Source organism: Manis pentadactyla, chromosome 9 (genome assembly GCF_030020395.1).
Source record: "Manis pentadactyla isolate mManPen7 chromosome 9, mManPen7.hap1, whole genome shotgun sequence".
Classification (NCBI taxonomy): domain Eukaryota; kingdom Metazoa; phylum Chordata; class Mammalia; order Pholidota; family Manidae; genus Manis; species Manis pentadactyla.
The window spans coordinates 58,427,654-59,581,086 of NC_080027.1; the positions used below are offsets into that span (position 1 = coordinate 58,427,654).

Here is a 1,153,433-nt window from a genome sequence, read left to right on the forward strand (position 1 = left end):
CATGACAGCACGTGTGAATGGTTGAGAAGGTGGGGAGAATGGCAAAGGGTCTAATAAGGGGGAACAGTGTTGGTTTACCAGTTCAGACCTCCACAGTCAGGGCTTCCAGTACCCAAAGTTGCCAGGAGGGAGCTTCATGTCTCCAGTCTTTTCCTTCTGGAGACCCTGCTGCTTCCTGAATACTCCACCTCCAGGTAGAGATATGCGGATGTGTAGTAAGAGGAAAAAACCCAACAGTGGCTTTGGAAATAAATACTTGATAAATGTACCTTTCCTCCATTCTTCTTGCTGGAGGTGATAAGTTGACCCGTGCTGAAGCTTCCTGTGATTGACAGTCGCTAGAGGACATTTGTCTGTCCTTGAGAGGTGCCGGCAGGGGCAGGGTGAAGCCTGACGCTGGACTGGGGCTTACCCAGGCTCTGGGCACCCCTGTGGTTTCCTGTACATGGACTGCTGGCAAATGAGAGTGTGGAGTTCTCTGAGTCGTGGCCAGTCATGGGATGTTTCTCAGCAGTTGGTTCAGCTCTGCTCCTGTCTCTCAACCACTGCCCATCCCCACCTCATCCAGAGCCTGTCCCCACAAGTGGTTGTTGTTGTGGAGCCTTTTGCTGCCAACTGTGTGTCTGGGCAGCATTGCCAAGCCACGTGAGCCTGTGCCCTGAGGATTTATAGCTAAGAATAAAGCACACCCTCCTTACTTGTCACTCAAGGCCCTCCAGGGCTCGGCCTGCCATTTTTCTTTATCATAGAGTTACGCCTGCAAGTTTACATTTCCTTTGCAATTCTTGCAGAAGTGTATCGCATAAATGATAAAAGTCTTCCTGAATCCTATTCTCCAGAAACAACAACTTGTTTCAGGTTTTTTCTTCTAAATTCTTTCATTCCTTACAGTCATAGATTTGAATAGTAAAGTAATATTTTAATTTTTAAATTTATCAGTATTAACAGGATCAATTGGCTCCCCATATGAGAAGTAAAGAGTTCAGGATATGACTAAGAATTTGGAATTTAAATATCAGACTGAGAATTTAAAATAACTGTGATGAATATGCTAAGGATCCTGAAGGGAAAAGTAGACAATAGGCAGGAGCAGATGGACAATATGAGCAGAATGATGAAAAGTAAGAAAGAGGAAATGCTAGGAATAAACACATGGTAACAGATGTGAAGAATGCCTTTGATGGGCTGAAAAACACCTTTTCCTGCAGGAGCCCTTGTGTCCTGACACAGTCTTTGAAAGAATCAGTGAGCCTCAAGATACATTAATAGGTATTTCCTAAACTGAAAAGCAAAAAGAAAAAGAAGACTGAAAAAAATGAAACAAAATATTCAAGAACTGTGAGATGATCACAAAAGGTATCAAATACATATGATGAGAAGATCAGAAGGAGAAAAAAGAAAGAAACAGAAGAAATGTTTGAAGTAGTAATGGCTGAGAATGTTCCAATTATTGGCAAACCACAGATCCAGGTAGCTCAGAGAACACCAAGGAGGATGAATACAAAAAAACAAACAAATAAAATAAATCTATACCTAGGTATTCAGTTCATTTTTGGAGCAGAGGTTCTATTTAATATGATACTCTAGTGACAGACGAATGATATCCTGCATTTGTCAAACTCACTGAACTTTATGACCCAAAGTGAACCGCAGTGTAAGTTATGGACTCCAGTTTATAATAATGTATCAGTATTTGTCCATCAATTTTGATAAATGTACCACATTAATGGAAGGTGTCAGTAACAAGATAGACTGTGTGGGAGAGTAGGGATGGGGACAAGGAGTATACAAGAACCCTCTGTACTTTCTGTACAATTTTTCTATAAATCTAAAAGTACTCTGAAATGCAAAATCTATGAAAAATGAATAGGCAAGCCACCATGTGGATAAATATTTATAATATACGTAACTAATGAAAGACTCATTGACTACATATAAAAACTCCTGAAAATACATTATACCAAAGGGAACCACTTAATAAAAATGGGCAAAACACAAACACACACTTAAAATAAAATACAAGTAGCCAATAAGCACATGAAAAGATGCTCAATTTTATAAGTCACTTGGGAAATGCAAATTAAAACACAGTGAGAAGCCACTTTACACTCATTAGAATGGCTAACATTCAAAAGACTAGCAATACCATGCTGGTTGGGGAGCTTGTGGAGCAACTGGAACTTCCATGCATTGCTGGTGGGAATGCGAAACAGTACAACACCTTTAGAAAAAAGTTTGGCAATTTCTCATGGAATTAAGCATACATCTTCCCATGACCCAGCAATTTCACTTCAAGTTATTTACCCAAGAGAAATTAAAACATAGGTCCAGAAAAGAACTTGAATAAAAATGTTCAGAGCAGCTTTATTTACAATAGCCAATAATGGAATATTATGCACACTAAACTGTGGTACCACCACACAGTGAAAGAGTACACAGCTTTATAAAAGGGACACAGGACTGATACATGCAATGCAATGACACAAGTAAATCCCCCAAATATTTTGCTGAGTAAAAGAAGATAGGAACAAAAAAAATACATTGTATCATCCTAAATGTATAAAGTCAGAGGTTAAGCAAAGCTAATCTTTGGTGTCAGAAGTAGGAACAATAGTTGCCTCTGGGTCACAAGGAATGTCTGGGAGGGACATGAGGGAACATTCAGAGGTGAGGAAAATGTATTATGCCTTGATGGAACTTTGAGTCACATGGGTGTATCATTGCCAAAACTCATTGAACTGCATGCTTATGATCTGTGCAATCACTCTCTCCTAATTGTACCTCAATCAAAAAAATGATTCCAAGAGGCAACATTTAAACTTAATATATTATTTTTATAGAACATGCAAGTTAAAAAATCTCTTTCTGTAATCAGATTAAAAAAATAAATGTTGTGAGCTTTTTGGAATAAAAGGCCAGTCTGACATAGATCCTGTCCTCAGAGAACATAGAGTCTAAAAAGACCCACCAGAAACCTTCCAGGAAGGATCAGCGATCCCCAGAGAGGGAGGGTCAGGGCAAAGTCAAAGGCATGGGACTGCCTGGGGGGCAGTGGGATTCCCCTGGAGGGCGTGAAAGGCCCACAGGAGGATAACTTACCTCCAACTTTAAGTGAGATTTGATGTTGATTAATCTGGTTATAAAATGTAACTTCATCCTTGCAAAAGTGGAAGATGGGGAAAACAATAAACTTAAAGACGGTGATTCAAATTTAGCAAATGGAGATTTAGCACACAGGCTTGCCTTAAAAATTAATCTATTCATTCATTAAGTCATTTCTCCAATAAACATTTATTAAGCTAGGGAGATATTTTAAGGCCTGCCAAAATCAAAGAAGACTGCTCTTTGGGGCTAGATTGGACTTTAATTCTTTTAATTTTACTGAGACAGATAGTAGGAAAGTGACCACAGAGTCTTGTCAAAAGTGAAATGATCTTTTAGTCCCTGCCAAGCGCAGTGACCAAATTTAGGCCTTTCGCACTACTTGCAGCCTGTGCTGAAAGTGAATCTTCAAAAGTGGAGCCCAGAGTTTGCAAAGTTCACCTAGCGACAGGTGAAGGCCCTGGGCAAGCAAGCAGTCCTTGACACACTGCACTCCGTGTTTGTGTAACGGGCCCTGCCTCGCTTAATCTTCATGAGGATTATTATCTTAACTGTTTTAAGATCAGAGGCCCAGGGGCTGAGAGAAGTTAAGAAAATCCCCCAAAATGACAGGGACAATGCTAGCTCTCAAAGCCACATCTGTCTGACTGAAGCAGAGACTCTGAGTCAGCATAGCAGGCTGCTTCCTGACAGCTCCTGGCTTTTCTGAGGAAGGCCGGCCTGACTTTCATCCACCTCTGATGCGTCCTGCAGAGCCCTCTGGAGAAGCAGCTGGAGGGTTTTGTGCTTCTTTGGCCACCGCTGCCTGAAGGAGCCAACGAAGAAGTAAATGATGGGGTTGGCACAGCTACTGACACAGGACAGGACAGTTACAACCAGATCATATAGTTCATCCAAGCCATTCTGAACCCAGATCAAGAGGAACCAATGGATTCCAAAGGGCAGGCCGCAGAGGAGGAAGGCCAACACTGTGAGCACCACGGTCACATACAGCCTGGTCAGCCGCATCCGCTGGGAGCCGCACAGCAGTCTGACCATCAGGGCCAGGCTGGACCCAGAGAGAAGCACAAATAAGAAGATCAGCCATGCCGCAGTGATGAAATCAAACACCAGACACCAATCAAGGTCAAAATCCCTAAACAGGAGGCCACAGTACTTCCCTTCCAGGAGGCTCAGCAGCAGGGACAGGGCCCAGAGCAGGGCACACATGATAGCTGATGTGTGTCTGGGGCGGTGGCAGCGGTACCAGATGGGCCACAGGACTGACACGCAGCGCTCCACGCTAATGGCGCTGAGGATGCTCAGGCTCGCGAGGTAGGCGAAGGTCAGCACAGGGAAGGCAAAGCTGGGGATGCACCTGGAGATGGAGTGGAAGGGGCTGATGAGTTCCTCCAGGGCAAATGCCGTCTGGAAGGACAGGAAGAGGAAGTCGGCCCCTGCCAGGTTAAGGATGTAAACGGAGAAGGCGTTCCTTCTCAGGCGGAAGCCCAGGAGCCAGAGCACAACCGCGTTTCCTGCCAGGCCACCCAGGGCAGGTATGAGGATCAGCAAGGTCGGGATCAGGAACTCCACAATGAAAGTCTGTGGAAGGGCCTGGTCGCTTCCGTTCATTGGTGTGAGTGCGCTCGCCCAGCCAGGGATGGTGGGATCCATGCTCAGAAACCCTCCACTGCTGCCCCTGGGAACACAAGAACGATGAATATAGCACCAATTGTACAATCACGATTCTCAGGGCCACCCTGCTCTGTGGGAAACACTGTCCCCACATTACGGAGGGGGAAAGGGAGGCTTGCCAAGTCTGATACTGAAGGCCACATAGCCTTGAAGGCCTGGAACTTGGATTCAAACCAAGTTCCCACTGACTTTAAAGCCTGGGCTCTCTCTACTGCAACATGGACTCTCTACTGACACGGGGATATTCTTCAGTCCAAACACCTCCACTCAGTCTCCCAGAGCAGCCTTGTATGCAGGAGGCAGGAAGAGAAAAGTCTAGGCAGGTTATGTGGGATGATAATAGGACTCTGAACTCAGCATTCCTTCCACCTGAGACTGAGATTTCCTCTTAGGGCCAGGAAGTCAGAAGCCCCAGGCATGAGCCAGGGGTCTCTCAGTGACTGGACATGGTCCATTGACCAGAGAGAAGGAGATCATGGTTTAAGGTCATGAAGGTCATGACCTTTTGCTATGACAGTGTGAAGATGGCCAGGCCTCTTGGCTAGAAATGGCCTAGTGTGTCAGCTTTATGAAGATAGGAAGTGCTTTTCTCCTGTCCATTGCTGTGTCCCCATTGCCTAGCTCTGTGTCGGGGACACAGTTTAAGTCACTCTTATAATGAATTTCTTTCTAGAGCAACCAAAATCATACATTTAAAATACTTATAAATAACTGTGTGCCCCCACCTTTGAAAACCTATGTTCCATTCTCAAGGCATTTATGATGATAAGAGATTATTCCGAAGAAGTGAGACCAGACAGAGAGGGGCAGACAGTCAAACAAATATTCTGAGTAGATACAATGAGAAATTGATCCAATCACACCTAAAGGGAGGGAGGGAGAGAGAGAGAGAGAGAGAGAGAGAGAGAGAGAGAGAGAGAGAGAGAGAGAGAGAGAGAGTCCCAGGAAATAGTGACTATGGGGAAGCTGTAAGAAGAGATGGATTTTCTCCATTTTCCAACAAATTGCATTTCTATCTTCTCTATCTTTCTCTGTGTCCTGGGAGGGGTTGTCTCTGTGCCTCATGTATGGGCTCCCTTTTCCTCTGGTTCCTGTGCTTTCAGTGAAAGGGAGACACAGACAGGAGATCGGAGGGCAGGAGAAGGGCAGTTGAGGTCTGTGACTCCCTGACTCTCTCCCCGCAGGCTGTGAGTTGGTGGTGGCCCTGTTACTCTGCTTGAGGACACAGTCCCTGTCTGGTGGGCCTTTCCTGTAGCTGCAGCTCCCACGACAGCCGCAGCCACAGCCGTCCCCGAGTTCTGGAAAATTCTCCTTCCCCTTCCCCAGGCTGAAGCAATGGTAACAACTCCCAATTACACCTTGTCTTTGGGGGCCGCAGCATCCTTTATAAGTTTCCCTTAGCTCTGCCCACACCTTCGTAACCAGTCCCTTCCTTCAGCTCTCCTCAATTACCCCATTAGATCACGCTCTGTATTTTCTGCTGGGACAATGCCAGATACAAGGATACAAAGGAAAAAAAACACACCTTTGAATAGCAAGTAAATCTGTGAAACCTGAGGTTATTAACAATTTAGCTTTGGAATGAAATGCCAGATACCCTCTTGCTCCCTAAATTAAAATTAGCAAAAAATGTCTCTCCATAGTTGCCTGTGTGAATGTTTGGAGAGAAAGGGAGGGTATATATATAGAGAGAGAACAGAGGCAAAGATAACCTGGTTGACCCCATTTGGTTCTCCAACAGTCCTGGCTATCAGCACCCAAACTCCCATGAAGGAGCTCCATGTCTCCTGCCCCTTGCTGATGGGTGCTCCTGGCCCCCTGCATGCCCTACCCCAAGCGGAGTTCATGAGTATGTGGACTAAGAGGGAGAAAACAAAACTGCTTTTGAACGAAGGTGGTTCTTAAGCCAACTCTTACCTTAGCACTCACTGTTCTTCTCGCTGGAGGTGGTGTGTAGAAAAGGAAGAGCTCTCTTGGGATTGATAATCAGCAGAGAATGCTTTCTTACCCTCTAGATGGGGAGGTGCCTGAGGAGCAGAGCCTGGTGACTGAGTGAGGCTTATCAAGATGCTGGACAGTCCCCATGATTTCCGCCCACGAGTTAGAGTTAGGGTTGCCAAGGGGCACTGGCACATGAGATCCTGGAGATGCGTGAGACAGGGACCTTCACAGCGTATTTATCATTTGCCCTGACTGCAAGTCACTTATCTTGGCCTCTCCCCTCCTGCCCTGCCTGGCTCCCCTCCCTGTGAGGAATGGCTGTTATGGAGCCTTTTGCTGCCTGCTGTGAGCCAGGGCAGGAGGCAGACCTATGGAACAATGTAGGCTTCCATAGCTCAAAAATGGTTTGCTTGGCATTCAACGCTCTGCCTGGAATGGCGCACTTGATCTCTTAAAAATTTAATCACAGGACTAATTTATGTATATTATTTTTCTTTCAAATCACACTGAGGTGTGTAGAATGAAAGAGTCTCTTTTAGTCTCATTCCCCAGTAGCAGCCAATATGTCTGGTTACCATTCTTAATTGTTTTAGAAGTTAACATCACAGCTTTGTATCACAAGACTACATTTGTATTTTTGATTTATCTGTATCACATCCCCTATAAAAAATAAGGAATTTAGCATGCCCCACACACTGCCACCTTTCTCCCTCCCCATCATGAAATTTCTTAGCTAGATTATTTTCAGATCATCTAGATCCAGCCAATATGTTAAGCCTTAGCTCCTATGACTTCCTTTACTGAGCCCAGGCTGCAGCCAAATTGAGTTACTTGTTATTTCCTTTAAAAAGGTAACTATGAAGAATTAAGACAATCAGAAAAATGTATGCACTCACTTGTTCATTTACATGGCACTATTATGTGCCTGTGTTGTGCCAGGCACTGTTTCACACAGGGCAGATGCAGTGATGACTAACATGCAACTTGCATTCCAGAGGAGCTGGCTGAGCTCACTCTGGGCACGAGTGTGTTGGAGAGGAGTGTTAAGACTCAGCATAAGGTCCTTCAACCTTCAGAGACCTGGAAGAAGAGGAGGACTCAGCCAACACAGCAGTAAGAAGCAGCTACTAAGGAAGGAGTCAAGGTGGAGAGCATTGTACCCTAGAGACTGAACTGAAAAGCTGGTTCTAGAAGGTGGGAATGAACAATAGCACAATCCTCCTCGAGAGATGAGTAAGATGAAGACTAAGAACTGACCTTGGTATATGCAATATAGTGTCATTGCTGATCTTGACAGGCATGGTTCAGGGGGATACTGAGGCTGGAAGATTGGAGGGGTGGGTTTAGAGGGAATAGCAGTTGGTGTGACCGTATACCTGGAAAACCCCAGTCAACAGAGAAACTTGACCACAAAGAAAGATAGTTCAGAAAGGTGGCTGGGTACAAAATTACAGAAAACAATAGCTTTCCTATATACGAGAGAATAAAGAAGATATAATAAAGTGAATTCTCAACTATTTCTGGAGGAAAAAAAAAAAAGCAATGAGAGCTCCTCAGCCCTATCAGATATTGGAACACATTCTAAAGCCTCAATGAATACAACAGTGTGGTGCTCACACAGAAGCGGGCAGAGAGAACGATGGAGCAGAGTAGAAAGCCTCAGGAATCAAACCAAATTCATATGGAATTTGGTATATGACAAAAGGGCTATTTCACATGGGAAGGGGGTGGAGATGGACTATTTTTTTTTTTTTTTAATAATTATTTTTTATTGAAGGGTAGTTGACACACAGTATTACATTACATGAGTTTCAAGTGTACAACACAGTGGTAGAACATTTATATACATAATTCTAGGTTCCAGCTATCACCCTACCAGGCTGTTACAATATCTTGACTATATTCCTTATGCTCTACATTACATCCCGGTTACTAATTTATTTTACCAATGGAAGTCTGTCCTTTTTTTTTTTTTTTTTTTTTTTTTGTGAGGGCATCTCTCATATTTATTGATCAAATGGTTGTTAACGACAATAAAATTCTGTATAGGGGAGTCAATGCTCAATGCACAATCATTATTCCACCCCAAGCCTAATTTTTGTCAGTCTCCAATCTTCTGAGGCATAACAAACAAGTTTTTACATGTAGAACAAATTCTTACATAATGAATAAGTTACATAGTGAACAGTACAAGGGCAGTCATCACAGAAACTTTCGGTTTTGCTCATGCATTATGAACTCTAAACAGTCAGTTCAAATATGAATACTCATTTGGTTTTTATACTTGATTTATATGTGGATACCACATTTCTCTCTTTATTATTATTATTTTTAATAAAATGCTGAAGTGGTAGGTAGATACAAGATAAAGGTAGAAAACATAGTTTAGTGTTGTAAGAGAGCACATGTAGATGATCAGGTGTGTGCCTGTAGACTATGTGTTAATCCAAGCTAGACCAGGGCAATAAAACATCCACGTATGCAGAAGGTTTCTCTCAGAGCGGGGGGGTGAGGTTCTAAGCCTCACCTCTGTTGATCCCCAATTTCTCACCTGATGGCCCCCCTGCGACTGTGCCTGTCTTAGGTTGTTCCTCCCTTGAGGAATCTTACCCGTCTCTGGCTAACCAGTCATCTTCCGGGGCCATACAGGGAAATGTGAAGTTGGTAAGTGAGAGAGAAGCCTTATTGTTTGAAAAAGTTAGCTTTTTACTTCTTTGCATATTTATGCCCTGTGGCTTCTATGCCCAGCATTTGTCTTGAGGTGTCTTTAGCACTTGGAAGAATTATGATACTCGGTAAATTTGATATGAGGCACGAATTCTATTTAAGGGTTGTAATTAGGAAGGAAGAAGAAAAGCTATAGAAGTAGCAGGCGGAAGAAAACATGGGAAGATTGATTATTTCTTTGATATATCTTCTTGTAGAGTAACTTCAGCATGTATAGGTTTTAAGCTACTACTTAAATTGCACACACACATTAACATAATAGGAGTATAGTTACATAACCAAAGCATATCTGTAATTACCAGCCATCTCCAGTGAAACCAAGAAAACCAGTTAGGCACCTTAGGCATTTGTGAAAACTTATCTATGATATGGTGGATATTGTCCAAATGAACTTGAACAGTCTGAGAGAAATCAGACAAATTAAAACAACCCATTCCTGGGGACTGTTCACATGCCATATGTTCTTTTAACAATAAATAGTTTGTAGTTGTAAGACTTTGGAGCGCTACAATTTGCACTTCTCCAAATTCTTGGTTGAGTTCCAACAGTATAGATCCAGTCAAATTTGTTGTTTTACTGTATGCACAGGTCAGCTTAGATATCTCCTTCCTCATTCCCATGGCAAGTCCAGGAACTGGTGGGATGAGTGCATCTACAGCTGTAGCAGTGCGTGGATCTTTGTTGGGGTTTTTTGATGATCATCTTCTGGCATGAGTCTTCCAGAGAGTGCAGATGTTGGAAGTTCTTTTTCATATCGTAGAGATGGACTATTTTATAAATGTCGTAGAGCAAGTGAGAAACCATCCAGGGTAAAATACATAAGGATCATACCTTACAGCTTACACCATTTGAAATACACCAAATTTCAAGTGGACTGTATATTTAAAAATAAATAGAGAAAGCACAAAGAATTTGGAGAAAATATGGGAAAATTCTTTTGTAGCCTTGGATTGGGGAAAGTCTTCCTTAAACATGACAGAAATCTCAGAAGCCATAACTAAAAACATTGATTTAAAAAGCCACACAAGTGTTGGCAAAACTGGACAGCTATATGTAAGAGAATGAAACTGGATTATTGTCTAACCCCATACACAAAAGTAAGCTCAAAATGGATCAAAGGCCTGAATGTAAGTCATGAAACCATAAAACTCTTAGAAAAAAAATATAGGCAAAAATCTCTTGGACATAAACATGAACATCTTCTTCATGAACATATCTCCCTGGGCAAGGGGAACAAAAGCAAAAATGAACAAGTGGGACTATATCAAGCTGAAAAGCTTCTATACAGCAAAGGACACTGTCAATAGAACAAAAAGACATCCTACAGTATGGGAGAATATATTTATAAATGACATATCTGATAAGGGGTTGACATCCAAATTACATAAAGAGCTCACGCACCTCAACAAACAAAAAGCAAATAAGCCAATTAAAAAATGGGCAGAGAAGCTGAACAGACACTTCTCCAAAGAAGAAATTCAGATGGCCAACAGGCACATGAAAAGATGCTTCACATTGCTAATCATCAGAGAAATGCAAATTAAAACCACAATGAGATATACCTCACACCAATTAGGATGGCCAACATCCAAAAGACAAACAACAACAAATGCTGGTGAGGATGTCAAGAAAGGGGAACCCTCCTACACTGCTGGTGGGAATGTAAACTAGTTCAACCATTGTGGAAAGCAGTATGGAGGTTCCTCAAAAAACTCAAAATGGAAATACCATTTGTCCCAGGAATTCCACTCCTATGAATTTACCCTAAGAATGCAGCAGCCCAGTTTGAAAAAGACAGATGCACCTCTATGTTTATTGCAGCACTATTTACAATAGCCATGAAATGGAAGCAACCTAAGTGTCCATCAGTAAATGAATGGATAAAGAAGATGTGGTACATATACACAATGGAATATAATTCAGCCATAAGAAGAAAACAAATCCTACCATTTGCAACAACATGGATGGAGCTAGAGGGTATTATGCTCAGTGAAATAAGCCAGGCAGAGAAAGACAAGTATCAGATGATTTCACTCATCTGTGGAGTATAAGAACAAAGAAAACACTGAAGGAACAAAACAGCAACAGATTCACAGAACCCAAGAATGGACTAACAGTTACCAAAGGGAAAGGAACTGGGGAGGATGGGTGGGAAGGGAGGGATAAGGGGGAAAATGGGGCATGAAGATTAGCACACATAATGTAGCTGTGGGATGGGGGGACATGGGGAAGGCAGTATACAGAGAGAAGACAAGTAATGACTCTATCGTATCTTACTACGCTGATGGACAGTGACTGTAATGGGATATATGGGGGGGACTTGATAATAGGGGGAGTCTAGTAACTATAATGTTCAAGTAATTGTACATTAATGATATAAAAAAAAATGCCACACAAAAATAATTTTTCTGCATTGAAAATGCCACTGTAAGCAAGCCAAACAACAAACTGGAAAAAATATTTATAATGTGTATCTTGGACAAAAACCTAAAAAAAATATATATATATATATACACATATATATATATCAAACATATATAACTATATATTACATAACTATATGTTATAAATATATAACATAATATACAGGTGTACATATGTATCTTATACATTGTTAAGAACCCTAACAACCTAATATAAAAATGGCCAGCTCAGTTCCTAGGAAACCCATGTATCTGAACATAAGAAAAAATGCTAGCACGTGCTCCTGATGAGAACGGGTCTTTGAAACTCCACTGAGATATTTCCACCGTCATATTTTCCAATATCCAAAAGCTTGATAGCGTGTGTTTGAAAGTGCCTGAGGAAAGGGGTGCTCTCCTGTGCTTGGCACTCACAGCAAAGCTTTGCCTGGAAGGGGGCAGCTGCTCACATTGAGCCTCTGCACACAGACCCACACAAGTAAGGGACGCTGCTGCAACCGGGAACGTCTCGTTAACAGTCATTAAAATCTTCAGTTTATCAGAAGCAAGTTCTCTAAATCTTCCCCTTTTAAAGAGATTTAATCGAGAAACAGAAGAGTAGGAAATTCTTCTGTACTGCCCAGAAGGCAACTGGCTTTAGAGAGGATTTTTTTTTTTCCACTCAACTTGTCTAGACGTTTTATCTTCTATTTTCCAGGCAATCACCAGAGCTATTTAACGCACTTACGTCAAATCTAAGGACAATCAGTATTTTTGACCTGTGAAGGATGCCACTTCTAGCCCCTTCATGCAAATGAGGAGAGGGCGCCCTTTCTGAGCTGATCACCGTGCAGTCCCGACCTTGCCTTTGTGTGAAGGAAGATGTGCCCCTTCCTTCCTGGCAGTCGTAGCCCTGCGCCTGGACACAAGCGTTAACCCGCAGGTTGTATGTCAGCCCCACTTCCCTCCTCCGCCTTGTACTTTGTTTGAGGCAGAGGACAAACCCCAGTACCACTGTCTCCAAAAGGCTGCCATCCTCCTTTACAACATCAAGACCTTAGAAAGCAGTAACCTCTGCTTCCTTCCTCCCACCTACTGTGCTCCAGTATTTTACTTTGACTCTGTTCCCCTCCCACCCCAGAAATAAAACACTTATTGTTTTAAACAGGGTTTGTTCAAATGTATCCCCACGAACATCAATGTTTTTGCTCAGTTTCCCATGTTACATCTCATCCCTTCCATTCCTCAAAACACATTTTTCAGAAGTTCCTTTCGTGAGAGTCTGTGGGTGGAAAGTGCTCCCTTTTTTCTCTGCTTGACAATGTCCTGGTTTCACCTCTCATTTTCTGAAGGTGGTTCTTCCAGGCAGAGCTCGGCAGGGTGATGGAGACTTCCCTCCAGCACCCTGGAGGCCTGCCGCTGTGTTCCTCCGGGACAGTCACCAGCGGTTAAGCTGGCCTTCGCGGGCAGAGATCTGCCTTCTTTCTTAATCAGAGCTTTCCTGCTTCTGTGGTGTGGCATCCTTTCGTCAAAGCGGGCCGAGTGGCGTTTTTCTTCACATCTTTTTTCTTTTTCACATATTTGGGGTTTGTGGAGTTTCCTGAATTTCTGGATTATCGTCATTTAATATTTCTGGACAATTCTCTGCTGTTCCCTCTTCAAGTATTGTGTAGTGGTTAAGAACACAAACCCTGGAGCCAGGCTGCTTGATGTCACTGTGTGACCTTAGACAAATGTTGTGACCCCTCTATGTTTCAGGTTTCTCACTGTAAAGTGGGAATGACATGATTACTTACTTAGTATGTTTGTCGGGAGGTACTTAACCCACAGTAAGTACTACACACTTGTTAGCTCTTATGATGATTTTTATTCTCTCTTTCTGGAAGTTTCATTCAACATATGTTAGTGTTTCTTTTTCTATATTCTGTGTCTCTTAACTTCTCTTTCTTATTTTCCATCTCTTTGTCTCCTAGGCAGCTTCCTGGGTGATTACAGATGCAGCTTCTGGGGCTCTTCACTGCGTCTAAACTGTTTGATCCATTTGCTGAATTTTACATTCAAATTTTATACTATTCATTTCTAGATGTTCTACTTGAAATTTTGTTTTTAAAATTCCTTGGTCAGTTTTTAGTCTCTTGATGCTGGCTCATGTTGTCAATTCTCTTTCATGTCTCTAGCCCTATCAGGCACAGCAGTATTATAATTCTCTGCCTGATAATTCCAGTGCCAAAGTCCATGTATGTCAATTTTACTATCTACTGTCTCTTCTGTCACTTTCATATGGTGCATTGTTTCTTTGGATGTTGTGGTTTTTGATTGTGAGCTGCTCACCTTCCTCGAGACTGGATTTGTGGGAATTCTCTGAGACCTGAATTACAGTTGAGCTGCCCCAAAGAAACCTTGTATTTTCTTTTGCCAGTTGATAGGGGAACATCCCAGCATGACTTTCATCTATTGGGATATCCCCAGAAATCTCCTCTGTAATTTGAAGTTTCAGGGAGATTCACAGGTTGTGTGAATTTGGACCACAGTGTGATACTGACTTGTGGCTATATATCTCGAGAGGATTTTTCTTCACCCAGACAGAGCTAAGCTTGGTTAAGCAATTTCTCAGTGGTTTTATGTCTCACTAATGAAAGTTACACTAAAGGCTTAGTATTTTTTTTTTTATAATAATTATTTTTTATTGAAGGGTAGTTGATGCACAGTATTACATTACATTAGTTTCAAGTGTACAACACAGTGGTAGAACATTTATATACATAATTCTAGGTTCCAGCTATCACCCTACCAAGCTGTTACAATATCTTGACTATATTCCTTATGCTATACATTACATCCTGGTTACTTACTTATTTTACCATTGGAAGTCTGTCCTTTTTTTTTTTTTTTTGTGAGGGCAACTCTCATATTTATTGATCAAATGGTTGTTAATGACAATAAAATTATGTATAGGGGAGTCAATGCTCAATGCACAATCATTAATCCACCCCAAGCCTAATTTTCGTCAGTCTCCAATCTTCTGAGGCATAACAAACAAGTTCTTACATGTAGAACAAATTCTTACATAATGAATAAGTTACATAGTGAACAGTACAAGGGCAGTCATCACAGAAACTTTCCGTTTTGCTCATGCATTATGAACTCTAAACAGTCAGTTCAAATATGAATATTCATTTGGTTTTTATACTTGATTTATATGTGGATACCACATTTCTCTCTTTATTATTATTATTTTTAATAAAATGCTGAAGTGTTAGGTAGATACAAGATAAAGGTAGAAAACATAGTTTAGTGTTGTAAGAGAGCAAATGTAGATGATCAGGTGTGTGCCTGTAGACTATGTGTTAATCCAAGCTAGACAAGGGCAATAAAACATCCACGTATGCAGAAGATTTCTCTCAGAACAGGGGGGGTGAGGTTCTAAGCCTCACCTCTGTTGATCCCCAATTTCTCACCTGATGGCCCCCCTGCGACTGTGCCTGTCTTAGGTTGTTCCTCCCTTGAGGAATCTTACCCGTCTCTGGCTAAGGCTTAGTATTTTGTAGAGCCAATTTTTCATGGGGTACCCTGCTGACTTCCTACCTTTGGGTGGTCCTAAGACTCTATCTTCCATCCCTGCTGGATCATGCAGGCTTGTAGCCATAATAAGAAATACAAATCTCCCTCTGAGAGCAAAAGGGATCCATTTAAGGAATTTAAGAAAGAAAATAACTTGATCAGCTCTGTGCTTCAGAAAAGTCTCTTAGGCTGCAGAGAGGAGAATAAATGGATATAGATGAAAATATAAATCTCTAGTCATATTTCCACACAGAAACAACTGCCTGAATACTTTGATATATGTACACAAAATATTCAACTATTTATGCTGTTTTGTAATATGTAGTATATTTCCAATTTGATAATTTTTAATTGTTGAAATTATTTGGTCTAAGTTCCTCATCTATAAAATGAGATGCTTTCCAGTTGTGATCAATCTAAAACTAAGAAATCCCTGCTGCCCATGGAGACTTCTCTTTCTCCTCTCCTCCCCTTGGATAGTTTGCACCAAGAAGATTGGAGACCTTACACAGGCTCTAGGGCCAAACATGGTCCCGGGATGACTCTCACTGATCAGGTCCTCAGTGATGCCCAGAGGTTCCCCCTTTTCATTATTGTAATATGCTCATTAATCTAGGCCCCTCTCCAGGGCTCCAAATTTTGTGTTTTGAATTCTTTCCATTAGAGTTGAAAATACAGAGCAATGTCACTTAGAAAGTCCCTATAAAGAACAGTTTTGTTTGTAGAATGTGTGTGCATGTGTGAGAGAGAGAGAGTGTGTGTCTATGTGTGTGCATGTTTAACTGATTTTACCACATGAGCTTGCAGCTGTATTTTGGGAGGGTGGGGCTCATCTCTGTATCTGGGCCTCTTCTCATTCTGCTCCATGCAGATAACACCAGCAGGTGAAAGTCAAGCAGATGAAATGAAACCAGGGGAAGGGGGTATCCTGATGGTGATTTTTGAACTCTGGATCCCATGATACCTGGAGCCAGGTTCTTTTGTGGGCTTCAGTTATTTGAACCAGTAATGTACCATTTTTGCTAAAACTGAATTAATTTTGGTCTGTCCTTTGCTCACATAGCCACAAACACGTCCATATTAAAGCATTTATCACATAGTACTTTAAGCATCTGAGGACAAATTTCCCTCCTATTGCACTGTGAGCTCTTTGAGAATAATGAATGTGTCTTTGAGTCCCAGTACCTGAGACACTGCCTGAGCCAATGCTCAGCAAATGCTGTTAGTTGTTATTGTTGTTTTAAGTGCAGGCATTTGTGTCTACAAGCATGAGTGAGTAAATGACTGAATAGATGGCTTGGAAAGATATGGATTGGGAAATCACTCTGGTCAGAAAACTCTTAAAACATAACTGTGAGAAACATCTCTCAGTAGAAGAGCAAACAAATGAAGAAAAAGAATATCTGAGACAATAAAGTCCACTGTACGATTCACTTGACATTGAAGGAGCACAGCCCTTGTGGGAAATGGAGCTCGTCTGTAGTTGGCTTAGATTAGTTTCTCAGTCCCCGTACAATTTGGGAAGTGGTGTATTGAGGGAATGGGGAGCAGGCCACTGTGACATAGAGAATCATACGGGGGTCCAGGAAAGTGGAGGCAGAATGCACTTGGGTTGAGGTCGGGGGCAGCAAAGTCAATAGGTTACAGGATTCTTTCTATAAAAACCCCACTGAAGAGTGGGCTTCATCAATTTCTTGCCTATTTTTGATCAGGGCTGGAAGACTCTGGCTGAGTAATCAGAATGACAGTTGACTTCTAGTGGCCCAGCCATGGGGGTGCTGGAGGAAACGGATCAAGGATAACTGGCTGGGTGAAGCTGACAAGTTTTCAGAAAGGGAAGGAGAAGTCAGTCCGGGGAGACCTAAGGAGGGCGGTAACAGGAGACGCTCTCGTGAGAGCCTGTGACCTTACCACTGTCCTTGCGTGGGAAGCCACACAGCCTCTTAGACTCTTGATAATACTAAATGAGGAGCGGCCTCTACAGGGATCTCCCCAGCCGGATGGCCAGAAGTTCATTTCAGAGTCAGTCTGGAATAGAGGAGAAGGAAATTAAACGCTTACTGAATTCTTTTCTTTCCATTCCTTTGCCTTCCAGGTCAAATTGCTCTTGCTCAGGCCAGGGCTAGCTAGCTTCCTCAGATGGTCAGGGGGTCATGGGGACAGGAGTTCCAGGGCTGTTCGGGCAGGGAAGCCTACAGCCGGGTCCTTCTCACTGGGGAGAGCAAGCTTCTTTCTCTACCTGGTCCTGGTCCTTCATTCCATGTTCTCCCATCTGTCAGCCATTCAGATTTGCTCCCAGGAAAGAGAAGATGTGGGCCTGGGGAGATATTAGGAATGAAAATTTTGGGACAACCAATGTTGTAGATATTCTAGTTGGAACTTCTGTTTCCTCTAAGGATCACATAAGTTCATTCAACAAATATTTATTGAATCTACTTTGTGGCAGGCACTGTTGTAGGCACTGGGATAAAGAGTGAACATCACAGACAAAAACCCCAGTGCCAAAAAGAAGGGGTCCAAGATCTTGAGCTCACTTCTTCCCACAGACACTCCAAATCCACAGCTACGTATGAATTACTCCCTCTGAAAAAAGATCAGAAAATCAGACAAATTGCTCTGCACAATAATGGATAAAAGGACCATATTGAGATGGGTGGGAAAGTCAGAGATGTGGTCTTGCAAAAAATCTGACCTCTGGTACAGAAACACATAATAGGGAGAGATCTCACCAGACAGGTGCTTCTCCCAGAGGAACAAGGGATTGGTGTTCCTCCATTGGCATACAAATTGGAAAGGGAAAAGAAGTAAAATTCACTATTTACAGATGACATGTTACAATAATAGAAAACCCTATAAGGTTTTTTAAAAAAATTTCTTTAATTGAAGTATGGTTGGTATACAATCTTATATTAATTTCAGGCATGCAACACAGTGTTTCGACATTACCCACATTATTTAATCCTCACCCCAACTAGTGTAATTACTATCTGTCAACATAGGAAGATGTTACAGAATCATTGGCTGTATTCTCCATGCTGTACTACTGTCCCCGGGACTAACTTATATTATGATTGAAAAGTTTTGTGCCCCTTTATCACCTTCACCCTCTACACTCACCCACCCCAAACCCTCCCCCATGGTAACCACCAGTCACTTCTCAGTGTCTATGAGTCTACTGCTATTTTGTTCATTTTGTTTTGTTTTTAGATGCCACAAATAAGTAAAATCATATGGTATTTGTTCTTCTCTACCTGACTTATTTAATTTAGCACAATACCCTCTAAATCCATCTATGCTGTTGCAAAAGGCAAGATTTCTTTCTTTTTTTATGGCTGAATAATATCCCATTGTGTATATGTACCATATCTTCTTTATCCATTCATCTATTGATGGACACTTTGGTTGCTTGCATAATGGCTATTGTAAATAATGTGGCGATAAATAGAGGGGTACATATGTCTTTTCAAATCAGGGATTTTGAGAAAACCCTATAAGTTTTTGACTCCACCAAAAAACTAATAAATGAATTCAGTAAAGTTACAGGATAAAATTAATATACCAAAATCCGTTGCATTTCTATACATTAATTTAAAATGATCAGAAAGAGAAATAAAGAAAAAAATCCCATTTACAATTGCACCAAAAAGAATAAAATGCTTAGGAATAAATTTAACAAGGGTGTGAAAGATTGTGCACTGAAAACTGTAAGACACTGATAAAATTGGAGAAGACACAAATAAATGGAAACGATATTCTATGCTCATAGATTGAAAGAATTAATATTGTTAAAATGTCTGTACTGCCAAAAGCAATCTACAGATTAAATGCAATTCCTATCAAAATTCCAATAGCATTTTTAACAGAAGTAGAACAAATAACCCTAAAATTTGAATGGAATCACAAAAGACCCTGAATAGCCAAAACAATCTTGAGAAAGAAGAACAAGGCTGGAGGTATCATTCTCCCTGAAGAAGTTTTGTCTTGGTCTCTGGAACAATTCCTCTGTCTCCTTGTTTTGCTTGACCCCTGTGTTTGCTTCTTATGTATTAGACCAAACAGCTACCTCTTTTAGTCTTAAAGGAGCAGCCTGTGTAAGTGATGAACCCTCTCATTCAACTTTGCCTGAATTCTTGATAGTTTCTTGAACCTTTATGATTGTCTAAACCACCTGATTTATCCTTGATATGCCTGGACGTTAAGGGTGTGCCAAGACCTTTCAGTGATCCAAGGGGAGGAACCATGTTGAGTATTTAGTTTCAGGCTGATTGGCAGCCAGACCTTTATGCAGCAGCTTTTAAAGATGCAAATTTATACAGTCCTGTGGGGCCACAATCTAATCCCTGCTGGCCTCTAGATCAGGAGATCAGGAGGTGCCCGTCTGACAGTTACAAAAATTGGGACTTCAGATGAGGGGACAAGATTCCTTCCAGGGGGGTCTCATGAAGCTGTAGGGAGGCCAAGCAGATGGGCAGGATGGTGTCTTCCTGCTTGGATTTCCTGGGAGAGCCTCAGCCTCCAGGTGTTTGGAAAACCTGAAATCTGTCACTCAGGATGAAGCTCCAGGTTAAGTGAATAGGCCTTTTTCACAGGAAGACTGGGTTGTGTTTCAGTCTGCTGTCTGTGCAGTGCCAGGGGTTGGGGTGGGCTGAGGGCATGGGAGGGTGTCTGCTAAGAACTGTCTTTTTGATTGTTCCTACGGAGCTCAGGAATACCCACCCCCTTGGCCACCAGGCCCAGGCAATCCAGGAGTGTCCCCTTTGTGGACTGTGCACACCTTCTGGCTTTAGCTAAGCCGCTGAAGAGTATGGGGGCAGGCACACTCAGGGGTTTCAGGCAGAGGAAGCATGCCTTGTCTGTGCAGGGACATGCTGGCTTCAGGCTGAACTCCACCACCATTCAGGCTCTCCAGCCCTGGGAGACAGAGACTGTCACAAGCCTCTGTGAGCCTGCCACTGACTTCAGCTGGGGTGTGGGAGAATGCTGTGTGGTTAGCATTCCTCCCGAGCCAAGGAGTGGGAGAATGCCCTATCATTAGCATTGGCCCTGAGCCAGGAGTGGGAGACCGCTGCACCTACCTGCACTCTGGCTTCAGCAAGACAATGCCACGCCCCCACCCCCACCTGTCTTAGCAGGGCAGTGGAGAGCGCTGCTTCCAAGCTCAGCCACCTGTGTTAGCAGAGTGCAAAAATGGCATCTGCCAGGGCCTCTGTCCCCAGGGGGCATCTCAACTGTCCTCTGCTCCTCCAGACATGCCCCCAGGTCAGCACATGAATCTCCTCCACATATAGTCTGGGTGCTTTTCAAACTGCTGTTTTTTCACTGTGTCTCAGACAAGGGAGACCACACGTGAGCCCTTTAAAAGGGAAATCTCAGCTTCCTATAGCACCTTGAGTCCCTTGGACATCAGCCACATTGGTTTTGAAGGCAGACATTTTGGGGGCTTGTCTCTTGGAGCGGTCCCAGGGGTTGGTGTTCCTGATGTGGGGGTTCCTCCTGAGGATGTGTTGGCTGGTGAGATCCCTCATTGTATGTCACTGCACTGGGGGTGGGGGTTTTTGGTGAGGCCATGTCTCTGCCTCCTGCCCATCTCAATGTGGTCCTTTTATCCTTTATTGTGAAGAAGCAGTTCATCTAGTTTTCAGATCTTTTTCAGAGGGAAATAATCCATATGTAGCTGTAGATTTGTGGTGTCCATGGGGGGAGGTGAGTTCAAGATCTCCTATGTTGTTATCTTTCTGAGGTCCCCAAACATGATTTTAAAAGACAACCATTTATAATATTAAAAAAATGTAATTAGGAATAAATTTGAAAGAAAATATATACAACCCTACATGTAGAAACTTAAAAAAATTATTTTGAATGAGATTAAAGAAACCTACATAAATGAAGAAATAGCATATATTCAGGAGTAGGAAAATTTAACATTGTAATGATATGAATTCTCTCTGAGTTCTCCATTGCATATTCAGTGCAACTCTGAAAGAAGTCTCAATCGGATTATGTGAAAGTCTGATAAACTGATTTTTAAATTTAAAAAGAAACATCAAGAATAGACAATTTGCTTCTGAAAAAGAAGAAAAAGGAAAAAGAATCTTCACTTTATTATGAAGCTGTAGTATATGATACAGACCTAGGGCTAGACAAATTGACCAGTGGATTAGAAAAGAGAGTCCAGGAACAGCCTTATTCAAATACCAAACTTTGACATATGATAGAGCTACATTGGGAGATTAATGGGTAAAGGTAGAACTGTTTAGTAAATAAAGCCAGAAAAAAATTGTTATTGTGGCAATGATAGTTAGCTGTCCACCAAAAATAAATAACAAAATGTCTTTACTCAAGTCACATTTTCAGGAAATGATATAGAGGATTCTGATCCTTAACTTCTATACAATACTTACTGTATACCTTCAAGAAGCTGTTTAACTCACTCCACTGGGTCTCCATTTCCTCATTCATAAGTTAGGAATAACATTTACCTGTAGTTCTTACGGATCCTGAAGCAAGAAGATGGGAAGAGCAATCTTAGCATTTTGGCATTACATGAAGAGATAGAATGTGACATTCCATGTGGTGCCATTAGGTGGCAGTCAATGATTATCGTGGAGAGCCTGTAACCCTTGACTGGCCAGCAGGGGGCCCCGTCAATGAAGTTTGGGAAGAGGTCCAACTTAAAAGTGGGATAGTGAAGGGCACCGTGTTGTTTCTGGATGGTTTTTCATCTGCCGGATAGAAGTGGGGACAGCTATTCCTGCCACAGTAGAGCAGTGTCTATGAAATCAGCCTCTGGAATTGTCGTTCCTGATCTCAAACCCTGGTTCTAACAGGATTGCTAAGTTAACCCTGCTGGCGGTTGAGTTGCTTCACCTCACTGACACTCAGTTTCCTCATTTGTGAAATGGTGATGTCTGCCGACAGAGTTGTCATGAAGTTCACAAAGATACAGTGCCTGTCAAGAACAGGTTCAGCAATGCCATCATCTGCCAGACTTCTGCAAAGCCCCTGAAGCTTGGCCCTGAAGTCCAAGCCCCCAAGGCCGGCAGGGCCCGGAGCTGCTCTGCCCATGTCAGCCACCGTGAGTCTTTGGGGCAGAGCAGTGGACTGGACTTGGCTCTTCCAGCTGCTGCTGTGTGACTGAGCGTGAGCCTGCTGGTTCTGCTGTTGCCGAGTCTATCAGAGTAGTTACCTACTGTAAACGGGGGCTGTCAATGGCAGAGCCCTGTGAAGACAGAAAGGATCACTGTTGCTGGTAAAACTCTCAGTTCTCACGGGGCATTTGTTGTGGGGATCAAAAGAGCGAGACTCACTGCCCTTAGGTCCCAGCCGAGAGCAGCTCCTCTCCACGTCTGTCTGGCTTCTGGGAGCCCCGGTGACCTCCATTTCACCTCCTTATCCTGAGGTTCCTTAAGGCCTGCCTGCCCCCAGGAAGGCCTGCCAGTCTGGTTCGCCAGCTCCCTCTGCCAGTGTTTGGCCAGGGTGGGGCGGGGAGAGGTAGTGGGGCTTGGCTAATAGGGATGGGTGTTCGTGTGAACACTGTGCTGGTGGGTTGGGCAGCTGAGGAGGAGGGCAGAGGTCCGGCCCAGACCTGGGTTTACCTTAGGCCTGCAGCTCCCTGAGGGCTGGGTTGGTCCCAGACTCATGGCAGTTGCTGGTTGGAGGAGACCCGTGGGGCCTGGGAGCTGACAACTCTTTGTACTGAACCAACTCCTTGTGTGGGGCTGGACTTCAGAAAACCAGTGCTAGGGAGTCTGGCACATTACAGATAACTGTACAGTTTGGAGTTAGGCTTTGGCAGAAGGGAGGAGAAGGGCTTCCTGGAGCAGAACATGTTCTGGCAGATAAGGATACATACAGGCATGCTGAAACAAGGAGAGCAAAAGCATTCCCAGTCGTGAGACCTCAGGTGGGTCCCTGGTTTCCTCATCTGAGGAGACAGCAGAAGTGTTTTCTCCCTGAGGCGCTCGGAGAATCTGCCGAGATTCAGCACACATCAGTATAGAGTGCGTGGCTGTGTCAGATCTATGGGGCAGAACACAGGGGCCGCAGATTCAGCTGAGGAAAGTGCTCCTGTGAGCGGAGATATATTCTAAAAGTGGAACTCAATTAGGCCTAAAGGGTAAAGGGGATTCCAGGAGGCAGAGAAGAGGAAAGAGCACAGAGGTGAGGCCTATATGCACAAAGGCCTAGAGACAGGGACAGCTTAGCATTTGAAAGGCTCCTGAAAAGATAAGTTGACACTGTCCAGATCCTTATATTCCCTGATGTACAACCAGGGGGCTGGACTCTGGGTGAGGTGGGCAGGTTGGAAACTTCCCAAGAGCCAGGACATTGTTGTTCATTCATTGGTTCATTCATCCATTTGTTCAACAAATAATTATTGAGCACCCATTGCTTGGCAAGCCCTGTTTTAGGTGCTGGAATTTGCTCAGGGAGCCAGGCCTGAAATCCAGCTGCTGACTCAGTGCTCTTTCCAACAGACCCCCTACTCCCTGCTCACCTCACCCAGAGGCCCAGCCCCCTGCTTGTAGGTCAGGGAAGCAGTGCTCAGGGACCCCCTTCCTATTAGAGGCCCGGCAGGTAAATCACCTGTGGTCTCTGTGGGCAGCTCTATGGGGCTGGGAGGCACCTCGCTGGCCCCTCTCTCTTCCTCCTGGACATTATCAATCAGGTAGTAGTGATACACCCTTCCCTTTCCCATCTCTGCAGCCTCACACAGTGGCCACAGGAGGGCTGAAGTCAACTCCCATACTCAGCAATTCAGGCTCCAACTTGGAGTAGACTTGGAGCTAGAAGTCTGGTCTCCCTCCTCTAGCACCCAGGCCTAGGTAGAGTAATAATAATACAAATAATAACAGTCATAGTAATAATAACAATGTCTATCTTTTTGACAGTACTTACTCTATGCCAGACAGTGTTATAAGCACTTTACATTTACTAGCTCATGTAATTTTCACTACAACCATATCAAGTGGGTACTATTATCATACCCCTTTTTCCCATGATGGAAATGAGACACAGAGAGGTTAAGCAACTTGCCTAAGATCACACAGCTAATAAGTAGCTGTCAGAAAACAGGTGATACTCTGTGCAGCTCTTGTTCATCTGGTTGCTGGTTGCCACAGCAATGCCCAAATTAAACAGGTGAGCCTAGGATATGTGAAGTGTGGCATAAAAGATGTCTACCACACCTAGGAACCTTCCCAGGGCACCTAGATGCCTTGTGAGCTAGGCCTCTGCTGACTCATCCTCCTACTGGGCCCACCAGGCTGTGCTGCCTGGCATTGGAGGTACGTACATAATGTTCTAGAGAATGCAAAGGGCAGCAGGGATCATGATGGAGGGGTGGGGGTGCCCATGCCCCCTCGGGGAGCTTGGGGCTTCCAGGCATGTGCTGAAGATGTGTCTGAGCCCATGTAGCACCGTCCCTCGCTGCATAAACCACAGAGCTCACACACACCCAGAGGTGAATCATCAGGTTCCCAAATATGATTTTCTCTAATACGTTGCATTCTAACCCCCTACTAAATTGTTTATGACCATTCAAAATGCCATCTTCCATTCTGCCTCTGTTCTAAGGATCAGAGCAGGGGGAGCCAGAGACACAATAGGCTAAGGGGCAGTTGATGGCAACTCATCCACTGGGGAGGATTTCTCAAGGGCCCATGGCTTCCTCAGTTCAGCCAGAGCTCCTGGTGACAGAGAGACAGAACCAAGTACAAAGTCATTGAAAAGATCTAGGAAAGGATGAGACACCATCCTTTTACACTGAAAAGATGGCTTTTCTGCTGAAAGGAGAATGCCTTGCAGGAGGCAAGGCACTCCACTAGGAAGTTGTTGCAGGAGAGGATGATAACTTGGGCTGGGGATGGCTGTAATGGGGACTGGACAGTCTGTGTCAGAGCTGGCTGGATTTGCTGAAGGGCTGGTGTGGGAGATGGGTATTGGGTGAGAATCAAAGGTCCTGAAAGTGTAAAACAAACATCATTTTCCCACTTGGATGAGGTGGGTGTTCCCAGAGGTACCTACTTCTCTAATGCCTAAAATACTTTGCTGTGTGCCACCTGCCACACTGGTTTCTTTGTGCTCAGACACCCCAGGCTCATTCCTGCCTTGGGACTTTTGTACTGCCTGGGATGCTGGCCCCTGACCTCCACATGGCTGTCATTCAGAGCTTCGCTCAGCCATCCCCTCCCCTAGCTAGCTTTCCTTGAACACACATTTGGACTCCAACCCAGACTCCCTCCACCCAGGCACTCTCTATCACATTACCCTAGTTCATTTACTTGTTTTATCTATTTAAAAATGCTTCTCCATGGGACTTCAAGACACTACTTTGAGATGGAGGAGGAGAGATGCATGGAGACCCTGTCTCCCTCCCCTGCCTCTCCCCCCTCTGCTATCTCAGGCTGACTTTGCTTGAGAGAATGTGTACTATGTTTCTATTGACTGTAGCCAGAGATAGATTATCTTCAGACATATAGGATGTAAATTAACATTTCCTTGATCATAAGTCTGCATTTGGCAATGTCCCAGAAGTGTCCTAACCACCTAGATAAGACTAAAAAAGATGTCAACTCAGTTTGATGAAGGCTGGTAAGGTTTTAACATAATAAAGGAACAGACAGCACTGGTTGATTATTGATCATTGTTCTAATAGTAAGTGGCTGCGGAGAATCAGAACAAGACCTGGGTCATGCAGAGGCATGGGTATGAGCCCAATTTTGAGTCCTGGTTCTGTCACTGTCTAACTGAATGACATTAACTCTGGGCCAGTCTCCTGTGTGTGAGGATGACAGTGCTTTATGGACATGAAAGGTGCTTTGGAAACAAGCATACAGGTGGTGCTGGGAGAATGGGGCATGAGTAAAACCACTGCTAGCATAGCCGCGTATGAGATCCCCTCACACTTGGACTGAGGGTGCCGCCATGAGAAAGGGACCGGTATGGAGTTTAGAGGGAACTCAAGAAGTGTCTGCAGGTGCCATTTAAAGAAGGAAGAGGAACTGGGAACTGGGGAAGGAAGCCAGCAATCCCAGAGCTAGGAGAAATAGCACAAGAAGGCCTGGGCTAGGTAGAGGGATGATTCTGGAAAAGTATTTGGGACAAGATTCCCTGCTGCTGATGCAGGGCAGGTATGGGCAGGTTACATTTAATGGCCAGAGATGGGGTGGACAAATTCCACAACTTTTTTTCAAATAGAAAGTGTGTTGGCTTTCATACAGGAAGCTAGGTATACTTATTCATCATTGGTAGGCACTTTAATTATTTTTTCAAATCTGGTCATTTTTGTACAGTAGTCCCCTCTTATCTGTGGAGGATATGTTTGTTCCAAGGCCCCCAAGTGGGTGCCTGAAACCACAAATAATATCAAATCCTGTATGTATTATGTTTTTCCTATACATGCATGCCAATGATAAAATTTAATTTATGAATTAGGCACAGTAAGAGATTAACAACAATAACTAATATAAAATAGATTATAGCAATAGACTGTAATAAGGGTTATATGAATGTGGTATCTCTCAAAATATCTTACTATATTGTATTTACCATTCTTCTTGTGATGACATGAGATGGTAAAATACCTCGTGATGAGATGAAGTGAGGGGAGTGACGTAAGCACTGAGACGTAGCGTTAGGCTACTATAGGCCTTCCGACGATTTGAACGAAGGAAGGTCCTCTACTTCCAAACCACAGTTAACCGTACTGTGAAACTGCAGAAAACGAAAGTGCAGATAAGGGGCAGCCGTTGTAGGCTCTTGCTCTTTACTCACTTTTAATTTTCTCTTTTATTTCTTTAAACATATTAAACACAGTTGTTTTACAGTTTATATCCCAATCTCTGAAGTCTTTGTGGGCCTGATTTTATGGTTTGTTTTTTCTGCTGCCTCTCATTCATGGGGTCTGTTTCCTGTATGCACTAAGATTTTTATTGTGAACCCCTGTGTTTTTGAACCCTATGATAATTCTGTATGGCCTGGCTTGAGGTGCATTCCTGCAGGGAGGATTTGTGATCACTTTTGCTGGGCATTGGGATCAGCTGGTAACGTACCAGGGTCCACATTAGGTTCATTAGGTCATTTGCAGGGGGTGAGGGTGGGGGGTTTAAGGCCTTGCTATGGGTGTCTTTTCAGACCCCCTCATCATACAAATGTCAGTCAGTAGCTCTAAAATTTCAAGGGACTTTTTTCCCCCAATTACTCCAAATCAAGGCCAACAGAGGCACTTTTTCTTGTTATTCATTCATTCATTCATTCATTCATTCATTCATTTATTATTTTTTTTATTGATCACCCTTTTCTCAGAGTCCAGCCCTTCTGAGTCCTGGCTTTCTGGGAGGAATCTCCAGTCTGACTCCCCACCCTAAATGAATTAGTGCAGCGTGTCACCTGTCCCATTCCTACCAGTTTTATGCATAACAGTTCTAGGCCATGGGACTGTGCAGAATCCAGAATATGTGACCATTTCTCTTTACATGTGTCCACTTAGACTGCGGTCTGGCTTTACTCCTGGCCTTAGGTTCCCCATACTTAAAATCTCTGCCATTGATTGAAAATCATGTTTTTAGAAAAAAATCTAACATTTTGATATGTTTTGTAGGCATAGAGCTTCAGGGGAGCCTCAGCATCACCTGGGAACTTGTTAGAAATGCAGGATTTGGGGCTCCACCCAGATCCACAGAATCAAAATCAACATTTTTATAAGACCCCAAGTAGCAGGTTGAGAAACATGGCTTTCCTTTAACCACATTATCTGAAACAGAAGTAGGATAGGTGCTTTGCTTTGTCCTGTTTTGTTTTACTCTTTTTTTTATTGAGGTGTAATTGATATACAGCATTGTATTAGTTTCAGGTATACAACATAATAATTGGGTATTTGTCTATACTGCAAAACGGTCACCTCCATAAGTCTAGTTGACATCTGTCACCATATACAGTTACAAAAACTTATTTCTTGTGATGAGGACTTTTAAGATCTACTGTCTTAGCAACTTTTAAATATCCAATACAATATTATTGACTATAGTCACCATGCTACACATTACTAGGATTATTATTTGCATTAATATTCCAGCACAGCCACAAAATGAAACTGTTCCTTTCCCTCTATCTGCTTCCCCCAGGGTGCAGTGGCTGAAATGGAGAGACAGATGAGTAGTGACATCTCTGTCAGCTGCGGCCATTCTCAACCCCACAGAGACCTTGAACGGGCAGCCTCAACCCTGGGCACTCCTAAGCGAGGCATGACCCCAGAGAGTGGGCTCAGAGGCTCCAGTGCTGTCCTCGCCCGGTGCGTGCAGGCCCAGGGAGCCCCCCTGCCTGCTGAGTGACCTTCTCCCACCCACTCCCTTCCCTTCTGCTGTCCCTGTCTACAGGACTTCTTTCTGCCTTCTGAACAGAGGGTATAGCTGGCCCTGAACTGCAGCCTGACCCAAGGGCTAGAACTCACCACCATGGTTCTCTCTGCAGGTTAGGAGCCTCTCTCTGGAAACCCTCAGCTACCAGCCAGTCATAACTTAATATAATTGGAGGAACTCCCTAAGAGTTAGAAATGTGACTAGACTCTTCTTTAGCCAGGAGTGCACCTGTTTGCTTGGTATGCTTTTCATCCTTATATAGAAGGTTCCCATGGGTGTCCACAGCACAGCAAAGCTAAAGGACTTTATCTCTCTATATTTAAGGGTCTATTACCCTGGGAACATAAGTGGACAAAGGAAGCAGTCCAGAGTCCAGTGTTAGGAGCTATAAAATTAAGATCACTTTAAATTCCATGTAATGATATACCCATTGTCTTGCTTGAGCTTGGCCTTGCATGAACTGCACTGCATACTCAGTATCCCTGACTCTTTCAATATGGTGGCCACTTACTGTGTGGTCATATTGAGTCAGGCACTGGGCTCAGGGCTTGATGTGCATCATCTCAGTTAATCCCCGCATCGGCCCCGTGTGGAGATGAGATGAAGAGGCTCACTCAGCCTGCTGTCTGAGGTCATGGGGTTGGTCGATGTCAGAGTTTGAATGAGAACTCAGGTTTTTTGTTTTCTTTTTTAAGGTATCACTGATATACAATCTTACGAAGGTTTCACATGAGCAACATTGTAGTGACTACATTCACCCATATTATCAAGTCTCTCCCCCCACACAAACCCCATTGCAGTTACTGTCCATTAGCGTAAGAACTCAGGTCTTTGACACCAAAGCTGTTTCTCTTTCTGCTGCCTGTGCACAGCACCCAGCAAAGTGCCTGGCACAAAGTAAGCCCTCTTTAAATGTTTTAAAACTGAATCTTGCCATATAAAAACTACGGTTTATTAAATGACTACTATATGCAGACACTTTCTGTACGTTACTTCAAATCCTTACAACAATCCAGAAAGGTACTGATGATCATTATCTGTTTTAAAGATAAGCACACTTAAGGTTCAGAAGGGTTAAGTAAATTTCCCAAAGTCACACAGCTAATGAGTTGTTGAGCTGGGATTTGAATTCAAACCTTTTCTTCTGATGCCAAAAGCCATGCACTTTTGTCAGTATGACTCCATCCCTGTAACATGGGGGATTTAGTCTTGGAAGGGGGTATCTCAGGGCTGACTGTTATCAGTGGTGGTGGAGAGGGGCATACCTGTCTCTATGAGTCCACAGGCAAAAACCTTGAACAGTGAGTGAGAATTACATGGAAGCAGATGGTGGCTGGAGATATGGAGCAACTTTTAGCAAGTGTCTGACAAAGTGAGGGAGTAAGCACCCCATCAGGGGGTGTTTGATGGCTGTCTCCTCAGAAGGCTTGAAGGCTGGGAGATGTCAACTTCTGAATTCCTTTTGGCTTTGATAGTCTGAGGTACTGTCATTCTCTTGGTCAGCCCTGGAGATCTCTGGAGAGGATGACTCAGAGTCATCCATTCTGAGCAGGGTAGTTCAGGAGAGTTCAGCTCTGGTTATTCTAGTTTCTAGGAGATAATTGGAAACGTCTTGACTGATGGGGAAACCATCAGGGAGTGATTAACGACTCTCACATCAGCTTCCTTCCTCCCTTGCCAGCCTCACCCAGGGACCTCTCACAGGGGCCTGGTTTCTGCTTCACACACAGAAGGAGAGAGTGTGATGTAGCAAGTTCTGATCTTGGGACTCAGCTGGAAAAAAATTGAAACCCCAAATAAATGGAATCCACTAAGACTTACAATTGAATTTCAAAGGGCTGGTCATGTAAAATGCACTCTTCCAGCCCAGTAATCTGAGCTCAGAGCTATGAATGTCCTTCAAAGGCAAGTAATGTGTATTGGCCCCTGCCTGCCAAGGGTGCTGAGTCAGCTTTCCTGAAGTCCACAGGCCTGGGACTTCCAGGGCTTCCTTTATCACACTAAAAATCTTCGAAACTATAAACGGTGACAGTAACATTTTACATTTGTGCAGAAGATTGCAGATGACAAAGTACTTGCATGTTCATCCCCATCTGAGCCTCCAAAGATGCCATGTGAGGTATAAAGTAGGAAGTGTTTTCCCATTATACAGACAAGGACATGAGACCATGAAGATAGAGAGGTAAAGGGAATTAATTGATCAAAGGCACACGGTTTCCAGGGAGCTGGATTGGAAGCTAGATGTCTTGATTCCAAATTCAATTACAGTGATTTAATGTCCCTGGGGGAGATAATACGACTTCTTCCATCAGTGCAGCTCCTCAGGATAATCTTATATGTGGATAAGAGTTTAATTTTCATAACCTTGAAGGCAAAAATGCTTCAATGGCTCTTCTTAGGCTTCAACTGTTCCCCAATGCCCTTCATCACTCCTTTCTAGTGTCACAGCAGAAATCCTTTGGGGGCACCATTTGGCATCCTACAGTAATGTTCACCCCTCCTTTTATAAGGGAAGGCAGCATTGCATAGTGGCTGAGAGCACAGGTTCAAGTCCTGCCTCCTTTTCAGCTCTGTGGCCTTGACAAGATAGGTAACCTTCCTGCACCTCAATTTCCCATGGAGATGTGCTGATGAACAAATGCAATAAAGTACTGGAAAGCTTAGCAAGATGTTGGGCACATAATAGGTGCTCATTAAATCTGGACTAACATAGGTATGATACAAGGACTGTGGGTCAAGCCCTAGCACTACCAAGACCCATTCTTGCAGCTTTCATTCAAGCAGTATTGACTGCACACATGCTTCCTACCAGGTCCTTCTGTGTGTATTGCCCATTGGCTCTTCACAGCAACCCTATGAGGCAGCTATTATTATTTCCATTTAACACATAAGGAAAATGAGGCTTATTTGCCAGCTACTGTCTTTCATACACATCAGAGCTAGGATTTGAACACATCTCTGACTCTTACTCCAATGCTCTAGTGTGCAAAAGGTCACCAGTATGCAGAGACTGGATAGGGTACATGATTGATCAGGAGTGGTGACAGAAGTCCCCATACCGGGGGGTCCAGGGACTAGACTTCCAGAGGTATGGCTCTGTCACACTTGCTGTGCAACTTTGAGCCAATTGCATCACCTCTCTGGACTTCCCTGACTTCCTCAGGGAAGTTTGGACCAAGGTATTTGGACAGATCATCTTAAAGATCTTTCCAGCTCTGGCCTATTGAGATGTTCCTCAGATTTTAGAAAAGACCATGATCCTGGTCTGGAGGAAGCATACCACTTTCTTTGAGATCTCAAATCAGTTTTGCCTTTTGAACCCATGCGTTTCTGTACAAATTCACAATCTGCCAGAGGAAAACTCTCTAATTAATCCACAGGGACTAGCTCAGCTAGTAATTACCCCTATTATTTTTTATTGTATTTTATAAGGTGCCTTTCATCCAAGATCTCAAGGACTCCTCAAACGTTCATTAGCAGAGCCCCACTCCCTTCTGTGTGGATGTGAGAGGTGGAGACCGATTTTAATGTCAGAAAGAAATGATGGGGGGAAGACAAGGGGACTGAGATCCTGGGAGCAGTTTCACCTTCGACTTCAAAGTTCCCAGATATATGCTATGCCAGGAAACTACTCACTTTCAGAAGGCATTCAGGGATATTCAGTGAAAAGCAGATGGATTAGGAAATATTCCTTGTTTAAAAAAAATCAACTCTGTCTGTAAGTGCCTAGGAGTATGGCTCAGTTCAATTTGACTTGCTTCATTTCATTTTAGGCTTATTTATCACTTGTCCCTTAGCTAGTCTCCAGTACCCAGGCCTGTACTGGGTGTTGTGAAGGATATAAGTGAAGCAAGGGTTTCAGAATGCACCCATTGCACAGTTGGGCACATTGGTGCAAGCAGCAAGACTGCAGGAAACTCCCAGGAGATCCCTGATAGGCTGCCTTAAATGAATGGCTAAAGCCAAAGCTGAGATGTCCCAGCAAGTGGCCTGAGGCCTCCCCAACAACTCCCTGGGAGTGGATGGAGGGAAAGTGAGGTGTGGGCCCATGTGTGTAGTCCAGGGGATTGATGGACAAATGATTAGAAGGACCATTCTGAGGTGTTCAGCATGAGGACCACTCCTCTCCTTCCCTCCCCACTCGCCTGCACCATAACCAAGCCACCTGCAGTACTTACACCAAGTTCCTTTCATACCATTCCAACGAATGGATAGGAGGTGTCACTTCGGAGCATAAGCAGCTTCACTCCCAGGGTTGGGTAAGGTGCCAACACTCTTTGCCACTGGGCTGTGAGTTTCTGGAAGAGAGAAGCCTGCCTGCCTATTCATCACTTTCTTCAGCACTGTTCTGGGCACAGAGCAGTAGATGTTCAGAACAAATTGTTGACTAATGCAGCAGATCATGAAGCTGCCACCCTATTTCTGGCCTGGCAGGATGGTCTGATACAAGGCGAAGGAGCTTCCTCTCCCTTCTGAGTGTGGAGATGGCTAGATCCAAAGGACAGCTGAGGCCACACAGCTCCAATGACTTGAGAAGCCAAAGACAGCAGTCACTGTAAAGATGCGGGTGAAGGTTCCAAGGACGTGGTGAAAGAGGTCCCCGGGGTGAGAGGGTGCAGGAAGCAAGGCATGTCAGGTAGCAAAGAAGAAGATTATCTTGGCTGCTGGGAGCACTGGGGTCCTTTAGCAAGATGATTGGGACCCATAGGGCAAGGCTTGCAAATATGTCACTGATGGGGGTACCAAGGGCCCATGACTGGAACTCTCAGGATGATACAGCCTGGAGGGACGCGAAGGATGTAAGGGAAGGATGAGGCATGGCCTCGCCCACAAGGAGCTGGTATTTTTGTTCTGGAGATTAGATTTACACACAGAACCATTAGAGAACAGTGCAAGCAGATTTGTCCTTGACTGGATTGGGAGTTGCCTGTGGAGAGGGAGAGAGTCCTAGTCATTGCAGTATTTCTTGTTGGGCATGAATTGGATGTCAGGAAAAGTTAAATCAGAAAAGGAAGGAAGCTGGAGCAGGCTTCAAGAAGCAGGAACCACAGTGGTTGCTAGTAAAGGATGAGTGAGAAGAATGAACCCCACCGTGTGGAAGGGCTTTCACATCACAAGAAGCCCTGAGGTGAGGACCCTCAGGGGAGGAAGCCGAGAGGTTCCCACAGGCAGGACTGCCTTACAGTTATCTAGTAAGAGGGCAGCTGATGTTTTTGCCTGCCCTGCATTCATTCCCACCTCTTCTGGGACTGCCACCCTGTCCTCACTCTCAGGGTTTCACTGGGGCTAACATCACCTCTGGACTTTGTGGGTGGGCCCAGGACTCAGACTCAGCCAATGAGAGCGCTCCACCCTCAAGGCCACAGGATTTGTCCAGGGATAAGTACATGATGAAAGCTGGGCCAGTGGGAACCCTCTTGAGGAATTTTCTAGAACTCCTAGAAAAAAGGTACTCTTTCCTTTGGGGTTGCAAATCTAGAAGAATGTAAGCCTGGAGTGGTGGGCTGTAAACCTGGCTACTGGGTAAGGCAAAGACTATCTAAAGATGAAGCTACACAGAAGAAACCAAAGCTATAAGATTAAGAGGGATTTTTATAACCTCTTGATAACTTTTCAGATATATGTCAATACATTTCTTCTTTTTATTCCCTCTTAAACCAATTAGATTAAGATTTCTATCACTTATAACTGAAGAAAATTCTGGCTCATATGCCCAGGAATTGAGTGATATTGTGAAAGTGTCTTCATCCACCCATCCATCATCCATCCATCCATCCATCCATCCATCATCCAACCATCCATCCATCCATCCATCCATCCATCCATCATCCAACCATCCATCCATCCATCCATCCATCCATCCATCCATACATACATACATACATACATTCAGTACACACACATTTAATGAACAAATTGCTCATGTAAGTTTCTGAATGAATTAAGGAATGGCTAATTTATCAAGATGTACTTGATTGCAAAGATACATCTACCTTTCTTTAATCCTAGTGGAAGTTGGTCACCAAAGGGCAAACCAAGTTCTGAAGTCAGAACTTGGAGCTCAATCAGAAACTCAGCCTCCCGAGGCAATTCTGAATTTCATCAGTGTCACCAGCCCACAGCCAGACACTGCCCTTCCTTTGCCAAACATGATTTAGTCATGCTGGTGCCACAGCCCAAATGGGAGAGTCCAGAACGTCACTGACAAGCATGTGGGTTTTCCTGTTGGAGGTGATGGCACTAGGGTGAGCTCTGCAGTGATGCAGCCACGGATTCCGGACTTAGCTGCTCTACCCGCATTTTTGCCTCTTGTACTACAGTGACCACGTTAAGTGTGGAACTGTCCAGAACCAAGGAGACAAGTGCCAGCTCTTTTTTAACACTCAAGGGTCAGAGCATATGGAAGTAAAACTGTCACCTATCTTGAACTCCTGTTATCTTGAGGAAAGCTCACACTCACAGAGAAGGGATGTGCTCAAGGGCATACACAAAATTACAAGGAGACACTAGATTCAGACTCCTGACTCCCAATCTGGTGCTTTTTCTACTGTGCTGCTCTTTCTCACTGGGCCACATTCCAGGACAGGTGGAGTTTGCCTCAAAGGACTCATTTCCTCTTTTATCAGTTTCTGGTAGGTCAGGGAATGCTGCAGGCACTAGACTGTATTTCAAAGATGTTTTTCACATTATCTGACATCATCGGCTTATAGGTCACATGGTGCAATAAGGGTGGATGGACACAGTGGTCACAGAATTGGTGTGAAGCGATCTTAGTCACTTTGCCCAAACCCCTTTTGATGTGTGTATTCCCTCTACGGTACCTGGTGATACACCTGTAGATTGCATAGAGGATGGGGAAGAGGCTGTGTTCTTGGTCCTCTCTCTCTCCTGACTTCTCTGGGACATAAATCCATCAACTGCCTCCTTTCTCTTGAAAACCTTCCTCTTTCACTCCTTCCTCTTGGTTAACAAATACTTTGGGTCTCCTCTTAATCAAACAAACCAATGAACAGGTTTCCTCTTTTAATTGTGCCACATGCCTAGCAATCTTCTTATCTTTCTCATATTTTCCACCAAATTTCTCGACTCATTTATGCCTGCTTCCCATACTTCTTCATGATCCACCCATTCCTTAACTTTTGGCAGCATGACTTCTCTCAGAAGTCAGTAATGACATCCTAATTATGAAATCTAGTGTCTAAATTTTCTTATTTCCTTTGTATTATTTGAGATGTTGATCACCCAGTAGTCATTCTTCCTTGATGTGATGTTGTCCTGATTCTCTTTCTTTCTTCTGCACATCACTTCTGACTATATCTGTTTTCACTTCCTTGGCTCATTTGTTTTAAGTCTGTCCCCCAGAGACCTTATCCATCCATTCATAGCTCTGTCCATTCCACACTTAATTGACTGTGAGGTGCTATGCCAAGAACTGGAATTCAGAGATGGATCACAATCATTCTTGATCTCAGTGAGCTTATTTTCTTCTGAAGGAGCTAGATAAACTCATCTCAACACCGTGTGATGACAAATGTTGGACCAGGTACTCTATAGTTCGAGGAAATGCAGAAAAGGATGTTGGAGATCACCTTGTCCAATACTTGTATTTTATAGAAGGGGAAACTGAGGCCCATGGAGAGGAAGTCAGTTGCCTCTGGTTCTACAGAGAGTTGGCAGAATAGCTAAGAGTAGGAGTAAAGTCTCTTCAAATATGTCCTTGTCAGAGAACAGCCAAAGGTGCCTTTCTAGTGAAGTAGGAAGGTGTTTGGAGTTTACTTTGAGATACACATGTGTTTCACTGAGATTTTTCTGCAGCCAAAGCCCATCCTTGGAAACTGTATCTTCTTTCAAATACTCCAGCAAGAGGCCAAATGGTAGAGGTGGTAGAATTGAGGCTTCTTTGTGGAAGGGAAGAGAAACTATACTTACTGAGCGCTTAATGTGAGCCATAAAACTAAGACCCAGAAGTTAAGTGACTCACATCAATTCTGAAGCAAACAAGGATTGGAACTCAGATATCCTGTCCCTAGTTTACTGTTCCTTTCATGAGGCCAAAAGCCATAAGCTGACTGAACTGGAGCGCTGGCTTATCACCTGCCCAGAGGAGAGGGGGAATGACTGGCCTTAAGCCTTCTGAGGGTGGGAGTTCCTTGAAAATGCATTTTCACTCAGTGTTCATGTATATAGATCCCTGCTCTGGCCACAATATCCTCTTTTTCTTCCCAAAGTCCACCTTAGATACTCTGACCTCTGCACCTTTCCTTTCCCTCCTACTGCACCATCTTATTTTTCTCATGAGCTGATATTCCCACTGTCCTTTGAGGCCTACCTGTGGCCCCCTCTCCTCTGTAAAAGGCCTTCTCTGACCACCCATTCTATATCCCCTCTCCCAATAAGGCTGCATGGTGCCTGAAGACAGAGCCAGTGTCCCACCTCTGTTTTCCACACCAAACCACACACCCAGCAGTGGTCAGTGAATGGTTGCTGGTGCCTTGATTCTCACTAGAGGAGAAGAGGCAGGAAGTCCGTTTCCAGGTGAGGCTGATTCATGTGCTCCCAGACCCAGCTTGCCTGCTTGCTTGAGGGTGAGTCAGTGAGAGCCTCATCAAACCTGTTTCCCCAGCTGAAGCTCTAGGCCCAGGCCTGTCCCCAGAGCCCAGGGTGAACACAAATCTCACAGGAGAAATTGGCAACTTACACATCAAGGACAAAAGTGCTGTGGGGATGGGCTAGAGATAGGAAGCCCAGGCTACAGAAGATAATACTTATTGTTCCTGGCAGATCACACCCTATCCAGAGTTTAGGCATCACATGATTAAATTAAAGGCAGGCAGTGGAATCTGTGAGGAGGACAGGTTAGAATCCATGCCAAATGGGAGATGGTTGTAGGAGCTAAGCATGACTAAGTTGGAGAAAAGAAAGCTTGAGAGAACGTGACCCATGTCTTTAATAGGGTCAGTGGACCATCAGAGGTGACTCACTCAGTGTGGTCCCTCAGGGCCACAGGTGGCCAAGGCAGGGAAGTTCTGGACCAAGCAGAGTTTTGCTCTAGTGGGACTGTCGAACATGAAGGCTCACAAGGGGGAGGGAATAATAAGCTGGCTCTTTCTCATTAGAAGTGTCCACACAAGGGTCCCAACCTCAACTGCTCGCTCCACTCAGCCACTCACTTTTGCTTCTCTGCACATCTCTGTCCCCCATTGCTCAAAGTGATCTTGAAAACCTCATCTTCACACCTTAAGCCTCAGATCCTACATCTATGGAAATGCATCAGCCAGTTCTTCACTGTCCTCATTCTGATTCCATCATCTCTACCAGCAGTGTTCTAACCAACATACTAGGCAGCCGTCTGAAGTCACACCAGTTTGCCTCCATGCTGTCAGAATGAGAGTTTTAAAATAAAAACGTTACAGTGCTGCTCAGAGCCCCCCAGTGGATTCTTGGTGTCCTCATGAAATGGCTGATTTCTTTACTGTGATTTCCAAGGCCCATCATAGTCTGACCTGAGCAGCTTCATGCCTTCCCCTTTCCACTTAGATCTTATACACCAGTAATACTGGATGCATTAGATCCATAACCCATCATACTCACTCCCACCTCTGGGTCTTTGCACCTGCTCTTCCCCCTTAGCTGGAAGACTCTTCCCACATCCCACCCATTCCACTCCATCTGGCTTTCTGCTATTTACCTAGTAGGTCTCAGGTTCAGTGTGACTTCTTCCAGAAAGCATTGCTGGGCTCCCAAAGTCTGGGTTAGATGTCCCTGCCATATATTCCCTCTGCATCCTATCACTAGCTTTTGGCATACAATATTGTGTGTATGTGTGTGTGTGTGTGTGTGTGTGTGTGTGTGAGTGTAAGTGTATAAACTGGCTTATACCTATAGGTAATAGCACCAGGTTCTACAGGAGTCATAGAAGTAAGATAATACCCAGATACTACTGATACTCAACCACCCTCTTCCCACCAGAGGGCAGGGACCATGTCTCTTTTGTTCTTTCTGCATCTTTATGGCTTAGTTCCTAATTCAAAGTAGTTGTTCAATACATATTTGTTGAATGAAAGATATCCTTCTTTGCAAGAGGCTATAGAAGGGATTCCTGCTTTGGGCCCTTTCTACCTCTGGGACCATGTTTCCATAAGATATATCGTTTCCTACACTTACACACAAAATGTTATCATGTACAACAGAAATTTCCTATGTTTGCTTCCTGCTTCAAACAGAAATGTACTCTAGGCTGTGATGCAAGGGGTAGCAGGAGCCTCCTGATTGCACTGAGCAAGGACTCACTGGTGAAGTGTTTGATTCCATAGCATCAAGCTCATTCTAGATACACATGGGACGGTGATTAATTTCCTGCAAGGGACTGTATTCAGACATCCTACCTCCCCGGGTATTATCTTTCTTCTGTGACTCCTGTAGAACCTGGTGCTATTATCTTATTTGGCAGAAACAAATAGATGTCAAATAGCCAATAAAATGAAGCTTGGCCTACACCTCACACCTTATTCACAAATAACCTCAAAATGGATCATAGGTCTAAATGTAAAATGTAAAATCATGAGACTTTTAGAAGAGAACATAGGAGACAATTTTTATGATCTAAAGTTAGAAGATGGGTTCTTAGACATGATATCGAAAGCAAAATCCATAAAAGAATAGGTTAATTGGATTTCATTAAAATTAAAAAAATTTTGCTCTGTGACTCAGTTAAGAGAAGAAATGACAAGTATCAACTGGGAGAAATACTTGCAAATTACATACCTGACAAAAGACTTGTTTTCAGAATAAAGAACTCTTAAACAGTAAGAAAGTAAACAATTCAACTAGAAAATAACCAAAAACCTTGGACACTTTGTTAAAGAAAATTCACAGATGGCAAATAAACACATGAAAAGATGCTGAACATCACTAGTTATTAGGGCAATGCAAATTAAAACCATAATGAGATGCCATTATACACCTATCAGAACAGCTAAAATAAAAAAGAAAGATAATACAAATGCTGGCAAGAATGTGGAGAAATTGTATCTTACATATGTTCTTGGTGGGCACGAGAAATGGTAAAACCACACATAGCTGCTATATGATCCATGAATCTCAATCCTGGGCATTTATTTTAGAGAAATCAAAGCTTATATTCACACAAAATGTTCATAGCATATGTTCACACAAAATGCCCTATTCACAAATATTCACAGCAGCTTTATTTGTACCAACCCCAAACTGGAAACAACCCAAGGGTCCTTCAACAACTGAAGGTTAAAGAAATTATCCAGACCATAGAATACTACCCAGAAAAAAAAAGGAATGGATTATTGATACATGTAACAACTGAGATGTATCTTTAGGGTGTTATGTTGAGTGAAAAAAGCCAGTCTTGGAAGATTAGATAATGTATCATTTCATTTACAAAACATTCTCAAATTGACAAACTGTAGAGGTGGAGAAGAGATAAGTAGTTAGGGAAAGACTTGGAAAGGAGAGGAGGGATGAGTCTATAAATGGGCAGCTCTAGACAGCTGCCTTGTGGTGCTGGGCTGTCCTGCCTGTGGCAGTGGTTAGACAAATTATATACATAGGCCTAACAAATAGCGAGTGCATGCAGAAACTGGCAAGACTGTTGTCATTGGTAATGTGGTAAAGGCATGTAAGATGCACCATCGCAGGTAGGCTGGCAACAGGCACATGAAACTGCTGTATACTATTTTTGAAACTTCTTGTGAGTCTATAATTATTTCAAAATAAAAAGTTGAAAAATGGACTGAGAAGGAGATGAGAAAAAATCCTCAAATCTATTAAACACCAATCTTGTATTAAGTGCTTTTATTTTGTTCATTTATTCAATGCATTTATTGAATGCCTCTGTATAGTAAGCACTGTGCCTGAGAATACAAAAGGAAACAAATGGTTATTGCCTTTTTGATATTTAGTTTAAGCGCAGAAAGCTTAAGTTATTTGCCTAAGATCTTACACTGGTGAGTGATGGAATTAGATTCGAACCTCTGACCCCTGACCTCAAAGCCAATGCTGCCTCCAGAAATTACTTAAAGTACCATTTGGCCATCATGTTGTTTTTGCCACTTACCAAAAAACTATCTGCAAAGCAGTTATACTGGGAGTTTGATTGTTAATTAAATCTCTAGAGGGTGTTTTAGAGAATTTGCTATAGGGTTTATTTATTGAAAAGATACTGAGTTACTGAGAAATCAATCAGTGTCATGATTTTTGTTGTTATGGACTCAATAACAAACAGAGAGAGGAAGAAAGGAAGTTTACAAAAAAGAAAGAAAAGGTGACTTTCCCCTTCTCCTCCCAGGAAGCTGCTCGAGGGGTTGAGTTATCAGTTCTGGGCTTCCTTGACCAGGACAGCTGTGGGGAGGTAATGGCTTTTCTGTTTCAGCTCCAAGATGGGGGAGTAAGGTAGATGGGTTCAAAGAAGAGGGATTAGAGGCTTCAGGGGTGCAGAAGGAAAAGGAGTATGACCCAGACTGGAGGAGCTGGGGTGACAGGACTGGGATGATGGACAACCGAGAGGCCCGTGCACCCACCTCTCCCCACTTCCCTATAGGTAGCAGGATTTCTGCAGTGGGAGGTGGGCTATGAGGCTGCCTAGGGACTAAGCATGAAGCACTGTGCCCTTGAGCCACATAAAGGCCTAGTGGCCAAGTGTCCTAGGTGGCATGAATGCCACTAGTAGAGCCACCACCTTGAAATGGATCACAGACATACTGGCTTGGCCATCAGCTTCTGCATGGGTATCTAGGATCTAAGCCCCTCCTCAGAATTCCTGGAGGTCCTAAGTCATGTAGAGTCACAGGGGATGGGGAACAACTCCCCAAAAGACCAAGACTGTATCTCCTGACTCTGCCAATCAGGCATATAAGTTGAGCAAGATTTAGATAAATGTAAAAACTGGTTCTTCTTCTATTTGAGTCTTGTGTATTACATTGATTTTGTGTGTGTAAATATGAGAGACAGACAGACAAACAGAACTTGCCTCTTGTGCATTTAACCCAGCACTTGCTCTCATGCCACCTTACAGAGACCTATCAATTATGTAAAACAAGGTACATGTTGACTGAATTTTAGCACAAATGCCCTCCACATACCCTCTATTTTGAATTGGTTTAAAAATCAACATCAAAGAACTCATATGCAGTAGAGCCATGATGTTAATCCAGGTCTGGCTGACCCCAGAGCCCATTTTCCAGCATTAGTATGAAATGAATTCACCAAACAGCGCCTGGAATGGGATTGCAGTTGGGACCCTAATCCCAAACTGAGAGATGCCTGCCACTGCTCCTGGCAGCAGACTGGAAGGGAAGGCGAAATCCCATGTCTCTGCTCCTCGGCATGTCCCTGTGCTCCAGCCTGACTCTTCCTTTAGCCCAGAGCCTCTGTGCCAGTCACAGCTAGAATTCAAGCAATGAAAGCAGCTTCCATTCACTTTCACGTGCCCCACTGCCTTGGCTATCTCTGGTTCCAAGAAGAGTCCCAAGCCTTTTCTCTTTGAGTTACTGCTAAACTCTATCTCCCCAGAATGTCCTCGCATAATTAATAAGCCTCTTGTCAACGGCAGGGCTTCAACCCTGCCAGGTTTTCTTTATCTCCTGTCCAATGGTCCCAGCCCTTCCAGCGCTGAAGCAGAGTATATTGTGGAAAGACATTGGCCTAAGAACAGATTTTTGTTTACAACTCTGTTATAATTTTAGAATTAGTATGGTCAGAAGTTCATTTTCAACAAATATTACTATAAGTCAAGAATAAATAACTTTTTCAAAATTTCTATGGGAAGAATATGATATCTACAAAAAAATAAAGATTGTGGTTTTATTTACACAAGGAACTTGAGCCCATCTTTGTGCAAGGCTGCCTCTACTAGCGTGTGACATTTAACACATCACCGTAACCTCTGTGTAACCTGAGTTACTTGAGCTGCTCAGACTGTTGCCCTCCGTTTTGTGTCCTGATACTAATCTGGCTTACTCATGAGCCCCTCAGCTTGTGTCCCCTGGGACAGTCCACCTCTCCTCCCTGACACTTGCTCTATGTGAGTCCCTGGGCCTCCTTCCCACTGAAAATAAGTGTATTGAGATGTCTGAGTGCTGACGTCAATCTGATAGGATGGGGTGAAATGAAAGAGTCAAGCCCATTGTCACTATTAGGGTTTATAACAAAATACTCCAAACAGTTCTAGTACAGACAGGGTCTCCCTAGGGCACCCTGCAAGCATCAGCATGTCGTTCCCTTAACCCTGAAGTTTCTCTTTCAGTTTTCCTTGCCCAAAATGGTGAAGGCTTTGTTGTATTTTCTGATTATTAAAGTAATAGACATTTTTACTTTTAAAAGCATAGAAAGGCACAAAGAAGAGAGGAAAATCAACAATAATCTCATGAAATCCTTCCAGATATATTACTATAGCCTTCTTTTTCTAGACCTATGTAGCAGAAGCGTTTTTATCTGATAGTATTGGGATAATGCTTAGTGGATAAAACAAAAAGTTAGTTGAAATAAGGATGATAGTAATAATAAAATATATACATACCTTAAATCTTTTATTTTAACTTAAAATAGATCAGTGTTTTAATACAGCCTCTTATGTCGCTGTCACTCTGCTGCAGGGAGTTCACCTTGCTCTTTCTTATGTAGATATTATAATATTTTGTCTCCAAATTCTTGTTTTGGCTTCTTTGAAGAAGAAAGCATTCTGAGAGAAGAATCTTGAATTTTTACAAAGCCACTCCTCCATCCATTATACCTACCTCACTTACAATAGTTGTTGAATTCTTCAAAACATTCAACTTCATTTTTTAAGTAGATTTTTTCTGTTTTCATGATTTTTTCAATTTGTATACTATTTAACTATGAAATTACAAAAACAAGTTAAGTGGAATAAAGAGGCTGGAGATCTGTATAACTGGCTGCGGTTGAGCACATGCACTGTCTGAGTGGGTGCAAGGGCACACAGCCTTCCATCCTTGCATTGCATACAGCTAGACCTGTTGCAGCCCGACTCTCATCCGGGAATTGCTGCCTTAGTTCAGGGAGGAAGCTGACTTTGGACTTCTGTGCTTCTAATTTGTTTAGCTTCTAGGGTCTTCGCCTTGTACTTGATAATCATGTTGCCCATATTCTTGATTCCTATCAGGCTGAGTCCAGAAATGGCTGGCGTGGAGGGTGAGGGGAGCAGGAAGAGAGTTGCAAATGCCTAGGACAGCTCCATCAAATGTGTGAACTATTGTCATTAGGATTATTTTAACACAACCTGCCTGATCTTGAACTTCAGAACTCAAGACACTTCTTGGACCTGCTTGCTCCTAGGCTTCCTGTTCAGTCCCAGCTGTACCTCTGTCCTGCCTAACTGTACCTTCAGTTTGACAAAACCACATTTTTTTCAATTAAAGCAGTTACTTTAAAATAACAACCCTTGCTATCATGTATTGAGCACTTAATAGATGTCAGGTACTATGCTAAGTATTACACATGTATTATCGCTACTAATAGTCTGAAAGGAAAGTATTTCCATTTTACAGGTGAAAAAACTGGCTCAGTGATGTTTAGCAACCTTCCCAAGGTCACACAGCTAGAAAGTGAAAGAGCTGGGATTGACCAGTCTGTATGCAACAAAGCCTGTGTTCTTAGTCATTGCCAAGAGCCCTGCGAGGCAGGGAGAGCAGGTGTTCAAACCCCTTCTCATTTTATAGAGGAACAAGTTGAATTTCAGAGCATGTCAAGATCACACAGCTGGTCTTTAGCATAGCCAAGCCTAGAACCAGATCCCAGTAAAAGCAGCCCAGCTGGAGCTGTTACCCAAAGGGGTCGCTGAAATGTTGAGGGTTAATCTTCTGACTCCAAAGGTGGGAAAGAAAAGAGGAGACACTTTGAGGTCTTGGAGGGAGATTTAAGGTATTTACTTAAAGATTTTTTGGCAAGAGTTCATGAAACATCTGTGCAGGCAAGGATGAGTTATCCCTCTCCTTACCTAAGGGAACCTTGAAATGCCTATGCAAAGTGACAAAATGCATATGAAGTTGAGAAAGAGCACTTCCTGTCATATCACAAAGACTTCCTGGGGGTGTGTGTGCACTTCTTTATAGTCTTGAAAAGTTGATATATTTAAACAAGAGAGTTGGTGGTGTCTGAAAGCCGGCAAGTGTGTAGCCCTGACTTCTGGCCGATACCTACTGGCTGGCTATTGTGAGCCAAGCAAACACTAGTGAAAAATTTATGGGTTTAGTGATATTATTTTTAAGCTATCCCTCCTGAATGTATAGGCTGTGTTTGCTTATGTTATTTTTTTGATAAATCAAGAAAAAAATGATCATCTATGTTTCAGACCTATGCTCATTATCCTGAACCTGACCTTCACACACTCCTTGCATGAATAGCGCTTTACCTTTCCAGGCAAGGGTCTCCCTCAACAGTCTCCCTGTGAGTTCCTGTTGAGGACATATCTTCTTTAGTCACTTGCTTTAAGTATTCATAAAATGCCTTCCCATCCATTATTCCATTTGAGCCTTACACTGTCTTTAGGCAGTAGATATGCAGGGAGTATTCCCATTTAGCACATGAGCAAACTGAGGGTTCACAATAGGGTTGTAGCAAATAGGCTTCAACTGACTTCTACGTCCTGAAACACTGTATTGGGGTTCTGAGGTCAAGTCCAGGGGTTCAGCAAGAATTAGTGCTGTGACCTATTAGCAATGTCTGTCCTAGGCATAGAATTAGTGCTGTGACCTATTAGCAATGTCTGTCCTAGGCATAGAAAAGGAGGGTGATGATGTTACCGGGGTTCTTGTTCATGGAACCGAAGAATGAACTTGGCAAACAGTCAAGGTAGGAGAGCAAGGCAGAGGCTTTTATTTAGAGAGAAAGCAAGAGGGCAGAGTCCTGGCTCAGGTCAGGAGGGGACAAGAGAGCCCCCTGGGTGGTGCATGGAGGGGACAAGAGAGTCCCCAGGTGGTGTGTTGTCTAGGGGTTTTACAGGCAGTTGAGAGACAAAGGGCTAGGGATGTACACCTGTTAAGTGGCCCCAAAATGTTTACCTTTAAAGAAACACTAAGTTTCTTATTAGTCTTCCTGCTTATTTACAAGAATTTTACTGCTCTGATTTCCTCCTGGGATAGCAGCTTCCTGGTCTGGGAGCATATCACTCAAGGCTGCGTGCTTTGCTCCCAAGGTGGGCTGAGTTATTGTCTGTTTGTTAAGAAACTTACTTTTTAACTAATTGTGTTTTAAGATAGAATCCTTCCTGTTTTTACTATGTTGTTTTGGGCTTGCTTGCTACACTGCCCAAGTTGCAACAAATCATTTGTTTAGGGCTTGAGGAAGAAAAGCAGCACGTGGCTAAAGTTAGAAAAATAAACTGGAGCCCCCAGCAGGCCAAAGCAAATCTCACAATGGAGGCCCTCACCCTACTCTGTCTAAGCCCATGGTCCCTGTCTCAATGACACCTGTGCTGGTGAGTTAAAGGACGCAGGTTTCCTGATTCCCAGCCCAGGGTTTCTTCCCATGATGTGTTTCTCATAAAGGGTTTATGGGAGAAGGTGCAGCTATACAGATAGAAGTAGGAAATGGTACAGAGTAAATGCTCAGTGTGCTAAGCTGAAAATTGCCCTCCAAAAGATACCCTTGTCCTAATCTCTGAAATTGTGAATGTTACCTTATATGGCAAAAAATGAGGTGGAGGGGTCTTTGCAGATGTGATTAAATTAAGGATCTTGAGATGGGGAAATTATTCTGGATTATCCAAGTGGGCCCTAAATGCCAGCATGTGTATATTTACAGAAGGGAAGCAAAAAGAGAGTTCACACATGGAAGATAAGGTAATGTGATGATAGGGAAGACAGAGATTTGGAGGTGTGTCTGCAAGCCAAGGAATGCTGACAGCCACCAGAAGTCCGAACGGATGAGGAACAGATTCTTCCCTAGAGCCGTCCGAGGGCCTGCACCTTGGTTTTGGTGCAGTGATACCGATTTCAAATTTCCAGCCTCCGAACCGTGAAAGAATGTATTTGTTTTCCAAAGCCACAAAGTTTGTGGTAATTTGTTACAGTGACGACAGGAAACAAATACACTCAGTAAGTATTCATTTTCCCTCTCTTCACAAACTTTCTGAACTCTGAAAAATACACATGCACACACACGTTACATGTATTATGTAAAATGAAAATGCCTACTTTCCAGACTATTAGTAGCAATAATACATATGTAATACTTGGCTGAGTACCTGACTTCTAATAAGTGCTTGGTACATAATAATAAATTCAATACACATGCACATTATATGTATTATGTAATAAATAATACTTATTTCCATATATGTATTTCATTACTGATAGGAAAGACCTCCATTTTAAGTAGACAGGGTTAAAACAAAATTGAATACCTAATAAGCCCATGCTTTGATGTTTACTATGCAAGGATGTTTCCTTTACATGGATACTAATTAAGAAATAATCAGTCTGCTCCATTTTTTTCCAGAACAGTTATTTATTTGATGTTTTCTTCAGTTCATCTTCAATAGCACATGGATGTGGTAATAGCATTTTGAACTAATGTGAGCCTTTTGTTCTAAGGGAGAGGATTGCTTCTACATTCTGGGGCTCTTTATTTGTTTGTTTGTTTTGAAAGTGTTTGAGCTGCAGTGTTTCCTCCTTTGGGAGGAAGCTGGTGAAGAAGCAGAAGTTAAGCCTGCCATGAAATTAGTACACAGGCAGAATTAGTGTTCAAGGCCAGCAGAAGCAATAAATCACGTCATCTTAGCACATTGTCCATGGAGGCTAAATTAGACCAAAAAAATCTATTATGAGAAATGAAATTCTTAATAATGCAATCTTATTCCTGGATGGATGTGTGTGAGGGAGGTTATGAAATATGATTTGGGAGAGGTTCGGAATGTTAATATCTGAGGATTCAGAAGATGGCTGCCATAGGTAATCACAATGCAAATATTAAAATGTGAGTCACTGCACCACTTTTCTTTTTCTTAATATTCTACACATACCCACATTCAGGAGAAAATATCTGTTATAAGAAGACACAGAATATATGGAGACTGAGGCTTAGAGAACCTAAGTTGGGTGGTCTGTAGTGAGTTAATGTGCAGGGGAAACCTCACTCCTGGGCCTAGGCCCCTTCCTCATGACCATACTGCCTCCCAGGACGCACACACCGTTTGCCTTGTCAAAGCCAGTATGGGCCTCATCTCCACCTTCCCTATGCACTTGTTGAATCAAGTTAATCTATAACAGGCATTTATTGGGTGGATTAAGAACTGGCTACTTGATATTTGGCTTTCTAAGAAAAAGTCCTGTGTAGAGTGTGTTGATCCAGTTTATCAGGCCCTACCCCAGTTACCCTTGGGAAACAAGGTTCAAGTTGTGTTGTGGTACCAGAACGGCCAGGAATGATCAGGACGTCTGTAACCCTTTAGTTAAACCAAATCTTCCCTGGCCTAGCATAACCTCAAATCATTGCAGTACTGATAAATAGAAAAACCCTAAAGGAGGCCCACTTGAGCTGACTCACAGGACACTTCTATTATCACTCAACACCACTAAACTCCTCCATCCTAAGCAAGTGCAATATTTTTTTTTCCAGCAAGTGGGTGGGTATCCTGTTTTTGAGATTGGGTAAGTTATTTTAGTAGCTGCAAAATCCTGAAAAAAATGATGATGGCTTCCTGAGTATGACTGTGACAAGCCCTGGGGAGGTAGAGCTGGTGACACCCCTGCCAGCTGGGTGCAGAGAGACTGCTTTGGAAGGTCCCTGTGCAGTCAGATCAGCAGAGGAGGGGTCTCTGAGCCAGTGATCACCGTACCACTGTCCACTGTCTTCTCTGCACTTGGGCCTTGGCAGCAGGCCTGGTGATGATGGTTAGATATAGTGGACAGTCTCTGTGCTGCACCAGTGCCAGACTCCCCAACACATGATCAAATGGTAGATGAAGAATAAGGAGCATTAGCAGTATTTATTTGTTGATTCAGTCATCAACCCATCCTTTTGGAAATTCTTCTTTCCCCTAGCTTTGCGTTTTCGTGTGGAGAGAGAGAGGTTGAACAGCACTTCTGGCTTCTCTCTACTCCCCTCTCCATGTTTCCCTTTCCCATCCTGAAGGGAGGAGGCGAGACTTATCTAACGAGAGAGTTTGGGAGCCAAGCTTTGCATACTCAGCTCAGCTTCTTATTCTTCCCTTTGGGATCAACCTGCCTGTAGGGAGCTTGCCTTCTGCTCCATTCCATTTTCTCAGACACTTAGATGCTTGCAGTGGTCCAGGGCCACTAGGAATTCTGGTGGGGTAAGTCTCCTATTAAAGGGATGAAGTATTAGAAGCCTTGGCTACCAGACTTAAACCCCTTTCTCCAGAATCAGTTTTCCTCCTTAATAACGCCAGCATTTTTATCTCTATATGTCTGACTTGTGTGTGTGTGTCTTCAATGGATTCTTAACATGGGTGGAGGAAAATGATTATTTCTTGATCCCTACAATTACAAAAAACAAGCACCTTCTCTGTGTAAAAACCATGTGGGAACAAACATCAGGTTGAGAAGGATGGGATCCCACATCTCTAGGGACTCATGGCTAGTGGGAGACAAAGAAAAGCAGGCTGACAACTAGCCTCAGTTTTGGCACAGGAAGTCCTGTGTTCCAGGAAATCCCTCAATCCTAGGAAAACTGGGATGGTTGGTCATCTACAAAGTGAAGAGTTCATTATGGGATAATGCAATCATGTAATAACAAAGAAACGTGCAGAACCCTAAGAGAGGACAGAGAAGGAGGCGCATAATTTCCTGGAGCGATCAGGGAAATGCTGTTTACCTGGTAGTGGTAAAGGGTGAGGATGTGGGGTGTATGTAGGGGAACAGGGTTGAGTAGAACATTGTACTGTCCTGGCTAGCTCTCTGATACACCCAGGAGGTAAAGTTCAAAGAAGGCAAGTACTTTTCTTTTTGGGCCTTGGCAGCAGGCCTGGTGCCACACACAAGATCACACAGTGAGTTAGCCAAGCTGGGACCTCCTAAATCCTTAAGCCAAGTCCCATATCCCACAAGATCTACAGGTAGTCTTCTAATTAAATCCCTTTTAGCTTGTCAGTGCATGATGGAGAAATCATAATTATTCTTCCCAGGAGTCTCTGTTATCCTCTGGAATTAAAGTACCACAACATTAACAAGTAGGAAAAAGAAATCCTTAATATTTGAAGTGGTGTGTAATTTGCACCCACAACCTTCTCTGGAGGATTGCCTGGGGACTGACTGATGCAGGTGGACAAAGTCCAACTCCTTTGTGTCAAGGCAGGTCAAACTGTGGTGCAGTTTACACTCTGGGCTCCCCATGGCACTGGGCTAAAACCAGACTTCGCCAGAATTACATTCTTGCTCTGCTTCTCCCCTGACAACACTCCTTGTATTAATCAGTTCTCCAAAGAAACAAGACCAATAGGAGAAATATATATATCTACATCTACCTCTGTATTTCTATCTACATAACAAGAGAGAGATTTTAAGAAATTGGCTCATGCTATTTTTAGGGTGGGCAAGTCTGAAATCTGTAGGGCAAGCCTGCAGGATGGAGATTCAGGTAAGGGCTGATGTTGCAATCTTGTATCTGAAGATTGGAATTTCTATGTTACAATCTGGAGGCAGCATTTCTTTTTCAGGAAAACTCAGCCTTTGCTCTTAAAACCTTCAAGTGAGTGGATGATGCTCACCCACACTATGTTGGGTCACCTGTTTTACTTAATGTTACCTGACTGTAAATGTTAATCACATCTAAAAAAAATACCTTTATAGCAACATCTAGGCTAGTGATTGATCAAACAACTGGTCACCATAGTCTAGCCAAAGAGGCACATAAAATTAAACATGACATCCCTTCACTACCTAACAGGTATTGCTGAGTGCACACCCTTAATAAATCACTTGCATATCAATCCTCATCTCATATTCAGCTTCTGAGAACCTGCACTAAGACCGAGTGACACTTTGTGTCCTGCCGCATTACCTACTTTTGTATTGCCAGCCCTTCTGCTCTAGAAGTAAGTTCCTACGGTTTTTTCTGCTTGCTTGCTGCTGTAACCTTAGTCTGTAGAACGAGGCTTAGCACACAGCACACTGGCTGGTCTTCTGCCTGATTGCTCTCAGCCCCCACTTCCACTCTGTCCTGTTCTGCTATGCATTTAGGGAAGCCTGGACCCTGAAGCCCTCTTGCCGACAGGCTTTCTGATGGGCTCTATCCGTTAGGCACTATTGGGAGATTGGAAGACAGGTGGAGAGAAGGGGCTCTTTTCCTGCTTCAGTCTTGTGTTGGCATCCCTCCAGCAGGTATGGAGAACAGGGATTTGGAGCACTGCCAGCATCTGCAGGTGGACCTTCTTCTTCAGAGCCTAAGTAGCTCATCAACATGGTCCTGGTACCAGCACGGAGTGTGCCCCCTGGACTGAGCACCAGCACCTTTGACCTACCTCTGCGGCTCAAAGCACCAGCCAAGCCTTCCTTCCTCCCAGGTTCTGGGCTCTCGTAACACCACCTCCACCCTGCTGTTCTCCCACATTTAGGGATGGCAGCTTCTTCCAGCAGTTACTCAGCTCTGGATTAACCCAAAGCCCCTTTATTGCTTTCTCAACCCTTCCCAACCTGTAGAGCCACTTTCCTGTATTAAATTCCCTCTGTCAAAAATATCTAGAGAAGTATATGTTCTCATGACAGGATCCTCCCAACCCCGACTGGTACTTAGGCCTGTAATAAATAATTGTTGAGTGAATAAACTGTAATGCCAAGTGAGTATTCCTAGGACTCATAATTCAAAAGAAAGAAACTTGTCTTTTCCAGCATTCATGGGTCAAATTACATAGAAAGATTCTGGTTGGCTCTGGTTGGGCTGCATGCCCCTCCCACCTTCGACCAATCCCTTTGCACAAAGGGTTGGAGCACCCTGGTTGGTCAGGCCTGGCTCCTGGACTCAGCGCTATGGCTCACAGCAAGCAAGGTACTGACATTGACAGTCCCACCTGAATGTCAGTCCCACTTGGGATGACAGAGAGGCACTTCCCCAATGGAAGGAGGGAGCTGGGAAGAAAAAAACATTTTCCCACCACCATGAATTCACAGGCTTCAGGGGAATATAGACACACTGGCAAATTATTATAATACAGTGAGGTAAAGCACTAAGTGTCTGGGAGCACAAGGGAGCATTTATTCTACAAAGCACTTCGCAAGCACTACGTAAGTTGCTCCTCATGAGGCCAGCCCCTATGATGGCATTTTCATCTTCATTTTAACAGAATCTTCTTTGGCCTCCTGTGACTGGTCTCTCCTCACCTTTTGGACTCAAGGCCCCTCTCTGCCCAGCTCCCTTGGCCAGGCCACACCAGCCCCCGTTTTCTTTCCACCTCTAGATGTCTCATGCCATTCCTTTCCTCTGTAGAATTCTCCTGTAGAAGGAATGATTGCAAACACTTTTTCCCTAGTTCCACACCAATAATGACACCATCACACAAAGCCCTCACACCATGAGGCAGATACCACACAGATACTTTACACACATCTCAGAAAGATTGTGTGATTGGTCAAGGGTACAGAGCTACTTGGCAGGAGTCAGGGTATAAGACTACCTGTCCCTGGCTCTACAAACCACAGCATTTCCCCAACATTATCTTCATGCCAATTGAGAAGGATTGAAAGAACTAGAAATGTCAAAGTAGGAAGACAACACCCATAAGGCTGTCATTATTTACTCAAATATCTAATGGACTGTGAGAGTGGAAGGAAAATTCGTTGGAATTTTTGAGGCCCCATGACCTAGAAATAGGGCCAACTATAAAAGATACAATAAGGTAAAATTCTGCTCAATTTAACCAAAATGATAGAAGGTAGTGGAGGCATTCAAGGCGAGAGTGATGACAGCTTTTAAGGTCCGTGGGAGAGTGAGAGAATCCTGATTCAGGGAGAGGATGGGGTGGAGGGTTTCAAAAGATCCTGTAACTATGAAATTACTCCTTGCTTTCTGCCTGCTCTGTTCCCTGAAGTTGGAATCCTTGCAAGGCTAACCCAAGATTCCGGGTCAACTCCAGATGGTAAACTGATTTAGAAAAAAAAGCAAATGAAATGACACATTGGTTGTGAACAAACCACCAAACTGTGTATTGATAATATGAATACACCGTAAGGATGTTTTGCAAACTTTTATGCATCTTAAGCATTTTAATCTGTGTCAGACTTTTTCAGAGATTTTATTTTCATATTTATAATTTCAAAAGCACTCCATTTTTATCCAGTTAAGACAGAGCTGCTTGTTTGAAAACATTTTTACTGATTTTTATTTTCTGCCTCCATTTCTGAGTGAACTGCCTGAGAAAGAAGACCCTGACGGGGCCTGAGATAGGGGCTGACAAGAGACAGAGTGGGCAGCATCTAGTCCTCGTCTTGCCTGGGAGATGCCTTGGTGCTTCCTTCTGTCCCCCTCTGTTCCCCTCAGGGGTCCATTTCCCTGAGCTCTGCGCTAAAGACATGATGTGGAAGTGCTTCTCCCTTCCTGAGGCAGGAGTCCAGTTCATCCTTTACCCTGAGGAGAAGCACCTACAAGTGTCCATAGATGTTTGGGGCTGGGATCAAACTCGTTCAGTCTTGGCATTCAGGACCTCTTCTTTCTCGTCTGTGGCCTATGAGGAGCTGTGCAGATGCTATTAGGAAGCAAGCACCTACTCCAAAGTGTGACTCAGGTGTGCTCTGGCCACAGTTCCATCTGCAGGTGAGGAAACTGAGACCTACAGAGGTTCACTGTATCCCCAGAGGCCATGCAGCCAGTAACTAGCCATGTAAAGACTTGCAGGCTGGACCTCCGGACTGCTGACCCGGCTCCTTTCACTGCCTCACACACCTCCTTCACGGGCTCCTCATGGCGTTCGTTGATGGAGGAGGAGGCTGAGCCAGGGAAACGCGGGGCTCCTGAGGCAGGCCTTCTGTGGGTCTATGACCCAGGTCTGATCACAGCTGGGTACCCTGTACCCAGGTCATGTGTTTTGTTTTTTCCTTTCTGATCTGTCCCACCCTGGGGATATCCCAGCTTTGGGAGCTGCTCCTTGTCAGGTTATGTGCAGCCTCCATGACCTTAAGACATTTGAGTGTCTGATACAGCTGGTGTCAGTTACCTGTGCCATGGGCTCCATCATTACTGTCCCCAGCAAGGGTGACCATGGGCTGCTCTGTGGCTGAACCATCCTGAGTGAGGCAGGACATGTGTGGAATTTGAAAAAAAGTCTGTGACTAACTGAAATTAGGAACCATTTTGCCCTGGGTTCACCTCCAACTTAAAACCCTCCTACCTATGTCAGGTCAGCCCAGGCCTTAGGACAGGCCTCCTGACAATCTTAACTCTCTCACCTACGTATAATCATCAAGCATTTATTGCATGCCTACTACCTGTGGGCTCTGTGCATCTAGCAGGATGCAATGCCGAACAGAAAGGGCATAGCCCCTTGACTCAGTTACAGACTGGGGGCAGAGGCAGACAAGTGAGCAGGTAGTTACGACACAGTGATACAAGCAGCAAGCACTGTGCTGTGGGGTGCAGAGGACAGCAGTCCCCCTAGGTCCCAGGATCCTGTCCCAGGCAAAGACTGGGTTTGCATGGCCTATCTTTCTCCTCCTCTTCTTTCCCTCCCGGCCCCCACCCCATCCTCCCTCCACATCCCCACCCCCTCTTCCTTTTTCCTCTTTCTCCCTCTCTTACTAAAATCCCCTGAGTTCCTATTACCAGACACTACCCTAAGTGTAATGGGGAGATGGCTCTGGATTCTTGTGACCCCCCTTTGCACCCCCAGTGTGTCCTGGACCAAGTTTTGAAATAAGTAAAGTCTGTCTTCTCTCATTTCCTAAAGTCACTGCCCAACCACCCAGAAACTCAGTTGCTTTCACTGCTTCCTGGTTGTCCAAAGTCCCTCATTAGCCCACCCTACCCCGGCCTCTCTCTCCAGGAAGTGCCGCAGTCTCAGAATTACTGCCAGCTCATGTCTGCCTGTTCTCAGATTGAAACTGCTATTGTCTCAGGACCTCTAAGACAAATGCACTGGTATTAAACTAATTCTCCTTACTTCCCTTACTCTCTACTGTGGATTGAATTGTGTCCCTCAAAAAGATATGTCAACGTCCTAACCCCTGACACCTTGTGACTGTGACCTTTTTTGGAAATAATGTCTTTGCAGATGTAATCACGTTGAAATGAGTTCATACTGGATCAGATGGACCCTAATCCAATGACTGTTTGGATTAGGGAAATTAAGAGGGAGATTTGGATAGAGAAAGACACACACAGGGAGAATGACATGAAGGAGACAGATTGGAGTGATGTGCCCACAAATCAAGGAACAACAGGGAACCACCGGAAGCTAGGAGACGAGGAAGGGCCCTCCTCTATAGCCTTCAGAAGAACGTGGCCCTGCCAGCACTTTGATTTAGGACTTCTAGCTTCCAGAACTATGAGAGAATAAATTTTGTTCTTTTAAGTTACCCAGTTTGGTGTCTTATTATGGCAGTGCTAGAAAACAAATATTTCCTGCTGAATGTGTTTACTTGTAAGGACAAATGGATCTCTGGTTCATGAAATTCAGCTAATGTAGGCCCCCTTTCTCTGAATTATCCCCACCTATAGTCCTTGCTAAATACCTTGGTGACCAGGGCCCAAACAAGCTACTCCACTGCAGCTGACTGGTCAGGATAGGTAAGTCTAAGGTCCATCTAAGGGCCCCTAAGAGGGCCATCAAAGCCATTGAATAATAAAAACCAAGTGGATTCTCTGATTCAGTCATCTGAATGAAGAGGCACAGAGACAGTGAAAAGGTAGTGGGTGCTGAGCATGTGAAATCTTGTAGGGTCAGGACTGGAGTCAATGTGATGAGTAAGCAGAAGTTGTGGGGAAACCGAAACCATGCGTAAGCAGAAGCCCCCACTCTATAGACAGAACAGGACAGATGAAGGCACAGAGACAAGAGGGAGAAAATAGTGATGCGGCTGCCTTGGTTCTCGAGGGTGTCTCAGCGCTCAACTTCAGTTCCACAGAGGAGTTTGCAGCAGGCTATAGGGAGCCACAGAAGGTTCGAGGGAGTATGAGAATTTCACTTTATCATTTTATTCGATCTTCTGCCTCTTCTGCTATCTCATGTACTGCCCTTGCTGACAATCCATACCTCCAGTGGTCAGATTCATCAGAAACTCAGTGACTTGGGGATGACTTCAGTTTGGGAAATCCAGCTTTTGTCTGGATTCCCTATGTATCCAAAGCACAGTGTAGAATTCTTTCATTTAGAAACTGAGATGACAGTTAACCAACGAGGCCTCTGATAGTCCCTTCTGTATACTTGGACAACGTGCATCACAGAAAGCCAGCTTGGCTGGTTACCATGGACTCCACTCCATTGCTATAGTTGGAGCCCAACAGGCAGCAGCTAACAGCAGATTTAACCAGCATCTTGTCCTCTAGCAAAGGCAGAGCTGAGGCAAGTGCAGTTTTTCTCATCAACATAAATAGTTCAGTGTGGGCACGGTGGTGATGGAAAGAGAAGAACAAGTTACAAGTTCTTATCAAATGTCACAAACTAATGTCCTTGTTGAACAAGGAACAAATTTGGCCAGTGGAACCTCAACCTCGGTCATTATATTTTCGCTAAAATCATAAATATTTCAGAGTTGAGTCATGATCAATGTTAAGACTAAGTTTTCCCAAAGATCTGTTTGTCTCAGTTGCTTTTGTACCTAGTAATGGCCAACATTTATAGAGCACTTATTGTATGCACATTACACACATTCTTTCATTTAACCCTTACAACTACTCAGTGAAATAGGTTCTTTTACTATTCCCATTTTATAGATGAGACCATGGAGGTTCAAAGTGAGAGGGTCTCTTGCTAAGACCATATGGAAAGTGAGCATCTAAAACTCATGTACCACTTTGATCCCCCTGAGTAGGTGGAGTTTGAAAAGACCTTTGAAAACATACCTGTATGATGTTTTGAAAGACCCGTAACCTATAGCTAGTTTCTAGGCCCTGAACTTAATGCTTGTCAGTGAATGGATTGGCAAGGCCACCACCCATCACACAGGAGACAGTGTGCTTGTCTTGGATGCTCTGGGTCTGTGTTCTTCCAGAGTCCCTAGTCTCATACTCTGGGACAATTGCTTAAGCTCCCTGAGCCACAGTCTATAAAGTAGGACACTTTCCCTGTTATACTTACTTATAAGGTATGTTATGGGCCTCCATCCAAATGAAAGCAAAAGTGTTTTTGCAAACTGTGTAGAGCTATAGATGGGATTCTTTGAACATTTTTGAGCACTTTGCCTGGGCTGGGAAATGTACTAGGTGCCAGGGATATAAGTAAAAATGAATAATATAGGGTTGTTTATTCATTCAACATCTGAATTTTGACCCATGGGTCATGAACTGTGTTATGCTTTGGGAATGCATCTATGTCTGAGATGGGGCCAGGTTCTATGCTTGCAGAATTACTTACAGTGTGCAGAGAAGATAGGTGTTCAAAACATAAATTCAAGAATGTTTCATAGATGCTTTTAGAAGAATTACAGGTGCTATGGGGCACTTAGCAGCGGGTCCTAAGAAGTCCAGGAAGGCCCTCCTGAGGAAATGATATTTAAGTGTCTTCTAGGAGCATGGAGATGGATATGTAAAGGGGAGATGGGTGTGTATATTACAGTCAAGGCAGTCAAGGTGAATTTATACCTATTCCTGAGTGTTGCTGTCACAATTTGGACACATCTAAAAAATTGTCCATCAGAGAAGGTATTTAAATGTGGGACTGCAAGCAGGTGATGAAGACTCAAAATAGCAACCAGCAAAAAATAGTAGAAACACTTCCTGCTTTACTTTCTCTCTCTTCCTCTCTCTCTCTCATAATTTCTGTCACACACACACACACACTTACACACACACACACACACACACACGAATATCATTAATCTAGCAAGCAAAGTACAAGATGTACAGCATGGCCTCCCAACCCATACCATATTAACTGTGGTTCTTAGAGTACCTCATTACCAGATCTTGATGATTTGTATATAAAATGAAGACAGAGTCATTTTTGCTTCTGAACCATGAAGCTTTTTCATAGATAGAAGACAAGTGGTCAAGCAAGACTTCTAAGAGATCCCTGCTCCATGGTACAACCCCTCCAGCTCTGAGAATCTGTGCAGTTGGTTATAGTCAGAAAGCTAAAGATGCTTGGGGGTTGGTGAAACAGTCAGAGAGATGGTCAGAAGTGTTGCCTAATCTTATTTTCACTACTAACTTGCAGGGTGATCTTGGGCCAGTCACTGCCCTCTCCCGTTTCCTCATTTATAAATAAATAGAGAAAGTTGTTTTATGAATTTATGAAAAGAACCCTCTAACCTACTGTATCCCTTCAGGCTAAAGTCCTCGTATTATGTACTCTTGACACTTTTCCTTATTTACTCTTTTCATTGTCTTACTTAAAAAAAAACACAACAACCCAAACTCTATTTCTATCAGTATTTGTACTCCCTAAAGACTTGAACTCCAGAAGAGCAGAAACTGTGCCGTTCACCACTGGACCCATATGTACCCATATGTTTTAGCCTGTACACATGATAGGAACTCAAACATTTTTTGCCTAAAGTGCTCCCAGTGAGCACTCACCCCCACCGCAGCCCTGCTGGCTTGGCACCCAAGAGCACTGGGGTTTCCTAACCGGTGGCTGTGAGAAGTCCTGCTCCGACAGATGTGTGGGCCTTTTTTTACATTCCAAAGGGTCATTTTTATACCAACATTGAAATAATTACAACCATGAGACCCTGTTTCAAGAAGACACTCATCCTTTTCAGGGCCACTGAGGAAACGAGGCCAGGGTCAGAAGTTCAGTCAGAACAAAGTCAGTTGCCTCCCATAGTGCGACAGTGGGATTAGCAAACCCTAATGTGGAATTTTGTTTCAGAGCCAAGAATTGCTAAATGTCATCAAGTGAGCACTGCTTAGAGCAATTTATGGGGCTGCACTGCCTTTGGTTTCCTTTCGTGAGCCATTACCTGGGCTACACTTTGGCATTTGTTTGTTTGTCCAGACAGCACTTCTTTTTAGGCTCTACCCATGCTGCACAATGCCTGGTGAGGGGCGCAACCATGGATGTTGGATGGATCCCGTTTTTACAGATGAGGAAACTCAAGCACAAAGAGACTGGGCAACTGGGCCAAGATTGTACAGCTCCTTGGTGCTGGAGTTGGGATTCAGGCCCAGGCAGTCTGCTCAGTAGGAGCATGTGCCCATCCATCATGCTATCCTACTGTGGTATGGCTCAAGCCAAAGGCATTCTCAAAGATGGCAGTTACGGGCGGCACCCTGGGCCTTCCTGAGCTTGCTTTCATGTAGCCATTAGTTATGTTTATGCTTATTCTAATCTGAAGTAGCTCAATGGAGGCATAAAACAAATGAGCAGGAAACAGGAGCCTTGTTAAAGAGTCTTAGGATTTATTTGTTCCAGAGTCTTCCAATGTGTTGGGATATCAATGCAGAAACTTTGAAATAACAGATTTGAAGTCTCTCTCAAGTTCAAAAACATCTTCTAATTTGGACCTTGAAACAACCAAACACTTCAGCCAAAGCAGTAAGAGAATGGGTTTGAATCCTCTCTTTACCACTTACCAGCTGAGTGGCTTGGGGCTTAGGAAATCTGCAGGAGCTGCAGCTTTTACTTCTGGGAGATGGGGAAAATAACACCCATCTTATGTATTAGACATAATATATGCAAAAACACTGTCACACGTGCCAATATAGCAGGTGATCAATATACAGAGCTGTTGTTAGGTTAGCAAAATGACCATACCCTGAGGCTCTCTCCCCTGTGAGGCCTTGCCCCGTGTCTCATCCTAGCCTATCCAAATTAGTTGCTTGCTCCTCAGGTTCTTGCAGGAACTTCCTTATACTTCTATTTGTCACTCAATTCATCCTTCCTTAAATCATAGACGTTGATAACACACCTATTCATCCACTCATTCACTCAATAAAATTGTACTAAACATTTTTTATGTCCTCATGCTGTGCCAGGCACTGGGAGTTAAGAGAGGAATACAACATGGTCCCACCTCAGCGGAGTCAGGTTTCTGGGAAAATTCAGGGCTGTTGTGCCCAACAGGCAGGGCACTATAGTAATAATAATAAATAATGATAATAAGAAGAAGAATTAACATTTTTTACAATTATATTGTATTATAGTATTTATCATGGGAAAAACCAGCACTTTGTTGGCTTTCTAGACAGTTGTGATTTAGAACTATTTGTATAGAATAAGAGAGTCATAATATTTTCAGTTCTCTTCAGATTTAACTTTTAAAGGTCTTATTCTGGTTTGGTGAGGCAACATTAAGGAATACTTACAAAGATGGTGTTAAGTGCTAGGCTAGAGAAAGGTTCCAGTGTTTTCTGGGGACTGAGGTAGGAAAGCCTCAGTGGCCCTTTGGAGCTCCCCAAGGGCAGGAAATCATCACTTTTTCCCCCAGTTTCATATCTCTCCTTCAAGTTGAACAGAACTTAATGCCAGCTCCTTTAGCACAGCCCACAAAAGGGTGCAAGTGGGGGCTTTTGCCCAATCCTCCAGCCTGAGCGGTGGAACTCATCTATTTCCTGTTTTGTATGAGGAAACAGAAGCCCAGATGGTGGAAGTGACTTGCCTAACATCGCAGAGTGAATAGTGGCAATTTTTTTTTATTGAAGTACTATTGATATACCATCTTGTATTGGTTTCAAATACATACAACAAAGTGGTTCAACAGTTACCCATATTATTAAATCCTCACCCCCTCTAGTGTGGTTATTATCTATCAATGTAAAAAAGATGTTACAGAATCACTGACTATATTTTCCATGCTGTACTACTGTCTCTGTGACCAGCTTACATTATGATTGATAATTTTTGTGCCCCTTTATCCCCCTCACCCTTCTCACTCACTGACCACAACTCCTCCCCAATGGTAACCACCGGTCACTTCTCAATGCCTATGGTCTACTGCTGTCTTGTTCAATTGGTTTTGCTTTGCTTTTATATTCCACAAATAAGTGAAATCATATGGTATTTGTCTCTCTCTGCCTGGCTTATTTCACTGAGCATAATACCCTAGGTCCATCTATGTTGTTATGAATGGCAGGATTTCTTTTTTGATGGCTGAATAATATTCCATTGTGCATATGTACCTCATTTTCTTTATCCATTCATTTACTGATGGACACTTAAGTTGCTTCTATTTCTTGGCTATTGCAAATACTGCAATCATAAACATAGGAGTGCATATATCTTTTCAAATCAGGTATTTTGTTTTCTTTGGGTAAATTGCTAGAAGTGGAATTATTAAATCAAATGATATTTTTAGTTTTAGTTTTTTGAGGAGCCTCCATACTGCTTTCCACAGTGGCTGCTCCAATTTACATTCCTACCAACAGTGTAGGAGGGTTTCATTTTCTCCACATCCTCACCAACACTTCTTATTTCTTGTCTTGTGGATAGTGGCCATTTCAACTGGTGTGAGGTGATATCCCATTGTGGTTTTGATTTGTATTTCCCTTATGATTAGTGATGTGGAACATCTTTTCATGTGCCTATTGGCCATCTGCATTTCTTCTTTGGAGAAATGTCTGTTCAGGTCCTCCATCCATTTTTTAATCAGTTTATTTGTTTTTTTGGTGTTGAGGCATATGAGTTCTTTATATATTTTGGATGTTAACCCCTTATCAGATGACTTGTTTACAAATATATTCTCCCATTCTGTAGGTTGCCTTTTTGTGCTGCCGATGGTGTCCTTTGCTGTGCAGAAGCTTTTTAGTTTGATATGGTCCCTCGTGTTCATTTTTTATTTTGTTTCCCTTGCCTGAGGAGATGTGTCCAGGAAAAAATTGCTCATGCTTATATTCAAGAGATTTTTGCCCGTTTTCTTCCCTGAGTTTTATGTTTTCTTGACTTGGATTCAGATCTTCGATCCATATCGAGTTTACTTTTGTGTATGGAGTTAGACAATAATGGGAGTGGTAAATGTTTCAACAGTTAAAATTTATTGATTCCTTATTAAATGTCGACATTGTCCTGGATGCTTTTATCCTGACAATTCTGTGAAATAGGTACCTTTATTTTCCCCATTTTCCGAATGAGGAATCCGAGGTAAAGTAAGAGATTTTCACAAGGTCAGCAACCTAATTAAGTAGCCAAGTCCGGATGTGCACTCAGTAGATGGTGGTTGATGCTGGAATAACAGTCCGAATTTGGACCTGCATCAAGACAGAAGGAGGCGCGAAAGACCAGAGGAGCCCCGCTTGGATGAGCAGTGCAGTTTTGACCTGGGGCTGGAAGCACACCCCGGAGCGGGCCGGGGGCGCGGCCTCTGAGCCATGGTAGCCCCACTCGCCTCCGGGCTACACAAGGTCCCGCCCCCAACCAAAGGGACGGCAGGGATTGGCTCTCTGAGGCCGATAGACAGGGCTGCGGCGGAGGCGGGGCCGCGAGCAGGAAGTGGGAGGAGAGGCGACTCCAGGCTGTCTAGCCGGGGCCTGCAGCCGTTTTTCGTGCAGTGGCCGCAGCCGCTGGGGAGATGGAGGGGCCAGCTCCGGGCTCGCAGGTGAGTCAGTGCGGCGGAGCGCTGGCTGTCCCCGGGGCCCGAGAGTGGAGAGCTGCGGCCGTTGTGGGAAGAGAGAGGGTGTGGGTGTGAGGCAGCTCCCAGGCAGGGCCGTCAGGGGCGGAGAGGTCGGGGCCGGGAGAGGAAGCCTGGAAACAGCGAGGATGATGCTGCGGGTTCTGTCCGAGGCGACGGGGTAGAAAGGCGAGGACACGTGGGAGTACCCGAGGGGCTCCCAGCCTCCACCCGCGGGCCAGAGTGCCGCCTGGGGTTGGCACCCCCCTGCCGGGCTGGGACCGCGATGGGGCCGGGGAGGGGAGGGAGGCCCCTTCCTGGGATCCTGGCAGAGGTGTCCGGAGACACACCCGAGTGGGACCAGCCCGTCTTGACCTTGGCCTGGAGTCTGTGTGGTTCTGTTGACTTCTTTTTCGGAGGAGGCGCCGTGCACCCGCCTTCACCCAACCCAGTCTAGTCCCTCTTGTTCCCACGTCCTTGCTTACGCTTTGAAAGAGGCTGTTCGTTTGGGCTGAAGGAAGGGATGGAAAGGAAGTACGTGATAGCTATCTGCTGCAGAATCCCAAAGGATGCTATTCTGTGAAGGAGGTATTACTAGAAGCCAAAAATCAAGGACCAGGTTTTTTGCTAATGCCCCTTTTCCAGTGCCTAGAGCACTGACTGGCATATTGTAGATGTTTGCTGAATAAAGAATATTCACATTTTGCCAACATTTGTGAGTGCTAAGCATATGCCAGGATGCTTTTATGTGCATATTCCAGAATTGAAGCATCCTTAAGAAGATGATATTACCCCTTTTATAGATGAGAAAACTGAAGCTGTCTTCAGATGGAGTGAGTTAGGTAGTAATTTTCTGTCCCTAATGGGATTGAAGCAGTTTGAGATGATTGGATTAGTTGTCCTGTTAAAAAAAAAAAAGCCCTTTCAATCCTGAGAGTATTCCTCATGCTCCCCCTTTCCCTTCCTTCTTTGAACAGTCTGGTGTAGATGTATATGAGGAACAAGATATGTGGGGAAGTTGTTCAAGCGTTCTTACTGTATTAGATGCACCTGCATTTTGACAGGGAAAAAAATAGGTTTTCAGGCAGACCAGATTTTACAAAAGAGGGTAGAATCTTCACATGGAATTTTCTCTCTCTCTTTTTTTTTTCTCAGAGAGTCTCAAGGAAAAGTTGGTAGGAGTAGCTATCATATCTTAATAACTGCCACTCATTTAGTGCCTAAAGTTTACTACTTTGTGCTGAAGGGAAGCTAGCCCTGCTCCAATTTAGGACGGAAAGAAAGATGATTCAGTGGTTGAAGTTAATGGGGCAAGGTAGAGAAATCATTGTTGTTGTCAGTAATCATTGCTATTAAGTTTTCCAGTAATAATGTAAAGATCTTACCCATGTGTGGTACTCTACAGTTTGCAAAATACTTCCCCATTTTGATCTTCACTGTGACCCTATGAGGTGAGGAGGGATTATTATTCTCTTTTAGAAATTAGAACTGAGGCTCAAATTTGTTAAAAGTCAAATAGCTGTAAAGTGGCAGAGCCACAACTTCATTTGTTCTAGTAGGTGAATGCACTGTTACAGGTGTTGGCGATGAGTCAGTGAACAAAAGAGACAAAAACATTTTCTGCTGTGATTGAATTTGGTTCTTCCAATTCTGACTTCAGTCCTGATGGGTTTTTGCCAGAATTTACTTACTTCATCTCCGACCTTACATTTTTAGTACTTTCTTGCATATTCAGTCAACCCCAGCCACACTGACCACAAGGCCTTTGTACTTATTATTTGCTGTCTGGAATACTCTTTCCTCCTATACCCACATGGCTTGCTCCCCGCCTCTTTAAGGTCTTGACACAAAGCTCACCTCCATGTGGCAAGCCCTCTCCATCATCACCATTACCAGCAGCATTCTTTATCCTCCTTCCTTGCTTTGTATTTCTCCTCAGCATTTAATGCCATTTAACACGCTTGGTCTTGTCTCTTTCCCATCACTGAATGTAAGTGTTGTTAGGGCAGTGATTTTTATCTGTTCCATTCACTGCTGTGTGACTGGCATCTAGACTAGTGGATGCTCTGTAAATGAATGTTTAATGAATGAACTAGAAAACTGAACTCTGGTATTTTCTTAGTTGTGAGAAATTTTAATGGCTATCAGGTCTCTTTTTATTTAATAATCTGGTAGGATCATGACTCTCATTAGAGTTTGAATATGGTTTTCTAGGTGTTGGTTTTCTATTAAGAAAAGTAATTTGATTTATGATATCTCCATGTGAGAAATGTTATATGATCCCTTATATCTTAAAGATGCTCCAGTTATCTATTGCTGTGTAACAAACCACCCCAAAACGCAGTGGTGTAAACCAGCCATTGTCATGCTCATGGATGGGCTGTGTGTCAGGAATTTGGATAAGGCATGGCAAGGATGGTTTCTTCTGCTCTACTATGTCTGGAGCCTTGCTAGAAAGACGCGTAAGCTGGGGTTGGTATTATCTAGTGGTATCCTTCCTCGTAAGTCTGGTAGTTGATGCTGACTTTCAGCAGGGACTCCTACATGTGGCCTGGGCCTCTGCACATGTGGTAGCTGGGTTCCAAGAGTGAGCATCTCAAGAGACAGGAAGACGAAGCTGCCAGTTTCTAAGGCCTGGGCCTGCAAACTGGTGAAGCGTCACTTCTGTGGTTTTTTTCTTAGTGAAGCAGTCACAAAGCTCAGATTTGAGAGGAAGTGCATATATCCTTTCCTCTTGCTGAAGAATCACCAAATAATTTAGGGACTTTGTTGTAAAAATCAGCACAGTTACAGCCATATCTCTCTGATATAATTTTCATAATATCTTGTTCTCCCCTGTGAAGAATATTCAGCTAGCTACATGTCTCTTCCTTGATATTCCTTCCCCCCTGCCTTTTTTAATTTTTAATTTTTAAAATATTTTATTTTTATTGAAGTATCATTGACATACAATCTTATATTGGTTTCAGATGTATAACACAGTAGTTCAACAGTTACCCATACTATTAAATTCTCACCCCCTCTAGTGTGGTTACTATTATCAATGTAGAAAGATGTTACAGAATCATTGACTGTATTCTCCATGTTGTACTACTGTCCCTGTGACCAACTTATATTGTGATTGTGAATTATTGTGCCTCTTTATCCCCCTCACCCTTCCTCCCACCCTCCCCAGCCACTTCCTTTGGTAACCATTAGTCACTTCTCAGTGTTTGTGAATCTACTGCTGTTTTGTTCCTTCTGTTTTGCTTTGTTTTTATATTCCACAAATAAGTGAAATCATATGGTATTTGTCTTTCTCTGCCTGGCTTATTTCACTGAGCATAATACCCTCTAGATCCATCCATGTTGTTGCAAATGGTAGGATTTCTTTTCTTTTTATGACTGAATAATATTCCATTGTGTACATGTACCTCATTTTCTTTATCCATTCATCTACTGATTGACATTTAGGTTGCTTCCATATCTTGGCTATTGCAAACAGTGCAGTCATAAACATAGGAGTGCATGTCTTTTTGAATCAGGGATTTTGTTTTCTTTGGGTAAATTGCCGAAAGTGGAGTTACTAGATTGAATGGTGTTTCTATTTTTAGTTTTTTGAGGAACCTCCATACTGCTTTCCACAGCAGTTGCACTAATTTACATTCCTACCAACAGTGTAGGAGGGTTGCTGTTTCTCCCCATACTGGCCAACATTAGTTATTTCTTGTCTTTTGGATAGTGGTCATTTTAACTGGTGTGAGGTGATATCTCATTGTGGTTTTGATTTACATTTCCCTGATAATTAGTGATGTGAAGCATCTTTTCATGTGCCTGTTGATCATCTGTATTTCTTTGGAGAAATATCTGTTCAGATCCTCTGCCCATTTTTTAATCAGGTTATTTGTTTTTTGGGTGTTGAGGCATATGAGTTCTTTATATATTTTGGATATTAATCCCTTACAGATGACTTGTTTATGAATGTATTCTCCCATACTGTAGGTTGCCTTTTTCTTGATGGTGTCCTTTGCTGTGCAGAAGCTTTTTAGTATGATGTAGTCCCTCTTGTTCATTTTTTATTTTGTTTCCCTTGCCCAAGGAGATATGTCCAGGAAAAAGTTGCTCATACTTACATTCAGGAGATTTTTGCCTACGTTTTCCTCCAAGAGTTTTATTTTCATAACTTACATTCAGACCTTTGGTTCATTTCGAGTTTACTTTTGTGTATGGGGTTAGACAGTAATCCAGTTTCATTCTCTTATGTGTAGCTGTCCACTTTTCCCAGCACCAGTTGTTGAAGGGGCTGTCTTTTCCCCCATTGTATATTCATGGCTCCTTTATTGTATATTAATTAACTATATATGTGTGGGTTTATATCTGGGCTCTCTATTCTGTTCTATTGATCTATGGGTCTGTTCTTGTGCCAGTACCAAACTGTTTTGATTATTGTAGTTTTTTAGTAGAGCTTGAACTCAGGGAGTGTAATCCCCCCAGCTTTGTTCTTCTTTCTTAGGATTACTTTGGCTATTCAGGGTTTTTGTGGTTCCATATGAATTTTAGAACTGTTTGTTCTTGTTCATTGAAGAATGCTGCTGGTATTTTGATAGGGATTGCATTGAATCTGTAAATTGCTTTGGGCGGGATGGCCATCTTGACAATATTAATTCTTCCTATCCATAAGCAGGTAGATTTTCATTTATTCATGTCTTCTTTAATTCCTCTCATGAGTGTCTTATAGTTTTCAGACTATAGGTCTTTCATCTCCTTGGTTAGGTTTATTCCTAGGTATTTTATTCTTTTTGATGCAATTGTAAATGGAGTTGTTTTCCTGATTTCTCTTTCTTCTAGTTCGTTGTTAGTATATAAGAATGTAACAGATTTCTGTTTATTAATTTTGTATCCTGCAATTTTGCTGAACTCAGTTATTAGTTCTAATCATTTTTTGGTGGTGTCTTTAGGGTATTCTTTATGTAATATGTCATCTGTAAATAGTGACAGTTTTACTTCTTCCTTACCAATTTGTGTGCCTTTTATCTCTTTGTTTTGTCTGATTGTCATGGCTGGGACCTCCAGAATTATGATGAATTAAAGTTTTGAGAGGGGACATCCTTGTCTTGTTCCTGATCTTAGAGGAAAAGTGTTGAGCTTTTTGCTGTTAAGTATGATGTTGGCTGTGGGTTTGTGGTATATGGCCTTCATCAACGTACCTACCCTCTAAACCCATTTTGTTGAGAGTTTTTAGAATGGATGTTGAATTTTGTTAAATGCTTTTTTAGCATCTATTGAGATGACCATGTGGTTTTTATCCTTTTTGTTAATGTGGGGTATGATATTGATTGATTTACAAATATTGTGCCATCCTTGCATCCTTGGAATAAATCCCACTTAGTCATGATGGATGATCTTTTTGATGTACTTTTGAATTTGGTTTGCTTATATTTTGTTGAGAATTTTTGCATCTATGTTCATCAGGGATACTGGCCTGTAATTTTCTTTTTTTGTGGTTTCTTTGTCTGGTTTTGGTGTTAGAATGCTGCTGGCCTCATAGAATGAGTTTGGAAGTATTCCTTCCTCTTCTGTTTTTTGGAATACTTTAAGAAGGATGGATATTCCCCTCCCTTTTTAAGAATCTTATCTGTTCTTATCTGAACACAACGTTTGCTGCCATATCCCTGTGTTTAGAACAGTGCCTGATACATAGTAGGCATTCAGTAAATATCTGGTGAATGAATGAATGAATGGATGTATCAGGAATCATGTCTTATTCATCTTTTATCTCTAATTACCTAGTACTCATCTTCCTTGACTTACAGTAAGGTTACATCCTGATAAATTCATTGTAAATTGAAAATATTGTAAGTTGAAAATGTATTTAATACACCCACTGAATATCATAGCTTTGCCTAGCCTATGTTAAACATGTTCAGCATACTTATATTAGTTAACAGTTGGGCAAAATCATATAGCACAGAGCCTATTTATACTAGTGTTGGGTATCTGATATAATTTATTGAATACTGTACTGAAAGTGAAAAACAGAATGGTTGTATGGGTACAGCATGGCTATAGGTGTATTGGTTGTTCACCCTCATGATCACATGGCCAACTGGGAGCTGCCCAGCATCACAAGAGAGTGCATTACTGCATTTTGTTAACCTGGGAAGAGATCAAATTCAAAATTTGAAGTATGGTTTCTACTGAATGCATATCACTTTGGACCACTGTAAAGGTGAAAAGTCATAAGCTGAACCATTGTAAGTCAGGGGCCATCTATACTGTAATTGGTCCACAGTAGATGTTCTTTCCATTTCCTTGAATGAATTATTAATGAAAACTCTTACAAGTTTGCTGGCATCATTAGAATTTGCTTGGTCTATTCTGTTACTTTAACATTTTAGACAGCCATATAGCAGTTAAGCTTCCAACTGCCATAAAGGTTGTTTTTTTATGCCATGAAATCTTTACCAGTGACTATTGTAACAGCTTCTCTTAAAAACATACAACATGGAGTTGGAAGGAACTTTATAGCTATGCTGACCTGCTCCTTTCATTTTATAAATGTAGAAACTGAAGTCAAAAATAGGGTAAATGATTAACCACCATCATAGAAGCAACAGGAAAAATGAGACTTTGGCCCTATTCTCAAGAAATTTACATTTCAACATTGTAAAAAAATGAGATGACTAGAGAATACTTAAAAAAATTTTTTTGATAACTAAAGAAGCAATGTCTAAGAAGGATCTAGTACATCATGACTGTACTTCACTTTCATCTTTGTGATGGGAATCTATGGTTGTTTTCCTTAAATACCTTTATGTGACTCTTCTAAAGTTAACATCCTTCAAAATAGGTCATCCCTTTCTCAACTGCAGCTTTTACATAAAATTTTGGCGGGGAGCAATATCTAGAGCAAAGGAGGTAACTTAGAGCTGTTGTCTCTAAGCATTTTTGATTAAGCACTCCTATCAGTAAAACAATTTTGAGCTTGCATCCCTAGAGTAAAACCCCACCACAATGTGAAAAGTGGGACCCCAAATTTTTACTTTTGTAAAGGTCATGTATTGTGAGACTAACAGAGTGATGAATGTAGCCTGCGCTATAAGCTGGCCAGAGCTCAGGGCTTCAGTGGCACGTCCAAACCATCCAGGTCCTGACAGCAGTTTGTTGTCATTTGTTGGCAAGTGACTTCTGGCAAGATCATTCTAACTTACATATTGAGGGGGATGATTCTGTGTTATGTGGTTGCTGGGACTTAAAAATCCAGCTCCTTTCTGTTTGATGTGCAGGAGGGTGGGGACAGGAGCCAGTTGCCAAATTCACATTGCTATGTGGCGTGTTGTTGTAATGTTTGGCAGTATACTTCTAAATTACATTCATTAATCAATGGCTAGTATATACTTAAGTATATATATTTTGGTCAGGTTTTGAATTAAAGTTCATAAATATGAATCTTCAAATAAGCTTTTTTGATAATCTTGAATTTTTTTGGAGAGAGGCTGGCTTTGTGTTAGACCAGATTAGATTGTCTCTGTTTTTATGTCTTGTGACCGATAAAGAGTACCTGCAATGAATAGACATGTCAGCTCTGCCATTTTCTTGTTTACTTATACTTATGCTGTAATTATCTCAATTCATGGCTTCTTTGTAGGTTTCAGTATTTAAGTCGATTGTTCATTTTGGGAGGGGTAACTTAGTTGAAATTAGATAATATAACTTGAAAAATAATGTAACCTGATGTATACTGCAATATGCTGAAGGTCCCACTGTCAACCTGAGTTGTGGAACTTTTATTGTGCCTCCAGGTTTGATACATAGATCAAGTGAGACAGCCAGTGCTAAAAATTAGTATAGCTTAAAGAGGTCAAATTTGTAAATTTTTATGGCTTTCCATTTCTTAAAAAAAAGATAAAAATCATAATAGAAGCTTTAACATTTTCCCCCATTATCTAACTGATCACTGCATATATGGCCTTGAGGGCACTTATGTCACTTTGGAGACTTGACTTTGAAAACAGGCTTTGAGATTATATGTCCAGGCTTTCAGTTTTAGGTTTTACTCTGATCTGGATTTAGGCAAAAATGATGACATGAATATGGCCGACAGACACATGAAAAGATGCTTAATATCACTAATGCATCAGGGAAATACAAATCAAAACCACAATGAGGTATCACCTTATACCAGTAAAATGGACACTGTCTAAAAGACAAGAAATAACAAGTGTTGGCGAAGATGCAGAGAAAAGGGAACCCTTGTGCATTGTTAGTGGAAATGTAAATTGGTACAGCCACTGTAGAAAGCAGTATGGCGATTTCTCAAAAAAACTGAAAATATAAATACCATATGACTCAGTAACTCCACTTCTGGAAATTTACCTGAAGAAAACAAAGTCACTGATTCAAAAAGATATATGCACTCCTATGTGTATTGCACCTAAGTGTCCATCGATAAATGAATGGATAAAGAAGATGTAGTACATGTAAATAGTAGAATAACACTCAGCTATAAAGAGAAGGAAATCTTGCCATTTGCAACAACATGAATGGACCTAGAGGGCATCATTGTAAGCTAGGCAAAGACAAATACCATATGATTTCACTTATATGTGGAATCTAAAAAACAAAACAGCTAAACAAAACAGAAATAGACTCAGACACAGAGAAGAGACTGATGGTTGCCGTGGAGGAGGGTGAGATTGGTGAAGGGGATAAAGAGGCATACAATTCCAGTTATAATATAAATTAGTCACAGGAGTTGAAAGTACTACATAGGGAATACAGTCAGCAATATTGTAATATCTTTGTATGTTGACAGATGGTAATTACACATATCATGGTGAGCATTTAATAATGTAGGTAATTGTCGAATCACTGTTGTAATACTGTCTATCAGCTAAACTTCAGTTTACAAAATTAAAAGAATGTACTTCCTATTCTTTAGTCTTTACGACCCATCTTTGCCATTTAATCACATATTGCCTTCCATTATCACTTTATTCTGTCTCTGGCTTACCTGCTCTATTAGACTTAAACTCCTGGAGGATAGACACCCATGTCTTGTGTGCCCCTAGCATAATACTTTGTATGTCATAAACTCATAGTAGTTAATTGCTGAATAAATAAACACTCTTAATTGTGGATATTCTTTACATTGAAATGTGTAATCCTCCTCAACTTTCTACATGAAAAATGAAAGTAATGTTCTTAGTACCTTAAAGCATTATAAGAAGCAACACATTTGTATATGTAGAATGAGTCTATTTTCTGTGATGAAAAATCTGTATATAAACAAAGGGTTAATCTTCCTAAAATACAAATGGAAAAAGAGACACAATCCACTAGAAAAGCAGTAGACTGTGAAAAGGCAGTCCACAAAAGAAAAAAAATGACTGCTCATTAACATAAAGTCAGATTCATTAGCAACTAGGGGCATGCAAATGAAAAACAAGATGCCATTCTTTTTTGCCACTAGATTATAAAAAGATTGATCATACCCAGTTATGGGGAAGTTTGGAGTGAGAAACAACATTTATATGCTGTTGGGACTGTGAATTGGGGAAGGTAATTAGTATCTGTTTATGTTTAACATGCATATATTTTTTGACCCAGCATTCCTACTTTGGGAAATTAATCTTATGGAATGTACAGGGTATTAATTATAAAGTTGTTTATATAATTGAAGGCTGAAAGCAACCTGCATTTCTAACAAAAGGGAAATGGTTGAATAAATTATGTTAGATCTATCCAGTGGAATAATACTCAACTATTATTGACCTGCAGAGCTGTACATGATATATTGTTAGATGAGACAAACAAGTTGATGAATAATTATATAATGTGATCCCATTGTTTTATTAAACAAATGCAAGAAAAAGATGACAACCTACATGTATGTATACTGTGTATTGTTATCTGTGTTAAAGTATATACACATAATGAGGAATGATACAGCTGTTAATAATAGTAACTCTGGTGTTGCAAGATTAGAAAGGAAAGAGTCCATATTATTAACTTTTTATCCACTTTTGTGTTGCTAGATGTTTAAAACAAATGTGAATCATTTTATAATTTTAAAAAGTTAAGTTTTATATAAAACTAGACTGATTTCTCTGTCAATTTGTAGCTGCATCTGCTATTTATTGACACTCTAGAAATTCTGAGTATAGTTCAACTGTTACGACGGAGTATAGTTCAATAGTTAAGCCTGCTTGTCTTCTTCCAATTGGATATAATTATAATTATTGTGATATGTTGAAAAGAATGTAATGTTATGTTTTAATCTAACTACTTATATGTTTATTTTTAGCTGTGCGTGAATGTGTGTATATGCTGTGTAAAATAAGAGTGTCAAGTAATGAGGTTGAATTTATTAGATAAATCAGAACTTAACTATTAAAAAGAATATCTGTGTTTCTGTTCTGGATAAGATGGAGTAAGCATACTCCACTTTGTCTGTCCCACTGATGCACTAGGAAGAATCCAAGTAGTGGCTATTTAAGGATTCTGAAAAGTAAACTGTAGCAAGTAGATTGGCGAAAAAGACCAGAACTTAAAAAAGCACTGAACCAGGAGCGAATTTACTTTTTCTTTCACCTGGGTCTGCTCCCCTCTGTCCCCCTGTGCCAGGACTTGAATTCTGGGAGATTAGCATCAGTGCAGTCAGAGCTCTCAGGAAAAGCCCTCCAGTTAAGGTTCAAGGAGCAGGAAAGAAGGCTCCTGGCAGCACACACCTAACTCTGAGGCAGAGAGCTTCCTCTCTGAACAGAGGAGTTGTCCCAGGGCAGTCGTTTTAGAAATGACACCAAAAGCATGTTCCATAAAAGAAAAAAAATTGATAAATTGGACTTCAACAAAATTAAAAATGTTTGCTCTATGAATGAAATAAACTACAGACTGGGAGAAAATATTCGTAAATTACATATCTGCCAAAGAACTGTCTAGAATATATAATAAGAACTCTAAAAACGTAAAAGAAAACAAACAGCTCTCTTAAAAAATGGGGAAAAAAGACTTAGGCAATTCACCAAAGAAGATATACAGATGGCAAATAAGCACATGAAAGAGGCTCAACTTCATTGGCTATTAGAGATCTGCAGATTAAGACTATGTTGAGATACTCCTACGCATCTATTATACTGACCAGAAGTACCAGGGATGATACAGAGCAATTGGAATCCCCATACATTGCTAGTGGCAAAGCAAAGTGGTACAGCCACTCTGGAAAATAGTTTGGCAATTTCTTATGAATTTAACAGGCTTACCAGATGGCCAAGGAATCTCACTCTTAGAGAAACAAAAATATAAGTTCACACAAAAACTTGTACATTAATGTTTATAGCAGTTCTATTTATAATTGCCAAAAACTGGAAACAAGTCAAGTCACAGGGGTTGTTGGAATGGATAAACCGTGATATATTCTTATAATGGAATGCTATACAGTAAGGAAGGAACTATTAATAACATGCAACAACTTGGATGAGTCTCCAAAGCATTATGCTGAGTGAAAGAAGCCAGTCTTAGAAGATTATGTATTATATAATTCCATTATATGACATTCTGGGGAAGATAAAACTGGTGAGGAACATTATTGGTGGTTGATGGAAGTTGAGTAGGGGGAGGATGTGACTACAAAGGAATATCCCAAGGGAGTTTTTTTAAGGTGTTGCAACTATAATTTTCACCACATTTTGGAAGATTTTTGTCTATTGTTTAGTCAAATATTTAAAAATACATTTCCTCCTTCTCTCCTGGGATTCCAGTTATACATATTCAAAAACTTGATTTACTGGGGGGTGTCCTTAGGGTGTGTCTGCTATTATCTCTCCAAAGCAGAGGCCTGGTGACTTCTGTCAATATGTCAATAGCCATGCCACTCCACTGATTACATGTAACAAGGTCTCTTTGTGCCTTTGCAGATGACCTTTGGTTTATGATGAAATATATAATTTTGAATTTCCTAATATTAAGTATCTAATCCAAGTGAACAGAATTAGGGTGAAAATCTTCCTTGGGATATACCTCTAAGACTCAAAGAATTCTAATTTACTAATATGGGTATTTGTTGATAGAAGCAAATGCTTCATTATGTAATTGAATGTGACATTAATTCTCTGACTGTGCTTTGTCAAATTACTTTTACTCTCCAGTGCAGGAAGCACAGCCATGGCCCCCACGCTCCAGGATTTGGTCGGCATGGAGTCTGTGAACATGAGAACAAGGAACTTGCCAAGGCGAGAGAAACTCTTCCTCTTATAGAGGACTCTAGTAACTGTGACATTGTAAAAGCTACTCAGTAAGTCTTCCTAGTGCTTTGTTTTATCCTTATGTTCAGTTGAGTTACAATAATGTATGTACAGTTGATGGCACTCCAGTGTATACCTTCCTCACTCCAAACTCCAGCACTAGTCTGTCAGTCAGATGACCATCAGAGCACTTAATACAGTGCACCTACCAGTCTCTCCCATTAGATGTGAGCAGCTTTTTAGCAAAAGCATGTCTTCTTCATCTTTGTAGCCCCACTTTTGCCCAGTTCTTGTCTTGTTTTAAGTGTCCAGTAAATGTTTGTTGAGTGAATGAATGATTTTAAGTGACACTAAAATTAGACTCAATTTGGAACAAAAATCTGAGCCTTTTAAAATATACAACCAGTATATGTAAATAGGATGGAACAGTATCAGCTCACACATTTATGGATGTTTTAAACTATTTATTGAGTACTTCCTATGTGCTTTTTTACTGGGTGCACTAGAAAAGTCAGTGAAGTAGAAATAAGTTTACTGTCCACTTGAAACACATAATGGGTTGTTTTGCTTGCATTGAAAATGAAAGTATGTTTTTGAAAGTTTCTCTTTAAGATCTCCATATGTGTGTATTTGCATTAAATCATTTCCAACATTTTCACCCTTATGGATGTCAGAGATTATTAAACATCCACCCATTTCTTGCCATGGAACATATTTTGAAATATTTTGTCTATCAGACTACTTTAATTAATCAATTTTCTTAGTAATCAAATATAAATCTGCCCATCTGAGCATGAAAGGAACTAATATTACCACACTAACTTGATATAATTTCTGTCAAAAGCAGTTTGGTGATTAATTAGGTTGTTTGCCCTTAATGAACTCTAATGTATTATTTATGTTAAAAGAAAATGGACAGTTACTTGAGTATACTAATTACTAGTTTATATGAACTCTAGAGTCCCTGGGAACCACTACTTTAGGTGTATATGATTCAATAGTATTTCTATTATTATATTTATATTAAGATGAGAATGATCTTAAGGTAAATATTTGCTCTAATTAGAATGGAAACATTTAAATGTTTCTCTGTTATTGGTAAAGCTCTGTTTGATAAATGTGAAAAATTAGACTACATTCATAGGGAATCAGTAAAAGCTCACATAATACATCTTTTCTAAAAATCTGCTTCAGGTCTTGAACCTATAAGTGATTGTGGAGAGATCTGTAGGTAGTATTTGGAAAGGGCAAAAGAGTTAGGATGTGTGTATGCATTTTCTGTACCACTAAAATCCTAATCAGTGTGTACTCTTATATTTCTCATATAAAGGGAGTATTTCTTTTCCAACAAAATGTTAAAGCTGACTTTTGAAAAAGAGAATAAAAATATGTATATCATTATCAACAATTTACTCTCTTACTAATATTTTCATATAACATTGTCAAACAGGTATCTCTTATCTTTTAAAAAATGCCATACAGACAGGCGCACACATGCATTTTGGTGAGGCAGAAATTATTTAGCAGTGTAGGAAACAGACAATTCTGCCATTTGGTTTGATTTTGACCCTTGAGGGCCTATTGAAAGTTTCAGGCCCCTCTAAATAGAAATAAGTTTCAGAGAAAGTGCTAAATGGTCTATCAGGACTTAATAGTTCTATTGAAAAGAAATAATTCGAATAAGTGACTTAAAAAATTAGTGTAACATTAAAAAGAGATATTTCTCTATTTTTTATTCTGATAGTTAAATAACTCTTTCGAATATCCCTCAAGTCCATCCCTCTTTTTCCATTTCTATTGCCTCTCTTTAGATTCTCAGTGCCTCTCACCTGTATTTATTGCAGGAGCCTCTGAACTTGGTCTCTCAGTCGCTGTCTTGCTATCTTCTAATCAGCTTCCATGCTGCCACTAATGTGATCCTAAAACTCAGTGCTTTAAAACCTTCAGTGCTTTCCCTTTGAACTATAAAGTCTAAACTTCATAGTATGGTGCAGAAGGCCCATGCAATTTTTGCATGCCTCTTCTAGCCTCATCTCTTCCCATTTCCTTTCTTATGCTTTATGTTTCCACAGTGCTAAGTTACTTAGATTTTTCTGAGCATCCATGCAGTTTCACATTTCGGATTTTTGTACATTCTATGCCCTCTGCCTGAAATGCCCTCCCTTAAGCCTATTAATGTAGCTCATATATCATGTTTCATCTCCTTCAGGAAAGGCTAAATCATCCTTCATTTGGTATATGTATACCGTGTCCATATTTCATTGTCGAATCTTTCCTATTCCAAGTTTGCTATTAGTCTCTCACCCCTATTGTGAGGCCACTGCATGGCCTTGGTTTGAATCAGAAATAAGATTGTAGGCAGGAATCGGTGCCATGCATTCCTTGCACATAGCAGAAGAGTGAATGAAATTTACTGAAGGAGGGCAAATGTGAATGTTAAAGTTTAATTAAGAAAATCGAGTTAAACTCCAAATGGATTAATCCGATCAATTAGCAGGTTTACTTTTGTTGTTTGGCTTTACAATTTGTCCTCTTTGTGTACATCTTTGTTAATTATTGTATTTCTGTGGTGGCTCACAGACTGGATAAAGATATGGTAAAAGGAAGAATTTTGATAGTTGAAATTATTTTAATGATACCAATTATGCTTTTTTTTTTTCATATTTGAGATACGGGATTTTTGAACGATGTAAAGAGTTGGTAGAAGCAGGATACGATGTCAGGCAACCAGACAAAGAAAACGTATCGCTTCTTCATTGGGCTGCTATTAACAACAGACTGGATCTTGTAAAGTAAGATGAGATATATGTGTGTTAATTTATAATTCTAGACCTCTCCTTTATTTGTCTTTTTTCTTCAAGTGTGAGTGTTGAACCGTGTGTAGTCCTTTATTATAAATGAATACCTGAAACCTTGTGCCATACCCATCTGTTATCATAGTGTTGAAAAGGACCTGGGAAATCATCCACTCCAGGATTCTCATTGAACCAAAAAAGAAAATTAAAGAAAAAGCCATGGGGTCCCATCATAAAGATAAAGTAAGGTAGTGAAATTGAACATGTTTTGAAAAGGAGAAGCATAATATAAACTTTCTCAGAATAGAACAGAAAGTTTCATCCAGTAAAAAAAAAATATTGAAATATTTTATGTTGTAATGATGTCAGGAAAATAAATGGGTAGGGAATAATTTAACTTTTTTTTTTTTTTAACTAAATATGGGATACATTTTTAAGTAGGCATGTATTGGATTTTATAAAATAATTCACCTTCATAAAGCACTACTACCTCCCCATTTTTGTTTGTTTTATACCTTAGTGTATAAGATGTGTGTATGTGATGTGTATATATTTTGTAATATGCATATTTAAAATCCCTGAGGCTTAAGATAAAAATATACTAAAGTTTAAAACATACTAAAATAAAGACACATTATGTACTTGTAGGCAAACTCTTTTTTGGGGGAAATAGGTTGGTGTATTGTTTGAATAATATGATATATGAAGCACAACTTTGAAATAATGAGACTAATTCCTATAAACCACAAAGATAATAAATCTTTTTACCTTATAGGTTCAATTTTTGCCATGGACCACATCTGTGTTCCCCAAATAGAAAGCAAAACACTCAAGGTGTCTAACTTTTCTGAAAGTATTTGAATTAATTTTTTTACTGCTTGCTTTTAGAATTCATCCCCACATAGTAATTCTAATTTTAAACTGTTAAAAATGACAATTTCACCTTTCTTCTTGCAAATTAAGTAAAATATATGTGTGAGTGTAAATGTTTTGATTATAAACCATTTCAAGAGTGCTGTGGTAGTAAAATATGCAGAGAGTCAATACCATGTGTTTGGTATCTAAGTTATAATGGAATGGTCATGACAACAGGAGTAATAATTTTTACGCTAAGAATATTTCTCCCAAGTGTCTGTTGGATGCTGTTGTGTGAATCTCTGAGGCATCTATAAAGCTGCGTGTCTTAGGGAGGGTTATAACTGTAATTTCTATTTTCTAATACATTTATACTAATGTTTCCTTTCTCAATATGAATTTTAACTTTTAAATCTTATTCTCATTTATGTCTGCTTTTAACAGGTTTTATATTTCAAAAGGTGCTGTGGTAGATCAGTTAGGTGGAGATTTAAATTCAACTCCTCTTCACTGGGCCATCAGGTAAAGGTTTCTTTTAAACACTGAAATTGCTGTTCAAAATCAAAAGTAACTTGAGTTCATTTTCTGAACATTATAGGCCAGTACTTTCCAAGAGAGCTTTCTGTGATGTAAATGTTCTAATCTGTGCTGTCCTATATCGTAGCCGCTAACTGCATGTGAATGTGAAATGTGGCTTAATACAAGTAAGGAATCGAATTTTGGATTTTTTTTAATTTTAACTAATTTGAATTTCAATAGTCACAAGTGGCTAGTAGCCACCATATTGGAGATTGCAGTTATAGACCATTTGAAAGGCTTTCTTTTTCCCCACCATCATTAAAAAAAAAAAAAATACAGTTTTGAAGAGTCTTCCCCAGACAATGTTTTTTGGGTTTAATTTAGGGCTCCACTATGTTGCTCAAGCTCAGGTATGTATATTATAATTTCTTATAATCAAAATAAATCCTTTGTATTTGATCACATGAAAAAAATTGATAGTTCAGTGAACTCTGAACTCATTCAGTTCTTTTCTGTCGTGTGGATTGGCCATCTGAAGCTGAAGCTAATTAGTGCCTCTCTTGATTACTTTACAACCTCTTCATCTTTCATTTTGACTCGGCTCTCTGTGGTTGGTGTGGTTGACATGAACCTGAAACTAAAGAGAATAATTGTTCCTGTAAGGCAAGGAGTTGAATCTTGTCTCTACAGCCAAGAATTTTGAAAAATCTAGAGTTAACTCATCCTCTTTAACCTGCTGAGGGACAGTGCTTTACATGGCAAATGAGCCATATTCATTTGTAAAAATATGTAATTCTTAGTAATAATGTTACCACAGTATATCTGCCATCTACTAATGTTATACTTCAACTTATTTGGCTTATTGTTTTTAAAATAGCAACAGTGAAGTCTTTAACAGTGATGTTAAATTTTTTGTTTTTAGCTTTAGTCATGTAAAGTTATTATTTACATATGGTAGCAACATAAGCTTTAAGGTTATTAAGTTTATTACCTGCACTCAGGAAGGACTGTCCAGGTAGTTCTAAGTTTGGAACATCTAAGTAAATGACGTTCAGAGAATCTCTAGTGTTTTAAAAATCTTACTGTTAGAAAATAATCTATATCTAAACAAAATCCCCCACGTCTTAAGTATATCAGTTTCTCCCTGAATTTTTTTCATTTTCTGCATGCTACAGAATATAGTATAATCTTTATTCTTTATTTACAGACAAGGGCATTTACCTATGGTCATATTATTGCTGCAGTATGGTGCAGACCCCACTCTCATCGACGGAGAAGGATTCAGCAGCATCCACCTGGCAGTATTATTTCAACACATGCCCATTATAGCGTATCTCATCTCAAAAGGACAGGTATGTTTTGAAATACATCTTATACTCAGCTATTACAAATCTGAAGAGATTCGGAAGATTTTTAGTAACTGTCCTCATTTTTAAAGTAGAAGTTAATAGATGACTATACATTCAAATATTAGCCTCAGTAAGTCTAAGTATTGAATATTGCTTTTCCTGCTTCATTGGAGCACAAAGGACAGGTCATTTAGCTCAGTAACATATAGTAGATGTTTCTGAAATTTGTAAGCTCATAATGGTTTTCCGTATGATCCTAGCAATTTGCAGACTTTTTCAAAAACATGACTTCAAAACCTGTATTTTTCTTCTGGTTGAGTATAGAAATGGTAGTCAGATCACTAAATTAACCCATCATTTACTTTCATTATTTGAGTCCAAATGGGGGACCAATTTGAACATATGCTTCTTATTGTTCACTAGAGTAATTCCTTGAAAAATGACTTGTCTTAAGAGACATCCATTTATGGCACAGGTTAAATTGTAGGGTGTTGGCAGTGGGAGTTTCACTGTCAGCTGTTCTTGCCTGGGACATGCTTTCTGGTAGCAAAGTAGTTTACACAGCAACAGTCTTGCCTGTGACAGGCATGGAAACATGTTTGCACAAACGCTGTTGGAATGAGTGTTCTCTTTAATAAGCACTTTCTATCCAAATTAGCCAGTTGAAGTAGACTAATTATAACTTCCTAGATCTCATTTTGGAAAGACAACATGAGAAGGATTCCTTTCTGTTTCTCTTTGGGCTCCTTCCCAAGTTGTATTCCTTCAAGGCCTGTAAGAGTCTTCAGTAATTGAAAGTCTTTCTTTGATTTGATTGAAATCATTATCAAACACCTTAAACTTGGGCCTGTTTTATTAAAAGGAGCATATCTTTATGAAGATATGATTTCTTTCTTTTTTTTTTTCTATATTGTAGAAAATAGAATTTTAAAGAATACTACTCTTTAGAGCGGAGTTCGATAAGTCTCCAAAGACAGTGAGTTGCCTCAGAAGATAGGGAGGTCACTATTACTGGGTGTGTTTAAGTAGAGACTGGGTGACTATCTATCTAAGAGATGATAATCTGAATTAATATGTCAGGTAAGGTCTGAACTCAGTGAATTCTAGGTCTCTACAGTCACTTATATTTGAGTGATTATCAGCTTTTTTCTCTTTCCCTTTGCTTTCTTCCATTCACCATATAATACTTTAAGGCATAAATTCAGATTTTCCCTTTAAAAATATTTTGTAGAAATCAGCAGATTTTTACGCAATGGATGTGAAGCAGAACATTTCTATTCAAATGATATTTGAACCCTTTCTTGTAGACACAGTGGTAGTATTTAATGCATTAAAGAGAATTCTTTAATAAAGAAACCTGAATTCTATTTAGAGAAGAAAGTGAATTTTGACTGTTTTCAGTTCTGCTGACTGACTCTTCTTTTTGAACAGAGTGTGAATATGACAGATTTAAATGGGCAGACACCTCTCATGCTTTCAGCTCATAAAGTACTTGGGTAAGTGAGTTAAACTGAATTGCCTCATTCTGATTCTTGGTTCTGACCATTTCTTTTCTGTGTATATAATTTTAAGTATTTTAGTCTATGTGGGATGACACTACATTCTGAAGAAGAAAGTAAAATTTTCCACTTTTACTTTTAATGTAGTTTTAGTTCAAGTATGAATGTTTTCATAATTTGAAATCTAGAGGATAAATATGCTTTCCAGGAAAAAATAAAATTTGAGGTTCCCTGACATTGGTGACTGCTCTGAAAATATTAATTATAACTAATCTATGGAAATAGTCTGTTTATATGGCCATATCAGGTACTTACATATTTAGGTTTGTGTATTTATTTTATAAACACATGTAATTTAATGACCACCATATAGCCCAACTTCTGGTATTCTTCTATTCAAAACATGTACAGTTTCCCCTTTATCAGTTTGTTTCCAATGTTATACTTAATTTCTGATTCTGATTCTACTTAGGACTTCTCTCCTAGGAACTGAGCTCATTCTGATGCCATTGCCTTTTTGTTCATGGAGTGGTGGGACTGGGGGTAGAACTCTGTTAGAAAGCATTTTGTCTTCTTTACATGACTAAAACTGATAAGTCTGACATCAGGTATAGTGTTTAAAGATCTTGGTAGGATAAGTAAAGTACAATATTGTTTTATTAAAAGAATCTCTTGTAGTCATGAAGAAGGGGAAGGTATTGATGGTAAGGTAAAAATAGTTTATTGAATTCTGCCTTCTGTCTAGTCCGTAGCTTTACAAGATAGACAAATATTTTAGGGTATTAGTTATAGCTCTATTTAATAATTAGAGGGAAAATGGAGTTAGCTTTTAGTTTATCTCCTCAAATATAATATACATTTAATTTTTAATTAGGTAAATAACAGCATTTAATATTGGCCAAGGTTAACTTTACACGCAAAAAAAAAAAATGGTTAACCAATACAATAGCATGAAAGTCCAAGTTTAAAAAACAAAAGCAATTCTTCCACTATCTTGATGTTAAAGTTGTACTATCTACATAGCAGGCTATCACTTGATAGGTGTCTTTTTTGGGGTCTCCTATTAGCACTTAGAATAGAACCCTGAACAAAGAAGTTCTCGGTTTTCTGACTATTTACTGATTGGTTGGTTAATTGATACATTATCTCGAAAGATTCATTATTTGCATTTACCCTTCAAATCATTCATCTCTCTAATACCCCTTGGTATTTTATTGTTTTGAGACAGGTCAGAACCAACTGGATTTCTTTTAAAATTTAATCCTTCTCTTAGTGTGGTTGATAAAATACACCAAAATACTCCACTTCACTGGGCAGTTGTAGCAGGAAATGTTAATGCAGTTGATAAACTTCTGGAAGCTGGTTCTAGTCTGGATATCCAAAATGTTAAGGTATGACCAGGTATTTATCTCCCTTAGTTTATTATATCTTTGTTATAAGATTGATAAGTTAACATAAAGATGAGCTGTACATAGTTTCAGTTACCACAAAAAAGACATAAACAGTAGTAGCTTATTAGAATAAATATTTTTAGTCTTTTATTCTGTTGAATTTTTATAAGAAATTTAGCACCCATACAAAATCAAAATATAATTGTATAACTTTTTCCTCTTTTTTTTAAAGGGAGAAACACCTCTTGATCTGGCTCTACAAAACAAAAATCAGCTCATTATTCACATGCTAAAAACAGAAGCCAAAATGAGAGCCAACAAAAAGTTCAGACTTTGGATATGGCTGCGGAAATGCGAGGTATTTTCAAATGGGGCCTATTCTGTGGGCTATAAGAACTGTCTTATTCATTTGTTTTTGTCTTTCAAGGTATCAGGGGAAACCAGGGAGTTGACTTAGTGCTGTATTATTATCTCCTGATTATATCCTTCCCACGCATGCCATGACCTCAAGTTAGAAATTTGACACTTTCATTGGCAATTTATTGTTGGCTCTCAGCTAGAAGGCTCTAAAACTTTGTTACCTTGTGAATATCATGGTGTGCTTCTAACATTTATTTAATGAGTGAATTAAAACATAGATGGTTTAGATTCTTAGAGTAGCAATAGGAGAAATAACCTGATTGCAAGGAATTTTATAGACGCTTTTCTTAAAGAAGTTGTTTCTTACTAAAATTTCTTTCAGAAGGTAAATAGTAACATTCAAAATGTTTTGTTAGAATTATGAGGAGTTAGCCTTTAAAAATGACAATGTTGCAAACTTCAAGCATGTAATATCTCTTCATAAAGTAAAACACATCTGGAACTATGAGCGATGACACCTCAATTTTATTCTTTTTTTAACTTGGTAGTTCTGAGTGGTGTCCTTGTAAACTTAAAAGTGAACTGAATGGTAGAAGGAGTTAGGAACTTTAGCTTGTTCTCATGAATGGCCAACTAAGTCTAAGTCATAGTAATGAATGTGATTCAAGTTGTTTAAATGGGATATTGGATTCCACTATTTTTAATGTTTTTAAGTATGATAGGTAAGCATCATCTTATCTAATAAAAGCTAGTAATTATATTTTCAGAATAATTCTAAATTAACAGATACCAGATTTCTATACAGAAAGTTACCTGCTCTGCATCTAATTTCACCTCTCAAAATGTCAGATGTGTTTTATTTTTCCTTGAATCTCTTTTCTATCTATTCATTCCCTTGGTGATTCATGCATTTTCACGGCTTTGAATGCTGTCTATATGTGGACAACTCCCAAATTTATCTCTAGTTAGGCCTTTCCAGACTTATATATCCACTTACCTACTTGACTTACCCAGTTCCGTGTCCACTAGGTATCTCCAGCATAGCATATTCAAAGCTGAACTCCTGATCTTCTCCCCACCTGTCCCCAATTATTCTGTCCACAACCTTCCGCATCTTGGTAGGTGGCAACTTCAGCATTCCAGTCATCTTTACCTTTTTTTTGTCATACCATGTATCTAGTCCATCAGAAAAACATACTGCCTAGTTCTTCCTCAGTATATACCCAGAATCTGACCCCTTTTCACCACCCCACTAATGGTATTTTGGTCCAGCCACCATTACCTTTCATGTGAATTGTTGCAGCTGTTTGACCCATCCCTGCTCCCGCTCACCTTTGTTTGTTCTCAACAGAGCAGCCAGATAAAGCTTTTAAAATGTAAGTCACATCCTATCATTCATCTGCTCAGAATCCTATGGTGTCTCCCTTTTCTTCCAGAATAAAAGCCACAGTCCTTACAATGGCTTAAAAGGCCCTGAGTGATCCAGCTTTTATATAAAATCCACTACATTTGTCTGTCTTCCTCCGCTCCATGACAGAAAGACCTTAAATTTATTGATGTATCCCAAGTGCCTCAGACAGTGCTATCTACCATACAGTTAGCACTGGAATCATTAGCATCCTGAGGATTTTTCAGTCTTTGGCCTCCGTGTGACATTTAACACTGAAAACTATTCCTTTCTTGACATTCTCTTCCCTGGCTTCATAGGAACCTTGCTCCTGGTTTTCATCCTGCCTTTCTGGTCACACTGATCACTCGAAGTTACCTTTGGGGACTTAGCTTTTTTACCCTTAAGTGTTTGTTTTGGCCAAGATTCTGCCCCTTTCTACCTGCACACAGTCCTTGGGATGTTCATTCATGGCTTTCCCACCTGTACACTGGTAAATACCAAGCTTTCCCCTGAGTAGTAGGCCTGCTTTTCTGACTGCCTCCTGGCTATCTCCTAGAGGTCATTGGCATCTGCAGTTGCACTTGCCCTACACTTAACTCATCTTTTCTTCCAACTTGTTCCTTCTAAACTTCCATATTAGGGGATGTCACCATCTTGTATCCAGGTTGGAATTCTTATACTTAGGGAGTCTTAGGTGTATTGATTTTTGTGTAGTCTCTTTGTCTTGTTTTATGCTTTCTAACATATAATACTATTTGAAAGAAATTAGTTTTTAAAATGTCAGCTATCATTAGCACTTTCCTAAAAGACCACCATTTCTTGGAGGGGAGGAGAGTAAAACAAAATATGTTAAAGCAACATTTTATAAAATGTATGGCTTTTAAAAGATTGTTTTCCAAGATTTGTAATTTCTCAAACTTCAGATTTATCAATCACCAATTTTGAAGAAAAACTCTGTGCTCTGTTATTGTATTATTATTATGTATTTAGGAAGTAGTTTTTCTATTGAACTAACTATTATTAGATACTTAGGAGGTAAAATACATAAAGTTCTAAAATTCTGAATCTCTTGATAGCTCTTCCTGCTGCTGGTGCTTTCTGTGATTACCATGTGGGCTGTTGGATACATTTTGGACTTCAATTCAGATTCTTGGCTATTAAAAGGATGTCTTCTAATAGCATTGTTTTTTCTGACATCTTTGTTTCCAAGGTGTGTATATTAGTCTTTGCAAGGCTGGTTATTGCATTTCCAAGTTGATTGCTTATCTCTCTCTATTGCTGATTGAGCTGGAATCACAGATTTTTATTGAGCTATAAATGTTCCTTCCCACATAGAAGCATCCTCAGGATTGATGGGAGGGAAGGGCTTTGGTAGTATAAGATTTGGCTGAAAGCAAATTTTTGGTCAACCCAGTAATTTGATTAAATTGGTTGAAAATAAATAGCTCACTTTTTGAATTGTTAATTTTAGTGAGTAACAGGGAGATTTTTGTGACTGTTTTGCATCTTAAAGCATATTTGGCGTGTTTTTCAGATTTTTGTGTTTTTTCCTTTTCTTAATATTAAATTCATTTTAACCTGGTTATTTTGCTTTTAAGGTTTTTTTAGTTGAAACAACCTAATTATAGGAAGTTATAAAATAGTAACTATAGTATGGTTCTATTTTTAGGAAAGTATTTATTCATGATTATAACCAGTCATTAGTTAAAAGTCAGATTGCCTGGATTCACGTCAAGCTTTGCCATATAGCAGTCTGACCTTGAACAAGTTGCTTTACTGGTCTGTACCTCAAATGCTTCATCTATAAAATGAGGATAATTGCGACAGTATCTGCCTCATGGTTAGCACATATGCAATAGTTAGAACCATGGCTGACACACAATACTTAATAATCGAATCACAGCCCAATCTCTTCTCGCTTCCCTTTCTCAATAAAATGGCATCCAGTTCCTGGTGTGAATAATGGGTATCATTCTCTGTTCTTCCCTTCTTTTCACTTCCCACATATAACTCATTATTACCAGTCCTTCCTGTTCTGCCTCCTATTGATCTCTTTCCATCTCCACACTTGGCACCCTTGACCATGCCTCCAAATGGTCTCCTGACTCCAGCTCTCACCTCACTGTCAGTCACCCCCACTTAGCAATTGGGATGGTCTTTAAAAAGGCAACCAGTTTCTGTCTTTTCTCCCTCCAGTAGCTTCAAGCCCTCCAGTAGCTTTTTCTTATATTCAGAATACAATCCAAACTCCTTGTCAATGAGGTATTATGTGACTGCATCTCTGGCTTCACCTCTGCCCTCCTATCCCTTCACTGCTCTCCAGTCTTCTGTTTCTAGAGCACATCAAGCTGATGCCCACCCAGGGCCTTGGTTCTTGCTTGTGTCTTTGTCTGAAGTATTCTAACAAACATGTATTATTGTATAGCTGGAGACACCACTCAGGCCTCAGTTCCACCATTACCTCCTTAGACCATCCCTGACTAACTCTGCTGCATCACCCCATTTTATTTTCTTCGTAGCATTTAATCACCACTTCCTGGAATGTAAGGCCCATGCAAGCAGGACACTTGTCTCTCCTGTAGAACATTTTCATTCACTGAATGAAAGAAAAATGTAACGATGATGATCCATAGAAAAGAATCTAAAAGGAAATACAATATTGCTCTTTTTAGGATGTGATTAGGAATATTCTTATGCCTTTCTTTTGCTTGCAATTCCAGAAATTTCTGGAATAAGTTTGAGCTGCTTTTGTCATAAGAAAAAACAGTATTCGAGGAATCTTATGTCTTGTTTACTCAAAGTCAGATAGCAGGACAGTTGGTTGGAAGTGAGTTAGAATTTAATTATAAAGTAAAAGCTCAAACTTCTGAAAAATGGGAAAATATCTAAAATTGTCTGCTACTCAGAAAACTTTTAACTTAGAGGTACTCATTCATTTTACACTAATAAAATTGACTCAGTCGCCAAATAAATTTTAAGTCAGATCACCAGGAAATCATAATCATTTTGGTTGTTCTGTTTTTTTTTCCCTTTCCTTTTCAGAGAGTAAGTGAGGGCTGGCAGTATCTACTTACCTGGGGTAGGGACATTTGAGATTTTGTTTTCATAGAAATCCACATTATAAAAAAAAATCATAAGAAACCTTTTGTTTTGGCTGATAGTGAATTGAGGGCTTCATATGCTACACCTGGCATGCAGACACAGTTCAAATGGGAGACAAATATATATGGGAGCTTTCTCCGTATTGCTTTTATTTCTCTCAGGATTCTCTGTAGAGTCCCTAAAAGAAATACAAATAGGGTATGTCTCAATTGAAATAAAAAGATTTATTGAAAATATAAAGTCATTTCTAGTGAAGTAATACATAAGTTGCTTATAAGAATTGAACATTTACTTGAGAGTTCTTGTGCTTCTTTCCTCATGTAAAATGGGGTGTTGATAGTGCAAAACTCTTATTACCACATGGAAAGTGGCACATAGTAAGCACTCAGTGAGTGAGAACTGCTATCGTTGTTATTTAAGAGAATCATTGTTATTTAAGGGAATTTAGAACTAAAATTAACATGAATCATAATTATTTGCACTAATACCTTATGTTTATCCTTTTTTCTTTCAGGTTTTTGGTCGGATATAGGAGCCTTGTGTACATACCAACAGTCTTTCTGCTAAGTTCCATTTTTTGGATATTTGTGACTTGGTTCATCTTGTTCTTCCCTCATATCCTTCAAGCTCAAATTGAATGTATATCTCATTTGCCTTTAAAAAATAGTAATGCCATTGTTAGAAGTTTAGGTGTTAGAAGAGATCTAGGGAATTCAAATCCCATTTATATTCACTTAATGATTTTGGTTAAAGATGTTTATTATTGAAAATCTTCTCAGTTCTGGAAATAATCTCAGAGCACACTATGGAAACAGTAAGCATCTAGTGTTTATTACTCACAGGAAGGAAGCAGTAGAATGAGTTAATGCTTTACTTGGACCCAGAAAAATTTGTTGTATTGCTTTGAGATTCTTTGTAAGGTCAGATGGTCCTCTTAACTTCATCAGCAGGTGTAGTTGGTTAATAAATCTTCTGAATACCAAGATGGCCTGTATGGGAGGGCTATTGGGGCAAGTGTGTCTTCCTCAGCAATGGTCAGTACAACATTATTATCCAAGGCAGTGATTTTCAATCTACAGTAAAAATAAACTTACATTGCCACCTAAAACATGTGAAACAAAAGTTTCAGAACACAATACTCCTAATGTGTGTTTTACTTTGAAATTTTGTTTTATCCTATTCTCTTTCTTTTTTAAAAAGGGCTAGTTACAGCCTGCTTAATTCTTTCATGATCTACTGCTAATGGATGGCAGCCCATGGTTTTTTTTTGGTTTTGTTTTGTTTTTTAAAAAACAACTCATCTAAAGAATAGGTTTATCACTTGAAGAGCCAGGCTCAGGCCAAGTCCAAGTTAGGGGTGTGTTATGCTCTGTGTTGATCAAGTCTACTCACCTAGAGGTGGGGATAAGGCTTATTTCTTGGTTTGTAGCTAATTACAATTCCCATTAGGAGGGAGGCATTTCCTCCAGTTTTTGATCTTCCCACCTCTTTCCAGGCTCCTTTCTCCCCTTTTAAGGATCTCAGGAAGCTATTATAACCTTGCTTTCTTTACAAATGGTGAGTAGAATGTACCTTTAGGCATATTCCTTTAACTTCTATGTTATTTCTCTTTTTGGCAATGGTATTTTTAAAAGAAAGAATGTAGAGCTTATGGGAGAGCTGCGTATACTCAATTCAAGAATATTTTTTCATAGAATAAATGTAAAATGAGGGGGCTTATGAGTTCTCAGACTGCATACATCTACTTTCATTATGGAATGTTTTTACTTTAATGATGCTTTTTATTTTGAGTATTATTTATAATACTTTTCAGATTCCTTTAATCTAAATGAATGACACCATGGAATTCATTTGACTTTTTTCAAAATATTTTATTCTGTCTCATAACCTTTGCCTCATAACTGATTTGGGGGCAACTTTTTAAGTATTAGCCTTATTATCACCACTTAGTAAAGGCTTGGGTGATGATAATATGTGATATAAAAATTTATAAGTAACCATGAATGCATAAAATAACAGCACAATATACACCAAAATCACTTGCAGAAGTTCCAAAGCTGGTAGATTGTAGGAAAATTGACATAATTCTAAGAAGGGATGGCTGATTTTCTTTTACCGACCCATGTGGCAATGGAATAAACACAGTTTTTAAATGGTGTTTCTTAGTGAATTTTTAAAATTTAAGCAATTCACGTTATTTCAAATTTTGTGCAAAAAGTCTTATGTTGAATTATTTCAAATTTGCAAAATCAATATTAACAAAACTGTTAATTCCACTGTAGTTTTGAAAACTTCAGTTACAGAACTTAGTATTTAGTTGAGTTTAATTATAAGCTGCTCAGTATTTGTGAAGAGGTGAATTTCCATAGCTAGATGGAATCTTAAGACTTTGGAGTTGACATGATGGGATGTTTCACTGGCATGTACAGCATAAAGCCATTTGATCTAGGCACCTACATGGGCCTGCTACTGGTGAAGTCATGTCAGTCAGTAGGTGGCATACTTTGCCATCTGATCAGTGTTTTCTAGCTGAATGTTAAATGCTGTTTCAACTGCCGTGGGTATGAACTGAGGCGCTGCTCTGCAAAGGCCCATCCTGAGTATTTACACTAGTCGTCTCAGGTTGCCAAGTCTGGATTGTGGAGGCTTCTGCTCCCACAACCATCTGGATGGAGAGGGTCTGGGGCACTGTGGAAAGAACACTGTCTTTGGAGCTGGACAGACTAAGTTTGAGTTTGGGCCCTTATGTTAACTAGTTATGTACCATTGGGCAAGTTATTTAATTTCACTGAGTCTTAGTTTTAATGTAAATCAGGGATAACTACCAAGTTCACGGGGTAGCTACAAGGATTATTCTATGAAGTCTGTAAAGTACTGACCACAGTCCCCTTGCATAATTAGCATTCTGTAAATAATACCTATTATGTTGTTATTATTAATTATACTTACAAATAAATTATGTGAGGAAGGCTGCATGTTGAAATTAATTTTAAGGGCAGTTCTATGTTGGCTTCTAAGGTGATCAGTTTCTTTTGTTGCCTTTTATATGTTCAGCAAGTAATATGTTAGACTTCCACAAGGCATGATTGAGTGGAAGAGATAGGACCTTACTGATGGCTTAGGAGTTAAGATTAAGACTCAGGAAAGAAATGGTGAACCCCTAAATATTACATTTGAGATTCTGGCATGTTGTGCTGAGAATGGCACAGCTTGAGGTCAAGTGAAAAAGAACCAGGAGCTTTGACTAAAAGCGTGGTGTGGGTAGTGCTGCAGCTGTCAAGGAATCCAGTGTATTCTCCAGTAGTAGTAAATGAGGATTTGAGTGTCTAAGCAAAGGACAGCAGTAGCCTCACTGTTGTTCCTCACTATCACTGTATGGCATAAGGAACAATGTTGCTGCTTATCCTGGAGCTGTGGGCACTGCCTTCCAGTTTCAAGTGTGTGGAAGGTTATGATTTGGAAGCCAATGCACTGTATAGAATGGGCATGCAATAAAAATTTATTGAACAAATGAGGAATAAGCTTCTGTAGGGTAGATCTAAAGGACAGCTATAGCATTGATCTATAGTATAGAGCTAAAGGATTTAAAGAATGAAAATCAGTTAGTCCAAGTTATAGAAAGGCAAACTTTAGATCCATATTCAGAGACTTCTTGACTGTAAAAGAGTCCTGGCCTAACTGGGGAGGCTGAGGTGTCTGTAAATATCTGTAACCTAAGGTCCAACTGCCATAGAATCCTCTGTAGAGACTCAGGAAAGACCTATAGGGGGAGGGAGAATATAAGTTAGGTCTTGAAGGTAGTTATGACTGGGACATCCTAAAAGTGTTGTTTTAAGAGTAGAATGGGGGAGTGGGGGCATTTGAGGTCAGTGAACCACACAAAGCCAGCGCATAGAAGCAAGTTTGGCTTTTATGTGAGGGGTTAGAGGGCAGTTTGCATTCCTTGGAGAGAGAGGATCTGGTGATTCTCCTGGGATTTGTTTTATAAGGTATTCAGAACAGAAGCTCAAAATTCAGTCAGTTTCATATGTAGGATGATCCTACTGAATGTATTTTTGAGAACGTGTCATTTGTGTTGAGCCAGATTTTATGGGAAGAAAATAGGATGTGATTCTTTAACGAAAGGTCCTGACCTATGTACTCTTTTAATAGTGTTCTTAATTCATTCTAAGTAAGCTTTATTTGTTGAAATTATATTTCACACGACTGTGTTAGACCATAACTCTTTCTTAAAGCAAGGGGCATCTGCAGTTAAAGTGATAAATGAAACCATCAAGATTTGTTCCTGCCTACCTGAACCAGCTGTGGTTGTGCTGGTTTTGTGGGTTGGAGCAGTGCTTCTCAAACTGTAAAATGTGCATGTGGATCCCCTAGGGATCTTGTTAAAATCCAGAGTATGGTTCTCCAGGCTGGAGGGAGGTCTGAAATTTTGTCTAAACAAGCTTCCAGGTTAAACCATTGCTGTGGGACCATGGACCACACTTTGAGTAGCAAGCATTTAGAGTCTGTTTTATGGCCACCTTTTTCATTCAAGTTTAGCACAAGGCAGCTTGGCAATGCCTTGGAAAGCAGTTACTGTGTCAATAATGATTTGAATTGGGTAAGGAGAATTGGTATACTGCTTTATTACTCTACAGTCATTTGTCTTTCCCTGGAGCAAAATTTTATTTTCTGTACAAAAAATTTGTACCATTTCAAAGCAGCTCACGTTTATTCTTGATTTATTCTTGAAACACTTTTTATCTTAATGTATCCATGGTATCTGCCTTTCCAAAATGGTATTTGGTGTGTAATCACTTTGCAAGGAGAGCAGTTTCTTTTGTTTGTCCTCAATTAACTTGGCCTAATGCAGTTGCAAAGATTAATTACTAAACTTTCCAGTAGGAAATTTTTGCAAGCATTTGTCTAATATATAAGAAAATATATTTAGTTTGGAATCTCTGAACCAAGTGGTTTGTTTCTATGAATGCTTTTGTTAAAATGACCAGAAAATATTTTTAGATGCTTGTAAGAGAGCTATAGTTATACCATTAGAGATTAATTTGGGTCTTGAATGTTTTTCAGTCTCCAAGATGTCCTCATATATTGCAACTATTCCTATCAGTATTTCATAGGAGTTTCAATGAATGCAGAGGCATTAATTATTAGGCAACTATGAGCAAATTCTTGTAGGGTTAGAATATGGGATTTGGGGGCAGGGATGTGCTAATAAGGGAAAGTGAGGATAGAATGCAGAGAAGAGAGATTCTTAGGCACCAGTGGTGAAATTTGCTTGATCATAATTATGCCTTTCTTAATGGAAGCTTGATATGTTCCTTGACTTGGCTTTAACATCTGGCAGGCACCCCTTTCTATTTTATTTTCATTCTCAGCATAATGGGCTTTCTCTACTTTTTCTACAAGACTTGGGCAACTGATCCAGGCTTCATTAAAGCTTCTGAAGAAGAAAGGAAAACTGTGAGCTTTCTTTGTACTGTTACTATTTTTTTTTTAAAATAAGAAGGTCATAACCATGTTGGTTTTTATCATGTCTACATCTCCAGTGCCTGGCACCTTATAGATGCAACATAAATCAGCAAAACTGAGATTTTTTTCACTGTCATACTTTTTCATTTACTTCTATAAAAGTTAAAAAAAAGGTTGTTTTCTACTGAAGTAATACCCACCAAGACTTTTTCATATGTAATATCTGTCAGGAGATATGAACTATTTCTTCATAGTAGCACTTCAGTAATGATCACTTAGCTTAAATTCCCCCATGTAATGTGTGGAGGGTAACCAGGCAGGGCCAGGGGCAGTCTGAGGTGATGACCCTTCTCTTCCCTGAGAATGTGAAGCTGCAGAAGACACATGTGTCTTCCTTTGCTCAATGTTTAGAAGTTGGGAGGAGTATTTTCATTGTTATTCCCTAAAGCCGGTATTCTTGTAAGACTGAGCCCTTGGAGCTTATGATCATCAGTTTTGATGTGTACTGATGGTTTTTAATTCTTTTTTTTTTATGAGTGTATATGTGTGTATTTTTCTCTAGCAGATTATAACTGGGAGATGGTTGCCATTCATGGAGAGAAAGAGGGATGTAATTTTTATGCATTCTAATTTTTTGGCTCTGGTTGAAAAATGCAGCCTTGAAAAGTCTCATTATTTGAAATACAGAATAATTTGGTGGCAAGTATTCCAATTCCACTTCTAGCTACCTTGGCTTGGAGAGAGCTGTGAGAATGGTATATAACCATGCATTTTATGTTCCCCAGTAAAACGTAATCAGAAAGTCAAACTTCATGTCTTTCAGAATATCATCACCCTTGCAGAGACTGGCTGTCTGGACTTCAGAACATTTTGTACATCATGTCTTGTGAGTGAGTCTTTTCTTTATAATTTTTTTCCCCTGTAATAAGAAATCAAATATTGGTAACATTGGTCATGTAAGCATTTGTTAAATCTTCATGGTATACTTATACACCATTGTTTATACCAGGTTCTAATTTTGCTCAACTGTCAGAATAGTTATATGGGAGAATGTTTATAATCTCTTGAAGTTGCCTGTGGTTAAATCTCTTTGTAAATGATCCATAGTGTGTTTTGATTGCTTTTTCCTTCCAAGAAGCATATATTAGAACTAACTTCAAATCAGAGGCTTATGATGAAACCACTTAGTGAAAACTCTCATTTTGCAACTGAGGAATCAAGGCCTAGAAGGAAGAAGTAACTTTCCCAAATTATTGGCAGAGTCAGAAATGTAACTTGAGTTTCCTTTTTCTTAGTCCAGTGCTCATTTCTCCTTAGTCAGTGTGAATAGGCTCCGGAATTCAAATTTCCTTTAGTAATGGTCTAACCAAGACAGACATGCAGAAGTAAAGATTAATAAGGCATTCCAGAGCCTCTATGAATGAATGATCTAATTAGGATTATTTGTGCCAGAGTCTTTATGACTTAAGAATAAAGTTTTGTTTGTGATTTGTTACCACTTGGAGACACTGTTTTTTGCTTAGGCCTGTCTTAATTGCCCATCAGATAAGGAAGCCATTAAGGTCCCTCCATTGCCATGTGTGCAACTCCTGTGTCGCTCGCTATGATCAACATTGCCTGTGGACTGGGCGGTGCATAGGTGAGAGATTGAATTTTTTCATTTACCACTATGGAGATAAGCATATACTTAGTAATATGTACAACTAGTAGAAAAAGTGGAAGGGCATCCAAAGCACTCATTTTATAGCTCTTCTTCATCAGAGAATCATCTCTATGGTATAACACTTAGGTAAAACTGGCCACTTTTGTGTCATTAGCATCAAAATGCTCTGTCTCCAACATCAGGAAGGCAACACATGCAAGAATAGAGTTTGGTTGCCTGGCACCCTCATCCCTTCTGCACTTCTGTAGACCTTTCTCAGGCTGCAGGTTGCTCCTATATTACTGTGTCCAGTCTCCTGCAATATATGTATTTAGTGCTACTCCTTAGATTCATTTTCATTTTCTTGATAAGGCAATCCTTGATATTCAGAAATTGTACTTGTATAAACTTAATACATGGAAGGAAGGAAGAGACAGGGTATGATTTGCCCAAAATCCTGCCTCCCCTCTTCCCTCCAACACAGTATAGGACATCCTAGAGTTGTATATGCTTAGTAAACTTTGTTCTTTTCGAAAAAGTATCTTCCTTTATTTAGTTCAGTTAATGTGGACAGTTGACAATGATATATCAGAGCTGTCTAGTTTTGGTTTAATGATATTTAAAAGCAAAGCAACAGCTTATTTGTTTTTTGCTTTGGTTGAAGGTTTTTGACAGGAAAGGGGTTAATAAGGTCTTGATCTGGAAAATCATCATAAAAAAGTATTAAATCTGTTTTTTTTTCTTTTTAATATAGGTTTTGGCAACCATCACTATTACATTTTCTTCTTATTTTTCCTTTCTGTTGTGTGTGACTGGATTATATATGAATGTTTCATCTGTAAGTATAAATTCTTCTTATAGCAAACTCATACATCCACACCTATATATACTTTTCTTTGTAAACTCTTGTATATCACATTCTGGCTGAGTGATTATAAACCTTATCCCTAAGAGAAATGAAATGAGTCTCTCTAAGACTTCCCCAGCACTGGGAAGCTGGAAAAATGCTTCACGAGGTCAGTTGTCAGTACTTTGGAAGACATTGTACTCTGAAGTGACCTTGATGAATTTGAGAAGTGGTCAAAAATGCTAATTCATTTAAGGCAAGTTTAGATTTATCCCATGGTGAAGTGAGGAAAAATCAGCTGCTCAAGTATGAAACAAGGGAAGGGATAATTAAATAAAAAGGTTGGTGGTGGAGAGATTGGGTGAGAGGGGAAGTGGCCACAGTAGTTAAGAAACAAAACTCTGAAAGCACATGCTATCTGATAAGTAAGTGACAACTTAGAACTGATGGGGAAACTAATAATCATTGAAAGGTTGGAAGTGATAACTTGGAAGAAAACATTAGATTGCTTATTTTACATCTCTTAAAAAGGGCAGTAACTTTTCAGGAGCAGTGTAGAAGGGCATGGGGGTCTCATGTAGGGAGGAGCAGCATCCAGCTGTTCCAAGGTGACTGACTAAGAAGAAGCAAGAAGGATTTGGGTTAGCTCTTAAGAACTGCAAGACTATGCTTTTCAAACCTTGGATAGGTTACCTAACTGGGAAACCTATAGCACTCGTAACTGTAGTTAAATATCTATGTGAAATGGTTTCTTTGTGTGCTGCTATAGGCACAGGGAGAGCTTCCGTTACCTTGTCAGCCCCTTTCTCACATGACACTGTGGGTGTCTCTGATCACTAGAAAATGTTTTTGTAGCTCCATGTTACCATCACCATCTCAAATGAATCAGTGTCAGAAAGTTGCGGTCCCTGATCTCAGTTCTTGTCAAAGGCCCTCGGTAATCTTGTGCATTGGAATTTTAAAACATCTTAGATTTTGTCCTGTGGTGTAAGAAATAAGATGTTTTGACAATGCTTCTTTCTGTTGAAAGAGCTGCCCTTTTAAGGCCTGACAATAAAGCATATTCCTGGAAAACCTTTTTAAGCTGGCCCATGGACCAACTTGTCCCTTGGACTTGATCCTAGGGGAGAGGAGCCAGATTGTACAACACACCACTCTTGTTTCTCCCCCTTCTTTCTTTTCACTAAATATAGTCACCTTTGTTGGGTGTTTATGTCTAGTGTAAGACTATATTGATAAGGCCAAAAGTAATTTTCTGTCACTTTAATTGTTTCCAAGTTGCTTTCTTGTTACATGTACTAGTTCTTCCCTTTTCTTTGTCTTTATTCTCTGGCTCTGAACCAATTTTTATATCGTTTTGTTTCTTAGGAACAGTCATGTGTCACATTGACTTGCAACTGTATAGACTAGCTGAACATATTTTGTTACTTTTATCCCATTTATACTCTGGCAGTATTTCTTTATACATGTGTCATTTATCATTATTTCACAAAGAAGGAAAATGAACTTGTGCTCCATTTTTCTAATGAAGCCTGTCATCCCGCCCTCTTTGTTTACCAGTAGCACTTTGGTTGCCAGAGCCCTGCTTACACCCCTCTCTTAGAGTGGTCCACTTGCAGCTACTTGTGGCTTTGTACAGCCCCCATCCATTTCATCTTCTGTGAGGTCTGTTTTCAGGGTGAAGAGTGAGTAACTCAGAAAGTGTCAGCATCCTACAGGCTACAGGGAGGAAGATTTTAGATCCTTGTTAGGACATTGTTAACTGTTAGAGCTATCTAAAGATGAAAATGACTGACTTGAAACAATGTGAGTTCCTTATCATTAGCCAGTACCACCTGATGAAAAGTGTATTATTAGTACATATTAAAATGTTATATTGCATAAGATAATATACACGGCCATTTGCAGTGATATCTTGAATCTTAAATCAGTCCTATGAAAATTTTAATTTGAGACCATGCTGTGTTATCAGCAAAACTCCCAGAAGAGAGCAGTAGAAATCCGTGAGTTTTTTTGCTTTTATTCCTTCACTGCCAGTTACCAGTGCAGTGTTATCATAGCCTTGGTTAATAGTGAGGTACCATTTTTTTCATCTTTGTTCATTGAACTGGCATTTGCAAGATAAAATCTTAAAGTTGAGTTCAGATCTGTACCATCCTGTCTTACTTTCTTCCCTCCCTGAACAGAACTACAGTGATTGTATCTTCCTTAAGAATAATCACTAGTTTGTTGCCTTTTTAAATAATGGGTTGGTGTTTTGTGAATTCACAGATTGGTCAAATCGTTGTGCCACAACATTCAAAGAAGATGGACTGTGGACCTACCTTAATCAGATTGTGGCCTGTTCACCTTGGGTTTTATACATCTTCATGCTAGCAACTTTCCATTTATCATGGTCTACGTTTTTATTATTAAATCAACTCATTCAGGTATTTATTTCTCTTATAATGCCTTTGGGTAAAATTTCTAATAACCTGTAGTAAAGGAGAAAAACTGGAATTTCAAATCAGAAGACTTCGAAGTCTAGTTCCACCTCTGTCACCTACTGCAGTTTCCTTGTTTGTAAAATGGGGATAATAATGCCTGTCTACTGTCACAGGATAGTTTAAAGATTAGAACATTAAGTTGTTAATGTTGGCCAGAGGAGTTATCTAATCTGTATTTTACAGATAGAGATAAAGAGACGTGAATTGAATTGCTCAAGGTCACCCACTGAGTGGCAGAATCAGAACTGAAAACTTGGGTCTTCTGACAGTCCCATTCAAAAGCCTTTTCACATCATACAATTAAATTATATGGTGTGTGAAAGTGTGATATGAACTGTAAAGCATTGTGCAAATGCGAGATAATTATTTTCCCTCACTTTTTCCATCCTTGTTTGTTATCCTTATTGTGCAGTGCTTAAGTATATGGAAGTGAAGAAAAAAATGAAAGATACATCACAAACCAATGGACATGGTAATTGCACTTCCAGGGAAGGTCATGGCCATTAGGAAGTTCACGCTCCAGGGCAGTAGCGGCCTTCAGCTTTCTACAAAGCTTCTGTCCCTTTCCGGCTGCCTGCCTTCTCTGTGAGCGTAACCTAACTCTCATTGTTGCCATGGCCTGCCTTCATGGAATGGACAGCCATGATCAGTCTGAGCCCATTACTGAAAGACCTCAGATAATTAGAGCATTCCTCAATAAAAGCAAGATTGTATTCTACTTTTATGGGAAAGTGCCCAGTTCTATGATAATAATATTAAAGAAAAAGAAAAACGTGCTAAGGAAAGGAATGAAGGTAATAGTACTGAGCAAACTGAGGTTTCTGAATGTTCATTCTATCCCTCTGACATCTACAGACTTAGGCAGTAAGAAAGGATATTAGCTTCAGTGATTATTAATATTAATTACTACCATTTATAATACCTACTATGTATGCTTTATATATTCCAAAGAACTTTCCCATCTGTTTATTTAAAAACTTTTGAGGTATAGACCAAGCCAAAGTAGTGTCTCCATTTTATGATGAGAAAACTGAACCCAAGAGATGGTGAGTGCCTCAGTTAGTTAGAAGTAGAAGCTAAGATTTGGGACAGCAATTCTAATTCTCTCTCTTCTTTTCTGGACTCTTAGAACACGTATATGAGACTGTAATATCCTTAATTTTTAAAAGAAAAGCTAATATGTTTGTATTTTCTAAGGCAGAAAAATGGACTCAAAGTTTTGGAGAGTTTTGAAATACAAGAATTCATAGTAAAGTTGTTTTCTTGATAAACAAAGCAGTCTAGTTATTTGAAGTCTTTCATTTCCTGAGTGTTCTGGTGAGTCATGGTTTTGACTGTAGCAAGTCAAGCCGAGTATACAGACTGCCGGTAAGAACCAGGGGCTTCATTCTCACACTGATCGAGGTGTCATTCCCAGTTCTGCCACTTTCTAAGTTGTGTGACCTGGGATGAATCACTTCAGTTCCATAAGCATCTGCATTACATATTTTAATTAATATCTTCTCAAGCTTTTAAACAATCTATTGAGGATGGTGTGATAATCTCCATTTTACAGATAAGAAACTTGATGTTTGAGTTAACTAACATCAAATGTTAGTTATGAGATAACTCAGTGAACAGTGGGGGTTTTAATTATTTCAGAGCTTCTAAGTTACCTTAATTCTTACCCTTACCCAGATTTATGGATTTAAATGTTCTTCACCTTAGATTAACTTTTTTATTTGGCTCTTTTCAAAGAGATACTTCTAAGAAGCATATGCAGATATGAGATACTTGTACTAATATGGACCTTATATTACACTGTTCTATTCATCTAAAAGTTTATGCTGAATGTTTCAGAATCTAAACATGGCCATAAACCATGGCTTGAATTACTAAAGCAGTTATTTCATGACTCTAAGTCAGTGCACTGTGCTTTCTTGAAGGTTAATTAAAAAAAAAAAAAAAAAGCTGAGTTTCTAGCTTTACATAGAAGTATCTAGTTTAGAGCTCTTGAATCTTTGCTCCCTTCAGGATCCTTGGTAAGAAGGCTAAGCGATACTGTCTTTGGGGCAGTACTGAGTACTTGCCAGTGTCCTGTGATATGTTGCAAGAGTGACAGAGCCTCAATATAGTGGTACCAACCTTCTTTTTCAGATTGCTTTCCTGGGCCTGACCTCCTATGAGAGAACCAGTCTGCTGAAGCAGAGCAGGCATATGAAACAGGCTCTGTCTCTCAGGAGGACCCCATACAAGTAAGTGAGCTTTGTTCTGGCCACTGAGTCCTGTGGAGGATGCTAGCCTAGCCAGTGGTTTCCCAGCCTAGTGCACCACCCAAAGCCATGCTGTCCTCTAACTTGCTATTTAGTGGAGTTGAACCTCTTTTTTCTTGGAAGCCAGGAGGTAAGTGGAAAGGTCATGAGCCCCAGAGTGGTGAGGATTTGGGATTTAGTCTCCTGGACTTACCACAAATAGTAAGTGACTTTGAAGTTTTGCCAAGATGGGGAATCTCTCTAGTCAAGCCACATGGTCACAAGGTTGCATGTTGCTGGCAGAAAGGCAGTGTGAGATAGCAGAGCATGTGACTGAGAAAGCTAGTGGAAAGGCTCTCTGTTGAAAGCATTAGAGTGTGAGCTTTGCCAAAATTTTCAACCTGGCTGTCTCTCACCGGTAATTATTTTATCCCTGTGTTTAATGTGCTCACCTGTGTCAGGGAGAAGCTAGTTTTTCAGGTTTGGGATGTGTTCACCCCAGAGCATTGGGTGTAGAAAACCTGTTCTCAGTTGAAAATGAGAGAGCTTGTAGGAAAGCTGTCACCTTACGGTATGAACGATCAGGCTTTGAAGCTTATCTCCCTGTCACACAGATTGGGGTCTTGGAAGCTGGGAGTGCCACAGAGGTCACCCAGAGCCTCCTGGGGATTTCAGTGCTTGCTGCATGTCGCATGAGCAGTCTATTTTAAAGCACACTCGTGGTACAAGATGAAACTGTTAGGCTGTTAGACAAGGAAATCAGAGCCTGAGATAGTTCGATGATGTGTATTTAGAGAGAAGAGAAATGGACTTAATTGGGAAGAGGTGACTGAAGTGATGGGGAGTGGACGGTAGTGTTAAGCTTGTGATGATTGGTTCAGACTGGCAAGGATAATAAAGTCCCTTTCTCAGTGGCTTAGCCAGAGGAATAAATATTTACTCCCCTGAAGTATGGAAGCCTTTGTGATGTAGGTGGGTTTTTAAGCTGGTTCTTGGAAGATATGGGGTGGGGAACTATGACAAAGGAAGGGAGGGCATTTTAAGCCATGGAGAAGAGTTTGAATAGAGAGTCAGAGGTGAGAGAGCTGTTTGGCAGTGGCTGAGTAATGACAGCGTCACTGGAGAAACTAACAGTAAAGCCTTAGTGCTGCTTTCAATCTAGCTTCCAAAATCCTGCCAAAATAAAAGACTGTCTTGTCTGTCCTACTTTCACTCACCAGCTAGCTCTGGATCTGGGTGCTGTAAATCTCCAGCGTGTCTCTACAGTTCCACTCTGTCCATTCCATGTAGTCAGCCCCCCTTACTAGGAGAGGCAATGGTACTTTCCTGACCCTCTCACTCAACAGCAGCAGCGGCACAGTTATCCTCACGCACAGATGTGTTTTGATGAGTATAGAGGGTTGGGTTAGGTGCTTGAAAGATAGGGCAAATGCATAAAAATAAACATTCCTCATAACAGGAACAGATAGTATTCAGGAATTGAGTGGAGAAAAAATGTTGCTGATATTTTAGTCAGGAAGGCTGTAAAGGGGAGTGGACCTTGACTGGGACCTTAGAACTGGTAGGACTTACAAGGATAAGGGGGTAACCCGAGGTGAGGGTAGAAGAAAGGCCTGTGCAGGTATGATCATAGCAGGAGGTTTATGAAAGATGAGTTTGGGGAGCTAACATCTGAGGAGTCAAAGGTGAGGGATTTGGATTTGACTTGGAATTTGGAATTTTGATTTCACTCCTCCGTGTAGAGGAGTGTCTTCAAAGAGTTTTGATAAGGGTTTTGGATGACAGTCTCTAACATGTAAGATTAATTGGAAAGGCCTGAGACAGGGACATCATTTAGACAGCTACTTAGAAAGTTTCAGAAAAAGCCAATCTTGTTGATTGCACTGTTTTTGGCCTGTCTGGCCTTTGAGCTAATAAAAATCTGAATTAGGGCAGTAGGACCGGAAAGAAAGAAACGTATTGCTGGCAGTGGCCATTCCAGTGAGTGGGGGACCCAAAATGAAATTAAGTTGCTGGGCAGAAGCCAGGGAACTCAAAATAGGGACTCAGATCCAGAAATGGAACCGGACTTCAGTTTTAAGGTCCCATAAGCTCAAGAACTGTCAGATTCACCTCTGGATTACTTAGGGTCTTCGAAGGACTTTGTATATTGTCAGTTCTCAGTGCATGTTTATTGTTTGAATGGATGTTTGTCGAGAGGTAAACGGGAAGTGTAGTAAGATGTGTTCCCTTCCTTCTTGCAGCCTTGGGTTCTCACAGAACCTCGCAGATTTCTTTCACTGTGGCTGCTTTGGATTGGTGAAGCCCTATGCAGTGGATTGGACGTCACAATACACCATGGTCTTTCACCCAGCTAGGGAGAAAGTCCTTCGCTCAGTATGAAGAAAAGCAATCCCAAACTCTCCCCCTGATGTGTTTATGTTTATGTTGATGCCCTATGGTCTGCAAATAAAGTGAAGATTTATTAGAGTTCACCTAAGCCCAAAGGAAAACACAGGTTGGTAAAAACAGTTCTTGATAAAGGCATTAGCCTTCTTTAGATTTAGCAAGATGGACTGTTCCTGAACAATCTTGGCAGACATCTAAAAAACATTTTATGTTTTTCACTAGAAAATGCAGGTTACTTTTTTTTGGAGATAATATCCACTAATTTTGGCCAAAATGTGTTATTTTCAGATACTTTGTTGTTTGCTTTCAAACAATACATACTGTTCTTTAAACTTGTAATTTTTGGTAAATTATTTGTCTTTGTTTTATCTATACATATGTAAAAAAATATTTAAATAGATGTACCTGTTTTGCTTTTACATTTAATAAAAAACTTTTTTTGTAGTTGAGACTTTGTCTCTGATAATTAACACTTACAGAGTCTTCGATTGACTTAGATATAGGACATAAAGAAACTGATGAACAATTCCAGGAATGAGTTGAGTTCACTGTTCACACCAGTAAGCAAGACTTAATTTAGTTTTCCATCTTAAAAAATGAACATAGGAAGTCTTAAAAATTACTCTTTATATTGTACCCTTACAATACTAGACTGGTATGATTGTAATTGTGTTATTTCCTGTTTTGGAGGAAATACTAATTCAGCTTTAAGTCTTGGTATTTTACATAAATGCCCCTGTGGATGGCACCTTGCTGCTGAAAACCCCTCCTTGAGATTCCCATTGCTCTTGTGGTAAAAGCTAAAATTCTCATAGTGACCTACAAGGCCCTGAATAATATAACCTTATTTTGTTTACCATTCTCATTCTGGACCACACTTTGTACTCTAACACTGACCTGTCCATTCCTCAAGGATCCCTTCTCTTCTCTTGTACAGAGCCTTTGGAAATAAGGAAACTAAAGAAGTTTGTATCCTGTCCAAGATAACATAGACACTGAGTGGGGTAGCCACTCCAGAGTCTCAGTCACCTAGAATACTGCTTGACACATTGTACTTGTCAAATAAGTATTTGAATTAAGTTGTTGAATGGATGAAGAGTTTTTAAGCAGGATGTGGTATGGTCAGAATTATGTATGAAGACTAATTCTCAGTTGGGAGACAGAAGGACTTTTTCAACTTACATCCTCTCTCCCTTCCTTTCTTACTAACCCCTACCAAGTAAATACTCTCAAATTGTGGTCCTAAACCATTTAGATCAGAATCACAGGGATGGAGTAGGGACTGGGCTCACTTGTGTAAAATTCAAATTCCCCACTTTATACCTTCTAAGCCACTGTATTCCAGCACTTTTAATTGGTATGTAACATGGAAAGCACATTTCATTCATGTTTAAATTATTCCACAAATATCTGCTGAGCACCATGTTAGGTCTTACAGGCCATGAAATGTTTAGCTGGATATTACTAATCATGGAGCTTGCAGTCTAGAGGGGAAGCTAATATAAATGAAACTATAGTGTAATGTAGAAAATATTTTAAATGCCATAAGGAGGAGTACAAATAAAATATTGTTGGACTTTAGCAGTTGGAGACAGCCTCCATAGGTGTGATCAAGGAAGTGTTTATGGACACCAGGGCATTAGAAAGGTCTTTCAATGATATTTAGTTTGGAAAATATGGAGTTGGAAGTAAAGGGTTTTCTGGAGGAGGAACTCTAGAGTAAAGACAGTGGGACGGTCTGTAGTATAGCCAGACCGTGACAGGCTGGGTCTATATTATGTTTGAAGTGCAGAGTTAGGTTAATAATTTGGAAAGGGGGATTGTGGCCAGATTACCAGGGGCCTTAAATGTTCAGCTAAGGGGCTGTTAAATTAAAGTGAGCAATAAGGAGCTATTTCTTTATTCTCTTATCAATAAAAGTTCTTAAAAAGGTTAAGTATAGTCAGTATCTCCAATTCCTCTTTTCCCATCCTTCTTTTAACCCCATGGCCATTAGGTGTTCACCCCCTGCACTCCACAGAAACTGCTCTTGTCAGCCACCTGTCCAGCTGCTCTTCCCCATCCCTCCCGGGGTGCTGAATTCAGTGGTCACCTTCGAGTTCTCACCCTGTAGAACCTACCAGCAGCATTTGGCATTGATCACTCCCTCTTCCTTATTATCCTTGCCTCTCGGTCCCCAGGAGGCAGCATGCCTGGGTTTCTTCCTGATGGCGCCAGTTACTTTTGAGAGCCTGAAGTCTCCTTTGCCTTTTTTCCTCCCATACCATGTACTGTTGGAATGCCCTAGGGGCCAGTTCTTGATTTCCTTGGTCCTTATCTAAACTCATTTCCTCTTCCTTGATAATCTATCTAATTGTGTGCCTGCATATACCATCTGTATGCCAAAACACCGCACATTTTTAACTCTCGTTTAGACTTCCTTCTCAAACTCCAGACTGTACTTGACATATCCCATTAAATGTCTAATAGACATCATGAACAATAGGTCCAAAATTGAAACCGAGCTTCTAATTTCCACTCTATCCTCACCCACACAAATAAAAGACTTAAAAAATTCAGTAAAATATAATACATTTAAAAACAAAAAGTAAACATCCCTGTTCTCTACCCTCAGTCTTCCCCCATCAGTTGATCACAAACTCCATCCTTTCAAATACTTAGGTCAAAACCTTAGAATCTTTTCTTGATAGCTCTCTTTTCCTCATAATACTCCAGACTCATCTCTGAGAAATCCTAGGGGCTCTATCTTCAAAATACATCCAGGATTGAATGCTGCTGGCCACCACTGCTGCTGTGGTTTCAAGTTACCTGCTCCTTGCCCGGATGACTACAGCCCTCTTATTTAGTCTTCTTGTTTCCATCCTCACACTGCAAGCAGCTGCAGTGATCCTTGTAAAAGACAAACTGAATCCTATCCCTCCTCTGCTTGGAACCCTCAGATGACTCTTCACTTCACCAGAGGGAGAGCCGAAGCCCAGACAGTGGTCTGCAGGCCCCCCCAACCCCGGATCAGACTACTTCACTTTCCCTCCTTCTGGTCTGCCTGTTCTCTCTGCCTAGAATACTCCTCCCGCAGATGCCAAGAGAGGGAAGTGCCTTTCTCCAAGCTTTTTTCCAGATGTCAACTTATTGAGACCTGTGCTCACCAACATTTTGAAAGTTGTAACATCCTTTTCTTGGCACTCTTCCTCCTCTTTACCCAACATTACATTTTTCCCCATGCCACTTACTGCCTTCAACATACTATATGATTGACTATGTCTCTCTTCCCACCCCATTAGAATATAAAGTCCGTGAAGGATCTTTGTTTTGTTCACTGATATATCCCAAGCATGTAGAATATTGTCTGGCTCATAGTGTATGTTTAATAAATATCTGAATGAATCAGTTGAATAAGTTTGTTGAATGAATTGAAGGGTTTTTAAGCAGGATGTGATGTTGAGACAGGAACGGTGGGTGTAGTCAGAGTAGGGTGAGGGCCTCCGGGGAAAAGCAGGGCGGAATATTTATAGTCAGAGCAATGTAACAATGGGCAAAGAAGTCCCTACTGAAACTCTGTGCTAAGCACTATGCAAAGTCAAAGTCACACTAATTCTCTAGGGAAAGATACCAGCTAAGAATATAGAAATCTTCAGTGAGATCAGTTAAAAGTCAAAAGGCCAGGAGCAACTTGGCTTGGAATGTTTGAGTGTTCTGCAAGGGTATCTCAGCATAACCCCTGACTTCACTGTAAAGAGCCCTAGCAGACAGACAGAAGCCCAGCCCACCTTGAGGGCAGGGCAGGTGATGCAAGTCCACACCCCTAAGTTTTTTTTCATGTTCTCGAAAAATCCTCAACTGCCTATAAAACGGACTAGACAATGCACCACTACGGGCTCTCTTATCCCCTCCTGGCATAAGCCAGGAGCTCTTTCCTCTCACTTTATCTCTAAATAAAAGCCTGTACCTTGCTCTCCTACCTTGAGTGTCTGTGAAGCTCATTCTTTGGCTCTGCAAACAAGAACCCCAGCATCAATGTGATCAGAGCTGTATATGAAGACTCAATCTCCACGGGGACAGCAGGAGTTCTTCATGTTACATCCTCTTCCGTTCTCACCAACCCATCAAGTAAGTAACAAATTATGGCCCATAGACCATTACCAGAATGACAGGCTGGAGTTGGAGGCTGGGAGGTGGTGTCCAGGGGCCACTTGTTTAAAATTCAAATTCCTTTTCTCAGACCTTCCAAATCAGTCTCTGAGGAGTGAGTCCTGGAATCTCATTGTTCATAAGGTCCCCCAGATGATTCTTACATATACATGCTACAGTTTGTGACTCATTTACTTAAGGTATCTTTTTTTTTTTGGTATCATTAATCTACAATTACATGAAGAACATTATGTTTACTAGGCTTCCCCCATCACCAAATCCTCCCCACATACCCTGTTACAGTCACTGTCCATCAGCGTAGTAAGATGCTGTAGAATCACTACTTGTCTTCTCTGTGTTGCACAGCCCTCCCCGTGCCCCCCCCCCACATTATACATGCGAATCGTAATGCCCCCGTTCTTTTTCCCCGCCCTTATCCCTCCCTTCCCACCCATCCTCCCCAGTCCCTTTCCCTTTGGTAACTGTTAGTCCATTCTTGGGTTCTGTGATACTGCTGCTGTTTTGTTCCTTCAGTTTTTGCTTTGTTCTTATACTCCACAAATGAGTGAAATCATTTGGTACTTGTCTTTCTCCGCCTGGCTTATTTCACTGAGCATAATACCCTCTAGCTCCATCCATGTTGTTGCAAATGGTAGGATTTGTTTTCTTCTTATGGCTGAATAATACTCCATTGTGTATATGTACCATATCTTCTTTATCCATTCACCTACTGATGGACACTTAGGTTGCTTCCATTTCTTGGCTATTGTAAATAGTGCTGCGCTAAACATAGGGGTGCATCTGTCTTTTTCAAACTGGGCTGCTCTATTCTTAGGGTAAATTCCTAGAAGTAGAATTCCTGAGTTAAATGGTATTTCTATTTTGAGCTTTTTGAGGAACCTCCATATTGCTTTCCACAATGGTTGAACTAATTTGCATTCCCACCAACAGTGTAGGAGGGTTCCCCTTTCTCCACAGCCTTGCCAACGTTTGTTGTTGTTTGTCTTTTGGATGGTGGCAATCCTTACTGGTGTGAGGTGATACCTCATTGTGGTTTTAATTTGCATTTCTCTGATGATTAGTGATGTGGAGCATCATTTCATGTGTCTGTTGGCCATCTGAATTTCTTCTTTGGAGAACTGTTCAGCTCCTCTGCCCATTTTTTAATTGGATTATTTGCTTTTTGTTTGTTGAGGTGTGTGAGCTCTTTATATATTTTGGATGTCAACCCTTTGTCGGATCTGTCATTTATGAACATATTCTCCCATACTGTAGGGTACCTTTTTGTTCTATTGATGGTGTCCTTTGCTGTACAGAAGCTTTTCAACCTGATATAGGCCCACTTGTTCATTTTTGCTTTTGTTTCCCTTGCCTGGGGAGATATGTTCATGAAGAAGTTGCTCATGTTTATGTCCAAGAGATTTTTGCCTGTGTTTTTTTCTAAGAGTTTTATGGTTTTATGTACTTAAGGTATCTTAACCTCACCATTCTATTTGGCTTTTTCCTCAAGTACACATTGGAGTTTGAAAATCAGTGTTTTATAGTTGGGGACTCTGGGTTTGAATCCTGGATCTGCCAAGTATAAGCTACTTTTATTTCTTTGGGCAAATGTCTTACCTTTCTAGTACCTCAGTTTACTCATTTGTAATATGTGGATAATAATAGTATACACCTTCAAATATTATGAGGATTAAATGTGTTAGTACATATGACGTGTTTAGAATTATGTTTTACACTTCAGTGCTCAATAAATGCTGACTATTGAGAAACCTTTGGAAAATGGACTCCAGAGAGAGGAGAGAGAAGCCAGAGGGAGGGAAAGTGCCAAATCTAACACTTCCTTTGTTGTATGTGCCAGGGCTAGGATTCTCAGAATTGCAACTTCTTGTCAGATGACTTTCTATTAAGTTTTGCCAGTGGCCTATAAGGAGAAGGGGATTCTACTTGCTGGTTGTAACTCTCAATGTTGTTCCTACAGCGGCCCTCACCGTGATGGAGATAGTTGGAATCAGTGTCTAGCTTCTCTCCTGCATTCCCCAAACCAGATCCATTGTGCTCCCTTAGAAGCACCAGCAGCAGCCCTCTGCTTGGAGGTCTGACTCCTAGCCCGTAGGAGACTTCCTCGAGGCATCTGAACGAAGATATCCCCCATCTCTTCTCTTTGTTTCCCCAGCCCCAGGGTGCTAGCTGCTTCCCGCAGTCACCTTCTCTGTGTGAAGTCAGTGTGTTGTTCTTTACCTTTCCAAAAATATTAGTACTTTTTTAGTCAATTACCTCTATTATTTTCTCTGTTAAAAAGAAACTAGAGTGGTTTCTGTTTTTCTGACTGGACCCTGGCAGATATATGTTAGAGGGAAGTTTTAATAATGCTTTCAGCAAGAAGTATTGAAGGCACAGAAGAGATCTGCAAGTCCAGATTACTGATTGAATGTAGGGGGAAAAGAAGGGACAAAGATGACTTTGAAGTGTTGAACCCAGTGAATGAGAGGGTGGTGATGCTATTCTGAGAAGTAAGGAAAAGGGTGTGGAGAGACAAGATGATGAGTTTGGTGTCTGGGACCTACTGAGTTTGAGGTACTTGCAGGCTGTCCCGTGGAAAAGCCTGAAAGGCTGCTGGGAAGAGGCCAGGGCGTGGATAGGAGTCATATGCACAGATGGCTGAGAAGGTCACAGAAGAGAGATAGAAAAAATGAAATGGAAATGAAAAGGAGAGCTGCCCTCCTGAAGTGGGAAGATCAATGCTAAAGAGACACCAAAGATGATAGGCAATGCAAACCCAAAAAAGTATGAGGGCGGAGCAGGCAGGAACATGGCCTTGTGCAATAAGGATTTAGGGAGCTGGAGAAGGATAATCAAGAGAGTAGAATGTCACAGAGTTCAGGGAGAATGAATAATTTCAGAGAGGAGGAGGAGTCACTCGTCAGGGGCAAAGGAGAGGTGAGAAGAACAACTGAGGGAAGACGAGAGTTTGTGATGAGGTCAGCAGTGGCTGGAGAGGGGTGGACAGCGAGGAGGGGATTCGGAAGCCAGAAGTGGAGGCTGCAGGGCTGAGTGGAATCCAGTTGTGTAGTTCCTCTCTGAGAGGAGGAGGGGGAGAGCAGTAACTTGAGGGTGAAATAGCGGTGTTTGGGGTTGTTTTGTTTTAAAGCCAAGGCAAGCAATCATGTCAGGGCCAGTGGAATGTGACTGTAGGCTATCTTACCATGACTTCGCCCCTTTTCCCAAATATCTGTATAGTCACATTGGAGACAACACATTTGAATCACTTTTGTAAGTATTAGGCAAAATCCTGATGCTCCCTGTGACTTAACCGACTGGATGGACACTGAACAGCAGGAAGTGCAGTATCTTGGCTACAGCTCATTCAATGTTTCAGGAGTGTATTTGTCAAGGGAGTTAGCGTAATACTAAATACCCCCCCAGATCTCACTGGCTTCACGTAATATAAGTCTTATATTCCCTCTGGTTGCAGTCTAATTAGCTGTTTAGAAAATAATCTTGCTTGCCGGGACCCAAGCTCCTTCCCAGCCAGTGGTACCACTATTTCCTAGGGCCTCAGTGTCCATTGAATCTTTTCCATCCACAGCTGTGGATAGAATGGAGACTCTTCGGGAGGTCTTGGAGGCCAGGCCTCCATTGGCCAAACTCAGTCCCATGTCCCAGTCAGTGGTAGGTTTCCCAAGTAGGAAGCATAGAACAGTATTAGACATAGGAAGCAGAGAAATATGATAACTGCTGAACCTCAATAAGTTTCTTCCTTTGTTTTTTTCATTTCCAAAATCCTTTATTCCAGGGCTATATAATAATCTCTTCTTTTAAATTCTAGCAGAATTCACATTTAGTCCAGTCTACATTCTCTCCCACTTCACTCACTCAGCAAATGTTTATAAAGTGCCTCCTGTTTGTTGAGCACTATAAATATAAGCATGACACATTCTAACAAGGAGGTAGATGGGAATTAGAAATGTCCCATGCAGTGAGACAAATGCTATGATAATTATATACTGGCTGTGACAACATGGAGATAGATTGATTCTGCTCAGGTAGTTCAGGAAAGATTTTGCAGAGGAAATGGTATTTAACCTGTGACTTGATTAATAGAAGTTCACCAGGTTAAGAATTTGGGCTATAGGGTGAAGATAGAGGGAGTTCCATCTTCTGAACATTCCAGGCAAAAAGAACAGCATTAGCAAAACCTTGATAAGGTAAGGGTACTTAGCAGATTGGAAAACTCCATGTCTTTCAGTGTAGCTGGCACTCATATGGAAGAGATTGTCTAAAACTAAGTTAAAGGGGTAAGTTCAAGGCCAATTTGTGGAAGTCTTTATATGACATACTGTTATGGGCCAGTTCATATATTGAAGTCATAACTCCTGGGACCCCAGAATGTGACTGTAATTTGGAGATATGGTCTTTACAGAGGTCATTAGGCTAGTGGTCTCTAATCCAGCATGGCTGGCATCCATATAAGAAGAGGCAACTAGGACATAGATGCACAGAAGACCATGTGAAGTCATAGGGAGAAGACAGCCAAGGAGAGATGCCTCAGAAGAAATAACTCTGCTGATAACCTCAGGACTTCTAGTCTCTGGAACTGTGAAAACTGTCTATTGTTTAAGCCCCCCATTCCATGGTACTTTGTTTTGGAAGGCAAGCCGACTAATGTATGTACCAAAGAGTAGGGATGGAGAGGATGTTCTCTAGAGACATTTTGGAGTCAGAATCAAGAAGGCTTGGGAGTGAGGCAGGGAAGGGTGATGGAGTGGCAAAGCTAAGGATGACTGAAGTTTTTAGCTTCCGCCTCCTGGGTGGGTAGGTGGGGGGGCCAATCACTGAAATGACACAGAGAAGGCTGCATTGTCCAGCAGTCACTTCACATGTATGTATTACCCCCCTGTGAGCCCGTAAGTCTCTACTATAGGGGACTTCCTAGCAAGGGGACAAGGTAGTGTATTTCTTATAAAGTCAGTGTAACTTACAGGGGACCTGATTTAGTTAATTTAGTTTATCACTAGTATTATTAATTGTTTGATTGAAAATGATGGGATCTCATACAGCTCTTGTAAAAAGTTAAGAAATGAAAAATACATTGTCTTATGCTTCCTCCCCCAGAGAATATAAAATCTACAATGTTTCATCCTCAGGCTGTTTTGGTGGAACTCAGTGGCTCAATTACCCAGTAAGAGTCCCTGGACAAGTAGAGCATACTTCTGCATTATCTCTTTGAAAGTGGAGTGGGGTACAATCTCTTCCAGCTGTTTTTTTTCCTAAACCATTCTATTAATGCCAATCAAGTAGAGAAAATGATCAGATGTAATTGCATTTTGAGCATCAAAAAATATGTAATAAAAATCAGTGCAGGGCCTTGTCCATGACAGTCCATAAGCACCCCAAATAAATGTTCTTTTTAAAGAAAGCCTTCTTATGACTCAGCATAGAAGAACTTATGGTTTAATCTAGTGTTTCGTAGTTTTTATCAGTAGATTTTTCATTTGCTTTCATTTACTCCAAATAATTCAGAACTTCATGGTGGTGGGAGAAATGCTGTGGTTGTTAAAGGCAGAGGCCTGAGAAAATACACATGCTTGAGCTGCTAAAGATCTTGCTGAGCAGGCAGAGAGACATTTTTAATTGGCTGCATTTCATTTGTGAGGCTGGCAATTTGACGTTAGAGAAGTTTTAAGAAAATTGCTAATCCCTAGAGAATTGTCCCTGAATAAAAGAAAATCATCCTCATGTTGTTTATAACAAGAAGCAAACTCCACATTTTGTTGCCATTTCTGAGTTTTCATGAAATATGTAATATTGCAAAGCCCATGATAGGGAAAAAGGATCAACTCTTCAGCAGTTTTATTAGTTTTGATTTTCCTTTTAGAATTTGCCCTGATGTTGTCTTTTTCTGGGATCCCCTGTTTTCCTGTTCATTACTAACCTGAAAGAGGCTCTGCTGACAGATTCTGAAAGACTGCTTTCATTTGCCCCTGTTCCCTCCTCCTCACTCCTTCCCCAGTTAACAACAAACTTCATTACTCCTTTGCAGCTGGTTTTTCCAACTACGTCTCCTTTTTTTCCTGAAAATCTCTATTTGAAAGAAAAGATCCCAAGACAGACAAGGTACCGATGAAACACTTGTTTATTTCCTCTCCCACCCCAGGTATCATAAATAATAAAGCATTGGTAGATTAAACTTTCAAAAATTGTCTTCCAAAGGGCTCTTCTAACTTTGGGGAAAGACTGTGATCACTTCTCAAGAGCAATACTGTCCAACTACCAACGAGAGGATGTTCGGGGAAGGGTTTCCATCCAGGCAGGATTACTTGGCAAATGCTTGAGGCTGATGAAAGAGCTGAGACATGGTGGGTTTTCACTCTCTCTTTTCCACTTGTTGTGTCAGGCCCCCAAACCCAATACCTGTAGGGCCAAAATTTTTGGCGTAGCACACTGTGAACGAGAGCAGGATAAGGAGAGAGAGAAAGAGCTAGTTAGCACCATTACTTCAGTTCCTTCTTTCTGGGCAGTGCTTTTCATCTGTGAGAGGCATCCTTTCGTAAATGTATTCGTAAGTTAACTTCGAAGTAAATTGAACTATATTTATTTTAGATCTGCTAATAAAAATTGTTTATGTTTTTGGGTACTTCAGTGAGTGTGTTCTCAGACATTTCACTTTTGTATCAATATCATCTGGCCCTGGATTGCCTGCCCAACCCTGTCCCCTACTGCCTCTTGCTTCTGCCTCCCCTACACTCCAGACACACGAACTCTTTGCAGTTCCTGGAATGAACCGTGGTGTCCCGGCTCTGGTGCCTTTGGGCTCATTGCTTCCCCTTCCTGCAGTGCCCCCTTCCAAACTCACATTCTCCCTTCAAGAGCCAGAGGAAGCCCTCTTCTGAGAAGCCCTCCCTAACACCCCAAGCGGATCACTTGCCTCTTCGTATGCTACTGCATTGTGTACAGTCCTCCTCTAGAGCTTTTTCACTTGGAGATGCAATTACTTATCTACAAGTTGATCTCCCTGCTGACTGCAGCCACGTTTTAGGGTTTTATGACCTATAAATGCTGAGGACCCTCTGTGCCCCCCTACAGCTAGGAGAAGGCAACCTCTGTCAGACAGTGTGGCGGTTCCCATTCTGTCTCGTGGGAAACGCTTTGGCAACCTACATGATTAGTAATGTCCTCCCTCTTGCCCCTCTCCCATAGTTCCCCTCATTCCACTCCAATACACAGACTTAGAGATCTTCTGACACCATTATTAAGTGAAAGTGTGTGAAGATCCCACTGAAGCAGAATAGGCCCAGGAGGGTCTCTGAGGTTGAGGACATACTGCTTTAGCCCTAATGCATCTCTTCTTTTTTGTAGTGTCACAAAATAACTAAGCCTCCACTACCTCTCCACAGGATAAAGGGGTCATAGAAGCAGCTTGGGGCAGAGCTGTGAGGACCAGAAGGAAAACTTGCTTGTCAGTTCTATCCCTGTGGTCACTGAATGATGAGCAACATCAGAAACAGGTCAGGAAGGAGGATGAGAGACAGGGAAGTGGGAGAAGGGAGGCAGGAGAGAAAGAACGATGTCTTGATAAACCGAAGAGTAGCCACACTGAGTTCATACTCCCCAGTCACCCCTAGCTGCCACTTGCGGACCGAGGGTGTTTGGGTTTTCAGAAGGGAATGTGATGTTGTTTGTCCAGGCCCATGGCCTCTTCCACGACCAGAGTCGGGACACTGCTTCCTCCTCATCCTCTCTCCCCACAGGCACCCAGCTGCCCTGAACTGCTGAGCATCTGCAAGCATTGGGTGCCCGCAGACACTCCAATGGAGTGGACTAGAGCTGAATCAGGTTGGAAATTTCTTTCCTTAGGTGGTTTGTTCCCCATCATGAGAGCCCAGACCCTACTCAGGCTGAGCAGACACAAGCCTCTCGGCTGGACACAGCTTCTCCTCCTAGAACCTTCTTGAGAAAACATCATGAAGAGTCTCCAGAGCCACTCACCTTTGCAATAAAGTTCCCCGTCTTTGTCAGTGACGTTCGTAGACTCTAGACTCTTCCCACAGATGGCGCAGCGAAAACAGGTCTTGTGCCAGGGCTGAGGGACACAGAAGAGCAGAAGAGTTACATAGTTAATGTGCTGGGCAGCATATTATATTTCCATGTCAAGTCCCCTGACCAGCAGCATATAAAGAAGTACCACTGTGTTAACCATTCATGTACCTTTTCAGACCCCAGAATAATTTTTCCAGGGGTTTGGAGAAAACGAGATGTTATGGAATTGGCCAGCAATTCTCAGAACCCCTAAAAATAAATTTATCAAAGTGATTTCCATGTATATTGCTTCAGAATAAACAAAGTAGAAAAGGGCCTTGCCTTTGTAGAAGATCAAGGAATAAACTGGAGAGAGGAGAACTTGGACTTGGGACAGTGGGTGACATGTACATTGAAAAAAAAGTCAAAGAAGAAAAGAAGTAGAGAAACGGGCAGCTATCCAAGGAATTCAACCTCGTCTTGACTCTGTGTATTTCTGATGGAAGAGAGCTGCCAGTCTTGGATCATCCAGATTATGACGTGCGTTCTGAACATCTGTATGTCTATCAGGCACAGCCTAGGGGATCTCAATATTTTCAAGTGGCCAGTTTTTGGGTGGAGATTACCCTTGTATTTCAAGTCACACACTCTAATTGCCCTTCCTCCCCTCATTTCGTATAAACGAGACGTTTTTCTTTTAACAAGCCCAAAGCCTTTGGTGAATACCCTGGCTTCAGGCCCGAACCCGAAGCTTGTAGAGCAAGTATGCATTACTGCCTCAGACATTTGATGACTCCCACAGTTGCCAGGACATTTGTGAACAAGGATGCTTCTTGCCGCTATGAGGTGTTTGTTCTATCAGTGGTGATGCCAGCAGCAGACTGAGTTATGCAGTGGTGATGGGCTCCTAGGGCTGGTGCTTTTCTGGAAGGATTGTGGACACTAAAGGCCAGTGGGCTTGTGCACGTCTGTATCTCCAGGGCTTTCAGCTGGGTGCCTTCCACCTAGTGGGCTAATGCTTGTTGCATTGAATTGCACCAGTTCTAGTTCCTAAGGGCCCTGCAGGGTAAGAGTCACAGCCTGGGAATGTGGGTGAGAATGGGTTGCTCCTGAAGTCATTCCTGGAGCTAAGGAGAATGAAGCGTCTGGCTCCTACCTACCCACAGTTCCTACTTTCTTCTCTCATTCCTCCCAATGGACCCAGTGAAAATGAGAAGATCCCACTTGGCCCCCATGGAAGTCCTTACCTTGCCACCTCCCATCACCTTCTCAGCAGCATAGACTGACTTTCCACATCGAGGGCACTTCTCTGACTCTCCGAACTTCGCAGTGAACTTGGAAGGGTTGCTGGTGGTAGCTGAGCGTGCTGCCTTTGGAGATCTGGGGGAAATAGACAAACGCATGGAACCTATAGACCTCCCTTGGCAAACAGACTACCGATGCGACCTTGAGGGAGTTACTTAACCTTTGTGCTTTGGACTCCTCATCTGGAAAATGGGGATAGTCCTGGTGGCTTCTTCACAGAGTTGTCGAGAGCGTTAAATGAAGTGACATGAGTAAAGCACTAGGAATAGTACCTCATTCCTTCTCACAATTGAAGTCATCCTGTATCCACAGGTCCCCTGTCCCCATGTGTAAAATGTCCAACATAGAGGCACGATAATAAATCTGTGTTTCCATGTCTTTTGCTGTTTCCATGTACATTTATTGCTCGCATCCTACCATAACCTCTAAAATAGGCAGGGCTAGTTGGAGCGGAGTGAATCAGAGGGGTAGCTGCCCAAGGTCAGCTTTTAACTGGTGGAGCTGGGATGAAACCCAGGTCTCCAGACTCTTGTTCCTCTTTGTGCAGCATCACAACAATGCTCTAAGGTAGGAAAGGGAGCTTTGGGTATTGTGTGGCACAGAATGCAGTTAGTATCACCTTCTTTAAACAAGAATACCCAGTTAGGATTGAGTAATGAGACAAGTTTGAAGGCCTAATCATATACCCTTGCACTTTTTCAGGCTTTAGCATGGGCTACTCTCTTTGGAGGGGACCAGATGACTCTTCAGATGGTCTAACTACTCCCTGGAGGAGGCTTTCCATGCACACTGCTTTAGTTATGCTGGGCCCTTGTGCCTAGTCCTACCACAAAGCTGAACTCAGATACCAGCTGGCCAGACAGCAGCTGCAGGCAAGGGGCTGTCTGTCTAAACTTAGTTCTGGGCTGGAGGTCAATGTGATCAAGACTGGTAGAATAGACCGGTCATTGGAGATGGCACAGTATAATATCCCAGCTTCCCTAGGATAATGTTGGGAGGCACCTCAGCACTGTATTGGCAACAGGCAGCCTGGGAGACCCACAGAACAGTCTTGATTATTTACTCCTGAGGCACATGGCCCATCCCCACAGACTCACTCCTCCTGTGATGTGGACATTAGTCATCTTACAACCCAAGGGAAGAAATCTGTTAGTGGCAAGCACACAGAGAATGGCCATTGCTTCCTTACCATATTTATGTGATTTACACAGAACACTCAAAGGGAAAGAAAAGAGATTCCATGCAGTTTTGCAAAGGTCAAACAATGGAACAGCTGTACATTCTGGGTTTTCTCTTGACATGCAAACCAAGAGCTATGTGTAAAAGTAATTGCCCTTTTGAAAGGCAGATAATTTAAAGAGAGTCTTTGGAGAGATGACACACTGTTAAACTTGGTCAGACTGAGGATTCTTATTGTATTTCTATGGCAAGTCAACAATAGAGACCATTCTCCCACTTCCAGAAAACGTTGCTATGGGAACAGAATGAACCGTCCCAATAACTGGGGCTCCACTGGGCTGGGAGAAGCAGGGCAGCAACTCACTGTTGGAACTGGAGGCCCAGGTGCTCGCCGGTGTCCGTGCTGAGGCAGCCAGCGCCTTGTCCGTACCCGATCCCCTTGGGGCCGTACCTGCGCCCATAGCAGACCTTACAGTAGATCTCTGACTCATGAGCTGCGACCGTGGTGCTGTCGAGAGCCTTCCTGCAGGCCACTGCCAGGGAAAGGAGGGTCAGGGGTTGGGGCTGAGATTCCTTCCCCTTCCATTCACCTCCCAATGCCAGGCTCAGGACCAAGAGATCCAGCATAAGGGGCCCTCCAGCCAAAAACACAACTTTAATTTCTGACCAGAGCATCTGTCCTGGATTGTAGATTCCAAGACAGTCCTGATTTCACAGATAAGGAAACTGGGATACAGAGAAGGGAAGTAATGTGTTCACTGGTACCAGCTAGAAAGAGGTGGAGGCCAGTGTAAGAACCAGTTGTGTGGTCTTGGACCAGCTAAGAAAATTGTCGCTGGATCCGAACAATCTGAATTCCTTAGTCTCAGTCCCAAATGACATTAGGGAAGTATATGTGTGAGGTATGTAGGGGATAAGGGACTGAGGCAGGGGAGGAACTTGTTTTTATCTTAATCATATCAGAATCAAGATTGAGCAGTTTCTCTGACATTGCTTTTGAAGAGCAATTTGATATTAAAGGACACAATTACCCCCTGAGACCACTTTTGATCTAGCTCTGGAGGCAGGAGCGATGGTGAAGGGATAGACCTGCCTCACAGAGCCTTGGCCTTGTATTGGGCTCAAGACCCCTGGTCACTAAATATTACCTAGTACAAAATATCCCCCATAATGTAAAGTATACAAGGCAATCCCCCAGTTTTACAAAGAGAAGATTTATAGGAAAATTTTAAAAATCAATTTGAAAAAGTTAACTTTTAAGGATATAAATGGAAGTGTTATTTAAAATATTTAATTTAATAATGTAAATAAATAATATATTGATTTGGAGGTGTTACTTTTTTCCAGTCTCACACAAATTCAGGAAACACTTATATCTGAAGCAATTATATCTGAATTTTTCCTGTCCATTCTTCAAATTCAGCATCTCCCTTATCACCAGTGTCTTTTTGAGGCAGGTGATTCAGCTCTCCAGAACAGTTCATCTTCTTTCTGTGTCTTTGAGAGGCAGCCCTGTTTCTACCTGAGTAGCTGACAACAGCTAGAAATTGTAACTCAACAAGAAATTCCTATTAGCATAACATTAGGGTAACTTTAAAAAACATGTAGGATTTCCACAACTTAATAACTTGCTGTTTTGCTCTGTAACAATGTCCCTTAAAGGTTTGTTTATGGTGATATTCAATGCATATAATAGTGAGGTCATATCCCCAGAATAATAATACATGTGCATTTAATTTACTTGCTTTTTTTTTTCTTTCTTTAAACCAGTTCTATCAAGTGACCTCTAAAAGAGAGCCAGCAGTAAATGTCACTGTTTCAGGCTAATATGCCTTCTTCAGATGATATTTTATTGTAAAAATAAAGTAATTGAGTACAAGAGTGGGAGAAGAAGACAAGGTTGTAGATGAGGTAGGAATGACCAGAGGCTGGTGTTTGTGTGGCTGGGAAAACAGAAATATGGGAGTTCATTAAACAATTATGTCAATGTTGTGTGTGTTAAAAATTCTTGGTAAAGAAAAAGTTTAAATTAATTAGTTCATAGACTGTCCAGTAGCATGAGAGATTTTTTAAGGCTTGAACACAAGGCAAACCCTTTTTATGAGGAATAATTTTGGGGGGAGATGCCTCATATTTAGGCATACATAATATATGCCTTCTCTGACCTTTTTTGCTATCAGTTACCAATCTCTAGAGCTACTTCTCAAAAACTCATTGATGTGCTAGACTCTGAGTTCCTCAAGGGCAAGACGTTTATCTTAATATCCCCAGAATATAGCACAGGGCCTGGCCCAGAGTTAGTCCTCTGTAAACATTTGTTGAATGAATGAATGAATGTGTAAGTGAATCAATGCGTGCATGCGTATGTGAATGAAGATCAATAAACTGTCCATAATTATACAATAGTAAGTTGCAGAGTCATGACTGGCTTCAGATCCTTTCATTCCTACTCCAGTTCTCATTCCCATCACTACAGGAGTGCATATTCCCTATCATGTCCCAGCCAGTTCCATAGCCACTACTTGGCTTCTGATCAGCTTTCATATGCAGACATAGTAGAGCAGTGTTGTCCAATACTTTAGCCACTTGATACGCTGTAAATGCAAAATGCATACTGCTTTCAAACATAGTACAAACAAAAAAATTAAAAATATTCCTTAATAATTTGTACATGTTGAAATTATAATTTTTTGGACATACTGGGTAAATTACAATGTCTTAAAATTAATTTCACCTGTTTCTTTATACCTTTTAAGAATATGGTTACCAGAAAGTGTAAATTTACATATGTGGCTTGAATTATATTTCTTATGGACAGCTCTGGTAGGGAGGATTCAAATTTGTCTGTAAGCTTGGAGAACGCTGACCAGAAAACAAGCTAAGGTAGACTCTGCCTCTCTGAACCCTACGTATGGCAACTCCAGGGTGGTGTGGACAGACAAGGCTTGTGATGATAACATACAGAAGTGTGCTCCTCTCCAGGATCTTTCTACCCACCACTATGGAAACTTACACTGCTCAAGCCCCCATCCCACCCATGAGTTCTAAGGAAAATATCAAAGGGCTAAAAGGGATGTGCCAGCAACTGCTCAAATCCTTTCTATCACACTCCATTGAACAGGGCATCTTCCTTCTACCTGGGAAGGACAAGACACCCTTCACGGAAAGCTTCTCTACAGTTTCCTGTTCCTACTCCAACATCAGAGTTGATTAGTGGAGAACAGAGGCTTGGACGGCTGGATTTCCAGATCAAGAACCCCAGTTTTCTTCTCATAACAACCTGTGCGGCACGTACAACCATCTCCATTTCATAGATGGGAAAATTGAGGCTTACGATGGTGAAATCAACTGCCCAAGTTCACATAGTTAGTTGATGGCAGAGCCCAGACTCAACCCCCAGGCATTTTTACTCCAAGTCTGGTGTTCTTTCCAATATTCCTCAACCTGCTCTTTTTAAAGTACACTAGCTGATTTTGGACAAAAGCCAGAGGGTTGTAGAATGAACTCCCTTGAGCAGTGATTTCTGGATAATTGTAATAATAATGCTGAATCTGATGGATGTGTATGATGACTTAAAAATAATTACCCATCCTTAAGACCCAAAGCATTAGTAAATCTGCCAACCCAATCAGAGCAGTGTTCCCCCCTGTTCTTTGATGAGAGTTATGTTTGCTATGGGAAGTTAAGGGATAATGGAAACTCCTGCAGAATATAAAACATTACTATTTCTGGCAATTTAAGGATAAAATGTCTCCATGCCTTAACAGAGGGAACATCCCTGGAAGTTCTGCTTGAAACAGTTTGGCAGCGATGTGATGCCTGTAGCCACTGGGCAACACATGGGTTGGGGATGGGGGTGGGAGACTATCTTGGGAGGAGGTCTTCAAATGTCCATAAAGCTAGACCTTAAGCCACACCTACTGGAGGGAAGCAAAGAAGCTAAGAGCCCAAAACAGACTGTTCTTCTAGTTCCTGGGAAACTCTAGAACGCAGTTGTGTTAAAGAGACTGGGCTAGGGGATCTGAAGGTACATGTTCTATTGCTGGCTCTGCTGTAGATGCTTGTAACCCAGGCTTAAAGATGAGAAATGATTTGTCCAAAGTCACATGAGTTGGGCAGAACCAGGTGGGTCACTGGGTTTTAAATTTTCCTGAGTTTTGGCATTTGTGAATCTGCATTCGGCAGGTGATGGTAAAGATACCCTTTGTCAAGTTACTGGTGCCAGGCCCCGAAAGTCTTCCCTTTCCAACTATTACAGAATTGGCACGTGTTACCGCCCTGCCTGACACAGTTTCTTTCTTAGGAAAGGCCATTCGCAGCTGGCTTCAGTGACAGCTGGCCAGTGGGAACAACAGATAGAGTCAGATCCATCCTGGCTCCAGACAAGTGTGGCTTCCTTTCTCTGCCAAGTCACACTTTGTAAATGTTGACACTGGGTCAAGGTTTTCACCACTGAGAGCAGTGGCAGGCCAGCTTGTTCTGACTTTGAGCCACAGGGAAATGGCCTCTGAGCTGGGCAAGTGTTTGGAGAGAGGGTGCTCGGAAAACACCATCCCTTCAGGTGGGGCCCAAAGGTGGTATTTCTAACAAGTTCCCACGTGATGCTGATGGTGATGGTCCCAGCACCATACCCTGAGAGCCACTGACACACAGTATCTGTGGCTAAATATGAACTTTGAGATGCTGTCTGCATGCTGAGGGGCCCTCATGGTGTTCGCCCAACTCACTGCAGTGGAAACAGGTCTTGTGGAAACTCCGTCCATTGCACTGGATTTCTTCCGCGTGGTAGACAGTCTTTTCGCAGGCCCCGCATTTTGCTCCTCCGCCCCAGTTTGGCATCTTGCAGACTCTGAGTGAGGTCAAGTCTAACAGAATGTAAAGCAAATGCCCTAAATTTAAGAAGTCTCAGGAGTGAACCTCTTCCTATTCCTAGTAATAGGAATACAGTGGTCTGCAGACCAAGACCTGTCCCGGGTTGTTTGGTGATTTGTTCATTCATTCATCCATTCATTCAGCAAGTAGTTACCATGTACATGTCATTGAGTAAGGTCAGACACTCAGAGGGCTCTGAGCAAGCCGCTTTACCACTTTGACTCAGCATCGTCTTCTGATAAATTTCGGTAGCACCTGTCCGTATGTATCTCACAGAGTTTTTGAAAGGAACAGATGAGCTAATTTTTGTGTAAATAAAGTTAAGTAAAAATACTAAATAGTATTATTTTTCTATCTAGGGTTTTAAAAATTATTCCATCATAACTCAGAATAACCTATGAAAATTATTGTTATCTTCTTATCTAGCTCACTGCTTCTTGAATCACCTTGGATCTTGCTGATGTGCAAATTCTGATTTGTTACATGTGGAGAAAGGCAGGAAATCCTGCATTTCTAACAGACTCCAGGCACACTGTTGCTGCTAGTAGTGGACCTCCCTTTGGGTAGCAAAGCCCTAGCTAATTTTTCTGATAAAAATATGTAATATATAAAATCTATTCAGATTTACTCCTCATATCCATTAGGCCCAGGCAAAAAGCTGTATCGGCACTATGCTAGATCAGTAGCTGGAAACCTATTTTCTGTTTTCTGGGCTACCCACAACTGCTGTGTATCTCGAGGTGAACTGGATAGACGCTCTTATGTCTGCCTTCCCACCTATACTATGGAGAGGGTCATTCTTTTTCTTGCTGCTTCACACTGCTGTTTAGAGGACCCAGTAACATGATGTACAGGAAGGTACTTGACAGAGCTCACAGTGCCAGGTGTGATCCCAGGGGCCAGGTGATAATGTTGGGTGTCCTTCCACACCCTTCTAGCACATTCTGCTGTTAAGGAGCTGGGGATAACAACAGCCTTCGCCATCATTGTCTCTTCACTAGAGAATTACATTTAAGAGATGCTAGGCAAGGAGGGGCATCAAAAAATAATTTTCTCCTTCCTGTTTCTGTGTGTATGTATGAATCCAGTTTTCAGCTTCCCCAGAGCAGAACTAAAATAAGACACCAATACTCAGTAAAATCCTGAAACCCTGCCAGCTCCCAGTGGGGGGATGGGGTGGAGCTAAATTTTCACTGGGATTCTTTGGTTTCTAAGAAGCTGATGTGTCATCTTGTCATTGACACCAAGCACTATCAGTCCATTCCAACTGGCTGCTTCTGACCTCTTTCCCTTCTGGGAAGCTAGTCATCTTATAATAGTTGGCGATTACCACTAAGCCCTGCTGGGTCAACTGCTCTGGACTGTGCCTCCCAGTCTCATAACAAAGATAGGTTTTGCTAAGAAACAGAAGGTAAATAGCAAACAGACCACTGAATCTGATACTAGGACCAAAGGGAACATTTCTATCTAAATGGCCCTATAAAGAGCTTTTCCTGCTTATAAAAACTGTAAGGCTAGCCAGGAACATCCTATCCTTCCTCTCTCAGAAACAGGTTCTTATTTTTATTCAGCAAAACTTAGGAAAATAAACTTTTAATTTTTTTTAAAGGAAATATTTAGTGCTTCTATTTCTATAGTTCAGGTTGTATAGAGGAAAGAATAATGAATTTTGAATTGATAGGCTTGAGATCAAGTCTTCATTCATTCCTTCATTCATTTACTATGCATTTACTGCCAACTTATCATGTGTCAATCACTGCACTAGGTACTTGGTGAGGGATCAAGGGGAGCAAAAGTTATAAAAAGGAGTAATTTGTGACCCCTAGAATTGAGAAGCCCACATCTAGTGAGGAAGATACATAGGAACCAGAATACTCTGAAGCATACAAGAGTCTGTAAGAAGTGCCATGCAAACTCAAAGGAGGGAATGGCTACCCATATTTAAATTGGGGATAAAAGCAGTAAATTGTTGGAAGATCATAGAAGATGTCACATCCAAATGGGGTTTTGAAACGTGAATAAGAATTCATTAGATAGAAAAAAGGAGGAGAGACATTTAAGGCAAAGTAAAAAGCACACAGAAAGTCATGGAGGCCTTAATATCCCCTAAAAGAACCCAAACTGTTTATTTTTCACTCTACGTAAATTTTTAGGACTTTCAGGGTGGTAACAGATTTTCAAGGTTGACCAACCCCCTCATTTACAAACAAGATGAAGCATAAAAATTAAACATTTGGGAGTATTTTCTTAGCTAACTTCCTTTTCTAAGATCCATCCTTCTCTGATTAAGAGATGATACATTCTCTGGAAAAGAGAAGAATCACATAGTTCTGTCATGTTCATTTTGATCCTGAATTTCAACATAATATAAAATAGAAGAGAAATACAATATATATCCAAGGAACAGGACAGTGACAGTTGTGACATTAATGATGTGGAAATTTTCAATGAAAAAAAGCCTAGGTCAGATTTCTCATTTCATATCTTCAGTGGAGATTGCATTGGCATATTCTGAGAATTAATGGGAGAGATGTATGTCTCTTGGGGGGATGTGTGTGTGTTAGTGTGTGTGTGTGTGGGGGGGTGTATTCAGCAATTGCTGACACATGATAATTTTCAAAATGAGGATAAGATTACAGATAATACCTTCTTCAAAGGTTATATATACTAGAACAGTTTGTTTTTTTAAGGATCATGAATACCTGGCATACATATATCAGGACTTGAAACCCAAAATAGATATCTGTAAGCATTCTACTAAACAGGTGCTTAGTTCCATTTCTAAAGATGGAAATGTAGTTATGGACGCTAAATACAGAAGATGTTAAGAAGTCTCTGATTTCTTCTTCCAGTGTTCAAAAGCCAAAGGGCAGAGGATGTTGTAAAGCATACTGAATTGGAAGACATAGATTCTAATCTTGACCTTGTGACCTTAAGCTTGGGTGAAAAATGGCAATAATATCTCCTGCGTTTTTCTTCACAGGACCATCGTGAACGTCATGAAAATATGATGGAATTTAAAGCAATGTGAGAAGCTACTCAAAAATAAGGCATTATTACTTCCTTTATTTCAGGTTATTCAAATAGCACCAATTTGCTAACTGGTTTGAAAGTCGCAAAGATTTGAAAGCACATTTAAGTCCTGGCTTACATACATAACCTTTTCAGCCTCCCAAATTGCTTTGGAATTCCTGGATCTCAACACTCCCCTAGCCAGGCCTGGAATGTGAGTTTCCGCTGGCAAGATACCAAGGGATGGGCCATTTGTTTATCAGAGTTGCCTGGCACAGGCAAGGGTCATTGAAGGTGGGACACCAAATAAAGGCTTGCCCGTCACTCAGCCCCATTTGTCACCTGGGTCACAATCTCCATCACATCACTTGGCATTACTCCCTGGGCCAGTCCTGGAGATGGCTATGTTGTTGCAGATGAAGTCGTGGGTCCGGATTGAAATGGGGAACAGTCTGGCATTTATGAGGATGGGTGGAATGCAAGCCCTGCCACATCAGCTAAGGATTCATCCAGACTTTGGGGTATGCCATGATCCCAGTGAGAGACCACCTGTGTAGATTTCTCCACGAATAATGCTGTGGAAGAGATTACACTGGGAATGTGCCATGATGGGGGCTGGGAAAAGCACTGGATCAGATGCTTAAAGTTCTTCAAACCCCAAGAAAATGCAGCAAGCCAGAGTTCTAGTTCTGATTTGCCTCTTCAGAGATGGGTGACCTGGGAAATCCTTGCAAGCTCTCTAAATCTCAGTATCCTCTCTCTAAAATGGGCATTTCCCTATTGCTGGGAGGGTTGTAGTAATTTAAGTACATCAAACTTTGTAAACTGTATAGTATTATAAAATGTAAGAGCTAGTTAGATCTGCAATAACTCTAAGGTATCATGTATCAATCTGAATTTTTAAAAGAGTTAACCATCTGTGTCTCTCTTGGCACATTCTTCTTAATCCATTTCTCTCTTTCTTCTTTCTTTTCTTTCTTTCCTTCTGTCCCTTTCTTCCTTCCTTCCTTCCTCTACCAACTACAGAACTGAAAGGTGAAATCTTAGGGCAAAAGCAGGTGGAGTAGACAAAATGGGCACTTAATGACTCAGTGCCTTCTTTGTAGGGGTCCATTAAAGAAGGTGGGAGGGAGCCTTAGGCCATGAATTTTGAGCAGAGACCTCAAACAACCAGGCCACTTCAGCTCAGTGTTGGTTTGCTTGGTCATCCTCCTAGATGCCTGATTGCACATAGTGAATTAAACTGTCTACACTGGCTGAGACAAAGATTTTGGATCATAAGAACACATATCTGGAATCTAAGTGATAATCATAATCATTACTAATATAATAATGTTATTATTGAAGCTAAAGTATCTGGAATCCGGCCCTTGGGCCAGACACTGTGGCATATGTCATGTAATCTTCACAGCAACCCTTCAAAGTAGGTACTATTACAAAATTTGCTTTAGAGATGGGAAATTTAGGCTTATGGAAATTACATTGCCCAAGGTTACATGGCTAGTATGTGTCATATGGCTAGATTGGAACTTAGATCAGACTCCAAAGCTGTGTTCTTATGTTAACATTAGCTACTACTTACTGTTTACTATGTGTCTGTTGCTTTATATACTATTTTTAATTGCACAGCCCTGCAGAACAAACTGTTATCCCCATTTTGCAGGTGAGAAAACTGAGACTCAAACTGCTTAAGTGACTTGTCTGAGGGTGCATGGCTAGTAAGTGGCAGAGCTGCAATTCAAACCCCAGTTAAGCTGGTTCTTTATCCTATGTCCCTGCTTACAACACACTGCAGAGGCAACCAGTCAGCACCTCCACTCACCAAGCTTCCCAGTTGATGGGAACTGGGATCTGATTAACCTATTGTCTCTCCATGGGTCAGAGAGAGTACTCATGAGTGGGAGTAACAAGGGGACTGAATTCAATCCAGTAAAGTAAAGGACTTTCTAAAAGTCAGTGCTAATCAAACTTAGAAAGAGCTCCTTTGGAGCTGGAAAGTTCTCCTTCACTGTTGATTTTAGTTGGGCTGGGGATGGATGTCCAGTGGCTGCAAAGTAGTGAAGAAGCCTCTTCATGGGTCCTTCAAGCCCTGAGGCAGATTTAGGGATCTCAGTGGTGACTGGGGCCTCTCCTTGCAGAAATGCTGCCCATTGGTATCCCCTCTCAAACACTGCTCATTCTCTATACTCTTAATCCAGGTAAAAGAGGTGATGTAACATGCTGGGAAAGCATGGGCTTTGGAAAGAATTAGGTCAGGGTTAAAAAAACAGCATCTTTGGGCCTTGGGCTCAAATTTCCTGAGCCCGCTACTGTCATCACATGTAAAGACAGGCTGAGAAGTCTTGTCTTAGAAGGTTATTTTTTAGGTAAATAAACATAATAATAGCTAAGATACTATATATAAATGTACAATACATAGCAGGTGTTTAGTTATTTTCGTTGCTTTCATTATTACTATTATTGTTATTTTTTATCTCCAGGTTTTAAATCCATTTTCTTAAAACAAGCAAGTCTCTCCTTGCTTCTTCTCCATGGCCCTTCTTGTTCAGACTATGAGCCAACTCTGTTTCTCCGCCTTCAGAGTGTGCTGCATCTGTAGATGGACGCAGCCAGGCCGGGGGGACCAGGGTACCTGGCGCCAGGGATGGCATGGCAGGTAGGTCCTGTGCCTGTGCCCCAGCACAGCTACTGCTTTACTTTGGCAGCTCTGGTGCCTGGCACCAGCTGACCTCCCTGGTGATCCGGACTTGGGCAGGACGCAGTGAACCCAAACAGTGTCCCCATGGCCCAGGGAAATCATGCCCTTCTGCTCCCCACTGTAGGGCACCAAGGTCAGTGGCTTCCTCCTAAGCTTCTGAACAAATACATGAAGTCCCCCATCCAGAGGCCATTTCAGAAAGCCTGGGAACTATAGGTTGCTCATTCCCAGCACAGAAATAAACCCAAGTGTTGCCTCTCATCCCTTTCAAACTTAGGGTAGACGGGCTCGCCTATTAAACTAAGTCTGTCGTATTACACATAGGTCATATTACATCTTTACTGAAATTATCTCTGAAGTGTGGCCAACTTTTACTCTCAGAAACACACTTTGTTCCATTCTGATTCTTAAAATTTGTTTTTAAAAACCACATTGCACCTGGTTTACATCCTGTCACTTCCTAGCTGTGTGACCCTGAGTGATAATTACTGTGCTACCTTGACCTTTTCTTTCTTCCTGTGAAGAATGACTTCTCAAGGACTTTTTGTGACAGTTAAATAAGCTAATAATACTGTTCCATCCCTGCACAGGGCATAAACAACCAACAAATCATGATCATTCCTTTCCTACAAGGTCCATATTGAGGCTCACAAAAGGCTTCCACCCTCTCTGGCCCTCAAGATGATGCTTGTCTCCCCTCCTGCTTTTCTTCACTGTGATGAATAATGGCAGTTTTTCACATCGGAAGTCATCCCATTTCTCTCTGGCTGTGAAGCCCAACTCTGAATACAGTATTCCCAGGCATCTGAGCAGCATGCTTATAATTGGAAGTCTGCCTGCCTCAGTTGTATTTCCTATGTATTATATTCTTAGTCTGCGTCCTTCCTCTTGTAAGATAAATTAATCATCTTCTAATTCCTGGTCAGCTTGTTAGCCACTCAGACCTCTGGATTTTTATCATCACCTTTGTACTTAGCAGGAAATCTTCCCACAGCCCACCAGATTTGACCTTTCTCAAGTGCCTCACATACTTGTACAGTTTTATTAAGATTTATGAAGTACTTTCCTATATTTTATCTCATTTGATTCTAACAAATCCTTTTGTTATGGATAGGTGGCTTTACCTTAGTTTTACTGTTCCGAAAATGGATACTGAGAAAAGGTAAGTGATGTTCAGAGCTAGAATCTGAGCTTCCTCTGTGACAGACCATTGCTTAAATCACTGCTCATTTTCAGCCACACTCATGACTGTCATTCACTGGGATATTAAAAAAAAAAATCCTTGACTGAAATCTAGAGGAAACACTGGGAATCACCCCTCACTCCTGGATGGGAATGATCCTCCCGTTAAATAGAACTTTTAATGGATTTTCAACACAGCAGTCTTTCTGGGGTCCGGTTTTCATTACTTTTAAATTATTAAAAGCAAGCCTTTTGCTGAACTTTTTGGGGATACAAAAATCTATTTTAAACCAAAAAATCTTCATTATTTCTTATGTGTTAGACATGGTGACCCACAGAACTTTCAGTCATTTATCCATACCTTTTGAATAGTATGAGTCCCTGTATTTTAAGCTTGGAAAGCTGACTTCACTGTATTTTATCTATTATAACCATTTAATAACTGCGCAGTACTTTACACCTTAGAAATATGTCCCTGCATCCACACTGATCCTTGCAGAGGAGACCAAGACCCTGGGAACAGGAATAATTCATTCATTATGTGGTGGTTCTAGGACTAGAATGTATGTCTTTTGACTAAAATGATAGGAAACGTTCACCATGAAAATAGTTTTAGACAAAAATAATCTCTTACTCATTTCTCTGTCTATGAACCTCCTTTGAGCCCCCAAATGCTAATCACCCTTCTAGGAATTTTTAAATAACTGTTAGGTCATACCAGAATCAAGCATAGCTTGAGCCTCAGGTACAGAACCAGAGTGGATGCTGGTGCTTAGGATGTGTTTAACACTCTTACTCCCTGGGACCTGTCATAGTCCCAGCCAGCCACCAAGCCAGCCCCTGCCCCCAACCCAAATGCCGGCTTTGCTCCACTTACCTGCCTGTGCAGTCTCTGTAGGCTCAGCTGAGTAAGGGGGCTCTCATCCTCTTTAAATACATGGAGGCCGTCACTAGCCTTGGCCTGCGAGGGAAGTGGAGGAGGGAGGCCAAGGGGAGAGGGTGAATGAGACGTGAGTAACACAACTGCTATCAGAGTCTGAAAATAGCCTGTGACCAAAGCCCTGAGTTTTGTTTCCCCCACACCAGCTGGGAGGCCCTTGGAGAACAATATCACTAGGCTTCAGTTTTGATTGCCAATCCCCTATGGCACCAAGGGATCAATTTGTGGAGTGTAAATTTCCAATCAATTGGTTAGAACAGGAGCAAGGGTAAAGAAGGATTTTATATCTAAAATGTCTTTTCTGCTCCCCTGACCTGCCTGGAAATCAGTGCAAGGTACCTGCAGATGAATCATGAGCCGTATCTGGGCGCCCTCTGGAACTCCCAGGCACAGGCTGCTGCACTCGTGAAGAGAGCGCAGAGCTAAAAATAAGAGTGATGGGTGTCTGCAATGATACTTAGGTAATCTCTTCAAAGAAGCTTGGGAAAAAAGGTCAGCTACTCAGCAGGGTCCTGCCACTCCATGGCTCGCCATCCTATGAAGAATAGTTTTGTCTCAAAAGTTTTGAATGACTTTGTCCTCTTTTTCTGCTTGAGAATTTAACATGGCAGTGCATCATATTTATGACAAGTCCTGATAAGTCTCTGTGAACCCGCATTTTCTTTGGAGGTCTAATTTCTCTTTGCTTGCTGTGCTCATACGTTAGCTTTGATCAAGCATCAAGGACACATAAGAATTGTAGAATTTGATAGCTGACAAGAAGTTCAGAGACTTAACAGACGAATTCTCATGTTGGGGCTGAGGAAACTGAGGCATCTAACTTGCTCAAAGCGAGACAGTGAGTCACTGGCAGGTTCCAGGTTGAAATTCGGCTCACCCGTCTATCAAGTGAAGGCATTTTCCACAAGTGTTGACTGTATGTTGAGGTTAGTTGTAGGTACACCCTACTGAGAGGTGTATGAAATCCAGCCCTTCAGATTAGCTTTATTAGCCTTTAGTTACCTGCCCACAAAGCAATTGGTTGAGTGATGGAATATTTCATTGTAAAGAAGGTTGTGCTAATTTCACAATAGGGACCCAGTGCAACCTCATAGGAGATATCCTTGGTCTATGTTTTCATGCAAAAGTATTCATCAAAGAAATGGGGAAATGGTGAGCACTCTAGAATGTTAAATTAGAAGGGAGTTGAGAAGTTTTCTAAGATAGCAGCTTTCAAACTTTTGTGTATTTTTTTTTAAGAATGGTAATACTTTTTTATAGATAATCTTAAAAGGAACATCAATCTATAAAGCAGATAAAAGGAGAGCTTCACTGTTTGAAATAAATAGGTGGTCTAGTAGTCTCCCTCACATAGCCTTTTCCTGAACCCTCAAAATGGCTTCTGAAATATTTCTTTGGGACAATTTAAAAGCCACTACTGTGGCCTACCATTTTCATTTTTATGGATACAGATATTAAGGTCCAAAGAAGGGATTTGACTTGTTCAGCAGGAAATGCAATGTGTATAGTAGAATTATTTCTGGAGGCAGAAAATCTGGGTTTGACTGTAATGTTTCTTACCCTTAAAAAATTTGTTCTCTGGTTACCCAAGTAACACAGCAATGCATTGTTATGTGAAGGACTGAACAATAAGGATATGTTTAGGGTAAAATGTAAAAGTAACTTCCCATATCCTACCCTCCTTCTCAGAGTTAATAACTGACAATATTTTGGGTTTACCTAACTTGAGTCATCTTTTAAAAGGAGATTTTAGCCCATTCACATTTATGGTGACTTTGAATATATACGGACTTATTCCTTCATCTTATTTTATGTTTCTTTTTTTCTTTTTTGGCCTTTTATGCAGTTTAATAGTTTTCTTTGTGTCATGTCTTTCTCTTATGATTTAGAAATGATTCTCTTCATCTAATTAAAAAACTAGTGCCCCAATAAATAAATATTTTATTGGCCTCTAGATTTCATTGGTAGCCATTTTCTATTTCTTCCATGAGATGAGAAACTTATAAGAATCTTAGCACACTTTCACCATCACCACCTTACCGTTTTCCTTCATCTTGATCTTGCAGTCACATACCTGCCAACCACCTCCTATGTGTCGATCATCTGGGATTTTAGCTCCAGGTTTAAATTAGTCTTGTTTGTTATACATCAGTAGTTATTTAAGCCTAATCACAAATATTATTGCTTTCTTCATTCAACTTCTGTTTCTTGTATATTTTTTGTATCTTAAGTTTTTAATTGTGTGTGTGTGTGATAAAATGCATTCTTGATGAAGTCATTGATAGACTGTTGTAAATGAACAACATCGTCACATAATTGAAAGGATCATTGTGTTCGTTTGCTAGGGCTGCTATGACAAATACCACACACTGGGTGGCATAAACAACAGAAATTTATTTTCACCATTCTGGAGTCTAGAAGCCCAAGATGAAGGTATCAGCAGGGTTGGTTTCTTCTGAGGCCTCTTTGTTGGTCTGTAGGTGGCCATCTTCTCCGCATGTTTTCATTTGGTCTTCCCCTGTGAGGGTCTGTGTCCTAATCTCCTCTCATAAGAACACCATTCATGTTGGATTAGAGTCCACTCACATGACGTCATTTTGCATTTAAAGGCCCTATCTTCAAATACCGTCACATTCTGAGATACTGGGGGTTAGCGGGGAGGCAGTTCAACCCATAACACTCCTAATTTTGCCTTAAATTTGAATGTTAGTTGGGCGATCTCTAGAGTTGTCCAGCACAGTAGCCAATAGTCACATGTGGCTATCTAAATTAAAATTATTTTAAATAAAATAAAAATTCATTTCTTCAGTCATAGTAGCCATATTCCAACTGTTCAATACCTACATGTGGCTGATGCCTACACCTTGAACAGCACAGATAAAACATGTTTCCTTCATCACAGAAGTTCTATTGAACAGCACTGCTTTAGAGCTTTTGCATCTGAAAAATGAGTCAAATCCCTTTTGGGTTCTAAGAAGAATAGATAATACCAAGCATGTGTTGGACATATACCAGGGTGCTCAATCAATACTAGCTGAGCATTTACTCAGCAGTAAATGAATGGCAATATTAAGACTAGAACCCACAGTTCCCACCCCACTGTTCCCCTGGAATAACTGTAAGTGAGTAAGCCATTGTGAAACATAGGACACGAAGAAGACCAGACAAGGGAGTGAGGTGGGCCAATGAGGGCAATCTTAAACACATGCCTTAAAGCACTACCTTTATACTCCTAATCAGAATAAACATTACTCTATGTAGTCCTGTCAATAACTTTGCAAAGAAGGTATTACTAGACTCATAGTCTGTGTGAGGAATGAAATAGATGTGGCTCATAAAAGCTAAATAACTCTTCTAAGGCCATACAATTGAGTCAGAAGTGATTCAATGGGAATGTCACGATTAGAATCCACTACCCTTGCTACCCTTCATTCCCCTAGAATAACTAAAAACTGGTAAGTCATTAGGAAACACAGATCACTGAGGTGAGAGGGAAATTCAAACCCAGACTGAACTCCAAAACCCTTCTACAACAGTAGTTCCCGAATTTGATCGTGGTCCCCTCAGTACACATGTTTGAGTAATACACACACACACACATAAAAGTATATATGAGTATGTGTATATATACATATTTACTTAAAATTATAAGTGATATTACTCTAATAACATGTACATATATGTAAATATAAACATACTCAAAACTACACACCCTGAAAGATAAATATGATAAAAGTTCTAATTCTTATTCTTATACTCCAGTATATTCCACATGTTCCCTAGGGTATTCTACCTTGGAAACCACTGCTCTAAACCATGCCACACCAAGAGGGGATATGCTGTAGAAGAATCTACACGCCTAGAAATTCCAGCTTCCATCTGCTCATCCACACTACTTTGAAAAGAAACATAATTGGACTATAATGTATTCAATGTCAGCTACATTTTTGGAGTAACTGGGGCTTTTCGCTATTTCTGTGCACAGTGGTTTGGCCTTTGTCATTGGCTCTTACTTCAAAGAGATAATTAATTTTAAAATGCCATTCAAAAGTTGCTCCTGGCCATGAAAGGCAGAGAAATGGGCAAAGCAACACCTAAGTAAATCAAGACAGTTCTTTATTCCTGAGAGATTGAAGTGAAATTTGGTGAAATATATAGCTGATTTTCTTGCATCACCCAGATTTTTTATCAGTCTGCTTGTTTTTATGGACATTCATCACTTGCTGATTATAGGGATAACAGTGTTCATTTCACAATGCCTTTACCAGCTTAAAAGCACTACCATTACTTTGATGCTCTTTCTCAGGGGTGAGCTTTGTCCTGTGTCTTTGTCCCTTTGTTTCTGTCTCAAGCAGTGGGAGGATATGGGTATTTTATCCCCTTTTTACAGATAGAGGACCTGTCTTAAGAGGTTAAGTTACATAGTTAATAAATAGTAAAGAACTTGAATCAGGTTCTCTGCTCCAGTCATTGCTCTGAGGGTAATTTTAACTGATCTGGTCGGCCTTATGTGGTTGGGAGGGAGGACACTGTAGGTCTGAGAATCACTGCACGTTTGAGCACTTCCACAACCAAAGTACCAGCTCAACTTCATCTTGTACTGAGAGATTAGCAGGGTTTTGCATCAGTGGTCCCTTGGGTTCAGTAAACTGTTCCTACATTTGCTATTCAGCCAGTACAAATCCTCAAGGAGAAGCCCAAGGCAGTACAAGCCCCTGATATGGGAATCGCAGGGCCAGCAAACCAACAAAAATCAACTCACAAAGGTTCAGAAGCAGATGAGTGGGATTGTCTTCTGAGAAGAGATTTCTGTGGGTTGAGTAGAGGCTATGACTGTTCACCTGTGTCAACAAAAGATATTTAAACAACGCTTTGGAATCCAGCCTTTCTTTTTGTCCCTGCTCCTCTTATTGCCTCGGCACAGGTGTCTTGCCTAGATTTTTTTCTGAAGCCTCCCCAGAGCTTCCCCCACCTCTCTCTCTCACTACTACTAGAGTCCTCTTTAAAAAAGCAAATCTGATGATGACACCCTTCAGCTTGAACACCACTGTTAGCAGCCCATTACTATGAGATTATGCTAAAAATTTTTGACATGGCATTCAAGTTTCTTCCTCTTTCTCCAAATTAACTTTCCACCTCTTTCTCCCTCCACCCCATTCTCCTTTATCCTATCTTCCAGCCTCTCCAGTCTAATCACTGTTCTCCAAAAATAGCCAGCCCTTTCATGCCTCTCTGCTTTGCTCATGCTCCATCCTCTGCCTGGAATGTCCTCCAACTCCTTACCCTTTGGTGGAATCTTCCTCATCTTTCCATAAGCATATCAGATGCTGCCTCTTCAGTGCAGGCCTCCACACCACTCTTTGCAGGTAGGACGTGCCACATTCTATAGCAGGCCCCAAAACACTCCCTTCACACTTCTCACCACAAGGAACTTTGGCTGGTTGTTCACGTTCTGTTGGCTTGTTAGATGGTAGACTCCTTAGAGGAACAGAGAGCATCTTATTCATCTTTGTGTCAGTGTTGGCACTAAGTAGGTATTTGAAAATTTTTTGTTGAATTTATTCATATAACTAAGGGACTCTGAGAGGTCTTGAAAGGGCTAAATACCTACCAGATCTGAAATAAACAGCAAATGAGAAAGCACAAATTCAGCAAGAAGAAATCGCTTATTTAAGCATATAGTTACTCCATCTAAAATTTTAAAATAAGGATTGGATGCATTTTTCAAATAGTTGGAAAACTTTTATTGACTTTCCTCAAAAGTTCATGTTGTGCCTGAAGGGGAAATAACACTGGGCTCGAATGGACAGGTACAGGTTTCTAATCTTACCTCTGCTATTAATGTAGCTGCATGCCCTTTGACAAACCCACTCCCCTTTCCAATTTTTTTCTTTATAAAGTATTCAGGCTGGACCAAATGACTTTTAAGGTATCTTCTAATTCCAAAATTTGAAGGTTCTTATTTCTAGTTAGGAAAACTAAGTCTTTATTTTCCTTTGAGTGTGATGGTCTCTTATCAACAAGAGAAGACATTCTATATTGTCTTAAAAACAACCCATTACATAAAATTTGTGTATGAGAAAGAGTAGAAAATATTTTATGAAGTGAGAGTTCCTGATACAGGAGGAAAAAAAATAAACAAAAGGAAAAACAACTAACAACTCCTTACTGCCCAAACATTTGGCCTCTCCCCCTTTGACATTGAAGGGCCATGCATCAGGCTAAGAAAAAGACCTTAGAAAAATTAATCTTTTGGGTTCATAAAGGTGGAGGAGAGAATAAAGTGGTCAGGTCATATATGAAGATCATGTGGAGATGAAGGAGAAGATAATCAGATGCTGAGTTTTAAACTCAGGTCTTAGGAAGGCATTCTATATATAAATGGGTATAAAGAGAACTGGAAATCCTCAAGGTGGTAAGTGCCCCTGTGTTACTACTGGCTTCTTCTAGATCCTTTGGCAATTTCCTTTCATTATAACAAGAACTCTGAAAGCTCCCCAATATTCCAAAATGTTGTTCTACCCATTAAAAAAAAATAGGCTTTAATCTTTAGAGCAATTTTGGGTTCATGGCAAAACTGAGCAGAAGGTACAAACAGTTCTCATATGTCCCCTGCCTCTACAAGCTCAGCCTCCCCCAGTATCAGTATCTTGCTCGAGTGGTACATTTGTTGCAATAAATGAACCTACACTGACACATCAGTATCATCCAAACTCCAGATTTACATTAGGGTTGCTCTTGTTGTTCTACATTCTATGATTTTGACAAAAATATAATGACATACTCCACCATCATAGTATCATACAGAATAGTTTCAATGCCCTAATCCTCTGAGCTCTATTTATCCCTTCTTCTCCTCTAACTTCTGGAAACCATTTCTCTTTCTATTGTCTCAATAGTTTTGCCTTTTCCAGGGTGTCACATAGTTAGATTCGTCACTTCCAAGCTTTGGCAGTTATGCATAAAGCTTCTATAAACATCTGTATGCAGGTTTTTGTGTGGACATAGATTTCAACTCCTTTGGGTAGACACCAAGGAGTGCAGTTACTGGATTGTATGTTTAGTTTTGTAAGAAATCACCGAACTGTCTTTTAAAATGGCTGTACTATTTTGTGTTTCCACCAGCAACATATGAGAGTTCCTGTTGCTCCACCTCCTTGACAGCATCTGGTGTTGTCAGTGTTCTGGATTTTAGCCATTCTAAAAAGTGTGTATTAGTATCTCATTGTTTTAATTTGCAGTTCCTTAATGACATATGATGTTGAACATCATTTCATATGCTATTTGCTGTCTGTATATTTTCAACTATATACCAACTATATACCTACTGTATTCCTACTTGAGGTATCTCTCATATTCTTATTGCTGTTTTAAAGATTCTTTGTATATATATTTGGATCAAAGATTCTTTGATCCTTTATCAGATGTCTCTTGCAAATATTTTCTCATAGTCTGTGGTTTATCTTTGCATTCTCTTGTCAGTGTCTCTCACAGAGCTGTTCTCATTTTAAAAATACCCATTCAAGCAAAATTCTGCTTTTAAATTGCTTTAGCAGAAGTCCCACTTAACTAGAAGTTTCTTTCTAGCCTATAGAAATAGGCTTTGTTTTATATGTATTTCCTTGATTTAGGAATTAATAGAAATAGAAGTTAGAAAATCATTTGTGGGTAATTTGAGTTATAACTTGCAATATATGTTTCAAATATGCATTGAGGGATGTCTTGGGGCTGGCAGAATTCAACCTAGTTTCCTAAACCTACTTTTGCTACATCTGAAGTCATAGACCAAGGGGTTTCAACAGTGTTCTGTAAACCAACAGGAGATAATATTTATTTCTCACAGAGTATACATACTGTTATAGCACTATCTGTCTGACTGCTGGATTGTGGACTAAGTAGATGGAGATGTGCTTTGTGAGTGAGAAATAATTTCCAGAGAAGATTAGCTGGAACCTAAGAAAGATCTTCTGTTTCTTGGGAAATGAGAGGACTTTGCCTCATGAGTATTTGACAAAATTTGTCCGGGCAATAAGGAGCTCTACTTACAGAATGACATAGTGCTAGAGGGGGGCCAAATACATGGTGTGACAACTATGGATCTTTTTATAGATGTGGATCCTTTTATAGATGCTGAGATATGGTTCTGGTGGTTGTGTTATGGTTATTGTTGTCTTGTTTGACAAGTCTAGTGAGATGTCACCAAATGCTAGAATTTGAAAGTGCTCCAAGAATTCTCAGAGGCTATAGAGCCAGCACAGTTAGATCACAAAACTTGATGATCATGAGACCCCAGAATATTTTCAGTCTGCAAAGAAAGATTGCATTATGCATTCTCTGCTGGATGTGTGAAGGCAGAAATCATGGGACCAAATTCAATAAAAATGTCTTCCTGTAGATCCTACTAGCTGATAATTAAATATCATGTTGTATTCTGGAAATTGGGAAGAAATATTGAAAATAAAGATCATGGTCTGGGGAGTGATAAAAAATTTTAAAAACATGCCATGTGAGGAACAGTCCAAGGAACCAGACACTTTTACTCAGAGAAAAATTTGAGATGGTGGGAATATGAAAACAACTAGCAAATCTTCAAATATCTGATGAACTGTTATATATATATATATATAAGGAGGAAATAAATTTGTTCCAAGAAAGGGAAAAACTAGGCCAATAAAGGTACACATTCTGGCTGATACTGTTTCAATATATATCACAGAGCTGTCTAATTCCATAGTGCATCCCTTTTCACTCTATGGCAGTTATAGTAAATGAAAGAATTGTTATAGCCCACGGTGGAAATAATGACTCCTGCTTACCTTGGGACTGACATGTTTAAAATCTTGGTAACCCATTCACAGCAGAGTGATCGTCAAGCCCTGTAATAATAGGATCAGTGGTCTCTGAAAAAAGTAAATTCCCCAGCACAGGAAACTTCCAAGCAGAATTTTGAAACAACCCAGATGGGGTGTTGTAATGGCAGTTTTTAAAAATTTCTTTAAAATTTATGTACTTCTTACATAGTTTTATGAATTCTGACAAATGCACAGACTCACATAACAACCACCACAATCAAGATACAGAAAAATTCCACCCAAATTATCTTGTACTTCCCCTTTGCAGTCAGATCTACCCCCACCCCTAACCACTGGCAGCCACCGATCTGTTCTCTATCCCTATAGTTTTGTCTTTTCCAGAATGCCATATAAGTGGAACAAACAGTATCCAGCTTTTTGAGTCAAGTTGCTTTCACTTAGTATAATGTATTTGAGATTCATCCATGTTTTGACTCATCCATGGTTTGTTCTTTTTTATTGCTGGGTAGTATTCCATTATATAAATCTACCACAGTCTCCATCTATTAACCAGCTCAAGAATATTTGAAGGACTTCTGGTTCTAGTCTGGTATGTAAGGAACTTTGAAGTCATCACTCCATTCTAATAGCAAGTAAAAAGCCAAACAAACTGAAAATTAAAAACTTTCTTAGACCTGTCAAAGAATTGAGATCTGCTGCCCTTAAAATTGGAGAGACAGGTGGATACAGAGAATCACAATTTATAGGAACAGAAACCCACAAGTAGAAACCTCCATGAGAACTAGTGCTGGGTTTCTTTTACTCAGTACATCATGTCCAGCTTTCAGCAAGAAATTATAAGGCGTATTAATAGGCAGAATTTGAAGAGACAGAGCCAGACTTGGAAAGGATGGAAAGGATGTTGGAATTATCAGCTAAGGAAACAACTATGACTAATATGCTAAGAGAGCTAATGGAAAAAGTAGACAATATGTAAGGACAGATAGGTAATATAAGCAGAGAGATGGAAATTATAAGAAAAAATAAAAAAGGAAATGCTAGAAGTGAAATATACTATAATGTAAATGAAGAATGACTTCTAATGAAGTAGGCACAACTGAGGGAATAATCAGTGAGCATGAGGATGTATCAATAGAAATCCCCAAAACTAAAAAGCAAAGAGAAAAAACTGAAAAAAGTGGAATAGAGTATCCAAAAACTTTGGGATAACTACAAAAGCTGTATCATATGCATAATGGAAACAGCAGAAAGAAAAGAAAGGGGCAGAAGAAATAATGACTGAGAATTTCCCAAAACTAATGTCAGACACAAAACTACAGATCTAGGAAGCTCAGAGAGCACCAAGTAGGATAAATGCCAAGAATATTTGAGTTGTTTCCAGTTTGGAATGAACAGGAATAAATATGCTATGAACATTAATATACAGGTTTTTGTGTGAACATAACTCTTCATTTTTTAATTAAATACCCCAGAATGTAATTTGTGGGTCATAAGGCAAATCCATCTTTAATTTTATAAGAAACCATCAAATTTTTCCAATGTTGCTACCATTTTGCATTCCCATCAGTAGTGAATGAGAGTTCCAGTTGCTCTGCATCCTTACCATCATTTGGTCAATGTTTTGTTTTAAAATTTTTAGTCATTCTAATAGTGTATTTTAATGCAGTTTAAATTTGCATTTCTTTGATGAATAATGATGCTGAGAATCTTTTCATGTGCAATTAATGACAGGTTAGTAAACTGACCATTCAAATCTTTTGCCCATTTGAAAAATTGGTCTGTTTTCTTTTTTGTTGAGTTTTGAGGGTACTTTGTATATCTGGACATAAGTGCTTTGTCAGATAAGTGATTTGCAAATATTTTTAACTTTTCACTCTTTAAACATTTTAAAGTCTTTTTATGAGTGGACATTTTTCATTTGGATGGAGTCCAGTTTGATCATTTTATTTTTCATGGGTCATACTTTTGGGGTTGTGTCTGAGAATTTATGGCCCAGCTCAAAGTAAAAAGATTTTCACCTACTTTTTCTTTTAAATGTTTGAAAGGTTTACATTTAATATTTAGACTTATTATCCATGTTCAGTTTATTTTGGTATAAAGTGTGAGGTGTATATTGAGGTTCACTTTTTTGTGTGTATGGATATCCAACTGTTCTAGAACTACTTGCTGAAAATGCCTATCCTTTCTCTATTGAAGTCTTTACATTTTTGGTGAGAACATCTATATTTCTATTCATTTCAAGTGTGTTTACCTTCCTTTCATGAGCATAGTTATAATAGTCACTTAAAAATCTTTATAATTCCAACACCTGGAACATCTTGGGTTTGGCATCTGCTGATTTTCTTTTTCTTTGAGAATTGAACAGATTTTCTCTTTTCTTTTTTTGCTTTTTCCTAAGTCATGTATTTTTTATTGTATTCTGGCATTTTAAATATTATGAGACTTTGGGTCCTATTAAAATCCCCTGGAGAACATTACTTTATTATTATTTTTTGAATATATATATTTTTTATTTTGGTATCAGTAACCTACAATTATATGAAGAACATTATGTTTACTAGACTCCCCCCATCACCAAGTCCCCTCCATTACAGTCACTGTCCATCAGCATAGTAAGATGCTATAGAATCACTACTTGTCTTCTCTGTGTTGTATAGCCCTCCCCATGGCCCCCCACCCCACATTATGTCTTCTAATAGTAATGCCCCCTTTCTTTTTTGGTTCTAGTGCTAGTTGTTTTCAAAGCTTTTGTTGTGCCGTTTGTGTCTGCCTCAATGTATGCACCATTCAGGTGTTCACTTAGTTCTCATAGTATAGCCTTTTCTATTCTTTTTTTGGGTCTGTTTTGTCCATGGGTAACTCAGGGGTGAGTCTTGAGACTAGTGGTAATTCATAGATAGAGTTAAGGGATTTCCTTCCCCAATTTTCCCATCCTTGGAATTTCCCTGATATGCCCTGGCTTCCCAGGGTCCTTTTTCCCAGCCCTCTGGCTAAAAAGCTACATTTCCCTCAGAATTGTAGCCCATACACTTTTACATAATTCTGAGCACCTGGGCTAACTTCAGGGCAACTTGAAGAGAAAGAAGAGAGAAAAATAATAGTATACCCTCTCACACTCTGAAGACCACTGAGACTCTTCTCCCCAATTCCTGTAAACTGAGAGGTGGTTGTCCCAAATTATAGGTACTTACACCAGTGGTGCCACCTGTGTGACTGTGAGGCTTCAGGACTAAGACTGACATTGAGGACCGGGAGGAAAAAAAAGAATAAAAACAGAAAAATTAAAAGGTTCCTCTTGAAAATTAACATAGTTGTGGGACTCAGCCTACCCTCAGATCAAAACCAAGAGATAAAAAAGGAAAGAAAAACCAAGTCAGTTCACTACCATAACAGTTCTTCTGTGAGTTTGATGTCCCTTCTCAATCTATTTGCTGCTGTTTACTTTTCACAGTCCTCAGCTAGTTGCTTTTTCATTCTGTCCAGAGATTTTAGTTATAATCAATGGGAGAGCTAGGCTGTATTGGGCTTACTCTGTCTTGCTTAGCACCAGAAGTTCTGTAATGACAATTTTTATTTATTTATTTATTTATTTGCATGTTTCTATTTTTTAATTGTATTATTATTATTCTAATTTTTTTGTTTCATTAATCTAAAATTACATGAAGAACATTGTTTACTAGACTCCCCCCATCACCAAGTCCCCCCCACAAACCCTGTTACAGTCACTGTCCATCAGCATAGCAAGATGCTGTAAAATCACTACTTGTCTTCTCTGTGAGGCACAGCCCTCCCCGTGCCCCACCCCACTATACATGCTAATCATAATGCCCCCGTTCTTTTTCCCCACCTTTATCCCTCCCTTCCCACCCATCCTTCCCAGTCCCTTTCCCTTTGGTAACTGTTATTCCATTCTTGGGTTCTGTGAGTCTGCTGCTGTTTTGTTCCTTCAGTTTTTGCTTTGCTCTTATACTCCACAGATGAGTGAAATCATTTGGTACTTGTCTTTCTCCACCTGGCTTATTTCACTGAGCATAAAACCCTCTAGCTCCATCCATGTTGTTGCAAATGGTAGGATTTGTTTTCTTCTTATGGCTGAATAACACTCCATTGTGTATATGTTCCACATCTTCTTTATCCATTCATCTACTGATGGATACTTAGGTTGCTTCCATTTCTTGGCTATTGTAAATAGTGCTGCGATAAACATAGGGGTGCATCTGTCTTTTTCAAACTGGGCTGCTGCATTCTTAGGGTAAATTCCTATAAGTGGAATTCCTGGGTCAAATGGTATTTCTATTTTGAGCTTTTTGAGGAACCTCCATATTGCTTTCCACAATGGTTGAACCAATTTACATTCCCACCAGCAGTGTAGGAGGGTTCCCCTTTCTCCACAGCCTCGCCAACATTTGTTGTTGTTTGTCTTTTGGATGGTGGCGATCCTTACTGGTATGAGGTGATATCTCATTGTGGTTTTAATTTGCATTTCTCTGATGACTAGTGATGTAGAGCATCTTTTCATGTGTCTCTTTGCCATCTGAATTTCTTCTTTGAAGAACTGTCTGTTCAGCTCCTCTGCCCATTTTTTAATTGCATTGTTTGCTTTTTGTTTGTTGAGATGAGTGAGCTCTTTATATGGATGTCAACCCTTTATCGGATCTGTCATTTATGAATATATTCTCCCATACTGTAGGATTCCTTTTTGTTCTATTGATGGTGTCCTTTGCTGTATAGAAGCTTTTCAGCTTGATATAGTCCCACTTGTTCATTTTTGCTTTTGTTTCCCTTGCCTAGGGAGATATCTTCATGAAGAAGTCGCTCATGTTTATGTCCTATGCTTTTTTTGCCTATGCTTTTTTCTAAGAGTTTTATGGTTTCATGACTTACATTCAGGTCTTTGATCCATTTCAAATTTACTTTTGTGTATGGGGTTAGGCAGTGATCCAGTTTCATTCTCTTACATGTAGCTGTCCAGTTTTGCCAGCACCATCTGTTGAAGAGACTGTCATTTCCCCATTGTATGTCCATGGCTCCTTTATTGTGTATTAATTGACTATATATGTTTGGGTTAATGTCTGGAGTCTCTATTCTGTTCCACTGGTCTGTGGCTCTGTTCTTGTGCCAGTACCAAATTGTCTTGATTACTGTGGCTTTATAGTAGAGCTTGAAGTTGGGGAGCGAGATCCCCCCGCCACTTCATTCTTCCTTCTCAGGATTACTTTGGCTATTTGGGGTCTTTGGTGTTTCCATATGAATTTTTGAACTATTTGTTCCAGTTCGTTGAAGAATGTTGTTGGTAATTTGATAGGGATTGCATCGAATCTGTATATTGCTTTGGGCAGAATGGCCACTTTGATGATATTAATTCTTCCTAGCCAAGTGCATGGGATGAGTTTCCATTTGTTAGTGTCCTCTTTAATTTCTCTTAAGAGTGTCTATAATTTTCAGGGTACAGGTCATTCACTTCCTTGTTAGGTTTATTCCTAGGTATTTTATTCTTTTTGATGCAATTGTGAATGGAATTGTTTTCCTGATTTCTCATTCTATTAGTTCCTTGTTAGTGTATAGGAAAGCCACAGATTTCTGTGTATTAATTTTGTATCCTGCAACTTTGCTGAATTCTGATATTAGTTCTAGTAGTTTTGGAGTGGAGTCTTTAGGGCTTTTTATGTACAGTATTATGTCATCTGCAAATAGTGACAGTTTGACTTCTTCTGTACCAATCTGGATTCCTTGTATTTCTTTGTTTTGTCTAATTGCCGTGGCTAGGACCTCCAGTACTATGTTGAATAACAGTGGGGAGAGTGGGCATCCCTGTCTTGTTACCGATCTTAAAGGAAAAGCTTTCAGCTTCTCGCTGTTTAATATGATGTTGGCTGTGGGTTTATCATATATGGCCTTTATTATGTTGAGGTACTTGCCCTCTATACCCATTTTGTTGAGAGTTTTTCTCATGAATGGATGTTGAATTTTGTCAGATGCTTTTTCAGCATCTATGGAGATGATCATGTGGTTTTTGTCCTTCTTTCTGTTTACGTGGTGGATGATGTTGATGGATTTTTTAATGTAATGACAATTTCAATGTTGGATGACAATTCTTCCAGATTGCTATTCTCAAACCTACCAACATATTTGAGTTAACTGGGAAATTAAAAAAAAAAAAGATTCCAGGGCTCTGTCCCAGCTTCATCTCTGACGATGGGAATTCAGGAAACTCTAGAAGATGCTTTTGGGTTTCTGAGATGGCCAACCTGGCACTGACTTGGAGACGCAAAGTTAGGGCCCAGTCTGGAAATTGGGAAACCCCTGGATGAGGGGCTTTCCAAGGTCTTTTCCAACCCTAAGATCCTCAGGCTCTATGTTATTCAGAATTTCCCATCCATATAGCTGCTTGTTAATTGAGGTGCCAGTCTATTCACACCCTTCAAATTTTTTGACTGAAGTGTTGACCACATAGTTCATCTCAAATAATGTCACAGAGCAGACCAAAAAAAAAAAAAAAAGGAATAGGCAAAGTCCAGATATGAAAACTAGCAGGGGAATGAATGGACTTCCAACCTGTATGATTAGTTTCATGGAAGTAACAACTTCTTGCAATGATAGCAGCAATAAATTCTAAATTCTAAATCTGCCTTATGTGGTATTAGCCAGGAGGACTACCGTGTATACTCCAGTATGAGGATTAATTTGAAGTTTCATTACAGCCGCTTTACCTCTTTAAGATTAGCCCTTTCCCATATATTTGGCAACATTCTTTTGGTTGAGTATAGTTTCTGCTTATGTGCTAGGGGTCACTAGTGAGTTTAAATTTGCTCTTCATAAACATTTATTTCCAAGGGACCTCAGAAATAATTTCCTTGAGCTCACTGCTCTATTGATAGAAGAGAAAACAGCTGCAAGAGGTTAAGTGCCTTATTTAGGGGGTGAAAGCTGGGACTACAAGCCAGATTTTGGCTCCAAGGCTATTCATTTTCTATCTGACTGAGCTCAGTTAGGTGAAGATACAGTCCCCTGGCCTCCTAACTGAGCTGGATCAGAGAGCTGCAGTGGGCAGTGGCTGAATTCCATGCAGTGCATTTGTGAAGGGCACTTTGACCTAAAAGTATTCTCACTCCCTGATTTGTGGCTTTGAAAATATTGGCAGCCACAGTTTGTAAAGTGCCAACTTGCTGGCACACCCTACCCTCTGGGCACTGGAAGAAGATAGCCCCTGGTCACCTCTGGAGCTCTGCCCACCCGGTCTTCTCCCAAAAGGGCTGCATTATATCATATAGTCTGGGTTTAGTCAGGGCACGCAGAACCACAGTGAGTTGGGAAGTGAGGGGTTTCTTTTAGGAATTAGACCTTGCATAATTATAAGGGGAGCTGGGGAAGTGAAGGGTGGGTTGGAGAATCAGAGCAGGCACCCATTGGTCAATCTGAGAAGCCAAGCAATTCCTTTTTTGGTCAGCTCAAAAGCACAACCATCACATAACAGAGTTTTTGTTTGTGAAATGCTCTGGCTTAAACATCTTGATACTGTATAAATCACTACAGGTAGGAGCCTGAAATAGAAACAGTTGTCACACCTTGGAAGTAATGCTTCTGAAGCTCTGTTCTCATTTGTCATGAACAATCTGGAATCAGCCTGTTTCACCACAGTCTGAAAATGTATGATAGCTTCAGTACGATGGAACTCTGGAGTGTGATCTGGAATCGGCACAGCTTCGTTGCCAGACAGATCTGCATGTACACGCTGGCTTTGCACCCTTACTGTGTGACTGGGACACTCTCCTTATGCTGAGATTAGCTTCCTTATTTGTAAAATGAGACCAAGAGTAACCACCTCATAATATTGTTTTGAAGTAGGAATAATAGTAGATGCTGAATGAAAATAATTCCTTTTATCTCTCAAGTTCCAGCCTTTCCCCTAGTACATCTAGGACATGTCCTGTTTCTCAGAATATTTCCATGTAGAAATGCTCATATTATCTAAGTAATGCATTTTGATCATAAATATAGGTATATAATTTATATTCAGCATTCCTGGCATTCTGTCATTGTTCCAGATTCCCAGGATCAACAAGTTTGGATTTGTATGGAGGATGAGAAAGACCATTCATTGGCAAGGGAAACACAGGAGATGCAACTAAGGGTCTTTAACCCACAGGAGAGAAAAGAATACTCCTAAAGTAGTTAGAAATCTATTGACATGAAATGTTATATAAAAACAAGTGTGGTGATATAAGTTCCGTGGAATCCTTCGGTTTTCCTGGCTTAGAAGAGAGATTGATCCTGAGGGAAGAGGCAGGTTGAAGCTGTTACCGAAGTTGGAGACAGAAAACCATAAAAACGTAACTTGAAAAGCATAATAATTCTGGAGCCAATCATTTTAGGAAGATAGAGACCTACACATTTAATAGCCCCCAAGGGCATTACTATATAATAGATGGTCTAAATTGTTTGTTGAACTTAAATTTAACAAAATGATAGTGCTTATGAGTTTCTGAAACATGGAAGAAAAATGTTCAGTTATATTCAAAGTACTCTATTTAGGAATCTAGGGAGCTGTATTAACATTTTAAAACGATTTAAATCAATAGTAACAATAGGAATGTTTTCATCATTTGGGACAAACTTCTAGAACATTCACACACAATCTTTTCTTATCCAAAGTAGGGTAATAGGCATTATTTTGCATAACACAGTGCTAAGCATATGGTAAAAATGGAATAATTATTGATTAAATAGAATTCAACATACATCTGCACCTAACTCATGGAATATGGAAGATTCTCTTGAAGGCTTTCAAAAATACAGTTAATTGCTTGATTGTTGGACACTGATAAGATATTCCCTACCTGTATTTTTCTACAAAATGTTGATAATCATGACAAGGCCTCATTTAGTTACTGGTTTGATTGAAAAAGTAATTGACCTGAATGCACTCAAATAGAACATTGAGATATAAAATCACTTCTTTAAAAGTTGACCAAAAGGTTTTGATACTTTTTTTTCAACCTAAAATAACGATACTTTTCCATCCAGCTTATCTCTTAAAGGCCCTCAAGATTTGAAAACTACCAGTCAGTGACAAATACTGTAAAGAATCTGCAGTCAACCCACACTCTTCTACGTAATTAATAGGATTGCTTAGACAGCTTATCTGCTTAAGTTCTGAAAATCTCTTTATCCTTTGTCTGCAGGAACACTAATCACTTGAAACGGACAAGGCTGAAGGAACTTGTTTTAAAGCCAGGTCTAGAATTTTTTTTTGCAACAAATTCTATTGCTCTAGTCTCCTGGTTTCCTTACATCTCCATTCAATTATTTCCCTTTCAGGCATTATACAAATAGCACTTTGTATTCACTTGAACATAGGTGAGTTGCTTGCATTTTCTGGTGAGATAAGCATTTCTTAAGGCCTTATCTATTTACTCTTTGACCAGGCCTAGAGAACAGAGAGCTAAGGGCTCTGGGAATCGGGAAGCCTTGGCTCTGGGTTTCCTTCTGTGATTTGGTAAGAGTCCTTTGGGTACCAGGCACAGAAATGATTGGCAACTTTAAGCAAAGGAAAATTGGAAGGGGTGCAAAGGCCCACAGATTCAGTGGGTGGCTGAAAATCGTGCTCGACCATGGGCAGATGCCATGGCTTTCCAGAGGGTGGGAAGCAGGAATCCCAGCAAGTCTTACAGAGGGAACAGAATGGTGAGAAGGCTACTGCTGGGATGAAAGGGAACATCAAATTCCAGGGAGGTTGGCCTAGCCTGTATAAGCCCACTGTTGTTAAGTAAGTGTGGGGTCCGCAGTTACAGTTCACTAGGCTCCATTCAGTAATTCCTTAAGAGGAAATCAGGAGGCAGTTTGGGAATATAAATTGCATGCTGCATAGATAACTTTTTTACTATTATGTTACTATTTGGAATTTTTAAAGTTGCTTCTAGCTTTAAAAATGAATAGGTAGAGGTAGATGTGATGTATTCTCACAAAAAAACAGACAGTATTTCTCTCATGAAAGCCCTTGGGCTACCATGTCCCCATGTTTGTTTCTATGAATGCTTATAATACCAATGAACAATACTAAGACAAAGTGGAAGAAGACATTTATGAGCACTAGTGGGTTATTAGTTGTCCCACTAGTAATACTGTAGTGCTTCACTATATAATAGTAGTGGTTAGTTATCTATTGCTGCATAACAGTATTACTGCAAACTTAACACCTTAAAACAACACAAATTTATCATCTCACAGTTTTTAATAGGTCGGTAGTCCAAGAATGCTTTAGCTGGGTTCTCTGCTCAGGGGTCTCATAATGCTGCAATCAAGGTGACTGTTAGGGTTGCAGTCTCATTTGAGGCCCAACTGGGGAAAGATCCACTTGCAGGCTCACTCAGGTTGTTGGCAGAATTCAGTTCCTTGTGGCTCTAGGTAGAACTCAGGTTTTGTTTCTTGCTGGTTGGCTGCAAGGTGCCCTCAGCTCCAACAGTCTGCCCACAGTTCCTGGCCATGTTGGGTTTCTCAACATGGCCAGTTGGACTCCTGAAAGCCAACAAGGGAGAGAGGCTCCAGCAAGACATGCAGTCCAATCTTCTGTAATACAAACATGATCATGTACATATAATCACATACACCTCATCACCTTTACTGTATCCTACTGGTTAGAAGGAAGTCATGCCCTTCCCACACTCAAGGGGCAGGGAATCACACAAAAGCATGAACACCAGGAGCTGGGGGTTATGGGCAATGTTATGAATCTGACAGTGGTATAACTGAGTGGGACAATCTCCAGAGCTGTCTTACCTCTAACATACCTCATGCTTTCTGTGTATCCGATTTCTCTAAACCTTAGTCCTTGGGAGGTACTTCATGTGGAGATCAGATCAAGGGGGCAGAACAAAATCTTGGCCCCCAATCTCTAGCTCACCTACAGCGGAGGGGGAAGGGATGTAAGGAGCTTCACCTCAGAGCTACTGCAACTGTGTCTGGGTTGATGTTTGTTATTTGTGACCAACTGAATCTAGTAGCCTCCACTGAACTGTTTTTTTGTCTGTATTTGCCAACTTACCTGAAATAGAGATAGCAATGCTTTCTTCATTTATTCATGTGTACATACTGTCCTCCTAACTATATTATAAACACTTTATATCAGGAACCATACATATGTCCTCTAAGTAGGATCAAAGCAAAGGCAGAGAGAGGTACTTTGGAAGAAATAACTCATATAGGTTCTTTAGTGGTACGAAAAGAGACATCTATAGGTCAGTGTGAAAATCTGCCCTTAGTTGTACAAACAGAACATGTATATTTGAAAGTGATGACTTTACAAATGCTCAGACTACCCTGGAACGATGTTCTTGGTTCCTACTAGAGCTGCTGGGCATGTATCAGGAGGCAGAAGAGTAATAGAGAAGGCCAGTGGACATTGTTGAGTTCTTGCATACACTAGCAGTGTTATTCTGGATTTACCATTGAAGTCTCTGTGAGCCTCAGTGACCTTAGTCCTAGCTTGTAGAAATACCTTTAAAATGGATAGCTCAGTGCCTGCCTGGCATATAGTAAACTTGTAGGAAACAGATATTATGGTGATCCTTTAAGACCCTGACCAGAAAAGGCACATGTTCATTCTCAAGGTGCAGTTTGTCCCATGACAAGAGGGTTGAAGAGATGCACACTTAACACATGGTAGCGTGTTCCGTCTCTTGGAGCTCATGGGGATTTAGTGTGGTGGTTCCTTGAGTGTGGAGGAAATGAGAATCCTTATTGCTGCTTTCCCATCCCTGGAGCTAGGCTGTTGAGAAAATGTGACGAGGCCTCTGTAGGCAGCAGAAGGCTTGGGGTGGATGCTGGCTGTGCTCGGGCAGGGAGGGAGCACCCCAGCTCCATCTTTCATGTTTAATACCCCAGGGTGTGGTAGAAAGCACATGGTACTTAGCTGGGTATCCTTGCCAAGCAATAGCCTCTCCAAAGCCATTTTCACTTCTGTAAAAATGGAGTCATTTTGAGTAACAAAAGGAAGAATGTAGGAACATTTTGTAAACTTTACATATTGAAGGAAACCCAGATTCTCCTTACCAAGAATTTATCTCTGAGGTTAAATAAATTCTCATTTTCTCCCAACAGTGTCCTAACTGGACAAATGAAAATGTTAAATACATTTTAGAAAAGTTTTAATTTGAACAATTTATGATTAAAAATACAGTTTATAAATAATTTTTCCATAGACTTGATTGAGGATTGCTGTGAACTTTACAAAGACATACTGCAACAACAGATTTAAGAAATTATAAAAAATATAGCTATAGCCCTCCTATTTAAAAATACAACATTATACATCACAGCGTTTTCTTTGTGCAAAGTTAGAGAATGCTGCATTGGGCCTGTCACATATTCACTCAAAGAGAAGTAAACTTTAGTATGGTTCCTTTGCGTAACAGAATAGGAACAGCTGAAACAATGAATCCTTTCCCTGTAGAATTAATATAACTTAGTTCAACATTTTACTTTTATTTTATAGGATTAATGGCTGAACCTAGCTTATACAGATAATGTGTATGTGTGTGTATAAGTACAAAATAAGTATTTGATTTGAAATTAAGTAAACCCCAAAGTATTTACAGTATTTTCAGAGAAAGTGTTCTACAAATCAGTCTGAGTACATCTTCCCTGTTACACAACTCTATCTGTCAATTAATGGACATCCTCTGTTGAGACTTCCAGTTTTCGCTGTGGGACAAAGAGAGATCCTGTGGAGGTTTGATTAGCACCATCGAAGTCCATGCAGGATGAGCCCATTGGCTTCATTGGTCCACTTGGGGTACGGAAGAAACTTTCGGCCACTAATTGTGACCCTTTGGGTGTCACAGGAACAGGCTGATTAGAAAGAGAGGAATAGAAAATAGAAGTCAAATCCACACAGTAAGTATGCCCTGGCAGCCCTAGAAGACAAGATGGAGGGATGTGTCACATGATGGGAGCCTACCATACTTTGAATTTGAATAGATAAAAGCTGGATAAGTTTTACATTCTTAATTAGTTTGGTTAAGGTGAGGCAGAAAGCTCATAACCCAATAATATGGACTCCCTGGGCACTCTTCCTGGGTTTGGAAGGAAGGCAGGCCTTCAACCTCCCCACTCTCCCATCCTTTCCCTCTCCAAAGAAAAGCAAAAGCCAGTCTCCCATGATGCGGACATTTGGGACTTAATTACTCAAGGCACAAATAAATGAAATGGAAATACTCTCACCTGTTGTGTTCCTGTCATAGCAACTGATTGTCCACTCAGTTGGTTCTGGCCTGGGACTGGTGAGTCATGCCTGCTGGCCCTTCCTTGCTGAGTGCCTGCATTTTCCGGTAGGACACTAACAGCCTCTATTCTTGGCGACAGGGGAACGGTTCCAGGCCCAGGGCTGGCAGACACCTGCACACTGGGCGCGATGAGTCCCAGGTGCTGCAGGGTGAAGTTGACTATGGCTGAGCTGGGGTTCTGGATGGGAATGGGGTGGCTCGAAGTGAGAGCTGGGCTGTTCCTGACAGGTACAGCTGCCACAGAAGTTGGTGAGACCATTAGCTTCAAAGGTGTTACATGAAAAGAGGGAAAATTAACAGCAGTAAGTTCGGATGATGTCACGGGAATAACACCTGGAAAGAAAAAGGTGGAGAATATCTTAAAGGCACAGGCATTTGTCTGAGAAGCTTACAAGCTAAAGGAGACTTGAGATGGACCTGTGCTGGCCTGGTGTTTTGTGTGCACTCACCTGTGATTGGGGAGCTGTAGATCCTGTGGTTTGGGGAAAGTGTACCTGCGTTTTCTTTAGTAGACAAAATGGACTCTGCCCCCAGGGATGAGCACTGGGTGAGAGGAATTAGGTATCCTGATGGGAACAAGGTCTAGAAAACAAGGAGGGTTTATTTTACACACAAATATAGGAAGAAAAATGGCCACATGCCTCTTCGAGGACTAATAACCCTTGTGGTCTCATCAGACCAAAGCCTCCAATGGTATGGGCTATGGGTGGGCCAGCTACATGGCTCCTCAAAGACAATATCCCTTCCTCCCATCCCGATACTTGTCCTGAATAATACAAGCCATGTGGTTATTGAATGCCATCCGCGGATTTGGGAAGTGTACTAAAGCTAGCACTGAGGCTGCCTAGGGGTAGGATTCCCCCAGCAACCCTCTCACACTGACTTCCTAAGTCTTATTCTCAGACGTTTGGATTGATGTGGTGCTGTCGGAACCAAGTTAATGCAGTTGGATATATAATGGCACTGCTGTGTTACTATCCAATTGTTCTTGAAATACATAGGATGGTTATTTCCCAACAGTATTCTGGGGACCCCAGTTCCATGGGATGCCAGTGACACTACTTTAATCATGGTCAAATGTTTGGGAAATGCTGAATTAAACAAAGGCAATTGGTGTCTTCATCAGAAAATTTCTGGGGTACTTTAATGATGGCATGTCTTGTAAATCTCCAAGGGGCCTACCAGCAGGTAGCATTTCTCAGACCATTTGGCAACTACATTTTTGTAGTATTGGTATTCAAAGACAACATTTTTAAGAAATGTTGATTTAGAGAAGGGGCCAAGATAGAGATTTTGGCCAAACCATGGACTAAAATGCAGCCTCCTGGCTTTTTTGTACATAAAAAAATTATATTGGAACACAGCCATTGCTCATTCATTTATGTATTGTCTATAGTTGCTTTCCTATATATATATTTTTTACAATGGCAGAGTTGAATCAGTGTAGTAGGGACCATATGGCCCACAAAGCCAAAAATATTTACTATCTAGTCCTTTATAGAAAAATCTTGCTGACCCCTAACTTACAACAAAGGAATTATACAACTACAGATTTTTTTCTAGTATGTTAGGTTCTCACACTCTTACAATATACAAACTAAAGGGCAGGACACCAGAGTTAAAAGCTATAAGAAGAAAAGAACTCATTAGTTCATATGAGAGACCTGTCAGGGAGCAAAAACTTTAGTCAATTCAGTTATATCCCCAAACAGATATGGTCAGTGTGTTGGGTTGTGTGTATCCCCTACCATGCCTGCTAGATCATTGTACTGCACAAAAGAGAAAACCTATATGGGTGACTAATCTGCCTGAAAAGTCTGCTTCAGGTTTACCATGAGCAGGACTGGCAAAAGCTAAAAACAACTCTTGTAAACTGGGACCCCTCCTTTTGTCTCCCTTCAGATCTTTCTTCCTGCCCGTGTCAAAACAACAGTCCACACTTTGATGTAGGTCCTGTCTTTCCTTTGGGAACCGTTGAATTCAGAATCCACAAAGCTAAGTAACTTTCCATTTTGTTTCTTAGATGCTTGGTGCTGTTCTATATTTTTACCAATAGGTTTCTTGAAAGCTGCAGGAATAGAATTTTTGACAGGTGGATTTAGGTGTTTTACAGATAGCTGCTCTTTGCTCTCGTTAATCATACTTTCTTGTGGTACAAGTTATTCTGGTTGCTGGTTTAATTCTTTCAAATCTTCAGCAAAAGCTAGAGTATGCTAACAATTATTTTTTAATGTTATGCAAACTACATTCATTACAAAACCTTTAATGCCAATTTCTTTTTAAAAAAGAATTATAACTTAAATTAGGAGGATGAATGAATGTGACATACTTCAACTTGCATGTCATCTCATGTAGTCTGTATTAGCCCTTTTACTGCCTCTTCCTATTATATCATTCTGTTTAATTTTCACTACAGTTCTTATCATTCACTACCTGATGTTTGTGTTTATTTATATACTGTCTTCTCCTCTATCCCCAGAAGTGTAGATTCACAGTAAATGTTGTTCGGTGAATGAACATGAATCTCTCATTTTCTTTGTTCTGTTCAGTCCATGCTAAAAAGAAATGGTCAAATGAAGTCATAAGAGATGCAAAAAGAAGCAGGGGTACATGGAAAATCTATCCACTGAAAACCCTAATCCTGAATAACTGAGCAACAGGAGACCATCATTAAATCATACCCATTGGCCCAAAGAGATTATGGACCTCCCAGAAAATCAAATTAAGCCAAAGCCTGTGATTTTCCCTTTAGCAGGTATGTTAAATGCAAAATGATACTATGCTAAGATAATAGATGTTTTGAAGGTTACCATGAGGCTATCCTCAGGGAAGATTTGACACACTCCAAAGCCTCCTTAATAACAACAGTTACAGATAGTACCCTTCAGGTCATATGGTGCCTTAAAAGGATCACAAACCCTGTATCATCATGTAATAAATTCACCTAGTTTCACAAAAACTGTAATATGGCCTTGGGGCAGGTCCTCAAAAGCATCGGCACCAAAGGCAGGTACTATCTGATTTGATCTGAGCACAGTGCTTCACACCTAGTAGTAGATGATCAGGAAAAAAACTAGTGGAACAAATTCTTTATATACATGGAAAAATAATGAGTTAACAGAAGGGACAAAATGAGAGGTTAACTTCTGCCTCTGTGTTTAGTGATGTTTATTCAGGGATAATGTCTTTCCTATACAGTTGTCCTAAGAGTAGAAAATGAGATAATGTATGTAAAAGTGCCTAATACTTCTAATATCTGGTGTGTGTGGGCATCCAATAATGTTAATTCCTTCTGGAACTAAATTCCACCTAGGAAAAAAATGTCTAGAACATCAAAATCCCTAGAAACCAGTCTATCAATATACCTATAATTTGTGGTGGTAAGTATGATTTTTCTATTTACACAAAACAGAAATTCTGGTTTAAATTTTAGGTAGAAAGTAAAAACGGGGATGATTTATCTTTTAGGCAACAGGTACCAGTCACATGATATCAAACAAACATATGACTCAGAAAGCCAGAGTTACAGGAACCCTGTGTGCATACATTCATTTGTGGTTACGTCTGCTTGTAAATTTTCTAATACTTTCATGACAGGTGTTTGCACTCCAGCTTGTGAAAGAGAAATGGACTTACAGACAACCACCCATGGTGATTTAAAAAGAGAGCAAATAATCCCTTCCTCCTAAGGTTAAAAATGTCCCTGCCGTCACCCCAGTCAGGGGATTAGCTGTCTGGGGCCTTGTTTGGATTATGGGATGCTAAGGAACAGTTCCTTGTCTTCTGGAGACTGCTCTTTGCTCTGGTTCATTTCACAAGCCACTAAATTCTCTAATCAACTGGGGAATTAATTCCTACAGCTTTGCACAGTTCAAGGCTGTACTTACTGCGGAGACATTTTCAAGTCCTTTGAGGCCCTCTTTAGATTTCTTTTTGAAACTGCTATCCTCGAATGTGCTTGCCCTTTTTGAGCCTCTTTCTCCAGCAGGTTCCCAGTCTTGGTTCTTTGCACCTTGTCTTTCCAGCAAGCTTCCAGGCCAGGTGGGGGCACTGGACTTTGCAGCATCATTGGCTGCCTTCTCGGTGGTGGCCTCTGTGGAGTCTTTTGATGTTGTGGCTTTAGAAGAGGGGGTGGGGCAGACTGTTGGGCTCAGGCCTTGGGGCGGTGTCATGGTTTGGGCTTGGGCAGGCTGCAAGTAGATGGCATAGGATGGGCCAGAAGGGGCCTGAGGTAGGATCACAGGCACCGCTGATGACAAGGGGCTGGGGATCAGTGGCACCATGCCCAGGGGCTGGATGAGGGACGGTCTCATCAGCTCCCGCTCAGCATTTGCTAGGGAGTCCAGAGGGTCCGCCGCTTTGCTAGGCCTAGACCTTGCTAGCTGTACTTTCACTTTCTGTTTGGGCTCACTGAAAGACAAGATTTAAAACATGACACGATAGAAACACATTTTTCTCTAAGTGTTCTAGCACTTTGGATTGCTCCAGATTAGAACCATGCTTTTATGAAACTAGCAGATAGTTTCTGCAATGATTGCACAAGTTATAAAAAAGATTATCTCAAGGCTAGTGCCTATTCTTACATAAAATAAGTAATCCTAATGATGTAATGGAAAAGTAATTCATCCTGTTACTAAAGAGCATTGCCAACCTACCTTGATTGCTCTTCTAACTGCATTTTGCAAATAGCTGCAAGTTGAGCCATTTTACTTGGGAAGGGTGTAGAATTCTGAGAACTCTCAGCTGGTAAAAGAAAGGGAGGGGGCTGGTCAAAGCAAAAGAATAAATGCTCATACAGATGAAGCATCACTGAAGTCAAAAGGACGGACAACATGTACCTTCCCCCCAAATCACATAACTTATCACACAGCAATTAAATGATAAACCCCACAAATTACTTTTTATCCTTTAATTCATGCATAAGTTAGGTTTCAAGTGAGTTTGGGCATATGAATATTAAAACAATTCTCTTACAAGTACCTTAGGGATTGAGTAAGCTAAAAAAACACAAAAAACAGATAAGACAACATTTTTAAGAAATGTTGATTTAGAGAAGGGGCCAAGAAGAGCAGAGCCTGACATGATTGAAAACATACCTTTGTTAGTCTTGACAGGGCTGCTGGGAGCAGAATTTATCTTTCTCCGATCACTCTCTATGCTCTTTACCAATTTGATAAGAGAAGGGTGTCGAGTAAAGTTTGGTTTCCCACGTGTGGAAAAGAGGTTTTTGGCACAGTTCTCTTTTGAAGACCGCCTGACTTCCAAATCAGAGGGGGAGAAAGTAATGACTGGGCTGAGACCTGAAAGAGAAGAGGGCAGTGTATTGAAACAAGGTGGTTTGGCTTCTTCTTGGAATATGACATCAAAATGTAGAGTTCTAAAAGGGTTTTAGGAATTCAAGTGCCAACAAATACAGAACAGTGACTATGGGCCAGACATTGTTTTAAGGACTTTATACACAAAACCTTGTCTATCTTATTAAATGAATTCTGAGATAAGATTTCATACTTAAACATCTCTGAAACCCACTGTATCTTGGAACTAGTGGTATGCAGTGTAATTGTTACTGGATTTTCTTTTTTTCCGACATAAAAAATTATGCTTTTTCTGACAAAATAATGATATTTTATAATCAGTGGAGTCTTAATCTGATGAAATATGGTGACCCTCCCTGCATAGACTGAGTATTTGTGTCTCCCCAAGATTCATATATTGAAACCAAATGCCCAGTGTGATGATATTAGGAGGTGGGGCCTCAGGGAGGTGCTCAGGTCATGAGGGCAGAGCTGTCTTGAATAGGATTAGCCCTCTTATAAAAGAAACTCCACAGAGCTCCCTAGTCTCCTTCCACCATGTGAGACGTCTAGAAGGCAGTATCTCACCAGATACCAATTCTGCTGGTACCATGATCTTGGACTTCCCAGCCTCCAGATCTGTGAGAAATAAACTTCTGTTGTTTATAGCCACCCAGTCTATGGTATTCTGTTATAGCAGCCTGAATGGACTAAGATGTTCTAAACAACTCTACCAGGTAGGTGCTTCTCAGGAAACGAATCCTTGTTTCAGAGACATTAAATGACTGACTCACAGTCTCTCAACTAGTATAATGTGGGCCTGGGATATGAACCCAATCAGTCTAGCCCCAGAACCTGCACTCTGGCTCCCTACACCCAAAGACCTCTCTCTGAGATTACATCCCAAATCATAATAGCCTTGCGAAAAGTGCCACTGTTCTTCCCATTCTGCAGGTGAGAAAACTGAACCTTGGAGAAGTAATTTGCCCACGGTTACCCAGCTAATAAGTAGCAGAGCTCGGTCTGGCACCTAAGTCTCCCTCTGCCTCCATGGCTCATGTTCTTGCCGTTTTCCAACATTTCAATGTGGAGATCTTTGGAGGAATGCAAAATGTCAGAATCCCAGAGTTGAGATGGAGACTAGAATACTCATACTAAAATCGATGAATTTCATATTCTTAATGTCCATAGGCTCTGTTATGGTCACTGAACAGCATAATAATAATAGCAATGGTATCTTATGTTTTGGGATACTTTCAACTTTTTCCAGTCTTTTCACATATTCTACCTCTTGGGGACAGTGGGAGGTGGTTATGAACCGTGGGTTTCTTATGGAGCCAGTAGCCAAACTTTCCATATTGGCACTCATCTTTGTCTTTTTAACAACTTATATTTGTTCTTTCCATGGGGGAGAGTTGGGTAGGAACTGGAAGGGAGGATATTTCCAAATATGCATTAATTCAAAACAATGAAGCAAAGAATGAAACCAATACATACCACTGGGATTTAGACTGATTTCTGGGCCTGTCCATTTAAAAGCTGGTTTTCGGCCTCTTTCTTCTGTAACATGAACTTTCTTGATAAGATCTAAGCTACTCAGAATGTTAGCTATATCATACAACCTCCTAATTTTTGCTGGAAAATAAAAAGTATATACATCACTTAATGGAATAATGAAAGATCAAAGGACTTTGCTTTACAAGGACTTTATATATATTCAGAGAGCTATCCTAACCATCAATGTCAGACAGCAAAAAAAGTGACTCTTTTTAGGTTATTCTAGTGATACTGTTTTAATTAAAACAAAAAAATAGTTTTAAATATTGAAAAGACTCAGTTACTTCTGCTACTGAATTTTGAAATGACAAAAGCATATGTTGAAAAACGAAAAATAACTTTAATGACATTACCCTACTAGGAACTATGTTACAGATTTTTTTAATGAAAAGTTACCATTGCTGGGCATCTTCCAAAGAGGATTCAAAAGAATTTTATGAACAAATAGAAATAAAGTATCAGTGATAAATGTATTGCTTTCCTGTTTGTGATAACAATAAGATATATTTAATATCATAAGCATGGAAAATTCTATACTCCATCAAAATTTATGTTTTTATATTGCCCTTATGTAACACACAAGGATAGATTTGCTGATTCTATAAATCTTCACATATCCTGAAAGGTTACAAAAGGTTACTTTTTGTTAGAAAAAGTCTGCCTTTACTTCCAGCTTGATAGTATAAAATTATAAATTGAGCCCCTTTATAGCTTTGCCAGAAGGATTTCCGGGATTCAACAAATTCCATATATGCAGTTCCGGAATAGTTTCCAAGTCTGTGACTTGGAGAGCTGAAAACTGTCTGGTGACCCAGAAAAAGCAGGCCACCCACCAGTAGTACCAGGACATGTTTTCTGAAATTGCAGATTTCTTAAGTCAATTGTCAGCATTATTACCTTTACTTAATTTTGTCTTTACTGAGACACTGTCAACCAGGGAATGTCTAATATACTTTCATGGGACTAGTTTTACAGGGACAGAGTCTGTGTGACAGCTCCCAGATGTTCCCTGTTGTGTGAGGTGCTGTTCCTCACCATACAGCCAGGTCCCACCAGTGTCCCATGTTAGGCTAGCCTCAGGCCCTACTTGGAGGTTTCCTAATTCCCCAGAACAGATAGGTGTGCAGCAGGCCCCTCCCCACCTGCTTATTTCCACACTCTGCTTCTCTTGATGGAGGTTCCTGCAAAGTCTGAAACAGACAAGGGCAGGGCTCTGTGTCAGGAATCAAATCCAACTTACAGTCCCTGCCAACTGCAAGGAGGTATTCTGGCTAAAAGCATTCTTTCAAAATGGCAAACCAAATGTGCCGCAGGTCACTTTTGGTGACCATCTTAGAAGAGCTATTTGTACCCTCACATATGAGAGTCAGTGGGAAGAGTAGAGGCCTAGATTCCAGTCCCACTTTGTAACTTACTGCTCATTTTGTCTTCATGCACTTGTAATATGGGGACAATGTTATAGTATCAAATGAGGTAACTTTAAAGAACTGTTTATATGCCAAAGTGTCAGACAAATAATAGTTCTGTACTTATTTTTGCAACTTACAAATTAGCTAAAGCAGTATGATCATGGCTTCTGGGGAGAAGTGAAGATACAAAAGCATAATCAGGGAACATCTGTTCATATAGCAAATGTATCCAGAAATCAATTTATAATAGAGATGTTACTGTTTAAGAATGGGTCTAAAAGTCCACAGCATCATGATACTCACTTTTAAACTTGCTTTTATTCAAGTCTTCCACCTGGTCCTCCCCAATTAAAATCTTGGCAGCGATTTCTAGGCTTACTATCTGAGGCGATGACACCAAAAACAGCATCACAAATTTCTGGCTCATCACTCTTAAAGACTTGTCTTTGCGGCTGTTTACAGAAGCTTTGGAGAAGGATGAGGATTAGAGAATTAAAATTCATGAAGGGACAAGTGACTTCTAAAGTAACAAGGCTAAAAATACTACAACCTGATCATACAGTTGACAGCTGCAGCATTTTAATATGCTCCAAAGGCAACAGTAGCTTTAGATAGTGTTCCTCAAGGACACTTTTCTTTAGACCTGTAAGAAGTGCCCTGCAGCCTGGGTTTTTCAATACCATCTCTTACCTGCCCGAAATTCCACTCCAGGGAGTTCGACAAAACACACATCTGGGTGTCCATTTTGGCCAGTGTTTGACTTGATGATATGATCCTCTATACTGTAACTCTTACTAAAGTCAAACTCTTGTTCATATTCTTTTTTTTTGATCATCATAATCTGCTCGGCATATTTGTTCTCCTCCCCGACGCTTTTCAAAGTCCCAAGGGTTTTGTTGAGATTATGTCGGCCATGCCAAGTGTACCTGTTTTTGGCGAGGCGGCTCACCATGTGTAAACTCTCCAGGACATTCACAATATCGTAAATGCGTCGACGCTCAACATCTACAAACAATGAGCAATTCCATGTTACTAGGATCAGATTTGGAAATGTGTATAGAATTGAGTAACTTTTTTTTTCCCATGGTTTATTAATCAGTAGATTCTGGATGATAAAATTTTCTTTACACTTAACAAAGAATGTAAAGATGAGAAAGGCACACCTCTGCTCTCAAAGGGTACAAATAATGCAAATATGAATTAGAGAGGTGACATTTATTAGGGCCTACTATGTGCCATGCAGCTTTAGGAAATTTTTAAGAAACTTGTGAGGTAAATATTATCCACACTTGAAAGATGAGGAAACAGAGGCTCAGGCCAGCTAAGTAGCTCATCCAAGGCACAGAGCCTGTAAATGGCCAAACCAAGTCTTTAAAACTCTAAATCCCACACTTTAGAACCCATTTCTTACATTACTCCCAAACACACACACACACACACACACACATACACATCATATAAGTACAAGGTAGTGAGATTTCTTTCTGTTCCTGGAACCTGCCAGATATGCCCTTCTGAAGGCTTCTATATTGGGCTGTTCTTCTGCCTGGTTCCCTCTCCTAGATGTCCTCATAGCTCCCTGCCTCCATTCTTCCAAGTCCTTGCTGAGATATCACCTTCTCAACAAGACCTGACGTGACCACTTAATTTAAACTTGCAAAGCACGCCTCCAGCACTCCTGATTCCCCTTTACTGTTTCACATTTTCTTTTTCCTGTAGCATGGATTACCTTCTAATGTACATTGTAATTACTTATTTACTATGCCCTTTCCACATTATCTACAGCCTCCACTAGACAGTAGGTCCCACAGGAGCACGGATTTTGTTTTTTTGTTCATTGATGTTATTCCAGGGTCCTACAACATTGCCTGGCACATAGTAGGTGATCAATAAGATACTTGCTGAGTTAAAGGTATAGCCTACATAGCTACCATTAAGTGTATGTAAATAGATGAATTAAGTGGCATATTTTTAAAATGTGAAAGGTGATCTTTATAAAGATATATTAGAAGGGCAAAACTTTCTTCATGGGGTGTGAACTATGTGTTAAAATATCCTGCAGCATCTCTTCAGTTTCAGATCATGTATCCCATATTTGCCATTGACCCTTTTTTAGCTGTAACTAGATTAGAGTCAATGAAGAGAGGAGTGAATGAGGGGGAGGGGGAAACTCAGTAACTTTTGCTAAACATAAAACTCAGAAAACACATTGGTCCTCAGAATAGCGCTGAATGGCAGGGAGCGCTTAAAGCCCTGCTCCCACTCACGGGAGCTAATCCTCATCATAAACAGTGAAGATACCATTCAGCAGCCTGGCTCTGCAAGGAGAGAGCCAAGACAAGACAAAAGTTTTAGCCGTTGATGAAACAAGTCACGATACAATATTGCTCTTCTTTAAAGCATCAGAGCTTTTGAAATGCAGTCAGAAGCAATCTCCATTGTGATTTTTTACTTCTGCCTTAAGACTCACTGAAACTGGAAAGTATATGCCTTTATTCTTAAGTTAATAAGGCTTTAGAGATTTATAATTCCATATGGCCTTATCTGTATCATTACAAAAACTGGCTGGGTAAGTGTGGATCTGCAGGAATAAGTCTATGAAGTCACTTTAGTTATTAACCATTTCAGTGAGTTCTTTGCATACTTACTCAGTTCCTCAGCTACTTCATCAAGACAGATGTCATTATTCACAGCAGGGTTGGGATATTTAGGATAGCGTGCTAAGAACTTATGACACAACAATCCTAAACTTTTCTCTTTTCGACTTGGTTGGGATTTCTCATACTCATCTCCAGATAAGTGTTCCTACAAAGGAAGACGTAAACAAAATGTTTTATTCTGAAGTAAAGCTTAACAGATTTATCAGCGGCCTTTGCACCCAATGGCTAGCACTTAAACAGCTTCAATAGCTGCAAAATTTGGGGTGAAAGTGGGGAGCCAGTATGAACTGCTTGGCAGACCTGAAATGGAAGTCTGAACTGAAAATAAGTCAAAGGCTCAGAACTCCCAGGGCTGTTTGATGGGATCCAAACCTCTAGGTTACTCTGAAGAAAGTTGATAACAGTTTGCAGGAGGTGATGCTTTATATCGCTGGCACTTCTGCAACAGCTAACCCCCCAGCCCCTCACCCCCAAGTCCCCCACCCTCTATGTAGCCCTCTGGAAACCTACATGCAAACAATCTTTGGCCTCAGGTAATCCATTTCTGTTGTCATATAACCCCCTTTTCTGATCTCTGTTTCGGATCTCAGGGCTCACAGCACTGATGAGCATTTTTAGGTTGGCTGTTGGCGTCCACGGTTCTCCCTGGGAGATTTCCTTGGGCTTGGTAGGTGTGGTTAAAGGGCTGAAGTCAGACTGAATCTCTGCCAACACTATATTTGCTGCACTGGATTCTTTCAGAGGTGTTTTCATTAGTCCCCTTTTATGTGGCTCAAAAAAGAGATTTTCCTGGTTTAAAACAAGTAAATGATTAAATTCATTGTAAAACAGGACTTATCAGATAGCTTTTGAATCTAGAAATTGTACAATAAATAGAATATTGCTTAGAAAAAAATGCCTAATGAGTTATAAGTTGATTAAATTTGCAAATGTATTCTTATACATTTCTGGACACTGACCATTCTAATAGCTAGATTTCACATTTTAATTTTTTCAATAAAACATAGACTTAAATTTTTCTTATGTCCCAAGAATTTTAAAAACACTTGGAGGGGTAATTTTTTATTTTGAAATAATTTTCAACTTAAGAGAAGAGTTGTAAAGATAGCATAGAAATTTTCCGTGTACCTTTCACGCAGCTTCACCTAAGAAGCCTGATAATTTTAAATGATCCAAAGCTCCTAGGGCTGACTTTACTCATGATACCGTAATAAGTAAAGACCTATGTGGCAGAAACCATGACCCATTCATCTGCAAGTGGAAGAGTCAAAAGCCAAGGAGACAAGGGTGCAGACAATCTATGGTCATACTTGTTGGAAAAATTCAGTAGGAGCAAAATCCAGAGTGTCTGAAAGCAGGATTTCTAATTTCTAAGTCTGCTCTTTTAATATCTACCTCTTTCACTTTACAGACAGAAAAAATGGGGCCCAGAAAAATAAAATAAGTTACCCAAAGTCACAAAACTAGTTCCTAGAAGAGATAGGACTGCCACTGAGATGTAAGAGAGCAAATTAACAGCAGTTCATAAATAAGTCTTATGTGCTGACCCAAGAATGGGATTTTTCTAAAGACTGCTGTCCTTTGCCTCAGAAGCAACAGCAATTTTCTTATTTGACTAACATCTGAACCTTTCAGAAATTTGCATATTTCATTTTTCTTAGCCAATCTGTATCTAAGCACCAATCAAGACACCCCAACTGACAATTCTTTTGTAATTTTACAAAATGTTTATCTCACAAACAGAAATGTGGCCCCATAGTTAAGGAAGCTGGTGATTTGGTAGAAAATTATTTTAAAAAGCAATCCAATCTTGAATCATGTCAATTGCCATTTCTGAATTTGTATTGTTCAAGAATTCTCAGAAATAGTGTAATTCAACTAACAAATTTTGATTCTTAAAAATAACTTTTTTCTCTGCTTGTCTCTTTGAGACTTCCACCAAATCAATAAAAACTAGAACAATTACTTTAACTCTGGGCACCTCTGCCCCTTTTTAAAAGTTAAATTTCCCTTCCTTCTGGGTTTTTACAGGGCTAACTAAAAAGGATGTGGCATTAATAAGATAGTGGATATTGAAAAATTTTCTGGCGTTAAATCAGGATGGTAGTGCATTTAAAACTGCAAGGTTGAATACTGAAGTTAAAAAGTTACCTTTTCATTCTCCATTCTGTAAATTTCTCATACATTTAGAGTTTCTAAAGATGAAAAATCTGTGGAGTTCCTCCCAATATCCTGATGGTCCAAGTAGTTCAGTCAATTCTATTAAAAAGTTTAATATTCTTAAAGAAAAAAGGAAACAGAAGAAGTTAAAGGAAAATAAAACCAGGAGACCCGAAGAAAATTCCTTTATGGACACCGTGGGCCACTGAAACAAAGACAAACGAAAACCAACAAACTACATTTACATTTTATTCCGGGCCAGAGATAGCCGGATTGGGCAGAGAACTCAATCAAACGGCAGTAAATTCCTTCAGCAAACCCTCTGTCAGGAGTCTTCAAACCACAGAATTTACAGTGACAGCCGTCTCCCACCTTTAGAGAACGCAGGCCATTCTTCGGACCCCACCGAATGGACTGGCATGCTCCAGCACCCACCTGTTCACACATGCCCCGGCCCTGGTTCTGGCTGAGCAGACACGACCCCAAGCATCTGGAAAAAAGTCTGCATCCAGATGCCCGAATCGCTCCCTTGACATACACGTGCTCAGTAGTAAAGTCTTGGTAAATAGATTGATAGGAAACTTCCAAATTCAGTCCTTAAGCTCCAAACGTGTTCTGGGCATTTAAAGAGCGCTTTATGATTAACACTTTTTTCCTTTTAAGATTTTCTTAAAGATGCAAGGCGCTGTGTATTCGCTATTCGGGTGGCCAGTTCACACCACGATTGCCAGACCCCACCATGGAAGGCTGCATTTGCTCAGGAGGGCACAGACCTCCAGCCGCCGCCAGCTCACGCCCGGCGCACTTCCCTTTCCCCACCGGTCAACTGCCCCTCCCCCCGGACCCAGTCCGCCTGCCGACCGCCCCGCGGTTCCCGGAGAGCATCCCCGCGGTTTCCAGGGCAACGATTCCCGACCAATCAGAGAGCCAAATGCGGGCCTACGATTGGTTGGAGGCGCCAGGGGCGGGTCCGGACCTTCTGCCTTCGATTTAAAAATTTGGCGCGGAAAGCCAGACCGTGGCTGGCACCGCCCCGTAGCTGCGCGGGGCTTGAGCGCGGGTAAACCCGCGCCGGGAACCACGGCATCTCCGCCCCTCCCCCTCGCCCGCCCCCTCCTCTCTGCGCGGGAGCTCAGCTCCTCCCTCTACGGCCCCTGGCCGAGCGAGAAGTGGGAAACGGCCCCCGCTGCCGCTGCCCTCCCGAACCCTTTCCCGGTACCAGGCCGGCCGGGCGCCCGGTCCCTCTGCGTCTCGCTGACCTGTCAGTTCCCCTCACGGTTGGAGCCGACGAGGGCTGAGCCCGGACTCCTCGGCACCTCTTCCTCTCTCAGGCTCTGGAGCCCGCGTGTCGGGCCATCAGCCTGTCCTTAAGCTGCGCCGAGGTGGGTGCCGGAGGGAAACGCCGGGACCGGGTCTGGCGGGCCGGCGGGCGGGCAGAGGGAGCGTGACCGTCCAGGAGCAGTGAAGTACCCGATTTGAAATTAACCCGCTCCCGGCGCGAGCTGATCCCGCGGGCTGGAGAGCCGCTCCCCTCCCCCACGCCCGCTTTCCCGGTCCCGGAACCTGATCGCCAATCGTAGCCTCCAGACAGGAGCTGGCGGCGAATCAGGGAGCAGGCTCCGCCCTCCTGTCCCGCCTCCATGACAGAGTTAGGGGAAAGTTCAGCAACTTTTCTTTTTTTTTTCAAACACCCCCTCCCCTTGCTCAAAGTTGGGGGAAGAAATTTGGCCCTCTCGGGGCGCGCGGGCTGAGACGCGGGCGCTCTGCGTTCCCCAGTCTGGGGCCGTCCCATCCCCTCCTCTACCCAAGATCCACTCACCTGTACTCTGTACCCCAGCGGGAAACAACCCCCTTCTATCCCTGGCATTATTATGCTGCTCACCATTTGCCCCATGGCTTCTGAAAGTCGATGTGTGGAGGGAGAAGCTTTGGCCCAAACTCGCTGGGCGCTGGGTCTTGGCCGAGACCTGAGAACTCAGGTGTGCGAGGAGGGGGAGGTTGGAAGCCCGCCAGGCGTGTTCCGGGTGTCCGCCGTCTTTCCCCCCTTGATCTCCCGCCCGCCCCTCCCTTTCCCCTCCCGGTGGTCTTTCGCGTTTCCCTCTTCCCGGTTTCCGAGCCGCGGGTAGCTTCTGCATGGAATATTGCAGGGTTCTAGATTAATAGTAAGATTGGGAGACGCTCTAATTCAACATCCTCGTTTTGCAGGCGAGGAAACCGAGGCTGGGGCTGCGGCGCTGCCTTGGCTGTGCATGGATTGGTTTGCGCGGTGTTGGTTTGCCCCGCGCTTCTCTGCCTTAAAGCGTTTCCCTTTTTCTGGGGACCTGTGCTGGAGTTTTGGGACCGCATGTATTGCCCAACCGCGCCTAGATCAAGGTGCCTATCTGTCAACTGTTTGGTTTGAGCTCTTCCCCCTCTTGAAATCTCACATTTCTAAACTCCAGCAAGGCCCGGGGCCAAGATCCTCCAGGCCCATCTCATACTTATGGGTCAGTGAATCACCCAAAGCTGACTTGCAGCGCGGGACACTCTTAGATTCCTGGACGCGATAGAAGGACGGGGATGCTGGGATTCTGAGGCTGGGGTCGCCGTACTGCAGTGACCGACCGTAGGGCCGGGGGTCCAGGTGGCAAGTGGTGGCTTTTTCCCCAGCGGAACGCGACCTCAGGGCGCACACGGTGGTCACCCCGAACGGCTGAGACGACGTGACCCTGTCTTCCCCTCACTGCTCGCCAGGGAGCGGCCCCGATGGGGCTTCAGGCTAGAGTTGTACAAGAAGGCTCTTCCACCTGAAAGCTGGCTTTCCCTGCCATGCTGTGCAGAAGTGAGTGGCCACTTACAGGTTTCAAATTTAAAATAAAGCAAGGGTCCTGGAGAGGGCTCCACCACCACAGCACTGAGCAGTTCTTGCTGAGCTCCAGTACACCTTTTTCTGGAGCAAGATGTGGTTATAAGTGCATCAACAAAAGAGCAGTTGGTGCTTCTGCTTTAGCCTGTTTCACAAATTGTGTGCCCCCAGCACACCAATCCCCAGAGTTTATAGGAGTGTGTCTGTTCTGCTCTGCCCAACTGACCTTTAGTTTGTATAGCCCGGGAGTCCTTTTGAAAGGTACTTTTTTAAAGAAGCATCCTGTTTGATTCCCATGTGTTCTGAGATGGTGACTAATGCATTCATATATGTGATCTATAGGGGCATTCAAGCACCAGATGTCTGGGAGCCAAGTACCTGTAAGGCAAATAATGCAAGGAGCAGCCCCTCTGGCAACACTGCACAGGTGGCATCTCATTTAAAACTCAGCACAGTTAATTGTGGGTTATGAAAGTGGAGGAGAGCATTTTAGAGTAAAACCCAAGGTGTCAGGGTAAGTGACAGGGCTGGGATTTGAAGCCAAGTCAGGTTTACTCCTGCAGGCTTTCTACTGAGAGGCATGTCCTCCACTGTGCTGTTGCTAGTTCTTATGCACTTCATGGAATAGGTGTGCCTCACTTTATAGAGAAGAACACTGAGGCACAGAAAGCTCTAAGTGATTAGCCAAGTTAGTGGAGTCAGGACTGGAATATAGGTCTACCTGCTCCCATTCCACATAGCTCATTCTACCTCTGAAAGTTCCTATGAAAACGATGTCCTATGAAAACAGTGACACCTTAGGCCAGCCTTTAACCATCAAACCCTGCCCCAACATAACAAAATATAGAAAAAGTGGGATATGTAATTATCATGTTAAGTGACAATTGCTGTATCTTATTGAGGCATGTGGAATTGTAATCCATCTCACTGACTATGATGACAAGTGGCCTATTAAGAGTGAAATGATACAGTTTTGAAGGCTTTTAACAACCTTTCATGTTAAAGTAATAAAAAAAGAAAGAAAGCTGAAACAGTTCTATTCAACATTTATAGGGTGTTGATCTGGAATTCAACATGAGTGTAAAGGAATGATATAAGACTACTGGAAACTTTTATGGTTGCTGTACAACCAAAAAAGGAAGGATCGGGGACAGGTGTGAAATCTTTTTTCTTATTTTCTCATCAAATGTGCTTTCTGGTTATTGGTTATGTAATCCAAGAGGCATATCCATGCGTTTGTTTCTGGTCTTTTGCCCACCGTGTTGCAAAATCTGTGTTTCACTGAAGTTAGACCAGTTTTTCCACTCCATGCTGCCACCATTACAGCCTACACATCTTGGAGGGTGAGATGTGTCATGTCTCTGGCACTAAACAATGAAGAAGATATGGGGCAGGGTGGTGGTGGTGTGTCATCTGAGGTGTCTGGATTCAAAGGTAACGATCAGGATTTCGGAAGTGTCCTTTTCATCATCACTACAGCCTTAAACACAGGGTGTGAAAAGAGCAGGCCCTTCTCCCGCTGGCCCAGGGGCTAAGGAAGGAGTTGCCCTAGCGGGTGGGCTCCTAGACCCTTTTGTCTTTCTTGCTGCCTCTGCCTCCCAAGTGTGTCCCATTGCTGGCTGTACTTCCTGACCCAGTGGGGCTCTGCAGGGTTGTGTTTTCTCTGCAGCTTGTGTTGGCACAGCCATCCCAAAACAGCCGTCCAGAGCTTTAAATGGCCCAAATCCCCATGTGCTGGAGCCAGATTACAGCTGCTCACATCTAGATCTCAGCCCTGGTCCTGGTTACTTTGCCCAAAAATGAATCGTGCTGGGTCCAGCCTGGGCAGGGTTTAAAAAGGGTGGATGTGACAAGGAACAAAAGAGTTGGGAGAGCCTGGATCTGACTTTGTGCTGACTGTGGAGCTAGACTTGTCAGAGCCTGCTGACAGCGGCAGTCATAGCTGGGCTGGGTGTGAAGTCCGCTCCAGCTCTCCTGTGACTTCCCGTGTGAAACTCCACTCAACTGATGAGCCCTGGGTGGATATTTGCGGTCTTGGACTCAGCTGTAGCAGCAACAGTTGCTACCATTTATTGAGCAATTACCACATCTACATTTTAAAAATGCTTTGGGGATAATAGGACACAAAATACTGAGGACCCTACAGAATGGCAGTCTGGGTTCTTTCCTCATTATATTTCTCTAGCATTTGGTTTTGAAATTGTCATGGAGCTGAGGACCATGTAGCATTTATCTGTGGACTGAAATAACCCATATTTTTAGGTTGTAGAACATTTAAAAAAGTATATAAACAGATTCCTGGGAGTGGAGGCAGGAATTTTTTTTTATAGGAAAAAATCCCTGTCAGTGTAGCAATTCCATAACCTCCTTGATCAGTGATTGCTACCCTTTGTTGAAGACTTGTAGTGAAGTGTAACTGTGTTGATCCTCTTCAGGCAGATTCCTCAAGTCTTGTCCTATATATGCATCTCTGTTACAGACACCCCACATACACCACTGTGAGCTCCTGGAGGGTAGGGTGAGGGACTTCCTTATCTCCCTGTCTCCCCCCAGTGCCCAGCTGGATGCCTGGCCCAGAGCAGGGGCTTGATAAATGTTGGGTGGTTAAATAGGGTCCTAGTCTTGACTGCCATCTCACCAAGCCCAGAAGATACTTTGTCTTTTAATCTCTTTACCTTCAGGGCCAAATTCAATGCCTAGCACATATCTGATGTTCAATGATGTTAGAAAAACAAACTCAAAATACCATCCTTTGAAATTTTTTTTTGCTTTAGCTAAATACTATTTCCACCCCCCTCCCCTCCCCATGACTTCTGTTTTATCTATTCATTCACTAATACATAGTATCCTGAATGCCTGCTATGTTCCCAAGGCTCATTTAGGTGCTCTGTGTATGCAGGTGAGTGAAAGAGGCAAAGTCCTTGCCCTTTTGAAATTTATAGCTGAGCAGTAGAACAGTGTCTGGCCAAAAGTGTTAACAGCTATTATCATCATCATCATCATCATTATCTTATTTTTTTCCTGTAACTATGAGACTTCTCTGCCACTCCTCAATTTAGCAAACATGTCCTTTCTCTGTTGCACTATTTTTTTTTAAAGTTTTCTGTGAGTATTTTTCTTTCTTAGGAACCCAAGTTCTATTCTTCCCTTGTTTCAGCCCCTGTGCATGGTCACTTGCTCTGAGCCTCAGGACTGTTGGGCTCCAGCTAGAGGACATCGTGGCTGTCCTTGGATTACAGCAACAAAGCCAACCTTTCACTTACTCATCACCCTTCTTTCTCTTTTACTTTTTCAGGGACATGGACTTCATATGGACAAGTTGTCTGCTTTTCTGAGTCTTTCAAACTGCTGCTTCGTAGTCACTGGGGCAGCCCTGGTTTCTCCTGGAATGATCATTGAAGGCAGCTTAAATGGGTTAGTTAAAGCTCGGCTGGCTCTCAGTTGTTCCATCTTGGAGCTGGGAGCCGGGAAGACAGAACAGCCCTCTGCTCAGCCAAATCGGGCTGGGGGACATCTCCCCGGAGATAGCAGTCACCAAGCACTGTAACACCCCACTCCTTCCTCTAACAGGTTTCTTCTAACTCCTTGGCACTTGTGAATTCCCCTGACAGTCATGGTTTTCAGGATGTGATTTGACCTAACATACCCTACAATATCCAGGCATATTATATAGAATTTTGTCATATAGTACAGAGATAGAATAGGATGTACAGAATTAATTTTGTTGACAAAATACTTAGGATCTTCCAACAGAAGTAGATAGCTCCCCTCAGCTGTCATTGCAAATGCTCAATAAAAGCTCACAATGTTTTTGTATGGAAATTGTTTGAAATAATTGCATTTGAATCTGCCTGTGAAATGGATAGTTCTACATGTGCTTTTTAAGTAGTGTTAAGCTTTCTTATAAATTCCATTTTGAAAAAAGAATCTGGAGTTGTTTTAATGTCATTTCATAATGACATTACTTTATAGAAAAGGGAAAGATATTTGTTGACTGAAATTTTAGATGCTGGTTATCTTGATGTCATTGTGATAATAATGTCCTATCTCTGTCATGTCTGATGGCTGCTTCTTGGAAAAACTCAGGGTGTGAAGAATGGAGAGGCATCTTGTAATCAGTTATCTTCCTTAAGAGAGGACAGGGTGTGGAGAAAAGTTAGGACTTTGGTGTGAAATAGACCTGGCTGCAAAGTGTGACCTTAGGCAAATTACCAAAACTTTCCGAGCCTCACTTTCTCATTCTCATGAAAATAGGGACCAAAATACCCATCCTGTAATGTTGTTGTGAGGGTGTAAAGAGCTTAGTGCAAGTTTAGCTTATTACAGTAAGTACTCAGTAGTAACTATTACGACAAAATATGTCATTATGATCCAGACAAATCAACAGTCATTTTAAAATTTTTTTCTGGTTTTAATCACCCTAAGGAAAGAGATTCCCAGTAGCCAGATTGTTTGGCCAGAAAATTGTTCCTGTTGACTGAGTCTGCACCCTCCATCCCCTTCTCCTATGTGCCACCGTGCCGAGTTTAAGGTGCAGCTGAGTTCAGTGCTCAGCCATGGGGAAAGATGTCCAGTGTCTTTGGAAACCTTGCCACCAGAGGCCTGCTTTATCTCTTCAGGACCTGATTTATAGAAATGCTCGAGACAGATACAGTGAAGAAGTAAAATACTCAAAGATAGCATGCTCTTATCTCCTAGTAGAATTAGTAAGTGCATCATAATTTAAGGTTTCCTGTCTAGTTTATTGGCTCTATTAGTACACATTGCCTTTCCTACTCTTTGCTTTTCTGTCTCTGCTCCCAGTAAACAAATGTCTTAATTGCTCTAAGTACAGACCTGGGCATAGAATCCGATTTGGTTAATACTTGACAACTGGAATAGAATCCAAGGATTCTGGCTCTAGCCCTGGCTGTGGCATCTGCTAGCTCTGTGACTGAGGGTAAGCTACTTACCTCTCTGAGTCTTAGTTTCTTCCTCTGTGAAAGGGGCTGGTACTTGGTAATATCTGTGACATAAAGACTTCTTGATGGTGTTGACCAACCGAGGCAACATATGTTAAAAAAAAAAATGTTTAAAAACATTAAACCTATTTGATTTCAAAGAAATAGTCTCATTAATATGATTCAGTATCTTCCAGCTTTGTTGTCCATGGCAGGAACTCTCACATACGGTGTGATCTCAAACAACTCAGTCGACCCTGAGCAGCGGTTGTCTCCCCTGTGATGTGGGGAGAGCGGACTTGATTACTTGAATCTCACAGCATTGCATAATTCTCTGCTGATGCTGAATCTCCCCTGAAAATTGAGAAAAGCACAAGCTCTGAAGGCTGACAGGCTGGTACAAATCCCCTGCTTTACAGCTAGCTGTCTTTTTGTCTTTCTGGACTCAAAAGATTGTCTCAGGGTGTTTTTGGTACTTTTGAAAATTAACAGCAGTTTAGCTGAAGAGCAGTTTTGCTTGCAGTAAGACATCAGCTGTGAATACAGCTGCAGGGACAGAAAATGGAATAGGCCAAGGTGTAGGTCTATAATTCTCAAACTCGTGTGGCCCATTTGATAGAACCAGTTTGCTTTTTCACGTTGAATTTTTGTTGGCTAAATAATGGTACTCTAGGGTTTGGGATGGTTTATGGGTCCCCTCGTGGTTGCTTCTGCTACCCTCAAGGTGTGGCTAAAGCATTTCAGACAGGCCTGCTCCATCCCCCCTGCTCCCACGCAGTGACGTGCAGCTGTGTCAACAGGCCTCTGAGGTTCACGCCCACCAGCTGACTGGGCAGTGGCCCCTGGGATCATCTCCACAACCTTTGTCATAGGATACGAGTAAGGGCATGTGGAAGTTGGCATTGCCTGAGAGGTGGGAGAAGGATACCCATGGGGGCCTGATGAAAATATGGGATAAATTTGCTCAAATTCATTGTCTAATTCCATCAGCAGGATCTGGGATTATTTCTCATTGTTCTCTCTCCTTTTGCCTCAAAATCAGTACAGTGAGCTGGTTTATCTTTCATCTGTGCCTTTTTTTTTTTTTTTAATCCTTAATATGTGCCAAACAGTGCTTCTGTGGGGCTTTAGCATAGTGACAATACATTAGTGAATGCTGGTGGTTCTGCAAGGTCTGGAAAGAGCTGAATTATCAAAACATGAATAAACAATGTTCAGGAGGGGAATTTGACTGTAGAGCATTTTTGTTTTGTTTTTTGTTTTTGTATTCTCTGGGTCATTGGTATTCTTTTAATTTTTTTGGCATCTACTTACTTATTTTTTTGAAGTATGGTTGACATTTTATTAGTTTCAGGTGTCCGATACAGTGAATTGACACATGTATTATGAATTGCTCACCACAATCAGTGTAGTTGCCATCTGTAATGATACAAAGTTTTTATTATATTATTGACTGTATTCCCTGTGTTGCACTTTTCTTCTGAGTTAATTATTTGTTTTATAACTGGAATTTTGTATCTCTTAATCACCTTTACTTATTTCACCTGCCTCTTAACAGCTTCCCATGTCTGGTATGATAGTTTGTTTCCTGTATCTACAAATACGTTTTTGCTTTATTTATTTGTTTTGTTTTTTAGATTCCATTCATAAGTAAAGGCATATGATAACTGTCTTTGTCTGTATAACTTATTTCACTTGACATAATACCCTCTAGGTCCATCCATGTTGTAAATGGGAATATTTAATTCTTTTTTATGGCTAGTATTCCATTGTGTAATATTCCATATTATATCATAAGTAATATTCCATACATTTATATTCCATACATCTTCTTTATCCATTTATCTATTAGTGGACACTTAGGTTGATTCCATATCTTGACTATTGTAAATAATGCTGCGAATAAACATAGGAGTGCATATATCTTTTTTGAATTAATATTTTTTTCTTCAGGTAAATACCCAGAAGTAGAATTATTATATCATATGGTATCCTATTTTTAATTATCAGGGGAACCTCCATACTATTTTCCATAATGGCTATACCATTTTACATTCCTACCAAGAGTGCATCAGAGTTTCACTTTCTCCACATCCTCACCAACACTTATTATTTCTTGTCTTTTTGATACTAGCTATTCTGACTGGTTGAGGTGATCTCTCACTGTAGTTTTGATTTGTATTTCCATGGTGATTAGTGATGTTGAGCATCTTTTTATGTACCTGTTGGCCATCTGTATGTCTTTGGAAAAATGTCTATTCAGGTTTTCTTCCCGTTTTTTTCAAACCAAATAATCAGATTATTTGGTTTGTGTGTGTGTGTGTGTGTGTGTGTGTGTGTGTGTGGTGTATGAGTTCCTATATATTTTGGATATTAACCCCTTATTGGATGTACCATTTGCAAATATCTTCTCCCATTTAGTAGGTTGCCTTTTGTTTTATTGATGGTTTCCTTCACTGTGCAGAAACTTCTTAGTTTGATGTAGTACCACTTGGTTATTTTTGTTTTTGTTTCCCTTGCCTGTGAAGACATATGTAGGAAAAAACTGCTAAGGCCAATGTCCAAGAGTTTACTGCCTGTTTTTTCTTTTAGGAGTTTTATGGTTTCAGGTTTTAGATCTAGGGCTTCAAGTTTATTTTGTGTATGGTATTTCAAGTTTATTTTTGTGTATGGTATAAGAAAGTGGTCCAGTTTCATTCATTTGCATGTAGTTGTTCAGTTTCCCCAATACTATTTATTGAAGGGACTGCCTTTCCCCCACTGTATAGTCTGAGACTAATAAGCATGTTGTAACATAAGCATGGGTTTATTTCTGGGCTTTCTGTTCTGTTCCATTAATCTATGTGTCTGTTTTTGTGCCAGTACCATTCGGTCTTAATAACTATAGCTTTGTAATATTGTTTGAAACCAGGAAGCATGATAACTCTAGCTTTGTTCTTCTTTCTCAAGATTGCTTTGGCCATTCAGGGTCTTTTGTGGTTCCATGCAAATTTTGGAATTATTTGCTCTAGTTCTGTGAAAAACACCATTGGCATTTTTATAGGAATTGCATTGAATCTGTAGATTGCTTTGGGTAGTATGGACATTTTAACAATATTAATTCTTCCAATCCATGAGCATGGTATATGCTTCCATTTATTTATGTCATCTTCGATTTCTTTTCATCTCTGTTTTACAGTTTTTAGAGTACAGGTCTTTCACCTCTTGGTTAAATATATTCCTAGGTATTTTATTATTTTTGATGCAATTGTAAATGAGATTGTTTTCTTAATTTCTCTTTCTGCTAGTTCATTATTAGTGTGTAGAGATGCAGCATATTTTTTTCTTTCTTTTTTTTATGAAGGTATCATTGTTATACACTCTTATAAAGGTTTCACATGAAAAACATTGTGGTTACTGCAGTCACCCATATTATCAAACACCCACACACACACCCCATTGCTGTCACTGTCCATCAGCGTAGTAAGATGAAACGCAACCAATTTCTGTATATTGATTTTGTATCCTGCAACTTTAATGAATTCATTTATTAGTTCTAATAGTTTTTTTGTGGAGTCCTGAGGGTTTTCTATACATAGTATCATGTCATCTACAAATAATGATGATTAACTTCTTCCTTACCAATTTGGACATATATATATTGGACAATATAAAAATACATACATATATATATATTTTTTCTTGTCCGATTGCTGTGGCTAGGACTTCCAGGGTTATGTTAAATAGAAGTGGTGAGAGTGTCTTGTTCCTGATCTTAGAGGAAAACCTCTCAGCTTTTCATGATTGAGTATATTAGCTGTGACACATATGGTCTTTGCTATGTTGACATATGTCCCTCTATACCCACTTCGTTGAGAGTTTTTTTCAACATATGAGAGCTCTCTATGGGGCAGGCACTTTGCAGTTACTTTGTATTTAAAAATATTCACCACATCTCTGAGAAATATGTTGCATTTATCTCTATTTTGCAAATAAGGAAAGTTCTGGGAAGTTAAAACTGACTGAGGGGTAATACTGATAGAATAGAATAGCAGGGACTCCTAGCTATCTGACTGTCTAGTGTGTTCAGAACTTCTACTCTATGCTGTGTCCTACTGGTAAGGCTTTGGGTAGTGTGCTGGGTAACTAAGAATCAGGATCTTCGGTTGATTAGCAAGCCTCTTTTCTATCCACACTCCCCAGATTCAAAACCTTACAGTTAACTCCTCCTCCTCTGTGTCCTTGCTCTGTACATCTTGGTCACTAAGTCCTGTCAATTTGTCCTTCATTGTCCCTTGCATTTCTTGTCATTATTAACCTTGTTACCACACACTTGGATCATTGCAGTGGCCTCCCTACTCACACTGTCACCAGTCTTTTCCTCTTCCATCTTTTTTGCTTACCCTTTCAGATTTATCTTCCTTTTACAGTGTTTTGTCCTAAGGTGTTCATTTAAGTGTCACAGGGACTTTCTGTGGCTCATAAAGTCAAGTCAATATGAAGGGTTTGACATCAGGATGCTTCCACCCTTCACCCCCTAGCCATAGTTGACCTCAAAGCTGCTGTCTAGCCTTACCCATCACTTCCAACAATAACTTGATGTTGCCTTGGATTTTATGACTTAAGTATCTGTCTTACCAATGGGTTTCAGCCCCAGACAAGTTCACTATGGATTCAGTGAGACTGAAAAAAATGACAAGGGAATGTTCTTGGGGTGAAAGTTTATACCCAACTTTATTCCCATGGTGGCAGGTCAATCCCTAGAATCCTGTCCACTCAGAGCAAGTGTCCCTGTGCAGCAAGCCGGTCTCTGCCTCTGGGCCTCTCTGCGCCTGCAGCTGTTCTCAGTCTCTGTCCTTGACGCTGCCACCACTCCAGTCTCTGCTCTCCTGCAGCCCTGCAGCAGCCCGGAGCACTTGGTAGAGCGCTTTATATAGTCAATAACAACGTATTGCCCACATGTGTGTAGTGAGCTAGCCGACCAGGGCCAGGTGAGAATCCTGGCCATAGGAAACTTCAGTTTCTCCACAGCATCTTTGCCCATTAGGTATCCTCTGCCTAGATGTTACACATGTTTCTACTCAGCTTCCCTTCTGTTAAAAATCTCAACCTGGCTTAGCTGAAGTGGCTTGTCTTCAGTGATGCTTTCTCCAGTTGCCTTGCAGGAATGATGTCCCTTCAAGCATTTTGTAACACCTAAACAGTACATCTCACATGTTGCTTCACTAGTTATTTGTGTGCCAACATTTTCTCCCTAATCCCAGTATGGGGATGGAACCCATATGTGTGTGTTCCCTGCTATAGTCATAATCATTAACTCGTGCCTTGCACTCAGTGGGCCCTTCCTTGGTTGAATGAATGAACTAATGAACAGGGAAAAACAGATAGGAAGAAATAAGTCACTGTGGATACAATGAGAGTCTCTGTGGCCAGGATTCTCACCTGGTTGTGGATGACTAGCTCACTGCACACCTGTGGGCACTACATGGCTGTTGATTCTATAAAAAGAGCTCTGCCCAGTGCTCTGGGTGCAACATGGTGGCAGGGCTGCAAGGCTGCAGGAAAGCAGAGCAGAGGCTGGAGTGGTGGCAGCACCGAGGACAGAGGCCCAGAGGAAGGCTGTGTGGGATGACTATGCAGAGAGGCCTGGAGGACAGCTCTGTGGGATGGCTGTGCAGAGAAGCCCAGAGGACAGCTGTGTGGACAGAGGGGCCCAGAGGCAGAGACTGGCTTGCTGCATGCAGACTCTCTCTGACTGAATGGGATTTTAGTGACTGACCTGCCACCTGGAAATAAAGTTGGGTATAACCCTTTCACCCCAAGAACGTTTTGCTGTCATTTTCTTTGGTCACACTGAATCCATAGCGAACTTGCCTGGGGCTGAAACCTATTGGTAAGACAGTCACTTATTGAGGGTTTACTATGTGCCAGAAAGTGTTCTTAGTGTTTTTATAGGTAGTAATTCTTTTAATCCTTGCAGTGATGCCAAGAGATAGGTGACATTATTATTCCCACGGCAGAGGCAAGGAAACCAAGGTACAGTGTGCTGAACCAACCAGCGAAGAATCAGCGAGGGGCCCAGGATTCACACCCAAGCAGTCGGTCTCTAGAAGGTAGGTTTCACTATGGCTGCATCTCCAAGACTTTTCTTACTTCTCCATGGGAAGTCCTGTAAGCTAACAGGCATACTCACCTAAGAGCTACTTCATGAGCTATAGACTTACCATCTGTGGCAGGTGCAGGAGAGTCTGAGAATGGTTAAGATACAGATTTTCTTCTTTAAGCCAGTACCCGAAGCATGCCCAACTCGGTGATGTACACTGGGCAAGCTGGCAAGCTAGTATAACTAGCCCCAAGTGTTGAGGCTCTGCAGGTGACAGGTGCTATGTAAAAACGAAGCATGTTCTCCATGGCCTATGAAATGTGGTAACTTTATTATGCTGTAGTCAGATTATGGGCCTGGGACTCCTATAACACTCCACGTTAGGCATGAGATGATTACTTGGTTAATAATCCTAATCGGCCTAGTGGCACATACCCTATGTTTGTCACTCCCGTCTCATAATTAACTTTTATATTTTCCTTAACTTTACAACTCAGTCTGTGTACCAGAGTGGCTGCAAACCCATATTTATCTAATTTAGCAAACATTTGCATGTGCTGCAATTAGACTCACGTGTTACGTGATCAGCGTCCTTTGCTAATTGCATAATTCCTTTTGCATTTAATCGTCAGATGGCATCCTATTTTTCTGGTCTGTGTGGTGTGCTGCTGTTGTGAGCTGCATGTGAAATCACAGGCTGAGGCACCTGCCATTGCAGAACAAAAAACATCCTAGAGCTGAGAACTGCCGTCATTGTTTACAAGTAAAGGCACTGAGGCTCAAGAAAGCAAAGGAACTAGCCTATCCAAACAGCTCATTATTAAGAGTTCCTGAAGGCATGAAAGGAAGAATACATCTGCAAAGAATATCTCCCAGGCCATTCCAATGCAGAGATTCATGAATAATTCAACCCAATCTTGACAATTAGCATGGAGCTTGAGTCTAGACATTAGGCTGGGCCTAAATGAAATCAGGTTACTGGCAAGGAAGAATCTTAGGATATTCTGAAGTTATAACCCTTAGCAAGTGTTTCTCAGCTTTGGGCTGCTTTTTTCCAGCAGATGTTTCACTGTAAGGAAGGTTGGCTGAACTCTTTGCCCTCCTTTCTGCCTCTCTTTATTACTATTATTTTTATTCCTCTACAGAGCTAGATTAGAAGAGAGTAGAAGTTTCATCCAGAAATTGGAGATCAGTATAGAAAGAATCAGAGTATTAGAGCTGAATGGGAACTCAAAGAGATCTGGTCTACTCAGCTTGTTTTACAGGCTACATCTAAAGTCATAACATTGATGGTTGGCGGCAGATCTGAGACTTGAGTCTGTATCTCTGTCTTGCCAGTGGGTTTCAGCCCCAGGCAAGTTCACTATGGATTCAGTGAGACCAAGGAATGGCAATGGAATGTTCTTGGGGTAAAAGGTTTATTACCCAGCTTGTTATCCTGGTGATAGGTTGAGCACTAGAATTACATCTACATCCAACCGTCTGCAGGTCTGTAATCCTCCTTCGTCTCTGCGTCCACCCAGAGCACTGGGCAGAGCTCTTTATATAGTAACTCAATAAATAATAGCTTATTGCCTACAGCTGTGTAAGCAATAGCCTAGCAGTAGGCCAGTTGCATCATCAAGCAGTTTAGGTTCAGGTGAGGATCCTGGCCATAGGAACTTTGGTTTTCCCTACAGTCTCTTTACTCCAGTCCAGGGTTTTCCCACTTTAGTGCTTTGCTAATGAAGAGACCAAAAGGACAAGGTGTGCCTTGACTCCTCATAATTGACCCCCCACCCCCTACCGCACCATCCCCAGCACATTTACATAGTGCCTAGAAATGCTAAGCCAGGGGTGTAGGGTGTAGTCTCAGACCTTGAACCTGGCTGGAATAAAAGGAATGGGGAAGGGGATCCACCACATAGAGAAGACCCCTGCTTCCCACTGTGGGGATTTTGAACTCAGAATTTAAGAGAATGTGTGGAGCCCGATTCAGTGCTGGCCCACAGCTGGAACTCTACTAAAATTTGTGGCATGAACTTACACACTGGCAAGGGGATGAGGATGGGGTGATGAAGCTAGATAAGAGCCGGCCAGCTATTGCCACCTGCAATTTCTTTGCTTGAAAGTCGGAGGAAATCATGAGAAGCCTGTCCTAATAGACTCATCTGTTCATTGCCCAGGAAGAAAGACCTGGACATTAACATGGAAGCACTCAGAATCATCAGAGCTGAAAATATAATCCAGCGGCATGCTCAGAAAGAAGAGGAGAGCAGCTTTTGACTTCTACCAAATCTTCTAATCTGGGAAACCTTCCCACTGTTCCTGATAGTGATAGGAATACTCTATTCTATGAGCCCATAGTAACCAGGGCATGGCTCTTCCATGGCACTTGCCACCCTCGGTCAGATATACCACCTGTATCTCCTGGTTCCTAACACAGTGTCTAGGGAATGGTAGGTGCTCAGTAAATTTATATTGAATGAGTGAATGTGTGAATGAATGCATGGATTGTACACTGTTGGAATATGTGGTTGTCATTAAATCTGCAGGGACAGAGAACATAGAGAATGGCCAAAGCAATATTGAAAACATTTAATAGCCTATACAGATGGGCCAGTGCAATAAGATTAAATTTGCCTAGTGCAAATGTAACACAAAGTCTACATTTAGTTTCAAAAATCCATTGCCCAATGGGTGGGTGATACTTGAAGAGGTAAAGTCTGTATAAAAAGAAGCCAGTAGGATGGTTCCTGGACTTGGCATTGGAATGAAGAAGGAGATATCTAAGCTGGCCTGTGCATACAGTAAAACAACAAATTTGACTGGATCTATACTGTTGGAACTCAACCAAGAATTAGGAGAAGTGCAAGTTGCAGCACTCCAAAATCTTAGTGACTATAGACTATCTACTGTTAAAAGAACATATGGGATGTGAACAGTTCCCAGGAATGTGTTGTTTTAATTTGTCTGATTTTTCTCCAACTATTCAAATTCAGTTAGACAATATCCATCATATCATTAATAAGTTTTCACAAATGCCTATGGTGCCTAACTGGTTTTCTTGGTTTCACTGGGTATGGCTGGTAATTGTAGGTCTGCTTTGGTTATGTAGCTGTATTCCTATTATGTTAATGTGTGTGCGCAATTTAATTAGTAGTTTAAAACCTATACATGCTTATGTTACTCTACAAGAAGATATGTCAAAGAAATAATCTTCCCATATTTTCTTCCGTCTGCTACTTCTATAGCTTTTCTTCTTCCTTCCTAATTACAACCCTTAAGTAGAATTCGTGCCTCATATCGAAATTGCCGAGTATCATAATTCTTTCAAGTGGTAAAGATACCTCAAGACAAATGCTGGGCATACAAGCCACAGGGCATAAATCTGCAAAGAAGTAAAAAGCTAACCTTTTCAAAGAATATTGCTTCTCTCTCACTTACCAACTTTACATTTCCCTGTATGGCCCCGGAAGATGATTGGTTAGCCAGAGACGGGTAAGAGTCCTCAAGGGAGGAACAACCTAAGACAGGCACAGTCGCAGGGGGGCCATCAGGTGAGAAATTGGGGATCAACAGAGGTGAGGCTTAGAACCTCTCCCCCCCTGTTTTGAGAGAAATCTTCTGCATCTGTGGATGTTTTGTTGCCCTGGTCTAGCTTGGATTAACACATAGTCTACAGGCACACACCTGATCATCTACATTTGCTCTCTTACAACACTAAACTATGTTTTCTACCTTTATCTTGTATGTACCTACCACTTCAGCATTTTATTAAAAAAAAAAATAATAATAAGGCAGAAATGTGGGATTCACATATAAATCAAGGATAAAAATCAAATGAATAATCATATTTGACCTGATTGTTTATAGTTCATGATGTGTGATCAAAACTGAAAGTTTCTGTGATGACTGCCCTTGCACTGTTCACCATGTAATAATTTATTCACTATGTAAGAACTTGTTCATATAAGAACTTGTTCATTATGCTTCAGAAGATTGGAGACTGTTGAGAATTAGGCTTGGGGTTGATTAATGATTGTGCATTGAGTCCCCTATACAGAATTTTATTGTTGTTAACAACCATTTGATCAATAAATATGAGAGATGCCCTCTCAAAAATAAAATAAAATAAAATAAAAGAAGCCGGTAGGGGTTAGGTCTTGGTGGGCCATAAGCTCCAGGGGAAATAAGATTGTGGTGCAGCTGTTAAAATGGGATTGGATTCTATAAGCAGAAACCGGGTCCAGATCAATGCATGTGAAACTCCCTGTAGTTTTTGAGCTTGTTCAGGTCGCATATGGGGCACGATGTTTATTTGGGGTTTTATAATATATGTGATAGCCACACCTTAACTTGGTTCTAGTGCTTTAGTTTACAAAGTGTTTTTCCAGAAATCATCCTGTTACACAGTCCTAATGAGATGGTTTAAATATTGGCAAGGTCAAGCCGATTGCTCAAGGTCACCTAGCTGCAAGTGGCTGAGCCCAGCCGTTGATCCCTTGTCCATTCTCTTTCTGCTGCATCATGTTGCCTTTATGCATACCAGAGCCCCCACTGTGCAGCATCTAAAAGCAAGGCCAGCATGATGCTTGTCAAACGCTGTCAGTAGTGGACATGCTCAGATGGGCTCCTGGCCAGGAGCCCAACAGCGACGTCTCAGAAACCGCTTTTCCTAACTCAGGAGGGCTTTGACAGTCCAGCTCACACCCACAGGCACAGTGACTGGCCTGTTTCAGAACTGACAACAGACAAACACTGAGCATCACTTCACTTCTGAATGAGCCCAGGAAAGGATAAACATCCATGCTGAGTTCCTCAGCCTATGGGAAGGATTTGTGAGCTAGGCTGTAAAGGAGGGAGTGGAAAGGAAAAAGAGCTCACACCTGTAGGTGCATCTTGAGCTCAAGACATTTCACATGTTTCTTGTTTTTAGTGTGGTGCCTGTCTCTGCAGGCTCACTGTTCACCTTGGTCACCATTTGCCTTCCCCACCCCCTGGCATTGGGTTGTCCTCATAACTTGTCACTTCCGTCTGGTCTCCCCCAATAGTTATCTTCCCTACTTTTACAAAAAAGAAAAAACCTATGAAGAGAGGAAACAACTGTATGATCTCTAGGTGCAATCTAGAAATGTTGAATGTGCAGAAGCAGAAGGTAGAGCAGTGGTTACCAGGGACAGGGAGGTGAGGGAAACGGGGAGATGTTGGTCAGGGTACCAAGTGGCAATCATGTTGGGATTACTAAGGCTAGAGATGTAATGCTCAGCATGCTGGCTAGTTTTAATAAAACAATACTGAATACTGGAAATATACTGAGAGAATAGAACTCAGGTGTTCTTATCACAAAAAGGTAACTGTGAAGAGATGACATGTTAATTAGCTTGACTAGTAATCATTTCACTCTATGTATATCAAGTCATCGTTTTTATTAAAAACAAAGTAAAAGACACGAATAGGGCAGAAATGATCCCCTCATTTCATTTCACAAAGATGCACAAGAAAGTCCTTCCATCCTTTTGTCCATCCATCCGTCCGTCCATCTGTTTGTCCATTCGTCCACCCATCCTTTCATTCATTCATTGAACAAGTATTTATTAAACTGCTCATATGTCTAGGAACTGTGTAATGCACTGGGGAGGCAAATATGTCTGAGAAGCTCTGGGAAGAGATATATAGACTCGAGGAAAAGGGTTTATCATATTTGGTGTTTAAAAGTAGGAAAGCCAAAAAAAAAAAAAAAAAGTAGGAAAGCCATGCTTTTAGGGGTGGTGGTGGTGGTGAGCTGTCTTTGCAGACCACGACCAGTAGGTGGCACTCTGGGTCCCAGGAGGCTCCAGAGCCCTTTCAGCCTTCTATGCCAAGTTTTCATTTTATATTCATTACTGTACTTAAAATCAAATTCTAAGTCATATCATTGAAAGGCTGTAGTCAATTTGATTTTAATTTCATTTATTTGCCATTAATTGTTCCATGCTCTTCTAAAAATGGTCAAATTAAATCTTTTTGTATCAAGGCTTTCTGAGTAAGTGAAAGACATGTTCTGGATATTGAGACTGGAAATAAATAAATTAGCACCTCCAGTGATTGATATTAGGTCCTGCATTACTCCCTTAGGAAGTGCTCCTGAGAAGTTAATGCTATTGGCAAAAGATCTGGAAGGATATGCTTTAAGATGTTAGTTGTGATATTCCCCAGTGTGGGAATACAGATGATTTTTGTTTTTTTATGCTTGTCTGTACTTTACTCATTTTTTACAATGAGCATAAATTAACTTTCTTGTTTGTTTGTTCTGTTTTTAGTTTTTCATTGAGGTATAACCTACAAATGGAAAAGTATGTACATTTTAAGCAAACAGCTTGGATTTATATATTGATACACATGTGTGACCTTTACCCAGATTAAGATATAATCACCAAAATCCTCCCAAATTCCCTCATGTCCTTCCTCATCACCCTCTCCCATCCCCAAACTGGAACTAATATTCTATCACCATAGATTAGTTTTGCCTACTTTTGAACTTAATGTATATGAAATCACATGAGATATCCTCTTTTGTATCAGAACTCTTATTTACTATTTCTTTAAGTCGATGTGTAGAAGTACATAAAAACTCACCAATCTGTTCTGTTGTGTGTAGCAATAAGCTGTTCTTTTTCATTGGTGCATAGTATTCCATTGTGTGACCATATTGAAGGTATGTATTTTTATAATCAGAAAAAAATTTACTGAGTAATTAAATTTAGACATGGAAATTACTTCCTTGCTGGACACCAAGGAGCTAGTTCAACTGCAAGATAATCTCAGAGTACAAGGATTTAGACAGCCATGCAGGAATTGACTTGAGCACAGAAGCACAGGGTCTTTGAGACAAGATGAGGAATTAGCTAATTGTTGGGCAGTAGATAAGGCTAGTTCTGGCTCTCCCATCAGTTGTGCACCCTCAGATCAAGTCACTTAAGTCATTGTTCTCACTGAGACTCAGTTTCCTCATCTGTAGCATGTGTAGTTCTATTAGAGTAAGAGGAGAAAAAGAAAAGAAAGAAAAAAAAGCCAGAACATCCAGTTAAATTTGAATTTTAGATAGCAGTGAATCATTTCTTAGTATAAGGATGTCCTGAATATTGCAGGGTACATGCTCACCCTAAAGAATTATGGATTATTTATTTGTAATTCAAATATCACTGCGTTTTATCTGGAAACCCTAAAAAGAGGTATAATAATAATCCCTAATTTCAAGATCACGCAATTATTTATGAGAAAGTGTTCATAGGCAGAAAAGTGTGTACAGGTGAAAGACATTTGAGAGGGCCAGAAAGGCAGAGGGTGGGACCTCTGGGTTTGGAATGAGCTCCATAAGCCCCAGCAGGACAGGGAGCTTGCCTCTCTCTCTCCCACCATCACTCAGCATCCAGCTCAATGAACTCAGAGAAGCAGACACATAAACATTGTCTGTTGAGCAACTGAATGGATTTGACTCTAAGCTCCTACATTTACTTGGTTTTGGCCTTAGGTAAGCAAATTAACCACTCTCTGTTTCTGTTTTCTTACTGCATTCATTCAACAAATCCTTTAGGGAGTGTAGCTCTGGGCCAGGTGCTAGGGAGAGACTGATGGTACTAGGTACCTAGCTCTGCACTAGGTACTAGGGAGAGCACTGAGGATGTTTCTACCCTCCTGGAGTTTGTCTTATAAAAAGGGAAGAGAGAAAGTAAGAAGACATAGGTAAAGTGACTATCTGACAGTGATGAGTGCTGTGATGGAAATAAATAGGGTGTGCTGACAGAGAGGGCCAGGGGTGCTACTGGGTGGGGTGGTTGGGGAGGGCCATCCTAAGGAAGTGATGCTGAGCGGAGACCCTGAGGCTGACTACCAGTTTCCTCCCCGCGTGAGGAGCCCAGGGAAGTTGCGTTCTGGGCAGAGGGAAAAGCAGGTTTTTCCACCTGAAAATTAGGATGAGAAAACTCACCTCCCACCTCACAGAACTGTAACGGGTCAAATGAAGGAAAGTTGATTTGTGAGATTTTCAAGTCCGCTACAGGTGAAAGGGGTCAGCAGCTTTTCTCATGGAGCCTCAACTCCAGTCCTCAGACCCCCTGGACTCAAGCATATTTTATTCTTTTGGTGTCATGCAGAGCTACTCAGTAAGCTCTGGGTTGAAGTGTTTCTAACAGTCTATTGTGGGACAGGTACAAACACTGGAAGTGTTTAAAAACTTTGATATTGTCACGATATCCAAGCACATAAAGTATTTTGTAATATTTTTCAATTTTATTTTTCTGTTATCAATCTGCTGAGAAAAAAACAAACCCCACCACATATAGTTTGAGAAGCATTGGTGTAGAAGCTATAGAATTAGAAAAAGCTGGGATTTATTGCAGCTCAATCTCTTTCTAGCTGGTTGACCTTAATTAAACTGTATAACCTCTCAGTGCCATGGTGCCTTACCTGTAAAATGAACTAAAGTGCCCCCCTGTTAAAGCCTTGAGATGTCAATGAAATAACATATATAAAGTGCCCAGAACAGTGAGTGGTGCAAAAATGTTAATTCCTATTATTACTACTATGAGTATCTAACATTCATTTATTCAATCAACAAATATTTACTTAGTGCTCAGTATATGCTAGGTCTCTTCTAGGAATAGGGGACAAAAACACAAACATAAACCCCCCTCTCTTGGCTTTTGTGAGGAGAGAGAACAATAAATGAACAAGTAAAATAAGTGATGTCAGATGGTGATAACTGCTATCAAGACAAATAAAGCAGGGAAGAGGGAGGGCAGAGATGGATGAGGGCAGCAGAGAAAGCCTCAGTGGGCAGAGAAGGAAGAGGAGAGGGTGAGTGCCTGTTGAATATCTGGAGAAAGACTGTCTTAGGTGGGGCAGACGGCAATTGCAAAGGTCCTGAGGTGGGGTCATACCCTGCCTGGTGTGTTCAAGGAAACAACAAGGAGGCCAGTGTGACAGAAACAAGTCAGACAGTGGGAAAAGGACAGGAGATAAGTCAGAATGGGAGAAGGGCTTTGACTATCCTCAGAACCATGGATTCAGCACACGCTTGAGGAAGTCTTGGTCCTTGGTGGGAACTTTCTCCCTGAGAACAAAGCCTTGAGTCTATGAGGGGCAAGGGAGCCTGTGCCTTACTTTGTGATGCTGCCTGTCCTGAAATCCAAGTGAGGGGTCTTTGATTCTCCTTGCTGAAGTTCTCCGCCTGAAATACCCAGTGATTCTTTTCATTCACGCCCCGACTCTGGGACAATTCAAAAGGCACTTGTGAAATCAAGTCTAGGTGAGGGTTACCTGTCCCTTTCAACATGAGTAAGCTCTAAAGGTTCTTAATAGATACAGTTGGTCCTCATTTTTCATGGATTTTGTATTTGCAAATTCGTCAACTTGCTAAAATTTATTTGTAACCTCCAAAATCAATACTCATTGGACTTCCACAGTCATTCACTGGCATGCAAAGAATGGAAAGTTTTGAGTTGTCTGTTGTGTATTTCCAGCTAAGGTTGAACAAGGTGATACTCTGTTTCTTTGTCTTGGTTACACTGTAAATAATCCTTTCACAGTCTTCTTAGGGCCATCTTTTATGTAATTTGTTGGTGACTTTACTGCTTCAAATGTCTCTTCAATAAATGGTATTGGGAAAACTGGACAGCCACATGCAAAAGAATGAAACGGGACCGCTATCTTACATCATGCACAAAAATGAATTCAAAATAGATTAAACACTGGAATGTAAGACCTGAAACTATAAAACTCCTAGACGAAAACATAGGCGGTAAGCTCCTTGACATAGATCTTGGTGATGTTTTTGAATCTGACACCAAGAGCAAAAGCAACAAAAGCAGAAATAAATAAGTGGGACTACATCAAACCAAAAAGCTTCTGCATAGCAAAGGACACCATCAACAAAATAAAAAAGCCACCTACTGAATGAGACAAAATATTTGCAAATCATGTATTTGATAAGGGGCGAATTTCCAAAATATGTAAAGAACTAGCACAACTCAACAGCAAAAAACAACAACTGACAATCTGATTAAAAAATTCGCAGAAGATGTGAATAGACATTTTTCCAAAGAAGACATACAGAAGACCAAGAGGTACATGAAATTATGCTTTACAGTCATTGTCAGGGAAATGCAAATCAAAGCCACAGGGAGCTATCACCTCCCACCTGTTAGAATGGCTATTAACAAAAGACAAGAAATAACAAGTATCAGCGAGGATGTGGAGAAAAGGGAACCCTTGTGCACTGTTGGCATGAATATAACTTGGTGCAGCCACTATGAAAAACGGTGTGGGGTTCCTCAAAAAATTAAACCTAGAATGACCATGTGATACACAATTTCACCTCTGGGTATTTATTCAAAGAAAGCAAAAACACTAACTCAAAAAGATACCTGCCTCCCCATGTTCCTTTGAAGCATTATTTACAATAGCCACTATATGGAAACAACCTAAATGTCCATCAATGGATGAATGGTTAAAAATATTGTGGTATTTATACAATAGAATATTACTTATCCATAAAAAAAGTTATATCCTGTCATTTGTGCCACTATGGATAGACCTTGAGGGCATTACGTTAGGTGAAATAAGTTACAGAAAGACAATTCTGTATGATCTCTCTCATACGTAGAATCAAAAAATAAACAAAAACAAACCATCTTACACAGAGAACAGAATACCAGTTGCCAGAGGGGTGGGGGGAAGGGAAGGTAAGGGTTGGGGGAAGAAATGAGTGAGGGAGGTCAAAAGGTCAAGAGAAAAAATTATCTCTTTTACATACTACAATTAGAGAACAGGGAATATCTTACACTGAAATACCAGTTGTTCAAGAAGACACAAATATTGAAAGAAATAAATAGATCTCTCAACTAGCAGTTTCATCTTGCTAATCCTTGCTCCATGATTTCTGAATTATACATTTAAGGCACAAATATGATCACATTACTGACTCAGTTTAAAATCCTTCATTTATTTTCAATAGCTTTAAAAATGAGGGACTTTGTTGAGCCCATGATTTTGATCTACTAACCTCAGCAGCCTCATCTCTCATACTTCCCTCACCTTGTGCTTACCACACGCCAAGGACCATTAGAGGAGGCAGCACTGGAAATTTCCCATAGACTTATCCCCATTATACTGAGAGCCCTTTGAGGGTGGGTTTTACAAGATTGAATTGTATACAGCCAAAGCGTTTTCCAGGGAAATACAATCAATGTGCGCTGTTACTAGCAGAGTGTAGGAATGCATTTTACTCCTTACCTGCCAATACTAAATCTTATCATTAACAAAAAATGTCTAATTTGATAAGTGGAAAGCGTATCTAATTCTAATTTGTGTTTTTGGGCTTCCTGCAAGGTTGAAGTTTCCTCCTTGTTTGTTAATGTCTCTTTGTGACTGTCTATCACATCTCAGTACAAAATTTCCCTGAGTCCTTTGTGAGAGCAAGGAAGGATGGCAGTGCTTCCAGTCCATCCCAATAGCAGGCAGCCAGCACCAGGGCTGCATGTGGCAAATTATTGTATCACGGGGTTTTCTTCAGGTCAAGGGAAACGAGCTGAGTCTCTGGCAGATACCAGCACTGTGCTAGGCCTCCCTGGGGTAATACAGCCAGCCATGTGTGACACCAGTACTTCTCATATGGGTAGAGCAGAGCTTTCCAGTCAGACTGTCTCTGTTAGTAAAGAAATATCACCAGTCTACCAGCTGGGTGATCTTGGGCCAGCTTCTTAACCTATGCCTCCGCTTCCTCCTCTGCAATAAAGGAAATGATAATAACAGTACTTTACCTTGTAGATTTAACATGGAGATGGAATGAGTCAGCACAGGAAAACCACCTAGAGCAAAGCCCAGCACGCTGTAATGGCTCCATACATGTTGACTGTTGTTAAGTGCCAAATACGAAGGGCCGAGAACTATGGAGAGTTCTAAGCCTTGTCCCAGAGGGACTTGCTGAGGAGACCAGATGTACACCCATGAAATAACAAGAGCTCTGTATGTTTGTGGGCATGGTTTGCTAGGAAGGGCACTGAATGAGGAGTCTTCCCATTTGCTGACCTTGGGTTTTCAATCACTCCACCTCTCGGAATCTCAGTGCCCTAACCTGTTAAAAATATAGGCAAATACCTAAGCTTTCTGTTCATTTTCACATTTCTTTCTTAAGCTTCACAACTGTCAGGTGACATCAGTCTTAATGTTCCCCTTTTACTGAAGAGGAAATTGCAGCTTAGAGGCTGAGCGTCTGGTGGCTTGTGAGGAGAACTCTGACTCCCGGCCCGGTGCTCTTCCTGCCACATCACCACGGTCTCTGGTGTAAGATGAGGGATTTGGCTTGGGGGGCTGTTCAGCTAGAGGTTGGTGACCATTTAAAAGGAAGCGGTGTGCACTAGAGAACCTAATTTACTTAGTAGACACATCTTCGTGGTTGGTTAAATACAAACTCATCTTGACTCTATTGCTTGAAGTTTTACCTCTTCTGAATGTTGCCTCTGTCTCATTTTCAACTGAATATGTGACTTTCAGCCTTTCTCTGTGTACTGAAACAGCCCGTTTCCTGACTGGAGGCTCTCTTGCCTGCTTTTGTGAACACAATCAGTGTATGTTTTCCTCTATCCCCTTTTCGCTGCCCCTCTCTGGTGTCTGCTGAATCTGCAGTTGCAGGAGTCTTCTGGGGAGCTCTGACCTGTGAACTGTTAGGCAAGTCCTATCCTTTGATGTTCAGCCACCTGGGTCACCAACTGCTGAATGTCTGCCTCCACTAGCTTTCTCTCCCCTTGGAGAATTAAGTTCCCTCCTTCATCTCCCACTGTGTTCCTGTGTGAATCAAGCTCACAGTGGCTAACATTCTCGCAACATAATCTGTGCCCTTTGGCAAGGCCAAACATGACTTTGCTGTTTGGCATTGGCAGACCAGATATCCTGACTACCTTTCTGGCTGGGTGGTAAGTGACAAGTGTGGCATGAAGGTTTAGACCTTTTGAGTTCCCTCCAATTCATGGCTGTACAGTTGCCAAAGACTCCTAGTCCTGCGCCTGTAGAATCTGAAATGACCTCTATTTGCTCATGTCAGCGCCATTCCAAGTGGCAGCCCTATGAGAATGGTCCTGTTAGCTCTGCTGCTGCCACTTTAGCCCGTCCCAGGTGACGAGGGGTTGGTGCCGTACCTACAGTCCTCTTTTTGCTCTTTTTCTCAGTCTTGTTGGTACTCTTGCCCCATGGCTGCTGCCAGTCTTCTCTGCCTACCAATTTCTGGGCAAACTTAGTGTAAAAATTGAGTCTGTGTGTGGGGGGGTACCTGAACCCTTCTAAAAAATAAGGCCACTTTGAAAGTCTCAGCTGCATCCACCTGCTCCTTGCTGAGTAGCTTCCGCCTTTGCAAACAGCCCGCCTGCTGGTGGGATGTTTGAGCAGCTGGCTGCCTCTGAGCCAGCCTGTAGGATTTCTCTTCCACCGTGAATGGAAACTGTCTTCTCTGTCCTTTTTAACTTGGTTCCTGTTAATGACCACTTTGAACAAGCTGTACTCTTTGAGTGGAATACCTCCTTGCTGTCATTTACTTAATAAATACATGCCATTCATTGTTCTGGGGATGGAGAGGTGAACAAGGCCAAGTCCTGCCCTTGTGGTGCTAATGTTTTAGTGCGCTGTGTGTGTGTGTGTACATATACCCTTGTGCAAAAGCAAATACATCCACTAGTACATAAACATGAGTCAGAAAGCAGTGTCATTTAGCTGGTGAACTTCTACTCGCCTTGAGGTCCAGACCAGGGGCCACTTCCTCCATGAAGGCTTCAATTCTTTGTTCTTGTCTGCTCCATATAGAGGCCTTGACCATAGCTCCTGATAATGCAACATTGTAATGTGTTTCTCTCCAGGCTTGTTTCTTGCTTGGCTGTGAGCTTCTTGAGATCAGAAAATAAGTCTTATCTTCATTTTCCAAGCATTAGGGAGAAGGCCTGGCACAGGAGGAGTTTAATAAATGTTTGTTGAATGAATGAATGCATGAGTAAATGAGTGAATGAATGAATCAGTGGGTGGGTGCTCCCTCTATGTGCTTGGGTAAGCTGTTCTGCCAGCTGATTGTTCAGTAGTTATAGCCAAATCTGAATGTCATTGATTAAATTGATTCTGACTTGCAAACTTATTGGAAAATCATGTTCTGATGAATGTCACTCGCTCAGTGAAACCTTATTACAAAAGGCCAGGGAATCCCAAATGTAACAGGCTTTAGACGTAAATGAGGGCAAATAACATGCTGCTTGGAACCTGTACTGAACCCAAGTTTCCTGTCATTTACTGGAATTTCCAACTGAACTAAAATTGTTCCCTCCTCCAAGCCAAATTTCCCTTGGTAAACTAGTTTAAATAGAGATCAAACCTATACAGGTATCCCCTAGTTTTTGAAAGTTCATGTTGTGCCACTTTACTTTTACTGAAGGCCTACATCAGTATCTGTTTTCAGTAACAATGGGCGGGGGGCAGGTCATTGTCCTGTGCCATCAAACCCCACTTTTCCTCCTCCTCTTGCTAGAAACCCTTGGCTTCATGAAGAACCAGGCACAGGGGCAGGATGACGAGTGGTGGGAGAAATGCTGGTCTGCAAAGTGCTGCAACGGCAGAGGTCGGTCAGCGTCCATTCCCCTGAGACCTTCTCTGGCAGGGGCCCTGACAGTGATGCCAGCACCTGCCCAGCCCTGCACCTGCAGCTGCTGTGGTCCTTCCCTGAAGGGCCCCTTCGGGGACAATGGAGAACTGCCCTTTGCTCTGGGAGGAGGTTGGACACACCCCCAGTGGGCTGCCTTTTGAGAAAGAGTGCAGACGGAACCCTGGGTTGGGTGCTTCACCCACGGGGGAGGAGCAGGCGAGTCATCTGAGCCCCAGGCTGGTGGCAGCCTCAGAAGCCCTCACGGTGCACAAGGCAGAGCGAGCCTAGCAGAACACCCATGGGTGGGAAAGGAGGGCCAGAGAGCCAGAAAGGCAGGCTCCCCTCAAGCTCCTCCCCTGGAAGTGACAGAAAGTCAGTTAATGGGGCTAGAAAGGCCAATAGCACGTCCCCTCCAGGTGTCACTAAGTGTCCCTTGGGGTCTGAGAGATAATTTTAGGAGTCACATGGAGAACTACTGAGTTTTAGATTTAATAGCCATGCATTTTAATGTATTGCTTCCATTTTTGGCAAGTCATACAAGTTTTCAATTGATGGCTATGCTCTAGTTTTTAAAAGAAATTGGCATACGAAGTTGAATTGATTTAAAGAAAAACATTAAGAGAAGTAGCATACTGTAACAGTTAAAAGAGTGAACTCTGAAGCCGATTGAGTGAGTGGCATCCCAGCTCTACCCTTACTAGCTGTGGGCCAATGGGTAAATACTTGACTGCTGTGGGTTCCTTATCTGCGAAATAGGAACCACTCACAGTGGTGTTTAGATGGTTAGAGGACTTAATATATATAAAGTACTTAGAACATTTCCCAGCTCATACTAAGCTCTGTATTAGTAAGTGTTGAGTGAGTTAAGTGGATTGAAGGTAGAAGAGGTAGGTAGGGCAGAAGTCATGAGGATGGTTCCAGGACAACTGAGGGTTGTCTTCTGCAGCCCTTTCTGTGACAGATGGGGAGTCCCAAGGCTCAGAGAGCAGAAGGGGTGTGTCCAAAGCCGTTAACTGACCTGACATAGTGGGGCCAGGAGGAGTCCCTGCTCACTGGGCTTGCTGTCTACTGCTGGCTGCAGGGGTGGCCACTTCTATGAGGGGACATTTGTTCCACGGGCCACTCCACAAAATGACAAACATAGTCTCACCACAGACATTTCCTCAGAGGAGCCCTAGCCAACCCCCTTGGTTAGATGCAGTCCCCATAGCTCCCTGAGTCTGAGAAGCTGACCACAATACTGTCAGCAATATTGTTTGAGTAGGCTTCCCATAGGCCAGGACTGTCTAGTTCACTGATGGAGCCTCAGGGCCCAGCACAGAGCCTGGCCAGAGAGGCCTCTAAAGAAATGTTTGATTGCCGACCGACCGACTGACTGACTGACTGACTGAGTGAATGAATGTGGGAGCCTCCATTATCCCCACTGCATGGATGAACTGAGCAGAGGAGAGAGGTGTGGTCATGGGCACTCTTGACTGGATGTGTATGTGTGTGTCTGTCTTTCTTGCCTGTGGGTGAGGCTATTGAGGTAGGTGTCTGGTCCTAGCATAGTGCTGAGTGGTCAGACACTAAGTCCTGCTTTACACATGTCATATATGTTCCCTGTGACCTTTGGGATCTCAAAGGTCAGTATTTCCTAGAGTGCTGAGAAATAGTGAGATCAGAGAATGCTGAAGAAGGGAATGGAGGTGAGATAGCTCTGGGGCCCAGGACCCAGGAAAGTTAGGAGGATGGTGTTTATGAAGGCATTGCCTTCCCAGGTACCATCCTATAGGCAGTCAAGGTTTAATGATTATCATCAGCTTGACATGAGCAGCTGACAAGGGTACACTGCAGTTTGCCTGAAGCACCGTCACACTGGATCATCACCACCACGTGAGGTTAACAGAGCAATTATTGTCATCGCCATTTAATGAGAAAGATAGCCCAGAGAGGTTAAGTAACATGTACGAGGTCACACAGCTATTACATGGCAAAGCTGGACTGGCATCAGCTCCTTTGATCCCACGTTTGGTACTATCTCTACCAAACCCAGCTGCCTTCTGGTTGCTTTGAGTAGGTAGCCAGTCTTGGGCATTGACTGGTACTCAGTGCATGATGGCTGTCCCTCACCTTCAGGATTCTTTGCTCATGGGTCAGTGACCGAATGAGTAGTGGGAATGGGAGGCAATGAAATCTGGGCAAGGGTTCAGGTGGCAGATGGCATGGGTACAGGAGGAAGAAAAGGCTGGAGGGAATTCTTGGAAGGCAGGCTGACTCTTTTCAGGACCATGCAGTTGGCCAGGCCAGGCCTCAGCTCGAGCCTCCCTTGCTTTTGATTTTCCAGAAAATTCCTTATTAGTTCCCTAAATACTCAAGTAAATCCTGAGTCTAACAATTGTCTCCTAGGTGTCACATGAACTGGCTGCCAATGATCATCTCTCCTGCTACTTTGCAGCCCGTCCAGGGCTTACTACATTGGCCTTCTTTGCTGTTACTAAAACATTTCAGCATGCTTGGGCCTAGGGCCTTTGCACTTGCCATTCCCTCTGCCTGAAATGGCTTTCCCTCAGGCATTGTGCGGTATACGTCAAATGCCACCTTGCCAGAGAGGCCCTCTCTGCCACCCCATCCTGCTTTGTTTTTCTTCATAATGCCAATCGTTCTCTGGCATTGTGTCATATATGTGTTTGTGTCTATCTGCTAGAAATTAAGCACCATGGGGGCAGAGATTTTTGCCTGTTTTTGTTCATGGCTGTCTCCTTAGTGCCTTACACAATGACTGGTGTATATTAGGTGCAAATTAAATGTATTTGTTGAATGAATTAATGCATTTTGAAGCTCTTACCTCTCTGAGGCTCCTAGCTGTGCCAGGTTCACAGAACAGTGGTCCTGGCCTTGCTCACTGATGTTTATAAGGCATCAGAACTTGGACATTATTAGGTTCACTGGGTCCCTTGGAAAGAGCAGGCATGTTTGGCAAGAGGCAGCCTCCCCACCCAGAAGTCCCTGCCCAAATCACTGTGTCCCAGTCTGGGAAGCACTCTGAGGCTGGACAGTGGACCCATAGGCCAGAGCAGGCGGAGGTGGGCAGGGCTGAGAAAGGCCAGGACTGAGAAAGGCTGGGATCAGGCTCAGGAATCAGGGAACAAGTCCAGGGTTTGGGGGTGGCCGGGAGGGGATGCAGACTGTGAGGAGCCAGCTGGAAGGGGAACTGGGTAGCTGTGTCTGGAATGGTAATGGGCTACCAGTTCCCATGGGTCCTTGTACGCATTGATAATTTAGGGCTTCCCAGCCGGCCTGAAAGGTCCACTTCTTGCAGGAACAATGACCACAGCAGTATTAGAATATGCAAAGAACCTTCATATCTATTATCTCATAACAACCGGGTGCAGTACACACCTTCATTTAACCAATGAACACTATTGACCCCTTGCTAGGAGCCAGGCGTGTAGTTGTTCCTTGGTCACACACAGCAAATCTCCATCTGTAGGAGTACCACTTTTTCAACCAAATGGATTAATGATTTACTAAAAATACATCAGTTGCTTTTTTATCAGTACTAAGAATAGAGCTTAGTCACATGGTAGATGCGCAATTCGTATTTTTGAATTGTTGAATTAATATATAGCAATCGGCTTCACCATTTAATAAACCAGGAAATAACCCAGGAAAATCAGATTTGGAAGACTGGCCCCAGAATGGCCTCATTTATGAGGTCAAAGGGCTCTGGCCTAAAGCAGAGGTTGTAAGACTTGGGGTTTCACAGACTGGTACATTGCTGAACGAAAAGGTTCAAACCCGTTAGCAGGAAGAAGTCAAAAGTTGCCAGCTTTTCATTTTTCTGAGTAAGGAGGTGGAGAAAGATGTCACCAATGAGCCTTATTTCACACACAGACATTTGTGACACTCCAATTGAGTGAAGGATGATACTGGAATCTTAAAAAATTGGGGTATATTTTGGCTCTGTGGAAAAGCTACTAACTACATTGTTCTCCTTTTCCTCATTTCACTGAGGATTGGTCAACACTGAAGGGACTGGCTGGGGCTCAGATGGGCATTTGGGAGCTTCTGGCCTGGACCAACCAGTCATTCAAGGTCTTGCCTCTGTCTCTAGTCCTTCTCTGACTTCTCTCTTTCCCTCCTCTTAACACAGACACACAGAGGCATATTTCAAAGCTCCAAAGAGAAGCGTGCCATGTATCAGAACTGGATCTCTGTTGGAGAAGAAAGGCAATCTCTCCTATTCCAAGTGCAGGATCCCTAACTCTGAAAAGCAGGAGGGGGTAGGAGTGGGGTGCAGACTCTTTCCTACCTCCCCACCCACCTCTTTATTAGACTTTCAGTATTTGTTTATGATTCCTATTAATCATGTGTAATAACCCTCCCAGTTATTAAATTATAGAGACATACATCTCTTCAGCCAAACAGAATAATTGTTTACTAAAATGAATTAACATATAGAAAAACCTTAGTTCTATGGGGGCTGAAACTTAACATAATGAGTGTATCAGGCTTAAAAGAAGCCTGAACAGGCCTTTTTTCAGTGAAATAAATACACTGATTACAGCGAAGCTCATCTATGCTGGCATCATGCCATTTGCTATTTCTTTAATAAACACAGCTTGAGTTGTTTATCTGTTTTCAATAAAATTTATCAAGGCTCCCCTCTGCAATTAACAGCTGTGGTAGGGGCTGGGGGTCGGGGTGGGGAGAACATGTTCTCACCAGCCTCCTCCTGCAGGTCCCCAAAGTTGCTCATTTGGGGCCTTCTTTGTGATTTAACAGGCCTGGCAGGCCGGGTGCTCAGACCTGATCTACGTTGACAATATACTTGTCACTTGCGAGAGACATCTCCAGGGCATCAGCCTTACCAGGGAGGGGAGCAGGGCACGAGGAAATAATTATGCAAATTTGAGCTCTCCGGAGCCCCTGCCATGACCTGGCAAGAGGATAAAGGTCTGCCTTCCAGCCTTTTCTCTAGTAGCAATAGGTCCTTTAGCCACATGTCTTCCAGAGGGATTCTGAGTTATTTAAGATCTTCGTGGACACATGGTTGGGGAACAGGATTTATGGCTCATTAGGCCTGCAAACTCTTTTCATGGCACCCACTAAGCCACTCGGTCTCCTAAATTTATTTTTGATAGTAATTTAGGGACTGTGTCAAGTGCTCAGCAAGGGACAGTCATTCATTCATTCATTCATTTAACAAGTATGTATTCTACCGTGTAGTACTGGGAGCTCATGGAGCTTACAGTTTACCTTGTTCATTCATTAAAAAATATATATTGAACATCTACCATGTGTCAGGCCAGGGGGTAGGAGGAGGTTGCTGCTGTCATGTGGAGCTTGCTCTGGGGGATGGGTGGGTGAGGGAGTGTGGCAGCTGTGACTCCTGGTGACTATAGCCCAGTACAGTTCCCAACTCAAGTGTGGCCCGGACCTAGTGACTTGCTTCTAAGAAATAGAATACAGCCAAAGTGATGGGCTGTCATTTCTGATTAGGTTACAGAAGTCTGTGACTTCCATCTTGCTAGCTGCCTCTCTCTCTCGCCCCCGCTCACTCTGATGAAGTGAGTCCCCATGCTGTGAGATGCTCTACGGAGAGAACTACAGGGCAAGGAACCAACGGTGGCCTCTGACTAACAGCTCCTGAGAGACTGAGGCCTCAGTCCCACACCAGGAGGAACTGACTCCTGCCAGGGACCACGTGAGCCAGGAAGCTGAGCCTCCCAGTCAAGCCTTGAGAGGACTGAAGCCCTGGCCAGTGCCTTCGTTGCCGCCTCTGAAGTCAAAGCCAGAGGACCCAGCTAGCTGTCCCTGGATTCTTGACCCACAAAATCCAGATAGTAAATGAGATAGTAAATGTAATTTTTAAGCCACTAAGTTTTGGGACAATTTGCTGTGTAGTAAATGCTAATAATATGGGGAGGAGATAGTACACTAATAAATGAAGAAGGGAAATATCAGTTGGTGACAAATCAGTGCTGAGTGTTAATGAAGGGTGACATACTGAATTGAAGAGCGGCAGGGTGGCTGGCGAGAGCTGGTGTCACAGAGGGGCATGGACCATAAAGGCCCTTTGATCCAGTGCCCCAGGTGAAGCTTCTGTGTGCTCCACATGTCCCTTTCAAGGGGCACCCAGCCTTGGGTCAAATACCCTCAGTGATAGAAAATACACATCTTCCCAATTACATTATCCTATCTTTGGATGTGAGAAATATTTGCCACTGGGCTTAAATCTGTATGCGCGGTTTATCTCCCCGGTCCTGGTTCTTCCCTTTGTGGCCACATGCCTCCTCTTGTATTTTGAGCCCTTCTCTCCTAGACAGTCATCCAGCCCTTCTGTTTGCCCTCTAATTCCTGAGCAGGCTCTCCTTTCCTTTCCTCCTTTCCTTCCAGACTCCTGGCTTCATCGGTTTTGATTCTGCTGTTAACCTTTATGATTTAACTGCCTCTCAAACATCCCTTCCTCTACCCCTTGGGTCTCTGCACAGTCTTTGTTCACTCCTGTGGTCTTGGCATCTCTGAAGCTTTAGTTAGAAAGTCTGACATCCTAGGGTTGGTTGACTGCCCCCACATGCCAGACCGCTCCCTCACATTGCGAGTCCTTCCTTTAGCTGAAAGTGGCTCACCTCCAGGCTTCTTGGCACTCCAACTGCCCCCACACCCCTCCACCTCATTTCCTCCACTGTCCTCAGTTTCCACCTCTGCAGATGATTCCCTAGAGGATGGCTCCTGTCTAGCCAATTACTTGGTGGACATTTTCTGTGACACCCTTCCAGGCTGTAGAGCTGAGTGTACCTTCCTTCCTGTCCTAAAACAACTACCCCCTGAGTACTCACACTGGTCTGTGCCCCTTCCCAATAGCATTCCCTCTCTTCTGCTACCTGATGGGCTACAGCCTCCTGTGCCTTCTGGTACCCCAGGCTCTGAATTCAGGGACATCGTGGGCTCTCTCTGCCAGCATCCGTGCTGGGTCTCTTATCTAGTCTGCCAACTTTTTCTTCCCAGGGCTTCTTTTGTCTGCCTCTTCCTTCTGCCGCCCTGGAGGCCCAGGTCCTCATCAGCTTACTCCTGGCCTTTAATGATCCCTGTCCTCCAAAGACTTTATTACATGGGACAGTTCTGGCCATAGGAGGGTGGTGATAGGCATAGCAGACCTGCTGTCTGTCCGCATGGAACTTACAGTGTAGTGTGCTCAGCCACCCATCCATTCGAGTATTTATTGAGCACTTACCATGTGGACTTACCTAGTAGACCCAGATTCCTGAGAATTGGAAGTAACTTCTTTCCAGTAGTTGTTCTGGGGGGTGGGGGCAGTTTCCAATAAATAGAGACAATTACTTTGGCAATTGGTAGTAATAAATGAGAAGGACGTCTGGGAAGTCAGGCACACTTTCATTCTCCACCCCAAGGTACGTGGTTCTGAGAGTTTCTGGGTGTGAGCCTTATCCATAGGTCTGACTGACTACCCAGAGCCCTGCAGTGACATCCCAGGAGGGGTCTGGACTGGGGAAGTAGCCCCCAGAGGCTGCCTGTGTGTCCTTCAGATGCTGTGAGATCCCTTGTCCCAGACCCCTTCTTCCCATCGCCTGTCACTGATCTGCTTCAAGCACCTGGGTCATCCAGGTAGCCTGGCCACTGGAGATGGGGGTGTCTTGGCTGCTGAGCAGACAGCACTGGAGGGGTCTGTGTCCAGACAGCTACCCGCCAGATCTCAGGGAAGGACTCCAGGCCGGAAAGGGGAGGGAGGCAGTAGGCAATGGCCTGGTGCAACCGCCAGCCGTGGGTGTGTGCGTGCCTGCCACATAGGCCAAGTAAGGTAACATGGTATCTGGATGAAGGATATGCAGAATCAGGGGACCCAGAGTCTTCACCATGAGCTTGCTGGTCCTTGGGCTGGTGCTTTAGTTTCTCTGAGTGGTGTGTATTTCCTCTCAAAGACCGGTGGTACTAACCTCTGAGGACTGTTGGAGGTTTACGCCAGATAATATGAGCAAGTGTTGGGCATGGAAGGCTAATAAATGGCAACTGCTTTTTATTTATTATGCTTAGGCTGGTGTTGATGTTGGTGTCAGGCAGAGGGGATCAGAAAATGGGAGGGACCCAAAGTCCTCATCATTTCATTCAAACTGGGGAAACTGAGATCCTTCTACAAATGCTAAGAGTGGGCACAGGGACAGAAATGGGACAAAGCTGAGGTCAGAAATGAGTGGGAGGTCAGAGACGTGGGGAGGCCCTGGGCTATTGCCAGGGCTTTTTCTGAATTCTCAGCTACTGCTTTTATTAGCTGTCTACTGGGGAGGTTGGACAGAGCGGGCAGAAACTGGGGCATCTAAATCAGGGCATCTAAGTGGCTCTTCCCCTGGCTCAGGGCCAGATTTGCTTCCAGAGCAAAGCAGAAGCTACAGATGACTGTTAGGAAGCCCCTGGATCACGGACTGCAGGGCTGTGGGGGCAGGTAGCCAGGCAGGCCCATCCAGACCTGGCCCACTGGGGCAGGTGCCTCCAGAGAGGTCACCTTCTGGACCCACCAAGAAGCTGCACCTCCTTTCTTTCTGTCTGAACTATTCCAGGCTATGCTCATCTCACCTCTTTAAGGATGTTTGTCTGAAAACTCAAGCCCCATGAATGACCCCTCTGTCCAGACTGTTCATAGCAGTTTCCTTCTGTTCCTACAGTACATGGCTAGCAGCTTTATATGCACTGTGGCATTTATTCCTCAAAGCATCTATGTGAGGTAGATGCTATTCCCATTTTACAGAGAGTAAACCGAGGCTCAGGCAGGTGAAATAATTTTACCGGCATCCCTTAACTGGGAAATGACAGGGCTGGGCTTTAAAAACAGGCTTTAAACACCCCAGCTCTGTTAAAGAAACCATGATGTTCCAGTCACTATGACCGAGCAACAAGTTTTTTCAAAATTTAATGGCATAAATTTATTGGGCTCACATATAAATTCAGAGAGTGCACAGCTGGGAGACTTGAAGCCTGGAGGCTTCACTCCTTGGTGGGCTCAGTCACTGCCATGCCTGCTGACAGAGGCTGACTTGAGGCTGTGGGCCTCAGTTCCTCTCCCCGTGGGCCTCTCCATGACCTCTCTCTGCATGGACTCGCTCGTGCTTCCTCACCACATGGTGACACTGCCTGCTCCAACCCCTGAGTGAGGGTCCAGAAAGAGAGAACCAGACCGAAGCATTTATGACGAGCTTCAGAAGCCAAGCAGCTTCAGTTCTGCTGATTTGTCAAGTGTCACAAACGCCCATCTGGACCCCGAGGGAAGTGAAAGAGATGCCTCTTTTGATGGAGGAATATCAAGGTTCAAAAGGAAATATATGACCATGAATATTACTGTGGCTACTTTCACAAAATAAAATCTGCCACATGAAGGAAATTGAGGGAACACATCCATGAGAAGGTGAATTCACGAGGGTGACCTTGTTCTCATCTTTGTAACTTATAGACCCAGCATGTGGAGACACACATAAGTGTTTGTTGAGTTAAATGAATAACTACAGCAAATCCAAGTCAAGCTGTTTTGAGGGTTTCATTCTTCTTCCGGTTTCCCATTTACTGCTTTCTCTTTTACCTCTGCAGTCAAAATGTTCCACTTCATGGTTGTTTTGCTTCAAGGCTTGTTTCTTTCGTCAGAGAGCTAACAGGAGGCCATTTCATTAGGGGCACCTGCTTCATACTTTGTGGGAATCTTGGGGGGAAAGCTCTTGAAAGCCCCAAAGGCATGTCTTCAAACTTCCATCAGTGCCTTCAGCTCTTAGGAAATACCATCCTCTGCTTAGTCCCGCCATGCTCAAAGCCTGGGTCTGTTCCCCCAACCCTTGGGCTTTCCATGGGCTGTGCATAGAGGTGAAGGGGACCCTAAACTGCTGTCTTGAGGCTTGTTATGAGAATAGTGTAAGGATCGAATCATATAGAGAGAGTATAGGTAAGACCTGGATAGTTGTCTTTTGCCCATCCGTGTGCTTTTTGCTTGCTGTCTTCCCTCCCTTCCTCCATTCCTCCCTTACCCTCCTTCCCTCCTTCCCTCCTTCCTTCTTTTGCCACAGTGCAATTCTAATTTTGTAGCTCACTAGTCCCCAGACTAATCCCAAGTTCTGTGAAAAGCCACATCTGTTTTCATTTTATTGTACAGTGTGCTGTTAATGAGAGTTTCTGCAGAAGGAACTCTATTCTGGCAGAGCCTGGCATTGAGCCTGGAATCGAGCATCAGGAGACCTGGCTTAAGACCTGCACTTCCCCTCTCAGCCTCACTTCACTTTCCTGATCTGTAAGATGGGAGATGGCACACCTTCCTTCCCACCGAGGGGTTGTGAAGACTGAGGGAGACCCTGGATTGCAGAGGGTTTTGCAAGCTAGAAAGGACTGTATGAGACTCTCAGAGTTATTCCTTTGAGTCAGAACTCCTATATGCACATCACAGTAGAGGATGGAGATAATTCATAGCCCCAAACTTAACCTCACTACAGTGTCCTATTTGACCACAGGCCCTCTCAGAATTAGGATAATTAAGGGGGCGGCTGTGTGTGAGAGAGGAATCTCCCTCAGTCCATCAGGTAATACTCTTCACTGGTGCAGGCATTGTCATCTGGACCAGACTCCAGTACAGGTAGAGAGGGTAGTTGCTTCTAGGATATTTGGGAATTCTGTAGACTTCTTCCTGACCAAATCATCTTTCCTGGTTTGCAGTGTTCTGAAGGTAAAGGTTGAAAACTCAGATATTCAGATGCCACATACACCACAATTGGGTGAAGCAGTCTCAGTGTGGTCTGGGCAACTCAAATGCCTGCCCTTTTCCAAAGCGCACAGATCCTGTGCAGCACAGCCACATGAGGCCACACGAAGGTAAGCCAGTGGAATTTTTTTTTTACCCAAAGAGTCCAGATATCAAAATTTATTTTAAATGCAAAAGCTCTTGATAATTTAATGCAGAATCTCTTGGCAACAAATCCAAATTTCAAAATACAATGCAAGGGTCAAACAAAGTACTTTTACAGTTGAATTCAGCCCATGGGCCATCAGTTTGCAATCTCTGAGACAAAAGGCTGGGGAAGTCCCATGGGCTGGTGACATGTAGCCCTGTGACTCTTTAATTGCTACACCTGAGACTGCAGTAGGGGCTATAAGGCATTGACATCAGGTCTGTCTTTCCTTCCCAGGAGAGAATGGATGCCTTTTGGCTGGTAGCAGGAAAAGGCACTGCTGGTCCCTGAGCAGAGCACAAGGTGCTGGCTGAGGAGGACTGGTGGGGAAGTGGGAGCCATAGCTCTCCAGCAGCATTGGGTTTGTGTGGGGAGGTGGTCGCCGAGGGCTGGGGAAGAGGGGAGCAGGCAGGCTGGCAGCCTAATCCCATTTTAGAGCTCACAGAGAGCTTACAACTTCCCCAGAAGGCAAAGGGCAGGCAAACAGGGTCTCCTGCTCCTCCACCCCAAAGAAGACAAAAGCCAGCAGGTATGGCTCAGCAGACAAATCCCATGCTCCATGCCGGTGACCCCAGTTAACATTAGTGTGGAATTACTTCTTTCACAGGAGCTATTGCCTATTAACTGGAGAGGCACAGCGCTGGCAGCTTTTGTAGAAATCATCCAGGAATCAGGTGGACAATTGGGGCCCAGATAACTGTACATCTTAGGTGTTTACAGAGCCTCCAGGCTGGCTTTAAGTTATTCAAGGGTCATATCCAGAGAGGTGGGAAACGGGTGGTTTTCCTCATAAAAAGTAAAGCAAAATTTCAAAATTTTTAAGTCACAAAGAATATGCTCATTATAAAGAAATTAAAACATATAAATGGTCAAAGGAAGAAAACAAATACTTGAAAAAGAAAACAACCACGGTCACACATCCAGAATTTTTTTTCTGTACATATACATACATGCAGGTAGAAAATACTTAGAACAACATAAATATGGTTTACACTTTACAAATTGGTGACTGGCTTTCTATACCTTCTCACTCCCATTTTTCTATCAATATATATTCCCCTTTGACATTTACCTTAAGGACTGATTATTCGTTTTATGTCTGTACCATGATTTACTTTACCAATTCCTTTTGTAGGAATTTAATTTTCTTTTTCTTACTAGAATCAAAGACATTCTTAGGTGTCATGTATGAAGACATGAGATACTAAATATCTTCATATATTTCTTGTTATACCTTTAGTATGTATTCCTGAAAATATATATTTAGTGGAAGCTATTTAAAATAAGCTTTTGAAAAAGCTGAAAAAACTGTCTCCCAAAAGTTAGTCATTTATATAATAGCAGCAGTGGTTGGGGATGCTAACAGACCACCACGGACACTCAGGGTTTTCTGTGTGACAAACACTGTAAAGGTTTTATGGGCATCATCTCAATTAATTTCTCCCCTGACCTAATGAGAGAGTGTTATTATCCCCATTTTCACAGATGGGGAAACTGAGGGCCAAGGGGACAAAGTCATTGCTCAAAGTTATGCAGCAAGAAATGGCAGAGCTGGGATGCAAGCCCAGCTCCGGCTGACTCCAAAGCCCCTTCTGTTGTTATGCTACCCTGCCGCCCACTGCCACAGGCATAGAAATGGCCAACGTAAGAAGTACCTCATTTTTTTCTGGCTACCAAAGTAAGTGTTCCTGCTCCCCTTTGTCTGCTATTTTCCTGGGCTGAAGAGGCTCTGAATGACTAAGAACAGTTTTTGATTAATTAGGTTTTTATTACCAAGGAATTAATTTGCTCCCCCCGCCCCTCCTTTCCTGTTCAGAAAGCACACGAGAAAATGATTTTAGCAGCAGGGATAATTACAGAAAATGTGGTGTTAACTCAAATGGAATGCAAATATTTTAGATTTTTTATTGTTCTCCGGGACTGCTAGAGTAGAAAGAAAAGAGTGAAGTAAGTGTCAGCAGATATTAGCAGAAAGCAGACACCAAGCTGGGAGCCCCACGGTCCCTTTCTGCGCCTGCCCTTCCAACCATTCAAAGAGAAGCGGTCTTGAGGTTTGAGCCTGGATTATAGCAGGAGGGCTGGAGCCCACCAGGGTCAGTGGACAGACTCACACAAGTGAAAAAGGGCCCAGCAAAGGCACAGGTGAAGCCAAGGCCCTCCTCTTTCTGGCACTTCCCTTGTCTGGTTGTTATGGTTTCTCTCTGACAAGTGCATGTATACCTCAGCTCCATCACAGCAGGTTCACCGCTGTGGATTTGAGGAGCCGCTTGTCAAAAGACAGGGAAGAGATTGTTCCGGCAGGCAGGGGGGTCATCGCACACCAGCAGTCCGGGTTGGAATGGAGAGGCTGGAGGACTCCATTCTTAATTCCCCTTAACTGGACTTAGACTTTCTTGATTTACTCTTTCATTTTGCTTAAAACCCCTTAGTAGCTCCCTAGGAAAGGATTCAAGAAGATACATTGTCTTCATTTTTGCAAGTGACAACATTGCATTTTTCTGTTCCCATCATGATTGACAGTTTGGGTATAGCGTTTTGGGCTGAGAACTAGACTCTTGAAAGTATTTCTTCTACCACATTGCTACTCAAAAGAGTGATCCAGGGGCCAGCGTCAGTCTGCAAAGTATTTGTCATCCATCTGTGATAAGTACAGAAATTTAGAGTATGCATTTCAAAACTTTCAGATTACTAATTTGACTGTCATCTTGTGCCTCTTGAAGCTAATGATAAAATTTTGGTGGCTTTTAACTTGCATGTCTTTTTAAAATATTGTTTTTCCTAGTAATTCTTTTCTACTCTATTTCATAGGAGTAGCAGCGAGTAACAGATTGGAAACAACATGAAGTCCTCCACCACGTATTTTGAGAAGCACTGTTCTAGGAATGTATGTTGTTCTTGAGAAGTCCTTTGTCAATCTGATTTTGGTATTTTGTAAGTAGCCCATTATTCTCTCTGAAGCTTTTAAGGTTTTTTCTAATCTCTAGGGTTCAGAATTTCACTATGAGAAGTCTTAGTGAGGGCTTTTTGTCATTCATTGTGCTGGACCCGCAATGGAGCCTTTGACCTGGAGACTCATTCATTCACTCATTCATTTATTCATTCATATTAGTTTCTTCCCTCTCTTTTATTCTCTGTTCTTTTTCTGGAATTCTTGTTACTTGGATTTTGGGTCTCTTGCTTTATATGTTGAATCTTTTATTTTGTCCCCATATTTTCAGTCTCTTTTTTTTTTTCATTTTACTTCTTATAAGATTCTTCAATGTTATCTTCCAATTCTTTCACTTATTTATGTAGGCTAGCATTATTTGTGTGTATTATCATTTTTAATTTCAAAAGCTCCTATTATTTGATTGCCTCTTTTTCATAATCTATTCTTGGATTTTTCTGGTATACAATATCAGTTTTTTTTTGAGGAGACTGACTAGATGTACTTTATGTCTAAGTCTTTGCTCCCTTCATTATATCTCTTTCCTTCTGTTTCTTTCTATCGAGTTTAGCCTCTCTTCACATTAATGGCTCTTGTCAAAGATCTCGGTTGTCCATTCCTATTTAATAGCAAGGCATTAAAAAGCTGATGGATAGCTCTGTGTATGAAGGTGGATATAGGTTCATCAGTTGGCAGACTTCACTCTTGGGTGATGGAGTGGGAGGCTGGCACTGGGGGAAACCCAAATATCAGTATTAGCAACTATTTTCTTTGTGACTGTTCAGATTCTCCAGAGAAAAATTTCTGGGTCTTCTCCCTGGGGAAGAGTGGCAATGGGTGAAGGTGGTGTGCATATCTAGCTGCTGGTGTTTGCATGTCTGGTAGAGAGGAAGGACTAGGGGTTCCAATGTTCAGATACAGATGGTCTGTAGCTCTGCACAGATGGCCCCCGTCTGGTTCACTGCTAGAGCCCCAGCATGAGAACATAGTTGTGTAATAAACATTTGTTGACTGTAACCATCATATTGAAGGAAGAAATGAAAAAAAAAAAGATCCTGGAAGATTTTTTCCCCTAGTAATCCATGCTGGTTGTAGCACTCACCACTTCCCACTTGCATGAAATGTTATTATTTAATTAACTTCTGTAGGATTTTTCTGGGGACTGATATTCAATTCATGAATTGTGGCTTCTGGAATCTGCTTCTTTCCCCCTTGTGGAAAAATGAACACTGTCTTTTCTGGTCTTACAGGTCCCGGTACAGCATAACATCGGTACTGGAGATGCCTCCGGGCCCTGCGTTCACTGGCTTGGGCCTGTTCTGTCCAGCTCACTTAAAGTAGCTGAAGACTGTCTTACTAGTTCTCTGTTCTCCTTACTTTGTGTTCCAGTGTCTTCCTAAATGTGTATATTTTATACCTTCTCATTTGTCCTAGATAGAGCTAAAGGATTTAAGTAGGTTTTTTTTTTTTCTTTTCTTTTCTTTTTTTTCATCCATGAACATGGCCCTGAAGCACTCAGTCAGTCACTTCCTTGTTCTACTTGGTCTGAGCATTGATTTTAAGAAAGAGGGAAGCTAAGAATACACTTAATCGTATGCTTAAAATCTTACTACTGCATGAGTTTACTTTGGCCTATCTTCTATTGGCTCCTTGGTAAGGGGATCTGTTCCACTGTAGCATTGTTAGAATACCTCCAGGACTAGCACATCAGAGGGATGCAGCGGGACTGAGGAAAGTCCAGAGTGGGAGTGTCCTGTCCAGGTGAGGTTACAGTGAGAGCCAGCACTGCTGTCCAGTGGCAGGGTGAGGTCAAGGCCAATCCTATGGCTAAGACGTCCCTGCGTGCTATGATCCTTGACTACCTCTTCAGCCCCACCTCAAGCCATACTCTCCCTGTTTATTATGTCCTGGCCACAGATGCCTTTCTGTTCTTCAAACCCACTAAGCCTGCTCCTGCCATGGAGCTCTTTGCACATGTGATCTCACTGCCTGACAGCCTGCCCTTTGCCCTGGTGTTTGAACTCCCTCACATCTGGCGATGTGAGCTCCAAACACCTTCCTCAGAAGCTCTTTCCTGACCACCTCACCCAACCTGGGCTGTCCCTCCCACCAAGTAACCCATTACCTTTATTTTTCATCTGTATATCACTCATCAGTACCAGGCGTTTTCTTGTTTCTTTATTTGTTTACTCACTTAGTATGTCCTCCTCTGTCAAATGTAAACTCTGGGGACTTCATTTGCTTTTCTACTTCTGATTCACAATGTTTAAGCCAGAGCCTGACTCACTAAAAGAATGCAATACACGCTTATTGACTAAATGAATGAGAACAACTTTGTCCACTTTATAATTCTCCTGAGGACAGTCCTTGACGATTGTAGAAACACCTTGAGGATCTTCAGTCTATACTCTAGATCAAGGGTCTGCAAACTATGGCCCATGGGTCAAATCTAGCCCACCACCTGTTTTTACGAAGTTTTTTTGGCACAGCCATGCTCACCCTTTTCCCTATTATCTGTGACTATTTTCACCCTAGAACAGCAGTGTTGAATAGTTGAGACAAAGACTATATGGCCTGTAAAGCTGAGCATTTTTACTCTCTGGCCTTTTACACAAAGGTGTGACTACTGCTGTTTTGTAGGGACAATTCCCTGGATTACGTCAGACCTTTCTCCCATGGGAGTCAATGCCATGATGGCAAAGGGCTTTGTTGTTTCCCAGCTTGGAGGCCTCTTTCATGTCAGTGTCTTTAGACATGGGACTAAATCTGCCTGTTCATGAAATGTTGGCCTTGGCAATCTGCTTAATTCAGGTGGAAAATACTTTGACCTGAATTATCTGGAGAACAGAGATCAATGTGTTTTCTCTAAATGTTAATTATCAGGGTAACACATGGTATGAGCCACTCTGCCTGTCTTGTCTTTTTATCTGGAGGAAGGGTAGCAATGTGCCTTGGTGGCATGAAAGATAGACTTCAACTGTAAGATTTTTTTATTTTTATTATTTCCCTTTGCTTAGATCTCTATAAGAATCATGATGTTTCCAAGGCAACACATAGCTTGGGGAAATTGGAGAGAATACTCTCGATGCAAAGGGATAACATCACAGCTACCGCAACAATGCTATCCAGCGTGCACATGTCGGATGTTCAGAGGGACCAAGTCATCCTGATTAGAATCTAGGAGGCATGAGTTTCAAAGAGGAATAATCATGCTCACATTCAATAAACTTGCAAACCCTCCTTGAAGTGCAGTGGAGAAGGGAACATGCTTAAAACAGTGCATGGGACTAAGCTCCTGGGCTTATTCCTGCACGGGGATGATTGTAGGGGGTGTTTTATTACCTTGCCAGGATGAAGTAGATGCTTTTGAATTTATTTTCTATTGTACCTATCTGTTGGGAACACATATTTCTTTTCTTAACCACCCAAAATATTAGGAAGCTTTTCATGTTGCCAGATCCTTTTCCCTGAAATGACACTCATTTCTTTAAAAAACCTTAAGGAATTTATTACAAAGAAGAACATGTTTATTGCTGAAAACCCAGAACTTATTTAAAAATAAGAGAGCTAAAAATCAAACTATCACTCTGAGATAACTATTGTTTATATTTTATTATAAGCCTTTCCAGACATTCCCTTATGGACTAAAATTAAATTAGATAAATAGATAGGTAGACAAAACAGACATGGCAAAATATTACACACACTAGTCTGCAGCCTGCTTTTTTTTAAATTTGGTAGTATGTCATGTAAATTTGTGCACTGTGCTGGAGTCAGAATAGTGTGATGTCACATTAGGTTTTCAGAAGCCTGACTACCTTTATTCAAATGCTGACTCTATCAGCTACCAGCTGTGTGGCCTTGGGCAAGTCATAGAACCTCTCAGGTGCCTGAATTTCCTTATCTGTAAAATGGACATGATAATGAGGAGATCTACTACATTGGGCTGTTGTAAAGATTAAATATGTCAATACAAAAAAGCCCATAATCCAGTGCCCAGCACATGGGAACCCCTCATTAAATGTTAGCTATTATTCTCTTTCCATGTCAATACATATATTTCTACATCATAATTTTATTGTCTGCATGTTACACTATTGTACTAGGATGTGAGCGCTCTCTTCTGCTTGTCCTGACTTTTGTGGTTGTGTGTGTGTGTGCTTCAGGGCTGTACATGCCTAGGACTATTTTTATACACCATGAAGTTGGAGTTGTACAGTGAATCCGAGCAAAGAGAAGTGAGAAATCTGTTGCCCTCTTTGCTGGAGGGGTTCCTGACACTGTTAGTGGAATGGAAGGGAGAAGGTGAGAGACTTTGTAGCTGCGGTGAACCACGCATGAACTTTCTGGCATCTGGCCTTGGATCTACTACTTTCTGAACATTGTAAGCAAGCTGCTTAACCTCTGTAAACTCTAATTTCCACATTTGCAACATTTAAAATTCTTTTTGCTATCTGCCTTCTTGGCTTATTCATTATTAGATTATTGATGTGAAGAGTCTAGCACTTGCCTTATACCTGGTAAACACTTAGTTAATATTAGATACTATTCTTAGAAAGGGGAAGCTGCCATCAAACATGACGTATTCATACTCAGAGATACTTATGCCCGCACCCTAACACGTGTATACATTCACACAGGTTATCTATGCGATAGTCATTCAATAAATTATAAATTTCTGGAGGGTATTATGCTTAGTGAAATAAGCCAGGTGGAGAAAGACAGGTACCAAATGATTTCACTCATCTGTGGAATATAACAAAGCAAAAACTGAAGGAACAAAACAGCAGCAGACTCACAGAACCCAAGAATGAACTAACAGTTACCAAAGGGAAAGGAACTGGGGAGGGTGGAATAAAGGGATTAAGGAGCATTATGATTAGCACACATAATGTAGGGGGCACAGGGAAGGCAGGATAGCACAAAGAAGACAACTAGTGACTCTATAACATCTTACTATGCTGATGGACAGTGACTGTAATGGGGTATGTGGTAGAGATTTGATAATGGGGAGAATCTAGTAACCACAATGTTGCTCATGTGATTGTATATTAATTAAACCATAATAAAAAATATTGAATTAAAAATATACTATATTTCTAGGAATAAGAAACCAAAAAAAATTGTAAATTAAAATTTCTTCTTCCTTCTGTTTCTATTGTTACGCGATTGGGTCTCAAATTCGCACCTCCTTTTATACTTGGCTTTGTAACACTCCGGGGCTCTGCACATCCCTAGCTTCTTTGCCAGCTGGATCCATATTAAGCTCTGCTAGTAGGGGTGCTAGCTGGAGACTGGAAGGCAGGAGGAGGGAAAAGAGATGCACTTCTGCCTGTTCGCCTCCGGTTCCTGCCAGCATCACCCCAACTTTCCTTGGCAGTGCCAACTGGTTTCCGTATAGCAGCTGACTCTGGTTTTCTTTTTTTCTCATACTCTCAAAACCCATGTCGTTGTCCCTCCTTGGAGATTTCAGCCCTGGCCAGTTGACGTGCCTTCCTCAGAGGTCTAGGTTCATCTCTGGGGAAGCGGGACCTCCTTCATGCCTCTGGCTCCTGGCAACCCCAGACTCTTGCCTTTGTTCCTCCAGCCGCAGTGGCCATAGCTGCTTCCTGCAGCCGCGTTGGTGAATCTTCAGTATTCCCCTTTGGTTGCTCAGTTCTCTGATTCCTGGTGAACAGGGCAATTCTTCTTTTCCCAGTTTTATTGAGATATACTTGACATATAGCACTGTATAAGTCTAAGGTGTAATGATTTAATGTATGTATATATTGTGAAATGATTACCACAGTAATTTGTGAACAATTCTTTATACAAAATTATCTCTGTGTGAAAGTCCTGATGTGGTTTCTATTTCCTGACCGGACCCTGACTGATGCCGCTTACGACTTTCGCCTTCCCTAAATGAGTCAATTGAGAAGGACACCTTCATTTTGTGAGCGAAGATGTCAATGTTGCTCTGAGCAAAGGATGCTGGGAGTCTGGCCTTTGTCCTGATGCCTCCTGTAGACTCTCTGCTGAGAAGACCGCCTGGTCCTTCACTGAGCTTTGTGGGCTAGGGATGCCTCTGGGGGACAGGCAGAGCTAAGGCATCAATGTGAGGGGCCACGTTTGGAAGCAGAATAATCCTTTAAGACAGGCCAAGAGGAGAGGAAAGGAGGAGTCTGACAGAGAAAGGAGAGCTGGGCCTTCTGGAGGCAGAAAGAACACTTTCTGTGGAGGAGGAATCAGCCCCAGAAGGAAGCTGGTCACCCAGCGCTGACGGAGGCTGGGGGTAGGGAGAGGCAGGGAATCCTGCAGACCGTCAGTGCAGGTATGGGAGGACCGTGTCAGCTTTTCATTCATTTACACATAGTGAAAAGGACTGCACAATAGCTTGGTCAACACCACTTTCCTGCTTCATTGGTTTCCAAAAGGACTCGCTGCTCTCCTGCTGAGAGATTACTTTCCAGGAGCTTGTTTTAGGTCAGTTGCCGCAACCTCCTCGCTCAGCACTCACTTCCTCTGTCACTCTGTCTCTGTCGGTCATCTGTCTGTCTCTGTCTCTCTCACATACGAACATACACATACTTATTTGTTCACAGGGAGCTCTGGCAATCCCTTGGTCTCAGATGGGACACCCCTCGCCAGCCCCAGGGAGGCTGCCCAGAGCAGATCTGACCAGCGGGGCTTCAAGAGAGCAGCGGGCGAGGCAGCCGTTGCCCTCTGACCCTTGGCTGTCGGGATCCGTACGTGACCAGGATGCCTGCGCTGAGTGCAGACCGCCAGTGGTGCTGCGGTTCAAGCAGAGGCAGAGGGGCTGTGGTGGGGGAAGGGTGGTGTGACTCCTACCAGGCCGCGCATGGTAAAAGCTTTTACAGGTCAAAACACAGAAGCTCCTGCCCTTGGCTTGGAAATTAATTCTCAGCTAAACAGTAAAAGCTGTTCTTTACTTCTTGGGAGAAGATTTAACAGGAAGAACAAAAGCATCTAAGGGCTCCACCAGTTTTTTTAAAATAAACTTTTTAATTTAGAATAATTGTAGTTTTACAGAAAGGTAGTACAAAGTGTTCTTACAACACTCCTCTCCTAGTTTCCCCTGTGGTTTACGTCCTACAGCACATATCAAAACAGGAGCCAGCACTGGCCCACGACTGTGGTTAACTGAACTTTAGTCTTTACTCAGGTTCATTAGTTTTCCCATTAATATCCTTGTTCAGTTCCTGAATCTCACCCAATATACCATGCTAACTTACTCATGTGTCTCTTCGGTCTCCTCTGGCCTGTGACAATTTCTCAGTCTTTTCTTATTTTTGATGACCCTTGATGGGTTTGAGGAGGGCTGGTTTTTAATAGAATGTCCCTCAATTTAGGTGTGAGTGATGTTTTTTTCTCCATGCTTAGACTAGGGTTTAGGAGGAAGACCACTGAGGTGAAGTGTCCATTCCTCACGCCTTTTAATCCTTCTTCCTCCAATTTCCCTCATGCTCCTTTGTCATCAATCCATCTCCCCATCCTTAGCCCTTGGCAACTAATGATCTGATTTTTGCTTCTAATTTATCTTTTCCAGAATGTCATGTAAATTGAATCATACAGTATGTAGCCTTTATTTTTCCAGTTTTAAAAGCGCTATTGAGGGATCACTGTCCTAGGATATACTATACATACTTAAACTATAATTTGGTGAGTTTTGACATGCATGCACATTTGTGATATAGCCGCCACAATCAAGATAGAGCATGTAGCCATCACCCTCATGTCCTCATGCTCCCTGTGGTCCTTCCCTTGCACCACCTGGCCTCGGCCTCTTTCTCCAGCCCCTCTCTCCCTGCTCTGGACACACCCATGGGTCTCCTCGCTTACTGTGGTACATGGTGCTCATTCCCACTCTTGAGTTCTCCTCTCTCAAAGCTACCCGCCTCATCCTTTTGGTCTATCCAAATCCTGTCCATCTTTCAAGTCTCTCCGTTAATCCCCCAAATGGTTAGTGGGACCTTTAAAATTGTCCTTTGAGACTAATCAGCTCACACCTGCCACTTCCTTATCTGATCCTAATGTGCTTGCATACAGTCTCTTGATGTCTTCTTTATTTGTGCAATGATGTTTGTACCCTAGTGTCCTAAGGAGGTGAGGCAGCCCAGTGGTTAGCAGCATGGGCTCTGGGGTTGGACACATGGGTTCATATGCTTAACATCAGGCTCCTACTTAACCTCTCTATGCTAAGTCTTCCTTATCTGTATGACTGGGAAGATAATATAGTACTTACTGTAAGATAAATTCTAGCCGAAATAAGCAGGCGACGAGAGGCAACAAAGGGCCAGGCAGTTTATTTGAGCACAATTCTCGGGCGAGGTTCACCAGTCTGAAACACAGGCTGGGGAAGTTCGGCGTAACCAGATAGGCAGGGAGTTTTTATAAGCACAGGGAGGGGAGGGGGAAGTGGGCTGCGCCAGGGGTATGTGGGGAATTTTTTATTGGCTCAGAGTTGGGTGATGGACAGCCAGAGGTCTCCTCCTTCTGGATGGAGGGGGTCTGCATCCGGGGTTTGCCGGTACGTCTGGGGACTGGAATCCTGGAAGAGCTGTCGGTTCCTTCCTCATATGGCACAGAGCTATTTGGTGCTGTCTTTGTTCCGTTTGCACTGTCCTCACTTTGCTCCCTCCAGTGCCTCCAGCCTTACACTTACTACAAAGAATTGTGAGGATTAATTGGGTTTATCCACATAGAGCACTTGGAAAATAATCTTGTTATACAGTAAGCATTTAATAAATGTTAGCGCTCATCATCAGCATCATTGTTGAAAGGTCTTTAAGGGCAAAACGACAACTCTTTACTGTACTTATGTGACCATGGTGCCCAGCACAGGGTGGGCATATGGAAGGAGCTTGGATATTTCCTGGATTTTTGACCCAGTGACCACTTCAGTGAGTCAGAAGTTACTGTGACCACTTAGCATGCCACATGCTTGCACGTGTTCTCCTATCAGACAAAACAGAAACAAAACAAACCGGACTCCTGAACCACAGGGCTGTTAAGCTTCTGTCTGGGTAACTGTAGCCATGACATGCCTATTTCCATGGCTTAGATCATCACCAGTGGAAATCTGTGGTGGAAAATCGAGTGCAACACTTTCAATGCATGATCTGTTTTGCTCATATTTGGATACGCTGCTAGCTCAGGAGTTGGGCAGCTGAACCCCACACAGGAGGGGTCTGCTATGATGTGGGTTGCACAGCAGGCAGAAGCGGATTCAGACATCTAATGAGCATCTTCTTCACTGGTATGCTAGCGCTGGCTTGGCTGATAACTTTTCAGTAATTCTGCAGGCTAGTTATGAAACACAGCTGTTAAAAGGACTTAAGTTATATTAGACTTACAACTAAATATATTAAAAACAAAGGTAATACTCAATTATACTCACATTGCATATAAATACTCAATTATTTTACTACTATGCTCTTAAGGTTATTTACATTTATTGCATCTGTGTGGTGAAAATACTATATAATAGGATGCTATTTCCCATCTTTTCTCATCTGTGTTCGGCAGCTTGAAATGGGCCCTGGTAGGAGTATTTACACCACAATATTGGCAAGCACTTCAAATCAGGGCTTTTCATTCTCAGAGTGTTGGGTGTTTTAAACACTTGTCAGAATACCATGGGTACTGCATACCAGACATGATGGATAAATTTTTTTTATTGCAAGCAGCAGAGGCTCATTCAATTAGAGTAAGGAAGTTTATGTTAAAGGTATTTATTGCAAGGAAATGGAGACAGAATATCGTGGAGATTTTGACATTATATTATATACTTATATAATATATTACTGTGTATATATAATATATGTGATAAACAATATATCATATTTGATATAATATAACATATATGATATAATATATGATATAGTATATATGGTATAATATTAATATTATATGTGATATAATAATACACTGATATTACATAGTATATAATATTAATATTATGTACTATATATATTACATATATTTCTGGGGCCTTTCGGAGCTGGAGATTGGAGGGTAGTTGTGGATCCAAGGCCATCCTAGTAACCCTGGAACATGGCTTTGGGTTCTGTGCTCTGGCTCACTGCTATTCCCAGGGTACCTGCTTCTTTCAGTCCTGGGTTAGCTGACCTCCTCTCCCTCTACTCTATATTATTGTCTCTCTGTTATCATTTCCATTTCCTTATAATTTCTCATATCTTTGGCTTGTATTGATTAATTATAGCCATTCCAGCTTTTAATTATTTGCTCCTTTTAAAGACATTGTATTCTTTGTTTTGTTGCTGTAGTTCCTGAGAGAGGGGACCTAATTGGTCCAGCTCATTTTTTTCACGAAAGGTGGTAGCTATTGGTAGCTGGCCTGTAGTTTACCTGGCTTTTGGCCAAATGCTTGTATCCGGCTGCTATAGGCCAGGAAAGAAGGTGGGGTCACGTAGTACAATTTTTGTTCTGCTACAGGAGAGCTATAAGGATGAATTAGCAAAAAGGAAATAAGCCAGGCAAAAAATACTTCATAGGGTCGCTTATAATGTGGAATAATTTCGTGTGATCCCAATATTCTATACCTGCAAATACCTCCAGCAGAAATGAGTGTTTTCTCCCATAGCAGGACATGTACAAGAATCTCCCTGACAGTGCTAGTTTTAATAGGTCTAAACTGGTATTCACAATAAAGTGGATACTTAAGCTGTGGTGATTTCATACAACAGAAAAGAATGTGTTACTGCTACACACAACAGCATGGATAAATCTCAATAACGTTATGCTATTATGTTGTGTCAGAGAAGCCATATTCAAAAGAGTATATTCAATAATAGGCAAAACTAATCTATGGTATAAGAAGTCAGAACAGTAGCTGCTTTTATAGGAAGGTGTTGACTAAGAGAGGAGCATGGGAGAGGCTTCTGAGGTACTGGAAATGTTTCATCTCTTGATTTGGGTGGTGGCTACCCAGGTGTAGATATTCTTCGAACTTATGATATAGACACCTTACTGCATGCAAGTTAAACCTCAATAAAAGTAAATTAAAAAAATGAAGAATGAGGTGTGATCATTACTCCCAGGAAATTCACAGCCCACCAGTACAGGGAAAGGAGTGACTGACCGAAAAACACGGAAGTATAGTTGAGAGAAGTAATTGCTAATTAAATATGTATGAAGTGCCATGGGACCTCAAAGGAAGGGGCAACTAATTCTGCTGGGAGAAAATAAAGGAATTTGCATGTAGTATCTAGCATTTGTTGGGTGCCTTAAAGATACTTCATTTTTTAAAAAAAATTTTCTATTTTTTTTATTGAGGTATAGTTGGTATATAATACTATATTGGTTTCAAGTATAAAACACAGTGATTCAACAGTTACACATATTATTAAATCCTCACCCCCTCTAATATGGTTACTATCTTTCAACAGAGAAAGATGTTACAGAATCATTGACTATATTCTCTCTGCTGCACTTCCACCCCCGTGACCAACTTATATTATGACTGAGAGTTTTTTTTTATCTCCCTCACCCTTGCCACCCATTCACCCCAAACCCTCTTCCATGGTAACCACCAGTCATTTCTCAGTGTCTGTGAGTCTGTTGGTGTTCTGTTCATTCGGTTTTGTTTTGTTTCTTGATTCCACATGTAAGTGTAAGTGAAATCATATGGTATTTGTCTTTCTCTGCCTGGTTTACTTCACCTATCATAATACTCTCCAGCTCCATCCATATTGTTGCAAATGGCAGGGTTTCTTCTTTTTTATGGTCGGATAATATTTCATTATATGTACCACATCTTCTTTATCCATTCATCTATTGATGGACAATTTGGTTTCTTCCATATCCTGGCTGTTGTAAATAATGCAGAAATAAACATGGGGGTGCACATATCTTTTCAAATCAGAGATTTTGCTTTCTTTGGAATAAGATACCTCATTTAATCCTGCATGTTCTTCCCATACAATAATTATAAGAGAGGAAAGCTTTGAATGGGCTTTTGAGTGACATGTGGGTATTCAACACAAAGTAATTGAAAATAATTATATCAAGATTATGGAATTATTTATGATAAAAAAAACCCTTTTGTAAAACCCCTTTTGTAATACTGTATTAGTTTTCGGAGGCTGCTGTAACAAATTAAAACAAACTTGGTGGGTTAATGCAACAGAAATTTATTCTCTTAGCATTTTAGACAGAAGTTGGAAATTGTTGGGCTTCTTGAGAAAAATCTGTTCCTTATCTCTTCCACCTTCTGGTAGTTGGCCTGCATTCCTGGGCCTATGCAGGAGACATCATTGCAGTCTCTGCCTCTGCTGTCACATTGCCTTCTTCTCTGGGTGTCTCTTCATAAAGATACTTGTGATGGCACTTAGGGCCCACCCAGATAATCCAGAACTATCTCTTCATCCCAAGGGTCTTAATTGAATTATATCTGCAAAGGCCTCTTTTCTGAAAAAAGGCAACATTCATAGGTTCCAGAGATTGGTGTAGGCATTGGCTTACCACAAATGGTTTAATGGAATTAATAATACATACCAGTTTATTAAAATGGATAAACAGGTGCTAGCCGGGCATAGACAGAAGGAAGGGCTGTTATGTACAGGAGGACCCTGGGATGTACTCCATGAGGATTATCATGCATTCTCCTGTATACTTGCCCCTGACTCCAAGTCCCTTGGCTGGGGAGCACATACATACATGCACACGTACACACACACACACACACACACACACACACTTCTGTTTCAGCTGCTCTTGGCCTAGTCTGCAATCTTCTGGAGAAGATCTGGAGCCATCTACAGCCCACCATTCACAGACCACAAAGGGAAAACATTTCCCTCTTCAAAAGGAAAACATTTTGAAGTATTAAATGTATCCTGAACGTTTTTAAGCTACAATCCCTTTCTTCAAACAAAAGCATGTGTGTCTAACTGATTAAGAGCTAAAGCCTGGAGCCGCACTTCTCCTTGATATCCTTGCTCACTTCTCCAAAGAGCCCATTTGAAAATTATTATTGTCTCAGATCACGGGTTGGCAAACTTTTCCAGTAATGAGCCAGATAGTAAATATTTAGGGCTTTCCAGTTCATATGGTCTCTGTTGCAACTACTCAGCTCTGTTGTTGTAGCCAAAAAGCAGCTATAAATAATACAAAGCAAATGGCATGGCTGAATTCCACTCAAATTTTATTTATGGATAATGAACTTTGAGTTTCATGTAATTTTCACATCATGACATATTATTCTTCTTTTGATTTTTTTTTCAACTATTTAAAGATGTAAAACCTATTCTTAGCTCATGGGCTATGTAAGAACAGGCAACAGGCTGGATTTATAAACTACAGACTGTAGTTTACCAACCTCTGTATTAGGTAACAGCATCTGACCTGTGGAAATTTTCAGATTTAAAATCCCAGAACCCTAGGATTAGGAAGGACTGCAGAGGCTGCTAGTCCTTAATTCCCACCATAATATCCGGTTGCCAAGTAGTGCCTCCCTGAGTTGTTCTGCAGAGCTTTCCTGGGCTCCTGCAGCTGCAGGATCACCACCTCCTGGGCCAGCTCATTCTGCCCCCAGTTGGTGCTGATTGCTAGAGTTCCCTGTGCAGAGCGGCACCTGTCTCCAGTGAACTCATCTGCAGGATACAGTTGGAACTGTGAAGCACAATATTAACACATCAGATTAATTTCATGCTCTACTTGTCTTGGGCAGATATTAACGAAAATTAAATTTTGTGCTAATCAGCCTTAGCGTTCAGCATGCACGACACAAAGTTGTGATTTCTGGCAAGGGTGGTTAAATCATATTTATGCTATTTGTGTGGGGCCTGAATAACAGGGAGATACTAACAATCAGATTCCCAGGTGGACAGATGTTACTATGAGCAGACATAGCCCAGTGCAAGTGGAGATGCTTCTTAACAAGTTGCAGGCAAAAAGGACACTAACCAGGGAGGCACAGTTAATGTTCAATTTCCTCCTTTCTTTTTGTTGGTTACTTTTGAATGTTTGACCAATACAAATGATTTTGTTCTGTGTCCTACTTTCTCTGTCTTCACCCCAACCCTTTTGTTGGCTTTGAAAAGTACATTTCTAGAGACAAGCAAGAGGAATATTTTCTTTCCTGGATGCCAAGAAGGGTATTTTGAGCACCTGAAAAGCATTCTTGTTAGTTGCAGCTGGCTTATTGGTGAGAGCAATTGGGAACTTAAGGGGCAGGTCTCACAGTGATTGGCAGAGTTGGAGAAAGGAGTGGATGGGTGAAACTAGTCTAACTCGAAGAGTGTCATGCCCAAGCCTATAGCCAGGGCATCTGGCATTTTATCTGGGCTCTCTCTGTGATGAGACAGTCACTAGCAGAGGCATGGCGTCTCATAGGTCTTATTTCCTGGAGAAGGTAAGAGCCACGAAGCACACTGGCTGAAGATGGGTATTTCTCCAAGGTCTCCTGTATGTCATCGTTGTCCTCAAACAAACATTAGGGGACTTGAAAGTTCTTAGGATCTTGGATAAACACTTCATATAAGAGCCGTGGAGTGTGCCCAGAGATGGGCTCCTGAGGGATACCTGGCACATCTCTCTCTAGAGGGGAGTGTGTGCTCCTGGTTATGAAGCCACAGGATCAGTCCTGGGCCTGGGGGCAGGTGAAACTCACATACCTCCTGTTGACAGGGTGACTTGGCATGGGACTGAGATGTTTCCTGGGATGTGGGACTTTGAGTGCTCAAACTGGAACAATCCCAGGCCAGCTGGGGGTCACCCTACCATTAAGAACTGTGGGGCTAGACAGGTAGTCCTACTAAATTACTAGTGGTGCCTACGGAGAGCCTGGTGATTGCTTCCTGATTTTGGTGAGCCCATCTCTGGCAACAACTTGGGCCCCTCAGAGCCCATTTCTGTCCCTTCCCTCCTCTTAGTTATCCATGTGTCCAATTCTTTCCCCCAGGGGCTGAAGAATCTTCATTTGGAGAGAAGGGCTTGGGGCAGAGATGAACACATACTGCCTTTTCTATTCCCTGACCATGGGCAGACAGTGCTAAATTACCCTTCCCTCACTAAACTGGCCACCTTTCAAAATTGAATTCCAGGGAAGCACTATTGATCAATGTAAGTTGGCAAAAAAAGGTAAGACCTATTTACCATCTTTGGGCTGGGACACTCCTCCAGAAGCTGAGGGGAGAGTTGCAAATAGAAACCAAGTGCAGTAGGCAAAGCTCAGCCAGGGAAGCGCTTTGAACATTAGGCCAAAGGGAACATTTGAGTTGTGGCAGAATCCGAGAGCCAGAGGTGGGTTCAGGTTAATTGAGCTGGATAGGCCTCAGACAAGGCCCCATTTCCAGGAGCTGATTCAGATTGAGTGCTGGCCCTGCTAAGGGGACAGGTACACTGACTTCAAGGTCCTTGGTCAGGCCCACATCTGGTGCCAACTTGATTCAAGCCTGTGCCCTCTCTACCTGGTGCCCTGGCTGAGTATGCAGCCAAAAGGCAGCCTAGTAAGTAAGCCCTCATTCCTCTGGTCTCACCTTGTGGGTCTGACCTCATGGCAATGGTGTTCACACGCATAGGACACCCCTGTGGGCATGCCCTGGGCCAGGGTGGGGAGCCAAGAAGCTTGCACTGGTAAGGCCAGAGTGGCTGTGAAACAAGTGAAAGATTTTAACATTGGTTGATTAAAGGGCCAGTGTTCTGAGGCCCTGGAGGTCCCTGCTTTTTGTCCCCCGACATACGGCCTTGGCCACCTGTCCTTTCACCCCAGAACCACTAGGTCTTCATCATCCAGTGACTGATGGTGTCATGCCTGGCACAGAGGCTGGCTGCCCCCAAGAGTGTTCTGTTGGGGCTGATTTGGAATATCAGCACTTCCCAGTATTACGTTACATGCTGCTCCTAAAGCCTTGGCTGTAGCCTCATGCTTTCTCTCCCACCCAGGAAGGCACATCAGAATGCCAGCATTAAATATGATATATTTACCACTTTATTAGTAGTAGCAAATAATAGGGACGGACACATCCATAGGGTCCTAGACATTTAACATGTGCTAACTCTTTTATTGTCACAGCAACCCTATGAGGTACATACTGTTGTTATCGCCAGTGAGGAAACAGGCGTCGAGAGGTCATGTAATTTGTTTAATTTGCCTAATGTTACACTTTGTGTAAGAGTAAGTGGTCAGAGAGAGACTTACATGTCCACACAAAGCATGGAAAATAGCAGAATGTGATCCTATGCACCGGGACATGGAGACCTCGCTGACCTTGGGTCAAAGCCATGGGAGCAGCCGTCTGTGTGAACTGACACCCAGAGACCAAATAGGCCCAGAGACATCCCAGTGGGTGGCAGGGACAAGTGACGACTGAAAACAGATAGCTCTTTCTACATGCTGTGTTATCCCCAAACAAAACAAAACAAAACAAACAACATAAAGGAGAAGAGCTAATGAAACCCCAGACTGAATCGCATTGTGCTGGGATTGGATTTCCGCCACTCTCTGATAGAGAAAAACACAGAAGGTTATCTTTCTTGCACCCACTTTTACTTCATCTTCCCTTCCTTGCTGGGCTCTGGGAGGGGAAAACCCAGCCAGGCCAGTCACCTGCCCAGGATTTACCCAGAAAGTGAGCCTCAGGGTCTCTGCTCACAGATGCCCCACTTACCCAGCCCTGGGCCTGGCCTGGGTCATGGGTGGGGGTGGGCAGGGTGCAAGCCCCCTTCCTGAGGTCTCCCCACATCTGAGCTCTCTGCTTTCCCTCTCTCTTCTCCTCACATAGCAGCATGTGAAATTATTTAGTGTGGGGAGTGGTAAGGAGTGGCTCAGATTGGTCACATTTTCTTCCAGATCTGTCCTTTACAGCATAAACTTTATAGTCTGACTCTTATGGGACTCAGGCATCTGGTGCTCAAAAGCCCAGATCTTGTAACTCAAGGGCCTCGATGGCTTTTGAAACCTTGTACACCAAGGATCTGGCTCTATGGTTTTTCTCTGTCCTGCTGTCATTGCCCCACCAGGAGGTGGCAGGTGCCTTATGGTCCTGTTTAGCTGCTCCAATGGGGTAAACAGAAATATTGGAGGAAATACATCAATTAACATCAACCACATACCCATTTATTTATTTGCTATTCCCATACTCAGTAATGTTTTCACATCTCAACTTATTTGTACTTAATCTTTAGTAAATTTCTTAAATAAAATAGCTAATATATTTGAAGAACAGAAGCCCAGTGCTTTCCTATTGCAACTATGAAGTACCCAGACAACTTAAAGAAAGGTGACTTAGGAGCAGGCACAGAGCAGAGCATGAAGTTCTGATCCACATCCTCTCCCTGGCTGTAGGGCCCAGCTTTTGAGCTCCAAGCCCCAAGATGTGAAACAGGTTTCATTTTGTGCCCCTACTCTGTTCAATGACTAGGACTGGCTGCTTGGAGTGCCTTTGTGGTAGGAAGGATCCTGAGGCTGGGTCTGTGCTCAGCAGGAAAGAAATGAAGTGATTGGCTGATAATGCATGACAAAAGCCCGAGAATGGAGGAAAGGGCAACACTTCTGGCAGGTTCTTGCAGAACTTGTTGAAACTCATTCTTTTTGGAAAATGTGAGGACCCCTCAAGTTGGTAAAGCAAAGCTTGGCCCCTTTATGTCAAAGTCTCAGAACACGGAGGCATCTGAGCCATTAGCAGCCCAGAATAGCCAAGGATGGCAGGTCAGGACTGGCTCTGGGACTGGGGTCTACAAACTCCCAGAGTTTTTTTGCTGGTTGATTTTGTTTTGTTTTGTAAGTGCTTGGAGTTAGTTGCCTTTTTATTATCATTATCCCCCTGGAAGGTGAAAGCCTGTGGGCAGTGGGCAACTGGCTCTTCAGGCCCTGAACCAACAGGGGGCAGCAGAGAGCAGAGCACAGCCAGCCTGGCCAGGGCTGCCTGAGACCCAGGAAGCTCTTCCAATCTTCTACTCCCTGGGAAGCAAACCGTTGAGGACTCACACTGCTGAGATGGTGTGGTGCAAGGGCACAGCAAGAAGGGCCAGAGGGAGGGAGACTTCTTTTTGGGGTTCAGGTGAAGCAAAGCTTTTGTTGGATGCCAAGCCGCTCTGAGAACAGAAAGAAAAAGAATAAGGAAGAATAAGGGAGGCAGTTACCATTTGCCCAGCCCTTATAGGGGCCAAGTCCTCTGTGAATGCTCTTCCTTTTTATTCTCTGAAAGACTGCTTGAGGTAGGCGAATCTCTGGGTTACTGATGAGAAAATGGGCCCAGAGTGCTTAAGTTAGTTGCCCAAGATCACGTGACTACGGCGGGCCCAGGGGCCAGACTCTTGTCTGCCCAGGCCTCCATGTTACCATGCCCTTCCAGGAAGGAGGCAGGAGGATGTACCTGGTGTTAGGAAGTCCTGAGGGAGTTCTATGGGCCCAAGAGAAGACAAAGTCCTCCTGGTACAGCTTCCTCTCTATTGCGGGCCATGGGTGCCCCACCATATTCAGCCAACTTATTGGCTTATGGGTCCAGACACCATCCCAGGCAGGCCCAGGGTGATAAGCTCGACCCCTCTGAGGGTGCCCACAAGTGATGGTGATGGAGTGGAATCTCTCAGTGAGATGGTATTTTTATGAGTGTCATAGGTGGGCATGTCTACTCAAGGAAGCCCACCAGCTAGGTCACTGAGAGAATAGAGCACCAGCTTGTAGGCAGGCCTAAGGAAGCACTTGGCCCTGGGCCAGCCATCTCGTAAGACCCCCTTTATACCACTGCCCCATTTGAAGTTCTTATTTGCTCCCTTGTGCCCCTCTTCCTGTTTATCCACTTATTCTGTACTCAGGGGCCTAAATAAATCATCTGCTAGGTGTGGGCTAGAGCCATGACGAAGCACAGCCCTAAAAAAGAACAGGAAGAAAGACTGCAGAAACTTGCATGGATGTTTAAGTGCTCATCATGGAAGTCATTGATTTAATCGCTCACCCTGGGAGGTAGGCATATCACATAGGAAGGCCAAGGACAGAGCAGGGATTAGCATCCCCTCATCCCCTAAAGGCTCAGCTCCACCTGGGCTTGGGGATCAAAGCTGGCCTCTCTTAGGTAGCATATTCAAGGACAATTTTAACGTTTGGGGTGGGCTTGGGGACACTGGCATCAGGGCCATCTTGCTGTCAGTAATGCTCCCTATCCTAAGAACTCTACTAATGCCACGTTCCTGCATCCAAGTCTGGCTCCAGCACTGGGCTACTGCCTCAGTAACCTGCCTGTCCCTTGGGTCACCACAGACCAGGTGCCTATCTTCATTTGCCAGCATCTGTCTCCCCCACCCAGCAGTAGGATATCTGCCCACCAGTCTATGAACAGGGCATGTGACTGAATCCCAGCTGAGGTCCAAGTTATGAGCTAACTTCAGTGCCTAATTCAATCACCTTTTTTGAAGTGACTTTTTTTAAAAAAGTATTTTTTTCTAATCGTAAATATGTTTGTTAGAAAATACATTAAAGCATAAAGGAGAGAAAAATCCTGTATCATTCCTGCTTTCTTGATTCATTTTTCTCGACTTCACCTACTACTATATGATACCCTGTCTTTTCCTTATTTATGTGATTATTGTTTGTCTTCCCCTCCAGAAAAGAAGCTTGACAAGAGGAGGGACTTCTATGTTTGTTCACTGCTAATTCCTTAATCCAGAACAGTGCTGGACACACTTGTAGAATGAATGAATGAATTCATAATGAATACAGAAATAATTTTATTTAACATTATTAGAGAGGACATTCTTCAATGTCCACAAATATTCTCCAAAAGCATTGTTTTAAGTGGCTGGATAGTAATTTTTGGTATGGACATTGAAGCCGTGTTGACTATTGCTGTGGTTTTAGACACTAAAGGATGACATAGAGTCTTGTGATCCTCAATTTATCAAGCTAAGATGGTTTGCTTTGTTGCATGGTTTCTCGGTTCCTTGTTTCTGGCTGAAAGAACGGATGTGAATGTCTAGTGGCCCATGGAGAATTCCTGTTGCTGCCCTCTTTAGCCTGGGCATAGCACCTCTCTCCCAATTCCGGGACAGGTAGCCATCTGGGCTCTGTGTCCCAAGGGGAAGTCACCCCAGGGTAAGCAGAATCGAGAACTGGCCCCTGTTCTCAGGGTAGCCACCTGTGTGGCCTTTGCCAGGGGACCTCACCTTTGTTCATGTCTCATGTCCTCTTCTGTGTAATGCTGGCTACGGTTCTCTCGCCCACCTCCCAAGGATTTCCCAGGAGCAAATGAAAAAGATGCCTGTGAAAATGCTTTCATCCTCTTGCACTTCCAGCTCCTATTTAGAACCCAGCCCTTTACTAGAATGAAGAATAAGTCGGAAACATTTTAGAAGAACCTCACTGAATGCAGGAACTGCAGGGCCAGGTTCAATAGAAAAGACACCTTAGGGTTTATTTGGTTAGAGGTGATCAGACCTTTGGATCTTTGCTCAAGCTGTTTCCCTGTCTGAAGTCCTTCTTTTCATTTCTGCCATGGAAGACTCCCTGCGTTCAGGACTCAGCTTCCAAGAAGGCTTTCTTGAACCCTCCTCAAGTGGGAATTAAACTTTTCCTTGGGCATTGCACGTGGCTTGTGCCATTCACCACTGACTGCTTTTCATCAGGGCTCTTTATGCAATGTTTGGATTGCCTAGAACAATGGTTCTCAGCCATGGCTGCACATTAGATTCACCTGGGGAACTTTAGACCCACTGTCCATGTGGAAACAAGCATCTGTACAGTTTACAAGCTCCCCAGGTGATGCTGATGTGTAGCCAGGTGGAGAGCCTGGCCTTAGACCTCCCCCTGCCTCACACATGGAATTTTTCTTGCAGTTTATTCTTGTGACCCACAGGCCCTCTTCCCCACAATCCAAAGGAGAGATAAGTTTCTGCTAAGATGAGACCTTAGCTCTGACTTGATGTCTTAAGCAGGAAGTGGCAAACCTAATGCATGGTGTCAGTGGGGTTCTAAATTTCTGTTCTGATCCTTAATGCCAATAGGAAGACTAGACTGGGGGTGACAGATGCCTCCTGAGACAGGTAAGCATAGGAGGCCATGAGCTTCCCAGAGAACCAAGAAGCATCTTGCATCAGAAGGTCATGCAGCCCTTGGCTGCTGGGAGACCCTGTGAGATGGAGTTATTTAGCTGCTCCTGATTAGGGGTCAATGTCTTGCCAGTGGGTTTCAGTCCTGGGCAAGTTCACTATGGATTCAGTGTGAACTTGACAGAACATTTTTGGGGTGAAAGGGTTATACCCAACTTTATTCTCATGGTGGCAGGTCAATCACTAAAATCTCGTTCACTCAGAGCAAGTCTGCATGCAGCAAGCCGGTCTCTGCCTCTGGGCCTCTGCCCGCACAGCCATTCTCTGGGCCTCTGTTCTCGGTGCTGCCACCACTCCAGCCTCTGCTCTGCTCTCCTGCAGCCTTGCAGCCCTGCCACCGTGTTGCCCAGGGCGCTTGGTGGAGCTCTTTATATAGAGTCAATAACATATTGCCCACACGTGTGCAGTGAGCTAGCCAATCAGGGGCAGGTGAGAATCCTGGCCCCAGGAACCTTCATTTTATCCACAGTCAGCAAGATGCTTCTCTCAGGAATTCAAGGCCATTGGGTCACCTCAGATCAACAGCAAAGAAACCTTTCAGCTTCCATAGCAAATGGGCATCTGTATGAATGCTGTGGGTTGTTAGTTAAACTTACCTGGTCCTGGGTCCTAGTAAAGAAGACACAGAACATGGGTCAGTAGGTAATTGAGGCACATCATTCCTTGGTTATTATCTTCCCTGGCATCCTATTGCTTGAGCCTAAACTCTACTTGAGACTGACATTCAAGGCCCCCTACCAATAGAACCTCAGCTTATCTCATTTACACTTAAAATAATGATTGGATACTTCTTAGACCCGGGGATTATTACCTGAAGTCCTTTGGAGTAGGGCAGATGGTACTGGAAACATCCTGATCATTTATGCCAAATACATATGCATTTTTTTCCTGAGGAACAAGTTCATAACCTTGAACAAGTTCAAGACACTGGAGCATCCATACCTCCCCAATTGTTAAAGATCTGCTAGTATCATCTAATTCCTTTGTTCTACTAAGGAGGATACTGAAGCCCAGGGAAGAGGTGAATTGCCCAGAGTCACACAGAGCTGGTCTATGTTCCAGGCCTCCAAGCACCCAGGTGTTCCCACCTGGCCCTCACGAGTCAGCCCGTGAAGTTCTCAGTTTCTTCTGTGATTTCCCCACGGTGACTGGAGCAGTACGCTTTTCTTAGCTGATCTTCCAGCAGTTCTGATCAGGGCTGGCAGAAGCCTCCAAGCCCTCTGGGCCCCTATGGCCTATGCTGCCTGACACTGGTGGTTCTGGTGTTTGCTCTCACTTCGTCCTTCTTGGGCCCCTGAGCCCATGTTCCTGCATGTTCATGCAATGATCCATCTAGGTGGGAGGATTTTCCCCCTCTGAGGGCCTTCTCACCCAGCCGTGACACGGGTCTCACACATGCATTTCTTACTAACACACTGCTTCCCTTTTCTGTCCCTTGGCCTCTGATTCACCTTAATTTAGAAGGTTAGATAGGGCTTTAAAGTGTTTTTAGTTTTTAAATTTTTTAAATTTTAATTTTTTAGTCTTTTGGCCTTTATCAGATTATGATCTCTTGATTACCAGGGCACTTAGCAACTTGATGCTTTATTCAATTTGCAACTCTAGTATCAGTTGAACACATACTGTAGTCATATTATAGACAGGAACGTTGAGGCACGAGGTCCTGGTGAGGGTCTTTGCTATTATTTGCATGATTAAATACTGTATACTAATGTGTGGCAGATGGGCACTAACTGAATGGTAACTATTTGTATTGTTGCTGCTGTTGTGGTTTTTATTCTTGCAAAGATTTTACAAATTCCTTGAAGGCAGGAATTATGTCTTAAACTCTCATCATCCCAATTGCAAGCAGCACAATGCTGTGCATTTCAAAGCCACCCCATAAATCACTGTGTGCTAATCTTAAATATGCTTTCCAACAGGTAAAGGCTGGGGGAGGAGAAGCTTGAGAGAAAATAGACTGGGCATTGTGTCTGTTCAAAGAGCATGAAAGAGTTACTTCTGTTAAGTGGCCCCCTTTGTGAGGAGCATAACTCATTTTTCTCAGTCCCAGGGGCACCAGCTGACTTGGCTCAAGGCCATGCTGCTGCGCTCTGACAGTGTGATCCCAGGAGAGGAGGGGCCGGAGTCCTAGCCAGGGCCCCCACCAGCAGTTCCTCTGTGGTCCCCGGGATGGAGCCTTTGAACAGGCGTTCTGGGGTGTATGGCATATAACTCTCACCAGGCTGGAAAGTTGGCCAACTTCTGACCTTGAGCCCAAGACCCAGGAGGCCCCTTTCTCCAAAGGCACAAAGGCGGGAACTTTGGCTGGTGGCACTGACTTCTCACCAGCTCCCAGGACCACACTCTCCAGCTGTGCATTCAAGACTCAAAAATGTGGCTCCCTTAGGTTCCACCTCCCTTGCCCACCTCCCTCAGACAGACAGCTCTGGGAAGGCCCGACAGGGACCTAAGTCTGTGCCTGCCCCCAGCCTGCCCCTTGCCTAGGATGTCCTTCTCACTCCTCTCTGAGCCAAATCCAACCCCCTCCCATTTTTTCCTATCAACTCTCTCCCAGAGTTGGCAGCTGTGAACCAGGTCTGTAGGGAGATGTCTTTAGCACCAGGGTGAATTTGGGACCAAACTTCCTGGTCAGGACCATGGACTTTGGTATCAGACACACCTGGGATCAAAATGCAGTTCTTCCAGTATTGGCCAAGTGACCTTGGGCAGGAGCTTCCTCTTTTCCAGTCCCAGTTTTGTCTGTAAAATGGGAGTAATAGCTATCTTGGGGGATTGTGGAGAGAATTAAGAGATGTCAAATGGAAATAATGTCTTGGGCCTGCAGCCAGCTCTTGGTAAATGGAAGTCATTTAATGCCAAACCTTCAGCTCCCTGGTACTTCTAAGTGTCTATGTGTCCAGGCTGCCATCTGCTCAGGACTCCCAAGGATGTAGGGATGTCACTGGACCCTGATGTCCCTGGCTCTGTCCCATGGAAAGCATGTAGGGATTGTGGTGTCGTGCCAGGAGGCTGTCCTCTGAAGCCATGTCTCAGGGAGGCTGGGAATGGGGGCAGTGTGGGGTTAGAAGTCAGGCAGACCTGGCTTCCCACCCTGAGCTTAATACCCTGTGCATGTTGGTTGGATGTTGTGTGACTCTCAGTTCCCTGATCTATGAAATGGGGGAATAGTGCCTATTAGGGTTGACATGGACACTGAATGCTGATATACCATAGTGATCAGGAGCTCAGCCTGATTCTAGAGCCAGACTACCTGGGTTCAAATCCCAACTCTGCCACTTAACTAGCTCTGCAGTTTTGAATAAATTAATCATCTCTTGGTTTGCGTTACTCTAGTGGAGAGTAGGGATAGTATGAATACCTATCATAGCACTGTCAAATATGTTTTCATATGAAAAGTGTAGCTATGGTCTAATGCAGAGGTGCTTGGCAATAAGTAAACAATAAATATTAGCACCTTATTTATGATGATGAAAGCCCCTTCACAATGCCTGCTAAGTAATGAATTTCTTTTCATTCCCCTTTCTGATTCCAAGAGGGATCACAGTGCCTGAGACTCCACCATTAGGAATAATCAAGGAAACATAGAAAAATATAGTTCTCTTAATGGAAGAGCTCTGTGAATTTGGGTTAAAAAGTCTCAATTTTATCTTTAAAAGTCAACAGACATTCACATTTACAAAAGTTCAAGCCTATATGAATTTGAAATTTTAGAATTCTCATGAAGAGAAAAATCCTGTAAGCTTTTAAACAGGAAAAGCAAACCAACTGCAAAAGAAGAAGGGTCACACTAGTACTGGTTTCCTCATGTCCAACACTAAGTGCTAGAATATGAGTTAGAGGGGAAAAGATACAGACCTTATAAATAACAATTCAAATTGTTATTCTTATGTGAAGGCAAGAGAAAGAAATATACAAGATAGAATAAAAAAGTATACTACCCACGTTACCTTTAAAAAATAACTGCTTAAGGAAGTTCTTCAGTCAGAAAAAAAGAAAAAGGAATTGGCCCCTGACACTCAGCAAAGAGGAGGACGAGTATACATGAAACAGCAGTGAGTAATGAGAGCCACAAGCATAGCTGCCGTCTAAGGCAGTGGCTGAGAGAACAGGCTCTGGTGGAAGGCAGGCCTGGGCTCAAATCCTGGCTCTTGTCCTGTTGTCCTTGGAGCTGATGGGTCCTTGTGATGACTGGAGAATCAGGCAATGGCTAGACCTGACTTCTTAAGCAATTGAGGACACTTGCAGCCTCCAGAAACAGAGTAATGAGGCTCAAAGCATAACCTTATTAATATTTGTCCAGTGCTCAGCACAGACAGGCAGAGGGGGCCTTCTAGCAAAAGCAGAAGGTCTAATTATCTATCATCTATCTGTCTATCTATCTATCTATCCATCCATCTATTATCTACCTGTCAATCAATTATCTGTCTATAGAGAGAGAGAGGGAGGTCGAGAGAGAGAGAGAGAGAGCTACAAAACAGACTATATCCTAATTGTTTTGCAAGTACAGAGACTATACAGAAAGAGAAAGCCATGGTCAGGTTTTCCTTAGGTGAGAAACAGAAGAGAGAACTCTGTAAATGTCTATTGACCTTTAAAGAAAAATAACTGCATTAGAAAGTTTCTCACTGAAGATTCTGGGCTCTGCTCCATCAGGTCTCCAATTCACAGGCCCGTCAGTAATAATGAAGCTGATGAGGGAGTTAGCAGATCTTGGATACATGGGCACAGGGGACAGAGGATCCTCTTGCTCTGAATTCCCCTCCGTTTGTTCTGTCTTGGTCCACCGGTCTTAGCAGCCAAGCCCAGGGGGAGCCAGGGCTGTCCTCACTAGGAGGGAGGGTCCTGGTCCCACCTTTGTGACGCTGTTCACCCGAAACTTATTCCTGTTGCTTTCTGTTCCTGGGACCAAGTGGACAGTGCAGCCTCTGAAATGGGTCATAGCTGAGCATTTCCTAATTTGGGGTCACTCTTTCTTAGGAACATTCAGGTAATTGTACCTTATCCAAAATTTGGTCTTATTCTATTTTTCATCTCAAATTATGCCAATTGTGTCTCTAGTGCCAAATACACATATATACAGTGAACCAAATTAATATATTATGAAACATTCCAAATTTGAACATGAGTGCTTTTTTATTACTAAGATACCATTGAGAAATTAAATTTCCAAGATGAAATTCCCTTGCATGTGAAATCCCAAAGGAAAAATGTGCACGATTTCCTCCCCAGAGGTTTCTTTTTCTGCTCATTCTCAGCCGGAGAGGGTCCCACCGAGGTACTTGGATACCATCTGGGTTTCTTCTTTTGTCACTTTGGCCTCTATTATCTTTTACTGAAATGATTGAACACCTCTCTAGCACCTCCAAAATTAAATTCACCAACCCCCCAATTTCTCACATGTTCATATTTTCTTTTCCAGTCTGAAGTGAGAGAATAGCCTGGCTTGGCAGGTGACTTTGCCATCAGTCCCAGATATGCCTACAAATTCTATTACTTTCTATAAAGTATCTTTTTAATAAGCCACAAAATTCATGAGGATCTGTAATTCTCCATGTGATGTTATTTTAATATTCAAGAGAACTGGCCATAATTGGCTACAGATGATTATGAATGTGGATGCAAATAATTCTACACAGAACATTAGCAAATCAAATTCAGAAAAGTATTAAAAGTACAACACACCATGACAGGGTAAGGTTTTGTTCCAGGAAAGGCAATATGGCTAAACATTAGGAAATCTGTTAATGAATACATTTTACTATTAGATGAAAGGAGAAAAACCATATGACTTTCTCTACAAGTGCTAAAGTACATTTCGGAAAATTCAACATATTTTCCTAATTAAAACTTTTAATAAGTTCTGAAGAGGAGAAAAGTTTAAAAATAGATAGAGCATAAGAAGTGAGCAACAAACTTCACATTTAATGATACAACAATAGAGATGTCTCCCGAAAAGATAAGGACTATGTAAGATCCTACTTTCTTGGTGTTAGTCAAGAGAGTCGTGGAGTCCTAGCCAAAGCAATGGGATAAAGGAAATAAACAAGAGGCATAATATTGAAGGAAAAGAGACCAAATTATAATTACTTGAACATGATAAAATTGTATGGCTGAACTACCTAAGATCATCTACTAAGAATTTTTAGTTAAGGTGCTGTATATAAGAGAAATATACAAAACAGTAATAACTTTCTTATTTGTTAGTAATATCTAGTTTGGCAGCACAATGGGGAAAAAGATTCTCATTTATAACAACAATATCTACAAAATACATAGGAATAATTGTACCCAGGATATTTCAAGACGAAGAGAATGTAACTCTGGGAAGAGGAAATTCCGGGGCAAAATACCTCTAAAACCAAAATCGGTCAAAGGGAGAAATAAAGTTTAAAATCCGTTTACTGCTTACAAACACTGGTTTGGGAGCCACCTCTTTCCTGCTCCGGCAGCAGCAAGCAAAGCCTCCCCCCAACCTCTCAGGTTCAGATAAGCCCTTGGTCGCCCAGTAATTACCCTGTTGATATGGAGATGCACTAAAGCCAGGCGAGAGATTCTAGAAATTCTGCAATTTTACCCACAAGAATCATAAACCTTTACTTATGTATGCAAGAGAAGGCCAGAGTAAATGGCAAAACGCATGTTTCTGCATAGAGAGGGGCAATATTGTAAAGGTAATAATTATTCCCAAATGAGTGTATAAGTTTAACCTAATACGAAGAATCTAGTGGGGTATTTTTGGTGAAAATCAGATAATTGTATTCTATAATTAATCCAGAAAGAAATAAAAAAGAATTTATTATATGAAATAAATATGGAGGAACTCTGAGAGAAAAAGCATAATGTGGGAACACTTACATTAGCAACTACTACCAACTATAAATGTCCACTGATTCAAACATCATGATACTGGTGCAGGTGGAACAGCATAGAGAATACATAGGAATTTGACAAATAATAACAATAGAGGCATTTTAAATCAATACTGACAATAGGTAATTTAAATATTATGACAATAAACTACCCACATAGAAAAAATAATCAAGAGCCGAAGGAAATATTGGAGTTACTTTTTATAATTTTGGTTCACAGGAAGCTTTTCTTAAAATATATCAAAGTCTCTAATATAATACAAAAGACTGATATATTTGACTAGATAAAAATTTTGAATGTACAACTGAAGACACCATAAACATAGGTAAAAGATGGGCAACAGACCACAAGTAAGATATTTGCAACTTGGGTAACAGAGAAAGGATTTCTATCCAGGATGATAGAAGATTCCTACCAATCAATGATTAAAGTCCTAACAGCCTGTTAGAAAATGGCCGAAAGGTATTGGATTAGTTAAGGAAATGCTTGCTGACGTAACAGATAACCTCCTCAAATCTCATTTGAACTCCAAAATGATTGTTCATGTTTATCCAGCAGCTCTCCTCCGAGCAGTGATTCAGGGATCCAGAAATTTGCACATATAGCTTTCAAGATGAGCATGCTCCACTGGTGAAAAGTCAAGGTCTTTTTTCTAGATGGTGCTTTTATCTCAGTAGGGGGAGATAGATTAAAGATAAAAGAGCTGGTAAGTAGATTTAAATAGCAAGATAACGCCAGAGAGTGGCAAGATCACCCTTAGTGATTAGTGGAGGTGTCTCTGAGGAGATGACATTTGAGTTGTGATACTAATGAAGACAAGGGGCCACCCATGTGAGACTCGAGGGAATAGCTCTTCAAGCAGAGAAACAGCAAGCAAAGAAAAAGGCTCCGAGGTGGGAATGAGCTTGGCTTACTTTGAGCTGCACAGAGAAGGTTGGTTTGGAGGAATGAGGAGACAATAGTAGTGTCATGAATGGGGGATAGCCAAATTATGGAAGGAGTTTGGTTTTTATCCCACATGTGATAAGAAACTAAGATGTCAGTTTCATTGGTATCTGTCCAATGTCTCCTTCTGTAGAACACTAAAGAAACAAGAGGCAATGGAGACAGATTTTGAAAATACTCTCTGAAGGCCTTTTTGAACAAATCTCTGTTAGTTTTCCACCTCCTCTTTAGGCTGAGCTTTGCTGACTAAAGTCATTTAGCAAGATTTCAGCAGAGTCGAGTGTATAAATGTTATGCAGAATGAATTATAGGTCCATAGACATTCATTTTAATAGAAATAGATTCTATTAGCCAAGTTCAGTTTATGTGGCAGCCAAAAATGATTTATCCTATGCTAGCTTCTTAAGAGATGTTTCTAATCCTGTGAACCATTAAGTGGCCATTGAAATTGTTAAGAAGCATCCATTTTGGTGTCTAGGAGGTCTAGTTGTAATTTTGTAACATGCCTTTGATTCGTCATTAAAATCTAAACCAGACCATTCAAAAGAGCATCCAAAACAGTGCCTGGCTCACAGCCCAGGCTCAGTGCTGATGAAGGAATGCAAATGCTGGTTATCAGCGAGTTCTCTCTCCCTGGGTGCATGATTTGGCTGCGTTTCAGGAGGATGGGGCCCTATCTCTAGCACCTACAACAATGGTTGGCACATGGCAGGCACTCTATCAATGTCTCTGAATGACTGAGTCGGTGAATGATGAGCCTTTCTGGACTTTAACCACATTTTCACATACAATGGACCATCCATCCACATAAGACCCTTGGTCTGACAACATTTTTTGGAAAAATGGACCAAAGATAAGGACTGTAGACATAGTGCACAGAAGCCTGCCTGATCTGGCGCTGCCCAACTTCATCTCCAGCCTCTAGCTGCACCATTTCCTGCTGCTACCCCTGGTGCTGGGGCCACTGGTGGCTTCCACTAGGCCTCCTCCTGGGCTTTTCCAAAGTCTGTTCCTCTGCCCGTGAAGGCCTCACCCATACCCCCTTCAACTCACTGAGTGGTCTTACTAACTTCAGGCCCCAGCTCAGATATCACTACTTCTAGGACGTTTCTCTGTCTCCTCCCCACACAACTACTGCATCCGTTTCCTCCATCGGGCATTCTTATGGACGGCTTTTCACAGCGATGATCAAAGTTTATGGTATTATTTGTAATTATTTTATGATAGTACTGTGCTGTGATTAAGAGCAGGGATGATGAATCCCTGCTGAGCTGTAATATCAGCTCCGCCATCTGCAAGCTGTGTGAATCTGGGGAAGGTATTTCACCTTTCTATATGTACTTCCTTATCTATAGAAAGGGGATGGTAATAGCACCCGCTTCAAGGGTAGTTCTGGGAATGAGCCCAATAAATGTAAATGCCACTTAAAGTTAGCTGTAATTATTTGATGAATGTAGTCTCCTCCACTAGACCTTAAGCTCCACGACTATAGGGGCAGAGTCTATTTTTACTCAGCATTGTGTCCCCAAAGCTTAGTGGCGTTGGTCTCTGGTAGGTTCCCAATAGATTCTTATTAAAGGAGTGAAGGAAAAAGTGTGCGGCTTTTCTCCAGTGCTGTGCAGTGATCCTGGAGGAGGCCCGCCGCAAAGACCGCAGGAGGGCCTACTTGACTAAAATGCCTCCCTCCTCCATCTGCCAAAGTGCCTGTCATTGGTGACATTACAAAACTACGAGGTTGTCTGGGGACTGCTGGGAAAGGAAGCAAATTCAAAGTCAACAGCGCACCTACTATGGGAAAAACCTGAACACTACCCATTCCTGGCTTGGCAGGTCCTTGCAGCCTTGTAATACTCTCAACACATAAGTGGCTCTAATAAAGTGGGTTAAAATGGGACAGTGGTTGTCAACTTTAGTATACAGCAGACTGAGCCACAGGATTTGTTAAAACACAGATTGCTTGGCCCACCCCCAGAGTTTCTGCTTCAGCAGCATTTCCAGGATTCTGATTCCAGTAGCATTCCTAACAAGTCCCGGGAGGAATTGACCGCGCTGGACTTGGGACCATAGTGTGAGACTGGAGGCATGTTGTCTATGTGGAAGGGGAGGCAGGGTGATGGAAAGAGACTTGGGGGAGTGGTCACCTTGGCAGCTACATTGAACTGGGCCATGAGGGGTGGGCAGGGTTGTGCAGGAAGGGGAAGGGGGTTCCATGCAGGGAGCAGGGCATGAGCAAAGGTGTGGAGAGATTTGTGGGTGTTTGGCTAACAATCTACATGGGCAGGGCTGGAGGCTGTAGGGGCTGCTGCATTTCAGGGCTCCTGCTCATTCAGCCTGAGTTCTTGGTCAGCATGAGGTGAGACAGCCTGGGAAGAAGATGGACCCAGGGGAGGACAGGATAGGCAGGAGGAGCTTAAGCACTTCAGCTCTGGAGTTAAACAGGCCTGGACTTGCATTTGGCCTTACTGCTTGCTGCCTGCAGAACTTCCAACAAGCAATTCACCTTTCTCAGACTCAATTTCCTCATCCGTGACATGGGACTGCTGGTAGTAGTAACTGCCTCATAGAACTTTGTGGATAGAAATTGACTTCAGGATGTTTCTTCAAAGATGTGGTGATTGCTCCCTTGCTCATTCATTCATTCTACAACTATTTACTGAATGTGTATCAGGCAAGGTTCTAAGCCCTGGATGTAGCAATAAACAAAGCAAAACATTGTCCTCCTGAAGTCTGCATTTAGTTTGAGTTGACAGCAGATAAACAAACATTGATACAATTTATCAGTTGGTGATAAAAGCCATGAAGAAAATTAAGCAGTTGGAGGGGAAGGTAAGAGTCACATCTCTTCCTCATGTCCTTCCCATGTGGTGGGAGCACCAGGCCTTGTAGAACAGTCCTCCAGGGAGGAGAGGCTGGTTCACTGTTGGTGATTTGGGATAAAGAACAGGCTTCAGTCTCCTTTCCTTCTGCCAGGTGTGAACCTGCCCTCTGCAAGCAACAGGCCGCTCAGCTCCTGCGCGTACGTACCTCTTAGGTGTCTCCCCACTGTCGGCTCCAGCAGCACCAGGCTGGGTGGCTCCACCTGCCTGGTCTGCAGGTTAGTACCTAGAAGCCCACTTGCCCATAGGTATAAGCTTCATTGTCTAATGTCAGCTCTATTGGAAATAAAGGTGACATTTGGTTCTCATGCCTGCCTTGTCTTTTTTTCTTTCTGTGCTATTGGATCAGAACTAATATGGGGTGAAGGGTGTTCTCTAGTGGACCCTCAAACTCCCTAGCAAAGAGAGAGTGATAGGGGGTGCTATTTTAGGTAAGGAGGGTGAGGAAAAGCTCTCTGATGAAGTGACACTTAAGTTGAAGAGTTGATTGAAGTGAGGGAGAAAGGCATTTCAGAGAGAGGGAACAGCTTGTGCAAAGCGTGGCAGCTCGAGGCAGGCATTTGCTTAGGGTGTGTGTGTGTGTGTGTGTGTGGAACAGCATGGAAGCCGGTGTAGCTGGAGCAGAGTGAAAGTAGAAGAGAGTTCTCATGGATTCCTGGCTTTCTGCCTCAGAATGGGTATTTGTCTGGGATGAGAGAAAACCAGCAGCTCAAGGGCCTAGTACAGCTCAAATAATAAATAAGCGCTTCATTGTAGAAGCCCACTGGCTGTTGTTCTGAGCAACCTGCAAGTAAGTCTCTTCCATTCCTGCTTAGCCAGGACTCCCCTTTGAGTGCCAAGAGCTGGAGAGATGTGCCAGAGACCAGCCTGGAAGATGCATGAAGCCTCTTGGGACAGACTGGCTGGAAGGCAAGATTCATAAGAGAAAACAGAGGTGACCCTCAAGTAGAAAGGTTTGAACCTAGCTGGGTGATTGATTTCTAGGAGACCGCCCTGATTTTGTTCTCTAATTATGGTGTTTATTTGATGCATCATATTGGGCCTGAAACCCTTAATACCAGCCGGTGCTGTTCATTGTTACAATGTCCTAATTAAGCTTTGATTTATATGCTAATTTTATTCCAAGTGTATTCAAAAGAGGGAAAGTTATTAGACTTTATTTTGAGATTACATTTTAATCCTGGGGTCTGCCATGCGAGCACCATGTTTATTCTGTCGGCTTTTGTTTCCAGGATGTTGGTGGCAATTGTGATTATTTCTTTGGAGGGGAAGATGATGAAGTAGTAAGGAGCTGTTTAGAGTCGGTGGGGCTTCTGCTAATTGGAATTATGTAACCTCTTGCCTTTGCCTTGACAGCTTTGCAATGAGGCTTGCTTTGACTGCCCAGCTGGTTAGGAGGGAGAACTGGGGTGTGCCTTGGGGATGTCACAGGATGGTAAATATTTGGAAGGAAGTCCATTACATGAGGGAGTGATTGAATTTTGGAATGTGAGTGGAAATTGGGCTTCACAACATGAGTCCCTAAAATTTGTAAGGATCATGCAAAAACTCTGGTAAGGGGAGCATCTGGTCTTTGCCACAGAAAGAAGGTGATGTGTGTGTGTATGTGTGTGTTTATAGTATCATCTATCCTAAGTAGATATCATTTGAATTTTTCTGTTCAAGGATTAAAAAGTCTTGCCATGAACTATAGGTCTTTTTATCTCTAGAACCTTAGAAGATTCATGCAGCTTCATAAATACATTGACATAATGTGTAAAATAGGATGTGTGTCTGCATGTGTGCATTTTTCTGGGGAAGGGTCCAAAAGGAGTACTGACAGTCCAAAATGTTAAGAATCACAGGATTGAGAAGCATTAGGCTTGGGTCTGGAATTTAATTCCAGAGATTCCTATGATTGGCTATGTGGCCTGAGAAAACCAGTTACCCAGGGGACCCTTCTCCCTGCCCAACGACACCCTGTCTGCCCAGGTCCAGGACGGTGCCCTGGCTGAGAGGGCCACAGGGGCAAGTGGAATTGGGGGGGATGCTTACCTAAGCTTATCTTGTGCTGAGTGTCAGGTCAAAGACCCACACTCTGCCCTGGCTGACCTGAAAGGCCTTTTTGTCTCAAATCCTGAGGAAAGAGTAGCTTATAAAATAAACGAGGAACTCTCAGTCAACCCTCGGAGGCACTTGGTATTCAAAACCCTTGTAACCTGGAGCAGCGTGCTTCCATGCCACTTAAATAAATGGCCCTCATTGGGCCTTTGGTTTTTCCGGTTGGGAATAATGGTTTTCATCCCCCTTCTCATCCTGCGCTCCCCACCCACCACCAAACCAACAGTGGATATAGAAAAGGTTTAATAGGAGCATGGCATTTCACATTCTTTCATTGTGACTGTGTGAGTCTACAGCTCAGCATTGAAATATGACACCTTGAGTTAATTCTAAAAAATTTCATTTAGAGAGTCTGATTCCAAAGTAATTATAGCAGCTAACATTAACTGAGCACTTAGGTGCTAAGCATTTTACTAGCCACATCTTATTTACTACTCCTAAAAACCCTCTAGTGTAGGTGGTATTATCCTCCCATTATATGGATGGGGAGCCTGAGGCTAAGAGGTTAAAGGCTATCTTGGGGGTCATACATCTAGTACAAAGTTAGCTGGGATCATACTTGGGTCTGTCAGGCTCCAGCTCCATGATCAGGACAACTGTGTTGAACTGTCTCCTGTTGGGATGTATTATTTCTTAAGTGTCTCCTTTTTAAAATTTCCTGCAGAGACCATCCATCCATCCCTCTGGAGACAGGACATGGAGTACGGATCAGGCCCCCTAGCCCAGGTTTATATCTTTCAATGGGGTACAAAGACTGGTCTGTTAGAGGCTGGGGCCATGCCTCCAACCTCAGCAGGGAGATGGCCCTCAAATTGGACAAACTGCCCTCATTTTCTTGGGATGTCTTGGCTCTGCACCCCTACTCAGCCTTGTATAATCAAAGCCTTCCATCTGACCCAGCTTAATTAGGATGTGGCTTCAGGAAGGTTCTAACACTTACATATGCTTCTGATGCTTATAACTTACCACCTCTGCTATTCTTTGCTGCTTGCCTGTATTTTTAACTTTACACCTCAGGTTTTATAAGCTTTTCCATAAAGCTAAAATGCCCCTGTTTACTTGGTGTTGCTCCAGAGAAAGAATATTTATCATTTTCCAGACATTGACCCTGTGATGGAGATGTCTGCTTTATTAAGGTTCCCAGGTGATCCCTGAGAGTTTTTTGGAAAACATATCCTTTTAAAATGAGTAATGTAGATTTAAAAAAAATATCACCTGTCATCTTCCTACCTCATTATAAGGAATTCATATTTCCTATTCCTTTCCTCGCCTTTGTCCACATATATATAAATTTCACTTAGTCATGGTGATGGCAAGCCTCCATTTTACATTTACACTTAATGTAGTAAGTAGGAATTTCACGAGTTACATATTGAAGTGTATGAAGATGGTAATTTTATTTTTTCTATAATTTTTAAAGCAATTTTGAACTCTCTTTACACCTGGTGACACAAACAAAAATCCAACCTAATTTAATCAGTTTGTGGAAACTTAATCATCCAGAGATTTCCTAGGCCTCTGTTGGGTAAATTCAGTTGATTTAGGATATTCTCCCTCCTTCCCTCTGGGATTGTGATAAATCCCCAGGGGTCTCACAGGGCATCGAGACCTCAGTGTGGGTAAGGGAGGCTTCTGATCCTGATTAGTCAAAGCCAGTTAGGAAACAGAAACCCAATGTAATATAGGAAATTGGATACGTTGATTATGGAAGGACTGAGGAGCCAAACGGGACACTGATTAGCTAAAGGGAAACTGCTATCACCATCAGGGTTGGAGACACACAGTGAGATGGTGGTATTACAGAGCCTAGAAGCCAGGACCCTCTGGCTAAAACCATGGCAGAGGCTTCCTGGCTGGACCTATATGACTGCATGGTGGGGTCTGGCGAGGGCATCTGGCAGGCACTAGAATCAAAGGAGACAGCCACTAGAGGAGCTGGAGCTTTACTTGAGATAGGCAAAGAGGGAGAAATATCCTGGCTTTTCTCTTCCTGTCCTTCAGCCATCCCCCAGTGCCTCTCACTGGCCAAACCACTTTTCCAGGAAGCATACATCTTTGGTTTTTTTTCCACAAAGCTAACCTACTGACCCAGAAAGAAGATAATTTTTTATTTTCTTTGAGTATTTGGAAGATGTAGGCTTCCACCAGGGAACTCCAGGGGAGAAGACAAAGGCATAGAGTGGTAGTGTCGACAGACTTCAAAGATACCTTGAAGAAGGATGTGTGTGAAGGGGTGGGCCCTGGGGACTCGGTACAAGTGCTGTGTGTGCGTGTGGACATGCAGCATATGTGTGCATGAGCACGTCAGGAGATAGCCAGAACCTGGCAAAAGAATCCAAATGGGGCCTTTCTTCTGTGTGTCTTTACTCAGTCTGCTGGGCTGCCGTAGTTAGACCAGTGGACACAGTATGAGATGAAAGGAATTTGCATTGATTTCCAGGCCACAGGACAAGAAAAAAAAAATCTAAGGGGGTCCCCTTTCAATAGAGAAACAAATTCTGGAAATGCAAATATTCGTAATGTGCTATGCAAAGTAACCAAGCCAGGGGCCTCACACCTGCCTTCCCAGGAAAGGTCATGATCCACACACAGGAAGCTAGGGTGGGCGGGTCTCCTGATCAAAGCAAAGAGCCTCTCTTTGAAGAATTTACAGAAACAAAATATCAACGGAGAGCCACACACCCAAGAAAAAAAACACCATTGAGATATGGAGTAACTGAAGCTTTTACTCAAAATACAGGAGGACACAGTCATTCTCTTTTAGACAGTAGACTTGCTCTAGATTTGGATGTAGTGGGATCCTGGACTCCCTGCATGCCTAAATATTTCTCCCATTGCTCGAGTCCATATCCTCACCCTCTCTCACTTGCATTGCTGCAACCACCTCTGTCTCCTGGTTTACCGTCTTCTCTGCCCTAATCCATTCCTCACTTTGGTCACCAGAGATGTCTTTCCAAACAGCTCATCTGACCCCTTCCCTCCTCCTTATCCGGCTTGAAAATCCTTCAGTGGCTCCTTATGGGCTTTAGGGAGAAGCATGGCCCCTGAGACTACCCACTTCTGCACCACTGGCTGGTTGCTCGCCTTCAGTCTCCAGGCCTTGGACAGGAGTTTTCTGTCCTACACCCCCTAACCTCTTCTTCCTCTAATTTCTTCTTGCCCTTTGCTCCCAAAGAATCTCATTCTAATTTACCAGCACACCTTTCCCATGGCATTGTGACCGCTTTATGAACACCTAAGAAACTACAAGAAAGATGTTATTAGCTGTTTTTTAGATGAGAAACTTGAGGCTTGAACAAGTAATAATTCTTTATCCAGACCATAGGAATAGTAGATGGAAGATCTGGAGCTCAAATCAGGCAGTGCAATAAGAACTTTAGGAACCACCCACACTTTGAATGTCTCTTGAGATTTAAGCTTCTCTTTGAACATCTGCTCTACCCTCCTCTTTGCCCAGGGAGATTCCTGTACTTGACCACTGAGTCCCCTTGGACCTCAGCTTACCTGCTGTCTCGCTCATACCCAGTGCTCCCTCCAGCCTCAGTTCCCACTACTAACTGGGTTGGCAATAAGTCTCTTGGCTTCACTAGATAAAACACTACCATTATCACCAACAGCTGCAGCAACATCGATTCCTATTTTCTCCAGCATTCACGTTCAGGAGCCCTTCTCAGTGAGTCTGCTCTAAAGCTGAAAAAGGATTTCAATAGAGGCCTAAGATCAGGGCCTCTCCAGCCAGACTACTTGATGTGAATACCAACTCTGCCCCTTACCAACTTTGTGATCTTGGAAAGGTCACTTGGCTTCTCTGTGCCTATTTCCTTTTCTGCAAAGTGGGGTAATAGTTTTTCTTTTTTGTCATAGTTGTGAAGATTGTATGAGTTATACAAAACTTTAGAACCGTGCCTGGGACAATAAGAGACATGTAGGTGCTAGCTAAGATTACCATTGGCCTGCTGATTGTTGCCTGCAATATGCAGCACCCTCCAAGTCAGATTGACCTAGCACAGCCCCTGCTATGGCAGTCAGGTGGCCCTGCCTTAATTAAATGTGTCCATTCTCTCCAACTTTCCTGGAGGAGAGCAGTACCTCATCAGCAGAGAGGAGGTAGCCCACAGGTTAGCCTGGCATGAGGACACAAAGTGGGCCAGTCAGGTGTCAGTCTAGCAGTGGGAACTGGGGCTGGAGGGACTCAGTGTATAGGTACAGGAATCTCTCTGGGGAAAGGGGATGGTGGAGCAAATGTTCAAAGAGAAGCTTAAATCACAAGGGGCATTCAGAATGTGGGGGTTCCCAAAGCCGCTGGGGCTCCTGTTTTCATTCCCTCTTGATGCCTCTTTTTCCAAAATAAATTCTCTGTCTTCTGATTTCCATCTCTACACTAAGTCACCATCGTGTCTTGCCTGGTGATTTTGGTGGCCTTCTAACTGGTATTTCCTGCTTCCTCTCTACCTGCTTCAGTCCAGTCTCAACAGTGTGGCCAAAGCAACCTTCCAAAAACATACCCTTAAAACCTTCCCACTGTGTTTAGAACAGACTTCTCTGGCCTAAGTTCACAACACTCTCATCATTCACTACTGTCTAGCCATGCTGGTTTCTTGAATTCATCAAACTCAGTGTGATCGCAGGGCCCTGCACTTGCTTTGTTCTGTCCGTGAGGTTCTTTCCCAGGACCTTCCCTTGGCTAGTTCCTTCTAGGTCTAATTTGAAGGTCTAATTTAGACCTTCTAGATCTAATTTGAATTGCCACCTCCTCAGCAAGACTGTCCCTGATCACCCGATGAAGTGAAGCTCTTCCCAGCTTCAGTCAATGTTTATCACATCATTTTGCTTTACTTCCTTTGTGGCAGTCAACCCTTTAAAAATTATCCAGATTAGAGGTTGGCAGGTAACTAGCATCAATCTAACACATTCCACGACCAACACGAGAGCCTTTGGGTTAAGTGGTGAGGACTATTCTAACAGTTCTTAAATGCTCAACCTGTACCCACCAATTTTTGCAGCTTTTTGGCTCCTGAGATCCCCATTAACAATCAGCCTTTATTTCACACGTGCACATTAACAGAAACCAAGAGTAACCAAAGAAACAGAACTGTAAACACTGGCAGTGACCAAAGAACTCAGGACTGGGGAAGGACCGAGCCAGCAGACCTCAAAGAAGGGGAACTGCAGACTGATTCCAAACAAATGGAGACCTGTAGCTGCCACCAGCAGTTCTCAACATAGAATCTGAGCAAGGATTTTAAACAAATGGGAAACTGCAGATTAAACCACCAGCAGTTCCCAGCATGAAACCTAGGGACAGAACCAAGACTAGGGTTTAGAAGTTACTGCAGACAGGCCAATAGAAGGCCCTTTGTGCACTACCAGCAATTCTCATGGAACTTTGGTTTGAGAAAGGCATTGAGACAACAGACCTCAACAAATGGGGACTGTGGAATTGACGCTCCTTATGGACGGGGAACTGTGTACTGCCACTAACAGTTCCCACATGGATTTTGGAACAGAATTAAGGGTTGACTCAATCATAGCAAGAAAGGGCATTAAATTTCTAAATGACACCAAATACAAGGGGTCCAACACTGACCCCAGTCTCTGCCTTAGCACAGAAGGCCTCTCCAGAGAATAGGCATAAGACAAAATGAAAAATTGCTGCTGCTAATAGTAGTTCCATACTTGGTTTTTATTTTTTTCTTTCAAAAATGACAGAGAATAAATATGATTCTCAAAAAAAAAATTATCCAGATTATTTATCTGTTTCTCTGTTTAATGACTGGCTCCATTGCTAGAATATACATTCCTTGAGGAAAGGAAACTTTTCTGTCATGTTCACTGTGGCATTTCCAGTAGTGACAGTGCATGCACAGAGCATAGTAGTCACTCAGTAAATACTGGATTTGCTTAAAAATTTTAGTTTCAACTCCATTTCCAATTCATCTATGTCCCTTCTTTTCTTTTTCTTTAAAAAATATGGAATGCTTCACGAATTTGCGTGTCATCCTTGTGCAGGGGCCATGCTAATCTTCTCTGTATCGTTCCAATTTTAGTATATGTGCTGCCGAAGCGAGCATGTATGTCCCTTATTTTCTGAAGCTCTCTTGAAAACCTGAAGAGCCTACTAAAATAAACTGATGGCTTGGCTCTTGTCATCCATTGCAGCCTCCCTAGAATGTTCCACCCTGAGCCCCTTTCTCTACATTTGACTCCTCCACAGTCCAACTGATATGCTCATGCCACCCACGGGCGTTTCTCAGCAGGTCCATTTTTATAGCATCTTCCCATGCTTGCAGAACTGCCAGCCGTTCAGGGCTGGGAAACCAGAGCCAGTCCACCCCCGGCTTCCATCCACTTACCAGTTGACAGTAAAGTCCCTCCCAGCCTCTGCCTATTTCAGATAATGTGGCATTGTCTCAACCTATTATCCCAGCCTCTGTCTATTTTAGACAATGTGGCATTGTCTCAACCCATTATCAGTCGGGTAAACGTCTCCTTACATCTACTCTGGCTGCTCAGTGGTGGTGGTGCTGAGTGAGGGATGATGAGAGAGAAGTTTGAGGAGAACCTGCCAGGTGCAGGAGGGAGAGAGAACCAGAGTGTCACAACACCTCCATCTCTCCCTGCCCTGCCATCTCCCCCCCAACCATTCTGCAGATGAGGATACCGGAGTGACTTCCACGAAGTCACTCTTCACTGAAGTTGTGGAGGTGGCAGTACAAAATGAGGAGTGCAGCCTGCCTGAGAAATGGGAGCAGTATCAGTGGGGGCAATGGCTTTTCTTCATTTGCCACCCTCTACCTTTACTGTTAGCCGGCACTTATTTTTTTCAAGAGTGAAACTTCAGCTGCTTCCCAAAGATCCAAGATAATAGTCTATATTTAATGGGAACATAGAAAATGGATTTTTTTCCAAAACTTTGGAATTGATTCACCCATTCTTCATGCTGCTGCACCATCCTGAGGACAGGGTCCGTGTCTGGCTTATTCTCCAGTGTATCTCCAGATGCTAGCAGAATTCCTGGGTAAATTTATTGGATGAATCCTGAGCCCCTTTGAGAACTTACTGTATGCCCAGATCTATGCTAAGTGTTAAGAAGGATAAAAAAGTACTGTCTGTTCTCTCCTTCATCTTTTGATTTGACTGTAAAAGATCTGCCATCAATCAGCTTTGTGACAAAAGGCAAGTTATTCAACTACTCTGAGCCTGTTTCCTCCTCTTTCCTCCGTCAGAAAACAAGGAGAATAACAATACCTACTTCACAGTGTTATTGTGGGACTTGAAGTCAAGTATTTAAAGCAACTGGCATGTGTTAGAGTTGCTCAATAAATTGCAATTAATAGTTCAATCAGTATAAAATATTGGCTGTCCAGAATTTTCATAATTTTTGATAATTGAACTTTCTTAGTAGCCCTGGGTTTGTCCACTAAATTCTACTGAGCCAATTTGTATGAAAAGCTTTCTTGCATACTAAAATCTTCCCTTCTTTATAAGACCTTTGTTGAATTCAAAGTCAGCGTTATGACAGATCCATGCAGTTTAATGAATGGATGAAATGTATAAGCTTGGTTGCCCATTCACTCAATGGTCCCAGACTGCCTGTACCTTTTGCCTTGCCTCCTCTCTTGCTGACAGATTGTCCTCTCTTCTTATAGTTGTCAGTTTGCCAGCTGGTAGAGATCAAGGCCTTCTACTGATTTGCTATGGGCTTGGAAACGAAATAACCAGCCCCATTAAAACTGAGTAAAACCAAGAGTATACAGGCTTTGAATGAGGACCTGAGAGGCTTTATATTTATTGCAAACCTTTGTGTCATCTCTTTTGACTTCTCAGAGAACTCCTGATTGTTCAGGTGTTCTCATCAGTGAGCTCATACTGTGCAGGCACGAAAGTTCTTGGCATATGTAAGGCACTCAATAAAATTCATCAACTAAATGAATGAAACATGATCACAGATATACTATAGCATAAACTTGACGGGTCTGTGTGGAAGGAAAGGACAAGGTGAGGGATATAGAGGGAGATTAGTTTGGCATGTTGGTAGAGACAAATTGAGCTAAGTCTTAAAAAAAAGGAAAGGTGGTAGGTGAGGACACAGTTGGTACCATGCAAGGGTATAAAAAAGAGGAGTGGACACTCCCCTGTGCCTGCTATGTCCATAGGCTTATTTTCTCCAGGCTGATGTGAACAATGTGTTTGCAAAAGATTCATCCACCCACCCATCCACACATCCATCCCTCCACCCACACAAAAGTTTATTAAGCATCTAATGTGCTTAGATCCTCCCCAGCTGCAGGGAATAGGAAGGGAAACAAAAGATGATCCCTTGACTGAGGTGCTCACTTTGTGACTCAGTAAGGTAAAAAGGAAACCTGGGGAAGGGTTGATGTTGCAGTCTTGAGACCACAGGCAAGTAGCGGGGCAGAATTACTTCTTCCTTGGAGGACCTCAGTCTTTTTTATTAAGTCCTTTGACTAACTGGATGAGGCTCACCAGCATTACAGGAGGGTTATCTGCTTTACTCAGTCTACTGATTTAAATGTTAATCTCATCTAAAAAAAATACCTTCACAGCGGTATCTACACTGGTATTTGACCAAAATCTGGGCACTGCAGCCTAGCCAAGCTGACACACAAAATTAACCAAACTGGGTCTCTTAGTAAAAGCCCTTCTCTGCAAGGTACATTATTGCTTATAAAGCATGTGTTCATCCATGATCACATCTGATCATCAGAACACCTCTGTCAGGAGGAATATTAATGTCTTGCCAATGGGTTTCAGCCCTGGGCAAGTTCACTATGGATTCAGTGTGACCAATGAAATTACAGTAGAACGTTCTTGGGGTGAAAGGGTTATACCCAACTTTATTTCCATGGTGGCAGGTCAATCACTAAAATCTTGTTCACTCAGAGTGAGTCTGCATGCAGCAAGCTGGTCTCTGCCTCAGCCCTCTGCCCGCACAGCTGTCCTCTGGGCCTCTCGGCCTGCACAGCCATCCTCTGGCTCTGTCCTCAGCGCTGCCACCACTACAGCCTCTGCTCTGCTCTCCTGCAGTCTTACAGCCATGACACTGTGTCACCCAGAGCACTGGGCAGGGCTCTTTATATAGAGTCAGTAATGATTCATTGCCCACATGTGTGTAGTGAGTTAGCCGACCAGGACCAGTTGAGAATCCTGACCACAGGAACCTTCATTTTTATCCACAGGAGTCGTCCTAGGCTGTCTGATTTAGGTGTGTAACTATATCACACACTGTAAAACCAGGCACATGATATTACTCCTACCATTTCTCTGACAGTCTCCTTCCTTGAATGACCTCAGACTTGTAGGAATTGGCTAAGAAAGTAGAATGGTTTTCATTTTACAGCTGTCTTGTGCTCAGTCTCAGTGGGCCCTGCTGGGGTAGGAGCCAGGTGTGTAATATACATGAGCATGAGCATAGGTGCCCTACCAACTCAGCTGCAAGTCCTTCCTTTCTGCTGTCTTGCAGTGGGGCCTTTGCTCTCAGAGGAGGCTCCAGTCCCCTTCCTACCACTGGAACTACGGAATGTTTTTTGGAACTGGCACATCACCAGCTTGGTACTGTGTGGGCCTCATTATTCCCTTCTGCTCTGATGGCAGACAAGTGCACCCCCTCTTTCTGAACCTGAATCTTCCACTCCCTTCACCCAGGAGCCTGGCAGCAGAACTGACCTTCTGCTTTGGCCTGTGTCTTGAGCTCCTGTTCCAATGAGCCGGCTGGGTCTCCAGCACTCTGAGAACACTGAGCCCACTTGGGGCTCACTAGGTGGTGGTGTAGCAAGACCTGCCTGTGGCTGTGGACTGACCCCGCAGCCTAGTGGCATCTGAAGGCTCCAACTGGAAAGACCAGGCCACCCTTCTGTCAGGACCAGTAGAACTCCTTGTCTTCTCACCTTGTATGCCCCATGTGTGTCTTGGCCTGAGGGTTTCAGCCCTGGGCAAGTTATCTATGGATTTGGTGAGACTGAGAATGACAATAGACCATTCTTGGGTTAAAAGAGTTTATACCCAGCTTTATTCTACTGGCAGCAGGTCGAACACTAGAATCACATCTGTATCTAGCAGTCTGCAGGTCTGTAATCCACCTCTGTCTCTGCCTTTTCCCAGAGCACTGGGCTGAGCTCTTTATACAGTGACTCAGTCAATAATAGCTCATTGCCTAGGGGTGTGGGAACAGAAGCCTAGTAGTAGGCCAATTACATCATCAAGTAGTTTAGGGTCAGGTGAGGATCCTGGCCATAGGAACTTCCATTTTCCCCACATGTGATAGAGCAAGTTTTGATTGGAGACTGAATGGGAGGGAAATGTGAGGTCTTCAGAGACAGAGGGCTCCACTCTAGCACCTCTGTAGATATGTCTGTCTTCCTTTTTACCCCATGTTTTGGGACCTCAGTTTAGGAGATGAGAGAATTTTAATTTTCACCAGGTCAGTCTTTTTTGCAAATAGTGCTGGGATCCTGGATTCTTCCCATCCAGGTACTTATATACTAGAGTGACTCTTTCAGGTACTTATGTACTAGAGTGACTCATGAAAGAGGGGTAGAAGGACACAACTGAGCACAAAACTCTGATTTCAAAATGACCTTGGGGGAAGAGGGCCCACTCTACTCATATGAATAGAGAACTTTTTAAAGAAGGGTCACCTGAGGGAATAGGATGCACTACCTCTAGTTTCTGAAGGCCTGTTAGGTGGCCCAGGGAGCCTTGTCCTGTGTATCCAAGAGAGCAGAAATGAATGTTGGCAAGGAGGCAGGTTTCAGTTCCCTCTCATAAAGAATCCCGCAACCCTCTCCCCTCAGAGCTCTACCAGAGGGAAGGCACTGGCTTGGGGGATGGTGAGCACTCCACAGACAGGTATTCATAGGCTGCACAGCTCCCCGACAGGATCCTGTCCAAAGGATTTCTGGATTTAGTGGAATGCTGAACTAGGTGCTCTGAGGGGTCTTCCTACTCAAGGTTATGTAGCCATGCGGGTCTTCCTTAAAGTGTCAGGTCGCGAAGAAGAAAGGCACCAAAAGGCGGGAACAGATGATTCTATTTCTGTCCCCCACCCCAGGGGGCCCACTTTCGAGCAGCAGCAGCTCCGGAGAGACCCCTGCCTCCCTCTCGGGTCCCTTAGCCTGGGAAAAGGTTCGGGACCCTGGAAGGGGACCGGGATGGCGGGCATGCTCATTGGCTGCGGGGCGCCATGTGAACGGTGCTGGTTGGTCGCCGGGAGAGAGGAGGAGGTGGTTTCCCGGGTAACGGGAGGGCAAGGAGCGGCTGCAGGCAGCGGCCGCGGCTGAGGAGCGCGGGCCGGAGCGCTGTGCGAGACCGACTGGAGGCGGCAGCTCCGCGAAGCCGCGTGGGCGCAGGTAGGAGCCCCTCACGCTGCGTTCCCGAGGCCGGGCTGGGCCGGGCTGCCCGGCGCCAGGAGCGGCCGCGGAAAGTTTGCCACGCAACGGGACGAGCAGAGAAGAGAAGACTTGGGGATGCTCTGTGCCCTACTCCGGGGCCCGGGGGCCGGGCAGGGCGGGGACTGCGGATGGGGAGAGGGCTGGCCCCGCGCGAACGGCGTGGGGAGCACTCCTCGGCTTCCAGACTCTGGAGGAAGGTGGGGGCTTCCTTAGCCGCGGGGCCGCAGCACGGAGACCTGGAGGGCGGGCGCACAGCCTCCCGCGTACGCAGACGGGCCCTTGTTCAGAGATGCGCCGGGAAAGTCTTCCCCAGCAGATGCGGGTTGGGGCGCGCGGCGCCGTGCTCGGAAGCGGTTCTGAGAGCTCCGGGGAACACTTTCCCTGGCCTCCTGCTACGCTGCTGCACACGCCCCCCTCCAGAGTGGGTGTGCGCTCTGGGTCTGCGTGCCTGAGGCTGGGTGTATCTCCTTGCGCATGTTCTTGTGTTTCTGGGGGTCTTCTGTCTGTGTGTGTCTGTGTATTCCCCGTCTGCGTGATTGTATCTCTGGTTATATCCTCACGTCTGCGTTCTCCTCTGTGTTTGCTGTAGGCGTGGGTGTCTGTGAACGCCCTCTCCGGTGCTTGTGTCTGTTTATCGCTGTTTGTGGATCCTTCTGTCGGTGTCTCTATTATTTTCGTTTGTGTGTTTCTTCTCTGTGCGCTTGTCTGTGAGTCTGTATGTGTGTGTATGTTTTGTCTGTGCCTGTTTTCTAGCCATCGCTGTCTCTAAATGTACCTGTTTGCGTGTGTCCCTGTCTGGGTGGATGTGCATGCTTGTATGTGATGTGAGCTTCTGTAGGTATCTGTGTGTGTGTGTGGTGTGTGCCCCTAAGTCTGCGTGTGTGCTTGTCTGGATCTCCGCTAGTGTCTCTTATGCTTGTGTCAGTCTGTGTCTGAGTCTCTTCACTGTGCCTGTGCATATCCGTGTATGTGTGTGAGTGAGTGAGTGAGTGTGTGTGTGTGTGTGTGTGCGCCCGCGCGTAGGTGGATCCGAGCGGGGGCAGCTAGGCCGGGCCTCGCGTTTCCCGGGCGTTCTCTCCCACGCTCCGAGTAGCCGCTGGCGGAGGGGCGAGGGCGAGGGCGGCGGGCGGGGAGGGAGCTCCCGAGAGCGAGGCTCCTCCCGGGCGTGCGCTCCGCTGCGCCGGCTCCTTTCTTGCCGGCCAAGAGACCCTGGCGGCAGCGGCCGCAGCCCGCACCGCCCAGCGGGGGCATTAGTGACTTATTTTTGTGTGTGATCCTTTCTTTTCTTCGGTAGAGAGGCGGGAGCCCTCCCCACCCGTTCGCCGTGCGCAAATAAAGGCGAGGGTTGCCGGCTGGGTCAGCCCTCCACAGCGGCCTTGCAGCGGCGGCCAGCTCGGCAGGCTCCCTGGGGGAGCAAAAAAGCCCCCGAATTAATAATTCAGCCCGGAAACCACCATGCCTCTTTGGATTTCTTTCCTACATCTTATATAACTTATTTATTGATTGATTAATGAAAGGCCAGGTTTCTAAGAAACTCCTCCGTTTCCCTTATTGGCACAGACGACTAATTAAAAATGCTGTGTTGGTGAAGAGTGTTAATTAGACCATTGAAAGACGGATGCATCCCTGTTTCAGAAGCTTAACTCCCGTTTTAAGATGAAACAGGTCATGCTTCTCTTTCTCATTCCACCTGCCACCCCTGCACCCCCCCCACCGCCCCAGGTTTAGAAAAAGTTTCCCCAGTTTGGGAGCCATCTGGGGAAGGGAGGTTTTGGAGGGGTGCAGGAGCAGCTACAGAGATCTAGAGAAGTGAGAAGGCCAAAGGGGCTTTGCCCAGTTTTGAAAAGTTTGGAGAATTTAAGAAGGATGTTTCGCCAAAACATATAAAATGGGCTCCCAGTTCCACACCCAGGTAGAAGGAAGGAGAACATTATACCTGGGAAGCCCTGGCTTATGACTTGTCTGGCACCTGGAATCCCTGAAATTTACCAGGGAGTGAGTTTTATTACAGGAAGGAACCTCAGTGGACTTCTTGGAAGGGCACCTCTACATCTGCGACTGGACCCTGTCCTGGCTCCCCATGTTCTGAGCTGTATGCACCTCTAGACCAGTCTTAAAATTTTTTTTTTCCCCTGGGGATTGCCCAGAGGGCAGGTAGGATTGGGCAGATGTGGAGTGGGAAATGGAAGCTTTTTGGAGACTGTTTGGTCCAGGCAGGAGGAAGCCCTGGCAGTGTATCCAGGATGTCTTCAGTATTGCTTGTCTTCTGGACCTTAAGGAGAAGCCGGAGCTTACCCACAATAACCCCCCACTGCCCCACTGCCATGTTATGGCACAACCTGGTCCAGCCTTCTCCTCTCTCCCCTTTCCCTTGCAGCTGCTCCTGGCCAACTTTTGGCACAGAGAAAAGAGGCTACTGACATGGTGCTACATTTAGGGATCAACACAGCAAACACATTGACTTCTCAACAATCCAGTTAAATGTCCTACCTTACAGTTCTTTTTTATTCAAGTATGTCTAAACTTCCTGAGATTTCTCTGGGCAGTGAGAAACCAGAGGACTAGCTTTATGTCAGGACATGCTCTAATGAAGCCTGCCCCCTCACCCCATCAGGAAGCGGATTGGATACTGCAGCCAGCTGACAGCTGCATCCTTGCTTCTCCCTTTTCTTGGGTACCCCCTCCCCACACTGGCTCCAGTGCCAGGACAGCAATGGTCCCAGAACTGGTGGAGACTGATTCCCAGAAAAAACAAAAGGCTTGCAGGAGGTGTTGAACATTCTCCCACTCCCTGCTGATGGGGAGGGATTTCTGCAGTGAGAACGTCTGTCCCCGTGTGCAGTTGGGGCGTGTGTGCCGGTTGGCATGATTGGATGTGACAGGGTCTCACCCAGGAGAGGGCTCAGGCCTGATGCAGAGTGCAGGGCTGTTATATATGCAGAGAGCCCAGAGCTCTGAAGCAGCGTCTCTGGTCACCAAGTAAGAGACCCTTTTGGCACCTGTTTTCCTTTTATTATTATTCATGATGAGAGCCAAGAGCTGTGAAAAGTGTGGACTCTGGACTCAGGCTGCTTGTGAAAATCCAAGGAACCATGATCCTTCCAGAGAGGCATGGACATGAGCAAGGACTTTGAAGTCAGACTGGAGTTCAAATTCTAGCCCCAGAGCTTACTGGGTGATGTTAAGCAATTTACCTGACTTCCTTATCTTCAGTTGTCTCATCTCTAAAACAGGGCTTAAGAATCCCTAACTGGAGCCAGATAAGTGGTACACAGCAAGCCCTTGATAGAGGTGTTGTTGAATGAATGAATACGTAAAGTAGGAAACTGCACCTTACTTGTAGTAAGCATTCAATGCGTGTTAACAGCTGTTATCACCTACTCTGTGACAATAGGTGATCTTGATCTTTCCACTCTTACGTGCTATCATTATCCCTACTTTATAGATGAGCACACTGAGGCTCAGAGAGGTTAAGTTACTTCCTCAAGGTCACATAATGAGTTAAGTTGCAGAGCTGAGATTCAAACCTAGATCTGTCTGAGTCCTCTAGTTTGAGGTCTCGTTTAGATTCAGAAAAGAGTAATCCTTGGAGCTAATTTGCCAGTTTATTTGCATTGTGATCTGGAGCTGAAAAGAATGGACCTAAGGCTTCACCTTTGCCAGGTATCCTTGAAGGGGCTTTAGAGGTGGTGGTGGCGGGCAACCCAAAGGCATGTGCCTTGCTCTGGAAGCTCAGCTATTGCCTTGCCCAGCAGAGAGCTTCACCCAGGCTGCCTCTAATATCAGCCACCCTTGGGTCTACGAGATATTCCTCTTCTGGACATTCTGCTCTTATTGATTATTGCCAAATTCTGAACATCTGTGACTTGGGAATTCACTTGCAGAAATCTGCTCTGGCTGAGTGTTTCATGTGGTCTGGACAAACCTTCAACCTTTCTGCACCTTCTCTCCCAAGAGAAGCATTTCTTCTCTTTCTCCTCACAAGCCTTTGTGGCTGAGTCCCTCTTATCCGCTTTTTAACCTGCTTTGGCGTTGAGCCGTGTGGAAGCCTTTTGTGATAGGGGATGGCTTCGGCCTCATTCCAAAGTGGCCACCGGTCAGGACAGCTGCAAGGGAGGGTCTGAGGGCTTCTGTCTGGTGTTTGCTGCGGCCGGATCTGGCCGCAGCTCTCCCGGAGGCTGGCGCAGCCTGAATTGTAGAATGGCTAGTGCGTTGATTAGAAATGTTGGCAAGAAACTAGTGCCTTTCAGTAAAGGGCTTTTTTGCCTTTTTTCTTTCTTTCCTGTTAGTGCTGGTACTATGTATGGGAAGAGGCTTTCATAATTATTTATTGGTGCATCTTCATGGGGATTGTCACCTAGGTTCCCACCTCTCAGATGCCTTCATGGGAGGGCCCACCTCCCTGCCCCAAGTGAAGTGTTTTCCTTGGCGTGGAGGTTCCTCCTCCCTCCCTGTCCCTCTGAGCTTCTGTGACGTCAGCCAGGAGGTGACTGGGTGCTCTGCCTGCAGGTTCCAAGGCAGAGAATGCAGCTCTGCAGCGGAGTCCCCTTACAGCTGTCTGATGATCTGTGATGCTCTTTTTCCCCACCTCCGCAGGGGACCCTGGTGTCTCACCTGCTGCTGGCTGCCTCCACAGCTGTAACTGGGGGGAAATGTTGATGGCTGCTTGCTTCACAGACCACTGCTTCCCTGTCTCATCATATGTGGGTGCCTTATTCCTGTGATACTGCTGCTGTGCCCCTCGTAGGTTTGGAAGAGCTGATTTCCAGCTCTGGTGTGCTTATTTCCAGAACAGGGTCCTCTGTGTGTCTCTCACCAGGACAAGTGGGAAACCCATGAGGTCCCCCGATTGCTTGTCCATGGATGTGCTCGGAGCACTGAGGGGCTTGGAGGAAGGCTGCTGGCTGCTGCTTGGTTCGGGCTCCAGATGGTGGGCAAGACAGCCCAAACCTGTACTTCTTCACAAAAGACAAATCTGACTGTTGACCCTTTTTTCCTCAGGTATGGGTCTTACTTCATGAAGGAAGATGATGGCCTGGGAGGGAAGCAACCACTGTGATGAACGCTTGCAGAAACTGTGAGGGGCGGCTTTGCAAGCAGCATTTGTCGTGATTTATGGGAGCTGGGGCGGCTGGAGAGGGATGTGGATGCTATCAGCTTGCTGGATTAAATGCCCATTTACATTGTTATTGGCATATAAATTTTCAATGCCAAGGAGACAGTGAGGGAAAGGATTTCTGGGGCAGTAATGTGGCACGTGCCCCAGGATATGGACTGGTCTTTGCCCACATCTGTCCTCTGGGCTCTCAGGAAGCCAGCCTCGGAACTAAAGTAAAACCTCAAGTCCCAGCTCTCACGATGTCCGCGGCAGCTGTCCTCATTGCTAAAGCAGCAATGGCGAGTGAGGTTCCCAGGTGGATTTTAAGAAGTCGGGGAGACCTTTGAAGAGGTCGAGTGGATTTCCTTGGCTGACAGGAGCTGTGTCTGGTGGCGTGCATGCATCACTTTTGCCAGGGTTATTTTCTTCCTCTGTGGATCTGAAAGCATTGCTGAAGGAGAGAGGGGATTTTATTCCTGGGAAATGGAATTGGTTTCTGAATCCAGCCAACAGCAGAAGAGAAAGCTGGTTACCCATGGACTGGAAGATCAAAAGAGGGTAAGTGGCATATCTTTGTCGCTTAGCTTATGGTGCTGAAACTGCTAAAAGTTATTCCAAGAACCCAGGTGGTCGTCAGAATGTTGTCCTTAAGCTAGATTGTCTCTCTTTGCTTAAGGAGTCAGGGCCTTGGCTGCCAGGTCTTAGTGCTGGATGTGAAGCCTTGATTTAGTGGGCAAGGGGAGAGCGCAAGAAGGAAAAGTAAAATTCGATCCCAGGAGCCAGAAAAGCAAAGATTGTAATCTCGGGGAGTTAACAAAAAGAGTTGGTGTTCTCTAAGTCAAATATGAGCTGATTTGTACTGAGGCCGCCTTTGGGATTTACACACTCTTAGCACCTTTTGGAAATGGTGCTCCTGATAGCCGTGGTTTGGAGTTATTCTCTATGTGGTCTGCAGGCTCTGCATTTATGGATCAAAAACACATCTTATTCCTCTCTGGCCCCATCTCTCTGTCTTGTCTGTGAGAACGTCACAGCCATTTAAGAAGACCCATTGACTGCAGGTCATTTGCAGTCAGATTGACTGCAGATTGAAAGCTGCAATCACCCAGGACATGTGTCTACTAGTGAAAGTTCAACTTGTCTGTAAAAGCCAGGCATGTTCAGGAGTTGCATTGAGTTGAAGCTGTGTCTTCTTGCTCCCGGGATTGCTAAGAGCAGGGGGTGGCACAGGTTAAATACAGCTCAAGCAGAGCCAGAGTCTGTGTTAATCTGAAAATAATTTCTGATATTTCCTTGGAAATGTTTGGATTGTAGAAAAACTTTTGGTATTCTCTCAGTGTGGGGCAGAGTATCACTTGTCTTTATGAGTCTCAAAGATAATCTCTTCCTGATATGAAATACATGTGTGGTGAAAACTAACCTTACAACTCTTGCCTATAATTTCAGATGGCTTTGTGTGTGTGTGTGTGTGTGTGTGTGTGTGTGTGCACATGCATGCAGAGTGGGGGGGTGCATGTGAAGGATTTTGTATGGAGTTTTGCTCTGATTCTTTAAGGATCAAAATAAGTGAAAGCAAACTACATTTTAAATACATAAATACTGACTCCATTCCTAAAAAAGAATTTCCCCTCCTGAAACTACACTTACCATAATGCAGGAAGAATGCCCACTATCTTAGGTGCCTAGAAAGTGAGATTTGTTTTGGGGTATTTGATTTATTCAGTGTATAACCTACTAGATCTCTGCTCCTATTTCTATAGGACCTTTCTGGGAGATAGGAGGAAAGTAGATAATTGTGGTAAGCCCGGGATTGACTGCATTTTACTCAGTGTTAGCCAAGTTTGGTATCCAGACACTTAGTGGAGGAACATTTGGGACCTCTGACACTGTAGAAAATTTTAATTGGGCTGGTACACCAAGATCATATGCAATTAGGACGGCCTCTCCTTGGCTAGGTGTAGATGTCTGCATCTCCCATCTGTTCTTGGCTCTGGCTGTGTTGGGTCCACATGTACTACGAAGCCTCTGGACGTAGACTATAACCCCAAGTGAGGATCTGCGGCAGCTGGGGTAACATCAATTGGTCATGCTCAGCTGACATTCATTTTAACTTGAACTCTAGCCGTCATGGCAATTATTAAATTTATAATGATATATGTAAGATCCATTTTAATGACTCTCCATGCTTGAGTGAGCTCTCATTTGTGCTGGCAAAATAAGGCTTAATAGAGTATTACATTTCATCTCCTACTGAATTTTCCAGGCAATGGCTGAAACCTTGCTTAGTAGGAATTGGATTGTTTTTCATGATAGGCATCGTAAGCAAGTTCTGTATTGCTTGAGTTCTGGGCTTCTAGAAAGAAATAACTGCCACTGCAGCAGCTTTTGTTGGCAGTAGCAGCTTCTGTTGGTGTGTACATGTGTGTGTTTGTGGGTAAACACACACCCCATTTCGTCAAGTGTGAAGCTAAACAAGCCTTCCGGCGTGCAGCCTGGAATGTCTTGTCCACAGAGCTGAAAGGCGACTCTCTACAGTGTTTTGGCTCAGATATCTCTGGTGAGCTGAAAACTCCTCTTCAGGGGGGATTGGCTGAAAATCCAACAAAGGCACAATCCAGGCATCTGCTGGGGGACTGGGAAGTCTCCACCAGCATGCTTAAGTTACCAAGTGTTCCCTGGCACCGGATCCCTGTGGCATTGCTGTCACTATGTGTGCGTGTGTGTGTGTTTCGGGCAACACAATCATGCAGAGCTGGGGAGACAAGACAGAGAGAGAGTGGCTAGCTTCCATTTTGCTCTATTTCCTACTGTTCTGAGCAGCAGCAAAAGCCACTTTCTGTCGAGTTTGGTGGGTTTCATGTACTTCCCTGTAGCTTGGTGCTTGTTTGGAGTTGCATATGGATGGAGCGGCTAGCTCAGGGATCCTCTGAGATCTGGCTCTTTGTGGGTATTTGCCTGTGCTTTCTACACTGAAGAGTGCCATGAGTTGTGGACCCAGAAAGCTGGACTGAAATGCCCATTGTGCTGTGTGCTAGCTGTGCAACCCTGGGAAAGCTACTTAACTATTCTGATCTTTAGATTTATACATTTAGATTCTATGATGGTATTTCATTACAGGGATAGTATTAAAATTAATTGAAATAAAGCTGGTAGGGAATTTGGTGCTTGGTAATTACTTAAGAAATGTTCTATATATTCTTGGGACAGTTTGCAATGTAGGATTTCTTTTTCACCTCTTGTTCTTCGAGGACTGCATGAAATTTTCTTTTAAATCTTAAAAAAAAAGTCAAGTAATACATACGTTTACACATTCAAACACTATAGAAGAATATAGTGTGTGAATTCCTGTTTTCTCTAATTCTGCCCAGCAGTGACTTCTATCAGCAGTTTGGTTATATGTCATTCCTGAGTAAATTTTGGTTTGTGTTTCTTAATAAAAGTGAAATTGCACCATACATAGTCTCAAGAAACTTGCCTTTTCACTTAATATAGTATGGCTCTGTCTGAGTCATTATATACACACCTACCTCATGCCTTTAATGACTTAATAGAGTTCCACTGTAGAAGGTGCCAACATTTATTTAACTAATCCCTTCTAGATGGGCATTTGGTATGTTTCCAGGTTTTTGTTTTTGCTCTGTGATTTTTTTTTGTTATTACAAAATTCCTTTATTCGTCTATTCAGCTAGTATTTATAAAGTTGCTTCCATGTGCCAAGCACCATTCTAGAAACCAGGTATAAACAAACAATTCAGACAAGGTCTTTTCTTTCCTGAAGCTTACATTTTAGAGCAGCAATGATGGAAATGTATTCATGCACTGTAGAAATTAGTAGCCTCTAGCCATTTCTGGCCATGAAGCACTTGAAATATGGCTAGTGGGGCTCAGGGCCTCAATTTTAAATCTCATTTAATTTTAATCAATTTAAACTGAAATAGATACATGCGACTAGCAGCTTCTGGGTTGGAAAGTACCTCTCTGAATAGTAAACAACAGACAAATAACTGCACCACCTATTTGAAGAAAATGCAAAATGCTCTAAAGGATGTATTAATGGTATAATGGGCAAGGGAGGGGTACATTTCATATTTATAATCATTTCCTTTTTAATGAAGGTATAACTTACATCCAGTAAAGTGCATGCTTCTTACGTTTATCACTCAAAGAACTTTTATACCTGTTATACACCTGTGCAGCCACCACACAGATCAAGATGTAGGCCAATTCTTGTACCCAAGAGAGTGCCTTTTAGTTGACTGTAAGGGGAGGCCCCCTTAAGGAAGTGTCTTTTGAGCAGAGACCTTAATGATGAGAAGCAGCTGGCCATGGGAAGATCAGACAGCTGACTTCAGATGCGAACATGCTCACTGTCACCAGGCAGCAGGTGATGGGTGCCATTCAGAACTCCCCTTTTGGTGACTTATCTTGGTGCTCATTATGAACAGTAGCTCCCCAAGCATCCCTAGCTCTTGTCAAATTCAAATTTTGTGCTGAAGTTGGGAAAAGTCTAGAGAGGCATAGGGCTGTAAATTGCCATGGAGAGAAATCCTGTGAGGTCAGTATCATTCAGTACTCTAAGAACCCACTCAACCAGCATAGATGGGAGAAGAAAAATTTCTCTGACAGCACCTATTGTTCAGTCAAGAGAATGACTCTTAGTTTTTTCTCTACTCTTCCTTAGAAGTTTGTCCTTCACATACAGAGCTTTCCCACAGAGGATGAACACTGTAAAATGAGAATTGTTCAAGGGTTTTTAAGATACTTGCCAAGTGAGTGGTGACAAAGATGGGTTTGTTTGGATATTCTCTTGGCTGTCAACTTCTCAGCACAAAAATTTGCTGGAGACAGTGTTTTGAAAATGACTTTGGAGAAGGTGAACTTGAGCTTAGTGTAATTAAAATTTCCAGGGTTGGCTGAACTGCTCTTGATTGCCAAATCCACCCTGCCAAGGGGAATAGTTATCACACTTGCCCATCAGCTTCTCTTCATTTTTATCAGTGCCATTCCCAACTTACCTGTCACCTGTGGTTGCAGCTGAGAATCATTTGACCCCCTCTCTGCCTTCCTAAATCTAGTATGTTTTCATACAGGCACCAGCCATACTTCTATGCCATAGTGTATCTGACAGCTGTCACTTCTTTCTCATCTCACTGCCACCACCCTAGTTTCAGGTCCAGCAATTCTTGTCTGGCTTGTGGCATAGCCTTCTGGCTGGCTCTCCTGTTTCTGCTTCTCCTTCAGTCCATCCTCTGCTTCTGGCCAGATCATTCTTCCTGGAGTCCAGCTGTTACCCTCCTAATCAGTGATTCTGGCTGTGTCCTCAAAAGACACCCTCTCTAGCCCCTGGCCCTTTATGCTTTGCCCAACTTCTAGGCTATAACGGGTAAAAACTCAAATCTCATTGGCATCTTGTTGACCTCAGCTTCAAGCCTGGAAATATTGTGTAATGTCCCTGAGCTGTGTACCCAGTGGACTTACTTACGTAGATTATAAGGTGCTTAGCACTGTGCCTGTGACATAGAAAGTAATCAATAAGTGGCAATTGCTGTGACTATTAGAGTCTCATTCCCTCTTACCCAAATCCTCTCCTTGCTAAACTCTAGTTGCTGTTTCATGAGCAACCTTAACATTTCCCCCCACTTCTGACTTTGCTTATGCCTTGTGCCCACCGGGACACCCCTAATCCACCCTCCATGAAGAATGGGGCCTCCTCATGTTTCTGTATCTTGCTCCAGTGAAGCTGGGGTAGCAGTTCGCCATATTCTTCTATGGCCCAGATGTTTTCCCACATGTCACACCCCTGAACCAGATTGTTGGCTCATTGAAGAAGGAACTGGTCTTGTCCATCTCTGTATCCCCTGGCTCACACTAGGCCCCAGTAAATATTGGTTAATGAATGTTACTTGTTGTTTTGAGAACCCTCTTTCCCTGTGGTCCTGAGGCTGAATCTAATCTTCCAAAATGACTGTTTTAATATGTTGTCCACTGTTACAGAAAAAAGAGGAAGAAGTGAGATTCAAGAGATGGTGAAGAGTTCTCTGCAGTGATTGATACATTTGATTAAGGGAGGCTAGATTGGGTCCATGGAGTGGACTTGAAGAAGTGGTATATTGAAGCAATGATTTGAAGGAAGAAGTAGGAGAATAAGGGTTGGTGCCTAGTCACTGGACTGATGGAGAGGGATGATGTTGCCAAACTTCAGCACATCGGTCTGGAGGGGACGTGCAGAGTGACGTGGAGTCATGACACCGTCTCACGCTTCTCACAACAGAAGTCCTCTTTCACCTGGTTTGCACCAGTATACGCAGAGCAGTTGTTATTTATTTTTTTCAAACAAAAAAGGAAAGACATGTGTATTTCAAGGTAATTTTCTCAAACACACATGAATCACAGATTTGGTCAATTTTCCAAAAATTAGATAAAAAGTTACATTAATAGGCTAAGAATCGGGAAAGTAACTAACATATTGAACAACTGCTATGTACCAGAGAGTGTACCTGGCACTCCTTTTGTCTCTTTTAGATCTTCCCCATGCCCTTGATGTAGATGTTATTAACCCATTTTACAGATGTAATCGCTGTGATTAAGGGGCTTCACCAAGGTTCCACAACTTATTTTATCTTTTAGACTCCAACACCTGTAATTTTACCTTGCCATTAGGATTATATCTCTAAATTTTTAAAGTGGATTTTACTTTTAAAATAGTTTATTTCAGCTTCCTTGCAGTTGTATGCATGTATACACATTGACACACATGCACACACATGCATACTCCCAGCGCGATTTGCCTATGTGACATATTACAGGTGTTTGTTCATCTGGGAACTATATCCATATCATTTATCAAATCAGGGCTACATGCCAACCCCTCCCCAAGGTCGGTCACGGGCTGTGGTGAGGGTGATCTGAGTTAAATGAATTCTCCTATGCAGTAGTGATCCGACTCTTGAGGTGCTGACGGGATGGCTAGGGATCTGGACAGATGGATGCTCACCTGTCAGGTGAGGATACAGCTCTAGCCAGAGCTAAATTCTTCACAGATGAGCTGAAATGCTTCCACTTTTACTGCAGCCGCTGCCCCTTTGGAGCCAGAGGTGGCTGCGGTTATAAGTTGATCTTCGTCCTGACAGCTCCCTGCCTGGATGGTTTGCCTGTCTTCCTGGCATGAATGGGGAGGGTGTTAACTAAATGCTCAGGGGATGGACACTGAGGATCTACCACAGCACATTTCACATGCCATTGAAGAAGGATGGAAAGAGACTAGCCAGATGCACCTCAATTCAGTAAGTTTGATTCAGTAAGCACGACCCAGGCATACATAGGAGGAGTGAGAACAGCGAAGGGATTGGGCCAGTATCTGCCTTCCTTATAATAGAGAGAAGCTAAAACAATACAAGACCAGTCTCATTCATTCATTCATTCATTGATTCATCACACGTTTATTTACTGAGTTTCTGCTGTATGCCAGCCAGCCCCACATGAGATACTGGGGTCATAATTATGAGCTTAGATACTGTCCCCAGTCTCTTGGCCTTTCCAGTGTATTGGAGGATCAATTCAATCAGCAGTGACAGTGACATTAGGGAAATGTCTGTCTGGTTTGCAGAGTCAGGGGAGGCTTCCCTGGAGGGGGTGGGACTTGAGCTCTGCCTATAGGGGCCTAGGGAGAATCAAACTGGAGGGAGGACTAAGTAAGCAGCTCACATGGTGGACTGAACTGTGTCCCTCAAATTCATATGTTGAAAGCCTAGCTCCCAGTGTGACTGTGTTTGGAGATGGGGCCTTTAAGGAGGTCATTTAGGTTAAATGAGGCCATGACGGTGGGACCCTAATCCAGTGTGACTGGTGGTCCTTATAAGAAGAGGAAGAGACACCAGGGATGTATGTGCACAGAAGAAAGGCCATGTGCGGACATGTAGAAGGCAGCTGTCTGCAAGCCATGGAGAGGGGCCTCAGGAGAAACCAAACTTGCTTATACTGTGATCTTGGACTTCTAACCACTAGAACTGTGAGCAAATACATTTCTGTTGTTTAAGCCTAGCAATGTGTGGTGTTTTGTTATAGCTGCCCTAGCAAATGAACATACTGGTGCACAGTGAGAGAGATTTGGCTAAAGGTATTTTGCCTGCAACAACCCAGACTGTAAGCTCTCTGAGGGCAGACACTAGGCCTGTTCCCCAGCACCCAGCACACTGCCTGATGCCTGACAGGTGTTTTGTAAATACTGGCTGAGTGAGCTTATGCATGAGTGAAAAGGATGAGGAAAGAGAATGGAGAGACTGCAGAGCCCGTGTGAACAACTGGGATTTTATCTCATAGACATTGAGAAACATTAGGGAAGAACTTGAAGGTCGTGCTTGGGAAGATTTCAGGGGGAGTTTGGGGTGGGGTGAGGGCAGCAGTATAGGTGAGAGAGCTGGAATGAGAGAGCACAGTAGCAATGCAGGCATCTAGTGATAAGCTTCCACTCTGGGGCTAATGGGAGGGAAAAATGAGCACAGATACAAGGAAATAGAATCAGAGGGATTGAATTTGGTCGGCACCTGGATCTGATCTGGTTGACTCATTTCCCAGGTGGCATGAATCCCAGATGGCTCCGAGGGCAGAGGCTCCCCTCTGTGTTTGGTAGAGTGGTGTCTACTATCCCAGTGACACAGTGGGTCATGACTGTCTGAGGCTCCCAGGATGCGCTGTGGTCCCCTGCACCAGTCACGACAGAGCAGTTGCTGCTGTCCCCATTTGGTGGGTGAGGTAGCTGAGGCACGACCAGGCCAGGTGTCCTGCCCAAGGTCACACAACCTGTTAATAACCAGATGGCACTGAAGATCTCCAGTCTGCTCCTCCTCCGGTTGAGGGTCACTTTCTAGGGAATAAAATTGCCTTCCTCAATCAGCAGAAATGAACGATGATGTTATTTTAGCCTAGTTTTCAATGGGAAGGAATGGCATTTTTTGGATTCAATTTTAAAGATACTAGAAAAGTTAGGTCATTTTTTTGGTCCTTTAGGTGCTAGAAATTGAGCAGTAATCCAGGTGCCTCTTTCATGGGCATTCCCATTTATTTGAAAGATTTGTGTAGATGGCATGAGGACAGCTCTGAACAGAAATAAAATCGATTTTCTTCAGCCTTCCAGCTCTGTCCCAGACTGGTTTCCAGAAACCAAATTACTAAGTTCTCAGCCCAAAGGAGGGCTGCCATTTCAAAGGAAGCATATGTAGTGCCTGCTTCCTAGCTGGTATCCTGTGTAGGTATCTCTGAGTTGGCATATTTGTTAAAGCCCTTTTGCCTACTTTCTTTAAACTTCCCTTTTTCCTATTGGTCTGTACTCTTTCATCATTCCTCTCTTAAACCGTCCAAAGTGTGGTTTTAAATGGGAGGGAAGAGAGTGGCACTGCCACATAGGTTGTTCGACATTTGTTAATAATGTAATTTTGATGCCTTATTATGTTGGATTATTTATTTATCCTTTTAGCCTCTGCTTCTTTGTCTTGAACATTAGGATGACAATAGTAAAACCTTTGGTGAGGATTATGAGACAGAATGCACTTGAAGTATTTACCATAGCTCTTAGCCCACACTGAAGTATTAGATGATCTCTATTATAATTCTTAAATGATTCCCTTTCTCCATTTGGCAAAATCCTTTAGGTGGAATATTTGGGGGATAAAGGAGGGTCTGGGGGAGCTTGAGTGGCTGCTGCTAGTTCATTTGAGTTTACTCAGTTAACTGATAGTCACATAAAATTCCTTCAAATTTAAACATTTGTTTCTTCCTAAAAGAAAGTTGGCTTTTCTGTTTTAGAGGTACAGTCAATGTAAACTACCACATCTTCCTTTGTGTAGTAACCCTGGAGGAAGTACTTTGACTTCATTCCACACATTAAATTATAATTTACAGGAATCTGCTGTGTAGACATCAGGCTAAACCTTTTGTGTGATTCTAAACACCTCCCTGCAAATTGGATTTTGGCTTGAATAAGTTTTGTAAATTTCATTTATTACACATTGTGGCATCCCCTAAAACCACCAGGAAAAAAACCCCTGGTTACCTAGAGGTGAGGTCCAATTAATCAAGGATTTCCAAGTCACGTCCTGGTCTACTTTGCTCCTGAGCTTCGATCAGATTCTTTCATCCATGCCTGAGGTTTGAATCCAAATAGTGACATCTCTGACTCCCATCCTCGGGACATTAATTTTTAATCTTCCTTCACTTTGGGATAATTAGAAAGAGAGGAATCTGGAGGTTGGGAAGGGAAACAGGAGAAGATGCAAATGGCAGAATGAGAGTGGATGTTTTTACAATGCAGCCTCTTTGCAATAGAGGATGTTTTGCATTTGCATTCCCAGTTCACTGGGGTTGGCGGGTATGGAGCAGAGGCAAGGACTGGGACTGGGGCAGGTGGCTGATAGAGCCAGAGAGGTGGTTCCTGATTTGGAAACTGGGGATCACTTGGGTGCTGAGCCAGAGCTATGTAACTGTATGTGTTAGAGATGGAGGTTGAGAAATATGCTTGGGGATACGTACCTGGGGCTTTCTCCCTTGGCTAAGCTGAGTAAGTACAGACAAGGTCACTCCAAGCCTTGTCCATCTTCTACATCCACACTCCCTTGAACCTCTGTGGTCACAGCGGGACTTAGGGACAGGACTCAACATCTGGATTACAAGAAGCAGAATCCTATGTCTTTCATCCCTTGTGAAGTGGTCCCAGAGGTACCAATCTGGACAGGTGGGAAATGTGGTGCCTTTATGTTTGGAATCCAGGTTTTTGCTAACTTCTTAGGTAGGCGAGTGAGGTTCCTTTAGCACTCCTGCCAAAGGGTAGAATGTAGATGAGAGACTCCTTCAGAGTGTGTGATTCTAAGTTTAAATTAAAATATTTCTATCTCTTTTTTCACTGACATAATTAGAAAATACAATAAGCAAAAACCCCTAATGACATAGGAAAATCTTCTTGAAAGCCAGAAAGTAGAACAAAGAATTGTAGTTCTTACATCTTATACATCTAACTTATATAAACCTGTATTGAATTAATTGCCTCAAGTTTCTCTTCCCTAACCATTCAGTTTCATGTTTATTTCTATGTTCCTAACACATATTACATTGCTTGCCATATTGTAGATGGTCAGTACAAATTTGTTCAATGGAATGAAAGCCAACATTCTCCATGGTGGTGGGGGTAAAAGGGAAAGCCGTGCTGTCCTCTGTCTGAGCTGAACTTGGTGATGAGAGCTGTACGATCTTAGAAAGGAGATTTTAACTGATTTTATGATGGGAGAGAGGGTATCTGGGAGGACTGCTTTGATGTGAATATCCTGAATATGTGTGTCTTTATGTGTGTGGGTTTAGCTGCAAAGACCCAGTCTTATTATTGTGAATCTATTATTCCCTTCCCTCCCCCCAGCAGAGATGTGCTTTTTTCCTGTGAGTTTCCATGGGTGACAGGTGACCTGGAAGGTCATTTCACTGATGTCTGCCTGAGCCGATCATTTGGAGGTGAGATTAGAGGCAAGAACAGGTGGCTCAGATGTACCCAAAAGGGCATGTTCTGCATAAATCAGTGCAAAGTATGCCCTTACATGTTGCAGCACAATGGGACAAATTATGAGAGCAAGTAATGGGGAGTCAAGGAGGGAGACAGTGTCCTGTTGAAGTCCCTGGAATGTTCTGAAATAGAGACAAATGATGTAGTCATTGATTAGAAATGCTTGGGCTTGCCGGGGCCCTTCTACCCAGAAGAGAAGGTGTATGATGTTAGATGTATGGTGTTACTCTTCCAGATGATTCTTGCAGAGAAATGGGCTAACATTCAAGAGAAACAGCTTTGTGCGAAGAGGCACTGATTAAAGTTCGTCCTGTGAGTGTCAGCCAGGGTGGTTTGATCCTGGTATGATCCAGTGACCTCCCTCGGTCCATTAGACCGCAGGCCCCTGTTGTGGTTAGATTATTATTCCATAAATAGTCATTTCCCCCTTGTTTACATCCCCACGAGAGGAGGGTCTGTTCCTGGGCATGGTCAGTGACCTGCTGGACCAGTGAAGTGTGGATGGAAGTTCCGTGTGCCAGTTCCAAGCCTAGGCCTTAAGAGGCATTATTTGTTTTGACTTGAACTTCTGGGAGCTTCTTATTTCCGCTGTCAGAAGACCATGTTGCCATTCCATCCTGCGTCTCAGAAACCCATGGAGAGACTTGAAGCTAAGGCGCCTAGCAAACATGAAGACCTGGGAGTGGAGCTAAATGCTTATTTGTGTATGCCCCTGAGATTCATTTGGTTGTTTGTCATGCAGCAAATGCTAACCAATACACCCTGGAATCATACAGACCTTTACTGGGCAAAGCAGGTTTGTCTTGTATGATGGTTAATATTTACCTCATAATACAGTTGACAGAAAGTAATTTGATGTAGGGCTTCTCAAAGTTTGGTTAGAGCATTTGCATCACAATTACCTGAAAAATCTTCCCTGATCCATACCCAACAAATTAGAGAATCTGGGGTTAGGGCCCAGGAAGCTGCATGTTAAATAAACATTCCAGTGATCCTAATGTATACTGAAGTGTAAGGTTTCCTTTCACAATGGATTAAAACCGGCGACTACCTCTGTTAACACCCAAATCTGGGGTCTGCAGGAACAGGTTGGTGGAAAAGGGTTTTTTAAATTGCAAAGAGTTTCACTTAAGTCCCGTAGGAAAAAAAGAGGTTTGTTTGTTAACAGAAAGGATGCCTGTGCTTAGGAACACAGAGAAATGTAAAGAACCGGACTTTAGGGAAGGGCAGGAAATGAGACAACTCCAGGTTCGGGCCACACATTCCTCCCTCCGCTCTCAGACCACTTCTCTGCCTCTCCGTGCATCTGTTCCTTTCTCTTCTTCCTAGCACCCTCTGTTGCTGCTGCTCGTAGTTTCTTTATTTTTCCTTTTAACTTCTGTCCACCCTCGCCTCTGTCCACCATCACTACCACTGTTCACTGAGAACTTCCCTTTCTGTTTCTTAGTTCCGAGTCATAAAACAATGTGATCAGCCCACCTCATCTTGTCCAGCTTAGAATCAAGCCCAGAGAAGCAGATTAGCCTCTGGACTGGCCACTCGTGAGTTATGTGTCTATTCCTGGGCCAATCAAATGTGCTGTGGTGGGTGGGGTCGGATGGGCTAAAACCTAGCCTTTGAAGGACCATTACTCCAGGAGGAAGTGTGCAGTGATTGGCCACCTCTATTCTATTGGATAGAATTTAATGGAAAGAGGACAAGGGGTCATTCTCTGGGTGGATGGTCAGGGGAATGATGGAATCATCTGCTAAATGTTTGTCTTTCTCACTAGCTCACAGACCAATACAGCAACCAGGCATTACATGAATAATGAAACAGAAATCTACTTAGATTCCACAAATTAACAAATGGAATATACCAGGGAAGATGGAGCTTTCCACAGCGGAAAACAGGAAGCCAAATGGCAAGGTGGACAGAACTCTGGCAATTAGAACAATCTGGGTTTTGATCCCTGCCACAGAAGGTACTGGCTTTTTGATCTTGGGCAGTTCTCTGATCCTCACTGCCTTGTCTATAATATGTGGATACTAAAAGTTTCTACCTCACAGGTGATATTAAGTGAGTTAATGTATATAAAGTACTTGGCACAGCTCCTTGTGTATGTATGGCATTAGTGCTGGCCAAAAGTGAGATCTCCTTATCTGTCTCTGAGCTCATTCTAAGTGGTGAGAAATTGCACTTTGTTCTTGAGGTCTTAGTGGGTCTGCTTTGGGACCATCATCCTTGTCTGCAGATGTCTGAGGAACAGTCACACTTTTGAGAGGACTTGGGTTCCCATCCCAATCTATCACTTGGAACAACAGCTATGACTGAGTCCTTTCCTTCCCTGGGTCTCAGGTCCTGCTGGACTGGTGTGAGGTTGACTCATTGGTCTAGCCTTGGCTGGTATTTGGTAAGTGGGTCACTTTAGGGGGATCCTCCTGCTTGGGAGGCAGAGCAAAGGTCCCAGTGTGAAGTATCTTCCTCCCCGTCTGCCTTCCATGATCCTGAGACAACATTCACAGGTTCCAGGGATTGGATGTAGATGTTGGCTTACCACAAATGGTTTGATTGAATTAATAATATATACCAGTTTATTAAAATGGATAAATAGGTGTTAGCCAGGAACAGGGTGAGGGAAAGGAACATGCAAAGGCACATGGAGTTTCCATGTCCTCCCTGGGTAGGCCATCCTCCCAGCACCTCAGTGTGTTTATGAGCCCTGAAGCTCTCAGAACCTCATTGCTTAGGGGTTTTTATGTAGGTTCCATTACATAGGCACGATTGATCAAATCATTAGCCATCAGAGAGTAACTCAGTCTCCAGCCCCTCTCCCCTCCCTGGAGGTTGGAGGGGTTGGGGATTGAAAGTTCCCGCCCTCTAATCACATGCTCAGTTCCTCTGGCAGCCAGCCTCTTCCTGAAGCTACCTGGGTGCCCACCTACTGTCATCTCATTAGCATAAACTCAGGTGCACCAAGAGACTAGACCTTCCTCTCACCCCATCACTATGCAAGTTCCAAGCATTTTAGAAACTCTGTGCCATGAACCAGGGATAAGGACTGACTTCCATACTATGTCACAGTATCATAGAAGCCGTAATTGGTTCTTTTTACTCTGTCTTTACTGTCTTCCTACAAAAGGAAGCCCCTCTTCCTGACAAAGGGATTCCCACCTACTTTCTTCTCAGACAAGTGGCCAGAATTCACCTCTTAGGGCAACTGAACCTCCTTGCCTAGTTTTCTGAAGGCAGTCAGTGTCACCCTGTCTGTCCCTGTCTTCCAGCTTTAATTCTATTTATGCGTGAGTGTGTCTTTAGCTCCTCTTAGTCCATCATGGTACCTTTGTGTCCCCCACCATGTCCTCCCAGAGCCCTCGAGCTCCTACACACAGCAGGCAGTCAGTGTATGTTAGAATGAAGGCCTACAAGGCGGGCACAGTGACCTGCAACTGACAGGTGCCACCGTAGCAGTAACAAGAACAGTGTTCATACATAAACTTCTTGGTTTGCGAGGTGCAAGAGTGAAGGATCCATTTTCCATTGTGGAAAAGAGTTGTTGGCTTTGCGTATGTCATCTTGGAGCTCCTAGAGAACTTCGGGAAATTGTGATCTCGTTACTTTTCATGAATTTGTTCACTGTGCAAAGCTAGATTTACTCACACGATGTTCTGACTTTTGTTTTCTCCATCTTCCATAGGAAGATCTCTGGGCAAAATTTTATCATTAAGGGCACCTGAGCTTCCTTTTAAGGGCAAGATACATCTCTCCCTCTTTAGGAAAGAATGAACTAGAAGTGATTCCATCTGAGGTACTTTTTCAGGTGTGTTAAGAGACCGATTCCATGGATCTGAATGACAGAGTATGTCGAGAAAAGAGCCTGTGTTTGGGCTGTCTCAGACAGGACTGACCTTCCTCATGGAAATAGACCTGGGAGCTGCCCACCTGCACCTTATTTCCCCCTTTTCTCCAACCAGCCACCCCTAGCCACTGTTCAAGATTCATTTCATATTTTTATCCACTTGAAACCTACCTTCTCTTCTCTCTTGTTCTTTCTTCTCTGACTCTTCAGCAGTCTCTCTCGCTTTCCTACCTGATACATGTAGCTTAAGAGCGTGAGCTGAGATGAATGATGAAAATCCCAGCTCTGTGACCTTCAGAAAGTGACTTCTCCTCTCTGTGCCTCAGGTTCCTTTTTTGTTCAGTGGTAAAAACAATAGCTGCTTATTATGAGGATCAAATTCTCGAGCTAATACAAGCATTTAGCAGGTATCCATTAGATAGTAACAATTCAGCAAATACTGACTAGGAGCAGTGGTAGTGATAACAATGGTAGTTGTGTTCCCAATTAGAGAGGAAAATGCTAGAGGGCAGGGACTGAGGCTTTTATATATATATGTATGTATTTTTAAAAAATCCTCCAGAATCAATTATAGTGCTAAAGTCACAGCAGCACTCCATAAATAGCTAATGGATTTAAAGAGATTCCAAATTTCATGCTTTCCTTTCTATCTGCTTTATTAGGATTGCAGTAAATAAGTTTAGTATTTGGCTGATACTTAGACCCATTTTACAGAGTGCATGTGTCAGTGATTAAGTAAAAGGTTTATTCGTAACTGTTTCTCTTCCTAGAGTAAAAGACATCCTGACAAAGTCTTGTGCTTATAAAACTCGTGTTCTTGGCAAACCAACACAAGTGTAAGCCCAAAGGGAGAGCTGCCCTTGCTCTTTTAGTGTGAAGTGAAAACAGGCTGATTCTAGAAGCAGCCAGAGAGGGAGAATTAGAAACAGTTCGGAAGATGGAAAGTCCTGTGGGAGATGTCAATAACCAAAATCATCTCTCATTTCAGCAGCCACTAGAAAGAACTCCAGCTGGTCCCTTCCCCTGGAGGGGTGACCTCTCCCCTGTGCTGGCTTGATGGGTCCAGAAGGGGTGAGGAGGGAGCAGTCATCATGGGTCGGGTTACCAGCAGGCATGACGTCAGGCCAGCTCCAGTTCCCGAGAGCCGGGTACTGGCCTTCAGGAGAGGCAGCAGCTGCGCCTGAAGCCTGTGCACCCTCCACAGAGCCCTTTTAGCTCTGAAGCTCAGGGTGACAGAAGGAGGGTGTAGGTGGCTTCCCCTCACTTGTAGGGGAGCCAGCACTGCTCTTCCTGCTCAGTTCTAGCAGGGTCACCTCCCTGCAGCTTTCCCTGAAAGGCCAGCTTGCAGAGGGGAGCCAAGAGCCCCTCAGGCAAGAATGTGTGTGGCTGAGTTGAGGCAAGGCTTCAGGTCCCTGGGATGGGCCTGCCAGAGCTGCCAGTGGTGGATGGGAGGCAGAGGGATGTGCTGGGAAGAGCTGGATCTGGAATGGGGTAGACCCTGAAAGAAAACCTAGATCCATTTCTTAGGATGAGACTGTATGCAAACTGCTTCTCCTCTCTGAATCTTAGTTTCCTTATCTGTAAAATGTAGAGAATAACACTTTTCAGGGTTTTTTTTTTGAGAGGCGAGCACTGAGACTGTCACAGAGTGAGAGCCAATATATGGCAGCTCCTTGCTATGCCCTCACCTTCCCTCCACTCCTAAATTTAAAGAGACAACTAGCTAGAGTCTAAGAGCTACAGTAGAGTAGTGGCTAGACTTTTCCAATGATGACTTCTGGAAGCTCTTCACTTTTTGTTTGGGGCACTGTTGGGAGCAGGGGTCTTAGCTCTGCGTAGATTCCCCCTTTGGTATCTGGGTCTTTAAATATAGAGTCATCATGTGCAAACAAGGGCACTGGGGCCCAGAATTGCCACCCCCAGAGTGATAGAACCAGGACCATGCCTTGCTGTGGGTCATGTATCACCATTTGTCGTTTCCTGACCTTAGGATCTTCTCACAGCCTCTGAGCATTGCACCCGCTGTTCTCTCTGCCAAGGACAGTCACCCTACCAGTGATGCTGAACTGTGTGTTCTCCTTGAAGGTTCAGACTGGGAATCACCTTCTCTGAGAAGCATTCTCTGACCACTTCCCCGTCCCCAGCCACAACTGGGTTGGAACCTGTCCTCTATGCTTCCAGGGCCCCTGGAGCTGCCCTCCCTGGTGGACTTCTCGTACTCCATTGTCTGTGTCCCCTACATGATCCCTTGTCTGTGTCCCCTACATGACAAGGAGATTTTCAAGGATTTAGACCAAGTCTTATCCATTTTTGTAATTCTGGACTCATGTCTGGCACATTGTAGATGTTCCAAGAATATTCATGCAGTGAATGAATGAGTGAATGAACAAAAAATAGCAAGGATATAGGGTGGTAGCTTTTCCAGAAAGGTTCCCACTGGCTCTGTTAAACAAGATAGCAGATCTCCAGCCCATCTGCTCTTGGAGCCTTCTCTGTTTCCCTCTGGGATGGTCACCCTCCTAGTAACTCAAAGTGCAGCCACCCACTGCCTGAGCTGCATGTCTATCCTGTGCGTCCAAAGAGCTAGAAAATCTCCCAAAGTGAGGCTTGGAGAAGCCTGATATTTAGGGTCTTTATGTAAGACAGCCCCTGCAACTCTCTTTTGGCTGTCCTTGGCGGAAATACCCTTTATAGTCTGAGTTCCCAGAAGATGTGTTAATGGAAGCATTGCTATATTGCACTCCAGAGCTTAGTATAAAAAACTCTGGTGTGCTTTCATTCATTCACTCATGCATTCATTGAATGTGTTCCTCCTTCCATTAGGACACATAATCACAAAGTGACTGTATATGACTTTATCACTCACACAGCTCCTGTGTCACTCAGAGCAGGCAATTAGATTTTTCCCAAAGGCCAGATTTGGGCATCAGGAGGGCAGGCTGATGGAGCATTGACAAGTGTTCTAATGTCAGCTTTCAAATATGCAGTAGAATCCTGAAGTAATATGCCCTCCATCCCTCATGTATACACATGCCCTCATGTCCAGTAGCAGATATGGAAATACAACGGCTTTTGTGTGTCCCCACAGGGCAGGGAATAGTCAGCCAGACCCAGAGGCCCTGCAGGATATGAAGCCCTAAGAAAAGCGGCCAGGCTAATTTTGCTCCCATACAGACACAGACAAGCAAGCTTCCTCCTGGTCTCCTTGTTTGTCTCTGCACAAAGTCAAGAAAACTAGTGGGACATTGAATGGCACCAAGCTTCCCTAAAGTGCTTCAGTAGGATTGTAAGAATCTGGATCTATGGTTTGTGTGGTCTTGGACAAATCTTTTCACTACTGTGAGCCTGTTTTCTTGTTTGTATATGAGGGTAGTAATCCCAGCCCTTTCTCCCTAAGATTGTGGTGAGGATTAAATGAGATAGTGTTTGTGAAAATGAAAAGGATACTAACAGCTAATGTTCCTTAGATACTTATTACATACTAGGCACTGTTAGAGTTTCTGTTTCACAATTAAAGGGCCTGAGACTCAGGGAAGTTAAGTGTTTTGCTCAAAATCACACAGCAAATAAGTGATAGAACACGGATTTGTTGTCTGTCTAACCCCGAAGCCTAATTTAATTGCTCTGCCGTACACTATTTCAGACTTGAGCTGTGTGACATTTTATCTGCCACTTCCCTCTCTGGTCTTCAGTGGTACCATCTGAAAACAGCAGACTTGGCCTGTATTAATGCTAAGGTCTCTTTCAGCTCCAAATTCCTGATTTCATTTTATCAAAGGACACATACACACACCACCCTACAACTCTTGTTTCTTCAAGTCTGTTCTTCTTTGCATATGGAAGGGCTTGACCATTTTCAGCATTTAGCTGAGAAGAGCTGGAGGAGCGAGCAGATTGCAAAGCCTCTAAATAGGAGAGCTGAGCCTGCCTAAGTGGGAAATGGATGTTGTAATACAAAGGCAGTTAGCAGGGTCCGTGGAGGTTTCAGCAGGATGTAATTATGGTTCTTTAAAAAAAGGCTCGCATATGTTTTTGAACAAACTTAACAGATGCCCGGATGTCATGTTTGTATTCTTTAGGGAGTCTAAGATGACTAATTTTCTACAGCAAGTTTGCATAGCACATTGAAACGACCCACTGCAAATCAATTCCTAGGGTGCAACTTAATGAAAGTTTCCATTGATGATTCAGATTAATAATCTAAAACCCTTTATAAAATGACCACAACTTCTTTTCTGCCTGGTCTACTCTGTGTTTGATAAACTAGATGGATTATCCTCTCTGTAGTTATAGCTTAATATGATTCCTTTTTCCATGCCTGTTTACAGGGATTGAGGGTTTTAATGCTGTGTGGTTCATTTCTGGTGCAGCATCCTTTGCAAACTTTTGTGACTTCTGTAGAGATTTTCTTTGAGCTCTGTACCCTAGGGAGATCCTCTGGGTAGTTCACTACCATTTTATTGTAGAATTAAATGCACATTGATTGTGATGATCTGAAGAATCAATGTCCAGTTAAAGCAGTTTGAGGGCCATTTCCATACCCCAGCACACTTCACCTGGAAAAGACTTTTGGAAATCCATGTCCTCCCAAAGGTGTTGAGAATATCGAGCAGCTGCATCAGGAAATCGAAAGATAACAAGCCTAGTTTCCTTTGGTGGGCACCTTGACATCTCTTTTCTTGCTGGAACTCTAATCAGGCTGATGAATTTCCAATCAAATCTTAGGCATTGAGTGGCTTTCATTACTAAGATCAGCTTGCAGCCTTCTGGGTTCACTTCTCTGTACTGGTTGCCTTGGAGCCAAGAAGTTTGCCTTGTAATGATAAACAGCTGAAGACAGTTGTAGATGGACATCTTGCACATGTCTGGTTTGGACAGAATGTCAGCCTTTCTATTGCTTCCAACAATTCATAACCCTCCATAATTTCATAGCCATCGATTTCCCCTTCTCGCTGACACACTCACACACTCTCTCACTGGCCTATTGCCCATATTCCGTAATTGTGCCAGTCACCCCTTTGACCTTTCCTTTGCTGAGCCTGATTAATAATGTACTCAACACAGTTCCCTCTTGCATCAAATACCAATTTGGCCTGAATGGGTGAAAGAATGGCTAATGAGGAAATGGTTAAGTCTTCTTATTAGACAAGCCTTTTTATTGAGCTGTTCTTAGGAGATAGGGGCAGAGAAGAAGCTGCACTGTAACATTCTGCTCAGCAAATTTTTCTCAAACCCTGCAGCAGAGTCTGATTCTAATTAGATGCAGTTTTTGTGCAGGAGAGGGTATATTATCTTTTATCAGGGGACTCTGAGCAGTAAAGGCCTCATATGACACAGCTTGGTGGCATGTGTTTGCCCACTTCTCAAATGTTTCTGCTTAATATTTTGGCCTGAGAGGAGAGTAATTACAACATGGGGTGAACTATTTATTTAGGAAGGAAGAAGGAGGAAACTAGTCCTCTCTTTCCTCTGAAACTTCCTTTGTGCCCTGGAATGGCCCCGGAAATTGCTAAGTCAGAGGATGGAGTTGGGTAACTACATTGCTGAACGTGGCGTCCACCCATGCTGGCTCCCCATCATGCACAGATACGTGGTGCTTCAAAAGCCAGGTTTGCTGACAGCTAATGTTAAGGGGACATGTGCCAGGAGATGTGGCTTCCAAGCTGTTTAACAGCAGCCAGACAGGTTCTCCAACTTTGAGCTTTGGGAGGATTCCATGACTCCCTGGGAAGAGGTGTTTCGTTGAGATGCCTGAAGCCTCAGAGAATGTCAGAGGTGGGGATTCCTTGAGACAATCTAGTATAAGCCCCCATTTCACGGTTGGAAGACTGGGAATCTCAGATACCAAGTTGTCCTCTATAATCCTTGCCATCATCAGAAAAGATTTGCAGAAAAGTGAAAGCAACTACATTAACCAAGTTTTATTGAGCACTTATTATGTACTATTCTGTATTACTCTGTGCTAAGAATTCTACATACATTATTTCATTTAATCTTCAGAAAAATTTCAGCAAGTAGGTACCATTTCCAATCTCCATTTTACTGATGGGGCAGTTCTGTTTTGAGAGAATAATGAACTTTCAGAGGAGCCAAGACTCAAATCCTCACTGTCCAATGCCAGACTACATTCAGAAGAACCTTCCAACTGAGTCTGGTTTAACTTCCCCACATTTTACAGCTGATGACATCTGTAACTCAGAAAAGGGAAGCAACTTACCCAAGGTTGCTCAGATTGTGGGGAATATTGTTATTGCTACTGAAAGTAGCTAACATTTACTGAGCACCTGCTGTACACCAGAAATTGTGCTGTGTGCTTTACATTCACTTATTTAATTTTTGCCATAATTCTAGAAGAGGGTTAGTATCATTAGGTGAAGTACCCAAGGGCTGGGAAGATTAAGAGTAACTTATCTAGTGCTTGATAGTTAGTCAGGATCTAAGTGGACGGTCTAAAATTTGACTGTCCTAATTCTGCTTTGTGAGGTCTGGCATCTCAGAATCTTTTATAGGCCCATTTCCATATCTCATTTTATCCTTATAGTAACCCTGTAGGTAAGGAATTTGGAGAGTCTGGGTATAATTTTAGCTCTGCTGCTAAATGCATTATGTGCTTTCAGGCAAGCTGTTTTACCCTTCTGTGTGCCTCAGTTTCCTTATTTGTAAAAGAAGGGTAGCCACAGGATCTTGTGCCACATTATTTATGACATAGGATGTTGTGAGAGAGTAAATGTGCATGTGTGTCCCTACCTAAAAAGCAGTGAGCAGAGGATTATTCCACTTTTTTCCCATTAGGTCCCTTTATCCTTTGAGGCCTTGACACTTTCTCCGTTGCTCCATTCATTCAGATCACCACTGGAGGGTCCACATTTGTTGTGAGTTAGATGAGAGCTGGGTTTGTATTTTCTTCAGATGGAGCGTGGCCTGAGTATTAAATGGTTGTCAGCAAGATCTCTTTTCTAGCTGCCTCGGAGGGACAATGGGGCTGGGCTGGCAGTGCCCTGTCCAGATGTGGAGGGATGTGAGGGACAATGGAGCTGGGCTGGCAGTGCCCTCTCCAGATGTGGAGGGATGCCTGTAGAGGGGAGCTCTGGGGACTCCAGCATGGAGTCCCCATTCCTTTGTGTTTGAAGGATAGCACATAGAAAATATGGGTTCCAAACTGAGGCAGGCTGAACATGCTTCAAAATCCTGCCCCATTCCCATGAGATGCTGAAAAGACCAGCCTGAGAGGTTTGGTAATAAGTAATATTGAGAAATGTCTGTGGAAACCAGGTTTCAGGACCTCCTGGCCCCATCTGTCAGCAGGGCTTTCTAGTCATTTCACCGCATTTGGCCATTTGGGCTGCTGGGGTTTCTAGGAAAAAAATCATTTTAACTTTCACCAGTCTTCCTGTGTTCTTTTTTGTTGGGCTGGGGAATATTGTTTCTTTCCACAGACTACACTAGTTTTTCCCTTATTTTAAAACTTGCAGCACTTAATTCTCTCTAGGGGAGGCAAATAACAGTTTGAGAACTGACTCTTTGCTGGGCAATAGGCTAAAACTTCTATACTCACTACCCCATTCCTTCCCACAAAAATAGATGGTTCTCTCCTTGCAACATTCACACTTGCTTTTTCTCCCCAAACGTTGATGTTTTGTGTTTTCACTCTCCTTCATTGGCTCCTCCTCTGAATGTCATGTGCCTGCAGTCTCAGTCCTTAGTCCTTTTTCTGCTTCTCTGGATTTTGTAAATGATCTTATCCAACCCTTTGGCTTCACCTTCCTTCCATCTTGCTGCGTGTAACTCCCAAGCTTGTGTCTCCAGACCCAGCTGTGTGCCTGTGCTCTGGACTCACACACCTCACTTGGAATCCCAAGGGGACACATGGCCTCTGTGTGCCTCCCCAGCCTCCCCATTCAATCCCTCCTTTAGGCACAATGACCTTCCTGCTATTCCTTGAACCTGCCAGTGTATTCCCACCTCAGGGTCTTTGCACCCACTATTCCCTTTGCTTCGAAAGTGGTTCCCTCAGTATTCATATGGACACCTTGCTCTTCCTTCAGGGTGCCTCCTCTGAAAGATCTGCTCTGTCCACGTCATCTAAGCCAGTGCCTTCCACAGGATCCCCTTCCTACAGGACCCTACCTCCCATAGGACCCCCTCCCACAGGACCCCACCTCCCACAGGACCCCACCTCCCACAGGACTCCCCTGCTATAGGACCCCACCTCCCATAGGACAACCCCCTCCCACAGAACAACCCCTCCCACAGGATCTCACCTCCCACAGGACCCCACTTCCCACTCTCTATGCTCTTATCCTGCCTTTTCTGGTTTGTGGTCATAGCACTTAACCTACCGGAAATAACATTGCATGCTTATTTATACACTTGTTTTTTGATTGTCCCTCCCCCTGAGATGTAAAACCCACACAGACCAACACATTGTCCTGCTCGCCGCTGCAGCCTCAGCCCCTGGAACATGGCTCATGTGGCCCCGGACCAATAAATGTTTGTTGGATGGTGAATGAAACAATAATACATGAGGTAGGTATCATATCCCGTTTTATAAGTGAGGAAGTAGAGGCTGAAAGATGCACGACACTCCACACCACAGACTTTTTTCCTCTTAGAGAATGTGTACTACTTTTAATCAAGATCACCTACCTGAAAGCAATGCATTGAGTTATTTTGATGATAATTTACAATAATGATAGATCTAAGTTGTCCAGATGGCAAAACTCAGTGTGTACATTTCATAGCACTTATAGTAATATATTAAAACCACAGTTCACCACATGTATCACCTGTCTGTTTTTTCCCCTCCAAAACATGTGCTGTTCTGACTTTATACCTAATCTTGTCCTATTTATTATGTGCACAGTAATTGGCTCCCTTAACTCTTTGTCAGTGCCAGTAAATGACTGTTTATCTGGAAGTCTAAATACCTGTTGCACCCAAAGAGAGTTTTTCTTAGAAGGTTTAGGAATAATTATTTATTTAAAAAGCCCCTCTTCAGTGTCCTCACTGAAGGACAGTTTGTCACAGTGCCTGGTGCGGGGTGGTGGGTGAACTGCAGCTGGCTGGATGGTCACACAGCTCTGTGGTGCATTCTCAGGTGCCACATAGCTGGAGAGCCTCAGCCACTTCTGTGCTTTGCTGAGGCCTGTTGTTTTCATCTTTTATGTTACAGTTTTGCAAGTGTATTTTACATATCCATTTTTTAATCCCCACAATAGGAAGAAACACCAAGGGAATCCAAACAGAAGCTGTTAAGCTAGATCAACTCCTTTTTTTAAAAATCATGTCTCTTTTTTTGTTTTTTATTAAGGTATCATTGATATACACTATTATGAAGATTTCACATGAAAAACAATGTGGTTGCTACATTCACCCATATTACCAAGTCCCCCCAAACCTCATTGCAGACACTGTCCATCAGTGTAGTAAGATGCCACAAAGTCACTACTTGTCTTCTCTGAGCTAGTCTGTCTTCCCCATGATCTCTCCCACACCATGTGTGCCACATATGATGCCCCACAATCCCCTTCTCCCTCCCTCCCCACGCACCCTCCCATACCTCTCCCCTTTGGTAACCACTAGTCCCTTCTTGGAATCTGTGAGTTCACTGCTATTTTTCTTTCTTCAGCCCTGCTTCGTTGTTATATTCCACAAATGAGGGAAATCATTGGTATTTGTCTTTCTCCGCCTGGCTTATTTCACTGAGCATAATACCCTCTAGCTCCATCCATGTTGTTGCAAATGGGTAGGATTTGTTTTCTTCTTATGGCTGAATAATATTCCATTGTGTATTTGTACCCCATCTTCTTTATCCATTCATCTACTGATGGACACTTAGGTTGCTTCCATTTCGTGGCTATTGTAAATAGTGCTGCAATAAACATAGGGGTGCGTATGTCTTTTTGAATCTGAGAACTTGTTTTCTTTGGGTAAATTCCTAGCAGTGGAATTCCTAGGTCAAATGGTATTACTATTTTTAGTTTTTTGAGGAACCTCCATATTGCTTTCCACAATGGTTGAACTAGCTTACATTCCCACCAGCAGTGTAGGAGGGTTCCTCTTTCTCTGCATCCTCACCAGCATTTGTTGTTCCTAGTCTTTTTGATGTTGGCCATCCTAACTGTGTGTGGTGATATCTCATTGTGGTTTTAATTTACATTTCCCTGATAATTAGCAATGGGGCATCTTTTCATTTGCCTGTTGGCTATCTGAATTTCTTCTTTGGAGAAGTGTCTGTTCCGATCCTTTGCCCATTTTTCAATCAGGTTATTTGCTTGTTGGGTGTTGAGGTGTGTGAGTTCTTTATATATCTTGGATGTTAACCCCTTGTTGGATATGTCGTTTACAAATATATTCTCCCGTACTGTAGGATGCCTTTTTCTTCTGTTGATGTTGTCCTTTCTTTTTAATTTCTAAGAAGCCTAAACTCTGGAGATGTCATGAATCCAGGACAGCTCAGAATCTGGACATTCAGGATATCTAACCCTCCCCCACCTTGTTTCCCAACTGTTTGGCCCACCTGGCAGTTTGGCACTGATCATATCACTCAGTTCCCCTTCAGAGCTTTTCCTCGTTGGATTTCATTTTCTTCTTTTGGTAAGGACCTTGCCCCACCTCCCTGCTGACTGGCAGTCCTTCAGGCACACAGAGACTGCCTTTGATTGTATCTGACCCTTCTGGTTGGGTGCTGCCTGGCTCACCTAGACTTCCCTTGAAGATGAAGACCCTGATGTCCTCTCTAGCCACACTGAAAGCTTCTGGGCAGTTTCTTTTTTTTTTTTATTTTTTAATTAAGATATCATTGATATACAATCTTATGAAGGTTTCACATGAGCAACATTGTGGTTACAACATTCACCCATATTATCAAGTGCCCCCCACCCCCAACCCCATTGCAGTCACTGTCCATCAGTGCAGTAAGATGCTACAGAGTCATTACTTTGGACAGTTTCTTATTCTATGTTTCTTCCATATTTTAGCCCAAGGCTGGCCACCTATAGCCACTCAGTAAAGATTAATTTGTCTGGCTTCTTGGTTTGTGACAGCTAGCTGTCCTCTCCACAACCCCCTCGGACTTGAGGAGTAACGGTTTCACACATTGGGGTAAAGACTCTTTCTTTAGGGAGGTTATGGCAGGAGAACTCTGAAGGATCACTGTTGCCCTGCTGCAGTTGCTCAAAATCAGACATGTCTAAATTCGTCCCAGAGGAGGGTGGGCACAGACTAGAGACCATTCACTGAGAAGGCAGGGCAAAGTGTGGATGTTCCCTTCCTTCCGCTCCAGCAAAATTCTCGACTGCTTGAATTTCAATAGCTACCTCCTGCCTCCAAAGCTCAGCTCCCCTACTGCATCAGTCTGAACTTACTGTTCCCCTAGCCTGTCTTCCCTATTAAATTAGATATTAGAAATATCCATCAACCAGTGCTATTCGGGGGGTACAATTTGTAGTTTGCATGTGAACTACTGGATACTGTGGCTTGGCTGGACCTGAATTTATCTACAGAATTTTGCAGAAGCCTGTGCTTTCATCTGTGTGGGTGCTCAGGTCCTGTACCCTACCTGATAAAACACTAAGCTCTCTGGAAGGTCTCAACAAAAGAATCCCATGTTATTATCTCTTGGAATTCTTACAGCTCTTCATTTTTTATCTTCTGCTGGGGATGGTGGGGGTGTGTGTGTTTATGATCATTTTATTAGCTTTTCCTTACAGGATTCATTTTTATTAAAAACACAGTATCACTATAAATATCGAGGCAGGGAGGTTGAAGAGGATTTCAGGAGTGATGAGGCAAAAAGACTGAAGGTCTATAGTTTAACCTGTTGCTTAAATGAATGACTACAATACAACGGTGGACTTTTTTCTTACCTTCATCAATTCTCTTTTAGATGAGATGTGACAGCTAGGAGCTTGCTGGTTTAAAGCCAGGCATATCACAGGGGAAAAGGCAAGTTTATGGAGATTATTTTAAGAGAAATCTTGTGTTTAGAAAAATCATGTTTTCTACTTTCTTTAGTTATTTCCTGCTCGAAATTTTTCCTAGGTTTGCATTTCTGGTTATGTGGGCCAGTACATCCCCTTGTTGTTTAAGCGAAGTTGAAATGGATTTTACTTGCTGTTTGAAGCATCCTAACTGGTAAATACAGGTAACATTTGCAAATACTTGGTAGTTTACAGAGCACCTTCACATAGATTATTATATTCAGATCTCATGACCACCCTGAGATAGGTGCATTTAGATTCTCCTACCATAGAAGAGAAGATTGAGATTCCGTGGGAATGGGAGACTCACCCAATGTCATACTGCTAATGAGTGGTGGAGTTGGACTTGAACCCAAGTCCTTCATTTCTGTTTTAAGTTCCTTCTGCAATGTTACACTGTCTCCCAAAGAAATGGGGTTGTTTGTGCATGCATGCATGCATCCATCCACCCACCCATCCAGCCAAAAATATTCATTGAGGTCCTACTATATACCAGATACTGTCTGTAATGCGCAGTCTGTCAGGGAAGACAGTGAGTGAATGAATAATTATAGTAAAGTGTGATGAGGCTGAGGCATTAGCACTGGGATGCTGGAAAAACGAAGGAGAGACACCTGGTCTGGGGCAGTGTCAGGGAAAGCTTCCTGGAGGAAGTGATGCTGAAACTGAGTTTTGATGTGTATGTGTATTTAACACACATTTGTTTCCCTGGGTGGTACTGGTTTCCTGTGTACCACTTTTCTGCCCACCCCTTGCAGCATTCTTAGTTGAGCTCAGTTGTCAAGAAAGTAGTGAGTAGACATGGTTCAAGAAGGAAGAGTGTTCTGAGTGTGGGAACTTTGAGTGATAAGGTGGCCTGGAGAAGGCTGTCAATGCATGGGATGGAGAGAGTGTCCCAGATAAGAATCAGAAGGCCTGGTTCTGGCCCTGGGCAAGCTCTGTCTTTTTTCCAGGTCTTGCTTTCTCATCAGTGATACAAAGGGGTTAGATCTCTAAAAGCTTGAAAGTGCTGACTGCACTGTCCCAAGCAGGCAACAAGAGCTGGGCAATTAGGAATGAGCTTGCGAGGGGGTTGTCCGTGCCTTCTCATGGCCTCAAGCCTTGGCTTCAGCTTTTCTTCTGCCTGGAAAGCCTTTGCCGTCTTGTCCATCTGTTAACCTCTAATTCATCCCCTGCTCTGTTCTGCCTGTTCCCAGGCAGATGTAGGGGCTCTTCTCAGCTCTCATGAGCCCTGGGCTGTAACATGTTTATCCCACTCACTGTGTTTGAATATTTGCATGCCTGACTCTGTGCTTGGCTGTGGACTCCGTGGGGAGGGGCTGTAGCCTCTTACCTCCTTGTATATACGTGTAGCATGTGTGAGTGGCTTATGGGCAATTGTGGGCTTGATCTGGTCATAGGTATTTGAGTTGGAAAAGGTTTCCAGAAGTGACTTACATATTCAGAATAAAGTGCTTTTATGCCCATGGTACAAACAGAACTGTCAAGTCCCTGAGAAGTTAAAGACTTCTTGGGAAGGACAGGCCAGGTCTCCTGCTTCCCAGGGCAACCTTCCTGCCATTCCACCAAGACTCCCAGTATTTCAATTTCATTTCCCTTGAGTAAACAGAAAAGGCATTTTTGCTGGCATAAGTTGAAAGAGATGGGAGTTGGGGGGTTACAGCTTGAGGAGAGGAGTGATAGGAAGTGTGTGAAGGTTCATTTGGGTGACAGCCTTTTGAATACATTAAGACGGTGAGGCTGGGAGGAGGCAGGTGGAAGACCAGAGGAGACAGCATTTGACAAGGCGGAGCTGTCTGGGACCCAAACAAACAGCTCTTCTCTGGGGAGAGAGGAGAAGGGCTTCACAGAGCATGTGTATGAGACAAGCTCCATGTGCAGTGAAGTGATGCGTACCGCAAACACAAACACGTTTCTCCCCCTCTGCTTCGGCTGTCACAGCCCCAGCCCGTCTGCACAGGTCATTTATCTTTCGGGTTCCAAGTCGCAGTGGGCTCTTTTAGGCCATCACACAACAGAGGCTGGGCTTTTTGGGGGCGCCGGCTTCACCTTCACGTCCCATCTTTTTTGCTTTGGGATATTGTTTTGGTCTTTGTTCTTCTAGCCCTGAGTTCACTCCTTGGCAGCGTGCCTCTGGCTCTGTGGGGCCCCTGATGCATCCTCCCAGGCTGCTGCTTGTCAAAACCCATCGAGAGACACCTTATCAGTTCACTGGCAGACCCAGGGTGGGGGCGTCGTGCGCACACACTGAATCGCTGATAGATGCCACTCGTGGAATCGGTGTGCACCTTTAATAAAGAGGGCTGCCTCGCTATTTGCCATGATAGGGCTGGTTGTGATAAAAGCACCTCATTTTGATTGGCTTTTGAAATGGCAGATGGAGAGCTGGGTGGGGGTGTGCAGGGAAGTCACTCGAGGATGAGACTCTCCCATTTGTGAAAGCTGACTTTGTCTCTGCCAGAGCCTCTAGGAGCCCAGCCCAGGACAGGTTTGATGCATGCCACCGTTGATTGCATTTTACTGCTCTGAAAGAATAGATAATTAGCACACAGACATCCCAGGCCCTGCTAAGGAGGTTGTGGCAGAACATTGGCCAGAGCAGCCTCTGAGCTCCTGGAGGGCTGGGACTTGGTTGTATTTTTCTGGCTTCCCGCCCCAGGCTCAGTGCTAGGCATGTGAATCAGTGGGGTCTCACAGGCCTGAGTTCAGCCCTGACTTCACTCCTCATTAGCTGTGTGATATTGGACAAATTACTCAACCTCTCTTGGACCCCTTCCCCAGCGTGGCAGGGATGGAGGGGCAGAGATGTTTTCTGGAACTGCAGCTGCCCAAGCTGATCTTGAAGGAGGAGGGGCAGGGCTGTCTGTGGGGCTCTGCTCTTCTGCCCACCACACCCTCCTAGGAGGCACTTCCCACTTCCACCAGCACCAAGATCTTAGCAAGCTCTTCCAAATCACCAGCAGAACATTTTGAAAAACAGGTGTAATTAATATCTTGGGTAGTTTTGCATCTATAATTATAGACATATATAATAAAGTTACATAATTAATATCCTGTACTACAGTTGTAGAAGGGATTATAAATATGGCCATGACAGTTCTTATCTTTCAGGCTTTCCTACAAGCAGCCCTTTTGTCTAATCCTTGTCAACCCCTGGTTGTTGGATTACTGGCAATTAAACATGTAAGTGGAATCTTTTTTATGCATGTAAACAAAATAGATGAATAATAGAGCACATTGTCTCTCCACTCTGGCAACAGTCTAGGTGGCCTTCATGAGACTGGAACCAACACAGTGATGTTGATATCCATCCAGCTTGTTACAGTGGGATTCTCTCCATGTTGGATTCCCTTAGGCTGCTATTCCCTTGCACTAGATATATCATCCCTGCGGCTCTGAAAGTCTGGAAGGCACCAGCTAGAAATGGTGCTGGTCTGGGAAAATCATGGCATGCGTGAACTACCTCTGAAATGTCACCTTTGCAAATTGTCCCAGCTCCTGAATCAAAGACCTCCTTGACGAGGGTGACCGATCACCTCACTTTGCCTGGAATTGAGCAGGCTTCCTGGAAAGTGGGACTCTCCGTGCTAAAACCAGAAAGTCAGGGCAAACTGGGCTACAACCATGACCTGGTCCCAACCCTCTGCAGCCCCAGCTCCTATGTCTGTCTTGAGCAATAAGCTTTAGTGGTTCTAAATAGGTTGTGATGGTCCTCTGCTATTTCCTGCTTCTTTGCCCATACCCCTGCTTTCTTGGCTGCCTGAGGCTTCCCTGGCTTCACTATCTTTTGCCTAACTGATTCTCCTCATCCTTTAAGATTCAGCAAGGCACTCCCTCATCTGGGAAAGCTTTGCTGACCCTCCAAGTTGGGGGAGTCTCTCTCCTCCATGTTTGCCCCCACTGTCACGGTCATCACTCTGTTCCTGCACTATTTACTTGTTTGTCTCTCTCCCCCACTGGGCTGGGGGCTTTGTGAAGGCAGGACTATGACCTATGAGACTTCATATTCCTGGCATCTAGCACAGTGACTGGACATAGGCATTCATTAAATATTTAATTTAAAGATTTATTTAACTATTTAAATAGTTAAGTGAGTGAATAAATTAAAGGTAGATGGCAAAATATAAGTCCAGATGCACTTTCAAAACTGTGTTCTATTAATAAGCATGTAGAGTAGTTAATGAAAGATAGGGAGACCCTGACTCTTTCCAGGCATGTGGTAGCTCAGGGCCACCAAACTTACAGCCCAGGGAAAAGGGGGCTGGCGGCAAGCCGGAGGTAGGGGCTGAGTGTGGCGGCTCATGAGTTTGGGGTTTTGAAGCAAGCCGGTGCCCTGGGAGCTGGGCTGGGGAGAGGGGCAGGATAGCCCGGGTATAAGTCAACCAAATATAACATCAGGGCAAATGCAGGGTCATTGGTCATTGATCTCTTTGGTGCCAAAGAGAAATTCTTAGCTAATGCTACCCAAATGGGGGTTGGGGAGTAGCGAGAGAGGTGGAAGATCCAGGAAAAGGTGGATCAGGACCTTTCTGTGACTAGGACACAAAACTTCTGAGGTTCCTTTTAGAGAGGCCCTGACTGGGCTTCTGAGGGCTGACAGGAGCTGTGAAGGTGCCCAGCAGGACCTGGTAGAATCCCAGCTGGTCTGGGCACAGTGTCCTGCACCAGCCGGCTGAGCGGTAGCCAAGGCTCATCCACAGGCCGCTCAGCGGGCCCGTCACCACCTGGCTCCCTGGTGGGCATGCTGCTGTAGAGAGCAGGGCCCTGGTTTCCAAGGGACTGCAGTGTGCACCAGAATTCTGCCGGCAGGGTGAATATTTCAGAAAGGCAGCTGGGAAAGGCAGTGCCTTTTTAATCTAAGCTGAATAGGAGCCTGAGGGGGAAGGGCAGGGCATCCCCAGGAGTGGAATAATGTGCTTGCGACTGGATGTTTTCCTTGTACAATGGGACAGGAGGTTAGGGTGGGAGATGGCCTTGGTCACACAATTCTTCTTCTCTCAGGCCATACTGAATGAGAGTCTGGAATTGTCACCTGTGACCTTCGAGAGCAGCACAGGGTGAGGCAATTGTGCCAACCTTGATGAACTGGACCACATCGGGGCACCTAGCAGTGCCTGCTGCTGTTTGCAGAGCGGGTCACTCTGGCCGGAGGCTCGACTGTGCTTTCCCAGAGTGACTGTGCTTCACTGCAACAACAGCCTTGTGGCAAGAAATTCTCTCTCCCACTTTACCGAGGAGGAAACTGCATCCCAAAGAAGTCTAATATCGTCAAAGGACTTAGCACAATGCCTGCCACACCATATCAACAACAGTAGCTGAATTTTAGATGAGGATTGCTCTTGCCAGACATTGTTCTAAGTGTTTTATAGGTACAAGGCACTTAATTCTTACAACCACCTAAGATATGGTTTCCTTTATTAGCTCCATCTTACAGATGAGGAAACTAAGGCACAGAGAGGTTATGGAGCTTGTCCAAGGTCACACAGCTAGTGCATGTGACTCTAAGCTATCTGCACTAAACTTCTAACCTTAGGCTGAATGGGGGATTTGTGGATACTTCTAGTTAACTGAGGGTTAGAAGGAAAAGCTAGCTGCCTTCAACCCTATGACAAACCCAACTGGTTCCTAGGATTTGTGTTCTCTTTTTCCCAGTCTCACAGCCCCACTATGGGTCCCTGCTTCCTTTGCAGTGAAGTGTGGCCACATCAGTGAATTCTAGTCAACAGAATATGAGCAGAAGGGAGGTGAACCATCTAGGCTTGCCCTCATCCCACAAATAATCCTTCCATCTGTAATCATAGAGGACTTAAAGGAGGTCACAGAGGGAAGGAGCCTGGGTGCCTGAATGACTGCCTGGAGGAACCAAGCTCCTGCCAGCTCCCAGCACTGGACCATGGTGCGAGTGACTGACCATCTTGAGCGGGTTGAGTCACTGAGACATCGATATTGTAACAGTCAGCTCCCTACCCCCAAATAATGTAGAGCCTTTTTAAAAAGCCCTTGAAAAGTGCCACTTCTCTTCCACAGTAAACAGAGGCTGAGAAAGTGAAGTTTGGAAACAGCACAGGCTTTAGTATCAGACACAGCTGAGTCCTGTCCCAGCTTACCTCATGCCTCAGCCTCACGGAGCTGCATAGGCCTCCTCTGTGAAATCAAGGCCGTACCACCCTTGCTGGCTTGTTGGAAGGACTTAGAGGTAATGCGGCTAAAGCCCCTAGCACAGTACCTGCTGGATACTTGCTTGATAAACATTATAGCTTTTTCCTTTTAATGAGAGAGGAGTTGTCCAATATGTGTCAAACCTAAAATGTTTGTATGGCTGTTCATGCAGCAATGCCACTTCCCCAGGAATTTATTCTAAGAAAATAATTTTGGATGCTCAAAGATTTAGCTATTGAAATGTTTTTCCTAGTGTTGCATTTAAGTGAAAAAATTGGAAGCAAAATAAATTTTAAGCAGTAGGAAATTGGTTAAATAAACTGTGGTGCATATCTATTCAATTGAGAACCATCCAGCCATTAAACATAATGGAATAGAAGGCCATGTAATGACATGGAAAAATATTCACAGTAAAAAAGTAGAAAAAGCAGCTAACAAAATAGTATTATTCCATGAACCTATTTTAAAAATAAAAATAAAAATAAAAAAACACACACAAAAGACAGAGACTAAAAGGTTATACCCTAAAATATTAAAATGTTTATCTCTGGGGAGTGGGGTCTGTGGTTGTTTTTCTCTCTTTTGCTTATCTATAGTTTGTAGATTTTCTATCATTTGGCATTATTTTGGTAAGGAGGAAAAACTAAGTTATAAAAACTATTTTTTTTGGCCTTGGATGCATGAGCCATGACACCAAATATCCCATATCCCCTTGTGTGGCTGTTGATGTGGCAGTGTGAGCGACAAATCAAATGTGAGTTGACACAGGGTATCTGTGGAAGTACCAAGGATGGGGTTGTATTGCTGACATTTATGGCTTAGTTGGCTGTTGGTTGCTAGATGTCTAATATTATGGGTATTATTTGCATGGACACATGTGCACATGGATCTCTACTGCTTCCTTCCCCTGAAAAAATGCTGCTGCTTGTGTGCTTCCTGTCCTTGACACCAATGTCCATGTGTCCTGTGACACTCTCCAGTGACTATGGCTTCTCTGGACAAACTGAGGATCACACAGTGAAAGCTGGGAACTCCTGGCCCTAATAGAACAAGGCGTCTGCCATGGAAGCATGTGGTGGAACAGTCTCCTCTAGGCTGATACACTCACCATGGGCTCTCTTACCCCCCAAGCTGGGGACCTAATGGATGTTCATGAGTTTGTTTCAGGCTTGTCAAAAACATGCTTTTGCAAGAAAAAGTAAACCGCACACTGGGGGAATGCATTCACAATGCACACACCTGTCAAATGACTCCCATCCAGAATTTGCAAAGATTTAATACAAGTTGACAATAAAAAGACAACCCAATAAAAAGTGGAGAAAAGACTTGAACCAGCACTTCACAAAAGAAGATATAGGAATGGCTAATAAGCACATGAAAAGGAGCTTCACATTATTAGTAATCAACCACAATTTAAAGACACATACCCATTTAGAATGACTAAAATTTAAAAAGTCTCATAGCTCCTGAAGTTAGTAAGGATGTGGAACAACTGGGATCTCAGTTCAGTGCTATTATGGAATCAGTTTTAATTTCTGTTCACGTTAAATTCTGTTCAAAATCATTTGATTTATATGATAAAATGGTTTCTGGATAAATATGTTTATTTGTTCATTCCCTTACTTAACAATTATGTAGAGTTCATGATGGGTAAAATGAAGTTCATGCCTTCAAGGAGCATGTAGACAGTTTGCCAAATGAAGCCTCATTGTCAGCCATTATATGGCTAGTGTTATTTATCATATTTTCTTGATTCTCAGCTACATGTATTATCTCACAACCAATTTCAAAATAAATCTGACAAACGAATAAAATGTGTGATTTTGCACCAAAAATGAGTCTTCAGATGCCTTTGCTGCATGTCATTTTTTCGCACTTGGGCCTAGCTTCTTCAGGAAGAGAGAATTTTCATCCTCTTGCCTTTTGACTCTACACTTAAGTTCTTTGAAAAGAAATGCATGGGAATGCATGATATTAATAATAGTCTCGTAATATCTGTTGAAAAATTTTTTCCCAGTTTCTTCTTAAATATAACTGCATTCTTGAGTTCTCAGCATAAGAAAATTATCTTAAGTTAATAGTCTTAAGCCATACATGGATGTGGCTTTGTTTACTTGCCCAAAAGCATGAATGCAAGGCAAAGGTTAAAGTCATTCAACAAACGATTTTTGTGCCCAGCGTTGAACCAGGCACTGTGGGGTGACGCAGAAGGAGCGGCTGTGATATGGGAAACTTGTAGAACTTTATAATGAGAAGAGTCCTAGGTTTGAAGTTAGGGAACGGGGTTGGACTGTGGCCCTGTGATGTCTATATGTCTTTTGCAGGTCATATAAGTTTTCTGAGCCTTTGTTTTTATCCTGGATGGAATGGGTATAATTATACCTATCTCATATGGTTGATTTAATGGGTCACATAAAAAGAATTCTACCATGTGATAGGTGCTCAGCGAATACTTGTTGAATCTGAGACTCAACAGGGACACAAGATGTGCTTAAACAGATTTTCCGAGACAACATGAAACAGTGAGGAGCCTGTATAATCAAGTTCAAGATTGGGACGGCACAGCTTTTCCAGTAACTTCCACCTAAGGAGGTTTCAGCATTTTTCAGTGAGCTATATTATAACATCAGGAAATGTGTCCATATCTTTGACCTTGGCTTGGTAGAGAGAAAATGTTACTTGGCAAAACTAAAGTGAGTTTTGAAATAAGCCCCGAACTATTAACTCCATGACTCTGAAGGGCAGCAGGTGAAGGGGAAAAAAAAGTAATGGCAGGTGTATGATGTTCAGAAGTAATTTCCTGGAAAAGAATCAGGCATGAGAAGGGCTGGGAGTAAAGAGAGGGAGAGGGGAGGGTGAGTAGAGGCCCCTCACCCAGTGAAGGACAGCAGGCCTGCCTTTTGAGTGAAGTGTAGACAGAGGTGTGTAGGGGTAGCAGGAATGGATTCTCAAGGTTACACAGGTTCTTACTGCCTGATCCAGAATTTTAAAAACTCACATTTCATTCCCCACATATCTTTTTTGTCCCATTTCAAATTTTTCTTCAATGATATCACTTCCTCAGTCTCTCATTTACTGAACACATGAACACACACACATACACATCCTACATATACACACGTAAATTGGCAAGCCCTTCCTCTGGGGAAATGGTTTATCAGTTCATATTTCCAATTCAAAATCTTCCTTAACCGGTTTGATGTGTTTTAAACATTTGTGATCCAGCCCAGTCTGGTGCTTTGGGATATGGAGGCTGATGAAGGAATAGCAACGGGGGGGACATAGTTCAGACCCAAGGTATCTGAGAACTTTCCTGAGCTGAGATTTAAGCATGGGTGAGAGCACTAGACTGCATAACAAAAGGGAGATGGTTAGGGTGGAAAGGCATTTCAAGGAGAAGGAACTGCATGTGGAAAGGCCTGGGGACAGAGAAGCATGGAATATTTAAGAAACTGTCTGTGACTGAAGCCAGAGCATGAACCGCCAGGTGGGACGGGGAGCAGAGATGCTGCAGATTCTTACTTTTCCTCCATGGGACATTTTCTTTCTCTTCCCAGTTTTGCCAACCAAGTGGAACAGAAAAGAATTTTCTTCCTCTGGGGATGTGACAGGGAGAGATCGGGTAGTTGGTGTGTGTTGAGCAAGGCTGCCAGGGTGCAGGAAGCACTGGGGTGGACTCCAGGGGACTTGGCCCAGAGTGTCCTGGAGCCTGTGAATAGAGGACAGGGCCTTTCTACTGTCAGAGAAGGTGGTGGAAACTGGTTCAAAGTAACAACTGTAGAAAAGTCATTTATTTTCTTTAAATCTTGTTTTCTGCTCTAATTTGATTTAAAGATTGTTCTTTATTTTTCAAGCCTAATTTAAGAGCTCCATTCTTAACAAAAAATGCTCAGTGGAGAGGAAAAACCTGCTAACATTTGGCTCCCTTTGGTAAACCCCAGGCAACAGGCACTAGTTTGCTCATGTCTCCCCACTCCAGGGGCATGACCAGTGGCCATGGCATCAGCAAGAGGCTTGTTAGAAATACAGAATCCCAGGCTCCTTCCCAGACTTACTGCATTTTAATAAGATCCTCAGGTGATTTGAATGCACATGATAGGCATGTAAGAAATAAATAAATGGCAATGATAGAAGGCATAACCAGCTATCTAACCTGGGAGGTAAAACCTTGAACACTGCAAATTAGAAACTTCTGACTTTGCAATGGTTAGAGGATTTTAGAAACCATGTGTAAATCTTTGTTTTAGAAAACTGAATAAACAGTGGATTATAAATTGCATGTTGGAGTTTCTCAGGATAATGGGACATGTGTGACTCTCCCTGAAAGCACATCACTCATTTGTGATAGACCTCGCAAGAGGCTGACTTCCTCTAGCTGTTCCCAGTCCCAGAAAAACCAACTTTACGTTCCACGTCCTGAATCTGGCTTCCTTGAGGCTAAGCCTCCCTGGAGATGTTGAATTCTCTTTCTCATGCAGATCTTAATTGCTAGGTATTAAAAACACCCATGTAATATATATTCCATCTGAGGATCTACTTTTCTAAACTTCCTATAATGTACTCTGCAGAGAAAGACTGAAATAGAGATCGGGGGCCGGGGACCAGAGGCCAGGGGTGGGGATATCGTTGCTGGCAGAAGTCTGTGGGAGAGTGGGTGGCAGTGGTGGTGCATTTGGGTAGATTAGGAGAATGGCTACTTTCCTAGTGACTTGTCACGAAAGAGACACTAGTAGTGTGGGCGCACTGGGCAAAATAAAGTCTGTAAACCTTACTCTGTTTTGGGTGTCACCCCTAAAATGCATTACAGCTGTAGTTTTTCAAACACCTACAAGGTGCTGCAGACTTTACATATACCACCTGTCACAACTCCATAAGGCAGATGGTGTTATCCCCATTTACAAGGAAGGAAGGTCAGGTTCAGAGAAGTTCAATACCTCATCTAAGACCACAACACTGGCTGGGAAGCTGGGATTTGAATCCAGGCCTTTCTAACTCCAGAGCTGTGCTCTCTCTGCTCTGCCCGCAGTTGTCCACTGCGAGTCAGACTAACCTTTGGCGTGGCATCTGGGTTTGCTGCCACAGAACCCACCAGCCTCCTTTCTCAACTGATGGAAGCAAGTCTCAAACTTGTTTATCCATGAACAAGAGGATGAGCAGTGACAGGACCTGCCGTCCACTCTGTCTGGTGGCAGTCAGCCCAGCAGCTGTCAGTTCCATCAACACTGGACAGACAGTCAGTACACACAAGGCAGGGCTCTAGGCCTCAGAGAGGCTGAAGTTCCTAAGACAGGGCCTTTGGTCTCAAGGAACTGGGGAAATCAACATACTCACCACTCATTTGCATAGGGTATGTTGCACATTGGCAGCACAATGGGCTTTTACAAACTGTCTCACGTTTCAGAGGCTGTAGCAACATGTAGAAAGGGTATTGACTTTGGACTCAAAATGTTTGGATTTGAATCTTGTTCACCTGCCCAATAGACTTAGGATGTGAGCAGGTCCTTTTTTCCTCATCTGGACCATGAAGATCAAGGACAGGCATCTCACTGAACCATCATGAGGGTTCAATGCCATGATGGAGGTGCATGGCACCTAGCAATTGCTTTAAAAACATTTATGGAACTTGGAGTCTTTGGTGCTTTACTGTTTGCAAAGCTTGCTGTTCCCAAACATCTCATCTGTGCTTCTGTGACATAGACAGGTTTACCTAAGCCCTTTGGACTTCCCTGAAAGTTTCCTGCTCAGCCCACCTGCCTAAGCTCTGAACAGGGAGGGCCTGGCCATGTTCCTATAACATCTCTCAGCTGTAAGATGACAGGCCAGGAGAACTGTGGGCAAGGGTCAGCAGTATAACCCCACCCTCTATTCAATGGCCCAGGCTGCCCTGTGACCCTGGCCACATGTGAGATTTTTATCCTTTGGCCAGAGTTTCATAATCTGCACCATTTACACAAACATTCTAGGAAGCAATTGTTTATACAGGCTCATAAATTTGTGGGACAGTTTACATACAGAACCCAATTAAATGATAACCTCCTGGGGCTCAGGCCCCATCCCAGGGTTCTCTCCGTGGCCATCTCTTTCTTCTGGGCCAGAAGCAGGGGGCCAGTGGCCTGAGGCTGTGGTGATTCCACTTTGGCCCTCTTGACTCTTTCCCCAACACTCTGTGGCCTTCATGATGCAGAGTCCTCGACCTAATTTTCTGTCTCTCGAGTCTTTCCTGAAGTAAGGGCTTATCATCTCCCTGCCTCAGTTTTCATTCTTTAGTGGATAACTCCCAAATCTGCCCCAAATGCCTAATCCTGCTCCTCTGCATGCAAAATAATAATTAATATAAATTCTGTCCTTCTGCAAATGTTCATTGAGTCCTATTTATGTGCCAGATTTGGGGATTCAGGGTGAACGAGATAGATAAAGCCCTGATACTATAAATAAGTTAAACACACAAATAAATCATAAAGTCCCAGTTACAGGGGAGCAAAGGCAAAACCAACTGGTCAGCGTGTAGATAGGTTGGGTTGATGGACTATCTTGTAACTGAGAACTAACAGCAACACCTCACTTCTGGTTTGCCTGCTATGAGGAAAGTCAAGTAGGCTGAGGAGTGGTAGGGGTACTGAGAAAGGTCCCCGGAAGGCCTCTCTAGGGACAGGGGCCTCCAGCTCACCCTGCCTCTGAGAAGGAGCTGGAACATCTGGGGAAAGGAAGCAAAACATATAAGAATCCCTGTGGTAGGGTCGAGTTTGGTAGGTTTTAGGAACAGCCACTCCTTATTATGCCATAACTATGTATCAGGCACTGTGCATGATTCTTAAATGCAGTGTCTTACTGATCCTAGGAAGAGGGGGATGACGTTATCCCTTCCAATCATTCGAGATGTGGTAGCACATCCAGTCTTACTCCTGCTGTAAGGATGAGGCAGCTGGGAGGTGGAGCAGCTAGGTGATTTGTCCCTGGGTGTCCGGGGCTAAGGAAGTGCGGGTCCCGCATTTTACAGGACCCCGTGTGGAGGCCTTTGTTCTGTAGCACTCACTGCACCCCGCTGCCTCCTTTCAGCACCCCTCTCTCATGCTGATTGAACCTCACCTGGCTTCCAAGCAGGCACCACTCCAGGCACTCCCCATCAGGGCCCCCTGCCAGCCTTCTCTGCCTTGTCCCTCAGTCAGTTCTTTCTCCCAATCGCTGCTGCACCTGTTCCCAAGCCCTCGGCCTGGTTTCTATCTGTCCCAGCTGCTCACCTTTGCCAGAAGAACAGTCCTCGTATGTGACGTCCCTGCCATCCTTGAGTGAAACCTTCAGTGAGTTTTCAGTGAGGTCCCCTTCCCTAGAGGAGCCTCCCCTCACCATTTCCTGGTGCCCTGCCTAAGGACCCTCACCCCTCACCTCTCCCATCACTTTCTCCATAGCAGGCAAACCAGAGGTGTTGCTATTAGTTCTCAGTCACGAGACCCATCAACCCAACCTCTCCATTCCCTGACCTGTTTGGTGTTTCATTCATTCCCCGCCAACTGAAACTTTATGATTTATTTCTTTGTTTTACTTGTTTGTTTACTTTCCTTGTTTTACTCCTCTGAATTTCAAAGGCAATCAGGTATTTCAAACTTAGTGACATTAAGAATGACTCCTTGAGTTTGAGGAGGACACTGGAGTGAACAAGAAATTCACTGCTAACATGTGTCCTGAAGAGAGTCCTGTGTCTTTAAGTAGCAGAAACAGTAGGTGATGATTTTGAATTTGGGTTTTGCTAATAGCATCGCAGTAAGAAAGTAATAGGGGTTTTAACACCTATCCGCAGGGTGTGGGGCACTAGGGGGAGGAGTGAGAACTGGCAGAGGAGTGGACTGCTGTACATTGTGTTGAAATGAACACTGGAGCTCAATCTCAACTAACTGTAACTTTCCTTTTTTATCTATTTTATGCATCTGGAATAATGAATGACAAATACTTTGCACTGCTGTGCACACAGAAGATGCTAATAAGATGCTAGTTCCCTTCCCATGTCCCCCTCCTTCCTCCAGCAGATCAACTCATAGCCGATTAACCACATCTCCTATGTTTATTTTGAAGTTGCTCTCCCAGAAAAAGTGATATTTAAATAAAGCTAAAAAAACAAATAATGATTATAAATGATAGTAAAGGAGGGAATACATTAAACTCTTGATCAGAGTGTTCAGGGAATGGAGAGACTGATTTAGTGTTTTCTGATACTTGAGGATTAATAAACCTATGATTTGATGATGGAGAATGAGGCTGGGAAGGTGCTGTGAGTAGTGGTTATGGGCATAAGCTTTGCCGCTGGGTTCAAGTCCTTACCATGCCAGTTGCTACCTGTGTGAGGCAAGTGATTTAATCTCTCTAAGCCTCGATGTTCTCATCTGTGTAAAGTGGATATAATAACAATTTGCTCCAATAATCTATTGCTATATAACAAACCATCTCAACAATGATTTACAGCAATGACCACATTTATCTTGCCCATGAATCTGTGATGTAGGCAGGGTTTAGAGGGAATAGTTTCTTTGCTCCATTTAGCATCAGCTGGGATGGCCTGAAGCTGGAATCATCTGAAGGTTCGCTCACTCGCTCACACACCTCTGAGACAGTTGATGCTGGTAGTCAGCTCGGGTCTAGCTAGGCATCCTAGGAAAGAGAGAGGGATAAGGAGAGAGGGAGGGATGGAGGGAGAGAAAGAACACACTAGGTGGAAGATGTATTGCCTTTAATGACCTAGCCTCACAATTCACTTGGCATCACTGCTGCTACATTCTATTCATCGTAAGGGAGTGTAAAAGGCTGGCCCACAGAGAGGGGAGGGAAATTAGACCCTACCTTTTGCTAAGAGGAATGGAACATTATTTGCAGCCCTGCTTAAAACCACCATATAGTTCTTACCTTATCAGGGCTGCAGTAAGGACTGCGTGTGATCTGGCAGTAAAGTCAGGCACAGTGCCTGGCACAGATGTATAATGACAGCAGCCTTATGAAGTACATCATAAGCTACAATTGAAGAGAATGAAGTTCTGAGAGTTTAAATGACTTGCTCAGGTTCCCAGGGAATGCCAGGGCAGAGGTTTGAACCATGTTTGTGGGACCCTGCCTTGGTCCCACAGAGGCTAGCATTGTTTGCCCTTGTGCCATGTTGAAATATGCTGTGCCAGTAGTTACAAGAAAAGGATCTGTGAATTGGATGATCTAACCTCTATAGCCTGAGGGCATTCTTTCCACTTTCCCAACACTTCCATCCCTCCTTCCTCTCTGGAAAGGGACCTGGGGGTTGATTAGGTAGGGACTGTAATATTTTGTTTTGCTCTGTACACACACTGTGGGAATGATGCAGTAAGGCTGTCAGTTTCCTCTTTCTCAGGTCATTGTCCAGGGACCCTGGATAAAGGTGTCAGACAGGCATGCATGTCATATTTCCCCTCTGCACCCAGTCCTCCTTGTACTTGAGGAGGTGTCTAAAATCTGCTGGCTTGCTCTGGAAGCTTCCGTTCTCCACTTCAGCCATTAACTAAGTTGGGCTGATCTGTAGCTCTAAAACACTTCCATCCCTCTCCAGTGCTCCTTTGATTTAGAGGGGAAGGTGTGGATCCCTTTGTCTCTTTCCAGGACTTATAAAATATGAGCTATACCTGCAGCATGAAATTACATGTATCAATAAAATATACTTTTCTGAAAAAAAGCCCTGACAAAATGTGTTTTAATTTTGCAATGGGAATCATATCAGCTGTCAAATAAACTTTATTCCTCCTCCTTGAAATGAAAAGTATCTTTTGTAGACAAAAGCCTAAGGAAGAAGACAATGTAATTGGACCATTACCTCCAGACTTTTAAATTTGGATCTTTTTTTCCTTTTTCTCTCCCCTTGCCTTGTTATTTTTCTCTCCCAGTAGCAATTGGCTTGTTTTAAGTTTGTAGTGTACTGAATTCAGAGCTGATTTGCTCCATATTATTACTTCCCTTTTAAAAAGAGAATTTATAACCTAAGTTTTCTTTTTAAAGTCAAATCTCACTGATGAAAGTGTGAAACTCATATAGACTCTGGAACTTCTCTTTCCCCTTGGACTGTGAACCCTGGGTTTTCTGGAGGCAGCGGCGTTGAAGACCTGCTTCGTGGGGGAGGAGGGGTGAGGTGGAGGTGGGAGGGCACATCCTAGGTCTCTTTGGAAGCTAAACTGCAAACTACCCTGAACAGCTCCCCGCTGGTTGACCACATCTCTGCCGGGAAAGTTAGCTGAGCCCTCTTAGCATCCTGGGTGCTTTGTGCAATAGCACCTCATGGTTTCACTCTTTCGGGATAACTCTGGATGCTGAGAAAGATGATATTTTCCATTTTCTGTTTTTCTTTAAGGTATAGATACTACTTTTATAATGGGAGAGAAGACCTTTGGCTTAAAAAACAAACCACAACTGCCAAAGAATTACTGTTTGGAGTGACTATTTTCAGGGTTGTAGAGCACTTACTCATTTGTTCCTTTAGCCAATATTTTCTGAGCACCTACTATACTACAGGTACCATGCTGGACTCTGGGAACATAATGGCACACCTAAGTAGTTGTGGCCCCTGTCCTCATAGAACCTAGGATCTGTGGGGGTGACAACAGTAATCATAGGGGCTCCCAGAAATGGAACATCCCAACAGGGATGTGGTCCCTTTGCAGGGTAAGAAGAGGAGATTTGCCCCAAGTGGGAAGGTGAGAGAAGCCTTCCCTGTGCTGAAATCTGCAGGTGGAATAGGTGTTAGTGAGTGAAAGGGGGAGGAAAAGTGTCTCAGACATAGGGAACAGCATTGGAAGCCCAGCATCAAGGTGAAGTGGAGACATAAGGGCCTGAAAGATGCTCAGTGTGGCTAGGAAGTAGGAGAGGCGGCAGGGACACTTTATCTGAGCTCATCAGGCTGATGCAGCCTGTAGTGTCTGTGAATGAAGCAGTAGTAACCCTGTAACAGCAAAATGCAGGAAGCTGCTAAGCGCCGCTTGTCAGAGGCGGTACTTTCTCAGTCTTTGGAATGGGGACATTAGTTAGTTCCAGTGACCTTCAGGGTATGGGCAGCTGTCATGCCTTTGGGGTCACACAGTGTCTTGAAATGTTCTGATGTCAGAAGATCTGCACTCTGGGGTCAGCGAGGCAGAGTGAGGCTGTATTCCCGTGGACATGCCTGTGAGCACGTGCCCATATGTACACCTGTGTACGTGTCAGTCCATGTCTGCACCTGAGGGACGCATTCCTGATTGTTGGCCCAGAGACTATACTGGGAGGGAGAGGAAGCCCCCTGTATGACCCCCTGCTACCTTGGACAGTGCTTACCCTGCTGTCCTGCATTCATTCAGTCAGGGCCTCCTATGTGCTGGGCTTCTTGATGGAGAGAGGATTCTAGCTCTGATGAAACCTCTCCAGGCAGAGTCTGGTCTGTGAAGAATGTCCAGGTGGGGTTCAGACCACCACTCTACAGGGGTGCCTACTTCCAGCTCCCCTTTCAGAGGCAGTGCATCTGCCCAGGTCCTGGCGAAGGAGGCATCATCTTTGCAGGAGTGGGAAGGAACCTGTGACTCTTTGTGACTCCTGTGACAGCCCGCCCTGTGCTCAGGGTAAGAGGGAGCCGCCAGGGAGGAGAGGCTGAGCCTACTGCGGGTTTCTTGCTGTCATTTGGTGGCCAGTCCAGCATACCGAGTGCTCTGTTGTTTAGTCTTTCAGTCTTTGTCCTTGACACTGTCCCTCTCCCCACTTCCCTTCTTTTGGTCCCTGTTCCTGTTTCCACTCCTCCTCTGGTCTGCATCCCTGAGTGCCCCTGTGACAGAACTGAATCTCATTTCCTACCCTGTCTTAGCCCTGGCAGACTGATCCCAGCCTTGCTCCCCACAAAATTTTAAGTTGGGAGGGTTTTGAATTTTCCTCAGGCAGGAATTGAGAGTGGCTTCACCTGTACCATGGGTAGAAATGCTCACCTCCTGGAGTTTTGTGAGGACTAGCTGGGGAAATGCAAGTAACGTGCCCAGAGCCCTGAAGTTCCCCAGTTAATTCTTTCTAAATGATAATGGTTATTATGGCTAACTGATCTTGGCACTTCGAGGGTGCAGGGGAGAAAGGATGTCTTCTAATCAGCAGAACAAGTGATATTGGTTACGTACCTCCTTCTACCACTAGCTAATATGCGAGCACTTTCTATGTGCTGAGGACTGGACAGAGCAGACACTACTATTACCTGAGATCGTGCAGTGAGGAAATGCAGCATCAGACCCAAGCAGTGGCCCAACAGCAGGGTATGTGGGCTGTGTGAGACCAGGACTCGGACTCCACAGCCACTGTATGAGGCTGGTGTGTGTGACGTGTCACTACTGATGGATAACCTGCCAGGGCATCGACATTGCGTTCTCTGTGGAGGGACACACATTATTCAGAGTACTCTGCTACTGTCGCTCTGCTCATGTCAGGGCTTACCCAGGGCCACTCTGTGAGACCCATATAGTCCATAAAGTCTCTGAGGAAGCTTGTCCTTTTTCCTTCCTGGGGCACCTCACCTGGTAAGGTTGTCTCTGCTGTGTGCGGATTCTCAGACTCTGTTCTCTGCCAGTACTTCCCTTCTCAGGTGTTCACTGATGAGGAGCATTTGGCAAATATTAGCTTCAGGGTGGCCCTGGGGCCTGCATTTCATGTTTGGAGTGGGACCCAAACACTTGGGCGACAGTGAATGCTGTACGATACAACGCTTATTCAAACTCAGGCAGGGCTCTCCATGACAGCAGCTCTTTCCTTCCCAAAGCAGTCTGATTATCCAAGCAGATCAGCCTTCATTAGTGGTTGGGCTGCTGCTTTTGGACTTTTGGACACTTGCTCTTCTTAAACTGGGGCCCATGCATCTTCAGTGGCGGCTGCTTCCTTGTTTTATGGGGAGCGTTGAGAGGTGAGGGACGAATGAACATGGGTGTCTCCCCAGCAATTCTTGTGGCTCGGGCCCCTGCTGCAGTTTGTGAGGGACAGGCGATCCTGACCATGGTACTGCTGACAGAACCAGCGACGGCTGGCGTGGCGAGAAGACCCAGAGGACTACCGGTCCTGTTCCTAGACACTTGAAGGCCTCCATAACAACAGGAAGCAGGTGTGTTTGGAGTTCTGAAAGGCTAAGCTAGGGCTATGGGTGGACATATTTCTGTTCAATTAAAGGAGGAACTCTTGGACCACCAGAATTATCAAAAAGTAGACAGGAAGCCTCTGGATATAATGATCTGTCTTGGACCTGGAGGTACACAGGTCAAGACTGAGTGACCACTTGGCAGGCAGGCCTGTTGTAGAGAGGATTGGATTCTCTGAGGGGTGAGGTGTGCGTGTGCATATGTTTGTGTGTGTGTGTGTGTGTGTGTGTGTGTGTGTGTGTGTTGGCCGTACTACCCTTGGGCCTGCCTCCTGAAAGGAGAAGGTAAATTCATAAACGTTCAGGTACCAGAATGTTACAATGGCTAACACCTCTGGGTTGTGTTCTTGTGGGTGGGTGGGTAGTGCATCACCTTCACATTTTATTATTATGTATGCATAGTTAATTTGAGTTTGTTACAATGACAAGTATTGATTTTATAATAAAAAATAGATTAAAATTATACCTTGCATCAAAGTTGTCTCTGAATTATATATCACCAAAGAAGGATCACTGGACTGCAAGTCAGGAGACCTGGGGCCTAGCCTCAGTCTAGCTGCTCCCTTTCCATATGACCGGGCAAGGGACAGTTCCTCCCTGGGCCTCAGTTTGCTCATCTGTAAAATGGGAGGTCTAGACAGATATGCTAAGCATGGGCCCATACAGCTCTGATACTCAGGCTGGGCTGCAGTGGAGGGTGGAGGAAGGAGAGAAGGAGAAAGGGCAATATCAATGCCTCTGTGTGCTGGGGATGAGGCTTGTGACAGCAAAGGGACATGTGTCCTTGGGCTGAATCCAGTTTGTCAGTGCTGCTGTATCCCCTGACTTCCTGGGCACCCTCTGTCTGGGAGACGTGTGGGAGGTGCTGACCATCATCGGTCTCCCAGAAGCCCCAGGAAGCCTGCGGGACTGGCTTTTGGAGAAGCAGGCCTGGGAGGTGACACTGCTGGCCTGCTCTTTTGTCAGCCAGTCTCTGTCCCTTAAACACGGCTGGCCTTTGCACACCTTGTGCTCCTGCCACCACGGTGAACTTGTGAGGCTGGCCTTCTGCTTTGGCTTGTCATTCCTGTAAGTCCCCTCTGTGCTCCACTGCCCGTCTATTCTCCTCTCCCTGAACGTCTAACCCCTGCTTCCATTCTCCATCCTTCTGCAGGTCCTTCCCTAGCTTACTGAAACCATTTCCCTTCTTACTCTCAGTTCTGCTCAGCCTCTTACTTCTGGCTAGACCCACAATTTGGGATTAAGAGGGGCCCAGCTAGTCTCATGCACATGAAGCTGCCCCTCCTGGGCAACAGCCTCCTTTGTATCCCTCTGACTCCCCTGCTCGCACCAGGGAAGGAGGATTTGGACCCTCTCCTTTACCCGCAGACGTGCTCTTAGGTGGTGGGTGAGCAGTGCTTTTGGACACAGCCTTAGCCGCTGGCAAACACCTTTCCTGAACCCCAGGTCACTGTTGCTTAAGTCGCAGCTGGATGCTGGCTTCAAAGCACATTGATTTCTCCCAGGGCTTTAATAACCCTGAGCTTCAGTTTGCCTATTGACTCTTTTGTAATGTATCAGCCTCATAAAATGGTCACTTTCGGTTAGAAGATCTTATTACTACAAAAAGAGATGTTGAATCACAATTTCAAGGTTGCTGGTGAAATGTGATCTTAGAGACTCATTGGCCCTGTTCCAGGGCATGGGGAGGTGGATATTAAGAAGATAAATTAGAAGTCAAAACACAGTTCTGTTTTCCCCTGTGTCTTGGGCTGAGTATCTGCGATGAATTTTACAAGGAAAAGAAAATCAGAACTCCCTCTCCTCCCTGCCATCTTCAGAAGTCAGATTCCAACCTGGAGAGACAGGTAGCAGCTCTTTATTTCAGCCCTGACATTACCAGAATGGTAATTTTTCTGGGTAGCAACATAGACAGCTTCCTTCTCTCCTACATGTCTCCAAGGTTGGATTTACCCCTCAGCCCAGGTATTTTTCAAATCTGTGCAGTTCAGCAAATCCTTGAAGCTGGCCATGCTCTGTGTCAGGTGCAGTGTGCATGGACAGGGGACGCAGAGGAACGTGACAGGGCTCCTGAGCGCAGAGCCTATAAGCTTCCAGTGGTGATATAGAGAGTGAGAGATGTGGTCAGAGCCCCTTTCTACCCTCAGTGTGCTTCTGGGATAAGATGGCAGGCCCAGCACTAAGCACTGTGAGCCTTCTGTCATATGTCTGAAGCTCTAGGTACTATGACCAACCTTGTTTATGGTGAGGAAACTGAGGCTCAGAGAGGCTAAAATGCCCAGCGGCAGTGGTGGAGCCGAGTCAGGAAGGAGGTCTGCCTGACTCCAAGTCAGGCACTCTTTTAGGCCCACATATGGTAGCGCCCTTCCCAGCACCCAGAGAAGCCCCAGGCCCAGGGGCCAGCATCTTCAGTCTGTGCGGCCAATCCCCTTGAATGCCATTTCCACAAATGTTCTGTTCAGTAGCCCGTTAAACTCTCAAATGACAGATTCCTGCGTCCAGATGGGAGAGATCAGTCTGCCACAGGGAGGCAGCATTCTGAAGCTGGGGCAAAAAGATGCTATGCCTGTTATCCACAGGGTGTGTTTGGGGAAAATCGGGGTGGGTGCTGGGATGAGGCCAGCTGTGAATTCAGGTGAAGTCAGCATTCAGGAGGACGGGAGGTATCCCAAAGAGCCACCTTGTCCCTTGTCCTTATCCTAGCCTCACTTTCCTTTGTGTTTCTTCCCATTCATCTCTGCAGTGACATGATGCCAGCACTCGCATGGAGAGGTGCCTCTAAGGCTGACTCGCTCTTTATTGGGCTGGTACGGGTGGGCTTTCCGGACGAGGGGATGGCAGAGCAATGGGGAGAAGAGGTTTTATCTTCCCCATTTGCTACCAACTAAATCTTCAGGCCTCTACAGCTGACTTTCATGGGCGTGAGTGATCAAAAAGATCTACCATTGCAGCATTTCACTTCTTTGCAAACAACTGTGGATGAAACCTCTGTAATAAAACTGGGGGTTCCTCAGGGCACATACCCCATTATTTAAGGACAACCTCTAGGGAGGCTGCCAGATCCTCTGTACTCATCACTGGAGGAAGGGAGAGGATGGACTGGGCTGTGAGTGTGACCTGTTGAGCATTTCTAAGGCTCTTATTACTGCTTTGGACTGGGAGATACCCTTGTTCGTTTTCTGGGCCTCTAAACAATTTCCCCTCTAACATTCATTCCTTCATTGGAAAACAACTTTTTGCATTTCTGTTGTGTTCCAGGCACTGTCCTAAGCACTGGGGATGCACTGGACAAAAAAGATCAATACTGTTTTTCTGGAGCTTACACTCTAGCAAGGGGAGGGGATAATCAGATAGTTGAAATAAATGAATAGAACATAGAACAGATGGTTCTATGTCAGATGGTTATAAGTGCTGTGAACAAAAATAAAGTTGGATACAAAGAACAGAACTATGGTGCTGGGTACTGGTGGCATGTTACAAAGGCCCTTCAGAGAAGGCCTCACAGGCGGAGTTGCTTGTCAGCAGAGCCCTGAGGTGAGGGAGTGGGTCACCAGGCTCTGGAGAAGAGAGATCTGCAGATGCAGAGGCCTTGCAATGAGAATGTGTTTGGTGTTTTTGAAGACATGCAGGGAGCTGGTGTGGCTGGATAGACTAAGAGCTGGGGAGAGGAGTAGGTGCTTGGGGCCAGGGAGGCAGCCATAAGGACTGTGGTTTTTACACTGAGGGAAATGAAGACCTGGTTGTGGGTTTTGAACAGAGGAAAGTCAACATCCAGCTTACTTCTAAAGGATTCGCCTGGGCTGCTATGTGGACAATGGCTGGAAGGGTTGTGAGGGCAGAAGGAGGGGAGCTGTTAGGCCATTGCAGCAATCCCTGTGGGTGGTGAGGGTGATGTGAACTGAGACTGTAGCCCTGGAGTTGGAGAGAAGTGGATCGCTTCTGGGTAAATTCTGAATATTGCTGACTGATTAGTTGTGGATTTTGAGAGAAAGCAAGGAGTTAAGAAAGACTCTAAAAGTTCTTGGCCTGGGCTAGTGGAAAAATAGAATTGCTATTTCATAAATCTGGGCAGGCAGTGGAAGAATCAGGTTTGGGGAGAAGAAAATGCAGAGACTGCATTCAGGACATACTAGGGGAGAGATGTCTACTAGACCTCCAAGTGGAGGCATCGAGTAGGTCGCTGGATATGAATGTGAGGTTCAGAGAAGCGCAGTCCGATTATATACATTTAGAAATCATCAGAGTATAAGTGATATTTAAAACTGTAACACTGGGAATATGTACGGATGGAAAGAGATCTGAGGACTGGTCTCTCGGTGCTCATGCCAACATTAAAATGTCAGGAAGATGAAGAGCGTCAGCACAGGAGAAAGGAGAACAGCCAGTGAGGTAGGAAGAGAAGGAAGAGATGTGTCCCAGTGTGACCGGCATTAGGAAAATCAGGCTCCTTGCCATTCTCTGCTGCTTCCCTCCTTTTCAGGCCTCTGACTTTGAGCTCTGCTGCAGAGGGAGCAGCATTCTAGGGCTCACCTTAAGAGCACATCACTGTAGACCTAGAGATGCAGAGTCCTGGTCCCATCAAATGTCCTGAGTGTGTGTCCAGGGGGGATCTTTGGCCTCCTGGCCAGGAGAAATCAGGCCTACATTTCAGTCCAGTAGGTAAGATGGATGAAGTTTGCTTATGAATGGAAGGAAGAACTTAAGAGTCTTTACGTTTTTGAATTGTAAAGCAAGAACAGAAGGACACCTTTCAGTTTTAAATCTGAATTGGAGGTCTGGTCTTGGCACAGAGGCAGTGAAACCTCCTGACGTGTCTAGGGAGTAATTCTGGAACCACTCCTTCAGCAGCTGTTGGCTACTAGAAATTGAACTGCTTTAATTTCAACAAAAAATATAGGAAGAAAGAGACCATTGTTTTGCTTTAGATCAGGGTGAAGCCTGATGACTTGGAAAGAATAGAGTCTTGGTTCAAATTCCAGATCTGCCCCAGATTTGTTGTCTGTTCCACTGTAAGCCAGTTGTTTAAGAACTCTGGGTCTCAGTTTTTTCATCTATAAAATGGACACAGTTTCTACCTCCTTGCAAAGACATTGAAAGAATTTTATGTGCACACAGTACCTTGTTCATTGTGAGGCTCAGTTAGGTAAAGCCTTACTTAATGGCTTTTTCTTTTCTTTTCTTTTCTTTGTTATGGGACTTTTTAGAAAGATTGAACAGTATATATTGTGGATATATATATGTGCCTCCAACTCTATGGAAATAGTCCTCTCTTACAAATAACTCCTTAACCCATTTTGAGAAACAAAGGTGCTTGCATGAGAGCATATTTAGGGGTCTGGCGGTAGGAGACAGTCTGAGGGGGGAGGGAAGGCTTTGAAGATGACCTGTGATCTGGGCTGAGCCAAGAGGGATGTTTAGAGTGGGGGTGGTTGACCTGGAGAGAAGCAGCATTTCTATGTTTAGTTCTAACCTGTCTGGAGGAGAGAGAGTTAAATAAAAATCCAGTTAACATTGAACTCTTTCATTCATTGAACAGAAAATTGTTAGCAACTATGTTGGGGAAAGTAACAGAAGTTCTTGTCTTCAAGCACTCCCAGTCCTGGAGGGTGTTTGAAATGTAATGAACATTCATGATATGGGGATGTGAGTTCTCTGCTGGGATGGGGCAGAGGCTGTGGGAGCACTGGAGAGAGGACTCCTACGGTGGAGACAAACCCGATAAGCCAGCGTTTAACTCAGTAGGAGTTTGAGAGACTCTGGTAGATTCTGAGTCATAGGAGTCACGAGGAGGAGATGAGTTATCTTCATCAGTGGAGTCGAGATTCCTTGTCATGGTCCGCAGGGAGCCTCTGGGGAGGGGCTTTGCTGGCTGCAGCTAGCTCTCTGGGGGTAAGGAAGCAATGCCCTGGCTTTCCCATCTGTTCTAGCTGGTAACTTTCTTCATCTCATGGAGTCACATGGTTCCTCTTACCAGCCAGCCAGGGTAAACAACACAGGATTTGAAGTTGGGTGGCCCGGGTTTGGATCTCAGCATCAACTTTGGACAACTGTGTGGCTCTAGGTAAGTGAGTAGTCTGCCCAAACCCATTTCCCCAGATGAAGAATGGGGATAATGATCTGTAACTCACAGGTCACTGCAGGATGGCTGCTTACATAGTAACCCTGTGAGCATTAGATTAGAAAAGGTATCTCTTCCTCAAGACACTTCACTGTCATCTTCCAGCCTGTGATGTGAATGGTGCTCCTAGGTTTACAGAGGATACACATTATCCATTGCATAAATGATAGCTGCTATTATTATTATCACTATTATCACCTTGATGGAAAATAGCTCCAACCTGACCTTTTGGTGGGTTAGTTGGATCAGCCTGATGCCTGATTAATCAGATTTCATCACAGAAGAGCAGTTTCCTCTGAATAGCTGATATGTAATCATGGCAACAGGCAGGGGTGTGATAGAAGCTGTGTCTTCTTATTAGAGCTCCTTTAGCACTCAGTGTCAAAAGCTGAAGGTCATCAAAATATTGACCATCTCTAAATTATTGCACTGCCAGAATAACTCCTACACAGAGCAGACTGTCTCCAGCCTCTGGAGATCAAAATAGAGCCTAATGGATTTAGGAAGCAATCAATGCTTCTAAAGACATTTGTGGGTTGTAGCCCATAAAATATTAATTCTCTCTGTTTGTCTTTAAGAATATATTTTATATGTTAATGCATTATTGAAAGGTGCTTATAATGTTAAGTGACTTAAGACCCAAGCATTGAATGGCCAAATTTATTTTTCCTTGGAATATAAATGTAAAATAAAAAGACAAAACTGAATCCCACTGACCATGCTGTTAGCCATGACTCAATAGCCATGTAATCAAACTACACCCTTGTACATGAAGTTGTTTTATTTGCCTTTTGATGGGTAAATAAATAACTTATGTGTGATGTTTCTCACCTAATAAAATGTTCCACTGTCGGATTTACTGGGTGTGTTTGTGAAGTCACAATGGTGCAGCTCAGCTTTATTTTACCTTTATGACATTAGGACTGGGGAGGGTTGTGTCGGATCTTGAATGTGCAGAACAATGTTGTTGAAGAAGTCATCACAAATCAAAGGAAGCAAAAGAAATCTGGAAGATGCAGGGAAAACTCTTAAAGACTGATTCAGAATTCATCCTCTAGAAAAAAAGTACTGTAGACGTTTGTGTTCTGAGAGTGGGCATGGTATACCCTATACAAAAGCACACAAGGTATGTTTCTTGGTATATTTCCTGAAACACTACATTCTGGAAGGAATGTTTTACTGCACTTTTGAGGGGACCACAGACCAGACCACTATAAAAATTTAAACTAAGGTGCCACGCTTAAGAAACATGGTCATGCTCACATGCACACAAAATCCCTCATGTGATTTCTGAGGGTCCTTCACCCCCTATAGAAGGCTGCTGAGCTCTGATCTAGTCCAACAATCTTGTTTTTCACTCCAGAATGCTGAATTGCCAACAGGTGGTAGCATGCCCAGGGTCACATAGCTCCCAGTACCTCATCCCAGTGTCACCTCTCTAGATGGGAGGAGAAGGTTCAAGAAGGTAGGAGATGGAAGAGCACCAACTCTGGAGTAAGACTGTTTGATTCATTTCCTAGGTTTCCTCCTTGTTAATGGTTTGACCTTGAGTAAGTTATTTTTCTTTCTGTGTCTAAACTTTCTTCATGTGTAAGATGAAGATAACAATAGCACCCACTACACAGACTTGTGAAGAATAAATAGATTGATATATGCAGAGCCTAGTGCTTGAAACATAATAAGCATATTACAAGTATTCATTTGTATCACTGAGTGTCTAGACTAAGGTTCCCTGCAATACACTTTCCTAGCTCTTTGTGTGATTCCTTCTCAGTCTGTTTTTCCCCCTTCATTATGCCTGTAATATAATTTATATAACTTTGAAATTATCTTGACTGTTTGTTTCCTTATTTATTTTTATTCTGAGTATAAATAGCTACTGCTTCATCCCCAATACCTAGAATAGCTCCTGGCACACAGTAAGCTATCAATACACAATTATTGGATAACTGAATGAATGAATGAACTGATGGCCCTTATTATAATTTGCCCATGTGCATTCATGTATTGAGTAGTATCTGTCTTCCTCCTAGACAAGAAGCTCTGTGAGAGGATCACTTTAGTGTAGTCCCCTCCATTCCTCAGGGCTGTGCCCGGCACACTGTAGGATCTCAATGAGTATATGTTAATTGAATGTATGAATGCTTATATGGAGACAGGAGAGAGTAAGAATAACAGAAAGTTTATAGAGAGAAGAGGGAAAAAGAGAGAAAAATGATAATATTTAAGGTCCCACATTTATGCCATTTCCCTACTCACTCATTACCAAGGCAATAGGAGGTAGTGATTAAGAGCCCAGAATCCAGAGCTGGCTTCAAACCCCACTTCAGCCACTTATGGTATGTGAAGTTGGGGCAACTTATTTAACCTCTGTGTTCCTCTGTTTACCTAGCTGAAATATGGGTTTATATTAACACCTACCTTAGAGGGTTGTTAAAAGAAAGATGAGTTAATTTCTGCAAAGTACTTAGAGCACTAACAGGCAAATGGTAAATGCTCAATAGATGCCAGCTATAATTATCATTTATTTGCTAATTCAGCAAACATTTACAGAATATTTACTATCTACCAGGCCTTTACTGGGTGCTTAGGTACATAGAAAAACCAATACACCCTTCCTGTGGGGAACTCAGCATTTTGTGGGGGAGACAGAGAAGCACAACAACAATTATGTTCTGGTGCACCCAAAGGAGCTGGCAAGGGGCACAGGGCTGGTACCCTTTCCAGGCCTGGATCTGAGGCACGGGGACATGGGAGTTCCCAGAGAAGCAGGTATTAAAGAAAAGTGAGGGCTAGCCTAGTAATAGAAGGGCAGATGGAAGGGCATTCCATGTTCAAAGATAGGGAGGCATGAAGCAGCAAGAACTGGGGAGCAAGAACTATGTCGGGAGCAGCAGACAGAACTGGGTGCCATTCATCCATCTAATTCATTCCACTGATATTCATTGAGCACCAATAATGCATGTGGTAGGCACTGTTCTGTGTACTGAGGATAGCACAGAGAACAAAATGGATGCAGTCTCTGGTGTCATGAAGCTTCTAATCTAGCTTAGGAAGACAAAAATTATGGTTATCATGTGTCAGATGGCCATAAACACAATGAAGAAAACTAAAGTAAGGGATATACGGTGTGTGGTTAGAGCAAGGGGTGCTATTTAGATGGGTGATAGAGAAGGTATCTCTGGTAGGTGAAATTTGTTCAGAGTCTGAAGGAAGCAAAGATGGGAGCCCTGTGACTCTGTAAGGAGACACTGGCCCAGGTAGAGAAACAGTCATGTGCCAAGGCCCCGAGGTCAGAACAGGCTAGACCTGTTTGAGAAATAGCAAAGAGGCCCATGTAGGGAGTGGGCAAGGGGAGAATGGAAGGATATCAGGCAAAGGGGTCGCCAGATGCTGCTGAGCCTTGTGAAGACAAGGTGGAGGCTTTGAGCACTGAGTGGGAAGGAAGACAGAGAGGTGGAGGGCCTGATTGCTCAGGTGCCTGGCATAACCTTTGCCAAGTAATCGGGCTTTCTTCCTGAGAGCTGGGGGGACCATGGAGGGATTTTAATCCTATCCTTGTGCTTGACAATGATAACTCTAGGTTGAGAGCTTATTGGAGGGCATGGGAGTCAAGTGAAAAGCTCCTGGGGTCACTTAGGTGAGGGAGAGAGGGAGGCCTGAACCTGGCAAGGGAGCAGAGCTGCCTGCACCCACCTCTGTCTCCTTCACTATTGGTCAGTTCCATTCCCTCCTAGCACCTTGCAGGTGTCTCACTTGGAATAAGCATTGCCTCCTGAATTGGATTGCAGATGGGAAAGACCAAAATTCAGTTGCCCAACCCTGCAAGGCCAATAGTAAGAAAGCAGCTCCCAGCTTTCTATGGATGCTTTCATAGATACAATTTCTACAGCTCTAAGCTTAGGTTCAGTACAGTGAGACATTCTTATATTCTATGCTGTATTGCAAATCAGATTATTTTAAAAAATATTAATGGCATCTGTCATTTAAAAATTTTTAATGTCTTTGTCTCTCCTCTTGGAAAACACTAACTCTTAATCTTTATGCCAAATCAAGAGATTATAACCCAAGAGCTCAGCAATTTTGCACTTTAAACATTTATTCTGTGATTTATTTCCTTCCAATGATTAACTTTTAAATCCACACTCCTATTCAGCAGGGAATCACAGAACAGAGGGTAAAATGACTTTTTTTTCTTTTTTTTTTAAATTTTAATTTGGAAGTACTGTCTGTTTGGTTTTCAAAACCCCACTGCTCAACATTTGTCTGCCTTTCTCTCTCTGCAATCCACCCTGAGCTCCAGTCCTACAAGGCAGTGGACAAGGAGCATGGACCCAGGGCAGAGGCAAAAGGCAGCTGACCTGTCCAGCCTAGATATTTTGTTTCTTGTCCCTGGAAGATAGGTGTTGATATTAGCTGGCCTAGAAGAGCCCAGAGTCCTGATGTCTCTGAACCTTCATGAATAAGATGAGGAATATTCATTGACACGTATGCTGAAGGCTGCTGTTTTTAGATGAGCAGGTCCCCCAAACAGGGGAGCAGATGTTTAGGAGGTGCCTGCCAGGATATTGATAGTTCTTCACCCAAATTTTGACACTGGGCTGACTCCCTCCCCTTCTCCTTTCCCACCTGGGCCTCCATTTTCTGCTCCAGTGATAAATGATCCTTTCTTTCTGTAGTCATTGCTTCTGTTCTCCACTGACTTCTTTCTGCAGCCAGGGTTGTATTTACCCATCTCTGAAGGAGGGATGTGAAGGCTTTCAAAACTGAATAGCACTCCCTCTGCATACCCCCAGCAGGCCCCCCAGACCACCCCACATCCCCACAGGTGTTTGAAAATACCACCTTGTTCAAAGACAGCTTGGTACAGTGAAATAGGCCATGCCATGTTTGAGATTCAGGCAGGTGGTATTGGAAGGTTTGTTCTGCCACTTCCTAGCTGTGGCATTGGATGAGCTAGTAAATCGTCCCGGGCCTCAGTTCCCTCATCTGTAAAATGGGATGGCAGTACTTACTTTGTGACATCTGGGAGCTTGCCCAGCACAGAGTAGTGGTGTTGGGGAACAGTAACTGTTCTTATTTTCTCTATTTTTACTAGGCCAAAAAGAGCCCTGTAAAAGTGCAACAGGGTTATTCAGGAGGAATGCCACACAATGTTAGTCCCCATAATGGTATGGATTGCTTATTAGATCAACAAGACAGGGCCACTGGAACATGGCATTGGGGATGGCAGGGGGGTGGGATATGCAATTGGATGCTGGCTACAAAGAGCAAATACCAGATACCCGGGGAAGTAGGCAGAGGTTGCACACGTTTCTGCCAAGTTGGCTTGGCTTCAGTGTTCTCACTTTGCAGCTGGGGAAGGCTTGGGCCACCTGGCAGCCCCTGGGCTTGGGGGAGTGCATTATTTGGACTCATCAGGTTTGACTCTGAGTGTGGCCACTGTCAGCTAGAGGATCTTGGACAGGAGCCTCTAATTTTCTGATGCTCAGTTTTGCCACCTGATAAATGAGGGGCGTATCTAAAAGGGTGGGAAGATAAAATGATGTAAATGGAGAAGGCACCCTGAAGAATGACCAGGTGGTAAGCAAGCCATGGAGGGGAACATTTTCCAGAAGAGGAAAGAGGAAGACAGAGACCACAGCGACTTGCCTAAAGTCACAGAATAGATAGACTAAGGCCACAGCTCTCTCTTCTCTAGGCTGGTCTGCTCAGATGCCTCCTGATACTTCTCTGAGTGTCTTCCTGGAACTATTCATTCCCCTGAGAGGGGCTCATGTCACCAGAAGTCTCCTCCTATTTCCCCTTACCCAGATTTCATTTTTGCAATGAACCAAGCTTGTTTTTCTCTTGGAATCTCTGCTGTCACCACTGCCTTACACAGAGAATCTGGGCCCCCCTGTCTGATCAAGCTAAGAGGGTCTGATCTGCTTCTGGTCTTTAACATGCACCCATGAGAGCAGCAGCACACACTCACAAGTGTTTTAGGAAGTTCCTCAGAACCACCTCCTTCCCCATCTGCTCCTGGTTCTCCAGCACCCTCTCTGGACCCAACTTCTGCCTCATACACCAAATCCCATATCCACCTCTGCTCCCTGATTTTGGTGTTGACTTCCAAGTTCCCCTCCTGGGGATTTTGTTTCTGGTATCCTGTATGGTTTTCAACTTTGTTAACTCACTTGATCTCTGGGTCCTAGTGCCAGTGGAGAGGTTCATTTGGATGGAGGTGGGGAGGAGATGGGGGTCCTGACCTTACTTTGGTAAGACATGCAGCCCATTTAAGACTGCTGCCTCCTGCTGATGTGAAGATTCTTTCTCTGTATATTTATTCGTTTTATAGACAGTTTTGAGCATTTACTCTGTGCTGGGTATGGTGCAGGATGCTGGAAATACTACAACAAGGCAGACCCTGCCCTGGTGGGGCTTATAGTCCAGAGACAAGTAATAAGGCTTTAGCAAAACAGCTGAACAGGGCTGTGCTGTGAAAGGCCACTGAGGAGCACTACATCCCAAGTTAATGGTGGTCAGGGAAGACTTCCTGGAGGAAGCCAATCTTAGTGGAGACATAAAGGAAGACTAGGAGTTAGTCAGATGAAGGAGTGGAGAAAAGGGTGTTGCCAGATAGAGGACAGCATGTGCAAAGGCCTGCAGGCATCTGAATGAATAAAGTGTGGCAGGAGTGTGGGGTAGGATGGAGGAACTGTAGGAGAGGAGTGGATGGAGGAAAAGGGTCCAGAACGTGGAAGGGGTTGTAAGTGTGCTAAGGAGTTTGGCTTTCTTCTGTGGACGATGGGGAGCCAGGGGGTGGTTGTAAACATCAGATTTGCATTCTGGAGAGATCCCTGTGGCTGCTGTGTGGAGGATGGGGCCAGCTACTGAAGCTGTGGTGGTGATAGATCACTTCAGTCCCTGGAACTGGTGCTCTTCAGAGAACGCCCCACCCAGCCACCCACCCACAACTCCTATTCGCCTCCCCTTCCAACTTGCCGCTTAACAAAACAAAATCACCAGCCTTCCTTCCCTTTTGCACTTGGCGTTTAGTGTGTCCTGGGCTCTGTCCAATCAGCACTGGCTGGCTTAGCGCTGCTCCCGTTCCCTGGCTGGGGCCTGATAATGCATGTCCTCCTTTGTTTCATTGTTCAAATATGTGTCTGTGATGTGGTTGGGACTGATAAGTAAAGAAAATTGTGTAGCTTAACAGCAGACATTTCATGACCTCAGGAGTCCCCCAAGATGCACGCTCCCAGCAAATTGTTGGCAAGCCCATTTATCACCGCGCTGACCTGGGACTTTGTGCACATTTCCCTATGAAAACAGCTCAGCTCCATCAGTTCCCATCTGCCCCAGTGCCACCATAATGAAGCAAGCTTTAACTAACCCTGGTACCCACTGCGCAGCCCCATCACAAATGACTTTCAGGATCCGGACACCTGCACATAGAATGCATCATCTTCCTAATAGTGGATTCATGGGGAAATCCAATACACCCTTGAAGCTTTATTTATTTTTGGCTTAGGTAATTGGATAGCATTAATTATTTATATTTCATGTTGCAAGCAGGCAGGGAAAAGGCAGGAAGAGGGGAGGTTGGGAGCTGGGACAGCCAACCACTAAAATACTCTGAACGTTGATTAAATATGGGTAATTGTGTGCAGTCATTCTAAATAATTTTTGCTGGAAATATTTTATGTGATTTCCCAGAAACTGTTCGGTGGCTCCCAAAGGCAAAATGACAACTTATTATCATTTGGGAAGTCCCTTGGCAGTCCAGTTCCTGCTACCCCCAAACTCATTATACTCCACAGTTGTAACTTAGTGATAAGAGCAAACTGCAAACCTTTATTGGGCATTTTGCACATGCCAGGCACTGTGCTAAGTTCATTGCAAATGTTACACTCTTTTGAGCCTCACAACAACCTCAAGAATTAACTTTTAGTTACTATCCCTGTTTTACAAATGAGGAAACTGAGGCTGGATAGATTCAGCATCTTGCCCAAGGTCACAGCTGGTGAATGACAGAGCTGGAATTTGAATCTGGGCCTGGCTGACTCTTCTGCAGCCTCTTTTTTCTGAGGATGTTAGTACTCCAAACTGCAGGGTGCCACCCCCAGAACCTGTGAGGCCCAGTGAGGTTTTAAGCTGCTTGGTAGGATCAGAACAGAGAGGTGGACAGGGCTCCCTCTTTCATGCTTGGGTTTCTTTATGAGTTGTGAAGCTAAAGGTTACTCTGTTAATTAAATGGGGGAGAAAGGGGGCTGTCGGAGGATCAGTGGCAAAGTGACTCCAATTAAACCTTTAATGACTATATTAAGCCATGTAAATCACACACATTTTTTTCCCCCATTGGGAACATCAGCTTCCCTTGGTGAGTAAATCGTTGGCCTCCCCTGTGTCAGCTGGGACCTCTGGGAAAACTGAATGATGCTGGAGGGTTTAAAAATTAGAAAGAAAAAAAATCCCTTTTTCAACCACTAGTGTTGTACTAAATGTGGCTTCTGATTTTGAAGTGCCTGGAGACTAATTTAGGTATTGCCTTTCCTGATCTTTCATGAACAGAACTTGATTTTCTTTGAAACTTCATTCACTCCCACCACCCGCTAAGCTCTCAGCTGTGTCCGTGGGCAGTGGGTGAAATCTTGAAGCTCTCTCCCCTCTTCTCATCGCTTGGCTTTCAGGAGCCCTGGGCTGCCTGAAGGGGCCTTGGCAAAGTTGAAAGGGCAAGAAGTGACGCGGTGCTAGGGTCTCCTCCTCTCTAAATGCAACGGTGAAGGCCATGAGCCCTGCGAGCCCAAGACTCTGGCCTGTGTGACCTTTCTTTCTTCCCCTTCCCTCCCCTGTCCTCCCCTCCCTGCCCTTCCCCTTTCCTTCCTTCCTTTCTGCCTCCCTCCCTTCCTTCCTCCCTTCCTTTCTCTCTCTCTCTCTCTCTCTCTCTCTCTTTCTTTTCTTTCTCTCTTTTCTCTTCTCTTCTCTTCTTTTCTTTTTGCAGGTCTTCACAAAGCTCCTGTGACGTGGTTGGAACTGATAAGGACAGAGCTGGGACTTGAACCTGGGCCTGGCTGACTCTTCTGCAGCCTCTTTTTTTCTGAGGATGCTCCAGGCTCCATGCCCCAGGATTTACCTTTGCCATTTAATTTAATTTTCTCAAAACTCTTTGGAGGTGGATTTTATTACCCCACCAGTATTCTAAAATGAAGAAACCGGAACTCAGAGAGGGTAGTTACTTACTCAAGCTCACACACATAATCTATTGTAGAACTGGAATTTGAACCCAAGTCTAGTTGACTCCAAAGTTTGAGATCTTTACTTGAACTGGGGCTGGAGAGAAATGACTAGAGTTGTTCTGAGCTGGGCCAGGGCTCAGGGTTCAGTGGGGAGGGTGGGAGCCCTGTGGCCAGATGGGATACTGGGAGTTCCTCTGGGAGGCGCTCCTGGGCCCCTGGGCACAGCAGACCAGACCCCACAGGGAGGGCCCAGCATCCTCAGCGAGGCTGCTTCCTCTACCTGCCTGCCCATCTCCTGTGCAGAAGTGCAGACAGAAGGGGGACCTTCTCAAGAGCTTGGGAACAGGCAGGGACAGTCTTGGCTGTGTTGCAAAGGTGGTAAAGTTTTGTTTCAGACATATCTTGCATCCTCATCTGGAACCTTTCCTCCCCTTCATCTACTCATGTAGAACCTCAGTCAGACTGCTGGTTTCCTTCTAATCTCTGCCTGATTTATGTATTCAGCACACACTTGAATAGTGTTAAGTGTGCTAGGCACTAGTCTAAGAACTTTACAAACACTAGTTTTTTAATCTCCATAGCAACTCTACCAAGTAGATATTATTATCCCTATTTTACAAATAAGGAAACTGAGGCACAGACAGGTTAACTAACATCTCCAAGGCCACATAGTTTGGACATGGCTAAGCTGGGATTCGAACCTAGAGGATTTGGCTCCAGGCCCTGCACTGACCACTCCACTGTGCTGGTGTTTCTGACAATTCCCTGATGGGATATTTTCATTTCAAAGAAAGACTCAAAAGACCAAAAACACTTCCACATGAAAATGATGAAGGTTTAATTTCTGGACTGCGGTGCACAGCTTTGATGTTTGAAGGCAGGAATTCAGTGTACCGTTCTTTACATCAGACTTCAGACTGGGTGGAGAGACCAGAGCTCACTTAGGGCCAGGCTCCCTTAACACAAGAAGGGCTCTTTCCTTCAATTAATCATTATGCAGATGTTTCTTGAGCACCTAGTATGTACCTGGCACTGTGCTGGGGGTTGAGGACTTAAATGAAACCTCTTCACTTAAGAATGTCATAAAGAGTACAGGACAGAGAAGTGAACAGTGGTGACAAAGGTTGGGGTGGAGGGTCAGTAGTGCTTAGTGGGTAAGAGAACAGACTTTAGCAGCATCCTTACCTGGATTCAGTCTGGCTCCACTGCAAACTAGCTGAGCCTCAGTTTCCTCATCTGTGAAGTGGGAATAACATTGTATTGTTATTTAGCTCTCAGTTCTCTTTGAAACCTGGCCCAGGGCTCAGTAAGTGTTGAAATAAGTTTTGTTTTGTTTGTTTCTCAGTAAGTGTTGAAATCAGTAAGTTTTGGCAGCCTCTGCTGCCAAAAAGAATGAACACTGATGGGACATTATGATTTTCCAAAGACCCATGTGGAGGGAGTAAAGGCCAGCTTTCTAGACAAGAGCTAGTATTCTTAAGTGGCATGGCAAAGGGTAAGAAGAGGCACATTAGCACTGGCAAACTCCACCTCATAGTTGTCCCAGGCATAAGGAAATGTCTGGTTGGCTAGTGGTAAGTTCTCCCACTGAGAACAAATGCCATATGTCTAAAGAGGAGCTGGCTACGGTTCTTGTCATCCACCATATTCAGAATGATAGCTTGCTCTTTTGCTGAGAGTTGTTGGTCTTTTGTACCAATTTGTTCTTTAGATACAGGTCCTCTGTCATTTGACCAGTTGCCCTTTGTTACCTGACTGACCTCTCCGTTCATCCTTCCAAAGCCAGTGTCAATGTCTCCTCTGCAGAGACTCTTCCCTGCTTGGCCTGGGCAGTGATATATGCATAGAACATCGTCCTCCTCTACAGCTCTGTATCAGGGCTGTGATTGTCAGAGTATAGGAGGGACCCTAAGAAGACTAGGCAAGCACATGATCCAGTTTTGGAGCATTGTTGTATCCAGGGATTAACAATCAAAATGAAAATATAAAAGCAATTAAATTCAAATTAGAAAGTAACTAAATCCATTACTTACATGTCCTGGCAACACCAGAGATGCTTATCATTCTCTACCACAATCCTCGGCAAAATTCCCTTTCCTCTTCTCTCCCGTTTTCTTATATCCCACAGCCCCTCTCAACTCCTCCCTCTGCCCCAACCCCTGGTCTCATATGTGCAAGGATTTTCTGTCTATTTCTTCCCTCCATATGTTCTCTGTTCCTTTCAGATGCCTATGGCCTTAGTCCCTTTTCCAGCAAATGAGGATCTTTTCTGTTTAGGAGAGGGAAGGGAGAAAACCAAGATGGCAGTGCGGGATTTTCCTCAGCATGGAGAGGTGAATATGAGCACTGAAACATTTACCAGTCAACAAATTTTTGTCCAGCATTGTGTCCCACCACATAAGAGTCTTCCCTCCTCTTGATTATGATGCCCTCTAAACTGAGGAGGATTGAGAGATTCCTCCCTGTAGGCAGTGTTTCTGGAGGTAATAGAGGGAGCAGAGAACAGGCAATCATAAACATGTTTGCTTTTTGAGTCCCTATTCTGAAGGCTCTGCTTGAGTTCTAGGCTCAATTTTTTTGGCAGTCAAGGAAATCAAGGCACCTTGACATCAAATCTTCCTTTAGCTGGTCTGAAATGCAGGGCAATCCATGTTGGTGGTGCCAGAGGGAATATTCCCGCACTTAGGAAAGCCTACATGCCACCTCCAGGTCTCTTTCACTTTCCTCTGGCCAGTTAGCACAGTAGGACTCAACCTGAGTGTGTCGCAGAGTCACTGGAGGGCTTATCCAGGCCCCACCCCAGAGCTCCTGATCCTTAAGGCTGAATGAGGCCTGAGAATCCCAATTTTAGCAAGTTTCCAGTTGATGCTGCTTGCTGCTCTGGAATCTGCACTCTGAAAAACCACTGCATTAGCAGCAAGAGGCACTTCAATTCTGGGCAAACTTGTCAACTCATCTGAACTCCTGAGGCAATAGAAAGCCACTGGCGCTATGGAACATCTAAAGGACCTTCTAATAACCAGAATTCATTTTCTGCCCATATGCCATGAATAGTATTTCCTTCCCCATCCCACAGGTATGTAGGGAATTTATCCCTCATTACAAGACCTTAGAGACACCGAAGACCAGGAGCTCTTCTTGTGCATGTGTGGCTGGCTGTCTTTCTTCCGCCTCCTGCAAAGCTCTTCCAGCTTTCCTCCATCTCATGTACCTTATTTATTATTAATTAAGAGGTTCACTCCCAAGGTGCCCTGAGAATGCACTGAGGGCTGGGGAATTGGGGGAGGGTATGTGGAGACTGTTCCCTTCCACTGGGTGAGAAGAGGAGAGCAGAACGCACACTCAGGTACAGCCATGCTGCTGGATCTCTGCTGCCTGGCGCATCTGCATTCTGTGAAGCATCTTGGTAACCGGTATCTCGTTTTTTGGTCCAGCATCTAGGAGGCAGAAAAGGCAGTTACTACTATCATGAATGTAAAGATGAAGAAACTGAGGCTCAGAGAGATGAAATCATTTGCCCAAGGGTACATGACTTGTGGCCATAGACCAGAGTTTGGAAAGACACCTGACTTTCTGACACTGAGCTCAGTGCTGTCAATCAATCGATCAGCCTATTTAATCAACCTCTCAATCCAGCAATGTTTACCAAGAGCCTCCTATGTGGGAGGCTGCATGTTAGAGGCCAAGGATCAGCTCTGGAGAAGATCTATGTTGTGCCTACTTTCAGGGAGGCAACAGCCTGGGGGTGAGGCTGGACCCGGAGAGCATAACACTGGGATGAGCATTGCCATTGAGAACGTGCAGCTGCCGTGAGGCTCACAGCACAGGGATTACCTCTCACTCTAGGCACAGATAAGGGTTCCATGAAAAAGTACTGTCCAAGCTGAAACTCTTATTCAGGAATAAATAGGGCTGATTTAGGAGATGAGAGTCAGGGAAAAGGCTTTCCGAGTCAAGACCAGCCTATGCAAATGTCTGCTGGTGGGAGAGAGGGGAGCATATTTAGGGAACTGAAAGACCTGTGGGTCTGGAGCAGAATAAGTCAGGGGGAGGAGGGATTGCGATGAGGTTGGAAAGAGAGGCAGCAACCAGCATCAAAAGCACTTTTAGCAGTTTTCTAAGGGCCATTCAAAGCCATTGGGTACCTCATGGCAGCAGGATGCTATGATCAGATTGGCATCTTTTATGTGGCTGGATGGTCAGGGTGGAGGCAAGGAAACCAGTTAGGAGGCTGTTGTGGGGGTCCAGGTGGGAAGAGGATGGTGGCCTGGCCTCAGGTTGTGGCAGTTTGGAGTGAGAACAGGGGATGGACTCCAGAGATAGATGGTTTGTAGGACTTGGTACTTAATGGTATTTGGAAGGTAAGGGAGGGGAAGGAGGCAAGAGTAACACCCAGCCACTGGGTGCACGTGGTAGGGGCTCGGAGAGTTTATGGACCTGCACACATCTGATGGAAGAATGCTGAGTGCTAAGCCCTGGCAGTTTGGGGACCAGTGGTACATTGGGGCTGGCATTGGGCCGAAGCTTGCAGAGCCTTCCTGCTCCTTTCATGGCCCCTGCCTGCAAGCTGCCTGCTTCCTCTGAACTATATTCTGCCCATCTTTGTTGTTGAAATGGTACGTCAGACAATTACTGGCTTTTTAGAAAATGTAGTTTTCATGCTATCTTTAGAGAAAAGGCACTGCAGGTGAGCCTCATCACAAACACTGTAGAAATCCATCATGAGCCTATTAGGAAACTTAGGAAACGTGTCTGATATGGATGGACCTAATGAGTGAGTTTCTTCAGGGAATGTGGGCACAACTTGTTTCCCAGCTGTTTGCACCCATTAGGACAGCTGAGAAAGGAGGCTGGAGCAGCAATCCCCTGCCCCTTCCTCTCTGCACTTTTCTTGGTATGAGGAAGGGACCGTGGCAGGCAAAGCCCTAAGGCCAGTGAGAAGAAATAGGGTCTGATAGAAATGAATGTTCCAAATCATTTTTAATTTCTCAGGGGTTAACAGCTCATTCATCAAATATATCTTGGTAATACTTTGTACCAGGCTTCATTATAGGTGATTTGGGAATGACACTGGTGAGATAAGACCCTTGCCTTCCAGCAGCTGACATTACAGTGAGGTGTGCATAGCCTGAGACCCTTGCCTAGACTGAGAGTGTCTTGAGAGCAGGAATGTTTCTGGTTCATTTCTGTAACCTCAGAAACTATGGAAAGTATGACAGCATAGGAGTTCAATAAATGTTTGTTGAATAAAAGGATAGATGGATGGTTGAATGGATGGATAGAAGATGGCTTATTGGTTAGATGCATGGATGAATGGATGGTTGGATACTCTTTAGTTACAGGAAGTCCTGCATAATAACATGTGTCTGCAAAGTACATTTTGTCATTTCAATGGCCAAGCTGTATCCTTTATTCCCTCTTCCTCTTGATAAATCTCTGTCATCTCCAACAGCTGAGTATTCACAAAGATCTGCTTCGTTTGGCATTTTAGTTACTAGATGAGTTTGGCTCAGTTTCATCCTAGGATTGAGCAAGGATATTTCACTTGTATATACACTTAATGAGTAAACCACTCATACATTTAGAAACAAATCAGTCCACCTTATTTAAACTTGGAAGGAACATCAGAGCTCGTGTAGTTCAACATCTTCTTCTTAGAAATGGGGAGTAAGTGAATTAACCTCAGTGAAAGGACATTGGACTGGGATCAGAAGAAGAGAGGCCTGAATTGTCTCTGCTACTCACTTGGCAAGTTATGTCATCACTTGAGTATAATTCATTCCTTGCTCCCTTCATCAGTTTGCTGTGAGTGTCAGATGAATGAGTGAAGGCCTGAGCAGGGGCTTTGTAAAGGCCAGTGGCAATTCTTTCCTAATGGCATCAAGTGAGTAGCCAGAGGGCAAAGATTAAGGCTAGGACTTGTAAGTCAGGGTCCAGGCACTGTCTGCTACACCACATTGCTCCTAAGAAACGACATCAACCTGTGGGCTTGTTGTGCAGCTTGGACAAGACCAAAATATGGGTGCTTTATAAATCCTGCAGAATGCCTGAAATTAAAAAGATAAAAAATGCAAACTGTTGGCAAGGATAGGGAACAACTAAAACACTCACATATTGTTGGTGGGAGTGGAAATTGGTGCAACTGCTTTGGGAAACTGTTAGAACTCACTCAAACTGAACATGTATGTCTATTATGACTGAGCGATTCCATTCCTATACTTTTATACCCAAGACAAAGGAAGGCAAAAGTCATTGAGTATTCACAAAGATCTGCTTCGTTTGGCATTTTAGTTACTAGATGTTCATAGGAACATTATTCACAATGGCCCCAGACTGAGCACTATTGAAATAGCCAGGAAGAGTAGAATGGATACATTGTGTTATATTTATGTACTGGACTATTACACATCAATGAGACTGAACAAACTAAAGTTAGACATAGTAATATGGATGAAGCTCACGTACATAATGGACAAAAGACAGACACAAGACTAGGTATGATTCTATTTATATAAAGTTCAACATAGGCAAAACCAACCTCTGATATTTCAAATTAGGACAGCTTTTGCTCTTGGGGCAAGGTAGTGATAGAAGGGGGCCTGGAGGGCTTCTAGGATGAGACTGATGTTTTATTTCTTTATCTGGGTGCTGATTACATAGGTGTGTTCAGTGATTGAACATTCATTGATTTGGGCACCTGTGATTTGGGCATTTTTCCATATTATGTTGTGCTTCAATGAAAAGCTAAACTAACAAAGCAAACAGCAAAACTTAAGGGCCATTTCCACAGTGTGTAGCAGGGTGCTGAGTGGAGCCTGCCTCTCCCCAACCCACTGCCATAATTAGCATGTTGTTGAATAGAAGCATAGATGGATAGATGAATGGATGGATGGAGAGATGGCTTATTGGTTAGCTGCTGCTGCCTGGAAGGCACTGTCCTGCTGTTCTCCCTAGCCTCACGCTCTGGGAAGCCAGGCCTGGGGTGTGATGTGTGGCTTTTGGAAGGGGTCATCACCCAGTGGGACCTTGCGCCTTTCCATGCTCACCAGTCTCCTGCCCTGGGCACTCAGCCCTCTCTGGCTGTGTCCCAGCTAGAAGCCATGCTCTGGGTTCTCAGAGATCAGCTTCTGCCTCCTTTGCCTGTCTGCTCCCATCCAGGCTCCTGCAACCAACCTGGAGGACCAGACCATGCAGCCAGGAGATGACATGGGTTCAAATCCCACACACACATGTCCAAGCAGAAGGGTGGGGCAGAGACTTAGAGCAAGGGCTGAAGAGAAGCTTAAATTTCATGCGGTTCAGCATTTCTCCCAAATAAGGCTTATTCGCCTTTGAATGGGATATTCGTAGGTGTCACCTGGCTGAACAGTTTTTAATTTACTTATCAATTAATTTTGTTGTGTATTAGGAAATAATATAATCAATACATGGAATCCTTGATTTTATGTATGTTACGGCTTAGGATAATGTTCAGAATTTTAAAACCACTGGATTTAAAGACAAATATTAAGCATTAGTATATGTGATATAAGGATATGGCAAAAGTCATTGAGGTAAAAGTTTGGGAAACATTATTCTGGCTCCCTCAGTCCATAGTGGGGAAACTGAAGTCTAAGATAGGTAAGGAGAAACATACTGATCCTGACTCCTAACATTGGTACTGCTCGGAGAGCCCATTGAGTGCCTTAAGAGAGAGGTTTTCTTAAGAGAGAGATTTGCCCCAACATGGGAGGTTGAGATAACAGCCACCACCCCTTACCACCAGGGAGTAGAGTCCCTGACAGGGCAATGATGAGAACATAGCCTTCAAAGCTAGGTCAGCCTGGGAGTGGGGAGTCACATGCCAACTCCCCATTTTCATCCTGTGTGACACTGTACATGTCACTTAACATCTCTGAGCTGCAGGTTCCTTATCTGTAATAAAAAACCTTATACATGCATCATAGGGTTGTGGATTGTGATAAGGCTTATAAGAGATGCTCAAGCCCCAGGTCCACAGCTGGATAGTTTCTGTCTCTAGAGAGAGGAGGGGACTTGCATAAGGTAAAGTATAGAGGCAGAGCTGGACCTGGAACCCAGGGCTCTTTTCTCCTTGTCCTGTCCTCTTTCCTCTGAGGAGCCATCCCTCCTCATCCCAGTTCTGCAAGTCCTTTTCCAGTGGCATTGTACCACCCAGGAGAACAGGGTGTGGTTTATCCTGATGTGATAACTGGAGCTCCAGTGGTTTTAAGAGGCCTTTGTGAATAAGGCTGTGGGAGAGCTGGGTCTGAGCAGCCAGAGGGAGAGGTCCCCTGGAGAGCAGTTAGGGGGCCAGTGTAATGGAAGGAGTGCTCTGTGATGCCAACCCCAGCAGAGGGTGGCCACCCATGCAGAGTTCTGGGATGTGTGGGTGCTGGAGAGCTCCATTCCCACCCAACCAGGAACCAGCCACATGGCCCTCTGGGGCTAAGTACAAAAGAGAAGCCTACCCTGTGGTGTTCCATACACTGGCCAGGGGCTGCAGGTTTGGAGACCAGGTGGGGTCCCTCACCAGCAGCAGTTGGGAAGATTAAATAAGGTCTGGCCTTGTAGGAATTACCCAGATAGTTACAGTGTTTGCAAACATCTTCCCCTCTCATTCTTCTTTTCTCTCTCTCCTTTTGCCTGTTCTTTTTCTCCTTCTCTCTCCCCTCTTGTCATTCATTAGTTCATTTAATCAAGAGGCACAGTAGCACATCAGGGACTTAGAGACAAAGAGGCCTGAGTTTGAGTCCTGGCTTTCCCTTTAATATCAGGTTGCTCCTGATATTTGAAATGGCCATTGTTGTAAGTCTAAAATGGCTGACACTGTGGGCAAGTTACTTTGCCTTTCTGAGCTTCAGTTCCCCTATGTGTAATTTCACTTGTTTCACAAGGTTGTAATGCTTAAATTATAACATTTGTAAGGTATATAGCTGAGTGCCTGACACATAGTAAATACTCATTTGTATTTTTTTAAGGGTGGAATACAGGTGATTTCATATGGTTTATCTGTTATTTAGATAGCCTCTGTGAAATCGCCAAACCAAATCTCTTTGAGCTTTCGATCTTTAACTGTAAAACAGAGACAGTATCTACCTCAGAGAGTTGTTGTATAGAGCAAGTTGGCTGTGTGTAAAGTACTAGTACTAAGCACCCAACAACTGGTGGCTATTCTTTTCCGTTCTTTCATTCATTCATTCTGTAGACGTTTCTCAGCTAACAACTGTGTGCCAGGCTTTTTGCAAGGTACTGGAAACAGACATGAATGAGATATACGACTTACCTTCATGAATTTACTATACTGCTAGGCAAGAGGATTGTGAATACTGTTTTATGTTATGGGGAAATCAGTGAAGCTGCCAGCCTGCTAGGCTGCAACATTGGTCTTCAGCGGGGAAAGAATTTATTGAGCACCTACCTTGTGCCAGGTGCAATATACACATTACCTCTTTTAGCTCTTGACACTATCTTACAACAGGTATTATGTGGGAACTGTGGCTCAGAGATGGAAGTTGTTTGCTAATGTCTGTCTAACTCCAAGTGTTCATGATCCTTCTACTTTACACGGTCACTACCCCAAGAAGCAGTGAGGGAGTAGAGCAGGACTGGGACTTGAGAGTGAGCTTGACCTGCCTCACCACGGGCTTCCTCCCTCCGAGTTACTCATGAGTCTTCAGAGATAGCTGGGGCCAGGGGAGACACCTTATGGGTTTCTTCATCTTGCCTGGGATGGGCCATTTGTGGTTCAGAAATAACTTGGCACTTCCCTAGGGGTGGAAGCTTAAGTGGAGAATCATAAAATAGCATCAAGTCCATTTCGATCTTACTCCCCTCCCCAAAGATGACATGTTAATGGAGGATCCCTAAAGCCACAGAGCCCCTGTTTCCTGTGAAAGGGGTGATCTGAAATGGAGTTGTATGCTGCTCCATGATAAACTAATAATGCTCTTGGAATTTTAGCTGTTCATTGTATGAGCTGCTTTGGCAGGGAAATTAGACATGCATAATTTTGAGCTCTGGCCTTATTCAATTTTTAATTAATTTCTGTGTAATAAGCTGTAAGCACATTAATATCAATGAGATACTTTCTGCAGTGTGGCTAATATACAGCTTTAGGGAGCCATGGGTATTGTTTTACCCTTTATTTGCATTGAACAAAGATTACTGGTTCTCTAGTATTTTCTGGTTCTTGGGAGGTGGGGCTAAAGAGAGGAATTAAATTTTCCCAGCAGGTTTGGGATGAGATTTTGTCATGGACATTTATTTGACAGCAATGTGAAGAGCACTGAGTGTGGCACTCACTGAAGATCTGACTGTCAGAAATTAAATGATCTTCTGTAATCCAAGAAGTGGTCAAATGTGGGATCCATAACTATGTAAGGCACAGAATTAGGAAGGGGATTATTCTAGTGTCTTTATAAGAAGATCTAAGAAATAATCCAAAAAAATATATATATTTAAAGTGTTTAGGTTAAGCCAGAGTAATTTTGCTATGCCCAGATATTATGAGATTCTATTTTTCCACTCTATAGGGTTCCATTCTTCCATTTATTCTTCCATTCCCCATCAGTCTGTCATTCCACAATGATTTGAGCACCTCCTGAGCACGAAGCATTCTGCTGGGCATTATCAGGTACACAAATATGGAATTCAGGCTTGTATCTGGGAGACTATAGTTCAGTATGGAATATTTTAATATAAGGCAAAGTGATAAGTATTATCATAAATGTGCAAATTAGTGTTGGATTTGTTCAATTAAAACATTATTTGTAGAAGAGAAGTTCAGGAGATGACTTTTGAACTGGACTTTTAAGGATGCATAGAATTTAGACCCATGCAGAATGAAGGAAAAGCCTTTCTTGGAGCCAGTCCATATCTAGGAAGAGTAGGGTTAGGGTCACCAGATCCAAGGAAAATAACAACATGATTCAACACTGACATGCCTTTAATCACATTCTTCCCATTTTCAAGAATGTTTTGTCCTTCTACCAACTGGGTAGGTTTGCTGGAGCCTGCTGGTCTCTGTTCCTCCCATCCAAGGCCACCTGTGCTAACTCAGCCAGTTTGTCTTACAATTAAGGAAGCCGAGAGCCAGAGAATTAGAAGGACATGTAGCCAGCTGGTTACAGTCTTGACTAGAAAGATCTCCTGTGGTTTAGTCTTCTGTGCATTTTATGTACTTCTGATCCATTGTGTCACTGAATAATGACCAAGAACTATGCTTCCAGCAATGGGGATTTACAGTGCCACTTCCATTAACCGCTAAACTTGGGCAGGAATTGTTCTGGATAATGGAGACTTATCCAGAAAACTCTTTGGGTGAGTTGTTTTTAATACTCTAGGAGTTAGAGTATAAGACTCATATGAAATCCTTTTTTTGTTTTTCAAGCCCAAGGTGTCTACTAAAGCCCTGAGGTGAGATTGTTTTCTTTTTCTTTTGTTTTTTGTTTTAACGACAGAGGGAAAGGGGACTAGATAGCTTTTGGGTTACTGAGGGCTCCCTTATAGCAAGGTTTGGTTAACTCAAGTTGTGCTATTTCAGAGAAATGCACTGTTTTGACAACTCCAACTCAGTGATTCTGAGTAATGGTGAAAGGAAACATGAGCTTGGGTTTGGAGAGACTCTGGGAATGTGGTTTTCTGCAAAATTTGACAGCTTCCTGCCCACCCTCCTTCTCAGTGTTTTAATTGGTGTTGAGAGCATCCCACAGAACCAGTTTGCATCACAGCTCTACATCTGAAGAGTTGCTTCTTCCCCCAACAAGGGCTCAGATGTGTCACGAGGGAGGTTTCTGAGGTGGAGAGGTGTGGCTGGCAGTCTCCAAAAGGACTCGGCTTTCCCAGGCCATTGAACGGCTTTCTTCCCCATCATTCCTCCCTGGGAATTTTTGCCATCACAACCCGATACTCCATGAAGGACTCCGTGAAGAAATAAATCAAGGATGCTTCTTGGTTACAGAAAAAATATTGGCCTTTTCATTCTAATCCCTGGTTTCCAAAGATATTCCCTTGCCAAGGATAACAACATCTACCCACAACTGGTTCCATTAACGAGAAGGGACAGGTCAGCAAGAATCCTAGTGTCTGTCATGGTGAGCTTGCCAAGAGAGGAATGTGATTCGGGGTAGGGGAGAGGGAAACTAAATAGGTTGTAACCAGTGACATCCTCTCTATAGTCTCAGAGCACAGTCTTATGATTTTTTGTTTTCTGATGAATTGATTGGCTCCTCCCCATCTGCTCTGTTAGCTGGAAATTCGTGTCCCTTTTGAGGTCCTATCTGATCCCCTATATCAACTACATTGTCCGGGAACCTGGTGATATGCCCAGTGCAAAGGATCAGTCACGCTTTTTTCTCTACTTAGAGGAAACAGTGGCATTTGAAGGGTTCACCACCGCCATTTCCTTTACAGAAAGCAGCCATTTAAGACTGGTCTTGGCACCTTTCTCACTGAAGAAGAGGATTAAAGAAAAGCACACATTAAATCCCTAGGACGGCACCCTGCTACAGCATTACTGTGACATCTTAGCAGCTGACCAGACACCCTTAGCTTCCAGGTTCCTTTCACTCATTCAACCAGAAGGACCCATATCAAAATAAGCTTCTCCACATGGACCCAAACTGTGGCTCCTTTGTTCAGCTCCTCCCTGCACACATCCATCAAAGAAGTTTAAGTCACATGGTTGCTCTGGGTCTGTTTCCTCCCCAACAAAAGAGAATGACAGTGTGCTCGGGTTGATTGTGGGGAAGAAATGAGATAATGCATGGGAAGCTTTGCACAGCTCTTGGTATATGGTGAGCTTGCAGCAGTGCTAGCGCTAGACTTTCTCCTCCTGCTGCTTCTCCCCTTCTTTCTCTCCTTTAATAGGAAATAGGAGAGCGCCTGCTGCTTAGGATTACTGAGGAAATCCTTTAATTTTTAATGACAACCTTTGCCTAATTATAGGAAAGCAGCATGTACAAGTTAAATGCCAAACAGGATCCAGACAAAGTTCTTGTTTCCATCTTCAGAATCCAGGTATGAAACCCACAAGGGAATCTAATCAATGGGACATGTCATTAGAAGTCAGATAGTTTCTAGATGGTAGCACAAAATATTGGTTGTGTTGTTTAATTCCTGCAGAAGGAGTTGCCATTTCAGTCCTGCCAATGGTGTGGATTAGGAAGGTTTTGGATAGTTGCCATTCCAACATGAAAAATGGCATCTCAATATAATGTAATTTACAGAAATAATTATGAGGGGAGCGGAACATCTTTTCTATATTTAAAAGCCACTTGTATTTCATTATCTGTGAGCTGTCAGTTTATATCTGCTTATTTCTTATTGGGCTGTTGATTTTTCACTACTGATTTCCGGAAGTCTTAATATGTTAGATTATATTTTTGTAATATGAGTTGCAACTTGTCCCCCAGGTTGTTGTTTGTCTTTTTTATTTTGTTTATGGTGTTTTTGATTTTTATGTAGTCAAATTTATCGATCATTTCCTTCATAACTTCTGGATCCTGAGTCCAAGTTGGAAAAGCCTTCTTTATCGTGACATAATAAAATAATTCTTCCATGATTTCTTCCTCTATTATAATAGTTTCCTTTTCCATATTTAAATCTTTGAGATCTTCCAGGTTTTAATAAAACCCAGAAGTTATATTTTTTGTTAAATATCCCAATTTTTAATAATGACAGTAATTCAAATCATATACACTCATACTGGCCTCACAAAACACACACATGGATTAGATTTGGTCTGTGGACCCCTAATTTGCATTCTCTGGTCTAAGACCAGACCATTGTCCCTCTTGAAAGCCTCAAATAATTGGGCAACTATTGGTGTGTTGTTTCTAAAATACATCTTCATTCCCACAGTTTCTTTCCCACCACTTCCCAAGTTGTCCTAAAGTGTTTTTCCTCTGTCCACCAATGCCTTTGACTTAGAAGGGGCTCTCTCATGCCTAGTTCTTCAGTACTAAGCTTTGAGAGCCTCTAAAAGCTTTGCCAGAGAGGGGCTGATATGATTAGCCATCACTGGGAATTATCTCCTTGATACATTCAAGCCACTGTACTGCCTTGGCTGTACTTAACTGGTTTTGCATCCAAAGAAGAGTGCTTATCCCTGGTATTACTTACATAGATACTGAATCCAGATTTGGATCACCTGGTTTTTTTAAACTGTAGCTTGTGTCCTGTCTCCTAAGTGCTTCGCGATCACGGGTGAAAGGTGTCACTCAAATGTGTAGTTTAATACCCTGACCAGGAAGTAAACCTTAAGCTCTGTTGGATTTGCTTTCTTTGGGGAAGTCCTGTGCCTTACAGTTCATCTTCCTGTTGTAAAAATTTATAAGTGGAGAATTGGGGTGGGAAGAGAAAGGCTGATAAACTGTTAAATTACAAAACAAGAAGGGATGTGCAGACTAATTGTTGGCAAGTGCTTTCCACGTGGTTCTTTCTTCATCTGTATCAAGAAATCTCTTGCCTGAGAGCCTCAACTTGTGTGCAGTATACTAAGATACTTGGAGGCAAAAGTAAAGGGAGACAGAACTTTCTGCCAGACCGATTACAGAGCCAGAGAACTCACATTTGGATACCCCTTAGAGATAGGTTGCCTGGGGAGAAGGGGATGGGAAAAATCCTGGATGGACCTCCATCTTTTTTCATCCATTGTGCAAGCTCATAAACCCTTCCATGAAGTCTTTCTAGAATCCCGCAGGCACACTGAGAGTCTTCTGCCTCCCTTATTGGGTTGAGGGCTCAGTGAAAACAGAGCTGGTGGTTTCCAGATCCACATCTAGCCCCACTCACCACTCCTGGTGCAGGGTTGGTGCTTGGTGAAGGTCTTCTGGGTGAACGAAAGCTGGTGCCAGTGCATTCATTTATCTGGCAGTTCCTGGCACTGCCAAAGGGGCCAGGCTGCTGGTCATTTTTCAGTCAACGAATTGACAGACTTTCCCTGAGCTAGTATGGGTACTCAGGGACTTGGTAGAAAGGCTAGCTTTGGAGTCAGGAGATATTGGTCCTGATTTTGACTCTGCATTAACTCACTGGGTGCCTCAGGCAGATGGTCCCCAGCCTCTCTGGACCTCAGTGTTGTCGTGGGTAATGTGAAGATGTTGGACTGTGACTTTTCACAGCCTCTTTGGCTATGCTGTTCTAGAAGTCTGGTGGTTCAGAGATTAAAGGGAAGGGCCCCAGTTCAGTAATGGCAATGGCTGGACACCCCCAAGTGTCAGACACCTTGTATGTTGCTATAAATGCTTTCATTTTAATCTATAAACCCCTCTGGGAGGTGAATCTTGTTACCTTCATTGAACAGACAAGGAACGTCAGGCTGAGGCAGATTCAGTTGTGAGGCTGCACAACCATCTGTGCAGAGGCTGAGCTTGGGAGGCTTCCGTGAGGAAAGCACGCTGCTCCTCTCCTGCCAGTGCCTTCGATTCCATTTCCTTGTCCCTTGGTGGCATTCACGGTTTCCTGTCCATTTCAGCCATTAAAAAAAGAAATCTCATCTTGAGTTATTTGAATGTCTAGTCCAATTTAAATAAAAAACTTTTATTTAACACTCAGAAATTTCATCCCTTCCATCAGCTCCAACCTGGCCTGGAGCTCAGGGAGCAGCAGTGAGGGCAGAGGGGTTGGGCAGGGGAGGGGCACCCTCCGCCCTTTCATTGTCCTGGTCCACTTCCTAGCCACCTCCTCCCTTCCTCTCCCAGCTCTGGCTCCCGGGGTTGGGCAGGGGAGAAAGGCTGGGCAGAGGCTTCTTCATGCAGCTCCTGTGCTTCTTGCTTAGCTATCCAGCTACCTGGGGCAGGGCAGTTTCCCAAAGCCAGCTCTTCCATCGAGCCTGTCTGGGCCCTCGGAGCTCCCTGCCTTGCCCCACCCCCATGTGGACTCTGCCACCAGCCGACCTCACTGGTGCCTGCTCCCCTCTTTTGGTCCCCTCTTCCACAGCCTTCTTCAGCCAGGTCCTTTCAAGACAATTCAAGCCCAGGGGCCTTCACCAGGGTCACCTTTCCCACAGGTCCAGGGCATCCTCGTGCTGCTGCATGGCGAGTGAGCAGCTGAACCCCACTGCTGACCCTATCCCCCACCCTGCCATCCCAACAGCCTCATTTTTCATTCACTTTCAAACTCTTGAAGGCATACTGAGTTCCCAGTTTTGCCCCATTAATATGAGGGAGTTATTTTATAAATTTCTGGAACTCAGCACACATCCAATTAAGGAGGTGAGAAGCCAGTCTCCCTTCCTGCACAGCTCCTCAATCTCTGCAGTGTTCTGGGGCCCCCTCAGGTGGGCAAGGAGGGATGAGGGTGGAAAGCACCACCTTTCTCTCTGCCCTTCCATCCCTCTACAGATGTCCTTAGGGAGGTCTGCTCCCCAGAGAAGCTCCAGCCTTGCTCTTACACAGCCTGAATGGAGAAGGGGGTTTCAGGCTAGCTTTGCCGTCTTTCAGTAAGTGCTGCTGGCATGTGTCAAGCAGCTCTCCAGAACACAGGCTATTTGTCACCTATTATCTTTAGTTTGAGGCTTTAATCAAGATTTGGACACAAAAGAAAAAGCTTCCTTTCATAGCCTGTTAAAACTTCACAATGCATATCTGTCTTATTTTAGCCTTATTAAAGATAACATAGAAGTACAGGTGGAGGCTCATCTCCTCTCGTGCCTGGAAGCTGCCAACAGTGTTTCACCCTCTGTCTCTCTGTCCCTGGTGGTCTGATGGTGCCATGCTGAACTGGTGCTGGTTAAAGCCCGAAGTGGAAGTGACACAGTGGGCTGTTGCTTCCTGGAGCAAGGAGGTCAGCAGTCATTTTTCCAGCTCTTTGCCGCAGGTAATGACGGCTGGAGGAGCGACAGGGAGATGGAGTGTACCTGTTGGCTTCAGCTTGCCCCAGGAGGAGGCCTGGAGGACTGTGCAAGCCATGCATCTTGATGCACTGTAAAATAAGACCAACCACTGAGCACACAGGCTGGAGAGAGCCCTGGCCTCCCTGGTTTGCAAGTTTTGTTTTCATTTCAGAAACCATTGTTCCAGCAAATTCATACCTGGAATTTAATTGTGTTAAACAGTGTTTCTGGCCAAAATGGGGCTAGGGTTGGGTGCTGACTCCAACCTTCTCATTCTATGTCCTCTCTTCATGGTTCTAATAGGGCTCTGAGGAGGGATTTAAAAATCAGAGATAAAAAGCCTGATGTCAGAAGACAGAATTTGGATTGAAGAAGAACTTGCAGAATCTATGAAGAGTAATTGTAAGAGACAAAGATTTGTACGCACAGGTGTGGGGTGGAGAATGGTGGCTTAGCAGCAGATGGTAGAAGCACAACTTTGGGATTTTTCAATAACTGGGAGGCTTACAGTGTAATGTGGCCGTCAAAGCATGACTGTGGTATATGACAGGGGCAGCCAGGACGGGCCCATCGTGCTAAGGACCCTTACAGAGTTCCTCCTGTAACAACTGCCACTCTCCTCTCCCGTGGCCTGCCCCTCTCATCTGTGTTCACTGGTCAGAGGAGAGTGTTTCCAGTAATCTGTAGGCTGGTGCTGCTACAACTTCACACTGATAGGGCAGCCTGCTGCTAAAACTTCACACAACCATGTTGATGATGGTGACTACGCGAAGGTATCAAGCTCTCTCCCTGTGGAAGTTTTGAATTTCAGTCATAGGGAATATGCTGGGAGAAGACCACAGAATGTACCCTTGGAGAGGAGGCAGGCAGAGAAGCCAAGAGGTGTTATAGCCTTGAGGGGTCTGAGACAGGAGTCAGCAGATGTTGAGGAGACCTGAGGAATGGAGGGCGTGGCAGCTGGTGGCCGGGATCAGGAGCAGCGGAAGTGCAGACAGGCTGGAGCTGGGGCCCCTGAGCAGCAGCGGAGGTGTCCTTGTGGTGAGAACTGCATTGTATCCTGATTTACCCTGCAGTTTTAAAGCACGAGCCAGGCTAATCTGTTCCAGGGATTCTGTGACCCCCAAGTTCTGGCTTCTTAATCTTCATTCTTGTCCTCAGGTTGGTCTCGCTGGCCTGAGAGCCTTGCTGTCCTCAGGGAATTCGTCCTCGACCGAAATTGCCCCACTCCCCTGGAACCATAGTGTCCTGAACACCCTGGATGCTAATCCTATTCCTCTCCATGTTTGTCAGGCTGGTGGCCAGCTCCTGGCACTTTGGTTTTTGTAGGTCAGTGATGAGCTGGAGCATGTTCTGAAGAAGAGTCCTAGACTTTATGTGGAAATGAGAAGGGATGCTTTGGGACAGGGATAAGCAAAAATAAATGTTCAGCCTTCAAATCTGTCCTCAAATGACTGAAGGGTCACTGTATAGAGATGGGGTTGTGTTTTGGGGGCTGCTCTGGAGGGTGGATGTGGGACTGGAGAGGGAAGTTGGTATGGAGGCCGTTCCAGCTTTCTAAACACAGTGCCCACTGCACTAGAGTGTAATTTCCTCTTATGATGAGCTCTCCACTGACAACGGCAAGCAAACACAGCTTGGGTGCTACATCTGGAATGCTCTAGAGGGGATTTCTGCAACGACAAGACAAAGCCCAAGAGCCCCCACCAGCCTGAGATGCTTGGATTCTTTATTCCTGTGTTTTTTAATAGGAAGCAGAGGACTGGCTCTGCAGACCTGCCTAAAGGCAGGGAATGGTACTAGCTGGCTGTTGCTTTTTGAAACTGAGTTTGGAAGCAGGCAAAACTAAATCTATTTTCAGAGCAGCAAATGCCAGCACAATTTATATCAAAACTCCAATCTGCTCAGCTGGAAAGGCAGTGGTATGGACTAACCATTCTGTTAGCTAGCAGCATGCTTGCTGTTGAAGGATGTTAGCTGCACAGGGACGGCCCAGTTAGGCCCCTGAATGTAATTGGGGCCTTTATATTGACTCCTTGCCTTTGTGACCACTGTTGGCAAATTGCATTTCCCCCTGACTCACAGGCAGATCACTGCTTTTCTTTTCTTTTATTAAGGTATCATTGATATACAATCTTATGAAGGTTTCACATGTGCAACATTGTGGTTACTACATTCACCCAAATTATCAAGTCCCCCCTCAACACCCCATTGCAGTCACTGTCCATCAGCATAGTAAGATGCTATAGAGTCACTACTTGTCTTCTCTGTGCTATACTGCCTTCCCTGTGACCCCCCTACATTATGTGTGTTAATCATAATGCCCTTTAATCCCCCTCTTCCTCTTTCCTACCCACCCTCCCCACTCTCTTCCCTTTGGTACCTGCTAGTCCCTTCTTGTAGTCTGTGAGTCTCTTGCTGTTTTGTTCCTTCAGTTTTGCATTGTTATACTCCACAAATGAATGTAATCATTTGGTACTTGTCTTTTTCTGCCTGGCTTATTTCACTGAGCATAATACCCTCCAGCTCCATTCATGTTGTTGCAAATGGTAGGATTTGTTTCTTTCTTATGGCTGAATAATATTCCATTGTGCATATGTATCACAGCTCCTTTATCCATTCGTCTACTGATGGACACTTAAGTGGCTTCCATATCTTGGCTATTGTAAATAGTGCTGCAATAAACATAGGGGTGCATATGTCTTTTTTAATCTGGGATTTCGTTGTCTTTGGGTAACCTCCATATTGCTTTCCATATTGGGTAACCTCCATATTGCTTTCCACAATGGTTGAACTCAGCCGTGTGGGAAGGTTCCCCTTTCTCCTCATGCTTACCAGCACTTGTTATTTCTTGACTTTTGGGTAGTGGCCATCCTAACTGGTGTGAGGTGATATCTCATTGTGGTTTTAGTTTGCATTTCCCTGATGATTAGCGATGTGGAGCATCTTTTCATGTGCCTGTTGGCCATCTGAATTTCTTCTTTGGAGAACTGTCTGTTCAGCTCCTCTGCCCATTTTTGAATTGGGTTATTTGCTTATGGGTGTTGAGGTATGTGAGTTCTTTATATATTTTGGATGTCCCTTATCGGGCATGTCATTTATGAATATATTCTCCCATACTGTAGGATGTCTTTTTGTTCTGTTGATGGTGTCCTTTGCTATACAGAAGCTTTTTAGTTTGATATAGTCCCACTTGTTCATTTTTGCTTTTGTTTCCCTTGCCCGGAGAGATATGTTCATGAAGAAGTTGCTCATGTTTATGTCCAAAGATTTTTGCCCATGTTTTTTTCTAAGAGTTTTATGGTTTCATGACTTAATTCATGTCTTTGATCCATTTTGAGTTTACTTTTGTGTATGGAGTTAGACAGTAATCCAGTTTCATTCTCTTACATGTAGCTGTCCAGTTTTGCCAACACCAGCTGGTGAAAAGGCTGTCATTTCCCCATTGTACATCCATGGCTCCTTTATCATATACTAATTGACCATATATGCTTGGGTTTATATCTGGGCTCTCTATTCTGTTCTATTGATCTATGGGTTTGTTCTTGTGAGGTACCAAATTATCTTGATTACTATGGACTATGGCTTTGTAGTAGGGCTTGAAGTTAGGATGTGTAATCCTCCCAGCTTTATTCTTCCTTCTCAAGATTGCTTTGGCTGTTTGGGGTCTTTTGTGGTTCCATATGAATTTTAGAACTATTTGTTCTAGTTTGTTGAAAAATGCTGTTGGTCTTTTGATAGAGATTGCATTGAATCTGTAGATTGCTTTAGGCAGGATGGCCATTTTGACAGTATTAATTCTTCCTATCCATGAGCCTGGGATGTATTTCCATTTATTGGTGTCTCCTTTAATTTCTCTCATGAGTGTCTTGTAGTTTTCAGGGTATAGTTCTTTTACCTCCTTGGTTAGGTTTATTCCTAGGCATTTTATTCTTTTTGATGCAATTGTAAATGGAATTGTTTTCCTGATTTCTCTTTCTGCTAGTTCATCATTAGTGTATAGGAATGTAACAGATTTCTGCATATTGATTTTGCATCCTGCAACTTTGCTGAGTTTAATATTACTTCTAGTATTTTTGGGGTGAATTCTTTAGGGTTTTTTTAATGTACAATATCATGTCATCTGCATGATAAGTGACAGTTTAACTTCTTCCTTACCAGTCTGGATGCCTTTTATTTCTTTGTGTTGTGTGATTGCCATGGCTAGGACCTCCAGTACTATGTTGAATGAAAGTGGGGAGGTTGGGCATCCTTGTCTCGTTCCTGATCTTAGAGGAAAAGCTTTCAGCTTTTTGCTGTTAAGTATGATGTTGGCTGTGGGTTTGTCATATATGGCCTTTATTATGTTGAGGTACTTGCCCTCTGTACCCATTTTGTTGAGAGTTTTTATCATGAATGGATGTTGAATTTTGTCCAGTGCTTTTTCAGCATCTATTGTGATGATCATGTGATTTTTGTCCTTTTTGTTGATGTGGTTATGTTGTTGATTGATGGATTTTCAAATATTGTAGCATTCTACAATCCCACTTGATCATGATGGATGATCTTTTTGATGTATTTTTAAATTTGGTTTGCTAATATTTTGTTGAGTATTTTTGCATCTATGTTCATCAGAGATATTAGACTGTAATTTTTTTTCTTTTTTTGTGTTATCTTTGCCTGGTTTTAGTATTAGAGTGATGCTGGCCTCACAGAATGAGTTTGGAAGTATTCCCTCCTCTTCCACTTTTTGGAAAACTAAGGAGGATGTGTGTTAGGTCTTCTCTAAATGTTTGATAAAATTCAGCTGTGAAGCAATCTTATCCAGGGGTTTTGTTCTTAGGTAGTGTTTTGATGAACAATTCAATTTCATTGCTGGTATTTGGTCTGTTCACATTTTTTATTTCTTCCTGGGTCAGTCTTAGAAGATCGTATTTTTCTAGAAAGTTCTCCATTTATTCTAGGTTATCCAGTATGTTAGCTTATAATTTTTCATTGTATTCTCTAATGATTCTTTGTATTTCTGTGGTGTCTGTAGTGATTTTTCCTTTTTCCTTTCTGATTCTGTTGATATGTGTACACTCTCTTTTTTTCTTGACAAGTCTGGCTAGAGGTTTATCTATTTTGTTTACTTTCTTAAAGAGCCAGCTTCTGGTTTCATTGATTCTTTTCATTGTTTTATTCTTCTCAGTTTTATTTATTTCTGCTCTAATCTTTATTATGTCCTTTCTTCTACTGACTTTGGTCTCATTTGTTCTTCTTTTTCTAGTTTCATTAATTGTGAGTTTAGACTGTTCATTTGAGATTGTTCTTCTTTCTTGAAGTAAACCTGTATTGCAATATACTTCAGTCTTAGAATGGCCTTTGCTGCATCGATTATGGGGGGTTGAGTTGTTGTTTTCTATTGTCTCCATATATTTCTTCTTCTCTGCTTTTATTTGGTCATTGATCCATTGATTATTTAGGAGCATGTTGTTAAACCTCCATGTGTTTGTGGGCATTCTTGTTTTCTTTGCCTAATTTATTTCTAGTTTCATTCCTTTGTGGTCTGAGAAGCTAGTTGGTACAATTTCAATCCTTCTGAATTTATGAGGCTCTTTTCGTGGCCTAGTATGTGATCTATTCTGGAAAATGTTCTATGTGCATTTGAGAAGAATGTGCATCCTGTTGCTTTTGGGTGGAGTGTTCTGTAGATGTCTGTTAGGTCCATCTATTCTAATGTGTTGTTCAGTGCCTCTGTCTCCGTACTTATTTTCTGTCTGGTTGATTTGTCCTTTGGAGTGAATGGTGCATTGACATCTCCTAAAATGAGTGCATTGCATTCTATTTCCCCTTTAATGCTATTAGTATTTGTTTCACATATTTAGGTGCTCCTATATTGGGTGCATAGATATTTATAATGGTTATATCCTCTTGTTGGACTGACCCCTTTATCATTATGTAATGTCCTTCTTTGTCTCTTGTTACTTTGTTTGTTTCTATTTTGTCTGATACAAGTACTGCAACTCCTGCTTTTTTCTCCCTATTAGTTGCATGAAATATCTTTTTCCATCCCTTCACTTTTAGTCTGTGTATGTCTTTGGATTTGAAGTGAGTCTCTTGTAGGCAGCATATAGACCGGTCTTGTTTTTTTATCCATTCAGTGACTCTATGTCTTTTGATTGGTTCATTCAGACCATTTACATTTAGGGTGATTATCAATAGGTATGTACTTATTGCCATTGCAGGCTTTAGATTAATGGTTACCAAAGATTCAAGGGTAACCTCCTTAATATCTAACAGTCTAATTTAACTCACTTATTATGCTATTACAAACACATCTAAAAGTTCTTTTTTTGTCCTCCTTTTTTTTCCTCCTCCATTCTTTATATATTAGGTGTCATATTCTGTACTCTTTGTCTATCCTTGGCTGATTTTGGGGTTAGTTGCTTTGATTTTGCATCTGCTTAGTAATTAATTGTTCTACTTTCTTTACTGTGGTTTTATTTTCTCTGGTGACAGCTACTTAGCTTTAGGAGTGCTTCCATCTATACCAGGTCCTCCAGAATACACTGTTGAGACAGTTTGTGGGAGGTAAATTCCCTCAACTTTTGCTTATATGTAAATTGTTTCATCCTTGCTTCAAATGTCAATGATAATCTTGCTGGGGTAGTGTATTCTTGGTTTGACACCCTCCTGTTTCATTGCATTAAATATGTCATGCCACTCTATTCTGGCCTGTAAGGTTTCTGCTGAGAAGTATGATCATAGCCTGATGGGTTTTTCTTGTGTGTGATCTTTTTTCTCTCTCTGGATGCTTTTGATACTGTGTCCTTGCCATTGATCTTTGCCATTTTAATTATCATATGTCTTGGTGTTGCCTTCCTTGAGTCCCTTATGTTGGCATATCTGGGCACTTCCATGGCCTGAGAGACTATGTCTTTCTCCAGATTGGGGAAGTTTTCAGTAATTATTTCCTCAAAGACACTTTCTATCCCTTGTTTTCTCTCTTCTTCTTCTGGTACCCTTATAATGCTAATATTGTTCTGTTTGAATTAGTTGCACAGTTCTCTTATTATTCTTTCATTCCTAGAAATCCTTTTGCTTCCTGTGCCTCAGCTTCTTTGTATTACTGTTATCTAATTTCTGTTTCATTTCCTGTCTCTACCTCATCTAATCTGCTTTTAAATCCTCCATTGTATGTTTCATTTCAGATACTGTATTTTCAAGGTTTCTATTTCTTTCTTGAAGTCCTCCCTGAGATCTTGAATAGCTCTGTGAGCATGTTTGTGATTTTCATTATGAAATCTTTATCAATAAGATTGGTGATTTTAGTTTCACTTTGCCCTCTTTCCAGTGTTTGAGGGATTGTGGTTTGTACAAGATTGTTTTGCCATTCCATATTCTTAATGATGACTATGGAAAAATAACTTTGTGTAGGTGCACCCTCTAGTGCCCAGAAGTTCTACTCTCTGGAGCTGCCCAGAACTTGGAGTGATGGCAGGGCTTGCAGGTGTGTGGCGCCAGTGCCTGCTTGGAGGAAACAACTCTTTCCTGCTTCCCGGATGCAGTGCCCACCTCCACTGCCAGTGCCAGTGGGCCAAGCCTGGAGGGAGGAGCCTTTGCCCTTGAGCTGCTGTAGGCGGGGCTGCCCTCTGGCTGGCCTGGCATGATGGCAGGGGCAGCAGGTTTGTGAATGGGTGTGAGCTGGAAGGAAGGAGTGGCAGGCTGCATATTGCACTCGGGGCCTCAGCACTGCATTGCCAGACAAGGGAATGGAGCATCTAAAGTTCCTGAAAGTTCCCAACCTGGGTTTAGTGTGCCAGGATTTTGTCCACCTATCCTTTCTCCTGAACAGCAAGCTCTGTGTAATCCTTGCCCATTTAGCAGCCCTCTCATTGTTGGGGTATATTTCATAGTGCCCACCTTTCTTTTGTCCTGGAGTGGCCGGTTGTGGGTACCTGTTCTCCAGAAGTGGCTGGAATCTCAGTCTCTCTGAGTATTCTGCCTGTCTTTGCTTTCCAACCCAGCTAATCTCCAGAGCACCATGTAATGTGGGTTCATGCTCCTAGAACAGATCTCCAGGGGTGGGTGTTTAGCAGTCCTGGGCTTCTGTTCCCTCTGTGCTCTATTTCTCTTCCTCCTGCTGGTGAGCTGGGGTTGGGGGAGGGCTTGGGTCCTGCTGGATCACGGCTTTGCTACTTTACCCTTTTCCGTGAGGCTTTTCCCCAGATGTAGGCTCTCTGTTGCAGTCTTCTTTCCAGTCATTCTTTCAGGGTTAGTTGTATTTGCTATATTTTCATGTTATATGTGGTTTTGGGAGGAGGTTTCTACCTCAGTTCTCATGGTGCCATCTTTTTCTGCCTTCGCTGAGTTGTATATTTAAAGGGTAAATTTTATAGTATGTAAATGGTATCTTCTGAAATAATAGAAAATATACATATTTGTGTCTGCACTCATATCCGTGGCCAGAGCTCCTAAAATTTCCTGGATGACAGGAGCATCTTTTGTTCTACTGAGGTGACTCTGGGTAGACTCCTGGATGGGGGCTGTTCACCGGAAAGACTCTGATTAGAAACAGCTTTAGATCATTGCTTTTAAAAAACCTCAGATCCATTTGAAATATTTACGCTATCACATGCACAAAATCTGCATTAGAAAAGAGTTCTCAAAAAATAGATGTATGCTAGAGTAATGGTAGGCTGCTGTAATAGGTAAATTCTCAACAGCTTAATGAAGATATATCTCTCATTCGTGTCCTGGTTTGAGAAGGATCAGCAGGGGCCTCTGTTCCACACAGACATTCAAGGTCCCAGGCTTCTTCCATCTTAGGGCTATCCCATCTCTTACATTGCCTATGGCCTATTTTTACCCTCCGTGCTGCGTACGTATGGTTGAGCTTCTCTCTTCAGTCTCCCCACAGTAATCCACTAGGTCTGTAGCATCCGGCCAATAGGCAAAAAAAGAGAAATCATGAAGAATTATGCAGGAGGTTTAAGTGTCAGGCCTGGAAGTGGTGTTGGTCTCTTTGCCCATACTCTTAGTGCAGACCAATCACACAGCCTCCCTTGGAGGAAAGGGGACTGGAAAATATGCCAAAGAGGAGACCATAGCATGGGTATTGGTGAAGACCAGCAGTCTCACATAAGAAAAGAGAAGATAGTTTTCCATGTGTCTTAAGAGATGGGTACTTTCAAGTTTATCACTGAAATTGGAGTCAGGCACCTGATTTTACACATAGTAGGCGATCAGTGGTTGTTGATGATACGGATATTAAAGATAGTAAGGCATCTTGGCCTCTGAAGGGAGGAAGTGGCATTAGGGGTCATTTCTGTGTAATATGGTGATGGAGAAATAGGGCATTTTTCAGAGAAGAATTATTATGTCAGAATGGCCAATGTTTTATTATTGATAATTAGAAAAAGAAGAATTCAGAACTAGGAGAGAAAGAAAGGCCCTTCAGCCACCTTGGCAATTATACAGAGTGAGCCTACTTTTAATTTGTGCTTCACTTGGCTTCTGATTCACCACCACCCTATCCCTTGTCCTATATCCATTTGGTACTTGGGGTTCAAAGTACTTCACTGAGACCCCCTTGTTGTGCTTTGAGGTGTACCACACTCCCTACATGTTTTATCTTATTGATCCTTACAGCAGCCCTGTGGCGTAGGTACTATTATTACCCCAGTTTTCAGATGAAGAAACTGAGGCTTCTAAAGTTGAATAATGTGTCTGCGGCACAGTTATTGGTGGGTCAATGTTTGAACCTTGTTTGCCTGCTTTCCTATAGCGTCTGTGCCATCTTAGTATTGCATAGGCATTATTGATACTCTTCCCACAGCCATCTCAGCCATGATGTGTAGAAAGTCAGGGAGCTGTGGAAAGCACAACTCCAGATTCATACAGATCTGAACTCAAATCCCGCCTCCAGTCCTTATCAGCTGTGATCCTAGGAAAATTATTCAATTTTTCTGAGTATGTTTTCCAGGTATAAAAGTGATGGTGATAGTATTGACCTCATGGAGAGATTGTAAAGTTTGGATCAGGTGATCTATGTACAGGCCCAACATGGTGCTGTTTACTTCCTGCCTGTGACAGGTATTCATTCATGTTTGTCCTTTAGTCATTCACACAATATACAATCAAGAAGTATATTTTTGTGAATGAATACTGTGGTGGGTGTAATTTTCTAGGTAACTGAGGGTTAATTAGAAATCTTCTTTTGTTCCAACCCTTTTTGAAAATCCTTAGAAAATGTCAGAATCCATTTTTCTTGCACCTGGTGAGCATGATTTAATCTTTGATTCATTCTGAACATCAGTCCTCATTAGCCAGGCCTGCAGGTATAGCCAAGAATGATGTAGGGTATGGAGAATAATATGCAAATTGGTTTAAATAAATTAATTCTAAATGTGAGCTTTTTAAAAAAGTAATATACCTTTCTGCTCAGACCTTTAGTAAAATACCTATATATTTGAAGTTACATAATTGAAGGCAATATATTAGAAGCATTCAAACTTTATATGCATTTGCCACTTATGTATTTGTACAATCATTCATGAAAATTTTTTTTATTCAGAGCCTACTTTGTTTCAGGCAAGGGCCTGATGTACAAGATAGATAGACGTGGTTGTTGTCTGCATGAAGCTGCTGTCTAGTGGGGAACACAGACAAATGATGGGGGAAGTCCGGGTAGCTGTGGGAAGCCATGGCAGGAATTTCTACCTAGTCTGGGTTTGGTGATGAGTGAGGGTGAAGGTGGTGATGGTCAGGAAAGGGCAGGTATTCTGGAAGAAGTGATGCTTAAGCCATGAGATGCAGGATGAGTTGGAATTGGATGAAGGGAAAGGTTTACTATGTAGGAGACATAGCCTGTGCAGAGCACACATGGTGTTTTCTAAGGCACTGGGCTCAGTGTGGTTGGAACAGAGACTGGGGGTCCCAGGGGGATTGAGGGGGTAAGGAAGGAGAGATAAAGAGGGGCCAAGTCATGTCCCTGACTGATGATCTATGGGATGCTTGCGAAGCATTCATTCTTGCATTCTTTCGTGGGCCATTTATTTGGCACCAGGAGGGCTGGAGGCACTGAGTGTGTTAGGTACTGGGTGTGCAAAATAGGCAGGTAAGACCCTCGGGTCTCTGTGTGCACACAGTCAGTGGGGAAGACAGTAGTGTTGTGCAGTCAGGCATGGTAGGGGGTAAGAGACAGGTGCAGGAATCAGCAAGAAAGGAGCAGTAACTCAAATTGGGAGGTGAAAGGCTCAAGAATATTCCTTGTCCATGGTCTGTACTTATTTTGTTAACTGCTGGTCCCTAATTCCAGCCCTTATACCTCTGGCATCAAGGAGGCATTCACTGAGTGTTTGGTGATTGACTGACTGAACAAATTAATGAATGGGGAAATAGCTTACCCCCATACTCAACAGCTATTCCAGTCATTTTCTCCAGTCTGTGCTGCATACACATCTGGAAACACCTCTGCTGCATCGCAGTGCAGGCTGATCCTCCCACATTGTGCTCTGGAAGTTAGCACAGAAGAAATGCAGTGAGACCTTGCATCTATGGAGCCTGCAGCTGAATGAGAAAGACAGGCATTAAAGAATTAACCACACATATAACTGTGTAATTAAAATGGTAACACACAATACGAAGAAGATGTAAGGGATGATGTAGAGGCACATAAAGGGGCCAAAGATTGCTTTCTTAGAAATTGCTCTTTGCACTATGTTCTGAGGGGCCAAAAGGAGCTGGAAGTATGTCTCAGGCAGAAGGAGAGGCCAGTGCAAAGGCCCCAAGATGGGGAGGAACAGAGTGGGTTCAAGGATGGAACAGAAGGCTGGTGTGGCTGGAGCCCGAGGATTAGCTGGGAGAGTGGCTGGAGACAGGGCTCTGCATGCAACGTTTTCCACCTTGTTAGAGATTTTGATCTTTGGCCTGAGGACACCGGGAGTCATTAAAAGGTTTTAAACAGGGGAGAGACATGACCAGTCCCACTGGCTGCTGTGAGACGAACAGATTGCCGGAGAGCAAGAGGGGACTGTGGGACACACACCCACCCCCTCCAGCAGGCTGACAGTGCCCTGTGTTCAGACAGCTGTAGGAGCATGAAGCTGAGCTCCGATCAAGAGAGGACTGAAGTCTCCATGTTGTTTCTTCCCAGGCTTTCTGAGGTGACCCACCCCCACACGCTACATTTAAGCTGACTCTAGAAAAGGGCCGCTACTGCTTGTTTATTTTTTAACCAATTTTGTAAAACAGACACAGCACTTCTCTTACGGTTGTTATTCTCTGTTATTCTCCGGGAGGATGTGGGTCACAGCAGATAATGTGCTGTCAGCAGAGCCCATTTTCTGCCCTGGTTCCACGGGGAGGGTGGGGGGCTGGGGCTGCTGCAGTTGGGCAAGAGTGGAATTCACTCTTCTGTCAGCCGCCAGCGTGAAAGTGAGCATTAGCACATGTTCAGTCTGGTATAGGAGCTCCCCTTGGACACTGAACCTGGTCCTTATCTCACTTTTCCCATTAATAATGAGCTGTTAAATCACATTGCTCATGCCATTTGCAGAGACAGCAATGTGCCGGCCTAATTGTGGCCGCCCGGATGCCCCGATCTTAATCCTCCTCCTAACGGCCTGGCACAGGGAACAGGGCGGCTCAGAGCTACCTGTTTGGGTCTCTGCCTTTACTCTTCTCAAGGAATCTCCAGTTTCAGAAACAGGGATGGTCACGGCTGAAATGGATTGGCACTTGGAGGGTGAGGGCGCTGGGGAGGGGAGACGAGCGGGTCCCATCTGTGCTCTTCTCCTCTGTCTGCCCGGAGACCCTCCCAGGAATGCTAATGGGTTGAGGAAAGGGGGCTGGCATGGGCTGCTGCCTCCACTCCTGGTCCTCAGGTGCAGTGCCCGAGCACTTCAAGCAGGCCCCCATGCTCCTATCTGGTTCCAGCGGGCAGCACGGTCAGGCTGCCGGCTTCTTGAGATTAGGGCAGCTGATAAACAAGGATGATTATGTCTGTGGGTTTGGAATCCCTCAAAACCAAAGGCGAAATAAGATTCACCCCAGAGGAGGGCTTTCCTCAGACAAGTAACTCTTGTGATAGATGTGGCTAGAAAGAAGAGGCATTTCTCAAATGTGGAAAGATGACCATTCTGGGTTTTTGTTGGGGAAGCCCAGGCACTGGAGGGCTGGCCGGAATTAGGTTGGGACAAGGGTGGTGTGCAGAGCCCTGCAGGATGCTGGGAGATGGTGGTGTCATAGAAAAGGCCCAGAGCTCTGGTTCCACCCAGCCACCAATCGGCTGCATTTATTCAGACAAGATGCCTTTTCACTGCCTTAGCCCCACAGTCCCAGGCTTTAGCCTGGGTGTGGCAGTGGGCTCTATCAAAGTACCACCCTGTCCCTCTCAGCCACCATCTTCCGGTGTGTGGCTCACTTCCCTTGACCAAAGAAACTGCACAGTGGACTGCTCTGGGTTCCTCGTGTTTGAATTTCAGCTGCCCCTTCCACTGTGGGGAGAAAAGTGGTCCCTGACAGGGTGAGATCTGAGGTGCACTTCTGCCCAAAGAAGTGCTCCCGTCTCCCCATCAAAGTGCCTGAGATTTTCACATTCACGTCTAATTTGAGAGGTCAGCCAGGTAATGTAGTGGAAAGAGCAGGAGTGTTGCCATGAGACATGAGCACTGGGCACGTTCGGCTTACACCACGTCCTCCTTCCTGAAGGCACTGCCTCCTTCTGGTCCTGCTGCCACCCTCAGCAGCACCCAGCAGGATGATCCAAGCTGAAGCCCTGGGCCAGCTCGGCCTCCATGCCCTCTGTGCTGGCCCTTGTCCTTGGGGAGCTGCTCCTCACTGTGACATGCAGTGGGAGGCCACACTGCACCACATGGGCCCTGGCTCCCTCGGGCTCCACCAAGGGGAGGAAGGAATGGGCAAGATGGGCAAATCCTACCCCCTTTCTCTCTTCCATGGATAATGCTGAGGTACAGTTTGTCCTTGCAGATCTTTTGAAGAAAGTCCCGCATGCTGAGCAAATACCTGCCGTGGGACCTGCTATGTCTCGTGACAGCTCGTAGCAAAGCAGTGACCAGCACAGGGAGGCGTCTCATTGTGCCCCTTTGCCCTTTCCTCGCCTCACTTTCCGTTTTCCTCACTCTCACTGCCCTGGGATTGCACCTACCAAAGAGTGTCTGCATTTGAATTCCTGCTGAAGCTCCTCTTTCCGGAGGACCCAGTCTAAGACATCTGGTTTGGCATTTGGATTGGTCACTAAGAGCTGTGTGAACTTGTGTAAATTCTTCTCATCTCCTAAAATTCAATCTTATTCACTGTAAAATTGGGATAATAATATCTATCATTCAGAGTGTGAGAAGTAGATATGATGTATATCAAGGACACAGAGCCTGGTGTATATGCATAGTGAGTGCTCAGTAAAGTACAGCTCTTTTTATTATCTTTATTATTGCTGTTGTTACTGTTTGTACCCAAAACGGCTAACTGTCCACCAAAAATTAGTGTACTCCTTTCACGATAAAGAGCTGTTGCTCAGAAGCCCTACCTAGCAAGGGACTCCACTCCTCAGCCTTCCTTACATCTAGGGAAAGCCACGTGCCTAAGTTCTGGCCAACAGAATGTGTGTAGAGGTGACGTAATGCCTCATCCAGTCCTGGTTCATAGAATGTTCTTCCTGCAGTTTAACTGTATGCTGAAGACAGCAGAGTATCCATCACCCTGGAGCCCTGAATGGCTGTAGAGCAGAGGCCCCCTGCTCACCAGCCCCTCCCCTCACACCACCGCTGGCCTTTCTATGAACATGAAATAAATTCCTTTTGTGTTGGACCACCAAGATTTTGAATTTTATCTGTTATAGTAGCTAGTGTTACCTTACTAATTACATTGTGATGGCTATTGTTGCTGTAATTTATTGTTATTCAGAGAAAGACCTTTTCTGGGAGGCTCTGTTAAGGCTTTTTTAGTGGTTCAGCATGTGGATTCTAGAGTTAGAATGCCTGAATGTGAATTCCAGCTCCGTCACTTCACTAGCTGTGTGATCTGTGCTAAGTTACTTTAACTATAAAATGGATCATCTGGGTATTATGAGGATTAAGGAAACCTATATACATAATAGGACAGTATCTGGCACAAAATGAATTTGATAAAAGTTAACTACTACTACCACCGTCTTCACTGTCACCAACATCGTCTTCATCGCCATCACGCATCGTTATTAGTCAGTGGAGACCTGAGCACAGAGTAAATGGGAGGAGGAACTGTGGTCTGGCTCCAGGCTTGAAGAGGGGCATGAAAACAATTCAGAACATGCTGCACAGTTTTGAGAAAAGCAGTCAAGCAGAGCAAAATGAGGTGCTGTGGCTCTGAAGACAGGGCCCACCTCACAGTTTGGTGAGGGACAGGCTACAGTCTTCCAGAAGGTGGTTTCAGTCCTGCTTGGCCAATAGGCATCTTCTGAACCTCTGTGTCTGGAGCATTCCCCTGGGCCCTGTGGGGGACACAGCAAAGAAGAGGAAAGGGAGACGAGAGACAGGAGTGCACTAGGCATGGGGCTGGACATACCTTGTTTGACCTTCACCACAAACCTCATGAAGTTGCTGTGATGTCCATTTTCCAGATGAGGAAGCTGGTACGTGGGACTCAATACCACTTGCCTAGAATCACACAGTGAATTGTCAGCTGAGATTTGAATTTTAAGGGGGAAGAGACTATAGTTTCTTGAGACTATTGTTTCACTAAGGCTAATTCAGCAGAATTTCAAAATGTAGCTGGGAAAATGGCAAGGAGTGTCAGTAGATGGGTATTTGCTCTGCCTGAGCCATTAGCTGACATTGTGACTTTTGGTGGGTCATCCTATTGTCTCTGCCACTTTTTTAAAAAATAAGAGGTGTTGTGCCCAAAGTCGCAAATCCCAGAAGACCACCAAGGAGCCAACACCAATGCAAAAGCAAAGAGCTTTTATTCGAGCTAGCTCGAGCTCAATCTCTCATCTACACCAACGCAGTGGCAAGATGCCAGAGAAAGAGAGTGAGTTTCAATACCACAAAGGTTTTATGGGGTTCTAGGGCAGTTGGTGGGGTGATGGTCGTGGCTCTGGCTGATTGGCTGGATCTAGGGGTAGTTGGTGGGGTGATAGGTCGTGGCTCTGGTCAATTGGCAGGGTCTAAGGGTGGTGGGTGAGCTCTTTGCTGACTGGAGGGGAGAGAGACCAAGCTCCGATTGGGTGAAATGGGATCCAGGTCCTGATTGGCTGAGGTAGGATCCGGGTCCCAATTGGCTGAAATAGAATCTGGGAGCTTGCCCTTTCAGAGGGAAAAGGATATGAAGGGAAGCTAATATGTGCCAGGTATCATCCTGGATTCTTTCAAGAGAACAAATTACTCATTACCTTTCCAACAATTTACAAGTAGGTGATGTAGAAAACAGGCAGAGAGTGAGATTAAGTCCCTTGTCCCAAATCTCTGTGGCATACCCAGCTTCCAGTGTATGTGTGTTGGCTAAGTTTTTGTGGCATCAAGTCCCAAGTTGTTCTGCCTCACCACCCTGGGTATCTTCAGGACTTGTCCCAGTTCTTCATTTCTCATCTTGTTTTGAACAGTTTCTTCTAGATGCAATGCAAAGAAAATGGCAACTTGAATACCTAGCTCTATATCCATTACTCTCTCAGCCTAAGATAATGGAAATGGAGCCAAGCAGCCCCATCTGAAGCATAGGATCAGGAACCTTGGTTCTTCTGGCTGGGAGCTCCTCTCCCCCTCCTCCAGCCGCATCATAGCTGAGGGCTCCTAATTTCCTCTATTTTTTTAAGGATAGGGAGGAGCAATTTAAATGCAAACTTTGCATCCTTTCTTCCTTACCTCCCAGCTCTCCTATGGTGTTTCTGTGTCATTAACCAAGACCCACCCAGCACAGGGAGCATGGCCAGTGGTTGGGTTTAAAAGGAAGTTGACACAACCCCGGTTTTATCTGCTTCAATGGGCAACCCTCCAGGGAATAGAGTTTTTGGACACGTGAAGGGTGTTTTCTCCTCTTAATGAGCTCCTTGCAGCCTGGCTGATGATAGCAGGGGGTTGGTGATTGCTTTAGGAGATTTGATAACAAGAGTGAATGCTGCATCTCATAGTGCCATTTGTTCGCCAGCCAGAGTCATCATTAATGCAAACAGCTGAACTGCTCAACTGCTCAGGGCTGTTCAGTGCAAGGGAGGCAGAGAGAGAACCATTGTAAGGGCATATTGTAAGGGCAGGTACTGCTTGGAGTATGTCCATCCACAGCTACAGAGCAGAGAGAGGTCCAGCAACTCCCAGATGTGGAATGTGTGGACAAGTGTGTGGAACAGATGTTGGTATATCCCAGGCTCCTTGAAGACAGAGAGCCAGTGTCAGCCCTGCCCCTCCTGTTGTAAGAGTCCTTCAAGTGCATATGATTCAATTTCTCTCTGAGAGGAAATCAACAGTGGGAAAGAGAGCACAGCATGAGTGAGTAAGGTTATGGTGCTGTCAATGGCCAGAAGGGAGTCCTGCATTCCTTCCCCTGGAACTAAGATGATTTTGCACCCATTCATTTTATGATTTGGGATACTGAGACCCACCGTTGCCCAGAAGGCCTGGGGTAAAAGAGGGTTATCTCCCTTCTAATTCTAACCTGAAAGCCTTTTCGAAATGGACAAACCAGTGGGAAACAAGATACTGGCAGTCTCTTTCTAGCTTACTTGTGGGACTTCCCTGAAATTGAGCAGGATGGTAATTATCAAAGCCTAACTGATAAATTCTGCATCAGACTGTCCTGTGGACCCTGAGTAACTGTTGACATTTGTACCTTGCCTCATGGTTTTTAAAGCACTTTCACTACTCTCATTTGAGCAGCTTGGGTGTTGGGTGAAGGTTCAGAGCCTGGGCTCTGGAACCTAATAGAGTAGGTTCATATCCCAGCTCTACCACTTTCTGGCCAACATACCAGGACAAAACTGCATAACCTCAGCTTCCTGATGTGCAGACTAGAGAAACTAATTCCTAACTTCACAGAAGCTTGGGGAAGATGGAATGAGATGACGTATTTAAAGTACTAAGCTCAGGGTCTAGCATTTAGTTAGCTGCTGTTATTATATTACTAATAATTCTTACAACACTATGAACTATTAAGCAATAATCTCTGAATTAGTAGATGAAATGGTATCCTTGACTTAGAATATAAACTTGCCTCATGGCCAGACATGGTATCTCCTTCACTTACTAGGTAAGTCACATAAGGTCAATTGGTGGACCACCTAGGAACTTGGGTGGATTTGTGAAAATGTCCCAGGAGTGCTTCCTTTGTCTTCCTTATCCTTGATGTTCCATGGACATGGCTGGTCCTGCAGGATTCTTATAGTGAGACATGAAAGATGAGGCACAATTCAGAACAAATAGATCCAGATGATGATCCCACCTTCCTTCCCTCTCCTCTGACCAAACACCCCAGCACCCTGGTTTATCCTGAGCCCCTCACAAGTGATGAAAAATGGTTAAAGGCAGTCAGTATGAGCTGGCTGCTACTCCAGTGCCTGCAGCTGGCACGGCTGTCTCATTGCAGAGATTGGAATATAAGCAGTATCCTCAGAGGTGGCAGCCATCTCCCTTTACCCCAGAGAGGGAGGTGGCAAGGGCACCCAGGGCCAGGATGCCCTCAGAGTCCTGGATCTCTACCCCACCCCAAGTCCATTTTATCCTGGGATCCTCATACGTAGTTCTCCTGGGGGAGACCATTTGCTATTTAGTTGGACAATTTGTTTTGTGGAACATTTTGTTGAACATTGTATTTTATGCTCTGGGCTATGAGTATGTTCTGTGACCTTGAGTAAGTTGCTTAACCTCTCTGATCCTGAGTTTCTTCATCTGCAAACAGAGACAGCCATCCTTACTTCATATTGTTAGTGTTAAACGCAATAATGTATGAAGAGCATGCCGCATATTACCTAGCATGTAGTAAGCTCTCAATAGATGCCATCTGTTTTCTGTTTTGTTCACATAGTGATTAGTTGTATAAATAAAGCCTATTTGGCAATGAAATTATGGTCTATGAAGGAGAGAGAGAGAGGGGAGCCAGAGAGTCAATCTGCTCTCCAAGAGTGATGGCTAAGGAAATAGAGCTATTTAGAGTGTGGTTATTTATTTGTAAAATAAACCACCCAGGATTATACACAGTGTGGGACTATTTTTTTCAAACTGTGAAATGCAATTTGTATAACATGATCTATGGATTATTAAATTCACTTAGTCTCGAGCAAGCCTGAAATTGAGCAATTATTTTTGCTTCTCCAGCCCCCTCCTTCGCAGCCTCAGCCCCTGGGTCTGGTGAGCTGTGCTGGACTTGCCCGCAGTCTGGGGAGCTGCAACCAGCTAGGTGGGCTCTGTGTTGAGGAAAGACATACGCATGGCTCTGTCCATGGTGGTGTGAGTGAAGTGGGAGGCTTTTGAAACTCTCCTCAAGGGAGGCTTCTGAGGAATTGTGGGGGCCTGGTGTGAAATGCGGGAGCTGAGAAGTAACAGCCACAGGGCGAGTGTGTTGGTACCAGCCCCACAGTGGGGGCTGTGAGCTCAGGGAACGCACTTTGCCGCTTATGGATCCTGCCTCCATCTTCCCGGGCAGGGCCTGCCACCTCCCAGGGCAGATCCTCCTTGCTCTTGACTAAGGGCAAAGGGAGAATTGAGGTGGGATGGCAGGAGCATGGGGCGGTGCCTTTCTGTTGTGGTAGTCTGTTTGCATGCCTGCCTCCCCCACCAGGCTGTGTGGCCCTTGAGGGCAGGGCTGGGCCATGGCAGTGCTTTTCTGACCCCCATGCCTGGCACAGGGTACGGCCCAGAGCAGGTCAGGGACTGTGATAAGAAAACATTTGTGGGCTCCAGTGACCCCTCTTCCCTCCTCCCATGTCCTGCCCCCAATCCTGAAGACTGGTGGCCTCGTTCTGTCATGGTGAGGACTAATAAGGCGCACAGAGCAGGGGCAGCAAAGAGCTTGTTGGCTTTCCTAGGGAGAAGCACGACAGGAAGGGATGCTGACCTGAAAATCGTGCCACGTTCAATTCACCACTGGGACCTCATAAAAAAATTAACTGCCTGAGTGTTTGGAGTGGGGGGAGAAAAGGCCTTCTAAGTGTCCATGTGACCAGACAGTGAGGGTGCGGTAGGGAGCATTGAAGTCCACTTCCTGCCATACAGCGGAGCCGCAGGGGCGAGTGGCAGCATGGTATGTATGGACCTTTGAACATCCCTTCTGTGGCACACTTGGAGTCACCCAGCAGCTTATTTCCCTGCAGAGCCCACAGCGATATGCCTCCTTGATGGCAGAGGGTCACTTGTAATCAACAACATTCAGAGCTGCAATGTCTCCTAATTCCCCTCCCCTTTCATTTCCTTCTCTATCAGCGTTGAAAGACTAGCTCCACTGAGTCATGAAGCACATGAGGCATGGAAGAAAACCATGTGTAGCAAGAAAACGTCTGGGCCCATCATTTTCTGGCCAAGGCTGGGCCAGGCAAATCGCTGATTCTTAGCCCTAAAGTCATTTATTATGTCCTGTAACATAAATGGCCAAAAACTTTCCTAATCTATTAATGACTAATTCAAAGCAGCACATCATTCAGAACCTTTGCTATTTTCCCAGCTGACAAAAATGTCCTATTAATAAAAATATCAGAAACTGGTACATCCGTCATCTCGTTCTGAGTTTTAAATTAATGTCTGGTCTCCTGAGTTTCTGAATTAATAAGATTTGCCTGCATAACCTATGCAATGTTTTCATTCACAGTGAAGTCATACAGCTGGCTTGCCTTAATCAGTTTGATTTGAGGCAGGAATGTGGTCACATACAGTTTCCACCAAGTGGCATCGATTCTCTCCTCCCAGTAACAGAGTCATGAGTCAGATTGGTCTGTATAGTGTTTCTGATGCCTTCCAGGCTAGGCCTGGGTTGGCTGGATGAGCTGCAGATCTGTAGCAGTTCCTCAACAAGGTTTGGACTGAGGGTCAGGAAGAATACAACAACTTGAAGATAGGACAGAACAGCTTCTGATACAAGTGGCCGCTGGGTAAATAACCACATCACACGGATTTCTCCAGTTAATGCTCCCAGAATGTTGTGGGAGTGGGAGCCTTAACTCGCCCACATGAACTCTGCCCTGGAGTGTGGAAGGGGCAGATAGGACCAAGGGACCGGCTCTGTATGCCCCTTAGTTTTGTCTGCAGACCTCTCTCTCATTCCAGAACTGCGTCCCAAGGCTGCTGTGTATCGTTTCTGCCTCCTCTCACTTCCATCCCCTCCCCTATCCACTTCTGTTAAGACTAACAGAGAGTCCTAGAGATTTATTCCTGTCCCCAAGCAGCACAGAACCTGTGACTCCACAGAGAGGGAGCATCTCCCCCTCTGATGGACTCATCATCTAGCTACACCTCTTCACAAATGGCACACATTCTCTCTTTCCCCCCACTCCCTCCATCCCTTCCTTCCTTCCAACAAGGTATCTATTATTCAGCTCTGGGCTAGGCCCTAAACACATGGCTCCAGTGGAGAAAGAAAACAACCAATTGCACCAATACTAACCTAGTTACGGTGCCATGAGTGCTGCAAAGGAGAGGTGCAGGATGCTAGAAAGGCAAGTCATAGATGGCTGGGGATCCGAGAAGCTGCTCTGCCCTGAGGATGTTTCAGCTGAGATGAAGGATAGGCTGCAGCTTCCTAGAAGGAAGCAAGGAAAGAGGCAGGGAGCTGTAGAGGAGGGAATAGCCTCACAGCTTGTTCAAAGTCCTTCAAGTAGAAAGAAGGTAAGGAACGTCAGGGCCCTGGAAGTGGAGAGGCTGGTCGGAGCCTGGAGGCCGAGGCAGGGGGTGAGGCGGGCAAGCACCAGGGCAGCAGGACCCTGCAGGCCAGGTGACGGCAGGGGTCTTTGCCTGGAAAGAGAGGGCTGCCATGGAAGAGGGTTGAGCAACAAAGCATCTTCCCATAAAGCATCCCCATAACTGTGGCGAGCTGTCCCAGCCTTGTCACACGGTCCCGTCACCCTGTGGTGGGCAACACCTGCTTGGTCAGTTCTATGAGTGGATAGCCCTCCAAAAGCTCATCCTAAACTAAAGACAAATCTAAGGAGATCCCTTATGAAATCTCATTTAACACTCTAGGTAGTTCCAGAGCACCTGCCATGCGCCAGGTGCCATGCTGGGCTCTGAGATATGGAGACAAATAGGAAGACGCAGCTTATAGGTTGGGGAAAGGACCATAAACAAATGACCATAGTGAAAGGCCCGTGCCCTTCCTGTCTTTCAAAAATGATCTTCTCCCCAGTGGACAGATGTCTTCCTCAGTCCCCCTCCCCTGCACTGTCTGGATGAGAACTGCTCCTCTTTCTTTCATAGTTGTATATTTCCACTTTCACAATAACAGTAAGGTAGCAAACACTTAAATAGTGGTTGCTATATGTAAAATAGTTTTACATATATTAACTCAGTCATCAGAACAACCCTATGATAAAGGCACCATTAGGCCTATTTTATAGACATTGAAACTGAGGCACAGAGAAATAAAGTAATTTGATCAAAATCACATAAACCCAAAGTCGCATGGCTGATAAGTGCCAGAGCTGGGGTTTGACCCCAGGCAGTCTGATTCCAGAGACTGGGGTCACAACTGTGATAGTACACTGCCTGTACTCAACTGTTCACTGCTATGAACTCCCCTCTAAATTTTAAACCCAGATACCAGGTCTATTTTGTTCTCTCTAAGTCTCCAGTGGCACATCACAAGTGTTCAAAATAAACACGTGGAGACTGGCTGATTGTAGATAAAGGCAAAGTAAATCCTGGGCAATAGGTATGCGGCCCAAGGATGGAGCGAGCCTCTTGGGATTGGAGGCCCCTGAGGAATAGTGCGTGTCCTGAAGGAGGGCTGTGGTTGGGCCCTTACAAACTTCAGTTGACCAGAGAGATTTAGATCAATTCAAGAAAATTGGTGTGCAATCTTAAACTGGATATTAGAAATGTAGTTAGGGGGTCCACAACCAAACTAATACCCTTTGGTATGTGGATAACTCCCCCAGACACCCTCTGGAAAATCCCATGGGCTGTCTGGATACATGAAATGTGTGTCCTCTCTGAGAAAACAGAGACGCTTATCTGCATGGCCTGGGAGCTCAGTCATGCAGATCCCACCAGCCAGGCCATCAGCATGGCCAGCCTGTCTCCTCACTACCAAGGCCCCATCCAGAGGGCCCCTCCCCCTTCAGTCCAACCCAGGCCCTCCCTGCCTCCCCTAGAGTACCACGAGGGCCCCAGCTTTCTTTAGGACTCATCACAGCTCTGTCACCTAAACCCCAAAGAACTCAGAGATGGTTCCTCTGCCTCTCGCCATGCTGACTTGCTCAGAAAGCACCTCACAGTCACTTGAGACCTCTTTTAACTCTCTTCAGATTGGCTTGTGGGGCTCCCAGAGTGACTTTTTATATCTTGGGCTGAGACCCTACTGGGCCTCCTGTTCTTCCAAGTTTTTACTGATCCTGTACCCACAGAGGCTCAGAAAGCAGCTGACCTGGCCAGGGTACAGAAGCCAGAGCTCTTTGTCCAATCCCCAAGGCCTCTGCTCTTCCCCTGAAATCTTTGGGGCTGTGAATCTAAACCCTTCACTGAAAAGTGCTTTATCCTTTTAAATGACTCCTTTAAGGTTTTGTCTCCTGCTCAAGGCCAGAGTCAGCCCTTTAGAAAAGGGAAAAGAGAGCCTATCTGGAGTCATCGTCCACCTTCGTGTCACTATTGTGCCTTAATTGAACCCTTTTATGTGGGGAGAGGCCATTATGATCATTTTTCTTTATTAATTGCCCATTCATTTATGCCTCTGAACTGCCTTTGTGGGCAGTTTTGGGTACCGTTCTCTGCTTCCATCTCGGACACAGATTCTTTTCATGGAGAGATGCTGGCCTCAACAAAACAAAGGGTGTTGGGCTGTGAGTCTGGGGCTTAAAGGCAACACTCCTGGCTCTGGGGGGCAGTGCCATCACAGGACTGAGAAAGCTCAGGGCTGGGGTCAGGCTGCAGGGCATCTTTGGGAGGGTGACAGGAGAGGCTGGAGGAAGGGCTATGTCTTCCAAAGGTTAAGCTTCAGCAACATGGCGGGGGACCTGATTACACTGGAGACAGTGGGTATCTGCAGAAGGAAAGCAGTCCACATGGCCTCGTAGGGTGGGGGCCAGTGCCAGCTGCAAACAGCTGCTTCAATTCTGGCTAAGAAAGTAGGTCTCAGGAGCTCTGAGGCACAGATTCTATGTGGCTCCCATTTAAGGAGGATGGACATTTCCTTCAGGCCATCACCCTGAGGACTGGAGGTTGTCAATGATGAACTCCATTAAAATTCCAAATCAGATCATGTCACGGAAGTGCTAAAGATCCTTCAGTGACTCTCAGTAGCACTTAATATCTAAGCTCACTGCTACCCCTGTCATGGCCCTACCTAGCTCTACAGCTCACATCAGTCAACCTGCCTAGTGCTCACTGTGCTCAGGCCCAGGGGTTTTCCAGCTCTAATGTGTGTCAGGAGGGCTTGCACCACCCCAAGGTCTGTAACTCAGGAGATCTGAGTGGGCGTGAAAAGTCATTTACTGTGCCAGGCCTTGTGGTTAGGGATTTGCATGGACTATCCTGGACGGAAGCATCCTTGAAGACAGAAATCCTATTCTTTATTCATTCAACATGTGCTTATTGATAGCTCACCAGCATGTGCTGGACTGGTAGGCAAAACAGCTGTTCCCTTGTGGAGCCTACAAGAGAATCAGAAATTAACAGGCCAGTGTAACTAAGACAATAAAGGAGGCAGATGGCTGAAGATAACATTTCTGAGGAAGTGGCAGTTAATATGAGAAGCAGACAGCCAGGGGAGTTGGGAGGTACGGAAACATTCCAGATAGAGGGAACAGCATGCGCAAAGAACCTGAGATAGGACAGACCTTAGTGTCTTCAAGGACCAAACGGAAGGCCTGGTAGCTAGTGCAGCAGTTCTCAAAGTGGATCTCTAGACCAACAGTGTCAGCATCACCTGGGAACAGGTTAGAAATGTGAATCAGGCCCACTCAGTTCTCCTGAACCACAGCCCTGGGGTGATGCATGTTAGAGCTGGAAACCCCTAGGCCTGAGCCCAGTGAGCACTGGGCAGGCTGTCTGATGTGAGCTGTAGAGCTAGGTAGGGTCATGGGAAGGGAGATCGTGAGTTTAGATACTAAGTGCAACTGGGAGTCTGAAGGATAGCACGTGGATGACATGATCTGATTTTTAATTTAAAAATACTTGTGGCTGCCATGTGGAGAAGTGATGGATGTGGGGCGGCAGGGCGGTGTGCAGACAATAGAAGATGGAAGACCAGCTGGGAGGCTGGTTACCACATCCCTCTCATCCAGAACCAAAAATGGTGCATAGTATATGTTCAGTAAATATCTGTTGAAAGAATGATCACATTTTAGACTGTTATATGCTCTCAAAGCATCCTGTAAATTCTATTATAGCATCTGCCTCATGTGAAATTAAATAAATTGTACCTAATAGTATGTTCCTCCCACTCTGCTGTGATTCTATAAGGCAGGGACTGATGCCAGGCACAGTGCCTGCTACTTAGGGCCTCAAGGAGTATTTGTTGAATGAATAGTTGAATATAATCATAGAATCTATGTGAAAGGGCACTCTTATTATTTGTGTTTTACAGGAAATGAAACATTACAAGAGACGAGTAAGTTGTCTTCCTCCCAGAGCTGAGAAGTGTAGGGGCCAGAATCAGAACCCAAACTCTGAATGCAAGGCTGTATTAACGCCTCCCTCTTTTGTCCTTTTTTCTTTGTGCTGTTTAAGGAAAATCACCAGTAGAATTCCAGGGTAATGTCTGTGCTGGTGAGACCATCCCCACGAATGGTTTCCAGCCTTGAGCAGTGCACCAGAACGTCCAACACAAAAAGGCCAGGGAGATTTGGGGGCCTGCCGGGTTGCCATGGTGTTTGCCCTAGAGAAGGCAGGGGCCTCCTCCCAGGCTGTGGCTGAGGCCTGAGTGTGCATATTCATGGGGCCACCCTGCAGAGGGGGCAGGGAGGAGGCAGCGCCCGAGCTCCAGCTGTTCAGATTGTGAGCACCTTGGCGGTGTGCTGATGTCCTTCAGGCAACCCAGACTGTCCTGTCAGCCTCTCCCAACCACGCAGTCAGCTCTGAAGAATGTAGTCAGATGGCTCTGCTTTTACAGGTAGGAAAAGGAAAGTAAAAGAAGGTGCTTGGAAAGGACACCTGTGATACCCCAGGCATCCCCGGTATGGTCGCTAATGTGATCTGCAGGTCATAGCCCTGTGGGAGCGCCTACGACAAGATCTGTAGACACTGTTTCATTGAATCCTCAAATGCCTTTGTGAGATACTCTTAATGATGATGAATAAGTGACATCTATTGTGTGGAGTAGCCTGTAAAGTAGCTGTTACACGATGAAATAACAGAAGCTGAGAGAACACATCAGTGACTTGCCTGGCCTTCCAAGCAGAAGTGTCAGAGATGGACTTGAGCCCGGGGTCTGTCTGACTCCAGAGCTCCTGCTCGCTGCCCCACCCTGTGCTCTCCCCCAAGAGCAGGCTTCTTGGGGCGGCCAACAGCTCCTTCCTAGAACTAGACTCTGCTTTGCAGGTGATCTCTCCTATTTCACAGGTGATAGAGGGGAGGCGAGTCGGAGATGGACTCGAGGCCTCTCAGACTAGTCGTCCCTGTGGGCCCATCCTCTGATGTGTCCTTTCTCTTGTCACTTGTCCAGGACTCGGCCCTTCTGTAAAATGTGTAAAAGGCAAAGGAGGGATCAGGTGACTTATTATTAGATCCTTTCATTTATCAAACAGTTATTGAGCTCCTATTATGTTTAGGATCCTGTTTGAGGCTCTGGGGATAGAGGAAAACATGAAGCAGATAACATCTCTGCTCTCACAGAGTTTATTTCTTATGGAAGAAAAACTATTAGCAGAATTTAAATGAGATGGAGGAGAAGGAAAACAATGCTACCACCGATGTCGCTTGGGGGAGTAATGATAAATCCTGGGAAGAAACCCAAATACAATGACGTAACAGGAAAAGCAGGATGGGGTGCGTAGGCTAATTCAGACTGGGTGTCATGAACTGTGTCTCTAGGGAGGTGACTTGGGGGCAAGAAGGAGCCAGTATTGCCAAGACACCAGGACTGGCACACCAGACAGAGGGAAGAGCAAGTGCAGATGCTCTGAGGCAGGGCTGGCCTGGTGAGCAGAGGAACAGAAGAGCAGTGGGTATCGCTGCAAAGAGCAAGGGAAGAGATGCGCAGGGCCTGCTCATGGAGGGCCTCGCTGGCTGTGGTAAGGAAGTGGGTTTAATTTTAATTAGGATGAGAGGCCGTTTGAGAGACTGAAACAGGGAAGACACCCTCTGATTTGCATTTTTAAAAGGTCACTTGGGCTGCCACATGAAGGATGAATTGCAGGGGGTGGGAGAGAAGGGGAGCAGGAAGGCCAGTCATCCCTGCAGGAGATGCTGGCCTGGGGTGTAACAGGCCAAGTGGAGGAAAGCAGACCGATTTTTTAACAAGGTTTAGGGGAGGGCTGTGCTTGGCAGAGGGGAGAACATAGATGTGTGTGATAGAGGTCCTGCCCTGAAAGGTCTTACAGACCAGTTGCAAACTTGTACTCTACTCCCAAGAAATAATGATAGAGAACAAAACACAGGAGTGGGTGGTGGGCATGGAATTAGAGAAGGAAAGGAGGCAGGGTGTCCTCCCTTCCAGGCCCACTTGGCTGCTCTCTGCCTCTTTCTGGCCCTACAACCCACCATCTGGGCCCTCATCTCACTGACGGTTTGGCGGCAGGCATGGCTCCCGTGTGCCAGGCCCCCTGCTCTTGCCCAGTCTGCAAGCCCAGGCAGAGGAGAGCATCTGGGAGGCGGCAGCTTCATGGGCAGAGGAGGTCCTGAAGTGGCCTTTGGGCCTGGTGCTCACAGCTGCCATCCAGGAAGTGGCTCATGCCCTGCTCTGGAAGCATGTGGATAGGAGGTCAGCCCTGTGCCAGCTCCACTGCAGCTGGAAGCAGGTGATGCTTGTGCTGGAGGGAAAAAGGGATGAAAGGTGACCAGCCAGCTGTGGCTGCTCCCAGAGCCCCTTCCCATGGACGTCTGGGTGAATGGAGAGGAAGCATTAGGTGAGGGGACCCTCCACCTGTGCACAGAATTCACCGAAGCCTTCCTGTATCTGAGCCGCACACGGTGTGACATGTGAGAAAGCCTAGTCCTGCACATGCCCCTGAAAGCTGCCTCTGCTGCCTGTCTCCTACAGACGAGACTTAGGAGACTTTGTGTCAAGCACTTGTTCTAAGGGATTTACCTTTGTTAATTTATTTAATCCCTACAGTGACCCTTCAAGGTAGAATCTCTTATCACCCCTGATTTATAGATCAGGAAACCAAGGTACACAGAGGTTAAGCTGTCCAAGTCCCACAGCTAGGAAGAGATGGACTCAGGACTTGAACCTGAGAAGTCGGGCTCCTGAGCCTCTCTCTTTCACCAATTCTCTATAAATAGTAAGTGAGAATAGAGGCCAGAGTCCTCTCCTGGCATGTGGTGCTCCTTGGTCCATCATCCCACCTTCCAGGCACACCTCACACCTCTGAAAGGCAGTCTTCCACAATGGTTATGCATTCAAACACTGAGCTAGGTGAGTCCAAATTCAAATCCTGATCTGGCACTGACTGGCTTTGTGAATGGGGGCATGTTCTTCAGGCAGAGAGCAGCTTGAGCAACGGCAGGGAGGCTTAAGTCTGTGAGGACAGACGATGACACAGGGTGCTGGAGGTGGGGGTAGGGGAGTAACAGGAGATGAATCTGGAAAGGTAGGCTGAGGTCCTTTTTGCTGAGGTCTTCAAGGTCCCTCAGGGGACTGAGTCTCATGCTAAAGGCAGGGAAGAGCTGCATCAATTATAGCTACCAGTTGTAAGAAAGTCCAGCCCAAACTAGCTTAAACATAAAGGAAATGTCATGGAATTGTCCAGGGAGAAAGGAGTTTCAGGCCAGGCTATACCCAGGGGTGACACATGGGTCTTAAGAACTCTTTTCGTGTCTCTCCTAGAGCTGCACTCACATACACAGTCTCCCCTGGAGGGGCAAAGGGAGGTCAATGGCCTTGCGCTTAAAATCCCCATGAAGAGAGAATACTTTTGCCTGAGTCCTGGGATTAACTCTGAGCCTGGGATTGGTTTGGCTCAGGCTGCTTGCCCATACCTGAACCAGTCGCTGTAGCCTGGAGGTAGCATGTGGTTCTCTGATGTGCCAGGCCTGGTCACAGACTCACCCCAATGACTGAGTGGAGCTCAAACACCTCTATTACCAGGAGAAGGGTGAATAATGGCAGTAAGTATGGCAGATGTTTCCACAGAGCCACGTTCAAGCAAAGCAGGGGCATAATCAAGCAATCTAGGAAGAATGCTTTGGTGGTAGTTTGGAGAATAGACTGGGCCAGGGAGATGTTGGGAGCATCTACTTGTACTTGAAAAGCAATCCTGGGTATAAATGTTGGAAAGACTGTTTGGATCCAGACTGAGGATTTCCTAAAACCAGGATAAGGGACTTAGATTTTATTTTCTTGGCATTCGGGCATCATAGAATGTTCTTGAGCAAGAGAGCACTATAGCCTGATTGTATTTTGGGATAATTAATACCACAGTAACCTATAGGGTGGATTGGAAGTGGGGAAGAGAGCCCTTCCAAGACTGTAATCAGCATAGTGTAGGAGAGAAAGCAAAAGGTTTAGGCTCAGAGGGAGTAGGGTTAAAGTCTGATTCTTCCACTTTGAATCATGTGACTGGGCAAGCTACTCAACCTTTCTTTACCCCACTTTTCTCATCTGGAAAATGGGATAATAATCTTGATTTGAAAGGACTATTGTGATTTAGAAAATTCTGTAAAGCACCTAGCCTCGTGTATTTGCACATTGTCAGTATGCAGCAAATATAGTATCTTTCTTTTTTCCTTTCCCTTCCTGTGATCCAATTTAGCTGAAGGGTTTGGGAAAGAAGGTGCTGACTTAGAAAGAATGTGGGCTTGGGCTTTGAAGCCACAGATCTGGGTCAAATCCATCTTCCCTATTTGCCAGCTCTAAGAGCTTGGACAACTTAATTAACTTTCCTGAGCTTTTTCCTCATCTGAAACATGTCTTTACAATCCTACTTTACCTAACAAATAAAGCTCAGCATGTTACCTCTGCCGCTCCAAATAGTAGTTATTAAAAATCATCATTAAAAAAAATTCCTGGGCAGGGGGATCAAAGATGAACTTACTAGATAGGTGAACAGAGCGCCCTGCAGCCCTGAAGGAGAGATTCCCCCTCGCCTGATGAGTGGAGTCCTTACACTCCTCATTTCCTCCCACATGTAATAGAGGGAGTTGAGATTTACAGCATACTTCTGATGGGATTCATAATTTCAGGTCCTTAGAATTAAATTCGGGTCTGATTTTCCAGAGGGGGACAATTAGCAGTGCAGCAGCTTCCGTCTGTAGAGTTCAGGTGCTGTGACTGTAATTTGTAACCAGCACCTTCCCATTTGGCTCCTTTGTGACCATCTGGTCCCCTCATCAGAGATCTGTTTTGCTGGCAACTATGGTGCTGAGTAAATGCCATGGGAAAGTTGAAATTTACCTATCAGAGCTCAATGTATCACAGAGATTCTCTTCCCAGCAAGCACGGAATGATCATCTCCGACCCTGCCTCCCCCCTCACTGGTTTATTGCCAACAGTCCTCCATGGAGATTTTCTAGCACTATGATTATTTTATTGCCAAGAATCAGAGTAATTATAATTTTCAGAGGGATTTCCTAGGAAAAGATGAACTTGAGTTTATGCATAAGCATATGTGAAAGAAGAGGTTTGGGACTTGTGCATTTTATGTGGTCTTAGACATAAACTTGAGTTTCATTTCACTGAAAATAGTTAATAAGTTTCTACTGCATAATTTGTTAATAACGATGATGATGGTGGAAGATGCTAGTAATTGAGAACTTACAGTCAACAGGCAGTATGCTAGGTATTTTACAAAAATCTCTTCTGATTAGCCTGAGTTGGAAAGGACTGCTTAGATCACTGTTTTTTTTTAAACCATAGCTTGAGATCCATTAATGGGTCATGGAATCAAGTTAAACAACTGGAGCCAGCATTTTAAAAATGAAATAAGATGAAATGATACAGACTGGAATAGCAGCTATCAGAGAGCATTGCAAGTAGCAAGGGGAAGAATGTTTCATAAAACTTGTGTCTCAGTTACGAATAGAATGTGTATGTTTCAGTACTGGATTATGATGAAATATAAATTTTTTAGTGTGGGTTGTGGTGGCCTAGTTCGGTGGTTCTCTAACTTCAGCGCACGTCAGAATCACTAGGAGCATTGTTAAAGCAGAATGCTAGACCCTATCCCCAGAGTTTCTGATACAGTAGGCTGGACGGGGCCTAAAAATTTGCTAATAATCTTGCAGTTAATCCCAAAGCACATTTGACAAGCCCTGGCTGATATATGCCTCTCATAGGTGAGGAAGCTGAGATCCGAGAGAGAGCGTAACTCACCCACAGTCCACAGCTGGTACAATTAAGAGCTAGGATTCAGACCCCATCTGTCTGACCCCAAAACTGTAAACAGTGCTAGGCTCACTTTGGTTTTATAAATAATCTGTCTTCAGTGAGTGCATCTGGCAAGGATTCCTCTCTGTGTATTTTGTGTGTGTTTTTGTCTTTTCTCTCCAAGTCCTATATAAATTGCCTGAGGTAGAAGAAACACGGTGCTTGCAAGCCCAACCTCCTTATTATTTAGATGAGCCCCTAATGCCCAGAAAGGGTGAGTTACTTGAAGAACAATCACTTTCGAGTACAGGCTGAATGAGCAGCCAAGCAGCATCCTCAGTTTTCATCAATCTTTACAAATCCACGCTGCCCCTCTGTCGACTCCTCCATGCCTGGATTTTAGTTGGAGGGTTGACCTGTGCATGGCTTGGTTTCACGAAGACCCTAAGGTCAAGAGAAGCCCACTGTTCAGGAATGTTCCTTATATCAACTCTGCTTCTAAGAGAGCCCTCCTGGAGGTCACAGTTTGGCTTTTCCTAAGCTGGCACATTGAGTATAGTATTCAGAGGATATTCCTTTTTTTCTAAGTGCAGCTGAGTCGGAAGAGCAATAGCTATGGGATTAGACAGAGCTGGGTCAAATCCTGGTTCCAGTACTATGTGATCCTAACCCATCTGCTGGACATTCTCTAGGTCTTGACTTGTCATCTTTTATACAGGACTAAAAATGCCTATGACCTCATAGGGATGTTTTGAAGATTCAGTAATGCATATGAAAGATTTAGGATGACGTGGGACTTAATGAGTCCTCAAGAAGTAGTCGATAGCTTAGTCTTTATTCATCCACTAGCAAATATTTATTGAATGCCTGCTTTGTTTCAGGCACTGTGCTATGTAAACCAATGCTACAAAGCTTAATATGGCTCTGCTCCTGCCTTTAGGGAGCTTACAATCTATTGCTAAACCGGCACATCTACCCCCACTAGCCAAGCCCATGCCTGTGGCACACAGCAAATTGGCCATGGTGTCATTTCCCACTGAGCTCAGTATGCAGCTTCACCACCCTTCTCCACGTGGCTGTTCAGGAAGTGCTACCAGCCCATGGAGTGGGTATAAACCACTAACTTCTTTCTTTCTCTAGGTTAGTGAGTGAGACCCAGAAATGGACAATTAATGTAATGTGTACAAATGCCACTTAGGGAAAAACAAGTCCTCAGGAGGTGAATGAGGGTTGCTTAATTCTCCAGGGAGAGCATGACATATAAAGCTTCCAGAAACAGCTGAGTCTGGGAGGACAAAGAGGAGATGATTCAGTTTAAGGGAGGGCAGGCGATCAGAGAGAAGGGAGAAAGCAAGCATGCCTACATGCATGCATATAAAACAGACAGACAAGCAGACAGGCAGATATCTTTTTATCTCTATCTGTATGGTTCTGGAGGCAAGAGAGAGCAAGGAGCATCTGGGGAACTGTACGGAGGACAGACTGTGGGAGGGGATGTTGTTGAGACTGTACCAGTAAGGAGAGCCTCCCCACCAGGTGGAAGTCAGGGCACCATCAGTGTACCCCTGGATGGCAGCAGATGAGTGTCCCCAACTCTCTGGGATGCTCCTGAGTGGCCGCTGTCGTGCTGCAGCTGGAGGGAAGGCTGAACTGATGCGGATTAACCTACAAAAAAGAAGCCAACAGGCGAGAAATGTTCCTCCTCTGTGTGAAAACCCCGAATCCAGTGAAAAGATTTAAGGGACAATGGAAACATTTCTCTATTTCATATGGTAGTAATCCGGATCCCTTAGGATCCAGCATAGAACCTGATTAGTGCTGGGCCAGAGCTGCCCAGAGCACCCATTTCTGTCACGAGCTGACTGCAGGCTACACTCTAATGGGATTGTTTGTTTTAAAAAATGCCATCCCTGCTTTAAAAGAATGTCCTTCTCATGGAGCCCGAACTCTGTTGCTATTGTGAGGGGATGGAGGCCCGGGAAAATATTTAAGGCCCCACTCTTGGGGATGGTTGGCTTTGAATTTTGGCTGCAGAACTTTCTGGTTAATAAGCTTTAGAGCTGAGGGAATAAAAAGGAAGTGAAAGTAGATATAGGGAAATATCCCACTGGTTAGAGGAGAATGACGTCAAGAGGCAGTGCCCCTCTGAGATAGGGTCTGGCGTTCAGACTTGTCTTACACCTGGGTGACCTTGAGCAAGGCCCTACCCTCTTTGGGCTTCAGTTTTCTCACCTGCAGAATGGAGAAGTTAAAATCATACTGTCTAAATTTCCTCCCATCTACAATATTTCTTGTTTAGACAGCAATGGGAGATTCGGCTTGTAAGGCATTCGGTCCGCAGGCACTGTCTGTGCTTGTCCATCAGAAGGATGCATGTTGCTACATCCTCACCCAGATCTGCTGCTGTGATCAGAAGCAACCTGTTTGATGCAAAAAGTTAGGCATTTCTGGCAGGTCTTCATTTAGACATGTGCTGCATTCCTATAGTTGGTTTTTGGGTCTTTTGTGTCAAATTCAGAATGCACTTTCCAGAGAATATGTAATTTGGAGGCAACTTTCTTAACCAGATCACAAAAACCTTATTTAGTTTGTTAGAGACCAAAATACTATTAGTTTTATGGGACTAAGCTGACAATAGTACTATTTTTATGGAGTAAGTTGGATTGGACTCTTCCAAGAGGGATCCTAAAATAATACTGTTTTGATGGGGTTTATGGAATAGCCCTATTATTTTTCGGTTGGTTTGGAATAGTATTGATTTTGACGAGCTGACTTGGAATGAAACTATTTTATAAACAGGGCTGGGAAACCATCCATGGAATAGCATTTTCCACTTTCCTTACAGCAGGACACTGCATTTTCTCCTGTGGTTGTGCCAGCTGTGGGTGGGAGGGTTGCCCAAAGCAAAGGGCACCCCCTGCTGGAGGGAGGACTGCTCTGCTGTTTAGCTACAGGTAAGTCAATATTTCCATTTCAAGACTTGTCTGTATCCACAGGTAGAGAAGAATCGAAGATGTTATTTTTTTTAATAAATGAGCTTTTTTCCTATAAAAGAATCATTGTGTCTTCAAAAGAGTTTAATTATTTTACATTATTAAAGAAATTAAATTAACCAAGTAAAAAAAGTCTCTAAAATTCTTAAGTTTATAATGAAAGATTAAGAAAGAAACTTTTTTGTAGTTGGAAAGCATAGAAAGGGAAACTTGAGAGAAAGTCTCCTGATTAGGGCTTTTGAGAAAGTGACTGCACCAAGTTTATAGCTGAAACCTAAGAATAGGAGATGATTTAGCACAGAACATATTCATTTGATGATCCACCATGGGCCAGCTACTGTTTAAACTTAGCATCTCATGTGATCCTTACAATCACCCTGTGATGAAGGTATTTTACAGTTGCCGAAATTGAGGTCTAATTCACTATTGGTGGAGCTGCAGTTCAAACCCAGCTGTCCAATTCCTTTACTCTTTCTAATATCTTAGGATGAGAAATGGTCTTTGTCCTAAGCGATGAATCCGGAAGGTAGTCAGGAGAGAAGAAAGTAAACAGTTAAAGCTCTAGCTGAGAGAGCACCAACTGGTCCTTATAATGTATGATGCTTTCTGGAGAGACACAGGGGTCCAGAAATACATGTGAATGTGAGCTTCATTAAAATGCAGCTCACAGTAGAGGGTTCATTTAGTTGAATTTCTTGTTTCCATGAGAGAGTGACGATGATGATCATATCAGTGCTGTGTGTATTTGGTATTTTATTTAAATTTTTATAGCAACATGCCAGATGGGAAGACAGGCAGCATTTATAAAAGCTTGTCGCTGCACTGGGTGGTGGGCCAAAGTAATGAGTTAAACATTTCATTTTGTCTGTATTGGTGGGATTGCTCCTCCTGTGACCTCACTGTGGAAAATCTGTTTGCACCTGTCCGCAGGCCCTTGTTTCCTCTACCAAATGCCCTTAGCATGCCTGTCCCTGAGATGTGGCTGGCAGCAACAAGCTTGGGAGCAATCGTTTCTGGTTCGGGGATGAATGGGATTGCCCGCCGTTCCTCCTAGCTTTTGTTTCTGACAGTCTGGGAACAAGGTAAGAGGTGTGCAGGTGCCGGAGCCAGCTGCCGCTCAGAGCGGTGAGCCTTTCTTGGAAACAGTCCCAGACAATGAATTGCTCATGTGGTTCACAGAGATGCACCGGAAAATTGCCCATTCACTGTGCCCACTCTGACTCTTGAATGCACTGATGCTCACTTATTCTCCAGCCATGTGGCTCAGGAATGAGCCACCCAGAAACTCTTCTGAATGAACCAAGGGCGGAGCCCAGTGGAGTCTGTCAGTTGCATCAGGAAGAGAAAAGGGAAGTGGCTGGGGACATTTCAGGGCAGAGACGGCCCCCACTCCATGCTCCCCTTCCAGTCATAAAACTGTTACCACTAATCATTGTAGAGAGCTTCGAAAATATAGAAAGTTACAAAAGAAGAGAAGAAACTCACTTCTAGTCTTGCTACTCAAAAGAAATGGATATTTTTATATGTATCTTTTTCTATAAATCTGACAATCTCACTTTCTTTTACCTGCCTTTCCTTCCTCCCTACAATCTAAATTGGGATAATACTGTATGTACAGTTTTGTAGCTTGATTTTTTTCACTTAACAGTATAGCATCCACGTTGTCCCATAAAATTACATTTTCTTCAGAATTAACATTTTTAATATGCCAGGTATAATACTTAATTTTTTAGAAGAACCATAATTGGTCCAATCAATAAGCCATAATATTCTTGAGTATACCACAATTTAATCCATCACCTATTATCAGATGTTTACGCTGTTTTCAACTTTTCCAAATAATAGTATTTTAATAAGCATCTTTGAATATAAATCTCACTTGGACTCTGGTCACTTCCTTATGGAACATTTCTAGAAGTAGGTAAAAACTATGAATTTAAACAAAACAAAAAGCCTCTTGTGGTGTTCGTGGCTGACTTGCCCTCCAGGAAGTTTGTACCAAGTTACATTTCCACTGGAGGTGAAAGACCTCATTTCCTCACACCCTGAATGGACACAGATTTTTTCCTTGAGAAACAGCAGAAAATTTAGAGTAAGTTAAAGGGAGAGACCTGATGTCCAGTGTTCCCGAAAACATCCAGGAAGTATCTTGCTGCTCATGAGGATCCATGGATCTCTAGGATCTTTGGATGAGTCAGAATAGCCTCTTGCACCTGGGGTCAGCACCTTGTCACAGGAGGGGGCAGTCTGAGGGTAAATGGGCAAGTACTGGTTGACCCTGAGCTCCCTGCTCTTAAGCTGGTGCCAGGCTGTAGTAAAGCTAAAAAATTGGAAGCTGTTGTTATGCCAGTGTAGCTAGGCCCCTCTCTGCTGTTACTGCATTTTGAGGTAATTGTTTACTGCCCATTTTTTTGAAGAAGAAATTGAGATGCAGAGAGGTTATTCAAAATACAGATTGCATGATGGCTAAGAGTGGAGATGTTGGAGACAGAGCTGAGGTGTGAGGTCCCACATACTATGTCTTGGACCTGGATAGTAGGGATAACCAAATTTAATTGATGGGATTGACATGCATTCCCGTGAGGATTAAATGAGATAATTTCATATTATGCTTCTACCTCAGTACCTGGCATGTGGAAAGGTCTTAAAAACTTGCACTCATTTTGCCCAAGAGGCAGATGTGGGAGCAAACCCCAAACATGTGCAACACCTAGGTCCCCAACTTCTCCAGAGAACCCACTGCCTCCCAAAGATTGAAGGCTGCTCCTCTGGCTCTGCTTCTGGTCGCTAGAACACCCACGTGTGAATGTGAGTCAAGTGAGCTGAGGCCCCTGGAATGAGGCAGCAGTGGTGGGGAAGCCATTGCTTCAGACTATGACATGTGGGCTTTGCCGTTAAGTCTGTAACATAGGGTGCAAGATAGCATGGCTTAAGAGATTGACCTCTGGCTTCCAGAGGGCTGGGTGTTCTTGAGTTTTCCTATTGCACTGTGAGGGAAAGACCCACCATTCTGAAAGTCCAGCTTCACTACCCCAACCAATAAAGCCATAAAGCCATCTGGTCAACCAGAGCCATTTCCTCCCCGCCCCCCCCCCCCCCCCCAGTTAGTGGTGTGGTTCTTGTGTTCCCTCATCTCCCTCATCTCTACCATCCCACAGGGGCCTCTTGTCTCACCTTCCAGGGGCACTGTCATCTGGCTTGCAGGATCCTGGCAGGATTTTCCTTGGTGAATTTGGCAGCAGTTGGAAAGGGCAGCTGAAAAGAAGGAAGAAAACCACTGAAATCTGAAAGTTAGTTTTCTAATCTGGCTACATTTGTTTCTGGCTGTCCTGCATTTCTGTCTGTTTTTTATTTTGTTAGTGGAATCCTTTCAGGTTTTTGGGGTTTTTTTTCCCCTTACTGTATTGAATTTTTCCAACTAGGCAAGTCTGGCCAGCTGTACTAAAGCCCTGTGAGAGGCTTTCACTTTGATTCTCTGTCTTCTGAAAAGGAGGCAAAAATGAAAAATATAGCAGTCCCTGTGCCTTGTCTGTCACCTCTGCCTCTTTATTAACGTGAAGAAAGAAGGGTTGCCGGATGACCTGGAGATAGGTTAACACTGAGCTTGCCCCTGGCAGAAGGCTCAGACCAGGCCACGCCAGGCAGTCCTTAGAGGGGCTCATGGGAGTTTATTTCTGCAAAGATTCTCTGCTCTGCTGGAGCTGAGGTAGGGGTGGAAGACCTGGAAGAGCCAGTGGATCCGTGCTGGCTGAGCCAGGTGGCTTGAGAGGGCTGTTGGCGGCCCTGATAACTCACTGGAGGCCTCCAGACTGTCCCCTAGATAGCCACGAAGAGAGTCAGAATGACTCCAGCTATGTTCCCGTACTGTAAGCTCCCTGTAGCCTTATAATCCTAGATGTGGGTTCTGTAGGAAGCAGGTGGCCACCTGGAAAGGAGTGATGGCAAAGGCTTCATCAAGGGACTGTTTACAAAAGCATGGGCAGGGTGAGGAATGAGCAAAAGAGGAACTAGCAAAAGCAGGCACTCTTCCAGCCCCTAGGCCTGAGTATAGAGGGGAGAGAGCTGTAGGCCTGGGTAGGGGCTGCCCTGAAGCAGCCTGGGCTTTCTGGAGAAGAACCAGACAGGGAGGGAGCTGGGGAATAGCTACGCAGTCTCTCTTCTCTCCCTGCTCTCATCAGTCAGTGCCTCTCACTGAACTCTTAGTGGGCAAGCGAGCCCAGGGGGTGCTGTCTGCTGACCCAGCCTCCTGAGCCACAGCACCACGCCGAGAAGTGAGGAGAATGGAGCTGGTGGGGTAGGCAGAAAACCAGCCACCCCCAAGTTCTCTGGTTCTAATGAGGGTCATTTGCACTTCGTTGAAGTTTGCCTTCTGTGTCTCTCCCTCTTCTCCCTTTTCTGGGTAACAGTCTTAGCTCCCATGGCTATGCCTTCATGTTACCAGTGCCTTTTTGAAAACTGCCCCAAGGGAGAGAGAGGCTGTGTAAAATAAAGCACTCACACCAAGGAGTCAGTTGCTTCCCTTGTGCACATTACTTAACCTTTCCCAGTCTCCACTTGTCATCTGTAAACTGGACATGGTAATACCCTCACAACAGGTGGTTAAGAAAGCAGATGTTTATAATGCTCTTAGCCAGTGCCTGGCCTGTGGCCAACACCCAGAAAGTATCAGTGTTAATAATAAGCAACAGCAACAGCTATTCCTTGAGCACTTACTCTGTGTCAACCATCTTAGTCACATTAGTACTGTCTATGGAGTTAGTTCTCCTGGAGGCTGAGGTACTCTGCCTGTGACAGTCCACTAGGGCAAGACCTGGTGGGCAGAGAGATGAGGCAGTTGTCCATCATCACACTGGGAGCAAATAAGAGAACTGACAGGAGACTTTATTCTTAAAACCACAATCTCTACCCTCTATTACTTCCCAGCATGATCACTTCACCATCCTTGTCCCCACTAGGTATTCATCTTGCTTTTTATATTTTATTTTTTTGGTATCATTAATGTACAATTACATGAGGAACATTATGTTTACTAGACTCCCGCCATTGCCAAGTCCCCCCCACATACCCCATTACAGTCACTGTCCATCAGCATAGTAAGATACTGTAGAATCACTACTTGTCTTCTGTGTTGTACAGCCTTCCCCATGCCCCCCCACATTATACATGCTAATCATAATGCCCCCTTTCTCCCCACCCCCCACTTATCCCTCCCTTCCCACCCATCCTCCCCAGTCCCTTTCCCTTTGGTAACTGTTAGTCCATTCTTGGGTTCTGTGAGTCTGCTGCCTATTTTGCTCCTTCAGTTTTTCTTTGTTCTTATACTCCACAGGTGAGTGAAATCATTTGGTACTTGTCTTTCTCCGCCTGGCTTATTTCACTGAGCATAATACCCTCTAGCTCCATCCATGTTGTTGCAAATGGTAGGATTTGTTTTCTTCTTATGGCTGAATAATATTCCATTGTGTATATGTACCACATCTTCTTTATCCATTCATCCACTGATGGACACATAGGTTGCTTCCATTTCTTGGCTATTATAAACAGTGCTGCGATAAACATAGGGGTGCATCTGTCTTTTTCAAACTGGGCTGCTGCATTCTTAGGGTAAATTCCTAGGAGTGGAATTCCTGAGTGAAATGGTATTTCTATTTTGAGTTTTTTGAGGAACCTCCATACTGCTTTCCACAATGGTTGAACTAATTTACATTCCCACCAGCAGTGTAGGAGGGTTCCCCTTTCTCCACAACCTCGCCAACATTTGTTGTTGTTTGTCTTTTGGATGGTGGCGATCCTTACTGGTGTGAGGTGATATCTCATTGTGGTTTTAATTTACATTTCTCTGATGATAAGTGATGTGGAGCATCTTTTCATGTGTCTGTTTGCCATCTGAATTTCTTCTTTGGAGAAGTGTCTGTTCAGATCCTCTGACCATTTTTTAGTTGGATTATTTGCTTTTTGTTTGTTGAGGTACGTGAGCTCTTTATATATTTTGGATGTCAACCCTTTACCAGATCTGTCATTTATGAATATATTCTCCCATACTGTAGGATGCCTTTTTGTTCTATTGATGGTGTCCTTTGCTGTACAGAAGCTTTTCAGCTTGATATAGTCCCACTTGTTCATTTTTGCTTTTGTTTCCCTTGCCCAGGGAGATATGTTCATGAAGAAGTTGCTCATGTTTTATGTCTAAGAGATTTTTGCCTATGTTTTTTTCTAAGAGTTGTATGTTTTCATGGCTTACATTCAGGTTTTTGATCCATTTTGAATTTACTTTTGTGTATGGGGTTAGACAATGATCCATTTTCATTCTCTTACATGTAGCTGTCCAGTTTTGCCAACACCAGCTGTTGAAGAGGCGGTCATTTTTATCTTGCATTTTTAACTTGCAAAGAGTAAGCATGAAAAGGGCACTGCTTAGCCCAATAAATGAATCTGATGGTTTGCAGCCCCTGCTATGCCTGGCTGGGGCTGCCTTGGCGTCCATCTCTCTGGCTTCCAGAGCCACTGGAACCTTCCCTGCCACTGCCAACTTCACTCTGCTCTTCTTCCCATAGATGCTGCCCTCAGATCTTCCTCCTGCCGGTTCCTTCCCTGACCACCAGTCAGACCTGCCACATTCCAGAGCACTTTACATCTGTTGAAATAAAAAACGGAGGTCAAGGGGTTAAGATTGCTTTGCTTTTAAATCTAATTATGAATTTCTCCCCAATTCCTAGGTCTTGGCTCTGCTCCTGGCATTGCTCCCATCTGTGTGCTGCTGGGCATTTCTCTTTTCGTCTCTAGTTATCTACAGCGTGGGGGAGGTTAGGCAGTGTTCTGTGCAGTCTCTTTCAGCTCCAATATTCTATAGCAAGCCGAGGGTGTGAAGAGGAATATAGGGAGTGAGGCGAGGTGGCGTGGTGGATAAGCACATGGATTCCAAAGCCAGGATGTTGGTTCAGATTCCAGCTCCAACCTTTACTTGCTGTGTGACCTCTATCAATTACTTAACCACTCTGTGCCTCAGTTTTCTCATCTGTAAAGTGAGGATAATTATAGAACTTACCTTACAGAGTTGTCCTTAGAAATCTGTAGTTGATATATATATATGTAAAGTACTTATAGTAATACCTAAATAGGTGTGATGTGTGAATTTGAGCTATTAATATTGTTAGTGGTAAATCTGCTGTAATTATGAACCACATAGGGCTGGTTTGAAGCCTCACTCTATTCACCCAAGCAAATTCATGAGTCGCTTTGATCGTACTGATTTCCCCATCTGTAATCAGACTTCGGTCTCACAGGTTGTCAAGAAGATTAAAGAGGATGTTATTTATAAGCGCCTGGCCCATCAATAGGCCCTCAGAAAGCATTGCTGCCTTACTCCCTTGATGCTGTTTCTCCAAGGCCCTTGTTTCTTGGTTGATTTAGGCAATGCTATTAATAAACTCAGTGATGCCTGCTGGCAAGATGAAGCTCTGCCTGAAGTTTCAATGGTAAAACCATCAATTACTCAGCAGATGCAGCCAAGACAGGTGCTGCCCACCCTCCCAATGCAGAATCCCCCAGCAGCTCCCCTGTGGGGTTCACAGAAACACCATGATTAACCGGAGGCTTCCCAGGTCCAGGTGAAGAGCCTACTCTTTGTGCCACAGGCCAGTAGGCCCCATTTTCCAGATGAGAAGACAGAGGGCCCATGGGAATCTTCTTAGGACTCCAGAGAGAGCGGCCAAGCTGGGATTGGAGCCAGTCTCAGAGTTCAGAGTTCTGGCTCAGACCCATATCTGCTTCTTTGGTCCTGATTCTCCCAGCTATGGTTTTTGAGGTCAGAGCCAGCTGAAGCCAGGAGCTAATATGACTTACTGAGATTTATTTAGATCTATTTCCTGGCAAGTTAGGCTTTCATTGTTCCATACATCTGACAGAATCCTTAACTGGTGCTAGAATCTTTGCAAATAGGTAAAAACAAACAAACAAACAAACAACAAAAACACAAAAACAAAGGTTAGAGGGCACAGATAGCTCAGAACAAAGTCATTTGTGTGGAATGGACATGCTTACATGCTGCAGGGGGGATGTAAATTGGCCCAGGCATGGGTGAAGGGGAGAGGCCTTAGTGCTATAGATACTACGTGTATTTAAAAGTGCATTCCTATGACCTGTACATTAGTCAATATACTTTCAGCTGTTTTTCAGAGAAACTTTAAATAAAATAGATCTAAATAGCACTCAAGTTAACTTTTCTTTCCTGCAAAAGCCTGAAGTGACTCCTTTATGGCTGAACTAGCTATTGGTCACATTCTGCTGGTCCTCATCGCAGGCACTAGCTGTGCAGGAGCATGGGAAATGGAGTGGCTGCTCTGGAATTGGGTACAGGGTCTGCACTGCATGGCCCAGGTCCCCCCACTTCAGGGCTGATGCACCAGTCCCCAGCTTCTGGGAATAGTACACAGTTGTGTCTCTCTCTGGTCATTGCCCAGAGCTACAGGGAAACCGTCTCACCCAAGATTATACCCCCTACCAGAAGGTGGCCATTTTTGCCAATAATTGGATTACATTAGCATAAAAAGTCCTGACCCCCTTGTGCCAATTTGGGACAAGTCTGAAGGGCGGTTCTAGCTCTAGAGGTCCTGTAGGGCTCCATGGGAGACTGCTTGAAAGGGCCCTGCAGGCCCACTCATGCCTTCCCTACCTTCTTATAGATGGCGCTCTCTAGAGCAATAAACCCTTCTGCAACACCCTCTGCCAGCAATAGTTTCAGAGAACCCAAACTAAGAAATCTGGGTTCTGTACCACAGCTTAGGTTAGAAGGATGCCAGAAACAAGCAGCCCCTGTCTGCTGTTGCAATCCTGTTTCTCTCATCTGCTCTGAAAAATTACTTGCAAATGTGTCCCAGGAAGCAACATAGGTCTGTCCTGGAAACATGGTTGGTGAGCATGAAAACAGTGAACTTCTAAATGAACCAATGATGTGGCTGTACTGTAGACCATGTTAAGAAGACTGAGAAAGTTCTAGATTTGCTGCATTCTACATGCCCCAAGAGTTTATTGAGTGTAAAAAATAAATTGTGGAAAGATATGTACAACATGATTATCATTTTATTAAAAAGTGACAAACACTACATAAATAAATGTGTGGTCACAAAAATATGTAGAATATAAATACTTAGAAAAACAGTGGAAGGTTACTGGAGAAGCTGCTCATAGTGGTTGACTTTGGGGAGGGAAGGAGAGACTTGGGATTTGTGAGGGTAGGGATGGGGTGAGAAGGTAGAGTAGGGTGGTCTAAGGAGAATTAAGTCTTATTTGTAATGTTATGTATAAAGAATACATTAGAGGACATGGATTGATTATTCACCTAGAAACTTATATTAAAAAGGAAAAATAGAAATCTGTTCTAACTCATGGGAATCACAAAGGCATCTCTTGAGGACAGATTTAAAAAAAGCCAGCTTTGCTTTCCAAAGAGAATCCTCTAATTTTAAGAGGCCTTGAGACAAATCACTTAGAGTACCTCTCTAAACCTCAGTTTCCCCATCTGTGAAGTGACAGACACAATCATCATCTCATATACTGTAAGGCTGAATAAGGTAAAACTTAAGAAGTCATTAGCCCAGTGTCATGCTGTGAAAAAGTGCTGGATGGACTTCAAGAAAGGCTCCTCTGCTTCTAGAGAAAATAGCCTGCAGTCCTTGACTGGGGTCAGGCTGGTTAAATGAACCACTACCTGTCTCAGCCTGTCCCACCAGTGGCCAGTAGCTTAGACAACCTTCAGCTGGGTGCCAGGTCAGCAGATACAGGGAAGGGACGGGCTCCAGTCCCTGGTCCCAGCCTGCATTTGTAGGTCTGAGGCAGACTGTTCCAGAATGTTACTGGTATTCTGGGACTGGGTCTCTGTTTCTGGGATATGAGCAGCTTGTGTAGTTGTTGAAGATGTTTTGTATTATGTCAAAGGGTTTGGGTGGTTTTTCTGTCCTCTTCTTTCTCAGAATGAGAAGAACAAAGCCTCCCTTTCAGTGAAGCCCAGTAGACCAGAAAGGCTTTGAATCATGAAATGCAAATACTGGCTGCTTTTGAACTGAAATTGAAGGCGGAGCTGCTGAATTAAATTAACATGGCCCATAAATACAGAGGTTACAAAATGGGAAACCAAGTATTCAAAGGCTTTTGTCCGGAGGAAAAATCCTCATGGGACAGTGATCTATTTTGTTTGGATTATAGGCCAGGCTGATATCACATTAGCTCAAACCTGGCACTATTTACGTTGAAAGCTGCTGTTTGTGCAGCAGTGTTGTCCCAGTTTATCTCTGTGGGCAAGAGAAACTTCTGCCTCCTGCTGACCCTCCTGGCTCTGCCCAGGATTGTCAGAGAGTGCTAGTGTTTGTCACTCTCTACAAATCTCTGGAGAGGAATGGATGGGGATAGAAGGAGAAAGATCAAGCACAAACTAGGGACCCATTGGCAAAATTTAGAATGCAAAAAAGGAAATTGTTTTTCAGGAGCTGTACTATACAAATCTGTCCTGCTTCTCTAGAGAAACCAAAATAATAATATTTGACCTGCATGCTTACATGGCAGTAATCACAGGAGCCAAGGAATGACTACCTCTTTAGCCAGAGCACTCCTGTTAGCCCCAATCACCACCACTCCCTTTTGCTCCCCACCCCTGAAGCTGAATGTCAGTTTCCATTAAGAGACTGTCACTCTTGTGCTACTGTTTATCTTATAGTAAAAAAAATTTCTTATTTCTCCAAACCCATGACATATTAAAATGTCAGACAAGGTGAGCTAGGTCATCCAGAGACTGTTTTTCTTACAGTCAGCCTGCTTTACTCCTATGGGTTCTTATGTTGCAAAGCACTGGGCTATTGCTGAAATCTCTAGGCCTCGATATTGGTCTCCGTTTATCACCAGCTGAGCCTAGGCAATCAACCTGTCTGTCCCCACTTTGGGTCCCAGTGTCCTTATATGTAAAAAGAAAGGGTATTATCTTCTAAAATTGTGTTCCAAGTAATAGTGGCTCCATGGGACATAAATAGGGTTCCATGACCCAGTATACTGGAAAGTACTATGTTGCACAAAATTAAGTCAATCCCCATATGCAGGCCTTTCCAGAGCCCTTAATGCACTGACATGCATCTGTTTCTCAAATGAATTTACTAGGGAAGCCTATTTTCATGGAACGTCTTGGGGTACTAGAGTTCCTTGGCTTAGATTTTGGGAAGTAAAGGACAATGCCCAGATTGTAGCCCAGCATGAAGCTTCAGTGCCTGTGTTTAGCCCTCCCAGTCTTCAGCCCAGGCTGGGTCAGGGCATCTTGCCCAGCAATTGCCACCTTGCTGTGTAGCCTTCTTCTGTCCCCTCAGCTCCTGCCGGTTGCCTCTCCTCTCCAGGCCTCACTGCAGGTGTCAGAGGAGGCTTAAAGGCAAGCAGGATCAAGCTCCCGATTAAATCATGTTCCCACAGGGGCTTCTTTTTAACCACAAAGACTTTTGCCAAACTTAAACCAAACTGGGTCACAGGAGGGTACATGTGGCTGTTCTTGGATTGAGCAAAATGGCTTTTTTGGGTAAGGATATAAAAACACTTTTCAAGGTGAATCAGGCACTCGGACAGCCCTCCATTAGTGTTGGCAGATGAACGCTGATGAGGGTACTGGTAAGAAAAATTGCAGACCCTGTAAAACCCGTCATGTTTATGGCCCTTTTATGTCAGACTCTGCTGTTCTCTGTCTCCTTCAATGTTTGTTGCTTGCATTACACTAAAAAGTCCTAGAGGGCAGGGAGCTGCATCGATTTTATTTGCATTATGTATTATATCTTATGCATTCAAACAGTTAATCAAGAAGGATTTATGGAGTAGGGTTGCCACCCCCTGAGGTATAGGTTCCTGTCATAGAGTCATAAATAACAAAATGGCCATAGTGTGGCAGAGTGGTAAGTTCCAGACTTTGCAGTCAGATGGAACTGGAACTAAATGGTCTATATGACTTCTCTCTGAGCCTCAGTTTTCTCATTTGTGAAATGGGGATCATGCTGGGGAAACTCACAACCTTTGTGAGGATTCCCAGCATAAAGCCTGGTGTCCAGCTATAAGAAATTACTATATTGTGATGCCTAAAGGTTTGCTAGGGGTTTCCTTTCATGTGCATCACCTCATTTCATTCTCACGGCCTCTCCCTGAGCTAGGGAAGGCTGGGGTCAAAATCATCTGCATTTTACAAATGAGGAAACAGAAGCTCAGAGAGGTCAAAGGTCTTGCCCGACATTTCTCAGGCAAGAATTGGAGAGCCAGGATTTAAAGTTTGGGCCTTGGATTTTGCACCCTGGGTGGCCTTCAGCACAGCTCCAGTTCCCGTGTGACAGTGCTTCACCAGATGCAAACACCATTCAATACACATTGTTGTTATCCTGACAAATTCTGCATTTGTTGCTATGAGCAAGGATCTTTCCTAGAAAGAGGTCCTAGGGGCCTCAGAGAGCCCTAAGCTCTGTCCATTAGAGAGTTTGGTCAGGTAGAAAATGGTCAAGATCAATTAGAGAAAGTATGTGAGAGTCTGGCGAGAGAGGGTAGGGCAAAGATCAGGAGCTCCCTCTGGGAGGCCCGTGGAGGTGGGATTCACAGAGGGGCAGCGGAGGGTAGGGCGGAGGGAACTGCTGGAGCAAAGCTCCACGTCAGAAAAACAAAGGGGAGCCTGGGTCATTCGGGGTGCCTGGACAGGCAGATCTGGAGCCAGGTGTCCCCAGGAACTGCTGATGGAGGGCTTTCAGTGTGAGCGGATGGGAGAGCAGCGATAAGGGTTTGCAGGGGACAAGGTCAAAGCTGCGTGCAGAGAGGGCCAATGTGGAGTTCACTGAGGAGGAAAACAGCAGGGGGGTAGCGCCTAGCAGAACAAAGCAGAATAAGGAGAAGGCTTATAAACTAATTAACTAATTCATCAAATATTTCAGTCAGTGAAAATTTACTGAGCACTTACTGTGTGTTGGGATCGGTTCTTGCTTCTACCAGGAGAAAGATAGTACAGCAGACAGAAGACAGGGCCCAACCTATGCCTTGACCAACCGATATGAGAGCTATGGTCTTATCTGCCTCCCTAGTCCCTGTGCTGTGTGTGCCAATGCACATACACATGCACACACACTCATGCAGGTATGTGCACATCCACGTGCATGCACATAACCCTTCTAATCCTCATCGTCTGTTTTGCTGGCTTGCATAAACATTCCCAGGCATCCCTCCTCCCCTGTCCCAAGGCAAGTACCCTTTACTTGTTCAGGTCAGAAATTCTGATGCACCTACAATGTCTACTTTAGAAACAAGGCTTTCCCCATGAAGAGAAATTAAGAAGGAGGCTTTGCCAGGCATCTGAGGAACTCTTTTCATTACATGAGACAGATGCACATTTTTGGCACAGTCCCCAGCTTCTGGAGGTCTCCTTGGTGTTGGCGGTCTGCACCGGACCTGTGGAGGTGGGCGGACGCCTTCGCCAGGTTGCTGCAGCCAGCTGGACAGGGCTGAGTCTGGAAGGCAGCTGTGTTGTTGAGCTGCAGTTCATTTGGTGGCCGGGTCACTGTGTCTGGTATAATTAACTGAGCTGAAAGGAAGCCAAAGAAACTTCTCTGACAGGGAGGTCAGGGTGGATGAACTCTGATGGGAAATTAATGATGAGAGTCTGGAAACCCCCTGTGAGGGCTTTGCCACCGCTGCCCTTGTGGCATACTAGTAGCCAGTCTTCCCCCCTCCTCACCTCCTAACAGGATGCAAGCACCAAAGGGGCCCTTTTGGAGATTGTTTCTTCTGGGTGTTTCAAAGAACACCCCACTAAACTACCATCAAAAACATGAGCAATTATTGAGTGTTATGTGACATTTGTGCCAAGTACTTTATATATAGCCTTTCAATGAACTGCCATGTTGGACTCCTCCTCCCCCCACCAATGTGCCAGGAGCTGTAACAGAGCCTAAGTTGTTTACCTAAAGGTTCAGAACCGCAAACTGGCAGAACTGGAATTTAGCCCTAACTTCTTACCTGCTATGCCATTTGACCTTTTAGTGGGTCTTGCATAGAAAAGAAGTCTGGGTTTGGGTAGTTCATGTTCTAGGACAAAGATTGGCTAACTATGGCCCACCAGCTATATTCTTATATAAAGTTGTATTGGAACACAGCCCTACCTTTTACTTACATATCATCTATGGCTGCTGTCATACTGTAACAATAGATTTGAATAGTTGCAACAGACTGTATGGTTTTGCCAAGCCTAAAATATTTATTATCTGACTCTGTACAGAAAAAGTTTGCGAACCCTGAGCTAAGAAAGCCCAGGGTAAAACAAAAGTAAGCAGGTTTCTTTGCTGCAAGACTTCTCAGAGCCTCCAACCTACAGATGTGCATTGTGAATATCCAAGAGAGGATACAGTATGTGGCATATCCCCACATATTTGCCTAGATGACCCCCTTTCTGAGAGGCATCCTTGAGGTGAGTTTTGGGGAACACTGGTGGAGTCTAAACCCACTCATTTGGTCAAGGAGAAGGGAGAGTGGAAAAGTGGTTGGCCCAAGGGCATGCAGCCTGTGCCAGGACTTGAGTCCAATTCCAAGAGCTTCCCAAGGCAGTGCTACACCATCTGCCCTCTGCCAGCTTCAGTAAGAGTGATTGGTGCAGTTCCAGGAGCGCCTTCTCCTGAGGGGGTCATCAGTGCTGGTGGTGAGAGCAACCTTTTTTCATTCAATTGCTCATTTACAATGGTGTTCTACAACATCATCTTTATGGGGCTTGTTTGTTCTTCAAGTCCAAGATGAGAAGTAAAAATCATCATACTAATAATGAATGTCAGTTTTAATCAGTATCAACTGACATTACGAGAATTGAATTTCTACCTTTCACCACATACATTAAATACAAGGCTTTATCTCTTCATGCAGAATTGATTTGCCATAATTCTCTCCTACAGCCCTTGTCATGTAAATCGTGGCATTTCTCTCCCATTGACTGCATGAAGCATAATCTGCAGAAGCAGATTAGAGGTGAGAATCCATCCTCCCTGACCAGCTGCTGCTGGGCGCTTTGTCCATTTTTCTTTTCCCACTCACACATTTTCTCTCTAGACTCACTGGAGCTGCTCACTGGCCAATCATGCCCTCTTCACATAGAGCCTGGACAAGAAGGATAGAGGGGTGATGGTGTGGGGGGCCAAGCAGGCAGCCTTTATGGAAGTCTGGAGACCTCAGTTATGGGGATTCCAGCTCCTGCAGCAGAGACTGGTGACCGATGGGTAGTTTGTATGGATGGATCTTAGGGCCATTTATAATTCTTGGTCCACTACTGAATCGAATCGCCAGTATCCTCAAAATGGTTACATGCTCACATACTCCCCACGGAGCCTGGGGAATCTTCAGGTTCTTGCATCTGCATTGAACCTTAGGTAAGGACAGAGGTAGCTTCTGGCTGCTAGAAGAGCCAGGAGCCAGATGGCGTCTGGCCCCAGGACAGGGCCTGTGGACTGTAGCTTGAAAACCAGCCCAAGGGCTCCATGGAAGGGAGCAGGTTCTTGGCTGAGCTGTCTGTGACATATAAGCACTATTACTCAGTGAGACCAGAGGGTGGACATCTATGCGACTGATCTGCAAAGCTCATAAGCTTCACTTTTCTCTTGAAACTGTTTCCTGCCATATACCAGAGCAGTGGTTAAGAGATGGGGTTCTGATAAATTCTCATTCTCTGCTAGAGTGTCTTGGGGACATATATTGCGATAAAGTAATTAATATGGCATGTACACCAAGGTGCTTAAAAGCCACTGACTCTCCATAGTGTATCACGGGGTGGCCCACAAAGGTGGGGAGGAGCAAGAGGAATCTGTCCCTTACTGAACACTTAACAGAACACCAGGCACTTACATAGTAAATAGTCAACGACAGGTGCCTTTCACTTGTCAAAGACAGAATCCTAAGCAAATAAATAGGAGGTTTGGCTTGAGTGGGATGTTCTTAATGCTTTCTATTGAGAAAGATAATGAAAAGAAAATTACATTTGTATTTTTAAATTTATTATCACTTATTGAAAGCCTGTGATGCCAGGCAAACACTATACTGAGTAAATATGCAAGCACTATGCCCAGAACTTTACAGTTATTATGATCTAATCGTATTTCACCATAACCCAAGAAAGCAGGTGCTGTCATTATTCCTATTTGGCAAAACTAAAGGCCATCTACATAGTCACTGACAAGAGGAAGAGATCAGCTCGAGAATCATTTCCAAGATGAATTTCCTCCATGGGCCTGTGCTTAGCCTCTAGTAATGAGGACGTGTTGCTGAAGGAGTCCCCTGTTACCTGAACTCCCTCCATCTAAACTCAGTGGAGCTGTCCTGGACCAAAATGAAAGTTCCTCAGGACACCAGGTTTATTGTTGTCTGTGGAATGAGAAGAAGACAGTTTTCCATGAGTTCAGCCCTGGCTAAAACAATACTGGGGGATTCCTGTGAACACGCTGGACATGGAGGTGGCAGGATGATGTTGATGAGTGGGAAAGGTCAGGCCTTCCTTGGTGTGAGCCACTCTGACTGCTCAGCACTGCCCTCCCAGCAGCCTTTGCAAGTCAGAGCTGTTGGCTTAGGCCAAGCAAAGTCCCGAGAGGCTGAGAAGTCAGCCTGATCTGGTCAGGGGAGCAGTGACATGAAGGAGAATCCATGTCAGAACCACCTGAGCTAGGCCCAGCATACCTTAGTGCTGTTCATCATAGGGTAAATGATATCCTGTTTAAGGCAGGTAGGATAAACTTCAGCCTTTCTTTAAATGCCAGTATTCTGGGGAGTTATAAGACTCCACAGCCACATGTACCCATGTATGTGAACACACATGTGCATGTTGGTTGGGCCTTCCTGTCGAGCGCTGGGGCAAGAGCAGCAGGGAATGTCCCTACCATGCCTGTCATTGCCCCATGTGCCATTGCCTGGCTCCATACCCCTGTCCTCACATAAACTCCAGTTTCTATCTATTGAGCCCAGTTTACTGTGGGCCAGGCATTGTGCAAGCCGTTTAGCCTGCCCTCTGATTCAGTCAGACCCCCTGCCACCTGTTGTAGGTGAGGACTATGATTCTACTTGGTTTTCAGAAAAAAAGATGGAGGTGTGGAGAAGCAAAGTAACTGACCAGGAAGTGGCAAAGCCAGAATTCCATCCAAGGTCTCTTGATTCTAATTCCCAAACATTTTACTCAGCAGATCTTATTTATCCACAGAATCCCATCCTCTGGATGTCACAGACCGTGGAAGTGAGCTCCAATCACTTTGTTGCTATATCAAGTACTGCCTCTTCTGCCTGTTAAGCCTGTCTATGCTGGTCTCCCTCTCCTTCCTGCCCTGCATGACCCTGAATTTGTGATTGGTCACACACACACACACACACACACACACACACACACACACACACACACACACACACACACATGCACGCACATACGCGCACACACACTTAGAGAATGAATATGTTGATTAAAGCCTGGTGTTTCTTTCTCACTGTGCTGCTTCCTGCTTCAAGAGGTTTTGGAGGCATTTTGGGGTCAATTACCATTTGGCATCTGTTACCTCAGATACTGGTTCCATCTCTTTTATACCCTTCTGGTGACAGGTCACTGCTGGTTCCTCTACTGCAAAGCCCTAGCTGTTAGAAAGCATCTCTTCCTAGGGAACCATAACAGTCCCCTGGAAAATCCTGCCACAGAGAAGCAGCTCAGCCAACTATCATTTTTCTACCTAGAGAGAGGGACACTTTATTCCTTGACCCTAAGAGGCCTTTGCCTGGACCCTAAGGTCTATTCTCCTAGACCTTAGGCTGTGATTTCTCCCTGCTTCCAGGGCTCGACTTCTCTTGGGGAAGTTCCATCTTCTGGTCTTCTTTCTTTCCCAGAGGGAGGCAGCAGTAGCTTTGTCCTCCCTGACCCCAACCCCTCCCTCCTCAGCCTGCCAACCCCTAAGCCATCAGCCACAGCCACAGAGCCTCTCCAGCCCCCACAGCCACTAGCTGCTGTGGTCGGGCAGGGAAAGGACTGATAGAGGGGCCAGCAAGTGTGAGGGAACCTCTCAGTGCTGAGTCTCCAGCAGCCGGCACAGGGCCAGCTTTCTTCTGCCGGCCTGCCATGCTCCTGCCCCAGCCGAGCACCCATCCAGGCAGGGCTGGGAGAGGACTTCCATATGGGGTCATGGGATAGCTGTTCCCCAAGGCCAGGAGAAATCTCCACTTCGTGGGTGCCTTCAGTCCTTCCTGTGCATAAGAGGCTCAAGCTGTAAACTCAGTTGTTTGATTCCCTCCCGTGAGCCTGCCACAGAACCTATCATAGGCAACTCCCAGGGACCCCTCTGGAAATCAGCATGGTGCATAGGACACAGCACAGGCCTAGGAGTCAGAGGCTCAGGCTCCTTACTTTGCAATAAACTTGCTGTGTGACCTTAGGAAAGTCACTTTCACTGCTTGGATGCTTATCTCTCCATCCACAAAGGACACGTGTGGGGTTCTGGAAGGGTCTTGAGGCCAGGTAATATCCAAGGCTCTTTCTGGCACTGACTTTTCATCCCCAGAATCCTCTGACTTGAGATGTCCCCTGGGTTTCAAGTCCAAATAGGAGGTGGGAGGGTGGAGAACAGAAAAGTAAGAGTCACTTCATCTGTCTTCTAACCTGGGACCAGCCTGCCAAGAACTTACCAGCATACAGGGCAGGATTTGGGAGACACTGAAGGGCCTGTCCACTCCGAGTGTCTTTTCTCCTCCTGTTAATTCAAACCTGCAGTCATGCCTTTGGGGGTACATGGTGTCCAGAAGTCCTCTGTGCACCTTTAAATATGGTACCTGAGAAGTAAATTGAATAAACGCATTCCTACCCATTAACTCCCAATAGATTAAGTTTGCTTCCCACGGAGCAGGTCCTTGAAGGAGCACATAGGTAGAATGAATTTTGATACGAGAGAGTCTATTAAGGAATTTTTTAAAAAGAAGAAAAAGAAAAAGAAATAGTATGGGCAGGCCAGGGTATGGCTGCCAATGTTAGGGCACAGAATGTCCAAATGGGGGATGCTATGTCACAGAGATGCCCTGGCACAAACGGCCTGGTTCCTGATTGTGCCAACAACAGGCCCTCTGGTATTGCCTATTGCAGGGCAGGCCTGAGGCGGGCTGTAGGGCTGGGGGAAGGAGGCTGGGCAGAGGTGGCTGCAAGAGCCCCTTCCACTGTGTGCCTCAGCCCGGCCCAGCTGGGGAAGCTTGCACTGCTGACCTCTCTGCCTGGGGTGAGCTTTGTAGTCCTTCAGGAGTGGGAAATAGCAAAGGCATCCCCCTCAGAAACCCTCTCAAGAGGCACAAAATACATGTCATCTGGCGTTTGCCCAGTGTAGCCTCTGGGGGGTGAGGCCAACCAGGCAAAAGTGGGGGGGTCAGCGTAGCCGAGGGTAGCTGCCAAGGAGCAGGGAAGATTTAGCTGCCTCCCCGTGTAATCTCCCTCTGGGACCCTGCACCTCTGAAGCCACTGGCTAATGGCCTTCCCTGTCATTCCCTCAATCCTCTGACCTCTGGTCTTCTTGGTTCTTCTGCCTTAGCCACCCTGCCCACCTTTCATCCTGCAAGACTCGGTTCTGGCTCTTCTCTCTCAAGCCTCCCTTGAGTGAGTGGATGAAGGAATGAACGTACATAGTCCTTCAGACCTACACCACCTGCTGTCTATCTGAGCACTTTCCAGGATCCTTGAGTCAGGGCCCTGCAGCCTCATAGAGCTCCCAGAGGCCCACAGGATGCCCAGGGAAAGTTGCAACCAATTGGGTGTTCTCTCCTGAACTGGAGAGGATGATCGGGATTGGGATGGGTCTGTCCTCCCTAGAAGGGTTCTGGCCCCAAAGGCCAAAGTGCAGGGCCTAGGCACACTGCCTAGGCAAGCTGCTTCCACTCTCTGGGTCCCTGCATCTGGAGAATGCCTGGAGGACTCTGAGACCCCTTCCAGCTGTACTGCTCCCCCAGCCTGCAGCATGAGGCTGAGAGAGGTTGACTCAGTGGTTTTAGAATGCAGAGACCTGCCACCTGCAAGGTCAGCAGGAGGTGATGCTGTTGACTTTTGATGCTGTTTGATGCCACTCAAACGCATTCCTATTAAAATCTTCCTTCTCAGCAAGAGAACAACTTCACCAAATGGAAATGGAACAGGTTCCCTGTGGTGGGCAGCTTCTGCCTCCTGGGGCTCACTCCCTGTGTGGTCCCCTCCCCTGGTGATCACTTCCATGAAATAGAATATGGCAGTGGTGATGGGATGTCACTTCAAAAGACCATGACTTCCTTCTTGCTGGACTCTCTCCATGGATTTCTCTGCTTGCTTGCTTTGATGAAACCACCTAGCATGTTGGCAAGGCCCACATGACAAGAACTGAGGGCAGCCAATGGCCACCAGCCAGTGAGGACCTAAGGCCTTAGTCCAACAGCCTGTGGGGAACTGAATCACGCCAACAGCCATGTGAGTGAACTTGGTAGTGGATCCTTCCCCACTTGAGCCTTGGCATGACTACAGCCCAGCCAGGATCTTGATGGAAGCCTGTAAGAGACACTAAAGTAGAGGGCCCAGCTAGACGGGACCTGGATTACTAACCACAGAAATTGTTGTCTCAAGCCACTCAGTTTTGTAACAGTTTGTCACAAAGCAGTAGACAGCTAATGCATATCTTGAGCTCTGAGGGTGCCATGCCTAGAGGCCCTGAAGACTCAGTATCCTGAAGATTAGGACGTGCCTCCTCCAGCTTCAGAGAAGCACAGGAACGTCATCCGGTGGCACTAAGTGATCTCAGTCGTGGCACTGACCCTCTCTCTGCCTAGTTTCTCCACATCTAAAAAATGGGTTTGAGTTAGTACAATGACTTCAGTGAGTCACGTGGAGGTTTTTCAGCCACCATTGCCTTCCTCCACCATAGTGATATTGCTTCCTGTATTGATTGATCGAAAAGATACAAATGACAAAAAGCTACTTTAAATCAGTGATGCTGTAGCCAATTTTGTTAATCACAATAGCCCTCCCATATATTTGGGAATTTGTCATCCCTTTTACTGATTCAATCTGTAGGCATTTCTAGGCAAGGGATAGCTATGGATGGGGATGGGGAGTGTGCTCGCTGAGAACAACTAAGGCCATTTTGGATCCTGCAAATATAAACAGGTGGGGAAGTAGAGGTTAGGGTGGAGAAGCCAGAGTCAGAGGGCCGTGGCTTCACATCCCAGGTCTGCTTCTTCCCAGCTGTGTGTCACTTATTCACCTCTGAAGTGGGGATTATGACACTTACCCACGGTGTTATTATAAGGACTAAATTATATAATGTGCAGAACATACTTAGTGGCCAGTTATTGCTCAAGAGCGCACCTAATAATTCTAATAAGAAGATATTCATCTTTGCTTCATTATTGACATACTAATATACAAATAACTGCCATCTGTGAGTGTTTACCCTATGCAAAACCTGGGGCCAAACTCTTTGTGCCGTATTTCAGATACCAACCTACAAGACTTCTGGTCTGGGGGGTGGCCCTGCCTGTCCTCATCTCTTGGGAGTAAAGCAGACAGCGTCTTCCCCTGGATACCTTGGGTCACTTGGACAGGCTGCCCTTTTAGAGAACATTGGGATGTCTGCTCTCTGGAGTCAGTCATGCAGTTGATGCTGTCCTGGGCCCACAGTCCAGCATCTCTTCTGCTCTCCAAGAGTCTGCTTCTCCCTGGGCACAGCAAGCAGCATCCAGAAGGTTCTGCTGCCCCAACAGGAGAGGTGAGGGGACTGTCACAGCCGAAGGAGGGTGTCTGGGACTGTGAAGATCCAAGGCCCCATCTCTTCCCCTGAGATCTGCACCTTAGTCGAAATCTATCTGAAAATCATCCAAACCCTGACGCTTAACAGTAGTGTCTGAAATCCCTTCCTGGGTGGGGAAGAAGGAGAGGGTATTGTATAGGCTGAAAATTGTGGTGCTTTTCTACCTGCTGTCATTTCTAAAAATATGTTTCTTTGAAAAGACAGGAACACTCTGCTTTATGACATGGAAAAAGGCAGATTCTGGTTTCAGACAGAGAAGCACCTGATTCCAGCTTTGCCATTCACAGGCTGATTTGAGCAATTACATCACTTCCTTACATCCTGGTTCTTACATCCAGTGAGATGGGGGTCACAGTCCGAGGCTTGCAGGACACCTTGCGAGGCAAAGCAGCAGCCTGAACATCAGGAGTTAGAATCCAATGCACAGAGTGGGTACCAGTATGTGATAGAAACTCACCTGGGCTTGATTCTCAGCTCTCTCCTGTGAGGTCAGAGATAACATGAGACTTATCTTGCAGAATGTTGTAATATACTCGGTTTCGGATAAATGTTAACTCTTGTGGTTATAATGTTTCTTATGGAGGTAGCTTTCCTCCCCCATTTCATGCCTGACTTCTGAGCCCATGATTTTCCTTCTATTTCTTGAGAGGGCTGCTGCCATGGGATCCACAGGGAGGCTGGGACATTCTTTTTTTCCCACAGTCCTAGAACTCCAATATTTAGCTGAGCACATATTCCCACCCTGCTAAACACTATATGTCCCAGCTTCCCTTGTAGCTAAATATTGACATTATTAAGTCTACTAAGTTATATATCAGTAGATGCTTAAAGAGAGGGGCCATACCCTTCTTTGTTACTTCCTCTATCTGGCTGCCTGGAATTTGGATGTGGTGGCTGCAGCTCTCACAGCCATCTTGGACTGTGAGGATAAAAACCATACCTTAGAGAAGGAAGAGGGGAAACTGAAAGGAGCATGACTATCTCACATGTCACCATATAAGGTCTATCTACTTCCAGACTTCTTTCTATGCAAATACACCTCTGTCTCATTTAAACCACTGCTATTTTGAGTTTCTCTGTTATATTTAGCAAAACCTCATCCTAATGGATACAGATGGGAAGGCTCTCTTTTCCAAAGGGTATAATCAGATAATGCTTAAAGTCATGCAGCAAAGATATCCAATATGATTTTTTATTATTGCAAAAAAATGATACAACCTACATTTCCACCAATAGAGAAGAGCTTAGATGTAACATGGTAATTACTAGAACACTGGTTGAGAATTCTGGGTGTAGATTCTGGAGTTAGAAAGACATGGGTCTGAGTCTCTTGGCCACTTCCAAGCTCTGTGACTGGAACCACTTCTACTTCACCTCTTTGAGTCAGAGTTTGCTTATCTACACACTGAAATAACAGTTCAGGTCTATAATGTTGTTATGAGGATAAAATAAACAAGTCTGTGAAGCACTTAGCACAGTGCCTAGCTCAGTGTAATCATGGGGTAAAAGCGGGCAGTCCCCCTCCCTTCCCCACTTCCTTCCCTCTCTGTTTTTCCCCATCTCCAATGGGATGCCGTCCTGGAATTAAAGGTGCCTGCACCACCATCACTACTACTAACACAGTAACAATGATGAGAAGATATTTCAGTGGAGATAAAAAGGCACATTGCACGCATATTTGTACAGCATGATCCCATAGTGTGTGTGTATCTGTAGAAAAGCCAGGAGGGAAACACATCTGCAGTGCTTGTCTCTAAGGTGTGGATTTTAGTAATTTTATTGTCTTCTTTTAGCCTCTCTGTAATATCTACCTTATGGCAATGGACATGAAATATTGTCATAGATGATAATTAAACATGTAATTATTTCCCTATTATAAAAGCTAAGCATCCCTGGGTTAGCCATGCCTTGGAGGGGCTTTTTCCAAAGGGAGCTTGTGGACAGGAAGCCACCAGCTGGCTGACTCAGTGCTCCCTGGCCAGATGGAGCCTTCCAGGTGGGGCAGGTGGCTTGAGGGGTTGGAGAGACAGGTCTCCATTCAGAGCTGCCTGGGAGAACTGCTCCACTCACCATCATCCCTCCAGGACAGTGCCTCTCAGCATCTTCTCTGACTTGGAGGAAAGGCCCCTAGACTTCATGAACACCAGCCAGCAGGGGAGTTCACTTCTCTATTCTCTGTAAGGAAGAAAATTATTTTGCCTCAAAAAAAGGAAAAAAGGCAGGAAAGAAAGCAAGACATCAATCCAGTAGCTGCGTGTGCTTAGTAATGTGCTGTGTATTTTGCAAATCTTCTTAGTGGGTAATTGTTTTATCTCCCCTCTGGCTGCGTGTGCGGCTGTGGTGCTGACAGATGCTGGCCTGGCCCCTGCAGACCAGGCTGGGCTCTGTAGCGCAGTTGCCTCTGGGCCACAGGCCCCTGACAGATGAACAGCTGACCCAGGTGCTGCAGGCTGTAAGCCTTGGCTTTGACCGTCCTGGAGAAGCAGCCGTCTTCTTTGGAACAGAAGGCAAGGCAGCTCAGAGAGGTGGGAGGAGGGCCGCGGAGGGACCCAGCTAGGCCACTGGCAGTGGAGCACCAACAGGAGGCTTCCTGTTACCAGTAGTTATTTATTTAATTGTCCAACGACTCAGGTCAGGACCTCTTGGGTTCTCTGTAGTTTTGGCTTATAGGTGATAAGTTTAGCCCATAGATTCTTATTCTTTCTAGGTCCCAAACCTTTCTTCTTTGAGCTACCATTCACAAGTATTTACTGTATACTTAATAAATATATGCTCTTTGCTAAGCAGTGTCACTACATGATGTAATCCTCATACCTCCCTCTAATGTTGTTCCATTTGACAGATGAGGAAAGGAAGGCTCAGAGAGTTAATACCACACAGGTTGTGAGCCAGGGTTTGACCCTAGATGTGTCTAGTTGCAAAGCTTGTGTTCTGAACACAGTTCTTAACCCAAGTCACACATCAGACTCACCCATGGAGCTTGTTGATTATACAGATACCAGGACTCCACCCCAAGCTTCCGGAATCACTGCCAGATGTTTTATAGGTGAGTCTGATGTATAGCCTGGTTGAAAACCACTGGATGCCCCAATATCCTGAGCACTTGCATGGCTTGGCGCACACCTTCCTGCAGAGCATGGTGGGTGGCTGTGTCTGTAGGGGATGTGGCTCAGCTGGTCTTTAGGTCCTAGCTACCCTCTTTTTAGTCCTCCTCTTTCCCCTCCTGGCTAGCCTCCTGCAGACCCCAGCTGACCCCTGGGCTATTGTGCTTCTAGGGCTCCTGACCAGGACCTCTGCACCCCATTGTTCTCTTTGTCCCTGCTGGACATCACCTCTGTCCTTCATAGGAGCGTCATAGGAACAGATCAGGGGCCACTTGACAGGGAAATGTATGCCTCCTTGAGACAGGCAGGCCGCTAGGGCCCTGGTCTCCAGAGGACCCGTGGGTAACTCTGTGGCTGGACGGTTGGCAGCGGAACACTTGTCAGCCCCGGGAGGTCACAGCGTGAGCTCAGCTGTCTGCTCCAGTCTGTGACAGCTGGATTCCCTGGGGAAAGCTGTTTTCCATGTGTTTGTTCTTTTCTTATCTCACCTTGGCCATTTCCTTCAGTCAGTTCAGCAACTGACTGAAGCAAGCACCAGGCTCTTCGTTAGGGCAGCCAGAAATGCAGCAGCGTCCAGATGCACAGACCCAAGTGGGTATGACAGGCTATAAACAGATCACCACAGTATGCTGTGTTTCCTGCTGTGAGATGGCCACAAACCCGGCTATGCGAGCACAGAGCGGCCCACAGTGAAGACTGGCAAAGGGAAAGCTCCTGGAAGAGGTGACACTGGCTGGTGACATATGGCTTGTTAAATATGTTGAGTAACACCTCTACATTGCAGAACATGCAGGAATACTTAAACATGAGCAAGCTGTCACCCAGCAACTGAGGGAGGAGCCCTGTCCAGGAACTGTTCTAGGCACAGCTCTATCTCTGTTCTCATAAAGCTTAAGTTCATGGGCAGGAGATAGATGATAAACAAACAAATTATATGTGTGTGTGTGTATGTGTGTATTGATATAAGATTTATAGAGGAAAAAAACAAGCCAGGGAAGGCTAATAGGCGGTGCTGGGGGAGGGGAGAGGGCAGCGTTGCTCTCAAGGTTTCTCTGATAAGGTGTTTAAGCAGAGGTGGGGGAGGGCCGGTGAGACAGAGGGGAGGAGGGACAGAGAAGGAGGGGGCAGGCCCAATGTTGGCTTCAGAGGTCACATTGTCTCGCCTGTTATCTGACATGGTGGATGCAGCTGAGACCCAGGAGAGAGGGATCTTTTAGGAACAGAATAACTGAACAGAGAGAATTTCCCCACTATTTCTCCACCCCTTGTGGTAGAGAGAGATGGGGAGCTATGGCACTGGGTGAAAATCAGGGTCGCCATGTGAGTGTTTTTTCCAAATAAACTATTGACATATTCTCAGTATTTTTCTGCTTTAAAAAAGCTTTAAAAGGCTGAAAAATTCATGTTTAGCTATGTGATTAGTTATCTGATACTGTGTAATACATTACCCTGAAATGTAGTGGCTCAAAACTATAAACATTACTACCTCCTAGTTTCTGAAAGTAAGAATCTGGGAGCTGCTCAGATGGGTGGTTCCAGCTCAGAGTCTGTCAGGAGGTTGCAGTCAAGAGGTCAGCCAGAGCTGCACTCATCTGAGGTTCACCCAGGGTTGCAGGATCCACCTCTAAGATGATTCAGTCACATGCCTGGCATGTGGGAGCTGATAGTTGGAGAAGGCCTCCTGGGTTCCTTGTAAGGTGGCCCTCTCCAAAGGGCTGCTTGCACATCCCGACACCATGGCGGTTGACATCCCCCAAAGCAAGGAACTCAAGAAAGAGCAAGACAGAAGCCCCTCTGCACTTAATGATTTAGACTCAGAAGTCATGCCGCTCCAGGTCTGCAGCACCATCTGTTCCCCAGGTCAGTGCTGTTCGGTGCAGGACAGGACCACACACCGGCATGCCTACTAGGAGGCCAGGATCACTGGGGGCCATTTTGGACTCTGGCTTCAGTAATAGGCAACTAAGGAAAATCTTTTTCAAAAATGACATGAAATTAGCATTATTCCAGAAGACTTGTGATAGTGATCACTAAAAACAAACAAACAGTCTACCTGACTATTTTTGCTTAAAGCCAGGTCAGCTCCCATGACAAAGGAGGCGGCCCAGGCTTTGAGCTCATCTAAACCTGGGGTTAACAGAGAATTTCACTGGTTGTGCTTCAACACATTACTTAATCTTCCCATGCCTCAGATCTCTCCCCTGTGAAGCTGGAGAGTAATAATACCCACCTTCCTGGTTGCTCTTAGGATGGCACCAAAGGTAAAAGCAGGACCCATCCAGTGGGCATCTACTCCTAAGCACAGAAGTAAAGGAGTTGAATCCTGGTGTCACCAGATATTGGCTATTTGACTTTAATAAAGTTTCTTCACTTCTGTTTGCCTCTTTTTCTACTCCTGTAAAATGGCAATAATAATAGTCTCTGCTTTTACATCTATAGGGTTGTTAAGAGGATTGAATGCATGAATTTTATAAAGTGACCAGCACTGTGTCTGGCACATTCTAAGTGCTGTGTAAGTATCTGTGAAATAAAACATAGTATATAGTAGGTGTTTAATAATGGGTAGCTGTCTCCCCTTTACCCAGGCTCTTGTCCCATGACAGAGATGCAGGTACCCAGACCATAATGGAAAATGGTTTGTTCCCCTGGTAGGTGGGAGACTTTAGAACATGGGGTGGGAGCCTCCCTGGAATGGTCTAATGTGTTTGCTGTTCCTTGGCTTTTCACAGCCTCAGATTACCCAGGCTCCCTTCCTATTTTTAAATTTTGTCCTTATTATTCCATGGTTAGGCAAACAGCTGCAGCCCCAGGCCCCAGGGTCCATGTGGCTCTGAGCATTCAGGAGTCATTAATCATGGGGAGGGAGTGAATGAATTTTGCTAAACAAAAGGCAAGCCTGCCACCTGAACTTGTGACCTGAGAGCCAAGGACAGAAAATTGAATTCCCTTCCAGAATGTCTCCTTTAGCCCAGGTCTTGCTCCTGAATGTCACTTGACAGAAAGTCCTCCACAAGGCCCCTTCTGCTGAAGTGCCACGTTGGGTTTGGGGGTGCCAGTTTTGGAGCAGTGAACAGCAGAGAGGAGCTTGGAATGGCCAAGCTAAGAACAGTCACTAGCATTCATTTCTTGCTTATCCTGAGCCAGATACCACCAGAGCTCAGTTAGTGCTCACAGTCATCCTAAGGCCCTTTTACCATCATCCTAATTTTAGAGATAAGGACACAGAGGCACCAAGAAGTTAAGTTACTTGCATAAGAACATGCATTTGGGAAGTGACAGAGCCAGAACTCAAACAGAGGCAGCCCGGCTCCAGAGCCCAGGCTCCGAGCACCTGCATGCTGCCCTGTTGGCCTCCGTCTCTCCAGGCCACCCCCATTCACCATGTGGCTCCTCTGGGGAAGTGGGTGCCAGACCCAGGCATTCCTTGGCTCTTTTATACATGGCCCACTGAAAGCTGTGGCCAAATCATTGTACTTCTCCCTGCCTCAGTTTCCTCATCTATGAAACCAGGTCCCCAGCTGTCCCCTGAATTCCCAATGGGGAGGGCACAGGCTTTAGGAAGTAGGCACACTTAGTTTTGAACCCTGTCACCTTTGGCCAAGTCTCCTAAGTAACCTTTCTGTGTCCCTTCCTATAAACAGAGGGTGATTAAGCCAGCTCTGGAGAGGAACAGCTGGAAATAAATGAAAAAAATATATACCTCCGGCTGACATAGAGAAGGTGCTCAGTAAATGTTTTCTCTCTGTTCCCACCTACTCCCATAAGTATTGTAGAACTTTACTTAAAAAAAATCACAAGTCCATTTATTTATTCGACGAACATGTCCTCCTAGCTATTCATCCTCACATTTATCCTGTTACATTCACTCACCTACCCATCGGCCTGTCCAGTCATGCTCCCATCCATCCATTCACTCAAATATTGATCAAGCTACTACTGTCTGCTGGGTTCCAAAAACAAATAGCTACGGTCCTTGCTCTCAAGTAGCTATAGTCTGAGTTCAGCTGCGAGTACCACATCACAATCAGATGTATAGAGCTTTGCTCAACTAGATTTAATCTGCTAGGTTGACAGCTCTGTTACTAAAACAGCTTTCCCCCAAGATTTTTCCTCACTTAGTAGCAAGGTACTATGGTTAAACCATTAGTTTAATTTCTCATCATGTTCAAAGCTGTGTTGTTGAAATAAATCCATAGTCAATGTTTGTCTATAGCCCATTCATTTTACATGAATCCTATAGCCCAGCCGACCTGCTCAGGGCCCCTCTGGGTTGTTCTATTCTGAGAGGGCAGAGCCTGCATCCTGGCAGCCCAGCTGCCCTTGCCACCTGGGTAGGTGATTTCTCCAGGAGTGCCAACCTCATCTAATTGGCCTAAATGGTGAGCAATTAATGACGTGGAAACTCTTTGAAGGCACTATAAATAAAAGGCCAGGAACCTAAGATTGAAACAGACCGAGGTTATATAATGATGATGAATTGTTTCTCTAGGGGTTTTTGTAGTTGCAGTTTTGTTTTTTTTTTAAAGGAGCTAGTTAGTATCTCTCAAGCACAGTGACCCCATACCAGGGTAAAAGTGGAAGAGGTAGGGATTCTGTTTGCAGTTGTCTGATGGATGCTTGGAGGAAGAATTATCAGGAGTCATTTCTTAGGAGATGTGAACAGCGCCTGGCACTTAAGTGTCAGTTGAAACAATGTGGGAATGCTTTCCAGAATGGAGTGGAATGAATCTGGGTTTCCTGAATGAGATAGATGTAGCCTGGTGTCTTGAACCTTGGTATGTACACAGCTTAACATGGCCCAGTCTTGATTTCCCTGTGTATTAAATAGAGATGAGCAGAGTACCCACCTTTCAGGCTAACATAAGTGAGAATAATGAGATAACATAATGTTCACAGCCATATGCCCATGACTGGCCTGGGCCTGGCACATTGTAGGAGCACATCACCTGTTGTGGGGGGATTTTGCCCCTTAAGTGTTCATATTAGAGATTATATTAGAATGTATGTTCCCTGCATAAGATAGTTAATGTTTATCACTGTGTCTCTAATGTGCATTTCTGGCTTACAGGAGGTGCTTAATGAATCTCAAGTAAAGATGATCCTGTTTTCTTTGTGGTAAATTAACTATATCAATGGCCCCAATTCTACACACATATACACACACACTCTCACACACACACAATTTATCCATGCCCTTTGCAATGTGTCTTTGCATTTCATTTCACTAAAGAACCACTTTCTTGGTTTTACTGCTGGATGTGTAATATGTTTTGGTCAATGAGCTGTTAGATGTGGCACATGAAGAGGCTTGAAAAGACATTGGCACATTTCTATTCTTGCTCATGCTCCTATTCCATTGCCATGAGAAGATGCTCAGGCTTGCCTGATGGAGGGTAAGAGGCATGTAGATGAGCTGAGTCACCCAACAGCCCTCGGACCACCAGTTATGAGAATGAGCTGAGCCACAGCCGGCACTGCCCAGACTGAAGGACAGACTCGCAGACTCATCAGTGAAATAAATGCTTGTTGTTCTCAGCAACAGATTTTTGGGGCACTTTGTTACATAGCATTGTTGTGGCAAAAAATAGCTGATACACTCCTCCCTCATTAATATGTGAACTGGATCTTAAAAAGTGGCCACAAGAAATGATGAAGCACTTCTTGTCATTTTTTTCTTTTTGTCACTCCTGGAAAAATATTTGGTCAGGAGAAAACTGGCATTAATAGCTTAAATGATTTTAAGTGTTGGGAATTAAAAAGTCCCAGCCATCCCTACTGAGCTGTCTCTCTTGCACAGAGTTTTGTCAGCTGGAATAATAATATTACTGATATAAAATACTACCTCCACAATGCACTTTTTTTAAGATTCACAAAACCTTCAGATGCTCTATCTAAATTACTCTGATGCCCTCAGGAGCACTAGTTCTGAAAAATGAGGTGACTTGGGCAGGTCACACAGTGGATGGGAGAGAATTCTTAATACACGGTTTGTTTATTTTCTATGGGTGCTGTAACAAACTACCACAAACTTAGTGGCTTAGAACAACACAAATTTACATATTTTGTGGTTCTATAGGTTAGAAGTCTGAAAGGTCCTCAAAATCAAAGTATCAGAAGAGCTGTTTTTTTCCTGGAGGCTCTAGGGGCGAGTCTGTTTCTGTGACTTTTCTGGCCTCTAGTGACTGCCCACGTTCCTTGGCTCATGGTCCCCTTCCTCCATCTTCAGAGCCAGTAATGTCGCATCCTTCTGACCATTCGTCTATAGTCATATCTGTCTGACTTAACATAGTCATGAAAGTTCCTCCTCTTTTAAGGATTCCCATAATTAGATTGGACTCACCTGGACTAATCCAGGATTCTCTACCCTTGTCAAGGACCTTCACCTTAATCACATTTACAAAGTCCCTTTTGCATGTAAAGTAATGTATTCACAGGTTCCAGTGACTAGGATGTGGACATCTTTTCAGGACCACTGTTTTGCTTGCCATACAAAGAGTCATCTACATTTCCAGTAACTCATCTTGTCAGCGTTTGGCTGCTAGTGACCCCTTTCCCCTTCTTCTTCTTCTTTTTCCTCTTTTTTATTTATTTTTTTATCTGGACAGTGGTGCAGTAGCCATAGTTGGTTGTAAAATCTCAGTGTTGGCAAAACAGAGAGAAATGCTAAGCATACTCCCTAAAATGATCTTAACGCAGAGTTGCATTTGAGTACATTGAATCCAAGATAGTTTATATTCCTATATAAAATCGCTTATTGTTAGCTACAGACATGTTTCTGATTAAAATGGACCAAAGGGCATGTTCCTTCAGCATATATTGCTTACTCATCTCTCTTGGTGTGAAGAGACAAGATCCTGTAAGAGAAATGGATTTATTTTATGGCAGGGTAGCAGCAGCAGAAATTACTTCATGCAAATGAAGCTTGGCAGTGTGACTTCATGAATAAGAAATGAACTGGCGCCTCCTCTCCCCACAGGCTATATTGCACATTGGGAAATTAATTGTGGCATTCGTTGGGTGGCCCCAGCTTCTCTGTCAGGGTTGCAGGCGGACACAAAGGTGCTTCCCTTCACCCAATTGGATATAAAGTATTTATGTCCTTTATAGTTTTGCTCTATGTTGTAAGTGAACACTTGGTGCATCTCAAGTCTCCTATAAGCCTCTGGAGACCTTTCAGGACTTAAGAACTCATGGTAGGAGCCAATATGTCATTAAGCCACACTTAGTGGCCCTGAGTTCAGATCATCTCTAAATTGAACTAAGATGCTCTGGTTTTTTGGACATTTTTGAATGACTATGTGCCTCAGTAGTTAAATTCATAGTCTCAAGAGCAAAAATATCTGCATTCAAATCCCTACTCTGCTCCTCTCCAGCTATACGATTTTTGGCAAGTCACTTAATCATTCGGTGTCTCTGTTTCCCTCTCTATACATTAGAGACTGTAATAGCACTTACGTCATAGGGTTGTTGGGAGGATTCAGCAAGTAAATGGGCATAAAGCACATAGAGCCAAAGAACTCTATTTATACTAGGCTATAGAAGTGCCAGATAGCGTTACTTTAGCTAAAACTAAAAAGAATGGTGAGTACTCTTTGCTGCTGGTGGTTATAGGTGTTCCTAGTGTCAAGAAGATGAGGTAGAAAAGGAGGACTAGCAATGAGAAGTCGGGGGTTTCAGCCCTACTTGGTGTCCAACTGTCTAGATAATTCACTTACCTTGTTCTGCCTCATTTTCCTTATCTGTTGGATGGGATAATGATTGTTCCAGTTATATTTTACTGTATAACAAATCATTCCAAAATTTAGTAGCTTAGAATAACAATCATTTTATTTTGTGGGTCATAAATTCAGGCAGGGCTCAACAAAGTGGTTCTTCTAGTCCACACTGCATTGTGCAGACTGAGGTCACTCATGGAATTAACTCAACCAGTTATTAGCTGATCTGGAGGGTACAAGATGGTTTCACTCACATCTGGTGTCTTGGATGATAGGATGACCTGAAGATTAGGCTCAGCTGGGACTGTCACCTGAACATGTGGCTGTACCAGCATGGTGGCTTCACAGCTGGAAGTCCAGAGTGTACCCAGAAGCAGTGTTCACAATCACAGGGAGTGTGGCAGCTGCCAGCTTCATGAAGCCTGGCTCTGGAAATTGGCACAGTGTCACTTCTATCATATTCTACTGGACAGGGTATAGCCCACCCAGATTCAACTAGATTGCACGTGCACTTCACCTCTGTGTGGGAGGAGTGTGAAAGAATTTTCAGTCTTCACTCTCTGCCATGATCCTGATCTTATGAATGTGTGGACACAAGGTACTGTGTAAACATGGTACTTGTTAAATGAATTATATGTCTTCTCAGAGATCTCTTCTAGGTTTGTCTCGGTGGCATACATGTGGGAGCTTGCAGGCTTTGATCCCACTATGTTAGGAAATCTGGCACTCCCAGACTGTCAAAGATTCCAAGCCTAATATAGGCAAGCTAAATGTTTTGTTCACATCGGAGTTATGTAAAAATGCAATGGACTGCCTCTGTGAGGGAGTAAGTGTCCTGTCATCAGCGATATTCTAGATATACTGAATGACCACTCATTAAAGAATTTCAGAGTGGTCCAGTGTGAAAGGTGGAGCTATGCTGTCTGTGAGGGGTTGAGGGGTGCTTCAGGGATGAGAGTCTGTGAATCTTTGATTTCTGGGTAAGACTTCTAGAGCTTGTTTTCTTAGCCCAGAGTGCTAGGAATGAGGACAGTTTGGAGGACTAACAAGGCTTCCTGACCAAATCCAGTGGGGCCTGGGGCTGAAGCAGAACCTGTCTCTATAGATAGTCCCCACGACCAGCATGGAAGACGGAAAAGGGAACAGATGCTGGGGAGGGGTGGGGGTGTGTGCTAAGCATGTTATACACATGATTTCATTATATCATCACACCTGCGTTGAGAGATGGTGTTATTCCCCTGATTTCTTAGATGAGGAAACTGAGACCCAGAGAGGTTAAATTACTTACCATGGAGTTCAAGTTCAAACCCACATCTGTCAGGCTCCAAAACTCAGCCTCTTTCCACTAATGCAGTCTAGCTCCCCTCAGTGGGAACACACTGTGCTAACTGGGCTTCCTTTGGTTGCAAATGACAGAAACTCAGGTAGGATGGAATTAGATCACAGGGAGCATTTAATGGAAGATACTGGATGAGCACACAGAGAAACTAAATCCTGGGGAGCATCGAAGAGTAGTTTAGCTCAAAGAACACAGAAAGCCATGCCTGGGATGGTCAGTAGGGTTCTTTCTGTAGTTCCAGCCTATCTTTCTCTATCTTTGCATATTGGCAGAATTTTTCTCTCATATTGCAGACTGGCTTCTTCCAGACAGCAGAAAGCATGGCCACTGAACACTCCAGATAGTATTAGAAGGAGCTATGGTCACTGGGGGTGGGAGGGTTGGGAAAGTGTGTGCAAAGAGAAACAGAGACCAAACCACATAAGTCCCAAATTAAAAAATTCCAAAGGAGGAAGGAAGTCATTGGCTCAACTTGGATCAGGTGTCCTGAAAAGGCCAATTGCCCACAGCTTGGGGTAGGGTGGGCGGGTCCCTGTAATCCGAGGATGGAGCAGGCAGAGGGAGAAGGAAGACACGCTGGTCAGCATGGCTGTCAATGACCACCATATCTCTCAGGTGGGGGCCATCCCTACATCTGTGGGAGACCAGAGAACCACCATTCACACCTCTTTTCCAAGTAAAGCTTGTGGGAAGCTCAACCACACCCTGGGCTGAATGGGAAGACAGTTTCTGCCAGATGTGTCTTAGACCTGCTTCCCTAGAAAACAGAGCCTGAGGCAAAGATTAAGGTTTGGCTGTTTCATTTGTGAGGCGCAAATCCAGGACAAAAGGGAAATACGGCAAAGAAGGATATGAAGCTATGGCTAATGGCATGTTGCCTTGCTGGCTACTGTTGCACAGAGAGCCTTAGAGGAGGACAGCAGGTCACCAGGTCTCTTGGTTTGCCACATGGGACTTTTTTGGGTGGGCAGCAAGGAGAGGTGTTGTGAAGCAGTCCACAGAAAGAGGCAGCTGATGGAAGGGATGGGCCCAGCTCCCTCTCAATTCCTATTGCTCACTGGTCAGTGTGCCTGATGGGGAACTAACTCCTCTTCACTTCAAGACTGTGTGCCTGAGTCCTGCCGGCAGTCTCGCTCGATGTCAGTTCCCACACCAGGCTGGATGGTATCTCGTCCAAGTTTGGAAGTGGTCAGAGGAGTCAGGAATCTCTTGGCCCATGGCTAGGAAGGACCTGCAGTCCTAGGACCTGTAAGTGGGCTGCCACAAATGGCACAACTGCATGGGCCCAAGTCAGGCACAGCTGAGACAGGGTGGGCGGCCTTTGAGAATGTCCCTGAAAGCTGTGTCCTAGGTGCAGTTTAACTTTGGGAAAGTCACTGAATTTCTCTGCATCTCTGTCCTCAGCTGTGAAATAGGCTTGATAGTATCTGCCCACCTTCCAGGTCAAAAATAACAGTCGTGGTTGAGTGTGGTGCCTGGCACCTAGCAGGTACATACCGAGCCAACATTATTTGTACGGTTATGAGTGTCTTTCTTCTAGTGATATTAGCATGGCTGTGTTCCCTGGGGAAGACTACTGAGTCTTGATAAAAACTCTTGAGCTAGAGTGTTGGGTGGATTGGCAGATCAGAGAGCGGAGAGAAAATGCCATCCAGGAAGGGACTGCATAAAGTAAGTGTCCATTGCTTGCTTCTCACACAGGACCTGCTGCATGATTCGTGGGGCTCACTGCCAATTGGTTATGCAGAGTCCCTTGTTCAAAAACTACGAAGAGTTTCAAAATGGCATCAGCAGAGCATTAAACCAGCTACGGGATCCTTCTAAGCGCAGGGCCCTGTGCAACCAGCCCTGTCCCCACCACACTTACCTGTTGCTAGAGTGAAGCCTGCACTGTTGTGGGCCAGAGCTTGACAATGTTCCCTTTTCCCTAGTAAACTCTCTTCCTGCCTGTGCTGGCTTGACAGGGTCTTAGAAACATCCCAGGATGGGGAGGGATTTTGGAGCTGATTGAAATGCCTCTACCGGGAGCCCTGATGGTGTCATCAGCAAGTTGGTGTATAACGTAGCGATTAAGGGCAAAAACAGAACGTGTATGTATATATAAATTTTTTCTGTTGATGGGGAACCACATACTTACAGGAGAGTTGCCATGGTGATTGGCAGAGCCAGCTGTTGTTTCATTTCCCCCAAAGAATTGTATGGTAATGATGGTCCCCTGGAGAGTTCTCCTGGGGCAAGGAATGATATGAAAAATCTGCAAATCAATGAACAGGTAGTATAGAGCCTCATTCTCATTAGTTGTAATTAATAGGATTTTACAGCACTTTGATGAGAAGTGGCTAATTTGGGATAGAAATGTGGACTGCTTTTGGAGCCTGGGTTTGAATCCTTGCTGTCACTTAATAGCTGTGTCACTTAATTCCTCTGAGCCTCAGCTTTCTCATTTAGAAAATGGAGATCATCGTACCAAACTGGGATGATGGGAGCATTCAAAATTAAAGTATGTGAAATACTTAGCTCAGTTTCTGGAATATTGTAATGTGTACTACATGGTTGCTATGATAATGATGATATTAATGAAATAATAATAGAGCTTCCATTTATTGAGGACTTCCACCTTTCCATCCTCATGTTTTTTTGGGGTTTTTTTTTTTGGTTTTTTTATTTTTATTTATTTATTTTTTTGAGAGGGCATCTCTCATATTTATTGATCAAATGGTTATTAACAGTTGACAACAATAAAATTCTGTACAGGGGACTCAATGCACAATCATTAATCCACCCCAAGCCTAATTCTCATCAGTCTCCAATCTTCTGAAGCACAACGAACAAGTTCTTACATAGTGAATAAATTTTTACATGGTGAACAGTACAAGGGCAGTCATCACAGAAACTTTCAGTTTTGATCATGCATTATGAACTACAAACAATCTCCATCCTCATGTTTTAATCTCATTTAATCTTTGTAACAACCCTATCAAGTGAGTAAATTGTTATCCTCATTTCATAGATGAGGACACAGAATGGTTAAGAGACTTGCCTGAGGTCACACCACTCATAAATGTAAATGTTATGATTCAAACCAAGTCAGTCTAATACAAACCCCAGGATTTTTCTTAACTGTTACACATAGTGTCTCTGGGATGGGGATTAATAATGATACAAATCTTGAATAAATGCTGAGAGACATGCAGTCTAGATTTCAAGCGGTTCTGGAAGATTGGCCTTGATAAAATAAGAGTATGTTTCCTTCTATAGCAAAGGCAGTGGTAGGGCAAGAGTAGGGGAGGTAGATGCTTTATTAATCATCCACTGGTTAGGGGGGCTGTTCTGTGGACCAGCCTTGTTCAGACTTTCGAAGGTCTCTTCCTGGGACTGTTCCACTGAGTCCTCTGGAGTTGCAGCAACTCCTACCCTGGTCTGATACATGGCTCAGGTTCAGTGTACTGACTCACTTCCCTCCCCTGGGGTCCTTCCTCCCTAGGGCTCTGGGGCTGCTGTTGTTTGATCTCCTCCAAACTAAACAAAAACAAATAAGTATACAAACCCAAAACCAGACCCTTGGTCTTCTAGTACTATCTGGTTCCTTAAATAGGCGGGTAGCTTCTCTCCGCAGGGCCTTTGCACATGTTGTACTCTCTTCCTGGCCTCTTCTCCCTGCCCCTACTCCCAGCCCCACTTACTGGACAAATTCGTCATCATCCTTTATATTGAGTGAAATGGTGCTTTCTCAGGGAGGCCTCCTCTGACTACCCCTCACCCCAGGCTCTGTTAAGTTTCCCTGTTACATGCTCCTATAGCCATCTGCCTGCCTGTTGTATCACATATGAGAATTTTAATTAATTTGAGTGCAATGATTTGTTTAAGGTGTATGTCTCTCAGTAAATGCTTTGTTTACTATTGTATCACTAAATGCTTAAACAAAGGCTGACTTTGAATTTGGTGAATAAGTGGATGAATGAATAACACCTCCAAAGTCCCACCAATCTGCACTGGGGGGAAAGCTGGTGCCTTGCAGAGTGAGAACTTAATAACTTTCCCAGCTTCCTCAATATTCAGTAGTTTGACTCTGGTCCTGCTAAGTGTTCAGGAGAAAGCAAACAAAACAAAGTCATTGCGTAGCAGGGTAGTGTGCAAAGGAGAGGAAGAAAATTACTAAGCATCTACTACATTTCAGGGCCTCTGTTTCTCATTGATCCTCAAAACCTCTGCAATGTAGGGGAAATGATTTGCATCTGACAAGTGAGGAAACAAAAAAGAGAAAGGACAGAGCATGAATTAGGGTGACTTAGCCCTTGCTATGGACCCCAGGGCCCTGTTCTGGAAAATGAGGGTAGGAGAGGTGGCTGAGACAACCCTTAAGATCCCTTCCAACCTGGTCCTTCTCCAGCTGCAGGTTAGTCCCCTGTTGTTCAGCCATGTGTGTACATGTGTGTGCAAGCACACAAAATCATCTGGGACGGGAACGCTGCATCAGCATGAGTGCCGGAGCTTCAAACTCTCAGAGGAGCACCCAGCCTTGGGTAATTACACCCCAGAGTTTGGACAGCAGTGTCCATGTCCTGTGTATCCTGGGAAGGCTGGAAAATCTTGTTCAGCTTTTATACCATTCCATAGAAAGGATTATAAAGGGATTAGATGCAAATGCATTTAAGATTTGCCTCAATTAGGCTTGTAGTCCCAGCAATGATGGTTGGGATATTTATTCAACCCAGAATCACAGGGCGCTTTTCCCCAGACTTTTCCTGCTGAGCTGCATGCAATAAATGATAATGCAACCAGCAGAGGCAAGATGGGAAGATACTCAGTCGCCCCACCTCTTCTTTGCTGGTTATTTGGATTTCATCAATGTTTACCCCCTTAAGCTGCAGATTAACTGTCTCTAGAACTCTAAGGAAGAATTGGAATTTTATTCTGGGCCCTGGACATTTGGGCCCCTAACACTGGCTAGAGTTGCTTTAATCTTGCTCAAAACATGCAGCCAGAAAGAAATGTTCTGAGCTGGATTTTGCAGGCAGGAACCCACCCCAAGAATGGGTCTGGGGGGCTTTTCTCATCCTTCCTCGGGCAATAGCATTGTCCAGGAGAAACTGTCTGCTGGTTTCCGTTCTTTGATTTTTGAAGGTGCAAACAGACTGTTAGATGGGATTGGAAAACTGGAGCCTCTTTGGCATATTGGAAAAATACCAGAAGGGATTTTTAAATGGAAAATAGGGGCTGAGAAGAAGGTATACAGGAGAGAAAGCGAGAGGAAGATACCCAGGAGCCACTGTTGATCTGTGAGGGAATGAAGAAAGCATTTATGGGAAGTAATAGTAAGAAATCCTCCTGTGTGCAAGTCTAGCTGTGTGCCCGGCCCTGTTCTAAGTGCATTATGTGTATGTATGAACTCACTGTCTCTCATGGTTACACCACAGGTTTGGTACTATTTTTGTTTATTTTACACATGAGAATGTGTGTAACTGTTGAAAAAATAAATAGACATAAGGAAACTGAGGCACAAAGAGATGGCTGCCAGTGCTCCTTACTGATCTGCTGGACTCGCTCTCTGCAGTAATAATTACAACCACGATAATACTAAGGTGGTGGCTGCTGTTTACTGTTGCCCACTAGCCCAGCTCTCCACTAAGCCCTTATCTCAGGCAATCCTAGCACACACTTCATGAGGTAGTAACTATTTTTATCAGGTGAAGAAACAGGTGAGTAACTATTTTTATCAGGTGAAGAAACAGGTGAGTAACTATTTTTATCAGGTGAAGAAACAGGTGCGAGGAGGTGAATTGAGCTGCCAGAGACAGAGCCGGCCTGTAAGGCCAGGACCATCCCAGTCCAAAGTCCAGGTTTTCTTTTGACACCCGGCATTTTTTGTGTCAGCCTGCTTAGTGAGGGGGATCATTCTGGTTGCTCACCAAGGAGCGATGAGAAGCGGTCAGCTCTTCTTTTCCTGGCTTCTCAGGATAGTGTCTCTTGAGTTTGCCTGGCTGCTGTATAATATGCACATAGAAGAACACAGAGGAGTAAAGGTTGGGGAGCCGAGGCAGGACTTAAGAGTTGTCATGGTAGGAAGACTAGCTCTTCACTTTTGTTTATAAACTCAGAAAGAGTGGAGTCTGTGCTGTATTTATTTGCATATGGCTTTATGATGGGCAGGGTATGTGTTCACATGCCCCAACTTATTGGACCCTCACACAAGGCTCTGTGGTACTTACGTATCAATCTTGGTTTGTGGCTGAAGGACAGGTCCAGAAAGTTAAAGTGACTTGTCAGGGTCTCACAGGCAGGAAATGACAAAACCTGCCCATTTCCCGCATTTCCTGACTCCCAGTCTGTGGGTCTTGTTGTCTGGGAGAACAGCAGGGAGACGTGGGGACCATTACAGAAAAGGCATGGAGGAGAGAGCTGGCAAAGGTTCTGGGCCTGCCTCCTCCTTTGCCAGCCCAGGAATCCCAGCCACGCCCCATGGTCCCTGGCAGGCACACAAGCTCAAGAGGGGGGCTTTAAAAGTGAGGAAGGTATGATTCCACTTATATGAAATGCCCAAAAGAGGCAAATATAGAAACAGAAAATAGATTCGGGGTTGCCTAGTGTTGGGGAGGAATTAGTGGGAAGGGTAGTGATGCTAATGGATATGGATTTTTTATTTGAGGGGATGGAAAATGTTCTAAAATTGATTGTGGTGATGGCTGCACAATTCTGAATGTACTAAACACCATTGAGTTGTACACCTTAAATAGATGAATTCTATCAACAGAGTTGCTATTATTAAAAAAACAACAAACTGGAGAAGACATTTGGGGGTGTGGAGCAGGGAGGACAAATCCATGAGGAACAGTGGGCTGGGAGTGGAAGCTTGTTCATGCAGCCTTTCTGGTCCACAAAGCCTCTGGAAGCAGATGCTACTGACTTCTCATGGAAGGGCATTGTTCCTCAACCAGCCACCGTCAGCCTGGGAGGTGATGCTGGAAGAAAACGCCAGGAGGAGAGCGCTGCCTCCCTCACCACCCAGGCCTTGTGCTGTCTGGGCCCTGGAGAGCTCAGCAGCCTCTCCCTAGCCTCAGGCCCTGCCATCTGGCATGGACACCAGCCTTTCCCTTCTGACCCAGGGCACTTTGCACAGCCAGCCCAGACTGAAACACAAAGTCCCATCCAAAAACTGCATTTGCCAAATAAGAGTGGATGTAGCCAGTAACAACACATTCTGTGGTCTGAGAACCAGAATTCTGCACACTCTCCCTGGGGTCCCTGCCTCATGCCTCTTGTACCCCAGCCCAGTCTTTGACATTGCTCTGCTTGGACAGATTCCAAGGGAAATAGACAAACTCTGTTTTCCCTTCCCCTCAGGAAAGCTCTGCACCCAGGGGGTTGTACTGGGACCCTTAGATGCTCTTCCTGAGGGGTGGGAAGGAGGTGGGGATGTCTGGTCAATGCTAAGAACTGGGGGCCACAGGAGGAGGGGGTATGTTTGTGGTACTTTGCACACTCCTCTGACTTTATCTCCAGGGAAATAGCCTCTTTCATCCACTTTAACTGAAACCCATAGCTGGCAGCTTCCTTTCTTGGGCTGCCCCTGGGCACACAGGCTGGGCCTTAATTAGAGATGGAAGCAGGAGGGAAGTGTGAGGAGGGTAGGAAGCTACGTGAAGTGGTGCAAAGGTGTCAACGGCGAAGTAGTCCATGTGCCTGCAGAGCCAGGGAGAGAGGTAAAACCACAATGGGATTGTCATTTATTTGCATTGTATTCTAGGTGCATAGAGTGAAAGCTCAGTGCATTAGGATGGGGCAAGATGGCTAATTTGAATTTCTAGGTAACTCAGAGTTAGACAGGAACCATTTTTCTGTTTCAACATTTGCAGGAAAGAAGTTTGTAAATACCTTGGTCTCCTTCTCCTTGGCAGTCCGGGCTGGTTTTCTAGAAGCGTGCCTCAGTACCAGCAACACACCCATCCCTTCCCAGATGTGCCCCCAAATTTTGATCAGACCCACACATGAAGCTCATCTGAGCAGTACTGTTTACGCTGGTTTGAGTGAAGGTATGAAGAGGGAGACACAACCTGCTGTGGACAAGAAGTAAAAACATTAATTCATATGCTTGCCTTGAAAGATGTGAGAATACACTGCTATTGTTGTGAAAATACATGTGAGAACACAGGAAGGGCAATAAATAACTCTCCTCACACAGCGAACCTTGCTTGGGGGGCAGTGGTGTGGAGCGGCAGCTGGAACTGTGTGATTTCCAAGGATGCTTTTATAGATTCTGCATGACAGGTGTGATAACCAAGCACCTTTATAGACAGGGTGAGATTTGATTCTGCTGCAGGAGCAGCGCTGTGATTATCGCTGACTTGTTTCATGGTGTTTCACATCTTTTCATTCCTTCAAGTGTGTCATGTTTTTGTATTTGAAGGGGTGTTATTCTTAACCCAAAAAAGTTGAGACTCACTGGTGTCAAAGACCAAGGGCAATGTCTAATGACCCTAATTATCCGCAGTGGCTGTTCGCATGGAAAACTGTACAGTGGGGGCCACTTTCCCTTGGGCAGGGCCTGCTGGTTGTCCAGTCAAATCCCAGAGCAGCAGCACCCTGGTGGCCGCCATGCTCCTGTCACTGAGCAGCAGCGACAGGGTGTCAGCAGAGAGGAGGGCAGGCGTCCTGGGCCACCTGTGGCACCAGGGCTCTGGTGGCGGAAGCAGACTCAGCCCTGCCCAGCAGAGCCCACAGACCAGGGCACAGCCATGCACGTTGTATACAATCCCACCACCCTGCTCTCATGCTCCCATTATTTTTGTTTCTTTCATAGTCACCTTCCCAGATCTTTTCTCCCTTGTGGGCTCACTTATATTTCCCCAAAATATATGTTGAATCCCAACTCCCAGTATCTCTGAATGCAACCATGTTTGGAAAGTGCATCATTGCAGCTGTAATTAGTTAAGATGACGTCATGTAGGAACAGAATGGGCCCCTAATCCAATATGACATGTGTCCTTGTAAGATGAGGAGAGACACATACAGGAGGAGAACCCCATGGGCCAGCGGAGGCAGAGAGGGGGGCAACGCAGCTGCAAGCCGAGGCACGGCCAGGATGAGTGGCCTCCACCCAGAGCAGGGAAGATGCAAGGCAGGACTGTACCCGATGTCCCAGAGGAAGTGCGGCGCTGCTGACGCCTTGATTTTGGGCTTCTAGCCTTCAGAACTGAGACAGAATAAATACCATCTTAAGTCTCCCAGTTTGTGCTATTTTGTTAGGACATCCCCAGGATACTCATATGCCAACTCCCACTGTGCCCCACCACTTCCTCCTGACCTATGTGTCAGCTCCCCAGTCCTTTTCTCCCTGCCAGGCCATAGGAGTCCCTCAGGTATGGCTCCCTTCCACACAGCCCAGAAGCTGCTGGTGGGACCAGAGTTCATTTTCTCCTCATCTCAGAGAGACTAGCTCACTAGCCTTTTTATCCCTGATAGTCTGGCTGAAGGTATGTTTGACATTTAACCCGAGGAGATGCTCCGTAATCAATGATGCATTTACTGGCTAGGACAGAATCACAGAGGAGAGGATTCTGGGTAGAAGGTCAGGCAAATTCCTACCTGCCAGGCCGGTTGGTCATCCCCAGCAGCTGTTGCAGGTGCTATGAACGCTTTCCCCGCAGCAGCTGCTCCTTTTACAAGGGGACACTCTGGCCTCAGAGTCCACCTGCAGGAGGGGGCCATGGCCGAGGCAGTCGCAGGCTGTGTGCTGAACTGACACGAGGCTTGAGAGGACAAGTGCTGGGGGGCCTCTGAGCTGTTTAATTCTGCTTGTCTGCCTTCCATTTTAATATGGGGCAAGCTGATGGGAAATTTGGAAACCTAGGCTCTCCACTCCCAACTAAATTTATGACTTTGTAAAAGTAAGAAAGAAGTAGTAGTTAAGAACATGGATTTTGAGGTTTGAACACCGTCTCTGAATGTGACCAGCCATGTGCTTCTGGGCAAATTGTATAACTTTTGTAAGCTTCAGGTTCCTCAGCGGTACAGTGGCATGGAGTGGGGAGGGGATACCTAACCTGAGACAATTAGTGTGAAGAATACATGTTACCATATTTATGAAGCACAGTGCACAGTGTCTGGCACACAGGAGTAAATGAAAGCAGACATTATTCTGACACCTCACCCTGCCTCTCTGGGCCTCTCTTTCTTCATCTTTGAAATCGGAGCTCGCAGGACTGAGAGCTCACACATTCTGTGCCAGAGGAACCTGCGGACCTCTCCCTCCTCTTCGTCAACCACACATCATCTCTGCCTCTGTCTTTTTCCCCCCATAATTTTATTTTTTGAACTAGCAATTTTTGCTCATACTAAGAATTAATTTTTTTTATTTTAGAAAAGAAACACTCATAGAGAAAGAAGCTTAAATTGCTATAATTTTGGATCCCAGAGAACATTTTCAAATAAACTTTGCAATTTACATGCATCCTTTTTTACCTTACAATTTCATGTACAATTTTCCCAGGCACTTACTGATTGCTCTTCTGCATTACCTTAAATAGCTGTTCAACAGTCCAGAGTATAGAAATCTTGACAGTTCTCTTATAAAATGTATATTTTTAGACACTAAATCAATTTCCAGTTGCCCCTTGGTACAAATAACGATGTGAGATAGGGGTTATTGCAGTAATTCAGGGAACAATGCCAGAGGCTGGGGTCAGGTGGAAGCAAGGAGTGGTGAGAAGTGGTGGGACTGGGATCTGTTTGAAGGTAGAGCCAGCAGGATGTGCTCATTGACTGAATGAGGCATGTGAGGGGAAAAAGGGAATCAAGGATGACACCAGGGGTTTCAGCCTGAGCAACTGAAGGATTGACGAGCCTTTGACTGAGACTAGGAAGGCGGTGTATGGAGCGGGTTTGGAGAAGAATAGTAGGTGTTCGGTTTAAAAACATTTAGTTGGAGATTTTCTTCAGACATCCAACTGGCCATGTCAAGTAGGCGTTTGGATATATGAGTATGGAATTCAGGGAAGATATTCTGGCTGGAGACAGAAAGGAGAATATTATCAGTGTGTCTTTGTGGATTTAAAGACTTGAGTTCATATGATCTCAGGAGCAGCAGAACTCAGAATAGCTGCCACATCAATGGGGGACCTTTTGTCTTTTACTGCAGGGAAAAGGTGACACTGCCCACCTCTCCTCAGCCAATGGTGCTGTCACAGTTTGAGCCTCACAATACCAAACAACCTTCTACCTTCGTTAACAACTCCATCAAAGTCCTGAATTGCTCCTCTTGCTAACAACACTTTGGGCAGAAAACCACACAAGCCTTCCTTTGTGTGGATAAAAGAGGCCATGTTGAGAACTCTTTCAAGGCTGATTTCTTTTCAGATTTCCTATAGGCTTATGCTCATTTGCACACCTTGGTTAATCCTTCGCCACCATAGCTCATCCTTGTGTTGAAAGCAAAATGAACCACATCTACTTTCACTGTCTTCTGTTTCTTTGGTCAATGTCATGGGGATTGAAGAGGTAAGAGAAGATGGCAGAATCCCTTGGCAGTTTTGGCTGGCTCCATTCGGTCCTTCTAACTATTGGTTAGCCTCTGCAGAGAGAGAGAATAGGAGAAATGAGGGTTGAAATAAAGCCAAAGGGTTCCCTGCTGGCCTTTTCACTCGGATAAGGACCTGAGTGGGCCAACGCCAAGGTCACCACCCACAATGCCCCAAGTGTACCTGCCAGCAGTGGGGTTTAGGGGATAAATGCTGGGAATTCAGTAAATAAAGAAAACAGGAAATGATGATAGGTAAAGTTACCAGCAAAGTTACAAGGTCAAATTTCAAGAGGGTTTTTGCAGAAAGGACTGAATTTGGACTGGTGAGAGCATGACAGCAGGAATCATTGCTAATCCCCTCCCTCTGGCCCCCATGGTCCACTTTCTCTGCTTCCCTGGTTGCTATACGTCATCTCAGAGCCGCATCTTGCAGAAACAGCCGTCCCCTAGTGCAAGCCCGGAGGGGCTCCATGTGTGAGCTCACCCTGGGGACTCTTCTGAGGAATCCCTCTTTCCCTGGTTCAAGGATTTCTGGTTCTGATCCTGAACACTTACGTGTCCTTGAGCAAATCACCAAATCTCTTCAAGTCTCAGTGTCTGCATCTCTTAAATGGGGATAATGATACCTCCTTGCCTAACTGTTGAGAGGGTGAAGTATAACAGTACCCATAAATTGCCCACCGTGCCTGGCATGTAGTTTAGGTTCATGAACTCCATACTCACATCTCTCTCGCCTGACAATAAGTGGCCAAGTTATTTATCCCTACAAGGAGGAGGTAGGTGAGTACCAAAGGGCTGGGAGTCATTCCAGAATTCCAGGTCAAGCCCACAGATGTGGGCAATGCTCTTGGGCAGGCTTATCCAGATGTTTCACTAAGCGCAAGTAACATGCCAAACAGCTGGAGTAGGCGGCTACAGGAGTAGTTCTCAACCAGGGTTCCAGGACCTTCACCTCTCTGTGCTGAGCACCCTTCACAGGTGAGAAAACCAATTAGGATCAAAGTAAAATTAACTTGTTGTAACTGGGTGGTAGAGTCAGGATTTGAATCCTGACCATGTAGTTCTAGAAACCCTGCCAATGACTGCCATCCCCTGCTGCCTCCCACCACCTAACAGAGAGTGGGATGAACAATAATAATAGGCTGAACAAGTAGGCTGAATGAATGAGGGGATGCAAGAAGACCCCCAGTCCTGGTGTTCAGGAAGGCTTTCCTCGGCTGCACTGCCTTAGCTCATGACCCAGCCCCGCCACATGTCAACACACAGTATTATTATTCCTCCTGCCTCATTGGACCAGGCCCAGCCAGGCGTGGAAATTCACTGAGGATGAGACCCGAAGGAGAATGTCCTTCAGCAAATAGCTCCTTGGAGGAAATAAGGCAAACTGCGTGGACACCAGAGAAGAGTGATTCACCAAATACTGGCTAGGCCCCTTGGGGAGATGCTGTGCCTTCTCTGGGGATGCTCAGTCTGGGAGTGGGCTGTGCTTTTGATAATTCAGCTGCAGCATGAACCTGCTAATTAGCATTGTCTTTATTTTGTGCTCTGTAAAGCAGATTTGGTGAATGGAGTAGGACAAAAGCATTTTGGGGGAAATCGCTTTCTTTCTGGCTGAGACTTTCTTCAACTCTTCTCTGGGCTTGAGAGCCCTGAGGTCCTTTCTTATCCAGACCAAATGAGGCACAGGGTTTAGGGCACCATGGGCTGGGCCCAGGCATACCCTGGCCTCAGGGACCACTGGAACGACGCGCTCCCTCTAATACTCTTACATGCATAAATAGACATGCATGGCCATTTTACTGGACTATGGCTGAAGCTGACACTATCCCATTTTCTGACAAGTATGACCATTTACAGATGAATTAATAAATGTTGGTGGAGTCTAGGAAAGCATTAACAGACTTGCCAGTGCAGAAGCGAGGAAGCCATGGAATGCCTCCCACAGGACAAAATCCTGCCCATGGCCTGTGGGGCCGCCTGATTGTCTCTGCCCCACCTGTTCAGTGCTTCCCCACCCTCACACCTCTCTCTGTGTCCCAGATACACTACCTGCTTTCCCATGCCAGCTCCTTCTTGTGCCGGGGGCCTTGCAAATGCTGTTCCCTCCTCTTCTTTCCTTTTTCCTTTCTTGTCCTTTGAGGTCCCACTCTCCTACTTCATCCTGTCTTTGGAGACCTAAGTGCAGGCCTCCTTCAGAGAACATGAGCTCCCCAGTAACATCAAAAGAGAGTCTGGATTATAGGAAGGAAGATCAAGAGAGCCCAGTGACGAGTCTTGAAGTATCTCTGGGTACCAGGCACTCTGCTAGTTTCTGTCCCAGTCTAGCACTCACAGGAGGCAGGGGTGTGGGGCTCAGGAGAGCAGAGGCTGCTGCCGGCTGCCACTGCCATTTCATTACTCATCTGATAATTGTGGCAAATGGGGATTTTACAGCTCCCCCGGCCCTCATTGTGAGTTGTGGCAATGTTTTGATGGAGGGGGAAAGGAAGGCCAGCCTGAGAATCCCTTCCAGGGGCCCCTGCACCTGCCTGGCTAGTTCATTTGGGTCCTGTAAGCCTGAGTCTGTGTCCTACAACCATTTGGTGATGATGCAGGGAGGGGTGGTGGGCCTGGGGATGCACAGACTCCTAGCTAAACCCTGCTTCTCCCATGTGTTAGCAAAGCCCTCAGCGTGAATCATTCACCTTGGGTGGTCAGTGTTTACCACTGGGCTCAGAAGAGTGGCAGCTGCTCTGAGCGGTGGCGTGAGGGCTGAGCATAAAGACATGACTTCCTTATGGAGACTCGACCCAGAGGCCAGTCTGCGGATCCTGGGTGGCCATGGGGAGGTGGCACTGAGCCAGAGCACAGGGGCAGGGCTCTGAAGACCACACTCCCTCTGGAGCCTGACAGATAGGAGCTGGCTGAGTTTAGCTAACAGGTTGTTTAGTCTGTGCTTCTCAGTTTTCTTACCTGTAACATGGGATAGTAATGCTCACCTCCTTGAGTTATGAGGAAATGAAATTAGATAATATGTGTAAATGCTTAGCAATAAAAGGCAATTGTCTGGGGAAGAAGATTCTTACACTTTGCCCAGCTCACAGTTCCATTCTTGGCTTAATTTACATGTTAGTGGGACTGTTTGAGGAGCTCTTATCTGATCTGAAGCTTTAATTAATCATAATTAATGAATTAATAGCCATTAATCAGAACTGCCATCAGTGAGCCTTTTGAAGGGCTTAAATAGCATATTTCTGATCCTTACAGCCACCCTGCAAGTAGGTCCTCTGAGATCCATTTTCCAGAAGAGCATGCCGGAATCAGGGAGGATGAGTAAGTTGTCCAAGGTCACTCAGGGAGATAGAAACCCAGGGCTGCCCTCTGCCTGGCTTGGGACCAGGGGTTAGCTGGGCCATTCCTTTCTCTTTGGCCACTCTCATTTGATCCCTTTTCTGAAGTGTTCCATCCAAGTATTATCTCTCCTGACACCTGCTCTATGGCAGGGGTTACACCCGGGGTTTTGGAGTTCAGATGGGTGGGGGTCTGGATCCAGCCCAGTGCCTACTAGCTGCATGGCATGGACCAGTCACTTGTCCTCCTTGGGCCACACTCCCTGTTTGTAAAGTGAAGAGAAGGCCTGCTTTACAAAGGGGTCACAAGGGAGTAGAAGTGTTCAGAGATGTGCTAGGCCCAGAGACATGCAGGACCCCTCTCCCCTCCTCAGAGGCAGTTCACAGCTTGGGAGCCTCTGCAGACCAGCAAGATGATGGGGGCAGGCTGGACCTGAAGCCACAGCGGGCCCCTCACAGAGGCCTCCTCTCCCTCAGCCCGCTCCAGGCCTGTCACTGGGAAGAGGGACCTGCTGCCTCACCCTTTTTCATGAAGAGAGGAGTGGTCCAGAGCATAACTGTTCCTATGCTTACAGAAGTGTGGCCTTCAGAGGCTTCTGATTGGGTGAGGAATGGTTGAGGGGATGCTGCCTTACACCTTCAAGGGGTCGGCAGCAGTGACTTCTCCCTCTCCCCTTGCTCACCAGCCGGGGGTATCTGAGCCCCCTTCACCCAGGCAGAAGCCCATGAGGTCCTTCTCAGGCTCCCTGTGGTGTGTGTCCAGGCTCCAGACCATCACTCTGACCCCTACTGGCACTACATGGCCAGCATTTGCTGGTGTCAAAAGGAGCTTCCTTCACTGTGACGCAGATTTCCTGTGTAGGATAAAAATCATGAAACTTTGCAGGGGCGAGTTGCTATGATATTCTGTAGGAGAGGAGAAAATGCTCTAAGATGTCATTCCACATCTGTGCTTCAAACCTTTTGCTGCAGGTCCCCACTGTCAACAAGATTAAGACTATGCCTGAGCTGCAGCACAAAGATCTCCATGTACTGTCCCCAACCTACCTCTGGGGTCTTACTGATAGCTGCTATTATTATTGGGAATAATGATAACTATCAATTAAAATAACCAGTCATCCATGTTTGAGGGCTCAGAAGGTGAGAGGCGATGTCCTAAGCACTTCACTTGAATTATCTCACTGAATTCTGATGGCAACTCTAGGAAGTAGATGTTAGGTCCCCATTTTCCAGTGAGGAGACTGAGGCCAAGAGAGGGTAGGGCTCTTGGCCATAGGCTGCTGGACTCCAGAGCCCAAGCCTGGGTCACTTTGCAAAACCATCTCCCACATAGCCAAGGCCCCAGTCTCCTCCTCTGCACAAACTCCCCTCTCTGACCAGTACCTTCACCATCTTCCCTTATGCATGTTTATGCTGCACCTCTACCAGGAAGGCCTTGGGAGCAGCATGGTGTAATGGATAGGGCACAGGCTCCAGAGCCAGGCACACTAGGAGTTAGAATCATGGCTGTACCACTTCCTAGCTGCCAAACTAGTTAAGCTCCCTGGGCCTCAGTTTTCCTCACCTGGAAAACGGGTGGGTGGCATGGCCTCATTGATTTGGTGAGTCAACATACATGAAACCTCTGACTAGTAACACCAGCTCAGCTCTGGCTTCCTCTACATTGAGACCTTCTCTGACTAAACTGGTCTGTTGACATTTCTTCTTCTTCTAAGCTACTCTGTACCAACACTGTGTCCTTTGCACAGTATATGCCCCAGGTCCGTAGGGCCCACATTGACCTAGTCCTGTCCCTTGCACAGTGCAAGAGCGTGGCTGAGGTTTGTGGAATAATTGCTCTGCAGGGCTCCTTGCCACCTGCACCCTGTCTCCTTCTCCAGCTTCCTCACTCTGTAACCAGGGTGCCTTCACCCTTGGCTCCCCCATCACATACCCAGGCCCTGCAATACTCAGCTCCCTGCACTTCCTCAGACGCCAGGCTTCTCTCTTACCTCCTTGTCCCTCTGTCTGTAATGCCCTCCCCCCCACCCCCATTCCTTCCCTGGGTAACTTCTGCTCCTCCTTTAAGATTTGGCTCAGGCATTCTCTCCTCCTCCAGAATTCCTCCTTGATACTCCTGGCAGGTTAGGTACCCCTTTTATGCTCCCCCCAACTCCTTTGTCATGATGTGTTTGCTGTATTTGTCTGGCTGTCTATCTCACCTGCTAGGCTGTGATCCCTTGGAGGCAGGAACTGTGTCACAGTCATCTCTGGAGCCCCGGCACTTGACACAGTGTCCATAAAGCCAGTGGCTATTGAATGGATAGATAGGTGAATGAACAAATAAGTGCCTGGCTGAAAAATTCTCAGTGCTTGCTCTTTGCAGTATCTGCTGTTTGAGCCCATGATGTGACTTGACCACTTTTGCCTTTGTATCCTGGAGACCGAGCCAGGCAGTTAGGGGACAGTACTTCAGAACTCTGTCTAAATCTGCATGTGTATTTCATGCCTCCAATTCAAACCTTGTTCATTAGCACAGCAATTAACAGCAGTGCCTAATGACAGATGGTCCGGCTGCGTGCCTGAACCCCTGGCTCCATGGTGGGCTTGGAGTGGGGCAGACACGTCTGGCAAGGTTGATGTTTTCATTGATGTCGGAGCAAGTGTGAGCTCCCAGGGCTGCCTGCTGTGGAGACAGTGAGCTGACGTCAGCACAGGCATGGGTGGGGGCTGGGCCTAAAAGGGCCAGGCCTTGGAAACAGCACTTGGCAAGGTGAGGGAAGGTGCCCTGCTTTCATTCTAATCCTGAGAATTTTCTTTTTTTAGGGTCTGAATTTCGTATTGGGGAGTCCCAGCACACCACCCCTAAATTTCCTTAAGCCCCATGAGCTCCAAGGAATTTTCCAGGAGATAGTATCCCTTTCCTTTTAATTTCTTAGAAACTTCTGGGCTTTCTACAGTTATTATTTAGAATTGTGATGACCAGGCTCCTCAGCCTCAGCTAATAGACACTTAGAGTTTAGTATTTGGAGTTGTGTAAAACTAGTATTTGCACAATTATATTTAAGCAGTTTATATTTAATTTATAATGAACATAATTATATTTAAGCAAATTTGGAGGAATGTTTTTTTTCTTCCTGTGAACCCTTGGTTTGAATTGGCGGGTGGGTTATTCCTTTGTGAACAATATTCATTTCTCCATAAAAGAAATACCAGTTGGCATTCAAATGGTTGTTGGGCCACGAATTCAAGCCAGAGTGCAACATCCTAAACCAGAATAGATTTCAAAGAACTAGAGTCCATCAGAGCTAGAAAGGATCTCTTGTCCGACCCCCACCATTGAGAGATGGGGAAACTGGGACCCAGACAAGTACACTGATTTGCCCAAGAATGCACAGCAAGCTGGTGGCCCAGCTGGAACCTCTTTCCTACACATTTCAGATCATCAGAAGCATTCAGGCTTTGCCATGTGCCAGCCCCAAACCGCTCTGGCAGAAGTTCTTTAAGTGGTACGGGATATGCTTCCTTCACAGCCTGTCAACAAACTCAGTCTGGGTGAACTAGAAGAGAGGATGCAGGCTGAGGAAGCCTGTGGTCTGTTGTTAGTCATGCAGAAACCACACATCTTGTTTTGAGAGGTGTTGACAAGGAGCCACACTGGAGAAGAATGTAAGCTGAGGTTCAGAAGGGCCCCTGGTAGGAGCCCTTTGCTATGTGGGTATTACCCTTGGATGGGGAGCTGCGGACAGACCTGGGGGAAGGAAGGGCCTTGGTCTTGCTAAGTTCAGGAAGGAGAAACACCCCACACGACAGCCTGCGCCCATCCTGCATCTTCTCGCCCAGTGGATGGGCCTCCCAGAGGCCATCCGTTGCCCTCTCTTTGTCTGAGCAGGTCTAGCCTTTCTTCCTCATTGATATGTATTCCCAGGTGTTCATCGCATGACCTGCTGAGGTTACTGCGAGGAGGAACTTCAATGCAGAAAAACCAATCTTCAGGCTTATATGCGGCTGGGCACCAGGGGAGGCGGGAGGGGAAACCCCAAGGTGGATGTCACAGAGTTAAGGTCCAGGTGGTCTTGGTGACCCACAGACGGGCCCCACCTCTCCTGATAATGTCCCCACCTCCCTGTCAGAGGATGCCAGGGTTTACGTGGACATTGCCAAGTGTTGCCTGGAAAATGGGTCCATTCTCTCAGCGTTGTGCTGAGTGTCCTCACCCTGATGTCACAGCCGCAGACCTGTCCTTTCTGTCTTTGCCTTTTTAAAAACTTATCCCAGAGCCCTATTGATAAAGAAAGGTCCAGGCATGCATTTCCCTCTTATGATACAAAAACATGACCAAATTTATCCAGACAGTTTTTTTTATTTTTGAACTGTAAAGATGACAAAAGGAAATTTCAATGGGAAAAATATTTTTCCTATAACCCCATCACCTTATCATGTCTTTCCCCTCCAGTCTTTGCCTGGGCTTATATTTTGTACATAATTTTAACCTTAGGATAAGTGTAATTTAGTTTTTGTATTTTAAAATTTAGCATATATTAATTTAACTAGGGCTCAGAATAAACTTTGGTTACTTTGTGTAACCAAGAGCCCTCAAGGCAGTGGTTTAAACAAGACAGAAGTTTATTTCTCTTTCACATCAGTGTCCAGAGCTAAGTTTCTATCTCTACAACTGCTACTGTTAATATTATTACTATAACCATACCTCTCTGATTATACCTCTGTCACTCGCTAACATTCATTGACCATTCCTGTGCACCGAGTAATGTGTTCCATGCTTGAAATGTGATGATTCCTTCAAATCCTGACATTTTCCTGAGAGGATTATTTTACAGAGAGGGAAAAGTCATTCTCCTGAGGTCCCTTAGCCAGCATGTGCCAGAGGCAGGGTGTGGCTTCAAATGTTCTGCTTCATAACCTTTATGTAACATGGTCACCAGGACTGAAATGGCTGGAGATGGGGTTCACGCCAGAGTCACCTAGCCAAGTGTGCCAACCAGCGTGAAGACGGGATTTGGAGTCTCTGGCTGGAAACAAGCAAGACAGACACCTGGGATGTGTGTATGTGTGTGGGGTGATGGCGGGGACTTGAGGCTGGCTTGGCCCACTGGTTTAGGGGACCTGAGGTAGAGGGCATATTAGTTTGGGTTCCCAATGACAAGAAACAGAAAGCACTCCTGCTGTGGTAAGGAGACAGATTCATTGACAGGACTTGACTTGCTGGGAGGCTGCAGGCCAAAGAAGGGGCAGGCAGGCAGCCAGGAGTGGCCAGCGCCTAGCCAGGTGCTGAGCCTCACAGCCCGTCTCCAAGGAGACCTTGCAGCCCTGGCCACGTGGGCTTGCATGGCCACCTCCCACAGGCATCCTGGCCGTGACCAGGGTCACAGCTGCCACAGGCACCCCTGGACACTGGACATGCTTCTGATGCCTCTGCCAAGCCAGCAGAATACCCCTAGTCCCTGATTTCTGTGTAGTGCAGTCAGGCACCACTTACGGGATGAGCAGAACAACTTCAGTTTTGCCTCTCACTGAGGTTTTTCTCCTGTCCCAAATGAAAACTCAAAGGTCCCATGACTTCTCCACTCACATAGATATTAACTAACATCTTATGTCATTTGAAGTCCAAGGATACAGTCTGAGTTCTATAATTGGAATAACCAGTCCTGTGTATTAACTCCAACTCTGAATTTGATTTAGAGACCAATCTTTTCTATGTCTTCCAAGGCCATTCCGGGCCAGCCTTGTCTTGGGGAGTGAGTAGGATCAGACTCTTCCCTCCGTGTTCCTCCTTCACTAACAGTTTATGACGGTGAGCTCCAGGGTTGGGAAAGGAGAGGGAGAAGGGGAAAATAGAGAAAAGTTCTTACTGAAGTGGTATGTTTTAACAGCCAGCTTTGGACTCCTTGGGCCGGCCTGACACATACAGCTGACGACAGCAGAGCATGCGAGCACTTTCTCAGAGACCCCAACATTGCTGGGGGCTCTCTCCTGCAGTTCTCTTGACCTGGCTGATTGCACTTGGTCCTCAGGTCACTGCTGGCTGGCAGCCTCATAGATGAAGCCTGAAGCTTTCTCTCTGCTGAGGTACCCTTACTTCCCTGGACTAGCTCTCCCTGAGCCCACATTTGGAAAATGCAATTTTTGTATCCACAAATCCTGGCAATAACTAGGAAATCCCAATCCTAGGAATAAGGCAGCAGAAACTTTTCTTTGATCCAGTTTGTCACCCATGGCCAGTATTTCTATGGAAGTTCCAGGTGGCCCTTTAATCACTGCTGGAATTGTTTGTTCTCCTTGCAACAGCTTCTCTCTTTCTCTCTTGCCTTTAATTTTGGGAGCCTGTATCAGGCACCAGCCCAGTGAGCCTCCAGTCTCCAGTGGACATACTTCAGGCATTGAAACTACTTTCTCTAGGCTTCAGGTGGTAAGTCCCCCTACCCCTCTACCCAGCAGCTCTCTCCACATCCAGGACTCTTGAATTTATCAGACACTGACTGTGAATGTTTGCATCTTGGTCTTTACTGCACTGTGCAAAGCGTATAACTTCTTTTTGTCTATCTTAGAGTCTTGGCTGAAATGTAATTTTACATAGCAGGTTGATTCACAGGCTGGGGGTCCCTTCCGAGTGGCAGAGCACGTCTCCTGCTGGAACTCCTCCAGTGGGGAAGTCCACAGGCTCCCTCGAGTCTCCCCAGGGGGGTTGAGGATGCTGAGCAGCCCAGTCACCATAATCCTCCTCTTCCACCCCAATCCTGAGCATCAGGCTGCAACTGTTTCTCTTAACAAATGGTGGGGATGTGGGATGGGGGCATTTCTCTAGGACCTTTGTTAAACCATATTCATTCACTGCTCTGTGATAAAGTGGCAGGCATGAAGGATTCATGGTTTTTGCATCGAGGGAACACAACGCATTCTTTGTGCCTCTTCCCCCACCCCAACTGCAACTTCATAATCTTGGAGAGGGGCAAAGGGAATGAAAAAAAAAGGTATCAAAAAATGGAGGTGTTTTAAGGAAGACCTTTTGCATAAGCCCACTGCAAATTAGCCCTCTTGGGTTCTGGGCAGTCTGTTGTCTTTCCATGGTCTTTTCCTTTCCCCCACCCCCAGCAATTTGTAATAGTAATGAGTATTTGCAGTTTAGGGGCAGTGCTGAGTGAGCCGTGCACAGGACCGCGTCTTTTTTCCCACCCTTTTCTGAGACCAGAAATGCCTGCATTTCTCATATGTACTTTCTGACTTCTGGAGACCAAAGCCCCATCACCCCAGCCCCAAGCTGGCAGGTGTGCAGTGGGCCTCAGGAGTAATTTGCTATTTCCCTTCAGAATGGAGCCTATTTCCTTTTACCTTGAAGCTGCCAAGTAGAAAGGCTATGAAAACAGTGGTTCCCATGTCTTTGGATTTCACAGACCAATAAAATCTTTTAAGAAACGGGAAGAAACTTATTTTGCCAAGTAAGGACACTGAAGAAGAAAGAATGAACGTCTCTTAGCATCATCATTTTGTAAAAGAAAGGACATAGATTCACATGCCAAGCAGCCCTTTCAACGAAATGCATTAGATTTTTGTGAGAAAAGTATTGTCACTTTTCTCATTTTGTTGGCAACCTATGAAAACTTCACTGTAGCCTCTTCCTCAGGTTAGAGCTTAGAGAGCATGAGCTCAAGTTATGGAATTTGTTGGAGGTTGAGAAGTGGTCACATATGTGAACAACTACATCTCACTGTACTTACTGGTGTCAGTGTTTAACACACATGTGTGGACTGCCTAGTTTTGTGTGGGGATGCACACTGCTCCCAGACCTCGAGGGGGTATGTACTTGAATGACGGATATGGAGATGTCACCTTCTCAGAGAAGCCCTCCTAGACCATCCCATCCAAAGTAGAAGCTGAGACCACAACCCCAACTTGTCCGCAGTAATTATCTAACATGTCACTCTTTTCTTTTTCTTTGAAGCTCTTACCTTAATGGAAATTAAGGCCCATCTTTCCTCTCTAGAATGTAAGCCCCAGGGATGTCGAAACCTTTTCTGCCTTATTCACCACTGGAGTTGCTGCACAGAGATCAGGGGATCCCCAGGGCAGTTAGGGTGGGATGGGGTCCTGGCGGTGAGGGAGGAGGGTAGGATGCAGCACTGTGTTGTCCTGAGCCTCTCATACTATATATATCCCTTAAACATTTTTTAAAATCAAAGTTTAGTTGACATAATATCATTAGTTTCAGGTGTACAACATAGTGATTTGACATTTACGTACATCACACCATGTTCTCCATAGTAAGTACCGTTACCATCTGTCACCACTCCAAGTAATTACAATATTACTGAGTATATTCCCCCTGCTGTACCTCTTGTCCCTGTGACTTATTTATTTTATAACTGGAAGTTTGTACCTCTTGATCTTCTTCACCTATTTCTCCTGTCCTCCCTGTCCCTCTGGCAACCACCAGTTTGCTCTGTATTTATGAATCTGCTTCTGGGTTTTTTGCTTGTTCATTTGTTTTGTTTTTTAGACTCCACATATAAGTGAAATTGTATGGTATTTGTCTTTCTGCGTCTGACTGATTTTACTCAGCGTAGCACCCTCTACATCCATAACCTCTTCAAATCACTCAGTTGTCAGGCAAGGAGACTGGAGGACATCTCCTGTGGATGGGTGTTCTGACTTCTGAATTAACGGAATTCCAGTCAGAACATAATTTGGAGTGAAACAATAGTGTTTCTTTAGAGAAGGAGGGGAAATCTGCTTTATACCATTTACCTCCTTTGCTGAGGGCATGGAAGTTGCTGGAAGGCTATAGGGAATATTAAGAATGGAAAACTCAAAAGGCTCCCCATTGCCGTCCCTCCAGTGGAAAACAGTGGGCACAGCAAAACATGCTGGTGGCAGCAGGAGGACCACAAGTACCCTCGCCAGGTCACCACTGGAAATGACAGGGGAAGTCGCTGGCAGGACCAGAGCCTGGCATTAGCAGTCTGCTCACCCTGGCAAAGAGGCAGATGTGGGGACTTCATCTGTAAGGTGCTGGGCATGGTGTAGGTGTTTCACAGGACATCGCTATAGTTATAGAAAAGCAGTGCAAGCTGCTTCCGCTGTGTGTAGCTGTGGGGAGGCAGGCTGGGGCAAAGCTCAGAGCAGGGCCCTGGGCATTAGGAGCTGGGAGTGGGCTCTGCATTTATGGGGGAAGTCAGTTAGATGGTAGTAATGTGAATTAATATTTGCATAGAGTTTATTGTGGGCTCTTTGCATGCACCAGAAATGCTCACACGAATCATGTGACATAGATGTGAGGTCATTATGTCTTCTTCATGCCTAGACACTGAAGCCCACAGAGGTTAGATGGCTTGTGCAAGGTTGCACTGATGATGCATGGTATCATGAGGACTTGAATCCAGGCCTGCCCACCCCCAGGGCACATGCAACTCTGCTCTTCTACTCTGAGCTCAACTCCTGCTAAAATGTGTGATGCTTTCGAGACAAGGCCCAGAGCTCTGGGACTAACTCTAGAGGTTGAAACAGCAATAGTAATATTGAGTAATAAATGACAACAACGGAGTACTTAATAAGTATCAGGCACTATGCAGGTGCTTTGTGCATATTAACTTATTTCATTCTCACCACAACCCTGAAAGGTACATATTATTATTCCCATTATGCAGATGAATCTCTCAGGTCACATAGCCATGAAGCAGTAGATTCAGAAGTTGAATCCAGGTTTGTCTGACTTCAGTGCTCCCTTGAAAGCACCATCCTATGGGAAGTAATTCATTCAACAAGTATTTATGGAACACTGACTATATGCCAGGCACTGTTCCAGAAGGTAGGGATTAGGCACTAAGCAGGAGAGAGGAAACCCTTGCCTTCCTGGGGCTCACATTATGGTGGAGGAAACAGACCATAAATGCAGAAAGAAAGAAATTTATGTCATTTCAGCTAAGTATAAGTTATTGATAAAATGAAATGACAGGAGTAATAAGTCAGGAAATGGGTATAGCAGAGAGCTGGGGATATCAGGACTCCCCCTCTAGCCACAGGTCCCTTCCAGCTACTGAGGGGATACTGTCAGGGGCTGAGAGCAGGGGGTTAGGAGGCCATTGCAATAATCCTGGTGAGAAGCAAGGCTGGCTTGGATCAGGGTGGTGGTAGTGGACTGGTAGGAGGTGGTTGGATTCAGGATTTATTTTGAAGGGAATCAGCAAGATTTGTTGATAGATTGGATGTAGATTGGGAAAGAAAGTGAGGAAACAAGGTTGACTCAAGATTTTTGCCTGGACAACTAGAGGGATAGAATTGCCAGTTGTTGAGATGGGAAGGCTGGAGTGTCAGGGATTCAATTTTATTATTTGCATTTGAGATGCTTCTTCCCCAACCAAGGGGAGATGTGGAAAAGCCATTGTGATTTATGAGTCTAAAATTCAAAGCTGTTCTGCAGTAAATATGAACCATATTTCATCAAATGTAAGATGCCATTGACTGTAAGACCACCATTATTTTATGTATCACTAAGAAAAAGCACTGCTGATTAAGCCAGGACATGTCCCAACTTGAGAGAGATTAAAATGTGTGTCTTTGAATCACGGGATATAGTCAGTTTGGGAGTGTCTAGTACATAGATGGTATTAAAGGTGGTCAGAGTGGACGAAATCACCAAGAGAGTGATAAAAGATAGAGAAAAAATGGGAGTATAAGGCCTGAGCTCTAGGACTGCAAAGTTTCAAGCAGGGACTCTCATGGCCCAGTTCTGGCCAAATGCAGTCAGGTAGTTAAAACTCTTCTTTGGGGCCAGATGCCATTATGGTGCCTCCCTGTGGGGTTTCAGACTGAGGATGTAGAGCTCAGAGTCAGCTGGCTGACATCACCCAGCACTGGCAATGTGGTGTTGTCTGGAAGGACCCAATTTTGGGGCTCTTGTGGGTTCAAACCTGCTCTCAGTTTCCTCATCAGTAGTATATGCTTAGAGAATCTGCGCTACCCTCCTCAAGCCTGGAAGACAAGCCAATCTCTTTTTTTCTGGGCCTCAGATTCTGCATCTATAAAATGAAGATCTTGGACAGAGTAATCTCTTAGCCCTCTTCCACTTTAGGCATTTTGATAACAATAATGCTAGCTTCAGCACTTTGAGCATCTATTGGGTGATTTATATAATCATTAATCATCATAAACAATCATTAAGTTAAATATTATTTGTCCCATTTCACAGATGAGGCAACTGAGATCAAGAAGGGAGCAGGCCACTCATAGTCAGGGAACCAGGCTACAAAGCTGGGCATTTAAGGCCAATGGCTCTGGATTCCACTACCCTCATCTCCCTGCTGGGATTGACGTGTTGTTATTGAACTAAACTTAATAGCACCATAGCCAGAGCCCAGGGGTTACTCCTTCCCATAATATGACAAGCAAACTTGCCCCATATAAACAGGGAATGTAATTTATTTCAGGGGCTCCCATGCTTTTATGGAAATGGAGTGGCTCCTGGGGAGGCCAATAGAAAGGGAGGCAACTGATGTTGGGTGTGGAGGTAACTCATGCTCAGTCTTGTAGACTCAGAGCCCTGTGCTGTGCTCTCAGACCACATTTTTATAAGTCAAGGGTGGGTGTCTACACAGAATGGTGCTGAATGGGGTTCCATTGGTCAGGGAGGGGCTGGCAAATGCTGCTTGGTCTTCTCTCTTGTGTGAGGTTTCTGAAGCAGGAGATGGGAGGGGAAAAGTGGATCTGAGTGAGTTTGACTGATGGGACAGAGCTGGCTACTGGCCTAAACCTAGTTATGTTGCTGACCAGAGTCAGTTGCTATCAGCATTTTGACCAGGACTATAGTATAAATCTGTGCTGGGGACTCTCCTGTACATGGTAGGCTGGCAGCTTCCTGGTCCCCACCCACTAGGTGCCTATAGCACCCCACTACCCCAAGCTGAGGCAACCAAAAACATTTTCAGGCATTGCCAAATGTTCCCTGGGGGGGCAAAATTGCACCCACCCGCTAAGAGGGTCATCATCTGACAGCTTCCGGGCTTTTCTGAGACTCCTCCCTGTGGCACCTGACTGCACGGTACTTAGGTCCTCCCTGTCCTTTCAATAATTGTCCTCCTGAAGCCACCTCATACCGAAACCCTCTCTGGGACATTACTTTCTCTCATTCCTCCATCCCTGCCGAGCACCTTCTTCTCATTCTCAGGCTCACCAAATGTGTTTCACCTCTGGACATTTGCATTTGCTGTTTCCCTAGCCTGTGTGTCTCCTTCTCATCATTCAGGTCTCTGGTCACATGGCACCATCTCCTCCTGGACGATCATTCCAATTACTCCTTATTACATCTCTCTGCTTGAGGTCCTTCGGAGCATGTTCCACCCTCTGGTATCATCTTATCATTTATTTGTTTCTTGCTTTCCTCTCCCACTAAACTGCAAGCTCCCCAAAGGGCAGAGACCTGCTCTAGTCTGTTCCCTGTGTATCCACAGTGCCAGCCGCAGTGCACCTAGTTTGAGCCAGGCACTGTGCGAGGCGCTGAGAATGCCAGGGTGAATAGCAAAGCCCCTGCTGCCTGGGAACTCGGTGCCTTGTGGAGGCAGAGCAATGCAGGAGGTGAGGACAGAGCAGTATGGGAGCATGGAAAGGAAGCAGATAAGCATGCCTGGCAGGTGAGGAACCATCTCTGGGAGGTGCTTAGAGGAAAGGGAGAGAGCATGGCATCTACAGAGATATGGCAATACAGGCGATCATGCATGACACCCAGGGGACAGGGAGGGAGCATGGCACAGAGCTTGGCACTGCTGGTGTACCAGTGTGATGGCTGAAGTGGCAGGAGACAAGGGTGGGGAGTAGACAAGGCTACCTGTGAGACGCCCAGGACCCCATAAAGAGGAAAACTTCCACCTTAACCTGCAGCAAAAAGGAGGGCAGTGGAGGCTAATGGTTAAAAACGTAGGGCTTTAAGTTTAGTTCAGATCTTGGTTCACATTCTTACGCGGATACTTCCAAACTGTGACTGGCCCAGAAATTCCATATCTCTTAACCTCAGTTTTCTCATTTTTGAAATGAGGTTAACTTTTGTCTTGCTGAGTTGTAAATGTAACATGAGTACGTAACACAGTGCCTGGCACATAGTAAGTACTCAATAAGTTGTTGCAGTTCCTACTGGTGTGGTTTACAAGGTGCCATTGGAGGTTTCCCCTAAAATGGGAGATGTGATAGATTAGCATTTTAGCAGGATCTCCCAGGCAGTGGTGTGCTGGGTGGCTTGGCCGTGTCCCTGGGGAAAGCAGGTGAACCGAGAGCCAGGGGGAACAGTTAGAAGGCTGCTGGAAAGAAAAGGCAGGCAGAGGAGGGAGACACGGGCCATAGAACTAGGAGCATCCACTGCGGTGAACTCAAGTGGCAAAAGATGTGGCCATAGTTTATCCTCAGAGGAAGGATGTGGAGCACGCCAGCCTGCCAGGTACTAGAGACCTAGATGGGGACCAGGTGGGAACTATGGGTCTGCCTGACTTGACCTGGGTTCATTCAGCAGCTCACAGCCTCTACACTCCTGGAAGATGTCGCCCCCTCTGCATCTCAGACAGCCCTCCCAATGACAAGGAGTGGTTTGCCATTTATATGGGTGATATTCTTTTAATTAAAATGGTATTCATTTGAGCATTCCTTAAAGTTTTACTTTGGGAATTTGCCTTCTTGCAAGCTCTGCCATAATTAGCATTCTCTTTATCCCTTATTAATAAATTAAACCTCAGCAGTTTCATCCACCTCCTTTGATCACAGAGTCTTATCATTCCTGAGCCACACTCCATTCCATGTTGATAGTTAGGATACAGTAGGCCCAAAGCATGGCTTTGAAAGTTAGAGTTCTCAACTCCCAACAATGTGGGGTCCATCTTCTTGCTATCTCTCTGAGTTCCAGGCAAACACACAACATATGTGCTTCCTGAGGTCAAGAGTATGGAACCTTCTTGAGGGCAGACCTTCTGAGGAAGTAGCTAGAATTAGGTGGACAGGCCCAAGGCATTTCAAGATTAAGTAACTTGAAATCAGAAATCCAGGTGATTTGTTGGGTACCTGCAATGTGCCAAGTCCTATGTTAGGTGCTTTCTGTGCATTGCTCTATTAATATTCCAAGCCATCTAGTGAGGTGTAGGCAGTTTTGTCTCCAGTCTCCAAAAGAGAAAACCAAGTCCTAGTAAAATTAGCCAACTACTCAATTAGCAAGAGGCTCAATGGCATTCAAATCAAGGTGTGTCTGAGTGCAAAGACCGCTCTCTGTTGATTGCACTGTGCTGATTGGATTAGAACCAAAGTCTCCCAACTTGAGCCCCTCTGACCTGTTTTGAGTCGTCCTTATCTGGAGGGTATATTAGACCCTCGCTACTCAAATTGTGGCCCAGAGACCAGCACCATCAGTTAACTTGAGTTCATGTTACAAATGCAGAATCTCTGTCCCCAGCTCACACGTGTGAATCAGAGTCTGCATTTTGACAAGATCCCCAGGATGTGCCGATACCCATCAAAATCTGGGAAATGGACTGGAGATTTGGTATTTGTTCAGTTCCTATGGCTAATCCTCACAAACCTTCCAAGGTCACTTATTCCTACTGAACAGATACAAGGAAGCTAAGTGACTTGTCCCAGGTCTTATACCCAGTTAGTGGCAGAATCTAGATGTGGTCCCTAGATTTCACCCTGACCTGGAGTTCCAGAAGCTGAGGTCTAAGGTTATCCCCATTCCCAGGTTGGTGTCCTTGGCCTTCAGGAAGATGATAATGGGGCCTGGGAGCCACTTTGGGCATTCCCAAAAGCCCAAGTGGTGTCTTCTACTTCATCCTAGTCGGACCACAGGGACATAAACTTGGACACAGACATCTTGCTTTTGGGAAGATTTATAATTGGCCAGCATGGAAACTTTTCCTGGATTTTTTCCTGGAGAGCAGTTTGGTTTAGCAACCGTATATGAGCTTGATTAATTTTTTAAAAATGGAGACACTATTTGATTACTTTTGAGAAATTTGACATGTCTAGAAAATAATGGCTTTCAAATTGTGAGGTTCATAGTGAGAAGGAGATTATAGAAGGAGCCCCTGGGGATCTAGTAACAACTCCTCGTCTGTGTTGAAGAAGAAAGCCAGTAGATCAACATCACTAATCATCAGGGAAATGCAAATCAAAACCACAATGAGATATCACCTCACATCTTCTAGACTGGCTATTGTAAAAAAGACAAGGGAAGACAAATGCTGGTGGGAATACAGAGAAAAGGGAACCCTTGTACACTATTGGTGGGAATGTAAATTGGTCAGCCACGATGGAAATAGTATGGTGGTTCCTCAAAAAATTAAAAAGAGAACTACCATATTGTCCAAAACCCCCACTTTTCATATTTATCAGAAGGGAATGAAAATATTAACTTGAAAAGATATATGCACCCCCCTGCACATTCATTGCAGCATTATTTACATTAGCCAAGATATGGAAACAACCTAAATGTCCACTAATGGGAGAACGGATAAAGAAAATGTAGTGTGTGTATACATATGTGCACACACACACACACACACACACACACACACATTGGAGTATTATTTAGTCATAAAAAAGAAAGAAATCCTGCCATTTAAAATACCATGGATGGACCCTGAGGGTATTATGTTAAGTGAAATAAGACAGAGAGACAAATACTGTGTGACCTCACTTTATGTGTGGAATCTTAAAAAAACAAACTCATTGAAATAGAGAACTGATTGGTGGTTGCCAGAGGCAGGGGTGGGAGGAAGGAGAAATGAGTGAAGGTGGTCAAAGGGTGCAAACTTCCAGTTTTAAGAGGAAGATGTTCTGAAGATATAATGTGCAGTCCGGTGACTATAGTTAATGATACTGTATTGTATATTTGAAAGTTACTAAGCAAATAGATTTTAAAAGTTCTCATCACACACAGATACAAAATGTAACTATGTGAGGTGATGGTTGTGTTAACTAGACCTATGATAATCATTTTGCAGTACATACAAATGTCAAATAATCATGTCATACACCTTAAACTTATATAATGTTATATGTCAATTATATCTCAATAAAGCTGGAAGAAAAACCCCAAAATTTCCAAAGAAATAAAAGCCAGTGGAACTGCAGGAGAATGTTGATCTAGGCACTGCCATAGACAGCATTTTATTTAATTCTCACCAACTCTATAATAGCAACAATAGCAATATAAAATATTAATAGTAATGATAGCACGCAACATGAATAAAGTGTCCACTCTGTGCTAGGTGCTGTTCTAAGCCAAGCTCCCAACAACTTTATGCAGATAGTCTCTTATTATCACCCCATCTGACAGCACAGGAAAGTGGGACTCCAGGAGATTTAAGTAACTTGCCCAAGGCATCCCACCGAATAGTGATGGAGCCCAGATTCAAACCCTTCTCTAAGTCCCCTTTCTTTCCACAGTTCCCTGCCCCTCCTGTTGCCTAGAGTCTATTTGCTGTACCACTAAGACTGACAGTTTCACCTAATATTTCAGTGATGGGGCTTTAGAATTGGCCATCTGTCAGCAGTCACAAAGTGGACTCTGTCTTTTCCTCCTGCTCTTAAGTGAATTCTGGATGTGGCCACCTTTACTATTTCCAGACTGGCTCTCTCTGGTTTTGGACACAAGCTTACAGGTGTATCAAATCTATTCCAAGTGCCTCTTAAAAGTCAAACATACCTGGATTCAACTCCTGGCTTTGCTACTTTGTATGTGACCTTGGCAAGTTATTTAATCTTCCTGAGCTTCAGTTTCTGTATCTGTAAAGTGGAAATAATGACAGCACCTGCCTCATAGGGTGTTGTGAGGATTAAGGGGTGAAATATTTGTGGAGGATTGGCCTGGAGGTCGCATTTTGCAGGGAAAGCACCTGAGTCCTGTAGGCAAGGTTATAGGCTGCTTGTTGAGAGAAGGAGGGGCCAGAACCCAGACCTGGGTCCCTTACCTCGCTGAGCCCTCTGCACCACCTGTGCTCTGCAGGAGGTTTCATGAGGAAATGCCCCACAGAAAGCAGCTCAGATCAGTGGAGTCTCCCGCTTTGCTTTTTTGTTCCCATACCTTTAAATTTCGTTGACATCGTAAGTGCCAATAACCCAACCAAGCTGGGACATCTCTAGAGTGGTCTCGCCCAGATGACTCTCGTCCATCATTCAGCCTAACTGTGACCTCTTCTGAGAGGTCTCCCCTGACCAATCAATCTTTGGAAGCTCTCTGCTCATCCTAATACATTCCTCTGTCTTATTTTCAATATATAACTTTCTTACTTATATTTTTATGCTTTTGTGCCATACTCTATGTAAGTTCATGTTTTATTCCTTTGTGCATCTTTTTTAAGTCAAACCATTTATTTTGAAATAATCATAGGTTGACATCTGTTGTAACAAATAATATGAGATCCATGTTCCCTTTAGCCAGTTTCCCCCAGTGGCAATATTTAGCAAAACTGTAGCACAATATTGCAACAAAGACATTGACATTGTTTATCTTTTTTAAAAAAAAATTTACTTGCATGAGAAATTAAGGATCACTAAATCAGTTACTTTTTATTGTTCAACATAATATTCCCAGCATCTAGAACAGTACTGGTATGTGCTTAATATATGTTTGTTAAATATATGAATATAAAATGTAACGCACGAGTCCTGTGTCATTGCTCATTGCCTCCTCTGGCCCCTCTGGTCTGTTAGTGTCTCGGTAATGCCCAGGTAGCCTTTACTCAGTGAGGTCACAATTGTCCCCCAGTTCTCTGTACCCAGTCTCATTAAGGTCAATTAGAGCAATGGTCTTCAAACCCGGGGCGTCTGAAGATAGTCCTGTGGTAAGTAAGCATGAATAGTTTGAAATGATCAATTCCTGGATACTCAACTTCTTTTTCTACTTTTCCAAAGCTGATCTGCCCAACAAGGAGATGGCCCCAAGAAGTATTCACAGAGGCTCTTCTCCCACTTGACAAAAAGTAGATGCTTCCCATTTTCCAAATCTTACTGGGATGTTTTGCCCTTGGATTTCAAACCACCGAGGTGTCAAACAGAAGGATACGTTGAAGTATCAGTTTGGAGTGAGCCGTCCTTAGTGATTAACTAGGTACCTGAAACATCCTGAGAGTCCTCTCTTTTCCCTGAGTGGTTCACATTCCTGGTACAGCAGAAGCTTGGCCCTGGAAATACGGTCTTCGGGCTTGTGTTGGGATGCTCTGAATCCACAACAGACAAAGCAGTGTAGGTTGGTGATTCTCATCTTTGCAAGGTACTTGGAATTTTTTTTCAGGACTACTGTTTTTTTAAGTTGTGTTGGTAAAACCCATGTATAAAGTTGATATGTGATCTCTTTCCAATTTGATGTCTTGTATTCCATTAAGGTAGTGCAAACTTATTTTTTTTGAACCACATCATGAAATATTTTTTCCAATTATACCTACTTCTAATTTTATTTTACCTTATAAAATGTATACTATTTCCTACTTGCTATTAACACAAAGTAAGCTTACATGCTGCATGATGACAACTTTTAGATAATCAGTTTAACGACACACAGATGTGTTTTTGACATTCCTTTTAGGGGGTAGGAGCCGAAAGATTGAAGACTAGTGAGACAACACAGCCATTTGGAAAGCCATTATCAGCTTCCATTTTGATTCAAGATCTCACGTTTGAAGTCTTTTCATTGCATCCTAAATTTGATGCAATTAGTCTACTCCCCGAAAAGTTATCAAGCAGCAGCCAGGCTACAAATGCTCAGGGTTGAATAGTTCTCTTGAAAGAGGCCTCACTGTGTTCAGCTGATAATCAAACAAATGGCTACATTGAGATAGGTCACCAAGGGGAACCCACTGCTAACCCATCCCTTATCCAAGCCTGGGCTGTTTCTCTCCTGATAGGGGCACATAATCCCATCAGCGCCAATGGGAGCTATGTGCTTGCTTTACTGGAGACAATAGGCTGTCTGAGAGGGACAATTGTTCTCAGCAACTGAGGGGGTAAACACGATTGGCTATTCCTCCATGAAGGACCCGGCTGAGCCCCAAAGCCCTTTCTTTGTTCGACTGCAAAGCCAGAGGACTTCAGGGGCTGCCACCCCCCACCTTCGGTAGCAGCCTGTTCTTGAGGCGTCTCTCTATGTTGCCACCAAGATTAGTTGCAGGAGGTCTTCCCAGCTTCTCTCCTGGCTTCTCACTCCTAAAGACAAGCCCGAGGAGCCTTTTCTAGTTCATTCTTGACAATGAAATCATAACAGTATCAGCACTGAGAACTGCAACTATTTATTGAGCATATATTAGTTCCCTAGGCACTAAGCATTTTATATACATTTGCACATTTAGCTACAAATCCTCATGGCGGCTTTGCAGGGTAAATATAATTGTTCCTCTTAAAGGTGCCAAAAAAGAGTCTCAAGTAAGTCACACAGCTGGTAAATTGCAGAATCGGGTTTCAACCCCCCAGGGCTGTATCAGTCTCCAGATCCCACCCTACAAATTATTCTAGTATTTCCTTCAAGACACTCTGAGACAAACGCTGTACAATATACCTGCTTTCCCCACCCCAATCCCTTTCTTGGAGATTCCCAATGCACTTTTGTTTGTTAAAAGTTCTGGGAAGTCCTGCAGGAAGGAAATTTGTTAACATGCTTAACTCTGTATTTCCTATGTATTTATCCTTTTCTGAATAACACAGCTTGCATTTTGTTAAATACCAAACTGTGTTAAAATGATGCGGGGGAGGCTAGCTAGAGAAAGTTATAAATGTGATTGGCTCTTGCACTCACAGCCACTTAAGCCAGCAATGGAAGCAGAGCTGTTGACCGTTGCTTTGGACTTTGGGTGGCTGGCAAGGAAATCATAGCTAAATTCTCTTAGAGGGCCCTGGCAGCAGCACAGAGCTCCATCATCCAGCATCTATTGTCCTACCTTTTATACCAAAAATGTGACCTGCTTTCCCACATCAGGGGAAAAAGACAAATTCTTCCAGAATACAGGGAAAGAGAGAGAGAGGTCGTATTGAGACTACTGCCTTGGGATGGAGCCGAAATTAGAACTCAGTGGGGCAAGAATTTTAATAAAGATGAAAGCTGTGGGTCCTGGGTCCTCCTGTGAGGACTGGCAGCCCACGGCAGAGTCCCCATGTGAATCTGGCTGTCCCTGGGGCTCTCTACAGCAGCCGGCTGAGGCCAGGACTCCACCACTGTGCCCGGGGGCTCCTCCTCCACACTGGGATGTGCTCACAGCTGAGGCCCCTCATCTCTTTGTCCCTCTGGAGGGAAGGGGCAGAGCCTCAGGCATCAGGCAGAGCACAAGGCCCAGGCTGACATGGGGCATGCCAAAATGACATGTCATGGGGATTTGTGGGCCTCACCGGAGCCATTTCCTCCAGGGGGTCATTTTATTTAGTTCCAAATGGACCCTGTGATTGGTCCCAGCCCTGGGCCACCTGGTGTCCTGGCTCCATATGGCAACAGCTAGGAAGATGCCATTTTTCAATTGAAATATGCTTCTGCCTTACTGTGGATCAGTCTGTAATTGTCTTTGGCTGGAAAGGAGCTTTGGTTTTTAAAACTCAGCCGGGAAGTAATTTCTCCACTTCTGATTTGTGGGACTGACAGGTCAGTATCTTCGCTATTAATTCAAAATGAGAGTCACAGCATGGGAGTGACAGGCAGGGTCTTAGAGGTCAGCAAGGCCCACCATTGACTTTGTATGGGAATCCCTTCCATCCACGCTTGACAGATGGTCTTTTAGCCTCTGGCTGTGTACCACCACAGACAGGGAGCTCACTCCCTAACCGTGCAGAGCTCTCTGGTGTTGACCACCTCTCAGTAAGTTTGATCCCATATTGAGCTAATAACAGGTAACTTTCAAGGAGCACTTAACCACCTACCAGACTCTATGCTAGGCAGTTTATTTGCATGTCTTTTTTAATCTTCATAATAATACTCTAAGGTAGATACTTCTATTATCCCCAATTTGTAGAATGCATAAAATATGTCACAAGGGTTAAGGAACTGGTTCAGAGTCCCACTGGCAATAAGTGATGGAGCTGGTGAGTTCTGGAAGGATCATTCTAGAGCTCAAGCTCTTTGCACTTCACTCTGTGTCTTGGGTAAGAATAGCTAATGTTCACTGGGTATTACCTGGGAGCCAGCTCTGTGCCGAGGTGCTCCCTATATACTGTCTCGTTTCATTGTAACAAGCTGTGAAGTAGTTCTCACTAGGCCCATTTTAGAGATGAAGACTAAAGTGCCTGGAGGCTGTGATTCAGCCAAGACCGCTAGCAGAGCTCTGACTCTAATGAAGGTCTTTTTGACCCAAAGCATGCACTTCATCAAAAACTATAGTGCTGAATTGGGAATCAGGAAAATCGGAAATTTGCCTCAGATCTCGAGCTAGAAGTGGCAGAGCCAGGAGGTTGGCTTCGCTCAGACCCTGAGCCCTCCTTGGTCTGCTGCTCACCTCTAACTCTGTCCCTTCCTAGTACCTCTCCTGCTGCCTGGGTCAGAGAGGACAAGGCAGACCCCTCTGATGAGGGGTGAGCCCACTTCCCTGTCATGTCTCCCTGCACACTCCCACATCTGATACTTTAACTTTATCCTCACAGCAAAGCCCACCCAACCCCACTGATACAGTCTCTACAAGTTGTAATTCTCCTATCAGAAGTGCTCAGGCTGGTGTAGGAGTTAAAATCCATGGGTTTTGGAGTTAGCTGTCTTGTCTTTTTTCAGCCATGTGATCTTATACAAGTCAGTTAATCTAGCTGATCCTGGCTTCACTTGTCTGTAAAAAGAGAATAAAACTACCTACCTGCCCACCCCAGAGTCGTTCAGGCTTAAAGAGATACCCATAGGAGGTGCTCAAATGTTATTTCTCTTCCTTGCCCTCTTCTCTTATACTTTGTGAAATATGAGGCTGACCTCTCAGTGGCATCAAATGCTATTTTTCACCTCCTTTTCTTCTCGTATTTCCAGGCTTACGCTTGCAGTTTGAACTAGAGGATAATCTATCAGGTATTAGGGTGTACACAAGTGTATTTTGTAGCCTTACAGAAGGTATTATGCCAGTATAAGCCACTTGTTTTGCCCTTTCAGGCCAAAGCTTATGAAGGTACTTAGTATATAGCATTACAATTTGCACTGTATTCATTCATTCAAATACTATTTCTTAAGCACCTTGTCAGTGCTTAAATTTCTGTCCGGCACATAGTAAGTGCTCAATAAATGTTTGATTGCTGAAGAAAGGATTGAATGAATGAACGGATTAGTACTTCTTCAAGGTAGCGATAACATGGGCATGGCTGGCTGCCATTTAAACTGAGTGATTTAAGGGGCATGAGAAGGAGATGGACTTTAGACTCTGACTCTAAATCTTGGATCCTTTCTACTGTGAGTTCCCAGTGCAAGCAGAATGGGATCCATGCTGTAAGACAGCCACATGTTTCAGGGGGGTGACAGTGTAGACAGAGGATACCATAAAGGCCGGGCTTAAATCTCTCATTTCCAAGGCTCTCTGCTTCCAGGGCCCTGGTCAGGCAGAGTCTGAGACTCAACGTTCTAAGTGGCCACAAAGGCCTGAGCTGGGTTCTGATCCCTGGAGTCCACATTGCACATGGAAATTGAAGCCAAGCAGGAGAGAATCCACCCTCTGGAAGAAATGGGGTTTACTGTGCAGCCTCTTCCCAGCTTCTTATACCCAGTACCCCCTGGATGCTTAGCTGGCCACCAGTCCTGCTGGAGACAGAGAAGAGATAAAGTGTGGGGAGCTGGAGGGGGAATTAGGAGTGCCGCAGCTGGAGCCCGGGCTTTGGGGCCAGGCAGAGCTGGAGTGGCCCGGCTCTGCCCCCTGCTGGCTGTAAGGCCTCAGGCAAATCGTCCAACCTCTCCCTCAACCCAAATCCTACCAAGTGACTTAAAGCAAAAGGATGAGAATGGGAATCATAACACTTATATGGCAGAAAATGCTAGATTCTCCACCTCGGCACTCTGCTGCTGTCAGCACAGGAACCAGGGAAGCCAACTCAGAGTGGAGCATCTGCTGTGTTCCAAGACCCTTTCCTCGGCTTAAAGTGGCCGCGAGCTTTGTGGTCCACATCCAGGCACCCATCCGTTTGTGGGCCTGTGGTGTCCCGGAGCCCTCCTCACCCAGGCAGGCTCTCCTTACTGGGAGTTCCCAGGAGCGCCAAGCTGCTACCCAGACCTAACTGGCAACAGCTCTAAGATGTCACAAGCAGGCAGAGGGGTGTCCAGCGCTGCCTGCAGGGAGTTCGGCCTGGGCGTGGCCACCATCCCTTCCCTCAGGAGAGGCTGGGGCCTGTGCCGGATGTGGCCTCCAGGGGCAGGGCTCCTCCCTGTGGGACAGCTGTACCCCAGCACGTGTATGGTCCGAGGAGGAAGGTCCAGCTGTGGTGCCACCTCTGAAGGAGACCTCCTGCCTGGAGGTGCCTCTCCCCTGAGGGGCTGGCGTGGAGCAGCTGGGAATGAATAGGCCAAAGAAGTAGTGCCTTTTTTTTTCTCCTGAGGGTACTAAGCATTTGCAGAAATAATCTAAAAGCTGCAACTTTTTTTAAAAGCATTCGAGCCCATTTGCTGTTTGTCTCCAAATAAAACTGCATACAGTTATAGTACATAAATGTGTGCCATAATCGAAAACAGAGTGGCTGCAAGTGTTGACTTTACTCCCACTGAGGACCTTACCATCAGCTGCTTCCAGGGAACCCTAGAATTCCAGGGAGCTCTGTTGTATTTTTATTTTTTATGTTTTTTACTTTTTCTTTTTAAAATTTTTTATTAAGGTATGATTGATATACACTCTTATGAAGGTTTCACATGAAAAAACAATGTGGTTACAAACATTTACCCATATTATCAAGTCCCCACCCACACCCCAATGCAGTCACTGTCCATCAGTGCAGCAAGTTGCCAGAGATCCACTATGTGCCTTCTCTGTGCTACACTGTTCTCCCCGTGATCCCCCACACCATGTGTACTAAACATAATACCCCTCAATCCCCTTCTCCCTCCCTCCCCACCCGCCCTCCCACACCCCTCCCCTTTGGTAACCACTAGTTCCTTCTTGGAGTCTTTGAGTCTGCTGCCATTTTGTTCCTTCAGTTGTGTTATACTCCACAAATGAGGGAAATCACTTGGCATTTGTCTTTCTCTGCCTGGCTTATTTCACTGAGCATAATGTCCTCCAGCTCCATCCATGTTGTTGCAGATGGTAAGATTTGTTTCTTTCTTATGGCCGAATAGTATTCCATTGTGTATATGTACCACCTCTTCTTTATCCATTCATCTACTGATGGACACGTAGGTTGCTTCCATATCTTGGCTATTGTAAAAAGTGCTGCGATAAACATAGGGGTGCATATGTCCTTTTGAATCTGAGAAGTTGTATTCTTTGGGTAAATTCCAAGGAGTGGGATTCCGGATCAAATGGTATTTCTATTTTTAGTTTTTTGAGGAACCTCCATATTGCTTTCCACAGTGGTTGAACTAGCTTACATTCCCACCAGCAGTGTAGGAGGGTTCCCCTTTCTCCTCATCCTCACCAGCATTTGTTGTTCTTCGTCTTTTTGATACTGGCCATCCTTACTGGTGTGAGGTGATATCTCATTGTGGTTTAATTTGCATTTCCCTGATGATTAGTGATGTGGAGCATCTTTTCATGTGTCTGTTGACCATCTGAATTTCTTCTTTGGAGAACTGTCTCTTCATATCCTCTGCCCATTTATTAATTGGGTTATTTGCTTTTTGGGTGTGGAGGCATGTAAGTTCTTTATATATTTTGGATGTTAACCCCAGGGAGCTCTGTTTTAAAACTGAAGAAAGTCATCCTCCAGAAAATCATACCAAAATGTTCAAGCAGACTCAGAAACAAATACATGTTTTCTTGAAAAGAAATCTCATCCTCCTTTGGTCTTGATTTGGAGTCTCTAACAAGGCCCGACTGAGTGCTGAAGAGCAGATGACAGGGAAGGCTGAACCCCCTGCTTGGAGACGTCCCCCTCTTTCACGCTTCTGAAGGTGAGACTGACTGACTGACTGGTGGGGGTCCAGCTGCTGTGACTAATGGAGGCCCTGTGGTGGGCCGTGCGGGGGCCCTGGGTGTGGGGTCTGGATGGCAAAGCCTGAGCTGCTGGGGGCAGGTAGGAAAGCAGCCTGGCAGCTGGGCAGTGCAGCCGGCTGGACTGCCTGGGCTCAGAATCCCAGGCTCTCCAAGGCCACCTGCAGGGTGGGGTGACTTCGTGGAGAATGGGGGAGAGGTGGTTGTGTACAGAAGGAGGGGCTTGTTCCCATGGTAACCACTCTCTGTTGTCCAGACTCCAGTGTTAATCACCCTAGGCTCTTTGGAGGTGTTTTCTATTATTTAAATTGCCTTGGGGGAATGTAGAAAAGATTTTATTTCCCAGGTTTCCAGCTAGCACTCTCTCTTTTTAAGAGTTCTCCTAAAGTAAATGTAACCAGCTTAGGCTCTTTTTCCCCTCCATTTCTATCCTTGAGATGGAAAGCTACATCCTTAACATGTATCATTTTCTAACCCCTAGATGCAAACATCTCCCCATCTGTACAATGAGGAGTCACTAAGATTCTTCCAGCCATACAACTTCTGACTCATTTTTAGATCAGGGTCTGGGGAATGACCCGCTGAAATTTAGGCCATAGCTACACATGGATTCTGGAAGCACAGCTGTAGTTTAGTACCTTCCTCCTGAATGGCAGGTGCAAAATCAGGGGTGGCTGCACAGGGACTGTGTGGTGTGTGTTGCTGTGGGGCTCTGCACACCCACTTCCAAAAGGGGCTCCCCAGCCCCGCTACTGCCCAGAGGCTGATCCTTCTGTAACTTTGGAGCCAGCTCTCCAGGTTGGGCAGCAGTTGTTAATTAAGGTAGCTGGGGCTGGGAAGCCATCTGTGGAGCCCAGCGGAGGGCCAGAGCAGGCCCAGCAGATGGAGAGCTTGTAAGATGCTGGAGACACTTGAGTCCCTCTCAGCCACCCCCAAATGCAAGGCCAGATAAAAGCATCACTTTCCCATGAAACATAAAAGTGCTGAGATGAAAATAGCTTCTTTCTTGTTTTTCTCACTGTGGATTCTGGATGAGTCATTGATGCTAGTTTTTCCCCTTCTCCCACCACTACTTTTTTAGCACCCCCTGGGTCGAGGTGCCTGGGGTGTGTTCTTGCTCTGCACTTGGGGTAATTGGGCACGGAGAGGAGGCTGCTGGCTCTTGCTGCTATTATGGCTTCTCTACCTCTTCTTGTGGCCTCCCACATTTTCCCTTCATCTCCCCTTTCCTTGGGGCCATCCCCTAAGGAAAATGTAGGAGCTGAGAGGCTGGGGGAGGAGGTCCCCTCCCTGCACACTGCACGTTCTCCTTCACTCCAAGACTGGGCCATCCTCATTTTCTGAATGAACCTAATAACGATGAGAATAATAATAATAATGATAAAAGGCCGAGAACTCACTTTCACTGCCAGGAGGGGGCTGGCTTCTTGAGAAGTTTCTGGACTCCAAATCCTTGCTAATTAAAACAAAGCAATTGTAGCCTGGGTGGTAAAATTTCAATGTCTGCACCTAAGTGGGCCTATAGGGAATGTTTGAAAGATGGAAAAAGGTAGAGTGAATATGAGCATCACCTCTGATTTATTTATATTTATATTATTTATATTTAATATAGTATTGTGAGGAACAGGGTGGAAATCAGGCTCAGCCCCACTCTGTGGCAGCCATTGCTCCCCCCTGAGTATCTGTCTGTTCCCAGGGTGGGTCAGTCACTTGACAATCTGATGGCCGTCCATACTGTGTATCTCCAAAGAGCAGTTCACAGCTGAACAGAGAGGAAAGAAATTTAAGGAAAGGGCACAACAACAACACAACACCCAGGAGCAGCAAAGATGTTTAATAGAGGGAAGTCAGAAGAAGGGCGAATTCAGTGACTACCATTCCTTCCCAGCAGCAAACATTTCTGCAGATGACCTGGGAGCCAGGTCTGCTTCTCAGCAACATAGCCTCCTGTGCTTTAGGATATAGGATCGGTTCTTGTCTCCATTTTGCAGATTCAATAACTGAGGCAGAGAGATGTCAAGTTATTGGCCAAAGGCCACATGGATAGTGGAAGAGTAGGGATTTACAAGCCCATATTTCTAGGGCCCCCGTGAGCATCAGTTCATCTGCCCACCAGGGGCACCACAAGCCGGGTGATGATGCCATTAGTCATGTCAGAATCTGCCCTTGTCTCAAAGCCTCCCATCCCCTTCCTCCAGCTCTCCAGGGGCCAGAAACACAGGGCAAGTGGAGGGGAGATGGAGCAAGGAAAGCAAACTGTGGACCCCTGTCCCTTCCCTCCTCTGCCGCACGCACAGCTCGCACCTCAGTCTGGGAACAGACATACATGGAGTTGGAAGAGAGAGCCAAGTTTTGACTTAGATTTCAGTGGACTTTTTGTAACCTGAAAATGAGATTTCCAACCAGAAAAGCCCTGGGGCCTGCGGGTGAGATATTGTCTAGGGATAAGGGAGGGAAATGCGACAGGACAGTACTTGAAGGAAGAGAATAACACTATTCCTGATGCTCATTTAATAAACTAGTCATGTGAAGAAAATCAGTGGCTGAGAAACTGAAGATTTCCTTCCAGAGCCCCTCGATTCCCATAAGTTTTAATAAGGAAAGAGGATGCACATTTATTGAGCACTTGCTGAATGCAGGCACTATGCTAGAACCCTCTGACTTAAATCCTCCCCCAAATCCCATGAGTTTGGGATCAACCATTTCTGTTTCATAGATGAGGAAACTGAGACCCACAGAGGTCAAGCGCCTTGCCTAAGGGCAGGTCCACCTGGAATCTGGAGCAGAGGTTGGAACTCACTGGACCATGTGCCGCCCAAGGGCAGGACCATGTGTGCTCACTGTTCTGTCTTCAGCACTGGGCATGTAACAGGTGCTCAGTAAATATGTGCTAAATGAAAGACTGCCAAGCTTGTCTCTTCTCCTTGGCCTATAGCTTCTCTTGGGGACTGACACCAGCCCACCCCCCTCGCTTTTTTTCTGTAATTTATACAAGATAGTGTGGAGGTAGCAGGCTGACTTGAAACAGTGATCAAGTTCCAGACTGTACATACTGCCAGGGGACAGACTACATGCTATCTTTACGGGGTCTCTTCCGCATGGACCTCCTTAAAGTTACCCCACAAGGAGGGGGTCTGGCGGGGATGAGCCAGGGAGGTCAAGGCAGCACACCCCAAGTCACAGAGCATGGCCTCCTTGCTGAGTTGTGGACCCGGGTGGCCGCTCCCCGGCCTGCCCCCACCACGTGCCCCTCTGTGGCCCTGCTCCGCTGCCCTCCGCCCAGCCTCGCAGCCCACCAGGTGCGGCAGCCATCAGCTTCCTCGGCATCGTGCTGCAGAGCGCTGAAATCGGCAGAGCTGACTCAGGCTCCGCACTGCAGAGTTCAGGATAGCAGCTTAAGCAGACGTCTTGTCAAAACAGAATAAGAAACTGTGAAGAAACAGTCTGTGCAACCCAGCCGTGTCCTGCTTCCTCTCATTTCTAGGGTAAAATAACAGTGGGAAAAAAAATGTTTTTTTAGGTCTGTTGGAATAGTGCATTTCCCTCATGAAGCATGCATAACTTCTAGAACAGTTGTTCTAGGCCAGACGCATCCTCCTGCCTTTTCTTGCCCTTGCCTTCCTTGTTTCTCTGCTCCTTGCCTCTGTCCCTGACTCTCCTCTCTTCTCTCCCCTTCTCTCCCCACCTCTCCTTCGGAGAGGACATGAGCTACCTGGCTCTGTAGCCCTGGGTTCCATGGCTTCTGAGGCCTACACATTCCACTGTCCTTTGTCTGAGGAGCAGAGGGAAGGCTGGGGCATTACTGATGAGGGCTGCACTACGGGGAGGCCTGGGGCTGAGCCCTGGGTGGCCCAGGCCCCTGGGAGGGCAGCAGGACTGGTCAGTTTGGGGAGCTGTGGGGTGCAGAGAGCCAGGGGTCAGGTGAAATTGCCCATCACCTGCTGTTGGCCTCTGGGTGCCTGGGGCTGGGAAGAGCACAACTGGGGTGACTGAGAATCTAAGGACAGATAGAGCCAGGAGAGGGGAGGTGTGTGTGTGACACATCTGTGGGGAAGTCACAGTTTATCATCACTGGCTATTTGGCCTCCTCACTCTGCCCCTCTTCTCCTCTGAACCAATTCCCAGAAGCCCAGGGGCAGTACCATCATGGCTGCCTTGTTGGGCCCTGGACTGCAGTACCCAGCTCTCTCCCATCCCACCCAGAGCAGGGCAGAATCTCTCCAGCCAGAACCCCCTTTGGGTGAAGGAGCACAAGAAGGGGCCCCGTTTGTCCACAAGGCCATGGAACAACATTAAGTGGGACCAGTCTGTGGCATGAAGGACAGGCAGAACTCTAAATTATTCCATCTCATGGGCATTACAGGCATTTCGGAGAGAAAGTGGAAAAAAAAAGATTATTTCAGCACTGTAGTCTGAAAGAGCTGAACCACATTCACTGGCCAGCAAGCTGTGAAGATTTTCTGCCTTAAAGTAGCTTTCTCTGAGGAGCTGTTTCCCGGGCAGCAATTCTATCTATGGAAGAATTTGCTTACTCCTTTAGCATTAATATAGCATTGTGAGTGTGTGTGCGTGTGTGCGTGTGTGTGTGTGTCAGTGAGAGAGAGTGATCCACTCAGAACAGTGAAATTAATGCATAAGCAGAAATTCTTGTCCACTGCATCAATGAAGTGAAAAAGAAGGCAAATTCTGGCAGTCCTGTCTCTGCCCTCAGGAAGGCTTGTAATATGCTCACTGTGGACACATTTGTACAGAAAATGTCACTTGGTGAGGAGGGGCTGTCCTGGTCTCTTGAGAGAGCTGTGCTCAGCTGGACTCGAGAGAGGCAGCACTCCATCAGTGCATGGTGCTGGCTCCAGCCCAGGAGGTCCCTCAGCCACAGCCTCTTTCTAGAAAGTCCCCAAACCTTTGCTCTGTTTCTAGGATCTGAGATACAGGAAATCAGCGTGTCCTTTCACCCCTACTGCTGCTCCTCACTTCTTCATTTCACTGTCTTGAGCAGGATCCTGAGCTATGAGGGGGGACATGAGAGCTCTGTGCCAGGGTTTGTCTAAATTCCTTGTGGAAGGGTGAAGAAAGGTGGGTAAGGGGTATGGCTGCTTCACTCCACCCTCCCTCCTGGTGCCACCACCCAGGGCTCAGAGCCTTCAGAGCACAGTATGCACAAATGTGGAGAAAGCACATGTACACACGGGGGCACACAGCTAGTCTGTCTGTCCGTCTCTCCCCTCTCCTCTCAGCCTTCCCCTACCCCCAGGATGACTGAGTGAAGGTATTGGCCACCAGGTTGTCAGATGCCCAGGAAACAGTGAGCTGGGCTGCTGGTGGCCTCAGTCTGGATTGAATCTCCACCTTGGGGCTGCACTGCTTGGAACAAATGGATGTGTTTAACGGAAGAATACATTCAAATATGCTTTGCCATTGCAAATTAATCCAGTCCTGGCTGCTGCAGAACCAGAGGTCTGGCCATTCCATTTCTGAGAAGACATGCCACAGGTGCTGGGCCCCAGGGAAAGAGGGGTTCAGAGGCAGGACCAGGCTCTCTCTGGGAGCTGGGAAATAATCAGATGGTGGAGGCCCTGACTGGGTGACAAACCCTCTTGGGCTTTTGGCAGAGTGGTGCTGCCCTCTGCTGGTAAGACTTGGATAAGTCACGGCCCGGGCCGCGCAGATGCTGACACCTCCTGAACAGGCTCAAAGGACTTGTAGAAAGGAAGACTGGCTTCTGTCCCACGGGCATTGAAAGAAGGGGGCGGAGCATTTGATCTAAGTTCTTCCTGAAAAGCTGCGAGAGTTCCTTCTTTTTGGGAATACTATGCTGTATGCACAGGAGTTAACACAGAATCAGGGTGTACAAAAGAACTAAGGCTAGGCTAGTGGCTTCTAATGGGCCTAGAAGTGCTACAAAACCTACATACACACTTTTATTTTAGCTAGAAAACAACTCTGGGGAATTATATTTTGGAATTTTAATTTGATGAAGAAAGTGTGGCTCAGAGAATTAAATAAATTGGTTCTAAAGACACACAGCTAGCAAGCAGCAGAGCCAGGGCTGAATTTGATGCCAGTGCTCACACTAGGATCACCTGATGGGTTAGGATTTCCTTCTGGATGTCTAAGTGCAGGCAGGGGAGATGCCTACACCTGGGGAGACACTAGGCTTTAGGCCCTGCTTCTCCCCGCTGGAATATGGAATAGGCTTCATGCAATTTACATAATGGGTTACTTTGAACCCAAAGCTAGTGAGAGGCAGCCTAGTGGGATGGAAACGCTACTAGTCTGGCTTTGAATTGTAGCTCCCATGTTCATAGGCTGTGTGATTTTCAAGTCATTTGTCTTCGGGGATTCTATTTTCTCACCTATAATACAAGGGAGTAGGTGTGGATTGGGATTAGATGTTGCTGTTTTAAGCCACAAGGATCTTTTTAAAAATGGTTTTCTACCTCATGGATGCTGTGTTTTGAAAAAAATCTTATCTACCTATGTATGTTGTAATAATTTATCCCTTCTCTCATTTTTGCTTAAGTAAGGATATGCAGTTGTCTTAGATGGGTTCCAGGACGTGGGCTCCGAGGGGAGACGGCATGCACCAGTGGGCCACCTGTGAGGGCATGAGGGAGACGAGCGGGAATGGGCAGGGGACAGGCTGGGTCACAGTGTGTTTGAAGCAAAGGCCTGAGCCCAGCCCCGGCAGGGCTAAGCCGGTGAACTGCTGAGTTGGCTCCCCTGGATGAGGGGGCCAGGCCTGTGTACCCTCACATGGGCCAGGCAGGGGGAGTCAGCTCCCTTCAGCCGGTACAGTCACCGGGGAGGGACGGAGCTGCCACGGCAGCTAGCACTCCGGAGCTAGGGGCGTGAGAGCCTCTGTCCTGAATTGGGATCTGGCCAGTGCACTCTAATAACTGTGTGCCCCTAAGGAACAGGAGATGGCAGTGACCTTCAGCCTATATGTGTAGGGCCTCACTGAGGGTGTGTCAATTTTTATCAGATGATTTGGAAGTAAAACTTGCTCACTAGCCTGCAATTTTGCTTTCTAAGATCCTAGAGGTCCAGAGACACCAGGTTAAAAATGTGATTCCTCTTTTCTGGCATTCTGTGAGGGTGTGATTTCTATATCCTGGAAACCCCGAGGAGATGTCACCACCAGGGCACAATTCCTGGTGGATTCCTTCAGCAGGCCTGCTTCTGTTCCCATGGTACCTTTGGAAGAATATGCCTTCCTCTGGGCTGCCAGTTGCAGCCAGAGTGCGTGGCTTGAGCAGAACTGACTAGAGCTCAGCTCATGCTTATCACTTGGGTCGGCACCCTTGAGCAGGGCACAGCCTGCACCTCTGTCCATGGTGGGCCCTGTCCTCCCTGTTGTCTTTCTGGCTCTGCAGCGTCCATTTCTTCCCCCCTTTCAAAGCCTTCTCTCTTCTCCCTCCCTCCTGAAAATGTTCACTGTGCCACCGCCGGGAATCTCACCTAAGGACAAAATCTAAAATATGGAAGACCCTTTATGCAGGAAGATGCTTATCCCATGTCACTTATAAAAGTGACAGGGTCAAACCACTCTAAATGGCATACCATAGGGGAATGGTGAAATACAGTGCATCAACACAATGGACTATTAGGTCACCATTACAAATTATGTGTGCAAGATACACCATGAAAACATATTTATGGTTAGTTAATAACACATGCTACAAAATTATACAACCTGCGTGCAACAATATGATATAAGTAATAGTTAAGACTGAGAGGAGAATCTGAACCATTCATGGGCTGGGTGGAGGCACCACGGCAGGTAGGTCTTCATCCTTTTTGTGCAATGAAAACCCTTTTATGGCTGCTTAGTGAGTCCGTGGGCCACTTTCTGCATGTTTTTAAATGCACAAAATATAAAACATAGAATTTTAAGGAAAAACCCATGATATTGAAATGCAGGTATGAAAATATTAAAATACATTTACAATACAGTAGTGCATATGCTTCCTTTTAACACCCTGAGCAATAAGGATTCTCTGGCAAAAGGTCAAATAATGGCTATACCTATGAACGAGTGATGAATGCACCTAGTATTTTGAAACACCTACAAAAACTAAAATGTGGCATAAGAATGTCTGAGATTTCTGTCAGTGACAAAGTTGCTTGTACAGATAAGACTACTGTGATTTCATGCCTGTATTCATAATGGATGGCACTTCTGTTAGAGTCCAGTGAAATAAGTATGCCACCCATTTTTCCCATCCAAGTTCATGCACCCTCTGAATGGGTTCTCTAGGGGTTCATGGACCCTGTAAACCCCTGCATCATAGTCTTTCTCTCTCCTTCTTTCAATTCCCAAATTTTATGTAATAAACATATATCACTTCTGTAACATAAAATAGGGAACTTTAAGCCAACGAACAAAGAAAATATGATTCTAATGTATTGCTCTCAGGTGACATATCATTTACTCCTCAGGTTAATTCTATGACAGAGATGCTATTAGAATAGTCATTTTGCAGATGAAGCCAAGAAACGTTAAGAAACTAGCCCATGGTCACACCGCCAGTAAATGATGGAGTCAGAACTTGAGCCCAGGTCTGTCTTTCCAGGAGCCCAGCCTCTGACCTGTTAGACTCCACTGATCCTCACCATCTATGACTAATGATGAGTTAAATGTTGGGTTTGTAGGCTTGACTGATTGTAGCTCTTTGAAATAATCTCAATGTGAAAGTCACCCTTGAAATAAAGTTGCTTTTGATTAAATGGTGTCTATGTATTTCTTGGGTAATTGATGGTATGAAGGCTTAGAATGAAAAAATTGAGGTTTCTGGTAGCTTCAAGGCTGCTGATGAGACATTCTCTTTCTTTAGATGCTCTATCTGCTCTTCTTGAGAGCCTGGAGGTACCTCAACTTGAGCTTCAGGTGGGACATTTTCCTCTGAGCAGTGAACATGGCGAGCCCAGGATAAAGCAGGACTCAGGCAGAACACAGGGGGTCTTCAGCTCTAGTTGGAAAGCGTGGGTGGGGCCAAGAGGGTTCCTGAAGGGATGACAGAATCCCAAACTGCCCCCCTGCCACCATAGTTCCTGGTGGAATGTCATAGACCAATGGAAGGCTTGGATAGTCACTGGCCACTGGAGGGCAGCATTGAGTCAGGATTACAGAGGGGCTCCTGGTAGGGTTTGTGTCCTCTGAGCCCATGTGCAGCTTCCTCCTGGAGGAGGGGGTACCCCTGTGGGACCACACTGGGAAGGGACAATCTCTTTAATAATTCTGAAAAGTATGCCCTTTTACAAAGAGGCAGTATAATGTGATAGTTACAAACGTGGACTCTGGAGTCAACCTGCCTATGTTTAAATCCAGCTCTGCCATTTATTGGGTGTGTGACTTTGGGCAAGTTATTTAAGCTTTCTGTGCCCCAGTTTCTCCAAGTTTCTTCTTGATATTAGGGCTAAATGAATTGATACAAATTAGGTACTGTTTCATTTATCTATTGTTGCAAAACACAAACCACCCCAAAAACAACTATCCCTCATGATTATGTGATTAGAAAAGGGCTCTGTGGGGCCCAGCTCTCTCCTCCGCGTGACATTGCTGGACACAGTTCAGATGGGGGTGGGTGAACCAAGAGGTCTTCCTCAAATGTATGACACCTCAGCTAGAGGCCAGACTGGGCCTTTCTTTCTAGCAGGGTGGGCAGAATAATTTTACATGGTGGCTCAGGACATGTAGAGAATGAGTGTAAGAGTTACCACCCCCTTAAAGCCTAGACCAGGCGCTGGCACAGCGTTACTTCTACCACATTTTGTAAGTCAAAGCAAGTTACAGGACCAGTCCAGGCCCAAGGAGAAGAGAAATAAGCTCCCCTTCTTGGTGGGATTAGTGATTTGCACTATAGCTCTGGGAGGAGTTATTGGTGGCCATCTTTGCAAACAGTTCCCCACAGACAGAACAATGCCTGGCATGGAGGAGCCCTCCGTGAATAGTAGCCACGGTCCCAGCTGAGGAGACTGAGGCTGAGAGATGCTACTGAGATTTTCCAAAGATCACACAGCTGGTAAGAGCAGAAGAGCTGAAATTTAAACCCAGATCTTTCTGAATCCAAAGCACATTCACTTATCACATCATCATTATAGGCTGTGTGCCCTTGGCCAAGCCATTTAACCTCTCTGGGCCTTGTTTTCCACACATGATGTCAGATGGGTATAATAAGACAACTACCTCATGGAATTATTGTGCCAACTAAAGGAGGAAATGCTCAAGACGGCATCTCATGAAGCATTGTGGGGCATGTGTTATTTTGACATATCGCTTGATCCTCTTTCATTCACAATTTGTCCCCTGCTGGTAGAATCTGGATTCGTGTTTACCTTCTTTGGCACTAGCAGTGACACTAGGGTGGCTAGTATCAGATGGGTGGATGACAGAAAGGAACATACAGTGTTTAACCCAGCAGCAATAGCCATTGCCAAGTCTCAGGGAGACAGTTATTGATGAGAATGTTAATTGCAAACCATTCTTATCTGTTCAGTAAAGAAACTCCCAAGAACCTCTTTATTAGGACAGGTTAATCTGGAGCCTAGAAGCTGCTTTCTTTCGAAGCCTCTGGCCCTCTCCCTTTCCCAGAACCAGTCTGGTATTTGTACTTTCTCCTCTGGTGAATCCCCAGAGGCCCCTCCTCAGTAAACCATGCTGTGCCCTGAGCCCTCAGCCCTTTGGAGGGCAGGACAGACAGGCAGCCCGCCAGGCCTGCCTCTGCTACCTGGAGTCTCCACTTCTTGAATACCCTCTCTGTTAACCATTCACCTCACATGCTGGCTCTGCTCTTGCTGCAGTGACCAGAAGCTGTGCTTTTATTAAATTTCATCCTCATCAAAATTGCATTTGGTGGTTTTCCAAGTTATGACTTCCCAATTAGCTCTCTGTTGAAGCTATTTTCCATTGCTTTGCCCAGAATCAGTGGTACAATAGCCCCCATTTTCTTGACGGTTTGGCCTCCTTTGGTTATTTCTTCACTTGAAAAAAAAAGAAAAAAAGAAGAGCAAGGGTGTGCGTCCTGAGACATCTGATAACTAATCACAAGCTTTAGAAAAACCCTGAGATTCCCAGGTTATCAGTTATGCAGACATCTTTTTTTTTGACTTGCATGTAAACAATCTCTCTTTGGGTTGCGGGTAGCTGAGAGTATGGGCTGTGGAGGCAAACTTTCTGGGTTCAAACCTTGGCCCTGCTATTTGCCAGCTGTGTGATCTCAGCCAGGTTAATCAGATTCTCTGAGCCTCAGTTTTCATCTTTACAATGAGAAAGGTAAGTGCATACTTCGGAGGTCTGCTGGGAAGCTCTACTGAGGTCATATCCACAAAAGCCTTACCATGGTGAATGCCTTCAACTATGTCAGCATCTGGACGTATATTCTAAGGACTGAATGAAATACTGTGAAAGAATGTAAGTGTACAGAAAACTCTAAATGCTGTGAAGATAATGGTTTTATTACTATTAAGAATAATTAGGTGTGTGGCCTTGGCTAAGTCATTTTATCTTTCCAGGTATCTGGACTAGATAATGGGTTGCAAACTCAGTTGCCTTCAAGAGCCAGGGATGTACTGGAAATGAATAAAGTTGGACCTGATGAAAGAAATGTTAATAGGCATTATTGTTTTTTTAAAAGTGCATTGGGGTGGGGAGGAAGTTTCCAAAGTTAAAAAAGTTTGGGAAACTCTGGGCTAAAAATTGAACAGGTCTCTGTATTCAGCACTCCTCAAAAACCTTTAAAATATCCACCTGCACCATGACTTTCTAAGGGAAGTACGTGTAGTGTTTTCCAAACTTCTCTGACCACAAACCCCTTTTTTTCCACTAAGACTAGTGTTCTCCTGAATGCACCTGCCAATTCTTGGGTTCGTGATCTCCAACATCCCTTCTAATTCTGAAATTCAGCCAGCCTTCAATTCTGCTTGGCCCTGTACAGTCAGGAAGAGAGGAATTTCTCATAGTTAAAAGATAGGAAGTGTGTTTTTTCCCTCTTAACTGTTGATTCTCACCAAAATTACAACTAATTCTATTCATATGATAGTATAGCTCAGTGCGGTTAGCTGTTGGTGAAGCACATGTCTGGGTGTAGATGCTCCTGGCCAAGCTGGAATTTCCTTAGGGCAGTAATGGGGGAGTTGAGTAGGAGGCCAAGGAGCGGGGAGCGCGAGGGCCCACTTGTTCTTTGGGGAAAGCCAGGAATAGTCTGGACCTAGTATTGCTGGTATAACATGTATGAGATTCCGAAATCCAAGGCCTGCAGCAAAGGCCATTTGAGGCTGGCCTTTGCTTTCATTGATCTAATACCTTGAATGGATGTCTCCCCGTCAGTGGAGGGGACAAAGTAAATCAGTGAACATTTCTAAGTGCCTACTAGTACGTCTGTAAGTTCCTTAGAAATCTCCGTCAAGCTGTTTCATTTAGATATATGTTGGTGAGTCTCTGAGACCTTAGCTAAATTACTGTGAACCCCAAATTTCATAGCCTGTGGATAGCTAAAGTCCTTCCTAAGAATTCTGCTTCTTGTATCTCTTAGACACTGAGTTCCTTGAGTGGGACCTCCTCTCTGAACCCTCTTTTAACCTTCTTGGATCTCAGTGAGGTTCAGTGACTTGGCCAATACCCCACAGCCTGTAGGTGTAGTGGAGTCAGGTCCGGCTCTGAGCCCTGCCTAACCAGAGAGCCTTCTCCACTGCTCCAGGCTGCCATCCCTGGGGGAAGCAGGGGAGTGGCGGGGGACTCCAGGAGATGTGAGCTGAGGTCTCTGGCATGTCCCCATTCCAGTCTTACCTTCCCTCCTGCTCTCACCCGGGGTCCGGGTGCCACCCCATCCAGAGATGCAGACAGTGAACCTCCAAAGGAGATGGCCTCGTGCCTTCATACTTCATTTCCTTTAATCTTCCAGCCATTTCCCTAACAGTGGTAATACAGGTTTCCCCTGCTATCCTAAAGTAGAGTGTTGCTATGAAACCTTTCACATGTTGCAGTGGCTTAAAGCAGAGAAGCAATCACCATTCATTTATATGGAAAAATTTTTTGAGCGTTCCCAGACCCCAAAAATAATCTCTCTTAGGCTTTTTTTGATGCCTTAAGACACATCTTGCTAACGGATGCACAAAATTAATCAAGAAAAAGCACAGATGCTCACAGACACAGTTGAAAGCTACAGCAGCTTGGTGCTGAGATGCTGAGTGTGGTTCCCAGGGAAGGAGCTTAGTGGCGCCACCCTTGCGTCCCGGGCTGTGTACTCCCTCTATAGGGGCTTGCTGCAAGATAAACACTGCACACTATTTTCACTTTTTACCTTTTCTCGTAAAAGTGACAATCCTCTCCAGATTTCTTTCAGTTTGCAGAACCAGGTACTAATGAAGGTCTTTTCTAAAAGTGAAGTGGCACCATGCAAACTTTTGAAAAGGAGAGGATACCTGTATTGTACCCATTTTACAGATAACCTTATGGAGGTTAACTAGTAAAAAGAACAAAACCACCAGAACAATTGACATTTATGGGGCTCTGACTGTGCTAAGTGTTAGCCACATGGTCTTGTTTATCTCACATCTCTTTATAGGAAATACAGCGCCACCCAGTGGGGAGATTTATCATGACAGTGACCTAGTTCTGCCCAACTCCCCTACCGTGGAGGTCATCCCCTCCTGACGGGTAGCAAGCCCTGGTGACAATCAAAGTGGCTCCAGGAGCTTCCCCACAAGCTTTTGGGACATCTCAGGGGCTCCAGGTATCCTTCAGGGCCAGACAAACCCTTTACAATAACCATCTTTGAGACACGGGCTGGATCTCCATTTAACATTTTGACTCCTGCTATTTTGTTTCCTTTTTCAATTACAGGTTTTGGTGGCCCTGGAGCTTGGAGGGGGCTTGGGCACTAAATGAGAAAGGGTAGAATTCTAAGATGTTGACTAGGGATCGGGTCTATTTAGAGCAGGCTGATTTAATAAACCTCAGAGTTCAGGAGGGAAGGGACCTTGCTTCATTTACAAAGAGCCCATGAGATGGTAAGGATTCGTCCAGCACCACAGCAATAGTTCTGGGGTTAGAGCCCAGGCTCTCTGTCTCCTGGCCTGTTGATCTGCTTCCCTTAGAGCCAGCAAGACAGGGCCGCTTTGTAGTCAAGTTTCCACTCATAGTCAACCAGTACACATCGGCGATGTGATTGGTGGCAGGACAAGGAATCACTGACCATCCGTCTAATCCAATGAATTAATCCTAGACCCTGAAATAACATTGCCTTTAAAACGTGGAGTAGGCCCTGCAAACTTGCCTTGCCTACTTGAGGAAGCATTAACAGCAAAGCCCTAATTAACTTCACATCTGGACCTACCAGAGAACAAAAGTGGAGAGACTGGACAACAGTGTGATTGCTGTGAGAACTGGCAGGAAGCCAAAAGAAACAAAGGCTTGGAGTAGGGACCATGGGATTTTCAAAACAGAGAAGAGCTCAAATCTTCTCATTGCTTAGACAGATAAACCAAGATCAGGAGAAGAAGTGACTTTTCCAAGACTGCCCAATTGTCAGGCAGGGCCCCATCTGGCTCTCATCACCTTCCCAGGCCCCCACGGGCAGCTCTCCGGCCAGAGCACCTGTCTGGGGGCCAGGACTCTAGGGTCAGAGCCCCATCGCAGTCTGGGTAGATATTACAGATAAACTTGGAGGCTGGAGGTAGAATTCAGCCATTTTCCCCTTTTGACCTGGAGTCCACATTCCTGTCTGTAATAACTGTAAATTAAATGACCTCTTTGGTTGGTATTTGAGCCCTTGGATGGGGATGTAGTCCTGGGTCCTGCAGTGTAACTTGAAGTAGGACCCATGCATCAGCTACTCAAAAGTCACCACTGTGCTTGTTAAAATGCAGGTTTCTGGGGGCCTTTACCCAAGACTCTCTGAATCCAGGTCTATGGGGGCGAGGCCCTGGAACCTACATTTTGACATGCATCCTGGGTGATCTGCATGTACCCTGAAGTTGGAGAACCATCATTATAATGGAACACAGGCCCTGGAATCAGGCTTGCTTGAGTTCAAACCCCAGCTCTACCAGTCACCAAATGTACGACCTGCAGTGTGCCTGAACTTTGGGTTCTTCATCTGTAATGTGGGGAGAATAAATAATAATTGCCTCACAAGGTTATGGAGAGAGTTTCATTAGGGAGGTAAAGCAGTGAAGTGCTTGGCACCTTGAAAGTGCTTAATAAATATTGGCTGCTACTATGCTTTAGAGACAGTCCCTGTTTGCAGTGGTCCACATGGAGAACATGTGGAGAACCTGGGGGTCCCAGGAGCCGTCCCTGACTCTACGCAGGGGGATGTGCTGGGGTAGGAAGTGTGGCCTACCTGCTCTGCGGCAGGAGTGTTGGCGCATGCAGTGACAATAGCCACCTACAGGGGGAGGCATACACACACATTTTGAAGCACAGCCCGCTGGGATCCTTGAGGGTCGGGGCGCTCTCTGCAGGGAATGGGCTAAGGCTGGGCTCAGCATTTGTTCTCGAATCTTCCTCCCACAGTGGAGAAGAATTATGTTGGGATGTTCACAAGACAGGGTGCTGCTTTTCCTCCTGCTGTTCGAAAAGTGAGAACCTGAGCTGACTTGATGCTGGGTCTCTCCCCCGAGGCCTCAGAAAGCGCCTCATTAGCTGTTGATTTTGTTTTCACCACCCAGTCTGGCTCTGGCAGGCCCCCTGCAGAGTGCTGGCTGCTGTGCCTTCCGAAGGAGACTCTTGGCAGATATGGGATCTGGGCCTTGTGTTCTTTTCCATCTGTAGGAGCAGAACTGTGCAGGGTGGCTCACCACACTTAGCAAACTTTCCTCACCTCAGAGAGAGGGGGAGTGGTGGGGTCGGGGCATACGGAGGTACAGATCTGCCCTCTGGTCCTGAGTTAAGAGTGAATTCCGTCGCTTCCATTTCTTACGAATCAAGGAATGAGAAAGCCAACCACAGTGGCCTGAGCACCTACTATGTACTTTTCTGTATCTCATGAGCATTCTGCAGAGATGGCACCTGAGGCTCAGAGAGGTCAGGTGACTTTCCCAGAACCACAGAGCTAGTGAGCAAAGATAATAAAGCCTTGTACCACCAACTGAGAGCTGAGTACATTGTTGGCCTTAATGGCCATCTCGTCATACCTACTTAATCGTACAACAACCAAATTTGTAAGCCCCGGTGTGAACCCTAGAGACCATGCTTTTCCCTCAACTCTGTACTTCCCCAGAACCCTTCAATGGATTATTCTCCTATTTCCTCAATCTTAAAAATTATTAAAATTCCTATTTGTCCCACAGTTAGAAAGCTCTTCTCTTTCCCTCTTAATCCAAGAGCACTTTGGCGAAAGCTGTAATAGTGGCTTAATCATATTTCCAATTTTAGATTTGCTTGCAGTTGTTGGTCTTGAAAGCACTAATTCCTCGCTGAGCTCTGCTCCTGAAAGCCCACGAGTCAGAACATCATCAGTGGAGAAGCCCACTCCCTTGAGCACCCCTTTTGTGCTGTCTGGCATAGGCCCAAATTGGATTTATTTTAACTACAGTGATCAATTGTCAGCCTCCTTTTTTGCTGCAGAAATTAATGCCAATAAAATGACAGTCTCAGTCCACTCGCTGCTTTGAACACACCATTAAAATAAACTGTCTGTGTGCAAACATATATGCCTTTGTGCATACCAAAGAGACGTGCTTTTCAAAGGTGCTATCATGCAACATACACAACGCTGTGAAGACGTTTCGGTTTTCTTCCCGGCTGTCTCTCCAGCTACCGATGAGATGCCAGCTGCGGCCTGATGTCTAACGGCAGCTGGAGGAAAAGAACTTGTGGCTTCAGGTTTCCTCCTCCTGGGGGACTGGCTTGCCCTAATTCACACTGGTGAATTCTGAGGTCCGCTGTCTGTGGGCTCAATTCCAAGATACTCCACAGGACCCTGGGCTGCATCCCCACCTAAGGGCTAACCACAGTGGTCATTTTCACTTACAGGTGTTACCAGCAGGAAAGCGGACTCTGGTCTACAAAGATCTCTCTGAATTAAAAGGGGACCATGGCCGAGTTCCACTGTGAGCCTCAAATTCGTCTGTAAACCTGAGTTCTGTGAAGACCATTTGGCTCAGTTATGAGATTCTCTGTTATTGTGCCAGCCACTCCCATGCCTGAGAGACAGGGAGCCCAGGCAGCTTGTGGCAAAGGGCCAAGTTTTGGTACTGCCTGGGCACTCAGGTATTTCAGAGCTGCTGGTCATGGAGGACGTTCATGTGGAGGAGGAAGAGCAGGAGAAAAGATCTACCTTTATTGAGCACCCAGGCATTAGCCTGGACTCACTCCATCCCTGTAGTAACATAGTGGAGGTATTTGTATAAGTTCCATGTAGGTACAGAATCCAGGGAAACTGAGGCCTGGAGAGAAATGAAAACTGGTCCCTGGTCACCCAAGTAACACAGAAAGATCTGGGAGCAAATGCAGGTGGTTCTAACTCAAATCCATGCATTTTAACTATTGCCAGTGAGGTAAAATTTCCCAGGTATCATGGTGGTACCTTTATTTGTTTTATGAAAAGGGGTCTACACTCTCTTTGTTGTTTCTGTAATATTTATCCCTGCAAAGTAAATGTTTCTGTCTCCATGATAGTCCAGAATTTCCCTGTTGACAGTTTTACAGATTTTTTTCTTCTCTTCTCTTGAGTGTGTAGCCATTGTCAGGACAGGATGGCCAAGTACAACTGTTTCTTTTCACTTTTAATTGTGGACTTTTTACAACCAAAGGAAGAAAGGTGGGTGAGTGCCCCATCCCCCCATCCCAGGGGATGATTGGAGGCTGGGGCTGTGGAAGGTGGGCATCAGGTTGGATCCCAAGCGGTGACCCTGGAGGAAGCCTCCCACATCAGAAAGCAAAGTGGGTTTCCCTGAAGTCATCTTGTGGACTTATTTACATAATGTTCTCACATCTGTTCCCTTTCCTCTTTTCTCACCAGCTCCACTCAGAGAGGTTGAATAACTTACCTAAGGTCATACAGCTGGTAGGTTCTGGCTTTCTGCCTCCCCAGTTGGGCACTGACCACTGCTCTGTGATTGTAAGAGGCCTTTTGTGAGAGGGGACTGCCTTTGTCCTGGGCTCCTCTCTCAGGCGTCACATTATCACCTTTGTATCTGCCCCTCCATCACACACATTCTTTCTTGTCTTAGAACTTTGCATAGGCTGTTCCTGCTGCCTGGGACTCTTCTTCTTTTTATCCTCTTGAAAGAAAAAAAAAAGAGAATGTCCTCAGGGAGCCTACTCAGTTCTACTCAGCTTAAAGGGCTCCTCCCCGGAGGGGTCCCCTGTCCCTGATGCCCTATTTATGGACACCCTCACCCTGCTGCTCCCCCATGGCTGGTCAGGGGCTCCTTGCACTGCCCATCCTCACACTGACCACACTGTTCTGTAGCTGCTTATTTCATGTTCTGTCTCCACAACTGTGAGCTCTCTGCTGGGGGTCTTCTTCACAGCGGCGACCCCAGTGACTGGTGCAGGACCCGACTCATAGCAGCTGCTCAATAAACGCTGAGTGGCTGAAAGTGTGAGTGAGTGAGTGAGAGAATAAGCGAGTGCCTGTGCTCATCTACCCCGTGGTCCTGTTGGCCTGGCACATGCTCCTCCACTCTTGACGCATAAGCTGTGCAAGTTTGGTTAAAAGGCTTGACAGCTCTGTGCCTCAGTTTCCTCACCTGCAAAGAGGGAATAGTAACAGTGTATGTCAAAGCTTCCAGAACTGTGCCTGGCACATGATAGAGGCTTATAATTCTTGATATTAATTTGTATAATCACCTGGCAAAACCTACAGTAATGTGCTGAAGTTTGCCAAGGACAGCTTCCCACAAATAGCAAAACACCAAACCAACAGAGCACAGCACCATTCCTTCTGAAAAGCTGGCCATACATTGCATTTTTACACAATCTAGTGATTTTTTCATTGACACCTTGTTTGGGAAATTGTTGGTCTTGGAAATCTAGGGGAATGCTGCCTTGGTGGTTGAGCTCAGGTGTTCCCCTGTCTTCAGGAAGAGCTCCGTGTCCTCTGCCTGGAGAGTTCTCGCCCTCACCCACCACCCCCAGCCGTCTGCAGGGCCCCTTCGTCCCTGCCTTCACTTCTCAGAAGCCGCCTGCTCAGTGAGCCTGTCCCTGGGCACTCCCTCCAAAACTCAAGCTGCCCCTGGCTCCCTCCACTTCCTACCTACCTTCCCAGCTTTACTTTCTCCTTCTTAGCATGTTATCTGACATACCATGCGACTTACGTCTTCATTTTGTTTTCTGTCCTTCTCCTTCCCCAGCCCTCCATCAAGAAGGCAAGGGCATTGCAGTCCGAGATTTTGAGCATTTTGTTCATTGCCTTTTCTCCAGGGCCCAGAACGCCAGGCACAGAGCGTGGGCTCCATGAATGTTGTGTGTTTGAGCACGGAGGTGGGAAGGACGATTTGCTGGTGGGTTCTGAATTTAGAACTCACCTGGTATAAGTTTGCTCAGTCGAGAAAAACAGTCTTTACTGAGCTATGCCTCCAGGCCAGCCTTGGGTAGCCCTTGACATCTGTCATTTCATTTCACCTTCATGACAGCCTTTTGGGTGAGCAAGTTGGGGCTCAGAGAGATTAAGACACCTATCAGTTTATGGGTGATAGAGCCTAAGGACTGTGCTCTCCCCTCCTGGACAGAAAGCGATGCCCTTGCTCCCCTGGCCCCTACACCGGTGCCCCCACCTGTTGGGAGGCCTCCCTGGGTGGTTTCTGAGCTGGCTGCTTTGCAGGGCCAGAGGGCCCATCCCTCCTCACCTGCTTGTGTGTGGGGGTGGCTCTGGCTTGTGTGCTGAGTCAGGTGGCCCAAGCAGCTTTCGGTGGTCAGTGGTGGCAGGCTAATTATTGGCTCCGGGAACAATGGGTGGATGGGCTGCAAATTTTCTGGAAAGTCTGCTGAGAGCCATGGCCTGGAATAGGGCTCCCTCCCCTCCTTCCCTGGGAGATCAGAGTACAGGGCAGGACCAAGATATCCAAACTCTATTCAGCAAAGGATGTTTCTGTCAAAAGAAGATATTAGACAAGAATTAGAAGACCTTGCTTTTGATCCTGGCCCTGCCACCAGTTGTGTGACACTGAATACATTGAACATCCTGAGTCTCCTGCATATAAAATGTCAGCAATAATTAGTGCATACTTCCCAAACTTGTTGGGTATAATCGATGAGACAATATATGCAACATGCTTACCCCAGGTGCAAAAGAAATGTTAGCTACTTTATGTTTATTCATTATGAGCTACAGTCTGCTTGTCTGTCAAATGAGAGGTTTCATTCAGTAGGTGTAGGCCTGGCACAGAGTAGGTGCTGAATAGTTTAGTCCCCTTCCTCTTCCCTTCAGCACCAAGTCCCAAGCCTCTGTTGTCCCTGGGGATGCAGTATCCCTGGCCCTGGCCTGGAGGCTTTCAAAGGCCTAGCGGTTAGTGAGCTGTCTTGCCAGCGCAGCAGGGCAGGGGCTGGTATGGTCATTTTGGAACTATTGTGTTATAAGCCACCCCCCTCTTTCCTTCCTTCCTTCTAGTCAACTTATTTTTAACTAAGTACCTACTAAGTCAGGCACTGTACTCGGTACTGTGAATACAGTTATGGAAAAGACAAGATTCCTGCTGTCATGGAGCTTAAGCCTAGATGGAGTCAGGTAGGGAAAAAGAAAATAAATAAGCATACAAGAAAATAAGCACTATGAAAACAGAAAATAGAGTCATATAATAGGACGTGACAGAGAGAGTAAAGCTACTTTAAAAAGGGAGCCAGGAAAGGCATCACTAAGGAAGTGCTATTTAAATCAAGACTTGAAAGATCAGGATAGGCCAAATGTGCTCAGCACTGGGAGAAGGAGTTTCAGGTTGTAGAAATAGTATGTGCAAAGGCCCTGAGGTGGGATAGAGATTAATGAGGGCCCTATACTTTTTAGTGGGAACAGCGGGCCCCAAAATGAAGCCACAGCTCTGCCCCTGCAACCTAGGAAAGCAATCAGGCTTCATCTTCAACAGTTGGCTGCACTTAAGATCCTGGGTGCTCCTAGGGTGTCCTTTCTTCCATTAATTTGCTGCAACTGGCAGAGGTTAATCTTGTCCATGTTCCTCAGAGCCTATGCCAAAGCTGGCATTTCTCACAGTTGTTGATTTAAAATTAGAAGGTTTGCTGAAGACTAGATTTGGCAGTGATTAATTTCAAACTAGTCCTGTTTCTGAGCCCTGCTGATGGGCTGGCAAAAGAATTCAGGCTAGGCTAGCATCTAGCACAGGTGGGAGATGCCTGGTCTTGGCAGTTCACTGAGAGGCAAGTCAGACCTCAGCAACCCTCATCCTAAAAACTGTCAGGGCTCCCTGCCACAGCCAGAACGCCAACCAGACCTTCTGGTCTCCGTAGGCTGGTGCTCCCTGCCCAGCCCCTGCTTCGCCCAGGCCTCTCCCCACTGAGCACGCTCTTCTGCCTGACTCCTGGGTTTGGCTGTCTTGCCTTCCATCCCCATAAGGGAAGCTCCACCCATTCTACTAGGCTCTGCTCACATTCTGCTTCCTATACTAGGACTTCTGAGACACCCCTGGAGGGATTCTCCTTTCCCTCCTCTTTCTCCTAATTTCTCTTAAACCTTTAAGGCATTGGTCATAGTGTGTATTGTGTTGGAGAGACTGGGTTGTAACTCCACTGTGAGCTCCCTGATGGCAGGTATCCAGGTCCCCATTTCTTCAGCTCCAGGCTGGCTCATCATTCATTCCATCATTCGTTCAGCAAATGTTTATTGAGGGTCCATTTTGTACCAGGCTCCATGAGAGGCAAAGAGGAAAACAGCTGTATGTAAGCCACGATCCCTGCTCTTAAGTTGCTTCTAGCCTTGCACAGGAGACAGGCCATGAAGAGAGCATTGCAACACAGAGGGTGGACATACCGGGGTGCAGACTCTAATAAGGGTTGCCCAGATGAGCCTGGGTGAGCCAGAAAGGTTTCTCAGAGGAAGTAACAACTAAGAAGTGTAGACTAAGGACAATGAGGCTCAGGGGAGTAAAACAGCAGGCCCAAGATGTTACACCTAGCACGTAGCAGCATGAGCTCTCAAATCCAGCCTCGGCTCTCAGCGCCTTTCACGCACAGTCATCTGTGGAATGGGTTCCTCTCCACTTATATGCCCCCAAGTTAGCACACTCCTTCCTGGTCCTGCCTCCCGGGTAAGGAGGAAGAGCATCAGCCCCACTTGGCCAGAGCCTGGACAGCCTTGCCACATTCTGCTGCGAATACTTCGGCTGTCAGGCTACCTTCAAAGTTTTGATGACTCACCAGGTCCTCAGAGTCACAGAGATGGTGCGCCGAATCTGAGGTTGGTGACCGGACTTCTCCTCATTGTGGGACAGCTTTCTTCTTACGCATGGTTGCTTTCTTTTTTTCTATTTCAAAAATAATGTATACTTATTGTAGAAAATCTGGGGACAAAATACAAATCACCTGTAACTCTACTACCCAGAAATAACTATTGTGAACATGCTGGTGTCCCGTGGTAGCTATTTTGAGGTGTTACTTAGAAATTGCTGCAATATATAATTACCATTTATTAATTTATGCAAATACATGAATACGATTAACTTGTATATATTTAGCTTGTTGTAAAGACTTGCACACTCTAGTGCCTGGAAATCTCAAAGGAAGAGATGAGAGGGAAAGGACTGGCTTTTATGGAGAGCCTACTATGTGCCTAGGTGCAATTAACCCTTCATACTGATAATGCAAGAACTAAATTTATGTGATAAAACAAATATTACTGCATTTATCCTGATGGCACCCCTCAGATGGTTATTGTGCTTATTTCCATTTTATAGGTAAAAATAAAAACAGAAACAAAAAAATGAGGCATGACAAGTAAGCCCTGTAACCAAGAGCACAGAGCTAGGGTGCAGGGGGCCTGGAATAGGATTCCTGGTCTGTCCTGTTTGCACAGTGCTTGTTGCTTTCACCCCATCGTGCAGTTTCCACAGCCTCATCAGAAGTCTCAGAGAGAAGCACACGTGTCCCCTTGGCGATGGCCAAACAGAGGCAGCTGACGGTCTGTCCACTGGGAGCTGCCAATTTTTCTTTATCAAGCCCTCTGATGGGCCCAACCCTGGGCCAGCGCTCGGGGACCTGAAGGAGCAGGCCGACCCCTGTACTTAGGATGCCCTTCTGGTTACTGCAAGACCTCAACCCTCAGAGGAGGGAGGGGGCTGCTGAGGATCAGCTAAGAGCCATCACTGCCTTTGAAAGAAAGAAACTGGGTCTGGGGTTATGGAGTTGCTGGGAGACACCCTGCCTTGCCACCCGCCATAAGGTCTCCCAAACCAGAGCGTTTGCCATGATCACAGCAGCCCAAGGCCCAGCCCTGTGCTTGTGGGGCTCAGAAGCTGGCTCATACCAACTGCCTACCAGAAACCAGTCGATATTCTGGACATGAAGGCATTGATTTGCATGTTATTGCAGGCCGGATTCTCCAGGTTGAGATGGGGTAGGAAGTAGCCCCTAAAGAAAAGGGCAGAGAGTGAATTTGTGCAGCGGGAGACACCAGACAGTAATGTATTGAGGACAAAGCCTCTGCTAGCCCTGGAAGAGCAAGTACCTGAGCAGAGACGGCCATCAGAGGGGCCCCATGTCAGACAAAGGTGGCTGGGCCCTTTTGTTCTGCTGCCTTGCTCTGTCACTGGCAAGGGCTGCTCCCAGAAAAAGCATGTCTGGGGGCGCAGCACATGCCCTATGTCTGGGCACCTGGGGGCACAGCTCATGCCCTGCTTCAGGTACCAGGCCCTTTCCTTGAGGCAGGATTTGAGCCATGCATCTCTGTATCTTTCACACAAGGGAAATGAACTGTTGCAGGTCTGGAAGGGTAACTTCGGGTTCATCAGTGAATTCATCCCCCATAGAACAGCAATATGGGGAGCCAAATATGATCAGAAGGCTACTGGCTTAGCATGGAATCAGAGCACAGGGATTATAAAATCCAAATTCTTAACCAGGCTAAGGTGGTCTGGCCAAGAGCTGACTGTCTTCAGGCTTTGTCACCTGTGTTTGTTTGCTGGAGCTGCCATAACACAACACCGAAAACCGAATGGCTTGAACAACAGATTTTTATTTTCTCAGTTCTGGAGGCTGCAAGTCTAAGAGGAAGGTGATGGCAGGGCTGGTTTCCTCTGAGGCCTCCTTCCTGGGCTTGTAGATGGCCACCCTATTCCTGCGCTTCACACGGTGCCCTGGCATCTCTCTGTGCACCTTAATCACCTCTTCTTATAAGTACATCAGTCAGATTGGCTTAGGAACCACCCTATGGCCTCCTTTGAACTTAATATGTCTTTAAAGGTTCTATGTCCTAGTACAGTCACACCAGGAAAGTTAGGGCTTCAACATAAGAATTTTGAGGGCACACAGTTCAGCCTGCAGCAAGGGTGGGCTGTTGGGTGGCCTAATTCTGCCTGATGTAACCGACCTTGCCTTGATGGGTCCATCCTGCCTCCACAGGGAGGGGTGGTTAATATGGGATAGACTTTAAAGAGATAGCTGGTCGTGAAGGACCTTAGATGTCATACTAAGGAAGTATTTTCTCCTGAAAACCAGGGGGTGGGGCGGCGGCATGACCAGATGTGTATATTTGAAAGGCCATTCTTGTGCATCCCTTGGAGAATGGCTTGAAGGAGGAAGGGAAGTGAAGAGAAGAGATGATCGTGTTAGTCCAGAGAAGAGACCGTGAGGCCTCAAGTGAGGTTGTTGCCAAGGGAATGAAGAAGAAAAGAGAAAAGATGGCTTTCAGAAACTTTTTAAGATATTTCTTTCTCTAGTGCAGTGGCAAACAAAGTCTGAGGGGGGTATAATTCCCATGTCCAATATGCTCATCAGAGAACAGACTCTATGTTGCATGAGTCATCTTTGTTATATCAAAATACTTCCCCAGATGCAATTTTGAATGGGAGATCCTAATTGTAACAAATTACAAATTGAGGTGTTTTGGCAAAAATCACGGTTGGTGGTCCCAGATGTCTGCCCATTGGGATGCCCCATTATATCCCAGTGGTTCTGGAGACCCTGCCCCCATCCTCAGGGTTCCCCTCCCTCCATTCCTTCCTCCACCTGGGGCAGGCATTTAGCTGGCACACACTGGAACAGCCACCTGTAAGCTAGCTGGTGAAGACCCACTGCCCCGGGCCCACGACGTGCCCCAGCCGACAGCCTCCAGCCATCCAGCCCCTGCCACAACCCCCTAGACTTCCTGACAGTCCAGCAACCAATGGGTCAGGTCTTGGCACACAGAGGGTTCCAGGACCCTGTTCTCCAAAACCAGAGTTGACAGCTGTTGACTGATCCCTTGCCCTACCAATTATTAAATGTGTTGAATACTAGCCATTCCCAACTACAGGCATTTCTCTCACAAACACCATGCTATTTGTTTCTTCTCATGGGAATGCCTTCCTCTCCTCTGTGCCTGGCCAGTTCCTGCACATCTTTTAAGACTCCGCTCATGTCACCTTCTCCATGAGGCCTTCCCTGCTGCTCCAGGGCCGCATTCATGGTTCCCACTTGAATGGAACTCTGCTGTGGTCTTTTTGGTACTGAAGGGCATGTATCTCTTTACCTGCCTGTCTTTTCCACCAGATTGTGTGTTTCAAAAGGCAGACTGAGTCTTCGTATCATTCCCTCTCCAGTACATAGCACATAGTAGGGCCCACAGAGTTGGATTGACTGTCTCTGTGGCCTAGGAAAGGTGTTCTGGGGCCCTTCCGTTTGGCTGTTTCAGAGTGAGCACAGCTGGTTTTATACATCTACCGAGGGCTCTCCCTTCTCTGCTGCGGTCACTAAGAAATTAAAGGTCTTTATCTTCCTTGTCAAAGGTTCCCAGGAAAGTGCCTGGCACACGGAATGCCCTTAATCCATGTCTGTAAAAGGCCACATGACCTGAACTATACCGCTTTGATAAGTAGTATACAGGTATCACCCCAGCCCTGTGATGTGGGTCTAACACAATCTTTATCGCATGAGGAAACTGAGGCTCAGAGAGGTTAAGTGGCTTGTCCAAGTTCTCTGTATTATAAGTGGTAGAACTTCAAAAGCCAAGTTCTTAGTCTCTCGCTTGCGCTCCACCTGCTTCTGTCATGGAGCTGCTTTGCAGATCGCCATCCTCAGATCCTGCATGGGGGGGACTCACCTCTCCCCCTTCACGGCCTTGTGGCTGAGTGACATAGCACAGGATTGGGGCCACTGACAAAGCACAGAGTGGCCCTGTGGGCCTGGCCTCCACGTGGCCGTCTAGGCCTCTGGCCTCTGTTGCAGCTACTTCTGGGCTCTCTGGACTGTCACAGTCAGCCCACTTCGCCCTCCCTGTCCTTCACCACCTATCTTTTTCACAGCTCTGTTTCCCCTCTTGTCAACAGATCTCTCAACCAAATGTTTCCCATCATTACTGGCTATTTTTATCCCTTTATCAGAGTTATTTCCTTTGGTAAATAGCTTCCTGGCATGGGTGTGGGTGGGTGTGGGTGGGTGGGTAGCCCAGCTCAGACGCCGGCTAGTGCTGCAGGGCAGGAGGTGTAGGGCAGGTGGGCCTCTGGGAGAGGGAAATGCTGAGCCACATTGGCCAGGCCTGGCCTTTGGGGACAGCTTTCTGCTCTGCTGGCAGTGTAGCAGCAGCAGCAAGATGCTCATTCATTCCCCATTCCAATTTGTTAAAACCATTCTTTGAGAAGGCATCATGTGCCCAGGGCCTCGGAAGCAGACATTCAGTGACAGGCGCCCAAAATAGCCTCGAAATCAGCAGCATTTTGTTCTGCTCCAGGCTTTTCATGTCTGCAAGGGGAGGAAAGAAAGGATCCAGAGCATTTTCTGCGTCCAAACACACATCTTTTCTACAATAAGACAAATGACTCGTATTCCTGCTATTAAATCCAGCAGCGTCCCCTCCCCACGAGCCACCCCTTCTCAGAAGACCTCGCCAACATTTCCTTTTGTGGCTGCAAGAGAAGAAAATAGCAGCTCACCCGGTCTGCAGTGCAGCGTGCCTGTGCCTCTGCCTCTTTCAGCTCTGCCTGCGAGCTTGGCTTTTACAAGCTGGGATTTTAATGAATTAACACCGCGCATGCTGCTGCAGCTGCTATAACAGCTTTCCAAAAGATGCTTGCGAGCCAGGCCACTGGAGAGAAAGCAGCCAGTGATTTGATAGTGGGAGCCTCTGGGCTTCAGTCAGAGGTTAAGTCAGGCTTCTGCAGAACCCTGGGCTGCTCCCGGGGTGTGGCCAGCGGTCACAGCTCTTCTAGCTGGACTTGCAGGCAGAAATGACCTCGACTTCTGGAGGAGACTCCCTGATGGCCAGGAGACAGTGTGTGCCAGTGGGCATCCCACGGGGAGAGCAGGAGACCTGGACTCTGGTCCTAGCCCTGCCCTGACTCACAGAGCAGCTTTGTCCAAGCCACCATCCTCCTTAAGAGCCAGTTCCTAGGGACTAAACTCTCAGAGTGAGGTGATACCTCTCTTTTATAGAATGTGCACAATGGGAATTTAACACTTACTTGTGGACTATTTTGACCATCTAGATCAGGGGTCTGCATACTTAGGCCCGTGGGCCAAATCTGGCCATATGCATTCATTCATGTATCCCCTATGGCTGCTTTGACAATGCAATGGCAGAGCAGCGATTGGAAGGACCCCAAAGCCTAAAATATTTACTCTCTGGCTCTTTATAGGGAAAGTTTGCCAACCCCTGGTCTAGATGGTGAATACCACAAGAGCAGAAGCCATGTCTCCTCTGAGAGGTTTAGGGACACACTCAAGATTCCTCAGCTAGTAAGGGCTTAAAAATAGATATGAGTGGAAGCCTCAGCAGCCAAGACTGTCAGGGAAGTTATCAATTAACTGTGCAGAAGCAGCACTGGGATTTGGCAAAAAATAAAGCCCTCCCAAGAATAAAAGCCATATGATGCATAAGTGGGTAAGCTCAGTGCCTAGGATAATGTTTCCTAGCAACAACTCTACCCAGGCAGATCCTCCACCACTTCCTAGCCATGTGGCCTCAGAAAAGTTCTTCACCTCTCTGAACCTCTGTTGCCTCCACTCTAAAATGTATATGATAGCAAGAATTATTTTGCAGGGCTGTTGTGAAGATGATAATTTAAGTAAAAGGCTAGCACAGTGCCTGGCAAATATTGGGTGGGGGTGGGCCTCTCCAGGTCTGGCCCCCCGTCATTGGTCATACTTTTCAACTGAGCCCCCACTGGTAATGATGGCCTACCAGGGCATCCATCTGAATGTCCTTTCCCAAGACACTTGACATGACTAGACAGAGAAGTAGTTAGGGCCCTGGGTTCATGAGTGGGAACCGAATGTAGAGACTGAAGGATTTTAGGGTCATTAGACCTGAGTTCAAACCTTGGCCTTGCTACTCACGAGCCATGTAACCCTGAGCCCACTGGCAGACTCTCCAAGCCTCAGCTTACTTATCTGGAAAGTAGAAATAGACCTTCCCTTGCAGGAAACTAATAAAGATTAAATGCAATAATGTGTGCTACATATTTAGAACAAGACCTGGCACTCAGGAATAGTAAACAGTAGTTGTTCAGTTGTTGCCCCCTCTCAGAGGGCCTGTTTTAGGTAGATTCCAGCTTTTCACTGAGTTCTCATAGGAATGGTTAGCTTTGGCTGTCTCTAGGCCCCTCGTGGACCATACCTTGGGGGTGAGGGGCTCTGAAAAGTCCTATATTCTGTCTCACTGACATGGAAAGTTCTATAAAATCCAGGCTGCAGCACACCAAAGCAGCCGCTACACTGTTTCATGGGGACTGAACAGTGACTTTGAAAATGTGTGTTTTCCTGGATAAAACCTCTAATTGGACAGTTGTAGGTCTTCTGGCTTTATGTAGACTTTATGACTTTGAAAGCTCTTAAGCTGGGGCAAGGGAAAATTTGTGAATGGGATTTCTTTATTTCTGTAGCACTCTGACTCATGCTGTTGACCCAGTTGGGGGCTGGGCTCCCATTACTTGCTAATTTCTCTTTGCCAGGTGGTCTTAATTCTGCCTGCTCCCTCAGTGAGCCACAGCCAGTGGGTACTGAGACCTGGGAAAGGGTTTCCGGCTGCTTAAAAAGTTGTCCTGGACCCAGATTGATTTTCCAGGCAAAGAAATATAGTTCCTGGGAATTTCTTGGGAAAGCTTTACAGTTCTCTCTTAAATTTTGGAAGCATGTTTAACCAGGGTTTTAAGTCCCTCTCATAGAAAAACCTCATAGTGTGCATTAAAGGCACCAATCTTAGAGGAAGGAAAGATTCCTGGCTGATGAGCATTTCCTTTGGGTACCCACATCCAAGAGCTCTTTTGAAGGTAAGCAGTGGAGCTATAAAAATGTGTCTGGTCCAGTGTAGCAGTGAGACTGACTTCACTTAAAAATTGTGTTAGTTAGGGTAATGTAAGCTTCTTCAACCGAAGTATTCAAAAATATATAAAGGCTCAAACACAACAGAAATTTATTTCTCATACCAATAATAGTTTAAAGTTGCCATTTCTGGTGACAGTGGGTGGTTCTCCTCCATCCAGTGATTTAAGATAACTACATCTAGCCAATGGCAGGTGGAAAAGAATGTGGAGAAGGCTCACCTGCTTCAAGAAAGCCTTGGCCCAGAAGGGACTCTCATCACTTCCTACATTCCATCAGTAAGGTCACATTGACATACCTAGATGCAAGGGGGACTGAGAACTATAGCTGCTTGCTGAGACTCCTTCGCAGGGACAACCTTATACTGTGAAAGAGAGAATGTGAATTTTAGTGGACAATTAGCAATCTTTGCTATAAAAAGGGAAAGCAACAAAATTACATTTGTTGACCAGTACCTGGTCAACAGTGAGGACTGTCATTAACTTAGTCTGTGAATCCCCAGGCCTTAGAGCAGTGCCAAGCATACAGTAGGTGCTCAGTAAATGTTTGTGAAAGGAAATGAGTAAATGAATAAATGTCCTACCAGTTCTATTCCTTTGTTCCCTGGCTTGGGCCCTCTACTAGAAAGGCCAGATTCCTGGTCAACCACTGTAGGCCATGTTGAGGGAATATCTGTTGACCCCAGAGTTCAAGGGTTGGCCAAATGTTCTCCCCAAAAGAATCCAGATACTTTGAGTTACTTATTCAATTTAAAAACTGCTTTTCTTGAAAAGAGTAAAATTTGTGTAAATTTAGGCCTATCCAAAACAATCTAGTGTATGGATGTTGTGTCCCCAAATCTGTAGTATTTCTGACTGGGCAAAGCACTAGAGATTGAGGTTGGAAGGCCTAGATAAGGCAGTGATCCCAGCCAGGAACGAAATGGAACGTGACAGAGTGGTAGACCAGTCGGAAGAGGGTATGCTGGAAAATTCTCTTGGCCATCAAGAAAGCTAAGGGCTGGGGACTGGTCAGCTGCTACAGCTACTTCTGAGAGAGAGAAATGGAGGCAGAGCATTGAGTGAGGTACAGTTTGGTCTCTGAAAATGACTTGCTGGCTGCTGAGCTTGATCACCTTTGCTGGGGAGGGTGGGAGGTATGAGCCACATTTTACCCCCAGTCCTCAAATCACATATTGAAGTCCTAACTCTCAGTATATCAGAATGTGATCACGTTTGGAGGCGGGGGTCTATGAAGAGATAATTAAGTCAAAATGAAGTCATTGCAGTGGGCCCTAATCTAATATGACTGGCATCCTCATGAGAAGAAGAGATTAAGACAAAGACACACACACAGAGCAAAGAACATGTGAAGACACAGGGAATGGAGCAGACAGCCAAGGAGAGAGGCTTCTGAAGAAACTAACCCTATAGATTAGTCACGGGGTTGAAAGTACAGCATGGAGAATATAGTCAATGGTTCTGTAACATCTTTCTGTGGTGACAAATGGTAACTGCACTAATGTGGGTGAGGATTTAATAATGCGTGTAACTGTTAAATCACTGTGTTGTCTACCTGAAACCATTATAATATTGCATACCAACGATACCTCAATAAAAAATATATAAATATAAAAATAAATAAATAAAAATAAACCCTGCTGTCACCTTTTCTTGGATTTCCAGCCTCCAGAATTGTTAAAAAAATGTTTCTGTTGTTGAAGGCTCCCAGTGTGTGGTGCTTTGTTCTATCAGATGCAGCAAACTAACACAAGGGGGAAATGAAGTCTGCTGTTCTTGCCATGTTTCTCTCCAGGGCTTGAGCCGTGAGGCAGTTGCATGAACTCTATGGGCACTGGGAAAAGGGCTGGTGGCTCTCTGGGGCTCTAGGATGCTCTGGAACCTAGAGCTCTGCAGGCCCCCCGGACACCATCCAGCCCATGCAGTGTCCACATGACTCACCACCACCTGGTCCCTCATCTGTGCCTCCCTCTACTGGATGCTGGGGCTCCAAAGACACATGGGTCCTGGGCGCCAACCCAGATGGGATCAGTCTGGTGGGAGACAGGGATCCTAAGATGACATTGATTACAAAATACTTTATCAACTCAACACAGTGTTTTGGGGGGTAAGAAACACTCCCATATTAATGAGAAGCATGGATTGTCAGAACTATCCTAATTTTAATAAAGTAGAAATGAGACCACCTGCATGTCTTTGAATCAAGGAAGAAGTGTCAGTCAGTGGTTAGGGTACCAGGCGGTATGTGCTGTGACAGGAAGTGTACAGGGGAGGGTGTGATTGATTCTGCCTTGGAAGGGGGTGAGGACCCTAAAGAGGGGACATCTGGGGAGGATCTTTAAAAAAGCTGACTTGTATAAAGTAGTAATGAAAATGACACAATAATAATAATGAGAGCTAATGTTGATTAAGTACTCACTGAGGCGCTGATCTAAACTCTTTACTAATAGTTCATCTAAAACAGAGGTTCACAGGAATTTTCAAAATATCATAGAGAGATCCTTTGTACCCTTCACCTAGTTTTCTCCAATGGTTTCATCCATCTTACATAATTACAGTACAGTATCAAAACTAGGAAACGGAAATTGGTATGATGATGTGTGACTATAGTTCTGTGTCATTTTATCACCTGTGCATATTTGTGTAACCACCACCACCATCATGACACAGATCTATTCTTTCTCCACGAAGAACTCCCTTATGCCATCCCTTTACAGTAACCCCTGCCTTTCTCCCTTCTCCATCCTTAATTCCAAGCAATCATTTGTATGTTTTCCACCTGCATAATTTTGTCATTTCAAAAATGTTACCTAAATGAAAATGACACAGTTTGTGTGACCTTGTAAGGGTGGAATTTTCACTCAGCATAATCCATCAAAGTTGTTGTGTGCATCAACGTTCATTCCTTCATTGATGCTCTGTAATAGTCCATGGGGTGGATGTGCTATGGTTTAACTGTTGGAGACATCTGGGTTGTTTCCAGTTTGGGGCTATTACAAATAAAGCTGCTATAAACATTCATGTAAAGGTTTTATGAGAACATCAGCCTTCATTTCTCTGGGATAAATGCTCAGGGGTGCAATTGTTTTTAAGAAAGAGAAAACTCCCAGAGTGGCTGTATTATTTTACATTCCCACCTGCAGTGATTCAATTTTCCCACATCTCTGCCAGCATTTGGTTTTATCACCATTTTTTATTTTAGCTCTTCTAGTAGTTGTGTAGTGACATCTCATCATGGTCTTATTTTGAATTTCTCCATCAGCCAGTGATACTGAATATCTTCTTACAAGCTTATTTGCCATCTGTATATCCTCTTTGGTAAAGTGGCTCTTCATGTCAATTGCTCATTTTCTAATTGTATTGTTTGTTTATTTTTAATGTGGAATTTTTAGAGTACTTTATACATGCCAGATATGAGTTCTTTGTCAGATAATGTGGTTTGCACAGTTAGCTCATTTAGTCCTCATAACAACCTCTGTGGCTAAAATTACCCAATTTACTAGATGAGGAAGTTAAGACACTGAGAGGTTAGCACTATGCGTGGCACACAGCAGATGTGCAATGAACAGTCACAGCTTTATGCAGGTGGAGCTCAGACCAAAGGCATATCCAACTCCAGGTAATTTGGTGGATAGAGTAGGGCTGCTGGAGATAAGGACGGGAAGATGAAAGCTGAAGCCAGCAGTGAGTAGAGGGATTTAATATGAGGTCATCAGCCCCATTTAATAGACTGAGAAGTTGAGGCTCAAGCTTTAGAACAGACTTCTATCTGTCTGGAAGCCCCAGTAAGCCTGCTGAAATTGTTCCTTCTTTTCATCTGTGTCCTACCTCCCTCTCTCCTGTATTGCAGATTTGATGAACAGCTGGCCAGTTACTACTGCAGTGTTTTTGTTTTTGTTTTAAGGAAAGGCTTTTCTCCCCTGCCTGCCCTTTCCAGAGTGCTGGGAGGCAGCCTGCTGTCATGGGAAGCACAGGGACTGGAGGTGGAATGCCACGTGCTGGTCCCAGCCGGATAGTGTGGGAATAGGGCTTTACTTCCCTGAATTTTCTATTTCCACATCTGTAAAATGGGAGCAACAACAGTCACTAATTGGCAGGGTCATTGTGTGAATTTAGTCAAGAGCAGAAGTTGAGAACAAGGGCTTTGGTAACACACATGGATTCAGAATGAAGCTCTCCCACTAGGTAACCTTGAGCAAGATGCTTAACTTTTCTAAGTCCCAGTTTCCTTGTCTGGAAAATGGGAACAATCAATTCCTACCTTATAGGGTTGGGGTGAAGATTAAATGAGCTGATGCATATAAAGCATTTGCACAGATCCTGCCTCAAATGAACACGGTTCCTACAGGCTACCATTTGCTGTGCACTTACTTTGTGTCAGAATCTACTTGTCTTGAGTTCACCTAAAATAAGATTAGGCATCAAAGCAAGGATATAGTTGGAAGAAGTTTACTTGGGAGGGGATCCCAGGAAGCAGAGTGAGAGAGGAGAAGGGAGACAGGGAAGGGAGCCTGCTTCTGTGGGCAACTGGGGCTCAGTTCCACTGGGCACCCTCTAGGAGCCTGTGGGGGACACGCTCAGAACCATTGCCCTGGAGGGTGAGGAGGCTGCAGTGTTTATCCAACATCCCCCAGTCCTCATTAGCTGGGGTCACTCCTGGGGCACTAGTGCTACCACACTTTCTACCTGCCCTGTGCCTGGGCTAAGCATACTCCTGAGGCCAAAGAGCACCCCTGAGGAAGAGAGACTCAGGAAGCCATTGGCAGGAACAGCAAAGCTGAACTATCTCCAAGGGGACATGGGTGGGTGCTGGCAACTTCTGCTGTACTGCTTTAAGTACTTAAAATATAAACACATTCAATCCTTACAACTCTATGAAATGGGTACAATTTCTATCCCCATCACAACCCAGCCTGCAAACACCCAGACACACACATTAAAGAAAAGAAACTTCCACGGAACAATACTAATCCTTGCTTTGTGCAGTGTACTCTGAAATTTTCTGTTTTGTTTTTTTTTATGATGTTATTTAAAAAATGCTATTTGTCACCCGCTAAACTGTTTTCATAACCCAGTAATGGCTGTGATCCACAGTTTTGGAAAAGATGTGCCCTAACGTTCTGTTTAATAGGACAGTGTTGATGATGGTGGTGATGTCATAGGGCTGGCATTGGGCCTGGTGCCCAGAAGGTGCCCAGAGAATGTTGGTTTCCTTGCTTGCCCTTCTTGGCAAACCAGACCCCGCAAGCAGCTGCCTCCCAGGCTTGCAGACAGAGGCCTGGGCTGGCCCCAGCAAGTCTCCTGCTCTGACCCAGACTTGCCCCAGTGGGGTCTGCGCAGCCTCCTCCCTGGGGATGGGCACCATCTTTGGCCGTGACCTTCAATTCACCAGCTCCCGAGAAGTGGGCTCCTCCTTGCAAGGCAAGGCTATGTCCTGTCCCCACGACGCTGTTGCTTCCTTCCCCTGAGTCTTTCTGAGTGAGGATTGTTCCCCTAATCAGGATGGAGACGCAGCTCATTACAAGCTGGTGAGGCAATGGCTCTGTGCTCCAGGCCCGAGACAGGCTGTCTGGGAGTTTGGCCAGCCTCTCGCTGCCCCGGACACCGGGGCAGTGGCTGGGTTTGTTTGCCCCCTTCTCAAGGGACACAAGCCCACAGACATTCTGCTGAGACTTCCATGGCTTCCACTATTGCAAAAACTGCCACTCTCAGACAATGAGTTTCAGCCAACACTCAGAATGGCTTCCAAGAGCATCTGTATGGCATTGATAATAGTCCCTGGCACCTACTGCATGTTGAGCATGCATTAAGCATGGGCTGCATGCTTTATATGCAATGTGTTGCAGAGTTGTTACAGCAAACTCTTTAGATAGTCACAATTATCCCCACTCTACAGATGCAGAAACTGAGGCATGGAATGTTTCAGTAACTTGACCAGCTCATCAGGCAGGTAGTAAGTGACCACACATCCCCCGTTTGCTATACTCACCGATTCCACACCTGCCTTACATTGCTTCGTTGCCTGTGAGAATGTGACCCTAAGTTTTCTCTTCCTCCTGTGTTCCAATCCTGGCTTCAGTCAGTGAGGTGGCCAGGTGGGTTCCCACAGGTGACCTCACCTCTCTGAGCCAAGGCACCCTCATCTCTAAAGCAGTTCCTAGTGGCACCTCCTTTCTAAAGCTGTTAGAAGGACTACATGAAAGAATGCATGTAAATGTATCTCCTGAAGCTCCTGACACATTAGAGGTGCTCAATAAATCTATTTATAAAAGAGCCAATTCAGCTCTTTTCCCACTGACTTGACATTACCCCACAGGCATGATGTCACCATCCTGAGGGAGATGGCAGCCGCTCTAGAAACCTCCATGTGCTCCTAGGCTTTTCACACTTGTGCCTTGTCTTGTCCTGCTGCCTGGCCACACGCACTTCCCTGGGGCAGAAATCTCTAACATGACTAATATCTCTTGGAGAACTATGAAGAAGCCATTTATTTCCTCCAAAAAAGACCCTTACACCCAGGATGAGGGGAATAGTCGAGTGGCGGCTGCAGAGTCTGGTGCTGAAATCCTTGCTAGCTGCAGTTTAATTACTGCCTGCAGTATAGGTTTTTAATAACAGTAAGTCCCAATTAGTTGCTTGTTACTTAGGAAATAATTACTGATAGTGGCCCTTTGTCTTTGTTTTAATTCCAGCTCCATTTCTAAGCTGTGTGAGTCTAAATGAAAAAGTTGGGGTTCTGGGGTATGTGAGGAATATTGCACAGACTTGTGGGTTTAGCTGGGGTGCTTGTGTCTGTCTGGGATTAGTGGAGGAGTGGCAATGGCCATTTCTCACCGCTGAGGACACCTCTGCACAGGAAAGCACAGGCTGTTATCTTGGGTGAAGGATGGAGATGGAGTTCTGCTATCCAGGGCAGATGGGTCTGAGACGTGCCACAGGTAGACCACAGAGCTGCTGGCTTCCAGTTGTGAACTGCGCCTGTGACATGCTCCTCTGCTGCCCCAGGGGGCCAGGCCCCAGCCACTAACCATGGCGGCGGCAGGCACAGGCAGATGGCAGAGCTGTTTTCCAGTGTGAGGCGAGAGTGTGCTGTTTCCTCTTCGAGGATGAGCCCCAGTCTCAGCCACACTTCGAATCCACAGTCTAACGGGGCCTTTCTACCAGACTGAAGAGAGCTCCGGAATGCCAGGGGCACCTCAGAGTTCTCAAGGCACTTGTGGCGCACGCAGCCATCAGCCGCCAGGGCTCCATCTGAGCCATGCACAGGTAAGGCCATCTACAGCTTTGTTCCATGCATGACAGCCCCCTAGCTTTGCAGAATTCTTATTTGGTCTGAACTGCTTGTGTGCTGCTTTGCCTTTTTATCTTTTATTCTATTGCACCTGTGAGGATATTGTAGCTCCAAGGAGCCATTGTCTGTTGAAGCTGTGTAGTAATTAGAGCTAATGTATATTGGGTACTTATTATATGCCAGACACTTTTCTAGGTGTGTTAGATGTATTTACTCATTTAATACTCACAGACAACTCTCTGTGATCTGCCCCAGTTTGCATATGGGGAAACCAAGGAATGCAGAAAGGCTAAGTAATTTGCTGAAAGTCACCCAGCCCCCTTCAGTGGTATAGCTGGAGGACTCCTGCCCAGGCAGTCTGGCTCCACAGCCAAGCTTTGGATCACTAGGTAGTCCTGCCTGTGATTAAAAGAAATCAAACCTTAAGGGAACTGGGTGAATTGCAATATAAATACCCACCCTGATTTGTCTTTGGTCAGTTCTGAATAATATCTTCTTTCATGCCCAGGTTTTTTTTTTTCCTTTTCCTTTTTAAAATTCTTGTGTTGATTTTTCATTCCATCTCAGTTCTCTGAAAGCTTCTTCCTGTGTGGACCCCCCAGGGTGGCTCCAGCCAGATGCCTTCATGTCTGTGTAGCTTCAGGGAGGAACGAGATGGGCAGGAACCTTTGGGAGCTGGCCCGGGGGCTGTGCCTCCAGCTGCCCTCATTTTGAGGTGACAAAGCCCTCTTCCAGCTCCTGGCCCTTTTGGGGTGTCCTGTCTTTCTTCCTTCATCACCAATTTGCCAAGGGAAGAAGTCACACTGCTAAACCACTAATTGGCTTTTTCCCACCATGTTCTTCAGTCTCTTTCCCCCTGAGGATCCTTTCCAATGAAACTGCAAACTGTTTGGCTAGAGGAACCTGCTGAAAATTCATCCTTTCTCGTGTTTTCATTCTTGCCTCCTGTTCAGTTAGGAACTCTGTTCACTGGCCCAATGCACAATGCTGTTTCATTGTTAATAATCTGGGCTCTTCTGGGTTTGGAAGTTCGTTTGGAAAACTGTGTCCACCAGGCAGAAATGTTCCACTTCATCCTGGACACAAGGGGTCCTTTGAAAGTGAAAAAGGTTTGGGATCAAGAAAGTGAGCTAACAAGTATGGCCTTTGGGGAGAAGAGTGTGGGTGGGTGGGAGGAAATGACAACTGCCTCATAAACCTGTACCTCAGTTTACTTAGACAAGAGGGCTTATTTGTGTTTATTCTATGCTCATGTCCCAGAGTTTCAAGAAATAGCCCTGTAATCTACTCCAGAGATATGGGGGCACTTGTCAAAATCCCTTGATGGCCAATGTTTCTGAAGTGCCAGGTGAAATGTGGGCTGAGACACTATTCTGTGGGAGAAATAATGTAAGGAAGACCTGGCCCATTTCCCCAGCTTCTGGGACTGTCCCCTACTGTTTGAGGGCTTACGTATGTCTCTCCTCTCTCCAGCTTTTTCCCTAGGAGTCTCTGTTCAGAAAAATCCCAGGCTTCCATGGGTAATATCTCTTCTTTTCTTCTCTCTCCCAAGTGATCTGCATTCCTGTCTTAGTCTATCTAGGTCCTCCACACCAGACCCTGAGGGAAGTCTTGAGATCCAAGTCTTTATTTGGGAAGTGATTCCTGGAAGCATTAAGAGGGAGCAGGCATGGCTGAGAATGGAGGAAGCCAATGAAAATGTGCTCATGGGAGATAACTCTGGTGGGGGGCTGGGGCTCAGTCTCATGGAGGCCCTTCTGAGGGACTGTGTGGACACCCCTGATGGGGTGTTTATCCTCATGCCTTACTGGATGAGGGGTGCTCCTGGGCTGTGAGCACCCCAGCACTTCTGGGCTGCTCTATTTGATACTAAGCATCAATCTCAGAGAGAGAATGTCCCCATGCAGAGGGGCACTATCCCTGTGGGTGACTCTGGGCCCACAGTAATGCCAGTGTGTCAACAGCATCTGCTGAAGCAACCAAATGCTCTAACACTGTGAGCATCAGACAATAACAAAGAATAACAAATGGTTGATATTTCCTCTAACCTCTAGTAAGTTACATATCTGTTAACCTTACTGGTCCCTAAAACCTTGGGGTAGGGCTGCTGTCATCATCCACCGTTTAGCATTGCAGCTGAGAACATGGCCTCTGGAGCCATAATAACTGGGTTCGAATCTCATCTCTGCTGCTGAGCAGCTGTGTGACTCAGACAAGTTACTTAGCCTCTTTGAGCCTCAGTTTCCACACCTTCAGTCGGGGTAACAAAATAAGGATAATCTATTTTATATTATTGTTTTGAAGGTCAAAATGGCTAATCTCAATAAAAGCACTTACAACAGTAACTGGCATACAGTAGGTGTTCAATAAGCAGTTGCCATGATCACTATTCTACAGATGAGGAGATTGAAGCTCAGGGAGGTTATCATGAGCTGAAGGTTGTGCAGCCCCCAAAAGGTGGGTGGCTGTAGGACCTTACCTCAGGCTTTCTGCAGCCACAAGCACCATTTTTCTACTATCCCACATGACTTTGTAATCATTAATATGTGAGGAGGCACTTTATAAACTGTATGGTGCTCCGCAGATGCTTCGGTTCCATGCTATTTCTTGGTCCTTGTAACAGCAGATACAATCTTGTTCTCTTAAGAGCTCCAGTCTGCTTTTTGAATTCTGCTATGTGTCATCGCCAAATAACTGGCACCGGGCACAGTGCCCGGCCGGACATCAGCTGAGTGGATGAGTTAGTAAGGGCCCCAGGACAGGCCTAACTGACACCACGCATCAGAGCTCCAACCCTGGAACTTCTGCTCCACTCAGGCCCTACTGCCCACATGCCTGAGTGCCGCCTCTCCCTCCTCCCAACTCCCACACGCCGCACAAGGAAGTCCCCTGGGCTCTGCACTCAGTGCCTTCTGCCTGTTCCAGGGATCATTGTCACCCGCACACGGCCCCTACACGTTCTCCTTCCCTTGCCTTGCTGTCCAGCCCCTGGGCTCAGAGCTGCCTTGTCTGCCCGCACCCTGGCCCCGGGTGGGCCTCATCACATGCTGCTCAGTGTTGCTCCTGTGGTGTGTGGGGGAGTGGGCTTCCTACCCTGACTGGAAGATCCTCGAGGGCAGGGCCGTGTGACATTCCTTTATTTATCTACATATCCATTGTGGTACCAGACCCTGTCCCCCGCTGAGTAATTACTTGGGAAATCAGGACACACTGAATGAGATTGGGCCATGGCTGGGCCACCTCAGCTGTCAGTGTAGAGGTGGTTTGGTTGTAACAAGAAGCAGGCTTCTCAAGGAAAAGCCAGGTAAAGGAAAAGTAGGAGTGGGGCTGGGAGCAAAGAGCAGGACCATCTCCCTTGGGAGCAGGAGAGTCATCAGGACACCTGGTCTCCTTTTTTGTCCACATCGGCCCTGCTCCTGTCCACTCGACTTCTTTCCCCTACACGATCCCATGTGGCTCAGCTCTGAGCCTAGATAACCTCCCCTAATCAGTGTTCTTTGGCCTCATTGTACAGTACCCAAAACACGTGACATTGGTCCATCCCTGGTTCAGTCAGCTTTGGCCAGGAAAGCAGGGAACTCTAGTATAAAAAGGCTGCCTCAGCCACCCCCAGGGCTGGGAGGTGAGGACAGCATCTCTACAACAGGTTTGAAGGGGGGGGGTGGTTAATTTCCTGTTGCTGCCTTGACACATTACCACAAATCTGATGGCTTGAAACAAGAAAAGCCTATTGTTTCTTAGTTCCGGAGGCCAAAGTCCAAAATCAAGATGCTGGCAGTGCCGTACCCCTCTCCAAAGGCTCTGGGGAGGCACCTGTGCCTTGCCCCTTCCAGCTTCTGGGGGCTCCTGGCACTCCTTGGCTTGTGGCAGCACTGTTGCGATCTCAGCCGCTGTCTTTGCATGGCTTTGACTTCTGTGTCTTCTCTCCGTCTTTTGGATTTAGGGTCCACAGTAATGGGTGATGGTCCCATCTTGAGATTCTTAAGTACATCTGCAAAGACTCTTTTTCCAAATAAAGGTCATGTTCACAGGATCTACATGGGCATATTGTTTGGCAGGCCACCACGGAAGCCACTCTCGTGAGAGTCTGACAGGTGGAGAAGGGAAGGGAGGGCATATCAAGCTGAAGGAACAGCATAAGCAAAGGATCGCCTCTCAAGGATCAATGACACATTACTGCTTCAGGAGCACAGGCTTGCTGATGGCAACAGAGGCGCCTGATTAGGTGGGACCAGACCACAAAAGGCACTCTGTATGTAATGGTAGCTTGGCCCTGTGGGCAGCGAGGGGCCACTGGTAATTCCTGAGCAGTGAAGGGGTGTCATAAAATTTGTGTTATAGGCAGATCATCCTGGCCTTGGCATGGAGCTATATTATATGGGGATGGGAACAGAAGGAAGGCAGTAATTCAATAAATAGTTATAGAGCACTTAGTATGTGCTAGGCATGTTTCTAGAGACTTAGAGTATAACAATGGAGGAAAGGGACTAAGGTGTATTAGTGCTTGAAACTAAAGGTGGAAAGAAAGCAAAGAAAAAAGATTTATAATAGTCATTTGCAATAAGAGCTAAAAAGGAAAATAAAGCAAAGAAGTGGGTATAGAAGCAGTGGAAGGTTTTTCTACAGGAGCTTCAAGGAAGACCTCTCTGATGAAGTGGCATTTGAGCAAAGGGAGGAAGGGAGAGAGACATGAGGTTTCTGAGAGAACAGTGTTCTAGGCAAATGGAATGGATAATGCAAATGCCCTGAAGCAGGAGAATTCCTGGCATGTTCAAAGGAGAGCAAGGAAGAGCACATGACTGGGTGGGAGTAATCAAGGGGAAGAGAAGTAGGTGAGGGCATCAGGGGGGTAGTGGGGCCGATCAAAAACTTAGTAAGCCCCAGTAAAAACGGACTTTGTTCAGGGTGAGGTGGAGAGTGTTTGGAGGGTTTTAAGCAGAAAAACATACCCTGACTTACATGTTTTAAAAAGGATTCCTCTGCAGGCTGTGTGGTAAGAGCCTGCAACCAGGCAGGGAGAGCAGTAGGAGGCTTACCACAGTGGTTGGGACGAAAGATGATACCAGCTTGGAGCAGGGTGGGAGTGGTGGGGCTATGCGAAGTGACCCCACTCAGAGTGTACTTTAAATGTAGAGTCAATGAAGTTTGCAAGTCGATTGCCTGTAGAAGATGAGAGAAAAAGGGGAGTCAAATGGCGCCCAGGTTTGGGACCTGAGTATGTGTCGTTTACCAAGATGGGGAGCCCAGGAAGCACTGGGGTGGGTGGGGTTGACAGGCTGCTGATATGCTAGTTGTCAGAGGTTTGGGACATACTAAGTTATTGACCTTGCTTTGTGCTGAGAAATGTTCTAAACACCCCCCAGGGATTAACCCTTTGGCAGCTCACAGCAGCTCCATGAGGTGGGCACTGCGATTGCCCCATTTACAGGTGAGGAAACTAAGGGGCTGAGAAGCTCATTAACGTACCCAGGGTCTTCCGGTTAGTAAGCAGCAGAGCTGGGGTGCAGCCCAGGCAGGTTCCTGACCACACAGGACTGCCACTGACTTTTTGAGGGGCCAAGGGGAGGGGGCAGGGCAAGGGGTATTTATTTAGGAGAAAAACGCCCAGAGGAGATGCTGATAGGCCTCCCCTCAACCACTACATTCACCTAGATCTTTTGGTCTTTGGGAGAAACTCAGCCCAGCCCAGCACCACCTACGATCTTCTCCCAAGGAGCATAAAGGAGTCTCCTCTATGTTGATTTTAAATGTATTTACCATTTCCTCTTGTTCTGTTTGTAAAATGCTGTCCCGTCTTTAACTGCTTAAAAAAAAAATACAGTGCAGGAAAAAAATGACTCCGTGGACATGTTTAAATTTCCGGGCCCCAGACCATTTCTAAATATTATTTTTAAAAAAGGAAAAATAACGAAAAGCAGCTTAGGCTCTGCTTAGCTGAGAAGGCCGGTCCAACAGAGCATGTGAGGATATGGGGCGCAGCGGGGGCAGGTGCCCAGCCTCACAAAGCCTTCCTGGCAGCAGCAGCTCTGCTTCCTTGGCTTCATTTGTTTGCCTGCAAAGGATTCATTCTGGAAGCTGCCTTTTTCTATGGGCTTCTAGCAAAGCCTCTGCAAAACGGGTCATTTATTTTCTTAGCTTTCTCAGATTTCAGATTTGGAAGGCCTGGGGATGCACGGCCCCAGCATGGTGTGTTAATGTGCAGTCCCATGCAACCTGCTGCTCATCTTGGAGTCATCTGGAGAGAGGGCTGACCGATTTTTCCAAGAAATCAGGGGCCTGTGGAATCATACCAATTCAGACCAAAGCAAAAGATTAATGGGAATCAGCGAGAGGCCTGCATTCAGGACTGGTTTTGAATTCTATAATTTGGTCTATTTGAGTTCCATTTAGGTACTCATAATTACTCAGAGGCAGTTATGCAGAGATCTGTCGGGGGCCTTGCTTTATTGAAGAGGCTGGGAATCATTTGTGACTGGCTTCCTGGCAGCACAAGCCAATCTCCTTTGTTTGGCCGTCAGGGTCCTGCACAGGCTTATTTGCATCCTCTTTCAATTGTATTGGGTACTGGATACTAAGTATGATCCAGGTAACTCGCTAGATGCTTTCACATTTATTGCATTTTTTCTTCTTCACCCTAATCCTGAGGCCTAATATTACACTGCTCACTTATAGAAGGGGAAACTCAGGCTCAGAGAGGCCGGGGCGTTCCGGTGTCACAGCTGACCAAGTCCGAGCCCCGGCTCTGTGACCCCACCACGCCCTTTCGCTATTCTCACCTTTCTCTCCCTCATCTGCCTTCCCACCTCCCCTCCCAGCTGCTTCAGCTAAGCTCTGCGCGGTCTTTGCGTCTGGTGCTGCTCCAATCAGCTGCTTGGTGTTAGTCAAATCCAAATCTTTAAGCCCGGTTCTTGTCCCAGTTCATTCTCCCGAAGAACACAAGGGCCTCCCAATGACCTCAGCCAAGAGATATGGCACCCAAAACATCACAGAAGTTGAGCAAAAGTCTCTGGCAATTCCCTACTCTTGTTTCTGTATTGTCGTTTATTTTGACACTTTCTCAGGCTAACTGCAATCCCAAAGGTGGGCCAGCAGCATGGCCTTACCTGAGGTCTTGATAAAAATGCAGAGTCTCAGGCCTTCCCCCAGGGCCCTTGAATCAGAATCTGCATTTTAACAAGACCCCATGTGATGTAGCGCGTGCATGTTGAAACTGGAGGGGTGCTGCTCTAGCTGGCCAACCCCCTTCACACCCGTGGGCCAGGTCCCAGGCCAGGGAAGGGAGCGAGGAGTTTGTGCACAGCTGCTTCTTCACTGGTTAGAGGCCCTCTCTTGGTGTGCGCTCCTCAAGGCCTGGTGAAGGCACGGCGGAGAATGATTTCCACCACATAGTAGGTGGCCCAGCTTCCAGTTGGCCCTTCAGCTTCTGCTCAGATAGGCCCCTGGGGATGAGTATGACCTCCAGTCCTTCTTTACGAAACCTCCCCACTGTCTGCCTTTGGCCCAGAGCAGAGACAGGATGATTCATTCTTAGATTTCCCTGTCCCCACTCAGCTAGGTTTGGGGCCCAGCTCTGCTGACTGTGCCATCAGGAGCACTGGGCAGGCCAGCCCCACCTTTGAGCAAAAGAGGGGCTGCCTTTCTAAGCAGAACTGGGACAGCTGTCGTTTGGGACTGCAGTTAAATGCACTTCTGGCTGCTGCTTGACCAAATCCTGCAGGCTTCCTGCCCCATCACTGGATTGTGCTTCTTGCCCCAAAGCGAGGAGTAAACAGGTGCTTCTCCTTGCAGGCTGACTCCCCACTCACAGCTCAGCTCTTTCCCTTAGCAGCCTCAGAGCCTCTAGTGAATGAGTAGGGCTAGGCTGAGGACACTATTGAGGGGTGAGAAAGAAAACTGGTCCATTGAGCAGGATGCAAGACAGGAGCTCAGATTTTAGGCTTCTTAATCATAGTGTGGAAAGGGAAGCAAGGAGAAAAATAGTTCATGCCTTTTGGAAGCCTTTCAGCAGAGATTCCTCTAACAATATAACTGACCACAGGACCCCAGTCTTATTTCTTTACAATCCTCCATTTTTATGTTAGATCAGCAGACTAAGTGCAAGAGCTACCGTGTGCTGAGAGCTACTTCTCTCCAGGGATGGTACTATGCACATAGATGCATTATCTCATTCTGTACCCAGAACCATCCTATTCTCCCATTTCACGGATGAGAAAGGAACAGTAACAAACCCAGGGGCCACAACTAGTACTCAAATCCAGCTTTCTGCACCTTTCTGTATCACCATGTTCTACTACATTCCAACAGAGCAAATGGGCTATTTTAGGACCTTTCAGGGCTCCATTTATCAAATAAAAGGCATGGGGTCCTTCCAGTAGAATTCATGTTGCAGCTGTAGAAATGTATGTGCACCTGGAAGTGGTGAGGTGCCACTGTGACTGCGGCCTCTCCTGGGCCTCCATTCCCATCTCAGTTGCTCCATGCTCTCGCTTGCACAATTCCTAGAATGCCAGCCGGACCAGCAGATGTCACTGTGGAAAGAGCTCAAGGAAAGCAAAGCCAGCTCTTACAGTGCTTGCTAGTGCGTGAGCACAATGATGGCCTGGACGTTTTCAGAAGCAGGCGTGTGCTGGCCAAGTCTCCTTAGGCCTGCAAGCTTGAATCCACACAAGGGTTCAGTTGAGAACAGAGTCTCCATTTATTTTGAGGGAATCTGTCCTATGTAACTGTGATCTGGGGGAGAAAAGATATCCATATGCCATGTGGGCCAGTCCCATCAACACACATGCTGACACACACACACACACACACACACACAAGCATACTCACTCCCACAAAATCTGGTTGTACCAGACACTAGGAAATATAAACTGTCCTAGGAGAAACAAGGTTTCTTTCTTTTTCTTCTGAAGCCAGCTGTATTAATTTCGTATTGCTACTATAACAAATTACCACTAACTTTGTGGCTTAAAACAGCACAATTTCTGGAGATCAGAGGCTAGAATCTAGGTGTCAGGAGGATTTCTGGAGGCTGTAAGGGACACTCTGTCTCCTTGTCTTTTCCAGTTTCCAGAGGTTTCCCACATTTCACTTCTCGTGGCCCCAGCCGGCAATATTCCCATCAGGGCCACCTTCGTTTTTCTTGTCACATTTCCTTCTCTTACTCTTCTGCCCCTCTCTTCCATATTTACAGGCCCTTGTGATTGCATTGAGTCCACCTGCATAATCCAGGATACTCTCCCTGTTTTAAGATCCTTGACTTAATTGTATCTGCAAAATTACTTTTATCATGTAAAGTAACATATTCATAGTTTTAGGGAATTGGCCAGTGACAGCTTTAGAGGGCTATTATTCTGCCTACCACACCAGCATAGGCCTGTGTAAAAGCAGATAACACATGAGACTTAACAATTAATTAAAGAGCTGCAGAGAGATTTCAGGGATAATTAATGCAGAGATGCATTAATTAAAAGGCATATTTTAGGCATTTACATTACTATCAAAAGGACAGTAACCAATTCCAGACACAAAAACTGGAACAAAAGTTGAAGTTGAAAGTCAACAAAAGAGAAAGGAGGGGAGGGAGAAGAAGAGAATGCAAAATACACCAAGACCAAGTGGTTAGAACCACAAGCTAAAGAAGACTTGCAATGGAGGGAGTAGGGAGAGCAGGCAGAGCTGTCTGAAGGGAGGACGCAGGGAAGAAAAGGTGTTACAAGTGGAGGGAACAGCATGGGCAAAGGCCTAAAGGTAAGGCAAAGCCACAGACAGCTCCCTCCTCCTGCGAGGTAGCTGGTGGTTTGCAGGCTGGTCTTTCTTGGTAGACACTGAGCTCTTTGAGAGCAGGGACTGGGTCTTCACTTCTGTGTACCCCCAAGGGCTCAGCAGAGGATCTGACCCCTGCAAGCCTCGTTGGCCTTAATTAGGGAGGTTGTTACCATTCATTATCTAGGATGACATGAACAATTGATTCTTGGCCATGTGAGCCTCTGTGTTCTCAAAGACTTCATTCCCACTCCACCCTAAAACCCCAGAGGAAGGGGGACGTGCTGCTCAAGCTGTCCACCTGGGATCTAGCACAGATTTAAACGTTCGAGCCTCTGTAACAGAGGTCTTCAAAACATGGCTAGTAGCACAGCCTTCTTCCACTGATGGTTAGGCAGACCCCCAAATGATAAAGCAAATGAAAGCAGGACAGCTCTGGCGGGATGGGTGGGGGAATACAGCAAGGCGCTGGATCCTGCTGGTCCTGCTGACTGCTCCTCGCCATCCAGCCCCAGCCCCTGGTGGCCTGTAAGGCACCTGCCAGAAACTGCTTGGCTGGTCAGAACAGATGAAACGCTTGGACCTGGAGTAGTCTTGTCTTTCTTTTGGCACCACACCAATCTCTTTTTAATTAATTAACTTTATTCTTTAGAGCAATTTTATGTTCACAGCAAAATGAGGTGTCCCTAGACCCCGGTGTCACCCCACTCCCATACACACAATCTTCCCTGCTGTTAACATCCTGTGCCAGAGTGGTGCATTTGTTACAACTGGTAAACCTACACCGACACAACGTGGTCACCTAAAGTCCACAGTGTCCACCAGGATTCCCTCTTTGCTGCCCACTGTCTCTCCATCCCATCAGCATGGTGGGTGCGTGTCTGGAGCAGGGGCCACAGTCGCCAGCTCTGTGGGCCAGTGGCAGAGGCCCTGCTGAGCGGAGGGGCCTGCCCTGCAGCTGACGCTTTCCCGTTCTCAGAGCCTCTGTCTGGCATTTCCCCGAGCACCTTCTCTACAGTGGCTGGCTGAGCCCTCCAGGTCACAGTGAGGATTAGGACTTCCCCCAGTCCCTATGTGCCCTCTGTTTCCTGGAACTTTCCCTTTAAAGGCCCCTCTGACCATTATACAATTTTCATTTTTAATATCCAATGTGATCTGCTCCTTTGTGACTTCTGGACCACCTCCTGTCCCATTCCTTCATGCTCAAAATAACATCCAAAAGAGACACTATGATGGAGCCACCAGATGGCTGTGTGCCCCAAAGTGAGAAAAGTTCAGAATGGGCCATTTATATTCCTTGCCTGAGAAGCTGGGTTGGCTAGTGCCCACTTGACTGTTCTGGCTGACTTCCCCTGACAATAAATGTATACTATACACACACACACACACCCACACACACACGGAGCACACACTTTTGAGCACCTAAATGAATTTACTTTCATATTCAAACTCCAGTTGAGAAAACAAGTAACTTCTCTTTGTCTCTCTTTCCTCATCTGTAAAATGAGTATAACAATTGTACCTCCTCAGGTAGTTGTTGTGAAAGCCAAATAAGATAATATGTGTAAAGTGCTTAGGGTAGTGCCTGGTGCTGAATGAATGAGTATTCAATAAACCTTTGTTGTTGTTTTGCACTTACTGTTATTACAAATGCATTTCATACGTATTATAGAAAATATTCCTGAGACAAACAGGGCCATAATAAATAAGCTCTCAAAGGGGCAGCGTCGAAGGTGGCTGTGGAAGGATTCCTGTCCTTATTTCTTGTGGTATTGTGTGTTCAATCCTAACACCTTTTGTGTGTTGAATGCCTGTGATGTGTGAGGTACTGTGCTTCAAATATGATTTCACTGAGTCTTAGCAAAGCAACCCTGAGGGAAGCCTTGCTTTTTGTTTTTGTTTTCCCTTCAGGAAACAAGCCATAAGCCCATCTGTTGTGGGCTCCAGCTGCCTCTGTATCAGCCACTGGGGGTCCCTGCCCTCCACACAGCCCCTACCCCAGCCCTGTCAGCAGAGCGCTTGTCTCTCCCCTGCCTTGTTCTCTGGCTGTTTGTTTTCATGATCCCCACTTTATCTGACAGCCCACACACAGCTGCACAGCTCAGGGGCAGCTCTCCAGGCTGCAAAATTTTTATAAGCAGCACATAGTGGAAACATTGGCAGGTTTTTCTCTTCCTATTTTCCAAAATACAGCCCTGAGCACTGCGTGTGTCCACATGCAGGCCTACGTTTCCCTGCTGGTGTCCAGAAGCGCAGGACACATGGTGTCTGGGCATTTATGTGTGTGTATTTTAGTGTGGGCACACCTCTCTTGATCAGTATTCAAAGATAACCAGTTCTGCCTTTGGGGGAGAGTGGGTGGGTGTGCATGTGCCTCTGCGAGTGGTATTGGGGATCTCTGGGCCAGCCTGCCTTTCCTAAGCAGTGTCCACAGGCTCTCTCTTGCCTGTGCGTGTGTGTTTCTGAGCCTGGGTCCATGCCCGTCTCTCTCCCAAGGGTGTCCAGAGACACGTGTAAACTATCCCTCACTTCTGTTGTTGAGACTCTCCTAGGACACTTTGGCCCAGTGGAGCACGGAGAGTTGGGAGAGGGAATGTTTAGTCTGGAAGGCAGGCAGGCAGGCGGCCGGAGACTCCCCGTGGAGTACCCAGGCAGTGAGCTGGGCCCCGGGGCTGCGCTGCGTGTCCAGGAGGGTGGGGAGGACAGGCTGCCTCAACATGCCTGCATCCAAGGTGCAGAATGCCACTGCTTGGGCAGCGCTGGGCTCAGGACGGCTGCTCGGGCATGAGTGCTGAGCCGGCCGTCCGCCAACCCCAGCCCCACGGAGACGAGCTCCTCATTTTTCTTGTTTTCCTTCTCCTGCTTCTTTTCAGTGCTTGGAAGAATAGAGTTTTGTGCTGAATTGAAGCTGGGTTAGCATAGGCCTGTAGGAAACACGAAGATTTGGTGTCAGACAGATTTAAGATGGAATCCTGGCTCTGTCATACACGAATCGTGTCATGCTGAGACAGGGACAGTGGCTAAGCGGCTGAGCCTCAGACTCATCTGTAGAACAGGTATAATAACATGGCATCGCAGCCCCGTTCAGGAGCCTGAACGATAAAGTCTGTGTAAAGCCCCTAGGAAATTCTTGGTCACCTTTTGTTTCCCTTTTCTCTGTGGAATTCTCCAGGTAACAGCTTTAGGAGTGGACCAGCAGGGTAATGCCATGAACTTTTAGGAAAAGAGCTTTTCATTTTTGATGATCTGTTTGAGGGACAGAGAAGAGGGCCCAATTTTGCAAATGGTTTCCTTTAGCTTGTTATAACTTGAGTTTTGAGCTCCTGTCCTCAATTTTAGTGGGTGTTAAGAGGACATTTTTGGAGGATGGTAGCAGCTGGAGAAGGGGCAGGATTGAATTTTTGCAGAAAACATGTACCTGCCTTCCGACAGTTGCAAGGTTTGTGAGCCTGTGACTAGCCCCTCGGGGAACATCAAACTCATGTGCTGGTAATGCAGACATGACAGGCTGCCTGCTGCTTTACTTTACAGAACTCAGACACTGCTAGGCACTATTCTAGACAGTGGGGAATCCACATTAAACAAGACAGACACAGCCTGCCCGCAACAAACTTCTACTGTGGTGGGTGAAGACACAAAATAAGCCCAGGACCCAAGAAAGTCCATATTAGCCAATTTCCAGAACAACAAGTGCTATGAAGAAGATTAAATATGGTAGTTGTGATATAGAGTGAATGGTGAGATATGGGGTGCTATTTAGGTAAGTTGGCCCTAGGAAAGGAGTCCCTAAGGAGACAGCTTGGGTCTAGACCTGCATGATAAAAGACAGCAAAACAAAGATCCGTGTTGGGGTGGAGGAGCCCCTTCTAAGGCTTTCTTCCTCAGAGCACAAATCCAAGACCTTACAGTGGCCATCAGGTCCCCATATGATTGGCTTACTCCTCTATTACTCTCCCCCAGGCAATTCATCCTATCCATATTGGCTATCTACCCCAGGGCCTTTGTGCTTGCTGTTTGTTCTTCCTGGAACACTCTCCCTGGGGATATCCACATGACTAACCCACTCCCTCCTTCAAGTCTTGCTTAAATGTCACCTTCTCAATGGGCTCTCTTACCTTATGCTATTTTTTCTTAGTCCTCGTCTTCTAATTTAGTAATTTACATATTTATTGTTTATATCTTTCTTTCCCTCTAGACAATAAGATCCATAAAGGCAGGTATTTTTGTCCAGTTTTATTCTTTGATATAAACAAGTACTAGAATGTTGCCTAGAACATAGTAAGTAATTGATAAATATTTGTTGGAATGGCTGGATCAGCCCCTGCTGGTGCAAGGCCCATCCTCCTCAGTGGGAGAAGCAATGGGTACAGTTTGAGACTCAACCATGAGCCTAGGCCTGTGCTAAGCCGTGGTGATAGAAATCTGGGGCTTAGAGAAGTGGGAGTTAGGGGTGGAATAGGAACAGAGATAAGTGGAATGAGATGGAGAATGGCCTCTTGGGATAGGGAGGAGAGAGACCCATCTCTAGCCCACATGGGGTGGCCGGAAAAGGGCAGAATGGCCCAACAACACAGCACAATACACACACCTGCCTGCATTCTTCTAAAGCAGTTGCAGGCGCCCATCTACAGAAGCACACTGATGTCCCCACCAGAGCTCCTGCGCTGCCTCTGTTCCTCACGCAGTGTGTATTCTTGGCAAGGAGTTTAACACTGTTGTGTCCCATCTCTGACCTTAGGCTAAATATTCTCTGCCTCACAGGAGTATTAGGGGGTTGAAATGTGATAATTTAAGTATTAAAAACATGGGCTTTGGAGTCAGGCCCAAGTTCAAATTCTGGTTCCACCTTTTATGAGCTGTGTGTCCTTGGGAAAGTGACTTAAGCTCTCTGATCCTGTTTCCTTAATTATAAAATGAGAATAACATCAATCTTATAGAGTTGAAATGAGACAATAAGTGGAAAACATATTGTTATATATGACATGAAAGGGCTCAGCATATTGTGTGGCACACAGTAGGCCCTCAGGAGCTAAAGGGTGTTTGAGAAAGGTGAGGCTGGCTGAGGTGTGTGGGATCCAGTCAGGAGCTGAGAGACTTACTTACCTGCTGTGCTGGGCCAGGGCTTGGAGGCCATCCTGGTGTGGGAACAGCAGGTTTTCTGTGGTGAAGTTCCCTAGCCACAGGCCACAGCAGCTGCAGCTGTGACCTGGTCAGTCCCAGCGAAGGGGAGCAATTTGTGTAGAGGCCAGTGTGCCCTGGACCCTTATCCAAAGCCTTTTCCCAAAAGGAGAGGTTGATAGAAATTATCTCCAAGGTCCTGTGCCATGGTGACAGCCTACCTGTCTCTGGAGCTTCCTAGGGGGCAGCCCAGAGCAGAAGGCAGCCTGGCAAGGGAGTGCATCCCCTCCTGGCTTCCTGTCGGTGTGCTGAGGTTGATGGCTGGACAGGAGGTGCTGGGCCTGCCTGCAGGGTGAGAGCTTGGGCTCCAGAATGAGAGGCCTGGGGTCCCAAGGCTGTGCCATCTTGGACAAGTTCCTTAACCTGAGCTCAGTTTCCTCATCTACCAAAACAAGATAATGGTAAAATCCCTAACAACCGAGGCCGTAGGGAGTCTTAAATGAGTTTATTCATGTGAAATACTCTGCTCGGGGCTGGCTCATGGCAAATACCCAATAACTGACGGCTACTTTAATCACCCTGAGGAAGATCTCCCGTGGCTGACACTCTGGAGCCAGTGCGTCTCCCTCCCACTCTGCCCCCGGGGTTTGGCTCCCTGGATGCTCCCTATCCTGGTCAGGAAGTGCCTTGCAGCCTGCCCCAGGCGGCAGGAGAGTTGGACTCATCAGGCGGAAAGGAGCCAATGGACATTATGTTCCTTCCCAGGAATGGGAAAGTGGGAATGTTCCTGGGCAAGGAACAGGGCTCTGGGGCAAGTGCTCCCAAAAACATCCATTCCCCTTTCCCTGCTGCTCGGAGCCTTGCCATCCCTTGCCGGGCCCAGTAGGGAGGTGGCAGGGCCTGCCTCAGGCCCCTGGCATGTCTGTGCACACACATACAGAGTACACCATCTCACACGTTCACAAATATCCCCACAGCCCTGCATGCAGAGAGGCACGCACCCGCTCACAAGCACTCTCAGAAATGCATTCACACATCTACATCCACATGACCATATACTCAGCTATATGCATTTGCACACACATAACCCACAGGTCTGAAGTCCGGGCCCATATGCACGCACCCACACATACACATGCAATTTCATCATTCCCACACACTTAGCCATACTCACAAATACACGTCTACCTGCACAATCACACAGGTGTTGACACTCATGAGCACACTTATGTAAATATACATGCTATAAATGCACACACATGTGCCCACACACCATCCCTAGTCTTCTAGCCTCTGGCAGCATACATTACTACACCTTCAAATAATTCAGCTCATGCCCCATTACTCTGAAAGCGCCCTCACCCCTGTACTCCCAAGGTGTGTACCTGCTCTGTCCAAGCTGCATCCGTTTTCCTGCCCTCACTCTAAGCTCCTGAGACTACAGCCCTCTCTCCTGTGCCCTTCTTGGTCCCAAAATGCCACTGACACAAGGGTCTTGTGACCACCACGCTTTTGCTGAAAATATAAGAATGGGCAGAAAACAATTCGATGTTTCCGAAACAGCGTGGGTAGGCCCTGTCTTTGTAGAGTACACCTCCTGCTCTGTTTTGGGGTTCTGTGTTCATTTCCTGTCATAACCCCTCTTTCCCACCATTTTTGAACCTTTGCTCCCAACTCTAAGGTCAGCCTTCACTAGCAAGCCTGGGGAGCCCGCAGGGAACAAAGCCCATGTGTTGTTTTGTGCAGAGCAATCAAGCGCTCTCTCTGGTTTCTCCTTCCCCTTCCAGAGCAGAGACCGAAGCAGCCCAGAAAGGCATTTTCTTAGACTAATAATAATAATAATGACTATGATGATGATGGTGTTAATAATAAAACTATGTCAGCACAACATCCCTGAAGTTAGTTGTGACTCTCTCCTAAAAGGCAGAAGTAGCTTCAGTGTTTGATGCCGATGGTATTTTTTCTTAGGTACAGTCTCCTTCACTTACACACATACTCACACTCATACACACTTACACGCACGCTCTCACACAACCTTGGAGGATTTAGTTCCTTTTTCCTGTTCTCCCCCACATGCCCCTGCCATCTTCACAGCAGTTGCTGGAAAGGAAGAGGCTGAGACCCCAAACAGATCCCAGAATGGCGAAGAGGGGATAGGGTGGAAACGGGAAGTCCTGCTAGAAAGGGGACAGTGAGGAGACTGAATTGATGCCAGCTTGGGAGTGCCCTGGGGTACCCTGTACTTCTCTGCCTCTAGGAACTTTGTTCTCAATGCCTCCCCCTGTTGTGATCCCATAAACCCTCCCGACTCTGCTGGGCCCAGTCCTCCCCTCCCAAAGCCCCTGTCCGTCCAGAACCACCTTTCCCCACCCAATGCTCCTCATAGGCTGTCATGGGCACTTCCAATAAAATTCTCTCCACCCTCTCATTTGTGGGGCAGCCCCTAGCCATATTCCCATCTCTCTTGTGAGATTCTGAGGAATAAGGCCCATGTTCCCCCAACTTTGGGTTCCCAATACACCCACACAGCCTTGCACAAAGAATGCTCAATAAATAGCATATCTCTGTATCATTAATACCTATATCATCTATATCTCTCTACAAAGTAATTTAGAGCAGTAAAGGCTGTCTGGCCCAGCCAAAAATCCATGACCTCAACAATAACAATTAGGACCTAATTTCTGGTTCTGCCTCTACTACTTATTGGTTTTTTTATTTTCTAATTGAAGAATAGTTGACATGTATTGTATTAGCTTCAGGTGTACAACATAGCGATTTGGCAGTGATATACGTTATGAAATGCTCACCAGGATAAGTGTAGTTGCTATCTGTCAACATACAAAGTTATTACACTATTATTGACTATATTCTTTATGATGTACTTCTCATCCTTGTGACTTATTCATAATTGGAAGTTTGTACCTCTTTATCCCCTTCCCCCACTCCCCCACTGAACTCCCCTATGGCAACCACCAGCTTGTTCTTTGCTTTGAGTTGGTTTCTGTTTTGTTTGTTTATTTATTTGTTTTGTGTTTAGATTCCACATATAAGTGATACTGTATGGTATTTGTCTTTTTGGTCTGACTTAACTCACTTAGCATAATACCCTCTAGGTCCATCCATGTTACTGCAAATAGCAAGATTTCCATTCTTTTTCATGGTTGAATAATATTCGTGTGTGTGTGTGTGTGTGTGTGTGTGTGTAGTATAAGATCTTTTTTATCCGTTCATCCCTTCATGGATACTTAGGGTACTTCCATATGTTGGCTATTGTAAGTAATGCTGCAGTAAACATAGGGGTACATATATCTTTTCAAATTAGTGGTTTCATTTTCTGTGGGTTAAATACCCTACGGTGGAATCACTGGAACATGTGATAGTTCTATTTTTAATTTTTTGAGGAACGTCCATATTGTTTTCCATAGTAGCTGCACCAATTTACATTTCCACCAACAGTGCATGACAGTTCCCTTTTCTCCACATCCTCGCCAGCACTTGCTATTTCATGTCTTTTTGATACTAGTCATTGATTGGTTTAAGGTGATATCTTCCTATGGTTTTGATTAGTACTTCCTTGATAATCAGTGATATTGAGCATCTCTCCATGTGTCTGTGGGCCATCTGTATGTCTTCTTTAGAAAAATCTCTATTCAGCCCCTCTGCCCACTTTCTAATCAGATTTGTGTGTGTGTGTGTGTGTGTGTGTTGAATTGTAGAAGTTATTTATATACTTTGGATATTAACCTCTTATGGGATATATGATTTGAAAATATCTTCTCCCATTTAGTAGGTTGTCATTTCATTTTATAGATGGTTTTCTTGGTTTGCAGAAGCTTTTTAGTTTGGTATAGTTCTACTTGCTTATTTTTGTTTTTGCTTCCCTTGCCTGGGGAGACATAACCAGAAAAAAAAGTTGCTAAGGCTGATGTCCAGGAGTTTATCGCCCATGCTTTGTTTTAGGAGTTTTGTGGTTTCAGGTCTTACAGTTAGGCCTTTCATCCATTTTGAGTTTATTTTTGTGTATGGTATAAGACAGTGATCCAGTTTCATTCTTTTGCATTAGCTGTCCAGTTTTCCCAGCACCATTTATTGAAGACTGTCTTTTTCCCATTGTATATTCTTGCCTCCACTTATTGGCTTTTTGACACTGCACACATCATTTAGCTTATCCAGATCTCTTGTTTCCTCACATACAAGAAGAAAGAGTTGAACAAGGACAGTGGTTTTCAAATGGGATTCCAAGGGACCCAAAAGTTCTGGGTAGATGGGATGGTGAGGGCAAGGCAAGAGGGAGGATGGCAGTGGCTGGTGGGTGGGGCCCCACGTCTACCAAGGCGGTTCCCCCTTGCTCTGTTTTATCTACCATGGTTCCACACAAGATTGCATTTAAATAAGGGGTGCTGTTGTTAAACACTGGCCTAGTTCTTGTCTGAGTGACTTTCCAGCTTCGACAAGACAGAATTTGTCATTTATATCACTCATAAAATGTGCATGTAAGGAGAAAGCAAAACAATTCTTTCTCTCTGCTTTTAAGGCCATCTTCCCTTCTGTTTTTAGAGTCATTGGCCACCTTTTACTTCTTACCAAGATCCAGGTACACACATAACCTCCCCTTACCTCTACTTCCTTATCTAGTCAATGAGGACACTCACAGCATTTCAGTCTTGGGGTTTTAAGGAGAGACTAGTATTCAATGAGTGATGGATGCAAACTGCCAGCCTGGAGTGTAGCACCTAGTAAGTGCCCTCTGAGTGGTGGCTTTGATGACCACTGGCGTCCCTGCAGATGGCTGCTTCTCTGGGCATCATGCCTGGCTCGTGGCTGGGGCTTTGCAATCTGCAGGTGGAGATTGCTCTGTGATTAAAAGCCAGTGCATTGTGAGACATCTAATTAGCCATCATCTTCCCAGGAGACAGTTCAGTTGTGTAATTTTTATTCCCATACTGTACACACCCTCAATCAGCAAGAGAGCTTGGGCCAATCTTTCACTAGCCTTGTTGTTTGTTTGTATTCTGTCTGTGCCCACAGACCCCCTTCTCATCTTTTCATGGCTCCCAGCCACCAGGGAACATGCCCAAGGCAGCCAGAGTCGGGGTACAGGGAATGGTTTGCACATTTTGTTTCAAAGACCCATCTCCAAGACCAATGCACTAGAGAGCATGTGTACTGGCTGGATCTCCTATCTGGCTCAAGGGGGAGAGGCCCGTGGCTGATACTCCCCTTCACCGCCTGTTTATAGGGAAGGCTTGGGGTAGTATAAGGGACACTAACAGTATCAATTGTTTTCATCACACAGGACCCATCTTTGTCATGGTCTACTTCACCCCTGTGAGCCTCAACTTCCTTATCAGTTAAATCAGGACACTAATACCTTGCATCACAAGGCTGTTGCAAGTTCTATCTTTCAACATGTATTTATTGTGTTCTCCCGGATGAAATAATGTTCATAGTAGAGCTTTGCAAACTGAAAGTGCTGTCTAGAGGGGAGTTATTCTCACAATTGTGGTTTGTCCTTGATTATTCAAGGACTTTTTATCAAGTTTAGATTATCCAGCCTCATTATTATGAGATGATCATGCTGGCCAACCTCTTCCCGCCTGCTGTTGCATGTTCTGTGGTTTTCGTCTGGGTCAGTTCAAGAGCCTGATCCTCGGAGCAAGCTCAGTAGGGAGACACTTGCGTCCTGAAGCTATTATTGATGGCGGCTGTTCCTATCCCGTTGGGATATGTATTTGACCTCTCTCTTACTTAGGAAGCCAAGTGCTCAGTGCTGAACTAGAAGCCATGGGTGCTATAAAAGAAATAGAGGTCCCTGACTTCTACACATTCCTTCTAATTGCAAGGGCAAAGATCCATACAGCACTTAGGAAGCAGTGTCTTTATGAGCAAAGTACTTTCTAAGCACTTTTTCCCATAAGCTTCTCATCCAAACCCTGTAAGTTGGTGTTAGTAGTTTTAACTCACAGATGAGGAAACTGAGGCCTTGAGAGTTTATCCCTTATCTGAGGCCACACAGCTGGTAAGTGGTACAGTCTGAGGAAACTACCTCCCTTTGACATGGTTATAAGATTATCTGTCCTGTGTCTACTTCCCCTCTAGACTCTGAGCTCCTGGCGGGGGGCAGGAGCTATTTCTGTTCATCACAGTGCCTGGCAGAGGCCCCCTCTTAGGATGCTGGCCCTTGACATAGCTCATTCTAGGCCCTAAACTCCCCAGTTTCTCTCCTAACCTCCCCTTCCAGTCACATCCCAGAAGGACTTTTGCCTTCCTGATCTGCATGCCAGCAATTCAGGGGCCTCTGCTCAGTTGCCAGGTTGTTGAGGCAAGTGAAGACTTGACCAGGGCCTGGGGTTCCTGGCCGAGTTCCTGGATCTGTCTTCCTAGACAGAGGGGGAGGTCCCTGGCATTCAGGACCCTGGGCCCTTACCTGCCAGCAGGAGGCTGCGCTACTCATGGCTGCCAGTAAAGACAGAGCCCAGGAGGCCTGGTCAGTGGTTGCCTGGGGGTTGAGAAATGTGCTGGCTCCATTCTAGCTCCTTCATCTGAGAAATCAGGGGAACCTGACCCAACAACCCAGCATTTGTTTCCATAGTGTCTGAGACAGCCATGCAAATCAGGCCTGCCTGACAGAGCCCAGGCCCAGGGAAAAGCAGCCTATTCATTTACTTTCCCCCTCAGTCCATGTTCAGTGGGCCACTGCCAGGAGAAAAGTTCTGAGTGTTTTGCTTGGGCCAGGACAAATGTGCAGGCCTTCTCTCTGTGCAGGGCCTAGGCACTGGGTGTCATGGAGAAACCAGGCATATCTGGCTTCTGCGTTTGTTCCTTGAACTGCATTGGGAGGAGCTCCTGCTTAGAAGACTTGTCTAGTTGGATTTCAGCTCGGCCACTTACTGGCTGTGTGACCTTGGGCAAGTCACATAACTTCTCTGAGCCTGCTTCATTATTTGCCAAATGGGGAAAATAGCAGCAAACTTACAATGTTATTGTGAGGACAGACTCACTGAAATAGCATATTTAAATTACCGGACACATAGTAGATGTTTAATAAGGGTACATCTTTTCTCCTTTCATGCCATGCCAAGGTTTCCTAACTTTCTCTCACCTGTGTCCACAACAAGCAGAAAAACCAGAGCTCCTGCTTCTATGCTAACTACTGTTCAGCAGGTTTGCTGCATAGATTTCCAGATAGCCTGTGCTGCTACATCTAGTTGCCCCCACATTGTCCTCAGCACACACATGTGATTGAGGTGGCATTATAAGTTATAATTAAGGAACAGCCATTCATTAGTCTATATACTAACTTATTCCATTTATGCATCCAGGTGTTCATTCATTAAAAAAATTTTTATTCAACTTCTTCTGAGAAAGGCCCATTGATGGCTCTGCCATCCTTCACAGCCTCAGAATTCATTACTTCTAGCCATGTCCCTAGGAGGAAAATGAAAGAGCTTTCAGTGAGTACACAGCAGTATTTCCATCAACCTGTATGAAGAATTTCTAAGAGTTGAGGAAAATTGGAACACAAATTATGCAACAGAGAGGCAAGGGATGTGGTTGTACTTGTAGGAAGACTAGAGTGTGCTGGTGATATAGGCCAAGCTAAGAAGTTTGGCTTTTACCCTGAAAGTAGTAGAGAATTATCAAAAATTTTAAGCAGAGGAGTGATGTAATCAGATTTGCTCTTTAGACCAGTTTCTCCAGCTACAGTGTTGAGGATAGATTAAAGAGAAAGGCTGGGGACAGTAGAACCAGTCTAGTAATCCAGGACATTTTACCTGAAGGATAGGTAAGAAGCGGGGATTGATGGAGGAGGAGGAATTGAAAGTTGTCCAAAGTGGTGGTCTCGGTCATTAACTGGTCAGTGGTTGAAATGTAGTGAAGCCTCAAAAAGCTTTTGGGTCCAGGTTCAGTTCAACAGCTAATTGAATCTCATGCTCATGAAATTATAGTCAACACAGAGCAGCTTATGTGAGCGCTCTGTTTCCATGAGCCTGAATTTCATCTGTTGGGACCTGGTTAATAGATTTGGTCAGCTTTTGGAGAAATCAGAGATATTTGAGTTGTTCTCTGAACATCTGTCTCTTTTCTGTTTTCTATGTCAGTTTCCCAAAACCTTTGTCTCCCCTTAGAGAGAAGCAAGGACTTGCCCCTGATTTTCAGTGGGAAGATGGAGATTTCCTTATCCTTGGAGAGGGGCTTGGGGCCTGTGGCTTTTTATGCTCGCCATCTTCTAGAAGGCCCCACCTGTAACTCAAAGGCATCTCACCCAGGAAGGGGCCCTGCTGGCCACAGGTCTGGAGCCCAGGAGTCTTCCAGCTTGCTTCACACTCTGAAAGAGAAGAGGTTCAAGTCTCCACAACCAGTCCTTTTCTTAGAATCTTTATGTCTTCTTTTACTTACTCTGAATGATTCTAGAACCTCAGTCTTATACCTTTCAGTAAATATTCGAGATCCACTTGATATAGACCCCCACCTCATGAAATGTGATAATGAGTTTCCTCTTAAGAGAAGGGATCTTTGGTGCTGGAAGCTGAAAATATTTGAATGAGTCAGATGTGGTCCCAGGGTTTCTCATCAGTTCCAAGTTAAGGCTTCTGTGAAGCAGCTCATAAAAGTACCTCTGGCTCTTGTTTTTCTGCTCCATCCAAGAGTTGGGGTTTAGTCTCCTGGCCACATGGAGGGCCATGAACTTCTGCCTGGCCTGACCTCCAGTCTCTATTTCATGAACTACTGGCATTACCTCCACTTCAGTCTCTGATTCTCACACCTCTTTTCAGCCCTAGTGTACCTCATGCTCACAAACCCCTTACACCTTTCCCCTTGCCAACCCATCCTGCCAGTACTGACACACACAAGGTGGTTTGGGATCCTTTGTAATTAGTGGGAGTTTTTTTTAGTTTCCAGGAGACTTCTCAGGATTGGCTTTTATTTCAGGTATAGATTTCTGAGTTAGTAAACATAGCTATCACTTATTGAATACTTACTATGTAATAAACACTCTGCATTTTATTTTACTGAATCCTCTCAATAATCTTGGGAGGTACATCTTGATGCTTGCAAGATTGTTTGCTTCAAACTCCCTTCTCCAGGAATTCCTTCCACAAATCCATATGGTTTCAGCAGGAGCTACTAGATTTCTGTGTGACCCCACCCCTTGGGCCACGTGATTGATCCCAGGGTGAGCACCTGACAGAGGTTAGGCCATCATCCCCTTCCCTGGGAAGTTTGGTACTGGGACTGAAAGAAGAAGATCAATTTCTCTCTCAGTGTCTGAACAGTAATAAGTAAAAACACAGTGATCTTCATAGCCATGCTTTCTACCATCTGAACCAAAAAATAACCCCAGCTTTGGGCTTGAGAAAGCAGAACTTTCTGGAAGCAATAGTGTGGTAGCGTAAGACAGATATGGTTGAGTAAGACAGACCAGAGTTTGTAGTCTTATTTTGGCAATTACTGGCCATGTGGTTTTGGCCAATAACACTAACTAACACTTACTGAGCTCTTACTATGTACAGGCATTGTTCCAAATAATTCACATGCAGGATTATATACATTATACATTTGTCCTCACAATAATATAAGATAATTTCATCCCTACTTTTTGCCCATGAGAACACTAAGGCCCAGCATAGTTATCAATGTGCTCAAATGTACACAGGTGGTTAGATACATCTCTTAAGTCTTAACCATCTGGAAGTAGAGAGAATACCAGCCCTTGTGTGGAGAAGAAGTAACATAGCAGGTTGAAACTGCTATTCTTATAAAGGTCTACTTGAAAGTTGACCCTTATCTGGTAGATTTCTGGAAGGTTCCCACCATTCCCTGATAAGGATGGCTCACTATTTCTAAAATGTTTGTGCAAACAATATGGCTTTTACTTGAAGACCCCTGACATATCTCTACTTCAGCATTGTTGCATGAGGTAGAGGCTCAAGTAGACTCATCATTTTGAAGAGGGTTTGGTCACCAGGAGTGCCTATGAAATGATTAGACCCTCTGTGAGCAGTCCCACATGGCGGGTGCAGCCTGCACAATGCCATGAGGAGGCCCTGGAGCCCTTCCACCACCATCACTGTTACTCTTTTTAACCCCCCAACAATTCTTTAAGACTGGCATCCTATGTAGAAGGGCAAAATACTTCTAGATATTTTTTATTAACAAAGGAAGTATTTATTTCAAGAGGGTTCCCAGTTTTTAATAAGGTTGTGCATAGGGAACACACACTTTCCATTGCTGTATTTTTAGGTTGATTCTCTGGGAAACTGAGTACCACAGGCCTGCTGATGAGGTGGTAGCAAAAACAAACCCATTACTAATAGAGGCCTTAGTGGTCTCCAACATCCTTCTCAGAGGGGGAAACGGAGGCTCCTAGGAAAGCAATTTCCTGGGTGTCTCATGGACAGCCCATGGCAGAGTGAGGCCTGGCTCCAGGGCTGGGCACAGTTTTGCCCGGTTGCCACCCTCTTCCAGTTGTCCCAGTGGAGCCAGGTGACCCCGCACTGACCAGCCTTATGTGTGATCAGGGAGATGGAGTGAAAAGTGGGGAACATGTGGAGAAAAGGCCCAACCGTTGGAGTCCCCTCCTAGGAATTGGCAACAGGGTATAAACATTCAGATCCATCTAAGACCTGGGTGGCAGCCAAGGGATGGCTTATGTGAATTCAGCAGGGCTGAGGGAAAGGAGTGAAGGTGACCAATGGCCTCCTGTTTGCTCCTCAGAATCAGTGTGTGTACATATATAAAGCCAGGTCTGTAAGCACCAATAAAGAAGACAGAACCCATTAAGCCAGTAATTGAATTCAAAACACCATTTGGGCTTTAAAGCATCTAAATGGTTCAGGGCAAAGTGGGACCTGGGGCTTAAGTTACCCAGATAACAAATTCCATCTCATAACTTGGTCATCTGGAATGGTATTTCCCAAACTGGAGCTATTGATAGTAGGCGTTCCAGGAAGAAAAGTTGCTTTGGTCGATAAGTTTAGGTAATGCACTAGTGAACCAAGTAGAATGGGCATCTTTACTGCAAGATTTGTCAGAGCCAGCTCATGTGCATTGTGAAACTCTAAGACAAGGTGAGAGTATACTATTATAGTACAATATGTGCACACGTATGTGCATATATATTTTTCTATAATGTGTGTGTGTTTATATATACATATATATGTATGTGTATGTGTGTGTGTGTATATATATATAATACACTGTATATAACACTGTATATTATAGTACACAGCATTGCCCAGACTTATTCACCTAAAGGTCTCATTTGTCATTTGTATCTTATGGTGCTATCACTTCAGAGCCTGCTCTGGGAAACAAAGTTTTGGATGGTGTTAGCCATCCCTTAGGCCTAAGAGAACATTTTAGGACAAAAAGATAATTCTACAAGGAGAAAGGTAATGCTAAAGGGACAGGGTTTAGCCAGCCCAGTTTTCTGGATCAAGTGGCTGGGTTATTAGCTAAGAGATACAAAGGTAGGGCTCAATAAAGATGAAATCTTGGGTTCTGGTCCTTTGGGGATTCCCTGAGCCTGAAGTCCAAGATCCACACCCAGGTGTCACACTTATAAAGGACATTGTGACAGAAAGAGCTCAGCACCACCAGAGAAGACCTCTCCAGGGATGGCTTCTGTCTACCTGTCCATCCGCAGGCTGGACCCTGTAACTGGTCAGCTCACCATCCAATGAAAGCAGGGGCTGATGGCCTCCTGGGGTGGGGAAGGGTAAATTTAGACTCTAGTGAAGAGTGATTTCCAAGGTATCTCCCAGCCCTGGGATTTTTTACTCTAGACATTAGACTTTGTAAAATTGACTGATGATAGCATTCTTCAGTGTTCTTACCCACTATGTTCAATCCATTAGCAATTCCATAATTTCTACCTGCACATGACTCTGAAATCCACCTACTTGTCTCCACCTCCACTGCCATTACCCTAGTCCAAATGACCCTCATCTGCCACCTAGAATGCTGCAGTGACGACTTAATTGATCTCTCTACTCCTATCCTCTTCTAACCTGTTTCCCACAGCCATCAGTGGGTTAAGACTGTTGGAGGAAGGCAGGCTCCTCACCCCGACCCTCAAGGCCCTCCCTGAGCTGCCTAAGCCCAGCTGGCCCATCTCCCTTTTGCTCACTTTGCTGCAGCCATGCTGGCCTCCACAAACACAGCAGCTCTCACCACCTTCTGCCATCTGCGCTTGCTGCTCCTTCGTGGGCAGCACAGCTCCCTCTGCAATCCACGTGGCTGGCTCCTTCTCATCCTTCAGGTTTTGGCTCAACTGTCATCTCCTCAAAGAGGCTTCTGTGGTCACCCTATCTAAGCTAACACAGCTTCCATCCCCATGGCCTCCATTTACTCTCTCAGTTTCCCTAGAACTTTGCCTGTTTCCTTCCCAGTACTAATAACAATCGGAAGTCTCCCCCATCCCTCTCTCCCATTGCCATCTGAAATGTAAGCTCCAGAGGGGCAGAGACTTGGTTCATGCTGCTAGAATGTCTCTGCTAGAATGGTGCCTGCCAAATAGTAGGTATTGAAAATATTGGTTGAGTTAGTGAATTAATTAGTGACCACTTTATATTTATTGGGGGACTGGCAAGGGGGGCAGGGGCAGGGATTCTCCTGGTTGGCTGCCTTAGGTGAAGAATGCAAGCCATGAGGCACCCATGGGAGCTCCCTATGGCTCCACGTTCCCACAACGGGCTGTGCCCACAAAGGCCTCCCCATCTTCACCTACCCTTCAAGTCTCAACTCGCTCTGCCCAGGAACACTCTGAGGAGGGGGCCATGATCCAAATAAGTTCTGGAGTGTTTCATCAGACCTGCACCAGGAGACAAAGGCTTTTCCTAAGTGTGAGAATTGCTCTTACTGCATAAGGGTATCTTCCTCCCTGCAGGACTTAATAAGCAGATAGACTTGCATCTTTCTGGGACTGCTTTGAGCAGACTTCCATCTGGAAATGGAGAATGAGACAAGCTAGGGACTTAGATGACCTCAGGAATTCTTTCCTGATCCTGATGGCTCAATTCTTGTCAGACCTGGAGTTCCACTGCTGGATTCTCCCTGTCCCCTAAATTATCTGCTTTGACTTCTTCCTCTCCACCTGGGCTCTGGATGCGCCAAGGCGCTGTGCACTGAGTCAACGGCTTTGATTAAGCAGCTTTGATCTCTGTTGAGCATCGGAATAATATCTTTGCTCTCAGCATCTGTGCCAATTCCCGAAATAGTTTAGCGCAGCCAAGCAGGAGGGGGGCTGGTTTGCAAAGTGTATTATATGAGAGATTTAAAAAGAAAAGGCAGCTGCAAACAGTCAGGGGTTTGTGTGTGTGTGTGTGTGTGTGTGTGTGTGTGTGTGTATGAGCACGAGCTTGTGCCTTTGTATGTGTGTGTGCATTCATGTGAATGTGGGCACCCTAGGCCCCTGTGAAATGACTGCCACGCTGTCAGCATACACCACCCCTGTGTTCACAGTGGCTGCCTGCTGCGAGAGAGTGGGCAGCTTGCAGCAGTCAGCAACTTGAGTCAAGTGGCAGTCCTGTTGGAAAAACAGAAACATCAAAGGCCTTTGCTTCCATTTACTTGTCTTTTGCTTGTTTTCACTAAGGCATTTGGTGACTGTGCCAGGTTGCCTTCTGCATGGCTGTCCACCTGGTGTGGGCCATGGGTATGTGTGTGCAGGGGGAGTGGCCATGCATGTCACAGTATGGCTGTGTCAGTGCTTCTAAGTATGTGTGCTGTCTGGGCACATGCTTACTGTGAAACTGGTATGTAACCACCTCCATGTAGTTAAACACGTATCTTGGGCTGGAAAGTAGGTATCCTGTGTGCATGCACTACGATGCCCTCCTGTGTGCTCTCCCATCCAGGCATGAGAATGTTGATGCCTGGGAAGGAGCGGGTGGGTATGCACACATATATCCATGGATTGGCATGCTGGGGTGGTGTGCACACACGTTCATGTGCATGTGGCTGTCTTTTTGTGGGTTGGGTTGTCCTGGAGGGGGATGGTGTATTATATGCATATGGCAGAAGGATGGGTGTGTGGTTACGTTTGCATGGGGTAAACTTCAGAAATGAATGCTAGAGAGGTGTTTGATGTCAGGGCATTTTGAACTGGTAAGTCGTCATTTCCTCCCGTTTGGTGGCCATCCCTTGGGAGCTTTCTCCCTATCTATAGCTCCTCCACATTCACCAGTGGAAGAAAAACTCTCCGTCTGGGCCCCTTTATTCCTCCATAGGAAGCATTCTTTGGTGCTGGGTGTTGCTGCAAGAAGCCTTTGTTCCTACAGTGGCCACAGGCCGGTGGGTATGAATTTATGCATCTACAATAACCCCTTGTGGTGAAGGCCTTTGTACTGATGCTGAGGGAAGTGGGAGCCGGGAGGCAGGCTGCGGTCTAACATTCCTTCTGATCCAGCTATTCATGTGGGTTCCTTTGCTTAGAGGATCCCCCAGCTGTGGGTCACGGAGCAGCCATGGAAGCCAGGCCCTGGCTGAAACCAGGAAAATAAGGTCCTGGGAAGCCATTTGTGGGGCCATTAAGGGGTCTGGGCCTACAGGCAGAGGTCCAGAGATGACCAGAGTGTGGACCTCAGCTTGCTGGGTTTCAAGCTAAACAAGGAGAAAGTAGCCAGCTGAAGTGGGACCAGAAAAGGTCCCAAATCAGGACAGATGGGCCATCAGGCCAGGGAAGACTATAATCAGAACACTGTGAGATGAACCAGTTTATGGCATTATGTGTGGCCCAGGGGGGCCTTGACTGAAGGTCGCATCTGGTATTTCTCAGTGGTGGCTGCCTGGAGCACTATATTAAAAAGCATTCTCAGGCCAACTACATTCTTAAGAGGAGAAGAAGATGAGTGTATCAGTTTCCTAGTGTTGTTGTAGCAAATTACAGACATTTTGTGGTTTAAAACACCACAATTTCTCTTCCAGTTTTGGAGGACAGACATCCACCCCAGTCCTCACTGGGTGAAAACCAAGGTGTCATGAGGGCGCTGTTCCTTCTGGAAGCCCTAGGGGGGACTAACATTCCTTCTGATCCAGCTATTCACATGGGTTCCTTTGCTTAGGGGATCCCCCAGCTGTGGGTCACGGAGCAGCCATGGAAGCCAGGCCCTGGCTGAAACCAGGAAAATAAGGCCCTGGGAAGCCATTTCTGGGGCCATTTCCTTGCCCTTTTTAGATTCCTTGGTGGGTGGCCATCACCCCACCCTTCAAAGCCGGCAGTGGCCAGCCAAGTCTTTTCACACTGCATCTCTACCCTGGGCCCACTCAGATTATCAGCATCATTTCTTTATCTCAAGATCCTTAAACTAATCACATCTGCAAAGGGCTTGCCGTGGCACATGACATACTCATAGATGACAGTGACTGGGATGTGGCTGTCTTTTACTGGCTGTAATCCTGCCCTCCACAGTAGGGAGAGATTACTAATGTGTGTCACAGCCCTTGTAGGAGTTTGGGGTGATAAGAAGCCACATGTTCACCAATCCTGGTCGAGTTAGATAAGGGACATCAGCAAGCTGGGGAGGGATGAGAAGAAAAAGGAACCAAAATTTATTGAGCCTTTACTATGTGCCAGGCATGCATTATATGATTCAAAGCCACATGTCATTTTATTATTACCACAACTCTTTGATAAGTAGTATTTTACAGCAGAGAAACCTGGAGCCCAGAGAGGCTGGGGTCTCAACCAAAGTCGCTGAGCTGATTAATGACAAAGGTAGAAATTAAAAACCAAGTCTGACTCCAAGCTATACCATGGCTGAGGCAGAGAACAGGGGCAGCTTCTGACATGGCCATCATGTCCTTTAGAGTCAGTTTGGCTGTGGGCCCTGGTGCTGCCCTGGACTGGTGACAGCACCTGACACAGAGCTCTTCTCTGGATCCATGCCCACCTTGCAGATTAGCCCCTGGCTTTGCAAGAGGAGTTGAGTGAGAGGCCAGGGCAGGGGGCTTCAGCCCCATCAGCAGAAATGCTAATGGCCTCCCTAGTGAATGTCAGAAAACTGCACACCCAGCATCTCTGAGTGTGACTTTATGCAAACGTGGTTTGCGTTCCAGTTGTCTTTACTACCGACCTTGAGGGGCTGTGGAGTGAGGCCAACTGAGAAAAAATAGAGGTGTGGAGTGGGAACTATGTTTCCTTTCATACAAATATTCTAATTGGCACATCAGGACTATTTGAAATGGGGCAGAGGAGGCCATCAGGCTGGCTTTTTGTCTTCTGAGTGGAAGGTGTTGGGTAGATACATCTGGCAGGCAGCAATGTGGACTTATGACCACAGCTGAGCTGAGGCTCTGCGGTGGTGTGTGCCATGTGCTCCAAACTGCTAGAGGTCAGAAGGCAGAAGGGAAGGTGGGCTCAGAAGAGTAGGGTGCAAGGTCTGGGGAGCTCCCTGGGGTAGGGTTATGCTGGAGACAACTGCTAAAGGATGCATATTTAGAAGGAATCATGCAACAATTTTCAAATAGCAGCTATTTTCCAAGTACCATACTAGGTACTTTAAATATAAAATCCTCAGTCCTATTAGCAACACTATGGTGTATGTATTGTTGATTTCCCCAATTTACACATATGGACCATGAGCCCCGGAGAGGTTAAGTAACTTGCACAAAATCACCCAGCCTGAATGTGGCAGAGGCAGCACTTGAAATGAGGTTTACCTTACTCTGTAGCCCAGGTCTTCTCAAGCACAGGAGGGTGACACTAACCCCCCTGAACCCACAGACTCCAGAGTCCCTGAAGGATGTGCTACAGGCAGGGTTATGGGGTGGGCAGGAAATGCTGGCCCCTCCTGCACCAAGCAGAGGCAGGGTGAGAGATGGTACTTTCCCTCTGGGGCCCTGGCTTGAGCTGTTACGGCCTGCTGTCCATGGGTCTGTGGTCAGGACAGCCCTGATACATTTCCCTTGGCCAGCTGCTCTCAAAACCAGGGTCTTGGTGGGGATGGGGCTAAGCACACACATGCCTGCATATGTATGCGTCTGTCTACTGTTGCACTTTCATGACTCATGGCCTCCTGGCAGACATGGAGAAGCCAGAACCATACCTCAGTTGATGCCACCATGGGACAGTATGGAGTAGTCCTCAGGTCAGACCTAGGGTTAAAGCTGCTCTTTGCCCCCTGAAATGTCCCTGTTGCCCTGATCCCCCCAAACCTAGAAATTCAGAAACCTAATTGCATATAAAATGAGCATCTGCTGGCTGGTTGGTATGTGTCTCTGACCCTGCACCCACCAGCAGCACCAGCACCATCCTCCATTGTCATTCCAGCTCGGAGACAGGCAGTATGACCCCCTTCTACAGATGAGGAAACTGAGGCTCAGGAAAGAGAAATGGCTTGTGAAGCTTCTACAGCAAGCAGGGGGCAGCAACAGTGCTTGGAACCAGAAGTTCCAGCTCTCGGACCCGGGCGCCCCTCCACACCCTGCTGCCTCTGTGGCCAGTCCCTCTTAGGCAGTGAGCCCTGACCACTGATGGATGTGGAATGGAGGCAGGGTCTGGTCTCTGATCCACATTTCCTGGGGCTGAAGTGGGGAGAGGAGCTGGCCCTGTGGAGCTCCAGCTCTTCTGGTTGTGGCTGCTTCAGGGAAGATTTGGAAACTACCCGTCATGGAGCACCTGTTGTGTGCTAGACACAGTGTAGGACTTTTAACATGCATGCTTCCCTCCACTGTTAGACAGTATTAGTCTCATTTTACAGATAAACGAGAGGTGAGAGGCTCGGACAGTTTAGTAACTTCCTGGTGCATGTGTGGGGCGGAGCCCCTCTGTGAGGGAGGGTGGCCTAATTGTGTGGTATGTGGAGCTGGCAAGGACCTGTGCATGAGAGCCAGTTGTTAATTTTTCAGGAATTTTGTGAGCTACTTGTTAAAAGCAGTCTTATTAAAAATTAAATTATATAACCTAAAATTAAATGCACTGCATTAAAAACAAAGGTAATAAATAACTCAGAACTCATCAACTCCTTAATTATTTTACTACTCCCTATGCTTTTGAAGTCATTTAGGTCTATTATTTTAGTTTGTTGGAAATACTACTTAAAAGACTAAGTAATGGTTTGCTGCATGCATCTATTTCCAGTGCCACACTCAATGATGTTACATTGGTGGCTTGAAATGAGTTATGGGAGTAGTATTTATACCACAGACATTGGCAGACCATCCAAGTCAGTGCTGGTTTTATTTTTCCAGGAGAGACACCTGTTAAATATTTACCTGCACACCACTGCCTGATAGGCCTCAACTGTGTCATGTTTCAAGATGGACCCAGTAATTCAGAGGAAGGGGCCCAGGATCATGAGACTGAGTAGCCCAATCCCCATGGAAGATGGCTCTGTGCTTGGCTGGGTGCTAGCTTTGATCCCACTGTCACTGCTGCTGGAGCTAAGATGTGCGAGGTAGGACCAGTCCTAGAGAGTGGCTGGGGACAGGGACCCCAAGACATCATAAAGGTGTGCTCTTTCTGCTCTGTTCAGTCTTCAGGATAACAAAGGTAATGTCAAACATTTGTCTTTTGAAAATCAAGCCCTGGCAATGACACAATTCAACACTTGTCCAATGATTAACTAAGTGTAGGGAAATCAGAGAATGCTGATAAGTCAAAAGGAAGTAAAAATTACCCAAATTTCTGTCACCTAGAAAAAAACTTCTGTTAACATTTTGACATATTTCTTACGTGCTATCTTTCTATGCTTTCTGTGAATACTTGTAAAGGATAATATTGCACTTAATGTTTTATAACTGGCTTTTTCTTTTCATCCAACATTATATTATAAGTATCTTTCCACATTAATTTTTATGGCATCTATTTTAGCAGCTGTGTAGTATTCTATCCTATAGACTTATGATGTCTCCTGTTTAGGGCATTTAGATTAATTCCAGTTTTTCTCTAGTATAAACTGTGCTGGAAGGAACATCTGGTCACTCAATCCTGTATCTCTTGAGGATAAGTTCTCTAGAGTCAGATTGCTGTAATAAAGGATAATACATTTCAATATTTGCATCCGGCAGTGGGTTAAACATTCATACCACTGTCACTATTTAATCTGAGATTGAACCAAAGAGGTGTAAGGGACTCATTTTTTTAAAAGGATCTGGAGAGAATATATTATAAAGAACAGTTATAACTCAATAATAAGATAAAAGTCCAGTTAAACATTGGACAAAATATTTTATCAGACACTTAACCAAAGCAGGTATAGGAATAGCAAATAAGCATATAAAGACACTCAACATCACTGATAATCAGGGAAATTCAAAACAAAACCATAACGAGATACCTCTGTATGCCCCTTAGAACACTAAAACACAAAAGTGTGACAAACACCAAGTGTTGGCAAGTATGTAAGGCAACTGGAACCTTCTTATATTGCTGGTGGCAATGTGAAATGAGGCCACCACATTAGAAAATAGTTTAGCTGTTCTTATGGAGTTAAATGTATATTTACCATATGTTATGGGTTGAATTGTGTCCCTCCAAAAGGCATGTTGAAATGCAAAGCCCCTGTACCTGTGACTGTGACCTTATTTGGAAATAGGGTCTTTGCAGATGTGATCAACTTAAGATGAGATCATTAGGATGGACTCTAATCCAATATTGCTGATGTCCTTATAAGAAGAGGGAAATTTGACACAGACGCAAAGAAGAGAATGCTAGTGAAGACAAGACAGAGAGGGAAGGCGGCCACATGAAAACAGGGGCAGAAAAACTGGAGTCATACTGCCGCAGCCAGCGCTGGGCTGGGGCTGCCCGAAGCCAGAAGGGGCAAGAAAGAACCCTCCCAGCAGAGGCTCAGAGAGAGCAGGGCCCTGGTAGCACCTGAATTTCAGACTTGAAACCAACGGCTGTGTGAGACAATACATTTCTATTGTTTTAAGCCACCCAGTTTTGGATACTTTGTTTGACAGCGCCAGGAAACTATACCCACTTGACCCAGAGCTCCCCTGCCTAGGTATTTCACCAGAAGGAATGAAAACATGGAGTTATGCAAAAGACTTGTTTCCATCTGATCATAGCAGCTTTATTTATAATAGCCCCAAAGTGGAAACAGTCCAAATATCCAACACGGAGCAAGGGATATGCAGGTTGTGTTGCCTTCATGCCATAGAGTACTACCCACTAATTAAAAGGAATGAACTATGGATACGTGCACCAACATGAGTGAATCTAAAAAATATGCTAGTGATAGAAGCCAAGCAAGAAGACTATGTACAGAATGAGTACACCATCTGTACAAAATGCTGCAAGAGAAAAATACAGTCTTCAATGACCAAAACCAAAAAGTGGAGCTTTCGGGTAATGGAAATACCTGTATCTTGACTGGGGTGTTGGTTACACAGAGTTGCATTTGTAAAAGCTCATTGAACCGAGCACTTATAATGGGTACCTTTTATTCCATGGAAATTATTTCTCAACAAAATTGACCTGAAGAGGGAGAGCTATTTGCTCAGGGTCACACAGTTCTGATGGCCATCCCAGAACCTGAATTCCCATCATGTGAGTGTTAGTTCAAGGCAGCACTTGGGAGGGGGAAAAAAATCCCACCAGGTTTGCTGTACAAAGCCATTAGGTTTGCTGTACAGACCCTCTTGACACACTTGAAGAGCCTTTCCCTGGAAGGCATTCTTCACAGCTTGTCTTCAGGGAGGATGTCTTTTCTCAAGGGTCCTTTAAGAGCAGAGATTAAATAAGAGCTTGACTCAAGCGTTTGCAACGTGCCCCAGGCTGCACTGGGGAAAAGGGAGGCCCAGGTGAACATCCCTTTGGGAAGAGGGATAGGAACTCTGGGCCCTGTGATGCCCAGTGGGACATATAATGTGGCATGTGCACAGGGCATGCTCAGTGGGGTGTCCTGCACTGCACAGCTCACCAGGCCACCAAGGCTGTAGAGGGGCCCGCATGGCCATGAGCTCCCACTGAAGAGAGTGCCTCGGAGAGGCAGTACTGCTGAGAGGTCAAGAACCCCCACCCTTTCACCCTATGCTTGCTGGGCCTCAGCTTCCTCATCTGTAAAGGGAGCTCAGGATACAACTTTGAAAAATCACTGTGAGAAGTCACATAATATACATGAAGCACTTTTGCAAGTACGCCACGAAGTAAAGCTCAACACGTGGAAACTTGTTTTATCATTTAAAATATTATTACCTATCCTGCTTCCTTTAAAAGCCTGAGGAGGATCCAAATGAAAAAAACTGAGGCGGGTAGACCAGCTGGTTATCCACTTCAGTCTTCATAGCAAAGGCAGGGCAGATGGCAGCTTTGACAGATGGCATCTGTTTCTAACAACCATTTCTGGCAAGATGAATCACAAAGCATCATAAGATATGCTTACCTTCTGACCTAGAAGGATGAGTCTCTAGTTAGGCCAGATCCGTGAGGACCTCGAGTGCCAGGGTTTGTTTTAGAGTTTACATACTGTATAGTAATGGCAGACCACAGAATATCCCGGAGCAAGGAGCGACCTGACAAGGATGAACCTAGGATATTAACAAATTAAATGAAACCTATTGGAAAAAAGGCCATTTGCACCCTTATAGCCCCAGCTAACAGAAGCCTTCATCCCGAGTCTGTACCAGGGCTGCAGGCTCTGAGAGGGAGTGCTCGGCAGGACCCTGGCTTACCACCAGCATCCTTGGGTCCAGCTCCCCCGTGGGGCTGCTCTGGCCTGACTTGGGCATGGCTGAGTCACAGGGTGGGTTCTGGCAGAGCCCTGGGCCAAGGCAGCCCCCAGTCCCAGCCCCTCTGCAGAGGAGCAGGCCGGGACTTGGCAAGGAGGGTGGTGTGTGTGGACATTTTTCTGACCAAGACTTCCCCCAGACCCTGAGCACCCTTGATTGGATGGGCTCGGGTTTGGGGACAGAATTATTGGTTTTCCTCTTCTTTCTTTTTTTCCTTTTTTCCCCTTCACTTCCCATGAGATGCATATGTGACACAACCAATAGCATAGAAGGATACATGACGGAAAGCAAAAGCGTGGCTTCCCGAATGCCCTTCCCCTGGCCTGGGAGTAACCACTGTTACTAGTTGTGTGCGCGACTCTCACATTTTCATGCATATATGTCCATATACGACTACAGAGCTTTGTGAGCATAAATGGAACCGTCCCATACACAGACAGCACTCCCCACCTTGCTTTTTCCCTTGGCAGCTTTCCTTGGCAGTATATATAAATTCCCTTCTTTCCTTCTAATGGATGCAAAGTACTCCATACTTTGCATGGACTATAATTTTTTTAACTAGCTTCCTGTTGATGGGTATTTAGGTTGTTCCCACCTTTTTTGAGACTACAAAGCAGTGGTTTTTATGTGCAAAGCTCTGGGGAAGGCGGAAGGCTGCCCAGCATTGAACCTCAGCTCTAAGACAGCTTCTCAGCCCCCATCCTTTTTCTGTACTCTGCTTAGGGCTCCCCCTCTTCTCAGCCTCTCCTGCCCTCAGCCTTAATAACATGTGGCACTTGGCACAAGAACCATAGAGCTGTGGAGGAGCTCCACTCTATCTCTGATGCACTGTGTTTCTTTAAGTGCTCTTGTTAATGTTTCATGATGGATGGTGGGGAAACCTGGGAAATGTACCAGCCTGGATTCTTAAAAGTATCTGCTCGCACTAACTTAATGTATTCATTTATTCAGTGTGACAGTAATAGGGCAAAAAAAAGTAGTGTGAATGCAGAGACAAGCTCCGTAGGGAGGTAAAAGAGGACAAGAGGGAAGAAACTAACATTTATTAGGCCCCTGTAAGTGCCAGGCATTGTACATTCGCACACTCATGAATTGTCCTCATGTACATGGCACTTTGCTACTAATATCTTCATTTTGCAGATGAGAAAACTGAGGTGAAGCCACTTGCCCAAAGCTGTAAAGACAGGCAGAGCTGGGACTTGAATCTGAGCAGGTTGACCAGAGCCCCTGGGCAGAGCCCTTCTGCTTTCCTGCCTCTTGCCTGAATGACCTGACAGGACACAACTCTAGGGGAGACTGCAAAGATCAGACAGCAGCCTCACACCTCTCTGGGCCACTGGTGGGAGAAGGAAGGTTGCCCAGCTGCTCTTGTGGTTTCCCAAGAGTCAGGTGTCTGATGGGGGTAGGAGATCATTTGCAGGGACTTGGCAGTGTCCACTGGCCTCACTGCACCATGGCTATCTCATATCACAGCTTCAAGCTAAGTTTCTCTCTAGATCGCAAACAGAAATGACAAAATGCACAGCCCTGAGTGACAGTGTGTAGGGACCCCCATTTCTCCCCTTTCCAGGGACAATGGCTGCAGGAGGAGCTCCAGGGCCAACACTCAGCAGTGAAGGCCCACCCCTCATCTCCTGTGGGAATCCATCTCACTTGTTTTCATGGAACTTCATGCTGTACTGGACTCTCTGGCTCAGCATTCATCTGGCATTAGGACCAGAAAATGCAAAGCCCCTGAGACTGGAGGCAGCTTGGTGTGTCTGAGGACCAGAAAGGAGGCCATCAGGGCACAGCAAGGTGAGTGAGGGAGAGATGCTTGGATGGGAGGCTGGACAGGAAGCCCAGAGCAGATCATTCTGTGACCTGTGAATTGGGTGAAAATTTTGGATTTTTCTCCATGTTTGAAGGGAGGACATTGAGGAGGTTTTGAGTGGGGGAGTGATTTGATCTAATTTACTTTTTGATGTCAATGTCATCCGTCTGGCTGCCGGGGAGTAAGTGGGCAAGAGTGGAAGCAGAGAGACTTGTCAGAGGGTGAATGCTTTTCTGAGTGGCCTGGGGACCCAGCAATGCCCACACCACCTGGAAACATGTTGGAAATGCAGACCCTCAGTTCTCTTGACTAAGGCAGTGACAGTGGAGAAGCTAAGAAGGGATCAGATTCAAGGTATATTTTAAGAGTAGATGTGACAGTGTTTGCTAATGATTTGGGTGGGGGGTGTGAGAGACAGAAGAACTAAAGCTCTTACCTGGTCTTTCAGCCTGAGCCACTGGGCTAGTGGAGGCACCTGTGCTCACATGGAGAATGCTGGAAGGGGAAGGCCTGAGGGGGCTGGGAGGACAAGTTTTGTCTTGACTGTGATGCATTTGAAACACCTTCTAGACATCCAAGTGGTGCTGTTGAGTGGGAAGTTAGCTCTTACAGATTCAGAGTTGAGCGGAGAGGTCTAGGCTGGGGTATAAGTCTGAGTGTTAAAATACATGGGAACTTCTAATGAGCATGAGTGAAACCAGGGGCTCAGACCAGCCCTCCAATATTTGGAGTTGGAAAAAGCAGGAGAGTCTGGGGTAGATTACGAAGGCTACCGTGATGGCCGCCCCTCTTTGAGCATTCAGCTTACGGCAGGTACATAGGTATATTTTTTGTTTGTTTGTACTTTTCAACATAACTGAGCAGGAAAAACTTACTTTATACATCTAATATATGAAAAAACAAAGTCTGTGGTTTAGAGAGGGTAGGGATATAGCTGAGAACTTGAACTAAGTCAACTTCAATGCCCCTGTTTTTTTGATTATGCTGCATCCAGGGGTGTTCTTCAAGTGGGCTCTATACCTTAGGGAAACATGCCTATATCTGAATTGTTGGCGTTTCCTACCAGCCTTGTGCTGCCCACTTCTTAGGCTCTCTGAAAGCTCTCCAGCCTTATATCCTGAGAAGGCCAGGGACCCATGGGTTAGTGATAGCATACAGGGTAAAGCAGATGGGGAAAGGCTGTGCTGATGTCCCTCACCTCCCAAGCAAGGCTCATCTGCTGCCCTGGGGTCCAGAGCCCTGTGCAGGCAGGAAGTAGGACAGGGAGGCATGAAGAAGAGCTGGGTACCCCAGGATGATGAGACAAGCAACAGGCCCAAGCACCGAGCCTTCCGCAGGAAGAGGAGCCTGTGATGATGGATGGCAGCAGCTTTCTAGACATACCATCAAATCAGAGACAGAGGCACAGGGTGATAGAGACCCAGTATTAGATCTGGGACACAGGTTGGAGCTTGAGCTGAGGAACACAACCCAAGATCAGTTATTATTAATAATGAAGTTTACTATTTATCAAGCACTTACTGTATATCAGACATTGTGCTAAGGACTTATATACACACTACTGACATTTAATCCCAAATAGTAACAGCTTTTACTCTGTGTTGGGCATCCTACTTTTATGAACTCTTTTAATTTTCACAATTCTATGAGGCAGGAACTACTATTAGTCTACTTTATAACTTAAGAAACCAAGGCACAGAGAGGTTAAGTAACTTCACCAAGGTCACACAGCTAATAAGTGGTAGAACCAGGATCTGAACCCAGGCTGTCTAATTCCAGAGGTTAGGCTTTAAACCACTACTCTATCGTGAGCACACAGAAACATACTTATGCATAATGACAAAAATATAGGCACCATTATCTCCACTTTACACATGAGGAAAGTGAGTCTTAGGAACCTACATGATTTGTTCAAGGTCACATAGCAGGAAGTCAGGGGAGCTGGATTATAGACACCGAAGTCCAAACTTTGAACCACCAGCCATAACACCAGATCGGTGCTACCTGGTCAAAGGAGGAGCTGGCAAAGATGGTGCTTCAGGCCCAGCCCTTTGAATGAGGAGGTCAAACTCCTTAAATCCCCTTACTGAAGATCAGATGGGCTCTTAAGTCCCCTGACTGAGGACCCAGATGGGTCCAGCAGTGTGCTGGAGCAGGTTTTGCTGGCTCACGAGAGCTAATTGCACACATTCCTTCCAGCTCTGAGCTCCTGACATCACACCAATTACTTGAAATCAGCTATGGTGGGAGCGCTTGCACCATGGAAATGAGCAAATGCTGCAAATCAGATTATTTTTTCCCAGAGAGCCGATGAACCGGTACACAAGTCATTAGACTTGAGCTGACATTTAGAAATCAAGTTTGCTCCTCTGGAGCCAGAGCAAGTTTGTGGAGTCAGGAAACCAGGAATATCTCTCCAGCGATCCTGCAGAGACAGAAATCAGCAAAAACGTATTGCAAATGCACACATAGCAGCTCAAGTGTGCCCTGTAGTCATGACATTAGGCCATGGAAATATATCAGTCACTTCAACAGACATGTCCCTGATATTGTGATGCTTACAGTCCGGTGGGGAAGATGGATAACATAAAGAAAAATAAAGAAATATAAGTGTAAATTTCAAATGACAGGAAGGAAAGAGGAGAATCTGGTTGTATAAGGAGTCAAGGGAGATGACTTTAAATAGAGTTGATCTTTAAACCAGAAACCTCTGAGATGAAAGGGAGCCAGAAAAAAACCCAGATAGTTGGAAGAATGTGTGTGAAGGCCAAGTGCTGGGAAGAAGCTTGGCAAATGTTGGAGGCCTGTTCAGGTGGAGTGGGCGGTGAGCAAGGGAGAAAGGAAGCACAAGGTATGGCCAGATGGTGTCATGCCTTGAGGGCATGGGAAGGGATTTAATGCAATGGGAAGCCTTTGGAGAAAGGGTTTTAAGTGGGAGTTGGTGGGCTGGGAGGAAGTGACTTGCTCCGACTTTGATAATGCAAGATGACTTTGGTTCATGTATGGAAAGTGAACTGGGAGGAGAGTGGTCAGAGCAGAAGCAGGGAGATCTCTTAAGAGGAAATTGCAGGAATTTAGGTAAGAGATGATGGTGGCCTGGATCATACAGGAACACCTCTGAGATACATTTAGGAAGTGGAATCAACAGGGCAAACTAATGGGTTGATATGGGCTTTAAGGCAAGAGAGAGGGTGGAGTCAAGGACGAGTCCCTAGTGGAGAGCTCACTTTCTGTGAGACATTGAAGACGAGAGGCATGAACCATACTTGCTTAGCTTGAATCCTGACCCTGTCACTTACAAACAGTGTAGTTCTGGGCAAGTGACTCAATCCCTGAGGGCCTCAGTTTTCCCATCAGTGATGCAGCTCTGACTTCAAAGTGTTATTGTGAGGTTTTGATGATTTTTTTTTTATAACATAGTATAATCTCTAAATATAGTGAGCACTACACAAAAAAGAACAATCACAATTATAATTATAATTATTATTAGTTTATTGATCATTTCTCTGCCTGCCATTAAGAGATTGAGGCTTTCAAGGCAAACAACTCTTGTTTGGAAAGAAAATGTTCTAGAGAGCGGCACCACCAGCGTCCCTTTCTCTGTGTTTGTGTTTCCTTCCGCGGTGTGAGTCTGGCAGGCGAAGCTGTTCAAAGTAAACACAGGTTCAGTGCCCCAGAAAATACCGAGTAAGGCAGCACGGCCAAGGCCAGACCAACAGCACTGCTGGACGGGAGGAAGCAGGCTGGCCTGGTGCCGACCTCACCAGGTCACTGCATCCCGGGGGCTGCCCAGCAGGGCCGGACCCCCCTGGCGGGTGGGGCTCGTCACCTGTGCTGCCTGCTCCCTTTTTGGTGTGGCTTGGGATGACTCACTGCTATCACTCATCACATCCTGGCCTGGACATTATGATTCACAGGTTTCTGAACTTGACATCCAGGTGGTGACAAGAGGTGGGGTCTAAAAGAAAGCAAGTGGGCAGTAGGAGACAGTAATTCTAGGCTATGTCAGGAATAATTGGAGGTCTACAGGGAACTGGGAGGAGAGGATGACAGATCCTAATAGAAGCCAGAGATTACCCAGCCACCTCCAGCCCCGGATACCTTGACTCAGGGTTTCTTATTCCTTCTGATCCCATGACCCACCAGCCTGGGAGATTTGGATAAGATGTATTACAAAACAATAGGTAATTCTGTTTGATTTCTAAATATGGAACTACAATAGTAAACATAATTCCTAAACCACATATGTCTGCTACTACAAGATACGGATATGAGCACGAGGGTGGTGTGGCCCCAGGAGAGAATGGAGAGTCGCCCTTCTAATGATAGTAGCAGTATTAGTCATAGCCATTTTCTGGGTAAGTGCTCTAACAATTGAGGGGAAATGGAGCCTTTGTGCAGTGTCACTCTTTTTTAATTGGAGTTAGATATACATAACATGAAATTTACTATTTTAACCATTTTTAAATGTACAGTTCAGTGGCACTAAGTGCATTCACATTGTTGGGCAGCCATCACTACCACCCATCTCCAGAAGTTTTTCATCTTCCAAACTGACATTCTATTCCTATGACACAATAAACTTTCTATTCCTCAGCCCCGGCCCCTGGCAACCACCATTCTACTGTCTGTCTCCATGATTTGGACAACTCTAGACACCTCATGTAAGTGCAATAGTATAAGATCTGTCCTTTTGTGTCTGGCTTCTTTCACTAAGCACAATGTCTTCAAAGTTTATTACATCATAGCAGGTGTCAGAATTTCATTCACTTTAAATGCTGAATAATATCCCATTGTATGGATGGAGCACAGTTTGCACATCCATTCATCTGTTACTGACCACTAGGCTTGCATCCACCATTTGGCTGTTGTTGTGATGTCACTCTTGATGCTAGGTTTGATGACATGATTCAAAGTCAAAAAGAGCATAATGATAAGAGGCATGAATATCTTATGTTTGTACAGTGTTTTTAACTTGTTAGAGAGCTTCTGAAACTAAGGTGTGAAGGTGAGAATAGGAATTTGAAGGCCAGACAGGCCTCAATTATACTCCTTGCTTTGTCCCCTTTCTAGTTATGTGATTTGGACAAGTTCCTTAAATGTGCTGTGCCTCAGTGTCCTTATATGTGAAGAAGTGAGGACATTACACCTGGTGTGGACAGTTATCATGATAGTAGATAAAAGAACAAGTGTGAAAATGTTGAGCAGAGTCTGACATTTATACTTAATGAACTTCATTTAATTTCATATTGCTTCATTTTGTCCATCTGATTCAAATGAGAATGTGTGGTTGGGTAGGACCTGTGGCATTTGTCTCATGTAGTGGGTAAGGACATGAAGGCACTCAATTAATTAATGGCAAAGGTCAGATTGGAACCCAGGTCTCCTGTCTTTTAAGTGAGGGATGATCAGGGAGCAAATCACATTTAATTTATATGCCAACTCCGCTCAGTTGCCAGTGACTGCCTGGAATGCAGTAGTAGAAGAGTGCTGTGCTTGATTAGCAATGTCTGCCATGGGTGTGGGAATGGGAAGTGTGGACACACCAGCCAACATATCTGCTACCTCTGGCCTAGATTATAGTTTACAGCATCTTTTAAATTCTGTTTGTAAAAAAGCTCTGAACAGAAGGATCATCTGCTGTGTATATTTTTTTAAATGTTTATTGCAAAGATAGTAAATAAAAATGATCATAGGAACATTAGATTTCTAGGTAGCCTACCATCAAAGACCAGAAGGTTGTTGTCCAAAGCAATTAAGAACAATTTTGTGATGAGCAGCTGACCCCACAGCAGAAGCCGGCTTGCTGTGATAAGAGTCACTCTGGATTTCAGAGTAAAGCAGCCTTCCTAAGGAAGCCTCTTTGCCCCTCAGTAGGTGGGATAACTTCAAGGATGGCCTGAGGAGCCACCCAGTGGGACCATCTGATAGAAACTGGTTGGCAAGGTCCATCGTGTATAAGACCAGATCCCTGTGTCCTCAGGAAAAGAATGGCAGTTGTTATTTCCACCTGCCTTTCAACCTTTCAGACTCCAGGTGGGCCTCACACCCGTCTGTCCTCCCACTCCTGTAATCGCTGTGTACCAGGCAGCTGGAGGGGTGGTCATATGGCCCACAGAGCTGGCACCCAGTGGCACCAGACAGACCTGCCCTTGAGCCTCCTTTCCACTCAGGTACTTCCTTGTGAGAAAGCTGTGCCATCGGCTCAGGGATTCCTGTTGCCTGCACAGGGCTTCCAAGAGCATCGCCTACTGGTCCCCACACATGAGACACTCATACCCCAGGTCCAGTGGCAGGTGGACTATGCCTTTTGCCTGCCTTCCCTGCCTGGTGTGCACTCCTGCGGCACTCCTGCCCACTTTCATGTACATGTGACCCAGAGACAGCCAGCGTCCTCCTGATTCAGAGGTCCATCCACCACTAGCTTGAGCCCCACACTTCATGCCCTGAGGAGGTCCAAAGCTCTCCCCAGTTTGGGTCAATTCCTGGTTCGGTTCATGGTAAGAGAGCCACTGGCACAAACTCCTCAGGTCCAGCACTGTTGCCTCCTTAGCTTAATGATCCTTTTCCCACTCTGCCCACGTTGATTCTGCATCACATTTTCTGGGTTGGTAACCCCATGCCTTTCACATAAAGCAGTAAATGTGTACACAGTATACTGAAGATTTGCTGGTGAGACAAAGAGGGGATATGTATTTCAGAAGTTCATGTAATTTCATATTGAATGTTAGATAAATGTGTGATAAATAAAAAAAGATGATGATTATAGGATGCTTATTACATGGTAGGCGTTGTGCTGAGCACTTTATATACATAATCTGATTTGATTGTCCCCATGAACCTACAATTAGATACTATTATTGTATCCAATTTACAAATAAAACTGAGGCTCAGAGAGGATAAGAGCTTGGAGGTTACACAATGGGAAGTTGCAGAGCTAAGGAACTGAACTCAGGCAGGCTGACCCCAGAGCCTGCCATCCAAACTGCTCCTGTGCTCCCCTGCGCTTACTGTGACTGGTTGGGGTGTTTCATTGTCTACTTCACCAGACAGCACCCCAGCCCCATGCCATCCTAGAGACATACTCTCTTTTTCCCACTCTCATTTCTTACCCTCATGTCCTTCCTTCCAGATGTACAAGGCAACTCCAATGTTTTCTCCCTCTATTATTCAGAACAATTCTAGTCTCCCCAGCCCTTTGCTCCCAACCTCCTCTTCCATCTCAGATTCCACCAAAGTTCTCAGCAGAACAAAAGGCCTTGCATGTAATAACATCAACAGACTTTTGAAGTAAGGTGTGTGGACTCATCTTATAATATGCATGATTTCTGCTACAGGGCAGGGATGACAGGTATATTGTATGTGGCTGCCACTCCCTGCTCCCAAACCCATGGCAGACATCACTGATTCATGACAGCACTCTCCTGCAGAGCCCGGACAGCCTCAGTGTCCATAGCACAGAGCACCAGAAAGCCACTGCCAACTGATGGGCTTTGTTGCATGAAATGAAGCCTTCCTTCCCTCTGCTTGGTAAGGCCATGACTATACACAAGGGGACTAGACCACCCTTCAAGGCGGAAGGCAAAATACAGCCTCAGTTGTCAGAGGAGACCGGACTTGAAAAGTGTCCCTTCAGCTGGCCCTTAACTCCTCTCCTGGGCCTCATACTCTAAGCCTATTCTCTTTTGGTTGAAGGCTCTTTTGAGTGAGAGGAGAAAGCTTACCGTTTATCACATGGATACGGCTCCAATAGCTGGGCATGGAGGCGGCTACTGGGGACCCCAAACTGAAGGCAAACCAGATACTCCAGTTTGTCTGTGACACTGCCTTTATGTCCCTATTGTTATCCCTGAGCCTGTGGTAGTCACGTTGCATGTTCCAGCCTAGTTATGACTGGTCTGCAATATATTAATGAGAGGTCATGAGTCCAAGCTTAATTTAGAGCCATTTAGAGGAGCACCCCCTCCCCCAAGGCAATATGTTGGTAACAGGGTTGACCAGAGGAATGAGTCTCCCAGAACAGACTTGAGTCTGCCATCCTTGGAGCTTTTAGCAAGCTTTGGAAAGGGTGGTTGTAGAACTCTGAATCTCAGTAGAAACTGAGAGCCAGGTATCACTCAATTCTTGAGCCTCAGTTTGCTGAATCAGTAGCTACATCCAGAAGGCTTCAACATGCCAGCAAGCACTGCCATGGAGGAGTATGTTGAGCTCCACCTGCTAAAGGAAGGAGGGGGACTAGATGAACATTTATGGAGCACCTACTATATGCTTGCAATGTGCAAGACATATTTATATCCATTCTCTCATTCAATCCTCAGAACTGGGGATCGAGAGAGCTGTCCCTCAGAGCAGTTATGTGAGGGACAGATTTTCTGCACCGCACAGAAGAAAAACCTAGGACTCAGAGAAATTAAGTAACTTACTCAAGTCATAGCTGGTGAGTAGCAGAACTGGAATCCAGGTGTTTGTGAATGTGTTGTGAAACTTGAAAGCCAAGGAGTTTATCACCTATGCTGTATTTCCTGTGGGAGTGAGTGGGGGGAGGTGGCCCCAGGCCTCAGAAGCTAAACTAAGAGACTGAGCCAAGAGAAAGCCATTGTGGAGACCAGCACTAAGTTAAGAGAATAAGATGACCACTTAAAAATGGGAAAGCAAGAGGCATGCTTGCTCCCACTCCATGAACTACAGCCCCTACCCTGGAGCTCTCTGAGCCACAGACGACCAGCCAGCAGGGTGCTGTCTTCCTCCCCAGCGCCATTACCCAGCACTCCGTTTGCATCTCTGGAGTGGATGCTGCTCCTGAGGCTAAGAAGCAGATGGGGCATGGTCGCGGAGGTGGCAGCCTGACATCTCTGCTCACAGCTTCCTGCCAACTCACGAGCCTCTTCTCCTCCACACAGCAGCTCCATTCAGGAGGCTGAACCCAGGAAAAGCATTATGGCTTGTTCTTTCTAAGGAAATGGCTGAGATACTAACATGTACTGGAAATGTTGATCATATTAGAGCCAATACATGTAAAAGCCTTAAGAGATTACAGACACTCAGTCACCATGACTATTATTATCCCATAATTTCTGATTCTTAAGATGTAGATTTGAGGACAAACTTATCTCAGACTTCTCACCATCAAAAGTATTTACCATCTTCTTGAAACAACAGAAAAGCATGATAGAATCAATGTAATAACAAAGCATGTGGCAAAGTGTTATCACTCTTCTTATAAAGAACTTAATGAACCAAAATATAAAAGGTGCATATGATATTTATGATTAAGTGTAACCATAATTGAAGATGGTTTCATTCTAGGATTATGAATCATAACATAATTTCAAAGAATGAAATATCATTATCATCATCTTCATCACCAACATTATCCCATCATCATAACAGTTTTGCATCTAAGGCACTGGCCCCTTCACATCATTATTTTCCAATCTCTCACATGCCTGCAAGTGAGGTCCTATAAATGCCCTTTTGCAAATAAATAAAACTGAGCTGCTTTCTAAGAGGATAAATAGCCATGCAAGTTCCAATGGTGGCTCTCTCCCTGTCCTCACCTCCTACCTTACTGAACCTCTTTTAGTTCTTAGACTATGCCATACTCGTTTCCAGCTCAGTACCTTCACACATGCTGGTCTGGAATGTTCTTTTTCCCTCCACACCCCTATCTCCACCTCCACCTTCATCCAGCTTAATAAGACTCCTCCTTGGCCTCTTACATTAGAATCATATGAGGAGGCTTAAAAAAAAAGATGATGTTCAGGCCCCACCCCAGACCAGTTGGATCAGAATTTCAAGGGGGGAGGCCCTGTCACCAGTATTTTTATAGCATTCTCCAGTTTATTTGTACATGCAATCAGTATTGAAGAATGCTGGTTCTAGTTAGTTCCCACTTGATTGAAATGTTCCTTCTTACAGAAGGTCTTCCCTAGTCTACATCCCACCCCACCCCAGCTTCCCCATCCCCAGACTAGATGCAGCCCCTTTGCTGTCAGTTTTCATTGTCGGTACCCCAAGAAGCTGTTAGCTCTCGGGCACAGTGTGTCCACCAGGTTCACTGGCCAGACTTCAGAGCCAGCACCTTGCACTCAGGATGTGCCTGTTCTGATTTCCTGGCTGATGGAATGAGACCAAACAGATGTTCTGAAATTCCACAGTTATTCGCTGATGCCTGCTCTGTGCCAGACCCTATGCTGGGCTTTGGAGATTTAGAATTGAGTAAGATGTGACCCTTGGCCTTGAGATGCTCGTAGTCAAGCAGGGAAGCAAATCTGTGACCAAATAATTACAATGTGGCATCTGACCAGGCACAAGCAGAAGGCTGGTGGCTTCCTCAGGCTTGAAGATACCAGTTGGGACAGCCAATCCTGTGGATGTGCTTCCGAGGCACCAGGAGGTGGGGAAAGTGACAGTGAGGAGGCAGCTCAATTGGTGGTTTGCAGGGCCCAGGGCTGGGTCTGGTGGGCTGGGAGAGGAGCCATCCCTGATGTCCTGTGCTCAGCACAGGTCCTAGAAAATACTAGGTGCTTGCTAAGAGCTTCTTGAGTGAATTGATGAGGAAATGACAGAGTAAAGCAAGTCAGTGTTTAGTCTCTGAGGAGCTGTAGAACTCCCTGGGTAAGTATCAGTGTGTGTTTTATAGATTTCTTTGCCATGAGATTAGCTAGAAACACACAGTTTGTAGAGCAGTAACCCCCAGGCTTCAAGCCTGAAGCAGTGTCCTGGTTAAAAGAACACACTTCAGAAGCCAAAAGGAATTTCAACATAACTCAATTCCTTTATTTGTATTTCTCAAACACCATGCAAGGGACTTAAAATCAACACTCATGCCTCTCGAGCTGTGGGTTTGCTTTTTTCTCCAGCACCCCATCCATGCCCTCATTGCTCTCCGTTCCCTGGAGGCCTGTCTTGGTCAAAGCCTCCCCAGCTCCCCAGCCGAGGCCCACAGGACCACTGACTGTTTCCCACTCTCTGTCTTCCCAGGTCTGAGGGGACACCTCCGGGAAGAGAGAGGACAGAGGAAGGAGGGAATCTGAGCAGGTGAAGCAGGAAGGGAAATGTTTTGGAATGTATGAATGAGGACATTATTTTTATCACATATAAATAAGATCTGCACGTCCCATATGGAACATTATTTCCATCAATGGCTTTAAAGAGTAACCTGGGTACTTCAGCCCAGTGATCTGAAGTGCACCTGAATGGTGATCTCATATAATCTCAGACCAGGTGGGATCCCATCTCTCCATCCCTCCTCATTCATGCTCTTTACTCACCTTTGTTTTGAGACTGGATTAGGAGCCATCTTGCACTGGTTCCCAAGCCGTGGTTGTCCAGAATTCAGACTCTTCCCCATCAGCTGATCTGCTCACAGACCTGGAGGTGAGCCTGCTGGATCCCTGGCCCTCTCCCCTGGGCTGTTACATAGGCTCTGCTGTGGCAGAGCACAGGTAACTGAGGGTGTCCCATTTCATTCTCATCAGGTGATTCCCTCTATACTTCAGATCTTGGGGAGACAATGAGGAAAGCTTGGGTTTTCGTCCATTGTCCATCCACTTGAGGTGCCAGTCAATGAAGGGCAAGCAGATGGCTAGATGGGTGAATGGGGGGATGGACGAGTGGCCACACCTGGCAGCTAGAGAAGTGTACACTCTAGCCATGCCCCAGCTGCAGGGAGGGGGCAGCCAGCGGGTAAGACTTACTGAGCTGTTCCTTACCGTCGGAATCTGTACTGGGCCTTTCTGTCTAAAGGTCATTGAATTGCACAAGACATCTGCAAGCTGGGCTCCACTGCCCATTCCCCACAGGTGCAGACAGGTCAGACGCCTATATTCACTGTCCCTCCCTTGGTTATTGGCTCCATTTCACCTCACTTTCCTCTTCCTAAGCACCAGATGACCTTTCTCATTTCTTTCTTCCTTTCTTCATTTAAAATGGCTCCACTACTTACTTGCTGTACAGACCTGGGCAAGTTACCTACCTTCTCTGGGCCTCAATGTTAACATCTATAAATTGTAGATAACAACAGCACCTCTCTCAGAGTCTTGGGATGATAGGTTAATTTAATGTATGTAAAGCACAATGCTGGTACACGGTATGCTCTGTATAAAGCTAGCTATATGCATCACCTACTAAGTGCCAGGCATTGGGCACCATGCAGTTTAGCCTTCTCCTCTTCCACTGGTGACATCCAGCCCATTTATGTAGGTCAGTACTTGTGAGCAGGAGCTTTGAGCCAGAGGCAACCACCGAGTGGTAGGCCAGGTACACACAGGTAGACCCAGCTTGTCCATGATGGCCCACAGTGGCTGGGTGATGTCCTGGCTGGTGCCCAATGGGTTAGATGTGGAATCCCACCTGGCATTCAGGTCTCCAGTTTCTCTAAAATGCTAGTCTGATCATACCACTCCCCTGTGTTTGTCCATTGATGCAGTCTGGAAAAAGTCCTAATGCTTTCAGCTTGCCACAGAGTCTGAAGTGATCTGGTCCTGCCCACCCTGATCAGGGGCTCTGGCCCTTCCTCATCATGCCCACCTTGTGCTCTGTGACCCAGCCTCTCTGAACCTCAGTCCCTCAAATGCACACATAGACTCTGGCCTTTACTAGCAAACATGTTCCCTCTGCCAGTAGGCTCCACCCACCCCTCCATGCTCACCTCCTGTAGTTGCCCTTGATCCACTGTATCTCTACTGAGGCCTCAGCTTCCCTCATGAGCCTCAAGCCCCCAGTGCACTGCCTCCCCACCTAACGCTGAATCCACTGGGCAGTCTCAGCCTTGCTGGATTCCCTGTAAACTCTGGGAGGAAGGGCACTGGCCTCTTCTCCTCACTGCTGTGTCCCCAGTGTCTCTGCTGGGTGTCCAGGAGCGTGAGCTCGGTAAGCGCTCCTGGCACGAGGCGCCTGCCTTTGCCATGCTCCAGGAACTCTGCGGAAGGGCCGGTGTGCTCCCTGCGTGGCCAGCCAGGCAGCAGGCTGTGGCTGCACTGAGGCTCCTCGCCCCATGCCACCTGTAGCCTCTCACCAAGGAGGTCTGCAGTCCTCAGAGACCAGGCTGGCAGAAAGGAGCTGCTGACCAAGCATCTCTCTGACTCACTGGGCAGAGGAGGGAGGAGGTGGCTGCTAATTGCCAGGTCCCTCCCCACCCAAAGAAAGGCCCAGCCTTTGAAGCTACAGCTGGGCCACGGAGGGGGTGGGAGTGGCCAGTGAGGTGTGCCGTGGCTGTGGGTTCCTCTGAGCCCACAGGAAATTACTAATAAAGAAATAACAACCATGGAGCACTTTGCGAGGGTAAGTAATGACTCCCTGTCCTCGCTGACAGCACAGCCTGAGCACTTTCCAGCCACAACCTGGGTCGTCTGGCCCCCTTGGAACGCCAGGCCCGCTGAAGGAGGGGCCCTGTGCATCCTTCCAGCCCCCCACCCTCTCCCCAGAGCAGCCCATCTGGCTAGGCCAGCTCTCTTGACCCCTCTCCTCAAAGTCCATCCTATGTTAAGAGTCTAAAGATGGCAAACAGGTTTCATCTCCTGCTTGAACTCCAAACAGGCAGAGGAGCTTGGAGCTTGGGTTGAAAGGCATTTTGAAGCTACATCTAAGCCTATCATAAAGGAGGGTGGTGACCAGTTAGTGCTGCTTGCTACACACTGTATCTCTGATCCAGTTCTTGTGACTCGCCTTGTTTTGGACTATTTGCTCTTGTTCTTGTCTCACCAATGACTTGTCTGCACTTTTAAGCCCATTACATATAATGAACAATCTCCAGCACACATGTGCATATGTACACATACATGTCTCCTTAACTGATGGCGTGGTTTCTCTCATATCATCTTTACACAGGACCTCTTATTTCATTTAGTTTTTATGTCCTATTCTTCATCTGGGAATACCCCTTACTTATGGTGACTTTGGAAATTCTATTCCCCTTTGACCTCAGCTCTCCATGAAATCTCTCCCTAACACCCCTTCTCCAACTGGCATTGTTCGCTCTCTCCCCAGTTTCTTACAGTTACTGCCTATTCCTGCAGCCAGATTAGCTCCTTGGGGTCAGACTGAACCCCACTCATCCCTGTAGCTCCACTGCCCCACCTGCCCCTCAAGACTTTGCTTCAACAGTTTAGAGCAAATTCTGGCAAACTTTTTCTGAAAAGGGCCAGATAGTAAGTATTTTAGGCTTTGCAGGGCCACATAGGGTCTCTGGTGCATATTTTCATTTTTGTTTTGTTTCTTTGCCACCCTGTAAAAATATAAAAATCGTTCTTAGCCATACAGGGGCCCTACAAAAACAGGCCAAAGGCGGGATTTGGTCAAAGGCTGTAGCTTGCCAACTTCTGATTTAGGTAAGCAACCCTTTAGGCATTCCTGCTGTGTTCTTAGTAGGATTGTTTGGATGGGAAATACAAAGATGTACAAAGTACAATCCATGTCCACAGGGAATGCCCAGACTGGAGGGAGAGACATTCATAAATAGGTATTATGACAGAGTGGTGGGTGGGAATGCAGGCTTCCTGGGGGTGGTTTTTGAGCTGAGCCTGAGATGGAGTGAGATGGAAAAGAGGAGGAATGAGATCAAGGCAGAGAGACAAGAGTGCAAAGGCATATAGGGGTGAGTGAGCCAGCTGCATGCCCCATGAACTCCAAGGGGAGGGTACCTAGCATGCTACCTGGCACATAGTAAATGCTCAATAAAGGGGCAACACAGTGAGGGACCTCATCACAGTCCCCAGCCCAGTGCTGGGTCCTGAGTCAGCGCTCAAGAAGTATTCGAGATTTGTGTGGTTCTTTGTTTCCTTCTCAGTACTTTTTCTTCTCAAAAAGTCATGGAGCCTGACTCTACATCCATCTCTAGTAGTTAGGTAGGTCCACTTGAGTATCAGTGCTTGTTGAAGGGGGACGGTTGGAACACATTTTCTTGACCTGGGTTCTACTCCTGCCTCTGTCACTAACTGACCTTGATTGAGAAAGTTATTCCCCCTCACCAAGTGTTAGCTCTCTACCCAGAAAGTGGACATAATAATGGGGTCTGCCTCTTGGAGGTATCTTCAGGAGTCAATGACACCCTGGCAAATGGTAGTCAGCAAGATTTCTTTGCCATCTGCTGGGCCCAGGGTGTGGAGGGCAGGAGGGGTGCCCTGAGGGTAACTGGCACAGTAGCAGAGCCAGTGGCAGAGGGAGGGCATGGGGAAGGAGCCTAAGAGAAGCTGAGAGCTGGCATGTCCCACACTGACCAACTCAGGCCTGGGGCAGGCCTGCAGACAGACAGAGTGCCCTTCATCTCAGAGTCAGTGCTGGTCAGGGGCCAGGGAACCAGGTAGCTCCTGGCGGGCAGCTTATGGCTACCTTCCAAGAATAGGATTAGGTCTTAGAGAGGCAGACAGAGGGGGAGGGAAAGTTCTTGTGGTGCAGAAGGCAGATTTGTGAGGGTTTGTATGTTTGTTTACTTGCTCCTGGCCTTTCTCCAAGAGGGATATGAGACAGGTCGCCACAAACTACCTGCAAATAAGATGGTTGGTAGAAAGTCAGAAACAACATAACCCAAGAGCTGGAATAAGCATTGAATCTGGCTCTGAACCTCTGATTGGCTGAGGCATAAGCAGAGGCAAGGGAGAGGAAGAGAAAGAGAATCCTGAGGATTCAGTGAGCACCATTATCCTGTTATCGTGGAAGGCATTTCCAAGCAGCAACCCTGTGATGATAAATATTATTATCTCCATTTACAGCACCAATTTGTGTTTTATAAATATATTCATGTATGTCTGTGTTTATTGAGCATCTCTATATGGTAAGAACTGTGCTTTATACACGGAAGTTAATTCTTCTGACAATTCTCAAAAATAGATGGTATCATATCCCAATTTCAAAGATGAGGAAAGCAACAAAGATCAGAGAGGTGAAGTGATTTCTTCCAGCCCACACAGCTAGTAAGTGCTCACACCAAGATTCCTACCTAGAGGAGTTTGGCTCTAAATCTCTCACTACTCTGTTAACCCACTTCTCTGAGAACAGGTTCTTTGCCACTAAATTCTATAAGGAATTTCCCACAGAGGCTTAAGTGGGGGGGAGAAGAAGATATTGAGGGACACAACAGTCAGTTTTATAGAAATCCCAGAATTGGTTTCAGAGGGGGTGATTGGACGTTTGGGACATTATCTTTTGGTTTTGATAAACAACACATGCACCAAAGCCCTCGGGCCGCATCTTTCTCTTTTGGAGACCTGTTACCTTCCTTCTGCGGTGCGCTAAGCCTGGGAACAGCAGAGCGCAGGGACAGGAACTCAGAACCGTTTCAGGCCAGCAGCTGTTAGAAACAACATGTCCGGGATGATTTGAATTTACCACCCTGCCTTCCCCTTCCCCTTCTTGGGACTGTTTTTATGACACTTCAGTTTGCCGTTTCTTGGGGCCGGGTGCCTCCTCCAAGCTGAGCCAGCCTTTTATGGCCATGGAGCTAATCAAGCAACAGTGATGCAGGGGCATCTGGGGAACAGCTCTGGTCCTCGTCAGGCCTGGGCCACGCAGCCAAGTGCCTCCGGATGTGGAAGGAGCGCTTGGCTGAGCATCAAGTTCTTCCTCTGCCTCTTCCCTGCAGATGCCTGCTCACCTCTGTTCCCTCTGATCAGGAATACTGGAAGCCGCTTCCCTGAGTGACCTAGGAAACTTCTGACACTGGCCTGAGGATTGCTGTGTTCCAGACATTATTTCCACTCCTCACTTGGGGTTGATTTTTGCAAAGACAGATGTGAGGATAAGCTCTCAGAAGGAGCACTGCTTATGTTTTCCTTCCCGGGAAAATAGCCCCCCTGGGCACCAGCCTTTGGGCTTGAGGGCTGCTCTTGACAGGCAGGAATGGCTGCAGCTCCCGGTCAGCAGTTTTTCTCAATGGAAGGTTACAAGCAACCAGCCCTGAGGTTGAATTCCTCTACTCCCTTCTCTCAGTTTTGGAGTGGGCAGTTGGTTCTCAGGGGTGTTGTCCTGGGCCAAGCTTACCTTCTCCAAGAAAAAGGTAGGGGCAGGCCCAGAAAGGAATCTCAATAAACATGTGGTGACAGCTGGAAGTTTCTGTGAATGAGGTCACCCAGAGAGCAGGTCTTCCTGAGCCTCCGGCTTCCCAGGTATTTCTTCACTTCTCTGCCCAGGACATCAGGCTGTCCACCCTCAGCTTCCACCCACAGGCCCACCACCCTCCTTCAGACAGCAGGACTTCTCTCCTGGCCTCTTTGAAATGTGCTCCCTGTCCACAGTAAGATACAGCAGTCACCATGAGGGGAAAGAGCTAGCTTATGTAGGTTCAAATGTGGCATGGAACTTAACTAAGTAAGCCTCAGCTTCCTCATCTGCAAAATGGGGATGTCGTCGGGCCTTTTTGGGCCTGAGATAAAGGGTTCCTCTAGCCTGGTGGCTTCTGGCCTGTCCCCCGCAGGGCCTCCAGAGTCCTCACAATCACATCCCTCATCACACACAGCAGCTTCCTTCTCTTGCCTCAACAGCAGGACGCTCCAGAATCCTTAGCATGACTTAACAGGTCCAAATCACTTGGTCCCAGCCCTCCTTTCCATTTCAGCCCTCATCCTACCCACTCCTCCAGCGTTCCCCAATCTGCTCATGCATAGACACTTGAACCTTTAATCACACAGTCCCCAAATGCTCTATATCTTTGGAGGTGTCAGTCCTTCCTTCCAGTCTGCCCTCTTCCATTTCTCTACTTTTCTTTTAAGGCTTAATTTAAATACCTCCTTCTCGGAGAAGTCTTCCCTGCCCACCGTTATACCCCCCACTGTGCATACCCACAGTGCATGCCTCTGTGGGCAGCATCCTCTGAAAACTGTTGGTGTGTATGCCCTGTCTTTGCAGTCTGTGAGCTGCCAGGAGCAGGGGCATGTACTATTCCTGTTTTCCTCCTGGCACAGGACGCAGTTCATGCTAGGTATGCAATACATACCTGTGGGACTAATGCATGCATCACTGTTCTCACTGAGGGATGCATGGGAGGAAGTTTCCTCCCGCCCTCCAAGAAATCAATAAATCAGGGCTGCTAATGTATAGCCATGTGACTTGTGGAATGTACCACCTGCATAGCCATTCCCAGGGTCCCACCACTAAGTTAGCCCCAAAGTTACTCAGGTCCCCCTTAAATTAACTGATATTTGCACAGTATTTCATAATTTACAATTTAATTTTTACACTTATTATAATTACTAATAGTAACAATAGCCAGAATGGTAACATTAGTGATTAGTTACTTTGAGCCATGCAGAGGATGTGTTATTTCGCCTGATCCTTATAACAAAGCTGTGAGGCAGAGGATCATTATACCCATTTTACCGATGTGGGAACTGAGGCTCAGACTGAGAGGGGGAAAGCGTACCTTACCCTCAGACCCTCTGATAACAAATCCTATGACCCTTCCATCCACCCAGAGAGCCTGGTGCTAGTGATCATGCTAGTGCATCAGAAGCTACCGAAGTCCTCATTCCTCAGCTCTCTGATTTCTGATTCAGTTCCTTCCCGGTCCTCTTGCTCCTCTATCCCACTTCCCTGCGCCAGGGCCTGGCCTCATGGTAAGAATAATCTGAGTGGCAAGACCTCCTGAATCCCAGTGTATATATTGGAAAGGAAGCAGGCACTGGAGTATGACAGTCTTGGTTCCAAAACTGGCTCTGCCACCTGCCAGCTGTGTGTCAGTGAGCAGGTGTCTCAGCCTCTCCGTGCTTCCGTATTTTCATTTGCAAAATGGAGGTCGTACTACCAAGCCTAGTGGTTTGCTATGAGGATTTTGAACCTAGCTCAATGCCTGGTGTATAGAAAATATTGAAATATATGTTTGCCTCCTTACTACTCCCTGAAAAATCAACAGAAATCTTTAAAAAAAATTTTTTTTAGAAAGCAATTTCTGTGGCATTACACTCCAGGAAACCATAGCAGTCAGTTTCCTGCAGCGTGGTTTCCGGCCTTCCCCAACTGTGTGGTAGTGCTGGGACACAGCCTTTGTTATCCTGATACCCCAGAGAAGTCACGAGCTCTGTGGGGTGGAGGCATCTGCTGGGTAGTTTTGCCAGGCTGATGGTGGTGATATTGCCATTGGCTCCTCGGCTTCCAGTGAGCAGAGGCTGTCTCAGTCCTGTTCCTTAGTGCTCGGGCCACAAGGATGCCTAGCTCTCCGCTGGCGACTCAGTTCACCTTCTAAGGCCTGCTTCACTGTGGGCCAGGCCAGAGCAGCTGGGCTTCTGTTTTTACAGGGAGAAAAGCAGCATTTGGTTGGGTCTGGATAGCTTCCTGACTCTCCTTAGATCTTTAAGACATTTCCTAGGACATAAAGGCCGTAAGAGTGCCTTGTGATTATGTGTGCATGTGTGAGAGTGTGTGCTGAGAGTGAAGGCATTGCCTCTGAAGGACAGAATAAAGGCCACCAGCCACCAAGAGGCACTCAGGGTGGCTGTGTAGGGTGGGGAACTCTGCGTCCCTCCTGGCCTCTGAGGCACGCTGTGGTCTGGCCCCAACCATGGTGACACCACACCCAACTTGCTCTGCCACCTTGCACTCTGTAGAGGTGTTGTCCCTGGGTGCCTGGCATAATCCCACATGAATTATGGATGATAATCACTATCTACAGTAGAAATTGGTAGGGTCAAAAGAGAGGCATGGGTAGGATACCAGGGAAACAAGGAGTGCCATATTCTGGAATACTAGGTAGCCATTCAGACGTTCAGCATCCCAGGCTCAAAGGCCAGTGCCTGCATCAGTCATTCGTGCAAGAGAGCAGGAGAGGCAGGGCCTGTGGAGAATGGGCTCGCACATTACCCAGGGCTAGGTGTTCAAATGCAGAATTTGTCAGCACCTCCAGGAGCCAAACAAAACCTGTCTCAGGCCAGATTAACTTGTGACCTCTGTATTATGTTGACTGATACTTATTAACATGGAAAGATTTCATAATATATCTTGAAATATAAAGCTGGTTACAAAATAGTCAGATTAATCTGTCTTGGATTTTTTAAAATAACATATGTCTATACACATAGAGATATGCAAAGAAAGAGTTGAAGGAATTACTCCAAAATTTTTAACATATGGGGGCTAGTGTTCTGCTTCCTTGTTTTTTCCTTCATTTTTTCCCCCTTTTTTATACAATTAGCTTATATTACTTGCCAAAGGTTTTTGGTTTTGATTTTGAGAGTTATTATTCCCAATCCACCATCTCCTGACTACGTCCTTCTCTTCAAGATTCAACTCCAATGTCACTTCCTCCAGGGAGCCCCTCCTCATTCCTAGAGTGGGTTAAGGTCCCCCAGAAGTGCCCTATGCTCCCCATGGCAGAGCCTGTCTCTTGTGGAGGTTATTGTCCTGTTACCTGTGTATGCCTAGTTCCCTGATGAGACAGACACTAAATATGAGCTTCCTGAGGTTGTGGACCACGTCTAAATCCATCTTTGTATTTCCAGTGGCTCCCATGGAACTTAACACATAGTATGTGCTCCATAAATATTTTAGGAATGAGAGACAGCAGGAGAGAAGGCCCCATGGAGGAGAGACATACACAGTGGGCCCAAGGGCCGGAGAGCCAAGGCCCCTGAAGCAAGGGGCGAGGACACCCCAGGCGGCAAGAGAATCAGGGCACATCCGGGCATGGTGGATCATCCCTTTTGGCTGGAATGTGGGGCGTTTGAATGAGGACAGAGAGAAATCAGGTTGAAAAAGATGGGGGTGGCTGTAGATGAGGGCTGGAATGTCAGACTTGGGAGTTTGGATGTTGTTCCACAGACCAGGGCAAGGCTGGCTTCTTACTTCCAGAAGCCTCTCTCGCCCCAGTTCATCATGCCTCTCAGCCCCCACCCCCCTCACCAGAGCTCTTCCCTGCTTTTTTGGCACTGAAAGTGGTGCTGGCTTCTGGCCTGAGCAGCGTGACCTGCTGCCCATGACTCAGGGGCTTGGCCATTCCTAAGTGACTAAGGCTGCTGTTTCCCGCCAGTTTCCCGTAACTGCCTGAGGAAAGACTCAGTCTGAATCACTGTTTATTGTTTTTAGGGTTTTTTATTCCCCTACAGTCCACTTTTTAAATATCAACGATTTCAGCCAGGCAATGGAACTGAATGAACGCTAAGGAACCAGTGGGCACCCCAACGTACCCGAGGGCACAGATCCCATTCTGTTTAGGGAAGCGAGGCAGTGTGGCTCTGGAGCCAGACAGACCTGCATTCCAGTCCTGTTTCTATTCCTGCCCGACGTGCTCCTTTGAGCAAGTCAGTTCTCCTCTCTGAACCTGTTTCCTCATCTATAAAATGGGAATAAGAATGCTTATTTCAGAAGCTTGTGAGGATCAGAGGTAAAGTCTGTAAAGCAACTAGCACATGGCAGGCATTGTAGGAATGGAAATTATTGTCATAAATTACGGCTCCTCTGCTTAGGAATGAGCTCATGCCGGGGAAAGATGTGGGTCTCCTGCCTTCTGCTCACCTGTCATTTCAGAAAGACAGCGCAGTAATGGGCTTCCTGAAACTGACACTTCGGGAGTTTATTTCAGGCTGCTGATCAAATCACTTAGTTCTCTTATTAAGAGCCAACATTTATTGGGCACTTACTATGTGCCAGATATTGTTCTAAGCGTTTTACACTAAGAAATTAATCATTGTAAGTCCATTTGAGGTCAGTTTTATCATTATCACATTTACAGACAGAGGCACTGAGCACAGAAAGGTAACTAACTTTCTACAGTGAGAGGCAGAGGCAGGGTTTGAATACATACAATTTAGTTTCAGGAGATGATTCCATGCATGGTAGTGAGCATCTCTCAGGGACATCACTGGCCTGGCTGTCCTTCTACTCTGCCCTAATTGGGTCATCATTAAGTAAATAACAGTGTGGCAGACACTGAACTAAGCATCATCAACTTTCAGCTTAATTTTCACATTTATAAAAGATAAGTTTGATTGTTTTCATTTACAGATGAGGAAATCGGGGTTTTGAGTGATAAGGAAACCCACAAAGCCAGTTAGTGGCAGAGTCAGCATTTGAAGCCAAGTGTGTTTCAAAATCTCAGAGTCAAAGTGATTATATCCTCCATGTGAAATGACTGACTGAGTTTTGGGAGCAGGTTGACTTTGTGTTTTTGAAGTTTATTGACCTGATTTTGTGGCATTAATGGCTCACTGGTCTGCTTATGTCCTCCTGAACAGGAGATCAGTCTGATGGGAGTTAGCAGCAGATTTCCCCTTGGGAAGAGCCCGTGGTCCTTCAGGCTGATGGTCTGTGACTCTGAGAGGATCTGGCCAGCCTCTGGCAAGTGAGAGTTTGAATTCCAGAAATTGCCTTTGCTGGCACATGTCTGCAGTATCCCAATCCTCTCATCATGCCTAGTGAGCATTTCTTCCAGACCAGATGGTCAAGAAGCCACCTCAGGAATCTGCCGAGAGATCAGTGGCACCTCTGAATGGGACTCTTGGGGATGGAATGCGTCAGGTGGCTGAGAGCCTCAGGAGGCTGCATGTAGTTTCACACAGGATTTAAGACACTTTCACCTGACAGAATATACTGAGAAGGGAACTAGATGCCTAGATTGTTGGGAAAGCTTGTGTTGGCCACATGACCCTGATGCAGCACCTCAAGGAGGTGCAGGCCATGGAGTAACTTCACCTGCAGGGCTCCAGGGATGCTGGACACTGTCAGGGCCTCAGGCAGAGTAGTCGGCCCACTCCCCACTGACAGCCCCTTACCCACCATACAGGGTACTCATCCATGGTACACCCTACATGTTGCGGTTTTCACTTATCTGCATCAAGGAGCAGGAGACTTGAAAGGGAAGCAAGGAAGACAGAAAGAAGGAGCTGATGATATGCTAATAATAATTGCTCTCGTGTGCTTGCTATGTGTTAAGCACTGGGCTAAACTTTTTATGTGCATGCATTATTTCCTATAGTCCAATTATTATCCCCACTTAACAGGCAGGAATACTGAGCCTTAGAGATTTAGTAAACTTCCCAGATGGAAATATATTTTGAGAACTGTGTGAATAACATGCCAAGCAGAGTGTGAGGTGCATGGCCTAATTAATCCCTATGAGAACCCTGGGAGGCTGGTATTCATTTTTTCCCATTTTTCAAATGAAAACAATGAGATTCAGAGGAATGAAGAGTTGCCCAAGTCAAGGTCACACAGCTAGGTTGGGGGAGGACTAAACTCAAACCTAAATCTATCTGTGTTTTGTCAACTAGGCCACGCTGGCTCTGTCCAGAAGTTAGAAGACCTGGATTTTAGTGGCTGCTTTGCCTCTTATATACAAAATGGGAGTGTTGGATGAAATGATCCTTTATGTTCCTTGCTATGCTAATATTTTGTGATTCTCTGAGGAAGCAAGAGTAATCTGGAGTTTGGGAAACTGTCATGAGCCCTTGTAAGCCTGAGGAATGGGGAAGGCCAAGGAGAAAGAACCATTTAGTGTTTCCTCCCTGCAGCATGGCCAGGGAGCAGAAAGCCCTGCGACAGCATCGTGAGAGTGCAGGTTTGGTGAGGTGTTTTCCTAAAAGAGAAAAAGGTCAGCTGCGTTGGGTCCCAGCAAGAGCTCAATTGTGGACACTAATTTGGTGCAGAGAAAAATGTATGGTGCTGAGCTCAGCCATGTCCTCTGTGCTGCTGTTACTAGTCAAATTCTTATCCAAATGGCTGAGCCCATTAAAGAAACCTGAGGGCAGGACAGTCAGAGGAGACACAGAGAAGGCTTCCTGGAGTGCCCCAGAGAGCATCTAGTGGCTCTGTGGGTCTCCTCTGCCCTGGCCACAGTGCAGCACAGCTGTGTGGGCATCTGGAAAGGCCAGGCTTTGAGTCAGGTCTTGGGTGAGCTGGCTCTGCCCCTTCCTGTCTGGGTGAGTCAGTCACTCAGATCCCAGGATCTCAATCTCTCCTCCATTAACCAGCACAAATGCAAGGTCACATCTCGTAGGTCCCCAGGGAGGTGAGAAAAAGAAACACATTCAACTGGGCCTTCAACAATGTAAGTTTTTAAGTTTAAAAGACCTACATTTATTTTGATTGATTACCTGCTATGTTTTAACATTAAAATATCCTTTCTTTTACCAAAAAGCTGTAGTGAATATAGATGTATCAGTTTTTGGTTTTTTAATTTCTGTGTTTATGAAAATTAAAGATATCAACCTATGCATACTTCTCGATTTTTAAAAAAACTTTCTCATTTGTTAACTCCAAAAGCTGGAAATTCACTAACATAACCTCCTCTAAATATTAGCTTCTTCCTCTGAAAAGTGGGGATAGTAACTGGTTTTATTTCCCTCAAGGGCAATTGTGATAGAAAAGTGAGGTAATATATAATCTATAATTGCCTGAACTCAGTTGAAATAGAATTATACTTCCTTTTTCCTGCCACCTGTTACAACCCTGTCACTTTGTCCCCCTATCATTTCTGAGGGGTTTCCCAGGGTGCTGGCTCATTTGTCCTCCAGAGAGAGTCCCAGGGGCTCTTCTGTCCCACAGTGTCTCTCTTTTCTCCATAGCACAGTCTGGGTCATTACTGTCCCATGTGAGGTCCCCATTCGGCTGGCCCAGCTGTCACTACCACTAGCTAGAGTGACAAGGGGAAGGGGAAGTGCAGGCCTCAACCCAAGGGTTGTCTTGGCTGCTCTCCTCTCTCAGAAGATGGCGGACACTCAGACTTAACCCCCAGAGAACTGCCAAATGCTGATCATCGCCAAAACTTGCTGCTTCTTGGAGCTGGTGCTGCTTCCACCATGGTTAACAGTGGTGGTGAGGTGCTGCCCAGCTTCCAGATGCTTCCACATAGCCAAGGGCAGCTCATTGCCCCATGGCTCCTCACAGCCTCTCCTCACTGCAGATCTGGTGCAACTCCCATGGGTGCCAGAGTGAGGGGAACATGTCTCCCCCCTCTAGTCCTGAGGCTCATCATATTCCTGCACCCTCCAGAATGATCAAATATGGGAGCACCCATTCCCTTCAAGGAAAGGCCCTCCTGTTGCAAGGCTGGCTTCTTCACTGTGGCCTACAGAGCCGCTGGTTGTTATAACTCATGGCCCTCAGCATGGGGCCTGGCACATGGCAGGTGGGTAGTGAGTCTTAATTTCCCATCCTAAGTCCTTCACTCCATAGAGCACAGGTTCAGACAGATTAGGACCTGGAAATTGCTCTCAGGAAAAGCCGAAGATTCCACCTGTGATTAAAGTGGAGAGGGGCAGGATGGGAGCAAGGCGCAAATGCTGACTTCAGTCCTGACCCTCAGACAAAGCCCCAGCCAGGAAGTTCCCGCTGGGCCTTGCTTCCACAGCCGCCCCAGCGCCATAGTGCCAGGAGGCCCAGCTGACCTCTCAGCATGGCACGTGTGGATGACTTGTCCTGCCCTCTCTGTTGAGAAGCTTTGCCATCTGGCTTTAACTCACCTTAATTTCCAGCTTAGCAGGAGTTTTCCTCCCATTTCAAAGGTCCATGATATCATCCCTCCATAGGGACCAGTTGAAGAAGAAGCATTGAGAATTCCCAGACCCCAGCAGTAGGGGTGGAGGGAGACTGTCTTTGAGCAGCTGGAATTCCTGATGAAGTCAGGCTCAGTGGCCACACTCCTGGTCTCACTGCAAGTGCAGCCAGGCTGGGGCATCTAGCTTTGCAGATTCCAAGATAATGTTAAGGAATAATGGAAGGAAGGGGGCAGATCCAGGGTACCCATGTAAGCCCATGCACTTAAATTCCTTCATTCTGCAAAGATGTATTTAGTTCCTCTAGATGTAAGGCCTGTTCCTGTCTAGTAAAAGCCTATCAGTGCATTTGGGGCTGAAAGACTTCCACACACACCAGTGAGACAGCCATGTGAGGCAGGGGGATGCTACGAGTGCAGCAGGGACTGTGCCTGGAGACTTGAACCACACCTAACTCTGCCTCTAAGTTGCCAGATGACCTTGGGTAAGTCACTCTCCATCCCTGGTTCTCAGTTTCTCCTTTTCTCGAATGAGGATGCATCAGTCCCTAAGGGCTTCTGCTGCATGCTGGTCCTTGTCATTGTCACACACTGGCTCTGTGACCTTCAACAAGATACTCCATACTCTGGGTGTTGGTTTTCTCATATAAACTAAGGGGGTTGCATTCGATTATACCATTTAGTCTTTTATGGGTTCTTATATTTTTGCCAGGCCTTGGGCTAAACCCTTTATATGCAATACAGGTAATTCCCACAGCAACCATCCAGGGCAGGCACTGTTATTAGCCCCATTTGGCCGATGAGAAAACTGAAGATTAGAAAGTTTATGTAACTTTCCCAAGGTCACGTGGCTAGAAAGTGGCAGAGCCAGGGTTTGAACACGGGTTTCTGTGTCTGACTCCAGACACTCAGCCCTTAACCATTTTGCCTGTCCTCTAAGGACCTCAAAACTCATCATTCTGGGAGTGTGAGTCTGCCCAGAGTTTTAAAAGGGACATTGCAACATCTAAGACCAACATGCTCTCAATACAGCTTCCACCCTGGAAGCAGGGAGCAGTGCAGGCCTTCAGCCTGGAGTCCTTGAAGGACTGGCAGCCCCAGGAGCTCTATGGCAGCTCCTGGCTGCATTAACATGAACCAGAAAAAAGCTAGAAAGATTCCTTACCAAGATAGCAAGTCTCCAGGTGACAGCTTTCCCTTTCAGCTACAATCAGATCCTGTGCTTGTTTGTAAAGTTAAATAAGTTAAATTTTCATTGAAGTATTACATGCATTCAGAAAGAGCACACATGATGCATATGCAGTTAAATGAATTATTTAAAAGTGAACATACCTGTGTAACCACCACCCAGGTCAAGACACAGAACCTTACTGGCAACCCAGGGTCCCCATCATGTACCCTCCTAATCATTACCTTCCAGGCCCTGTGTGTTTTGATCTAAGAATATTCCCTGGAGCTATGGAGAAAGGCTGGAATAAGAGGTTAATTTTCAAATTATCCTTTCATCTCTAGGGAAATTGTAAGTCTACAGGAAGGAGGTGGAGGAGGGGAGGAATTCAACACAAGATGTACTAAAGCCACAGACATGGCAAATGGATGCAGGTTCTAGAGAAAGAGAAAGAGTGACTTGCATTCTTGGCCCAGACTGTGTGTGTGTGTGTGTGTGTGTGTGTGTGTGTGTGTGTGTGTGTGTGTGGAGAGTGGTATAGTGGTAAGGACATGGCTAGGAGGGAGGGATGCACAGGAGGGGAATAGTCTAAAGGAACAATGCAAATTATAGTCAGGGCAGTTGGGATGCCAAAGTCAAAATAATGGGTCAGTTCCAAGGCATAAGTACAAGGACATCATGAGATGAGGTAAGGAGCCTGGAACCAGGAAGGGGAGGAAACTTTTGGGAAGAGGTGAATGAGGTGATGGGAAAGGGGGGCACTGGGAATGGGGCTCAGGTCAAAGGCTGTGACACGAGTGGCTGAGGGCTGCCACCAGAATGGACATGGCCTGGCTGGGGAGCAGGCACCAGCCAGGCAGGAGAAGCCCTCCCCAGACTGCATTCATATTCAGCCACCTAAACTGCTTTTTGATTTCTGGCTTTGGTGGCATTGCTATGATTATCTTATGAGTAGCTATTTTTACCAAAAAAAGTTACTCGTGAGAGAAGAAAAGGATCCTAAAAAAGAAAAAAAAACTTATTTTAAGCATTAAACCTTTTTGGAGTATTTCCTTGGGGACAAATTAATCAACCAGCCCCATCCCTTAAAACCAGAGTGTTTGTGTCCTGGGTATTGGTGTCAGTGTAGCAGCTGGACAAAGCATTTTTCCCATGAGATTTCTGTCTTGTGGGTGCTGAGTTACAATAGAGAGACAGTTGTGGTCACCAGACACTGGCATCCTATGCGATGATGCTGACCATCCTATGAGAACCAAACAAATGCTGCTGAACCTAGAGTTTGGCCTTGTGCATTGATTTGATTCACTTATGTTTATCTTAATGCTTTCCTTTTTCATTCCTAGTTGTGCCACCTCCCAGTCTGAGGCTGCCCCTCTGGGCCACTCCTCTGACCGCCAGTCATGAGTGCATGCCCACGTCTGGGGGGCCCCAAGTCAGCAGGCAACATTCCTGTGATGCATGCTTGCTCCCTGGATGGAGTGGGAATATGGCACCCTGGCTGCTGTGCCTGCTGCCCCTTATCCACAGATAGGGAGGGGCTGGGAGGTGGAGGGGACAGCTAACAAGGGTAATGTCCTCCAGGGTGTTGATGTCAGCAGTGTCAGGGAAAATGGTGGAGCCTGGAAACCAAAAGCAAGTGTGGCGAGTTGAGAGTAGGCGTCCCTGGCAGACTGGGGGCTGAACACATGGTAAGGAGTTTCAGAACAGCCCAGAGAGAGTTATTGTTTTGGTTAAGAATGAAGAGTTGGGCTTAGTGGAATAAAATCCAAACTTGATCACTTACCAGCTATATGATTGGACAACTTAACTAACCTCTCTGTTCTTTAACTGCCTCATATACAAGAAGTTATAATGAACCCACTTTATCAGGGGCATTGCAAGTGTTAAAAAAGATAACACATGTAAAGTGTTTAGAATCAGTTCCAGCACATAGTAAGTGCTTGACATACTACAGTGAAAACATTAATTAATTAAAATAAAGTTCTCAGGACCCACAGGAGGACAAACTAGAACATATGTATTAGTTACCCACTGTATGAGGCCATTCTGAAGGGGACTGATGCAAAAGCCAGGGTGAAAACAAGCTTTCCCTCCCAATTTGTCTGGGAACCCTCAAGGAAGGAGCAGGTTAGCCATACCAGCTGGGTCAAGGGAAGGTTCTTGCAGGAGCTTTGAAGTTCTTCTAGTCCAAGTTCTTCATTTGTAGGATGAGGAACTGGCTCCTCTTTGGGACTCAACCAAGGTCACACAGCAATTTCAAGGCAGAGCCGAGAGAGAACTCAGATCCCATGACTTCTAGACTGGTACACAGACCAGATGTTTCTTTCTTGGGGTTTGTTCTGCCATAGCCCTCAAAGCTGGCCTACCAACCCACAGAAGCCAAGAGGCCTAAGGAATGACCTAAGTCAGGACTTCTTAAATTTTAATGTGCAAATGAATCACCTGGAGATTTTGTTAAAAATGCAGATTCTGTTTCCAGTAGGTCTAGGGTGGGACCTGAGAATCTGCATTTCTGACGAGCTCCTAGGTAGGAGTAGGGTGAGGATCCTACTGCTCTGGGGATCACACATAGAGTACCAAGGCTCTAAAAATTGTTCCTTTAAAAAATGATAATAGTAATGAGGCTCTAGGCTAGTGCTGTCCAAGAGAAATTATAACTGTAATTTAAAATTTTCTAGTAGCAACATTGAGAAACAGATGACATTCATTTTAATATACTTTGTTTCACCCAGTATATCCAAAATATTCTCATTTCAACATAAAATTGATGTAAGAATTATTAGTGAGATACTCTGCATTCTTTATTTTCGATTAGATCTTCAAAATTCAGTGTATATTTTATACTCACTTCAGACTTGGCACATTTGAAGTATGAAACAGCCACATGTGGCTAGTGGCTACAGGACAGTTTTAGACAATCACTCAGTAGGTCCCAGCCCCACCCCCGCCTTCTGCACCAGTGAAATGTGACATCTTGCGTGTCCCTCTGGCTGTTCCACGTTGGCAGGCCCACCCGCCCGACTCTTGCACCCTTGTTATGCGTGAGGTCGTGAGATCCACTCCAACCATAAGCCATGAGCAGCCCCACTTCCCACCCAGTCCCTGCTGCCATGAGCACGATAGCTTCAACAGAGATGAGAGCAAAGAAGGCCAAAACCCACTTTCTCCCTTTCACTTCTGGGTAACACTGGGTTTATCTGGGCCAGAAGACCTTTGTCTGTCTGTCTGGCACTGGGGTGTCGGAATATACAGTTAAATGCTTGAAAGCCTGCGCCTCTGCTCCCAATTAGAGAAGTGAGGCTGAGAATACTTTCCACACGGCTCAGACCTGCCACTGTCTGGCCTGGTGGTTTGAAGGGTTTTGTGTGAGGCCAACCGTGATGACGAGAGACGCAGTCCATTAAGTCCATGGCGGAGTGCCAGCTTGACATCTGTGGGCCCTCTGTGGCTTCGGGTGTGGCTCTTCTCCAGCCAAAGAGACATCAATGGGGTCATCCAGCAGCTCTGGCTGTGCTCCACAGACTCACTGCGAGAAAGCTCCACACCTGCTCAGGGCCCCACGGCAGGGCTCTCAGGTCTTTTCTGAGCCAGAAGGAAAGCTACAAGCTTCTTTCCCAATCTGTGACTTGCAGGTGACTCACCAGGCACTTCTGTTCACATGCACCCCCTGGAAACCCATGTCTGAGAAGTAGGGTCATTTGGCTCCTCAACCAAATGCTTGCTTTTGTTTGAGAAAGCTCGTAGCTTGGTGCTACCTAATGCTAAACATATGAATATCTGGAAACATCTAAACACCCTGTGCTCTACAGACAAAACATCCACAGAGGGATGTTCTCATTAATGGCATTTTCTGGTAAAGCAGAAACTATTCCTTGCTTCATGCCTTATTATTGCAAACCCTTCTAAACTTGGGTTGAGTTTTTCCTGCCTGAGTATAATGAGCAAAATTGAATTTTATCTAATGCTTCGGTGTCATTAGCTGCTTCCGCAGGCATTTTTGCGTATTGACCATATAGGCAATTATATTTCACTCATTCAATAAACAGATATGTATTGAGTACCTGTCATGTGCCAGGAGTTGTTCTAGGCTCTAGGGATGCATCAGAAAAAAATCTCTGCTCTAATAGAGCTTATATTCAAGTGTGGGCACATGTTTTACAGTGAGGGGAAGGACAGACATGAACAATGAACAAGCAAATAAAATAGAAATTATACTATTTTCTGGGTGAGACATATCTGTGTGCTGGGCACACTTAATTGGCTTCAAACTGAGGTCACAGGGCAGACCACGCTCCCAGACAGTTGGGTTGTCTCCCTGCCCCCACCAGGACATGTTGTGCTGCCTGCCCAAGACTTTCTCTCCAAACTCAATAGCTCCCTGTTTGCCTATGGCTGGGACTTGCTGATCAAGCAAGCCATTTAGTGTCCCCCCCATATTTTCAGGTTTATTTTATCTTTCACTTATCTGGAACCAGCCCATCTCTGCCTGGGCCCTTGGTTTCCTCTGTGTTTGAAGCAGTGACTGCATGGGCCACTCACCCTCCACAGGGTTCCCTCGTGACAGGAGGCCAGGGGATGCTGTGTTTGGGGTGAGATAGCAGACGGATTGTTTGTGCCGTAAACTTTCCCCATTATCATGAGGCTGGAGCAGTGATAGCTAGAGGAAATATAAACAACAATTTTCCATGCACTTTTTTATGTCTCTGTCAGCCGGGAGTGCCACGTTGACACAAACACAGTATTCATTTGTTCAGTGTTTGAAGCTGAAATGTGCCATAAATACACCATGGCCCTTCAAAGGATTGGTTCACAACAGCCTACTTTAAGAGGCCGCCAAAGTTATCTTTTCAGGAAAATATAACAGAAATATATTTACAAAACATTGCCATTGGGGGAAGTTGAAAACATTTTTCCTGTTTATGATCAGGTCCTTTTCCATTTCACAAACATCGATTGCTCTCCCTCACCCACACCCTTGCTCTTTCTCCTGTTTAGGGTGGAGTTGAGTTCACATAGTCCTCTGGTAAAATAACAAGTGCATCTGTGCCCTGTCCCAGCCCAGTAAAATCCAAATGCCAGCAACTGGAGGTTGGGGGTGGACATTGGAGGCTAGCACTACTCTAGAAAGGACAGGGAAAAAGACACTGAGTGGAGAACCCACCAGGACAGGCCGAGGTCTTTGTTAGAAAAATGTTCTCATTGTAGCTGATGGGAGAATGTTAGGAGACTGGGCCATAAAATATCCTCAGGTTGATGCCTATGAAATTACCATTTTTGAATCAAAGTAGTCATTATTAGCGATTTCATCTGGTTCTATCTAAAAATAAACACCAGCTACCATTTACTGATTTCTGTCTGTGGGCCAGGCATGGAACTAAGCACTTCACATGAATCAGTGAATCATGTCATTTAGTGTTCACAGGAACCCAGTGGAGAGGTGTCTTATGTTAGGTTCCCCAGAAGTAGACACTAAGATGAGAATCTAGGATTTATTAAAGTGCTCCCAGGACAAAAGCAGGACAGAGGTGAAGCTAAGTGAGGATGTGTGGTTTCATGTAAAGTCTTAGTCTCAGCCTCACCCTGCAGGGGAGCTCTGGAGATTCAGTTATACCTCAGAGTTTGTCCCACCTCAAGACCAGAGAGCTGGGTGTTCATATGCCTGCAGTCAGCCACTGGCCATAGGCTGGTCCCAGGGAGTAAATGCTCAGATATGTGCAACTCTCTGCATGCACGTGGGAAGGGGCTCTAGTAGCCCAAAGACAGGGTCATTAGAGGCAAAACTCACGGAAGCTGGGGAGGGGAGGCCCATGGAAATGCTAAGAGGGGGCAGTGGGCTTGGGCAGAGCATCTTCTGAAGCCACTGGAGGTAGGTGTTAGTTTTGTCACCATTTCACACATGAAGCAATTTAGGTTCAGAAGGGCAAAGTAACTTAGCTCTGGCCTCAAGGATGTAGGGCCAGAACTGTGTTATCCCGATTGGCCACTAAGTCATCTTCTCAACATCACTTTCAATGTCTTTGGTCACTGGGGTCAAGCTGGTGGCACCTGGCTCCTCCTTTCTTTAGAATGAGATTTTAGAACCAATTTGGCTCATGCAGATAGATTGGAGGGGCCCATCCCAGTGCCCAACTGCCATAGCTTGTCTAAGTCTGTTTACCAACAAGCTGGACTCCTTGTCATATTAGCTGTTTATTATACCTCTCCAGGGTGGCAGAGGGGCTTTTCCTGCTGCCAGCACTGTGGGATCCACTGGCATGTTCCTCCACTATCCCTGGAGCCTGGCCTCCCACTCATAGGCCCCCTGGTGCAGGCAGGGGTGACCTGCTGCTCTCCATGGCCAATGGCAAAGAGCTAGCCAACACTACCTCTGAGAGGGCACTTGCTTCTTGAGTCAGGAGCTCACTCCCGGCTGAGCCAGGCCAGGGGGCACCTTGCCACCAGAACTAGTGATAAGGGGATTCCCAGCAGCTGCTATACTCCCCCAGCCAGTGCAGTCACTTGCCCTTATTTGGCAGCCAAAGGTGGCCTTCCCCAGGGAGCTGAATCAGAGCTCTTTGACCCAGGACATGCCACAGTGGGAAGGATACAGATTCTGGAGGCTTGGATCAGAGTTCACAACCCAGCTCAGCCACTTAACCACTAACTTCTTCATATCTCGATTCTGCTATCTATAAACAGGAAACAATATTCTACCTTGCCAAGATTAAATGAGATGTTATCTGTAAGTGTCTAGCACAGAGTAAGCCTTTGAGAAATGTTTGGTCAGTCCCAGCCTTTTTCTCGAGGCTTTGCTGGCACTGCTTCCTGTCACATTAGCTGTCTTAACTTTGGGTCACTGCATGCATTTGAATACAGCCTAGCTGCTCCAGTCTTGATTGGGTGCAGGGTGCAAGCTAGAGAGATGTGTCCTTTGTTGTCATGTGTTTTGAAAGGTTTTGTCCTTATGGGTTACTGTTCTGTCAAAGACCACTGGATGGCCTGCATTTTTTTTTTAATCAATCTTGACTAATGCAGATCTAACACCTGGCTCTCTGCATTGAATTCCATTATACTCCATATGCTAATAGCGCCTCACATGAGGCTGTCTCAGAAAGCAGACCACAAAAGAAAAAGCAAAATGCCACATAACACTGAGATGCTGGGACATGCCCCCCTCCAACCTTATCCCCTATACATAGAAATGCTGTCCTAGTTTTCACAGCCTAAATGAACATCAGTCACATAAAAAAAAAAAAACCTGGCTTGCCACCCACACCCACTGTGCTAAGAATAACTTCTATCCCAGCAGCAGAGCTGGTCAGAACCACTTCCCAGTATTTCCTTCTGGAATTAGGTGTGAGGATTCAGAAAGTGTGTTTGTCCATTATGAGTCTAAAGCTGGCATGGGCCTGGAAACCTGGAAGTCTGACAAAAAAATACAAGAAATGTAGAGTAAACATCCAAACATTGACTTACCCAAAAATCTGTCTCGTGTTGAAAGTCTCGTTCCCTTTGGTGTGTTTGCTCAGACAGGGCCCCGTTCAGCTCAGCATCCCACAGCAGAGTCCTCACCCAGGATCCGCTTGATGAGCAGGATCACAGTTTCCAGTTTCAGGCTTTAGGGAAAGGATTGTTTACCCTTTGATTTTCCAAATAAATAGAATAGAATCATCCATTCCTTCAATATCTGGAATTTCCAGAAGACCAACTTTGTGCCAGGCACAGTGCTACCTAAGCACCTCAGCCTTGAAATACACACAGGGTGCCTTCTCCACCCACTCATTTGGAGATGACAGTCTAATACCAGATATTCCCAAACCCCGGATGCACTGTGGAATCATCTGAGAGCTTTTCAAAAGCACTCTTTACATTTATTTTCTTCTTTAATCATCACAGCAATCCTAAAATTAAAAAAGTAAAAAATAGAGACTACTGTTGTGTTCATTTTGAAGATGAATAAACTGAGGCACAAGTTGGTTGGGTCCCTTGCCCAAGGTTCTGCAGCATTACAGGTGATCTAAACTGTCCCGCCTCTTCTTGTATTGAAGCATGACAGGGGGTGGTGTATCTAGAAATGGCTGGAGCATGTGGCGAAGAAAAACTAGGGAGAGGAAGCAGGAGAAGGGCAGGGCAGGAAGAGCCTGGGGGAGACTAGACTGGAAGATGGACTTGATCCAGTAAATGATCGGAATAGTACCAAACACATACACCTGTATCAACCAGAGTAAGAAGGCATTCCTAGGGAGTGCGGGATACATTTCTGCACAGCAAAAAAGTCAGTCAGTGTCTTTGGGTGAGAGCACTGAGGTGCAGGCGCTCTGAGATGGTAATTGGTTCTGACAAGAGCTCCGTGCTGAGCTGGGAGGAATGTGAGAAGGGCCGCCTTCTCCTTTTCCCCACTGAGCTCTTGCTTTGCCACGTTATCAGGACTTCTGGGGTCAGCCCTGGAGCAGCTGGCTCTGTGCCTTCCTTCCCTGGAAGCTGCATCACCTGCCATGTCTGCGTCCACTCTGCTCACAAGCCCACCAGAAGCTGCCAGTGCCATGGCCCAGGGCTGGCCCATCACAGAGCAGAGGAATGAGTACAGATGGAGCAGTTATGGAGAGCTGGAAAGCCACCACCCTCCCCATTCTCTAAGCCAGGAGAGAGGCTATTCCATCCGAAGCAGTAGGCAGTAACAGTTACACACGTGAGCCTGCTTTCAAACACCAGCTCAACCACTTACTATGTGATTTGGGGCAAGTCTTTCGACCTCCGTGAAGATCAGTTTTCTTATCTATAAAATGCGATGACAGTCCTACCTTGCAGGGTTGTTTTAATAATTGGAGATATTATCCATAAAGCACCTAGTAAATGTGTCTAAGGCCCTCAATAAATGGCAACTATTATTATGCCTGGTTAGTGCCATTACCATATCTGAAGACCGTGTAGGTCCAGAGAGCCCAGGTTGAGAGTCACTGGACCAACCCCCTCTTTTACAGCTTAGAAAACTGAGGCCTGAAAGGGATCAGTGGCTTTCCCAAGGTCACTTGGAATTTAAACAGTAGAACCAGCACCAAGAGGTACCTGTGAGAAGCCTCACTAGGCAGGCTGAGAAGTTCAACTCCAGCTTGGCCACAAACACTCATGGCCTTTGCTCTGATTTCCTCCTTCCATCGTGGTACGGATATAACCTTTCTGGGAGGGTTGTGCAGACAAATAAGCTGTCATTCCGAAGTGCTGAAAAGTACTCCACAGGCGCCAAATCATGACTCTTCATGGATTTCAACACCTCAGTTGGTATATGCCTTTCTGCCAGATGCAAGTTGCATGAGGACAGTGCGTGCATGTGTGAGAGTGTGCGTGTGTGTGTGTGTGTGTGTGTGTGTGTGTGTGTGTGTGTGTAGGGAGTAAGGAAACAGAGGAGGAAGGAGAGGAACACAATAGAAGATTCCAGCTTTTCCAGATACTATTTCCATACCTGAACTCCAGTACACTGTGGCTTAGCCCACCACCCTGAGACACAGACAGAAGTGCTGTCTTCCTGCACAGGCCCTCAGCATCCTACTTTCAGCCACCTGCTGGAGGAAGGTATGAGCAAGGGCAGCTGGCCCAGAGCGCCAACTCTGTGTCCCATGGCAAATCAGGGCCACACTGTTGATGGGCAATGATTTGCATAACCTTCAGTAAACAGGAAGCAGAATTAGGAACTAAGTCCATGGTTGCTGATATCAAATAGAGTATCTTGGAAAACCATGAATCTGAAAGCAGACAATCCAGGATTTGAATCCTAGTTCTACTGCTCGCTGGCTATATGACCTTGGGAAAATTATACTTTACCTTCTGTACCTCAGTTTCTTCTGTAAAAGGGAGAAAATGTTACTTCCAGGCATTATTGGAGACATTAAATGAGATGAAAACTCTGGCACATAACTGTTTTGTTCCTACCCCAAACCCTGCCACCATCCCAGTGGCCTTTTGCACCTGTATTGCCATGGTGCCTGGGCCATGATGCGTTGATTTTGATTGTGGATTTCAAAGAATCAGAAAGATACCAGGATAAAGAGGTAGTTGCTGAAAGTGAAGTATCCCAAGAGGAGGCATCTCCCTTGGAGATGATGGCCTCAGACACCTCGGGCATTTGGGACAAAAGCAGCCAGTGGTGGTGGTGGTGAGGAGATACCTGCCTTTAACACTCCATGGCAGAAAAATGTTGCAGCACTTTGGACAGATTTGTTAGAGAAATAGACATGCTTAAAGCCTGATGGTGCACCTCTCTTATTACCAAGTTTGGTAGGAGCCCATGTGAAGAGTGGGCAGATGTGGGCTCGGGCTGCAGAGAGAGGGGCTGACCCCCTGTGCCTTTCTCAGTCTGCTGAAATGCAAGGACATTTCCGTCACCCTCTCTGTAGCCTCTTTGCCCTGCCTGGCTCTTCTGGATGCCACAGTCCTGGGGGTACAGATCCCTCCCCTAGGCCCTGGATGGTGCCTGTGAGCCCCCTCACAGAGGTAGGGTCTCCATTGGGCTTATAGCCTCAGGTTTTGGGCTTTCACTCAATGTCTTAGCAATGGAAATTCACACACTTAAGACATACCCACACAAGGGGTCATATGGTGACTGGGACAAGTGGGAAAGGAATTGTGGCTTAAACACTCACTGTGTGCCAGGAAAAATGATAATCATAATGGTGGTAGCAGTGACCATGAATCAATCACTGATTTAGTGCTTTACACATATTAACTCATTTAATCTCTCCATCAACCTTGTAAGAGAGGTACTGTTATAAACCCCATTTTACAGATGAGAAGCCTAAGGCAAAGAGAGGACAAGGAATTTGTCTGTAGTCACATTGCTTGTAAGTGGCAGATCTCAGGCCATGCAGTCAAACTCATGCGTACTCCAAAGTCACCCTCCTTTTAGCCACTATACCCTACTTTACTGCTGCTCATTTCTTCTTTCCCCAAAGTCCCAGGAGGTATGATTAGTAATGACAGGTGAAGAAATGAGGCTCAGAGAGGCTAAGTGACTAGACCAAGATCACACAGCCAGTTAAATGCCTATACACATCTATGGGACTCTTTCCACTTACAAAGGAGCTTCCAGAGGAGAAATCTTGACACTGTCTTTTATTGCATGGGTACGAAGGAGAGAATGTAGCAGGGTGTGCAGGGGAGAACCCAGCTCCTTGCTCATTGCCCAGCCTCCACCCCAAGCACACTGGCAGGCAGGCATGAAAGCCCCCTTCTTGCCTGGTTGCCCTCTTTTCCTTTCAGACCTCATCCAGCGTCACCCCACACATAAAATCTCCAGACATGCTTGGCTGCCTTGGCAGTATACAGGGGCCTCGGTTCTTCATCTGCTAACATAGCATGTGTCTTAGTTAGTAATTACACAATCACTGATGTGATTATGTAATTATTGTCAATTTCCCTGACTATACTGCAAGCTCCATGAGAAAAGAACCCTAGTTCTTACTAACACTATAGTACGAGTACTTAGCATGTTGTCTGGCATTTAGTGGGACTAAAATATTGTTTAAATGAATGAATGAGTATAGCACCAACCAGGTTCCAGACTCACACCAGGCCCTCTGCCTCCATTATCTCAAATCCTCACAACCACCTTGTGAAATAGTTATCATCATGTGAGCTCATTTCACTGATGAACAACAAACTGAGAGGGTCAAAGAAGAGAAGTGACCTTTGCTCAGTCAATTGGAGGTGAGGCAGATTCACAGCCAGGTCAGCGTGATTCCAGTCCCAGCGCCTTCTCTCCTTCACTCCGCTCTGTCCAAGGAACCTGGAAACAAGCCCTGGGAAGAAGTTCTGTCAAAGGTCGTCTTCTGGGAAAAACAGAGGAAGATGGTGCTGGGAGACCAGACAGGATTGAAAGTCAAGAGTAAATTATTAAAGGCAAGAAGAGAGCTAAAATGGTCGTAGGAGGGGATTCTAGAAACCTGTCTTTGATAACTCAGCAGGAAGTCAGCTTTGCAGGCCAGATGCCATTGGAGACTTGATTCTCCATCTCCAAACTCAACCCTCCATGGTCCGCTCCTTGGGAAGGATAAAACCCTAAAAAGCAAAGGATTGCGAATGGGAGTTCCTTCAACATCCCAAAGTTCAAAATGATGGTCTTTGTGGAAACAATGATGCCAGAATGATGATGCTTAACAGTCTTAGGTGCAGCCTGAGGGAGATGAACTTCATGAAATTCATATTTGATGCAGATCCAGACTGCCTTGAGGAGAAAATTCTGATAAATTTGTCAGTGAATGTCTAAAAATCTTACACAATGTGGAGCTTCAAAAAAGTGGCCAGGCAATTAAAAAAAAAAAGATTTAATGGTGTCATGTAAAACAATATCTAAGTCAAAGAAATAAAAGAAAATCCCTGTATATTTTGTTCTTTTCCACCCTTTGAGCTCTGAGGTTTTATTTGTCTTGGGTTACGAAAGGGAGCGGAAATCAACACAGCTGTTTATGTTTAGTGGCTTCGAATGATCTCAGGGCACAAAAGATCCTCATGGGTGTCTCTGCTTTGTTGATGGCTTTTAGACCAGCTTTAAGCTCAGCCAAGGGGTAGTGTGAACTAGGATTCCCCTTTCCTATGTGCCCAGCAGAGTTCATTTCAGGCATACTGGCACCCACCTTCTCCATCTTCTCTCTTCTTACAGAATGAAGATGGTCTTCAGGCCCGCATCAGTGGTTATATAGACAGCTTAAGTAGATCAGTGAGAAAAAATTGATTTCCCAGTCCCTTTGCTCAGGGGTGGTCTTGGCACTTCTGTAGAGAATGAATTTGTTGCGAGCTGCTTCCCTGGAAGGAAGAGAAAACAGGCAGGTCTCTGGAGTAACAGGTCCTGGTTGTCTCAGGAGGATGCTGCTTGCCAGTGACTTTGTTGTATAGAGAGATAACCTCCTTTTAACTAAAACAGGATTTTAATGTTTGATAGCTCCAAAGGGTGTGTTTGTGTCTTTTGGGAGAGGGGCTCGTGTCTCCTTCCTGGAAAGGTGGAGGGCAGAGATGGAGAAACTAAGTGAACTTCCCTATCACCAATGTTTGGCACAGGGCTTGGTTCATTATAGGGCTTAATAAGTCTTCCCTGAATAAAGAAAGGGTTAAAACAAGTAAATATCTTAATTTGAAAAATACAGAAAACCCCATGGAAAAGTAAGTTGAAATCACCCACAATTCCAATCCTTTAAAACAATGATAATAAAAGAAGAAATTACCAGACCCAGTCCCATAAAGGACCTCTTGGGAATAACTGCTGTTAACAGTTTGATGTGATTCCTTTCTTTCTTCTCCTTATAAACATTTTTATTTCTGTATAAGCAGATTCTAATAGTAGCCAAACATACATATAAATAAGATAAATGCCCCCCTAAAAATATATTTTAAATAAAGAAAAGAAGAATCACAAAAGGCACCCCAAGGCCCTAAATGATTTCTCTTTTAAGTCATCCACTGTTGAGATCTTTCACCCCAGCACACCCATGTACAAGCACAGACTTCCAAGAGTTCACTCTGCTCCTCTGAGCACCCTGACCCCTGGGCACAACCCGCCTCTCCCACAGGTCAGACATTGGCCAGGCGGTCCTCTCCTCACCTCTCCCAGTGAACGCTCACTAGAGCCTGTGCCTGGTGCAGAGTCAGAGGGCAAGTTGGAAGCCTCCCAGGATGGTAGCAGTAACTGAAAGAGGACATGCAGTGGAGGGTGATGCAAGGAGCCTTGTTGCTCAGTGCCCTGAGGCCCACACCCAGCACTGGTCAGCGGCTGGATGCCATCCACAGCGCCGACTGGGAGGCAGCGTTTGGGCTGCAGGAACAGCTAGGCTGGCTGAGTGTCTCTCTCAAAAAGGAAATCTTGCTCAGAAAGTAATAGAAGGCCTGAGTTCCTCCAGATTGGTTGTCATTGATTAAAATTGCCCAGGTTATTACCTTACGCTAATGTGTTGAAGAGAGCAAGCCCCTCGTAGCGTTCCTTAAAGCAGTGCTTTTCCATTTGCCTGCACCCCGAGAGCTTAGCCAGCAGGCACATACCGGGCCCCATTCCCAGAGAGTCTGATTTCATTGGTCCAGGGTGGGGCCTGGGCAGCCTTGGTTTATTAATTCCCCAGGTGACTTTAACAGACAGCCAAGACTGCAAAGCATAGAGTGAGGACCAGCTGATTCAGAGGCACCAAGTGCTTGTTTAGAGTGCAGACTCATGGATTCAAAATACTAGGTTTGGAGAGTGGGAGGGAGCTTAAAGACCTATCCTTTACCAAGAGCCCTGTGATTCTTAGGCTTCTTGTTTAAGCGCCCATAGTGCAGGCATCTTTGCCTCCCAGAGGACCCCAGCAGGAGCCGGGTCAGAGCCTGAGCATGCAAATAAGGCTCCCCAAACTGGCCTGGCACTTGGGCCTGGCTTTGCTATTAGGACCACCATCATTCACAACCTAGGTGCTTACCAAATCTTTCTGCCTGTTTCCTCAACTGTAAAATGGAGCAATTGTGCCACTATACAGGAGTGCCCTGGGGATTCACTGCAGTGGTGTTAGCATTTCTACTGTTATTGTTATGATGGTTGTTTTTTTGTTGTATACTGCCTGGTGTTCAGAGTCCAGGCTCTGGAGTGCAAGTGCATGGGTTCAAATCCAATTTTTCCACTTAATTGCCTTGTGGGGTCTTAGGTAAGGTACTGAACCCTCTCTGGGCTTCAGTTTTCTCTTCTCTATAATGAAAATGACAACGATGACCCACCTCAGGGGATTGCTGTTAATTAGAGGTAAGATATGTAAAATGCTTACAGTGTTCCCTGGCACATAGTAAGGACCACTTCATAAACTACAGTTCTTAGCAGCAGCAGCATTATTACTGGGTCACCTCTGGTCATCTGCTCTGATGTGTGGGAAGAAGAATGGATAATACAAAACAAGGAGTATAATTTTAAGAAGATCAGTTTGAAACTCAATTAACTAGACCTCTCAATTGTTGAATTTTTTTCTTCATCTGTAATAGCGAAAAGTGCATAGGCAATTAAAAATAAGAAGCAAACACAAAAGCTTGCAAGTAGGATCCAGATGGAATCTGGACATATGCACCTCAGTCTCCTTTGCCTTTGCTTCCTGCAGGTAGAGTCCTAGACGGTGCTCCCTCCAAAATATGGTAATCTTCACAAAGCCATGAGCACTGACTTGGCTATAGCCAATGGCATAGACTGGAGAGTCCAGATATTTTATTTTCCTCTTCTACTTCACCTCTTTACCCACATCTACAATTTGATATTCATCTTTTATTTACATCTTCCCTGGTACCACCTCTTAGTCAGGAGACACTCCTATTTCAACTTTCTTGGCAATCCTATTGCACATCAAAGGGGAATTCCCTCCCTAGGGTTCCCCAAATCATTGAGTGAGGGGTAGGGGAAAAAAGAAGGGGGGCAGGGAGGCAGTTTTCGCTCTCCTGGCCATCCCTGACTCTGAATTTCTGCTCCTACTCAAGTCAGGATCTCAATCATTTCTTCTTGTCTCCCTTCTTCAGAAAGAACCCAGATTCTAAAGTCAGCTCTTTTTAAAAATAATTCTCCCACATCAAAAGAAAAATCTAGGCATTCAAGCATTTGGCAGCTCAGCAGGCTTTATTGCTATTTTGGGGCAAAGAAAGGGTTTTCCTATGCCACTTTGCTCTGCTTCTCCCACCCCCCTGAGGGGGTCTCTTCACTGTGCTCTGGCTATGCCACTTTGGGGGGGCTCTTCACACTAAACCTCTCCAGGAAACTGACTTTTTCTCACTTATTATTATATTATAAGACAATGATATAGCTTGACCCCTGGGCTCTGGGCTGACCTTGAGCTATCCAAATACTTACTAATGTTATCTCTGAGACCATATACTCAGAGGCTCTTTCTTGACTAGCCCCAAACTGGCCAGAATATGAAAGGAAGTGATATGCAGTTTATGTTCCCACTGGTGTGATTTATTTATGCAACCTTCCCCCAACTACAGAAGGCAAAAGTAGTCACAGCCTAAGTTTTAAATAGGAATGTTTTCCCTCTTATATCCCTCTTATTATACTTATTCTTATTAATAGTCATTATTTTATTGAATATGGATTTTCCTCAAATCTTTGTGGAATGAGGCAAGATGCAAACAAAGGAGTATTTCCTAGACTTAAGTTACAAAGATAGGAGAGTGGACACATATCTCTTAGAATTTAACACTAAGGGTAGAGAAAGGAGATTTTTCTCCATTACTCTTTTGTTTTTTGTTGGTTAGAAAGTTTAATTAATCAAAATGGCTGCTAACTGCATGGATAGTTGATTCTCCTATGTGCCTCATTGATCACAGTATATTTTGCCCTGCAAGAGTACTAGTTTTACTATTTATCATTCATCTCCCCATTTACTTCCCTTACTAGACTGTGAGTTCTCTCAGCTTTTTGGTGTTGAAAAGAGTGATCCTCAAGCTGGGAAACAGCAGATGAACCTAGAGAGCAGGGAACAAGAATTTATTCTGATTTGCTCTCCATCATAATGCCCAAAGCCTGGCAAATAGATCGCTCTCAACAATTTATTTATTGAATTAATGATTGATCCACTCAATATCTGATTAACCAACAGTTTGCTATGGTTTGATATTTAATAAGGGCCATTGCCTCAAATGCCTACACACACACACATACTCCTTACACTTCAGCATCTGCAGGTGGGAGAACCCCCAATCTCCCAGAGATTACCATTGCACATATTGATCTGCACAGAGTCATCTGGAAAAGGGTAGATTAGATGGCAGTGGGCAGCAGGGTGAGCAGACTTTCTAAAGAGCTTTCCTAAAGTTCTTACCCCTGCCTCTGTACAGTCTGAGATGCGTGGCCCTCAATTCAGCCACTACCAAGATATGGTCGTTTGTGCCATTTCTGAAATATGTACCATAAGTTGCCAACCCCTGTTGTAGAAAATTTAAGAAAAGCTTATTTAGAAAATAAGCTAGTGTGATTCTATTTTTTTTTACTTCCAAATAAACTCATGAATGTTTTGCTTTTTATTTTATTCCAGAGACTTGCAACATACCCCTTTATCATTTCTAGCCAGGGTTTCCAAGAAGCCGCTGACTTTTTCCCCAGATCCCTGCATTTTTTATGGTAGGCTGGGGTTTAGATGCTTCAGCTCTTCACAGGCCTGTCTTCTTGGGAGGTCAGGCACAGCCAGGGGGCTTTAACTCAGATGAAGGATGGGTTGATGGGGCTGGTCACTTGCAGGTCAGCTCTGAAGCCCAATTCACACTCAACTAATCAACAGTGGCTGCTGTTGAGGATCAGAAAGCAGTGCAGCTGCCTTATCCTGATCTGAGGATGACTCTTACAACCAGGGAACTCTCTGAACTCTGAGGATGATTCAGTTGTCCTGAGAGCTTCGGGAATAAGTTTCAAACTGGCCCATCACTGACATGTGGGTGATTTAGAAAGTTCAGTATCAGACAGGAGAAAGAGAGAAGGGTCATTGAATTTGGGATTTTAAATGGTGGACTGACCATACTGCATATGATAAAAATAATAATAATAATATTTTAAAAGCCTGGATACTGTGCTCTTTCCAAAGCAGTTTGCTATTCTCTGAACCAGGGGCTTCTTTGGCTACCAAGGTTTGCCTAACATCTTCATTTAATACAACTTCTCTCATGTTAACATAGCTTCCATATGGAAGGAATAACTTCATAGGACATTTTTATAATTTGAGATTACCTTATTTAATCTCACAATTATCTCTTTTGTCCCAGAGAAAAAAATAGCTCCCCTCCCCTCCCTTGTTTGGTTATGATGATACATTATTTCGCTCTAAATAAGGAAAATGTAGTTTTATAGGAAAGATATAAAGGGACATGAAGAATGTTCCAGGAAAGAGCAAATAAAATTATTAAAGGGATGCCATTTTAAAATAGACTGAAAGACTCACTTGTCTTCCATTACGAAAGATGAGAAATTATCAGGTACTAGTGAGATAAATCACACAGGGTTAAGGTGAATGTTCATACGTTTACCAAATCCTAGGGTGTTATGAAGAGGTGCTTTTAATATACAACAATAAAAAAAGATGCACTGTTTTTCATATTAGTACATATTTGAGGGTCTTAAAACCCAAAAAAATGACTTTGGCAGCCAATTTAAACAAGAGATCAAAGATGGCAAATACATAGCATGAATGTCACTATTTTTATTTCTGTACCCATGACAGACATTATTAATTGGTCAGGGTGCTAGTACCAACTAAACTAGATAAATGCACCCTCAGAATTCTTTTCAGCACAGTGTGAGAGAAAGTCACTTAACTACAGATGGCCTTTTTTTGCTACCTATGGTTGAGATGAAACCTTTTTGCTATGTATGGTGTAGCCTTATTATTTAAAGGGTCATTTCAGACTATCGGCTTGAGCATAATATGGGAGCTTATTCTGAAAGCAAAATCTCAACCCCATTCCAAATCTGTTGAACCAGAATCTGTATTTTAGCAAAATCTCCAGTAATTCCTATGTATGTTAAGGCTTAAGAAGCCCTGAAAGAGGACTGAATGAATGATATATTCATTAGCATAGCATGGAAGTTCTCAAATTTTAGTATGATCAGAATCACTGGGTTAAACACTAGTTAAACTTAGATTGCTGGGCCCTACCTCCAGGGCTTTTAGTTCAGTAGGTCTGGGGTGGGATTTTTCAGACAAATTTCCAGGTGCTGCTGCTGGGCACCATACTTTGAGAACCACTGCATTAGGGCCATGGAATTACTTTGAAATATCTCCATGACTTTTAGAGTCAAAGACTATAATATCTTTCCATAACTCTTGGTACATCTGTCAGATTTAGAATTCTGGGTAGGAGAGTCCTAAGGTTTAATATCATGTAAAATTTCTTACAACCTTATGTTCCTAATCTAAAAGGCTCTCCTCCTGGAGAACTACTGCTAATATCATTCACTCATTCATTCAATAACAATTTGGATAGCTATTCTGTTCACAGCGTTAGATGCTGAGAGAACCTAGTAGATAACACAGTTCCTAACTTCAAGAGGCTTACCAAGAAGAAAATAAATGTGGATGATAAATAACAAGGTGGTGTCAGATGGCAAAGGGCTGAGTACTAAGTCAGTGGTATGGACCATGTGTGATTTAATTTCAGAGGGAGGGAAGGATACCTGAAATATACAATGCTGTATTTTGGCCTAGGTAGAGTAGAAAGTTGCTGTATAGAATGGGTGGAAGACAAGGTCAGAAAGAGAGTAGGCCAGGCTAAAAAGGAACCTTCTCATTTCTTAATGCTGCTTTTAAGAGCTTGTTTTAAAACTTTGAAGTTTCTTCTGGTCTGGATAATAAGTCAGGTCTATCAGCTTTGCAAATTAGGCTATAGGGTGGGCATACAATGAAAACCTGTCATCTCAGAGAAGAAAAGACAAACGCTTATCAGCAGAGAACTGGAGGGTAAAGTAGCAGTAATTTAATAATAGGGATAATAATACCCAACTTCTATTGGCCCCTTATATTGCCAGGTACCTGTGGTAATGTAAACGACTGTCTTACACTATCTCATTTAATTGAAACAACAGCACCTTATATAAAGGTAGTCAAGCCTCCTCCTTACTCCAACGAAAGCCAAAATTTTTTAAGGATGCATGTAAGATTAGAGAATTTGCCCAATTTAAATCCAGGCAGTTCTACAGGGTGGGGGCTCCTTATACGTGAACAGCGAGGGCTCTGGCCTGCGTAGATCTTCTCTTACAACTCAAACTTATTTTGGGTAAGCGCAACTTAAAGAGCAACCGAGAGGGGCGAGATTCTTCGGCGAAGTCGAGGAACCTGTGGGGCCAGTGTGTCCAAGGCGCGGACAGGGAGGGGCTCCTACATGAAACGCCTGAGCCAGCCGGGGTCACGGAGCCTCTCCTGGATTCCTCCGGCCACTCTAATTACAGCCTGTGGTAGGTTGCGAGGGGGAGCTGACTCCGGGCGGGAGGCTTCCCTGGGTAGTGTATTCGCCTATAAATATTTCAAATAGTTAAGTGAAATGTGCAGCCTTTGAAAGCTAGAGGGGAAGCTATTGGGACGCCCCCCGGCCCGCCTGGAGAGAAGGCAGAAAAAAGGAGAAATGGCTGGCGTATCCTTAACGCGGGAGACGAGAAACGGTCCTGCCCAGTCCAGCTGAGGGGCCGCAGGGCTGCAGGCGCGACTCCGGAAGACTCAAACCGTTAAGGTGACCAGAACAATTTGAAAAAGGAAACAAACTTCCCCTGAGCCTTGCCCGCGGGGCCTCGCGGGCGTTTGCGTTCGAAGGGGCATTTTTCAAAAGGTTTCAGGGACGCGGCAGTGTCTGCCCGCGGGGAAGCGCGCGTCCGCAGCAGTGCCGCACAGCGGCCACCAACCCGCTTTGTACTTGCGGCCAAGCGGGGCCCCAGAATTTCCGCGGCGGCCCCGGCGTAAAGGCCACGCCCCCTTTGCAGTGAGAGCTGCGGCCTCTGATTGGCACACCACGGACCAATAGGGGTGCCGGGGCGGCCCGGGCTGTCAGCGCGCGCCGCAGACTCGCGGGTAGCAGCCGGTCCTGCCTTTCGCAGAGCCCCGCAGCCAGCGAGCGCTGCCTTCCTGGGAAGCGGGCGGCCGCTCGCGAGCGCAGCCCTGCTCTGCCCGCCAGCCGCGCATCCCGGTGCCCGTGCTCCACGGCCACAGCTTTGCTGCGCTATAGCGCATGGAGCATGTGTAAACCCACAGGCGCTAAGGTGCTGTCTGTGGGGCTTCTGGGCAGTGCTGACTATTACGCCTAGAGATACCTTTCGAGGGCTCTCGCTGCGCCTCTGCGTCGCAAGCGACACTGCGGTGCTCGGGATCAGGGCGGCAGCTGCCTCTTGGAAACGTCTTGGGCTCCGTGCACCCTCCCTCTCCTTCCTCCTCCGCTCTCTCCTTCCCTTCCCTAGCTGCGCGCTCCCTCCCTCGCCTGCTCACAGCAGCGCCTCCCGGAGCGGCAGGCGTGCGTCCCCGCCGCTTCTCTTCCAAAGGGGCCTCCTCACTTCCGAGACGCAGTGACAAGTTAATATGGGCGTCCAAGCCTCGGGTCCCAGGAGGAGAATTGCCAGAGTCAACAGCCCCTGAGCGCCCAGAGCCCTTGAAGAGGCCTCCCAGAAAGGGCGTGAGACCGGGCTGCAGCATCTGTCCAGGTGGGACCAGCTGAGCGCCGCGACCCGTCCTCCGCCGCATCCCGGCACCGCGAAGGCGCGCTCTCCGGATTGCTCCGAGCTCCCCGACCCGGGGATTTTTTTTTTTCCCCGCTGGTGGTGGGCGCCTCGAGGGCCGAGGCCCGGCGCCTGCTCTGCTGCCCGCGCTGCCTTTAGCGGTCGCCGCCGCCGCCGCTGCCAGGGACGTGCTGGGAAAGCCGAAGCCCCGGGAGAAGATGCCGGCCATCCTGGTCGCCTCCAAAATGAAGTCGGGACTGCCCAAACCCGTGCACAGCGCCGCACCCATCCTGCACGTGCCACCAGCCCGAACCGGCCCCCAACCCTGCTACCTCAAGTTGGGAAGCAAAGTGGAGGTGAGCAAGATCACCTACCCTAGCCAGATCCCCTTGAAATCGCAGGGGCTACAGGAGCCGACGGGGGAGGGGCTCGCGCTGCGGAAGAGCGGCTCGGTGGAAAACGGGTTCGATACCCAGGTGAGAAGCTCTGTGTGTTGGACACTGTTCTGGGAGAGAGAGGTGAATACTTCTTTGGGGGTGCGGAGGAGTGGCAAGGCTGGATACCGTAAGGACAGAGAAGGGAACCTTTCCACCTAGACAGGAAGACTGGGGGATGCGCAAGGAGAGTGGGTTTGGCCGGTGGGTGTGGCCCGGGTACCTGAGGTTTGCCTTAAGGAACTGAGTGAGATCAGGGTGCGGGCACGCCTGCAGCTTCTTTCTGAAGTCACGGCTGGGTGTTCTCAAAAAAATATGTGCAACACTAGAAATGTCAGGTCCTACATGTTGATGACTTGGCCCCTAAAAGGCAGTGTCTGCTGCAGCGGCTGTCTGTCGATTCAGCAAAGATTCTGTCCCTGCCAAGGAATGAATGGTCTGAGGATTTGTTGGGCTTGACACCCCCTGGCCTGGCTGCAAGATCCAAAAAAAGGAGTCTGTGGGTGTCAGTGAATTGGCACTCCTGCTTGAATATGACCTGCCTTTGCCCATACCTTGGGCTGACAGGATTCTGGGGACAGTGCTGGGACTGCAATGGATGTGCACCAGCTAAGGCAGGCAATCTGGAGACTCCTAGCTTCTCGGCTGACCGTTGCACTGTGGGTGAGGGTGGCTGCCTAGAATGGCAGCTGAAGCTAAGCCCCTTCTTCCTGGGTAGTAGATCCAGGTTCTGGCAGCCCGGGTGATTAGGGGTGGGGGTGGGGGTGGGGGTAGGGGCATGGCTTGAGGTTGAAGACAAGTGATGATTCTGCCTTTCCAGGCAGAGCCCGCATCACCCAATTCGGCTGGGTGACAGGCCCTGGCCATGCAATCTCTTTTAAGGAAATCAGCAAGGGCCAATCAGGTTTTCTTGGCCTTCTGCCCTCCCTGCTACTTTATTTCCCTCTTCTGGTAGGAGAGAGCAGGGGCATGTTGAATTTTCTTGGCAGTTAGTCAGTAGGGGCTCTTGGGGACAGGCCGACCTGACGGAAGTGACTGTTGCTGTCAGGAGAGGTAGGAAGCCACGGGGGGTGGGGGGGGTAGTTTGGGACTGGTGTCAGGGAAGTGGCAACAGACCAGCTGACCTTTTTGGCACTTATTTCTCTGCTGACACTGTCTCCACCTTCTTCTGGAGCTTTCTCTGATCAGAGGCTAGAACTCAACACATTCCTAGCCTTTCTGATGGAGGAACTGGAGCTGGGAGCTAATTGTAAGCAGACTTTTGGAACTCTGGGCTGGAGAAGGACCTCAAAGCAGATTAAGCTCCCATGCCAGGCTGATAAGCATGCCCCTCGCTGCTGTACTTGCTAAACATTTTTGGAAGCTGACAGGTCTGAGTGATGGCATGTAGGAAGGAGGCAAGATTTCCCCCAATGCTCCCAGGGCCTGTGTCTGCTAGGGTTTTGTGCTCTGCTCTCTCTGCTGTTAGCCACAGGATTTGTTGTGTGAGCTCTGAAATAGGAATGAGGTCAGGGGCACAATGTTTCGAGGGTTTCCCCTCCATTCTGGGAGTGTGGTTTATGACACATGGTGGGTGGTTTGTGGGTGGCCAGAGCAGTGACTCTAGGATGTGACACACAGCCTCCAGCCTGAAGAGGAGGACCTGAGGAATGAGAGGGCAAGTGGCCACTAGGATCGTTCCTACCAAGCAGCTGTCTTGCCTTTGCCCGTTTGACCCTTCCTTTAACAGTGTCAGAGGACTTGCAGTGGGCAGGCTCTGGAAAGGTGATTCATCTCCCTCTTCCCTGAAAAAATGTCCTTCAGCTGCTCCCAAGGGACTGGCAGGGTCCCATTCCCTCAAGGCTTTGCTTACCTCCCTTGTGCTTGGCTCACAGTCTCTACAAGGCCCCCATCCCACCTGCCTCCCTCAGTGGGGACTTGTGTGCTGTGCCTCTTGGTGGTTTGGATGCACTGCTAAGGAAATGGGCCATTTCCCAGGGGACTCTCCTAGTTGTCACCAGCCTGCCCTTTCCTTCTCTTGTCTGGGCTTCTTGGGGCTCCTGTCTGTGGGTGGTGGCAGGTCCCTTTTCTCACTGTCCCACCCCAGCATCAAAGTGACCTTGGCAAAAGGGGTTTTCCCTTATTTGGACAGGTCTTCCTCCCACCCTTCTCAACACAGTGCCCATTCACCATCTGGGAAAGCCTCTCCATGATGACTAGAGTACTGTTTGGTTTGACCTCTGGTAGTTCCTGATCCAAAACCTGGCAATTGTCACTAGATGATACTCAGGAAATGATGAGTTAAATGGCAAATGATATCTTGGAACCTCTGACTCCTCTTGTATTCAGGGGGTTTTAGGCAGAAGGCTGTATTGTGTGGTGGTCAATAGCAGGGGGTTTAAAGTCAGTGGATATCTGCGGTGTCCTGTCTCTGCTATGTACTAGCTGTGTGAGCTAGTCACTTAACCTCTCTGGACTTCAGTGTTCCCATCTGTCAAAATGGGCATGAGCACCCATACAAATTGTGAGGATTAAGAACAATAACACATGTGAAGCATTTAACCCAGTGTCTGGCAAATATGGAACTCTTAACAGGATTATTTATATTGCTAAACCAAGAGATAGGGCATGTTGAACCTAGACCTATAGCCTCTAAGTGAGAAAAGGCATAGCTTATTCTCTGGATTGATTCTCTGAGAAGGTATCAATTGGTTCACAAGGATCTGTACAGCATCTATGATGTGGGCATTCCCACCAGGCACAGTGGGCAGGTGAGGGAAGGGCACTGCCACCTGCTGCATGTCTGATGAGCCAGGCTCTTTACATATCATCTCATTTCATTGTCTCAGTAACACTTAAAGCATATAGGACATTTTCTAAAACAACAGTTTTCTATAACATTAGTAATATAATAATGGCAAATCATTACACAGCACTTCCTATGTGCCAGGAATTGGTCCAAAGACATTACATAAAATACCTCACTTAATTCTTACAACAATCCAATGAGATAAATGTTGTTATTCTCATTTTCTATATGAGGAAACTGAGGCAAAGACCCAGTTATTAACCTTGTGAGTAGCAGAAGTAGAATTAGAATTTGGACAATCTAGAGCTAGACTCCATGCCTTAACAATGATGCTATACAGAGATAACCACAGAGGTCTCTGATTCCCTGCAGGCCCTGATTTATAAGACCACTGCTCTAACCACTGATGTGGAAGAGTGAGACTCAGCAAGGTAGAGTATCTTGCTCCAGGTTGTCCTGCTCCCATGTGGCAGAGCAGGGAGTCTGGCTCAGGCTGATCTGGCTTCAAGGTTGATCGTCTTCCCACTCTTCATAGCTGCCTCCCTCCATCATGCTCAGGAAGATGTACAGGTAAATGAGACAAAGCCTGGGCCTTAGGGACTTTAGAATCTAGTTGGGAGGCACAAATGATGTACTAAGGACAAGAGGGTACAATGCAGAGAGGGCTGAGAGGTGTGCTCGATGCTTGAAGGCAGGAAAGGCCATGATGGCTGGCAAAGCTCAGAGAGCCCCATGGAGGGGGCAGATGGCGGGGCTTCAGAGATGGGCAGGAATGGTTGGGTGGGGAGGATGGGAGGTGAGATGAGCATGACAGGGAAGGATGAGGAGCAGGGCCATGCAGTGGTGCAGAACAGGAGTTGATGTCATCACAGGGAAGCTGCACCTTCATGCAATAGGTAATTGCTCTGTATCCAGCATCTTTTAAAAGGTGATTATGGGAAAAGAACAAAGATTTCTCATAGTTAAAGGATTGGATTTGCATGCTGTCTTCTGGGGGGATAGTAATTCTGAGCATGCAGAGTAATTATGAGAAGCTGGGGAGGTGTTATCCATAAAAGACCTGGTTCATAACAGACCCTTGCAAAATGACAGTGATTATTATTATAAGCTTGGGGTTCAGAATATTCAATGTAGTTAAAAGGGAAAGAGGCAGTTTTCACGACTTCTTTTATTATACAGCCAGTAACAGTCCATTCTCCCCCAAGCCTGCTCTCCATCTCCATCAAGTGTGAAAAGACCTAAGGGAGCCTTAAGATAGCTCTTGGGTACAGTCCCAGTGTCAGCTCCCAAGACCCTCACCTTAAATCTCTCCCACTAACCTACAGCTGAGGCTCCACCCTCCCCAGTAGAGGGAACTGTGCTCTGCAACAGCACATCCTCCCAAATCCCGTTCCTGGTGCTGGGATACCTGGGCCTCCCCCCAAGAATGAACATTTATAGCATCTGTTCCGTTAACATCGTGTATAAATTATGACCATGTGCAAAGAATTGTTTTAGAGACATGCTCTGTGTTCGTTCAGAAACCCAGTCCAACTGACCTTCAGATAAGGAATGCTCGTGAGCTATTTGAGGAGAGGTTAGCCTATTTTTAAGAGGCAGTTGCGGGCGGGGGGTGGGCAGGGGGGGTATATATATATATATATATATATAATACTTTGATATTTCCTGTTTTTAGGAGCTTGGTGTTCAACTTGCAAGTCATTTCTTTAAAAAGGTAATTAGAACTGATTGCAATCCTCTGTGGGTGTTTTAGATGTTTAAAAAGAAAGCAGAGGCAAGGCCCCTGGGAAGAGAGCACAGCTCCAGACTTACAACCTGTTGCAACTTTGCCCCATTGTGTTTTGATTAGAATCCTTGCTCCATCATCAGAGTTGATTATGGATTTGATTAGTGCATTTTTCTCTTATTGTGTTATTCCCTTTCTTCTCTTTCTTGGTTCTTAGAGGGGAATGTGTAGTGTGGTTATCTGCCAACATGCAAAAATGTTTATAGTTCACATATTATTGCTTATTCCATGGGTTAATTTTCTGAAGACACTTTAAAGGTGGGACTGGTGGCTTATTTAGGGTATCATTACGTGTGTGTATGCAGATGTATATAAATACATCTACCTCTAGATATGTGTATATACACATATATACACACACTGTACAAATATATACACATGGAACAGCTTAAAGTAATGAGTGCATATAAGCACTCACACATCAAAGGCTGGGCTGGAGGAATTATAGCCCCATTTCCAGCTTTCAGAATAGCTAGATTTGCTTCCCTCTTCTCATACTCTCTTCCTCTGTGACCAAAATCATGCCACCAAATCATGGTGTCCCATTTTACTTACTTATAAGACTTAAGAGCTGTAGCCTTGAGAGAGATGTTTTACTTAGGCCTCCATGAAGCTCCTGAAGCTCCTGAAGCCAGTCTGAAAATGCCAAACCACCCAGTGAGATTTTGGCTTAAGGTTAGAGATTCTTATGTCTTAGAATCAGCCTTAGCAGCAGGAAAAGGAGCATTTATGGAGCATCTGCTATGTGCCAGGTAGTCTGTGGTTCTCTCTCTTTCTGTATGTGTGTGTGTGTGTGTGTGTGTGTGTGTACGTATGAAATATTTTTAAAATACATAAAAATTTGAGACACAAGAAACTGGGAAAAATGTAAAGTGGTATATGTATTATATAGACTAAGGAAAGCTATCACTTGGAGGCAGGTTTACATGGTAGTTTTGGCTTCATTGAGAGACAGACCTAGGTTCAAAGTCAGGCTTTGGGAGAATTACTTAACATTTCTAAGTATCAGTGTCTTCATCTATACAGCAGAAATGGTGATGATTGTATGTTGGCTGTGAGGATTCAGTGAGACCATACAGGTAGGCTGCTGAGCACAGTACCTGGCATATAATAAATGAAGAATATGTGGTATTGCCTATTTTTATTCCCCAAGGTCAGTGCCACGTTGGAAACCAGATCTGGCTCATTCCAGGCTGCTGTTCTTTCTACCCTACCTCTCTGCCTCCTGAGCAGATGGTTGATTACATGGAAAGACAGAGAGCTTGCACTCTGAAAGCAGAGGGCATTGCAGGGCTTTTTTCTGATTAACGGGGAGCAAAAATAAATCCAGAACAGTGTCCTCTAAGTGAGTCATAGCTAGAATTTGCAATGCAATCTCCACATTTTGGTCCCAGACATGCCGTATCTATAGCACTAGCCGCTCTGAGGGGTCTGCTGCAGCCAAGCTCATAGGAAGCCCTCCTTTGTACCCTGAGTCTGCTGCCCCTGTGAAGGTGTCTAAGTGAAGCTGGCCAATCTGACGGCCCTGCCCAGGACCAAGAATGGAACATTCCCATTCACAGGGCTTCTGAAGGGCTCCTTATTGTTCTGAGGACCAAGGGAAAGCCTTCTTCCTTTGCGGCCGGTATGACTGTGCTGGGAGCTGGACCTTGTGATCAGTTTGGTCATTAAGGTGCCCCAAGGCATGGCCAACTGCCCAGTGGTGTTTTACCAACAGCCACAGGCCGATGTCAATGGTAACTCTGTCTGTTGGTCATATTGTTCAAGGAGAGAGACAATGTATTCCTAGAATGTCTTGGACAGAATGGGTCATATGATTCTGGGAACAAAACTGGATCAGGCTATCATGTTTCAGCCCATGCGAGACAATAGTGAAACAAAAGTTTTCACAGGATCCCCAAGTCACCCACACAGAACCTAAAGAATGACTCATAACTTAACGTCTCTTTCCCAAGGAAAACAGACCCTCTCTTGTGTTTTGCAAACAGTGGCCCCACAGCTTCAGAATATTTTGTCTCTTCTTCTAAGTATTAAGCCATCATTCCTTAATAATGAATTTAATAACTTAGTAATGATTAATTCCCAGTACATCTGGGGTTGTTACAACCCCCTCATCTTGACTGGGGAAGAGATAGGATGGAAACGGGGGCTTGGTTGAAATAATGGTGAGCCTTGCTCCCAGGATTCTTTGGGGACCTTTGAACAAAATCAGTTACTCCGGCAGTTTGACGCACTGAAAATATGTTAATGATCACTGACACTGATTGAACATAACCTCTGTGCCAGCATAATGCATAGCACCAGACATGTATCATTTCATTTAATCTTCACAACATACCAGGTAGATGCCACTTCCTAAAGAAAATTAGAAATGACAGCTCTGGGAGTCAGCACCTTTGGCTCTAGTTCTGGCTCTTGACACTTTACTGAATGACTTTTAACAAGTCACATTGTCCTTTAAGCTTCAGTCACCTCATCCATACAATGGAGGGGGTAACGCTTGCTTTACCTTTTTTGAAGAGTAATTGTGCAGCTTAACAGAGGTGAATATTAAGAAAGAGACACTGGTTTAAGCATCTTAACACCATAAATACCCTTTAAGGAAACTGAGGTTGAGGGAAGTTAAGGTGCTTTTCCAAGTGGCATAGCTGGTAAGTGGTAGACCCAGAATTTGAAGCCTTATCTGTTGGACCCCAAAGTCAAGATTCTTAAGTAGCAAGTGTAGAAGTACTTTGAAAAAATATCTGAGAAGGAACTGTTAATACTGAATCCAAGTAAATTGCTGTAAAATTTTCTTTGGGTTAGTACATACGACATTTGGCTCCTCCACTCTGCCCCTGACTTTGGGAATATTGAAAATACTCTTTCAATAATGAGTAAATATTTGTTGCCTAATAATATCAGTTAAAACCCTCTGGAATTATAAAATTTGCTGCATGACTTTTAACAAATCACATTGTCTTTTGAGCTTCAGTTACCTCATTCAAGTGTTCTGAGGCCACAAGGTCCACTAAATGTTGTCACTGTAACTGGTTGGCCTGGTTCTGGACAGAGGAGGGGAAAAATGGGAACTTTGATCAGAATCATTGGTTGGCATGAGGAAGCAATCAGATAAATTCAGACTGTGGGTCATTCTTTAAGACAACAGTACTAGGATCTTCAAAACTGACAATGTCATGAAAGATGATAAATTTAGTGAGAAACATGGAGGACTGTTCTAGAAAAGGAGACCAGAGAGCTATGACAACCAAATCCAGTGAGAGATCCTTGACTAGGTACTGAATGAGCAAAGCCATAAGTGCCAGAAATGTCATTTTGGTGACAACTGGAGATATTTGAATGCAGATTGTATGTTAGTTAGTATTATTGTATCAATGTTAGATATTTGGGCTATGTAAGAAAATGTCCTTTTTCTTGGGATATACATATGAAATATTTAGAGGTAAAGTATCTTGATGTCAGCAACTCTCAAATAGTTTAGGGAAAAAAGAGGTCAGTATACACAGACTCTGAGAAGGGAGTAGTGGTTACCAAAGGGGAAAGGGATTAAGGGGCACTATAATTCATAATCACAATATAGGTAGGTCATGGGGAAGGCAGTACAGCACGGAGAAGACAAGTAATGACTCTCTAGCATCTTACTATGCTGATAGACAGTGACTGCAATGGAGAGGTGGGTGAGGACTTGATAATATGGGTGAATGTTGAAACCACAATGTTGTTCATGTGAAACCTTCATAAGACTGCACATAAGACTGCACATAAGACTCCACTTATGTGAAACTTTTCATAAGTGGAAAGAAGTGTGTGTGTGTGTGTGTGTGTGTTTATGTGATCTCACAATGAAGAGCCTGGCCAACTTTTTATTTCACTAGGTTAAGGATCTGGTCTCTTTATCTCCTTTCTGGTGTAGTGTAAGAATCTTGGCTTCATTTCTGTTCTTTCATGAGAATGGGTGCTGACATTTTATGGAAATCATAAGATCCAATTTGATTTGATAATCTCTTGTAAAAATCTGAGATGTCTCCAAAGTTGAAATATACAAGAAACTTTTTAAAACATTAAAAGCCCTCATTGCATCCTACTCATACAGGCATGGAAAAGGTGAGGCATATGAGTGAAAGCGGCTTCTTTCTCTGTTTCAACCATCATTCTCTCCCCACTAGTTAGGTAACCTTGGCCTAGGTAAATCCTCCCTACCCTTTACCCATTGAAGTTCAGGTTTAGTGTCACCTCCTCCAGGAAGCCTTCATGAAAAATGAGATGTCACGTAGGAGACTAGCCCAAGAAGGGCCATGAAATTTGTTCAGGTCGGGGACACAGAGCAGGCAACTTGAACAATGGCTGAGGCCTGTGCCAAAGCTCTCCAGTGCCAGGTCTTAGGGAAGCTCATCCCACCAATGGAAGCAGGGCTGTCAGAATGGGGTAATGGCAGTACAGCTGGCCAGAAGGGTTGAGAGGGAGTGACCATTGTGGGCACTGGGGGGCTTTGGCTGATCCCCACTCCCAACTTTGGAATGGGGCCCAGAGCAGGGTCTGAGGATTTGAGATGGTTAAGAGAAAGGGAGAGCTTAGAGAGTAGGATGGGACAAGCCTTTCAGGAATAATGGTGACAGTCACCATTTGTGTCATTTCCGTATATAATCTCATTTAATCCTCACACTGACTTTCTGAGTTAGTATTGACCCTTTTTTCCCAGTAAGGAGAAAAATGAGAAGTCAGGGAGGGGACTGGCCTGAGAAGGGTCATGGAATTTGTTCAGGTCATACAGCTGGGATGGACAGTGGGAAGACTTGAACTTGGGTGTTTCTGATTCCAAAATCTGTACTCTTAACCCCTGCCTCTGGCAATAATTGGAGGAGGCACCCCCAGTCCCACACTGACTCAGCTGTTGCTTTAGAAAACCAGACCTCCAAACTCTCTTCTCCTTGGAGCCTGCTCCCCGTTTCCCTGGCCTTGGCCTCCTTCTTGCTGGGGCCTCCTATGCCTATGCCAGCCTGTTGCCAGAGGCTCCACATTTATAGAATGACAAACCCCATTGGCTTTTGCCCACATCCTGCTGCAATCTGGGCACAGTCTCCTTTTCTCACTGCTGTGGCTGCTGTGCCCCAGGTCACCCCTGTTCTGCCAGGCCTGGCAGCATCCATGTGCCTCACAGCTGGGAGGACCTCTTTTTTGTCCTCCTGCCATAAGTCTGCTTGGCTGTAGCTCTGCGGACAGTCCCCATTTCATGCTGACTTGCTTGATTCTTTTCAGACCTGGGAGTGACGCATGTTAACGTCAAAATGTGATGGCCTCAAGAATCCCAGAGCCGTCAGACCTTCCAATATGTGAACTTTGGTTGTTAACTGTCTCTGGACAGAGGAAGGGAAGCCTTGGGGGGGTGCGGGGGAGAAGCACCATTTAGGTGACAAAACCAGATTTAGAATAACCATGTTTACTTGGGATGTCTGCTGAGCAATCTGTATCTCTGTGGACATCTGAGCCAGTGTAGCTCTTGAAGATCATCTACTCCAACTGCTCCATTGTGCAAATGGGGAAATGGTGATGTATAGAGGGCCGTAACTTTCCCAAAGTTACCCAGCTCTGAGAGCAGAGTAAAAACTGGACTCCAGCATCCTGACACCTGACACAGTGTTCTTTCCACCTCACTCCTGCTGATCAGATCTTCCCTCTGAAGGGCCTGATGGCTTAAAGAATTAGAACCAGCCCTAAGCCCTCCTTCTACCAAGTAGTTAAGGTAAGTATCCTTAATTCCTTCATATTAGAAAGTGTTCACCTTTGTCTCACTGAATCAGAAAGCCAGGACCTCTTTGTGGATGGTGTAATTGTGGTAGCAGATCATCATTGACAGTTCCCCGGGGCCAGATAGTTTATTTACAGTATCTCATTTAAGCCTCAGAACAGTGTGATAAGAGTGCTGGCATTTCATCCATTTCATGTATGAGGCTCAGAGGCAGTCACTAAGTTGACTACGACTGCACAGAGTCGATATTGGAACTCTCTGAATTTATGTCTGTGCTCTTTCTGCTCAGTCTCTTAAAGCTCCCAAGCTGGAAGTCCAAGACCCAGGTTAAGATCCTACCTCCCCATTTATTTACCAGGCATCTAACTTCCCTAGTGCTAGTGCAGGGCCTGGGACACAGTGGGCACTCAATGAAGAGTTATTTTACTGCAGCTTTGACAAATCAGTCACATCAAGCCTCATTTTCCCCAGGGAAAGTGTAGCACTTCAAGGGGCCATGAAGATTAGAGCAATTAGTGTTTGTCAAAGTGCCTGGCATGTGGTAGACATGATTACTTCTATTTCCTGAGCTCTTACTTTGTACTGCTTACTCTTCTCAGCATTTTTTATATGGATTTTTCCATTTAATCATCATGAAAGCAGTAACCTCTTAAGTGAGCACTTTTGTTATTGCCTATATTTTACAAGTGAACCAAGGCACCTAGGGTGTAAACAACTTGCCCAAGGTCACCCACCTGTACGTGGAGCCAGGCCTGAAACTGGGCAGAGCCTACATTACTCACTACATAGTCCTCCCTCTGTGCTGCTTCTAATTAAACCCAAATATAGTAGAGGGTGGGGAGGAGAGACATATAGCTGAGGGCACAGAGATGGAAAGCAACTTGTTTAAGGTTCTCATCGTGAGAGGGAGTAAAACCCAACTAAGACTTGCCTTCTAAAGTAGCCTAGGCCTCTGTTATTTAAAAGATGCTGCCTCTCTAGTGGTAAAGGACAAACTATGTAGTCCTGGGAAGCACCCACAAACTGGAGATGGCCACCAAGGATCAATGTCCCCAGCTTTTCCTGTTGGTCCCTGTTTCTCATTTGGAATCACTCTTTCTCTGGATTGCAGAGCAGAAACCAATATAAATTTGACCTAGTCTCCAGAAATGTTTACCTGACTAAAAATATGCTGGCTTTGTTATATTTTTAGCCAAATTTAGATTTGAAGTATATGAATTGCCCACACCCATGTATTAGGCATGAAGTGTTGGTACATTCTGTAACAGGAAGCTGCTGGTTTTCCATTGCAGAGAACTGGAATTTGGTCAGAAATTTGTCATTTGCAAATGCCAACTCTCACCACATTCCATTGCTGTTTTTAAGAGTATCTCGTCACCTGGATTTGGAGGAAGCAGACCACAGGTGAGGCCAGGCTGGCCCGGCTGCCCTGGTGTGTTCTCCAGGTCTAGTGCCTTCCAGGCGACCTCCGCCTGGCTCTCCTCAGGCCCACGCCATCTGCGGAGTGTTGCCTTTGGACTCATGTATGGGCAGACAGGGTGCTTATTTTAGAACTGGAAGGAGAGGAGATGTATCAGTCAAAAAAAAGCAGGGAAGGAAAAATCCATTCAGTGGTTTTAAAATATCTGTCCCTTAACAGGACAGATTATTTTTGTTTCTTCAAAACAACTGGTAATTTGCTCCTTGAAGCAGAGTTGGAAAGAGAGATGTAGAAGGCTATAAAAAAGGAGGGGACTGTGAAGGTGGCCTGTGGGTTTCAGCAGCATGGCCCATGCACACATTTTCCCTAACCTCCAAATGCTCTCCCGCTCCTGAGCAGCAGACTCTCCAACCGTGGAGCCATATCACAAAGACCATATCAGGTTCTTTCTGCCTGGGATGTCCTCCCCAGATATAGACTTGGCTTATTCCCTTTTCTGTAGTCTCTCCTCAGATGCCACCTTATCAAAGATGCCTTTTCTGACCACCCTATAGAAAACAGTAATCCATACTTTACTCCTTACTTTGCTCTGTTTTCCTCAGAAGACCAGAGCAGTCTTCTCCTGACATGTTGTCTGTTTATCATGTGCCTTCCTCTACTAGACCTTCAGCTTTAAGAGAACAGGGCTTTGCCTATCTTGTTCACAGCTGTATCTCCAGCTCCTAAACAGTGCCCCGCACTGCTTCCTAAATATTTAGTGAGTAAACAGAGACTTAGGCAAGATTTCAGGCAGAGCTGGGACTAGTATCCAGGTCTGAGTCCAAGTCCAGGGCTCTTACACTACTTCTCCAGACCCTACTAAGAAATCTACAATGTGTACTTAATATGCTAATGGGTCAAAATGTCATCCCTTCCACAGTTTGCTTCTTTCATTGGGGCTCTTAGTGAAAATGGTGGGTGAATATCTTAGCACAAAACATCAGTGTCTTAACACAAAATGTGGATGAGGTAGGTAGGCTGGATAATGTAATGTATTTGCTCAGGTTGGGGAATTCTTACCCTATGATTGGAGTCTTACTTTGTCCAAGTTTAGGGCTGGCTCTCTGAGATGCCATCAGTAGAATGTGGAAGTGAGAATTGCATTTGCCAACATGTACTGGTTCCATTTCATCTTCAGTTTTCCTTCCTCCCCTCACTTCCTTCCTCCCTTCCTCCCTGCCTCCCTCCCTTCTTCCTCTACCATCTTTTGTGCTTCAACTCTTAATAAAAGTATGGCCTATGGACCAGCAGTAATGGCACTGTCTGCAGGCTTGGTAGAAATGCCAAATCGTGGGCCTAGCCTCAGGCCTTCTGAATCAGATTTGCATTTTAACAAGAATCCCAGGTACTTCATAAATTTAAATTAAAGAAACAGAGAAGCATTTATGCCCTCACTCCTTCAGAAGTAGTACTTGAGAAAAACCTCCTTCCTACAAAGTTCTGTCTGGAGGCAGAGGTCCCATTGCCTCTAATAACCCTACTCTGTGATTAGGCATGGGAGGAATGGCCAGAGCAACCCTAGAAGAGGGTATCATACAACAGACTGTAGAATCTGAGGCTGCTCCCTTTCTCACACTGTTCTGTCTTACCCACCTGTACACTGGGCTTTGTAGCTCCTGTTTGCTCAGCATGATAGGAGGCTGTAATCTATCTGGTAACTACAGAAGGAAGGGAGACCTAGTCTTTAACCTGAGAGCTCAGGATTAGAGGACCAGGATCAGCTCTCCACTCTGCCGTGTGTGCTCTGGGCTTCTCCACATGGCATCTTGTAGGAGGTGAAGGCCATTCCACCCCAGCCCTTCCCACAGATGGTGATGAAATCCTCTCTAGCTCTTTCATCCAAGGGAGGACAGCCATCCCCACTGTCTGAACAGAGCCCACCTCCCATGATCCTTTGCCATTTGGAAGTCTCCTTCCAGTTCTCTCTGAATAGTGATAGGAAATTGCTTTGCATGATTCTGGTGTGTGGTTTCAGAGGAGGACAGGATGCAACCTGGAGTGCCAAGGGGAGGGGCTTGCTTGAGTGGCAGTGCTGGGCTCTCACCCACCTAGGGAAGCCCTCTCAATGAGCATGTGCTGTGCAAATGTGAGCTGTCTGTCTGCTGAGACATTTCTTTCAGTCATGCTGCAGCTCTGCACTGTTTGGTGAAAGCCTGTTGATAAAAGCAGAGTAGATTAACTGAACCCCTGAATCAGGCTATGAACTTATTTTCTATGGTTGATGTTGGAGCTTTCACCTTGTTCTGTGTAAAACAGGGCTATTTCAAAGCTGCTCACAGGGTCACCTAGATGCCATAGGAATCATCCATGTTTGTGCACACTCCTGTTTCAGTCAGGCATGGGCCACTGCAGGGGGAAGAAGAGGACATCACTTGGGTGTCTGCAGGAGGAAGGAAGGTGGAGGGCATTGAGGGGGGCTTTCAGTTCCTTTCTCCAGCTTCTCTAGACTTGTTTCATTTAAGCCATCTGAGTCACATAGAGGAAGGACATCCCCAGCCACCCTCAAGTCCAGACCTGGCCCTGAGTGGGGACAGAGAAACTGCCCTGTGACTGAAAGATGCTGAACATGACACTAAGAAGGTGTTTGTGTGTGCATGCACACAAGTGTGACTGTGTGGGTGTCCAGATCCTCCTTGAGAGACCATAGAATATGGCAGTGGTGATGTTGAACGGACACTATTCTTAAGAGTCAAGAAATAAGTTATTTTTCTAGACCCTAATTTAACAAGCTGCATGACCTGGGAACATGTCTGGTAGCTCTTTGCCAGGAACATATGAAACTGTCGAAACAATACCCATGTCCAGACATCTTCCTCACAGATTCAGGCCTGGAGTGAAGCTTCAGCATCGGTATTTCTTAGGTCTTTTCAGGGACTCTGATGCACCCTCTGAGGTTAGATTTCCTGAATTTGAGACCAGCTCCGTCAGAGAAGTCAAGATAGTGAAGTGGGTAAGTGCGAGTGGTCAGGGCTGCACAGAGCTGGGTTGGATTCCATCTCTGCCCACCTATGGTACAGCCTGAAGTGAGTTGCTAAACTTGCCCCTGGTTCCTCATCTGCTTTACAGAGAGGCAACAGAATAAAGTCCTTACAATGGCACTCTGAGCATTAAATGCCATCAAATGCATGAAGCATGTGGCAAGTGATGGCATGTGATGAGTTCTCCATAAATGTTAGGTCTTGGGTGTATGTATGTGTTTTCTTTCATACCCTAATGTATGGATAGAAACCTCTCAAGTAAGTCCAAGGTAGAATGCAATCAAGAAATGAAATGGCTGTGCTCAGTTATATTAATGTAATATAAGTAAACCAATTAATTCATTCAGTTATTAACAGGAAAGGGAATGTGCAAAGAAAGGTCCTATGGGGCCAGAGAGAAATGTCAAGCTTTGCACCTCTTCCTCCCTGACAGTGTGTGTGGGTTAAACTACAGTGTGGGTCCGTCTTACTTGGGTGCTTGTTAAATATGCAGAATTCTGGGCCCCAGCCCCAAAGACTGATTTTACAGATCTGGATGAGGCTCAAAAATTTGTATTTCTGACAAGTATGACCAAGTAAATGTGCAGAGGATGGTATATATGCCCCTCTTGGACAAAGACTGGTCCAGAGTGAAAGATCCAATTGGATGTCTAAGAGGAGGAGGGAGCTGAGTGGGGCAAGAATGGGATTCTAGATAAGATAAGAGGAGCTGACATTTGACTGCATGCATGCAAGATCCAGAGAAAACAGGGCAGAACATTTTCAATTTGGCATGATTAGCAGATGGTGGCAGGCTCTGGGGGACAGGGAGCTCTGGCTCCTCTCCCTGCAGCCCAGGGCTGGGGTTACAGCAGGGCATCAGCCACCGGGAAGGGTTAACTGGGTCTCCTGGGGAAGAGTAGTGAACCCAGAGTGTGTGTCCTTTTATCCTCTGTTGGAGGCTCAAGCCAGCTGCCTTTAAGTTGCCCGACAGTGCCCAGAGGTCAGCGTCTGTCTCTGTTTGCTCATCTAGAAATCAGAGCTTAGGGCAGGAGATCTGGAAATATAAAGTAGATGTGAGATACTCAGGACACTAGAGTGGGGTGGCAGAATGACCAGAGGTGAGGCGCTGTGTATGTGAGTGCCAATGCTCCTTATTACAGGCTGTGTGAGCTGTGCGGGTCCACAGCTGGAGTCCCAGGTCTGCAAGGGATCCAGCGTCCCCTTGATAGAGCCTGAATCAGGATATCCCATCAGTGGCCTTTAGATATTCTGGTCATGGGCGGGTACATATTCTGAGGTCTTCAGTGGATAAGGAAGAGCTAGGACTTGGAAGGGACGGTGGGGAAGGGAACATTTACTTAGCACCTACTATGTGCCAGGCTCCATGCTACATGCATACGTGACTTATCTCATTCAGCCTCCTCTGTAGGAAGCAGATGTTAGTCTCATTTTACAGATGGAGAAAGAGAGGCCCAGAGAGGTGAAGCAACTTGTCTAATCCCACACAGCTAGGACTTGGCAAAGCCTGGGCTTGAACTCTCTGGCTCTGATGCATCTTTCTCAGTTCTCAGTAAATGCAAAGGATACTGGTGCTCTGTCCTCAGGCTCAGTCCTCTTGGAAGCCTGGCAGCCCTGGATGGGGTAGGGGACACAGTGTGGACAGAGTGCCCCAGAATTCCATGACATGTGGGGCATTCCACGCCCTCTGTCAACAATCCAGCTTTCAGTAATATTGCCCTGGCTGTTGGCCTCTTTTACCACAGCCAGACCCCCACCCACCCACGCAGGTGAATGCTGCAGGCCAACGGCACCCTGGAGGGAGAGGAGGAAGTGCCCTCCAGAGGGGCCAGTTACAAAGCCCCTGAATGGCCCCATTGATGTGCTAGGCAGCAGGACAATGGGCCCTGTGGCACCCTCAGCCTGGGTCTGCTGAGGTGAGAGGGCTGGGACTGGGCAGGCTGTGCTGGCGCAGAGGCCAGATGCTGACTTCCAGGGCGGGAAGCCAGCACCTCTGACGTGCTCTGAAATGCCAGCTCTGCTTAATGTAGAGCAGCTGGGGCTGGCTCCGCTTTTCTCCCCATGCCGGGCAGACAGCGCGAACCCTGCTCCCCAGGCCACAGGCTGGCTTTCAGCCTTCTGTCTGCCTGGTGCTGCTCACCTGTTCTTGGGCCAGACTCTGCTCCATAGTCACTGGGGACTATGGGTGGCTCTTTCCAGTGTCCTTGGTCCTCAGGAGCCTCCTTTTGAGCCCACTGGGAGAAATAAGCCCCCAACAGCATCTTAGGGTACCCACAGGTGAAAGTGCTAGGTGAAATGCAGGGTACCCAGTTACATTTTAATTTCAGATAAACATTGAGTAATTTTAAAATTAAGTATGTAACAAATATCAATAAATGATAAAACCTAAACTCAGATATGGATTTATTTGGCATATCATGAGACACACTTAGATGAAAAAAGTAATCAGTTGCTTATCTGTAATTCAAATTGAACTGGGTATCCTCTATTTTCAGTTGCTAAGCCTGACAACCGAAGCTCAGGGAGCCATGATGGGTACACATGTGGGGTCAGTACCACCCAGCTAGGTTTTCCTTGAGGCCCCATCTTGAGGCTTTACCCCTTCTGGTCCCACTCTCCACCTCTTACTTTCCATATAGAAAATGCTGGAGGTTGCACTTAGTAGATTCTTACTAAAAGACAGCCATTGTTCAATTGTTACTCACCCTCACCTCCAGGAGCTTCATCATTGTCCCCCATGTCCCATGGCAGGATGGGAAGCTTTGAGGGGTGTGTCCAGTTGGTGATTATTTACTGAGCACCTGAATATCACACTGGGCTGATCTCTGGTGATTTAATGGGGAACAAGCCACATGTGGTTTCTGCCTTTAAAGGAGGTTATAGGCTAGTAGGCGACATGCAGTGACTAAAAGAGGACCTGTAATGCAGCAAACCATAAGCACTGTGGGTCAGAGGAGTGGGCCCCAGGGAGGCCCTCTGAAGCCCCAGGAGGTCCTCTCACCCACACCTGCAGGGCCAGACTAACACAATGCATAGGAATCTTGGAGTTAGAAGATTCAAGTTCAAATCCCCAGCTGTGTCATAGGGCCGATTAGCTATGTGGCCCTGGATAGTCATTTAACCTCTCTGAGCCTTGGTTTTTTTCATCTATAAAGTAGGAACAATATTTCTTGCCTCTAAAGGACCAGTGTGAGATCCCAAGTATAGTGGTGAATGTGAACATGTACTGCCATGTAGGGCTCTAGATTGTGTGTGTGTGTGTGTGTGTGTGTGTGTGTGTGTGTGTGTGTGTGTGTGTTGGGGAGTGGAGCTAGGAGTTGAAGGAGAGAGGAAATACAGAGAGCCAGAAATGCCTGGGCCTCATGCTTGCTCCCTGCCCCTCCATCTTAACCCGTCAGCATCTGGTTCTCTGCCGCTAGGTACATCTCTGGACATGATTGTCGGTCTATAATAGCATTCTCCCTCTGGCTTGGCTGAATAGCAGTAACACAGATGTTTATATAGTGTTTTCCTGTTTGCAAAGCATAATGATTAAGAGCATGGGTTGGGGATTCAAAAGACCTGGGTTCAAGCCCTATCTCTAATCTATGAATTCAGGTAAGTAACTTCCCCTCTATGTGCTTTAGTTTCCACCTCTGTACAATGCAGCCTCGTTGGAGTGGCTGAGAGGATGAAAAGACACCATGCCTATGAAGGGCTGACATGGAGCCTGGCATTTAGCAAATGCCCTGGAAGTGGGCCACTGTTAAGAGGGTCCTACTTGAGTACTGTGACAACCTGGTGAGGCAGAAATTATCAGGTGGAGAATGAAGTTCAGAGAAGTTACGTAACCAGCCCAAAGAGGCATAGCCAAAAGGAGTGACTCTGGGAGAATATCTCTGGCTTCTCAGAAGGCCTTTGGTCATCTAGTCTTCAGGGGACTCTGCTTCTAGCATTCAGCCAGATGCCTCTCCAGGGACGAGCTGGTCTCAGGCCCTCTGTGCCTGCTCCTGGTCTGGTGCGGACACCTGGGTGTCTGCTGGAGATCTTGGTATGCCTTTTCATGCTAAGCCCTGCCCAGCCTCCTGGGAGGTGGGGAGAAGGAGCATCCTTTGGGAATCTGAGGATTTATGTGCCTCATGACACCCATCCTTTGCTGGGCTTGAAGTCTAAGATGTGGGCGTTTTTATTACACTCTTAAACCTTTTTGTTAACTGATGCCTGCATGGTTATGCTTTTGGCATGGTTGCTAGTTTTATTGTCCTCAACACAGAGCAGCTTTGAAAAAAGGGGTCATTTCTGGGAAGAGGCTGGGGGTGGGCCTCTCACAGGTGAAAGCAAACTTCCCTCAACCATTTCCCCCTCCTGTGGGAGCAGGAGGATGAACTGCTTCTTCAGGCTGTACTCTGGATTCTAATAAAATAATAATAAACAACTTGTGATTGTTTGTTGCAGGAGGAGGAAGGGAAGGAACCTTCCCGAGCGCTTGCTGTGTGCAGCACTGTGGTGGGGTTTCCTTCATAGGAATTGAGTGAGGTCCCTGATTTCCCTCTGGAGTTAGGTCTTCGACTTGTTTTGCAGATGAGTGAAATGAGCTGGAGAGGCTGGCCTATTTGATCCAGGTCAAGTGGCTGGTAAATGGGAGCACCAGGTTTTGAGCTGAAGAGCATTGGGCTCCAGAGCTCATGCCTTACCATGACCCATGCACCTGGGTCTGCAGGCTTTAGGGCCTCTCTCTGTGTATACTCTTACCTTCAAAATCCCACTGAGGATGTAAGATGCTCCACCTACTGCACAGTGGGCATTAAGCCATCTGCATTAGTGACCAACTTTGAAACAGGTATAACCCTTCTGAACGAGATGGGACAAGAGCCTATTTTTTTTTTGTATCATTAATCTACAGTTACATGAAGAACATTATGTTTACTAGGCTCCCCCCTTCACCAAGTCCCCCCAACAAACCCCTTTACAGTCACTTTCCATCAGTGTAGTAAGATGCTGTAGAATCACTACTTGTCTTGTCTGTGTTGCACAGCCCTCCCAATGCCCACCCCACACACTATACATGCAAATCGTAATGCCCTCTTTCTTTTTCCCCGCCCTTATCCTTCCCTTCCCACCCATCCTCCCCAGTCCCTTTCCCTTTGGTAACTGTTAGTCCATTCTTGGGTTCTGTGATTCTGCTGCTGTTTTGTTCCTTCAGTTTTTCTTTGTTCTTATACTCCACATATGAGTGAAATCATCTGGTACTTGTCTTTCTCCCCCTGGCTTATTTCACTGAATGTAATACCCTCTAGCTCCATCCATGTTGTTGCAAATGGTAGGATTTGTTTTCTTCTTATGACTGAATAATATTCCATTGTGTATATGTACCATATCTTCTTTATCCATTCATCTACTGATGGACACTTAGGTTGCTTCCATTTCTTGGCTATTGTAAATAGTGCTGCAATAAACATAGGGGTGCATCTGTCTTTTTCAAACTGGGCTGCTGCATTCTTAAGGTGAATTCCTAGAAGTGGAATTCCTGGGTCAAATGGTATTTCTATTTTGAGCATTTTGAGGAACCTCCATACTGCTTTCCACAATGGCTGAACTAATTTACATTCCCACCAGCAGTGTAAGAGGGTTCCCCTTTCTCCACAACCTCGCCAACATTTGTTGTTGTTTGTCTTTTGAATGGTGGCGATCCTTACTGGTGTGAGGTGATATCTCATTGTGGTTTTAATTTGCATTTCTCTGATGATTAGCGATGTGGAGCATCTTTTCATGTGTCTGTTCACCACCTGAATTTCTTCTTTGGAGAAATGTCTATTCAGCTCCTCTGCCCATTTTTTAATTGGATTATTTGCTTTTTGTTTGTTGAGGTGTATGAGCTGTTATATATTTTGAATGTCAACCCTTTATCGGATTTGTCATTTATGAATATATTCTCCCATATTGTAGGATACCTTTTTGTTCTATTGATGGTGTCCTTTCCTGTACAGAAGCTTTTCAGCTTGATATAGTCCCACTTGTTCATTTTTGCTTTTGTTTCCCTTGCCCAGGGAGATATGTTCATGAAGAAGTCACTCATGTTTATGTCTAAGAGATTTTTGCCTATGTTTTTTCTAAGAGTTTTATGGTTTCATGACTTACCTTCAGGTCTTTGATCCATTTTGAATTTTCTTTTGTGTATGGGGTTAGACAGTGATCCAGTTTCATTCTCTTACATGTAGCTGTTCCATTTTGCCAGCACCATCTGTTGAAGAGACTGTCATTTCCCCATTGTATGTCCATGGCTCCTTTATCATATATTAATTGACCATATATGTTTGGGTTAATGTTTGGAGCCTCTATTCTGTTCCACTGGTCTGTGGCTCTGTTCTTGTGCCAGTATCAAATTGTACAAGAGCTGATTATTGATCTTACTTCTTTCCCTAAAGGGGTAAAGGATTTTGGATATATGGGAGGGAGGAAAAAAGGTTTTCTAAGGACAGAAAGAGCCTGTGCAAGGCACAGAGCAGGAATGACTATGGCCATCATGCACTGAGGAATGACAGTGAGGAGACCTGCTTTGACTGAGTACCAACAGGAAGGATGTTGCAAGGCAGGCTGGAGGCTGGGGAATGAGGGCCTTGACATCCAGTCAGGGACATTTGGTCTCAATCCCAGGAAGTAGTAAGGCATGATGGGATTCTGAGTAGTGGTCAGCAGGCTGGAAATAGTGTATAAGGGATTCATCAGGATGCTGAGAAGAATGGAGACTGGAGGTCCGACCAGAATTGTTGGTAATCTTGTATTGCTACTGATGATGGTGATGGCCACTGTTTATTGAGTGCTTACTATGTACTAGGTACATTAGCTTATTTAATGATTGCAACAGTCTGATAAGGAAAATGTTATTATTAGCCCCAAATGAGGAAACCGTGTCATAGAGAGGCAATAGGCCCTGGAATAGGGGTGGGCATTGAGGCTGGACAAGAACAAGTAGATCTAAGAGCCACTGAAGGGAGAAGGAACTCAGAACTTGGTGCCCCGTGTTGATGAAGGAGGGGAGTCTCTGCAGTGACCCCAAAGGGAGCTACCACTTTTTATAGGAGCCAATCTCCCAGCAGTAGTTATTGGTGAAGTTTCCACCCAGCCAGCAAAGGTAAGGTAGCAATTTCCTAAATGCCTGTATTAAATTGTAAATGTGATATTTGAAAGGAAGAATATAGTAAACTGGTGCCAGACACAGACACCTTACTATAAGCGAGATCATCAGCTTTATCATGGGGAGGATGGCTTACAAGAAGGAGGGACCCTGGATGGGTCAGTGCTGAGAAGGTTCGTGCAGGCCCGATCCTTCCACTAGGGTGTGCCACCTCAAAACATGATGGCCCTGGGGCTCTGTCTCTCGAATCCCTTCCTTCCTATTCACACTCAGTCTGATACAAAGCAGTTCATGCTCAAGTATTCATGGCCAAAGCTGGGTTAGGTGTCCTTCCTTCCAGGTCACATGCTGGCATTTTAACAGATTTTCAGAAGCTTGGCTAATGCAGGGCATGTTGTGAGTCATGCCTGTGGGCTGGACAGGGAGAGGAGAGGTTCACCCATTTCCCCCAACACCCCTCCACCCCATACCACCACCAAAGAAAATGTAGTGAGAGGGCTGGAGTCTGTACCTGGGCTTCACATCAGCAGTGTCTGGAATCCAGAGGCCTTGCACCCAGATCCCCAGTAAGGTCCTGAAGCACGCACTGTCTTGGCCAGGTCCACCTGGCTGGTGGGAGGGCTGGGTCAGGCCCACGAGCCTCCTCTCAAGTTGTAAGTATGGAAAGCAACCCTCAGCACTTCAGCCCGACCTCAGTGGTATTTAGTCATCACAGGCATGCCCTCCAGTCACTGGGCCAGAGCTGGGTTCTGACCTCATGCTTCCTTGCTGTGCGACCTTACTTTTTCATTTGCAAAATGTGCATAATGATAGTACCTTCCTCACAAAGTTGAGAGGAGCAAATCAGAGAAGTGCCACTTCGAGGTGGCACACCCTAGTGGAAGGATCAGGCCTGCAAAAACCTTCTCAGCACTGACCCATCTGGGGTCCCCTTCAAGGGTCCCCTTCTCGTAAGCCATCCTCCCCATGATAAAGCTGGTGATCTCACTTGTAGTAAGATCTTGCTTAGTCCAAGACCTGGTACATAGTAAGTGCTCACTAAATGTCAGCTACAGTAGTTGCCCCAGCCCCACTCTGAACCCCTCTAGGAGAACTAAGACTTCTCCATAGCTGTCATGACTAAGCCAGTACCTGGCAGCTGAGTGCCACGGGTTACAGGATGACAGTAAGCTCAGCCTGGGTCCCTGCCCACTCCCCCTGGCTCTCTTGGCCAGGTACATTGGAGGTACTGAGGGTTAGTGTTGCCCTGGGAGCAGCCCTGTACCCTGGCATCCTAGAAAAGGCCATGTAGAATTCCTTTCCAGCCTGTAAAGGTTTACATCAGAGGTAACAATAGCTGTAGCCAATGCTTACAGAGCACCTACTATGTGCCGGGCAGTGGGTTGATTAATTTAATTCTCACAACCATTCCTTATAATAAACATGGTTATTATCTCCATTTACATGAAAGGGAACAGGCTCAGCAAGGCTAGTTCACCTGTTTGTGCTTCGAACTGCGCAGCCCAGCCTGGAGGCAGGACTCAAACACCTAACCTCTATGCCATTCTGAACAAAGGAGTTTGAAGCCATTCCTTCTGCATGATGCACAGAATTTTAAAAGCCTGCCGACATCCCAGGAGGTTTGCTGTTTTTCTGAGCACAAGGGACCAGAGCCATCTGTTGGGTGCTTTTTCAAGGGAGCTGGTGTGACTTGTTTCAGGGTAAAATGCAGAGAAATAGCATCACTTTTTTTTCCCCCATGGTAAAAATAACCTGCAGGAATGGGAAGAACAAACGGAGGTTGGGAGGCTGACATCGTGGGGAGGAAGGAGCTCAAGTGCTGGGGGCCGCCCACACGGCACCATCTGCTGCCATCTGCCCAATTTGAGGGCCACATCAGCTTGACCAGCCAGTACCTGTCTGGCCGCCAGCATCAGCCCTCAGAAATGGAAGCTCTTTCCAAAGAGGCTTTGGCCCAGGGCTGCTCAAGGGGCAGAGAGAGGTCCAATGTGACAGTTCAAATCCTACCGTCCATTCACAGGATGCAGCTGTGACCATATATCAGCCCCTCTCTATGTCAGCCAGCTCCAAACACAAACTGGACATGGCTTTTGATCAGTAAACATGTTTTCAGAAAATACAAAAACTAATTGGTGAGGTTGAGTTTATGTTAATGTACGCAGTTTCTCCTGCTTTAAGGATTAAAAATAACTTCCTTTTAGGAAAACCAGAGCTATTCCCTCTCAGTCTAGTCCACTTCTTGTTGGGTTTCTGGGTAGGTGGGCTGGGCACAGGGCATCATTATGAGAACCTCCTTGGCTGTCCCAGGCTCAGTAGCTTTTCTGAAGCAGAAGGTAAAAAGATAAGAGCAAAATTTTCACCAGTATGTTTGCTAGAATTTGATCTGCTGAGCTTCAGTGGGAACCCTGTCAGCATTAAACACCCATGGAAATATTGTAGGCCTTCTTAGGGAGTATCTGTTCTATAGACTTAGGTCCCCCTGGGGTACCTAGTATTTTTGCTAGGTATATGCCCAGCAAATACACTGATTGATTTGGAGGTCAGTTTCAAATTCAATAACCATCATTTGTTCGTTGCCTAGTGTGGGCTAAGATATTTTTAGATAAGATTTCTCATGTGTTGCTCATAAAAAGCTTACAAAGAAATTATAATTATATCCATTTCACAGAAGAAATAACTGAGTTACTCCATATAATTTGCTTGCAAAGCATCTGAGAACTCATTGGTGGCAGAGCTGAGATTTGGACCAAGTGTCAATACTCATAATCACTTTGCCAGCCTGCCTTCTCTAGCCATCTGGAGCCAGGTTACAAAATTCAAATAATCTGGAAAAATTGGGGGACCTTTAGAAAAGGCTACTACAAAGGTCTTATACCAAAGTGCTTACACTTGACTCCACAGGAAGAAGGGAAGGAACTTGCCCATTGTCACTCAGCTAGCAAATAAGTAGCATAGCCGGGATTCATACTCATGTCTGCCACCATCAAAGCCCAAACTTATATGACATCTTCTCCCCCAAGCCTGCAAGTCCAGGTGTTGCTTACTGCTTCCCTTGGCATTCACTTCAATCAGGTTCCATCACTATAAAGCATACTGATAGAGTCCTCCTTTAGGAATAGCATAGGCAACACCTCCCCTAGGATACTTAGGGGGCCCTGACAAACACTGCTGAGAGGCTCCTATCAACATGAAAAGAGTTTCTTGCTGAAAACCAATGTGCCAGCTCCATTCTGACAGGCCCACCTCGCATGAACCCGTGAGAGAACTGCAGCCCCACCCAGGAGGACCGGCTCTCTTGCCCTCCTGGGATTGAGGTCCAGTCATGGAGCCCAATCCAACACCCCAAATGGGGGTAATTGCTGGGGCTCCTTGGGGCATCTGGTGGATACCATGAACATATAGAAGTTCAGAGGGGGCCCTGAAGGGAGAACTGCGGGCAGAGACCCCCACAATTCCAGGTCTGAGTTGGGGCACCCTAGCTGACCCAGCCTTCGAAAATTTCTAGGAAGGCACTCCAAAGCCCTATTTTTAAGGGCAAGAGTGAGCACAGAGGCAAGAAAATATGAGGAAAAGAAAGGAAGTGGGGAGTGAGTCCGTTTATTTTTTAAGCACCTTCTAGGTGCTAGGTACAGCATTTCACAGGGTGGGGAGGCTGAAGACAGTACAGGCAAACAAGGAGGACAGAATCCATGCTTTCATGGAAGTTACAGCCTGGTGAGGGACAGGAATGAATCACATCCTTATAAGAAGGAGGAGAAGGGAAGAGGAGGGAGGAAAAAGGTCCATCTGTCCAGTAGATAATTCCAAAGCAGGGTAACACGGTGGAAGGTGGTGTATCATGAGCATAGACTTTGGGGTCAGAGGGACTGGGTTCAAGAACTGTCCTTGCTCCTTCCTAGCTCTAAGCCTCTATGCAAGACATTTAAACTCCTAGCTTAGTTTCCTCATCTGAAAAATGAGGATAAGAGATCCTACCTCTCCCCGTGCTTGAGAGGCTTCAATGAAATAGTGCAAGGAACGAAAGCACATAGCAGGGAGTCTGCCACACATGTAGTGCCCAATATATGGGGGCACTTAACAGTTATTATCTGGCTTCTCAAACCTAAGCAGATCCAAAGCAGTTGAATAGGAAGGCTGGGATAAGTAGGGGCTCTGACAGCCCAGTCAACAACTGACGGTGAACCCGCTGACAGCCTGAGAGCAGACGGAGAGGGGACCAAAACCCCCTGTCTTATCAGCCCTTAGAGCAATGAATGATGGTTTTGATGCTTCTTGGACTATGAAAAAAAGGTAAATTTCGGTTTGATGTACTCTGATTTTTGACAAGGTGAGAATAGATAATACAGAACTTCATGGGGGATAAAAGGGCTGCAATAAAAGTCCGGGTGCCAGTTATGCTGTCTATTCTGTGTGGTCTGGGCCCATGCAGAGCAGGGGACACTAGATGTGTGTCTGCTGAGGATCCATCTGGAGCTCGTCAGCCTTGCCCAGGATGGGTTTCCAGTTATATAGATGCGGATCATAAATGTGGGTGGCAGATGTGGGAGAGGCACATCTAGGAGATGAAAAGACAACTCCATCTGCTTGGTTCTGGGGAAAGAGTGAAGTGGGTGATGCCTTTTCCTAGTGGGGAACTTGTGGGTGAGTTTTCACAGGAGTAGGTGGGGCTTACAGCCAGTGCAGGCACCTAAACCTGATATCCTGGCCCCTGGCATGATGGGTGAAGTTGGCAGAAGGGGCTTGTTTGCTGAGGGAGAGCAGGGCAGATGGTTCCTGGCCACTATGAGGAGAGCTCCGAGCTTTTCCCCAGTGGAGGAGGCCACACAGTTCTTTGAAGGTGTTTCACTACTGCAAGTGGAAGGCTTCTGCTGCTTTGGTGTTTCTCTGCCTACGGCCATGCAGAGCTGTATGCTGGCACCCAGAACCATCCTTGTAGTTTGGCAAGTTAGGTTCTGTTCCCTGGGCCACACACTGGTACCTATTGGGTGTGGAGGCAGTAGCTGAGGAGAACACACAGCTCATACCAGAGGATGTATTTTACCCTCTTCCCTTATAATCCTTTTACTTGGTCAGTACCCATTTTAAATCATTTACTTAACATTAGAATATATCAGATTCTGTTAGTCTCTTTAGGTACTTTTTCCTCATTTAATCACCATAGCAACCTCTCGAAGATAGATTTGCATTTTGTTCCAATTTGAATGATGATAAAATGGGTAAAGAGAGGGTAAGGTGTCCAATGTCACACAATTAGGAAAGGACAGAGCAGGTATTCAAACTCAGGGCTCTTTATAACTGCAAGGTCATCCTAAGACCCTGAATCCCTCTGTTTTGAGGGTCAGTGGCAAAATTTCAAAGCAAAATTGGCAAGTTGCTGGTCCTTAGGCTGAATTAGGCCTGTGGATACATTTGTTGGTTTGGCACAGTGTTTAAAATTTTATTTTGAATGACATTAAGTCATTTTCTCTGTTTACCACAATCCCCACCACTCCCATTTGTGTTACAACTTGTTGACAGCTCAGCCCCTTTAGGAATTTGAGTTTACAATTCTTGGCTAACCCTTTCTCTTGCTTGAGTCAGTGATTGAGCCAGAGGGCTGGACAGTGTCCTGGGGTGGGGTGGGGTGTGTGTGTGTGTGTGTGTGTAATGCCTTCTTTTTCCCTCATAAGAGTGAAGAAGGGCTGGCCACTCCGGACTTGGCCAAGTGGGCTGAGGAACTTCTTGGGTTTTGCTTTTGTGCTCAGAATACAGCTTTCATGAATTCAGGTTTCAGTGTATCTGTGGAGGACAATGGAGAGGGAAATGCACCATCCTGTCCTTGGAGAGGAAAAGGAAAGTTCTCCCATATTTATCAGTGCTCCAAGCAGGCACACCTTGGCAGGCAGCCACTGGGCCCTTGGCAAGAAGTCATGTGCACTGTGCACTTTTGGGAGCACCTACTATGAATGAAGTCCTGTGTGAAGGGTTGGGAGGGACAACTGCCCACACGCATCTAGGGACAGGAAAACATATTCACCAGGAACTAAGGGCAAGTTGTACTAATTTGTGGTGGGCCTTGAAGTTTGGAGGTGTTTATTTAAAAGAAGTAGGGTAAGTGGCATTCTAGGCACAGGTAACATCATGGGCAATGGCATGGAGGTCGGAAAACGTGCGAGACATACTCAGGGAAGGAGATTGATGGTTTGAAAGATGCAGAGGGAAGGAGCATGAGGGGAAACCAGACTCACTTTGGTAGTCCAGTCAGTAATAGTAGCAAATGCTTTTTGAGTACTTTTTATATCTCCTGGGCATGTGAAAAGCGCATTACATATGTTATCTCCTTTGATCCTCATAAAAAGCCCATGAAGTAGACACTATTATTATCATTATCGTAACATTTGCAGATTTGGAAACTGATGCAAAAAGCTTAGCATCACACTCAAGGTCACCTAGCTAGTAACCCAGGCAATCAGTCTGGCCCCAGAGCCCATACTCCTAACCTTTGCCCTGTGCTGCTTCCAATAGCAGCCAGCAGCCCCAGTACAAGGCAAATGAGACTATGGCAAGAGATCAAGAGAGCAGTTTAGATCCTGAAATGGCATCACTTCAAAGATGGGCATCAAGGAAGGCCCTTTCCTGGAAGGCTTCAGCCACCTCTTACAGTTTGTCTTCTCCCACTTAGCCTTCCCAAGCCCCTTATATATACTCCAGCCCTACCAAACTCTTAGAAATGTGTGAGCTTGGGATCATACAGATTTAGGGGCAACTTCTAGATCACTACTTCATAACTCTGATGACTTTGGGCAAGTCACATAACCTCTTTGAGCCTCAGTTTCCTCATCTGCCAAACATGAGTGATAATGGCACCTGCCTCAGAGTTGTTGAGAGAATTGAAGGAGGTAGGTGCCAGGCACCTAACCCAGGGTCTGGCACATGATCAGTGCCCACTAAATAGCCACATTGAGTACAGAATTGATTTCACATGTGGGCTCCATGTAGGTGTAGGAGTGGCAAGGGGGTGGGTGTGGTTTGCAGTGAGGGTTCACAGGCTGCATAGTCCCCACCCCATAAGGCACTCTGGGTAGGACCCAGCTGCTGAGAGTTGATGTAACCTTGTTTCTCAGGGCACCTGTGCAGATAGATGGGGCACTGGTACCAGGAAGGTACTGGAGCTGGTTCCCCTCCACAAGGGCCTGGCCTGGCATCAGCACTGCCTGTCTCTAGATAGTGGTGCCAGGCAGAAGGGAACCAAGAAACTGCCCTTGTCCAGACAAATCCACTCATGGATTAGGAGCTGCAGCTCTGGAGCGCTCAACCTAGGGCACGGCAGACAAGCAAGCGCCTTTCCCTGTCCACCTTGGCCGCTGCCCTGGAAGCTGCGGCTGTTATTGCCATCTGGTGGTGTTTTGCAGCAACACATGCATGGGGACTTCAGTATCATCAAAGGCTGTGGAGCTCGTAGCATCCTGGGAAGTGAAGGTCCAATTCAACCTGCTCATTGTACTGAGGTCAAAATTGAGATCCAGAGGGGTAAAACAGCGAGGTTTAGGAGAAAGAGCACTGTGAGAGGAGTCGTATGGCCTAGGTTAAAATTCTACTCCCCTAACTGGGATTTTAGACAAATGGATGGACTTACAGCTGAGTCTGTTTCTTAGTCTTAAATCTGCTTCTCCAGCCCCAGAAATGTGATGGTATCTGGACTTGGATATGAACTATTAGCTCATCCCTTTCTGCTAATGGACAAAGGGCCCAGTGTGCTGTGTCAGGCAGTCACCTCAGCGGCTTCTCATTGTCCTGCTCTGGCAGCCATCTGGGCTGGTCCAGCCCAAAATGCCTGGAGTGTCTTTGCCCCACCGGCAGTGGAAGGTTGGATCAGACTAGGGCTATCCCCATCCTCAGGCCCGAAGGTCCTGTTCAGGTGGTGATGTGCTCCCCTGCCCACAGCATCCCCTTCCCCCACTGGCTTCAGATGCAGCTGACGTTTATTGAGTACCTAATATGTCCTAGACATTGTGCTGAATATTTTCATGGAGATTATCTCATTTCTTCCTCTAAGTGTAGGGTAATTGTTCCCATAGCATAGATGAAAAAAACTGAGCCTTATAGAAGTTGCTACTCATTTTTTGAAGTAAGAGCTTGGTTTTAAGCCCAAACTTTGTAGCTCCTTGTCTTTATGCAGTCTGAGAGTAGAAGACCTTCCAGGAAGAGACATGGAATGAAGGCCCGTCCTAGGGGTGAGTTCCAGGCTTCACTGAGCAGAGAGGGAAGGCTCCAAATGACACACTTTGCCAGGGACCTAGTGAAATGTTTCCCTGCCAGTCTTGTCCTGGCAAGGTCTTGCCCCCAACCCACCTCATTCCTGTTCTCCCAGCAGTCACCTCTATGAACAATTTCTTATGCATCATTCTAGAAATTTTTATACAAAAGCAATCCTATTCAAATATATCTATCTGTTGCTCTCCTGGTTGGACTCTCCCCATGCTTATTACCCTACAGAGGTCTTTCACTCTTCACCATCTCTTGACACAAGGATCAAATGCCCTCTCTTTAACTGCTTTATTGCAGTCTCTTGTATGGCTGTTCGCTCTATACAATTTTTTGGCCACTGCCTTCCTGATGGATATTTTGGCTGTTCTGGTTTTTTACCATCTTGAATGATGTGCTCGTTAGACCTTTATCTTTGTATAGTTGCACAGAAAAAACTGTAAGATGGATTCCTGAAAACAGAATGTTGGGTCAAAGTACATGCTTTTCAGATTTGCTAAATGCTGCCAAATGGTCTCCGGAAAGTTTGTACCAGGTTATACTCCCACCAACAGTGGGAATGGAAAGTGTCTCCACCTGGAAAATGATTCCAGTGGTCAGTTTGGACAATGGCTTAGTTGGCTCCCAAGGTACCAAGAACCGCTTACCCCTCCCCTCCTCAGGAATTTCCCCTTCTAGGCTGCCATGGTGTTAGGGACTCTCACTCACTCCTTGACCTGGGCATTGTCTGTGGAAGACTCGGATGTCTAGGAACAGACAGCAGACCTGGAAGAAGAAATCTGGGCTCTGGGATGGGTAACCAGGGAAGCCCATTTGCCTTAACCAAGACCCACTTGGTGAGGCTGCATTATGATTCCTGGGGGTCCTGGGCACTTTTGCCTTTGTGGACCTGTTGCTCCATTAAAAAAAAAAAAAGATATTAAAAACTATATTTTATGATTGCCTTATATAAAACAAATACAATCCAGGCTGGATTGTATTCATTTTTCTCATCTGATTACAAAAAATATGAAAACATTTCCATGGGCCCCTACAAATATCGTGGGCCAATTGGTAAGTGATGCTAAACCTGGTCCCAGGGTTAGCCCTCCACATACCTGCTTCCCCATCTGCTGTCATCCTCCCTCACCGGGCTTTTGACATTGGAAAGGTATGAAATTCAGGCCATATGGGTATAGCTGACTATCACATAAAGCACCAAGCAGCATTTGGACCTGGTCAGAGCTGATAATAATTACCAACAGCAGCAGAACCATGCAGTTTCCAAAGTGTTTTCACCAGCATCATTATCTTAAACTATTATGCCCATTTTACATATCAGGAAATGGAGACACTGAGAGAGAAAAGAGAAGTGACTTGTCTAAGACATACAGCTTGTAAGAAATAAAATTGTAGAGTCAACTGTAGCCTTGGCCCCATTTACACCCTCCTGCGTGGCCAGCTCAGCTGGCCTGGTTCAACTCAGATATTATACATCTTTGTTTTCAAAAATCCTCAAGTGTGTGACTTTACAGAAGACAAGGCAATGACAGGGCCACATCCTGACAGGCACTCAAGTGGAGCTCCACATATTTGGGTGACATATGGAAGCCAATTGCAGCCCTGCTTCCCAAATCTCTCTCTAAATAACTGACTTCAGTTTGTGTATGTTTTTTTTTTAACTAGAGTAAAATTGATTGCCACACATGCCTGGAATCTTATTTTTAATGTAAGTAGAGCATCATTTGAAATTTCAAATTAGATGGCTCTGCATTAATTACTTCTCTACTACACTTTTTATTTATGGAGTGTGTTTACTGTCATCAACTAGGAGAATGCTGGAAGGGCATGGAAGGAGGATTAATCAAAAGAAGGTGGATTTAATAAGTAGCTGTGAACAGAAAATTAGAAGTGGATTTATTTCTTTTTCATTTAAATTTTATCTGATTTCCACATTCTCCTGATTCATCTAACCCTTTGCCACATGCTCCTCCATTTCTCTCTTAGGAATCCTGCTGCTATTCTTTTCCTATTGCCCTGTCCACAGGGCCAGTCGGTAGTAGCCTCTTCTAGGATGCTCTCCACAATCTGTACTCCTGAATGAGAGGGGTCACAAGATAAAGTTATAAAGCTAAGTTCTCTTCATGTCCCTCCCTTCTTAAAAAAGCCGTCATGATTATACCATTGTTGTCTACCTTTTATGGAATACATGATGTCATCCTTCATGTTATTTTACCTCCCAAAAATATTTGGGGTAAGAATAATTATACCCAATTTATAGATGTGACACTTGAGGCTCAGAGAGGTTAAGTCAGTAATTTGAGGTCACACAGCAGATTGAGGATGCAAATGAATCACCTTCCATCACAATGACTGTGCTATTCTCAGGATGACCATCAGAAAGGGCTGAATAAAGCAAGCTCACTAGGTAGCTGGGAATGGACAGGACCTGAGACAAGAGCCGAGCCTCCATACTCAGACCATTGAGCACCCAGGCTGCCCTTGGGGGGAAGCAAATCAACTTCTATCCATTCCCCACTCCCTCTCTTTCTCAGTGACTGTCTTGAGGCAATGGTATTGATCTGATTTAAAGTTGTTTGGTTTCTGAAAACTAAAAATCAAGCTGAGTTGGAGTAGTCTAGCCACTGAATACTTTCCCTCAGCAGTTATTTTCCTTCCAGGAAAGAGCCAGTGTCACTTTCCTTTCTGACAGAGATCCATCTGGAAATGGAGAACTCTGCCCAGATGGAGACCTGGAAAGGCCTGAAAGCCTTGGTCAGGCTTCCAGGCTCCCTGCCCACTGCCCTCAGGGACCCCCTGACTGGGTAGCAGGGAGACTGCACAGCCTAGGAAACTTGAGCATGTGGGCAATTGAGTGTGGCATTTGTGGGACATACTGGGCATGTAATGAGACCTTCTGGAGGCTTGTGGGGAAGGATCTGATGTGAGAGGTGGGAGCATGGAGGCCTTGGGCACTGCTGACCAGTGGCGTGGTGGGGCCACAGAGATAGAATTGCCCATGGAGCAAATCACCTCCAAGTCACATTTGGCTTGCTAACTTACTCAGATGCCCTTCCAGACTTCCAGATGCCTGCATGTACCTTGAGGCCTTTGCACCTGCTCCGGGAGACAGTGAGGCAGACCTGTTTACCCACATTTTACAGATTAGTTAACCAAGCATGGGAGAGCTCAGTTAAGCCAGCCTTAGTTATAGATGTCTGTGAGAAGGGCAGGAAGGAACAAGAGACCCGGACCCTACCTTTAGGGAGGCTGGGAGCCAGGAAAGAGTTCCTGGACAGCTAGAAGTGAAACAGCTTAGACTGGGCTTGAATCCCACCTCTGCCCCTTCCCCTGAGTTAGACTTTTCTGAGTCTCAGTTTTCTCACCTGTAAACTGGGCATAATAGCATTTATGCACAAGCTCCTTGGAGATGAGGGCTGTGCCTGCCTTGTTATCCACCTTATCTCAGGCACCTACCATGGTGCCTGGCACACAGTAAGTACTGAATAAATATCTGTCAAGTGAATGAACATTGTTGTGAGTATTTACTGTAATGATGTGGGTAAAATGCTTAGTTAGGGGTTTGTGGGGGGCTCTCATGGATGGTGGCTTTAATACTCCTTGGAGGGCTGAGTACCACTTCTGTAGAGAGGTGCAGAACAAGGAGAAGCAGGCTTGGAAGAGAACGAGGACATCTCTCAGCCAGGTTTCCAAGGAAGATCACAATGCTGAAAGATAAGCTGTGAGTGAATGTGATCAAGGGTATTGACAGGCAGAAATAGGGGCAACTTGACCCAGCTAAAAGGTTGGTAACCAGCAAAAGATTGAAACCCACAGATTCTAATTCTCCGCGTGTCATTTCTGGACCACTGAGGACTTCTTTTCCTCTTTTAAGTTTTACCAACAGATTGTTTAAGCATCCACTATAAGACGCCTTAGAATTTCAAATGGACTCTTATTTTTAGAAACAGCATCACACTGAGCATTTGACAAGGATTGATTCATTTCTCAGTTTATTTTTAATAATCTTAAAGGCTATGGTTGATCATCGTTTAGGGACACAGTCAATGTAGCATTTATAGTTCTTGACTCCGCAAGCCTGGACCTCATTGCATTGTCATTGAAATGATGAAACTGAAATGTGCAGTTAGTTGGGGGCCCCCCATCCCAGGTTTGACCTCACCTCGGTAAGCGTCTGCACCGCTCCAGTCACTGGCTGCTGCAACTTAGTTCCCCATTTGACTAAACTGTCATTATATTTTATTACGACTTTATTCTTTCTGTTCTAAGCTGCTTGATCAGGAGCTGGAGGCAACCAGTAATTAAGCTCACCTGTCAGAGTTTAGCTCGGTCAAAATGAACTACATTCTCTGACGTCCCCCTTTCATTTCCCTAGATGTCAAGGCATATGAATTAAGCTCCTTGTGGGAACAATATCTGCCCCCAAAATGTTAGAACAGGGGTTACCGAGCTAGAAAGTCAGTTAAGTTACCTACTTGTCATGACTTACAAGAGCTGTGAGTTCTCAGGCTGCTTAAGCAACTACTCATTTGAAAGGAAAATTGAGTTCCAAACCATAATAGCCAGTGGAAGCAATTCCTGGGATCACAGCATTCAGACTTGATATTCATTTGTCCCCCAGAGAAGAAATTCAGGCTAGTCCAGAGACTTTTACGAAGAAAAGTGCAAAGTCCACAAAATCTTTCCGTGCCATTTGTCGTCAGCAGGGAGGCCTGCCTCCTGTCTGTGGCTTTGGGGGAGCTGCGTCGGGTACTTTGTTCCTTCTGATGGGCCATATGAACCAAAGGCTCCATGAAGCTTTGTTCTTGACCCTCGAAAATTATAGTCTGAGGTACTTCAAAGGGATTCTAATGGGGACATGGGCGGCACAAGGACCTCAACTTCGCAGATTCCGTTTTCAGTCCCATGCAGTTTGGCATTGCTAGATTTATCTGGACAACCTCTTTCTTCTTTTCCTGCACCTGTGAGGACTGTCTTAGAAGGCCTAACATTCTCCCCTTCCTGTTCCCTGTTTGCTCTGTATGCTCATCTTGTCTAACATTTTATCAATAGCTCTTTTCTGAATTTTCTTTACATGCAAGGTTTGGCAGAAATAGCCTTCCTTTCTAAAATATTGATTAAAGACAGTCTCTGAAAACCTATCAATCCTGAACCTACTCATTTATACAAATCTTTCCTTTCGCTACTGCCATCTCTTCCGTCTTTCCTTTTTTCAGATGTGTGTCTCTCACTTCTCTTGACCTTTTGGACAATTCCTCAGTTTTGCCAAGAAAAAACTCACTCAGGCTTGCTGTCCTAAACTCTGCACACATGTGTCACCTCTGTCCAGGTAGCTTTTAATACTGAGAACTAGCAAACTCCATCCCACCCTTACCATATCTTGGTAACCTGCAATCACTCACTCTTCTCAACTCTGCTTCTAGAACAGTCCCCAAAGTAGAAAGTTGCAGAATGTCCAGTGTAGAACGGATTTTATTCATAGCACTATCCCTTACTTCAGATGAAGTAACTGAAAACCCAGCAAGGGAAAGCAACTTGCCCATAGTCACACAGAAGGCAGAGACAGAGTCAAAATTAGGCCCCAGGCTTCCTGTTGCCCCTTCCTGCTTTTCCTTTGAAATTCATTTGTACATACATGTGCTGGGCCAGAATTCAACATCCTTACTGAATTAGAATTGCAACTCTCACTTATGGAGCAGTAACTATGGGCCAGGCATTATGCTAAGTGCTTTTTACATATACCTCAATTATATGTGTATATACATATACTTCTCACCAAATACTCAAGGAGGTGAAATCCATTTTACAGGTGAAGAAACCAAAGCAATGGCATGCCAGAGCTGACTGGTACTGGCTTGTAGGAGCCAACTGTGTGTGACTCTTCCTAATTCTATGTTCAGGGATTTCATGTTGCTAGCTATAATTGGCCACGGTGGGAGTATTGACACCACAGGAATTGGCAAATGCTATAAATTGGGGCTTTTCTCCATCCCCTGCCCTCCATCCCCCACCCCAAGAGATCCAGTTTAACAGCACACACCTGAGTTTCACATAAGCTAAGCAGCTTGCCCAAGGGTTCACAGCAGGGATGTGACAGAGTTGGGACTTTTACCTGGGGTGTCTGACTTTAAAGCCTGAGCTCTTAACCATCACCCTGTACTGCTGGTCAACAGAATCAGGCTTTCAATAACTCATTCCCACTTGGCTAGAAATGGTGGTCAGAGAAAGCAGCTTCCTTGGGTCCAATATATAGGGTGCTGGCAGGGTGATGGTAGGGTGTGAGATGCCTTTATCTAGAGAGACCACATCTGGTTGGCTGGAGAGAGGTACCCCAGAGCATTTACCACACCTCACTCCACTCCAACACTAGGCTTCCTTGCTGTTTTTAAGTTTTCTAATCATGCTCCCAACTAGGGGGCTTTCTTGTTGCCATTCCATGATCTTAAATGCTTTTCCACAGTAAACACAGGGCTTGCTCCCTCATTTCTTGCCTGTGCTCTTCCTTGACCAACCAACCCATCTAAAATAGCACCTCAGTAGCCTCATTTTCTTGAGTATATTTTCATAGTACTTACCACTACCCTCTTCATGGTGCATACACATTTGCTTTTGGTCTTTCTCTCCAGTGGAATGTCAGCTCCATGAAAGTTGGACCTGGGTCTTTTTCACCATTATTGCTTCAGAGGATAGAATAGGGAGGGATTAGATGGAGATGGTAATAAATCTCAGCTGTTCTATTTTGCATGCCACTTTCTTAGACATGCCTGAAGCAATTGATTACTAGTTCACTCACTTGGAAAGGCAAAGAGCTGCAGTATGGAGGTTCCTCAAAAAGCTAAAAATAGAAATATTATTTGACCCAGGAATTCCACTCCTCAGAATTTACCTTAAGAATGCAGAAGCCCAGTTTTAAAAAGACATATGCACCCCTATGTTTATCACAGCACTATTTACAATAGCCAAGAAATGGAAGCAACCTAAGTGTCCATCAGTAGATGAATGGATAAAGATGTGGTACATATACACAATGGAATATTATTCAGCCATAAGAAGAAAACAAATCTTACCATTTGTAACAACATGGATGGAGCTAGAGGGTTTTATGCTCAGTGAAATAAGCCAGGTGGAGAAAGACAAGTACCAAATGATTTCACTCATCTGTGGGGTATAAGAGCAAAGCAAAAACTGAAGGAACAAAACAGCAGCAGACTCACAGAACCCAAGAATGGACTAACAGTTACCAAAGGGAAAGGGACTGGGGAGGATGGGTGGGAAGGGAGGAATAAGGGGAACAAGGGGGCATTATGATTAGCACACATAATGTGTGAGGGGGTACATGGGGAAGGCAGTATAGCACAGAGATGATAAGTAGTGGTTCTATAGCATCTTACTACGCTGATGGTAAAAAAAGAAAGGCAAAGAGCTTTTTCCTTGACTCTGATCTCACGAGATCTTCAAAGTCAACAACCTGATCTGCTATCCACCCTGCAGCTTTTTTTACGTTCCCACTCTTCCCCTCTCACCACCACCCCCAAAAAGAGCAGTCACATCTGTCAGTGCTGATTTGCTGACAAATAATTACTTGAACATTTTAAAAAGGAACCTTTGACTCCAGGGACTAATTACATTCCCATTTGGAAGGTGAACATGGCTGTGTTGTTAAAACTGACTATTTAAGAGGATGGTTGGGGCTGATTGAGTGCAACCTTGACATGGGCAAGAGGGAATTCAGGTAACAGCCAGCCATGGGAGCAGCTGAGGGATCCTAGGCTGGTTGACTGTTGACTCATTCAGACCTAGAGGGTCACACTGATGTTTCCCAGCAGTAAATATATAATTATTTACACACACACACACACTTTCTTATTTTAAAAATCTTACATGTCTGTTATAGAACATTTAGAATATATATAAACAGGGTAAAAATAAAGTTAATGATCACTTATAATCTCATCCCAGAGATAACAACTGTGAATATTTTGGTCAATTTCCTTGTAGTATTTTTTTCCTACTAATTAACATCTGTGTATTTTCTGAATTACATTTTAATACATCATGAACTGCTTTCCATGTGATTAAATATCTGTACACAGTCACTTTTACTAGCTGGAGAATATTCAGTTGTTTGCAGGTACTATAATCTATTTCAACTCATCCATGACTGTTGGACAGTTAATGTTTCCAGTGTAGATACTCACAGAAAATGCTGTGATGGAATTTCTTGTTGATACGTCTTGGACAAACAATGCTTATTTTCATAGTCATTAACTTCAGTTACTACAAACTCATTACTATGAACTGAATGTTTGCGTCCCCATCACTCTCCACGGCCCCCAGTTCATATGTTGAAGCCCTGATCCCCACTGTGATGGTATTAGGAGGTGGGACCTTTGGGAGATAATTGGTTTAGATAAAGCCATGAGGGTAGAGCCCTCACAAGGGTATTAGTGTCCTTGTAAGGAGATGAAGGAACCAGAGGCCCCTCTCTCTACCCTGTGAGGATACAGTGAAAAGCTGCCATCTATGAACCAGACAGAGGGCCCTCTGAAGGAACCCCGTCATGCTGGAGCCAGCCTCCAGAACAATGAGAAATAAATATCTGCTGTTTAAGCTCCTGAGTCTGTGGTATTCTGTTTTGGCAGCTGCTTCACTGAATGCTCCACATGTGCTCACTAGAATGGTGCCTATATGGCAATGATGATTTTGTTTGCAGGCCTTTGCACATTCTGTTCCCTGTGCTTGAATAGCCCTTCACAAGCTTCCTCACCTGATTATCATAGGTCCTTCCCCTGTACCAAGTCACACATGCCCTTACATTTTATTTTTGATATTTTTGAGATGAGGATGAATCTAACAGTCAGTTTGTGTATTTGTGTTGGTAGTAAGTCATAGATTTTATATCATAACCTCTCTTCATCTTTCAAGGTTCAACCCAGGCAGAAATTCCTGGGGTTAGATCTCCTCCACTGGTTGTCATACGCTTGGGCCACTCTCTCATTGACTGCTCACACTGCATTCTCCTTGCCTGTTTGTCGCTTCCCCCCACACAGGGACCTTCTTGAGAGCAGCAAAAATGTATTTTTCATTTATCTATCCCCAGGTCCCAGCAGCTCAGGAACCTGGGCTCCAGGACAGGTGCTAAGGGCAGGCGGTAGGTAGGAACCGGTCCCTGGTTGTCTCCTGTCCTCCCTACGGAATGTGTAAATGGAGTTATTTCCTCGTTCCAGGCCCATGGAAAGCTCCTTTACAGAGCATTTCACCTGCCCCACCTTTGAGGTTCATGCCCATTTTAGGCCATGGTGGATGTATTTATTTGCTCTGAGCAAAGGTGGGGAGAAGGCTTGGCAGGCAGAATTTGGTAATTCGTGCCCACGCAGCTTTAGAGAGCTTCCAGGAAACCACAATACCAGCCTAGCAGTTGTTTTCACTGTGCTTCAGAATGACACTCAAGAGTTAAGGGAAATGCTTGAATTTCAGTTTTACCAAAGGGCCTGCTAGAGATATCACCTTTCCCTTCTGTCCCTCTCGCCTAGCCCAGATACAATGACCTGAATAAAACTGGCCATTTGAGCTTTTCAGTGACCCCCTCCTCCCAACTTCTCCCCTCCCCCGACTCCTTTCTGGGTCTTTCTCTTTGTTCTGAGTTCCTCTTCCCTTATGTGCCCTTGCATGACTTTTTGTGTTGTCTTTTATTAACTCCTCCTCTAGAAAGAATACAGTGCCTGTTGTAGGAGAACACACACTGCCCGAACTTGGGAAAAAAAAGGTTATCTCTAGCTGGCAAGGTGGGTGAAGACTTCCTGTGGGAGGCAGCTGATTCTTGAAGGATGGATGGAATTCAAATAACTTAAGAGGCAGTAGAGGAAGGGGAAAGGCATTTGGAGCTCAGGCAGGAGCAAAGCATAGTCAGAAAGGTGAAGACTGAGGCTGAAGCAAACATTTATGTATACCATTTATGAAGTGCCTGTAATATGTCATCCACTTGCATGTGTGGGTAAACCAGATGTCCCCCAGGTGCCTTGTCCTCCAGCTCATGTGTCTGTGTAGGTTCACTTCACCTTTACCCCCTAACAACCCAGCCTGCAAACCTGGCACCTCTCTAAGTACAAACCAAAAGAATACATGATCATAAAACCATTGAGACCCAATTTAGACCTTACTGCATATTTTATAGGGAAGAGGGGGGAATGAGCTTATCTTGTATACATAACCATGGACAACTGAAAATATCTACTATACATTTCTATTGTCCCCCAAAACTCCTTAGCCACACCTGTGTTTCTGTGTCTTCATGTGACCTTGCTGTAAGGACACCAGTCATTGGATTTAGGGCCCACCTTAGTCCAGTATGAAGTCATCTTAACTAATTACATCTGCAAAGACCCTATTTCCAAATAAGGTCACACTCTGAGGTTCCAGGAGGACGTGAGGTTTTGGCAAGACACCATTCAACCCAGTATAGGATCAGTTCATGGAGATCCTAGAAGGTAACACCAAGAAATATGGGCTGTGGGCAAGAAGCAGTCACGCTGGGCTTTTGAGGAAGGAGAACGGCAGGATCCAACTGAAAATCCCTCCCCCTGCCACCCTGGATCTGACTGCTTCTGTGTGATTTCTTTCTCGCCGCAGTTCTCCTGGCCTTGCTGATTTATTAAGGAATTAAGCAGGGTGGGTTTCCATCAGCAGGTGAGTGTTTTCTGACCATGGCAGCCTTTTCTTCCTTTTGGAAACTTTGCTCTTTGGGAAACTTTACACTTGCCTCTGTTGTGCCTTGGGCTGTTCAGTATGCTGCGTGAAGCTATTTAAAGCCTGATGCATTAGTCACAACAAATCTGCTCCCACTGGGAGTTGAAAAGACTGAACAGGGCGCCAGTTTCTTTTTGGTGAGCACAGTTTGTTTGCCCCCTCACGTCATTTGCACCCAGCCCCTTGGATTCCTTGGACTTCATGCCGATTCCCTTTCCTGAACTGGCCCTGGTGCAGCAAGAGCAGCCAAGGCCTGCTCAGGCCACCTCTGAAAACCTTTCCCAGGACAGGGGTCAGGGGCTGAGGCAGGGCAGTGGGTCAGACAGGGAGGGGCTGTTAGGCCATGCTGATCTTGTGGGAAGACCCTGGTGCCCAGGGAACACACTGTGCCAGCTGGAAGCAGCTGAAAAAGCCCTGGGTGGCTGCTCCAGTGCCCTGCTCTGACCACCCCCGCCACTCCCCCAGCAAACATGGACTGTTCTGATGTTGGGGGAGCACTGGAATTGTGGGCCTGCTCTAGGGGCAGAAGCCATAGGCTTCATCATCTGCCTCTGTGGCTTCGCCCAGCCCTCGACTGACCTACAGGGGAGCAGGCTTGGTGGAGACACAGTTAGTCTCAGTGGGTGTGCAGAGGCCTAGGGCTTCTGTTTATTTTGAACAGACACTCAAGCAGCATAGCAGGATTTCTTCACAGTGGGCCCAGTGCAATATCTTCAGATTCTGGGACTGTAGGCTGGGCAAAGCAGCAATCATAGCGTGGTGACAAGTAGAGTTTGGATTCCTGAATCAAAGGCTTTTCCTTCTCTGCTTCTTGCTCCTGTGTGATCTTAGGCAAGCTGCTAGACCCCTCTGAACCTCCGTTTTATCAGCTGTGAAATACAGTGGGTGTTTCCTGGCCCTCATAGGGTTTCAGAAGCATAAATTGAGAGATTTATGTCAAAGTGCTAATAGCTGTATGGTGCACAGTGGTTGGGAATAATGGAAAATGTGTAGCCCCGTATCTGGTACATAGTAACAGCTTGCACTTATTGAAGGCACAGTATATGCTACACATTGTTCTGAGTATTTTTCATGCACTGTCTTATTTAATCTGCACATGGCTCTAAGCTTTAGTACTATTATTATCTCTCTTTTACAGATGAGAAACTGGGCCCTAAAGAATTAAACAGTTTGCTGGAGGCCGAACAGCTAATGAGTTGTGAGGGCCAGATTCAGACTCTGGGGCCTGCAGACTTACACTACCTCTTCTCAATGCAAAATAATAATATTATTTTAAAACTTCATAGTTATTGGGACCGTGTCTTGACAAACCCCAAAAATACCTTGTCCCTAATCCCCACAGAAGCCTTGTGATGTAATATCATCACCTCCACTTCATAAAGGAGGAATCTGAGGGTCAAAGGCTTTAGTTCATTCCTCCTACTGAGCACCCGCTACTCCACTCGAGGCCCTGGAGACACAGCAGTGAACCCGATGACGGGGGTTCCTGCCTTCATGGAATTTATATGTTAGTGCCGGGGAGACAGACGATGAAATGCATAAACAAAATAATTTCGGATCACGTTGAGGGCTGTGGACAAAATTAAACCGAGTGAAGTAGCAGAGTGACAGGAGGTCAGGAAAGCTGTTCTGAGGTGGGGCCCTTGGGGCTGAGGCCTGACTGGTAAAAAAAGAGGCAGCCATATGAAACATGGGACAGGTTGCTGTCTCGGGGGGAACAGCGGAGATCTGTGAGGAATAGAGGGGCCAGGGTAGCTGAGTGAGGGGAGCGAGGTGGGTTAGAGGACCCATGGGGTGGGGTCAGGGAGCAGCAGGATGCAGTTGCCTTGGCGAAAAGTGGGGTGACTGTTACAAGAGGCAGTGCAGGCCAAGGATCCAGTCCCGCTGATGCCCACTTCTTGGGGCAATTGTGCTGCTGTATCATTGGCCATGTGTCCAGTGAGGGATGGTGGCCGAGGACAGCCCCAGGCCTGGGCAGGGCAGGATGGGCAGAGCAGGGCAGCCCGGAGCCTTGTGGAGCCCTCTCCACTTCGCTGCTGGGCACACAGGCAGCAGGCCTGGGGGCTGAGTTTTCCCTCACACCTCAGGGCTTGTCCTCACACTCAGGGACTGGCGAGGCTGGTAACCACCTTGTGACAAGACCCAGTGGCTGCCAAAGTGGGAGCCAGGACCCATCTCAACCCTCCTACCCCCCAGGTAGGCAGAGCAACTTCTGTCCACTTTCCCACATGCCCAGGAGAGTGTTGATCTTAATTACTCCTTCTGGGGGCTTGTAGGAACTCCACTGTCTACAGAGAATTGCTGGTAGATGTTCTAAGAACCTGGTAAGATTTTCTCCCCTCTTGAGAGGAGGAAGATGCTTTATGCAATGGATCAGATTGAAGTTGTAGAACTTTGGACCTGGAAGACAATTTAGAGATAATCTTGTCCAACACTCATTAATGAGAAGAGATTAAGGCTTGGGTATTATTTTAATTACGTGTTATGAAAAAAAGAAGTCTTTCTGGAAAAAAACAACAACAATAGAAAAGTACACTTTTCCTGACTTAGTAAACAGAAAAAATTGACTCTTTCGTTGAAGAGAGGCTGTCAGCAGATTGGAGTGGGGCTTCTAGTGCCACCTAAGGGTCTGGTTCCCACATCTGGTACTTAAGAGCTGTGTGTTCTTGGGCAAGTCACTTAATGTCTTGGATTCCTCAGTTTCCTGATCTATATAAGATATAGACAATAATGGATACCCATCTAATGGGGTTTTTGTGTAAACTGAATAAAATATACAAAGTGCTCTTCACACAGTTACTATTCAATAAATGGCTAGTGCCATTACCATTTGGGGGTGCAGATGAACAGTGATGTAGAGCATGTGAAAATGCTCAGTGAAGGGAAGATGACCTACAAATAGCACTGCTATTATCCTGAGCTCGGGCCTCCATAACTTTCCTCAAAGTTGATTTTATTAATTCTCCCTCCAAAAGCTTGTTATCTTATTTGCCTCCATTCCCCAGCACTTCCAAGAGAAAAAATAGTCCCTAGTAATTAAGAGCCCCAGTGTATGCGTTAGAATTTTAGAACAGAGTTTTATATTTATTTAATGAAGGTCGAGGCACTGCCGCTGTCAGAGACAGGCTGGAGAAAGAGGCATCCAGCCTAACCCAGGTGTTCCAGGGCCCTGTCATTTGTCCCATCTCAACTCAACCTTGGGAGGGATACAGTAGGTTTGTAAGATGACAACTCATCTTATCCCACCAGCACCACATCTGGTTTCAGTCTATATCATCATGGGACAGTGATGTCTCTTATTAGTCATTTCCCTCCTGGCTTAGGGGGAGTCTGCAGGCACATGGAAGGGATCGGAAGACCCATGCGCGGCAGCCACTGACTCACAAGCTTGGAGAACTGGTCATCCGTGGTGACTCGGCCTGACTTGTACCCTAGGTGGACTATGCAGGGGCCTGGCTGGGCCTCACCACATCCTGGGTCCTTCTCTGCTGAATGCTGTTCATGCAGGTGGGACCTTCATGTTATGAAAATAGCATCTTTCCAAAATGAAATTAAAAAGAATAAGAGAAGAATCTAGAGCCCTTTCCAAGAAGGAATTTAGCTGAGAGAACCAAATCCTGTCTAATATCCTGAATTAAAAAGAACCAGTTATGAACTATAGATACTGTTGACTTTGGCCCTGAAATCTATAGAGAAAACTAGAAAAAAAATAGTAATGAATCAGTGGCACAAGCAATATTTGCTTGTGAGCCCTTCTAGTCACGTGCATGAATAAGTAACTCTGTCCCTGGATTATACTGAGTTTGCTTTGTACTCAAGGTGTGGAGTTTGGAAAAATACCAGTGCTGGTGGTTCTACTTTGGAGAATACAGAAAAGGAAACCCCCTTGGGAGTGCTGTTTCTTAGAAAACCGTTCCTCACCTGAGCCCTGTGTTCAGATGGAGGCCTGAGTGAGTCTGAATGGGCTCGCAGGCGATCTGAGCCCTGGGGTCGCTCAGTCTGTGCTGCGGCCTGGCACCCAGGGCATCTACATCGCCTAGGGAGAGGGCACTCAGGGGAGGGGATGATCTGTGGGGAGTCATCTATTCATTCTTCTTTTTTGAGCACTGATTATGCACCAAGCACTGTTCTAGGCCCTGGGAAACAAGAAAAGTAAGGTTTCTATTGTCAGGGGATTTACCTCTTGGGGAGTCAAGTCAACAAATGCACTGATGTTTATTTCAGAGAGTGCCAAGTGCTGTGAAGAAGGTGAAGGGGGTGGTGTGTTCAAGAGTGGCTTCAGGCATTGTTCCAGGAGGGACTCAGTGCAGCTTGCTTTGAGGAGGCAGCCCTAGAACTGAAGCACCCCCCCTGTGAAGACCAGGGAGCCTCATCCAGGCAGGGGAATCACCAATGCAGAGGCTCTGGGTGGGGACAGCCTTGGCTGGTTCCATGCCTGATACAATGGCCAGTGTCACTGGAGCCTCATGAACTAATGTCTCCCTTCAGCTGTGTACCCAGTGTGCTGTGACCCCAACTGGAGTGTCCACGCAAACAGCCATCCCCTGGCGATTGGAGTAGAAAGTGTTGTCTAGAATTGCTTTGGGGTCAAGCAAAAATGATCGGTTTGAGAACTAATGCTACCTTCCTCTTCACCTCCACATATGACCCACTGTCAAGCTCTGTGGGTTCATGCTCTCTGCTTTCTCTCAGGTGAGTCCACTTCCCTTGATGTCCATTACCTTCACCCCACTTCTAACCACCAGTATCGCTCCCCAGGCCTACTGAAGAAACCTCTGGTCCTCACACACCATCTTGCCCATCTCCAGTCCACTCTCCACCCTGGTCAGAACGATCTTTTTAAAACCTCCTATCTGATCATATCACATGCACACCTCCTTTGTACTTTTCCATGACTCCCCACTGCTCTCAGAATGAGAAATCAAAGCCCCACAAGGACATGCAAAGCCCTATCCATGCACAACCCCTGCTTCTTCCCTAGCCTTTTCTCTAGCTTCACCTTCCATGCTCTGGCCACATGGGCTTTCTTCTAGTTCCTCCAATATGCTGTGCTGATCCTGGCCTCAGGGCCTTTGCACAAGACTCAGTGGCTTCTAATCTGTTCTCCTTCCATGCTTGCCTCACCAACTTCTACTCAGGTCTCAACATTACCTGTTACTTCAGCAGGGAGGTCTACCTCATTCTTTGATACCACAGTACTACATAGGGCCTTTTGGTTACATGTTCCCAATAACACTTCTTATTTATTTTTATACCTTTTGGCACATTTGTATTTGCCTGTGATGTCTCCTTCCTTCACTAATCCATATGCTCCAGGAGGGCAGGAACCATATCTGTCTTGTCTATTACTGTGTCCTCAGCAATTAGAGAGTGTCTGGAGCACAGTAGACACTTGATATGTGTTTGTTAAAGCAATGAAGGAATGAGTACTCGCAAAGACCTTGACTCTTAAATGTTCCACTTGATTGTGCTACTTGCTTTCAACAAAACAATAACAGGAGACTCTGTATTTTCTGCTCCATTTCTCTATCCTATAGAGATGGTGATTCATATCAGGAATTCAATAATAAGCATAGCAAGCAGGAATTCTGGCAGATGAACAACCTGCTTAGGAAGTCTGTTCTTGCCTTCAACTATCAGAACAGCATTATTTTCTTTGGCTCAAAGGAGTCTAAGACTGTGTGTACTCAGGGAAACAGTATAGACCCGCGGTGTGGAGTCAGGGCCAGGGGTGAGACTCAAATAATAATCAAGTGAAAGAGGGTTGTGTGAGGCCTGGTGGGGGACATTGCCTTTCTCAGCAGCTGAGGCACTGGAACATTCCCTCTTGTGTCAATGTGGAAGTGAATGAATTAAGTTCCGTTTTATGCTGTGCCTGGAAAAATACCAGTGCTATACTTGCACAGTTTCTGAAAGCAGACCCCAAATGCCACTCAGTCTCAGTTCTATGAGAGACTGTTATAGGAAGAAAGAGGCAACGTTCACAGACTACGGGAAATACCACTGAAGTGGAAAAAGATGAGAGCTGTGGATTTTTACTTTTCTGAGGTTACATATACCTTTGAAAATCTGACAAAGCAATAGACCCTTCCTCCCCTCTCTACCCCTTTCCCTCTGCAAAATGTATATCCATATAGCATCCTCCCATCCATGGGGAACCCTGCAGTGCCACAGCCCTCAGATATTCAGATTAAAAATTCTAGTTAATGGGTATGATTGGAAATTGAGCAGAAATAAGCTAATAAGGGGTGACACGGAAGTAATAAGTCAGACAATATTTGGTCTAAAGAATGAAATAGAAGTGCTCTATAATTAGATTTTTCCATTGGTAATATTCTTCACTTTTTAGAACAAGTTGGCTGGCACAGGGGGCACCATGTGCAACAGAGGGAAATAAGGCAGAGATGTCTAGGGTCTAAGGGGAAGCGACTCCAAGCAGCTCCCTGGATTAGCCACCCATGGTGATCCATCCTTTAAAATGTATCCACCATGAGGCCAGCATTTTAGTCTGTTATGCTTACTGCTGATCCCCAGTGTCTAGCTCAGTGCTTGGCACCTAGTAGGTGCTCAATAAATACTTGTCAAATGAATGAATCAATTGGGCTATCCTGGGTTGCCCTAGCTCACTCTGTCTTCCCCTTAATTTTGTTCTGAATTCAACAGATTCTTTAGTTTTGATTTATTTGTTAGAGAAATATTTATTGAACACCTCCTGGCTTTCTGGTGGGCCATAACTGTTCTCCAGGCATAGGATGGTATGAGATTGGAGAACTCCTGCTCTTGGGTCCATTATGCCTGGATTAAAGTCTCAGTTCTGTTGCTTGGGTGTAACAAAAACCTCAGTTTTCTCAACTGTAAAATGGGGTATGACAATTAAATGAGGTCACATAGTTAAAGCACTTAGCACAATTCTTGACACAGATGCATGTTGTTTTCATAAATGTCAGCCATTTTTATTATTATTACATGGCTCCCCTGGGGTCCTCTTAACTTTCAGAGCCTAAACCCCAGAAACCAAGTGTTGCTGTCTATGCAATGGATAAAGCATAGGCTTTAAAAAGTCCCAGACTATTCAATCATAGCAGTATTAAAGTATTGGGAACATTACTAATTTTCCCCCTTTCTATTTTTCCATATTTTTATCTTAATTAATATGCATGTATTACCTCATAATTTTAAAAACACTGAATAATAAAATACATGTAATAAAAATGTGTTTATTTAATTTTATTAATTACTCAGAACTGACAAACAAGAATGTTCTTACTGTCTCTGGTCTGTAGAATTAATTCTAGGAAGCCAGGAGAACTCAGTAGGTCTGTTATGTTGCCCAAATAAAAATGTCCAAACACAAGCACCCAGAAAGGAAGTTCTGTATTCCTGAGTAGACCTGGATGTGTTGTTCAGGTCAGTATAACTTGGTTCAGAACTTGGACTCTGGGTTTTGTCTCCCAGCTCTCCCCCTCTCCCCCTGCACATGCAGCTTTGGGAAAATTGCCGCTTTAGTCCTCAGTTTGCTCAGTTGCTCATCAGTAAAATGGGAGAGACAAATGAAGACATTTTTCCATATAGATTGGTGTGGGAATGAACATCAAATATTTCACATATAAGAGTAAGTCTTCAATATGTTCTTTTTTATTCTGTTTTTCGAATAGCATCAGTGACATGTCATTCTTTCTGTGTGTGTGCATTTTGCATGTCTGTGTATATACGTATGTATATAATCTCTTCTCTTTGATGTATAATCATCACCTCAAAGTGATCATGGCCAAGCCAGAGCTTTTGATTTCTTAAACCCATCTTGCCAACTGTTTGTCCCTTAGTCTTCTACATTTCAGTAAAGGCACCAACACTCACCCAGTCGTTCAAGCTAAAAACCTAATAAATTGTCCTTTACTCCTCTTTTCCTCAACTCCCATAGTCAATTTGACAACTCAGCGAATGTCTCACAATCAGCGGCTTCTCACAGACACTGCCGCCATCCAGAACAAGGCCGCTGCCCTCTGCCTGCACGTGAGCTCCCAGCACCACCAGGCCCCTATGGCTGTTTCCCCAGGGCAGGGCCTAGGCTGAGCTGACAAGGGTGCCCCACCACCCCCTCCTGGCTTGGCACCCGCCCTCGCCTCCCACCACGACTTCCTGTAATACTGGAAATAAACCCCGAATGGTCTACTGTCCTTCAGATCTCAATATTAGTGGTTAAGCAAACTTCTATGAAGGGCCAGGTGGTAAATATTTTAGGTTTTGTGGACCACGTAGGAGTTTGTCACATTGTCATCATCTTCTCCCTCTTTGCCTTTATCTTTGTCTCCACTTCTACCTCCATCCCTGTGTCCTCTTCCTTCCAATCCTTTAAACATGTCGCAACTGTCCTTAGCTCACAGGCTTACAGAAACACACCAAGGGCCATAGTTTCTGAGCCTTGCTCTCCATGAGCGGCCTCTGCCTTTCTGCTCATCCCGTCTCTCACCCTCCACCTTGTTCGCTCTGCTCTAGCCTGAGGGCTGTTCTTGCTGCCCTGGTGTGCGCCAACCACACTCCGCTCAGGGCCTGTGCCCTCCTGTCCCTCTGCCCTAACTATTCTCTCAGGTCCATTGCATGGCTTATTTCCTTCCTTTGTTTGAGTCTGCTTGCAGGAGCCTCCTTGGAGAAGCCTCTCCCAGCACAAGCAGCCCCTCTGACGGGGTTGACCCCACCCCGCCGGGCACACCCTGTTCCTTGCCTGGCTTTACTTTGTGGTGTTTATTGTACACTTACTTAATTGTTGGTTGGTTCTCTGCCCTAGAGTGTTAGCTCCCAAGGTCCGGCTTTGTCCCTTTTGTTCAACACTTTGCTCCCCAACACCCAGAAAAGAACCTGGCCCTTAGCAATCATTAAAAAAATATTTGTTACATACACTAATAAGTGTGAGAACAATTCTGCCCTCTAGGTAGAGAGTTTTCAACTCCTGCAACACCACTCATTTGCAATAAGGCAGCCCTGTGTTAAAATCCTCAGCTGTGTTGGCTATACCCAGTAAAGAGGAATCGGACAAAGGTGCCAAGCTATGCTCTAGACGACAGCGAGGATTGCGAGAACCCAGCTCCGTGTGCTGCCAGGGACTGAAGGATGGATCTGAGTGTGAGCGTGGGGGTGCGAGGAGTAAGGGGAGGAGGGGGAGCAAAGCCAGGCTTTGAAGTGAGAGGAACTGTCCAGCTCTCAGGAAGCTGATGTCACTGGGGCATCCATGGATGATAAGTGCTCAGCAGAGCTAATGTCTTATGTCTGTTAAGGAGGGAGAGGAGCATCTCTTGGAGCCAGAGGAAGAGCACTGAGATAAACTGTCCTTCCCAGGAACACACAGCCAAGTTGGCCTGCAAACCAGATAGTGTGGACATTGAAGGGATGGTGCTTATCAGACGTAGATGGGACATGGTGGAAAAATCTGGTATTTCTGGACTGGCTGAATAGCCCGTGGTGACCCCCAGCCCCAGGCACACATCCCCCAGAATCTTTTTCTAGGGGCTTTCTGGGATTGGCAAGCTAGAGGGGTACATCTGGAGCAGCCAAGGATACCCTCCTCCCACTCCACATTCCTACCCTGCCCTGCTCAGTCCAGAATCCTCAGAAGTGGGCTTGGATCCAGTCATTGCAAAAGGGAGGCTGGGCCCCTTCCTGGGGCCATTGTAGGAGGCTCCTTGGGGATGGACTCCACGGAGAGGTCCTGTGGAGGACTCCAGAAGGACTTAGTACCGTACATCTTCAAGTTCTGGCTCAGGGTCAGTGAGGCTTGGATTGGGCAGGGAGCCCAGCTGTAAACTGACTCTTACGCCAGGCAGGGGCTGGATAGGCCAGATCAGGGAGTAATAGGCCAGATACAGGAATCTCTTCCTTGGATGCCCCTTAGGAAAGAAACAGGGAGGTGCAGGACAGGGGAACCTGTACACTGTCCAGATTGGGGAATTTTATGACCAAGAGCATGAGTATAGTTCTTGATTTTAGAAAACAAGACAGCTATATAACACGAGGGAAAATGTGATGATAGTACAAATCAAACCCTATGAAAAGCTACACCTCAGGAGCCCAAGCTGGTCAGGTGATCTGGGATCTGATGATGGGTCTGCTATGTGACCTTGGAATAGTCACTTGACCTTTCTGGGCTTTGATGTGTTCACTTATACAACAGTAATGGTAAATCTTGACATTGTCATCTCTTGGGTTATAGAATCAAACAAAGGAATAAAGAAGGTCTTTGTAAAGTTAAAAAGGCTCTAGTTATGTATAACTTGATCCCTAATGAAGGTGTATAAAACAGTAATACTAGTAGGAACAATAAATATCCAATGAGTACAACCATGTGCCAGGCACGGTGCCCAGTGTTCATATGCTTGTCTCTTATGGGCTTCACAGCAACCTCTAGAGAGAGACACTATTAAAATCCCCATTAGCAGATGAGGTCATAGTGCACAAAGAGGTTAAGGAATTTGCCCAGCTAGCCAGGTGAACTAAAATCTGAATCAAGCAGATTATCTGGAGAGCATACAGTGGAATCTCAAGGGGCCTATAGTCTAGATCACCAGGCCCCCACTCCAGCCTTCTTGGCTTCCTTGGGGAAGATAACCACAAGCCTGAACAGTGAAAACAGACCCATCACCATCTCTTCCCTGCCAGATGGGTTCAGTCTTGACCAGCTGCAGAGAGGGTGCACAGCCTGAGGCACATACACCAACTCTGAGAGCCAAGCGTTCTGAAGGGGACAGTGAATCCTCGTCCAGCCTGGGTAACAAGGAGACGCCAGGGAGCAGGGGCTCCTCCAAATGACAGAGAGCAGGCCCAAGTGGTGAAACTTTGCTGTCCAGGATGGGCCCCCCTCACGGCACATTGAGTGGCTCTGGGAAAAACATTTCCTTGAGAAAGCAGAGGCAAGAGGCAATCTCTGAAGGGCAGGCTGTCGTTTTCCATGTCCTCATCAGGAAGATGAGAGGGAAAAGCCGTCAGCACTGCCTCCCTGCAGCCACTCCTTCAGGCCAGCAGCCCAGGGCTGTTTGCTCAGCTTTCCTAATATTATTCCACTGACTGGAGATTGGTGAGTTCAGCCAATAGAAAGTGGCAGATAAAGGCTTCTGGGAGCTCCTCTCTGAGAATACCTCAGGAACTTTTTCAGACAGACAGGGATGGCGAAAGAACATGAAAACAGGTAGAAGAGGAATTGTTGATAGAGCTGTGGCCTTTGTCCTGGGTAAGAGAGGACCCGGGAAGCATGGACACCCTCAAATATCTGCAGGGCTGCCCTGAGACAGGCTAGTTCAGCACAGCCTTCATGAAGTAGAGAAAGGAATGGCAGGGAATAGCACAAGGAAACACGCGGAAATCTCACAGAAGGAAACTCAGTGTAACAGGCAGAGGCACCCGGATGGAAAAAAACTTCACTGGGGGAAGTTAGCTCTCAATCACTGCAGGGGTTCAAACAGAGGCAGGAGACCTTCTTGGCAGGGGCCTGCTAAGGGGGGCATGTGTACACTGTAGGAAGAGAACTCAGGAAGTCCTACAGCCTGCACAGCCCTGAGAATCTATGGCTTGGGGAAGGGGAAGAGCAGGGAAATGGGACGGAAAGGAAGGAAATGGCGTGGCATATTCAGGGCAACCTCGGACCATGCCAGACCCATTCTGGATTCCCTCCCTGTTCTGTCTTGGCCCTACTGCCCCAGGACCACCAGACCTCACTTCTACTTTTCCATCCCAGAATACCTACTAGCCCCTGCCCTTCTGTGCCTGGCTTGTTGCTGGGTGACACAACAGGATAATAGCCCAGATGACTCCAGGTAACATGGTGCCACAATCTGGGGACAAAGCCCTTACTCCTGGAGCAGAGGTTCTCAGTCTTTGGTGAACATCAGAATGAGCTGCAGGGCTTGTAAAAAGAAACTATTGGGTTCCCCAGTTTCTCATTCAATAGGTCTGGAGTGGTGCCCAAGAATTTGCCTACCTAACAAATTCCCTGGTATTGCTGATACTATTGGTTCTTGGGTCACAATTGGATCAACACTACTGTTCTTTTAAGAACCACAGTTCTAGAAGGTCTACAAGGCCTATAACCTTAGGTCAAAGGCTATGGATTCAGACAGATCAGTGTTGGAATCCCAGCTATACAATTTATGAGCCAGGTGATAATTGGCAAATTACCTAACAACACTGTGCTTCTGTTACCTATTCTGTAAAATGTGATAGTACCAAATTTCAAAGAGTTACTATGAGGATTGAAAATGGTGATTTATAAAAGGGGTTACTGTCTAAGACATGCTAAGTATGCAAATATTCAGTAAATGTTGGCGATTTTCCTTATCAAAATAAAATGATGAGTATATCAGACACCTATGTGCACCTCCATAGGACAGTGGTGTCAGAGCAGAGGAAGGCACGCATTCTCCTCCAGCTTTACCCCATGCGTATAGTCAAGCCCCCTGTTATTCCTTATCCATCTGTTCTGTGCTGGAGGAATGGGGATTCATCATCAGTTGAGCCATCCTTCAAATCTTGGTTTTTGTGTCAGGGGACAGCCATACATTCTGAGTGACCAGCTTTTGGTGTGACTCTACAGGAATCTGCCTGATAGGAAGCAGATTTTGTGTAGGACACAGGAGTGTGGTCATCTAAGGTCTTGTCACATTTCTTTTGGAGCCCCAAGACCCTCTGTCTTGTCACTCATATCCTTTAGTGCCTGGAATGATAGCCTGCATGGCCTTGGGCTGCTCTGAACATTGCTGAAGAATGGGGACCCTCTGGGAAAATACATGCCAGATTCTACCCTGTAGGAAATGTATCCGATAGTATATTCCTTGGAGTAGTAGCTTGAGAAATGCTCCACCCAAAGAATTCTGTAGTTAGATAAATTTGGGAAGTACCCCATTTGGAATTTACTGGTTAGAGCTCCAAGATGCTCGCTAGCATTATTTAAGCCTTCCAGAAGTTCTACAGTGAACATGCTAAACTTTGTTTCCCATCACTTAATTTTAGGAAACTAGTTGTAGGAATTTACCGTTCTCCAGGTATCTCCATATGCAGCACCTCACAATTTTCTAAACAACCCTGAGAGGTAAGTAAGATTGTACCCATTTTACAGAAGAAGAAGCTAAAGTGCAGAAAGGTTTATAATTTGCCCCAAGTCACAGAGATATTTAAAACACTATATTTACATGATCTGAGAAAGAATTTGATGCATTCAGTGTGATTTTATTTTTTGTAGCAGCAATTATTAAAACCAAACAAAAACATAAAACAAGCAAAAAAGAAACCCACTGAATGCAAATGGCACCTATTATTTGTCAAAACCCTTTCAATGGAGTACATTTATATTATTTATTGATCTTAGGCTCACATGATGACTGTGATGTCACCACACAGCGAGATGGAACAGTATGGGTTAAGAATGTAGATTCTGCAACTAAATAGAGTTTAAATCCAAGTGATGTCACTTTCTAGCCCTGTGACCTTGGGCAAGATATTTAACTTTTCTGTGCCTGTTTTCCCCTCTGCAAAAAATGTAATTTTCAAACCTATAAACACAAGGTCACCATGATACTTCACTGAGCTATCACACTCAGACTTTTCAGAATGGTCGCCAGCACACAGAAGATTCATTTGTGAAAGTATCAGTTATGGTTGCTTGTTACTGCTTTTGTTAATAACAATAACATTACATACAGTCCAACTGCCTTGAGAATGTAAAGGAGGTATTTATTTAGATAGCAGCCATAGGTCTAAGACTTAGCTAGGCCCTCTCATCAAGCAGCTGTGCAACTTTGAACAGCTCACTTAACCTCTCTGTGCCAAGTGTCCTCACAAAATGGGACAATGCCAGCCGCCAGGCTTAGTTCACAGAATGTTTCTAAGAATAACCACCTGGGTAATGGATGTGAAAGTGCTCTGACAAACATAAAACCAGGTCGAGTTCTCGATATTGCCTTTGATTGGAATATGACCAGGAGGGAGCTGTGGAAGGGGGATGGCTCCAGAGAACCTCTCTACTAGCTCTGCTCTAGGATCTGAGAAATGCCCAGAACTGCTGAGGCCATTTGTTCTATGGCAGAGGTAATTATGACCAGTGTCATTTCATGGGCCCACACAGAAGCCAAAAGCGAGTCATTAGCAGGGCTGGGAGTTTTCCTTTGCTAAACAATGGCGCCCTCATTCTGGGATTCCCCGGGCTGTCCTCTGTTGACTTTGGAATAGAGGATGACTGTGTACACACATGGTCGCGGCCGGTACGTCTCAGACATCTGTTTCCTCCTGTTTACCCTCATCGCGGGCCCTGTGTACCAGCCCTGATCCTCACCCAGGGCACTCATCACAGCGCCCCTCCTGGGCTGGGGGAAGCCTGGGGCCTCATAGCCGGGTGCGTGTGTATGCATGTGTGCCCGTGCACTTGTGTATGTGCATAGCAATCTCCTGTGACATCAGGATGCCTGAGCAAAAGTGCAATTGGTTTACCTGCTGCATTTGTTCCAAGAGAAAAGTCTCCAAAGCCCCCATCGGGGAATAGTTTTTAGCTCATTTCAATGGTACTTGTGTTCCTTTAATCTCTCAAGCATGTAGCTTCTCAGCGAGAAAAAGCAACAGCATTTCCTACAGCACAAGTGTATTAGGAAAGTACTCAGTTCCTCAACTGTTCCCAGGAAGCATAGGCCACAGCCTCTAGGGAAGGACGCTGCCTCTTAAATTGCTAACCTTAATCCTTGGTGGCCAGAATTGGCCCAGAATGAAAGGGCTGATCCCACAGGGAAAATAAAATAAACAAAACCACATCACCCTCTCCCCCACCAGACCAAAACCACCGAAAACAAAACAAACCAGTGCAACCTGGGAAGAGTTTGAGGGCAACTCTGTTCCAAACTGTTTCTCTGAATCATTCAGACGCAAAACCAGAACAGAGGACAAAAATTAGAAACCATTTAACTTTTTTAAGTGCTTTGAGAATAGCTATCCATAGTTCTGCGCCCACAATTTTGTGGCAGAATTTTTTAAAAATTTGTTTTGCCCTTGAACAGTTATATTTCACCTTACATGAACACCCAGCCCAACGGAGTGGACTAGGTAATCCTAAATGAGGCTTTAAGCCACTTCCAAAATCGTCTGTAGGTCACGCTGCCCTGACATCTCACCAGTCAGAGCTGCATGCTCCTTAGAGGGTGGGAGGAGGGGGAGGAGGGAGGGCTGGCAGCATAGAAGCCCTTCACAGGGGGTCAGAGGTCACCCAAAGATTGCACAATTTTAACCTTATCTACCTCACTGAGGTGGTGGGAGGGGAGAGGGCGAGGGAAGGAGCCCCCAGGCCTGGGATGTTGTATAGAGCAAATAAATACCAGGGGCACCTGGCAACTCTTGGAGTTGAGGGAAAAGCATGCCTGCCCTTCTGAGAGATGTCCTGGGTTGCTTGGGACCAGTCTGGCTGCCTTTTAAAAGTCAAAAGCTCTTATCCTGGAGCTTTAAAGTAAGTCTTTAATTATTCACTCATTCATCCTGAAATTTATTTTTATCTTCAGCTCCTGCTAAGTTTGGCAGTGTTTGGGGGGCTATAGAGAAATAAAACAATCTTCACTCTCCAAAAGCTCTCTTCTTAGTAATATTGGAAAGGAAATGTCAAGTATCCAGATTCCCGACAAACAAGTGAGTCTTTAGTCTAGTGAGGTCACCTTGGATGTCTGATTTCCTCCTCAGGGCCTGCCCAAGATGCCACTGTGCTGTGTTTCTAGCTTCACAATTCCGTTGGGTTTATTTTCATTACATTTTGCACATTACAGTGGACAGAGCTCTATATAGGGGACACATATTATTCTGGAAAATTGGGGGTGGGACTGGATGATCTTTAAACCCCTACAGTTCTGACATTCTGAATATACTAATTCTGTTTAATAATGCCAGCAATAAGCCAAGCACTATTGGGTGTACAAAGATGAATAGGATAAAGCACCTGTTCCTAAGCAATTTATAATCCAGTGGTGATAATATTAATAATCAATACTAACACCCATAACAGCAAATGAGATATACTCTCTACCCCCAACTGCAAGAGGAGATGAGATGGACTGTTATAAAGGCTGTTGAGAAGATAGACACAACGTACTGGAGGTCCCAGAGGAGGGAGTAAATAGCTCTCATGGGTGGAGGGATCTAAAAGGTCACCAACAAAGTGAAATTTGCTCTGGGTCCCGAGAGAACACAATCACATTTGTCAGAGAATGGAAGGAAAAGCACTTCCCTGCTGAGGGAGCAGCCTGTGCAAAGGCATGGAGGTGTGACTGTGCATGGCATAGGGAGTAGTCTACAGGCACATTGGGAGGAACACTGGGAGAAACTGCTGCACACAGAAATTCTCTACCACTTGACCCCCATCACTAGGAAGAAAAAAGTGAATTGTGCGCAGAGCCAGGAACCCACAAATTAAACCCTGTTCAGGGCACACACGGAAGGCACGGCATTTAGGGAGATGCCTTTACATAAGTCTTTATCTCAAGAAAAAAGAAAAGCGGTAGGGGGAGAAGAGAAATCCTTTGCTAGTCCAGCCCAGCCAGACCTTTCTAAGGGGCGCATTCATTCATTTGTGGCTTGACAGTGTGACATTGTGTCTGCCCTCCTGAAAGCCATACATCTTACTTGCAAACCCTCCAGTTGCCTTGGACCCCCTGCAGACCCCAGTTTTCCCAGTGACCTTTCCGCAGAAGGCTCACATCCCTCCCAGGCTGGTGGAAGGGAGATGGTACCTCCTTGCTCAGACCTCCTTGTCCCAGCTTGCCAACAAGGGTCCTTTCTTCTCCAGGAAGGATTAGAGCTTTTCTTAGATTTGACTCTCAAGTTCTGAAAAGCCTGACAGCTCCATACTTCCATGAACCTTTTATTTTCATTTTTATATGTCTTCTTCCTCCATATCCAAGATCTCAGGGCCCATCCAGAATGGAAAGGAGACTTAAAATAAGCCTTAAAGCCACTTGCAAAGCTGTCTGCTCACAAATTGTCTTCATCACTCCAGGGACTGCATTTCCTGTATGTACTATGACAATACTACGGACACTGCAGAGATAGGGGGTCAGGAAGACAGGCCTGAGTGATACTCCTGTTTGGCCGCTTCTGTGCTGGTTGAACCGAGCCAATCACTGTCACTCGCTGAGACTTTATGGGCAAAATGGGAAAAACGACCTTAGCATTGCTGTGATGGGTAAGTGAAAGGTACCCCATGCTGTGCTTAATAAATTGCTGGTAATGTGGCTAGGATCTTCATTTGATACATGATGCTAAACTCCTCTGTGGTATTTTGCTATGCAAGGCCAGTTATTTGAGGGAAAAATAATGGACTCCCTACATCAAGCTGTTTAGCTGACACCCCACCTCTGGGGTGGCACACTGCTACTGGTCTTTCCTTTGTCTTCCTTGGTCCATGTAAAAGCTGACCGAGCTCCGCAGCCAGCCTCGTGTGTGGGTGGAAAGGCAGAACATTTGGGACAGTCTAGAGAGCCCATTGTGTCTGATGTTCCCCAGGCCAGCCCCCACAGTGTCTGAACTTTCTCCCATTAGTCACTGCTTTGGCTGAAAGAGTAGAAGACCCCTGTTAAACTGAAATACGTTATCTGGAAAAAACATTAAGCTATTAACAGCTGGACGCAAATTGGTTTATCAGACAGGGGTTGGACTTGCAGAATGTAGGAGTAAGAAAGAACTTTACAGATCATCAGTTTGTAGGTGAGGGAAATGTGGCCCATGGATGAGCAAGTCTTTGGGATCCCTGGCCTCAAACCCTGCTTTCTGGCCTGAATCTCCTCCCCCTCCTCATGCTGCCTTGGGGAGCAACATAGTCATTCCAGCTTTCATTCAGGAGATATTTATCACATGCCTCCTGTAGCTGGGGAGGTGTTGAAAGTTCAGAGAAGTATAAGAGTAGGGAAGACAGACATGGGAGTAAGTGAGTACTGAGCAATGTGGGACAGATCTCGTGGGTGCTGGGGATGGAAAAGTCTGGAACATAGGACACTATCAGCAAAGGTCAGACCCAGCCTCTGGGGGTGGGGAGATGGTGTCAGTGCCACCAGGGGTTGCACAATACTAGGACCCAGGGACCTAACTTATGCTACCATGACAGTATAAGAGAGGTCACACTCAGGGAGCCAGACCAAGTTGGGGGGTAGGGAGGGTGTCACAGCCTGCAAGGATCAGCACTGAATTGTTCTGCCCAGGGGATGGGTCAGAGGCCATGAGCTGAAAATAGAGGCCAACAGCTGGGAGGAACCAGACCACACTCCAGGGCAGATCTTCACTAGCATTGTTCCCACCAGCTTTGTCTCATGTGGTCAACACAGGCTCATCTCTTTCCCTTAGTGTATATCAAACGCCTTGGTGGAAGATTATAGAAATGGGAGGAAGGAGAAGAAAGGCTCTGGGAGAGGCAGCTTGGTGAATGATAAATAGCTCTTCAAGGTGTAGGAGGTTAAAAGGAGCCACTTCTGTCCATGAAAATCTGCAGGGTCCTGATACCTGCTGGGGGAAACTCCTAGCCATCAGCCCTAAGAGCCACCCACTGCGTCAGTGGATTGCTGGTGATGTCAGCCTCCTTCTCCATACACCTCTCCTTATTCAGGTCCTCATTCTCTATCCCCTGCATGATTTCAACAGCCTTCTGACTGGCCTCCCTCCCTCTAGCCTCCACCTTTTCAAAGCTGTCCTCTTGCTGTTTTCTAGAGAGGTTGTCCTAAAATGGGAAGTCAGTCAAAACACTCCTCTGGTTATAAGAATTAAGGTCAGAATCCGCTTTACAGGGACCTGCTCCAGCCTAAGAAGTAGCCCCTTGATCTCCACACTTTGACCACACAGAACCTGTCAGGCTTTCTCACCCTCTGCACCCTTGCCCCTGCTATTCCACCTTCATGGGATGCTTCCCTCCTCTTGTTGAACCTACCTTCATCCTTCCAGATGCAGGTCATGTCTCCTGTGTCATGTCCTTGCATGCTTCCTAGTGGTGTTCATAGGTGTTTTTCTTTAGGGTCCAGCTGTGCACTGTACAGCCCTCTTGTAGCGCCCAGCAGATGGCACTGCTGTTGATGGTGTAGGTGTCCATCTCCCAGTAGGCTGGGTGTGCGGTAGGGGCACACACACTTCAGAGAGGGACGCCCCTCTGATTGTCAATACCTGACACAGAGCTGGGAAGATACATCACTGTAGATGCTGAAGGACTTCTTGCTAAAAGAGTTAGCACACCTACAGTCCGAAGTGTGTGATATTTGAAAGGCAAGGCCACAGATTTATTCCCTTCACTAAAGCTTGGGCAAGTGCCTTCTATATCCGAACCCCCATTCCTCCTTGTACCATGAGTGGTATTTTCCTTTTTTGGCCAGCAAAGATTTTGATTGGGAATAATTGCTCATTCAATGACTTCCCAGAGATAGGTACTTAAAAAAAAAAATGTCTTGGGTATCCTAGAGAATGGGATAAACCTATAGATGCTTCTCTAGAAAATGCGCAAATGCCCAGTCTCACAGCATTTTCATACAACCAGAAGGTTTCTGGACTTCATGTCGTCCTACCCAGCTCCAAGAACCCCTGGCTTAAAACAGTTGCAATAGAGAGTTTGTGTTTTGCTCTCCTGGCCAATAAGATTTTGTCAAGCTTTATTTTCAGAAAGAAAATAGCTATTTTAAAATCTTGTTTTTCCCAATACATTAAGCATATATCAATGTGGCATATGCCATCTCAAATGATATCCCCTTTCTGTTTCCCTAGGATGTGCCCCTTCCCTTGAGGCAGCAAATATCTCTGCCTGTGTTTCATTCTCCAGAAATATGTGTGGAGGTGTATATCATGGGGTCACTTGTAGTCCTTCAGTCTAGGTCAAGGTCCCAGGCAGGATGTGGGATGTGCTGCCTGGGTCTGGCCCAATCCTGGTTGCAGAAGTTGCTGGAATTTAGAGTAGGACAGTGTCAACAGACTTTGGGAAACATATAGTGGGCTCCCAGTATGTGCCACATACTGTTCCATGCACTTGGGGACACCATGGAGGAACAAAACAGCTAAGGCCTCTGCTTTCATGGAATTTATAGCTTAGTGAGGCAAGGCAGAAAATAGATAAGAATACCATTTAGCTAAGTTCACACAACCAGCTGATAACAAAGGAAAGGCAACAGTAATGGAAGATGTGAGAAGGAGAGGGCAGCTACATTAATGGTCAAAATTACCTCTGAGGAGGTGACATTAGATATGGGACTATAGGCAAGGCTGGGGAAACAGTGATCCAGGGAGAGAGACAACCAGGTGCAAAGATCCTGAGGTGGGGAAGATTTTGATGTATTTGAGAAAAAGAAAGAAGGTCACTGTTGCTGGAGCACAGTAGGCAAGGGAGAGAGGGTGGAAAGTGAAGTTGTAGGCCATAGAAAAGAGTTGGGATTTTTTTTACTGTACAGGGAAAACAAAACAAATCCTAAAAGGACTTGATCTAATGGGCATGTTTTAAAGATCACTTTCAAAAGATCAGAACCCATTTTATTACCTCCTCTGATTCTGAGACTACTGAAATGGACATGTAGTAAGCAATTCCATGAGTTCTCATAGTAGTTCTCTGTCAGCAAGAGACAGCTAGGGTATCTGTCCTAGACATCACTGCTGCCTAAATCAGCCATAGCCCTGAGGTCTGGTGGCCAGTGCTATCTTGCCTTGGGGAGTTGAAAGTTTCCTAAGCCTTTTCAGGATACCCCTGGAGGGTCACTGCCAGATCAGAGGGTGCTGGGCACATGCCAAAGGTTGGGCAAGATGAGGAGGTGCTCAGTCCCCCCAAATCTCAGAGGAAGACACAGGGTGGAGGGGCAGGCCCCTAGTAAGAGCGTGTGGCAGGTGGAAGCAGAAGAGGAAACAGACCACACAGCCTCTTCCCCTGTCCACATCCCCTGTCGTCGCCTGTCCCCTCCTCCTCCTCCTCCCTCATGGGACACGGATGTCCTTTCTGTGGCAGGAGCCAGGTGTGTTTGAAAACACTTGAGCTGTGTCCTACACGTATGAGGAAATAAACGTTGCGGGGTGGCAGCAGTGGGCTGGAGCAGGGTGTGGGTGGCTTGGGGTTGGGGTGGAAGTGCTGGTGCGTCCGTCCTGCAGTCACAGTTCCAGCGGCTCTGTGGGCAGCGACCCAGAGTGGCTACTATCAGACAACTTGTGAGCTCGGTGAAGAAAGAAAATGTAGATGGAACCAAGCACGCGTGGGGAGAGGCGCGAGCTGGAGGCTGAGGACCCAGGAGCCAGACTGCGCTCCCGAGGCCCCACCCCCACCCCACCGTACCCCTGTATTTGTGCCTAAGGCTATCCCTCCTGCAAAATGCACAAAGTACCCACCCCTCCCCGAAAGAGTTAAGTATTCCCCCCAACCATCTTTGCCCCTTCCACAACCCCACCCCCGCAGTGGCGACCCAAGCCACTAAAGCGCCGGGAGCCACGCGGGGCAGCCCGCGGGCCCGCGAGGGGGCGGGGAGCCCGGCGGCCTCAACACCCCCCTCCGTCGGCCCCAGCGGCCTCCGCGCTGGAGGCGCGGGCGCTCGGACGCAGGGGGAGTTGTTTGATTTGGCGGAGGCGGGGAGGCCGGCGGGGAGCGAGCGAGCGAGGCACGAGAGCCGGGCAGCGCGGGCTCCGGGGTAGGGTCCCCGCGCGCGCTGCAGAGGCCCCGGGGCGGGGGCGAGGCGGCCGCGGACGCCCGGGATGCCCGCAGGGGCCGGGGCCCGGAGGACGACTCGGGACAGGACGGCCGACCTGCCGGCGCGCGGGCAGGTGCTTCGGCCCACTCCCCCTTTTCTCCCTTTTCCTCTGCCCTTCCTTCCTCGCCCTGAAGTAAGATGAGCGTGATGCTGTGGCGCTGGGAACAGAATAACACCACCATGAAGCTGGTAAGGGTGGACTGCAGACCTCACTCCCGGGGCACTGGTCGACTTTTTACCCCTACCCCCTATCCCATTAGGAATGGTCTCCCACGATGGAAAGCCCCTGAAATGCATTCCGTACTTGGTATTTCCCTTACTGTTTTGGAGATAGACTTCAGGGATTTTTTTTCCCCTTTAAACCGGGAAAGTCCATGTGTGGATGTGTACGTGAGCGATTGAAGTGAGGTGGGAATGGGCTGCGATCTCTCCCGGTTCCTTCCACCAAGAATCCTTGGGGTCTCTCGGTTGCACACGATAGCGCTTGTCTCTTGCGAGTGGCTGTGCGCTCTCACCGCCAGTCCTGGGTCAGTTTGGTCGGCCTCCCCTCCCGCCCCCATTGTGTTTTGATACTTGGGGATGCACGCGAATGTTTGCGTTTTGGCTTGTTTGGGGGGGGGGGGGAACCCGTGAGCCCAACTTGAATACAAGTGCTGTTCTCCCGTTCCTCACCAGGGCTTAGTTTTCTTTCAAGCTTGCAAGAACCATCAGGGCTGCAGGTACTTTTTCCCTCCTCCGTTTTAAAAAATAACCGCCCATCACTCCTGGGAGGGCTGAGCAGAGCAGCGTTTTCCTCAGCCGCAGGAAGCCTGGCTTGTTTCCCCAACTCAAGGAAATACGTGATGAGAAGGCTCTTCTCTGGGTTTTGCTTTTGTGATTTATTTTTTTTATCTGATGGTATCAACTGGCAGGGACTCTAATTCCCCACTGAAGCCTTGGCCAAGTCAGTAACCCTTCTGGATGTCAGTTTTCTCCTCAGTAAAATGGGGCTGGCTCTTACCTTGTAACATTGGTGCTAGGTTAAGAAGCTGTATTTGTAAGTTTCCTGGCACATGAGGACTCAATAGGGAACAGGTATTGTTAATAAACTTGAGTTGGTACTTACTGGGTGGGGTGAGCTCTTTAAAGATGCTACCAAAAAAAAGTCAGCTGCTACATTGCAACCACAATGCTAAATCAACCTAAGCTGATTCTTCATATAATGAACTTATTTGTTGGAAAAATGGCACCTTGCTTTTCATACTTCTTGTGTTATGTTTGGCCTGTGGAACTTTAAGCTACTATTTTACAACTTTGTTTAATATGCTGTAACATTAGCAGACTTACGCACTTCGCTGCACTGTGTCAGGACTCCAGTTCCCTAATGCTTTCCTGGAATCTTTCTCCAACCAGACTGTTGTGGGAGAGCCCAGAGTTTCACACATTTACTCTCTGAGCTACCCCTGAGATGCCACCCTAAGATGCAGCAAAGGAAAGTTGGATTCTGGTCTTGGCGGGATGGTGTCAGGCTGCCAACTCTAAATGCTTTAAGAAAAAAAGAAAAAAGGATTATTTGCTAGGCAGGGAAAATGTGGAGCATCCCAGGGGACAGTTTCTGGAGCTTGGTGGCAGGTGGCTGTGGTAAAGGATGGGATGTCCTCATTGCTTCAGTAGAGCTGCCCTTTTAGCCTATGGAAGGAGCTTTCTCCAACACATGTCAAAGTTCAGCCTTATTGGGTCCATCTCAGTCTTTAAACCTGAGTCTTACTTTTTTCAAATTAACTTGGAGGGCCACCCAAGGTAGCGTGGTCCACCAAAGTACCACCTACCCAGTGGATGAGGGGCTGGGGAAGCTCAAACCAACTGGAATCACTGGAGGAGGCAGCAGCTCCTGTCCTTGTCCACCCCACTGCCGCCAGACTCCAGGCAGGAAACAGCAGGGACTTTTCATATCGAAGGCATCTTGACATTCACATAGCCTCAGCTTGCCTCAGGATGGGCCTCAGCTTTCCTGCAGAATCCTAGAAACCACAGATACCTCATTAGTTGACACATCATTAGTTTGCTTTTTGTTTCATCATTTACTGAACAGTTGATTTACCGGTTATTTATTGTGTACTCATGCTGTGCCTGGTTGTGGTGGAAGGCTGTGTTCACTGGGAAAGGCTTTGCTCTCAGATTTTTGGTTTGAATTCCAGCCTTGCCACTGCTAATCCCTGAATCAGTTTTCCTCTTCTGTAAGAGGGTTTTACAACCCTCTTTTCACAACCCTCTTTCCCAGGTTGTGAAAAGATAAAATGAGAGTATAGAAACAGGATCCAGCACAGAGTATGAAACCTGGATGTCTATTAATGGGAACAGCTGTTGTTCTTATTGGTATTTTCTTCAAAGGTAGATGAGACCCAGTCTGGGTCCCCACCCTCCAGTGTGCTGTTGGATGAATAGTTTGTTCTCCTAATGAGCTTGGGGAAAGCAAAATTTCCTTACCTTTGAATCATTAGTGGCCCTGAGTAGGAAGGAGCTCTTTGGGAATATCTTGGTAATCAATTATGTATGAATAACCATCCTAGAATGGGGCTTGGGGCCAGAGGTGGGTGTCTGAACTTTTATCACTGATGCAGTTCAATAAACATGAAGTCAACCTACAGCTTGAATATTCACCGTTCTGATCGAATAGTGGAACCAAAGGTTTTGCTTCATGCTCTGTTTTAAGGCTAATCGGATCAAAATAAGGCCAAGAGTAATGAGAGGCAAAGCTTACATCTTTATGTGTTATCTCTGCAGGGGAATGTCAGAAATGCACCTGCCCACCCAGGGGAGAAGGCAGTAGCTGGTAAATCCTACCTCTCCAAATCCCATCCAACAGGGTCATGGGGTCTTCGATGAAGGGAGAGAAGCTGACTGCTCAGGCCTAAAACACCCACTGGGAGGGGGTAAGCTTCGGGCCCAGCCAGAGAATGATGTGTGTGGGTCTGTCAGCCTTATCTTCCCAGTTCTCTTCTTTTAGATTCTTTCAGCTTGGGCAGAGAAAGGAGAAGCAATGAAGCCACTTTGGGAGCAACTTGTATCTGAGAAGTGGCAGAGCCAAAAAATGAGGAGAGAAAAGGCAAGGAGAGAGGCCACCCTTGCAGCCCATCCTTGGGTGCAGAGCTAAGCTTTCCAGCCAGAGTCCTGCGGTCCCAGCTCTGTCCAGGAACTGCTAGCCATGTGATCTGAAGCCAATTGCACAGCCTCTCTTCCAGCCTTGATTGCCTGATCCGTAGATGGGTACCACAGTGCTTGAGAGTTACTGTGAGCATTAGAAAAGAGTGTCATTGACGGGTAGTGAATGGTTGCTCTTTTGGTTAAGAAATGGTCCAGCAGTGTGTGCATGTCTCTGTGCATGGAGAAAAAACTCAAAAGAAATATGCCCAGTGTTCATAGTGGTGAGCTCCTGGGGGAGATTACCAGGGATTTTGTGTGTGTGTGTCTACACTTTTTCCTTATATTCCAAATTTTGTCAATGGCCACATGTTACATTTGTCATCAAGGAAAGAGAAAAAATACTACTGCTGAAATAATCATATTCATCGCTAACATGTACTGAGCCTTTACTTTGGACTTTATTCCATTTCATCCTCTCCATAACCCTATGAAGTAGGAGCTATTTTTATTATCCCCATTATTCTGATGAGGAAATTCAGGATCAGAGAGTTAAGTGACCTGCCCAAGATTCCAGGGCTAGTAACCTGTAGAATCTCTTTTGTCTGATGGCAAAGGCTGCGCTTTGAACTGCTCTATGGTAGTAGCCTGGGTGCCCCAGGGAGCAGCAGGGCCTTCTGCCAGTCTAGACATGTGTAAGTGTGGGATACACAGGTGTGGGCTCACCCCCAGTGCCGCTCTGTCTGAGGGCCTCTGGGTGAGTTGCTACCCCCCATCATCCCCCATGCTCAGGGAGATGCTGCGATTGGGATGGAGAGGAAACGGAACCCAGTGAATGCTGGGTCATCACCCTTCAGTGTCCTGGAAAATACTTCTAGGGCCCTCCCTTAAAATGAAGGAGAAAGTGGCTCAGAATGAAGAATAATTGAGAGTAATGATGGTGAGGGAATGTGCCTCTGACCTTTGACCTTTCCCCAAAGAGGCATTGGTCTAAGGGCCCCCTGAGCCTGTCTGCTGCTGGGCTAACAAGCAGATTAAAAGAGGTCAGTGGGTTAAAGGGCCCTCTGCCTTTCTGAGGTCATATTGCTCCCTCCCAGGGGCAAGGGTGTTTATGGACACTGAAGCTCCTGAGCCCTTGGTTCTGTGCTTAAAATACAGCAGTTCTTCAGCTCTTATTTTTTTCTGTGCATAGACTGATTCTCCTCAGAACAACTTCTACCCTTTTTCTGAATAAAACTTGTTTACCACTCACCCGAAGGTACTCTCTCCACTTCTGCTGGAAAATATCAGTAATGTCCACTCTCAGGATCTTTCCAGAACTTTCTCTGTTTTCCACTAATTGTAACTGGCATAGATTTAATCATCTCCTAAGTACTGAAATCATCTCCGTCTCCTAAGTACTGAAATCATCTCCATGCTCTGTTAATTCCAAAAATCTCAAGGGCAAGAAATTTTATCCTTTCCTAAAGAAACCAGGTTGAAATATATAGGAACATTTCCATGTGCATTTCTACTGTGGGTAATAAGCCATCATAACTTTGATACACTTTTCAGAATTGAAACCAAGGTATTTGAGAAAGATTTTGACTCTGGTTAATTGCTGGGAAAATAACTAACAATATCAGGAGGGGAGAAAAGAAAAACTCTGAAATTAGTAAGTGACTTCCTTTGGGTGACATTTTCAAGTAAGACATTTTTAAGGAACACATTTTCCTTCATTTTTGTGTTAATAGAGATGTAGAGATTTCTAATTGCTGCCTCTGGTGATAAAGTAGTCCTGAACTACTTATGCAATTCTTTTTGCATGGAGCCAGCAAAAAAATAATTTTTAAAAATTTTGTTTCTGGCTATTGTCATATAATGCCAGCCACCCAGAAGGCATGTGGCTAAGCTCTTCTTCAGGGTATCTAAGGCTTTCCAGGATGTGTAGACCAGACTGATCATCCATCCAGCTCTGAGCCTAGGGCTCCTGGCTCGGTGACACAGGGGCTATTCACAAGGGTTGTTCTTTTTGACTCAGAAGTTGTAGGTATGCTGGCTCTGATGTATAGCAGAAGCAGCCAGGGGAGTTGAGAGGCTGTGAAAAGAGGTCAGGGTTTAGAATGAGTTGACAGAGATTGTTTAAACAGGGTAATAAGAAGGTGTGATTGAGGTATTCAGGAAGGCTGGGAGTAGGAAAGGAGTGTTCTTGCCCCCAAAGATGCTAACTACGTCCGGTCATAAGAGTGTGGTGTGGGACAAGGGCAAATGCCTGCATTGTATCTTTGCATGTTATTATATCTTTGTCATAGTGAGAGAAGGGCTGTGTACTCATGGGAAACATGACAGGAACCAAAGTACAAACAAATCCACTTGAAGGAAGGTGCTTTAAACAGGGATTTACCAGCTCAAGTATATGCCTTGGGCTTAAGAGGATATATGTCTGCCAGGGGTCCCGGAGTGAGCCTTGGTCCACAGTTGTGGCCCCTGCTAACTTCTCTGGCATTGTTACGGGTGAAGTTTTAAGGAGTTGAGACTGCAGACTAAGTCACTCCCTGTCAGAAGCCCTTTGTGGAATCCTGACTAGTAGATGAACTTGGACTCCTCCATGATTTTCAAGGCCCTCTAGGTGACAGCAGTGTTTTAAAATTTACTCTGCAGGGTTTTCAGATAAAAGCTGTTTGTTCCAGTCAGCATGGGCAGCCCTGTGATTTCAGTGATCACTGTTTCCTGGGACTAAATGCTTCTTCCATCTGTCATATTATCCCATCTTCCAAAGCTCAAATCAAGTCCTCTTTCTTCTAAGAAGCCCTGCCTGACCATACCACCTCCTGGCATCTCCAACAGACAGTAATGCCAGCATGCCTTGGGACCCACATGGCCCTGCACCCTGAGCAGCATGTGTGAGGGCTGTGTCTCTGCTGCCAGACTTAAGAGAGTGGTTCGGAGCACGGATGCTCAGCCTCAGTTCCCTCTGAGCTCTACCACCCACTGTCTGTGTGTCCTTAGGAGAATATTACTTTACGTCTCTGAGGTTCAGTTTTTTCATCCATAAAATGATGATGATAATTGTTCCAAATTTGGGCTTGTTGGGATTGTTTGATAAAATATATCTTTTGAGCAGAACGTAGCATATAGTAAGTGCTCAGTAAATGTTAGCTGTTGTTGCAATGATGATGATTGCACTTGTTCAACAAATATTTATGAAACATTTACTTTATACTGGGGGATACACTAGTAAACAAAAAGTAATCTTTGCCTGCATGGAACTTACATAGGTTTATCCTGCCATTGAAAAGTAGAGCATTCCTATGAACCTTTCAAAAGCTGAAATAGTGTAAAGGGAAGAAGCCATTACCGCTAATGTATATGGAAAAAGTTTTGAGCATTCCCAGACCCAAAAAATAACCTTGCTTAGACTTTTCCCATACCTTAAGATACATCTTGCTAATGAATGCACAAAATAAATCAAGAAAGAGCACAGATGCTCTCAGACACAGTTCAAAGCTCTGGTGGCTTGAATGCTGAGATGCTGAGTGTAGTTGCCAGGAAGGGGCTTGGTGGGGCCACTGTTGGCTGCTTGGAGTGTGCACTGCCCCTGTAAGGGCTCGCTGCAAACAAAATGGTGAATGCAGTTTTCACTTCTCACCTCTTTTTATAAAAGCAAAAATCCTCTTCAGATTTCCTTTGGTTAGTGCGAACAGGTATTTAATGTAGGCCTTTCATAAAAGGCAAACTTCCAGAAGGCAGAGACACCTGTATTTTAGGGAAAGAAACAGATGATAAGCAAAATACGTATCACTTTTTTATGGTGATGAATGCTATGGAGAAAAACATAGCAGGATAAGAGGGGCAGGGAGTCTGGGAGAGGTCACTCTTTAAGTGGGCTTCACCGCAAATGTGATATGGTTATGTAATGATCATAATTATCATTTTTATCCTTACTTAGGGCAGCTTTGTAAGTAGGTGACTATATAATTTACTATCCAAACCAGGACACTTGCAGAGTAAAAGGGGGTTCTGCTAATAATTGCTTTGAATATGGGTGTAAACCAGTCCTGTCCTAGGCAAAGAGAGATGCTATTATATTCACACTTGGTTATTCCAAGTAGAGAGACTGGTTAAAATATAGTATGATGTCAGACAGACTTGCATTCAAATGCTGGATTCTGCCACCTTCTGTGAGATCTGAGGTGAATCATCTCCTCTCTTTGCACCTCAGTTCCCTCATCTGTTAGGCTATCTAATAGGGATTGTATGAGAATTAAGTGAGATAATGCAAGTAAAGCATTTCGTGCAGGACCTGACACTCATAAGCAGTCAATAAAAATTTGTCATCTTCATCATCATCAGACCAAGGGCAAAACTATTCTTTTTCAATCAATCATATCTCTTACTATGCCTGGGAAGGGGTTGAGGATATGCAAGATGGATTAATTAACATTAAGGTTGGAAACTGAGCTGAGCAGTGGGCTTGGGAGATGAGCTGACTTGGATAGACTTGCCCTATAGTTGCTTCCATCCATATTCATAGAATGTACAAGTCACGTGTGTTTGAATGCTGGACTCAGAGTTCAGATGGGAGACTTCATGCCAAGCAGCCACAGGAAGAGTCAGGCAGTAGAGTCTAGGACTAACAATCTTAGAATGTTAGTTCAGGAAGGGTCTCCATGACTAGTGGCCCCCAGCAATCCACTGAACAATGGAGGAAGCAGGGATCCAGAGAGATGAATGACCTGCTCAAGGCCTCACAGCCTGTAACTCATTTTAATGCATCTGCCGTTAGCAATCCTGCAAATTGGTGCAACCAAGATCATAAAGAGCAAGAAGAGAACACTTAGAATTCCACCTGGAAAAGCCATGTTTCTTTGGAAATGAGCCCCCAATGACGTAACCCTGCCATATCCCATTACCTGGTACTTGGCTAATCTTTGTACAAAACTTGTTTTGGTGAAACTTGAGCCTGGAGAAGCCAACTAAAGTATATTACTTTCTCACTGTTGAATGCCTCCTGGACTTGGGCTAACATTTAATCTAAAGAGTAAGGTGATATTTCCTGAGATAGCAATGAGTTCATGTTTTGAAATTAAATGAACTGAGTTTATTGCATTGGTTGGTTTTTTTTAAGTGCTAACTGCAGCAGTAAATGTTCTTTCCACAAAGTAATGTCTGGCTGCTGGATGGAAGGAGTGGGGAGCTATAGACATGGTAGTTTTCCCTCCTCAAAATTGTCTCACTGCCTCTCTGCTTATGTGCTTTTCCAGGTGGAGCCGTATTTTAGATTTAGATTTTCTATATTTAAATATTTTATATTTTTATTTCCAGCAGGACAATTTGGGGAAAACTAGATTTCTTTTCACTATATTTCTGAGCACATGCTACATAATTTCTGCCCTCTCTCCTTCCCAAGATGTTTATCACTCAGTAAAGGATGGCTGCACACCCACCTTATCCAGGTGAGGAGGAGAAAAGTTCTATTCATGGACCTTCTTGGAGAGCAAGTTAGTCAAAAAAGAAAAAAAAACATGTATATAATCAGGTAATGCTAGGAATTTGGATGGTGCATTATCCTTTTTACTTAATTCCTGAAGTGTTTTATGTTATAAGAATGTGGAGATTGATATGTGACTTAAATAGACTTTGTCAAGGAGGCAATTTGGAGTTTCAAGGTGCACTTCTGGATGTTTCAGCTGCTAAGCCCTATTGATTATGTTGCCACAGTAGCCAGTGTGGATAAGGAATCACTTTTCTCTTGCCATTCCCTTGTCTTCGGCTTGCCTGGACTCTGTAGACAGACTCCAGCTAAAGAATAAGCCCTGGGTGGGCAGGGATGGGGACAGCAACTGACCCTCCATCATCTATGCATGTTCCCCAGACCTCAAAAAGCATCTGGCATATACTACATGTTCAATTAAGGGGCAACTATGAAACCACCATTCTGATTTTTTTTCAGCATAATGCAAAGTTGGATCATATAAAAAGCAAGGTTGTTTATTGTATGGTGAGTGAAACAACTAGAGTGATTCCGGCCGGATTCCTGGCTTCTGTCTGTGGGTTCCAAACCAGTCTTGGCCCAGGCTATAGTCTGGTTCCCTCCTGAGTAGATGTCTACTCCAGATTCAGTGTTGGTTGAGTGTTTCAGGGCTATGTGGCTGCTTAGGATATCCAAGATGGTGGCAGTTATTCCAGAAGTTTTCCAGTGTAGTGGCTTCTGGGTGGCTCCCCAGGCAGATGGGGCCCGGGGAATACAAGGGATGTGCTTGCATATCCCAAGGGTCCACTTCCTCATCTCCCCATCCTTCAGCTTCACCCTCCTTCACACACATACACACACACACACACACACACACACACACACACACGATAAGACCTTTCCCTAACCTTGCTGGAAATGGAGGACTGAACTAAGGTCTGGAGCAAATAACTAGGCCCTTTGTACTGGAATTCAAGTTATCATGAGGCCCAGTTATCTCAGGATTTTGCTGTGTGTCCCAGGCTGGTAGATAATGGGTTCTGGGGCTCAGGTCACTGAAGCCAGGATTAATCTGCCTCAGACTCTATGGGAGGTGTAGCTGTGCTCTGGAAGCTGATGGGTGTGGAGGTCTGATGAAAACCTTTTGGTTCTGATATTTAATGTCACATTTGGAAGAAGACAAGCAGCAGCCCTTGTTGTCTGTCCCTCTGAATTTCCAAAGACTCCATTGTAATTGTGGTTTTGCAGTTGTTTCAGGTTGTGAGCATTTTGCGTGCCCCAGGCACTGTGCTCAGTTCTGGGGGATACAGATGAAATCACAGCTTTACTCCCAGGGTTTATGCTTCAGTGGGCTTCTGTAGACAGAGTCAGTGAAAGCTAAGGTGGCGGCAAGGGAAAGGCATCCTTTGGGTAGGAGTGCAGTTGTGGAGGCAGAAGGACAGGGCTGGCCAGCTGATTGTTAGTGGCCAGCAGAAAAGAAGGGAGTTGAAGGATTCCTGGGACTGTTAGCCTGGGAAATCTGGACGATAGCACTGTCACTGAGAGAAATCAGAAAGTCAGGAGGAGGAGCAGGTTGGGGAGAGAGGGGAATGAGGCATGATGGATTGGTCCGGTAGTACCAGGTTGGAGGTTACTGAAATCATTTTTCAAGTTTTATTGAATACTTATCTAAACTGTGGCCCAAACTATGCAAGGGGAATGTGAATGCAACATAAATCAAGACTGTGCCTTCATCCATCTTCCTTCCTAAGGACAAAGACAGTGGCCTTTATTAACCTGGGTAAGCACCTTGTAACTCCCCAAATCCAGGACTTGCTGATAAATTGTGAAGAACACAACATGGGCCTGAGTTCAAAGGAACACTTCCTGACTTCTGTCCCATGAATTGGCTGCAAGGTTACCTAACCTAACTGACCACCTGGTTTCCCAGGTGGAGGTGTTAAACAGGGAGAAAGAGGCCAGAGGTACCTGCACCCCAAAAGTAAAAGAGACAGCCTGGAGCCTGATTCCTGCCTTTTAAACACAGCCATCCTACCCACCATTAAACTGGAGCCCTGTAAGAGTACTGATCTCTGTCAGGTCAGATGAGACACGACATTTCCTGTGGGTGTGGGTGGGAGAAAGGAAGTGTTGCAAAGGGAGGCCAGAAATACTGATGGTGCTTTCTTCTGGGGGAATCCAAGTATAATCTTGAGAAAGAGGGAAAGGGGAGAATTTCCGTTCCTTCCCAACATGCTCCCTGCTGTCATGCTCTTAACAGACTAGCTGGGGAGGTCAGACTAACACTAACTTCTACAAATTATTGAGCAAAAACTGTGTGCCAGCTACGCGAATGTACAGGAAAACAGTGTGCCGGAGAGCTGTGGTCTGAAACAGGACCTAGATAGTGTAGGGGGGACACGGGGAAGGCTGTGCAACACAGAGAAGACAAGTAGTGATTTTACAGCATCTTACTATGTTGATGGACAGTGACTGTGAACGGGATGTGGGGGGGACTTGGTGAAGGGGGGAGCCTAGTAAACATAATGTCCTTCATGTAATTGTAGATTAATGATACCAAAATAAAAATTAAAAAAAAAATGAAACAGGACCTAGGAGTCATGCAAAGGCTACAGATGAAGTGTTACAGAAGATCAGAGGGAAGCAGCCTGTGTAGTGCATTGATTTTGGAAACAAAAAGAACTTGGTCCAAATCGTTGTGGCCTTGGGCAAGTTACTTAATTTGAGCTTCAGTTTCTATAATCTGGAAGACTGGTGGAATCATTTCCTCCCTTGGGATGTCAGGAATCTTAAAGAGATATGTATGTGACAGCATGCTGGTATACCTAGAGAGGGGCTGGCCCCCAGTGGGTGCTGGAAAAGCTGGACTGCTCTGAATCCAGACATGGCAAGGATGGGTGTCTTTAGGGAAAACTCACCAATCTAGAACTTGGCACTGGGCTTCCAGAATAGGCAGAATATGGGGTGGGAGAAAGGAAGGTTGCAAATTGGATGAATGGCAAGCATAAAGACTTACATTTTCTTGATTTTTATGAAATTTCTTTCCTAATTTAGCTAGCAGGTTCAGAGAGAGAGAACTCACCCTCTTTTCCTTGAAGGAGCCTGGGTGCCAGTCCCGCTTTTTACTCTCTCCAGTCTGAGCAGTGTGGTTCCAAGGACAATTTAACATGAGTATTTCAAGTTTAATATGTCCCAGATGTGGCACTAAGTAACCCCTCAAGCCATCTCCCCTCCTCACTCTTCCTGCTCCTGTAAGTCAGGCTTTCTCAGCCTCTGCACTCTTGACATTTTAAGCCAGGTAATTCTTTGTTGTTGCGGCCTCCCTGGGCATTGCACGGTGTTTAGTGCATCCCTGGCTTCTATGCTTTGTAGAATATTTAGTTCCAGCTCCCAAAACTGTCTCCATAAGTTTCCAGGTGTCCCCTAAGGGGCAAAATCCCCACTGGTTGAGAACCACTGCAGTAATGGTCCTGCCATTTACCAGCTGCTCAATCCAAGATGCTTGAGGTAGCATCCTACATTCATCCTTTTTTCTCCATCTTCCTTCCGGCAGGTAGTAATTCTGTTTGAACCTCCCCAGTAGATCTAAAACCTGACCACCTCTCAATTTCTCAAGAGACAGGTCCATCTTTTACTCAGGTAATGCAGCAGTCTCCTGTCTGTTCTCCGTAGGTTAACTGTTACCTGCTTCCAGTCCACTCTAAATACAGCATCAGAGTGGGGTCAGAATAGAAAGGGCACCACTTCCCTCTTCTGCTTCGAGTACATTTCAGTGGTTTCCTTTTGCACAAAGAATAAAATCCACATTCCTCACTGTGACTTAAAAGATCCTGCACCATCTGTTGTGCCTACCCTCCTCTCTGATCTGTTATCTTCTTAGGCTATTGCCCAGGCTCCAGCTGCATGATCCTGCCTTGACCTCACCAAGTCTTTCCCACCTGGGGGAGTTTGACTGTGGGATTCCCTTGACCTGAATGATCTTCTCTCTACTTTTTACATGACTGGCTCTTCCTCATCCTTCAGAACTCAACCTAAATGGAGCTTTCTCACAGAGACCTTCCCTGACCCATCTATTTCATGTAGTTATCCCCTTCAAAATCTCAGTCCCTTGTTTTTCTCCTTCATGACACCTATTGCAGCTAGTAACTGACTATCTCGTTAATCAGATTGCGGGCCTCTATGAAAGCCAGAATTGTGCTTGACTGCTATTAAATGTGTCCTCTACCAGGCACAAGATAGGTGCCCAGTATGTGTTGATTAAATAAATGAATTAATCTTATCATCCTTCTTGAGGAAGAGAGATGCCATTACTCTGGCTTAAATTTAGTAACAGCACACCTCTGGAATTAGACTTCTGATAAAATAAGTAATACATGATTTTCTTCTCTCAGGACTATTAGCAACTGCCTGATAAAGAGTAGTTGAAGAAGAAATAGTTGTTGAATGAATGAACCACTTATTCTTGGGTAATACGAATTTATGTAATAAATAATACATGAATACATAATGATTAAAATAAATAGATGTTAAGCAAGTAGTTGAAATCCCAAGATCTTTCCTTAACCCTTTCAAACCTTTATAAGGAATGTTTATCCCCTGCTCCCATGTGCCTACCCCTGAGTCTAAGACACTGATGCTATTTTTAGCTATTATTATATAGTTTTTAGAAATTGCCAGAATGTACACATGGCATACTACCTGGCCCATAGTAGATGTTCAATACATGCTTATTGACTTGAGTTGAATCAAGGCACTTAAGAAAAAAAGTACCTAGTACTCTTACTAGGCAGGTATACAGGGAAGTGTACTGACGTCTCACCTTAGAAATGAATCAGTAAATCAACGGGTTTTGATTAGAGACAAATTTCATATCCTCTGAGAATGTACTGTCCAATGAGAGAGATGAAGACTTTGGAGAACAGGATAGCATATAATTATACTAAACACCATGGTACTGTTTTGAATATCTTCTGAGTTCCTTTGAATTCGTATTGGGGCTTTTTCCCCTCTTTCTGGGCCAGACTTTCAGCTGTAAGGAGCATGGAGAAGTAATGAAGATTCTTTACATTCTCAGACTGCTTTCTGGGAATCCTGCAAAGTCTCGACTTCTTCTCTGATTACTCTTCTCATGGCTGAGTTCAAGAGCATTTTGCAAACCCGAACTTTGAATCTGGGAAAATGCTTTATGACAATTTTTATGACCTCAAAGCAACCCACTAAGGCAAGATATTTCCCTGTCTTTGCCAAAAGGGAAAAACCAAGAGCCTGGTAAGTTGCCCAGGATCTCCCAGCCTCAGATGTTCGCTTGTGGGCGGCTCTCATGCACCCGGCCACATGCACTCTGCTTCCATGAGACGTGCTTTGGCTGCTCTGGGAAGGGCCTGTCAGCAACCTCTGCCCACATTTCCATGGACTTCGTGGTCTTCCTCAGGAAGGAGGAAGGCTATTTCAGAAAACCATATAGACTGTTAGAGCTATAAGTTTTCAGTACAAAGTTCTAGTCCAAACCAATCCTTTTATACTTGGGCCAACTGAAACCCAGAAAGGGAAAGTGATTTGCTTAAGGTCACAGCCCAAAGTCTCCTGGCTTCTCGCCTAGTGTATTTTGGATTCCAACACAGTTGTCTCTTATTAGAAAAGTGTCCTCAACACCCATGAGATTTCACTTCTTAAGAGTAGGGGGAGGATAGTGTAGTGAACAGAGAGCAAGAGCTTTTTTTTTTTTTTGAAAGGTAGTTAGGGCAATGGTTAATGGTTCTAGCAAGGCCGCTGCCTCAGTTCAGTTCTAGCCCAGCTGCTTACTATGACCTTGCTTAACCTGCGTGGGCTTCAGTTATTCTCATCCGTGAAGTGGGAATAATCTTAGTACTTTCCCACCTGGGGTGTCCTAAAGATTAAATGGGTTAATATGTGTGAAGGTCTCAGAAATATGCCTGGCACAGGTAAGGACCATGTAAATGTTGCTCCCAACATTGTGTGAATCCCAACTGCTGCTCACAGGCTATGTGACCCTGGACAAGTTAATCTGACATCTCTGACCCTTAGATTTTCCTCTGTAGGAATAAAGCTGGCCTAGCAGGATTATTGAGTAGATTAATGGTCATGCATACAAGGCACCTACCTGTATATAGTAGATGCTGAGTAAATGTCCACATCTTTTACTGCCCCCAAAGTGGTGAGAATATTGTGTGTATAAAGCAGTTGACACAGCGTCTGTCACCAAATTGGTGCTTCACTTGTTCCTCTTTCTTCCTGTTTGCAAAAGGGAGGACTACTGGGGTGGGTCTGCAGCAACTTCCAGGGCAGACCTGCAGCTTCAATGATGTTTGCTTAAAAAGTATATTACTTATATATTTTATCAATTAACATGTGTTGAATACTTGCTAGGTGGCAAGCCCTGTGCCTCTACATGCAGTGTCATTTAGTCTGCACAGTAGCCCTGTGACCTAAGTGCTGTTATTACCCCCATTGTATACATAAGGAAACTAAGTCTTAGAAGGTAATAATTTACCCTGATTTACGTAGTGACCGGGGGAGCCACACTATTGAACCCAGATCAGTCTGGCTTGAAAAATCTGTACCCTTAACCACTTACTGCTAGAACTGTGCCAGGCCCTGGCTGTAAACGTGTGCTGCCAGGGTTACCACCCCTCACAACAAGGACACCAGAGGAGAATGGAGCACTCTCCCAGGTTAACCATTACCACCTCATCAGCTGCCAAATGAGAAGAGGGCAAGGCAAAGGGAGTACATCCTGGAACTCCTCCCCCTTCCCTCCTCCTGCTTGCCACACTGCAGACACCCAGCTGCTGTAGCCTGGGAGCATACCCAGCCGGCCAAGTTCCCTTCCCAGCCCAAGTGCAGAGCGCATGGTGCACAGACGCTGGGCTCCATGGGGAGCAACCTCTAGGCTTTGCACTGGGCAGGAAGAAACTGTGCCTGGAGTTTTTCAGAGGAGCATTTTAATCTGCAGAGAAGAGAGCACCCATCCCATTGCTGTCGGTGAAAACACACAGTTGCAGAGTTGGGGTGTAGAGGTCTGTCCTTCCCTTAGAAAGAGCTCCCAAGTAAGAACGTCTGTGACTGGTCACCTTTCTTAAGCTAGGTAAGAGCTCGGGGCAAGCTGAGTGGTTGGGTGGGGACCCTGGCCTTAGTTGTGCAGAGCAGGCTCTCCTCTCCTAGAGGAGAGACCATCTGGGGCTGAGAGCAGTGGTTCGTAGGTGTGGAAAGTACACGGGACTTGGGATAGACCCGGTCAGATTTCACCAGTTACATGACTCTGGGCCTCATTTATTTCCCCATGTATGGACGGTCATTCCTTCCTACCTAAGAGGACTTCTGGTGGGGTTACATAGTGGCCATAGGTGGGCAAAGGCCCTAACACAGTGCTGAGCCCTTAAGAGATGTGTCGCAAATGTTCCGGTTCCTCTGTGTCTCTGTACAGCCCCTCCACTGGGCCCCATGAGGGAAGGCTGCCCTGGGTGTGGGAAATGCCTGTTCCTCACACGGGTGGCTAATCTATACATCTACGCGATAGTGGGAGGTGAGTTAATGCAGAGAAGGAAGGGCAAACCTCCTTTCCTGCCTGTCTCTCTAACACATACACACTTAGGTCCCGGTCACAGGGTTTAGGTCTCCTGTGCCAGTGACATTCCTGCCATCCTGGGTCCCTTAGCCTCTCGCTTCTCCCGTAAGTTCTGGAAATCAAAGTTCTCACCACCAGGGGAACTGGGCTCAAAGCTATGGAAAACATGGGCCCCTCTGGGTGAGAGTCCCAACACTATGGTCTGCTGCGGGGGAGAGCACTCGTAAATGGAAACCGATTTCCAGGACCACTGAAGACCCCATGTCCTAACTACCTGGCTTGCACTTGAGGCTTTCAGAGGGATGGAGGGAAAACCTCTGCTCTCCGCTGCCGCCTTCCCTTTGCTGCTCTTTGAGGAAGCTGGGAAGCATAAGCTCTCCCTGCAAACTTGCCAGCAGTAGTGGAACTCAGCCTCTGCTGGATGCAGGCTCTGGTTTATGTCTCCCTTTGGGACATCTCTTCTTTATTCAGGACTTCCGGCTTCATTAATAGGTACCCTTAATGCTCTTATCTCGGCATGCCTTCTGGGTTTACTGAAGCATGATGCCAAAGCACATTCTTCCTGGGAAGTTACAGTTCGTTCTGAGGAGGTTTCAGGCTCTTAACTTTGAAACTGCAAAATAAGACTGGACTGGGATCGTGGGAGGAGCAGGGAGGCAGAGGAAGATGGGGTGCGACTGAGCCCATTTTTGAGGGAACCATTTTTCTTTAACAAGGATGAGATGCTGCCCTGAGCTTGTCCCAGTGCATACTTTATATAACAACAATCGATTGCCGTCAAATTTGAGGATGTCATTTGTTGCCCATCTGTGCTTTAGAACTAGTAGCTGTGTCTATAATCGGTTTCACTTTTGATTGAATTTAGAAAAGCCAGTCAAATCAGGTAGAATTCCAGGCAAGTTATAATTTATTCATCCAGGAAGCTTGGGTTCGGTGCCTAAGCGTGTCCCCTCTTTTCAGTTGCTTTTCCTCACTTCCTTTGGCCTCCACTGCCATCACCTGGCCAAGCCTCTTGCACCTGGACTATTCCAGTAACCAGTTAATTGGGGTTCCTGCTCCTCTGCTGACCCCACTCCTCTGTCCTTTATTTTCAAAGCAGCCAGAACAACCTTTTGAAAACAGCCTGTGTTGCTCCCTATTTAAACCTTCCCGTGGCTGCCCACTGCATGTAACATAAAACGCAAGTCCCCTGCCATGGCTTGGGAGGTCCTGCGTCGTCGTTTGGCCTCTGCTCTCTGCCTGATGTCATCCCACATTACCCCTTTCTCTTCCAAGCAGGCTCCGGTGGCTCCTTTTGTTTTGTTTTTCACAACTTCAGGTCCTCTCTTTCCCACCCCCAAGACTTTATCTTGGCTGCTCCCTTGCTCAGAATACTCTTGGCTCTTCCGGTGATGCTTCCTTCTCCTTTTACCCTCAGGGAAGCCTCCCTGACCCCCCGCCCCCAAACCATTCAGTCACTACCTCATGTCCACTCTCTACCCTTCTCTCATAATACACCACATGCACTGAAATTGTCTTGCTTATAAATGTGTTAACTTGTTTATCATCCATCTCACGAGGCTTGTGGGTAAGTTCGTGACTTCAGGGCCGCACCTGATTGTCTACTGAATTCCTGGTACCTGGCACAGTACCTGACCTAATGAGTGAGTGACTGTGCAGCAAACTACAGGAGCATGTCTTCTGAAATGGAGCACCTATATTTGGAGTATAAGGAGACCTCCTCCTTACTTCAGCTAAGCCAGCAATACAGCTCCTCCTCCTGCCAACTGTTGCAAGGATCTTGCTCCAAGTATACTGTTGTTATACTGGTTATGCCGATTTGTGGCATCTTTCTCACGCTGTATTTCTCACATCCTCTCTGAGATCCTGATCTTGTGGACAGGCTCTGTAGCTGCTGAAGAACCCGACTCCGTTGCCTTATGCAGGAGGTATGACCCCACCCTCCAAAACACATTGTGAGCCAATGTGTTCTTTACAGTGAGTCTAACAACCATTTCCAAGAAGACTTTCTTCATTATCAAACACATTATAGGATGTGCTTTGTGACATCTCTGCTAAAAATGACTGTGGTAGGTCCGCAAGGAATTTGGCCTCGTCCTGTACTCTTGATGGTATGTTCCTCTTGATATTGTTCCCAACCTTTTCTCTTATGCCTTCTTTGTTGGGTTTTGAGATACCTTAAGTGCCAGTGGCATTCTTATGGGGTGACTGGAGAGAAAATCACCCACATCCTTTCTCTCTGCTTATGAATCTGCATCTTGGAGTTCCCTTAGCTTTATAGCCACAGCTCTGTGGCTGAGGGAGTTAGCCACAGACTAGTGCTGCTTTTATTTGGTGCCAGCTATATGCCAACACAGCTACTGTTTCCTGACTTCTTTGGAAGCCAGTTCCTCAGAGGAGAGCTAGTACATTTTCATCCCCCTGGGGCCAACTGGATTATAGACACTTGATCTTTGTGACTGCCCTTGTTTTAGCTTTAGTGGGGGGCATCTCCCCTCAGTCCTATCACATCTGATTGGAAGAGAAGAAGCCTATGATTCTGCATATTATCCAGAAACGTTTATCCCCATCTCTACACTAACAGGAAGGGAAGTAAGTTGCTCATTCTATCTTCAGTATCATTTATGTTCATGAATATTCACAAGGACCCAAAATAAACAAGTATTTTTAAAAAGAGTATATCCACATACTAACATTTTTCCCAGTTAACATTTCCCAGTTATTCATTTTTTTGAAAAATTATTTGCCTTTCTCCTCCCCCAACTCTAGGATTATATATATTAAAAAGTGCATTTAGATAAATAAATTCAACTAAAAACAGCCATTGAAATTAATGATTTAATTTAGGAGGTGTCACTCCATCTTTCTGCCCTACCCAGCACTCTGTGGAGTAAGTAGGCATGTTCAGTGTTCCTTTTCCAAACTCAAGAGTGTAGCAAACGAGGTTGAATACCTTGCCCAGTGCCACAGTCTGCAAAAGGCTATTGAAATCCATCCAACAATCTTCTTGTAAGAGGCCAAGAAGAAAAGTGGGACAGAACATTATTTAAAACGAATTGTGAACATTCTCAGAGATATCTCATACTATCCTGATAAGCCAAGTAGATTAGATACTTGACATTCCCCAGAAATATATTTGTAAGGCTTGATTTAAATGCATGTCACCCAAGCTTAGTCTTTCTTACACCATATTCATATTTTTGCCATATTTGTCTACCACTCATGTTGCTTGTTTATTTACTAGTGTTTTTCAAGTTTACTATTTAATTTGAAGGAATTAATTTATAAAGGAAACTGTTCCAACTATAAATGCAAAAGCAGTATCATTGGGCAAATAGAAAATAATCATAGCAATAAATATGTAACTATTAAAATAAGATGTTTACCAATGTGCAGTCTAAAATCTTACAGAGCATACTACCAGTGGTTTGAAGGAAATCTCGCTCTTATTGACCAGAGGGGAAGGAATACAGACTAGGGAAAGGAGGAGGATGTATCAAAGCTCACAGAATGGGCATGAAGTTTTAGTTTAACTCTTAGTTCTGAGTTTGACACCTTGTAAGTGTGGTGAAAATTTTTCTCAGTTGCAGATCTGCTTTTGTTACCCAGCTTTGCTCTGGGGCAAATGTTGGTGATTATTTCTTTTCCCAGCACATGATTTTATAGTTACTTTGAGCCATCCTGGGCATGGGCACTGCTGGGTAATACATACTCCAATCTATCAATTCCACAGACTAGTGACTTTGAGGTTCTCTGGGAAGGTGTCTGTTTAGGTTGAGCCAGCTTCAAGGATGAAAATAAATCTGTATCTTGGGTAGATTCATGTAGTAGCATGCTCCTATGACCAGAGGTAAGTGTTAAACTGCATATAGATAATATGATACATAGTTACTGAGCTTGAAAGCAAATTAAGGACTTAATCAGCTGAGGTTAGTCCAGAATCTAGGAACTGTTTGAGGCAACTCAAGCAGGAAGGGATTTATACAGGCGTTTGTTCACACACAAAATTGTTGGAAGGACAGAAGGTTAAGGGTGCAGTTGAACTCTTAGTTTTACGACCACACCACCATAGCCAAGATCTAGAGGGCCTATTAGGCTGGGGCTGTTACATTACCTACTTCTCCTGCCCACTTAACCACCTGCGTCTGACTCCCATGAAGCTGATGACCAAGATGCTGAAACCTGGAGTCTGGCTTCCACAATCATTCCCATCTATTGTAATTTGCTCGCCAGCCTCCTCTGACTCACTGCTGCCTTCCAGACCTCGTGCAGGTACAACTCACTGGCAGAACCTGAATCACACCCAGAATCCCAGCTGCAAAGGAGTCTGGAATATGCTTTTAGGTTCTGAAGTATGGAGGTGGAGGAGAACATAGGAGGGGGCAGGAATGAATGCCAAGTGCTGATAACAATATAACCACTAGGAGATAAGACAGATACCTAACCAGGGTAAGTGTGCAAATCCCAGCTACATAGATATAAGCAGTGAGTACCACAGCAGTCACAGGAAGGAGAGAACAGTGTTGGCTTGATCTGGACCTCGCAGAATTCTGGTTAGGGTGTGTAGGGGGCTGTGGTAGGGAGATTCTTGGTCAGGAAAAGTCAGAAGTGGAGTGATACAATACTACCAACCTATCTCCTGGCATAAAGTCTTAAAAATCTCCTATCTCCCTTTTCTTGAAAGCTCGTTAGGTTCTATGCCTTATACTGAAATTGTTCAACGTGCAGTGTCCCAGTTCCTCCTCTGAATGTTATTTCTCCCTACATTAGCCTCAGAGAGACTTAGGAACCCCTCCAAGGTCACACAGCTATGAGACAGCTGAGCCACAATGCTAAACCCAGGTGAGCCTGCCACTAAGGCCAGCGAGCCCAGTTGCTCAGCCACACTGCCTCTCTGTGGGAGGCAAGGAGAATGGAGGTGAGAGCAAGGCCAGGATATGATGAGCGATGAACGCAGGCTAAGGATCCTGGACTTGACCTCAATGAGAAGAAGGGTCACAGGAGGTTGAGAGCGGGAGAGTGATGTGTTGGAGGTGTGCAGATGGTCTAGCAGCAGATGTGAGCTTGCCAGACACAAGTAAAGGCCCTGGGGCAGAGAGCGGCTAGAGACAGAGCAGTATAGGAGATTTTTGTTCCTTTGAGTTTTTTCCCTTCTTTTTCATTGGTTTTTCAGAGGGGGTGACTCTTTCCCTAACAATTCCTGAATCCCAGGTTATTTAAGGCTTTTGGTCAGTGAAACAGGTTCCTTCTGAAAAGCATTTTTCCTTTACTCACTGATAGTTTGATCAATAGCAATGACTAAGGGTCACCTTTCCAACACAGATCATTCTCTGTTTTTCGTTTTTGTCCTCTCTTTTCAGTGACTTGACAGTGACATTGATGACTTATGTTCCTACCTGAGCTGCTCCCGTCATGGTGGTCAGAGGCAGTGGGTCACTCTCTGTGGAAACAGACAATGAAATGTGCTGGTTCTGGTTGAAAGGGGACAGTTCTAGGACAGTGGATGAGTTTTCGAATCAGAAATACCCAGTTTGAGTGCGTATGTTGTCACTTTGTTTTTGGGACTTGTCAGACTTGAACAACGGGCTTACCTCTCCTGAGCATCAGCCTCTTGCGCTATGAAAACAATGCTCGAAGGCGGCTGTGTGATGCATTCCTCATGGTGGGTGTGCATAGGATAGGAGTCCTGGAAATATTGTCACCTTCCCTTTTCAGCTTTTTGAGATATATGGGAGGTGGTTATGACCAGCTAAAATCAGTTGGTGTGAACCTGGTCCTAATGAATTAGCAGTTAAGGCTTTTCTCTCCTAGTGAACCTGGTGTGACTCCCTCCCTCTGGTCCCTAGCAGAGGCTGCAGGGTAGAAAGACACACATTCCAGACCCATCCAGGACAAGGGCCAATGAGCCAATCCTGGATCATGGTAGCCTCCCAGTTAAAAAAGTCCACACCAAATGCCAGTTGATGGTGTTTGAATTCATCTAGAAGAGGCAGTGTACCCACTTACTCCACTTAGAATGTGTCTCTTCCTTTCTGTCATTGGTGAAGTGCGCTCCCTTTTCAATTGAGTGAAACTCTCTGATGTGAGTTCCTCGACAACTCCCACTTCTCTTCCATTGCAAAGAGCTTGAGGCTTTTGCAATTCTCCAAGCATCTGGCCTGTCTTATCCAAATGACATTTGGAATTTTAATCTTCTAGTTATGGGTTTTCATAAATCTGGTTTGAAATCATCACTGCCAATCTCATCTGCTGTGGGAAAATGGCTTTAAAAAGATGTGGGGAGAGGGTGGTTTGTGCATTTGTGGGGGAGACTAGAAAGCGCATGGGGCATTGTTGGAAGGGAGGCTGTGGAGGGGAGTTGGCGCTCATCCCTGACTGTGGCCCCAGTGTTGCTGTAGTGTAGCTCTGCTTCGGAAGCCTGGATTGGGGCTTTGGGTCCAGAACTCGTGCTGTGTTGGGTCCAGAACTCACTCTGTTGGGTATGTTACATAGATTATCTCATAGCTCCCTTACATGATTCCCATTGTACAGAGAGAGAAAAACTGAGGTTCAGATATATTAAATAACTTGCCTGAGGTTACCAAGAGGAAGGTAGAGAGCATTTTTAAGTCTTGGTTTAACTGACTTCAAAGCCTGTAGCCTTTCTGGAACACCTGGCTCCCTCCCATTAATCTGTGGATTCTTGGAAGCAAAATCCCCAAATGCACAGATCTGAAATACTGGGGCTGCCCCAGCTGGCATTCTGTTAACCCCTGTGGCATCTGGCTGTCTCTTCTACTCCACTCAGGGAGTGATGAAGGAGGTTAAGGTGGGAGAGGTGAGAACAGCCTGGACCCTGAAAGACTTTGCCAAGGTCTCAGGAGTTGGGACTTCATCTCAAGGGTAATGGGTTGATATAGAAAGTTTTAGCAGGGGAGTTGTCTGAATCAACTTTAGCAGTTAGTGAAAGCTGACTTGAAAGCATTCCTATGCTCATGTGAATTCCCAGAGACCCTAGTGTTACACTTCCAGGACCCCAAGGGTCCTAAGGCCCCAGGTGGGGAACTACCAGCAGAGAACATTTTTATAGGGTTTTTGAAAGGTGAAGAAGAGTCAAGAGGGTATTCCAGATTACAGATCTTCACTGAGCCAATTCTGTAAATATCCCTGTCACTGAAACTCTCTGCTAAAATGCAGCAACCCAGGCAGGTAGAGCAAACCACTCAGTGGGTCTCAGGGTGGACAGGCAGCATGTGCTTTGGAATCAGTTGCCCTGTACAATGATTCTAGCATCTTCCAGGATTGATCACCTGAGGTGCTGGGCTGCAGCTGGCCAGGACATCTGTGCTGGTGTGGGACAGAGGGGAGGCTGGACGATCCCCCTTGAGCTTCAGAAATTCTGTCCCCTGCCTCCACCAGGACAGTCCTGCGGAGCCTCTGCAGCCGTAAGGGAACAGAGTCACAGCTGCGGCTGCCAACACAGCAAGAAGAGGGCAGGGATGGGGTGCTCTTCAGATCCCCATTTCTTTGTCTCCCCCCTGCCTTATTCCACATACACTGGCCAGAGCACCAGAGCCTAGCGAGACTCGACTTTGTGGGGACTCAAGCGACTTACAGCAGCTGAGAGGAGGCTGGAACACGTTCCTCTTCAGGAGAGTAATTTGGTGGAGAAATTGTTTTAACTGCCTGCTTCTGGGTTTCAGCCCAGGGCCTCAAACTTGGATAGAAAAGCATATCTTGGCAGCTTCCTGGAGCCCAAGGGAGTCCCTCATCTTTTACACACTTCGATTAGTGCAGGTGTGACCTTCGTGATGGTTTCACTGTGCTTCCCCTGATCCCCCACCCCCATCTCTGCTGCTGTGCCTCTGTCCTCCCCCCAGCTTGCCTGAATGTTCCCTTGGCAGAATAGCGTGTGCTGTCCTCACAGCAGTTCTGTACGGAGAGTGGCCCTGGGCCCACTTCTGACAAGCTCAGGTTTTGTGGATCCCTGGGTGTTCCAGCTTTTGGGGGTGGTCCACAGCCTCACAAAGGGAAAGAGAGGGTCCCAGCTGGTTTGCAGGCAAGGCTGTCCCCTCCTAGGCACATCTGTAGGTTACCTAGATATTCTCAAATCCTCAGGGTTTGAGAAGCAAAGAAAACTTCCGTTTTTCCCATCGTATTACATGTGAATTAATTTAGGGTAGATGCCCTGAGACCTGCTCAGTAAATTCTTCTCCTGACCAAATTGTTTTACTCTGAAAATCCAGGCCCTGAACTGATCTTAAACCAGGTAATCCTGGGGTATAAGCTTAGTGTGACTCTAGCTTGGTGGCTTGTAGACTCCTTGTCTTTCTCAAAGGAGAGAGCAAAAAGGAGGGAAAATGGTGTGCCTGTGTGCGTGCATGTGCGTGTGTGTAGGTGAGTTTGTATGTGTGCGTGTTTATGTCCTGTGGAACCTCTTAGTGCTTTCATTGCACTGTAATTAAAATATATGAGGGTGTTTGAAAGCAAAGTCGGGGTCTCCAGACACCTGGGATCCCAGCCTGATCTCTAGCCTTTGGTAATTTATTTAAGCGCACAGCTTCAGAAAATTTCTCCATCTTAGACAAAGCATGAGGCCAAATGAACATTAGGGTCTAACCTCAGGACCCACATATATTCCTTAATTAGTGTCTAAGTTTCATCGTGGAGTTATTATGGCTGCAAATTTCAGAAGCACAAAAGAGGAATTAATTTTTTCATGGTGGTTTTCTTTTTTAACCCCTGAAGTAACCTTATAGTTTATTTTTCCTTGTCTGATTGCAATCTCCCAAGTTGCTGACAGTTTCCCTTTGAAATGAGTCAGCTTTGATCAGGGCTATGGCAGCCAGACAGGTCATTTTTACCGTCTGTGACTTAGTCCAACCAGTTTGGCAACAGCAGGGTCCTATTGGGCGTGGGGAGTGGAAAATGGGGACACCAAGTCAGCCTGTGATAAGTTGCCCTGCCCCCTGACTATGGACAATGGGCTGGTGCCTTCCCCCTGCACCCATTGGGTCTTCCTGGGGCCACTCCCTGTGTGAGCCCTGGTGCCGTGGCAATGAACCTTTTGCTGCCACTCCTTGACACCTCTCCCTTTGCTGTGTCTTCCCCAGGCCCAGCATTCCTCCAGATTGTTAAATATTTGTCTTCATTGCCTTCTGTTTTCCTTTTCTCGTTCGTTCTCCTGACTTCTCCTCAAAGAGTGCTTCCATGGCTGTTCAAGATCTGTGTCTTCCCAGTAGAGGACAGTACTGAGCTCCATCAGTGGAGTTACAGTGTCAGCCACATGGATGTTGGTAGCCCTGCATAACATGAACCAGGCTGACCACATTGGGGACTGTTTTAGCAGGATGTGATGGGGCTGAACTATATACCCCTTTTCTGGGATGGCAACTAAGAGGTCAGCCTCTGGCACGAATCTGTCTGCATTTGGATCCTGATACCATCACTTACTAGCTCTGTGACCTTAGGCAAGTCACATTACCTGTAAGCATCAATTTTTTCAAAATGTAAAATGAACAGTATAATAATCCTGAACTTGTTGCTGTGAAGATTCAATCAGAAGTGCCTATACATCTCATAGTATAGTGTATGGCATGTGTTTAATAGATAAGAGCTAAGACTGTTGCTCTTATTTTAACCATTATCACTGCCATCATTGTCCATCATCGCCCTCTGTCTGGAGGAGAATAACTAGGGTGTGGGAGAATCAAAGCCTTGCTCTGTGAAGAGTATTTACAGGAAAGTTAAATACTTTTATCATATAAAGACTCCTGAGGAGATACTATGCTGCCTTCTATCTCTGAAGGACTGAAAGGGTTCATCTCTGGGGTTCTCCTCACCAAACTTAAGATCATAATCCAACTTAATAGAAAGAATAACTTTTTAAGGTAATGTCACATGGCTTCCTTAGGGCTTAGGGAGGTCTTCAACCCTGGAAGTTTGGGGAAACTAGGCATAGGGGGGTCTGTGCATCAGAGAGAAGGGAGGTTAGGCAAGAAGACTGTCTGATTCTTAGTTCCAGGCCCTTGCTGTTTGCTTTTCAGGAAAGGTTGCCTACCAGAACATGCCACATTTCCTATTTTTATAACGACTTTTACTAGCAATTGCTGAGGCCTTCCCCTGACCACCTGTGGTCTGTGGACTGGCTTATTATTGTTACTGTCTTTTAAACAAGACAATGGCTATGCTCTTAATTTGGGTTTGGGTGAATGATTCATTCAGAATACTTAAGCAATTAGGCCTCATTGTACTGGCTAGGCTCGAAGTAGTATGTCAGTGTTTATCCATCTTGGGGATGGTTTTGTGGGAACAAGAAAGAATCAGTGGAGACAGGCGTTTGCTGGAGTTTTGCTCTCCCAGACAAATAAGCCTGCTCGGAAAGCCTGAGTTAAGCGAATTCAGAATATGTATTCATTTGCAAGAAGCCAGTAAGCCTAACTAGAGGACACAGACAGAGGCGAGCAGCCCTGTCCTCTGTTGTCATTTTGATCACAGAAAGAAAAGTTTCCTTTCCATTCCTCTCCAGGTTTGTCATGTCCCTGTGCAAAGATGGTTGTGTATTCCAGGCTGGGTTTATTTTTACCAGCAATACAGATGTTTCTGCTTTTGTGCAAGATTTCATTAAATCTCAACCAGTGGTTTACCCTGGCAGGAGACTGCCAAGGTTAATATTTCTGCAGTACATTCCCTTCTGTTCAATTCTTGGCACCAAAAAACCCGAGGTGGGCATATTGTGCGGGTGCCGTATATCAAACTGATACAGTGGAATCACCACTGCATCTGCTTAACTCAGACAGAGCCTCCAGTTGCACAAAGAGTGTCAGCTTTGTCCTGGGAGCCAAGCAGGGGGATGTCTCCTCTGGTGAGTAAGAGTTGACCCTTCAGTGTCCCTCTCCAGCCTCAGAGGCTGCCACAGCTACTCGGTTTAGGACAGGCAGAGGGCAAGGGAGCATTTGGCAGTGTGGAATGTTACGTCCTTCTAAATCATGTGGGGAATGGTGGGAGCAGAGTTTCATGATGGAGATGTTGTAAGGATGAACTGAGATGCTGCATGTAATTAACTGAGGGAAAGCAGGGTGCCTGGCACAGGAAACGGCTCATGCAAGGGAACTGTCATGAATACTCGGGAGCTACCCAGGGGCGGAGGATAAGGTACAGGCTGAGGAGGCCCCTCACTCTTCACTCGGCTTTTGTCGTGGAGAAACTTTGTACAACAGAACCAGTTCTTCTACCTGTGAGCACACAGGAGCCAAGTTAAAAATAACAGCAGCCCAACTTGTTTGACATGTGTTTCCTCTGCCTCACCCCATCTGTGGCTTGCGGAATTGGGAAATGGTCAAACAACATGAGCCTTGTCTAGGAACGTTTGGCAAGGGTAAGGAGAGCTTGAAGGCCAGGGGCAGGGACTAAGGACAGGAGAAGAGTGAGATGCTACAATGTGATCTGTGTGGCCACTGGGCCTCGTGACTTTTACTACTGACTTTCTGAATTTAGGTCTGCTGGTTGGGTCAGAGTGAGAAAAGCCAGACCCCACAAGGTTCAGGGTGTGTGTGTGTGTACATGTCTCTCCTGTCATCTGGGTGAGAGTATGTAATGTGCTATACTAGCTTTTTAGATTCCACTGGAGAAGGGAAAATAGAATAATTACTTATTTTCAGTTATGGTTTCACCCAACGTATGTCTAGTCATCTAGGATTCTTTTAATCGGTGCTCTGCAGACCATCCCTCTCACACACCAAGTGCAGTGATGGTTGTGTGATTCCTCACCTTAAGTCTTGCAAGGTATCCACGTGCTTTGTGAATCATCAACAAAAAATAGTGTCTGTTGACTCCACTTAAAATGCAAGATAGACTTTATTCCAATCTTGAGATCATCAGTTATCAGTGGTCAAATCTGTGAATGGTGTTGTGGGAGGAGCACTCTATTAATCAGAATATTGTGATAACGAGGACATCCCATTTCCTGGCTGTACTGGATGACAAATAACATAGTGGATAATGTGTTCCCTCCTGGTTTCTTTGTAATCCATTAAATCCATCCATCCTTCTTTCTGACTTCCTTTCATCCATCCATCCATTCACCCGAGAAACACTTACTGGCACTTGAGTTTGCACTGAACTTGCAAGGCAATGCGGAGATAATGCCCTCAGAGATCTTAAAATGTAAAATAGGAGTCAGGACACTTAAGTACCTGAATGAAAATCCCATGGGTAATATTTAGGGAGAAGAGTAGTATTTGAGCCAACTGCTCTTGGAGAAATACACAGGATCCCAATTTGCAAAGACTTTACATTCCCCCTGCAGGAGTTAAGGCCCAGAGGCTGGAAAAGTGTTTTTTGTTAAGGAACCACCAGTAACTGCACTGAACTGAAGTGGAGGGCAGCTGGAAATCAGGGGCACCTGCTTAAGTAGCAGTTCTGGGAAATCAAGTTCAGGATTTGGGACTTGATTTGGCACTAGAGAATGCTTTCACAGCAGGTGTGGCCAAGGGAAGAGGCCCTCACTTGAACCTGGACACAAGTTGATAGAGTCTGAGAGGTCTGCCACTTTTTGAAGATTAGGTGTTAGTGGAGAGACGGAGCAGGCTCACTGAACGGGTACTGGCTGACTCGGTAGAGCCAGCCATGTGTGGCACCAACTACATTGCCTCCTTTCATGGCTTCAAACCTCTCCTTACTTTTCAGTTTTTCTCACTGTCACTGACAATTTTCCTGCTGTCTTCAGACATTCCTGTAAGACCTGCATTCCAGCCTCACCTCTCAGCCCTCTAGGAATCTGGGAGTTTAGAGAGAGGGGTTCAGCCTCCATGACCTCTTCTATCTTTGGAATCTGTCCCTTGGCTATAAATAAGGCTGTTGCTTAGTGCCAGTATTGATGGTATTTGCAGCTGGCCTCTGGGAGATGTACTCAGATGAATAACCCGTTTTCAAGAGAACATGGCCATTAGGTGACAGCTATTTATGGTCCCTATTGACTAAGGCCAAACCTGAACTGACACTGACATTAAAATTTCATGTGCCGTGAAGCTGCTGTTCCTTATCAGGCTGTCTCTTTTCATTTATTTGAAATATCTAACCATATTAATCTAGGTTCTTCAAAAAGAGAAGCTGCAAAACCTTGAGGGCCTCTTGTGTTCTGGCTGCTGGGATTTCCTCGGCACACCTCTCCTCCCCTCAATCCCTTCCAAACCAGGGTACGCACCTCTCCATTTCATAGAAGAGAACAGAGTGTCAGCCACCAGGTCAGTGAGTGAGTGACAGAGCCGGAATTCGGCCTGCCTTCTGCCTGGAATCAAAGGCTGCACAACATCCATGAAACTGTGCGTGTCTGATTGCTGAACCTGGACTGTCACTCCAGAAGGTTTTATTTATTTTGTCCCCTGACAGTTCAGCCACTTGGAGTTCAGTAGTTGACTGAACATGGCAATTTTTAAAAGCCCATTCCTGCTGAATTTGCCTTGGTAGACATAGTGTTTCATAGAGTTTCTTTCCTACATCCTTATATGCAAATAAACAAGGCCCTGAAATGTCAGGCAAGATTTCTTCTGGCTTTATATTCTAATGTACTTTGTAGGTGGCTGAATTCCCCAGTGAACATCTCATTGGAAAATATTCCTTTCCTGAATTCTGTTTGTCCCTCAAAGGATATTATATAGTACATGATAAGCATTTCTCCATTGCCCTGACATGAAGTTCTGTGTAGGAAGTTATCCCCCATCGGTCACCTCTGCTGTCATCAGATGCCTTTCATCTCAAGTACCTGCACTTCTTCAACTCAAACTTGGAGCATGATCAGGCCTGGGGCCAGGGGAAGGAACGTCTTGATCTCTACATTCATGTTGATTCTTAGAAGGAAGAAGGTACGGTGGCTAAGAAACTGGTCTTTGAAAGCAGATGCCCTGAGTTAAATGTCAGCCCTGATTCTTGTTAACTGCTCACTGTGGGGCCTTGGGCAAATAATGTCTCTAAATCTCAGTTTTCTTACCTTTAAAAGAAAGATTCATTTCTGAAGAGTGGGTAGGGAATTGATTTTAATATTCTCATATCGTTTTTGTGTACTACTGTGTGCTAATACTTTGAGAGATTAGAAAAAAAGCAATGCTAGAAAACAGAAGGAATGAAATAGCAGTAGACTCATAGACATTGAGAAGGGACTAGTTTAGTGGTTACCAAGTGGGGGAGCTGGGGGGGAGGGGGAAAAGGGGTACAATAATTTACAATGACAATGTAAGTTGGTCATGGAGATGGTAGTACAGCATGGAGAATACAGTCAATGATTCTGTGACATCTTAATATGTTAGGAGATAGTAACTGCACTAGAGGAGGTGAGGATTTAGTAATATGGGTAACTGTTGAACCACTATGTTGTATATTTGAAACCAGCATAAGATTGCATATCGATACTTTAATAAAAAAAAAAGAAAAAGTAAAAGCAATGCTGGAGACCCTCCTTTGTGGGATGTACTTAATAACTATGCTGTCCCATTTACCCTTTAATATAGATTTTCTAAATACTAAGAAGTAAAGTGAGTGTTGATGAAATGCTCCTCCTTCCTCCTTTCAGAGACAAGTACCCATATATCTATAAGCAGAGCATGATCTGATCGCTCGCGGCCCTGCCTGGGCATCAGAAGCCTCTAGAAAACTTTGAAAAGAACAAAAAGACAAACGTGTGTGGGTCATGCAAACCTACTTGAATCAGTCTTCAAAGGGGTGGGGCCTGAGCATTTGTGTTTTTTAAAAACTCCCCAAGGGGACTCTGACATGCAGCTAGAATTGAAATTACTCATGTAACCATGTGTGGATTGTGGACAAACCTGGTGAGGTTTTTTCTTGCCACTGGATGAAGGCTCTCAAAGCCCATAGCCTTTCTGCTCATTCATAGAAGGCCCCATGGTCACAATAATTTGCAAGGATAGTCTCAAATGAGAAATTAGAATATCCCGCTCTACAGTACTAATCAAAGCTGCAAACTTGACTTCCCATCAGGACCCTGCGGAGGGAGAGTGAAAGCAGTCAGCCCTCCTCCATTCCACTACGCAGAGGAGAAAGATGCCTACTTCCTAAGCTGGTATCCTGCTTTGTGGAAAGCTGAGTCTTCTTTTTTGGGACACTTTAAAGATCCCTTCTTAGGACCCAGGATGAACCCTGATGTGCACTCTCTCCAAGGAGACATTCAAATCTCTTCCCCAGTGGTGGGGGCTGCAAGCCAACCCCAGCCTGTGTCTCCTGACCCCACCGCTGGAGCCATCAGCCGCCTTCTCCCTCTGCCTCTGGAGTCTCAGGCCAGGAGTTAGATCTCAGACCACAGTGCCCAGAACTGCAGGAATAGTCACCTCAGGCTCCCCAGTGGCCCCCCTAAAGCACCCCTCCCAGGTTTGAGTGGTGGGTGGAGGGGGTGTGCATAGCACAGTGTTTTCCAACCATACTTTGCCCTGAAAAAGTCCTCTCCCACCACACTTTCATCTCCTTTTAGATCTTCTCTTGGATGCAGCACAAAAAGTCTTTGAACCTGCCCTTCACTACTCCTTTCAAATCCTAGATTTTGCACATTTGTCCCATGCTTACTTTGGTGCCAGGCTTAGAAGCAGCCCGTTCTATCATGCGTAGTTATCTGTATATTGGCCAGTGGCCTGGGCTATCAGGTCAGACGGGCATGGTTTTGAGACCTTCAGCAAGTGTTTTTACCTCTCTGAACCTTACATTCTTCATGAGTAAAATGGGACTAGTTATAGAAAGTAACTCTAAGATTGTGGGGAGTGAATGTGACAAGTGCATATGTAGGGCTTAGTGCCTGACAGGAAGTGCTTGGGGTACCCATTGCCCAGCTCAGTTCAGCTAAAACTGTAGCCATCAGAGCTGCGTTCTTTAAAACTTCATTTGATGTTGGACAGCCATCTGTAGAGGGTCTGAGTCACCACTGCTTCACAAAGAAACACTCCTCTGGCGCAGCCAGTTCCTTGTCTAGAAGCCACCAGGGGAAGGTCTCATTGAGAACTGCTCACAAAAGCAGGGTGACAAGAACTAACTGAATTAAGCAAGTTATCGGTCAGTAGAAAATGCAGTTAGATTTACATCTATGAAGCAGATGGCCAGGAGATGATTAAATTAGTTTTATTATGTTTGGGGAAATTAATTTGTCACTTTATTTTTTTGTTTTGTTTTCTTTTGTTTTATAAAATATGTGATTTTATCTCTGGCAAAAGTGATTTGTTGAAAGAGTTTATCATTTCATAGAAAACAAGGGATGCAGTAGAACCTTGAAAAACCCTTGCCATCTAGTTGCCTATTAAGAGTCAGTACAATTATGTAGAATGTGTCCAAGAGAACAGAAATGCTGCCACCTATTGCTGGTAAAAGCTGGCTTATGTTTCCAATCAGATAGAGGAATTTTTTTTCCTTTAAAAAAGCTTCCAGATCATGGGCCATTGAGTACTAAAATCATTTTGGAAACATTTTTACCCTACTGGACTTCTTAGGATCTGGTGTTTTCTATTTTACGCTGATAATTACAATGTCTCACGTCACTTTTGATCTGGTTAACTTGAGGGACCCTCAAGCATTTTGATTCCTTTTAAAGGTGAGGAAGAATCAAATGCGGTATCTTTAAGAACAAATGGGATCTTTTGAGGCAGGGCTCAGGGTTGTTAACTGGGAGATTCCCAACAATTATTCTTGGGGCACAAATACTTCTTTCATGGCCGTTTTGAAAGGATCAAAGCACAACCTGGAGTTTTGAATGGCTTCTTTTTTGTTAAGTCCTTTTATCCCTAACAGTTACTAATGAGCGTTCTAGGAAATTCACTCATGCAGGAAGAGTTTCTTGTGCATAATAACTAGAGCATAAACTTTATACATATACCCATGTATGTTGTGTGTGTGTGTGTGTGCACAAGTGAACGATGTTTCTGAAATTTTGTGGTCTCAAACATAACTTCAGGCAAGGCATTCTGCCCTTGAAATGACTAAATCCACATGTTATCCAGGGGTGTTTGGGAGTTCAATTTTCAAACTGTCTGCACACTACTCTATAGAGTTGTGGAGCTTTGTATTTTATCTTTTTTAATAACCTTTTTATTTTAGAGTAGATTTATATTTATAGAAAAGTTGTTAAGGTAATCCAGAGAGCTCTCATATACCCCACATCTAGTTCCCCTGTTGTCAGAACTTATATTACTGTGGTACATTTGCCAAATTTATTATTTTAAACCAATATTTAAAAATTGTCATGAATTAAAGTGCAGATGTTCAGATTTCCTTAGTTTTTGTTTTTTTTAATCTAGTAATCTTTATCTGTTCCAGTATCCCATCTAGCACACTTTACCTTTAGCTGTCATGTCTCCTTAGCTTCCCCTTGGCCATGACAGTCTTTCAAACTTTCCTTGTTTTTGATGACCTTGGCAGTTTTGAGGAGCACTGGTGAGGCATTTTGTAGCATGGGCCACCCACTTGAGATTTATCTGATGCTTTTTTCATGATTAGACTAGGATTGTGGGTTTTGGAGAGGAGAACCACAGAAGCAAAATGCCATGTTCATCACATCATATCGAGGGTTTATGCTCTCAACATGATTTACCGATGGTGATGGTAATCTGGCCCATGTAGTGCTTGCCAGGTTTCTCCTCTATGAAGTTACTCTTTACCCCTTTCCATGCTGTTCTCTATGCAGCTCACATTTTAGGAGTAGCAATTCCTGCTCCACTTCCTTGAGGAGGGAATTTCTACGTAAATTATTTGGAATTCCTTTTGCACGGGAGATTGTTCTATTCTCCCCCTTCATTTATTTATTAAGTCATGTATTTATATCAGAAAGGACTCATGGATATTTGTTTCCTACTTCAGATTTTAATCCAAAATTACTTTTTTGCTCAAATTGTTCCATCTTTGGCCATTGGTAGCTCTTTCCATAATCTCCTGTACCCCTTTGGCATTCCCCCATCAGCGTGTTTTGGTGTGGGGACACATCCTTCCCTTCTGGAACTACATTATGCTCCAGGCCCATCTTAAATACTTCCTGTCTCCGTCCAAGTGTTAGCAGTTTTTCCAAGGAGCACTGGTTCTTTGATGAATGGTATTAGAACCAAGATGTGGACACTGAGTGTCCTTGTTGCTACTGGGGTGTCATTGTTTTTAGACCATTTTAGTTGACGGAAAAAGGAAATAAATGTGTGTGTACTAACTCATGTATGAACATATATCTATAAATGTTGTACATAGATTAAAGTAAATGGTTGTTTTTAGATATTTTTAGTTGACAGAACAAGGGAATAAATGTCCTATACTTAACCCATATATATACATATATCTATAAATATTGTATCTAAATGAAATTAAGCATTTGTTGATACTAACATATTATATGGATCATTATATAGCTTATACCAGTAAACCATATAAACCATATTATCACTTAATTTATAAATTTAGCTTATAATTTCCATAGCTTTTCCAACTCTAAATTAATTACCACTGGATCATTCCTGCATTCTCCCTTTCTTGTTTGTAACCTTCCACTCCAGTGAAGCTTATTAAACATACATGTGCCGGGGCCCCATTTCCAGAGATTGATTTAGATGCTTACCTTGGGCCTGGGCATCTGTATTTCAATAAGCTCTGGACAAGTTGAATAATACCATCGTAGGCTCATGCTGCCATGTACTCATCTTTATCACATTTGGCATGTTTGCCTTCTGACATCTTTTTATAGTATCTTTATTTGACATCCTTACTTGATTAATGTCTATCATTCCCTGAAGACAGTAAGTTCCATGTCTGTTGTGATCGCTATCCCCAGGAAGGGTGCATAGTAGGTATTCAATAACCATTTGCTGGATCCATGAGTGAAATTACACACAGCAATAATGAAGAGGAGAAGAAAAATAGTAAGATTTACTGAACCCCTCCTACATGCCAAATGCCTTCCTAGATGCTTTAGAAATGTTTACCAGTTCAAGGATTTAAGTCAGGTTTGCCTGACCTCAGAATGCAAGCCCTATCTATATGTTATGGAGTTCCTACTGTGGGAAGCCTCTTGTTTCCTGCTTTGCATGTCACTGGATCTCCCACTGGCCCTGATGGAGCTGTGTGGGTGGCCCAGGAGGAGGCCCAAGAGGGAGAAATGGCAGTACCCATTTAGAGTCTCACCAAAGCCCCATTAGGAAATTGACTCCAATTTGGTTTGGGGAGAGGAATGCTTTTTCCTGCCTTTTCAAGCACACAATGAAGGTGACATTGATTTACAATTCAGGGGTTGGAGAAGGGAAGGGAGGCTTCTGTGGGTAGAGAAGATCAATTAAATGATTATCCCAGCTGCTACACACTAATGCCTTTCTTACTGAGTTTCAGAATCAGGAAGCAGAAGGCCACCGCATTTAGCCTTTTACAGGAAATCTAATTGCCAAGTTTGAGATGCCAAGTTTTATTAGATTGAGAAGAGTGGATCTTAGTGGCAGGCAGTTTCAAGCTTATAGAAAGCTTCCCACTGGCCACCTGGAATGCCAGATGACCTCCTCCTCTTCCTTTGTGGGTGCCTTTGCTGAAATTTTATAAATATAGCACTTTTGTAAGTCACATCTTTCTATGATTTTTATCTGTGTTTCAAAGGGCTGGGGTTAGAGCCTGGCAAACCATCACAAATCTTATTGGTTTCCTACCATGTGGGAGGCACTGTGCTCATGGCTGGGGATTCTAGCAGTGAGCAGAACCACAGGTCCCTGTTGTTTTAGTCTCCACCTGAAATGCTCTTCCCCTAGATCAGTGGGTCCCAAACTGTAGTGTGCATGAGAATCACCCAGAGAGACTGTGTGTACCCAGACTGCTGGGGCCCACCCTCCAAGTTTCTGCCTCAGAAGGTCTGGTATGGGTCTTGAGAATCTGCACTTCTAATAGCTTCCTGGGTGATGCCAATACTGCTGATCTGGAGAACCACTGCTCTGAGTCTTTGCATGGCTGTTCCCTTCTTAGATCTCTGATTGTTACTGTCTCAGAGAGGGCATTCTTGATTTCCCTGTCTTAGTATCCCTCCACCCTTCATCGTTCATTCTCCTCTGCATTTTCTTCAAGCATTTCTTATTCTCTGATATTAGCTTATTAGTTTATTGCCATTTTGTCTCTCTCAATCCTCATTCTCAATAGAATAAAGACCCATGCACGCCTTTTCTTGATCACTGTTGACTCCTCTGAGCCTAGAAAGTACCTGTCACAGATTGCATGTTCTATGAATACTTGAGTGAATGAAATAATTCCAAGTGTAATGAGTATTATGAAGGAGGTCAAGGGTGTCGTGGTATGTAACAAGCAGACCTCAGGTGGAGCAAAGGCTTTGCATTCAACCTATGCTGAGCAGTTTCTGGGCATGGCTTATGCCCATGAGGCCTTAACTCTGCACACCAACGTTTTGCCCACAAGGTTCTAGGCTATGGGATTTTTTGGGAGATGGCAGGGGCCCACTCTGGGTTTAGCTTTTCCATAGCCTCTCCATGGTCCTGTCCACATTGAAGAATGGCAATCTCAAGAGCAGACCAGAATTCCGTCAGGCAGGCAACCCCTGCACAGATTGGTGCAGTAAGCTGCCAGGTCCTAGGTGCTTTAGCATGGCAGGAAGGGAGGCCTGAAATGGGTGGCCTCTAATGCCCATCCTTCTGATGTCTACACTGGTCCACTTGCTGAGATCTGGATTCTGGCAGCCATGCAGATGCCCAGTTAGCTTATTCAAAACATCTGCAAAGTTGAATGAAGGCTTACACTTTCTTGCTTTGCAGGAGTGAGACTTTTGGGTAGAAACATGCAGATTCCTTTCCTTCATCAGCCTTTTAGAGAAACAGAAGGGCAGGCACTGTTTTTCCTCCCTTTCACAGAGAGAATTCCGGGCGAACGACAAGACTCGTGTGGGCTCCTGCAGCAGTGCAGACAAAGGTTGTTAGAGCCCAGCTTGAGAAGGTGAAGGCCCGCCAGCCTCCTGCTCCTGTGTGGCCTCAGCAGCTGCTGCGTGGGTGACGTGAAGCTCGCACTGCCCTTGGCCTAGATCTTCCTAGCTCAGCCTTTGCCTAGTGTGCATGAGTGGGGTGCCACCCACTCCCAGGTTTGTTTGCCTGGGGCAGCCAGGCAGCAAAATTTATTTCCCTCGAGTGTGTTATGAAAACAGAAGCAAGGCAAGTCAGATTATTTTGGAGGGCAACAAGAATTTGGAGGGGGAGATGGAGATGGAAGAATTGTAGTAGTCTGGAGTCAGGGCTGAGGGCCAGAGGGCCGCCCAGTGGGCTGGGGTAACATAAGCTGCCACTATTCAGGAGGTGGCCTGTGAAAGAAAATCTCACCACAGCAGGAGCGTGACTTCAGCTAAAATTAACCTTTGAGGCTTCACAACTGCCACAGCGCTTTGAACTAGACACCTCGAGAGGGTGCAGGCCTTTGACTGCCAGGACCTTGGGGCTGTGGGTCAAGCCATGCCTATAAGCATCAATTTATGGGTTCCTGCCCGGGGCCAAAGTCGGGATTCCTGTGGCCATTATAAAGTGGTAAGCAACCTTGAGGGACTCAGGCGAGGTCTCTTGGGAGATGTGATGAAGTTTGTTTGAACTGGGCTTGTGTTTAGAGGTGGTTCCAGTTTATTGTCTCTGCTGGCTGGGACCACCAGTGCTTCCAGTGGGCCTTTCATCTGCCGACTGCTTCGCTGAGCTAGGGGCTGGCTGGGTGTTGCTTTATGTTTCCTGGGCACTCACGGTGTGAGGATACAGAGGTGTGATTTTAGAGCAGGTAGAGAGGTCTGTCTGGAAGTTGTCCATGGCCTGAAAAAACTACAATTGTGTAAACCAAAGGCAGCCATCAGGAGGGGTAGGAGGGTCATGGATGCCAACAAGTGTGGCAAATCTCTGTTTTCTCACTCGTGGGCCTCAGCAGGTGCAAGTGGGAAGAAGATTGATCCCACCGCCACCCGTTAAGGGTTTGAACAGATAAAAGGAGCACTCTGAGGGCTTCACTGCCAAAAGGGTTTGTTCAGAGGCAACTTGCAGTGATTTCCTGTCCCGTGAGCCCCAGGAAGGGCACTGCTGCCCCTGTGGCTTCCCGTTCGCTGTGGAGAATCCGTTTGGGAGCTTCCGCCACAGACCAGAAAGGCAAGACCTCTTTCCCTTTATGCCTTCTGAGCCTTCAGCAGGTTCATGTAACACCAAGGCTGATGGGCAGTCCTGATGCCTGAGGCAGATGTGACAGTCAGAACGGTCAGTTTCTGGAGCTCTGGTTTGACAGTCAAAATGGTCACTTTGCGTTTTGCTTAGCTCTCAAAAAAAGGTTGTAATTTATCCTTTCTCCCAAAACTTACCCTTGACCCTTCCCCCAACCCAACATCCTAGGCAACATTAATATTACAAAGTTTAGTAACGGCTTATTTTCTAGGGAAAAGGGTACTTCTCTTATTTGCTTAGTGATTATTGTGTATAGCTAATCTTGAGAATGGTTGATTGTAAAATCTTTGCTTAGGTGAGATATTCTGTGTTGCCTTTATCTGCAAGGATATGAATGGTGTTGGTATGAATGATGTAGAAAAAGATTCTCTGCACCTTTTGATGACATTTCGAGGCCATTTTCCATGGGAGCCACTGTACTGAGCCCTCTGAATATTTTTACGTGCACTTGTTGCCCCATCCCCTGGGTATGTTGGCTCATTAGAGACGGAGGACTGCTGGGATGTTAGGCACACTGGTGTATCTTTTGCTTTAGAGGTCTAATGTTACCCAGACCAAGTACAATTAATTGAAATATCTGGGTTTATTTTATTTTAGATCTGTGATCTAGGCGCACTGTCCTGTAGAAGAGATTTCTTTTGAGGTAGTTGTTAAAAATAGACACTTCAGTAGGAGGAAGCTATGGTATGTGGTTCTGAGCTTCTGTGAATGCATCCCATGCTGTGTGGGGATTTCCATCTCCTGCTGAACCTGGCTGGATGGAGACAGAACAGTTTCATCCTAGAACTTCCATCCCACCCCCACCATAGCCATCTGGTGGCCTGGCCTGGTTTTTGGACTGAGTTTGAATACCTGGGCTGCAGCGCTGATGCTGATCCTTGTCCAGCCCAACTCTCCCTTTCCTCGTCTATGAAATGGGAAGAATGTGGTATGGCTCGAATTAGATCTCATTTACGAAAGAGCTTTATCAATTGTAAGCACTGAAAATGGGAGGCAGAGGCTATGCTGTTATTAGGACCTTCTTCTCCTTGAGATGAATCAATTGGGGCTTTCTTCCAGGACTTTGTAGAATAAATAGTATCTTTGTGCAAACTGTTCTTTTGTGCTCTGGGCCAGGTTGTTCCCTGGGTAGGGGAGGTGCCCCTTCTTTCTTTGGTACCAGCTTGGAACTGGTAGTCTTCCTAGTCAAAGCCTATTTTAAAAATATGAAACACAAAAAACCCGAGCTACCCCCTAGGCCTGCAAACTCTGACATTTGGGCTGGAGAAGGACCCAGGGCACAACAGCCACTTCTACTCTGGCCAAGTCTGTTGGCTGTGGAGTTGCTGAGAAAGGAAGGAGGCTTCTGAATGGGGGAAGGAGCAGAGCAGTGTTTCCTTCGGCAGGGCAGCGCCAGCCATTGCTGGGAACTTCCTGCCCTCCAGAGATTTAAAAGCCTTTGGATATAACTTTCCCACAAATGGCACACCAGCATCTTTGCCAGGCCGTGGGCCTCTCTGTCCAGTGGGATGTAACTCTGGCCATTTATGAGGATGTCAGGCTTCTAAGATTCTCCTGGGCCCAGTGATTGAGCACCTGGACCTTCCATACTAAGCATCATTACCCTTGATTACCCGTGTGCACGTGCTCACAGGTACTTCACATTTTTCTTATTTAATCCTTAATATAAGCTTATGCTAGGTACTATTATCTCCTTTTTCCAGATGAAGAAACTGAACTTGAGGAGTTCAGGTAACTTGCCTGGAGGTGCAGTCAGGGTATGAAAACATAAACTGAGGCATATTAAAAGTTTTAGTTTATTTGAGCAAAAGCTCATTCACTTCAGGCAGCATCCAATCTAGCAGGTAGAAAGGAGCTCTGAGGAAGGGCCTAAAATGAAAAGACTTTTATAGGCAGGAGGGATTGCAAAGGAGAAAGTTATACTAGGCAAAAAAATGGGTGGGTTATTGCAAAGTTACTTCTGCTTAAGGGATGGCAGGGTCTATCAGGTGATTATCTACTAACCAATCTGATCATATGATTCCTGATTGGTTTAGGATTCCTTTCCTGGGAGAACTAAAACTGAAATCTCAGTTTGGTGACTGAACTTAATGTAAGTGACTTCATTTTCAGCCTGTTGTTTTGTTTTTAACAAGGGTTTGATCCTAGATCTGACTTCCACTTGTAACAACTACACAACATTTTCTCCTGGTCACTAACATAAAATTCAGGGAAGTTCATAGAAGTTACCCCATATGTGCCAACCATAAACCTGCTTGGAAGTGGGGGGAGTAAAGAGACCTGCTACCCCATTTACTTTTCAGAGCCTCTAAGCCATTCTGCCTCCCTCTTTGTCTAGGTGAAACCTGAGGAGGACCCTACCACCATGCCTTTGCCCTGCCTTCAATCACAGCCCCTCATGGAGGACAAGGAACTGCCTGTATCTCCATGCTTGGGGTCTTCTCTGGATCCCCTTCTCCCTGATAAGTCCGGCTGCCATGTAATATTCCTAAGAAAGCTGACCCAAGGGGAATCCTTAAACTATCCACTACTCAGGTATTCTGGGTAAGGGATCATCCTCAAATATAATCACCAATCATGCACACAGTTTGTCTTGGTGTTATGGGTTTTAATAAGCAATGCACAGGTTGAATAACTGCTTACCTGCAGTGGTCTCATTGGCTCTAAAAAAACCCAAACCAAAACAAAACCCTTTTACCATTCAAAATAAAAAACCCAAGCCTCCCAGAGTGATTACATTTGCTCACTTTAATCTCCTGGCATTAAAGCATTGATGACTCCATTGGAAATGTAAATGTTAATGGGGAACAGTGACTCAGCAGGCTATAGCTGGCAGAGCTGTGTATCTGGGACCTACTAGCAAGTCCTGGTGGAATGGAATGGACTAAGGGTCAGGTGAGTTTTGATCAGCTGGGTGAGGCCTGGCGTGCAGGAATAGGGGATTGTGCATTGTGAGCAGGGCACCTTGGTGGGTGGGGGAGCCAGTGTAGGGGGCAGGGAGGAGTAGGCAGCTTGTGGACCTTCAGTGTTTGAAATGTTTGCCAAACCCAGCAGACTCCTGCAGGAGGAGGCATAAGGCAGCTAGGAGGCTGCTTTTCAGCCAGCATTCCTCGAGTGAGTACCGTGTTAGGTGCTCTAAAGGGCTGTAATGAGCCCACCATTCACCCACTTGGCCCTGCAGTAAACCTCGTCACTCTGTTAAACGGGGGTAACCAGACATGGCTCTGCTCACTCTTTCGACCCTTCACCCACTGGGAAGCAGGACCTGGCACACTCTTGGCAATCTTAAGGAGGGTTCCACTTGACCTATAAAGCACCTGTTAGAACGTAGATTTTATTGACGATTTCAAAGGGGAGTTAGATCAAGTACTACAGCTTCACTAAATGCCTCTGACTTCATTTTCACAGCTTTCCCTTCCTCCCACCCCACAGCCTCTCTGCTTCCTAGTCATCCCTGCAACACACCTCATCTCTTTCTCTCCTGGAATTCTCTTTTTCTCATGCAAAGCATTTCACTCAATCTACACCTGCCTACATTTGCATCCTCATACTCCTTATACTACGTAACAAACCTCCTCCACGTAGGAGGTGGGGTGGGTGGGGACTAAGTAATTTTGTTCCTGTCTTCTGTGAAGTGTGCCCAGTGGTGTTTAACAATTGGCTTCCAGCTGGGGTAAAAGCCAGATAGGCAGCACTTGCTGATTTCCTTGGTAAGTCCTTCTGTGGAGGCTGATTTCAATGACAAATATGACATCTCTGATTTCATGTTGTGAAATGATTACTAAGTTTAGAGTTGGGAAGAGATGTGCACTATTATATACAATTTCCCTCATATGGATACAATAGATGTAAATCTCAAGAGCATAAGCAGTAGTAAAATATAGAAAAATAGGAAGTGATGAGTTTTGATGATTACCACCTTAAAAAATTGTGTGTATAATTTTAAAAAATTAATTTTTACCCAGTTCTAGAAAGCCCAGATGAATCTGTAATAACATAAAGAGGTCAATGTTAGCCTTGAAACAGTAGTAGAGAAGTAAGGGATGGGTTATAAAGGGTTACAAGGAAGTTAATGTTTTCATTTTCTTCGGAGAGGTACCCACAATTGGAATTGCTGGGTCACGTGGTAGTTCTACTTTTAATTTTTTGAGGCGCCTCCATACTGTTTTCCATAGTAGCTGTACCAGTTTACAATCCCAGCAACGATGCCCAAGGCTTCCCTTTTCTCCACATCCTTGCCAACACGTAATTTCTTATTTTTCATAATAGCCATTCTAACAGGTGTGAGGTGATGCCTCATTGTGGTTTCAATTTGTATTTCCCTGATGATTAATGATGTTGAGTGTCTTTTCATGTACCTGTTGGCCATCTCTAGTCTTTGTAAAAATACCTTTTTAGATCTTCTGCCCATATTTGAAATAAGATTATTTTTTTGCTATTGAGTTGTATGAATTCTTTATGTATTTTGATACTACCCCTTATCAGATAGAATTTGCAAATATTTTCTCCTACTTTGTAGGTTGCCTTTTCATTTTGTATTTTTTTGTTTTTTTTTTTTGCTGTGCAGAGCTTTTTAGATTGATGTAGTCCTACTTGTTTGTGTGTGTTTTTTTTTAGGTGTAATTGACATGTATTCTATTAGTTCCAGGAGTACAACGTAGTGATTTGACATTTGTTTACATTGTGAAATGATTACTAAGTTTAGTTACCCATCTATCACTAAAGTTAATACAACATTATTGATTATATTCCACATGCTGTACATTACATCCCCATGACGCATTTGATAAATGGAAGTTCATACTTCTTGATCCCCTTCATCCATTTTGCACATCCCCCTGACAATTGCCAGTCTGCTCTCTGTATATGTGAGTGTGAGTTTTGTTTCTATTTTTGCTTTTGTTGCCTTTGCTTTTAGTGTCAGATTCAAGAAATCATCACCAAGACCAAAGTTAGGACTTTATTGCCTGTTTTCTTCTAGGAATTTTTGGCTTTAGGTCTTACCATTCAATTCTTTACTCCATTTTGAGTTAATTTTTGTGTATGGTGCAAAATAGTCATCCTGTTTCATTCTTTTCATGTGGCTGTTAAATTTTTCTAACACCATTTATCAAAGACACTGTTCTTTTTCCATTGTATATTCTTGGCTCCTTTGTTGTAAATTGGCCAGATATGTGTGGATTTACTTCTCGACCCTCTATTCTGTTCCATTGTCTATATGTTTGTATGCCAATATCATACTGTTTTGATCTATAGCTTAATAATATAGTTTGAAATCAGATTGCTAATCTAGCTTTTGTTCCCTCTCAAGATTTTTTTTGGCTCTTTGGGGTCTTCTGTAGCTCTATGCAAATTTTAGGATTGTTCTATTTCTGTGAAAAATGCCATTGGAATTTTGATAGTGATTGCATTGCATCTGTATATTTCTTTGGACATTTCATATAGATAGATAGATAGTATGGACATTTTAACAAAATTCTTCCAGTCCATGAGCATGGAATATCTTTTATTTGTGTCTTCTCCAATTTCTTTCATTAGTATCTTACAGTTTTCAGTACAGGTCTTTCACCTCCTTGGCTAAAACATATTCCTAGGCATTTATTCTTTTTAATGAAATTGTAAATGAGACCGTTTTCTTAATTTTTCTTTCTGATATTTATAAATAATAGCTGTGTTTTATTTACATTACATCCCCATGACTTATTTGCTAAATGGAAGTTCATACCTCTTGATCCCCTTCACCCATTTTGTGAAGCTTGCAAATCTCCTGAAAATTTAGCAATCAACTTTCCTGGGTCCTTACAAGCCTGCTTTGTGTACCATTACATGTTGTGTATATATGGGTATCTTTTAAAATAGAACTTTAATGTCCACTATCAGGTGGGTCTTACTATGCTGCTAGAAATTGCTTCACAGCAAAGTGTTACCTACTAGTGCTTGTTCTGTGCTTTGTACCTGTTCTGTGCTTTGTACTATGATCGGTCTAAAAGATACATGAAACATTGTGATTTCATAGACTTTATGATCTAGGCAGTGAAGGGGAGCAGATTCATTCACCCATCCCATCTATTCATCCATTTGTCTGTGCATCCATCTTCCCATTTATCATTCGTCTGTCTTTTCTTTCACTCACCCATCCATATGTCCATCCATCTGAACATTCACCAATCTCTCTCCCCGCCCCCTGCACTCCCTCCATCTGTCTCTCTGTTTTCTATCCATCCGTCCTTCCACCCATTCACCCTCTAGTAAGTCAGTTAAGTGCTTGTTTGAGACCCTGTAGTGAGTCAGGCATTATGCTTGTGTTTCAAAGATGTGTAAAACTTGTTCTCTGCTGTGGAGAAGCTCCTAATTAAAGAGAGATGAATAGACAAATATAAAAGCCATGAGAAAGGCCTGTGCAAAGTGCTTCTGGAACCAGGAAGAAGAAGGCTCCAATAACTGTTGGGAATGAAAAAGTGGGTTGGTAATGGCGTTATAAGGACTAACACTGGGTTTTAAGATCTCAGGTATTTGCTAGGTGGTGAGGGTAGAGGCTGGTGCTGCTGGCAGAGAGAGCAGTGCAGCGAGAGCCCAGGGACTGGGGACCCTCGTTGTTCAGTTGTAATATACTAGGGTTTTAGGGGAGGGAGAGAAGCCTGGCAGTCAGGGTTGGCTTCTAGGAGAAGTGACCATCCTGCTAAGTGGAAGAGATGAGGGAGGACATGCCAGACCAGAAAACCCACTAGCAGGGACTGAAGGTTAAGGTGGCAGGGAAGCTGTGGTGTGAGTGGTGGATTGGAGGGATTTGCGGGTTGGGGACAAAGGAGACAAGGTAGGAAAGGAAACTCACATTTAAAGGCACACCCTGGTGCCAGGCACTTCACATATCTCTCATAGTAGATACTACAGTCCTCACAATATAGATTATCCCATTTTACAGAAGTGGTAGTAGAGACTCAGAGAGAGGTGGTTTTCCCACAGTCATAAACCCTTAGCATACACTGTGTCCAAACGATGTGGGGTTCTTTAGGTCTGATATCTCACACTCTCCGCTCAACTATCTTGTGAAGAGAAAGCCGAGGCTCAGAGAGGTTAAGCAACCTGCCAGAAGGTTTCCCAGGACTCTAGGGACTTGACTGGGCATGGTGGGGCCAAAGGTCCTGGGGAGCCTGTGCCTGTAAATCTGATCTGAGGCATTTGGGCTGGATAGGGACCACCGAGATGCACAAATGCTGGCATCCCGTATATGTAGTCTGTACGTGAGGGGAACTGTGGAGGTTTGAAGGACCAGATGGAGGCTAATACTTGAAAGGTCAGTTTATGATCAGACTAGAGAAAGGCTGGTGTTATTGTCCAGGCTGTCACCAGCCCCTCTGGGGTGGCCACCCTGCCAGGCAGCTCTGAAAAGCTCTTTTTTGAGCTTTGGGATGTTTGTCAAAAATGTGTGTTCGGTAGCTGCCCCCGGGCCTGCTGGGAAGGGCTGCTTCCCATCACAGCCACAAAGCAAGCACTTGGAAGGGGAACATGTCCAATTAGTCAGTAACTAAGGGATTCCAAGTGGGCTCTGACATTTAGCTTTCTTGGAGCTGCTAGACGACATGGTGAAGTTGCTCAGACCTTTCTTATAGGGTTGGAGTAGGTGATAGGAAGTACTGCAGAGGGGGACCCAGTTTCTTTTGGAAGCAACCACTAATAGTTCCAGTCTGCATCCTTGCTTGGTCTTACTTGATTTTCCAGGGATGCCCTAAGGAGACCTGGATACAAAGATTGCTATTGTGAGAGGTGGTAGTTGTGCGGCCAGGCTGCCTGGGCCAAAGGGAGCATTACATCTTAGCTGCATGATCTTGGGCACATTTCTTAACCTTTTTAGAGCTTCTATTTTCCAATCTGTAAAATGGCGGTGATCATTCTTTTATTCAACAAGTATTTAGTGAGCACCCACTATGTTCCAGGCACTAAACTAGCTGTTTGGAAAAATTTAGTGAGTAAAACAGGTAAGAATTCTTGTCCTCCTGGAGACTGTCATACCACTGGTGCAAGACTGTAGATGCGATCAGCTGGCACATGGTGGGTTCTCAGCAGAAGTACTTACCCCCTCGCACATAGGTGGTGGTGACCAACTGAGGAAATGAGTGAGAAAGTAGTGTGCATCCTGTGAAATGGGGTGCAGAGCACTCCTTGTCCCTGGAGAACAGAGAGACAAGAAAGGAGACTCCTAGGCAATGAAAGTGGGCTAACCCATGGTGTGGAGTAAGCAGGCATCTACATGCTCATCCTCAAGATATCACCAGTACCTCCCAGCATGTCACCAGCCTGGTTTATTTTTCTAAAGGCGCAGTTTCACAACCTCTGGAGTTGCTGTACACACCCACCTACGGCTTGTTCCTGTGGCTGACAATGCCACCGTTGTGTGGCAGTGGGGTGGTTCCCAGGCACACTCCCTGTATCCATTGCTCAGTGTCCTGAGCCAGCCTTGGCCTTCAGACTAGAGGACCTGTGGACTTTACTCCTGAGCACTGCCCTAATCAGATGCAGCCCTGCAATGATAATTCATGATACTGACCTTTTTATTTTTGCTATAATGACACTGTTGTGAAATAGTTTGCTTTGCTGCGGTGATGTGGGAAAGTCAGCACCCCTCTTGGGTCTGTTAGTCCTGAATGACAAGTGGCCAGCTCTGTTCCCAGGGGCAAGAGAGGGTGACACAGTAATGGCTATTATGCAATAAGCCTTGCTCTCCTGCTTTTCCCACATTGCTGTGACCCTACCGTCTGTGGCTAGTGTTCCCTGCATGGGCCTTTTAGTGGCAATGAGCCAGAGGCAGTGTTTTAAAACCCTACATACTTGTCACGTGACATTGGGAGAGTCATTTCACCTGTCAGAACTTCATGTGTACAATGGGGAAGTAATACCTTCCTCCAAGTGAGTGGGGAACTACAGGAATTCAGTGTTTGCAAAGTGTTCACATTATGTCAGTTACAGTCATAGCTAGCATGTGAGTCCTTACTAAGGCATTCTTAGATTATTTTCTGTTTCATAATAGCCTGAATAATAGGTAGTTGATCCATTTTACGGAGGAGGAAACTTAGGCTCAGATATGTTAACTTGCCCAGGAAAAAACTGCTGGGAAGTACGGCCGAGGCATGATTGGAACTTCAGTGGTCTGACTCTCTAGAAGGTGTTCCCGTAGTTTATCGTAGCCATTTGGCCCACGGTAGCGATTATCCTGCAGGAGAGTGTGGCAAGAGCAGAACCGAGCTCAGGCAGTGTTTGCTTAAGGCATCGAGGCACACATGCAGCTCTAGGCAACTGATCTTGCCTTGGTATTCAGAGATCAAGTAGAAGTAAGGATGGTGGCCAGGATGTGGAGCAAGGTGGAACTCCAGATTAATCATAAGCCCTGCTCCTCTCTGGTCACTTGCTGTGCGTGTGGCCCATTGAAATAAAGGTGCGCATGTGGGCAGGTATCAGGGTGTGTCTTTGGTGGCTGTGCAGTGAGGTAGGTTACTGCAAATAAAAGGGGAAACAGCAGTCGGTTCCTCTTTCCTCCTGCAATTGCCTTCTGGCTCCAGACAGGGATGTATATGTCTTGGTGTAAATAAGTTCATGTAGCATGTTATGAAAACTGTGTTGAGAGTGAGAGCTGGCAGTACTAGTCCGTGTGTGCTCAGGGTTGGGGAATACAGAACCCAGTCCCATCTCGTGCTCCTGGGGTCTAGCTGTCCAGGAGCCTTACCTGGCTAGAGACCCACTGGGAGCCTTCCCTGCTGAACCTTGGAGCACTTCAAAGGCATGCCACACAATTCTAACGACATGTTTCTCGATGATGGAAAGTCCCTTCAAGGCTCTCACTTGAACAGTATTCTCCCTTACTTTACACCCATTTTAAAGGACTTTGGAACCTTTTAAGGAAGGCCTAGCAACTCAGCAGGCCATAAGGGCATTCTCGTACATATCAAATCACTATTATTTATAGTGATGTCCCTGGGCCTTCCAGAAAGAGCAAAATTGGGTAATTAAAAAAGCAGGGGTCATATGATAATCCATTTGGGAAAGATCACCAGTGGGATAGTTTTAAAAACATTTGGTGCTCAGAAGTGTAAACTCTCAGCCATCTAGAAAGACTTATTTCCCCCAAATTTAGATAGCCAAGTATTTCTTCTTTTGAATAGTAACCACCATTTATTTAATACTGTGTGGCGGACATGGTGTTAACCACTTATATACATGTTTTTATTTAGTCTGTGAACAGCCCTGTTTATCACTGCCGCTTGAGTGTGGGACACCAACTCAGTGTGGGGCATGGCTCATCAAGGGCTACCCACCTGGTAAGAGGCAGAGCCAGATCTTGGCCCCGGTCCACGCCAGCTCCTGAGATTGCATACACACTGCCCTTGTGATTACTGTGGTTCATGAAAAATTACAAATGACCTGAGTAATTCACTGGGAGATGGCACAGAAGGGGACAGAAGGAGAGTCATCGCCCTGTAGGATAGGTGTGTAGGGAGCACCGAGGACCTGGGGCAGAGCATGGCTCTTCTGAGAAATCAGGGAGCAGGGCCAGTTTTTGGGCCCAGCCTCTCCTGTGCTATGTTATCTTGAGCAAAAGATTGGCTTCTCTGTGCTCCACCTTGTTCTTTAACACGTAGGGCCGGGATACCATTTCATCCATTTGAATGTTTTAAGGCAGGGTTTTAATCAAGGGTAGGGGTCTGTATTGAGAGAGGCTTATAGTGTTTGGTGGAGAGAGGGTAAGTGGGAAAAGCCCCCAGCTAATTTCAGCCCCCTCACCCCACCCCATGCAGTAAAGGATATGTGGACATGCGTCTACACTTGTGGGGTAGGTACCATGGTCCTTGCTACATACTGGGGATGCAAAGGTGAATTATTGCCAGCTTTGCCCTTGATAACAAATAGTCTGTTTTCATTTTCTTAAAATTGTGAATGACTGAATGATCATTCTTTGTGCTATTCAGGTACTGGGTTAACACTGTATTTCCTTCTTAGAGATAAGTTTTTTTCTTGCTTTCAGTGAAACTGCTTTTCTAACTTCTGGACTCACCAAGCTGTCTGGCATTTTGGTCTGTCTGGATTTATAGTTGTTATGGCAGCAACTTTTGGTGTAGTAGTTCTGTGAAATTTTCCTTGGGTTCCTTACTTAGAGTGCTTCTCCCACCCACTTCACGAGAGGGCTAATTGTAGTGTGAATTTAGCAACGTTGTTATTCCCGCTGGTTTAACATGGTGCAATTATTATCCATTTTCTTGTTACAACTAATAATCAGGTTCTTTGCTTCACTTGATCTGTCACAATTTTCGCTCTTTGATTTCAGCCCTTGTGATTTGGAATGATGAGGTGTTATAAGCAAACAAATGACGCACTCCTTGAAATTCTATCAGGGGTAATAGAATTAAAATGAATTCTCTCTTCAACTGTAGTTGCCTTCCTTCCCCCTGTTATCTCTTCAAGCCTTTTTGACAGCAGCTTCTCTCTCTGTCATAGAGCATTCTGGAACACTGATGAGGGGGTGGGGAGAGAGGTAACTCAGAGAGAGAGGGATCAGAGTGGGAAAGCAGTGGGAAAGACTCCTCAGATACTAGTGTGACATGATTCTAGAGCCTTTCTCTAGAATCTTGTCTCTAGAATGATTCAATGATTTGGAGTTGGGGTAGGGATGGTGGCTTTGCTCTTTCCTGTGTATGGCTCTATGTTTCTATTGAGTTCACAGATTAAGGATCAAGAGGCTCCAGGGTAAAAGCAACAGCTGCCCTAAGTCTCCAGAACTGGGTAAGGACAAGTTCTGGAGAAATTGCTTCTGGATGCCTGAGACGTAACAAGCCCAGCATACTTTAGTCCTTGCTTAAAATTTTTCAAATGCTCTGCTCTGGTTTTGTTGAGTTGCCAAACCCAATGGATTCTGATTTTGTCTTTGATGACTAAGTAGATTGTGAGTTTATTCTCCAAGGGGTGTCCGCTTAGAAGAGTGGTATCCACTGCGTGAGCTATAGACACAGCAAGTGAGGGAGGTAGGGCTGAGTTATGTCAGTGTTTAGTATGGCATGTGAAAACTGGTTTCTGAAATAAATCTAAGTGTTTTCTTGTGACTCACATCTTCAACAAGGTGAGTGCTGGGGACAGGGGAGGGGAGACTGAGATAATTAATGATTCTCATTGGATGGGTCCTAATTAATGAGCTTGAGCTGTGGAGTGATTTATTTTCCACATTCCTTCCTCTTTTCAATCAATACAAAGATTTGAGATCCTGGTTTGAAGAATTTGCTGAGAACCCACCTTATATAAGTTGGAAACATAATCAGTTTCCCAAAGATTCATCGTTTTTCTCTGTGTTCAGCTCAACCCAGCAACCAGTTAGCAACCTCTTGCAGGGTGCCACCTCCTTGAGTGGGAGGTAAAGATGGGCGAGACAGTCTCTCCCAAATCTGGTGGTGAGAGTGGGAAGGTGGACCAGTGTACAGGTTCCCTGCAGCCTGTGCAACATGCGTAGCTCAGGATGCAATCTGGGAAGAGTGACTTCCTGAGGCACTGGCATACGAACAGAGCCTTGCCAGGTGACCCCAGATGGAAGCACTCAGGTAGATGGGGTGGCATGAGCTCAGAGACAGGAACTCATGAAATCCAGTTTCCCTGAGGATAAACATAATTATTGAGCACTTGCTTTGTGTAAGCATATTGTTTCCCTCAGTTACAATAATACAGAGAAGGGATTTTTTTTTCTGTAAAGAGCTAGGTAGTAAATACGTGAGGCTTTGTGGGCTAAAAGATTTCCATCACAACTACTCAGCTGTATGTACCCTTGTGGCAAGAAAGCTGCCAGAGACAACAAATGGGTGTGGCTGTGTTCTGATAGAGCTGTTTATAAAAACCAGTGGTCAGCTGGGTTTGACCTGGGTCACAGGTTGCCAGTCCCTGCCTTATAATATAGTTGGTATAATTCCATTTTATGGAGGATAAAACTGTGGTACAGAAAGGTTAATAGAAATTCCCCTGCCAAAGGCCAGCTTTACTTAGTTCCGAAGCCCCTGCTCTTCCACACGCGCTGCCTCTCACGGGAGGAGGAGTGGTCTGGGGAAGAGTGGATGGAGAAGAATGCCTTGAATCAGCGTGAGAAGTCTGCCTTCCCTTCAGGGGGCAATGGGGAGCACTGATGGTTTTTTTGAGCAGCCGACAGGACTAGAGCTGTGCTCTGGGAAGATTAAGCTGGCAGTGGCGTGTAGGTAGATAAAGTTGAGAAAAGAGCTCTTGTTTAAAACAGCTTGGGGCAGAGAGGTTTACTTCTTTGGCTGAGCCACTTCTGCCCATTATAGAACTTGAAAAGTTCTCCTGGTATACCGGACACCTGACCATGGCTTGGGCCACAATGTGTGTGTGTACATATGTGTGCACTTATCTAAAGTTTGCTTAACTTCGGTTTCCTGCTGGATTGTCAGACAGCTAGAGGGCTGGTTTTAGAGAGGACATCTGTTTTAAAGCACCCTTAATCCCTTAGGAAGGGACTGAGCAGGTACCAGTATCAACACCTCCTGGGGTGTCCTTACCCAGCACCCTCTCACCTCCACTGATGGTCTTGGGCGAGATGGTTGGCTTTAAACTCTGGACTGTTTCGCTGTCCCTGAGACATAGCTGGGGGGCTCCCTCCAGGGCTTGAGGGCACATTATGAGTGTATCTCCTCCTTAGGGAAGGAAGCCTCCTTCTATTCCCAGCCTGGCCAGTTTCTGGTCTGCTTTTTTTTTAAAAAAAAACAGCCTACTATTGTGATTCCAGATTGAGAGACTCCAGACTCTTGGGATTGTGCCTGGTGAAGGAGAAGGGGAAAGAGTCCCTGAGTCATTTGTTTTTTAGAGGTTCCAGGTAGAGGCGGTGGTTTGTTTTGTTATGGGCCATTTTGTAATGCAGGTAGTCAGATTTCTAATTACTACTTTTATTTACTGAGTACTTAGCATGTATGCTGTGTCCTTTATGTACGAGCTTGTTTCATCTTTGTAACAGCCTGATGTAGGCATTATTATCCCCATCTTATAAATGACACCCAGGTCAAAGGTCACTGAGGTACTTGGCAACGTGGCTAAGATGTAACACAGGTCTGTAGACTCCAGAGTCTTCCTGTTTGCCAACTACTCCAATGCTTCCATTCCTAAGCCCCACTGTGGGTCAGGTCAGAGGCTTTGCTGTGGTACCTCACTGAGTCTTCTCAACCACCTTCTGAAGTAGGCCTTATGGTACCCATTTTACAACTGAATAAACTGAAGCTCAGAAAAGGTGAGTGACTTACCCAAGGGCATTCAGACAGCAAGGGCTAGAAACTGGGCTTTGGGTTTTTATTTTCTTATTTTTTAAAATTCTTTGAGAATGTAACTGAACAGAGAAATGAGCCTTGAGTCAGGAGAAGGGTGTCATGGGAAGGAGTGAAGGATTTGAATGCCATTTATCTTGTGCATGGAGAAAGCGGTATTATAGACTAGCTGAGGGATTCTAGAGTCAGCCTAGGTTCAAATCCTGGCTCTGCTATTTACTTGTGACCTTAGACAAATTATTTTAACTTCTGCACTTCAATTTTCTCCTCTGAAAAACAGTTACAGTATTTACCTTATAGAATGAGGATTAAATAAGTTTATATAAAGTGTTTATACCAGTGCCTGGCATGAAGTAGGCACTGTATGCTAGTTATTAAGCTCCTCTCTGTACCTTCTTTCCAAATATGTTGTATCAATCAGTCCTCACAGTAACTGACAAGTAGATGATATTGATCCCATTTTATAGGTAAGAAAAATTAGCCTCTGAGGTTAAATAGCTGCCCCATTGCCACACACCCACCCATCCACAGGTGCGGACTGAGAACTACCGTGCTTTGTGCTGTTGGCAGCTGCTGGGACACGTCACTGAGTAAAACAACCCAGATCCCTACCAGTGCCTCCAGAACTGGGACTTGAACCCAGGACTGCCTCTTTCTCCTTTTAGTGTTTTTCTCCCTCTGAACAATATCATTTAATGATCATTGACATTTCAGATTGGCCATTGTAATGACCAAGATGGCCCTCCACTGCCTGAAGCGCTTCCTCAGTGCTTACAAAATTGAAAATTCTCTTGCTTTACTAGATTTTCAATATGACAGCTTGGGATTCATGGGGAAGAGATTGGATACTTTGGACTGAGGTGTGAAACAGAACATCTGGGGCATGCCTCTGGCTTGTGGGTCTCCACAGTGGAAGATCAGGCTCCGGGGTGGGGGTGGGGTGGACAGGGGGTGTCCTTCTTCACTCTTAGAGATGAACTAGAAAGTACACCTCTGCCTTGCCTTTTCTGGTGATGAGGCTGTCACCATCGCAGGTGGAGTAGCCAGAGTTGCCTCCCTAGAAGGGCCAGTCCTTTGCAAGTCCAGGCCTGGTCCACTGTCCCCATTGTAGGAGCCTTGAAGGGCAGTGCCCTGTTGTGTAAGATTACTCCTGGGCCTGGTCTCCAGAACAGAGGAGCGTGAGAGCTGGGCTGAGGATAGGGCTCTTCTGCGAGTCACAGGAGATCTGAGAGCAGGCCTGCGGTGGGAGGTAGAGGGATCACCATCATGCTGGAGGAGATGTACCGGTTAGTGTGAACCTGTTGGTGTTAATATGTGGACCAGCTGAGGTAGAAGAGTTCTCTTTTTAGAGCAGCCATTAGTTCATTTTACTGTGAGGAGGGAAAAAGGGTGCTGATATACAGGGCCTGTGTGTGTATTCCCCATAAGCTCACAAACCCATGCATGGAACTTAATTCAAAATTGATGAGGTTTTTAATTTTGTTTTTGCTTATTTCATTTAGGTAGAAAGTTTTTAGGTGAGTTTTCCTGTGCTGCTTGTCCTCTTGGAAGAAAATGCTTTTCTGTGCTGACAGATTCTCTGACTGAGAGGAGCAGATCTGTATGTCCCCCAAGGGGATCTGCTTTCCTGACCCCTTGGGTGACCCAGCCTCTGCCTTTCAGGATGCTGTGCACACCAATGCTGGGTTTAAATATGTTGGAATTTGCTGGGTTTGATGTTCACAGAATCCCAACAATGAAGATGATGCTGGGCTTTTAAATTAAATGGATTAAATTTGAGATTATTGTGAGGCCATCAATAACCCCAGTCACACAGGAGTAATTGAAGGGCTTTGTGTTTTCATACTTGGCTTCTTTACAAGGGACGCAGGCTCCTGAGAACTCAGCTAACTCAATAGCCCTCCTTACCCCCGAGATGGCCCATTAAAAGATGCCTGTTGGGTGGTAACCTCCCCATATGTTTTCTCAATAAAGAGAAAAAGATGGGAAGGGGCGGGGTGGTGGATGGGGTGGGGGAGACTTCTCTTGCATTTAGAGTTGCAGCCTCTCAAAGCCGTCTGAAGCATACTGTTTAGTTCCATGGGCCCTGTCGCATTCAAGCCCCTGCATGTTTTGAAGCTTTCTCTAGCTTCTCCCCGAGCCTTGACGGCAGATCTGTCAATAGGCCAAAGCCTCACTATGGTTAGCTGAATGCCCCTTCGGCTTGGTGAGCTGAATATTAATGGTGCTGGCTGGCCCACGGAGCTTGCAGGCGGGGCGGTGGGATGGCGGCGGCTTTGCAGATCAAGCAGCTGCCTGGGGCTCCGAGGTGGGGTCCGACTGGATTCCTAAAGCTGCGTATTCACTGTGTTGCAGATCTACACGGACTGGGCCAATCATTATCTAGCCAAATCAGGCCACAAACGTCTCATCAAGGACCTCCAGCAAGATGTGACGGATGGTGTCCTCCTGGCGCAGATCATCCAGGTTGTGGGTAAGGGCAGCTTTTATGTTGGCAACAGAAGAGTCCCAGCGGCGACCCAGGAGGGTCAACGTGGGGGTCGAGTTGGGCAAGGGGACCGGAACACTGAAACCTCTAAGAAAAAACCTACTGTTTCTGTCACATGTGTTGACAATTTATTTGACTGAATTTTGTGCTCTGGGAGTGTGGGTACCAGCTTGCTTTCCCTGATAAGATCGCCCACACAGCAGTCAGTCTCCTCATGATTCTCCGAGAGGAGAGACTGCCCAGGGCTGGAGGGAGGGGCTGGTGGTTTGGGGGGTAGTTCCTGCCCACCCCCATCTTTCTGGCTCTCCCACTTCCCTGCTCTGGTGGTACTTTTCTTGTGGATTACTCTGGAAATAATTCAAAAAAGAAAAAGGGGGAAAAAAGGCAACATAGGGCTGGCTGGCTTAGTCCAACTTTGATTGGGTCTGAGAACTCAAAGGATCAGACCGTGCAGGGGGTTGGTTCTGCCTTAATACTAGGGGAAACAGCCTGGCACGGCGGGGTTTTTAAGGCCTCGGTGTGCTGGGAGGAGCGGGTCCATCCCGGGAAGGCATGTGGGTGGAGGCTGGGCACAGCTTTGCTTTGGGCCTGAAGGGAAGCATCCCAGTGGTCCTGCCTGAGAGCTCAGAGGAGGCGGGAGGTCAATTAGACGACATTAGGCTGATTGTTGTCACTGGCAGCGCTGGCAGCTGACTCGTGCCAAGAGAGGAGGCAGAAGGGAAGAAGCCCAAGCCCCTCTGGCGTGTGTTGTGGAATTGTTGCTTATCCTCCCAGTGGGAAGAAGTGGCCTTTTCTAGTTGTAGCTCTGCTCATATCTGTGGAGAGTGTATCTGAAAACAGGCAAGTCGGCCTTAGCCTAAGATTGCCGCTACCACTCAAAGAAGAAGAAATTTCCCGGTTGTCCTAAGATTGATTTCTTAAGATTAGTGTCCGTTGGTTTTCCTTCCTTCTCTCCTTTTTTTTTTTTTTTTTGCCTTACCTGTATTAGTTTTCTATAGCTGTCCAGAAAATTGTCACAAATTTAGCAGGTTAAAACACCATTATCTCACAGCTTCTGTGCATCAGAGCCCAGGCATGGCTCAGCTGGGTGCCTCTGCAGTCAGGGTATCGGCCTGGGTTGAGTTTTCATCTGGATGCTTGTCTGAGGAAAGTGTCACATTCACTCAGAGTGTCAGCAGAATTCATTTCTTTTCAATTGTAGGGAGTGAGTCCTGTTTTCTCACTGGTTGTTCCCTGAAGGTCACCTCTGCTCTTAGGAGCCCCTCTCAGCTCCTTGCCATATGGCGAGTCTCCCAATTCTTCAGAAACCATGCCAGCGAGGGAGAAAGTTCCTAGAGCAGGTTGGCGAGCAAGATGGCATCTCATATAATGTTAGATAATCATGGGAATGGCACCCCTTTCCCCATTTCCATGTTGGAAGCAAGTCCTAGGTCCTGCCATCCTCAGCAGGAGGGGGTTGTATAAGGGCTTGAACTCAAGCAGAAGGACACTTGGGGCCACCTTGAAGTCTGGCTTCCACACTTCTTTTCTTGCCTTTCATCCTCTTCTCCCACTCTGTATCATCACTTACCTTGAGCTCTTTTAAAAATTTCTCGCTTGATTTCCTCAACATCTCTATGAAGTAAGTGATATTCTCCTCATTTTAAAGAAAGGGAGGCCCAGTGAGTCTCAGTAGCCCAGCGTCACACAGGTATCCCTTCAAGAGAATTCACATGTGGATGAGATGAGTCTGCTTCTAAAGCCTCTGTTCCTTTCCCTGCTGCATCATACCCCCTCTCAGTCCAGAGACACTGAACATGGTACAAGGCTCTACCTGCCTTTGCTTCAGCTCAGTAACCATTTATTGAGTACCAACTGTGTGTCAGCAAGGAATAAAGAGACAAATGGATAAGGCTTGTAACTTTGGAAGAAAGAGTAGCATCTTGGCAAGTTCCTCACGGAAGAGTGACTTGCACCTGACCTGGGTTTGAGCTCCATGTCAACAGGGCCACAATAAGCACATGGGGCTATTCTGGCTGAGTCTTGGGGCTGTGTGGAATGTTTCCAACAGAAACCTTCTCAGCTTTCAGCACAGAGAGCAAGAGAGAATGTGGGAAAGGATGGTACCAAGAGGCCTTTCTCTTACCCCAGGTCCATTGCTCCCAACTGTAAGACCTCAGAAGAGTCACTTTTGCCTCTGTTCTTCATCTTGAAAATGGGCATGTCCTTGCCTGCTTTTTCTGATCTGTGGCAGTCTTATGAAATGCATCGTAGATATCAAATATGATTAGATTTGGAAACCTTGAAGTGTTCCTAGATAGCACTTGATAGCCACTGCCTAGAAAGGTATGTGTAGAAGAATGATAAGGCCTCCGTGGGAGTGTTACGGTGTGTTGTGATGGACTGGTTATGTCTGTCAGGGGCTCAGAACAGGTGAGTGTCAGTGTGTATGTTGAGAATTTTCTAAACATAGTGCCACAGGCATGTCAACTAGCACAGTTTTTATCATTGCTCTGGAAGATGCTTCCCTGAATCTATTCAGATGATATGAACATCCCTAGGCGATGACCTCTTTGGGCCTGGGCTACTGGTCTGTAATTTTAGAGGCTCAAGTTAGTACCAGTACCCAGACTGCACCTCAGGCCACCAAGTTCTTTCTCTCTGCCTCCAGGAGAGATCCACTCCTGCCAGGGACTCTCTACATAAAAGCAGATGTCAGGACGTGTTTCTCTATCTCTGACTGCCAGGTTCACACCCTTGCCTCTAGAGTGGAGAACAGAAGATGGGGAACTGAGGAGACAGCCAAATGTAGGAGTCCTTCGTGACATCTTCTCTCGATTGTCTATCAGCCAGTTCAGTGTGATCCTGTGAACACAGATCTCTTGGCAAGGGATGGGGAACATTTTCTGATCAGGATACTGAACTGTTGACCAGTTGTACTCTTTACTTTGAAGTCCATGCTTTCTCCCACACAAGTGTCCATTAAAAGAAAATGTAATAAAACACGTGAGTACATTGATTCAACATGCATATGTATATGTGTGCCTGTGTCTCTCTTCCCCTCATTATCTTGCTATTGATATAAAATTTTCTCAGGCTTGGAGTCTTGGTGACTCTGCCTTGTGCTAGACAGAATCTTAGTGGTTAACAGTATTCCTTCAATTGGTGAACTCCTACTCCTTCTTAAAGTAAGTTTCTCTCTGATTCCTCTCTGAGCTGCTCCAGGCAGAGCTGGAGGGACTTCCTCTCTCATTCTAGGCTGCTGTATTGGGCCTGGGCCTTCTCTCGTCCAGGGTCTGAGTTGTCTGCCTTTCTGAGTTCACAGCATTTAACATGGTGTCTGGCATGCATGGATGTTCAAGAGAAGCTGAGAGATTAGGGATAAGAATTTTACAGCAGCCCCTGCTCCTACAAGCCTGGGTTGTATTTCCAACAGGTGGCCTTGATATTTCCTCTTCTCAGCAGTTAGTATTCTTCTGAACATTCCTCCGAACTATATATACTGTCCTCCTTTCAGGATTCTGCTGCAAGTCTCAACTGTAAGGTCTAGAAGGGACTTTTAAAAACCCCAACTTGATGCATAGATTGTGTTTATGAAGACCAGTCAACAGACTCTATTAAATACTTCCTGTGATGGGCTGCTTACTACGTCCTCAGTCAGTCAGTTCTAGTGATGCAGAGTTGGGATCCTTCGAAAGCTCTTCTTCCATTAGGTCATTGCCTCCCTGTAAGTACTAGTTCTGCCCTCAGGGCTATGAAGAACAACCTCATCCAAGACCACAGGAGCATCCAAATAACTGAGGACAGTTGCGGATTAGAAACTGGAACGAAAAGGGACCCTGCAAGTCTAAACTGATAAATAGATCAGCAGAGGAGTGGGAGGTCTCCACTGTGCAGAACACTGACTGATAAATGTAGAGGGAATTGGGACAGTGTGGTAAAGACTCATTAAGGCAAAGATCCATGAAATCCTGAGGAGAAAATTCGATGAGGAAAAGTCTATTTGCATGGTCTCTAAGATGTCCCCAGGAAGAACACAACATCATGTATACTGACAGGGATGAAAAGCCTGAAACTAATCATGAGGACTCTAAGACAAACCCAAATTATGGAACATTCTATGAATATGGGCCATTTTTTTTTTTGAAACTAAAAAAAATTGCTGTGAAAGACAAAGGCTCAGAAATTGTTCCAGAACAAAGGCAACTAAAGAGAAGGGACTGCTAATTGTACTGTACAATCCTGGATGGCTCTGGACAGGGGAATAAAATGCTGTAGAGGACATCTTTGAGTCAAGTGTCAAAATTGGAATATTGGAAGTGCCTCTCTGAATTTTACAATTGTACCATGAGATAATATCCTTGTTCTTTGGAAATACTAAGTATGAGACAAAGGACATGGTCTAGGTAGTCTACACTAAAATGACTCTGGAAAAAGTATATGTATACCTATATAGGGGGAGGGAGAAATAAGAATGGGTGATGGCATATGGGAATTATCTGTACTATCCCTGTAACTTTTCTATAAATTTGAAGTCATTTCAAAATGAAAAGTTAAAAAGAACACGTGTAAGTGAAGGCCCCCCTCAAACTTGCAGGCAGGGAGATTGTCCTTTTTAATGATTAAGGGCGAGTTGTGCTATGAGACGTGACCCAATGATTGGGCATGGGGGGAGGTGGGAATCAGGGAAAGTCTCCTCGAAGAATTAGCCTATAAGCCAACACTTCAGCCTTGAAGTTAGCAAGGCGAAGTGGTCAGGGAAGGCATTGCTGGCAGAGGAAATAGTGTGTAGAAAGGCTGGAGGGCAGAAAGCCAGAGGGTCAACAAGGCAGAGGAAGGCAGGGCTTCCAGGTACAAGGTGCTGAATTCTAGGCTTTAGCCAAAGAACAAAGGCTGGGGTTGGAGAGTTAATTTTCAGGTTGGGGAGTGACACCGTCAGATGTGTGACTTGAAGGAAAACCTTAAATGCTTTTCACAGACACTGCTCCTGAATCTTCGACTAACCCAGAAAGATAGCTCCTGAGATCTTTAAGTCCATCCATCCTAGGAGCTGGGCTTCCCAGATAGTGGGATTATTTGGGCCATCACCTCCCAGCATTGCCTTCTGCCTATTAGGCAGAAATGGACCTTCTGCTTCCTTGTGGGCCCTTCCTTAAGTGACAAACCCTTCCTTTAGGGTCGGGTCTGTGCATCCAACCTCTTATTAGTGTGATTATTGTCTTGAGTCATGAGCTGCCCGAAGCCGGCAGTTGCCTGCCAGCCCTTCACAGTGCCATCTCCGCGAGTTATTAGAAGGTTTACGAGGCCAGGATAAACAGCATGAATCAAGAGGGAGAGACAGGCCTCCCTCCTCCTGCTTACATTGCTGTCACTCAGGGAGGACGCCAGAAGGGTTAGAGGGAAGGAAGGGGAGAAGGGGTGGGAGAATGGAGGAAAGCGGAGAGAGAGGAAGGGAAAGGGATGAACAAAAGAGGATTGGGGAGGAGGCCGAATCAAGGACAGAGAGGGAAAGAGTTACCATTAGAAGTGAGAAGAGACAGAAGAGCACTTTATTTTCCACTACCATTTGGGCTGCCTCTGAGCACAGCCAGGAATTTCAGAAACACATAGGCCTATACCTTTTTTCCATTGATGACCTACTACCATTGTATGACTTTGGGTGAGTCATCTGCCTTTCTGGGCAGCTGGTTTCTTTTTCCCATTGGCCAGGCAGCCAACTGCCCTATGCATAGACCTGTGGGCTGGCAAATGCTCTGGCCCCTTCAAATGAGATCCTCTGGGAAGTAATGAGTTTGATGCGACTCTTCTTATTTAAAAGGCACGCTGATGCTTTCCAGTTGCTTGCCACCATGTGTACAGAGAGGTTGCTACATTAGAGGGCTAACAGTGTCTTGGACACATTGGAATAAATAAGTTTCCATTGGTACTTAGGGATGCCAGTTTTAATCACAGTTGAGGACTTGGCAGACAAATGCCTTTGTATCTTTGGTTATCTGCTTTTGTGTTGCAGCCAAGGACCCCCTGTCCTGAGTTAATAAATGCAGCTCTGAAGGCCAAGCCCTCTTCCTTCTTACTGGAAGAATCAGAGCCTCTATTGTCATTCTAAGTATTTATGACAACCATAGACATTCTTGAGAATATATAAGTAAAGTAGAAGTATTTAAATGAAATTGGAAACTAGGAGATTTCAAACCCAAAACTTGTTTTGCATTTTTATTAAGCATTTATTTTGAGCTTGGGCTTATTCATTTGATTCATCTCTTTTCATGTATTCTTCAGATTGGTTTTAAATAGGCTGCACTCTATTGGTTTATTTTGAATGTTGTAAGATGGCAGCATTAGGCTTTTAGGAGCCGTGATATTTGAATTCAAGAAGAACCTAACTGGTTTAGGTGACAGACCAGAAAAAGGAATTAAGAGGAGTAATTAGAACAAACCCTTCAGTGCTGTTTATCCAGATGGTATATTAGAATCTTTAAAATGGTTTTTTAGGAGCACAGTTATCCATCCTTCACTTTAATGAGTGCTAATGACCTAATGCTGAACTGGGTATTGATCGGAGTCCAATGACTTATGACTTTGGCCATCATGCGTATCCAATTGGAAAATACTTGGACTGGCCTTAATTCTCAAAAGCCACTTATTTATTCTCCAGTGTTGTATATCAAAATTCAAGGTGAGAGTGCAGGCCTGCCATAATTTCCCATGTATGAAAGAGTGTCATTTGTCAAGGATCTTCTTTTTCCTTTTTTTTCCCAATACATACATCCATATTTATAAGTGAAAGTACAGCTGCCTCAGGTTGTAAAATTTGAATTCTTTTGAAATGTTCAGAATTCTCATTCTGAAAAGTTCCACCCAACAAATGTTTACTGAATGGCTATTGTGTCAGGCACTGTTCTGAGCTCCGGGGTTATGTTAGGAAACAAAATGTATAAAAATTCTTGTTCTTGTGGCGTTTACATGCTAGTGCTACATTCTGGTAATTGTTTTCTTGTGAACTGAAGAACAAATATCCATGAGTCACCCTATTCATTGGGCATCCTTTATGTGCTTTTGAAAGGCTTTATGGTACCTCTTTTGGGAGTAGGGGAAGCAGGAGGAAAAGGCTTCCTAAAATGCCTATCTCAGTTTCTTGACAGTTGAGAATATATACTTGGATCTCTGAAGATTGAGATCTTCCCAAATGGATGGTAAGCCTGAATATCTATTACTTTAGGCAAGTTCTAAAGAAGGAATAAGATTAGGCTGAATGTATACTAACCAGATTGTTTCATGCTAATCGGGTTTTTAAAGAGTTTCCTGCCACTAGCTGGCTTTCTTATTTTTTACTTCACTCTCAAGGTAGAAATACTAGAGGAAAAAATAAGCCCAACTGAGGTCATGGGGAGCTGTACTTATGTTCCAGTGTTCTAAAATCTTGGAGGTTTGGGACACTTTGATTCTGTTACCTTTTCCAGTTCTTGGTGTCTTTTCTCTTCATAGAAGTTTTAGACAGCCTACCCATTAAAATCGGATGTGTTAGGTATTTTTGGAATTCAATTTTGCAAAGACTTATTGAGGCCTCAGTATTCAAATGTGAAAAACAAAATCTACACGTCTTCCTGGCTCTTGTAGCATAGCTGGAGGAAACAGGAAAGGAGTTATACATTAGATGATTAAGAACAAAACAGAGGTAGGTACAGGGTGCTAAGAGAGCACAGAGACGACCTGAATGTGCCTTGTCCTTCTGGGGATGGTGGCCAGGGATGCAGGGACATGGAATCAGGGAGCTTATAAAGGCTTCACAGAGGACATAAATTCTTAGTTCTTTACTCTGGAGTCCTGGGTGAGTTCTGGGCTTAACTCGGAGACATCAAAAAGGAAATTTTTAGTTTATGTGGTTTACTTAGATGTTAATATAGTAATGGGTTGATGATAGCTACCGTTTATACAACACTGCGCTAGATACAAGGCCAAGCATTTTACTGGCATCATATAATCTGTTTTGCATAGCTCTTCCTATGAAGTAGGTTGTATTAGCTCCAAGTTATAGGTGAGGCAACTGGTCCAGAGAGGTTGAGAGGCATGGCTAAGATCACACAGCTAAGACACTATAGAGCTGGGATTCAAACCTGAGTATCTTTCCTCCAAAGCCAGTATCCTAGCCTGTGTGCACACTGCCTGTTCTGTGCTGCTGCGGTCACTAACTCAAGGCCTCTAAAGATATCCTGGGCTGTGGCCAGCAGGGCATCCCCCATACTCCACCATGAGGGCTGGTCCCATCTTCCCTGGCATGGTTATTTGATTTCCAGCTAATTCAATGTACCGTCTTTCTTTCACTTCTAAGTAGGTAGGTGTTTCAGATCTAACTTGGATTACTGTACGGCCTTGGATGAACCACATTTAAGTTTTATTTTTTTGTTTGGCACTTTATTATCACATTATTAGTAATCCTATTAAAATGAAGCAGTATTAGTATTTCTGGCTAAAGATGGGGTGAGATGCTGTCATCCCCGGCCTTTGCCCCCAGTTGCTGAGTCATGGTCGGACTGATCCATTCTGAACCATCCCGTCTTTTGCGGGAAGGTTGCAGTGTTCTTTGTAAATGCCTGAAGTGCAATCACTGCTCAGTCCATTTCCCAGTCTCCAAACATTTCCATGATGTCCCATCACTCCAAGACTGTCATCAATGCAGTTGTCTCTGCTTTAGATGATGACGACCTTGCCCCAGCTGTCCCTGAGGGACGGCAGCTTGATGAGTAAGTCCTGACGCTTGCTAGATGTGGCTCAGTATTTCACATGCCTGTGCTGATTGGACAAACCCCAGTATGGGCCTTCGGTTTTGGTTGGCCTCAAGGGTGCTGACCATCACTACTCAAAGTGTCTGTGGTGATAATTTATTTTCTGACTTGTGTTTCCTTTTTCAGCAAATGAAAAAATTGAAGACATCAATGGCTGTCCGAAGAACAGGTCACAAATGGTAAGTGGTACACAGGTAGTGAGTGTTTGTGTTATGTTGTTAAGCCCTGCCTCTAAATGATATTGACCATCTTGAAAATGTTCACACCATAAGCTTTACTCTAGGGGATTATATTAATAAACTCCCAGCCATTTCCAAGTGGCCATGGTTGGCTTCTCTGATATTTGTTGGCATTTACTGAAAAATGGCTGTGATTTTTACATAGGTTATGAGACAGCAAAAATGAAATAGTGTCCTTTCTCTTAGAAACAAATCATGCAGAACTGGTGTAAACATTCACTTGTGGGGAACTCGGACGATTCTGACTCATTCTGTTTCCTCATCAATTCCATTGTGCTGAAGCACGGATGAGGTGATGGTATCTTACTCAGAAACTGGGGCATGTGTTCTGATTGCCTTCAAAGGTTAGAATGATGTGAAATCAAAACTAACAGGAAATGTGAAATTTGTGATTATATTCAGACCATTTTCAATGTAACCTTTACAAATAATATTCTCTCTGGGGTGATCTGTTAAGCTCTAATATTATAGCTTTGAAAAAAAACCAAGCCTTTTAAAATATATTCTTGTTGTATGTTCTGCATATAATCTTCAAATTAAAATTCATGATCACTGTTGAGTTTAGAAAACACTAAGTTGTGAGGCTCTGAATGCTTAGTTTTCCCGTTCAAAATGCTTTTCAAATATGAATATTTACACAGAATGGGTATTACCAGAGTCTGTTAAGATGACACCAATGCCTGTTCTAAATATGCCGGTGGCAACTTAAGGACAATTTTTTTTTGCAAGGCATCAGTTTGCTTCCAGAAATCTAAAAAAAGGCGTAAGTTGTTCTGACCTCACCCCACTCCCTTTGAGTTGGCACGGTTTGACAGTCTCATTCCAGAATACACCAAAGTGATTGGCATTCCTGGGGTTTGCTGTTTTAATTTTCTGAATTGTCTGTTATCCAATGAGTTGGACAGACACCATTTTCAACTTTTTTACATGCATCAAAAAATTTCTTATTATCAAGAGGAGTGAATGGATATTGGGGGGTCATTTTTCAGTTTACATTTTGAAACAAATTTCTCTTTTTTCTTGTTCACTGGAGATTGTTTCTTTGATCCAGAGAGCAACCACTCCTTGCCATAGGAAAGTCCCCATGCATGTATCTCGTGGCTGCTTTGACTTTTGGAAAAGCTTGGCTGCTATTTTTTGCAAGAGCTACTGCAGCTGTCTGGTGTATTAATAATTGAGAAAATTTGAGAGATAGAAGACAATGTTAGGGCAAACATTTTACACAGGCAGCCATATCTTCCTATGGAAGAGATGCAGTATTTCCCCATGGGACACATAACAATGTCTTTGTCCTAGCCCAGAATAATGCATATGTAGAACTGACATTTGAAGGTAGTGAACGTTTATGCTATGGCATTTATATTTTCTGCACTTTCTGTTGAAGGTGTTTTTGTTGTTATTGACCATTTTCAAGCTTCTAAACTAATAATCACTCAAATTCTTCTGTGCAAATTTAGTTATATGCAAATATGGTCTTTATAAATGCTATCATAGCACCAATGCGATTTTGTGGTTTCTCCGTAACTTTGAGCTATGAAAGTATTGGGATTTTTGTTTTTTTTTTCACAGACTGTGTTTTTTTTTAGAACACAGGAATATAAAATCCTGTAATTGTGCGATAAATAGTTCCAGCCTAGGGGTGGAGAGGCAGACATGGTCTGGTGGTGAGTGTAGCAGAGAATAGTTCATTATACGGGATGTGAGTCCAGGAAAATCTAAGAACCTCCAGCACAGTCATTCCATTCTGTAGGAAATGAGAAAGATGATGATAAGGACAAGAGGGCCATTGTCCTTTCCCCTATGTCACCAGTGACAAACCCATAAGGCAGAATTCACCTAGGGCACACTGGAGTGCTTACAGAGAGGTATGGATGTGCTGGCTAATAGGACACCTGTGTATGTGCCTGAGCATGTGAGCATGTACAGAGCTAAAGCATTTCCACTCATGGGAAGCTTGATTTGGGAATACGGCATAGTGTATGAGCTGCCATTTCTAAATTCCTAGAAGAGTAAACTCCCAGTTAGGTTTATTTAGGGTGGCCAGTGATAAAGATTTGTTATTGTTGTTTGCTAAATAGCCTGTTTGGGTGTGGAGGTGGAGGTATATGGAGAACAGCATGTTGGCAAAAGGAAGATGGTGCACCCTGAGATGGGAACTTGTGGCGTGTACCTGATGGGATGGTAATTGTGGATCCCTTGAAAATAATCAGCATGGAGTCGAATTGCTCACTCCCTAAGAAGACAGAGCATCTTCAGGAGCCTTTATTCATGGAGCCAAAGAAAGGCAGTTTTGTTTCAGAGCAGGAGGAGTAAGTGCTCTTCCAGTTTTCAGAGGGCAGATTCATTTCATCAGTTAATGGGGGAAGGAGGCACAGCCCTTTGCCTCTTTGTCCTGCCCCCTCATTTCTCTTCTTCCTCCTGACCCACCAGCCTGCCCCAGAGCTCTATTCTCTGACTTCTCGTCTCCAGACTCAGCTTCAAATCTGCTGACTTCCCAGAGGGAAGGGGAAGTGAAAGCAGACCCCGGTGGCATACAGACCAGAGAATTCCAGGCACCTTGATGCACAGACATGGGCATGACATTGCATACTGTGAGCCTACCAATCAGCACCTTTTCACTATGCCAGCTAATGCCAGGTACTGGGCTGCGCCAACTGAATACTCAGATGAACAAGATGGGATCCCTGCCCTCAAGGAACTCAGTCATGAGTGGGCAGGAGCCCAAAGAACAATAGAACAGTGCACCTGTTCCCCCAGACATCTGTCAGCAGCATAGCAGGGGCCGATTTCTGGGGCAAGGGGAAGCTTAAGAATAACTTCTAAAGGGTAAGTCTTGAAAAGCAAGAGGATCCACCACAGGGGAATGATGAGTGGAAGAGGATTCCCATTTCTGGAGAATGTTTGCCTGAGGATGTCATGGACCTTGCAGAGAAAGGTTTTACAACATTTGTTCATTGATCCTACTGAAGTGCCATAATCTATATCTTATGAGAACTTTTCTGGGCCTCTCAGCACCTTTGTGTCCAAGGTAGGGGATGGGGCATGGAAGAGCGAGCCAGAGTACAGCAGACCCCACAGGCCTGGTGATCTTCTTAGGTCTGGGACAAGGCTTCTGCATTCATCATCACTACCCAGATGGCTGCATCTTGGGGAGCAAACTCCACTGGACCTAGGGGTGAAGTTTTCTAAAGGAAAATACCTCTGGTCATCAACTCCTGTGGACAGAAGTTCAACCATGGAATCTGGAAAATGAGAAATGCTGTGTGGTGAGAAATGATGGTTAATATTTTTAATATCAGCACTAATGTGCTTCCCTGCAGTGCATTAAAGTTTACGAGCCCTTTCACACTTATGAGCACAGTGGATCCTGCTGACTCTGCTCTGGGCCAGCATAACACTCCCCTTGTCCCAGTGAAGAGACAGGGTAGTGGAGGGCTGTCCCCAGCGAGAGGCAGAGCCAGGAGCACCTGCTGTAACCTTCTCACAGCCCTCGTAGAGTGGGACTGGGTCTGGGACCAAATGCAGAGAGACATGGCACTGACTTCCCTTTCCCTAGCAAGCCAGGCCTCAGCTTGTGTTTAAGGAGTCCTTTGTCCTGTTTTGGGCTGACCTAGATGCTTTTGGGGCCAAATCCTTGGAGATGGAGCTGTAGAAACAGCACTCCTGACCCTGTTCCCTCCCCACTACCGAATCCATCCATTTGCCCTTAAAGTTTATGTACGTGCATCAGAGCTGGTTAAAATGTTTTGTCTGTTTCACATTGTCATGGCAACCCAGGGGCATCTTTTTGGCTTTTCAAGCGGTGTGTGCAGCAGTTACGTATTAACTTGGAGGGAGAAACATTGCTTGGAGCCCAGCTGCGGGTGCTAGGCGGCTTCGCTCCTTGACCCACTGTGCTCCACGACACTGGCTCACTTTGGAGCCTAGGAAATGGCTGCCACAGGGGGTGGGTTTCTTTTATAGTCATTATTATTTTAAGTGGCTTGGCTTTCTGTTATTGATTAGAGAAAGTGCAAAGTTAGCAAGTGCTCCTGGTCCTGGCAGGGGAAGCCCCCCTCCCGCTGTTTTCCCCTCTGGCTGATCTCAGGCCTAGGGTCATCCGGGCCTCCCAGCATTGCCTCCTCCTGGGGTCTCAGGCAGTCTTCTGTCACCTTCTCTTGGTGCTTCTAGACTGAGGGCCCTCCTGGGCTTGGGAGCCAGACAGGTCAAGTTTGAGTTTGTTCTCTGAGCTGCTGTGGCCTTGAGCTAATTATTTAACTTTTTGAAGCCTCTATTTCCTGTTCCATAAAGTGGGATTGATAATAATACATACCTCATAAAGTTTTTGTGAGGACTAATGAGGCAATGAAAGTGATAATAGTGAATAGTAACAATTAAAATGGTAATATGTGACTAAAGTCTAAAGAGTGTTTGCCTTGTGCCAGGTGCCATTCTAAGTGCTTCGCAAATGTGCTGTTAGTTCACCCCCACCCCTACCCCCGCCAGCACCACCACCCCGACCCTGTCCCCCCAGCAGCCCTTTCCCTACGTGATCTTATCCCCCTGCTCCTAGCATAGGAGTTTCTATGGTGATGGTGATTGGTTTTAGTTGTTCATTTGTTTTGGGACATGGAAGCTGCCAGCCCTCTCCTCCTCATATCACACATACCCCAGAATTTTGCATACAGCCTGAGCAGATCGTGGATCCCAGAGACTGACCCATGGGACCCCGTAGGTCCCTAAGTGCAGTGCTCCTGCTGCTCAGGGCCCAGCTCTCCTCCTCACCCCGTCCTTTCAGGAGCCAACCCCCAAGTTCCCAAGACAACAGGAGTTTTTACTTAGACACAGAGAAGGATAGAGCAGTGGTTTTCAAACTAACTTCTATTCCATGAGCAGAACCCCACTTTTTTTTTCCAAATAAAGTTGCACGTGGAGACCAAGGCTTTCAGAGGTAATTTTTTGCCCCAGAGTACTCACTTGGGAGGCAGAGGAGGTGCTCAAACCCAAGCCTGTCTAGTCTGAGAGTCCGTGGAGTTCAATCTCATGAAGAAGAGGTGGACTAAAAATAATCACCTCACCAATCCTTGTTCTCATTACTTTTCACCTGTAGATATAGCCGAATCAGATGGGTTTAGCTGGGAGTTGGTGAAAAGGGAGGAGAATGGAGCTTTTCTGGAAACTGCCTGATTTGACCTGTTTTTGGAAACTCAAGCTGAAAAAGAGGAGGGATCCCTAGAGTCCCTAGTGAAAGGCAGCCTCTTGAGATGGCCTCAGAGTCCTGCGCCAGGTGCCTCCAACTGTGTTCTGTACAGAGCTTCCTAGGCCAAGGGAAGGCTGGCAGCTATGCGATCGGGTTCCCAGGCCCGGTGACCTTGAGCACTCCCAACAGCTGAGCGAAAGCTGGCCACACGTGTAGGGAGTGTCTGAGATCCTTGGGCAGCTGAGTTGCCTCTTCCCTGGGCCCCTGGACCTATTTTTACACAGCCCTAAAGGGTACACTTGTAACAGAACCAAGAAAGAATGAAGAAAAGTCCATGGGCCACTTAGAATTTAAAGCAAAGAAGGAAAAGTCCAGGGTCAAGATCAGGAAGCATCCACTACTTCCCACTCAGGGCACATCCAGTCGCTGCTAATGTTTTGGTTAGCCTTCTCTTTCAAAGGTGGTGACCACTTCCTCTTGGCTGTGCATGTAAACTCCCAAGTAGATACTGCATTTCCCAACTGTGTGCTTGTCTTGTAATTAATATAAATTAATATATATGTTATATATAAAAATTACTATAAACCTTGTAATTAAATTTTGAGACCTAGTCATATTTTGTTATTTCATAACGTCAAAGCTTTGTAATACATACAACATGTTTTTCATCTCTCTTAGTTCAATAAAAAAAATCTCCATATTCCCAGCACCTGGCATGGTGCTAGGTGAATTGGAAGTGCTCAGCTAATGTTTCTTGGATGAATGAGCTAATTAATGGCCCAGTGGTCCAAGAGCTTCCCAGAGAGTGGGGGTGACGTTAATATGACATCAAATTTTAATATGTCAAATACGCTGTGTACTTCTAAAGGCTATAAAGAAAGTTGAGTTGTCCTAAGCCAAGAAATTCTCTGAAACCAATCTCTTTTCTCACAATTTTGTATTTTAACTTCATTATAGAGGTATAGGGAAAAGAGAAAAATAGCAGATTTTCATTAGTAAGGGAACTTGTGTTGGGTGTGACAAAGCCGCCTACACTAGTGCTTCTGCTTTAGTGTGCCTAAGACTCAGCTAGAGGGCTTGTGCAGACAGATCGCTGGGCCTCGCCCCTGAGTTTCTGAGTCAGTAGGTCTGAGGAGGAGCTGGAGAATTTGCATTTTTAATAGGAGGTGATGCTGAGCTGCTGTCCGGTGACCACACTTTGCCAAAGTTGCCTTAAAGCTAAGTAAAAAAAACCTTTTTTGGGATATGCCTGGGGAAACCTGCATTTAATTTTGTACATTCTATTGAAGAGTTGTTTGAAAAATTAATGGTATCTCTAAAGGGTTTATTTAACTTTAAATGTTTTGAATGAGCCAATCAGTTTGCTTTTTTGGAAAGGTTAGGACGCTTCAGATACCACATCCACTCGTCTGAGAACTACAGTAAGTTCTAAGGTGATAGGATCTGGATTGTGCATGTGGCGATAGTCTTAGAGTTTGCAAGTGCCTTTACCCCTTCCAGCTCACTGAACCTCTGTGACCCTTCATTTCTTCCATTAAAAAATCGAAGTGATAATCCTTTAACACATTGTACTTAACTGCTTGTATCCCACTAGACACTTCTCTGAGGTTGGTGTCACATCTGTCCATCTGCCCGTACTGCCTGGCACCTGGTAGTTTTGCTCAGTGAATACTGAAGAAATTCCCATCATACTTACCTTGGGACTGAGGCATTGTGAGTGGCAAAATAGTGTTCAGTAAGGTTAAAGAAACTTAGCGAATATGAGGATAGGCAGAGAGAGAATAGCTACCCACTTACTGAGCCGAAAGAAGTTGGATGGTGACTTGTAACCATGTAGATCGTGGTTTCTGTAAAAGCCATCTGGACCTCATGCTTGGATCCACCTCTCTGCGTATGTCTTCACAGAGTTCTTATGTTTCAACCTAGCTTTGAAGGGGTCTTTTTGTATGTGTGTGTGTTTTTTTTATTTTCCATGAAACAGAACTCAACAAGGAATTCTTGTTTGCACTTTAAGGCACGGTCGCCTATGGTGTTTGCATGTTGGGAACTGGTTAGTAGATGAATGCCAGTGTGCTCACTGAAGCAAAAGGGTAGAGAACATGGGGAAACAAGCTGAGTTCAGGTCCCAGAAGACCTTTTAAACAAAACAGAAACTGAATAGATGCAAACAGATGAAAATCAACATACCAGATAAAAATGGATCTTCCAGCTTGGTTTTAAAAAAGACATGATAATTTGGCAATGCTGGGTTGGCATTCCCCAGGCAAAAAATTGCTAAAACTGGGTAGCAGCTGCCCCCTTTAGGTAGGTATGAGTTGCATTTGTCATACTCCCCACCATTCCCTATTGTCTTATATCCAGCTTCTGTTACTCTTTTTTTTTTTACCTGTCCATAACCTGCACACATTTGAGGGTTTTGATCCCCAAATATAAGTATCATGAGTTTCCTGAGTAATCCTAAGCATTGACATATGGTAATTTGAAAGATCCCTGTTTGGAAAGCATTTTGACTTCAAAATTGTGTCTGTAAGTGTTTATAATGTGTTAAATGATTTCTTCTAAAGATTTAAAACACTATAAAGAAACATAAATATCTTTCACAAAACATGTCTAAGAGGATGTCAGAGAAGTCACTCTTTCCTCTGTGAAGTGTCCTTTGTTCTTTTGATGTAAGGATGAGATTTGGTTTGGATGGACTGATTACTTACTTGCCTTGTCACACTGCCGAGGTAGAGGGTAGAGAAATAGTGAACCTCTTGCTGTTTAGTTGTTAATGTTCCATGTTTGTAGGAAGCTTTATACCTTTAAAACACTTAAGTGTTCAAATTTCTGCAATTTAGTAAGTGCAATTTTAGGAAGGCACTCAAATGCTCTGTGCCTCCATTTCCGCATCTATAAAGTGATAGGTACCCATCTCATCTAGTGGTGAAATTAACTGAAATAATGTATGGAAAAGAATTTATCTGGTGCCTCGTGTTTTCTGAGTCCAAATACTTGTTTCTTGTGGGGCCTCTATAAGGCTTTCAAGAAAGGGATAAGTATCCCCATTTTACTGAAAGAAGAGTTGAGGCTCAGGGAGATTAAGTACTTCTCGCATAGATAGCCAAGAAGCTCTGAGAAATCCATGGTTGTCCACATTTCACCTCTGGTCCTGTGAAATCCTTTATATTCCTCTCCCTCATTCATATTTTCTCTGCTTAAAAGCTTCAATCACAATGCAAATGGTAACACTTTAACGTGAGTTCATTTTCCCCATGGACTGGATTTGATGGACAAGCGGGATTCCCACATTGGCGTGAACTTGGTAGCAGTCATGTCAGGTTTGATGGGGTAGCAGAATCAGACCAAAATCTCTTCATTCTCACACCTTCCCCTGGAGGAACAGGAAGGTAGGAGAAGGGCATGCAACCTGGATTTCCTTCACTGTTGCGAAAGATGATTAGTTACCTTTCATGGGAGGTTTTGTGATGAACAGCTTAGAATTAATGCCTTCCCCAGGCTCCATTCTGCTTCTCTAAGGGGATCATTCAAAGAAACCCTAATTAAAACGAAGGGCCTTTAAGGATTAGCCAAAAGATGGGGTGTTTCTTTTCACCTGATCTTTTCCCCTCTATATATTCATCAGTCTTTTGAGACTCCTTTGAGACTTGCAGAGATTTTATTCTGAGTTTCAGAATTTACTGGTGCTTTGTTTATAAATGGCTGTAAAATGCTTTTTATGATTACTCAGTTGTTTAATGTTAGTCTTTAGGGGAGGATGTCTTCCTAATACATTAGCATATAGGTAGAGCCATATGAAATAACCAGTATTTAACTATTTTTTACTTACATAAAATATATAAGTATATATATTTTATATATACATGGTTCAACTGAGTGCTTGACAAGGGTAGAAATAGAAACAGATTAGCAGTATGTGACAAATTAAAAATTGTCACTGTTTCCTCACAGGTGCATTAGATATCTTGTGGCCTTGGAGAGATCGAGGATATCCTGTAATAGTGACCTTCCTGTCTAATTTGTTCTCTTCCAGTGGACTTTGACCCTGCCTCTGACATTTTGGCTATGGCAGTATGCAGAATTGAGAACTATATTAGTTATTTTTAATTTTATATAATTTCTAGTTGGTTGACATGTAGTCTTTACCTTGATCACAGATTTTAGAATTTGAAAATGTTGGCCAAATCTAGTTTCTTGGTGTCACTAGAAATACTGCTTATACACTACTTGTAAAATCTCCCAAATGTTGTATAATTAATGATCACCAGTGGTCTACAAAGCAGGTTCACCTCTTTCACCATCCCCTCAAATGGCTTTTGAAATCAAGAAATCATTTGAGGTAATGTATGTACAAGATCCTAGTATTGTGCCTGGTATATAATAATCACCCACTAATTTCTAACAGCATCTGGAATTGGAGTGGAAAGAGAAGGGCAGGTTTTGGATTATATCTCCTGCAGAAGTGAACACTATAAGGTGACATATACAGGCAGAGGATCAAAGAGCAGTCACTGTAATTCCAGCTGCCGCCACAGCAGGAGAGCAGTCTCACAAGAGTCTGAATGGAGTATTAAAGCATTTAAAGTTATCTACTTGGCTTGGTTTCCCGGGTTATAAGTGCTATCAAGCTGTGTCTCGCAGTTGTGTACCTTCTATCCTTGGAACTGGAGGCTTGAAATCCATGGATCAACTCTTCGTGAGCAACCCAGAAGAACCATAAGCTACAGACATAGGCAGACTGGCTGAGCCTCAAAGCTGAATTGCACGGGCTGTTGTGAGGGAACTGGTCACCAAGCTGGTGAGCAAGTCTGGCTCTTGGCCTTGATCTACAAATGATCCCATTACCCTGTTCCTTTATATGCATTTGCTGTGTGGGTGAAATGATATATTCTAGTGGTATTTCCAAAACTGAGGATTCACTGCACTCGTGATGTGTATCCAAGATCTACTGTGTTGGTTTATTTTGGTTTATATTCTGCTGCCTCTTGAAGACTTTGTGGTAGCTTATGGGTTTAAGCATGTAAATATGGTAAAGATACAAAGAGAACCCAGACTTTCTAAAGAGAACATAATGCCAGGCTTTTGAGTAGGTGAGTTGATAGGTGTAAGTTAGCCCTTATCACATTTGTGACTGATGTTTAGTGAGGTAACATCTGCTGAAAGTCTGCTCCAGGAGGTGATTGTCACCACTGTTTCGCCTTCCCCCAGAGTAGGGCCTGCAAGAGAGTAAATACCCAGTCATTATTTTGCAAGGAATGTATGGGAATACCAAATTCTAGTTAGTTCCTGAGGGAGGTGCCCCAGTAAGTGCCCGCAGTCCCACTGCTGTCCATTGGTTCAAGAGGCAGCCATGTGTCTGGGGTCCAGAAGTCAGGTTTTTCTTGTTAAAGTTGTAATCTGAGTTTGTATCATTTTCTGTAGTAAAGTCAAAGTTTTTTGCAAAAAAAATACTTGATTCTTCTTAATGAAACTATTTAAGGTGCTAGGGTTTCCCATGTATCTTAATAGAGTAGACTTTGACCAGAAAACTTTTTTTTTTTTTTGACAGAGCTGATTCTGACAGGGTCAGAATGAATTCCAGCTGCAAAGAATGCATTTGTAGAGAGGCTGTGCTAGTGTTGTACAATTTTAGCGATTTTCAGAGTGACTCACAACTCCAGAACAGTCTTTCACTTTCAGGAGAGGCCATTGGTGTCTAATATTCTGCTGTTAGGGGATTGTATGAAGAAAGAGCCTTTTTTAAAGCTCTGACTATATAAAGTCTCAGACCTTTTACTGTCAATCCGTCTACTCCTCAGTATCGTTATCAGCATTCCTATGTAACATGATGAATTTGAGGCTTGAAGCAGTTAATAATCTTACTAGGATTTTGTGGGCAGTCTGTAATGGAACCAGAATCCAGTATGGAAGAGCTCAAAGTCCATATTCCTTCAACAGACACTGTCACCCAGTACTTGTGACTCCAAGGACTACTGGGTGAGCTACTGCATGGGAAGCCAGTAGGTCCCTTCTGCCTTGGTATGAATTAGTTATTAGCATCTTCTCAAGGGTCGTTGCTGAGAAGCAGGCAGATAGCAGGTGATGGAGAGGGCCCAGGGTCCTGGAGAGCTGGGCTTGAGAGGAAAGCCAGGAAGAGGAAATGTAAGACAGCGCAGATAAGCTTGTTAAATTCTCTGTCTTGCCAGGGGCCAACCCCACACACAGCATTGGGAATGTCATGGCCTTAGAACTATTATTGCCCAGGGATGTCATGTCAAAAATTACAACACAGTAACAAAAAGAGCCTTCCTGCGCACTTACTAAGTACCACACTTACATTCTCTCATATAATGGCAACCACCATCCTGTGTGGTAGGTGTTACAATGCTCATTTTACAGATCAGGCCATAGGGAAGTCACCAAATGTTGTAATTTAGTAAATGGCAGAATCAGGCTTTGAATGCAGATTTGTCTGATTCCAGAGCCTGTGTTATGTCCTGTAAATAAATACCTCTCTTTAGGTCTAATCACCCCCTTTTAGCATTTGTGTCCAGTTCCTAGTTTGGAAGCCTTGACTTGGAACCATCCCTTTGGGGAATGCTAGGCTGTTAGGGGGCATTACTCTGAATTTGTAGCAGGAGAAATAATATTCAGAACAGTAAACTGAACTCAGCGCCTCTGTTTGGCTCTTTTGACTTGAGGGTTCCTGAGTGGAATGCTTCCACTTTTAGTGACTGCTACCTCTAAAAGGCGATATTTTGCAGAGCTCAGCTGTAAGGGTGATTGTGGGAGCCTCCCGAGTAAGGACTGACTTCCAGAACTTCAGCTACAAAGGTTTCTCTCAGTGTTTCAAGGGAAAAATTGAGAAGTCAGGAAATAACAGGAAAATTAAATATTCTAGGCAGTTTGAAGCCAAGTGGCAAAAGATAGTCAAGGAATTTGAGATTCTTCAATTTTTTTTTCTCCTCTAGAATTTTTTGTGTCCATATGGACTCACCCATTTGCTATAAATACTAGTAGATTCCTATAAAGTTTTTTTTAAAGAAGAATTCTTGAGAACATCTTAGGAAGTGGAAGTTACAAATATTGTAAAAGATAAGGTAGATAACATTGCCAAATTAAAGGAAGGAGCTGGGAAAGATGTTAAAGCATAAAGAGAAACAGACTGACATAGGGACTCAAGCCCGATCTGGCTGTTAAGTCCCACATTCTTAAGCTTTCTGTTTCAAAGCCACCATGAAAACTAGAGCTGACTTGATGAATGCTTTGAAGCTTGAGTGGTCAAAGCTGAGACAGAGGACATGGAGCCCCTCATGCTACTGGACATAGATGGCCTTATGCATCAACCAAGCAAGAGGCAGCTTGTGGGGCTTACAAAGCGGGGGTGTTCCTGAAGATTTCCCCACCTAGAATTTGAAGTGTCCCCATTTCCCTCATTTCCAGGGACCACTTCTAAAGTGAAAACTGCATTGTCTGTGCTCCATCAGCTTTGTTCCATGGGGTTGTGCATCTCCAGGACCACCCTATGGCCCTTGAGGCATGTGATCATGTGACAGTGCTGGGCCCCAATACTGACAGTAGGTGGACAGAAAAAAAAAATTTAAGCTGACAAATCATGTATCAGTTCGTGCCCATAGGAATGCAGAGGAAGGAGACAGATAACACTGATAAGATCAGTGTTTAGGAGAGCAGTGCCCCAAAGTTTATTTTGCTTCTTGGTTTAGTTTCATGGTGGCATTTCTTTTTCTTTTCCTGGCCTCTTTTCTATTTTTATTTTTGGAAAGGAACAGAGGAAGGATATCAGAGGACACGGAGGCCTATTAGGTATGAAGCTGACCTTCCTAGTATATGGGACCACAGATGCTAACCTTGCTTTCCCATCCCTTCCTGCCTCTGTGCCCAGCCCATATGCCCCCGGAGCCTTCCCAGACACAAAGTAGCCCATCTGCAAGCTTTCAGACCAAAAGGGCTAGGCTTGTCTGCAGTTGCCATGGCAGTGGCTGAGGCCCTCAAGACTTCCCTAAGAAGAACAGGAGGACCCCTGCCTTCCCTCTCCTATGTCATCTTCTGACTGTGGCCCACGTGACCAGCCCTCTCTTCTTGCTCAGTGTCATTTCTCACTGCTCTTCTCCCTTGCCCACTGCCCCCAACTATTCCACTTTCTTTTGGTTCCCAGAACATGGTATGCTGTGCCCTGCATAAAAGCTTTCAAGCCTCAGGCTCACTAAGTTTGGTATGTTTCTCCTCAATATTGATGCCCAGCTAACTCTTAGATCTCAGCTCACATTTTCCTCCAATGAACAGATATTCTTGAGTATCTGTGATGGGTTCCACACTGTTAAAGTACTTGGGGCTGTATCACTGAACAGAAAAGACAAAAAGCCTTGTCTCTGTGCACCTGCATGCTATCTCTAACTTAAGAAATTGTACCTGACACCCCCTGCCCCACCCCTAGGTCAGGGGTTGTACTGCATGACAGATGTTATCTGTACTTCTTTGTGCACTATTTAATGCCAGTCTTCCTCCATTATTAGACTGTAGTTTCTGTAAGGTCAGGGATTATTCACCACTGTGTACCCAGTAGCACCATATGGCCTGACACCCAGTAGGTGCTTAGTAAACAGGGGTGAAGCAATGGATACATGAAAAAGGATGAATAATGATTATTTTTGTTGGTAAGTAGTAATATCAGGGGTGAGGGTCATACTTCTGGAAGGAAATTGTTTGAATTGATGCACGAGGCTCATGGAGAAGCTACACTGTGCTTTTAAAACCCCCAGAGCTTGCAAGTTCTTGCTCAGCCTTGTCTGGGATCTAGGTCTCCCATTGCCTAGGTTTTAGGCATTTCATAATTTTTAGACAGTGGCTGTGACCATGCCTGACTTTAATGCAGCAGCTGTTTATCTCCCCTCCCAGGATGGAGATCCCCATGGGGCCTGGTGAGAAATTCTGAACACATGAAAACAGAGCCCATTTTCCTCACTATGCCCAGAGCCTCATCTTGCCCCAGTCTGGTAGCGCCCATAGAGATGGTCTTCATTTGCATTAGTCATTTTCATGCACTTTACACTCAGCTACACTGCTGTTCAGAGAAAAATGCTGCCATGACAACTGCCACAACAGATGGTATTTGATCAGTCTCTAAGCTACCAAGAAGACATACAGCAGTGCTTCCGAGCTTTGCATATTTTACTGTATCATGAGACTCAGTCCAGCCTTAATCATGATTGAAATGTGAAGTTTTCCATTTGCCTCCTACTCTCCCCCTTCTCTTTCTAGTTGTTTGGCATTTGTTTTGATTTTCCTTGTTCTCAGGCTGTCCTGGGTGGAAATATATTTCTGGATGTGGAGAGAAAGGCTACAACATACATAGTCCGTGGAAGTTGCCCTGCAGGTTTCAAGTTCAGAGACTGAGAAACTATTCATTTTAAGGATGGAGATCTGAGCTGAGACTGGGAGAAAGGTTTACCTGCATCCGTTTTCTTTTGGATGTACATGGTAGAGACCACATACGGCCCCCAAACAAAGGGAAGCCTGGGGAGGTACATCTCCCTCCTTCCTCCAGCACCTTTCGCTTCCACGGTCTCCAAGCTACATTGTGGTCCTTCTGGGCTTCCTACCTCTACCTAGGCTGATGCTGCAAACTCCAGGAACTCCATCCCAGAGCCATTTCTATGGTAACGACTACAGCAGCTTTTGCATCCAGTGCTGTTTCCTGCCCTCTCTCAGCAACAGTGGAATGTCAGACTTTGCATAGATTTTCTTTTCAGCTAATTTTGGAAAGTAGCTTATATTGGCTGCTCCATGCTAATGAACAACTTTAGTTGTATTTACATACTTTGCTGGTTAAGAGACTTTTCCATTGCTCTGCAGATCCTCATCTCACACTGTGTCTGGATCACACAGGAGCCACAAGCCTTATTAACTGATGGGCACAAGGACACCCCTGTGCTATGAGTGCTGGGCTCTTCCACTGGGATGTTCCCCATGCTGGGTATGATGGGAGCTTGCAGTTTCTACAGTAAACTCAGGGTTGTTTGCCTGTATGGTACTTGAAAGAAAACTTTAAGGTGATTTTTAATCACAGTAGAGCCTGGATCAAATAAAGTTTCCCCTTCTGATCTCATTCCCAGTAAAGCTTTAGGTTGAAATCTATATTGGATCCTATTCTGCTTCCCAGCCGTGCTCTCTTCCCGGGATGCAGATCAAAAGAGCATGGTCTTGTCCACCTTGTAGGGAGGGATTTTTAACCATAGTGGAACATATTAAAGAGTGGATTTGGGACTTCAGGAATTTTTTTTTTTTTTTACTTCTAGTGTCATTAATCTACAATCACATGAAGAACATTATGTTTACTAGGCTCCCCCCTTCACCAAGTCTCCCCCACAAACCCCATTACAGTCACTGTCCTTCAGTGTAATAAGATGCTGTAGAATCACTACTTGTCTTCTCTGTGTTGCACAGCCCTCCCCTTGCCCCACCCCCAACATTATACATGCTAATAATAATACCCCCTTTCTTTTTCCCCACCCTCATCCCTCCCTTCCCACCCATCCTCCCCAGTCCCTTTCCCTTTGGTAACTGTTAGTCCATTCTTGGGTTCTGTGATTCTGCTGCTGTTTTGTTCCTTCAGTTTTTCTTTGTTCTTATACTCCACATATGAGTGAAATTATTAGGTACTTGTCTTTCTCTGCCTGGTTTACTTCACTGAGCATAATACCCTCTAGCTCCATCCATGTTGTTGCAAATGGTAGGATTTGTTTTCTTCTTATGGCTGAATAATATTTCATTGTGTATATGTACCACATCTTTTTTTTTTTTTTTGAGAGGGCATCTCTCATATTTATTGATCAAATGGTTGTTAACAACAATAAAATTCTGTATAGGGGACTCAATGCACAATCATTAATCAACCCCAAGCCTAATTCTCAACAGTGTCCAATCTTCTGAAGCATAACGAACAAGTTCTTACATGGTAAACAAATTCTTACATAGTGAATAAGTTCTTACATGGTGAACGGTGCAAGGGCAGTCTTCACAGAAACTTTTGGTTTTGATCATGCATTATGAACTATAAACAATCAGGTCAAATATGAATATTCGTTTGATTTTTATACTTGATTTATATGTGAATCCCACATTTCTCCATTATTATTATTATTATTATTTTTAATAAAATGCTGAAGTGGTAGGTAGATGCAAGATAAAGGTAGAAAACATAGTTTAGTGCTGTAAGAGGGCAAATGTAGATGATCAGGTGTGTGCCTATAGACTAAGTATTAATCCAAGCTAGAAAAGGGCAACAAAACATCCACGGATGCAGAAGATTTCTCTCAAAACAGGGGGGGTGAGGTTCTAAGCCTCACCTCTGTTGATCCCCAATTTCTCCCCTGATGGCCCCCCTGCGACTGTGCCTGTCTTAGGTTGTTCCTCCCTTGAGGAATCTTACCCGTCTCTGGATAACCAGTCATCTTCCGGGGCCATACAGGGAAATGTAAAGTTGATAAACCACATCTTCTTTATCTATTCATCTACTGATGGACACTTAGGTTGCTTCCATTTCTTGGCTATTGTAAATAGTGCTGCGATAAACATAGGGGTGCATCTGTCTTTTTCAAACTGGGCTACTGCATTCTTAGTGTAAATTCCTAGGAGTGGAATTCCTGGGTCAGATGGTATTTCTATTTTGAGGAACCTCCATACTGCTTTCCACAATGGTTGAACTAATTTACATTCCCACCAGCAGTGTAGGAGGGTTCCCCTTTCTCCACAACCTCACCAACATTTGTTGTTGTTTGTCTTTTGGATGGTGGTGATCCTTACTGGTGTGAGGTGATATCTCATTGTGGTTTTAATTTGCATTTTTCTGATGATTAGTGATATGGAGCATCTTTTCATGTGTCTGTTGGCCATCTGAATTTCTTCTTTAGAGAACTGTCTATTCAGCTCCTCTGCCCATTTTTTAATTGGATTATTTGCTTTTTGTTGAGGTGCGTGAGCTCTTTATATATTTTGGACGTCAACCCTTTATCGGATCTGTCATTTATGAATATATTCTCTCATACTATAGGATACATTTTTGTTCTGTTGATGGTGTCCTTTGCTGTACAGAAGCTTTTCAGCTTGATATAGTTCCACTTGTTCATTTTTGCTTTTGTTTCTCTTGCCTGGGGAGATATATTCATGAAAAAGTTGCTCATATTTATGTCTAAGAGATTTTTGCCTATGTATTTTTCTAAGAGTTTTATGGTTTCATGACTTACATTCAGGTCTTTGATCCATTTTGAATTTTCTTTTGTGTATGGGGTTAGACAGTGATCCAGTTTCATTCTCTTACATGTAGCTGTCCAGTTTTGCCAGCACCATCTGTTGAAGAGACTGTCATTTTGCCATTGTATGTCCATGGCTCCTTTATTGTGTATTAATTGACTATATATGTTTGGGTTAATGTCTGGAGTCTGTATTCTGTTCCACTGGTCTGTGGCTCTGTTCTTGTGCCAGTACCAAATTGTCTTGATTACTGTGGCTTTGTAGTAGAGTTTGAAGTTGGGGAGCGAGATCCCCCCCCACTTTATTCTTCCTTCTCAGGATTGCTTTGGCTATTTGGGGTCTTTGGTGTTTCCATATGAATTTTTGAACTGTATGTTCCAGGTCATTGAAGAATGCTGTTGGTAATTTGATAGGGATTGCATCAAATCTGTATATTGCTTTGGGCAGGATGGCCATTTTGACAATATTAATTCTTCCAAGCCAAGAGCATGGGATGAGTTTCCATTTGTTGGTGTTCCTCTTTAATTTCTCTTAAGAGTGTCTTATAGTTTTCAGGGTATAGGTCTTTCACTTCCTTGGTTAGGTTTATTCCTAGGTATTTTATAGGAATGTTTTTTGAACTCCTTTTTTTGAGCAGAGACTCATAGTAGGGGGATAATATTCAAGGTGCTTGATAGGTTTATGAATTGTCTTTTAAGTGATGACCCATGTTCTTATTTTTAGTTTTTAATGTTTTCTGAGAGTACGATCTGCCATCCAGATACTGTTCCCTGTTTCATATCCTCTTTAGAAGAAAGTATTCTTGGTGCCCTTAGTCCTCCTCTTTCAACTAGTGAAGGAAGATCCTAATGCTTCCCTTGTTTATATGCTCAGATTCTCCCCGAAATGGATTGGGAGTCAGGGTGTGTGTGTCAAATGGCTCTGTGGACCCTAAAGAGAGCGATTGTGTAAATGTGGGCCCCTGGACGAGGTGGGGGACTGCAGACCACCACCTAGAGAAGAATCAAGCACAGAGCAGACAGCCACTCAATTACGTTGAATGAATGATTAAAAGAATCACATAATTCACAATTCTCAACCTTGACAATACTGACATTTTGGATTGGATAATTCCTTGTTGTTGGGGTGGGGGCTCCTGCACACTGTAAGATGTTCAGCATCCTTGGCCTCTACTCCCCAAATGCCTGTAGCATCCCCAGCCCAGATTGTGACAACACAGAATGTTGCCAGCCATTGCCAGATATCCCCTGAATGGACAAAATCACTGCCCCTTTTCCACCACTCACCCAATGCCTGGTGGAGAACTACTGATTTAAATCACTAAATGTGTTGAAAGAGTGATAGGGTTTTAAAAAATCAACAGAAAGTATTCCAGGTAACCTACTTACAGTAATTCATTCCTTTAATAGAATTTAATATTAGAAGAAAGCCCAGTAGATGGCTGAATCAAAATGGACCAAGGCTAGGTTTGCAGGATGCACTGAATACTCCATGAATGTGACAAATAAATGTACTTTATGGTCCTTGGAAGAAAATATCTATAGTTACAATACTGCAGTAGAGTAGTGCTTTTCTTGAATATGTTGGTGAATATCTTGTCTTGTTCAATATCACAGTGCTGCACAATTGTTGAGAAAACATAACCTGCCCATGTTAGCCCACCTATATGACACTTACCAGGATCAATATTGTGTGCACTGTTTTGATTTTGCATTAACAGGTTCAGGGGTGGTCAGCTTTTGTTTTTCCCATTTTCCATGGGGTCATAATTGCCAAAGCCTTGCTTTCAAGCCATGTGCAAGATACTGAGGAGAATAGGATTATAGAAAGAGACAAAGGGTAGAGGAGGATTTTTATAATTTTATCATGGTTTAAACACTAGTCCCTCTCTGTGAGGGCAGCAAATCCTTCTGAGTGGTTTGGTGTATAGCCAGTGTGTACAATAGCAGAGAAGGACTAGTAGTTTTCTCAAAAGTAGGGTTTTGTAACAGGGTGAAATAGCATTTAGAGATAGAATTTTTATTACACTTACAAATGCAAGCCGACTGCTCCAGAACAGCTTCCACATGGCCGTCCTAGCCATTCTCTTCCTTCCTTTCCCCTCCCCTCTTCCCTCCAAGATGGTAGCACCTGGTTGTCCTTGTCCGTCATCCTAGGCTGGAAAGAAGGGAGTTAAATGCGATCTCATTTTTCTCCTCTCTTTATAAGAAATGAATTTTTGCAATGGTGGCAGGCATAATCCATAGCATCAGTGTTCATTCAGTTTGCAGGAAATTACATTCTGCCCCTTTTCCTAGAGATGAAAAAAGTCTCCTAGATGAGGACCCTTGAAGGTGAGCGGGAGGCTGGGAACAAGATGGGAGCCTGAGCTAAGAAATGTGAGGATGGAGCACCTCAAGCTCAGGGTTGAGTGGATTCTTATAAAATGGGTGCAGTTTTCATGAGGTGCCCCATAGCTTAATATAAAGCATGTGGAAGATGTGAAGACTGGGAGAAGAGAAAAAAAAAGCCAGACATTGAGAGAGGGTGGCTTTAGGAAGACTGCCTTGGAGCCTGGTTCCAGAGGAACTATCAGGATATTGCTTAGGGAAGGGGAGGGAGAATGGTCACATGTACACCATGAAAGATAGTCATTGATTCAAAATAAACCTCATGGGTTAAATACTGGTTTGAGTTTCTTAAGAATGTGGAATGGAGCCTGGGAAGTCAGGTGGGGTTAAGGGTTGTGAAGGTGAGGTGAGGGGGCTCTCCATTTGTGAAATGCAAATTGTGTGAACTTTCAAAGATCCCGGTTGCCAAGTCTAATGCAATTTCTTTCATTCATGGTCACCATCGACATTATTCAAGCCTGAACATTTTCCTGCAGACCAAAAAAATAATTAGCTCTGACAACTGAAGTCAAATCAGACCTTTGGGAATGACCTAATTGTTCTTTCCTGAGGGCTAGACATTTTGGCATGCCCTTGGCCATGGCATCAGCCCTGGCAAATCTGGGAAGGCTCTGAGACTCTGGCTGTGGGTCCCTTCTTGCCACAGAAAGCACAAAGTACAGAGGGGTTTGGTGAGGTCGCAGCCCTGCCTGTTCATCTGCAATGCCCGCCATCCTGAGAATTTGTGAGTAAACACTGTCCAAATTCCTGCTGAATTCCTGCTGAAACAGTGAAATTCCTGTTCACTATTTTTATATTTGACTGCCTGCCTCCTCGTTGGCTGGAAATTTCTTCCAGCTGCTTGTAGATGGGTGGGATTTGACCAGCTCTTCCTTTTCCCCACCTCCATTTTTCTGGCAGCTGTTCAAGTTTTCAGGATGGTACTGGTGACAGTGATCAGCATAAGAGCTCCATTTCCACCCTGGTTATTTTTGGTAGGCATGCGCAATCCAGGGCCTCAACTTTGGTGCTGTGTGGTTTTGGGATATTAAGTAACCTTTTCCTGTGCAAGTTCAGCCGGGGGGGTGGGGGTGGGGGAGTCCCAACCTGTATCCATCCATCCGGCGTTTTCCTGTCTTTTTTTTCCTTGTTGAGAACTGTAGCTAATGCGTGGTGAACCTTCTCTCCAACATAGCCCTTTACTCCTAGTGAGAGGTGGCTCTAGAGAAGGCTGCACGTTTACTGAGCGTATATTGTTGGTTTTTCTCCCCCCAGATTGAAAACATAGATGCCTGCTTGCATTTCCTGGCTGCTAAGGGAATAAACATCCAGGGGCTGTCTGCAGAAGGTGAGTCACAGTGCTTGTCATGAATCTGCCTTTCCGTCGTTGGAAATGCCTGCCTGTTACTTATTGGTGACATTAATACAGTTCAGCCAAGGGGTGCTGGTGGCTTCTTCTGGCTTCGAGACTGCTCAGTTCTTGTCTAGACTTGAGGATGCCAAGTTTTTGACAACCTAAAGAATCACTCCAAGAATGCAGATTGAGCCATGCTGGCCATGTCTGCAGGACACTGAGGGAGTGGTGAGGATGGTGCTGCTTCTCTCTGAAAAGAATTTAAACAATGCTGATTGGATTCACCCGATGAGCAATTCAGTTAATTATCAAGCCAGACCTTATCTGGGAGAGAGAGAACATTTAACCACAGACCATATTTAAACTGTACAGTTCCCAGGGAAAAATGCCTAATCCTTATCTCTTCTATTAGAAGCAGCAGCAATTTTCCCAACCAAAGAAAAGCACCCGATTTATTAATGAGATGCTGCATTTTGACATCCTGATTAGTTTTTAATTAACTTCACTTTGGTGGCTAATTAACACATTAGCTTTTGCTGGTGGTTTGTTGTTCAGTTAGGTGTTGGTCTAGAGACGGCTTGTCCAAATTCTCAGCCCCCTCAAGCAACATTGCACCCTGGAACCTTTCACACTCCCTCCTGTTTGTAAATAATAAGCAGCTGCCAGCTCGAAAGCTGCTCTAGGTCCCAGCACCTTCCCCAAACTCATTAGACTGCACCGGCCTCCAGCTTTCCTGGAACAGGTAAAGCAGTTTTGGCTTCAGATGATACCACCTTTCCCTAGCGAGGTCACTTTTTGAAAAGATGCCTGTTAGCATCAGCTCCTATGGTCAGAGTAGGGAGGAAGGGAGCAATGAGGAGGGAAGCAGCCCAGTGGAGCAGGTAAGTTTGCCGATGAGATCCACGCACGGTCTGTTCCTCGCCTTTGCTTTGCTGTGCGAGGAAAGCCTGGTTTTCCTGGCTATACTTTTGAACTGTAGTCGCTTCTGGTCTTAGGGGCAGGTGGCCATTATTGGTGCCTCATGAGTGTGTCGTGTTTCTGAATGGGACCTCGAATATGCTGGGCCTGTCTCAGGTCAGGCACAGTCACATTTCTTCCAGGAGCAGCTGTCCAACGGGCAACCCTAATGCAGTCATGCTGCATCCACAGGTCTACACAGCAGCTGTTGGTGGTTAGATCTAATCCCAGCTCTGCAAGGAGGGTCCTTGGAGGATTCTCTTGTCCCGGGATGTGGCCCCTCCTGTGTGGGGTTAAGGTCTGAGCTGATGGCATGTGGAATGCACTTTGCTGGGGGCCTGGGGGTGGGCGGTTGTTGTAGGTGTTCCTGTGGATAGGTAGGGAAGTGCGAATTCCCATTCCAGGGAACACATTATGTCCTCCTGGTGGAGAGTTCTTGTGCTGGCTGGTAGGCAGCAGGCACACACTGATGTTTTCTGGGAGTGGTTGGATCCCAAGCCTGCAGCCCCATCAGGGTGTCAGCTGGGGCTTTCACAGAGTCATGCTCAGCAGAAAGGGCTCTCTGGGATGTGGGTTCTGTATATCAGCCTCATCCCATGTGGCCTGGAGGTGGCCCCTGGCCACTCTGCTGTCTGTCTACCTATTGTTCTGCTTTCGGCCTCTTTCCCTCCCACCCATCCTGCCCCATCCTCTCTGGACCTTAAGACATAGAAACACTACTCAGTAAATATTGTTAACTAAGTCTCTGCACATGCTGCTGACCGCAGACTCACTCTCGTGCTGCTCCCAGTACCTTGGTAGTCTTTTGTGAGATTTGACCAGCTCTTCCAGCTCACCCCCAGCTCACCCTCCGTATGCCATCCTCCGGCTTCAGGTGCCTCATTGTCCCCACACTGAGGTGGTCCTGGTGAGAGTGTAGACCTCAGCCTCATAATCCTGGATTATTCACCACAGAACCAACAGGAATGTTTGGGCTCCGTCTTCCACGTGCAGTTGGTGGGGCCGGCCTCCAGTCAGCTGGAAGCCCCCCACCGTACAGTCTCTCTCCAGCTCTTGGGCCAAGCAGCAGACCAGCCACGTTCTCTGCTAAGCAGACATCCACCTGGGGACTAGAATGCCAGCACCCCCACTTGGAGTTGTTGAGAGAGGCAAGGACCCCATCTTCTTGCTCCTTGGTGAGGGGAGGAAGTACCCTGTCCCTGTGACCATCAGACATCACCATCCTCCCCCGGTCACAGTGACTTCCTCTCATCTGCACCTCCTTCCTTGGGTGTTAGTGGGGTGGGGGATGCTGATGGTGTTGGCTGGTAATACTGATTCTGAACTAGTACAGTTTGTGGGAAGGTGACCTGCCCTATCTTTTATCAACTTCTTGAACTTAGAAAGCAAGGGTACTTAAAACCTTTTATCCTCAGATGGGCCTTATTCACAATATCAAGGTTATGGGAATTATCTCACTAGACATACTTTTAGATTATAGTAACAGAAACCATTTGAGGACCCAGGCATGTGTCAGTCACTGAGCTGAGCGCTGGGCACATTTTATGTTTTATTTAATCCCCACAGCAACCTTACAAGGTGGTATTCGTATTATCCCCATCAGACAGGTGAAACTAAGGTCCAAGAGATTGAGTTACATGTGGGAAAAGGGAAGCCCACAAGGTCAGCAGAGGGTATAAGCTGCTCACATGTGCTGATTCCAAGGCGTGGTGTTTCCTACTCTGTACCACTCTGGGCTTCTAGCCACCTGCATTAACTACTGGAAAAGCAGTACAGTGTTTAAAGAAATAATGATATAGTCTTAATGCTTTTTGTTTTCCTTTTGAGGAGGATTAAATACCCTGAGGCAACTCCTCTGATGGGGAAATAAAAAACCATCAGCCAGGCTGGAAAGCCCCATAGGCACACCTCCACCCTTTCCCAGTGACTAAAGCTGGGCTTGGAACCCAGAAGGGTGGCTGTATGCACCTGTCCTTGAAGCATTTCAGCAACTCAGACCCTGCCCCAGCCTGCCTGCCGGAGAGACCCAGTGAGCCTTTGTTCCAAGGCAGAGGCTGCAGGCCCAGGTGGGGCCCGTGGAAATGCTGCGGGTTTGGGGCACTCCCCCTGGACTAGGTCCTGCACCCTTTGTGTTCCCAAAGGTTGGACCCATCTCTTTGCTCTTGGGGACTTGTCAGGTCCTGTAAGCCTGGGCCTCACCCTGCCCTGGGTGATTTTCAAGATCCCTTCAGACCCTCCCCTACACACAGTCCACCTGTCACAACCTTCTGTACCTGCCCCTGTGAAGAAGGATGGCCTTTATCCCTGGGGGTTGTGAGAAATACCTGGCCGTGAGCCCATCCTCCTGTAATGGAGAAGTAGAGGTCTGGGGGTAAGGCGTATCCTATTTAGCTCAGCAAACATTTGCTGGGCTACACAGAGAGTTAAGTCAGCTGTATAAAGCTGTCCTTAAATCCAGTTACTAAGAGAGCTATGCTAGTGGTATGTACTGGATCAGTGGTGCCCAGAGCTCTGCCTGGGGGCAGTGATGTTTCTCCTGGGTTTTACAGGATGAGTTGGCATTCGCCGGACAAAAAAGGAAGATCAAGGGAAATCTGGCCAGGTAATGGGATGGAGGCGAAGGCCTATTTCTTTATCTGCCTTGCAGATTAGAGAAACAGAGGCAGGAAGATCCTTCCAAGTGCCTCCCGAGTGTATGTGTTTGAAGTGAAATTGGTCACTGATTTGATCAGCTCAGACCTGGTTTGCTGCCCTGCTGGCCAGAAACCTAGGTGACTCTCCTGTCATCCTGAGCCAGAGAGCAGGAGGTCTCTGGGCCTTCAGGATAAAAGCAGCAGGTGGGATGATTCCATTTCCTTCTACTGACACCCCTGAATTTGGCAGTGAGGGGATCATTTCTATCCCTCAGCTGGAGGAGCCTTGTAGCCTCTGTTCCACCACCCCACCACCACCCCAGCCTGCGTGCCACATCCCCTGTGGGCAGAGTCACTGCCAGGCCTAGAGAGCAGGACACAGAAGGGGCTGCGAGAAGGGGCTGGAAAGTTGTGTGGTGAATGTAGGTTATGTAGACGGCCCGTTGGGAGGAATAATGCCACAGAATCCACAGTTCTGAGTCAGTCGGGTGAGCCTTACACCACCAGAGCTCAAGGGACTGGAATAGGAATTCTGTGCCTCTGAGGTCTGAGGCAATCCTCCCTTTGGCTCTGAATCCCTTCTTCCCTGCAAAGCAGGTTTCTTTGTATTAGATTATTCCAGTATTTGTGCCTTTGTAAGCCAGGCCTGAGGTTTCTCTTAAATAATGTTGAAAGTGAATAACTCTATTTATCTTCCCCCTTTATGCCCAACATCGCCTGCAGCTCCTGTGCAGATTAGAGCCAGTCGTGAGGATAAAGAGCCCAGTCAGCCTGAGGAAATGAAGAGCCAAGGCAGCACTGAATTCCAGTGGCAGTAGGAATATGGCCTGTGTAGTTTGTTCTTCAGTTTACATGGGACCGGCCCCAAGGAGAGAAAGGAGAACAGGGTTCCCATCCTGGCTCGCTAGTGTCTCCTTGGACAAGTCAGTTTTCTCTAGGTCTGTGTTTTTTCTTTCTCCAAAAATTAAGTGGATGAAGGTAGTTGATCAGGTACAAAATCACATTCTTTTTTCCAAAGGCTTGGGAAATGTCATGAAGGAAACGTTTCTGTGGGCTGATGGCTTTTGTTTCTAGACTGCCTGTGGCACCAGCTTACCAGGCCTCGTGAGACAAAGACATATGCCATTTGGAAATATGGGAAGAACACAGTTCTAGCTATTTTGGACACTGTCTGTTCTAGACCACCCATGGCATACACTGTGTGGCTTCCAACCCCAAACAGCATCTACCACTCATGAGCTTTTGTGTTCTGAAAAGAAACCAGTCCAAATGTCCACCAGCTGGTGAATAGATAAATAAGATGTGGTACATCCATATAGTGGCTTGTTACTCTCCAATGTAAGGCAACAAATGAATGATATATGCTCTGACACGGGTGACCCTTAAATACATTATGCTAAGGGAAAGAAGCCAGATGCAAGAGACAACATATTGTGTGATTCCATTTCTATGGCATGTCCAGAACAGGCAAATCTGTAGAAACAGAAAGCAGATTAGAGGTTGCTTGGGAATGGGTTTGGGGTCTGAGTCCAGGTGAGCATGGGGACTCTTCAGGGTGATGGAAATTTTCTAAAACTAAGTGAATTGACGAAAAATCATTGCATACTTTTATGGATGCAAATTATACCTCAATAAAGCTGTTTTAAAAAAAACAGATCGCCGTTGAGTTTTCTCTAACACACAATTATTCGTGGTTGATTTCCTTCTTGTCACTCATGACTGTGGCATAGCAGAGAGGAGCAGCTGCTTAGGCCTTCTGTAGGTGAAGAGCCCTGTGGTGAGTTCTGAGGAGGCTGCTGGTAAATTGACCATGTTTTCTGAACCAAAAAGGGAAGTACAGAGTCAGGCAGTGTCCTAGGTGCTTTGCACTCATTTTCTTGTTTGTCACTGAATTCTCGTAACAAACTTGTGGGAACGATGCAGCAAGGCATATGCCCGTTTTAAAGAAGAAAACCGAGGCTCAGAGAGGTTGAGTCTTGTGAAAACTCAGAGTCTATAAATGATGGACCATTGTAATTCAAACTCAGGTTCTCTGGCTCTAAATATCAGTGATCTTTATAATAAAAATGCTGCCTGGTATGAGAAACTGTATTTATGGGAACACTGTGCTCTTTGACAGGTAAGATGTTTCAGGGAATAATGCTAAGTTACGGACACTGACTTAGCAATCAGAGTAGGCAGAGAATATGGCAGCTGCCTCCATTTGTCTATCTTGGTTTGGGCTGGCAGGTTAGCGTGCTGACGCTGGACATCCCTGCTGCTTGTCCGGGACAACCCCTGAGCCCCAGGCATGCTGAATTGTTAGTTCCTCCCTTTGTTTTTCTTATGTGGTTTAAAGGAAGTATTATGGAATGTTTGGCACATTCCATAATAAAAGAAAACTTACAGAAGAAGAATAAAGCATAGTTATATGCCCACCAGCTAGCTTAATAAATGAAACATCATCTGGGATGCTTTTAAATTTGCCACACATGATGGGTGTACAAGTAAGTCAAGTGACACAGCGTTGGGAGACCAGGCTTTGAGCTGGAAAAAATCTAGATTCAAATCTCAGCTCCAGCATTTATTACCTTGGAGAAGTCATAAAACCTTTCTGAGCCTCTTGTTTCTCCTTAAATAAAAGAGGAATACTACTGCTCATTTCCCAGCTTGTAGGGACTGATGAGACTGTGCATGTAAAGAGCTTAATCTGATACATATTAATTAGTAGCTCTTGTTATATTCTCTGTAACCTGATAATTGTAAAAGGCACTAAAACTAAGTCTTAGATAGATTTCATCTATCCCCAGATTAGCTCTACTTTCTTCCTCCAGTGAATTCCATTTTGAGGGGAAGTTGTCCATTTTCCCAAGTTGCTTCATAGGTGCTAACCTGCATGCCAGCTCTGGACTCTGCCCAACTCCTGTCAGTGTCCAGCTGGGTGACCACAGATGGGTCATTTCACCCTCTATTTTCCCATGAGTAAACTGAGGAGCCCACTGAATCAGACAGTGCCACCCTCACACTCTGTGACAGATCCCCAGAAGCAGAAGTGGAGTGAGCCCCAGGTGTGCAGCTGCTCTGCTTTCCTGAGGGTGGAGAAGGGTTAAAGCTGAACTTCTCAAAGAAACCAGAGGCTTGGCTGCCCCCTCGGAACCTTCCCTGCTCCCTGCATTGCACGCCATGCTTTATAAGCATCCTCGTGTGTCCAGGTCAGTCCTGGCTTACACTTGTTATCCTGACATAATTAAAGCCTCCCTTCTTTCACTCTCAAAAGTATCACGGCTTCCATGATAAATGACAAGGTCACCAGAGTAAAAGCTGTCATTTTTAAGGTCTGAAGCTGGACCTGTCTGGGAATCTCATACAGGATTCTGGGCTACACTTGTCACTAGGGACCAAGACCAGTGAAGGACTTCACTTTTTACAGTGTGTGTTGTACATGCTCTCATTGGATCTGCAGAACAACCTTGTGTGATGGGGCAGCTATGTCAATATTGCCATTGAGCCCAGAGAGATTAAGTGACCTGCCCAGGGTTGCACAGCTAGTAGGTGTTGGGTACAGACTGGAACTCACGGTTTAGGTTTTCCAAAAGCTCTGTATCCTGTCAGTGTTGCCTCGCAGTCAGAACCTGCTAGCTCCCCAAGCAGGGAGTATGGGCTGGATTCTAGGAGTTATGTTGTCAGTTTCTACATATCCTGGAGAGGGGGAGGTTCCAACAGGAAGTGATTCGGTCTGGCTTAAATCAGCAGATGACCCCTAGGACACTGGCCAGCTTGCAGGGAGTAAGCCTTCTTTCTGAGGGGACCCCATTCATACCTTATGCCCCTCAGCCAGTCCCTGGAGGAAACCCTTGTGCCTTCACCAGCAGTCTCTTGCCCAGCCTGGGGCTGACATGTAGGTGTGCATTATCCACACAGGCCATGCTTCCCTTCCTCCGACCGCACTCCCTCTAACCCCCTTGGCAGCACAGGAAAAGAAAGGCAGCTGAAGGTTGAAGTAAAGCAGAGGGAGGCTCCAAGGTTCCTTCCCTGGCCCTCATGCTGGTTGGCCCTGTAACCTCGCACCCATGGGCAGTTCAGACCCGGGCCATTCTGCCTGGTGTTGGAAGAACTGCAGGAGAGGAGAGAGAGTTCCCCCAGGAGAAATACTCTCTGATCTATAGCTTCTGCCTGTGAATAAATATTTTATTCCTTCTCCTCAGCTCTTTATGCATGCCTTGGGGCAAATGCATTTGCACGTCTGAAAAATTCTGTCTGGAGTTAAAGTTTTCTTATCCCTCCTCTGCTCTACTTTATTTATTTTTATTTATTTTTATTTTGGTATCATTAATATACAATCACATGAGCAACATTGTGGTCACTAGATTCCCCCACTTACCAAGTCCCCACCACATACCCCATTATAGTCACTGTCCATCAGTGTAGTAAGATGCTATAGAGTTGCTACTTGTCTTCTCTGTGTTGTACTGCCTTCCCCGTGCCCCCTCCAGCCCTGCCCAATGTTATGTGTGCTAATCATAATGCCCCTTATTCCCCTTCGCCCTCTCTTCCCACCCATCCTCCCCAGTCCCTTTCCCTTTGGTAACTGTTAGTCCATTCTTGGGTTCTGTGAGTCTGCTGCTGTTTTGTTCCTTCAGTTTTTGCTTTGTTCTTATACTCCACAGATGAGTGAAATAAATCATTTGGTACTTGTCTTTCTCCACCTGGCTTATTTCACTGAGCATAATACCCTCCAGCTCCATCCATGTTGTTGCAAAGGGTAGGATTTGTTTTCTTCTTATGGCTGAATAATATTCCATTGTGTATATGTACCACATCTTCTTTATCCATTCGTCTACTTATGGACACTTAGGTTGCTTCCATTTCTTGGCTATTGTAAATAGTGCTGTGATAAACATAGGGATGCATCTGTCTTTTTCAAACTGGGATACTGCATTCTTAGGGTAAATTCCTAGGAGTATAATTCCTGGGTCAAATGGTATTTCTATTTTTAGTTTTTTGAGGAGCCTCCATACTGCTTTCCGCAATGGTTGAACTAGTTTGCATTCCCACCAGCACTGTAGGAGGGTTCCCCTTTCTCCGCATCCTCGCCAGCATTTGTTGTTCCTAGTCTTTTCTCTGTTGGCCATCCTAACTGGTGTGAGGTGATATCTCATTGTGGTTTTAATTTGCATTTCTCTGATAATTAGCAATGTGGAGCATCTTTTCATTTGCCTGTTGGCCATCTGAATTTCTTCTTTGGAGAAGTGTCGGTTCATATCCTCTGCCCACTTTTTAATACAGTTATTTGCTTTTTGGGTGTTGAGGCATATAAGTTTCTAATTTCTTTTTAATGTATAAGAATTTTTGCCTAAGTGCTTTATGCAAGCAAGTCTTATAGCCTATTCCCACACCCATCCCAAATTAAAGTTATTTATTCCATGGAGAAGAGAGACACAGGGCCATGTATTTGAGGGAAGGACGATTGAGTAAAGCAATGCAAGGGTTTTGGAATGGGGCAGCAGGGACTTGGCATGCTCAGCAGGGCTTGAAGCATAAGTCGCAGACTTGGCTGAGCCACGTGGAGAACAGTGAGTCTCCCCTGGGGCTCTGCCCTGATTGGTCGCTTTGCCTTAGAACAAGCACAGTCTTGCTTCGGACTCTTACTTTTTTTGGTTGTGCCCTTACTGAGAATTTCCTCCTGGCACTTGCCAGACAACCAGTTGCAACTTGCCTCATGTATCAGCTCTTATCCTAGTGGGGAGAATAAGCTAATTTCCTTGTGGTTTAGAGCTGACTTTAATTGACTATGATACCAATGACATGTTGAGGAAATCTGTCGTGTCCTAGAGGAATTAAGCTGGTCTGAGGGCCGAAGAGCCCACCAAGCAAGAGCAGAAAGGATGCCTCCTCTAACAAGACTCTTTGCCCTGTCTTGCAGAGATCAGGAACGGGAACCTCAAGGCCATCCTCGGCCTGTTCTTCAGCCTGTCCCGGTACAAACAGCAACAGCAGCCCCAGAAGCAGCCCCTCTGCTCGCCGCCTGTGCCCTCAGCACCCCTACACCAGGCTGGCACTCCACAGGGGCCAGCTGCACCCCAGGCCCCGTGCCAGCCGCCCCAGCCAACACCACAGCAGCAGGCAAAAGCACAAGCTGACATGCAGTCCAGGTGGGGGCTCCTTGCCAACTGATAACTCTGTTTTTCAGGCCTCCTCCTCCACGCCAACCAGAGTCTAGCCTTCACTGAATGTGCTTTCCATTCGTGCTTCCTTAGTACCGAGAACTGGTGGTTAGTGAAGCATTTGCATGACCCTGGAATGGATGGCGTTAGAGCTGCGTCATGTGCCTGGCAGAGATGTGTACTTTTAGAGGTCAGAGTGGCCAGCAGCCAGAGCTAATTAGCTGCTCCTGCCTTAACTCTGGCCTATTACATGCACGCTCTCAGGCAATAAACAGCCCCTAAAATAGACTTCAAACTTCTTTTTCATGTGTGCCCACAAGCTGGGTGTTCAGTGTTATATGTGCAAGCAATTTATCTTAGTAGAGGCAAGATTTCTCTTCCAGCAAATGCCTCTGTTTTGCCAGAAGAGAACCATCAAGAGCACACAAGAAAGATGGCAAGTGGTTCTTAGCAGGAGAATAGGCAGCCACCTCCTTGAGTGGGCCAGCATGCCCTGATGGCAATGGGGTTGGTAGCTGTGCTAGCTGTGGTCATCTGCCTTGTAGTATTAGGGCCTGACTTTATTGATGTCCCCAGAGGGATTGATGCTGGCCAGGGGGACTCAGCATAGAACGACATGCAAGCAGAATGCCAGGGTAGTCACTGTCTATGGTGTTACAACAGGAATAATTGTATTCCTAAACATCTCTGCAAAAAGATCACCTTGGAAAACACTTGTTTTAATGGCAGAAGAAAAAGATATGGGTTAGGAACTAGAAATTTTTTGACTCATGGTAAAATTCTAGAGCAAAGTCCACAGTGATTGTTTTTTGAGCAATAAATCTTTACCTATCAATTCTAAATGTCACTGACTAAAATGACTGCCTGATTTCATTTAATGCATGCTAAAGAATAATGGCTTTTCCTTTCCAGTTGCTGAGCACCAGCATTAGTAACCATAGGGCTTCTCTCACACTTCTCTACCCATAGTAGCCCATTGCAGTTGGCCAAAAGATGAGCAGATGCCTCATAGATGGTTATAGTTTTTTTCTTTCCATGAGAATTGCTCTTTCCCAACTGAAATGGTGTTAAAACCAGCAGTGATGGATGTCAGATCCCCTAATTAATTATGTAATTATATCCAGTTCACATTACGGAAATGTGTGGGCTAGCAAAGATGCCTGGATTAACTATGAGAAATAGACAGTCTTTCAGCCTCTGCACCCTTGCCCTGAAAAACCAACTGAATGGAAACATTCTCTGATCAGAGGTGTCTGATGGACCTGGATAGCTGAATGATCAGGATATCATTTCCCCCACTGCCTTCTTCACAGTGCTTATTCCCTGGATGGTAACTTGTTAGGGGGAGGGTTCAATGTGTGTGTGGTGGGGGAAGATTGAGAAATAATCTGGGTTAAATTGTTAAAGCGGTTATTGCAGGTCTACTCAGATGCTTGAATCTGCCAATACACATTTATTTAGTTAGTGTGAATGCCTCATGTGTGCCAGGCACATTCCTCTGCATTTGGAGTCGGGGGTAAATGAGATGGCCAAAGGGTGCTGTCTACATTCTAATGGAGGAACCAGGGAAATGTCAGATAGTGTTATTATAAGATGATGAGATTCAGAAGGATTAGGTCAAATAACTTAAGTTGGGTTGATAGGAAGTTCTGAGGACATGACACCAAAGTGGTTATACGAATGACAGGAACTAGCTATGCAGAGCTCAGGTATGGAATAGATCGACCATAGTGAGCAGCTGGTGCAGAGGCCCTGTGGTGTAAAAGTAAGCTTGGCAGGTTGGAGGAGCATAAAGAAGGCTAGTGTGGCTGGAGCTCAGTGGATGAGGGGAGTTGGGAAATGATAAGGCAGCTTGTAAACAAGGCTGCCACCTTTACATGGGTGATGGTGTGATTGATGGCCCTGAGGTAAACTGGGTAGAGACTTTATTCCATTCTAACGGTGACAGGAAACCATGGGTGGATCTTGAATAGAAGAGAGATTTGATTTGATTTATAATTTTTTTTTTTAATGTTAGCTTGTTTCTAGAGAGTAAGACTATGAAAGAGTTAAGAATGGAAGGGAGGACTCAAGTTAAGAGTCCTCTAGATGCTAGTGGCTTGGATCAAGGTGGCAGAGCAGATACAGGGCTGGTCCAGTTCAGGATAGTTTGGAGGCTGATCCAACAGGATTACAAATAGATTGACTCTCTGGAATGAGGAAGAGAAGAATCGCAAATGAGCCTGGATCTCTGGCTTGCGTGGTGAGGTAAGGGGTGGTGTTCATTGAGGTGAGGGAGCCTCACCGTGCACGGTGGATCTTCAGAAGGAGGCATAGGAAGCCTTTCTTAAGCTTAGTTACAGAACTCTTCTTATTTTATATAGGTTGTCTCACTGCATAGGGCTCTGAGGAGCATGTGCTAAGAAACATTAGCTTGTGGCACTGAGCTATGCTAGCCTGAGGCACCCATTTCCAAGGGAGGCATTTGTTTTCATAAAAGAGCCAGATGTTCCAGTCAGGACACTCATCTCCCAGTAAGAAAAAAAAAAAAACAGCCTACTGTTAAGTGCTTTACCTAAAAAAGGGCCAAATTCAGGCCAGGTTTTTATATCCATTTACTCCCAAGTGGCTCCTGACACCATGGCATGTGGCAATGTGCACTGGGCTTTAAAGTTAGTCCTCACGCATCCTCCGTCTGGCCCAGGCTGGGCTATTGCTTGCAGATGACTGGTTTCATCCATTATATACCGATACTTTCTAATTTTACTTCCAGAGGATAAACTTATTCTCAAGTTCTAGGGATAGGATATCCTGTGCTGACACTCTGGCTATAAACTTAAGTAAAATTACCTCACTGGCTCAGTTCCATTGTATTCTGTCCTGAATTCTGTCTTATAGACAGACATAGCGCAAGTCCCAAGGGTAATGGTTCAGACCCTTGATCATCAGCGTGAAATGTTGATGCAAACCCCAAATGCCAGCTTTGTTTCAGTCCTGTGTTAGCACCCTGCCACATACAAACATGGCTGAATACTGTACCTCTTGGGATAACAAATACTGAAATTTGGGAGCTTTTCCATGAAGTTTGTTAATAAAGGAGTCGTGGAAGATGACAAAGGAAACTCATTGCCATGAAGGAATCTGAGCAACTCCTGTATGATGGCCAAAAGCAACTCCATTTTACCCCTTCACTTCAGCACGTCTCATGAATCTACGTGGTGGCAAGAATTTGATTCACATTTCATGTCATAAAGTTCCTCACCAGTCTAGTGTCCAGAAGAGGAGCATAGTCCCCAAGACTTGCTTCCTCTCCATCTGTGACTACCTTACATATTACCAATATTTAGCTGTTTAGGAAAGATCCAGAAAGTTGTTTCTGGGTCACCTTTATGAGGCAGTTGTCTGAAAAGTCCCTGGTAGAACAAGCACATGAGCTAGAAGCATGTAAACACCTTAGAAAGGTATGAAGTTTGTTTACTTGTTGGGGACCGCTCGCTTTCGTGTCTTACTGTGTGGGAAGAAGGCCTTACAGTGATTGGTAGCATAGAAGATACTTGGTGTTTAAAAAAGAAAGGAAGGAACAAAAGAAATCACAAAAGTTCTTGGATAATCTTGACAGCAGTATCTTCACACTGGGGTTTTGTCAAGTCAGAAAAGTTAGAAGAAGGCTGTATATTGTGGAAAAAGTGGGCAGAGAGGAAACCAGGCGCATTCCCATTGTTCTAAGGCTTCTATTATTTGTGCTTCTAATATCTCTTCTCTCCCTTCACTCATCTCTTCCGCTCTTTTCTTCCCTGTCATGCAGTGCATCATCCCAGGACTCACCTCAAAGCAAAATCATCCGCTTCACTCTGGGTCAGAAAAAGATCTCTAGGTTAGACTTTCACTGTGTCCTGCAAAGCATGGTTTCCACCTTGTCAATTGTTTTCTCTCTGTTTTGGCTAAGTTTCCTTTTGGTCCCTCTCCCCATTTCCTGTTTGCAGTTTGAGAAATCCAAACCTGTGTTGGCTAATGACCCAATGCTGGAGAGTTTTGGGAGTGGCCATGAGGTTGTTGAAAAGTGTGTGTGTGTGTGTGTGTGTGTGTAAGAGACAGAGTGAAACTGAAATGCAGGTGTACCTGTTTCTGGATTTTGGCTTTGTTTGCTTGATCATCAAAAAGTCCCTTGTGATGTGGGGAGAGGTAAGTTTCTAGCTGGCTTTTGTGGTGGTTTCATGATGAATTTGACTCCCCACTCTGTCCTTGCCCTGATCCCACCTCACCTGCATCTTTTTTACGTGTGTTGTGTTTTTGTTGGTGTTAAAATTACTAATGTGGGGTTAGTTTTCTCTTGAGTTAGGGAGACCTGTAGCATTAAATCCACTTGTCAGAGGAGGCAAAGCAACAAGGCAGCTGTGTCTGTTTTCACTTTGGGGTGCTCTTACAAACCATGAAGAGATGGCCTCGGTTTCCTGAAAATAAAAATTAGTCTCGCTCGCTAACTAGTTCTCTGGACACAGAGTTTTGGCGTCTTCTGCATCCTGTAGGTCCCATTCCAGGGTAGGGCCAAGGCCAGTTACATCCCTGTATCTGCTGTTATTCTAAAGGTATGGATAGCTCACATTTGCTATCTGAAGGCTTATTCCCCAATCTGAGTGCATTATCTTATTTAATCCTCACTTCAGTCTTTATGTGGTAGGTCATGGTTATCCCCATTTTACAGTTGAGGAAACTGAAATTTTAGGAAGTTAGATGAGTTACCCAAGGTAACTTTGTACTTCCACACAGAAAGGGGAAAGCCAGGTGGTCTGACCTTAGGACGCTCACTTTAACCACTTTGTTCCACTGCTTCTTCGATCCCTTCCTCCTTGAATCCTGACATTTATGTGCACGTTGAAGCTGATTTTTAACATTACACATTTCAGCCACTGTTCTCAGCCTTTTGCCTCCTGTTGCCCTGGGAGCATCCTAACAGAACTTGATGCTAGGGTGGGATCTCCTCATTATGACAGAATTTGTTTTTCACTTCATTGTCATGTAAAGCTGAAGGGACGTCCACGTCCTCTTGCTACCCTGCTCTCAGGATCCAGGTGCCTTTTCTAACCAGAGTTTCCTTTTCTGAAAAGCTTACACATGGGAGACCCATCCAGGCTCTTCCTGGCTGCAGGGGAGAAGCCACAGGGCAGTTGTTTCTCTGTGAAACAAGTCAGCATGTTACACAGACTTGGTTCCAGGGGACAAGAGGGAACCTGCATTTGTCACTGTTTCTTGCAGCCATGTGTCTTAGTTCAGACTACTGTAACAGATCACCATAGACTGGGTTACTTAAAACAGCAGAAATTTATTTCTGACAGTGCAGGAGGCTAGCAAGTCTGCCATCAGGGTGCCAACATGGTCGGGCTTTAATGAGGGCCCTTTTCCTGGCTTCCAGATGGCTGTGTTCTTGCTGTGTCTCATGAAGGAAGAGAGCCAAGAGAAGAAACCAGCTCTCTCCAGTCTCTTATAAAGCATGCATCCCATCACAGGGGCTCCAACTTCATGAGCTGATTCTCTCCCAAAGGCTCCATCTCCAGACACCATCCCATTGAGGATTAGGGTTACAATAGATGAATTTGGGGGTGGGGACAAACAGGTAGTTCCATAGCACTGTGCTGGAGTGACTGTTTTCCCTGACATCACAAAGGCCAAGTCAGACACCTCCTGTACTGGCAAACTGGGTCCCTAGTTTTCGAGTGTCTTGCAAGTATCTATATATAGGAATTCACCTCCAAATGAGGTAAACTGAGGCAAGCTTAAATTACCAGAAACTAAATTTATTCATGAATAGCCAAGGAATTACCATTTGGAAAATGCATGTTGTACCAAGCTTCAGGTGAGTCCATTGAGGTTTGGGGGCAGGTTCAATTTATGAGCCAGCAGTGCAAGGAGGGGGAAGTCCTGCCAGAGTCCAGGCACTGAGTTCACCAGCTTGAGGCTGGGGAGATTCCTGGTGGATGTTCATTGGTCAGGAGATAGGTCTCCATCTCTGTAAACCAGACATTTACAGGAAAGCAAGTCTCAGTTCTTAACTTCTGTTCTCCTGAGGGTGCATGTATGAGAATCTCCATTTCCAATCCTCTGGTTCCATTTTAGATTGAAATCCTGTCACATAGGAAAGGAAAAGAGAGGAAAGAGGTGAGCTGGGAGGAAACTTGAAATCTAGTGTGTGTTCCCACTATGTGCTCGGTTCTGGAAGATAAAGAAAACGGGAGCTAGCTGGGAAAATACCTAATTGACAGCACATGCCCATCCAGAGAATGACTTGTTATCAGTCCCAGATGACGGAAAGAGCCAGTGGGAGTGGAGGCAGCCCTGAAGGATGAGGGTGTGTCTGCCCCTCTCCTGAGGGTGTGCTGGATGCAGGGCTTCCAAGCTGACCAAAAGCCAAGGCCTGGCTTTCCTCCAGGGTCATAGCCCTCACCTAGAGTTTCTGCATTTTGTGTCTGATGAGGCCAGTAAAAGGAAATTCTTGGTTTCCTTGTATGCCTACTCGCCTTCTGTACCCCACTTCCCTACCCAAGCCTTGAGCAATCCCGATAAACATTTTAGCTGATCCACACAGCTCTAAGTGTAGCAGTAAAGTTTGGTTGCCCGAAGAAACAGCCTTACCCCGTCTGGGTGAGTAGGACAACTCCCAGAGCTCTGGAAATAGGTCTCTTATTCGAGTGTAAAGGTTATTTGAACACCTGCCAGAGTGTAACACCTTGAGAGGCACCAGAGATATTGAGCAGGGAAGGAAGCCTTACCCTTGAATCTGGATGTGGGGAAAGGGCTTATGGAAAAAAGAATTGGCACAGGGATGAAGGATGTCCATGAATTTCTGCTTTTGACCCCTATTATTGTCCCTGGCATTTGTGCTGACCCCAGGTATTTAGGCTCATTCTACCTGCAGGAGACAGAGAAGCTTAGTGGTCAAGAGTGCAGCTTTGCAGGAAGACCTAGAGAGAGCCCGTCTTCACCACTCATGGTGTTACCTAGACAAATTGTTTTCCATGAGCCTGGGTTTCCTTATTGCCTCCCTCACTGTTAGGTGGATTAACGTCATTCCCCCTCCTCTATACCTGACCTGCAGTCGGTGCACTGAAACTAGCCGAAGGTGGTGGACTATTGGGTCAATCTTCACCAGCTAGGGCAACCGGGTCGCCTCCAGCAAATCCCACAGGGTTGATCTCTGTAGACCATCTTGTGGAATCAGTGGAGCTAGTAGGTTGGTCCTCTCTGCCCCGCTGCTGAAAAGCAGATGCCATGGAGATGAGAGATTTCACATTTAATCATCTTGTCTGGCAAAAAGCATTTCCGATCACCACCCCAGCCACCCGAGGTCCTGAGCATGTGCACACAAGCTGCCATCCTTGGGAGGGCCATCCTCTCCCAGCCTTTGAAGTGGTTTTGGGAGAAGAACAGCTTTCTTCCCATCAGCACGTACAGTGTGTGGAGCCAGACGTGCTGACAGGTTACGTGGCAGGGATGACAGTGTACCGCCCTTCCTGCTTGGATCTGCACATGTTGGAGAAATTGACCATGGCTCCAATAGCAGCAGGATTTTTCTTCTGCCTCTTAGTTATACCACTTCCCTTAAACTTATTTTTTAAAAAAGCAACATGTGTATGTTTCAAAGAACCCATCTGTGTCCTCTGTTATTTTGTAACTGTGGTCGGACATGGAATGATCACGAGACGTGGATTTCCTCTTGCAAAAGAGCTGTTGGAAGCCTCTGGCACTATAAATGAGGCAGAGTTGACTTGCCATGCTCTCCTCTCACTGCTTCTCTTGGGTGAGGCGGATACCATGGGCAGCATCTGTTGTGGTACCTGCAGCTGTTCCCCAGGACCATGGTGCAGCTCTTCAGAGAGATTTTGTGCGGACAGCAGCTCTTTCCCAGATGGGGTTTGTAGAAGCTCTGATGCACAAAGATGTTAACAATAATGAACTTCAGAATGTTAGCCAGAGGCCTGGGGTCTGTGTCACTGTAAACTAGAAGGTACTCTGCTCCCAGCCTCCATATTAATGCCTCACAGCTGGAGAGCAGGACAAAGTCAGAGATTCATACTGTGACATACAAGGCCCTCCCTACTTTGGCCCTGCCTGCTTCTCCAACCTCATTTCCTCCCACTCTGTCCCCAAGCCCCAGCACACACCTGCCCTGCCCTTCCTCTGCACCATTGTCCAGGCTTCGCTCTGCATGACACCTCTACCTCTAAGCACAATGCCCTGTCTTCTTGCCCTCCATTCACTTTCCCATTCCATGTGCCACATCTTGCTCTGGATTGCTTTTATTTGGAAACTTCCCTGACCATCCCCCTAAACTTCAAGGTGATATTCTCCTCCTTTGAATTACTTCTAACCCTTGCATTTTTTAAATCAATATGTGTGTAATTTAGATGTCAGCTGGGGTCAGTCAGTCCTTTAAGATCTAGATAAGATTGAACTAGAATCCTGTCCTAGGCTGTTCTGGCTGCCTTAGCAAAATAGCACAGACTGAGTGGCTAATCAATAACAGAAATTTATTGCTCCATTCTGGAGGCTGGAAGTCCAAGATCAGGATACCAGCATGTTGAGGTTCTGGTGAGAGCCCTCCTCCAGGTTGCTGAGTATCCACTTCTTCCTGTGTCCTCCCATGGTGGAAAGGACAAGCTAGCTCTCTGGATCCTTTTTTATAAGAGCATTAATTTCATTCATGAGGACTCTGCCTAATGATCTGATCACTTCCCAATGGCCCTACCTCCTAATACCATCAATTGGGTATTAGGATTTCAGTATGAGTTTTGTTGAGAAACAGACCCAGCAAACCTCTAGTTCAATTTGCAGCAAGTCCATTGTCCTTTCCATGGTTACTCAGGTATCTTAGGTTCTCAAGGTCATGTTTGTCTTTGAAATCCTGTGTAGACACTTCAGTCTGAATTAATTCAGTTTGTGAGTTGACTCACCATCTCAAAGAATATTTTGGCTCCCTCATAGATGCATCCAAACTAAGCTTTTTCCTTACTTCCCACCCACCATGCATTCATTCATGGCCTGAGTACAGGTGGACTTTGCCAAAAATTTCAGAGGGATAGAGGCTTACTTTTGGAAAAGCAATTGTCCAAGCCCATTTACAGTGGAGCCCAAGTTTTAAATCACAGTATTGACATAGGCACCCTCTGAAACTTGGAAGAAATTACTTGGTCTCCATCCAGTCTTCCCATTTGGTCAAGTTCAGGGAACTGTCCTGACTAGAGTATAATGGTAGTAGGGGTAGAGGGTGACCTGTATTGGCTTAAGCTTATGGTGGCTTTTGATAGCCAAGTATGTGCCAACTATCCTTTATTCACCATGTCATCCTTTATTTACTCAAGGGCTTCAAGAACTCCTCTTCCATGTCCCAGAAAATTTGGCACAATCCTGTAGCCATTTGAAGAATATGCCACCCCCATCAAAGGAGCACCTCTAGGTCCTGATTCAATGAAGAGAATCTGATGACCACCCATGGCAAACCCAGAACTGTCTTAGTTAATCCAAGTCCAGGAATGTTTTGCTCTGGGACATAGAGCCCACAAATGGCTCAGAGGTATCCCAAGTATTAGTCACAGATACTTGAATTAAGCAATTTCTCTTCTGGAATGTTCCTTAGGGAGATGTGGGATTCTGTGTGCCAAATCCTGTCTTGACTCTTTGAAAATGTTGATCTCTGACTCTTGTATGTTGATTTTTGGGTAGCTCTCTTCTGATACTTTTACCAAGGTCCATCTATTTCCTTATTTGTCTATTTGTACCATAGCACGTTCCCTTTATGACAATGCCCGATTCATTTATGAAGTTATGCTCAGCACAAGTTGAGAAGGGGAACCAACATGCACTGAGTACTTACAACAGGCCAGACATTAAGTCCTATTTCAAATTTATAACCATCCCATTGGGTAGTTTAATATTATTCTAAAGTTATAGGTACAGAACATGAATCTTAGATTATAAGACTGATCCAGTGTCATATGTGTGGAAAAGTGTGTATTTTATCCATTATACCATACTGCCTCACAGAAGAGCAGATCGCCTCCTAATTCAAGGTGGTGCCCACCCCATCCTATACTTTGATATCTTGCTTCTATAAAAGGCCCTTTACTGCCCTGAAAATTCCATAGTCCAGCCATGGGACAGAGAGGTGAGGACTCTGCAGCAGCTTTGAAAGGAATGCATCTTTTCCCTCTTGGTGATTTTTGATTCCTACTCTTTGCAAACTCCCCAATGAAGGAAAATGCTGCTGCTGCTTCCAGTGTTATCCTCCACCATGTACTACTGTTGCTGTGACATCACCTTGGAACAAGTCCAGAATCCTTTTCCAGACCTATCTGTGAGCATAAAGACTCTGGCAGACTATGGCTGGGCTAAAGGAACCCAGCCCAAAGGACCTCAAGTCTGCAGGTGCAGAAGCTCTGCTGTTGGTTGTTAAGTACCCAGGTAACCCTGACGTGGAGGGCTTGCAGGATGCTGTTTGCATTGGAAGCAGAACCAAGAGGTACCAAGATCCCATTACTTGGCCTCCTTGTTTCCTTGTGCTGGCCACATATAGTTCCCAAACAAAGAAACTAGTCCTGCTGGTTTTGCACCCCACTCTGTGTGCCTGTCTTTGTGCAGTGGTTATCTTCACTTAACAAGATGGGGTAAATGAACAGGGGAAATTCCTCCTAGTGCAGTGGGAAGTGATACCTTTCTTCTGCTGCTTGTTGGGGGAAGACCTCACTGCCTTCCTTCTAGCTCCCAGTATAGAAGGAATTTGGGCACCTTCTTAACTGTATAAATTTTACAGTCCTCTCACACCAGCTCATGTTCTCTGTTTGCTCTACAACCATCTTTCTTGCTCAGCCAACAAGAAAAAGTTTAAAGTGATTGCCTGCTTATATCTAAAATGCTTCCAGACTGCAAACTTCTTTGGTGCCTACAGATATGCATGGAAAGAGAAGGCTGAAAGTTATGAGTTGAGAATTCAGACTTATCACTAGATCTAATGCCAGTCAGCTGTGGTTCCAATGGTTTTTAAACACAGCTAAGTGGTTCTTCACTGAGAGATATAACTAAATATTTTATTATTTATTCATCTTGCAATATTAGTGATTGGGAACAGCCTGCTTAGTAGTCTCTGAACAAAAATTCTTATCTGGGGAGTCTTAACTCTTTGGGGAGTGGGCCATAATATCTTTAGACAGATTACAAAGAAGTCTGTTGACTTTTTTCCCAAACCACCTCAGATGAGGTGTTTTATTTAAAGGGAAAGTGTTGTGCATTTGTCTTTAGGCTAACAGATTCCTACTAAGTTTTACAGCAAAAACATATGATTTTCTCCGTCTGCTGTGTTGAGAAGCTGGACTTTGGCCTCAAAGTAATGTTCGTGGAGACAAGTTGTCAGGTGTTGAAGGAAAATGTATATCTGAACAATGTTTCCATCCAAGCCTTTCACTGCAGGTGTGTCAGATTCTGAGTACTAGCAGTTCCCTTTCTGACCATTATAAATTGCATCTTTTTCTGAATACTTACATTACAAAGAAGTCTGGATTATGGCAAATACCATATCAATACCTAGTGGGAGAGATATACACACAAGGCAGTTTGGAGTCTTAACAAGCCTTTATGTTCCATGCTTGATAAAATTAAAGATGATGGGTTGGTCCTACTGAAAAGCACAATTACTCATCCAAGAGAAATAGGAAGATAACCTTTATATTTTTAATCAGCAAACATATTCATATATTTTCCCTTCAAAGTTTCTCTCTGTGCTCAAAGGAAAACTCATGTTTTGCTGTTGGACTTTACTGGGGTCATTAGTAGTCTAGATGTTTGTAGTGATTCTACTAAATCCTTTGGCTGGTAAACCTCCCCAAACCCAGTGTCTTGAATGGTTTCTTTTCCTGCATGGTTGCAGTGTAGTTCTTTCTTTTGAGACACTGTTGTTCTCCTGAGACTGAATTCATTACTCTGTTGCTTTTGTATTTTAGACTGCCAGGTCCTACCTCGAGGGTATCCACTGCAGGCAGTGAGGCCAAAACACGTGGAGGGTCAGCCACTGCTAACAACCGACGCAGCCAGAGCTTTAACAACTATGACAAGTCCAAACCAGTCACCTCCCCGCCACCACCAAGCAGCCATGAAAAAGGTGAGTTACCTTCTTGAGGGTCCTGCTTGGCATCCTCCTTTATAGCAGATCCAGTTCCTTTGGGGGACTTTGGTGAGGGTTGGGGGCAGGATTGCATATAGGGTAGAGGGAATCGATCACAAGGACATACTTGGCTGGGAGGAAGTTTGTTAACAGAAGCATTAATAAAGTGGGAGACATAATATTATGTTCATACTTGCCAGCAGTAAATAGTTGCATTTGTTTCCACGGGGGCCCAGAAGACATCTGGCTGCAGATAGAAGCAGTATAGCACTTGCAATTTGAAAATAAATTTTCAGAGAAGATGCTCTATATTCAGTAGGTCAATTTCCAGAAATGCAAGTTTCTTGGAGTGTGCATTTTATGACCTGGTAAGGATTTTTACCTATCAGAAGTGATGTGAGGGGAGTTAGGAGCAAGGGGGTTTTCACCCTTGGAGAAGGTCAGCAATGTGGATTGGTTAAATGAGTATCCTGGCTACATCTAGCAAGTGGGCAACATTGCTCTTGGTGTTCTGATGATGTGACTTTCACCCAAAGAGGATATGATTTTTTTACTGTACGTAGCACTGAGCTTTTAGGATGGGGAGAAAGATGAGGAGCCCTGTGGGGGCTATTGCACAGAAGGTAGTAAAACAAACCTTTGCTTGCTTCAGTCTGTCTCATGAGACATTTGGGAAACTGAGGCAGCTTAGAAGATTCTTCAGTAAGACAGAGCCCTTCCTCATTCCTCCTAGGCAAAGTGGTCTAGACTTCTTGGGGGAACATGCCCAGGTCTCTGGGAAGTGTTTCCTACCTGGCAGCATGGAAGCTTCCTATGGCTTGTGCTGATTGTGCCCCTCTATCCCCCCGAGGCCCAGGAGAACTGCCTCCTGCTCCCTGAAGTGCTGCAGGAGCCCAGGTGACCCTCCCATTGTGATCAAGCTCAGAACTTCCCCTACCCGTCCCTCCAGTCCAGGCTGACTTGGTTTGCATGGAGCTGGGTTCCCCCCACTCCTACCCCTACTCCCACCTATGTTACCAAGAAAATATGGAAGAAATTTATATAGGGCTAATGTATAAATGGCAGAAGGTTTCCCAGAGGGGGCATCGGGAACCTTGCAAACTAGCACTGCATTGTCTTTATGTTCAAGACTCTTTGTGTTCCAGCCTTTGGCTACTGTCTCAAGCAAACCATTTTTCTACTTCTCTTACCCACCCTCCCTTTCTTCTTCACCACACCCAAAAAAACCCAAAAAAGTGTGTTTTTTTAAAACTGTGTTTAAATTACAAAAATAATACATGCTTGTAAAATTGTACAAGTATCAAAAGTTCTCCTTTACATGCTCCCTGAAAGATACAAATATAAATGATCCTATTTGTATCCCTCCGGTACCACTATATATATATGTGTGTGTGTGTGTAAATACATACTATATAGAAAGTTTTTATATAAATAAGAACTAAATTTTATTGAGTACCCACTGTGTGCATCATTGAATCCCCTCAAATAAACTATGTTATTATCTTCAGTTTACAAAGTATGAAACTAAGGCAAAGAGAGGTTAAGTACTTGCTGAGGTCACAGCAGAGTTGGGTGAGAAGTGGAGTTGGATCTGAGCCCAGGTTCTTCGGTTCCAGAGCCTTGATTAATACTGTACCTTCCCTAGAAGTGGAATAGAAATGCTTGAAGCCTTGCCCATTGAGGGCTAGTTAGAGATGTGCAAGAGGGCAGAGCTGGGAAGATGTTGGGGGAAGCCTGTGCAGGGCCGTGTGTGGGCCAGCCTGCCCTCATCCCATGGGCGCTTGGCGAGAAACTGTCATAGAAAAAAGTATGAGGGATGGATGTTAGACCATTGTCCAAACATTGGGAAAATAAAAAGTTCCTTGTGGATGGAACAGATGAGGGGAGAGGAGGATGGTTGGCAGCTAGAACCATGTCCCAGAGCTCACTGCAAAGACAGGGCCAGTCAGGCAGCCCAGCCGGGTGCTGACCAGCTGGGACAGCCTCCCGCCCACCTCTGTCCTGGGCAGGGGTTGCCAAGTGTGCACCGTGTGGCCAGCGAGCCATGAGGCCTCTCAAAGAGCTGTGGCTGCAAATTCTATGCAGGCATTGTCTGGGGGAAGACTTTGGTGTCAGGAAAAAAGGCAGGTCATACTGAGTACCCGGTGTACAAAAAAGGTTTTGCCACCTTCCTCAGTCCTCACAGACATTCTATGAGGTAAGTATTATTGACCCAAGTTTACAGGTAAAGGAGATGAGGCTAACTGAGATTCAGTAACTTGCTCTCCCTGGTAATTGAGCACTGGAATCCGTATTCAGGTTTGACTCCTGAATTTGAACTCAGGTTCTGTCCTGTCCCCTGGGAAGTCTGCAGTGAGGATCAAGTGTGGCACTTACTATGTGTGAGAATGTTTTCTGAGCTATGACTCACAAATTCCTATGAGGATTCAGAGTGAGAAAAATTACTGATGGTGGTTCCAAGTGCATGGAAGGTGCATTTGTCAACCCTCTCCAATCCTGGGGAGCTGGGGTGAAGCAGGCTTGGGGCAGGCCTTCTGGCTGTTCTTTACGCTAATGCTCCTTCACCATCCTGAGGTAAAGGGATGGTATGATTTTACTTTCCAAGACATGTTTATTTCCTTTTCCTTTTTCATGGTCCCTGTGTTCTTCCTTGGATCTGATTTTGATAATGAGGAGCCAGCTCACGTGCAAATACAGTATGTGGAGAGGGAACAGAAATAACTTACACTGTGACCATGTGTAAGACATAACAGGAACCTGGGTGCATAAGAGAATCCTTCACCTGAGAAGTCTTGGAGAGAGACAGAGTTGTGAAACACATAACTTGCAGTTCCATGAGGTTGGTGCTGTAGTTGAAGTATGCACCACTTCCAGATGTGGTAAGGTCCATATCTCACCACCTGTCCTTCCTCAGAGCTTTCTTGTGAGTTAGTCAGGCCCTGATTGCATTGTGTCTGGGCATTTTGTTCTCAGGTGAACCAATTCACAGGGTTTTATGGGTAAACCATTGAGCCAGGAATTCCACTCCAGGGAATGGCTCTAATCACATCAGTAAATTAAATGAGAAATGCATTATTCTGTCATGAAATGACAAAAAATATTTCAAAACTGGGTCCTTATTTTTAAAAAGGATTAAGAGGAATAAAAAGGAATGGTAACAGGTATCTTTTGCAAACCCCCAGAGCACTTTATACTTTGTGGAGAAATACTAAAAGATTCCTTTTAAAATCATGTTCCAAAGAAGTGAGTTCCCTCTTGCCATCACCACTGAATTTAGTTGGTTACACTGAACCGTCAACTGAGATGAGGAGCAGAAGGAAAGTAACAGATAACACTTCATAGCTAGAAAATACCTAGGGACTCCCACAAAATTTATTAGTTTGTTTCATTAGGTGACCAAGTAAACAGCTGCTATGTGAAAACCAGGAATGTTCCCTGTACAGCGATGCAACCTATTCGTTTTCCTTCAGACTCAGGCCCCAGAGTGTGCCTGCGAGGTGTGGAGGAAGGTCTGCAGATCCTTACCCTTTAGGAAAACCTGCTAGTGGCTGTGTCATTTTTACTCTCGTGGTTAGGTCCACCTTTGATTCTTCCTCTCACTGCTGTGGGCACAAGTCAGGCACAAGTCAGCCTTGCCTGGCCCGCGGGACGTGTGAGCAAGTTCCGCTGTGAAGTGTCTGTCGAGGGCTGGCCGGGACACAACACGCAGCAGCTGCTCATTTCCTCTGTTGGCTCCAAGTGGCTCTAGGGCTACAGACCACAGCCACAGATGTTCAGGGGAGAGGAAATGGCTGTTTTTTTCTAACATTTATGACATAATCTGTTTTCTCTCCCTTCCATCACCCTCACCTACATCCTCTGAATGGGTTAACACTGCCAGCCATCTTTATATACATTTCTAAAGTATTTGGTCCATCATATGAACTTGAAACCTTTAGTGTTCCATGACTGAATTCTATGCATATGGAAGATGTTCACTTCTGAATAATATAGTTTTCTTTATTTTATAAGAAGCATATGTTCGTTATATTTTCATTATAAAAATCATGTGAAAAAATGGTCAAACACCATCAAGTTACTAAAAGAGAAAAAGAATGCTACATAATACCACATCCCAGAAATAGCCACTGTTTACCACTTGATTTAAAGTCTTTATTTTCTTCATGTATATACCATCACATTTTGAGAGAAATTTTTCCTAATTGCTGTTTGCCAGGTGATATCCTAAGTGATTTATACTTAATGTGTTTCTCTTCAAGGAGCTATAGACGTATAATACACTCTCACACATATGTGTATGACTGTTAAAATCTTATAAATTAAATCAACAAATCACAACAGCCTTTTTATGGGCCATGCTCTCTTCTTAGTAGTTTCATAGTACTCCACTGTGTGAATTTACCTTAACATTTTTAACCACTTTCATTTAAGTTGCTTCTAACTTTTTGATATTATAAGCAGTACTGAGATTAGCATCCTTGTATGTCTTTTTTGCATGTGTACACCATTACAGTGGAATTGCTACATTAAAGGGCACGCACATTTTACAGTTGTTTTATCTTTGCCAAAGTTTCCTTCCAAAAGGTTATACCTGTTTATGTTTCCATTAGTAATGTGTGAGAGGGCTAGTTTCCTTACATGCTTGACACCACTTTTATTTTCACTCTCTTGGGCAAAACATAGTCTGTCTTTGAAATGAGGGAAATTACTTTTAAGAAGCTGAAATAACAAGATCATTTGCTAAAAACTAGCCTTTTCTACTGGCACCTTTCTGTGAGTTACAACTAGTGATCTTAGCATAGTACAAAATGCACTTGAACTTGAGATCAAGCTCTCTACTAACTAGTGTGACCTCACTCAAAACACTTCTCCAGGCCTCAGTTTCCCCTACTGTAAGGTGAGTCTGAGGCCATCCATCACTAAACCACTATGAAGTGTGAATGAATTCCTCATTTTTCACTGGCCGTTTGGCTTTGTCTAACATGAGCCCCATCGATGTTTTCTGATGGGTTCCCTCCTTTGGTCTTCGTTCTGAGACACTTTCTTCCTCTTTGTTCACTCCTGCCTATTACAGGCTGAAAAGAAGAGCCAGACATGGCTGGAGACCGAGTGTTACAGCCTTCGGTGCTGTGTCATGTCTGAGTAACATTGGTACCATTGATTTAGAACCTGTAAACTAGTGGCACTGTGCTTGGCAAAGCAAGTTATCTGAGTTGGTGACTGGGAGATGAAGAAGTTGCCCATGTCCTGCCATAAGCCAGCATTCTGAACATGAAATTAGACAAAGGAATTAATTCAGTGATTCAAGTCAAGCAGAAAAGAATGTGATTGGGGTGCCTCTGTTTTGTGTTGCTTCATTTGTTCATTCTGCTGTTCGTTAGGTCCAGCACTGGGCTTGCTGTCGTGACAGAGAGGACCAGGGACACAGATTCTGCTTTCTAGGCCCCCAGCCTCAGGGGAGGGGGAGGCATGCCTGTCCAGTAATAGAGAAATGACCAAAGTTGTGAGAAAAACGATGAACTTAGCCAAAAAGGCTCAGGGAGGACTTGAGAGAAGGGATGTCTTTTGCAATAATTTCCATCTCTAGATTTTTGCTGAGAGAAAAAGGAGGGAATTCTGGCTGGGAAGGAATGGCTTATCCGACTGTGCTGGTGCAGGTGTTAATCTGAGAGGCCATCTGCCAGGGTGGGGTCACTGTATTGAACTCCTGTTCTGTGGAGGGCCAGCCTGTAGAGGGGACCCTTCTGTAGGATCATTTCAGTGGCGGGGGTAGGGCCTCCCTTGGTTGTCCAGAGACTTCTGCCATCCTGCCTCAGGGAGAGTTTGGGTACTGTCAGTGCTTGGTGGGTCATAATCATATCTGGCAATCAGCTGTGAAGTCTCCTTGACCCTCTAACTAGAAGCTGTAATTATCTGAGGGCTTAAAAAGCCAGTGTAGAGGTTTGAACCAGGGGGCTACCGTTGAATTTAAAGAAGTCTCTCACGGGTCATCTAGAAATGGAACTCAGTGAGCTCTGAGACCAGCCACGGAGGTCAGGCAGGCAGGATGGATCAGAAGCTACTGCCATACTTGGGGACTTAACATGGTTCAGGAGGGAAAAAAGCCTGGTAAGTGTTTGAGAAGTTGCATGAGTCTTTTGGGCCAGAATACGGTTATGTTGGGAGAAAAGGTGTAGGGCCTGCAAGTAAAGAGAAAGTATTTACCTTGACAGCACACACAGTTTGAGTTCTGGCCTTGCCACTTCCCAGGAGTGTGGCTTTGGGCGGGCACCATGCTCACCAGGGAATCTGCTCAGAATCCCCCTCAGAAGACTGTCATAGGCCACCCTTGGCTCTTCTCTGCTCAGTCGGTTATAGTCAGGAATCTCAGGTCGTGGCATTTCTCTTTCATAGGAATGGTCCCTGCAGTACTTAGGCGGCAGTACACACAGCCATCCAGGTGCTTTCACTGCCCCCTCCCACCTCAGATGACAGCTCAGGTATGAGGGTACAAGACTCGCAAGGCAGGTGCAAGAATCACTCTAGCTTAAGAACCACATGCCCCAAGGGAGCCAGTATCTCTTGTAACAGCTCCATATGCATAACTTCTAGGGTTCCCACAAGAATTAGGCCTGATAATTAGAGTCATGGCACTCATAGAAGCCAAAAATGATGGTGGCCCTCAAGAGGTATTTCTACTTCATTTATAGCTCTTCCCCATCCAGATGAGGTTTAACTATCAAGGGTCATTTTCACTATGAGCAATGTTGCTAAGTAACATAGTTGGCATTCCATCTTTATCAAGTTTCTAGAGGAACAGAGTTACAAGGTTAACCCAAAGTTGAATTCTCATGCAGAAGTGGAAGAGATTTTGTTACTCCTATTTGAACAGCCAGTCATCTCACTCCTCGGAGATTCAGTTTATTTATCTGTGAAGTGGCAACAAGCTGATCTAGCCCAAGTGATGGGAGGAAGTTAGATGCAAAGCATCCTCTTTCATTGTTTTGTGTGTAGCCCAATTCAGATTTTCTGTCCTTGTCGCCTCTGTGTACACATTTCTGTGAAGGGTGTGAATTATATCCTGATATCTGGAATTTATTGACATCATGAGATTCATTTGCATAGCATGAAAAAATTACTAAGTTCTACTCTTGAAATACTGGAGAGTCAGTCAGTTTTCTGTTAATGGTACCCTTTCACCAGTGGGCAGGTGGAGGTTAACAGCTCCTACAGTAAAGGCAGGTTTCATTTTCCTAGCTTGCATTTCACATAAGTTTCCTTTTGTTCGAAACAAATTATTGACATTGCTTAATTGAAGAGATGAAAAGTCCCAGAACACATAGCACCTCTCTCCAAAATAATCCTAAACGTAACATGTTTCCACTTCAGCCTACTATATGCAAATTGCCCAAGTGCAGTCTGAGAGGGAACAGGCCTGACATGGTAGGTCTCTGCGAAGTCTGAAGTCCCATGATCTGGTGAGATAGTAAATTCAAGACTTTAGACTGGTGTTTCTCAAGGTCTGATAAATGGACTATTGAGACCATCATCCTTTGAGGTAATTGCTGAAAGCACAAGTCCTAGGTTTTATAAGCCTAATCCTTTTAATTCAGATTTCTGAGAGCCTGAGAGTCTACATGTTATGCCCTGTAATCTTATAGTGCTGAAGTTGGAGAACGAACCCCTCTCCTAGGATGATCTGGTGGTCACTTTGAAAGAGCACTCTGATTGTGCTTGAGTTCCCAGCAACTACTGTGCTGTCTGTTCTTATGGGGAATGGAGATAATGTAGTAGGACACCCAGACTAATTCCTGGCACATAGCCGCAGCTCACTAAATAGGAACTCATTTAAATTTACATATACATTTTTTTGTAAATATAATTTTAATTTATTTTCAGAGCCAGCAACTGATACTGGGTAGACTTACCTCCTTGTGTAGGTCTTCTATCTTCTTTTGGTTTCATTCTATGTCCTCACTGATCTTCAGTGAAGTTCTTACCTTCATTAAAAAAAAATGCAATGCTATTTTGTTTCAGCTCTGTTAGTAGAAAGTAAAGAAAAGGATTTTCATCCCACAGGGAAGCTGGAAATATACAAAAAGGAGTCCCTGTAGGGTCTAGATCTGGTATTTAGTAGAGGGAATATAATGCAAGGAGATGCCCTGAGGGGGAAGTCAGTTCACCCTTTCCCTGATTGGACAGTCCTCTGGCTCTTTCTGTACTGGGCGCTGGAAGAGCGTGGTGTCACCATAAAAGAGCGCTATCTTATTCAGAGAGAGGGTGAGCAGCAATAAAGCTACCTGAGAGGGGCCTCAGTGACTCACCTTCCTTCCGGACTGCATCCTAGCTGTTGTCCTTAACCTCTGGCATTCAACTGAAGTCAAACATGAAGGTGAAAGAAATCCTTTCTGGTATAGTCTCTCTGACCACCTTTGGGAGCCATTTTCCTGATACACTGTGTAATTCAGAAGAGCCTTCAGAGAAGAAGGCACGTCAATCCCTCTCTTGTGTGAAACCAATAACTTTTAAAGCTAAAGCGATCCTTTTTTGCAGAGAATAAGAAGGATATAACCATGTTTGCTTTTCTCTAACTATGGATGTGTTTCAAAGCCAATGTATGAGCTTATGGTTCTGCTATAAATCTTTTCTCTAAATTACAATAAACCTGGCTTTTTGTAACAGGAAAAATGAGTAGAGAAAGAAAACAAATCATTTAGGAAGATGAAATATCTATTTGATTAGTTTGTGTCAGAAATGGAAAATGACTAGTTGATGTTCATCTGATCTTCAGGTGATAAATCCTGGCATTTCTTTTGCTTGCATCTGCCATGTGGAAAGTGCTACACATACATGAATTCAATTTAATTTCAAGGATCATTGGTAGGAGAAAGTAATTATGTTTCTGTGTGCTCCCATAGTCATTTTTATCTAGGTGTCATCTGAAGTTGGGGCTTAATTTAGTCATTTAATTTAAATGTTCTTTTTTTAAAAAAATATTTTTCTTCTCCAGGTTAGGTATTTGACAGTGTTCATTAGCATGAGAAGATAAATATGTTTTGGAATAAAGGAAATGAAATTTTCTCTGAGCTCATGTTGACAATGCAAAGATCAGAATGCTGGTCAGAGTAAGGGGAGAGCTCCAGAACAGTAGAACTTGACAGCCTGTGTAGCTGCAACAACTTGATCAGGAGTTTCTTATGAACGCATGTGGGGCTGCCTCTCTGTGCAAAGGACATGACATCCTCAGGCTTAAATGAACCTCACAGATAAAAACCCCTGTTTCTCAGCTGTGGTTTGCTGTCACGATTGTCAGTACGTGTATTTCATTAGGATACCAATACATAATACATATGCCAGGGAACCATCTTCTCCTGATAAAGATGCCAGATGAAGGAGGTCACAGAGTATTTGTCTCCCAAGATAATGGTTGTAATACACCCACATCATGGTAAAAGTGATACACAAGCCATCTGCAGGTGTCATGCTGTGTGAATAAAGGGTCTTGTTGGAGAGTGGTTTGTGCCAAGGCACTGTGGCCACAGTTCACATTCTTAGTGTCCTAGGAGCTCCTGCCACGATTCCTTAGCAGCAGCCATGTTCATTCATATGATTGGCTAGGTTCGTTGAACTTCATGGACATGCCACAGCTATTAACTACTGATGAAAATCAAGTGGCCTGGCTTCCCTCATGAGAGCAACGTTAAAGACCTCTTCAATACCTAATGCTCCCTTTGCATTTTTCAAAGAGGGAGAAACACAGCATTTTTATAAAATATGAAATGGAGTGAGAAATCAATGACTCATAATAAACACCTGGGTAAAGCAAAGAAAAACTTGGTTTTGGACAGTAAAGGACATTGAGTCTCTGCTGCCCCCTACTGCCCAGGTTTTGTATCGCGTCTCTGAGTGGCACCTTGGTTTTCCAGCCTGGCATTCTCAGGGTGTTCTGGGAGGATAATGACTTCTGGCTGTCTAAATTTTTTCTTCCAGACAGGGCCTCCCCACATTTGTTTCCCAAATTTTGGAGAATGTATTTGGACTGAAGAAAACCCACACTGTGGGCATGATCAGGATCATGTGGCATGAGGAACTGGCAGCAGGCCCAAGCTAAAATCTGTCTTCACAAGGCTGTCCACCCCGTGCCTTCAGTGTGCCACCAGCTGTGGATTCAAGAATCTGGGTTAGCCCTAAGGATAAGGATCTTTGAAGGCACTAGTTGATTTCTGCTGTAAGAAAAATAATGCTACATTTGGCTTCATTAAGAGGCAGATCCTTCCAACCAGACTGTATAGTCTGGGGTAAATGAGTCTCTCTGCCTTCTTGTGCATTTAGGTACTTGGAACTCAGTCTTTAATCTCTTCAGCATATCACTGGGTGCCCTCTGTGTTCCAAACATCAGCCAATCACTATGCAAGTGTGAAAACCAGATAATGATCCCTGCCTCTTCGAAGTACAATCAGTGGACAGATATTAAACCACAGATCATCTCAGGACGTTTTGTGATTAACTGCTCTTAAGAAGATTAGATGCTGTGAAGGAGAATAAAGGAAGGATGAACCTAATTCCGTGGATTAGTTAGAACCTCATCAAGGTGGGAACCAGAGATGAAGTTTACAGGCATCCAGTTTGAGTACCCATTCTCCCAAACTTCAGGAGACAGTTCTAGGCAGAAAAAACAGTTTCCTTTTAGAAATGCAAGTCTACCTGCTGGGCTATCTTTTTTTTCCCTTCTGGTCGCCAAGAGTAAAACTAAAAAATTACAGGGAGGTAAACTTTCGCTGCATATTAAAGAACTTCTTCACCTTTATCTTCTAACAGTTGAACAGGCTCTCATGGGAGTAGGGAGTTTCCTGACTCCACAGGAACAGAAACAGGCTAGATCATCACTCACTAAATTTACAAGAGGTGAGGTTTCTTGTATCAGCAGGTAGATTGGAATAGATATTCTCTAAGATCTCTTGCAAATACGGGGTTTGATTATCCGAGGCAGAGGGTAGAGGTGGTGTGATTTCAGTGGGTCCTAGAAAGGCCTGGTAATGACATATATCCCCCATACTTCATTAGAGTTCCCCAAATCCCACCTCTGGATTGATTCTTTTGAAAGCATGCATTTGTTCCAAAAATGCCCTTTATTCTTGATGGTGCTGCTTCCGCTCTAGGGTTCATTTGTGTGCTGATCAAAGCTGCATTTCATGCAGGTAATGGCCTGTGTAGGGTTTGTGATGACTTTACTCCACTCACATATTTGGGGATGATGTCTGCCTTAACCTTAAGAAAAGTTGTCTTGAATTTTCTGAGTTCGTGCTCTGAGGCCATCAGAGAGGCCACAGGCAAGGAAGCAATGAATACTGAGAAGTTATTCATGGATGGTTTCAGCCACTTAACACTTTGCATTCATTTCCTTTTCCTCTCCTGAGAAGATCCAGATATAACTATCTTCAGGCAGTTGTCCATGCACATATGTGCGGTAGGGGGCAGCATTCGTTAAGGAGAACCAAGGGATAGCCCACAGAAGAGAGGAATCATTTAGGCCTCATAGGGAAGAAACTGGATTCTATTTGTAAAGATTTCTATACACCAGACACTCATTCTGTCCTGTTGTTTAAATATGAATGAGACTTTGGTCCATTAGGAGGGCAGGATTACTTTGCCCCGTATTCAGTCTGGTTCTGAATCAATCCCAGTGAGCACCTGGGAGGGAGTGACTTACCATGCAAGGGCAAGGAGTTCAACCCGCTCACCTGACTCCAAGCTGTGTTCTTTCAGCCAAGTTCTGGGTCATTTCAGTCTTGAATGCTCCAATCAGAAATAGTGATTATTTTCCTTGGAACTTCTTCAAACCTGTGACTTCCTAGGAGATATAATAGCGAACTTGGGGGAGCTTACTTTTTTCTGGACTCTTCAGCCTTGAGAAGGTTGGTGAACAGGCTGTGACATGTTGACCCCTATCTTCCTGGGACCTAAAAAATAATGTTTTCAAATAGTAGCCGTGTATTTTTTTCCTGCAAGCTTACAAGACTGAGTTCTGTATGGGACAGTTCTGCTGGGGTGGGCCAGGCTCGGTTGGGTTTGCTGGATGCTGGCTGATCTGTAGTGGCCTCAGCTGGAACACCCCAGCTTCTGTACCCAGTCTTTCATCCTCCAGCATGCCAGGCCAGGCTGCTCTCATGGTGCCCAACAAGTTTCAGGACAGAGGGTTAAAGCGCATAAGGCCCTGTGGGCCCTGAGGTCTGAAAAGGGACATCTGTTCTCGTCTGCTGCATTCTGTTGGCCAAAGCGAGGCACTCAGCCTGCCTGGTAACATGACGTAGGAGCCATATTCTACTGACTGAGGAAGGAGCTGCAAGGTCACATTGCAAAGCATACAAGACCCAGAGAGGGGTGGAGATGTGGGCTGTTTCTGTGATTCATCTGCCACAATAATGAAGTTGGACCCAGTAAGTACTATTGATGGATTGAATTCACTTGTCAAGGTGATGGTCTGTTTTCATTGTAGTCTCATGAAAATGAGACCATTCTGAGCTCATAAAAGGTAAACTGGGACACACCTGTACTTTCCTGTAGTTAAGAGGACCTTTACCTTGAGAACTCTTAGGGGGTACAGTAGCTGAGGGATCCTTGGTTGCCCAGTCCCACAGAAGTCTTCTCTGAACAGCAATCCATTTGGTGAGGGGACACAAGCCCTGCTTGCTTTTTGAGACTCCCTTTGGCCAAGGCAGGAACTGCTTGTGACAGTGGCATTTTGCAAGACAGGTCTGGCTCTGCTGAAGCCTGTTCTCAGGGCTCTGGGATCTTGAGTCTTCCGATACCCATGCTCCTCTGCTTTCTCTCTCCCACACCAAGTGGCACAAGTTGTTCTATGATTAAGATGGTCTGAAAGCCAAACTGGGCTTCAGGACACCACGGGTCTGATCCCAGCAAGTCTACTGGATGGGCCATGTGACTTTGATGGATCATATAACATTTCTGAACTTTGAATTCCTTAGTTCTAAAATGAAAATGAGAATAGAACCTCCTAAAGTTGTTGTGACGATTATATGAAATGAAACATGTGGGAGATAAAGCCCTGAGTTATGTATCTATACTGTTTGTCAAATACATGAATTCATGAGTGTACAAAAGCCCAAAATGACTGCAAGAGGGTGGAGGTTAGAGGGTAACCACAGCAGCTGATCGGCACGCCTCTAGGAGCCAGTTTTCCGTTCCTGGTCTGTTGGCTCAGATCAAAAGCCCCCATATAACCACCTCTCCTTGCTTAGTACCATCTCTCTCAGTTAAACCCTGGTGAAGGAGGTTTTCGAAAACCAAGGGACCAAGAAACTCAGAGTGACCTTCACTAAAAGAACAGCTTCCAGCAGACGAGCATGTGTCATAGCTTGGTAAATATCCACCTGGTTATCTTTTGCTGTTATCTTAGAAATGTCACCTATTGATTCTTGAAATCCTTACTGCCACTCACTGAGGAAGGGGAAATTCAAGACAAAAGTATTCAGACAAGGAGGCATAATGGAAGAAGCATTAGTTACATTGTCTAAAACATTGTTTTTGTTTTGTTTTAATACATTGGCTAGGAAGGCAGAAGAAAGAAGATATATCTTTCAGCAGTTTTAACGGAAAGGGTATTAGCCAACTTAATTATGGTCCTCTAAAGCAACTTTCAAAGGTCATGATTTAATGATTTTTACACAGTGTTTTAGAACAAAAGATCCTTTGATTGGTAAAGGTTTTTTTCTGAATGTGATTCCGTTTTTCCTTTTGTTTGTCCAGCATCCTTGAGTCTGAGTTCTTTGATCATCTTAATGTATCCAAACCCACAATTTGAAATAAGCTGCTGCCCCTTTCCTGGGAGCTGGTGACTGGAGCATTTTCAGACAATTAGAGGGAAAGACATTGTAGCTGAAGTAAGGCCCAGGCCAAGGAAAGGGGTGGAGCCCGGACCCCCGGGTATGGCCATTTCTGAGAGCTCTTGTCTGTCTGAGCATGCCAGGGTGCCATGGCTCTGGCCCCGGGGTGTTGGTCGGCCTTAGTGGTCATGTCTTGGCAAATGAAGCATCCACTGCTGGCCAGAAACTGACCAGGACTGTTCAGTCTCATTAAGGAGCCCCTCAGATTGCCTTCTGGCACCAAACACTTCAGAAATCATCAAACGGCTGAGGTAGAGGCTGGATTCCTTGAAGTGCTTCCAAAGGCTTTGGCATATCTGCCTTTTGGATAAGCTTAACTAAACAGAGACCTTTTCAGGTTTGGGGCTGGGGTGGGGGAGGAGGGTGCCTTGCAGAGAATAACACCGACTGGGGGTGGGGAGGGTGGGAGGAGGGGTTCTCTCTTCTTGGCCCACTGCTTGCTGCCTCCCTTCTCCCTTGAGCTGTTTCTTGCTCCCCCTCTGCAGAGGTAACTTCCCAACACCAGGAGGAGCAGACATTTTGTAGAGCAGGTTTGTTGTTAATCAGCAAATGCCTCTATCTTCTGAACACCATCCAGTGGAACTTTCTGCAATGATGGTATACTTTTCCATAGCTGTGCCATATAATATGACAGCCACCAGCTACACGTGGCCATTAAGCATTTGAAATGTGGCTGGTGAGAATGAGGAACTGAATTTTTAATGTACTCAGTTTTAATTAAATGGCCACATATAGCTAGTGGCTATAGGGTTTAATAGCATATCTCGGGAAAATAGTTGAGTGAGCTAACAGAAGGTGTGCTACTGAAGTCCGTCATTAGGAAATGGCTTCCTTGTCACAAAAGACCAAATATTGAATGATTGCATTTATATGAAATATCCAGAGTAGGCAAATCTACAACTTTATAAAGTAGATGAGTCGTTACCAGGTCTCGGGGTCAGGGTGGAGAGGCCATGGGGAGTGACTGCTATGGCTGCGGAGTTCCTTTTTGCTGCAATAAAATGTTTTAAAATTAGATTGTGGTGAGAGTTGCACAGCTTTGTGAATATACTAAAATCCAGTGAGTCATGCACTGTAAATGGGTGAACATTATGGTATATGAGTTATATCCCACTAAAGTGGTTTAAAAAACGGCTTGCTTTCATGCCATATTCAAGTAGACGTAACTCCAGTGCTGCACCTAGCCAGTAGTGTTTGTGGTTAAATGCCTCTCCCTCCCTAGGCCTCAGTTTCCCCTTGATAAAGTGAGGCTAGAAAAAAATTAAGGATTTCTGGCTCTCCTTTCTCTCTGTATCTCTAACTTTAATCCAGGTGGGATAGTCTTGGGGCTTCTAGAGAACACATCATCCTTTTCTAGAGATCCGCTTCCAGAAGCTGCCCCAGTTCCAGGAGAGCCCTAAGCAGTAAACAGTTTTGAGGCAGGTAATGGTCACAGACCACCCTGCTCCATCCATTCCCTCTGGAACCACAGTCTAGGAATTTTAAGTAATGGCTGAGATATGTATCTTTTTGTCTTTGATTCAGATAAAAACAGATTGCAACTTTGAGTTTTCAATTGATCTAATGTGCAGAAACAGCTTTGAATACCCTCAGCAAGCAAAGATTCCCAGGGGGCAAGGAGGGGATTCTTGGTTGTAAAATGTCTTATTAGGGTTTTTGTGGTTTGTGGTTGGGGATCCTGTGGAATCTCTGGGAAGTACAGTGTTTTCAGGAACAAGCACGAGCTGGTCTTTTTCTTCTCCTACCTCTCCTACATGCTTTTGGAAAACAAAGGCCTGTCAGAGGGCAGCAGATCAGTGATGTTAGAGGAGGTAATTGTTGCCATTCTCCTCCCCCTCCCCCTTGCCCTCCCCCTTCTCCTCCTCTTCCTCTTCATCGCTAGCGTTAAGCCTTGCATGTGGTCAGAAAAGCAGATGTTCTAAATGCCGGCCTTATAAATAAGTTTAGGACCTGCTTTTAATGTAGATGAGGAGGTGATGGACTGTGAACAGAAATGGACATTGTAGTGGTGACAAAAAAATAGCGGTAACGCATAGTCTCTGGTTATGGAGGTATTCTATGTGCCTGGAGGTGTGCTAGGTATTTTGCACTCATAGCCCCATTTAATCCCTCACACCACTGCCCAAGGGTGTCGGTACTATCTTCTCTGTTTCACAGATACAGACACTGCAAGACAGAATGGTTAAGTAAGTTGCAGTGAGGAAAGGCCACAGCTGAGATTTGAAGTAGCGTCTGCATGGTTCTGAAGCTGGTATTTTGTTTTTAACCATCATACTATCCTACAAGCTAGATTTGACTAAGCTCACTAATCATTGAGCCTCTTTTATATGTCAGCTACTATACAAACTATGGGAGATGCAGCTACGACCAAAATCAGAAATGCAAGGTGAGTGGTGAACTAACTATGTACAAGGCAAGAGCCTTCTGGGACAGAGGGAATGGCACTTCCAAAGACTGGGGGGTGTGAGAGCATGGCCCGATCAAGGCAAAATGACTTTCTCGTTTTCCTGAGCAGCTCTAGACTGAGTTCTCTCAGGGCAGGGAGCATGCTGTCCTGTTCATGAAGTCCTTGTTGCAACAACAAAAGGTGGCCGAAATGGGATTAGAACCCAAGATTCATGAGCCTGTTTAATGTTTTGCTGGGTCATCTTGGACAACCCTTGAGTTATGGCAAATTGGCCTTGGATTGTGGATGACTGTGATGCTGTGATTTATAATAAGAAATATATACTTAGTCTTCATCCCCATTTCTGGCATAAAGCTCCTAAAACCCTTGGACTTTGCTAAATGTTGGGAGCAATAAAAGTGTCTTTTATTATGTTAATGAGGTGACTTTTGGACCCCCGCAGGGATGGGGGCTGGTTGCCAGTGGAGCCTACCCTGTGATTAGAGGGTTGGTTCCAACCCTGACTTCTGGGGAAGGGAGAGGGTTTGGAGGTTGGGTCCAAGGGCTAATGGCCAATGATGTAATCATTCTTGGCTCTGTAACGAAGCTTCCATAAAAACACAAAAGGACAGGATTGGATAGCTGCTGAGTTTGTGAAAACATGGAGATGGGAGAGCAGAGGGCATGGAAGCTCCTTGCTCTTTCCCTATATGCAACTCTGAGAGGAATATCTGTCTCCCAGCCCAGGGTAAATTGCCTTTCAAACTGAAATCAGTCCAAGGAAGACATAAAGTGAGAGAAACCCATTTATTGCTTACAATCAATCATCCTTTTCTATTCGCCCATGTCTCTCTCAACCTGGCTGTAAAAAGGGACCCCAGCAAACCTCTCTGGTCCAGATATACCCTCGCACCTCCCCCCCCTACCCTTGTAATCACCTATCTATATGGAGATGGATTACTTCTCTTCACCCCTTGGAAACACCTATTGATACAGAGATGCACCAAGTAAGGCCAGGTAAGAGATTCTGGAAATACGGCAATTTTATCCACACCATACCTTGCCCTCTGCCCCTCTTGCACCTGGCTGTTCCTGAGTTATATCCTTTTATAATACACTGGTAATGCAGTAAGTAAAATGTTAATCTTTGAGTTCTGTGAGCCACTTTAGCAAATTAATCAAATCCAAGGAGGGGGTTGTGAGAACTTCCAATCTATAGCCGTCATTCAGAAGCCCAGGTGACACCCTGGGCTTTTGAAGGCTTCTGAAGTTGGGGCAGGCTTGAGGGGGTGGGAGGACAGTGTTGGGGGACTGAGCCCTTAACCTGTGGAATCTTATGCTGTTTTGAGGGTGTATGGTGTCAGAATTGAACAGGACAGCCACCTGGTATTGGAGAAATGCTTGGATATATGAGGAAACCTAGCCCCGTCTCCTCCCCTTCCCCATAGATGCTGGAATTAGTACTAGAATCCTTTTAATGACCTAGTGTGCCTATACATGGCAGAAATCAATATTCATAGCTCTATGGAGTGAAAAATCCCAGCGGGGGGGTGGAACCATAGCAGGAATACAGAGACTGGACAAGTTCTGTCCAAGAAGCTTTGCTGAGCTGGTGGGCTTACAGTAAAAGGGAATGCACACCATTGAACCATGACAGGTTTATTTGTGGACACAAGGAACATGACATTGTGGTGAAGTCCTGGACCAGCTAAGTCCCAGTAAGTTTCAGTGTCTGTCAGCAAAAGTCAGCTCTGCCGTTGTGATAACTTCACAGCCAGGGTGACGATTCTAATTGGTGAGAGGATAGGTGGCAGGGACCTCACCACTGACCTTCTGCTCAGTTAGATGTCAACTGATTGACTCATGTTGGTGCTTACATTCTAATTTTTAAGCAAAATTTCTACTTTTGGAGGTAATTCTTTATCTCATTAAAGATTAGTGATGAGCTAGGGCCAATGTTTTCTGAAATGTGTAGAGTGGAAATGGAATTTATATCTAGACTCTAGGATAGTTTTGCTTCTCCCTTTGCAGAAAAAGTGCAGAACAACTCTGGTGCATTTTCCTGTCTCTTTAAAGAGGCTGTTCTGCTTTTAAACATCACACACCTTTGAGCAAATGTTTATATTCCACTTAAACACATTTGGACTTTAATGTCTCTGCTGCTGGTTACTAAAATGTTAAATGAAACAGAAAAAAGTATTTAAATGTAATATTTTAGAATGCCTGACTCCTTATCTACACCATGAGGTTAGTCACTGCTGATCTTTGTGTCCCCATAATCTGGCCCAGAATAGACATTCATGAAATGAATAAATGCATCTTGCAGAGTCCTTTTCAAATGCCCATCCTCATGAAGACCATTCCATCAGTTTAACTGGAAATCCTCACCCTTGAGAAAATGGCCCTGTGGGTATGTCTCTTCTTTACCTTAGAGTAAGGTTCCTAGGGCCCTAGACTATGATCTTATTTCTCTTGGTATCCTACCCACCCCTCCAAGGAGCACAACTTTGTACATTTGTTCACCCATGTGTTTGCCTCCAGACTGTCTTCCATGATCTGAAAACTTAGTGGCAACTCAGAAACTAGATTAAATGGACACTTTCAGTTCATAGTTTTACTAAAGGCAGGGACAGGGCATGTAATCTGAGTTGTTCAAGGGAACCCATGCATTCCTGGCTGCTATTTTAAGGCTCGCCCCCCAAATTGATACCCTTTAGGTTTATTTGGTTTAACTCCTGCTCTGGAAGTTGGCTTGTTTCTGTGCCTCAGAGTTCTCATGAAAGCCGCTCCTCCAGGACCCCGGCTGGACAGCTGCAGAATAGCTGGCATTTTTCTTTCCTTTACTCTGTATTGACAGCAGGTTTGAATCACCCTGCCCTGTTTTCTGTAACATAACCAGGCCAGGAATCATTTGAAAAACATTCAGGATGCCTAATTTGATCTTCTTTTCAGTGAGAGGGAGGCATTGGCTGGTACCTTGTGTGTTTCTGAATTTGGTGATTTATTAAGAAAATGAAAGGACCTCCTTTTTCTGCTCCTCCTATTTCCTGCTGACGGAAATGGTATGGGGGATCCTATCACAGTCAGGGATATCCCGTCAGCCCGCTGTTTCCACCAACATCCTTGGAAATTCCTGGAGAAGCCTGTCCTCTCATTCCTGGTTGGGCCTTCTCTTACTGTCATCTGGATCTCTGGCTGGCTTTTCTAAGCTCACCCGAATCCCTGGCAGGGCTCATTCCCTTCATACAGAAAGTCAGAAGTTCTCTAAATGGTCAGCTAGTAAAATGTGAAAACTTAGCCAGAGCTGCCTGCCCAGTAACAAGCCAAATTCATGTCCGCTTTTCCCTGAGAGGAGGACTCTGAGAAAAGCACAGAGGAGATGGAGGCAGGCAGCCCCAGCTCTAGTTCCAGATCTGGCAGTAATGGGGAGAGTGACATCCAGCAGTAATCATGCTTTCCAGGCCAGGCCTCAGGTTCCTCCTCTTTCAGAAGGCTGACCAGCGTGCTTCCTTTCAGCTCTGACACACGGTGGTCACACCATGGCTTCCTGATGATGGATGGTACCCACCGCTATGCCTTCCTTACCCTCCTATAGGTATTGCCTAGGGTCTGAAAGCTAATATAACTCTGGATAAGTTTTTCTTGTCAAAGCCAAGACAAGAACTTAGTCCATGGACACTGCCTTTAACCTAGATACCATCTGTGGACTCCCTGAGCCAGCAATACATGAGCCAGCTTATGAGAGCCAGTTTAAAGAAGTTTCAGGAGTTTTTCAAGACTGTTGATGCCATGTAGGTAGCTTGAAATCTGCCATGGTGGGAGTATTTACACCACAGAAATCAGCACAGAAGCCCAGTGCCCTTCCTAATCTTTCTGGAAGTGTTTTGTTGGGATAAGGTGGGGCTACACACTGTTGGTCAGCATCTGTCTTGCAAGATGCTTGAACTTGTAGATCATGGTTCTTACCATCCCATGTGTGATATCCCTCTTTTACCCTCCGGAACTGCCCCAACTCATTTTCTCCTCAAAAAGAGTGACATAAGACTTTGGGCATAGGTTTTTCCTGAAAGTTTAGGGCCATGGAGGTGTTACGGTGATGCAATACAAACCACTTGAAATTGAACATTGGGTGTTCCTGTTCAAAGTCCTTCAGCTTCCCTGCCCCTGGGAATTTAGCTTAACTTCTCAGGCCACGTTTTGTTTTGTTGTTCAGATTCCAGCTTCCTTCTGTATTGGTCAGTTGTCCTTCACCTCTCTGTCTCTGTTTCTTATGCAGAGCAGTCCATGTCTGTTTTCTTGTCTGCTTACAGACCATGTCCCCAGAGCCTCATCTTCCACACATGGAGTGGCCTATATCCAAGGTATTTCCTAAACAAAGCTGCTAAGAGGAGCTCTGGTTCCAGCTATTAAAAACATATTGTTTCTGTACATTCTTCTGTCTCCAAAGCTTGGTAGCTGACTACCTCCAGTTAATAATAGATTTCAATTCAGAGGTGGTTGTGGGTAAAATTACAATATTTCCAGAATCTCTCTCCTGGCCTTAATGCATATCCATATCAGTAGGTGTTTCCAAGGTGGGGAGAAGTAGTACATCTCCATATCAATAGGTGATTTAAAGGGTTAGGGAAGCAAGGGTATATCTAGACCAGAGAGATTTGTGTGGGTCCCTTTTGGCAGCTGGGTGCCAAAAGGCACAGAGAGCACAAGTGGACAACTGCTTGTAGGCAATGAAGGGGTTTCTCCTACTCTGTTTTACCCTTTGACTGATTTCGGCTTCAAAGGTAATTCGCCCTGGGCTAGGAACTTATTTTCCCCCCAGAGTTACAGTGGTGCACAGCCTTGCTGCTCCAGTCTGTCACATTCATTTGGTGCACATTTATTGAGTGTTGACTTTCTAGCAGCATTATGGTTTCATGGAGTCCATCAGGAGCTTAGTTTTCAATGGTGAGAGGAGATCCCCAGTGAGAAGTTACCTGATTTTCATAAAGAAGAAATGACTTTTGTTGAGAAGGAGGAGCTTACAGTCAAGTGAACCTCTAGAACATGGGCCTTGGAAACACTTATTATTACCATTTCCCTTTGCTGTTTGGCCATTTGGAGGGTGTGGACTCATCCCCATAGCCTGCAAACTGCCTGTGAGCTGGGCAGCTTTCTCATTCGAAGCCTCTGCCCTCTGGCATAGTTAGTAGCTGTGTGCAGGGGCCAGGTCCCCTCCCTCACCCTGTCTCTGTCCGTACTACTCTGTTTGAAATGCTGTCCACCCTCCTCATTCCTCCTCCTTCCCACCATTTCTAATGTACCTTTTATTGTTTCAGGTTAGACTTTATTTCCTCTGAAAAGCCTTTCTTGACCCCTGAGACTGTTTGAAACCCCTTCTCTGAATTCCCATGCACCCTGGCCCTCTTCCCTGGTTGTCCTTGTCCTGCTCGGTGGTTGTCTTGTCCATCCTGCATCAGATCAGGCACTGAGACTTATTGTCTTCCCTCTCTGCGGCCATCACAGTACTTGGTATACAGACCCTTTCGATAAATAAATGCTGGTAGAGTGAATAAATGAATGAGTGAATGAGCTACAGAATAATTATTTACAGCTGAGACATGAGCCAGCAGATGCGTACCTGTCATTTGAAATTAGACAAACTACTCAACCTTTCCAAGCCTCAGTTTTCGCATCTGTTTGATGGGGAGGTAGCAGTAATTAGGGTTATTATGAGGAGAAGATTAGGCAATAAAAATAAAGTACTTAGCACAGTGACTTTTACACAATATATGCTCAACAAGGTAGTTATTATTAATGATTAAAATTGCAAAGAGCAAATGATGGGGAAATAAGCGGTTATTTTTGGTATATATACCGAAAAGCAGTAACTTCCATCATTTAAGTGGAAAACAAATTATCCTATTTTCAAATAACATTTACAACAACATCTGTGACTCTCAGTAATGGATATTAATGTTCAGAATTTCAGGCCTGAAGCATCACATAGAGTTTTCAGTTAAAGCCAAGTTTACTAAGGAAGAAAAATAGAATAACATGCTCTTGAAAAAAAACAAAACCAAATCAATGTGCATTAACATATAAAAGCTTTTGTTGTTGCTAACTGGCTTAATTAGAAAATATAGTTAACTAGAATATTTCTTTTCAGTTTGTTCAAAGCATTTCTAATTAACTTTTCTGCATTAACCACTGTGTTGGGTTCTTGACCTAAAGAGGTTTTTCTAACCCTCATGTATGCTTTCACCCCCCCTAATCAAGCAACATGTATCATGTCAGTAATGGAGATAAAAAGATGAAACAGATAAAAAGATAAATAAAACAGAGTCCTGGGCCTCAGAAAACTAATATTCTAGAGCAAGGGTTGGCAGACTTTCTCTTAAATGCCAGATGGTAATATTTTAGGCTTTGCAGTCCAAGGGGGTCTCTGCTGCAACCAGTCAATTCTGTCTTTGTAGTGAGAAAAGAGCTATAATTCAATATGTAATGAATGGGCCTGGCTGTGTCCCAATAAAACTTTATAAATATCGGTGGTGGGCCACATTTGGCCTTCGGGCCCTGGTTTGCTGACCTCTGTTCTAAGTGGAGAGATATGTACTTAGAGTAAGCTAAATCTGCCAGGCTGGCGGTAAGCACAAAGGGCCAAGAACTATGAAGGACAGAGGGTGAAGGACAAAGAAAAGGATGAGCTGGGCTGTGACTGCACAGGGGGAAATGAGTTAAGGAAGTGGCGGTGAGTGGTGTGAAGTAGAGGAGGGCAAACTGAGGCCAGGAGGTGGAGATGGCTGGTCCTTGATGCAGAACTAGGCCATGCTGGTGGAACTCAGAAGTCAGCTGTCCTGGACCCCCACTAACCAGCCCAGACATATTCAAAGACCAATTTACTCTTGGGAGATCTGATTGAACAGTCAGAAACCCACTTTAGAATACCTACAAGCTGCCACAGACTGCTTCCCCTCTCTGCTCTCTGTGATCTCCATTCCACCCCAAGACCCTGAACACAGAAACCTACCTCCTTCCTGGTTTCCAAGAAATATACACTTACAGCAGGCATTACTTATGTTTTAGTAATTTTGGTGATAATTTATTCTGATGTCACAGGGAGAATGTTGAGTATCACATGTCCCCTAGCTTGCTTGTCTTGCCCACTTCTTTTGCCTTTTCTTTCTTAGATGTAACCAAGCAATTCTTTTTCTTCTACAAGACAGTTACTTCCACATTCAGGTTCCCCCAGGGCATCAGCTTCTGGCCCAAGTGACTTATCAAGGAATTCTCCTATCAGAGACAACTCTTCCATCCTAACAGAAACACTGGTGCTTTCATTACTCTAACAGACTGGCGCTTCCCGGAAATAGTCTGCTATCCCCTTCTCCCCCCACAACTCCCCACTCCATAGCTTTAGTCACACAGGCCCATTAATTTTTACAAAGGAGAACGAGGCTGAGGCGGTGAGCTGTAGCCCCCATGTTGGACATCGGCTTCAGTCTCACCTTTGTATTCACCAGCTGTATGAGCCTGAGTTTACTGTCCTATGAGATAGGCTTCATACTGCCCCTTTCAGGGGCCCTTGTAAAGATTTAGGAAAAGAACCTGGCTGCCAAGTTCAGTCCTAGACTGGGTGGATGTAACTCCAGGAAGGGAAACCCTGGGACAAAATACCTCCAAAACCAAAATCAGTCAAAGGGAGAAATAAAGTTTAAAACTTGTTTATTGCTTACAAACTGCAGTCCAGGGTTGTCTCTTTCCTGCTAGAGCAGAAGCAAGCAGGAACTCCCCCTAACCTCTCAGGTTCGGTTAAGCCCTCATCACCCAGGTAATTACCCATTGATATGGAGATGAACTACTGTATCCACCCCTGAGGAACACCTGTTGATATGCAGATGCACTAAAGCCAGGGGAGACATTCTGGAAATACTACAATTTTACCCACAGTGGGAATAATGCTAATTACCTTTTACTGCCTTCATTTCCTTCTTTAAGTCCCAAATTGGGAGTATAAAACTGCTTTTGTGTCTCTGTCTTTGTTACTGCTGTTTGTGTCCCTTGCTAGAGGAAGTTTAGCCAGTTTCCTTGAACTTGTGGCATCTGGATTGGTAGCTGAGAGGGACTGAATCACTAGTTTGATATTACTTGAAACCATCAACTTTGCTTTTGGCTTCTTAGCCAAGTTTGGGAAACAATGGAAGAGTCAAGTCCGCATGCCTCTTTTTCTGGAGTGGACTGGGAGGTGACTAAGGAATCCTTCATTGCTGAAGTAAATTCAGTGCATGCACTGAATGAAGAGACTGTATGCGTGCTGGGTGAGCAGGGAGAAATAACATTCTGATTGAGTTATATGTCCCATTTTTCATTATGTCTGGATGCAGTGGATATACCCCCAGAATTCCTGGGTATGATAAGGATCATGAATGCATGTGGCTGGCCAGATTTTACTCGGATCAAGTGGAGAATCTGTATGTTTTGTTCTTCTGAGTTTGATTTTAGTTACTAGGTTTGGGTGCTTAGATACTTTTTTTCTTTTAATGCTTTTTAAAGAATTAAGTTCTAAAAGTTCTATGCAGGGTTGGGAAAACATGGCTGGAATGACTTCATTTTGCTTGCTCCCGGACCAAGTTAGGTAACCTGCTTTGTGATACACAGTGCCATAAACATTCCCCAATCATGACAGTTTTCCACTTTGTTGTTACTTCTACTTTATGATATATCTCACCCACAAGACTTAGAACCCCTTAAAAGCACAAAGAACCCCATATATTCATTGCTGTATCTCCAGCACCTGGGAAAGTACCCAGAATGGAAATGTCAAAAATGTTGGGGGGATGAGTTGGGTAGGATGGATAGAGAAACTAACACTAAATGTTGTGGTTTTAGGATTCCAAGGAGAAACATAACCAAATAACTCTGAACCCCAATCATATACCTGGTTCACCCTACCTCCAGAATTCATTATTCCAGATGACAAAGATACCCTGGAACAACATTTAATAAACTTTGGCATATGTAAGTGTGCATTAAAACCTCCAAGCTGCTTCATGAGTAAGCCTGATTTCCATATTATGTCTCTGAGCCCTGCATATGGGTGAGAAGCTCCTTGAATCCCTTTTCACTGTCATTCATGGGAAGAGCGCTTTGAGTCTTACAGCAACAGCAGATGTTGCCAGGAGTGTCTGAGTCATCACATGAGACAGTGAAGGCTGTGTGTTAGCTGGGCTGCCTCCAGTGAGCTTGGTGAGGGGGATGAGGTGCACAGGCCAAAGCTGCCTTGCACAGGGCCCTGGTTCGGAGAGGAATAAAGGGGAGCTTGCCTGCAATTTGCAGTCAGCCTGGATGGGGCCATGGGGATCTACTTGTAAAACGTGGGCGTTTTAGAATGCACAGGGCCTTAGGAAGGGTAATTCTCTCCTCTATGGAGTTGACTCTAGAGGGCTTTTGGGGTATCTTCTTGTCCCACTCTGCTTATGGAAGACAACAATTCCACTGATACTTGGTATAGCTGTACCTTCGTTTTAAGAAAGTCCAGTATTTGTAGGGGAAATGAAGGTCAATCTGTACACAGAGCTTTTTGTAGGATGCTCTCTCATCCTTACTCCTTTGTTCCGCATGTGAAGGAAGAAAGCTTTGGTCACCATCTCCATTTAGTGGAGTCCGTGGACTAAGAGCATGGACTTTAGTGTTCAAAAGCTATGCTTTTTAGCCATAACCTTGGACAGGTTACTAACATCTCAGAGCTGCAGTAAATCCACTTCCTAAGATGCTTATGTAAGGATTAATGAAATCATTAATTAAATGACTTTGTTAATAGTTAAAAGTGATATTATTTCAAACCCTTAGAATAGTACCTGGTACATGGTGGTAGTTGGTAAATGGTGGTTATTGGTGGTTGTTTAGTTTTTACTTATGAATAAACTGGAGCTCAGCTAGACTAACTCCAGTTTACCAAGCTATTCAGTTGTCCTTGAACCCGTGCATGAATTTCTGTGATGGCATAATTCTGAAGGTGGTGTGAGTAGCACAAGGCAGAATAAGGCAATTAACTTGACATTCTTTCCCCCTTCTCACAATTATCTTGTTTTTAAAATATATCTTAGCCTTACAGAAGAGCTTACTAGGATTCATCTATAAATGAGTGCTCCACTTACAAGAATTCAATCTCCCCCCAACTTGTCACAGCCAGGCCTGTTGTATAAAACAAAACAGACACCTGGTGGAAATTGCTTCCTGATCTGGGTGAGTAAAGCTGATGAGCAGTCCTTCGGGGTGTTTGCTACTTTGGCGTATTTAGTTTTTTCAGAAGAAAAATTCTGCTTTTTTGATGAGAAGACAAGGGTCAGGTGAAAAGACTCAGAAGTCTGGTAGAGCTGCGTGTGGATCAGTGACATCCGTGAAGCCCTGAAATGATTTGATCCATCTGATACCAAGTGCCTACATACTTGGCAGAATCAGGATAAATGACTGCTTCTTTCTTCTGTTCCTGCACATTTGGGTAATATAATCACAGATAGTGAATAATAGTCTGATTCAGCTCTCAGTTTCTGCATGGATTCCCCAGAGAAATACAATAAGCTAGTTCTTTGGTTGGCTTCTGATTTTGATTGGCAGAAAAAATAACAGCAGCAAGATTACATTTTGCCAGCATCCTAAATTTTGAAGAATAAAAACCATACTTAAAGTATTGCTCAACTGTTTGGCGTTCCCATTTTTAAAAAGAACCTCTGTGGAGGGAAAAATTCTCTTTTTTCCTCAGGGAAGGAGCTAAAGGTTGGAGAACTTTGCCGTAGAATCTCTAAAAGCTGTTGACTGAAGACTTGATGAAAATACCGAATCTGGTACCAAGAGAGGAGCACATACTTTGAGAATCCAGCTTGTTGGCTCTTCTCAAGGCAGCTGAAATGTGTGGACTTTGAAGTAAAGTTGTCTGGCACTCATCTGTTAGATCTTGGGTAACCTACTGAAGGTTCCTCAGTTTCCTCATTGGTAAAATGGAATTCTCATTACCTACCTCATTGGATTTGTCCTGCAAATGAGAAGTCAGTACAGTAAAAATGTTTTCTGGCACAGTGTCTGGCTCCAAGCACAGCTCCATAAATGTTGGCTGTTATTCTTATTAATATATGATTACTAATACCATTATAGTTTTCTTCCATGGAAACATTTTGTGAAATAAAATCTTGCATGTAGAGAGAGCTGTTCTGGTAGAAGTGGAGCAAAGAACATATTAAAAACAGGTTGGGTGAACTCCCCTTTTCCACAGTTGCTGTGACTACTCCCCTACCCCCCACTGCCTCTGCTGTCCCTAAGTCGCTCCGTGGATCCCTGGGGTTCCCCAGTGTAGTCATGAATCCTTGGCCTCTCAGTGTCCACATACTCCCGTTCAGAGCAGACCTGAGTCGTGGGCCTACCCTGACAGGTGTTGCTTTAACCCTTTTTGGTTGTGGACCAGATCTAGCTCTGATCTGGGCTATGAGCAGTAGGACGAGATCCTCATCTCCCTTGTTCTGAAGGTCATTCCTGTATTAACACAAGCCGAGATCACAACAGTTTTCATGGCTACCATGTCCCAAGACAGAGTCACAGTGAGCCTCACTTGTAGAAATCTTCTTAGGTATACTATTGCACAGCCGTGACTCCTACTTGCTGTTTACCCATATGGACTCTTTGGCTTTAGTGCAGAGCCTTACCCTAATTCTCTCAGTAAAATAGAGCAGGTACATATTAAAGATATTCAATGCTCATGAAAGCATTCCATGATCTACTAGATTATACCTTCACAGGGGAAAAGACGGGGCATCTTTTTCCTTCTTCCTTGCATAGCTCTCTTGTTAATGACTATTAACCTGTTGGACAACTGTCTTACCTGATTTATGTTATGTGCTCATTTTCTGCCCCCTCCATTAAGAGGGTGTTTACCAAAATGCATCCAATGGTAAGCCATTTCCTTAAGCTACCCCATAACATCAGTTCTATGACAAAAATACATTTAGGAATCATCCTATCCCATTATCATTTTGGATATTCCCACTACAAGTAAGCATATCAAAGGCTCTGAGAAGTATTGCAGGCAAAAAACTGACTACTTGTTAGCCCTCTGTTTTCTAAACTTACCTTACTCTGGAACCTCTTTTCTCTGTTATTGTCTGTTTGTATTTTCCAGTGGAAAGCATTCTGGCTTAACACTGCTCTAGAGGCTTCTATTTTGGAGTGTGTGTCCTTTACCCCAAGAGGAAGCAGGTTGGGCTGGTATCTTAGGGGAAGGGACTTGAGAATTCCTTAATTTACTTGATGTTAGAGGGAAGTTATTTACAATAATGTACAACCATTGCACTCTGCCAAAGAGCTGTTAGCTGTGGACAGTGACCTCCTGCAAGAATAAGATTTGTCCCCTGTAAAGTGTTTATAATCTCTCTGTGAAATTTCATGAGCCCTTGAAACAAGGGAGGTTTTCTACAGCCAGTTTTGTACTTTCTTATATCCATATATGGTACAAGATAGAAGATTGGCTTGATTAATTAAAACAAAAGCTTTCTCCTCTAACATATTGCTTGGAATTTTTAAGAAATAAGTTCAAGAGAGATGAAGGAGGTGTTCTGAAGGTTACTATGGCTTCAAAAAATGAAAGATAAAGAATCGGAACACTTTTTATTTTTAAAGTATCTTCCTTCAAATGTCAGCAGTCAAATGATTTGTTTCTTTACCCAGCTGAGTGGGAGGGTTTTAAAAATATGTGTAGGACACTTTTTGATGTCAAGGGTGTGTGGAAAGGAGAGGGAGATTTTAAGAATGTAGTTTCTTTATGAGGTGTTATTACCAGGTCAAGCATAAACCCAACTGTATACTAATATTTCCAGTATGTTCAACTTTGTTTGGCTTCAGTTCTTTATAGCATTAAGTGGGATTTTTAAATGGACCTTGTAGAACTGGAGAAAATGTAGTGAAAACTACATAGGGAAGTGGTACTTCCTTATTTTCCTTTACGGCTTTTTAGCTAGCAGGAGAGAAACAATGACCTCATTATCCATAGTTTCACTTGGTTTTATCCAAGTGTAGAAAAAGAATTACCTGTCATGTATTAAAAGGAAACACAACTGTAATTGCTCCAGCTGTTGAAGGCTGCTGCTTCCATCTCCTCACCAAGGAAAACTGGGAACTTTGTGGCTCATGCAGGAAGAGACAGCTTCAGTCTATTAGGATGCTGTGCTTTCCCATTCTGCACACTTATTTTTGGTCACACCCTCACAAGATACTGGAGTATTTGAACGTGACCTTTTCAGTAACCCAGTATAGCAAAATTTCCACCATCCATAGAAGAAAAAGCATTAAAAGCATCACTAGGGTTCTTTGAGTTCACTTAGCTTTAAAGAGAACTACCATGATTAGCCAAGAGGGAAAAGCCAGGCACACCTGATTTTAATTTTGAGTCTTATGGAATTCAGTGGGGGTAGTAGTTTTTATTTGTTTAATGATTTTTTCCAGCAACCATTTCTGGGCACCTATTAGTGGACCAGCCATTCTTACAAGTAAGCTAAGTACAACTGCTCACACGGTGCAGGCCAGCAAGTGTCAGGGACCCCAGAGAAACCCCGACAGTGCTCTTTAGCTGAGAAGAAATTACTTCTGGTTTGGGGATTCTGGTGGTTTCCTAGAAGAAATGGCATGGAAGGTAGACTGGGGGCTCAGGCTGGCTATGGATGTGAGGCAGTGAGGAAGGCAGTGAAGCATCTAAGTCAGGAAACAGCTTGACCCGGTGGTGATGGCCAGTTTAGCGGGAGGAGAAGCCAAGGAGTGTAATTTGCCTGCCTGCTAGAGTTTGTTAAAAGGGGCCACTCTTCTTTTGAATCAGAAGTTGTTTTTTAAAGCTAGAATAGAATAATACTGATAAATATTCAAAACTGTATGATTTCATGTGATTCATTAACTATCACACTAACAGGGAAACTTGTTTTTAATTTAACAAACATTTATTGAGCTCTTAGTGTGTGCTAGGCCATGTACTATAAACATTGGAAATAAAACTGTGAGCTCACCTGTTTAGGCCATGGTGGTCATTTTAAAACTATACAGTACTGTGAGATTGAGTATATTCATGTTGTTGTGCAACCTTGACTACCATCCCTCTCCAGAAAAAGTCATCTTCCCTGACACTCTGTACTCATCAAAGACTAGCTGCCCATCTCCTCCTCCTCTCAGCCCTTGGCAGCTATTGTTCTACTTTCTGTCTATAAATTTAACTACTCTCGTTACCTCTTTTAAGTAGAATCATACAATTTTTTTTTTCAGAACTGGTGCATTTCACTTAGTATGCTTCAAGCTTCATGCATGTTATAACATGTATCAGGATTTCCTTCCTCTTAAAGGCTGAATTAATATTCCATTGTACGTGTATACCATATGTTGTTTATCCACGCATTTATCTGAACAGTAGCCATTGTTGGTCCATTCATGAACACTTGGGTTGCTTCTACCTCTTGGCTCTTGTGAATAATGCTGCTGCTGTGAGCATGGGTATACACGTATCTGTTCAAGTTTCTGTTTTCACTTCTTTTGGGTACATACCCAGAAGTGGAATTGCTGGATCATAGTCTATGTTTAATTTTTTGAGGAACTGCCATTCTGTTTGCCATAATGGCTGTACCATCTTCCATTCCTACAGTAATGCACTTAGGATTTCAATCTCCACATCCTCACAAACATTTTCTGGATTTTTGTTTCTTCTGTTTTTTTATACAATAGCTGTCTTAATGGGTATGAAGTGGTAGCTCATGGTTTTGATTGGCATTCCCTAATGATTATTAATGTTGAACATGTTTCCAATATGTGCATATTGGCCATTTTGTATCTCTTCTTTGGAGAAATGTCCACTGAAGTCCTTTGCTCATTTTTTACCAAGGTGGTTGTGTTGTTTTTGAGTTACAGGAGTTCTTTATATATTTTAGATATCAATTCTTTATCAGATATATGACTTGCAAGTATTTTCTTTCATTCCATAGGCTGCCTTTTCACTCTATTGATTGGATCCTTTGATACACAAAAGATTTTAATTATGGTGAAGTCCAACTTACCTAATTTTTCTTTTCTTGCTGGTGGTTTTGGTGTCAGATCAAAAAAATCATTGCCAAATCCAGTGTCATAAAGCTTTTGCCCTATATTTTCTTCTAAGAATTTTATAGTTTTAGCTCTTGCATTTAGGTCTTTAATCCATTTTGAGTTTTGAGTTTAATCCATTTTTTAAAATCTGGTATAAGGTAAGAACCCAATTTCATTTATCCAGTTTTCCCAGCACCATTTGTTGAACAGACCGTTCTTACCCTATTGAATAGCCTTGGAAATCATTTGACCATATATGCAAAAGCTTACTTCTGGGCTCTCTAGTCCATTGACCTATATGTCTGTCTATCTTTATGTCAGTACCACACTGATTTGATTACTGTAGTTTTATAGTAAGTTTTGAAATTAGGAGGCATGAGACCTCCAACTTTGTTCTTTTCCAAGATTATTTTGGCTGTTCAGAGTCCCTTGAGATTCCATATGAGTTTTAGGATGGATATATCTATTTCTTCAAAAAACATTGTTGGGATTCTTATAGGGATTGCATTAAAAGAGCAACTTTCTAAAAATACTTGTTTATATAGATCATCATCCTTACTGTAACTTGGATGTTCTAGGAACCTATGGAAGTGTAGACACAAGAAGATCCTTAGGGTATAAGGGTCTAAAGCCCAGCTCCCTCTCACTCCATGCCTTCTCACTTTTCTGCCCACTTTTCTTGATAGTCCTCATGTCCCTTATTCTTCCTCTTTCTGTACTTCCATGGATCTTCTCCAAGGAGTAGGAGAGAAGAATATGTTTAAGTCCATGCTTAAGACATTGGTCACAACAGTGTTCAGAGGGCTTCTCCAGTCAGGCTCAAGGAATCCTGCAGAGTGACTCAGTGGTGTGAGTGAGATTCATGTGCCCCTCTGTGGTCTGCTGGCTAACAAGGTTGTAAAGAAATCAACCTGAGCAACTCTGAAAACAATCTCCAGCCTGTGTGGCTAGAGTCCATGCATTAAAAAAAAACTGGTTTCAATTATTCCAGCAAATTTGAATGCTCAAGATTGACACCTTGACAAATTATAGGAAATTGCAAACATTTTCCCAGGCCCAATAATCAGGCCTTTTCCTGAAGACTACAGAGGATTTAGGCAGGAAATCTCCCCAGGGCAGGTTTAAAATCACAGTAGCGGTGACAAGAGCTGGGATCACCCAGCCCAGAACACACTCCCTGCCTGCCTGCTGGCACTGGGGTGAGACCACCAACGTCCCCTAAGAGGCTAGGGACAGAAGGGACTTGGGGCCAGTGTTGGCCTTCACAGAGGGAGAGAGAAAGAAGTGCTTATTTATCTGCCTTAGACAGTATTTTCATTTAGAAAATATTTTGGTTACTGTCAGGGAAGGTTAAGGCTGGTTGCCAGAAAAACCAAACTTTTCCCTCCCTACAGGAGGATTAATGCTCTCCCTAAACCCTAAAAAAAAAAAAAAAAAGCCCTTTCTTCAAAGGCATGCTGTCTGCAATGTTTCAAAGGAGACTTTTCCTTCTTGCAGTGGTTGTCAGTTGGTGGGAGGTGAACATTGTAAGTCAGTCTTTTAGAACTGAGGTGTTCAGGCTGCAGGTTGCAGTCCACTGGTGGGTCCTAAAATCGATCTGGGGTTCTGTGATCAGCATTTTAAAAAATGGACTAGGGAAGATACATCAGTTTATGGCATATGGTAGAGTATGTCTCGATATTTTTCAGTTTTATATATGGATATTTGGACATTTGTTGGATGTGATGTAATGTGTCATTCTTAGTATGTTTAGTAGTCAACAACTCGTTAAAGCCATTATTTTTTAAATTGTCTTTGGCTGAACAAGGCTGGGTCAAACAAGGCCCTGGTCTGGCCATTCTCAACAAATGTCATGCTAAACAAAAACATAAACTCTAAAGAGTAGCCATTTCAGTTTGAATCTAGTCCTGATTTAGGCTTTCTGGTCTGAATTCTACAGTTGACCCCTGAATAACATGGGGGTTACAGGGAGTTAGGGGTGCTAACCCCCACCGCACGGTCTAAAACCACATGTAACTTTGACTCCCCCAAAACTTAACTACTAATAGCCTACTGTTGACTGAAAGCCTTAGCAATAACACGAATGGTTGATTAACACATATTTTGCATGTTATATGTATCATATACTGTAGTCTTAACAATAAAGGAAGAGAAAAAATATTATAAAGATCATAAGGAAGAAAAAGTGTATTTACAGTACTATTTTGAAAAAAATTCCACATGTTAATGAATCGGTGAAGTTCAAACCTGTGTTGTTTAAGGTTCAACTGTACTTTGTCGATGACCTTTTCCAAAAGAATAGATTTAATATACAATAAATATTTATGAAACACTTAATACATATTTTATATATAAAATGTGTTTCTTGGTTTAATGGAACAATGTTTCCCCAACTTAAACCTTTCACAAACCTTCTGTGATTTTTGCTAAACCTGTGAACCACTTATGTTTTTATTTATTTAATATTTTCCTTACATCAACTCAAATTATAAATCTGCATTTAATATCCATGAAACTGTTGGCTTATATATGAGCTAGTTACCTGTTCCAATATTACAGTAAAATAAACATACACTTTAAAAATATAAAAACATTCACCCACGTGCCATGGAAAATAGTCTCACCTACTTCTGTAGTCCACATACTATTGTTGGAGGAATGCTGATGTTGAGAACATTCTCTTATGCTTTTCACCCTCTTAGATGCCCTTGCTCTAACAAAAGTTCATACACATGAGTGAAGAAACAAGAGCTGTTAGTTATTAAGGAGAGGAATCCTCTTAATTTTTAAAGAACTCACCCTACCCTCCTTCCCCCATGCTCTTTTCATAGATACTAGCCTTATTAATTCACAAGCACCTGATTCAAGGTTGACTATACCTTGACCCAACCAGTTTTCTCCTCCATTTATTAGTAAACATCTTAAGAGAACTGCAGAGGAGGAATATTTAAAGACACAGAAACACCTGTAGTCACAGCACAGAATAATTATAGATCCTGGTGAGTGACGGCTGCCTTCTTGGGACCCCATGGGACAGGATTGGCTGAGGCCTGGGTTCCGAGGGACTCTCAGAGATTCACTGAGATTTGAGTGGAAACAGAGCTGAAAATATGCTAGAGAAATAGCTCATCCTCTTTCTCATAAAAGGGATGACTGAGGCCCCAGATTGGCAAAATGGCCTATCTGGGATGACACCGTTGGTTGATGACAAAGTTTGTGGTTTGGCCTATACCCACACTTCTGCACTTATCTATTTCAGAAGTCTGCTAAGGGAAGTCTCATTCTAGGAATCATAGAACCCCAGCATGGGAAATGGCTGCAGTCCTAAGAAAGAGAACAGGCCTCAAACAGCCACTTGAGCCAGGGTCACTGGTATGCTACCCTAGGAATGATAGAAATGTGTCAAGTTAACCTGGACACGACCACTCATGACCTGGAGCCCCCTTCACTATTAATGGGACTTCTGGCCGTGACACAAGCACAGAGCATTGATCAGTTGGTCATCAGGTGCCTCGGTGTGCTATAGCCCTACTCAGGAAATGTCTGTTCTGGAAACCAAATTCAGAATCATTTCCAAGTGCTACCTTTTATAGCTGTAATGAGTAGCCTTGAAATGTCCCCATGATTCCATAACCGGGGGGACCCAGACTTTCCAAGTACAAATTCTGAAGCTCTGAGTCCTCGTTCTGGTTTTTTCCTATGCTTAGGTTGAAAAGTTTTAATAACTTTTATTAGGGAATGACTAATCACAAATCTTGTGTTTCTGTTGCCTTAATGTGACTTGCAAAATTAAAAACTACCATCCAACAATTCAAAAGCCAGGCACTGAGTATTTCCTATGCTCCAGCAGGCTTTGGCATATCAAGATAAATCAGGGAGGGTGTCTACCACAGCAGAAGTCACAGACCAGAAACTCATAACCAACCCAGAGCAGAAACGTGGCATGATAATGCAAGGGACACCTCCTCTGTGAAAGTTTCCCAAATGGGAGAATCGTAGGTCCCAATCCTTGGGTCTCACAGTGCTTTGTGAAGCCCTTTGCAGTCCTTCACATTGTCTCTGGGCTGTTTTGAGGTCTGTTGCCTCTTTGGACCTTTGGACAGTGAGTTCCTAGAGGATCAGCTATATTTTATTCAAGGCTGTATTCCCAGTGCCTGGTGAAAATAGGTGGCCCTCCCAAAACATTTTATGGGGAGATATGGACCAGGTGCTAGGAAAACACAGTAAGGAAAAATAGTATGTGATGCGAACCAGGCAGTGCATTTAGCTTGAGGGCCTCAGCCTGGTGGAGGAGAAGGCATTTGAGCTGGGGATTTAAAAGACTGGTAGTAGTTTCTCTCTAGGAGCCCTTTTGGGACAGCCTGAGGGGTGACAGTGTGAGTACCTGTCATGCCTGAATTTGTGAGCCTTTTCCCTACATTTGGCACCTTTCATCGGAAGGAGACACGTTATCTTCAGCTAGTCTGCATATTTCACCTAGACAAGCTGGATGTCTGTTTAAGCCAGGGTCACTTGTTACCTAGTTAGTTGTTAATTTCTGACTGGGAGGGTAAGGATTAAAAGTACATGGACATGCTAGGGGCATTTCTTGTCAAAACCATTTCAAGCTTTATAGGAGTTCCAAGAATGTGGAAGCAGAGAAGTCACCTTGATCCATGTCCTTAGGCTCAGGGGAGAATATGCTGAACACTTCTTCAGAAAAGAGGGAGGTACCTCTGAATGTTATATTGTAGTTCCTGTAAAAACATTGTTGCAGCCTGCTCCCAAAGACCTCCTCTTCCTTAGAACTTATTTCCTAACAAATGATAAAATTTATTAATGACATTAATTATCATTTGTTCCTTTCTACTAGAATGTAAACTCCATGAAGGCAGGGATTTTTGTTTTGCATGATGTATTCCAGTTACTAGAACAATGTCATATGCTAAGTGCTCATTGAATGAGTGAATTTTGATATGAATGAATATACTGAATGAGCAAATGAGTGACTCCTTTGGTCCCAGATCTGAGCCCAGGGACAGAGAAAGACAACTGTCCTAAGAAATGGACTCACCACTGGAGGGTCACTAGTGTTTCCTCCAGAGAGCCAGCCTCCATGGTATACAGGCTGCCTCCTCTCCAATGGCTGTTCTGGCTTATTGCCCTACTGTGGATGTCATGAACATATCTAACTAGAGAAAGTGATGCCTGAGAGGTGCTTTCATCATTTAAGGGCTGCTGTTTAAATGTATTGTTCATCAGTGGAAGTAGCTGTGATGTAGTTCTAAGAGCACTGTGTCAGGAGACCTGGGTTCAAGTCCCAGATATGTCCAGCTGGGTGATTTAGGACCCATCATTAGCCCTTGCCTCAGTATCCTCACCCATAAAGTGGGGGCAGTAATCCCATCTTCACAGTGTATGTGGCGCTGCAGTCCCTAGCTCCCAGGAGGCCCCCCATAAGCAGTGTCAGGCCTGTGGAGACCCCTGGAGAGGCCGACAGTGTGGGTGAGTTCCACCAGCCTGTTTCCAAGCCAGTCCCCAGCTCTCCCCAGGAACAGATCCAGCAACGCCCCGTGAGTTTCGTTAGGGAGGATTGTGCTGCAGCCCCCCTCCAAACCCAAATCCCTAGTAAGTCAGGAAGATGTATGTGTTTTAAAACATTGGGAGGTCTGCTTTGGATCACCCTGGAGCTGTGGCTTCCCCAAGCCGCTGAGAGAGAGTGAAGGGAAGCCGTTCGGAGCTCTCCAGGCTCGGCGCTCGTGTCCCACCCAGGCTTTGGCGGCCGTTGACTTTTAAATCATAAAAAGCTGCTCTATATACAGTTTACTCTGTTGCAAGAAGGCAACGGAACCTAGGTATTAAAAAAAAAAAGGGCAGAAGAAGCAGCCGTTAATCCCGCCAGGCTTCTGGGCACTGGAGCAGTTGCGGATGACAAAAGTTAATTAGAAACATGAGCAGTTTAACCGAAAACACTTGTGACAATTGGAAGGGCAGCCTCTCCAGTTGGAGAATTTTTCCTAGGGAATCGTTGCTGGAGAAAGTGGCTTCTGCTAGGTAAGTCATGTCACTGGGACTCTGCAGACTCGATGTGTGCTTTGGGGGCTGCAGTGTCACATCCCGTCTGTCCTGGGCACTGGTGGGCATGGGTTGTAGATGGGTGTGGGCCTGGGCTCAGCCACGATGTCTTCCCTGCCACGTTCTGTATGACAGCTGCCCTGAAGTGGGAGGTAGAGCTGCGTCGTCTAGTACTGCCTGAACAAGGGGCACCGCAGTTCCCGATTCTGTGATACGGGCCACCTTGGTGCGTGCAGAACTCCGGTTCAGAACCCACCCTTAGCAGAATAATTCCACGTCTAGTTTGGAAATATTTTGAGGCTTTTCTGAGAAAGGAAAAAAAAAGGCCGGCTGGGCCAATACTCCCTGAATGCCAAGGGGGAAGCCTTGACTTTCAGATAACCCATATGTTTTCTTGCCTACAGTGAAGCCATGTGCATAGTTTATACTCTTAAGCTAAAAAGTCTCTTTTAAGTTCAGCCTGAATCATGTTTGGAAATCTTTAAAAGTGCCAGCATAGGAAGAACTTATATGCTTTGATAGCACTTAACAACTTCTGTGGGTAATTACTCTTCTGTAAAGATTATGCTTGGTTTCACTTCTTTTTCTTTTCTTTTTTTTTGGGGGGGGTGGGTAGGAGAGGAGGTCCTGTTTTAATGTCTCTGCTACATTGCTTTTTTAAAGTTGGATAATTCTCTATCATTTTGTATAACTGGGAGACAGGGCTGTGGGTTGAATAATTCAAAACGGTAGATATTTCCTGCATCTTTCCTACACTACCACAGTGATAATGCGGGTTTTTGCTTTTCTATAAATTTGTGTGCTTCATTGTGCTTTGCACATGTGATGTTGAGATCAGCAGGCATTTGCACAGTGTACACAAATGGTGCCGGGGCGAGGGGATGAGAGCTGTGTGTGATGGAGAGCAAGAGGAAGTCAGTAGGATTTAAAATCTAACCACAGGTAAAGCATGAAGCAGTAAAAGAGCTGTAGGGCATTTGGGTTGGGAGCGATTGGCTGTGTAAATGTGGCTGACCCTGCCTCGTCTTGAGCACAGATCCACAGGTAATTCAGATTTCCTTCTCTCCCCAATTTCTGCAGAGCCATTGGCAAGCCCAGCCTCCTCCCACCCCGGAATGAGCGAAAATGCACCTGCCACTTTGGAGAATGTCAGCAGCTCCACCCCTGCTAATAGCGGCGCCTCCTCAGCCATCCCCCAGCCTGGAGCTGCCCCCAAGCCCTGGCGCAGCAAGTCAGTCAGCGTGAAGCACAGTGCCACATCAGCCCTGCTTGCGGCCAAGCAGTCCGTGCCTGAGGTCCCCAGGCCCATGGCCGAAGTCATGAAGCCAGCTGCCAACAACCAGAAGTCCATGCTGGAAAAGCTAAAACTTTTCAACAGTAAAGGGGGTTCCAAGGCAGGTGAGGGCCCGGGGTCACGGGACACGAGCTGTGAGCGGCTAGAGATCCTGCCCAGCTTTGAAGAGAGCGAGGAGCTGGAGGCCCCCGGTCGCTCACCCTGCACGGCGGGCCCTGCTTCCAGCAGCCCTAAGATTGCCCTCAAGGGCATCGCCCAGAGAACCTTCAGCAGGGCGCTCACCAACAAGAAGAGTTCCCCGAAAGGCAACGAGAAGGAGAAGGAGAAACAACAGCGGGAGAAGGAAAAGGAGAAAAGCAAGGACCTCTCCAAGCGGGCCTCTGTGACAGAGAGGCTGGACCTCAAAGACGGGCCAAAAGAAGACCCCAGTGGGGCAGTGGTGACTGAGATGCCAAAAAAGTCCTCCAAGATTGCCAGCTTCATCCCCAAAGGGGGGAAGCTCAACAGTGCCAAGAAGGAGGCCGCGGCCACTCCCCACAGTGGGATACCAAAACCAGGAATGAAGAGCATGCCCGGGAAATCCCCAAGTGCCCCTGCCCCTTCCAAGGAGGGGGAGCGGAGCCGGAGTGGGAAGCCGAGCTCGGGGCTCCCCCAGCAGAAGCCCCAGCTGGACGGCAGGCACTCCAGTTCCTCCTCCAGCCTGGCATCCTCAGAAGGAAAAGGCCCAGGAGGGACCACCCTGAACCACAGCATCAGCAGCCAGACTGTCAGTGGGTCCGTCGGGACCACCCAGACCACAGGAAGCAATACTGTCAGCGTTCAGCTACCTCAGCCCCAGCAGCAATACAGCCACCCCAACACCGCGACAGTCGCGCCTTTCCTGTACAGGTAGGAGCGGCCAGGCACCTGCCCTTCCTGGGCCATTGCACAAAGATGGCTTTCTGGTGGATTCCGGGTCTCTGAGGGCAGGAATGAGGCCTGCCCTCCGGGAACATTAAGCAAATGACTAGGGTACCCCGGGTAAGCTCCTCAGGGAAGCACACACACAATGAGCATAGCATGGCTCAGGCAAGGGCCAGAGAAAGCTAGAGAGGAGGTATATTTGAGCTGGTCTCAAGATGAGCAGGTGTTCACCAGGCACGTGGGGACCCAGAAACATGTCAGCAGCAGCAGGGTGAGCAGGCATAGGAGGGGGTTTGGGGATCACTTGACAGCCTCCAACATCAGTCCTAACACATCCTGAATGTATTTTTTAAAATGACAAACACAAAAACCATCTTGCTGAATCTCTGAGACTTCTCACAGAGGTGTTATCTTGAACTTCTAGATCCTCACAGTTTCTTAACCACATCACACATATTATTTTTTCAGTCTCTGTTGTGTGGGGGCACTTTTTTGAGGGTTGAGCAGGAAAAGGGCAAAGGGTAGTCCTTCCTCAGGAGGAGGAGGAGCCAGTTCTGGAAGCACAAAAGGACCCAGGCTGTACTGCAGAGAGAAGCCTGGGTGTTTGCTCCTGACTCTGTCCTTCTGTCCATTATCTGTCCCTCAGTCTTGTGTTGCTGCTGGCATGTCCCTAAGACCATAGGGCACATTATGGAGGCAGATGCTACTTGCTCTGTGTGCTTCTGGCCTGTGGAAGTCTGTGGTTGCTCAGCCTGCCCCACACACCTTTAGGACACTGAGGACCCTGGCTCTGGGTAATACCTGGTACCCATGGATGACTTCTCTCCAGGCAGACAGAAGCTCCCCTCACCCTGCTCTTACAGGCGGCTCCGAGCTTTGCTCACCTGGACCTGTGCTTGGGGCGTGTAGTGCCTTCGGCCACACTGCACAGTGAATGATAACTAATAACCTCTACGTACTAATATGCTAGGTGCTTATTTTAAAGCTTCTACCTTAAGTACGGCCCTTACACAACTGTATACACACACTCATAACAGCTATAATATACAAATACATTGACAATCACAAGTAGAGGCAAAACACACATTCCAGTATAAAATGAAAGCACACATATGTACACGTATGCGCATCCTTGTTCGTATGCATAGACTCATACCCGTACTTGCAGTGTCCTATGTTTATGTAGTTCCCCAAAGAAATAGAAACTCTGTCTGTCCCTGCCTCAGTTGAGTTTTTGAAGGCCTCTCTACCATTCCTGCCAATAACTGGTGGAAAGACTGTCTTGGGCCATTGCAGAGGAAAGCCAGCCACGTCCAGCCAGTGAGGGAATGTTAGGCTTTTCCTAATCCCTTTTCTTCTGTTCAGCCTCCCCTTCAGCAAGGCTCATGCCCAAACTTCTTAATTGGGAGCCAGTCATCTTTTTGTTAAATCAAGTCATCAGCTCAGCTAGCAGTCCTAAGAAGAGTGCCAAAGCTGAGATAATGATTCAGCACGCGCCTGCATCCACAGCTTTTAATACAATTGTTCTCTGAACCATGGAGGCAACTGAATTGCTTCCCGTGAAATTTTTATCATTCGAGTAACATTAATAGTCTTGAGATAATGCATATTCAAGCTACTGTTCATAGATTCTGGATTTGCATTTTCAAAATGAAAGTATATGGCAGTTTTTTTTTTTTATCACCATCAATCCCACTCCCTCCTTTTTGGGGGACTATAATCATTTGAAATACTGTAAAATATTTTAATCCTTTTTGTTTTTTTTAATTTTAAGCTTTGCTATGAGAGGAAAAACTCTTGATAAAGAGCAAATGCTTGTTAAGTGGGAGGAAGGAGAAAATATCATGTGTGTATGCCAAGCTGCGTTTTAATATTATGCTCACCCTGTGTGATATCCTTCTGGCCCCTCTGAGGTGCCTTTCCTCTTTAGGTGAGACAATGAAGAGCCTGGAAAGATCCCTGGGATAGGAGTCAGGACACCTGTGCTTTGTCTTTTACTAGCTTGCCCCTCACTGTGTGATCCTAGGACTTGGCTGCTGGAACAGCTATTGAGTCGCACTAAGTCTGTGCAGACCCCCAGCTGAGAGCTTTGCATGCCTCAGGTCATCTAATCATTCCCACAACTCCATGAGCTAGCTACCTTTTTTTTTGGATCCCCATTCTATAGATGAGCAAACTGAGGCCTAGAGCAATTAAATAACTCGGTCTATAAGTCACAGAGCCAATTGTGAGAAGAGCTAGTGTTTAAACCCAAGTCTAACTAGAGAGACTAACTTCTTAGCCATGAAGCAGTCTTGACTATCTAAATCACTGCATCTCTTGAGCCTCATTATCTCCATCTATAAAGGGAGGAAATTAGACTAGATTAGAGGATTTTAAGAAATGGTTTAAATGCTAATGGTTGTGCTGGAAAATTCTCTCGCAAGTTTATGGCTATTTATAACTATGATGCTCTATGCAGACCCTCTCCATGTCAGTGATGTTACCAAGGGATAAAAGGAAGCTAAGTCATGTTTTAAAATAACTCAGAAGGAATTGTATTTATTAATTCAGAAGTAATACTGGACACCTTCATCACTTTATGCTTTAATGAGTGCTTTCGTGCCGTATCACATGTGGTTTTGTAACCACCAGTGAGGTGGGTTTTGGTACCTCCCCTTGCCCTGCCCCGTACTGATGAGGGCCTTGAAGCTCAAAGAGGTGAAGTGACTTATCAAATGTGCATGGCTATCCAGTTATGGACTCCAGACCTTCAGCCAGCTAACTGGTCACTCCAATGCTATAATGTTCCTTCTAGTACCCAGCATCTTTCTAGACTTAAAAATGTCTCAATTATCCATTCAGCACCCCTGCCCAAGTGCCTGCTCAGCACATGCATTCTAACCGATCATGATCTTAAGTGAATACATCAAAAGAGCCAGTCTTTGCCTTCAGAGAGCTCTCAGTCTAGCTGAGGAAATAATAATCAGATCCCATTGCAATAAATAGGTATCGGGGGAATATGGAAGAATGCCGTTGAAACACATGATCCGCAATCATCTCTCAAAGAGTCCTGGGAGGCTTCCAGGCCACGATGACATAGGAGTTGTATCTTAAAGGTAGTTGAGGAGCAAACTAAGGAAGAAAGAGTAGAGCCTTTGGGCAGAGGTCTCAATAACTACAGAGACTAAACCGTTAAGGGCATGAGAAGATCTGGGAATGGAGAGAAAAGCCCCATGTGGGTGGAGCACAGGGCAGGGCTGTGTGTAAAGAGTTGGAGTGACAGGAGGTGGGGCTGGGAATGGAGGAGGGAAGAATCCCTTGCTGTAGGGCACCTTCTGCCACTATAAGGATTTCAGACCTCACTCCGGGCAGTAGGAAACCACTAGAGGCTTTTCCTCAGCAGGTGATATGATCACATCAGTATCACGAGGATCGGTGGGGGTGGTGGGGGGAGTGGACCCATCTCAGGAAGTCAAGAATAAGAAGTCCTGGACTCAAATGCCTGATGGGGACCCACGAAGTAATGCAAATGAGTGACTCAGAAAGGAGGGGACTGTGGCAGAGGGAGCTCCACACCTTTCTAGAGGAAACAGCTACCACTTGGCACTGGCAGGTGGCACCCTGTAAGAACGAGCTCAGTCAAGTTGGACTTTCTTGTTTTTACTGATAATAAAAGATAGGAGACACAGGGAGAAGGCAGAAATTCAGATTTTTCTTGTGAAATCTCCCAATTTTTAAAAGTCAAAATTAATTCAAGAGCCTTAAAATACTGTGCAGACCAATAAGGATAAATATGTGGGCTGGTTCCCACACCGGACTGCCATTTGCAGTCTCTAGGCTGGAGGCAGCGTACTTATTTACACAGGGCTCATGGGGCCTGGGCAGAGACGATGTGAGCTTGGACTATGGCCAGGGATGGGAAGAAGCACTGGGAGTATGGAAATCCTTTAAAGGTAGAGATCTTAAGAATTGGAAACTGATGCCTTTGGTAGGAAGGCACAGTAGGGAAGAACAGATGGATGACTCAAGGTTTGTCCCTTAAGAGCCCCCACATTTAAGACAATTCACATTCTTGGCAAACACCTTTGTAGAGAGTGAAATCTGTTGAATTAGCTCTGGATGCTAATGAATTAATAATGGTACACCCAGGGTTGTGCATCTGAGTGTAATTACACATTTGCATGCCATGCCTACATCAGCAGAGGTAGTACGGCAAGCACACATTGCATGAAGCTATTGCCTCAATCTGCTTGACAAATAAGGGCATGGAAAATGTTTGGGGAAGTACAGCTTTCAGTCAAGTGTTGAAATAATGATCAATGAGACCTTTCATCTTAGAAGATCTGAGCTCTGAATCAGAGAGCTAGAGGGCAAACACACCTGCTTGGCACCCACTTCTGACTGGTTTTGCAGTCACCTTGCAGAGAGAGCCATGTCAGGAGATTTGAGGGGGGCCCTGGAAGCTGTCAATGGAGTCATCTTTATGCTTGGCTTGCTGGCGGTGCTGGTTACTTAGAAGCCGTTCTTTGGCGTGGGTTAAATGATCCAAACCACCCAGGGTGCTGCAGCATTTTTCCGGCTAGACCTCGCTCCCTGATGGGGACTCAGAAAAGCATTCCCCGGTGAGGGATTGCAGACCCTCTGTTTGGGTGATGAATATTTCATCTTTTACAGTTCGGTGGCTCTCTCTTTCTAGGACATTGCTCCACATGTGCTAATGAATTATTTAGTGTCAGTCTGCTGGTCTGCTCTGTTCGAAAGCTTCTTGCTGTAGGAGGTGATGGTGGGTGCTGCAGTTGGACCACAGTGGCCCAGAAGTAAGAATTACCGCTTGTGACAAGTGTGTCTGCTTTGGTTTGCATGTGAAGGTCCCAGACAGACACTGAAGGGAATGTTACTGCCGAGTCCAGCTCAGCGAGTGTGAGCATGGAGCCCAGCCACTACACCAAGAGTGGACAGCCTGCTCTGGAAGAACTCACTGGTGAGTATGGAGCCCTAGAAATGGTCGGTTGGTGATGTAGCCTCCCGTATAACCACCTGCTGGAAGGGCATGAACCCAGCTTGATTTGAAGTTGCTTGACTGTTGCCTTGATTGATGAGCTAAACGAACTTTCTTTCCTTATTATTTTCCTCCTCCTTTCTTCCCTGTCATCTTTCTCATACAACCTACTCCCTCCTCCCCACAATTGTAAATAAGTCTCTTGCTCTTGGCAAATCCTGTTTTAAGGTATGTTCCAGTTCATTCATGCAGGGGATCTGGGCTGCTCTGACACTTTGAATCTCCTTATTTACTCTTCAGATGAAGTTGATTTCCAACAAGAGCTGGAACTCTAAAATACTGACTTTTTTCTTTCCTAGATTTAAGTACTAATTGAAGATGTGTATTGGTATCCTCCATTAACTGAAAAGATTAGAGCATGTTGCTTTGACCAAATACAAAACCCCCCCAAAAAATCTATATTTTATATAAGTATAACCTAGACAATGATGATTAAAGGGGCATATTATATAAAAACATAAAACCCACAGTTGTCACAGTTAATAATAGACATTGATTTATTAATGTTAATATTATTACACTCTTAAATTAGAAAAGTTCACATCTGAGTCAGAAACCCTCCTGTAGTGCCTTCCAGTTTACCACCTCCACTATTTCTTTTCCCTGGTCCCAACTCTGTGCCCTACAATCCAGCAACTTCTTATCAGGGAAGTAAGTCGTAAACCACATATTTAACAGCAGACATAGTACTTCTCATATCTTTATCACTTCCAGAGTTGGGTTAAAATTTGAATTCATGTTTAAAATCCATTTATTAGACTAAATGTCCTTCATCACACCATTTTAATAGCTACATTACAGCCGTGGAGTTGGTCTGTGGCTCATATCATTGAATCATAACTATATTACTATTAGCTCTGAGTATTAATTTCAGAGGATCTGAGCAATTTTAACCATTTCCTTCTGGTTCTGCTGGCTGGGCACTGAGATGGGGCAGAGAGTTTTCAAGCCATTTGAAGCCATTTGTAAGTGATCCATCTTACAGTGGTTCAGGCCCCACATTTGGAACTGATTCTATGCTTCCTTCTCTTTAAGGCTTATAGCTCCCTTGCATATGAGGACATGGATAGCACAGGAAGAGGCCAGCTATGAGGAGAAGGGTGTGGAGTTCAGACGACTGCTTAAGTTTCCACACACATTTCAGATCATGTTCTTATGTGCACACATCAAAAGAGCCAGGCCAGTGCTTCAGAGCTTGGCATGTATCATATACGTCTCCCATGGAGTAGTATGGATTCATGTCAGACATTGAGGCTCAGCAAAATTCACATTTGAAAAACAAAAGCAGCAGCCAGAGAACATTCCACATAACACTTAAATTTCAAAGTGACAGATTACAGCCTGTGATCTTTCAGTAATTTTTCTTTTCCTCCCCCGTGGCTCCTCTGTATCAGAACTGTAAAACCAAGTAAGAGCTCAGAAAACCTGAGATACTGTCAGTTGGTTTGGGGAACAGTCATGTCTGATCAGGCACTCTTTGGTGTTAATTCATTCATATGGTGTCGGTTGCTAATGGAAATGTCTTAATCACAGTGACTTGTCTTTACATTCAAGCAACAGAAATTACATGTGTTACTATACTGCAAATTATCCTATGGAGACAATGAATAGTAGCACAAGGTTGAGTTAACTTATCGACAGCCAATCTCTTGCAGTGATAACGAGTAGTGGGTGTATTTAGAAATGGACATTTATGAGACCATTTGATCAGTGGCTTAGTTCTTCCCCTTTCTTATACAGTAGGTGGATTTTCCCATGGTGCTTTGTTATTTACATAGCATAACAGTTGAGACATGCATCTTGGATTGTAGATACTAGGAAACACGTGATTATTATCTGGTCCTTGAATTAAATCCTTTCTATCATTTACTGACAAATCATCTTTCAGTCTTTGCTTGAATATTTCTTGGGACAAGCAGGTTATTTTTTGTTGGCTTTAACTGGTAATGGAGTTCTTTGTTCTTACATTTCCAATCACTCAATATGATCCAGCCTTCTAAAGCCCACAATTTCCATTCTTTTCCATTTAGGAGCATGTCCATTCAGCCTGCCTCTTCTAAGTAAAAATTCCGGCTTCCTTCCGTGTTTTTTTTTTTATACCCTAATATCCTCCAAACTGAGGTGTGTTTGTTCAGAATGTGGTATGTTTCCATCATGGCCAGTGTCTTGAGGGAAGCTGACCTTGGCAAATGCAAGAGAGCTGCAGGCGGTCCTGGAATAGCTTACTCAGTTTTTAAGATCTATGTGAGTAGAAAGGGCCCTCTGTTTCCAGCAGAGCACTGTTGTGTTTCTGTTTTGTTGGCTGTAAGTCGGAGGGGAAATCTTACCTTCAGGTCGCTGTTCAAGGAGGCAAAATTGGCGATTCAGAGTGTGATCGCCTGAGCGAGGCGAGTGGATCACTGGCTTGTGTTTCTATGTTGTTCTTGGGATCTGTTGTGTGTGGGGCCCTGAGAGGGGCAGTGAGACCCCCAGAAGGAAACAGAAGCTCAAATTCAAGGAGCCCTTATTTTGTGCCAGGCATGTATGTGTCACCTCATTGGATCTTCCCACTAACCCTCTGAGGGAGGGATTTTATCCCCATGTTATGGATGACATTTGGGAAAGATAAATGACTCGTCCAAGGTCAAGGGGCTAAGAAGCAGCAGGGCCACGATTCAGACCTTTATGTGTTGGGATGTGAAGTGTGCATTTTCTTCTTCAACCCAACACTGACCAAACATGTTTAGGAGAACAGATATTTCTTGGGCGTCTGTAGATTTGTGTGAGGATTACCAAAAGGAAAGGTGAGATACCACCTCATCTCAAAGATCTTTGAGTTTCTGAAAGAGATAAGACAGGCAAAAATGTGATTTGTAGAGACCTGGAGAAATAACTATATTTCTGCTTTTTGTATGTGGTTAATTAATGAAATAATTTAAAAAACTTGTGACTACACCTAGTTTCCTAGTAAATATTCTTTAGAGGGCCTAGAGCTGTCCAAAGAATCAGTACCTATTTGGCCATTTTACATAGATAAAATGTGGGCATACTGGGAGTAAGAGATATTTAGTTGATGGCTGAGGAGATAGATGCAATTACATTCCTCCAAGCCCATTAGGGGAAAGTAAAGTAGGTATTTGTCACTGCCTTCATTTAAAAACATGTATGTATGTATTTTAAAGAATTGGTGGGATTGAAATGGGTGGGAAATGAAAGTTTGACCAATTTTCCCTTAAGAGAGACATGCCTTTCAAATTTCTCCTGCTTCAAATTGGGAAGAAAATCGAAAACACTTTGCATTTTCAAGGACAAGTGCTTGCTATAGCAAATTTCCTCCATTAGATCACACATTTATCATTTAATCCATCCCCCAGCCTCCAGGTACCAGCAAGCAGAGAACAACTTAAGGAAGTCATTATCTGTCGTGGAAAGAAAGTGAAATCTATGATATTTCTTTGCTGCTTACTGCCCTATTGATGGAAACTGCAGGAAGTCCTACTTAGTGTCTAATGTAAATTCCACCGCTGTTGCCCATGTGTGCTGTGTTCTATGTGGAGATTTCTTTAAATTTGTTGCTCAACACTTGGAACAGTCATAGGCTTTTAAAGAGCGTTGATTGTGGTCAGTACCCTTACTATTCCTACTTAGGGCTGTCGAATCCAAAGGATAGAGAGGGTCAGCACCTTCCCCATGGTCACACAGCCAGTGAGTAAAGGAACCAGAATTTGAGAAAACATAATAAATCTAACAGAACAAGACAAACCTCTCTCTTTAGAGATATTTGTGATTTATAAGCACAGATCTTTTAGCCACTATAAGTTCCATTTGTGAAGTCGGGCTGGTGGACAGCAGCGTATATCACCACTGAGAAAACAAAATGCCTCACTCACGTTTGCGTGGGCATAAAATGGTTCCTGGGAAGTGGTCAGACCTAACTAGTGTAAGTATTTATTGCAGACAGTGGGTAAAGGTGTTTCTACCTCAGAATAGGTGCTTTGCTTCTCCCACAAGCTAGACTTGCCCTATTTCAGGAGGGACCTGTAAGGAGAAGAAAGATTTCTTTCTTTAGATTTAACAACTTCATTTGGGCATCCATTCATTCATTGATTTATTCTCAAATCCTTAAGCACCCATGGTGAGCAAGGCCCTGAGCAGGGAACATGGTTATGGCCATGGACACGATCACTGATCCCATGGAGCTCATGATCTATCAGAGAACTAAATAGCCTTAACCCTCATCTTTCCAGGGGAAGATCCTGAGGCTCGGCGGCTGCGGACAGTGAAGAACATCGCTGATCTGCGGCAGAATTTGGAGGAGACCATGTCCAGTTTACGGGGAACTCAGGTCACACACAGGTAAATTACTTTACTGAACTGTCTCGTGGTTTGAGTTTCACACGACTTCTCCTGTGTTTGTTCATGCCGCTAACAGAGAGATTTGGTCAATAATGGAATAAATTGTCTTGATCACCAAATGTTGGGGGCGGAGCCAACATGGCGGCGTGAGTAGGACAGTGGGAATCTCCTCCCAAAAACATATATACTTTTGAAAATACAACAAACACAACTAGCCCTAAAAGAGAGACCAGAAGACGCAGGACAGTGGCCAGACTGCAGCTACACCAGCGAGAACCCAGCGACTGGTGAAAGGGGTAAGATACAAGCCCCGGCCCTGCGGGACCCGAGCGCCCCTCCCCCCAGCTCCCGGCGGGAGAACAATAGGCAGAGCGGGAGGGAGACGGAGCCCAGGACGGCCGAACACCCAGCCCCAGCCATCCGGGCCAGAGCGCAGACACAGTATATGCCCAGGGGGCCCTGGATACTGGGGGAACAGGGAGTAAGACCTCTGAGCGGGTGCTGAAGCTGAAGCCCCTGTGACAAAGAAAAGCGGAGGCTTTTTGAAAGTCTTAAAGGGACAGGGACTTAACAGCTTGACGGAAACAACCCAGGTCACAGTACAGCAGCTGGAAATTACAGGGAAAACCGGGTGCACTAACCCCCTGGGCAACAGCTCTGAGACCCCTCACGGAGGCAAACAGTCAAGCAGCCCCCCCATCCATCACCCCACCGGGCGCTGCGAAAGCAGAGAAGCAGCCTGAGACAAATTCCGCCCACAGAAAGGGAAATTTCTCCCTCCCGGCCAGGCAAGACACAAAGACCCAGTCTACACGCAATTACCCAACACAAGCCACTAGGGGTCGCAGTTGCCCCAGTAAAGAAAGGCCAGTAGTAAGTGAAAATTTTGGCCCTCCCAGCTGACAGTCAATAGCACCTGTCAACATGAAAAGGCAAAAAAATATGATTCAGACAAGACTAACCCAGACAGCTTCGGCATCTGCTACATCTTCCCCTGAGAAGGAATCTGGGGAGATAGATTTAGCCAGTCTTCCTGAAAAAGAATTCAAAACAAAAGTCATAACCATGCTGATGGACTTGCAGAGAAATATGCAAGAACTAAGGAAGGAGAATTCAGAAATAAAACAAGCTCTGGAAGAACTTCAAAACAGAATGGACGAGATGCAAGAGACCATTAATGGACTAGAAAACAGAGAACAGGAACGCAGAGAAGCTGATGCAGAGAGAGATAAAAGGATCTCCAGGAATGAAAGAATTTTAAGAGAGCTGAGTGATCAATATAAAAGAAATAATATAAGAATCATAGGCATTCCAGAAGAAGTAGAGAGAGAAAAGGGGATAGAAAATGTCTTTGAAGAAATAATTGCTGAAAATTTCCCCAAACTAGGGGAAGAAATGGCCTCTCAGACCACAGAGGTACACAGAACTCCCATGACAAGGGATCCAAGGAGGGCAACACCAAGACACATAATAATTAAAATGGCAAAGATCAAAGACAAGGACAAAGTATTACAAGCAGCCAGAGAGAAAAAAAAGGTTACCTACAAAGGAAAACCCATCAGGCTATCATCAGACTTCTCAACAGAAACCCTACAGGCCAGAAGAGAATGGCATGATATACTTAATGCAATGAAACAGAAGGGCCTCGAACCAAGACTACTGTATCCAGCACGAATATCATTTAAATATGAAGGAGGGATTAAACAATTCCCAGACAAGCAAAAGTTGAGGGAATTTGCCTCCCACAAACCACCTCTACAGGGCATCCTACAGGGACTGCTCTAGATGGGAGCACTCCTAAAAAGAGCACACAACAAAACACCCAACATATGAAGAAGAGAGGAGGAGGAATAAGAAGGGAGAGAAATAAAGAATCATCAGATTGTGTTTATAATAGCTCAACAAGCGAGTTAAGTTAGACAGTAAGACAGTAAAGAAGCTAACCCTAAACCTTTGGTAACCACAAACTTAAAGCCTGCAATGGCAATAAATTCATACCTTTCAATAATCACCCTAAATGTAAATGGACTGAATGCACCAATCAAAAGACACAGAGTAATAGAATGGATAAAAAAGCAAGATCCATCCATATGCTGCTTACAAGAGACTCACCTCAAACCCAAAGACGCGCACAGACTTAAAGTCAAGGGATGGAAAAAAGATATTTCAAGCAAACAACAGAGAGAAGAAAGCAGGTGTTGCAATTCTGGTATCAGACAAAACAGACTTCAAAATAAAGAAAGTAACAAAAGACAAAGAAGGACATTACATAATGATAAAGGGCTCAGTCCATCAAGAGGATATAACCATTATAAATATATATGCACCCAATACAGGAGCACCAACATACCTGAAACAAATATTAACAGAACTAAAGGAGGAAATAGAATGCAACGCATTCATTCTAGGAGACTTCAACACACCACTCACTCCAAAGGACAGATCCACCAGACAGAAAATAAGTAAGGACACAGAGGCACTGAACAACACACTAGAACAGATGGACCTAATAGACATCTACAGAACTCTACATCCAAAAGCAACAGGATACACGTTCTTCTCAAGTGCACATGGAACATTCTCCAGAATAGACCACATACTAGGACACAAAAAGAGCCTCAGTAAATTCCAAAAGATTGAAATCCTACCAACCAACTTTTCAGACCACAAAGGCATTAAACTAGAAATAAACTGTTCAAAGAAAGCAAAAAGGCTCACAAACACATGGAGGCTAAACAACACGCTCCTAAATAATCAATGGATCAATGACCAAATCAAAATGGAGATCCAGCAATATATGGAAACAAATGACAACAACAACACTAAGCCCCAACTTCTGTGGGACGCAGCAAAAGCAGTCTTAAGAGGAAAGTATATAGCACTCCAAGCATATTTAAAAAAGGAAGAGCAATCCCAAATGAACGGTCTAATGTCACAACTATCAAAATTGGAAGAAGAAGAACAAATGAGGCCTAAGGTCAGCAGAAGGAGGGACATAATAAAGATCAGAGAAGAAATAAATAAAATGGAGAAGAATAAAACAATAGCAAAAATCAATGAAACCAAGAGCTGGTTCTTCGAGAAAATAAACAAAATAGATAAGCCTCTAGCCAGACTTATTAAGAGGAAAAGAGAGTCAACACAAATCAACAGTATCAGAAATTGATCACCAAATGTTGTGGAATTCACAAAGAATGCCATATAGCATGCAAAAAAAAAAAAACAGAACAAAAAATTAGTATAGACAGATTTCTCCCCAAAGCAGAAGGCTGATAAATCTGTTTGACAGAGGGTACTGCAGACCAGCTCCATTTAAAATTGAGCAGGTGAACTATATTTGACCTGTGTGATAAAGCAAATAACTTGAATTCCTACCGGGTCTTCTGATATGCAACACTCTATAACGTTAGTCATGCACGTGCATGAAACATGTAAGGAATATTTATAAAAAGCTGTGATCATGTTTAAACTATGATTTAGTTGGATGAAATCTAAGATTACATTGGAACCATTTACCAGGTTGTTTTCATTGTTGAGCAAGAAGTTAAAGACGATGCAACCCTAGGACACCCTTCATGCTTTTGGCAGAACCACATTTTATGGTTTGTGTTTGGCTTTGATAATCAATGCAAAGTCCTAGTGATCCCAGTGAACTCCTAAGGAGCCTCCTTTGCTTTCCCAATTTCAGTCTCTGATGAATATTGGAAGGAGACTGCAGGGCTTCCCTATTGCCAGCGGTCTTGGCAGATGGGAGGTAAGCAGTGTGGGTTCTGTCTTATGTAAGACCAGGGCCCGAACCTGAGGGGTCCCCAGTATGAGGAGAGTGAGGCCACTTCTGGGATGGGGGGGAAACAAAGGCAGTTGAGCCCCCATATTGGTTCTTCCAGAGGAGAGTAGACTTCGGGATTCTGATATGGTGCCCCCCTCAAACTTTAGATATTTGATGTCATGAAGCCAACTGCTGGACCCTGTGAGGCTGTATGGAGCATCCCTCTTTCCACCAAGGTTGCCGGAAGTGACCCAGTGTGGGTTACAAGTGTTTGATGGTTTTCTTGGCTTGCTCTAGGAGGGTAATGATGACAGGAGGGAAAGCTTTGATGCTTTCTTCTGCAGTTAGGAGAGCCCAGTGCCATTCTGCAGAGGTCCCCTGTCTTGCCTGTGCCACGAACACCTGCAGGGCCCAAAGGACAGTGGACTGCAAAAGTCTTTCTGGTAGCCAGGGATGGGCTCCTGGCAGATTGGGACCCATGTTATTTGATTTATTATGGTTCTCAAGCCCTGGCAATTATCACTCTTGTTGTCTTTTGCCCTTAGAGTTTATTTGCCATTTTGAGCAAAATGTGGGAGAAGCAAAAAATATGGGGGAAATGGACTTTACAAAGTTAGAAAAGGCCCCTCCCCACCTGCTCAGTCTAGAGGGAGCTGAGCTCATGAAATGAGACATTAGGAAGTCCGAGTGGGTGGGTCCATCCTGCCTTAGGAAAGGAGACTGAAGTAGCACCCCGGATGAATGAGTGGGTAGGTACCTCAGTGCTCTATCATCGTCATCTTAACATTTTCTATTTCCTGGGTTGGGAAGAAGATTCCAATAGTTAAGATCACTTAATTAAAGTAATTGGTAGTGGGTATCTTGTACCATGTTTTTTGGGGGAAAGTCTCTGCTGAGCTGTTCAGAATGCTGCATAGCTGTTCTGCTTTATCTAAGTACAACAAAGGAAGTACACCAGGTGAGACATTGGTGCCTGTTTCTGAGACTATTTTGTATATGGGAAATATTTCATAATTCTAAAAATTAAAGAACGTATAAACTGCAGAGGATCCTTGGCACACTAGGGTCTAACCCAAGGCCGGTTTTGTTTCTAGCACATTGGAAACCACATTTGATACCAATGTCACCACGGAGATTAGTGGGCGCAGCATCCTCAGCTTGACAGGCAGGCCCACTCCTCTGTCCTGGAGACTCGGCCAGTCCAGCCCTCGGCTCCAAGCAGGAGATGCCCCCTCTATGGGCAACGGGTACCCGCCCCGAGCCAACGCCAGCCGGTTCATCAATACCGAGTCGGGTCGCTATGTGTACTCGGCCCCTCTGAGGAGGCAGCTGGCCTCCAGGGGGAGCAGCATTTGCCACGTGGACGTCTCTGACAAGGCCGGAGGTGAGATGGAGCTGGAGGGCATCAGCATGGACGCGCCTGGCTACATGAGCGATGGGGACGTGCTGAGCAAGAACATGCGGACAGATGACAGCACGAGTGGGTGAGTTCCCTGAGGTTCCCCTCTTCTCCTGGAACAGGAGGAGACTTAGAACCCAGTTTCTCTTTGGCATGGCTTGATTTCAGGAGGAGATCAAACTTCCTGCTTCACTTTCTGCTGTGTATGTCAAAGGCTGTGTGCTGTGGAGAGGAACCTTCCGGCCTGAGACTTGCAAGACCTGGGCCTCCATCCAGGTGTGACCAGTAACTCTCTGGGCAGTTCTAGCAAGGCTCCCTTGGCAGCCAGAGTGACACTTGGCAACAAACCATATTGTCTCAGTCCTTTAAACTCAACCTCACACCTAGGTTGGAATCTGGGCTCCTTAGCATGAGCTACCTGGTCCTACTGGATCAGGCCTTTACCTGCCTCTTTCTCTTCTCGCTCTCCACCCACCTAGCTGCTCCGCTAAAGCTGTTTGTTCTGATCCTTGGTCTCATCAAGCTCTCTGCTGCCTCATGACCTGTGCACTCTCTGTTTCTCTCTCCGGATTCTGTTCCCCAGATCTTTGCGTATCTGGTTACTCCGTGCTGCTCTGCTGACATCTCTCTGGAGGGGCCCTTCTCGACCATTCAACTTGAAGTAGTTTATGTGGCCTGCCCCATGTCCCTAGTCCTCTCCATCACCCTGTCTTAAGCAACTTTGAAAGCTTATCACTACTGAAATGATCCTGATTATGTGTTTATATTTTGTCTCCCTGCCCCCTCCTGCTTGCAGTAATTGCACCACAAAGCAGGAACACTCTGGCTTGTTCACTGCTGAATCCCCCAGTGCGTTGTATATATAGAGGCTTATAAATACTGCTGAGTTAATGTATGCACAGATTGATGGGCGAAGGAACAAAGCCAGCCTCCCAGGCTCTCATGTGGCATTAAGGGGAATGATGAGATGTTGTCTAAGCCATGCCGGGTCCATGTGTAGCTGGAGGCTTGGCTTCCGGTTTTTAGCTCCACCTCCAGATCGCTGTGTAACCTGAAGGTGCATCTACTTATTTCACTTGCCTGAGACTTCTTCATCCATTAATCTGACTTGTAAGAAGCTCTCCAAGATCTTTTCCTCCTCTACCATCCTAGCAGTCAAATTACAGGTAAAGAAATTTTGTATAATAATGCCACTCATTTCCATGAACACAGAGATCAAGAACCCCATGGGTAAGTCAATGTTTTCATAATTTTAATAATAGCTTAGTCACTCACTATGTGCCAGGCAGTCTGCTAGGTGCCTTATCTATATATATATTACCTTGTTCTAGCCTCACAGCAATCCTTTGAGGTAGGTGATATCATTATCCCCATTTTATGGAGGAGTAAACTGAGGCTCAGGAAGGTTAAATAGCTTACCGAGGGCCCCACAGTGATTAAGAGGCAGAGCCTAGGGTTAGTAGCTCCAGATCCTGTTCCTTCACCACCGTATTACATCATCTTGCCCACTATTGCTGAACTGAAATAGCTCAACTATTGAAGTTTATTTAAAAATTTATTTACTTTTGCTTAGATCTACCTGATTAGAATTGTTCTTTTATTTAATTAAAAGTTTAGCGGTAGAGGTGCTTTGACTTTCTGCCTGTTATTTTTAGAACCGTTTTGGGTAGTGAAATCATGGAAGACAGGAGCCCCGAAACCCTGACAATGTAACAAATTTCTGCTATCCAGAATGGCTGGGAAAGTTTAGGGAGCTGAAAACGAGCTGGTTAACTTAGAGTATCATTTTGTATTTCTAGTTTTCCATGCATAAGAAAAACAGTAAATATTACTAAAATTGCATGTAATTTAATCTTTTATTATTATTTAGAAACCTTTTGGTATCCAGCATGGCCTCAAGATTATATTATCAATTTATACTGGACAATGCTACCAAAATATTTTTGGGTTATTCTGAGATTTTCTTTTTTTTTGTATCCTATAATAAAGACTTGGTGTCGAGTCAGTCCTTTAATCCTCAAGGTCAGTGTATTTATTTTGATGTAGTATTCACAGCTTCCACAAGGTGGAGACATTGAAACACTCTAAACTGAAGCCTAGTGACATCACGGTGAGAAATCCCTAGTTTTTTAGCTATCAAACCAGAACCTTTACCCCGGCTAAAAAGCACAAATGTTTACATTTCAGTTCCTGCATTGTGAAGCTTACATTTTTAGCAAGTGCGATAACACTTAAAGCAAGTGTAGATAAAAGTGTAGAAATGTAAGCAAACCATCCAATTATTGAAATCAGAGAACTCTGGTCTGATTACCTCTCCCCACACACCCCCGGCCTCCCCATTCCATTTAACATAGAAATTTACCTTCAGAATGAGGAGCAGTAAGCCCAGATGGCATTGAATGCTCTATCTACTTGTAACATTATAGATCACTAGTTAAATGTGACTGCATTCTGGAAATGCACGCAAGTTTCTGCTTTGAGGCTTAATTATCAGTTTGCTTTTACATGCTGAGTTCAGGGCATGTTTAATGTCCACTGTACTCATTTCATTTTCCTCTTATAAACGTGCCAAGGTTTACATATTGAAGGACTAGTCTTTTATTCTGTGCTTCAGAATCTGCGGAATCAGTCATATTGCTGAGGTCAATGGTGGAGTAGAAAGAAAACAGACTGAGATATCAGACTAACTGAGCTTAAACCCTGCTCTGCTGCCTCCAAGATCTGTGCTGTTAGGCACATCATTTAACTTGCCTAAGCCTCAAAACATTACAATTAGTATGGCTTTTAACCTTCTACAATTAAGTATTTCTCTTTGAGGTTGTATCTGATGAATGGCAAATATCTGATACAGCCATAAAGTTTCATCCAGGGTCTAGATGTCTTAGCAACCTGAAACTTCTAGCCGCTCAGAAACCCTGAAATGATTAAAGTTTTCTTCCAGATGTTTGTTTGACTTAGTGGGAACAGCCTTGGTGTTTGAGTGATACATAAATCTGTACGGAGGCTCTTGGAGGGAAGTTCTTATAAAAGCTCACAGCAAGTTTATTTAGAATGCCTGATATGGAAGTAAATTTGGGTTTCTGAAAACCCGTGACCTTTGTTTTTAAAATGACTCTGTGTACCTCAGCTTGGTACAGCAACTGTGTTTTGATGTCTCTAGTTCTCTACTGGGTGTGTATGCACGTGCACCTGTGTATTATTCAGTTCTCCCTGAGGTTGGCCTGAAATTACTTTATTTCCATGGAGTTCAGTTAAGAACCCAGTGTCGAACACCTTTTGTCTTATGAAGTGTGTATGTTTGTGGGTGTTTATTAAACCCTTCTAATGCACTAAGTATGTATCAGGCATGTCTAAGTACTTTACAGGTTTTTACCTGACCTTACCACTTCTATTAGATTGATAAATTGGGCTCTTCCTGTACTTACTGGCAAAGAAAGTAAAATAACAGGTGAAGATGGCTCTTACTGAAGCCAATACATCTACTCATCTTCTAAAAATTCAGAGTGCCATATGGTGTAGAATAAAATTAAAGGGACAGATTTAGCATCCATATGTTTGGAAAGATTATTTTTTCTTTTCAAAGGAAGTACTGAGTTATGAATATATATCCCTTCCTGGAAAAAAAAAATGACCACTTAAATTTAACATCAGAAATTTCTCCAGGAACTTTCAATGGCATCCCCTTGCCTGTGGGAACAGATCTCAACTTCTTAACATGAGAGACTCTTTAAGGTCTTTTCCTCAGATTCCCTCCCTGCCTTAGCCCTGGCTCTGTCCCTTCTCACACATCCCACACTCCCCGCTGCTCTAGGCTACCTGCCATTCATTACCAAAGGCTGTTGCCTGAATTTGCAAAGCTTTGTGCCTTAGGACAAGGCACTTTCTTCCTGGAATTCTTTTCATCTCAATCCTGTCTGACTGATCTACAAAAATAGTCCCCTCTGTGGTGCCTTCCTGGACTCCAGAGTCAGTGCCAGCTCCTGTGTTGTTGTGCTCACCTTGGTTCACACCCCACCTTCCGTGTGCCGCTTCTGCTTTGCATGGTAAGTGTTTGAGAAGTGCTGGGTTGTGTTGAGGAGAGCACCATTTTAAGAGGCAAAGAGATTTGAGATTTAATGCCGGTTCTGCCAAATGAACTTTAACAAGTTCTTAACTTTTGGGCCTTAGAGAACATGAAAAGTATCTAGCCAAGTCTGGGATGCTCGAGAAATGTTGGGCACTTTGTGTGTATGTGTTTCCTCCGCCAAACTTGGAGCTCCCAAAGACAGATGCACCCATTATTTTTCTAAAATCAGAGACTAGCGCAAGTAGGTAGTTAATAAATGTTTTGCAAATGGTTTATTCTCCATTCCTACCCTCACAGGACCTTGGGCTTCTGTAACTTGTTATCACCAGCTGTGAATCTGAACGATTGTAGTACTTAAAAAACGCTTGCAGAGAATCAACTTCGCCTCCCACGTCTTTTTGGTGTAACGCGCAGCTCCATCTAGTGGCCAATATAGGAAGAGAGGAAGTGATGTGGTTTTGATTGCTTTTAAGAGTCTTTTTATTGGTTTTGACTCAGGGCTGAGGAAGTAGAGATTGTAGCAATTGGCTTGCCTTTGAAATGTCGCCTGGGCAGTAGTTTAGTATGGGAGAGAAAGCAGGGTTGTGAGCCAGCTGGTCTTCAATGTTGGTTTTTTGATGGCTGAAGCCTCCCCTCTCAGATGTCAGAGATTTCTCCATCAGTGTATGCACTGGTGCTGCTGGGAGACTCAGTTCCTGGGACGTTGAGGAACCCATCCCTGCTGAATTACTTGTAGCTCATAAATATGTCAGGGCATGCCTTAGCTCCAGCTGCTTAGCAAAATACCACAGGGGGTGCCTTAACGAGCACACATTGATTTCTCACTCTTCTGGAGGATGGGAATCCCAAGATCAAGGTGTTGGCATGGTCGGGTTCTGGTGAGCGCCCCCTCCTGGCTCAGTGTCCTCTCGTGGCAGAGAGAAGAGGCTCTGGTGTGTGTTCCCCTTCCTGTAAGGACACCGAGAGCATCACGGGACCCTACCTTCATGATCTCATTAAACCTAGCTACCTCCAGAGTCCCACCACCTAAAACCCTCACAGTGGGAGTTGGGCTTCTACATATGAATGGGGAGGTGAGCACACGCAAACATTCATGCGTCATTTGCATGTGCAACACCCTGTGCTTTGATCACCTTTCCCATCATGGCCTGCCAGGTCACCCACCTCCTCACAGAAGCCTTCCCTGATGCTCTTCAAGCAGAGGTGGTGGTTTTTCCTCTGAGCTCCCTGGGTATTTGATATACCTGCATATATAATGCACTGATAACACTACATCCAAGTTGTTATAAATGTGTGTATAAAATCAAAAAAGTTGCCCATACAAAATACTTTTTTTAAGCTGTTCCACTTCATTAATTATGAGGAAGGGACAGAGCCCATAGCTGTTACAGCTCTCAAAGGTTAAAGTCAGATCTTAGATTGGCTGGCACTGGGCCTGGTCTATAGTAAGTAGTCAGCAAATATTTGTTGCATGAACGTGACAGCTGACCTTCAGTGGAGCAAGAGCAGTCATGTGCCTCTGAAAGAACGTGTCTACAATCGAAGTCCCTTGAGCTTGAGACCCCAGCCATGTGGTCTTCCCTCTCCTTGGCCCTGTCGTGTATTGTCTGATTGATCACGTCAGACCTCTGACCACCTGTAACCCCGTGAACTAGGCTTTGACCATCCAGGAATGAAGAGGCATCCCAGAGTCCCAGGCCCATGTGCCCAGGGGCGCCATGGAAGTGCGCCTTCTTCCTTTCTCCATTGACTGCCACGGGACAAGTGCAGGAGGTGTTTCTCACCAAGTCAGCATAGAACATAGCAGGCAGCACCAGCAAAAAGGCAGCATTCATTGCAGGAAAGTTTCTTTCTTATCTGGTGAATGTTTTTCATGGTCTTTCCAGGCCAGACCTAGGCAACCCTGACAGGCTGTTGTTTCTGGCGAACTGACAGGAGAGGAAGCCAAAATACTCCGTACAGCCAGAATGCACCCCGGAGCCAAGACAAAGGTTTTTAGGTGAAGCCATCCTGAAAGACACTGGGTCGTGGCAGGTTCCAGCAGGATGTGGCGGGTGCTGCTGGGGTTTGAAAAGGATGTGCTCTTCTTTCTGCAGGTTGATCCCTCTGGAATGATCTTGCCTTGTGGAGCTCTTGAAAGGCTTGAGAATTCCAGGTTGCCAGTCAGCCACCGTGTGGATATTGGTGGGGTCAGGAAGGTTGAATGTCAAGGAAAAGTAAAGTCTCAGCTCTGTAGACTGATTGTTAGGGCCTTGGGTGAGTCACTTGCCCCTAATGCACTGCCATCCTCTCACCACACACACACACTTAAAAACATACAGTAGAGCTCCAGCATGCAGCCACAGGCCCAGAGTAGCCCAGTAGGTTGGCGGCAGGCCTGAGTCAGGCCCCAGTCTGGGGGTCTTCCCTTCCCTCTCTGCTTCCCTCGGTGCTTCCTTACTGACAGCTCTTACTAGTGTGTGAATCCACAGGAACTGTAACTACTTCTCCCTGTCTGGTATCTTTCTTCATGTTCGCTATCCCTGGCAAATACAATGACCTCTGTTTTCATAAGCAGCTGTCTGGGTAGAGGAAGCAAGCACAGAGAATCATGCAGGGGTCAGGACTAATTCCCCTAAGTGTTGCCAAATGAGTGACAGCTTTCCCCACGTGCTTGCAATGTCCTCTGACATGGGCGGTTTGGCTGATCGATGGCTTCTTCTACCAATGTCAGTTGTCCCTGATGGCTGGGGAGGTATCCATTGTATGACCTTCTTCATCTGCAGTGGACCCACTTGATTGACCGAGTGTGGGAAGTTAGTCAGTCCTGTCACCAGCTGGGCAGGCAATTTTGTAGGGGAAAGCACAGCAGAGCCAACAACGTGCTGAAAGGGGAAAAATTCCCCTCATTCCCAAGCCCGCTCTAGCCACTGTTGGTGACGATAGATTTAGCAGGCGGAGACCTGGATTTAAAAAAGATTTACTGGAGAACAGCCTCATGGAGAAATGAAGTGTGGTCCAACTTTGAACATGGGCAGCCCCGGCTGCCACTCATAACTAATAACAAATGTTGGCCTAGTAATTTATGGGAAGGGTGAGAGAGAGAAGGGGGTGTCTTTTCTTCTTAGAAAATTGGGCTTACGCCCTGACTTCTTGAGCATTTCCTAGCTTGCTTTGAGATTCAAATCCCTTCACGCCTCGTCCCAGCATCCTGTAGGGGAGGAAAAGGGAGAGAGGAACAAAAGTGGCTGCTTTGAGAGAAGCAATCTCCCCCCAGCCCTTCTTGAGTGGTCCCTGGAGGCGCTGCTTACCGCTGCCCTGCCACCCTCAGGCACATTCCCCCAACACACCCCCAAAGCTTTCCAAAGCATGGCTCTCCTGGAGTTGGAAACTGGAGACCCATCCTTTGGCCTGCCTTCTGGGGAGGCTCCAGGTAAAATCAGTACAATTCCACTGAAGAGTGTTTATTGAGTTTTTTGGCTATGCTCAAGGCTCTGAGGCCAAGGGACAGAAACAGGACCCAACCCCCAAGATCCTGATAAGCTAGAGGGAAGCTCATGCAATGGGAAAGTGGTTAGGTGGGTAGAAGGAAGAGTGTGAGCTCCAGAGGCCAGTGGGGACAGCTAATGGGAAATAAAGAACATGCTGGGAGGTAGGGACAGTGGTATAGTGTGGGCTGTGGAATCCGACCTGGAGTCCAGGCCTGGCTCCACCACTCTTACATGTGTGTCCTTGAGCAAGCAATTCAGTTTCCCCACAGCCTTCTCCCAGGGTTGTGTGGCTTTAGTGAGATTGTGCATGGAGAGATCACGTTCTCTCCCACAGTGTCCACAAGCAGCAGTCTGGCGTCTTCAGGACATGTGAGTTGGATAAACAAGTGGCCAGGAAGGCCGAGATCAAGATCAAGGGCATGAGAACCTATGAGCATGGGGCATGTTTTTATGAGAATGATGCCTAATATGGGAAGGAGATTCAAGTTCGGAATAGGGTGGGCTCAGGTCAGAAGCTGGTAGAGTCTAGAGAGTGGTGTGGCTCTGGGAAAGGCTGAGGCTGTGGGAAGACATGCAGAGGAGTAGACTTTCCACATTACACTCAGCCTGACATGGGGGTCAGGTGGGCAGGGGATATGCAGGTGCCAGAGAGAAAGGATGACTCCCAGGTTCCAATCTGTGCTGAAACTGCTGGGAAGCCATTGCCCCTTGTCCTCAGCACCCTCTGTCCTCTTCTACTTCCCCTCTTGCCTGTGACCCTGAGATTGTCTCAGGCCCTCGAGCCAGCCCCAGACCAGGGCAGGCCGAATGTATAATAGTCCATACATGACAGTCCATAGAATGTAATCCCTGGGCTCTAGGAAAACTCCCAACCCCACAGCCTTCCAGTTTTTGCCCTGGAAAGCTCAGGGCCCCATGCAGGCAACTGTCCTGTGCTCAATTAATTCTAGCACAAGGCAGGTGGTGATAAATGTGAGCACTGAGAGGCAAAGTGTGGGAGTTTTGAGGTGGATCTGAGAGTAGGGCAGGCCCTGTGGGGGTCTTTTATGTTCTCACTTTATCCTCTGGGAAACCAGCTTTCCTTGTCCAGGAATGAGATTAATAATGCCCAGAGTTGCAGTGAATGAGATAACACATGCACAGTACTGGGGACAGTCCCTGGAGCATTGAAGATCCTTCCAGATCATCCCCATAATAGCGATGGTTGCCAAGATTAAACGGGATGGGATGTGCATATAATACCTAGTTCAGTGCCTGATGCAGGGTAAAAGTATTCTATATGTTTCACTCTTTTCCACCCTTACGCATCCCTGAACTACAGTGAGACATCAGGCAATGTATGGGGCTTGATACCATAACAGTCATGTGGGAAATAGAATACCCCGAAACACTGCAGCCGACAGCCACGGTGCTGGGTTGGAGAGCCTGCCATGGCGATCAGGCTGCACAAGGCTCTCCTCCTTGTCCGTCCCACCTCTGAGCTGTTTGCTATCTTGGCAGAACAGACTTCCTGCCCTTCACAGGGCTCTTCATTGGTAAGTAATGTCAACAAAACACTCAGCTTTTTGGGCATTAACTCAGATTGGTGCCAGGTGTTTAACCAAGGGAAATTCCATCTGGGATCCACTCATTAATGCTGCAGAGAGACTCTGTACCTTAGTATTTCAAGTCAGCAAATATTTAACAAGTGTCTCCTCCATCCCAAGCTGTGCTCTAGGCTATGAATGACAAGATTTGTTCGGCAGGCTGAACCAATTAGTACTCTTTATTTTGAAGTCTCACTTTTGACCATCATAGGTCCTCTTCAGGGTAAACCTGGGACCCATGACCTCACATTTTCTGTGAGGTACTTACACATACAGGAAAAGCATATTCCAGCTCTATAGCTCTTGGTGGATGACAGGGAATAGAGCCTAACAGATATGGCACCCCATCTGTGCACTGAGTGTGCACTCATAATCCCCAAACTCTGGCTCTGTATGATAACATTTTCATTTTACTAATAAGGAAAATGAATACCCAAGAGGGTAGTTGTTACTTCGTTGTTTTTAAGCCTGTGGAAGAGATGAAAAAGATGGCCCACCACTTTGTTTCCTTTCATGTGCTGGGATTTCCACGTGACTCTGTGACTCCCATGCTTTGCTGTAATTGGGTACGGTGTGTCCTGCATCCTTCAGGACGACCCTCTTTGCTGAAGTGCCCTGGTCTGCAGGTTCCTCTTGCTCTACTCAGTGCTTTGCCAATGTACCTTGAATGCCAAGAACAGATAGATCCGAAGGTCCCTTGTCTTTCCTTTTGTATGAGTTGTATCTAGAAAAACCCAGCCTGTATCTGTTTATCTTTAGCCAGTCCATGTTTCCTTATATCTTGTGCATATAGATGACTCAAGACCCTTCCCAATTATTTTTCGAGGGTCAGCAGCTACAGAGTGGCCCAGCAGATTTATGACAGCAAGGTTGGAGAATACCAAGTTCGAGTTGAGGTGAATATGAAAAGAAACATTTGGATGAGGTTGGGAGTATTTTGGCCCTGAGACAGTAAGCCCATGTTGGAAGACTCAAACAAATAGGCCATATGTGCTTGTACTCAGATCAAGATAAGAAACTTAAGTTTTATTGGGAACTCATGATCCTCTCATCATGCAGCTCTGGAGGCATGGTATGATAAAGTAACTTCAGACTTGCTTCCATGTTCTTTGCTTGCCAGCTGTGTGAAATTGGGAGCTTCCTTTTCTGAGCCTATTTCCCAACTGTTGAACGGTAGCCTACTTCTTAAGTATGTGGTAAAAGAGGAGAAAGTGTTTGTAAAGTGCTTGACACATATACAAAATGCTTGTATAGTTTCTTTTAGGCTTCCCAGAGTTATTGCATCTATTTGCCTTCCTAGTCTTTTGTGCTATTTAGAGTATTCACTAAGATGATCTCGTGGTATTTCTTAGTCCTGAGTATACTGACCAGCTTTCTGCTGGCTGCATCAGAGCTGGTTTGTGTATTAGGTTCTTCAGAGGAAAAAGTTGATATTGCAGCTCAAGTCTAAAGACAGCCTGGGAGGAATTCCCAGAATTCCCTCTTTCTTGAAGAATGTCAGTCTTTTTTCCTCTCTCCTACTTCAGCGGATTGGATGAGGCCCACCCACATTATGGAGGGTAATCTGCTTTACTCAAAGGCTACTCTTTTAAATGTTCTCTTCTCTAAAAAGTATCTTCACAGCAACATCTAGACTAGGGTTTGCCCAAATATTTGGCATCATGGCCTAGCCAAGTTGACACGTAAAATTAATCATCACAGTCTACATTCCTACCTTACAGCACGGTTGGTCGGAATGAGTCATCTGGGGCAGGCAGCAACTTACCTGTGGCCCAGAGACAAAGAACAACACATGAGCTTATAGAAACATCTGTGAGGGCTCAAAGCTAATGTATCCCACCTGGGATGGGACCACAAATCAAGAGTCTGTGCATGTCTTGGAAGAATCATTGCATCCCTTCCAGAATCCCCAGGGTCCTGAAAAGAAGTCTCCCTGAGAAAAGGAAGTTTTGACCTTTCCTCTTAATCCTGAAATAACTACAGAGTGAGACAGACACCCTGGCATGAACAACTCTGGAAGGCTGATGATTTTTTGAGACCCTGAAGTGAAATAAGATTCCAAGTCTAAGGAGAGACCCAAGTGTGTGTCCAGAGTCTGCCAGGTGTGAATCAGGCCCACATTCACTTCTTGATCTTGGGACAAGTGGGAGAAGGGGGTCTGTGGTTCTCTCTGCTCTGTTGTCAGAGTCCAAATCCCAGTTCTCAGAGCTTTGAGTTTGTAGTCACCCAGTCATCTGTTTTGAAATGAGAAATATCACATACTTGAGCAGTGAAGTTTAAAGGGCAATGTCAACTGAAATTGTCAGAAACATGGGACAGAATAAATGTGGTATTGGCTCTGCAGAGAAGGGGGAAGACCACAGAGAAGTTGACTAACAGTGCCTGCCAATAGAGCCTCCTTTGCCCCTCCTGCAGCAGTGGTACTGTAATTCATAACAACTAAGCTGCTTTTAAGTCTCTGTTGTGTTAGCCACTGTGTTGAGCTCTTCATATGCATTGCCTCATTTATTCTCTACATCACTTCCTTGAGATAGAGGCTGTTTTTCATCCTCTTTTTACATAAGTTGAGGAGACCAAGCTCAGAGGTTAAATTGCTTGAACAGGTCACGTGGGTAGTAATGCTAGAGCCAAGTATTCACCCAGGCTAAATTCAAAGCCTGTGCTCCAAGAACCCTATCGTATAGCTTTTCACTGGAGCTGGAGCCTGTGCTCTGAATAGATGGAAGGGAAGACCACCAGTGGGCACCCTCTGGACAGTGGAAGCCCTGGATATAACCCTGTGCCATTTAGGGAGCAAGAAAGAGAGGGAAGGCGGTGGTCAGAAGGGTGAGGCTCAGAGGGCTAAGTTGTGTGGGAACTGGAAAACACTTGGCCAATGCTTGCACGAGGACCGTGGAGGCTGGCGGGGGCAGGAGCAAAGGCAGGTACTTCTCTTTGCCTCGAAAGCATTGCTGAGTGTTTCATTTCAGTTAAATGTCACAGGTCTTTACTGTAGCATGAGAAACACTTGTGTCAACATTCCCTAGGTGCTTGTGCAGAAAATGAATGGAGGTAAAACTGGTTCTGTGTGTGTTGGAAATGAAAACTAATGAGGTGATCAGAGACAGGAAGGTTCAGATCGGGGGCCCGTTTTGCACAGTGATTTACCGAAGTGCCTCACCGCAGCGTGGCTTCCTGTTGTTTTCGTGAAAGTGGGCATTTCAGTCACCTACGGTTTCCATCCTTTGTAGATGTGATACCTGAATTTCTCTGAGGAAATTCTACTCTCGTAGCCCCCCACCCACTGTGAACCCAAACAAAAAACACAGTTACAAACTCAGCACCACCCGGAGGCCTCAGAACCACACTGGGCAGGTTAGGGCTTTATTAATCCAGTGACTTTTGCCTTACTCTGGGGGAGTTGTTAATTAAAACCACTCAACTGTTGAGTTGGGAGAGAGGGAGACAAAGACTGAGGACAGCTAACAGATTGGCTTTTCTTACTCCTTTGCAGGCTGGTGTAGCTTTTTAGAAGTTGACTCAGACTTTACAGTTGAATAAACCATTCACCAGAGATGTGAGGTTCCCTGGGAACAGCATTCATTTAATGCCCTGCAGCCAGGCCCTCCAAGTACAAAGAACCTGTGTGGCCTCTGACCAAGTATGCATCAGTTAATATTAAGAATCACTGTGACAATAAGAGCAGATGCTATTTCCTGAGCACTTCTGAATGCGAAGGAATCACTGTGTGCAGCCCTTTATATGCCTCATGCCATCTCATCCTGGTGTTCATTGATGTGGTCTTCCCATTCTGCTGATGAGGTGGCCTAGACCTGGAGCGTCAGTAACTTGTCCAAGGGCACAGAGCTGGTGAGTTAGGGAGCCGAGACTCGGGGCGGACAGCCTGACTGCGCAGCCTGAGCACAATCACTGTGTTGCAGGTTTCTCACTCAAGCTGTGTGAATATGTCAAAAATCTGACGACTCCTCTTCTCCCTAAATCTGTTCCTCCTCCTGTGTTTCCTCATGCATTTCTCTTCCACCACCAGGACCCAGAAATAATCTGAGACTCTTCAGCTTCCTTGTCTCTGCAACACCAGTCACTGAGTTTGAGGGAGGGTGCTCTCTGCACTGTCTCTGGCTGTGGTTTTCTCTCTAGCCTCACTGCTCATTTTTGCCCCCAGATGATTGCATGCATCCCTGCATTTCTTCCTTAACTCTGATCTCAGTATCCATCCAAGAAACCCATTCTATACTTTGATGAGAAAAATCTGCCTAGAGTACTTATCTGCTTGCTTATCACATGCTTATAATTCCTCATGGCTCCACATTGCCTGCTGGGTAAAACTCTGTTTTAGTTTCTATTGCTGTATAGCAAACATCTCCAACATCTAGCTGCTTAAAGCCACAGCTTTATTATGCTCATGGGGTCTCTGTGTCAGGAATTGGGACAAGGTGCAGTGGAGACAGCTTGTCTCTGCTCTACCATGTCTGGAGCTTCAGCTGGGAGGCCTCCAGGGCTAGAATTGGCTTGATTTAGCCCAGGGTCCACATCATTCCTAAGCTTGTTCACTCACATGTCTGACATGTGATGATATGAAGATTAGGACAACCATGGCCTCTCCGTGTGGTTTGGCTTCCTCCTGTCAGTAGGCCTCGGGATCGGCAGACATCTTCCCTGGGTGCTCAGGGCTCCAAGGCAAGCATTACAGTGAGCAGAGCAAAGCTGCCTCACCTTTTATGATCTCCCCTCAGAGTCATACACTGTCACTTTCATCGTACCGTATTGGCCAAAGCAGTCACAGGCCTCCAGATTCAAGAGGATGGAACATAGATCCCACCTCTCAGTAGGAGAATGGCAAGGTCACCTTGAAGAAGAGCGTGTGGGATGGGAGACACTGCTACAGTCATCTTTGGAAAATGTGGTCTGTCGCATCCTACCACCTTCACTGCCCAGCATGGCATTCAGGGCCCTCCATGGTCCCCACATTAGAATGTAAACTCTGTGGAGGCACGGCCCTTGTCTGTCTAACCACATATCCCCTGCCTAGCACAGTGCATGGCCCATGGCATGCCCTGCTTTTCATTTGGGCAGCTAATGAATGACCTATTTGCCTACCCTCATTTCTTGCCATCTTCTCACTAGCCATCCTCTCCCCCCACTCGCATACTGGTCCTAATGCTCTGAACCACTGCCATTTTCCTTGGTGTAAATACCACACTCTTGGACCTCTGTGCCTTTGCATGTTCTGTTCTGTCTATAAATCCCTTCCCTTCAGCCCTATCCACATGCCACAGTCCTTTAAGAATCTAGCAAAGCTCGAACACATTCCCTGGCAGCCCCAGCAGACATCAGGCCTCTCTCCTGTGGGCCCCCAAACACCTGGTAATCCCTGCCATATGGCTTCTCTCCATTCCTTTGCTCTGTCTGTATAACTGTTGCCTAGACTAGGATATCCTTGAGCAGAGGGACTGTGTCCTTTAACTCCTGCATTTTTCTTCTTCCTTCTTCTGCCAGACCTGATGTAGACAATTAGTGACATGTGTGGAATGAAGGGAGAGAGGAAAGACTCATCACAGAAGTAATGCTGCGCTGCTGCTGTTCATAGTAGTGACAGCAGCTGGTGTTTGTAGAATGTGGTCCACTGGGCAGGCACTTTTAAGGTATTATCTCATTAAATTCTTTTAAAAAATCCTAGGAGACCAATAACCTATTTTATCCCCATTTTAAAGATGTGGAAACTGGGGGTGAGAGAAGTCACTTGTCCAAGGTCATACAGCTGCTCCAGAGCGCAGCCAGTTGAGGAAGCGTGAGAGCTCAGCAGCTGAGATCAGAGCCTCTTCCCTTTTGGTGCCACCCCCTGCTGGGTGTCAGGCTCTGAGACCTAAAGAATTTTCTAGGTTTTCAAGAGCTCTATCAAGCTAACCTTCTAGTGGATTAATAGGAGAGTAACATGGGAGGCAACAGAGTATTTTAGACAATGTCTCCTTTGTTCTCAGAACCCGGTCTTAGGGGTTCAGAATCCAGCAGAGATTTGTTTAGGGAAGGGTAGCAAAGAAAGTGAAGGGTTCAAAACCCAAAACATAATAGAAATGTTTGTAGAAACTGGATATCCTTGGCATGGAAAGTACCTAGAAGAGCAGTGGGTCCAGACGACCAGGCTTGAACCATCAGTGGAAATTAGACTTATATTTTTCATTTTTCTAAACACCAAGGGGACTGTCAATCATATTAAAGAAAAATATGCTGTCAAAAAGTGAGCAAGGGTGTGAGCCTCCTGTTCCTGAGAAAATCAAGCAGCTCTGGAAAATTGTTTGTGTGTTGCAGAAGGAATCTCTGCATGAGGTGAGAAAGCTAAGAGACAGGACCTTTAAAAGTTCCTGCAGGTGTGAGATTCAGGATGTCCAGGCTCCCATAGAAGTCATCGAATCACTGAAGTTCTGTGACAGATGGTCATGCCCGCCTGGGAGTGGTAGCGCCAAAATTATTTCTTTTGACAGTTTTCTCACCCATGCCCCTTCTGATAAACACACAAATGGTGCACACCTCCTTCTTCTGCCCTAGGTAACCTGGACGATAGAGGGGTTTGAAGGCTAAGTGAGCTGCGGCTACTGAGAATCCTTGGAAACTCAGGGTCTGCACACTGGCCAAGTTGACGGTGTATGTTGGTATCTGTAGTTGTATTGAAAATGATAGGTTTTTTTAAATGTAAAAATGTTATGATACTGAATACACTCACCTAAGTAGTCAGGATCCCAGGACTCTGCTTTGCCTCAGCCCCATTTCAATGACTCCTTCAGCTGGGAGGTCTGCAATTCTTGTGAAAGTAGAAGCATTTGAACAAGCTGAAGAGCAAGAAAAAAGTCAGGGACCCTGTTCTTTGTGCAGCACCAGACAGCTGTTATGACTACAGTTCCTACAGCACTGATAGAAGGTAATTTGAGTATCCTGTAGGCGACCAGCTTTTGCCTGGTTCCTGCTCTGGAGGTCATTGGCCTGTGTTTCAGCTCCCTCTCCGCCTGCCCTTCCCACCCGAGCACTCCAGCTGCCACTAGGGTGCCCCTGCCACTCCCAGTTTGCACTGCCCTGTCCTGCGCTCTGTCTGTCCACAGGCTGGCTGGTTTGCTTGGATGATTGGCCACCAGACATCTGGTGTCTCACCCCTAAGTTAACTCCAAAGCTCCAGCAGCCGCCCTGCTCTGTGGAGAGAGGTGCTCATCAACACAATTTGTGCCACACCTGTCCCCTTGCGACACGCCTGTGGCACCATCCAGGCCCATACTTGTTGAAACTCTAGGGTGAAACACAGTTTTTCCCTTTCAACCTGAACTCCCTGCTTTGCTGTTTTCACTTTCTACTCCTTTTTTAAAAAAATCACACAATGAGGGAGGATTTAGCCACTGGGCAACGAGGCTGCAGTCAGCTCAGGTTCGGGATGTCACAGAGTGCAGCACTGACAGTGCTCCCTACACAGGGACCCTGCTCATGCCATGCTATTCTTTGAATGGGACCGTTGATCGCTCCCTTCAAGCCTTTTCTTACTGGTTTCTGCCCCCTAGAACACCCCCTTCTTACTAGTAAGAAGCCTTCTTTGGAGTCTTAGAGTAACAGAGCCCACTTTTAATCATGTTCAGCTTATATCAGAATAGATGCAAAAACATTTCATTTCCCTTTATTTCGCAGATAATTAACACTATGCATAAAAACAATTTAATTGGTTATTGTTCTTTCATTCAGTTCCACCAAGAACATTTTTAAGGACCTATTCTGAGATTTTTGGGCACAGTTCTAGGGACTGGGGCTATTAAAGCAAAAATACTAGTCCTAAAATAACGACGACAATAATAATAGTAATAATGGTCCTACCTTTATTGAACTTGTTGGTGACAGGCTAGGGCGCAAGGAAATAGATAAGCAAGCAGTTACAATAAAACGTGAATCAAGGGAGGCAAGCCTCAATTTTATCACAAAAGACTGATTGATTGAACACAGTAGATTTATTGAACGAAAGCAAACTAAAACGAAAGCACAGCAATGACTACTCTCTAGGTGTGTCCTTGTGCAAATCACTTAAACTGCAAGTCTCAGTTCCATATCTGAAAAATCTTTAGATCAAGTAATCCTTGAACTGCCTCCTCCACCCAGATTTAATATTCCGTAGATTCATGAGACTGCGTATTATTAGTATTCTTTTCTTAATGTTCAGTTGCATTCAAGGTAAAATCTTAGAAATACAGCCTTGTCATAGTGGGAGGTGGGGAGATCTTCAAAGGCATCCTATATATTTTAACACTAATAGACTAGATGAGGTAGCCCGGGCTGAGGTGGGGGCACCACACATCAGTGTGAAGATTAGCACACAGTTGTAGAAACTGAGGAATGCATCATCTGTTTTTTTTTTTTTTAATTTTGCCCTGCATCAGACCCCACAGGCACTTTTTGAAGTAGGACACACTTTTGCTGGCCTTAGTAGGAAAGGGCATTTTTCTGGAGCTTGCATGAGAGGGACTGCACTTCTTCGGGTGTGCCCCGCTAGAAGCCGGAATGCATTTTCTTATTTCCGATGGCCCCCAGTTGCCTAAGTGAAAGATGTCTTTTCACTGTAGGGTTTTGTTTTGTTTTTAAGATTTTTAACCATTTCTTCCATGGCCTATTGACCAGGATTATGCAGTGTAGCTTTTTTGGGACCCCAAAGAGGGAGCTGGGAGATCTGCCCGTCTGGCTCGGTGTGGATGGGCCTCATCTGCACTGTCTCAGCCCTGGCCTTTTCTCTCCAGATGAATGTATCCTAGGCCGCATTTGTGGAAGTACTGCACATTTTTGGATAGTCTCTCTTAATACAGAGGCCTGGTGCTTAAGTCGTTCAAAAGCTGAGCTTTCCAGGAGGAGATGGCCGGTTTTCAAACTCATAAATTTTAACTCAAGTTTTCAATTTTTTTTTTCTTTTAATCACATACCCCTTTCTGATTCACACGGATTCTTTGAGAGGGCAGTGTGGTGAGCGAAGAACAAAGGTGACTTTTGAGAATCACTGTTTCTCTAATAGTTCCACACCAACCAAAATTGTGTCAAATTTGAGAGACTAGATTATAAAAACCACTGGGCCTTTTTAGTTGATTAAAATGGTTAATTTGTAACATTAAATATGCTTTTACAAACCCCTGCCCCACCTCAGAGGCAGGCCCACTCCCACCAAGAGCCAGTGTTCAGGCTGCCTGGGTACTGTTTCTGAAGGCGACCCAGTGCACGTGAACACACGGAAAGGTGAGCAGGGTCAGACATGTGTGCGTCAGCTGTTGTATCTGCTGGTCTTGCTGGATTTAATGGCAGGTAATTTGAGCATCCTGTGGTCACCCAATTTTGGCTTAATCCTTGGACCCTTGACAGAGGCCTACTATCTATTTCTTTGTATGGGAGTACACTTATTGAATCTCATTTAGAATGAATGCCCAGAATAATGATTTTCTTAATGAAAATGTTGCCTGGTAGGGAAGTTAGCCTCTAAGACCACACGATGAATTTATTGTACATTTTAGATCCTTTGTATTTTCACACATATATCTCTGTGAACTACCTTGCCCCAACCCAAGGCTGCTTGGCCAACCACTCATTCCTCAGGATGCTCCCTGAGGGTTCCTTCCTTCCCTTCAGAAGCCTTTTCTGGCACGTCTTTCTGCTCTGGCCTTTGCTGAACCTCCTGCAAACATCTCTATGTCTGTTTCCCCCACTCAAGGTCCAGCCCCTCAAGGTCAAGGACTGAGTTTGATTCTCGTATCCCCAGCACCCAGGCCAGTACCTGCCTTACAATAGAGGCCATATAGATGAATAAATGACAATACCTCAAAACATGGGCCTTTTCTAGGGCGACAGCCTGCCTATGGCTCTAGTGCTGCCTGCAACCCCTCGGGTGCTTCCAGAAATCAAACTATGTGTTGAGGTTGAGGTTTGCACCCAAGACTGCCTTAGGCTTCAGTCTGCAGGAGGGGTTGTCTCCCAGTTCGAGCCAGTCACCTTCCTCTACCTGCTCTCCGTACACCTCCACCTGCTCTTCCTCCGCCTGCTCTCGGTACATTTCTTCCAGCTGCCACCTAGATGAGGCAAGGTGAAACCTGCGTGGGCCTAGAGCAAAGTGCCTGCTGGTTTCTCCCCAGTTTGGTAGAGCCTGTGGTGATTACCTGGGGGTGTCTACATGAAACCAGAAGAGAAAGAGGCTCTGGATGTCTGATTCCTACCCCCAAAGGCTCTAGTAAACTCTAAATGGGAACCCACAGTCCTAAATGCCAACGCAAATTCCACAGATCTAATGCAAAAAGCGAACTTGTGTTGCAGGGTGCTTTGGGTGTTGAGGAGTCGTGTCAGAAATCACAGGAGCCACCAGGTGTAGCCTTAGCCAGAAGACTGGCAAGCACATCTCAGAGTAGGAGAAGTGCCTGGGAGGAAGGAGCCTTTTGACAAAGCGGAAGGCTTTCCAGGTAAGGGTGGCTAGTCATGACACCCCTGCTGAGGTGCCCACATGTTGCCCACAGTACTTAGTATTCAGTGCTCTAGCACGGCTCCCTCTGTTCCTTCTCTGTCCAAGCTCCCACAGTTGGACTGTTCTGAGGCCTATAGGCCCAAGACCGTGAGTTAGAAGAACCTTAGAGTTGTAACAACTCTTATCAAGCCTTTATCTGAGATGGAAGGCCATCAACCACTCCTAACGTGCACACTGTCCCCTTAATATCAAGGGCCAAGACAAGTTGTTATGAAGATTTGACATTTAAATTACCATTATACTGTAGTCACATTATACTATAGTCACTAAATAAATGACTTTTATTTAACTCTTAGGGAAACTGAGGCCAGCCTAGATCACAGTTCCTCCATCCAAGACTCAAGATTAAGGCAGTATTTCTGACAGTTTGGTCCTGACTACCTGCAAGGGAATTACTTAGATGACTGTTAGATATGCAGGTTTGGGGGAAGGGATGAACAAGGGAAATACAGAGCATTTGGGGGACAGAAAGGTATTACATATGACACTGTAATGGTGAGTACATGTCATTATGCATTTATCAGAACCCATGGAGCTATACAACACAGAGTGAACCCTAATGTAAACTATGGAGTTTGGTTAATAGTAACGTGTCTGTATTGGTTTGTCAGTTGTAACAAATGGACAACACTAATGCTAAGTGTTAGTAATAGGGGAAACTGGTGGCAGAGGACAGAGGATGGATGGGAACTCTCCTTCCTGTGCAGTTTCTCTGTAAACCTCAAAATGCTCTAAAAAAACTAAAAAGTCCATTTTAAAATGCAGGGTTTGGGCCCCATAATGACATTCTGTCTGTGAAGCTGGGGCCTTGGGATCTGCATTTTTTGTTAGGGTCTCCAGGTGATTCAGGTGTCTTCTAAGGTCTGCGAATTCCTGGATATCAGTCAATCTCCTTTCACCATCTGTTTCATTCCAAGAAAGGGCTTAAAGAGGCTTTGTCTGGGAGCCGTCTCCTGTGTGTTAGACTGTGTTTCATCTTTCAGTAGGTGGACAAAAAGCTTCCTGCTAGTGCTAGAAATACTTGCTGCAACACCACACTGACAGCTGAACCACAATAAAGAGAATTTAGGCCAGACCAGATTCCAGATTGGGGACTGTAAAATTTCCAGTGTGCAACCTCTCTTCAGAAGCGTGTCCTGCCAACTCCCATTTTAAACCAGCATAGTTACAGATTATAATGAAAATTTTACATATATGCATTTACTTAAATTGGGGTAATAAATGCGATTTCATTATAATCCCTTGCTCTGTGTGGTTAAGAGTATATTTTATTAGAAAATTATGGATTTTTCTTTAATTAAAATGCTTGTGGAGTTTACATGTGCATAGTTCTTAGGTAGGCTAAACCACAATGCTCAGGAATTCAGTGCCTGATAGAATTTTTCTAAACTTGTGAAAACTCACACTGAACTTTGCAAAAGACACAAGGACTTTGGCAGCATGTTTCATCACCACAGAGGAATTGCCCCACTTGATCAGTCACTCCTCTGTTAGGAGTTTGGCGAGAGCAAGCTCCAGCCCAAAGCAGTGGTGAGATCGAGTCTGTATACTAAAATTCAGAGTGACATGTGAGTTTCAGTAAAGCCCTGCTACAGCTGAGTCAGTTTATAGCAAACACAGACCGAAGTTTTGGTGTGTGGAAACTTGCAGAATATGTTGAAGAAAGCAGCTCAGCCAGGATCTACTTCTGCCCGAACTCAGCAAAGGGACTGCTCCTCCACCCCCGCCCGCCCTGGGACTGGTAGGCATCTGGGAGCTGCTGAAACTGGATGAGATGTGTGAGGTAGGGTCCATAGCTTTCACCAGTTTTGCACATGTGTGAGATGGGGTCCATAGCTTTCACCAGTTGCTCACAGGGGTCCATAACTTAAGAAGATGTAGGGATTTCTGCTTTAGATAGTGGTCTCTCAACTGTTGCTGGTTGTGTAAAAAAAAAAAAGCTGCTTTCCTTCATGAGACATTGCCTTTTTTAAATATATATGTGCCATGTTACTGAGGTACTATGTATGCTATAAAACCTCCACAAAGCATTGGAATTAAAAAGGATATGATAAGAAATGTAAATCGAAGCTCTTTAGTTTTCACCTCTGTGGTCCTCTGATGCTCCCCACTGCCAGGACCCCAGCCTGAGGCCAGTGCTTCCCATTCTTGCACCACCTGGGGATCCAGATGAACTGCAGAGTCTGACTCAGGACATCTGGGATACTGCAGTTCTGAAAAGTTGCCGGTGATAGTGAAGCTGGTGGTCCATGGCCCATATTTTGAGCAGCAGGTAGAGGGTGGGGCACATGTTGAGTTTTGTTCCAGTGACACCCCTCCGCACCCCAAGAACCTTCTGTTCGCTTCATGCAGCTTTGCACACCTAGCCTTAGTAAGTCTGTGATTCCAGTTTTCCCCAAGAAGGGATAAAGGAGGCCCCTGGGGCCCTTTGACTCCTCCTTTACTCAGGCCTGCCTTTTCCTGCTACTGCCTCTGTCCCCGTGGCCCGCTGGAGCTGAGCTCTTGTCTGGCTAGCTTAGCAACGTCTTCGCAGTGCTCCCCAGAGAGGCATGCTCTGGTGACTAGGCTAGCCAGAGTAGACTCCAGACGTCTTGGGCCCAGCTCACTACTGCAGTAGGCTTGACTTCTCACGCACTAGAATCAGAGAATTGAGCCCGTTTTCCCAGTCATCTGTCTCACTTCACAGCCAGGATTAAGTGAAATGGAAGTGAAATGCAGACAAGCCAGGGAAGGGACCGGTGCCCCTTGAGCTGTGTGGATATTCCTGGTTGGTGGCTCATGGCCACTGACAGAACTTCACTGCAGTGACATCTGTTTGCCGTGGACATGTCCTGTGCTTGGAGCCAAGTTGGCTCACACTACAGCCTCAGGTGGCTGCTCCAGCCTTGAGTGAAATAAGGGAAGAATTTTCTAGGGATGAAAATTGAACTCTTGCATCCTCTGAAAAAGAGCAAGATACCAGCTTGGTGGTGTCCTAAAGAGCACTTTGTGCACAGTAGGAAACAGCCCTAAAAGGTGCCCCAGCTCCACATCAGGCAGAAAGGTAGGAAACTGGTTGGGTTCTCTATGTTCACATCTACCCTCTGCGTCTGCCAGCAGTTGTGGGAGGAGAAACCCCCCCCCGCCCCCCAAAAGACATGAAAGCCAAAGAAACGTTTCTTGATCATTTGCATTGTGTAGTCTGGGTTATTTATAAATTCCTATTTATTACAGGAAAATCTGAAAAAGATGCTCCAACCGTAGACTTTCTCTCCAAAGCTACTGTTGGTTTTGTTTCATTGTGTGTCAATTTGGGATGACCCATAACAGAGAAGCAGCACCACAGTCTTTGACTAGAACTCACCTTTTTTATATTTTAAAATATGAAGGACATGCTGTGAGTAGCGTATTAGAGTCACTCTATGATATGTGTCTCTACCTGTCACTTGAGGTGGAGGCTTGGTGGGGGGTGGGGTTGACAAATGAAAAATGCTACAGTTGCCTCTGCTTTTGTGCCTAGAATCTTTGAGGGCGGAGTGGTTTCCGAGTGTTTCCTTAGTCGAGTTTTAAGTGTCTGCCTAAATTTTACTGCTGCACTTTTATATTTAGCACTGAGAAGTTAATCCCAGTTTTTTCCAATCATATATATTTTTTTGCACTTCAGATGCTTTCTCTTCTTCCTGTAAGTAAAATGTGGCGGCTTCTTTTTTGTCATAAAGATCGGCTTTCTTCAGAAGGATTTAGGCAGCTTTGTTAGACTAGCTTCTCTGTTTGTCCTTCTGTGACCCAGAGGGAAGTTTATTCATCTGACTTCTAAGAGGCCTTAAACTAAAGGGATCCTTTTTCAGGTTTGGCTAGAAATTCAATTTACATCCTAATAAACTTAGAGAAGAAACGTCATGCCGATAGTAATGGAGCAGAGGAGCACTGTGAAAGCCCATGTCCTCTGGGGACTTGGATGTTGGTGAAACGCTCAACTTCAAGGGCTTTTCATCAGCCCACATCATTTTTTTTACCTTATGCAATAAAGTATGGGTTGATATATATGTTCATATATTTATGTTGATATTGGCAAGGAATTTTACATTGTATATTTCTTCCATTTTCTTTGCTATGTTCACATTTAAACCAGGAGTGTATCCAAAAAGTATAGACAAGTTGATATGTCTTTTAAGAAAAGTAGTCACCTAGGCTTCGTTTTTTTTTCCTGTTTGTGCTGCAGTTGACCCTTGAACAATGCCTCACACAGTCTGAAATCTGCACGTAACTTTCATTTCCCCCAGAACTTAACTACTAATAGCCCTGCTGTTGACTGGAGTCTTAATGACAACATGAATAGCGATTAGCACAAACATTTATTATAAACTGTATTCTTACAATAAAGTAAGTTACAGAAAACGTTTTTCAAATTGTTGCAGATAACCAGATCTCCAAAATACTTTTCCAATATATTTATTGAAAAAAATCCACAAAGAAGTGGATCAGTTCAAACCCATGTTGCTCAAGGGGTCAACTATACTTCATTTCTTGTATGTAAGGGTTTTTGTTTGTTTGCCTCTAATACCATACTCTGCTAGAAATGCGCTGAGCTACCAAATCAGGTGATCATGTATCCCTTTCCCTTCCTGTCCCCTCTCACCTCCCCCAGCTCTTGACAGAAGGCTATTTTCTTTTGAGCTAAGTGAAAGTCAGTTGTGTTCCTTATGCAGGCTGTGTTGAGCTGGGAACTTTGAGAATGAGGATCCACCTTTTCCTCCTCCTGAAGATGACTCACAAAGCCAGTTTCTCTTGTTCCACATTGTTGCCTCCTTACATTTAAAGCAAAAGAGACCTGTTGACTCAAAACCTAGCACATGTGTTCTAACAGGTCCGATTAGATTCCATAGCTTTTTCATAGCTCGTGTTACGTAGGGTGCACCTATTGTGTCAAGAAAGTTCCTTACAATAGACACGTTGCCTTCACAGGTCTCTCTTGGCTTCAGGGATGGTGAGGTCTACCCTGCAAGTCTGGTCATTCCCCAAAGGTTTGAGATGACTCAGACAGAATTCAGACAAGTGGTATGTTCTCAAAAATCTGTACAAGGAAATATCAATGAGAAAGTGCTCACCAAATGGAGTATTGAATGATGAAAATATTAAAGAGTCTGTGTTCTCTTTGAAGCAGAAGCCAGAGCCTATTACTCATTTGCTCCATTCACAGCTACCCTGGCTTGCAGGCAAGGTGTCAACCCCACCCAGCATCCAGTCCCTTCTGGTTCTGTCCCAGTCCCCATGCAGCACAGCTTCTGTCTTGGTTCTGATGCTGCAGCAACAATGAACTGCTCACCGTTCTCATTACTTACCCTCCTCTCCATTTCTCTCTGCTTCTGTACATGATATCCACGTGCCTCCATAGATCCTCCTCCTTTGGCTGGCAAACTCCTACACACCCTGCAAGGGCCAGCTTAAACAGGACTCCTCTGTGACTCCTGTGTACTCAGAGCCTATCACACATTCGTCTGTAGTACCACCCTTCATATAGTAGTAGAATTATCTGTTCAAGGTCTGAGTCCCTTGTGGGTTTTGAGCTCCACCAGGGCAGGACAGGAACTAGGTCTTTCTATCTCTGTAACCTGGCCCGGCACAGAACCTGGTACATAGTAGTATTTGTGGGCCTGAAGAGGAAGAAGGAAATGTAGTCACTATTCTGCCATATGGGCAATCACTACTGTTGCTGGCAACGGCAGCTAATAAATTTTAAATGCCTCTGACATGCCAGGCACTGGGCTTTATACATACTGCCTCATTTAACCCACTGCAGACCTCTGAGGTTAATCTGTAGTTTCATTTGTCTTGCAGAGGAGGAAACTGAAACTCAAAGAAATTATACCAAAATGTGACAAAGCTGGGGTTTGAACTCACCTACCTGAACTGTGTGACCTTGACCCCAGTTTTGCTTTCCTCATCTGGAAAATAGAATTTTGTAAGAGTCTTTTCAAGGTGAAACATCATCACTTATGTGAAGCACTTAGCACAGTACGCAGCAAGCATCCATACCTAGTTCTGTTAACAATCACGCACGCAGGTCCCTTAGCTAGCAAAGGGCTAGGGACATGTTCAGAACCCAGGTCTCCCTGACAGTAAAGCTGTGTTCCTAACTAATGCTTGTGGGCCACCCCAGGATGGCCAGCTTTGAGAAACAAGAAAAACACCCTACAGACACCTTACCCCTTTAGCAGAACCTCCTGAACTCTCCTTCCAGGGGCCTCTGGGTAAGTCTATGGAAGGTGGAGGAAACGAGCCACCTCTACCCATCACTGCAGAACTCGGGAGGGTTAATGTTGAAATTGTTCACTCGCTTGGCAGCTTAAGCAGGACCCGCCAAGCAAACATGAGGATGTTACCAGCACCTCATTAGGGCTCCAGCACTAATTACTTATTTCCCCAAGGAGAAGGAAAGTGTATGGTGTTGGTGCTCAGAGAGTCAGTCCCTGGATGACTGGTTCCTTTCTTTGTGACCTCAGGTGAGTCCTTTCCTATCCACCCAGGGTGACTCCCCTTAAAGTCCCAAAGATGGGGCATGGCCATCACCTCCCTGCCTCCCCACGCCTTCAGGACCACAAGCCTTTTTAAGCCCACTGGACAGGGGCTGGTGACCCAGTGACTGCTTCATCCAGAGATTATGCTTTCTTGAGGGATTAATTTGATTAAGGCTGTCTGTATTAATATGTTCAGTAGCCCAATTCCTATCCACATTTGGGTAGGAAAAATGTATATGTTCATTAAGAGTAGAAGAGTTATTTAAAAATATGTATGGAGTGTTTTGTAAATAAAACTATTGGAATTGTTGGAAAATTTAGAAATATTTAAAATTAGATGAATGAGTATGAGGCTGAGGCTGGCTTTGGTGAGAACTATCTCCAGTGCTGGTTATCTCCTAGTGAGAAGACATACAACAGAATTTATTTCGAAGAACATTACAAAAAAATATATGATTGAATACATTTTTTTATAAAGCTCTGGGAAAAGAGGTAAATTCCCTATTTTCTTCATCATTCCTCCCCAATTCCTTCTCCCTCCTCCACCCCCACATACAGTGAAACTGGATCATTGACAGATTAATTGCATTCAGCTCCCTGGCTTTTTAGGTCTTAGTGTGGTTGAGAAGGCAGAGGATGCTGATTTATTCTTGCTTTTCCCCTCCTCTCTACCTAGAAAAATTCAGAATTCCCAGCAGCCATTGACAAGCCAAGTGAGCACATCCCGTCCCATCTCTGCAGGGCCCTCCCACATTAGCACTGTTAGTTGTCTTTTCCCAATACGATCACACTGCTCCCAGGCGCAGCCAGGCTGGGGGCTGCAGCACGTCTCAGCATTCCATCTCTGGAGTTGCTCACCAGGCTCTGCTCTCCAGCCTTCACAGAAAGCCATGGGAGCATATGTGTGGGCCTCATCTACGTGGCTGGGTGCGTGTAATTGCCCAACCATGTCTGTTGTTTCACCAGTAATGAAAATCCAGCAGGGAAATGAATGCTAAAATTAGTTTGTCCTTTGACAAGATCTCCCCAGTTGAAAATTTTTTGTTTCACTGTATGGCCTGGCAGACTTACCTGGCTTTGCCTAATGGGGCAACAGATTGTGTTTTTGAAGAGCTTCCACTGAATTGTCCTTGAAAGGACACTTGATCTAGGAAATTTAGACAGACTTACTGCATTTTGGTATAGATGGTTTCTTTCCTCCTTGTACTAGTTGTAGGAAATGTACATGTAGCCCACTGGTGGACCATGGGTTACTACATCTCTTGGATGTGTGGGTGGATGGATAGATGGTGGGCAGATGGGTAGACTGGCAAGTAGGTTCATTTGCCTTGCCATATGTCTTAGATGTCAAGTTTGCTGGTATGCAAGAGGAAGGAAAACTTGTAATTAGAGTCCTCAAAAAGTTTTTGCTAAACCCCACCCCATAGCTGTGTTTTTAGGTGTCATTCATTCAACAAAACAATACTTCCGAAGCACCTAATGTGTACTAAGTACATGTGATACAGATTTGAACAAACTAAGAAAAACCTCTGCCTTCAAGGACTTACTGGATAGTGTGGGAGACAAACATTAGAAAGGAATTATACATTATACAAATAATTATTTAACTATAGTGGTATCACTGCATTTTTTTTTGCTTGTTTCTCTGGATTTTTTTATTGAAATACAATTCATATGCCATAAAATTCACCAGTTTAAAGTATACAATTCCATGGTGTTTGGTATAGTCACAGTGTTCTTTGTTTTCAAAATGCTCGGGTTGAGTGAAAACTTCCTTCTGCTCTTCTGTCGTTTTGTTGACACAACCACAAACAGTTGGTTTGACTGACTCCAGCAGACTGGCATTGCAGTGTCTCTGGTCATAAATTCTTGGGAGGAGGCATCAGAGAAGTTCAGTTCAGACATGGTGTCCTGGAAGCTGCACTGGGGGAACATCCTGTTGACCCACAGTGGAAGCTCCTTCTCAACCGGGATGGCTCCAGTGAGAGCTTTCTTCTCGGCCCCTAACTTGAACTTACTGTGGGGGACAACCTCTGCAGCATCCTGTAATTCCACTTTTCTAAGACTATATCCTAAATTGAGGTAGAAGAAAGAAAAGAATTAAAATCTCTCAGGATCTATCGCATAGATTCTAAAGCTAAAATGCCAAATGCAGTGAAACACACTCTGATATAGGTCAGCAGTTTCTGGAAAATCAGCACTCACTGTGTTCCCAGCTGAACGTGTTGTGTTTCCCCAATTCCTCTTGAAGGAAAGAATTCGATCAAGAGACAGACTTATGACAGTTTTAAACAGTAGGAGTTTATTAAGCAAAGCATAAGTACAGTTTCAAGAAGGGTGGAGAGCGGGCTGTCTGGAAACTAGAAGCAGCATTGTTATTGGAGTTAGCAATTTTAGTTTTTCTTAAGGTGGCAGGAAGTCCTGCCCTGCATCTTATGTCATTTGATTGACAGGTTGATTGACAGCTTTCAGTTATATAACTTTTTCTCAGTGCATAGCACCTTACCCGTAAGTACCTGAGTGAAACCCACAGTGGGGCCAAAACCACAGTGCTAATTAGATTTAGATGTTATTTTAATGAGGTGGGGTTACTTTCAGACAAGGTCTTCGAACCTTGCTCATGCCCTGTAATCAGGGAAGCCCCTGTGGTCTTGGGCCTCCTGACAATCTAGGTATCTTTGACTGTTGGGGCCTCCTGATGAGCTAGGCATCCTTGACTGTGGACCTGGGAACTAAGGAGGGCTTAGGGGTTGGCCAGGGAGGAGTCTTCCTTGGTGATGGGCTGGCCCTTTTCTCCTGCTTACGTCTAACTAACTGCCTACTCTAACAATTGGTCTTCTTACTATGTATTATCTCACTTGAAGTATAAAATCCTTGGGTTTTCAGATGCCTTGCAGGTCTACCTGATGGAGCCCATGTAAGAATTCAATGGATCTGAGTTTGGTTTCTTGTCTGTCCAAGTTTTGCTCTGCCTTCCTGTTCTCTGAAGATGGGGGTAGTGACACAGCAGTCTCTTTTAGGGGGTGCTGGAAGGAGCCAGGGCAGATGAGGTATTGCTCCTTTGGTCCTGAATGCTCTCCTCCTGGTGGCTAACCTCTCAAGCTGGTCTGGTTGGTGGATAGTCAGCCATTTATACAGGAGAAGTTCCATAGGCCCCTTCCTTCCCCTGAAATCACTGATTTCATCAGATGTTAGCTTTGTGGCATCACCAAGAGATCTGGAAGAGAGTAAATTGGTATTAGTGTTATTCAGAGTTTCGTGACAAGCCCCTTAAGGCATCAGTATCAAAGGTGAAATTCACCATTGAAGGCACATCACGATGATGACAACCCTAATGACGTCCTCTGTCTTTACGGTCTTACACAAACCACAGGGCACTTTCATCCTCATCTCATGAATTGTCATGTGCACTTTGTGATGCAGGAAGGCTGTGATACTCCCATAGTTGAAATGAAAAGTCCAGGCTCCAGAGAAGTACCTTGCTCATGATGACAAAGGTGGCTCCTCTATCCTCTGTCTTTTCTTTCCACCTCTCCTAAAAGCTTGCCTACTTTCTCCACTGCACTGTTCAGTAACATATTTCCCCATGATTTGCTAATGACTTGTCAGTTCCATTCACATTACTTACATAAAACACCTGCTTGTATAATTGCTGACATTAAAAAGAATGTCATGAATACATCTGACAGCTAATTTTATTCACCAGTCCCCTTCTGCTTCATAGATTCCTGTGAGTTTGAGTTAATTAAGCTGAGTTCTATTTTTGCTAGCAAGCTGGTGATCCTTTGGGTTGAATCCATGGCTGAGGAGTTATCCCTGGGTTGTACTCAGTGACAGAGCCTCAGAAAAGCCTCAGTTTCTTGCTGCTTAGAGCGCAGGATGGCCATGCAGGGCTTCTGGCTATGAACAAGACTGTGCACGACTTGCTTTCACCATGCATTTGCACTGTCCTTTGCTTTCGAAGGTACATGACTGATGGTGGACTTGGCCTCTACACCCGTCGCCTGAACCGGCTTCCTGATGGGATGGCTGTGGTGCGGGAGACCCTTCAAAGAAATACCTCCCTGGGTCTTGGAGATGCTGACAGGTAAGCGTGCTCTTCCTGGGGCTGACCAGGTGCAGAGGTCATTCCAGAGCGTCCTGAGAAGTGAAGGTGTGGTATTGAGAGCAGATGGGTGCTGCTTTATCCCACCCAGAGGTTGGGAGGTCTTGAACCTGTGCACAGTAGGTAGGAAGGGGCTGCTGAAGGGTTCCTGGGTCCTGCTGCTTGGTTAGCTGGTGCTTCTGACAGCAAGGGCACAGGAGTTAGGCTTGGGTAGTCTGGGTGGTTGGTTTGACTGCTGCTACTGCATCTTCGTCAGTTCAGCGGGCCCTGGGGATCTGCTTTGCTTCCTCAGTTAACCAGCTTTCTAGGTATTGCATCTTGGAACAGAGTCCCTCATGACGCGCAGAAGGGAGCTAGCTCTCCTGGCTTGGCTGAGCAGGCTTCTGCATAAGTCCCCTGTTGCCAGGTAACGGAGACAAGCTTTACAGATGTAGGCTTACCACCACGTGCCCACGAGTTAACATTACAGGCTCAGCCGGTCTGCGTTGCTGTTGCTGTCAGAGACAAAAAGAGCTTCAGAAAACACTACTGTAAAGAAGGAGGACTATTTGCCTCCAAGTTTCTAGTCCTTCCTCTGACACAAATGGTTCCAAGACCATGAGCAACTTATTTGGACTATATGATTTCCAAGATCCTTTCCAGCTATATATATATCTGTATTTCTAGCTTTCAGTACCGTTTAATGATCTGACTAGTGAAGGATTTTTCTGGTATACCTGACCTCTTTCCAAATCTAGAGTAAAGAGGAAACATGGAATTTATAGATGTGAAGGGTTTGACATCAGTGTACTTGTTGGGGTGCTAAACTTCATGTGCCAGAAAGCCAAATATCTGTAGCAGGGGTGCAGCCTCTTGCTGTTCTCTTAGCAGGACATGCTTTTTACAGAGAGCTAGGTAACTTTTGTCGTTCTCTGGCCTCAGAGAAATAGAGCAGCATACTAAAGAGACAGACACTGAAGTTACCCCCAGAAATGGAATTTGCTGAAGAGGAATCTTCATCTTCTCCCAGGGAAGGCTGGGAAGCTTGGGCTAGTGCAGAAAGCATTGAATTAGTTGTCAGAATCTTGGTATCAGGCCCAGGCTCTGCCACTAAATGTCCTTCTTAGAGCCCCTCACAGTATCCAGGGTGGTGATTTATACCAGAAATGACAAAAGGCCTATCACTCCAGTGCCAGCTCCAGTCAGCTTTTTTCCTGTAATTAGTTTAAAAGCCTTGGTTTGAAAACTCTATAGAAAGAAGAAAATGGCTCTTTCTAAGGCTAGACGTCTCTACAACTAAAATCTTCAAAGTAAATATTACCAGGAGAAAATATCAATGCTGTAACACCCCCCTCTGGAGATTTCACAGTTTGCCAAATTAGTTTGCCTGTTTGTGTTTCTTGTGAACATGGAGCTGGTTAGTAAGTTTATTAGAATAAAATGCAGGCCTTACAAGACACATTTCCCCTTGTAGCCAGAGAATCTGCCCTAGGCAGTTTAATTGAATGCTTCATTACAGGGCTAATGGAATTATTATGGATCACAGCTGAGCTTTCTTTCTACAGTTGGAGGTGGGGGCTGGAAAGATGGATAATGTTTGTTATGTCATTGCCATTCAGCCTGTACGGTGGGACCAAATGGACCACAGGGTCTGGGCTTTGCCGCAGACTGGAATGTTCACATGTGATCTTTAAGACCGAACAGATAACTGACCAACTTTTAAAGAAAGAATCCAGGTGGCTTTATTAAAAAAAAAAAAAGAATTTAATAATGCTTATACAATTCCCTATTTCATAAGTTTTAACCTGTAGGCAGTAAAATACTTTCAACTGTTCTGGATTATGTTAAATTTCTTTAATCTCTGAAGTTATTATCAACAGACCATGGTAATGCTTCATCTTTGGCTAAGCCGAAATAGCAGTAGATTTGCTTCTATAAAGTTTTTCATGTAAATCTTCTTCAAAAACTATATTCAGATGAGTGTTTCCCAAAGTGGGAGAGTAACATTAGTAGTACAGGAAATAATTTTAGATGGTAGTCAGGGAAATAATTCCTTTTAACAATTACATTTTAAAGTTAATATTTTTAAAAACTTAAACTAGCACATCAAACCCATGATTTTGCAAATATTGCTTAGGGTAAGGATAGTGTAGGCTTGAGACAATTTAATGTGAACTATCAAGGAAGAATATCACAGGTGGTCTGCAGATACACTTTTTAAAAAAAAGATAGTATGCAGATGACTACAGGGTAGATAATCCTGCCTTGTCCCTCTAATTGGAAATGTGTTCTTTAAATAATTAGAAGAGTGAAAAAAGGCAGAGAACCCAGCAGCTTTCCAGAATTCTTCCCTTTTAACCTGAGAAAAAAAAGATACCAGAGCTGAGGTTTTTTCCAGGAAGCTCTTTCTAAAAAGACAGTCCAGTCCTCAAGGATTCATACACAGCAACTGAGTACGTGAGTTTTGCCAAGGGCCTAGGAAAAGTACTGAGAGGTGAGACCTGATTAGGCCCCAGCAAAAGGCAGACAAGCATAATAAAGCAGAACACCTCCCCGTGTGAATAGGGGTATCATTAACCTCAGCAGAGCAGCTCTGAAAACAGCTATTCCAGGGTCAGGCCCGAAAGGATGCTGACCTACCCAACAGACTGTGGCCCTTTGCAGCTGGCTGTGGCTGGGGTATCTTCAGGGCTATTAAAAGTAACTGATAGGAATGTCTACCTTCAGAGCCTGGGAGATAGAGACCATGTCAGCTAGTGAGTCTTGTATGTCACCAGTGACTTCTGAGAAATAATAGATGATAGTAAATTCAAAATGCCAAGTCTGCCCTTGATCTCCTGTCACTCTTGAGGGTTGTCACCCCTAGGCTTCAGGTTTTACCTGATAGTCATCAGTGGCTACTTCCAGCAAACTAGAGCCAGCCTGCTAAGACAGGAAAGGAAGATCAAAAGGGACAGATGGAGGTTGCTTATTACAAGTCAGAGGTCCCAGATAACAAAGAGAGCTTTGGCATGGGGGTCTCTGAACTGGCAGCCTGAAAGGAAGGAGAAATATGTCAAGCAGGGTTGAGAGACTGGGCTCACGGACAGTTAAACCATTTGCTGAACTTGCTCCAGTTCCTCCATGTGGTGCTGTCCCCTCAGAACCCATCCAAAGCTCTTGAACTCCAGGAAGGTGAGTGCTTTGAAAGTTTCAAGCTCAACTCGGGGAACGTATCCACTCTCAACCCCCTTTCTTTACCCCTCTAAAGCATGTCCCTCCGAATCATGGCCATTTCTGCCATCATCCTTGTGCCCTTCAGTGGCATCCCAGGGTCATGTGTCATGGATGCCACAAGAAAGGCAGGAACCAGGCTTGTGCACATTGGAGCAGGAGGAGGACTTTGGAATTACTTGGTAACTTTCTTCTAAACCATTAGAATGCTTATTAACCTCCAGTGACTTTTATTAGTTTAGGTGGTAATAAAAATAGCAAAAATCTCATGCTGTGTGGTAAAATGTCAGCCTTACACTTCATGCCAGGAAACCAAGCAGGAAGGATAAACTGTTTTCCCTGATTGTTACAAGGTATTCATTGCCCTCCAAATTCTGGTCTTAAGATTTCACTTTCAGTTAGGATTCACAGTCACTGTACAAACTTTACTGTCTGCATTTTGGGCCCTGGCCTTGGTGCTCAGAGATGTCCCAGTTTCAGCTTGAATTGGGAGTCCTGCGGTGTGAGGATGTAACTATGCATCCTGGCATTTGAGTGGCCTGCCAAGCCGAGGAGCCCTCCTTCCTCACCAGGAGTGTCACAAGATCTCTAAGAGCCCAGGGCACTGCTTGGCTTTGTGGTTTGTGTGGAGCAGGGAGGGCTGCTGGCACCAAGCAGTGCATTCAAGGTTCAGTCCCGCCCTGGAGAGGAGTTTAATCCAAGCCAGAGGTCCCCAGCCAGCAGATGGAAGTGGTAGGAGCCTTTTCCAGGTGGTAGGTCCCCTACCCAGTATCTCTTAGGCGTGGCCCTGTGGGTATGTGCAGATGAGAGGGAGCACAGAGGGCAAGGCAGTGACTTCTTACCTCACCTCCTTTTGAAGCCTGTAGGCACAGTCCCCACCCCCGGGGCCCATGGCCTAACCCCCAGAACCTGTGGATATGTTTGCTGCATGGCCAAGGAACTGAGGTAGCTTATCTGCTGACGTTTAGATAGAGAACCCTGGATTTTCCAGGGGGGCTGATGTAATCACAAGACCTTCAAAGCAGAAGAGGCTGGAGAGGCGGGCAGAGTGATGAGATGGGAGAGGCTCCACCAATTTGCCACTTAGAAGATGGAGGAGGGGGCCATGGGCGGGGAGCGCAAGCAGCCTCCATAAAGAGGGAAAGGTAAGGGAGTGGATGGCCCCCAAGGGCCTCCAGAATGAGTGTAGCCCTGCTGACACTCGTGGTTTCAGTCCATGAGAACCAATTCAGACTTCTGCCTCACAGAACTCTATGAACTAAAGTACGATTTTGTTGTTTTTACCCACCAAGCTTGTAATAACTTGTTCCAGCAGCAATAGAAAACGACTACAACCTTGTACCGGCAAATAATAAAAACAGTCATAGTTGCCATTCCCTGGTGGATCTCTATGTGCCAGGAACTGTGCCAAGTACCTTACAAACATTAGGTCATTTGCTCCTAACCCTGACCCTTTGAGAAGAGAGATTTCCTAGCCTTGAAGCAGTCTCAGAGAAACTCAGAGAAGGTACTCAGAGAGGTCAGTAACTTACTAAAGGTTACAAATACACCCAACAAGTGTGTAAGCTGGGACTGAAACCCTGGCCTGCCAGGCCCCACAGGTGGGCTAACCAGCTACATACTGCCGCCTCTTCCGTTCCCCAACTATGAGCCCTTACCTTGGTGTCATCTTTTCAATGAACCCCTGGTCACTAAAAATGCAAGCAGTGCCTAGGAATGGTAAATTTTGTCTTGAGGGACAATGTAAAACATTTTACATTGAGGGAAAAAAGAATATTTCTTGACTCCTCTCCTGCCTCTCAGATGTTGTGCACTGGCCCTGCAGCCGGGCTTGCTCTTACCCCTTCCCCATCCCTGGTCGCGGACCACAAGAAGGGCCAGTTTCCTCTTTGGCCTCCTTGCAGGTTGGAGGAAGGATGCTTGTTTGTGAATGCTGACCTGCTGCAAATTTGCGGTGTTGACTGGGGGAGGAACCCACAATTTCAAGATCCCTGGCGGGGGCTGATGCTTCCCTTTAGTGGTCCAGAGAATCTAGGGCCCTGGAGTCTACAGAGATTCTGCAGTCATTCAGAAAATTCTCTTCCTGGTCCTGGCTAACTACTGTATGGCCCCTTTGGCATTGCTACCCAGAGCTTGGAGGTCTGCATGGCTGCGCCATGGTTTAAGGAGGGTCCCTCCCCCCTCTCTATCTCCACTGTGCTCTGTCACTTCCTGATCTTCCCACCATCACCGAGTAAGGCAAGGGGGAGTTTTCCCTTCTTTTACCACTAACCCCACTTCACGCCATCTCTGGGTGCCAGTATGTGAACCCTATTTCCCCAGCATCCATGTGGTGGGAGTGAGAGAATATAGATCTTACTAGTAAAAGATGGCCATTGAAATGTAAAGTTAAAGAAACTTAAAAGTTTGATTTCTTAGTCACACTAGCCTATTTCAAATGCTCAGAAGTCCCACGTGAGTGGTGGTCAGTGCAGACAGAACACGTCCACCTTTGCAAGAGGTTCTTTTGGACAGTATTTATGTAGACCACCTAGTGGTATTTCCTCAGGCAGCTGTAGATAAAGAGAAGGCATGGGGTTTGCTGTAGAGAGACCCTGGTTCTGGTGCTCTCTCTCTTAGGCAGGTCACTTACCTGAGTTTTGGGGTTTTGTCTCTAAAATGAGGGCAGTATTCCCATGTGTCTCATAGGACCATTGTGAGGAGCACCCGAGGTGACCGTGGTGAAAATGTTTTGTAAAGCACTGAACAAAAAGATAAATATTCTGATTATCCTTCGGTCTTACAAGCCATTCAGGGCAATCTGGGCTCTGCCGCTTCACAATTCCCTTTTCTTCATATTTAATTAACTAATAGCCCTCTTCTTTCCATAATAGCTCAGAGTAACTACATATAATAAAAGAGCAATTGTAAATTAAAGGAGTGAAGCATTAGGACTAGTGGGATATCTTAAGTTAGAATATGACAGGTATTAAAGGAAGAAAATTGAGAATATGAATTCACTAACGGTAGAAGGCCCTACATGATCGCACACTGAAGTGGTGATTCCGCACTGAGCTTCCTACTGGCCTAACTGAAAATGGCCTTTCCTTGCTTCCCACCCCTTCCTGGCTTCTCCCCTATGGTTTGTCTTTGTCTCTCCTTTTTGGGTCACTCAGTTGTTCTCCCTCTCCTCCGTCTCTGTCACTCCCAGGCCTTCCCCTCTCCCTCTCCCATTTTCCTTGCCTCCTCCTCTGACTGCCTGATAACTGCCTGTTATACCTGCTAGTTTCCCTGATCGTTTTCTTAGTCCTGCATTTAAGGGTTATACTCATTTTCTTGGGACAGAGAGACACCTCTGGTACAATACCCAACAGCCATAATCTTCACTGTGTCACCTTCCATTCCTTTTCCCTTGCCCCTTCCTTCTCCCGCTTGTGTTTAGCAGTGGGAAACAAAGTAGGAGACAGTGAAAGTCACTTTCATTCTAAAGCTCGTAAAAGGAGCCCTAGAGGCAAATCTCTATTTCCGTGGTAACAGGGTGGTAATTACTGCATTGGCCTTTCCCAAGGGCCTCTTTTTTGCTGGTGCCACTAGCTTCCTTTTTAAGTGAGCGCTGCTGCTTGTGGAATGGGTGGGCTGGGGCCCCCTGAATGGATCAGGGGGGTGGTGCTGACAGGAAGCAAACCACCTGTACCTTAAGCCACAGAGGAATTCTCCCCCAGGTTGTAAAGGGAAGAGAAGCCTGTAGTCTGTGGAGGATCATTTCTCATGCATGCAGAGCTTTCACTTACAAAACAAAAGCAGGATGGCGGCCCCATGAGAAACTTCCACTCCCTAATGTTGCCAACTTCATAACTTTGTTCCGGTTTTGCTACAGTAGAAGCACAGCTGAGAGAGAGAGAGAGAGAGAGAGAGAGAGAGAGAGAGAGAGAGTGTGTGTGTGTGTGCGTGTGTGTGTGCACATGCACACATATGAGTGTGACAGAGTGAGCATGTCGGGGCAGGGGAGCATGAACACTCCCCCAAAACACATTTTCCAAAAGTTTAAAGGTGATTTGTAGACTGGATAGTTCTAAGTATGGATGAAATGACATCTGGCAATATGAAAGCAAGAAGGAGAAGTCAAAGAGGAAAGCAGAATGGAGCACCTCCTTCTGTGCTTCCTCCCCAGCAACCAAAGCATAGGCTCCCAACCCCAAGTCAGAATCTGACTACACCTGTGCCCTGCAACAGAAAACGACATCATGTATTTTAGTCCAGGTACCTGGGTGAGTCTTTGTATCAGTCAGGATAGGCTAGGTTGTGCTGTGTAACAAACTCCAAAAACCCCACCCTCACTTCTGGCTACTATAGGTTAGTGGGAAGCTATGTTGTGCTCTCACTGTGTGATAGTGTTCTCAATCTAGGACCCAGGGTGCCAGAGGGACTACTATGCTAAAGCATTGACAGTCCCCATGGCAAAGAGAAAGAGAGCATGGTGAGGCACACACTGTCCCTTAAAGTTTCTGCCCAGAAATGGCCCATATAACTTCAACTCACTTGTCATTGGCCAAAGGAAGTCACATGGCTACACTTTAATTTAAAGGTGAAGAGAAGTACAATTCTACCACGTGCCTATGAGGACAGAAACTTCATGGTGAACTTCACTCTCATTGTTCTATTACATGCAAGTGACAGCCTTTGCATAATGCCACTCCATTATTTAACCAACTCTGGATCATGCAGTGGATCACATTTTTACTATAGACTTCTCAGATGCCAGGCACTGTGCCACCCAGTCTGACTGAAGGCCTCTAGTAGCTCTTCTGGGTTGGGGAGAGTGAGCAGATAGGGGAGGAGTGTGATGACTAAACTGGTTAAGAAATTTTAACCATGCTATATATAGATAGTTGTATTTCAACAAGGTGTTTAGACTGCATTTTGACCTGTTCCAACTTATAGAGGATACTAATGAGCACGTGCTGGGCACCAGGCCCTGGGGGTCAAAAGATCAGTAGGACATAGCCCTTGCTTCCAGCTCTCAAGAAGCTTGCAGTCAAATAGAGGAGAGAGGAGCCTAAATAAGCCACCTGACTTGATGTGCGGCGCTATAGACACTTCCACTGTGCACCCTGGGAGCCGGAAGAATCAGGAGTGTTGTTGGGGGCTATGTGTCGTCCTGATTTGGGAACTCATTGCATAATAAAATGCAGAAGGTTTCTTTCCTGTCGGTGATGATTTGAAAGATCCTTTAGAAACATTACCCAGGTGTCAAAATAAGCCTCCTTATCTCATCATCCGTTTGGGATTTCCTTTTTGTTTCCTTTAATATCCTTGTCACTTTTGAAGAGTAGCCTAGGCACGATTTCTGCTACAGACATGCAGAAGCTGACTGAAATAAGCCTTACTCTGGCCTGTGTAGAAGTGTCCCTGGTTGCATTGTAACCTTTAGATGGGCCATGCTGGACAGAGGTGTCTGCCCAGAGCTTTTTATTCAGGATTCAGGGCTACCTTGCATGTAAATGTTTTTTTCCCCAAGGTTGCCTCTTCTAAGCCACTTAGTGTTAAACAGACACATACCCTGCAGGGCTGGTGCAAGAGACCTTCCGAATCATCATGTGCAGCCCTCTCGCTTTACCAGTGAAGACAGTGGGGCCCAGGGGGATTGTTAGTGGCCCCCCTGACCACTTAACATCCTCTGGGCTTCAGGGAGCAAGGTCCTCTCAGTGTGAGTTTGTAAAGTATGAACTGTTGCGCGCAACACGTTCTCACTTTGTTAATGCTTGTGAACGCAGCTCCTGCAGTAAGGGAAGGAGTGCTAGGCACCAAGAAACCTTGTTCTAGATCTGGCTCTGCCGCCAGTGACCATTCCGGACAAGATGCCCCCCTTCCCACCCCCACGTTTCTTCATCTGACCAGCTGATCTAAGGTTCCCAAGCTCCTGTGAGGCAGAGTTCTTCTTTGTCGCTCCCAGGCAGAGCTGACAGAATGACGCATGAGTGTACCTCATCCATAGAGGGCAGAAACCCAAGGAACTTTTTGTCTGTAATCATGACCTGTGTCGTTCCAGGAGGGTGTTTTTGGGTAGAATCGCAGTCGTTACCCAAGGGCTCTGGTGTGCGCAGGCCTGGCAGGCTGGAGGCCTCCTTCTGCACACAGCTGAGCTCTCCCAGAGGAGAGAAAGCCTCAGGTGTCCATCCTCGCTGCACTTCAAGGCTGAGCCTGCTCCAAGCCTCCGTGCATGTGCTTGGAGGAGTGTGAGAGAGGAGGGTAGCTGCTGTTACTGATGGCAGGGATGGAAGAATGCCCAGAGTTTCAGGACCACAATGAAATATTCCGAAAGGGACCGTAGGGCGGGAATTGCTGTGGGTGAGGGTGGTGGGACCGCGGACCTTCCTGACACTTTGGAAGATATCTGCAATCATAAACTGCAATGGATTTTGCTCTAACTTGGAGCTTCACCAAAATTATACGAGGAGTTGAAGCTCATAGGATTATAGTCCTATTTTCATCGAGATAAAATTCCAAGTGACTGATAAAAGCAATGAATCGTACTTACTTGGGTGGGTGTTTTGACTCAGGATTTAATTAGACTTGGATGTACACTGTTCCTTACATCAGCATACCAGTGGGTGCTGCCTGTCTAGAGGGGGGTGGTCAGCCTTGGGAACAGGCATTGGAGAGGGGCTGTGATTTCTTCTCTAGTTGGCAGGCTTTGCATGGCAAACCAGAGCCCTGGAGGGCAGAGCAGCACTTGGAATGGGTTTCTGCAAGGAGACTGTGAGACCTTTACATAAAAGGGAACAGGCTCCAAGAGGTGATGTTCCTTCCCCAAAGCCACAGTGCTCTAAGGGGCAAAGTTAGGATCTGAATTGGGGTCTCACTGGGCACTAAACCTTTGCTTTCTGTCATTGTTCTTGCCTCCTTCTTTGTTCAAGGCTCAGTTGCCGTCCCTCCAGGGGAACCTCACTTGGAGCTGCAGAGTAATTGGTGAGCATCTCCTTGGTGCCTGGCACCAAGTGAGGTGCTTGCAAAGGTAACAGCATCTAAACTTTTAAGTTTAGACCTTTAAGACAGTCCTCTACCCGGGTCTCAGGCTCTGCTGCACTCTCTTACTTAGGATGATCTTAGGGATGCTTGAAGCTGCAGGTGTAATATTTTCCTCTTAAGAACATGCAACTACTTCCGTGCCAGAAACTGCAGCAAAGGCTTCAGAGTTGCCTTTGTCCCACTGTTCACCCCTGGGGACCTTCAGGGTCTGCCTTCCACTGTCTTCTGGGGAAGGGGCCTCTGCGGCAGACCCCTGTGGCGTTTCTGTGTCTCAGGATCACAGGAAGAGGAGGCCGGCTTTGTCTGCTCCTACAGCCCTGTTGTTTTCCCTCGTCCACCGCACACTTTGATTTCTCTCCCTCATTAATCCGTGGTGCTCAGTACTCTAAAAGTGCCTGAAATGAGATCTGAAGAAAGTCTATAATGTTTTGAGGGATGTTGCAAGACTGTGTGGAGATTAAAAGGGGACTGAGGGAAATGAGGTGGTTGCACGGCCCAGTGGGCTCAAGCCCTCCGCCCAAGGATTTCTACTGCCACCTCTCCCTTTAGCTTACCCTGAGATTTGGGGCATGGGACTCACGACCCTACTGGGGCTTAAAACAGTCCTCCCTGGCTGCTTCTCCGGGCTGTCAGTGTGCAAGGTGGGTATCCCATGAGTGTGCAGCCACTGAAGCTCAAAGGGAGACTAGCTACAGAACCACAGGGCGATTTGGTTTGGGTAGGAGTCTGGTGGGTCGCCTTTTATGGGGTGCACAGGTGAGCTCTAGACGGCAAGTGCAGGAGCCACTTGGGTGCCCTGCCATCAGCCAGAAGCTGGCTTCACTGGCTGGGGACCACGTGCACAGACAAGGGTGGATCCTTGGTACTGTAGGAGGTCCTGTGGGGAGAAGGGATCCATTTTCCTATTGTCAGTGTAGGAGCAATCTGTGAGAGCTCCAGGTACACCAGAGAGGGAGATCCTTTGGACTCCTGGCGGTCTGTAGTCTGTGTCCTAGTCTCTGAGTCTCACTGCCAGAAACAACTGACCTCATTTATTGTGTCGTGGAACCACTGCCTTCCTGATGTCCTCCTAGATGCTTTGCATTCACTTCTACTCCCCAGGGGACCTAGGAAGACAGGAGTTATCCATGTTTCACAGATGAGAGGTCCTGGCTCAGTGAGTCTAAATGCCTTGCCACGGGCACGCAGGGCGCGGGTGGCCGAGCTCCAGCTCCAAGCCAGGTCTGTCCGACTCCAGCTCCAGTGTTCCAGGACATGATGCCGCCTTTCTCAAAAAGGCGAAGGTGGGAAATGACGAGTGCACAGATGCAGCTCTCTCTCGGGATAATCAGAAATAACCTCCCGGCTTCCTTATCTGAGTAACCCCCACTCAGGCTCCAGGACTGGCTCCAGCCCTGCCTCCCCTGGGCAGCTTCCTGCCTTCTTCCCTCCTCCTCTAACCCCAGACAGGGTCCTGTAGGGCCTCTCATTGACACAGGGTCTCCCTGTAACCTGCACTTTGTGGTAGCACTTAATCTGCTCTGAAATGTCTGCTCCTTGGTGGGGTCTTCCCTGCCACAGTAAGAGGAAGGAACCAGAACAATAGCTTATCTTCCTGGTATTCCCAGGCTTTGAACAGAGCCTGGCATATACAGTAGTAGATGTTTGCTATGTATTAATAGATTATTCTAAGAATGATTAAGACTTGTGAATATATAGGTTCCCTCTCCTTTTCCGTCTAGTCCGTTGGCAAGTCTTGGGCAGCGTCCCTCCGAATGATCTCTCAGATCTCTCTGCTTCTCTCTCTCACCTGCCCACATGGATCCAGGCTGCTACCATCTTTCCTTGAGCTCCCACTGCGGCCTCCGGACTGGGCTCATTGTCTTCTCTGTGGCCTTCATGTGGTACATTCTCCTCTCAGCCATCATTTTGATCTTCTAAATATGTACATCAGATCCCCTCTGCCTAAAACTTTACCGCAATGGATTTCCACTGCACATGGAATAAAATCCAGACTCCTAATCATGTGCTCCCAGGTAGGGCATGTTTTAACCCCTGCCCATCTCTCTGGCCTCTCCTCATTCCATTTCCTCTCCCTAATTCATACGTTCCCCCACTTCAAGTCCCTTGAACTTGACAAACCCTGTCTCCCATCCAAACCTTTGCCTATGCTGTTCCCTCTGCCTGGAATGTGCTTCCCACCCCTCTCCCTTTTTCTTAACGTGGCTCACTCATTCTCAGTGTCTTCTGGAGCAACTAGTCTGTTTATTTCATATTCCTTATTTGCTTTTGTGTTCATTTTTATTTTTTTTGTTATGTCTTTCCACTAGACTATAAATACCAGTAAAACAGAAACTAGGTCAGTTCTTTCTGCAAGTGAATCTCCTTCCTGGCACAGTGCCTGGCTCAGGGGGGTGCTCATTACATATATTAAGAGTGAGTGAATGACTGCCCGGCTCTTGGATGCAGGGCTAATGTGCAAAATACTCAAAACCAATGTGATGCAGGCACCAGCCGACCAGAACAGGGCACTGAGGGATCAGGATGAGGCATCAGTGGTTGTAAACAGCTCTTATCACTGACACAGATCAGCGGTGTGCTACCCCCTATAGTGAACCCTCCCACTCCGTCTTCATCCAGTCCTCCAAATAAGTTAACCATGGCCGCCCCAGTCTGCCTTCAGGAAATGGGTTTGTTGTATCCAAGAGCTTCTCCTATGGGAGACTGAATGGTTTGCCCCAGCCCACTGCCTTTTTGGAAAAATGTTTCCAAATCTGTGACCAGCCGTGCCACTTCCCAGCTACACGACAGAGTTCACTTCACAGCTGTCTTGGGCCCCGTGTCCTCATCTGTAAAGTAAAAATAATGAGCCTACTTCCTGGAGCTTCTGTGAAGAGTAAATGAGAGTGGAGCCAGAATAGTGTTAGTACAGGGCCTGAGCCCAGCTAAACACCCCTGGTCAATGGCAGCAAGCTTTATTTAGTAAAGGACTAGGATCCCGATTGCACAGATCAGGAAAGGAAGCACAGAAAGATTCACGTGCTAAACTGGGAAGCTGTAGGTAAGTATGGATCCTTTTGGCCCCATGTCCAGTGCTGTGGCCACCTGCCCGCATCACCCCCATGCCACAGCATACCCTTCATTTTGTGACTGCTTTGGGAGACCGTCTAGCTCAGCTCTTGGTCCCCTGCTTCTCCTGTCCTTGGGGGAACTCTGGCAGAAAAAGTAGAAGATTTAATTTAAGGCCTGAGACCCCAGTGAGTAACTGGCAAAAGCTAAAGCAGTCCCCACACTCCACATCCTGGCAGGAGGTCCCACTCTCTGGAACCAGCAGACTGACCACCACAAAACATCAGAGGTGCACACCTGTTTAAATTCCCAGCAGAGGGCTTGAACAGGACTTGAAAGGGTTTATGACCCTGTGAATTTGAATGTGTCTCTCAGCCAAGCTATATAATTCCAGCTCTGCTTTTGGAAGCAATGATCAGAGCTGTGATTTGAGGAGGGCCTCGGAACACACACTGATTATGTTTCAAGACACAAGATGTGTGGTGATGAAGCTGCAGGGGGAGGGTCTGGGGGGTGGTTACTGACTGGGCAGGGGGTATGAAGGGGAGGGGAGAAGGGAGTAAAGCAGGGTGTCTAACGGTGGCAATTAAATGTCCTTCTCGCTTTAAACAGTGGCCCTGAGGTAGCCTCTCAGATGGTCATGCTGTTAATGATCTGGAATAAAGAGGTGGAGAGCAAAGCCAGCAAGCTGGTAGGGCTAATGCAGGCGCTGGCCTTGAATGTCCCTGCAGGAAGCCTGTGGGGGGAGTGTCTCTGCCTGCCAGCAGCATTTGTCATGCTAATGACACAGCCACTCTGGTGCCAGGTCAGCTCTCTGATTTCAGATCTTAGCTCTACTGGAGCCGGACTGCCGAGACCCCTTCTCTCCGCCTCATCCTGCTTCGTGGAATGGTCTCATGCACTGTGCTTCCTGGCATGGGACTGTGCTCTCGCTGCCACTGTCCTGTTCCTCCACACATCATCCCCAGCACAGCCACAGTGCTCTTTCCCAAATGCAGGTCTGATCGTGTGCATCACTCCCCTGCTCACAGTCCTCTGGCTTCATGTCACCTGCAGGATAAAGTGGTCCTCTGAAGTGTTCACCCTGCCCCCTCCCACATCATAGTGCACAGCACCCACTCTTGGCAGTCTCCAGCACTCTCCATTGTGTCCCAGGTCTCTGAGCCTTGGCCCTTGGAACGCCCTCAGCTGGCCCTCCTTTGACCAGCTAACGCAAACACCCTTGCAGTATGAAGTTCCAGTGTCACCTTGCTGGGCATCCCAGACTCACTTCGTTCCCTCCCTTGGAGCTTCAGAAGACCCTCTGCAGTCTTTTAACTTCGAACAAAATCTTGCTTTTTCCTTTTTTCTTTTTTTTTTTGTGCTCAGCTTGAAGGCAGGAATTCTCTGATTTATCATAGGGCACGTGGTAGGTGCTCAGTCAATACTTGTTGAACTGAACTCCAGTGTTAGTCAGATGAGTTCTGTCTCCCCAGCTGGAGGCCTTGGCTTTGTCACTGTGAACATGGTGGTTTTTCTCACTCTCAGTATCGGTTCAGCCCTTCGCAGGGTGGTCAGCACAGAGAAGGTATTTAGTGAAGATCAGGTGCAAGCCTGACTGACTGAGGTGACTTGGGCGTGTGGTCCCACCCATCCGGCAGGGGACTCGCCAGGGACTTACCATGTGAGGGGTGCTGCACAAGTGCTGTGGGTTCTGAGAGACCTGTAGTGAAACCACCTTTAAAGACACCAAAGCCCTCTGATTTACCTCTAAGACCAGGTATGAGCTACTGAGGGAAAGAGCAGTGCAGACGGAAGAACGCAGTGCTTCCGGTTCAGAGGTGAGAATGGGAATGCTGTAGCACAGGGCAGACGGCGAAGGACTCCAAAGGACTCCCGGAGGAGGGGACTTTCAGGTGGACCTTGAAAAACAAGTGTGTTTGTAAGTGGTGAGCAGAAAGAGCAGTCTAAGTTTGGCAGGGAGGAAAATGGGTTGGAGAGAAGAGGAATGCCTTGGGATTTCATTTCTGGGGCCTGAAGTTATTTCTCTGAAGATTGAGTATGTGTTTCCAAAGCTGATAGGTGATTCTTAGGGCCTTACCTCTAGAAGCCATGTCCCACCCTGCCCTTCAAAAGTCACCTCCACCAGCTCCAGGCTGTGTCAGAGGTTATCCCTGTGTTCTTCAAGAGAAGCCTTCTGGAAACAGGCACTGATAGGCTGAGGCAAATAGCTGACTTATTTGCAGATGCCCTGGGCCTCACAGTATTAGAACTGGCCACCTCCTAATGATTAAACACAACACAAACACCCAAAGATCAGGGTGTCCCACCATAAATGGGCTGTAAACCAGAGTGGGCAGCAGCTGTCCCACCACCTGAGAGGAGGCAAGGCTGGACAAATGCTTTCTGCCCTAAGCAATAAGCCCACCAGCAGGCACCCAGAGAACAGACCCAGACCTTTACTGCAACTGGGAGGGCAGTTGGGGAGGGGAGAGTGGGGGGAAGCTGAGGTCACCGGGAATGGAGGAGAGCAAGTACTTCCCTCCCCTGCAGCTCTAAATATGCTGTGCATTAGTGTGCGTCACAACATGGGAGTTCGCTGCAGATGGGGAAAGAGCTAATAATCAATGGATTCAGGTGAGAGCCGTCCTGATGTTCCATTTCATCTGCATACCCATCCGTGAGGAAAAGCTATCTACCACTGCCCTCAAGTTAGATGATACAGCTGACTCAGAGGGGGTGGGTTGCTTGAGTCATACAGCAGGCAGGACTCCAACCCAGGTTGTCTGACCCTTCAACACAAGCCCTTCTCCATTATCTCAAATGACTACGCTGTGACCCCAGCCACTCTTGGGTCAAGTGAAGGACCAGGTGTGGGACATTGCCTCTCATATCTGTACCCACTTTGTGCCATCTCTAGGGTAGCTCCACTTGAGCACAACCTGTCACAGAATCACACCTGCTTCTGCGTGCTGCATCTCCAGGAGAGAGGCCAGTGGGCCCTACTGGTGGGAAAGGTGAGGGCTTCTTACCCACCTCCCTGTACATACTCTCTCAGATCAGCACTGTGGATGTGAAGCAGACCCTCACTAGCCTCTGGAAGCCAGGGTGAGAACAAATCCCTCACTTGTCACCAGCCATCATGAATTATTAGGATCCACTGCTACCATTGCTACCATTCTTCAGTGAGAAACCAACCATTCTGTTAATTGGATTTGGATTATCTAGCTTCTGGTTTTGTTATATTGTTGACAATAATATCTCGTGGCTAGTGGAGAGCATGGAGGGCCTGTGTGTAGAGTTAGAAACATTTGAAAAAATATTTAGAATTCCGTCCAGTCTGGGTGAGCCTCCAGCCTTCTTGCTGGCAAGCCCTTGCAACCCCCGAAAACTGGTTCACAACCCACCACAGCTCTTTGAACTCCAGACTGGAGCTACCTCCTGGCCATCCAGAAGCTCGCCTGGAATTCCCAGCAGCAGCTGCTACTACACTGGCCCTGCGTTCCCCTCCAGCGCGTCTCCCAAAGCTGAATTTGTTCCTTCTTTGTGTTGAAGGATAAACTACTCCCAGGCTGAAATGTTCTTAGGAGGGACATTTGCAGTGCTGCCAGGCTCTGGCCAAACCAGACTGAGCTCTCCCTGCTGCCATCAAGAAAGTGACCGTGGTGCAAAGGTGAACATGGGACATAAAACAGCAGGCGTAAATGCAGACCTTGTGATGTTCAGATCAGGTTACAGTTAATTCTTGCAGAACCTCCTTCTGTGAGAGGCTGGGCCTTGCCATTCTCATAAATTCTCTCTCCTTGCCTGTGCCTTACTGTAACTTAAGGTGGTGCTGAAAGAAAATAACATCTAAATGCACTGGGTTGCTTTTTTCAAATTGCTAACATTCACCCCCACCCTGGCCTGAACTGGCCACTCATGCCAGATGGCACCAGATGGCCTTTGGGGAGCAAGATTCCTCATCAGCCTTTTTTCTCATGCTTCTTCTGATGCAAGACCTTGAACCTGAGGCAATTATACGGTAGTGGTAGGGAAAAGAGGCTCTGGAAGACCTCCTACCCAAATAATTTGGCTGGGATAACCCAACCCCAGCTCAGGGAGTTTCTAACCAAATGCCTTAGAGTAAGTTAATGCAGATAACAAAAGTCCTTTCTTGATGGGGTTGGTACGAGACCTACCTATAATAATCCCACTTAAGGATCACTGTTATTCTGAAGGAAGATTCAGCTCCAAGGCAGGACAGGAACAGAATAGCCTCCTGATTCGTTCCCACTAAACTGAATATAGAGAACCTCACTGTCTGTCTGAACACTCTAGTAGCCACAGCCTGGGAAGTAACTGTCATGTATAAGAAGCTCGATAAATGTGAATGATTTCAATCTCAAGTGGTTCTTGTTTATTTTTTATCATTTTTTATAAACAGAGCAAGGGGAAATGGCTCCCATCTGGAATGCAAGAGGTTTTCAATAAGGAGAGGAACATAGATAGGCCAAGGGAACTGACATTTCAGAGGACTTCCTGTGCGCCTGGCAGTAGGTTAAATGCTCCAAGGCTTTCACCTCATTTCATCCTGCCAGACTCCTTCCTGCAGACTCAATGTGACCTTTATTTTCCATGTCAGGAAACTAAAATGAGGCTCAGAGAAGCAAATGTGTCTGACATCAGACAGCTGGAGAAGCTGGGATAATACTAATAATAATAGTAGCAGGAGCAGCAACGTAGGTCGTACTTGCTATGAACCAGGCACTTTACTGAAATTTGCTTGTTTAATCCTTCTGACAACCCAGTGAGGTGTTGTTGTTTTACAGATGAGGGAACTGAGGTGCAAAAAGCTTAAATGATTTTCACATAGTTGAAGGAGTAGCTGAGACTAGAACCCTGGTCTTCAAAAATAATTTTCTTCTTGTCTCCAGAAAGCATTAGTGAGGACTTTGTAGAAACAAGCTTTTGGAAATAAAAATCAGGTTGTTAAGCAAAGTGGTGGCACTTTCTTTCCTGGAAGTCTTTAAAATGAGACTTGCTGTCCACATGCCCAAGATGTGTGACAGGAATTTTTCCTGGTGGTGTGGAACGAGAATGAGCCAAACTTTGCCCATTGGGGCCCAGCCTCCTCTCTCCACATTGACTAGGTTGGCAGTATTACATTCACTGAAGAAACTGATCTGCCCTTCTCTGAAGCAAAATGGTTAGAAAAGGCCCTCATAGTCTAAATTTAGCCAGCAGAGTATATTCCTGACCACCAGGAATAGATAGGTTTGACAGTTTCGTTGGAGGACAAAAGCCAGTCCTTGAAGAAATCAGTCTTGCTCTGAAAGGGAAGTCAGATTCAGTATCTACTTTGAGCCTGGCAAGCGAGGCCATTGGTCAGCGGCTGCAGTGGGAGCAAAGTGTGGTGGGTACCAGGGGGCAGAATTGCCGTCTCGCTGGGGCTTCTGCTATGATCGTACTCCAGCATCACCCAACATTGGAGTAACTGCCTACACACCCAGCCCTACCCCTGGATCCTTTGTTTTACTGTGCTATTTAGAATTTTGTCAAAATTTTGTATGTCCACAAATTGGGAGAAGAGCATCATTGTGCTTTATCCCTTGTGCGTGTCTTGTGAGATTGTTCAATCCAGGAGCCCTATGTTATGGAAGGAAGGAAACAGAACCCCTGGGCTTCAGAATCCTCAGCCTATGTATTTTAAGATTAAACAATGCTTTCCCATTACTAGGCCTCCCTGTTTAAATTTGTATGAGATTTTCAATTTCCTCTCATGGTGAATTTTCATTGTCACTAAAAAGTGTGTCTGCTTGGGTGTCTTCATCTATAGCTGTGTCTTTTCCCTCTCATTTTCTCTTTCCCCCTTATCGTCCTTTCCTCGGCTACTTCCGGCCATCCAAAAACCTCCAGTGCTTTTCCTGCCCCCTGACAGCCACAGAGATGTCAGGGACGCAAGCAAAGGCTGCTTGCAGTCAGCACCATCAGCTGGACCCTCAGGAGCCTGGCCAGGCAAAGATAGCAGCTTGTATGAAAATTACTCATATTGCGGCTGTGTCCACGCAACAGCCAACAGACCCTGGAAAAGATGACCCGGTGTGGGGATGACTGAATTTAGACATATGTGGGTTTTCTTTGCTGCTTATGTCTTTGATCCACTTGGCATTTGAAAATGGAAGTTCCTTAGCTTCTTCTCCTTGACCCGACCCCAGTGGTTTTGCCAGATAAACCTTTTGCCCAGAGTGGTATGTGTGCCTGCCCGTGCTTAATTTCCCTGGCTTCCAGTAAGTGTTTTGAAATAGGGTAATGCTGGAAGATCTTCTCATTACCTTCAAGTGCTTGGTGTAAATAACTAACTGATCCTTTTCCTCAACTGCTGTGATGTTCTTTCTTTCTTTTAAATGGATAAGATCACTAACTAGCTTCCTTTCTTATCACTTCCATCCTGTTGGACCACCTTTTCCTGTCCTTTCTGCAGTGTTTACTGGCAAATGAGACGCCATGCCCCTGCATGGCTGCACAGGTGTCTGTAAGACCTCCCTGACATTGGGATGAGAATTTGGAGTCCCTATTGAGGTGGGAGTGAAACCAAAAACTGGGTCAGTGGGGGCTGGAGCTCTGAGGTCTAACTTTGGATGGTCCACTAAAGTGTGTGACCCCAAGGTACTCCCTGCTGAGCTCACCTACAAAACAAGGGAAATGAGCCAAGTAGCCCTAAGTTTCTTTTCAAATCTGAACTTCTAGGATGACTTCAATTTACCAGATAGCCTGTGTAAGATTTGGGGTTTGATTATTGAACACTGCATGGAGGTAGTAGGTGCTTGTTGATCTCAGTGGTGTCTAAATGGAGACTAGAACTTGCAGGGAATGAGCTGTGAGATAGTGGTGCGACCTGGAGCTTTCCATGGGGTGGGTATAATTTTTAAAATGTTGAACTGGTCAAAGAAATGAGATAAAATGCAAACAATAGAAGGAGATTTCTGAGCTGGGGAACACAGCTGGGGTAATTTTCCTTTGGCATGTCTGTATCTCTGCTTCTCGTAGCATTTCCAGAAGTTGTAATGTGTCTGAGCTCCCCAGTCCCCCCTTGAGATAAAGTTCAAACTCTATTACTGAGCTTACTATGAGATCTGGCTACATTTTTTTCTTATCCCTTCTTCCCCTCGCTCTAACCATGTGGAACTTTTTGTCATTTCCTGAAAGCTATCCTCTCACTTCATAGCATTTGCAGGTGCTAATCCCTCTACCTGCAATGCTCTCCACCCTTACCTGACCCTATCCACAGCTTGGCTCTTATCCTTTAGAGTGCACATCAAATGTCACCTCCTCCAAGAACCTTTCTTAACTAACCACTCCAATCCCCAAAACCACATTGCGTGACCCTCCTATTTACTTATGTAGTATCCTAAACTTTCCCTTGTCATCACACCAAATATATCCTATTGTAAATGTCTGCTACTCTCCTGTTACCTAAGGTATGCTCTGAACATCTTGAGGGCAAAGACCTGTGTTATCATTGTATCTTCATTATCAGGGCCAAATGAGGAAACTGCTCAGACAAGTAGATGAGCCCCAGTTCATACAGCTTAACTTGTTCACAGAGTCAGAAGTCACTCCCAAAGCCACCTACCTACCTACAAACCCTTTTCCATGCTAAGAATTTTCACGTGACCCCCATCTTCCCCTGTGATGAAGAAATCTTCTCCCTTGAAATACTTTCTATGATCTCATAAGAAATAGTGGGAAAAAATGGAATCTGTGTCTCATTTGTAAGACTGTCTTCCCCATGTGTACAACTGAGCATGAGAATACTTACCTCAATTGACTTAAACAGTACGGGACCTAATGGGGGCTCAGTAACAGGAGTTTCCTTTTCTCCCTCGAGTTTGCCACGACATTCCCGTCCCAGATGCATCTGCAAGATAAGTATGTCAGGCAATTTTTTTTTAATATGTGAATTTTGAAATCCAAACTCCTCTGCCTTTTGGATTCCAGCAACTTTAAATGTCCTTGGGTTTTGTAGAAAGCAGCCCAAGTCTGTAATATATGTACAGCTGTGGCTCTTATCAAAATGCAGACATGCTTCTCATTGCTGTTAATTGCAGCCCTAGTACTGGGTGATCTGGGCTCAAACCTCCTAGTTCTATGACTGATAACCAATTTTATAGCATTGACTGCATATGGTGTATTATAGTACCTTCCCGGCGGCTGCCCTTTAGGTAAATTAGTATCTGAGAGTCTTTTTCCTTCTCTACGAAACTAGTCCTGTAACAGGCTTTCATTTAAGGCTGTGCAAGGCTCATTTCACCAGATTACTATTTGCAAGTTCTACCAAAACACCTTTATGTATAGCCACGTATAATACCCTTAATCTGCTAAACTTGAGGACAGTTTAAGCTAAGTGGACTGTTACAAGTGAAATTAGGCTTTCACCTCTCTGTACTCTCTTCCTCTCCCCAGCTCTGCCTGTGTGTCTTCAGGACCAAGGTGCTGAGGTGCAAATTCATTCTTGCTATTAGGGCACAGAACTAGAAAAAGCCAGGAAATACCAGGCAATTTATCCAGACTCCAGGTTTGGTCATTACCTTGGTCATTACACAAACTCAAATGTGATTTTCTTCCTTATTAAAGAAAGAAGACATAATATGTCTTATTGTGGAAAAATAGAAAATACAGATAAGCAAGCAATAGGGGAAAAGTAATGGCCCAGAGAGATACACTGTTAGCCCCTTGGTGGCTTTCAGACGTTTTTCTATTCATGTAAGCCCTTAAGACATTTTATTTTTTAAAAGATCAAAAATATCTTGAGTACTTGCTATGAGTCAGGCACTATTCCAAGCTATTGATTCATTTAATTTTTACAGTACCTTGAGCAAGAACCCATGTACAGATGATGTAACTGAGATGTACATTGCTTAAGCAACATGTCCAAGGTCAGCTAGAAGTGGCAGAGCCAGAGAGCATGACTCTGTAGTCCTTAATTTTAACTGCTTCACTCTATAGCCTCAAAAAAAAAAAGTGTTTTATAATTAACTTTGGAAATTTGACACTACAACAGGAGAATCTTTTTATATCAGGATTCATCAACATCATTTTAAATGGTCACACAGTATTCCACCCTGTAGAAGAGCCACAATTGCTTTAACTCTTTCCCTACTGATGGAAGGTCAGAATATTCTATTCCTTTTGTTCTTAAAAAACAACAATGCAAAGGCCATTCTTGGAGTTAAGTGTATGCATGCTACTGGGGGCTGCAAATAAAGCCTGCATTCTATGTTTTCCTTATAATTCTGGCATTTGTGTGTGCAGAGGATGCTCTTAAGGCACTGTAGAAGAACATAGTCTCGAGTATGTTCTGGCTGCTGGTGATGGGGCTGCCCTGAACCATTCACACACTTTTTGTATCCATACTCCATTGTTCCTGGCACCATGTTTGGGAGAAGGTTGGCTGAAGAATGGAGTTTCTGTCTAGGTCCAGCTAGCTGCCTGCAGCTGAACCTACAAATGTAGTGTCAGTTTGCACTGTACTTTGAACAAATGAGTTTTTATCTTTCTCTCTGAACTTAAATGAAAGTACAGAACTTGGAGCTGCCAAGATGTTACCTACCCGTGGAGTGAGTGACTTACTCCTGCAGAGAGAGGAAGGCAAGGAAAAGGAAAAGGCCCTGTGTGAAGGCTGTTGTCAGTGCACTCATAATATTCCAGCAGTGAAGTCCCCTGTGTCAAGTACAATGCTCAAGGTAAAAATTCATTTCAATCATGGGCTCTGCTTGATGGGATCTTAACCAGCAGCATGGCCTTGAGCAAGTTACTTAACCCATGGCTTCTTAATATTGGCATGTATATGGGGATGATAATTCCTACCACAGAGGGATTATCAGAAGGATTAAATAGGACCATAGAATTTACCACAGTAACCTCCATGGTAAGAACTCAATAAAAGACGAGAACTTTAAAAATCAGAAGATTGATCTATGAATCGGGCAGTTTTGTTCTTTAGCACTTAGCTGTGTGACCTTGAGCAACTTACCTAACCTCTCAGAGTTGTAGGTCATTTGTGAGTTGGGGATAATAAAATCTGTCTCACTGGGGGTATTGTGAGTTGTGGTATCAGCAGCGTGCATTCCCAGCACAAAGTGGGTTTCAGTACCCATAGCAAATCTGTAAACACTTAGTACGTACCAGTCACCCTGTTTTATTTTTCTTCCCCCATTCAAAACAGTTTTTCTCTTAGAGATTAACAGTCAATGGAGGGAGTTTAATTCTTAACCAGTCTGTAACTTTTCAGCTAGCTTTCCCATTAGGCAAATACCTAGAATGAGCTGGGCTCTTCGCCAAACTGTTTTTTCCTTTTGACTTAGACAAGATCGTGGTTTAGAGATTGTGGACGTTTCTTTGTGAACCTATTTTATAGTCCCTGCAAACTCAGAAGGGAAACAGTGAAATACCAAAGCTAAGGTACAGAACAGGTTTGCTTACAATAGACTCCCTCATGCGGTTGTGGGCATTTACATTATTTGATCTAACACCCGACTCTTAGAAAGGCTGTAGTAAATTCAAGGGTTGTCCCCACCAGGGGACAGAGGGGAGCATGCCTCGAATTCACAAGGCAAATGAATTTTCTTTTGAAAAAGGATTTCAGTGGGAGGTCTAGGGTGTAGACTTGTAAAACCTTTATGCTTTGAGAGGTCTTAGAGAACCCTGGGGTGGCAGTTGGATCACTGAACCGGCAAGCAATCTAGAATCAGGAAGTCATTTGGCCAAAACTGGCTCCTGTTACTGTTTCCTCCACTGCTAAGCAGCGCACCTCCATGGTCTGAGAGCCACGTGACCTGGGGCCAGTGGGACAACTGTGGGTGTGTGAAGTCAACAGAGACTAGAGTCCTCAAACTGTTGGCTTAGATCATAGTCTGTTCAAGGCTGCCCTTGATTGGGACCTACACGTTTTTCTCTCCAGTCTCTCCCCCTCCTCACCACCCCCACCTCCCCCCCCGGCTCCTCCTCCCCCCACAGCCACCAGAGGACACACTCAAGGGTGTCCTTGCAGGCAGATCCACGTTAGAAAAAGCCAGAATGGTTTTGAACTTTTATTCACTACACATCCATCTTAATAGAGATAATACTCCAGCTGGAAAAATAAATATTTAAACTCTTACAATTCTCCCTATGCACCCTTAACACTATTATAAAAATACAACTCTATAGCCAATGGTATTATTTTAAATTTACTTTTTTTTTTTTATTTTAATGCTACATGGCTTTGCCTCTTTGGGTTTCATATCTTCTTCTAAATAACGAGGTTTGTCACCATGAACAAAGGTGCAAGAAGGCCTGGATCCAAATTGTTCCCTAAATACTGGATGAATTAACTTATCTGCTGTTACGCCTTATTGGCCCTGGGGACAATGACACTGGAACCTTCGTGGCTACTGTTGAAAGCTAAGGGTATTTAGGAGGGGGATGGAATAATCTAGATTTCACTATGTAAAAAGCTATAGCTAGGCACAAAGTTTTAAATTTTTGCCGAATTGTCAACATTTAGCATTACACAACATTCCAATGCGGTGTGCACAGATCTCTCTGACATTATGGACAGTAATCTATACTGTGCTCCCTCAACTTTCTCTTCTTTTCTTTCATGGCATGTATCATGGTTTGCAATTAAATGTACATGTTTTTCTTTATTGCCAGACTTTAAGCTCCATGAGGGGAGAGAGAGACCTTTTCTCTTTTACATATCACTGTTCCCCCTGCATGATGCCTGGAAGTCAACACCCAGCCAGTATTTGAAGAACAATCAACTGGAATTGTAGAAGAAGCAGTGATATCATGGGATTTTGTAAAAGGATGGATCTAAATTGGACCAAGCCAAGTGTTAGAAGCAGCTAAAGGACTTTGGGATAAACTGTTAATGCCCTGGCCCACTTAAGTATCTGTTGATATAGTGACCTGGAGGAAATTCACTACTCTAGGCAGTATGGTGTTAGGGAAACTGACCGGGATTTAGCATCACCAGGCATAGGCTTCAGTCTGCCTCTCAGCAGTTGCATGACCATAAATAAATCATCTAAATTCTCTGAGTTCCAGTTTGTTTTTCTATAATATAAGGATAATAATACATGTTAGCACCGTTGAGAATTAGGTGAGATTTATAGGCAGTAAAGTCTGTAAATCTATATTATTGTTAACATTGAAAATAACTTTGTCCTCACATGTCCCTCATCCAAATGCTGCCATTTTGGAGTTGATTTGTAGTCGATTGGCATCCAATTAGAAAAGGTGTCTCTGATGTTGGATTGAGTCTGGATTTTGGCTTTAGGCAGATGATGCTAACACCCACGGTCATGTTCTCCAGCCTCCTCTGTCCAAGGTTTTGTTAACAAGCCTCTGGTTTCTGAGTCAGAATGGGAGGGGAGTAAACATGGACAACAGATTGGATACTCTTCCTGAAGAATGAAGCCTTTGTTTAGAAGCAGAGGAGTGTGCGTGCTCCTACGTGAGAGTCCCCCCTAGGGTGGGCTCCAGAAACCCCCACAAATTAGCTAATTGAAGATGACAGAAACTGCAACTCCAGAAGATGGGACATTTTAGCTAAGGCAGCTCATTCTGCCTTTGTATTAAGATTGGTGGACAGTGTCACCTCCTCACTGGGAAAGCAGGGCAGGATCCACGATCTGCGTAAATGCAGAGATAAGCCAGAGCAGGACCAAGTGAAAGCAGAGATTCTTCAGAAGCACCGACAGGAAAGGGGAATTTCTCACATATCCGTAGGTCCAGAGCCCCAGAAGAGAACTGAGAGATTGGAGAAAGGAGGCCGGAGGTGCCACAGCACACTGGCTGCCCCTCCAAAGCTCCTCGTTGACACCTCACCACGATCACTTGCTGCTAACGGGTGTCACCACCCAGCCAGGCTCTGAGCATGGTCACCACCCTTTGTTTCCTCACACAGCTCTTCCCTCCCTCTGGCCTTTGCACTTGATGTCCCCTCCGCTTGGAACACCTGGGTTCCCTCCTTTTGCTGGCTGGCTGGCTTGCTCTCACCTTTCATATCTTAGCTTAAGCATCACTTCTTGAGATGACTCTTCTGCCCACTCAGTTTAAAAGAACTGCCTCCTGTGACTCTCCTCCCCAGAACCCTGTTTATTTCCTTCATTGTTTTTACCAAAGCTTCCAGAATGCTTTTCCGAGCTAGCTCCCTCAGAGCTGGGGCATTTTCTTTCACGCTCCCTCTTATTCCCAACATCCAGTCCAAGGTCTGGTGCAGGTTAGGAACCAAATGGCTATTTGTTGAATGTTGTTCATTTCTACCCCAAAGCTACCTGTTTCTTGCAATTTTTGTTAAAAATCACAAATTCTTTATGAAGGCTTTGCAAAAGCCTCCTGGAACATTTCTCCACATCCCACTGTCTATGGCAAAATCACTCTCGGTAAAATTCCATGGCAGGCAGTGTGATGCTTCTCATTTACACAGCTTTTCTTTTAGCCTCTTCTCATTCTTCTCCATCCATCTGGGGAAGCTTCCTTCCTTCTTTTCTCTTTGTTTTGTTATTAGCAAGCTAGAAGAAAGCAATCTAAATGAGTATAAGACTGGCCCTGGAGTTTAGGAAACAAAGACTCATAAAAGTGAACTACATCGTGTATGAAGTCCATGCCATAAAACTCAAAAGCAAGCTGCCCTTAACCTGGAGTTTGTAGACATGCTTTAGAGGGTCAGTGAATCCCCTGAAATTGTATGCAAAATGTCTGCATGCATTTTTTTAATAGGGAGATAGGCCTGTTTCTATCATTCTCAAGTGAGTCTGTGACCAAATAAAAGATTTAAAAAACCAGTGGGCAAAAGTCCTTGAAATCAAGTACCCAAAGTCCCCAGGTGACCACACAGAACATCTAGTTCCCTGTTTGTCCTCCTGTACCCAGTTGGTCCAGGACTACACCAATGGTGCCCTTGGCTGGGAAGAGATCACTCAGGACAAAAGCAGACAGCACACCTGTCCTCAAGGAGCTTACTTATTTTTTTGAAATTACTTTTTGTTGTCTGTTATAGAAAACAGCACCCTCCCTCAAAAAAGATAATAGGCTGACTGTACACCCAATTCCTATGACCAGCTCTCTCTCCAACCCATCAATCAGACTTGTGTCCCCACTACTCCACTGAAACCATGTTTTGTTACTCCCAAGAACATCAGTAAACACCATGAAATATCATGTGGTGGAAAGTAGCCAGGCTGGAGTTCAGGGAGAAATCCCTGAAGAGGTGACATTCCAACTAAGACCTGAAGCGTGAGGAGACAGCCAAGGGAAGATGTGAGGAAGGGCATTCCAGGCAGAAGGAACTGCCAAGCAGGGCCTGTGAAATGAAGCAAGCCCAGATCCTGACTTTGAACATAATGAAGGAGAAAGGCCGAGGGAAGAGAGAGTGGGCAGGAGCCAGATCCCATAAAGCCTTCTAGGCCAAGGGAACAAATGTGGGTTTTATTCTGAGTTCCCTGTGTAGCTATCGGAGGGTTCTAGGCAGGAAGGTACGCATTCTGATGGGCCCTCGAAAAAGATTGCTATCACTACTGTGAGGAGGCTGGAGTCCGGCAGGGTGAGAGGGAAGGCTGAGCAGTCAGAGATGTAGCTTTTGGAGATGAGAGATGATGGTGGCTTAAACCAAGGTTATCTTATTGTAGATGCTGTGTAGTGATTGGGTTCAAGGAATATTGGGAGATACAGCCAAAAGGACTTGCGAATGGATTATAGAGGAGGCGATAAGGGATGAGAAAATTCAGGATGGCTAATGGATAGTCACACATTGACTTGATGGGGAAGACTTTAGATCAGGGTGCAAACAGATTGGAAGTTGAAAGCAATGGTTTTGTATAAGGTGAATTAGATTTGAGATGTGTTTAGTACACAAAGGCCAGGCTAGAGAAACAAACTTTAGAGTTGTCTGTCTATATGTAGTATTTGAAGCTATGGATGAGATCTCCTAGGAAAAGAGTAGGTAGATAAAGAGAAGGGGATCAGGGACAGAACCCTGGAGGTCTGGAGAGGAGCGGAAAAGGGTGATCAAAAGAGACTGAGAGGCACAGCCAATGAGGGAGGAAGAAACCAGGCGTGGATGAAGCCATGGTAACCCAAGAAGAGACCCTTTGAAGAAGGAAGAAACTGCCAGCCATGCTACATGCTTTAGTCAAGTAGGATAAGAACCACTGGCTTTGGCAAGAATTAAGCTATCGATGGTCTTGAGAGTAAGAAAACATGGTTTCAGTGGAGTCCTGTGGACACAAGCCTAACTGGTGGGTTATAGAGAGAATGGACCATAGGAGTTGGGAGTACAGACAGCTCCTTGGAAGTGTTTTGCTATAATGTGCAGCAAGGACTAGCATGGTTGTGGAGGAGAATATGAACATGGGGTAAAGAAAATTTTGTTTTATTTGTTTAAGCGATGATGTTTCTTGGCCAGTGGAAAAGAGCCAGCAGAAAGGGAGAAATTGATGATACTGGAGGAACAACAGCAAAGTATCTTCATTAGTACTGTTTAGTACTCATCAGAAATAACAGCTTTTTAATTTCAGTGGTCTTCTGTTTTCTCTAATTATACACTATATTCCAAAAATAAAGGTTTCTCTTCCTCTTCGATACCTGGGTAGAGTTCACAGCTACTTTTCGGTTTAAAAAAAATGGTTCTATGAGTTAACATCATTGTTAACATTGTTTCTATGGAAAAATGTTATGAGTTCTACAAGGTCTTTGGAATGTGGCCTGTTTAGAAGTCAGAAATGATAGGGGAAGATTGGCTCTTCGAAAAGCGCCAAAGGGCATCTGCTTGCATAGAGTTGGCTGCCCTACCTTCTTTTTTTCTCTCTTCCTGTTGCTGAATCTCTTAGCCACATTGTTATCTTTCATAGCATGGAAAAGCCCTAGCTACATTTGAATCTCCAGCTTCAAAGAATTCAGAGCATTAAATAATAAAGGTGTGCTTCTTAACTTTTAACCACAGAAAGAGGATTGAGAACCCCCTAAGCACACTGTCTTGTGCAATAAACTCACCCTTGTAAAAATTGTGCATAATCAAAGTGATACATTTAGGGTTGTAGGAGATTTACAGGAACTTTTATAAAAGGAGAAACTCCATTTATTCACCCTCCAGTGCATCCCTTCCCAGAGAAAAGCCAGTATGCTTATCGCAATGCCAGCCTCTCCTCAGTCACCCTCCTCCCTTCATTTACCCCTTACTCTTCCAACCTGACCTCCCCATAGACTACCTTTGCTTCACTGTTCACTCTGCTTTAGCCACACTGGGCTCTAGGTTCCTAGAATGAATGTGCAAGTTGTATCTTGTCTCAGGACCTTTGCACTATTTCCTCTCTTGGAAGGCACTTACCTCCAGATAGTAACCTAACCAGCTCCCACACTTTCAGGTCTGTAGTAATAGTCATCTCCTCAGCAGGCCTTTCGTACTACCTGATGTAAAGTTTCAGACATTACCTCTTGACAAATCACATCCTCTTCCCTATATTTCTCTCCTTAGCTCCTTAGCATTTATCACTAACACTGTATAATTTACATTCTGTCTCACTTATTTTATAGTTCTACCACAGAGAAGAAAGTAACATTAGCACAGGGGATTTTTTTGTGTATTTTGTTGACAATTGTATTCTCAGCACTTAGAACAGTGGTTGATTGACACATAGTAGGTGCTCAATAAATATCAGTTGAATGGATGACTAAATAAAGGGATAGATAGCCCTTAGTTTATGCCAGTAGTTAATCTGGATTTTTACATACTATATTTGCCTAAAACAAGGAATAGCTATAGTAAACAGTGGAAATATTTTTATGTTTATGTGTTTATGTATGTATGTCTCCATATACATAGTCACCATCCCATTCCACCCAAATTTTCCCGGAGGTCATCCAGATTCTCACACAAGCCATGTTGTAAAGACAAATTCCTTTCCAGGGACAGTGTAGAAGGTAAAAGGAGTGGTTTAAAGTGTCTTAGAGCTTGGGTCCATCCTGACTTTTTGTCCCAATAAATCAGGACTCCACCCACCTCCCCAAACTCCCCTCTGCCCTACCCCTTGGCCTCTGCCCCTCGCTCCCATTGTGGATGTTGGCAGCAGCTTTTCAGGTGGGGGAGGGCCCTGAGGGATGAGATGTGAATGATTAACTTCAGTTGGGACTCCTTCAAGATTACAATCTCTGCTCCTGGACACGTTTGCTTTTGCATTCACCTGGGAAGCCCCACTAGACCCTGTTTCCTCTCTGAGGTGACCTTTTTATTCCCTCCCTCTTGGGGTGGGGGGAGGAATGGCTCTTCATTGCCCTTTGAAAGGCTTCTGTTTGCTGAGCAAACACTGACCACACAGAGACCCTGCTTGGAGCCAGGTTTTGCTTTCTTTGCTAAGGCCCCCACCCCAACACATACACTCATGACCCCCTACTCCTCCTCCTGAAGAGGTAACCCGGGCTGGGGAGAGAGCCTTTCTCAGGGGAAAGTCTTCGAAAGCTGCCTGGAGCCAACTGGTAGCATTTTTGGAGAAGGAAGAGGTTTGGGAGAGCATCTTAATCCTTTTTCATTTTGAAATAAAAGCTTGTGGCTATAACAGTTTTGCTTTTGAATTCTCAGTAGTAAAACAGTTGTTCATTATTCACAGCATCTGTTTACATAGTTCCTTCTGAATTCCTTGATTACAGGTTTTAGTAGACATTAGTCTATGCAACCCCTTTCCACCCCAGAACCGGGACTCTCTCCCCTACCAGACTCCATACAATAATATTTAAGGTAGCAATGCATACACTGAGCTTCTTTTTAAAAAGAAAGAAAACAACTAGCATGTGGCATTAATGCTTATTTTCCTTGACACTGCATCAAAATTGACATAACCAGAAATAATGTATCATTATTAACCATATAAGTAGGTGTATTTCCCTTTTGGGTTAATGTGTTCTCTCTGTAGGCTAATCATTTCAATCAAATGTTTTGCAGTCAACTGTTAGTGGAATTAGATAAATACTAACATTAATGTTTTTTTGTCATTATTAATAGTAGCACTTTGGGCTATAAAGACTTTTTACAACGTTTTAGTACGTTTTGTATTCTGTATAAATCGGGTGGGGATTTAAAACATTTTTTCGCTTCTTGAGTTTATTCAACTTGACCGGAAGTTACAAGCTCCCCTGGGACCGTATCGAGGGCGCTTCCACTCGGTGCTTTACGGTAGCAGTTTCCGAGTTTGTGTTAGCTTGTGCTTTGCTGAAACTTCACAGCTGACTTGATAGTGGCACTCAGGCTTGACCTCCGCTCCCTCAGCACTTTAGGGGTTAATTTTGTTGGTGGATCGGATTTCTTTCCTGGGTAGGGGCATGGTGGTGATCACCTTCTAGCTTTAATAGCTTAGCAGAGTTGCGGGGTGCCTGGGATTCCCTGGCCCAGCAGCGAGCGCTGGCGCGGCTTCCGAGCTGCCTTCGTGGGATTCATTCTGCTGCTTTGTACGCTTTCTCTAAGGACCATAATGTAGTGAAATGCTCTTGCCTAGGAACCTTACAAGGTAGGACGATCTCCTAACATTTCTGGGGCCCGGGGTGGGTGCGATGTGGGTACTGCCTCCTGGTTCCCTGGATGGTATGGGAAAGCCAGGCACAGCCGGCCAGTGGCACAGCCGCCAAAATCCCCTTGGGCCGCAGTGGATGAGTCGTTGGGGACCGTCAGCATCCATCTCCCCCCCCATCCCAATCCTTTTTTATTCTCACCTTGATAATTTCAGAGAAAGCCAGAGCAGTACCCAATGTCCTTGGTCCTACTGGACATTGGGTTAATGTCAATATTTTCCAGACCATCTTACAAGTTAGCTGGCTGAGACTGGAAATCTGGGTGTTGATCCCCAGTTGAGTTAGATCCTTATTTCAGGCATTTTGGGGGAGACCTTTTAGCTTGAGGGAGGGGGGGCTACAGAAAGGCAGAGCCAGCCCCCAGGTCAGGGCTGCTAGTTGTTCAGAGGACCCCGATTAAAATGACTTACAGCCGAAGGTTTTGTTTGGATTCTAAGAAACTAGGTGAACTTGTGGTTGTGTTTACTAATACTGCAAATTATTGGGTGGTTTTTTTCTGGTGAGTAGGCTCGAGAAGAAATGATATGGGAGACTTAAGTATGAGTGCTTTTCTTGTTTGTTAGGACTGCTATACAGCTGCCCCAAAAGGAGCATTTGTATTTTTAAGGCAGACAAGGGGAAGAGAAAACAATGTTCATTACCACTTACTACATTGTCTAATTTAGTTTTCCTGGCAAAGCCAGCAATGTTATCCTCAGTTTTGAAGTAAGGCAGTAGAAACTAAGGGAAGTTAAGAACTAGTTCAAGGTCACACAGCTAATAAGAGGAAGAGCTGGAATTGGAACCAGTGTCTGTTACACCACTCTGCCTTCCTTGGGCTTGGCCATGGCTTGGGATGATTTTGTCTAAGTTGAAATGTGGGTTCAGTTGGAGAAGGGAGCATTCTGTTGTGGAGGACTCTCCAAAGTGCACACGATGCTCTGGAGCATGGCCTTTCTGGACTTATCCGATTCTGCTTGTTTCTGAGAGGGAGGGGCTGGTACATTAGGAATCAACTCTACTTTGGCCACGGGACCTACTTGGGAGTTCTCTCATCTCTTTGAGGCTTCTGGGCTGATACATGAATATGTGGCTGAATTTGTGCTTGTACCTGGTTCAAGGGGGCAAGTACCCACCTGGAAATCAAATCTGAGAAGGCCAGTGGCTTTGGGCTGCTGGGACTGTGTCCTGGAATTGTGCGGTCGCCTCCCCAGAAGCCGGATCTGGAGGGAAAGCTTGTACACCCAGCATGTTAATGGTGACCCAGGCTTGACACTAGCCGCTCACATGTGTGCTGGGGTCGCTGATGCTCTTGGGTTGCAAAGCTGATTTTGAGTGGTTGTTTCATGACCTGAGTTCCCTTCCCCATTGTCCCAGAAAGGGTAGCTTAAGGGCAGACAGATCCCTGACAAACTGCAAAGTGAGGTGGGCTTGGTTTTGGAAGATAGCCACCGCTCTTGGCTGCCCTGAAGCAATGTGGTTCTGTTTTATGCATTCAGGTTCCCAGGCCCCTAAGATGTATTGGGAGCTAAGTACTGGGTGGGGGAGATAGTGGGAATGTTGGGGGACCTCACGCCTGCCTTCTCTTGACCTAAGACAGCCAGCTAATGCCCTGGCTGGGATTTGCTTCTCCCCCCTACCCTTTAATTACTTGGGATGTTTTAAGAATGATTTGACTGTACTAAAAAATATCCTGAGCATTTTGGATAACAAATGGTAGTTCTGAATTCTTATATGATTATATCTCCTTAAAAGCCTCTTTCCCTCTGCTTTCCCTCTTAGGTTAACTTAATGTGGTTAAGAACTTCGGTTTTAGAATCTGGCAGCTTTAGGTTCAAATCCAGCTGTATTAGCTCTGCCACCAAGGGCAAGTCAGCTGGCCTCTTTAAGCCTCAGTTTCCACATCTAAGAAAAGCAAACTTTAATAGTTTGTGCCTTATAGGGTAAAGAAAAGGAGCGAGTGGGATAATGTATGGAAAGTGCTTACTTAGCAAGTTGCCTGGGGCCCAATACTAAAACTTTTCACCTTGTTTAAGGAGGTATTCGCTGTGATTTTCACTCGCTATATTGTTCTGAATCCTGTTGATGTTTAGGGTACACGTATCAGGTAAACAAAACACCAGGATGGGTTTGTTGAGATCTTTGCCAAAGTCTGTGACCCTGCACCAAGTATCAGAAGCCCTCTCTGGAGGAGCCTTGGAGGAAAGAGGCTCTGTGAGGCTGAGGTCAGCAGACACCCTGGTGCCTATTGTGACAATGAAGGTATAAGGCATCTGGACCAGAGCTCTGTGGTTTTTAACCCAACCAAGCCCCTGGAGCCAAAGGGAGGAATTTCACGCTTACTCAGGGGACCACCTACTTGTTGAATGAATGAGTTACCAAAATGGAACAAAGGTGCTGTGGGATGAAACTCAACTCCAGGGCATTCTCAGCACTGCTAAATCCCCTTGGAGCCCTCTCTATGGGGGTTGTGTTTCCCCCTCTCCACCCCAAATGATCGGCCTTGCACCTGGCACCATCTGTAGAAGCTACGGCTCCCCTGGGACACTGTCCATTTATGGCAGCGGGAAGAAGCAAATTCTTGCACTAGAACTTCATCTGTTTCATTATGTGGGTCTGCATCTCCTTCCTGCAATTCTAGTAGGTTCCCTGAATCCTGTACAGCAGCCTGGCGTGAGCTAGCAATCTCCTGTTTGCCTGGAGGTCTGATTTGGTCTCCAGGAAAGGCTTATGACTGGGTGTCAGCAATATGCAGAGGAGGAAACCTCCGTCTCCTGGAGGTGAAGGTGCTCTGACAAAGTAAATGACAGAGCCAGGGTTCTGCCAAATCTATTTTCTTTTTTCTCCAGAGCTTGTGCTGCCTCCATCTGGAGCCTCCAGGGCTTAGTGGTACCCTGCTAGATAAAACTAAACTTACTGGGATTAGTGTGTAACTGCCTTTGTTTTCATTCGAGCTCAAGTTCTGGGTCATTTTGCACCTGAACTGCAAACCATGTAGGCTAATCCCAGAGGAGAAATGTAGAGGGGGCTTTTTTTTTGAGTAACTGTATCTCTTGTGTGGAAAACATTGCAGTCCTTAAAATACACATGACAGATGTTCATTAAAGTATGTCAAATGAATAAATAAACAAAGTGGTTGAACACCCTTGGATCTGTGTTTGAATCCCAGCTCCAGCATTTCTTAATTATAATGCTCGGGCCCTTCTTTCCAAGCCTTAATTGTCTCATCTCTAAAATGGGTATAGTGTGAGTTTCTGTCTCATAACTGGGAGAAAAAAAGTACCTAGGCCTGGCACATAAGTGAGCCATCAATAAGTGGTGTTATTTTTATCATGGAGTTGTGAGAATTAAATGAAATAATGCACATAATATAGTTAGCACAGGGTCTGCCACAACTTTAAACTGCATTTAAAGCTGGCTGTTATCTTATTACCATTCCCATATAGACAGTGAAAGGTAGGATTCTGTGGGAATCATGTTGCATTCTTTGAAGGTGGATTTTTTTAATAGGCCCCAGCAGTGGCTCAAGGAGATGATGCCGTTGAGAAAATCTCCTGGGAAGGAAATAGTTAACATACCTGTCTGGTGGGAAGTAAAGGTAGCCAAACCCTTTCCCTTCCCCAGGGGTTAGGACTTAAGCCTGCAGTTGGGCCTGCTCACTCATCCACACCAGAGGATCTCATTCCGCTTGGGCCCTGGGGTTTCACAGGAACAATTGCCTTGAACAATAGCCAGAAAACAAGTTCCACCAGTCTGTGCTTTTGCAACTGAATACAGCTGTCTGGAGGGGACACAGGGCCCAGTAAATGGGCTCTGCCGTGATTCTGGAGCAAAACTGGAAAAGTGAGCAGGTAAGGCCTGGACGCAGGCCTCAATGGCTCTGCTGCGAGAGTTCAGTCACCAGGAAAGAGGCAGAAAGTGGGAAGGGGCTGGACAAGACTGTTTCTGAGGACCATTTGGAAGCAGACCCTGTCTTTGGGATCTGAGGGGCGATTAGGACGGGTTGCTTTGTGAAGACTCTTTTGAGAACCATAGTTCTTGTACTTCATCTCTGCTAATCTGCTGTGGTTTATTGGTGACCAGAGAAAGAATATGTATCTGCAATCTGATTGTTTTTACCACATCATTTAGCATGTCTTTCTCTTGAATAAACAACATTATCTCACTGGGAGTCCATTTGAAAAGTGTAATGACCTTGCAGATGCTTCGGTAACTCCTCAGAGTTGGAGTGTTTTTCTGAAAGTCAGGATTCCTTGTTCCTGGGTGTGTAAATCCTAGTGGAAAAATCTGTTTAATTATCCCTCTAACCTTGGGATCCTGCTTTGCCTTTTTTGCTTCATGGGAGATGAAGTTGTAAATATAAAATCCCATTAATTCAGGACCATTAGAAATTTCTGCTGCATTTGGATACTTCCCAGAAGAGGTCAATAATAAAAATTTGTCCAAATCAGAGGTGGTTTCTCAGAGGCTTGGGGAAGGCAGGTTTCCTTCCTTGGTTCTGTGGAATGCTTACTTCCCACAACAGTGAAGAAAACAGGGAGTGTGAGAAGCTGAAATAATTTATGATTCTTTCACCTGCGTTTTTCATAGCAGATAGCTTGTGCTGGGGCTGTTAAAATTGTGCTTTAAGCTCTCTGAGTAGCATTTGAATTCCTGACACAGTGATGTCAGCATCTCTTCTAAGACTCTGAAACTGGATCTCCTGGTTTTATGGGCCTTTTCATTTTTGAACAGATTTTCTGGTCACTTTTGGAAAGCCTTTTCACATCTGTATTTCTCCAGGAGAGAGTAAACAGACAGGTGAGGCCTTGAGAACCTTGGTTCTGGTAAAAATGCTGTGTCTTGCCAAGATGCGGTCTCCTCTTGATGCACTCAGTTGCCATCAGTAAGTACATAGAGGTTCTTTTGTGATGAGGCTGGTTAGCAGACAGATTTTGAAGTTGATCTGTGTGTACTCTTTTTGTGATGAGCTGGAAAGCTGCATGGAGATCATTAGACCCTGGTTTGAATCCCATCCTTCTGACAAGTTCTGGACCCTAAGCCTCCATTTCATCAGGTGGAAAATGCGAAATGGATGATGCCTGTAATGTGCCTAGTACAGTATCTGGTGTTTGGTAAGCACCGTCATGGGTGGCTGCAAATGTTAGGTAAGATTGTACCCCATTCCTTTGTGGATAAATAGGATGGTCCAAGCAGACTCTCTGTTGTGAATTGGGTTGTAATGCCTCTATATGAGGGCTTGCAAACTGAAATGGCAGGGCCAGTCAAGTAGCATATATGAGTGAAAAGGCTTTGATGGGGGTTGTGTCAAATGGAAAAGCACATCTCTGTCCAAAGAGGGCAGTAACCAGTCAGGGCTTGCTAACTGTCTCCTGTGTATAGATATTGGCACCTATTCTAAATATTTAAAAGACTCTGTATGGACTTAAAAAAATTTCTGAGGTGTGAAATCAGCAATGGAGAAGTCCAGAGACTATGAAGTGCAGTTACGTGTTGGCAGCTTCTACTCAATGAGAAGAGATGCTCTGAGTCCAGTGGGGACCATTGGTGTGCCCATAGGCCTCTGTACCAACTTTTCTCTGAGCTTAAACTCAAATGATGTCAGTTAGAAGGCAACCTTTGGGATGGCTACATCCTGCTCCCTTATTATTTGGGAGACTGAAGCCTAGGGAGGAAGTGACAGGTCTGAAGACTAACAGGAAGTAGTTCTGAGGAAGGCTGCGGCAGGGCCCTGGCTGTCCTGGCTCCATGCCATTGCCATTTCCATGCCTTGAAGGAGAGAGCAGCTCAGCAAAGAGCCTTGGTGGGCCTGGGCTTTGGCACACTGCAGACTGCCTTGTGCTGGCATGTCTGGTGGCTTGAGGAGATACTGAAGGCTGTAGAAATGTCTGGAACCAGTACAGTTCACACTTGGTCACCTTTGCTCATCTCCCTAGTTTACATTCTCGTTTGTGTCTGAGCTATGTATTCTTGTCTGTCGCATCCACTGGCTTTGCAGCCAGGGCTAAGGACAACCCTGAGTCATGAATGTATCCCCATGCTTTGTGTGGTACCTGGCACGTAGAGGGCACTGACTGGGTGAGAAAGGAATTCGAGCCTCCTGGCTCAGGATCCAAACGTGTTGAGTTCAGAAGTCTTGAAGAAACATAGCAAATGTTTGGTGGAATTCCTTCCATCCACCCATTGACTAAAAATAGGTGAAGGTCATTTTCAAACCTGATCACTTAGGACTCCCGTTGTGCCGGTATATGGCTGCACCAGCGGAGGATGTTTTGTTGAGTAGAGGAAAAGGGATGCGGCTGCGATCTGGCTTGGAAATGAAGTTTTTGTGTTGATGGTCCTGAGGAATTGATGGAAGCATCTTCTTGCTATTTCTGTAGATGTCTCAGCCAAAGAATTTATAGAACATAAACCTGATATGCTGTCTTGAAATTTAAAAAAGTGGGGGCAATAAAAAAGCTGTGTTCCATATCTCTTTGAGTTCCTTATGATAGAACTTGTGAGGCAGGAGGCCCTGGGGTTCTGCTTGTTGCCCAAATCTGTCAGGTACCATGTTGTTTGCACTAAGATTTCGGGAACACTTTCAGAGTAGCTTTGGAAGTCTTGCAACATAGAGCAAAGGGGAACTGGAGTTGGAAAAAACTGGTGAAGAGAGGAGGTGTTCTCTTGGTTCATTTTTTTCTTTTGGTCATTTCCATAAAAATCATACATTAACAAAATGAAATCTTTAATATTTTTCTCAATGTCTGAAGAGTGCTTTTTGCCTCCCAAAATGTCTTAGAATTAATTAGGTTTTACTATTCAACTTATTGAAGCTTTAATTATTAAACCTAGGTTGTCTTACACATCTTACCTATAAATCAGCTATTTTGTGTATATTAATATCATTTCCACTTGTTACTTGATTAGTATTTTATTAACTTAGACTTAACAAATTGAATTTAAACAAGTAGAACTGTTTACAAACTTGGATAATTAAGTTCCCTTAAATATTTTTGAGTGCATTCATAAACTTAACATGGCTAAGTTCCTCAAGCTCTTCAAAATATCTGACAGGGGAGACTTACCAGCCTAGTAAGCAAAATCTTTCTAACCACTTAAACAACTCTTGCAAATCAATAACTTAATTTATGACATTTGTAGCTTTAATTTATCATAAACAGTCTAAATCCTTTTACAGTCTGAATCTAATTCTTAAACCTTTCATTGTAAAAATTTCAAATGAGAAATCAGTACTCATCTGAAATGGAGATCACAAAAGTGTACTTTCAGATTCTCTAATATACCATCTATTCTTTTAAATGTTAGGAATATACAGGTTGTCACAGTGATCACAAAGCATTCAGTCATTAAACTAAAATATTAATATTTTGATTTACTTCATCATTTCCCTTCATCATTTTAAACCTTTCCCTTTCCAGTGGGCTCAGGACCACTGTATGTTTTTTCTCAAATTCAAGAGGAGGGAGGATGCAGGATGATCACATCATATTCCGGAATGGCTGTTCCAGAGCCATAGTGGATGCGCAGTAGTTCTTCCTGCTGTGTCCTCATGGCCCTCTGAACCTTGTAAGCTGGAATTTCATTTCACCACACAGTCAATACATATCTGCTGGATTTCTTTCAAGTTTCAGCTGTAATTGGTTTTTGTGACCTCTTTCAACATTTATTGCCTGACTTGGGTCAATGGACTTCCGTACCACACCCCACCTTGCACCTAACCTCCTTTGCCACTTGTTTGACTCAACTAATGTTCTTATTGCCTGAATGAGTTCTGCATGCTTTCCACATTTTTCCTGTCTGACTCTCAGCCACATGTCTGGAGTCATTTTACGAACAAATGGCAATTTTGTTCATTTAGGTTCCCATTAGTTAGCACGAGTATACCAGGTGACAAAAATCTAAGCAAACTAGTTCTGAGCAAAAGGTAGGAATCCATTCTCAGTTCGGTCTTGGAGGGGTGCCTCTGGCTTTAGGTCCGGCTGGTCCCCGAGCTTGCCATGCTGTTGCTGTTGACTCTGCTTCCCTCTGTGCCAGCTGCCCTCTCAGACAGATGAGGATGGCGGCCACGGGCAGCTCAGGCCTCATTCACTCTTCCTCCAGAGATGTGTTTCAGCCTCAGCACCTCCTGTGTGGTCATACAAGGTTGGGCAATGCTATTTTAGGCAATGTTAAAAAAGATCACAGTCATTAAAGTTCATGGATAACATGAATCCGAAGAGGGATCAAAGAGCCAGCATACCCCACATTCCCTTGGTGCAGCATTATTACCAAGCAGCTCATGAAACTAGTTTTCTTTCGAATATATCTTAGAATGATCTTGGTGGCTCAAGACCATTTAGATCTGAACTTGGGGGCAAGGACAAGTTGGAACCAAGTGTGTTTTTTTGTTTTTTTTGATTATTTATTTTTTTGGTGTCATTAATATACAGTTACATGAGCAACATTGTGGTTACTAGATTCCCCTCATTATCAAGTCCCCACCACGTACCCCATTACAGTCACTGTCCATCAGCGTAGTAAGATGCTATAGAATCACTACTTGTCTTCTCTGTGCTTTACTGCCTTCCCCATGCACCCCTTCACATTGTGTGTGCTAATCATAATGCCCCATTTTCCCCCTTTTCCCTCCCTTCCCACCCATCCTCTCCAATCCCTTTCCCTTTGGTAACTGTTAGTCCATTCTTGGGTTCTGTGAGTCTGCTGCTGTTTTGTTCCTTGAGTTTTTTATTTGTTCTTATACTCCAGCTGCCCTTTCAGAGGCCCACATCTGTCAGGTACCATGCTGTTTGCACAGAGGGAAGCAGAGTCAACAGCAACAGCATGGCAAGCTCAGGGGCCAGCCGGACCTAAAGCCAGAGGCACCCCTCCAAGACCAAACTAAGAATAGATTCCTACCTTTTGCTCAGAACTAGTTTGCTTAGATTTTTGTCACCTGGTATACTCGTGCTAACTAATGAGAACCTAAATGAACAAAATTGCCATTTGTTTGTAAAATGATGAATCAAATCATTTAACACTTGACTTTCTCTGCCTGGCTTATTTCATTGAACATAATACCCTCTAGCTCCATCCATGTTGCTGCAAATGTTAGGATTTGTTTTCTTTTCGTGGCTGAATAACATTCCATTCTGTATATGTACCACATCTTCTTTATCCATTCATCTCCTGATGGACACTTAGGTTGTTTCCATTTCTTGGCTATTGTACATAGTGCTGCAATAAACATCGGGGTGCCTATGTCTTTTTCAAACTGGGCTCCTGCATTCTTAGGGTGAATTCCTAGGGGTGGATTTCCTGGAACCAAATGTTTTTATATCTTGATAGACTTGCCAGTTTCCCAAAAGGTCTAGAAGGGGAGGAGCCTTGGCTAGGGCAGCTTTGGTTTCTGGCACACGGGCTGCTCTAGGGGACACCGAGGCTGCTCTTGTTCAGTGTGGGCTTCCCTCATTGTCCCTGCTCCTTTGTCCCCAGCCCTGGTTTCCCCTGCTCCCACTCTTCTGTAGGGTGGATCACTGGCCTCTCCCCTTCTGGGCCAGTTTGGTTTACAAGGACTTCCTGTGAACTCAGGCTGGCTCCACAATGCTCTGGGCACCACCGTGAGAAGAATCATATGCAGTAAGTGCCACATGCCCCTCTGGAAAGATGCCTTGGTGTTAAAAGGCCATAGGGAAAGAGTAGATATCATTTCAAAGCAAAAAATGTGGGGTTTGGAGTCATGGCATCTGTTCCTAACTTCCCTCCTTCCTCTCCGCCAGCCACACTCCTCTCCCATCAGTCCCCTTTCTTCTTCACCAGATTATATGAAATTTTAGATTTATTAAATTCCTACCTCCAGGGAGCAGATGCAATTAAAGTCACACAGGATTTTCTTTTAATCATGAGAGCAGATTTAAGTCCTTTTCCATCTGTTAGGGGTGCTTTCCCAGCAAAGCCTTATATGGTCATCCCTGTGTCAACCCATAAGGAAACTGAGGCATGGAAATTGTGGCTTGTCAAAGAATGAAACGGGACGTGGAGCCCAGGCATTGGATGAGCACATCCTGTGTGCCTGGAGATGGAGGGGACGTGGCCCACGACGTGAGGCTGACGTTGCTGCAGTGTTACTCTGCAAGTGGGCGGCTGGGGAGAGGTAGGTTTTGGTGTCAGTTAGCTTTTCACTCTCAGCTCGGCCATGCATTTGCAGAGTGTCCTTGGATGACAGTTCTCCCAGACTCAGTTTCCTCATGAAAAAAGGGTAATAGCCGCCTGTGAGTGAATAGGAGAGTTGGTGAAAATATGTGCAAACATTGCACATTTAGTGTGTGGCAGGTGCTCAGAGAATGGCCATTATTGTGAAAGGCAGCATGGTGTAGGCTAGAGGGAGCACATGTTCTGAAATTAGACAGGTCTGCATTTTAAACCCTATTCCGACCTTGAATGGCACTGGTCATGATACTTGTTCTTTCAGCCTTGATTTCTCCATCTGTAAAATGGGGGCATAATAGGTAACTTGCAGGTGTGAAGATGAAGGTTTGAGAAATGTATATAATGTGCTTAAAGTATTTGGCACGATGCTTGACACACGGTGCACTTAGTCACTGTCACTTAGCAGGTCCCTGCATCTGTTTGGGAGGTAAGACTGCCCTTCACAGAGGGAGTAACTAGAAAACTGGTAAGAGCCTGTGGAAGTGAATCCCAGCCTGTGGGACTGTGGGAATTTAGAGTAAGGGTGTTTAGGTTGGGCTGGAGTGTTTGGAGAAGGCCCTGCAGGGAGGGGTTGGAACCACGTGGAGGCGGGGCCAAAGCAGTAGAATCCTGCGAGTGACGTTGTCTAAGACCCTGGAAACATGGGACCTTCTGGACCCTTGTGACTCATCCACAATAAACCACTTCTGAACCCTCACACCTCCTGCCTTTCTTCTCCATGCTTGGGAACCACCATTGCACATTTCCTCTGCATTTATGTGGCACTTTTGGAAGCCAAATTGAAGTGCTGCAGGGAAAGGTGATGAAAACAGGTTTTCACTAAACTTCTGTCTTCCTGCCTGATCGGCAGAGATCAGGCAGGCATCTTACAACCTGGTGGAATGAACTAGAACTTCTTTTGGATTACTCGGAGTGGGTGGGTGCTCTAAGTCTCAGCCACCCGGCATTTTGGAATGCCATTTTGCATCAGGCCATCAGGCTGCCATTTTTCAGGTCTTAGTGGGGAAGGCTGAGTGATAGTGTCATTAGTCAGCGCTTTATTTTCAGACTGCCCCAGGTGTAGATACTGGCCCTGCTGCTCCTACTGTGTGACTTTGAACCTGGTGCTTGTCCTCCAAACCTGGGCTTTGTCCTGAGGAAGAGGGCCTTGTCATGTTCTGGGGTGCACTGAACAATGACAGGATGGGAAGTCATCTGGTGTCACAGTACAGAGGGTGGCTCTGGAGTCTGGAGTCAGAATGACTGATCCAGGTCCTCAGCCATCTTTTACTAGCTGTCTAGTTTAGTGCAAGGGATCTTATCTTTCTAAGCCTCCGTTTCTCCACCTATACAATCAGCAATATCTTTTTTCATGAGATCAATTAGAACAGTGTTATGTTTATACTGAAAGCTCACCTTATAGCCTGCTAGACTTCTCACTCTGAGTTTAAATCAGCAAGGGTTTATTGAGCATGTACTATATATACCTGCCACCCTGCATCCAGACAAATGGGAAAATGCAACAGCTTAATGGGCAGTGGGGGAGGCACCATAGATGGAAGGACATGGGAAGGCCTTTCAAGGAAGCAATACTTCAGATGAGGAGGAAGCAGGAACAAGTGTCCAGTAAGAGGAACAACAAATGCAAAGCCTGCTGGCTTAGAAGGAACGGAAGTTCATGTGAGCAGAGCCAGTGAGCCGTGGAGAGGTGGGCAGGAGCTAGGACTGGAGAGGGAGGCTGAATAGAGGGTCAGAGTAAGGAGTTTGGGCTTTTAGATACCACTGGATGGTATTAAGCATAAGTAATAGGACCTTATTTATTTCAGAAAGATCCTTATGGAGAAAATGATCATTAGGGAGCAGAAGTGGAGCTCAGGGCCCAGCTGTCCTGTTTGCTGTAACCTAGGTAGATCTGTACAAGCTTGAACTGCGGGATGGCAGGAGAGGTAGAAAGCTGGGCATACTGGGGTAGTGGCAGGGCCAGGTGATGGATGAACTGTCTTGGGGTGGTGGGGAGTGGGAGATGGTAAGGAGGAAAAGAAGAATCCTCGTTTGGGGATTTACTGGAGCAGTGGGAGATGGTCTCCATGGATTTGAAGGGTGGTAAATGAAGAACTCTGTTTGAGATGTGTCTTGGGGTATTATGAGAATTAAGACTCCTAATAGAGTTTACAGTTTCTGCTCACTTTTGCATCTTTCCTTCCCTTGGCATTTCCTTCCAGGAGTGGAGTCCAGATAATTCGTCCAGCAGCACTTCTTCCTCCTCTGACCTCCAGGGAGGTGCCACACTGGGCTCTTTCAGCTCTAGTCTCCAAACGTGCTTGTGCTCCTCTGCTGGCTAGGCCTAAGGAGGAGCCATTGGCTTTTATAAAGTTCCAGATGAAGTTAAGGATGGGTTGGGAAGCGGGTAGTGTCTTTAGCCACATCTGTTCAGGGAAGCACCCACCATTTGGAGGAAGGTGTGCATCAGCCACTTCACCCAGCTGCTTGTCCAGAGCAGCAAGGATGGATGGTACTCTTGAAGATGAGTGACGTTGGAGGCAGAAGAGCTTTATGACGCAGGCAGTCCTCCAGGCGGTGTGACTGACCATGTGGTTAGCCTGAGCCAGGGCAGCGTGAGGCTGTGGTGCTCAGCATGTGTTTGTTTTGGCAGCTGGGATGACAGCAGCTCCGTCAGCAGCGGGATCAGTGACACCATAGACAACCTCAGCACTGATGATATCAATACCAGCTCCTCCATCAGCTCCTATGCCAACACTCCTGCCTCCTCTCGCAAAAACCTGGATGTGCAGGTAAGGAACAGGGTCCCCCTGCCCACCAGCCTCCTCCAGAGGCCCCTCCCAGGAGGGAGCCTTGGGGTGTGGGCCACGGGGGCCATCTGGGGTTAGCAGAATCCCCATGTCCATGGGCAAGGCTGCTTGCTGCCTGCAGGGAAAAGGGGTAAGCAGCAGGGTGCTGGAAATGGGGATGGGCAGGCCTCGCCACTCTCCCTGTGCTGACTTAGTGAAATCATGTTTCCTTCCCAGACTTCAGTTCCACAATCTGTTTTTTTATTTCCTTAAAAAAAAAAGTATGTTAGACTTAGTTGGCTATTCTTAGTCTGGAGCGTGTGTCTCATTTTAGCCGCAGTGAGTCACTGCTATCCATGGGCTCATGCCTGATCCCTGCAGAGTGACGGGGTGGGAGCAAAGATTGAGAACTCTGGACCAGAAGGCAGTATATCCTGACCATAGGCTGGGAACTGTTGAACTGTAGGTCACATCCTGCTGTTATATTTCCTTTGGCCCATGGCATTATCCTTTTTTTTAAACCAGATTCCTTGTCAAAAATTTTTAATTGCATTATTTTACGTGAAAATGAGCGTCTGGTTTCTCTTTAAAAATCAGAAGATATTGCCTCCTTAAGCCTACATTCTCCATATGGCAATGATCACCATATATCTAGCTGTTCCCCCTTCGGAAAGGGCACGGGTCTCAGTGTGCCACGGCAGCCCCCGCCAGGGCGCCGTTCACATACCTGCCTGACCTCAAAGCACCTGAGTTTCCAACCCCTACCTGGAACTCCCAGATATTATGTTTCGGATATAGTACTACCTTAAATTTGCTTCCAAAGATGTTTCCTGTGGCCACGTTTACTTGCCCTCACAGCATTCCTTAGTGGTCAGAGGGGCTGATTCCAGTAAGTCCATTTTACTCGTGGAAAAGTGAGGAGCCATCCTCATGACTAGTCCCCAAGTTGGTGCTGACCCCACAAAGACTAGTCAGCTGTAGTGGCACTGGCTTGTGTGGACCGGAATCTGTTTCATTACGGGGCCTTCCCACCAGAAGGGGTCGCTGCCTCCGGTGAACCCCTGTGAAGGTCTGACTGGCACAGACTGTCTCCCAGAAGGGCTTTGGGGAGGGCAGAACTGACTGCTTCCCTTCTTGCCTCCCACATCCTTTTCCTTTCTCAGGCTTCTCTCACTCTGTACAGGTATGAGCTGCTATGGAAGCTTCTTTGCTTTCAAAGATATCTTTTCTTCAAGGATGGGGTTAAATGAAGGATGTCTCCAAGTGGGGGAGTAATTCTGGCCCACAGAAATGTATACACTAGCTCCCTGATGGAACATGTTAGGTGTTGCCTCTGGGATTATCTGTGACTTCTTACATTTTCACTTTAGCCAGAATGTCTAATTATTGTTGGAGAGTGAGGGTGTATAATGTGAGTTGTTAAAAAAACAACAACAACAACAAACTATCCAAATAAAATGGGCAGAAAGATTTTGGAGGTGCTGGTAATGTTCTATATCTTGATCGAAGTGGCATTTACATAAATGTATTAATTTTATAGAATTTATTCAAACTTAATCTTATATACTTAAAATTGTATATTTAGTATATGTTATACCTCCATTAAAAAGTTGGTTTAAAAACCCCTAAGCCACACTGCCCAAGAGGGATCACTGTTTAATCAATGACTAGACACAAGTTAGAAGCATCCAGCCAGCCAGTGTCCCTACCTCCTACCACCAGCCAAATATCACAACATCAACCAGTTTTCCTTTCCTGTGGACACCTTTTTTTTCTTAGACTCTTTCTGATTTCCAGGTAACAATGACAACCAAGCTTCTAGATGTCCTCATATACTGAGGTGGGAAACCACCAAGGGAGAAAGAGAGCCAGAGAGACACATTAGTAAATCAGTAGGTTTCCCTGTTCTTTACCAGCAAGGTAGGAAGAGGCTTGCTCCTAAGATGTCCTTTGAGCCAGCAAAACACTGTTTTGGAACAATCTCTTTGTCTTTGTTCTTCTCCACAAAGCTGAAGTTGGAATTTATTTTCCACATTAATACAGAGTAAGTATTTGTAATCTGGGATTTACAAATGATTTCCTATCTGATATACTTGGATTTGGTTCATGCCAGGGCACCCTCCTCTTTGGCGGGCTCTTCACTTTCATCTAGCAAATCAGAAAAGATTCAAGAATACTACACAAGCATGTCTTTTGATCAGGATCAGAACGTTCATTTCAAGGACTGAAAAGGGTTTAATATTTACTGGGTTGTTTTTTTGCTATAAAGTTACCTGAGTTGAGAACATTTCAATAAAAATCAAGGCAAGTAGGTCTTGGAATAAAATAAGTGCAGACTTGTACCAATAGTTCCTAAGATTCCTAATAAGATGGTTTCTTTGGCATCCCTTTGTTCCTGTCAGGGAGTTATCTCCAATATTTGAATCAGCGTAAATCACAGCCTCCTCCTCTCCTCCCCTCTACCAGTCTGAGGAATGCTAAGGGCCATTACTCCTCTCTGAGCAGCACCAGGCAGTGGGAAGATGTGTGCTGCCAGCCTTCCCCAGCGCTCGTTCAACTTTCCGCCATATACTGGTTTCCCCTGGATGAATGGGTGTAGCACGTCCTAGGGAAGGCATGGAGAGACAGGAAGAAGCTGCTCAGCCTGTCTACTGGGAAAGCAGGTGGAGGACAGTTTGCCTACCTAGGGTTTTATATTTGCAAAGGATCTGAGTCTCAGCTGAAAAGAAATACATCTAAGGAACAGGGAAGTTACTGTCTGGCAGCCCAAGAAGCAGCCTCATGTGTCTGAGTGAAAGAGGATGTGGCGGATAACAGAGGAGCGATCCTTGGGAGATGGAAGTCCCCTTTGTCTGCGAGTGACTGTTTTCCTCAAGAATGTTGAGGAATGGCATGGCACACGTGCCCAGATATCCAGCATCGGTCTTTGCTCACTTCTCCTCAGCGGGCCTGGTAGAGTATCCCTTACTGGAGGTCTGACAGCCTCTTGGTGGACCTTCTCCAGGAGGGCTCGTGAGTCCGCTGGGCAACCAAACCAGGTTGCATTGTCAGAGAGAAGGTGAGGACTTTGAAGTCAGGATTGAGCTCCTAGCTCTGGACATCCTTAGATAAACTAACTGACCTCTCCAAGCCTCTGCCTTCTGGTCCATAAAATACTGACATTAAACTTATCTTGAAGGGTGAGTGTGAAACACGTAGATAGTTTATCTGAACATGCTTTTTCGGTGCCTAATTCCTAGTAGTTTCTTTTCCTTCTTTCCTTGCTTTAAATTACCTGTCCCTCTGCCTCCCTCCTCCATTCATGTCAGTAACCCAAAGTTGACTGTGTTCTTAATTTATTTTGTTTGACATTTTGAAGCACTTTATTTTTAGGACAGTGTGTAGGTGACAGAGAACTTTAACAAACATCTCTCCTCCTTATATTCATCTGTCCATTGGTGTCCCTGGTCGTTCAATTGTCATTCAGTTATTTCCTCTCAGTCTGTGGAAGGTTCCATTCCAGGTGCCAAGGTACAAGGGAGTGCACTTCCAAGATTCCTCCCATCTTCATTGCCTATGAAATGTTCAATAAAATACACAGGGGAAAAAGGTAATTCCACATGGGTTTATTTTTTGCTACTCAGGGAAGTAAAATTCTGAATTCTGTGGCAAGGATTCCTATCCTGTGTGACCTTGAGTGCACCTGGAGTTCTCTGGATGATGGTCTGGATGTAGGGGTAGGGTTTGGGTGTTGGGGGGAGGGGTGCCCCATCTTCCCACCTACTTGGCTGCTATTTGTAACTTTAGGTAGGTTGCTTTTTCTCTTCACATTGTATATTCCTAGTCTGTAAAATATGGATAATACTACAAGCTCAGAGTATTAGATGAGCTAATAATGTATGCACAGGGACACAGCACCTGGCAAGACAAGTGGCAGGTGATCATGCTAATGCTGATCAGTATTTCTGCTATGACAGGGGCTTGGATTTCAGCCAGTCCAACATCTTGATCTGCAGGGCATATGGGTATGAATGACAAGAGCAGTGTCCCTGGCTTTGAGAGTCCTGTGGCCCAACAGCAGGAAAGACAAGTACCTTTTTCATCCTAAAGCAAGGCAAAAATGGGATAAATACTAAAGGACAACAAAGTGCTAGGGATTTTCAGAGGCAGGAAAGTTGGTGACAGAAGAACCACTGGTTGAGTCCATCCACAGTTAGCTCACTGAGATATCAACTCCTTATGAACCTATTATCATCCCCACTTTATACACAGGTAACCATCTCAGAGAAGGTGAGCCACTTCCTCCAGGGTCACACACAGCCAAGGAGGGACAGTCCCCAGTATTCGAACTCAAGTCAAACTCCAAGCCCCTGCTCTTCCTCCACCTCACTCCACAGGACCCACCGTGGTTCCACCCTCTCCCTCTCAAAAGCCTGCCCTCCCCTTTTTTTCCCTGAGGAAACTGGGCCCTCAGTGGTGAACTCATCTTCCAGGCCCTCTCCCTTTTACATATGGCTACTTTCCCACATTGCCTGTTGGAAAAAGTGGACTTCCAGGGAAGGGCAATAGGAAAATCCTTCCCAAATTAGGTGCCATTTGAGATGGGAGCTGAGCATGGCATCCAGAGCACAGGGAAGGATTTGGCTCTTGGCATATCCCCAGGGGGCTGCCCTCAGCCCTTCTGGTGTAAGCCCTGGGGCAGATTAGGAGTTTTTCCTCTTTTGACCCCTGGTGGTGCCACCACATGACCTGGCACATAGCGCAGGAAGTCACTGTGGAAATGTGGACTTGATGCCAACAGCGTGTCCTGGCCCAGAGGCCATCTATGCAGAGGAAAACTGAGAAGACTAGTGCCCTGGACCAGGTTGTGGGGGCTGTGAGGGTTGGGTGATCTTTCTGGAGTGAAAATTCAAGCCACAGTCTGGGCCAGGGCCAAGGGGACACTATGCCACTGGTTAAATCAGAATTCTGGAGGTCCCACCCAGAGGCTTGCCTGGAGCTGCTCCAGTACTGAGTAGGGGAGCAGCCAGCCAGCCAGTACGGAAAGGTATTGTGTTAGGTGGTGCTGGGCATACAGAAATGGCTCACATGTGAGAAGGCAGCGTGGCAAAGTGGTTAGGATATTGGCTTTGCACTTAGACTCTCTGGAGTCTACATATCTCCACTTCCTCACCGTGTGATCTAGGGCAACTTTCTTTTCCACTGTGTGCCTGTTTTCTCATATAAATTTGAGAATATGAGCTGTAACTTCCTCGTAGGTTTTGGTGAGGAATAAATTAAATGATACATGTAAAAGCACTTTAGCCCAGTGCCTGGCACATTGTAAGTGCTTAGTAAAATTTGATTGGCACTGCTGTTACTGTTACCACTACAATTTGATTAGGAAAAATAAGTTAAATGAACATTAAAAGAATAATGAGTGTAGCAACCCAGAGGATGTGGTATGTGGTAAGTTTCAGCACCTCTTAGAGGGTATTAGGATGTATCAGAATATGCTTGAACATAAGCACTAAGAGGTTAATGATTTGTACTTGTTCTTACTCATTGTAGTGCTCCCAGTACCCATAAGCTTGCCCGGCACATAGTGGTACCCAGTAACTATTTGTTGATTGAAGGTTTCCAAAGCCAAGCTCTTTCCTCTGTCTGGCATGCTCTAAACTCTTAGTGAATTGTTTCTCATTCTTTTGGACACTTCTTCAAAAAGACCTTAGCTGACCACTGTCTCCCACCCCATCATCATTATCTAAATTATGCCAATGCCTGTATTTCTCTCTTAGACTCCTTGTCCTTTTTTCTTATAACATTCTTCATAATTCACAATTGCTCATTTATTTGTATTTATCCAATCTTTGTCTCTTTCACTGGGTCATAAACTCCAGGAGGGATGAGAACCAGTCTTGCCCAGAGATCCTCAGCGCCTCCATGGTGCCTGGCAGATAGTGGGCATTGAGGAAATTCTGGTTGAATGAGTGTACTGGAAGCGTGTAGTGGGAACACAGGCTGAGGAAGCCGGGGCAGGGCATGGGTAACGTTAATCTCAGCTCCTCTGTAAAACTGGGGTGAAGGCAATACTACCCAGCTACTTACCCTCCTTGACCAGTGGTCAGGATCAGATGAGATCCCTTTGTTCCAGTGTGCTGTAGCTTCCAAAGCCTGTGTTCCTTTGTTCACTCATTTCCTCACCATGCCCTGATGGAGCTCCTGCTCTGGGCTCCGGTGTTGGGACCACCTCTGCATCCCTTTCCACAGCTGAATGATGAGCTTCCCATAGCTGGGATGGGTGTTCTTGTCCTCCTTTCTCGGCTGCCTCTTATCTTGCAGGAGCTCAGTATGTGTCTGAGGAATGACCTCACCAGTGAAAGCACCCTAGGGTGGCAAATGCATGAGTGGGATTAATAAAAGGTGAGGAGCTGAGGGAGAGAGAGAGGCCGAGGTTATGGTAGGGAGGAGCTTGAACTCGGGCTGGTTGTCTGTATTTAGCTTTGTTCATTCAACCAGGGTATTCCGTGAAGGAAGTCGTTTGTACTGTGCTTGGGTGACAGGCATTAGGCCAGATTCTTGCCAGGTGATCATTTTGATTTCCTACTCTTGGTAGGCCACTCTTGGTAGTTAAATATGGCAAATATGGAACTTGTATCTTGTGTAGCCACTTTAAAGTGTTGCTGGCCGCCCGTACTCATCCTGTGCCCGGCTTCTCCCTGCTGCAGCTCCTCTGATTGACCCCAGCCCTGGGGGAGGCCCCCCAAGCATTCTGTTAGCTTTATGCTTTTCAACTGTAGAGAATCATTAACATCACACTTCTGTCCCTTCCTGGGTTCCAGGGCCAGCAGGTCAGGGCTCTTCTAAAGAAAGCTGGCTAATTATATCCCTTGTCTGCACAAAATCCCACAAGAGGAGCAAAGCAGTGGCACATAAATGGAGCTGGGAGGGAGCAGCACCCACTGGCTTGGAACCCTGGGGGGACGTGGCTTTTGAAGATTGTTTTTTCTCAGCCCTTCTCTCTCCCAGATTTGAGGGGAGCTAGCAGCCTTGCTCACTTGGTGTGAGACTGGGGCGCTGTGCTGGATCCAGAGAGCTCACTGCCAGTGTAGTGATAGGGAAGCGGCAGAACAAAGGGATCAGGCAGGAGGCTGCATGTTGGAGAGAGATCGGGCTGCCTGGGTTGGAGGAGGCTTGTCGCCAAGTGAGAGGTGGTGGCTGCCTTCTCACTGCGGCTGCTCACGGTCTTCCTCCACCGGGCTCTTTCCCTCTTTTTCTCCTTTCTACTTTCCTCCTTCACTCCTTTCTAGCACAGAGCTATCTTCTTTACTTGCCTGGAACCAAACAGGCTTTCTAACAAGATACCCAAAGACCCAACCATTTTAAAGTAATTATTATTTTCTGTGAACTTATGCATTTATTTATTGGCATTTTTTTTGCTCTGGGGTGACGGGCTCCCCAGCCTGGGGTTTGGGAAGAACTAATTCAGAGCATTTCGTCCACAGACCGATGCTGAGAAGCACTCGCAGGTGGAGAGAAACTCCCTGTGGTCAGGCGACGATGTCAAGAAGTCAGACGGAGGGTCAGACAGCGGCATAAGGATGGAGCCGGGCTCTAAGTGGAGGCGGAATCCCTCGGATGTGTCTGACGAGTCTGACAAAAGCACATCGGGCAAGAAGAACCCCGTCATCTCCCAGACAGGCTCGTGGCGGCGAGGCATGACAGCTCAGGTGGGCATCACCATGCCAAGGACGAAGGCGGCTGCCCCAGCGAGCACGCTCAAGACCGCAGGAACTGGTGAGTGCAAGGCAAGCACCATCTCACACCTGCGCTTGTCGGTTTGAAAACCAAAACCACAGTCACGCTGACGAGGACTTGACCTTGCCTTAAAGTCCCCATAAAAGCTCAGGTATTTTTTCTTAGGGTTTAACTCTGCTAATAACCAGCTTTCAGAAAGGTTCACATCCCTCCCTTTTTCCAAGTGGAAAGATGAAAGCGTGCAAGACTTTCAAAACTTTGAAGGGGTTTAGCTGCTAAGGTGTATGCACTGGGTTAAGCATGGGCTGGTTAACAGCTAACACACCCAGTGCAGGCCTTTCAAGGACATGTGTTTACGAGCTATCAGTGTTTGAGTTGATGTTGTCTGTGATTTAGGGATGTATGTAAGCAAGGACAATGTTTTTGCAGGAAGGCAGAGGTACTCCCCCAAAAAATCTTAGGGACAGCTTTTTAATGGCCAAGAGAGAGAAAGGTCAGTAAAAGACAGGATCTCTTTCCCCCAAATATACCAGTTATTGGCTGGCTTTGCTTTGCTCTGGGTAAATTTATACTGCTTTGCAAATGAGCAAAATCACTGTCGTCTCCTAACAGGCTCATGGTTACAGTAGTAGACTAGATTATCTTTATAAAAAGCTCTTTCCTCTGCCTCCCAAGGGTACTTCTCTTCCCAAGGAAAAAGTGAACCAGTTCTTTGGAGGAGGGGGAAATTTTAAACACATTGAGCTGCATTAGCTGGCTTCTCAGTTTGCAGCTAACCTTGCTGATTTCTCTCTCAGGAAAAACAGACGATGCAAAAGTGTCTGAGAAAGGGAGGCTCTCTCCCAAAGCCTCCCAGGTGAAGCGCTCCCCATCAGATGCAGGCCGCAGCAGTGGTGATGAATCTAAAAAGGCTCTCCCCAGCAGCTCCAGGATGCCCACTGCCAATGCCAACAGCTTTGGGTTCAAGAAACAGAGTGGCTCGACCGCTGGTCTGGCCATGATCACTGCCAGTGGGGCTGCTGTCACCAGCAGGTCAGCCACATTGGGCAAAATCCCAAAGTCTTCTGCACTTGTGGGTCGGTCTACTGGCCGGAAGACGAGCATGGATGGGACTCAGAATCAGGATGATGGGTATCTGTCTCTCAGCTCGCGGACAAACCTGCAGTACCGGAGTTTGCCAAGGCCCAGCAAGTCCACCAGCCGGAACGGGGCTGGGAACAGGTCTAGTACCAGCAGCATAGACTCCAACATCAGTAGCAAGTCGGCAGGCCTGCCAGTGCCTAAGCTGAGGGAGCCGTCCAAAACCATCCTGGGCAGCTCTCTGCCGGGTCTGGTCAACCAGACAGATAAGGAGAAAGGCATCTCATCGGACAATGAGAGCGTGGCTTCCTGTAACTCAGTGAAAGTGAACCCGGCAGCCCAGCCTGCATCCAGTGTGGCTCAGGCCACTCTCCAGCCAGGGGCCAAGTACCCTGATGTGGCTTCTCCCACACTCCGCAGGTAAGCGGGTAAATGGCACCGAGCAGAAATGGGATACATGGAATGTTGTCCTAGATTAATAATTTCCTATTATTTAGTTAAAACAGTTTTTCTCCATTTCAGCCCTCCAGTAAAGCACTATGGTCAGACCCAGCCAGCAGTTTGCAGTCAACTAATTATTTTCCCGTGTTAGGATGAAAAATATAATAGGCCTCTGGAATCAATCATCCTGGGTTCGAATCCTGGGTCCACTTTGATGAGCCACTGTGTAATCTTTCTTAGCAATTCTGCCTCAGTTTACTCCTCTGTAAAGCAGGGATACCTACCTCAAGAGTTCTTGTGAAGATCAATCTATGTAGTTATGTCTGGCCCATAATAAGTAATCAATGAAAGTTAGCTACCATCCAAGATGAGATTTTCATACACCCTTAATCTGGGCAGGGTCTCTCAGGGGAAGGAGTTTTTTTATTTTGTTTTCTTGTGTTGCTAACTTTGTGGTTGATATTCATTATGCCAGTGATCCTGGCCGATCCTCTTCTCAGATAGCCCATTATCCCTCACATACTTTTTTATACTGCATGCATAATTCCAAATTAGTCTCTGAAGTTTTAGCTTCCTTTAAAAGAAAACAAAAACTCTCAAAGCAGAAGTGTTTCTGAAAGAGAGAAATTTATTTCCTATTCCCTTAAAAAGGCATTTTCTGACATTTCCACAGTAGATGGAAATTTTTACATGAAAATATTATTACCCATTGTTTTTTTTTTTTAAATAGCTTCTTTTAAATTTACCCAACTTCTGCCTGTTCATATTATCTTACAATATCCACTGGACCATCTTTAAACTGCAGCTGCCTAGGGCAGAGCTCATTCTAGCTTCCCAGGAAATTTTCTTGTCGTAGAAAAAAATAAGTCCCAAGGATGGAAAATTAAGCCATGAAAACAATAAATGTGTGGTGTGTACATATTTGGGGATGAATAGGAATGTTTGAAAAGACTTCAGAAGAAGCATTCCAGATGAAAGGTGTAATGAGGCAGTTCCCTGTTCTTTGTCTAGACTTGATTATTAGAATTTCGGTAATGATTTTTTTTTTCAGGGGAAGGTCCTTTTGGGCTGCTCTTTGTTGTTTTAACAGATTGCCTTGTAAATGAAAGTTTTCTCTGCTTCTTGCCTCAAGTATTACATGTAATATTCATTCTTCAGTATTATAGATTTCCTTTAGTAACTACAAAGGCATTTTACTAGACCCTTAGGCTAGTGTAAGAGAATACTTGAAAATGCATGCAGATTCTTAGATTCTTTGGTGAACAACTTTCAGCCATTTCCTGGTAATTACATTTTTCCTAAATTATTAAGGTGTTCTCAATATTTTCATCAGGCATTAGTACAGAGAAGAGAAATCTTAGGTGAAGTGTGATAGCTCTCTTTAAATGATCTGAAGGACTAACAGACGAAAGATTGGGCTTTCCTGTGTAGTTACACATAGTAGTAGTCGTGAGTAAAAGTGAAGATGATGGATCGGATGTTGGTTTTCTAACAATTGGAATTGCTTAGCAATGGAACAAGTTTGAAGTAGTGAAGTCCCTGTTACTGGAAGCATGTAAGCATTCTAAAGCCAAGATTCTACAGTAGAATATTTCATTCGCTGATTATCAGACAAAAAGCATCTCTCATCTGTCACCAGATATTGTGGTGAGTATTGATTGTATGTTCTTATAATAACTGAAATTTGTAAGGATTGTTTGGAGAGGACAGAGATCAAACTCACCCCACAAGCAGCTGGGTGGAAAGACAAGTTGCCTGTCATAATATGTGGTAGTGTCATCACTTTTCAGGGACAGCTGTCCCACAGGGGTTGTGGTGAATGGAACTGCTTGTATTACTAGAGCATGTACCACCCCCTAACCTGACGACAGTTCTGCCATTCTACCAGAGAGCCCTCTGCCCATGGAAGCAGGGAGCGTTTGTGCTATTTACTCCCTGTATTCTGACAGCACCTTTTTGGACATGGAATGGCATTTGTGTGTATCTGTCACAGAGACACAGTTCCTACCATGTGTCTGGTCTAACATCTTGTGAGCTCAGCAAGACTCCTGTCTGTCTCATTCGGTAATACTAGCTGTCTGACTCTATGGGACACATCTTTCAGGTTGGGCTTTCACTTGAGGATAAATCTGTGAAGATACTCTTCCCAGACCCCAAATATATCTAGACTCATGTTCTTGATTCTACATGTTGTGCTTAGAGATCAAAGCTACTAAATCCCTTGGAGTTAAACTGTCATAAACTGAGTGCCTGCTTTGTGCCTGGGGTCATGGACACACAGATGATTAAGACAGCTCTTTTCCCTCTAGATGTTCCTGGGCTGGGGCAGCTTCCTAGTTACTCTCTTTATGATAAGAAAGCAAAACAAGGTCTTCGACGAGTGTGAATAGGCCCACAGGAAATTTTCTCCATCACCCTTTGGCTCAGAGCGAGCTGGGATCTCAGCTGCTGGCCTTCCCAGTGGAGTCCCTGTAGCCGGTTCAGTGGGAAGGGCTGTGTTCCCATATCTCACCTCTCCCGTACCTGCGCCCCACCCTACTTGAACAGCTCAGCGCCCCTTGGCACTGGGTGTTCAACCCACACGACCCTTTGTCTCTTCACAGACTCTTTGGTGGGAAGCCTACCAAGCAAGTACCCATGGCCACAGCTGAAAACATGAAAAATTCGGTGGTCATCTCCAACCCTCATGCCGCCTTGACCCCGCAAGGCAACTTGGAATCCCCCTCGGGCAGCGGCATCCTGAGCAGTGGGAGCAGCAGTCCTCTCTACAGTAAGAATGTGGATCTCAACCAGTCTCCTCTAGCTTCCAGCCCCAGCTCAGCCCACTCAGGCCCCTCCAACAGCCTCACCTGGGGCACCAATGCCAGCAGCTCTTCGGCAGTCAGCAAGGACGGCCTGGGCTTCCAGTCCGTCAGCAGCCTCCACACCAGCTGTGAGTCCATCGACATCTCCCTCAGCAGCACGGGAGCACTGAGTCACAATTCCTCCACCGGCCTCATCACCTCCTCTAAGGACGAATCCCTGACTCCCTTTGTCAGAACCAACAGCGTGAAGACCACACTGTCCGAAAGGTTGGTGCTGTGCATTTGGCTGCTGGGGTCCCTCAGAAAGACACCCTTCCAGAGGTCAAAAGAATATGTCAGGAATCCCAAATGTTAAAGTCACCTTTGCCTGGGAGATTTCGCTCTTTCTCATACCTGTTGTCTTTCCATGGGGAAGCCAGTCTGGGAGGGAATTAAGCTCAGCTCTGCTTCCTGTTATCTTTTCCATCATGGTTACTCTCAGTGCTTGGAGCTGCTGAGAGTCTCTTCGGGGCAGATGTAATGCTTCCATTTGAAACGGCATTCCATTTTTGGAGTCCTTCCATCTTCCTGTTTGTTCATCAACTGCTTTCTTCCCCTCCCCTTGGAACCGTGCATGCAGAGGAGGTGATGGGCTGCAGCCCTGGAGGGTGTGGTAGGGTGCTCATTAGGCAGCTGGGTGGATTCAGTGCCCATCACAGCAAACACTACTGAAGGGCTACCAGCCAGAGAGAAGGAAATAGGAAATCAGAGGTGCTAGTGGCATATGTCCAGTTTCTCCACATAGGGAAGAAAGTCAGGCTTAGTGCTAGGAATAAGAAAAATGTTCTAATTGTTGTGTGTAACAACCCCTCCCCTTTCTTCCAATCTAATGTTCCTTCTCTTGTTTTCTACCTGCCTGGACTTCTAGCCCTCTCTCTTCCCCTGCTGCTAGCCCTAAGTTCTGCAGAAGTACTCTGCCCAGGAAACAGGACAGGTAATGATACTTGTAGGCGGGAAACCCCACCAAGCCTCTAGGTTCCTCTGCCTTGCTGTTTCAAGCCAGATGTTTTGTGTGAGGCTGTTGGCCTAAAGCTTCCGCTTGTGTTTGTGGCTCTGGTGTACCCTGTGACCCCCAGACATGCCAGTGAGGGTCTGTTCTGCCGTTCAGTAAAGCCCCGGAAGAGATGGAGTTGGGTGGGCCCTTCCCTTCCCAGCCTGGGAAGGAAACTTAGATCCGGCCACTTGGACTGGGGTGGCAGAAGTCCTCACTTGCATCTCAGCCTTCCTGTAGCATGCTTCTCTGCTTCCCAGCTTCCCACCCTTTCTTCTCTCTCTCCCCTCCCACTCCAAGCCCAGGAGTGATCTACCACCCACCTGTGGCCTCACCCTCACCTTCGTCTCCGCACCCCACTCCCTACACAGCTGGCTCTTCTCCCTTTTGAAGCCCTTTGCTGCGGTGTGGCTGTACGTCTTGCAGGCTGTTGTGTCCTGTGTGCCCATTTCCTGTACCAATGATGAAAAAGAATATGTGGAGTGTTGACGCTTTACAAACTGAGAGGCTTGTTTGCCCCCAGCTGCCCTCTGGGTAGACCTCAGAGATGGATATTGACCTTAAATTTGTTGGGGAGTCATGCCTTGGCCAAACATAATAAGCAGATGTTGTTTCATGCCTCACCCCGGACCCCACACAAAAAAAAAATTAATGAAAACCCACTTTGCCCCATCAACAGCAAAAGCTTTGTTTTTGTCAGACTCACAGATCAAGCTTTTAAACTCTTGTTCTTTGGAAATCCAAATGCCTTAACTTTATCAGCCAGCAAGTTGTAACATGCCCCAATGCAGGCCCAGGGCTCAGCTCCTAGCGACACCCAGCAAGGGCTGCAGAAAGTTAAGAGGGACCTGGAATTCACTTTGTTACAGATGAATTCCAAATATGCAGGCTGCTGGCCTCTTGAAACCCTGCAACAAGTCCCTTCTCTGGCTTATAGTCATTACCTGTGGTGTTTAGGGTGGGCCGAGTTAGAGGTGCAAGGACACTGGCATCTGTCTCTGAGAAGCAGTGGTGGTACAGTGATGGGCAGCTGGGTGACAGAAGGCACAGGTTCTGCTTTGAGGTGGGGCAGCCCCTAGGTTTTGCTTTGAACCTGTGGAACTGGAGGAACAGTTAGGCCTGGGTGGCGCAGGCCTCCTGGTGACTTGGGGTAAACTAGGCACTGGTGTCAGTGCAGGCCAAGGATTGGGGTTCTCGTGTTTCCTGAGGACGTGGATTTGTTGCATGCGGCTGGATAAGGGAGCACTCCTAGTGAAGTGGGCCTCTTTCTCCAGAGCTCTTCGGCCCCACCTTAGCCTCTCCCTCTTCATGTTGCCTACTTTCCCTGTGCTTCTCTGAAGCTCTCATTTTTGTTTTAACTTTCCTGCAGTGACCCGCACCTTGATAGGAACACTTTGCCTAAAAAAGGACTCAGGTATCTGTGTTTCCTCCTTGCGTCCATGCCATCTGGTATGGTTTCGGGGCTTGGCTGTGTGATTGTCTCATGGCTGGTGGGGGTTTAGGCTGGGCCGGGGTCCCCGCTTTGGCCACCGCAGCAGGATCTCTGGATGATGGCTCTTCCTGCACCCTCCTCCTCATCTCTTCATGTATGGCTTATTTGCTTGAGCAGAGGCTGTGCTTTTTCAGGCTTATTGTGGTAAAAACCATCCATGGAAAACATCCCTGGGCAAATCCAGACAGCAGTTCTTGCTACCTCTGGGGCCCGTGGGTTTAATCGCTGAGCACTTCACCATGACCATTCTGTTCACGGGCTGTCTTCCAAGAGAAAGGACATGACTTGTAGCATGTTGATTTGTCAGCCAGGCCAATACTTTTAAAATATTTAACTTTTCGGCCCATAGAAAATTGCTAAGACAGATACTTTATACTTGTCTAAATATTCTAATGGAAAATCAGGCCCGTAAGACCCAGCTGTGATCCATTTTGGGTATAAGGGAAGAAAAGGCTACCAGAAGACACATCCTCTCTTTCATTGAAAGCTGTGTTCATTTGGATGCTAGTCCTGGTCAAACAAGATGCTATAAGTCACCGTTGCTCTTACCATCTACTTCCCTTTGCCAACCAAGGAACTTCAGTTGTAACACCGGCCCCCGTGGTGTTCGTGTCTTACAGTCGCAGCTGTCATATCTCCTGCTGTCTAAACACCTTGTTCTTTGTAGCATCAGCTTCACCCTGCACTAAACATTAAGTGCTTTTGCAAAAAATGGAACTTGGAATGAAATGTTTCATTGCTGTCATGTATGTCTGTAGTTCATAACCTGCAGCTCTTAAGGCTGAGAGCATTTTGAACAGTGATGTGAGGTAGGTATCAATGCTTCCTTTCAGTAGGAGCTCTGAGTAAAGCCACCTCTAAGAATCTAAAAATAAAAGTATTGAAATATCCCCCAGCGGGCATCCTGAGAGAGGAAGTTGAGCGCTGTGGCCCTCAGAGGGGAAATTGGCAAGGCCTTTTGTACTGAGCGGCTCTCATCATGCCCATGAGGGCTGCTTGTCAGCACCATGCTAATGCTCAAACAGTGCCCACTCTTAATATGGGTTTGACATCAATGTCCTACTGTTGCCTCAAGAAGAAGCCAGCCTCTCTAATATATGTAATTCTGCATATAATTCTGGAACACATCTATCCTAACAAAATTATGTAGCTCTGACTTTTTTAAATTGTTCTTTAAAAAATTCAGAATAGGGATATGTGACAGGCGGTCTTCAGGTAATTGCCTAAGGTAAAAACATCAGGGGAGAGACATTTGTATTTTCCCTCTCACTCCAATGCTCCCTTTCTAGCGCACGCCCTCTACACACACGCATGTCCAGTTCCAACACACCAACAACTCCTTTCCTTAAGCTGAAAGAATCCCTCTGATGACGTACACAGTAGTCGCCCCATAGTAGTCTATTTACGAGTCCAAGGGGCTCTGGCCACTTAGGCATTTCAAACATTTGAGATGCTCCCTGTACGCATAATGAGAAAGAGCATGGATTTTGGCATCAGACAAAAATGGGTTGAAATCTCAGCATGTAATTCAAGGCCTCATCTCCCTGAATGTAAAATGAGAATCATCATCTGCGCTGCCGGGTAGGTTGGAGGCTTTAGTGGTTAATGTTAAAGAAGGCACTTAGCATGGTGGAGACACTCCATAAATCATAACCAGATAGTTTCAGAATAAATGAGGAGGTGGACCACGTGACCTCTGAAGCCCCTCCCTTGGTGAAACCCAGTGATCTGGGGTTCCTTTTCTGAAAACGTGTTTATACTGGATGATAGCAACCACTTGGAGCATCAGTACCCTCACACCTTCTTTACCTGTCTGATTTCTGACGCATATATTCACGGCCACTTATCTGCACTCCAGGATGCAGACACTGTGAGCTTTCTAATTAAAACTTCCTCCAAGTTCTGACAGCAGCTTGTTCTGTTGCTTCAGTCCCGTCAAGGTGGGGGCTTTGCAATGATGCTGTCATGAACCAACATGTTCCAGATCTGCCCAGTGATGGCTCTCTTGAGCATTTACCAATCTCGCTCCCTTTATGTATTCCCTCCAAATGGAATTGCAGTTTTCCCCAAAAGTAGCCAAAAAGTAAAAGAGGTTTTGAGAAACTTCACGAGTTTTAGGATGTGTAGTGATCTGATTTTTTAAACATCGTCTTTGGATATATATCCTTTTTTTTTTTTTTTAAGTTCCTCATCAACGCCATGGAGTTCATTTTCTTAAGTATTGTTCATAGTGAATCCCAGCTTGACTTCTGCCTGTCCAGGTACACTCCCACCTCCCAGCTTCGCACACAAGACGACACAAAGGAATGGTTACGGTCCCACTCCGCAGGAGGCCTGCAGGACACCGCTGCCAATTCCCCTTTTTCCTCTGGCTCCAGTGTCACTTCTCCCTCTGGAACAAGATTCAACTTTTCCCAGCTTGGTGAGTAGGCACTTGTCATTAGCTGTGTTGACCAGCTCCATAGGGCAGAGGTGCTTCTGTATTTTGACAGACATGTGGTCACTTCACTCTAGTATCTGATCAGCCCCCAACAATGTAATATGATTACAGGAGGTTGATAGCAAAAGATAGAAAAAATTGGAATGTTTTTGGTATTCTAATCAGTAATTTTCTTCACATGGTTGATATAGGTGAGGTTTTAGCAAAGAGCAAACCATCCTGTTCTTGAGAAGAATGTGTTGAGACCTAAAGAAGCAGGTTTTAGAACATATCCTATATTTGGTCATCCTCATTGCTTCATTAAGCTGGAAAGTAAAGATCAGGTGTTGATTGAACAAGTATTCTTGGAAATGCCTACTACTGACATAATGCTTTGACTGGCACAGAGAGGAAAGGAAAAGAATTTGTAACACAGTCCCTGCTACATGTCAATGGATTCTTTTGGGAGAGAAACACACCCATGCAGACTCATAAATAGAGTGAAAGAGAGCAGTCCAAAACTTTATATGAAACTGTGAGATCTGAATGTGATCAGATAACAAGTATTATATACAGTTAGAAAGATCCATCCTGGCTGGAATTACTGGGGAAAGTTGCATGAAGATAGCAGGATGGGAGCTGAGCTTTGCAAACTGATGGAGGGGGGACAAAGTCTTTTCCAGACTTGGCTCATTCTTTAGAGAGGCAGCCTTTTCCCAAATGTTGTAAATAATAAACTCAGAGTCTTTAAGGACAGGTGTGGTTTATAATCAAGCATGGCTTTATGCTTTCATTTCTAACGAATTAAGTGGATATCTGAAAAAGTGTACGTTACTGAAATAGGATTTTAATAAGAAAGCCAGTTTTGACTAAGGTAAATATTTGTGCTCCTTTGCACTGAAGCTCTTTAGGCACCATTACTAAGTGTCCCCCATTGGAGACAATGAGATCCGTGTTCATATTGTTCTTTCCCAGCCGTAACTCTTTGAGGCAAGAGTTTCTTGTCATGCACAAATGCTTCCCATCTGATCAAAAGCCCAATTGGACTATTTTGGGCTTTTGGCTTTAGAAAGGATTGTTCCAGATGAGCCCGGGGAGTAATTAGTTCATGCCTGGAAGGTGACACTAGCTTGTCTAAACGTGCCAAGTTGGAAAGCTAAGGCCCAGAGGCTTGCTTTGGAACTGACCCACCTTCCTCCCTTATTTTTAGCTCTAAGTGTGTTACTCAAGTGCTGATGTGACTACCTTTTAGAAAATAGACGAGAGAGAAGTTGGCAGGGGCAGATATGGCCAATAATAATCAGTCTCCTCTTCGTCCCCATCCAGGATTTGAGCTGAGACGTCAATTTCCAACCTCTGATTCCATTCCTTTCATTCCAGCAAGTCCCACTACTGTCACCCAGATGAGCCTGTCCAACCCGACCATGCTGAGGACCCACAGCCTCTCCAATGCCGATGGGCAGTATGACCCGTACACCGACAGCCGCTTCCGGAATAGCTCCATGTCCCTGGATGAGAAGAGCAGAACCATGAGCCGCTCAGGCTCATTCCGGGATGGGTTTGAAGAAGGTAAGTAAGGAAATTCACCATCTCGGGTTACGCGTGTGGTCAATGGTCCTATATATGGAGTTCATTTCATTGACCTGAGAGCCTGTCTTGTGTTTCCAGCTCTCCCACTCACTGTGGGGGCTGGGGCTGAGGAATTCTGAATGATAGGGTCTGACTCTTAATTAACCTTGTAGGACTCTAGGGAAGAGGCTGCTGAAAAACAGTGGTGAACCTTAGAGCTGACCGAGGTCTGCTCTCACTTCTCTCCCTATCTCTCTCCCTATCTCTCTCTCTCTCTCTCTCTCTCTCAGACACGGGCCATGGCTTCTTGGCATGTGCCTCCATCTTGAGGTTCAGCCGCGGGCTCACCATCTTGGCAGAGCCAGTTACTGGGGAGCTCACTGCCATGTGCTGACATACCCATGTGGCTTTAGGGGCCTGTGGGCAGCCATACCTCTCCATGGATTTTCTATTTCTTTTGTCAAGCACCAATTTTTTAAGTGTATTGCATGCAGATTTGCCCTTTTTCTTCTTTGCTTACTAATTGTGAACATTCGGATTGGATTTTTGTGTTTTGGTCATTTTATTCAGAATTTTAGGAGAAAAATACTGTGGGCATCTTTGCCAGCCATCTTCCTATCAGTTGATTTCTCTTTCCCTTTGTTCCTTCACTCAAGATGGGAGTTAGGGGTGCAAGCAGTCAAAATGCTCTGGAGGGACATTGCCCCCATACCCAAAAGCTGCCCAAGACAGGGATGATAGGACATTGGCATCAGTACTTATTAAGACTAACAGTTAAGAATATGGAGTAAGACTACCAGGGTTGAGATTCCATCCCCACTGCTTACATACAGGATCTTGGACAACTTACTTCACCTCTCTGTGCCTCCATTTTTTCACTGATAAAAATGGGAATAATAATAGCATCTAGCTCATGGAATCATGAGAATTAAATAAGATAATACATAATCAGTGTTAACCCAATAATGTCACAGTCTGTAGATTCAGCTTCAGAATTGATGTTCTGCCACCTGGAGCAGATGTGAAGCCCAGGTTTAGGGCCATAGCCCCGGTTGTGCCCTTTTTGGCCAGTGACAACAGAAATCAGGAGGAGAGCCAGGTGCTTTTCTCCACTCCCAGTCCCTGTAAGGGTGGGGGACATGCCCAGCTTCCTTCTGGTAAGAAAACACAAACTTGTAATTGTTTATGAAATCCCTGAACAAGTCAAGAGAGAGATGAATTCAGGATACAGGCTTCTGCTTTTGCCCAGTATATTTTATACAAAAGTTTTAAGGAATTTAGTTCCAGAGCCTGGCCCCCTGGTTAATCTTTCTAGTGACTTAATTCTCTCCACCCTGATTTATGTATCATTTGCATACAGAGACATCCAGTGAGCAGAGGCAAGTCTGTTAAATCCATATATGGGAACTTGCTGGGCCAGAGGATTAAGGAGGGGTGGAGCCTGAGTTACCCAGAGGGTTTTGCTGGATTTAGGAGTTAGGAATCAGTGTTAGAGCCCCTCAGAGCTCCGATAAGCTGACCCCAAGATGAAGGAGTAGGCAGTTTGTCTTGGACTTTTTTCTAGTCTGTGCTGCAAGCCAAGCATGACCGGGGAGCATTTCCCTACCTCACAGTGACAACCAACACATGGAGTGTGTCCTATGCCATATTCATCTTCTGTCACGTGTGTACCTGAATGAACCATGTTTGGTACTGAAACTTGTACAAACAAGCACACTTTGTCTCGTAAAGGTCCAGCACCAGTATGGTTATCATCATCAGATAGATTTTATTTATTCCATCTGGAATCACATTGTCAGGCAGCACAACTGTGGAATATCTGGGATGTTGAAATGACATTGATAAAAAAATGCCCGCCCACAAGCAGTGTCTAGACTTTTGTACACCGAATGATTCACGGTAGCATGGAACTGAAGAGCAGAGGTAAAAATCAGATTTGGAGGAAGAGGCAGGGAATGCTGTCTATATACTATAAACATATAACAATTTTAAATTTGTGGAAATTTGGCAGGTCAGACCGATTTTATTTCTTCCAAGGCTATTACATTAAAGAAACACAACAGGGCTTGTGCAATTAGGTGTTTTTGATTCCATTGCGTAAAGATTTTTTTTTTCTCCATATGAATTTATAAACCCCCAGTATTGCAGAAACACTTGGGGAAAAAAACTCACATCTCATATTTGAACCAAATAGAACCCCCCTTATAAGAGTCAGTTAGGTATATCATACACCCAAAAGCGGGATAGAAATACAGAATTAGTACCAAGCACTTGTGAGAAGCTTTCGTGGGATTTAATTAGCACTTTCCATTTAAAGGAAATGGGAGTCATAAATATGTAGATTAGGTACAGGTATGGCCCAAATGCAGCCTTTTAAAGTTTCTTCAGGTAAATTAATTTTCATCAGATGCATTATGCAGTCTTAAAGTCAACTTTTAATAGCACACATTTAGGGAAATGCTTGAGGCATTTTTTAAATGGCTGTCTTTGGAGGAAAAAAATCTATAGTGACTTCACCAATCATCACAAAGAGCTAGTACAGTCTAAAATGGTTCATATGGAATTCACAGCAACAGGGCAGCTTATTAATAAATAAATCTTATATTGCACCTCTCTTGTGTTTCTATCCCGAGTTACACTTGCAGTTCAGATCCGGGTACCTCCACTGTTAACGATATGATTTTGGGTAAGGGGCTTGACCTGGTCAGTCTATTTCCTATTCACTGAAATGTGGAAAATAATTATACCTGCTTCAGAGGATCAAAGTGATTTTAAGTGAGATAAATCCTGGAAAGCATTTAGCAAAATGATATTGAAAGGGGTAATGGTAGCTAGTGTTATTATGCTTTTTTTTGTCCTTCTCCCCAAGGGTCATTTCATCCCCATTTTGTTTGTGGCAAAACTGAGGCAGAAGTGACTTGAGGATTTTATATAGCCAGCACTAGGTCCTAAATTCTCAGTTCTCAGCCCTCTATTGTTCTTTTCAATCCTGCCTTGACATTTGGCTCTACCTTGGTCACACCTGGGCTTTCTTTCTTACCTGTCTAAGGTGAACTATGATCCTTCACCAATACATTCTCTGTTTTCAGTTACGCTTCCTTTGCTGGTTCACAAGGTGGTCCATTCGCCATCTACCTCCCATTGTCGCTAGCTCTTTTGGCAGTACCCAATGATGGGGTGAGAACTAGAGGGCAGTGCCTAGATTCTCATTCTTTCTGTGCTCCTGGCTAGCTTTGTGTGCCTGCCCACATCACGTAGCCTCTTTAGGCCTTAATTTGTTCTTTTGTTGACATGCAGTAGAAACTCCTGCCCTGTCTGGAAATTCAGCTATAAATTCTCTGTAATGAAGAAGATCACGTTAAGCAATAGTATAAATAAGAAAGTGCTTTGATTAATATAAAGCTGAATGTAAATATATGATGCCCAAGTGTGACATCTGAGGCACTTGATAGCTTTATTACCTGGAGTTGCCCGATTGTTTCATTCTGTCAAGTGATTTCACCCCTGACTAAAGCACAGGTGTATGTTCTTCTCAAACATGCATTTTTTGCTTATTTGATCCCAGTTTGTGCCTGTGCAGATCGCATGAAGGGCTTAGGAAACCATCTAAAAGATACAAAGGCTTTATTTTTATTTAAAAACACCTCAGGAACCATCAATCAGGTCACTCAAGGGCAGAGCAGCCTCCAGACTTCCAGTTAGCAGATCCTGTTCCTGAGTGTGGTGTGACCTTAAGCATATCACTTAACCTCTCTGGGTTTAGATATTCTCTGTGGTACCTTATAGCTTCAAAGTTATGGAGCTAGAGGTATAGGGTGGAAAATGCATGGCATGCTTTTGCTGTTCTGGCTGTGTAAGTCTTGCATACATTTTGTTATCCGAAGCAATAGGCTGTGAGTTGGCTCAGTTCATTTGGAAGAGGGCCAGGTGCAATGGTTCAGGCAAGCCACATTCAGTTTGGGGTTGACTCTGGAAATCAAGGAATCCTGCTTTGGACCACAGCCTTGCTGTTGCTATTTACTAAGTAAGAGGAGTTAATTACAGAGAAAAATAATTACCTCCACCCGAAGCTTACCAGATGGTGCTCATCTCTGCCTGCAGCCCCATGCTTTCACTGAGCTATTGCTGAAGGTTGTGTCAGTGTAAGTCAGTGTGTATGAGGTAGAGAAATTCAAGAAAATGGAAGAAGAACTTACATTTTCCAGCAGCCAAAGTTCATGGAGTAACCCTGTGCAGGCCTCTGGAGCAGGCAGTGTGGTTGAAGGGGGGCTACATGCTACCCACATCTCTTAACCCTGCTTGGCCCATTACTTTCTGTGCCATGGGGCTAAAGTAATTTTCCCCTTTGGAACATTAGGCCACTAGGTTAGGGGCATGGGAGGCATCCTTTAATGTGTGAACATATTAACACTGAAAGCTGTTACTGGCTAAGAACACCTTAAACTGAATTTTTATGGGGCAAGTGCCAGATGAGTCATGGATAGAGGAAGAATGTAGAAAAAGATGTAGAAGCACGCACATGGCTAAGGAGGGTGGATGTGAGTGGTGGTACAGGGGCAGCCTCAAAGCAATGCATACCTTCTAAAGAGAGAAGAGGGCTGGAAGGGCAAGCTGAGAGCTATGTGGGTTCAGAGGAGGGAGGAAGCAGATGCAGGTGGCAGTCAGGGATATGAGGGACAGCTCCATGGAGAAGACGTCTGAACTGATGCTGGAGACTTGGACAGGCAGAAATGAAAAGCATCCTAAACAAAGGGAATTGCATGGACATAGATCTCAGATGGCAAAGTGTTGTGCAGGCCCTGCTCGAGAGAGGTTCTAGGTTCTGAGTGAGGTGAGAACACATGTGGAAGGAGTGGGAGGGCCGGTGTGGAGGCGCCTGAGTGGTAGGCTGGGCTGTTCGCCAGGTATCTCATGGGCAAGGAGCTCCTGCCGATTGCTCATCCCAGTTGAGTTCACTTTTTGGGTGGTAAGTGAAAGCCATTTAATGTACATGGCAAGTGACTCCCAAGTCTCCTGCTCCCAGACCACAGGTGAGAGTATATGTAAGGGTAGAGGCTTTCCACTCATGGTCGGGAAAGCTGTGCCTAATTAAAAGGCCTGGGGTATCTCAAAATGTGTATTTCTTTCAAACAAGTTGTATAAAGATTACCAAGAAAATGTCAAAAAATCTGATGCCCCAAAAAAGAAGTCAGCCAGAATACCTCATCCTAGAAGATCATGCTTTAAAATGGCCTGAAAATGAATAGTAAAATGTCTCCCCCAGCCGGGGGCAGCGGGGGCTGCTAAGAAGGGATGAGGATGGTTCTAAGTCATAAGCACCAGGAGAAACAGAAAAGAGGGCACCATGTGCTTGTCACTTTGTATACACAATTTGCATATGCAAGTGACAAGCGCTAGCAGGGTGTGAAATACTTATGCTACACAATCTCAACCCTAAAGGAATGTATTAGAAAAAACAAAGAAAATACGCTGGATCGGAACAGGTATTGAACAGGTTGCCTTTGAGTAACAGAAACATGAGTCATGCAGGTTGTAGCAGGAAATGCATATCTTAATATTTCTCTGTACTTGAAAAATTTTATTTAGGAATCATGTATTATTTTGATAGGGGGGAAGTATTTAGAAGGTTGTAGGAAAAAAATGTGCTACTAGAAAAGTGACTCCCAGAGCACATTATCCTTATTTGACCCTGACCTAGTGCCAATCAGGAAAGGCTGGGTCAAGGTGAGATTAAGTGGCTCCCAGCCTGGCAGTGTCCTGTCATGTTGAGTTTCTCCACTCCTCTCCCCTTTTGGCTCCTCTACAGCAGCTGTGCAATATACCTTTTCTTTTCATTTTTTTTTTCACTAGTGCATGGATCCTCGCTCTCCTTGGTTTCCAGCACATCATCAATTTATTCTACAGTGAGTATAAATCAATGCTGTGCGGCTATGATCATGAGAGTGGGAGTTCCTTTGTCAAGTGTGTCAAGAATAAAATATATAAGCATTTCTCCCAGAGGCAGTATTTTCATTATCAGGGGATTAATTAATCAGGGAGCAAGATTTGAAATTCATAAAAAGGTATTGATTATAGCCAACCAACCAGAAACAACCATTAAATCAGGAGCTGATTGCCTTACTCAAATGGCCTTTTGCTTTGGATGTTAACTAGTTACAATGTGTGAGAAACCTTGGCCACCTGCTGGTAGATGTGGGAAAGAAAGGCCTTGTACAACTTCCTAATCTGTCAGCCTCAGTTTCTTTCTGTGTAAAGGAGAAAGAATAGCTGCCCCTACCTTGTGAAGTTGTAATGAGGATTCAGTCCTTTGGAGATTACATTCCACTGCAATATAAATTCCTTGAAGACAAGGACTTTTTTCTGTTTTTATTCCTAGTGCCTAGAGCAAGGCCTCACAAATAGTAGGTGTTAAAAAAAAGTAGGTTTGAAATGTTGCTCATGTGAAACCTGAGCATAAGATTGTATATCAGTGATACCTTAAAAGAAAAAAAAAGAATTCAGAGGAACACACACACACACACAAAATAGGTTTGAGTGAAATAAGAAAGTGCCTGTAAAGCAGTGAATATAGTGCACATAGCACAGAGTAAGGTCTCACAAATGTTAGCCATGAAAGGTCTACCGAACAAAAGCCAAACATAATCAAATATGGTACTGGATTTCTTCAGTGGTGCTTTATAGCTATGTATGTAAGTATTTATCTGCAGAACTTTAATTGGGGAATTCCTGTTGGGGGTGGGAATCATTCTGTTAACAGAAAATTAGAAATTCTTTAGCCTTTAACTCCATGGAGGACGGATGTTTTAATAAGTCAGTTTTTGGTAGTGCCAGGTTTCTGGGCTTCTATAGCCTGACAGACTATATAGATAGCCCCTTGTAAGTTAAAAGCCATCCCAGAATCAAGCTAAAGAGACCAGGGACCTGACTGTTCTTTCTTAGGCCTATAGTGAGCAACCAGACTCCAGGTTTGAAGGATCTAGAAATGGGGTCTTCGGCTTCTACCCCCTTTGCCTCTCCAACTCGAAAATACCTCTTTCCCCAGCCAGTCCTCTGTCTGAAATTTCACAACAGAGTCCTGGCTTTCATTTTAAAGACTCTATATATAGTAATGTGGGGGAGTGGGGGGCATTATTTAAGCCACTATCTACTAAGAAAGCACAGAGATAGCCTTCTTTGAGCTAGTACGTATACTAAGTCTTCAGAATGAAACTTTGTGATGTGAATACCAGAGTCCTTTCAAACCTAGATTCACCTCAGCAGTTATTTACTGGCACTCAAGTCTATGCCAGGCTAAGCCCCAAGGGTCTGGTGCAGCTGCTGAGAAGGCATCTGGGGGCCCCAGAGGGCACCAAGCAATGGCGGACTCTAGTTACAGAGTCGGTACAGGAGAGCCACACTGAAATATGCCCCAACCCCAGGTTTTCCCAGCGTCATTACCAGGATTTCCTGGTGGGTGGGCCCTCCCCAGAAGAGTAAAGGATGGGGGCTGGTCTGTAGCGGCCAGTCTTGGAGAGAAAGAGCATGAGCGCCCCCACCTGTGAGAATTCAGATGTAGGAAACTATCACTTGCAGTTCCTGGCTGCACCCCCTTCATGCCAGCCACTGGAAGTTCTTGCACTCATAGGCGTCTCTTTCAGTAGCTCTTGTTCTGAGTGTGTGAACATGAGGCTGGTGGTGCCTTGAAATCTGAAATTGTTCTTTCTGAGTTGATATAAATTCACAAATTCCCTAAAACCTAATGATAATAGTATTTAAATTCCATGTTTACTGGGATAAGAAGAAACCCAAGGCCTAATCTTAGTTTTTTCTCACTGTATGAGTTTGGACAGATCCCCTCAGAATTCTGGTGTCTCTTGGCATCACGGAGCTGCACCAGGTAGTCTCTGAAGTCCCCACAACCTGTGAAATGCCACCAGGCATGAGTCAAAGGTTCCCATTTACTGTCCTTTACATGTGCCTCCTTTGAGAACATAGGTTACTTCTACAGACTTTTTAAAAATGGTCTAACATTCTAATGTTTTCATGTTAGTCTTCTAATTCCAAAGAAATTTGCAAGTCTGGCTCGACTCTGCTCCCACCAGCACTGACATGTGGCCCCTTATCTATCATTGCCCACTTGGTGATGCAATGATATAGCTATAGTAAAACAAATGCTCGGGCACCTTTATAAATGTTAAGGTGAACAAATTCTCATTTATTGTATAAAAAGAGATCTTTGGAGTTTCTTAAGTTATCATCAACTCAGACAAGAGTCTGTTTAATAGCTGAGTGTTATGAAGGCTCTAATTAAATGATAGTTGGTTTTTTCCCCTGAAATCTCTATAATTCTTGGATATTCAAGAATGCTCATTCTGGCTGGAAAGTGCCTGTAATTTTAATTAGAAAGGGAAGGCAAGGTGATGCCAAACATCTGCTGGGGAGAAGTCAAGGCCAGCCCTTGGAGCAGAGAAAAATCTAAAGGGCCACATCTGGCATCAGACTTGCTTTCTTGGTTGGTGGGGAGCAGCAGTTGAGTCCCCAGAGGAACTGATAAATGCAGGAAGGCCCACAGCTCATTTAGAGTTCCCAGATGTACAGAAGAACTGCAGCTGGGGACAAGATAAAAAGCACATGATTTCTCAAGGCTGCTAAGCCAGCCCCAGAGACAGGTGGGCATAGTGACAGACAATGGCAGAGGTGTGGGGAAGGAGTATTCGGTTGTTGACAGACGTGCTTAGAAGTAGGGCTGGTCCTAAATGGGTGGCTCAGCCTGCTGATAGACCTCCACTAGCCTCCCAAGTGTTAGATAGCTGTGATATTCTCACCATTAATTTTTCTCCTTTGGATCAGACTTAGAAGTCAGGGGTTTTACTTCTGGAAGGCTTCCATGAGACTGTAGCTATTGTAAAAGAGGAGGAGAATGCACTGGTTAAGATAGGCTCCGAGCCAGACTACCTTGGATCTAATCTGAGCTCTACCACTTACCAGCTATGACCAGGGGAAAATTATTTTACCTCCCGGTATCTCAAGTTTCCTAATCTGCAAAGAGAAGGCAATAATGTTAGTATCTCCTCAAAGGGTTGTTTTGAGGATTAAATGAATAACAAATGTAAAGTGCTCAGAACAGTCTCTGACACATGGTAAGCACTCGATAAATGCCACTTAGTATTACCAGAATGTGAGCAACATGAGGTGAAGGACTTGGTCAAGTTCACAGCTGTATCCCAGGTTCTTAAAACAGTGCCTGGTGCATAGTAGGAAACCAAAAAGTATTTGATAGGTGGTGGTGATGAAAAGATGGAAAGACAGAGAGGGATAAGTGAATGTTATCAGAGAAGGAAGAGTAAGCCCAACCTTCTCCTAAAAATGTTTCCTAGATAAGGAGATAGTCCAGCTGTGTGACTTCAGGCAAGATACCTAACCTTTCTGAGCCTCAGAAGGAGTACAAACCTACTTTGTGGAGTTACGGCAAGGATTAAATAATTTGGCTCCACGGTGCCTAAAAACTTGTTGCTGTTGTTAGAAGCCTGTCTGGAAGGAGAGCCCTTTGGACAGGAGCAGGAGTGGGTGGGGGTAGTGGGGAGCAGGGATGAAGGGAGATCAGACAGGAAGCAGCCACCCACCTGCCCCAGCTCATGAATATTTGATGAATCATACCCTCTGCATTCTGAACTAATAGAGATATAGACACCAGAGTCAGATACTGATTTTTTAAAATAATGGGTTTATGTCTAGTAAAATTGAATTACGACATAAATCAAGGACCTAAGGACAAAATATGGTCTTTGCTGATTTTTCACTCACTTCTCTGGCTCCCAGGTCACTACTCTACCTACCCCTGGGGAGATACAAACGGTGGTGTGGAGAGGCAGGCAGGAATGCTTCCAATATTTCCAAGAATGTGGTGGATGGGAGGCAGGGTTCTTTTATGGGCCCCTGGGAGAACCCAAGGAGAGGGAAAGAAAGGTTCTCCCTGCAGCAGTTTCCCCAACCCATGTGGGTTCTGCCTATGGGGGAAAAGAGGTAGGCTTGTAGTCTCTGGCTGGCAGGTAACTGTGTCACCGCAGACACAGGGCCCAGTATGGAAGGCTCTGCCTTTAAGAGGGCCGCTAGGCTTCACCCTTACTCGGTAGGATCACAGGTAACTGGGGGACTTGACATGAGGCAGCCGGAGGATGAAGGCCCCATTCATCCGCACACCCTAGGGAGTCAGCAGGCTGGCTGAGAGGAGCTCCCAGCACCCCTCACTTTGGAGGCCTTCCTGCCCGGGGCTGCCCCTGCTCCACTGCCCCAGGGAGGGGAGGAGGAGAAGGAAACTGGGGCGGAATTATCCTAGTAGTATTTGTTCCCTGCCCCCAGGCAGGATCCCCAGATTAAATACGGGATGCCTGGTTAAATTTGAAATTCAGATTAACAAGGAGTAATGTTTTAGTGTACCTATGCCCCCAATCTTGCATGGGATGTATTTAAACAAAAAATATTTCACATTTAACTGGGTGTCCTGTATCTTTATTTGCTAAATCCGGCAGCCCTTCCCCTGGCCCATTCCCTTCTCATCACACCATCCCCTGAGCACCTTACGCTCTGATCATCTCCACATCAGAGCAGGGGGCTCCCTACTCAGCCAGAAGGGTTGGAGTCTTGTTCTAATTCTTCCTAATTTCTTAAAATAATATTCTGTTTGTATTTGCCCTTTCTGGTTGGTCTTATTAATCGAACCAGTTTTATCCAGAAAAATTCACCAGGAAAAAAACTAATAAATCTTCAAAACTGCCGTTAGGTGCCCCAGTATGGTGTTCCCCGCGGGTGGGTGCGGTGTTCGTTGTTCCTCAGCCTGTCTCATTTCCCTTCTGTTTTCCTTACAGCCAGAAGAGAAGTGCCAGTCAGAGGTAAGGAACAGTGTGCCGGTTCGATTTACTTTTTCACTATTACCAGTTTTTCACCCAGCCCAATCTCAAAATGGATTCCCAAAGCAAATAACTCTATTCCCTGTCATTTTTAGATTCGCAAACTGCGACGGGAGCTGGATGCCTCACAGGAGAAGGTTTCAGCTTTGACCACGCAGCTGACAGCAAATGTGAGTAGGGAACAGGGCGGTCGCCATCAGGAGGGGAGGCTGCCGCCCCCTTCTGAGCGTTACTCAAGGCCTGCCGCCTCTGAGCACCACAGAAGCTGTGCAGCATAATGAAAAAGGACAGACTTTGGCATCGTGGGTGTGAATGTAGCTCTGACGCTTACTGGTTCTGTGCTGTGGGGAGATTCCTTAACCTCTGAGCCTGCACTTGCTCGCCTGTAGGATGATAATGCTTCTCAGGGTTGTCATGTGATTAATACCTGTACTATATTAAGTGCTCAGAAATGTTCATTTCCTTTCCATTCCTCTTTCTGAACATTTTAATCTGAAAAGGGGAAAAAAAATTCTAAGGTGCCACAATAAATAGCTGCACTGTAATTATAAGAGACACAATTACGTGTTCAGGAGGCACTGCCAACCAGCACTCAATTCAGCAACTGTTTAAGTGCCAACTAGGCCCCAGGCACTGTGGATTCAACAGCAAAGCAAACACAGTCACTGTCATCTTGGTGTTCTTTCTATGGTACAGCAGGGAGACAAAACAGTTTTGCCATAATGTGGTAAAGGGAGAAAGTTGCAGAAATATTTGAGAGGAGCACATAACCTGGTCTTGGTGGAGCGGGGATGGTGAGGAATGGGTTTCTGGGAGAGGTGACATCTGATGGATGCTGTGTAGGGGAGGATGCATGAGAAAGACAGCATTCTAAACAAAGAGAATCTGTGCAAAAGCTCAAGGTGAAGATCTTGGTGCATTTGGAAACCTTCAGTAGCTCAGCATACCTAGAACCTATGGCTGGATGTGGGAAGAGGCAGATGTGGAGGGAGCCCTGCTGCAGAGACATGAGCCCGTGAGGGCTTCAGCCCGGAAGGCAGGGCCTGAGATTCTGGAAGGTGCTGAGATGCATCTGAGGCCAGACTTTCTGCCTGGGAATGCACAGCCTGGTCTGAGACCACAGCTATATGTGTGTGACCCTTTTGGAGAGCAACCTCTGTGACCCCACGCCATGCTGTTAAAATGAAAAGCAACTTCAAAGGGTTGTCTTTCTTGGACCAGGAAGCTGACTCAATACTCCGAATTAATCATTTACCTAGAGCTTTTGCCCAGGTGATTTTGGGCTTAAGCCGGGGTCTACTCATTTCTCTTTATAAAGTTTGCTCGTGAAGTACCTAGTACAGTGCTTGACCCTGATCACAAGCTCAACAACTGGTAACTGCCTTCCCTGTTATTCATACTCCTGAGCTCTCTTACATTTCTGGACAGGACATTTCAAAACCATAACATACTAGGCCACTAATATGTCTACTTTGCCTCTTCTACCATCAGTAACAGTGTCCAAGGAACCTCAGAAATTGATGTGAGATCTGAATTTTATGCCTTAGATCCTATTTTTAAAAAGACTTCCCACCCATTCTTCTGTAGGTAGTCTGCTGGGCACCATTTGAATCCATACGGACCCAAGGCCCAAGGCGCCAGGGTTTCCTGGGTGTAATCCAAATGTCAGGTTTGACAGCAGCCCCCATCCGATGTGATTCAGATCAACTCCCCAGGTTGGAATTACAGCTGTCAGTTGCTGCCCCTTCCTAATAAAAAAATAGTAATCTATTTACCAATAATTTGGGTTAATTCTGCCAATGACCTCATGCTGCCCCAAGGGACCTTACACTGGGCCATTTGGAGCTCTTCTCTCTGTTCTAGAAGAGTCAGAGTGAGCTCCCTTACATTGTTGTTGTTGTTATTCTAAAAGTGTGTTTTGCTCCTCCCCAAAGCCATTGGATCCCGTATTGTTTTAAAGTAAATATTTAGTCTTACACACACCACTGGCAGTGCTAACGTGTTTTATTGTCTGCCATCTTTCTCTGCAAGCTATGTTTGTTTTCCTAGGACAAACAGCTCAAAGCCACCTTCCCTGGGTGTTTTTATACCACTCGTGTTTGTTTTCTCTGGGAATGTGAGAACGGTGCTTGATGAGAAGGCTGTTGTGTGGCTCAGAACCAGCCCCGGAATGGCCCCTCAGCCTGTATTTTCATAGTTGCACACAGGACACAGAGTCAGTCCTTTGGCTTACCAGCAGAATGCGATCTTCTGGTTCATGAGAGCAAATGCGGTTTCTTCTTGAGCTTGCAAAAACACTTTCTCAATCACAGCCTTGCGGGGGTGGGGTGGGGGGACAGGTTTTTGTTTTGTTTTTAACAGAAAATAGGAATGCCTACAAACAATCGTGGGTGGCAATCAAAAAATGGAAACAAATGGAAATTCATTCATTTGAAGTTGACCTTGTCATCCCTTTGAAATGCAAGCACAGCAGTCATTTTCTTTGACATCATGTCCTGGTCCATTTCTTTCATCCACTGTGTGTCTCTTGACTTGATTGGCTTTGGTTTTGCCACATTCTCCAGGGAAAACTAAAGCAGATCTCTTTATTTTAAAATGCAAAGGGCTTCTCTCAATTACATGCAATCAGAAACTAGCTAGTGTGCCTACCGTTTCTATTACAAGTGGTCCTACTCCCCTGCCAACACCTACAGCTGTTGGAAAGAAGTCCTAACGATTGAGCCTAGAGATGTCTTATCCTCAACTATTCCTGTTGGATGAAGTCTATTAACAGAGGCCTCTGATGTGCTCCTCAATTCTCTCCTTAGATTGAAATGTCCACCGACCCTCCTCACAGCTCAGGGTAATGGCTGCCCGCTTGTTGTCCTGCTTTTATTCTTCAGTATGTGCATCAGTCATCTCTCCCTCTGGAATTTTACTTCAATGACCAAATCTCAGTCCTCCCAAGACTCTCAAGTACCCCCTGGGTTCTTCCCAGCCCTCCACAAGACCTCTCGGTATCTACCCACCCCTCTCCTAGAACCTTTTCTTGATCTTTCTATACCTATGTTCTCATAGTTACTTTTTGTCACTTTCTCATTCCTAAACTTCTCCTTTCCCAATAGTGTCCATTCATTCCTGTGTTTTACAATTCCTTAATAGTTTACAGACCATTTTCACCTATATGTTTCACTTAATACAATAACCCTGGGAGAAAAACAGCTATTGCTCTCATTTTATAGATGAAGAAACTGAGGCCAGAGAGACTAAATGACTTGTCCATTCTTTGTTCTTGTGTTTTACAACACCATCAGGATCCTCAGCCAGCCAACCAATAGTCCACCTACTGCTCTATGGAAGGAAAACTTACTGTTGAAACACAAAGTTACATCTTGCCCTTGCAGAGAAAGGTGCAGACAGGAAAATATCACATTTCTCAACTATAAGATACATGTTTTTTTCCCACTTCCCACATTTTAACATCTCTGAAAAGTGGACGCATATTTTCATTATAATTGGCAGCACTTTAAAAAATTGTCTTAGTAGTATCTAAAATGATGGTGCATCTCATGTTGAATTCTAAGATAGGTATGTAAAAGTTCAGCGAGGCCGTGGGGGAAGTCATAACTCCCTGTGGGAACAGGGTAAGGTTTCTCCAAGGAGGTAGCAGATAGGCCTTCAGTGGCTTTTTATTAACCAGGATTATAACAAGTAAAATATTCCAGCCACTTTGTTCATTCATTCTACAAATATGCACAGCATGAGCCTCCACTGTGAGCTTGGTGCATGGTGTAGTAGAGGATACAGATATAAGTAAGCAATCACAGGAAAATGTGTATTTTTTTTACTGTGATTCCACAAAGCATTGTACTTTTGAGAAAGAATAAGAGGGAACTATCCCAGTCTGGGAGTGTCATGAAGGCAGAAGCTAAGATCTATGGAGAAGGATATGTAATAGACAGGGAGCCGTTGGGAAGCAGCTTCCAGGTGGAAGGGACAGCACATATAAAGGCCCTGGGGTGGGAAAAAGCATGGGCTGTATGTGAAGTCACAAAAGCCTGGAGTAACTGATACCTAAGAGTGGTGGAAAGTGGGGCTCAAGAGGCCGAAGAATTAGAGGCCCTAACTCATGTGGCCCTGATGAGGATTTCATAAGACGCAGCCCCTTTTAGGCACTCTTACCTTACAAGACAGGGTAATTGAGGCTGTGTCCTGCCCCTCCAGGCTCACCTTGTGGCAGCCTTTGAACAGAGTCTTGGAAACATGACCATCAGGCTCCAGAGTTTGACCATGACAGCTGAGCAAAAGGTAAAGCACAGAGGATCCTTTTTTCCTCCTGTTTACAGTTAACAAACCTAAAAATGTTATTCTTTCATTCTAGATGATCCTACAGGTTTTAGTGTGATTCTTGAACTGTTGCAATTGAATCGTAAAGAGTAGGTCTGTTGAGTGGAAATACGATGCAGCTGGAGTGGTGGCAACTTCATTAACAAGAGAGCTCATAGTCCTATTATTCCTACTGCTTGTAGCTGTGTGTGTGCCAGTGCGAAAGGGATCCAGCTTAATGTATGAGACAAAAGTTTTGTGGGACTCCTTCACTCCCTACCCTCCTCTCCTGAAACTAAGTTGCACTTCCGTTGAACTTCATACAACATGATTGTAGGATGACAGCTGTTTTCTGTTCCTCAGGATTCAGAACTGAATGAGTTAAGGAAAACGATTGAGCTGCTAAAGAAACAGAATGCAGCTGCCCAGGCTGCCATTAATGGAGTAATTAACACTCCGGAGCTCAATTGCAAAGGTAAAGGCAGAAAAACAGCAGACCAATGACCCCCCACGCCGCTTAGGAACCTTGGCTAACAGCCTATGATGCAACCTCCCTGCCAGAGGGTGGGTGTCCTTGTCAACCAGACTGATCCTGCAAGGCAAACACTTTTATTCCAGTTGCTCCTGACCTCTAGGAAGATAGCAATTCCAGCTCATCCCCTCCTCTGTTACATCTCAGAAATGGAAGATGTATTTCTATTGGCAAAGTATCAAAGTATTTCACAGCCTTTGGCTTTACTAAGGCTTTGATATTTACATATTGATGGGGGATAACCTGAAATGGGTCTGTCTCTTATTTATCCAGGAAAATATTTCTGAGTGAATAGCTTTGTCCTTGTATATCTTACTTGGAGGGAAAAATATGGGCATGAGGATGAGTTATCTCCTGCAATAATGCTATTCACAGTAATAAAAGAATAGGAATAACTAATGTTCATGGAACACTCACTGTGTTCTAAGCACTGTGCTCAGTGTTTTAATTATTTAAATAATTATCTCATTCTCTTTTCACAACAACCTTATGTGTGCAATACTGATCCTCTCCACAGTGTCCTGATGACAACACCAAGTTTCAGAGGCAAGAGTCACTTCCTGAGGTCACAGAGTAGTAAGAAACTGAAGTGGGACTAGAACCCAAGTCTTTCTGATTCCGAGACCAGTGCTCTTAAAGACTAGGCTGCAGGTGTAGTTGTGCTCATGAGGAGAACTGTCTGCAGACTGTATTTTAGGCAGTGTTATTTCTGGTATTACTCTTACCTCAGCGATCAGGCCTCCTAAAAAAGTGGTGATGGGGTTGAAATGGGAAGGATTAGCAAGAGTTGGCTAGGCAGACCAGAGGGCAAAGAGCATCCCAGGAAGAGTATGGAATAAGCACTTGTTAAGGCCCTGAGACAGGATGGGCTTGTCATTTCCAAGGGGCCAAGAAAAGGCTAGTGCAAAGGGTGGGGTGGGAAGCAACAAGCTAGGTGACAATTGCCACAACTCAAAAACTCATTGGTGCCTATCTAAAGCTTAAGAGAGCTGGTACTGGGGGAACTCTGAGACTCCCCTGACTTCTGTTTTATAAAGTAGAGAGAGAGAGCCCTCATTGAATTGACCAAAGAGGGCCTAGCACCAACCTCCTCAAGGACCTCAAAACCAGCCCCAGGGAACAGCAGGTGACATCTAATGGGAAGTACCTAGTAGGCCTTGGGTGTGTGGATGTTGGTCCCTGAGCACAGAAGGGCTTAAGCAGCAACTATGATACCCTGTCTTGGCTCTCCAGGAAATGGTGCATCCCAGTCTGCAGACCTCCGCATCCGCAGACAGCATTCTTCTGACAGCGTGTCCAGCATCAACAGTGCCACCAGCCACTCCAGCGTGGGCAGCAACATAGAGAGTGATTCAAAGAAGAAGAAGAGAAAGAATTGGGTGAGCATACATCCAGTGACCTTCGCGGGTACTGGCTAAGAGGGTCAGCCTTGGAACCCGTGTCCCTCCACATGGAGCTCATGCTAGTGCTTAACTTCAGAGCAGACTTGGGAGTAGATCCAAAGCAGCAGCTTGTGGATAGGTTTCTACCAAAATCAATGTTGTGCTCAGCCAAGGACTAGGATTTATTAAATAACGACTACCTTGTAGTTTTTCTGTTTCATGAGACTTTATGTGACATACGCATCTTTCATTTCATATATGTGTCATTTCTTCCTCATCATATATGAGCCACAAAATTCCAGATACTGGAGTAGTTTCTTCTTAGTTCCAAAGTATTTTTTTGGAGTATACATTACTAGTTATCCCATCATTAACCATAATCCTTATCTATTTATTTGCCCAATTGCCCAGGATAGCGTTAAACCAGCTTCTTTGTAGATAATTTTTGACTATGCCCTCTCTGTAAATAACAGTTTTCATAATGCCGATGTTGGGAATTAGTGAAAGGTTCTAAACTGGGAGGCTGTTTCTCGAAATGTTAAGTTTAAAAGACCCTGGCTCCGATGCAGTTTCTCCATATTTCCCTAATCCCAGGGAGCTACCTGAAATTCTGTAAAGTGGCATCTTGAACAGTTTTTCCCATTCTCCTGGGAAAACCCTCCCTCACCCCCAAATAAACACAGTTTTTAGCTCCACTGTTGAGTCTGTGGAGTTTGAAGTGAGATTTGCCACTCCCTGCCTTCAGAGAAGGGACATCCAGTGGACCTGAAGCTGGCCGGTGCTCCCGGGGCCCCACGTGCCAGCTCTGACAGCATCCCATCTTCTTGATGGCTTCAGTCTCTTCTTTCATTCCATACACTTCTCATTTTGTGTTATCTTGGATGGGTGGCGAGGTCTAGTGACAGAGGAGTTGAAGATTTAGTAATTTTGGCTATTGATGACTTTTGCCCTGGAGGAGACCTCCAAGGCCTGTTCAGTGTGACCCTCTTAGCATCTGATCAAATTTTTTTCTTTAAATTATTAATGACTTTTAGTCAACTTGTATGCTATGACTTAGACTAGGATTAACTTGGGTTGCTCTTTCTAATATGCTTTTGGAAAATATGGTCTGATTTGATTATCAAAGTGATGAGAGAGAATTACTTTCTATGAAAAACAGTGGTTATCAGTGTTCTTCAAAAAATAAAACCTGTTTATTTGCTTTAAGACAACTCTGGATTGTCAATGAAATTGGGGTGAGTGGATGGATAATCGGCATCCACAGATAATTCTGAAGCTTCTGTCTAATCTTTGTAATCTCTTCTTGCACCTGGCATTTTACCAGTTAGAGGCAAGGATTTAGGTTGATATCTTGGATGCCAAATCCTTCTGTTTCTGTGACTACTCTCTGGAAATATGATCAGAGCTAGGAAATAGAAGAGAAATAGGATCTAGATTCACCCACAAGCTGGACATCCAGTTTGTTATAGATGAAATTAATGGGAGAAAAATTCCATTAATTATTCTAGCATAGCGCCCATTTTCTGAAATTCTCAATGGTTATGAAAACCCCCAAAATATTTTCAGAAGGAGAAAATACTTTAGAAAAAGGAAATTGCTTTTTAAAAGATCTTATTTCAAGACAAAACATTATTTTTTGGCCTAGAAAAATACATGCTTGTCCTAGCTTTCAGAGAAAACATTACCCTTTAATTCTTTATGTTTTCATTAGAATTTTTAGACCTATTTCAGGGTTTGGGGAATTTGTGATAAACCAGATCCTGTTCTCCAATATAGTTAATAAATTTCTTTAAAATACCCATTTTTGGGGGAGCAAGTGAGATGGCTAACTCCCTGCTTATTATATCACCTTATGTGTATACATGGACGGCAGGAACTCCTAAGTAGGTACATCAAAGGCTAGACAGTCATGTTAGGACTAGTTTAGCAATGAAGCTACCCTTGCTGAAAAGACATATACCAAAAAAAAAAAAAAATTGAGACAGAGAGAGGTGACTGATAAAGACAAAAAGGTAAGAAGCTCAGGCAGGTAGGGGGTGGTCATTTCAACCAGACAGATGCTGGAAGAATTCAGACTATAGTGATTCCCACACCTGCTATTCCCTTCCTTTCATAATGGGGGGAGATGCCCCTAATGCTTTGAAAGATTTGTGCCCCTACCAGAAACCTCCTCTGTGTGTGGTGTTGATTATTAGCCATGTCGTGTCTGAAAAGTCCAAAGCTTTCCCTGTCACTGGCTTTCTCTGTTAAAAATTGTCTTTTTTCCTCCCCCTTCCCTATTTTTGCTTGCGTTTTCTCTGGCAGGTCAATGAGGTAAGCAAGACCAACATTAATATGAGATACCAAGCTAACCCATCCATTGATATGACTAACCTCATCCGTCACCGTGTCTGAGCATCCTGCTTTGTTGCTGTATAACCTCATCCTCCCAACATCCATCTGCTGAGCCAGGCTCTGTCTTGCTGTTGGCATCTAGTCTTGAACCAAGAGTAGGCATGGAATGTTCCCCACAGGTCCAGGCCTTTGAGCTGTCAGCACAAAATAACTCTTCCCTTAATGCACTGGTTTGAGAGAGCTGTTGGGTATCTTGCCCATGGGTCGGGGGCAACACGTGGGAGAATTAATTGCTCTTCCGTCTGCATGGGTCTGTTTGCCAAGGCCTGAGTGTTGCTGAGGCCCCTGCAGGCTGACGGACTTGTATATTCAGTTACGCAGCTCCTTCAAGCAAGCTTTCGGGAAGAAGAAGTCCCCCAAGTCGGCATCCTCCCATTCAGACATTGAGGAGATGACGGATTCTTCTTTGCCTTCCTCGCCAAAGTTACCGCACAATGGGTCCACGGGTTCCACTCCACTGCTGAGGAACTCCCACTCCAACTCTCTGTAAGTTTGTCTGCCGGGGTCACCCTGGGCTGGCAATATCTGTGGCTCTGAGGAGCCCTCGAAGAGGAATGGCTGGGAGCCCTGTTAGGGTGTATTTATGCACCAGGATCCTTTATGTCTTGCTTTCATAGGACTGTGGTGTTCTTCCAATGTTTTAGGTCAGGGGAGGTTGAAAAAGAAAGTGTGGACAATTCGCTGGCTGACCTTGGGCAAGTTGCTAACCTCTCTGTTTTCCATTTCTTTATTTGTCATATTGGGTTAATGGTTTTTGTCTACTATCCTATCCTAAGGGTTGAACAAGATAAATGGATGGGGAAGAGCAACATCTGTCTTGCTGAGAGGGGAAGATGGTGTTATGAGCATTAACAATTTTTGCTGAAATGTGGTTCATTTGAGTGCCGACACTTAGGGAGACAACACTTTTCTTCTTTGGTCAAAATTTGGTATTGATTCTCTGAATCAGCACTCAGAAACTGGAAGTTTAAAAAATGGAGAGATTCAGTGAGGGCAAAAAGCTGAGCAAGGAGAGGAGAGGAATTCAGAGGACTGGACTGCAGGGCGACCCTGTCCGCCCCATGCCCCTGCCTTTGCTTGAAGAATTAGGTGAGTGAGCAAGAGTGTGAATCCTATTTGATCTAAGAGGTAAATAAAGGATGAGTTCCCTGTGGCTCACACATGTCATCAGCCCAGAGCATCCCAATTAAGCTGTTTTCTGACAGTTGAAAAAGGAACTTCTCCTCTATTACTTATTGGTTCAAACTCTGTTTATAAGCAGGGCACTACTCTAGGTATTTTGCAGAGACTAACAAGGATGTGACCCAGGTTCTCCCCCCTGGGGATTAGAGACTGGTGGGAACATAACACAGTATAGCTCATTGCACTTCTGACCTTCTGCTCTGTGCCAGGCACAGTTCTTGGCTCCAGTTCCAAGAGTAAACAAGACAAGTAAAAAGTTCCTACTCTGGGGGACCTTCTACACCAGGGGGAGAGACAGGCATGAAACAAGTAAATCTGAATAAACTAGAAAAGTCAGAGAATGCTGAGAGCTCATGCTGAAGTGTAAATAGCATGGTGGGGTACAGAGTACCTTGGCAGCAGCTTTAGACAGAGTGGTCAGGAAAGGCCCCCTGAGGTGGTGACGTTTCAGCCGAGATCAGCATGACAGGAAGAACCATTAGTTGGTTCTGATCAGTAACACCAGCTGCTGTAACAGATTCAGTCCCAAATTTCAGTGGCTTTGCATATGACTGTCTCTGGTTCGCTGCAAACCCAAGGCAGATGCTCCTCATCAGCAGGCAGCCCGCCGAGTGGCGATGCAGGCTCCTTCCGTCTGGGGGCTGCACTTCCCACAGGGTCGAGTGCTCTGTTGAGTTCTCTGTGTCTGGCCAATGGAGGCCAGAGAGGAAGGGGTGGAGAATCCCACTGAAGGGCTCAATAGGCTGGGCCTGGAAGAGACACATGTCACTCTTCCAGTCCGCTGAGCCGGCCCTGCCACCTGCAAAGGAAGACGTGGACTCTGGCACCAGGAGGGAAAGGAGATGGGCTGTGGTGAGCATATAGCGGCCTCTGCCACTCCAGCCGCATGTGAGCAGGGCAGCTGTCCAGGCCTCCAGACAGCACGAGGGACCTAAAGGGGAGACAGGCTTGGTGTGTCCGAGAACGAGAGGGATGAGCAAGGGCGAGGTAGGAAAGGAGGCCACAGGGGTACGCAGAGCCTAGGACATGGGAGGCTTTGAACTCAGCATGAATTCACATCTGATTTCATGTTTGATGGGCAGATGTTGGAGAGTTTTAAGCAGGAGCGTGAGATCATCTGAAACAGTGGTTCACAAAGATCAGCCTCCGTTCTGTGGATGAAGGAACACAGGGGAGCCCGAGAGAGGAGGGACGATCCCATAAGAGGCTGATAGCACTCTCTCCCTCACTGGCCTCACTCCCACCATGCTGTTCTTTGACCACTTCACACCTCTAGGCCTTTGCCCTTCCTGTCCGCATCCTTGGGTCTCTGTCCAGGACTACCTTCTCGGTAAGGCCTTGCCCATTGGCCTTGCATAAAATTACACCCCTACCTCCGGCCAGCACACCCCATCATCATCTCTCCCCTGCTGTATTTTTGCCGTGGCATATATCACCACCTGACATGGAGATTTTCCTTGTCTATTTGCTTTTTCTCCCCAACACCAGCACCAAAAAATCTACAGTACAAGGTACATGGAGGTATGTTCTTTGGTTTTGCAGCCATTCAGTTACTAAGTGAATGAATGAGTAACTGATGGCAGTGTGAGTCCTAGGTGGATTTAGGATGTGTTCTAGAAGAAAAGTTGACAGCACATGGGGATGTGTGCCATGTGAGGGAGAGAGAATAATGCTTCACTCTTCTTAGATTTGCAACTTGAGTGGCTGGGCATGTGGAGGCATGGTTTCTGGAGTAGATGGGAGACACAGACAGGGCAGGGTGGGAATTGGAGCTCTGGTTTGACCGTGTTAAGTTTGAGATGCCAACCAGCCTGGAGTTGCTGGAGATGTAGATTTGGGAGACATGGGATGAAAGGTGGTACTTAAAGCTGGGAAACTGGAGAGGCCTCCAAGGGATTGAATGGAGATGGAGAAGAGCCGGATGGGCAAGGGTTGAGCTCTGGGAGCTTTGAAGAGAAAGTAGAGCAGCCAGTGAGGTGGGAGGAAATGTGGGAGCAGACGGAAGAAACTGGAGGCGGGAGTACCAGTGGGCGCAATGCTGCTTAGCGGCCAAGATGAGGGCATGTGGCAGTGGTGCACTCAGCTATGTAGGACTCTCAGAGACCAGAGCGAGAACTCTCCCTCCAAACCACTCTCCCCTGGGGACTGGGCAGGGCAGACTCTGGCCCCGCAGCCCTTTTCTGACATTCCACAGCATCCATGCACACTGGAGATGTTTGTTTTAGGTCTAGTTTTCCAAAGGGTGGGCAGAGAGCAAATGCTTCTTTCTAACCTTGAAGGGTTTGTAAGAATGCAAATAGAGACATGAGAAGGAGTTCAAAGAAGAAACCAAAGGCAGAGGAGTCAAGGGCTCAGAAAAGTCCCTACCCTGTGGGCGAAAGGAATGGATGTGTGGGAAGGCAATGTTTCCCATACTTAAGGCATTTAAAATTAGGTATGCCACCAGCCCTGCCTTCCGAACAAAGGCATCAGGAATATGCTAGGATAATGTGTTAGGGACTGAATAGGAAGAAATCTACATCAGGTTGCTTCAGTAAGTTGTCCATGAACTGGGCACGCATGTACTGAGTGCCTGCTGGATGTAGTTCAGGAGCATAGGCTCTAGAGTTAAACAGCCCCATCAGATTTTATCCTGATTCTGTCATTGTTGATGGGCATATTAATCTCTCTATGCCAGCCTTGCCATTTTTAAAAGGGAGATAATTATAGTACCTCTTCATGGAGTGTGTGGTGTACATAGGAAATTAAATATGCTTCAGACATTTAGCACAGTTGTTCATGTATTCAATAGGCATTTGCTGAGCATCTATTATGCACTGAACCATGTGATCAGACACTAGAAATGATGCAGACAACCCTGGTCCTGGAGGAGCCAGCAGCCATGCAAGGGGTAACCTGTTAGGTCCAACCAAAGTATAGGTGACATAATAGAAGTCTAACTCAGAAGGAACCAAGGGAGAAGGTGCTGTTTGGGGCAATAGGAACAGAGACTAAAACTTAGTTGCGGCTGCTGCAGAGAACCTGTTTCAGCACCATCTCTGTGCTGTAGAACATTCCTCCCATGTACCCTGGTAGTTGTGTGTTTTGGAGAACTGGCTGATTTGGTGGAGCTCAGGAGTTATACCTTGGTGCAGTTACTCCCAGCACAAATTTTATTTTTGTTTGCTTCATTTTGTAAAATCATTGGCCAAGCTCTGCAAAGTAGCCTGTGTCATATATTCCACAAAGTGGGTGCTGGAGAAATATTGTCTCTTGCTGAGAAAGCTTTCTGGGGAAAAGGTTCAGACCAATGCAAAGGAGACTGGAGCAAAATGCCATGCAGTGGAGTGCCAGACAGACCAGACTGGCAGTGTGAACCAGAGCCAACTATTCTCCGCACTGAAGTGGAGCCTTGGAGATCTGTACAGGGCATGGTTTGTCTAAGACCCAAGTGTCACAGTGGAATTTTGTTCAGACTTCACACTCCATTTAAGCCAGGAAACCATATTTCTCTCTCAAGAAAGACTCGGTTTTTTCAAGATTACCCTGCAAACCTCCCAAACTGAGAAAGCATGACTATATACTTAAACCTTACAAACCATAGGCTCGTCAAAGCACAAGGGAGCTGCAGGGGGAAAAGGGATGATCTGAATTCTACAGACAGTTCTGTCTCTCCAGCCCTCTTCATCCCAAATCTGTCAGCCTGGTTTCTCATAGATATGAAGTGGGAATGATGATAACAGTTTCAAGAGACCATTGGAGGTTTCAGAAGATTTTGAAGCAGAGAAACTTCCTTGGCTGCTGACAACTTTTTAAAAATAGAAGGTGGTTTTACTCTCTCTGTCAAATCAAAACCATTCAGGTGTAGGTCAAGAAAATAGAAGCAAAATGATTTGGCTCTTTGGTTGTTAAATTTTTCTTCTAGTTCCTTCTGCTCCAAAAATACAATTACATTCTTAACAATTATAAATGGTTTTCCTTCAGCACTTAACATTTCCACACCCTCTACCGGTTTTACATGTCAGAGTTTTTTTGCCCCCAAATCCAGTACCTAGATTTTGGAAAGTGGGCTCTCATGATGATTTCTGCAGAGACCACATGCTCCCCATGTCTTTCAGAGATAATCAGCTTCAGCTTTGTAAGTTTATGAACTCGGGGTTTTTTTCTTTTTCTTTTTTCTGTCTTCAGTCCCAGAATGTCAAAGTTTTCTAGATCACCTCTCATACCAGATCCAGTGATCATTGACATCAATGGAACTCTTGTTAATAGAACTATATTTTCTAACATTGAAATTCATCATGTGCTGAATTGCCAGGTATCTGAGGAGCAAACCTTACTATTTCAAAATAGGAGCCCAGCCTAGAAGTGCCACTTCTTAAGACAGGAAGACTCCACAGGTCCCCTGGTCTCTGATCCAGTGTTCAGCTGGGAAGGGAAGATAGCTAACCACGTTGTTGCAGTTTTCAGATAAAACTTTGGCTTGTATGTTGTAAGAATGTTTCTAGACACTTTTAGGGGAGTTGGTCTTAGAATATAACCAAAACTAGACCAACTCCTTCTACCCCTATCTTTAGGTCACTTCACTTTTAGGCAAATAAAAATCACCCCTCAGCTGTCTGACTTTGGAGTGTCTAATCTTTAAAACAGACAGTTGACCTTGCTTCTCTGAATGGGCTTTGATCTCAAGGAACATGTGTCATTATATCATTAAAGGGGCCCAGCTGTGTACACATTGGGGTGGGGCGCTCAAATCCCAAAGGTGACTGCTCCCTTTTACCAGCTTCTGTTTATCCCTAGACGATTAGAATTTTGGTGAGAGGCATACCAAAGCCATTCTGATTGCCATAGCTCTGCAAAGGAAGAGTGGAGGAAGGCAGCAAAATGTGTGAATTTCAGGGGCTTTGGGCACTGTCACCTCCAGGAAGTACCAGGCAGCTAGTTATACAGGGTGACTGCTGAACAAACCTGAGGTGGACACGGGCCAGTGGTTAGTGGAGGGCTGAAAGGAATTAAACCCAGAGCTACTTTCATCAGTAGCATTCCCCTTTCCCTAGAATTTCTGAGTGCATGGATAGTGAAGCCGAGACGGTCATGCAGCTCCGAAATGAGCTGAGAGACAAGGAGATGAAGCTGACAGACATCCGCCTAGAAGCCCTCAGCTCTGCACACCAGCTTGACCAACTCCGTGAGGCCATGAACAGGATGCAGGTAAGGGCTCAGGAGCTGGGGCTGAGCCCAAGGCTGTCTGGAACAGAGTGTCAGGAAGCTGCTCTCCACCACGGCCCCGGTGGCAACGCTCTGCTTTCCGAGCCTTTCTCTTTTCAGGCCTTCCCACATATTGTTTGGAGGTTTTTGAAAGCATGGGAGTAATTATGCCCCTCCTTTTGCAGGATTCCCTTTACTGTTAATCCACCCACTCCACTTCCTCTTTCCAGGCTATACTCACCCAGCCAGCGGGAGCCACTGACTGCTCCCTATGCATGTCCCAGGATTTCTGTTTAGTATCCACTGGGATATCCTTCCACACATCCAGACTGGACCTTTCCCTTGAGGCTTAGATGCCTCTTTCTCTGCAAAGCTTTTCCAAGTTCTGCATCTGGAAAAGTTAGTGCCCTCATCTCAATGCCTATAGATTTGTTCTTACAGCACCTCACCTTCTACTATGGATTAAAGGCATTTGGGTCTTCTGTTCTTTTTTTAATCCCTTTCTCTGGATGTAGCACCAGTGCTTTACACATAGTAGGTTTTTCCTAAATATTTACAGAATGGAAGACCCTTGCGGGCTCTGTCAATGGGACCTCACTGGAAAATAGCATTTCCCTGAAGAGGTGTCACGGAACACTCGTTCTAAGAGAGGCTCTGTGAAAGGAGAGCTCCTTGGTCCAATATGTCTGGGAAACTGCAGATTATGAGCCCCTCTCACACTCACAAAGCACAGAAGCTCACTAAAGGCTCTGGGTCCTTCAGTAAAGAAACCTGTCAAACCCAGAGTTTCTCAAACCTCTTAGATTATAAGACTCTTTCACTTACTACTCAGACAGCAGACTGGAAAACATTTCTGAGATCTTTTCAAAGACCGACTCTGAAAGGATGGGCCCTCCTCTGCCAGACAGGTCTTGGGTGTACCACAACGGCAGCAATTCTGAATCTCTCAGACGGTGTGACCTACTCTGCCTCAGTCAGGATACCCACGTGATCCCTGCAGGGAACATCAAATCCCTCCCTCCTCCAGAAAAGGCTCATTCACATTAAATCCATCTAGTAAGTGGGCTTCTCCCTTACTCTTTGCAGAGTGAAATAGAGAAGTTGAAAGCTGAAAATGACCGGCTGAAGTCAGAGTCTCAAGGCAGTGGCTGCAGCCGAGCACCCTCCCAGGTGTCACTGTCTGCTTCCCCGAGGCAGTCCATGGGCCTCTCCCAGCACAGCCTGAACCTCACTGAGTCAACCAGCCTGGGTGAGTGAGTAGTATCACAGGGCTGGGGGCAGGTCAGGGCCTGCAGCTCATATTCCGCCCTCCCAGTGAGGGCCCCAAGATAGCAGATGAACAGATCAAACGGAGAGGCAACAGGCGTGTGTGCATCTGGGGTGTGTGTGTGTGTCTGGGTGTGTGTCTGCTACCAACATGAGCCCAGCCGTTAGACTGCTATCATGCTTTGCTCCAGTGCCCCAGATTCTCAAGCCATAAGCTTGGACCCCCTCGCCCACCATGCTGAGTTCTGTTTGATCCATTTTAGGAGGCTGACCTGCAAGCTGAATGCATACCCCATAGTAGCAAGTCCCAGTTGGGGCAGTGGCTTGCTCTCTGATCATTCTGCCTTCAGGATGGATTCCGGGCTGGCACAATAATCAGCCAATGCGATCGAGGTTTTCTTTGTAAGCGTATTGAGGCTGGTGCTTTGATTTCTTATCCATGAAGCTGCTGTTGCTATCATTTTGGTTGAGTCTCCCTCGCAATTCCATTTGGCAAGGTACATCGTCGGCCTGCTGGTTTCTTGGTTGGCCCCCCATTGGTTTCTGTGGTGGCATTCTCCATTCTGCCCTCTCCCCTTCCCGTGACCCCCACCCCATGTCCCCTGCACCCCGACACCTGTTTGTCCCGCTGCTGTGCCAGTGAGCAGCAGGGGTGTCAGGAAGCCAGCTTTGCTGTCCCCATGTGCCTAAGGCTGTTGATGTTTTCCATTCGCAGACATGTTGCTGGATGACACTGGTGAATGCTCGGCTCGGAAGGAAGGAGGCAGGCATGTTAAGATAGTTGTCAGCTTTCAGGAGGAAATGAAGTGGAAGGAGGTTAGTTGGATCCGTTTCCCCGCTCTACCCGTCCCTTCCCCAGCTAGAAGTACCTAGCTTAGTGATTTCATCATCAACCGTATTATCTTAGCACACGAGGTGATTGGAACTACTGATGCTTTTCTTAACTAACCATGATCCTCAGCAGCATTTTGACACAATTAAAGTGAACAAATGGTCCTCCCCTCCCTCTTGTATTTGGAAGTCTTTCATAGAATACCAAAAACTGTTCCGTGTTGGACCTGTGCATAACTAACTAAACACTAACAGCAAACAGAAATGGCTTTTCTGTATTTAATATATTCCCAAAGCACTTCAAAGGCAGCCAAGCACATTTAACACAGAAGGTAAAGAAATCAGCTGAGCAAATTCAGATGACCCAGAGAGCCAGTTTTATCCAGTCGTCAGAGGCTGCCCACAAAGTCGACACTGGGAGGCAGGGTGGTCGAGCACACAGGTGGCTACAGGTGGGCTGGTGAGGCATCCTGACTCACTGAGGCTGGGAAATTTGAGTTTTCTGAGTGGTTTCTGTTTCTTCCAGAATCCAAGCAGGGCCATGTCCCCACCAGGGACCATTTTGGGGTAGGGATGAGGGTTGATAATCAAAGTTGATTTTTAGTCTTTGATTAAATCTAACTGATGCTGTGAGTGACCATCTCTCAGATAAGTAGGAAAGACTTCATGAGTCAACATTTCAAGTGCCCTTCAGGTTTTTATTTATTTCTTAGCTTTGTAGCCAGCATGCTTTTGTAGTCCCAGGGAGGCCACAGCACCCGCCAAAACAAAGCATCTGCAGGCAGCCTTCTCTTTGCCAGGGAATCCTACTTCGTGGCTGGCTGTCTAGTCTCATCAAAGTGGGTAGGCCCAGAATTTTGGACCTGCCAGAGGTTTTAGCATCATCGAACCTAGAAAAGATCAAATAAAAAGCTTTATTTTCAGAGCTTAGCCTAGTGGCATGATGGACTATCCTGGGGGAAATTCATTCTTCTAACATTCTTATAATAAGTGCAGGTGACATCTCAGAGTGTATTTTATTACAGAGATCATCATGAATAGATAAGTTTTACATTTTACAAAACTTTATGAGTCACTTTTAAAAATTGTATTTTTCTGGATCACCACAGCATCCAGTTGAGGAAGGTTGACCAGATGTTATCTCTGTTTTACAATTGAGAACTCTAAGATCCAAGCGTGACTTACATAAGGTTGCAAGGCAGGTGGTGGGGCCAGATCATCTCATGGAAAGACTGGTGCTCTTTCTCTGAAGATTTGGCTTAACTGCCAGAGACCTCCGTCCCTGCCCCTGGGCACTCTCCTAATTCTGTATCCTTAAGAGCATGTCAGGTTAAGATTTTAAAACCCAACAAAATGGAATGTTCTATTAGCGTTTGTTTAATTAGTGTGATTAGTTAGCCCCTACTACACAGAACCCTGTGGGCAGAGATGCAAAAGAAGTAGAAATAGATTGCATTTCTGTGAATTTCTGGAGTTCTACTAGTTTTCTGAATTGAATATATTTTAACTTGTAATTAGAAGAAAAGCAATAGACACTGTTAAAAAAGAACAAAAAAATAGAAACATTCTATCCTCAAGGAGTTTAAGATGTAGTAGGAAGACAAACTTAATTTACAAATAAGACAGAAATACCTAAAAATAAATCAGTAAAGAATATATCATTATATAAGCTGTACAGAACCCTGAAGCAATGTGAGCTCTGAGCCTGGTGAGTTAATCATTGAAGACTTCCTGGAAGAGGTGAGCTTGCAAGCAAGGTTTGGAAAGGGAGAGGTGGCAGACAGAGGGGAGAGCATTCCATGCAAGGGATGTGCTCTATGCAGGAGACAAGGTACACATTTAGTAGAAGGTTCTAGATTCCAGAGAGAGTCACTTTTCCTGATCCATTTATTGCTGTTTTAACAATAAAGCAAGGAAAATTTCTAAGACTGTTGCATTTTATCTAAGTTCTACATGGTGTTAAAACAAATAGGACTTTAATTTCCCTCTCAGTCCATCGGTGGAGTTCTAAGATAATCTGATTCTCTGCTGAGCTGTGTCAAAAAAGATCCACCTGTTTTTCACCAGCATACATTTCCTTACCCTTAGGATTCCAGACCACACCTCTTTCTTATTGGCTGCATTGGAGTTAGTGGCAAGACCAAATGGGATGTGCTCGATGGGGTAGTTAGACGGCTGTTCAAAGTAAGTGTTTGAAGATGTCAGTGGCAACCTACTAAAGTGGGGAACATGGGCTTAGGGTGGGTAAGGGCGGTTTGTGTCCTGAATCTGGCCATTTCTTGGGCCTCCCCTTCTCCTCCATCCTTCTGTTGCTGGGGCTTGTTCCCTGGCTCTCAAGTAAACAGAAGGATGGTAAGTATAGACTCATGACTGGCCAAACTGTTCCAGGCTACCGTGGCAGAGGTTGGCCAGCCAGTGAGAGTTATTTCCCCAGCCTCGAGCAATTATTTGGGCCTCTCACAGTGACCTGCTAATGTCCAAATTCTCCCTTCACCTTAGAATTTTGCCCTGCAATGTGCGCTGTGGCTGGGCTAAGACATCAACTTCCCATCCTTCCTTCTGGGGGGATCTGATCTGACTTCCCTAGCATCCTTGCCAACAGGTCAGAGTCTGTGATTTGTGCTACGGGTGACAGTAACATCTGCTCAATGGCCAGTGTCAAGGGTGTTGGCCTAGTTATTTTGTATTCATTCTAATCACATCGTTGGAGTGGGTGTTTGCCCCAGGAGAAATACGTAGTGAGTATCAAGGTGAACCTTGAAACATAAGGTGGTTTGAAAGAAGCTTTTAGTACATTATTTTATATTGCACTGAAGTAAATTTAACCACCATAAGTGTTCATTAATCATATCCTCTGAGCAGTAATAATAGCTCAATTTTTGTGCCAGAGACCACGTTAAAGCACTTTCTATACATTACCCCCATTTATTTCAAGGCCTATGAGGAGGTTCCTAATATTTTGCCATTTAAAGGTGAGGAAGGTGAGGCTCAGGTTGAAGCACTTGCCCAAGATGATGGATCTCTAGAACTAGGTAATGTTGGCGTGAGTTAAGTTGGTCTGACTTCCAAACCTGGCTTAACTAGGACACTCTGGTCTCTTTCCAGCATCTAGATTCAGGTGGCTTCACACGGAGAAATCCTGTTCTTTGACCAGAGGTCATCCCCCTATCTTGGCAGGCCAGTCTCTGGAAATGTGCCTGGGCAAGGGATGTGAATGGCTTAGGGCAGGCCGATCCTGCTACCCCAGCCAGAACTTTATCTCTGCTTATGGTCAGGACACCCTCGGATTAGAAAGACAAACGTTTGGGCTGAGAAGAGCGTGGGGGGCATCACATGTGAGCAAATGAGACAATTAAAGGTAGAGGCCTATGTACCAGGATTCCACCTCAGTTATTATCTGACCACCTCAAAGCCCATTGGTCTTTGGTCCATGTTCACTGACCTAAAATCTTTTGGTCATTCACCCAAGAGGGAATGCTCCAAATCAAATACACATTTTCCTGTTTAAGGATCAAAAGCTGCTTCTTTTCTAGCAGCCTTCGGTTTTGCTCCTTTATGGTCAGTACAGTCTTTGCTCTGAGTCAAAACAAGGGGCTGGTGAAAGGATTAGTCAGAATTACTTTTTCATGAATTTTCCAGCACCTTTCACCAGCCCTGATGCCTTCAGGACTCTCTGGCTGAACTTAGGAAAAGCGGCCTAACTTCCGTGGTTGGTTCACCCAGACTAAACGTTTGGTCTTGTCAAGGGCTGCCCCTCCACCTCACTAACCAAATAAATCTGTATTTTAAGAGGCCTGTGATATGAGGGCCTCACAGAAAGTCAGCTCTTCTCCCCTCATTCCACAGCTCGATTTCAACTCAGGCATCAGCTGAGAAAGAAGAGGAGGTGATCGTAAATCACCCAGTGAAAACATGAGTCATGGGCAGATTTTTAGCCACATATTTGATGGGGTCTTTACTTTTTCCAGGAATACATCATTCACGTCGACCCAGTGAGTCAGCTGGGGCTGAACTCAGATAGTGTTCTTGGCTATAGCATTGGGGAAATCCAGCGCAGCAGCGCCTCCGACACCCCCGAGCTTCTGCCCTGTGGCTATCTGGTCGGAGAGAACACCACCATCTCTGTGACTGTCAAAGGTAACGCAGCCCGTTGCAGAGGTCAGAGTTTTCAGTAATTGCAGTTTTTGGTTTGTGACTTGGCACAGGAAACTGGCCACAACTTTGTGCCTGTGTATGTGGCTTCGGTTTTTTTCCCCTTCAACCATTCTTCCCTAGGCAAGTTGAACAGTCTTTAGCTTTTTTCAACCCCCGTTGGAAACAAATAATTTTAGTTTATTGCTGAAATTATGTAACAGAAGGTCCCATTAGCCTATGACTCTGAGATGCAGGAACTTTAATAACCCTCTTGAAATGGGGCTCCACCAATACCAGGGACATACTCTTGCCTTCAAGCCTTGGACGTGGGCCCATTCTACAGATGGGGAAACCACGATCTGCTGCTGTAGGCTCAAGAGGAGTGCTCTGAGTGCCCTGATGAAACCAGCAAAGCTCCTGCCCACGCACGATGCTGCTGTCACTTCCGATTGCCTCATCACCTGGAGATGTTAAGGCCCAGGCCAAAGTGTATCCCATGGAACTCTAGGTTCACAACGTATTTTGTGGAAGAAAATGTCTCATGGCCAAATAAGTCTGGCAAACAGCATCACTATCTCCAGTTGGGCTTGGGGGAGCCGGAGACGGGTATACTGTACACTAAAGCCTCTGTTCTTTATTGTACTAACTCCTGCCATTAAAAGTGGTTTCATTTGATCTGACACAGATGTAGTTGCCTGCAAACCCCTTTTTCATCTATTTTATGAATCACCTGAAGAAGAGACTAATAAGCACCACACTAGGCTCCACCTTTGGGGTGTCCCGTTTCTTTCTTCCCCATAAGGCACTGAGCTCAACTATAGTTTTGACAGTGCAGTTTTGAGGTTGTTTGATACATGGTTTGTTTGCTGGTTGGTAGGTTTTCCCAAACCACTCCCAGTGTCCCCTGTCAGCACAAATCAAGATCTCGCTGTGCTGGTGACAAGCTGTATGTTACGGCTTAAGCCTTACACATAATCTTACCTTGTGGGCAAATGAAATCCCACCATTGTGGCCTTAGGTTGTAAGTGACAGAAACCTACTCAAAACTGGCTTTAGCAAAAGAGGAGACCATAGGCTCCCATTCCTGGAAAATCCAGGAATGTGCTTCAGACATAGCTGGGTCCAGGTGTTCCAGCGGTGGCATCAGGACCAGACCTACCTCAGCTTCGCTTGTTTTTTGAGCACTCTCCACATGGCTCATGAAACGGCCCTCATGGCCCCGATTCATCCTTCTAGCTTAGAATCCTTAAAGAAAGAATGTCTTCCTGGAAAAGTGTGCCAGAAAATTCTCAGGGTCATTCTGGCCCACGGTGAGTCAAATACCCATCACTATATCAGTTATTGTGACCAGGAAGAGGCTTTGACCCAGCCCAGTCACAAGCCTGCCTCTTGGGTGGCTGAAGGTGCTGGGTCAGCCCCACTTGGACCACCAGGAATGAGCTCTTCATAAAAGGAAGAATTGTATCACAAAGGAAAGGAGGAAAGGGGAGACCAGGCCCACCAAAACAATAGCTGTCCACTCCAAGAACCCTTTAAGGGAAGCCTCATATGGCACGGGCTTGGACTGCATTTCACCCATGCTGCTGAGCAGGCACTGTCACTGAGAGGTGGGCATCCCAAGCACTGAAGGGCAAAAGGAGTACCTGCTGCTGAGATCTGGCCAACACTCCATAGAAACAGCAGCAAGATGATCTGCCTCTGGTGGAACAGGCCATCCACCATGGAGCCTGATTTATTGCTGCTGTCAGCAATCACGTTGTTTTAGTGTCAGCTCAGGCTTGTGTTTAAGTGGTACCTGACTCCACTATTTTCCTGCAGTGCTTGAAACGTATCCCTTCAAGGCACTATTAAAACCATTCAAGGGTTTGAACTGAAAGAGATCAGTAACCTGCCGATGGTTCACTTCAGTGGAACCGGGGGACGAGGTGTGACTGGGCATGCTTGAGAGTTTGTCTGCAAAATAGTCACTCCCAGGAGTTTTATGGCAAAAGACTAAAACAGCAACATAGATGCAAAGAAAGGTGTTTTCCTCCCTTGTTGGTAGTTATTATGTTTAGATCAGAGACCCTGTGCCCCATGTGTACTTGGCCAGTGTAAGCTGGCTACATTGAACTCAGTTCCAGGAAAGTCTTAGGCCTGCGCCCAGAAGGTAGTCCATGTGGGAACCTTCAGCACAGTCATTCTGGAACGTTCGCTACATTTAAGGGTATTCTTGATTGGGGGAGGATTAGAAACCACTGCATAAGTGCATTAGAAGGGCACTGTTTGCAGTGTGAATAATTATGAGGAAGGAGGATGCTGTCATAAAACAGAATAAATTGTCTTTATTTTTACCTACATTTACCTATTATTTCTTGAGGTGGGTTTTTAATAGAATTACCTTGGTTTCTGAAGAAATGCTTTTGTATGGATCCTCTTTAGGGAATGATATCAAGAAAATAGTTCTTTTAAAACCAACATCCTTGATTAGTGACATTGTCCCAGGTAGGAAAGGGGAAAGGTAAGTGTCCTCTTGACATTGTCGAGGCTCAGCAGGCTCAGCAGGTAGCATGCCAGCCACGGTGGGCCAAGATTCACATTCCCAAATCAAATGGTCTTACCTTGCTTTTCTCATTTTAAAGATAAAAGTGTTGTTACCTTCATGGTACCCTCTAGCGTGGGCAGCAGTACTGGCTGGCACAGGGAGAGAACAGGGTGGGAGAAGAAACCCCACGGTCCTGGCAGACCTGGGAGGCTGGGGTTTGGCTTGGGAAACTACACCAGGGTGCTGAATTCAGACACAGGCAAACAGAGCCCAGAGTCTCAGGACCTCTGTGGAGGACAGACCGAAGACCTCAGACCCAGATGGGGAGGCTGGTCTGAGTCTGGGAAAGTGAGCCAAGCCAGGGGCCAGAGCACACAGTGCTGATGAGTGGGGAGCAGCAGCGGTTTGCTCTCGGCCTCCAGAGTACCTGGGTGGGTGGGGGTCCCAGGGGAATGGGCTGCCACAGAAAGGGCAGGCTCAGGTCATGGGCGTCCCATAGACAAGCACAGAGCTGCCCTTCCTACAGGGCTTCCAACACTGCCTGTTGCTCTACAATGCAGGGCTCGCGGAAAACAGCCTGGACTCCCTGGTATTCGAGTCCCTGATCCCCAAGCCCATCCTGCAGCGCTACGTCTCCCTGCTGGTGGAGCACCGACGGATCATCCTCTCTGGGCCCAGCGGCACTGGGAAAACCTACCTGGCCAATCGGCTGTCAGAGTACCTGGTGCTCCGGGAGGGACGAGAGCTGACAGATGGGGTCATTGCCACCTTCAACGTGGACCACAAGTCCAGCAAGGTGAGGAGGTCATTTGGAGGCTGCTGACTAGCCAGGGGTCACTTTCTGGCCCATGCAGAACCTTTGATGCCACCACCAGCTGATGAAAAAGCAGCATTTCCAAAAGCTCTCCTTTGGCAATTATTAAAGCCCGGTGAAGGAGGTCTGGATGGGGCTAGCAGAAAAGAAGGCTTTGACCCAAAACTTCCCAAAAGGAAGTTTCATCAGTTCACTGAAGCTGATCTGCTTCATTTCTTACTTCCCCACTATGAGCCAGGCATGATGCTTAGTGCTTGCAGCTTTAAGGTCACCCCAGATACATCCATTTCCATTTACCATGAATTTATCATGTTCCTGTGAGGTGCTATTGTTTTTCCAAAATGACACCCCCCTTTTGTGAAAGAACAGATAAGAACAACACTTCACAGTCAGTAGAATGCTTGGCCCATGAACAGCGAACTGGCTTGTTACCATCCCCCTTCTACAGAATGGGAAACTGAGGCTGAAGGCAAATGGTCATGAGCCTAAGGCCACTTGGATGGTACTGAGCAGTGGACTGGAACTCAAGTCAAAGTCTTGACTCCAGAGCCAGCAAATAGGCTCATTTCTGTTCATAGGGAGCAGTGAAAATCTGCCATAGTCCCAGCTGAGAGTTGTAAAGCATGTTCACAAACCTGTTCATTATTCGTGAAGTGGGAGTTGATGGATAATTCATCCTAGCTGGCCCTATGCAAAAGGGCCAAAGATGAACTGGACATGACTCTTCTGCCTTAAGAATCACCTGGCGTGCTCAGAGATGCAGCTTCCTAGACCTCATCTCACATGATCTGTTTTGGTAGGTTAGATGGGGCTGGGAAAATGTGCCATCCACAAGTTCCCCAGGTGATTCTGATTTGGGGGCAGGACTAGAGAGGGCCCCCGTGCTGAGCACAACTGGATGAGTAAGCTAAGGGACAGCACCCTCACAGGACCACTGGGAGGAGGCCCCCGGGCTGGGGGTGCAGCCCAGGATAGATTTCAGCCCCTGCTCACTTTCCTCTTGGCTGGGCACCCTTCTGCAGAGCACAACTCACCAGCCCTGCTCTGCAAGCCTGAGTACAGAGGGGAGGGAGGGCCCTGAGTCTTGGGGGCTCTGTTCTTGTCAGGTACCTGAGGCCAAGTGCTGGTGGAAAGGGGCTAAGAGAAGGGATCATTACTAGTAACTTAAAAAGGTAGGCTTTCTCTACTGCTAGCAAGCCACATTTTGAGTTACAAGGGAGGCCTGTGTGTGTGTGTGTGTAGGAGGTGAGGAAGTGCCACCCTGAGTGACCAGGCTGGCATGCAGGACAGCCTGTGCGGGAAAGAGCCCACACTGGGGCAGGCACCGAGCCCAGAGCCCTGCTGCTTCCCCTCGGATTGATCCCAGGCCAAGCACCTGCACGGATAGGGACACTAGGCCCCATCAGTAAATGGAGAGAATTGCAGTACCCACCCCACAGGGCTGCGGGGCTTCAGAAGTTCATAGGTGTAAGACCCTCAGAGCTGTGTGGGCTCAAAGTCATGCTGGCTCTCTTTATGGTGATCGTACCATCAGGCAGCCAGTCTGGGTCCTCTGGCCAGTCCTTAACTCGCCATCTCAGCCTCTTCCCTATTGGCCATTATTTGTCCTCTTCCTTTTCTGACACACAACCCTAACCCCAGCCATGCTGGGCTGCATTCTAGTGCCAGCTCAAGCCAGTCTCCCGCCTGTTCTTCACAGTTCAATTCAAAGCCTGCCGTTGCGACCAGACCTTCCAAGGCCCCCTGCACATGTCGGCCTCCCCCTGCACTGTGGGGGTCTGTCTGCCATGGCACTAGTCAGCAGTACTTGCATGGGGGTGGGGAGGGGTCCTGGGCTGTCTTGCTTTGCGGAGGACTTCTGTGTGAACAGCTCTCAGGCAGCTGCTGTGGAAGCACAGGGATGTATAAGGTACCTGCCCTGGGAGCTTCCCAGGAGGTTGGCATCATAAATATCAAGAAAAGGGATGACCCCTGCAGAAAGGTGGTAGATCAGGGATACAGAAGCATGCCTGGGCACCCCCACAGTGTCTGGCTCTTACTGTGAGCTGAAGGTTTTCTGCTGCCTTGTGAACGCCAGAAGGCAGGACCCAGGCCTTCCTCACCTTCTGCCCACCCTGCTTCCCCTGAGCTCCAGGCTGACACCCTGCAGTGGGTGAGCACCCAGCACGTGCTCACTGAACGCCCTCATGGAAGGCCTTTCCACCCACTCTGGCCCATGAGGCAAAGTGACGCTCTGAACACGTGAGCCTTTACTGGGGGCTCTTCACCCACCTACTCTCCCCTGGCCTCCTCAGGAATTGCGCCAGTACCTGTCCAACCTGGCCGACCAGTGTGCCAGCGAGAACACCGCTGTGGACATGCCTCTCGTCATCATCCTGGACAATCTGCATCATGTCAGCTCTCTGGGCGAGATCTTCAATGGGCTGCTCAACTGCAAGGATCACAAATGGTAAAGGCCAGCTTCGGACGTCGGCTGCCGTGGGACATGGGCTGCTTGCGAGCTGTGCACTCGCGGGGCAGGGGAGGCAGGCAGCCACGTGCCTGGACACAGCACCCCAGGCCTCTGTGAGCACCTTCCTCTCTGGCTTGGCTTTGACTCCTTCCTTTCTGTCCCCTGCAGCCCCTACATAATCGGCACGATGAACCAGGCTACCTCCTCCACTCCCAACCTGCAGCTTCATCACAACTTCAGGTAAGGGTCACTGTCCAAGTACCTGGTATGTGCATCGTGTTGAGCATTTTTCCCGCTTAATCATTTACTTCTTACAATAGCCTCAAGTAGTTAAACTGATCATTTTCAGATTACAAATGGGTAATCTGAGACTGGGAGGATTAAGTGATCTGTGTGAGGTCACACAGCCAGTCAGCGGCAGAGCTAGGACTTGAACCCAGCTCTCCTTGTCTCGGGCCTAGGGTAGCAGTGTCCAGGAGGCAGCTCTGGGCAGGGGCTGTAGGCATGCTTGCCTCCCCTGCACAAAACCAATGGCACAGCTCCCTTTTCCATGTGACATTGCTTATGAATGTCCCCATGTAGCTGATTTTGTGGGCCTTTAGATTCCAGCTGCCGTGGGCCCTCTGCCCCAGCAGTGCACCTGGTGTATAAGGATGGTCCGCCTCTGCTGTGCATGGTCACATGACTGCTTGCGTCACTGGCACTGAGCGCCTTTTGCCTGTCCTGACTCCACCTCTCCTCCTCTCCTGCCCGGGCCCCTGGATGAGGGTGAGAAGTGGCCCCCCGCGTGGGACACTGGTTCATTTCACCAGCCGTTCTGCGGGTAGCTCTCTGAGGAAGATCTCTTGCAAGGGGGCCTGACCTGTAATTATCAGAAAGCCAACTCCTCCAGGCCACTGAGATCCTGGCCACCTCTGCATCCAGGCTGTCCCTGTCTTCCATGCTTTCTCCTAAAGAGCCCTCAAGTCCTCTTTTCTCCTTCTTCCCCACTCACTGCCACATTATCTCCAGCACACTGTTGCCATCACTTTCTAACCAGGATGTGTGCAGGCCATGGGCCCCCTGCAGGCTGTCCTCTGAGCCAGTGGCAGCTGGGCTGGAGTGAGCATCCTGGAATTCATGTCTGACCACACTGCCCTTCCACTGAACGATCCTTCTGTAGTTCCCCACCGCCTCCAGGGGATGAAGTCAGACTCCTTAGGTTGCCAGGTCAAGTCTGAACTCTGGTTACACTGAACCTCTGGCAGTTTCCCCAAACCTCCCACACTGTGTCAGATGCCTCCGCACAGGCTGTAGCGTGCTCTCCGCCCCCCACACACTCCCTGCTCCTGCCTTTTCTTATGTGGCCACTCCATGCCCCTTCTGGTCTCAGCCCAGATGCCTGCTGAGGAACCTTCTCAGAGTCCCCAAGGATTGTCATGTCTCATTCCTCCGTCTGCTTATCTGCTTCCTCCACTAGACTCTGCTTCCTGGGGAACAGGAACTGTGTCTTAGTCATTGTCCTCACTCCACAGGCCAGCAAGGAGCCCACAGCAAGCTCAAGAGGCAGTGTGCTCAGTGGTTAGAGCTCAGCCTCTGGAGCTGAACTGTCTGGGTTCTGATCTTAGCTCTTCTATTAATCTGTGGTTTAGTCTTAGACAAGTTACATGACCTGTTTGTGCTTCAGCATTTCTATCTGAGAAATGAGTGTGGTAGTAATATCTACATTATTGGTGGCCTAGAGGAATTGGGAGTTAATACGTGTGGTGTTCAGAGCAGTGTTTGGCATGTAATGAGTCTAATTTTAATATTAACATATATACCCACCAATTCTAATGTGCTTCGATTCATGAAGTTTTAGCCATCATTTTTACCATTGTCCTCACTGAAAAGTGTTGCTGACTTCCTGCAGGTGGGTGCTTTGTGCCAACCATACCGAGCCCGTGAAGGGTTTTCTTGGCCGATTCCTGAGGCGGAAGCTCATGGAAACAGAGATCAGTGGGCGGGTGCGGAATGTGGAGCTGGTGAAAATCATCGACTGGATTCCCAAGGTCTGGCATCACCTCAACCGCTTCCTGGAGGCTCACAGCTCCTCAGACGTCACCATAGGTAGGCCAGTGGGCAGGCTGGCAGGCTGGGGGCAGGTGTGGCACCTGGAGCTCTGCATCCTCAGATGACTGTTCTCGGGGCCCAGACCAGGGCAGCACTTTGCAGGCCACAGGTCAGCTGGGCAGTGCACTGTCCACATGTGTAAAGAAGTGGGCAGAGGGACAACACAGCCCCAGACAGGCCCTGGCCGCCTGTCGCCCACACCTCAGTGCTGTGATGCAGCCCCTCTCCCCTTACCTGGGTGCAGGGGCTGACCAGCAGTGGAGAGCTGTGTCTAGTCCAGACTGATGCAGACATTGCTGGCTCGGTGAAAAGTCCCCACCCCAGGGCTCCCCCAGTGAAAACCACCCTGTGGGATCGGCTTTACTTTAAAAATAAAACAAATTTCATCAACATTCCTGAAGCGTAGGGTTCAGAGAAAAAGATCACTAATCATCCCACCATCCTGACATAAGCATTTTAATTTGAGCTTATTCTTCCTGCCTTGTCCACACATGCAAGTTTTATGGCTCATTGTGTACATGTGCTGTGTTCTTTGCTTTTCCACTTGCTGTGTCTCATGAGCATTCCGAGTTGCTGCTCGATTTTTATAATCATCTTACAGGCTGCAGAATAATCAAATGTGGGTGTACCATCATTTGCTTAACTGTTTTCAAATGTCAGAATTAATAATATTACAATGAACATCTTTCTCCCAGCCCTCTCCTTTGGGAGATTGCCTCAGGGAGAGAGGTCCCAAGGTAGAGTTAGGGAGTCCAAGTGTCCTGCTCTATGCCCACCACCCAATAGTTGGAATTTCTGCTGTTGCTCAGAAAATTCAGCATCCCTCCTGTGAGGGATACGCAGACTGTGGCCTCTCCTGACCATCTATTTCATCTCTGACTGATTTTCACTGTGGTCCTCAGGGCCCCGGCTCTTCCTGTCCTGCCCCATCGATGTGGATGGCTCAAGAGTGTGGTTCACTGACTTGTGGAACTATTCAATCATTCCCTATCTCCTGGAAGCTGTCAGAGAAGGACTCCAGGTGAGAAGCACACTATCTGTTGGCCCTCCTCAAAATTGGGGTGGTAGGGGGCTGTACTGGTGACCAAATGAATTGCCTTCATCTCCTCCTTCCAGAATCAGATTGACATGAAGTGACAGCCCCTCCCCTGTGAGGCCATCTGTCTAGACCATGTAGGACGCACTTGACTGCAAATCCTGGCTCTGCCACTGTTACCTGTGTGATCGCAGACAAGTCGCTTAGCCTCTCTGTGCTGTAGTGCTCTTATCTGTAGAAGAGAATATAGTCCTTTGCCACAAGAAGTTATTGCAAGGGCTAAATGTAGACAGGCCCAGAAAGTGCTCAGTAGAGTAAGTGCCCAAGATGGGAAGCATACATGTGTGTATCACTTCACAGTTTGCAAAGTATTCTCATAGCTGCCCTGCATAGTCCTGGGACTTAGGCAAAGATTTTTGTCTCCATTTTTCAAAAGGGGAAAATTGAGTCTCAGACAGAGTAAATGACTTGCTCAAAATCATGAAAGTAAAATTCAAAGAATCTGGGATTTGAGCCCAGGCCTCTGGCTTGAATTCTAGGTTCTGAGGCCTCAGGCCCATGGTGCTCACTGCCTGCCATCAAGACCGCCCACAGGTGACCTTGGGACTCGAGGCTGAAAGTCTCTCTTGCTGTGCAGCGACTGGAAAACAGTCCTTCACTTCTCATTCAGTCCAGGGTTTAATGCTAGAGGGTTAGCATGAAACTGGAGCTTGTGACAGTTTGATTGTTGAGCCTGAAGGTACCCTCAGTGGTGTGTGGGCTTTCAGCCCCATACTGAGTAATCAGCGGGAATCGGGCATGGCTAGGTAGTCCAGGAACCCATTTTGCAGCTGGACTTCTGAGGGCCTCTTTGTTTCCTCCTTCCTGGGCCATAAGAGGCACAAGCCTTGGAGGGCTCCAGAGAAGGCGCGCCGGTGTGCACATGTGTGGCAATGCCCTGTTAATGGCTTTGGTCAGTTTGTCCTTTCTGTGCATTTGGCTGAATGTGACAAACATTTAACTGCTTGTAACATGTAGCAACATCGATGGTCTTCAGAGGCACTCAAGACGAGAACTCGAGAAGGACATTACTATGTTTCTGTAACTGGTATTTGCTTGACTGTGGAGCACATATGCTGCCAATTCAAGCCACTGGGTTGAAATAAAGGTATATTGTGAAGGCAGAGAGGAAGTAGCAAGAAACGAGGCAGCCGGGTCAGTCCAAAGTCATGAGTTAGCAGGTCTAAGGATTGTTAATTGATGGCAGCATTTCTGTTCTACTGAATGTGGCTTTCATTTAAAAAAAGGAAAGAAAAGATACAAAGGTATCAGATCTTCACAGTAGAGTCTTGGTAGGTAAATTCACTGGCCTGGGTAAACGGACAGTAATTTAGTCTTTAATCAGATGGATTTGTTAGTATCACCAACCCAAACAGCCACTCAGTCATTTCTATTTTTCTTGGGCCAATGGAAGCATCTCCCACATGCTGGTCCCTGCAGTCTGATTGCAGAAGCCTCTCTGTGCTCTCCGTGGGGGGGCTGCAGTGTGCCCGACACCACTGGAAAATCCAGGCTGCTCCAGAGAAGCAGAGGGAATTACAGGGGCTAGTGCTCTGTTTCCTCCTGTTTCTGCCTCATCTCTCAGTGCTCTCTTAGGCTTTTTCTTTGCGCCAAATGTATCTTCTGATAAGAGACAGGGAGTGGCCTCAGAATGTGCTGAGAAGAACTCATGGCTCTGTTGAATAAAGGCCTCCCCTGGCCGAGGAGGCAGCTGACCAGGATGGGAGAGACTGCTCCAGCCTTGAACTGTGCATCAGCAGCCTTCTTGTTGGGCCTCGCCAAGAATGGACGGTGCCAAGGCCTTGCTCCTTTGGACCTAAACCTCAAAAAAGGCCTTCTAGACATGGCTGTGAAAGTGGGCTCTGAACTTCCCTTCCCATTCTGGACTTGCTCATAAAGGAGCTTTGGGTCTCTTTCCTACCAGGTGCAAGAAGGCAGTAGTTGGAGAGGACTTGGGGATGGAACAGTCCATCTGGGGCAGGGAACAGACATGATACCATCTCCTGAGACTCCACAGTTCAATGTGAGGCAAGAAATATCATGGCTTTCTTGGACTTTGAGATCATTTGAAGGTCACTCTTTGAAGAATGTAGGAGCAGCCAGAGGAGGCAGCCAGAGTTAGTATTTTGCCAAGTTCCTCAAAATGAGCCACCTTGTCCAAAACTTGTGGGTTTGTCATCTGTTGAGCCCAGGAGACCCCATAGAATCTGCTGATTATGAGGAAACCTGGCATATTCCCCATGCCTTGGGTTGTGAAGGAAAGTTTGCTGACGTTTACTGAGGGCCTGCTCCCTGCCAAGCGCTGTGTGAGGAGCTTGACAAGCCTGATGCCGTTTAGATCTAACAGCCCTTTGAACACCGCCTAGATGAGGAGACCAAGGCTCATGGGAGCTTATGACCCGACTCAAGTTCATGTCACAGGGTGTGATGAGCCAGAGGTGGAGCCCAGGTCTAGCTGCCTCCTCGGTTACTCCCAGGATCTCAGGCTGTCCTGAGGACCCATAACTCCCAGATGCTTCAGGCAGCTCAGAACAAAGTTATGTTTTATATAGTGGACTTCTACATAAGATTTCATTTAACAGAAGGATTCCTCTCTTTAAAAAAAAAAAAAGGTTTATGATTCCTTACTCTCCTGAGTCCATGAGGGTCCCTACCTTGAGTCCATGCTTACTGTGTGTTGGGTACAGTGTGGAGTCCTTTACTTCTTACCTGACCCTTCGAGGTAAGTGTAGAAGCCATAAGGGGCTTACTGCAATTCAGAGCAGGCAAGCCTTGGCCAAGGTTGTAAGCTAAGAAGAGGTGGAGTCTCCAGAATGGACTCTGGCAGGGGTGCTCATGGTGGCAGGCAACATACTTCCAAGATCCTGCTGCAGTCGGGCCAGCCAGCAGCTTCCAGACAGCCCCTCCTATAGGCACACCCTCGCCTGGAGGAAATGTGACATCGCCCCTTAGTGAATCCCACATATCTTTGCAAGTGTTGATTCCAGAGTCTTTTCCCAGTAGGGTGGCTGGGCGTGTGCTCCTGCTTGGGTGTGCACATTCCCTGAGCATCTACCTTGACGCCTCTGTGCATGATGTACGTGTGCTCCTTGCACCCTGCACAGTCAGAGGCTCACAGAGGCCCAGGTTTTAGTTTTCAATGCCTTGGCCCTCTGTTCTGACCCAGTGGGCACGCCAGGCTCCTCCCTGCCTTGGGGAAAGTGAGTGTCCCATCTGTCTGTCTGTCTACCCAGCTATCTCTGCTGCTTCCCAGAGCTGCCTCAGGGCTCTGCAGTGAGGCCAAGGAGCTTTATGGTATTTCCTTTGCTTGCCATGGTACTTACCCAACCATTCATCACCTGGACTTGAACATGTCTAGCAGCAAGGGGGAGGCTTGTAAAAATATTTTCTGTTCTTACAGATGATGTTAGCATGTGCCTGATGTACATTTGTCTTATGAGTCAGTCCCCAGTCCTGTTTCCCTTTGCAGTTGTCATTGTAAACACTTGCCAAAGGGTCTAAAGTCTGCAGAGTAACTTGAAAGACCTCTGTCTCCCTGGGGGAGAGCATGGGGCCATTCATCAGATTACCCAACCTGCTTTGAGACCCTGGGCAAGTCTCCCATCCCTAGGCCTCGGGTTCCCCATGTATAATTTGAAAAGTTTGGACTAGAAGAGTATTTTCTGTGTTTCTAGCTTTTATGAAGCCCAGAAGTTCTTCAACTTTCCTCAACCCTGGGGTCAGGAGAGAAGAGTAAATACTTGAAAACCCCTGGGGCAGCTTACCTCTCAGGAGCTGATGAGCTCCAAATTTCAGCCTATGTTATTCTGCAGCCCTGAGCATCTACTCTTCCAGGCTAGAGGATGGAGACAAGCAGTAGCCGTCAGAAACAAGGGTTTAGCTCAGCCTCGCACATGTGAAGCCTGGCTTAGGAAGGCAGCCTGATTCCATAGGGAAAGCCCTTGGAGGGAGAAGCTTCAAAAAACTACAGAAATGTGTCTAATCTAGAATAGCCTACTTCAGTTCTTCACACAACCCTAATGCATCTGTGTTCCCTTGCTCCCTGGCACGTACACCATCATGTGACCCTTTCCTGCTCAGACTCTGAGCTGCCTTTAGAATACCAGTCTGAGTTCTCAGGCCTGAGACTCACCACACTGCCCCAGGTTAAGGAGGATTTAGCAACAGGCCTGTCCAGTGTGCTAGACGGGAGGGGTGCTGGCAGCTAAGAAAGTAATGAGATCATTAGAGGTTGGTATGTCTGAATGGAGGAAGGAGGCAACTGATGGGGAGACGCGGCCAGGTCTGTCTGCAGCTCCGGCAGGGGAGTCAGCTTCCCTGACAGAAACCCTATGTACAAGGCAGAGGAGCCTTGGGCAATCATGAGGCAGCCGGAGGGGACAGGAAGCCCAGCCCTGGATGACATGTCCTGTCTCGTGCACAGCCTAGTCTGCGTCTCCCTGCTCTGGTTTTGGTTGAGTCATGTGGCTCTTGCTGATACCAAGTGGGTTCAAAGTGGAGTCATTTGGAGGGGTGCAGAGGGAAGAGGCCCAGAGAAGAAAGCTAGGGTCCTAGGTTCAAATCAAGCTCTGCAACCTTTCACAACTGGCTCTTCTCTTTAGGCCCCTGCTTTGCCATCTGGTAAAAGAGGGGCAGCACTTGATGACACCAGCTCCTTCTAGCTGTGGCAGCCTATGACTTGGAAAAACGTGATTTTTGTCAGGTAGAGCTGCACTGTTTAACTGTCAGCACTTTGCCCTCAGTTCTTCACACATGCTCTTCCCCTATAGGAGCCCTGGGAGGGCAGATGGAGCAAAGAGACAGGTGGGCTGTGGTCCTGATGTGACTTCATTCTAGAGCCCCACTGCAGCCACCGTGGTTCAGGATTCTTTCTTTGCTCTTATGCCCATGGTCCCCTGAAGCCAGGTACCTTCCAGAGCCACAGACAGCATTGCCCTGGGAGGGCAATCTTGTCTTGGCTGTGAGCACGGCCTGTCACAGCTGCTTGGGCTTTAGTGGTACATGGAAAAGGTGGTTGACCAAGATATTTGCATGTGCTTCTCACAGTCCCTGGCATGTGGTAAGATGTAAGCTGTGGTGGCAAGTGGTAGGAAAGAGGAGATACAGAAAGACTGCACCCAGCTATGTACTGTGCAGAGTCCTCGCCTGGAGAAAAGGTGCAGCCCAGGTTGCTGTTCTTTAAAGAATGTTTGTCTTTCTTGAAATTGCTAATAAAAGCCACTAAAATAATTGTACCATTATATATCTGAGGCTTAAGAAAACAAGCTTGGAGGCATGATTTTGGTCTTAAATTAAGTGATCACTTAATTTTCTGCTGTAAGAGCAAATTCATTATTATGAACAATTTTGAGAAATACAAGAGGGAGAAGCCTTTAAAATCCCACTACCCACATGTAGCTTCTGTTAACATCTTGCTGTTTTTGAAAGCGAGCAGTGCCTCTACCTAGGTTCTCTCAGTCATACTTACTTCAGGAAATGGGGTTTTACCAAACCGGGGCCATCTGTGACCCCTGCCTGTGGTGTTTGGTCCCAGTACCCTCTCTGCATGGGAGGGATCTTTGGGTGGAAGGGCCCAGTGAGATCCTGGACTTGGATCATGTGGGCTGAAAGTCAGCATCTCTTGCCAACTCCACATTCAGTAACGTTGTACTGGTAGTTTGATATTGGCCACAGTGGGAATATTTACACCACAGAGATTGGCAAATGCTTCAAATTGGGTATTTTTTTGTCCCCCCTAAAGACCACTTTTCAGATTGAATCATCAAGGTTCAGAGTTGAGAATGACCTAGTGAGTCAGTGGCAGAGCTGAGATGTGAACCCAAGTCAGCCTGACCCCAAAGCCTGTGCTTTCAGCCCCTGGGTGCTGCTTCCCTAAGGCCTTCAGGCGGAGCTCATCAAGCTGTCTGTACCGTGGATGGCTTCCTTAGGATAGAATTCTGGAAGTGGAATTATTCCACCAGGGGAGTCATGTGCTGGGTTCAGGGGGGTTTTCAGAATGCCACAAAATCAGGGCTACAGAAGAGATTTCAGCCCACTTTCAGACTGTCCTTTCTTTGCCTGTTTTCAGCTCTATGGCAGGCGGGCCCCCTGGGAGGATCCTGCCAAGTGGGTGATGGACACCTATCCGTGGGCAGCCAGCCCACAGCAGCATGAGTGGCCTCCTCTGCTGCAGCTCCGGCCTGAGGATGTTGGCTTCGACGGCTACTCTGTACCTCGGGAGGGGTCCACGAGCAAGCAGATGCCTCCCAGTGATGCTGAAGGAGACCCCCTGGTGAGTTTTCAGCTCCTAGAGCAGCTCAGCACTCACTGAGCAGGAAATACAAAGGCAACTGAGCCCTGGCCTCACTTTGGAAGGATGGACCCAACCCAAAATTAGGGACATTTTTGCTATATTTTCTTTCATGGTATTAATTTTTCATTAAAGCCTTTAACCCTCTGAAATTTGTCCTGATATAAGGTAAAAGTTTAAGAATTTGATTTTTCCCCACTAAATGTCCCTGTACCTGTTGTCCCTACACCACTCTTTGCCTTCTGATCTGAGTGCCAACTTTATCATATGCTATTCCATTGATTTCTCCCACTAGTAGGTGAGCACAGACAGGAGAGGTCTGAAGGCAGGAGGGACTCACAGAGGACAAGGGGGCCTGAATACAGGTGCCATGGCCAGTGAGATGAGTTAAGTCGTTAATACTGCCAGAGCTGTGTATTTACTCTGCCATTGCTAAAGCAACAACAGCCTTCAAGCAGAACCTGGGCCAACACTACAATTGTAGTACTTCTCTGCCAGTGTGAGACCCATGCATAGTCATGCTGTGAAATTAGACCTAATAAATCAGGAGCCCTATAAAAGAAAGTGGAAGCACATATACCAGACCCTCCCATGGTTAACTGACTATTATCATACCTTAAATTTAGCCCGGAGCTCCCCTGGTAGCTAAGGCAAAGCTAACACACAGCAGTGAATTTGCAGTCTTTGCACCACCTAATGAAAGAGCATGTTCACAAGAGGTGCAGCAGTATTAAATGACAACTGATTTGCTGTTCAATCCCTAGTGATTAATTGATTTGCTAGATAGAAAGTAATAACTGCTTTGGGTTCTCTGAATAAATAATCCCGGCTGCAAAGGCTAGTCCACTGTATTTCAGCTCCACCTCTTCCCTATATGGCTGTGCTGATGGACACCAGCTGATGGTACTTCTGTGACCTGGTTCACCCAGGGAGATTCTACAGGGCATCCTGAGGGGCAGCAGGCCAGGTAGTAGCTGGATTTCACACCCAGCTGCACTGCATCTAGGCATTAGCTCCGAGACATCAGCTCTTTCTAACTTACTTGCTAGATAAAATATAAAATATACATACCATTTATAGTTAGAAGTAAAAGCTTTCAATTTCCTCTCCACTCCTAAACAGATAACCTATAGACTGTAGACCAGGGAAGATATAAGAACACTGTCTTTAAACTGTTTCTTTAAGTCAAGTGATGATGATCATAATAGCAGACCATTTATTGAGCATTTACTGTGTACCAGGCTCTATTCTAAGGGTTGAATACACATGTCATTTCATTCTCTTCCTGTGAGCTGGTTGCTGCTGTTCTCTCCCTTCTACAGCTGAGGACTGGTGGCTCACGTGTTAGGTCATTTGCCTGGAGAGTCCCGAATCAGAATTCAGGTCTCTCTGTGTTCTGTGGCTCTGCTTTTAGCTGGTTCTGTCCTGTGCTTCCGGCAGCAACCTTGGCAGGAGCTGGAGCACAGCTGGCTCCACATTGCCCTCCAGCCAGACACAGGAGCACAGATGAGCTTGATGCTCATCGAGGGGAGCCGCGTGCTTCAAATGTCAGCGGTGCTGATGCAGGTGTTCCAAAAGCAGGGGTGCTTGATGGGCATCCTTACCCAGGCTGAGGGCTATGCTTGCGTAAGGTGTGCTCCTCCCATATGAAAAATAAATACCATATTTATAGAGGACTTTCTACTTTGTTTTCAGTGTTTCACACACATTAACTCAATCCACACCCTAACGTTATAGGGCAAGTATGATCATTATTCATATGTGACCAGTGAAGAAGCTGAGGCACAAAGTTAAGTAACTTGCCCAAGGTCATTCGCGCAGCTAGGAAGTGGTGGCAACAGCATTTGAGCCCTGCAAGCCTGGCCCAGAGTCCATGCTCTTGTCCACTGCCTCCGCGGTGGCCCACGGTCACAGGGTGAGTCTGGAGAAGGCAGCGTGCCCCTTGAAGAGGCCAGAGGTGGGCAGCTGCTCACGCTCTCCGCTCTTTCCCCAGATGAACATGCTGATGAGGCTGCAGGAGGCAGCCAACTACTCCAGCCCCCAGAGCTACGACAGTGACTCCAACAGCAACAGCCATCATGATGACATCCTGGACTCGTCCCTGGAGTCCACTCTGTGATGGGGCCTGCCCACGTCGTCTCCTTGTCCTGCTCTGCCCGTACCCTCCACCCCACCCCGAAGATGCCGTCCTGAGCCAGCCCCCGGCTGCAGCTTGAGAGCTGCAGGAACACCAGGACCCTTCCTCCTCCAGCCTTGTCCAGGCTCAGGCACCCCGGGCCGGCCACCTGCGGACCCCTTCCTCCACGGCGAGAACTGCACTGTCTTCCGTTCCCTTCTGATTATTGTTTGCCTTGTTGCTGTGACCTCCCTAAGACTGAAGATACTTCTCGGGAAAGGATCATCACTGTTGAAACAAAAAGGGTTAGAAAAAAAAAAAAAAGGAAAAAAAAAAAAACCCCACTTGAAGCTCTGAAACCAAACAGCATCGTGCCATGAGCTGCCCCGAAACAGTAGAAACTGGACCAAACTTGGAAATAGACAGCACGGCTTCTCCTCAGCACAGACCCTCCAGGCTGGGTCTGGCCGCCAGCAGCCCCATCCACGCCGAGCCGCCTTCCACCCAGCGGGCCGCGAGAACTGGTGCTAACAACGAGGGCCGCTGCCTCGGTCACACCCGGCGAGGACAGAGCTACGACACAGGGAAACCTTTGAAGAAAACAAACCATGCTTCCTGTTTTGTTTTGTTTTTCTAAATGGTGCTCTCCTTACCCGAGAGGTATTTTGCCCGTTACGATTCAACTACCCCTTTCAGGTCCGTCAGCCTCCAGTTCATCCGTGAGCGTGAGTGGGGGAGTGAGAATGAGCACAAGTAGAGGTGGCCCCAAGCAGACAGCATGGGTCTGTCTCCTTCCGATGTAGAAACGCATCAGGTTCTTTTCTGCAAACACTGTGTCCAGTGAGAATTGGAGTCTGTTTTGGAGAACGGATCACCCCTTTAAAAATGAGATCGAGTTTCTCCTTTCTCTTTGGTTTTGAAGATGTTCCTTATCCACCTCTTGGTCAGAATCAGCCCTTTTGTGAAAGAAAGAACTGCAGAAGTTGAGTTTTGGGTTCGGTCCTGCTGAGTTTTGGTTTCAGTTGTCCACCCTCGCAGTGCTCCACGCTCACCTCCTGCTGCCGGGCCCGGGGTGTCCTCTGCAGTGGACCAGGACCCCGTCCTCCACACATGGGCGAGCCGGGACCTTGCCTTGCCTTCTCGTCCTCCGGGCTCCAGAGTGCACACCGACACCCGGGCGTGCCGGCCCCAGCCTCAGGTGGGTGGTGAGGTCATCTCGCAGAAGCCTTGCACTTTCCTCACAACCAGCGTGGCGCAGCTCAGCAAGCAGGGGCGCCCACTTCCAGAAGCCCTGCCTCAGCCTCCGTCCAGACAAGTCTTGCCTGACCTCTTCGGTGCTGATCTTCCCAAAGCGATGCCTTACTGATGTGTACTGACCATGTTCCCTTTGGAGTGTCCTGCCTGCCTGGGGTCCGGGTTTTGTTTTGTTTTCCCCGTCAGAGCAAACAGGGCTAAAAAGTCATTTACTCATTAGGAGAACTCAAGTTGCTGTGACTTTTCTCACCCAAAAGACTCATTTGTGTGGTTGTGTGGCCATGGGAAAAAGAAAAAGGGAAAAAAAGATTCATTTTTTTAGGTTTTTATTAGTCTCCAGCTATCACCCTGGCTGGATAATAATACGTCTTGTGCAGAAAAAGGCAAAAATTCCAACAAGTGTACGTGACTTTGCTGACCCATGCCCTGTTAGGATGTCTCTTCAACATCCTGGTATTTTCTTTGCGGAGTGTGGTAAATCTTTGAGTTGTTTGTTTCTGTTTTATAAAGAGAATCTTTATTGGACCCCAGAAGGGGTCTCTGTTAATGATCAGGGTTTTTATTCCATCTTTTATGTTTCTGTTTCTGAAGGTGCATCCCTCTACATTTATTCTTATTTTCTTGCCATAAGAACTTGACCTGAAACTGCTCACATTACATTGAATGACACCATTTTCCTCCTCCTTGAAAGGAAAAGGGGACTCTGTCCTACTAACTAACTGGTGAATGGAAAACCTCTCAACATTGTCCCTGCTTTAATCTCAGTAAACTCAGACTCTATTCTGCTGAGCCTGCATTGGTCGTCTGGGTGTATGAGTGTATCTTGTTCTCTCTTGTGTTTCATGAAGTTTTTAAACCATATATTTAGCCTGTGGCCATGGGCCACACCCTGAGCCTTCTGGTAAACCTGAAACGTGGTCCTTGTCAATTTATCTCCTGACCATGACCTTACATGCTCATACTGTGAATTGGGAGGAGGTAACATTGACTTCTCATGGGCAATTTTCCCAGTCACCTTGTGAGTAGACACCTAACCAATATTGTTTGAAACTTTTTTTTTTTTTAGTGACACCCTCTGCTCTTCCTCCTCTTCCCTGTCCCACAGGCTTCCCTCCCACGGGGTCCAGGCTCAGAACCAAGACCTCGGTCCCTGGTGCTGCCCAACTAGTGAACAGTGATTTCAGTAGTGTAGCCCTTGTATGATTCACAACTCAGTGTCCTTCCTAAAGCTTCGGGAAGCAGGGTTGTCTGATAGGCACATTTCCTATTTGGGTCATCTTTTACTTAAGTGTCACTCACCTTTGGCAAAGTGACTTTGTACTCATTTAGGGCTCTGTCCGAAATGCTTCCAGTTTGCCTTTTTCTACAGTTAGGCTAACTTTGAAATGTATGAAATTCTATGCAACACTTACATTGAGTTACCAATGGAAGCCAAACCTTTTCTTCCCCAGCTGCCAAGAATTATACAGGCCATAAATGAGATGGGAATACCTTTTAATTTAAGGTTGGGTTGGGGGGGTGGGTAAGGGTGGGACAAGGAACAAGGCTTGCCTAGACCTTTGTTGTATCTTGGGGACATTTAAAAATTTTATTGTTGATACTTCAATTTCAAAATTCTGTGTATTCAAATTTGATCATGGCGAATCTATTTCAAAAGACAAAAAATAATCCAGCTTTGTGGATATTAAATGGAAGGTTTGCTGTCTTGATCCAATTGTTTCCAGTGGAGCAGTTTATGAAATATGTTCTATAAGATGTACATTTTTTCATTGTAACATAAAAATTGTAAATAATTGATTAAAGTGCTGCATTTTGATGAATTTTTTCTAGCCATTTTTAAAGAGAAAACTAGGAATTGAGTATTTTGTGTACGGTATGTTTCCATTGTCCCTCCCCTTCCACCAAACCTCCTTCCCTATTTAATTTTCATTTGTCATGAGGTTTTTTGATTTGCCAATGATCTGCTGGAGATCATGTCCCACGTCATAGAGAATAAAGCTGATGATTGTACCAGTCTTAAATTATTCATGATTCAATAAAATTGATGCTTATTTATTCAGATTAGTGGTTTGGCTTTTTTGTGTTAGAGCAAGTCCACATTGGAGTTCAATTTCATGCCAAGAGGAAGTCATTCTTACTTGATGTGGCCAACACAGGGAGAGCCCAGCCCATTTGCAAATTCATCTGTGCCATTATGTCATTAATGTCCTACATCTTCTCAGTTTCTTATCTAAGTTATTGCTACTCATCTGGAGCTTATTAGAAATGCAGAACTTAAGGCTTCTCTCAAACTTCGTGAATCACTGGGGATCTTGTGGAAATGCAGATTCTAGTTTAATAGGTCCAGGGTGGAGCCCAAGATACTCAATTTCTAACAAGCTGCTAGGCGATGCTTATGTTCTGAGTTCTAGACCACACTTTTAGTAGCAAACACTATCAGTATCCAGCTGGCTCCCAGGTTGACCCCTTGGCACAAAGTTTTTTTAATGTATTAAATACCTACTAATTGTAAGATGCTTTCCCAAATGCTCCAATATAATCTACAGAATGACCTGAGGAGGTAAATATTCTTACATTCATTTTACAAGTGGGAAAAAAAGCTTGCCAAGGTTAGAAGAAAGAATAAGGAAGGAGGATTAAAGATGGTGTGAGTTGTGATACAGAGGCTTCCTCCTAAAACTGCATATAATATGAAAATATAATGAATACAACTAATCCTGAAAGAGCAACAGGAAAGAGGGCTGTGCCAAACTGCATACACCTGGAGAAAAGCATAAACCTCATGGAACAGGGTAGCATACCAAAGCCGTGGCCTGGCAGGACCCAAGCCCTTCCCCCACCCCAGCTTACCCGAGGGAGGAAGAGAAACAGAGCAGGGAGGGAGTGGAGGCCTGGGGCTGCTGAATACCTAGGTCCAGAGATCTGCTCTGGGAGCACAAACCTACATTTCATGGTGCTTTCACGGTACTCTCAGGATTAGGGGGTTTAGAAAGCTGAGACAGGCAGAATACCTGGAGAGACTGAGATTCCAGCCACCTGTGGAAAGCAGGGATGCATATCCAGCTGCTCTGGGACAAAATAAAGGCAGGCAGTCTGAGAGACTTCCTAATAGCAAGAGGGCTGCTAAACGGGCAAGGAGTACACAGAGCTTACTGCTCAGGAGAAAGGACAGGTAGACAAAATTGTCCGGGTGCACTCTGCCCAGCAGATCAGGAACTCTGTCAATCTTCAGGCGCTCCAGCTCCCTGGCTGGCTACACAGCTTGAAGAACCCCCTCCGTGATACACAGCCTACTGTGCCTTCCTCCCGGCCAGCCCCACCTGGCTCGCAAACCGACAAACTCTACCCTGGTGTTAGGCCAGCCAGAGGGAAGCCCCATCTACAGTAACTACAAATACAAAGCATAAAAGCTTATACCTGTGTGCTCGACCCACTGGTTCTGGCAGTGAAGGCAGGCATAGCAGCCAGGAAGCAGGAAACAGCTCTTTCCTCCCCCCAGGCACCAATAGAAGGGAGAGAGAGAAAGGGATAGGAAGTGTCTTTGAGGAGGTAATTGCTGAAAACTTCCCCAATCTAGGGAAGGAGGTAGTCTGTGCATGGAGGTGCACAGATCACCCAACACAAGGGACCCAAGGAAGACAACACCAAGACATATAGTAATTAAAATGGCAAAGATCAAGGTTAAGGACAGACTATTAAGAGCAGCCAGAGAAAGAAATAAGATCACATACAAAGGAAAGCCCATCAGGCTATCATCAGACTTCTCAGCAGAAACCTTACAGGCCAGAAGGGAGTGGCATGATGTATTTAATGCAATGAAGCAGAAAGGACTCTAACCAAGAATACTTTATCTGGTAAGATTATCATTTAAATTTGAAGGAGGGATTAAACAATTTCCAGATAAGCAAAAGCTGAGAGGATTTACCTCCCACAAACTGTCTCTACAGTGTATTTTGGAGGGACTGCTATAGATGGAAGTGTTCCTAAGGTTTAATAGCTGTCACCAGAGGTAATAAAACCACAGTAAAGAAAGTAGAACAGTTAATTACTAAGCAAATGGGAAATTAAATCAACTATCCCCAAAGTCAATCAAGGGATAGACAGAGTACAGAATATGATACCTAATATATAAAGAATGGAGGAGGAAGAAAAAGGAGGAGAAAAAAAGAACCTTAGATTGTGTTTGTAATAGCATGTTAAGTCAGTTAAGTTAGACTCTTAGGTAGTAAGGAAATTAACCTTGAACCTTTGGTAACCACAAATCTAAAGCCTGCAATGGCAGTAAGTACATACCTATCAATGATCACCCTAAATGTAAATGGACTGAATGCACCAATCAAAAGACACAGAGTCACTGAATGGATAAAAAAACAAGACCTATCTATATGCTGCCTACAAGAGACTCACTTTAAAACCAAAGACATACACAGACTAAAAGTGAAGGGATGGAAAAAAGATATTTCATGCAAACAATAGGGAGAAAAAGCAGGAGTTGCAGTACTTGTATCAGACAAAATAGACTTCAAAACAAAGAAAGTCACAAGAGACAATGAAGGACATTACATAATGATTAAGGGGTCAATCTAACAAGAAGATATAACCATTATAAATATCTATGTGCCCAACACAGGAGCACCTACATATGTGAAACAAATACTAACAGAATTAAAAGGGGAAATAGAAAGCAATGCATTCATTTTAGGAGACTTCAATACTCCACTCACTCCAAAGGACAGATCCACCAGACAGAAAGTAAGGAGACAGAGGCACTGAAGAGCACATTAGAACAGATGGACCTAACAGACATCTACAGAACTCTACACCCAAAAGCAGCAGAATACACATTCTTCTGAAGTTCACATGGAACATTTTCAAGAATAGGTCATATACTAGGCCACAAAAAGAGCCTCGGTAAATTCAAAAAGATTGAAATTGTACCAACCAGTTCCTCAGACCACAAAGGTATGAAACTACAAATAAATTATGCAAAGAAAATGAAAAACCCCACAAACACATGGAGGCTTCACAACATGCTTCTAAATAACCAATGGATCAATGAGCAAATAAAAACAGATCAAGCAATATATGGAGACAAATGACAACAATAATTAAACACCGCAAAATCTGTGGGATGCAGCCAAGGCTGTGCTAAGAGGAAAATATATTGCAATACAGGCCTACCTCAGGAGAGAAGAACAATCCCACATGAACACTCTGAACTCACAATTAACAAAACTAAAAAAAGAAGAACAAATGAGTCCCAAAGTCAGTAGAAGGAGGGACATAATAAAGATTAGAGAATAAATAAATAAAATCCAGAAGAAAAAACAATAGAATCAATGAAACCAAGAACTGGTTCTTTGAGAAAATAAACATAATAGATAAACCCTTAGCCAGACTTATCAAGAAAAAAAGAGAGTCTACACACATAAACAGAATCAGAAATGAGAAAGGAAAAATCACTACAGACACCACAGAAATACAAAGAATTATTAGAGAATACTATGAAAAATTATCTGCCAACGAACTGGATAACCTAGAAGAAATGGACAACTTTCTAGAAAAATACAACCTTCAAAGGCTGACCCAGAAAGAAACAGAAAATCTGAGCAGACCAATTACCAGCAACAAAATTGAATTGGTAATCAAAAAACTACCTAAGAACAAAACTCCTGGCTTCACCACTGAATTTTATCAAACATTTAGTGAAGACCTAATACCCATCCTCCTTAAAGTTTTCCAAAGAGTAGAAGAAGAGGGGATACTTCCAAACTCATTCTGTGAGGCCAGCATCACTCTAATACCAAGACCAGGCAAAGACACCACAAAAAAAGAAAATTACAGACCAATATCCCTGATTAACATAGATGTAAAAATACTCAACAAAATATTAGCAAACTGAATTCAACAATACATCAAAAAGATCATCCATCATAATCAAGCAGGATTTATTCCAGGGATGCAAGGATGGTACAACATTCAAAAATCCATCAACATCATCCACCACATCAACAAAAAGGACAAAAACCACATGATCATCTACATAGATGCTGAAAAAGCATTTGACAAAATTCAACATCCATTCATGATAAAAACTCTCAACAAAATGGGTATAGAGGGCAAGTACCTCAACATAATAAAGGCCATATATGACAAATCCACAGCCAACATCATACTTAACAGCGAGAAGCTGAAAGCTTTTCCTTTAATGTCGGGAACAAGACAAGGATGCCCACTCTCCCCACTTCTATTCAACATAGTACTGGAGGTCCTAGCCACATCAATCAGACAACACAAAAAAATAAAAGGCATCCAGATTGGCAAGGAAGAAGTTAAACTGTCCCTGGTGGCAGATGACATATTGTACATGAAAAACCCTAAAGAATCCACCCCAGAACTGCTAGATCTAATATCTGAATTCAGCAAAGTTGTGGGGTACAAAATTAATACACAGAAATCTGTTGCATTCCTATACACTAATGATGAACTAGTAGAAAGAGAAATCAGGAAAACAATTCCATTCACAGTTGCATCAAAAAGAATAAAATACCTAGGAATAAACCTAGCCAAGGAATTTAAAGACCTATACACTGAAAACTACAAGACACTCATAAGAGAAATTAAAGAAGATACCAATAAATGGAAACACATCCCATGCTCATGGATAGGAAGAATTGATATTGTCAAAATGGCCATCCTGCCTAAAGCAATCTACGGATTCAATGCAATTCCTATCAGAATACCAAAAGCAAATTGTTTTAAAATTCATATGGAACCACAAAATATCCTGAATAGCCGAAGCAATCCTGAGAAGGAAGAACAAAGCTGGGGGGATTATGCTCCCCAACTTCAAGCTCTACTACAAAGCCACAGTAATCAAGACAATTTGATACTAGCACAAGAACAGAACTGTAGACCAATGGAACAGACTAGAGAGCCCTGATATAAACCCAACTATATATGGTCAATTAATATATGATAAAGTAGCCACAGACATACAATGGGGAAATGACAGCCTCTTCAACAACTGATGTTGGTAAAACTGGACAGCTACATGCAAGAGAATGAAACTGGATTATTGTTTAACCCCATACACAAAAGTAAACTCGAAATGCATCAAAGACCTGAATGTAAGTCATGAAACCATAAAACTCTTAGAAGACAATATAGGCAAACATCTCCTGAATATAAGCATCAGCAACAGCAACTTCTTCCTGAACTCATCTCCTTGAGCAAGGGAAACAAAAGCAAAAATGAACACATGGGACTACATCAAACTAAAAAGCTTCTGTATGACAAAGGACACCATCAACAGAACAAAAAGACATATTATGGGAGAATATATTTGTAAATGACATATCTGACAAGGGGTTAACATCTAAAATATATAAAGAACTCACGCACCTCAACAAACAAAAAGCAAATAACCTGATTAAAAAATGGGCAGAGGCCTGTTCTGAGAGAAATCTTCTGCATACGTGGATGTTTTATTGCCCTTGTCTAGCTTGGATTAACACATAGTCTAGGGGCACACACCTGATGATCTACATTTGCTCTCTTACAACACTAAGCTATGTTTTCTACCTTTATCTCGTATCTACCTACCACTTCAGCATTTTATTAAAAATAATAATAATAAAGAGAGAAATGTGGTATCCACATATAAATCAAGTATAAAAATCAAATGAATATTCATATTTGAACTGTTTATAGTTCATAATACATGAACAAAACTGAAAGCTTCTGTGATGACTGCCCTTGCACTGTTCACCATGTAACTTATTCACTATGTAAGAATTTGTTCTCCATGTAAGAACTTGTTCATTATGCATCAGAAGATTGGAGACTGATGAAAATTAGGCTTGGGGTGGATTAATGATTGTGCATTGAGCATTGACCTCCCTATACAGAATTTTATTGTTGTTAACAACCATTTGATCAATAAATATGAGAGATGCCCTCACACACACACAAAATATATATATATATATATGTGTGTGTGTGTGTGTGTGTGTGTGTGTGTGTGTGTATATATATGTATATATATAAACACACTTCCAATTGTAAAATAAATAAGTAACCGGGATGTAATGTATAGCATAAGGAATATAGTCAAAATATTGTAACAACTTGGTATGGTGATAGCTGGTACCTAGAATTATCATGTGTATAAATGTTGAATCACTGTGTTGTACACCTGAAACTAATGTAATGCTGTGTGTCAACTACCCTTCAATAAAAAATAATTATCCAGGAAAAAAAAAAATGGGCAGAGGATATGAAGAGACAATTCTCCAAAGAAGAAATTCAGATAGCCAACAGACACATGAAAAGATTCTCCACATCACTAATCATCAGGGAAATACAAATTAAAACCACAATGAGATACCACCTCACACCAGTAAGGATGGCCAGCTTCAGAAAGACTAAGAACAACAAATGCTGGTGAGGATGTGGAGAAAGGGGAACCCTCCTACACTGCTGGTGGGAATGTAAGCTAGTTTGACCATTGTGGAAAGCAATATGGAGGTTCCTCAAAAAACTAAAAATAGAAATACCATTTGACCCGGGAATCCCACTCCTTAGAATTTACCCAAAGAATACAATTTCTCAGACTCAAAAAGACATATGCACCCCTATGTTTATTGTAGCACTATTTACAGTAGCCAAGAAATGGAAGCAACCTAAGTGTCCATCAGTAGATGAATGGATAAAGAAGAGGTGGTACATATACAGATGGAATACTATTCAGCCATAAGAAAGAAACAAATCCTACCATTTGCAACAACATGGATGGAGCTGGAGGATATTATGCTCAGTGAAATAAGCCAGGCAGAGAAAGACAAATGCCAATGATTTCCCTCATTTGTGGAGTATAACAACGAAGCAAAACTGAAGGAACAAAATAGCAGCAGACTCAGAGACTCCAAGAAGGGACTAGTGGTTACCAAAGGGGAGGGGTAAAGGAGGGTGGGTCGGGAGGGAGGGAGATGGGAATTGAGTAGTGCACATGGTGTGGGGGATCAAGGGGAAAACAGTGTAGCACAGAGAAGGCAAACAGTGGATCTGTGGCATCTTACTACAGTGATGGACAGTGACTGCATTGGGGTATGGGTGGAGACTTGATAATATGGGTAAATGTAGTAACCACGTTGTTTTTTTATGTGAAACTTTCATAAGAGTGTATATCAATAATACCTTAATAAAAAATTTTAAAATAAAAAATAAAAAAATAAAACAGCTTGCCAAGAATTCTATAAGCTTCCAACTCCAAATTCTGCCTCACCAGGCCGCCTTAATCTTAGAGGCCCATTCCGCATGGCATCTGACATCCCCTATAGAGCATAGGCATAGGGAGATGGCATCATACCTTAGCATTCAGTTCTAACAGCAACAACAAAAATTGTAAAAGTTTAGTTGAAGCAAGGTCTGTGAGTTCTCTGTGAAACTGATCCTAGGCAGCTGGTTCAACTGCTAGTTATATGAAACATTCAGCTCATTGTAAAACATGACAATGGCCCGACCAGGGGAAGATAACCCAGATGTTTAGTACAGGCAATTTTTAATGTCAAATAAATGGAGGGCTGGTACAGTAGTTTGGCAACTAGACCCTGAATTTCCAAGATTTTCCATGTCAAATATTCTATCCCATTGCTATACAGTATATTCTGGTGTTATTTAGGAAATAAGCTCAGCAAATATAAAGGGCATGATGGACCAGATGACTTTAAAAAGAAAGGAAGAAAAGGAACAGTACATTTAAATGCTCTCTGTGAGCCAAACACAGTGCTGAGAATTTTTATCCCATCATCACAGCACCTCTAAGAGGTGGATATTATTATTTCCATTTTAGGGAGAAAACAGGCTGAGTAATGTTAAGTAACACGCTATGTGGTAGAAATGGAATTCTCAGTGTATCTAATTCTAAAACCAATGCCTTCCTTGCCACACAATGCTACAGTCACCTTAGCTAGGACCTGGAGGGGAGGATCACACATCCCTTCTGCATTAGTTATCTGTTGCTGTGTAACAAGTCACCTGAAATTTAGCAGCTTAAAACAAAATTTCCTCTTAGTTTGTGTAGATCAGGAGTCCAGGTATGGCTAAGCTAGGTCCTCAGGGTCAGGATTTCTCACAAGGCTGTGATCAACGTATCTTAAATATTCACAAGGAATATTTAAAGACAAAAACTATAAAAAGCATTATATTTAATGGTAAATGTTGAATGCTTTCCCTTTCAGACTAGGAAACAGATGCCTGTTACTTCTAATACCATAGTAAAGACCCTCGTCAGTGCAGAGAAGTAAGAGAAATAAATCATGACAGTTGGAAAGGACGAAATTAAACTATTCACAGATAACATTAGGCACTTAGACATTCCAAAAGAAATCAGATTATTAGAAATAAGTTGAATAATTTTGTTGGACACAAAATCACACAAAAATCAATTGAACATTCATATGCAGCCAAAAGTTCAAGAAATTTAAAAAATGCCAACTTAAGAGCATCAAAAATATCAAATACCTAAGAATAAATGCAATGTAAATGTTCAAGACCTCTATAAAACATTGGGAGCAATTAAAGAACACCAAAGGGAACCAAAAGATATGTTTATGGATTAGAAGATTCAATGTTGGAAATATGTCAGGTCCTCTAAAACATGCTATAGATTTGATGCAGTCCCACTCAAAAGCCCAATATAGTTTTTATGGAATTGATAAAAATGGTTTTAAAGTGTATATATTGAAATCCAAAAAGTGAGGTATAGCCAGTGAAGAAGAAGAAAAAGAAGTGGGAAATTTCTCTAACAGATACCAAGACTTACTATAAAGGTCGTTAAGACAGTGCTGCACCAGCACAAGAGTTCAAATAAATAGTTCAAGAAAATAGACATTCCCACTAGCTCTGCTACATGGAATCATAACTAGCGTCTCAGACCAAAGGACCTATTTTATGGAGAAGGGAGCCGATGAAGGACACGTGCCGAGGGAATGCACGGGCTCCTATTCTAACGCGGGAGGTCGGCCTCTCCTCTGCAAGGCCCATGGCACAGTGTAGGAAAGACGTCCCATGTTAAAGCACTTTTCTCCAGGGAACAGTCTGCATTTCAACCCTCAGCCATTATTTTTTGCTGGGTGTCCAAACCTGAACACATGCATGTGGAAACTGAGGAGTAGGAGTAGGAGTGGCCCCCCTAGCAACCCACCTGGGTTTCGTTTTGTTTTTTGCTTCCCAGTGCTATAGCTTCAGGCTCTGTGAAATTAGAGGTAGGGGGGATGCTCTTACCACTGAATTTAAAGCTACATCTGCTACCTGATCACTTGGGGCTGCTCACTCTGGGCGTGTGGGGAGTGATGGTGTTGGTGGGGTAACTGGCTGGGATCCTGAGGAGCTGGGGCTGCATAATGGGAGCAGGGAGAGTATGTCTGGAGCTTGAGGAGCTCTCTGGGATGCCTCTTGGTGCCCCCATGCCTGGTGATAACTGGGAATACTGTGAATGGGCCAGGCAGACCAAGGTAAACAGTTGCTCAGACTCTTCAGGAATGAAGGTGTGGGTCACCCAGACCTGTGGATGAGGATGCGGTTAACACAGAAAGGAGAAACTGAGAAAGGAGATGGTGAATATTGGTTACAGCCTTATTTAGAAACAGGGTCTTTTTAGGTGTTATTAAGATGAGGTCATCCTGGACTAGGATGAGCCCTTCATGTAACATGACTGGTGTCTTTATAGGAAGATAATGTGAAGACATGAAGGGAAAACGCCATGCAAAGATGGACTTGTGTAGCTGCAAGCCAGTGAATAACAAGGCCTGAGGTGCCTCGCTTCCACCAGAAGCTAGGAAGAGGCAAGAAAGGGTGCTAAGGTCCTCAGAGGGAGCACAGTGCTGTTGACACCTTAGATTAAGACGTCTAGCTTCTAGAACTGTGAGAGAAGAAATTTCTGTTGTTTTAAGCCACCCAGTTTGTGGTACTTAATTATGATAGCTCTAGAAAATGAATGCGGTTATGCATCATATATATATGTACATACATATATATACACACACATACCAAGAAATATGTACCAAATGTTACAGCAGTTGTAAGTTTCATTATAACAAAACCTGGAAACAATCCACATATCTGCTGACAGGAAAATGAGAAATAAAATTGCAATATGTCAGTGTCATAGAGCAGTGAAAACATTTAGGGGTGGACATTGAGTGGCTGTTGACTGAAATCAGCCAGACACAAAAGGATGCCAAATGTATGATTACAGTTCACACTACCACGTCAGTGTGGGTACATGCCGAGGTCATAAAACTGCGAAGAAAAGCCAGAAGGGCATGGGCAGTGGCCCAGAAGGGCAAAAGGCTTTGGGTTGCTGCCAGTGTCCTATTTCTTGACATGGCTGTGATAACAAGCATTTGCTTGCAGTGGATCATTGAGCTGTGTGTCTCTGTTTTGTGCACATTTTCCGGCGAGTGTTATGCTTTCACAATAAGGTTTTTTAGAAGTAAATACTACTGCAGGCTGCCCACCTGGCCCCCACCCAGTAAGGGTTGCAGGGCAGCCGAGAACGTTACTCTTGAGACTGAACACATTGGGGTTTTGACCCTGATCCCATTATCATCTCCAGGTTTGAATTCTCAAAAGTTTGTTGCCGAATCCATAAATCAAGGATGCGGTTTTTGTCCACTTTGACACTAGACACTAGCTGACATATGAACTTGGACAGGTTCATACCACTTCCCTATGACACCACCCTTTCTAGAGTAAAATGAAGCTAACCTCACCTGCCTTGCAGGATTCAGGGAGGCCAGAGTGTGCCGATGGTGTGAAGCACTTCCTGACACAGCAGCTGCAGAGAGATCCCCACCCTAATTGGCACGTAAGTCCAGGTGGTCTCTGGAGCTTCGCTTGCCTGGTGGGATTGCTTCAGGACGTGCCTAGTGGAAAGAAAGAGCATTGAGGTCTGAAGATCTGAATTACTGGCTCCTACCTGGGGTACCTCCCGCAAAGAAGTCCCACCTGCCCTCGGGGCCATTCGCTAACATAGCTGATCACCACTAGCCCAGGAAGCACATCAGAAACAGAGTACGTGTCCCCCACCCACTGCACTGGGAATCGGAATGTGCGCCCGCTCTGGCTTCTCCAGCTCCTACGTTCCAGGCGGCGATTACGGGCGGCCCATTATACCTCAGAGCGGCCACAAGAGGGCAGCAAAGCCCAAGCAATGTAAACCCTCTAGGGGCGGACGTGCCCTTCTTGGTGAAATTCTCTCAAATTCAATCTCTCCCCTGAAAGGGCGTAGACACAATATTATAATACAAATAAGCACGCTTAGCAGCCAGATCTTGATTTCTACATACTATTCTCCACTAAAAACAAAAGAACAAAAAAGAAACACGCAAACAAAGCTGAGCTTTTTAGAGAAGTGGCTGATACCAGGCATAAGGCAGAAAAATCTCAAGGTAAGCCCGGAGCTTTTTGTGTGCCAGAAAGTGCAGAAGCGCTCAGGAACTGTTGGGGACATCTCTAAGGGACAGAGGAGCCAGCTTAAAAGGGATCCCATTGACTAAGTAAAATAATTGAGCATCAGAAAGAATACTGGGGGTGATCATCATAACATAATTGAATAAAACAAAAATCCGTGAGTATGTAGGTGGTAACAGAAGGCGAAGGGCCACACTATTCAGAGTATACTATTCTGAGCTCAGCCACAGGACTCTCTTTGCCAGGCAGGCCTAAAAGGGACCATTTGAAAGAAGCTGGGCTGACAGACGAAGGAGGGGAACTGTGTGGTTCTCCCTGCATAGTGTGAAGCAGAGACTTCATTGTGAGAAGGGAAGAGTCACCAAGTGAAAACATATTTATCTTCCTTATCGTAGCCTAGGCAAGGTCTCTAAACCCAAGGGTCTAAAGTCTTGCTATAGCTCATAGATACTTTGCTCAATAATGTTTTTAAATAGAGGAATTGCACTTAAATTCCAGATTTTCAGTGTCTCTTAAAAACCATGCAGTCTGACCCACATTCCCACATGGAAGCAGTCAGCTAGAGCAAGGAGCCGTCAGTCTATTCCACGGGCTCTGCGTCCCCCCACTCACCAGAGGCCCCCCAGTCCAGGGGGTTTATGTCACCTGCCTGGCCTCCAGAGGCATCAGCATTTATTACCACTAGGCCAACTGTCCTGCCTCTGGGAATTAGTGTCTGTCATTAGGAGACAGGTGAGTGTGTGTGTGTGAGAGAGAGAGAGAGAGAGAGAGAGAGGGAAGAGACAGTGTATTTGACTCAACATTTATTAATTTATTAACGGGACAATTGAAAGAATGAAGAGGTAAACTCCCACTTGTGAAGACTTTGCAGGGACTCTTCCTGAACTGAAGGATTATGGGTGTCAGCATTCTTTCCTGGACCTAGAGTACCCAACTCCTTTACCTCCCTTCTGGGGCTGGGGCAGGGAGCTACCATGTAAAACAGAAGAACCAGCAGATAGAACAGGAGCCAGATGGTCTCCAGCAGTAAGAAGCAGAGTTTTCTCCAAAAGCCGGTGGAAGGCTTCCTGATGTAAGCCTGAAGAGGGAGGCTCTTGTGAAGGGATGCTAAATATAGCAAAGATGTGGAGTTGAGGGGCAAGGCTAGGAACTGGGCGGAGTGGTTCTTAGCCGCTGCAGAGGCAGTGGTGGTTGTCTGCCGGTGGTTCTCCCACCCTCCCGACCAACAGAACCTCCGTTTCATTCAGGCAGCAGCGTGCCAACCAGAACGTTCCTGATCAGCCTAAGCCCAGGCCACAGCTGCGTTGCCTGTGACTGGTCTAGGCACGGACAGGGACCCAGTTTTGTCCAACGAGAGGCAGGGTGTCTGCTGGAGGCTTCTGGAAAGGATTGTCCTCCAAGGGAGAAGGGATTCGTGGGAGTAAAAAATTATCTTTGTTCCTAATTACAACCCTTAAATAGAATTCGTGCCTCATATCAAATTTACCGAGTATCATAATTCTTCCAAGTGGTAAAGATACCTCAAGACAAATGCTGGGCATAGAAGCTACAGGGCATAAATATGCAAAGAAGTAAAAAGCTAACCATTTCAAACAATAAGGCTTCTCTCTCACTTACCAACTTCACATTTCCCTGTATGGCCCCGGAAGATGACTGGTTAGCCAGAGACGGGTAAGATTCCTCAAGGGAGGAACAACCTAAGACAGGCACAGTCGCAGGGGGGCCATCAGGTGAGAAATCGGGGATCAACAGAGGTGAGGCTTAGAACCTCACCCCCCCTGTTCTGAGAGAAATCTTCTGCATACATGGATGTTTTATTGCCCTGGTCTAGCTTGGATTAACACATAGTCTACAGGCACACACCTGATCATCTACATTTGCTCTCTTACAACACTAAACTATGTTTTCTACCTTTATCTTGTATCTACCTACCACTTCAGCATTTTATTAAAAATAATAATAATAAAGAGAGAAATGTGGTATCCACATATAAATCAAGTATAAAAATCAAATGAGTATTCATATTTGAACTGACCATTTATAGTTCATAATGCATGAGCAAAACCGAAAGTTTCTGTGATGACTGCCCTTGTACTGTTCACCATGTAACTTATTCACTATGTAAGAATTTGTTCTCCATGTAAGAACTTGTTTGTTATGCCTCAGAAGATTGGAGACTGACGAAAATTAGGCTTGGGGTGGATTAATGGTTGTGCATTGAGCATTGACTCCCCTATACAGAATTTTATTGTTGTTAACAACCATTTGATCAATAAATATGAGAGATGCCCTCACAAAAGAAAAAAAAAAGTACACACTTCCAATTGTAAAATAAGTAACCGGGATGTAATGTATAGCATAAGGAATATAGTCAAAATATTGTAACAACTTGGTATGGTGATAGCTGGTACCTAGAATTATCATGTGTATAAATGTTGAATCACTGTGTTGTACACCTGAAACTAATGTAATGTAATACTGTGTGTCAACTACCCTTCAATAAAAAATAATTATCTACAAAAAAAATTATCTTTGCCATTGTCTCTAGTTTCCTGTAATGGATGCAGTCCTGTGAAGAAGTGAGCTGCAATATGCATCTTGCCACTGTTAAAAAAGCAAATTCAAAAGCCAACATGCTGAGGAAGTTTGAGGAGGTTGAAAAGAGCATGGGTCTGGATGTTGTGAATGGACAAATCAACTCTAGGGATCCCTGTGTGATTGTCCTGTAGGGGAACCATAAGTGCCCCTACCACTTAAGCCACTGTTAGTGAGACTGCATCTCAAAGCACTTCCAACTGGTACAACTGCTTCCCATGGACTACATCACGTTTGGTGTACGGTGGAGGTCTCCTTAAATGATTCCACCCTTCAGAGAGCGTGCTGGGGGGCAGGCGGAGAATCCATGGCCTGGTCCTCACTCACTCCTCCACTGGTGCCCATGAGAGGGGGCAGCATCCTATTGAGAAGAGGAGTCCAGGAATCTACAAATGGTGATGAACCAATAAATGAATGGTGGCCCTCGCGGGCAGCTGAGGTGATAGAAGAGTCACTGTGGCTCCAGGGAACACTGCAAGTAGGCAACTGGAAAGGATTTCAAGACAATTTCCTTGAAATATGAGGAAGTCTGAGGAGACGAGGCTATAAGAAAGGATAACATAAGTTAACAGCATGCAATAATCTACCTTCAGAGGATGGTAAACCACACCAGAGAACCTGAGTTTCAGCCATGATCACCTGATGAAGAAGCCTGACATTGGTCGCAGGCCTTTACGTCCTGTGTGGGCTGCTTGGTAACTTGCTGGCCATGTCTTCTATTTCATTGTATATGTGTGATCTTATTCATTGCTCATTAGTAGATCGAATATGGTCATGTAGGATTGATTAAATAATCTGATCTCTCTCTCTCTCTCAGGCCTTTGCCAGTATTCTTCCATTTCACCCATGGAAACACTGAGATCTAAAAAAATTAACTATCTTAGGAAGGAGCCCACAGCAACAAATGCAGAGGTAAAATGTGAACCAAGATCTTTCTGTCTTCTTTTCTTACATAATACATTGCCTCTTTGACAATGCATTTTAAACGAAAAGTTAGTCTCAAGATCAAAGACATTTGGATTCAACTCCCTCTTGTTATTTGTCTCGTCAGGTAACACATGTTGCTTAACTGAGGTTTTATGGGCAATGCCTTAACCAGTTTCAACGGCATGCCTAGCACATAGCAGATGGTCAACAAATGATGTGTGGGTGTGACTCAAATAGCAGAAGTTTGAGGCACAGTAGAAGGACAGAGATTGGATGTTCTTTTATTTTTTTCCAAATGATGCTCCTCTTTTCACGTCCAGTAATTTCTTGAATACTTACTATAAGCACCTAATAATCAGATATGGTATATGTTAGTAGTAGTTAAAAGCATGACTGCTGGAGCAGGATCGCTTAGTTGGATCATCTGCTCTGTCACTTACTAGTCATATGACCTCTAGTAATTTTCCTAAACGCTTTGTGCCCCAGTTACATTAACTAAAATCGTAAAATAAGTTTATTAAATAAACCTATAGGGTTTTTATGAGGAATAACTTAAGTAATAAATATGTGATTTGTCATTAGTAGTAAGTGTTATTGAAGTGTTTTTACTCTGTCTACCTGTAACTTGGCCTTGAGTTAAGAGCATGCCTGTTTTGCACCCCAGACTGCATCTCCAGACTGGAATTTAAAGCCCTCTGCCCATCTCCTTTCTCTACCCTTTACAAAAACCCACTTTCTCTCTCTCCCCACCCCTGCTCTGCAGGAAATCCCACTCCCTCCAATGCCCCCTTGCTCCTTGCCTGGTTCAGTGTCCATCTCTAAGCCTCCCCCCAAGGTCCATGCCCCTGAGAAGCTTCTGCATGTAGATCGCTCTCACCCCTTGTCTTTTTCCTGAACTCCAAAAGCTTCTGTGGTTGGAACCCTGTCCTGCCCCCCTGTTCTGTGTGTCTTCTTGGTCATGTCACAGACTGTCAGACATGGCATGGGGTGCAGGGCACGGGAATGTGTCCCATGTCTTTCTGTGACTCCCCTCCACTGACACACACACACCTGTGTGTGTGATCAGTGCCATTGGAGCTACTGGATGTATAGTCGGTTTTTGTCCCCGTTTGTGGCACAGAGCTCCTAAAATCCTTGGATGTCTGCCGGACACCATCCAGGTGCACCCCTAATCGCATCTTCACTCTATCCCACTCTAGTCCAGAACACTCAGTTTCTCTATTGATTTACCTTTGATCTTTATTGCCTATTTAGAATTTCAGGAGCATTGGCATTCCCCCACTTCTTGAAACCTCTCTCTCTATTGCCTCTCTGAGAACATACTCTCCTGATTTTCCTCCTACCTCCAGGGCTGCCTCCTTTCCTTCTTCACCAGTGCCTTCTACTAAGTCAGTCCAAGCATAAGCTCATCCTCCTCCAATCTTGCTTTAGCTTTAAAAATAAAAGTGCACAAATAATTCAAGAACATGATCCCAAAGGGTACAGATGAAGCAAGGCACAGCCATCAGAGGAAACACAAAATGTCTTTTCATCATTGCCTGCCACCTGCTTCCCTGCAGAGGCACTGGACAGCTGGGTGTGTGCGGCAGAGGAAGGGAGTTGCCTGCAATATCCATTCTCCCCTTTATCTTCAATAATCAGACCACCCAGAAGTTAGCTCATATTTCCCTCCCTTGCAGCTCTGTGCAGTTCTGTGACTGAGGTCTGGCTCCTGGTTGAGAAGTGGAATTGGTGTGTGCAACTGTAGGGACAGTCCCTCAAAGAAAAGGACATGCCCTTCTCATTCTCCTTCCTTCTTCTTCTTTACTGTTTGATAGCCAGAACCAGAGTGGCCACCTGGAACCCTCCACTATGTGGGGGCTTTCCCACCCTAAGCCATTCTGCCACACCAGCTGGGTGTCCTATGATTCAGCTCAGTTCTGACACTATCTGCCTGGAGACAGCATCAGCTCCCAGGCTCAGGGCTCAGTCCCACCCATCTGCCTCCACCTCAGACCCAATTACAAGTCCAGGTTGTTACCTCTGCCTCTGACCCACTGGCTATAAATCGTAGGTTCCCACAACCCCCTCCTTGGATTCAATTAATTTGCTAGAGTAGCTCACAGAACTCAGGAAACCAGTTTGCTTACTAGATCACTGATTTATTACAAAAGGATGTAACGCAGGAACAGCCAAATGAAAGAGATACACAGGGCAAGATGTGGGAAAAGGGCACATAGCTTCCTCAGTCTCTCTGAGCTCCAGTCTCCTAGGACTTTCACATGGTCACCAACCCAGAAGCTCTCCAGACCCCGTCCTTTGGGGTTTTCATGGAAATTTCAGTACATAGGCAAATTGATAAAATCTGTGGCATTGGTGATTGAACTTAATCTCCAGCCCCTCTTCCCTCTCGGGAGGTGGGGGTGGGACTAGAAGCTCCAACTCTCTAATCACCTGTTTGGTTCCCTGGCAACCAGCCCCACCCTTACTAAGCGTTTCTGTGAAAGTCCTTAATTATCATAACTCAGGTCTGGCTGAAAGGTGTTTGTTATGAATGAAGACACTTCCATCACTCTTGTCCTATCACTTAGGAAATTCCAAGGGTCTTAAGAGCTCTGTGCCACAAATAGGGCCAAAAACCAAATATATGTTTCTTTAAAATCACAATATCGCACTTTGGTGGGAGATGTGTATTGACGAAGACCGGACGATTGGGAAGGCCCATCTTGCAGCCATGCCTCCAACCCCATATGTTTATACAGGAGACTAGTAATTTGGGATTTTCTCTCTCTTACCCACAAAACTGATCTAACTCAGGCTATACATTCTGTAGGATCTTTGTTATTAAATATATCTTTTCTTTTTCACAAATGAATCCATGTATGGTTCTGTGGCTGGCTTTTTTACTGAACAATCCATTCCTCTCTGTCCCTTACCTCCCACATTTAATTCACTCATATAACCTGTTGATTCTTCTATTAGCCCTCAGCCTCTCCTCCCCCTCAGTGAAGCTCCCTTAGTCCAAGTCCCAACAATTTCTAACTAATGCCAACTGATCATTCTGCTTCCACTCTTGCCTGTAGATAGAACTAGTTCATTTTTCCATCCATTCTTTACCTAGCGTCCAGAATGATTTTTTAAAAACACAGATAAAGCCATGTCAATCCATGCTTAAAACCCTTCTGTACTTTCCTGACCCACATGGAATGAAATATAAGCCCCTTAATGGGCCTACAAAGCTTTGAGGGATTCACCCTTTGTCCATCTCTCCAACTGCCACTCTAGTCCAGGCTATCATTCTCTTTAACTGCATCGCGTCTCTTACTTCCTCTCAAGCATGTACTGCCCATCATACCTTTTGCAGACTGTGATAAGCAGTCTGAAACATCCTTTCCACAACCCATGGATCACTAGCTCCTTCTGATGGCTGCAAAAGTGTCACCTCCTTGAGAAGGCTTTCCCTGGTTAGTTTTAAATCCTACTGATTTCCCTTAATTCCCCTCATCACAGTTCATAGTACATATGCATCTGTGCATGGACCTGTTCTCTTCCTCTCCCACTGGACTGTAAGCCCCCTGAAGCCATGGACCCTGTGTATTTCAGGTATCCCTCTGTCCTTGGGAACAGCCAGCAATCTAAATACAGAGAAGGCACTTATTAAAATCTTGTAAATGAAAGAGCCCTGACTTTTAGAGTTAAGAAATCTCGGTTCAGGTTCCACCTCCACTGCTTGCAGGCTGTGCCACAGTTGTGGGTGGAGTTTGTCCCCGCCAAAACAAAGGATTGAAAGGCAGAGACACAATAGCGAGGCAGAGCATAAAGTTTTATTTGAATACACTCCAAGGGAGGGGTGGGCCAGAATAAAGGTAAACAAAGGCCCCAGTCCTTTGGGTGGGAGGCCTTTTTATTACTTTTTAACTGGGAGGCACCTCTTTGATTGACAAGGTGAGGTCATTTGATTGACAGGTCCAATTACAGAGCCATCCCTCTCAGTGCGCATATCCTTTCCCAGAATGCACACAGAAAAGGGGATGGGGGAGGGGCAGCAATTTTAATGAAGTGGATTTGGGCAGTTAGTTTTCATTGAGCCTGCGTTGGGACCTGGTTGGGACAGGTTTGGCCGGGTCCTGAGAGGCAAGGAACTTACCTCCGTGGAAAGCCTTTGTTATCGTCAAGTGGAACCCCCTACCTGGGTAGAGTTTGGGGTTTTTTTTTCCCTTGAACCTTCTATTCCTCTTCCCCGGCTGCTCGTGTCTATCTTTCCACCTGACAGTACCTTGGGGAAGTCAGACCTTCCTGAGCCTTTGCGGAACGTGGGGGGAGGAAGCCCGGAGGCCTGCCCTAATGATTTCATAGAGCTGTTGTGAAAATCAAATGGGATGACGTGAGGTAAAATTTTAAAACTCTGAACAAATGTGAGGGGTTAATTTACTGTTGAAGAAAGGAAAACTCAAGTGAGATCTTTGAAAATCTACTTTCTCAAATACTTGTATGTATAATGGGCCTCTGCACACTAGTGTGTCCAAGGCCTTGTCAATAATTCATTACTTTCATTCCTGCTCATTTCATCCCTTTAAACAGCTTTAAAGGGAGAGTTTTCTTGAACTACAAACCTTTGTGCTACTTACATTTATCAGTCCCAATAAATGAGTCTTTTTTGACTTGGGAATGGGGAGTTTAGTGGCAGCTGCTAGTTGAAATGAAACTTTTTGCTAAGAACAATAAAAACTCAGCTTTCTCACCCCTTGATCTGCTTTGCTTAGTTAGTGATTGCCGGGGTGTGGTATTTACAGAAAAGTTTACTAAAGCATGGGGGGTGGCCCGGTCCTTTCACACTGGGATGCCTGTGTGGTGTAAATAATCCTCTTTTAATCACAGTCTAAACATGGTCCTAAAACAAGATGTTTGTGCCAAGAAGAATTCCAGGAGGCATTATCCTGATAGTGGGGTGTGTGTGAGTGGGGAGTAAGGATGAGTGGGTTAAATAATAGAATCATCAGCCCCCCACATTTGGGCAGGGGGTGGGTGCACACCTTTGTTGCATGGGATTACCAAAGAATGAATTGCAACTCCACTTTTCTTTTTCATAAGCATCTTATTCAAACAGTATTTTTGCCACTTAAACTGTATAGGTTGTGGTTGTGTTTCCTCCATAACAACACATCTATGCAAACAGATTTGGATTTTTTTTTAATGAACATTTTATTTTGGCATCATTTGAGACTTATATGAAAAGCTCAAAGGTAGAGCAGGGAGTTCTATGTATCAATCATCTTCTAACCTTACCTGGTGCATTTGTCACAATCCATAAAAGAATATTGTATATTATTATTAACTGAGATCAATGTTCTATTCGACTGCCTTCGTTTCTGCCTAATGTCCCTTTCTGTTCCAGGATCTCATCTGGGATTCCATGTTGGCTTTAATTGGGCTTATTTATTTATTTTGCATCAGCGTCAACAAGTTATTATTATTTTTTCCTTTTAAAGTAAAACCATCCACTTAAAATCAAGGAAACATTTTTCTTTTTGAAGGGTGTAAAGTTTCAGACTTATTTAGGTCTTTGCCAGGAAAACCATTTCCATAGGTAGTTAATACTGTCTTTTCAAATTCAGATTGTGTGACTCCAGCTAAAGACGCTTTTTAAAGGAAAAAGTAAATATTTACCAAGAGGGCCCCTTTCAGAGGCTGAAGTTGGCAGTGGGGTCAGGGAAGGGGTATAGATTTGGGTTCTGGGGTGCCTCTGCCCTTCTTGGAAAGAGAATGTGCTCCAATCTCTGCAGTCTGGATAACTGGGGGCAAGTTAGCCTCAGCTTCCCTATTCTGTCACATGCAGATAGCAATACCTCCATGCAGGGTTGGAGTAAAAGTTAGAGGCAAAGTAAATGAAATCTTTAGCATTTTGCCCAGTGCACTAGGACTTAGGTAGCCATCATTGTTATTCTTTTATATTTAAAGAAAGAGAAAGAGGCATTTTGGAAATGTTTTGCTTAGCAACTGCTTGTTTTAACTTTTTGCCTCTGTGTGAAAAGGCCTCCTTGCATCACTGTCCATAAACACATTCCAGAAACATTCCTGCCTCTGTTCTTTCTTGAAACAATATGGTATATGGTTTCCTCTTCCTACCCCTTCCCTCAAGGCTTTGGGCAAATTGCCCCACAAAGCCTTCCTTGATGCTCTCAGTGATGGGGAAAGGGGATAACCAGAGAGACCTCTGGAATTTCCTAATCTGTAAAATGAGATTAAAAATAGTGTTAGGGTCGATTAAAGGAAAAAATGCATATAAAATGCTAATCACTGCTTCCAACGTATAGTAAATTCCTCTAAAAAAAATAATAATAGCAATAGCTTTTCTTTTAGTGGTAGTAAGAATGTAAAAAAGAGCAGGAAATCTATTAAGGATTTACATATAGGGACCAGCCTTAGTGGTTGATTCATTGTATGGTGTGGATGATGGAGGGAGAGGCACTGGAATGGCACTTGGGTCTCAAATTCTTGAGCTAGGGAGGTGAAGGCATTCATGGAGTTAGGGGCAGGAGTGTTTATTATCTTTTGTTTGTCTTGCTTGAATGGATTGTTGCAACTAAGAGCCATGGCACTTAGTACTGGGCATGTGGAATTTAACAAGTTCTTGGGACTCCTAAAGGCAGATATCCAAAGACTATTGACTATCTGTATCTGATGCTGAGGAGAGATCTTTGAGTGCTAGGTTGGGGCTCACCATCAGACAGACAAATGTTAGTTGAAACCAGAGAGGAGAGGAGAAGATCACTAGGACAGCTTATAGAGAAAGCAGTAACAAGGACTACGGAGAACTTTGAACATGGATGATTAAGGGAAATAGAGAGGGTGCAGAGTCCAAGGCTGAAGCTTCGACAGCAACAGAGGCTGAGACACTAGGCAGTAGCTAGAAGGGAGCAGGGGGGAAGGGGAGATTTTAGGGTATGTTTGGGAGAAGGCATAGAGTTGATCAGGTTAAATGCTGGTAGGAAGGAGCCGGAGAGAAAGATGGGTGAAAGTTAGAGAAGGGATTCTTGAAGGGAAGAGTTGACAGAGGAGGGAGTGAAATGAGCACATGTGGAAAGTGCAGGTGTGGTGGCAGCTGAGTTTTAAGTGGAGTAGTAGGAACTTGGCCGGATAGCTTCCTCCCAGCCCTTCCCTCTAAAGCACTTTACATGTCTAAATCAGTGGTTCTCAAAGTGTGATCTAGGGGCTTCTGGGAGTCCCTAAGACCCTTCCATCATTGTTTCCAGAGGCTGCATGTGTGATGGTGCCTCTCTCTGATGGCTAGTGAAATATGAGCTTGTATATTCTAGTGTTTCCTAGAATTTTCTAGTGTAGTAGATTTAGATTGATATGCATTTTTAGCAAATAGAGTAGTTTTTTTCTCAGTACTTCTGCTATGTTCTTACCCTCTTCAGCAATACCTGCTTTAACATTTGTAATTTCATTTTCTTCCAATACACTGTTATTTTAAAATTCCCAAGTTTCTCTTCAGTCAGTGAAGAAACAAAAGAAGTATACTTTGCTGTCTTGTTTGGCAATAATATTTTAGAACTTTTTGAAAATGTTCAGCACTGCAAGATTTTACCAAAAATTGCCATTGTTTTAGAATTTTGTATTTTATTTGAAAGTAAAAGAAAATAAAATTTTGTAGTTAAGAATGAATTGTTGGCTTTTGAGAGGAAAACAAGACTCATTTTTCTCAACCTGTAGCTGCGTTGTCTACATCTAAAGATACTGAGACATATCAGAAGACATATCAGAAGAAAGTGACATATCAGAGAGTTCTCTGACTCATGAAAGGAAGGAATATACCCACCTCCAGAAAAAAATAAAACTGGATAAAACTGTAAATAAGGAAAAAAATATGTCAGAAGTTCTTTTTTCTTTAAGCTTTTACTGATGTTAGTAATTTACCTTTATTGTCTCACACAACAGACCATTTTGGATAGTATTATGGTTCCAATTAACTTGTACTATCATTTTGAAACCATTCAGAGTTTAAAGAAAGGAACTGAATGAATTTTTAAAACAAAGAGGTCATGCACTCTTAAAAAACTAAAAATTATTTGTTACACCTTTTCAGACTAGAAATGAAAGACCACAGGCATCTTACAGAGTAAGTTAACATACCAAATCAGCTAAGGAAGTACACTCAGTAGCTCAGAGACTAATTAAATCCCCATAAAGTTGACATTGCTGAATATCTGCTGGATGAAAAGTCAATGAAAGAAATCATGACAATGCCACTTTCCAATGATACCATAACTCATCAAAGATTGAGTTAATAAATCATCTTCAAAATTGTACCTTTGCTTTGAAAGTGGTCATGTCTGGATTTTCTATTCTGCTTGTACTTGTTTAATATTCACAACAACTAATCATCAAAGTTACATAAATGCTTGACAACAAGCACAAGCATTGCTGAAATATTTGAAGTGTTCAATACCATTTGAGTCTCATGTTTTGTCCTGGAACAACTGTGTTGACATTTTTATTGATAGTGGGAAAGCAATTGTGAGTGAAACTGCTGGCATTCAGCACAAATCAAGGAAATGGTGCTAAACTATACTAGCGGTCACTGCATCCTCTACTGCTTCCCCCAACCACCAATAGCCACTTTCACTTAAAAACATGCTTGATGAGGCAGTAAAATGATTAATGTTATTAAATTTCAATACTTCCGTATATAGCATATAGCCATTTTCATATTATGGATGATATGAGAAGCGTGCATAAAACACCTACTGCATACTGAAGTGTGACGGTTATTTCAAGGAAAAGCACTTGTACCATTGTTTGACCTGGCCATGTTGTTATGGAACTCCATTTTCACTTGAAAGAATAACTGACAGATGAAAGGTAGTTTCAGACTTGGCTATCTCATAGACATTTTCTTGAAAGTGAATGAAGTGAGCCTTTCACTTGAAAAAAAACTGATAGCATTTGTCTCAATAAAATTGGAGCTTTCCAATAAAAATGTAAATGTTGGAAAACTTATATCTGCTACCATGAGCATCATGAGCATGACAAGTTCTCAGTTCTTAAAGACTTTTATAATGAGATGGGTGGTGATATTAAAAAATGTGTTGTTTGATAATATATGAAAAGTGTCAGCATAGAATATCTGTATAATTTGATGAAGCAATACTTCCCAAATGACCAATGCATGATGTCACAAAGTCATACATAGGTAAACTATCCGTGCAAAATCCAAGACAGACCAATACATAACAGAGTTGAAGAGTTTGTGAATAGGATTTTAGATTCCAAATTGCAACTAACCACTTGTCAAGTTTTGCTGTTGTATCAAAGATGAGCCACAATCATCTATAAAGGCTATATAAATATTCCTCCTTTTCCAGTGGCACATCTGTATGAAGCCAGATTGTCTTCATATTGCAACTGATGTAGGAAAAGGTAAGAGAATCCAACTGTCTTCTGTTAAGCCAGTCATTAAAGAGTTCTTGAATGTAAGGCAATGCCACTCTTCTAATTTTTTTGTTTTGTAATATATATTTATTTTTCATAGAATATAGTACTCACATGGCTATTTAATGGGATTGTTTTTAAAAATGAGGTAATGAATATTTAAATTTTTTCACAGACTCAATTTCTTATACGGAAAATATCAATACATAAAATCCCAGAAACAAAAAATCTTTTAGATATTCAATGAGTTTTAAGAATGTAAAAGGGTTTTAACACCACAGTTTGAGGATCACTGATTTAGATCACAGGGAGGAGGGCTGGGTGTATGGTGGGAGATTTAGAAGCATAAGAAAGTTTTAAAATAGCCATTGATATTTTTTCCTCATAACTTCAGAATATTAAAAAACATAAAGCTCCAATGTTAGAGAGTTCCTATTGGTTAGGGTTTGGTTAAATGGGTTTTTACCAGTTTAGTAAAGGGAGCAGGGTAGTGTATTAGAGTTAGATAAACCTGAATTTGAATTCTGGCTCAGGTAACCACAGGGAAATCATCAAAATTCCATCCTCAGCTTTTGCATCTGAAATGTCGGGATAATAATATCTACCTTACATGGGTTACCAAGAGGCTATATCTTTGCTACTTAAAGTGTGATCTGTGGACCAACAGATAGTTAGCATGCTATATACCCAGAATTCTGAACCATGACCTGCATTTTGATGAGATCCCCAGGTGATCTTATTAAACTTATTTAAAAATTATTAATATTTGAGAAGCACTATGTAAGGTACCTAATAGATTGCTTGCCTGTCACATAATAGGTACTCAATAAAAATTATTTCTTTTTAATATTTATTATTATTCTGCTTATAGATATAACTATTTCAGCCTTTTGGGCTAAAGTAACAAAGTAATGGATTTTTAAAAACACATTTAATCAGTTAATTTAGTCTCTTTTTGTTCATTATTGGCCTCTGTTAACCTTCAACTCATTGGAAGGATTTGTAACTTCCAGATCTGTGGCCTAGACTCTAGGCTGTCTCTGTCTCTCCTTTTAATGTATTTACTCACTCAGTTCATATTAAACACCTAATATGTGTTAGGGACTATGCATGACACAAGGGAAACAATAAGCAAAATGGACATGGTCTTTACCCTTATGATGCTCAGCTAAAAGAGACTAAAATGAGCCAAAATGCAGCATTTGTAGTTCTCAAGAAGTAAAGCTTTGTGAATATAGGGGAGTAGCATACACTTTGGAAAAAATCTCCAGAGTACTTTTTTTTTCCCCTTTCTGGGTTTTCTTAATTTTTATTTAATATAGAAAAAAATTTATTTACAACATATAATGCTTCTTACATTGAATTCTACATTGTCTCAGATAATATTGCTTACCTCAAATTTCTTCACTTGCCTGCCATAACCTTGACCATTGCTGGATTTTTAACTGTTCAAGCATGTGAATTATTTTTCCAATTTACTTTTAAAAATTGTTTTAAACAGAAGTAAAAAAACCCGAAAAATTTACCATTTTAATCATTTTGAATTTGCAGCTCAGCAGTATTAACTATAGTCATGTTTTTGCACAACAAATCTGTACAGAACTTTTTCATCTTGTAAAACTGAAACTCTGTACCCAATGAATAGCAACTCTCTATATTGCCTTCATCCCAGCCTTTGGCAACCACAATTCTATATTCTGTTTCTATTGATTGGTCTGTGTTAGATACCTCATGTAAGTGGACTCACATAGTATCTCTTTCTATTACTATCTTACTTCACTTAGCATAATATTGTCAAGGTTCATTCATGTTGCCCATGTGACAGGATTTCTTTCCTTTTTAAGGCTGAATAATATTTGTATTATTACCACATTGTGTATATATACCATATTTTCCTTATTCATTCACCCAGCAGTGGACATTTGGGTTGTGGAAGCTATTATGAATAATGTGAATGATGTGAATGTGAACCTCTGGGCTACTGTGAATAATGTTACTATGAACGTGGATGTGGCTCCAGAGTATTTTGACTACGGATGTAAACACCATTCCACCTCCATGCCCAAAAATAGTTCTGGTGTATAAGTAAGAACTACAGGCTTGAGCTGGCAGGGAAGGAAAGCTGAGCCACTTGAGGTAGGGCTCCCATATCTGTATGTCCCGGCCACATCACAGAGAAGGAGAAAATAGCCTGGATCATTCAGAGCAGGGTTTCCTCTCTGAAAGGTTGTATTTCTACCATGTACAAGATATAATATTAGGCACTTTCATATGTGTCAAGGGGATAATGTGGGAGGTTTCTTGAATTAAGATATTATGACAGTAAGTTTTTTTTTCTTCAAAATCCCATGATCATGTGTAAATAATAATGAAAACAGTGATCACCAATATCAGGAACAGGCTGAACAGGAGAGGAAAACCTTAGTATGGAGAGGGCTTGTGTTATTGAAAAGGAGAATTAACTGAAAATAGAGTATATTTAAATTTCAAATATAAAACAAACTACTGAAGCTTAAGCTCAACAACTCTTTTTTCCTTATCTGTTGGGGGTGTGGGTTAGGATAATGAAGCAGTGTGGGTCTGTGTGGTTGATGTGGCAGATGCCAATTTCTCAAAAGCTACAAGAGCTCCTGCCAGGGTTCGAATCTCCTAGGTTGCTAGTTAAATCAATCTGTGACGTTCTTTACTCCTAGGTTGCTGGTTAAGTAAATCATTTCTGTGGAAAGTTAGTCTTTAAAGAACTTACTTTCACTTGGGAGCCCAAGTCTGCATCTGGACTTCTATGTCATGCCTGCAACTGACATTTCTAATAAAATCAGTTCAAGACTAACTTTGAGCTTCCCTGTGGACTACGAAATATGCCTTCAAGGAAGGAAAGAAAAACGATTGCAAACTTGCACCACTTGATTTATCAGTCCTTAGAGAAGGATTACTGCAGACTCAATTGGTTGGTACCACTTTACTTGAGCTACTTGTAACCACAGCAAACATGGTTATTTTATGACACAGAGAAGCAAAAAAAGCCACTGGTCTGAGAGTCAGAGGTGTGTTCTGGTTCCAGCGTGGCCACTAACTAGCTATGTGACTTCAGACACGTGTCTTCCCCCCTTGAATATCAGCTTACCTTCTGTAAATTTCCACAGTACCTGGACTAGAATAGCTCCATTCCTTCTAGCTCTAACATTCTGTGAATTAATGATATCACTTGTCCATTGTATCCATTCTACTTTTTATTTGGCATTTATTTGTTCATTTGATACATATATACATATATAAAAATCTGTACATGGTAAAAATACAGAATAAGTATTTCTTTATAAGTTATGCAATTAACAGCTACTTTTTTAAAGTTTAAAAACCATTGCAAAAAAAAGAGGTGATCTAGTCAGTCCTTTATAAGTCATTCTCGATAATCTTGGTATAAAATATCCATACAAAACATGTGTACAAAATAGTGTACAGTTCATAAAAGCTGTGCAAAGACAGCAAAATTCAGTAAAAAAAAAAATCAAAGAGGCTTATGGGTCTCTCTGTTCACATCATGCCCAATGTTTCAAGAGCAGGTCATGAAACCTCTCCAGAAATAATAAAAGAGCACAAGGTAGAGTGCCTGGTCCATATTCTATGGATGCAGAAAATACGAAGAAAAAGCTTTAAAACACACATACAGAAACAGACTGTCTCTTCCTACCTTTTAGAGAACTCACTCCTTTGCCTAGAGATTATTTAGAATATCACAGAAAAGACTCGATGTTTATTTTGTGCCTGAGACTAGAAGACGCAGATATATTTTTTTTCTTTTTTGAAATTCTTGAGCTTTCTGAGGGCACTGCTCTGAAGACAGGGTTACCAGAGTCTGGAGTTGAGTAGGAGGCTCTTGCTGCCTAAGATAGGGAGGCAAAGGGATCTAGGAACTCAGGGGCCCTGGAAGTACATACATGCTTGATTTTATGACTTCTAACTCGGTTTCCTCCTCCACGAAAGGTTTCCTACCTGTTAAGGTTGTGATTACTAAAGACCAGTAGGGCCTGGCTCACAGCTCAGCTCAATCTTGGGGGTGAACACCCCGCTGTGTTTAAACCAGCTTGCAATCAAGACCGGAGTCCCTGTAGAAAAGATAAGGCTTGGGACCAAGGCCTAAATGTAATGTTTCTGTGTAGTGGGCTGTTGGGATGTGGTGTGGGCGAAGCAAATGCCGTCTGGGGCAAGGGAAAGGGCTTGGACATCCTTGACGAGATGACGGTTCCACAGCGGCAGCGCCTGGGCAGCGGCGTTTTCAGTGAACACGCAGACTGAATCCCACCTCTTCAATTTAAAAGCACTTTTCAGGCGGTCCCCCGGGCGCGGGAGGGGTTCTAAGACACGGTGATTTCCTCCTCCTCGCCCCCCTCCTCCTCCTCGGAGTCGGAGAAGTCCGAAGGTTTACCCGGGCTGCTCGAGTGCGCGGGCGAGGCGGGCAGCGGCCCTTCGAGCCTGGGGTCCCGCCGGTGCCGAGGGTCAGGGGACACGTGATAGGCCAGGCGGGGGCGGGGGCTACCCCTTCCCTCGTCTGCCTCCTCTTCATCTCTAGCGCCTTTCTGGCCCACGTCGCTGAGGTCCGGGTGCGGATTGAGTTTAGTGGGAAGGGTCTGCTCGCGGCAGCCCCCGCTAGACAGGAGCTCACGCTCCTTGGAGTTCCGCCACTTCATGCGTCGGTTCTGGAACCAGATTTTGACCTGGGGGGCGAGGGGAAGGGAACAAGAAAGCAGCAGGGGTCAGCGCAGACCTTCCCACAGAGGGCGAGGGAGGGGCGCCGACGGGACCACGTGGGTGGGAAGGAGGCGCGGTTGGTCTTCCCTCCCTTGCCCACTCTCCGCCCCCTCAAGTGAGTTCACGTGTGTCACAGCACTTACCCTACCCTTATTCCCACCTCTGCTCCTCGCAACTCTTGCTCCCTCCTCTGGCATCTGGCCCTGAGGCAGGGATGGTGGGCTCTGAGCCCGGAAGAGAGTGGGGTGGGGAGAGCAGGCTGTCTTCGGGAGCCTCTAGGAAGCTGGCTCCTACTCTCGTTACTTCTCTAGACCTTAATTTCCCCATCTGTTCAATGGGACCTGCGCGGTTTCAGAGAACCGTCCCAACTGCATCGGAAGGGTAGAGCGTGGTGGGAGGGGCTATGGGAGACTGCCCTCACTTGTGAGTCTTTCAAGCCCAACTTGGCCGCCAGCTTCTTGCGGTCGGGCTTGCTGATGTACTTCTGCTTCTGGAACATCTTCTCCAGCGCCTTTCGCTGCACGTCGGAGAACACGGCTCGACGCAGCATGCCCCGTCGAGGCTTGCCGCGGGCGGCCAGCGGCCAGGAGAAGGTCCCGGGGATGGGCACGACGCTGGAGGACGCTGCGGAGGGGTGAGGTGGGAGGCTGCGAGTGAGTGGGCGGTGTCTCGCTGCAGCGGTTAACTTGCGCCCCTCCGTCGCGGCCTCCCTCAGTTTTTCTCTCTGATCCCTTCATCTTTTTAAAGCTCTCCTTTTTTTTCCCCTGGAGAATAGGCCACGAACCTGCAAACCTGCGAGAGTGAAAGGCGCTTTCCGCCCAAATAACTTTCCCTTTCAACCGTGCAAACCCGGATTAGGTAAAACCACGGAAGCACAGAAAACAGTCCCCACAATAGCCTGTTTTATATTTCCATTTGACGGTCTCAGGGAAACAAACCAGCATACATCAGCTAAAACAGCAACAGGAAAAAAATATATATATAAATAAAATACTCATCTAGGGCCACTGGGTTTCCTCCTAATCACCTTGGTGGCTTTTGCATTCTTTATATGAAAATGAGGTGCTTTACTGATTTTATAGGAGAAAATCCGCTTTCGACCTTTTTTGAAAAATCCAATCAGTATTCATCTTTTTTATATTAATCTTTCCTCCCCTCCCCCACAAAACGTAAGGAATTCGGCCCGAATACATGAAAAGTGGCAGCTAATTAGCACATTGACCGCTTCCCAATGGGTATTGGCATGATAAAAAGAGGGAGAGTTTCGCTTTACGGGAGGAAAAAAAACCCGAAAAGAAACAGAGTCTCTAATGAAGCGTGAATGGTAATTGTGTAGTAATGAACTAACAGAAAAAGACTGAGGACAAGCAGCGAAAGCCATATATTACTGGGACAAAAGAGATTTACACTTTCAAACTAAACACAACTGCAGGCCAAGACCATTGGGAGAATACTGATGACAGAGGCTTCTCTTCGCCGAATCATTTTCATTAAATGGACATGAAAAGCTATTTATAAAGCTCGGGTTGTTTTTGTTAGAGCATTGAAATGAGGAAGAAAGGGAGCAAATTCCATTATCAGCAGCAGCATGAATTGTGGTGGTGGGGGCGGCTGGTGAATTCTCTCTCCCCCTTTCAAAAATCAATTGCTTGTTTCTTTCGCTGATATTTGGGAGTGCGGTCGTGGTTTACCCATCCCCCACCGATCAAGCCCAGTCTCTCTTCTCTTTATAGGGGCTCCTCTGTCTGCTTCTGAGTCTTGACCAATTGTAGAGTTTTTGAGCCATAGTTTGAGTCGCCACTGGGATTCCAGGATGAAAAAAACCTCGTGGAATCTGCTTAAGGTGTTCTCCTTTCGACTGGGGCCCAATTATGGGCTTCCCTCCCACTTCTTATCTTACCATATCAAAGTCTTCGGAAAGACAAGGCGGTGGAGGAAGAGTAGGAGAAGAGGTTGGGAACTCAGGTTGGAAATACAAGGTTGGGGTTGTGGGAGCACCTAGTCCTCCTCCCCCTGGACGACCCCCGGCATCCCACACAAGAGGGCACACCATGTGGTCTTGTGAAAAGCCCGCAGCCCTGAATGAGTCTTAAAGAGAAATTAGCCCCGGCTGGTGGGTGTCTCGCGGCGGCGTGGAGGGGCGAGGGCCGGTCTGTGGGTGGCTGCGCGGAGGAGCTGACCAATTGGTCATGGTGCTGAAAGCTTTGTGGGGAATCGTGGCCAAGTGCACCGACTCTGTGGGAAAACGGCGGCGTGAAGGGATGCCAACAGCTCCTCTCCGGGAAGGGAACCGCCTCAAATTGGGACCATGACAATTCCTGCTAATTTGTAGAGCAGGGAATTGGTGCAAAGTGTCAAGCAGTCACTGCTTGTGCTAAATAGGGCATCAAATTGGCGCGACGGATTCGTGAATGTTGTACGCCTTGCAACCTCTGAACCAGAGCGTAACCCCGATAGGTGAACGGAGAAATATGGCTTCGGGGCAGAGAGCGACGGGCTGGGGCTGGGGTACCGCTCCCCAGAACGGGGGACGAAACCTACCTGGGAAATAAGAAGATCTGATGAAAGGCTGGAAGGAGCCTTCAAAGTAGGGAAAAGCGAAGGTCTTGGGAGGCAGGCTCTGGAGCAAGGCGGGGGATGTTTCTGGGAGAGAGGAAGGATGGAAAAGAGGGAGTAGAGAATTTGATTACGTACTTGATTATTGTACATATTCAATACATGATATGATTAACCCTGCTGCTGGTTTCAAAGGCATCTTCCACAACGTATTAACAGAGTAAAATAAATAATTTCCTAGCATTGTCTCATCTGTGGAAATCCGCCCCCCCCAAATACTCCTCAAAGTCGTCCCCCTTTCCCCAATCTCATCGTAGGCAGTAAACGAGATGGGGACCTGGCGGGGAAAAAAGAATTGCAGATCCATAACACTACCTAAACTAATAAGTGTGCCGGGCTTAAAAACTTGGCTTCCCAGAAGCGCGAGGGCAGAAAAGCACACACCGAGGGGCGCGCGCTCAGCTCCACTGTACGGAAGAACTGTGCGCTCTCCCCGACTACTGGCACTCAAGTTCATTCTGAGGGTGGGGCAAATCTGGGGGCTTTTCTTCCCGGGAATTGGCTGGACTTAAGTCTCACAGTGCGCGATGTGAGCCTCGGGGATCGTGCGTGAGTGTGTGCGCGGATGTATGCGTTAGGTATCCGGTGCATAAAGGAAACTGAGGCCAGAAGAACTCCGCACCTGGACCAGCCCTCAGCATTTTGCGCTCACTTACCGGTTCTGGGCGCTGAGGAGAGGATGGCGTTCACCCCAAACTTCAGAAACGTGGGTTCGCTGGCAGGGGAGACGGCGGTCTGCGGCGAGCCGCCCCGCCGGCTGCCCTGACCCGGGGAGCCCAGGTCCGAGGATCCGGTGTCGGTGAGTGCCGCGGGGGCCCCCTGTCTAGGGGGCGACATGCTTGCTGTGGGCACGCTGCGGGGCAGGTAGGCGGGGGGCCGGCTGATGCGAATCAGATCCTCCACCAGGAAGCTCGAATGGCCGGAAAATGCCGACTGTAAGGACTGGGGCAGCGTTAAGGTGGGCGTGGGACGCAGGAGGCTGGGGTACCCGGCGGGGGGCGCGAGGAGGCCGGGGAACATCATATTAGAAGCGGGCGGACGAAATAACCCTCCTTCCAGTGGCCGGAGGGTAAAAATACTTTGGGCTCCCCTCCCCTCCCGCCCCCGCGGTGCCCTCTCTCTTAGGTTTAGCAAACGTCTGCAAGTAACGATCCCACTTGGGCTTCTGCGAGTCCTCCGTGGTCCTCCCTTCGAGGTGATGGTTTTATAGTGGCCCGCCCGTTAAAGCGCTTTGAAAAGTGACAGCTCTGACAATGAAGTTCAACAAAGTTCTCCACTCGAGCTTCATTCGCCGAAGGCTCTGGGCGCTCTGATTGGCGCAGGGGTGCAATTTATGATTGGATTAGTCTTCATAAGCATGGCCCGCACAATGGGCCGGCAACAAAGACTGGCGCGCATCAATTCTGCATATCGACCGCCTCTTTGCAATACAGTGCGCCCCCAAAGCTCTCGCGGGGAGTTTTTGTTCCGAAGCAACACCCGGGCTAATTAAATGCCTATTTAGAAGTTTCAGATGACATCTTGCCTCATAGAAAAGGAATTATTTAAAGAACGCACTAAATTTATTTGAGGCTCCCCTGCTGAGCCTGGAAAATAAATCAATAAATATTCATAGAAATTCACCTCCAGGCAATCAGTAAAATAACCTTTCCCCCTTGTGGGGAGGGCAATGGAAAATTTCAAGTCAGTGAACGTGAAAGTATACTCCCTCTTTGGTCTGAGCCCTGTACATTACTCCAGCTGAGGCTGGGTTAAATCAATGTATGTGTGTAGGGGGAAGGGTGGTGAAGTCTCATCCTAACAACCCAGGGAGACTTCAAATTAATGCTCTGAGGCTCCTGGATGTGCATCCATAGGGGTAGGGGATGGGAAGTCTTGATTTAAGTTATTCCATGTCAGGAAACGAATTGAGAGAGTTAGTGGATACCTGAACAATAAAATGGGTCTCCTGCAAACTCCCAACAACTTGGAAAACGATTTTCAGCAACACTGCCCTAGAAGTGTCACCAAGGAGCGCCAGGAAGCTCGCCTGGGGCAGGAGCAGAGGGGAGCTTCACATCGGGGCAATGCAGCGGGGTTCCACTAGCTAAGGGTTTATTCCAGCCGGAAGCTGCCTCAGGCAAGACGACCTGACTGCTAAGTGCTACTTTGGGCCTTTTCCAACCTCGAGGAGCTCTAGGCAGTTTCAGCGGAAATTCACAGCCTGGACTTTTAAAGCCATAGCAGCGTTGGTTGGGATTCTCCTAAGAGAGCCCTACCCAAAACCAGCCGCTTACCTCCGCCAACGTTTTTCAGTTTCTTAATTAACTGCAACATACAAACGCCTGAAAACAGAGCGCAGGACACAATTCCCAAGAATGCTGACCCACATCACCAGGAAAGCCTATCCTTAATTTGCGGGGGCTCAAAACAAGAATCTTCCTGGGGACCGTCCTTCACTTTTCTCTGGGTCGAGGCTGGGGTGGCCCTGAGACCCGATTCCCCCGTTTCTTTGCTCCGCGAGATAACAGATGTGTTAAATGTCCTATTCATTTCTTTAGTGTCGCTGAACCTCCCTAAAGAGAAGTGTGCAGCCCCGCCAGGCCGCCTGATCCTATTAACCATGAACTAACTGTCACCTTCAGCTGGTTTTCCTTTTTGCTTTTTAACACAAAGCTTTCTCAAAAATCTTATTAACCAGCTTTATTTCTTTCGATGGTTTTGTTCAGGGCGTTTTGTGTTGATGATCTCCATGTCGCTGCTTTAACCATTCAATAAAAGTGCATCTGCGATTTATATCACATTAAACCAGAAATGGTGCCCGCTAAAGCTCTCCCTAGATTCAAATTAAAAAGTTATTTAGGGCTGGGCGCCGGAGCCGAATTAATGCTCCATGATGACTTAAGTATGGAGTTTCTGAGCACAGGACTGCTTACGGAGGAGTACTGGGAGTCCAGCGGCGGAAAACCACCATGGAAAGGAATAACTTTTAAATAAGTGGCTATTTAAATAAGGGAAATGCATTGCTCGAGTTAACTGGAGACTCCTGGAAATAGAAGAGGGAGAACTGTGAAGAACTTAAGAAGTTTTGCAATAAAATGGGGAGAAAAGTTTAAACTATTTGAACATCTGCCATTAAACTTGACACAAGACAAAGTTTTACATCGTAATCAACCCCCAACCCCCACCCGCCCCGGCCTGCCGCCGCCGCAAAGCCCAGCTGTTTTCTGGAAGCTGAATGGCTCCGGCTTTCTAAATTCTCTACTTTCTCCTCTTTTCTTTTTCTTTTCTTCACAATTCTTCTACTTCTCCTCCTCGTCTTCGTCTCCTCTTCCTTCCTCATCCTCCACTCCCTTCCCACTCTTCTTTCCTCCCTCCTTGTGGCGAGCAGTGGCCAGTTCCTGGGAAAAAGTGCTGCGACTACAGGTGTTGAATTCCCACCAAGGAAGCGCTCTTGTTACGTCTTGCGGAAGATCGGGATAGAGCCTAGTTTGTAGAGTTTTGCTTGGGAGGCGGGTAAGAACACGAAGCCAGTTTGGGACGTGCCTGGAGCCCCCATTTCCAGCCCGCCCCCCATCTCAACCCTGCCCCAGGCCTCCTTTCCTGTTGGGGCACTTCCCTGGGAGTAGGTTTTTACAGTCTATTCTGCTCGTTGACACACTTGATGCCCTCCACCCCCGCCCTCACCGCCATCGGCCTGTCTGCCTCACTATAGACTGCTTCTGCTAACTTTTAAAGGGGGGCCCTGACATTTTTTCGAAGATGGGTCAACCCCTTGCTGCGATCCACGTGGACCCCGCGTCCAGCGGTCTGTCACCATAGCAGCCTAAAGCACTCATAAGGCGTCAAAGAGGAAAAGTGAGGGTGGGGCGATGGCTGGCAGCTCGTGAAAAGGCAAAATAAATCCTAAGGAAGCAAGAAATCGGACGAAAGGATCTTACTTTAAGGGATCTCCTGGAAAGCGTCTTTTCAAACTCCGCGGTAGCCTCAGGGGCTGCGCCGCGCGGCGGCTGACGCTAAGACCTGTGACTAATGCCGTTTGACCTGAGCCCATGGGGTTTTGTGCGTTCTGCCATTCATTGTAATGTCGTTATCTTCAAGTTTATTTCGGAGAAATCACTCGTGCCCTCCATCCCACAGCTGAGCTTTCTATTTCTTTTTCAAGGGAAAAGAAGACGGTAAGGGAAAAGAAAATCAGAGGCCCTGGTGGGGTTAAGGTTCTTGCCTGCGCCCTGGACGCTAAGTGTGCTTGGGGTGGCCGCCCCGGAGGCGTCCGGGGCTCCCGGAATCTACGAGGCCAAAGCTGCCCGAGCCTCCCTGGGACTTACAGGAAGGACTCTCGGAACCCGCTCTGAGGCTTTCTTCCCCCAGGGCAGTGGGGAGCGGGTGGGTCCCAGTTCTCGCCCTTGCGCTGCCCTCCCCAGTGTGGGTCGAGCCCGGAGGGCCCTGTGTAAGCGCAGGCCACGGAGGCCTGCAAGCTAGAGAGTGACTGGAGATTCCCGGCCTTCCGAGAGGATGAAGAGAGTAAGTTCGGGAAGGCTGGGACCCCCAAAGTCGTACTTCGCAAGGGTTTGAACCTCCAAACCGCGGCGCTTCCGGCGGGAGCCAACAGAGCGTGCCTTGGCAGGACGACCAGGAGGCAAAGGGAGAAAAGCGCCCGCCGCCTGGTTTCTCCAGTGCTGGGGTAAAAGAGGGAGCTACTAGGCAAAGGAGGGCGGTGAGGCTTGGGCTGGAAGACCTTTCCTACCGCCTCAGCCTCTAGGCAAGCAGCTCTATTAAGACCCCTCTAAGGGGTTCACCTTCAGAATAGGCCACAAGGAGCTACCGGCCGCCCCAGCCCTATCTAGCGTCCTTTCCCCACCTCTCATGCCGTTCACACTCACTCCCCCCTTTTCCTTGAAAATCCTTCTATTGTGCCAATCAAGCAGATGGTTTGCAGGAAATATAGCTTGGCCTCGCTGACCGAAACTAATTTTAACTAGCTTTCCAAGCCTGAAACGTTTGTTTTGCTCTTTCAAAATAGCCCCCAAAACAGCTGGCAAGGGTGAATTAAACCCATTAAAGACACATTTATAAGAAATTATATTCACATAGGTTGCCTGAACCCCCTTGTGGAGCCTAAGAGATGAGCGCATTTAAATGAAAATGTCGCCGAACGCTCCTCTCCTTAATGTAGCCTGAAAGTCTCAAAACATTTTACTAAATAGATTAACTTGACTATTGTCTTGCATCACATTTATCAGCTTCATTAAGTGAATAGCTGAACAAATATATTACGCATGCATGAAAAGCTCTTTTTCGAGAAGCCTCATTGTATCCTCAGCCCTGACAGGTGGTTAACTGTGTGTTGTGTTTTTTTGTGGGTTTTTTGTGTTTTCTTATTCTTTCTCTTTCTTTCTTTTTAACCCAAAGAAAAAGGATCTCTGTAGAGCAGCTCAGCGCTCAGTGCCGACTTGGCGGGAGTTTAACTCGCTGCTTGGACCCTGCGGCCCAGCGATACTAACACTGTGAGGTGTCTGCAAAGGCGATCTGAGCTCAAAGTGACCAAAATTAAATATTGGTAGGAGCCGCGCTTTAAATGCTTTCCGCTTCACCTCCATTCCCCTCCGCCCTCACTCCCCTCGCCTGGTATTCAGAGCTGATATTGCCCCCACCCTTTTCTCGCCTTTAACAAAAATTGCTTCTGCTTTTCCTTGCTTAACCACTCTCTGCAGACTGCGGGGTTAAATAGCCTTTTAACTCACATTTGGATCCATTTCATTTTACTGTATGTCTTTAAGGAAAGTCCTTGTCTCCTGAGCCTCAGGGGCCCTGTGTGCGGGTAAAACGAGGGATTGTCTTAGACATCTCTCTAAAGGGCCTCCTCTGAGAAATGACTTCCTAAGGTTTAAAACCTCTCAGCTCTTTGTCGCCCCACCGCGGACTCCAGCAGCTCTCAGAGTCTGGTCCCCGCCGGACGCCCCGAGAGACAGCGTTTCCCGGGGCCAGGGACGTGCCCGGAGTGGAGCAAAGGAGCGTGGAATGAGCCGGAAGCTTCCCGGCAGATCCGCCGGTCCCCGGAGTTCTGCACCGACACGGCTACTGCTCCGCGGGTCTGCGATCCTCTGGGTACGGACAGCAAAACCCTGAGGCCGCAGGACCCTCGCATCCTGCCCGGCTTCCGGCCCCCATCCCTTCCTGCGCGCAGCTCCTCTTCCACCCTGGTACTGCCACTAGATGTGGCCCCACGCCAGGTGTAAAACAGGTGATCCTCCCAGGCTCACTTGGGCGTGGCCTTTCAGCCACTTTAATTACCCATTGTGGCCCCGCAAGGAATCCCTTCCTCACCGTCCCTGCCCCAGCTTTTTACCCCCCTCCCCTCGTCTCAGGCTGGAACTCTCACTTTTCTGTCCCGGAGTATGGATAAAGGGGCTTGGACGAAGGTGATGTAAGCTGACTGGCGCTGAGTGGGAAAGGGTATGGGATCTTGCTCTGGCCTTAAAGGGCCGCTTTGCGGCGGCGGGAGGGAGAAGAGAGAGAATATGAAATCTATTCCGCCTTCTTTCCGGTCCCCAAGGACTCAGGGATGGAGAGCAGATGCCTCTCAGTGAGGCTGGTTTTGTGTTTGGATGGAGGTGGCCGCTGGGGTGTAGTGAGTCGGGTGCCAGATCCTGGAGAGCGCCCCCTCCCCGCCCCCTCCACCGGCACGCATACAACTTTAAGAACAGAGGACTCTGGAAAGACTGGTCTTGTTTACTTAGAGCCGATATGAGAAGTCCTGCTGTGAAGTCTATCAGTCTTTCAAGCTATCTCTGGGTGCTTGTTGTCTTGATATTAAACTTTAATCTTGTCCAACATTTAAGAGCCCCCAAGGGAAAAATATATTTGCCTATGGACTGAGACATCTCTAAACTAGAAGCTTCACTTTCTCCTTTTTCTTTCTGTCTCTCTGTCTCACTCTGTTTTAAAACCAGATGCGGTGTTTTAAAACGAAAGAAGAGAAATTTGTAGATCTAGAGACCCTTACTTTGGGGTGGGGGTGGGGCGTGGGGAGGGAACATACCTGTCTCTAAACATCCCAAATACTTAAGCTCATTTTGTCTCTGTTTGAAATTTAGAGATTGCCCTTTCTGGACAAAGAGGTATTTAATCCAGATGCCCATGGGAGGATAAGAGGTAAGATTATTCATTCTTTATAATGTAGTGAAAATTATTTTTCTTCTAACAAATTGGGAGTCTTGATTTGGTCCGAGGAGGGACCTATTGGATAGAGAGACTATTTTGACCATGAGTTAATACTTGAGGGGTAAGTATTCTGAAGTGTGTGGGCTTCTAAGTTGCTGGTTTGTTTGCCTGAGGCTGAGATGGATCTAAGGTTATTGAAGGAAAGACAGAAGGAAAAGTCCCCCACGGCTTTTATCTGCTCTGCAGTTTTGCTTAGTGAGTGTAGAGAAGGGAGAGGGAGACAAAAGAGAATGTGATTGTCCTCTTACATTGGGAAAGGCAGGGGGAAATAGCCTTATCTTAGGGTGTTACCTATACTGCACAAAAGGCCTTAAGCCAACTACCCGCTGCCAGGTGTGGTGGAAACTCAAAACATTCCCTTGCCTGCTCACCCTCATCCATTACCAACCTTCTTTTCTAATTGCAGAGAGAAAAAGAGATAGTCATCAGACAGGAATATTTTTCATTTCCTTCCCACCAATTTCTCTCCATTCTATTCACATCCCCACTGAGTTAAGTCCTCTCCTGCCGCCTTGGGGACGGTATTAGTTATTTATTGTTTGCCCTTCCAAATCTACTTCCTACCCCTTCTCCCCATGCTTTTGCCTTAAAAGGCTGACTTCTAGCTAATGCATTGGGCTCAGTATACCTGGCTGGCTGGTTTATTCTAGTTGGTTTCAGTCCTTGGGAAGCAATGGTGCCCACTCAAGCCGGAGGAGAGTAAGGTGGGGGTATCTGTTTCTCCCGTTTCATTCTTGCTTTGTTGATTTCTGTGAGCCCCAGCAGCTGCAGCTCATAAGCGCCCTGGGCTCTAGCAATATTGTCTTGCCAACCTCCTGCCCTTTCAGGCCTAGGGATATAATGGGACATAATGGCTCCTACCATTGCTAGTCTTTGGGTGCATTAATATCCCCTGTTTATTCCCTTAACTCTGCCCACACTTCTGCAAGTCATCTCTTCATGGGAAATATTTGCTGCTGAATCTCTGACTGATACAATGAGCTTGTTTTTTATTATTCTGTCTATAGCTTCAATATCCCCTTCAATACAGTTTCTTTCATTTTCAAAAGGACCCTCTCTTGGCCTTATGTTCACCTTTAACTACATTTTACACATTTCCTCTAATTTTTGTGAGGACTGAGACAAGACTATAATGGAAGCCATGGCTTACCCTACTTCATTTCCCACCCTGACTCCATCCTACATCATGAAGGGCCATGCTTCCAAGAGTGTGGAAACCTGGTCGACATGTTTAATGCCCAAGATCTACCCCCATCCCACCACCTCCCCGAAATAGCCATCCCTGGCCCATGCCCCAGGTTTAGAGACAGGCACATTAGTATCATGTCCATCCATTACACCTAGTGAGAGGCTTGTGTAGTCTTTGAAAATAGGCTTGGTTCTATTTGAACAAATAATTCCAAAGCCTAAAAGGGAGTGTATAGACTCTAGGTGAGTATGTTCCCTTGGCCACTTGGATGGGGTTAGAGTTGGAGGAGACCAGGCTGGAGCCCTCTCTGAAGTTCAGTGCCCAGGCAAGTTCCCTGTTTGTCTGAGTCCAAGCAAGGTACTTCTTTCACAACCAAACCTTTTGAAAGCAAGGGTCTACCCTTGCTTTCTCCCATTTGTGACATTTCCATGACCTTTCTCAACCTGCTGCTATCATGTTCCACTGAAATGGCTTTTGTCAGTGTCACTGATGCATCCCTGTTGGTACAGTTGGTGAACTTGAACTTACCTTACTTGGCCTGCCCACAGTGTTTGTCACTGAGGGCCTCTCCCTTCTTATTGGCCTCATGGTTTTCTTTTTCCTTGTTCTCTTCATGAACTCTCTTTTCTCTGTTTATCCCTTAGATGGTGAAGTTATTCTGGAGTCTGACTCTGACTCTTCTCCAGACTTTTATTGAAATTCTACCTATTACTTACTGTATCTCACTGAGCTGCTTGTATTTCCCAAAATATACCCTGCTCTCTCAAACCCCAGTGCCTTTGTGCATGCTCATCCTTCTATACTCTCTTCACCTGGCTCACTTCCATTAAATGAATGGATTAAATGAATAAATGATTGGGAAAGATTTAGCTGAAGCCTCACCTCTGCCGTGACCCTTCTCTGACATGTACTCTGGGTTCTCTGTCCCTTGAATATTTTCTTGTAGTACCTAATACTCACCTTTATCACTGCATTTATTACCCTGTATTTAAAGCTGCCAGATAAAATACTGGATGCACAGTTACATTTGAATTTCAAACAAGTAAATATTATATTTAGCATAAGCATGTCCAAATACTGTAAAGGATATACTTATACTAGAAAATATTCATTGCTTATCAGAAATTTAAATTTAAGTGGCTATTTTGTATTTATATTTGCTAAATCTGGCAACTCTACCTATTAGAATAGTTTACATGTTCGTTTCTCTTGGAGACCATAAACTCCTTGGGGGTAGGAGCCATATCCTTTGACCTCATGTCCCGGTGCCTAGCACATGGCATGCATTCAGAGAATATGTGCAGAGTGGTGAATCCTTCAAGGTCTGGGAGCATTCTCCTGCCTTATCTAAAAGGACCTTTCCTATTTTACAATTCAGTGTATTTAGGTCACTGATCTCTCTTCTAGATTCTTCAAAAGCCTTATCACTGTCAGCTCTTCATTTTATATTGTTTGATTCTTTACATGGTAACAAGTTGGGAAAGCTCCCAGACTTTGTAAAAGGACTGTCTGATCTTCTTTTGTCCTCTTTGATGATTTGAATGATTAGGTGATGATTTCTGTTGGTACTGTTGGCCATTAGTGAATGTTATTGGCAAATATGTTTAGGTGACAAAATATGTTTAATAGTCAACTTTCATAGCTTGGAACCAAGCTCAGGGTAACATATATATATATATATTTATATATATATATACGTGTGTGTGTGTATATATATATATATATATATATATATATATATACACACACACTAACTCCTGGTCTCATAGCATTAAATGAATAAATGTTTAACTTATTAGAGTGTGATTAATGAATGCACAGGCAGATCCCTATCCCTTAGGTTCTTAGAAAATATGAGTATAAATATATATGCAAATGAATCATCACTAAGCAGAATTATCTGATCCAGAAACAGAAAGTTGCTACTCTGGAAACTGGTGCTAGCCAAAGAAAGGGGTGCCAGCTAGTCTTTAGGCCTTAGGTACCAAATCATGTGACATGAGACACAAAGGCAGCACAGACTATGGGGTATCAGGATCAGTTGATTATACTGAAGAAGGTAAGGAAAGTATGAAGCTCAGAGAAAATGCAGAGATGTCCATTTCATTATCAGAAATATAATGGAAACAGCAGCACTGCCTATTTCATTAGCCACTAGCTACATGGGACTATTCAATTCAAATTAGTTAAATAAGTGGAAGTTAAATAATTTAAATAAAAATAAAAATTAAATGAAATTTAATTTGGAAATTTAAATAAAATTTAAAATCTGGTTTCTCAGTCACATAGTCACAATTCAAGTGGTCAATAGCCACATGTAACTAGTGGCTACCATACTGACTCACACAGATATAGAACATTTCCTTCATTACTGAAGTTCTTTCAACAGCTTTGCCAAGAGAAATGTTGGCCTGGAGAAATGGAATTCTGCGGGGATATGACTGCCACATTCAAGCATTTGAAGGGTTGCCAAGAGAAGGAAAATGAGCTACTTCTATGTTACTATAAGGAACCAAGGAGAGTTAGGAAACATACTTTATAGCAACTAGAGATTTTAAAATGCAATCAAGTCTATCACCCCATCTTCTCCATCAATCGACTTATATTTACTGAGGTCCTACCATGTGCTGGCAGGCAGTGTTCCTGGTCTGGAAATGCTGGAGTGAACACGACAGATACAGTTTGTGACCTTCTGGGTCTTCCTATTCCACTAGGATGAAGTAGGAACAGGCCCCTGCTAGCCTCTATTCCCTTGCCTTCCTTACTACAGCCCTACCTCCCCAATCTCTTTTCTCCTCCTCTAAGATGAAGGCTCCTTCTTACCAGTGTAACTGCATATGCTTTTCTGCTTGCTTCATTTTAATCCCTGTCCCTCTTTCAAATTGTAGTTTAAATGATACTTTCTTATCACCCAGTTTCAATTACCCTGTACTTTTTATTTTTGAGGTATATATAGGTAGAGATAGAGAAAGAGAGAGACATAGACAGAGACAGAGGCTGCACACCGAGAGTGTACTGCCACCTACTAGCTGTATGACCTTGGGCCCAGTTACTTAACCTTTCTGCTCCTTCTGTTTCTCAACCGCCTCATTTAAAATGCATGTAATAATACCTAAACCACGGCAAAAAATGTTTATTATCCAGAACATGAACTGGCCTGTATTTAGATACAAAAGAAATTGAGTACACTTTCTTCTCAAGAAATTAAATATCCTAATCCTATACCTGATTTCCTTTTAAATGTCTCTGAAGGACATTTAAAACAATAATAACTACAACAACAATGCTAATGGTAGTTAGCTTTATGGAGAACTTACTATACCAGTGCTTGGGACTATGTTAAGTATTTTTCATGTATTATTTAAAATAACCCTCAAAACAGCCTACTAGTTGGATGCTGTTCTCATCCCCACTTATTCACAGAAGAAGACACAGAACCTTAGAGAAATATAATAATGTCACTATGTTGGATTTGCATTGTGTCAGCTGACCTTCTTTTCTCAGAATTCCCTTTCCAACATGATTCCAGTTAGGGTGGGCCCCAAAACAGTCTTGAGAGATCTGCAGGGTGGAAGGGAAGCAGTGGCTGTTTTGTAGCTGACCAGCTGGCTCACCTCATGGGTGTAAGACAGCAGTGGGGCAGCAGGTGCTCCACCTTCCCCAGCTTCTCTGACTCCTGTGCCAGGTGTGTGTGTTCACCTCCCTGAGAAAGAGCCCTGGCTTTTGCAGGGCATCCACACCAGCCAGGTCAGAGGCAGTGAACTTCGGCCTGTTCTTGTGGGCTCTAGCTTGTGGTTGTGGATCCCAGCCTGCTCTGAATATGTATATGATATATCTAGTATATTGCATACTGGTTCTGCCTGTCCAGTTGAATCCAGACACACAGTTAATACATAAGGGAGCTGAGGCTTGGAACCCAATCTGACCATAGAACCTGTGTTCATAACCATTATTCTGTACTGACTCAGAAAAACCCGCTGAGAAAAGTCTTGGGATTTTGAAGGTTGATGAGACTAGTCGATGGTTTAAGTTCTAGGCATGGAGCCTTCTCCTTCCACCTTGAAGTACTTCCAGTGATTAAGAGGTCATTACACCCACAGGCCAAACTGACACCCAGAGGGTATTTAGCAACCAATGAACTTTTACTTTAATTTATAAAAATTACAAATTATAGGTAGGAAGAAAAGATGGCAGTGTGAGTAGGGTGGTGGAAATCTCTTCCCAATATATATTTTGAAAATGCAGCAAATACAACTATTCCTAAAAGAGTGACGAGAAGATACAGTACACCAGCCAGGCTACATCTGTGAGAACCCAACATCTCGTGGAAAAGGGTACAAGATACAAAGCTGTGACCCGGCAGGACCCAAGCACTCATCCCACCCCAGCTCACTGGCAGGAGGAAAACAGTCAGAGTGGGGAGGGAGTGGAAGCACAGGACTGCTAAGTAATCTGCCCCGGGAGCACAGACACACATTGCATGGTGCTCTGGATATCAGAGAAGCGGAAAAGCAGAATCCGAGACTAAGACTGCAAACAGGTTCCCACGGCCGGCTGCCCTGGGACAAAAGAAAAGCAGGCACTTTAAAAGTCTTCAAGGGACAAGGGTTTAACAGGTGGACAAAATCGTCCTGGCACACTCAGCCCAGCAGGCTGGGAACTTTAAGGAACTTCAAGGAACTTCGGGCGCTCTAACCCCCTGGTTGACAATGCAGCTCCTAGACCCCTCATGGCAATAAGCAGCCTGCTGTTCCTTCCTCCCTGCTGGTACCTGCAAGCAAACTGGCTGTCCCCACCATTGCTGCAGACCAGCTGGAGAGCAGCCCCACCTACAGCAACCACACAGTTTAATACAGAGGCTTCTCCCTGTGCACAGCTGACCTGTCCAGACCCAGAGACTGCTGCCTGCACACAGTTGACCAGCACAGGCAGTAGACACAGGTGCAAAGACCAGGAGGCATGAAGAGGCTCTGTTCTCATGGCAGAACATGCACCGCTCGCTTGCAACCCCGTCCAGAGCCCTAGGCAAACCTGAGGGCTGCCCTGCCCGTGGAAGCTCAGGGGATTAACCCAGAGGCTGCTCCCTGCATGCAGTTGACTGGCATAGACAGCAGAGATGGGCACAGAGACCAGGAGGCACAACGGGGCTTTGCTCTAGTGGCAGAACATGCACTGCTGGCCTGCAACCCCTGCCAGTGCCCTAGACCATCCCGAGGGCCGCCCCACCCATGGCAGCTCACATAGGATTAACCCAGAGGCTGCTCCCTGTGTGCAGTTAACTGGCACAGACAGCGGAGACAGGCAACCCGACTGGCAAGCAGGAAGGGACTTTGTTCTCCTAGCTGACACATGTGTCACTCACTGGGGACCACTCCCATCACCAGGAAAAGGCCGAAGAACATTGTCAATCCAAAAATCCCTCAAACACCAGAGAGAGAGCTTGGTGAGACTGAAATCACCAATCTTCCTGAAAAAGTATTCAAAATAAAAGTCACAAGCATGCTGATGGAGATACAGAGAAATATTCAAGAGCTAAGGGATGAATTCAGGAGGGAGATAACAGAAATGAAACAAACAATGGAAGGATTTGAGAGCAGACTGGATGAGGTAGAAGAGACTTAATGTAATAGAAATCAGAGAACAGGAATACAGAGAATCTGAGGCAGAGAGAGATAAAAGGATCTTTAGGAATGAAAGAATATTAAGAGAACTGTGTGACCAGTCCAAATGGAACAATATTTGCATTATAGGGGTACCAGATGAAGAAGAAGAGAGAAAAAGGGATAGGAAGTGTCTTTGAAGAAATAATTGCTGAAAACTTCCCCAATCTGGGGAAGGAAATAGTCTTTCAGATCATGGAAGTACACAGATCTCCTAACACAAGGGACCCAAGGAGGACAACACCAAGACATATAATAATTAAAATGGCAAAGATCAAAGACAAGGACAGAGTATTAAAAGCAGCCAGAGAAAAAAGATCACCTACAAAGGAAAGCCCATCAGGCTATCATCAGACTTCTCAGCAGAAACCTTACAGGCCAGGAGGGAATGGGATGATATATTAAGTGCAATGAAACAGAAGGGCCTTGAACCAAGAATACTCTATCCAGCAAGATTATCATTTAAATTTGAAGGAGGGATTAAACAATTCCCACATAGGCAAAAGTTGATGGAATTTACCTCCCACTAACCATCTCTACAGTGTATTTTAAAGGGACTGGTCTAGATGGAACAATGCCTAAGACTAAATAGCTGTCACCAGAGAAAATAAAACCACAGCAAGGGAAGTAGGCCAACTAAATACTAACTAAATGCAAAATAAAATCAGCTATCCACAAAATCAGTCAAGGAAAACACAAAGAGTACAGAATAAAACACCTAACATATAAACAGTGGAGGAGGAAGAAAAAGAAGGGAGAGAAATAAAGAATCATCAGACTGTGTTTATAATAGCATAATAAGTGAGTTAAGTTAAATGATTAGATGTAAAGGAGCTGCCCTTGAACCTTTGGTAATCACAAATCCAAAGCCTGCAATGGCAATAAGTACATATCTATCAATAATCACCCTAAGTGTAAATGGACTGAATGCACCAATCAAAAGACATAGAGTTATAGAATGGATAAAAAAGCAAGACCCATCTGTATGCTGCCTACAAGAGACTCACTTCAAACCCAAAGACATACACAGACTAAAATCGAAGGGATGGAAAAAGATATTTCAAGCAAACAATAGGGAGAAAAAAGCAGGTGTTGCAGTATTAGTATCAGACAAAATAGACTTCAAAACAAGAAAGTCACAAGAGACAAAGAAGGACGTTGCATAATGATAAAGGGGTCAGTCCAACAAGAGGATATAACCATTATAAATATCTATGCACCCAAGAGAGGAGCATCTACATATGTGAAACAAATACTAACAGAATTAAAGGGGGAAATAGAATGCAATGCATTCATTTTAGGAGACTTCAACACAACACTCACTCCAAAGGACAGATCAACCAGACAGAAAATAAGTAAGGACACAAAGGCACTGAACAACACATTAGAACAGATGGACCTAACGGACATCTATAGAACATTCCATCCAAAAGCAGCAGGATACACATTCTTCTCAAGTTCACATGGAACATTTTCTGGAATAGACCACATACTAGGCCACAAAAAGAGCCTGAGTAAATTCAAAAAGACTGAAATTCTACCAACCAACTTCTCAGATCACAAAGGTATAAAACTAGAAATAAATTGTACAAGGAAAACAAAAAGGCTCACAAACACATGGAGGTTTAACAACATGCTCCTAAATAATCTATGGATCAATGACCAAATAAAAACAGAGATCAAGCAATATATGGGGACAAATTAAAACAACAGCACAATGCCCCAACTTCTGTGGAATGCAGCGAAAGGCAGTTCTAAGAGGAAAGTATATAGCAATCCAGGCCTATTTAAAGAAGGAAGAACAATCCCAAATGAATAGTCTAAATTCACAATTATTGAAACTGGAAAAAGAGGAACAAATGAGGCCCAAAGTCAGCAGAAAGAGGGACATAAGAAAGTTCAGAGAATAAATAAATAAAATTGAGAATAAAACAATAGAAAAAATTAATGAAACCAAGAGCTGGTTCTTTGAGAAAATAAACAAAATAGATAAACCCCTAGCCAGACTTATTAAGAGAAAAAGAGAATCTACATACATAAACAGAATCAGAAATGAGAAAGGAAAAATCATGACGGACACCACAGAAATACAAAGAATTATTAAAGAATACTATTAAAAACTATATGCTAACAAACTGGATAACCTAGAAGAAATGGACAACTTTCTAGAAAAATACAGCCTTCCAAGACTGACCAAGGAAGAAACAGAATATCTAAACAGACAAATTACCAGCCATGAAATTGAATCAGTCATCAAAAAACTACCCAAGAAGAAAACTCCTGGACCAGATGGATTCACCACTGAATTTTTATCCCATTCTGCTCTTTACCACTGTGATCTCACTCCTGTTTTTTAAAAATTTTAATGACTGCCACAGATACTGCCAGTGCTCCCTGATGTGTATTCTCCTATGGGCAACACAGACATTTCTTAGGTTTTAGGTTGAGCCATAGACTTTTCTGGGCAACAGAATGTAGGCAAAAGTGACATACATCACTTTCAGGCTTAGCATATAAAATCTCTCATGCACAATCCTTTTTTTTTGTTCCATTAGGACACTGAGGCCACATGATGGGGTGGCAGAGTCCCAACTGGATTCCTGAGTCCTGGCTTGGGGGAGAGCCACCCATTTTGTATTAGACTGTGACATAGACAGGAAATAACTTTTATTATAGGATTTGGGGGTTAGCAGAGAATTTATCCTACCGTACTAATATTCCCACCAAAATTATCTTCCTCATGCCTTATGTTTTGACCATGTGGGATGCAGATCTGGTTTGCAGGTCTCATGCCACCTAGATGGTTATCCAAACATGCATAAAATCCCATGCATGTTAAAAATAAAATCCCCTTCATGTTAGCCTTACTTGAGCACTTCCAGTGATAAGGAACTCACTATTCCTAGCAAATGATAACCTCTAGTTGGTAAGTGATAACAAAGGGATTAAAGATAGCAAATAGACTTGAGTTCATATATGGAATCTCACTGATTGGTATTTGCATAAGACTAACTGGGTGATGTGGGAAGTTTTTCTGCTATTAGTTAATAATTCCTTCCATGTCTCTGGAGGCAGGATTGGTCCCCAGACCTCCATAAAGCAGCTGTGGTCTGAAAACTATGAGCCATGAAGAGGAAAGTCATAGGAAGGAGGCTTACCATCAAGTAACAGGACTCCGAGAACTGGATCTTGGGGTACCTTCTAGGGATGATAATAATGTAGTTGCAACAATAATTATGCCTTCCATTTAGTGAGTATTGTGCTAGTGCTTTTTGCATATTATTTACTTGTCTTCTCATAACAAGTCCATTTTACAGACAAAAAACGTGAGAACAAAAAGGGCAAAGTAGCTTGCAGGGGATCATGTAGTTGAGCTAATGGCACAGGCAGATTTAGACCAGGGTTGTCTGGCCGAAAGTCCGTGTTCCTGCTCAGTAAGCCTACGTTGTCCATGGGATTGAGGAGGGGACTGATAATAGCAAGATTTAACTTTGATTTTTGTTATGGGAACTATGTGGAACATGGTAGGATGTTTAGCAGCCTCACTGGCCTCTACCCATTAGGTGCCAGTTTCAAACTTCCCACTCCCTGCCCGTTGTGACAACCAGAAATGTCTCCAGACACCGCTGAGTGTCTCCATGGAGGCTCAAAATTGCCCCTGGATGAGCACCAGTGGGTTAGAGGAAGGCCAACCCAATATTTGGAGCAATTCCAGTTCTGGGCAGGTAGGTGACAGGGGAAGGACTGAAGAACAAGAAGATGTAGTGTTAATATGGGAACTTAGCGCGCAAGGGGTCAATCGGGGTAGGCTGTACTGCATAAAGACAGCAACAACAGGGAGGACGACTGGAGGCTGAATCTCCTAAGCTCGTGGAGTCAGTCTCATGGATGTTCCTGTTAAAGGGCAGGACTGAGTAGGGCTGAGCTTGCAGAAGATTCCTATGGCCCGACAAACTGAGCAGTCCAGTAGATGCTGATCATGAATGTAGTAGTAGTGTTTGTTAAATGAATGGTGAACAACCAGGCCAAGGGAACTGAATAAAGCATTTGCACTTATTTTTTGAGTAAAAAAATTTGTAAAACAACATTCCTGAATAGCCACTAAACTTGCACTTGGCAGGCACTAAGCAGCAGATTTTAGACATTTGGGCAAAGGCACCAGTGTTAGGGTGAAAGCAAAACAGAGTGTCACCTTAATGACAATTAATCACCAAACTTTTACCTGAAGAAAACAAAATCAGTAATCTGAAAAGACGTATACACTCCTATGTTCATTGCAACATTGTTTACAATAGCCAAAATATGGAAACAACCTAAGTGTCCATCAGTAGATGAACAGATAAAAAAGATGTGGTACATACAATGGAATATCACTCAGCTATAAAAAATATTTAGAAAAAGAACAAAATTGTGCCATTTGCGACATCCCAGGTGGACCTACAACATGTTATGCTGAGTGAAATAAGTCAGAGAGAGAAAGACAAATACCGTATCTTTTCACTTACATGTGGAATCTAAAAAACAAAGCAAACAAGCAAACAAAACTGAAATAGACTCAAACACAGAAAACAGATGGCTGATTGTCATAGGTTGGGGGTGGGGGGGCGTGAAATAGTGAAGGGGAAAAAGAAGTCACCAAAATCTAATGTGTTCACTCAGTGCCTCTTCTACTTTTAAATGGAAGTCCACTTAAATGAAAATAGAGATGTTCTCCTCTGGCACAGTAGAAAGCAAGTTGCTTCGAAAAAATGTGAATAGTATTTGGCAAAACTAACATTCCTTGTGGATGGCTGAGGGAGTGTTCACATGTTTCAATTCTTCCTACTTATTTTGCTTTCTCTTATTTCTAACAAGTTATATTCAAAAGTTTCTAAATGTACATGTTTAGTTAGAATAAATTTCAAAGGGTTTCTCAAATTCAGAGCCTTTAGTGGGACTGTGGTCACAGAAGGTATGGGTTGATTCAGGAAGACAAGCATTGTCTATAGAGTCACTGTCTTCTATTTTAGACAGTACTAAAAGGAGGCACAGAAATATTTAAACTGATTAACTACAAAGCTAACAAATATACCAACAGCCCTAGTTTATGATCACATATAACTTTTGCCCCTTTCTCCAAAAACCAAGTATTACAATTACTTGGGTTGCTTTTTAAATATAAAGTTTGCTTTGTTTTCTTTCGCTCTCATTTCCATTTTCAGCATAGGGCAGTTCACAAATCCGTATTTGCTTTTCTGCCACCATTCCAGATATGTTTCTGTCGGTTATGTGCAATAAAGGGCATAGAGCATAGAGGCAGCAGGTGCTATTGTGGTCGCCATGATTCACATGTTGCCTGTTAATCTAATTACCAAGGTAGGGGCTGCAGAAACTGAGCTGGCCACGTAGAAAAGCTTCCCTCCACCTGGTGGATTATTTAGTCAAACTCTTTAAATGGGCAGAGTTGGGGGAGGCGGTGAGGAGAGAAATAAATCTTTTTTTTTTTAAAGTTTCTACGCAGAGCAATGGAAAGAATTTAGTGGCTGTCAACATGAGTTTAGAACAAAGGTATGGTTTAAAATGTAGTTCATTTTGACCGAGCTTCAGGTCATGCAAACCCAGGAAAACCTGTGCTGTTTGTTTTCTGTGTGTCTTGAAAGTTTGAAGAGTCCCTAAGACGCACGGGAGGGAGATGAAGCGGAGTGGGGTGGGGGGCATCCCAAGGGGTTGATGTCCATTAAAGGGTGGATGCTTCAGGAGTGTTATTTCCAGGGGCTCTTAGTGCCTGATTGTGTGAAAGGGCAGCTTTGAATGAACAGCCCCAGCCAGGCCTGATTTTGAACTGTTTTTCAGCCCTTGATTCCTACAAACAAAATAAAATACCTTGTCGAATAGGGCCCATTGAGTGAGGATGATGGGTTAAGAGTGGGGGTACGAGGTGGCAGCGTGGGTGCTCGTTGATCAAGGAGGGGCTGCGCGCTGATCCTGGCGCGGGTGAAAGGAGAGATGCCAAACTCTGATGGCTGGGGTAGCATTGATGTGAGGTAACGGGGTAATCGGATTGAAAGGGAGCCATAGTATTTATGTCAGTTCACATTTCGTCAAAGGAATAATATGAGGTGCTACCTAGCTGAGGCTTTGGCCTGGGGGTTCAGTTAGCAAGCATCCAGGCCTCATTGGATTCAACTATAAATTAATTCTCACAGGAGCATTGCCTGATTAATCTATTTGCATAATAGTAGAAAAACTGCAGAGTGGTAGCTTTTTTTCTTCTTCTTCTGTAGGGATTTGGACAAGAAAAGGTTTAAATTCATTTGAAAGAAGAGTGTGTGAGAAGTCAGAGCAGCTAAAAGCCCCCTCTGGGGTTCCCAGAGCAGTTTCCTAGATGAGGAAGGGTTGGAATTGAAGCAAGCCTCATTCACTGAAGAAGTTTAACTCTTCCTGGGAAAAACCACCTCCTTGCAAAGTGCCCTCTCCTGGCACTGTCTTTAGGGGACTCGGTAGTGTCAGGTTAGCAGGAGCAGGCAGTCCACCCCAAATGAAACACCCCTGGTGGCTCAGGTTCTGCTTGAAGGACATCATAGTTTCAGAAAACATACAGATAGGTTCATTTCAGACCTTTCTGAGGTTTACCGGTATTTCTGAAAAGAATTTCAGGTCTATTTGCCATTCCAAAAAGAAACAAAATAATTTGGTTGATAAAACTCACACCATTCATGACTCAGCCTGCTTATTTAATAAGTACCTGCTTCAAACATACTGGTTCAGTATGTGATTGTGGGTGTGTCCATGGAATCAGTTTCATTTTTTTAAGAAACCACATTATAAAAACAGATTGGAAAAATGCGGACTGATGAGTCATGAGTTTCTGATTATCGTTATCAAAGGTATTTTTCCTGCAGACATTTCAATAATAGAAAAGAAATTTAAAATATTGCAGTAAACATTACTTAACAAACCCAGCTTTGATTACTTCCAGTCTTTGCTCAAGAAAAAGGAGCTTTCTTTTCAGAGTACTATAGACGCTGTCTTCAGGACTTTTTACTCATTCTTATCACCTTTATTCCCATATCATCCATTGCTGTGATAAGTAAAGCACCAAAGCCATTCAAATGAAGCTGCCTTGTTGGCCCAAAATACTTCTAACTCTGCCAGTCCCAGATGGAGATACTTTAAAAACAACAGCAGGGCAAATCCTGTTTTCTAATTGATTGTATGTTAATTCCAAATTTTATCATGAAAAGTTATTGCTTGATGAAGACTTCTGGCTCAATAAGAGAAATGCCTATGTAGGTATTCAATAAATATTGCTGTTACTTTCCCTTCACTTAAGTATATTCAGATGACACTTAGAAAATGCCTTTGCTATTTAGGAATATGAAGGAACAGAAACTGAATGCAGCAGAGAGAGAAAAGTCTGTTCTATACAATGCAGCTACTTTGGGAGTGCCACCCAGCCTGGGACCCCCTTTCTCTGAGACCTATATGCCCTCAACTCCTGTTAACAAGGGTGAGCCTCCAATAGCTTTTTCTCTTTTAAAAAAAGACTTGATTGTTTTGGAACAGTTTTAGGTTTACAACAAACTTGGGAAGTACAGAGATTTCCCATATAGCCCCTGCTCCCATGCATGCATAGCTTCCCCCATTATCGACATCACTCACCAGAATGGTACCTTTTTTACCAAGGATGAACCTCTACTGACACATCATAATCACTCAGAGTCCATAGTTTACCTTAGGGTTTATTACTGGTGTTGCACATTCTTCGGGCTTGGACAAATGTATAATAACATATATCCATCATTATTAATGTCATACAGAATATTTTCAGTACTCTAAAAATCCTCTGTGCTCTACATTCTTATCTCTCCCCACCCACCTCTGGCAGCTACCAGTCTTATTGTATCCATTTGCCTTCTATGGAATGTCAGATAGCTGGACTCATACCAATTGTTTTCTCTCATTTAGTGAAACATTGGTCTCCCTGTGGCTCTGAGCTTAGCAAGCGTATTCTTAACTTAGGGCCTTTGCCTTGCTCTTCCACTGGCTAAAATGCTCACCTTCTAGTTTACTCACTGTTAGCCCCTCACCTCTGTCAGGCCTGTCTTCCAATTCAGTTTAGACATTGAGTCCCTCCTTGAACCCCCTACTTAAAAGAGAACACCCCCACCCCTAAAATCCCCAAGGTAGGGCTTAGAAAGAGCTTGACCCAGTCAGGGGGTTGTGATGGTACTGGTATGGATGGAGCCCCAGACTGAGGTTGGGGAACGTTTGGGTAAATCAGCTACTGTCAAATTGTGGGACACATTCAAAGCCAGGCTAAATACTCTGAACTTGTAGCTCATAGGAAGCAAAGAACTTTCAAGTGGGGAGAGTCTTGATGAAATAATTGTTTGGGGCTGGTTAATCAGTTGGTGAGGAATTAACTAGGCAAACGGATCCTACTGATAAAGGCCAGAGGTAAGTCCAGGATGGAAAGCATATTAAGAAACTCTGCATTCCTGAAATCGATTTACTTCACTACAAACAGGTTTTATTACGTAAAAGCTACTCCAAGAGCATATTAAGAAAAAGACAATGAGGCATTTTGCCATTACAGAGATTGCAACATTGCCAGGATTCTGAGAAATGAGTTCTGGCTTGATGCTGGGGCTTTCCATTGCAAGGAAACATTCTCCTAGAATCTCCAAGCCGTCACTTAACTGCATATGTTCCCCTGAAGAAGAAATCTTCAAAGGATAAAGTTTCTAAAATAAAATTATGTTTTTACTATTCATTATTCATGTAGGTGAACTTGGGTCTAAAGGGCTAGCCCTTCAGGGACTGATTGATTACTTATTTCCTCCCAGGTGCATAGTTTTCTCTGATTTGGATCCTGCCTCCATGAGACGAGGGGTTAGATCCTTGGCCCCAGCTCTTCTTCTACCTCACCATGACCTTGGGCACTCACTTAACCCTAAGCACCCCCCACGCCCAGTCTATGAAGTGGAGGTAATATCATGTCTAACTTTCTTAAAGGGATATTGTTGGGGAGAAATGAGTGGATTTTTAAAGGACTTAAAAATATGTATGAATATTAGTTATCCTTGGTATTATATCACTACCCCCACAATAACAGCTAAAATAACTGGTATGACCACTGCTGTTTTGGACATTCTTATTGTATAGGTGTCTTTCTTCTTGTTCTTTCTACTCTAGAACTGAAAAGCAGAGAAATACCAGGTCATGTCCACATCCCTGGCAATCAAAATTTTTTTCCTTCCAGAGAAAGATTCCTCTGCAAGACCCTCTCAGTTGGTCCTCCAAAGCTTTTCATATTGTGCACAAGTCATTCTTTATGGGATGGCTATGGTTAAACATTACACATTAACTAACCCAGTGGTTCCTAACTGGGGGTGATTTTTTCCTCCAGAGGACATCTGGCAATGTCATAAATTTTTAGTTGTCACAAATTTGGTGGGGGTGGGGGTGGAGGGAAGGTTAGCAGGTGCCAGGAGAATGCTACTGGCATCTAGTGGTAGAGGCCAGGGATGCACTGCACAGGATAGCATCTTAAAGCATGATCTGGCCCAGAAGGTCTACAGTGAGAAAGATGAAAAACCCTGAACTGATTTAACAACTTTCATTTTAATTGAAATGAGCCCTAAGTCTGTTTATTAGAAGCAGGTTTGCCCTTTTCCTATTAAATGTTTTATATTTTTGGTTGAGGAATCATTTACATATAGTGAAACTTGCAGATCCTAGTTTCTGATCACTTCTGGCAAATGCAAACATCCATGTAATCTAGGTTCCCATTAATACGTAGACTATTTCCATGACCTTTAAAAAAATCCTCCCTTCCCAGTCAGTTCCCAACCTACCCCAAAGGCAACAACTGTCTGATTTTTTCCACCATCGATGATTATAGTTTTTAATATAATATAGCCCACTGTTTTTGAGTATTAAAGATGTCATATTTGGGGCATGGTAATTGGTAGGGTTCGTTAGATCAGAGATGATTATACCCCAGGGACCAGGGAGCTGGGCCAGAAGAAGGAAGCTTGAGAGATGTGCAGGACAAGTCATGAGAAGAGCAGACAAGCAGATAGCTGCCATCAAAGATCTTGCAGCCAACCTGACAGAGATGCTCTCAGGGGGGCAAAAGATAAATAAGAGTGCCAGTGGCAAGAAGCAGGGCCCTGGCAATGGAAATGCAGGTTGAGGAGCTGGGCAAGGGCTATCAGCAGACCTAGGCAGAGCCACGCTGCATGAATAGAAGCACTCATTGTTGAGAACACAGATGGGGGAGGGTATTTGTTTCCTAGCGTGGCTATAACAGATTTCCACAAACTTGGTGGCTTAAAGAAACAGAAATCTATTCTTTCACAGTTCTGATGGCCAGAAGTCAACCACAGGGCACTGGAGGCTATGGTCCCTCCAGTAGTAATACGGGAGAAGTATGTCGGCCTCTGCCAGCTTCTGGCAGGTGTCGGCATTCCTCAGCCTCTTGGTTTGTGGCAACATGCAACCAATCTCTGCCTCTGTCCTTACATTGCCTCCTCCTCTTCTGTTTTCTGTGTGTCTTTTGTAAGGACACTTGTCATTTGATTGACCCACCCAGATAATCCAGGGTGATCTCATCTCAGGGTTCTTGACTTAATTACATCTGTAAAGACCCTTTTACCAAATAAAGCAACATTCATAAGTTCCAAGGATTTGAGTGGGTATCTTGGAGTAAGAGGAGCATTTTCCAGCTTACCATACATTAGGGGGAAGGGCAAAGTTGTTAGAGAAGTTTCTAGAACTGGGCTGTGAAGTCAGAGGGGCCCGCTGCAGGGCTGGCTGAAGGCCAAGCTGATAGGCTATGGGTCTCAGTACTGCAGTCTAAGGTTGGGATTAGTTCCAGGGAATGAAGCATCTGGTATCACCAGGCACAGTTCAAAATGCTTCATTATCAGGTTCTTTAATTCTCACAAAGACCCTCTGAGGTAGCTGTGCCTTTTCCCCCCTTCAACTTTGTATTTTGAAAAATGTCAAACTTTGAGAAATGTTGAACAATATATCCATCACCTAGGTTTACTAATTGCTATTGACAAGACAAAGATTCTGAAATGCCCTAAATGAAGTGACATAAGGGCTAGAGAAAGAGGGAGAGAGACAAGGGATGGTCATTAGTTGATAGCCATGAGCCATGCCTGACCAGAAACTCCATGTTCCTGAATGCAACAATCATCTAGCAGGCATCGTCCACGACCCATCTACGAGCCTTCTCTATAGACTAATGACCTATGCCTGGATTTTCCCTGCTTCTTATTACGTTGCCTTCCTTATCTGTAGCCAGTGTGAGTGAATTTAATGAACTTTCCTCATAAACATCCCCTGTTTCTTGAGTCTTACAGACCAGGTGTTTCTGTGAACTGGCCTTACTGCCAGTGCAGTAGAAATTTCCTGTCCCAGGACTCAGTACTTATCTGGCCAGCATCTGCAAAGGATCAAAACCCTTTTTATTTCAAAGATCTCTCTGTCTCTAGAGTTTTTGATTTGCCACTATCATTTTACCTCATCGGTTCTCTGTGTATATATGTACATTTGGGGAGTGGAGCTGATCCGTTTGAAAGTAAGTTGAAGATATGATATTTCAACCTTAAATACATCAGCATCATTGATTTGGTGAATGAGAAATATTTTTATTTGACAAATGAGAAAATGGAATCTCAGCAACGTTAAGTAAATTTCTCAAAGTCTCAGAACTAAGGCACAAAGCTGATACTTAAGTTAAAGCCTGTCTGACTCTCCAGCTCATGCTCTTTCTGCACATTTCTATTCATTTATTCATTTATTCATTCAATGGATGTGTGGGCAGCTACCAGGCACTGATGATATATTGGTTGAGTCAAGCATGTAAGACAGAGAGATAATAGATGGGTAAATAGATAAATGACCAAGATAATTTCAGGGTCTTATGGTGAAGACTGAGTGGTAGGGTAATGGTGGTTTATAGCATGGGAGATTAAAACTAAAACAGCATTGATTCCTGCCCTAAAGAAGATTGCAATAGAGAAGGATTTTAAGAAATGAGAAGAGGGATTCTTAGCAGTGAGGAGACCGCCCTTCTACTTTTTCTCAAGAAGCTTCAGGAAATGCTTCCCCAAAAGGGATAAACCAAGAAAGAAGAGGACATGGGGTCTTAGAAATAAGGAATTCCACCCAGGAGAGAAGCAAATGGAAGTCCGGGATACCGGATGCAGAGAGGAACAGGAGGGAAGGGTCTGGGAGAAGTCAAAGAACTGAGGATCATCTGATGCATAATACCATGCCAAGAGCACAGTATTTACAGGTGTTTTATAATTCTAAGGGGGAGTTTTAGAATAACAGTGATAGTTACCCAGAGAGCTATGCAAATAAAAGGAGACGCTTTAGCTTCAGGAATAATAAAAAGTTACACAATAAAGGCAATGTAACCATAGTCTAACAATGAACAATATTTGCAGACTTGTAGTAAAGTAAACATATAAAGTTAATTGCACAAAAATATTGATATAATTATTGCAGGAGAATGGGTAGGAAATACTGAGCAAGAGGAATAAGGCTTCATTATCCATTATAGAAAGTCAAGAGATCATGTCTAAAATGTGCAAATCAATAAAGAGAGTGGGAAGCAAATAATTTAGAAATATGGATGCAAATACTAGAAGAAATCATTAAAAAATATATAAAAGTATTCTATCTGGGGAGTCAGAGGAGGGGAATTAACAGGAGAGGAGGGAACCGAACATTACTGTATGCTTTGTAGTGCCATTTAACACTTAAAATTCTGTGCGTGTACTACTTTGATGTAAAAAAAAAAAAAAGAACAAAAATTGGTGAAAGGGAAGGAAGAGAGGGAGGAAGAGAAAGAAAGCAAGAGGGGGAGAGAGAGAGAGAGAGTGAGTGACTTGAATTTCCCTGCACTCTGACAGTCTGGAGGAAAAAAAGATGGATAGATTAGAATAAACCAAAGGTAAGAACAGGAAAGGGACTTTGATCATTCACAAACTGGATAATCAGACCCTAAATTATATGTATTAGATGTTCTGGAAAGAAGGCTGTGAATCCAACCAAAGAAAGCATGGAATCAATACTCTTTAATACTGAAAACAGATTATCTGGAGTTGATCAGGAATTCAAAGTACCTCTTATCTTATGAGCTCTTAAGTTTGAATGGGTCTTAAGACTTTATCATCTTGAAAATATTTTGTGCTTTTTCCTCATTCCTAATTTTTATAACAATTTTATTAATAAGCATAGCAAAGTATATAAATGAACTCCCACATAAGGTATTTCAACTTTTTAAAGATTCAGTAATTCACCCAAGATTTTTCCAAATGCTTCTTATTTTTGAGAGCTTTCCAGAGTCTAGAGATAAAAATATAAATGAAACCTCAACTTTGCCCTTGAGAAGTTCACAGTCTATAAGGATATTTAAAATATTTTGTTAAGTTAGGCTGTGGGGCATATTTATATTTTTATAGCTTCTATTTGGTTTGCCAAGGCAACCTACTTTGTAATTTTTAAGAAGTTAACATTCTCAATTAACACTAAATTTGTTATATTGGCCTATGTTTTTATTTCATTAATAAAGTTGCATGTGTTTTCCAGGACTTTCCCTAAAAGTACACACTTAATTTCCTTAAATAATTCCTAAATCATTTTGGTTGTAAATATTTCTGACTCATATTTGGGATAGAGGTATTGACATTACTTTTTGTTTTCAGCTTGTATTTGTCCACTTCAGTATTCTGAACTGATGAGTTTCATCATGGCTGACATATGAAAAGGGCTATTTCTTTAAAGTCTCTTAAAAATTTCCTTTTACATTTTAACCTGTGCTCTAGCTTTTATGTAGACTCATGAAACTATTTTTCATATAGTCACCCCTGTGAAAACTTGCCTTGCACATGGTAGATAATAAATATTTGATGGAACAAATTTAGGATTGATGACTTCTTACTTGGGATCATAATGGGAGATAGTCAGTTTGAACATATGTAAAATTTAAACACAATCTGATGGGAAATATGATACTCTTAGTACCCTACCTTCAATCCTTTTAGCTGCTATTTGAGCTATGTCTGAATTATTTGCCCAATGCTGAGTTTAGAGAAGCCTTCCCCTGTAATCCAGTCTCCTGTTTTCTTTGCTATTATCATCAGTGATTGAATTAGATCCAGAGAACCCCAAACTAGCTTTCTTTGAAGTTAAAGACTTTTGGTTCCACGCAAGCTTAGGGTGTCATGTGAGAGTAACAACCATCACTAAGACAGTAATAGGGTTAAAAATAAAGAAAAGAAGGACATGCAGAAAGTGAACATTCATTGTTATTTAGAATATATCAAATTTTAGTTTCATGAATATATAATCAAAACAACCTGATATACCCCTGGTTCTCTACAAAACTTTCCCATTTCATGGAAGTCTCTATACATCTAGAAATTTTAGTACATGGATTATATCCATTTAATAAAGTTGGACTGAACTATATGAAATATTTGTTCTAACTTATCTACTATAGTTTGATTAAATAATGAGATAGAAATGTAGAAAATGTGGTTTGTATTAATCTTGGAAAATAAATGGAACAATGCCACTACCCTAATCTAGACCAGCATTACCTCTTGCATGTCCTGCCCTGACAGCCTATACATGGTTTCTCCCCACCCTCTCTGGCCGGGATCTTTTTCAAACACAGATCTGCTCTTATCACCCTTCTGTTGAAAAATCCTCAATAGCTTTCCATTGAATTTAGAACAAAATCCAAATGCCTTTACCTGGCCTGCAAATGTTGCCATGTTTTCTTTTTGGCCCTGACAATTTCTTCAGCCTCTGCTTTTCTCTCTCCCCAACAATGTTCCTGTTGTATAGAATGTGATCTAGGACATTCAGTTTCTCCCCAAAATTTTGGAAGGCATTTCCTCCCCAGGGTTTGTTATATATGCCCCTCTCTGCCTGGGACACTCGACCACCCTGCCCCGCCCCTGTAGCATCAGATCTCAGCACCGGATGCTCCAATGCTGTTTCCCCTAGGACACCTTCCCTAACATCCCCCAGAAAAATTAAGTCCTGTAGCTTCAGGCATTTCGCCTTTATAACACACACCACATTTAAACTTACAAGTGCATTCTTCCCAGGTTCTCAGCTCTTTGATGGCAGTGACAATGTCTACCTTGTTTATCACTTTATCTCCAGTGCCCAACGCTGTGCCTGATATATCATGGCAGAATAAACAGGTGGATGGATGTTTTGGTCACAAGTATGGATGCTGGACCTGTGAATACAATATTTAAGTTTTCGTTTCCATACCCATGGGAAATATATTTTATGACCTCTAAATTTTTTTCCCCATGGTAAATATTTATTCATTCGCTTGTAACCAGATGAAGATTTGTTTGACTGTAATCACAGGAATGGCTAGTGATCATAGGTTGTCCCCAAACAGGCAGAGTCATGGAGTGTATATATAGGTTCGTAGATCCTTTGCATGGGACCAGGCAGTGTGGGCTCGCCAGGGTCATCTTGTCTCACTCTTGTCCTCACTGGATTTTGTCCCCATTTTCCACAATGTCCTTATCCCAGCCTTGACTGCCACATATGTACTTTATAATTCACAGGAGATCTGGCCAACAGTATGTTGATTGATTGGTTAGACAGCAGCTGCACAGGTTAGTCTGAAACTATCAGTAAGTTTTTTATGTTGGTAACAACAGAACCATAATTATAACACTCTTGGTATTTTCAGTTGTAAGAAGCAAATTAACCATTGCATCAGGTCTGTTTATGAACTTGCTTTTTTTTTTTTTTTTTTTAATTATTATTTTTTATTGAAGGGTAGTTGACACACAGTATTACATTACATGAGTTTCAAGTGTACAACACAGTGGTAGAACATTTATATACATAATTCTAGGTTCCAGCTATCACCCTACCAGGCTGTTACAATATCTTGACTATATTCCTTATGCTCTACATTATTTATTTTACCATTGGAAGTCTGTCCTTTTTTTTTTTTTTTTTTTTTTTTTTTTTGGTGAGGGCATCTCTCATATTTATTGATCAAATGGTTGTTAACGACAATAAAATTCTGTATAGGGGAGTCAATTCTCAATGCACAATCATTATTCCACCCCAAGCCTAATTTTTGTCAGTCTCCAATCTTCTGAGGCATAACAAACAAGTTCTTACATGGAGAACAAATTCTTACATAATGAATAAGTTACATAGTGAACAGTACAAGGGCAGTCATCACAGAAACTTTCGGTTTTGCTCATGCATTATGAACTATAAACAGTCAGTTCAAATATGAATACTCATTTGGTTTTTATACTTGATTTATATGTGGATACCACATTTCTCTCTTTATTATTATTATTTTTAATAAAATGCTGAAGTGGTAGGTAGATACAAGATAAAGGTAGAAAACATAGTTTAGTGTTGTAAGAGAGCACATGTAGATGATCAGGTGTGTGCCTGTAGACTATGTGTTAATCCAAGCTAGACAAGGGCAATAAAACATCCACGTATGCAGAAGATTTCTCTCAGAGCGGGGGGGTGAGGTTCTAAGCCTCACCTCTGTTGATCCCCAATTTCTCACCTGATGGCCCCCCTGCGACTGTGCCTGTCTTAGGTTGTTCCTCCCTTGAGGAATCTTACCCGTCTCTGGCTAACCAGTCATCTTCCGGGGCCATACAGGGAAATGTGAAGTTGGTAAGTGAGAGAGAAGCCTTATTGTTTGAAAAAGTTAGCTTTTTACTTCTTTGCATATTTATGCCCTGTGGCTTCTATGCCCAGCATTTGTCTTGAGGTATCTTTACCACTTGGAAGAATTATGATACTCGGTAAATTTGATATGAGGCACGAATTCTATTTAAGGGTTGTAATTAGGAAGGAAGAAGAAAAGCTATAGAAGTAGCAGGCGGAAGAAAACATGGGAAGATTGATTATTTCTTTGATATATCTTCTTGTAGAGTAACTTCAGCATGTATAGGTTTTAAGCTACTACTTAAATTGCACACACACATTAACATAATAGGAGTATAGTTACATAACCAAAGCATATCTGTAATTACCAGCCATCTGCAGTGAAACCAAGAAAACCAGTTAGGCACCTTAGGCATTTGTGAAAACTTATCTATGATATGGTGGATATTGTCCAACTGAACTAGAACAGTCTGAGAGGAATCAGACAAATTAAAACAACCCATTCCTGGGGACTGTTCACATGCCATATGTTCTTTTAACAGTAAATAGTTTTTAGTTGTAAGACTTTGGAGCGCTACAATTTGCACTTCTCCAAATTCTTGGTTGAGTTCCAACAGTATAGATCCAGTCCAATTTTGTTGTTTTACTGTATGCACAGGCCAGCTTAGATATCTCCTTCCTCATTCCCATGGCAAGTCCAGGAACTGGTGGGATAAGTGCATCTACAGCTGTAGCAGTGCGTGGATCTTTGTTGGGGTTTTTTGATGATCATCTTCTGGCATGAGTCTTCCAGAGAGTGCAGATGTTGGAAGTTCTTTTTCATATCGTATCTTAGTTCATTTTCGGGGTAGCCCAATTAGGCTTTGATCCTCTGTATAAACACAAACAGACCCTTTGCCTACACTTTTATATGCCCTTTATACCCTTGTGTAGAACTCGTTGGAGGTTACCACACAGGAACTGCCCTTTTTTTTTTTTTTTTTTGCTATCACTAATCTACACTTACATGACGAATATTATGTTTACTAGGCTCTCCCCTATACCAGGTCTCCCCTATAAATCCCTTTACAGTCACTGTCCATCAGCATAGCAAAATGTTGTAGAATCACTACTTGCCTTCTCTGTGTTGTACAGCCCTCCCTTTTCTCCTACCCCCCCATGCATGTTAATCTTAATACCCCCCTACGTCTCCCCCCCTTATCCCTCCCTACCCACCCATCCTCCCCAGTCCCTTTCCCTTTGGTACCTGTTAGTCCATTCTTGAGTTCTGTGATTCTGCTGCTGTTTTGTTCCTTCAGTTTTTCCTTTGTTCTTATATTCCACAGATAAGTGAAATCATTTGGTATTTCTCTTTCTCCGCTTGGCTTGTTTCACTGAGCATAATACCCTCCAGCTCCATCCATGTTGCTGCAAATGATTGGATTTGCCCTTTTCTTATAGCTGAGTAGTATTCCATTGTGTATATGTACCACATCTTCTTTATCCATTCATCTATTGATGGACATTTAGATTGCTTCCAATTCTTGGCTATTGTAAATAGTGCTGCGATAAACATAGGGGTGCATCTGTCTTTCTCAAACTTGATTGCTGCATTCTTAGGGTAAATTCCTAGGAGTGCAATTCCTGGGTTAAATGGTAAGTCTGTTTTGAGCATTTTGATGTACCTCCATACTGCTTTCCACAATGGTTGAACTAACTTATATTCCCACCAGCAGTGTAGGAGGGTTCCCCTTTCTCCACAGCCTCGCCAACATTTGTTGTTGTTTGTCTTTTGGATGGCAGCCATCCTTACTGGTGTGAGGTGATACCTCATTGTAGTTTTAATTTGCATTTCTCTGATAATTAGCGATGTGGAGCATCTTTTCATGTGTCTGTTGGCCATCTGTATTTCTTTTTTGGAGAACTGTCTGTTCAGTTCCTCTGCCCATTTTTTAATTGGGTTATTTGTTTTTTGTTTGTTGAGGCGTGAGAGCTCCTTATATATTCTGGACGTCAAGCCTTTATCGGATGTGTCATTTTCAAATATATTCTCCCATACTGTAGGTATCCTTCTTGTTCTATTGATGGTGTCTTTTGCTGTACAGAAGCTTTTCAGCTTAATATAGTCCCACTTACTCATTTTTGCTGTTGTTTTCCTTGCCCGGGGAGATATGTTCAAGAAGAGGTCACTCATGTTTATGTCTAAGAGGTTTTCGCCTATGTTTTCTTCCAAGAGTTTAATGGTTTCATGGCTTACATTCAGGTCTTTGATCCATTTTGAGTTTACTTTTGTATATGGGGTTAGACAATGGTCCAGTTTCATTCTCCTACATGTAGCTGTCCAGTTTTGCCAGCACCACCTGTTGAAGAGACTGTCATTTCGCCATTGTATGTCCATGGCTCCTTTATCAAATATTAATTGACCATATATGTCTGGGTTAATGTCTGGATTCTCTAGTCTGTTCCATTGGTCTGTGGCTCTGCTCTTGTGCCAGTACCAAATTGTCTTGATTACTATGGCTTTATAGTAGAGCTTGAAGTTGGGGAGTGAGATCCCCCCTACTTTATTCTTCTTTCTCAGGATTGCTTTGGCTATTCGGGGTCTTTGGTGTTTCCATATGAATTTTTGAATTATTTGTTCCAGTTCATTGAAGAATGTTGCTGGTAGTTTGATAGGGATTGCATCAAATCTGTATATTGCTTTGGGCAGGATGGCCATTTTAACGATATTAATTCTTCCTAGCCACGAGCATGGGATGAGTTTCCATCTGTTAGTGTCCCCTTTAATTTCTCTTAAGAGTGACTTGTAGTTTTCAGAGTATAAGTCTTTCACTTCTTTGGTTAGGTTTATTCCTAGGTATTTTATTTTTTTTGATGCAATTGTGAATGGAGTTGTTTTCCTGATTTCTCTCTCTGTTGGTTCATTGTTAGTATATAGGAAAGCCACAGATTTCTGTGTGTTGATTTTGTATCCTGCAACTTTGCTGTATTCCGATATCAGTTCTAGTAATTTTGGGGTGGAGTCTTTAGGGTTTTTTATGTACAGTATCATGTCATCTGCAAATAGTGACAGTTTAACTTCTTCTTTACCAATCTGGATTCCTTGTATTTCTTTATTTTGTCTGATTGCCGTGGCTAGGACCTCCAGTACTATGTTAAATAACAGTGGAGAGAGTGGGCATCCCTGTCTAGTTCCCGATCTCAGAGGAAATGCTTTCAGCTTCTCGCTGTTCAATATAATGTTGGCTGTGGGTTTATCATAGATGGCCTTTATTATGTTGAGGTACTTGCCCTCTATTCCCATTTTGCTGAGAGTTTTTAACATGAATGGATGTTGAACTTTGTCAAATGCTTTTTCAGCATCTATGGAGATGATCATGTGGTTTTTGTCTTTCTTTTTGTTGATGTGGTGGATGATATTGATGGACTTTCGAATGTTGTACCATCCTTGCATCCCTGGAATGAATCCCACTTGGTCATGGTGTATGATCCTTTTGATGTATTTTTGAATTCGGTTTGCTAATATTTTGTTGAGTATTTTTGCATCTACGTTCATCAGGGATATTGGTCTGTAGTTTTCTTTTTTGGTGGGGTCTTTGCCTGGTTTTGGTATTAGGGTGATGTTAGCTTCATAGAATGAGTTTGGGAGTATCCCCTCCTCCTCTATTTTTTGGAAAACTTTAAGGAGAATGGGTATTATGTCTTCCCTGTATGTCTGATAAAATTCCGAGGTAAATCCATCTGGCCCAGGGGTTTTGTTCTTTGGTAGTTTTTTGATTACCGCTTCAATTTCGTTGCTGGTAATTGGTCTGTTTAGATTTTCTGTTTCTTCCTGGGTCAATCTTGGAAGGTTATATTTTTCTAGGAAGTTGTCCATTTCTCCTAGGTTTCCCAGCTTGTTAGCATATAGGTTTTCATAGTATTCTCCAATAATTCATTGCATTTCCGTGGGGTCCGTCGTGATTTTTCCTTTCTCGTTTCTGATACTGTTGATTTGTGTTGATTCTCTTTTCTTCTTAATAAGTCTGGCTAGAGGCTTATCTATTTTGTTTATTTTCTCGAAGAACCAGCTCTTGGTTTCATTGATTTTTGCTATTGTTTTATTCTTCTCAATTTTATTTATTTCTTCTCTGATCTTTATTATGTCCCTCCTTCTGCTGACCTTAGGCCTCATCTGTTCTTCTTTTTCCAATTTCGATAATTGTGACATTAGACCATTCATTTGGGATTGCTCTTCCTTTTTTAAATATGCTTGGATTGCTATATACTTTCCTCTTAAGACTGCTTTTGCTGCGTCCCACAGAAGTTGGGGCTTAGTGTTGTTGTTGTCATTTGTTTCCATATATTGCTGGATCTCCATTTTGATTTGGTCATTGATCCATTGATTATTTAGGAGCGTGTTGTTAAGCCTCCATGTGTTTGTGAGCCTCTTTGCTTTCTTTGTACAGTTTATTTCTAGTTTTATGCCTTTGTGGTCTGAAAAGTTGGTTGGTAGGATTTCAATCTTTTGGAATTTTCTGAGGCTCTTTTTGTGGCCTAGTATGTGGTCTATTCTGGAGAATGTTCCATGTGCACTTGAGAAGAACGTGTATCCTGTTGCTTTTGGATGTAGAGTTCTGTAGATGTCTATTAGGTCCATCTGTTCTAGTGTGTTGTTCAGTGCCTCTGTGTCCTTACTTATTTTCTGTCTGGTGGATCTGTCCTTTGGAGTGAGTGGTGTGTTGAAGTCTCCTAGAATGAATGCATTGCATTCTATTTCCTCCTTTAGTTCTGTTAATATTTGTTTCAGGTATGTTGGTGCTCCTGTATTGGGTGCATATATATTTATAATGGTTATATCCTCTTGATGGACTGAGCCCTTTATCATTATGTAATGTCCTTCTTTGTCTTTTGTTACTTTCTTTATTTTGAAGTCTGTTTTGTCTTATACCAGAATTGCAACACCTGCTTTCTTCTCTCTGTTGTTTGCTTGAAATATCTTTTTCCATCCCTTGACTTTAAGTCTGTGCGCGTCTTTGGGTTTGAGGTGAGTCTCTTGTAAGCAGCATATAGATGGGTCTTGCTTTTTTATCCATTCTGTTACTCTGTGTCTTTTGATTGGTGCATTCAACCCATTAACATTTAGGGTGACTATTGAAAGATATGTACTTATTGCCATTGCAGGCTTTAAATTCGTGGTTACCAAAGGTTCAAGGTTAGCCTCTTTAGTATCTTACTGCCTAACTTAGCTCGCTTATTGAGCTGTTATATACACTGTCTGGAGATTCTTTTCTTCTCTCCCTTCTTGTTCCTCCTCCTCGATTCTTCATATGTTGGGTGTTTTGTGCTGTGCTCTTTCTAGGAGTGCTCCCATCTAGAGCAGTCCCTGTAAGATGTTCTGTAGAGGTGGTTTGTGGAAAGCAAATTCCCTCAGCTTTTGTTTGTCTGGGAATTGTTTAATCCCACCGTCATATTTGAATGATAGTCGTGCTGGATACAGTATCCTTGGTTCAAGGCCCTTCTGTTTCATTGTATTAAATATATCATGCCATTCTCTTCTGGCCTGTAGGGTTTCTGTTGAGAAATCTGACGTTAGCCTGATGGGTTTCCCTTTATAGGTGACCTTTTTCTCTCTAGCTGCCTTTAACACTCTTTCCTTGTCCTTGATCTTTGCCATTTTAATTATTATGTGTCTTGGTGTTGCCCTTCTTGGGTCCTTTCTGTTGGGGGTTCTGTGTATTTCCGTGGTCTGTTTGATTACTTCCTCCCCCAGTGTGGGGAAGTTTTCAGCAATTATTTCTTCTAAGATACTTTCCATCTCTTTGCCTCTCTCTTCTTCTTCTGGGACCCCTATAATACGGATATTGCTCCTTTTAGATTGGTCACACAGTTCTCTTAATATTGTTTCATTCCTGGAGATCCTTTTGTCTCTCTCTATGTCAGCTTCTATGCGTTCCTGTTCTCTGATTTCAATTCCATCAATGGCCTCTTGCATTCTATCCATTCTGCTTATAAACCCTTCCAGAGTTTGTTTCATTTCTGCGATCTCCTTTCTGGCATCTGTGATCTCTTTCCGGACTGCATCCCATTTTTCTTGCGTATTTCTCTGCATCTCTGTCAGCATGTTTATGATTCTTATTTTGAATTCTTTGTCAGGAAGACTGGTTAGGTCTGTCTCCTTCTCTGGTGTTGTCTCTGTGATCTTTGTCTGCCTGTAGCTTTGCCTTTTCATGGTGATAGGAATAGTCTGCAGAACTGGGACGAGTGACGGCTGGAAGAACTTCCCTTCTTGTTGGTTTGTGGCCCTCCTCTCCTGGGAGAACAGCGACCTCTAGTGGCTTGTGCTGGGAAGCTGCGCGCAGACAGGGTTTCTGCTTCCTGCCCGGCTGCTATGGAGTTAATCTCCGCTGTTGCTGTGGGCGTGGCCTGGCTCGGGCAGCTACTCCAAAATGGTGGAGTCGCGTTGGAGCAGGAGCTGCTGGGAGGCTATTTATCTCCGTAAGGGGCCTCCCTGCTCCCTGCAGCCCAGGGGTTAGGGTGCCCTGAGATCCCGGGTTCCCTACCTCTGGATTAAGTGACCCGCCCTGCCCCTTTAAGACTTCCAAAAAGCACCCGCCAAAACAAAACAACGACCACAAAAAAAAACAAGAAAAAAAATTTTTTTAATTAAAAAAAAAAAAATTTTTTTAATTAAAAAAAAAAGGTGGTCGTTCGTTTTTCTTTATTCTCCGGTGCCAGCCTCAGGCCTCTGCTCACCGGTCTTTCTGCCCTGTTTCCCTAATATTGGGGTCCCTGTCCCTTTAAGACTTCCAAAAAGCGCTCGCCAAAACAAAGCAGCAAAAAAGCAAAAAAAAAAAATGGTCGCGCGCTTTTCTTATGTCCTCTGGCGCCCAGCCTCCAGTGCCTGCTCACTGTTCTTGCTGCCCTGTTTTCCCAGTATCGAGGGCCCTGCACTCTGGCCCGGATGGCTGGGGCTGGGTGTTCGGCAGCCCCGGGCTCCGTCTCCCTCCCGCTCTGCCTGCTCTTCTCCCGCAGGGAGCTGGGGGGAGGGGCGCTCGGCTCCCGCGGGGCCGGGGCTTGTATCTCACCCACTTCGCGAGGCGCTGGGTTCTCTCAGGTGCGGATGTGGTCTGGATATTGTCCTGTGTCCTCTGGTCTTTATTCTAGGAAGGGTTGTCTTTGTTATATTTTCATAGATATATGTTGTTTTGGGAGGAGATTTCCGCAGCTCTACTCACGCCGCCATCTTCCGCCCCCTCTCCCCTGAACTTGCTTTTTTAAAAAAAAACTTTCACAATAGTTTACTGGCACCCTATGACAATTAAGTTTAACCTACTTTGGCACTTAAACATGGTAGGAAATTCAGACTTATGTCCAGAAAGGGTAGGTGATCATGGTGTGAAATGTGTTAGATGCACATCATGGTGCCCTTAAAGTCCTTCCACGATGAAGAGTCACTACAGTGAAAACTACAGTGAGGTACTTTCCCCAAAGTGTATCTCTTTTCCTGACTGCTTTCTTATTTCTTAGTTCTAGCATCCTCTCATTTCAGTGGCGATTTTGATGGTTTCTGAGTTAAGAATCATTGCACCAAGTTTTATCCCAGATGAGAAATTTGAGGTTATAATCCTTAGGAGTGAGTGGAAGTTCCAGGCGTAGCTGATCAATAATAACTGTAAAACAAAAACCCTCATGGTCTTGTTGCCAATAGGGTGACTGAGTTACTATGAGACTCTGCTGAAATGGAGCTGCAAAGTGAGTGTCCTTTCTTTTTAACACTGTAATGCTTTACTCAACTTTGATAAGCAATTCTGATCTTGTCATTTGAGCTGTTTTTTTTAATGAATAAACACATGGGAAGAGATTTATTAGAGGACCATGGTTTAATCATTCTATTACTTGACTGTAAAATAGACCTGATAACTGTGAATGACAGTGTGAACTGGAATGCTTTCTACATAGTACCCTTCTCCAAAAAAAACGTTTTTCTCCTAATGTATGAGGGCCCACCCAGGGAGGTGTCTTTCACTAAAGTGAGAAGAAGTTTTTACTTCCAAACTGCCAGTAGCCTAAATAGCTGCCAGCAGAGAAACCACGCTGATTTCTTTCAAAATCCTAAATAGAACTCTTTTGGGAACAGTTCTAACCTATGGGCGAGAAAGCCAGAGGGCTGCTGGGAAGCATGCTTTGTAATAAACACTTTTCTGTTTGCCAGCATTCCTTTCTGACCACATCTCAACACAGAGGTTCTCACTCCCTGGAGTATTGCCGCCCCACCTTACCTCTTCCTCTACAAAAAACACAAAGAATACTTTCCCTGCATGGGGTGAATAACCGAGCTGATTATTTTAGATTCGGTACAATTAATTTTTAATAACATGGACAGGAAGTAATTGGGTAACATTTCCCTCATTTCACAAAGGGCAAATTGAGCCTTTGAAAAAACCCTGCTTTCTCATTTCCACACACCGAAGTGCCATCGAGATTCCAGGGAGCCTCCTTGGTCTTAGATCAGTGGCCAGGCACATGACTTTCTGGGGTTTGATTAGAGGGAATTTGCGTTATTCACTGTCAGGCTGGGGATAATTAGCTGAGTAACAAGGACTTGGCACCTGTAAAAGCTCCACACTTTAATATTATACTGAGATTAATCTTAGAGGGGTTGCATTGGCCCTTCAAGAGCTTGTCGCCTGGGTGGGGAAACAGGTGGCTTACCCTAACCCGTACAGGGATCCGTTGGGGGTGGCAGGAAGGTAGCTCTCTGCCTACCACAACCCAGGCAATTGTTCTGGATAGAGTTAGCCCTCGGTGGGAGCTCAGAAGCCCTAAGTTCAAGTCCTGACTCTGCATGGCTTTTTGCCTGGCCATCCTTCTCACTGCGTCTCAGTGTGAGCTGGTCCTCACTCTGTGCTCCAGCTGTATCTCTCTCCTTCCACCACAGGGCATTAGCATTGGCTGGCTGCTCCCTGCTCCTGGAATGCTCTGCTGCACCCCTTCCCCATCTCATTCCTACTCTTTCTTCAGGTGTCACTTAAAATATCATTTCCTTAGGAAAGCCTTCTCTGACCTTCAATCTACAACGGGTCTTGCCTTCATAGTGTTGGTCACAATGGAAGTCAATTTATGATCATTTGGATTTTATTTTTCTCCTCTACCAGAGAGGCAGAGATCATGCCTATTTTGTATACTGTCACTCCCCCTTGAACATATTCAAAGTAGATGTTTAATACATATTTACTAAGTGAATGAATAAAAGTTGTCACTTTAAATGCCCTGAGCCTCAGTTTACTCTAAAATGGGGTAATAAATTCTACTTCCTATGCTTGTTATATGGGCAAAATGGGGTCCTGCACTGGAGAGCATCTTGGACAGGGTCTGCATACAGTAGACATCAATAGACATTTAACAAATACAGAGCTTAATAATAACAGTACTTCCAAAATATGTGAAGCATCACTTAAATGGAAAGCCTACTGTAACCAGCACCATTCACATGATGCTTTAATAAAGCTGTTTCCTATACACAAGTGGCAGATTGTGTTTTCCAAAGATAGCCCTACCAATATATATATATCCCATCTCACACTGTCCTCTTACAATGTCAGTGACACTCCTCCTATGGAGAGGTGGGGGAGTCTATGTTACCTCTTCTTGAATCGCAGGGTAACTGACTGCTGGGACTAGGGAAAATGGCAGAAGTGATGCAGTGTGACATCTGAGGCTAGGGTGCTAGATCTGAGGCATGGCGTGGCTGTGGCTGGTGCTCTGCCTGTCTCAAGCACTTGCCCTTTACCTTGGTACCATGTCATGAGGAAGTGCTGAGATAGTTAATAGCTTTAACTACTAGACTCGTGAGTGCTTCACCCTCTGAGATTCTAGCCCCAGCCACTGAGTGGCCCCAGGTGATCCCAAAGGGAGCAGAAACAAGCTGTCTGCACTGCGCCCTGTCCAGATTGCAGACTGGTGAATAAGGTAAATGTCATGCTTCTAAGGCACTATGTTTTGGAGTAATTGTTATGCAGCAGTAGAGAACTATAACGTGATTATTGCAAACCTGGCTGCACTGTGCAGAAAGCAGTGTGGGTATTACCATTTATTCCCATTTTTGAGGTGAGGGAGCTGAAGCTCACAGGGTTAAGTGACTTCTCCATCATCACATGGCTGGTGATTGGTAAAGCCCAAGCATCTAAATTTGTAGGATTTATCTTCCTAGAGCCTCAGAAGCAGAGGGTGGTACCAACCCTCTGGGACATCCCACCTGTTGGTCCTGGTAGGTTTTGGGCTCCCTTCTCTTAGAGCTTAGGTCCCCTTCAGATAGTCAAGTGCTTTGTCACACACTGCAGAGACAGGAAGGAGAAAATTGGAATAGATTATGGCCTTAGAGAGCACTGAGTTTCTTAGGGTGCTAGACATCCCTTATGCCATAAAAGTTCTCCCTGGAGGCTGGGCAGATGTTATTGACACGCACAGCAGAGAGAGAAAAGTTCAGGTAGGTACAGAAACCAATTGGACGTGGATCCATGCCTCTTGACCCCAGACATACATAGAATTTTTTTTTATGCTTAAAAAATCTTTTATTGGCATAAAATTCACATAACATAAAATTCACTATTTCAACCATTGTAAAGTATACAATTCAATGGCCTTTTCATTTTCTTTCTTTCTTTTTTTTTTTTTGAGAGGGCATCTCTCATATTTATTGATCAAATGGTTGTTAACAACAGTAGAATTCTGTATAGGGGAGTCAATGCTCAATGCACAATCATTAATCCACCCCAAGCCTAATTCTCGTCAGTCTCCAATCTTCTGAAGCATAACGAACAAGTTCTTACATGGTGAACAAATTCTTACATAGTGAGTAAGTTCTTACATGGTGAACAGTACAAGGGCAGTCATGACAGAAACTTTCGGTTTTGATCACGCATTATGAACTATAAACAATCAGGTCAAATATGAATATTCGTTTGATTTTTATACTTGATTTATATGTGGATCCCACATTTCTCCCTTTATTATTATTACTATTTTTTTTAAATAAAATGCTGAAGTGGTAGGTAGATGTAAGGTAAAGGTAGAAAACTTAGTTTAGTGTTGTAAGAGAGCAAATGTAGATGATCAGGTGTGTGCCTGTAGACTATGTGTTAATCCAAGCTAGACAAGGGCAATAAAACATCCACGGATGCAGAAGATTTCTCTCAAAACAGTGGGAGAGAGGTTCTAAGCCTCACCTCTGTTGATATACATAGAATTTTTAAAAAGGTTTATCTTCCACCCCCTTCTCCACACACCCACACACAAACTCGGTTCACTATTTTCATTACAAGGAACCAAGTGGAAAATCAGCTCCCACGGTGACATCAGTTTTGATTACCTCTGCCTAGACAAAGAGTATCACAGTGATTGAGCACAGCACATGGTACATTTTATAAATGTTCAACAGGGGCAGGCACATCTGAAAGGCTCCTTGTGATTTACAGGATAAATCCAAACTCCTCTGCATTTGGCATGCACAAAGCTCTGTGTGATATGGTCCTCTCTCTGCTCAGTTTTGTCCTGTGCCACGTGAAACTTTCACACCATTCCCCAGCAGCACTAAGAGTGCCATCACTGAACACTTTGGTCTCCACATTTGCCAGAGATATCTCTACTCTGCTATCTGCTTGAAAAACTTCTCTCTCTTCAAATCTCAAGAGCTATCTTCTCGGAGAAGCCTTCCCTGACTCTTCCAAGCCAACCTGGAGAGTCAAGTCGTGTGTTGAAGCAATTTTATTTTCCATTCTAATTGGATGTTCTGAAATTAATGATTGAGACCTCACATCCTCAATTGACTATTGTCATTTCACAGTCCTAAATGCTGTGCCTAATGCAGAGCATGCACTCAGAAAAGTTGTATTGGGTGAAAATTATCTTATTTAGTCTTTACAGCCCCCATAAAGTGGGCACCTTTATCATCTCATTTTACGGATAGTGAAACTGGGTTCACAAAAGTTAAGGGGCATAGGTTGTTACCATGGCTAAGCAATGCAGCCAGGTATCAAATCCAGGAATGTCTACTGCCAAAGCCCTTGTTCTTTCTGTCATGCCACAGCTGTGGCTGCCTCTGCATTCAGTGATGGCTGGATTAACAGCAGGGGAAGAAACAAAATTCTCTGTAGACCAAGCTTCCCTAAGCGCTCTTCACTGCTCTCAGGAAGTCTCCCACCTGCTCTGTGAGTCAGCACAGCTCTGAATGCACCATTCAAATTAGCTGTTGTGATTAAGGATTCAATGTCCTTTGTCCTTTATGTGATCTTTTTTTTTTAAGTAGAGACATTTTCCTGATCATATAATCTATTTCTAAGCGCACCTGATTCTCATCAAGGTTTTTATGTTCTTGTTGGCCTCCTGTCTCCCCTTTCAGATTAACCTGTGCTTGAAGTTTTAACTAATTTCATTCTGCATTGATGAGAGATTCTGAACTTTCTACTTCTTTGAAACAAGTCCTACTGGGTCTGTGGGCTATATGGTTGCAGAGGAAATGATCTTCTGCCACATAGCTATAGAAAGTCGAGTGGCAGAAGTAAATTAACCTACCATTTCCACAAAGGGATATGCTGAGAATTGCCAACAATATTTATGTGGGCATTGTGCTCCCAGATACACTTGGATGGCAGTGAATTGTCAGTTACTATGACAAAATGACTGAAGAAATCAATCTGCCAAGTATGAATAGCTCTCAATGGGCTTTAAGGTTCTCAGGTTAAGGGACCCGCAAAACTGACAGAGGTTGGGTCTCATATCGATATGACCTCCATTGGAGAGCATGTAAATTAGCTGAGATGTAGGCAAAGAGATCTGTTCCCCTGCCCACCAGAGGGGCGTCTTCCAATATTCACATGGAAATGAAAGACCATTTTAGAAGGCCTGGAAGTCCAGCCATGTTAATGACATTCAAATCAGGCCTATTCTCCAGAAGAACCTTGAAGAAGTTTTTTAAACATATACCTGGCCGATTCCAGAAAGGAGGCATAAATTTCACCTTTTCACATGACCTTTTCTTCCTCTTTATTCATCAGCTCCCAGCTGTCATATTGGATTGCATAAAAAGTAATACATTGTGGAGAGATCAAGTATGATCTATATATCTATATATATATATCTCAACCTCTAGTAAGTGATTTTTTGGAATCCCCTCCATTGGGTTCCAGGCCATCCCTGGGGTCCTCTCCATTTCAGAGAGTGATTTTTAAATAAAAGCTTTCCGTGGGTGAGTGTTGGATAAGTTCCCTTTTTAATAAAAAGACAGATAAAGCCATTCATTTAGAACATCTAAATGATTTGTAAAGACTTGACTTCTGGAGCAAGATTTGGGAGGAACAAAATGTTGAAAGCCAGAGGCTGTTTAATTTCATTTCTTTTATCATTGCTGATTTGTGCTGATTTTTGCTGATTTTAGGGTGACTCTTGTAAATCCTTTATATATAAACAACCCATAAGATCAAGCACTGGGGAAATTCAATATTCTTTACTCTAAAAGCAAAGGATCATGAAAGTAATTATGATGAGGAAAAAAATTCATTTTGCTTTACCAAAATCCAAAATATCAGGCTTGGTTCTATTTCTTACCAACTAAGTCTCTGTTATGAGCTCTTTGAATTGTGAGTCATACATTTTAAGATAAACTAAGAGAAAATGTCAAAATGAGATTAGGATTTTTCTCTCAATGTGAATATGCAAGAGAACTGAAAGTTGCACTGCAGGTGTCGGAAAGCCTAATCAAGTACTTAGGATAACCAGGTAGTAACTAATGATCTGGGCTGAACCCCAGTTCCATTACCTGGTAAGTGGAGATAATTATAACTGTGTTATAACTAATGACATTGAGAACTCAAAATATCATCTTTGCAGTTGTTAAAACACACAAACTCTCCTCTGGAATGTTATTATGGAGGACAAAAGAAAAAGCTCCAAAGGATTGGAAGTTGTTCAGTATTGAATACTGTATTAGGATTTTATAAACAGGAGACTTGAGTTAGGGTTGAAGAGTCAGGAAAGGCATAATGAAAAATATACAATTTGTTCTGGGCCTTGAAAAACAGCTCCACATGTAGTTTTATGTGATGATTTAATATTCTTAATATATAAAGAGCTCTTAAGAATCAACAAGTCAAGCATACCAATAATAAAAAAGGCAAAGGACATAAAAGATAATTCATAAAAGACAAAAATCAAGAAATATATTAAGATATTCAACCTGATAAGGAAGGAACTTCAAATAATAACCTGCTGTCCCCCCTCCATTCATTTGGTAGAAATTAAAAAAGAAATCATTATCCAACAGTCAGTAAAAAAATTGTTTTTGTATCTTGTTCATGGAAGGTAAATAAATACAACCATTTTGGAAGACAATATGGCAGTATGTATCAAGAACCTGAAAAAAGGTTTTTACTCTTGATAAAATCATCAGTAATGTCCCCAGAGCTGCAAAGTACTTACACAACATGTACCTACTTATAGGAACAACAACAGAAATCCCACAATTAACTAAATGCCCAATTTTAAGGAATTGGTTTAATAAATTATGATATATAATATTAAGAAGAATGTTTCCAAAGACTTTTTAATGGCATAGCAAAATGTATCTGACATAATAATAAGCAATTAAAAACTGGAAGAAATATATGTAAATAAGATATTAATTCTATTTAAAATGTACCTATACATGTGTATTGTATATGTAGATATAAATGTATATTATAAAAAAAGAAAATGGTGACTATCTCTGAGGGATGGGACTATAATTTTTATTTTTTATTTTATAATTTTTCTGTATCTTCTAAGTTTTCCAAGGGAATAATAAATGGTATTTGCACCTTTGTATGTATTGTGACTTTCCACTTAACCTAAAAGAGAAGTACTGTAGTTACTGTTTTTCTTCATAGAAAGTCAATACCATTTTCTTGGATGTCTCTTACTTTGTTGCTATCTTTCCATTGGGGCAATGATTTATTCTCCCTACTCTAGAATCTTGCTGAAACACCGTATTTCCCATTGAGCTGGGAAGCATGTATCTTCTCGTCAGAGCGTCTTTGTGCAATGTTCTCTCCTCCTGTCCAGTTCACCTATTTTGCAAGACTACATATTAAGCGACAGTCAAGAATGGTGCTTAATTAAGGGCATGGGCTCTAGTCTGATTGCCTGGGTTGTATAAAACCTTAGGCAAGGCACTTAACCTGTACCAAATATTTTTTGGGGCTGGTAAAGTAAAAGATGCTTAACTTGTTGGAATGAATGATGCATGAACAGATAACAGGAAAAGAGAGGACTTCATACTTACTTCTCTATATATACTATTTTCTGTGGATATTTAAAATGTGCCTTCCTACTCTTAAATAGTGAGGCAGGATCATAATTTAGAAAGAATAGGCTTGAATCAAAATTTCAGCCCTACCATGGATTTACTGTTCTCCTTGTGTGAGAAACTTAATCTTTCCAAACTTGTTTTTATTGATCTATCTGTAAAAATGGGGGTCAAAGAAAGAGTTCCTATGATGCTTACCTGCATAATAGCACTATTCAATAAATATTTCCCTACACTTCTACCACCCATGCCCTTATTTCTCCCTCCCCAAGACAAAGTAAATGTATCTTACCAGGCACCTCATCTCGAACATTAAGAACCCTCTAGAATGACCCTTCATCGTATCTCCTGCACTATCTTCTGTGGGGCTTGGTTAACCCAGTTATAATGACAAACTGCCTTCTGATGAGCTAAGTTACAGTGGTTGATGCTACATACAAATAGTTCCTTCTATTCATTCATTTTCAAACTTCTTTTTAGTTCTCTCTTTCTTTCCATTTGAACTCTGCAGAATCAGTTCCATTAAACATCAAGCTTTCTTGTCTATAAGAATGTCTCTCTCAACAGTTCTGGGAAAACTAAGCAAATTCATTCTTTTTAGGGAGTGATTATTCGATAAGTGTTTGCAACTCTATCCTAAATGTGGTCATATTGTTTTTTTCTTTCTCACGTCTTCCTAAAAATAAGTAAAACTAAATAAGCACTCTTTCATTGAACTTGACATGAATGATTATGAAGCTTCAGAAATAAATTCCAGGGCCCTATGAGACAAATGACTTTGAGCCCATCTTGTGTGCCCTATTATGTTTACAGTTTTTAAGAATATGAAAGATCTGGTCTGGGAAGTAATTATAAGAACGCCAGATCATTGCAGTGAAAGAAAGTGAGAAAGGATCTATGACACTGAATCCTAAAAGTCTACCAAACAAGAAGTCAGGGTAGGAGATACTAGTTGAGAAAAGAGTTCAGCTCCTTTTGAACTTTTATATCCTCTAATCCTTAAAATAGGTTTGCTTTCTTGTTCAAATTCACTAAAGATCCAAAACAGCTGGGTAAAATCTGGAATAATATAGGGTTACTGTTAACATGTTTAAATTGAGATTGAATCTTAATCTTTTTCTTTCTCTTTCCTTTTCTGTTTATTTGCTTCAAAGGGCTCCAGGGGCAGTGATGTGAATTATTCTGCATGTGCTTGATAGATTTTAGGCTTTATGAGAGGCAAGATGCCTGCTGACTTTGTGAGCATGAAAAGATCACTCTGGGGTTTTCAGATTCAGTTAGTCTGAAAGTAGTGACTCATGTGGGTCATTATTCCCACAAAGGCAAAGTACTTGTTTAATTAAACTAGGTGGGTAGCACAACAGGTGATTTATACCATGTTGTCTCTCTAAGGAAGCACAGGAAATATTCAGGTGAGAAATTTTATTCCAGCTTGTAACAAGGTTCACAAACTAATTTTCAGATTGCTGAGCTCTGAAGGAGATTTTTGTGTCAGAAGATAAAAGCTTGGAAACTACCATATCGTACAAGTTTGTTCCTCTTCCTCCTTGGCTTAACTGAAATTTATAAGCAATCACATTCTTTTTTTTCCAATTTCCCTTTTTCTAAAACTTCTGGAGAAAGCATCAAAATCAAATGAAAACTTATACTACAAGAGCCACATTAAATTGACTTATGTAAAAATACATTACTCTTAATTCAGCGATATTTAAGTTTGATTATATTATTTTACTTAATAAAGATGTAGATTTGACACATATTTATTTAGTGAGGTGTTGAAAATAATTTTATTTTGTCTGAGGGACTTTGTTTCACTGCTCAAGAGATAACCCTAGGTTTATACCTTTCTTGTCATTTTTCCCTAACAAGGCGTCAAAGTGTCCTTAAAAACATACATGATTTAAAATTCCATAACATAATTATAAAAATGACATTAGACCTCCCCCTTTTTTTCTTGTTTACAAAAAAGAAATACTACTCAACTTAGTTTGAATTTGGTTCTGGAGAACTGTTAATCTGAGTATATTATGAATATAGCCTTACTTCATAAGGAAGCTATGCCTGGTTTATAAAGAAATCTGGTTTAAGAAAATCATACATACAAATTAAGAGCATGTTTATTCCCACTAGAAATATCTACAGAATAATTTGCACTAGCATTCCTTTAAATGCAGCCATCTGTGCATTTGAACTGTGATTTTGTAAAAATGATTTTTTCCAGAAGTGTGTACTTAGTAATGTTAAAATTAGCAGATTTTATTACATTAGCCTAATCATCCAGGCTTTTTAAAAAAGATACATGTTTTGAACAACCAGAAACTGAGAAATAATGCTATGTATAGAGCAGTAGAACTGGAAGGGAACCTAAAAACACTTTAATTAAGTCCTGTGTTGACCTGGTTTCCTAAAGTTGAACTTGCAGTTAGAATGTAGATGCAGAAAAGTTGATCAGCGTTATCAGTCCAGTCCTGCTCTCATTTTGGAAGTGTGTATGTATCTGTGCTTGCGTTTGGTGTGAGAAGTTGGTTAAAATTTCACACCCTAAAAAGTATCAAAGGAGCCATTTTCTACAACCCTTTATTCAGCAAGGGGCAAAATAAAAGGAAGCAATCTTTAAAGGCTTTTTTATGTGCTTTTTATTTTAAAAATACGTACCATTTAACACAGATATAAGTAACGATTTCAAATGCTCTTTGCGCTTTGTGTATCTTTACCCTATTGCCTTCTCATCTCCGTTTCTCTCAATGTGTGAATTTGAGACATCTTTTTAAACTATCCCTTAACCACTCTGCTGTCCTGCAGACAGACCCACACGCCAAGTCACACAGACCAAAAAGAACGGGTCAGAGAGGGAAAGGGGAGGCTTTTAACAAACAGATTTTGGAAAGAAAAATAACAGAAAGACAGTTTTGCCAAGGACAGCGGCAACGCCTCTACAAGCCCGCCCATGATCCTCCATAAAAATCATATTCAGAAATGGTCAACAAGCTAGCAAAGCAGACAGACCCCTGGAGGAGAGGGGTGCGTTCCTGGTCTCACGGGAACTCCCGTCGGCAGGGGCGGCTTCCCCACCGGCTACGCCTGCGCCCCACCCCGAGCACAAAGCGCACCCAAAGCTGGGAGTCCCGTCAGGGCCCTTTGAACTCCGGCCTCTCGACAAAACCACCTTTTCGAAAAGGTGGTATTCACTGGGCTGTCAGAATTACGCAACACCAAATTAAGGCTTGTTGGTCTGAGAATTTCGCCTCTGGTTTTAATCCAGACGTTTTGTAGTTAACAACAGGTGCTAATTTTAAACATTCAGAGCAGCCCTTTGGGGAAAATTAAGAAGGGAACCTCATACCTATTAAGCTTTGTGTTTTTTTTTTTTTTAATGCTAGAAGAGCTAGGTTTGCGGTTCTGGTCCCAAGCACCCAAGTAGCATTAATTAGGCGCCAGGGCAGTGACTGGGAAGGCAGGCGAAGACCCACGCCGCGCCCAGCGGTGCCCCGGACCTGTGGGAACGGCGATCTGCACACCCCGGCGTTTCACTGAGGCAACGGAACGGCCCCTGGCGCCGCCCCGAGTCCGCGCCCTCAGGTAGGCACGGGGAGGCCGCGGGACGCTGCTTCCCAGCCCTCGGCCTGGGTGTAGGGAGCACCCCTGCCCGAGGCTCTCCCCAAAGGGTGGCCTGGGGAGGACTCCCTTTGAGTGCACTGTGGAAACAGGCCTACATTGGGCCTCCTGCTCTGTGGGTGCTGGTGCGTTTCAGACCGGTGTCCTGGCCGGGAAATCATCCACCCTTGCAGCGTTCCCACCCCAGACGCCTCAGTGTGGAGGGCCGCGCGGCCTACGGCGGGCGTGATCACACTCGTCCATCAGGCCGTTGGGTCGAGAGGCCAGAGCCGGGCGTCTGCGGAGACGCGGGCACCCTCCGCCCCCGCGCGCCCCACCACGGGTTGCTGCTTTTGCGCCGCTTGCTTTGGGCCGCTCAGCCCTTCTTTTTTTCAGCACAAAGGGTTTGAGGTGCAGTGCTTTCCTTGGCGTAAAGCCGGGTCAGAGTGAAACCTCCGCTTTTTTCAGGAGCATTGCAACACAAAAGGTTTAAGGGGGGAAATTGTTAAAAGGAAGCCCTTTTCTCTTTAGGCTGAATGCAGTGGGGAGATTAAAACTTTCATTTGAGATTTTGCTGTATTCATGGTGGTGGGGCCGTGAATAGGACCGAGTCAAAGTCCCCAGAGCTGCTGTGTGCCCTTTTATCTCCGGCACATCTTCAGACACAGGTTGTTTTGCACTTGAAAGAGGGGAGAGAGGGGAATGTGGGATTTTGACAGCTGATATTGGCCTCTGAACTCTTGATGGGGATTTTCTAATTAACCCCAAGTACCCATCAGGTGGCCAACACCGAATGATTTCTGTCAGAGAGGGCAAAAAGTTTCCCATTTTGATCAAATGGATGGGGGTGGGGTGTTTAACATTTGGAGAGAGAAAATTTAGTAAGAGTCTCTGAACAGAATTTGAAAAGCCAGATAGAGCAGGTTGGGTTGGGAGAGGCAGCCCCAAGGATACCGGTAGCAGGGGCTGTGTAAGTACCATCTTGACATCCAGCCTCATAACTGTGGTTCCTGAGATTCAGAGAGAATAGCCCAATATGCTGTTGAAAGCTGAATTAGTAAGATAGATTTGGGTGGAGAGCTCTAACTTGTAGTTTTACTGTTATGTTTGCACTTGAGGATTCCCATTTGTCTGTTAGTTGGTTTTAATTCTAGTTCAAACCCAAGACTCTGCCAAAACCCCAAGGTACCACCCATGTGCTAAAATAAAATCAGCATTGTTATAGTGAATGCACCTCTGGTTTAAGAGATGGTTGAAATGGGTAGCCTTTGTGAATCAGGAAAGAACTACTGATTCCTTGGTCCAAAAGCAAAATTGTGTGAGTTGCATTAGAACAAGTCTAAAGAAGAACTGATAGTTTGGGTGATGAATGCAGTTCTTGGGGTTTCAGGTTCAGTGTGTTTGGGGGCAGGGGGTTGTCCTTGGAAAGTATATGTTTAAACAGGCCCCAGGCAGGTGATTCTGACTGAACTAGGCTCTAGGCAGTATTTCCAAGGCTTCTCTGATGATAACAAGACTAGGAGTGCTTGTTTAAAAAGACAGAAGTTTTGGGTGTCCATCTTCATATTGAAAACTCTGGCAAACAGTTCTGAAAAATTGATATTTTTAACAAGCTTCTCAGAGGGTTTCCAAGGCCCCTAAATCTCGTGGTTCTTCTCCTATGCTACTGGCTGCTGCTTCTCAGTCTCCTTTACAGATTCTTTTCCATCTTCCTGACCTTTAAATGTGAGGGAGCACCATGGCCCAGTCCGCCCACATCTTTTCTAAACTCATGCCCATGGTGATCTCATCTAGTCTTGTGGCTTTCTACTAGACTCCCAAAGTTACAGCTCCAGCTCAGATGTCCCCTGAATCTAGACTCTCCATCTGTCTCATTGCTTGGCTGGTACCTCCACTTAGCCTTGATCTTTGGCCTAGAGTATTCTCTCCCCACATATCAGAGAAGGCCAGGGTGGCTGGAGCATTAACATGCAAGGGTGGGAGGGCAACAGAAATGAGGTTGGAGAGGAAGACAAAGCCTGATCTTTAGCACCCTTTAGACCATAGGAAGGAGTGTAAGTTTTATTTAAAGGGCCATTGGGACGTTTTAAGAATGTAGGGAGTGAGGGAAACATAACATGATCTAATTAAGGTTTTATAAGGATGCTTCTGTTGCCATGTGGAGAAGAAATTGGAAAAGGGCAAGAAATACCCAATTAGGAGTCTTTTGCAGTAGTTCAGCCAAGAGTTAATGGTGGCTTAGTCTGCGTAGGAACACTGAAGATGGAAATAATTGGAACCGGGATAATTTAGCAAGTAGCTATAACTGGACTGGCTGAAGGATTGGATTGAAAACAGGAGGAAAAAAGAGAAATCAGGATGATTCCTAGGTTTTCATAATTTCAGTGGTGGTGCCATTTATTGCAAGAAGCACTAGGCAGTGCTTCCTAACTTTCATGTTAAAACACATAAAAAATTATAACATTTATAAGATACAGTGAATAAACTAGAGGGGATTTGCAGATATCTGAGGCTTGGTACAATTTTTTATTATATTTCTTCATATGTTACATAATTATAAGAAAAATAAAGTAAAAAGTATTGGGGATGGTATATCAAATTTGTTTAAGACATACTTCTCAACCAAAATTTCTTAAGAAATTTAATGAAGAACTTGCTTTGGAACATTGCTTCAATGACCATGACTTGTCAGTATCAGCTCTTAAATATGAAGTAGCTACATATAATTCTGTTCAAGACTGATTAATGATCAGCTCTTCAAATTCTTGAAAATCACAATAGTGAAGGCCTTTTTTTCACACAGGAGACAAAATTAGAAATATTTTTCCAACCATTGAAAAATTTCAAAAGTTGTGGTGAAACTTAAAGACTTTTAATGTTGAAATCTCTTGTACTATTTCTAACAGATTTCAAGCCTAATTGAATATTTCCATTCAATTACTTGTTCACTCAATAAATATTTATTGAGGCTTACTAAGTGCCAGGTACTGTTCTAGGCACCTGAATACTAAATATTTCAAAATAATCATGAAGCTCTCATTTGCAGAATCTTCTTGTCCCCATTTGTTCCTCTGTCACAGTGTCATCTGATCTATGTGAATGGAAAAGAGTAGAAGCTACCACCTGGAGCTGCACCTGGGTGGCCTCTAGCCCCTGTCTGTCCTGTGCTTTGTGCTCTTAGGCATCTGGAACTCCTCTAGTAGCTCTGTGGGTGCTCTGCAGTGTCTGCCAAAGGAGAGATTCTCAGCCAGACCCCATCCATTAGGCAGGTACGGGAGGGCCAAACATAGCTTATTTTGTTTGCTGACTTGGGGGTTCATGAGACTGCTGGTCATGGCCTCTGGCCCTGCTCAGTGGTGCTGCTTTCAAAGGATGCTTGGTTGCTGCACAGGGCCAGAAGCAGGGACTCTGATGGCCCCAGAATCCAACTGGCCACCCTTACAACCTGTCATCTCCTGGCACATTTGGGTGCTGTGGCACTTTGGGTAAGGTGCTGCAACTCAGCCAGTCCTAGTGAGCAGAACTGTTAATGGACAGAACTGTATCCACCACACCCCCAAATTCTTATGTTAAGCTATAACCCCTGGTGTGACTGTGTTTAGAGATAGGGCCTTTATGAAATGTCTTGCTTGAGGGTTTCAGCCCCAGGCAAGTTCACTATGGATTCAGTGTGACCAAAGAAATGACAGTAGAACGTTCTTGGGGTGAAAGGGTTATACCCAATTTTATTTTTAAGATGGCAGGTCAATCAGTAGAATCCTGTCCACTCAGAGCAGGTCTGTATGCAGCAAGCTGGTCTCTGTCTCTGGGCCTCTCCACCTGTGCAGCTGTCTCAGTCTCTGTCCTTGGCACTGCCACCACTCCAGCCTCTGCTCTGCTCTCCTGCAGCCGTGCACCATGTTGCCCAGAGCACTGGGCAGGGCTCTTGGAACTATATAGAGTCAATAATGACACATTGCCCGCACATGTATAGTGTGCTAGCCAACCAGGGCCAGGTGAGAATCCTGGCCACAGGAACCTTCACTTTATTCACACTCCACCCCTCCAGGATTCTTACTTCTCAATCTATGTGACCTCAATCCTCCGCAATGGTCCCTGTGTGAGAAAACTGGAGCATTGTAACCAAATTCCGTAATAACATAATACAACACACAAATACAAATTATGACAAATTATAATAACCCTCAAGCCTGAGGCAATCCATTGCCACCAAATGGTCATCCTGGCTGTATTCAAACCAGTTCTACTCAAATGAGTTAACCAAAAGGACCATGGGTGGGCCTTACAGTTCCCACCACCTCCAGCCTCTCCAGCAGAAAGTCTTGCAGACACACAGGCCTGTCTTGCTGCTTTGTCCCTGTCTTCTGCTTTGTTCTCAGCAGCCGGAACCATTGCTTTGGTCTCAGTTGTTGCCACAGCTCCAGTAAGATTCTATTTGACTTTCCATCCAATTTCTGTCTGCTCCTGCCTTTGAAATCAACCCACATCTGGGTCATCGTGACCTTCATGGGCCCTTTAAAATTTTCCTTCGAGAAGCCGACTATATTTCCTTTTGTGCTTGAGCCTGAGGATAGAAGCAGAGCATGGAGTGCTCCACAACAGGAGAGGGGGGCTGCACTTCTCCTGAAAGAACCCGTGGTTGCTGAGTCTTCTGGCTTTCCACCAGCTTTCAACAGGTGAGGTCTCAACTGAGGAGGGGCTGATGCCTCCAGCACTGGCAGGGCCTCCACCCCCACCTGTTCGTCAAAACTCCGCTCCTCCATTTCTGGGACTGACGGCTCCACTACATTTTTCTCTTGCCCCACAGCACCTGGCAGCCTACATGCTGCTTCTTCTCATGCCTCTCCTTCTCAGGCCACTGCTTGTTTTCACGCTGCCTGCTCTCGGGCTACCATGACATCCTTTACCATTTCCACAGCACTTCATAATGACACCATTTTAGACAGCAACAAATTTTCTTTCTCTTGGGGTGGACCCCAGTCCTCCACCCCTTCACAGTACCACATATCCACAGGGGACACTTGAATGTCTTCCCATCCATAGGTGCAGCCTGCTGAAACACTCCTTCCATGAGAGCAGCCTGTCCTTTTTCCTTGGTCACCAGTGAATCCTGCCAACTGTGCCCATTGTCTTGCTAAGGGGTTTCAGCCCCAGGCAAGTTCACTATGGATTCAATGTGACCAAAGAAAAGACAGTAGAACATTCTTGGGGTGAAAGGATTATACCCAACTTTATTTTCATGATGGCAGGTAAATCACTAGAATCCCATCCACTCAGAGCGAGTCTGCATGCAGCAAGCTGGTCTCTGCATCATGGCCTCTCTACCTGCACAGCTGTCTCAGTCTCTGTCCTTGGCACTGCCACCACTCCAGTCTCTGCTCTGCTCTCTTATAGCCTTGTAGTTGTGCCACCATGTTGCCCAATATGTCATATTGCCCACACATGTGTAGTGTGCTAGCCAACCAGGGCCAGGTGAGAATCCTGGCCATGGCAACCTTCACTTTATTCACACCCCCCATCACTGAAAGTGTTTAAGCAGAAGTTGAAAATAGTGCAAGGGATTCCTGGGAGAGGTTGGACCAGATCACCAGAGTGCCATTCCTGTTGGCAGGCAGAACATCCACCCTGTCACCCCCCAACACCTGTCCTCACCTTCACCTGACTCTACACCTTGTGGACAGTCTACTGGAGCACCCAATATTGATCCCATGGTGTAGTTTCTGATCCCCACCACTCTGATCTGTCTTATTTGTGTGTTTCTCTGTAGCCTCCCAAGTCCTCCCTGTCAAAGAACAGTATTTGATATATTCTAAGGTCCTGTCCAGATCTCAGATTTCTTAATTTTAATCAAGTAAAAATATAGCTCCCTGATTGTGACAGGAGATAGAATTAAGTTAGCAACTTAAAGCCATGTCAAGTTCCTCTCCAAGAGTGAGGCACATTTAGTCAATGAGCTATGCTTGTTTCTACACGAATTGAATTAATGGGAAATGAAAGGGTCACCTGCTGGAGATGTCCTTTTGGCCCTGACAGATGAATGCTTTCTTAGACTGCCTGCCTGGGAAAGCTTAAATTTGTTGTGGGCACACCTGTCAGCCTCATTTGTAGTTTTTTCGCTGCTAAATGCTTATTATCCCATAAGTCAAGGCAAGGAAGAGGTGGTGTCAGGCATTTGGGTGATGGCTATATGCCCTCTAACAAGTGTGGAAATTGTGGACTCAGAAAAGGAGAGACCTCAGAGGTTTTCTGCTGTTAATCCTTAAAACCTTTTTTGGGATTTGCTTCCTGTATGTTTCCTTCCTCCGTGTCATAGATTCTGGGACTTGGCCTGCTCTTGTGGCTTTGGGTCCTTTCCCCAACTCCCCTCTTTGGGGTTCTCTCTCCTTCCTAAGTGTAGCTGGAGACCAGGTGGGCCCTGCTGTGCTGCCTTTTCCACGCTGCACCTGAAACTGGCTGCATCACCTCGGCACTGGGCACTTCCACAGCCGATGGGGCAGACCAAGTAGGAAATAGCAAAACTGGCCAGGTGGAAGATGTGCCATTGGTGTTAAGCCCTACAGAATATTAGAGCCAAAGCCCCTGGGGTACTTTTGCTTCTTTCTGAGATGGAAACTGAAAAGCCTCTCCTGAGAATGAACACCATCAACTTTTCCTTATGCCCTGATAGCCTTTTTGACAGTATTAGGGTTTCCAGAGAAACAGACCAGTAGGCTGGCCACACACACACACACACACATATGTGTACATGTCTCTCTCAATAAATAAATAAATAAATAATAAAGTGATATTTACTTTAAAGAATTGACTCCTTATGATTGTGGGGGCTGGCAAATCTGCAATCTGTAGGGCAGGCTGGCACCCCGGAAACTTAGGCAGGAATTGATGCTGTAGTCTTGAGCAGAAGTTCTTTTTCGGAAACTCTGTTTTTGCTCTTAGGGTCTTCTACTGATTGGATGAGACCCACCCACTTTATTGAGGGTAATCTCCTTTACTCAAGGCCAACTGATTGTAGATGTTAATGACATCTACAAATACCTTCACAACAAAACCTAAATTAATGTTTGATTAAATAACTGAATGCTATAGCCTAGCTAAGTTGACACATTAAACTAACCATTATGGACACTAGGAGGCCAGCAACCTCTGGGGCCAACTTTGGTTTCAGTCTCTGCAGTTTCCTGGGCTTTGGGGAAAAACAGCATCTCTGACCTTGGCTTCTCTTTCTTAAATGATCTGGCTTATCTGTGGACATTGTCCTCATTGAAAAACTATTTTTGAAGGTCAAGGCCAAGGAGCATAGACTCAGGATGATAGTAATGAAAAGGGCCTGAAAGATGATGTGGTCAAGACCCTTAATTTACAAATAAGGAGACTGAAGCTCAGCAAAGAGAGGCTATTTAAAGCCAAGATTGTGACCCATTCTGCAAAATGTTACTAGAGCCATCAAATGTAACAGTAATTGCCTTTGTATTTTCCTAAAAATGGTTTTTGGTGACCACATGCTGGCTTGGGTGTGGGCAGAATCCTGTATATCCTCAGGACTATTCACCAGCTTCCTGCAAAGGAGGCTCTCTGGAGATGAGACCTTAGGTAGATGACATTCTGTTGGCATCTAGTGCATGTCCATGTGCTGGGAAGGTAGAAGCACACAGGACCATCTTGAAGTAAAACCACAGAAGAGAAAAAGTAGAACTCTTCTAAGAGGAAAAGTGAAAGATGGCCAGGTGAAGAGAGAATACCAGAACTTCAGAACCTCCCCTCATTGCCTCACGAGCGGCCCATTAGACAGCCACGATGTGGGAACATCTCAGTTTGTGTGCATGCATGTGTGTGCCCGTGTGCATGTTCTACTCTGCATCAGATCTGAGTGAGTATATGTAACACCTGTGTGCATGTGTTATTACATTTCTATGTGTGATCCTTCAAAGAATGTGTGCAACACTGGAGAGTGAGTGTCAGACATTGGATAGAGGGCATGTAACACCAGAATTTCTGTGGGTGTCATCTCGGTATGTATAACTGTCACCTCCTCATCACTCAGCCCATGGCCATCACATACAGACGCTTCCAGCTTCCTGCTCTGCTGCCTCTGCTCCCACCAGCTTCTGTATTCATTCTTTTTCTGCCCTATAATCCTTTTCTGCCCTATAATCCAGAAGGTGTTTCACCTTCTGTCTAAGACCAAGACCTTGATCTCTGCTCTAATTCCATTTGATTCTGCCTCTTCAGAAAACATAGCTGTTGTTCCTCTTTTTCTTTCTCTTGGATTTTCAATCTCTGTCTCCTGGATCTTTGCTTTTACTGTTTAAACAATGCTCAGCTTTGCCATCTTAACATAACAACAGAAAATTCTGCCCACTGAGGAAACTGCCCATTTTCCAGTGCTTTGGGCAGAGGCAGAGACGGAGGTGGATTATGGACCTGCAGACTGCTGGATGCAGACGTGATTCTAGTGCTTGACCTATAGCCAGGAGAATAAAGCCGGGTATAAATGCTTTTACCCCAAGAACGTTTTGTTGTCATTTCTCAGTCTCAATAAATCCACAGTGAACTTGCCCAGGGCTGAAACCTTCAGGCAAGACAGTCTCTAATTCAAAGACTGTTTTTTTTTTTCAGTGAGCATGTTAATATTTTATTCTATTTGACTACTCAGCAGCATTAAACTCCCATGACCACACTCTCCTTCCAAAAACATTCTTTCCCCTTGGCAACCTAAATAGGACACATCTGCTTCTCTTCTCTCTGTTTGACTGGTCCTTCTTTCCTTTACTCTCCTGCACTGGCTCCACCTCCCTCACCAAGTCCTTTAAATGCTGACATTCTGCTAAGTTCGTAGCCCTCTTTTTTCTTTTTTCTTTTTTTTTTTAATTAATTAATTTATTTATTATTTTTTTTTATTGAAGGGTAGTTGACAACAGTATTGCATTACATTAGTTTCAGGTGTACAACACAGTGATTCAACATTTATATACATGATAATTCTAGGTACCAGGTATCACCATACCAAATTGTTACAATATTTTGACTATATTCCTTATGCTATACATTATATCCCGGTTACTTATTTATTTTACAATTGGAAGTGTGTTTATATATATATATATATATATATATATATATATATATATTTTGTGAGGGCATCTCTCGTATTTATTGATCAAATAGTTGTTAACCACAATAAATTTCTGTATAGGGGGGTCAATACTCAATGCACAATCATTAATCCACCCCAAGCCTAATTTTCGTCAGTCTCCAATCTTCTGATGCATAACGAACAAATTCTTACATGGAGTACAAATTCTTACATAGTGAATAAGTTACATGGTGAACAGTGCAAGGGCAGTCATCACAGAAGCTTTCGGTTTTGTTCATGCATTATGAACTATAAACAGTTCAAATATGAATATTCATTTGATTTTTAAACTTGATTTATATATGGATACCACATTTCTCTATTATTATTATTTTTAATAAAATGCTGAAGTGGTAGATAGATACGAGATAAAGGTAGAAAACAGAGTTTAGTGTTGTAAGAGAGCAAATGTAGATGATCAGGTGTGTGCCTGTAGACTATGTGTTAATCCGAGCTAGACGAGGGCAATAAACATCCATGTATGCAGAAGATTTCTCTCAGAACATGAGGGGGGAGGTTCTAAGCCTCACCTCTGCTGCTCCCCATTTTCTCACCAGATGGCCCCCTGCGACTGTGCCTGTCTTAGGTTGTTCCTCCCTTGAGGAATCTTACCCGTCTCTGCATAGCCCTCTTTTTTCTAACACTACACTCCCTCCCTGAGTGAGGCCATCTATGCCATGGCTTCAGTTTCACAAATGGTCCTCCAGTATGAACCTTTAGCAAAAATAATCCCAATGAGCTCCAGCTATGTATATCCAATAGCCTGCTAGCATCCATTTAGATGCTATCTCAAACTCAATATTTCTAATTTGGATCCCATGCATCCCCACATCCCCTGCCCTGGGTAAACTCAGGTTTATGTAACATATAAAATGTTTCTAAGTGGCCCAACTGAGATTCAAATCCAAGTCTACCTGAGACAAGGGCTGTATGTTATCTGTTGGGTCTACTGTTTCCCATGGTCTTTGTTCTTAAGAAGTTGAACTCATCCCACTCAGACAAGATCAGAGGCTCTCAAAATGTGATCCCAGAACTCCTGGGGGGCTTCTAAGAGTCTTTCAGGGAGTCAGCATTTTCATAACAGTACTAAGATGCTGTTTGATTTGTTCACGCTTTTTCTCTCATGAGTGTACAGTGGAGTTTTCCAGAGGCTACATGTGATATTGTCACAGATTCGATGCAGAAGTAGCTGTGAAAATCCAGCTGTCTTCCATTAAGCCAGATATTAGAAGAGATTTGCGGAAAAGTTCAAAACAATGTTGCTCTTCTCCCTAATGTTTTGCTTTGGAGATATTTCTACCCAAATATTTATATTAACAAGTTATAGTTTTCATAACATTGAATTAAATACTTAAAATTTTTCTATTTTAATTTCTAACAGAGCAGTAACTAACAGATATAACACACATTATAAAGGGATCCTAAGGTTAAATGGGGGAGGGTATGAGTGGGCATTTTGATACTAAATTATGGGCATGATCCAGCCATCCAGGTGGACCACAGCACCCAGTGGCCGTGGAGTCAGATGTGGGATAATCCAGAAGAGGGTCATGTTAAGAAAGTCCAACTGATGTTGGATAGGAAATGCTTGCAGCCCATGTTAATGATACTCAGCAATGGGAAGTCACTGAAAGATTTTGAGAGGGCCAACGTCACCTGGTCTGGGGACTCTATGGGAGGCATATATTGGAGAGATGGGGGCCAGTGCTGGGAGACTAGGAGCTTTGGGCACCACAGATAATCTCTGAGTTATAATGATTCATTGAACTTAAAATTTTTTGACTTTGCAATCTTGTGAAAGCAATACTCATTCTGTAGAAACCATACCCAAATTCTGAATTTGGATTTTTTCGCAGGCTAGTGATATATATGATAGCCTCTTGAGGCTGGGCGGTGGCACTGAGCTGCAGCTCCCACTTAGCCATCCAATCTTGGGGATGAAACAACCATACATTGACAACCATTCTGCTTTTTACTTTAAGTAGTATTCAATAAATTACACAGGATATTCAACACCTTATTATAAAATATTCTTTGTACTAGGTGATTTTGCCCGACTGTAGGCTAATGTAAGTGTCCTGAGCATATTTAAGGCAGGCTAGGAAAGCTATGATGCTGGGTAAGTTAGATGTATGAAATGCATTTTCAACTTACGATATTTTGAATTTACAATGAGTTTATCGCAATGTGACCCCATTGTAAGTCAAGGAAGATCTGTAGGAGGTTTGAACTATGGTGATGCAGTAGAAATCCCTTGGGGATTACTTGGCTAGGGAAAGTGAGGGAAAGAGAAGAATCAATAATATCTTCTGGAATATGGATCAGGGTGGTGTCCTCTATTGAAAAGCCAGGAAGGGGGCACAAGCTGGAGTGGGATGCGGTGAAATCAATAGGTCCATTTAGGTGACTAACTTTGAGATGCATTTAGGATGCCCGAGGAGAGTTGTCAAGCAGTATTTCTGATATATTAATTTGGACATCTAGTCTAGAGAAAGAAATTTGCAAGTATACGCATAGATCAAAATTCTAAATGGTGGCACACATAGTGTGCATGGCACCCACAGTGGGTCATTTTTTAACACTCCCTCCTTTATGTGACAGAATATTTTTCATAGTCATCATGTAGTAACTGGTAATATTCATATTTTCTTGAATAATTCTTTAGTTTTAAAGTAAAAAATTAAAAGGAACACACTTTCATTTTAAAGATAATCCAATTCACTAAAATATTTAAATATGAATTATATTTTACTCTACTAAAAAATATATTACATCTTGTAGTTCAGTTAGAAATTTTAAAGACAGTACTCCAAATGTTCACGTAGAGTGACAGGATTGGAATAACTAGTTTTTACCATCACTGTGCTGTCATTGTTTATTTTGAGTCTACTGCCTACCCATAGGACTATGTGGGTTTCAGGGGAAAGAGATGTGAATTGCACCTGACACAAGATTGAATAATCTCAAACTATTACTAATCTCTCTTAAAAGGAATGCATGCAGCTGAGTACTGTGGGAGAGGGGAAGGGCTGATCATATAAATGGGGTTTTTCAAATCAACTTCCATGTAGAATACAATGCTTATTAAAGAATAAATAATAAACATGTACTAATTTGAAGATTACATATTTTCATTAAAACTCAATAGTAACTGCAACCATTGCTTACAACTTAAATCACTAAAAGACATGCCTGCCCTCACCCCCTGGGAGGGAGTGTTTTATGATTGATACTGATAGAACTGGTGATAATAAAAACCGGACCCGCACATAATTGCTCTTATTGTTGTTTTAAAAACCTCTACAGACCATGCACCCCCTTATTGCTTGTACTGGGAACGGACAGCTCCCATAGGAATGGCTGAGGCAACCTAGGAAGAAAGTGCAGCTAGAGAAAAGGGACTGAGACCAAACCTTGGGGCATTCGTCTGTGTGGGGGGTTAGGGAAAGATGAGCCAGCAAAGGAGCCATACAAGGGATAGCTGGTGAAGAAGAGGAAAGGCAGGAGTCTAGTTTTGCAGAAGCAAAGGGAGAAATAAGTTTCGTTTCAAGGAGAATGTGGTTGGTGGGGTTGCTCACGGATCATAAAGGATGATGGTCTTTGAATTCTGCAGGCCAGATCTGGGCTTTCACAAGGTCAGTTTCAAGAGAGTGGTGCTGGAAGCCAGATGGAGGTGGGCTAAAGAATGATTGGGAGATGAGCAAGGAGGGACATGGCCTCCGGACAACTGGTTTGAAAAGTTTTCCTGCAAAAGGGAACAGAAAAATGAAGTAGCAGCTGGAGGAGACTTTTGGTCAAGAAATGTTTCAGATGGTACAGACTGGAGTGTAGTCGTGTCCTAATGGGAAAGATTTAACAAAGAGAAAGATTCAGATGATTCAGGAGAAAGGGGTAACTGGAGCGGTACAGTCCTGAAGAGGGTGAGAAGGGAGAGACACTGGCACAGCTTCTCAGTGATTCTCAGATGATTTTGAGCTGCTGGTCCGTGGGTCACACTTTGAGTAGTGAAGATTCAGAGCATAAGCAGGAAAATTGCACTTGATAAAAATTAAGGAAAACTGAATACAAATTAAAAAATTCTGTAAGACAAAGATACCATAAACTTGGTCAAAAACTAAATATAAAAGAGGGAAAAATATTTGCAAGTATGTGACAAATAGTTAATTGTATTTATGTTGAAGGAGTATACAAACTTAAAAACATAATAAATAGAAAAAAAGATATGAACAGGTAATTCACAAATGAAAAGCTCAATAGACACAAAAAATCATCCCATTTCCCTAGAAATCAGGGAAATTAACAGTGAGATACACTACCATACTCATCAGGTCAGCAAATGTGAAAACCTGACAATTTTAGAGTGGTTCAAAATTAGAGTTCAACATGAAAGTGTGCTTTTCTCGGCATCTTTAGGAAATAAAAAGCAATTTGGTAATTTTGAGGTAGTCGAAAATGCTCATATACTAAAATACAGAAATTCCAACTCTAGGCAAGTACATTGGAGAAATTCTTGTACATACTGCACAGAAATATGTGAACAAATATTTATAATCGAGAAAATGACAAGCAACTTAAATGTCCATCAGGAGGAGGATGGAAAAATATATCTGGTATAGCCATACAATTGAAAACTATTCCATACTGAAAAGGAATAACATAGAATGTTGTATATCAACATGGAAAAATCTTTAAAAAATGTGGAGTGAAAAAAGCAAGGTGCGATTGTTTATGTACAATATGATAGTTTATATAAAGCTGAAAGCTGTCAAGAGAAAGCAATATATTGCTTAGAAATACACACAGAGGGAGAAGTATAAAATATTTGTGGGAATGATAAATGATAAAAAAATTCAGGTTAGTGGTTGCTTCTGAGGAAGGTGGGAGGGAGAGAGAGGAAAGGAGGAATGTGATCAGGGAGGGCTATACAAGTCATATTCAGGTATTAGTAATGGTTTATATCTTCAAAAGTAATGTAAAGCAAATTGACAATTTTAGGATTGTGTAGAGCAGACAGTAGATACAGGAGTGTGTCTTATATAGTTCTCTGTACTCGTCCTTACATGTGAAACGTATCATAAAAATTAAATTTCAAGAAAAGAAGTAAGTGATATTTGAATGTGAACAGAACTGTTCAGAACCATCACAAACAATCTTCACTGAAGTCAAGGCTTCCAGCTGACATATGACTCCAGGTGTCTGAATTTCCCAGTAGTAAGTACAAGAATAAGATTGGAGTGGGGCAGGAGTTTAGAACCCAAGCTACATATGTTTGGTGGATAGGGAATGGTGGAGGTAGTAGATGGATTAGCAGGCTTGGTGACCAGTGCTCCTAATTTTCCCACAGGTCACTTACTATCAGTGGTTCAAAATATCCATGTAGTCATCTTCTTCTAATAAAGTGTGCTTTTCTAGGCATCTTTAAGAAATAAAAAGCAATTTCTGATTATTAATGCTGATTTCATCTTTGTTGTTGCTCTCCTAGAAGCTACATTATTTATTTTCAGATTCCACTGGCAACCCGTAGCTGTTTCTTCAACTGTATGTGGTAATAGACTTGTTGGTTATTTTGGGAACCGAACTTAACAGTCGTTACCCTAGGAATATGTGTCCCAGGATTCCAACAATGGAGAACCAGATGCTTTTAAATGGCGATCTCTTTGTTAATGTGAGGCGATACTTTTCCAATTAGATAATTATGGTGGCTTCCATTCTTCCACTTGGTAATGTTCTTTTGTAGTTCCTGTCATCCAGACATGGACTCTGTTTCCCCACCGTTTGAATCTGGGCTGACCTGGTATCTTATCTTGGGTGAATAGGATGAGGTAAAGAGACCATGTGCCAGTTCTGAGTCTAGACCTCAAGAAGCCTTGATTGCTTCTACTTTTTCTCTCAGAACTTTGCCCTTGCCATGAAAATAAACTTGAACAAGGCTGCTGATGATATGCCAACACAGGAAAGCAGAGCAAAGTCATATAAACTAAAGCCATCTTGACCAACCAGCCCACGGTCAAAAAACCAACCTGACCGCATGAGTGAGTCCAGCCAAGATCAGCCACATCTCACCCAGATCAACATAACTCATGAAAAATAATAAGTGGTTATTATATAAGCCACAGAGTTTTGGGTTGACTTGTTAAACAGCAATAACTAAGACACAAGTATGTAGCCTTGAACCCTGGGAAATCTTACTTAAGATGGTATCTGAGGGCTCTATGAATGGGTGCAGCAACACTTTTCAGTCGTTTGAGACTTAAATGTAGACTATGCTAGAATTCTGCTAGAACTAATTGTTATTAGCTCATAAAGAGGTGATTCTTTTTTTATGTGTTCTATTGAAAGGCATTCATGGGAAAGGACCAGGTTAATTTTACTTAGATTCTTTAAGTATGACTTCTTCATACCTGTCACATGACCATCTCAAATCTTAATGTTATGGCAACATAATCACATTCTTTTGCTTATTAAATAGAAGGATATGATTTCAATTTGGCTACTTCTTTGAGAGCAGAAAACTGCTGAAATGATACTAGTGAAAACCTCACTGACTTACATGCCTGTAAAAATATCTCAATTATTTGTGTCCTCTTTTTTCCTTTGACCTTTTTCCATAAGCATCCACTTGGCATATTGTACAAAGGGATGCTTTCCAGCAGAGATGGAAGAAAATGTTCACCTGTTTTAAAAAGCTGCCACCAACATCCTGACATAGGCAAAGATCATTTCCCTGAACACACTGTAATTTAATCAATTTTCCATGCTTATGGTCAAGAATGCTTGGTATTACCATATCGTAACGTTAACAAAATCGGAATTTCACGGCTTCAATTTTTACCCAAAGACAAGAAAGGCGTGAAGACCTCATCAGAAATATGGTGTGTCTCATGTTGACTTGCACATGCCTCTGGGTGTAGGCTTTCTTTTGCTTTCTTCCTCTGTGTTGGTACATGTGGCAGACATACCTCCCCACCCTCCATACTCCACCCACCCATCCTCTTGCTCAGTCTCCTCAGGTAACAAGGAGAGCAGAATCTTTTCCAAAGCCAGTTTGTGATACCTACAATGTTGGTGCTTAGTAAGTTTGGACTCTTCTCATCTTTTCTTCCAGAATCAAAGTAGAAGCCATTTATAGGGAAACTTAGGTAGCATTGATAATAACTGTTTCCCTTTGCATTTCCTACACTATTTCTGTGGCTGTGGAATGAGATAAATGCATTTCTTTCAAAACATGTAATAGTAAATTATGAGAAAACCTACTAAATGTTGAAAGACCTCTTTCATGTAGGGAAGTTTGTTACTACTTGAAGTTATTTGAGTCTCCTGCTTACTAGCTATATGAGTCTGGGAAATTAGCTTTTCTGTGCCTCGGTTTTTCTCATGTGTAGAATAATAATAGTAATACCTACTTCACAAGATTTTTATGAGGTTTGAGTGTGTTAATACCTATAAAAGCCTCAGCTCAGTGCTTGGCATAGGTAAACACTCAATAAATGTTCATGTTATTTTTTATTCCTAATTTTTATTTTAAAGCTATACATACTCTATTTTTAGGATTGTACTCTGTCATAAACACTTTCTCATAATCTCTCACATGAATTTAATGGTTTTGCTTCTGGCAGCCCCATGGGTAAGGACAGAGCAGGTATACTATCATACCCATTTTACAGAGGAGGAAAAAAATTAAACGGAATAATCATGTATGATCCAGCAATTCCACTCCTAGGTATATTTTGAAAAGATTTGAAAGCAGGAACTCAAGCACATATTTGTAAACCAGTGTTGATATCAGCATTATTCACAGTAGCCAAAAGATGGAGGCAACCCAAGTGCACATGGATGCATGAAGGGATAAACAAAGTGTGGAATACACATACACACTCACGCACACACACACCATGGAATATTATTCAGCCTTAAAAAGGAATGAAATTCTGACACCTACTACAACATGAATAAACTTTGAACATTATTCTAAGGAAATGTCAGACAAAAAAAGGACAAATTTCCTGTGATTCCACTTGTGTGAGGTACCTGGGACAGTCAAATTTGTAGAGACAGAAAGTAGATCAGGGGTTACCAGGGGCCAGGATGTGGGGGAAATAGGGAGTTATTGTCTAATGTATACAGAGTGTCAGTTTGGGATAATGAAAAAGCTCCAGAGACAACAGTGCTGCTGGTTGTACAATGGGAATGTACTTAATGTCCTGTGCTGTACACTTAAAATGGGTAAAAATGGTAAATTTCGTGTTATGTATATGTTACTACAGTAATAGGTTGTACACTTATCATACATGTGAATAATAAAAATACTCAGAAAAAATAGATGTCTCTCTATTTTATTATGTTTTAATCATATCACTTAGAAAGCAGAAGACAGGTCTTTGAGGTCATTAAGATATTTTAAATTATTTTGTTTTAAAGCTAATACAGGCTCATTAAACATTCAAGAAGTATATAGACAGGCATAAAGTGAAACTAAAAGCCCCCTTTCCTCATTGATGGTTCACAAAGTAATCATTGACATGCTTTCCACTTATCCATTCTTTTGTATTTGCATAAGCAAATATATGTATACACTTATTTGTATGCATGTAAATAGAGGGAGAGAGTCTACTTTTTAAAAAAACATATGGGATCAATGGTGCTATTCAACAACTTTTATTTTTCACTTCTTATTATATCTTCAAATTCAGAAATATTTATCTAATTCTTTTTGATAGCTGCATTGTGTTCCATAACTTTTTCCCTCTCCCTTTTATTTAAAAAAAAGTTTACTTTATTGAATTATAATTTAGATATAATAAAATCCACCCATTTTAAATGTGCAGTTCACCGAGTTTTGACAAACCTGCCAGTCAAGGCCTAGAACGTTTCTGTTACCTCCAAAAATTCCCTCATGGGCATCCAATTCAATTGCCCACCTCACACCATCCCTCTCCAAGCAACCCCTGATCTGATTTCTGTAACTATTGGTTTAATTCGCCTGTTCTAGGATGTCATATAATGGATACATACAATATGTAGTCTTTTTTTTTGTGGCTGACTACTTAACCTCAGCATAATGTTTTTAGATTTATCTCTGTTCCTTGTGATGGTTAAGTAGTGTTCCATGATATGAATATACCATAATTTGTTTACCCATTCACCTGATGATAATGGCATTTGGGCTTTGACAACAGCATTTGGGTTGTTTCCATTTTGGAGATTCTATAAATGAAGTTGCTATGAACATTCATAGGTAAGCCTTTTTTCTGGTCATGTTTTTATTTCTCTTGAGTGGAATGGTGTTATATAGAGAGTATATTCAAATTTATAAGATACTGCCAAATTGTCTTCCAAAGTGGTAGTATGAGTATTTTAATTGCTCTACATTCTCATCAGGACTTGGACTCTGATTATGGTTTTAATTTGCATTTTCCTAGTTACTAAATGATGTTGACCAACTTCTCATGTGCTTATTGGCTGGATATATATTTATATTCTTTGGTGAAGTGATTGTTTAAATCATTTGCCCATTTTAAAAATGGGTTGTAAATGTTCTTTGTGTTTACTGTGGACTCAAGTCCTTTGTCAGATATATGTATTGTGAATATATCTTCCTAGTATGAGTCTTGACCTTTCTCTTAACAGTGTTTCTTGACAATCAGAATTTTTTATTTGGATGAAATCCAATTTGTCAATGTATTTTCCTTTTATTGCTAGTGCTTTTGTAATCATGTTTAAGAAATCTTTGCCTATCACAAGAGGGTGAAGATTTTCTTCTATATTTCTTCTAAGTGTTTTATAGTTTAGTTTTTTACATTTAGTTCTATGATCTGTTTTGAGTTTATTTTTGTATTGATGAAAAGTGGTTAAGGTTCATTTTCTCCCACAGGATATTCAGTTGTTCCAGTACCATTAACAATTAGTTAAAATGACTTCCTTTCTTTCCCCAGAGAATTGTATTATTGATACCTTTTTTGAAAATCAATTGAACACACACTCATACACATATATATACACTGTCTATTCTCTTTCATTTATCTTAATGCCTATCCTTACTATAATAGCATGCTGTCTTGATTGCTGTAATTTTATATTAAGTCTTAAAATAAGGTGTTAAAAGCCCTCCAAATTGGTTCTTCTTTTTCAAAATTACTTTTGCTGTTCTGGTTATTTTGCATTTCCACATTAATTGTAGAATAAGCTTTTCAGTTTCCTTAAAAAATGGATTTTCATTTGGATTACTTTGATTATGTAGACCAAGTTATGGAAAATGGACATTTTAGTAATATTGAGTCTTCCAATTCATGAACATTTAGGTCTTCTTTAATTTTTGCTAGTACTGTTTTTTTGTTTCTTTGTTTTTTCATACTGATCCTAACTATATTTTGTTAAACTTATCCCTAGGTATTTCATATTTTTTAATGGTTTTATGAGTGATATTAATGATACTGATTGGTAGGACAGCTTTATAATTAATTGTCCAAACCTGGACCCTTTTGAAAGTAAAAGAGAATACTCTTCATAATCCTGAGATTTGGAACATAGATATGGCAAACATTCTTTTAAATTCCTGCTGTCAGCATGAGCTCAGTTAGCTTCTGGGTGCATTACAGAAATTTGGCTAACATATTTATTATAGAAATCAATGTCCATGACATTTGTTTGATTTAATTCTCCAAAGAATCTTGAACACTTCTAATAATTGTATTATTTTGAGAGGATCTTATTTTTCCTACTGTGTCTCAAAAAATATGAGTTTTAGAAGTTATAGCCTGAGTGAGATGCCAATCAGGTGATATTTATGTTTAATTTTTCACATGGGAAATTCAGGATATCTCCATACAACAGCCCCAAATGACATAAAGACAAAAAAAAGAAAAAGAACCCCACCCTTTTAAATGGCATAATTGTTAGTGGAATAGTGAAAAGAATGCTGGATTCAACTTTGAGTACTGGACTTTGCCAAGTATTTGAAATAAGGCCTTTAGCAAGTTACTGTCAGCTTCAGAGGCTTCATCTGTAAATACCTACCTATTGGTTTCTTGAGAGTATTTGTAAAGTACCTAGGCATTCAAACAAAGTAGCTATCATTGTTTATAAATTAAACATCTAATCCACAATAGGCACTCTATTGATAACTACTGTTAATTGTAAGATAAATTCTAGCCGAAATAAGCAGGCGAAGAGAGGCAACAAAGGGCCAGGTAGTTTATTTGAACACAAATTCCCGGGTGATATTCCACGGTCTGGCTATCACAGGCCGGGGAAGTCACACTCAGCAGGGCAGGCAGTGAGTTTTTAAAGAAGGTAGGGGGAGGCAGAGCTTAGATTTACAGCGGCGCCAGGATTGGCTAGCCCAAGGCACATTTTTTCAAGTTGGGAGGGGGCAGCAGCCGGGGACTTTGGCACGTCGTCAGTGTCTGACGTGCTCCCCCGTCCCCCCAGTGCCTTCAACCTTACATTAATGTTATTCTATTCTTATTTACCATATAAGTTATAGTTCATCTTAATTTAGCCAGTAATGATAAACCAAGGAAACATAGACTGTAAACGGCAGTGGGCAGGGACCATGCCCATCTAATTTCTCATATTCAGTGCCCGGCACATACTTAGGCACACAATAAGTAAATTGAAATAAGAATTTATGATTTAACAACAGTGTTGCTGATAATAACGCAAGCTTTCCATGCTTCAGGCTCCTTCACATACTAGGTGTTATTTGATCCTCAGGACAACTATGAGCACCAGGAGGGCCAGCCGTCCTTATTCATTGCCATTTCACAACCAAGGACAAGGGGTTCTGACAATGCCTCTTAACTAGAAATGTAGGAGAGGTGCTGGTAGCTGGTAGAGGGATATAGGAGAATGTTGCTGTTCTCCCCTGCTCCCCTTTGGGGCTGAGGTTACATTCACAAGAGGAGCAGGAGGTGAGTTCCTTTGGCACTGCCCAGAGAAGGACCAATCTTGTTAGCCCTGGAAGAAGGAGCAGGCTCCCTTAGGCATGCTGAGACACTGTCTCAGAGGTTATGTGATAACCATTTTCAACTTGAAGAAGGCACTATCTTTCAAAACATTTACTTTCTCTAAAAAATATATATTTTTCCTGATGTATAGACAAAAGCTTTAGGGTTAATGGCTCTGGGTATGCCAAGGCAGGGATGCATTATGGTTAAGCATAATAACAGTTACCGCACATGGAATATTTACTATATGTCAGACTTGTGCTAAGTGTGTCATTTGCATTATTGCATTTAACCCTTAAAACAACCCAGTGAGGTGGGAACTCTCTATTCCTAGTTTACCAACGAGGAAATTGAGGCTCAGAGAGGATGAGGAGGAAGTTGTTCTTTGGGTCAGATAGTTATTAAGAGTAGGAGCTAAGAGTTGTCCATCAGTGCCAGGAGCTTATCCTTTCCATGACCTGCTTTCCCAAGGAGGACATTGCCTATGTGGCATGAATGCTAATGCACAGGAGAAATGTGAATGAGGAAGATGCTGAGGGGGGCCTTTCTTACTGGAGAGAAGCATTGGCCTGGGATGTTGTGCTATCATGAGCACATTGCTCAACCTCTCTGGACATTTTTGTTTGTTAATATGCCAAGTGAGAGCACTGGATTTGATAAGGCTTTGTAAGAATTATTTCCTATGTTTCAATGTTTTCATCTTTTCATAAAGTCAGATCCTAAAAACTCAAAACATCTGGATTCTAAGAACTTTTCTAGACATTTCACCTCGTAATTCTTATCTTACCTGCCACCAGAGGGCTCTAGGCAGGGAACATGAGCTAGATTTCCATTCCACGCCTGAAACCTTGCTAGGATTTATCTGTTAAAACTTCCAGCAAAACCTGAGGCTTTCCTCAGATTTACAAGCACGTCTTATATGGAACAGACCCTTGATAAACATTTGTTGATTATAAGTATGAGGAGGCCAGGTAATGAAGTGGAGGTTCATATTTAAAAGCACTTTGAAGTATATAAAATGCTATATAAATAGGACAAATAAAGAAATGCCTCTATAAAAACAAATCAAAATTTTTTTCTCACTGGCACATTATCCCCTTTAATAATGTCTCTCCTAAACCCTAACACCATATAGGTATTACCCAGTGCCTCTAAATGTGTTTGCTGATATGGTGAGACCTGTTCCCCCATGTTAATGAGGAAATGATTTTTATCCTGGTTGGCACACTTGTGGGCACAGTGGCTGCTCATGGGGTGGCTGGCAGTTGTATGTTATGATTGGGCCTGAAATGCATCCAGACCGCTGCTGTAATTGGGCATTACACACATCCTTGGGGTGGTTATTATCTGTTCAGTCCCTAGCATTCAACATACACCCAGAGTTCTTGCACCTCTCTCTGGGGAAATTGGTGAATTTGGTCTGGCTGGGGTCTTCCATGGCTCCTTCATAAACTACATGCTTTGCAGTGGCACTCCTCATTGCTTTTCCAGTTAGCAAGAAGTGGTAAGCTTGGAATTTAGGAACATTTAACTCATAAATATACTTTAGCGCTTCCTAGTCGAAGAACACAGCCACTACATTTTTTCAGTTGATAATAGATTTTCTTCCTCTTCTAGGCTGTTCCCCACAGGTGAACCTTCTCCTGTACCTTTAGCATCATACTATTCCTGGGATCCAACAACTTCCATTATTTCCCACTTGGCATAGAATTAAGTCAAACTCTTCCAGGTCCTGGGACACTAACCCCTCTCCCTTTCCAGCTCACACTGCACTTCCGGTTATCCTGAATTAGTCTCTGCCTTGTGAACATGTTTTCTGTCTCTACTCATGCCTTCCCATTTCTACCTGCCTATGGCCAGGCCTTGCCCATTCTTCCAGGCATAATTAAAGGCCTGGAAGAAATTTAATTATAGAGTGATTTCTTTCACCTCTCTACTCATAGGGCTTTCTGCTTTGTGCTCTAGAGAATTGTGACTTTCTTCCTCCGGTGTCTGATTTATCTTCATATTCCTACCATTTGAGCACATGATAGGCCCCCTATAAATATTTTAGGCAAATATCAATGAATGGAATTTAAAGGGTTTTAGGGAGTATTCTATTAGGATACATATTTACCAGAATTCAAGGTTCCTTTTTCTTTGTGGCTATTTGTGTCCATTTCTACCATCCCAGTTTTCTGGCTGACTCTTTGCTGAGGTCTATGCCTGCTCTTGCTATTTTTCTGCTTTCTCCATATTAGATTCACAGCTTATATCAAGCCTGCTTGTTTAAAATTTTTTTCCTGTTCCCACTGTTCTCATGTCCCTTTACAATGTATGCAATTACATGAGCTGCCTTTGAAAGCAAGATTAGATTTTAAATCTTGTGATTAACCTTTCACACTGTGAGATTGCCCGCTCCAAGTTTCTGGTGCAGTTCTCTTGTTTGCTTTGGGCTAATTTCCCTGTTTCATCTCTTCTGTTTTGTGTTATCTTGTAACTCAATTCTTGGCTGCACAGACCCAGCTTGGGAGAATTTCTTGCCTCACTACATTTTATGCAGTGACTCTTCTGCACAAAATCATGTCTATAAATTTTGGAAAGCATCCTATGTAAATCTGTACATTAAGAATATTGTGGTAGCTGCCAAAGTTGCAAAGTTCTTGTTATTTTGGTACTTGGAACACAAGGTCTTAGAAGGGAAAGTTTTGGAAATTCACTGAAAATATGAATTACACATTTATACATGGAAAAGCTTTCCTATATAGGAAAGTACTTTATTTTAAATTAGAACATTAGTTTGGAAGTCTTCAAATCCCTAGAATGTTGAGTTTTGGGTCTACATATATTTTGAATTCTTATTTTTATCCAATTCTTTAAAAAAAGAGAAACTGTGAGCTTAGAAGAGCACTTTAACTTTTTAGAATTCAGTAGAAAAATACTTTGCCAGTCACCCAATAAAATACATTCCTTCAGGAAATAACTAATGGTTGGCCTTATAAATAACAAGATATTTGATATTTTAAAGTATTTTTCTTAAGATAATTGCTATAACTTCCAATAAATATACTTTATTTTCTGGCAGTTAAAACAGAGCTAACATGAATAAACAATCATTATGCAGAAGTATAAAAGAGATTCATTTAGAGTAATTGGTTATAGACAACATCCAAGGCATGAAATTAATTCAAGCCCTATATGAAAACCTTGATAATGTTAAAATGGATGTTTAATGTGTTATTGGTTAATGATATTTCATCTGAGGACCTTATCAAGTCGCACACAGCAAAGCTCTTGTCATTATTTTTTGCTCTCTCAAAGTGACACTTTAATGAAATGTGTCAGCACACCAGTGTTAGGATACGTTTCATTAATGCCCAGCATTTTTGTTCTATGCTTTACATTTGGAAACAGATTTAAGTATTAAGTGCCTCTAATGTCTGCAGCCAGGGAATCCTTTCCGAATTTGTAACAGTGACCAGAACAGACCGCATTACACTCTCCAAATGGTGCGGTTTTGCATTTGAATGTCTGAATTATCCCGGTTTCTTAGAGACGGCCACAACACCAACATCTTAAATCCTCAAAATACTGTCCGCTTCATTGAATGCTCTTGATCTAAGCATATGTGTAATTATTCTGTAATTCTCCCCAAAAATGTGATTCCTTGGAAATGCATACTAGGTTTCCTCTATTGTAAATCCAATGACTATTTCTTTGTGGCCACTTCTTTAAATACGGTAACAAGCAAGTCTGTGTGTCTGGGTGAACCGCCTCGGTAATGATGATTTCTTCCCAAGCTCTCCTTGGGACACCCATCAGGGAAAATATGCTCTGCATTTGTTTAAGGGTAGAGACCAGGATCACAATAAGACCATTTAAGATGGTATACATTACAGCTAGAGGATTTCTCGCCAGAAATAGGCCTAACGTCACTCACAATAGCCTTAGAAATAATCTTAGGTAGTAAGTTACAATTTGCAAATGTTACCAGAGCCAGCTCTGGTAATCCATGGCTGCATATAGATTTTAGAGAAGAATAGAATCCCATGCCCGTAAAACAGCTTTGGATGTGGTCAACCATGGAAAATTAAAACATACACTTTAAAAACTGACAGCTGGAAAGAAAGGTGGTAGTGGTAGGGGCAAGAAGAAGTAGAAGGGAAACTTACAGTTACATTTTAGCCTCAGTTTCTATTTTAAAGTTTTGCACATTAGAGAGTGACTGTACTAGAGGGGGTGAGGATTTAATAACATGGGTAACTGTTGAACCACAGTGTTGTATATTTGAAACCAACATAAGATTGTATATCAATGATACTTTAATTAAAAAAAAAAGTTTGCACATTCTTTGGGAAAATTCTCTGTGGTGACTTTCCCAGGGAACAGCCTTAATTAAGTGTGCAGTGGTTTCATTTTGTAAGTGAGATCCCATGAGTAGAAATCTTTTGCAAGTTGTTAATGCCCCTTTCGGATGTTATTACAACCCCTCATTAACTTGCTATGAGTTGTTCATTTTGGCTTTTGGGTGAGCAGAAAGCAGTGGGTTTGTGGGTATTTACTCGTGGAGTGCGGGGAGAGGAAAATTTACTTGCAGGGTCATAGTTTTTCTGTGGATAATTTGATAATCACTCCACAGCAGGTGCTTGCATTGAGTAATGCCTCGTCTTGGCATAATTTTGCGAATCGCTTGGCTTTTACAGCCTGGGGTACTCCTATAGCATCATTTCTAATGGTAGCTTTAAAAATGATTTCAGTATCACATAAGCTTGGACCTTTGCTATTTACTAGCCCATCTTGTTTATTCTTGGTGAGTTTATATTTAGAAATTTAGAAAATACTGTTACAGACTAGGAAAGTCAGTCTAATTCTAAAGTTTGGAGGAAGGGAAATCTGTCTTAATCTTTTCAAATACATGCAAGCAACATATGAAGAAGTGAAAATGTTGGTGACTTTGTGGCTCCCGAGGAGAGGACAGCAGCTGCTGGGCCACAGCAGCGCCCATACCAGAGACCTGACCTCTGGACCTGCCTCTGCACGAATGAGGCCATGTCTGTCTTTCCATTTTAGAAAAGACCTATTTTATGTTGGAAAGTGATCTTAGAGATTTAAAAGAAATAACTTAAAAACCTGGGATCCACTCTGTTGCTTAGAGATTTAGAGCTCTTTCCAAGGAAAGACTGATGTGTATGACATGCAAAGAAATCTGAATTCTTTATGTCTCTTTTTATCTGTTTTTTTAAGCACTGTACTGTGTCATTTATCTGGACGTTATTTGCCAATCTAAAAAGAGAACAAACTTAAAAAGGCTCTGAGCAGTTAAAGTATATGTCCCTAAGATGTCTCACTAATTTCATAACTGAGGGAGCCCATCAATCCTCACTTAGAGCCTATTTACTCTTATATTCCAAGTACTTCTAACAAACATGGATATCTGCTTCCTTAGTAAATAACAGATTAGAAACAGCATAGCAGATGGGGAACAAATGAGGAGAGGATCTCAGACATGCTGGAAACAGCAAGAAATAATAGCTGACAGCTTGATTGTGAAGGGGGAGACAGAAAATCCATATAAAGCAAACATAAAGCTGTAAAAGCTCAGCACTCGAGTCATTCCGGGTTTTACAATTTACCAAACCTGGAAGGTCTTACTGTATTACAGCATAGAATAAAAACTGATGCTCATAATTATGACTTCGAGTCACAGAAAACATTAACTCTTCTTTAATGTGCTCATCTTTAAAAAGGCATATTTAGAATAATTTCCACTGAAATTGGCTAAAATTAACATAAAAGAGTTTTTGTGCTTAAAAAGCTGCCCTTTAGTCATATGGAAATTTGTATTTATGTGGAGATGATTTCTTACTCTATAATGCTGAATAATTAGTATGTAAAAATTCCTCATGCTTTGAGTTTTGGCGTTGTCAAATGTTCTTATTCAAACTGAATTTTATAACCACAATTCTTTCTATAGTCAGGCAGCTGGTACAGTGAGGGGAAAAACACTAAAATGAGAATCTCTACCTCTGAGATGCTGGGTGATATGAGGAAGTTAGTTACTCTCTGGTGCTCAGTGTTAGCACCTATTCAGTGGGGTTCCCAGACCCCCTCCAGCTTGACATACTAAGATTTTTGGGGGGAAATGATTCTCTTTAGATGTTTGACATGTTTAGTAGATAGAACACTATCTTGTGGGGATTTGAGGGACTAACCTCAAAGTTTGTGCTCATCAGCATCCTGTTAAGGTATTTAAAAATGACTAAAAAAATTTGGGCTTAAAATGTTAAAGACCTTTATCTCTTAGTCGTGAGAGTACAGGGAATTTCAATTTTTTCTTTATGCTTTTCTTGTATTTCTAACATTTCTAAAACAGAATGTGTATTACTTTTTATAAGAAAAAATAAATAAAAGCTCTTTTAAAATATAGACCCAAAAGAGAAAAACTTGGGACTTGAGGCCTTCCAAATGCTTAGAGAATGCTCAGCCTTAAATGCAGAGCATGTTTAAAATCGAGGGTGGAAAACGCTGCAGCCTGGAAGTAGAGCTCCCACTTTGAGAGACATCTCTGCCACATTCAGTCCTGTCAAAATCAGTGGCAATTTTTCAGATTTGGGAAATAAAAGTAGCATTGAGCAAACCAGAGGAGGATGGCATTAAAAGAAAAATCTCAAAGCAAACAACTGCTTACAATCCTGGGCTCCCAACTGCCTTCTGTCTTCTAGATTGCTCTCATGGCAAAATATCCTCCTTGCCAGGAACAATCTCATTGTGATTTGTCAAATATTAACTGGTAAGGAAGCATTATTTTTCTAGACTCTGATTCTGGCTGCTTTCCCTAGGATCCTTCCCTTGCACAGTTCTTAGAAAACCTGTAACCTACCAGAGCCTGTTTAAAAATATTGGAGAAATAGGAAAGGATCCAAAAGGCTGAGGAAGCTCTGAATGTTTAATGTCCCAGGAAACTGGCTGCCTGGACGCTGCCTGCGATTTAGGAACAAGTTGATTGTTGCTCGGGAAAAATGGGCCTGGCCTGGGCAGTCCCAACTTGGCAACAGCTTGTAGGGAGTAAATCCTCTCACTGAAGGTTTTGCTTAATCTGAATAAATTCAATTTCAAAATCTGCCCTTGATCTAAGCCCCTTAAGCTTCTGGGAAGGACTAAGGGCCTTCAGGGTCAATGCCAATAACAAAAGATAGGAAAAATCCACCTTTCCTCATATCTCATTGGTGCTTTCTATAAGCTGTTAACTCATTGCAGAAAATGTTTCCTTTCAATAAAGTTGTCTTTGGAGAACTTGCCTCCCTTTATTTTAAAGATGACATTCCGTGCTTCCATTTTAGATGTTTGACATGTTTAGTAGATAGAACACTGAACAAAATGTTAGGAGGCCTGGGTTATAACCCTGAATGTACCACTATCAACAATGGGATTTTGACAAAGCAACTGCTCTGGACTTCAGGTTTATAGTCTACAGTGAGGTGGTTTGGTGGGGTTAGACATATTCTTCTCCAAACTCTGGTCTTTGCAACACCTGCCCTTAGTGCTTTCTGTGGGGCAGGATGGTTGTAATGAAATAAATTGGGTAAACACTGAGGACTACATCCCCACTTGGAGAGTCACAGTGTCCATTAGCAAACTAAAGGCTCTGAGAAGTCCTGTATTAGAGAAACTTTTTCAAATGGTTTCAACCCATTATTTCCCAAACTTCCTTGCTCAACCACTAAGCTCTTTTGTCTGGTAATTCCTATTGTGAAACCAGAGTCCCACTTTGACTATGACAGAGATAGATACTGTCTACTCTCTATTTTAGCAGTTACCTAGCTACATATGTATAGCATGTGATCAAGATCTTTTGCAAGGGATAGGTTAAAGTTGGGAGATATAATTTATACGTTGGTTTAGGGAATTAGGATCCAAAGCTACTCAGCAGCTGTGTTAATTTTCTGTGGCTGCTGTAACAAATTACTACAATTTAGTGGCTTAAAACAGCAGAAATGTATTTTCTCATAGATGTTGTATTGGTACTGTGTAGCCATCTGTACAAATACAATGTGAGTATGTGTAATAGGCCTTGCCTTGCCACAGGCCCCCAAAGCAGTGTTATGAAGTAGTGAATGTAGTATGAATTCAGTAAGAATCCCAGACCTCACTTAGTAACTGTATAACCCTAGGCAAGTTATTTAATCTTCTCAGCCTCAATTTCTCATCTGTAAAATGGAGATGATAATAGTAGCCCCCCACCCTGCCTATATAGAGTTGTGAGAATTAAATGACGTAAGTCCTGTAAAGAGTTTAACACAATGCCTGGCTTATAGTAAATGCTTAATACATCTTGGCTGTTACAGTAATGATTATAATTATAGGTAGGAGTGTGAGACCCTCAAAGGAACAGGAGCAACATGATAAAGGTCCGGAGCCATGGCAAGTGAGAATGACTGTCCCTGGGTCCTCAAGCACATGGAACACCATCATGAGGAACAGTAACCAGGCTTGTTCTGTGTGGCTGTAGAGGCTTGCTCAGAATCCGTTCGTGGGAGGTACAGGAGGAGAGCTTTCAGCTCAGTAGGAGCATCTGAGTCTGCCAGCAGTGGGTCAAGTTGTTTCAGGAAATGTGTTCTTGCCACCAGTGTGTCCAGGTTGCTGATTGTCAGGGGTGCTGTGGAGTGCGTTCTCAGCTCGGAATGAGCTTCCACAGGAATGTCTCAAGCAGGTTTAATCACTCTCCTTACTTTGGCATCTGCTCTCAAGTTCTTAAGTCTAAAAGGTGACTTTTTTGTTAGTGTCCTTATATTAGGATGGTCGTCATTTTCAAGAGATAGACATCCAACTTAAAATGGATTGAGGGTGAAAAAAAGGAAAATACTAGCTTACCACCCCAAACTAAAACATGTAGGGCAATGCTAGCTTTGGGCCTCCTTGAATGCAGGAATTAAAGCACTGCCCTCTTATCTTTTTCTCTCTTGCCCTCTACTTTGCCTTTCCTCTGTGTTGATTCCATTATTAGGCATGTTTTCCTCTCACAGTGGAGTGTTGTTGCCAGTAGACACCAGGCTTTCACTTTACTTCTCAACAATTCAGCCAGGTTCCAAAATATCCTGGAAATGACTTCCAAGGTATCAGGCATCCTGTAGCAGAGAAATTTTCCAAGGGTGGGCAATCCAGTTTTGAACTGTAATTGGTCAAACATGGATCACATGACTAGCCCTGAACTAACCCCTTTGACCAAGGACCTGAAATGCCATGATTGATGTCATCCCCAAGCCCCCTGGCTTAATAGTGAGGGGAGCAGGTTTTCCTAAGAACAGTCAGGGAGTTTCCCAGAAGGTGAGGGAATGACTGATAGACAGATAAAAGCAATAAATGTACGCTATGGCCTTTTAGGGACCCGGTGGCAAATAGGAAGTAGAATCTTTCCTCTACCTGGCTGAGTGCTGGTCTGTTATTCTGGCCTGCTCATTGACCCTTAGGCAGAGTCTAGGTGGAGAAAGACTGAGACTCAGTTAGATACCACCCTGACCTTTTCCTGTGGCCTGTGGACCCTAGAGTTTCTGAGCATATAATGTATTATCCAAGCTGGGACAATTGTGGGAGTAAAGTGGATGCAATGAATAAGTTGCTAGGATAAGTGGCATAAACCAGGACTCTCCCAGGAACTTTAGGATATATGATTATCCTCCTGTGAGCCAACGCAATGCAATTCCACTCAGTTCTACCATTGTTGACAAAGCTCTTCCTGTGCTGGCTCTGGAGCAGTGAAGTGAAGGGTGGAATGCCCTGATGTTTGTTCCAGCCTTAGCAGCTCCATCCTCTCTCTTTCTTCTCCTACTCATCAAACCCTGTTTGCTGGTGAAGGTATACTTGTCTGTCACGTTCTTCAGTATGAGAATGAAAAACCTATGTGTTGACCTTCTCAGAGACATAAACTTTTTAAATGCTGCTTTCATTCTGGAATATCAGACTCTGGCTCAGGCTAAAGAATTCGAAGCATGAATGAGTAGATGGGTGTGGTGAATTTGAGTCCTTCCTTGGCCCTTAAGATCACATCCCCGTTTTCCTAACACCATTTATTGAAGAGACAATCCTTTCTCCACTGAGTATTCTTGGCTCCCTTGTCAAATATTAGTTGACTGCATATGCATGGGTTTATTTCTCAGCTCTTGATTCTGTTCTATTTGTCAATGTGTCTCTTTTTATGCCAGTACCATACTCTTTTGGTTACTATTGCCTTGTAATAGAGTGTGAAATCAGGAAGTGTGATGCATCCACCTTTGCTCTTCTTTCTCAATATTTCTTTGGCTATTTGGGGTCTTTTGTGGTTCCATGTGAATTTTAGGATTAAAAAAAATATATGATGCTTAATCTAATGCTTTTCTATTTCTGTGAAAAATGACACTGGAATTTAGATAGGTATTGCATTGATTGTAGATCACTTTGGGCAGTAAAGACATTTTAACAATATTAATTCTTTTAATCCATGAACATAGGATCTTTCAATTTACTTGTGTTTTCTTCATTTTCTTTCATCAATGTCTTACAGTTTTCAGTGTATGGATCTTTTACCTCTTGGTTAAATTAATTCCTAAGTATTTCATTCTTCTTGATACAGTTGTAAATGGGATTTTTTTTCTTAACTTCTTTTTCAGTTACTTTGCTGTTAGTGTACAGAAATACAACTGATTTTTATATGTTGATTTTGTGTCCTGCAACTTTACTGAATTTGTTTATACTAACAGATTTTTAGTGGAGTCTTTAGGGCTTTTCATTTGTAAGATTATGTCATCTGCAAACAGAAATAATTTAACTTCCTTTCTAATTTGGATGTCTTTTGTTTCTTTTCCTTGCCTAATTGCTCTGGCTGGGAACTCCAGTACAATGTTGAATAAAAGTTGTAAGAGTGGGCACTCTTGTCTTGTTCTGATTTTAGAAAAAAAGTTTTCAGCTTTTTATTGTTGAGTATGACATTAGCTGTGGTTTGTCCTATATAGCCTTTATTATGTTGAGGTACATTTCTTCTATGCCTAATTTGTTGAGTTTTTTAATCATGAAAGGATGTTGAATTTTGTCAAATGCTTCTCCTGCATCAATTGAGATGATCACATGATTTTTATCCCTCATTGTGTTAGAGTAGTGTATTACAGTTATTGGTTTACATATGCTGAACCATCTTTGCATTCCAGGGATCCACATACAAAAGAATGAAATTGGATCCTTATCTTGCACCATACACAAAAATTAACTTGAAATGGATTAAAGATATAAGTACAAGACCTGAAACCATAAAACTCCTAGAAGGAAACATAGGGAAAGAGCTTCTTGACATCAGTCTTGGCAATGAGTTTTTGAATATGATGCCAAAAGCATAGTCAACAAAAGCAAAAATGAGCAGGTGAGACTACATCAAACTAAAAAGCTTCTGTACAGCTAAAGTACAAAGGCAATCTACAGGGAAATGCAAATCCAAACCATGGTGAGATAACATCTCACAACTGTAAGGATGAGTAGTATCAAAAAGACAAGAGATAACAAGTGTTGGTGAGGATATGGAGAAAAGGGAACCCTTATACATTGTTGGTAGAAAGGTAAATTGGTACAGCCCCTATGGAAAACAGTATGGAGTTTCCTCAAGAAATTAAAAATAGAACTACTATATGATCCAGCAATTGCTCTTCTAGATACACATCCAAAGACAATGAAATCAGTATCTTGAAGAGATACTTGCATTCCCTTGTTCACTGCAGCATTGTTCACGGTATCCAATATATGGAAAAACCCTAAGTGTCTATTGACAGATGAATGAAGAAAATGTTTTATATATGTGTATATATCACAGAAATACAAATACTGTATGATCTTGCTTGTATGTTGAGTTTGAAAAACTTGAACTCATTGAACCAGAGGGTGAAACAGTAGTTGCCAGGGGCTGGGTGGTGGTGAAAATAAGGAGATGTTGGCCAAAGGGTACAAACTACCAGTTATAAGACGACCAAGTTCTGGGGATGCAGTATAGTTGAAATTTGCTTAGAGCGTAAATCTTAAGTGTTCTCACCATAAAAAAAAGGTAACTGTGGAAATTGATGGGTATGTTAATTAACTTGATTGTGATCATTATTTCACAATGTGTATATATATTAATTCATCATGTTGTACAGCCCTAAATATATACAAAGTTATCAGTAATACCTCAATAAACTCTGGGGTGGTGGTGGGGAATTATACGTTAGGAGGCCTTGACTACATAACATTTGGAAAAGAGTCCTATCTATATGAAACAAAACCCGGGAGTGCTCCTGTTGGCCCACTGTGAGTCCTCGTTCTTCTGTCAGCAGTTCCAGAAGGCTTCAGCGGGCCAGCCACTCAGGTGAATTTCAGAAGGTAACTAACCAAGATGCCTTATTGCACAGGAGAAGAACTCAAAGCCAGCCAGATTGGATTGGTTACATCGTACTTCTGCTAATTAGCTCTGTGATCTTTGGCTTGAGGCTCACCTCCTGAGTCCCCAAGTTGCCATCTGTAAGGCAGGGTTACTCATACTTCTTTCAGAATGTCATGGTGATGAACAGATATGCAGTACACTCTTATACAAAAACATTTAAAATAACATATGTAAAGTACTTATGGTCAGTTTTATTTAGAGAAACATTACGCAGATCAGGCTGTAGGATAAAAAGGAAAAACAGAGATGTTTAAACCAGCTTGCCCAAGAAGAGTATAGAACTGGGAGCCAAATCCAAGTTCTCTGACCTGACTTACTTTGACTTCTTGAGCCTCAGTGTCCCTATCTGTAAAATGAAGGGTTAGACCAGATCATTGCTAGGCTTCTATTAAGAATTTAACATTTCTGTGCTTCAGTTTATGTTTATGTCCAGCACATTCTACTGTGAACTAGGCAAGGGGAGGCAGGATTAGCTGCATTTCTCTTCCTCACCTACATCAAGCTTGTTCCCACCTCAACACCTTTGCTCCTATTTCCCCTGCTTTTCCCACTCTGCTCCCAGATCTTCCTGGGGAAGGTTGTTCCTCTGGGCCAATCAGATTTCACTATAAATGGCATCTTCTTAGATTTCTTCTTAAGCACTCAGTCTAAACAGCCCTGCCCCTTCCCATTTCACAGTGTCAGCATTCCCTGCTGGGGGGCCGGCCTGTGTGTTGTAGGAAGTGTAGCAGCATCCCTCAGCCTCCACCCTCTAGTCTCCAGTCGCATGCCACCCTCCACCCCTGCTCAAGGGGGCGACAACCAAAAATGTCTGTAGACATTGCCAGATGGCCCACAGTTTTATCTGTGTCCAGTGAGAATCACTGGTATGGAGCAATTTGTCTCATGATCTGGGGGTACCAGAAGAAGACCAGTAACTCCTGATTCAATTCCTTGATGAGTTGGTATGGTTCCTTCATGATTTGCATTCCCCTGGTTAACTCTCTGGTCACATGGGGCTACCTCTCAGCTTCTCTTTGTTCTAGGTTCCTCATGGAGGTGGGACTGTTTCCAGGAAATGAAACTAGGATTGGTGTGGAAACTAATGGCCCTTGCCTGGAAGCATGAATGACAGGCTGGTGAATATACTTTTCCATGGGCCATTCTGGCCAGGGCACAAACTGGCTGCAGGATACGGAGGCAAATCTGGCCCACAGGTGTGAAATATTGGGCTGGTGTGTTGTTTTTTATATTTTAAATAGTATGCTGTTCGGTGAGGCATGTACTCTTCGTTTTACCATGGCACCACTACCTGGGCGTCTTTTATCTGTCCAGGTCACAAATCTACATGACCTACCTGGCTACTGTAAGCAACTGGCATTTGTGACCTATCATGCTTTAGATGTAGATGTGCTCATCTAAATGGAATATTCTAACTCCAGTCTGTTCACAAATAGAAAATGATACCAATTGAAGGTGGAAGATGGGACAGCTCTGTGGACAGTTTTATTTGTATTTCCACCATGGGATCTAACATCATAGATTCCAACTATGTTTTATTTATTTTCTGCCTTAGGTAGAGAATTCTGGACTGGATCGAAAGTTTTCTTTTCCTTCTCTCATTAGCTCCTGCCTGTTTGCCTTTGGAGTTGTTTTCCTGAGTTTAGAGGACTGAGTGAGAGTAACTAGATGAACCCAGGTGCCCTCCTATGATTTTGCTGACCTTGTGCTATTTGAAGACTTCAGATTCTTTCTTGGGTATCTCACCTCCTAACATGGATTGCTGATAAATTAAATTTTATTTCTTCTTTGAGCACATATGGGGCTTACCAGGTTGGGGCTTAATTTGACAAGAGCATTCCTGTAAATAAAAACTAAATGAAAATACTCTCCATTTCCTGATGAAAGGATATAGTCTATGCAGACTGTAGTCAGAGTGAAATATCTCTACCAACTGCTTATTACCTCAATGGCAATTCTTGTAGGATTCTTATCTGTCACATTCTCAGAGAAACATCCTCTCTTAACTTCTATGGCAATTCATTTGTACTACTATAAGGACCCTTTTCTCATTACTACCTTTCTTGTATAAGGAGCCATTTCTCCTCCTCGACTGGAAGCTCCTTGAAGCCTATGACCATGTTGAGCATCTCTGTGTCTCCAGCATGTCCCAAAGAGGGCAAAGACACAGAGGAGACATTCAGTATGTGTTTGTTAGGTGAATGAACATGTGATTTGAAGTTTGAAAGGAGGAAGATGTACTGCAGCTTAAAAAAAAATAGGTGTACATTTAAAAAAGAAAATTTAGAAAACATAGAGACAAATAGAAAACAAGTCATTTATATTCTCATGTTGACAATCACATAAATACTTCAATATTTTCTTTAAGATATATTTAGACAATATAGCTCCCCATAAAATTGCAGGAATGCTGAAATGCAAGTCTGCATCTTGCTTTATTTTTACTCTTTTCTATGTATATGAGCATTTTCTAAGTAATTAAATGTTTTTCTAAAATACCAGTTTGAATTGCACCATAGTATCTCAGTGATGGCTGAGTGATGAAAGACTCATGGATATTGAATTGGTTTTAATATCAACTATTATAAATAGTGCTTTAATGGACATCCTTATATATAATATAGGATACATATTTTGATACATTCTTAGAAGTAACATTTGTAAGCCAAAAGTTATGAATGTTTTTGAAGTTTTTGATACGCATGTCTACCATTCCCTTCCCTTTTTCTCCACAGGCATCACAAAAAATAATTTATTAGATGGTATGTGATTCACAATAGTGATACCGAGAAAGACCAACTTAGGATCAACAGCAGCAATAGTACTATAATAGAGATAATAATAATAGCAGCTTATAACAAGTTATAGTTTAGAAAGTTCGTATCTTCTCATTTACAACCTTTTTCACTTAAGACATTTCTTTTTGTACTCTAGGTATTATTTTTGTTTTACAGGTGAAAAAACAAAAGTTTGACAAGATTAAATTATTTGTTCAAGATCACACAACTCATCAAAAATGTTATAATGTCCTTTCAATGACACCAAGAGGGCTAAACATGAAAATGAACAGGAGAGTAGATCTTAAAAGTTCTCATCACAAGAAAAAAAAATTTTTTGTAACTGTGCATGGTGATGGGTGTGAACTAGATTTATTGTTTCACAATATATACAAATATATACAAAGTTCACACATATTCATCTTACAATATATATAAATATCAAGTCATGTTGTACATCTGAAACTAATATAATGTTATATGTCAATTATATCTCAGTGAAAAACTTGAAAACTTAAAAATTAAAAAAAAACAGGAAGTGGAGAAATTGAGCACAAATGCAATGAATGGAATGAAAAGAACTTTGAAGATTGGGAATATAACCTCAAAGGAGAGTGAAACATTTTATGAATAGCACAGGGAAAAAAATAAGGAATTAGGGGCATAAACTTAAATTCTAGGAACATTTCATAAAGAGCAGTCTCTTAAGTTCCTAAACCTCAGAAATACTTTCTTAAAATACCCTGATATATATACACCCTTAAAATTCCTTAAAATACTCTATATCTTTGTGGGCCTCCAATTGTGTATGTTTGGAGATAATGTTCTAGGCCAGAGGTGATTTTATCAGAGAGGGGAGGATGTTTACAGAGAATGTCAGAGCTGGAAGGACAACTTCAGAGATCATCTTCTCTAACTCCCTTATACAAACTAAGTCTCAGAGGAGAAGTAACTCATTCAAGGTCACGCAGAGATTCAATGTCAGAGTTGAGGCCAGACCTGAGAAATACAGTGTAGATCTGGACAGAGTACAGAGAAGGAGCCAGGTTAAAATAAAGCAGTTTTTTTTAAAGTTTTGGAACAAAGGAGGTCTTAATTCATTTAGCACAATATGAGTATTCCTATTGTGTTAAAAACAAATGCAATTTCAATTTATAGATAATGCAAGGAAACGTTTGTATAAATCACTGAAATAACCTTCCCTGTTTTCTTTATATGATGATATTTTGTGTTTTACCTTTAGCTGAGTAATTTACTTAATATGGGATCATATGAGTCACACTAATAAGAAAGCAAAATCTTGTAGTACAAGGTATCTTAGTAAAATGAAAAGTAAACCAGACAAGTTGTTTCTGTACCTGGTTGATTCTCACAATCACTTGGAGGACTTTTTGAATGTACAGATTCGCAGAGCACCATCCCACAGATTCTGATTTAGTAGGTCTGATGAACTTGACTCTCTCCTCCTAAACTTGCTTAAAAAGAAAAGAGTATATAAGCATTTTCAACTGAATCCTTGAAAATAAGACTATGCATTCTCAAGAAGTCTTAAGATACAACACAGAATGATTATTTTGAAATGTCACAGTCAAGTGACCATTCCTGCTTAAAAATTAATTTAGGGAAAGTAAACTTCTAAATGTCAATTTAGAATGATCCTATACTTAGGAATGTCTGAAAAAATTGTTAGGGAGGCAGTAATAGGCAACAAATGGATTTTCTGTTGTGTAAATGTTTATACAGATGTTGTAAGTGAGACTTTTCAGAAAAACGCATGGTTTGCTGACAGCGGACAACTTTGCATATGTGTGTTAACAGGAGAATGTGCTGTGTTTCAGATGAATGGGGAAGCGGGTCTAAATGACTTTCAGATTAGCTGGAACAGATGGAAGGGTCACAGTTGAACAACTTGACACAGCAGCATAAAGGCAATGCTGAAGTGGAGTTCATTGCCTCTGACAGATACTGTCAATCAACCTAGACACCCTATCAGTTAACCAACAGTCTAGACCTTTAAAAGATTTTTTTTCAAAACGTACTTTGAGGAAAGAATTGGAGTTTTATGGAGTTTTTTTTCACCCAGAACTGAACTGCTTTGCAGATTGACTAAGATTTTAGAAACAAAGCAATAGGTTATAGATAATTTATAAACTAATACAATATAAACTTGGCATTAGGGGCTTTTCACTAATAAATCATTTTGTAAAAATTTAGTCCACATTATGGTTTTTGAGGGTCCTATCATCAGACTAATGAAAACAGTGCAGATTACCAGAATGAAGGATATGTAAATTCTTTGATCAAATTCACTGTTGATCAAGTTGAATTTTGATCAACTGTATCAGAATGATATGTATAAGGAATTAAAATGTGCTATATTTAGGTTGTCCTTTTTCTAGTACAACTTTGTGACTTGATATCTGTTAAGCTTTTGAATGTGGCCCAAATGGTAAAAAGCAATTAACCAGATTCTCTTCTGTTGTGAGAGTAAGGTGGAGTAAGTGAGTGGCTTTCAGGCCACTCAAGAGTCTGAAGACCCTTCCAGACTATCTACCTCAGGCAGGCACTCTGCAGGAAGTTACCATTTTTTTTCCTGCCTCAACACAGCTGATTAATCCAAATCAACACACTGTTTCCTATGTGCTTCTATGCATGTTTTACAAGGTTGGAGTCCTGGAAAATTCAGAAGAGGTATTGCTATTTGTACTTCATCAGGGAGGGACTCTGATCTTCATCATAGGCTGACTGTAGGTCCTGATAGTTGATCTGAGGAAGGCCGTGGGTAGCAGAGAGGAGAAACGAATTACTGGAAGCATAGGGAATCTTGTAGTATGTGCCATGACTGCATGGTTAGCATTACAGCCTGATTTCCTCGAGGCTAGCATGCATTTGGAATAGTGTCTTGAAAAACAGATGCACTGTCAGAGCATCTTACTGATGGTATTTCTATGGCTATGGTAGTGTTTTATGTCCTAATGGCATTTTCATAGGACCGTCGACTAAGGCCCAAATCTTTGAAGGTTGGAAAGCAATCCCCTTAATTCCGTGCTCTCTCATGTCATAGCATTACTGTTTCCTCTTCATCAATGCCCTGTCTCAGAAAACCTGTCTCATAGTTTGGAAGAGGAAGCCCAAAGAATTGCATAACCCCAGCCTGGTCACAGCTGCTTAGCCTGACGTGAATGCCCAGCCCATGATCAGCTATTTAGAGTCTATCTCCTGCGAGTTTTAAATTAAGGCAGAGACTAAACCAATCTACAGTATTAGTCATTGGAACTGTAGATATAGGGTAGCCAATAAGGAGACCTTGTACAAGTGGAATTTGGGGAAATAGAAACTAAAAGCTTGACAGTGGAAATTAATTTATTAAGAGGAAGAATACTTTACACATGGACAAAGGAGTCAAAGTGAGAGATCCACATGGCTGTAGGCAAAGGGGAAAAAGTGGATAGTTTTTCCTGGTCTTATGAAACTCTGCTGTACACTCTGTAGTTGGATTATAGGAAATTTCCCTTTATTCTCACACTAAGCTCACATTTATTTAAATTAATTTGGTAGAGTTTCTGTTCTTTACAAGCAAATATGACTAGGGCATCATGAAATTTCCATTTATTTCTTCAATTCAGAACATTTACTGAGCACTTATGATGTAGCTGGCATTGTGCCAACCTCTGGGGTTGAATGAACGCAAGGGATACACTCCTGAGGGGCTTACAGTTCAGGTCAGCGTACTTTCCCATCACCACCTCCTTCATCTCATCCAAGCCACTTAATGGACTTCTGCTGATGAACACAGGGAAATGAACTAAAGTCCTCCTTTTCTCCAGCCTCTCTTCCATCATTTCTTTGGTAACCTATTCTCTGGATGCTAAAATGCTCTCACGTGGGCAACTACAAAGTCATTCTTTTCTCATTGTTCCTGACCTTCCCATCTTAAAACTTCCTTCTCCAAGTCTAATTTTCTTAGGTCCCTGCTAAGGAATAACTATGTATTAATGATTGATTATGGTTTAATGTACTTTTGTGTCACTTACCTATTCCTGAGGGGAGGAGAAGCTCCTACACTTAGTAAAACAATTATCATTTATTTTGTGTAAGAATCTGCAATTAGGGCAGGACTTAGTAGGGGCAGCACCATCTATGCTTCAAGTGGCGTCAGCTGGACTGGAAGGTCCACTTTAAAAATGGCTCATTCACTTTACTGCTTGTCATACAGGAGCACAGTGGGGGCTGTGGGCTGGGGCCATCAGTTCTCCTCTGTGTGGACCTCTCCACAAACTGCTTGGGCTTCCTTAGCATGTGGTGTTGGGTTCCAAGAACAGGCATTCCAAGAGAATAAGATACTTTATGACCTAGCCTTGGAAGCCACATAGTGTCATTTCCATTATACTGTATTAGTCAAAGCAATCACCAAGACCCACCCAGAATGAATGGGAGAGGACAGGTTCTACCTCTTAAGTGAGAAATAGCAAGGTTCTAGAAGAGTATATGATATGAGAGATATGTCCCCCTTTGAAAAATAGTCTGTCACAGTATCTCATTTAAATTTAAATTTAATTAAAATGGGTCCCATTTTAATCAGAGTTCATCCAAGAAACAGAAGGCCACCCAAACCAGTGTAAATTAAAGGGAAGTTATCAAAAGGAGGCAAGGAAACCTCACAATAACAAAGTATAGAAAGTACAGCTCGGGCCCATAGGAACTGGTAACTGATCAGACAGCTCCTTCTCTTCCAAGAACCATGTCGTCTCATATGCCTTCTTTCCAGGCATTTGGTTCAACCTTCCCCAGACTGTATGGTCAGCATTCTTGTGGTTAGATATGGCATCCAGCACAGACTCCACACAACCTTTTCACACAAGTGTGTACAACTCCCTAATGTCTCTGTCTTTTGGTCAAAATATGTATGATTCAGCCTCATCCATAGATTGCTGCCTTGTGTCCGATATCCAGCCCTATTCTCACCAGCTGTGGCAAGGCAGGGATGTCACACTATATGAAACTGATTTCCCCACAGGGGTGTAGGAGACACTGCCAAAGAAAGAGATATGGTGGTGAGGTGTGCGGAGTCAGGGAATGAAGTGGCTAGGGATGTCAGATCACTTTCTGTGAAGATTAAGTAGTTTAATGTAAGGGTTTTTTAAGGCAGACCTTACCACATATAAAATGCTCAATAAATATTCTGTATTTTTAGCTTTTATTAGGCAGGCTCCCCAAACATTGCCACTGTCTTTTCCCCAAAGACTAAACAATGTATGTGTTTGAGACACTCTGACTAGAACATTAGATACGATATTTTGGGGCAAAGTTAAACTTAGAATCAACGGTAAATGATTGTCATAAAAAACAGTTGCAGTTCAGTTTTAATACTGAAAACATTTGCAAAAATGATCTAGGAAGTAAAGATAGTAAGAACATGCTAACTCCCTTGTCTGGAATGTGCTCAAGGCAAAAAAAAAATCATTAAGAAAATAATTAGGATAGTTTATATTGATAATTTAATTTACAAGGAAGAATTAATAGAAACTTCATGGGTCAGCTAACAAAGTATCAAAAGCATATAAAGCCAAAATTGTTTTAAATATGAAAAGAAATTGACAAAAATATTATGAAAGATACTGTTAACACTTTCTGATATCAAGTAGAATAAAAGGACAGTTTGCAGAATATAATTAGAAAAAGGTATGTAACAAACCTTTTTAAAGTATTCATGGATCATATAAACCATTGAAAATATACAGGTCACAAAGAAAAGCTCAACACATTCCCCGTAGCATTAAGTGTCTTCTACAGTTGGAACAAAAGTTTAAATATACAACTTAAAATTCTTCTCTAAATAAACTAGATGATAACGGGAAAAAAAATCTCTAACAGCAGGCAGTGGCAAAAGTGGAAACACTGAATACCAAAACCATTAAGTTCTCACCAGTGAGCTCCAAACGCCATCCTTCTATACGGGGCTTTGTGATGCAGGGGCGGGGACCCTGCAAATCACATTTCTCTTTTTTGAGTGGCCGCCCATCAGGAGGCACTGAAGGGAGATTGGAAAACTGGAGGAGGAGAAAGTGATATGCTTCTGTCATTGCTTGCTGTGCCTCTCCTCACCCCACGACTTTCTTCATCTCAGCATCCCCATGGGGCCAGTTTCCTGCTGCTGGAAACGTTCCCCACGCCCAGAGCCAGCCTCATTATGCCTCCTCAAAGATATAAGCAGTGGTAGGTAGCAGCCCCAACTCGGACACCAGGTCCCAACTTCCCGGGACTCTCTCCTCCAAGATTCTAGGTTCTGAAACCCCAAACTGCCTTTGCTCTCCCTGCACTGGTAGCTGCTTCCTGTATGTGCTAGCTCTGTGCCATCTCAGAGTCCTCTTTTGCCCTTTAAGTCTTCAAATCCTTATTTAACTAATTCTTTATGTTAATTGTGTTTAATTCCTTATGTCCATGTAACTATGTGGTTTCTATGTTTCCTGCTAGGATACTGATACAGAAGAAAATATTGCAGATGAAAATAGAAATCATCAAATTAAAAAAGAGAGAGACTGAATTTGCCATTACCAAGCAGTAGTTTTTTGGTAAAATCAGTGAAAGAGACGAATGCTTGGAAAATCGAATTGAGAAAGAGAGAGTAAGAATATATATGTTTCAAAGTACAGGAAAAAATAAAGACTACCCAGTATCTTTTATGAAGTAAACAGGGTATTAATATATGCAAATTTAACTCTCAAGAAAAATTTACTTAGAATTTCCCAAGGGTTTTCCAAAAAACACATTTCTACATTATGGAACACTGTTCTGTTGATAGGTATGATTTGAAAAATGTGTTCTGTGGTGGGATAAATGTGGAATTCTAATATCTTCCCCTTGAAGATTCACAGTATATATTTGCATATTGAAGGCTCTGAGGATCTCTGCAATAAAGAAACCCTATTAAAGGCATTTATCCACGTTTTCCAAATGTATTTGATGTTCTGCAGATATTCTAAGATACCAGTGTGGAAATGCTGCAAATTCATTTATATTCATTTGTGAATACTGGTGGAAGAGTTTTAAAAAAATGCTAAGACACAGAATTCAATAGTTCCTTTTGACTAAGTAAGACATATAACAGGGATACAGAACAATTTACTGTAAGAAAAAAAATATATAAAATATACTATAGCAAAAGGCCAAACAAACAAAAAAACTAAATCAATGGGTGCTGAAAAGGTGCTTGAAAAAGTTGACTCATTTTTAATTAAAATGCCTAGAATACTAGGAAGAGATTACTACTTTAATCCAATAACAAGTCAATATTGCATATCAACTATGCTTCAATAAAAATTTTTTAAAATATCAAACCAACTGTCATTTGCATATTGAGTCATATTAATGATAAAATAACTTTATTGTAATGTGTGAAAAGCAAAACTCAAAATAACAAGTATTATGCAATAGAGGGATAGTTTAAGTATGGTACACAATATAATTTTTTGCAATCATTCAACCTAATTTTTTTTATTGTGGGAAAATGCATATAGCCTCAAAATTACTATTTTAACCATTTTAAAGTACACAATTCAATGACATTTTGTACGTTCACAACATTGTGCCAGCATTGCCATTATCTAGTTTCAGAATATATTGATTTACTCCAAAAGGAAACTTGCTACCCACTAAGCAGTTACTCCCTATTCTCTCCTCCCTGTTAGCCTCTGGCAGCTACTAATCTATGGATTAGTATGATTGAATCTCTGAATCTATGGATTTGCCTATTTTGGGCATCTCATATTTATAGAGTTATACAATATGTGGCCTCTGTGTCTGGTTTCGTTCTTTCACTTAATATAATACTTTCAAGATTTACCCATGTTGTAGCATGAATCAGTTTTTCATTCCCTTTTCTAGCTGAATATTATTCCATTGTATAGCTGTAACACATTTTGTTTATCCATTCATGAACTGATGGATATTTGGGTGGCTTACACTTTATTAGCTATTGTGAATAGTGAGTGAACTATCACTATACTATACACCGTGAACGTTTGCATGTAAGTTTTGTTTAAATGGGTATCCTATTTTTAGAGACAATTAGATAGTATAGAAAAACTACAAGATATTATGTGAGGAAAGGCCTACAAAACTATAATTACAGAAGAATTCAATTTTATGTTCCAATAGATAAAAACTAGATGAACAGAAAAATCTCTACAATATTCACAGCAGTTGTCACTGAGTTCTAGACCTATGGATGATTTTTGATATATCTTTTTATAGTTTTCTATTTGTTTTGCAATTGACATTTTATAATAGGGAAAACCAATTTAGTTAGCAACTTATTTAAAAAACAGTGCTTGGGAAGTGAGAAAATAGAGGTAGTAAGTGTCACCTATTCTTTTTGGGACCATGTCTGGGACAGGAGATAAAGGTAGTATGGTACTGATACTAGTGGAGTATGAAGAACTACAGGATTTTTTAAAAAAGATGGGTGATTTGAACATGTTTATAATTTGCACAGAAGGACTCAGCAAAGAAGTAAGGATAACAATACAGGAGAGAAAGAACGAGGTCCTGATCTTAGAGAAATCAGAAGATAAAGGTAATCAAGGTTAGAGATTAAAAGACTGGCCTTAAAGGAGAACCTATACATTTCCTCTTAGATTAGAGGTGGGTTTTTTTTTTTTTTTTTTTTGGTGAGAGTGCAAACAGATAGAGATGGGATGTGTAGAGAAAAATGTTTGAGGGATTGCATACCTAATAAAGTTATTATTCTTAGTGAAATAGGTCAGATGTTGAAAAGAGTAGCTTGAGGAAGAATAGTAAAAGCTTAGAATGTTTAAGGTAAGTAGCCAGGGACAACCAGATTTCTGCAATACTTAATCTTTTGTTTATTTGTCATCATTGCATAGTCATATTTTGCTTATTCATGAAAACTTTGAATAGATGTTTTTTCACATTGTTTCTGATTTGGTCCTGCTCTATAGATGCAGATGTAGCTTCTAGAGCTTATTGACAGTGCAAATTGGAGTTGTTTTGGTAGTTTTTTATTTTTTAGGGCTGTGTATTTTCGCATTCCTTATATTGGCCCTTTCTTTTGAATTGCTGAACATTTCTTTGTATCCAGGGAATACTCTCCTTTTGCTCATCTTTACAGTGGAAAGTCTTTATTTTATTTGTCCAGCATTGAAGATTCTGTGTTTATGTGTGACTTTTATATAGCTCTTTAAACTCAAATGAAGGGGAAAGTGCAAACCTCAGAATTACTACAGTTTTAGTTTTTGAAACATGTAGAATTTGGTTTCACTGTATTAGAGATATGAAATAATAGTATTTTTAATGAGGTAGAAATTTGTTTCTGTGTTATGTAAAAATCCAGAGATATCAATCTAGTACTGGTAAGGCAGCTCTCTTCAAGTACTCAGGGATGCAGGCTTCTTCTAGCTTTGCCATCATAAAGGTGTGTTCCTTATACCTATGGCCCAAGATAGAGTTGCAGCCATCACATACTAATTCCAGGTAGCAGGATGGAGGAAGAGAAGCTAACGGAGGTTTATGGAAGCTGCCACATGATACTTCTGTTTACATCCCACTGGCCAAAACTTAGTAATATGATTGAATTCTCTTGCAAGGAAGACTGGAAAATGCCGTTTGTTACTAAGCAGCCATGTGTCCCATTAAACATTTCATTACTTAGGAAGAGGAGGAGAATGGCTGTGAGGGGCGATCCATGGTCTCTGCCAGTCTTGCATTGACCAGAGATACCTTCATCTCAAGCATGGGGCAGAGGAAGCAGCCACCAGAAATGTCAAAGCAGGGATATTTGCTTTTGTGTCTGAGTTGTTTCTTCCTTGGGTGTAGATGTTTGAATTAATTTTGCCTCATTCTCTTCTCTAATTTGCAGGACTGGTCTTGCTAGGAACCACTTTCGGCAGCTCCTCTATGGATTTTGACAGACCATCTGTCCATGTTAGTTATGGTTTATTGCAAAATGGCCCTGACTCATTTTGCATTATAACACTCTGCCCTTCTAAAGACTTCAGGAAGCTTGAAATTCATCTCTTCCCTGATTTCCCCTCAAAATACTGCGAGCTAGGGATTGTTGTCTGGATTCCATTGGAGATTTTTCCATTTACAACTCAGGCAGTCTTTTTTTTTCCTACATGGCATATTATTGGTCTCTCCAGAAATATGGTACTGCTTGCACTCTAATCTGCAGAAATTCCTTAAAATTGCTGGCATATGTGTGGCACCATTCTTTAGCTTTCTGTGATGAAATATTCCCCCCCATAATAGTTGATTTTCTTTGGTAATTTTAGTAGAAATCTTGTTGCAAAAGGAAATATGAAGCATAAGGCTTATCACATTTTTCAATCAGATCCATTCTTTGTCTTTCTTATGGTGTCATAGATTACAACTTGGCATATCCCTTCCACAATTAGACTGTATCCAAAGTTGAGATATTAATATGCATAAAGCTTTCAAAAGGATTGGGATCACTTTATCCAGGAAACCCCAGAAGAGACTAAGTAATACCACTATACTTAGCGAAGTTGGGCATCTAGAATCATAAGCCCACTCAACTAACCTTAAGGAAAGGGGGATTTTTGTAAGGATGCCCATAAACCGAATCTGAGCCAGTAAAGCACCTATACCCCAGGTAGCTGTTCTCTCAGTCTCTCCTACGTGCTGTTCAGTTTCTCATAATGATGTTGCTGCTTCTGTTCCATGTCTGATCCAGTTTTCCAGCTCTCTGTCAGCTGGCTTCCTCCTAACTTCAGTGTGCTCAAGGTCCAAGCGGACGCCTCAGCTCCAGGTCTGCCTCAAGATCTTTCTGCTCAGCTCCAGCAGTTACTCCTTTTCAAATTCCCAAAAGAAGAATCTGATTGGCCCAGTTCAATTTTGCTACCAGACTTTTTAAACCTAAGTCGCAGTTCACTGGACAGGCTGCTTGCATGTTGAGGGCCTCTGAGTGCCTGTCAGTTGAGGTGTAGAACAGTATGAGAGGCATGTGCTACAGGATAGGGATGTTTAGGGCAGCAGGGGCTGGAGCTCTCCCTGGGCTAGTCTACAGTTGGCTCTAACCTACACTGTGTTGAGGTCTTCATCATGTTTCCAGACCCCATCAGCCAACAAGAATATATGACAATCTCCTTAGCCAGGTATTCAAGGCTTCACACTCTTAACTGTGTCCACCATGCCTCCCAGTCTCATCTTCTTGGCGGGCCTGACTAATCTATTTACTTTGCCGCAAAGCCCGCCATACATATTCCTGCCTCCAGGCGTTTGCTCATGCTATGCCTGCCTTGCTTTCCCCACTCTTGCCAGCCTTTGAGGCCATCTGAAGTCACTCTTTCTTTATACCAATGACAGCTACTATTTATTAAGCATCTGCCACAAGCCAGATATTCTCCTAGATGCTTTACATATATAATCTCATTTAATCCTTCTACATATCTTTCACAGTAGGTATATTACTCCCATTCTATAGGTAGGCAAAAGGATGCTTGGGGGTGTTAAATTACCTACCCAAATTCACCCAGAAATTGTCAAAATTAGGATTCTGAACTCAGGGACCACGTGACTTCAAAGTCTACACTGCCTTTTTTTTTTTTTTGTCCTGACACCATGCTTAATCCTGAAGAATTTCCTGATGACTTGAACGCATGGTTCTCTTGCTCCCCTTTGAGTAGTACTTGATGTCTGTTTTGAATGACTGATTTGATATTTAATAGATGATTACTTCTGATACTGAATAACTTCTAGGGTGTGAACCAACCCTCCTTAACTAAATTCTAAGCCAGTGGTTCTCAATAGGTGTGATTCTGCCCCTAGGAGGCATTTTGGGAATTGATATATGTGGGGATTCGTCATCACATTGATTGGAGAGGACTATTGTCATTTATTATGCAGGGGTGATGCATAGTGCAGTCCCAGACAAAGCAGAATTATCCCACAACCCACAAGACATTTCTGTGTTCCTCTAGACATCCAAGGGTTTATGATTATCCATAAGGCTCAAAACTGATTTGCTTTAAATATAGACATCAAGTAATCTTTGCACAGTTATAATACATGAGAATTTTCCAGGACTGCAATGTCCATTGTTAAAAAAATAAGAAGGGACAATTTAGCTTGACCTTTGGTCAAGAGTTTTTCACCATTTAAGAGAACTACATCCACTTTTACGGCAATACTGCTTGTGGTATTTGAGCCTCCAATAAAATACAGGTGTGCCATTCTGCTTTTATAGCTCTTGCATTTACAGTGATGCTACGTGGAGATGAAAACTTCTGACCTCTCAGAGCTACTCGTGTAAGCTTCCTCAAGCATTTACACATTAAAATACATGCTGTTATAATTTACAATTTTATTATAAATTATTTTCCTTTTATTGCCCCTTTATGTTACTGATAGGTCATACCTTGCTTTCTGTGAAATTATGTATATAAGTAGGTTATATCATGTATGATAATATTTATAGATAATTTCAACATAGCAAAGGATGTTAGGAGAGAAGAGGATGGAGAAGCAGGGCTCTGACCCCTAGGAGGGCAAGGATCAAATCTCATGCTGGCTTGATTTGCCAGAAAGCCTGGCAATATTTTGCCTCAGGGAGCTTTGTGCTAATCCTTAAGACGGAACAACTAGAATAGTGCACAAATGCACTTATTTTTGTTAAGACAGAGAATGCTAATGTATGTGGTAGGGCAGCCTCCAACCCTACTGATTTGGGAAGATCCACACACCATTCAGTGTGTTGATTAACTCCCTTGTGGTTTCATCAAGGAAGAGTGGCTGGTGCTTGATATTTCAAAACTGGGGCATCAGAGATGGGTGTCCTTGAAGTTTACATGTTGTATCAATGATGTTCAATGGAAATGCTGGGGGGATAGGGAAGGAAGAGGAGGCTGCCCCTACTTTTAGACTCATTTTCCTCTTTCTGTCTAAAAGGATCTCTCAATTCTTTTGGAAGAAGGGGCAAAGCATTCACGTTATTTCACATGGTGAAATAAAAGGTGAGCAAGGAGTCAGAATAAAAAGAACAATGATGAAAGTCTCATATACTTTTCTTCCCAAGTGGTCTCACGCCAATGACTTTACAACAGTCCTTTAGATGAGGAAATACAATAAAATGTGTGAACGTACAGCACTTTAAAGAGTTGGTTTATAAGTATTAAGGCTGTCTTCTTTACTGCGAAGCCAGTTTAGAAAGATCTGAATGGTAGGCTTCCTTCAGAAACCAGGAACTGGCCTAAGTGTCTGGTAAATCAGAAGAATAACTTAAGAAAAGTTAAGCAATACTATCGTAATGAAATCTACCTCCTGTTGAGCTCCGTTTCCTACCAGGGAACCATGCTACTTTACATACATGATCTATTTTAACCTTTGAAAGAAAAGAGCCTGTCAGATAGGTTATTATAAGCCTCACCTCCTTTATAGATGAGAAACCTGTGGTTCAGAAAGGTAAAGTACTTGCCCAAGGCCCCACGAGTTAGTAAGCAGTAGAACTGTATTCAAATCCAGCTTGGTGCTGCTCTGAAGCTTGTGTTCTTCTGGGACGTTCTGAAAGCAAACTGACACCTGGAGTCTCTATGCCTTGTAGGAGCATCCTTCCTTTCCAAAACCAAAAAAGACAGGGCTCTGACAATAAATAGAGGCTTTCTTCCTTCATAGGAAAAAAAAAAAGAACCTACTGTAACCCAAATAAATAAACCCATGAGAAGAGCTGGAGGGAGGCGAGAGCCGCTGGGAGGGGCTTCACCTGCAGAGGAAAGCCTAGAGGTTCCTCCTGGGGACCGAGGGCCTTGGTTTGTTGTTTGTTGGGGTTTTTTATCCCTCTTGTTTTGGAAAGATGCTCGGCTGTCAGGCTTTGATTCAGAACAGGAGTGCATTCAGAAGCATCCTCGGGCGAGGCTGGGAAGCTGCTCACATCCCCGGAAAATTCAGTGGGAGAAAAAGTTTATGGAAGCGAGTAGAAGTTTATTCAACAGTGTCTGAGGCCTTTCAGAACCATGAGTGAGTGTCTATAAAGGGGCAGTCAAGCATAGGCTGGGAATTATCTCTGTTGGGTGCCTACCTGTGACAGGCCCTCAAGAGCTGCTAAGAGGCTCATTCAGTGCCGGAGGGACAATGGCCAGTGGGGACAAACAATTCGGAGGAGTCTATCATTCTGGTGGTGTTATCTTTAGCACTGAATAAAACCGGAGTTCCCCCTTTCTGCCTCCTAGTCAGCACTATTTTTAGGAGCCAGTGGTACTTTTCAACTCTCTTTCACTGTTTTTCAACAGGTTCACAAGGGCACGAAGTGCAGTATATAAAAAGGGGATAATGACTTGACTTGAGTGCAGGAAAAGGCCCAATGAACAGAGCAGCCAAGCTTGCCCAGACTAGAATAGATGAAAGTTTTGGGGGAGAGTCAAGAAGAAATGGCATTGTCTGCATGGAGAAACTCCCCATTTTACATACAGTACTTCTGAGATGCTAACAGAGACTTTCTGAAGTTCAAAGTCTAGAGAAGAAAGAGTCAGCTTTGAAGAGTTATGAGTGAGAAGTTGGAATAATGCTGGGCAGCCTTTTTGGCTGACCGTTCGTTCACAGCTGTCTTGTGCCTGCCTTTCCTACATGGTCCTTGAGGCCTTAGCTTTCTTGTGGGACTGGCTTCATGGCTGTGTGACCTATGCAGTCACACAGGACCCTATGCTTAGAAGGGCCCTACATTTGGTTTAATGCCCTGCTCAGGTTGTCTGGAAAATGTTAGTAATTTTTTAACAAGGGACCCCACATTCTCATTTTCTACTGTGCCCAGCAAATTAGGCAGGGGTCCTGGATTAGAGAGACTACAATCTGTCACGTTACACAGTCCCAGACATCAGACATTGCCGTACCAAGGGGGAATGAAAAATATAATTTTTTATTATAGAAACTCCCAAATCATGTAGCCAGTCCCGTTTTCTTGTGTTTTCATATCATGTGTTGTTCCTGTAGTAGGGAAAGAATTGGTGCTGGGTTTTTTTTTTTTTTCTAATGCTTGCTATTATAAAATTCCCCAGTGAGGTAGCAGTCTTTATCCAAACCTGGGTCTGTGTTCTCTGGTTAATTCTATACTCTGTATTCCCCATGGGGTTCCTCATTTGTTTCCATGTGTGATTCCCTGACCAGAGAGAGGCTCAGAAGGAAATGAGGTCCTTATGGAAGTCTAGGGGGAGTTAGATTCATCTTGGGGAGACTTTCTCTTGGTCTGTTAGGTATGAAGAGAGACAAAGAGAAGTTAGCCTTCCTGTCTCAGAGAACAAAGATCATAATGCCGGCTGTTTCATAACCCCAATCACAGTCCCAAAGTTGGTGACAGCCAGAAGTTAAGATGACATTCATGGAAGCAGACAAGAAATAAGAATTAACACCATGGGACATTGTCTCCCTGGACTGGGAATGGAAGTGTCCCACACCAAAGTCAAGTTGGGCCAAAGGCTCAGCCTGGACAAGGCCCTACTCAAAATAAAAATTTGGTATTAATGACGTTTTGGCCAACTGACTTTGAATCTAAGGGTGAAAAGGGATATCATGCCAAATTGTATGTATGTGAACTTTCTACCCTTTAAAAAATTTCTAGTTGTAAGAGGAAATTATTATTAATAGTAAAATAACAATAATAGGAAACGCACTGAGATGATGATCATAGATGCAGCTTCCAATCCTGATTCCTGCATTTCTGTGACTAACAAGTTCCTAAGCTGCTGATCCTTGGTTGCTTCATCTCAAAAACATGAAAGTGATAAGGCCTATCCTACACCCCAAGGATTTGGGGACTCTCAGACACGGCAAATGTGCCTTAAACCACTTGAAACTGGATGATATGGTCATAAATGGTTAAAGGCAATTCTCAGCATCCCAGACTCAAACTTGGACACAGAGTCTTTCCCACCTCTTCCCCCTCCCACCTTCTCTTCCTTCTTGAGCATCTCAGGCTTACCATGCTTAGGGAACATATCTGGGCCCCACATCTGAAATGTCCGGCCACCTGCAGGAACCAGAACCTCTGCCTAGGGAGGGTTCTGGAGGCCCTACTCCCAAACCCAACACCCAGATATCTTCATGGGGTGACCATCCCAGCGGCCATCAGTCCCCCTCGCCACCAGAGTGTTACCTCACAGATGGAGGACCCAGTCTGTGGGAAAGAAGAGACCATGACTTATCAGAACATATGGTTTCTTAATTCAAGTTAAAATGTCTGAACCCTGTTGCATCTGGTGCCATTTTAGTTTGTTAAAAATGCCACACAAGGCTGTGACTAAAGGGGAAGAAACGGAGAAAAATACAGTTATTACACACTCCAGAGCTGGGTTTTGCGGCTCATTACCCAGTGGCCTCCGTGACTAATTAGGTTTTGTCACTGTTGCTGGCTCATTATGCCTTAATTTTTTTGCATAGTTATTCAGCCGTCACTTGAGGAAAAATGAAGGAGAGAAATACCCTTCTCCGTCTCTCCCGCTCTGAATCACTCAGGCTAAAAAACTCTCTGGGCAGAGAGTGCCCGCAACTGATGAAATGATCATTTTGCCACAAAGGGACAAAGAAGTGTTAGTGGATTAAAGAGGCGCTTCTTTATCTGATGGCAAAGACCTCATTGAGGAGCGGAGGGCACAATTCAGTGGGGAAGATCATTAACTTTGAAGTCAGTCATCCAAAGATAATGTTTGTCCCTTTGCTTCCTTTGTTGTCCAACTGGCCTTAGCAACCTCTATTTTTTAACTCATCCTTGAAGAACTGGGGGAAAATGCATAATAAAATAAAGGCCTTAGGTCCTCTATAGGCCAGAGGCCTAGGTTAATTTTTGCTGGCAGCAGAGGAAATTGAAGACACCATAGTATTAGCACAGTGGGGCTTGTGTTGGGTCCAGGATAGTAAAAGGACCCTTGGTGAGAGGGGAGACATTGGTGTCAATCATGGGGTGGGATGCCACAATGGCTGGTAATTGGCGTGGGTCCACGTTCTACGTCTGTCCCGCTGAGCCTGCAGCCCCTGGTCTACTCTTGAGCCCCATCACTAACAAGTAAACAATTTATCAGGGTTAGGTCTCCTGCGGGTTGCCCCATCACACGCTCCATTCAGCCCTGGTACCCCCCCAACCCCCGTGCCAGCCCCGCCACACACACAAAAATTTACGTACACCGTGCAATTTGGGGCAGACGCACCATGTAACAACAAATTTACAACAGGCCTACCATGAAAATGGCTGTGTCAATATAGCTGCAAACTGGGGTAGCAGAGCAGCTGTGTCGGGCCAGAACTGGTGGCCCCCAGAGGATGTCAGGGGAAGAGGGTCACAGGCATTGGGTCATAGCAGAGCTAATTATGACCCCTGTGGTTTTGACAAAATAACTCACACAGATGTTCACTAGAATCAATCAGTGTTTTCTACATAGCCTAGCCACTTTAATGTCATTCTCTGGATTTGTTAACTCTGAGCTTCATTTTTTGAATGGGTGGTGGCTTCTCAGGAACCAGAATGCAGGGCTTGGGCCTGTGGTGAGGATTTTGATGGAGTTGGCTGTGTATTGAAAATAGAGCACTAGAGCTGTTTGGTCTGTCTCTTCCACCCACAGTGTGACCTTGCTCATGTTACCAGTTCCTCACCAGATGGGCACATTTTGTAGACTGAATGAGCTTTTTTTGAGCTAGATGTCCAGTGGTAACAGATACTTCTATAAAGAGGGAAATAGCTTTAACTGAGCATTACCTATGTGTCATGTTTTATTTCACTTAATCCCACAACTCCAGGAAGGAGATGTTGTCCTCCACCTTTTACGTACCAGGTGAGTGAGGCTTCAGAAAAGAAAGGGAATACAAGATACCAGAAATGCAATTTAAAACCAACGCGTCTGCCTAAAGTTGATTCTTTTTCCGTGTTTTGCTAAGAGCCAGGTACTCTTAGGGAATTTTAACTATGCAATCTGGTATTCAGAATGATAAAATACAATTCTGCCTCCTGCGAAGTCTTTCTTTGGGGGGCTGGCATGGGGAGGGAAATTTCTTTGAGATGGGCAGAGCTTATCAATACCAGGCCTTTTTCTTTGTTTATCAATTTCAAACATTCTATCATTGACTTTCATGGTGATATTTTTATCCAATCCATGACACCCGCAATTTTTGGACACACCATTGCTTCACGAACCACTAAGAAAGAAAAATTCCTGCCATTTATAATTTTAGTGTGCTATTAGTTATAGGACTTATCCCTATTGGACAGGTATTTAAAATGTAGAAAATTGTGCCTTTTAGAATAAAATATATGTTCTTGGATCTCAGCATCATAGGGCTGATAAAGTTTTCCAAGTTCTTAGAAAAAGCAATGATTTGATATGTCGTTTCTCATCTCTTTCTCAGATGCCAGGGGTCTGTGCAAATCAGAACTTATCAAGTGTCTGGGACATAGTAGCCACTGTATAAGTAGTAAAAGAATAAATGAACAAAGTTTCTGATGTCTTAACTTTCAGCTCTGGAAGGAAGGCAGAAACTGCACTTTGGGGAGAAATGTTTTTTCCCATCCAGGTAGATCTCCACGTCCTGTTGTATACTTTCACCCAGAGATGAAGGAGATCTGAGCCAAAGGGCCCCCTTTTGGTATTTGCAGTTGGAAGTCTGGCTGATCTTGGTTCCCCGAGGTCTTTGTGTGGCATGGTCAGCTGTGCTCAGGGTGGAGGAAGAGAGAGGGACACCCTCCTCAGCTAGGAGTCCCAGTGCCATTGTCCTCCCTAGCAGCTGAGACAAAGAAGCAATTTTATGCTAATCAGTGTACATGAAATGAGGACTTTTTTTTTACAAATTTTACTTCTTTTGCTTGGAAACTGAATAAATGCGCGGAGCCTGTTCAGCTGCATTCCCCAGTGGAGCACACAGCTGGTGGGGCCTTGGTCAGGAACGTGTGCAGGCAGTGGAGAACTTGGCAGAACCTGCCTGGCTTGGCAGTCTCTGTAGCTGGTTCTTTAGCTTGGTGGGTGTGCATTTGTAGGCAGTGTGGCAGCGCCTTGTCTTTGTGGAAGTGAAACTAATATACTCACCTATTTGACCAGAGGATGAGCCTCGCTGGGGATAGAGGGAAATTGTCTCCAGTATCAGGCAAAAGAAAGTACAAAAGAGCCTGTACTAACCAGACCTACACAAGGTAACTATATAGGGAAGGCTCCCAAATTAAGGCAAGTCCTTTAGCAAAGCAAAAGCCTTCCATGTCCTCTGGTGGGCACTCTCCATCCTCACAAAGTGTCCCCAGCCTTCCAGACCCCCTACAAGCCTCCTAGCTCTCAAGCGTCTACTGAGCAGGCCAGAGCTCCCCAAATTCTGCGTTTGTACCCTTGCTCACTGTGGTTGCCTTTTCATTCATCTACCTTAGCTACTGCATTTCCATCTGTTACCACCTTATGCATTCCTTTAATGTTCTGACTCAAATGCCCCCACCTCCTCCATGCAGCCTTTCCTGATTTCTTACATCTGGAGGAATGTGGTACTTACCTCCTGTTGAAAGATAAACTGAGACATACTAAAATTTGAGTAAAAAGTGATTCCAGTTGGGCTGCACCAAACTGAAAGTGGCTAGAGGGCTCTGCTGAGCTAGGGGAGTCTTTTATAGAGAAGAGGTGGGAGTAAATCAAGGCAATTATTTGATTGGCTATAGCTTAAAACCTAGTTAGCTGTTTCTCATTGGTTGTCCTTAGGTTTTGATTTCAAAACCTTGAGGCATTTATAGGCTTAGCTGTTGGTTTGCTTACAGAGGCTGCCATGGCATTTAGAGCCACCTGAGTCTAATGGGCTTATTTAATTAATTTAACACCCCTTTCAAGAAGCACTGTGTTAGAGTTCTCATTGTGCCTGTGGGATGGTCATTTTGTATCATTTCATGGATGTAACTCAGGACTGTCCAATACTTGCAGCAGGTTGCTGTGGCCTGCAAAGAACTGTCTGGGAAAAAGACCCTCCATTAGGTGAGGTGGGACACTAAGACAGATGCAGATATAAACACTTGGAAGTACAGTTCCTTAGGTTGAACACAGAGCAATTTAACTTTCTTAAAATTAAAAGAAGAACATCTTTAATGCTGAAAAAGACAGAGAAGCAAAAAGAAGTTTTTTAAAAAATGCAGTAATTCTACCACTCAGAGATGCCTAAAGTTAACATTCAATTTTTTTTCCTCTTCATTTTTTCCCTTTGCATATATTTTTCTCTTAATAATATAGTTTAAACTTCTTACTCTTTATTAAAATTTCTTCTACAGGTAACTTTTTCTCATTTTTTAATCATAGAAAATTTCAAACATATGCATATGTGGAGAAACTAGTACAATGCACTCCAGTAGTATAATAAAGAGTACAATGGATGAATACTATAATGAATTAATATATTCCTCTGCACTCTTTATTTCTTATAAATTGGCACTTATATCTCAAAGCACAGTCCTGGGCTGGCAACTTCAACCTGAAAACTTAAAAATGCAAATTCCTGGGCTCCATCCAGACCTATTGAATCAGAAACTTTGGTTGAGAGTCCCCACAATCTGTGTTTTTATAAGTCCACCTGGTGACTTGAATGCACACAGGATTTTGAATGAGCTCTAGAGGTTTGATCTGACTCTGGATTGATAGCAAGTACTGTGTTACTTCCATCAGGAGACATACAGTGTCTGCTTATCTCTATTTTTGTGATGTTTGCAAGCATTAATGATCATTGCCTAGAGTGAAGTTTCCCATCCTTAGCACAATTGACTTAGAGACAGAGTGGGGACTGTCTTGTGCATTCTTAGGTGTTTAGCAGCATCACTGACCTCTACTCAGTAGATGTAAGTACTCCTTCCCCAGTCATGACAGCCAAAATGGTCTCCATACATTGCCAGATGTGCCCTCGGAAAAAATTGCTCCAATTGAGAACCACTGGGCTAGACTGTATTTCCTTAGAGGTTGCAAAATGTTGATATTCTAAATATATCATTCAGTCTTCATTTTAGCTAATGTACTTTTACAAAGACAAACTTCACCTCGTAGCTGATGACTTAAAGGTGAGGTACAGTCAATCTTATAAGGAAGGCAGCTTCAATGCTAAATTCTTTCCCTTTGCTTAGCAGTGTTTAAAATAATGGGATGGCTTCCTAGAAACTTCTGAAGATCACAAAGTTTTATTTTGTATCTTTTGATTAGCACTTTGAATTATAAATTTAATCATATTTAACGTGTTCAAACCATTGCTATTATTATTCTCATCGACAGTCAAATTATGCCAGCTTTGGCCAGTAGAAGACTCTTCAAGTTGGCCTAATTTAAATGGTTGCAGAAAATGTAAGAATGTATTTGAAAGTCAAGATGAGTGGTGTTTGCAAGTTGGATCAGTAATAGTAAAATCAGGGAAGACTGGTCCCACGTTACACGCTGACATATGCTTTCATTTACTCATTCACACCATTTCAGCAAATACGTATTGAATCCCATCTCCCTGCCAAGCCCTGTGCTATGTATGCTGGAAATACAATACTGAAGAAGAGAAGGTTCTCTTTTCTCAGAGGTAGGGTGACCATATACTTTCTTATGCAAACAAACTAGGACAGTTTTAGTCTGAAAGGGAATGCCATTTATAATTACACTGTGTCAGTGAGGGATGTGGCTGAGTCTGTTAAAATACCTTTCTGTGCCCCACACATTGCTGGCCCAGCAAAAATTTGTTTATCAAACATTTACTTTTCTCATATTCCTGTGAGCTACTTCCCTTTTCCTTGGAGTATCAGACCCCTACCCACTTCTCCTTGGTTCAGGATGACTTATATACCTCATTCTTTCTGAATGCCTTGGCAGCCCATGTCTATGGTTTCCCCATACATACATAATTAAATTTCTTTTTTTTCCTGTTGAAAAAAAAAATAATAATTACACTGTGTCAATTAGGCATAAAATTAGACTGTCTTTGGCAAACTTATGGAGCATAAACTTTTCTGGCTGGACCCCAGGCACTGGGCTATGTTTCAAGAACAGGACCTAAGTCTTGGATTTGGTGTGACTGTTGAGGAGGATCCTCATCCAGGCAACCAAGTTGCTGGTCAAGTCACCAAGTCACAGGGAAGAAGGCAAAAGCCAAGTTATCAACACCTTGGCAGCCTAAGATCAGGACCAGACAAGCAGGACTGGTGACAGATACTCAAGCCACAAACTTTATACCGAGGTTCTTTGAATCTCTTTGATTCAGAATTTGAAGATCAGAATTTGTCCTATAGACTGTGGCAAAGTTATGGACAAAGGTAGGTACTAAATGATAAGGTCTTGACACAGAAATAGTCTCGGGGGCATTCTGAACGTCATTGCTGTTGCAGGTGTCAGTAATCCCTAACCTGTCCTGTGGCCCTGTGGAACATTGGTTAGGTAAGCAGAGGAATGTCTTTTCCTAGTAGTTTTATGTCCTAGCCTTTCATTTCACCTCTCAGACGCCTAGTCCCCTCACTAAACCAGCCAAAGCTAAAACAATACAAGATTGGGGTGAGTTCAAATGAAATGTAAATTGTCATTCTCTCGTATGTCTCTCTCTGTTTACTGATCTGTCCCCACATTCTTGGAATCACTTATTTAAGTCAATTTAATGACTGAGGTTTTATGAACCCTGAAAGTTACAGGATAGGCCTTAATCACCAATTCAGACTGTCTATGATACCTAAATGTGGTGAAAATGAAATTAATTAGAATAGCTCTTTTAGCAATACAGGACTTCATACTCATATATTTCAAAACATCCTGAAGTGTTTCTGACTTTTTTTCAGACTTCATCTGAATGCCAAATAGGCCTGGTCTGAGCTTTGGTTTGGAAATTAAGCCCTACTAATTAACATTTGCCTAATCCCCCCTGTGGGTCCAGGGTTGTTTTCTCAAAAAAGGTGAAAAACAGCTAATTATTAGGGCTTTTGATAAGAGAATCCAGACACCCAGAGTTTGCCCCTATTTCAGAGTCTTTGGTGGTGCAGAGACAAAGCACTTGGGAGATTAACTTAATGTTTCAATACCATGTTTCATCCTTTGTTATGCAAAAGAGAAGATTTTGATTCTTCTTCCAAGAATGGAAACCCATTTCCTCTTTGCAGCAACTCACATAGCCGAGACTGCCTCCTCTTGCAATAACTTTATCAGTTTTACTTTGGATAGTCTCCCTTTTGCAATTAAAAAAGAAAAGAACAAGTCCTCTTGAAATCAGTATTTTCTTTTTATGCAGTTTTCTGCCCGCTCTGTGAATCCATTTGATTCACAAAATGATTCCCCACCTACCTGACCTATGGAGGTTGTAATAACAAATTGTTTAACGTGAGCTGGCTTTGGAAAAGGAAGTCTAAAATAACTTAGCTATTATTTATAGTGCATATATGAAGTTTACATTCAAAAATTTATATTTTTATGTATTTATTTAGTTGGGTATTTATTCACTCCAAGATGTGCCACTTTGGCAGGCAGATTATTTCAGAGCTGAAAACAATCAAGTCCCAAAAGACTCAGAAAGAAACTTTGACATTTCATCTTCCATCTCCAGCTGCATACAAAGAATTTCGATAGAGGACCTGCTCCAGGAAGAGAGCGATCACCATAGGCTACTACATTAAAATTTAAGATAGGGGTGGTAGATAGGGAGGAATGTGGCAAAGTCTGTTAAAATTCCACCCGTTGTTTCTGTGTGGCCCAGCAAACATTTGTTTACCAAACATTTACTTTTTCATATTCCTGTGAATTGCTTCCCCTTTCCTTTGAGGTCTCTGACCCCTACCCCCCTCCTTGGTTCAGGATGACATATGTACCTCATTCTCCCTGACTGCTTTTGGAATATATGGATTCCCTATATGTATGTAATTAAACTTTGCTTTTTTTTTTTCTGTTAATCTGTCTCATGTCAATTTGATGCTTAGACTAGCCAGAAGAGAACCTTGAAGGATAGAGAAAAATTCTTTCTCCCCAACAATTCAATTAATTCAATAAACATGTATTGAATGCCTTCTATCTATGCCAGATATAAAAGTGAATTAAAATATAGTCCCTAATGAGCACCCAGTAAACTGGCTATAGACTCCCTTCTGGCTCCTCCCTTTTTTTTTTAAGTCACTCTCTGGACCTCATCAGTGTTCTCCCAGAAGTGACACAAGCCCAGATTGTATTGGCCGGACTCAAGATTGAAATAGCCAAGTAGGCCAAAGCTGCTGATGTGATTACTTCCTGTGAGGGGGAGAAAAGCAAACATTGGTGAATCCAGATTCATTCCCTATGAGGAAGCTCTTCCTCAGCAACTCAAAAAGTAAAACATTAAAATTATGTCAATGCCAGTGACTGTGAACTTGGTGACAAGTAGTGATTTTACAGCATCTTACTATTTTGATGGACAGTGACTGTGAACGGGGATGTGGGGGGACTTGGTGAAGGGGGGAGCCTAGTAAACATAATGTCCTTCATGTAATTGTAGATTAATGATACCAAAAAAAAAATTACGTCAATGCTTCAAGTTTTTTATGAAACAAGAATGGTATAAACGCATACAAATGTTGTTCAGGTTAATTCAACCTACGTGCTCTTGGGTGATTGCAATTGCACAGCTCCGTTGTTTTCTTCTTGCACAAAGGCAGTGGACATTAGGTGTTGGATCGGATATATCATCCATGCTGGAATACCTGGATGTCCTGCCTACACAATACTAATCATGTCTATTTGGGAGTTGTTGTATAAGACGATTTCATATTAGCAATATATCTGGACTATTAATCCATTTTTTCATTTTTGGTCCAGGTTAAAAAACAAACAAACCCAAACAACACAACAATAACAAAAATAAAGGAAGGGAGATTTTGTGGTTCAGAAATTGCATATGGGCCCTGGAAGCCATTCTGGCCTACAAATGCCATTGCACATATGACATTGACGATATGTTCATTTGTTCTCTGGCTTGGAGTGTTGCTAAATTGCCTGTCTCTGGGCCTCCATTCCCTGTGTAATTGATCTCTAAAATTATTTTATTGTGAAAATTACATAGTTTTATTTCTGTTCAGTCATCAAGTGCAAATGAAGAACGACTCCACTGTGGAACTCTCATTTGTAAAGGAAGTATCTGAAGTGTCTGTTAATGCTGACTACAGAGTCTGATGCATTAATGGCTGCTTTCTTTTCCTGGCAATGGCTGTATGAGACAGGAAGTCTGAAGTCAGTGTTCCCTCATGATCTAATATCTGTAGGACCTATCCAAAAGATTTCTCTACCAGATCTCAGTGTCCTCACCTAAAAGTGGCAGTAGTATAAGGAATTACAGACTTTTTGTAAGGATCAAGTGCGATGATGTGTGCTATTGTAATGTGTAAGGAGTCATACAAAAATGGTCATTGCACTTTTCCCCGTATTTCTAATTAATGCCCATTCATTAAGCTCTGGGTGCTAGTCACCATATTACATTGCCTCAGGTCCTCACAGCAAGTTGATGTTATTATCACAGAATTAAAGCTGTGTCATCTTTTCTGCTGCCTCTTACTGTCTCTCTGCAAATGCCTAGGCTGTTGGATTCCACAAGCTTGCTTGCTGCTCTGTCGGTGACTAAGAATTGTAGTCCCTCTTGCAACTGCCTCCAAGGAACATCTGCTCAGAGAAGCCAGTCAATATTGTGGAAAAGTTCAAAGAATGCAGACCATTAGTAGTGTCAGCTTTACAACCAGGAGGTAATGGCATTCAAGGGAATGGTCATAACACACAACAATAGTGACCTCATTAACCAGTGATTTATCATGATGAAAAGACCTGTTTAACCTTTGGTCTCCACCAGCTTTCTCCTTTTAACAAAAGGCCTATTATTTCAAGTTGTCAGTCGATAATTTGTGAGTTGTTAAAGGACAGATTCAATTACTCTTAAGACAATTATATTGAAACTGTACTCACTGCAAGGTGCCTACACAACCATTTTTAGTTTCCTCAGTTATTTTTCTGGGAATAAACAAGAGTTTGATGACTTTTGCCACAAGTAGTAACTGCAGTTGACCTTCTTATGGGCCGGCTGTAGATGTCTGATCACAAATTGGGCTTTCTTTGAAACTAGTGTAAGGGAGATTTGAGTTGAATGGGCTCATTGGCATTTCAGGCAACATGTCAATCTCCTCTGTTGATTCCATGTAACGTTTATGGAGGGACTATTACTGGATGAATAGAGTTGCCCACTCTAGGGCTACAGCAATGGATGCTGCTGGGCTCTGCCTTCCAGAAGCCCAGAAACTTCAGTGGGGTTTTTTTTTTAGCCCTTTTATTAGTTCAGGAAGTGATTTGTATGCCTGCAGGTCCACCACTGGTTAGGTCTAGCAATGCTGAGGGCTGCTTTCCCCCAACTAAGGAAACTAATCAGAACAATATCAGAGAGATAGGAAAAAAGATGGAAAAGGTGCGTGTTTGGGGTTATGCAGATTGCTTGGAATTACTAATGCTGCCAGGTGAATTTTGTCCCTGCAGTCCTGTTGCCGGGCAGCTCTGTGTGGGGAGATCTCTCCCTCTGCACTAGATGAAACCTCAGCCCAGCTGGGGGAGTGCTCTTGACTCTGACTGGGAAAGAATTCTCCATCAAGTCAAACAAGTGCCAGCAAGAAAGGAATCCATTAAAGCAAGAGTAGAAGCGAATGTCAGCAGCCGTGCAGGCAGTAGAGAACAAGGAACAGAAGGCGAAAAAGAAAGTTCATTGAATTCCTGCTCAGTAGGGCAAATCCCTTGCCAGCTTCTAAAGCTAGGGTCACCTGGTATCCAGTGTCAGCTTCATCTGCACAGTGCGGGAATTATATCTCTACCACCCCAGAATTTGGGGGAGCCACAGAACATTGGATGGCGTGAGATTATGTTCTGAGAACTTCCACTTCCCTACTGATCTGAAATAAAAAAGGGAGAGAGAAAAGGATTGTGTTAAAACTAGAAAACTGAATGAAATGGCTAAGTGACAAACACTTTCCATCGGAGGTGAAGGTTGGAGAGTTCTTGTCTTTATCATGGAGAAAGGTTCAGAGACAAGTGTAATAGGCTTATGCAACAAGAAAGTTTATTTGATAAGACAGTACACACTCAGATGGGAGTGTGGGGGACGTCAGAGAAGAGGTGTACTTAAGGGTCTTTTGGGCTTGGGGTTTTATAGGGCTTTTTGGGTAGGGGTCAGCACAAGGCATAATGTATATAGGTGATTCATAATTCGGAAGTCTCGTCTCAAGAATAAGGTTAGTTAGGTGACTGTTGCTCTGGATCTCAGCATCCTTTACCTATGTAGTTCATTTACACTCTGAAGGTCTTTCTCTCTGCCTGGTTACAAAGTTACCTAATTGATTAAGGGGATGGAAGAAGAGGAAGAACAGCATATAAACTAAGTTAAAGGATAAGCTGGGCTTTTTTTGCAGGCTAAGTAGCTTCTACAATGGCATGACCCTTGTGCCATTTCCCTACTCTTATCTCAGTCCAAAGTGAGGAAGGGGAAAAACTATAACATCTGTGCCACTCCAGATTGGGGCCTCTTTAGAGCAGAAACTGTCAGTTGTGACAAATTGAGCCCAATTGTATGGAGGCTTTTGTGAGGTAGACAAATGTCCATCAGGGTCTCAAACAACCACCAAACTCAGTTCACTTGTGCCTTGTCTCTAATTTACACCCTGGGTCGCTGAGGTGAGAGACCCCACTATTTGATGGCCTGACCATAGTAAATAACACCAACTGGAGAACTTTTAACTGAAGATATTTAGAAAAAGTCCAGCTTTTAGAATGTGATGGCACACATTTCAATCACTCACTCACACTATTTTATTACTGATGTGGGGAAGGGTATGAGACATTGGAAATGTGATAATTCTTTATGAAGCCTGTATTCAGGGGTAAACCTGAACCCCAGTTTTGGTTGTATGTTAAAAATTTTGATGCTGTCTTTAAGAAAATATATTGCTTATTATTTATGTTGTCCAAATACCTTGTATATTGTTTTGAATTTTTTTCCTGAAGACTAATTTCAAATTTTTATTCTGGTATATTCTTGGGGAATACTGTTACCCACTACCTGGTTTTAGTTGCTTGCAAAAAATTTTTATTTAAAAAAAAATTTATTTCTGATTTCATTAGGAAGGAATGAACTAATAAATCTAATTTTACCTTAATAAATATTTCGACTTGATTATATCATTATATGGATTTCATTAAAAGAAATAAATCTAGGCTTTTGAAAGAACTCAAGAGCAAAGTAACTAAACAGAATAGTAGTGAAAAGAGAGGACGATTCTAGAAAAAGAGAACCTAATAGAACCCATTCTTAAATTACCGTTGTTAAATTAATCAGTTTACTTTTGAGTGCTGTATACCTGCTAACTTCTACAGAAGTTCTGAGGCTGCTTAAATAAAGTTGCAAGCAGGTTAAAAAAAAAATCACAGAAGGATTAAGAATTGTGTTATCAGAGACAAAGTTCTTGGCTTAAACCAAAGGCAAAATGATTAACTACATAAATCATATTTTAAAATAAATGTAAGTATATGGGTTCATCAGGAGAGTAAGACCTTTTCCTGGGGAAAAAAATTCTGAGAAGAAGTTCTTTATTGATGGCTGGGTTTTAAACAACTCGTTTCAAAATGAAAATCATTTAGATCACTATCTCTTTAAGGTCCTGGCCTTCATGTTTCAGCAGAGGAAAAGCCTGGAAATCAGGATCTTCTAGTAAACCTTGCATTCCACTACTTAAAATATCAACAAACTAGAGGAAATTGCTATGTCCATTATCTCAGCTGAAAAACCTAGAAATAAGCATATAATAATATACATAAGTAAATACAGAAAAAATTCACTCAAAAGCCTAAGCCTAAGGGAATAATAGAGATCTATCAAAATCAAGCTAATTATCTAATAGCCTGTTTTGCAGGAAGTGGTCAGGCTGTTTAGAAATGGAGAAGCTATACCCTTTGATTATAGTTTCAAGTGGGCAGTGAAACACCTTAATTTATAGGAATGAAAACCTTAAGGAATTTGGTATTTGGGGAAAATAAATGCTTATTTTACTAAAATGTAAGGAAAAAGCTACATATTTTGACTATTGTAAGTATAAAATCTTTCTAACATTTCTGGCACCACTTTGTTACCTAGGAAGGAAAATGCAATTGAATATTTCTTGATAGTTCTGGATCTTACTGACTTTGAGGTCATCATTTTGAAGAGCAGTTCTTATTATAAGATAAGCCATAAATCCTTAAAAGGCACAGATTCTACCTTGTTCATCTCCCCCATTGTTGTGCTGACCTAGAGCTGGCCTTGTTAGAGGGTAGGTGTCTATAACGTCGGTTGGATTGAAAGAAAATGCCCAGGACTGGTGAAAAAGACAAAGACAAGGGTAAGGAGACCTCTCTGCACGTTGACCCTGGTGAACACCCTGAGCATTATTTGTTTTTAAATTAACTCCTGGTAGAATTTAGGATTTTAAAACTGGAAGGATCTTCATGTTGAAGTTTGCTATGGCAAATCATACCCTTACCCCTCCAATTTAAGAAAGAGTTGAGAATTAGTCATAGATTGCAAGAGCTATACTGGGAAATGATCTTCTACTTGAGACCCAGTGGAATTTCTAGAATTATTACCTGCTTATGAAGAGGAGATTGGTCTTCAGGATGGACAGTGACCCAAACCTAATACAACACACACACACACACACACACACACAGATGGGCTTCTACACCTGCTTCTAGAATAGTGCCTCTAGAACTATCTATTGCTGAAGAAGTACTTTTTCCTTCTTTATTCCCAATCCATAACAGACCTATAAATTTGTCAAATGTAGTACAATGAATTGCTAGACAAATGAAACAAAGAAAGCAAAGACATATGTAATATAAAATAGAAATCATAATGTTTATTAGCTTCAACAGATATAAAATTACATTTCTATTAATATAATGAAACAACATAGATAAAAGAATTATAAAACTATATATAGTTCATTGAAAGGGAAGCTATAGACACTTACTATATAGAATCGCTATTACATTCATAACTTTTTCCACTCCTAAATCATAACAATATTAAAAATTATGGGTAAAAAAGCAGTTATCGATATTTAATGCCAATATGCACACTGTGAACATTGTATATATCAGTATTATTTTTATAAGTCAAGTTTATTGAGGTATAATTTACATACAGCAAGATTCACCCTCGTTAGGGGCACAGCTTGATAAGTACAAAGGTGTACAGTCATATAACCAATCAAGATATAGAATATTTAATCATCCCAGAAAGTTCCCTTGTAATTAGACCCTTCTTGCAACTCCCAGTCCTTGGCAAACAACCACTGATCTGATTTCTGATATTATGGTTTTTCCTTTTCCAAGATGACATATAAATGAAACCATACGTGATGTGGCCCAGCTTCTTTCTTTTAATATAATGCTTTGAGATTCAGCCATGTTGCTGCAGGTATCTGTAATTCATTACTTTTCATTGCCTAGTGGTGTTTCATTTGTATGGGATATGATACAATTTGTTTATCCATTTACCAGCCAAAGGACGTCTGGGTGGTCTCCTGTTTGGGTCAATTACAGATAAAATCATATAAACATTCTTTGTGTAGACATATTCTTATCTCTCTTGAGTAAATACCTGGGATTGCAGTCTTATGAAAATTGTATATTTAACTTTCCAAGAAACTGCCAAAGTTCTCCAAAGTGGCTTTGCATTCCCACCAGTGCTATATGAAAGTTCATTCCTCACCAGCATTCTACATTGTCATTTAAAAAAATTTCCAGCCATTCTAATAGTTGTGAAGCTGTATTCAATAATTGTGTTTTCAATTTGTATTTCTTTAAATAAGTAATGAAAGGTGAGCATCTTAACATGTGTTTTATTTGTCACCCCAATCTTCTTTTTGGTGAAATATCACTTCATGATTTTTGCTCATTTTTCTCCAATTTAAATATGTCTTCATCACATATGACAGATATTGTATTACATAGTAAAGATGACTAAGTATGAAGAACATCATGGTCTACTGGTGATAGATATTCAGTCAAATAATTAGAATACAAATGATGAGAACATGGCCCAAACCTGACATAGAGAATTCACAATGCATGAAGATCATTATTACAGTTACTCTGTGACATAAGAATGACACAGGCACGATAAATGATAGAAAACCAATTGGATCATTTTTAAATGAAAATTTTCACTTTTGAAAATTTAGGTAGTACAAGTACAATAAAGAGAAAAATAATAGCATCTTGGCCTATACACTTCCACTCTTTTTTCTTTATGTTCTTCTTTGTTGTTAAGTTACCAAATTCATCTAATTAATTTGTAAGAGTTTTTTTCTTTTGGTGATCTGTGTTTTCTTTTGTCATTTGCTTCTTTTAATGATGTTTATAAATTTTTTCTCACTGAACTTTTAGCTATCTGTATTTTAATCTATCAACCTTTCCTTAAAGATAGATGTACATCAAAAGTCAACCTTGTAAAGTCCTTTTCCACTCCATGATTATTTAAATATTTACCTTTTGCACCTAAATAATAAGAGCATTTGGAATTTATTTGTGTATATCATAAGGAGTAAAAATTTAACTTTCTTTCCCAAATGATGAGCCAGTGTCTCAGATCCATTTATTGATAATGGACCTTAGACCTTTCCTCACTATGTAAGTACCTCACTACTTGAAAAGTTAACTTAATCACATATTAAATTCATTATGTACTTAGATATGTTTCTGAACTTTTAATTTTGTTCCAGAAAACTTCTGGTATTTCTGAAAATGAAATTGCACAGTGCCATTCTCTGTTAGTTACTACAGTTTTATAATATGTTCTAATATCTAATATCTAACATAAAAAACCCTGTGTCCTTCACACTGATTACTTTTTCAAATTCTAGACTGTTCTCCGACCTTAATATTCTGGATGTACTTAAAATTGTATTTGCATTTTATTATATCCAAATGAAATTTTTATTGAAATATCCTTATATTTATAGATTAATCTGAGAAGAATTCAGCCTTATTGATGAAGGACATGCTAGGTTCCCACCATTTATTAAAGATTTTGTTTTTATTCTTCAGTAAAAATTTTTAATTGTCTTAAATAGGTTCTGCATTTTTTGGTTTACCCAGGATATCATATTTCTGTTCTTGTCATTACAATGGCACCTGTTTTCCGTTAGATTTTCCAATTGGTTGCTACTTTTCTATAGCATTCTATTCATAGATTATTATTTAAAAATTAACAAATATTCTGATTTAGTTCCAAGAGTATTTTTTATTGTGGTAAGAAAACACATAACATGAAATTTACTATCTTAATCATTTTAAGTGTACAGTACAGCAGTGTTAACTACATGCAAATTGCTATCCAACAGATTCTCTAGACCTTTTACTCAAACAAAACTGAAACTGTATATTTATAGAACAATAGCTCTCCTTTCCCTGCTCCCAGCTTCTGGTAACCACTTTCTGTTTTCTCTATGAGTCTGACTACTTCAGACACCTCAAATAAGTGGAATCATGCAGTTTTTATCTTTTTTGTAACTGGCTTATTTCACTTAGCATAATGTTCTCCATCTATATTGTAAATAATAGGATTTCCTTGAGTTTATTTTCTTGGGTTTTTCAAATGGACAATTAAATACTCTATAAATAATTATAACTTTATCTCTACTCTTCTGATTTTATATTTCATTTCTTCTTTTGGTATTTCATTATTTAGAAGGATTTCAGCTGATAATTTTAGACAGTTCTTCATAACATTATATTTTGGTTGCATGTTAAGTTACATGATTTTTTGCTTATTGAAGTTTTTTTAAAAATCAGGAATAGCTGTTAATAGATTACCTTTAACATTTTTTGAAATTCTAGTTTTTGAAATTTTGAAATAAACCATTTGGCTATGGTACACTATCCTTTTAAAATATTGCTCAAATAGGTTTGCTAGTATTTCATTTGATATATTTATATCTATAAACATCCTGGATTTTTAATTGCTATTTGTTCATATTTTTCTGTCCTCTAGAATAATTTAAATTCACAAGTGTATCTGTTTCTTAAGAGGTAAACTTACCTTACCTGTACTGGTTTTGTTCCAAAGCTTTTGCAGGAGGCATCAGCTATAACACTTAAAAAAAAGAAAATCAGGTCTATTGAGGTATAGGTATATTCTAATATAGGAAAATTCACTCTTTTTAGATGCATAGTTCAATGAATTTTGTTCTCTATGTAGTCATATAGCCACCAACCAATCAAGACATAAAATATGCCTGTTAGCCCCCAAAAGTTACCTCATGTTAGCTCCTGGCAACTCTGATCCTATTCCTATAGTTTTGCCTTATTTAAAATGTCATATAAATGGAACCGTATGGCATGTAGCCTTTCATGTCTGACTTCGTTGATTCAGGGTAATGCTTTTGAGATTCATCATATTATTACATGTATCTGTAGCTCATTTCTTTTCATCGTTGAGTGGTATTCCAGTATATGGATGTAACAAAATTTGTTTATCATTTATTAGTTGACAAACATTTGGGTTACTTCTAATTTTTAATGATTATGAATAAGGTTGCTATAAATATTTACACATGGTTTTGTTTGTACATATACTTTCATTGTTCTTCAGAAAATAAGAGTGGGATTGCAAGGTTGTATGGTAAATACATTTTTCATTTTATAAGAAACTGTCGAACTGTTTTCCAAAATGACTGTACAATTGTACATTTTCACCAGCCATGTATGAGAGTCCCACTTGCTCCACATCCTCACTAGCACTTGCTATGGTCAGCTTTGTTTCACTTAGCATTCTAATAAGTGGTATCTCTTGTGGTTTTAATTTGCATTTCCCTAGTGATGCTAATGTATTTCCATGTACTTACTGGCCATTCAAATCTCATCTTTGGTGATGTGTCTGTTCAAATTTTTGCCAATTAAAAATTCTTATTATTGAATTATAAAGAATTCTTTAGACTTTCTGGATAAAGGTCCTTTATCAAAACATTTTTGCAAATACTTCTTCCCAGTTTGTGGTTGGATTTTTCAATCTTCTTAATAATCTTTTCTGATCTTTAGTCAGAAATTTAAAATTTTTATTAGAAGTCCATTTTATCAATTTTTTCTGTTATGGTTCATGTTTTTTGTGTCTTACTTAAGAAATAGTTGCTTACTATAAAATCACAAAAATTTTTCTCCCAGTTTTATTCTAGGAATTTTATAGTTGTAGGATTTCCATTTAGGTCTATGACCATTTTGGGTTAACTTTTGTATAAGCTGTGATACAGAATTGATTTTTATTTTATTTTATTTTATTTATTTTATTTTATTTCATTTCATTTCATTTTATTTTATTATTTTTCAGTATATGCAAGTTCCACTTTTCTAGCACCATTTAATGAAAAGACTACACTTTGTCTATTGAATTACCTGGGCATATTTGTCAAAAATCAATTGACTATATATCTCTAGGAATGTTTGTAGGCCCACTATTCTATTCCATTGATCTGTATGTCTGTATTTCCTCAAATACTTCACTGTCTTTGTTAGTGTAGCATTATAGTAAATCTTGAAATAAGTTGGTGTTCTACTTATTCAAAATTGTGTTGGCTCTTTAGGTACTTGATTTCCCATATTAACTTTAGAATAAGCTTTCAATTTATAATTTATACAAAATACCCTGGGGTTTTGATTGAGACTGATTTAAACCTATAGATCGATTTGAGGAGGGTTGACATCTCCATATTGAGTTTTACAAAGCATGAATATGGTATATCTATTTATTTAGGTATTCAATTTCTCTCATCAGTGTTTTATAGTTTCAGCATACAAATCCTGCACATTGTTAGTTAGATTCGTCAATAAGTATTTCATGTTTTTGATATTATTAAAAATGACATTTAAAAATTTTCTGACTGCTCATTGCTACTACATAGACATATAGTTCAGTTTTGTATATTGACAAATATTGCAACCTTGCTAAACTCACTTATTACTTCTAGTAGCATTAAAAAAATAGATTCTGTGTGACTTTCTACTTAGATGATCATGTTGTCTACAAATAAAGACAGTTTTATTTCTTCCTTTCCAATTGTTTGCCTTTTATTTCTTTTTCTTGAATTGCTGCACTGGTTACAATGTTGAATAAGAGTAGTGAAAGCAAACATCTTAACCTTCTTCATTTTAGCAAAGAGAGTATTCACTTTCTTAATAGCAAGTATAATGCCAGGTGTAGGTTTTTCATAGATGGCCTGTATAAAGTAGAGGAAGTGCCTTTCTGTTCCTAGCTCCCTGAAAATGTTATCATGAATGGATATTGAATTTTGTTAAATGCCTTTTTTTACATCTATTGATATGACCATGGAGGGTTTTGTTTTTAGTGCATTGACATACTGATTAACTTTCAAGTGTTGACTCATCCTTGCATTTTTGGGATAAACTCTATTTGAACCTTTCACATATAAAATTTGATGAAATTTTGTTAAGTATTTCTATATTAGTATTCATTAGGGATATTAGCTTGCTATTTTTTTTTTCCTATAATGTCTTTCCCTGGGTTTTCTATCAGTGTAATGCTCAACTCATAAAATGACTTATGAAATGTTTTCTACTCTTCTATTTTATGGAAGAGTTTATATAAAATTGGCATTTTTCTTCCTTAAATGATCCATGGAATTCACTAGTGAATCCATCTAGACCTGAAGTATTGCTTTGGGAAAGTTTTTGGTAATAAATTCAATTTATTTAAATGACAATTCAGATTATCTATTCTTCTTGAGTAGTTTGTTTCTTTCAAGGAATTTGCCTATTTCACCTAAGCTATCAAATTGATTAGCTTAAAGATATATACAGTGTCATTCCTTTAATTTCTGTAGGGTCTATATTAATGTATCTCTTTCATTGTCAATATTGGTAATTTTGGCTTCTCATTTTATTTTTTTGATTAGCATGGATATAAGTTCATCAATTTTATTGATCTTTTCAAAGAGTCACTTTCAACTTCATTGATTTTTGGTATTATTCTGTTTTGGATTTTATTGATTTCTGCTCTTTGTTACGTCTTTCCCTTTGCTTGCTTTGGCTTTAATTTGATCTTTTTTTTTTTTTTTTAGTTTTTTAGTTTATATATTATATACTTCTTGTATTTTATATTATATTTATATTTTTCTAATATAAACATTCAGTGCTGTACATTTTCCTTTTAGTTTCATCAATATTTAAAGTTTTTAATGTGAAAATGAGCCTGCTTCATGCTTATTAATTTATCTAGTTTAGATTGGATTAACAGAGTTCTGAACGCTAATGACAGTGTCTGTATTACTTACCATGGATCAGTCATAAACAGTTTAATCAGTAGGTCATATTTGAGAATCTCTGCTTTAGGAGATGGGACCTGAGTACTAACCCAGGTTTGCTCACCACATGGATAAAGAGGTGAGGGCTGGAGAGAAAATATTGTACCTGTGACCTGTGGACCAGTCAACCAGAAAGAGAAAAGGATATGACTTGTGGAAACTGCACAGGTTTGTATATATACCCCACATCACCGAGGAAAAGAAGAGGCTTCAAAGCAATCAGCCTAGCCCTCTCCCACCTTAGGGAGTAGTCACTGGGAGAAAGGACTAACAGTGCAGTTCTAATACCTAAAAGAAAGTAGAAGTTCCCATTTTCCAGACCTATATAAATTAGGAGAAAGAGACAATGGTTCCACTCTCCTTGACACTCCTCCCATACCACCTACTTCCCCAGTTCACACAACTTGGAGATAAGCTGCATTTAAGTTTCCTAACAAAGCTCATGGTGCTTAAGTGATATGCCAAAACTTAGCCAGCTTGTTAGTATTAAGAAGAGAGAATGAAAGATTTCTTGACATTAGTCTAATGTACTCCTTCCACTTGTTATGTTTAATCATCTTTCCCTTACCTTTTAGCTTATAACCAGGGTGTGTGTGTGTGTGAGTGTAGAGAGAGAAATGTGGACTTTAATTATTTAAAGGTTTTGATTAATCAACTTCTAGTTGAGATAAATGTCATATCAAAGATTTCTGTTTTAAGAAATAGGAATTTTAATATACCACATTGTTAATATTGAGTTATGTCAGAGTCACTTAACTTTGGAGGCTGAATCTGTGTGACTCATAAGTCTGTGTTCTCACTTCGTCTTATTTTTTTCTCGCATGTGGTTACAATCACCAAATCATAAAGGCACTTAGCTTTTGAGTCCCAGAGACATAATTTTCTTGCTGTTCTCTCAATTGCACAATACTACTTGTCCCCAGAGTACTACCTAGGACACGGGCTCTAACTAACTGCCCATATTTCACTTTACAAGAGGAATGAAGGTTTCATGTAGTGGAGGATCTGTTTGAAGCTGAAATAGAATGTTGAAGAGCAGTTGCTCCTCTTACTAAACTGTTCCAAGAGCCAAGAGTTTGCGCTCTCTCCTTCCAGCCAGCCTCCCACCCCCTACCCATACCCCCTTTACCAAGGCGAAGGAGTATGCTTCTATCTGCATAATCATTAAAATGCACCAAGTCTCAGAACTGGCTTTCTCTCCCTCCATTCTACTGCCTGACAAAGGATTTGTGACAAAAGACCTTCTTCCCGGTTTGTAAAACAGTTGTGTAAAACTCGGACTGTAAAGTCACAGTTGACTGCTTTAATGTGGAACAGCTGGGAGGGTGTAGACGCACTGGCAGGTTGAGACAGGGACTGGGAAGGGTTCCCCATTCTGCGAAGGGTCGACTTAGTCACACCACCTGCTGCCTCTATTATTTTAAGAGCAAACCAGTCATGACAGCCTCAACAGACGGACACACGGCACCAGACGGTGCAAGGGAAGTTAAGAAAAGATAAATTAAGTGATCAATAAAGATAAGGGACCTGCTCAGCAGTAAATGGTGCTGACAGACCAGACAAAACATGAAGCAAACGGGCATTCGATAATGGGGTGTGTGGAGCTTAGCGTCAACCTTCATAGTATTGACATTTCAGGGACTGCTGGGACACTGGCAGTGGATTTTCCTGACCGGACTGACTGGAGTGGGAGGTGGTTGCCTTTATCTTGACATTGTACGTGTAGAAGGGTTCAGGGCCCAGTTCAGAAGTATAGTAAGCCATATACACAGAGGAGGTCACAACTGGCATTGACCCAGGCCAAACTAGACAGTGCCTGGGAATGAAACCTCAGGTCTAAGGTCCACAGAGATGCCTTGTTCTTTTGATGTATTTGTTAAATATTCATTCACTTATTCATTCCATCTAATCTTTAATGAGCATCTATTATGGGCTAGGCACAGTGCTAAGCGATACCAGGTATGGGGATATGGTGGTACAATATTGTAGTCATTGCCCTAGAGGATATTGTAGACTAAAGAGAGAGACAGCACATCCCGCCTCAACGCCCTGCCCCCCAAACCAGTTTAGATACAGTCTCCTGAGTGCTATAGTGGAGGGACGTACAACAAGCTGGGGAGTAACTAAGTCTGCTTGAAGGAATCAAGAACATTTATACAGAGGAGGCTGGGAAGGAGAAAGTTCAAGGAAAGACATTTCTGACAGAAGAAACATCACAAAAAAGCACAGAGATGTTACAAATGGGGCCTTCCTTCAAAAGATCTTGATCTAAAGAGTTCTCAAAGTTACAGGCTACTCAGCAATGAGTGATTTAAATAGAATAGTTTTATTAATGTAAGCAGGAGTATATAGTGGAGGAGAATGAAAGTTCAAATTAATTTTCTGAGATAAAATCTAATACTTCCACGAAAGTTTGGTCTATTCTAAAAGTCTGCTCCATGCTTTGTCCCCAGATAGTCCTGAGGTTTGTGCTTATTCTCTGCCATCAGTGGAAAAATTTTGAGACTTGTACAGGAGGTGTGTGATTTGGTGTAGCTGGAAAATGAGATGCATGGAAGGAGGGGTTGGAATGGGCTTAAGAGAGCGGGAAGCAGGCTGGTCAGAGAGGGTATGGCCATAATAGGAAGGATCTTGATACCTCCCATTTATATACAGTTTTAAAAGTATTATAGTACAAAGTACTCTAGAATTATTTCATCTGATCATCATAACCCCATCAACGACTTTAAAGTGGGCGTAACATGAGCACATTTGTGGAATTCATTGATATTTGAATTTAAGAAAGGCTCTCAGACTTTAGTAAGAAGAATGGACTTGCTGGGAAGATGAGAGAAAGAAACTAAAATTATCAAGTGCTTATAATGTGCTGAGTACTTTAACATTCATTATCTTATATAGGTTTGGCTGCAGATGATAGAAAACTAAAAAAAAATCAAACAGGTCAGTTATTTTTAGTCATTCATGAGATGTTCAGTGACCGTCATTATATGGCAGGCACAGGAGCCCGCTATTTCAGGATTTAGGCTTCTCCAGCTTTCTGTTCAACCATCCCCAGGGGCCAAGAAGTTTGTTGAGTCCCAACCATCATGCCTTTGTTCCAAGAAACAGGAAAGATTAAAGCAAGGCCATGTAACACTCCTAATTTTCTCTCACTGGACAAAAGAGAGTCATGTGACCATGGGTATCTGCAAAGGAAGCTGGGAAATGTAGTCTTCTAACCAGGCAGCAAGATGCCCAGATAAAAAGGAAGACTGGAACCTGGGCAACCAGAAGTTTTGCCAGATAATTATTATCTAGGTTAGGAAGCAGTTCAGAGAAGGTAAATGATTTGTCTCAAGTCACAAAACTATTAAACTGTAGAGCCTAGGTTCAATTCCAGCTCTTTCTGAATCTGAACCTGATGCTACCTCCATTCCAGGGCTCCACCTGGTCATTGCACTGTGAGCGGGTTGTAGGGTAGGGGTGGGAAGTGGTGAGTAAGGAATGATACACTTGAAGCTGATAAAATAGGAGTACACTGAATAGTGTAATAAAGGTCAGAATTGGTAATAAAATAAAAAATTTAATGCCATCTATTTGGTAATAAGAATCAACTGCCATTTCTTGAACCTTGACCACATTCAGAGCTTTATTATACATTAGCTTATTCATTCTCCCAAATGTGGGAAATGGTCATCATTAGTTCATATTTGCAGATGAGAAAACTAGCACTCAAAGGGGTTAAATAATATGCCCAAGTAGGACGCTCTGCGTTCTATTTTATGCCACACGGTCTTGCAATATACTGAGAAAAACAACAAATTTGGACTTAAAGGTTTTTATTTATATACATTTTCCTGAAATATTACTATTATTAATTCAGAGCTGAAAGAATCTTAATCCTCACTATTCAGTATCCTTTTCACTAATAGTGGGGACACTAAAGCACAGGAATGTAACCGCTACAACGTCAGTGACAATAATTACAGTTATTACAGTTACAGTGTCTGAGTGCTCTGGGGTGGTCTTCGGCCTTGTTTCTCAATGCTGGGCCTACCTCCATCTCTACACTTCCCATTTAGATAGAGTTTTACAAAGTACAAAGTATTTTTATAGAATTATTTCATCTGACCATCATAACCCCATCAATGACTTTGAAATGGGCATAACATGAGCATATCTGTGGAATTCATCTACTTCCATGATCCTTGTCGAGGGAAGAAGAATTAAGAATTGCTGATCTGAATAATGAGACTCTAACCCATTGAATGGGCCATGGTTATCAATAGGCAGGGTCATTGTGTTAAAAAGCCCCTGCCATTTCCTCCTACCTCTGTGTGCTGGGCAGATCCAGACACACCAGGCTCGTCAAAGTGGACCCAGTCATCTCTCTCCCTTTCTCTTCCTCTCCCCACCCTTTTCTTCCTGTATTTCTTTCTCTCCCCCCACCTTATTTTTTTCTCTTTCTCTCTTTTTCCAAACCTGAGCAACTTTTCCTTCCTCTCTTCTTTGACCTACTTCCCCTGTGAATCCACCTGAGGCTAGATGATTCTGAGATTTCAATTTGGGAGGAGAATGCAAAAGTTCTGCCTAGTCCTCAAGCTAAAATCATGTCCTCCACCATTGCTTTTCTAGAACTCAGGACAAGTGTGTGCAAGTAGCTAATGCTAAAACAGATTTCCATTCTGCTTTTGTTCCTCACATATTAGCTTCCATAGAAAGAGGGGGAGATTCCAGGGCAGGATTTGAGCATGCTTAGGTTCCTTGCTCCGATACTATCAATTCATCCTTCACCAATAAGAAAAGTTCACCATGCACCAGGTGCCATGCTCAGCCCTTTATGTGCAGGGCTTCATAGGGTCCATACATTTATCATCTTAAGGTGCTCTTATTATTAATGAGGAAATCAAAATTCACAGAGTGAAGTGCATCGCAGTGACCCTGTGATCAAAATCCAGGTCTGTCTGACCTCAACCCCTGCTCTTTCTGATGGTATATATTGGTCCCCTCTGGTGTGCAGAAGGAGCCCACATGTGCCAGTCTAGCCTTGGCTGGGAGCTGTGACCATTCCAGATTGAATGCAGGATCCTGCTTTTCTAAAGCTGTTCTAGTTCCAGTAGTGACCATCATAGTCTTTGATAAATGTTTTGCATCTATGAGCTGAATACAAAGCAAGTTGGCTGTGGAAATGTTTCCTGTCATAAACTCGGCTCTATGACTCTAGTCCTGAGAAAGCCATGGTATGTTAGTGTTGTCGTATCTGCTAAATAGGCATCTGGGGATTTTTTCCCTCCTCACATGACAATTGCTGATTTCAGTGAGGTATCAGGACCTCATGGAAAAACCTATAGTGAAGTGCCTGAAGACACTCATGCTAATCCGGGCTCTTCTCCATACTTGACTGTGGACCTCTCGGATGCTCAACTTCTCTGCACACCAGTGTCCAACTATATGATAGGTCTGACAAAAATGTTATTGAGCTCTGGTGAGTAAATTGTGTACAGGAGTATGTTGTGAAATCACCAAACAAATGTCATTTTTAGGGGTAATGTTTTTCATACTAGAATCTGAACTTTTTGAGAAAAAAGACCAGATCTTATTTACCTTAGTTTACCTATAAACTGGGGGAAATAACACTTACCCTACCGCATTCCAGTAAGAATTAAAAACTCTATGTAAGGCACCTGGTATGGAGCCTACATAAATAGGTGAGAAATAAATATTAAATCTTTCCCACCCAACTTCTTTGTTTGATATCCCCAGGTTGTAGTATATATTAGACATTAGTAAATAATGTGATAAGCAGTACAACATATGGGTTAGTACTAATGACAGCAATAATAATAATAGTCGTTAATATTTACATTGTGCAGACTCTGTAGCAGGCAGTATTCTAGGTGTTTATATATATGTGTATATATATGTCCACTCACTCAAACTTCTAGGAGAGTCCTGTCATTATCTTTGCTTTACAGACAGAGAGAAAACAAATAGGAGGAAGTTAGTTAACTTCCCCAAGGCATCACAGCTAACCTAGCAAAGTCAAAATTTGAACACCAACTGTCTGGCTTCAGAGATAAGAACACAGACTACAGACCATGTGTTCAATTGCAAATGGCCAACAGTTCCTTACAGCCTCTCCCATAAAGTGGCAGAATCTATTTTCCCACCCGTTGAGTCTGGGGTGGCCTTGTGACTTGCTTTGATTGATACAATTCAGGGAAGTAATTAAGAGTTCTGAGCATAGGTTTCAGTGGGCCTTCAAGCTTCTGCTCTCCCTGTCTTGAAAGGCTGCCCCCAAACAGATCTGCAGTAGCCTCCTTAAGGATGCTATGGAGAGAGGACCATTGGCTGCAGCTATCCCCATAGAGGCCTAGACCTGTGAGTGAGCCCATTCTTGACCAGTCAGCCCCAGGCATGCCAGCTAAGACCAGCATAACCTCCTGGCAAAACTGCAGAATCATGAGAAATAACAAAATGGCCATTGTTTTAAATTACAAGATTTGGAGTGATTTGTTATATAGCCAGAGATCAGACCCTTGGTGGGCTGCTTAGCCTCTCTGATTCTCTGTTTTATTCTGTAAATGAAAATAACTACTCCCACTCCACAGGATACTTCATGTTTGGCATCTGCTATAAAGTAAGTAGGTCCTCCAAAAATGTTAAATTCCTTCTGCATGAAGAATAAATTATGCACAGATAATATACAAATTATCTTTTGGTAGGAATTGTCTTTTTGAAGCCTTTGAGAGGAATACAAAATCACTAGAAGATCAATTTGTAGATCAGGGTACAAAAATATAAGAACATGAAAGGTCACAAATGCTTGGAGCAGGTAAGAGGGTATACTGAATTTTTGCTAAGAAGGGGTTTAGAATATTATTTGCATGGTTGGTTTTGAGGACCTTTAAAGTTCATTCTATGCTGAAGATGCAAAGACTCTCTAGGAGTTATTATATGAGCCAGATTATAACTTCCTCCTCTTCTCTTTTCCTCACTATCTTTCTAGCCAAATTTCCTTGACTGCCCCAGTAATGCCAGGTTGTGGTGGAAATCATGCATACTTTGCTGGCTGAGACTTTTTCTAAGCTGACTCAAACACAGCAGAGAGTAGGGATGGGCTCAAAAATGTTAGCAGAGTTCAGCATCAAACACAGCGTATCCAACTGCTTTTACTAACAATGTCACCAGGAGTGGAAAAAATAATTACAATAATTAAGGCAGAGGGAGATAGGTAAGTTTTATCTTACTGATTGGTAAAATACATAAATGTGCTGATAGGATGGTTCTTGTGTGGTGTTTTTATTTATTTGTTTTTCTGTCTTGCTTGCTTGGGATTTTGCTTTGTTTTTAAAGATTTGATTTCACTGCGGGAAACCTTTTATAACAACTGGTATTGCTGTTTCTATTGCTTATGGGGTCTCGTTCGAATCCCTTAGCCTCGCTAAGCAAGTTCACTAAAATCCCTAACTCAGGCATTCAGCCTTACATGTGGTGGATGTTTTAATTCGTCCCTTCATCAAAGACATTTAAGAACATAACCCCAATTGAAATGGAATATTTCAGCAAGTGATAAAACTGTTTGCACAATAAGCTACACATTGGAATTTTGAGGGGTGGACTAGAGGCTGTGACTTTTACTAAAGAACCTAGAAAATATAAAAGAAACCCTCACGGAATCTTGGTGAGTTGAAATATTGTCCTCTACTTCTCCAATATTTTTGTGGAAAAAAAATGAAATTCCCCAGTTCATGTTTTCTCCCCTCCCACCCCCCCGCCCTGGGTTACTTTTTGTCTTCAAGCTCTGGCTTTGGATCCGTCTACATTTCCCTTCTTGACTCGTTGCTGCTATGAGTCCTTGTCTCCCAGCTTAACAAACCGCAGCCCTGCTGATGAATAAACATCATTCTGTCTGTGGCGCTCCATACACTTGGGAGACAATGTTCAGCTTCAAAGTTTTCAGAATTGCCTGGCCCGGTTTTGTTAATGACATTAGTTGGACCGCATTGTCTGGGTGAGGAGCGAGACAATGGCGCATCTCTTACATCATCAAGGACAAGGAGCTCTGTCTCCAGCTGTCCAAACAACACAGGAAATGGAATTTTTCTTCATGTTATTTTTCATCTATGAAAATTATGCGAGCCCAGAAAATACAACAATTGCTTTGTTAAGACTCCGAAATGTCTAACCATTCATTTCCCAAATAAGAAGCCTGCGGTACGTTTGATGCTGAGGACTGTTAATCCCAAATGTGGAGAACTAATAAAATAATCTAAAAAAAGGCCCCAGAAGTGTTGATAAATTTCAATGATCTCTTGTTCTCTATCCCAGGACTAGACAAGAGGGTAGGGCTGCCTTCAAGAAGGTACTTGAATCGGGCTGTTTTTTCTCCTCCCCTGTCCCTAGTCACCACCGTCTCTCTTTGTGGCTGAATCGCCTTAGCAGGGCTGGTGTTTGGAGGTGCTTGGGGCCAGAGCAGACAAAGCAGGCCCTCCTCACAAAGGCGAGAGAGCCAAAGACAGCAAAATTGAATCTCTAGCACCCTGCTCCTGAGTAAACAGACAAAACTAATGGGTCTGCTATTTCTCCTCCCATCCAATTACTGGGTTCCAGTAGAGAGAATATGGCAACATCAGCTCACACAAATTCTAATACTCTTAATCCCTTCCATACATATAAACCTCACATCCACATGACTTCATTACCAAAACCACCCAGGCAGGCAGTGTGAAGGAATGGGCCCACCAGCTGCAGAAAACTGCCTTCTTCAGGTTTTAATCAGCTAATGAGGGATATGCAAATGAAAAGCTTATGGGATTATGGCTTGTCTGACAGCAGTTCACCCTAGTGATAGAGGCTAATACAGGTGTTAGGGAACACGTTATTAGGCCTGGTCTAATTTAGGCCTATTCATGCCGCGCTTGCACTCTTAGCCTAACCATTTGTCCTCATGCTGAGGGCCCAGCAGGGGCCATCTTTAGGCCTGTGGTAGGTCTGACATGAACTCCTCGCTTAAGATATGAAGTTAATAAATCCCACCATTGGGTTTTCAGGCATACACAGTGACATGAGAGTGGCCCCCGGAAAGGGCTTTTTTTTTCCCCACGGGAGAAAGGCCTGAGAAACTGCTATGGAGCAGGGAGAGGGAATTTTACCCAACACCCTTTACCACTTACTTCTGCCCTTTGAGACTCCCTTGGTCAACCAGTGTCTGGGAGTTGCTCTGAGTGCATCATTTTTTCCCCTGTGGCCTGAGGTGATTACTTGGTTTCCCACCTAGAGAGGATGAACCCTGAACAGCCTTTCTGCAGAATGTGCAGCAGAAGGGAGGGCTCAGAGTCTTCACCTGGGCAGTTTCCTGGGAGAAGCCGCTACCAGAGAGGCTCAGATCCCCAGCTCTGCCAGTCTGAGACCTAATGTGCCCATACCACTTTCCTGCAATGCTGAAAACCCTATTGCACAGGAAACCAAAGGTTTGGGATTGTTTTTCCTCCTATTACTCACTAGGTGGCAAAATCTGGCATGAACTAATATGATACTTTGTATAACCTTTATATTCCATTGAGTGGCAGTTGTAGACACTGCTCAGGGTTTTATGTGATTTTTATTATTTGTCTAATATTATCATTCTCAAATTAAAAAATTTTTGAATCCTGAAATATATCTGGCCCAAGGGTTTCAGGAAAGGGGTGCAGAACTCAATAATCAGTTAACCCAGAGGCAATCAAGCATCAGGAAAATATCTCATCAAAAAAATGGTTCATTAACCTCTACCAAGAGGAAGAAGCATTTTCCAATGATAAGGGTGCTGGTTATCAGTACACGTTAACCCCTTTCTAGTCATCAAGACACTGATAAAGCAAGGTAGTAAGCGGAAGTTAGAAGGTAGGCATAGACTTTTAACTTCGAACAGACAACAATAATAAATGGCTAATATCCATAAAGTATTTGATGTGTGCCAGGCTTTGCAAACTATGCTATTTGGCAAGCAAAAAAAAACCTCCGAAGCAGGTAATTTATTTCCATTTTATAAACAGAAAAGACTAAGACTCAAAGAGGGACTCTGCTGATAATCTGCAAGTCTTTTGAGACATATTTCATTCATCCAGACATGTGAAAGGTAATAAATTACGGCTACCTCACAGTAGAATTCCCTGTTCTCATACCCAGAACACTCACCTTTCCTCTCTCCCTTGGATGATGTAGCAGAAACATTGACCAAGTATTACTAAGAATGTCTGCTTCTGAAAGTTATGTTGCCTCACTATTTCCTCCTGTCAGTTCAAGGACTTTATTTTCTTACCCACTTTTTTCCTTCCCTGAGAATATAGCCTTCATCATTTCAATGTTACCATGTGTGAAGCTTTCCTCTTCCTTCCAGTCCCATTATTATTGAGATTAGAATTCCATGCTTTATTTATCCTATCTCTAAGAGTAACTAGGACAGTGCTTGAAATGTGGAATTTATTCACAAATAATTAATGAACATCTACTGTATGCTACATGCTGGGAAGACAGCATGGATGAAGATCTGAATGAGATAGAAGCAGTTAACACTTACTGAGCATTTATTGTTCTCATGAATAGACATATGTTAACCTGGTTAATTCTCCCACAAATCCCTGGAAGAGCTAATGTGATCTCTACTCTGGCTGTAAAGCCCAGGGGTGAAATGAATTGTCCCAGGTCATACATTTAGCATGTAGCAAAACTGGGATTAGAATCCAGGCAATTCAGCACCATAGAGCCTGTGCCAAACTATTTTTCTGCCTTTGCCCTTACATAAGAAATTTCTTAGATGGGTGGGGAAAACTGACCTGGAAAATAATTACAACTCGACATTACCAGTGCTGTAATGTTAAATAGTAAGAACACAAAGGAGAGATTGGCTCTGCCTGAAGAACCTGGGAAACCACCAGAGGGCGTAGCATCAATAGTTGACTTACTCATTTACTCTTGTTTATTTAACAAAAGTCATTAAATACCCACATGTGGCAGGTACAATGCAAGATGCTGATTCACAGAAAAATAGGGACATTGATGGGGCATGTTGGTTGATGTTTAATAATCAGCTCTCCAGAAGAAAAAATAAAAGGACTTGATTTGTAACATCTGTTGATTTCTGTGGAGTAAACATTCCTACCATGACTGAAACATACCAAACAGCCCATGCCACATCAACCACATTGCAGACATTCCTGAAAAGTTACCAATCAGCTGTTGCAAGCCCAGTGTGAGCTGGCTCCAGCACCTCACTGCACACAGGGCTTGCCCTCTGTTGCTTACAGTCTGTTCCCAAAGGGGGTCTGTGAGGTCGAAAGTATTTTCACCTTATCCTAAGTTGCTATTTGCCTTTTTTCCACTGTGTTGACATTTGTGCGGATGATACAAAAACAATCATGGTAAAACTGGTGGCTTAGCACTGCTAGTGTCACTGTGTTCTTCACCACTGCACACTCGCAGGAAAACAAAACAGTCCAGTTCCCTTAAGAATTCCCTTGATGAACAGAGAAATGCAAATTAAAACCACAATGAGATATCATCTCACACCAGTAAGGATCGCCACCATCCAAAAGACAAACAACAACAAATGTTGGCGAGGTTGTGGAGAAAGGGGAACCCTCCTACACTACTGGTGGGAATGTAAATTAGTTCAACCATTGTGGAAAGCAGTATGGAGGTTCCTCAAAATGCTCAAAATAGAAATACCATTTGACCCAGGAATTCCACTTATAGGAATTTACCCCAAGAATGCAGCACTCCAGTTTGAAAAAGACAGATGCACCCCTATGTTTATCACTGCACTATTTACAATAGCCAAGATATGGAAGCAACCTAAATGTCCATCAGTAGATGAATGGATAAAGAAGATGTGATATACACAATGGAATATTACTCAGCCATAAGAAAAAAAACAAATCCTACCATTCACAACAACATGGATGGAGCTAGAGGGTATTATGCTCAGTGAAATAAGCCAGGCGGAGAAAGACAAGTACCAAATGATTTCACTCATATGTGGAGTATAAGAACAAAAGAAAACTGAAGGAACAAAACAGCAGCAGAAGCACAGAACCCAAGAATGGACTAATAGTTACCAAAGGGAAAGGGACTGGGGAGGACGGGTGGGAAGGGGGGGATAAGGGCGGGAAAAAAAGAAAGGGAGCATTACGATTAGCATGTATAGTGTTGGGGGGGGGGCACGGGGAGGGCTGTGCAATACAGAGAAGACAAATAGTGATTTTACAGCATCTTACTATGTTGATGGACAGTGACTGTGAACGGGGATGTGGGGGGGACTTGGTGAAGGGGGGAGCCTAGTAAACATAATGTCCTTCATGTAATTGTAGATTAATGATACCAAAATAAAATTAAAAAAAAAAAAGAATTCCCTTGATGAAGCAGTAGAAATTATTCATTTTATTAAATCTTGACCCTTGAAATCCATGCATTTAAAATTTTGCATGATGACCTGGAAAGTACATGCGAAGCACTTCTTACCAAAGCACAATGACGATCTTGAGGCAAAGCACCATGTGATTGTTCAAGCTGTGGACAGAACTCGCTGCTTTTTCATGAAATGCCATTTTTACTTGAAAGAGACACAGATGACCAATTATACCTCTTTGAAGACTGGCATTTGATGGACATTTTCTTGCAGATGACTGAGGTGGGCCTGTCACTTCAAGGAAAGCAAGTGACAGTGTGGCTGGTTCAATTTGAGATTTCAAGCAAAAATTAAAGTTTTAGAAAACTGTATCCGCCCACCATAAATCTGACACAATCCAATATAAAGACTTTTTCAGTGAGATTGGTGGTAATATTAGTGAAAGTGATGTGTCAATGTTGTATAATGAAATGTGTCAGTGTTCAGAAGAGCTACATAACTTAGTGAACCAATATTTTTCTTTTTCTTTTTTATTAAGGTATTATTGATACACACTCTTATGAAGGTTTCACATGAAAAACACAATGTAGTTACTACATTTACCCATATTATCAAGTCCCCACCCATACCCCAATGCAGTTACTGTCCATCAGTGAGTGAACCAATATTTTTCAAATGACCACTACATGATGTTACAAAATCAAGCATGGATTAAAAACTCAATTCAGAGTGCTAGATAGACCAATGGATTGTAATGTAAGACGAGTATGAAAATTCCCTTGAAATGGTTTCAAGTTCTACATTACAACTAATCTTTAAGAAATCACTACTTGTTTAGTTTAGGTATAATGTCAAACAATAAAATCCACAGTGACCTGAAATGTTTATTAAAATACTAATTTTTTTCATAATCACATATCAGTGAGGCCAGTCCCCAAGGGTCTTTGAAGTGTGAGTGATCTTGGCACAAACAGAAAGAAAAGAAGAAGGGTTTTATGTACTGAGCAAAATCATGCTTGGGAAATTTTAGATCTCTCCAATTTTAAAATTTCTCTAATTTTCTCTTAGTGAAAAAATGTCATCACATGGTATGACTTGATTTTCTATGAACCATCTCCTCTGGAAAATACATGTCCTTTATCATAGGGGTACCTCTAATCCTCTTAGGTATAGTGTTACAATAAGTTGGACTTTTAAAAATTATCATTCTCACTTATTTTCCTAGGAATAGTGGGACACAATAAAAATCAAAAAAGAAAAAAAATCAATTCTAATTCCCCCTTCCACTCAGTTTTTATATTTTCATGTTCTCTCTCAGTGTTGGTCCAAAAACAAACATAATTATTACATAGTGGTCATCATAGCATAAAAATGACTATATATGCTACCCTATTTTTTATTAAGGCAAGGAGAAAAATGGAATAACTGAGCCCCTGCTGAGGGCTTTCTACATGTTGTTAATACTTTGTCTTAATTCTTACAATTATCTGTTAAAGTGGGTATTCCTCAGATTTTACAGGGTGGCTAAGTGACATAATAAGAGATTAGACTAATACTAATTGGTTATCAAGTTCCCCCAGCCTCTGAATGACAGAAGAAGGATTCAGACCAGCTTTCTCTGCCTACAAATCTCCTTCCTCCTTTTGTGATATATCCCCCCTTGTCATTTTACCATCTCTAATGCTATAACTTGTGTTGACTTCACGATAATCTAGTGATTGTAAACTGCCTGAAGGCAGGAACTGAGTCTTACTTATCTTAATCTCCAGCACCTAGCACAGTGTCTGGCAGGTCATAGGTACTGAATAAATATTTGTTGAATAAATGCAGCCCCTGCACCCATCCTTTCCCCAGCCTCCTGAAGATCTCAGGGCTGATGAGGGCCTCCTCCTGGGCTTCCTCCCTCCTCCTCCTTGCTTACTTTATTTGACAAAGTTTGTTCAAACTGCTACGTGTTGGCCCCTTGGCCAGGAATAGGGAAACAAAGACCCAAAGCCTGCACAAGGAGGTAAGCAGAATGCTGGGAGAGAAGTGCTCCGTGGAGAACCACCGTGCAAGGAGCAAGAAGACAGCACGGAGCAGCAGCGAGCCGCCCCCTCCCCAGGGCTTGTGGGGTCGTCTGGCACCGCTTTTGAGGAGAGACAGCTTGGTTCCATCTACAGATAGCGCCTAAATCACCAGTAGCCATTTTTCAATATGTGTGCTTGGTCACAAGAGCCCTGGATGAGAAGAATTTCACATCGCCAAAGATTGGGGTTTCAGGCTTGTCATCGCCTTTGGGACATTTTATCTTCTCGTACACAGAATGTGCATGACACATGTTTTTGTTTTCTGTATACCATTATCGTTTTATGTCATCTTGCTATCTGAAAGAATTCTATGTGCAGTTCCTCCTGTAAGTTGAATAATTGCCGCCACCACCACCCAAAATTTACCTTTCATCTGGATCCATACACTTACTTTTCTACATTTTGTAGTTTATAGAGTTTGGGGTTAGTTTCGTGTGTGATAGCTTTGGTTTTTAAAATTTTCTGGCCTGTCATTGCTAAATCAAGGTTAACTCTTTTTGACTGGTGCCCAGTTTCATATGAATTTGCATTCAAATGTGATCCTTTGCATTCTGTCTATGCCAACCTCTTTAAATTTCAGAAAGGTAAGGTGAGTGTTCTGGTGCTACATAATTGACCAGCAGCCTTTTCAGAATATGCTGTAGAAATGCCTAACAAAATGTTTTTCTCTCCCTTCAAAATGCCATTTTCCAGCTCCATGATCTCATGGCTATAGAATTCCATCTTTGGATAACAACAGGGCCAAGCCAGTGCTTATGTACTGTGCAGGATAAACTGAAGAAAATTTTTCTGGCTTTGGAGTGTGTGGGTTTAGGACACGGGAACAGGTGTCCAATTATATTACTTTCTTCAAACTAAGATTTTCTCCTTTTCCCTCCGTTGCTGCAAGCATAGATTTCACTTGTTCTAAAATTCATTGTTCTAAAAGTAATAAATATATTAGACCTATTTAGATGCCAGAGTACCAGGCAACCCTGTATGTACTTGTTTAGTCTCAGTAGAAGAGTAATTCCAAGTGAAAGTTATTTAACAGGTAGTCATACCAATATGGTGTTGGTTCTCAGAATGCAGAACGAGCTTCAGTGTTTTTTATCTGTAATTATCTCTTTGAAATGGGGGGAAAGTTTTTAACCTTTTTACTTCCTTAGAGAGAAGAGAAGACCCAACTAGATTTCTTGAATTCTTCCACACAAAAGTCTTTTTTTTGTTCCCTAAACAGTTTTGCTGTCGGAAATAAAGAACTCAGTAGACTAAGTCCTTTGGTAAATGTTCTAAACACATAATTTGGGCCAACACCTTGTCCTGGGATTGGCCTATTAACCTTTCACCCTTTACCCAGCCTGCCATGGGGCAGTGATCCTCTTAGAATCCTCCCCAGGCAAGACCACAACGTGGGCTGCTTAAGTCTATTTAACCTGGGGATTTGGGAAGGCAGCTTTTCCACGCTGCATTGTTCATCACTGCCATTTGTTTTCTAGAGTTCCTCCCAATTAGTTGGCCAGGGCTTTGAAAACACATGGGACTTTAATGCCTTATAGATCATTCCTCTATTCTGAGTAGGAGAAAAACAAGAGCAGGCTCCTGACCCTTTTCATGCTTACATATTCAGACACAGTTCATAAAGAAATAGCTGTCTCACATATTACAACACGTGTACAATAATACCTGACATTTGTAATGCCCTTTAGAATTTACAAACTATTTTCTGTGTCTAATTTCCTTAGCTCCTTATAACAAATCTGTGGAGTAGGTGGCAATTATAAATGCCCATTTTACAGATGAGCAAACTGAAGTTAAAGGAAGTAAAGGACATTTACAAAATTGTTCAATAAGGTAAAATAGATTTATTGCCTGTTACCATTTTTTTCAGAATAAGCTTTTAAAATTTAAATAATTTGCTTTTTCAGTTGATAAATCCATTTTTATCGATAAACAACAAGTAACCAAGGAAAATAAGGTTCCTATAAGTCTACTGTTCTCACAGGATGGGCTGAGCAAGACTAGGAAAATAAAGCATTGGAGCCAAATAGAAAACCTAAAAGAAGAAAGAGTGCATTTGAGAACTTAAAATATGAGATGTGGTATTCTATTTCAGTAAAAATCATTGTTATAAATAATTTGGCTATCCTCCTAGAAGAAAAAGGTCCCTTAACTCACATCTAATGTAAAAATGCAGACGGATGAAATATTTCAATGTTTCAAAATAAAATAAAAAACTTAGAAAAATATTTGTAGAGATCTGTTATATGGGAGACCTTCCCAATCACAGGAAACCCAGAAGCCATGAAAGAAAAGAGATGTTTTTAATATGGCTAAATATACCATGACAAAATACAAAAGCATTGATAGTCTAGAGAAAAATATGAAATATTTTGCAAACAAAAACTTAATATCTCCACTATACTGTATGCTCCTACAAATTTTCAAAAGCAAACTTCAGAACTGGGCAAATAAGAGGAAACCCAAAAGTCTTAAAACTCAAGAAAAAGGCTTACCCTCAGCAGTCAAGGAGATGCCAAATTCAATGACAATAATGCCATTTTGAGCCAGCAAATTGACAGAACATAAAAAGAGCAATATTACTGTGAATTGGAATGGATGGTAGAAAACTGACATTCCCATAAATTAAGGGGATGTGGACATTTGTCGATTACAACAACCATTTTGGAAAGTAATCTAGCAATATATATATTAAAATATACTTCATTTTAATGTATTAGACTTCCATTTGGCCTAACAATCCTACTTTGAAAAAAATATATTCCACAAAAATAAAAACATCAGTAATGAGATTCTCAGTTCAAGATATTAGTTATAAGAATGTCGTATTTATAAAAGTAAAAAAAATGAAGCTGGAAGTATTTATTAATAGTGGTATATGGTAAGTGGTAAAATAAATGAGTGTATCTATAGAATATTTTCAGCCTCCAAACAATGTCATAGCTTAGTCCAGATGGACAATGATGTATTTATCAAATTAATAAAAGACAGAGAAATGAATCTAGTATGATACATTTTCACTTTCTTAAACTTTACAAATGTCTGTGTGCATCTGTATGTACTGTGAATTTATCTAAGCCAAGTTAGTCATGCACCACTGTTAGGGTCATATTATTGAATAATATTAACCATTTAAAAGTTCAGACACGGTTAGGTGAAGTTAGCTACCCTTCTATAATCTTACCACTGGGCTGTGATAAAAGCAAGCGTCAGACTCAATCCCACTGCATGTATGAACATTATTAGTAAGCGAGGTCACATCACCAGTTTCGGAAGCTTAATTAAGTCCTGTTCTGTCCTTTAGTTGATTTATTCACTGTCTTGCACGACAGGTTCCAGATGTGAAAATATGGCAGGAACAGGATTCTATTCCCCTTGTGTTCTACATCAAACCATCAGAAATCCCCCAAAGCAAACTGAATCAGAACCCTTTAGGATCCAGACTTAAGACCCCCTTCCCTAAGGAAGCAAGTGATAGACCTTATTAGAGTTTTAAACTCTGTCCATGCAAGGAAGTGTAGTGTTTCTAAAATAGTTTTGGTAAGTCATTTATAATTGAATGCCACAAAGTTCACCAACAAAATCCCATTTTTGACTGCAATCATGCTAACAAGCTACTAATTTCACCTGTGAAAAACCCATTTCTGACATTCACTATACTAAACAGCAAAGTGACTTTGTATTAATCAAAGATGAAGGTTATAGAGGCAGTTATAGTAGCCACATCTGAATTAGGGCAACTGACTTTACTGAGTTGTGACTTCAAGCAGATAACACACATTGATATCACCCTGTCTGGGTCCAAGCATTTTAAAACAATTGAGCTACATCATAACAATATGACAAGGAGGAAGGGGAGAATACAAGTCATATTGGTTGGGTAGAAAGTGGAATGAGAATGGATGTAAAGAGAATAATAATTACTCTTTATAGACCTTTATATCATTTCATTTGACACAACACACTCCTATCATTTTTATACTTTAAAAATCTGAGAAACATATTTTAAAAAGAGGCAGTACTTTACAAAAGTAAGTGCAGGGATTGCCTTTGCACCTGTTCCTATTTCTCCATGGAACAACTCCCTCTCCTTTTACATTTCCAGTGATCTCCTCTTCCTTCAGTTCTCAGTTTAGACACAGTGTCCTTTGGGAAGCCTTTTCTGCCTGCTCCAGACAGTCATACACCTATTCTCTAGGCTCCCATAGCACCTTAAACATTTCCTAGCAGAAGATTCATTTCTATTTGTCTGTTTTTCCTGTCAGGTCATACATTTTTTAAGAGCAGGAATTTTGCGTTATTCAATGATTTGTCACCTAACACCATGCCTAGCAATAGGCTGCACCTGACAATATATGCTGACTTCATGAAGTATGAATGAATGTTGAGATACAGCATTTAGGTTTTTTTGTGTGGGACATTTGCCGTTGCAAGGCTTATGAAATAGGCCTCCGTAAGATGTAAAACTTTCCTGTTCAACCAGTTTCTTATGATCAGTTCTTAAGAAAATATAGGGTCACCAGCGTAATTTTCAAAGCTAACATCTGTAATCCATAAAGAGGGAGTAAAAAAATTTCCTCCTATGATAAGTTGTTAGGCATCATGGGAGAGTGGAAATTACACTAGTCCAAACTTACATTTTGAGTCCTGGACCCATGGTTTATTAAGTATGGAATTTTGGGAGAGACTTTTAACTATTCATTCTGAGTTTCAATTATATGATCTGTAAAATGGAATAAAAACTGCTACTTCCAAAGTTTATGGTAGGGAATCAGATGAAATAATATATGAGAAAACAGTTAACCATGGTACCTGTTTTTTATTATAATGAAGGTAAGGTGAAGTCTCATACTTCCTTCTGGAGTATTAACTTTCATCCATTGTCAGGGTCTTGGTGCACTTCATTTCATCTTTTGGGCACTTCAGAAGGGAAGAATCACAGAATCATAAAATACTAGTGTCTGAAGGGATCACAAATTCTAGTCCACCCTTCCCATTTTGTAGCTCAGACAACTGAGGCGCAGAGAAATTTTCTACTTTACTGAGGCCACAGGGCAAGTTGGTTCAGCTGAGGTCATCATATCCAAACAATACTTCTTAATGTCTTTTTGCCCACTCACTTTTTTGTGCTGTAGAAAGAAACTCATTTCAGGCAGAATTTGCCTTGCTTTGACGATAAAGAAATACTCTTAATCCCAAACACAACACAAAGACTACTTTGAGGAATTCACTCATGTGTTGAGCAGTGAATTCAATTATTGCAATGACAAATGCAAATTTCCCTGGAAAAAAAATGTGTCATCTGTTGGCCAATCCATAAATGGATCTTACTGCACACTCTTCATGAGCTTGTGTAGGTCTTGTGCAAACTCACTGAAACAAATATTAACATCAATGAAAAAAGCCCTCTCAAGTCTGATACAATCAAAAGAAAGACTGAATCACAAGCCCTGCCTTCTCATTGATTTTGTGTTTGGGGGAATTGTTTTGGGAGGAGAGCTTGGGGTTTTGTTTTTAGTATAGTGACAATAACGATCCCTTACATTTCTGAAAGTCTTCAGAATTTTCAAAGCGAGGTCACGCACATTCTCACTTTGATCGTCACAACAGCCCTGTGATGGGAGCACGCAATCTTCTAAGAAAATCCACTCATGTTTTCAACTGATCTCCTCTTTTGTTTCAGGCATATTGTGACTGTAAGTCTCAAGTGTGAAGAGTCAGAATAATTCATAAAGACAAACGTAGTGGTAGAGTTTTCTAAAGGAGCTGTGTGTGTGTGTTTATACATGAATGATAAATAATAACAAGAAAATGTGGGAGTGAGTGGTAGAAAATACGAATTCTGGTAGCTTATGGGAATAGAATATCCACAGCAACTGGATTTACTGTTTAAAATTTCGGTTTGTATTCTCTTAAGATAAGGCTAAAGACTTTGTAGCTTCAGCTTTGGGACTTTTTAACTCTGATAGTCATAATTGTGATTGAGTGATTTCTTCAGTAACTGACATCGTCAGCTGTGTGGTGACAACATTTGGGACATATAGTATGGTGGCTAGGAGCATGGACTCTGGAGTCAGACTGCCTGAGCTCAAATCCTAGAGCTAAGACTTACTAGTTGTATGTAGTATTGGGTGAGTCACAAAGCCTCTCTGCCTCAATGCCTCTTCTGAAAAATGGGTATAATAATAATACCTGTCTTGTGGGGTTACTGTGAAAATTGAATGAGTTAGTATATATAAAGTGCTTGGGACAGTATCTAATACAAAGTAAAAGCTATATTTGTTTACTAACAACATTGTTTCTGAATTTATGTCCCCAGCCTCTCTTTTCACTAGGTACTAGAGTGCTAGGTATGTGTCTTCTCATGTACAAGGCTTCATAGTTTGGGACAGTATTTCTAAACCTTTTCACAAAGTAAATTGTTGTGAAAGTATTTCATAACTCGGTAACTTGTTTTGAAATTTCTTGTACAGGGATTTAGAGTCCTGGCTCTAGAGTCAGATCAAGTGCACACAATTTCTCCTCTACTCCTTTCAAGCCGTAAGATCTTGGGCAAGTTATTTAATCTTGCTGGAGCTTGGTATACTTCATGTAAGTCTAAGTTACTCAGACTTACGTGAAATAATACATGCCAAGTGCTTACCAAAAAGGGCTGCCATATAGTTGTGGAATTACTGTTAGCATAGGAAGAGGAGGAAGAGAGAGATGCTTGTACTCAGAAACTAAGTTTCCACTTTTTTAAAAAAAGGAATCAAAACAATAGCTACAGTGTAATGGGAACACACTATTTGTGCTGTCTTACCCTAACCTTAGTATGTGCTTTATCTTGTGAAATTTTATCATTATAACAATTTATGCAATAAATTGTATCATTAGACTATAATAATTTAAAAAATCATATATAAATAATGTTTCTAAACCATTATTTATAGATAAATAATAAGTATATACATTTATCATCCCTGATATATTTTAGTCATCTGTTATTCTATGACAAAATTTTGAAATCTTTTTATCCTCTGCTTTTTCTTCAGCTAGTCACTGTCAGCAGGCCTAGATTTTTGACACTGCAGTGAAAATGCTAAAAAAGTGAGATTTGTGTCAGCTTCTTTCACAGTTCTCATCAAGACATCACCGGCCCCATCCTCCAGTCCTCTGGGGGGAAGCTGTTACACCTTAGGGCTGGGAGATGCTCTCAAAAATCAACAGTGTGTTTACTTGGTATCTCTTCCTCTCTGCCTCTCCCTCTCTTGAGGGAGAACCCAGCTGGTTCAGTAAAAAACAACACACATGGGGAATGAATATAAAGACAACTCTCTCATTTTAGGTGGTAATATATTTTAGACTGAGTTGTTGAGAAGTTACTTAACAATTCTCAAGAAGTTATCATCTCTGGAGTTCTTTGAGAGCCAACATTGACTCAGGTAAACTGCCAGCCTTGAGAGGAATTTGATTGGCTGAAGGCCTTGGTCATCATTTTTCTGTAAAGCACATCTTGGGTTGTCCATATGCCTGATATGGGTGATGTTGTGTATTTAATTTCATAGCTGGATGTCATGAAACAATACTGCAGACGTTTATTGGCTGAAATTATCTAGATCAGCACTGCCATGATCAAAATGTCCCATATCTGTAATGTCCTGTACAGTCAGAACGAGCACTCGAAATGTGGCTTGTGCAATTGCAGTATTGAAGTTTTAAACTTATTTATTTTAAACTTAAATTTAAATATCCAGGTAGCACTGTTATTTGTAGCACCAGGTCTGATCACTTAGAGGACCTGAGAGTAGTGAAAGGCTGTGGAGGAAGCAAAAGCCCAAAGCATTAACAGTAGCAACTAGCAATCTGGTGCAAATCTTGGCTCCTAAGTACCATCTCTACTAAAAGAACCATAGCTCCTTTGACTGATTCAAGGGCTGGTGCCAGAAAAATATAAAATGATCCTGCAATATTTTGTTGAATCAGAAAGTAAGGGTGTGTTCAAAGACTAACGGAGATACCTTAAGAAGACAAAGAAGAGTTCTGGCTTCGGTCAAGATGGAATAAGCTTACTATGCCCTATTGCTTCCATTGACTACAACTAAAAACCCTGGTTTGGGTGTGTAAAGCAGCTATCAGAGGGCCCTGGGGGACTTCTGGTTGACAAAGATGGTAGAGTAGGAAGGCAAGATACATACACACCAAGGAATCAACTACAGCAAAAAACAGCTAACCCTGAAAACGACCTGGAGACTGCAGAGGACCCTGAGAGGGGGCCAGGCACTGGAGGCCTGGGTGGGGGAACCCAGTGCTTGAGGGAGAACCCAGCAGGGAACCCCCTGGGTTGCTTCTCTGTGTCCTTCCCAGATATCTTGTCTTGGCCTCTAGAGCAGCCTGACACCTGGAACTACAAGTAGGTACAGATAGATAAGGCTTTGAGAAACGCCCCTGTTTTCTAACCAGAGGGATTTGACAGGGAATCCTGTGGGTCAGAGGTCTTTTAACTTTGGCCCACTCCAGATGAGAGCCACTAAGGACACCGCCAAGCTCCCCTGCCCATCATGGCAGCAGCCACAGTTAAAGTGGCCCTGTAGGGGGAGGCTCTTGAGATGTTTCCCCACCCTACCAGGTGAGCTCCCACAATGAAGGGGCATCCATCCCACAACACTGGCATGGCGGAGGTGGCCACTACAGGGCTGCTTCCTTGTGAGTTTCCGACATGCACCAGGTGAGCACCAGCCACAAAGGGTCATTATTGAGAGACTCTTTCTGCTGTGGCCAACAATTCAAGATGGTTGTATGTGTCTAACTTGAGAAAGCTGAATTCTTTATCAACCCTATAGATAGAACTAACAAAAGAAGGAGACAGAATACATAATAGAAAATAATATTGGGATCTGTGTATAATCATGGAACAGGGACGTCTGAGCCTTCTATTCCTCCCAGACACCTACTGCTGTGTACTCCCATCTGTTTCTGTTGTGGACAACCATCCACTGGGATGCAGCCTAGAGACAATACAACATCAGCTATTTCCCACCTCAGGTTATTATTTTGCTTAGCACAAGCCAAGGTGTTCCTAATGATCACAGTGGGAAATGGAGTAGCCAGACTGTTGGTAAGAGACATACCACAGGGGTGGCGTCCACATTCAAGGACCGTGAGCTAGATTTCTGGCTTAGGACATTAGTCTACTGTCACTGACAGGATGTTAACATACTAGCAGCCTACTGTAGTTTTAAGGGTTGTTATTGCCAGAGAGGTCCCAAATGTTCAAAATAATGCTTTGAAATCGATCAGCTTTTGCAATCCCTAGATGCCAGAACTCAAACTGATTGGAGGGAACTGCTAAAGCAGGATAACCTTCAGGGCAGGGATTCCCTTAGAATACACCTCACTGGAGTGGCCGTGATGGCAGAGGACAACGGGGTTTGGTCCCTTGTGCCCTAAAAAGCCTTTACTAATACAAAGAGAACTTTAGCTCTCTCTTTTCCTGGTTAAGTTGTTTCAAGATGGCTTGGGTATATCCTCTTCTCAGATCTACCCAGTCCCATGATACCCTCAGTGGGTCATCCTTCCAAGTTCAACTCATCCCTGAGAATAAAACTGAAAGCAGAACAGGAGACACCATTTTCTCTGTGGACCCAGCTGACATCTGGATGTTCAAATCCAACCTGGCACCTTTCTCCTACTCTAAGAAATACTCCAGCTTTGATAAACTTCATCACCACAGATTGCAGTTTCCTTACTGTCTGTTAAAATGAGCGTTTGAACTAGAGGAGTATTCACGTTTGTTCCAGATTCCTCTGGGGCATGGGACACAGGCATCTCATTAAATAAAGTGCACCCTATTTAAGGAGCCATGGGATATGAATGGGTCCCTCTAATTCCCTGGCACAATGCCATGCTTGTAGTAGGTTTCTTAGTGACTATTCCATTGATTACTAATCTGGGGCAAAGCCAACACAGCTAAACCTTTTTCCATAAAGGTTCAGTTTGCCTCACTGGTTGTGCCTTGGGCTGTTGTGTCTTTTGATGAAGGTCTTAAATTAACAAGCTCATTTCACATCTACAACTAAGACAACCTTTCCTGTTCTTCCCATTCCAAATGAGGACAATTTCATCCCTATCACTCCAAGATCCCTTGTCCCCAAAAGCTCAGATACCAATTAGCCTCCATTGGAGATTAATAAACAATACAATAATGACAGATAAAAAGACTAATTCTTTGGCTGTGAGAATCACTTTAATTAACTTAATCCCTGAAAGATCAGCTGTGCTCAGGCTTGCTCACCAGCAGGGCCCATTTATCCCAGACTGTCCCTTCCTTGAAAGCCGGGGTGTGCTTGGAGCTGGCACTTAAGCAACAATGAGAAACAGATTGTACTGTCAGGCTTCATTAAAGATCATCATTAGTATTCCAATTTGAAGACCGTCGCTCTAGCACAACCTTTCACCAATTCTTCCCTGGCGCATTGTGGACTTTGGTTCAGCTGTGAAACGTACAAACTCTCCCCGGGTCCCAGCATCAGGATGGGTATCATTTGATGGCAGTCACTCTGCAGCTTAAAGGGCAAATCCCCGGGGAGGAGCCGGTCTGGGACTCTATTTGAAAATCAGGTCATATGCAGCTGCCTGGGATCAGAACATTTCAAGGAATGGAACTTTCTCGGACTCAGCGATAGCAATCAGAAGTAAGATGGCCTTGTGGTCTTCCCCAGGAACCTATGACAACTGTTCTCTTGCACAAGAGCTGAAAAATTTTTTTTAGGGGAACTTGATCTAATGACAAATAGGAATCACCATCAAACTGAGAAATTGTTGGGCCAGAGTCTCCATAATGAGGCAGGACACTACCCTGGTAAGCCTTTAAAACCTTTAAACCCACAGAGCACCATCTGAGCTGGCTTTGGGGAGACAGTTTTCAGCCTGCTCACTTCACACAGGATAGGAAATTTAAATGTCTTTCACTGCAAACTGCCAGCTCTTAACTACTTTCCTTCTGCTGAAGTAGCTTTTATGTTTAGGTGACCGTGTGCACAGGGGTACAGTTTTACATGCTTTTTGCCCTTTTTCCTGGTAAGTGGAGCAACAGCCTGGAATCTGGCCATTTTTAGAATTAGGTTCTCTCTTCCTGGCACTGATTCACCATCTTTCTTTTCTGATTTACTCGTCTCAGGTTTTTCAGCCACTTATTTTGGTTGCTTTTTTGCCCTTTCCACTTGTTTGTCTCATACTTCAGTTGGTGCTGGGCCATACCGTTCCTTTTTGGAATCTTTTGCCCTGGATTCTAGATTCTAGTCTCCAAATGAAAGTGACCCTGGAATCAATCTATCCTTTCCACCTTTCCTCCTTCCTTCCTAGTTTCCTTCCCTCCTTCAGACTGGAATACTAACGACGACCTTTAATGAACCTGCTAGTGCATTCTGTTTCCCTTCTCTCTCTCTCTCCTGATCATCTCCCTTGCCTGCTCTCTTTCTTATCTTACTTTGTCACTGTTGAGATTGGTAAACAATGTCTAGGAGAAATTAAGTGAAAATAGGGAAATAAGTGGAGAAGTCCATGTGTCAACCACAGTTGTCAGCAAACACCTGATGTCCAGAGTGGTACATTACTGATGACAAGGTCTCACTAGGGACACTAGTTTTTAAATAACTGTGCTTGTAAATGAGCCAAATTAAGCCTAAATCTACTTATTTTGCTGCTGTGGTTTCTTGAGTGTTTTCTGAAGCTCTATATTCTGAATGATCCCGTGTTAACCATAAGGATGAGGTGACATCCCAACAATCACAGACCCATTGATGAGCTCCACTGTCTTTCCACGTGCAGCCCACATCAGTGCTTCTGTTCTCTGACTCCTCCTCCCCAACTGAATGGCAGCCTCAGCCCTGCCCTCTAGCTCATCCAGGACTACCACAATTATGACACACCCTTTTAGCTGCTTGTTTATGTGTCTATGAGTGCCCTGCAAGCAAGGATGGGTGGCGGTGGTTGGTTGTTTTGTTTTTGAATCCTTGTGTCCCTAGCACAGGCCTGGCACAAAAAGAGCATTCAGTAAGCACTGACTCAAAGAAATTGTAACCACTACATGACCCTCGGCCCTCAGTGCCCTGCATTATAAGTTCCGTGAGAACACAAATTGCGTCTGTCTTGTCTGCTGCTGTTTTCTCAGCACCTACTATAATGCCTGGGGATAGAGTAAATGATCAAATGCTCCAAAACTAGTTTTGGAGTTCCTTCCTCATCACACAAGCTTCCATCCTCCTGGAACCTGAATCAGAGATCACACTTTAAGTCCCTCATCTCTGCTTCAAGGACTATTGATAATAATGGACATACCGAATGTTTGCACAGCACTGTAGTTCACAGAGCCTGGCCCTAGTAAATGTCCTGTTGGCTCTTTGGTACCAATGCCTCTTGAAAGTAGTAGGTAAAGAAAAATAATGGTGATCTCTTGCAGTTGCAGTTTTGCTAGGGAGATCAATCAATTGACAAGTACCTACTGCCTGGGAGATAGCAGGCACATGAATGTTTATTGAATGAACAAATTAATGAAGTATTTACTGAGCATGGACTGAATATACAGCTCTGTGTTAGGGGTCCTGGGAAATATGTTTTTTTTTTAAGTATAAGATATAAATCTTGGCAAAATAAGCTGCTGCAGCCCTCAGCAACCTAACTTATGTCCTGCCCTTCTGCCTGTTAGGGCCTTACTGCCTCCATCCACTGGACATCTTGGCTCTCTCTGGTTACAGGTGCTACTAACCACGCAGAGAACAGATCTAACAAGTCATTTATTCTTTAATGTAAATTACTGTCAAAAGCTCCCACAATAGGTTGAATTCTGCTTCACAATTGCCCAGGGTAGGGTTGAGCACTGAGGAGGCAGTCTATAAATTTATAGAATTTGATTGAAATGGGAATGGAGGAGGACCCAAAGAAGGATATTATCAGTGGAAGGATTTGCAATTTTATAGTAAGGCAGCAGGGCCTGCTTGGCTCCCCTTAAACTCTATAAACTGCTACCCTTCCTGCGCCTAATGCTGCAAGACCCCATATGCATTCTGCAGAACCAGAAGAGATAAAATAAATGCTCTTTGTTACAAACCACTGAGTTTTGGGAGTGGTTTCTCATGCAGCTGTATTGCAGGATAGATGACTAACAGTGTTGCACAGGTGCCTTAAGGGGCTTGTCTGTGGGGTAGGGAGGGTGGGGATGAAGTGGGGGAAGCTGAACAGGCCACTCAGGACTGTATGCCACTTCAACTAAAGCAGTGGTACTTTTATCTACTTTTCATATGAGGCTTTGAAGAAGGCATCTGAAGCAAAAACATTTTCAAACCAGTGTACTGTTTGATTTCTAATGATGTTTACAGATTGGAGTTTCCAGGATTCTAAGAAAACTCCCAGTTCTGATTTTAAGTCTCATGGAAATAAACATGAACCTCAGAAATAAATACTAGAGGGTAGTGCAAATATCCCTGCCCTTGGGCCTTTCCTGAACTTCAGAGGTTTTGCCTGCTGAATGGAAACACTGAATGTCATATAAATGAGACAAATGAAAATTTGGAACTTCATTAAGCTTTTTCTTAGAAACGGTAGGTGGTCCTGTCTGGCTGCTCATATGATGCTACCTTTCAGACCCAGAGAGATCTTTTCCAAATGGCAGGCTCAGTTTTTCTTGAAAAATCTTTTAGCGCAGATTTCCCTGCAGTGGGCAGTTGCTGTTATTTGGCTTCCCTGCATCTAGTCCCACTAGTTTTAAAAAAATGCCTTTATTGAGATAAAATCAATATACAAAAACTTTACATTTAGTTTATACAATTTGATGAGTTTGGACATATGCACACACTTGCTGTACTGCCACCAAAACCAATATACTAAACATATCCTTCACCTCTAAAAGTTACCTTTGGTTCCCCTTTTTCCTTGTGGTAAGAATGCTTAACATGAGATGTACCCTCATAGTAAATTTTTAAGTACACAATGGTGTGTTAACTATAGGTACTATGTTGGTCAGCAGATCTCTAGAACTATTCATCTTGTATAACCAAAACTTTATGCCCATTGAACAGCAAATCGCTATTCCCAGCTCTTGGCAACCACCATTCTACTCTTTGCTTTTATAAGTTTTACTATTCTTATAAGTGGAATCCTGTGATACTTGTCTTTCTGAGATTAACTTATTTCACTTTGCATAATGTCTTCCAGGTTTATCTATGCTATTGCAAATGGCGGGATTGCCTTCTTTTTAAAGGCTGAATCATATTCCATTGTATGTATATACCACATTTTCTTTATCCATTCATCTGTCAATGGACATTTGGGTTGCTTTCATATCTTGGCTATTTGTATATAATGCTGCAATAAGCCTGAAAGTACAGATAGCTCTTTGAGATCATGATCCCAATTCTTTTGGATATATACCAAGAAGTGGAATTGCTTGATGATATGGTACTTCTATTTTTAATGTTTTGAGGAACCTCCATACCATTCTCCGTAGAACTGCCCTGTTTTACCTTCCTACAGTGTATACAAGGGCTCTTATTTCTCCAAATCCTCACCAACACTTATCTTTCTTTTTTTTTTTTTTATAATAGCCAGTGTGAGTTGAGATCTCATTGTAGTTTTGATTTGTATTTCCCTGATAATTGGTGATGTTGAGCACCTTTTCACATGTCTGGTGGCCATTTGTATGTCTTCTTTGGAGAAATGTCTATTCAAGTCCTTTGCTCATGTTTTAATCAAGTTAATTTGCTTGTTTGTTTTTGGCTATTAAATTGCAGGTAGTCTCATTTCTTATTTCTTTTCTAGATACCTCCCTTTTGTGTGTGATCTTCATATGAGGTAGTCACTACCTCTTATCCCAGAAGCCCAAAAGTGTCAGATTTCACTCTCCATCCCTGTGCAATGGAAGAGACATGTGACTACATTTGATTGGTCAGACCCCTTCTCCAGAACTTTAAGTCTTGAGCAACTAGTGCAAGGATTTGGGAGAGTTGGGAGTCTTCTGCACTGTAGAGCAGACTTCAGACTACTGTTGGTGTGGCCGGGCCTGTGTTCCTGATGCTTAACTTTCCAGGTCTCTCATGCTTCCTTCACTGTCTCCAAACCTGGTCCCCCAGCCTCCTGTTCAGTTCTGTGAACACCTACTATCTAGAGAGTAAACTCCTATTTTCTCCAAATATAGCCAGAGTCTGTTTTTGTTTCTGCAATAAAAAATCCTAATGATACTCCCTGCAAGCTCACTTTCCATCTCTCTCTCCCCCTGTGGATTCCCCTATGAAGATGATGGTGTACATATCAAATGTCTGAAGGGAAGGAGATAGGGAAAAGAGACCTGAGCTAAACGTCATGTTTACAGAGTCTCAGGTCTCAGTTTCTCTCTGAGAGCCTTTGGAATAAGAAGAAATGCACTTGTGCTTTTCCACGTAGTTACCTAAAGCTCTATAATCATTAAAGGCTGTGACTGGAAAATCCAAAATAGACTAAGTCCTTTCAACCTTCCCTTTCAGGGTTATCCAATGGTTTTCAATCTTGAGTGTGGCCAGTCGTTACCTGGAAGGCCGATATTCCTGGACATCCATTTCCCACCCTATACCCCAAAATACTGATTGAATAAGAGATTCTGATAAGGGTGGTCTCAGGACCATACTCTGAAAAATGCTAGAAGCCTGCCTGAGGATAAAGCCATTACATGAAGAAGGAAAAATGAGAGAAATTCAGAGAGAAACAAAGGTAGAGTCCTAATCAAGCTGTGCCTGAAGCCTGATCCACCTATGGATTTAAAAGAGAGATTACATCTCTTGTATTTTTTAGCCAAAATTAAAATTGGTTTTCTGTCACTTACAACTGAAAACATCCTAATATAAAAATACTTTCATATGTCATATGATTGGATAATCACAACTACCCCAGGAAGCAGGTTTTAGTTTTATTCCTATTTTATGGATGATGACACCAGTTAGAAAAGCTGGAATCTTTGCTTAAATCAAGCATAATTTAGAGCCAGATCTTTGGAAATGTGTCCTATTGAGCCATAGTGACTCTCTAGTAAGGAAAATACTTATTTTTTGCCTGAGTATTCATGTTCTACTACCTTCCTGAAGTCTTTCCTGAAAACTGGGCCCACACTGGTATTCATTATGTGGCTACCAAAACAGATTCAGTGCTACAGACATATAATTTAATTGTTCTTAAATAGTTCAGTGTTTCAGTATTTCTCTTTTTTTGTACAACTCTACTGAGCTCCTCGACAAAAACCACATCTTGAATCCTTCAAATTCTGCTCAAAGTTGCTCAATCAATAGTTGCTAGTTATCAGCTAACTGAGTTGAAATAAAAGGATGGGTAAACCTAAGGGTAGAATAAACTATGGGTTGTTCATAGATATAACTGAATTCTAGTAGTTTCTGACACATAGTTTTTCCTTAATAACTTTTTGCTGAATGAATGAATGAATGAGTATCAAATGAGCCTTTCTATTCTCTATATATGAGACTTTGTACCCATGATATTGGAAAATCTTTTTTTAGTGAAACACTGAAAAATAAACAGCAGGTTAATATAAGGTCTCATCTTGGCTTCAAAAAATAATGCATTGAAATTGACAGCAATCATAAGACTTCCGTTGGACACTCTTAACATCAGTGCTAGGAGCACTAAGAGATGTTCATAACCCAACTTTCACATAATTTAAGGTCAATATTTCTGCCTTATATAGTACACAACAAGAACTGCAGTACACCTAGTGAAAGTTACAGCACACACACAGGCTAGGGCCCATATAGCAAAAAGATTAAAAAATTAAGGAATCTAGCCACTGCTGAAATCCAAAGATTGAGATTCTTAATTTTTAAATATGTACCTATTAAGTTTTAAAAACACTAATCATTACAAAATTTTATATGTTGCCTAGGTCACAAAAGTTAAAAAATCTGCCCTTAATTTGGTATTTCAGCATGCCCTGGTAGAGTAGAAAGCAATTGTTGTAGACTAGAACACCTGATTTCTGTTTCTGGCTCTATCACTTACTTGGTATGGATCTTAGGCAGGTCAAGAACCTGTCTCAGACTTCTTTCCTCTTCTGTAAAATGGAGATGACATTAAGATCCACTCCATGGAGTCAGTGTTGGTGTTCAGGTATGCAATATATAATGCAAAAAAAGTACTTCATATATTAAATATATTATTTAGGATGATTTGTGTGGCAAGAAAAGAACATCAGTTTCAAAGAAGCTTAACTATAGACAGTAGTGGCTTTCATAACTGAAAATCCCTGGGATGGATTGTGTTCCTCACCTTTATGTACCTCTGCTCTGCACTTCTGTGTGGATGTATTTATCATCTGGTTGCCTTCATTCTTAATCTCAAGATAGCTGCCAGCTGCATGCCCGCTATGGACTTTTTCGTTCACATTTTGGGAAGAAAGATGCTTCCCATACCCATCAAGCAAAAGTGAAATTTTACTGTGATTAGACCACTCCTAAATAATGATAAGAGGTCAGGATTATCTAGATGGCCAAGAGCAATCAGAGCCCACCCCAAGACCAAAGGATAAGGTCAATACCACCCAAAGTACAGAGATGCTAGACAATGTGTGATGTTTCCCCAAGGGAAAGCTATGAATTGATTAAAAGGAAACATGCTGAATGGGCACAAATCTCCACTCTGTTGCATAAAAGGTGCAGCTTTATATTCTGATGGCTATTTGTATGATAGCTCAGTTTGGTATACATCCTATGTGTTTAATGTGTTGTACAGTTTTGTTTTAAGATATTTAAGTGGTTTCATCCATGACATTTCCTTTCTTACTTTTTCGTTGCCTCTCAAATTACTGAGATTACGCCCATGATGAGCGTCATTACACATTTGGTTTGTAATACATGGAAGAGCTTAGAACACTGTGGTGCACTATGCAAATGTACGATGCTTTCCCTGCTACTTTGCTTGTCAATAAGGTACTTTGACTTTAGGAATGCTGACTAGCATATTAGGATCATGTGATTCTCTAGATTGTCAAGTTCTTTGGGAACTAGATTTACTCCTTAAGGAAATGATGTACAGGTTTGAGGAAAAAAATCTCCTCAGCTCAGCCTTTACTAGACAATCTAGCTTTAGACTTTTCTGAAACAGGTGGCTTACTGGCTTGTAGTATAATAGCACTAGCCATTTTTGTAACAGCTTAATTTGTATACTGATTTACAGTTCACAAACTGCCTGAAAAGAGTCTAAGAGCAATGGATGGATGTTGACATTTTGTAGATTTTAGACGTCTGAGTGAGTGTATATTGACGGTGGACTGAAAACAGTCATAACCAAAATTCCTAGTAGCGTGATTATTTAAGATATGAACTCTAAATCTTTCTTGCTTTCTAAACTTCCTAAATAACATAAGGCTTAAGATAAACATCTGCAGCTTCATAATTATTGCATGTTTTCACATACCTTATCTCATTTGATTCTCACTACCTCCTTTGACATAGCTAAGTGTTATTAGCTTTACTTTACTGTTGAGGAAACTGAACCCCAGAAGGGATAAAGGACTTGCTGAAGGTCGTTTAAGAAATGTCAAGTCCAGGTCTCTTGAATCCAAGTTCAAAATTCTTTCTGCAACAGCATGGTGTATACATTCAGAAATTCATGGGGACCACCACAAAAATATCAGATTCCCTTTGGATTCTGGGAAGGGACTTAGATATCTGTTAGTAAATGCTTAGAATCAATTAGTAAAATAGGAATAGAATCTTCATCCTTTGGGAGTTTTACAAGGTCAGAAGAGTCTCCAGCTTAATTCAAACAGAGGCTGCAGGAAGATCTAAATGACTTCAAGGCTCCTCCAATTCTTAAATTCTGGAATCTGGTATTTCAAGGACAGAGCATCATTGTAAGAGCTTTGATTACATTATCAAGAATTACCCACATTAAAGCATCTGTTTCTGACAAGTAACATGTTTTAATAACAGTTAGATCCACTTTTGAACCATGACCAGAGAACTAATGTTCTCTTGGCAATCCATCTTATCCCAGGGAAAAGAGAGCAATATCAACCAAATGAATTCATGTTGGTCCTGTCCAAAGTGTGTAATCTCCTCCATGCAATTCCAAGGAAAAGGGCCATCCACTTTTAAATTGAGGAACTTGGTTTGCAGATGAAATCTTTCACATGACCACTAACCATAGTTATTCAGTTGATAACCATTCCTCTTTCTGAATTAGAGTAGGTTTGATTTAAATCACTTGTTAGTTTTCCTACAAAGAACACATGTATTTTTTGTTGTATAGTCCTACACATAGAGCCCTTGTAACTCAGATAGTTGCAGCATGCATTTTACTACAAAAGCACAATACATTTAAGATAGTAAATTTGATACCCATTTTTGTAGCATATGAATGATGACTCTGTAATAAGCAGAGCTAATTAAAGCAGATGCTTTTGAAGTTACAGGGAAGGATGGTGAATCATCTCCAATGAAACATGGATATATGGGGGACTGTCTTTTGCATTAGCATAACAAAATAACAAAACTTTTGTCAAAATTATGTCATCTTCAAATAAATGTTGCATTTTGGATGTTTTAGTTAATAGCATATGTATTTTAATAATTTATCTTAGTAAGCATAATTATTTTAACACATGCATTTCTTTTAAAACTTCATTACTATGTTTTCATTTCACTCATTTACCTATAGCTGGATTTGTAACAAAAAAGATATGAGGCAGCATGCTATATTTTATTTAAGAAGTAAAAATTTTAATCATGTATGCATAGATTATTTCAGATCAACAAAAGAAACTTAAAATACTATCAGCTAACTTTACTCTCTCCTTTTTGTTTGATACAGTTTGGGTGTAAACTTAAGTCTTTCCACTTTTCAATTCCCAAATTATTTCTGGATTTACACTGAATTTTTCCAGGCCAGTAGTGGTGGTAGAAATCATTCTGCAGAATACTTACTGCTATTGAATGTTAGATTCGCACACCATAATCTCTAATGGACCAGAGAGCTTCAGGGACTCCTTCCAGTCCTTGGGGCTCTCTTCTCTAAACTCTGAGCAGCCAATGTTTATTTGCTGAGTGATTTACTCGTACCAATTTATTATGATTGACATCATCGTGGGGTGACTGTTGGATACCCGAGTGAACTCTTTTCTTTTTTGTGTTGAAGTCTCATTTATATGCAGTCTTATATATATTGGTTTCAAATATACAACACAGTGGTTCACCAAGTGCCCACATTATTAAACCCTCACCCTCACTAGTGTAGTTACTGTCTGTCAACACAGGAAGATGTTACAGAATCATTAACTATATCCTCCATGCTGTACTACTGTCCTCATGACCAACTTATATTATGGTTGAGAATTTTTGTGTCCCTTCATCCCCCTCACCTTCCCCACCTACCCATCCCAACCACTCCCCAATGGTAACCACCAGTCACTTCCCAGTGTCTCTGAATCTATTGCTATTTTATTCCTTTTGTTTTGCTTTGTTTTTATATTCCACAAATAAGAGAAATCATGTGGTATTTGTCTTTCTCTGCCTGGCTTATTTCACTGAGCATAATAACCTCAACATCTATCCATGTTGTTTGCAAGTGGCAGGATTTCTTTACTTTCTTTAATGACTGACTAATATTCCATTGTGTATATGTACCAGGTGAACTGTTTTCATCAATTAAGGCTTGACAGTCTTCTGGTTTGGAAAAATAAGGACTACCATTATTATCATTACTATTGTTATCAGACCAGGTATTGGGATTTGGCAAGAAAAATGGGATTATGAATCCTTGGCTTGCTGGGCTCTATTCATAAACTTTTCTTTAACATCATCTTATCACATAATAGGATACTTCTACCTGCTGTAGCTCTTCAAGAACTCCAATTTCTATATTCAAATAAGTTATATTATACTGATCTCCATGGTCATTAAATGGTTTTGCAGCATGAGAATGAATGGGACACAGCTAAATAAGATAATTATACTTTTCACCCATGAGGATGAAAATGAACTGTCTGCTCTTGTAATCAGATTGTGTATTACTTGTCTTGTTCAAAAATGGTAAGCATTATGAAAATAAAATTTGGCGATAATAATAGTTATCAGTTCGCTGCAGCTATTATGTCCCAGGCATTTCCCATGCATTGTCTCATTTAATCCTTCCAAGAATCTAGTGTCCCAAGACATCTCTTTTGCTGAAAGCTTATACCCTTTTACCAACCTTCACCATCTCCCCCACCTGCAAGCCTTCAACAAACACCATTCTACTCTGTTGTATGAGTTTGATTTTTTTTTTTTTCCTTAATGTCATATTTAGATGCAAGTCAGTGTACCAGATTTCCAGTAGTCGGTCGTGAGATATTTAGCACTGTGCTGCCCTCTTGTGCTTTTGACCAAACTTACAGCAGCAAGACAATTAGAATCCCCTCTGCCTTCCTCCCACCCAATCTTTCTTCTTCTACTTCAACAGTTGAGTTCACCCACTAGTTTTAATTTTAAATTGAGGTTTTAGAAGGTTCTTAGCAGACAATGGTGTCTTTGTTCACCCTAGAATCTTGAATGCTTCCTCCTCCTCTGCACTCAAAATTTTCTCCCCTTCATTGCTCTTTCTTAACAGTAAATTGCATGCAAGTGATAAAAAGACCCCAAAGTAGCTAGTTTCCAACAGTTCAGATGTTTGAAAGAGAAAATGCAATGTTTGTTGAGCTGAGAAGTTAACTGTGTTCTGGTAATCTGTTTTTATAATTACTCAATTATGAATTCCCAGTCATAAATAGTTAATCAGTGTTCATCAGATCTCCTGAGAAGAAGCATTTGACAAGTGGCCAAACTGATGAAAAACCCAACTCAAAAGTGTCCTTAAAATGACTTAGTAGAAAAATGACTTACTAGTAAAATGACTTTAGTAGTAAATGACTAGTAAAAGATGTAAAAAGACTATTTCCCCCAAGTAAACCAAAATGACCAATTTTTGTAAAAGTAAAACTGAGAAACTTTAGTTTTCTTAACCAAACTATTATTCCAACCAAATTGTCCTACGAGCCAACTTAATTTCCACCAGATTGCTTTCTTCCAAATCATATTTGGCTAAATTGTTTCCAATTTGTATTTGACCCAATCCTATGTTACCCTCACAAGCCAATCAATATAAGGAATTCAGTCATCAAAATAAGATTTTTTTAAAACCTTTTTTATCCAGAAATGGCATGAATTCAATTTATATCTTCCCTTATATGTCTTGCTTGGTTTTTTAGTTTTTTCATAACCAGATTTGATTCTTACAAAAACCTGAGAAATTATTTCTACTTTACACCTGAGCAAAACAGAGTTCAGTGAGGCTGAAGGATTTGTCAAAGGCCACATGGCTGGCAAGTGGCAAAGCTAGGACAAGACCCCAGATCTTTTAGGCTCTGTGCCAGGGCCAATTCCATCACAACAGTGCCAAGAATATGACCTGTCTTGCCCTTGGGGCTGAAGCCCTAGAACAGAGTGTGAACATTTAGACTCAGTTTCAGGGTGCTAACCAGGTGCTCACAGAATCTTGCTAGGGAGTCTGAGGGAAAAGAGCTCATTTTAAGGGTAGAGTTGATATATCTATCAGTCAATGTGAAGCAACAAAAAGATTTCTGATAAGTGTTATCAAGTGTGTAATGTTCTCAACTATTCTGTTCTCCAAGTTGTCCAAAGTGGTCAAGGAAAGATAACTCACATTTGTTTGTTCATTCACTCAACAAATATTTATTTCCTGCCTATACTGTGTCAGGCATCATCCTGGGGGTGTTGGTTGGGGGTATAAGAGTAAGCAAACCAAAGTTTTGCCTTCATAGAATGTTCACTCTAGTAAGACAGTTAGTAAATAGTAGGGAACAGTAGGTAATTGAGGAATAAATTTGGTGGCCTGTGATTATAATGAACTTGAGCAATATTCAGAGGAATTAAGTATGTGAAAGTTCAAGTGGTGTGGAAATGTGTCACTGTTTCATGAAGCCACAAATGACTGGGGTCATACTTTTTAAACATGTGTTGTATAAGGGGGCATATATGTCATTTCTGGGAATATCAGTTTTATAATAAGAGGAAGACTAGAAATCCATTCAGATCTTGAGTCTTCCATTTTTTAGTTGTGTAGTCTTAGTTACTAAATGGTTTCTACTCTGCTTCCTCATCTGTAAATAGGAATAATATTAGTACCTATCTTATCTAAGATAATAACAGATAAGATACAGAAATACTTAGTACAATAACTGACACAAGTTAGGAAATTAATAAATATAGCTACTGTATCAGTCAGGATTCTTTCAGTAGCAAGTGAGTGAAACAAAAGAGAATTTACTGGCCTGCAAAATTATATCAAACAATGCCTAAGGACCCAGTCTCTCTCTGTCTATGATTTTAGCTGGACTTCCAAGGATGGGTAGTATCTAAATAAGAATTTATATAGACACTGAGTTCTTAAATAAGATGCAGTTCCAAGTCTTTGCATGGATTATCTCATTTAATCTTCACAACACCCAGTGAAGTGGGTACTATAATCACCCCACTTCACAAATGAGGAAACTAGGTGCAGGGAGGCTCCTAGCCAGCAAGTGACAGAGCTAGTAACTGAACCCAACTGTCTTAACTCCAAAGCCGTTGTGCCTAACCACTGCAGATTCCTCTGAAGATGTTAATGGGTGAAGTGGGTAAGAGGACATTCAAATGAGACAAAACTAAGTATCATGAAAATTTTTACTACTGATGGTTACTAAGGAGGTCAGTGGATAACTGTGGGTTCATTTATCTTTGTACCACAGCATTTAACTAACAGGCACACAAAAAGCAACTAAAAATGTTTGACAACTGAGTTAATTCATCACTAGCAATCTCCTTCACCCTCTATATTCTCCGACATGGCTTACTCATTTTAGCTTTTTTCATTTGTGAACGGTATACCCATCTCGCCCAAAAGTATTAGCCGGTAAACTTATGCACAGGGTCATTTCAGTTTTTAAAAATCAGGAGAAGTAATAGTGAGCATCTTTATATATGAAGATCAGAGAGGATTTTCTAACAGCGGTTCCCAGGGGAACAAAAATATCCACCTTCTCTGGCGCCCTCTTGTGCTGTGCGGAGGTGACTAATCCAGAGTGGTGCGGCCGGCAGGAGCTGAGCAATGTGAAACAGCCTGGATTGATTTTCTACATTGTACACGCGCACGCGCGCGCACGCACACACACGCACACACCCATCCACCATTACAGATTAAACTTTCGTTTTCACTCTGCATGTTATTCTGATCAGTGCTTGTGTCAAGAACTGAAAATATTTTGTAACCTGGGTTTTTCTAGTCCCACTAGGCTGGAGTTAACCTTGACAGAATTTCCTTCACCTATTCCTAGAGACTAACACAGCCCATAAAATATATTTATTCGTTTTCTGGAAGTATGTGTTACGTTATCTGGTAAGACTGCTCTCATAGGTCTCTGTCTTTCTCTTTTCCTCAGGCCCAGGTTCAGAATTCCTGGAGAAGCTCCAGCTGCAGGAAGTTCTCTTTGGGAAAAGAAAGCATCCTGTTCTCTCGCTTTTCCTTTACTTAAATATTTTGCACAGCTTTTTGTTGGTTCGCTAGTGAAGTGGGCCTTTGAGCTTTGCGAGTTGCCCCTACACACCACAGGACTCTTACGTGCGACCTCTGGAAAGCACTAGCGAATGGCCTGGAAGGTAAATGCAGATGGAGATCCTATGTTGCCTTGAATCAGGATCCTGCCCCAGCTGCTGGCTAAACAGGCTCAGCTATGTAGGATTCTTAATTAGACGTGAGCTAGAACCTCTTTCATGTTGCTGCAGAGACCTTCAAATAAGCCAGGACGATAGTTATTTTATGTCTTCCATGCATTATCCCCTCTTCTTTCCTGTGGTGACTGCTTTGGTCCATGCCTTCACCCCACAGTTACTCCAGCAAGGGCTTCAACTGAACGCCATCTTCATCTGTTCTCCACACACTACTTCCAACTTCGGTTTTATCTGCTAAATGAGGAGCTCATCAGGCAGTTTTCTTGCTTAAATCATGACTAATATTTGTCCTGTTTGCCATCTGTAGTGGGTTGAATAGTAGTCACCAAAGAGATATGCCTGCATCCAACTTCAGACTTTTCCGGCCTTCAGAACTGTGAAAGAATAAATTTCTGCTGCTGTAAGCCACCTGGTTTTGGTAGTCCAGTACGGCAGCCCTAGGACGCTAATACACTATCTCTTCTCCTCTTCTTGACTTTCAGGACTCATGACATCTGTGGCTCCTTCATTCATCTGGCCTTGTGTATACAGTAAACTCTGTGCCCCATCTGGTTTTCCTTCACTGTCCTCTGCAGAGGACCCTCAGGTCCCTTCTGTGCCTTCCGTCATCTCACTTCCTCTTTGCTGGAAAAAAGACACGCTGTCTTAACAGCGTTCCCCCTCAGAAGGGAACTGTCTTTGGAGGTGGGGTGATACGAGAGAGGAGATGAGATCTGCAAGGACATGGGGGTGGTGCGGGTGGGGCGCCCTTTACCCATGAGCTCCTCGCTATGTTTTCTCCTTTTTTTTTTTTTTTACCCTTCTCTATGTTTCCTCTGTTAAAGAACTATTCTGAGGCTTACTACTTATACAAGTGATGCCTCATCCTTGAGAAAGTAGGAATGGTTGACAAGTTGGCCTCTTACTTTCCTTCTAGATCTCATATATGAGGTATGGAGAAATCTTATCCATGCATTTTTTTGAGCACCTAAGTGATAAACAATGCACCAGGAGCTGGGGCTACAGCAGTGAGATAGCCACAGTGCCTGACCCCACAGGGCAGAGTCTTCCTGGATTGATGAATACTGTGCTTATCTACTTGGACTCTTTTAAGGTCACACAGCCATTTGTAGCTGGCTAGGATTCAAATCTACTTCTGTCTGACTTCAAAGTTCATGATTTCCACATCAAGTATATGAGTCAGAGTCGTGGAAGGAAATGATAGTGGGTTCAAATGGTATAACTGAGGAGAATTTGATAAGAGAAGATTTACAAGGGTGTGGACAAGGTTTAGGAAAACCAAACAAGGGATGGTGCTGGGTCCCAGTGCTAGCAACAGTGGTGAGGCATTGCCACCCCTGGGTCTGAAGAAGTGGGGCCAGGAGGTTGTTACTAAAACCTGGAGAGAGTATGTGTAACTGTAAGGGATGGCTGTTCAGACAGGAGCTGCCCCCCTTTGGCAGAGGGCCAGCCTAAAACCTGTAGAGAGAGATCTCGGGGATTAAAGACTAATTTCACACTCCCCTCTCCTTTTAATCTCCTGTCACTGCCTCCCACTGGCCAAATCCAACCAGAGGCCAGGGAGACTGGGTGATGCTGGCCTTAGAGGGCAGCTCTGGAGAAGAGGACGGAGGGTGAAAAGTGGGTCTGAAGCAGCAAATGAGAAATGCCCAGCACACCAGTGTTTCCCAGGCATTACTCATTTAAAAGCTACTTTCATGGATTTGTCATATCCCATGTATACTATATACTCTCTCCTGTACCCAATATATATATATTTAAATATATATATTTTTATTAAGGTATAATTGATATATAATCTTATGCTCAGGTTTCACATGAGCAACATTGTGGTTACTACATTCCCCCTATTATCAAGTCCCCACCACATACCCTATTATAGTCACTGTCCATCAGTTTAGTAAGATGCTATAGAGTCACTACTTGTCTTTTCTGTGCTATACTTCCTTCCCTGTGCCCCCCCTATATTATGTGTGCTAATCATAATGCCCCTTAATCTCCTTGTCCCTCCCTTCCCACCCTCCCCAGTCCCTTTCCCTTTGGTAACTGTTAATCCATTCTTGGGTTCTGTGGGTCTGCTGCTATTTTGTTCCTCAAGTTTTTGCCTTGTTGTTACATTCCACATATGAGTGAAATCATTTGGTATTGTCTTTCTCTGCTTGGCTTATTTCACTGAGCATAACACCCTCTAGCTCCATCCATGTTGTTACAAATGGTAGAATTTGTTTTCTTCTTATGGCTGAATAATATTCCATTGTGTATATGTACCACATCTTCTTTATCCATTCATCTACTGATGGACACTTAGGTTGCTTCCATTTATTGGTTATTGTAAATAGTGCTGTGATAAACATAGGGGTGCATATGTCTTTTTGAATCTGTGATCATGTTTTCTTAGGGTAAACTCCTAGGAGTGGAATTCCTGGGTCAAATGGTACATCTATTTTTAGTTTTTTGAGGAACCTCCATATTGCTTTCTACAATGGTTGACCTAATTTACATTCCCACCAGCAGTGTAGGAGGGTTCCCCTTTTTCCACATCCTCACCAGCATTTGTTGTTGCTTGTCTTTTGGATGTTGGCCATCCTAACTGGTGTGAGGTGGTATCTCATTGTGGTTTTAATTTGCATTTGTCTGATGATTAGCGATGTGGAACATCTTTTCGTGTGTCTATTGGCTGTCTGAATTTCTTCTCCAACTTTGGAGAAGTATCTGTTCAGATCCTCTGCCCATTTTTTAATTGGATTATTTGCTTTTTGGATGTTAAGGCATGTGAATTCTTTATATATTTTGGATGTCAACCCCTTATCAGATATATGAATATATTCTCTCATAGTGTAGGATGACTTTGCATAGTGTACTGATGGTGTCCTTTGCTGTTCAGAAGCTTTTTATTTTTTCATTTTGTTCTTTGCTTTTGTTTCCCTTGCCCACGGAGGTATGTTCATGAAAAAGTTGCTTGTGTTTATATTAAAGAGAGTTTTGCCTATGTTTTCTTCTAAGAGTTTTATGGTTTCATGACTTACATTCAGCTCTTGGATCCATTTTGAGTTTACTTTTGTGTATGGAGTTAGACAGTAATTCAGTTTCATTCTCTTACACGTAGCTGTCCAGTTTTGCCAACACCAGCTGTTGAAGAGTCTGTCATTTCCCCATTGTATGTCCATGGTTCCTTTTTCATTATATTAATTGGCCGTAAATGTGTGGGTTTATATCTGGGCTCCCTATTCTGTTCCATTGATCTATGGGTCTGTTGTTGTGCCCATACCAAATTGTCTTGATTACTGTGGCTTTGTAGTAGAGCTTGAAGTTAGGGAACATAATGCCCCCCACACTTTATTCTTCCTTCTCAGGATTGCTTTAGATACCATTTAATATCCATTCTTTCTTTTTATAATAATGATATCTACTTTTCATGGAGGCACTATTCCCTCCCCTACTCTCAGACATGTCAGGGGAATTGGCCCCACACAGGCTTCATTCCCTAGGCCACAGGGATGGTTCAGAGACAAGATCAGCTGGGGGCTTTTGCTTACAATTGTGCCCTTTTCTGGAGAACTTGAATCTGGGAGGATGCAGTTGATATCTTGGATTGTCCACTCTCCCCATATCTACCCCTACTCTATGCCCTGAAGAAACCTGATCTGAATAATATAAGTTCCTTTGACTTCTATTTGAATGTAGCCAATTAGGGATACCAGCAGGGGATCAAAGGGAGGCAGAAGAGTTAGGCTAGGATGTTATTCCCCCAACTCCTCTTCTGGAGGATCTCCTCTACTGAAGATCACAGCTCCTGTGAGACAGCCCTCTTTGTCCATGTTTTGGTAACTTAATCATCTCCATTCTCTCTGCTCTCTTAAACATTATCCATGCAGTACACATTCTTTAGATTACCAACTTTAAGCCTATCTTTGACCCTGACTGAAACAGAGTATGAAGGCCTAGAGCTGCCCACAGCCATCGGGGTCATCTTGTGGGGTCTGACAGTCAGATAAACAGGAAGGAGAGAAGAGCCAAGGGAAGCAGAGGGACTGAGTCCCCCCCCCCACCAGCGGACCACTGACTCTGGTCATGCCTGAGGCTGCAACACTCACTGATTTTTCAGTTACCTGAGTCAGTATATTTCTTTTATGGCTCAAAAGATTTTAAATGATGTTTCAATTGCTTGAAACAGTGTCTTAATTAAGGTATAACTAACAACATAGCTTTAAAGTGAACTGTATGCATCCCTGATCCTAAAGACCCTAAATTTGACTTAAATACAGAACTACCTTCTAGTTCCAGGCTCCATGAGGCCTGATCTTACAGCAAATCTCATTTGTAGGTTCCTCTGAGATTCTGTCTTCCTTACACATGATGTGCCTCCTTACAATAGTCACCATCTTTACTCAAGTTAATATGAGTGAGTCTGTTCCTTGGAGCAAAATGAACATAATAAAGACCATTCCCATTTTACAGATAAGAAAATGGAGGCCAAGATAAATGAAGAAACTTCATGTAAGTCAAAGGAATGTCAAACTTGGGCTTGGCAGGCAGGTCGTCTGGCCCAGGACCTTTCCGTGCTCCTTCCCCAGCTTCCTTGTGTTCTCTTTCCCTCCTGCCTTTATCCTTTTCCCTTCTCATTTGCCCTGAATTTTTGTGGCCCTGTTGTCCTAGTAGACTGGGATGTGTTACATTGTTTTAGGGCCTTATACTACCCAACTGTCAGAGGAGAAAAGCCATGGGCTTGTCTTTCTCTGGCTTTTCATCTGTTGTCTATACACTCATTTGGTATTCAGCATGTGCTACCCTGTGAAAGTTTTGGGGATGTTTGATCAATGTTAACTTGTAATTTTAGTTAGTTCCCAAGAATTTATGACTTGCCTTCTCAGGTGAGAGTAAATTTATCTGCTATCTGATTCATTTTGGAAAAACCTGTAGTGCCTAGCAGAGTATTTAGCTCACATTAGAAAATCAGTTACAGAACAAGATTGACTGAAAAGATCTTATATAGGTATTTTGCTGGCTAAGCTGCTGAAACAAAATCATAGTGGCTTCAATGTGATGGAAGTTTACTTCTCCCCCACTGCCCAGAGGTGGGCAGGTGGTCCAGCATGAGTAGGTGGTTCTGTTCTACAAAGTTATACTGGGACTCAGGTTCCAGCTCTTTGCTCTGCCATCCTCTGGGGTGTTTTATTGCTTGTGGTTGGAACTAGCTCACTAGTACCATTTTCACATTCTGACCCAAGAAAAGGAGAGAAGGAAAAGTGAAGGGAAAGCAGGTAGCTTCCTTATTAACATGGGATCCACATTAGCTCTACTGGCAGCTCACTGGCTAAAACATTGTCATGTGGTCACACTGGCTGGCAAGTCATACTGGAAAATAGAGAATCTAAATTAACTGCCATGTGATGATAAAACTCAGGGCTCTATTGCTAAGAGAAAGGTGGGGAGTCATTTGCCAGTTTAACATCCTCTAGACTGACTAAAGAGACTGATGAAACCAAGTGGGTGGGAGAATAAAAGGGTATATCCATCACAGAGAATGCTTTCATCATCCTCTCCTAGGTATTTACCTAAGAGCTATGAAAACACACGTCCACAGAAAGACTGGTATAAGAATGTTCATAGGAGCCTTACTCAACACTAGCTAAACACAGGAAACAAACCAAATGTCATTCAGCAGAAGAATGGTTGAATATGTTATGGGATAGTCATCCAATGGGATGCCACTTAGCAATTAAAAGCAAAAGCAAAACCAAACTACCAATACATGAAACAATCAGGGCTGACTTACCCATTTGGCATAGTAGGCACAATGCCCAGGTCCATGAAACTGTTTTAATTTCTTTTGAAGGTAGAAGGAAAACTTCTGAACTTTAGGCTGAAGAAAATATTTCCATATGTTAAATGGACACATTTGTCTTTATAGTAACACGGTTCTAAGAGATAATTTTTTAAATTTTTTTTGAGGAAGGGACCCATGAAGTCCCTAGGGCCCACAAATGTTGTAATGCAGCCCTACACACAATAGGGGTGGATCTTAAAAACATTATGTTGAGCAAAAAACAAAACAAAGCAAAACAAAACAAAACAAAGCTTGAGGCACAAAAGAGGGCATGCTATACGATTCTAATGAAATTCTGTGACAGGCAAAACTAATCTATATTGACAGGGATCAGAAAGTGGTCATCTCTGGGATGGCAGGAATTGCCTGGAAAGAAGAATGAAGGCAATTTCTGGAATATCAGCAATGTTCTGTGTCTTATCTTAGGTGGTCACCTAAAATCATGAAACTGAAACTTTAGGATCTGTGTATTTGATTGCATATTAATTATGCCACAATTTAAAAAAGCAAGAGGGAGAGAGTGGACACTAGAGTACAATTAAGAATCTAATAAATAGCCTTGATCAATGAATTCTTGAGACAGTGAGGGCTGACCAGATTTTAAGCTGCATTTTAGTAGAAAAGCTTTAGGAACTCAAAGGGAAGAGTCCAAATATTGTGACAGGTCAGTGGGGAACAAACCACTCTGCTCTGTATCGTCAAGGTTTTTGATTGTAAGGAACAGAAAGTATCGTTGGTTAGTTTAAGCAGAAAATGAAGTTATTGAAAGTCTAACAAGAAGTGTAAGAAAAACAGGCTCTGAAAACAGGCAGGAATTAAAGGAGGCAAAAACCACCAGATCACATGATGCCATTATCCTATATCTTTGCACCACCCTGGCATTCTCTATCTCAGGCTCCCAGTGCATCTTTTTATTATTCCCCCAAAGTTGAAAAACCTGGATGAAGTGTCTGATTGGCAGCTCAGTGGCTAAAACATTGATTTTTAGCTGGCCAAATCTAGATTTCACATACATATTATAACTCCCAAGGATTTGTGAGAGGGAATATATGTTTCACTTGGCTTCTGGAGTGGGAGGTGGGGCCCTGTCTCCCACCTATTTTGTAATTTCCTAAAATAACACTTCTGGTTGAATTCTGAGTAGCCAAAAAATGAAAATTCACAGTATAGTCTGTCTCTGTTCTAATGCCTGCGCAGGACTTCAGGATCCAGGACAGGACCAGTGTAGACAGCTATATTCTAACCACTGACCTGTGCTCTGGAGAGAACCATGAGATCAGGTGTGGGAGGTCACCCTGGCTCAGCTACCTAGGACCTGGGCAGGGAATTCAATTATGCCAGTGAGATATGGTAAGAGCTTGAATTACACAAGAGAAATATTTGAAAGGGAGATAGGAGACAGTACTGGTGATTAATCTGGAATTTGCAAAGGCCAGGGGAAAGGAGTCCAAGGGGACAGCCCTTTATTTTGACTTCAGAAGGGAGGGGTGAAGAGTACACTAATGTATAGGGACAATGACACTCAAGAGTGGTAAGAAGTAGGTTTGTTTATTCCTGTTTGTTTATTCCAGATGGGGAGGGTTACGTTTTTCACATGGTGAATTCAAGATGAAGATGTCCAGTATGCAATGGAAACAACTTTTAAAAAAGACCAGAAAAAGTCAAGTTATTGGCTGATGCCTTGGATATGGGCCAGCCCAGTCCCGATGGTGGGCAAGAACGTTGGAGAAGGTCCTGGACACTCCCTTAGGGGTCCCTTAGATACACTTAGGGAGCCGTCTCTGAGCTTCGCTCCCAGCCCGCGAAGAGCACGTGCTCCAGGCCAGCCCCGCCGTGCCCGCGCACCAGACGGCCGGTGCGTCCGCCCCAGGCCCCTCCCCGCTGGGCGGGGCGAGGCAAGGCCCCGCGAAGTCACCCGGAAGACGCAGTCGGGTAGGCGCGCCTGTGGCCGCCTCTGACCCCCTGGGCTGGGTGGGGAGGGCCGAGGAGGGGTGCCCGACGAAAGGGAAGAGGGGGCAAGGAGCCGAGGGGAAGGAGGGATGCCCGGGCCCGCGGCACTGGGCGCGGCGGCGGCGGCGGCGCTAGTGGCCGCCTTGCTCCTGCTGCCGCTTGAGGACTCGGGGCCGGGGGCTGGCTCCAGGTAACCCTCCACCTAGGGGACCGAGGCGGGCCCCTGAGCCCCCGTGGGAACTGGGGATATCGTGGGGGAGCGAAGCCTCGGGGTGCCCGCAGTTTGTCCACCTGGGCGCATTTCCTTTCGCGCATGGGTTGGCTGTGGTGCGGGACCATCACGGCGCTCCGCCCTGCAGGTGACTCAGCACTTTCCCCTGGGTCCAGCCTGTGGAGAATAACAATATATTCTACTAGAACAAATAAACAACCCTTGTTCCCCAGGGTAACCACGAGGCATTCCTTAAACATCCTAAGACCAGCACCTGTTGGTGATATTTCTGCAGCATGGCCGAGACAGGGGCGCTGCCAAAGCTTCGTGAAGACTTCAGGATGCAGAATAAATCCGTCTTTATTCTGGGCGCCAGCGGGGAAACCGGCAAGGTGCTCTTAAAGGAAATCTTGGAACAGAGGCTTTTTTCGAAAGTCACGATTATTGGCCGGAGGAAGCTCACCTTTGACGAGGAAGCTTATAAAGATGTGGTGGGTATTTGAACTGTGGCTCAAAAATACTCAGTGATTCTGCAGCATAAATATATTTCATACCTCAAGGCTGTACCTTGTCCGCCCAAGGGTGGTGGCAGCAAGAGGTCATCAGAACAGTCTGTGGGCCCTTTCTTGGGAGCTGGAGTCCTAGTTGAAGGTCCAAAGTCGACCTCCCCTCACTGTGTGGCCCTGGGCGAAGCCCTTCTAGACCTTTTAAAAGGTCTGGCCCACGTTGTAATGGGGCTGGGGAGACGGGGAAGAGCACTATTTTCAGGATCATTCAACCTAGTTCTAGAGAGTCTTGTGACCTTGGGCAGTTTTTTCAAACCACTTTGCTTTGTCTACCTGTCGGCTTCACACTAATGCCATTGATGCAGAAAGTCCTTTGCAGAGCAGGAATGATCCATGGCAGTGAAAGGTGGGGTTATTCACCTACCAAAATCTGCCCTGCCTGAAAACTTCCAGGGCTGCAGGCTTGTACCTCTAAGTGGAATGTATCCCCTTCACTGTCACTTTACCTTTCATAGTTAACCAGATATACACCAGACTTCAGTGTGGCTCTAACCCCCTAAATATTGGAAGTCTGACCTTCCTGGAGATTCCTTTCCCTATTTTACTGAGTTATTTGTGAGGTACAGTAAATTAAACTGGTGAAATTCTGAGACCCCACAACTATAGAATTTGGTCCCATGAGTTTCACAGTGGAATATTCCAAATAACAAATGGTCTCACAGATAAGTGTTCTGGACTCTTGCAAGTCCATGTTCAGGTCAATTTGTATATGTCTTTGGTCCATCAAGGCTTTTCAGTTTAAAACATCTTTGCTCAGACTGAGGCAGGTAATATGTGGTCTTCATAGTCTGGCTTCATGGGGTGTGTGAGATGCTTCTAGCAATTAAAAACTGAAATCGAGTTCTGTGCTTTGATGATAGTCTAGTTTTGGTGGCACATCTTTTGGTCAGGCACTTTTTGTAAACTTATTTTTTCTTGCAGCATTATGCCTAGTACCAGGAAAATTCTTCTGAGGGAGTTAATGGTAGGGAAGGGAAGCAACATTTTATTTGGACTCCTAGATGATAATTTCTCAAATGTTCTTTTTTGAGTTTCCCAACAAACTTATGAAGCTATGTGGAGGTTCTTAAATTTCAGTGAGTGTGAGAATTACTGAGGGTGCTTATGAAAAATACATTTTCTGATTTAGATGTATTGGTGTGAGACTGAGGAATATACCTTTTTATCAAGCACCTACTGGCTGGTTTATATTGCAGGTGGATCATGGATAAGACTCAAGGAAAGATTATCATTCACATTTTACCTTTGAGAAAACAGGTATATAAAATAACCTGGCCAAAATTACATGCCTAGTAAATAGCAGGCCCAAGACTTGAACCTAGGTCTTTGATATTAAACCATTTCCTGTCTCCACATTATGCTTCATTGGTATCCGTCCTGGTCATAGACAGACAGATCTTTTATTTTTCCAGAGGGAAAATTATAAGTGAACCTGACTTTAGTGATCTGAATCACCCCTAGTTCAGTTATGTGTACTGTGTACATATAAGTGCATTGTTGATTTTGAATTCAGATTAATTGCTTTTTGGTGGGAGATACGAGCTTGCAAAATTTGACATTAAGTGGGCAAACTTCAAGTAATCTGTAATTTTTGAAATTTAGATGGGTATTTTTGTCTTTTAAAAAATAGTATCAGTTTATATTCAGCTGTGTCCTTATGTCTAGAATCAAGAAGTGGTGGACTTTGAAAAGCTGGATGACTATGCTTCTGCCTTTCAAGGTCATGATGTTGGATTCTGTTGCCTGGGTACCACCAGAAAAAAAGCCGGGGCGGTAAGGAAAAAAATACTCTTTTCCCTTTTTGTGGGCCAGAAATGTCAAAGATTCCTTTCTTGCTCATTCTTTTTCTTTATATTGCTTAAGTGTAAATAAGCACTTTTTTTTTAAAGGTTAGAAGACAGTTTTATTGAGCAAGGAGAAAGTACACTCTTGAAGGGAGAACTGGAGGCCTGAGAAGTCTTATCGTTTGAGATTCCATATGTTGCCCTAGCCTTTGCTATGCTTTAAATAGTACTGATAAGTTCATTTTTCCTTCAAGTAATCTTTGAGTTCGGGCCTGCATGCCGGAGACATCAGAAGTATTTACCTGGTCCTCCCTCCTGCAAATTTGCTATCCCTACATCCCCTGATGAAGGCAAAAATCATCATGTCTGAATAAAAGTAACTGGCTCATGCTGTTAGCAGTAAGCTCTTTTTTTGTTTTGTCTTTATAAATAATTTAAAATTCAAGCATTCCCTCTCACGTGAGCAATTTGCTTCAACTTATTTTCATAACCAAGTTTTAAGCTTCTGGCAAAGAACATCAGAATAGAGGCACGATTCAGCTAGCCTCCAGTGATGACTCAGCCCCCAGCAATGATTCAACTCCAGTGGTGATTCAGCCTTTACTGACGCAGAACTGTTCTAACAGATATTTTATTTTCTTTTTAATGGTGTTCTCAATTGCATTGGCCGCTGTCCAGAAGTCATAGCTTTCTATGTAGACCCTGAGAGAGTGTTTATACATCTTATTTAATTTACACCTTGACTGTAGTTTATCCCTCTCACAGAATTTAATTTTGCTGGAGCCAAAGATGTCTATTAAATATGCAGGACCACAGTGTTGCCATGGACCTTACCATAGGTCTATAAACAGGCCTATGCCCCAGAATTACTAGGAAAGCACATGGTTAAGAAGTATTGGTTTATACCAATCAGGAGTTAGGCTTAGATATACTTCTCTGGGCCTCCTGGTGGTCCAAAGAATAATTCTGTAAGTGTTTGTAGTTCTGCCATGTCCACTTTGGAACACAGCTGGATTTTGAGCTCTGTGCTGGCAAGTGTGGATTATAGAGCAGGTTGACTCTCATAGGAATTGGCATATTATTTCTCCTAGAAAGGGTCGTGTTCTTGCTCAGCAGCTAGTATAGTCTTCTGTGCCAGGGACAGTCACAAGTGGTTTGCCCTGTCAAAGCATCAAAGAACTTTTGAGTTAGTACACCGCAGGTTGCACTGTCTCAAGTGCAAACCTGATTTTGGTGGTGACTAAGCAAAATAAACAAAACATTGTGTTAAGCTGAGAGCAGTCAGTTTTCATGACGTGAGGCATATGTCATTATAGAGCACTCCAGGGAAAAGTCTAAATTGCTTTGTTACATTCAAATTGTATAATGCAATTTTAATGAGAGGAATTGAGGGTCTTCCCTATCCAGAATATTTTTTAGGTGGAGTTCTTTCCACCCCTCAGCCTGCTCACTACCTTTTGTTTTCCAAAGTTAGTTTGAAAAGATAAAAGTAATTAATGAGTAAGCAAGATAAAAGACATGTAAGCCAAAGATAGTCTTCCATATGAGGTGGAGTTAGTAAGTTTTAAGAGGTTAGTGACAGAAAGGAAGCCGACATTTCCTCTGAAAAGTTTTTTTTTTTTTTATAATTTAAAACTAGTTTAGATTGGATACAGTGTAAAGTTTGGAAGTTGCGATAACTTTAGGCAATTTAAAAGAGGTGACAATTCACAAGTGGCTAGGTAATAGTAGTTGTTTGATGGGGGGTGGGGTTGTGGATTTCCAAGCTTACCCCACCCAGTATTCTGGGTCAGCAGCTCTCTCTGTTGAAAAAGAGTTCAACAGAGAGATACTGCAAAGCTGGTGGCAAGCCTTGTGACATTTTCTAGCTGTTTTGTAACTGGAACACCCCACATTTTGCCTTAGCAATCTGAGTTTTCCAGGAGAGAAACTTCAAGAATTTAGGGCTTCTGTCTGAGTGTTGAAATTCTCTAAGTAGCCAGCTTATTTCCCTATGATTTTCAGTGTACTAGTTGGCTAGAGCTGTGATAACAAAGTACCATAACCATGGCGCCTGAAAAACAACAGAGATTTGCAGTCTCACAATTTTGGAGGCCAAAAGTCTAAGATCAAGGTGTCATCAGGATTGGTTCCTTCTGAGGGCTGTGAGGAAAGGATCTTCTCCAGGCTTCTCTCCTTGGCTTGCAGATGGCTGTCTTCTCCCTGTATCTCTTCACATGTTATTTTTTTCTTTATGTGTATGGCTATGTCCGAATTTCTCCTTTTTATAAGGGCACTAGTCGAATCGGATTAAGAACCACCCGATCCAGTATGATGTCATTAACTAATTGGATCTACAATGACCCTATTTCCAAATAAGGTAACATTCTGAGTTATTAAAGGTTAGGATTTCAACATAAGAATTTTGGGGGAAAACATTGCAGCCCATAAAATTCAGTCTACCCAGATTTCTGTTGAAACTGGTACTAGGGATAGGTCTATTAGTTTTCTTCAGCTCTTTGGAAAACCTTTTTCCTTAGAAATAGCTTGTTACCTAATTTTCTTTTCACAGCCACAAGCCATAGTCATCTAAGCAGTACAGTGGCTTCCTGACTTGGCCCTAATCCAGATCTACTGGATCAGAATCTCTAAGGTTGGAAGCTTGGAAACTACTTTTAGCAGGCTTCTTGGGAGATTCTTGTGCTGTCAACCCTCTTCTTCTTGTTGCACCTGCTTTCGGAAAGCATTGGGCTGTATTAGTTTTCCTCACCTGCCACTTTCCCAGCCACTGTTGCCCCAGATGGCCTCCACCGTGCTTTAGTGAATAACTTGTAAGCTAGTGAAGTTTGAGATACCCTTTGGAAACCAGATCTACACTGACCATGAGTGAAGAGCAAAAACACAGATGCCACTGAGAAAATAGTGAATTCCCATTATTTGTATTAAGAGAAGGATTTGGTTAGTGAGTTTGAGGTGGTATGATGTGGCATTTATCTCCTCATCTACTAGGCAGAGGCTCTGGCAGTCCAGGTTCTGGACAGTGCCACTCATGTGATTAATGCAGCCATTGTAACATTTCTTAGGCATTGTTAGAGTCTCTTGGCTTCTGATTCTAATGATGTATTCTTCTAATCCAGGGGCTTGCAAATTATGGACTGTGGGCCAAATATAGCCCACCTGTTTTTGCACAGCCCATGAACTAAGAACGTTTTTATGTTTTTAAATGGTTAAAAAATTCAAAAGAGGAATATGTCATGACACGTGAAAAGATAAGAAATTCAAATTTCAATATCCATTATTGGAACACAGCTCTCATTACTTTATGTGTTATCTATGGCTGCTTTTGTGCTGTGGTGGCAGAGCTGTGTCATTGCAACAGAGGCCTGCAAATAAGAAAAGATACAGTATCTCATCCTTTGTTGTACTCTCTACTGTTTTATTTGTCTAGGCAGGGTTTGTGAAGTGGCAAAGTCCTAAATGGATTGAGGGATCCAGATTATGGGCCCTGTTTGAATGCCAAGTAGCCATGGGACCTTGGGTGTGCCGGTCAGCCCTGTGGGCCACTGCTTCCTTGTCTTTACTGAGAAGGAGGTGGCCCTGAAGCCCCTTTGGCCTGCAGAAGTTTTTTACTTTCATAACAGAGAAATGAATGCCCCAAATGGAAAAATTTTGTGAGAACAGAAATCGACTCAGGAATCCTCAGCATCAGTTTGATTGTATTTTCCTTCTCAGAGCTCTTTCTCTGACTAAGATCTTGATTCCACCACTGTGCATCAGATATGTAGAGATGCCCTCCAGGACACAAACAAATGGGGCCTCAGATTATACCATTTGTTGTTCATAAGCATTTCTTTCTTCTAGTCTAACTTACAGGGTTAGATTGAAAAGGAGTGAAGGAAAAAGAATCTGAAGCAGACATACAGCTAAGTGGGACCCCTTACAGAGTGGTAGATCCTGCCATCCTGGAAAAGGATCTCCCTGACTTTGAGTCATTCTGGCATGCTTGCGTATCACATCAGTCAGTGCTAACATACCTTACTTATTAGGATGAGTTCTTAAGCCGGAGTGTCCCCAGTTACCAGGCATTGGTAAAGAAGGTTAGAAGAAATGTTTTGTTGCTTTGGGTTTAATATGACTTAAAATGCAAAGTAATTGGAGAATTTGTCTCCCTTGATGTGTGTGGAACTTGTGAGGATATCTCCACAGAGGATATCCCATGTTATATTACATTGTCTTTTTTCTTTCCAGCAGCAGCTGAAAAAGGAAATTTATAGTGGAAACTTATTTAATCAATTCCTTTTTCTAGAAGGAATTCTGATTCCTAGCTTAGAGCAGGATACAATGAATATAGAGTCATAAAGATACTATAACATAATGGACTTAATGCTTTTGAAAGAGATGTCTTTTCTCCTGCCATATGGTTAGAGAAACTAAGTGTGATTTTTCTGAAAATTGTGTTTCTGGGATATGGAGCAGCCTGTTTTGGTTTGTTTTTCTATTGTATTTTTTAAATTTGAGCTGTTAGAGAACAAGAAAGGGTGTCAACAATAAGATTTTAAAGAGAGTTCCCTTCTATCTAGAAATGGAATCTTCCTCACTCACAGAAAATTGGTGTGTGTTGATACCTCTGAGTCAGTCACCAGGACCCACATTTAAGTTCGATTTCTAAGTCCTTTAAAGCCACTGATCCCTTCACTTTTGAGTTTCATTCACCAGCTAAAAGGCCTTGCATCGGGGTGGGGGAAGTGAAAATAAAAATTTGTGGCCTTGGAAAAATGCCTGTTTATAATCAGCTTGAGGGCTCAGAGGATTTGCGAAGTCGTTTTGGATTAACAGCCATTGATTGCTAATAAAACAGTATTTAGCTTTGACCAGAGAACAGCAGTGGAGAAAGGTATGGGCACCTTGTCAGCAGGGCCCATTGAGCCGGGATGATGGGCTGGGTGTGGGGGTCTCTGCGGCGGCGTAGGCACTAGCCCTCCAAGGAGCTGTTGTCAGCTGTGAGCGAGTGGAGTGAAAGGGAGGACGCCGGAGTCTGATGGCTGGGGTGGTATTGATGTGCCTTAGCTGACTAATCAGATTGAAAAAAACCCCATGGTATTTATGTCACTTTAATTTTCATCAAACAATTGGAGACGGCAGCACTCTATTAAGGAGAGGTTGATCCAGAACGAAAACCAAATAAATTAGGGTCTCAGTTTAATCAAATGATCCCTTTACTGGTCTTGGATTAAGTGAGAGACAGCGTCAGTCTAGAGACTTGTGATTGGCTGAATCTTTCCCTTATTTTTTAAAGATGCTGATGAAAGAAAAAAACATTTTAACAGAGAAATAATAGCTAGATTCTAAGAAATAGTGCTAAAACAACAGCAACACAAAAGAATTCATTTCTCCAGTCAACTGTGTAATTCTACTGTGAATAACAAACCAGTTATTAAAACCAGAGTCCTGGTGAATTGGAGTGAGCGGGAGAAATAGATGTGGAAGAGCCACTTGAGTGTTTTAGAATTTTTCTATGTGGTTTTGGATTGTTTTTCTTGGCACATGTTTGGCACACATAAAATCTCAATTCGGAGAATGGCTCTGAGGAGACTCACATCCCTCTCTCAAGATATGCCAAGTATTGAAATTGGTTTGTTTTCGCACTAATTTCCAAAGGCAGCATCGTGAGTTTGAGTCAATGAAGAGGACAGGTCAGCAAGTCAGTTGCTAGGATTGAATATCAAAGTGTACAATACAAAAGGAGGTGGTGATGATTCATGGGTAAAGAGTTAAGTTTATATTACTTTAAAGTAAGGCAGAAAAGTAGTAGTGCCCAGCAGGTAATGAGTATAGTTAAAATGTTCTGTGAGTGATGAGTAAAGATGACAGGAGAGGCTTTGGGGGTAATGGTAATGTTTTATTTCTTGATCTGAGAGCTGGTTGCAGAGGATGTTCTGTTTATGAAAATTAATTGAGCTGTATGCTTACATTTTCTTCTGTGATACATTCAATACATTGTTTAAAAAGTTTGCTTGGACCTGTTGCTTTAAAATTGAATTCTGTATTAGTTTCCTATTGCTTTTGTAACAAATTGCCTCAAATTTAGTGGCTTAAAACAAAATGAGTTTATTTTCTTAGTGTTATGTAAGTTAGAAATGCAACATAGATTTTGCTGGGATAAAATCAAGGTATTGACAGGGGCTTCATTCCCATCTGGGGGCTTTAGGGGAGAATCCATTTCCTTACCTTTTCTACCTTCTAGAGGCCACCAGAATCCCTTGGCTCATGGTTCCTGGGGATCAAGGGCTTCTCATGCTGTGTAACTCTAACCTCATTTTCTTCTTCTCTTTTCTTTTAAGGACCCTTATGATTACATGGGGCCCAGTTGGATAATACAGAATAATCTTATTTTAAGGTCAGCTGATTAGCAACCTTAATTCCACCTGTAACCTTAATTCCCCCTTGCTGTGTAACCTAACATATTCACTGGTACAGGAATTAGAAACTGGATATCCTTGGGAAGCCATTATTCTGCCTACTGCACTTATGAATCAGTCATTTTCAATAGCTAGAGATTGTGTGAGATAAGAAGGAACATGGGTACAGTGAAGATCACTATTTAGAGCATCAAGAATTTGTACTTGCTCTCATTTCTCACCTATTTGCTGGCAGTTCACTGCACCACTGGACTTTGTTTCCACTTTTCCATAATGAGGGGGTTGGATGTGATGTTCCCTAAGGTGCCTTCTAACATTTATGAAAGATACACATCTTCATATGAAGTAAAACATTTAGCAATAACTGCCATAAGGCACATTTTAAATTAAAGTCATTGGGGCAGCAATTCAGTCCTAGGATGGGGAGTCCTCATATATTTGTGGATACCTATGGGGTTCAGCTTCAATAATATATATTTCTCTTTACCTTTCTCAAGTTTGAGGATCCCAGATTTTGGTGGTCCCAAGAGGCTCTTACTCCATGGAATCCCCTTTCTGGGTGCAGGCACGTGTCCTTCAGTTAGGCACTGAAAGTGAGTCTATATTCTGTTGTTTGCATCATCATCCTTGCTCTTCCTCCTTTTATTGCCACTTAGTTCTCTTTTTTTTCACCCTAATTGGATTTGCCTTGCCTCTGCTTTCATTGGACTTTTATTTTTATTCATTCAGATATTTTTGGAGCATGTTCCACATGCTGGTCATGTACTGATCTGAGACGTGAATTAAGAAGAAAGACCCAGCCACTACCCTGGACTAAGTCTAGATGAGAGGTCTCTAAACATTCTTAATTATACACCTGTCGATAAAAAACATTTGAGGGTGCAGTACTCTTTATTAATATGTAAAGTGTTTTGTAAAACATACACAAAAATTGGAAATTAAATCTGCTTAAAATTAATTAAAATTAAAATTTAATTAATTAACACTCATGGTGTCTGGATAGTATTCTCAGCCATGCTTTGAGACCCTACCATGGTAGAGTCAGCAGGGAAGAAAATAGAGAAAACAGAGAGGTTTGTAAGGTTGTAAAGTTATTAAACGACAAAAAATGGGTGACTGCAAGCAGTTTCTCAGCCTGATCTTATTGTTCCTTTCACTACTTGGAGATTTGTCTGGTGTCTGTGTTTCAGTATCACTGCTCTTGTTTTTTTCATTGCAGTCTAGGCTTGCTGGTAAAGCTGGTATGTCTATCCCGAGGATTGTACTTGGCACCTTTCCCAGGGTCTAAGCCTGACATTCGTGTATTACTTGGATGTATTTCATTTAAGTTCACATTCTCCCCTACCCACCCCCGGCCTCCTAGCCTGCCACCCAAGCTGAGAAGTGATCTTTAAGATGGACTCACAGGTTTTGAAATAACTCACATCCTTTTCCCCCTCAGGAGGGATTTGTTCGTGTTGATCGAGATTATGTCCTGAAGTCTGCAGAGCTGGCAAAAGCTGGAGGGTGCAAGCATTTCAACTTGCTGTCTTCTAAAGGAGCTAATAAGTTGAGCAATTATTTATATCTGCAAGTCAAGGTTTGTGCATGTATCTTTCATACACTTTGGAGAATCCTGGCTAATTGACAATACTAAATCATAAAATGTGAAATGATACAAAACTGCATTGTTACATATTTTTTTATAGCTACAGGGACTGTTCTTTGCAAGGATAAATTTAGTAAACAGGAATAATATGAAAGATAATTTCCAGGGTCTTCCCCCAGTTATCTAGTAATCATCAAATGAGATGTGGCAGTTGTAGTCTTGAATATTAGCTTGGAATCAACATTAGAAGGGACTTCAAAGCAGTGAATCTTAAACTTTTCCAGAGTAGATAGTATTTTATTATTGGGTATGGTTCTTGCCCTCAAGGAATTTAGAATTTGCTTATGTTGGGAAATCCCCAGGGCCAGGCTCAAATTTGGTAATTTTCTAGGTCTCACAGGACTTAGCATATAGTCATACTCAACATTTATTATAATGAAAGACTATAAAAGCAACGTCAATATAGGGAAGAAGTGCATGGAGTCAAGTCCAGGGGAAAAGACGTACAAGCTTCCAAGGGTCCTCTGCCAGTGGAGTTGCATGTGCTTAATTTCTCCAGCAGTGAATACTGTCCACCAGAGAAATTCACCTGAGCCTAGAAGTCTAGGTTTTATGGGGTTCATTCACTTAGGCAACCTCAACCTAGAAAAAATTACAGACTTCCAGAAGGAAAACAAGTGTTCATCATTAACCAAATTGTTTATACAGATAGTTTAGGCATAGGAAACTACCCATATCAGTTTAGTAATTAACTACCCAAATTATCAGCTAATAAATGGATGAATAAAATGTATATGCATACAAAAGAATATTTTCCCCCTTTAAAAAGTATTACTACATTCTATAACATGGGTGAACCTTGAAAACACGCTAAATGAGAGAGACCAGTCACAAAAGGTCACAAGTTGTATGATTCCATTTATAAATGTCCAGACTAGGCAAATCTATAGAGACAGAAAAATTAGTGGTTGGCTAGGTCTTGGGGGTGGGGATGGGAGTGAGTGCTGATTGGTAGGGGGTTTCTTTTTAGGATGATAAAATAGTCCAAGCTTAGATTGTGAGGAGGGTGGTATAACTCTGTGAATACACTAAAAAACATTAACTGAAAGAAATGTTTAAAAAAATCTACCTAGGATTATACAATGTGACAGTGCCCAGTGAATGGCACTGAACAGGCCAAGGAGGAGGAGGGGAGCATGCACTTAATTCACAAGGCCTTTAGGGGTACATGTGTCCTGATCTCCTCTAGCATTTCTTTTCATGGAGATGACTGTCATGACAATGTATGGATTGTCTAACAAATTTAATTTAAAACCTGTAGATATAATATCATTGTCTATCAAAATTTGGTGAGGTTTGTTAGGAAGTGAGTAATATAGATCTGTGGGATGTTTGGACCCACTGGAAACACCTAGAAACCAAAAGAGGTTAGTATGTGCCAGCCTGCAGCATTAATTCCAGACTAATTATTCTTTTATGATTTAACTCCTAGCATGCCACTTACTTTCTCTGGATGTTTTTTTTCACCCCTCTGGAACTGTTTTAATTTGTTTTAATGAGACAAATGAGAGGCTGAACAGCCATTCACTTATTCAGTCCATCTTTTTTAGCTCTCTACTACATATCAGGATTAAATTATTTCTTCTTTAACTTTCTAGACTCTCTCTTTGGAATTTGAAGTTCTAGATGAGGATATTTACAAGTATTGGGACCTACAGAAGCATATTATCTTCAGTACCCCAAATTATTCTCTCTTAAGCATTACAGTAAGTTGGTCTTGATTAGGTACTAAAAATGTGGGTTTTTTTTTTTTTTTAACAGGGAGAAGTGGAAGATAGGATTGAAGAATTAAAATTTGATCGTTATTCTGTGTTTAGGCCCGGGTAAGTATCCATACCACCTGAGAGCACACTGTTGGTTATTCCCTGGAATCTAGTTTTTCCTTTGAAGAGACTGATAACTAAGTTATATAAGATATGAAAGCTGTCTGGAGATGGATTGCTTCTCTAAAAGACCTGCCTTTTGGCTTTGAAGGAAGGCGCAGACAGGTGGTGATGCCAGGTTCAGAACAGTCTAGAATATCCTGAGTAGCTTTTGCTGCCTTCTTTTTAAAAATCCTAGTAAGACCTTTTACCCCCTATATTAGCATGTTTGGTCTGCTATAACAGAATAGCACTACAGACGGGGATGCTTAAAAAACAGAAATTTATTTTCTTACAATTCTGGAGGCTATAAGTCTAAGATCAAAGTGTCCAGAGAAGCCTTTCTTTCTGGCTTGTAGGTGGCCACCTTCTGTGTTCTCACGTGGTCTTTCCTCTGTGGGCATGTGAAGAGAGATCTCTAATATCTTTTCCTCTTTTGTAAGGACACCAGCTCTATTGGATTATGATTCCACTCTTGTCATCTAATTTAACCTTAATTATTGCCCTAAAGGTGCTGTATTCAAATACAGTCACACTGGGAGTTAGGACTTCAACATAAATTTTGTGTGGGGACACAGTTGAATCCATAATACACTCCATGGTCTGAATGCAGTTTACCATCTCTTCCTCTGATTTTTTTTCCTTTAGAGTTCTGTTATGTGATAGGCAAGAATCTCGCCCAGGTGAATTGTTGATCAGGAAATTCTTTGGCGCCCTACCAGCATCTTGGGCCAGTGGGTATTCTGTGCCCGTGATCACTGTGGTGAGGGCAATGCTGAACAATGCAGTGAGACCCAGCAACAAGAAGGAAATGCTGGATAACAAAGCCATCCATGACCTGGGGAAAGCCGATGGCTCCCTCACACTGTAACCACCCTGGAGAAATGGTTCCTACTCTAAAACTCAACACCTACCACCTAATTGGTATTCAGGGGTCTAAAAAAATGTGTTATTTACCTATAGTTTCACTATTATTCACAGACTTGTTGGGGTGTGGGCACAGGAAATTTGTTGTTTTGTTTAATTTCTCCTGATGGTTCAGTTGCCCCTGGTGGAGAGGCCAGCTTTGAAATGCTTGTCTACAGTCGTAGCATCACAGCAAACCTTATGCATCATGCAGATTAATTCTGTTCTAAAATTGTTGACATTTGTGTCTGAGTTACCCAGGGCTGACTGCACATTTTTGTAAGTGAATACTGTGCCTTACTACTTCTTTAGAATATGTAATGAAGGTTTTATATATAACAGAGCTTATATAATTTATGGGATAATTAAATAGAGGAATAAAAATAAATAGGTCCTTAAGTGAACACTGTGCCTTACTACTTCTTTAGAATATGTAATAAAGGTTATGT

At 43.9% G+C, this 1,153,433-nt stretch overlaps 7 protein-coding genes, 3 long non-coding RNA genes and 1 other non-coding gene across 30 annotated transcripts; 4 read left to right on the plus strand and 7 right to left on the minus strand.

The window, feature by feature from the left end:
• Positions 1-1,563: 1,563 nt before the first annotated feature.
• Positions 1,564-6,771, minus strand: LOC118929765 (mas-related G-protein coupled receptor member X2). Its single transcript, XM_036920155.2, has 2 exons — positions 6,694-6,771; positions 1,564-4,780 (listed from the first exon to the last, which is right to left on the minus strand). The coding sequence occupies exon 2, from the start codon at positions 4,753-4,755 to the stop codon at positions 3,769-3,771; it is 987 nt and encodes a 328-aa protein (XP_036776050.2). The 5' UTR covers positions 4,756-4,780; positions 6,694-6,771; the 3' UTR covers positions 1,564-3,768.
• A 14,722-nt stretch (positions 6,772-21,493) lies between these two features.
• Positions 21,494-23,429, minus strand: LOC118929766 (uncharacterized). The gene is made up of 2 exons (XR_005031730.2): positions 22,715-23,429; positions 21,494-22,626 (listed from the first exon to the last, which is right to left on the minus strand). It is a non-coding gene; the product is annotated as an uncharacterized LOC118929766 (long non-coding RNA).
• Positions 23,430-62,265: 38,836 nt separating this feature from the next.
• Positions 62,266-103,393, plus strand: ZDHHC13 (zinc finger DHHC-type palmitoyltransferase 13). Of its 3 annotated transcripts, none has more exons than XM_057507460.1 (17): positions 62,266-62,391; positions 74,529-74,674; positions 77,294-77,416; positions 78,719-78,796; positions 80,001-80,145; positions 81,574-81,638; positions 82,870-83,032; positions 83,265-83,390; positions 85,859-85,992; positions 88,399-88,498; positions 93,216-93,341; positions 94,174-94,236; positions 94,896-94,989; positions 95,747-95,830; positions 98,111-98,268; positions 100,462-100,559; positions 102,800-103,393. In XM_057507460.1, the coding sequence occupies exons 1-17, from the start codon at positions 62,365-62,367 to the stop codon at positions 102,936-102,938; spliced, it is 1,869 nt and encodes a 622-aa protein (XP_057363443.1). In that variant the 5' UTR covers positions 62,266-62,364; the 3' UTR covers positions 102,939-103,393. The 3 variants fall into 3 exon arrangements, with proteins under 3 accessions (XP_057363443.1, XP_057363444.1, XP_057363445.1); XM_057507461.1 differs by having other exon boundaries at positions 62,272-62,391; positions 74,534-74,674; XM_057507462.1 differs by lacking the exon at positions 74,529-74,674 and having other exon boundaries at positions 62,284-62,391.
• A 9,794-nt stretch (positions 103,394-113,187) lies between these two features.
• On the minus strand, positions 113,188-130,336 carry CSRP3 (cysteine and glycine rich protein 3). Its single transcript, XM_036920164.2, has 6 exons — positions 130,214-130,336; positions 122,300-122,437; positions 117,937-118,105; positions 116,336-116,468; positions 115,059-115,152; positions 113,188-113,513 (listed from the first exon to the last, which is right to left on the minus strand). Exons 2-6 carry the CDS (start codon positions 122,409-122,411, stop codon positions 113,437-113,439), a joined length of 585 nt encoding a protein of 194 aa, XP_036776059.1. The 5' UTR covers positions 122,412-122,437; positions 130,214-130,336; the 3' UTR covers positions 113,188-113,436.
• LOC130684892 (uncharacterized) lies at positions 118,114-173,334 on the plus strand. Its single transcript, XR_008999255.1, has 4 exons — positions 118,114-120,863; positions 154,272-155,124; positions 166,113-166,831; positions 171,590-173,334. It is a non-coding gene; the product is annotated as an uncharacterized LOC130684892 (long non-coding RNA).
• Positions 151,216-167,460, minus strand: E2F8 (E2F transcription factor 8). 4 transcript variants are annotated; one of them, XM_036920162.2, is made up of 13 exons: positions 167,332-167,460; positions 165,441-165,568; positions 163,800-164,078; positions 163,278-163,434; positions 161,320-161,634; positions 160,933-161,094; positions 159,161-159,298; positions 157,466-157,669; positions 157,025-157,112; positions 156,257-156,779; positions 152,819-152,951; positions 152,308-152,702; positions 151,216-151,935 (listed from the first exon to the last, which is right to left on the minus strand). In XM_036920162.2, exons 2-13 carry the CDS (start codon positions 165,453-165,455, stop codon positions 151,753-151,755), a joined length of 2,592 nt encoding a protein of 863 aa, XP_036776057.2. In that variant the 5' UTR covers positions 165,456-165,568; positions 167,332-167,460; the 3' UTR covers positions 151,216-151,752. The 4 variants fall into 4 exon arrangements, 3 of the variants coding, with proteins under 3 accessions (XP_036776057.2, XP_036776056.2, XP_036776058.2); XM_036920161.2 differs by lacking the exon at positions 167,332-167,460 and adding an exon at positions 166,709-166,868; XR_005031731.2 differs by lacking the exon at positions 167,332-167,460 and adding an exon at positions 166,709-166,868 and having other exon boundaries at positions 151,737-151,935; positions 152,308-152,631.
• A 74,286-nt stretch (positions 173,335-247,620) lies between the features above and the next one.
• LOC118929786 (U6 spliceosomal RNA) lies at positions 247,621-247,727 on the minus strand. The gene has a single exon (XR_005031737.2). It is a non-coding gene; the product is annotated as a U6 spliceosomal RNA (small nuclear RNA).
• A 5,219-nt stretch (positions 247,728-252,946) lies between these two features.
• On the plus strand, positions 252,947-938,710 carry NAV2 (neuron navigator 2). 10 transcript variants are annotated; one of them, XM_057507467.1, is made up of 40 exons: positions 252,947-253,025; positions 258,069-258,723; positions 686,125-686,242; positions 695,146-695,198; positions 716,331-716,403; positions 725,902-726,130; positions 729,927-729,995; positions 738,106-738,263; positions 776,745-777,846; positions 782,712-782,824; positions 787,129-787,237; positions 792,101-792,490; positions 822,502-822,624; positions 867,254-867,392; positions 874,853-875,144; positions 875,903-876,605; positions 879,230-879,697; positions 880,338-880,403; positions 881,830-881,874; positions 884,214-884,374; positions 885,752-885,940; positions 891,791-891,843; positions 896,785-896,808; positions 896,922-896,996; positions 901,030-901,113; positions 901,495-901,606; positions 902,897-903,042; positions 905,753-905,925; positions 911,655-911,808; positions 912,892-913,054; positions 913,787-913,887; positions 915,991-916,086; positions 917,871-918,039; positions 921,121-921,356; positions 923,669-923,823; positions 923,995-924,066; positions 925,718-925,914; positions 926,820-926,938; positions 933,060-933,263; positions 935,275-938,710. In XM_057507467.1, exons 2-40 carry the CDS (start codon positions 258,649-258,651, stop codon positions 935,398-935,400), a joined length of 7,134 nt encoding a protein of 2,377 aa, XP_057363450.1. In that variant the 5' UTR covers positions 252,947-253,025; positions 258,069-258,648; the 3' UTR covers positions 935,401-938,710. The 10 variants fall into 10 exon arrangements, 9 of the variants coding, with proteins under 9 accessions (XP_057363450.1, XP_036776061.2, XP_057363449.1 ...); XM_036920166.2 differs by lacking the exons at positions 252,947-253,025; positions 258,069-258,723 and adding an exon at positions 567,535-568,644; XM_057507466.1 differs by lacking the exons at positions 252,947-253,025; positions 258,069-258,723 and adding an exon at positions 567,535-568,524.
• On the minus strand, positions 799,550-811,514 carry LOC130684893 (uncharacterized). Its single transcript, XR_008999257.1, has 3 exons — positions 809,373-811,514; positions 808,246-808,351; positions 799,550-799,661 (listed from the first exon to the last, which is right to left on the minus strand). It is a non-coding gene; the product is annotated as an uncharacterized LOC130684893 (long non-coding RNA).
• Positions 938,711-966,448: 27,738 nt separating the features above from the next.
• On the minus strand, positions 966,449-971,451 carry DBX1 (developing brain homeobox 1). The gene is made up of 4 exons (XM_036920126.2): positions 971,085-971,451; positions 970,354-970,455; positions 968,234-968,436; positions 966,449-967,778 (listed from the first exon to the last, which is right to left on the minus strand). The coding sequence occupies exons 1-4, from the start codon at positions 971,449-971,451 to the stop codon at positions 967,419-967,421; spliced, it is 1,032 nt and encodes a 343-aa protein (XP_036776021.1). The 3' UTR covers positions 966,449-967,418.
• Positions 971,452-1,139,454: 168,003 nt separating this feature from the next.
• On the plus strand, positions 1,139,455-1,153,388 carry HTATIP2 (HIV-1 Tat interactive protein 2). Of its 6 annotated transcripts, none has more exons than XM_036920181.2 (6): positions 1,139,455-1,139,591; positions 1,140,116-1,140,311; positions 1,142,052-1,142,159; positions 1,150,010-1,150,147; positions 1,151,978-1,152,039; positions 1,152,727-1,153,388. In XM_036920181.2, the coding sequence occupies exons 2-6, from the start codon at positions 1,140,117-1,140,119 to the stop codon at positions 1,152,947-1,152,949; spliced, it is 726 nt and encodes a 241-aa protein (XP_036776076.2). In that variant the 5' UTR covers positions 1,139,455-1,139,591; position 1,140,116; the 3' UTR covers positions 1,152,950-1,153,388. The 6 variants fall into 6 exon arrangements, with proteins under 6 accessions (XP_036776076.2, XP_036776075.2, XP_036776080.2 ...); XM_036920180.2 differs by having other exon boundaries at positions 1,139,488-1,139,591; positions 1,140,054-1,140,311; XM_036920179.2 differs by lacking the exon at positions 1,139,455-1,139,591 and adding an exon at positions 1,139,628-1,139,799.
• The last annotated feature ends 45 nt before the right edge of the window (positions 1,153,389-1,153,433 follow it).

Bases quoted from the DNA above. Each gene is read 5' to 3' on its own strand.
- LOC118929765 (XM_036920155.2), bottom strand. From the start codon at position 4,755: ATGGATCCCACCATCCCTGGCTGGGCGAGCGCACTCACACCAATGAAC.
- ZDHHC13 (XM_057507460.1), top strand. From the start codon at position 62,365: ATGGAGGGGCCAGCTCCGGGCTCGCAG. The intron at 94,237-94,895 runs GTGAGTGAGTCT...ATTGCCCATCAG, and splicing joins CATTTTGTACATCATGTCTT to ATAAGGAAGCCATTAAGGTC. The intron at 98,269-100,461 runs GTATTTATTTCT...CTTCTTTTTCAG, and splicing joins TATTAAATCAACTCATTCAG to ATTGCTTTCCTGGGCCTGAC.
- CSRP3 (XM_036920164.2), bottom strand. From the start codon at position 122,411: ATGCCAAACTGGGGCGGAGGAGCAAAATGCGGGGCCTGCGAAAAGACT. The intron at 116,469-117,936 runs GTGAGTTGCTGC...TATTTCCCCCAG, and splicing joins CTGGGCCTCCAGTTCCAACA to ATCTCCAAAGGCAGCACGCT. The intron at 113,514-115,058 runs GTGAGTGGCTCT...TCTCGTTCACAG, and splicing joins CGGGGAACTTTATTGCAAAG to TGTGCTACGCCAAAAATTTT.
- E2F8 (XM_036920162.2), bottom strand. The intron at 161,635-163,277 runs GTAAGTATGCAA...CATTGTTTGTAG, and splicing joins TGAAGTAGCTGAGGAACTGA to ATGTTGAGCGTCGACGCATT. The intron at 151,936-152,307 runs GTGAGAGTATTT...CTTTCTAATCAG, and splicing joins CTATGACAGGAACACAACAG to CCTGTTCCTGTGACACCCAA.
- NAV2 (XM_036920166.2), top strand. From the start codon at position 568,387: ATGCCGGCCATCCTGGTCGCCTCCAAAATGAAGTCGGGACTGCCCAAA. The intron at 879,698-880,337 runs GTTGGTGCTGTG...CTGGACTTCTAG, and splicing joins AAGACCACACTGTCCGAAAG to CCCTCTCTCTTCCCCTGCTG. The intron at 924,067-925,717 runs GTAAGGGTCACT...GACTTCCTGCAG, and splicing joins CAGCTTCATCACAACTTCAG to GTGGGTGCTTTGTGCCAACC.
- DBX1 (XM_036920126.2), bottom strand. From the start codon at position 971,451: ATGATGTTCCCCGGCCTCCTCGCGCCCCCCGCCGGGTACCCCAGCCTC. The intron at 970,456-971,084 runs GTAAGTGAGCGC...CCTCTCTCCCAG, and splicing joins CTCCTCAGCGCCCAGAACCG to AAACATCCCCCGCCTTGCTC. The intron at 968,437-970,353 runs GTAGGTTTCGTC...ACCCCTCCGCAG, and splicing joins CAGATCTTCTTATTTCCCAG to CGTCCTCCAGCGTCGTGCCC.
- HTATIP2 (XM_036920179.2), top strand. From the start codon at position 1,139,699: ATGCCCGGGCCCGCGGCACTGGGCGCGGCGGCGGCGGCGGCGCTAGTG. The intron at 1,140,312-1,142,051 runs GTGGGTATTTGA...CCTTATGTCTAG, and splicing joins AGGAAGCTTATAAAGATGTG to AATCAAGAAGTGGTGGACTT. The intron at 1,150,148-1,151,977 runs GTTTGTGCATGT...TTTTTTTAACAG, and splicing joins ATTTATATCTGCAAGTCAAG to GGAGAAGTGGAAGATAGGAT.